The sequence below is a fragment of the Equus caballus genome, chromosome 16 (genome assembly GCF_041296265.1).
Source record: "Equus caballus isolate H_3958 breed thoroughbred chromosome 16, TB-T2T, whole genome shotgun sequence".
NCBI classification, from domain to species: domain Eukaryota; kingdom Metazoa; phylum Chordata; class Mammalia; order Perissodactyla; family Equidae; genus Equus; species Equus caballus.
Genome location: NC_091699.1, coordinates 51,967,736 through 52,914,320, shown reverse-complemented (window position 1 = coordinate 52,914,320; position 946,585 = coordinate 51,967,736). Strand labels below are relative to the sequence as shown.

At 45.9% G+C, this 946,585-nt stretch overlaps 11 protein-coding genes, 9 long non-coding RNA genes and 1 other non-coding gene across 33 annotated transcripts; 9 read left to right on the top strand and 12 right to left on the bottom strand.

Annotated features, from left to right (window-relative positions):
- The first annotated feature begins 5,964 nt into the window (after positions 1-5,964).
- On the top strand, positions 5,965-11,518 carry LOC138918050 (uncharacterized). Its single transcript, XR_011426933.1, has 2 exons — positions 5,965-6,281; positions 6,386-11,518. It is a non-coding gene; the product is annotated as an uncharacterized lncRNA (long non-coding RNA).
- Positions 11,519-37,381: 25,863 nt separating this feature from the next.
- On the bottom strand, positions 37,382-93,663 carry CDCP1 (CUB domain containing protein 1). 3 transcript variants are annotated; one of them, XR_011427306.1, is made up of 10 exons: positions 93,400-93,663; positions 64,223-64,432; positions 58,542-58,904; positions 57,364-57,732; positions 48,447-48,668; positions 47,052-47,432; positions 45,268-45,630; positions 43,741-43,906; positions 43,089-43,176; positions 37,382-40,707 (listed from the first exon to the last, which is right to left on the bottom strand). XR_011427306.1 is itself a non-coding variant. In XM_005600765.4 (9 exons), the coding sequence occupies exons 1-9, from the start codon at positions 93,479-93,481 to the stop codon at positions 40,275-40,277; spliced, it is 2,511 nt and encodes an 836-aa protein (XP_005600822.3). In that variant the 5' UTR covers positions 93,482-93,663; the 3' UTR covers positions 37,382-40,274. The 3 variants fall into 3 exon arrangements, 2 of the variants coding, with proteins under 2 accessions (XP_005600822.3, XP_070095008.1); XM_005600765.4 differs by lacking the exon at positions 43,741-43,906; XM_070238907.1 differs by lacking the exon at positions 43,741-43,906 and having other exon boundaries at positions 64,223-64,429.
- A 19,856-nt stretch (positions 93,664-113,519) lies between these two features.
- LOC138918232 (uncharacterized) lies at positions 113,520-115,177 on the bottom strand. Its single transcript, XR_011427305.1, has 2 exons — positions 114,978-115,177; positions 113,520-113,817 (listed from the first exon to the last, which is right to left on the bottom strand). It is a non-coding gene; the product is annotated as an uncharacterized lncRNA (long non-coding RNA).
- Positions 115,178-119,684: 4,507 nt separating this feature from the next.
- LOC111768354 (uncharacterized) lies at positions 119,685-123,025 on the bottom strand. The gene is made up of 2 exons (XR_002800648.2): positions 122,915-123,025; positions 119,685-121,665 (listed from the first exon to the last, which is right to left on the bottom strand). It is a non-coding gene; the product is annotated as an uncharacterized lncRNA (long non-coding RNA).
- Positions 123,026-160,986: 37,961 nt separating this feature from the next.
- Positions 160,987-168,598, bottom strand: TMEM158 (transmembrane protein 158). 2 transcript variants are annotated; one of them, XM_070238906.1, is made up of 4 exons: positions 167,413-168,598; positions 164,295-164,476; positions 163,444-163,555; positions 160,987-162,417 (listed from the first exon to the last, which is right to left on the bottom strand). In XM_070238906.1, exon 1 carries the CDS (start codon positions 168,453-168,455, stop codon positions 167,568-167,570), a length of 888 nt encoding a protein of 295 aa, XP_070095007.1. In that variant the 5' UTR covers positions 168,456-168,598; the 3' UTR covers positions 160,987-162,417; positions 163,444-163,555; positions 164,295-164,476; positions 167,413-167,567. The 2 variants fall into 2 exon arrangements, with proteins under 2 accessions (XP_070095007.1, XP_070095006.1); XM_070238905.1 differs by having other exon boundaries at positions 160,987-162,272.
- LOC138918231 (uncharacterized) lies at positions 162,164-163,831 on the top strand. Its single transcript, XR_011427304.1, has 2 exons — positions 162,164-162,301; positions 163,224-163,831. It is a non-coding gene; the product is annotated as an uncharacterized lncRNA (long non-coding RNA).
- A 23,016-nt stretch (positions 168,599-191,614) lies between the features above and the next one.
- Positions 191,615-193,686, top strand: LOC111768352 (uncharacterized). The gene is made up of 2 exons (XR_011427303.1): positions 191,615-192,428; positions 193,036-193,686. It is a non-coding gene; the product is annotated as an uncharacterized lncRNA (long non-coding RNA).
- A 94,824-nt stretch (positions 193,687-288,510) lies between these two features.
- LARS2 (leucyl-tRNA synthetase 2, mitochondrial) lies at positions 288,511-454,318 on the top strand. Of its 4 annotated transcripts, none has more exons than XM_001500836.5 (21): positions 288,511-288,742; positions 293,290-293,544; positions 299,146-299,274; positions 311,287-311,378; positions 314,198-314,258; positions 358,304-358,393; positions 366,446-366,589; positions 384,085-384,192; positions 386,763-386,922; positions 396,395-396,499; positions 399,329-399,444; positions 402,107-402,390; positions 406,120-406,218; positions 409,224-409,361; positions 422,676-422,776; positions 425,670-425,852; positions 427,439-427,608; positions 429,796-429,873; positions 433,094-433,205; positions 445,281-445,408; positions 450,005-451,589. In XM_001500836.5, the coding sequence occupies exons 2-21, from the start codon at positions 293,311-293,313 to the stop codon at positions 450,182-450,184; spliced, it is 2,712 nt and encodes a 903-aa protein (XP_001500886.2). In that variant the 5' UTR covers positions 288,511-288,742; positions 293,290-293,310; the 3' UTR covers positions 450,185-451,589. The 4 variants fall into 4 exon arrangements, with proteins under 4 accessions (XP_001500886.2, XP_070093947.1, XP_023476348.1 ...); XM_070237846.1 differs by lacking the exon at positions 450,005-451,589 and adding an exon at positions 453,777-454,318 and having other exon boundaries at positions 288,577-288,742; XM_023620580.2 differs by lacking the exons at positions 445,281-445,408; positions 450,005-451,589 and adding an exon at positions 441,545-444,124 and having other exon boundaries at positions 288,596-288,742.
- Positions 454,319-470,700: 16,382 nt separating this feature from the next.
- Positions 470,701-475,066, bottom strand: LOC111768351 (uncharacterized). 2 transcript variants are annotated; one of them, XR_011426932.1, is made up of 3 exons: positions 474,933-475,066; positions 474,182-474,236; positions 470,701-471,385 (listed from the first exon to the last, which is right to left on the bottom strand). It is a non-coding gene; the product is annotated as an uncharacterized lncRNA (long non-coding RNA). The 2 variants fall into 2 exon arrangements; XR_002800639.2 differs by lacking the exon at positions 470,701-471,385 and adding an exon at positions 473,031-473,167.
- A 7,150-nt stretch (positions 475,067-482,216) lies between these two features.
- LIMD1 (LIM domain containing 1) lies at positions 482,217-548,402 on the top strand. The gene is made up of 8 exons (XM_023620578.2): positions 482,217-484,339; positions 515,296-515,397; positions 534,692-534,759; positions 537,274-537,336; positions 541,868-541,998; positions 542,659-542,710; positions 543,191-543,259; positions 544,548-548,402. Exons 1-8 carry the CDS (start codon positions 482,947-482,949, stop codon positions 544,683-544,685), a joined length of 2,016 nt encoding a protein of 671 aa, XP_023476346.2. The 5' UTR covers positions 482,217-482,946; the 3' UTR covers positions 544,686-548,402.
- A 4,425-nt stretch (positions 548,403-552,827) lies between these two features.
- Positions 552,828-554,810, bottom strand: LOC138918048 (uncharacterized). Its single transcript, XR_011426930.1, has 3 exons — positions 554,503-554,810; positions 553,983-554,160; positions 552,828-553,885 (listed from the first exon to the last, which is right to left on the bottom strand). It is a non-coding gene; the product is annotated as an uncharacterized lncRNA (long non-coding RNA).
- Positions 554,505-554,577, bottom strand: TRNAR-ACG (transfer RNA arginine (anticodon ACG)). Its single transcript has one exon. It is a non-coding gene; the product is annotated as a tRNA-Arg (tRNA).
- On the top strand, positions 554,797-615,896 carry SACM1L (SAC1 like phosphatidylinositide phosphatase). Its single transcript, XM_023620576.2, has 20 exons — positions 554,797-555,024; positions 571,116-571,213; positions 574,020-574,094; positions 575,311-575,438; positions 578,246-578,395; positions 580,856-580,915; positions 581,832-581,865; positions 587,696-587,797; positions 589,867-589,952; positions 590,769-590,855; positions 591,371-591,439; positions 600,903-600,982; positions 603,815-603,913; positions 606,687-606,825; positions 609,044-609,113; positions 609,231-609,303; positions 610,071-610,164; positions 610,283-610,375; positions 611,078-611,135; positions 614,040-615,896. The coding sequence occupies exons 1-20, from the start codon at positions 554,993-554,995 to the stop codon at positions 614,174-614,176; spliced, it is 1,764 nt and encodes a 587-aa protein (XP_023476344.1). The 5' UTR covers positions 554,797-554,992; the 3' UTR covers positions 614,177-615,896.
- A 5,693-nt stretch (positions 615,897-621,589) lies between these two features.
- On the bottom strand, positions 621,590-663,306 carry SLC6A20 (solute carrier family 6 member 20). Of its 2 annotated transcripts, none has more exons than XM_001500735.6 (11): positions 662,850-663,306; positions 646,757-646,897; positions 644,909-645,000; positions 642,177-642,404; positions 638,889-638,999; positions 637,671-637,912; positions 636,612-636,774; positions 631,812-632,016; positions 629,727-629,886; positions 626,821-626,986; positions 621,590-624,967 (listed from the first exon to the last, which is right to left on the bottom strand). In XM_001500735.6, exons 1-11 carry the CDS (start codon positions 663,304-663,306, stop codon positions 624,818-624,820), a joined length of 2,115 nt encoding a protein of 704 aa, XP_001500785.3. In that variant the 3' UTR covers positions 621,590-624,817. The 2 variants fall into 2 exon arrangements, with proteins under 2 accessions (XP_001500785.3, XP_070093946.1); XM_070237845.1 differs by lacking the exon at positions 662,850-663,306 and adding an exon at positions 648,878-649,134 and having other exon boundaries at positions 646,757-648,582.
- Positions 629,732-637,224, top strand: LOC138918049 (uncharacterized). The gene is made up of 2 exons (XR_011426931.1): positions 629,732-630,337; positions 636,529-637,224. It is a non-coding gene; the product is annotated as an uncharacterized lncRNA (long non-coding RNA).
- Positions 663,307-670,222: 6,916 nt separating the features above from the next.
- On the bottom strand, positions 670,223-672,684 carry LOC138918047 (uncharacterized). Its single transcript, XR_011426929.1, has 2 exons — positions 672,512-672,684; positions 670,223-670,930 (listed from the first exon to the last, which is right to left on the bottom strand). It is a non-coding gene; the product is annotated as an uncharacterized lncRNA (long non-coding RNA).
- Positions 672,685-679,789: 7,105 nt separating this feature from the next.
- On the bottom strand, positions 679,790-732,281 carry LZTFL1 (leucine zipper transcription factor like 1). 2 transcript variants are annotated; one of them, XM_070237844.1, is made up of 10 exons: positions 732,114-732,281; positions 692,737-692,861; positions 690,313-690,507; positions 689,103-689,163; positions 687,935-688,006; positions 686,364-686,429; positions 686,200-686,277; positions 684,070-684,246; positions 683,164-683,267; positions 679,790-682,112 (listed from the first exon to the last, which is right to left on the bottom strand). In XM_070237844.1, the coding sequence occupies exons 2-10, from the start codon at positions 692,811-692,813 to the stop codon at positions 682,094-682,096; spliced, it is 849 nt and encodes a 282-aa protein (XP_070093945.1). In that variant the 5' UTR covers positions 692,814-692,861; positions 732,114-732,281; the 3' UTR covers positions 679,790-682,093. The 2 variants fall into 2 exon arrangements, with proteins under 2 accessions (XP_070093945.1, XP_001500774.1); XM_001500724.5 differs by lacking the exon at positions 732,114-732,281 and adding an exon at positions 696,680-697,617.
- A 1,386-nt stretch (positions 732,282-733,667) lies between these two features.
- CCR9 (C-C motif chemokine receptor 9) lies at positions 733,668-749,903 on the top strand. The gene is made up of 3 exons (XM_001496089.7): positions 733,668-733,848; positions 740,161-740,205; positions 747,527-749,903. The coding sequence occupies exons 2-3, from the start codon at positions 740,185-740,187 to the stop codon at positions 748,613-748,615; spliced, it is 1,110 nt and encodes a 369-aa protein (XP_001496139.3). The 5' UTR covers positions 733,668-733,848; positions 740,161-740,184; the 3' UTR covers positions 748,616-749,903.
- Positions 749,904-760,882: 10,979 nt separating this feature from the next.
- On the bottom strand, positions 760,883-846,563 carry FYCO1 (FYVE and coiled-coil domain autophagy adaptor 1). 3 transcript variants are annotated; one of them, XM_070238903.1, is made up of 19 exons: positions 846,245-846,350; positions 844,251-844,398; positions 835,443-835,565; positions 831,998-832,104; positions 830,065-830,190; positions 825,868-825,974; positions 824,226-824,369; positions 821,109-821,199; positions 817,255-819,681; positions 815,779-815,871; positions 814,934-815,052; positions 812,522-812,689; positions 809,663-809,812; positions 808,769-808,980; positions 805,851-805,995; positions 777,276-777,371; positions 773,771-773,981; positions 766,810-766,919; positions 760,883-764,785 (listed from the first exon to the last, which is right to left on the bottom strand). In XM_070238903.1, exons 3-19 carry the CDS (start codon positions 835,495-835,497, stop codon positions 764,710-764,712), a joined length of 4,437 nt encoding a protein of 1,478 aa, XP_070095004.1. In that variant the 5' UTR covers positions 835,498-835,565; positions 844,251-844,398; positions 846,245-846,350; the 3' UTR covers positions 760,883-764,709. The 3 variants fall into 3 exon arrangements, with proteins under 3 accessions (XP_070095004.1, XP_001500708.3, XP_005600816.2); XM_001500658.6 differs by lacking the exon at positions 844,251-844,398 and having other exon boundaries at positions 846,245-846,563; XM_005600759.4 differs by lacking the exons at positions 844,251-844,398; positions 846,245-846,350 and adding an exon at positions 836,087-836,340.
- On the top strand, positions 784,490-790,715 carry CXCR6 (C-X-C motif chemokine receptor 6). The gene is made up of 2 exons (XM_005600758.4): positions 784,490-785,518; positions 788,815-790,715. The coding sequence occupies exon 2, from the start codon at positions 788,835-788,837 to the stop codon at positions 789,855-789,857; it is 1,023 nt and encodes a 340-aa protein (XP_005600815.1). The 5' UTR covers positions 784,490-785,518; positions 788,815-788,834; the 3' UTR covers positions 789,858-790,715.
- A 10,821-nt stretch (positions 846,564-857,384) lies between the features above and the next one.
- XCR1 (X-C motif chemokine receptor 1) lies at positions 857,385-867,794 on the bottom strand. Of its 2 annotated transcripts, none has more exons than XM_005600757.4 (2): positions 867,611-867,794; positions 857,385-862,408 (listed from the first exon to the last, which is right to left on the bottom strand). In XM_005600757.4, exon 2 carries the CDS (start codon positions 862,389-862,391, stop codon positions 861,390-861,392), a length of 1,002 nt encoding a protein of 333 aa, XP_005600814.2. In that variant the 5' UTR covers positions 862,392-862,408; positions 867,611-867,794; the 3' UTR covers positions 857,385-861,389. The 2 variants fall into 2 exon arrangements, with proteins under 2 accessions (XP_005600814.2, XP_070095003.1); XM_070238902.1 differs by lacking the exon at positions 867,611-867,794 and adding an exon at positions 867,154-867,228.
- Positions 867,795-946,585: the final 78,791 nt, after the last annotated feature.

Genomic DNA, 946,585 nt, shown 5'->3' with positions numbered 1-946,585 from the left:
GAGGGCACTGCTGTTTCGTGCGGTGTAAGAGCACACCCAGGAGAGAAACATCACAACGACCAACGCAATCTTCAGATGAGAACACCAGGCATGGGGAGGTTAAGTGAACAGCCAGGGTCACGCAGCTTGCTGGCGAATGAGCCCAGAGTTTCACTTTCTTAGTAGAAAGAAGTGTTGTGCAAGCCATTTCTCCAAACAGCCAACTAGGAAGTATTGTGTGCCTATCATGTGCCAAGCACTCTGCCAGGAGCTGGGGCATGTAGGCCTGGATCTTGCTCTTGAGGTGTTCACACAAGCTGGTGGGGGACTTGGCAGCTTAAGGAGATCAAAGACAAAGAGATGGGGCTGGTTTGCCCAGAGAGTAGCTATTATATTTTGCACTGTTGGGAAAACAATTGGGCAGTATTGGCGGGAAAATGTTGTTCAGATGAGGACATACAAGCCAAAGAGCTAGGTCAAAGACAAGTTGGGAAACTAGGGGTTCCTCCAATCAATCACCAAGTTTAACCAGGAAAGCCTGAAACCAGATTGAAGTTACTCACTGGCAGTGGCACAGGGTCAGGAAGAAACTCTGGACTTGGATTCCAGCTCTGCCACTTTCTAGTCCTGTGACCCTGGGGGAGTCACAGTCTCTGGGCTGTGGTTTCTTCACCCGCACAACTTGAGATGGGAGAATTAAGCATCAGAGCCAAGCTCACAGACCTGGATGAAGACAGATTTCTTAGCCTCTCCTGTCAGCCATGGCTGGCTTCTCTCTTACCACAGTCTTTTCAAGTCCCCTCTGAATTATTGTCTCCAGGGCCATGGGAGAAGGCAGCGGAGAAGGACCTGGAATCCACATATGTTAAGCTTTCACATATCCTGCTTCCATAAAGCAATTCAACTTTCTGGGGTGTTGGGAGGGCGTGCACTGGGAGGTGAGAGCAGAAGACCATTCCTTGGGGACCGTGGTGACCCAGGCTTAGGCTTACTCTCGCAGGCTGTTTCCCATCTGTGGAGAGGGCACAATGCCTCTCTCACACTGCTGTTGTGAAGACTACTATATGCAAAGCCTCTAGCCCACTGCGTGGCACACAGTTATGAAGACCTTTAGACAATGGTACCCTACATGAAAGGGAATAAAAAGCCGTGGCTTTACCTGGGTGGGAAAAAAACACAGTGAGCTCAATTGTGAGCTAACATGACACTGTGTAGACGTTTCTCTTGGGAAGAGAGTCTGGTAACGTAGTTGGATCTGAATTAATGTGGACCAGGACAAGTTGAAGTTTAGGTCAGTGGTTCTCAACCCTGGCCAGACATTAGAATCACCTGAGCTACTTGTAAAAAACCCAGTGCCCAGGCTGCACTCCAGACCAGTTAAATCAGAATCTCCAGCGAATGGGCCCAGGCAGTGGGAGGGTTGAAACCTCTCCAGGTGGTTCCAAGCGATGGTGGTGAAGAACCACTGGCTTAGGTGAAGCTAGCTGCCTACTAGGTTAGGATTTTGGAGGAAACCCATCAGTCCCAGAATATCTCCGCCCATGACGTGCATCAGTCTGTTTCCTACCCTTCTAAGCATTGAGCAGTGGTACCATGCACACTCATCGGGATTGGCTACAATCAGTTTGGCTACTGTTTTATATTGATTTTGACAGGAAGTAGAGGTTCGACTTGAAGGACTTGGTATAATAAGTTAATTTCAGTAGGAAGTAGGCATGTTTATCAGTTAGGATTAGATTTGGTTGCATATAATGAAAAGTCCAAAATAACAGGGCCTTAAACAAGACAGAAGTCTGAAGGTAAGTAGTCCACTGCTGGTATGGCATCTCTGTGGTCATGGGGATTCAAGGTTCCTTTTATTGTCCCATTCACCATTCTAGTGTGGGCTTTCCATCTTTGAGGTCATCTCATGTTCCCTATTGGCTGCTGGAGCTCCAACCATTATCATCCACATTCCAGGCATCAAGTAAAAGAAAATGGAGAATGGGCAAGAAAGGTCCAGTCAGCTTCCTTTCAGGAGCCTTCTCTTTTCCTTATATTTCATAGGCCAGCGCTTCATCAAATGCCTGTCTGCAAGGAAGGCTGAGAAGTACAACCCTTTAGGTAGGTACCTTGACACCCCAAATAAAATTAAACTTCTTTAAGGAAGAAGGGGCAAATGGTAGGTAATTAGCAGCTTGTGCCATTGAGACATTGCAGACCCAAAGCCTGAACGTGGAGGGAACTAGAAGCTAGGAGGCAGGAGAAACAAGAGACTTTGAAGAAGGAATGATGATTCATTCATCTGGTTCCCAAAACTTGCTGCCACAGGTCTTTCAGTGGGAGAAGCTTGTTTTCAATTGGGGAGCTGGGTCACGCCTTAGTTTTTTTTTTCAGCAAATTCCTGGTTCCTAAGCATGGCTGCCTCAGCCTTACTTTGGGTCAGTTGTCTCATGGACCAGCCCTCTTCCTGAAGAGCCAGGACCTAGAAGGGTGTGAACCCCAGGTGCCTTCCTGCCTGCCTGTACCTGGACGGGAGAATCGTTGATGGCTGATCCTGACTCAGAAGCCACAGGGCATATCTTGGCAGACCTTGGCTGAATTCTCCAAAAGGTTTTCTTTTCTGCTCCCCTGGAGAGGTAATTGCACCCTGTGTCAGCTATGGTCCCAGCAGGAAGCAGAATCCAACTCAGAGAGTTCAAAGGATTGTAGGGAAGGACCACAGGCAGTCCTTGTTCTGCATAGCTCTGATCTGCATGAATTTCAATTATTTTAGTTGTATAACACCCCCTACAAGATGGTTAAAATTTCCGTTACAGTGGTACATTAACTGTGAGCAATGGCATAAAGCTGCAATTGCTAAAGCACAATTGGACTGTTAGCTCTCCAGTCCATAAATCACCATGTAAATGACAGATGCACAGCATGACCAGTGACCAATCGTGTCACTTCTTTGCAAGCCTGTTGGTGCCTGGTCACTGCACATCTGTTATGCAATTCATGCACAGACAGCAAGGTGTGTGGTTGTGTTGCTTCCTTGTCTCTTAGTGATAAACCCATGTGCCATTTTACAAAAATGGATAATCAAAAGAGGGAAATGGCCAATATAGATGAAAATGTAGCAAAGAAATGGAAGGTGATAATGCTGGAAGTGAAATTTGAGTAGAATACAGATGAGTTACAGAATAGCTGACTGTGGGAAGGTTGTCACTGCTGCCATTTGAGACTCTAGATATGCAGCTGGAAGAACCTAGGGAAGATGAATTTAATACATAAATGAGAAAGTGAAGAAAGTGACGAAAAGGATGAAGATGTCCCAGAAGAGGCGACGCCAGCAAAAACCTGCAGTAAAGGAACCCTAGGAGGTATGTTGTGACATTGAAAGTAAAAGGGATAAAATGTTGAAAGCTGATCCAAACTTAGAAAGGAGTATGACAATTTGCCAAGGCAAAGAAAAGATGCTCACTCCTTATCAAGATATATGACAGGAGGAGCAAGCAAGCACTGTTCGAACTATTCTTGGTAAGACTTTTACAGAGAAATGCTTTCAATGTTCCTGATGTTTCAAATTAGTGTATTTAATATTAATTTTTAGTCCTTTTTCTCTTATCGATGTAAGAGGGTTTTAATGTTTTGACAAACATTTTGAAATGCCATTCAACAGTCATAATTTTTCCCATTGATTATTAAGGTTGTTTTGCAAGGTTTCAGCTTGCCCGGTCATTTTTACAGTCCCAAACTGCTGTGTGAAGTGAGGATTCCTGTATTTACAGAGACATGGGCATTACCAGTAAATGGGCCAAGGATAGCAGGGCATCCAGGGGCTCACCACCGCCAGGAGCAGACGGGCCAGGAGAGCAAAGAGTGCTGCTGGAGCCGTGGAGCAGGGACACACGGGAAGAGGTCTCTTTGCGAAGGGACCCAGTCACAGAGAGAAATGTGGCCCAGATCACAGAGGGGACTGGGAGAAATACCCCATCACTTGTCTCTGCCCACCCTCCTGACTTTGCAGGTGCTTCCCACTGGGTGAACCCAGCGGAAAGGCAGCTAGCAGTAGGTCTGGGCAGTGCAATCTGCTCAGGCTCCCAGGGCACACAGAGGGCAGGCGAGTGGAGCGTGGATGGGGCGTACGTGTACTTAATGCTGTGCTGTCATTTTACGTCCAGGCCCCGCAGTCCAGGACAGTTGCCTGCACCTCTGCTGCTCAGTGTTAACGTTACCTTGTACAGACTAAGTGCACAGAGACGGGAATCTCAATGTGGGGCTCCTTCTAACACCCGCTGTGCTGCAGGACCCCTTGGTGCTGCTTTTCCTGTTGGCTGGGACACAAAACCCAAAGAGTTAGAGGTCAATAGGGAGGAGAAAAAGCAAACAGTGTTTTCCAGGCAGTGTTTATAAGAAAAATTCCTATTGACAGTTCCCCAAACTCAGTAGATTTTAAGCAAGATGGGCTGGGGAAGTTTCAAATTACATTCTAAATACAACTGACAGAATGTCAGGGCGGGCGTGGGTACATCTCTCTCAGATGTTACCGCATATAGAGCATATTGCTTGGGATCAAGTTTTAAAGCATTTTACTTTCTGACATGAGAGTTTCTGTAGCTTATGTTTTTGTGCGTTTTAGTTACAGCTTTGGAAATCTATTGGGGGTCTTTGGGCATTCATTAAACAAAAACTTGCTATTTAAATAGGAAAGAGGGTCTGGTTGCTCTCCCGCAGGATGCTTGATTTCTACGAACAGTCTACGGGGAGGAGACAGCTGTATGTAGCTTGGTTGCTCTGGCGCTGGCTCAGGGGTGAGCTGCCGCACCTAGGAGGTCCCAGTCACTGGGGGTCTGCCCACTAAGCCCACGTAAGTCACCCATGCTGCCAGCTTCCTCGCAAGAGGATGGAGACGCTCAGTGGGGCCGAGTTTCTCACCCTGGGCACTGCTGACATTTTGGGGCGGATAATTCTTTCTTATGGAGGCTGTTCCATGCATCGGAGGCTGTTTAGCAGCATCCCTGTCCTCTACCCACTAGATGCCAGCAGTACCCGGCTCCAGCTGTGACAGCCCAAAATGTCAGCAGACATTGCCAAATATCCCATAGTGGGGCAGGTGGCCCCCCGCTGAGAAGCTGAGCAGCCGTGAGGGAGAGGGGACCTGGGAAGCCCTCACAGAAAGGGGCCTCAATGCTCATTGAGGCAGACGTTATTTGTTTGATGCTTCAAATTCCAACTTCATCACTCATGACTTACAAAGAAACCATATTTCCCAAGCCAAAATTCAGGACACATGACCTAACAAAGGCTTTTTGAAAAAAAGAACTCTCCTATGATTTGATTTATTCACAGCAGTATACAGTTTAAATCTCGTTTGTATAGGTTGGTTTCCTCCTCTCTTCCCTCTTTTATCCTTTTCAGGCATTTCCCTTGAAGAATCTCTTGCATGTCTAATCCCATCCTGGCTTCTGCTTCTAGGAGGACTTGAACTGGTTCAATGGCTCAAAAACAGTGGTACTGGGACCAAAGAAACATAGGGCCACGGAGGTGCCCCTTAGATGGCTCTAACAGAACCTGCTGCAAGGAGCAGAGTTGACCGACAGCCTTGGTGCCACCCCCAGGGCCAGGAGCCCAGTCTGTCCCTGCTGCCTCTGGGCAATGACTGAGCACAGCAGGGGCACCAGTGCTGAACCATTCCCGCCCAACGAGGTGACTCCTTGAATGGGAGAGTTTAGCTTGGGGACCCCCAATGGCAAGGCCAAGATTTTCTCAGAACGTCACTGCAGTCTGAGGTTCTTCCCACCCCAGCCTTCTTTCTCTCTCTCTCTGCGTGGGGCGGGGGTCAGACCTGAATGGCAGAGGGCTCTCCCTGCCCACTCCTGCTCTCTTGAACCCTTGATCCTTTGCAGCTCTTTCCCCCAGTAAATCTCTTGCTCTTCTAATCCCATCTTGCTGTCTGCTTCTCAGAAGCCCAGAGAAGTAATGGATTCCCTTCACTAAAAAACTAAAATTATATAAAACAATATATGTAGCAAAACTATATCCAAGGTAATCGAATAGTTGTGTTACTTAAAACCAGAGATGGACCAGAAAATTGGGATGTGAGATTACCCTACCTATATCTCCCAAGAGAGTGGACCGTATTTCTAAGTGAGGATTATCTGTACTAAGAACAGCCACTTCTTATTGCCTTCCCCATCCCTCTACCGGGAACCTCCTCCAAAAATTGAGAAGACACCTGCACACCAATGTTATCCTAATTCATTTTTCTCTTCCCCCCCAACATGGCTTTGGAATTCCTTTGTATCCAGATGGAGGAACAGAACCATGGATCCATTCAGGTGACAGAGATATGAATCCTCTAAGCTAAGATGCTATTTCATCTCCACCCCCAAACAAACCCCCCTCCTTAGTCTTGTCCATTCCTCCTTTTCTTCCTCTTCAGATGTGATGACCTTTATCCCACCATGAAGAGATGAGACTGCGATATAGGGAAGGCTGGACCTTGAGGATCAAGCTTTGCCTTCGCAGTGAGAAAGAGAAAAGAAGCCCCTGGCTGCAGGCTCCCACCGGCCAGGTGCTCACAGCTAGGCTGCAATGTTCTCCTGTTGAACAGAGCCAGTCTCACAGATGACCAACATCAGAGAAACTCCGACACAAGACCATTCAGTAATCACCTCTGAGCACAGACAAAAACAAGGCCACTGTGCAAACCACAAAAACCACCCAGCATCCCCACCCTCAGCTGACACAAGTGACGGCCATCTCTACCAACCACAGCTTTAGTTATGCTGTCTTTGTCTCAACTTCTACGTAAAAATGGGAATTTCTGATCATAGAATTGATCCTGCTTTCTCATAGCACCCAGTCCAGCACAAATCCCCACCTCCTTGAAACTTGCCCCGCATCACTTAACACAAGTCTAATTGTATTATAAGTCCCTTGTCGCACCCTCCAACTGAGAGGCCACAGGACTCCTCATCGAATACAGTCTTTCTCATCGCAACAAATCAGGAAATCCAACTTTGTTCCCGGTGGACTGGCTACAAGGCATGGACAGGTGGTCCACAGGGGTCAGGTCCTGGCCTGTTCTATGACGTTAGCTCCTGAGTCTGTCTCCAAGGTGCTGGATCGATCCCATGCAAGAAAAAGAGAAGAGATTAAAGGCAAGACAAGGACGAGAAAAAAAGGTTTCAGTACACACAGCTGAGGCGTAGATGAACCTTCTGACTGGAGTTCCAAGTCCAACTCTATCGCTGTGTGACCTTAAGAGTTCACACAGAAGTGGAGACACATTTGACCTTCACAAGGCAGCAAAGTCAGTCCTATATGAGTCAGGGATGAGAATGTGCGTGCACAATGGGCGGCTCACAAGAAGCACTTGCTCGCAGACGAGAGGAACTAGCAGGTTGAGGGAAGCCTGAAGGTTCCCAGAACAGGAGGAAATGAACTGAGAGTGAAAATCCGGTCATTTCAGGGATAACGAAGCTGGAAAGGGGAGCCCAGGAGATATAGAAGAGGGGAGACCGAGTCCATCCCAACTGGGCCCTCCCTTGAAGCATCACTCCAGCGTACAGCCATCCCTCCAAGGGAGAAGAGACGTGGGGAGGCACTGGGAACAGCACCAGAGAACCGGTGGGGGGACCGGCAAAATGGGAGAGATGAGTGCTGAGGGATGGGTCAGGAAAGCCGGGAGAGGGACATCCACCCCAGAAGGGATCCACAGCCCACCTCCAAGCACGGCTGACGCCAGAGCCCCAGGTGGGCATGTGTGCCCCTGACTTTCCTTCTGTCAGAAGGAAGCCCCTGAGGGCAAGGCTGCAGGGCAGGCGCCAGGTCCCTGCCCACCACAGCAGTCTTCTCACCCGAGCAAGCGTCAGAAATACACGGGCCTTTCGGGAGAACAGACCAAAATGAGTGTCGCCTTCCAGAGACTTATGAGGCCACAGTTAACAGCCCAACTTCAACTGGTGAGTGGAAGCAAAGTGTGCCGCGCAGGAACATGTGTGCCTCTAGGAAGGAGACTGAGGGAACCGTGTGCGCTCCAAGAGAGGATCAGAAAGGTTTTCTACGCTCCTCCCTGGCACCGGTCGGCTGGAGCAGCGGGCTGCTGCCAACGGTGACGGCTGCGCCAGCGGGATGGCCCGTAGGCCATGCTGTCCTCTCTCACTGCCAACATTCTTAGCTCTGCACTCAACTAGGGGAGGACTGGAGGGCGCAGATGGGGAAACGCAGGCTCCCAGAGGAAAAGCAGGCCCAGACCACGAGGCCGGGGCTCTGAGAGCGCACACCTCTTCCGTCCTCAGCGGTGAACACGTGAACAGGAAACTAACCTGGACGAATGGCTCCTTCTCCATCCGCCTGTTCTTAATTGGGGTCCTAGCAGTTTCCTCATGCACACGCTGCTGGCCTCAAACCTGGGGTTAATGGGCTTCTGCGCCCTGATTAGGGCCCAGGGGTCCTCACCTCTACCCCGAGCCTATGTGGAAGTCTCCCGGGGCGGGCCAGGGAGCTCACGGCCTCCTCCGCGCTGTTCCACCTTGCGCATAGCGCGGTTCTCGCAGGGCCGGCGTCTGGAGGGAGAAGGTGGGGGCTTGCAACCGCGAGACTAACCGCCCCACCGCTCCTCACGACCCCCGGATTCTCCAGAATCTCCGAGGCCCACGCCACGCCCTCCCCTCTATTCCCCCAGCCTTGCTCGCGGGGTCTCCCCCATCTCCAGAACTCACTCTCCCTCAACTCTCGTCCTCCAGGCTCGAGGGTCTTTCTCACCCTCTGGGCCTCTCAGGCCTCGGCATCTTTTGCCCCAGTTGTCCCCACACTGGTCCATTTTATCCTGCCTTGGAAGTGGGAGGCTGGATGAAGACGAGGAACGGTTGCTTTAAACATCTGCCTCAAGATGTGCCTCACCCTCCCCTCGAAGAGGAGGTGGAGGGAGGGGCTGGGATGAGTCTGGCCTCGGGGCCTTTGCCTCACAGCCCCTGGGTGAGAGCTTTACCTTTTAAACTAGAAAGATCTGGAAGAATTAGGGGCTGAGATAACCCTGGATCTTTGGGTGGAGATTTTTGCTGTTGTCATTTTGGGGGCAGCCCCTGGAGATGTCTGGGAGGGAGATGTCCCCTGGGCACCAGCAGTCCTTCCTTTAATGGTCCTCTGCGGCAAGAACCCTTTCATGGGAATTTGCTGGAAGAATTTGACCAACCTAGGAGAAAAGTTCATTGATTCCCTTGCCCTTTCCTCGTGTCATCAGTTACTTAGCATCTTATGGCGGCTGTTCAGAGAGGGGTCAAGGATGGGGTTTGTTCTGCAGAAGCTCATCCCTAGCACAGCCATTATCTTCAAAACCCTCTTTCTGATTCTTTGGGGCCTCAAAAAACTTGGGGAAGGGGACCTGGAAAATACCACTTCGGAAACTCAAGATGGGTCTACAGTATCATTGAAGTGCCCACTGTTGCCACCCCAAGCCCTGGGTATGATGAGGTGGATGGAGAACGCTCCAGAGTACCCCGCTCCTGACCTCAGCTTCTTTGGTTCTTTTTATTCCCAGGTGGCCCAAATATGGTTTTCCTCTCTCCTTCAGGTGAGAAAAATATTAGGTTGCTTTTCTTAAAGGAACCGTAGTTCTCTCTGCAGAGGTTTGGAATCAAGGCTAAATCTGGAGGTGAGCCTGTTTCTTACAGGTGCAGAATCTAAGTTTCTAGCTGCTCTGGCCTTCATTGCTCCTGAGGGCCATGACAGAGTGCATGATTTCCTTTTTCAGTATCCAAATTGAAAGTTATTAGTTCAATAATATTGCTGAGAAATTATTGCAATATGTTTTAATTGGTTTATAGATTAACGTAGCTTGTTTGCCCAGAGTCTGTTGCCTTGGGAGCAGAGCTAGAAACAAAAGCCCAGAACTGGGAAAACTGAATAAAAATTGGTGAAGAGCCCTCGTCACATTTTATTACTGCCCCTCCAGCCACAGCCCCCACATTCATTCCTCTTCTAGTTTAGAAGTGTCTTAACAGCTCAAGAAATCATGCCATGCTCGTGGAATGAGTGGGTGAATGCTACCACCTAAAGTTTGCAATCTCCTCCCCCTCCCCACCCACCTCATTTCTGGACCCTCCCTCATAGTGCTTTACGGGGCAACTTCTTCTCCACTGGCACTTAGCATTAGTACAATGTCTTGCACATAGTAGGTATTCAGTAAGAGTGAATCAAAAAAACCGAAGTGAAGTGGATATCTAGCAGAATAAATACCACACAGTTTAGTGCTATCCGCACTAAAATTCTCCATGCAGACCGAAGGAGACGTGATGTCATGTTCAATTATTGCTCAGCCCTTGGCAAGGATCTGAAGACAAATAGAAACATCTTGATCTATTTGTGCAAGAAGTCTACGCTTGCAGCTTCTGTAGTAAGTGTAAATTTTCATCTTAAAAATCGATGTCCCTGGCCTGGAGAAAATAAATTAAATTGATTATTTTATTTTTTTTTAGCACTGAAGACAAAAGCTTTATTATCTCAAAAGGAGCTTGTTATCCATGTTATTTAAGGAAAACATAACTGAAAATACAACTTCATTCTGGATATACTGGAGTGAGTTGATGCTAGACATTTTTTAAAAGGTATAAGGCATTTTTATCTTCATTATTGGAAGTTTCTCTGTTGCTAGTGTTTCTCAAAGATACTATTTGCAGAAAAATCACTGGGTTGCCATTCAAGGGGAAGTGAGGGAGATTTCTGGAAAGATCTAACCCCTGACTTCAAGGATCACCTCTGAAGAACCCATTTCCCAATTATCTTTGCTTCAGCTGGGCCTGAGTTTCTTCATCTGTAAAATGAATGGGTTGATCACTGGATGATCTTTAACATTCCTTCTAATTCTAATTTTTCACAATTCTTTGCTGAAAATGAAAATTCTTTGGCTGAAATGAAGAGCAATTGGTCAGTTAATACCAAATTATGAATCTATCTTAGTCTTTTATTCTTAAAAATATGAGGAAAGGCTTCTGCCTCCACTGAGTCTCCCAAAGTATTTGTGTTTATAAACAAGTATTTGCATTTCAAACAGAAGCTCTGAAAATGGCAGGAGGGTGAAGTCTGGCCTCTGTAAACCAGGCATTGCTTAGAATAAGTCACAGATGTGGGGGATCAGAACTGGCCAACCCTAAATGTGTCTCTTTGGCTTGATTATTTTTAGGCACAAAAGACTCTGAATGAAATTTTGACCTTCCCCCTAACTGCCTAAAAGAATTTAAGATAGAAGCCCTGTCCCCAGGACAGGCCGTCACCATAGATAACTCTGGGTATAATAGACTGGGAGGATCCATGTTAAGCCCATTCTTATCAAAGTTCTCTCTTGGGGTCACGTTGTCTATAGGTGGCCCAGCAAACATTTATCAAATATTTGCCTTTCCTTCTCCATGTAAATTGCCTTCCTCCCCTTTGAAGTCCCAAACCACTACCCGCAACATCCTCCTTTGTCTTTAGCTGAAGATGGTATTTAAGGTGGTAGCTGCGGCCATTTTGGAGAGTTATTCGGTTTTCCTTGGTTTCTCCCGTGTTATTAAACTTTGGTTTTCTCCTGTTATTCTGTGTCCTGTCAATTTAATTCTTAAACCAGCCAGAAGGAGGGATAGTTCTCCCTCCTCTGTACAGACTGTCTTAAAAATCTAGGAAATGCTGATTAGTGTTTTTTCTTCTTAAATCAGCTTTGTTCAGATATAATTTAAATACAATCAAACACACTTATGTTAAGTGTAGAGTTGATGAGTTTTGACAAATGTTTACCCCCATAGAACCCACCACCTCCATCACAATAGAGAACATTTCCATCACCCCAGAAAGTTCCCTCATGTTTTCTTGTAGTCAGTCCTCATCAGACTGGGTCTACAGTGTAGAGGTGTCACCCCTTAGCATCCCATCCTCTGGCTTTCCTAAAGATACAGAAGTGAACTAAGGCTGAGTCCCCGCACATAGGGAGCCTACACCCTTGTGCTGGAGGATAAGCAATTCTTCAGCTAGAGCATGCCCCAGTTTAGTTAACTCAACCCTTGCTACTACGTAAGGAGACAAGACTGTTTAGTCGTTTGGAGGGCGCCCCACGTTGGGGCTTCCTACTTCCCTTGGTGTCCACAGCCCTTCCACTAGTCCACAAGTCCGTTGCCTCTTGAAGGCCTCCACAGCTCTGTTTCTAACCCTCCCCTTGGAGCAACAGATCGCTCTCTCCAACAGGATGAGGAAGTTCCTTCTGTGTCTCCTGCAGCTGAACATCAGTGGAGTCTTCCTCTATTCTATTTTTCCCACAACCGTGTGGGGAGCCAACTCCGGATCTCTGAGTGGGTGACAGTGGGGAGCAGAATTGCTGGGTGCTTCAGATGCATTTTGTTCTCTTTCTCTTGAAGGCGGTAGCTTGTTTTAGAAAAACACTCAGCCCACCAGAATTATTTATTTTTCTGAAGAATCATGATGTATAGTAAATGTATACTCAGTGGGATAAATAATGGTAGAATAAGATGGCACAGTTAGATACAAAATTGATTAATGTCCTACGGGGCATTAAAACCATAACCTTTGACATTATCTTTTTTATTGGACAGAGTTTATTTGCATCTCTACCTGATAAAAAACATTTGCAACTTATCAATTTTCTGCAAATGAGCACATACTCTTAGCAGAGTCTAGGTCCCAATCAGTAGTCAACCCAAACTTCCATTTCCCTGGATCACTAAGTGACCGTTGCGGGGGTTGTTACTGCTCTGGGAGACTCTGAAAGGACATTCAGGCTGTCATGTTGTCTAACTTTCAAGTTTTGGATAACTTTTCTTAACATGATTGACCATACTCCTGCAAAATAATAACCAAGCCTGACTAGACCAAAAGGACAAGTGCCTCTTCTGTGGCCTGTGGAGCTGTTGCAGCTGATGGCACCACTGCCATGTAAGTTCTCTCTGCCCACAGATCTCTCCTCAGTAACCTGGGGAAGGGGGAGTTGGCGGGCGATGTCTCAGTACATTCTGATGAATGAGTTATTTCTTGCAGCCCCCTTTTTGGTGTCGTCAAATGATAAAAATAATGCAACTTAGTAAGTTGAGTTTGGTGTCCTTTATTCAAGGGAAAACGATCCGTGGATTGGGGGAGTCCAGTGCCTCACAAGCAGGGGTGCGCTCTTCCTGAGGGATTTTAGGCAGGAGCGAGTTTAAAGAGCGCTGGAGGAGGCAGCGGGGACAGAGGGCATGATGGGCTAGGAGGGCAGGGATTTCCCTACAAGTCCAGCGGGTCCTGTTTTCTAGGGTCAGGTCAGCTGGCTAAAGCTGAGTTGGAGGGTTGTGACTGGCATATATTAGGTTGCCCTGACGGCGAGGTGCTTCCCAGTAGGTGCAGGCTGACTTAGGTTGAGTGGGGCGGCCTCCATTTTGTGGGTCTTGATATGTGATTACCTTTATTAGTGTCTCTCTGGAATGGCAAGGACCATCACTCAGGAATGTTTGGCTTTCCTGGAAATGGGGGCCCTCAGAGTAAAAAGACAGATTCGTTCTCCTTGGGCAACTTTAAATTGAGCTTTTTGACCTGTTAGTGACTTTACTCATAGAAAGACACGTAAACAAAAAAAACGGAAACAGGCTAGATCCTGAGTCATAGGAATCCCTATGCCAAAGGCCCCGGGGAAGGCCTGCCCTAAGGCTCTGGAGGACCTATGCCATCAGGAGCACCGAAACACTGAGTTGAAAGATCAGCAGCCACCAAAAAGCTTTATAAATACACCTCGGAGTGACATGTGGTCTCGTGGAAGGGACCCCAGACTGGGAAGCAGGAGGCTGGAGTCCTCCCATGGGTTGGCCACTTTCCTGCTGTGAGGCCTTAGGCAAGATCACACATTCTTTGGACTTCCTCATTTAAATTGAAAAAAAAGGAGAGGAAGAAGATAATTTGTCCTGCTGCCCTAACTTCACAGGGTGGTTATAAGGACCGATCCAATTCAGATATTGAGTTGTTAAGTGCCAGGCTCTGTGCTGCCTGTGGGATAAAATAAAATAATGTCTGGGAAAGTGCTTTGCCAATCAAAAGAGAAGGTATAATTAGTTGACAATCGTTGAGATCAAAGACCCATGACAGCCTGCAGGCTGGCCTCCTGGTGCCTGCAGCGACCAGGGGTGTGGGTGTGGTGAGGGTGGCAGCCTTGGCAGGGGATTGGAAGGCGGTCCCAAGGTTGAAGGTGGAGAAGGACGCTTAACCCAGGAATGTGGGTCGATCCTGCCCGCGCTCAGCCTGCGAGCCAGCTCAGGCAACGCTGCGCCGCGGGTGGCAGGCAGCCAAGCAATTAGTGTCTTGTGAAAAGAAAGCCATCAAGACTGGAATTGGCCCCTGCTGAGACCCAGTGAGCCAGCCCAGGGTCCAAAGTTCACGCAGAATCCACGTCTCAGGCAGGCATGGTGGCTCTTGTTCTCACTCTCACAAGGCTGTGGACTTGGATTTTGTCTAAAAATGTTTTTTCCCCTCAAATTACACAGCAACCACAAAATGATTTTCCGAGCGGCCCTTCTCAGGTGGCGGGCTTCTCTCCCTGAACTCCAAGGACCAGCCCGACCCCCTCACAACCCTAGTCCCTCGGCTTAAGGTCTGTGCAGATTCTAGTCCCTCCCGCCTGGATCCCTGAGGGGTCAGATCTGAACGTCCTGGGCAACCTGTGGAATGCACGAAGGGGCTGGAAGTCACTTTGCCAGCCAGTGCCAGGACTCCTCTTTCCAGACGGAGGGAGCCATGCTCTCCCAGGGCTGGTCGTCAGCCCCCTGAGGACATCTTGGCCTGGGAGTATCGAGGTTTGAGGAGTGGGTGGCCGAATGGAGTTCAGAGTCCCCAGAGGTGGTGTGGAAGAGGCTTCCAGCAGAGGGAGAGCAGCGTTTCTGCTGCTACCGTTCCAGTCTTTTCTGGCCATTAGCCTCCTGGGGAGTAACCTGGCATCTCTGACCACAGCAGGGTGAAGTCTGGCCAAACTGGTTGCACCACTGGGGGTGGGGAGGGAAGAGCAGAGGCTTAAAGTCCTGAACGGCTGGATTCACCAGAGGCCGCAAGGCTGGAACACTGTCTTCAGGCATTCCACAATCACAGAATCGCGAGTTTTGACAGGTTTTAAAAAGAACTTTTCATTTTCATTTTATTTTACTTAAAAAATGAGATACATTAACAAGATTCAAATTGAAAAGTTACAAAAGGGTACACAGTGAGAAGTTTCCTGGTCACACAGTTTCCACCATGAAGGTGTGGGGACCTGGAATTGGCCACCCCAAGATATGTCTCTTTGGCATGAGGATTATTTGAAGCTGATTGCTTTTGATAAACTGGTACAGGGAAGGAGGCTCTGAGGAGTGGAACTTGCTTGCCCTTTGTTAGGAGACATTTACGTTGTAAAGGAACTCTCCATCTGTAAAGATATCTCTAGAAACTCTTAATCAATGGGAAGGCAAGGACTTAAATCTGCATTTTATTGTGCTTGTCTGGTGACCTCCTGTAACTGACTTCCCTCCCCCTCCCAACGTTGGCATTTCTTTAAGGGTTAAGCATCTTTCCTTAGGCTAGGAACTGATTGCTGTGCTCACCTGTGACCGCCCAGCTCAAGACAATAGACTTGCCTCCTGCTGTGTCCATCAAACGCTGTGCTGACAGGGCAATCTTGTGACTATTGTGGGAGGGACATTTCAATCATATGCGGAACACCCTGTTTAGGGGTATATAACCACTCTGTGCACCCCACTTCTTCGGTGCCCTTTCTTCCTTCAGGAAGAAAGGCCCTGGGCCATGGTCCTCATAAAGCTTTGTTTAATTTTCTCTTGCTATTCTGTCTCATGTGAATTTAATTCATTCTCCGGCCAGATGAACCCACTTTGGATAGAGGAAAAGTCTTCTTCCCCTACAAAGGCAAACACTGTTCACAGTCTCTATTTAACAAGATGTTTTTCAAACTTCTTTTTTCAACTTTTAAATGCTTAGAGGCTCTTTAGAGGCACTGATTTGGCTGCATATTGGAGGAGAAGCAATGAGTTTCTAACCATCCTTAAAGGAATGGTATTCTTTGTCCAGCCCCTTGTCACTGAGGAAGGGCGTCCTTTGCGGGTGGGGATGGAGCAGGGAAAAAAGACTGGACAGTTGCTATGGTTACTTCTAGCCACAGTGGTGGGAATGCTGCATCCCCTCACATGTCTCCATCGGGGTCCATCTCTGATCTGGATGCCCTGGTCAAACGCCCAGGGCTGCCTCAGACACCAGCAGCTGAGATCTCATCACACTGCAACAGAGTGACAAAATGAGACCCAGCAGGTCCCTGTTCCTGGCTGTTGAGCCGACACAGCTCACACTGTGATGCTTCTCCCAGGAACATCTCTTTCTAGGGCTGCACAAATACTGTAAGATCATACGCCAGCTTGCTGGGGCTGACAGCTAAATGAGTTTGGAGAGGACGAGGAGAGCAGCGTCTTTGAATCTGACACCATTAGCTAGACAACTGTCAAGTCACAGGAAGGGACAGCCAGCTTGCTGAGGATGAGACCAACCCAGAATAAACACACTGTTGGTGCTGTTTTTCCTCTTCAGTGTAGATTTCACGAAGGGTGGCTGCTAAATTCAGACATGGTCATATACGTCATCTCTCCCCACCATCACAATCACCATCTTAAGTAGGTATTTAGAATTCACATTTTACAGTTGAGGAAATTTTGGCCCAGAGAAGTTAAATTGCCTCCCTGGGTCACACAGCTGGTACTTCACAGGTGCCTCTCAGCAGTTCTGCAGTTTTCTTCAGGCTGGGGAGAAATGTTTCCTAAAAATGAGATAGGCTGGGTTTAATATACATACTCCTATGCACAAATTGATAGACCCACACCATCTCATTGAGACGTGGTGAGTGACTGGCCTGTGGCTTCCCCCGTGGGTTTGCTCCTGGAACATTCCTGGAACACAATGAGGGGCCACGGTGGCAGTGATTCCATCTATGGGGGTCAGAATTGGCCACCCCAAAATGTGTCTCTTTGGCTTGATTGTTTTTAAGGACAAAAGACTCTGAAAGAAACTTTGACTTTCCCCCTAACTGCCTAAAAGAATTTAAGATAGAAGGCTTGTTCCAGGAAGGAGCTAATACCGTAAGACAACTATAGCATACTGTAAACTAGGAGTGACAGACAGGAAGGCACTAGCAAGACCATTTGTATCCAAGTTCTGCCTCTGGGGTCACATTATCTATAGATGGCCCAGCAAATGCTTGTTTATAAAAAATCTGCATTTCTATCTCTATGTAAATTGCCTTTCTCCCCTTTGAAGTCCCAAACCAGTACCCCCAACATCCTCCTTTGTCTTTAGCTGAAGATGGTATTTAAGGTGGCATCTTCAGCCATTCTGGTGAGTTACTCAGTTTTCCTGGGTTTCTGCCGTGTATATGTATTATTAAACTTTGATTTTCTCCTGTTATTCTGTCTCATGTCAATTTAATTCTTAGGCCTGCCAGAAGGACCTAGAGGGTAGAGGAATTGTCTTCCTCCCCTACACCTCAAAGACCAGTTCCTTCCCCAACCAGTCCTCTGAGGCCTCTCAAGGAGCAGCAAACAAGTGATTGTGGCATAGCTGGACGACGAAGTGAGGCCCAGCATGCTCACCTGTAAATCAGAGGATTGCACTAGGTCACAGCAGGCCGAAGGAAGGAACAGTGACACCTGTCATATTTGCTTGCCTAATATCCATTCTCATTTCCCAGTGGCACTTTACTTGGTCTACTTGGAGGCATTTCCCTGGAGCCTGCCTTCCACTCTGGATGCTGAAGGGGTTGGGTCCTTCCTCTCCCCCATCTGATGTAGCCAGGGGTGGACCCTGTTACCTGGACTCAGCCAATGAGACATTCTCCTTGAAACAGGGGGTCTGAAGGGAGCCAGCTGAGACATGCCTCATTCATTACTGTGACAGCAGGCTCAGCGGACAGTTCTTGTGTCAAAACGTAAGTAAAAAAAGTTATAAACATGACTTTTATGCCAAATAGAATGAAAATGAGCCACAGGTTTTATTCAACTCATTAATTAATGAGGGAACCAGGAAAATGGTAAAGCTGGTAAAGCCAAGAGCACTTGAGGAACTGGGAAAGGCACACCAAAATAATTTCTTTTTAAAAGTTGGACACAAATCTGATTAACGTCCTATAGGGCAATAAAACCATAGGTTACTATCTATATAATTGATAACATTTGTGTGATCCCAAGCGTTAGAGCTAGGGTTCCTTACCTTCCCTTTACTGAAGATGCAAGATTTTTATATTCCCTTTCTCTTCTGATGCTGATTATTGGGCATGTAACATATAGCCCTGAGAAATATCTTTTGCAAGATGTCAAGGGCACCCGAAGCTGTCTGGGGATTTTTCTATGTTCAAGGGTGGATGTTGTACTAAGACCCCAAAAGAGTAAGGTGAGATTGCCGTGTAAGACCCCTTAGAATCCAAGACTTCATATTGGAGTGAAGATCAGATTTGCTACCTTGTTTTCCCATTTCTCTAGATAACTGGATGCTTATTATGGGATGTTGGTTGTTATGGTGATGGGGGAGGGGACAACTGTGAAGGTTGTACACTGTGGAAGAGAGTTTGACCCAGGTAACCCTTTGTCACAGGACATTCTGTTGCCTGAGATGAAGTGTTGGGATGAAGTGTTACATAGTTTGAATTGTCAACGAAAATATCTGGAATACAAGAATTTAGTTAGGAAATCTTTATTGCTCATACAGTTTGCAAATTGGGGAGACATGGCCTTTAGCAGCAAACCAAAATTATTCTCCAGGAGAACAAAGAAAGGGGGCTGCCTTTACAGAAAAAGGTCCCACCCAGGTTCCTACTCAGGTCTACTTATGCAAATGAGGGGTGCAAGCCAGGTTAGTCCTGATTGGTTGGCACAGGTCACAGTTTTATTGGTTAGGTCCAGGTGGCCGCTGGGGCTTTTGTAAAATCAGGAACTCTGGCAGAATCAAAGCCTGAGAGTGCATTCTGTTTTTCTGAGAACAGAGTTTGTGAGTGCTTCCCGGTCCCGTCATGGCCACTTGGCTCCATTTTGTTTTAAGGTCTGGGTTAGCCACACAGAATCCATCTGGTTCTCAGGGGTCTTTTTGATTTCATTTTACCCCGCAGAATGCTGGCTGGTGAAGGAATTCAGAGTATCTCACCTCAAAATATGCCACTATGGCATAAGGATTATTTTGAGCTGAAGGCAATTAAGGAGAAGCAGACACAAAAACTCTCTTCTCTCCTGTCTCCGTCCTCTCTACCAGGAGGGGCAGGAGGATTCTTCACCTCCAGAGACAATTCTAGACTCTTTACTAGGCCAGAGCCTCACCAGAGGAATCTGTGTAACAACCCTTCTCTTCCATCAATTTCCCCCATATATTTACCTTTCCACAATTTGTCACCCCTAGAAGCCCAAAGTCCCTTTCCTTTGTCTTGTCACTACTCTACAAATTTTGTTGAGATGCTATATAAAACTTTAGAACAAGAGTTAAGAATTTCAAAAGGCACTTGGGCAGGTGTAAGACTTCTGTAAATACTGACAGTTGGGAAATAACTTTAACAAAGGCCCTGGAACACACAGCAAGGCCGGTTCAGTGTCCCTTACTCTGTCATCAGACCTCATCTGCTCCAGGCCTTGCCATGCAAAGCCCTTTATAAATGTATCCTGGATCCCCCACTGCCAAGAAAAACAAAACTTACATAGCAATTGTTCTAGATTTCTGATAATAAGCCCCTAAACTCCTTGTTAGGAAAAACCTTACATCTTTTCTCTGTCCCTTTAAGATGTAAATGTTATGATGTCTTTGAAATGTAAACATCCCAGGAGATGATTCTTGGCTAAAGCAACTACCTGAGAGTGAAGAGAAAAAAAAAAAAAAAAAAAGGAAAAAACAGGCTTTTTGGAAACAAACTGCTACTTGGCATTTCCAAAGGGTTATTTACCCAAAACTTAACTGACAGCCTCCATTCGATTACTTATTAAGAGCAAATGAAAACCTTGCAGTCTCCACAAATATTGATAAAAAGCTTTAGCTCTCATTGAACATTAATTTGTTCCATCTGTTGGAAACAATTCAGAGCCAACCATTTTATATAAACTTGCGAATTTTGTATTACTCTATTTGCCTGATTCATGGATAAAATTTTAAAATAAAAGCTATAAGATCTCTATTAGCGTTTATATGTTTATGTCTAAGTATATATGTAAAGGTGGTATTTTCTTTCCAGATGGTGTCACTGAAATTAACCCATAAAATCCTGTTCTGCTTTAATTGGTTTTTTTTTTTTTTAGATTTTATTTTATTTTTTTTCCTTTTTCTCCCCAAAGCCCCCCAGTACATAGTTGTATATTCTTCGTTGTGGGTCCTTCTAGTTGTGGCATGTGGGACGCCGCCTCAGTGTGGTCTGACGAGCAGTGCCATGTCCGCGCCCAGGATCCGAACCAACGAAACACTGGGCCGCCTGCAGCGGAGCGCACGAACTTAACCACTCGGCCACGGGGCCAGCCCCTCTGCTTTAATTGGTTTTAAAAAAAAATAAGTGCTTATATAAATTATTTCTAAAACTCTTAAAAAAATAGGAATTAATCCAAATGTTTCCCCCCCCAAGTTCATGTGATCTGAATAATCTTTGGTAAGTAAGACTAGTTTAAGATTGTTTGTTAAATAAAAACAGGTATGTCTTTAGAATTATCAACATTAAATATAATGCAGACACACAATTTTATTCCACCTGGGTTTACCAATCAAAGTAGCTTATATTATCTTAATAGATGTTCAGAATTATAATACTATAAATTTAATCTAAGAACAAAATGTACACTAAAAATAAATTGCTTGGTGTACGTCAAGCATGGCAGTAAAAAACAACAAAAAAGAAAGAGCTGTATGTTTAATTTGTAGGTTCTTTGCTTCTGTGATTTTTTTGATACTTGTCTGATTTATCAACAAGAAAAATAAGATGATGGTTAGGTTTTTAATGTCTCATGAAATTTTCATGAACAATCCAATCATAATTGTTAGGAACAAGTAAATTAAATTGATGTTAATGAATTAAATTGACATAAAAGTTCATAAATGAACTTTTCAACAAGTAATTATATTTTATAATGACTGCTTAAAAATCATTTGCAAAACTTTTTTGGTAGCTGGGAACCTTAATGTTATGCTAACTTAAGTTAAATGATGGATATTCATTGAATATCTAGATCATTTCCAAATAAGATAAAGTATTGCAACATTAATTGCTAAACATAACTTTAAGTTTGTATACTTTTGGCTTCTTAATTTTTGCAGAGGGACTAAAGATACTTGGGTCTGTTAGTAAACAAGTTATTTTTTGCCACGTTGAAAAATTATATTCTTGTACTATGAAGAAACATACACCTCTAGAAATTAAGAAATGGTATATTAACAAATTTACTATCTACTATAGAATGCTGATAGATGATAGTTCACAACTGTCTGCTTCCTAGTTTTCACTGGAGATTAAGGTTACTAAGGGTTAAAATTTTTAATAAATATATGTAAATGAAACTGCTAGGAATAATAAGGGTAAAAACCTCTCAATGTAGCCATAGACCTTTCATCCTTTACAAAAATTAATTCAAAATGGATCATACACCTAAATGTAAAATGCAAAACTGTCAAACTCATAAAATACAACATAAGAGAAAACCTAGATGACTTTGGATATGGTGATGACTTCTTAGATACAACTCCATACGCATAATCTGTGAAAGAAATAATTGATAAGTTGGACTTCACTACAATAAAAAAATTCTGCTCTGTGAAAGACAAAATCAAGGGAATGAGAAGACAAGCCAAAGACTGGGAGAAAATATTTGCAAAAGACACATCTGATAAAGAACCGTTATCCAAAATATACAAAGAATACTTAAAACTCATCAATAAGAAACCAATTAACCCAATTAAAAGATGGGCCAGGGGCCGGCCCTGTGGCCAAGTGGTTAAGTTCATGTGCTCTGCTTCAGTGGCCCAGAATTTCACTGGTTCAGATCTTGGGTGGGGACCTAGCACAGCTTGTTAGGCCATGCTGAGGTGGCATCCAGCATAGCACAGCCAGAAGGACCTACAACTTGAATATACAACTATGTACTGGGGGACTTTGGGGAAAGGAAGAAGAAGAAGAAGAAGAAGAAGAAAAAGAGGATTGGCAACAGATGTTACCTCAAGTGCCAATCTTTAAAAAAAAAAAAAAAAAAAATGATGGGCCAAAGACCTTAACAGATACCTCACCAAAGAAGATATACAGATGGCAAATAATCATATGAAAGGGTGCTTCACATCATATGTCATCTGGGAAATGCAAATTAAAACAACAATGAGATGCCATACACACCTATATGAATGGCCAAAATCCAAAACACTATTAGAACGGCCAAAACCAAATTTCCTTGTCCATTGAATGATAATGGACTCTCATCAGATCTTTAATCATGGGCATTTTAAGTCTTTCGTCATTCACAGACAATTATTGTTTTACTCTGATGCTTTCCTGAAAGGGTTTGCAATCAGCTACGGTCCCAAAGAGCTTCGTCTTCAAAGAGATTCACAGAAAAGACTCTGACAAGTATTCTGGAGTATAGATTTCTGATAACTTTAAAATCACACCACTGGACTGAGTAAAAATTCCCAGAACTATAGTGGAGAAGTTGATGGGTTCATGAAACTGCTAATCGAAAATCAAGCAAAACCAGAAGTAATTACATGAGACTGAACGAACTGATGAGGATGATTATAATTTTTTATGAATTTTTGTTTGAAACGTTACTCATTCTTTAATGTTTTGCTTTCCAGATTTAAGCAAACTTTTTTCTCTTTTCTCTTAAACTATCTATACCTTATGTAGGGGGGAAAATAATTTTCCTTTTAGTCTTCTAGATTCTTGACTGAGACTCCCCTGAAATAAAAGATGGATTAACAGGAAAAAAACAAACAAAAGTTTAATAACTTGTATATCTCCTGTGACGTGGGTGATACCTAGGAAAACTGAGTAACTCCCCAAAATGGCCCAAGCTACCACCTTAAATACCATCTGTAGCTAAAGACAAAAGAAAGATGTTGGCGGGGGGATGGGGAGAGTCAGTTATGGGAAGTTACTAGGAAAAGCACAGTAAATAAGGGTCTGGTTGTTATGCAGATTTCAGTTGCTGCCTTCTTCCTTGATAAACATTTCCAGAGATTTGGTCATCCTCTTCTTCCCGGCACAGAGAGGGACATCCTTACAAACAGAGATTTTCCTTATAAAAGTAAATTTCTCTTACAAAAGGGGAGGTTCTACTGGGTTTTCAGAGCTTTTTCTGTGTCTGCTGTTTCTTAAAAATAATCAGCCTAAAATAATCCTTATGCCAAAGAGGAATATTTTGGGGCGGCATAGTCTGCTCCTTTTCTCTTACAACAATCTGGTTGATGATACTTTTATAAACAGAAATGAAACATTTATCTTTTTCTCCCTACCTGATTCCTTAAAAATCTGGAAACTCTTATTTAATATTCTTATTTTCATGGTAATATAGTTATTTGCATAAGTTCAATAAGAGTCTGTTCTCCTTAGAACAGAACATAATTGGAAACATGGGTTATATTACCAAGGCTTTGACTGAAATGTCATATTTAAGAATGTTGAGCAGAATCAGATGTGACTAGACAGATTTAAGGAACTAAGGTTGACTTTATGTAAGCACTCTAAGTCAATGCTTACAAAATCCTCTTGGAATACTGGCTTGGTGCCTTGGTTACAGGGTTCCCAACCTTACAGGCGAGTAAGGAAGGTCACTTGCTAGCAGCCACAGGAACCTTAGAATACATTGGGAACCTTGGGAAGAGGAATTCACCCCAATCTATAGGTATTACAGGTAAAATCTGATGGCAATTTCCTGGCTTAGCTTCCTTGCTTTGAGAAGCTTTTAATTGTCCATTTTATGTTCAGTTTAAAAGTTCCAGCAAAGCCGATTTAAAAGATCCTATATAGAGGCCAGCCCGGTGGCGTAGCAGTTAAGTTCGCACATTCTGCTTCTGCAGCCCAGGGTTCCCTGGTTTGGATCCTGGGTGTGGACATGACACCACTTGGCAAGCCATACTGTGGTAGGTGTCCCACATATAAAGTAGAGGAAGATGGGCATGGATGTTAGCTCAGGACCACTCTTCCTCAGCAAAAAAGAGGAGGATTGGCAGATGTTAGCTCAGGGATAATCTTCCTCAAAAAAAAAAAAAAAAAAGATCCTATATGGTCAATTACTATTCTTGCTGCACTTATGTAAATAATCAGGCCAAATTTAATGAGAATAGACTTATCTTGCAAACAAAATAGTCTTACTTTGATTATCTTTGATAAAAATGGGGATGATTGTAGAGAGAAATTCTGTGTTTCAATGAGAAACCAATTCGTACTTTTCTGGGTTGTTAAATTCTAGCCATGCTCACTGTCTTTGAACGTTTTTACCTCTTTGTAGACCGGCTCCTGCCATTTGTGCATTTTGTCAGTAACTAATGTTTCCAATTTTTTCTCTTACCCTCCCGACTTGGTGGCAGTGAGAACTAAAATCTTACTGCCCAGATCCTTATTGGGACTATCTGAAAAAAGAAGAAAGGAGAAAAAGGAGAAAGAGAAGGAGAGCCCTTCAAACTGAAGCCAGACACACCATACTCTGCTCTGAGAAACATCCGTGATTGTGACATTGATGTATATGCCATCACCAGATGTTCAAATTGCAAACTAGGAAATTCACTGGATTGGCGCTGATGTTCTCACTCCACTATCTAAAAATGCTCCGAGCCCAAAATCTAGAAATCTTCTCAACTAATTAGACTTTGGACTCGAAAACTGAGTTTATAGTTTGTTCTAACTATAACTTTTTCCCTTTCATCTTCTATGGAGATGTCCCTCATTAAGTGCCTGATTGGCTCACAGCATATGGAAGCCTAACTTAGGTGGACCCCCTACTCCCACCTACACCACCACTTCCTGAAATGAAACACAGCTGTCTACCTGGAGCCACGTGTTCCCAGGCCGGAGACACTGCTTCAGTACAATATGGGGCAAAACTTAGATTTGTTCTTTTTCCATGTCCCATCTAATGTTTTTCTCCACCTTTGCAGATCACTTAACTCACAACTTCTAACCCATAACCTCTCCCCAGAGCTACCAACGCAACTTTTACTCTATGAAACTTACTGAATTTCAAATGGGAGAATGAGGGGTTCAGAGTATCCCACCCCAAAATATGCTACCCTGGCATAAGGATTATTTTGAGCTGACGGCAATTAAGAAGAAGCAGACACAAGAAAAACTCTCTGTCCTCTCCCTCTCTACCAGGAAGGACAAGGTGATTCTTAATCACCAGAGACAACTCTACATCTTTTTCAGCCCAGAGATATCTGCATAACACAATTGCCAAAAGAACCCTTCTCTTCCATAGGCCCCCATATACTTACCTTTCTACAGTTTTCCACCCCGTGGGAGCTCAAAGTCCCTTTCCTTTGTCTTGTCACTTCCCTTCAAATTTAGTGTTCTTTTAAGATGCTATCTATGCCCAAGTTCTAGCCACCCTTTTGAGTTACTCATCACTGAGCTCTCCGGTGTGTACGCATGTTGCACACATTAATAAACTTCTGTTTATTCTTCTCTTGTTAACCTGTCTTTTGTCAGTCTAATTTGCAGGGTTCCAGCCAATGAACCTAAGATGGGTAGAGGAGAAACAACACCAACATCCCCTCACCAGCATCACCAGGTGAGTAAATGTTCCCAAGGTTCTGAAGCCCTCTTGGTCTTCATGTTCTCTCCATTTTCCTGAGGTCCAGGGCTGCTGCGGCCTCTAAGCTCTGTGGTAGGAGTTTGGAGGAGCTAGAGGTAACCCCCTGCATGTTCTTCAAGGTCCTGCTGCCACTTCGGAGATTCCAGGCATCTGGTCTTGGTTAAAAAAACCTCAGATGAGGATATGAATAGACATTTTTCTAAAGAAGACATACAGGTGGCCAATAGGGACATGAAAAGATGCTCAACATCACTAATCATCAGGGAAATGCAAATCAAAACTACACTAACATACCACCTTACACCTGTTAGAATGGCTGTAATCACTGGAGGTCCTGGCCAGAGCAATCAGGCAAGAAAACGGAATAAAAGGAATCCAAATAGGGAGGGAAGAAGTGAAACTCTCGCTGTTTGCAGACGACATGATCTTATATATAGAAAACCCCAAAGAATCCATTGGAAAACTGTTAGAAGTAATCAACAACTACAGCAAAGTTGCAGGGTATAAAATCAATTTGCATAAATCAATAGCATTTCTATACTCCAGTAATGAACCAACAGAAAAAGAACTCAAGAACACGATACCATTCACAATTGCAACAAAAAGAATAAAATACCTTGGGGTAAATTTAACTAAGGAAGTGAAGGACCTATATAATGAAAATTACAAGGCCTTTCTGAGAGAATTGGATGACGACATAAGGAGATGGAAAGACATCCCATGTACATGTATTGGAAGAATAAACATAGTTAAAATGTCCATTCTACCTAAAGCAATCTACAGATTCAACGCCATCCCAATCAGAATCCCAATGACATTCTTTACAGAATTAGAACAAAGAATCCTAAAATTCATATGGGGCAACAAAAGACCCCGAAATTCTAAAGCAATCCTGAGAAAAAAGAACAAAACAGGACTTCAAAACATACTACAAAACATAGTACAAAAAACATACTTCAAAACATAAAACAAAAAAGAACAAAATCCCTGACTTCAAAACATACTACAAAGCTACAGTAATCAAAACAGCATGGTACTGGTACAAAAACAGGTGCACAGATCAATGGAACAGAATTGAAAGTCCAGAAATAAAACCACACATCTGTGGACAGCTTATCTTTGACAAAGGAGCTGAGGGCATACAATGGAGAAAAAAAAGTCTTTTCAACAAATGGTGCTGGGAAAACTGGAAAGCCACATGTAAAAGAATGAAAATTGACCATTCTTTTTCACCATTCACCAAAATAAACTCAAAATGGATCAAAGACCTAAAGGTGAGACCTGAAACCATAAGGCTTCTGGAAGAAAACGTAGGCAGTACACTCTTTGACATCAGTATTAAAAGGATCTTTTTGGACACCATGCCTTCTCAGAGAAGGGAAACAATAGAAAGAATAAACAAATGGGACTTCATCAGACTAAAGAGCTTCTTCAAGGCAAATGAAAACAGGATTGAAACAAAAAAAACCCCCACTAACTGGGAAAAAATATTTGCAAGTCATATATCTGACAAAGGCTTAATATCCATAATATATAAAGAACTCTCGCAACTCAACAACAAAACATCAAACAACCCAATCAAAAAATGGGCTGGAGACATGAACAGACATTTCTCCAAAGAAGATATACTGATGGCCAATAGGCACATGAAAAGATGCTCATCATCGCTGATCATCAGGGAAATGCAAATCAAAACTACACTAAGATATCACCTTACACCCGTTAGAATGACAAAAATATCTAAAACTAATTGTAACAAATGTTGGAGAGGTTGCGGAGAAAAAGGAACCCTCATACACTGCTGGTGGGAATGCAAACTGGTGCAGCCGCTATGGAAAACAGTATGGAGATTCCTCAAAAAATTAAAAATAGAACTACCATACGATCCAGCCATCCCACTACTGGGTATTTATCCAAAGAGCTTGAAGTCAGCAATCCCAAAAGTCCTATGCACCCCAATGTTTATTGCAGCATTATTTACAACAGTCAAGACCTGGAAGCAACCTAAGTGCCCAGCAACAGACGAATGGATAAAGAAGATGTGGTACATATATACAATGGAATACTACTCAGCTGTAAAACAGAACAAAATCATTCCATTTGCAACAACATGGATGGACCTTGAGGGAATTATGTTAAGTGAAATAAGCCAGTGAGAGAAGGATAATCTGTGTATGACTCCACTCATATGAGGAATTTAAAATTATGGACTAAGAACAGTTTAGTGGATACCAGGGGAAAGGTGGGGTGGGGGGTGGGCACAAAGGGTGAAGTGGTGCACCTACAACACGACTGACAAACATTAATGTACAACTGAAATTTCACAAGATTGTAACCTATCATTAACTCAATAATAAAAAAAAAAAAAGAATGGCTGTAATCACCAAGACGAAAAACAACAAATGTTGGAGAGGATGTGGAAAAAAGGAACCCTCGTACACTGCTGGTGGGAATGCAAACTGGCGCAGCCATTATGGAAAACAGTATGGTGATTCCTCAAAAAATTAAAAATAGAAATACCATATGATCCAGCCATCTCACTACTGGGTATTTATCCAAAGAACTTGAAATCAACAATTCAAAGAGACTTATGCACCCCATATTTGTTGCAGCATTATTCACAATGGCCGAGACGTAGAAGCAACCCAAGTGCCCCTCAACTGATAACTGGATAAAGAAGATGTGGTATACATATACAATGGAATACTACTCAGCCATAAAAAGAGATAAAATTGTCCCATTTGCAACAACATGGATGAACCCTTGAGGGTATTATGTTAAGCCAAAAAGCTGGACAGAGAAAGACAAACATCATATGATCTCACTCATATGTGGAAGATAAACAAATATATGGACAAAGAGAACAGATTAGTGGTTACCAGATGGGAAGAGGGGTGGAAGGTGGGTATAAGGGGTAAAAGGAACACATTTATATGGTGACTGATAAATAATAATGTACAACTGAAATTTCACAGTGTTATAAACTATTATTACAATAAGAAAAAACCTCAGATGAAATGAGAATGGCAAATGCTGATAACAGTTGAATCTGGGTGATGGATGTATTAGTATTCATTTTACTCTTCTCTCTACTTGAGGGCATGTTAGAAGATTTCGATAATAAAATGTGTCGATGAAAATAATCCATAACCAATCTATAAATGAAAATTTGGGAGAGTTTCTTCTGAGCTAAAATCTGAGGACCATGGCCTGGGGCCTTTCTTCCCGAAGGAAAAAAGGGCACCAAAGAAGTGAGGTATACACAGTGGTTATATACCCCCACACAGGACGTTTCACATATGATTGAAATGTCCCTCCCACAATAGTCACAAGATTGCCCTGTCGCCACAGGGCTTGATGGACACAGCAGGTAGTGGGTCTGCTATCTTGAGAAGGGTAGCAGGAGGCACGTCTATTGTCTCGAGCTGGGTGGTCACAGGTGAGCGCAGCAATCAGTTCCTAGCCTAAGGAAAGATGCTTAATCCTTAAGGAAATGCCAACGTTGGGAGGGGGAGGGAAGTTGAACCTTTATCTCAAGGCCCTTTGTTCTTGCCATGGGGAATGTCTAAAGCAGATATGCAATGCATGCTCAATGACCACGGTCAGGCCCTTTTGGAAAGACAAGGTCAGGCCGAATTAGGTTTACACCAAATGGCTTCCTCATATACTCCAATATATCCTATTACTTGCCATTTTTATTTGTCAAATGGAAAACAATTTTTGGAAGTTGAGAAAAGTAAAAGAAAAAAGAAAAGAAAAGAAAAGAAAGAGCATTTCTAAGATCTTACAGGATCATTTTTAAGTGGTAAAGCTTTGGAAAAGTGAATGACCTCAGGCAAACAGCAGAATAAAGGCCCCTCCCCCACACAGACAGCAGTTCAGTTTCAAGTCACCTGCACAGGGTGGGTCTGAGGCAGCGTGGACTGGCCCTAGGAGTTTGGCTCTGCTGGTCCCAGGTCTGAACTACCGGCCATTATCTGGGTCCCAGGTCTTTGTTTTAGAACAGTGCCAGAAGGAATGGACACGTTGACTATCAAATTGATCCTCTGCTCCTTGAGGAGTGCTCCCTCATTCAGTATTTGCAGTTTTGGCTGGTGACATTGAGTCCCTGTGCAGGCACTGGGAGGTCCTGGATCTGTACCCAGGTAGCCTTTATGTGCCTCAGCAGCCCCACCCACCAGTGCCTGCTTTAGTTTCAACTGGGAAGGAGATCCCAGATGGGCTCTGACCAGTCTCGTCTAGATCTCTGCTACAGATGCTTATGTCCTTCCTGAGTTCATATGTGAAAACCTAATGCCCAAGGTGATGGCACTGGGAGGTGGGGCCTTTGCGATGCGATTAGATTATGAAGGTGGAGCCCTCAGGAACAGGATTAGAGCCCTTATAAAAGAGACAGCCAGAGTTCTCTAGCCCCTTCCTCCCTGGGACAACACAGTGAGGATCCAGCCATCTATGAAGAAGAAACCTCTCACCAGACGCCAGATCTGCCGGTGACTTGATTTTGGACTTCTGAGCCTCCAGAACTGGGAGAAATACATTTCTGTTGCTTATCAGCCACCAAGTTTAGGGTATTTTGTTATAGCTGCCAGAACACACTAAGACAACGCCCTTTCTGAATAAAAGTCTTGGCTAGTTGGTCGAAGACTGAGAAGCTTGTTGAGAACATCTGAACTCCAGGCCAGAGATCCTGACCGTACTTGTGTGTGGGGCCCAGGACTTGGCAGTCCTTTGATTTGAGTTCTCCAGGCAATTTGGACACAGCTTTGCAAAATCACATTGAGAGACTCCAGGCCATGGAATGGGACACCAACTAGAGCAGGGTGGAAAACTCACAGCAGCTGAACTTTTCCATTGAGGCCCGGCCAGAAGGACAAATATTACCCTCAAGTAAGGCTTAGAGAGGCCTTGAGTTTCAACAGACTCAGGCCCTGCTCAAAACTGGGGAAAATGAAGATTAACTCTGTAAGATGATGAAAGCTCCCATATGGATGAACATTTCCAATTAGCTTGTCCATTGTCTAAATGAGTTCACCTGGGCCTCGTTCATGACCACTGCTCTTTGTCAAATCCATAGACTTTTGGTGACAAATTGTACTTTGAGGTTATTTAATGCCCAATTATGTAAACAAAACAAAACAAAACAAAACAAAACATCACCATATAACAGCAGGACTCAGGATTTTTTTCTTGTGTTATAATGGGCACATTTGTATTACAAGATGGCGCTCATTTGATGCCTGCCAAAAACATGTTGATTTTCATTGTTGAAAAACATTTCAAACGCCAAATGATACTCAATTTTCTCAATGGAGACATTTCTCCGGTACATAAAGATAGGATAAAACTATTTAAACCACACAGTGACTTTTAGAGTGGTCTCTAATCAGCTAAGGAAAGTGATGGAATGGGGAGAAAATCTCTTTAGAGGCTCTTACATTGATAAGACAAGAAACAAGAAAAGAAATGAGCTGGATGCATAAATGTCTGAATGAAGAGAATCTAGCCCTCTAACCAAATGTCACATTATGCTGGAAACAAAGGCTGTGTGTCTTTGAAGGATTTACAACAAATACATAAGAGACCAAGACTGAAGCATAGATGCTAAGTTGCCCAACCAGTGTCTACTCTCTCATTCCTCCCCTGTAATAGACTTTTACGTTGTCAGAGTCACCAATGTGCCCCGTTAATTTTCCAGTCATCCTTGAAGATAGAGGTGAGGTGTAATCAAAAGTTGTTGAGTGGAGGTCCCAAGAAAGTTCCTTAATGGGGACTGCCTCAGCTGAGAGGTAGGTGTCCTTTTACTCCATCTCTCTTCTTCCTAACTGGAATATGTATGTGATTGCTAGAATTTGGGCAGCCACGATGAGACCATGAGGTACACTTGCTGGTAGAAGCCACAGCCAGGATGGTGAAGAAGAAAGACAGGTCCTTCTCCCAAACATCATGTATGTGAGGAAATAGGCTTCTATCTTGTTTAAGCCACTATTTGTTTTTGTTACATGAACTTGACTGTACTCATGTGCCAGGTACTGTTCCAGGTATTGGGGTGGGGATGAGTAAAACACATCAACAGTCCCTGCCTCATGAAGCTTAAAATCTAGTTGGAAGGCCAACAATAAGCAAGATAAATAAATAAAATATATAGTTTGTTAGATGATGATCAATACTAAGGAGTAAAAATAAAGCAAGGGAGGTGGATATGAAGTGTAGAGGTTGCAGAAGGCTTAACACTTTAGAGAATGTGGCCAGGGAAGCCACATGGGATTTCACTGAGGTGCTGAGGTGACATTTGTGTAAAGATATAAAGGAAGTAGGAGAGAGAGCCAGGGCAAGTTTCTGATGGAAGAACATTCTAGGTAGAGAGAGCAGCAAGTACAAAGGCTGTGGGGTCAGAAGGTTCAAGAATTACCAAGGGGTTGGAAAGGGTGGAGCAGAATGACTGAGGGAGAAAGTGGTAGGAGCTGATGTTAGAGAGGTGATGGGCCCAGATCTAGCAGGGCCTCACGGGCCATAGGGAGGACTTTGGCTTCTCCTCTCAATGAAATGGGGTGACGGGATGGTGCTGAGGAGGCGAGTTGCAAGCTCTGCCTTATATATTAACAGAATCACTGTGGCTGCTGTTTTGAGATGAGGCTGCAGAGGGCAAAGGCGGAAGCACAGAGACTGATTACGAAGTGACTGCATCAGCTGAGTGTGAGATGATGGTGGCTTGGACCCAGCGAAACAGTGGAAGTAGGATGATAGGGGATTCTGGATACAAGGAAGAGCCATTAAGACCTACTGGTGGACTGAATATGAGTGTGAGAGAAAGAGTTGAGTAGGACTCCAAAGGTCTTGGCCTGAGCAAGTGGAAGGGTGGAGCTGCCATCAACTGAGTTGGCGCAAACCTGTTTCCTCCACCCTTACCCTCAATGGGAGGAGCAGATTCGGAGGGGGAACAGCAGGAGGTCAGTTTGGGATGTTTTGAGTTTGAGATGCCTGTTAGACGCCAAGTGGAGGTGTTGAGTAGAGATGGATACATAAGTCAGAATGCAGGGGAGAGGTCCAGCTTGAGAGCCATTAGGACTTAGATGGCATTTAACGTCACGAGACTCAAGGAGGTCACCAAGTGAATGTAGACGAGAAGGATCTGAAGACTGAGGCATGGGGCCTTCCGATGTTTAGAGATTGCGAGACAAGGCAGAGCCAGCAAAAGAGGCGGAGAAGGAGAAGCCAGAGGGGAGGAGGAAAACCAACAAGTCTGAGGGTGTGATGGCCAAGAGAAGGAAATATTTAATGGAGGAGAGAGTTAGAGGGCATGTTCAATGCTATGTCAAATAAGGACTGAAAGGTAAATATGAGGATTCAGTGGAACGGTCCATACAAACATTTTGGAAGAGTTCTTGGCACATAGTAAACATTCAACACATGGAAGGTGGTATTTTATGGATCTACACATACACACACACACATTCAGTGTATTAGTGCTGTCCATTAGAAGTTTCTGTGATGATGAAAATGTCCTATGTCACTGCTGTCCAATACTGTAGCCACTTAGCCACATGTGGCTACTGAGCACTTGAACATGTGGCTAGTGCAACTAAGGAACTAAATTTTTTTGGAGGAAGGGGTGAAAATTGTAGTTTATTGAAATTCAGCTCAAAACGAATAAGGTGCTGAAGCGTGCAATATATTCACGCAGAGCCCCCCAGGTGCACATCCAATCAAGTGTTGCCTCTGTATCCCTTTCTGTGGTCCTCCCACCTGGGACCTTAGCATCTCTTCCACATACGATCATGCACACTTAATCTGAAGAGGGAAACCTTAGTACGTTTTGATGCATTAATTAGCACCAAATTATGTTAAACTAAAATTAATTTAATATTAAAATTTACATAGCCACATGTGGCCAGTGGCTATTGTAAAGAACAGTTCTATAGTCTATCCTGTGACCTATTTCTAAATGTTCTGTTTTCAGATTATCAGTCTAGTAATTATGTGTTTTAACCAGTTAATCAATGTGTGGTATGGAAGGACCCTTTGAAAGAGTTTAGAAAATCAGGTACACAGGAGAGGAAAGTCTGGGTGAGCAAGCAGGGGCCAGAACCCTGAAGAAAGAGCTGGATGGAGTTTAAAACACTTGAGGACTCAAATCTGGGTTTTACCTCTTAGCTGTGGGCTCCTGCAAGTTCTACTTAACCCCTCAAAGCCTGCTTTGTCCTCTGAGAAGAGGGCTCATCACCTCCATGCAGGGCTGGCTGCAGAATTTGCGGGTCTGGTGCAAGGCCCCTTGTTAAAAAATTATCAAGAATTTCAAACTGGCCACAGTGGAGCATTAGCGTCCGTGCACTCGAGTGGGGGCCTCCGGGACTGCAGAGGTGGCTCAGCCCTGCCGCTGCCCCCAGGGCTTTGAGAAGGAGCGCTGAGGGGTCAAAGTGTTGAAAACAGTAGTGGGCGCAAGGGCTGAGCAAAGACCAGAGTGTTTGCTGCTGCTGTGGGGCTGTGGGGCCCGGGCCCAGGGCAGGCTGGCGTGGGCGCTCTTCCCTAACATCTGTTTTGGGTCTTCCGTCTGTCTGAGTCCTGTAGGCCACACAGCAAACCTTGTTCTCGTCCTGTTTGTTGACTGGTCTCAGATGTCCCTGTAATTGCCTTCATCAAAGGCTGGGGAAGAGGCCGCGCTGGCTCAGCCTGGAACTTGTAGGGTGGGCCGGAGGGTCTTCAGGGGCCCAAGGCAAGGAGAGAATCAGCAGGGCTGAGACTGAGTTCCACACCTTCTTGATTCCTCAGGAGCACCCTTAAAGCCAAAAGCAGCCCTGTGAACCCCGACATAGAACAGTGAGCCCTGGGGTGGGGTATTGTTCGCTTGCGCAGGTGCAGTGTTGCTGAGGGTGCCTTGTGGCTCTTTTTGACAGCGATCCTGGAACCCACGCAGGTGTAAACAGGAGCAGGAGTCCCTCCGGTGCGGGCTGAGGGCAGGGGTGAGGGTGGGGGAGAGGGCTGGGCAGCGGCCTGGAGGGCTGTAGGTGCTTTGCTCTGTGGCTGGAACACCAGATCCCTGGGCATCCTGACCTGGGGGAGGAGCTGCTAATCAAAGTCCAGAGAGGGACTGTAGGTGGATACAGGTGGGAGCAGGAACGCCCTGTGTACTGGCTCAGTGTCCCTGAGGCTTGTTTCCCCTAAAGTTTGTGGCCTCTTGGAGGAAGGAAAGAAGACGGGGCAGACAAGGATCCCATGGGAGCCCTGGGCCATCCCTGGCAGTCCCTCCCCTGATCCTGGACCCCAGGAGAACAGGGTGCTCCCGGGCTGAGCTAAGCAGCAGAGCACCGTGGAAAGGCCGTGTGGTCGCCACCTGGCATCTTGCAGGTTTGGGGCCTCAGACAAGTGATTCCATCTTACTAGTAGGGACTCTTTTTCTCACCAGTGAACTGGAGATGAAATGTTGCTCCTGGGATCCTCAGAGGCTGACTTGAGATAAGGTTTGCAAAACTCCTAGCACAGAGTTTTTGCCTGGCATCTAATTCCTTCCCTCCATCTGGCAACCTCAAGTCTGACACCTGCCTGAAGTCACTGCCGAAGTACAGTGTGTCTCTATTCTGACAATTAAAATGTAACAGACGTGATTTCTAGGGCCCCCGCTGTGTTGGGCAATGGGAGGCAGATGAACCAAGTACAAAATATGGGCTCCTACCTCTGAGAAAAGTACGATCTTGTTAGGCAAAAGATATGCAAGCACAAACTTCTAAGTAATGAAACTAGTGAACCAGAGCATAGAGTGTTGTGAATCATGAGGACTATTGGCTTTGAGACGGAGAGCTCAGTGGAGTGGAGGGCTTCCTGGAGGAAGCGGGCTGTGGAAGTCTCAGAGGGAGACTCTGAAACGCTGGTAGGACTTTCATTAGTAGGGAGGGGGGACAGCTTTTGGCTGGGGGTTGTCCAGGAACAGTGGCACGAGCCAAGATGTGGGCAGGAGGGCCCGTGTGGCACCCTGAGGATTTTGAGCCTTGCTGGGATGCAGCTGTGAGGTCATGGGTTGAATGGAGGGAGAGGGGTCTGGAGAGGTAGATGGGGTCAGACGGTAAACTGGAGGTCATACCTCCAGCAGCAGAGCAAGGATTTCATTCTGAGGGACAAATCTGGAGGCAGGGATTTCAGAGCAAGGGAGTCACACGATATAAAGGAGTAATGGAAAAAGGGAGGCCGGATGGGAGAAGAATCTAGAACAATCAGAGTGAGTGATAGGGATGAACCAAAGTTGGGTCCAGTAACCTGACCGAAGGAGTCAAAGTGTTTTAGAGATGGAAGTGGCCTTAGAAGATTCAATCTTGAGTAGGCACTTGAGAAAAAGAACCCAACTCGAGGCCACACAGCTAGTTAGGGGCAGAGTTAAGAAATAAACTCATAGTAAAGGCGGAGAAAATTTAGGGCAGGGGGCTGAGGAGACGATGAATTCACTTCTGGAGCAATCAGGTTTGGGGTACATGGGAGATATGAGCAGGTAAATCCACCAGACTGCTGGAAATGGGGGCCTGGCACCCAGGAAGACATCAGCTGGGATTTGGGGCGTTGTCCTAGAATTGATGACATGGTTGGAAACCCATGGGGCAGTGTGCAAGGAGAAAGGCCAGAATGCTGAAGACTGAATCTTGAAGCCCCAAAACAGGATCCAGGAGAAGGGGCCGTGAGAGAGGTGGGATGTGGGCCAGATGTGGACATGGTGATCGAGGGGAACAGTGTTGGTCAGCGCTGCCCAAGGGCACGGACACTTGGCTCTGATCTCCCCAGCCCCACTCTAGCATATTAAAGATGGCTGCAAATTCTTTGACCCCTCTGCCACTGAGACGTGGGGTCTTGGCTTCCTTTCCTTAAATCTGGGCAGGCTCTGTGACTGATGTGCCCATAGGCTAGAATGGAAGTGATGCCAAGCCAGCTTCTAGGCCCAGGCCTCGAGAGACTGGTGGCTCCGACTTCCTGACTCTGGGAACGCTCGCTCTTGGGACCCACCACCATGTTGTGAGGAAGTCCATGAGGCCCTGTGGAGTGGCCTGAGGGACGAGGAGTCATAGACCCAGCTGGCAGCCAGCACTAACCTGCCGGCTGTGTGATACCACCGTTGAAAGTGGATTCTAGTTGAGCCGCCCCAGAGAGGCCACAAGAGGCAGGGATAAGCTGCCCCTACTAAGCCCTGCTCAAATCAGATTGGTGAGCAAAGTAAACCACTGTCCTTCAGTCAGTAAGGTTTGGGGTGGTTTGTTACGTAGCAACGTCTGGTCTCCTCGAGGCACTTGGGTCTCCTCTCCAAGTGCATGGTGGGTGCTGGGGGCCCATCTCAAGCTTCCATCACCCACCACCCTCCCTTGGCTTCTGTTCTGGTGCCTAGTGCCCGTGTTGGGCTTAGAGCTCACTGTAGTCAGTGATGAGGGCGGCCCCAGGCCTCTGTGGGGGTCAGGTATTGGGAGTGGTGAAGAGGGGGCTCATGGTCCCTCAACTAGAACAGAACAGAACCAGCTCCGGCCTCTGAGTTGCTCATTGGCAGCTTCCTGAACCATAAGCACGTGGAGGAGACGGCATCTACTGAGGCCCTGTTGGGCCTGTCACAATAAACAACTGGGAAATTGGGGCCTCAGCTGAACCAGGGGACAAGCGGCCGAAGCATTTAAGCAACCTGATGCCCATTTTTGGAGTACATTTGTTTATTTAAAAAAGTGTAGGAAATTAATAAAATGCTACCTAAAAAGTATCTACAACAAATAAATTACTTCCAGTTAAGCATTGCAGATCCACACAAACCAGTCCTCCAAGCTTGACCAAGGTTGCGTCCCATGGACTTATGCGTTTCCCCCTTGACTCTTCCTTGAGACTTTCCCCTCCCGCTTCGGGATACGAAGTGACCCCCAGCATCAGAGATCAGGCCTGTATAAACCCGGCTTCCTCATGGGTCCAGCAGACGGGCGTGACAGTGGCCGGGGCATCAGCTGACCCAGTGTGGAGGGACACTGTGCTGACACAAAATGGGCTTAACAAACGTGTCTCACTGGTTTCCAGTGACCCTGAAATATTGTACATAAGTGGGGCTGGGACTTAAAGCAAAGGGCCAGGGGTACATTGGGCTGGCCCCTTCAAGGAGGCATATTTTCAGAAAATATTAAATCCACCTAAGTCTCAGGAAGATAGCAATTTGGCCTGGAGTTTTGAGCTCTTGGTTAAAAGAAAATGGCCACCGGGGCCCTTGTAAGAAAAGGTGACAAGTGTGATGACAGCCAGCCCAAAGATAGCCAGCCACGCTGTGGGCAGAATGCAGAGCACCCACTGAGTGAGCCTCAGAAGAGGCCAGGAGGTCGGGAAGGTAGAGAGGGGAGGGCCAGGGCTCCACCGGTGGTTTTACAGAATGAGACAATTTCACCGGAGGGAAGGAAGCCACAGCCCTCACGTGGCCCTTCCTGGGGGGTTTGCCAGCCTTTCAGAGGGAAAGGTGCCATAGGCAACACCGAGGACATAATTTAAAAACAAACAAAAAACCAACAACAAACTTCCTTCTGGAAAGAGTTCAAGAAGCCTTGAGCACACACCATTTAGGAAATTGCAAAGCTCCTTTTCACGGAGGCAAAGCAGCACGGGAACAAGCCTAGGCGGTGCGTTTCCAAGGTGAATTCACTGAACACAACGAAGTGTGTTTATTTTTTAAAGGAGGATTTGCCACAGAAATACTGAACTTTGGACTGTGCTGACAAGCCACAACACGATCCTCCTCCCAGAGAGAACAGGGGCCACAGAGGCAAACGCCCACAGGAGCTGGGCTGGTAATTAGGATAAATGAGGGATGTGGGCGGGGTATAAGAAAAAACTTTCCTGAAACACACAGCAGCCTTGAGGCCTCTGTTCTCATTTGATCTGAGATATGGGTCCCAAACTTTCCATTTCATTATGAGAAAAGCAACCCTGCAAGGGCATTGATCAATAGCAATAGACACAGGGAGGCGACAGGGAGTGGTGGGGACTGTGGTGAACTGGTGAACTGGATGCCCCATCTAAAGGTGGAGCTGCTTCTCAACTCCAGCTAGTTGTGGCTAGGCGAGAATGTGAACCCCAGCATGGCCAGATCTTCAGATCTGGATTTTTATGTAAAAAATGTGTAATTTAAGTGTTAGTAACTAATTCTCAAAAAAGATTCTGCAAGCTAATAAACAAAACACACCTGTGGGCCGGATCATTTTGTAGTCTCTCCTGCAGTGACAAGAAGGTGTGGTAGGCAGAATAATGGTCCCCCAAAGATGTTCACATCCTAATTCTCAGAACATGAGGATATGTTACCTTACGCGGCAAAAGGGACTTCTCAGTGTGAGAGAACTGAGGATCTTGAGGTGGGGATTATCCTGGATTATCCAGGGGGGCTTTATAAGTGAAAGAGGGAAGCAGGAGGCTCAGTGTCACAGTGCCACAGTGTGACCAGCCATCGGAGTGTGACCAGCCATCGGAGGCAAGGAATGTGAGCAGCCTCTAAAAGCTGAAAAAGGCGAAGAAACCGATTCTCCCCTGGAGCGTCCGGAAGGAACGTGGCTCTGCCGATACCTTGATCTTAGCTCAGCGAAACCCAATTTGCACTTCTGGTCTCCAGAACCAGAAGATAAGAAATTTGTGTTGTTTTAAGCCACCATGCTTGCAGTAACTTGTTACAGCAGTAATAGGAAACAAATCCAGGTGGCCACTCTCTGGTGTATTTTTAAACATTTTCAGAGGATGAAAATACTGAGTTTCTGTTTAGATGCTGCAGCTGGGAGAGCCACACATGACAATGGAAGGAAATTTCTCTTATTTCCAGGACTAAAGGACAATGGGACTTAATGAATTTCTGCAGTGGGATAACCACACGCAGAGAGAGAGAACCAAGAAGTCTCTTATCAAAGCAGATAAGCATCAATGCATCAACGCTGCTCAAACACACATGCTCTTTTCTGGGTGGACAGATCGTAAATCATTCCCACTTCCCAGCAGACAAGCACATGGGTATCTAGTGGTCACCAGTAGAAGTCAAAACCCAGCCATCCAAACCATTGGCACGAGTTGTCACCAGGTCAGGTGAACAAGCTGTACGCTTATACATTCGACTTCTTAAATACACAGGACCACAAATAAATAATAATAATAATAAAAAGGTACATTGCCATTTTCATCCAGGGGACGCCAGTGAGAGCAGGGACCTTGGTGGCCTCCTAGGGATTGGAATTGTTGACCTGAAGAGTTCTAAATCCAAATCTGAATCCAGGGCTCATTGCAACCCTGTACTGGGTGACTACACCTCTCCCTTCTCATTACGGGCTGGGTCACAGTCACAGCCCAACCTGAGTTTAGAAGGACGTGAATTGTGATGATTGTATCCAGATCAGAGTTCATCATTTTCAACGTCTCATCATCGAAGTGAGTCCACTTGGAAATCAGAAGTTGGTGGTATCCAGGAAAACCTCCTGCTAGTCCTTCCATATAATTCTCCTTCTTTAGGATTTCTGGTTGAAGACCCTAAAGGGTGTCTCAGTGCCCTGCTTCATGCAAAGTCTTTGGGATGGGCCCAAGTTATTCCCCCGGCTCCGCTGGCTTGTGGGCATCCAGCAAGGGAACGTCTGTGTTCCCATTGCTTACATTCTCTTTGTTGGGGTGGGAGAAGGTGTACGGTTCACTCTCAGACTCAGGAGGGATGTCAGGGGGTGGTTCATCTGTGGTCAACTTTGCAGTTGGGGCCCTGAAGCCTATGGGGGGTGGGGAGGGAGGGCAGTCCCCCGTGGGGCCCTGAAAGGGCCGGTAGGTGTCCACCTCTGGCTGGACGAAGGACCCGTTGGAATCCTGCAGCAGATGCCCATATACCATAGTGTCATCGATGACTGCATACACGTGGGAGTCATTGTCCTTTCGTCTCTTCTGAAACTTTTTTGACTGCATCGGCATCTGGGTATTGACGTTGCCATTGTAGATACCTACAGCTGGGCCCTTGTTTATCTCCTTTTTCTTCCTGAGAGAAAGAACACAAGACAGAAGTCAGGAAGAAAAGATCTTACTTATGCACCATGTGTATATTCCTTCTGGAACTTAGATCCGTCAGGGTTCTGACCGTGTCTCCCCCAAGGCCTTCAAATTACTTCACGTTTGAAACTGAAACTACTGTCCTCAGTGAACATTTAGGAGGGACCAGCTCCTGTCTCCAGTTTTCAAGGTGGAAACAGGGACTAGAGAGTGGTTTAGAGAGGGAACTGTTAACACTATCTGTGCTTGAATTTGCCTGGATAGATGCACAGTATCTGATGGTGGAGACATCTGACAAGCCCTCTCTCCTACTAGGAAGGTGTGGTGTCCCAGCCCAACCTCACCAGGCACGGCATGCCCAGGCCCACCTTCTACGACTCTCTCAGCATTTCCTATAGCTAAGGCTTCATCCTTCTTTCGCACGGGGAAAAGCTCTGACCATCTAGATTCTAAATGATAATGTCCGGGACTCAGGATGGAAGGCTGTTTCCTAGTTTTTAGCTGGAGTTGGGGACGGTAGAACTCAGCATAAGCAGAGGGATCTGGTCCCTTTGGCAGTAACCTCCAACAGGGGAAAGAGCTGGAAAGAAGACAATTCAGGCCAGGGTGCCAGAGTTCCTCAACACCATTAACGTTTGGTTTGTAATGTTCTTCGGTACTTGGATGCAGATAGGCATGAGCACTCTCTGTCACGGAAAACAAGGCTTCAGTCTCCATCTCCACGAGCCAAGAGCAGGGTCGCTGACTTTTCAGCTGACCAGTGATTCAAACGGAGGACATTAGCGCAATTAACATAATGGACCATATAATGCACAGGCTGGCGGTTCAGTAATTGTGGACAGGCTCCTGCACTTTTATGAGACAAAAATAAATCTAGTACATTCAGCTCGTAATACTGAGTCTCTAGCCAGGATGACGGATTCCAAAGGCTCCTGCCTGAAGCCCTGTGACAGATGCCCCTCCTTCGTGCTCCCACTGTGCCTTGCTTGTCCCCACAAAGCTCTTCTCATGCTGTCCTGAAACTGCCTCTTTATCTGCCTGCCTCTTTAGTCCCTCTGTCCCCCTGGGCAGTGGGAGAAGAGACTGTGTCTTGCTCACTGCCGTATCCCCAGCACCTTGCATGGTTCCTAGTGCCCAGGAGATTCTCGGAAATACATGCTTGATGAACAAGTTCAGTGGCACTGTCTTCCCTCATTCCCTCTGCAGAACCCGTCCACCCTCCCATACCAACTTGGGGATGGATTGGCCTTATGCAACCTGCCAGCCAGTGGCCTCTGCTACAGCAAGTCTGGGGCTGGCGATTCTCAGGCCAGAACTGGGGCAGCTTAGAGACGGAGGCAAGTACTGGACCCTCCAATCACTCACTTCCCTCCTGATGAGGAAGCTGGGCCTAGTGTTAATGCCACGCTTTCTGATCTGGGTGGGACACACTGTGTACCCCAGACGAGAAAGTTTCCGAGAGAAACAATGAAATGATGTTTTGTTAGAGAAGTCCTTTCCCCCCATGCAATAGATGTACAATCCCATCTCAAGGACAAGAGGCCTCTCCTGGATCTGCCGTGGGCAGGTCCTTCCTGATCAGTGGAGACACTTCGAGACAGTCTCATCGTTGTTTAGGAATTTCAGTTGTTTGCTCAGGGACCCAGTTAATTAAAAAATTTTTTTTTGCTTTTTGGAAGGTCAAATCACGCTAAAGAAAATAGATTTGCCCCCCTCCCTCAAGGCTTTAATCAGAAATACGAGCAGAATTGATAAAATCTGGTGGCAGCGTGTACTCTGTCTAAAGAGGTCAACACTTTCTCTCGTAAAACAGAAGCCGTCATCCCCAGGGGAAGGAAGGCGAGTGCGAGTCAGTTAACTGGGTCTTCCTTCCTCTCGCCCACAGGGCTGGCTTTTTGGTGCTTGTCTGGAGTCCCATAAACAAGCATAAAACAGACAGTTTGTTTAAGAAACTGGAGGAGAACAAGCCAGGGCAGGATTCATTTGCTTTCCTCAAGGTGACAGAGGGAGCGGGTTCAGAGGCCCGGTCTGGCGGGGCTGACGGGAGCATTTTGCTGTCAGGATCACCCCTGCGATGACCAATGAGCCGACGGCAAATGATTCCCAGGGGATTTGTATGGAGGCAGCTCATAAAAACCACAGGCTAAAATGTTACCACACATGTATTTTGTTTTCTGGGTTTTTTCCTGCTAGGTATGAGATTCTTTTTTCCGCTCCAAGCATAACTCACATCTGGCAATATTATTTAACATTGATCTTCAGGGAGAAAATGGGAAGCAAGAAAACAGTCAATAATTAACAGTAGCCCTGGTCAGTGTGAGCTAAGGATGCATCAGATCAGCTGAAGATAGTTTGAGAAATTCCACCTACTTCTTTTTCACAAGGCAAATAATGAGTCCGAGGGCAAACATCAGTAAGGCGCCACCTCCCACCACTGCGATGATGATGACAGTCACGTCTGTGAGCAGAGACACAAGGGAGAGAGAGGAGGAGACAAATGGGGTTAGGCCGATGATGAACTCGAGTCGAGTCTCCAAAGATGGCCGCCAGCCATTCCTTCCCTGCCTTACACTACGAGGAGCCTGTTTCCTTTCTCTAGAATCTGGGCTGTGCTCGTACTGGGCCTAACTTTTTAGAGGCCTGGCAGCTTCTTGCACTTTCTCTCTGAAGAGAAGTCAGCCACCATATAAGAAGTCTGACTATATTGAGACTACTAGGCTGTGAGGAAGCCCAGGCCAGCCATTTGGAGACTCTATGAGGAAAACAAACCAAGGAACCTGGCCGAAAGTGAGCACCAAGGGCCCTGACATCTGTCTCCATGTAAACCATCCCAGCCACCCTATCGCTGTTCAAGGCGTATGGCTACGGCCCCAGATACCTTAGAGCAGAGAGGAGCCACCCTGTTGGGACTTGTCCAAATTCCCGACCCTGGAATTGTGAAAAATGGTTATCATCTAAGCCACTAAATCTTGGGGTGGTTTGTCATGCAGTGATAGCTAACTGAAACAAACCAGGGACCTACCAGATCTACTCCAAGGCTACTCCTGGCCTATCCCGCATGTGTTCCCCCAATGGCCACAACCTGTTGTGGACGAGAGGAGAGCGGAGAGGTGTGGGAGAAACAGGGAGTCAGAAGTCAGAGGGGGAGGAGTTAAGCAGAGGATTGTTTCATCTGTGCTGTTCTTTTCCTGCAGCGGTACAAAGGAAAAAAAAAAGAAAAAGAAAATAAATCAGAGAAGGAGCCCTGCCTCCAACAAGGATTTAGAATTTCTTGCTTGTTCAACAAGAAAACAAAAGGGGAGATTAGGAGAAAATAGGAATAGAAATAAATGACAGAAAATAAATGTAAGAGAGGAAGAAAAGCCAGGAGCTGACTTGAGAGCGTGGGAGAACTTTGCACTGTGGCTGTCGGTTCCCATCAGTTCTCTCGCTGCTCACTAGTTGTGTGGCCGTGGGTGGACACTCGATCTCTCTGACCGCCAGCAAGGGAAGGGGCAGAGAGAAACAACTGCCATGGTCCCTCCTGGTTCTGACACTCTGTGATGCTCTGGGACCACCTTGGAATAAAGGGCAAACAAGGCCCCCCCACAGACTGCCTGGCCACACTCACGTTTCCTTGTCTGAAACTTTTCCATGGATCCTGCAACTTTGAGCAGAGAGGCAAACTCCCATCTGGGCTCTGAGGCCTGCCACCGAGGGCATTTCATGGATTCCAGTGTTTCACTGGACTAACTGAAAAATGCCAGCACCATGCACCTGTGTCAACTTTCCAGGTCCCCACATTTTAATCACCAATGCTGAATTCCCACCGATACTTTTATGAGGTTGTTATTATCATCCACTCTCTATAGGTGAGGAAGATCAGAGGAGTGAAGAGACTTCTATGTCAGAGAGAGAGTAAATGGTGGTAGACCGACTACAAAAATGCCTCAGTTCTACCCCCTCCTTGACCATGTCCTTTACTATGTGACTCTGCAGCTCCTCCCATCAAGAGGTGGAGCCTGCTGTCCACCCCTTCAATCTGGGCTGGCCAAAAGAATGCGGTAGAAAGGATTGTGTATGAGTTCCTAACCTAAGCATCAAGAGACCTTGCATGCTACCTCCAGCCCCTCTTGGACCTCTCTGCCTTTGCCATGAGAACAGGCCCAAGCTGGAGGATAAGGGACCATGTGGAGGAGAGCCGAGGCAGCCCAGTTATCCCAGTGGATCTTGGCTGGGCCCAGAAGTGTAAGAGTGCCCAGCCAAGACCAGCAAAGTCCTCTAGCCAACCTGCAGCAGCCCACAGGTGCATGAGTGAATGAACCCTGATAAGTCCAGCTCAGACCAGAATTGCCCAGCCAACATGTGAGCAATAATAAATGGCAGTTTTTAAGCCACTGAGTTCTGGAGTGATTTCTTATGCAGCATTATTGATGCAACAGCTGACTGCTACATGGACAGCCAGGACTCAAATCTGTGTTTTATGACTTGCCTCCCAGACTTGCTCCTCACTTCTCAGTTGCCAATTCACTATCCCCCACCATCCCTGAAAGACCTTGAAGACCCTCACCTGTTGTCCTCGGGGAAAGCAACACCCAGAAGAGCATGTCCAGCTGCTTGCCGCTCACAGGACTGCAATTGGAGATGTTGACCCAGAAACTGTGATGGTGGAATCTTGGCTTGGGAAGCACCTCCTCCAGGCTGAAGATCTCCTCCGCCCGCATCCGCTGCTCCTGGATGATCATGAACGCACGCCCTGTCTGGCAGACCAGGCCGGTCCGCTCCTTTAAGAAGGTCAGGCAGGCCACCTGGTCTCTGGGCACGCTGATGTTCCAGGACACCGAGGCGAGGGATGGCAGACCCCGGTCCCAGTTAGGGGTCCTCAGATAGACCTTGCTTTTCACGTCTGGGGTCACCGTGAAAACAGCTTCCTCTGCAGGAAAGGAAAGGGAAGAGAATCCAGACAGATGTTGTTTCACTGAACCAAAAGGGAGAGAAAGCAGTGGTGGAGGGGACGGTATTAAACCGTCTGGACCAGCGCTGTCCGACGGCACTTTCTGCACTTAGGGAAATGTTCCTCATCCATGCTGTCCGATGGAGCAGCCTGTGCCACGAGTGCCTGCCGAACACTCGAACTGTGCTTGGTGTGACTGCGGAACTGAGTTTGTAACTTTGTTTCCTGTTAATTTAAATTACCACATGTGGCCAGTGGCTACGGTATGGGTCAGCACAGGATTAGAGTCTCAGTCAGATTAGGTGCTCAGGCCTTTTGAAAAAAACAAAATAAACAAACAAACAAAAAACAAGCTAGTTTGTCAAACTCAGCTTCCTTTCAGAAATGCCCTCAACATAGCTAACATTCATCTACCGGCTCTCTCCACGGTGGGACCGGTATGCACCGATGTCAGTTTCAGAGATTAAAAACATTTCAAGTTCTGGGAAGAACTGTAGAATCGCAAAGCTGAAAGAGCGTCAGATACGTCAGCTAATCCCTAATTCACCTTCGGGTGAGATAAACCCCCACCATTCCACGCTGAGGCGAGTGTGCCTTATTTTCGAAAACGCCCCAGAAGGAGTTCCTCTGGTGACCCTGGAGATAGCAGGCATTCTGGACTGACCTTCATTTTATGGCCGAAGATTCTTCTCCCTCCCTCCCACTCATGCCTCTGAGAACAAAAGTGCTAAGTAAACCTCAAAGAAAGGCTTGGTCTATTTTAAAATGGCCTCTAACCTGGAGCAACTTGTAATGGCGACTGGGACTTTTAACATCAGCCATGTCGAGTTCATGGTTGTGACCTACTGAGACCTCATTTGCTGCCTCAGAACACTGACGATCATACACTAGCTGCTGAGAGGGGTCTGTTCCACCAGGCAGGAGACCAGGACCCTAGCACTCTCAGTCCATCTCTCTCCCAGGACTCCTCCCTCCCTGCTCTCCACACTGCATTCTGAGTTGTCAAAGTAGAATCATAAAACTGTCTGCACAAGGATTTTTATGTCACCACCTTAAAAATCCAGGACTCAGGAATATTTCGTTAGTGCTCCTTTATGCCCTGCCTGCTTCCAAAAAAGACTCGGAACTGATTATTTGTTCTGCTGCCTACCAGCCAGCACCTCCCACTGTCAGAGAGTTTTATTTCTAACTCCTGGAATTTTCCACACTAGGTAAATGGTAAAGTCGGGATCAGGACTCACCATCTTGCAAATTTCTTGTGTGAGGACTGTCCCACTCAGCTACCCCTTCTCTTCACATTACAACTTAATTAAGATGATCACAAAATCAAAATAAGATGAATTTCCAAACGAGCAAGGCTGAGGGGCATGGAGATAGGGAGGGAGTGAAAGTCCCCTTACCTGTGAAGTATGGTCTAAAGGACACGGTCAGGCCCTGCCTGGAGATATCCTGTTGGTAGCTGGGGGCAAAGGTGCGGAGAGTCACCGAGATGTTCTGCTTCACCTGGATCTGCTCGATGGAGCCTCCGGAGCAGAAGGAGCCGAAGTAAAGGTCCTGGCCGGGGACGGCACTGGCCACGAGGTATCTGAAGCTGGTGTTACAGGCCCTCTCGTATGTGTGCTGCTGCAGCTTCTGGACCGGCACCAGTACCAGGCTGAGACTGTCCTTGGGCACCAGCAGCTTCCAGGAGAAGTTGTGCAGCTGCACAGGCAGCTGGAGGATGTTGCTGGGCACCTGGAGTGGGTAAGACTTCTTGTGGCAGTACCGGCGGTCCGTGCAGCCTGGAAAAGAGGGGCTCATGGTACCCAGGCCGGGAGGAGACTGGAAGCACATCCCCCAGCTCTCCAGTCAGCACGAGGCTTTCTTGCTTTTCCTTTTGGTCTCTCCTCTCCCACTCCCTCCTCTGCTGCTGGCTCCTTGATGCTCCTTTTCTGGCTTCCCCTCTGCTCTTCTCACATTCTTACTGACTACTAAACTGGCAGACCAACTTCTGAGGAGTTTTTAGTGTTGAAATTTTCCTTTCCTGTTTGTTCAAGGTCTCTCCTCTGTGTATCTGTACCTTAGATGCTACATGCCATGTGGGCAGGGCACAGATTTTTTTCCTCCCAGTGGCCCCATCTGTGGGGAGGCCGTTCTGTGCAGTGGTTAGAGGCTGGAGTGGAGTTGGGGACATCTCAGCTCATGTTCCCGCTCTGCCACTTCCCAGTGGGGTGGCCTCCAGTAGGCCGCTTTGCCTCTCGTGGCCTCAGCTGCTGCATCTGTAGAGACTCTGAGAGCGTCCAGGTCAGAGACCATGGTAGCCCAGCTGGGAGGTGACTATTGGTTTGGCTGCCCTCCCGTCATCAAACATTTATGACGTGACTAGCACATGCCCAGAACTGCTGGGGGCTAAAAGGATAGCAAAAGGAATGAGCCAAAGTTCTTGACCTCAAGACTCAGTCTCATGCGAGAGAAGAGAAGCGGGCAGTGAGTGTGGAAGTAGGGGGCATGTTGACAGGCGAAGCTGGGAAGGCTATGAAGAGGAGGAGAGGATTTCATAAGAGAGACTGGAAGGCTGGGCATGGAGATATAAGCACAGACACGGAGAATGCAATTCTGAAGGATGCACGTTCCAGCTGAGACTGCTGATCCTAAAGGGGGTGCGTCTGCTTCTTGCTCAGCCTTGCTCAACCTGCACTGCGGGGGACGTTGCTGATCATACTACTTGCAAACTACCCAGGGGACCCCACTAAGGAGACAGAGCAGAGAAGGGAGAGCTGCCCACGGTCTGGGAAGGGTGCACTAAGGGGGCGTACTTATGGTTTTCTCGGCGTTCATCTGCAGCCGTGTCAGATCATTACACAGGAACGAGATCTTGTGTTTGGAGCCAGACGTCAGGGTGAGGGTGGTGTTGCAGAACCAAGTCTCCAGACACACGTAGCAGGCGGGGACAAACTTTCGGCTAAGTCTGATGGGCTTCGGCTCGATGGTGAGCGACATGGCTCGCTCATCACTCAAGTCGACCACGTAGGTTTTATCTGGAACCACAAATAGAAAACAGGCGTGAAGAATAGATCAGCAGCAACCCAGTGACATGGCAAAAATTAGCACAAAACCTTGGAGAGATTTTATTATTATTAAGGCAACATCACAATAATTTTAAAAGAAATATAAAAAGAAAAATAATGGACTGCATTTCTACCACCCTTAGTTAACTGCTTGCATTTCTTCAAATTCATTTTAGTCCTCATTCATATGTATTGTTAAAGAAGAAATAACAGGTCCAAAATGGAGTCATTTGCCCCCATGACAGCAAACCAAGACTTAATTGCAGTTTCACCCTCTCCCAGGAAGGTGACCTTTAAACAGTCCATCTGAAATTTCCTGATTAGCAGCACTAAGATAATCTGCATAGAACCCACGCAGTGCCCTCCCCAGAAAAGAGGCCCAGGCCAGAAACAATCCTTTCTTTTCTTTTGCCATTAACTTCCTTGCCCCACCCTCCTTCTGCTATAAAAACCTTCCATTCTGTACAACTCCTTGGAGTATCTCTCTATTTGCCAGATGAGACGCAGCCCAGTTCATGAACTGCTTAAAAAAGCCAATTAGATCTTCAAATTTACTTGGTTGAACTTTTGTTCTTTAACATTATGCATATTTTCACCTGATTAAAAGTATAGTGTATATAAAATTTTATACTCAGCTTTTACTTTATTATTTTATACAGTTTTACTTATCTTACCATAGAGTTTTCATATTCTCTAATCTTTTTCAACATTCATTAATCTTAATGGCCGTATAATAGTCAACCAAGTGAGATTTCCATCCTTTATGTCAATACTCTCCCGTTATGAAAGTAATTGACAGCAGTGTGGTGTTAGCGCAGGGAGAGAAGATTCGTAGATGGAGAGAACCACAGATATTAGGCTCTGTTTCAGATAAGTGAGAAAATGATGAACTGCCTTGTAGGCTGGGCCGGGAGAGCTGACTCTCCCGTTAGGAAAAGAATAAACTTAGACGGGCACCTCAAAGCAGTCCCCACAGTAAAAACAAAGAGAGTATCTTTATATGTGTGGAGTAAACACAAATTGTAAAAGCAAAAAAAAAAAAAATCTCTCTGGCAATTTGTTGTTGGTGTAGTCAAGTCACTTCCCTTCCCTAGCCACCCTGTGTACAGCAGAGCGGGACCCGGCCCAGAGTTTCTGCACCATCCTCTCCCCCTCCGGCACTTTATCAGACAATGCTCCACTGCTATTCATGGGGTTTTCATGGCCAATTTTTTCAGAAGTGGGTGGCCAGGTCCTTCTTCCTAGTCCGTCTAAGTCTGGAAGTTCTGCTGAAACCTGCCCACCATGGGTGACTCTGCTGGGACTTGAAATACCGGTGGCATAGCTTTCAGCATGACAGCAACGTGCAGCTGCCACAGGGTGACAACCACAGATGGGTGGTGTGGTTCCCTGACTGGTAAACAAACCGAGACCATGGTGAGAGCATCGAATCTTAACCACTAAACCACTACTCTGACAATTGGTGCCATAAATAACATTAAAGGACAAGGGACACACTGGGAGAAAATATTTGCAACATAGAATGATTGAGCAGTTCACAGAAGAAATATGAATGTCCAAAATCCGAAATATGAAGCATTCTTAACATCACTTGTAATCAGAGAAAACCAAATTAAAAGAGTGTATGGTTTAAACATAAAAACCCCACACCCCTGTGAAGCCAGCAGCGTGACCAGGATGTATGCCACGTTTGCACCACAGCAATGTACTTGCGGAAAACTAGAAACCACCTGATACTGGAATAGTTAAATAAACTATGGAGTATTCATGAATGGAATATTATGCAGCAGTTAAGAATGAGGGAAATCTAAATATACTAATCTAAGAACCTCCAAAATACAGTATGAGCAAAACAGCAAGCCGTAAAACAATACGCAGACTATGACACCATTTGATTATAAAATCTCTTTGTAAAACAAAATAGCTATTTCTACATGTACATACTTATGTATGTAAATGAGGAGAAAAAAGATGTGGAAAGAAGTACAACAAATCCAAAACTGTGGTTCCTCCAGGAGAAGGGCCTGGAAGTGGGGACACTGCAGGTGGTCGGCGGAGGTGGGGAGCGGGTTTTAGCTTTGTCTGTAACGTTTGAATTTTTAATAAGACAATAATCACATATTTCTTACGTAATTTGCAAAAACTGCCCAATTATTGGTCATTTAGGCGATTTCTATGATTTTGCCATTAGAAATAAAAGACTTTAGTAAGTACATGTGCATGTTTAATTTTAATCTATTTCCTCAGGATAAAGTCCCAGAACTGATTGTTAGGTGAAAGATAGGAATATTTTTTCCACTATTTAGAATAGATTACCAGATTACTTTATAAAAGAGTCCTTTCTCTTTATAATGTCATTCCCAGAAGACTCTACCTGAGGAAGCCCTGGAGATCACTTTTTACGGAGTTGATTTTTAATTCCATTTGTTATGCTTTTATAGAAAGTCATCGAATCAGGAGGGAGCCTGCGCACGGTGGGGCTGCCTTTGCAGTTCAAGGGGTTGCCCATGTGTCCATCAGGTCCCTTAGCCTCTCTGCCTGCAGCTCCAGGGACTAAGTTCAATGACAGCTGGGAAAGCTCTGTTTCCCAAGAGGATTGCCCAGCTTCTTCCTTCCTGGGAACAAGAACCGTCTCATTAATGGAATTGCTCCCTTTGAACTGGGTGCCAGGGAGCTCATTGTCAAATTAGAAGCATAATTAGGGAAATGCCTTAGGGTTGTCACATCTGCTGACTCCTTTCTTTAGTTCTTATTGTCTGTTTCTCTGTAAATTTTACCATGATGCCTAATAGTGCTTTAATCAGAGAGATATCATGTCCAGGGCTGGAGTATATATTCTAATGTTGTTAACTTAAATATGATTTGATTTAGAAAACGGTAAGCTTTTCAATCTCCTAGTCCCACATTCGGCTCATTTCTTACTGTCCTTTAAAACTCATCTTAGTTGTTTTGACCCCACCTAAGGAAGGTTTTCTTAGGTGGCTTCCGCAGGCAAAGCTGGATGGAAATGTGTAGCCTTCCCGTCTCACAGATGAGGTCCTTTAAATGTAAAGGTCACCTATTAACATTCGTAAATCTCTGGAAAGACAAGGCAGAGTTTCACTCAGTGTCTTCCATGTGCTTTGACAAGCTGCCTTATCCCATCCTCACAGAGGAGACCACGGGGAGCTTCAAATTCACTGCTCAGGGTTACTCAGCGGTTAGACGGCACATCTGTGGTCTGGACCCAGTTTCCTGCCGCCAAAGAATCCCGTATTCTTTCTACAACACTTCAGGTGTTTCCTTCACGTGAAAAACATTTGAGACTGAGGATTAAAAAGACCCCTCCCACAAAAAAGAAAATCTCTCACTATTTGATAGTTACGGACACTGGGAACCTTTGAAGGGATTAGGTTATTGACTGAAGTTTCACAAAGGCCCCTAATTATTCTGGGGCTACCTATAGTTAGAGATTTCTTACTTTTGATAAACAAATGGCAAGCAAGAGGATATACTGGAGTATATGAGGAAGCCATTTGGTGTAAACCTAATCTGGCCTGATCTTGTTTTTCTCAAAAGGGCCTAGCATGGCTATTGAGCATGCCTTGTATATCTGCTTTAAGCCTTTGCTACATATCAAAGACAAGAACAAATGCCCTTAAGATAAAGATGCAATTTCCTCCTTTTGGCATTTCCTTAAAGATAAGCATCTCTCCCTAGGCTAGGGATTGATTGCTCTGCCCACCCTGTGACCCCCCAGCTCGAGGAGGACAACAGACCTGCCACCCTGCTGTGTCAACGGAGACAGCAGACCTACTACCTGCTGTGTGAATAGCTGTGCTGTGCTCGCTAGGCAATCTCGTGACTGTTGTAAAAGGGGACATTCCTATCATACGTGATGTCTCCTCTTTGTTCCTTGGGGAAGGAAGGCCTGGGCTAGGCTAGTCCTTAGATCTGGCTCATAATAAACTCCCCCCAGTTTTGATCTATAGATTGGTTATGGATTATTTTCATCGACACTTTAAAATGAAAATGGGCTCCATGGGACTAAGTCAGAGGCCACAAGACATGTCAATTCCACCAGGACAAATTTAAGACTCACAGAGCATAAGTTACACAACAAAAAACAGAAACAGAGTCAACATTCAGTTAAAGGCTCTGGGTGGCTTCTGAAGTTTATTTATTTATTTTTTTGAGGAAGATTAGCCCTGAGCTAACTGCTGCCAATCCTCCTTTTTTTGCTGAAGAAGACTGGCCCTGAGCTCACATCTGTGCCCATCTTCCTCTACTTTATATGTGGGACGCCTACCACAGCATGGCTTGCCAAGCGGTGCCATGTCTGCACCCGGGATCCAAACCAGCAAACCCCGGGCCGCCAAAGCGGAACGTGTGCACTTAACTGCTGCGCCACTGGGCTGGCCCTGCTTCTGGAGTTTATAAAAGCCAAAGAAGCAAATGCAACGGCTTCCACCACCAGTGCTGGCCTGTGTGGGGAGCAGAATTGGCCACCTCCAGATGTGTCTCTCTGGCATGAGGCTTATTTTTGGCTGGTCATTTTTTAGAAAACTGCAGACATGGGAGAAGCTCTGAAAACCAAGTAGAAGTTACCCTTTGTTAAGAGACATTTACGTTCATGAGGGAAATCTCCATCTGTAAAGGTGTCTCCCTCTCTGTACCAGGAAGAAGGGGGGATGACCTTATCTCTAGGAACTCTTATCAACGCGGAAGGAAAGGACTCAAGTCTGCATAATAACCTTACTCTTGTTTACTGTGCTTTTCTGGTAACCTCCCATAACTGACTCCTCCCACCCCCAACATCCTCTTTTGTCTTTAGCTGAAGATGGTATTTAAGGTGGTGACCTCAGCCGTTCTGGGGAGTTACTCAGTTTTCTGGGATTTCTCTCATGTATTAATGTTATTAAACTTTGTTTGATTTTCTCCAGTTATTTGGTCTCATGTCAATTTAATTCTTAGGCCAGCCAGAAGGACCTAGAGGGTGGAGGAATTGCCTTCCTCCCCTACACCCGGAGCGGTCAACAAGAAAACCTGGTGTACAACACTGCAAACTCCTGTCCGTCTACCTTATCTGAGTCCTGATAACCGAGAAATCCACGGATTTTGAAGATACACTAGGCCATTTGGTATTTTCAGAGCAAGTAAACACCTGGGCTGGCTGGGTGCCTCTGACAGCTGCCTCCCCCCTTGCTGAGGCTCTGGCTTTCCATGGCTGCTGTGACAGCCACCCTCTGTGACTTGAGCAGGCCTCCTGGCTCTGCCTCTGCTCTCGTTTCTGATGCTCCTCCAAAAGCTGGAGGAGGATGCATAAAGCAGCAGGCTAGCAGTCTGCTCCTGCTAAAGAGAATAATGTCGATAGGCAGACGACTATTAACTCATCTGATCATTATCAGCAGGGGCCCTTGAACCTTTTAGAAACAATACCATGAAAAGAGAAACTAGCTGCACAGGACAACAGAGAAGGTTTCTCTCTGCTGTGACTATTAGATGAAACTCCAAGAGGCCCCAAATTTATTTTTTAGACCTCCAGGTAATGATGTGGCAATAATACCAGATATGACGTGGTAGTATTGTACCATCCAAAAAGAAGAGAGCGCATTATGGAGCACTTAAAAACAAGATCTGTTTGGTAGAGACGAACATGAAATCGAGCTCTCAAACATCACTGAGCTGTACATTTTGGGCAGCATAAGCCATCAGTGCTCACACGTCTGGTCACAGCTGGCCAGATCAGTTATTCCTCAGGTCCCAGGCAGCTTGTACATTAGTCATCTTAAGACATAGGATGCTTGTGGTCAAGCCATGAAAAGATATTCCCTGCAGAGGTCCTCTGGGTCTAGTTTGAGCTTATATGATATTTTTCAGCAAAGTAGAGAGGGGGTTTGATAGTAGAGGGTTTTTTTGGCAGACAATTAGTTTCAAGGTAACATCTGCCTGCTGCCCACATTCAGAAGTTGTCTTTTTGCAGCCTGGACCCACTGTGGTCAGATCCTGCTATGGATGACGAGGGGTCTGGGCTGGCTCTGTGCCTCTGACGGCTGCCTCTGCCCTTGCCGTGGCTCTGGCTTTCCATGTTGTTTCCTACTGCTGGGGACGAAGGAAGGTCAAGTTAGGAGTAAGAGGCCCTGGCCTGGGCTCAGGGAGGTACAGCAGGAGGAAGGCTCCATGGGGGACCAGCATTCTTGGGAGAAGCAAGGGCAGAGGCTCCCGCCCGAGGGACTCAGACTCTTGAAGCCTTCCCCAACCCTCTGGCTTCTTCTTTCTCATCTCTGAGGCTAAGAAAGAGCAGAAACAGCATATAGAACCTTTTCTTGTGGCAATGAGGGGCACAGACTGTCTGGGGCCTCCAGGGCAGCTTGAGAAGGGTCAGGCTCTGCCATGTCTCCTCTTGGTATTCCTGCCAGCCTGAGGTGTGCTCCCTGCCTCGAACCCCACCACACACCATTGAAACTCCTCCTGGGAGGAGACCTCCTGCATCCTATAAGCCTCATATCTCTCCTGGGCCACGGGCTAATCTCTAAGGACAAGTACCATGTCTTTTCAACCCTGTGTCCCTTCCCTGACCTACAACGCTGCAGGATAACATTTAAAGAGGGCTCACTACCTGCCAGGCACTGTGCTAGCTCATTCCATCCTCACAACACCCCTACGAGGGCAGTCCTATCATCTCTATTTTAAGATGAGGAACTGAGTCACACAGAGGTTAAGTGACTTGCCCGTGGTCACACAGTAAGCAGGGGAACCAGGATTCAAATCCACACAGGCCAGCTCCAGAGGAGGCACCCTGAACCAGTGGACTACGCTGCCTGCGAAACAAGCTGCCCACACATATTTATCGAATGAAGGATAGTGAAGATGGGATCGGACAAACGTGGGTGCGCAGGGCTGGCTTCCTTGGGCAATCCCTTGAAATTTAGGGTCCATGTCAGGGTTCAAAGGATCAAGATGGAGGTGTCCAGAAACTGGAGCTCTCAGGGAGTCCAGTGTAGCCTGGGTATTCCTGCTGGCCAAGTCCACTCACTCCTCTAGAAAACTACAAACTCTACTTTATGTAAAGCCTTGACATTGCTAAATATCTCCCAACTGCAGTTAATCACTCTTTATTTATTTGCCTCAAACTAAAGTCATGCCCTTCTTGATGCTGGTTACAGCATGTGTAACAATTTGATTAGTTTTAGAAATCAACCCAGCTGATGTTACAGGAAACAGAATTAATCAGCAGCACTTTGCCATGACTGAGAAGATAAACACAACCCTCCGTCTCCTCAAACTCAAACCCACTCAATTTCCAAATCCTTTCGTGGCTGTTTTCAACATTCTGATGATGAAATTGTGACAGTGGAATCATAAAAATGTGTCAGTGGACGCACACACACAAACACAGATATGTATAAAGTTATGCCTTCCACATAGTTATAGTGAATTAGAAGGAATCTTGGGTCAAGCTATGGGTGGAACTGCAGCTTCCCGAGGAGACGGGCTCCCAGTGGGCACCGAGAGGGCATTCCCAAGGCAGCGCCAGTTGGGCGACCCCTTGAATGGACTCCACATGGTCACTTTTCAGGTGTTTATCTGCCCTCAAAAACAAACAGCATGTCATTCCACACTGCCACTTAATATTGCTGCCTACTTCCCTGAAGCAAATATTAAAAAACAAGGATGAGAATCAGCCCTCTGGACAGAGCCCATCCTCAGCACACATCAGAGATGTTCTGGTTCAAGGTCACTTGTCACAACTCACAGATCCCGCTCATAGATAGTCCCAGGAACAGCCATGCTGAACTCATCTTGTACCTTTTATCTCAAGATCCAGACCACGCCCCTCGCTGAGGTGAGCGAGGCACCCAGAGAGCATGTTTAAGGAGGCGCTGGCTGTCAGGTGCCGATCTTGCGCTTACACGACCCCAACGGGGAGCGCCTCTGTAAGAGTGAGCACCTCAGCGTGGGTGCCTCCTTAAATGTTGTGCCCTGGGCACTTCAGCTCTGCGGAGTTCTGGCCCTGATGACCCTTCTCAAGGTTTATGGCATCTCAGTAATTGTATGTGTGCAATCTATTCTCATTAATCCACCTGGGGCTCAGTTATGGCCCAGAGCACAGGCTTTGGGTTCTGAGCTTGCTCTGCTCCTGACAAGCTGTGTGATGTTGGGCTAGTTCCATAACCTCCTGAATCTTCTGGTTTCTCATCAGGAAATGAAGATAATTCCTGTCTCCCTTACAGGGTTGTAATAAGGATTAGCTGAGACCACGTAAGTGCTGTGCTTAGGGCAGGGCCTGGCATGCAGAGCGTGTGCCCATGGTATGCAGCACTCGGCCAATAAAACAGTGTTAGTTACCATTATGATTGATGAAGACATCCTGATTCACATTGTAGGGTCAAGACATGAGATCTAGAGGGTAACCTTCCAACACTTTCATTAACAACAACTTAGCACCGTGAATGCAAGATCACGTTTGCTTCTTATTATGCTGAGACAGAACGACATGCCAGGTGCTCACCAATGAGCCTGCCCAGCTGCCTAGCAACGTGCTTCCTGAAACGCTCCGAGTCCAGAGTCCAAGTGTTCCAGAAGACGCAGATGAGAGACAGGAAGGGAACCTCACCCCAAGCAGACTACCCAGGAGGGAAAGAGGTGCTGGAGGAGCAGGGGAGAGGAAAGTGGGCTCACTTACTGCTTTCGTTTTGTGGATGTTGGACCAAAACTTGAAACTGCAGCCGGAAGATCCCTGGACTTTGGGCATCTTGGTCGCAGCCCTGCAGAGAGAGGTTGAAGTTCCCGGCCATGTTCCCAGGTTGCTTGTCCTCCAGCTTGAACACCTCGGGGTTGGTGGTGGAGCCTGGGATGTAGTACTCAACTCGCTCCTCCTTCTTCTCGCAGTTGGAGTTGTTGAAGTTGAGGAAGGAGACGCTCGCCCGCAGGTGCCCGGGAATGACAAACTGCCACGTCATGAGCTCGTCCTCAGGGAAGCCATCGGGGTAGTTGGCAGACATCAGGGTTGCTGAGCCCTCACCCTCAAACACAGATTCGATGATGCACAGTCCTATTGGGAGTGGAACCCAAACGAAAAAGAACAGGAGGCAATTAGACCCTGCCCTGGTTGTCCACAGCTGAGGGACAGGGGGTTAGAAGGGAAGAAAAGGCGATTCTCAGGTCCTGAGCAGTGGGTCTGGATATGGCATGATAAGGAGACGTCAGCGGTGTGCAAAGAAATATGTTTAATAACCGACTCAGCAGAAAAAAAGCCCTAATTATAGCATCTGCCCACTTCCTCGGTGTAAGCACTCCCACCATGGCTGACTTCAAGCTCCCAGTGTGAGCTGACTGCATGTGGCGCTGCGAAGACCTGGGCAGCAGCTCACCACACAGTATTTCCACCTGCAGATACAACCGGCACCAATAATCTCAAGAGCACAGATAACAGTAAAACGTAGTAAAGTAATTAGGATGTGATGAGTTTTTGAGCATATATTACCTTTGTTTCTAAACTAATAGCACACCACTGATACAATGATAGAAAATGTGGAAGAGATAGAGGACAAGACAAAGAAATTAGGAACAGCAATTAAGGTAGGTCTGTGGAATCAATCCCCTTTCATTTCTTGAAAACAAACCTCATATGCACAAAGGAGAAAGGAAAGAGAGTCGCCATGGGTGTGTTTAATAGCGAAGGGTGGGTTCACACCAGGAGTGAGGGGCCCACATTGCTTACAGAAGAGTGGGATCCTCCTTTAAGGGATTAGGGTTGAATCATACAAAATCACCGACATCTGACCATTCCCGACGTAGAACAGTGGTGATTTTGTATGTTTCCTCCTCACTGAATAGCCGGGGAGGGAGTGGCATGCTCACGTTTTATAGACGACCGGTTTGCGATGCTGAAGCCGGAGATGTTTCTGTCGTGGAACCACGGCAGGTGTAAGGCCATCTTCACTCCCTCTTGCATCTTGATCCGGGACACAGTGCCATTGCTGCAGAAGGTTCCGATCCTGACCATGGTGGTATCGATGCGGCCGCTGATGGAGTGAGTGACGCCATCTGGACAGCTCTCCCCCGGCTCGATCTGCCTCAGGCGAGGCTTGGAGAACTGTAGCTCCAGACCGATGCTCTTGTGAGCTTTGACGTCCCAGATGAAAGTTCTATTGAGAGCGGGCAGCACCGACGGTGAGGGCTGAAGCTGAACCTCCCCAAAAGGACACGGGCCTGACATGCAGTCTGAAACAGCCACAAAAGCAATCTTAGTCACAAACGCTACCAGGCTACTCACAGCTCCTCCTCAGCCCTGGAGGAGGCTGTTAGGGGGCTCCCATCCCCTGGTTGCATGAGTGTTGGCGGCCAATGGCTCACCCTTCTCGGGGGCAGTGCCTTGGCTGTGGGAGTGGACTTGGACCCGAAAAGCCTGAGAGGTTTTGCTGCCCCGTCACTCCCAGCCCAAGGGGGAGCAGCAGCCCACAGCCAATCACTGCCCAGTACAGGAGTGAAAAAGCCTGCCCTCCTTGTTTCAAGTGACACGATCTGGTGACGCCATTCACATGCCAGCATCAGCCTGAGACTACAGTTCAGCTAAAACCAAATCTTTGCTTACTTCTTCCCTTGCTCTATCCTGCTTGTCTTACTTCTTCATAGGATTCTTCCAAGACAAATGACCAACCAAAATCCCCATGTCAGGCTCTGCCTCCAGGGAACGAGACCCAAGATACCTCCTAACTACTGTGTTTCCAGATTAGGTCACTGGAGTCCAGGTGGGGGGCCTCTGTCCAGGCCTCCCTGGAAGCCAGAGGGAGGCCCTCCACAATGGAACCTGTGCTTTGGGCCATCCTACTGCCCCTATTCCGAGAGAGGCACGGTTTCACAATTTTTAGGGCACAGTGCCAAGCTCCACCTTTCAAAACTGGTTTTCCCATCAACACACTCATCCACGTACTCATTACACTCTGAGTGTACAACCCTCTTAATGGCTGGGACCCCAAGGCACGGTTATCTTTCTGCCTCGTGACTTTTAATGCTGGCACTTTATTACTACTGCAGTTAAATTTTTTTTTTTTTTTTTCCGGCTAACAACTAATACGTCCTTTGATGTACTGTTTCCTAAGCCTTTTAAAACAAAGCGAGAATCGCGGCTGTCAAGGAGGAAATAAGAGGAAAGCAAGTGGAAGAAGTAAGAGAAAGCAGGCACCGGAACAGGAGGGCTCCTGTGGGCTCCTGCACGGGGAATCTGAAAGATGAGTGGACTCTGCTCACTCTAATGATAATCTGCCAACCTTTATTGCTGCCCCAGGTGGGTATTTGAAAGCACTGCCAACTCAAAATGGAACTACAGAAGAATTTCAGAACCATCCAGGACCTCTGCGGTCATCCATGCCAAACCTCTAGTTTTTGCAAAGCAGCCCTGGAGTCTGGGTGACAAGTGTGGCACTTCAGTGCGCACAATCCCAGGACAAAAACCCTGGCTGTGTTTGGTCAACTCGAATTCTTGCCAACGCGCCACGCTGTCTAACCGATAAAATGGTTAGATAACAAGGTGACGAATGCAGCTAAAATTAGATCCCACGTGTCAGTAAAGATAGTACCTATTTTTAGGAGCTTACGGGAACTTCATTGTTTATATTGAGCCACATAGCTTTCATAGCTTTCCACCCACACGTGTGCCGGGTGGCCACGTGGAGTGGCTCCTGCTAGGTCCTGCACTCTTGTGGGATCACTTAACCCTATTAAGGCAGTGGTTCTCAGCCCTGCTTCCAACGCCAAGCTCACCTGGAGAACGCTTAAAAAATACACATGCCTGGGTCACCTGAGTGATTCTAATTTAATGCGATACTAAGGACCCGGAGTCAAAAAGCCCATCTCTCAGCCACGGCTCTGCTACCAGCCATGCGACACTGGGAGAGTCAAGTGTGCAAGCACTTTTTAATTTGTTGCTAAGAGCTTTGGTTTAGGATGGACACACAGGTAAGAGGAGTCAAAATGATGGGCGTGCCTCCAAGCCTTCGCCTGTTCCCCGTCCAGCGCAGAAATGTGAAATAACTGAAACGGTTCCTACCCAAAGGATGGAGAGGTGTCATTTCGGAAGTGGGTCACAACTGTTTTCCTCGGCACAGACTTACTTCCATCAACTTTCATGGGACTATTCAAGAAGGGATGATGACAGAGGTGTCAAACACGGGAACTTTCAGAAGGCCTATTCGGGAGAGGTTTTAAAAATGAGGGGCAGGCAGAATTCTGGACTTGATTCCAGTGTCTAGACTTATTATTTTAGAAATTAATATTTTCATAAATGATACGAGTTGTGAATCACTTCAGAAATGACACTGTTTTTTGAAAACCGTGGGTTTTACTATATAGTGAACTGTGTGTGGCATCTGAGGACTGACTGGGAGACTCATCTTGTGAGGTGTGCCATCAGTTACCCTTTTCCTTGCTCAAAGTGGCAGTCACTTTTTGGTTTGATTATAAAAGTAATGCATGTTTATCAAAAATGACAGTACAGAAGAACACAAAGAAGAAGATGAATGTTTCCTGTCCCCCCTCCCCCACTATAGGAAGAATCTAAGGTGAGCATTTTAGGGTTTATTCCTCCAGACGCGGGGCTCTGTATGATTGTGTGTGAGTGTGTGTGGGTTTAATAAAGAGGGGTTGAACTACACAAACTATCCTCCTACTGTAAGTTGCATTCTGTTCAGTGGAACAAAACTATCTGGGGCATCTTTCCATGTCAGATGCACACGTCTACTTTATTCTTTTAACAGCAACACCCCATTCCATTGGATTTTTAAGTATATTAGTACTCTCCCCAGCTCAGTAAAAGCTTCATTGAGATTTTCACTGTAATTAACTTAAACTGATAAATTAATTTGGGGGAGAATTGACACTTTAAAAATACTGAGATTTTCATCAGGTAACATGGTGATCTCTCCATTTATTTCCACTTTCTGTTTTGTCTTTTAGTAGAGTTTTATATTCTGCTTCATAGAGAGTTGATGTGCTTCTTAAGATTACCCCTTAGCATTTAATTAGAACTTTTGAACAATGGCGACCAAGAACATGCATGCGTAGTGGGAATCCTTATGTTGCTCCCTGTTTTAATGGGAATGCTTCTATGGCTGACTGTTGAATATGATATTTGCTATCAGTTTTTGACAGACACACTTTATTGGATTGGCAAAACATCCCATTTCTTTTTTTTTTTTTTTAAGATTGGCACCTGAGCTAACATCTGTTGCCAATCTTCTTTTTCTTCTTCTTCTTCTCCTCAAAGCCCCCCAGTACATAGTTGCATATTCTGGTTGTAGGTCCTTCTGGCTCTGCTATGTGAGCCGCCACCTCAGCATGGCCTGATGAGCAGTGCTAGGTCTGTGCCCAGGATCTGAACCCGTGAAACCCTGGGCCACCGAAGTGGAGCATGTGTGCGAACTTAACGACTTGGCCATGGGGTCGGCCCCTCTTTAGTCTTTCAATGAATCTTTTGGATGTGATATACTTACATTTTATTTAGGATTTTTTTGCATGTATATTCATAAGAGATTGGTTTATGGTTTTCTTTTTTATGTTTTGGCACACTTTGACATCAGGGTTGTAAGGGCCTTATGAAATAAACTGTGAAACTTTCCCTCTTTCTGTGCTCTAGAACAGGGCTCGGCAAACCACAGCTCATGTGCCAAATCCAGCCCAATAGCCGTTAATGTGAATTAACATGAGGGACGTCATCGCCCATTTGTTTACCTATTGTCTGCGGCTGATTTTGTGTTATAACAGCAGAGTTGAGTAGTTGTGACAGGGACCATCTGGCTTACAACATCTAAGATATTTACTATCAGGCCTTTTACAGAAAAAGTTTGCCAACCTTCCTCTAGAATGGTAAATATCATAGAGATTGTCTTCTCCTTGAAGTTTTATAAGATCCTCTTTGAAACTGTCTCTCACTAACCCAAACCCTGCTCTCTCCCATCTTGGATGTTTTCTCCAATCTCCTCTTTGGTTATTTATTTATTCAGGCTTCCTCTCTTTCTATGAGTCAATCTGGCCCATTAAGTTTTCCCTGGAAATCATCTATTTCACTCAGATTTCCACATTTATGATCATTATGTTGCACACAGTCTCTCACAATTTTAGAAATCACCATTGTATATGTCATTAAATCCACATTTATACTTCCAATACTGTATATCTGTATTTCCTTTTTCTCTTCTCTGGGAGACTAGTCAGAGATTTGTCTACTCAATTAGTCTTTATAGAGCACCAGGTCTTGGCTTTAGTTATCAGACATAGTTTTAAAAACTGTTTTTAAATACTTTTTCTCTTTTTATTTTTCTGAATTCCTTCTTCCTAACGTTTATTTTATCCTTTTACTTGCTTCTTGATCTACTGCCTGATACATTTATTTTCAGTTAAAGGTGAAGAAATTTTCTGAGGGGCCGGCCCGGTGGCGCAGTGGTTAAGTTCGCATGTTCTGCTTCTTGGTGGCCCGGGGTTCGCCGGTTTGGATCCCAGGTGCAGACATGGCACCGCTTGGCAAAAGCCATGCTGTGGTAGGTGTCCCACGTATAAAGTAGAGGAAGATGGGCACGGATGTGAGCTCAGGGCCAGGCTTCCTCAGCAAAAAGAGGAGGATTGGTAGCAGTTAGCTCAGGGCTAATCTCCCTCAAAAGAAAAAAAAGAAAAGAAAGAAAAAAATTTTCTGAGTATGGCTTTGATTGGGTCAAAATAATGTTCTCCTTGTTATAACTACATCTATTAGTTCCTAGTTGGCATGCTCGACTTAAAATGATTGGGAAATTATACATTTAATTCTTTCTGCTTGATTATTATTTCTTATGTCACTCTCCTCTCCCAACCTCAAATTATGAATAATAATAATACCCAGTATCTATAGTTTGTTGAGTTCTTGTGTGTCACATACTCTCAATCCATTATTTTATTTCATCCTCATAACAACTCTGTTGGTTGGTACAATGACTCTTATTTTACAGACTAGAACGCTAAGTCACAAAGCAATTCAGTCACTCACTTGAAGCCCTGTGATCAGGTCACTTGATCAGTAGCCCTGGAGCCTGAAGCCAAGCCTAGCTCCCTCAGCCGCCAAAGCTGTAGTTTTCTCCATTGTGCTCCGTGGACCCATTTCCCCACTCTTATCTCCTCAAACTTCCAATTCTTCTGTCCTCCAACTCCTTTGACTTTTGCTCCTCATCAGCCTGACGTTTTTGCACATCAGACCGAGCACCGCAGTCCTGAAGATCCACAGCTCCATTAAGAGGCAGTGTTGCCTAATGGTTACAGGCAAAAACTTTGCAGCCAGCGTGCCCGGGCTCCTGTCCTGCTGCCACTTAAGAGCTATGCCATCTGAGGCAAGGTGCTCTCTCTGTGAACTTCTCAGATGGTTGTTTTGAGGAGTAAACAACTGAACCCATGTACAGCGCGTAGAACCGAGACTGGCTGCATCAGAGCTAAGCAGGGTGCAGGAGAGATCTTAGCTCTCTCGCATTAGAGGCTGGCTGGCACAGGAACGGGGGCCCAACGGTCCCCGAGAGCACACTTACCAATATTCTTCTGGATCTCCACAACAAAGTGATTCTCTGGATCCTGGCAGCTAAAGGAAAAGACTGTTCTCTCTCCGGATTTGATGGACAACGTGGTTACGTGCTTTTTAAAAACGACGATGTAACAGGCCTTCGCTGGCAGAGTTGGGGTCCCGGGCTTTATGAGAACTGTAATGCCGCTTCCATGTGGCACAGCAATCTCAGAAGCTTCTGAAGAAAGGAAGAAAACTGAAGTGAGCAGGATGATTTGGATGTGCAAACCCTCTGTCATCCCCTCAGTCGGTCCAGGAGGATGTCCTCTTTGACACCTTTGTTTCTTCCCCCCCCGGCCTGAGAAGGGAGATGATGCAAAATGACACTGCTGTCCTTACCAGTGGGAAAGAACCGAGCCATTGTGGCTGGGCATTGACACATGTCTCTTGGTTGGCTTATTCAATTTTTCCAACAATTAAAAACACTATACCACAACCTAGATGTCTTGAGCAGAATGTTTTCAGATACCCCATCTGCGCAGTATTAAACGGCAATCAGATGAAAGTCCACACACAGAAACCGTCCATCTGTAGAGAGAGGTTTACCTGCTAAGAGCTGCCGTCTCCCGCGCCAGGCACTTCTCACGCCCAGTCCGCACGTATACGCAGGAGCGGACATTAGGAAAACTTGCAGAAATTAGATAGAAACGTATTGTGGCAATGAACTTGGAAACTTAGAGCAAAACAGTGCTAATACCTCAGACTGGGGTTCAGCAAAATTGTCTGAACAAACGATACCAAGCGAGGGAGATGGGGTTGTTGTTAGACAGCGGTGTGCGCCCAGGTCAGGACGGGGCCCTGATTCACCAAGAAGCCCAACTCCTTCCCACCCCCTTCGCTTGATGGACTTTTAAGTCCTCTCGGACGGAAAGGAAGAGCTGCTTCTCTCCTTAGCAGCCGCCGCCCCTTCCCTGATTTGGGTCCTGACTGTGAGTCTCCCGGTGGCTGAGGGGCTGGGAGCAGTGGATGATCGTGGGACCCGTGGAGGGAACCCAGGGGCTCACAGAGAGGGGCTGCAGTTGGTGCCTCTGTCCTGCTGTTTTCTGGAGCCAAGAGATGGTCAGTACCCGCTATGGCACTTGTCCGTGGACGGTGCTCAGTAAGCATTTAGCCAACAAATAGCAATGTAACCAAAAGCTTTGCTCTCCAGCTACGCTTTTTCCTTTCCTTTTTGAACCAACTTTGTTGAGATATAATTTATATACATTAAAAAGGACCTATTCATTTTAAGAGTTTTGATAAATGTGTATCCACACGTGACCACCACCGCAAACAAGATAAAAAAAATTTGCATCACCCCCAAAAAGTTCCCTTGGTGCCTCTTTGCAGTCAACCTCCACTCCTGGTCCCAAAAAACTATCAGTGAGTTCTGCCTGATCTAGACCTTCATATAAAGGGAATCCTACAGTATATTCTCTTTTGTACCCAGCTTCTTTGCTCTCATGTTCGTGAGATTCATCCACGTTATTGCATGGATGCATGCTCCTTTTTATTGCTGAGTAGTATTCCACTGTCTGGAGAGACCATGATTTATTTATCCATTCACCTATTGATTGACATCTGAATTCTTTCCAGTTTTTGACCAGCTGTAATTTTACCAGATGTGCCAGCCTGCACGAGAGCTGTGCATTTCTCCTGCTGCACAGTACACGGGTGGCCTGTATTCCTGCAGCCCAGCAGGGTGTGTGATCAAACATTTGGATTTTGTCAACCTCTTTTTGTACTCCTCCCCTCCTTGTTCGCTCTGCTCCAGCCCTGCCCACCAGGAACTCTATACATAGTGTGGAAATTGATCCCTCAACCTGTGATAATGAACTGCAAATATTTTCCCTGGTTTATCAGGTAAGAACTTTACCCTCTGTGGGCCTCTGTCCCTTCACTTGCAAAATGAGGAGGTTGGGCTAGAATAACTCTGCCTTCCCTGCCTGCTTGCAGTCTATGATCAGTATGAGTAAGTAAGAAGAGATTTTGCAACTGTAAGCATTCCCAACTACTGCCCAGCAGTGACACATCTCTCAGAGCACCAGGTCACCAGCACGGCTGGCTTGGTGACTTTTTTCAAGAGGGCCTAGGTTTGCATTTTTGGAGCAAAGCTTTTTATCTCTCCAGCCTCAGCTTCTACCCCTCTCCACCTTGGTCACTGTGCTCAGGCCACCTTTGCCTTCTTTCTTGAACACACCAACCTCTTTCCTACCTCAGGGCCTTTGCACTTGCTGGTCCTGATTCCTAAAATGCTCTTTCTCTAACAAGAGCTGGTTCCTTTTTGTTATTCTTGTCTCAGCTCCAGAGTCACTTCCTCAGAGCCGCCTTCCCTGACCAGCCACCTGAAGTGCCCCTCCCACATCCTCCCCTATTGTCCTGTACCTGCTCTATGTCCATTGCTGCTCTCATCTGTGACTGAGCACCACGTTATTTGTTAATTTGTTCCTGCCTCCTGAGAACGGAACATGAGCTCCTTCCTATCAGAAGGTAGCAGAAACTAGCCTGTCTTTGTCAGTGGGCGCCCCAGGACCCAGACAGTGCCTGGTACTCACATGGAGGCAGAAGTTACAAGCCTCCCAACAGCTCTATATAAAATCTCCACGTTCTTGTCTTTGATGCATTTAGTTTCGTCACTGACTAGTCACCCCAAGGAACTCAGGATAGATTTGGATACTTTAACTGTTTTTCCAAATTGGTTTTTTCCTTTTGTTATGTTACAGAGATGCAATCACCAACCACCCGGAACCAGACCAAGCCTCACCACAAGAGCCACACCCACGACCTTTCCCGCATTTTTACCACTAAGATCTCTCCAGGACGAGCTTAGGCCTTATTCCCATAGCCTACAGTGTATGTGGAAGCAAGTTTTCCAGCTGAGCCTGCGCAAGCGAATACCCACCTCTCATTTTTGAATATTCGTCCCCCATCCAAAATAAAAGTCCCTGCTTCCCTTTGTTCGGGGACGCCATGACTTTGGAAATGGTTCCTCATGGTCTCCTATTTGCCGCAAATATACTTTACTTTGTGAGGCAACTACTTCTGGTGGAGAGTCTGATTTAACTCGCCAGGAGGGAACCCACTTTGGTTTCGGTAACAGTTTCTTACAGACATACCACATTCCTATATTTCAGTCTGGGCTAACAAATCTCGGTGGGAACCAGGGACTCTGAGCTTTTTTTTGCTGAGGAAGACTCGCCCTGAGGTAACATCTGTTGTCAATCCTCCTCTTTTTTTTTCCGCTTGAGGAAGATCAGCTCTGAACTAACATCTGTGCCAATCCTCCTCCATTCTCCTTGTGGGTTGTGGCCACAGCATGGCTGACGTGTGGTATACGTCCACGCCCAGGATCTGAACCAGCAAACTTGGGCCACTGGAGCAGAGTGCGCCAAACTAAACCACTACACCAGGCTGGCCCCTGAGGTTTTTAATTCATAGCCTCAGAGACAGAAAACATCCTCTGAGACAGAAGTTTGTTTACTCGAATGTTTCATCTTCAAGCAGCAGGGCCATTTTGGATGTTCTGAGATGGATCTGCAGTCCCAGGGGTTCTTCAAGACATCACATTAAAAAGGAATCAGATCCATGTCCAGAAACCTGGCTGCCAGATTGATATCCAAGCTGTATATGCCAACCCTTGTGTTCTTTCTCTGTAATCACAAAGACGTCTTACCACGTCATTTGTAAAAACTTCTTGGACACCCAGTCTCCGAAGCGTCCGCCTGCTCTCCCGTGGGGCTGATTCCCCGTCAAGTGTAGCTGCTGCCAGCTGAGGTCTGCAGCCCAGCTAGCCGGGTGAGCAATTTCTTTCCCAGTCTCATTTTCCCTTTGTCTGCCTTTACACCCTTTGGCCAAAACATGTGCAAATTCCTGACTTTACCGTTATGATTACTATTATTATCATTAAGTGTCAGACACTAAGCAGATTAGTGGTCACCAGAGGCTGGAGGTGGGGGAAGGGGCTGGAGGGCAAAGGGCAGAGGAGACGGTAGGGTGACAGAACCTTTCCGTAGCTTGACCATGTGGTGGTCACACAGTGTACCTAAATGCCACAATCCATCAAGCTGTACACCTAAAATCGGTGGTTTATTGTGTGTAAGTTATCCCTTAATAAACAAAAAAGAGGAAAAAACTTGTGTTAGAAAGGCTGTGTTTCTTTTTTTTTCTTTTGAGGAAGATTAGCTCTGACCTAACATGTGCTGCCAATCCTCCTCTTTTTGCTGAGGAAGGCTGGCCCTGAGCTAACATCCATGCCGATATTCATCTACTTTATATGTGGGATGCCTGCCACAGCATGGCTTGCCAAGCGGTGCCATGTCCACCCCCGGGATCCAAACCAGTGAACCCCAGGCCGCTGAAGCAGAATGTGCACACTTAACTGCTGCTGCACCACCAGGTCGGCCCCAGAAAGACTGTGTTTCTATACAAAGTAGGTATTTAATAAATGGAAAAAAAGAATAATCATAACCACAATTAAAATATAGTTTAATAATAATATTTTTGGGTGGGCCTGGTTTCTCTCAAGGTATGAGTAACATTTTCAAATAGCTTTAAATTAGATTTTGAGAAGAAGAAGGCTGATCTCACTAAAATTTCTCCTCTCAGTTCTTCTCTCCTGCTTTCAGCCAGGTCAGTACCTCAAATAATTCTGGGTATATGACTCTATTCTATTATTAATGACAGCCAAAGAAAAATATATAATCTCTTTTAGAAATTCATTTTTTCTTTTAGAATCTTTGCAGTCATATATTCATTCAACAAACATTTTCTGGGTTCACAATATGTTCCAGGGACCATACTTGGTAGGAATTGATGAGGATTTTAGGCTGGTTAACTTTAAAAAACTGCAGATGAGAAGCAGGCTCTGAGGACTGGAATTTGCTTGCTCTTTGAGAGATATTTGCATTTGTGAAGGAAGGAGGGATGACCTTGTAGGGACCTGAAATTGGCCACCCCAGGATGTGTCTCTTTGGCATCGGGATTGTTTGGGGCTGATTGCTTTTGATAACAGGGACAGGGAAGGAGGCTCTGAGGAATGGAACTTGCCCTTGTCGGGACACATTTACATTTGTAAGGTAAATCTCTATCTGTAAAAGGTGCCTCCCTCTCCATACCAGGAAGAAGAAGAGAGATGACCTTATCCCTAGAAACTCTTAATGGGGAAGGCAAGAACTTAAGTTGGTTGCTGTCTGGCAATCTCATGTAACTGATTTAGGGTGGTGGCTTCTGACCTTTACTTAATCCAATTTGATTCTTGTCTAAAAGTCATGGGATCACCCAATGACCAGACCCCACCTGCACTGATACCATTTTAACTTTTATTCATGTTCTTTCCTTTGTCTTGTAAAGAAATGACTCACATACCCATGCCTTATAAAATTAGCCCTAACCCTCAACTGGGGGCAGCAGCAGCGGCTCTGCCTGCCCCTGGGCCCTGTCCCCATGCTATTCCACACTATTCTCTAAATAAAAGAGCCCTACTGCCAGATCTTGAGAGTCCAAGAAATCTTTCTTCGGACTCCTCGGCTCACCGACCTCGCATCAGGAATGATTTAACGACAAAAACAGCTGGAGTCCTTGTCCCCAAGGAGTTAATAGTCTAGACCCGGGGTTTCTAAATGGTCTGTGGAGGGCTAAAAATGATGAGGTTCCGAGTCCCAGAATGCCCAACATGGGACCTGGGAATCTGTATTGGAAACACTTTTTTTTTGTACGGTGGGAAGTAGGGATTGACTTCAATTTTTGTTTCCATGTGGAAAGCCAACTGCCCCAACTCTAATGATTGAATATGCCAGTCCTTCCTTCACGAATCGCTAGTGCTACCTCTGTTGTTTATGTTTTTATTTTGGGTCTAAATAACCCAGATTTTCATCCAGACTCCTTTTGCGAATAAAGAAGATGAAGTCTTGTAAGGGTTAAATGACTCACTCCGGGTATACTTTTCGTACTTTTAACGTCTTATGGAGTTTCTTTGTTCTGACTTGGAGATGACCAACCCAGCATGTCCTGTCCAGCCACACTTCGCATCACTCCTTCTGTGCCCCAGACCAGAGACCCTGGGTGTGTAATCTGCACCTGGCTTCCAGCTCACAGCCCGGAGGAACACCTGTGCACCAAAGCCAGGGTTTACCGACCTTCGCAGCAGGAGAAGACCTTGATATTATAGGCTGTTTCCTAGGGTCACAGCCAAGCACACATCACCCCAAGGACTGTCACTTTCAACTGCCGCCCTCGTCCTACAAGGTAACTGTATCAGCTGGAGGGGGAGAGCGGGAGTGAGGGGACAATGATCCAACCACGTACATCCTTGACACCTGGACCCCCCTGACCCGCCCCCCCCCCCCCAATTCCACACTCGAGAGGCACTGATTTCACTGGATGAATGTAGGGGAGAGACCCTCGCTGCTGGAGTGAAATAACTTCTAACTCATTTTATCACAAATGTTTGGAGTTTGAAAACAACATCTTGCTGGCACATTTTCCCTCTTCCCCACTTGCCACCGTTAATCATCCCTTGGAAGTGGAGATTCCAACACTGTGGAATAAATCTCAGCCTCCCACCACCACCCCCCCAGTGGGGCCGGCACATCGCAGCGCTTGATAAATGTACTGTAATTTAGAGAAAAAGGATGGGCGTTTTCTTCCTCAACATTTCTTTCTCTCGTCTCCCCAGGAACTTGGTATTTCACTGGTCTAGCGTTTCAGAAGATCTGTTACCCAGGATCACAGAAACCCAGACAAAGCTCCAGGTTCTGTCGTGATTTTGAGGTCTCAGTGGCTGAAAGAAACCCCAGCTGATCCTGAGTGGCGGTGCGTGGGCTCTCCGCCCCCCAGCCTTCTCGAGAGCTGCAGGCACGGCAGTGGGCGCATGACTCACAGCTCTCTTCTTCACTCTCCTGCCTCCTTATTAGGACACCTTTGCTAGTTTCTGCCTCACCAGCAGCTTCTTGGGCGGGAATTTCCAATTATTTTAATCACCATTCATTATTCACCATTCATTAATCACCGTATCACAGGATACTATACAAACAGCCCTGCTACTTCTTCTCCCCACCACCCTATTTCTTTGCAAGGGAAACAAATGCAAAGAAGGCAGGCGATGCCACTAAACACCAGGAAAGTTATTTGCTCCCAGATTTGTCAAATACGGTTTAAAAGACTAACAAATGTGATTTAAAATTTCTTAGATGGTTCAGAACCAGCTGCCTCAAATCTGGGTGTGGTTTCCTGGGAGGCTCAGCTCTCAGGTACTCTCTCTGTCCAACGAAGGTGAACTGAGCAGCTCCCAGCTGGGGGCTGGGCACAGCCTGGGCACCAGGAGATACGTATTCAGACAAATGGTGCCCTGGAGGAGTGCCCAGGATGCCGACGGAGACGGACGCAGGAAGCAAGCGGTGTAATTGTGAATCAGGGCAGCGGGTCATCACGGCCTGTGTGGGAGTCAGACTCCAAAGCCAGCCCATAAGGAGAAAATCCCTTCTGGCCAAAACAGCCCCGTCCTCTTTTAGGAAGATGTCACGTCGCAAGCCAGTGTTGCTCTTTCAACAAGTCCATGGCGCAGTGGCTGGTGTTTGCTCATCCACAGAGCAGATCCCCGCTTCTCAGGTTGAGCACCTGATAAAGTACTGATTTGATGTCAGGGGCCAGGTTTGCAAAATACGTTTCATTAAATGTGAATGCTCACTCAGAGCATGGGGTGAGCCTGAGGAAGTGACACCAGCAGGAGGGACAGGGATCCGTCCTCCGCCTCTCATCCCCCCGCCCCCTCCACCCCGGGACACTCACACCCGTTTACATGATTTCTCCCGCCTTTATTCCCTGCGGGAAATACTTGCTGAATTCCCATAAGTTGAATGCATATTTGCCTGTCTCTCTGCCCCACCAGATGGCCAGCAATTTGAGGGCATCGAGGTAGGTCAAGGTACTCTGCAGACCCTGAGGGCCAGCTATTAACTGTCTGGGGGTCTCAGGGCAGGCTTCACAGAGGAGGCACGACTTAAGATAGGTCTTGAAAAGTGAATAGGAATTTGCCGGCCACGGACAGTGAAACGGGCGTCAGGAAGGACAGGTGGAGGGAACGGCAGGCGCAACGCCAGAGAGGTGTGAAGAAGATGGCTTCCTTGGAGCCACTCCAGGGAGTCTGGTTGAGCCAGAGGGCCAGGAAAGTGTGGGCAGAGGCGGCTGGAGACAGAGGCAGGGGCCGGGCCGGGAAGGGGCTTGGCTGTTGGCCATGGAGTCTGGGCTTCACCCGGTGAGACCAGCACATTTTAGCAGCTTTGTGTAGTGGATAAGAGCTTGGATTCTAGAATCTGAATGCCTGGGATCTATTCCTGGCTCTACCGCGTACCATACCGCGTACCAGCTGGGCCCCCTCGGGCAAATCCCTAGCTGTTCTGTGTCTCACTTTCCTTATCTGCAAATGGGGATAATAATGGAACTGTAAGGACTAAATGAATTGTTACCTGTGAGGTGCTGAGAACAATGCCAGGTGGTCAATCCACATTAGCTGTTATTATGGTTGGTACTATTAACAGTGGCACAACTACTACCACTAGTGACAGGGCACCACCGAGGCGGTAGGTGGGGGCACGACTGTAGCAGCAGCTTGGCTCTCAGCCTAAAGCCCAGAGGCCTGGCCGGCTGGGCGAGATGAGGGTGAGGCAGGGAAGGCACCCAGGGGCCAACTTTAAGGAGGCACGGCTCTCGGTTGTGCAAGTGTGAGAGCCTCCTTGCCCTCCCCACGCCCTCCTTGCCCTGGCCTGGCCCTGTTTACCGGCTATTAAGGCCCTTCTATATGTGCTGACTCATGTGACTCCAGCACCCCTCTGAGCCTCAGAAAAGTGACCTCACTTCCCCAAGTTTGCTGAGCTCAGGAGGCAGCAGGGACATTCTGGTTTGACCCCAGCACCCCTGCCCTCTCCACTGGCCTTGGGTACCACACGGAGCTGCATCCTGGAAGCTGCCAAGGCTGCTCACGTAAACCAGCAGACGGGGAGGAAGTGCTGCCATTCTTATGAAGTGCGTGGAACTGTTGACTGACCCCAGGGCCTGGGCATCACCACCAACATAACCCACTTCAGCGGGGCCTGCTGTGGGGGGATGGGTGGGGTGGGGGGTGGAGAGGACCAGACGGTCACATGGCAAATCTGGAGTCTTCTAATCCAGTGGCCCTGGGGCAGTGAGATTTGCAAGCATTGGAGAGACAACTGGTTTCGACACCCTACATCCCTACATCCATTTGGCATTGATGTGGCCAGGTCCATTCACAGACTGGTAAACTGAGGAGGAAGTGTCACCAACGGCGGGAAGACCACCCATCTGTCCACCTGGAAATAGTTAATTTCCCACATTCACACAAAAAGGAAGCACAAGACAAGTTGCCCTTTCAGGAGCTATTCAGTCTGTCTTGGATGAGAAGCATTGAGACTCTAGACACCAGGCCTGCCTGAAAAATAACAACTGCGAACACTCAGTGAGAGCTTAATAAGTGCAGGCGCCAAGCTTGCATTTGACAAGCATTTAAAAATCCCCACAAGCACCCCATACAGTAGGTTCTAGTGTGAATCCCCATTTTATAGGTGAAGAAACTGGGGGCTCAGAGAGGTTAAGTAACTTGCCCAGGCAATGGGATTAGTAAGAGGCAGGGCCAGCTTTTGTGCCCGAGCGTCTGACACTGGAGCCCAGGCCCGATAATGACTGCTCAGCAGAGCCAGGCCTGCCCAGGAGTTCCACGCACAGCCAGGAGCTCTGCTGCCAACGGTTTGTTCCCACAGACAAGGTCGGTCAGGCTGGAATAAAGCATTTCCTGGTGGCGGGCTCTCCAGGACGTCCAAAAGGAAAGCGGTTTGTTTAAAAGGGTTAAACGGGCTCACTGCATTAATACACATCTTTATTTCGAAATGATTTGAAAGGGTCGTTTGAATTTACATTTCAGATTTAAAGTGCTCTGGAATTCGAAATGTTTGGGGCGTGTTTCTTCTTTTGTGTATTTTTTTGGCAGCGTCTCAGCACAAGGGCCTGAGAAAGGGAAGTAGCCATGTTTAGCTGCGACGGCTCTGCAGCTTCGTGAGGTTTTCCTGGGGGTTGTGGGCATGGGAGGCACGCGGCCGAGTTGGTGGCAAAAGAAAAGCAACCACGACTCTGGAACAAAGCACTGGGTATAAAGGGCCGGTGCCAGGTCTTGGCAGGAAAGCATCCTACAGAACTCCAGCCCGAGGGGCTCCCTTCTGGAGGTGAGACTCACGGGCAAAATCAGACCTAGGTTTAGAATTCCCCATATCTCCATCTACCGAGTCTGCTTCTCCTTTAGTTGAGGTGAGAGAATCTCAACTCAGGCCTCTGGTTTGGCTCGGCGGGAAGTGTTTCCTCCTGGAAAGAGACTCCCACCTGTCCTTCCGGGTGTCTGAGCCACTCGTCCACTGGAAATCCAGCAGGACCTGATAAGACACACTCACGCTCCCCCCACCTCTACCTCTACCTGGTCCCGCTCCCCACTGCACCCACCTGCTCCCCTGGCTGGCTTGGGGAAAGCAGCCTGCGAAGCAGCAGGGCAAATGTCTCCTTCTCTCTCTCAGAAGTAAAGGGATGTGGGATGATGGCTGCCCAAAGGCACCCCACAAAGAAGCCGGGGCAAGGGTGGGGGTCGGGCCATGCCGGAGGAGGAGGGGGAGGATGTTCCGGGCTGCCGTTGGAAGTCTGGAGGAAGAGGTGAGTGACAGGACAGGTGACCATTCCATTCCCCAGCCCCAAAGAGCATGTGTACCTCCCAAGTGCAGATACGGGCCACAGGTGGCTACAAGAACTCGCCTGCCATTCCACTATTAGAGCTTCACAGGCTCTCCAGAGGAGAGGGCCACATCTTCAGCCCATGTACTGAACACTGCAATGATCGGCTAACACCCCACGAAGGACTGGACATCGACCACAGGTAGAAATAAACGGTCTGGGCGTGATCGAGTGTCCCCCAGGGTAGGATAGGACACAGGACTGCACTGGGGAGGTCAGGGCAGGGAGAAAGGCACGGGGTGGAGGACTAGGGCACGCACAGGGGAAGTGGAAGGCCTGAAGACAACTTGGTGCTGTAATTCTTTTTATTTCTTATTTTTCAGTGAGGAAGATTGGCCCTGAGCTAACATCTGTTGCCAATCTTCCTCTGTTTTTTTTTTCTCCCCAAAGCCTCAGTACATAGTTGTATATCCTAGTTGTAAGCTCTTTAGTTCTTCTGTGTGGGACGCCACCAGAGCATGGCCTGATGAATGGTGTGTGGTCCATGCCCAGGATCCGAACTGGCGAACCCTGGGCTGCTGAAGCAGAGCATGCGAACTTAACTGCTATGCCACTGGGCCAGCCCCTGGTGCTGTAATCCTGACGAAGGTTGACTCTGGCCACTACACTCAAGGTCATGACAAGCTGCCATCCAGGCCAGGTACTGGCATACAAAGATGAACAAAGCTGGGCCGGACTTCCAGAGTCACTTCCACCCCCTTGTGAGAGACCCACAGTTTCCTTAAAATAGTTTACTATTTCCCTAGCACTTAGAATGACCATAGAGTACCATAAGACAAAGTTCAAAGGGCAGTGTTAAAAGGAACCCATGTGTACTCCAAGCCAATCCGATTTGTTGGAATAGATTATCAAAACAGGGGACTGTGTGTCCATCCATTTACTCCCTACTTTTAATTCCCACACTCCTTAGGAAAGAAATTGAGATGCCATGATGGAAGTTATTTATTTCCTAAAGTAACTGAACGGTCCTCCAAAGGGGATGCTAGCGATCAACTGCCTGCAGGGCTGGTGCTTTGAATTATTTTTCTAAAGTGGCGATGGGTTTGCACAGAACCACCCAGACCCTCTGTGGTATCTTCCCTTTCATGATCAAAGACACACACCATGTTAGAGACCCACAGCGGGGCTGTGGGCCCTGTCTGGGCCAAGGTCTGAAGAAAATGGACACATCTATCCATAAATCCCTCTAGGACTGTGGCCATTTTAAGGCTTCTTGCCAACCTAAGACACAGACTTTAACATTCAACTCCAGATTGAATGGAACTGCACTGGAGAGCTCAAAGAAGAACCACAGAGGTAGAGAAAGCTGTAGAAGAACAGACTTCGGATGTGGGAATTGCAGAACTAAACAACAAATATAACTCAGTTTATGACCACTGTAAATAATTCATGATGATATGCTAAAGTGCCACTGGGCCAGTTTAAATCACATTAACATTTTATGAAATGTTAAAAAGATTCATTTCGTCAGGCCTTGAAGTGTGAGTCACGATGACCATGAAAGGCACTGAGGATCACAGGGACGGATGGCAAGAATCAAAGGAGGAGATCAAAAGAAGCCCATCTGCATGTAGCTCAGGGATGGACGCAGACCGGGGGTCCCAGTGCCCCTTCCCTGCCTGCTAAATGTTTAGATGTTACTGAATTTCCAATCTCTTTAGTGTTCCTGTCCTTGAGCAGTTTGTTCCAATGGCCCTGGCTTGCCTTCAGAGACTGAATCATTGTTCAAGTTCTTCTGACAAAAAGTTAGCAGGGAGAGGCCAAGTGGTTAAGTTCCTGCACTCCGCTTTGGTGGCCCAGGGTTTCCTGGTTTGGATCCTGGGCACGGACGTGGCACCACTCATCAAGCCATGCTGAGGTGGCGTCCCACATGCCACAACCAGAAGGACCTACAACTAGAATATACAACTATGTATGTCCTGGAAGCCTTAGGGAGAAGGAAAAATAAAAAAAGAAGATTGGCAACAGATGTTAGCTCAGGTGCCAATTTTAAAATAAAAAAGTTAGCAGGGAGATGGTTAAACAAGAATCACACACAAAAGACTGCATGTTGTGTGATTCCATTTGTATCACGTTCAAGAAGACAAAGCCAATCCATGCTTGTGTAAGTGAGCATAGCGAATTCTGGGGGGAGGTATTAACCAGGAAGGGCTAAGACGAAAACTTCTGGGGCGCTGGAATGACACACACACAGAAGTATATATGTGTATGCGTATATGTATACGCATACATAACATTTATCAATCTGTACACTTAAGATTTGTGTACTTTATTGTATGCCTCAATAAAACAATTTCTAAAATTCAGAAAACCATTGCTAACCATTTGAAACTTTCTCGGATGAGAAGTCAACCCTCCCCCGTCCCTCTGGGCAGACAGCAAACCCCTCCTGAGTCCGTCTCTGTGCCCGCGCACTGCTGGGCATGGGGTCTCACCGACCAGACAAACGATTCAGTCTCTGCCCTCAGGGGACTAGGTTCTTGCAGAGCCTCCCTTGACACAACAAACTGTTGTCTGTCCACCACTGAAGATGGAGGAGAAAAGCCGGCTGGCTTCTGATGAAATGGTCCTTACCAGAGTCTGAACCCCGAGTGCAGGGAGTTACGGCGGAGGCGGGAGGCTCATGTCTCTGGGCCTTAGGAAAGGAGGGGCCTGGAGCGTGTCAAGACCGCCTCCAAGTACAAGGTTAGAATCCGACGCACTCGTACATTTACAAGACGAGCCTTAGAATTGTGGGGTGTGCTTGACTTTTGTGTGTACGGGGGGCGGGGGGGGGAAGTAAATAATTAAAAAAGAAAGGAAAAAGAGCATTCATCTTTTTACTATCCACAAATAAGCCCTGCAAACTTCTTTCCCCATCTTTTTATTGTGATAAAGTATACATAACATAAAATTTACCATTACAACCATTTTTAAGTGCACAATTCAGCGGCATTAAGTACACTCACATCGTGCAACCGTTACCAACATCCATCTCCAGAACTGTTTTCATTTTGCAAAACTAAAACTCTGCACCCATTAAACAACTGCCATTCCGCTTCCCGACAGCCTCTGGCAACCCCTGGTCCACTCTGCGTCCCTGTGAATTTGACCACTCTAGGCACCGCATGCAGGAGGGATCACACAGTGTTTGTCCTTCTGTGTCTCGCTTACTTCACGTAGTGTAGAGTAGGTGTGCTTCACTATTAAACCTGAGAATTAATTGCTCATCACTGATTTGAATAACAACCAAAAATTGAGCAAAACTACACAGACTCAAATTCATGCATATACATAATAATTGCTCTGTAAGAAGGGGGAGAAATTCTTCTTTAAGCGAAAAATGGTATCAATAACTAGAAAACTTAAAAGATGGCAAAAGGTTATGAAAAATAAGTGGGAGCATTTCTCCAAAAAGTGAAGAAGTGGTCAGAGGTCACTCAGCCTGCTACCCACAGGCTCTCAAAGGCCTTTACCGTCCCTTGTCTCTGTGCCACAGACTGAACAACGGACACGGGCTTGGGGGCAGGAGCGCATAGCTTCCAGGAGAAATGTTGTCATAGGACTGCATTCTTCAGCGATTAGGAGGGATATAAAAGAAAACTTTCTTACTTGTCTGAACATAAGCCATGAGCTGATTAAACTAAAAATAAGTTCAGTTTGAAATGAGCTTTTCCAGAAGGTTTTATCAGCCTATTTCTACCTTATTATTCATCGTCCCTGAAAGGACATTGTGTGAGTCGGGGGTGGGGGCGGCAGGGAAATGCTTCATGACTAAAACATCCACCTTTGATTTAGTTCAGCCTGAGCTTTTAAAATCCACTAGTGAAGGAAGGGAGAATGAGAGCAGGAGAGAAGGTTCTATTAAGACGGACACCAGTTCTGGGGGGCCATTTGAGTGCTGACCTCCAACATTCCAGTGGACGTGAGTAGCACTCTGCCTCATGAGCGAAGTCACTTGGTCATTTGCTGGGCCTGCACCTGGCTGGGCCACTGTGGACAAGCCACCCTTCCTCGGTAAACCACAGATTTCTCATTTGTAATATTTGGCTAAAAGCATGAACTGCGTGGGGCTGCTACAAGTGTTGGAATGAGACCTTATGTGTATAGCACAAAGAATGGGGCTGGGCATGTGGCAGGCCCTCAACTAGTGATGGCCACCATCATCACCATCCCCACAGATCAGACAAAGCCCCTGAGCCTCTGAACCCTGTGGTGTGCAGAATTCTAAGAAGACCCCCAGCTACCCATACCCTTGTATATTCTCATCCCCTTGAGGTGGGAGGGACTCTGAGTAAAACAGGCTGTCACTCATGTGATTAGGTTATGTTGTATGGCCCAGGTGACTTTATCTGGTGAGGCTGACCTAATCAGTTGAGCACTTACAAGAGACTGGGCTTTTCCTAGAGAAAGCGCCTTGAAGTGTGAAAAGGATTTGACAAGAGGGAGATTCTCTGGAGCTGGTTTTGAAGACGGAGGGGGTCACGTGGCAAGAAATAGGAGTAGCCTCTCATTGCTGAGAGCAGCTTTGGCTGTCAGACAGCAAGGAAAGGGGGACCACAGACAACAGCCACAAGGAGCTGAATTCTGCTGCCTCCATGTGAGTTTAGAAGAGGACCCCAAGCTCTAGACAACACAGCTTGGCCAACGTCTTGATTTTAGCCTGGTGGGGCTGAGCAGAAAATCCATCCACACCATATCTGGATTTCTGACCTACGGAACCGTGAACTAATTGACAGGTTTTGTTTTAAGCCATTGAGTTTGCGACAATTTGTTATGAACAACAGAAAACGAATACAGAACTTGTAACCAGATGGGTATCAGGCAGGACCTGCTGAGCTGCTCAAGGCAAGGGGTTTTGACTAGTATGAAGTCATCTAGGACACCAAGCCTTTCTGTCTGAACTGAGTTACTAATCTGGAAGCTGCTATGTCAAGTGGATAGTCTTTATGGAAGCGTACATCAATGATGATGTCTGAAACCATTGTATTTACTGTAAACTTTAGTGTCCAGATGCTGGAAGGTGACAGGGAGGGAGGTGGGTGAGTGGGTCAGAGAGAAGGTGATGCTGAGGCCAAGGGAGCTCATGGCTGCTCATCTCACCTAGAGGGCAGAGCAAGAACAAGAGGAGAGTTCTCAGACGAAATCCAGAAATCAAGGGGAGATTCAGTGGGAAGGCCGGCCTTAAAACCCAAAGAGTCCAGAAATGTTAGGTTGTGTAGGGGCTGGCCAAGGCTGAAGGCCGGTGGGAGGTGGCATCTAGGAAGGGTGGCAATAACTTACCAGCCCCCATTTGTTCAGCATCTGCCAGGTGCCAGGTACTTTCTATACGTCTCCTTTGGATAAATTGTTCAAATTTACAGCCGGGAAGATGCACAGCTGAGATTCCAACCCAGGACTGCCTGACTCCGGAGCCCATGCACTGCTCCTCCTCCAAGATGTCCACCCTCAAGGTCACCTCAAGTGTTCACCCCTTACTCCAGCTAGGGAGGGGCAGTGGTCAGAAAGAGTTGTTTCGGTTTGTACCGCTCAACACCACCAACACAGAGAGAAGTGCAGGTGTTTTCTTTTCCAAACACCTACTCTGAATATGCACCTGGCTGTTTGCCCAAGTCCAGAGGCTCCCTGACCACAGAAATGTTCTGTAGGTAGGAAGGAGGCTCATCCCAAGCAAGACTCTCTACCTAGTATGAGGCCCCCCTTGGCCTGTAATCTTGACCTTCAGAGCCCTGACCCCAATACGTCCTCAGGAAAGACGAGTCCTGGGCAACCAGGGATGGCATCTGCTCGTCCTCTCATCTCTGACCTCTGCACCACCTCCTTCACTCCCTTTCCTCCTGATAGTTTGGCAGCAATCTACACTCTGCCTTTACCATCGTCAGGGGGATGACTACGAGCTGACTCACCCCAGCTCCATCGCTGCTGCAACTGGAAGCACAGACTGCGGCATCCGCCCACTGCAGCCAGGGGACGTCAGCCTTCCCCACAGGCAGCTGGGAGGGGGTGAAACTGGTCTTGGGGGGCCTTAGCTCTACCTGTTTCCTAACTGCAAAGGCCTAACCTCTTGAACACTTAGGGAGACATGACTGGGGACTGTGAGTGTCTCATCATCCCAGGGGCCAGGCAGCCAAGTGGGAATACATCCTTCTGTTTAAACCTTATGTTTTAAGGACTGGGGATTAGTACCTTTTGTTGTTGTTGTTTCCAGCAATTTTAAAGCATGTGTCAACTCACACAGCCTGACTTGGAGAATAAGTCTTTGAATGAAGCTCTCAAACAACTGCAGGCCAGGTCAATAAAGTGATTCCTCTGGCAAACCAGGTAGGCGGGGGTAAAATAGGTCAGCAAAGGAAGGCTGCACACTCCAGGAACTCTTTGGGGCCAGACAGACACATGTTCTCCTTACCCAGAGGGGCAAGGACAGTCCCCAGGAGGTGTATGTCAATGAGGACGGCCATTATGAAATAAATTACTTCAGAGAATCGTTATTATGGAAGGTGTTATGATCATGAGGATGGCTGTTATGGAAGGTGTTAAATCAACAAGAATGGACATTATAGGTGTTCAGCCATCATGGATGACGTTGTATCAATAAGGATGGTCATGATGGAAGGTGTTACACCAAGTAAGATGGCCATTATTGGCACCTGGACAGTGCCAGTGTTGGGACTAGCCAGCGATCTTAAGATAATTACGCCAAAAAATTCGTAGAGGTGAAAAACTAAGTTGAGGGGCCACGAATGCTGAGATGGAGTTTTGAGGAGCCTGGCTCCAAATCACATTGTATTGGCAAGTGGAAGAAAAAAGCAGATGGTTATTCCTGAAAGGGAGAAAGACTGTGGTTCCGAGCACTTTCCTTTCCATGAACCATATTCCTTCCTCACAGTAGGAGTTGGTCCTCCTGTTAATTGCTATTGCCAAGGAAAGAAGAGGAGGATGGGACAAAACTCTAAAATCCCAGAGTAAGGAGGCATTTAATCGCCATTTAACTACACTCTATTTTGCTCCTATAGTGTGTCTCCAGTTATAAATCATACATTGAAGGATTAACTCTTAATTATATTTTCCCAGATAGTGGATCACTTGGCAAGTTGTCTTTTCAGAGAAGGTGGGAAAACCCTTTAAAAATACCAAAAGAACACTGTAGGATTATTGGTAACAAGTAACAGAGCCATGCTTCTGCTCCAGGGCCAATCTCTGGGTTTTGTCACGATGTCACACAGACCTCAGACACCAGGGGAACACCTTGTCCTCCTCCTCCTCTTTGCCTTTCTTAGCTTCTCTAAGCTATGCCCCATCCCTGATCTTTACTGCAATTCTTGTGCACACATCTTTTGCTGTACTTATCACATTGGACAGTATCTCAAACTGAATGCTTTCAGGGGTCCAGGCAGGTAATATAAATGAGAAAAGCCAACACAGCGAGGGAGGTCTTGTTGAATCATAGTGTGCATGCTCTACTAAAAACTTTGTAATTCAGCTTTTGTCAGGACACATGAAACAGAACTGGGCCAAGGCCTCTAAGTCACCAATTTGTAGCCCCTGGTTTATATGTCTTTTCTGGATGGTGAGTCCCTGGAGAGCACAGGATGAAGGTTTTCTGCCTCTGTATGTCTAGCATCTAACAGGAGGCTCCAACATCTGTGGAATGAATGGAATTTGTTACCAAAATGACCTAGGATTGGGCTAGATCTGTTCAAGACATTCTAGGCAAAAATCAAAGTGCTGGGCCCCAAAAAACCAAAAATAGGGGGAAAAACCCAAAAGCACAGCAAGTTTCTTTCCAAGAGAAGTCGCTCTGAGTGGAGAAGGCAGCTTTGGTCATTAGTTCCTGGATTCCTAGTGACTTCACACTTCTACTCCACCCCTTTTGTACAACCAAATTCCTGCAGGAATCAACTGTAGACTTTTTTAAAGACAGGATCTACATTCAAGAAATTTGTTTTTTAACACAACAAAACTATTGATTGCTATATTCATACCTGGCTTTGAATATTTTTTAAAATTTAAAACTATTCTTAGGGAAAACCAGTGATGATAGAAGGCAAATCAATGGCTGTGAGGGGCCAAGGGGCAGGGATGGACTGCAGAGGCATCTGGAGCAACCTGACGGGGCGATGGAAATGTCACATCATGCATTTGACTGGATTCATTGAATAATGCAGTTGAGACTGGTGAATTTTACGGCTTGAACATTATTCCTCAATAAAGCTGAAAACCATGTTTTACTCTTAGATAAATAACACATGAAGCGCAAAATTAAAAAAAAACCAATGAGACTTGGTTTGTGAAAAAGTCTTTCTCTTACCTCAAATCTGCTGCTGTTGCCAGAGGCAACCACTGATAGCAGTTTCTCATGTCCTTCCACAGGGAATCTATGAATCTATGAATACGTAAGTCTATATCTGTCTGCCACCCCTATTTTATTTTATTTCATTTCATCTTGCCAAAAGGTGGCATGCCATACTCCCTGTCTGAACCTTGCGTTTTCCTCTCCATAATTTATCTTGGGGGTCACTCCACATCAGTACATCCAGAGTACCCCATTCTTTTGCACGGCTGCATAGCATTCCACTGCTTGAAGGTACCATAATTTATTTAACCAGGGTTCTAATGATGGACATTTGGGTTGTTTCCAGTCTCCAGCTACCAGGCCAAAGAGCAGAAGATGCTTATCTAGAGTTTCAAGGTGCCAGCGGGACACACCTTCCCTCACATCCCAGGTTGCTGGCTGGAACTAGGAATGTACTCTCCACAGAGGCAGAGACCAGAGAGGCTGGAAGCTGTTATTCCAAGGGTTTCTCTGCCCTGGGCTGTGGTACGCTTCTGCAAGATGATCCGAGCACTGTTTACAGTTTGAAAAATGCCCTCTATGTTCCAACAAGTTGAGACCTTGCTCCTGACAGATTTCGCCCAAGCCTGAAGTGCCTGAGAAGATTGTCAGCAACTTCCAGGCCGGTTCGGCCATCCTTCTTCACCTCTGAGCAGGGATTACAGGCGGAGGCCCTGCAGGCTCCACGGAGACGCAGCTCTGGTCTCATGACCTGGCACACTCCAGCCCAGTCTTGGTTTATGACACCTGCTTACAAACAGCTGTAGTCCTCAGAAGCCCATTGGGGTGTTTTTGTTCATTTCTCACATGAAATTGGGCATGACATTTAAGCTATATAGAACCGGTCCGGTCAGTCCCTTGGCTAACAGGAAATATGTATGTGTGTGTGTGTGCGTGCACACAGGTACTCAATTGCAAACAATTTTTAAAAACTTGTTCTAGGTTATTGAGAACAATTTCTTGCAGTTTTAATCCAGCAGCTTCACTTTGAGGAACTCCCCTGAGATGTCCTTACAAGTCCCCGGAGTCGACGGCACCGGGACAGTGACTGCAGCACAGCGGGTAGCAGCAGAGGCCTGAAAACAACCTAAATGACCTCCCCCTCCCCCCGAGCGACCCGGTGACACAGACTATGGCCTGGCAGTTTGGTCCAGATTGTCTGCTGCTGAAAATCTCAATTCTTTTTGGGCCCAACTCAGATAATCAAAGTAATAACAATTCTCATTAATGAGGAATCCGTTCAAGACCAGACGCTGTGCTGAATGATTTACAGACATGATTTCATGCAGACCTCCAGCCAACCACGAGGTGTTGCTTACCCCATTTTGGAACTAAGCACACTGAGTCTTAGGGAGGCTAAGTGACTTGCCCAGGTCACCTAGTTAATAAGTGTGTGGAGTCAGGATGTGAACCAAGCTTTGTCTACCTCCAAAGCACGTCTGACTGAGGCTGCAACCAAAAAACAAGAAGGTAACTGTGAGCCCAGCGAGATCTCTGGCTCGAGTCCTTTCATTTCTCTGCGCCTTCTCCCTACACCAGTTTCCAGTCAAGAATCGGAGCCCTTCGGGATGCGCCGTCTAGGAAATGAGAAACGTGGCAGTGAGCCAAAACCCAGAAGCCAGCCGTGACTGAGAGACACTAGGCCTATGCCTTGGAGATGCTCAAGGTCCGACTCCAGTGAGACTTGTCAGCAGGGTGGCAGGTGGCGAGGAAGGCCCATCCCCACTGGCTGAGTCCTCCCGAGACAGTGGCCCCACCTGTCTGGGGCCTCCAGCATAGTGCAGACTTCCAGCAGAAGCAGCAGCATATAACTACTCCCTCTGTGCTGCTGGCTCTTGGCCTCTCCTCTGTGGCTAGAACGCCATTGTGCACAAGAATCGAGTGTCTGTCTGGGTCCAAGAGATGCTTTGAGCCCTTCTAACTCAGGGGCCTCATCTCACCACGTCTGCATCTTCCACGGTGTCCCAGGACCTCGCACTAAATGTTTGTAAATTGTTCTCAGGTTGAACGATGTTTTTAGCTAAACATCCTTGTTTGAAATAGCCTGATGTTCCCATCACCAGATCAGTAATGAAGGATAAAGCACCTGTTCGGATGAATTTGGCATATGCCTGGACATACACGCTCCTAGTCCAGCTCCTAGCTGGACCACACACTGTCAAATGTTGCAGAAGCCCCCTCCCGGCCCCGAGCATTGTAGGATATTACATATGGCCAAGTAGGCAGACCCAAAAGCAAAAACGACAGCCTGACTGAAACTCCATGTGATTTTGAGGCTTGGAAAGTTGATGAAACTCACTTCCGGAAACTGTCTTTTATCGTCCCAGACAAAGGCAGCAGATTGGCACTTCGCACATTTTTGCAGAAATGCCACATTTTACCCAGAATGCTTTGGTCTTCTGTCACTGAGGGTAGGGAGTATGTGTACTTCATTTAAAATGTACAGAAAGTTATACCATCTGTGCCCATGGAACAGTTTTAGTTTGTTTTTCAAGACATTTCTAAATTTATTATTTAAAGATGTTCACACCCTGAGGTGAGGCATTTAATGGCCTCGTAGTCCTATTACCAAGCTGCGTTTCCATCTGGCAGAATGGATGGCTGGTCCAAGAGGACAGACCCTCCCTGGCAAAGGGAGACAGACAAGACTTTCAGTGGTGCCCTTGGCTTGGGCTCCACTCAGAACAGAATTGAGAAGTGCAGATTATTTTTTAAGTAGAATAATTGAAGAAGGAATTTTTAATTTCATAAGTTTGTGAAGTGAATCTCTGTAAAGCAAATCCTGATTTTCTACTGTACTTTATCACACACTCAGCATTGCTATTTAAAGAAAACCAAACGAAACCGAGCGTGGACATTGTGGAGTAACGTGGTTCAAATGGGGAGAACATGCAGGACACTACGAACTCCGTGTCACGATCGTCACTACGACCAACAACAAACCGTCCTTCACACAGGAGGATCTGTGAACCTCACCGTGAAGCCAGATACTTCCGCTGTAACTCCTTCCTTCCAGGCTTTCTTCCTGAGCTCACAAGCGATACAGACAGAAATACAGCAAGATAACGTGACTAGAGTCACACGGTACATACACACTATTCACGCCCTGCTTCTTTCACTGGATCACAAGCAGTTCTCCGTCATTGTTTGGTTATTCAATCGGAAGTTTCCAGGAGTGGGCTGCGCTCCTGCAAACCCACCCACACCGCCATCCGCTCTCTCCTGGACACATGTTTAAAGGCACCAGCAGAGATTCACGGGCATGTTCTACGTGGTGGAGACCCCGAGCCCTGGGGTGAGGCAGAGAACCTGGGCCACCAGGGAATCTCTTCCACCCTTTGCAGGGACACAGAGAGCTGGGGTCCCATCTGTCACTCCACATTTTCTTTTCTCTACTTTCCAGTTTTCCCAGTCCGCACATGCAGTCACTGGGACTGTGCTGCCCTCCTGCTCTTCTGTCTGATGCGTATCAGATTTGGAGCCGGAAGAGCTCAGCTTTAGAACTTCTTCCCCTCGCCACCTTCTAACAGCGAGAGTTGAAGAAGTCATCTAACTTCTATAAGCTCATTCCACCTCCTAGAAAGACTTGGCGTGAGGGGTGGACCTGAATTACCCACTTGTTTATTCCATAGACATTTACTGTCTGCTATGTGCCAGGCACAGTTCCAGCCACTTACCTCATGGGGGTTGGACATGAACCGCCTGAGCTGTTCCACTAGCTCTGGGGTCTCTAGCAGGTCCACACATCAGCTCTGAATAAATCAGCTCGTAAAACATTAAGGCTGGTGGTTCCTCCGCACAGTGCAAGCCCCTACACTCGAGACTGGAACACTGAGGCCAGAGAGGCAAGGCACCTTTTCCTAAGTCACAAAGTCAACTGCTGATAGGACTTGAAGTTAGAACCAGGTATCCTGACTCTCAAGTCTGGTGCTCTGACCACTTGGCCAGCCGCCTTGCCAATTGGTCAATTTCCTCCTGGGCTCACACCTAGACTGCATTTCAGCCTGCCTTCCAGTTGGATGGGGCCATGCCACTGAGTTCTAGCCAATAGAATGGCAGCAGAAGTGATGGGAAATAACTTCCATTCCTGCACCATAAAACCCTCCCCTGACGGACCCCTCATGCATTTTTCTTCTATCAGTCAGATGTGGATGGACATAGAAGCTGCCTATTGAAGATGGCGGAGCCGGAAAGTGAAAGGAGCCTGGATCCCCACACCACTGCTTGGAGGAGATCCCATTTGGGATCTTATCTGAGCAAGAAATAAACATCTATTGTGTTTGAGCCATTATACACATTTCGGTTTGTGTGTTACAGCAGCTTAAAGTATGTTACACCTTAACTATTAGACCTATGGACGTACAGTCAGAACTAACCACTCCTCACTGTCAGCACCAGAGCCGCTCCAGCCTGCCTTCAGTCTTCCTGATACACAGTGCTCATGGCATTCTGATCACTTAACCAAAAGTCAGAATTTGAAAGAAAATTCAACACATGTCCCTCGCCTCAAGTTTATGGTTAGTTTCAACTGGAAAGAATAAAGGAAGTCGTGCGCCGCAGTATAGGGTGGTTACGAGCCTGCACCCTGGAAGGAGACTGCCCACATTCACAGATAGCACCACCACTTATTAGCTCTGACCTTGGGCAAGACGCTCCCCAGCTTTGTTACTCACTTTCTTCCATTTCTTCTTTGACACTTTCTGTATAAACCCTTTGACCCAGTAACTCCTCCTCCAGGAATTTCACCTACAGATAAACCTGTCTATTTACCCAACAAACTCAACTGCAAAGATGGTCACTGAGGCTCTGTTTACAGTAACAAAAGACTAGAGACAGCCCATCGATAAGGGGCTGGTTAAATATAATATGGTGCTCCCATGAAAGGAATATCACACAGCTGTCAAAAAGAATGTGACAGCTCCATATGTTCTGATATGGAGTGCGCACTAAGATGGACGGCTAAGTGAAAAAACTCAAGAAGCATGTGGGACACGTCCTATACTATATATCTGGGCTCCTGTTTGTGTAAACAAGGGAGGTACATATATTTATAAACTTGTACATGTGTAGAATAACTCAGGAACAACACACAAGAAACCATGGCTGCCTCTGGGAGGAGGCCCGGGGTCAGAGGTAAAAGGGGATCTACTTTTTCCTGCACATCTATTCGTACTATTTGAATTTTTGTTACCGTGTACAGGTAATTCTTTATCTAAGCACAGTTTTTAGATTGCTTGAATATTAAAGATACATATACATTCCTAGAATAACAATGAACATAGCACTCAGTAAGCGCTGGTTGGTTTTTTTCAAAATGAAAGAAAATGTGTGGAGTTCAGATGCTGTCTCTAAGATAACTAGCAAATGCTGTCTTCAGGAGTCCCACTGTGCACTGGGGGCATGGTACACTGGTGACAAGAGCTGGGTTCTAGAGTCAGACTACCTGGGCTGCCGTCTCAGCGTCACTACATACCAGCTGGGTAACCCTGGGCAAGTTACTTCACCTCTCTGTGGCCCTGTACGGGGGTGTAGGAGGAGTACTTGCCTGAGGATGCAGAGCCAAACAACTAGCAGGTCTTCTCAAGAACACCTCCTCGATTTACATTTTCTCAGGAGAAACAGCTTAGCTTTTATGATTCGAACATTGCAGAACTTATCTTTCATCCATCATAGTTATTTTTGGCCAATGTCTATTTAGGAAACATGTATATTTACATCTCCAAACACAACACATGATTTTAAACAGAATGATATGCAGAAAGTCTCGACTTATGATGCAAATACAACAGGGAGAGTGTCAGGATCTGGTGGAGAAGCCCCGAGTGTCAGCAAAGGAGGGTGCAGTAAGTTACCGCACACAAAGCAGCTGTTTGTGAAAAACTACATAAACATTTACAGGCAATCCAGAAGGGATGTCTTACGCATTTTACGTTTCATAGAATTGGTTGTTAATTATATGTGGGTATCTTCCCGTCTTTCTTTATGCTCTTAGAAACTGTTGGGGGTTTGAGTTGTTGTGCAATGAGATGTTACAGTTTTCCCACACGAAATAATGAGACGTAGGGTATCGGTGAGTATTTTCACGCGAACGTCTGGCTCTTAGGAATGAATTACTGATGTTAAGCGGGAGATGCTTACAGACAGAATATGCAGAAGAGTGGCTGGCACGGAGCAGATGCTCAATATGTGTTAGTTATTACAAGTAGTAGTGAGTAATTTTAAAAACTGATGTACTGAATACAAACCCAAGGCTGCAAAGAGGTGAGGGAAGGAACTGGCTCTCCCTGCCTGGTTGTCTAGAATGTTGCCAGCTTCCCAGGAGAAGGTGATGGGCTAATTATAAGGTTGTAGGAAGTGGTTTGAAATAATTTGATTGTGGGATAATTTTTATAATTCAGAATGATAATTAAAGGGTATGAACTCTTTTTAATCAGCCAGGTGGGGAGCCTTAAGCCCCGGGTCTCCTATATCAGGGATCTTGTCATCCCCTACTATCCCTCGCCCCCCATCTTGACCTCAATCACTGGTCCTTCTGACCAGCAAACTCAGCCCCCCTTCTCTGTCCAAACTCATGTCGGCGCTGCTGGGCAAAATTGCAGGTAAGGCTTGTGTTATAAGCCAAGGGACTCAGTTCTGTTTTCTTTTGGCAAAAAAAGCACTGCTGGACTATTAGTACCATCCAGCTGGGGTGCTCCTAAGATTCTCGAATATCCTCCAACACTGCTCAGACCCTGACTGTTGAACTAGAGGGAAGAAGATGCTTTTTCCACAGATGCTAGTGAAACAACAATGATGACAGCCTGGGAGAGCGTGGGAAACAGGCATTCACACGCTGCTGGCCGGAATGCACACCAGGAGACCAGGACATGCTCTCACAGGGCAGCACGGAAGTATGTAGCCAGAGCTCTAACATTTTCTCTACACTCATCCCAGCAATTCTATTTCCAGAATTTGAGTCAGACAAAATAGTGAAGAACGTGCGGAACAATACAGCCATAAGAACACATTCTCAGGTATATCAAAATGGGATAATCTAGCTTATATTATTTTATAACCTCAGCAACACAAAGATAACATTGTTTCATGTCATTATAGAAACTGTGCTACATAATTTTTAACATTTCACTGAACAGACCTATCAAAATTGATATAAACAGTCTCCTATTGTTGAGCATGTTCTGCTTTTATGGAAAGCAACCTAAATGTCCAACAATAGGAGACTAGGTAAAGCCATACAATGGAATGGTCCCATTTTTGGCTTTATACACACACACAACACACCCACACACACACAATGAGAAGACTGTGCACCAAAATGACCAAGGTGATTTGCTCACAGATGATTGTTTCCCATTTAGGTTATATTTATTGTCAATTTTTCTACAACAACTATATATTACTTAAAACAATTTAATTATTGTTTTCAACTTCCTTCCCCCACACGGAAGCCTGGGAGAACTCCCAGAAGAGTGTCTGTTTGCAGAGTCAGTGCAGGTGATACGGCAGCATCTGCGGTGACCCCTGAGGCTGACAAGCCGGCACCCGAACGCATCTCTAGGACACGCAGAGCAGCCCGCTCTGACCCTAGTCACGGAAATCTGTGAGGGTGTGGGGGAGCAGGGACTCATCAGCCCTGCCAGTTACACATTCCAGACACCAGCCAGCAGCTCCTCATTTGAATCTGAGGAATGACGAACGCACACAGTCACCCAGGGTGAGTGAACACGTCATTTGATGTCTGCTCACATTTCTGCCAAGAAACAAGGGCACCAAGAACGGGGTCACTGACCCAGACCCTGGCATCGAGTGGTTCTTGGAAAGCCACCAGGTGGGGGTTTCAGCAAGGCTATGGTTCAGTTTCACCAGTTCTTCACTCCTGGAAGTGGGGGAGCGGGGGGCCCACCAAACTCCCACAAACACACCACCCCGAGATGCAGACGTTACTCTGCAGCCCTGTGGCGGCACCAGCTTCATTTTCCCTCTGCCCAGTCTTTGTTAAGAGAGTTCATAAAACAAATCTGCTGGGCCAGGGCTCTCTCTGGCTTTCTCAATCCTTTCAAGACAGACTCAAGTAACTTCTCAAAGGCCCCCATAGGTTAGACCAACCCCAAGACTTTAGACAAAGCTGATGTACTCAGCAAGGGTTCTAACCACAAAGGCAGAGCCCTCAGCTCAGCCTGGCGATGTGGCTTCACAGGGCCAGTTCCTGAGGCCAGAGGAAGGATCTAAGAGCGTGAAACAGGAGTGTTTCTGGACTTCCTCCTCTCACACACAGAACCATGAGACAAGGCTCTGACAGTCAAGAACTTCCTGGAAGGAAGGGACTCCACTGGAGCTACTGCCGACCAAAAGAGCAGCCTCTCTAGGCCACAAGGAAAAATCAGACACGTAAGAGAAGCCAGTTCAGGACAGGCTGTCACTGTCATCGTCAGTAACGCCCTGATTTACACCATATTCTTACTGGAGGAGTTCTCAACTCTTATCACAGACAACCGGAAACATCGCAAACAATTCCCAGAGTTTCAACATCGCTCCCAAGGGTGGTGGGCACACATTTTTCTCAAACATACATTTATACATTTTCCTTAACTAAATTACGCTTTATTCTTAAGCTGATTTTTGTCTTCAAAGGAAATCTTGAAAGCCCAGTCTTAAATTACTGTAAACACGCACACACTATTCTACGTGAGGTCTTGCCACGTTCTGCCCACCGTGCAGCACTGAGTCACCTGACGCTGGCGGAGAAGGGAACTGGGAAGCTTTCCCACCTTGATCTGGAACGAGGGCAGTTGCTGAACTTCCCAAGTGCACCTCACCCGCTTAGTTTTATTCCTTAAGGTAATTTATCCTAATGTCCCTACCTGCCAAGTACAAATGTCCCCTTAGGCGCAGCAAAGGGTGAACAAAGACCCCAATCGCTTCCTGGATAGCTCTTTTAAAAACACAAAACCTGGAGGCCAGCGGGGCCATAGTGGGTAAGTTTGCACCCTGTGCTTTGGCAGCGCCGGGTTGGCTGGTTCCATCGCAGGCAAAGACCTACACACCGCTCATCAAGCCACATTGTGGAGGCTTCTCATATACAAAATAGGGGAGGATTGGCACAGATGTTAGCTCAGGGCCACTCCTCCTCGAACAAAAAGAGGAAGATTGGCAACAGCTGCCAGGGCCAATCTTCCTCACCAAAAAAACCCAAAAAACTCCACAAAACCTGTGCCAGTTTCAGGAAAGGCCTCAAATCAAGTTCTTACATGAAGAAACCAGGTTAACGCTATGTTCTGTTACTTCCAGGGCCCGCAGGGCACCTCCTTGCAGACACAGGCAGCGGCCGTTCCTCCCCCAACCGGAACAACTCGAAATTCACACACAACTCGGAACTTCCCGCTCTGCCAACCCCCTCAACCCCGTGAAAGTCCACCACACTGAGGTGCGAGGGGCCGGGGGTGTAGAGCCTCCGCGGGGCAGATGCCTGGCGGCCTCCAGCTAGCGCTTTCAATTTCGAATTAATGTTCCTGAACTTCAGGAGAGCAAGAAGGGAGCGTCCGGACGGGGAAAAGGTGATCGATGGGCTATCGGGGCGCCAAGCCACGGTTTTCTTGCACCTTCTCCCTGGCCCAGGCGAGCAGGGAGAGGGTGGGCCAGAGAGGAAAGTCCCCTCCCCACGCCCTACCCCGGCGCCCCCAGGAATCCAAGGACAGCCCCCGAGCGCGCGGCGCGCCCTGTCCCGCAGGCCCTCCGGGATCGGCTTCGGCGCGCTCTTCTTTCCTCCTCGGTGGGCGCCGCGCTCATCCGCCTCCCCGACCGCGGGGCTCCCCGCTCGGGGACACCCGACGTGCCGCAGCCTGCGCCCAGGGCGAGGTCGCTCGGAATCCTGGAGGGTCCGGCCACCGCGCCTAACGCGGCGCGCCCCGGAGGCGGGTGGTCTCGGGGACCCCGGGCCGTCCGTCAGCCCCACTGCGCCGCCGCCGCCCCCGACTCTGCACCCTCCGCCCCTACCCCAGCCCTCTGCCTTGGCCGGCTGGCGGGCCACCTTAACCACTCAGCGCCACCCGCTTCCGCAGCGCCGCACTCACCCACTCCTAGCGGCGGGAGCGCAGCGTTCAGCAGCAGGACCCCCAGCAGGGCGATTGTGATCCCGCAGTTCAGGCCGGCCATGGCTGCGGGGCGCCTCGGCCTCGGCGGGGAAAGCGACTGTGGCCCGTGGCACGGAGCGGCGGCCGCGGGCGCCCTGGCCTGGCACCGGCTGCGCAGCGCTCCGCCCCGGCTCGCTCACCTGTGTGCGGGCGGACCCGCCTGAGCTCCGCCCTGCGCCGCGGGAGCACCAGCTGGCCGGGCCTGTCCCCTCCCCGCTCCTCCTCCCCTTCCTGCCTCAAGCGCCCGCCTCTCCCGGCCAAGGTGCTGGGACTTGTCGCCACCTTCCCGGGCGTGTCCTCCCTCTCGAGGCAGAGAGTAATCAGGTCGTCTTGTCTAAAGGCTTGATGGTCGGCCCTGGGGAAGCCAGTTCGCCTTCCCTTCGCTGTCCCGGAGAAGGAGGCCAGTGTGTGCCCCATTTTGCGCGGGAATCGTATTCGTGGATCACCCAAGCCCAGGCTTCCTCCTCGGTGCTCTCTCCTCGGCTGTCTGAGCCGGGCCGGAGGCTCCCTGGACTTTAACGGCCGCGCTACAGCTACCCTCTGCAGAGCTGTGAGCCTGCAGCCTGCTCCCGCACTTCGTCTGCGGTATTTCTAAGGCTCATGGCAGTCCTTCCACATTACGGATGAAACAGACTTGCTGAGTTAGCAACCTGACCATAGTTGCCAGGACAGTCAGTGATTTAGAGGTAGGATTTGGCAGCACAGAAAGAGCTTTCTGCAAACGAACTTGCTTTGTTAAATTTTTGAAGAAGGAATCAGTGAGTGAATGAATGCCTAAGGCTGGAAAGGACCAAGAGAAGAAGCCTAAACAGGTCGACAAGGACCTCCTCCTTGACTTGTGAGTGGAGTGTGGGTATGGGCACAAGGCATTCGAGTCAATGGCCCTAGGCTCCTTTTTCTCCTCCCAGCTGTGGGTAAACCGCCTCTTCTTGGCTTCCAAGGTCCTGTGGGTTCTCCTTCCATCTGTAGGCCACACGTGAAGTCCAGCGTCACAGGGTTGGGAGAAAAGCAGTGGATGGCTCAGCGACTCTCAGCTGGCAGAACAGAGTTTTGCCAAAATGACTCCATGCACCCCCTGGGGCTACCTGTGCCTGTGGGCAGCCAGAGGCTGGGCCAGGGTCGCCTAGAACAGCCTAGGAGGACTAGGACAGGAACCAGAGCATGTGCAAGAGCATCAGTCTTCAGTGTAGCCCCCACTTCTGTTTAATTCTTGGGGGAACTGAGCCCCTCCAGCCTGCCCCTATTCTCAGAGTGAACACTGGGTGAGAAATCCTCTCTTAGGAGCTTCATCCCCTTCCTTCTATGTGTCTTCAAGGATGAGAATAAAGCAAACTCTGCCCTCGGGAGCCCACAGTCTGTGAGGGAAGCAGAGATGTCCAGGTGGGGGCATGACCACATCCACACGCTTACCTGTGGAAGAGCCTGGACTGTGAGCTGGAGGGACCTCGGAGGGAATCTTCTAGCCCACTTCCCTCGTCATGCAGATAGATGGAGAAACTGAGGCCTAGAGGGAAGGTAGAGAATGAGAAAAATAGGGAGGTTCTTGGTTCTCCCAAGGAATTGAAGGCAAATTCAGTAAGAGAAAGAAATCTTGAGAAAAATCTAAACATTCTTTAAAAATGTTTATGAGGACCAGGAGAGTGAAAGCAGATTTTGTCTGTCTTCCTAATTCTAAGCAGGCTTATATACCCGGCATCTTTTCCTAGCATCCATAACACCATGATTTCCCACATACAGTAATAATAATAACAATAATAGAATGGCAGTGTGTTGAATTGAAACGATCAGAAATATTGCTTGATGGTTTAAGCCTAAGGAACAAGTTATTTTATTCTCTCTCATTTCTCCAAAGTTTGCTTAACTGGCCTCCCTGGGATTGTGAAACTAACTTTCTGTAAATTAATTAAGAGTCAAAAATCCTCAGACGTGAAGCATTAGTGATGGTCCTAGACAACGCAGCAAAGAGAACGAGATGAAAAAAGTAGGGAAGCGTACCAGCGTCCTTTGCATGACAGCACAACTACACAGTTGAAGTCAAGAGGTCTTGAGGTAATGTCTTGGTTCTTGGAGTCGAGTGTGACCAAAGCGTTGCCGAGGTATGGAAGTGTTTCATCTTTCAAACATGGCTGAATGGAAGGAGTCAATTTTAAAAGGTTATTTCTGAACTGGAAAAAATCCAGGCAGCTATAGTCTCTTGCCAGAGAAAAATGACAGATTGAAGGGTGAGTTTTAAGACGTACTGTTCCATCTAATTTTGACCCTTCCAGAAACCCTACAGAAGCTACAAAACAGAGATTTAAAAATGCAAAAAGACTTAAGACAACAAAGATGGGGAGAACAGAGGGAAGACAACAGCAAAATCCTCTTGGAAGCTGGAAAGCAGATGGACAAGTGGTAACTGCCTTAGGAGCTTGGAGACAGCAGAACCCTAAGCCAGGAGTGGGGAAAATTGAGATATAGCATGATTTATACTGTGGAATTCTAAAAAACAAAACTGCGAAAAAATCCGTCAGGAACTGGCAGTACAAGGTATTCTGGAACAGGAAGGCGAAGGGGAAGCTAAAACAAGGAAGCCTGGTTATCGATAAAGCTATTTGAGAAGGACTATTGTTAGATTCCCAGAACCTCCCCTCCATTGCTTCTGACTGGGCCACTGCCCCTCCTTCACACCAGCAGAATTCTGAAGACTGGAGAGGTTAAAACCAAGGGATCTGGGCTGAGAAGGGCCAGGCGTAGCTGAAGGCTTGGAAACATTCTGAAAAATAGGTAGATAAAGGGGACATATGCATTGCGAATGCTGAGCCCCAACTTGCCTCCCAGGATATGAGAGAGAGGACTTTACCATCCCTACTGGAGATGGAAAGTCTGCTGGCGAATCTGACCAACCCAAGAGGAAAGATCTAAAGATACAGACATTTATCCCCATCAACAGGCTAACCAGATCCCTACCATGAGGCTCCCAGTTGGCAAGCCCCGCCAATTCAGCCTTTTAATCCTTCACTTTTAAGTATGACCAGACAATCAGGATTTCAAGACATCTAAGGTAGAGTCAGAATCAACCAAGTAACCAAACAGAAAAAAGCAACCTGGAGGAAAGAGACACTGTAAGGAGAAGAAACCAAAACAAAGCAAAACAAAAACAATTACTAACTTCCTTAGCTAGCAGACAGCCTTGTATTTATGAAACAGGAAAAGGATGTTATAGAAAATGAATATTCAAGGAACCACAAAAGAGTTCTTGGAAGTTTAAAAAATGGTAGTAGATATTAAAAAAAAAATAGAAGGGTTGGAATATCTTCTAGAAAGTAAAGCAAAAAGAGAAAGATAAAAAAAATAGGCAAGAAAAGTTAAGAAATTTGGAGGTCCAGTTTAGGAGATCCAAAATCTGAATAATAAGTTTCCTAGAAAGAGAGAGCAGATGAAACAGAGGAGACATCATCAATGATATAATTCAAGAAATTCCCCCAGGCCTGGAGGATACAAGTTTCCAGATTTCAAGACTCATGGAGCGTCCAGCACAATGGATAAAATAGGCCCAGATCAAGGCATGTGATGGTGAAATTTCAGAAATCTGTGAACAGAGAGGAGATTCTATGGCATCCAGAGACAAGAAATGGGTCTCATGCAAAGGAACAAAAATCAAAATGGGTTTGGGTCTGTCAACAGCAACACTAGAAGCTGGAAGACAATGAAGCAATACCTTTAAATTCTAAAGGAAAATAACTTCCAACTTAAAATTCTATACCTAACCAATCTACCAATTAAGTGATAAGGTAGGAAAAGGGCACTTTTAGACATCCAAGATCTAAAACAAAAAAACTCTGAACCTCCACTCACATTTTCTCAGGAAAATACTGGAGGATGTGTTCCAATTAAATGAGAAATGGAGGAAACACAGAGAGGAGTGGATACAGGTTTGTGGGGCGGATATTAATCACCCTAAGAAAAAGAATACACAGTTACAAATAGAAACTCAGGTGTGAAAATGATTATTTATTTAGAGTGAGGAAAGAAATCACAACAAATTACAAACTTGAAAAAATTGAAAAATATCACAAATGTCACAAAATCCAGAAAAATAACATGATATCTTTACTATTAACTCACGGGTACAGCTCTCCATCATCACTTCTTCAGGTCATTTTGCTTCATTGACATGTGCGCTATTTCTTCTGGAACTGCCAGACTTCACGATGATGAGATGCATCAGATAAGATAAGATTCTGTCTTAATTTGTTGGGACACATAAAATGTGGATTCACACACGGAAGAACTCGCTGTTTGTAGAAACACTGTAGTGTTGTACCCTACAAATACAGGAATTCTTACAAATTCTATTTGTGTGATTCTTATCACACAAAATAATACGGTAATACAAAATAATACAATACACGGATAACTTTACATGCTGCATTATCCACTTATTTCTGATAGAAAAAAATGCTGCATTTTTGATAAGGCATGATGAGAACTGAATTTGCTGCTTAAAATTTTAGTTTTGCTAATTGGAAGAATTGTCTACAGACTAGCTTCTGGCCCTGTATATTCAAACCTGATTCCTCCTCCTCCACTGTCCACATGCTTCTGGCGGTTGGGCGCTCCAGGACAAGTTCATAATGTGGTACCACCCCTGGCCTTGCTCTTTCTGATCACCTCCCCTGGTGAGTCAGCCCAGTGGATGAGAGAAGTATTCCTGGAAGCCAGTACCGCAACATGTGGGCAAGCAATGAATTAACTGCACTTGAAAGTGACCGTGAATTACATAAATACATCCCACTAAACCCCAATTAAATGTATCTCCAATTCAGCTTCCCCTTAGGCAGATCCCCAAATGCCCGAAGCCACTCAATGCTGCAGTGCATAAAGGAAGTGCGATGGAGAGGAAGTGAGGGGAAAACTATTTTTGCAGTTGAAATACATGCCTTTGCAAATTTTATAGGAAACATGTACCCAGGTGAACACACACCCTTGGAAGGGGCTGCACGGTGATGGCTGAGCGTTCTTAGCTTCGTGATGCCATCTGCCTCTGGACTCAGGAAGCGCAAGATACAGCCCAAGGGAGAGGCAAGGAATTTCCGGAGTGACGTGCACCAGGCGTAGAGCACCCGGACTCCAGACTGAGTCAAGTTGTATGGCCAAGGAGGGAGGGGGGTCCCTCCCAAGTGAACAGGAGGACAGAGTAAAATCACATGGAGCCATGACTTTTGTAGATGAGATCCTCAAATAATAATGGTGTTTGTCTGAGACTCGCACATGCCACACGTCAGCACACCTGTGCTGTCCAGGTGCACCTGAGCCACGTGCAGCTGAGCAGCCAGAGACAAGGAGCCAGCACCGTGAAGTGACTCACCAGCCCTGGGCACCTACCTGGATTTTTACCCGAGAGAGAAATAAACTTCTCTTTTTTAAGCTTCTGTGATATGGGGCTTCCAGTCACTTGTAATTGAACCTCATCCCAAGGCAAGCATAGGAGATTTTCCTGGTGCTGTAAAATGTTTAAGGGAGAGCAGACCCAAGTGATTCACTGCAGAAAGGAGCTTGACCTAGATGGGCGAGATGGAATGGCTCAGCAACGGCCAACGCGGCTTCTGGAGTCAGTCCTGGATTCAGATACAGGCTCTGCGACTTGTCGGCTTGGGCAACCCTATATGTGCCTCAGTCTCCTCATCCATAAAGTGAGGTTTGAGAGGGCATCCTTTATGGGTGTTGCAAAGATCAATGAGATAATTTATGTAATGCATTTAGCACAGTGCTTGGCACATAGCAAATACACAGCAAAGTTGGCTGAGACTGGCTTTGCTGTGAAAGGAGTGGGTGTCACCTTGGTGGGGGTGGAAGCCACGGAGGTGGAGGGGAGAGTTCGGGAAAGAGAAGTCTGGAGACAAACTTCTCATGATCTCATTCAACCATGAAAATGTGAGCTCCCCAAGGCAGGAAGTTGTCTCTGCTTTACTCATCTATGTGGTCTCGATGCCAAAATCAGTGCTCGGTATGTAGTCAGTGCTTAACAAATAGGCGGGGGATGAATGGATTCATCTAGTCTGTGAATGCATGGATGGCCCTGCTAACACGGCCAGCTGAGCCTGGGGGCTCCTTGAAACTTGAGACCCTGAAAAGATGAATACACAATTCATTTTAAAAAGGGGTGTGGCCCCTGGCTTCCAGAATGAAGCCACTGTGGCCCATGCCAGGTGTCTGGCAGTGAGCCTGGACTTGTGGGACTGGCCACTGTCTGGTGGCCCAGGACTTCATCCAGTTTGAACAGAGGGCAGAAGGGCCGTCTGTCTGAATGAGGCAGCGTCTCTGCGATTTCGATTTCCAGGCGATTAAGCCCGTTAACAAAGCAGAGATTTTTTCAGGGCACAAACAGCCCTTCCAGTCCGTGCAATGCCAACCACTGTTTGAAGGAGAAAACCACCCAGTCATGGTTTGGGCAGAGGCCCCTCTGTGAGCCTTGAAACAGAGGAGTCTGCTTTGATCTCGGGGTGAGCTAGGTGCTCCTCAGGAATGACTGACTTCGCCAAGTGATTTCCCCGGGGGGTAACCACCTGGTACAACTTCAGTGGTAGGCTGAGTAAGACAAATAACGAAAACCCTCAAGGAGCAGGTAGGTAGTCATGCCGCCACAGAACAACGGGCTGAGTGAGCTCGGGTCTACGTGACTCAGGAATTGCTAGCAGGCAGCCGGCACCCTCTGTGCTTACCCCAAAGTTACCTGAAACCCAGCATCCGCAATCCATCACCTCCCCAAATCGTGCCACCTAGGAGGTCAAGGTAAAACGTCAGGGGGCAAAAAGAGAGGAGAAGCGGAGCTGGGGACAGAGCTGTCCTCTGCTCCCTTCTTATGCTTGTGCAACCAGCTCCCTGTAAGTCACTTGCCCACAGGGCAAAGAGAGCCAGCCACTGCCCTTCCCTGGAGAGCACCACCCTCGGATGTGACCCATACCCACGTCAGGCCTGTGCCTGCCAGCCCTGCTGCTTTCTTTTCTATGTCTTTGCTTGCAGTTTGGAAGGAAAGCGGCCTTTATAACGCTTTCAGGGATTTTCTTCCCCCTAGAGGGGAATCTAGTCCCGTAACCATTGAGCTGGAGGCCTTGGAACTCGTCTGGTTGTCACCTCCTGCTGGATGGAGTCACAGACAGAGGATGTGACACAGTCAAGTCACACAGCACGTGACCTGCGGAGTGGAAGTCTGTTCCATCCAGGAGCCCATGAGCTCTCCTTCCTGAAAAATCCTGGTCCAATTCTGCCAGTGCATTGGGCTGGCCAGCATCCTGGTGCCCTCAGCCTCCACTCACCACGCTGCCACCCGCCTCTGACCCTCAGCCCTTCACCGCGTGGCTCCCCCCACCCACTGCTCTGCTGAAATTTTCTCCCCAGAATGGTCAAAGCCCCTCCCCTTAGTCACACCAGGTCTAGTGACAGGAAGATGGCTTCAGAAGGAGAAGGGGGTGGGGAAGGATTTCGGGCCCAGTCTCTGAGACGTCCCTGCCGCCTGCCTAGTTCAGGCACAGGGACAGGCAAAAACGGGGTTAACCAAGTGACACCAAAGCCATCGGTCACAGCCTTTGCTTGCAGTGACCTCCCACCCCACAGTCACTTAATGGGCTGAGAATCCAGTCCATAACCTTGGGCGACTCAAAGGCACTCCTCTGGAAGACGCCTTGCTGTGCTCTGTGCACACGGGCTCGGCCTCTCCTTGTCTCGCTGTCACGCTGCAGCACGGGGGTGAGCACGCTTGTTTCGCTGGCCCGACCAGCACACGAGCTGCTTGAGTCAGAGACAGTGGGGAAACAGACTGGCGTCTTCTCCTTTGTCACTGTGGTTTCTTGTCTTACATAAGATTTTAAACATACACAGAAATGGAGAAAATAGGTTTATGAACTCCCGTGTACCCGTCATTCAGCTTCAACAGTTTTCAATGCCCAATCTTCAACCAACAGCCCACTTTTCCCACTTCCTCTGATATTTGAAACAAACTTCAGAGAGCGTATCATTTCATCTGCAATACATTTCAGTATGTATTTCCATAAGGGTGGGAGTCTTTTTTTTACTCTGGTAAAATATACATAACATACAATTTACCATTTTAACCGTTTTCAAGTGCACAGTTCTGTAGCATTAAGTAAGGACATTCACATTGTTGTGTAACCATCACCACAATCCATCTCCGGAATTCTTTTCATCTTCCCAAACTGAAACTCTGTACCCATTAAACAACTTCCCATTCTCCCTCCCCCTCAGCAACCACCATTCTACTTTTCGTCTCTGTGAATTTGGCTATTTTAGGTACCTCACACAAATGGAACCATAAGATATTTGTCTTTTTGTGTCTGGCTTATTTCACTTAGCATAATGTCGTCAGTTCATCCATGTTGTAGCATGTGTCAGAATCTCCTTCCTTTTAAAGGCTGAGTAATATTCCACTCTGTGGATATACCACATTTTGTTTATCTGTCCATCCATCAATGGACATGTGGATTGTTTCCACCTTTTGGCTATTGTGAATAATGCTGCTATGAACGTGGGGGTACAAATATCTGTTCGAGTTCCTGCTTTCAATTCTTTTGTGTCTATACCCAGAGTGAAATTGCTGGATCATGTGGTAATAACAATGCCATCGTCACACCTACAACTAAATGGGTGATGGTGCCTTAACAGCATCAAATATCTAGTCAGTGTTCAAACTTATAATTGTCTCATCAATATCGTTTTTAATAGTTTAGTTGTTTGAATCAAATCGAAACATGGTTCATGTATTGCAATTGTTTGGTATGTCTTCTTTTTGGGGTGAGGAAGATTGGCCCTGAGCTAACATCTGTTGCCAATCTTCCTCTTTTTGCTTAAGGAGGATTGTCCCTGAGCTAACATCTGTGGCCGTCTTCCTCTATTTTGTATGTGGGATGCCACCACAGCATGGTTTGATAAGCAGTGTGTAGGACTGCACCCGGGATCCGAACCTGCAAACCCCAAGCTGTGGCAGCAAAGCACAGGAACCCAACCACTGTGCCACTGGGCCAGCCCCTGGGATGTCTTTTTTTAATAAAGTAAACTGTTTATTTTGGAATAATTTTATATTTACAGAAAGTTGCAAAGATAGTACAGAGAAATCCCACATACACTTCACTCAGGATCCTCTAACGTTAACATCTTACATACTGTGATACATTTGTCCACACTAAGAAATTGAGGGCCGGCCTGGTGGTGTAGTGGTTAGGTTTGTGCACTCTGCTTCGGCGGCCTGGGGTTTGTGGGTTTGGATCCCGGGTGCAGACCTGCACACCACTCATCAAGCCATGCTGTGGTGGCGTCCCACATACAAGATAGAGGAAGATGGCCACAGATGTTAGCTCAGTGACAATCTTCCTCACCAAAAAAAGAAAAACCAACAACAAAAACTAAGAAATTAACACTGGTACTTTACTATGAAGTAAACTCTGGACTTTGTTTGTATTCACGAGTTTTTCCACTAATACCTTTTTTCTGTCCCAGAATTCCATCTTGCAGACCACATGCATCTAGTCATCATGTCTCCTTAGGCTCCTCTGATCTATGACAGTTTTTGAGTCTTTCCTTGTTTTTCATGACCTTGACAGTGTTGAGTACAGGCTGGGGATCCTGTAGAATGTGTCCCAGTCTGGGTTTGTCTGACGTCTGTCTCATGACTAGACTGGGGAAGTGGGTTTTTGGTAAGAACAGCACAGAGGTGGAGCCCCCTTCTCATCGCCTCCTGTTGGGGCGGGGTGGGGGGGGTGGTGACAGCCATACACCACCACTGGGGGAGCTCACCCCCATCACTTGGTTAAGTGTGTCTCTAGGCTTCTCCACCATAAAGGTACTATTTTCCCCGCCCCTCCCGGCTCTGTTCTTCAGAATTGAATCACTAAGTCCACGAGGTGTCTTTTAAATGTATTTTAATCAATAGTTTCCCCATCTCTCTTATTTTTTTCTCAAAATTTATTTGTTAAAGAAACCGGGTTGCTTTTCCTGTGATGTGTCTGTCTGGTGTCATTTAGCCTGTTCCTTTGCCCTCTAGTTCCTATAAACTGGTAGTTGGCTCTAGAGGCCTGATCTGACTGATCTGATTTTTTCAGCAGGATCACTTCACGGGTGGGGTTGCGGACTTCTGTCACAAGGCACTGATTGTCTCCTTTTGGTGACGTTAGCATCCATTGATGCCCACTTAGCATCTATTGATGCTCAGTTCTAGGGCCTTTCGATTCCTCAAGACTTACCTTATCAAGGTCTTTCCTAAACGAAGACAGTTTGGGGTTTTTTTTGTTTTGTTTTTTTTTAGCTGAGGAAGATTTGCCCTGTGCTAACATCTGTGCCAATCTTCCTCTATTTATTAGTCTATGGGCTGTCAGCACAGCACAGCCACTAACAGAGTGGTGTAGGTCTGCGTCTGGGAACCAAACTCAGGCCACTGAAGTGGAGCACCCCGAACTTAAACCACTAGGCCACCACAGCTGGCCCGATAGTTCACTTTTCACCCTCATTTCACATAGTAGCTTTCAGCAAATCAAAGATACCATGATTTCTTACCTTAGTAAGAAACATGATTATTTCATGTACAGCTAAGAAAGAAAAACACTGTGAATTAATCCATGGCACGATGCTTTCTTACCACTTGGAACTTCTTCATTGTCAGGATAATTTTGAGCCAAGCTGAAGAATACCGAGATCGAGTTAGCATTTTCCTTTTCACTAAACTCATACTCTTCTTTCCTCAACTGAATCGCATTTGCTAGTTCAGTCAAAGTCAGTGGGTGCCTCTGACGGATGGAGGTTTGGTGTGCTGACGGCAGCCTTTGCAGCCAGGGCATCCATCACACCGGCTTTTGTTGTGCCACTTTGACGTTTCCTTCATCTATTTGGGCGGATTCAGAGCTTCCTCTGCCTTCCCCTGCGTTGCTTGTTGTGTGGTCTGCTCTCTTTCTGCACACTTCTCAGTGACAAAGCAGCGTAATCTAATTCTATTTATTCTATGTTCTTCCTTAACTCCCATAAACACTCGGTTATAGCTTTGCAAGAAAGTATGAAGTTGCAATCATCTCTCTAATGACAAATATTTGCTACTCTACTATTAAATTTATGCCCCACTGCCCCATTTCCATGCCTTTCTGTGCCCATGCCAACTTTTTGTTTCCATACTGGATTATATTGGAATCTTTTTGACCATATGGTAAAAGGTATTAGACTCCACATGTCCACATGTGTAGAACCAACTATGCATATAATTCAATTGAAGTGATGCAATCTGAACAGTTATGGGCAAGTGTGAGTGTGTACAGGCACGACAACCATGCCAGGACTGCCGTTGGTCGTCAATGGCTTGTGAGATGTACCCCAATTTCAGAAATGTTAAAAGTTTTTAAAAAATGCATCCAATGAAATACAGAATTTCTAGTTATGTGGCTGACAAGAATCCTGTTTTATTTATCTGGATGACCTCCCCACAGAACTTAACTCAGTGTTTACAGCTATTTCAAAAATATTTATTGGAGGAATGAAGCTAAGAGTCAGGTGGTATACATTTACTGAGCTTTTACCAGGAACAAGGTCTAGTTGGAATAAATATTTGAAAACCCAAACCCATTTGCTTTCTTAAAATGTTAATTTGCTTTTCCTCATTCTCATCATTCCTGCAGCTGTTCTTAGACGAGTTGAAATCCCCTGCATCTATGCCAGTGGTCTTTTTGTTTCTTTTCCAGTTAAACAATAAATACACCCAACTGTCCAGCTTAGATTTTCTAAAGAGTCCTAGTTTAAAACATTCCCATTTTCAGGTCACCTGAATGGATTCTGGGATCAGAAAACATGGTCATGTTAATTACAACCCTCCAGTTCATTTTTCTCCATGGACTTCTGACAACTCAGCTAGAAGATTTTTCTGAACCACCAAAGGTCCCGGTCAGAACGAGTGATTTCCAGTTACATTCGAGCAGGACTATCATTTCTTTTCTTCCCCACAGGGCCAATAATTGTCGCCTTGGATAGCTTCCTTCCATCGTGGTTTCTTTTTAATAGACTTTATTTTTAAGACCAGTTTTAGGTTTACAGAAAACTTGAGCAGAGAGCACAGAGAATTCCCGTGCACCTCCCCATCCCCCCATCGTTTCCCCTATTAACATCTTGCATTAGTATGGTCCATTCTTCTGATTGATGAACCAACATTAACACATCGGATTGACTGAAGTCTGGATTCAGAGGTCCTTAGTTTGTACCTGATGTCCTTTTTCTGTCCAGGAGCCCATCCAGGACGCTACATTACATGAGCTGCCAGCTCTCCTGAGGCTCCTCTTGGCTGTGGCAGTTTCTCTCCCTGTCGTCGTTTTTGACGATCTGGGCAGTTTTGAGGAGCGCAGTCAGGTGCACAGTAAGATGCCTCTCCATTGGAATTCGTCTGATGTTCTTCTCCTGATTAGACTGGGTTCTGAGCTTCTGGGAGGAAGGCCACGGAGGGAAAATGACATGCCCATTACATCTTATCAAGGGCATAAACCGTCAACATGCCTTATCACGGTTGACGTTAACCTTGATCGCCCGGCTGAGGAGGCAGTGTCAGCTGTCTTTCCCTGGCCCCCCTTCTCCACACAGTGCTCCTTGGAAGGAAGTTGCCATGCCCAGCCCACACTTAGGGAACGGGGAGTTACACTGCCTCTCATTTGGGGCGGAGCTTGGATTTCTTTTTAAGTGTCAGCCTCCTGTGTTTCTCTCCAGCTCTTCTTCCTTCCCTGGCCCTCACCTCAGTTCTCTCCAAAAGGCTTCTTTCTGAGGTCTTTCTTCCAAAGCGTGTTTGATTTTTTTCTCTTCAGATTTAAATACTCCTAGGTTTTTGGTTCACTCCCCATATGCTCCCCCTTTCCTTAAAGCGTTTTTTTTCTGAGTCGACCCTTCGGAACGCCCCTTCTCTGGGATGCTTTGGTAGCAAGGGTTCTTTGGACCAACACATGCAGGAAACAGCTCATTCCTTATCCTTTGGTAGAGACTCATAGTGCATGTGAGCACATTAAAAGCTCTGACAAGTCCTGCAATAAGGAGGCCGGTTTAACTCAAAGATTTCCCAAATGCATTTCACCTTGAAGCCTTTTACCATATTTCATTGATTCAGAGACACTCATTTTTTTTTCTCACATGTTAACATTTCTGAAATTGGGATGCACCTTACAGATGACTAGACAAGAAAACAGTATGTTTTTTATTTCTTGGAGGTAGCCGCAATAGTGGTGTCAGATGCATGCGTGGTATTTGAGATTTGAAGAAATACAGTTTTCATGGCACATCTATAGATATTCTTCAGAAGCAGTGAAAAGTGGAAACACATTAAACTCAGCCTGTTAGGTTCTCAGACCCCACCTCTCCTACTTGGATGGCCTGCCTCCCAGTTTTGGCTCTTCTTCAGTTCGTAACAAGCCCGGAGTCACAGAGCATGCTGCCCTAGCCTTCTCTGCTTTTCACAACAACCCTAACGAGCATTCCTTTAGGCACTGAGTGTCAAGGCTGGCCAGATTTGCAGAGTCCGTTTATACAAACTGAGCACATTCACTGTATGAGAGATTGTCACAAGGCTTATATTCATTCACGCTTTCCAGACCTTTCCAAATTCACTCTAATCGCTTAAAAATATATGCTTTATGGGCTATTTTTTTAAACTAACAGCTCTTTTGAGATATAATTCATATACCATAAAGTATGTGGTATATGATATAATCCACATACCCTTTCAATGTTCATAGCTCAGTGGTTTTTGTATTTTTACAAAGTCCTGCATCAGTTACCACTACCTAATTCCAGCACATTTTCGTCACTTTCTGGCTGTTTTAGTCTTTCTTTCTAAGGCTGTTATAATTTTTCAAATAATAAAATATATTTGAAAGATCAAAGGCTAGTTGCAAGGAAAGTGCTGAGAAACAGAAGTGGCAAAAACAAGGCAGTGTTGAGCCAGCCCTGGTGGCCTAGTGGTTAAAGATCAGTGCGCTCCACTTTGGCAGCCCAGGTTTGGTTCCCGGCACGGACCTACACCACTTGTCCGTCAGTAGCCATGCCGTGACGGCAGCTCATACAGAAGAACCAGAAGAACTTACAACTATGCCCAACTATGTACTGGGGCTTTGGGGTGGAAAAAAGGGAGAAAAAAGGAGGAAGATTGGCAACAGATGTTAGCTTAGGGCGAATCTTCCTCTGCAAAAACACCCAAAAAACAAGCAAGTGTTTGGGAAGGAAACTTAAACAATCCTTACCACCCCCAAAGTGGGACGGGGAGATGGGGGTGACCTTCATCAGAGGCGCTTCGAGTTTCTGCTGGGGGAGTTTACTCCGCTGGGCCTCCCGAGCTTTGATGGGGCAGGTGGGCCATTATGGAAATGATTAAGCCGATCTCAAGTTTGATTAGAAGATTAGGAGGGTCTACAGGCCAAGGGAGGCTGGGCTGCTCAGGGAGTCTGCTGTTCTGGGAAGCCCCCGGGAGGGACCGAGCGGGGAGGTTTGGTGAGATGAGCAGGAGTCCTGGGGTCAGGCAGGTTTGAGTCTGAATCCCAGTTCCACTAACGACCTGCTGTGTGACTTCGGACAAGTTTCTTTACAGCTCTGAGCTTCAGCTTCCTCATATATAAAATGCTCATCACAGTGTCTGTTTTACAGTGTTGTAGTGAGGACTTGAGAGAATAATTATAGGGTAGAGACAGAACTCAGGGCCAGTGGACACACAGCTGTCACTCTGGTACCTGGTGGCATAACGACCATCCACGGAGGAGCCCAGAAAGGGTAATGAGAGGCTGGAACGGGCGACTCGGGCCGCACTCAGGGAACGAGGAGCTGCCGTGTAGGTGAGAGCTGGTCTGGGGGCATGCGGATGGGTTTCAGGGTCTGAAGGGCTGTCCTCTCGAGGTGGGGCTGGCATTCTCATCTGCAGCTCCGCAGAGCAGAGCCCTGGGGATGGCCTGGATGTTGCGGGAGGGGGGCCCTTAGCTTGGTGTAGGGAAGAGCTGTCTGTGAAGAGAGGTACTCGGGAGTGGAGAGGCGTCTCCCGAGGATGGGAAAGGTCTGCAGCAGGTGCCAGTGTGTGTCACCTGAGGTGGCCCTGGCTGCTCTGTAAGATGCCTTCTGACTCTGAGCTACGGAAACACAGCAGGAGGATGGCCACTTGGGGCCAACTCTGGAGGAGGCTGGGAAGTGCATGCTGTTTACTCATCTCCCTCTGGGTTCTCCTCCCGGCCCCACTGCATCACCCACCAGAGCCGGCCGTCTCTGCGGTCCAGCCTTCATCAAGAGCGTATACCCCTCCCTTCTTGGCCATAAACACTCCCATGCCTTTGGGGCCTGGATCTTAGCCATCACAGAGAGAATCATGACCAAAACTAATTTATACTAAAGTGTAGGAGACTGAGAGTGGCTTACAGCTGTTATTTACTCCATCCTCACATCCCAAATTAATAGGAAAGGGGAATAGCGAATCTCTCAGCCTTACTGTCCCAGGAAGTGGTTCTCCACCTTGGCTGCCTGTCTGAATCACCTGGAGAGTTTCTATTATGCATGCCTGCGTCCATGCCCTGAGGGTCTGAGTTAGTTGGGAGTAGGGGGTTGGGGCTGGGCATTGGAAGTGTGTGAAAGTTGCTGGGGCGTTGCTAATGATGCTAACATGCAGGCAGGGGTGAGGCCCCACAACGCCGGGTCACATGCTCGCCCCTCACTCACTTCAGGTGCCGCAACCCCCTCTGCTCAGGGGCAGTGGCCTTTCTCTCTTTGAGGGGCGGGTGTCCTCTGCTCCTCTGTGAGATGTGCTCCAGTGCCCACTCCCCAACCGCTTCTGGCACGGCAGTCATCACTGATTGGCAAGGCCAGTCTAATTCAAAAAGGATGTATGAACGAGCCCCTTGGCCACAGATCTAAGCCGAGTCCTCTGATCAGCTTTATCAGTAATGAGATGTGCTACTGTCCTTAAGGATACACATTCCTAGACTGCCTGGCTTCAAATCTAGTCTGCCGTGTGATCTTGGGCAAGTCACTTAACCTCTCTGTGCTTGTTTCCTCACCTGTAAACTGGAGATAAATAATTGCACCTACCTGATAGGGTTGTTGTGAGGATCACATGGGCTATTGCACATAGAATGCTGACCACAGCCCTGCACTTAGCAAGTACTCTAACTCATCAGCTATTATTAGAATGACAACATTTTTGTCTCTGTCTGTTTCCTGAGTCATTTTTCGGGAATAAAAAAGGCTTGCAGACTCTGACTAGCTCAGTCCCTGATGGTGGCAAGAGGCAGTGGGCAGGAGGGCAAAAGAGTAATGTTCTGCAGCACACGGCCTACGGTCAGGCTGGCCTGGGCGGGTGATGCGGAGTTCCTGAGTCCAGGTGGAGGGTGGCACGGAGAAAGCAAGCAAGAGACTCTTCTCCAGCCAGCCCAGCCTCTTGACCAGAGGAGACTGTCTAAATGGTGGCCAGAAGATTCAAAAGCAGTGGCGGTCAGGCCCCAGGAGACTGATGGTCTTCCAGGGCCCCCTCCGCCCCTGCCGTGAGTGTGGCCCTGGGCAGGACTCTGTCCATCCACGCTCCCCCAACAGTTTCCACTGCCTCCCCTTATTATTCAGGACATTTGCTTCATATTCATTGTCCCCACATGTTCTGTCTGGTTTAATTGCTCTGTCACTGAAGATTAATCCCGACAGATAAGAAAAAGACATCTGGAAAGTATTGACTCTGCCCCTGGGTCCCCACCTGCCCCGGGCCTCAGCACCATCAGCGGCTCTGCTCCAAAGCCTTGGCAGGTTGTTGGAGCCGCTCATTGCAGTGGGCCAGCTAACGGGGGCTCCGGCGCTAAGCCCTCCCCAAGGCTGGCCGCTGGCAGGGCCTGCTCACCTCTTACTGTGCTGGGAGGACAGGGCCAGGACTGGAGGCCAGGCCAACCCAGGCCTCAGGTCCCATCCGCCCCACGACCAGACCCTCACCTTTCTGAGCTGCTGGGAGACAGACAGACATCCCGAGAGGCAGGCTGCTTTTAGAGCCTCTAACAAGCTCATCCTACATGAAACCGCAGCAAAGCTTTGCCAAGATCTTCCTGGTTGTTCAGAAGATGGCCAGTGTTTCCCTCTTCCTCTCTCCCTTCCCTCCCTCTCGCCACCCCTTCTGGTCCCATCCCTCTCCCCCCTTGCTCTCTCCTTCCATCTGTCTTTTTAGTCGCCCTTTCTGAGGGCTCTGCTGCTGGGCAGGGGTGGGGGTGGAGATGTCAGCCACAGGTCAGCCAAGGAAGTGTCTGGGGAGACTGGCTTCACTGTGTCCGTCCATGTCTGTGTCATCTACCAGGTCACCTCCCCAGTGAGCAAACTCTTTCCCTAGTGTTAAATGAAGTGGTTATCTGGGAACAATAATCCACACTTTTTTGTTGTTGAGGTTGTGATAGTTTACAACATTGTGAAATTTCAGTGGCACATTATTATTTGTCAGTCACCTTATAGGTGTGCCCTTTCACCCTTTGTGCCCACCCCTCAGCTCCCTACCCTCTGGTAACCACTAATTTGTTCTCTTTGTCCATGTGTTTGTTTATCTTCCACATATGAGTGAAATCATACGGTGTTTGTCTTTCTCTGTCTGACTTATTTTGCTTAACATAGTACCCTCAAGGTCCAGCCATGTTGTTGTGAATGGGACGATTTTGTCTTTTTTATGGCTGAGTAGTAGTCCATTGTACGTGTATATACCACATCTTCTTTATCCAGTCATTGGTCAGTGGGCGTTTAGGTTGCTTCCATGTCTTGGCTATTGTGAATAATGCTGCAGTGAACATAGGGGTGCATGGGTCTCTTTGAATTGTTGATTTCAAGTTCTTTGGATAAATACCCAGTAGTGGGATAGCTGGGTCATATGGTATGTCTATTTTTAATTTTTTGAGAAATCTCCATATTGTTTTCCATAGTGGCTGCACCAGTTTGCATTCCCACCAGCAGTATACGAGAGTTCCCTTTTGTCCACAACCTCTCCAACATTCGTTATCTTTTGTCTTGGTGATTATAGCCATTCTAACAGGTATACGGTGATATCTTAGTGTTGTTTTGATTTGCATTTCCCTGATGACTAGTGATGTTGAGCATCTTTTCATGTGCCTATTGGCCATCTGTATATCTTCCTTGGAGAAATGTCTGTTCATATCCTCTGCCCATTTTTTGATCAGGTTGTTTGTTTTTTTGTTGTTGAGTTGTGTGAGTTCTTTATATATTATGGAGATTAACCCCTTGTCAGATATATGATTTGCAAATATTTTCTCCTAGTTGGTGGGTTGTCTTTTCATTTTGATTCTGGTTGTTCTTGAGTTCTCTTTCTGTTAGTTCATTATTAGAGTATAGACATGCAACTGATTTTTGTAAGTTGACTTTGTACCCTGCAACTTTGCTGTAATTGTTGATTATTTCTAATAGCTTTCTGATGGAGTTTTTAGAGTTTTCTATATATAAGATCATGTCATCTGCAAACAGTGAGAGTTTTGCTTCTTCATTGCCTATCTGAGTTCCTTTTATTTCTTTTTCTTGCCTAATTGCTCTGGCCAAAACCTCCAGTACTATGCTGAATAAGAGTGGCGAGAGTGGACAGCCTTTTCTTGTTCCTGTTCTCACAGGGACAGTGTTCAGTTTTTCCCCATTGAGTATGATGTTGGCTGTGGGTTTGTCATATACGGCCTTTATTATGTTGAGGTACTTTCCTTCTATCCCCATTTTATTGAGCGTATTTATCATAAATGGATGTTGGATCTTATCGAATGCTTTCTTTACGTCTATTGAGATGATCATGTGGTTTCTGTTCCTCATTTTTTTGATGTGGTGTATCACACTGGTTGATTTGCGGATGTTGAACCATCCCTGCGTCCCTGGTATAAATCCCACTTTATGTTGTCCTTGTCTGGCTTTCGTATCAGGGTGATGTTGGCCTCGTAGAACGTGTTAGGAAGTGAATAAGCCACACTTGTCATGATAGCCAGTGGTGACCGTGGAACCCTCTGCTGCTCTCCAAGTCCTGGGCTCATTTTTTTTATATGTGTGTATCTAGCTCTCTATTTCATTTTTATACAAACGATAGCGCACTATCACCTTGTTCTGCCCCTCGGAGTTTTTTTTTCAGTGTAACAAGAATCTCATCTTTCCATGTCTGTACGTAGGAAGCAACATCAACCACTTTTAATGGCTTGTGCATCAAGCACACTTTCTGCTCTAGGGAACTGCCACCAGTGGTGGAGCCCAGAGACTCTAGTCTCTTGTGTCCCCAGGCTGCTGTGTGAATTTTGGGGGGAGGGGGGTTGAGCAGATGGCAACTCAAACGTGGTGACTGAGGAGAGCTTAATGAAGGCGCAGTTCACAAAGGCATGGGCAGGAAAACGACCCAGCCAGGGAGTGCCGGGTGGCCAGGCCAGCACCGTCTAGTTTGCTCATTTTATCATGTCCAGAGGGGCAGTGTGACCTGCCCAAGGTGACACAGCAGGAGGCAAAGCCGTCAGAGAACCAGATGTCCTGACTCCCAGTCAGTATTCTGTCCACTGGGTTCATTTTGATTGTCAAAAAACGAAACAAGACCCCCCCAAAAAATCTTTGGTTATTTAAATTCTAGTCATGAGTCTAGGAAAGAGGTTTTAAATTAATCTTTTCCACAATCAAGACCAATTAGTCAATTCCTCTATTGTGAGTTTCCATAATTTTTCTATTTACCCAACTTGTGAATTGCTTTTTAAGTCATAACTTGCAAATTTATTCATGGCAAGTGAATAATAATAGGAAAAATTTAGTATCAGTTTAAGTGTCCCCAAATAGGATAACAGGCAAGTAAATGAGGATACGTCTGCCCAAAGGAAAACCATACATTTCTTAAATGGGTATTTCTGAAGAGTTTGCAACAGAGTGGAGAATGCTTAGCTGCAATGCCCTAAGAAAACTGTGATCTCCAATTTATTCAGAGTATCATCACAATTATGTTAATTCATGCATGCACTGAAACAAACAAAAAACCCTAAAACTTACATTAAAGAAAAATAAATACAGGAAAAAGATACACCAACACGTTACTGATAAGGATTCCATTTAGGTGGGTGAAATACGGGAGATTTTTATTTGCATCTTTCGACTTTTCCAGGTTTTCTACATCGATCATCTAATCCTTTCGTAACAATAACAGCATCAACTACAAGAATCACAATTCAAAATAAAAAAAGTCACCATGATCTTTGATGAGGGATGGATATCCAGAGCCATAAAGATGCCCACAACTTCTGACCCCGTCGTTTCTCTCCCAGGAATCTGTCCTGAGGAGACAATTCTGCTTTCAGAAAAAGCTCTTGGCAGGAAAACGTTTACTGCAGACAAAACGCCGGAAGACACCTAAATGCAAACAGTGGAGTAAAGATCACAGAAAATGTGGCTCAGCCACTCGATGCCACTGTGTACTCATTAAGACAGAAAATTATGACAAAAGCATGCACTGCAACATTAAATGGAAAACTCAGGTTTACAATTAAATGTAAAGTATGACTATAACAGGTTTAAAAAAATACCGTAGGTTTTGGAAAAAATACACGAGGAACATAAGCAGAATGAGCTCAGAGTGGAGTGGTGGGATCGTGAGTGAATTTTTTTCTGGATTTCCTAACACTTTCTGTAATGTACTTATCTTGCTTTTATAACTTAAAAAGCATCCTCCGGGGCTGTTTATCTGGGAAGTTGGTTCTAACCACCTGCCCTCTAAGCCTCAGTCCCCCGGGGAAGGCTGGTGGAGAACCAGCCGGATGTTGGCAGTGGAACAAGAAGGAAGTGTCCATCAGTGAGGGCCTGATGAGGCCTGAGTAACGAACTCCAGGGCTGACTCAGCCGTGAGTAGGTGAGAAGAAACTGCTGGGCCCAGCAGGGATTGAGGCCGGAATAGGGAGATAAGGAGCTCGGAGCACACAATTCAGCCACGATCAGTCAACAGACCGGTTCCAGGGGACAGACGTCAAACCCCTCGTCCCTGCAGGGCTGAGGAGAACTGTGGTGGTGGATGCCCAGGCTGAGGGTGGCAGCAGGCAGCCTGAAGAGGGGAAGCACCCAGGATAGGATGTGAGTTCTGAGCTGCCGATCCTTAACCAAGGAGGCTGGGATTGACCAGGGGGCCCCCAGGCCCCTTCTAGCTCCCAGTGTCTGGGATCTGTGCTGCCCTTTGTCCTGAAATTCTCTTCCTCATCCTCCAAGGTGTGGCCCAAATGCTGTCACCTCTGTGAGGCCTTCCTTCATTACCCCTGCCTGGGCTGCATGTCTGTGGTCTGTGTGTCCACAGCTCAGTACTTGAAAACCAGTTTAGAACTGACTTGTTCCATCTGAAAACAAACAGAATAAACATCTGATGGCTAAGGAGCACTTGGGATCTGCCAGATACTGTGCTCGGCTGCCTGTTGTCAAGAGGTGGGTTAGTCTGTCCTCTGACAACACGGTCTGTGTAATTCTGTCTGGTACTTATTACCGCATCGCAAACCATCCCAACACTTAGCGGCTAAAACAACCACCACCTTTATTTTACTCCTCTTTATGGTGACAGCTGGGACAGCCAGAGGCTGGGGCAGGAATCATCTGAAAGCTCGCTCACTCCCACGGCTGGTGGTTGGTCCTGGCTGTTGGCTAGGACCTCATGTGGGCCCATTGGCTGGAGCACCCACACATGGCCTCCCTCTCTGTGGCCTGGGCCCCTCAGAGGAGGGCGGCGGGGAGTGGGGGTGGGGAGAGAGCGCTAGAGAGGAGGAAGTTCGATTGCCTTTTATGACATAGCCTCAGGAGTCACACAGTGTCGTTCTGCTGTATTTTCCTGATGAGAATTGAGTTGCTAAGGGTCACCCATATGCAAAGGAAGGGGAATTGTTTTCCGCCGTTTGATGTGAGGAATGTCAGAGAACTTGCACCCGGTTTTCCCTACTGTGGCCTTCATTATTCCCCTCCTCCCTGTGCCTAGCACAGAGCCTTGAACAAAATATTAGCCAAAATTGTCAGTTGAGTTGAATTGCCTTTTGGTTTGGCATAGACCTGGGTCTGGAGGATAGCTTGGTGTGAACCCACTTTCTTCTACTTATGTCATTCAGAAACACAAAACTCTCAGAGAAGTAATTGATTTTGTGTCTCTGGCCGTCCACAGCTTGGGATTTGGGTAGGTCAAGGTAACTGTCTGTACTCTGTCCCCAGTGTCCCTGCCAAGCTTTCCCCCAGTGCTCCGTAACCTGGGGTCCTGTGGTTCAATCAGACAGGCGCCTGCACCGTCTCACGGTGGGGACAGCCCCGTTCTACCTCCTGGCCTTTGCTCAGTTGGTTCTCCCGGCCTGGGATGTCCTCTCCTCTTCTTTCCACTTCCCAAGTGCTCTCCAGCCTTCACGACCCACCTCGAGGAGCTTTCTCTCTCGGCCTTTCCCTCTCACCCCCAGCAACCCCTTCCCCACCATCGCCTCAGAAGAGAAGAGACTGGCAGACTTGTATCTCCAAAGCTGCAGCCCCGAGCCCTTAGGGAGCCCAGGGCAGCAAACAGTTGCCCTGGCACCAGGCGGGGGCAGTGGCTGAGCGAGGAAAGCTGGCGGCCAGCTGGACTGCAGGAAGGACCACAGCCAGCCGGTCTAGCCGAAGGGGGCAGCTCGTGCTTCAGTTGCCATCGGGGGAATTAAAGGATACCTCATCTCTTCTTTCCAGGGAAGCAGAAAGGTACGGATTTTCATGTGGGATTTCTTAATTTGTAAATGTTGATGATCAAAAGTTTAGAATGCAGCTAATTCCATGGGCACACCTGTCCCACGCCTGTTCACAACTTTGGACTGAAAAGATCTGGGGCAGAGAAAAGGAGTTTGGGGCGGGAGGGAGTTGAGGACCGCGGTGCTTCTTCTGGAGGTGAGAAAGGATTCCCGAGGCTGGGGCAGAGCTGCGGGTGGGCGTGTCAAGGATGGAAGGTCCAGAGGGGCCTCAAGGGTCCTCCATCCAGTGTGAGCCCCTGAACTTGAACTTCACACCAGGGTAAACGTCCAGCACCTGAGCAGAACGGGGCTTCCTTAGAAGCTGGGTTAAGTAACAGAAAAATAAAATCTTACTTCTGGCTCCCCTGGTGTGGGATGAGATTCCTATTCCAGAACCTTCAGTGGAGACTGGTTGGATGGGGGTCTCTGTCTCAAGTGGGTCCCTAGGAAACACGTTGGGCATAGATTTGTCTGCCAAATCCAGGCTTGCTGGAGAGGGCTCTTGGGATCAAGGCCTCTAGTGGAGTGAAGAGAGCAGGTTGTCCCCAGAGGGAGAGTTTGAACGTGATTCAGTTGTGACCAAGACCTCAGTCCATCCTATGGAGAGCTCTGGGTTCTTCCAAGGTCTTCTGAGTTGACCTAAATGGGGGCGAGGCTGTGGGGCCACAGTGACCAGTCATTGACTGCGAGTTGCCCTTGTGGACAGAACTTGACCTTGGCTAAGCGGGTTCTCTGCAGCTGAGGGCAAGTCCCGGAGGGGGACTCAGCCATGAGCCCTCAGGAGCTGGCGGTGCGAGTCTTCAGTGCTGGAGCCAGGAGGATGTATCTGGGCCGTGCACGTAGCGTCCACCGCCCCTTGCGCTGCTCGAATTCACTAGTTTCATAGGATAAGTTTTGGAAGCAGCTCCTCCAGATTCTGTTAGGCCTCTTTTCCTGGGGAATCTTACAGGGGGAAGGTTAGAGGGCTGATATTCAGCTGGTCTTGAGGGTGTAATTGATACTCACCATCCTCTTCTCCACCATCCATTCTCACGTCCCCTCACCCTGAGCTATCACCTCCACTGGCGGTGGCTTGGATGGTGGGGCGACTGAGACCCTTATCCCTGAAAGGTCTGTGCCCCTCATCACTATGCCCTTCTTGATCCATGTACCTGTTCATTTCTTGTCAAAATTGGGGACAGGAGAACGAAGAGATGCCCCTGTGGACCGCTTGGGTGCCAAATATATTCTTTCCTGCCCCCATCGTGTTTCAGCAGCTGGGCTTTTTCCAATGACCACAGTCCATGACCTAAGCTGAGAAGGTGACTCCTCTCCTTTCCTGCTGGCCTCTGGGCATGAGGAGCCCAAAGTGACCAGGCAGCAGCCGCAGCTTGGGGTTTAATGGAATCGTCACTGTGTCACTGGTGGAAGTGTTTTCTTTTCTGGAAACCAGGATTTCTAAACCTGCAGTGTGGGGATGGGACATGAAATTCTCCAACTGTGTTCCCAGAAGTGACAGTAAGTAGGGCCACTCTGGCTCTCCCTCTTTGGTTTCCAGAGTGTGTATTCTCTCTAATGGGGACACAGTACCATATGATGCCCATTGACTTAGGGTGCCAGGGTACGTAGTGACTCTTGGAGGATGACCCCCCATCCTCTCAGGGTACCCGCTCCATTAATTCTCTAATGTACTCTTTACATCGGAGGGGCTGTTCTGGCATGCCCCCACACCACTGGACCCCTGAATGCTTGCCCAGTCTGGTGGGTGCCTGAGCTGTCATAGGATTTATCTTCCACCCTCTGGAGTGCTTGTGTCTTATTAACGTCTCTATCACACTTGCAACTTCTCGATCCTCTGTTCCGATTACATGATCTCCTCAATGCAGCACACCAAGGGTGTTCTGAGGGATCTCCAGGTGAGGTAGGTCCCTTTGGACTATATTATGACAGAGGGCAGAAGAGGTAACAGAGCCCTTGGGCAGGCTCATCAATGTGTGCTGCTGTCCATCCCAAGTGAAATTGAATTCTTTCTGATAAGGATGGGGTGGGGGGAAGAAAAGAAACTGCATTTGCCAGCTTAACGGCTATCTACCACATATATGAGGTCTTGTTAATCTGCTCGAGCAAAGATAGGGCATTTGGCAACAGCCATCAGGCTACTACTTGGTGAAGTTTGAGGTGGTTCACTGTCTTCTTCCAGGACCCCTCTGCCTTTTGTAGGGGACTACCATCCTTGCATCTTTTAGGGTGTTAAGAGTGGCCCTAGTCTCTGCCATTCTCCTAGCGATGTGATACAGGTGGGAGTAGTTTCAGGGCCTTCTGTTTGGCCATTTCCACCATGGCAGCTCCCACCCCACAGGCTGAGGATCCAACGAGGATTTTACTCCCAAGTAAATGTATATCCATTCGCATTATATGTTTGGGGACTGGAGAAATGACCACCAATCAGCTCCAAGGATGGACCACAAGGACCCACTGTGAGCCAGACCTGGGCCAGGCATTCATTTGTTACCTCAGAGGTTGATATTAAGGTCAAGCAAGAAAACATAGGAGAGGATGATTTGTAACATGCAATCAGTGACCGTTACTTGTCACGTTGGAATCAGCCACCCTGGGTTAGCATCCTGGCACTGCCATTAATGAACTGTGTATCTTTGGGCAGGTTGCCACCCCTCTGAGCTTCAATTTGCTCACTTATAAGTCGGGTATAATGACATCTGCCTTGCAGAGCTGTCATCATGCAAACGAGCCACTATAAACCATGTGAGCGCCTGGCATAGTTCCACACACAGCTTTTCCTGAATGGAAGCTTTATTTTGCCAAGAACTCTTCCCTCTCAATGCCCAACTGCTGGGAGCTTCCCTGCCATTGGGACTGATGGAGCTTTGCCTGAGCCCCAAATCAGCTTTATGTGAGACCGTCACAGCCGGGCCTGCTGGGACTCACAGGTCCCCAGCTTCTAAATGCAGCGCCCCTTCTGGCCTGCATGTGCTTGAAATTTCACCATTAGAAAGCTACACTTTGCCTCTTTTCATCTCCAGGAAGCCCCTGTTTGGCCCTAACATCTCCCAATTTAGTGGCACGTCCTTTACGCTGTCCAAAGCACTTATCGGTCCTTCCAACACCCTTGGGAAGTAGATCAGATACTTGCCCAAAGTCATTTAGCCAGAAAAGGAGGAGCTGGGATTTGAACCCAACACTCCTGGGGAAGAGGGTCTCAGGTGGAGGCGGTCTGAATCGTTACCTCCAAGACTATGTTGTCCCTTTGTCTGGCAAAGTGCATCCTACCACTCCAGGTGAGGGACAAGCAGGTCAATCCATATCAATTAAAATTAAACACTAAAAGTATACCCTGTGTCTCGAGTGCCCTGTCTACACCCCATCTGCTCCAGAGCAGTGCTGGCCCGGAGAACTGTATGACAAGAGCCATATGTACGTTGAATAACTTGCCCACATTCACACATTTGTTCAGCAGCGGAGCCTGGAACAGAGCCCAGGCCACAGGATTTCGAGCCTGATCCCAAGCCCTTAACCACTAGACCACACTGCCATCCATGTAATCAACATTTTAGGAGATCTTTACAGAGTGAAGCATGGAGGGGGTGCCGCAGGCAAGGGGAACAGCCCACGCAAAGGCCCGGAGGGATGCAGCGGCTCTGTGTGTTCAGGGTAGCTGGAGCACAACGTGAGAGAGCTCATGGAGATGAGACGAGGGGCAGACCAGGATTGCCTGGGGAAGGCCCAGCTCACCCCCCGAGATGTTTCCAGTGATGCTTAGGGCACTGCCTCCAGCTGAGAACATCTCCCCAGGGAGTCTGAAGCTGGAACTTGGGGTTCATCTGAAAGTGCACTTCTTCACCCTGCCAGGCCTTGGGGAACAGTGTTCGAGTGTCCACCATCACCCCAGCTGCAGATAACACCAGGCTTCATTGCCAAGGGAGCAGGCAGCAGCGTTGCCTCCGGCCCTGTGTCCGGGACAGAACCAAGCACGCGGGTTGGAATCCTGGTACTGCCGTTAACGGCTGAGCTTCCAGGGCTGCCTCTTCTCCGGCACGTATGTGGTTCTAGCGGTAACCTGATAAGTGCGTCTGTGTTTCTGGGTTAAAAAAACAAACAAGTAGAAACACTTCCCAACCAGCCTAGACCGGGGAGGCAGAGAGGTGCAACCACAAGTGTGGCTTTGGAGGAACAGATCTGAGACAGTGCCAGCATCTGCCTGTGCCGTCCGCAGGGCTTGGGCCCGTCTCCTGACTTCCTGAATGCTCAGTTTCTCCAGATGTGAGTTGGCACCCAAAATAATCCTGTTGACATCTGGCTGTAAATGTAGGGGGCGCAGCCCAACACATAAGCACGTGTCCAATAACGGTAACTGCTGGCCTGACTCTTGGGAGGTGCTGACCAGGTCAGATCCTTCTGCAATCTCAGGTCAGATTCTTCCAGAACCTGAGCCAAGGATTTGGGCGCCAGGAATTTATTAAGGCAGTGTGTCCAGGAGAACCTAGAGGGGAGTGGGGAAAGCAGGAGAGGGAGGAGAAGAAGCCCCCCAGAGGAGGTTTCGGGTGAAGTGGCAGCCTCGGCCTGAGCCTGTGAGGAGCTCTGGGCTTGGCTCACCTGCAGGCAAAGGAGCTGCTGTTTCTCCTCCACATCAGTCAGTTATTGGCCACAGGCTGCTGGAGTCGGGTAGGGGATGGAGAGCTCCCGGGCACTTCCAGCTCTCCGTAAGGGTCAGAGTCACAGGGGTTAGCCCTAAGCAGCAAAGCATGCAGAAGCCAGGGGAAGGACGCCCAGAGCTGGTAAAAGGCCTGGGGGAGATCTGCATGAACTTGAGTTTCCTCACTTACCCTAAGGGCCTTCCTCGTGCTCAGGCCGCTGGAATCAGGGCCCATTGCCTTGCAGAGAATAAAGTTGACAAAACCTTGACTTTTGAGTTTGAAAGCCTGTGTCAGGTGTAAGACGGAAGATGTTTGGAAGGAAATGTGATCTAGTTTCTTCCCCCAAGGGAACTGGCTGGCCTCTGGGGAGGCCCCCTAGTCGCTGGATCTGACTCTAGGTTGGTGTTCTTTCCAGGGATGTAGGATCAAGCAGTGGCTTCCTCTACTGTTGGAGGCAGCTAGTGGTCCTCAAGGGTTAGATGCCTTGGCTAAGGGCACAGAGCTGCCAAGTAGAGCTGGGATTGGAACCTGTGACGACAGTGCTTATATTCATTATCTAATGCTGCGTTACAAAGCACCCCAAAACTTAGTGGTTTAAAATAAACATTTACTATCTCACAGTTTCTGTGGGTCAGGAATCTGGGAGCAGCTTAGTTCGGTGGTTCTAGCTCGGAGTCTCTCGTGAGGTTGTGCTCAAGCTGTTGGCCAGGGCTACAGTCATCTGAAGGCTCCATCAGGGCTGGGGGATCCAATAGCAACCAGGCTCACTCACACTGCTGGCGACTGGAGGCCTCAGTTCCTTGCCATTGGGCTTTTCACAGGGCTGCTTGAGTGGAGCCGGATATGGCGGCTGGCTTCCCCTGGGGCAAGCAGCCCAAGAGAGAAAGCAAAGAGGAAGCTATAATGCCTTTCATGTCCCAATCTTGGGCATCACACACCATCATTCTGCCAATTCTTGTTTGTTAGGAGCAAGTCATTAAGTATTCCCATATTTCAGAGAAAGGGAAGCATTTTTTAAAGGGAGAAGTATCAAAGAATTTAGGGACATGTCGTAAAGCTACCACCATGCAGTACAGCTGTTCCCCGCCGGCTGCTCACAGCCATGGTAGTGGGGAAAGGGGGGCTACTCTCCCAGGGTCCAACTCGGCATGCGGTTTCCAAGTGTAAGGAAGTTTTAAATCAGTTCTCCCATTTTAGAATTCACAAGAATTCCTCGAGAATTATAGATTCTTGGGTCCCTCCCTCCAGAAATTCCAAGTCTATAGATCTAGGTTTGAGGTCAGCAGTTTGCATTTTTGCAGCCTCCATGGTTGATTTTAAAACTGCGCACGGAAAACCACTTGGCATATTTTGTAAGATTTTCCATGAATGCTTCTGCCCATGCTCATTGAAAGCTCTCTCCAGGTGACAATTAATTAGAGTCCAGTAGTCAAGGTGTCAAAACTAGGAGTAAGTTTGGTTTCTTTTTTCCCCCTCAATACATTTTTTTTTTAAAGATTGTCACCTGAGCTAACATCTGTTGCCAATCTTCCTTTTTTCTTTTCTTCTTCTTCTTCGTCTCCCCAAAACACCCCAGTACATAATTAGTTGTATATTCTAGTTGTAGGTCCTTCTAGTTCTGCTATGTAGGACGCTGCCTCAGCATGGCCTGAAAAGTGGTGCTAGGTCTGTGCCTGGGATACAAACCTGCAAAACCCTAGGACGCCAAAGCGGAGCATGCGAAATTAACCACTTGGCCATGGGGCCAGCCCCAACACTTTTTCTCTTAAAGCCTCTCTCTGTGTTAGAAAAAATTTACTAGGAGTGTAGGTTCCTGAGAAGATATGGTATAATTCTTTTATTTGATGAGAGCAGCATAAGTCACTTTTCCCCTTGCCTGCTAGGAGACTCAGAGCAAGATTTTCTGTAAGTTGTAGTGCTCTTTCTAAATCAGGATTTCTGATACAAGAAACTCCTGCCTCCTGCCAAGCAAACACACATGGGCTTCATTCCAAGGCTATTGTTGTTTCATTCCTGGCCTTAATAGTAGTTTGTCTCTTTGTTTCTTATTGTAAACAGCAGCCTCCAGTCCTTTCAGAAGTATGCAGAGTAAAACCAGTAGTCACTTACCCGATGCCTGAGAACTGGAGGTGCTTCCCAGGGGCCGGGATAATCTGTCTGTGCTTCTGTGGGAGGGTTAAAGTAGAGGATAAAGCCACAGAGAGGGTGTGGGCCTCCGCAGAACAGCAAGCCGAGCGCCACCCTTAAAGGCAGAGCTGGGTGGGTCCCAGCTCGAGGGTGGCAAGTGGATGGTGTAACCAGTGTGTTGGGAATGGGTGTTGGCTGATTCTGATCCCGAGCAGGCCGGGCGAGTCGGCAGGGAAGGCATGTCCTGACTCATCCATGTCTCGGTTTCTCTTAGGGTGGAGGGCTGCCCCCAGGGGCTGGGGAATCTGGAAAGAAAAAGAAAAAGACAATGAAGCTTAATATGAAGCCCGTGGGAACAGGAGTCCCAGCCTGTGACAAGGGCTCCTGGCCTCTCTCATTCCAACATTCCACCACCAGCCGTTTATGGAGGACCTATGAAGTGTAACCCTGCACTAGGGGCTGGATTTGGGGCCATTAGGATATCTGCCACGCCAGAGACTCAGGCCACCAACTTCTTATTCTTGGACCTGCCTTGGAGGACATCTGCCTGAAGCTGAGAGAATCAGGCGTCCTGCCTCCCGTTTTCCCGGGGATTTCCAGCTCCGGCTCTTCAGCCTCAGCTAGGTGACGTGGGGCAGGTACCTGAGCCACTGCCTCTATAGAATGAGCGCGTGAGGTTGGGGTGGAAAGCAGGGGACCCTGAGCTGAACGTCTTCCCTCCTGTGTGCTGGCATCGGTTCCTCCTCCCCTGGCAGTGTGAGGGCTGGACGTGCATATGAAAGCCTAGTGGGAACAGAAGCCTTGCCTGGGCATCTCTCCACGTGCCCAGCCCTGGGCTGCTGGCTCAGGCCGCCCCCAGAATGGGTTCACCAGCAGGTGCAGGGCCAGAGGGACCCCACCTGCCTTGGAGCCAAGAGCATCTGTGTTGCATCCCCGCTCCTGCCCTTCATCAAGAAGCCCTAGAGCCAGCATTCTCACCAGCCCTATGGACGGGGACTTTTCCCTTTAAATGGAGCGCCAGTCCTAAGTGGCCTGGGGAGGCAGAAGCTCGGTTCTGAGCAGGTTCATTCGGTCCATCTTTCTGAGGGGCCCCAAATGGGGATTCACCTGCTGAAAGAAGAAACAACCCCAAACCCTAGGATTCCAAATGTGACACACAAGTGATGAAACTCTAAGTGGGTTTTTACGCCCAAACCAAAGGTGCCAGAAGTTACTGCTGACAAAACCAAGGCCTGGCCAGCTGGCTCGGGTGGGCAGGGGGACAGGACAAATTCTGGCCCCTCGTAGCTGGAAGACTGTGGGCAAGTCACTGGCTATGTTGGGAGCTTCAAGCCCTCCCAGTAACATAGGGAAAATTCTGTCTCCCGTAGAGTTGTCCCAAGGATTCAGGGACACAGGTGTGGGTGTACCGGGTGCCAGTACAGGGCTCTCACTGGGATTAGCTCTCCTCTGCCTTCCAGGAAAATGAAGAGCAGGATCTTGGGACTCCATTCTCGAGGGGGGATAAAGAGCTGTTTTGGGCTCTGCTAGATATATTTTGGGAAATTAAGTCATAGACTCACAAGCACTCTTCAAAATGTACCACTTCAGAACATGGTAGCATCAAAGGATCCCTAATCTACAATGTTGGCATTTTCCCAGACACTGGTCCAGCCCTGGAGGGCAGACAATTTCCTGTCCTTATTTAAAGAGTGAACTGCACTTGGTGGGCCTCCGTAGAAATAACTCCCAGTCTGTCATTACTGCTGAGCATAAAAGGCGTTAATTACCTGACGCCCGATGCCCACGGGGCTGCTAAGTGCTGTCCTCGCTGTACAGGGCAGGGAATAGAGGGAAGTGTGAAGAGGCTTGTCGGGGTCTTCCAGGAGGAGACAGAGCCCCAGGGAGGCCCTCGCTGGGGCTGGCCTGGTTTTCCTGGGACCTCGGTTAACAAGCCCACTTCAAAATGAGGGATTGCAGCTGGAAGAATGACCTGAGCTGCAAAACTTTGGCTTCCACATTGTTCTAGGCCCTCTTCCCTCTCAAATGAGTGCACCGAACAACCTTTTGTCTTAATAATACGAACATATTCTTACTTTCCTAGTCACTAGCAGAGGAAAAAATGCACCTTTGCTGGGAAATTGTGATGGCAGGCCTGGTACAGGGAGGGAAGCTGGTGTGAGAAGCAGTGGGGAGGGCTGGGGAGCACGAAGGAAGGGAGGAGTGGGGTGTGCAAGGCCCCCCCTCCCCGTGAAGTGACCTTTCTGTTTCATTCCTCCAACTCGAGCAAGATCTGCGGGAATCGTGACGTGCTGGGAGTAGGGTGGGGGGAGGGGAGTCTTTTGTGGAAGCTGGCGTACGGCCACAGCCTGGGTATGAGAGGATGTGAGGACAAGACACAGTTGGCAGGATGGATGAGTGCACTGCTGACCCCTGGCCAGTCTCTGCCCTCACAGTGCCCCTGTCTTGAGGAAGACAAGCTCGTAACTTGACCGCAGTCCCCAGATGCAGGCTGCTTTGGTGGCTCCGAGGCTGGATGATCTTCCATGGAGACATCCATTATGTCTTGCCCTTGCAAGGAAAGAAGAAAGAAAAGGCCCTTTCCCCGTTGCCCTCTCCCCAAATGCCTGGGTCTGCGCTCTATGGGTCAGGCCAGGGTTGAAGGTGGCTGCAGGAGCCGGGCAAGGAACCGTGGATGACAGCCAGGAAGGAGAGAACTGGAAGGAGGGTTGTCCTGGGCATCAGCTGGGCCCCAGGTTGCAAGATCTGATTTTTCAAGAGTAGCTGGACATTTAGACGAAATCATGGGACATAAAAATGTTGGTAACGCATTAAAAAAATGGTAGAAACATTTTTTTGCCAAACAATACCCCATTGGTGTCCATGAACAGATGAATGGAGAGCAAAGTGATATATCCACACAATGAAATAGTACCCAGCTATAAAAAGGAATGAAGTACTGCTACACGCTACAATAGGGACAAACCTCGAAAACACGATGCTAAGTGAGAGAAGCCAGAGGTAAAAGGTCACATATGGTGTGAGTCCATTATATGAAATGCCCAGAATAGGCACATCCATAGAGACAGAAAGCAGACTGGTGGGGTGCCATGGGCTGGGGGCTGGAGGAATGGGGAGTGACTGCTTACTGGTTCCTAGAATTTTCTTTTAAGGTGACGGAAATTTCTTCTAGGGTTTTGGAACTAGATGGAGATGGAGGTCGCACAACATTGTAAGTGTACTCCATACCACTAGTTCATTCTTAAATGGTTAATTTTGCTATGTGAATTTCGCCTCAAAAAACCCCCAAAGAAAAAGCCAATAACCATCTGCCTCCATCGCACACACATGCGCACACACACACAGAAGCACCCTGTTAGCAGCCTCTCTCTGCTTCAGGGGTCCAGGTGGTGAGGGGCCTCACTCAGGCCTTCCTTTCCATCAAGGAAAGAACACAGTGGTGTCCTGAAGGGCAGGGGCCTGTGGAAGCTGGAGGACAATAGGGGAGTGGCCTTAGCTGACCCAGGGGAGCAGGGCAACTGGAGCCTGGGCATGAAGCACAGACGGCTCAAGCACAGCAAGGGTTCCCAGGCAGGGTTGCCCATGGAGACACTGTGTGATGGGCATCCATGGTCACGGGGAGCAGCGCTACCAGGTCAAAAGTGGCGAGAAGCACTTGACAGCAGCCTCGAGTAGCAGAAGGAGCCACAGTAACGTCGGTGTCCAGCAGGGACAAAGACTGGCCCTCTCCTGTTTTCCCAGCACTGCACACACCCTGGAGTTTTGGTAGAATCCAAAGGAGGTGTGGAGATGACTGACACGGCACACCCTTCAGGTGAGGGCACTTAGAGTCACATTTAATTTGACTTAGAAAAACAAAGACACGTGGTGCCAGTTCCAGAGAACCAGACAAAGAGCCCTGGGAAGCAGAGTCTATGGGGAAGAAGGCAGGGCAGGTATAGCTGGCCAAACATTTTTGGTGACAAGTGACAGAAAACTCAAGTAAACTGGTTTCAGGAAGGTGGGTATGGGCGTGAGTGCAGGGAATAACTGGCTCAAATAACATGAGGGTCCCGGGGTGTGCCCCTGGGGGCACTTTCATCAGGGCTTGATCACCACCAGGACCCATCTTTTTATTTTTCCTTCCCTTCATATTTGCTCCTTTCCCACACAAGCTCTCTCCTGGGATCACCAGAAGACGGCAACAGCCTCCCACATCTCTCAGCTCCAAGTCTGATAGCAGCTTCTGACTCAGCCAGAGCTGCCCGGAGTCTCAGCGTGTGCAGTCCCTGCGCCATCTTGGTGGTCAGTGGAGCGTAGCACTCACACCCACACCGCAGTCCCAGAGCGGGGTCGGGCTCAGCCTTCCTCCAACAGTTGCGCCAGAACCAGGGAGTGCGTGGTTCTCCAATGGATGTTGGGGACTATCTCTGGAGGGAGGGTGAATGGATGCTGGGTGGTCAAACAAGCAACCAAAAAGCTCTATCTGGGAAGGGTTCCTGGAGGAGGTGACATCCAAACTGAAGGATGAAGAGAGAGATCTGGGGAGAGACTGTGAGACTGGCTGGTGGAAACAGCATGGGCAAGTGAAGCAGGGCACGTTCAGGGAGTCTTTGGTCTCTGGGGGCACGCAGTGCACGTGGGAGTGCTGAGAGGTGACATTCCCAAGGTTGGGGGGCCATCATCGAGGGCTGGGATCACCAGGCCAAAAGCCTATCAGCTTATCCTGAGGACAATGGGGAGCCACGGAAGGATTTTAAGCAGGGAATTAACATGGTCACACTGCATTAAAGAAAGACCAGTCCAGCGCTGTGGGCAATCTCCCACCATCTGTCGTATATACAAAGACATCCTCGTTAAGGGCCTGCTATACCCATCCACTAGGAAACGCTCCTTTATTCTAGCGATTTCCATCCACAAGTTTAGATATATTTTTGAAAAGACATTTTAATTTATAAAATACTTCAAAGGTACAGAGAATTATGTACCAACTACTCAGATTTCACAGAAGTTAACAGTTGCTCCAGATGTTATTTCATTCTGGAAATATGAATACTGATACGACACTTCTCTCCCTTCCTGCCCCGAGGTAACCAACACTCCAAAGGTAGTGTCAATGCTTCCTAGGTGTGTTTTTATACTTTTGCTACAAACATCATACATATGTATACATAAGTGTGCCTTGAGCACTTTTTCTTTTACATCTCATTGAAATCTATCTAAAAATTCCTTCTTTCTTAATTGCTTGCTGCACAAAGACCAGATCTTCTCTACTGAGTTGAAATGCAGCATTGACACAGACACTGAGATAATTAATGTCCACAAAATGTTTGGGCCTGACATATCCAGAGAAGCCAGGCAAATGTCTGCCTTGCCTCACGAGAGCTGATAATAAGCACCGTCTTCCGTGTGCTTGGTTGCTGTGGTCCTGGCGTAAATCCCAGGAAGGGTCAAGCCAGTCATCTAAACCCTCTGTCAAAGTTCACATCTTTCAAGAGGGTCTTGGGTCAGTATCAAGATCTTCTGGGACCTCCACTCTTAGCATCCTTTTATCTCCTCTCCCCTACACCCTCGAGAAGAATCCTTTGAACTGTGTTAGAACCTTTCTGCGCTCCCTGTAATGGACATTTTCAAGGGCTGTGTGCAGCTGTGGTGCTTGCTGAGGCCTTTCAGGCAGCAAGGAAAACGCATACCTGGAGTGTGTGTCAGTCGTGGACAAGATGGATCACCATCCGTCTCAGGTAACTAACTTCCCCCCAAGTGGCAGCCCGCTCTCCCGGAGGGATGATACCATATTGGGGTCTCAGAGTTGGTCTCTGTTGCTGGCAGGGCGGATCCTCAGGGTGACAGGAGCTGGATGAACCTTGGTAAGTGAGCTCATGCTGTTGGCCCATGCACAGACTCCATCTCCTCCATGGGGCTGCTCCATAACGAGCCCACTGTGCACACACTGGGTGGTTGGGGACACAGACTGACTGACATCTACGGGCCAAATCATCCTGTTCACTCAATCACTTCGCGCCTCTTCTGCAGCAGATAGTCTCTGATGGGCATTAACATGCAGCACAGAAATCCTGACAATTGGTACCTACGCCCGGAGCTCCATCATAAGCCTCTTCCAGGGAACTTCTTGTCCCTATCTTCCAGTCTTGCTCCTCCCAGGCCCCTGTTCACCCAGCTGAGCCTTCCTCACTGCTCATACATCTCTGTATATTCTTATCTCAGGCCACTCTCTTTCCACGCGAAGTGGATGACCAGGTGCACTTTGCCCAAGCCCCGCCCATCAGGAGATTTCCCTTCCTGCTATCTTTCACTCCTGCATCGGGCTGCAGGGCAACAGCAGTCCATTCCACCTGGTACCCACACGAGGAGCTAACCCACACAGGAACCAAGCTCGGGCCTTCCTTTTCCTCTCCTGTCAGCTGGTCACAGGGACCCCTCATGGGGCCACAGGGGTGAGCTGAGGGAGAGACATGAGTGCAACAGCGATGGGTGGTTTGAGGGTCCCCAACACCTGGTCATGCAGCCTGTTTGTGCCCTCTGGCCCTGTTTATGCTTGATCCTGGATATACCACTTCCATCTTACGATGGATTGCTGCTTAGGCCTGCCCACTTTATGAATGGATGGGTCTGATATCACCCAGCTCAAAATATTACCCAGCTCATGATGGCTGCAGGGTCATTTGATGTCCCATGTCATACGGTCCGTCCCTACCAGAGTGCAGTAATATGCTGGGTGCTTTTTTTGAGCGGCATATAGTTCTTTTCTGCAGTTGTTTGACCTTGCTCCAGAACCCTATGAGTCTGTGCTGTGCCTCTCCTGTTGGGGCTTGCCAGAGGCTCCACATAGCATCTTTTTCTACCACAGATCCTTGCAGTAGCCTGGGATCTTCCAGGTCATATGACCCATGCAGCAGAGCTGCAAGTATTACAACCAGGACCTGCTGCAGAGCCCTTCTTGTTTTGGTCCCCACTCATAACTATCAATTTTTATCCTCACTCCAAAAATGGATTAGAGTTTTTTTCCTCAAAATGCTACCTCCAAAACCCAAAGAGGTGTATGCAGCCTTGTGCTTCTCTTGTCGAGGCAGAAGATGCAAAAGACAAAAATTTGTCTTTTACTTTGAATGGAATGTCCCCCTGTGTCCCAGAACCATTGGGTCCCTGAGTCTCTGTAGTATTTATGACCCATTCTTTGAAGTGACTGTACACCTGAGGTGCTTGCCACGTCTTGGACATCCTGTCCGATTAACATAAAGTCATCTATATAAGAGATTAGTGAGAGATTCTGAGGAATATCTAGAGGGTTTAGGTCCCTTTAGATTCTCTTGTGACAGAGAGAAGGTGAATTAACACAGCCCTAGGGCAAGACCATGGGCATATGCTGCTGTTCCCATGTGAATGCAAACTGATCTGCACGGAACAGAGTGCACTGGCCAGGTCAACAGGTACACGCCACTCACCAGAGGCCGTGTTGATCTGCTCAGGTAGAGATACCATATCCAGCATAGCAGCTGCAATGGGGCTACTGTTTGGTTAAGTTTGTGGTAGTCTGTTGTCACCTGCCACGGTCAGTCTGATTTTTGCCTGGGGCGGGCTGTTGAATTAAATGGGGATATACTGGGGACAACCACCTTTCAGGTCTTTGAGGATGGCCTAATCTCTGTGGTCCCCCTGAAGTGTGATATCATTCATGATTTCCTGTCTTAGTAGAGGTAGATATGGTTTCCGAAGCTTCCATTTAGTCTTTGCTACAACACAGCTCTTACTCTACTGGTCAAGGAACCAATGAGAAGATTCTGTCAACTACCAAGTCCCTTGCAATTAAACAGTTGAGAGCTGGAGAAACGACCACTGGATAGGTCCATGGACCCAGTGGACCCACTGTGAGATGAACCTGGCCTAGGGCTTCATTTATTACCTGACTCCTACGTGCCCAAATCTAATATGGGGACCATGATGGCTCTTTGCTCCCAAGAGATCTGCACATTTCTCTTTCCTCATTGTGTAATTACCTGAGTAACATCCATGGGCTTCTTTGGGGAAGGACTGAGGAATCACCACTGTATCCAGGTGGCATGATTTTGCAGGATTCTTCCTCAGGGGAACCTGACGTCTCCTTTAGTTGATGGGTTCTGGGTCTGAGAACTGGCTCAAGTCTGGAAACTGAGCAAGGGATTGTGATATTGTGATTGTCTATATTAAGGAGGCTGACCTTGTCCTTCTGCTCGTCCTTGGTCACTTCTGATTATATATATAAAGCAATGCCCATCTATCTCGCACTAGGGACATCATCTTATATTATCCATTTCCATAGATCTCTGCAGGTCAGGCCCCCCCGGTTGCCATTCCAAATTTGTCATCCATTATGGTAATTACTCCCACCTTGATTCTGATGGCTAAGTGCTGTCACTTCTACTCTGCTATTTCTAGATCCCATCATCCCTGTTGTTCCCAGGAAGCCCAGCTCTGTAATAGCACCTCTTACATTTATCCTCTTCTTACAGTGGACAGTCAGCACTGAGCTTCTCCACAATTCTGGTGCACCCTTACCAGAACTTTCCTTACTGCCTTAGTAAATAGAGTGACCACCAGGCCTTGAAAGGAACATAATCAGCTAGGGGGTCTTTCAGTCTTATGTATTAGACCCATTCTAGCTGTCCACTTTCTGAGTCTTTTGATCCATTTCTCTAGAATCTTCCATGGCAGTTTTGGCATTTCAACCTCATTTAACGTGAGTGTTGCTCTTTCCAAGCTTCCAAGAGTCATCTCAGCAGGACAAGTCCCTAGAACCTTCTCTGGGTGTTAAATCCAGTGTCATGAGAGAGTGTGCTCATATCAAGAAACTCTTCCTTATTCAGTTTATATTCTGACCCCCTTGATCCAGCACTGTGAGGGTCTTCTTCCAGGCATATTCTTCTAGATCCTGCTTACACATATTAGCCAAAACCCAACCTTGAATACCCTATACATACAACAGACTCTTGATCAATATGGGTGAAAGAATAACGAATATAGTTGGATTATTGCACAGTTATAATAAAAACAGAAGACAATATTGTAGCAATACCAGTAGTTATGAAAAAGAACACTGAAAACGTTTTTCTTTACTTGGGTGGATCTGAGTCAGAACAGGCTTGAAATCCCAGCTCTTCACTTACTAACTGTGTCATTCTGGACACGTTGCTTATAAGTCAGGGCTGTGTGTGATCTGAACGTCACTTGGGGCCTTCCTGCCCCTTGGAGATTCAGTACATTTGACTTAAACATCCCATGTGGTGGGTTAGGTAATTCAGAGCTTTCCTCATAGTTTCTGCACGTTCCAATTCCAAATCTTTTTTTTTAAAAAAAGCTTTTTTCTTTAGGCTACTCTCTGTCTCCACACTCCAAGTCTGACGCAGAGGTGAACTTAGCCCCATCACTCTTTTCCATAGGAAATCCAACCTTTTTCAACATCTCTCAAGTCTGGAAACTTCACTGAAGATTTGAGGGGTTATGCAGAGGTGCTCATCCCACCCCGGGACCATCTGCCATCTGGGTGGCTCCAGATCATCTTCCCTTTTCCACTTGGTTGTCTTCCAAAGTTCTCCCCTCCCCTTCCCCCACCCATTCCACAAACCCTTAGAGAACACACTCCTGTCTCCTTATGACTTCTCTCATGAAAGCCATATGCCCCTACCCTGCCCCCAAGCCACTGCTCTGTTTTAAAGCCTTCCCTTGAATTCCAGGGAAGAAAATTTCTCCATCCCATTTCTTGAATTAAAAAAATCTCAAATAGACCGGGCACACAGCACCATGAACATGCTTTTGGCTGTAGAGATTCTCAGTAGTGCTTTCTGAGCCTCCTAGAAAGCTTTAGCGTACGGGTACATTGTGTGCGCATGTGCATTTTCTTAAGGTGCTACTTTCTTAGGTCTTATCAGATTTGCAAAGGTATCTGTGACTTCTGAGATTAGAATCAATGCTTTGGAACTTGATGTCTCATTTCACTTTGAAACTTAAGGGTCTCCATTTCTATGACACGTGCAAGGTTGAGCTGTCTCCTAAACTTATCAGCAATTATTAGAGTCATCTTTGGGTTCACAAAAGGAATAACAAAGGAAAAAGACAGAGACAGAGCATCCCTTACCCTCTTTCCCCAAAGCAACTGGGCACTGAGTTGGGAGAAGAGAGGAGGAAGAAAGTTAAATGGTTATGTCAGTTAGTTTATTTCCAAAGACAAGCAACAGAAATACCAACTGGAAATGGATTAAGCAGTAAAAATGTCCAAGCATGGATCTTGCCAAGGTTGATAATTTGGCAGTTCAATGACATTACCAAAGACCAAGTTTCTTTCCTTCCTCAGCTCCCATTAGTCCCAAGATGGTCACCACAGATCCAGCATCATCAGCAAAGCCAACAATGTCACTGATAAAAAGGAGCAGCATCTCTTCCTGTGTGTCTCTTTTTATCAGTAGAGAGATAGTTCCCAGAAGCTCCCCATAAACTTTCACTCATTTCTCATTGGCCAGAATTGTATCATGGGTTCCTGCCTAAACCAGTCACAGGCAAGAGTCATGGTACCACCAACACTGGCTTAAACTAATTAGGACCATCCCCCTCCTAGGGATGAGGATGGGCTCAACCCCCCAAACCATATAGCTGCCATGGAGGAGGGTGGAGACCAGGGTAAAACTGGGTTTTGTTGGAGGAGTGACTTGGGAAGCAGCCATGTGTCTGCCCCAGTGAGACTGAATTAATTGATCTTCGAAGAGTGAAAGACACAGGAAAAGGAGGATGGGTCAAAGAGGGGCATAGTTTCCCTGGCTGGGGAGGAAAGAAAGAGACGTGGCTCAGACAGAGCTCTCTGCTGGGGGTGAGGTACTGCTGTTACTGAGGACATTTTGGTTATTTCCTGCAAAACCTCAGGGCAGGTAGGGCTGGGGAAGGTATTATCTGAGTGGCGATGAGTCTCAGCTGTGTTGAATATGCTGTTTCTCACCACGGGAGAGTCTCTGATGAGATGTCATTTGCAATCTGCAGTCACAGTCATTTCTGCTTCTACATTTCCATTCCAATGCCTTTTCCACTGACTTTTTTGAACACTGAACACGTTTTCCCTTGTCTCAGACTCTTTACAGCTATGTCTTTGCTTTTCATCTCTTCACCATGTCTTTAATTTCCATAAGGTCTCAGGAAAGAGTTTCCTCATCTTTAATGTCTTGTCTGGACAATCCAGGTAGGGAAATAGCTACAGATTTCACCTCAGATTCTGTTCTGCATGGTTGTAAAAACATTCAGTCCAACCACAGTTCTCCTTGCAGACCCCAGGGCCCTGATGGAAACACCTTTCCACTAAGGTATTGTAGGGGAGGAAGACATTTCCTCTACCTGCTCTAGGTCCTTCTGGCCAGACAACGAATTAAATTCACATGACAGAATAACAGGAGAAAATTAAACAAAGCTTTATAACATGTATGCATGGGAGAGACCCAGAAAAACTGAGTAACTAGCCAAAATGGTGGAAGCTCTCACCTTAAGTACCATCCTCAGCTAAAGACAAAGGAGGATGTTGGGGAGTGGGGGGTGTCAGTTATGGGAGGTTACCAGAAAAGCACAGTAAACAAGGGTAAGGTTACAGTGCAGATTTAGGTCCTTGCCTTCCGCATTGATAAGAGTTTCTCGAGAGAAGGTCATCCCCCCTTCTTCCTGGTACAGAGAGGGAGACACCTTTACAGATGGAGATTTCCCTTACAAACATAAATGTCTCTTAACAAAGGGTAAGTAAATGCTACTTTCCAGAGTTTCTCTCATGTCTGCAGTTTTCAAAAGTAAGCAGCCCCAAATAATCCTCATGCCAAAGAGACATATCTTGGGGTAGCCAATTCCAGTCCCCCACAGTATCCAACTGATCATGTAGACGTTGATGTGGGTAACGAGCCCTTGGCCCACTTCCAGTCTACAGTGCAAAGTCATCTCCGTCTGTACTGTATAATTTAAAGGCATTTTTAAGTCAAAGTAGTTTACAAATAACCCTGTTGTTATATATTCCCATAATGGCACTGGTGTCTGCCCAAGTCTAGAACGAAACTTGCAATGATGCTCCCAAGACATTCACCAGAAAGGATTCTTGTAACTGAAAGAGTTTTATTGCTGTCAGGTTTTGTTTCTCTATTTCTTTACCCTCATTTCGCTGAAATGCAGTTTAAACAGTCCTTTTCTTTATTTCTGGCTCCTTAAAGGTCTGATGTGCCTTGTGGAGATGAGGCCGTTGGTTGAGATGATTCCAGTTGAGAGAGCAGTTTTGGTGGGCTGTGTAGGACCTCAATGTACAAAAAACCCTCCACTCCCGCCCAGCATCTTTTTGGATACATGGGAGATTTTGATCTCTAATGAGGAGAAGAGGGATGAGTTATATTCGGGGGATGGGCTGGAGGGGAAAGGAGGGGAAAGGACTGCAGGAGGGAGGCTATGGCACCTGTGCTTTGAATCATGATAGACAAAGGGATTAGAGACCGAAGCTGCTCAAGTGAGATTTTTTGAGACCTTGGACCCAATTACAACTGCCTTAGGGTCCAGGGAGCACGGCGGGGTGCTGACTTGGGGAGGACTGGTCTCCTTGCCTCTGCCCAGAACCACTGATGGCATACCCTTGGGCTGCACCTTGGTGGTTGGTATTGAGCAGTGGCAGTGAGGAGGCTCCATCAAATGGCCTTGTGGGCCAAGATCCTGTCCAGGAGGAGTGGGAGCTGGAGCAGGAGGTGGGGCAGAGACGGGTGGAAATTTCAGCACGTTAGCAGGCCCAAGAGGACACCCCCATGGGACTCCTAGAAGTAGCAGGTTGTTTCACAGGGTTGCTGATAGTCAGTGGGCAAGCTGCTGGTGCTTGGGCCATCACCACTGGCTGTGATGAGCGAGGATGGCACCATTTTGAAGTCATAGGCTAGTGAGGATTCTGTCAATTTAATTTAATGAAAAGCCCAGGAAAGGCAGAAAACATATTTCTTTCCTCAAATGATCTGCAATGACTTCAACTCTCTACTTCATTTCTTGTCTCATATAAACTTGGCCAGAACCGCTGTTCCAGCTATCTAATGCTGTGTAACAAATCACCCCACAATTTAGCACCTTACAACAATAATCATATGTAATCTCCCGTGATTTCTGTAGGTGAGGAGTTTGAGAAAGGTTCATCGGGGTGGTTGGGGCTCCAGTCTCACATGTGGTTGCCGTCAGACAGCGGCTGGAGCTCAGAGAGCCGGGGCTGGAGAAACAGGTGGCTGCCGGGCACCTGTCTCGTCACGTGGTGTCAGGGCCTCTGTGTGGCCTCTCCTTGGGGACTAGTTTAGGCCTCCTCACAGCATGGTGGCCTCAGGGCTGAAGGCTTCAAGACTGAGGACCAGAGGGCGCGAAGTGGACTATGGATCACCTTTTCCGGCCTAGCCTTGGAAGCTTCACGTAGCATCACTTCAAGGATACATTAGGAATCAAAACAGTCACAAAAGCTCACCTAATGTCAAGGAGAGGGGAATTAGACCCCACCTCTTGATGGAGGAGCAGCAAGGTTCTAGAAGAACACGGGGGATGGAGAGGGGTGGGAGTCATTGTTGCATCCATCTTTGGAAAATACCACCACGACCACCCTCTCCACGTGGGTGAAATCATCCTTCCGAGCCTTCCCCAAGGCTGGCTTCTTTCAGACAGCCTCCATCTGTGACTGTGTCCCTTCCCGATCCGCATTCCGCCACCTTTTCTACCTGCTTGAGCCTCCACTCTGGCCCCGGCCCAGCTCCTCCATCATGTCAGCTCATCTCCTGCTGAATGCTGTTTAACACGCAGGACCTCAGATGAAAACCTCTCCCGCTCTCCTGCTGGGGAATCCTTTCCTAAAAAGGCAGAGACTAAGAGTCCTCAGGAGTGAAGAGAGGGCAGAAATCCATCAGACACTGACGAAGGCGCAGGGCAGCCGGGACAGCTGGCTGATTGAAACATCCCTGAGTTCTTTCATCTGAGCATCGCACATCAGCAAGGTACTTAATTACCAGGGGGTTGGGCGGGTGGGGAGTGTAGGGTTGGGAGAGAACGCTGGAAAGACAAATGGACTTGGAGACCAGGAGAGGCACTCAGGGGATAGTCTTCAGGCCCACAGGCGTGTAAGGACACTCACAAATTGCCAATAAGGGAACCGTTGTGCAGCCCAGTGAAGGATAATCGTATGTAACAGGCTTAGAATCAAAGCCTTAAATTATTATTCTTACTGTTTTTTATCAACAGAAAAGAGAACCTATTTAGAAGCCTAGAGAACGTTCTAAAAGGAAAGGCTAAGATGGGAAGATTTGGAGGCAGGATAGCAGAAAAACAGGGACATTCGTAAGTGACTATTAGGAAGGGTAGGCTTGTGCAGAAGTGAGGAGGTTCTGGCCAGAAAAGACATGTTCATGGAACTGCCAAGGTCCCTTGAAGTCATACTAAGCTACCAACCTCTCCTCGCTGGGGCTGTTTGTCCTCTTTTATGTGGCAATGAAATAACCAGGCCCCACACCCATCATGCACTTTCTTTTCTTTGCAGTAATTCTAGCCAGAGAAGGTGGAGCTCAAACCCAAGTGTGAATTCTGGCTCTGTCACCATCGAGCTGTGGGACTTTTGGCAAGTCACTTAACCTCTCTGAATCTCTGTTTGCTCATGGAAACTGTAAAATGGGGAATATCATACCCTACTTTTGTGTTATAATCAAATAAGATAAAATGAGCAAAGTGTTTAGAACAGCCTTGAGCTCAACTGGTGCTTAATCAAGTCTGTTCTCTTTCCATTCCCTCTTAATTATCCACTGAGCCTCTTTTTTCATTTTGCAACCAGTCTCAAACTTGCTTCTTTGCCAGGTATGCATTATTGCAAGAAGCAAGGCATTTAAAATCAAAACATGGTTATAATAAAGGCAGGCAATTATCACTCTGGGGGATTCAGCAAAGGGAGACTCCTTTCCCATGGCTGCTTTTTCACGTTCGGGTCTTCCAAACCAATTTTTCTGCAAGAGGGTCTTCTCCGGTGAATTGAGAAACCACCTACTCCCCCAAAGAGCCAATCTAGGCAATGAGATGCTACCAAGTCGGAGATGCAGCCCAGCCAGCATCCTGGCCTTGGTCCTTGGATCCAGGATCCCAGATTTCCCAGCCAGTCACCTGTTGCCATCACAGTTTGGGGAGGCATGTTTGCAGGTTTTGCTGTGGAGTCTGGGCCCCCAAGGCACACAGAAGCCTTGTAAGGCAGGCTCCACATGCCCCACTCAAGCCCAGCCCCTTATGAACACGCACCACAGATCAGATCATGTATTCCCTCTCCCGGAATAAAACGCCCTCCGTAGCCACCCCGAGAACTCACCTGCGGCAGATTAAGATCCACTTCCTATATCTCTCTCCTCGGAAGGCCTCCCCTCAAGCAAAAGTGCCTTTCTCCTCCGGGGCCACAGTCACGTGGTGCCCGGGACACGCCTCCTTCCCAGACGCTCTCGCTGAGCATCAGCATCCCGATAACGTGGGTGCGCCGCCTTCCCTGCCCGCCCTCCGCGATGTGGACGCGGCCGCTTCTCCACCTCCCACCGTCCTCATTCCTAGCAGAGCGCTTGGCACAGAGAATGCTTGGTGGACAGCTGTTGACCTGAATCAAACTGACAAACCGCAAGACTTAAGCTTCTTCCAACACTGATATTCTATGATTAATTTTTAAAAGTGTCTACCCAGTTAAGTTCATTTTCAGAATCTAATTAAATCCAGCATATATATTATGGAGTAGAAAATTTCACATTACAACTGAAATGTACATAAAAATGCTGCTTAAATTTTTTTCTCTAAATGACCCATCCTACTTTGAACCTTCATTGCTTTTTTTCTTCTTTTTTCTTTTTTCTTTTTTTGGAGGAAGATTAGCCCTGAGCTATCACCTGCCACCAATCTTCCTCTTTTTGCTGAGGAAGACTGGCCCTGAGCTAACATCCATGCCCATCTTCCTCTATTTTATGTGGGACGCCTGCCACAGCATGGCTTGCCAAGTGGTGCATATGTCCGCACCCAGGATCCGAACCGGTGAATTCTGGGCTACTGGAGCAGAATGTGCGAACTTAACTGCTGCGCCACCGGGCTGGCCCCAGAACCTTCATTGCTTTTTACTTAAAATTGCCTTTAAAATTAACAGTCTCTGGAATAGGAAAAGATTTCTTCTGTATAACACAAAAAGCACTAACCATAAGGGGAACATTTAATAAACTGGACTACATCAGAATTAAGAACTTCTGATCATGAAAAGACAACCTTAAGTGTGGAAGAGAAGTTACAGACTAAGAGAAGATATTTGTAATAAATATATCCAACAGAGGATTCAAAAACACAGAGACCTCATATGCATCAAGAGATAAGATTGACAGCTCAATAGAAAGTGGGCAAATGACTTAAGTGGCACTTTGTGAAAGAGAATATTCAGACTCCCAATGAGTTTACAAAAAAGCGGCTTGCCTTAGTCAGCTCGGGCTGCTGGAACAAAATACCACAGGCTGAGGGGCTTAAACAGTAGAAACTTATTTCTCACAGTTCTGGAGGCTGGAAGCCCAAGGTCAAGGTGCCAGCCGGAGGAGCTCTTCCTGGCTTTTAGATGGACGGCTGCCTCACTGCTGTCTCCTCACACTGCAGAGGAGGAGGAGAGGGGAGAGAAAGAGCAGAGAGCTCTCTGGAGTCTCTTCTCAGAAGGACACTGATCCTCTTGGATCTAGGCCCCATCCTTATGAGCTCATTTAACCCTAATTACCTCCTTATAGGCCCTCTCTCCAAATACAGTGTCACTGGGGTTCAGGCTTGAACATACGCCTCTGGGGGAGATACAGTTCAGCTCATTCAAGGCTCAGTATAACACTAATGAAATACTGCTATACATCCACCAGAACGGCTAAAGTTAAAAGGCTGACAGTTCCAAGTGTGGGAGAGGATGTGGGACAATTGTAACTCTCCTCCATTGCAGATGGGAGAGTAAATTGGGATAACCATGCTGGGAAACTGGCAGGATCTGCTCCAGCTGAACACCTGCAGACCGTACACCCTAGAAATGCCACTCCTAGGAATATAGTGAATCAAAGTGGATGCGTGTGTTTTGAAAAAAGTGTGCAAGAATGTTCCAGGAGACCTATTGACAATTGCTGGAAACCAGAAATGACTCACCTGCCTGTTAATGATAGTGACAGTGCTATGTGCTGTGCTGTGTCCCCTAAAATCAGTGTGTTGAAGTCCTAACCCGCAGTACCTCAGAATGTGACTGTATTTAAAGATAGGAGCTTTAAAAAGGTGATCAAGTTAAAAAGAGACTGTGAAGGTGTGCCCTAGACTGATCTGCCTGGTGTCCTCACAAAAAGAGGAAATGTGGATGCGCAGAAAGATACCTGACGTGTGTGCACAGAGGAAAGACCGCGTGAGGACAAAGTGAGAAGGCGGCGTCTGCAAGCCAAGGAGATAGGCCTCAGAGGCAACCAAGCCTACTGACTCCTTGATCTTGAACTTCTGGCCTCCAGATTCTGTTGTTTAAGCCGGCCAGTCTGCTGTACTTTGTGGCAGGTGGCCCGAGCTGACTCAGACGGGCGTATTCCCTCCATGAGATGCCACACAGCAGAGGGGCTGCACGAGCCGTGATGGCACACAGCAGCATGGGGACATGTCACAAACAGGATGGCGGGCCACAGGAGGCAGCCACGAAAGAGCACCAATGGCACGTGTGCGGCTGCACAAAGTCCAAATCCAGGCAGAGCCAGCCTGTGGTGCTTGAGGCTTTCACTGAAGTCTGGCAAACGTCCAGAAAAGTGCACGACTGACTTGGGGTAACACCTGCAAGGGGCCTGAGGGGCTGCGGGTGCTGGTAAATTCGGGGTCTTGATCTGGGTGCTGGCTACACGGGTGTGTTTACTTTATTAAGAAAATGCATCAGATTGGGCACTTAGGATTTGTGCCCTTTTCTGATCCTTTAATAAAAACTTGACCGAAAACACTTTACATAATCATGTCCTGCAGCCGATTTAGAGCGCACGCTCCCTAAGGAGGCCCTTGCTCCTCAGCAAGGCGTCTTCCCCAGCCTTTTCCTCTAAAAACTGAGATCGGTTAGGTGGGCTCTGCAGGGCTATCCTTCTCTGCCGGCTCCCACTGGTCTGGACTGAGGTATACTTCATCTGACCCAACTTTTGTATTGCCTCTTCTCACTGTGTCCCCTGCTTAAGAGTCTGTGGCTTGTGTCACCCGTGATTTGTTTTCTCAGCATGAGCAATGCATTATAACTTCTTCCAGAATGATTGGCTCAGCTCTCACCAGCGTGTGGTGTACTTAGGGTGGTGCAGTACACAACCTACACAACAGTCTATGGCAACCCTGGTCTTCATCTCAGCTCCCAAGGTTCTGTGAAGTCTGTGGGACCTAGACACACTCTCCATCCATCCCCTACCTAACCTTTGCCCTCAGCTGTTGTCATGGCTGGGGCCTCCTCATCCTTCTCTACCCCTCACAAAGACTGCAAGGTAGACATTCCCTGGATCTCTTGTGGAATGGGTAGGTGTGGGTGCCAGAGCCAGGTGAGGGGCGGCTGTGAAGTTGGTTCTGGCCTGTGGAGAAAGCCAAGGAGCCAAGAGCAGCAGACACAAGGAAGAGGGAGAGAGAATTGTGAGCGAGCCTTAGCTCTCATCTCTCCTGAGGCCTCAACTTCCTGAGCTTTAATTACTAAGTCCAGCAAATTCCCCTTTTGGCCCATGCTGGTTTGAAATGGGTTTATGCCCGCAAGAACCAAAAAATTTCTGACTAATACGTCCGTTAAAGGTTTTTTCCCCCAAAGAAGCAGACTTCCTTCAAAGGTGAATTCGAACTCCTGGCTGGAGGAAAGCAGGAAAGTTTGTTCAAGTTTTGAAAGAGTGAGACAAGTCTGCCCCTTTTCACCCATTCCCCTTCAGGTCCCCTTCTGCTCACCAAGACTGCGAAGAAGCCGGGCTCAGGCTCAGCTTGAGTGCCCTGTCCACGAACACCAGGCTCGAGAATTTAGATCTTTGCTCAACGAACAGATCACGTGAATGTGACATAGTAACACCAGGAAATACGCTCCCTGACCCAGGTGGTATCCCCTTAGGTGCTGGTTTATCTTCTGGGGATGAGGAAGCCCTTCTGGGAACCCCTTTGGGGCTGACAAAAATTCAGGCATTGTCGGGAATGTGGATTAAGCTGTTCTGATTGCAGGGGCAGATCCATGTTTCGATATTTTCCCCATGGTTACAGCTCGAGATTTTGATGAGCTGTCTGAGTGTTTACAGAAGCACGATGTTTTCAGGAGCAGCTGAGAGAGTCTTTTTGGGAGGCCTGTGTTGAGAAGCCATTGTGACATGGGTGTCATCACAGGATATGCCGTGCCGGATGGACAGATACAACAGACATGGGGAGAGGAAGCAAAGTCTCTTTAATGATGAGGGGTGTGGAAACGTGTGGAAATGGTTAGAAAGCAAGAGACGACCCAGCCGGCTTCCAGAGAGAGGTGAGGCTTCCCACGTGCCCCAGGTCCCCAGAAGGACAGCCCTCCATGAGAGATGCCAACCTCACAGAGCAAGGGCTCTGCCAGGCACAGGAGCAGGCCTCTGCCATTCTCATGGGAGGGTGAGTCGGTTTATCTCCGTTACTGCCACTGCAACCCCAAAAGTTTTGGAGACTCTGGCTACATACCCACCCACTCAGTGCTGGGGTGGTACAGAACAACTCTAGCACATTCCTGAGTGTTCACCCTGAAACTGGGTAAAGGCCTATTTCCCAGGAGTATCCTTTCCTGCAGAGGGCACTCGTTCTCCCGGAGGGGCTGAATAGGGGCACGTTTTGCCAAATCAGGTTCCGAATTGGTTTCACAAACTTCTACTCACCCGTGCCCGCGTCAGCATATCCTCATCAGTGTTAGATTGGAAGATTTTTTTCCTCACTTGACAGATATAAAGTGATATTTATTCTTAGTTTTTGTTTTCGTTTATATCTATTTTTAAATAATGCACTGAGGTCATGTTTTGAATATCATCTAATACGTATTCCTTTCTCTATAATCCGTTCTTTTCCTTCCTTACAGCCTGGGCCTCGAAGCAGATGCAAACCTCTCTAAGGAAGAAAGGGGCGGCTACAGCGGGAATCAAAGACACCATTTCTCAGCTTTGAGTTTTAAAGTAGTCTTAAAATTTCATAGCAAGACAATGGTCTCGAAAGCCAGACTTTTCAGAGAAAGGTTTTTCTTAAAACTCCGAAGGCTGGAGTTTTCACACATCAAACAATCAAAGCTGAGAGAGGTTGAATGCTCATTTTGTGAGTCATAGAGCAGGGCAGAATGAGGATATGACAAAAGGGAAGTTTCTACCCCACAGGAAGGAGAACAGTGATTTTGAGACTTGGGGAAAGAATTGAGAAATGGGGCAAAGAAATGCAGGCAGGGGTCAGGTGGTGTGCTGGTTCTCACCACCCCTCCCATTGGGATCAAACTCCAGGGGTAAGGGAGGACGGGAACATCCAGGTAGTTTTAGGGCCTCCAAGAACTTCAGGGCTGGTGCCCCCACTTCCCCAGATGTAGCCTGAGGAGTCTTCACATCTTTCAGAGGAGCCTTTGGGTCAGCCTGATACTGCATCCAACATGGCGCCCAAGCCAAGGAGTAGAGATGACTGAGGGAGATGCTCTGGTGGGTTGGGCCTGAGATAGCACCCCTGGTTCGTAATGATCCAGCATATGATGTGGAGGAGGTCCAGAAGTTCCTGTGTGCCACAGGGGAACCTGAAAAGTAGCTGAGGTGCTAGCTGGTGAGTTCACTAGGACGTCATCACGGCAAAAGGCAAAGTGACCAGAGCTTCAGGATGGACTTCTCAAACCAGGGGTCAAATGGCTTTCCGTGCAGGCCTCAGGGAAGCAGGAGCCTCAGTGAGAGGCAGGTGAGGCCAAGGCAGCCAGGCAGCCTCCAACCCCCAGGCAACATGTAACTGTGCCGCAAGACCTGAAGACACACAAGCTTCCTCTGCAACCAGCTGCCATCTTGGAATGAAGAAGGAGAAGGAAACCCCTTGGGGTGATGGAGAAACCCAAAGATGAAGTAATTACTCAAAAGGAAATGATTTTAACCCGAGAGAGTCTGAGATGCTACAACGGCAAGAACAAGAGTTTTTTGTCTACAGTAGAAATGAGGTCTCAGGAGATGATTGGGATTTTATTGATGGTCATGTTTTACACATCCAAGCAAATTCCACCTTCACAGGATCCTCATGACTTCTATCATAACATACGTTATTTTTTCCAATTATGATGGTAATATGATTTCATTTTAGAAAATTTGGGGAACAAGACCATAGAGAAGAAAACAAAAATCCCGTCATCTCATCAACCAAAGAGAACTACAGTTAACATCTTTGTTGATTTCCTTCCAGTCTTTTCTCTATGTGTACGTGTTTGTGTGTGTATTACTGTGACTGGACACTTACATAGCTTGTTGGTTGACAAGATTCTTTAATGTCTAAAGCACTTTTGTTTGTGGAAAGGAATACCCACCACTTTGTGTACTTTGTTTATTATCTTTAAATAATCACCACTTTAAATAATCACCATTACAATCACTTCTAAATATTCACAGGACTCATGACCACTAAATCGAAAATATAAGAAGCTAACAAATTCAGTTTCCCCAAATGCTTAAACATTGATTGAAGTGTGATCAATTAAACTTCCCTAAGCAATTGATTACCAGTCTCCAATATATACAGATTTTCTCATGTGTTTTAAACGCCTTAAAATGGAGACAGAACACGCCCACAATGACAAGGATTTCTAAACTGGGCAGCGCTTACACTAAAGCTGTTACAGAAGCGCTAAGACCATGGGTTTACGTCGTATCTCCATCATCTCCTCCTTACTCCTCTGTTGGTTTCTCCCCAGAGGCACGACTGTCTTCCCTTAGCTGAGAGAGCGGGGCTGCCTCGGCACTGGCTGAGGTGGCGTAAAGGGCAACAGGTCAGAGACCGCTCAGATTATTGGCTCTGAGTGCTCAGACAGGATTTGATTTTTTATAGTCCTCCTCTTTGCCCCCAAGTGACACTTGCTCTGGGTGTTCTCACTTTGTAGCCCCGCCTGTTATAATCCTGCTTTACAATTGTTCTGGGCAGTGGGGCAACTGACCTGGTTTAGATAAAAATTTGCCACACTGAAACGACAGCTTCTCTTTCTCATTGACTATTTTGACCTATAATATTGACACTCTTTTTTTTTAATGAGTATTTTGTGAATGATTAAATTTTCTTCAAAACTGTTTTTTAATGGTTGCATAACATTTACTGGGATGAACGCACCATGATTTATTTAAGCTATCTACTTAACTATTTTGGGGTATATAGATTATATTCCATTTTTCTTTCCATTAAATCCATCTCTGCTTAGATGACGCTTGCTTGTGAATCTCAGCATGCCTTTCTAGTTGATTGGGTTAAATTCATAGAAGGGAACCTCTTGGGTCAATGGTTATGAGGATATTTAAGGCTTTTGATACTTGATGCCAAATTACCTTCTGGAACGGCTCATCGTTCTGGTGTGGTCCCACATAGGACAGGAAAAGGCACTGCCATCTTTCTTTGGAGCCAGGGTAACCAAGGCATGGCAGAGCGAATTGTCTAAAGGGAGAGTAACTGGAGGTTCCAGCGAAGGAAGGTCCATGCCAGGTTTCCGAACATCCCCTAAGTCGCTTGATGTGGTAACTGTGCTTTTCAAACTGACCACTCAGACCCAACCTGACAAGACCAGGCATACTTCACGAACACTGGAAAAGAATATTTAGAATCAAGACAGTTTCAGACAAGCTGGAACATGGTATGATTAGCTGTTCATACCTATATTGTCCAATATGGCAGCCGCCAGCCACATGCAGCTATCGAGCTACTGTGACTGAGGAATGGAATTTCTAATTTATTTTAATTTTAATTTAAAAAATGATATTTGATTCAGTTATTAGAAAACTCTTAAGTGTGTTTGGAACAATTTGGGTATGTGAATTTTTTTATGCTAAGTTTTATGAAGCCTAACTAAATACAGATCAATATTCCCAATGAAAATTTAGCACCCAAACTGAGATGTGCTGTAAGTGTAAACACACACTGGGTTTGAAAGACTTCGTATGAAAGAAGAATGTAAGCTATTTCGTTAGTAAATGTTTTGTACTGCTCACAGGGTGCAATGACAATATTTTGAATATAGAGGGTTAAATAAAATACGTGATTAAAATTAATTCCACCTACTTCTCCTTTTTTAAAATAAACTTTTTACTTTAGAACACTTTGAGATTTACAGAAAAATTGCAAAGGTAATATGGAGAGGTCCCATAAGCCCCACACCCAGTTTCCCTATTATTAACATCTTAACATTAGTATGATATAGTTGTTACAATTAATGAGCCAGTACTGATACATCATTATTGACTAAAGTCCACACTTTACTCAAATTTCCCTAATTTTCACCTAATGCTGTTTTTCTGTTAGAGGATCCCAACCAGGATATCGCATTACGTTTAGTCTCCCTTTCTCCTTAGGCTCCTCTTGGCTGTGACGGTGTCACACTTTCCCTGTTTTGATGACCCTGTTATGAGGAGTACTGGTCAGGTGTTGTGTAGAGTGTCCCTCAACTGTAAGTCATCGAGATTTTCTCCTGATTAGACTGGGGTTATGGGTTTGGGGAGGAAGACCACGGAGGTAAAGTGCCCTTCCCATCACATCGTATGAAGGGGCCAACTGTCAACGTTCCCCTAGACAGCCTGGCCGAGGCGGGGTTTGCCAGGTTCTCCGCGGTGAAGCGACTCTTTCCCTGCCCACCGCCGTCTTCGGAAGCGCGTGTTGTGCAGCCTACACACTGGGGAGTGGTGCTCCTCTCCCTTGAGAGAAGAGATTGATGGAAATTATTTGGAATTCTTTTGTAGGGGAAATTCATCTCTTCTCAGCCACATATTTATTTGTTCAATCATTTATTTATATCAGCATGGAGTCATGGATATTTATTTTATTCTTTGGGTTATAATCCAATATTACTTTATTTACTTTGTTGATCTGGTTGTTCTAGCTTTGGCCGTTGGAAGCTCTCTCAGTTTGCTCCTGTGTCCCTTTGACATACTCCATTGTGTGGGATTTTTTGAGCCTGTTTCTTCTTTTTTTGCTGTGGCTACTGGAACATGTGAACTCACACTTGCAGCATGCTTTGTGTTTCTATTGGACAGCTCTGACCTGACTCTCTTGTATGTGGGGATTTGGTATTTAGAACATTCTTCACCCTGGGACCAGCAAGAGGGTCTAAGCCCTGTGGGCATCATAAATCTTGCATTCAGTCATTTTTCCCTCTTTGCTTTGCCTGCTGGGAAACTCAGTGCCAATATTACAATCCTTACCTAGAAATATCTTGGTATACTGAGTTTCCTTCTGGATGTATTTATCTCTGTTTGATTGATTGATTGATTGATTGATTGATGTCTCTGTTTCTCCACTGTCTCAACTCCAACAATTAATCATTTTACCTTTTTGTATTGTAGATAATTTTGTTAAGCCATGCTGAATCCTCTGAATAAGGCAGGTTTACAGGACAATGCTAATGCTCTGCCCAGATTCCTCAAACCCCCTTTTACTGTTGTATGTAAGCACGTGTGTGGTCCCCACCTCCACTTCCAATAGCTGGCCCCTGGCTCTTCTTTGGAGATCCCGCCTTGCACTATTGGGGGAGGCATTGCCTGAGAATTTATGTCGCTCTGGGGTGGCCCTTAACCAAAGACTGGTGTGAGAACGTGGAAGTCTTGTCAAGGTGCACTGAAGGCAGGAAGGAGGGGGGATTCCGAGGTGCCACTTACACTGCAGAGTCCCCTGTGGGATCAGGCTGAAGCCACCCTCCTTGGGACTTTACTCAGATGGCACCCTGGTGAGACCCCCCCGAGAATGCATCCTTCAAGAATCACTTGTACACTAAGCTCATCTCAACGTCTGCTTGGGGACTCTGACCTAAGACAGCCAGTGACACATTTTTAAACATTAAAATAAATTGGAAAAAATAGCAGGCTCTGTGGGTGTTCTCAGGAATATGAGTTGGTTTGTGCAGCTTATTATGTAAAAAAAAAAATGTCTGACTCCTTTTCCTCGGCATATCAGTCTGGAGTCGGAGCTTTAACAGCAGGGGACAGGAGCAGGAGCCCTCTTAGCTGTGGGTGGTCCTTTGGCATTTCCTGGGGACACTGACACCGGGCCCCAAGGAACTTCTGCAGGGGCTGGAACCCCCTCAGAGAATGGAGGGAGGCTTCTCTGCTCCCTCGCTGCTGCCCTCCCAAGTACACAGGCAAGGCCAGAGGCCAGAGCAGTGGGCAGTTCAACCAAAATGAATGTCCTGTTGCACCTGCCTCAGTGGGCCCACATCTCAGGTCCACCCACAGGCCTGGGGGAAGGATGAGACAGAGTGGGGGTGCAACAACCCACAGTGCGGATGCTGAGTGGAGATGCAGTTTGGTTTGCTGCCCTGAGTGACCACAGAGAGGGTTTCTGGAACTCTCCACCTTCCTGGCAGAGAAGAGTGCTCTGTCCCCTGACTGCTAACAGCTGGGAAGTGTGAGTGTGTGTGTTACTCGAACAGCTCAGAAGCCCCGCGAGCTCGGAGAAATGTCCTAGTTCAGGTTCTGCCTTTTGTGGAGAGGCAGAAGGTGGACACCTTGGTTCTTGGCAGTAGCTGGTCAGACCTAGTGAACGCCACTTGCCTGTGTCTAGATCCTCGGCTAAGGCCGGCTGAGCCTCCTGGAAAGGGCGCCACCTGGTGGTGGGCACTTTAGAGGCCTGGAGCACGCTCTCCCCGCCCCTTCTCTCTCTCCCTCTCTCTTGCTCAGCTGGTGCCTGTGTGCAGGTAGGGGGTAAGGAGGGGTGGGGCATGGAGATTTCCCCTCTGCAGCCTCTGATTTCCCTGGCAATCTGCTGCTTTGGGCAGGTTTGTTGGCTTGCTGTGATCGAGGGCTTGGCTGGGGCGCTGGACCCAGATGCTGGAATTCAGGCCCAGCTTCATCACCGTAGGAACTTAGACAAGTTACTAAAGGTCGTTGAGCCTCAGTTTCTCATCTGTGAGAGGGAGATCAAGGCCCTACCTCTAGGTTCTATGTAAAGAATAAGTGAGATTATGTGTTATCTGAGTTTGGGTTCCCCAAAAGCAGATCCTGAGAGATCCCAACGTAAGTCGTTTATTTGAGAGGGGAATCTCAGGAAACACCACTTGGGGAGAGGGATGTGAGTCAGGGGAGAGGAAGAAGGTAGCAAGGTGTGCTGCCACTGGGAACACCTGGTGCTCAGTCACCATCAGCATTACCCGGCCAGGGAGGCACTGGAGCTGAGTGCTGCTCCACCGATCCCCATCGGGCTCTGATTGAGGGCTGCTCTTGGGGTTCTTTAATTCCTCAGCACTTTGGCTTATTCAGTGCATGGGCATAGTGGGCTCCAGCAGCCAGTGTCCCAAGATGGATTCAGAAATGATGGCATTTGGAAGTTAGGCCAATACGCATGGCAATGGTCAATGGGGAGGAGTTATGGGTGGGGAACCACCAAAATCTATATGCGTATTTAAAAGTTCTCAGAACAGAGAGGGGCACTAGTAACAGCTCAGTAAACAATAGCTATTAATAATAGTACACATCAGTGGTCCAGTCAAGCGCACTCCTTCTCCACCAAAGTGTGACATGACCAATAAACTGGAAGGGGGTACCGATAGACTGTGCACCATGGGGAGGGCAGGCGCCAACAGCCCCACAAGAGGGTGTTTGATGTCGCCCCATTTTACAGATAAGGGAGCTCAGGCTCATAGAGCGTGAGAGCCACGTCATGGTCACGGGTCAGTTTACGTCAGTGTTGGTCTCCCACGGGCAGGTACTTCTCCCCCGCCAGCGCCAGGACTGTAAAGAGTTTTCATCTTCTGCCTGAATTAAAATGCTCTCTTTTTCTGAGCCCAACCATGACTGTGCAGAATTTGTTTCCATCTGCAAAATGTCAAGGCTGAGTCTTTTATGTTCTGCCCTGGGTCTGTGCCTGACAACGAGCTCCATCCAAGCCCAGCGGCTGCCTCAAGCCCCCGAGACTCATTGGGAGTCTTGGAATAATAACAAAAGGAATAATTCTCAGTGGCAGGAGAGAGCAAGGGAATGGTTTTATCATTCTTTTCCTGCACCACCCAGACCTGAGAGAAAAGGAGGGAACTGGGGAAACAGAAAAAGCTTGGGGGTCTGCTCTCTCGCTCATTTGCCGTCACGCCCATATGCGATAGTGGAGCTTGCCTGCCGTGGAGCTGGCTTCGTGTCCACCAGGAGCCAGAAATCCAGGGTCCCATAGCCTGCACCATGGTTGGTAATAGTCTGCTCAGCTTTCCTTCCTGAGTGCCACAGCCACATCTGTCAGTGCTGGGGACGAGGAAGAGGCCCCAGCTACCCCCATTTGGCTGTACCAGCAGGAGAGCAGCCTGGGAGTGGGGTGGGGTGGGTGGGCCTGCCACGGAGAGCGCAGGGTGTCATGGTTCAGGGGCAAGGAGCCATTTGTGGGCTCTAGGGCAGGGGACAAAACCCATCTTTTACGGCCCACATTCAGTTCTCACTTGGAACAAGGTTAAGTCTTTCCTTTATTATTTTTAAATTTTTAAATTTTTAAATTTTTTTATTTTGGTAAAATATACATAACATAAAATTTGCCACTTTAACCATTGTTAAGTATATGATTCAGTGGCATTAATTACATTCACAATGTTTTGAAACCATCACCCTTCTGTTTTCAAAACTTTTTCATCCCCTGAAACAGAAACCCTGTACCCCTTACCCCCTTCCTCCAGCCCCTGGTAACCTCTCCTCTTCTTTCTGTCTCTGTGATTTTGACTACTCTGAGCACCTCCCATAAGTGGAATCATATAGTATTTGTCCTTTTGTGACTGGTTTATTTCACTCAGCATAATGTCTTCAAGGTTGCTCCCTGTTGTGGAATATGTCAGAATTGCCCTCCTTTTTAAGGCTGAGTAATACTCCATCATGGGTATAGACTGCATTTGGTTGACCCCTTCATCTGTCGGTGGAGGCAAGCCCTTCCTTTACATCTCTACCTCATCACGCCCTTTAAGAAGAGAGGAACAAAGAAGGCACTCAGCTCCCACACGACACTCCCGCAGCACTGGCCTGCCTTGCCCAGCCACCAGCAGCACCAGTGGTCACTGACACCGTCTGGTAATGCTTCTGAGAACAGCAACTAAGAATAACTTACATGTGTTTCAGTCAATTACCCATAAGCACGGATTTAATGATTTGGTCCTCGGAGGTGAGTAGACTAGGCTGCATATTCTGTGAGGACGAGGTCCAGGCCTGTTTGATCTCCACCCTGCACCCAGAGCTCACTGCGGCCTGCCTGGCAGGTAGTAACACTAAGTGACTATTTTCTGAATGTGGAACGAGACAGCTGGCCCACAGGGCTGGAGTGGATTGCTGACTTGGAGTAATAATACTCCCAGCACTGTGTGTTGAGCCCTCCACGCCCCTGAGCCTAACTCTCACGCTCCTTCATTCTCATTCTTCCTCCAACAGCCCTGCAAGGATAGGCATCATTCTGCCCATTCTACAGACAGGAAAGCTGAGGTTAAGTGTTTAAGCCAAGGTAGCACATGGCAGAGCCAGGTCCCCATGGAATCTGTGTTCCTGGAAAGGTCTGGAGAGGAAATAAACTCTTTAGTGTGTTACCTTTTGAAATCTTTACAATACCTGTGGAGAAGTACTGTTACTACTCCCATTTCACAGACAAGGAAATTGAGGCCTAGCAAGCAGCTAGCAAATGGCGGGGCCGTATCTGAGCCTGACCAGGCTGGCCTCACTGCCCACCACCTCCACCCGCCTCACTGGTCCAGTTTCTCACTCCGTTCTCCTGGAATCACTCCACAAGCTAAAACGTCAGGTGTTGCTGGGTCTTTGGCTTCTCTCTGAATACAACTGGTGGGAGGAAGAGAGTCTACGGGGGTTTTCCCATCTCACCTGGCTAATTGAGTGTGATTGGGGGCTCCTGAATGAGGCAGATGTGTGGCGTGACAGACACGCGCTTATTGAACCCGGTAATCACACTCGTCGTGGATCTATGTTTAGAAGGGATTGGAGCTGTGTGAGTCGGCTGGGGCATTGCTGGAATGACGGGGGCAGTGCTGGAGCACCCCAGCTCTGTCTGCTGCCTTCCCCATAGGGCAAAGACTCGAGACCCAGAAGAGAACCTGGAGCCCCCCCCTACACTGAATGGGCAGGACCGGGGCAGGCACTTGCCCCAGGGCAACGGCTCCAAGCCCCAAGTGGTACCAGGACTCTACATGTCAGCTGGCTTGTCAGAGGGAGGCGAAAGTCCCCAAGAAACCTCCCTCCACGTCCCCAGTGCCCTCAGAGTGAGCCAGACTCCAGGCAGGGGGAGAGAGGGCGCTTCCAAAAGGTCAAGAACAACTGCTCTGGATATTTTCAAATGTCAGCAATAATAAACTCCACTTGCTGAGCCTGCCTCTGCACCAGGGAGCGCCCAAGGGGTCTTCATAATGAACCCTCCCAACTCTCCTGCTGCAAGGTAGGTGTTATGTTCCACTTTTACAAATGAGAAAACGGAACTCAGCGAGGGGAAATGGCAGAGCTAAGATGCAAACTCAACGTCCCTCCGTGATGCCTAACCCCCACTCCTTTGCCTCTTTGTTTGTGAAAACCCTTTAGCACCAGGGGAGGTGCATGAGAGAGCCGTTGAGCTCCCCGCACATGGATGCTGGTGGGGCGATTGTGTGCAGGGCGGCAGGTGGGTCTGTGGTGTCCTGGGTGACAGGCAATGGAGAGAGGGCCCCTCTGGGCATCGCCCACAGCTGTCTGGAGCCCCTGTTTCTCTGGGCTGGCTCTCTGGCAGCCCCATGTGGGAGGCGCACTTGGGTCTGCCCTCAGGTATTCTAATCCAGGTGAGTCTTCACAGAGCAACCAGGCCAGGACAGCTGCTGTTTCCTTGCAGATCCTAATTGCAGGGGTGTCCTTGGCAATAGGAATGCCAGTTCCCACCGAGGTGGCTCGGGCTCTTGAAAAAAAAACTCTGAAGGTCAAAGGGGCCACAGAAGAAATCTACCAAACCTTCTCTGAGCCTGGGCTGGAAGGGTCCTGAAAGGAAACCACAGGAATACATGATTCCTGCTTGTAATTAAATCCAACAGAGAGTTCTGGAGGGCCTGCCATGGGCACATCTCTGCTGTGGTCACATCTCTGGGCAAAATTCCGGGATTCTCCCTACACCAGGAGGTTACATCCTAGGTGGGTTTTGGAGTCACAGACTTGGCCTTGATCCTGGTTCTGTTTCTCACCAGCTAAGCAGAACGTCTCAGAGCCTCTCCTTCCTCATTGTCTCAGGGTGGAGGTGAGGCTGGGTACCACTGGCTAGGGACAGAACACAGTGCCCGGCACTTGGTTAGTCCTCAACCATGACAGTTATTGCTATCCTTCATTTTCATTATTTGGCAAAGCGGTTAAAAGTAGGGTTGTCAGATAAAGTACAGGGTGCCCAGTTAAATTTGAATTTAGGATAAACAGCAAGGAATTTTTTAGTATAAGTATGTCCCATTCGATATTTGGGATATACTTGTATTGAAATAATTATTCATTGTTTACCTGAAATTCAAATTTAACTGGGCACCTTGTATTTTTATTTGCTACATCTGGCAACTCTAGAGCTTGGGCAGGTTACTTAACCACTCTGTGCCTCAGTTTCCTTATCTGCAAATCCAGATAACAGCAGCAACTCCCTCACAGGGTTATCCGGAGGCTAAATGAGAGAATTTTGTAAAGCATTTAGCGTGGTGCCAAGCTGCCCGACCTAGCAGGCACTCAGCAGTAAGGGTTAGCTGTGCCTACAAGGGAAGCATGGAAGGGAGTGGCTGGGCCCTGCCTCAGAGTCCCCCAGCACCCAGGTCCTGGAGGCAACCCAATCTCCTTCAGGGGGAAGGAAGCGTTTGCAGCTGGTCAGGCTGTTTGTTCTCTCATTTGCCTGCTGCCTCCCCCACCCCCAGGTGTCCCGGGCTGTCCACAATGTGCCCCCGCCTTATTCTTACCTCTGCTGCCCTTGAGCTGCAGCCTTGCCACCTTTCTGCCTGGGCCTCTGTCTGTTCCTGCCCTAAATGGCCAGGCCCTGGGGGCCTCTGGCCTGCCCGGAATACGCCTCCCCTGACTGGGTCCTCCACCCCAACCTCCAGCCCAGACTGCATCCATCTAGCAACTTCTACTGGACACCCCCCAACCCTGCATAGGGCAAATGCCCTCTCTGTGCCCTGCCCCATGCCACGTCCATGGCGGCCCCACAGGATCCTCCCAGCCCTTTGATGCTGGGTCAGTGTATCAGTGTAGCAGGACCCTCATCTGAGCAGGTAAAGCACCCTGGGGTCCTGGGTGACGGAGAGGAGAGCAACCTCCCGGGCCACAGACGCAGGGGAGGTAGGATGGTGTCGACCTAAAGACCAAGATGAGGCTTCTCCTATTTCAAGTCTGACCTAAAAAGCACCTTTTCATGAGAAGTTCATAGGTTGTAATATCTTCCATAGGTGCCTCTCAGGCCTGTTCCCTTCCATCACATCACTTAATCATTTACCAAGACGTTCAGAAGGGAAGATTTTGAAATTTGTTTCTTTGAAGCTTAACTTTTTAAAAAACATGCGAGCTGGTTTCTAGATTTTTCCCATCATTCCAGCTTCCTGAGCCCCACATCTTTTAGGAGATCCCAAGTTCCCTACCTCTTATCTGACAGATAAGATTCCCAACGGAGGGCCATTAGACACCCAGTAGGTGAATCTGAACCCCTTTTGAACACCTATTTGGAGATATTCCAAATTTAATGACCATGGAGCCAACCTGGGCCATGCATGGTTCTCTATCCTGAGAAAATGCCAGACCCTTGGATTGCATTCAGAAGTTGAGGGAAGGCAAACCAATTTTTAAAAGGTAGACAAGAGTCTTCACAAAGGGAGAGACATGAATGGCCAATAGTCAGATGAAAAAGTGCCCAATATAGTCACCTGAGAAATACAAAATAAAACCACAATGAGAAACTGCTACACGTTTACTAGAATAGCGAAAATTAAGACAGACCATTCCAGATGCTGAGGATGTTGGAGCAACCCAAACTCATGTATTGCTGATGGGAGTGTAAAATGATACAAAAACTTTGGAAAAAGTGGAGTTCTTATGAAGATGAACATAAACATACATTTACTCTATGATTCCAATTCTACTTCTAGATATTTACCCAAGAAAAATGAAAACATATGTCCACATATGTGGATTTTCACAGCAGCTTTAATAAAGTAACTCAAAAGTGGAAACAACCCATGTGTCCATTATGGAGAAGGGATATACTGTGGTACGGTGTAGAATGGAATACTACCCAGCAATGAAGAGGAACCAACTAGTGAAATGCATAACAACATAGTTGAATCCCACAGATACGCTGAACAAAAGTAGGCATACAGGAGTCCACACTCTGATCACATTTATATGAAGTTCTAGAAAAGGCAAAACTAAACTAACCAATGGTGAAAGAGATGGGAACAGTGGTTACCGTATGTGTGTTTGTGTGTGTGTAGTGGGGTGGGGTGTATGAGGTGGGGAATAGGGTTAGAGAGGGGGCACAAGGAAACTTTTTGAGGTGATGGAAATTTTCTGTATCTTGACAGAGTCTGGGTTATGTGGATGTATGCATTTGTCAAGAGTGATCAAGAACCTAAGATCTCATCACATGTAAATTATACCCTAAACAAAACAGAACAAAACAAACCCCTTGCCCCTACATTAATTATTAATTCATTAAAAGAGAGAGGAAGAAAACACATTTTAAAATCTCTTCCCCTGCAATTTGGATGCCCAGGATAGCTTACCCCGTGCTGATTGAGAAGCCTCACTCTACAGTCCCAGTAGATATTATCAACTCTGTTTTGCAGAGGGAAATACTGGGGTTCCATGGGTGTAGCTAACTTGCTCAGGGTCATCAAGAAAATGTCAGTTCCAGCCCTGCCCCATGTCTGTCTGGCTCTATAGCCCATTCTGGACCACCTCTCCTGGGCTCCCCTCCCGGGGACTGAGCATGCGTCCCCGAGATGCTTGGCGGTATGCCAGGAGGGAAACAGGTTTTCCTCTTGGATGATCAAGTTAAATAATTAAATTTTTTGCAAACAGACGATGGTGTAGCAAGTAAATTTTGCTGAATTTTTAAAATAAAAGGTACTATTTTTTAAAAAGTGCCCCTTGTAAGAGGCAGTATTAGGTAACAACCTCAGATTCCCCAGGATGGGGGGCATTCTCCATAGTGGCCAGGGGGCCTTTCGTGGAAGAGTTTGAGAATTAATTCACCGCATCATTATACCACCTTGCCGTGTGTCTGGCCGCCAGCTCCTGCCTCTGTGGGCCTGTACTGCTCACTGAGCAAGCAGGCTCTAGTCTGATGCTCAGGGTCATGCACCAGAGACCTGGTCCTGCCCTGGGGGTAGTGGTGGGGGGTGTGGTTCAATCTGCTGTGTTCCCTGTTGTCCTGTACCAGGTAGATGGAACAGGACACACAGCTTTCACACATGTGGCATAAAGTTCCATTACACTTTAAGTTTATGTTACAAGGGCTATCAACTTGGAGAATCAAAACTGATTCTTTTAATGTCCACGAGATGAGCATTTTGGGGAAGGACCAGAAGGAGTTTCCTCATGGCCTTTAGTGCTTATTAAATGCTATATGCGAACACTGTTTTCCACACTGCTTCTGGCTGTCTGCTTGAAGATGCGACTCGTCAATCGCCTGAAACTCGAAGATGGCTGGAGCAGAGCAGGTGTCTGCAAACTACAGCAAAGGACCTGTTTTTGTATGACCTGTGAGCTAGGAATAATTTTTACATTTTTAATGAGTCAAAAATATCAGAAGAAAGATAATTCATGACTTGTGAAATTTATACGAAATTCAAATTTCCGTGTCTACAAATAAAGCCTTACTAGAACACAGCCAAATTCATTCATTGACCTATTATTTATGGCTACTTTTGAGCAACACTGGCAGAGCCGAGTAGTTGTGACGGAGACTGCATGGCCCACAAAGCTGAAAATATTTACTACTTGGCTCTTTGCAGAAAAAGTTTGCCAGCTTCTGCTGTAGAGCAGAGGCGTCTTGCCCGGAGCTCACAGGAACTCTGCAGGATTGCCCGGGAGCAATCTCTAGAGCGAACTGTCTCTCCTTCCCCAATGGAGTGTGGCTGCTGCCCCCACATTCAACTTCCCATGGCATTGATGGCTTCTCCCCCAGGGGAGAAGGATGGGCATGACCTCGCTGTTCCCATGTCTCAGGTGCTAGGCAGCCAGGACTCCCTGAATCTCTAGCACCTAAGCTCCGAGTCTTATATGGCACAGGTAAGAACAACCTTGTTCCGTGGGACACATACTTTAAGTCTGGCACCAAAGATTCTGATTAAAAAATGAGGCAATTTATTTGACTGACCATTTAATTTTTATTTTGGAAAAATGTGCTTAAAATATACTTCTGGTTACCGTAAGCTAAAATATGCATAATTAGATCTAAATCTTCTAAATCTGGTTTACACAAGAAAAAAAAAGAGAAGAAAGAAAACAAATGGATTCCGATGTTGGATGAATTCATGTTTGTTTGTCTGTTTGGTTTTTTTTTTTTAAAGATTTTATTATTTCCTTTTTCTCCCCAAAGCCCCCCGGTACATAGTTGTATATTCTTCGTTGTGGGTTCTTCTAGTTGTGGCATGTGGGACGCCGCCTCAGCATGGTCTGATGAGCAGTGCCATGTCCGTGCCCAGGATTTGAACCAACGAAACACTGGGCTGCCTGCAGCGGAGTGCGCGAACTTAACCACTCGGCCACGGGGCCAGCCCCGTTTGTTTGTTTTAAAGTAACTTTCAGTGGAATTACCAAACTGGGTAAACCTTAGTGGCGGCACGGATGCACAGGAGAGACAGGGCTCTGTGACCACTCTCTCGTGCCTGAGCTATGAACTTGGGTAAGATATTCAGCCTCCCAGAGCCTGAGTCTGTTCAAAAGTCATTAAGATGTGGAGAATATTACCTACCCTACAAGATTCCTTGAGGATTTGGAAGGTCAAGCTGCTGGCATGAGCAGGCACACAGCCCATGCTAATTTCTCTCTTCCTTACCTGTGTGGACCCTGCCTTAGAGCATGACACCCAGTGTTAACTGACAAAGTTAAAGACGTCACTTTTTAAATGTTAAAAATTTCTCATTTCTCATTAGCTTCCTTGGCTTGAAAAATCTTTATTCCGTGGCTCTGGTCATTTGAATAGAAGAATGCAGAAATCATAATTCTGTAAATTATGAGACCCACACAAATAGCCAATTTAGACAATCTAGTGGCAAAAATCATTCTGCTATCTTAAAAATCCTCTTTTCTTATTTGTTCCATGTTTTTCCCGTTCAAGGCACCCAGAAAAGTGAGTGGCCTTGGCCTCTGTTTCAGTCTGCCTGGTGAAGTGACACTTGAGGGGTGATTCTTTGTAGCTGGTGTGGTCTGACTCGCCTGGAAGATGGGGAGGGGAGGCCAGAACGTGGGACTGCAGGCCTGGAGGGACTGAGGCCTCGCCTGGCCCAACAATCTTGTTCTGTCGACGAGGAAACTGAGGCTCCGAGGAGGAGCGCTTTGCCCATGGCCAAACAGCTCATTAATGGTAAAGCAGGTACCGTAAGCAGGTGCCCCGGTGCCCTGTCCCATGTTATTACCAGTCTGCTGGCAGCCTTAGCGATACTAATACTGTATCCAATACTAATACAATACTAATGTTAATGCTAATGCTAATACTGTGGCACTGCCCTTATAATGCAAGTATTGGGGAGCCAGGACTTTCAACACAGAGGCAAATAGCAGGGGCTTCTGACTTCATCAGGGAGGGCCAGCATGACAGAGCCAGCTGTACCTCAGTTGGCACATGTGCAGGACCCCCAGAGGCAAGGCCAGCTGGCCAGACCTCACCTGAGACTGGCAAAGGCCTAGATATCAGCACGCCAGCTGGATGGGGAGTTTAAAGCTCAAGTGGCACACTGAGCTTCATGCTGTCTGGGCACTACGCACCCTGCCATCCATTGCTGGGAACAGGACCCCAGAGCAACGTGGGGTCTCCCGCTATCCTGGGGGCCTGCACACCCATCCCCAGGTGCTGTGAACGTGGGCAGCTAGCATCTCTCAGCTGCCTCCTTCTCTGGAGAACCAGGCCCAGCTAAATGGGAGCTGCCAGGAGGCTACACGGCCCCCGGCATCCAGACTTTGGCCAAACTGACTGAAATGAGAGTATAAAATGAAATGAGAGCCCTTTGCCTCCAGGTGGGGCAACTCTATGGTGCAGTTCCTGCTCCAGAGCTCCTGTGGGGTCAGGCCGAAGCTGACTCCAGCTGAGACACATTCTGCTTCCCTCGGCCCCCTCCTCCTGAGAGCACCCCTCCATAAATCACCTGTGAAAGTCTCTCTATCTCAGCCTCCGCCTCTAGGGAACCCAATCCTAGACGAGATCCATCACAGAAGACCTCGACACAGCCCATTGATGGTGAGTGGTGCTCAGTACCTTTGGCCCATTGATGGCTCCTGTCCTTGGCTGGTTCCTCCAACTCTGGACCCATCTCCTTCCTCTCTCTGGGTGTTCTGTCTTCAGCCCCTGCCCCCAGCAGCAGGGACATCTGAATGCAGCCATTACTCCGTCATGTGGCATTGTGACAGCTTTTTGGGCAGCATTATACAGGAGCAATATCTTTCCTGCTTATTGAATCTCAGACTTCATTTTCGCACCGAAGACATCAAATAAGCCCAGACAATACAAGGCAGCTCCATGGTTATGAGTCGAGGAGGTGAAGTGCATTGTTCTTCCTCTGAAGTTCTGTTCCGTTCCTTATCAGCCTCATCAGAAATCTCAGACACAAGAGCGGAGACATGTCTCCAGGAGGGGTGGTAAGTTGGGTCTGGCTTCGATATGTGTCTGGAGATGATAAACTTGGGATGGGAAAGATAGACAACCTCCCCACCGCCCCATCTCCGTCAAGCCTTTGGCCCTCCGACAAGTGTCAACATCCTGCGCTGCTGATGTTGGACCCGCACATCAGGAAGACAGCCTTTAACACCTCCTGCCCTGAGAAGCCCTCTACTACCCTCTGCAGAGGGAGGGGACCCGAGGGTGGGGCAGGCAGGGCGCTGAGAAGAGGTGCCTGCTGGGGTTAACACATGTATAACATAGGCATGAACATTTGTCGATAAATATTAGCCACGGTCACTGGGGGTCTGGGACTGTCGCTGATATCGATTCATTGATCTTATGAAGGGCATTTTCTTATTTTTTCAATGACGTAGCATGTGTAACAAAGAAAAGTTTTGAAAACGGTTAAGTACAGCACAATCCCATTTTTAACATAAATAATTACTCATGGATGCACATACATGGGTAAAAACAGACTGGGAGTACACGCACCACAATGCGTGCAGGGCTTATTTTTGGGTGTTAGAAAGACAAGTTCTCTTTTCCTTCTTTTTTATTTATCAACATTTCTAGCACTTCTACAATGAATATACATTATCTGTGTTCAAGCAAGAGTTCAAGGATGATGCTCTTAGCAAAGTGTCCTTTCTGAGCCGTGTTAACCACCGCGGCTGCCCAGTCGGGGACACGGTGACAGTCTGGAGTTGGCACCGTGGGATGTGCCTCCCCGGGGGGGTGAGACATTTCGGACCTCGGGGACTCGAGCCTCCCAGGACTGAAGGAGAAAACCATTTTGGGCAGAGGAGAGTTGCTGGAGCTGTCCCCTCAGGGAGAGCCCTTCCAGGAGGGAAGCCACAGAACCTACTGCCAGCTGTTGTCCCCATGTTCTCCTGCTGGTAGCCACCCCATTGTAGGGCCCCCAGATGCCCTTCCTACTCTGCATTGTTCACCTGCCCTGGGCTGTGGCTCCAGGTCATCCTCTCCATTTCTCCGCCCTTTGTGCCTTTGCAAGTGTATGTGGGGGTGGGGGTGGGATGAGGTAGGGATAATTTTTCTGTTTTTGAAGCTGGTGTTCTTAATTCTCTTTTTCTTCTCTCCTCTTAGTTATTGTTTCTCCTTCTACTTCTCCTCCCCTCTCCAGTTCAAAATAACAATTAATAATAATAGTATTTATGATGATGATGATGAGGAGGAGGATATTTATTATTATTATTGCCAGTGTAGTCCTCCTCTAGCAGCTGCAGAATTATCTAGAAACACAAGAGGTGAGGAAGGGTATAATGTTAAAGCCTAAGGTAAGAAAAGAGCATCTTTCTTACTGGGAGAACCAAAGAATATGGAATTTAACCTGAGCCAGGACACTCCTATGATCATAAAATATTCTCAGATAAGATTCCAAGATACTAGAATGATAAAATCACAATTCTAGTTTACTACACAGTGTGAATCATGATTTAACTCCAGAGTGGCTAGCGTACAAGGAGGTAGGCTGGAATAGAGCGATCATGTTGTCGCTGGCTGCTGGGAAACAGCGGTGTTTCAGAGAAAAAGCGGCACAGCCACCAGGACGGGGCTGATGGGCCCTTTGAGGTTCTGAACAGGTTTAAATCTGCAGTCCAGGGGTCACACCTGTGGAGAGATGGAGAGGTAGGTGGTCCGCAATCTCTCCAGGCCCCCTCCCATGCACAGTGACCCTCAGAAAATCTGATAGAACTTCTCAGGAGTGCAGCAAGGACTCCTTGCTGGTCACAGAGCAAAGCAGGTCCTGGGGGGCACCCTGAAGGTAGGCTCTTTCCTCGAGTGCCAAAAATGCTTTCCAGGAGACAATTTGTTACTCAGAGTCACAATGAGACCTTAGGGTGTTATCATGATGCTAATTATTTTGATTTTTCATCACTGCCCCTATGAAAGCACAAAACTAATGGGTCCTTAGTGGCACAGAAGCTCATCCTGGTACTTTAGGAGACAGTTCTGGGAATACTCAGGCTGAGGGTGAGGCGAGGAGAGAGGCCCTTAATTGTCCTGAGTGGGCAGCAGCCACGCCACCAGTCCTCCGAGGACCATGGTACATCGCCATCCTCCTCAGAACACTCCCTTTGGACCCTGGCCTGTCCTGGGGTGCGGCAGAAATCACCAAGTGTCAGCACTGGTGTGGAGGATGCCAAGGCTGCGCTGAGGACTGCGCGGTCTTGACAGCTGGAAGTGAGGGATGAGAGAAGGCGGCAGCTTCTTCAGAAGGCTGATAGCGGAGAAGAAGATGTCTGTGAGCCGTCCTGGCCTGCTGTCTGTGAGACCCCGGCCTTGGAGAAAACAGCAGCAGCTGACAGTGACAGAGCTGCCAGGAGAGTCACGAGGAAAAATCGTGTAAGTTTACAAAGTTACTCAGAGCCGATGGGAGGTTGTAGGCCCAGAGAAGAGGGGGTGCTTGAAAAGTTCTGAGAGCTGGAGGCCAGTAGGAATGCTTGTCCCCGGGGTAAGACCTGGAGCAGACGGAGGATCTGGGTGACCTCGGGGTCTGCCGGCACCTGGTGTGAGCAGACTGCGCGGAGCAGGTTTGCCCTAACGCGGGAGACCCAGCAGGGAAGAGGGGAGAGGTGATACCTCGTAGACGCCTGCCCCCAGTGAGGGTGGTTTTCATTTGTTCCCCAAGCAGTCCTCCACGTGGCAAAATGGTTTGGCACTCCCAGCCCAGAAGGACCAAGTAGTACACTGGGAGAGACGCCCCAGGAGAGGTGTGGCAGAGCTGGGAAGGCAAAGGCACTGTCTAAAGAGGACAGTCCTAGGCTGGGGGTGGGGACAGCAGAAGGTCTACCAGCAAGAGACCAGACGGGACCTGGGAGGTGGATGCCCAGAACAGGCACCGTCGCGCACCCTGGGTGAGGTGTGCACCACAGCAGCCAGCTCACAGCAACCTGGGCCATTGGTTTCTGTCCTCCCCATTCTCTCCTTAGTGATTGTCCCTCCCAGTGTTCTGAGGGAAACCATGTAGCTATGTCACAAGCAACTCAGCCATGCACTGAATGTCTTCACGTTGTTCTTAACTCTCCCAATCCTTATAGTCCTAAACCTCTAAAGCTAGCTGAGAGATAGATGATTTTTTTCCCCAGTGAAAGGAGAGAATTGGAATAGTGAAGACCAGCCCTCTTCTTGCCCCTAATGTCAATGAACTAGTCATTTCTATACGGTGGGCAAGGCACTAGGCCAGGAGAGATGGGATGTCTGTTCTGACCTCTCCATTTCTTTCTCCCCATTTTAATTCTAACTTTCCTCGCATCCTTCTCTCTAGATGACTCCTACATCACAGGGATCCAGAGTGTATTTTTGCCAGATTGAGTTCTTTTGAGACCCAATTTAGCCAAACATTGGAACAGCCACCAGGCTGATGACCTCATCACTTTTGAAATCCCCAGGAGCAGCAACCTAGCTTCCAGTGCGGGCAGGTGAGGTGGGTGTCACAGGAGGAGAGTCTGGAGACGGCTCCTAGGATGAATCCTTTGTCTACTCACCAAAGTCCCGGAAATCTTCTGGCTGACATGTAGATCACACAGGTACAGTGGGGTTGGGGGTTGTTTTCACCAATCCTGCTCCTGATATCAGGTTCTCTTCTCTTCTCAAGACCTGGAAACATGACCTCTTTGGCTCCTTTGTCATTGGGTGGAGCCACATGACTCATTCTAAGCAATGAGCAGACAGGATGTGACTTCTTGGCTGGAGCACTGAATTGCCGTGGGGGACCCTCCAGAGTTCCCTTTCTCCTCACTAGATGATGGTGGCCACATTGTCGAGTCTGGGTCACATCCAACCTGGATCCCTGAGCCATTCCAAAGGGCACAACCCCTGCCAACTTTGGACATGTAGCATGAGTAAGAAATAAATCTTTCTTGCGTTAAGGCACTGAGATGTTGGGGTTGCTTATTATTGCAGCATAGCCCAGTGTATCCTGACTGACACCATGATTTGAGATGGAAAGAAAGAGGCCTTCTTCTTTCGACATGTACGTCTATGAGGTGCAACGATTAAACAAGAATTGGAATTGGGGACATTTCCCCTATCACCACTGATGGTGGATATTACAGAGCAATCCAAATGGAAGAGACAAAAATAGAATGTGTGCTCTGTATAAAAAGAATACAAATGATAATCATTTATGTGATCTGCTCCTATGTGCCTAAGGACCATGTGGCTAGAGCAAGCCTGCATCTTGTTAGGTAAACTGCCCATCACAGGCTGGGTTCCTGGAGAAGCAGGCTGTATGCTAGAGATCAGTGTGCAGGTTTATTAGGCAGTGCTTTTGGACCAACACCTGTGGGAGGGAAAGGATGGGAGGAGGCAGGAGTGGCAGAGGGAGAAGTCAAACCTCCATGGTTTCTCAGTGAAGGCTGAGCCAGTCCTGGGAGGAGTCCTGAAGGTGGGAGGACCCTTCAGAGCCATCCCGAGAGGCTCGGGTCTTCATGCCCCCTGTTGATCCGGCACTGGATGTGGTGCCCCAGGAAGAGCGTGTGGCTTTGGGCGGAGTGGCTCTCTTCGCTGAGGCAAGCCCTAGGGGAGACAGGTGTTCAGACTGGGGCCAGGGCTGCTCTCATGATGAATGTAGACAACCCAGCAGGGCAGCCCAGGGCAGTGGCTGGATTTTGAAGGGTGGGTACACATGCTCCTCGGGGAAAACTCTCTCTCAGGAGAAGCAAGAATAGCTGAGAATGATGATTCATACTGAGGGCTGAGCTATGTCACTAGCAACTCAAGGTGTTCCCAAGAGGCCTTCAGAGAGGGCTGGAACCTGGGGATTCCACACATGCGCATGCACAGGCTACAGTGGCACACTCCCTTTCTATGAAAGAATTGCTGCCTGACCTTTAGTAAAATGCAACTTGGAAGTGTTTCCCTACTGAGATGACACAGATCAACCTGACTAGAGGACACAGACCCCACGCCTGAGCCCACCAGGACCTGACATCCTTTATGTTGGATGATCCCAACCTAAGAGACCAGAAGCACACAGGCTCCATCCTCACTTTGTGGTCCCCTGCTTGGAGCTCTGGCTCTCGGAAAGCAGCCAATGCCAGCGTAAGGAGAACTAACCAGTCCACGGGTTATATGTATATATATGAAACACAGACACACACACACACACACACACACACACGCGCGGGTTCCACTGGCAAGTCTGAAAATCTCCCTTCAGGAAGATCTACTGTTGCAGATATTGATATTTCAGACCCACCCTAAATAAGCATTCATTAGGGCCCATCCTGTGTAGGTATGTGTATATATAGCCTGTATATATTATATTATATATACACATACACACACATATACATTTTATTAAGTGCCTGAGTATCTCATTTAAAATTAATGTTCTCTGGCTCCTTTGGGTTCATGGCTGCACAGAATCTGACAGTGACGGTGGTGGGTCAACAGAGGAGCAGACCTTGAGAGGCTAGTTCCTAATTCTCCTTGGAAAGGAAATTTCTGACGGTGAAAAAATACCAGTCAGGGAGGCAGAAGAAGACCAAGGTTTAGTCTCAGCTCTGCCTCCTCGTGCAGCTGTGTGATTGCAGAAAAAATGCTGAACCTCTCTGACCCTCAGTTTCCCTCTTAGAAAAAAGCAGGGAGGGTGATTGCGAGTGTGTGTGTGTGTGTGTGTTGTATTAGGAATACTTGATGTGACTTTCAGAATTACAAATGCCATGATTATATTAAAATTGACCAAGGTTGGTGGTTATTGATTTCCTCCTGCTAGTTACCACGGCATTGGAAAAGAGGGCAGTTCACAACCCACGTTGCTTTGGGGCATAAGATTTACAGTGACTTGCAAGGCTAGCAGATTTGTGTTACAGTGAACTTCTTCAGCGTCTGCACAAGGAGACAGAGGAAGACCACCACCCTTGCCCCCTCCTCTCTCAGAGGCTGGCCTCTGCCAGAGATAGCCCTGGACCCCAAAGAGCCAGAAGGGCAGCTGGAGCTGCAGGGCAGGGACCCCGCCTCTCCTTCAGACAGATTTGGTGAAAAAAGGGTCCCATTTCTTTGATATACTAGAGACATCTCAAGATAAAAGGAGGCTCTGTATTTTGAAGGTTCCCTTCCATCAGCACACAGTTAAACCGGGAACACATCAGAATCCCTTAGGGGGCTTGTTCAAACACAGCTTGCTGGGCCCCCAGAGTTTCCAGTCCAGTAAGTCCTGGGTAGGGCCCCAGTTTTGCGTCTCTCACAAGTTCCCAGGGGAGGCTGATGGTGCTGGCCTAGGGCCCCCACTTTGAGAACTATAGTTTTAGATCAATATTAAGTATTCACTCAAAAGTGAGGAGGAGATGGGAGCAGGAGAAAGTGGCCTTTAAAGTCTTTTTTAAAAGCTTTTAAAATGGTCTTTATATCAAGTCATTTTAAGGACTTTTCATTTACTCTTCTCCTAAAAACCAGGAAGAATCTGAAACAACTGCCCAGAAACCAGGAGACAGGAAAGCCTTGAGGTTGTGAACGGTCTAGTTCTCCAGAGTTTATCTTTAAAAAAGTCCTAATGCCAAAATAATATCTCAGATGTTAAAGCCAGCTTTTGAAATGTGCTCATATGCTAAGGTTTACACGCACGATAAAGAAACCTGCGTGCCTTTTAAAATGAGTCACTTCCATGAAAGACACCCAGCTCAGAGGAAATACTGATTTGACCCTGTTGGCATTGTCCTGGTGTTTTGCAGAGCTTGGGGCAGTGGGTAAAAGGCAAATCACATAAGCCCCTGTATACCACCACGACAAGAGGCAGTGCGCCTGAGGGGTGGGCTGGGTGGGTGTTGGGGGGCAGTGTGGTGAGAGGCGAACAGTCGCCATTAGGGAAGTAATACAGTTTGCTCTCCAGCTCTCCGACAGTCCGGGGGGCAGAATCGGCCCTCCTTTAACTTTTTGGAGGTTCCCTCCCTCATGTCTCAGGGGAACATATTGCAATTCTTGGATTGCTTTTCCCTAAACCAAATAAAGAAAAAGCTACATACGCAGCTCTGGAGGAAAACGTCTGTATTAAAAGCCAAAAAACCACAGAAATACAAGAAGAAATGCCCACCAGGCCACGTCACTGGATAGATCGACTTGGAAAAGGTTCATAAAGTTCATTGTCAGCGGTAACAATATATCGGTGTGAAATCCAACCCATGCCCCCCCTTTTAAATAAATTAAAAAAACAACAAACTTCTAATGCTATGTTTGGATACAAAGAGCTTCTCTTACTATAGCAATAGCAATTTGATTTTGTTTTTTTACTAAAACTTTCGTTTAAAACAGTTATTAAATATATAAAACAAATACACAGGATTTGGTCATTTTCTGCCATGAATATAGGGCACGTGGGTGCGGGGAGGGAGGAGGGCAGGGGGGTGCGATCGAGGGGAAAGGGCCCCATTTCCCTCCTCTGTCTTCCGGGCTGGGCTCCCACCCTTCAGTGCAAGGGCTTCATCTGCTTTTCGGACCCAGAAGCGCGCACAAACCTTGCTCTTCCGACACGCTGGGGCCTCTCCGGCGGCCCCCTCCCCGGAAGAAGAACTAACGGTCACTACGGCACGAAGCACACCGGCGAGTCTCCCGGCGGGAAAGGCACCCGAGAGCGCGGACACAGGGCGGACGCGGCGAGGAGCGGGGCGGGTCACTTGGTCGCCGCCCCCGAGGTGACGGCCGCAGCGGCGGCGGCGGCGGCGGCAGCGGCGGCGGCGGCGGTGGTCCCCGCGGGCACGGCGGCGGGGGCGGCGGCGGCGGCGCTGGCGGTGGTCCGGCGCTGCTCCATGCCGTTGGGTAGGAAGCCGGCGATGATGGGCACCGGCCAGATGAGGGCGGCCACGCTCCACACGACGATGACCAGGGTCATGAAGCAGGCCACCAGCGTGGACTCGATGGGCTTGCGGTTCAGCCGCCAGCCCGGCTCGCCCTGCAGCTCCTCCAGGCTGAAGTCCAGGCAGCAGAAATGCAGCGGCTCGCCCTGCAGCCACAGCGGCCCGGGCGGCTCGGCCGCGGGGTAGGCGGGCAGCGCGGTGGGCGCCCCGGCGGTGGCGCCGGCGGCGGCGGCGGGCCGGAGGCGGCCGGGGCGGCGGCCGCGCACCCAGCCGCAGCCCACGCAGAGGCGCAGGTCTTGCTGCGCGCCGCCCGCCGCCAGCCCCAGGTGCTCGATGAGCAGAGGCGGCCCGACGCGGTGGAAGGCGGCGGCGAAGAAGGCGCGGCCGTGCGCGTTGGTGGAGAAGAGCAGCAGATCGCACTGGAAGCCCCGCGGGCGGCCCCAGCGCACGAGCAGCGAGCTCAGCATCTGCCGCTGCACGCTGATGTTGCACGGCGCCGCCGCCGCCTCCTCCGGGCCCGGGCGCTCGGGGGGCCCGGGAGCCGCCGAGGTCAGCAGCCGCGGGGCGGCGGGCTCGCCCGCAGACGACGCGTTGACGGAGGCGTTCGGGGGCGCACCGAGGAGGCCCGGCGCGTCCGCGGCCCCGCCGCGGGCGGGCGGCAGCGGGCAGGCGGCGGCCAGCAGCGCGGCGAGCAGGGGCAGCATGGCCTGCGGCGGGCGCCTACGCGCGCGGGGCTGGCGGAGGCTGCATGGCGCGTGGGAGCCCGGCGGGCGAGCGGACGGCGGGACCGCGGGAGCGGGCGGCCGGGCGGAGCGAGGGCGCGCCGGGCACCTGGCAGCCCGCGGGGGCGGCGCGGAGGCGGCGGCGGTGGAGGCTCGCTCGGCGCGGGGATCCCTCCCGGCCCAGCTGCGTCTGGGGTTTCCCGCCGCCCCCGACGCGGGGGCCCTCGGACGGCCGGGCTGCTCTGCGGGGCCCGGCGCTCGCCCGGAGCAGGGTTCCCCGGCTGGGCTCCGCCTCCCGCGCGCCCCGCCCCGCCCTCCGCCCGCGGGCCCGGAGACTCCGGGGAGGGCGGGGTTCCACGCGCCGGGGCGGGGCGGGGCGGGGAATCGCCGCGTGCGGGCCGGGAGGGATGCGGGCAGGGCGCGGCGGGGGACCTAGAGGCCGGCGCGGGGGCCGGCCCAGGCGGGGCGGTGTCGTCGGATGGCCGGCTCGGGGTGTCGGCCGGGCCGGGGAAGCCTGCGCTCGCGCCCGGCGGCCCAGCTACCCTGCCGGAGTCCGACTCCAAGCCGAGAAGGCGCTCTGCGAGAACTGCGTCCGCGGAGGGGGGCTGGAGGGCCCGGACATCATCCCTTTGTCACGCCTCAGGGGAGCCTGCGATGTCTCACCTTAGCGCTCATCTGGACTCTGCTCGTTTACAGAAGGGGAAACTGAGGCCGAGAGAGAGAGGAAAAGACTTCCTCCGACCACCCCATGAGCCAGAACCAGAACTCTGGGCCACTAGCTCTTTCTTCCTTTCCACGATGTCTCTTAAAATCTCAAACGCGGAGAGTTTGGCTGGTTTTAAATGCGTCTTCAACACAATAGACCCACTTGATAAGTCTCCTCACAGCGAGCAACCCCTAAGGAAAATTCCAAGAACTCTACCGAGTTTTAGGTGGAGACAGGCTGGTGGGAATGTGAGGCCGGCAGCCTTGCGGCTCCCGGGGTCCCTCCTGGTGGGGAGTCTCACTCCCCGGAAACTGCTCCGCCCGCCCGTGCAGGGCCCCGCCTGGCAGGTCGAGTGAGCGCGCGTTTATGAAAGGTTTGTCGGTAGAATCCGTGTTAGGGGACAGTTCCTCCCCGTTAGGATAGTAACTGGGAGAACACCTGCTAAGAATAACGTGCCACGATCAGATTTATATTTAAAAAACACTTTCCTAGTAATTTGGCCTCTTAAATTTACAAAAAATTTCAGCGACCCCTCTCTAAGGGAACGACCCTGTGGTTTGAAGCCGTCGTGCTCCATGGGCGCCATCTGTTTCTGAGTCTGACAGGGAGGGGATGGAGGGAGCAGAAACAGGCCTTAGACAAAATGGCCCTCCCTCTAAACCGGCTAAGTATCCTGGGCGTAGTGAGGGATTACATTTCTGGAAGCTTTTGTCCATTGTTTCTAACAATGAGTAAAACCAGGTTGAGGAAGATGTAAAAATAGCCTCAAAATGTAGGTTCTGAACCTACCTGGCCTCTTTCCCGCTGGGCGAGTCATTATGCTGACTTGGCCTTGGTTTCTGTCTGAACGGTGGGGTCATCTGTACCTACCTTGCAGGGGTGCAGTGATAAATGCGCTCAGCCCTGTGTCTGTCCATCTGTCCACAGAGGTGCCTGCTGGTGGCTGCCATGAGGTAGTTACTATCAGTCCAGCCCAAGTTGACTGTCTGGCATGGTCTTCGGTTTCTACAGAAACGGTTAACTTTCCTGAGCAGATAGGACTCCCCTTTTGTTTAAACCTTCATCAGTTTTCTGTCGGGAAGGGATGCCGTCAGAGAGGAGAATGTGAATTTCCATGCTTTTATTAAAAACGACTTTTCGTTTAAGCCTTGCGTGCAGGAACAGAATCTGCTGTGCGGGACTGTTTTGGTCTGAGCCTGTGGTCTGGTGAACAGCCCATGAACATCAGGTCATCCTGAGGGCTGAGGGAGCCCCCGCCTTCAAGGAAGGCGTTTTGAGGGAGGCCACTGTCGGTGACCTGGGCGATGCTCTCTAAGGTTTCAACCAGAGTAGGGGGCTTCCTGGCTGTGTCTGTGCAGCGGGGAAGGAGGCAGCAAAGAGAGAAGGCACAGACACACTTGAGGAGCCAAGCAGCTTGCTGCAAAGTTGTGCCAGTGTAGCCCTGTGTCCTGGCAACCTGCATTCTGCCCCCTTCTCCAGTACGTGCCGCGGGCTCCGACACCTTGCTCTTGTTCAGAGGGATGTTACATGGCTTCTGTGTTTTCTAGATTGACTTGCTGTCTTTTTGGAGAATTGGAGTTTGGGAAAAGAAAATAAGAATTAAATTATTTTCTGACTTGTTCACTGCTGTGTTGCCACCAATGGAAAGGTCCCTAGCACAGGATAGAGTTTCAGTGTTTGTTGATTGAACAACTTTGCCTATTTAATGATAGCTCTGACTCACCACCATTTATTTAGTACTTTCCACGCGCCAGGTGTTTTACACACATCCTCTCTGCTCTTCACAATGATCCCATGGATGTGATACCTATTTTATGATGAGAAACCTGAGGCTCAGAGAGGGTGAGTAACCCGCCTGAGGTCCCACAGCAGCTGGTGGCAAAGCCAGAACATCAGTCCAGTCTCCACTGACTCAAAGGTTTGTGCTTTTTGAAAAGCTAGTGGCGTCTCATCTCAGGGAGGTTTGGTTCCGATGTCTGTGCATAAGTTGAAAAAGTATACGATGCAATTCTATTTTATTTTGAGAAAAACTTTTGGTTGAGTTTCTTTTTAAAGATATGTGTATTATAAACATAACAGCATTGTACAAAGGTTGGAAAACTGGAGGAAACAATGGTAATCCCAGCTACCTGACATCTTTACTTTTCTGCATCTGAATCATTATTCTTTTCTACATTTTTCATATTCTCTAAATATACAAGTATTACTTCTGAACAAAAATAGAGAGAGAATGATATGAAAGTCCCACCCCCTCTTGCAAGCCTTACCTCTTTGCGCTCTTCCCTTCAGCCCAGCAGGGGCCTGGAGGGCCAGCCAGGGGCATAGGGTGCTCAACACGCAGTTGCTGACTGAGTGAGCTGGGCTGCTGGTTAAGAATCCTGCCCGAGCTACAAGCAGAGCCTTGTTCATAAGCTGTGGCTCCTGGCTCCCTCTGGTCCATCTCCTACCACCTTCACTCCCCCTCACTCACTCTGTTCCAGGTGTACTGGCTTCCTTGCTGTTCCTGGAACGCTGAGCAAACTCTGGACTCGAGGCCTTTGCCCACGCTCTTTCCTCTGTCTGGGCATTGCTCTTTCTGATATTCATTTTGCTTGCTCCCTCGCTTCCCTCAGATCTCTGCTGAGACGTCAGCTCCTCAGAGAGGCCTTTCTGGACCACTTCTGTAAAACAGCGTCCATTCCTACCATCCCCCTCACTCTCTGTCCTCTTGTGCATTGTTTTGCGTCTTCTTGGTATTTATCGTCACTTGACGTACTGTTTATTTTTCTTCTTTGTTTAATGTGTCTCCCTTTATTGGAATGTGTACGCCCCCAAAGCGGGGCTTTATCTGTTTTGTTCAACGGAACAGTGCGTGGCATGTAGTCGGGGTTCAGTAAATACTGGATGAATGAGTGAGTGAATTCAAAAGGGTGGTTGCCCTTACCAACTTGGCAGGCAGGATGGGGGCAGCAGTTTAGGGAGCTGAGGTGGACAGAGCCACACCAGGTCTACAGCAGCAAGAGTCATGCAGTCCCTACCAGCCTGTGGGCCAGGGGCTGCCCACCTGGCCCAGCCCTGCCCTGCCCAGGGCTGGCTGAGGAGCCTGGCTCCATTGGGGAACCAGCTGGGGCAGCATTTGGTAGGGAAAGCTGAATTGATCTCAGAAACCCTGACCCCCAGCCGCACTATGAAGAACATCCCAGGTGAGCCCAGACTTCCCTGCTGTCAGATTTAAGGAAGAAAGGCAAATGACACATCTTCCATTTCCCCCAATCCTGTAATTTTTATAAAACGAATGGAAGACTTGGATAAATTTATATTTTGTCCATAAAATACAGAAAGCAAATTTTTCTACATGAACTGTGTTGTTGGAAAAACAATTATTGAGGACTTCAAAGAAAGTAATTAGTAATGATGCGCAGTAATTTCATTCTCTTCATTTCCTATGTCCCTCCCCGGCGTTAGCTAATGTTTCCTATGCCGCCTGTTGAAGAAATACTTAACAAAAAGATCTCCCTGGGTTATTTGAATTCCTTTCATCCAGCGACCTCGGAGCGCTACAGGTACAGTAATTCATTAGTCCTCTCCTGTGCTGTGGGTGGAATTAAGATGTTATTGCAACACATTGTAGACTGAGAAATAAGCAAGAACCACAGAACAATTATAAAAATAGGACAGAGAAAAGAGAGGCTTAGAAACCAGCGGTTCAACCACGTCAGTCCCTGGTGAAGGTGATGGTATTCGTGTTGGTGTATGTGTTGGCGGGCGGGGTAGGGGGAGCACTTGGAAGTGGGAGAAGAATGCTTTTCATTCCCTGAGGAATCCCATTCCTCGGGTGGGAACCTCGAGGATGGGTCGCAGGAGCAGCTGAAGAGCTGGGCACTGGGTTGGGGGGTGTCTGGAAACCCCCAGTGTTGGGGTGATGAGATCCTGACAATCCTGCGCCCTCTGCCCCCACACAGCTTCGTGAGCTCCCCGTGTCTCAGCCGGATCTCCAGAGTGTGTGTGTTTATCCTTCCTGACCGCTGTGGTCAGAAGGGAGGTCTGCCGCCGCCCAGTCCTGGCCGCAATTACGCCCGCACAATTCATTGGGCAATTAATCACGGGCTGCCTGGGGACGAGGCTGCTGTTGCCAGCTCAAGCGTTCTGTCTGGTGCACCCATTGTTTGCTTATGGATACCATGTGTGTGGCAGGCAGGGCCACTGCTGGCTTTTCTCTTCTATCCAGAGACCCGAGCATCGTGCTGGGCTTCTGATAAAATTTCAGCAAACATTTTTTGAGAAAATAAGAAGCCTGTGCTGTTATGGAAAGGTGGAGAGTGTCGAAGAGAGAACTGGGAGTAGGGAAGTGGGTCCCGGGCGGTACATGTGTGAGAGGGTTTGAGGGGAGAGAAGTGCCTGCCAAGCGAGCACCTCTCCTGGGCTCGGCCTGGCACTGGCATCTTCGCCAGATGATGATTGTCATGGCAAGCATGGTGTCAAGTACTTAAAATGCATCCTCATCACAGTCCCCTGAGGAAGACATTACATGGCCGTTTTACAGATGAGGTAAACTGAGGCTCAGAGGGATTAAGTTGCTTTATGAAGTCACACAGTGGTGGAAGCGAGATTTGAACCTCGTCTGACAACCTCGTTCTTACTCACAGACCTGCTAAATGGCCTCTGCTGTCACCAACCCTTGTGAGTTGGGGATTATCGTCTGTTTTACTGATGAGGAGCTAGATGCAGGATGGCTGGGCCTGGGACAAGGGCAGGGTCATCTGCATCTCGCTACCCTTCCAACTGCGTCTACCCTGCACTTGGTCCCAGTTCGTAAGTTCCACCAACACTGCAATTCGGGAGGATGTTTTCCCAATCCGATGCATCCTTGCTCATGAAGCCCTGGACTGCTGTTCCCCATGTCCACTGCTCTGTCTCCAGGGCCACCGGGGCAGACGCTCAGTAAGTGCTGGCTGGGACCCTGGGATTTGGCAGGGCCTGCTCAGCTGGGCGGACATCCAGCCTGCAGCTCCTGAGATGCTGGGAGCCTTCAGGTATGACATTGATGGATTTTAAAATAATGTATTTACAAATTACTCGGTGAGGTATTCAAGAGAAAGATAAAAAAGACCAGGGATAGTGACTAAACCACACTGATGGGGACAGCAGAGTAGTGTCTGTGAAAAAACCGCCATTAAACACTTATTTCTAGGGTTAACATCCGTAAGACGAACCTACCTGAAATGATCTCTTTAAACCTTTTTTTGGTAATATGGTAATGTGCATTTCTATAGCTTTGCGTGCTACTTAAAGTAATTTTTTTTGGAAAGACAACCCTTAAAGCAATTGATATGTTGTGGTTCGTATATCCACCTTCTAAAAAATTAAAATGCCATTTAGCATTTATAATTGTAAATTCTGAGGATTTCCATATGGCAAACCTGGGAGGCAGAGCAGCGTCATCAGAGCCGAGGCAACTGAATGCTCCCCTCAGCCACCAGCAAGCGTCATAAAAATTTACTTCATGCTGTGTCTAAACAGCACCAAACACTCCCTTCAAATGAAATAACTGGCACTCCCTCTCCAGAGGTGGGGAGGAGATGGGGGAAGCAAGAGAGCCAGGAACATGGGAATGCCCTCTGACAGCTCCCTTCCTGCTGGGTCTCCCGGCCCGCAAATGCTGGGGGCCGCCTGCCGTTTGCCGGGTGCGCTCAGCCTTGCAGGTGTCCTGCCTGCGTTATCTTCTTGTTGAGGGGGCTCCATTGATCTATATGTTCTTTTTCTACTAAAGTCCCCAGATTTGGGGATTTGAGAGAGTTGTGGCTATGAGCATGGCCTTGGGAGCTGGGCAGACCTGGCCTGATACACTGCTTTATCTTGCTGCGTCTCAGTTTTCTTGTCTGTGAAATGGGCTTACTAGTTGTTTTGTTGGGAGTGTTAAATGAGATCGTTGTTGGAGAACAGTTAGTTCAGGGCCTGCAGGAGGTGGTATGCAGTGAGTGTGGCCAGCACTTTTAGTTCCAGAAATCTGGGCATGTGGCTCGTCCTCTGTCCCCACACTGCTGCGGAAGATGGTGTATTTGCACCTGCAGGGATCGGTCCTTGTATGTGGGAAATAAAGAGAGAGCAACAGTTCCTGACTGAAAAGAAGCTAAACTCCTGTCTGCATGGAGCCATTCCTAGCAATCAAGCAAACCGGGAATCCAGTGGCCTCAAGAGCTGGAAGGGATCCCAGAGGCCACTCAGCCAGACTCTTCATTTCGTGGATGAGGAAACCGAGGCCCAGAGACAGGTGCTGGCCTTGCCAAAGATCACAGTCTGGTTGGCAGCAAAACCAGGGCTGGAAGCGAAGCCCCTTAGCCGACTGGGCGTCTGACATGGCGTCTCTCTAAGTCCAGCCCTTTGCAATACTTTTACAGCTGCACTTTAAAAAGGAGGTCCAGTTGCAAAGTGAGAGCAAAGAGCCTTTCTAATTTACCCAGAGAAGAGGAGGAAAATGACAGGCTTGCTAACGGCCGGAAGAGCACTTCCAGCTCTGTGTACAGGCTGGAGGATTGATTGCCGGGCCGAGAGTGTCAGCGCTCTCAGCAAGCTTCCTTTCTGAGGCAATTAAGCCTTGCACCTCCCCGCTCTGCTGAGGACCTGGGTCAGGCCCCAGGAGACTCGGGTGGGAGCTGGAAGCCCAGGCTGGACCAACCCCGGCCTCAAGTCCTGAAGAAGGTCACAGGGGTAGGCAAGAACTTGGAGCCCACAGTAGAGCGAGGCTGTCAGGGCCATGAGGTCATGCTTCCTGGTACCTGGCCTGATGGCCAAACTCCCACACTCCCTCACATGGAATCAGAATCCCCATGTGACCACCTGATTGAAGCTGTGTACCAGGACCACCCGGGGCCAGCTATACCTGTCCCTGTCACCCAGCTGGCTCCCTTGATGGCACTCTCCATCTTGATTGTGCCTGGGTTTGCTCTGCCCTGTGCACTTTGGAGCTGTGGACCAGGAGCCTCCCCACGGTAGAGCCCAGTGTGACTCTGGAGCTGGGCCTGTGGTCCCAGCCCTGTCACCCTGGCCTAGCGTGGCTTATTCCCTCTGGCTGACTGTTGACCAAGTGATGGAGCTCACAGGTGGGAGGGATCAAACTTCTCCTGTGGAAATCTAATGAATGAAGCCCAGAGATCTCCTGAGCTACCCACTTGCAACTCACTTTTGAGTGACAGTAATGAAAAGAAAACATTATTTGGCCTCCCCTGGGCAAACAGAGACACTTACGATGTCCCATACTCCACCAAGGCCCAACCATCTCACTGTCACAGAGACTGACATCTACAGTCCCAGGAGTGGGCGTCTCCCAGAGAGGACCCATAGGGATTCTGAACTGACACCCTGTGGCTTACACCTTCCTTAAATCTGATCTACTGTAGTCTCTTGCTCATCAATGATCTGACATCTTGTTTTAAGCTCCAAAATAGCAATTCACTTTTGTCTTGTAGGCTAACTTAGATTGGCTGAAAGTGGTTGCCTGAGTGCTGTGTTAAGAAGGATTCCGAGGCCATGTCTGGGCTCAAGGAGAAAATATTGCAATGGATCAACTGTAGCTGCCAAGGTACAAAGGAATACAGTTAGTGAATGTTTATGGTTTTGTCTGCCACTTTCTTCTGGAAAGGACATCATTTTCTCTTGGGTATCTGCTGTTCGTTAATTCCATATGGTTCTGGTGGGGCTACCAATTAGAGTACCTGGCCCCCGGTTTCAGTGATGGACATGTGACCCAGGCCTAGCCACTCATGGTTCCCCAACCACATAAGCTTACTGATTTGCCCAGGAAACAAACTTGTGACCCAAACCAGCCAATCAGAGATCTTTGGGATTTTATACATGAAGCAGGCATGTCTTTCCTGTGGAATCACTGGGATGAAGTGAGACTGGAGAGCTGTCTGCTGCTCTCCCACACCTTCCCCCTGCACACAGAAAGCCTGCTTGCAGTAGGAAGGAATAAGGCCAACAGCAGGAGCTGAGAGAAGCAGGAAGGCCTGACATCATCATTTGAGACCCTAGATCTAGCTGGAACTGAAATCAGCACTGTCCCTGTTCTGCCCAGATTGTGAGTTTAAAAACACAGTTGTGAAACCATAAGCTGGCTAGAGTTGAGTGTCTGACACCCACAAGCAAATACGTACAACATCTGTCAGCCCTCTCATTGTCGCTCCAGACACCTTCCGCTCTAACACAGCTAGTTTTACCCTCTCCTCACAACCCAGAGAGTGCCCAGTTCTCTTCTTTGAAACCCTGTAATTCTCTCAAAGGAAGAAGACACTTTTTTCTCTCCTTAATCATATTCACAAATGCTCTGGGTACCACTCCCCTCCCCTGCTCAGTCTCAGGTGAAATTTCTGTTCTCTGTAGTACTAGGCATTTGAACCAAATCATTCAGAGTTTTTGAATCTGTATTCCAAGGTCATAATCATGAATAAAGAAAAAGTTTGTAGATCCGTGACATTTATCATATCTTGTTTATGATAGTGAAAAATTGGAAACCAACCGAATGCCCCCAACTAAGGGGACAGTTAAGGAAATGTAGAAATGTTCACATTATGAAAGAGTGTGCAGCCGCGACAATTCTGTTTACAAAGACTTTTCTGCTTAGCATGGCATTGAGACCCCAGGCAGAAGTTAGCCCCTCTCGTGGTGTCCAAGGAGTGTAGCACCCCTGCGCGCTTGTGGCTGTTCGTAGAACCTTTTCTCTTTTTCCTCCCCAAAGCCCCAGTACATAGTTGTCTATCCCAGTTGTAGTCATTTTGTTGTTGTTGTTCATATAGTTTTTACTGACGCTTTGTGCCGTTTAGGCAGGGCTCACGTTGCATAGGGCTTGTGATTCCACTGAGAGTCCCCCGATACACCCTCGTTATGGGGGTCTCACCCTCTCTTGCCTTTTCCCACACAGCTCCCAGCCTCACTGACTTCACTCTCCTCCTGTCTAGATTTCCTCGGGGAACCTCAACAGCCCTTCCCTTCTGTCATGAAGAGCAATCCAGTTCTTTCCCAGCTCCTACCTCCCAGTTCATCCTGAGACTCCTGGACGAGAGCCGGGCCGGTAAGCAGACCGTTCCTCCTCACACGGCAGGTGAGCCCTGGCTTTTGCCATGGAGCATGTCCCCGAGCCTCCGCACCTCCACACAAATGGCTTCCCAGGCCTTAACTGCACCCGAATCCCCTGGAGGACCCCACCCTGATTCAGCAAGGCAGGGGCGGGACCTGAGAATCTGCATCTCTAACCTGGTCTCAGGTGATGCTGAGGCTGCTGGCCTGGGGACCACACTTTGGGAACCACTGACTTGGAGCATTTCTTCTGCACACATAGAAGCCTCTCCCTAAGAGGCATTTTAGTAAACAATGTTTTCTCTATCTTGTCACATATTATGATATCATTATCGGAGGTGGAAATAGTTACATAAAAATGTTTGTTCCTGAGTCATCTGCTTCCCAGTTTCTCCAGAGAAGCAGAGAAGGGGATCCCAGACTGCCCGTCAGCTCGGTTTGCCTCACTAAAGAGATCCAGGGGCCGGCCCCATGGCCGAGTGGTTAAGTTCGTGCGCTCCGCTTCGGCAGCCCAGGGTTTGGCTGGTTCGGATCCTGGGTGTGGACATGGCACCACTCATCAGGCCATGCTGAGGTGGTGTCCCGCATAGCACAACCAGAGGCACTCACAACTAGAATATACAACTATGTACTGGGGGTTTTGGGGAGAAGAAGAAGAAAAAAAGAAGATTGGCAACAGATGTTAGCTTAGGTGCCAATCTTTAAAAGAAAAAAAAAGAGATCCAGATAGGGGCCTATGGCTTGGAGAGAGAATTTCTAGCATCTAACCAGGGCAACTCCCATGGTCTCCAGGCCAGAGAAGGTGCCAGCACTGGGAGCAGGGCTGGGCCATCAGGGCTTGGAATCTGGGACCCCAGAAGCCAGGTCAGGGACCAGTCCACACACTGGCAGCTGTGTTCAGGTACCGCTGTTCTAAGGGCATGTCAGAGATGGCCAAGGGCACAGCTGGCCTAGCTGCCCCCGCTCCCCAAAGCCTTTGCTCTCTGCTGTGGGGGACCAGGCCAAGCCAGCACGTGCAAATATGAAGACGCTTCAGCCTCAAGGTGGGCACTGGTGGAGAAGCCACAAGTGGTGGAGAAGCCTCAGGGCACCCGGTTCTCGTCCCAGCCCCGGCGTTCGCTGGTGAGGCTTTCATCTTGAGCACATCACGTCACCTTCCTGGGTTCCGGTGTCCCCTTGGTAAAGTGAGGGACCTGCACCAGATGATGTCCCCTGCTCCATAAGAATCCAGCTGGGTGCTCGGGGCTGGCATTTCACTCCTCTGTTAGATTGTCTTCTTTTGGGGTGGGACAGAGGGCCAGCTCAGATGGTGCGAGAACACGGGCTGTTTAGGATGCCTTGATGCATTTTGCAGCCTCCTCGGTTATGAGGGTAGTCAGACTGTGAGAGAACCAACACCCTGTCTTGGTCCCTGGGTGTTCCTTTTACTCTGACAAGTGGTAGCCAGATGTTGGGGAGCACAGGTATGGAGGTGGGTGGCATGCTGGATGTTGGGAGTGCCCAGCACGGCTGGACCACATTTGGCCCCAGCCGGCTGCGTGGCGGATCTGAAGGCGCAGAGAGAGAAGCATCGCTACCTCTCACTGGGGCCTCTCTGTGGACGGCAGCCTGACTGCTTGACATGGATGTGGACTGCAAAGGGAAGGGAGGCGCTTGACTGGGAGGGGACTGAGGACAATGTGTAGGAATGTGGCTCCTCACTGGAGCCCCCTATGGGACTTAGCATTGCCTACTGTGGTACTGGTGGGGATCTGAGGGTCATTGAGTTTCCCCGGATTCCATAGTCAGGCTGGTCCCAGGACAGAGATGTCGTCTGCTCCTGGTGGCTGTGCCAGCCTCGGGCAGGGCCCCTTCTCTGGCCAGAGGCAGCTGCCTCGTGACTTCTGGCAGACCTAGGCTTGCGGGAGGTGGGGCAGGGCTGGGTCCCTTTCTCCCTTGCTGTGTCCCTTTTCCTGGTGCCTTGGGTTCCTGTTGGCTGACAGCTAGCTGAGCACTTCACGCTTCATTGAAAAGTCACCACAATAATTACCAGATCATTAACAGGGGATTTTGAAAAGGCACTTCAATGTATCTTTCCCAGAATTGCCGAGACAGGTGTGAAAGCCTATCTGGGCAGGGAGCAGCTGGTTTAAAGGGCTGTTGGGGACTGATGGGTGGGTGTCAACTGAACGGGGCTGAGCAGCGGCAGACACAGGTCACCTTCCCATCGGAGCATGCCAACAAACAGGCAGTGGTGAGGAGGCCTGACAGTTTTAGACAAAACACAAAACATAAAGTATAAGTACTTTCTTAGGGAATTTGACCCAAATTGTAAGTCTTCCTTAGAATGCCTGGTACCTGTTTTGGCAAGGTTCATAGACGATAAACATCACCTTCCTGCACCACAGCCTTCGTTATTAATTTTGCTAATTAGGGTTAATGAAAATTAAATGCCTAAATTGCTGGGGATGGGGTGGGCAGATCAACTTCCTGTATCAAAAACCCTACAGGAAGGAAGATGACAAATGGTTACATCTCAAATAGGCAGACTCTTAGGTATGCCTGTTTAAGCTACTCACCTTACTGAAACCTTAACACCGGTTGTCGCATCATCACAAACCTGAATATCATTGGGATGGATATACAACCCTTGCCGACCTGGGAACCTTGTTTTTCGAAATCCTCACCCACTTGCAACTGATCTCGGAGCAGCAACAGACACTAGTGCCAATCTTAATCTTTCTGCCATGGTCTGAGTCAGTGGGTTTCATTCCTGGCTGCATATCCGAATCCTAGTGACACAGATGTTGGACTCACCCGAGATGTACGGAACCGGAATCTCTGGAGCTCCAGAACGGGCATCCATATTTTTAAATAGCTATTGAGTTGGTTCTTGTGCAATTTTTAGAATGCTGGTGTTTAGGAACTACAGGAGCTGAAAATACTTTTTGTGAAATTTTTTTTTTACATATTCAGAGCACAACTGCTTCAAAATGTCGCCTTTGGGTCTTCAGCAATGTTCCCTCCTTGAGAGGGCTGATTTGCAAGACGCATTTCCTAGATGCCAGACAGAAGATGTAAGCCAAGCACAGGAGTGTTTGGGCTCGTGGTGACCATCTTTAGTGCCGTGCGAGCATGTGTCTGGCACCCTTTAGGCTGGCGAAGCAAGGCGTGAAGCAGCCAGCAGTTCGTGGTGTCTCATATTTGGAGAATGGCAAACTCTACGTAGGACATCATGCTATCCGGCTGTGACTTGCTAAAATGCGACTGTGTCCATTTGTGCTTGAGACCTTGCATGCTGTGAGGGCCTAACTGTGCTGGTCCAAACTCCATGCCCCACCCCAGATTCTCTGTCTGACTCTGGGATGCTGGTCATGAAGCCTGAGGCTGCCTTTCACTACAGCCAGGGTGGGAAAGGGAAATATTGGGTGGTCCCAGAGGGAATGAGGGTGGTGGGAGATGCTGAGTGGTCCCAGGAGGAGCGAGGGCAATGGGAGGGGCTGGGTGGCCCCCTAAGTGATGGATGAGTGTGAGGGGGAGGGTGCAGTCCTGGGAGGAAGCTTTCACCAGCTACATGGCAATCAACAGCTTGGGAGACCCTCTGTAACTCACGGATCAACTTGGGGGCCCCCCAAGTCCTTCAGTGTGTTGGTATCATCTTGTCATTTTGGATTTTATTAAGCTCGCCTTGAAAGTCTGTCTCGTTTATCATAGGCACCCTGATGTCTCTGACGTATCTCTGGGCATTCTTAGGGCACTCACGTTCCTCCTGCCTGCCTCTGGCCCTGATTTCTGTTGGATTTCCAGTCTCTGTTCTGTGCAATTGTTTTTCCCATAGGACATCCTCCCACCTCATTCAGCCCTGAGCTCTTCTTACTCCAAAGATCCACCAGCTCAAGGCTTTAGGGGGAGCTGACTTCCAGACCCAGCTCAGCAGAGTCCAGAGACATCACAAGGACAGCTTTGCCCTCAGCCTGGTCCGGATCCTTTACACACATGCTGCTCCTCATACTAGAAAAGCAAAGCATACATCCCCTTCCTGGCCCTCTCATCCAGCATCTCCTCACTCCTCAGAGGCCTTTGATGCCCCACTTGCCAGGGCAACACTGCCAGCATGGAAGGGAGGATGGAAAGATCAACAGAGAGAGGGAGAGGGAAGAACCCTCCCTCTGGCTCAATGATCTGGCTTCAGCACCAAAATCAAATAGCCAGAGATTAGATATCCTGGGCATAAGCCAATTACATGCAAATTTTGGCAAATTGTATGCAAATAACACATGTGACTCTGGCCTGGATTGCATCTGCTTAGATGTGTCTCTCAGGAGCAAGCAAGTAGAGATAATTGGTAAAGTGCGTTCAAGATGTGGGGGCCAAAGGAGCAAGAGAGGAGAACGGTGGATTCTTAAACCCCAAATGCGCAGCAGGAAATTTTACATGTGTCATTTGCTCCTCTAGCACTTCTTGAGCGGCTGCTGCGTGCCTGGCGTGGTAGTGGAGACAGTGAGATGAACCAGAAGCCATGCCCTCCCCACCCCAGGAACTCCTAGATGTCTCGGGACGTGAATAAGTAAACAGAGCGGGTTCACAAAACCTTGGAAAGGCAATGATGGCAACAAGCGCAGGATGCTATAGGGACACAGAGAGGCCATCTAATCAGCCTGGGGCATCAGGAAGCCGCCTAGAGGCGGTGATGCGGGAGCTAAGCTTTGAAGGATGAATAGGAGATACTATGTGAATGAGAGGAATTGTGTTCAGGGCCACCTGGTGCAGTTGTTAGATCCGTGTGGCTCCAGAGGGGTGCATGAGGTGGGGGGAATGAAGGGAAAGGGGGCCGGTGAAAGGAAAGGAGCTGGATCATCAAAGCTTTCAGCACGGAGATAAGGTGGAGCTTTATTCTGAAAAATGAGAGTTTAAGCAGGAGCATAATGAGAAAAGGAGATGTTTCAGGAGTCTCTCAGACTGCAGTGAGGGACATGGACTGGAGGGGTCCGGATGGGCAAAGAGACCAGGAGGGCTTAGACTGGACAGTGGGGGGAGGGACAAAGAGGCGGAAAGCAAGAACCTTATTTAGGTTATCAGCCAGTTATGGAGGGTGATCCTGCATGATTAGCACGTTTGGGGCTTGGGGGTTGACATGGGGCCAAGGGAAGAAGGTGGGTGGGAGGACAATTCTATTCTGGTGTGAAGAGCTGTGGGGTCTCCAAGATGCAGGCTGCCTCTCACTGTCCCTGTTGGGTTCTCCAGAAGCAAGTGTTTTATTTGAATGTAAGTATTTTATGATGGAAGTGTTCCCAGGAGAAGCTGCTAAGGCAGAGGGCGGGGGAAGCAGAACCGGGAGGGGAGGAAGCCAGGCCAGGGTGCTAGCTCAGACAGAGTCCTGCAGAGTGGCCTCCCCTGAACGCATAGGGGAGTTCTGGGTGTCAGTTACACTTCCAAGTTGTCCCAACCTGAGGCACAGGGGCTGGGCTAGAGTACTCCCAATCCTGTCTGTCAGGAGCTTGGGGCTGCCCCTGGTGGGAGTGGGAGTAAACCAGCAGGCACTTCCAGGTGTCTGTGTATGAAGGCAAAGCCTCCAGTGGCTTGAGGGTGGTCCTCTGAGAGTGACAGGTGCAGGTAGTGGAAGAAAAAGCCCACTGAACATGGGGAAGGGCGTGCAGAAACAGCAAAAGCTGTTGTAGGGCATCTGGGCAGGGCACCGCAGAGTCCACTGACCACACGGAATTCTTGCCTCTCATGACTGCTCTGCACAGTAGGTGCATCCATGCTTTGCAGGTAAGGACACCAGGTTCAGAGAGGTTAGTTAATCTGTCCGTGGTCACACAGCTAAAGAATGGTGATGAGCCCTGGAACCCAGGACCTGTAGGTTTCCACTCTACCTGATGCATCTCACAGCTGCTAGTTAATAAAGAGGGCACTCATCATCAAGGGCTAATGCCACACCAGCCACATTCACATGACAACTGCTTTGCTTTAAGCAATCCTGTGAGCTATTTTTATTCCCAGTTTGCTGGTGAGGAAGCAGAGGTGCAGAGAGTCCCCTGGCCAGGGCCACGATGCTAATGAGCAAAGAAACTGAAAGAAACTGGCGTTGGGGCCCAGGTCCATTTGACTCCAGACCCCATCCCTCAACATGATAATCCACTGCCCCAGGCCTTTCAGAGGAGGCACATTCCAGCGACTGCCCTGACTGTTGTTGGAAAAATCTGGGGCGAGATCAGGGAGAATGTTTGAGGTGTGTTGGAGTCACAGTTTCCTCTGGCAAGAAGACGGACAGAGCCAGAGCCCACCCCGTTGTGGTGCAGACCGCCCTGGCCGCAACGAGGGCGGCCGTCACAGGGGCCAGGGCTGCCTTCTGGCAGTTCTGTTGCTAGTGGTTCCTGAGAGGGTAATTTTGCAAACAATGCAGAGAAGCTGATTGTGGCAATAAATTACCATGTTAAAAGGCGTTATTTTTAATGCTTTCTGTGTTCTGGGGCCCAGAAGAATACAGCAAACAGACAGGTTGATTAGGATATTCTGTTTGTGTGGGCCAAGAGTGGAGGCACAGATGAAGGAGTGTGTGCGTGTGTGCGTGTGTGTGTGTGTGTGTGTGTGTGCCTGCGTGCATCCTGCCTGCTTCTCAGCTTGATGAACTCCATTATGCGGCGCTTGGTCCTTCCACCCTAGCGGTGGTCATGGGCATCTGAGATGCTGCAACTTCCCTGGAGACCCGCCAGCCCAGGATGTAGCAAGAGGAATCGACTCTGGGGGAAGATGTCTGAAGAGTCCCCGGGTTGGCCTGGACCTAAGAGATCCCTAATGGGGAGTCGGAGGCCTTCCCTAGACATCTTCCTATGGAAGAGCTGGCCCGGAAAAGCCCCATTACATGTCCGGCTGAGGGGGAGGTGGACGCGTCTCCCTTGTTGGAGGAGAAGAAATTACAGAGCACTTTGACTTACAGACCTGATGCCATTTGCAAACTTTTGGTTAAAGCTAACATACTGAACTGAACACGCTCTTGTAACCAGCACCCAGGTCAAGAACACAGAACGTGACCGGCTCCCCCAGAAGCCCCAGCTGCCTCCCTCCACTCAGCCCTCTGCTGACGTGTAACAGCACAGGTCAGCTTTGCCTGCTTTTGTGCGTTATAGAAAAGGAATCAGACAGACACACTTGGAAAGGGTGATTGTCAACTTGAGTCCTGCAGAGCAAATGATGGGTTTACTGCCTGGGAGACTTGTAGTTTAAGGAACCTTTTGGTGAAGTCTTTTGTAGGTGGATTAATTGTCCTTGCACCCAGGCCTTACGCCTGCTCAGGTTTCCTAACACTGATCACATCCTCCAGGACTGGGCATTCATCTGGGGTACTCGAAATTTGCCCACACTGCAGGCAGAGCACCGGGGAGGAATCACCAGCCCTGACACTGAGTTTTCATTAAACAGGAGCTTCCTGAGTTTCCTTTTGTCTTAGGTTAAGATTCTCAACCTTGGCTACACCGAGCAATCACCTGCGGAGCTTTAAAAAATATCGATGCTGGGGGTCCCCTCCCGACCCCCGGAGGTTCTGATGGTTTGACCTAGATCATTTTGGCCTTCACTGTCCTCACAGTTGGCCTGTGGGGTGTGAGAGAAAAACTTATTCGGACACTTGTTAAGGATGTTAAGGCAGACTTTACTCAGGGGGACCACTGCAATGGGGTTTTGCACAGGGGAGAGAGATTGGGCTCAACTCCAAATACAGCAAGGAAAAGTGGGGATTTACAGCCAAGGAGCAGGGTGAGGGGGTCAGTGGATGGGAAATTACTAACAAGGTAGGGTAATTCTTTGCTAAACTGACCTAACAGGATTCTTGCTGAAGGCAGGTCAGGGAGATCAGACATTACCTCACCGGAAGAGGAATTCCATCAGATATCAAGGGGGATCAGATGTTGAAGGCGGGGGATTCTGGCTGAACTGACTTGAGAGGATTCTTGCTAAAATTGGGCCATGCAAATACGGAAATGGAAGTCCAAAAGTGGAGGCCTAGGGGGCCGGACCCAGGGCCAAGTGGTTAAGTTTGCATGCTCTGCTTCCGTAGCCTAGGGTTCACTGGTTCGGATTCTGGGTGCAGACCTACACACCGCTCATCAGGCTATGCTGTGGTGGCATCCCACATAGAGAGACTAGAATGACTTGCAAATAGGATACACAACTATGTACTGGGGCTTTGGGGAGAAAAAAAAATCGGAGGCCTAGTTGGGAAGGGGATTTAGAGGAGACTGACTATCAGGGACACTTTTTGTCAAGGGTTTTGTAATCTTGGGTAGAGAAGGTTCTGGCATTAGAAAGGCCTTGATTATGCGGACATGAGGGAGGACCAAATGATGCATTTGCTAGCAAGATGTTGAGTTAAGGCTGGACCCAGAGCAGAGGTCACTTCTCTAATCTCCTCCAGCGACATCCGAACCCCCTCTAGACTGCAGGTGATTCTGGTGATGATGGGGATGGGGGCGAGGAGGAGAAAAGGGGTGAAACTGAAGAAAATTGTGTGGCCAGGGGAAAGCTGCTTAGTATCTCTAAGTCTGTATTTTGACCTATAAAATGGGGGATATAATAATACCAAACTATAGATTTTCTGGGAGTATTAAACAAGATAAAGTGTTGAAGCCGTTTAGCATGACAATAGGCACATTGTAAATGCTCAATGAAATGTTGCCTCATCATCACCATCATCATCATCATCATCACCATCATCACCATCATCATCATCATCACCAACATCACCATCATCATCATCACCATCATCACCATCATCATCATCATCATTAAAAGTCGCCACAGAAACAGTGTTTGTGACTTCTATAATCCTCAATTACAATGTGTCCCTTTGACCTTGGCCAGAGAAGAACAGTGACATCACCCATGTTCTTTGAGCCAGATGGGCCTCTTTTTTCTGGAAACTACTCCAGAACCTTCAGGGACCAGGACCATGAAAACAAGTTCTGGGGACTAACAGGACTTAGAGGCGTGACCACCCCGCAGAGGAGGTCTAGGTCTGCTGAAAAACCCGGGGTGAAAAAAGAGGGGGTGTTGGATCAACCGTTCTGGCTTGCTGAAGGCTTGGAGGCAGAGGAATTTTTCTCAAGAAAAATAATAATTTTCTTCCAAAAACATGGTGAAATGTAATGGATTCAAGCCAGAACCCAGAGTTTTGTAAAATCACAAAAAGAAGAAAGACTTTCCTACAGCTGAAAATTTAAATAACCATAGCACCAAGCACTCTATTGCCTTGGATTCTGATGAAATTAGAGTAAGGTGGGTCAAGCATGGAGGTAGTTTAACGGGGAACTCAAGATCACCCCCTCTCATCCCATTCCAGTGAAGTAAAGGGAGGTTTCAACCTAACCAAATGGCACATTGGGCTAATGTCCAATCTTAGCTGGATGATGTTCCGAAACAATTTCCTTTGGGCCTATCCTTGTTCACCCCTTAGCTTTTGCATTCTACAGGACCTTAAAAGAATGTTTAGTCCTTTCATTTGATATTCAGAAGTACTCTGTATGCGACAATCAGGGCAATATCATCTCCATTTACTCTATGTGTTGTGGAAGACACCTTCAGTTTTACCTTCTTCCTTCTTTACAAAACCTCAATCTTGTTTCACTGTCTATCTCTGCCTCGCATGACTCAGAAGAAGGTGACCATATCTCCGACTTCAAGGGTAGCTCTCGATTTGATAACTCCAATGCAATGATTGTTGCACTTGACTCAGCTTCGGCCAATGAGGAGTGAGAGGAAGTTTGCTGGATGTCTCTAGGAAAGTTTTCTTTGTTCCTAAGAAAGAGTCAGCCTGGAAATTTCTGTGTCTGGAGTGACTCCTGGAGCTGCTGCTGTGATCTTGCTACTAACCCAGTAATAAAACCCGTCAAGATGGCAGAGTAGAGCGATGGGAAGAACCTGGATCCCGGAGGACATTTTGAGCCTCTGAGTATGCTCAATGGCATCCAACCTCTGGACCTCCAGGTCTGTGAAGGAACAATTTTCTGAATTGCTTAGAGTTTTCTGTTACTTGCAGCCCAAAACATCCTAAATGCTATGTGAGTATCCTAGGACTCAGGAGTTAAGTGAATTGCTTACGTCACCCAGCTATTACATGGAAGAGATCAGACTGAGACCCATATTTCCCTACTCCTCATTCAACTTTCTGCTTTCCTCTATCCCAAAGGGACAATTTTACCATCATTAAATTGAATGTTTACATCTCTTTCTTCCTCAGGATAGTTAATAAAACAACGGCCAGTAATGACCCCCGTCCTGTAGCAGACAGAGCTTTCACACCCTCACTGAAAGGATGAGGCCCACGCTGGATGGATGCTGAGGTCCTGGCTGTCTCCCAGATTTCATGTCTCTCTGGTTTCACTCCCTCTGCCATCTTTGCTGAAATGTCTGCCCTGCACCTTTTCTCAGCCCAAGCATCATATATTCTAATTTCCAATTGCTCTAACCTGTGCAGAATTGGCCCACCTTTGTTTGGACATCACTGTAGCATCTACATGCTTTTATCTTATTGCCAAGATGCCTTATTGCACGATGATTTTACTCATCTGTTGTATCAGGATGCTTTCATCTGCAAGAACAGTGACTAAAATAACTATGGAATTTGTTTTCCTACTTAATGAAAAGTCCCATGGTTGGCCATTCCAGGGCTAGTTCAGCCATTCTGTCCTGCCTCAAGGCCCCTGGCCTTTCCTTCCTTGTGTGTGCCTTACCATGCTTTGTATATTGGCCATGTTGCTTCTCATTATTTAAAAATTGCTGCCATTGCCCCAAACACCAAGTCATCACACAGTGAGGTCCAGAAACAGGACAATAAAGGGGAAAAAAATCCTTACCCCTTTTTTTCCCCACACATCCTTAATTATTCTTTATTCTTTTTTTTTCAGTTTTATTGAGAAATAATTGACATACATCACTGTACATGTTTAAGGCATACAATATGATGATCTGATTTACATTATAGTGAAATGATGACCACAGTTGTTCAGCTAACATCCATCATCTCATATAGACACAATAAAAAGAAAACTCACATCTTTCTCTCTCTTATTTTTCAGAAAAGACAATCTCTCCTCAAACTACCCAATAATTTGCCCAAAGCCGCAGAGCTGGTAATATGGTGGAGCAGGGACTTCAATGTGGACAGTCAGATTCTAGACTGTCCAACAGAAACATAATGCAAGCCACATATGCCATTTTAATGTTATGGTAGCTACGTTTACAAAGCAAAAAGAAGCAGGGGAAATTAATGTTTTATTTAACCCAATGGATACAAAAGATAATTTCAACACATCATCAATATAAAATTACTGAGATATTTTGTATTTTTTATACTAAGTCTTTGAAGTCTGATGTGTCTTTTATACTTATAGTACATCTCAATTCAATCACTATATTTTCATTGGGAAGACGATTTGTATTTCTAGTTCATGAAATTTACATTGAAAACATAGATACACGTCCCTAAGCTGTTCCGAATAAACTTAAAGTTTCCCAGTAACTGAATCAAGTAGAAGTTTTTACATTGACATTTAAATTGAAGTTAAATAAAATTGCAAATTCAGTTCCTCGGTCACACTAGGCACATTTAAAACACTCAGAAGCCACGTGTGCTAGTGGCTACCGTATTGGATAGCATAGTTCTGGAAGCTGCACACTTAAGCTCCTTTTTTGTCGATTCCCTGTACCCAAGTTCACAGTTACGTGTTGGCAGGTGTGCATCTGTATTTAGGTGGTGCACAATCTCTACAACTGGAAGACTGGGGACCGGCTTCGTCGTTGTTGCCCTGTTTCCGATTAGCTCAGTTTGATTGTGGGTGACCTCAGGTGAGTCGTTCTACTCCTCTGGGCCTCTGCCTCCTCATTTGTCAATGAGGGAGTGTGATCTCAGTCATCTTTTCTAGCTCTCGAATGATGTATGATTTCTCTCTTCTAAAAGAAGGAGGAAGGAGGACATTATTAAAGCTGTGGGCACCAGGGCGCACACACACATTCTTTTCAATGAAATAGGTGAAACTGGTGTTGCCAGTCTCTGGCAGCTGCTGCAGTGCAGTGGGCAAGCAGGACTCGCACAGCGCTGTCTTCTCTCATCTAGTACTGAGGGACGGGGTAATTGTATCTTTCTCCAGAATACCGGGGATAAAGAAACACTGAAGCATTGCCTGGGCTCCAAATTCCAGGAAATATTGTGAGTTTTTTCCTTTATATACCTCCCCTTTTAAGGAAGAAAATCCTGTACGTGATGGAAAGCCCTGCGTTGGTTTCTGCAGTGGTTCTGAGTCGCTGGTTTCCTGGAGCGGGCTGTGTTCTTTTATGTGTGAAAGAAAGGGCCTTTGGCTCCTTTAGACTCCCCACTGTTTATTATGTGTGCTCCTGGCTTGTTAGTCAGGATGGGGCTTTTCATTTATTGGATAGCATAAAACCTTTGTTATATTTTAGCTACAGAGCTACAAAAGGATGGCGAGGGGATTCAAGTCGAACTGGAGAGTAACTATGGAGGCTTGAGGCCCTGCAAGCCACATGGTAATTGGGTTTGACCAGAACTTGCCTTCCAAATGGAGGATGTGGAGCTGTCAGTGGGATAAAACTTTAGCTCTCTGTGGGAAGGTCCCAGTTCCCAAAAACAATTCCCCCAGACTGGTGACCTTTTACTATTAGAGGTTCATTTCTTTGGGTTTTGTAAGGTGGACATAGTGAAAATAGCCTCCTCATGTGCAAATGAGAGATTCTAGTCTTAAGTATGAATTTTGGAGAAGAGGATAATAAGAAACTGAATGGAAGAAGAAGGCAGGAGGGGGTGGGGGAACCGAAAGGACGCTAAGGGAAGATGCTAAAGGCTGTCCGTCGTTTTGTAGTAAGCTAACACCTTACCGGAGTTTACACAGACCAGGAAATAGGTAAAAAATCTGCCACCAATTTATGCTCTGCTTAAAGGAAAGATAGACTTAAAGGAAGCAGAATTGTGGGGTTTAGTTTCCTCATTTCTGTAACCAGAGTGGGGATTGGGAGGAAGGTGATACCTCATTTGTTCATTCATCTCTTCATCCCTTAATTGCGGTAGATAGCTTTCAGAGACGCACACCATCAGTTCCTGCTAATGGGTTCTGCGTCCAATTCCAGTGAGTGGGGAACGGGGTGTTCCCTACACCAACAAGCAATTCTCCGACGCCAGCTGGTTGTCCTACAGTTCAACTCAGTTCTGACACTATCCGCTGGAGACAGCCTCAGATTCCACAGGTTAAGGGTTCGGTCCCACAGGACTGCCCTCCGCTTCAGATGCCAATCGTAAGTCCAGGTTGTCGCCTGTGCTTCCTATGGACCAGGCCAGCTACAGATTGGAGGCTCCCATGACTCCCTCCTTGGGTTCGATTAATTTGCTGGAGTGACTCACAGAACCCAGGAAACTTATTTGCTCACTAAATTACTAGTTAATTACAAAGGACATTAAAGGAAACGAATCAACAGCCAGACACATAGGGGGAGGTCCTGACCAAAGGAGCGTCTGTCCTCACGGAGCTTGGGGCCCAGCAGGGTGGCACGTGGAAGGTTTCTGGTTCACCCCCAGAAGCTCTCAGAACCCCATGCTTTTGGGTTTTTATGGAGGACTCATTACGCAGGCGTGATTGATTAAATCATTGGCCATTGGTGATTGATTCCATCGCCAGCCCCTCTCCCTTCCCTGGAGGTCTGGGGATGGGACTAAAGTTCCAATCCTCTAATCACTTGGTTGGCTCCACTGGCAACCGGCCCTCATCCTTAGGTGAGGTCCAAAAGTCACCTCGTTAACATAACAAAATACACCTTTATTGCTGTCATCACTTAGGAAATTCTGAAGGTTTTAGGAGCTGTGTGCCAGGAATGGGGACAAAGACCAAATATATATTTCTTATTATAAATCGCAATATCACAGCTGCCTTCCCCGTACATGCATGCCTCTCCTTCCATCAAGAGCTAGGGTTTTTTTACCTCTGCACTTGACGCTGGGCTGGCCTATGACTCGCTTTGACCAAGGGAATGTGGTGGAAGTGACGTTATGCCAGTTTCAGGCCTACCCTTTAGGAGGCTGCGCCGTGCTATGCAGTAGCTCGGGATGGACTGCTGGATGACAAGAGCCACAGGGAGAAGGAGAGGTCTTGTGGAGGGGCCTGAGGTGTCAGATTCTTTCTGGAACCTTCCCATCCAGCCCAGCCTCAATCGGAATGCAGGTGAGTGAGTGACCCCAGCCAATGCCACACGCACCCAGTATTCGAACCAACGAAACACTGGGCCACCTGCAGCAGAGCGCGCGAACTTAACCACTCGGCCACGGGGCCAGCCCCTCCTTAAAATTTTTTGTTTTCTAATTATTTGTGACAGTGCATACAAATAAAATAGATTTTTATATATTGACCTTATATTCTATGACTTTATATTCTGTGACTGTCACCTATTAGTTTTAGTAATTTTTTTAAAGATTCTTTAGGATTTTCTATATACATGATCATATTGTCCACGAATAAAGATGATTTTACTTCTTCCTGTCCAATATGTATGCCTTCTATTTATTTTTCTTGCTTTATTGAGCTTGCAATGACCTCTGGGACAATGGTGAAGGGAAGTGGTAAGAGTGAGCAGCCTTACCTTGTTCCTGCTCTTAGGGGAAAGCACTCTTTCTTTCACCATTAAATACCATGTAAGCTTTAGGGTTTTCATAGAAGCCCTTTATCGGGTTGAGAAAGTTGCCTTCTATTCCTAATTTGCTGAAAGTTTTTGTCAAAGAGTTTTTCTTCATCAATGAGATGACTGCATATTTCCTCTCCATCATGCTGTTAGTGGGGTGAAGTACAATGTGGTCAGCAGCCTCTCAGCTGGTCCCAGTGATGCCCTTCTCCTGGTATCCGTGCCTGTGCGCAATCCCTCTTCTTGAGAAGGGCCGCAGTGACTCATCATAATGAATACAATACAGCAGAGGTCGTGGTATGTCACTTCTGAGGACAGGCTATGAAAAGACGGTGACTTCCATCTTGGGTGACCTCCCTCATTCACTTGCTCTGAGGAAAGCCAGCTGCCCTGTTGTGAGCAGCCCTGTGGAGAGATCCACATGGTGTGGAACAGAGGGAAGCCTTTGGCCGATAGCCAGAAAAGAACTGAGGGCTTCAGTCCGACAGCCCAAAAGGAACGGAATCTTGTCAATAACCTCATGAGTGATCTTGGAAGCAGAGCCTCCCTCAGTCAAGTCCTCAGGTGAGATCACCACCCTGGCTGACCCCTTGACAGCAAGCCCCAGGAGAGACCCTGTGCCAGAGAACCCAGTTAGACTGCGCCTGGATTCCTCACCCACAGAAACAGCAAGACAAGAAATGTTCATCGCTTCAGAAAGCTAAATTTTAGGGGCGATTTCTTTATGCAGCAAGTGATAACTAATATCCACATTGATTGCTTTTTGAATGTGAAATAAATATTGCATTCTTGAAATAAACCTCACCTGGCTATGATATGTTATCCTTTAAAACCTTGTTGAATGCGATTTACTAGTATTTTGTTCAGGATTTTTGTGTCTCAGTTCATAAGGGATGTTGGTGTGTACTTCTTTTGCAATGTCTTTGCCCGGTTTTGATATTAGAGCTCTGCTAGCCTCATAAAATGAAATCCCTCCTCCTCTATTTTTCAAGAGTTTATATAAGATTCATATTATTTCCTCCTTATGTTTTTGATAGAATTCACCAGTGAGCCTGGAGTATTCTTGTAACAAGCTTTTTTTTTTTCTTTATTATAAATTCAATTGTCTTATAGATATAAAACTATTCAGATTTTGCTTCTTCTTGGGTCACGTTTTACCCTTCTCCAGCTTTAAAGATTGAAAGAAAAAATTATGTGGTGATTAAAAAAGAAAGGTAATCATAGCATAACAAGAATTCCTAAAGCTGCTTAGCATAACAGTTGGGTGGAAATGCATTTGTAGAGAAGAGTTCAAGGGACCAAGACGGTGGGGAAAGACAGCACGGGTGAGAGAGTCATGTCGGAGCAGAAGAGTGAAAGGGTTTTAGCAGTTTCAGGAAGGTAGAGAGCAGAGAGCAGGAGACTTTCACGAGTTGCTGTGGCCTAAATTAGACTCCCTGATATCTTTGAGAGAAACATGCATTAAGATTAAAATACTTGTCTGCACCAAGCTTCCTTGAGTGTGACGCCCCCTTGGGACATCACTGTGGATGCTTGGGACACAGCAGAGGGGGCATGCTCACAGCTTTGTAAGCATATCTATTCCACTGCTTTAACTTCACTGAACTTCATTACAATAACTCACATGTTGTGTTCCCATTGCTTTGTAACAAATTGCTCCAAAACAGCATACAACAACCATTTCTTATTACACTCATGGGTTCTTTGGGTCAGAATTTGAGCAGGACGAGGTAAAGACAGTTGTCTCTGCTCCATGCTGTCTTCAAGTCTCAGCTCTCTCCAGCCTGCCTTTTTCTCTACCTGCTGTGTTTTCCAGGCCCACTCGTCGGAAAGCCTTTTAGTTTCCTTAACACGCTCTGCATTTTCTCTTACTGAGGTCCTTCCTCCACACACGCCCTTCCCAGTCCAAAATGCTCTTCTCACACCACCTTGCCTGACTAGTTCCCACTCTCACTTGGGGGCTGCTTAGATGCCGTCTCCTTTGGAAGTCCTCCCTGACCCCCTGTGCATGGTTTACGTGCTCTTCCTCCAGGCTCTCATAATTCCCTGTTCTCCATCATGAAGCTCATCACTCATTACTTACTTCCTGACTCAATCGTCCGACTCCTCAGCTGGAGTGCTCGCTCCATGAAGCCAGAGATGGCCTCTGTGCTGGTGAAGTACCATCCCACCAGCTGGCACAGGGCTCACTATTTATTTGTCAAATGCATTAATGGACAGTGTGGGTGTTATTATTTCCATTCTGCAGAGGTGAAAACAGGGTGGAAGAGAGTAAGAGCCAGCCCAAGTCGTGGTCAGTTCATGACATAGCTGAATCTAAGCTCAGGTCACACCACCACCCAACACCCTCGTGCATCCTGGGAAACAGATGGCCAAGCACACTTGCAGCAAAACGCCACAGCTTTGGTCCTTGGAACTCTGCCAGCTGTGCCCACTGTCTTTCCAGCCTGGACATGCCAGGCAGCTGGGGCCATGACAGGAAAAGCCCTGGTTATTCTCCTGTTTTTGTTCATTCACCCGCGGACCATCCAGCAGGACACTGTGCTATAAACTTGTCTTGGTAAGACACAGCCAGAGAGATGAAGTTCTATTCTCATGATCAAGGCTCACAACTAAATATTGATCTTAATTAAGAAATAATGCATGGGGAGGGCCATGGGAAAAGTGGCAGCAGGATGTGGAGAAAAGGAGAAGATGGCAGCGTTTTTCTTTCCCAGTTAGAGTAGCGACAAATAGTTTTATCTTTCTTTTTTCCACTTGGGAAAAATGTACCCGGAAAGTACTTCACTCGGGGAAAAACAAGCCCGACAGCCAGACAACTGGATCACCCTGTGTCTTTCGCAGCTGCCATTAATGGGTGTTAAATCAATACCATTGAACTTCCAGATTTCCCAGAGTGGACACTTCCAGATGCCTGGCTCTGAGGCAAGGGGAGCTGGGATGTGAGGCAAGGCTGGACCAGCCAGATCTGGGCCTGTGAGATGGTAACCAAGCAACAGGCACACACTCTGAAAGGCAGGGCAACCAAGGGGCATGTGGCAGGATGGCAAGCAGAATTCAAGACCACAGCCTCTCAAGGCGAAGTAAGATATCCCAAGGCAGAGAGCTCAGAGAGCCAGATAAACAGGAGGAAAGAGCACCCGGTTACTGGAGGCGAGAAAGCCAGACAGGCATGGGAATTTCTGAATTCCACAGCAACCAAATAACATTGAAATAACCTTGATACAGAAGCCAGATCCCAGCCCATGGAGGAGCTTCATGTGCACTTCCTTTTAAGGATGAAACCATCTTAATACTCAATAAGTAACACACGGGAACACTGAAGAAGAGAAGCTATACAGGTCACCACTAAGCATAAGAAACAGGCCTCAAATTTGTTAGCTATCAAGGAAATGAAAATTGAAAACACAATGAAAAACCATTTCAGGCCATTAGGATGCCTCAGGACACCACCCGTTGGTGGGGATGTGGAGCAACTCCTGGGGGCTGTGCAAAATGGCATGACCCCTTCGGACAATTGTATGATGGTTTCTTACAAAGTTAAACATACATACATCTACCCTATGATTCAGTAGCTCCATTCTTAGATATTTACTCAAGAAACATACAAACACACGTCCACAATACGATTTATAGATGAAGGTTCATAAAGAACTTTATTCAGAATAGCCCCAAACTGAAAACAACCCAAATGTCCATCAACTTGAGAATGGATAAATACACTTTCCATATAATGAAATATATTTAGGATTTAAAAGAATGAACTAATGGTATACACGATAGGATGAAAGAATCTCGCAGGCCTTATGCTGAACAAGAGACCACACTCATTTCTGTGCGATTCAAGAACAGTCAAAAACTAATCTGTGGTGACAGAAATCAGAACGTAGTTGGGAGTGGGGAAGGGGACTGGGAGGATGTAAGGGGACTTTCCAGGATGTTGAAGATGTTCTATATCGTGTTTTGGGTGGTGCGTCCAAGGGTGTAGACAGTTGTCAAAACCCATCAAGCTGAACATCTAAGATCATTGCACTTTGCTCTGTGCTAGTTATATCTCAGTTTTTCTAGAAAGCCAAGGAAAATTAGAGTCCCTAGGTCTAGGATGGCACATGCAAAACACCCATACTGCTACTTCCACTTCTGCACCCAAGGCAGACATTATTAATTGATTTCAGCATTCTGTGCCCTTGAGCTTCAACGGCGCTTCAGAGTATATCACAAGCAGCCACTATCAATCCACCAATACGTTAGGGGTCAAAGCCAAAGCAATGTAGTACAGCACTGTGACTCTCAACTTGTTTCTCTAGTTTGGTGAGGCCTGGGGAAATTCAAATTTTCTATAAAAATAATAATCCCATTACAGAAAAGTATTAAGACAATTCAAAACCCCACTCTCCTAATACCACCACTGATACCACTGAAGTGTGTTTCCTTCTATGATGTTATCCTGACACAGTTTAACATTCAGGTGTCGGTCCTGCTTCTCACTACTCTAAGGATTTTCCTAGGTTACCTAATAGTTCTCATAACTTCTTTTTTTTAAATGGCAGCATAATTCTCCGAGGCGCTGCACTATCATTTGCTGACCCCTTGTCTGTGGTTGCAGCTACCCTCCTCTCATTCCATTTATACATTTTGGGGAGAGGTTTTGGGTTCTGGGCTATAGTTAACCTTCATTGAATGCCTTCTATGTGTAGGCACTATGTTTAGTGTTTTACATATATTTTATTTAATCTTTACAACCGTCTATGGGACAGCTACTGATTATGTTTTACAGAGAGGGAAACTGAGTCATAGGGACATTAAGGAACTCACCCAAAGCTACATCACCAGTAAGTGGCAGTGTTGGGACTGCGCAAGATGCCTGCTGTCTTAGAGTAGCAAGTAGAGAGGGAAAAAAAAGAAAAAGAAAGAAAAAATGTGCATTTTACTGTATGTAAATTATACCACAATAAAGTTGACTTAAAACAATAAAGAGGGGGGCCAGCCCGGTGGTGCAGTGGTTAAGTGCTCACATTCTGCTTTGGTGGCCAGGGGTTCGCCGGTTGGGATCCTAGATGCCGACCTATGTACCACCTGGCGAGCCATGCTGTGGCAGGTGTCCCACATATAAAGTAGAGGAAGATGGGCATGGATGTTAGCTCAGGGCCAGTCTTCCTCAACAAAAAGAGGAGGATTGGCAGTAGATGTTAGCTTAGGGCTAATCTTCCTTAAAAAACAAACAAACAAAAAGCAATAAAGAGAGGAAAGAGCAGCAGAGAGAGTTCTGGGTCTTCCCTGCTGGCCTCCTCAGCATCAGAGGAGAATGCTACTTGATTCTCTTCCCCAGGATGAATTTTGTGAGATCCTTTTTTTTGGTGAGGAAGATTGTCGCTGAGCTAGCATCTGTGCTAATCTTCCTCTACTTTGTATGTGGGACGCCTCCACAGCATGGCTTGATGAGTGCTGTGTAGGTTCATGCCTTGGATCCGAACCCATGAACCCTGGGCTGCCAAAGCAGAGTGCATGAACCCAACCACTGTGCCACTGGGCTGGACTCTTGCTAGATCCTTTTGGCGACTCCTTCCTTTTTCTGCTTAAGCTCCTTTGTGTGGATTTTTGCCACTTGCAGTCAAAATGCTTCTGAATAAGATGAAGTTACAACTGATCTTGGAGAGAAAGGGTCTGGGGGCCATGATAACCAGTCATCCTTGGGTTTGTGTGAGCTGTTCAAAAAATGAAATTGCTCCTCCCCAACTAAATCCAAACTTAAGTGTCTCCTTCTGGATCTTTTCCTGACCATATAGAATCATGACACATGTGTATGTGGTGGATGTTGATTGAGTGAATCCATCCGAATTCTATTCCACCCTCTCCTGAAAACAACCACCTGATTTCCCTCGGGGGACCCCACCCCCAGTCCAGCTCTCATTTTCAGTGAGCCTGTGAGGCTCAGTCAGGGGGCTGACCCCACTTCCTGGATCAAGGCTAGGACGTGACCCAGGCCTGCCCGTGAAGCATCTCCCCGCCCCCAGCGCATCCTTAAGCTGAGCAATCTTCTCTACCCCAGGATTCAGGGGTTCCTCGGAGGGTCTTTCCTCAGGGGTTGCTAGGCTGGAGGATGTGAGGCTGGAGCTGTCTGAGCTGGGTGAGCCCATGGATCAAGCTGCAGCTAAAGCTCAGATCTGCCCCCAGAATTTACAGTTATAGGAACCAATTCATTTCCCCTTTTTTGCTTAAAAGCTCAGCCTCTGCCATAAAAACTATCTGAGTCAGATAATATGCTTATTCACAGAGGTTTAAAAACCACAGTTGGCATGATAACGTCTATATTGGTCATCACCTTAATTAAAAAAATTGTTCACTTAAATAAGTCATATCTTTCCATTTCTGTGGAGACCGCCTTCCGTTTCTCAGCGCCGCACAGTAGTCCACCACAGGAGCAAACTTCTGTTTATCTAACGGGTTCCGGTTAATGAGGATACCCTTTGGCTTGGGTTTTGAAAAATATGCCTGGTTGTTATGGTTGTAGTTTTTAAAGAAACACATATGCTTGATCAAAATGAAATCGAACAACGACCTAGAAAGGTCTAAAACAAAAAACCCTCTCCCGGACCCAGCTTCATTCCCCAGGGGCAACCCCCTTCTAAGAGTTCCCAGTTTTTCTCTGGTGATCACCTGCTGAAGTCTCGCGCTTCCTTCCCGTCCTTCATCAGCCTCAGACATGGGAGGCTGAGGGCTTTAACACCGTGCACAGCTTCCCACCACCTCCCATTCTGTTCTGCAAAAAAATGGTCTTCCCTGGAAAAGAAGGGCGAGATGCCCTAGAACTCTTGCATAGAAAAAATGTCACATTATTTACTTTTTTCTAAATGAACAACTTAAGTTTTAGTATCTCACATAGTAAGGTGATCACCAAGCTCCTTGGAATAGAGAAAAGACCCCTCACCCTTCAGCCCAATGCGGCCTCCACCCTTCCGCTCGGTTCTTCCCCGTGCACAGGTGCGGGAGTTAGTCTGGCATGGTCCACTAGCCCAGGCTGCCGTGGGTGGGCTGTTGAGATGCCCCACTGGCGGTATTTTCCAAGGTAAACAGGGCATGAGGAACCCTGGCGGACTGGATACTCCCAGAGGCCAAGGTGAGGAGGACATTCCCTGGGGACAGAGCCCTCCAGTGAATTTCACTCCTGGAAGGAGCCTGTTCTCCCCAAACCCTCTCCACCTCTGCTCAGGGCCTGAGCTTAAATCCTATGACTTCCAACTCTGTTCTACTTTGCTGCTCTCTCAAGTCCCCATAACCTGATCCAAAGCGTGCCCCAGGAAGGTACCCCACTTTCTTTAGAGCTTTTATTCAGGAGGAAGCCATAGCTTCCAGCTGTGCACGTTCCATTTACAGGAGGAAGAAAAGAGAGGAGAGGAAATGGAGGCCTGACTAGCCCAAGTGTTGCAAAGCAGCTCCTTAAGGAATGGTTCTGTTGACTCTCCCCAGCCCACCTCTGAGTTTTTGTTTGTTCATTCCAAGCTGGAAACTTCTCTAGGGTGCCCATGGCAATGACTGTTTTTACCTGTGGTATTTAGGACTATTGTTCTTGCAGTGCCATTTTCAAAATCCTAAATGACGTTTTTTCTTTCTCTAAAGAATAATGAGCTTATTGATGTAAAATTTCCAATACCAAGAGATGATCATGATAACACTGATATCTGCCCTGAGGAGTAGAGATCAATCCTACAATCATCTCTCAAGGAGCTCACAGTGTAGGAGAGGGAAACAGACAGATGACTACGTGAAGGAAAGTGTTCTGAAAGTTTGTAGAAAGTTCGCTGGGGCCTCAAATGAAAGAGGCATCAGTTCCAGCTGGGGATCCAGGGTGGGATTCATAGAAGACGTGGTTCTTGGGAGACGAGCAGGTATTTTCCATGAGGGCAAGGAAGTGAAGGGCGTTCTGCCCTGACGGAGAGGTAAGGGAGTAACGATTCAGGGAGGATGCGGGGAGCACAGGAAAGATCACCCTCACCTCTTTATTCCTCCATTTCAGATTTTCTTTCTGCAGTATTTTACCTCTTCCTAAAGTACGTCAGCTAGAAGTTTCTTTAGTGAGGATTTGTTGGTAGTCAATCATCTCAAAGTTTATATTACTGAAAATGTCTCTATTTCACTCATTCTGGAAATATAGTTTTGTTGGCTTTGTAAATCTAGTTGACAGTTATTTCTATCAGCATTTGGAGACATTTTCCACTGTCTTCTGGCTTCCATATTTGATATTGACAAGTCAGATGTTAATCTTAAAACCTTTGTGGGAAATCTGTCTTTTCTTTCAGGCTTCTTTTAAGATATTCTCTTTGTCTTTGGCATTCTACAGTTTCATTATGATGTGTCTGGGTTTAGCCTTCTTATGGTTTACCCTGTTTGGGATTTTTTTTTTTTTGAAATTTCTAAATATGAGGATTTATATCTTTATTTAATTCTGCCAAATTCCCAGCTACTATTTCTTTGAATATTGCCTCTACACACATTCTCTCTCTTACTTGCTTTTATAACCCTGATTAGGTCTACATTGTACCTTCTCACTCCATCTTCTAATTTTCTTTTTTTTAAATGAAACTTGTCATTCTATCTTTTCTTTTCTTTTCTTTTTTGGTGAGGAAGATTGGCACTGAGCAAACATTTGTTGTCAATTTTCCTCTTTTTGCTTGAGGAAGAGTGTCCCTGAGTTAAAAGCTATTGCAGTCTTCTTCTATTTTGTATGTGGGACACTGCCACAGCATGGCTTGATGAGCACTGTGTAGGTCTGCGTCTGGGATCTGAAATCGTGAACCCCAGGCAGGCAAAGTGGAGTGTGCGAACTTCACTATGCCACCAGGCTAGCCCCCATCCATCTTCCAATTTTCTTAACCAGAGTTTTCTGTATTTTTGTCCCTCTCAGATGCATTCTGTGTAACTTCTTCAGATTTATGTTTGAATTCACTGATTCTTTTTTTTTGGGCTGTGTCTATTTTGCTTTTCAACTCTTTCAAAGATGTTTTAATTTATGTTACATTCTTCATTCATAGAAGTCTTTTTGGTTCTTTTTTAGTGCATCTGCTTATTTTATAGTTTCTTGCTTCTTCCTTTTACATTCTATTTACTTAATCATATTAAAATAATGTTTTATAATTGCTCATTCTAATATCTAATCTTTATGAGTAAATTTTAATTTTTTTCCTACTGACTCTTCCTCATGATGGCTTGTTTACCTGGGAATTTTCTGATTTTATATTGTGAACTCATATATGATGGAACTTTCCCTGTGGGAGTTTTATGAAGCCTGGGTTGAGGGTACATGCTTGCTATCCCCAGGGCATATGCCTGGGTCTCTCTAAAATAAATTCTTCCCTTGGGATTTTTGATATATTTCAGTGTACAAACCTATATGGGGGTGGGCCAGTGGCCTTGAAATCTCAGGGGAAGTTTTTTTTTCTTCTCCAACAGAATTGGTTCTGAGTCACTGTTTCTTACAGTTAGCCTCTGATAGGCAGGATTTCTTCTACTTCCCCCCTTTTCTCAGGGTGTAACCCCCTCTGGGTCCCGGATTTATGCAAGGTCTTACTGCTCTGGATCCATATTACTGCTCAGGTCTAAGGCTTATTCTCCTTTCCCACCCGCCCCTCACCCCAATCTGCTTCCCTGTGAGGAAACTCTGGGTCACTTTTCTTTAAAGACTACCTCAAGCCATGAAGTGCTTTTTGGTTCTCATTTACCTTTGAAGGCTGATATTCCTCTCATTTTCTAAATCACAGGTGATTCCCTTTAATTTCCTGAAGACTACTTCATTGCTATAAAGGAGATTGTGTGTGTGTGTGTGTGTGTGTGTGTGTGTGTGTATTTAGCATGTTAAGGTATTTTTTAGCTAGAAGGTCTCAGGTTGTTCAAATTGTTTGCTTCTTTTCTTCAGGATTCTAATTTCCTTTACATTGGCTTGTGTTTGTTCATAATATCTATTATCTTTTTTCTAATTGTATTAGTATCTTTTTATTTTTTCTTTACATTATCATGATTATTACATGTTGTTTTATGCTAGCAACTTGATTTTGAGTCTTCTATTTCTTACTGTTTGTAATATTTTTATTAATTCTTTAATGGTATTGTTTTTGTCCTCAATTTGTTTTCTTAATTCTGAAAGATCTATTTTAATTTCAGTCTATTGATTTATTAACTCACCTTTCAGTTCTTGTTTCATTGAGTTTGTTAGAAGAAGCACTCATGTTTGTTTTTTGAGTTGTGTTTTCTCTTAGAATGTGTTCTTCAATGATCTTTTGTGCGTTTTATTCCTTTCTTTCTTTCTGTTTATTGTAGTATGTTTTCAGAGTTTGAGTGTGGAGAGCAATATCCACACAGAGTATACTCTGTGAGAAATTTCCCTACAAGTATTTCTTGTTCTCTCTACTTTTCTGTAACCTGAGAGTGTGGAGCAGGGATGGTGGTTCTCCTAACTTACTGTGGTGTCCTGAAGCCCTGCTTTTATCTGAGAAAGTATCTCCTTTCTCCTCTCGGTGGCTGTTTCCACTACTCTTACTCTCCCTCCCACTCCTCACCCAAATAGAAGAGGAAAAGAAAATGTCACTTCTCTCCAGAATAGGTCTATGAGAGGAATTCTCAGGATTCTGTTGACTCACTGGAGCTGTATGTAGGAGGTTCACTGCACTCCATCATCTTCTGAGTTATTTTTGCCCCTTTGTCACCACTTCTTAAATTTTTATGTCATTAGATTATGCCCTTGTCTGGCTCCTACTGGTAAATTTTTCTGGTTGGCTTATTTATTTATTCCAGTTTTTATCATTTCCTAGCGAGTTAGAGGAAGAAGCTTCTGTGATCCTATTTTACTTTGCCAACTCGACCCATTCTCATCAGCTTTCTATCTTCCAGAATTCACTCAAAACTTCTGTTAGCTGTAAGCTACCATTATTGTTTTCTAGCACTTTTATAGTTTCATTCCTTAAACACTCATACATACATGTTCACACACGTGTGTACACACATACACACACAGGCACACATACACTCTGCTTGGGGAGCAGCCACGTATAAAGGACATGTGTTTTGACTGAGGTGCCCATTTACTTAGGGAGGCTCACCAGCTTTTGGCTGAAATGGGCTTGTACACGCCAGCTTGAGAAAGGTTTCCTGTGGACTAAGGCAATACTCTTAGGCAAATTGCTTCACTTCGATATCACACAATTGGCTAATGTCAAGTTCAAGAGTTAGAGTCATCAGGATTCTCAGAGAAATGTCAAAAAGTTATCAGTATTGGTGCACAAGGACATTTTTCTAGGGACAGAGGCCATAGCTGTCATCAGACAACCTCTCCAAGCCTCTGTTTCCTTATTTGTAAAATGGGGATGATAATAATGGTACCCACCTCATAAGGTCATTATGAGGATTAAATAACAGACTTCTTATTTAATCTTATTAACTGAAGTAAAGCATTTGGCATAAGGCCTAGAATGTAGTGAGTACTGTTATTATTCAAAGAGCCCATGTCCGCCAAATTTTAAAAACCATTGGAATAGAAGATTTTTCTTTTAGTTTTCTGTTGCTGTATAACAAAACACTCTAAAATCTAGTAGCTTAAACAGCAATTTCTCATCACTCACTTTTCCGCGGATTGAATTGGGCTCAGCTGAGCAGTTCTTATCCCGTGGGGGGGGAGGTCTATCATACGGTTGCCATCAGATGTTGGTTAGAGTCATCAGAAGGCTAAACCGGTTGGCCATCAAGATGGCTCACTCTCATGGCTGACAGTCGATTCTGGCTACTGGGCGAGAGCTCAGCTGTGGCTGTCAGGGCTCACACATGGCTTCCCCATGTGACTGGCAACCTGGGACCCAAGCGTGGGAGTTGGGTTCCAAGGGCGAGTGTCCGCAAAGCAAACTTTCCAAGAGACCCACTCGTTGAAGCTCCAAGGCTTCTTACAATCTACGGGAATGACTACTGGGAGGTATGAATACTGAGAGGCTTGGTTCATTGGTGGGAGAAGGCATATTTTTTTGGAAACCAGCTACCCCATTTTAAGGTCTCTTCCAGCTCTACTATTCCACAATTATATTGTTATAAACTGTTCTTTCTGCCTCGTAATGTATGAGACATCTTCATCTATTTTCTCATTTCAACCTCATAACAATCTTCTGAACTCCCATTTTTAGATTTTAAAAGATGAGGAAACCAAGTCACGGACAGGTGAAGTAACTTGGCCGGGCCCTTTAACTCCAAGTCCAGGACTCCTTGCCTTCATGGTTTGTAAATCAGGAGCTGGAGTGCTGCCGTCTGTTGAAGCCCTGCTCGCCGTTCCCAGCATGAGGCTGGGTCCCCAGAAGAGGCTGAACCTATGCTTGCTAATGAAACAAAGGTCTTTTCTTTGAGAACTCACCAAAAGAAAGGGTTGCTTGGGTCTATCTCTCTGGTGTACTTCACAGGACTTGAGAAATGCAAACACATTTTCATTTACTAAGTATGCAGGACAGGCAGACTCCCCCTGAACAGCCATCTTTGAGAAGAGAGGTGTAAACCGGAGCACCCTGGAGCAGCTCCCTGCACCCTCCTTTGCTGCAGACACGGGTTGGCATCCACGCTTGGCAGGGACACAGTGTATCTACGACTGTGTGGTCACAGAGGAGGATCTTGAGAGCTGAGCGAGCCCAGATGCATCTCTTCCACCATCAAAATGTAGATCACCCCCAACCCATCCTGTCTGACCATGTCGCTGCTCATCCCAAAACACCAACTAAACACCCCTGAACACACCCTTCTGCTGAGAGACTGGTGAGAACGAAGGGACATGACCTACAGTGTGTTTATTCTGAGGTATTTCCTCTCCCAGGGCATTGTGGGAGTTTGCCTGGCCTCCTTTCAAGGTCACCCCGCCCTGCCCAGGTGGCAGAGGACGTGCTGGAGGCTCCAAGGTTCCTCTCTCATTCTCTCTGTAACAACTGCTGTTCTGCCCAGCGTGTTGTAGTTTACAAAGCCCTTTCACATGTTCCCTCACGTGACACTCCCCGGAGACCTTGTGAGCTGGGTATTATTCTTATTTTAAAGGAAAGGAAAAGCTGATGGAAAGCGGAAGGGTAACCGGCTCAAAGAAATGCAGTTAGTAAAAATCAAAACTAGAACCTGAATAACTGTCTTTGGACCCCAAACGCCAGCCCCTCCTGCTCTCCTGCAGCCCCCAGTGTCCTGAGGTTCCTCTGGGGCGTTCCCTGTATTTGAGGACCCGCCATGGCCCCTGCGGAACCACTCTGAGCTACTCAGCCATCCCCCTCCGCCCACCCTGGTGTCTGCCAGTCTCCTCTGCAGAGCCAGCCGGGGAAGAGGAACCACCTCAGCCAGGCCACTCAGCTCCCAGGTTTTAGGCCCAGTATGTGGCATAGCACAAGTTGTCACCATGAAGCTTAATTTTTTTCTTCCCAATCCTAAGTCTTTCAAAAACAGTCTCAGCTAAATATAATAAGGATGCCCTTTGGCACATCCTGCCAGTCTTGCAGGTGATTCATAGACCTCACTCAAGATGCCCAGGGAACAGCAGGGGCCATGTAGTTAAAAATACCCGCTGGGCTCGAAGGTGCCACAGATGATCTAATGAGCTCCCTCTGCTCCTCAGAGATGCACTAAAGTGTGGGTTGAGTGAGCCTGAGAGTGGACAGGTTGGCACTGGATTTCCTCTAGGCCTCAGGCCTACCTATCAAACCAGTGGAGTTACCAGAGTCTTCCCAAATGCCCACAGAATGGGTCAGACAGGACCACTGGCAAGAGGGCAGAGCGGCAAGGAGCCAGCCCCATTCGGTCACGAGTTCTGTTCTGTGGAGCCCCCGCCTCCGACAGCCCCAGAGGCACTGCCTTTGGTTGGGTTCCCCAGAAACAGAGCCTGAGACAGGAGTTTACTGGGGGGGGCTGCTCCCAGGTAAGGGAGCACCCCCTGTAAGGGAGTGAGGGAATCAGGCTGGCGTAGGGAGGAAGCTGGGCAGACAGGTAGGTGCAACTGAAGTCCAGTCTCAGCCTGATCCCACATGGACCTTGGAAGCATGGGCTGCTCCACCTTGAGGTAAGGCCTTTGGCCTTTAGACACCCATATCAGCCACTGCTGGCTGCAGGCTGCCCCTGGGGGAGGGCAGAACCTCCTAGGCTTTTCTGGGTGAGGTGGCTCCCTTATTGAGGCCAAATCTCTGGAGCAGGGAACAGCTGTGAGCCATTAGTGGCTGACACTCACAGCAGCTGGGGGATGGGTACACTGGCCAGGCAAAGAGGAGCTCGCCTGCCTCTACTACAGGCACCGTTTCTCGTCTGTCTTGAAAACCAAAATGACCAAGCCTCTAAGTCAAGTCACTTTCTCAAAGTAAAACATTATTTTCCATCTGTCCCAAGGGCAAGAGAAAGCCAAATATGGTATTGACTCATTCATCTTTCGTCTGCTTTACGTCTGATTTTCCACACGTGGGGCAATCCCTGTGACAGAGGACGAAGTAGACACACAAACACAATGGACTCACCCTTCCCCCTTACATGCTCGGCTCCCGCTCTCCAAGCCCCCTATCTCAGGGCCGTGCCCAAGATTGCTCACGTGCCGCACACTTAAGCTTGGTCTGGTCCTTGTTCTACAATTGCCCTGGCTATCATCAGAGGTCTGCCCAACTGCACGACCCTTCCACGTTACCCTGCTGAAGCCCATCCCTGGCTTCGTGAAGCCTCCCTGCACACTGCAGGCCTCGCTGATGCCTCCCACCGCAGAACTGATGGCAGGGAGCACACACCACTTGATGTCAGTGTCTATGGTGAGAGGGATGAGAGAAGGATGCTTTGTGCCAAGCACTGTGCTCAGTGCAACTTACGGGACTGCATTTATTTGGTGGAGCCCATGTGTATCGTGAAGATGTGTTTGGTCATCAGTAACTCTCTGGGTTTCAAGTAGCTTGAAGAAAAAGGAAGAATCATTTCCCATGTAACAAGAAATCTAGAGGTCAGGTCAAACCGTAATCAGCTACTGCATCCAGCTCCCAAGCCAGACTCCCTCTGGTACTACGTGCTCCTCTTCTGAGTCCTTCCAATCCCATCTGATAGTCTGCTACCCATGGAATAAGTCATGAAAACAGTGGGGGACGAGGTGAGGAGAAAGATAGCTAAAACGCTTACATGGAAGAAAATATAGGTAAATATTTCAGCCCTCATCTCTGCCGACCGTGTTCACACAGCCATAGTTGGTGTCTATGACATCCTTCCTCTTAAACCTATTCCACGTTCCCTTTCCCTTTAGCAGCATCGCGGCTGCACAGAGCTCTTGCACCAGCGAAGTGCCCCAAACTATGATTTTTGAGGAATCTGAGTCCTTGACGGTCCTGCTTGAATGGGATTGTCGAAGTTTTCTATTGATTTTTTTTTACACTGGGCCTGACTTAACTGGGTGTTACCCTCCCTATCGTGTAGGCAGCACTGCTTCCAGCCTATTGTCTGTATAGTGGCACCTGTCACTGCAGCCTATCACTAGCCCTCTTCATGCCTGTTCACCAAGTGGCATGAAGACCTTGAGATGGACAGGTGGCAGTCTCCATGTTCAAGACAACGGGACCATTCTTTTGTCTCCTTTCTTGGGTATTAGCCCTTGAAGCCAGCAGAGCCGAGTTGTAGAAATAACGTATCAGTCAGGATCCCAGCAAGAAACTGAATTCAACTCATTTGATTTAATGAAGAGACTTTCCTGAGGGACCACTTCCAGAGGGGAGGGCAGGGTGAGGGAGCCTAACGTGATGTCAAGGCAGCCACAGACTAACACAGCACAGACAGCAGTTACCACCCCTAGGCTCGAGAGGGTAAGGGGAGGAATGAGTGTTACCTGAGCCCGCAAGGGGGGCTGAGGGGGGATCACCTGGCAGCAGCCATATTTAGGAAAAAGTAGCGCCTGACAAAGATGCTGTGCCAAAGCTTGGAGAGAGTGGAGAAGAAATCCCAGCTCTCCTTCTCCTCTTGCCTCTGCTCCCTGCTCGTGCTGTCCCTTGGCTGATCGAGAGCTAGCCAGCACAGGGGGTCAAGTAAGGCAGGGCGATAGCAGGGCAGAAAGAGAACGGGAAAATGGATCCAGGGGAACGAATACAGAGTGACCAACATGAACAGGAAATAAAAGCATTTGCAAGAGGGCTGCTGGGTGTCATAGAAAGAGATGTTGTCCCACTTCCGCCCTCTTGTTTCCTCAGAGCCAGGCATTCTGTGTGTGGGACACCCAGCCTCACACACTGGTTTTTAGCTCAAAGCATAGACTCATTCGATAAGACCAGCCCAAACTTGCAAGGGGTTTTCTCTCAGCAAACACTGTTTCTGAGTCTTTATTAAACATTCTAAACTTCTGTTAGGTCAGTGAATGCCCATTTTTCATCTCTCTTCCTCAGTTCTTTCACACTAAAATAAAATACTTGCTGCAATACAATGTGGTGTGGGATACAACAATGGTGGAGTAAACCATTTGCTAAGTCTATTGATGATGTTGCTGGAAGAAACATGGCAGCCATGGAAGGCAAATTCAAATCCACAGTGGGCTCTTACGACCTGAAGACAAATCATTGCCCCTTCAAGATGGATTTAATACATCATTTCCCAGATTACCGTATTCCCAAGAAACTTCACCAAGGTGTTGGGACCTAGCATTTTCATGGGCTTTCTCTCTCATCTCTGGCATACATGTATCTTACCAAGGCTTCTGGAACACCATCTACTTCCTGCTGTTTGGATTCTAGAAGCATGATATTATCAATGTAGCATATGATGTCTTGCGGGATGGTGAAACAAGCAGGATCCTCGTAGAGCCAATTAGAGTGAGAAAGTTGACGTAGCCCTGAGGCAAAATGGTGACGGTGGACCACTGCTCTCGTCAAGCGTCAACAAATTGCTTCTAGTTTTCTCTGTTTATTAGAATAGAAAAAAAAATTTTTTCCAGATGAATAGCTACGGTTCCAGAGACTATGTTGATTTGCTGAAGTAAAGATCCGCATTTGGACAGTAATTGCAGGTGGAGTCCTCTCCTAATTAGGCTTATGATAATTTGTTCATTGTGCAAGACCCGTTTTTGTTGTTCACAGGTTAAATTGGTGAGTTAAATGGGGGATATGATAGAAATCAATACCCCTACATCTTTGAATATTTCCAATATTAATTCTTAGTTAATTTAAATTTTGATTAATATTACATTTTAATTAATAACTGATCTTGGTAACTCCCTCACGGGGGCAGAATTATTTTTGGTTTACGATTTTGGAACGCAAGAGAGGCTCCAGGGCTCCCTCATGGACTTTCCTGCTATAATTGCCTCTAGTCTGAGGTCAGAGGGGCAGTGTGGGTAGTCTTCCTCTCGCTGAATATGTTTATTCCTACTCTATACCCTGGAACTGGGACATTAGCCATTATGTGCTAGGATATAGTGTGTAAGATGTCAGCGGGCTGACTGAGGTGAACTAGTTCTCTTTGGTCCCAAAGGACCAACAGGAAGTCCCGGGTCCCTCAGAGCAGACGTCCAATTCTTCTCAAATGGTCTGATGACTTCCCTTTCCCCAGAACATAGTCACCCTGGGGAGTGGCCAAGGGCCCTGTGGGAAGTGGTGATGGTGGGGAGTGGAGGAACTTGAAGAGATTTGGGTTTCCTCATGGAAGTGACTTCTTTCAGTGACATCATTACAGGGCCTCAGGGAAGGCAGAAAGAGCCTCTCAAATTGGGGAGGAAGGGACACTTTCTGGCAAGAGTGGATTAGTGGGGTTGGTATCTCTCTCACTAAGCTATCCAGGGTGACTGGAAGAAGCCAGTTTATCCCAGGCTAGGTATATGACATAATGTGCATACGTTCAATATTACCATGTTATCAAGGGCCCTGGGTCTTCTGAATAACTCAGATCTGGAAACTGCTCTGGTGGCTCAAGTTAAGCTGCACTTGGCCAAATTGGAGGTTTTGGGTTATAAGTAGGACCATAGTTAACGGCCAGCCTATTTTAGTCTTAAGGACTCAGTGATGCCCTGACTCCTCCAAAAAGCTCTGTGGTCAGACTGTTCGGAGAGCCACCCCAGCCTCTCTGCTGACTGCCGTGGCCCTGAATCATCTTCTAGAAGCTGGTGTCACCACTTGGCCTCAGCCACTCTGCATCCCTACAACCCGCAGTGATGTCAGGGAACCTGTTTTAATGCACTCTTTCCCATCAGCACCTCTGACCTTCGGGTAAAAGCTACAACAGCACCTCACAAAGACTCTGATTCTTTTCTTGTCAATGTACTTCTCAATACTTTGGCAAAGAGAGAGTCTTCAGGGCCCTTTCAAGGACCTAGTTAGGGGGTGGGTAAGCGGATCTCATAGAATTAATCCAGTCCATGTTGACAGCTCCTTCCTCTACATCAGAGCTTCAGAACCTGGGGGATACATTTTAATCACCTGAGGAACTTTGAAAATACACTGATGCCAGGCCCTATTCGCAGATACTCTGATTTGATCGGTCTGGGGTGCATCAGTGTTTTGAAAGGCCCTTGGTGATTCTGATGTGCAGCCAGGCTGGCGAGCTGCTATTCTCCATTACGCCATGGAACTTCCAGAACTCCATTTTATGTTGGCTGCCATTAAATCCAGGATGAAGTTAATCAATCAATTAGAAAGAGTAATTAGAACAGCAACCACCTGCTCGAGAGAGCCAGTTGAGCACGGACTCTGTCGGAGCACGACTGCTGACAAACGCAGCCCTGGCCACATAACGCTCCTCCCTCCCTGGTCCAGCATCTTCAGAATTAACTCCCATACACACCTCCAGGCTTCTTTCTGGCACGAATTAGCAAATTCTGGCAATTCTTTTAATATAGATGCCTGTTCTTCCAAACGTAAACTTTGACTTTGCATTTGGCCCCCGTGACTGCTGGGGTCTGATTCTCCTCATAGGTCTCAAGACCATCAGTGGGGGTGACAGGGGTGAGGGGGCTTGGAGAGGTCTGGACTTCCCCAGCAATGTAACTTCTGTGGACGAGGCACTCCAGGGCCTCGAGCGAGGCAGGGACAGCCTCTGCAAACAGGAAGGAAGGGGACACTGTTCTGACAAAGGCAGTGGCAAAGGTGGGGCTCGGCTGCCCCCATTAAGCCGTCCAGTGTAGCTGGACGTAGTCAGTTTATCCCGACTGGCCCTGAATTCCTCACACTTGTCATTCCTTTTGATGGCAGCACTATTAGATCCCTCTGAGCTTTGCCTTCACTGTGCTCTTCAAGGTGATCCCAGGAAATAGCTGAATTCACTGTTTTCAAGACTCATGCCTGGGCCAGCCAGGTCCCATTCCTTCGTGCTAGCTGGCTTCTCAGCATTATCCCTTCCAACTGGGGCAGATAACCAATCCCACATTCCTCCCCACGGTTCTGTAGCTGGCAACCACTTCTGGTCCCAATTCTGAATAAGTCAGGTGTCCAATGGTGAGAAGCTGACTCTGACTGACTAAGCGGGAAAGGCATTTAATTAAAAACACGTTCACCGTAAGTGTTGGGAGGGCTGGAGAATCACGCCCGAGGCTGTTTCCAGAATCACAGTGCAGAACTGACCTGAGGAGGACACCACCACCTCTGGCATGAGAGGAACACACCCCACCCCCACTGAGGCTGCTTCTTCCCCAGGAAGTGACCTTGTACCCACTGCTGACCCTCAAAGCCAGGTACCTCTGCCACCACCCTGCAGAAGGTTCTGGATGTAGCCCCCTTCTTTGAGTTGCGCATTTCTGAGATTAAATCTCAGACAGATGCGTCTGAGAGTTGGCATATAGGGCATGTGCCTATGTCTCAGCTGCAAAGGAGGCTGGCGAACTGAGTTTTCTGGGTTCTACTGTCAACAAGTAGAATTCATAAGGCTGGTAAATGAGATTTACCTTAAGGAATTGGCTTACGTGATTATGGGGCTGGCAAGTCAGAAATCCTCAGGGCAGCCCAGCAGGCTAGAAATCTCAGGCAGGAGCTGGCGCAGAACTGTTGAGACAGAAGTTTTTCTCCCTCAGGGAAACTTTAGTTTTGCTCTTAAAGCCTTTTAACCGATTGGATGAGGCTCCCCCACATTGTCAAAGATAATCTCCATCACTTAAAGTCAACTGATGGTAGATGTTAACCACGTCTACAAAATACCTCCGCAGCAACACCTAGGTTAGCGTTTGATTGACTAAATGGGCACTGTAGCAGAGCCGAGTTGACACATACAACTAACCATCACAGATGGTTATTTCCCAAAGTTAGCAATGGGGTTCAAAAGGTGCTGGGAAGCCAGAAGACATAGCAAATGTTTACAACACGCCCCAAACTCACCACTAAGGATGAAACATGATGATAGTGACGATGATGATGACTATTACAACAACCATTTGTTGAGCTCCCACCGTGCAGCAAAGGTCTAACATATTACTCTCTCAATTAGTCCTCACACTAATTCTATAAAGTGGTTGTGATCATGTCCATCTTATCAATAAGGAGCCAGAGGCTCACACAGTGCACTTGGAGAGAGGCATGCGATCCAGTCTGCCAGGTTCCAAAGTCCGTCACTGTCCACTCTACCTGCTGCCTCTCCAACTGTCATATGAAGCTGCTTGGGCAATTTAGCCAATGTTCAACATTTGTGTTAAGGAGAGGAAGAAGGAAATCCGCTTAAGCAGTGACTCTTCAATTTTAATGCTTATGAGTGTCACCTGGAGAGGTTGGTTAAGCAAGGATTCCTGGGCCCCACCAGCAGAGATTCTGGACTAGAGGGTCAGAGGTCGGGCCTGGGATTCTGCATTGAGCAAATTTAGTAATACTGATGCTGCTGGTCTGGGACCACACTTTGAGTAACGCTGGGTGAAAGAAATCCACATGTGATGCAAGCATCTCTCCCCAGTGAAACCTTTAACAGTGACATCTATAAATAGCAGACCAGCTGATTGGAGTGGCATCTCTCCTTTCTCGCCTAGGGCTGACAGTGAAATGATCAGAAGTCAATGGGGTGATCACGAAAGAGAGGAAGCAACAAAGGATAGCTTGCTAATCTCTTTGTCAAAGAAGAGCTGGCTGTCAGAGAAAACTATTTTTCGGGTTTTCGAGCCCTTCCCCAAGCCTGCGAACACCCAGCCCTTGCTCTGAGGGACCCCAGGTAGGCAGAGAGTTGACATAGCACCATTTTCCCCACTGAGGAAACTCAAGGCAGAAGTTCAGTTCTTGGAGAAGAAGAGAGGATGGGATCAGCACAGGCGGGGCCTGTAGCCATCTCACTTGCACTGGGTAAGAGCCCCTGGGATTCTGCCCAAGCACACGCTGTTTACATGTGAGGAGATCCCATTGCTCTCTCCTGGCAGCTGAGTAGAGCGGGGCTTTAATACATGGTCCTGAGAGGTGGCAGTAGTGAGTGAGGACTCAGAAAATGGGGGAAGCGTTCCAGTTCAATCACTTAAACTACACGACACCTCTGAGTCTCAGTTTTGTCACCTGCGAAATGGGATAATACAACTATCTACCTTACAGAGAAAGGTTTCCGTGATTGGTTGTAAAATTTTTATTGCTTTTTATCTTTCCCTGCCGCATTTCCTTTTTTATTTTATGTGACTGATACTACAGTCAAGTGCAAACTGTTCTCTGGTGGAAGGAAGGGCAGCCACTTTCAGATTCTACAAGGACTTGAATAGTCTGGACTTGATCAAATACCTGGGTGGAAAGCAGCAATGAGAAGGCTTTCTTAGCTTGGGTCCTCTAGAAAGCAGAGCCTGAAGCAAAGATTAAACCATTGCCATTAGTTATTCGAGGAGTGCATTTTCCTGGGTGGTGAGAGTGAAGAAAAAGGGAAGGGGGGTATAAGAAAAGAAGCAAAACAATGTGATGCAACCTGTTATCCCCCTGGATGCCACCTCATGACAAGCTGAGGAGGGACAAAGCCTATAGGAGGCATGTTCGTTCAGCCAGTGGGACTTCCCCAAAAGAACTGCCTGGGAGAGCCGCCGTTTTACAGTGTCCATGGAAGAGAAAGGAGTTCTGGTTCATCTGGCTCCTTCCCACCGCCTGTTCCCCTTGGTCAGAGTTCACCTCATGGGGAGCTGTTCCCCCACAGTTCTGCACCGCTTCACCGGGCCCGTCGGTGGCCACCCAGGGCACCCCATGGTTCTTCCAAGTCTGAGAGCAAAGCGTGATCCGGTATCTATGGAGGTTGGGCCGTTGACCGAAGAAGAGGAAGAAGGAAGCAATAGAGCGAACCTGAGAGAGTGAACAAGTTTCTGTGGATAATAAGCTCCAGACTTACTCATGTCTGTGTTGAAGAACTTGCTCAGATGAGACCAAAAAGCTTTCTCGGTCAATGGGGCCAAAAGCTTGGAGGAATGTGACCTGGTCTAGACTCTAGACCAAACAGGCTGCCTCTGCTTCCTGCAGAGAAACCTCCAGGACTAGAGAATTAAGGATTATGCTTCACAGGCTTCTGATGGCAGGCTCCCCCTGTCATCCTCACAGTCGGTAGGGATTCCACGTTTCTCAGATACATACTCTTGGTCCAGGTAATAACCTACTCCAAGGGGCAGTGCCCCCAAATGATAAAGGGCTCTCGTCACGGCCGCTCCAAGGGCACGTGTCTCAGTGTTTGGTAGAGGTCCAAACATTAAACAGTCCAGAAGAGCTTCTGGGTCCTGACTGATATTGGCCATTTGTATCAAAAAGTCAGATTGTACCAACATTAATCCCCCGTCACCATGTATCACAATTAGCTTTGCCATCTGTGTCAGTCTTCTCAGGCCGCCACAACAACAGACTGTAGACTGGGCAGCTTAAACAACAGAAATTGATTTTCTCACAGTTCTGGAGGCTGGAAGTCCCAGACCAAGGTTTGGCAGGGCCAGTTCCTGGTGAGAGCTCTCCTCCTGGCTTGCAGATGGCCGCCTTCATGCCGTGTCCTCACGTGGCCTTTCCTTGGTGTGTGCAGGTGGGGGACTCTCCCTGGTGTCTGTTCTTATAAGGACACTAATTCTGTTGGATCGGGGCCCTATCTTATGACCTCATTTAACCTTAATTACTTTCCCAAAGGCCTATCTCCAGCTAAGCCACACTGGGGGTTAGGGCTGCAACATGTGCAATTTGAGGAGGACACAAACATTCAATCCATAACGCCATCCATAGAAATGAGACTAGATGTACCACTTTGTGGATAGTTATTTCACAAAGCCCAGCAATGATTGTATCACCCCAACCATAGAAAAGGTATATATAAAGTATAACATGCTTCCACTTTCCCATCCCTTACCTAAGGCAGACATTGCTAATCAATCATAGTATTTTTCCCACTCAGCCAGGATGCAGCCTTACACAGTCCTTAACACAGAGCTTCAGGCAGCCACTACCAATTGGCTGGTGTTGGCATCTGTGTTGGGATTCTTACATTGTCTTAAACATAGAGAGGACTTTACTGGCTCACATAGCTAGGAACTCAAAAGACAGAATCAGCGCCTCGAATGGTACGATCTAGGCTCCTCTCTTCGGTGGCAAAGATGGTTAACAGCAACTGCAGGCTCTACCAGCTGAGGAGAAACATCACCAGAAAAAGAGGGCCTCTTTCACAGTCCTTCTGACAAATTTCCTGGGGCTGGCTCTTCAGTCTGCCTGGCTCAAGTCTGATTGGCCATCTTGGGTCATGTCGTGTGCCTCAATCAATTAAGTGGCAGAGGGATGCAGTGCTCTCATTGGCCAGATTTGGGCCTCATGGCCAACGTGGGATTAGTCCCACTTGAGCCAATGACTGAATGAGTACACAGGATGAGGTTCCAAAGGAAATGTGGAGTGAGGATTCCAGAAGGTTGGCAATGGGGTCTGGGCAACCTCAACAACAAATTCAGACTTTAGTAGAGCTGAGCGCCATTCTAGTGCTGCAGATCTCTGAGAGGTGCAGGTCACAAGGCAACAGGTGACCCCCGCAGGGAACCCAGACCCGCTACATACAGTCAGGATCTGGAGAGTTCCATTCCACTCTGCCACCCCTCCCATGTTTTACTCTCCCGCCAGCCTCTTGGTGAGAAGCCACCAGACTTTCCTCTCAGAATGTTTGTCATCCTCTCCTGTGCCCTTTGCCTGCTCTTGCCGTGTTAAAGGTGAAATCTAGTACTCACCTGCTGCCCAAATTTCTTATTCCTACATTTCTGTCCACTTCTCCATTTTATCCCAGGACCTCAGTAATAATATAAAAAACAATAACTAAACCTTAGAACCAGAGTTCCCATCGAGACTGCCTTTGATTTCTCATTGGGCTCTTAGCTGGGATCATCTGGAGACTACGAAATAATAGTAACATGTCTGCCAAATCAGTAGAAGACAAGTGGCTGAACAAACTCATTAACCTCTCAAAACAGACAATTTCAATGTGGATAGACATACTATCATTAGTCTGTGAAAACGCTGAAGAACTCAGATGTAAATCTCTTTAGATCTGAAAATTATGGGTATTGCAGTACAATATGGCAGAAAGAGGACAAATCAGCATGTACCACAGTCACATGCCTTTGCTCTAAGTACACGTGAAGCCTAATCTGCCTATTATATATCTTGCAACAAACTCTGAACAAGCCACCCAGCTCCCTTATTCAACAATCTCCAGGTAAATGCAGCCCTTGAAACTGATGCTTCACTGTCCAAGGGAAAAACCAAGACACATCTCCCTGCACGACATAATTCAACTCAGTTTGGTAAATGTGCAATTTCCTATGATGTGCAAAGCTTTGTGCTTGGTATTCCAGGAGCTAAGAAGTAAGTTCCTGCTCTCTCTGCATTCATGCTCTAGCTTGTACCTTGCTCACCAGAGCTTAAGATGGAAGTTCATGGGTTTTGGAAGCAGGCACATCTGGGTTCAAACTGGGGCTCTAGCGTATACTGACCTTATGATCTTGAGCAAGTTAATCTCTGTGCATTGGTTTCCTTATTTGTAAAATGAGATATTAATAGTGCTTAAGTCTTGAGATTATTGTGAAAATAAAATGAATGTTAATGTATAGAAGCTACTTGGTAGAGTTGATAACACATGGTGAGTTCTTATTAACTAGTTATTGTAATTAGCATCATCATGATCACCATCCCCACCTCCTTGTAGCTCAAAGGACAATGGGAAAATAGGACTGGGAGTTATGAGAGGCTTTTGTGGAGGAGGTGAAAAACTGGTGCAGGATGATATCAGCTAGCTGCTGGGTTCACAACATCTAATTAGCATAAAAGCAAAAAGTCCTTCCTAAGGTGTGGTGAAGAACCTATGAACTTCAGTGACTGCCCTACGTAGACATCCCTTGTTTTGTCTGCCCAGAGAAGCATCCTCTCCCTTCTGGGAAATGCTCTATGCCCACTCTAACCATATGATTTGATTGGGAGAGCCATATTGAAACATGACTCAAACTACCTGGCCAGAGTGATTGGTCTGAGTGGGGCTCAGACCCAAACTGGGCCAATCCAACACTCTTTAGGGGTTTTTGGCCTTGGAGAGAGAGAGAGTTAGAGTCTGTCTCTAGAGGTGCAATTGGAAGATAAGCCAACAGCTCAGTCCCATACACAGGGAGAAAGAGGTCTGAGGGAATGCAGAGAGAGACAGAGACCAAAGGTGGAGAGAGATCTGGCAGTACGCACATCATACTTCTATCCTGTCTGCTAAGGCAGCAGGAGATGTATGGAATTGATTAAAGAGCTGGAGATTAAAAAAAATAAATAAAACAAAAGAGAGGCCTTGCACGGATCCATGACTGTAGATGACATATTGAATATGATCAACTTAATTCTGAGTGCACAAGGTCCTAAAAAAACTAATGAAAAAGAGGAAAGTTCTCCATGTGGAATCTGTCTCTTCTTCTCTTTGTTTCCTTTAAATCCCTCTTCCTTTCACCCCAGCAAGTCTTTCTTTCAAGTCTCTGGAGCCCCACTATTCCCTTTAAGTAATTTGTTCCTCTCACAGTTCCAGAATGTCGATATAGAAGGAGATTAGAAGGCAGCAATCTCTATGGAAGGTGGGGAAATGGGGCAAAGACTACATACTTGATTCACAAGTGTGGGGTTAGGACTTTATTTGGGTGGCCTGGGCTGGTGGCGATTATCTCCAGACACAGCTCATCTCCCTTGGTGCTGCCACTGCTTCATGCCAAAGGGGAAAGGCTTTGCCTCCCTCCATCTCCTGTTGCATCTTATAAACATGGCACCTCAGGTTTGGCTGGAAGTTAACTGATGTTCTCCGGCCCCTTTGCTAAGGATGATGGTGGATACTTGGATTCCATTCCAATCCCCCCACCCATAATAGCCGTGACTGACTTCCCCACTAAATTATCTAAGAAGCAAGCAAATGCACAAAGGCAAGCATTGACCTTGTTTCCCAAAGAGGCAAGTTCAGTCACAATATAAGGAAAGTCTCTTCCTGCCATGAGCATGACTATCATACCCCTAGCATAACTGTGGCAAGGAGAATTTGACTTTTTCTGCCCCAACAAGATTTGCCAAAGCACCTGCAAATGGCCTCTTCTCAGCCACCTGCATGGGTGGTACCAGCTTGGATTAGAGTCTTCTTGATTGCTGTTCACCGTGACACAGTGGCTGATGCATAGGAGATGCACAGTATGCATACTGGCCCCCTTCACCACTCTTCTTATTTAGGATGATGTTGGTATTGATACCATTAAATAACTATTTTTCCCCATAAGGTCTTTCTCTTACATTTTTTCACTCCCCTCTTCTTTTAATTCTGATCTCAACTTTGTAGTTTGACCTCACCCTTGTATATCCCTTGTAAATATGAAGTGGATGGGCTTTTTGGTCATAGATTCTTGAGGAATTCCTGCCAGAGAAGAACAAGAAATTTAAAGTCTCCCCTCTTCTCAACAAAGAACTGTGGTTCTGTTTACATCAGTAGAGTTGCAATCAGAAAGTACTAAACAGCCCAGATTAATGCTCCCAACAGCTTCTGTGTGGGTGGGCAAGGCAATTAAAAGCTAGACATGCTCAAGTCTTTTAGCGGATGTCTAGGTGATAAAAATGCTGTCAACACATCCAAGGAGGATTCTGTCAGCTTTTGTTGGAACAACACAATTCTCATGTCCGCAAAGGAAACTCTCATCTTTTCATCAAGTCTAATGTCAGACTGGAGAGGAGTACTAATGGGAGTAGGGGAATTGGGTGAGAGCAAAGACGGCAGGTGGCTTTGTGTTTAAAGGACAGCCAAGGAGATACCCATTAAAATCAGGATTATGCTACAGAACTTTTAAAAACCAATCTCTAAATTTCTACATGGAAGAAGAGATGAGTTGTTTTAGGATGTCTCTAAAGGCCTCCTTCAAAAAGTTTGAAGGATCCTTCAGTACCATCTAGGCCTGCAGCTTGGAATTACTCATTATCATTGCCCTTAAATTTTTGTTGATTCTCTTTTATGTACCAGAAATGTTACTATGAGCTTCATGTATACCATCTTACTGTTCACAATAGGATGCATTATTATCTCCATCTTGCAGACAGCAAGACTGGGTCTCACACAAGTTAAGAAGCATAACAAAACTTACACAGCTTCCAGAGGCAGGATTTAAATCCTAGGACTGAGTACTAACTCCAAATCTTGTTATGTTCCCACCCTACCAGTTTTGATGTTTATTCTCTGAGAAGGCACTTTAGAGTCAAAGATATAAGTAGGTTGAAAGTAAAAGAATGAAAAGAGATATACCATGCAAATGACAACCAAAGAGAGCTGGAGTGTTTATAAAAATACCAGATAAAACAGACTTTAAAACAAAAATGTTACTAGAGTTAAACATGGACATTTTCTAGTGATAAAAGGGTCAATCCATCAGGAAGATATAACAATTATAAATATATATGCACCTAACAACAGAGCCCTAAAATACTTGAAGCAAAAACTAACAGAATTGAGGGGAGAAACAGAACATCCAATAATAATACTTGAAAACTTCTATACCCCACTAATGAATAGAACTACTAAACAGAAGACCAACAAGGATAAAGAAAACTTGAACAACATCGTAAGCAACTAGATGCACCAGACGTCTACAGAACACTCCATTCAGAATACATGTTGTTCTCAAGCACACATGGACCATTCCCCAGGACAGAACACATGCTAATTTATAAAACAAGGCTCAATAAATTTAAAAGGATGAAGTCAAACAGAATATGTTCTCTAGCCACGACGAAATCAACTTAGGAATGAATTTCAGAAGAAAATTTGGGAAATTCACAAATACGTGGAAATTAAACGTCCACATTGGTGTCCTAAATAACCAATGGGAAAAAGAAGAAATCACAAGGGACATTAGAAAATACTTTGAGATGAATGAAACAAAAACATGGCATCTCAAAACTTACAGGATGCTGCTAAAGCAATGCTTAGAGGAGAATTTACAGCTCTAAATGCCCATATTTTTAAAAAGATAAACAAGGAATCGCAAATCAGTAGCTTAATCTTCCAACTTAGGAAACTAGAAAAAGAAGAGCAAACTAAATCCAAAGAAAGCAAAAGGATGAAAGCAAGGATTAGGACAGAAATAAATAAAATAAAGAGTAGAAAAACAAAATTTACGTTTTATAAGTAATAAAATATTTTTAAAGAAAAAACTTGATATATTAGTACTTTTAATAGCACCTTTCTCCTACTTTTTGAATATGGGACCCCAAATTTTTATTTGCACCTTAGCCAGCTCTGCACATGAAACAGGAATTGCTCTAAAATGTGTCACGCCTGTCCTTCAACTAATTAAAACCCTTTACTCTTCCCTGGCTCCCCACTGACTTAATGTGGCTCATCAAGTCTCCTCATAATCCCTGCAAATCCTATTTTCTGCTGTTCCTCACATCACACTTTTACTTGCAAAACATAGACCTCCTTGTCATTGCCTGGGCACCCCATGCTGCTTTTACACCTCAGTGCCTTTGCAAATACTGCTCTCTCTGTGTGATGTGTCCTCTCCTCCTGCTCTGCTTTCTGCCCCAACTTTAGCATTTGTCACCCCACTCAGCTTTACCTCGTCCCTGAGGCCCTTATCTGAAGCCCTAGTTAATCTAGAGCCCTTTTGTGTTATTTCTGTACCTTGTACACTCTTCCTATTGCATAGGTCCTGTTTTAACTATCTATATGCTAGGTGACTGCAGGCTCCTCTAAGACAAGGACCCTTTCTTATTTACTGTTTACTGTTGTGCTCCAGAAATTAGGGTAAATCAGAACTGAACCACAAGGAGAGCACAGCTCTGCTCCGTTTGAACTAGGGAAAGTGTAAAAGAGAAGGTAGGTTAGTGTGTTACAACCATGAGCAGAGAGCTGGCTTCCAATAGTAAACCTGACACTAACCAACCATAGAACCCTTAGCAATTCAATTAACATCCTTGAACCTCGGTTTCCTAACCTGTAAACTGGGGATGATAATACCAATCTCCAAAGGGATGTCGTGAGAACTGACGCAATCTTACAAATAAAGCAATTAATAGAGGGACTAGCTATTGCTATTTATCATCATCAGGCTCTTTGACTCAATAGCATCCGGGGAAAGGAATGAGATGATCAAATCAGAGGCAAAGTTGACTTGCAGAGTCTGCAGAGTTTAGATGCCCACCTGGTGTTACGGAGGCCTCTAGCAAATGCAATTACTCTTTGGAGCCATAAAGACCAGGACAAACAGAGGGCTAGTAGCAGCTAATGTTAATTGAGCTTCCATGACCAAGAGCTTCTCCAAGTGCTTCACTTATTGACTCACCCAACAGTCACAGCAAGCCTGTGAGGTCGATGACCTACTATAAAAAGCCTATTTTATGATGAGTAAACTGAAATAAACCTAACCGTGTGATGTGGAAGCTGAAACATAGTGAGGGGAAGTAGTTTGCTAGAGTGACGCACTGATAGTGGTGGAACAAGGATTTGAACCAGGCAGTGTGGCTGCAGAGGTTAGGCCCTTAACAACTAAGCTCTGCCAATCTAGTTAGAACAGACCAAGCTCCTTCTACATCCCAGAGACCGCACTAAGTGTTTTCCATAGAGATATGGGCTCTCTCAACACCCTTTCCAATCGTTTTCCAATACTGCAAAGACTGGAAAGGTAGGCATTTTCCAGACCCGCTAACAGCTGGTTTCCAGATGTGATGTGCGTTCCATGCACCAGATGATCTCATGTGAGAGTTCGATTTGCAACTGAGTTACTTGAGCAGGGAAGTGAGGTACGAAGCGTCCATTTTCCTGCCACAGGTTGGGCTAGAGGTAGCATGGTTCTTCAGTTACCTGCTTTCCGATCCTGCAGTTTCTGATTAGGCAGAGGAGCAGCTCTTTTGGGGGACGAGTTTGGCCATGTGGTTTTGGTGGTTGTTTATGGAAGCTGAGCCCAGAGCCAATTTCCTCAACCCCTATATGATTCTGTAAGTTTTCTCTTCTCTGTAATAAACTCCTTAGCTAGAACAGATTCTGGTGCCTGCAACCAAGAGTCCTTATCCACACACTCAGATTCCCTCCCTGTGGGGTTCGTTAGTTGATATCTTCTTGAGGAAACTGAATCTTAAAGAGGTTAAAAGAATGGTCAGAGTCACAGAGCTTTCTAAGTAGGAAAGCAGGAACTCAAATTTAGTTCTGTCCAACTCCAAAGCCTGGATTCAGCCCCTATATTTTGCTGTTTCTTTCAGTTTTTCTGCTAGGCTCTGATGCAATCACAACCCATCATTTTTGAGAGAACCTTATTATCATAGGCAACTATGTTTCTCTTGTCCTCTCTCAGTCATCCTGGAAAGTGGTTCTGAACATCTGACAGCTCCAGCAGCATTGCCTTCTTACGACTTAGCTCCATTGTCACATGTTGAGTTGGGCCCCATGCTGGGAATTCCATACCATGCTCTAAGAACCCCAGAAGGTGGGTAATGTAATTCTCATCTTAAAAAGCAGAAAAGAGATTCTGAGAGCTGTTGATTAAAGACCCCGACTAGTTAGGTAAGGTCATGCTAGCTGTTGGAACAAACAATCCTAACAATTATAATGATTCCAACATTATAGGAGTTTATTTTTCACTCACCCAAAGTCTAAAACAAATGTTCCTGATTGACAGGTGGCTCTCCTCCAAGTAGTGATTTAGGACCAAGGCTTCCCTGTCCTGTGGTTCTGTCACTTTTGACATGTGGCTTCCTCTAAGTCAAGCCAGTAGATGGAGAAAGAGCAGGGATGACCCCATGTGGAAGGGTTTTATGGGCCAGGCCTGAAAGTGATGCTTGTCATTTCTGCTCACTTTCTACTGGCAAGAACTCAACCACAAGTCCACATCTAATCTCAAAGGAATCTGGAAATGAATATGTAAGGAAAATTGGGGAATGTAGCCTAGCCATGTGCCCAGGAAGAAGAGGAAATGGAATTGGTGATGGTTAACTGGCACCACACTGGCCAAGTCAACTTCACAGCAGCCTCAGGGGGGCCTCTGCCAGCCCCACTCTTCTCCCTCCTTCCTGCTGCCCAATTGTCTGTCAACAGCAGTGGTTGCAGAGGAAAGGCGATTGTACTGGAGACAGGAATCCTAGTGCTCCCTCTGTCTCTGGCTATATGACTCTGGGTAAATCGTGTCGCTGTTCTCAACCTCACTTTCCAGTTTGGTGAAATGAAGACATTGGAGTAGCCGTGTCTGAAGCCCTCGCCAGCGCTAACATGGACTTTGACTATACCAGCTGCCTTGATTGTGCTTTTGTCTAGAACAAGTGTTTTTAAAAAAATTTTATCCTTTCTTCAAAAGACAGGCCACGTGGAAGCCCAATATATGACAGATAAAAGGAGAGCTGGTCTAGCTGGAGGCAGGAGAGGGGCTGGGAGCCTGATGTCCTTGGCTGCCTGCTCCCACTTTCCTGCGGTGGCTCCTGAGCTGTCTCTATGGACCTTAAGTCACCATGAAAACCAGTTGTCTAAACCACAATGGTCCCTCCAGATGTGCATGCTCAGGTCTCTGAGTAGCACAGGTAACCCCTGGATTCATTCTTTTGTTCCTTCCTCCATCCAATCTTATTAAATTCCTATTTTGGGAAGCAGAAGGGTATAATGGTTAGGGACATGGTGTCAGAATCTGGGTTTGAATCTTGAATCTGCCATTTAATAGCCAAAGGATCAGATTTTAAACAGGTTCCTTAACTTCTCTCTACTTCAGTTTCCTCGTCTATGAGACATGGAAAACATGCATCTCATAAGCTTGTTCCGCCCTCTTCCTTGTGCTATCTTTCTCTTTAGCGTTTATCACCTTATACTATGCCATATAATTTACTTATCTTGTTTCTTGTCTGTCTTCCTACTAGAATGTCAGCTCCACAAGGCAGTGGCTTCTGTCTGTTTTGTTCATGGATGTATTACCAGCATCTGCGACCACGCCCAGCATGTAGTCGTTGCTCAATAAATACTGTTAAAGGTTGTTGATTACCTTAAAGCATTCAGAATGAGGCCAGGTACATTACAAGCATTTAGTAAATGTTAACTGCTATGATTTTCAGTAAGTGCTATGGATGATAATACAGTGTTGAAATGAATCAGATAGTGCTCCTGCCTTCATAGACTTTATAGTCTGGAGGGGAGACAGATATAAAACAAAGAAGCAAAAATATGCATATATATTATATGTTACACATATTTAAATTGTGACAATGTTGTAAAAGTTTAGGGTATATGAAAGGCTATAATAGAAAGATGTCTTTGAAGAGGGGAGGTCAGAGCTGGCTTCTTTGAAATAAAACCATTTCAGCTGAGACCTGGCAGGTGACAGGAGTGGGCCAGGCATGGAGGGACAGTGTTCCTGGCAGGGGGACAGTGTGTGGGAGGCTCAAGGCAAGAAGGAACTTGGAGCTTCTGGGACCTGAAGGAAGACCAGTGGGGCTGACGCCCAGTTAGTGAGGAGGACAGGGACAGGAGAGTCAGCTGGGGAGGTGGGGACGGGGTAGGGGGAGATGGGGGGCAGCATGTACAGAACCTCATCATCCCCAGCAGGCCGCGGTCCTTACTCAACAAGCAATGGGTCCCACAGGCAAAGGATGTGTTTAAGCAGAGGAGGGACACAGTCATGTTCACAAGATCCCTCTGGCCGCTGAGTGAGGAGTGAGCTGGTGTGGGCGGAGGGAAGCGGGGCACAGAGGCGACCCTTCACACCTGCACCCTGTTCCACTTGTCAGCGCTCTCTTTCTGCCATTTATTTATTTTTTTTTGAGTCACTTAGGCAAACTCTTCTGATGCTTCCTAACCAGATTCTAGTGCCTGATCTTGAAGCTGCAGGTCACTCTAAATGCTGGCTAAGGAATTCTCATCAGGATAAGAGAGAAAAATGTTGCCTCCTTCCCTGCAGCTGTAGAAAAGCAGGGGCTAGTCTACATCTTAAACTGTCTTTGCAAATGCGATTTCTGACAAGGTCTTCTCTAAGATGCTTAGATTTTGGACATGGTTGCTCTGCCCTATAATGATGACCTTTAACCTCTAAAATGTCTCTAGTCCTAATTGATCGCCCTGGTAGTAAGATTTAAAATGGCATCTTTATTTTCTAAAAGTGTTAAGTCCTTGCAAGATTTCTTTCTTAAGCCTGGAGGAGAAGGTTAACTCTCCCCTAATCTGTCTTTATAAGAAAAATATACCCCTTTGCAATTCTTTGTTAAATAGAGCTTGCTAGCTTTCGCCGGCTCATTTAAATTAACCCAGGAGACTCGTAGGGAGCTGTTGCAAAGTCAGGTGAGAGATGCTGCAGGCTTGGATTAGGGTGGGGGCGGTGGGAATGAGAGAGTTGGGAATTGGACAGAATTGAGACAGTTTTTGGAAGTAGAATCGATGGGACTTGGGGAAAGACTGAAGTGAGTGTGGAGGTGAGCAGGCAGTTTTAAGGACGACTCCCAGGTTCCTTGCATCAACCACATGGAGGATTGTCCATGAAAAGAAGCCAGAGGGTAGAATGTCCCTGGGAAGTCTGTTTATTCTACAATTAGTGATGTCAGAGGCACTTTGTGCAAAATTTCCCCCTCAGAGGCCCCAGGGTGGAAACTTAAAGGTCACTAACTATGTCTGAACAGTATTGGAGGAAATGGGGTGGGGATAGGGGAGACAGGGTTCTTGGTGACTCAGAGGGCGGATTTTCCTCCACAGACCTTTCTGATGATGGATTGGGACATGAATGGGAGCAGAGCTCCATTCTGGAGTCCCCAAAGAGGTGGCATTTTTGCTTGAGTTCCACTCAGCTGTGTCCCTGGTTGCTGAGAGCTTGTGGGGTTTGGGGGAAAGCACATCTCTCTCGCTGTGGAAACTGCGCCGTTGGATTGTTCTGTGGGACGTAAGGACAGGGCTGAATGGCTGAGGAGAAATATGTTGGGAGTTGAATTCCCTGTGAGACACTAAATATACAAATGGATGTGGCCAGACCATATATAAAAATAGAACTCTGACCCACGGCCTGCAACTACAAGTTCAGGAAGCCAACCCACAACCCCTGTAACAGTCGGCCCCAAATGGCTGGGATGTTATCAGTAACTGCTGGCTTCCCTAATGTGTGTCCCCTTTCCAACTTAGGACCAACCAGAGAAAGCCAAATGTGCACCCCTAACCAGTAACATAGGATGCCCTGCTTCTAGTTAACCTACTACCCACCCCCCACCCCCAACCAAGCCCACAGCCTGCAATCAGGACATCCCTGAAGGCTTCCCTTTTTTCGCTAACACACTTTCCCACTCCTCTGCCTGCCTTGGCGTCTCTGCCAAATGCAAGGGACGGTGCTGACTCCCTTGCTATCGCAGCTCTGAATAAATAGCCTTGACTTGTTCTCATTTGGGTGGTCTTCCTTTATTTCCATACCTGGCCCCCTTCTGGGCCCTCGTGGAAGCTTACCTCACTGGGGACTTGGGGAGGGGGAAGGTGGACTCAGACCTGGAGCTCCCTGTATTTCTCAGAAGGCTGATTCTTCATCAGAGGTAATGCCAGCAACATCTGGCAATTAGTCCAACACCTTCCCAGTGCAGCAGAGAAGGATGACTGAGCAGGAGGAGGGCCGTCAGCTGGGACAGGCTCTCTGAGAAACAGCTGTTTAAAGGTGTGTGTATGTGCTCACACATGTTTTCCTGAAATCGTTTATCTCCTTTACAGGAAGAAAGCCCATAATGGCTGCTGTGATCACTTTCAGAGTTTGGAGCTATACAAAGGGCTCACATGGTATGTTCTCCTTCCCAGACAATACGTACAGAGTATGTGTACATGTGTCTGGAACTGGGTCTGAATCCTGGCTTTATCACTCTCCAGGTGTGTGATCTTGACCCCACCCCACCCCAAGGTCTCAAAGTCCTCCTGTGTTTATTTCATGGATGTTTCCAAGTTGCAGTGTTGGTCTAAGTATTGTCCACACACCACCTGCGTCTGAATCCCCTGGGGTATTTGTTAAGCAAAAAGATTCTGGACCCCACCCCAGACCCAACGAATCAGAGTCTCTGGCAGTGGGCCTGGAACTGCAAGACTAGCCAGCTCACCAGGTGATTTTTTCCTGCTCATTAAAGTTAAAGTTTGGGTTACTCATCTCAGGTACTTGAGAGGTTACGATGATGATCAAGACTCAATACGCCTCCTCGCCGAGGGCTTGTGTATAGATAGATCCAGGAAAAAGCAAATTGCACTAAACACAGAAATTGAGGAACCAAGAGTTGTAGGAAGAAGAGATGAATTTGAACCTGGGAAATTTGACAAGGCTGTATGAAGGAAGTAGCTTTCAGTCTAAGCCTTGAGGGAGAGGCAGAATTTCATCATACGTACATGGAGAAATGGAGAGAGGTGACCAGCAAGAGCAAACACTGTTAGCTTTTGCTGCATAAAAACCCACCCTGAAATTTAGTAGCTTCAAACACCAACATTTATTATGGTTTCTGATTCCATCAGTCAGCTGGGTGGTTCTGTGCATCTGGACCAGGTATGACTGACCTTGGCCTGACTTACTCATGTGTCTGTGTCAGCTGGCAGGTCAGCTGGTGAGTGGCTGGCCTAGGATGGCCTCACTCACACCTCTGGTGTTGGCTGGCTGCTGCCTGGGGTGATGGAGTGACAGAGCACGTTACCTCTCATCACCCAGCAGGCCAGCTGAGCTTCTGCATGTGGTGCTGCCAAGTTTCAAGAGTGACAGCAGAAGCATGCAAGGCCTCTTGAGCCCTAGACTTGGAACTCATACATCATCTCTCCTGCTACATTCTATTGGCCAAAGCAAGTCACGGGCCAGCTCAGACTCAAGGAGAAATAGCCTTCATGACTTGATGGGACAAGTTGCAAAATATGGTAGCCATTTTGGAAATCTACCACAGATCCCAGTGAAGGAAAATGCTTTGGATCTTTCCAGAACACCAGAGAGCAGGGTGTTTGTGGAGGGCAATGAGAGACCCGAGAGGCCGTGATTGTGTGTCCAAAGCCTTACTGCCCCCAGGTCCCTCCCTTCACTGTTGAATACCCAGAATGGGCAGCAGCCAGCAGAGGCCTGCCCAGGGGGAGGGGCAGTGGGAGCAGTTTCCCCCACCCCAGAGGGAAGAGTATTTTATCACTGACGTTTCTTGGAGTCACTGACGCATGGTAATTTTGAAAAAGCAGGCCAACTTTTGGTCAGTCTAGTGTTCTTTTGTAATTCTCTACAGACAATGCACCCATGTTTTCCCTTCTCTCAGGGCAGACCACTCCCACTGACACTCCTTTGGTTTTCCAGAACTAGATCCAGTATCCACAGAGCAGAGCCCGGCCAGGGAGCTAGTGGTGGGGAAGAGGAAGGCCTTTTTCCTCCACAGGAGAGAGGCATAGACTCAACACGGTCCATAGGTCACTTATTATAGCGGCGTAGGCCCATTCTAAAGTCCAGTTAGGTGCCACCTGTTTGTGGGATAAATAGTATTGTCGCTGTTTCACGGATGAGGGACAGGAGAGTCAGAGAGGCCCAGGGACTTGCCCGAGGGCATGCACCTAGGAAGGAGGACACCTGCTGCTTGACTATGGAGGTAGTGAATCCGTGGAAAGGATGGGGTTTCTGTGGAGTATTTGAAGGGATGAGAGGCCCTGTGGGTCTGGCTTCTTGGAGAGGGGGTTATGGTGCCGATTTGTCCCTATGGGAAACCTGGCTTCCAGGCAAGGGTGATGGGTTGGTGCACGTTTAACCACCTGCTCTGGGGAGAGTAGGAGCCCTGGGTTGCAGCGTTTGCTGATTGCAGTGGTGTAATCCCTCCGATCACAGCCCATTGCAAGCTATCAACATGATGCCATTGAACAGAGGTGGGAAGGGAGGCACACGGTGTGCTCTCACGAGCCTTTAGAAGTGACTCCAGCACACTTGAGTGAGGGTGTGAGTGAAGAAGTGTGAGCCGGGCTCACTTATGAGGAATGAAGTGTTGCCATGGGCTGGCCGTGGCCTCTGGCTGGTTCAGAAAGCCCAGCGGTCTGTTTGATGGGCTGTGCCATGCGTATAATTTCTCAGTCCTGCCTTTTCTGAAGAATTTGAGTCATTTGCAGCTAAGAAATCCTGGTATGTGGGTGATGGGGAGTTGAGCGCTGTCCTTCTCCTCTCTCAGAAGGGAAACCATCCAAGATCTTTACAAGATTGGGGTTTGAAAAACAACTGGTCTCAACTTGGTCAAAGGGGCCCCGTGGGCTGGATGGAAGAGCCAGAAGAGGATGAGGCTTCCTGACCTTCGGGAGGCTGGGAGGAGAGGTGCTGGGAAGGCAGCGAGAAATGAGGGGGGCCTCCCAACTGAGCTGCGCCTCGCGGTGGGGAGACAAAGCAGATGGAAGGAGGAAAATCCAACAAACCTATGCAGAACCGTGGCAAACAGATAATTAAGTAAGAATTATTACAATTCCAACATACTTATAAATTTTGTGCTTTATGATCTTTATTTGGAATTACCCATAGGGAGAGGGCATGACAGATGATGAATGTCTCTTCTTGTCCAGGGCACCAGCGGGCTTTATCCAGTCTCACCCCACTGCCTCCTGACCTACATCTGCTCATCTGGCCCCTCACTTCACTCAAGCGAACTCAAAGCTGCTCCTAAATGAATCCCATGTTTGTACGGGGAGAGGGAAAGGATGCTGTTACTCCCCCATAGAGAGAAAGTCCAGCTGTCCCTCTCTGAGGGCATCCTCCGTAACAAAGTGGGCCAATTTAAGGCAGAACACACCTCATGAGGACCACACACACCATCTATATAGAGAGTATCCCACTGGCAGAGGCACCAGCACCTGACAGAACCAGAGGGAGCCAGAGAGAGACACAAGATCCTTCCCAATGATGGGAAACCATCCCCGCTTCTCGATTCTCTTTGCTACCCCAAGACCTAAGCACCCAGGAGAAGAGATTCGATATTGTTACTATTATTCTCCAGTGCTATCTCACAGACCTCAGGGCTAGGACAGTGCCTGGCACATCACTTCCACTCAGGCATCTTATTATCATGCAGATACATAAGAAGGTAGGTGCTTCTTGTGATCTACTCTGTGGAGGACAAACCGGACAAGACTTGGGGCAGGAAGAGAGGTAGGAGGAGGTGGCGATAAGTAGTAAAGGGCAAGGTGTAATGATGAGGATAAAGAGCACTTCTCCTCTGTGCCCATCCTCCCCCAAATCCATTACCCCTTCTGCACAAGAAGAAGCACCAGACAAACTCAAACTGAGGGACTTACTACAAAATACCTGACCAGCACTCCTCCAAACTATCAAGATCATCAAGACTGAGGAATTGTTACAGACCAGAGGACCTAAGGAGAAGTGACAACGAAATGTAATGTGACATTCTAGAGGGGCTCCTGGGACAGAAAAAGGACATTGGGGAAAACTAATGAAATCCGAATCAAGTGTAAGGTTTAGTTCATAGTAATGCAGCGCTGTCGGTTTCTCCATTTTGGCAGGTGTACCACGGTAACATAAGGTGTAAATACTGCGGGGAACTGGGTGTGGAGAATACGGAAACTCCCGCGACTGTCTCTAAACTTCTCTGTAAATCTAAAATTGTCCTAAAATTAGAAGTTTATTAAAAAGGGGGTGAGGAGAGGAGGCATTGCTTCCTCGTTGGGCCCTTGGGGACAACTTTGTGGACAAGGTGTCTTCAAGCTGTTGCAGAGCAGGCAGGGTTTGGCGGGGGAGGGTTTACAGTGTGTGGGGAGCCTGAGCAGAGACCCAAGAAACCTGGGGGCGGGCCAGTGGGCTTGGTTGTCACCAGGGTACTGCTTCTCTTCCTAGAAAACGTGGCCATAGCATAGTCATTTCAGCTAGGGTTATTTGCTTTTGACTCTAGGATTCTCTAAGTTGGGAAGTAATTAGGCCCAGGCCTAATTAGGGCATGTGCAGTTTTCACAGGCAGGGAGCGTGGTCCGGGGGGCTGCAATGCCCACGAGCTCTGCCACGGTCTCCAGGCAGGCCTGGGGCCAGGCAGGTTCCCTCTCCCCATTCCGATGAAAAATGAGTATGTTGGGTCCACGCAAAAACCTGCACATGAATATTTATAGCAGCTTCATTCATAATTGATAAGACTTAGAAGCAACCAAGATGTCCTTATTAGGTGAACGGATAAATAAGCTGTGGTCCATCCAGATGATGGAATATTATTCAGCCCTAAAAAGAAATGAGCTGTCAAGCCATGAAAAGACATGGAGGAAACTTAAATGCCTATTTCTAAGTGAGAGAAGTCAATCTGAAAAGGCTACAAGCTGTATGATTCCAACTATATGACATTCTGGAAAAGACAAAACGCTGGAGACAGTAAAAAGATCAGCAGTTGCCAGGGACTGGGGAAGGGAGGGATGAAAAGGCAGATCCCAGAGGGTTTTTAAGGCAGTGGAACTACCCTGTCTGACACCAGTGGTGGATACATGTCAATACACATTTGTCTAAACCCATAGGATGTACACCACCCAGCGTGAACCCTGAGGTAAACTGTGGACTTTGGGTGATAATGATGTGTCAGTGTAGGTTCATCAGCTGTAACAAATGTACCATTCTGGTGGGAGATGTTGACAATGGGGAAGGTTATACATGCTGTGGGGTCAGAGAGTGTGGGGGAAATCTCTGTACCTTACTCTCAATTTTCCTGTGAAGCTAAAGCTGCTCTAAAAACATAAATTCTTGAAGAAAAAACAAAAAAAATACAAAACAAAAAAGCAAGTCTGCTGGGGGTGAACTAGGGGTCCAGATGAATCCCCTCTGGTATAGGTTCAGCCTCTCAGCTCCCTTTCAAGGCCCCCAGCCCGGGTCTGTCTGGGAGGCTTTGCCGGAACTGAAGTCATTGCAAGGCCCAGGGGAGCGCTGAGCGTCAGGGTCCTGGGAGCAGAGCAGACATACTTAGACATTCAGAGGAGTGATTTGTGGAGGAGGAGTCATTCGAGCTGGGGTTTCATGACTTCACCATGTGACCTAAGTCCCACCCTGGCCCTCTCCATTTTCTTGCAAGTCCTTCCTACATGGGGACATTTTGTTAAACATACTTCCACACACCCACTGCTCCCTGTTTGTCATGTTCCTGCCACTCAGCTTGTCCCTGGGTCCCCTCCTTGCCTGGAAGCTGAGGTCAGAGTTCGTGTGGTGCGAGCACCACAGGGGAGGGAGGGGGTGATGGAGTCCCCATGCTGACAGGCCCCTTGGTGGGCAGCTCCTTCTTCCATTCAGTCCGTGAGACAAGATCTTGAAGGCCCCTCCCTGCCCTGGGAACCCCGTTCTATCTTTACGGTGGCTGCTCTGGAACAGGGAAGGAGGCTGAGCTGAAAATTCTTGTTCTGTTCATTCCATCCTGAGTCCCAAATAATTGACCTGGAGGGAAAGCCGAGCTCCAGCCTCCAGGGCAGTCTGCCTTTCGAAAGGAGCCTGACAGTTGCTCACGACTAGAGCTGCTTCTAAGTGGACCACCGTTTGTCCTCAAAGCCCGTCTGGATTGTCCCCAGTGCAGATGGCAGGTGGCATCACGGGACCCAAATGAGAAGAGGATCCTGTGACCTCCAAACCAATTAAGTGATTTCTCAGCAGCTGGGAACAGCTGCGCGAGGGGAGCGCCGTGATTGCTCTGGATAACAGGTGAATTTTTCTCCCACTCAAAGTCGCCTCAGAGCTCATGGGAGGTATTGATGGGGGATCCTGCCCAGGTCTGGAAAATTGGTCTCAGGAGAAGCAAAGAAAGTGACATCAGTGACCTGGCTTTTTCAACAGAGGCTCTAATGAGGAGAGCTGGGCTGTTGCGGGAAGAGGCACCTCCGACTCTCAGGAAAGTTCCCTGGGCCGGAAAGGGGAGGAGGGACCTCAGACACACCGCTGTGAGAGGAGCAGAGAATTAGGGGATTCAGGTTTGGAACCTCTACCCCCAGTCATGCCACTGGAACCGCATTCAAAATTGTCCCCCAAGACTATTTTGCAGTGAAAGAATTGTTCTATATTTTGATTGTGGTTGATGGTTACACGGTTATATGCATCAGTCAAAACTGTCATAAAACTGTAGACTTCAAAGGGTCAATTTTACTATATGTAAATTTTTCCTAAATTTAGATATGCACAGAACGCACATACTCAGTGTCCTTAGGCCTGCTCTCTTCCCCTAGACGCCCGTAGGCCTCTGTGTGGCCTGATGTAAACCCCACGTCCTGCCTACGACTCCTGAGGTTCCTTCTATGAATTTTTAAAGGAGGAAAGAAGGAGGAGAAATACTGGCATGGGGTAGGAAAACTGGGAGGTCTCTAAAGCAGTGGTTGGCCCCCTTGGCTGCCCTTGGGACCCTCTGGGGTTTCTGACAACCCCAGGCCCAGACCACACCCGACCAGTGAAGTCAGACTCTCTGGGGCTGGGATCCGGGCTCAGGATTTTCAAGTCCCCGCACCCTACTCTCCACCCTATGGAAGCTTTGTGGTAACAGCTTGAGGACCACAGCTCTCAAGTCATCAAGAGCGGTTCGTTCATTTGACCCTTCACCGTTGCGTCTTTGGAGATGGCGTCAAAAGACTGCATTTGAGGTCCCATGCTCCCCAGCCCCACGCCCGCCCCGCAGGTGCTGGGTGCCCTCAGATTTCCACCTTGCTGCTGTGCTGAGACCTTCACTAGGCTGCTCCCTCGCCCACGCAAGGATCAGTTGGGAACTTTGGCCCTGGGTTGCCACTGCCTCCTGCCACCCACTCCTCCCTCTCTCCCTGGGAGTGTGTGTACCTATCGTGTCCCCAGGGGCAGAACATGGCACTGGGAACTGAGCTCTGGTTCCAGCTCCGCCTGGTGGGTGAGATTCCCTGAGGGCCCCAGGCCAGGGCAAATCACTCAGCCTCTTTGAGCTTCAGCTTTCTCCTCAGCAAGACGGGGGAGGTGGACGAGAGGATGCCTAAGGACTCCCTTTGGAAACTCAAGCATGTGAACCCTTGTTGATATTTTCCCGACGGCACCCTGGAGGGCGTGAGCGCATGTCCTTCGTCTCTTGATTTCCAACAGGAGTCACTGCTGTGTTCTCACAGGGTTCCCCAGTCACCGTTTGCCAAATTAATTATTATTAAGCCTTGTTCTCATGGGGAAAAGGAGCAAGCTATTTTCAGGCCGGCGGATTAACTCGGAGCTCAGCGTGGGCCTCTAAAACAGCTGCTGGCTCCCGCTGCGAGGCTTCTGATGTGGCCCAGATTTCTAAGTGCTCCTGTCCTAACACAAAGGCTGCCACCGTGGCTCTGCCCGCCCGCCAGGAGGGAGGACGATGAGCCTGCCCTCCCACACGCTCTGTTCCTTTCCTGCGTAACACTGACAGGGCACGAGGCCGTCCCCTCTGGAGGGGACAATCAGGAGGCCCAGTGGGGAGCAACATTGCATTTTGAAGCTTTCCCAGAATCGACTGGTTGGAGTTATGTTTTTCAAAGGGTCCCTTCTTGAATGTTGGCCAAGTGGCTAGCCTGCCAGAAACAGCTCTGGCCTGGACACCATCCCTCTGCCCTCATCAGATTTCCCCACCCCCGTCAGAGCCCGAGGCAGGCTACAGTCCCACCCCAGGCACCAGGGTTCCCATTGAGGGGTGCCACGGCAAGGATGCGTGCTTGGGGGAGGGGAGCTTAAAAGAACAGAAATCTGTTCTCTCACAGTTCTGGAGGCCGGACGTCCAAAATCAAGGTGTCCCCTACTCCCTCTGATGGTGCCAGGGGGGGATCCTTCCTTACCTCCAGCTTCTGGAGGTGGCTGGCAATCCTCGGCATTCTTTGGTTTGTAGCTGTATCTCTGCAATCTGCCCCCACAGTCACATGGGCTTCTTCCCTGCGTGTCCTCACACGACCCTCTCAGAACGACTTCAGTCATTAAATTTAGAGCCCACTCTAATCCAGTACGACCTCATCTTGACTAATTACCTCTACAAAGACCCCATTCCCAAAAAAGGTCTGAGTGGATCTGAATTTTAGGGGGACACTGTTTAACCCAATGTAATACCCCTGGAGCTTGCCCACTCCAGGACCACGAGCCCCTCCCCTGCAGCTCCGCCCTGCTCCCTCACCCCTACACCTGTTGTGGAGCCACCACAGGCATGAGTTGGTGTTACTGCAGAGCCTACATGAACTGTGTCTGTGGGAGGGGTCTTTCGGCAAAGTCTGAGCAGGGTGAGCTCAGCACTACAGCGTTGAAGACAGACGTTGGGGTGAGGAGAGAGCCAAGGCCTGGATCCGAAGACTTCGGTCAATTTCCAATGTGCCAGCTCAGAGCATGAAGCCACCTGCAGCCCCACAGCTTGATAGCATTGAGGTCGAAGGCTGTGTACATTAAAATTAAGCTTCTACTCTCTGCAGGAAATTCCTGCCCAGGAAGGCAAAGTTACAAAGGACTTTATTATTTGTTTCATGAACTTCTTGAAAATCTATTTATCTTAACTTTATTTATCACTCAACTAGCCTTCATCAGGGTAAATAGCCCTTTTCTCAGAACAGTAGATGGCTCAGTTGGGTTAATCAAATGATTGTTTACTCTCTTTTTTTGGTGAAGAAGATTGGCCCTGAGCTAATGTCTGTTGCCAATCTTTGTCCTTTTGCGTGAGGAAGATTGTCCCTGAGCTAACAACTATGCCAGTCTTTCTCTATTTTGTATGTGGGATGCCACCACAGCATGGCTTGATGAGCAATGTGTAGGTCCACGCCCGGGATCTGAACCTGTGAACCCCAGGCCGCTGAAACAGGCAGCATAAACTTAACCACTATGCCACCGGGCTGGCCCATGACTGTTCACTCTTAAGTTTCATTCAAAACCTTCCTTTCTCTGTGTTCCCCAATCCTCACCTATTATACCAAGAACTCAGTCCAATCCCAATCAGCTCGCCACAATTGAAGACCCACCTTAAACCAGACCCCCCGATTTTATAGACATGGCCCCTTGAGCTCTGCATTCTGAGGCAGTGGCCCCCCTGCTGCAGAAAGCAATACTCTGAGCTTTGCTGGCGCCACATGCTGTCTAGATGGCAGTCTGCATGGAGTTGGCAGTTGGCACCTCTCTGAGCGTCAATCTCCTATATTTTATATGTATATTTAAACATATGTAAATACATAGTATTATAAATAAATACATATTTTATAGTAAGCCCTGGTGGTCTAGTGGTTAAGATTCAGCACTCTCACCGCCCCGGCCCGGGTTCAATTCCCAGTCAGGGAACCACACCACCGTCTGTAGTTGCCACAATCTGGCGGCTGTGTGTTGCTATGATGCTGAAAGCTCTGCCACAGGTATTTCAAATACCAGCAGGGTCACCCCTGGCGGACAGGTTTCAGAGGAGCTTCTAGACTAAGACAGACTAGGAAGAAGGACCTGGCCACGCAATACTGAAAAAAATTGGCCGTGAAAACCCTATGAATGGCAATAGGGCGCTGTCCGATACAGCCCCAGAAGGTGAGAGGATGGAGCAAAAAGACCAGGCAGCGTTCTGTGCTGCTGTGCACAGGGTCACTAGCAGTTGGAATCAACTTGACTACACTAACAACAATATATTTGATATTACATATTTTTATACTTATATTTTATAAAGTGTATAAAATGAGGATAACAATTCCCTGCTGCGCCCACCACACAGACTTGTGGGTCCCCACTTGCCCCAGGCCCGCACCAGTTGAAAAATGGAGCCCAGTAAGAATCCTCCCCAGCCAGGACAGTCTCTGCGACGGAAAGGCACGGTTGCCCACGTGGGTGATCTGGAGTCTTTTAAGTGTGGTATGACTGTAAAATAATTCCGTAAATGGTAGGCTGCTGTATAAACCTTAGGGACAATTATTAGCAGTTAGATATTTTTGTCCCTCTGCCTCAAACAGAAGCTTTTGAACCAAATAGAATCTAGTGAGGTAAAATCGGCCACTGGTTGAGAAATTCTGGGCCCTCAACCAAGAGTTTCTTACCTTTTGTTAAGTGGAAGTAGACAAACCTCCCACCTGCCCTGGGCTCAGGATTAACCGGGGTGACGTCAGGTGCCTGTGAGGAGATGGGGGACGCTACCGGGCCGTCTTCCTTGTCCTCCTCCAGCCCAGCTTCAGCATCTGATGTTGGCCTGCTCAATGCAAGTCAGGGGGAATCACTGTGCAATAGCCAAGAAATTAATATTTAACAAGAGGGTACCTACCGAAAATTTAGCTATCTAAACTGACTTTCGATAGTTTTCTGATGGTACTTTATGTAAAATGGAGAAGAAAAATGTGCTATTCGGAAGTTGTGCAGAATTCCTCTTAGGTTTGGGAACATACTGTGGTGGCTTCTCTGGACGCGTCTAACATGCACTGTGATTGTGGGCGTGGGGCTCCCGCAGATCAGATAGTTGCCAACTGGGCAGCGCGTGTATAGTTTGGCCAAGGGAAAATCAAGATGCAAATCCATATTGCACTTTCCCCAACAGTCCCTACAATGGCTTGCAGACTGGTTCTGAGTCAGGACCCCATCAAGGTTTGGGCATGGCATTTGGTGGCTGTGCCTCTTTAGTTTGAGTTGATCTAGATGGTTCCCCAACCTTTCAGTCCCCTATCATATTGACTGTTGGAGAACATGATCGGTTTCTTTTTTTTTTTTTTAAAGATTGGCACCTGAGCTGACGTCTGTTGCCAATCTTCCTTTTTTTTCTCTTCTTCTCCCCAAAGCCCCGCAGTACATGGTTGTATATTCTAGTTGTAGGTCGTTCTAGTTGAGCTATGTGGATCCCGCCCCAACATGGCTTGATGAGTAGTGCTAGGTCCACACCCAGGAACCAAACCTATGAAACCCCTGGTCACCAAATCAGAGGCCATGAACTTAACCACTCAGCCACGGGGCCGGCCCCGATCAGTTTCCTATAGAATGTTCCACCTTCTGGATTTTGTCAGTTGTTTCTTCCTGGTGTCATTTCACATATTTCTCTCTTTCATGCAAAGTAGGAGTTAGGGCTCAAGTCTTGATTAGATTCACCTTTGGTGAGAATATTTCACAGATTTTTTAAAATAGTTTTTTTCTGACAATAAAACCAATTCAAATTCATTGTAGAAAATTTGAAGAAAAAAAGAAATAAAGATAGTCCATAATTCTACCATCCCAAGATACACACATTTTGGTGAATTTCTTGCCAATCTTTTGTTCTCTGCATGTATATAAAAAGAGACAGAGATAATACGTAAATATTCTTTTAAGAACAAAATTAAGCTCACTATCTCTCTTTGTGGTGAAGTGTGTGTGTGTGTGTGTGTGTGTGTGTGAGATCCATCTTCCATCCATTATATATTGATCAATTTTCCCATTGTTGGGCATTTGGGTAATTTCCAATTTTTGTTCTTTACATATGTGACAGACATCCTTGCACACAAATCCTTATCGATCTTCTTCTCATATGGAATTACTAGACCAGTACTGTGCATGAGATTTTTGATACACATTGACAAGGTGCCATGGTTGATTAATTTTTACATCCAGAAGCCATGTGTGAGCCTGTCCATTTTGCCAAAACTTCACTAAGCCATAATTTTCTTTAAAATTTTTTTAATGGATGAAAACATAATGGTATCTAATTTTAGTTTCCTACCTGATTATTTAAGGAAGCTAAGCACCCTTCCGTATGCTCATTAGCCTGTCGTGTTTCTTTTTAGTATAATTTTATCTATAATTTCTTGTTTGTAGGGTTCTTTATTTGTATTAGGAAGAGTAATCCTCTGTCACATATGTTGTTCTTATCAAGTTATAAAATGAAAGGCAATCTCGGATTTCACTCATGCCCCTTCTCTCCGGGGACCTAGACTGGACTCTCTGAACTGCTGACGGAGTAGGAGGTATGGCGCGGAGAATGCACAGGCGCACTGCCTGGCACACGGGAGGCGCTCACAAAGGTCGGGTACATGCTGCCCTTACAAAGGTCCATCCCTACGTGACCCCAATAGGCCCTCACGACATGCACCCTCCTGTGACCACAGGGACCCTGTAATAAACCACCGGGATGAAGCTCCGAGCTCCTCCCGACCTTGCCTTCCCACCTCCCACTTCATTCCTCTCTATCCATTTGCTCCTCGTGGGGCCAGACCTGCTTGGATTTGCCTCCTGATTTTCCCTCAGCTGACCTGCAGACATGCCCCCCCATTTACAACAGCCTCATCTGCAGAAGCCCTGGCCCCAGAACCACAATCAGTATGAGGTGCCTGGCTCCAAGGATTGCACCTCTGAGAGCTGCAAAGGCTGGGAGCTGCGGTGGGAGCAGAGGGAGGCGCGTGCCTCTGAAGGAAGCTGAGTCCAGGCTGGCCTGAGGCATGAGGACATCCTGGGCAAGCCAATCAGGCTGATATTTTAAAAAAATTTTCTAATGGGAAGTAGATAGAAAGTAATTTTCTGTTTAAAAAAATAGTGTGGAGAGAGAGCTTTTTCCCTCTGCTTCTCCCCAGAACAGCTTCTCTAAACCTTCGCTCTGAGTTTTCCATGTCGCAGTCACCAGTGACTTGCCCATCTCCTCCAACCAGACTATGAGTGCCTGGAAGATGGAGACTTTCCCCATTTGCCTTGGAGTCCCTAGCACCTGGGGCAATGTCTGGCACGTGGAAGGTACTGGAACGCATTGCTGACTCTCTGTAAAAGCCTGCAATAGACACATGGCCTAAGAGGGAGGAGCAAGAAAGTCACACATTGCTGATCTCAGGCCCTTTGGACACCCAGGCCCAGCCCTTGCTGACTTGGAGCTCCCAGGCGGTGAAGGGAAGCCCAGAGACAGGCCCTGCTCCCCTCGGCTGTTCCAGGATGTTCATCTCTCTGCATCCTGAGTCACGTGCAGCTCATTTTGTCCTGGATTAACTTTGAAAAGCAGCAATTCAACTTGGAGGGAGAGAGAGAGAGAGCTAGAGAGAAAGAGAGACAGAGAGAGAGACAGCTGGAGGGGATCTGAATGAGCTCTGGGGTTGGGAGGACCACTGGGCTGCCCCGGACACCAGGAACAGGAGATTAGATTGAAAGCAGCGAAGCTGTAGGCAGAAGGGGCTTCAGAGAGGGTCCCAGGCTAGCTGGAACAATTTACCATAGCCTATTTTAGTTCTTTCCCCCCCACCTGCATGTTTTAGATCATTTAAGCTGTCTTTACACTAAACATTTTTAAAAGAAAACAACTCTGTTAGAAACTTATTTTGGACAAAGAAAAAAAGATGGAAAACAGCCACGCAGCCTCCAATTTTCTCACTCCCAGCCCCACGTTGTTGAGATGCTGTCTTCGTATCCAGGCCCTCCCTACCATAGATGCAGCTTCTAGGAACAGGATTCAGTAGCCCAGCCCCTCCCAGCCCCGACACACACAGACACACACAGACACACACACACTCTTCCTAACCCCAGGCCTCGAAACCATCCCTCTAGTCCCCCTCCAGGCTGCCTTCACCTTTGAAAATTGTGTCTTGATTGAACTCTTACTTGATTTTGCTACCTTTTACCTTCTGGCCCCCGACTGACACAGCTTTGTTTGGGACTTTTCCAAGAACTGTTCACCATGTCGGAAAATCATGTCACCAATAGAAATGCCATGGTGGTATTTGAGTGGCAATTCAACTCACCCGTCTCAGGCCACATTTCAGAGCAACCACATTCATGTCTGTGTCAATGATGTTTTCTGGCACAATCGTGCTCAAGAATTTACATGTTGAAGTGAATGTTATTTTATCATAAATTCTTTTCCTTTTGTGTCTTCTTTTTATTGAAGTTAGGGCCTTGTATTCATTGTTTTTAAAATCACGTGTATGGGTAGATTATTCCATTCAGGATAGCAAAAAGGGGATCATAAAGTATCTGTTATAAAGAGAAGTCAGTGGGGTTGACAGGCTGGAGAGCCACGGCACTAAGCCTGTCCCCAGCCCTTTGTGCTGCTTCTCTCCTGCGAGAGGCCTGGGCTCGTACTTTGACACTGACCACAGCAACAATAGGCAAACAATAAGAGTTGGCATTTGTGATGTCTTCTATGAACTCTGCTTCACATATGTTTTCTCCTTTAACATTGCCCTCACCACTCCTGATTTGCTATTTGATATATGATAATACCTATCCTCACTTCCCTTTGCAGCTACAATAAAAATCAATATAACAATAAAAGCACTAAATTTGTATAATAAAAAAAAACTATAGATATGATATTAACTCCTCCTGGAACAGGGCTTGGCTGTGTTTGGTTCCCAGTTATAAGTGATGGGCTTGATCTTAAAGGATAAATCCCCGGGGTCGGGCCCCACATGGACGAGCCACGCCTGGCAGCCCCTCCCACCCCATCACCCATTCCTGTCCATCAGAAGCAGTCCTGTCTCCAACTGCGCCCTCTCCCCAAGGCTGTCACATCAGAACTCAGTGCTCATTTTTACATTAACATATTATTTACATATAGGAAAGTTCACCCATTTAAATGCACACTTTGATGAGTTTGAGTAATTGTATACAATTGTGTAACCACCATCACAATCCAGACCAGAAGCATCTTTCACCCTAAGAAATCCCTCGTGCCCTGTGCAGTTTTCCATTCCCACCACCAGCCTCAAGCAACCACTGGTCTGCTCTCTCTCGCCATAGTTTTGCCTTCTCTAGGATTTCACACAAATGCTCTCATATCATATACCATCTTTTGTGCTTGATTTCTTTCACTTTAGCATAATGTTTTTGAGATTCATCTGTGCTATTCCACATACTGCTACTTTTTTCTTTTTTGTTATTGAGTAGTATTCCATTGCGTGCATATTTTACAATTTGTTTATCCATTCACAGGTGATGGACATTTGGGTTGACTCCAGATTTGGGTGATTATGAATAGAGCTGCTATGACCATTCACTCACACATCTTTGTGTGAATGTATGTTTCCATTTCTCTTACATAAATAACTAGGAGTGGAATGGCTGGGTCATATAGTAAGTTTAAGTTTGATTTTAAAAGGTACTGCCATACTGTTTCCCAGAATAGCTGCACTGTTTTGCATTCCCACCAGCAATGCATGAGAGTTCAGTTGCTCCACATCCTTGTCAGCACTTAGTATTGTCAGCTTTTGTTGTTTTGTTTGTTCTAGCCATTCTAATAGCTGTGTTGTAGTGTATTGTTGTGGTTTTACTGTACATGCCCCTGATGACTAATGAGGCTGAGTTATCTTTTCATGTGCTTATTGGCCATTTGCATATCTTCATGGGTGAAATGTCTGTTCAAATCTTTTGCCCATTTTTGTATTGTATTGTCTTTTTATTATTGAATTGTACAATGCTTAATTTTTAACAGCTAAATTTTCCTTATGACCCAGTCTGAGGAATGAAAGTCTGATTTCTGTCTCAACTGCTTTATCTCACTTAGAGCAACAGCCCAGGATCACTGCCAGATGCTGTACTGTGACCTCCCAGAGGCAGTAGCCGCTGCTCCTTGGTTAGCACTTAGGGTGGCTAATCCTTTCTTTGAAGATCCGTTTTTCTTTGTTCCAGGACTGGGGTACCCTCTGCTCAGAGTCCTTTTAGGGCTTCTTCTCTTCCTTTTGGAATTAGGATGCAGTAGGGTAGATTTAGTTCCAAGGCTCCATCTCTCTCCTGTTTGCTTCGTGTGATTAATGTTGCTTTGATGCTGGTTCTATTTGAGGCTGGGGCCTGGGTTGAGGGGACAAACAGCGATTTAAGGGTCATTGTAGGCAGCAGGATCCACTGGGGATGGTTCCAGGGCTCGCTGATGCATGTCGTATGCTTCCAAATGCCAAAACCACAGGCCGATTGGAGGGCTGAGAAACCCCCATGAAAAACATCGAGCTGCTCACTCTGTCTGTCTTGATAGCTGCCCTTTTTATCAGGGGATGAGGGTTGTTGTGGTGATGAGGGAGGGCTGAATGGGGAAGGCTTTGGGTTTTTATGTGATGATCTACAGGCAGAGGCATGAATTGTACGAACCACTATAGAAGTTTTCTTCTTTGAGCTGTGCCTGAGACATGTTCCCTCAACACAGTGGACACCATGAGGGAGAAGGATGCTGTTTTCCAGGGTCCCCAGAGCTGGGTCAGTTTCTATCTTCTTGGCATAGCCCAAAGACCCACAGGAGTCCACAGCTACTACAGAGGGTAGGGATCAGCCAGGGCAGGTGACCCCAGGGCTGGGAAGGGACATGTTTTATTGGTTATTTTCTCATCCGCTTCTTCGGGTAGTCTGTCCTTAAGGAAATTCCAGGACTGTAGAAATCCTTTTCTAATTCCAGCCTGACACTGCGTTTATTCACATACGGGAGAGTCCTTGGGAAATCCTCTCGGTAGCTATCACAACACTTCTATCTCCACCTGAAATCTCAGGACCACCCAGGCCTTCTCACCTTCAGCTTCCATGGCTCAGGGAGGCAATCATATTTCCACAAGCTCTGGGAAGATGCAGGCTCGCTTCACGCACACTGCTCTTGACTGCTGGCATTATCCTTGCAGACGGAGGCTGTAATTATACCAATCACTCTGCTGGATAGACCTGGAGTATCCCCATGATTAATGGAAGAGATTCACTCAAAACACAAGATGTCTCATTTTCTAGTTGGGTGTACAAGCAAAATACCGTGGAAGAGTAGCCTCTGCTTCTCCAGCTGAAAGCTCTCGTCTGCTTCCCTCTCCTTCCCAGGCAACTGGAAACAGAGGGGTGTCTCCTTAGAATCCAAAGTCACGTTCACGAGCTGGCCCTGTGGCCGAGTGGTTAAGTTCGTGCACTCCACTTCGGCAGCCCAGAGTTCGGATCCTGGGCGCAGACATGGCACCGCTCATCAGGCCATGTTGAGGCAGCATCCCACATGCCACAACTAGAGGGACCACAACTAAAATATACAACTAGATACTGGGGGGATTTGGGGAGAAAAAGCAGAAAAAAAAAAAAGATTGGCAACAGCTGTTAGCTCAGGTGCCAATCTTTAAAAACAAAAAAACAAAATCATGTTCAGAGTAGAGGAGGCAGTGGTTAGAGGTCACAGGTGGCTTTTTAACAAGTTTTTGGAATATCTAATTTCAAAAGTCATTTTATATAAGTTCACTGTAGAAAAGTTGGAAATTATGGCAAAATAGGTACAAGAAACCCAAAGTCATCCAGAATCCCACCAGCCACTGATAACCTTTACTGGTACATTTGAGTATCTGTTTCCATTTGTTTTTGGCACATACATATAGTAATAGCTCACACAAAATATTCTGGTTTTTAACTTTTTTTTTCACTTTAGCATGCCCAAATTATTAAATACTGCCAGTCAACACATACGGAGCACTAGCTATGTACCAAGACCAATTTTCTCACACTCTACTGGTATTATCTCCTTTAATCCTTGCAGGTACTGGAAGGAAAGATACTGTCATCTCTTCCATTTTATAGATGGGAAATTGAGGCACAGAAGTGTTAAAATGACCTGCTCAGGGTTATTAGTTAATATGCAGTGGAGTTAAGATTCAAACCCTGGCAGCCTGGCCACAAACACGCTCTGGCTGCCACCATGCCACGCTATGGTTTCCAGTGCTGGCCCCCTACTGGTGAGCTGTTGACCTTGAGAAAGTCCTTGGTCCTTCCTGTCACAGCCTGTGTAGGCCAGGCACCAAGGCATGCTGTGCAAATCTTTTCTGAGTACCTATCTTGTGTAGGGAGCTATGGCTGCAAATTTAACAAATACAGAGTCCCGTCCTCAAGGATCTCCAAATGTAGGAAGGAGACAGACGCCATTCTCTTAAAGCATGGCGAGGCCAGGGGATTCAGGAAAGACCTCCAGGGGGCGTCCTGCAGCCAACAGTGAGAGCAGGGACCTGCTGTTGGGGTGACTCCGAAAGATGGCCAGCAGTTTAGCTTTCAGCACCTGAAAGGGGGGCTTGCTCTAAATAGTTGTGGATACTTGTGGGGTCAACCTGGCCAGGGCCAGGGCAGTAGTGGTATTCAGAATCAACAAGTGGAAGAGCCACATTTCCGGGAGGTGCCTTTTGTTGTCATGGTGCCCAGATGGCAGGAGGGGACCAGTGAGAGAGGAGCCTCTGTGCCGTCTGCCCCTCAGCAGGAAGACGTTTATAAGGGGAGGAGAAGCTCAGGCAGGAACCAGGGCCGGACTCCAGCCTCAGGAGGGCAAAGGGAGGATGACATTCCTGGCCACGGCCTAGTCTCATACAGGTTGGGCTCTGGGAAGGCTGAGTTTTGAGTGACAAGGATGCTCAGGACAGCCAATGCGACACTACCAGACTTGGCCAGGGCCACTTGTCCTCAGAGCTCGCAGTCAAGTGACACGTGGGACAGGCTGGGCTGCCACTCCTGTGTTCCCCCTCCATCTGTCCTACTGTGCAGAGGAGAGGGAATGGGAGACGTGGAAATGCGTGGACCAGCTGAAAGCAGCAGGCCAAGGTGAGAAGTCTGTAAGTGTGCTTTTCCTTGCAAAAAAGTAGGTCACTTTCATTAACACACATCTCCTGGAAACTGAGCCCTCCCGTTCCGGGTTGGTGACTGGCTGTGCCCCCTTCTTGTCCAAGAAGAGTCCGTGTCTGAGAAGCATCTACAGGCTGTATTTTCCTGCTAGCAATAGTCATGACCACGGCCCCCAGGCGTTTCCTCTGGGCAGGCAGTGGGCTGCAAGTTTTCTGTCGCTGCCTCACTGAATCCACAAGCAGGAGGCAGGCTGTAGCACAGACAAGGAGGACGTGAGCCTTGGAGGAGCCAGGGCCACATCCAGGGCCACGCAGCTGCCAAGAGCCAGTCTGGGTTCAAACCCAGAGCCGTCTGATCACAAATCACTTGCTTGGCCTTGTCGTGCTGCTGTGTCCATTTGTGACACTTGGAGCTCCCCTTTGCCTGGAAACAAACTGAAAATTTAAAGTCCTTGGGGCTCATCTGGAGTCATTTTGGTCAGGCAAAGGGTTACTGGGCTGGGGGAGGTGGCAATCGGAGAGGTGGTGAGCGGGTTCAGTCTTTATTGGCCCCAGAGCCCAGAAGCCTCGCAGTCCAGCCCCCACTCAGACCCCACTGAGGGCTCCAAGGAGAGCTCCAGGGTGGGGGCTTCGCCTCCTCACTGCTGTAAATGCTGCCACCAGACCAGCAGCTGTGCCACACCCAGTGCTCCATCCACACGTGGCAGATGAAGAGAGGGTGAGGCTTGGGACCCCGAGGCTGAAGGCAGAACTCCTGACCCCGCTGTGAAACTCTTTCTCAACTTTCTCAACCAGCCTCTCATCTCGCTGTTCTAAGGGAGGTCATCTACACCCAGCCCCATCCCACCTCTTGCTTTCGCTCATGACGTCCTTCCTACCAGGCAAGCACCATTCCCCTCTCCAAGGTCCAGCTCACATTTCTCCCTCTTGCACAAAACTCCCCACTAGCCAGTGGCTTCCTCGTCCTCTGAACTCCTGGCGTGCCTGTCTGAGCTGTGAAAGCCTGTGGGCCTCCAGAAGGTCCCCCTACTGGTCTCCTTCACCGCGCTCCCTCTCCCACTTGCTATTTCAACATCATCATTTTTTTCTGTAAGGAGCTGTTGCATCAAACCTCTCCTATTGTCACATGAGGTAAGAAATCATAAAGACATTACAATTTTGGAATGATGTCTGTCGAATAATATTAGCACTAAGCATATTTCAGTCCCAGCTTCCTCTTTTGTTTTTAAGACTGTGATTTCCAAGTCTCATTTTGATATTCCCATTTAACAGTTGAAGTTTCCTGTGGGCCTTCACCGCCACCTCCCCCACTGTCATTATGAACTCACGTGAGCCGTGACTCCCACTCCTGCTACACAGGTTTGTTTCACATGATGCACTACCTTACAGAGATCCAAACGCAGACCAGGTCTTGCCTCTGGACAAACAGACCTATGTCAAAGCAGTGGGATAAAATCACATCTCATTCGTGTATTCATTCACTTGACAAATGTTTGCTGAGTATCTACTAGGCACCAGGCTCTGCCGTGGGGATAGCAGTGAACTGACATTCTGGAGCAGGGAGCCAGGAATAAGCAGATAGCGCATAATAGGGAGAGAGGTGCTATGGAGAAAAGTAAAGCAGAGTAAGGGGGGGCAGGAGCACCAGGGCTGGGGGTGCAGTGGCGGTGAGGGAAGGCCTTGCTGCAAAGGTGACCTTTGAGAGAGAGCTGAAGGAGTGGAGGGAGCCAATCGTGGGGCTCAGGCAGAGGGATCAGCAAGAGCAAAGGCCCCGGGGTGGGAGCCTGCTGGCAAGCCAGGCCCGCTGGAAGGCAGATGGCCTGGGGAAGTGGACTCCCAGGGGAGAGGATCAGGGAAGAGGGCAGATCACGAGGGCCTGGTAGACGACTTTAAATGGCTTTGGGTTTTGCCCAAGTGAGCTGGGGAGCCTTCAGATCTTGACTTGTTTTTGACATGTATTTTAAAGAATTACTCTGGCTGCCGAGTGGAGAACACACTTGGGGGTAGAGGCAAAAGTGGACACAGGAAAACCACTCTGGAAGTTGTTGGTGGTCTAGCACCCGGATTCCAGGTACATTCTGAAGGACAAGCTGATGGGATCTCCTGACGTCTTGGATGTGGGTGTCAGAGGAAAAAGAGAAGACCAGAGTTGATTTTATATGGGAACAATTTTCTTTTCTTTTTTTTTTAAGATTTTATTTTTCCTTTTTCTCCCCAAAGCCCCCCGGTACATAGTTGCGTATTTTTAGTTGTGGGTCCTTCTAATTGTGGTATGTGGGATGCCACCTCAGCATGGCTTGATGAGCGGTGCCATGTCAGCGCCCAGGATTCAAACTAGGGGATCCCCGGGCCTCCAAAGTGGAGAGGGAAAACTTAACCACTTGGCCACAGGTCCTGCCCTGGGAACAATTTTCAAAGTCTCTCGTGCATATTGTTAGAGTCTTTGATAACCCCTGGGGCGTGGGCCGGACTTTTCTTTACAGATGGGGAACCTGAGGCCCAGAGAGAGAGAAGAGGCTTCTCACATGTCACAGGTATTATTTCACAGGCCTATGTCATTGGCTGCTCGTGAGGCATTTTCTCTCATTTCTTGTTTTACGTTTTGAGACAGCCTCAGAAGGCGGGCTATGCAGAGCAGGAGAGGGGAAGCTGGGCCGAGGTCAACAGGGGATCAGTGCAAAGGCCAGCATGAAAGGAGTGAGCGTACCGAAGGCAGGGCACAGGGAGCTGTGGTTGGAGGCTGTCTCTGCAGCCCCTACCTCGTGCTGCAAATGTCCTTCCCTATCAATAGAATGACCCTGAAGTCAGCCTTGTCTACTCTGTCGGCTCCCATCTGGCGCTAGACTGCAGAGTACATTCTACTCATTATCACCCAGAGCTCCCCCTCCAGGACCTCCTCATGGGGGGTGTGGCACAATTTGTCCATGACACACAGAGGTCCCACTGGCATCAGAACAACTGGAGAAACCCAGACCCTTTGAGGTAATTCAGGGAGGGGACAGGATAAACATGACACCTGATGGGGTGCTCCTATGTTGCAAAAAGGCCTAAGACATCTTGTCACCAGGCTCATCAGTCAGAGTCCTGGCCAGAACAGAATCCGGCCTGTAAGGTCCAAGAGACTTCAGTGATGTGGCTATTACAGAGGCCGGGCAGCTCAAGGAAACCCAGAGGCAGCCACAGTGGGGAGCTGTTGCCACCCCTGGACCTGAAGAGGCAAGAAGGAGGAAAAGGTATTCTCAGAGCCCTGAGCAAGCTGGAGCAGTGGAGGAGGGGCTGCCCCACAGGAGCTGTGGTCATGAGGCCACGGCCAGGCCCAGAGCAGGGGCCTAACAGAGAAGACTTGCTCTGGCTTTTCCTCCCCCACGCAGATCTCTGCTGGTGCCTTCTGTCAGCCAACCCAACCAGCATCCAAAAGGCGACGGAACCCCTAGCAATGAGTCCTCAGAACCAGCATCCTGGTACAGGGCAGGGAAGAGAACGGATGAGGGGAGAGGCAAAGAGAAAATAACTGGCTCACCCAGAGATGCCTTAACTCTGGGGAATGTGTCCTTAAAAACCACATCGATGGTTCATCAGCACTTTCTATAGAACCGTGCTTAAGATGCAGCTGGAGAAAATCAAGTTCTCTGGAAAGAACATCCCGGTAGGAATAGTGATTAGGTACCAAAAACTGGAGACCGTGAAAGCCAGACTCTCAAGGGCTTTCCAAAACAGACTTAAATAATCATTGACTTCAGATGTCAGAGATCTTCCAGAAAGCAGAGGGATAGACGTAAGACCCGTGAAGTCATTTCTAGCCCAAGGATTAACATAAATGATGCAGTATTTTCCAAAACAGCCTGTATAATTTTGATAGAATGGGAATATAAATCCTTTTCCAGGCTAATTATATACTAGCATAGAAACTCAGGCTACTACTATGTAACTCTTTTTAGGGGCAACACATCTTGATAATTGGGATGGTGTAGATGGGTCCTAAAATCCTCATAAATTCTAAATAATTAGAATGCTTTGAAACCAAAAGGAATTCATTGTAAACTGTGACTAAACACAAAGACGTCTTAATGTAAAATACTATTTTTTTAAGTGAATACTTTTTGCATTCCTCTTTTTTCCCAACCAAAATCTGGGTCTCCTCAGGAGACCAGCTGGCCCTTTTGATTTGAGCAGAATTTGCAACTGATTATAAAGTCAAAGATCAGTGCTTACCAAAAATCAAATCTGGAAATCTTTTTATTTTCCTGAGCCGTGTAGGCAGCTTTTCTGATAACGTACACTCTCTCGTGTTGGCATTTTGGAGGCATTCTGCATCTGAAGCATCCTATGATCCCCTTTCCCTCCCAACACCCAGGCAAGGTTGGTTGATCGGCATTTCCCCATCAGTCTTTCCTAGTTCCTCAGTGGGACGAAGGCTGGACCAAAGCTCTGAATTCAGGACATCTACTCAGAAAGGGAGGAGACAGGAGTGCGTACCTGCTGCGGGGCCTGGAGACTTCACCAGGATGCCCCATCTTCAGCTCCCTGTCTCCTCTGCCTTCTCTCCATGGCTAACTCATGGTGTTTCTGTCTTTTTGCCCATTTTTTTCCTTTCTTCTCTGATAGGGATTTTTAAGAAGAATTTTAAATGCCCCCTTCTAAGGAGGGGGATTTAGGGTTATCAGGTCAGGATTCTTTGTTTTGTAGAATCCAGGAAATAGGTGAACAGGAAAAACTGAAAATTAGATTTGGATGAATAGAAAATCAGAGTGGTCAGACTGACCTGCAGAATAGAGTCTGAGAAAGAGGGAGGGGGAGGAGGAGAAGGTTGGGAAAGGGAGACGGAGGGAGGGAGAGAAGGAGAGGAAGAGAGAGGACGAGACCAGATCCCACAGGGTCTTAGCTGAAAGAGGAGGTTGGAGGATCGGAGAGAGAGAAATAAAGAAGATTTGAAGGAATTTAACAAGATGTTTTTCAATTATTTTCAACTGTTGACCTGGTATTTATTTGCATGCAACCTGTCCCCTGGCAGGATCACATGGAGCTCTGGGTTCACATGGATTTCATTTCCTTTCTATGTCAGAGGAAGTGAGGGCAGCCCCCGTCCTTTCCAACCTGTTGCATTCTTTCTCCTCCCCCACCTCCTCCAAAGCTTTGCTGTCATCATCCATCTCCTATCCTCACTCTCTCCCTCTTCACTGAGTCCTTCCCCTCTGCCCATAAACGTGCCCAGATCACTCACCCTTGAGAAAATCTCGTTCTGAGAGGGTGACCTGACTAGGTTTCTGTCCTGTAACTCTCCTTCCCTTTTCTTGGATTCCTTTTCACCTCATCCAAGATGAGGCTGCCTCATCCTCTCTCCATAACCTCTTCCTGCCATGGGCCACTCCTCAGGGCCTTGAGAATCAACAGCAGGACCCTGACCTCTTCCTCTCCCTCACTCTCCCAGAAGCCTGGTACCTGAGAGTTACTGTAAATATTCAACAAGAATATGGTTACCCTTCGACCTTGTTCCCAAGACAGACACAGATGAAAAGAAGTTAATCCACGTATAATTATAAGCTTGTTAATTTGCTTTTTTCTTGTTGGACTTGAGATTGTGACTCAAGGGCCATAAGGATTTATGAGCTTGTTTTGTAGAAGAAAAATAATGCCTTTGAGGAAGTTATGACCACCAGACAACCAGCCCCCAGCTGCTGTTGACACCAAGAAGTCTGGTTGCCCAAGGGCTTATCTGGAGTGAAAGAAACACAAACTTCCCTTTGTTTCTCCAAGACTCCTCCTCCCAAGCCCCTCAGCTCTAGAAAGACCTCCTGCTTTCTTCTTTCATTAAGGTGGATTTAAGAGAACCTATCCTCCTGCCTTCTCATTTTAGCCAATTCAAATAAATCTTTCTCTACCTCCAAGCACTGGTGTCTCAGTGATTGGCTTGCTGCACATCCAGCACATGAACTTGAGATTTAGAGGTCTGGTATCATCCTTGCATCCTAGAGTCCAACGCCTTCCTCTTCCTCCCAACTCCTCAGCCCTTTCTGCCACTGCTGCTGCCCTCTCCATCCCAGTTCCCTCTCTCCTTCCACTAGGCCAGCCCCACGCCACTCCAAACACAGATCACAGCCACACTTCTCAAGAGAAAGGTCTGCACTCCAGGCCTCCATTTCTCCCCACACCCCCAAACCCTTCACAGCCTGCCCTCTGACAGCTGCCTTTGATGCTCCAGCAACATTGCTCTCCTCCAACTCACCCTGGGCCCCCCAACTGTCAGACCCACCACCTTACTCAGTCTTCTCTTTTTGGTTCTCCTTGACACTTTTAATGCCACTCAACACTCCTACTTCTTGGAACTCTTTCCTACCATGCTTTCCTTGAAACCATATCTCCTACCTCTCCAGCTGATCTTCTCTTTGGAAGCCCTGTTTTATTTCTCTTTTCTCCTAATTATGAATACATTCTGAGTCTCTGCACCCATCCTTCTGTTCTCTCTCCACATTACCACGAAGTAGGATACCCTTTATAGGGTTCTTGTGAAGATTAAATAAGAGAGAATGTAGGCAACACACCTAGCACATAACTTTCAGTCTTCTTTAAAAAAAAAAGGCATTGTTCACTGACAATGCATACACTCCTCCAGCCGATAGGTAGTGCTGCATTCAATTACTGTCAGTCTCCTGGAAATTTAAAAGGAAAAAATCCATATCTATATATAAATGTATATGATTAAGTAGTTGTGATTTCCACCTTATCTTTCTTCCTTTCCTTTTATCATGCCATTCCTTTTAGTTCTATGTAGCAAGAGAAAGGACACAAAAGGAATTCCAAACCTATGTAAAGGCTTGTGCTATCAAATTGAACCAAAGGATCTCATTCATTCATTTATTCAATAATATTAACAAGGGACACTTCCTGAGTGTTTACTCTCTGCCAGTCTCTATGCTAAGAACTTTAGATGATTATCTCATGCAATCTGTATAATTACTCTGTGGAATAATGGCTAATATTATTGCTATTTCATAAGTAAGAAATTTTCAAGAAACATTTAGTGTGCCAAACCCTATGTTAAGTGGGAAGGAACAGAAATAAATAAAATATTGTCCTGGCATCAAGGACTTAGGATTGTGGAGGCAGAGACAGGTGCACAAACAAAAACACACAATAAAGTATTATAGGAGCCACCCTGAGCAGCTGTTAGGATCCCGTTGGGCACAAAGGCGGGAACACTCCCTTCCCTTTAGCATTATTGAGCTGGCAGGGAGCCCTGGGGCTTTCCAAAGAGTTGAAAGAAATGGACCTAGACCAGCATCTCAACACACTCCTTTTTTTTTGGTAACCAAAGCTCTCAGCCAACCCCCTTTTTCCCAGTCACATCTGCTTGGAAGTTCCCCCTGCATCACCATTACCATCTATCCCCAGGCCCTCAGGTTTGCTCACCCCTCCCTCCCCAGAAAGAGAAACCCAATACTTTCTGGTATAACCATGTATTGATGTAAAAAGTACACTCTCTTAACAGAAGTTCCCCAAACCATCTTAGGAAAGCCAGCCTGGGAAAATAGCAGGATCCACTTCCTGAGGGCAGAGCAGGGAGGTCACAAGGTAGGAACCCAAAAGTAATGGTTAGAAATGAGAGGCTAAAAGGAATTTGTTGTGCTCCTGAGAGGAAAAAGTAAAGAGAAATGAGACAGAGAGAAGCCAGAGTTACTGAGAGTGGCCCTTGAGATGAAGGTCACAGAAACAGATGGCCCATGCTGGTGGCCAAAGAAAATTCCTAAGAATGATGACGCCTGGTGGCCAGTTGTAAGTTGTCAAACCTTTCTTCACATCCCCACCACCATCCCTCGCCCAACACGCAAAACACACACCCTTCCCCACACACACCCGCACAATTAGAGAAGTGTACCACACTTAGTCATACCTTGATGCCTTTTGGTAGGAAACAAAAGGCTGAGCTTTGTGTGGGGGCGAATGCCCTGTGTCATGGAGACAGGGGGCTGGATGCAGGAGAAGACCCAAATCTCGTAGAACCTGAAGTGCATACAGTTTAGTGGGATTCCCTTAAAGAAAAAGAATATATAGATATCAAGCTCTTGCAGATTTTACTAAAACACATGACCATGTGAACACTTTACTGGGCCTCCCATGAGTGAGTGGCCCTGGAGTTGAAGCTTCATTAGCTTTCTTACAAATCTCCCTCTGGGCAGATGTCACCCAGGAAAGCCAGACTCCACTTGGGAATCCTCGTAGATCTTGGAGGGGGCTTTGGACTCTGGCCATGCAATGGGGAAGTTTGAGTCAAGCTGACCTAGATCTTAGGGACTCGCTAAATAGACTGACAGCTGGGTTATAATCACCTTCCTAATCTCAAAAACGAAGTATAATCCCAGAGAAGAGACCACAGTGAAGGAGGTGCCACAGGCAGCTGCGGTCAGATCCTGGAAGGGCGAGTCTGAGAACTCGTGTTTGTGGAAGGAACAGGAGGAAGGATGACCACCAGCCTGCAGGGTGATATGAGGCGGCTCTTTAACAGCTCTTAAAGCCTTATTAGAAAATTGCCGTGGAGAGATCCCCTGCCCTCTCCTCCCTCCGGGGTACATGGTAAGATCCTTCCTGCACTCTGATTACCCTCGTTTTGGAACTCAGAAAGAAGCTAATCAGAGGACTAACACTGTACAAGCTACTTCAAGTGCAATTTAGAATTCAGCATGATGAAGGGAGTCATCAGGTATGTGATTATAAGGGAACGTTCCAAAGTAATTAAGGCGTGAAGGTACCGGGCTCTCTTTTAGGGATGGGTGAACGGACCGGGATGGTCAGAAGAAACAAGGGCACAGCTCACCACCATGCTGGACAGCTCCCACCCATGCACACCAACTAACAAGGACCGCCAAGATCAGTGCACTCCCGGGTGCCCGCAGTGTCTGCTATAATCCTCACAACAACCCTATGAGATGGGTATGTTAGTTTCCTGTGTCTGCTGTAACAAGTCACCACAAATTGAATGGCTTAAAATGACACACATTTATTTTCTTATCGTTCTGTAGGTCAGGAGCCAGGAATGGGTCTCAATGGGCTTCAATCGAGGTGTTGGCAGGGCTGCGTTCCTTCTGGAGGCTCCAGGGGAGAATCCATTTCCTCACCTTTTCCAGCTCCTAGGTGCTGCCTGCATTCCGTGGCTCATGGCCCTCTTCCGTCTTCAAAGCCAGCAATGCCAGTCGAGTCTTTCTCACCCCACAGCTCTGTGACATTGACTCCCCCGCCTCCCTCTTCCACATTTAAGGACCCTTGTGATAACATCAGACCCACCTGGATAATTATGAATCATCCCTTTATTTTAAAGGCAGCTGATTACTTCCCCTTTGCCATAGAATGCAATACATTCATACATTCCGGGGTTTAGGAGATTAGAATGTTCACATTTTGGGGGCCATTATTCTGCCTACCATGGTAGGTAATATTATTATCTCCTATTTTCCAGGTGAGAAAAAATGAGACGCAGAGAGGTTGTGTGACTTGCCCAAGCCCACACAGCTGATGAGCAGCAGAGTTGGGATTCACCCAGGCCATCTGATGCCAGACCCTGTATTCTCAACCTTCGAACTGTACTCCTTCCATGTGTTCCTTGTTCTTTCATTCAACACTTTAGGGAAGGCTGTGTTGATGGAAAAGGAAGGATTTAGGGTAAGGCAAAGGCAGCAAAAGGCCCACAGGAAAAAACCCAATGGCAAGGAGGCCAGGATTCCGGGTGGTATGGACGTGCAGGGGTGGGAGAGGCATGCTGTGTACCCTGACCAAATGGGTGACCATCTCCCTGTGTTAGGTCACAGGAGACCCGGGTTCAAACCTCAGCGCTGCGGCTTGTATCTGTGTGCCCTCCAGCCAGTTGCTTGATCTCTGGGTTTCCTCATCCTTGAAATGATAATAACAGAACCCACCTTGTAGGTTTATTTTGTTAACTAAAACAGCAGAAATGAAACTCCCGCTGTGCCTGGAGAGCAGGCAGTGTTCCATAAACACTGCTTCACTCCCCCTCTCTTCCTGCCCCTCCCCAAGGAAATTTCACTTTCTCACATGTAAGTATTAACAGAGAAAATGGGGGCTGAGATTTCTGCATTCTAAGGAAGCAGATCTGGGGAAGCTGAAAAGAAACAGATAGGATGACAAGGAGCTCTGTCTTAAGTAGTCCCCATTAATTTAATTAGGGAAAAATGGCTCTGTGGCTAAAACAAATTTTAAAAACACTAATGTCGTCCTTTTCTTTCTTTCATCTTCCTTCCTCCTTTTCTTCTTCCCTTCCTTCCTTCCTTCTCCCCTTCCTTCTTTGCATTTTCAGAAAAGGTTGAAGGAGAGGAAGAAAAGAAATAAAATGCCCAGTAGGGTTAGAATTCTTTGATTGCAAGCAACAGAATCTGACTCTGACTAACTTAAATGAAAGCTGGAATTTGGTGGAAGGACATGGAGTGACAGAGAACTGAAGACAAAGCTGACATCTGGATCTCAGAAGACAGGAGCAGGGTAGCTGTGGGGATCTAGGCAGCAGGAAAGAATGGAGAGTCTCTTCAGGGCAAGAGTGTCCTGAGTAGAGCCCTTCCCGCCTGCTCCAGGCTTGGCACTGTGTCCACTATCTATCTTCCTGGGAAGCAGATTTACTGGCCTCACCTGGGCCCCATGCCAGCCCCTTGTCCCAGCAGGCAGGGAGCCTTGACTTACTGTCCCTCCAGAGCATCTCCAGAGGGCAAGATGGGTTCCCCAAAAGAGAACCTGACAGGAGAAAGGGGAATGGATGCCAGCAAGCAAATGACAGGTTGCAGCGTACCCCTAAGTCCCCTTTTACTATATTTGTAAATGTATCTTTCACCCCGGGCCCCCTCTTCCAAGATACTCTTTCACTTCTTCATTCATTCTGTTTATACTGCTACTGCCATAAAAAACAGGAAAAAGAAAAGCTTCATGCTTCTTGGTGCTTGGGGGGAGAGAAACACTTTCTACATGTTTTATTATGGGGCCAACCGAGTTTGGTCAATATGGAGCCCTGAGCATAGTGGCCTCTTGCTGTGTCAGCATCAGTGTGAAGAAAAAGAACCAGCAGGTAATGAAAGAGCAACCTGGTGCAAGCCCATATTTGACAGCTGAGGCCCAGGTCTGAGAGGCTCAGCAACCTGCTCAAGGTCACATGGTAATTTAGAGGCAAGATGACTAACTCCTGCCATTACACAGCCCAGGCCTTCAGAGTTCCAGCGCCTCATCAAGAGGGGAGCCTTCTTTAATCTGTCGGGCACAGCACTGCCCCATCATGGACAAGGGCGGGTTTCATGGTGCCGAAACCCAGCGCCCTGGGCTGGACTCCTGGGCGATGGGGAGCACGTGCTGGCTGCGCTTGAAGTGTGCACCTGGGAGAGGGAGAGCCGGCCATGCTGGGCAGTCCCAAGGCAAATGCGGCTCCCTTGACAGTCAGTGCCCCTGAGGGCTTAAAAAGGAAAGAAAGAAAAAGAAAAGAGAACCCCTCCAATCTCTGATCTTATAGAACAAGGCAAATGTCTCATTTTGACAGAATCAAAACCAAATCTGTCTTACCCAGAGACCAAAGGAGGAGACAATGTTCAATAGATTCTTTTCCTCCTTAAACTTTTGGATCTCATTTGAAAGGAAAAGGATTCCTTTCTTTAACAAAGAGAGACCAATGAAATGAGAGTCCCGCCGGGTGTGGAGAATTCAGAAGCGGGGTTTGTCCCCACGCGCCCGGAACCCAAGGGAGGGTAGGCTATTTCTGGGTGCAGCTGACAGGTCATTTGAGCAAGGGGTGCAGAACTGGAAGAGGGGGTCGGTTTGCAGAAGAACTGGGGGCTCTCCTGCTGTCCAGTGACTTCCAAATCGCATCCTTCAGTTTGGAGGGCAGAGCAGAGTGAGCAGCTCTAATCAAGCTAGGCTTTTGCTGAGATGCCAAGACCTACTTCTAAATGCTGGGCCTAATTGTCTGTTCTAAAGGAGATGGAATCTAAACCCAAACACTTCATTCTACTTTTATTACATTTCTATGCTGTCCTTGCACTCAGGCTTTTCCTCATGATTAGGCTACTTGAGTCAAAAACAAAACAAAATAAAATAGAATAACCCAAGACCAACCAGCAAAATGGAGCAAAACCAATCGCATACTTCACATAACATAACAATAACAAGATTCATAAAATGTCTTGTTCCTTTTTAAACCCAGACACACATTGTTTTGATATCATGTATACCTTATTTTGTCTTTCCGATACATTTAGCCATCAATGGTTGAGAAGTTTTCAGAGTACTGCTCAAATGTCATCTTATCCAAGAGACTGGCCAAGAGAACGCAGCTGAATACCCTGCATATATGAGGTGTCCAGTAAGGTTTTGTTGAATGAATGAATGACAAACTCTTTCACTAGGAAATACCCAGGGCCAATCCTGCTGATGCCCAAGGAGCAAGAGGGTCATTCCACAACATTCCTTGGCTGCCCTCTGAAGTGGATACAGGAGGCACAGTGTGGGAGGGGATAAAGGAAATAGTACCCCGGGTCACCACCCTTGAGGACTTGACTGTGTAATTTGGGAGGAAAAAGATATACCAGGAAGTTAAATAAGTTAGTGAACTGGTAACAGAATCAGAGCAACATGGAGGCAGATGGGGCAATCCATCTGCAGGTGATTTCATTTGTCCACCGGAAGCGTTCTGAGTGCTGACGAGAGCTCGCCACTACGCTGAGTGGGGGTGTGGCAAAGCCAGAGGGCCCCTCCCACCCCACCCTCCCAGAGCCTTGAGTCTGGTGGGGTGAGGAACGCCTCAAGACAGACAATATGGTCCAGACTTTAAAAGTCTGGTTTAAAGTTGTTTAATTAGCTTAAAATTAAGGTAGAAATTTGACGAATAATTAAGGATCGAAAAATCTATTTTAATTTAATGAAATTTATCTTATGGAATCAACTTTTAGAGCTGAGGCAGAGCTTAGAGACCATCTAGCACGCCGCATACCTCCTTTATCATCATATACGGAAACTGAGGCTCAGATTAGCCAATGAATAGTTTTCCACATAAGAAAGAGGGCCCCTATCCCTAGGGTGAGGTATTCACAGTCTCTACATGGTCACATGTGGTGGGAAAAGCACACAACATGATAGCTATTTTGTGGTTATGGAACTTTACTTACTTCTTAAATTTCATATGTCATCAGAGCAGGATGTGAGATTTGTGCATTTATCACAATGAGAGTGTGCGCCTGACTCAGTCCTCTCCAAAAGCAGCACGGTCATGGGAGATGAGGAGGGACCCAGACACTGCACAGACGGGAGGAGACTAAGGGGACCCAATGACTGAATGCGCCATGATAGATGTCTCACAGGTATGTAAGAGGTTAACAGCAGGGGGACCTGGGCGAAGGGCATACGGGATTTTTCTGTACTATCTTTGCAGCTCTTCCGTAATTCTAAAATTATTCGAAAATAAAAAGTAATTGTTAAAAGGAGAGCATGGTGTGGTAGATTGTATTTTCTAAAAATGGTTGCAGCAATAGTCCTGGTTCCACATACTCTTTCAAAAGTTTGTCTCTCCTTCATCAAGAGGTGGAGCCTAGGTTCTCTCCTTTGAACGGGGGCACATTGCTTAACCTCTCCGTGTCTCAGTTGCCTCTGTAAAATGGGAAAAATACTAGTATTGTTTTTACTCTGAAGTGAGACAACACACGCAAAGCACTTAGACAGTGCTCGGAAATTTTGGATGTCAATATTGTTGCAGGGCACAAGTTAGGAACCCAGTTATCAGAACTGGGACACAAGGTCAGAGCTGAACTGGCACCCAGAGTAACCTAATACTGAATCCCTGGAGTTTCTTAAACTCCTCCTGCTTCAGAGGGGAATCCTTCCTGGGGGTGGAGGTGCCAAGTTTGCAGGTGGGCTCTGCGGGGGATGGGATGAGGAAGATGAACTTCAGAGACCAGGAGTGGACCAGAATGTGTAGGGCATTTGTTCAGGGAAGGAGGAAATCCCCACAGTCTGGGTGATCAGGGATGATGTCAGGAGTGGATGAACTGTAGTTGCACCTTGAAGGTTGGCTCAGGTGCGGGTGAGCAGAAAGGCAGGGAAGGGTGGCAGAGGTGGAGCCAGGGCTTCCCTAGGCATGCTCTCAGGAGCTGCCTGAAAACAGATAGGAGTTCGTGCTGATGAGCTCCAGGAGATACAGTCAGAAAAGTAAGTTGGGGCCAGGGTTTGACTGGCCTTGAATGACATGATCAGGAGTTTGGACCATGGAACATCCTATGTAGAAGCCACATTTCAGGAAGTTAATCTGACCAAGTGTGAAGAGGTTTGGAGGGAGAAGAGAATAGAGATAGGGAGACCAGATGGAGATGGGAATTGGCAGGAAGCCGAGTGGGGGCTGAGTGGTGTGGTGACTAATTCTCTACCTTGGCTTTTCAAGCTAAGGACAGTCTTGAGACAGGCAGGGGAATGGCGTTAGCTTGGGCACAATTTCAACGTTATTTGCCTTGAGTTATCCTTCTTCTTCAATTTTTACCCCTGTGGAGTGACCGAAAAGAAGCTGTACAATTCATCATTTTAAGACTAATAGACTCTAGCCATGAACTCAAAGGTTCCTGCTAGCCTTGCATGCACTCCCCAGTCAAGCCCTCTCTTTCCAAGGTCACACAATCCATCAAATGGCACAGGATAAAGCTTATATCCAGGACTTGGACCACTTAGGGCCCTACATAAATGTGCTGATGGTTATTGGTCTAGAGATGGTTCTGGGACCCTAGCAGGGCCAATCAGTGTCCTCTTCTAGGATTGTAAGGACTCTACGAGAGAGAGCCCCCTCATGGTGACTATAATATATGGCCACAAATTCTTTGATACTCCTGCCTTAACATTGTAGCCCATGGCTTTCCCCTTAAATCTGGGCAGGATTTTAACTGCTTTGACCATGGACCATGTAAGTGATGCCATTTAACATTCAAGGCTCCAGCCTAAAAGATTATGTGGCTTCTGCCTCGTTTGCTGAAACTCTTGCTTTTAGAGCCCTGAGCCACTACACTGGAGAGTTGTGAGGGGACAGAGAGAATGAACCCTTACTCATTTGAGTCATCCCATCCCAGGTGCCAGACATGGAGTGAAAAAGTGCTTTTGTAATACCAGCCCCCAGCCATTTGAGACTTACTAGCTGTTATGGACTGAATGTTTGTATCCCTCTAAAATTCGTATGTTGAAGCCCTAATCCCTAATGTGATGGATTTGGGAGATGGGGCCTTTGGGAGGTAATTAGGGTTAGATGAGGTCATGAGGGTGGTGGCCTCATGATGGGATTAGTGCCCTTACAAGAAGAGACACCAGAGAGCAGTCCACAAGCAATCACTAAGGAAAGACCATGTAAGCCCACAGCAAGAATGCAGTTATCTGCAAGCCAGGAAGAGTGGCTGTACCAGAACCTGACCATGCTGGTACCCTGTTCTCAGACTTCCAGCCTCCAGAACTGTGAGAGAATAAATTCCTGTTGTTGAAGTCACCCAGACTATGGTATTTTGTTATGGCGGCCTGAGCTGACTAAGACCCCAGCTGAGACCCCAGACGTTGTGGAGCAGAGACCAGGCACCCTGGCTGTTCCCTGTCTGAATTCTTGACCCATAGAGTCCATAAGCATAATAAAGGGTTGCTATTTTATGCCACTAAGTTTTGGGGTGATTTTTTATACAGCAGTAACTGGTTAGATGGTTCCTATTAACTGGGACACCTTCCTTCCAGAGCCTAGGTACTGAGGACCATACAAGCCTTTAGTGGCCAAAGGTCCTATCTGCTGGCAAGTGGAGAGAGAGAAAGAGCCAGCCTGAGAAATACACCAGCCCAGAGCTGGCAATGAAGAGAAGGAGAGAAAGACCCAGCCCTCCTTGATGATACAGTTCACACTCCTAGATCAAGCTGGGTCTAATCTCCTCTTCAACTTTTCAGTTACGAGAGCCAGTAAATGCCTTTTTAAAAAATAAAGTCTTAAACCAGTTTGATTTGGTTTATGTTCCCTGCAATTATAACTAGAATAAATAGAAGGATAAAAAGAATAAAAAAGAGGAAGAGAGAAATAGGGGATGGTGGGAAGGGTACAGGACCAGAGCTGTTCTGTTTTCCATGTAAATGTAAGTCATGTCTGTAGCAGACACTATAGGTTGCCCACTTAACATCCGTCCCCTTCCCCCTCCCTTATTAACAGGCACCATCTTCCCTCTCTAATGACTCAGAGGAAGATGACTAAGAGTTAAATCCAGATTGGCTCTAAACTCATCAAGGTAGTTCCACATCCCTGACCAATGATTGGCTCAGGAATGGGCATGTGACCAAATTCCTCCAATGAGATGAGAGGAGAGGTCTCTGGGAGAAGCCTCTAGGAAAGTCTTCCTCCTCTCAAAAAAGGAGACTGCAAGAGAGATGGGCCCTCTGGCCTCTGAACACTATGGATTGGGATGTGACACCTGGAATGGCCACAGCCACCTTATGACCACAAGGTGCTACTAAGCAGGACAGCTAGGAGAGGAGGAACCTGGTCATCTGATGACATTGAGCTGCTGATGGTACTTTGCCTAAGGTGCACCCTCTTCTGCTTCTTGTTATGTGAAATAACAAATGAAAAGCCAGTTTGAACTGGGGTTTTCTGCTACTTGTAGGATATTGCAGAGCCTGAAAGAGACCAACTCACCACCACCTTATTTTACTGAGGAAGGAACTAAGGCCTAGGGAGACAGCTATGTATCCAGGTCTCAAACCCTAACTGATGGTAGCAGGAGACAAGAGACTTAACTCCCTTCTCCTAATACAGCTTCATCCTATCATACAGGTTCTAGAACCTTCAGTCATTGCCCTGCCCCCATCAGCCCGGAGCCTTCTGTAGTCAGATGTGTCTACAGAAGCTCATCTGATTTGAATCCAGCAGGCAATATTCCACCTAATTAAGCAATTATGAGCAGGAAGCCTGCATCTCCGGATCCTACCAGTGTTTCTTGATGAGTCTTTATAAACCCTCACCGGTTGTTGTGATGGATGCCAGGGGCTGCTGAGACCTCTGGAAGCAGGGTCCTGCTGGGCCACCGTGGGGGTAGTGGCAGTGTCTGTTTACAGAATCCAAAGTCTGCATTTGGATAATTACCTCCATGTGACTGTCAGATTAATGTCACCTGGGCCAGAAGGTCTGTTGATTTTTGCTTAAGGGAAGAAAAACAAGACTCTTTGGAGATGCTCAACGACTGTGAACTTGGAAAAAGCCTGACTCTTAAAAGTTGATGAAGCAGTGTGATGAGGCCAGGGCATGGTCAGCAGCAGGCTGAACAAGTGTGCTTGTGGCTGAGGCAGAGAGGAGCCTGAAAGAAAATATGTTGATTTTCCTGCTTTCCTCACACAAACACACATATCCACCCCCCCACACACACACATACAAGAGTGTGCAAATTCACAGCAACAGCCTTCTGATATGATATCCTCTGTCACAGGTGACCACTGTCAGGAAAAGTTCAAGTGGGAAAATTCAGGAAGAACGTAGCTTGGGAAAAGCCAGGTCCAAATAGAAGCCACTTTCATCCTGGACACGGAGCCACTGCTGCTGTTACCAAGGGTCAGTCTTGGAGCTAAAATTCACGGACAGTAATGTTTCAGCATCAAGGCAAATATCCTTCTCTCAGAAGAACTCTCAAAGAGACTAGGGCTGGTGGTAAAGGTGCCCCCTGCCACCTGCCTACCATTCAGCCTGACAGAGTAATGCTGATCTGTGGATGGGAGGCACCCCCAGCAGATGCTCCAGAACAGCATTTTCCCTCGAGGCCGAAGGAGCGGGTGAGGTCCTCAGGCAGGTGCTCTGTGGGCGGGTCTCGAGGGTTGTGTACTTTTGAGGCTCAGGGGGCTGTTTCCCTGAGTGACCCTGTGGAGTGAGTGGTGAGTATTGGGGAGCAGGGAGAGGGCAGCGAGTGTGACTGGTCCTACACAAGTGGGATTATGTGTGTGTGTGCACATGTGCAAACTTGCACATAGGCATTTGCAGGGATTTGTGTATCTCTGAATATGGTGAATCCCTGATGCTCTGTGGGGAGAGCACTGGACCAGGAGTGTAGAGTCAGGCTAACAGAAATATGATGTGAGCTAGATATGTAACTTAAAATTTTCTGGTATCTACATTAGAAAAAAATGAAATTAACTTCAAAAATATATTTTATTTAACCCGGAGTATCCATAATTATCGTTTCAACATATAGTCAATATAAAATTATATAAATGAGATATTTTACATTCTTTTTTACTCTTACGAAGTCTTCAAAATCTGGTGTATATTTTACCCTTACAGCAACATCTCAGTTTGGACCAGCCACACATCAAGTGTTCAGGAGTCACGTGTTGCTCGTGGCTGCCATACTGGACAGTGCAGGGCTAGAGGCTTGAATTTGAATCCCTGCTTGGTTTCTTTCCAGCTTTGTGGCCGCGAGAAAATTATTAAAAATTATTAAAAGAAATTCTCAAAGTCACTGTCTGTATAAAGCTGCTAATAACAGCCCATCTCACAGCAGTCATTCAGTTAGTGTCCTGCGTGTTGCTGGGTACCTGGGGCCTAATCAATGCTGCTGGGCTGGCTTGTACAGTGATGTGTTGGAGCTGGCTCATACTGGTTCACAAGAGCCAATTGTTAAATATTCAGGAATTTTGTAACCTAGTGTTAAACCGTTGTTCTCTTGAAATCGGCCATAGTGGGAGAACATTTACACCATGGAAATGGGCACATGCTTATGAATCAGCCCTGCCACTCCAGAGAGCTGACTGTTAGACGTTTGCCTGCACACCACTGAACTTGGGTCTATTTGTATGTGATTGCAGGGGTGGTTGTAGACCAGAGGGTGCTTCCCTGGCTGGTTTTCCCTCGCTGAGACCCCATCATCTCCCTTTAGGTGCCCCCATCTTGTGGCAGCCCCTTCCAAATTATTTTTTCCCACTTTGAGATGCAGCATTGAGTACTGGTTAAGCCAGCAGAGTCCGGAGCACACCCTGGTTCCATTTACTAATTTTGTAACCCTGGACAGGTTAACCTCTCTGTGCCTTAGTTTCCTCATCTGTAAAAATAATACCAGCGGAGAAAGAGGGTTACTCTTGTTGAGGAGTGAACATCATCCATGGAAAGTAACAGAACGTGCCTGCCACATAGTGAGTGCTCAATCAGTGTCACCTGCTCTTTGATGGCGATGACGACTGTCTGTAGCTCCACCTGGCCTGCAGGCTCCAACTGTTGGTCACTGTTGAACATTCCTGGAGGGGCAGTGCTTAGGGCAGGCGGGGGCATCCCGAAGAGGAGCTGCTGAGAGGGTAGGGCAGGTCACGCATTGGGCCTGGGGTTATCTTTCCTTTCATTCTCCCTCCGTCCTCTCTCTTTCTTATCCAGCCACAAGAATTGACCACCTACTGTGTGTATTCAGTGGGGAGGGGTGGGTACACAAAATTGAGAACCAGCTGACCCCTGGCCCTGCCCCCAAGGAGCTTACAAAGGCTCTTTGGAGTCTTCCATAATTTTTAAGAGTGGAAAAGTGTTCTGAGACCGAAAAGTGTGCGAACTGTTGGACTGTGGAGTAATGGAAAGACCACTAAACATGAGGGTGAGAGGGCTCGGTCCAGGTTCTAGCTCCATCGCATATAATTGTGCTTCTAGTCCCTTCAGTTCTTCTGGCCTCAGCCTCTTCGTCTGTTAAATGGGAGTGCTGATGTGGATCTCTACCCTTGCCACCTCCAGGGTGCTGTAAAAGTGTGTTTGAAGACTCAAAGGCCCAGATACAAACAGGCAACCTCAGAATCACTGTGTGCTTTTGGTGGGGATGGTGGGGAGGGGAGAAGGGGGTTGCTGCAGGCACTAGTTGGGTCCTGGGGGACTCTGTTCTGAAGCTTACATTTCACGGTTGGGGGGATCTGATTGACCACCCCCCCCCACCCCCCCACGAAGTGAAGAGAAGCCCAGAGAGTGCCCAACATGCTGCCCCAAGCCCTGTCACCTGGCTTCCTGGAACACCAGGGATTGTCTAGGGTAATTTTCAAATCAATGCATGAAAAGAAAAACCAGCACATCTAGATGACTCTGGAAACATTACTGGAAAATGCAGTCAGTGAAGGGATTTGCAGCTTGAAATTTCTGGATCTCTACCACCCTTCTTTGGCTGGACTTGACAGCCTTAAGTGTGTCACCTACCTGGACCAGTCTTGAGATGGAGGGCTGTAAGGCTCCAGACCTGCCCAAAGGGGACGTCGCTGCTTGCCCTGCCCCGCTCTGCTCCTGATCTTCCTTCTGTCAGTCCTGTCCTCCTCCAGGCTCCAAGGCTTTTTCCCTACCCAAAAGATGCTGTCTAGATTGTCCCTATCCATAGGAACCCATAGGTTGTCTCCCACAAGAACCTCTGCCTCATACCGCATTCCTCTGGGGATGCCAGCCCTAACCTTGGCCACTGACTAGGTGGGATGAGGAGACCCCACAAGAACTGAAGAGCTTTTCCCAAAGAAGGACCTTAAAGATTCCTGGGATGTTTAAATACATCAATATTAATAGAGACTTTTTAAGTGGAAGAAAATGCCAAAATCAGAGCTGGTTAAAATGCTGAAAAACACTCTATGTCAAACTCAGAAACCAGCAGGTAAAGAGATAGATTCTCCTTAGCAACACTCTGGCCAGTTAACTCTACTCCCTGTGTCCCCCGCACAAAGCAGGATGCCTTCCCAGAGTCTCTCCCTTGCCCCTGCCCCTTATGGAAGACAATTCACTTCTGAGCAGAGGTCTTCAAATGACATCCTGTCACTTTTTCTATCTAGTTCAGTACCATTTCTGACAATGACTTTCAAAATGGAAATTATTTTTTAAATGTAAGTTTCTTACTTAGAAAAGTAAAGCTTCATTTAAGAAAAAGTTTAAAATAGGGAAAAGAAAAAAAATCACTTCTATCCCCTGCACCCTCACCCTGACACAACCACTACCAGCATATTGGTGATTTCCCCTGTGGTCTCTGTCCCTATAAATATATTTTGTTCTAACATTGTGATGCTTGTCTTGGCTGGGTTCCCCAAAAAGGAGAGTGTGAGACAAGGTTTCTGTGCAAGTATTTCATTGAGGAATATGATTCTAGGGAGCAGGAATGAGGAATGGGGGAGCAAAGCAGGCAAGAATGTATTATGGAATTGGCCACAACTGAGTGCACCTGGGTGCTGGATCCAAAACCATCTGAAGAGCCATATGAAGACCTTTCAAGGGTTGAGGGAGAAAGGGAGAAGCATTTTTCCACTGGCTCCCAGCCCTCCATTGGTCAAAGTCTTTTCCCAAGGGGTAACTCCCCACTCTTCTGGGCTGCCCTTGCATAGGCGCTGAATGGGTTTCCTCTTGGTTCCGGGCAGTGGCATTAACTGAGAAGCCCCAGGGTGAGAGGCCAAGAAGCATGGTTGCATCTGTAAGAAGCTGGCTGGAGTCGACCCAGAACTGGTCACCATGGCATTGGCTAGACTGAGAGACAGGTGGGGCCAAGCGGATCTAGAAAGGTGTCCCATACAGTCTTTGTGACGCACATGTAATTTTATCCTTGCTTTTTCCACTGAACATTATACATTTTCCATATTGATCAATAATTCTCATAATTTTTAATGGCTGCTTATTAATTTTCCAAGTAGAGGGAAGGAAGCATATTTTGAATATAACTGATTTCTACACATTTTGTTATTTGCAAAATAGTGACAAGCCAGCCCACTGAGGTGACCTGTGAAAGGTTACTTTTATACCTTTGCAGCTTGGAGGGAGGTGCCGTTCCTCAACTCAGGTGGGCAGTGGGAGGGCACTCATCTCCTTACTAAACACTTCTGCTTCTACTTCACATACTGTTGGGAAACATTGATGACAGGAAGTCAGGCAGAAAAAACCCTACTGGTTCAGGATTCTAAATAAAAATCTATCCCTTTTCTTCCTCCTCAGTAGCAATAACTTTGGGTAAAGATGGGTTTAGGGGCCGGCCCGTGGCTGAGTAGTTAGGTTCCCATGCCCTGCTTTGGCGGCCCGGGGTTCCGCTGGTTCGGATCCTGGGTGCAGACACGGTACCGTTCATCAGGCCACACTGAGGCAGTGTCCCACAGAGCACAACCAGAAGGACCTACAACCAGAATATACAACTATGTACTGGGGGGCTCTGGGGAGAAGAAGAAGAAAAAAAAAAACAACAAAAAAAGAAGATTGGCAACAGATGTTAGGTCAGGTGCCAATCTTTAAAAAAAAAAAAGATGGATTTTGGACTCCATCTGTCTCTTTGCACTCATCCATTCAACAAATATTTATTGAGTACCTGCTATATATCAGGTATGGCACCAGGCAGTAGGGACCCAGAGATAAAGGACCAGCTCAGTCCTCAGGGCATCCAGGTGATGCAGGCATGTAAACAATCAAATATCCTCACGACAACCCTATGATGGTAAGCCCTCGGTGCAGGAAGGAAAGAGTAGTTTTGACATTCATTCATTCACTGATTGTATTCATTATTTGTTGCTGGGTAACAAACTGCCCCAATACTTAGCTATCTAAAACAACAATAAATGTTATCAACAGTTTTGGTGGGTCAGGAATTTAGGAGCAGCTTAGCCAGGTTGTTTGCTCTCAAGATCTCTCATGATGTTGAAGTCAAGATGCCAGCCAGAGCTGCAGTCATCTGAAGGCTTGGCTGGGACCCAAGGATCTGCTTCCAAAATGGCTCCCTCATGTGGTTGTTAGCAGGAGGTTTTCGTTTCTCACCCTGTAAACCTGGACTGCTAGAGTGTCCGTGACATGGCAGCTGGCTGCCCCAGAGCAAGTGATCCTAGAAAAGGAGGTGGAAGCCACAGTGTCTTTTATGACCCGGCCTCAGAAATCACACACGATCACTTCTACCATATTATATTGGTCCCACAGGAAACGTTATTTACTATAGTAGGGGGCTCCCTAAGGGGTCAATATCAGGAAGTGGGAATCACTGCCAGGAGTCTGGCACTGTGCTCAGAACTGGGATACCAACGTGGTTGTGAATAATTGAGTTTAGGGACCAATTCTTTGTCAGTTTTGTATCTCCAGTGCCCGGAACACAGAAAGTCTCAGGAAATGCTTATTTGTCAAAAGGAAGAAAAATGGAGTGGTCAGGAGCTGGACTTCTGGAGCTGTTACTGAAAGTTTGATCTCTGAACCTGGTGCCAATCCAAATAACAAGAACAGAGTCCTGGGTGAAAAGGAAAAAACAGCTTTATGTTCTTTGCCAGGCGGAGGGAGCAAGCAATGCCATCGTGCCTTAAGAATTGCTGGCTCCTCCTTAAGAAATGGGTAAAGGGTTTCAAAGGGTTGCTTCTTGTAGGGAGTAGGGAGCCTGTGACCTTGCTGGTCAGGACTTTCCCACCTGCCTTGGGCTGGTTGTAGGGAGGAGGAGCCTGTGAGATAAGGGAGTCTGCCTTTGGTGTCCTTGGTTGTCTGTCTCCACAGTGGATGGTGGATTCTAGTGCCAGGAAGCCGAGGAGCTGGGACCTGGGAAGCTTCATTTTCTTGATACTCTCTGGACATCAGTTTCCCTGTAATAAACTTCAAGGACCCGCGATTAGCCAAAACTTTAGTGTGAGCCCAGCATGATGCCATCTGGGCTTTAACAATTTGTAACTTCTATTTGGTTGTAAAGCTCAGGGAGTCAAAGGTTAAAGAAACAGATGTTTACATTTGAATGTAAGTAAAGAAGCAGGGAAAGAGGATGTGTGCTTTTGGTTTTAAGCCCATATATGCTGGGTTCAATGTAGGGGAAGTGATACCAGGGCCAGTATTAATTAAAAGCCTGTAACAGAGCCAGTCTGCCTAGGCTCAAATCCGAGTTCCTCCCCACCCTGATGATTTGCCAACGAATCTTGTTTAACGAGAGTTGATTTACGTTGCTAACAATGGAGAATCCTAATTGAGACACTCGTTAGTTTTCCCCCTAATCTCCTGTTATAGTTGAGACGCCAATCCCCGATTCCCACATGGCGTTTACTTGTCCTGTCTCCTCAGCCTCCTTTAACCTGGGACGGTTTCTCAGTCTTGCCTTGTCTTTTATGCCCTTGCCGCTTCTGAAGAGGGCTGGTCAGGCACTTGGTAGCACGTCCCTCAATTTGGGTTGGTCTGAGGTTTTCTCATGATTAGATTGAGGTAATGCTTTTGGACTAGAATGCCGGAAGTGACACTGTGAATCACATCAGGGATACGTGATACCAACACGTCTTGTTCCCTGTGATGTTGACTTTGATCACTTGCTTAAGGCGGTGGGTGTCTGCTCAGTTTCTATTTTTCCCTTGTAATTAATAACTATCTTGTGGGGAGATACTTTGAGACTATGCAAATACCCTGTTTCTCATTCGTTTGCCTACTAATTTTAGCCTCCATTGATGATGCTTTTGGACAATAATTATTACTGTGCTATTTGCCTATTGCTGATCTCCTATTCTATTATTCCTTCTACATTTATTAATTGGAATTCTACTGTAAAGAACTGTCCCTTCTCCTCCTTATTTAGTTATTCAAGTATTTATTTGTAATAGTATGGAGTCCTTGATTTTTTTTCTATGGGTTATAATCCATTACTATAATTATTTGTTGCTCAAATTATCTCAGATTTGGCCATTGGGAACTCTCTCAAATTGACTCTTGTGTGAATTTCTTTGTAATTTTCATTTTTTATTATAAAAGTAATATATGCATGAGGCCAGCCCTGTGGCCTAGTGGTTATGTTCAGCACATTCCACTTCAGCAGCCTGGGCTCATGGGCTCAGATCCCAGGCATGGACCTACACCACTTGTCAGCCACGCTGTGGTGGTGACCCAAAAACAAAATAGAGGAAGATTGGCACAGATGTCAGCTCAGGGCAAATCTTCCTCAGCAAAAAAAAAAAAAAAAAAAGTAATATATGCCTGGGTAGAGGGTACATGGGATCTCTCTACTATTTTTTAAACTTCCTATAAATCTATAATTATTTCAAAAAGAAAGTTTAAAAAGGTAATATATTCACATTTTTAAAAATCTTCAGGAAATACAGAAAAACATAAAAATCTTTATCTCATCTCTTAATCTCTGTCTGTATTCTGGTATATTTCTCTCCAGACTTTTTTCTTATCATTTTAAATGGCATCGTAACCCAACTGAGCAACTCTGAGAACCAATGTTCTAGTTTTGTAATGGAGAGAATGCAGGCCAGGGAGACAGGGTCAATCACACGGTAACACCACCAGCCCTGACTTCCACGACTTTTCCACATATTCCCGGGCCCTCCTGGTGCTTGGTCTCATCTAATCCCTCCCCCAGCCTTGTGCGGGTGTGGGCAGTACTGATCACACGGGGTACTGGAGGGTGTTGATCTAATGAGTTAGGGAGAAAAAGATACCAGGGTTAGTTAACAGAAACAGGAGGAGTTAAAGCTGGTAAATTCAGGAGAATGTGCACAGGTCAAGCCGACTTTGCAGAGAGAGAGAGAGATTATTAGAGGGAGAGAAAAGAGGAGATAAACAGAAAAATGTTGAATTTTTACATTCTTGCTTGGAAACAGAGAGCAGCCAAGAACTCAGTGGGTGTTTAACCAACCAGACTTAAGGTTTTGGTCAAAGATGGACTTCTTGCCTCCACTCTGGGTTGCCCTGACAACTTCCTCCTTCTGGTATTGACATTTTTGTGAGTAAGAAGGAAAAACAGGCAAATGAAGAAAACAGTCATTAGAGGCGAACCAGCTGGGGTCTGGCCTGCTTCGTTTCGTGGGGAGGTCTGGGGAAGAGCCAGGAGGGGCAGAGGGCTCGTGGGCTGGTGCCGCAGACAGAGGCCTGAGGACTAGAGGGAGAGATGGGGTTTCCTGTACAGTGGTGGACTTGAGCCAATGTGCTAGAGACACCCGAGATTTCACTCAGAAATTCTAGTGAAGCCACTCAGTGCAAATTAAATCTCAATGGTTGCATATCCTCATTGCCTCCCCTGTTCTTTTTTAATTCGTCAAGGATGCTTAGAAGGAAGCTCCAGAACCCCAGGCTCAGGAAAGGGCAGCCACTCAGTCTTCCTGCAGAGCTAAGAGTCACCACGTCAGCCTGGGCCTTAACCCCTTCTCCCCTTTTCCATCTCCCAGGACGGTTGGGACCATCAGAGGAGGGAGTAAGAATGGAAGAGGGAGTCAACAGTAGTTACTACTCTCTTCTCTTTCCAGACAGGGAAACTGAGGCCAAGACATCAAGTAACTTTTCTAAAGTCACAAAGCTAGGAAGTGTCCAGGATTTAAAACCAGGGCTGATCAAGTCAACGTATTTGCTTGGTAATTACCTCACTCTATGATATAAAGCAGTGGTTCTTCAACTGTAGCGTGAGTCAGAGCCCCTGGAGGGCTTGTTAAAACACAGATTCCTGGGCCCCACCCCAGAGCTTCTGATTTGGTAGATCTGGCATATGGCTAGAAAATTTGCATTTCTAACAAGTTTCCAGATGGTACTGATGCTGCTGGTCCGGGGACCACACTTTGAGAAGTGCTTACATAACACAAGTCATTTAGCCCTTGGACCTGGAGTATAGTCTTTGTAAAACAAGGAGTGGGACTAGATTTGCAGTTTTAAATTGTGTTCTGAGGACCCTACCTGTTTTCAGAGGTGCATTAGCCATGGGGCAGGGATAAGGAGGTTGAGGGAATTCAGGTCGCCATCCTTACTTCAAGCGAAGTAGCTCCCCTTGGATCTCTTTACATATTAGGGTTCCACATGAGATTTTATCGGAAAAGAGGTTTCTGCCATTGAACATAAAACCCAGAGTTATAAACTACTGAACTAAAAGATGTTAAAATACCATTTGTTCCTGTTATTCATTGCTGTGGCTTAAAACAACTATTTTAGTTTCTGATTTTGTGGGTCAGGAATCGGGGCAGATCTACTCCTCGCAGTGTCCACTAAGTTTCCTCAGTGCTACTCAGCCGAGATGTGGTAAGGGGATGAGATTTTGGGGGTGAGTGTATTTTGCATGTGGGAGAAATGGAAAGAACTTGAGGCCAGAGGGTGGGATGTAATACCTCCTAGAACACCTACTTTTAAAGTCCAGTCATCTTGCTGGAGGAAACCCAGGCAGCCTCATGGAGAAGCCCATAGAGAGACAAACCAGGCCCCCTACCTCTACCCTAGCAGCCCGGCTGAGCTCCCAACCCACAGCCGGCACTAACAGGCCAGCCATGTGAGTGAGCCAGCTAGGAAAGTTTGGTCCTTCAACTCCAGCCGAGCTCCCTGGCTGATACCATGTGGTGACATGACACCAAATAGGGCACTGTGATGGTTAAGGTTTTGTGTCAACTTAGCTGGGCCACAGCACCCAGATATTTGGTCAAACATTATTCTGGATGTTTCTGTGAAAGTGTTTTTTGGGTAAGATTAGCATTTAAATCAGTGGACTTTGAATAAATTAGATTACTCTCCATAATGTAGGTGGGCCTCATCCAATCAGCTGAAGGCCTGAATAAAACATAGACTGACCTCCCCTGCCCAAGAAGGAATTCTGCCAACAGGCCTTGAGGGCTTTGGACTCAAAACTGCAACTCTGAGCTCCATGGAACACTAGTTTTTGATGAATGTTAATAAGTCCTCAGCTGTTAAAAATAATGGTTCCATGGTCAATTATGTTTGGGGAAACCCTCTGTCAAACAATACTTCAAAAAATCTCTGTGTTGGGCCTGCCCCGTGGTATAGTGTTTAAGTCTGGCACTCTGCTTTTGTGGCCCAGGTTCACAGGTTCAGATCCCAGGTGTGGACCTACACCACTCATCAGTCATGTTGTAGCAGCAAACCACATATAAACTAGAGGAAGATTGGCACAGCTGTTAGCTCAGGGCTAATCTTCCTCAGGAAAAAAAAAAAAAAGGTGCCAGCAATGCTGAGCCCTTAAAACAAAATCTCTGTGTTGCACAACTCATAATTTGGCCACAGCTCTCTTTCTGTATAGCACATTTGGAGCCTTGGAGAAGGCTGATCTGGGCTTATTGTGAGCTTCCTGACAATGAATCTTTATTCTGTTTCAAAAGTGTGTCACCCTCATCGGTCTCCACTCTTTAGAGGGTCTCATTTGTAGGAGAATAGAGGTCCCCTTCTTGGTAAAGGGAAAGCGATGCATCACTTTGTTCTCTTCCATCAGAGTAGCACTGCAGGTCCATGAGTGGAGACTTTTCAGCCTGAGAGCTGGCGCTCCATCACAGCCCTCCCCAGCTCCTGAGGCTTCCTCCTTCTTAAGGAAGTTTGGACCACTCTATCAGATATTCTAGAGCAGAACCAATGAATTATTTACATGCTTTCTGCTGGCAAAGATGCTAATGAGATGCTGCTACATACTTTAGCGTAATTTCAGTGCTATTCCTGGAGACTTCTTTGTGCTCAAGGCCACTGCCTCTGCCCCCTGCTGGCCGTGGTGTGGGGTGCATTCGGGGTGGCAAAGAAGCCAAAGAACTGAAGACCTTCCAGCCAGCAATTCATGACTATGGGGGCCAGAGGATTCCAGAGGACTCCAGAGACTGCTGTTCTGATCACAGGCTACCAATGTTCCCAGATCCAGTTTTGGGGACTTGAAGAATGAACGTCCAGAAGGCTGTTTTCCAATCACACAAGCAGGACAGCACTCAAATCACCTCCTCCAGGATGCCTGATTTATCCCTACCCATTGCGCCCTCTCCTTCCTCTCCAGGCTAAGATGTGTCCCTCCTCTGTGTCCCGCAGTCCCTGTGCTTACCACCATCATCGATTATGGGAGGATTCAGTTGTCTGTCTCCACCATCAGACCCTCAGCTCCTGAGAACGTGCATTCAGTATCTTTCTTCTCATTATCTCCAGATAGAAGATGGTGCTCAGTACATACAGGATGTTCAGACATTGTTCGATGGATTGAGTTGAATTGTTCATATGTGGTTAGTTCAATTCAGAAGGAAACTTGGTTATTTTGATAAGGATTAGTTTTTGCCTCTGGATCTGCTAAGCAAATTTAATATGTAAACAAGACTCAGGTGAAGAGATGTTATGCACTCTTTAAAAAAAAATCTTTTCCAAGCTCTTTGGCAGCCTCCATTTGGTGAGCATTTGGTTGATTTTAAATGACATAAATGTATTTATTCAAGTAAGTGCAATAGGACCAAACTCTATTTAGCAAAATTCTAACTCTTGTTGTCTTTTACTTATGGCCTTAGATGTAATCCACTTATTTCATTTCATTTCATTTCTTTCTTTCCTTCCTTCCTTCCATCCACCTGTCTGTCCATCCTTCCTTCCTTCCTTTTTATTAAGGTTTCATTATTCAAGCTTGCCACTCATTAAGATGGGCCTTTGCCCCCAAAATGAACAGAACAAGTAAGTATTGGGAAGTAAATCGGTGGTCATGCATCTTGTCTATTTCTGCATTGCTTTCATGCTGCAATCGACTCTGTCACACCAGAGCTATCAGTTAGCTCTTTGCTACTCACAGCGTGGTCCATGGGCTTCCAGCATCAGCATCTCCCAGAAGCCTGTTAGAAATGCAGAATCTCAGGCTCTTCCCAGACTTTCTGATCCTTGAGTGATTCATATACACATACATGTTTGTGTAGCAGAGGTTTAACTAACCTGGACAATGTCCCTGTCATACCTTGTAGATGATGTGGGGACTGAACAAGAAGAAAAGTATTGAATACACACTTCTTTGTAATTTATCAACATGAAGCAGCCTGCGCCTTCACTGGATCTACACACTGCCCAGGTTTCCTGCTCTATCCGCAGCTCCTGGAACGGGCAGTCCCACATACAATACTAAGGCTGCCGTTACATTATGCCAGGCACTGTACCAACTGCTTTACATGTGTTCTCTCGCTTAATCCTTACAACAAATCTGTGAGGTGGTACCACCCCATCCTCTTACAGATGAGGAGCCTGAGGACTAGAATGGTGAAACAGCTTGCTTGCTGCCACCCAGCTTGACACAGTACATATCCTGTAACAAGGGTTCTATAATTGAAGGCTGTTAGCATCCTCCTCCTCTTTCTAGGGACAGAGTGGTCCAGATTTAAATGGCTACAGAACAGTCCAGTTGACTGATAAACTGCATTGTGGCGGTCATCTTCTGTTTTCAACCCTTTGTGGACTCTAGAACGGCATTTCCCTCCCCTGGGCTGAGGGCCAGGGACAATATCTCATCGTTTGCTCCATCCCAAAGCTAATCCATCTTCCTCTGCCACAGTCTTCTCCCCTCCTTCTACTTCTTCTCATTCTCAGTCTTCTTCTCCTTCTCCTCCTCTTCCTCCCCCTTCCTCCTTCTCTTTCTCTTTCTTGTCTTCCTCCTCCTTCTATTCCTTCTCTTTTTTCCTCTTCCTTTTCCCCTACTTAGTTAAGCACTTGAACTCAGCTCAGCTCCTCTTTCTTCCTTCTGTGTCCCTCCCTCCTTTCACCATGGGCTCCAGGTAGAGAGTTTAGATGATGGTGAGGTGATGTGATGACGGTGGCGATGGTGGTGGTAAGGGTAATGATGACGGTAGTGGTGATGGCGATGGTGCATTTGTTGTTGTTACTGTTTTTCCAGCCAGGATTTTCAGTCCCTTCTCATCCTTTATTCTTCTCATCTTCTACCTGGTGGGAAGCAGGTCATTCAGCATAAGAACATGAAGTTCTGCTATGGAAGACAATCACTATTAGGAAGAGAAAGGCTGGTTTGTCTTGTAGATTTAGAAACTCTTTAGGGGATGGAGAAGAACATGAAGGGTAAGAAAGACTCCAGAGAACGAGGAAGGAGAGAAGAAGGGGGAGACTAGAAAGAAGTGGTTCCAGGGTGCTCCTCAGACGCATATTCTGCTTGTTCTGAAAGGTGATGAGAGAAAAAGTACAGATATGTTTCGCACCATCCTCTCTGCTTGGGGTGTGTCTGTGATTAGCCACTGGGAAGCCACTCTTAGGTGAAAGACATGCTGGCAAGTCCTTCCAGCCACTGCAGGACACTGAGAGGCAGTTACATTATCGTTACCGTTAATATCAGCCCACCAGTTCCTAAGCTCCCTCCAGTGTCTGGCACTTGCTGAATTCTTCCCATACACGATCCCTACACCTCACAAATTGGGCAGAATAGGAAACTGAGGCCTGTGCTCTCTCTATTTGTCTGCTGTATAATTTGGGCTGGAAAACACTAAACTAGATCTTTGGGAGTAACACGATTTTCTGTCCTTTGTATATAAAACTATACTGCTCATCAAGGATCAGAGGAGCATGATCATTGACTTAATTAATTTATCGTCTACTTGAGAAGAGAAGATACATGCACATAAATTCAAGGGCTAATTAACTCTACAAGAATACAAGAGATGCCAAAAGGTGGTATGACTAAATGTCAAATTAAGGGCAGAGATGTAGGAACTATAATTTCTTATTAACATTTATCAAAATTGCAGATATCACCAAATGATGGGCAAGATATGTTTCATACATTTGCAAATAAATATATGTTACCCATAGCTCACTCTTAGACTAGCAATAACAAATCCTGAATATCTTTAGGTCAAATGTAACTCAACACCATTTTATACATTATTTCTTCAAATAGGATTATCTTTTTCTAGAAGCAATCACAAGGCCTAAGGAGATTTGTAGCAATGGAAAGGATTTTTTTTCTCCCCTGTAATGAACAGATTAAAAGCTTAATCCCAAAGTCGGTCTCTGTGTCCAAGTATAATTGTGGTGTGAGTCACTCTAAGTGATTTTTTTCATACACGCTCAAGAGCTATGTCATTTTGGGGAAAAAAACCTCAAAATTTTAAAAGTCAACAGAAGAGGTTACATTCAGCAAACTTTGTACCCTGGAAGGGATGCCAAAAATGGGTACTTTTTAATACCAGGCTTCTAGGAAAAGACTGATTTTACTCCAGGCCACTCAAAGCCAAGATTGCTTTGTGACACCTTTCAGAAGGGCATCTGCTCCCATTCTTTGTGGCTGGCCTTGGACACTGGCTTTGCAGAGATCCTCATGAGTCTTTTGGCCTATCAGTGCTACACTCGACTTTCTGGTCAGCAAGAACTGTTAAAGAAAAACTATCCATGGGCTGGCCTGGTGGCACAGCGGTTAAGTTTGCACGTTCCACTTTGGCGGCCCGGGGTATGCTGGTTCAGATCCTGGGTGCAGACATGGCACTGCTTGGCAAGCCATGCTGTGGTAGGCATCCCACATATAAAGTGGAGGAAGATGGGCATGGATGTTAGCTCAGGGCCAGTCTTCCTTAGCAAAAAAAAAGAGGAGGATTGGCAGCAGATGTTAGCTCAGGGCTAATCTTCCTCAAAAAAAGAAAGAAAGAAAGAAAGAAAAAACTATCCATGACACTTATGGTTAAAAGGGCGAGGCAGATGTTATTCAGGGGGACTTTTGTGATGGGTATAGGGACTCCTGCAATGGGGTTTTGCAGTAGGGGAGAGAGATTAGGCTCAGCTCTGAATATAACAAAGAAGAGTGGGAATTTATAGCTAAGTAGCAGAGTGGGAGTCAGTGGATGGGAAATTACTTAGAGGAAACATCAGGAATAAGGGGATCCTAAACCAGCCTAACAAGGTTCTTCCTGAGGCAGGTCGGGGGATCAGATACCACCTGAGGGGTGGTGAAGGATGAGGAACTCAATCTGACATCAAGGGTAATCAGGTTTCAGGGAGGGTGGAGCCTGGCTAAACTGACTTAGCAGGATTCTTGCTACAGTTGGGCCATGCAAAGATGGAGAGGTCCAAAAGTTGAGAAGAGGATTCAGAGGAGCCTGACTAAAGTTTGGTCAAGGACACTCTTTGTTAGAACTAAAGTGAACGACTGGTCTGCCTGTTTCCCAAGAAGGAAAGGCTACAGCTAATGGGAAACTGACTTCTTGTCAGTGCTTCCAAGAGAATAACTTAAAACTTTTTTGAGGTTCACAAGATTAAACTCTTGAAACAAGGCCTGTTTGGACATCACGCGGTTGAAGCGATGCTCTAAAGAAGGTGAGGCTCAGTTTGAGGAAAACTAGGGCCGATGACCTTAGAACAAGGACCAAGGCACCCTTTTCATCTTTCCTTTGTGTCAGGCGGAGGAGGTTGACTACATGGGATGATGGCTTTTTGACAGACTTGTTGCTTTTTCATCAACAGATCTTTAACTCACATCAAGTGAGGATGCGCAGCAAGTAGTAAGGGAGCCATATTGTAGAAAAGAAACCATATCTTAGCCCAGACAGGCTCTAGGTTTTATAGCCCCTCCCGGTTGTGATAAGATGATAACTTTGCTCTTTTGAGTTCCTTAGGAATGTGATGACCCCCAGGCAGAGAGTCCATACTGATAGCCATCATCAATGACAACTGAAAGACCAGCATTGCTCCTGTCTCTGATGCATATCCAGTAAACAAAGGACTATCAGGAACTAGGACCAGATGTCTGCCCCCCCCCCCCTCTTGCTAGCAAGCTATAATAAAGAAACCCTGTCTCTCTACCACCTTGCCTCCTGACTATTGGCACGTCTTGCCCTGAGCAGAGGACCACCCCCAACCTTGGGCGGTAACAATTGTATAAATTGAAAGTAGTAGAGCTGGGTGACTAGCCTGTGATGTCAGAGAGCCTGGCTCCCTCCTGCTTGCTTTACACATGCAGTCGTTTCTCGTTGTTCATGGTAGTTTTGCTCTACAAAGTCACCGTGAACAATAAAGTAGCAAATACTGAAGCATTGCTGCTGGGGAAAATACAAGGTTAGGTTCCCGAGAGCCTCTGGTCATAACATTTTTGTTAACCAATCAATGTCTTTTATGTGGGTTTCTGTCGAAAGTCACCTTATTTCATACATATTGTTGATTCATTAACATTGAACTCACAGCCCACAGGCCTAGAACCCATGCCTGTAGGAAGCTCATCTAACAGATGTATTCTCTCCGTGAGACACATCACAGCTTTATTGTGCTTGGAAACACAAGACAGAACTTCAGCACTATCCTCGGGAGCCATTTTAAACAGTGAAATCACCAAGAAAAAGCACAAAGATATAAAAAACATGGCACCAAGTATATTGGGGAAAGGACCTGTTTGTAGTGTGAGAGCTGAAACAAGGTGACAGAGCATTGCTTTGTTCACTCTCAGCTTGGAACGTGCATGTCATCCTCTGCGTATGTCAGTGAATGACCACAAAAGCACTGTTGAGTATTGATTTTAGGGTTACACGATTTTAGGGTTACATTGATTTTAGGGTTATTGATTTAGGGTTAAACTTTAGCTAGTAGGTGAATTCACAAACACAGAATTTGAATCATGAGAACGGACTGCACTTTCCCATTAAAAAGATTGCATTTAAAAGACATATGCTGAGTACCTACTTTGTACCGTCCACAGTGGCAAATAGATGAATAGGACATGACAGAGTACAGGCTATTGTGACAGCGCAGGTGGGACGGGAGGAGAGCCGGAATGGGGAATTGTAATAGGTGCTGGACAAGAGCAGAAGACAGTAAAACTACTTGAGAGAATAGGTAACAAAACTTGGAGGGACCAGCCCCTTGGCCAAGTGGTTAAGTTTGTGCACTCTGCTTCGGTGGTCCAGGGTTTCGCCAGTTCGAATCCTGGGTGCGGACGTGGCACTGCTCATCAAGCAATGCTGAGGTGGCATCCTAAATGCCACAACTAGAAGAACCCACAACTGAAAATACACAGCTATGTACGGGGGGGCTTTGGGAGAAAAAGGAAAAATTTAAAAATCTTGAAAAAACAAAACCACAAAAACTTGGGGACCCATTCTATGTGGAGAGAGGGAGAAGGACAGACTCCTTGTCAGCTGGGTAGGCGGGTATAGTGGGGTACTTTCTGTTATGAGAAACGGGAAACTCCTGTTGAACTGGCTTGAACAATTAAGAGTTCTCAGGCAAGGCTTGATCTGGCAGATCCTTTCATGGCACCGGGACCCAACTCCTCTCTCGGCTTCTTGCCTCCAGTCTTAGCAGGCTCTCCCATCGTGGTCCGGCGATGGCTGAGGCAGCTTCTAAGGTTTTTATTCCCACACAGCAGGAAAGAGAATCTGGTTCTAGTGTTCTAAGAAGTCCTGTGCTTCCCTCTGATAGCTCTGGCTTAGGCCATGTGCCTGTCTGAACTGTCTTCATGGGCAGGGGATGGAATGAGCAGATTGGATTAAGCCAGACCTCAGACCTGGGGGGTGAGGGGTCAAGTCCGCAGGACTAAATGGCTCAGAACTGGGGCAAGGAGTGGGTTCCTAAAGGAAAGTCCAGGAGCAGTGACCAGAAAAGAGGGTGGAATAGGTGCTGCTGGGAAACATCCCAGGTGGTAAGCCTGTGAGCGCCTTAAGTGATTTGATTATGACAGCTGAGGCATTTTTATTGAAAAACAATCCATATAGTAGCAAGAATCTTGGAGTTTGCTTTCATCTCCATAATAGCAGACTGAAAGCTGTTCCTAGAAGATCTGAATCAATGTCTGAAACATGACATCTCAGGGAAGAATTTACATAGTGGCCCAGTGATTTATTTTTGGAAAGATCACCAAAGCGTGGAAATAAATGTCAAGTTGGAATTATTTATTACTCTCACACTTCTGGGTCATTTCTAGTGAGTCTGCCTCACCAAGCGAGGGAAGCAGAGAGGAATAGTCTTGTTTTTACACTAAGGGGAAGAAATAGTCAAAGAAACGGAGACTCCTATTCCTGCAAATTCTGGACACGCAGATGGAGTGCAGAGCAAGATGTGAGAGGTCAGGAAAATGAACAGAGGGTAGAGAGGTGAAGCTGCATTGATTCAAATAAAATTCAAAGACGTTAAGGGAGTCTGCAAACAACTCAGCAAATTGGTCATTACAATTTTTTAAATAGGGCTCAAATTGATCCAGAATGCTTAAACCTTAGCAGGTTCCAACAGAGGAGGTGAGGCAAGGTGAGGTGGGAAGGGGGCAAGGAGTGGTATGATAGGGACCAGAAAGAGGCAACCTGAAAGGATGGTTGGGAAGAGAGAAACGCTGAAAGAGAGAGAGAGAAGTGGGGGGAGAGGGAGGGAGAAGAGGAAGGAAGGGGAGAGAAACGTGGAGGACCAGACTGCCAAATATTGAAGGCATACAGATGGGAGGGGAGGCAGGGGCACCCAGGCAGAGAGAACTAAAGAAGTAATTTGAATATGAGAGTCTCCCTGAGGTCAAGGAGCCTGTATCTTCATCATTGTATGCCCATTTCCTGATATAAGGCCTGGCTCTGACAGTGTTTGCCGCTCTGGCTGAATGAAAACCTCTGGAGGAGGTGCCCAGAGAAGGCCAACAGGAAGCTGGAAAGGGAGACACAGGGTGGGAGATGTGCCACGGTTCAGGCTGAAGAGCAAATGCCGTTAAAGGAAACTTGAGTAAGTATGTTGGAAGGAAGGTAAAATTTGCAAGTGTCCATGCCATCGTAGCGTCTCGCAATATGGAAAAAAGGGAAGTGTAATTTCTGAAACAGGATTGAGCCTAGAGTTAAGAAACAACAGTATTTTTCATTTTTTAATCACAAAAGCAGTCCATGTGTGTTGTAGTAAACCTCAGTGTTTTAATACAAAGTAAAATGTGAACATCCACCTCAATAGCTCAGCATCCTGCCCTCTCACCTTCTCAGAGACTTCTCTCCCACAGTTATTCTTTCCATTTCCTACAGTGTTGATTTCTCCTCTGACTTTATCATCTCCATCCTCTTACAAACATGTTTGTGCATTTCCTATTCCCTGAAAAAAATGCACCAAGAAGGGCTCAACCTTCATTTCTGTGGTATTCCTGCCAAAAAATACAAACCCTGAATAAAATCAGGAGGCACATTCTACAAAATACTTGACCAGTACTCTTCAGAAGTGTCAAGGTTGTGAAAGGCAGATAAAGGTAGAGGAACTGTCCCAGATTGGAGGAGAGCAAGGAGAATGAGGCCTCAATGCAGAGTGTACCCTGGACTGGATCCTAGACCAGATAACAGAAGGAAGCTCTCTCTTTTTTTTTTTTTAATTGAGTTAATGATAAGTTACAATCTTGTGAAATGTCAGTTGTACATTAATGTTTGTCAGTCATGTTGTAGGTGCACCACTTCACCCTTTGTGCCCACCCCCCACCCCACCTTTCCCCTGGTATCCACTAAACTGTTCTTAGTCCATAATTTTAAATTCCTCATATGAGTGGAGTCATACACAGATTATCCTTCTCTCGCTGGCTTATTTCACTTATAATTCTCTCAAGGTCCATCCATGTTATTGCAAATGGAATGATTTTGTTCTGTTTTGCAGCTGAGTAGTATTCCATTGTATATATGTACCACATCTTCTTTATCCATTCGTCTGTTGCTGGGCACTTAGGTTGCTTCCACGTCTTGGCTATTGTAAACAGTGCTGCAATAAACATTGGGGTGCATAGGACTTTTGGGATTGCTGACTTCAAGCTCTTTGGATAAATACCCAGTAGTGGGATGGCTGGATCGTATGGTAGTTCTATTTTTAATTTTTTGAGGAATCTCCATACTGTTTTCCATAGTGGCTGCACCAGTTTGCATTCCCACCAGCAGTGTATGAGGGTTCCTTTTTCTCTGCAACCTCTCCAACATTTGTTGCTATTAGTTTTAGATATTTTTGTCATTCTAACGGGTGTAAGGTGATATCTTAGTGTAGTTTTGATTTGCATTTCCCTGATGATCAGCGATGATGAGCATCTTTTCATGTGCCTATTGGCCATCAGTATATCTTCTTTGGAGAAATGTCTGTTCATGTCTCCAGCCCATTTTTTGATTGGGTTGTTTGATGTTTTGTGGTTGAGTTGCGAGAGTTCTTTATATATTATGGATATTAAGCCTTTGTCAGATATATGACTTGCAAATATTTTTTCCCAGTTAGTGGGTTGTTTTTTTGTTAGAAGGAAGCTCTCTTAATGTGGTAAAAAAGTGTATTCGTTATCTGTGGCTGAGAAAAAATTATTCCAAAATGTAGCAGCTTAAAACTACAAACATTTACCATTTCAAGTGGCTTCTGAGAGTGACAGCTGAGCATTCTACCTCAGGATCTCTCATGAGGTTTCAGTTAAGCTGTTGGCTGGGACCACAGTCTTTGAAGACTTGACTGGACTGGAGGAACTGCTTCTAAGCCCACCGACCTGGCTGTGGGCAGATGACTTCAGTTCCTTACCATGTAGCCCTCTCCATAGGCTTGCTCATGACATAGCTTCCCCCTTAGTGAGTGGTGATATAACACCCACCCCACCTCCCCACACACACAGATACACAGACACACAGAGACCAAGATAGGAGCTGCAATATTTTCTATAATCTACTGTACAAAGTCACATACCCTTACTTCTGCTGTATGCTATTGGTCATAGTAACCAGCTCTGGTACAGCGTGGGAGGGAACCCACACAAGGATGTGAATACCAGGAATTGGGGTTATTGGATACCATCTTGGATGTGGGATATCACAAAGATTATTTACCCAAAAATTTAAAGCAAGCATCACACTTAAAGGTAGAACATTAGAAGTAACTCCATACAAGTGAGAGACCAATGGCATAAGATGAGGATGCCCACTCTCACAGCCATTATCAACACTTGTTCAAGTGTGAAGGAAGGTTCTCCTTCTCTGTGAGGACTGTGTGTCTCCAGCATTGTTTGACCCTGACCTGCTCTTCAAGAGCAGTCCTGGCCAAAGAGGACAAATAATGTCCGGGTATGACTCAAGAAAGTGAGGCTCCTTTGACAAGAGGGTACCATGTAAAGAATATTTCTGAAGATCCATAAATTAGAAAGTTAATAACATACAACACCCTATAAGGAATAAAATCAACCAATGGTGTGGGCATCCAATCTCTTTATTTAACAAAAAACCTTCTTAATCTTTTTGTACATAGAAAGTCATAGAAGACGAATTAGTTTTCTAGGGCGGCTGTAACAAATTACCACAATCTTGGTGGCTTAAAACAGTACACATTTATTCTCTTATAGTTCTAGATGTCAGAAATCCAAAATCAGTTTCATTGGGCCAAGGTCAAGGTGTTCACAGGGATGCGCTCTCTCTGGAGGTTCTAGGAGGGGGTCTGTTTTCTTTTCTTTCTTTTTTTATTATGGTAAAATATTCATAAAAGTTATCATTTTAACCATTTTTAAGTGTACATTGCAGTGGCTTTAAGTACATTCATGTTGTTGTGCAACCATCACCACCATCCATCTCCAGGATTTTTGCATCTTCCCAGACTGAAATTTTGTACCCATAAACAATGTCTCCATTTCCCTACATCCAGCAGCTGGCAAACACCATTCTATTTTCTGTTTCTAGGAATCTGGCTACTCTAGGTGCCTCATACGAAAGGACTGATATAATACTTGTCCCTTTGTAACTGGCTTATTTCACTGAGCATAAAGTCTTCAAGGTTCATCTATGTTGGAGAATGTGTCAAAATTTCCTTCCCTTTTAAGGCTGAATAATATTCCATTGTATGTATATTCCACATTTTGTTTATCCATTCATCCCTTGATGGACACTTGGGTTACTTCCACCTTTTGGCTACTGTGAATAAGGCCTGTCTGAACACAGGTATACAGGTGTCTCTTTAAGACCTTGCTTTCAGTTCTTTTGGGGTATATACCCAGAAGTAGAATTGCTGGATCATATGGGAGAATCTATATTCTAGTCTTTTTCATCTTCTAGAGTTGCACTCCTTGCCTTCCATCTTCTAAACAAGCAGGGTAGCATCTTGTTTCAGTGGTCACATTGCCTCTCTGTCTCCAATTTCCCTCTGCCTCTCTCTTTGAGGACACTTGTGATTGCATTTAGGACCCACAAGGATAATCCAGGATAATCTTTTCATCTCAAGATTCTTAATTTAATCACAACTGCAAAGTCTCTTTTGCCATATAAGGTGGCATTCACAGGTCCCAGGGATGAGGACCTGGATATCTTTCGCAGCCATTATTCAGCCTAACACACAAGCTAATAGAAGAGGAACACAGAAACCTATCAGGAGGAGAAAGGCCCAAAGAACCCCACTATGCTGAGATCATTGCAGGAAATAGTTTGGGACATATTTTTCTACATTTCTTTGCATGCATAGATGAACAAATGTATTTCTTTTATTTCCCTTCCTTTCTAAAAAAATAAAAGGGATAACTTTCTACACAGCCCAGCAACTTGTCTCTTTTAATAATGTATCTTTGCAGCAAGCTCTTTAAGAGTGAAACGGATTTACTTTCATGCTACTGTCTTCTTTGATGTAAAAATAGCAACTTTCCAGTAAAGCAAACGACTTTTAGAAAAATTCCATTTGAAATAATCTCCTAGAAATGTCACTGTTAGCTTTAATTCATAAGAGGAAAGAGAGAGTTTGAACCAAAATAAGGGTAGAGTCTACTTAGAATTTAGTATTTTGGGTAAGTTAGAGAAAGAGCACTCAAGTTATACATGAATACAGCATGATGGACCTAAAGGTTAAATTACTTTGTGTGGCATGTTAACAGGAGAGTCAATGCTTCCACAGTCTCACTTTAAACCAAGCATCCGGTTTTGAGGTAGAGACATCAGGAGACCTGGACTGAAATCCTGGCTTTGCCATCAACTAGCTGTGTGACCTTAGGCGAGCTGTATCCAGTCTCTGGGCCTCAGCATCCTCATCTTTGAAGTGAGAGGACTGGACTGGAAGTTGTCTAAGCTCCTACTGGTCTTCCATCCTGCAATCTGGGAAGGGTATTATTCTAGCAGGCTAGAGACCCAGTTTTGTATACCAAACCTTCTACTAACTTGCTATGACCTTGAGCTAGACAGTCAGCTCCACTGGGCCTCGGTTTATTCATCTGTAAAATGAGCAGGCTGGACTCAGTGTTCTCAAGATCCTTTCCAATTCTCACATTCTAAGATATGAGCCTCAAACTTCAGTGTGCCTAAGAATTCCCTGGGGATCTTGTTAAAACGCAGAGTCTGATTCAGCAGGTCTGGGTGGGGCCTGAGAGTTCCCAGGTGAGGCTGATGGCTGCTCTGGAGACTACACTTTGAGTAACAAAGCATTTGGATCTTGAACTGTCACGAAACTTTGTTAAAAACTTAGAAAGTGGCAAAAGATATGACTGTGTGTCCCTTGGGTGGAGCGCTGGTCTGGGGATTATCTCGTGCACTAGGGGTGCGCACCTTTGCTTGTCTTCTGTTCAGCTCTGTAAAGTAGAAATTAAGGTGCAGATTATGGATAGTAATGGGATGAATTTTGTTTGATAAAAGTACAGTTGATTTCAGCTCCGTAGAAAAAGATGGCTCCCAAATATTATTTTTTCTTGTCCTATACGATATCAACCAGTTCTGCACAATTAGCAATGTCGCTTCAGCCTTCCTGATTGCCCACATATATGTGTTCTTCAAAATCTCCTTTAAACAGGTTTTACCTTTTTAAAAATGATACGTTAACACCACTGGTCCTTCGCAATTCATTCATTGATTCATTTATTTATTTATAGCAAGAAACACGTGCCAGGATGCGTAAGGTTACAGGGTGGGAAATGTAAACTCTCTAGGATAGTGGGCGGTCAGGCATCGTGATTTCCTGACTCCCAGCCCACGTATCAGGTGAGAAGAGGACACTTTACCTCCAGTCTTGGAGAGGTGATTCCCCTCCAAGGTTAGAAGATGACGGAATATGGTGGAAGAAGATGCTTTAACCATCACGCGGTCCAATAAGGATCAAGAGGTTGGGAGACCTGCCCAAGCCCAGGAGGGGACTGTAGCTACGCTGGGATCCAAAGCCTGACCTCAGGCCTCCTTCAGCGCTCTTTACACCATTTGCCGTCCAGTTTATTCTGGGGCCATTCAACTGAGGGCTCGCTCACATCAACTGCAACTGTAAGCATCTGACCCCCAAAGTGTCTAGGGTTTTCGTGACGCCAAACACGAGCAAGAGGACGGATCCGAGGGGCGGAGCTTGGGGCGGAACCCGGGCCCGCGGCGCCGACGCCCTCGCCCCACGGGCTGCCGGGAGTCCGCGCGACCTGCCCCGGCTCCGCCTGCCCCGGCTCCGCCTGCCCCGGCTTGTCTGTGTCCGCGGCGGCCGCTACCAATAAAGTTGTTGTTCTGCCAACATGGCGGCGCCCATGGTGACTGGCGGGGCCGTGTTCGCCTAAAGTGGGAACTAACGCGTAAGGCGCCTTAGGCCAGAGCCTGTGAGCAGGTAAACTCCCGAGCCGGGCTCATCGGGACGAGAGACGAGGCCCGACCTCCTCTCTCCCTGGATTGGGAGGTTCCCACTTGCTGGGGGCAGGAAGGGAAGGTGCGGGCTGGGTTAGGTGGTCCCGGAGCCGTGCAATTTCTGAACTGGAAAAGTCTCTGAGATCTGGGTTCTGACTCTTTGAGCCACCGGGTACTTTCCTGGAAAAATGCACATGTACATATAGTTTTGTACTCAAGTTCCCGTCCCCTCTGCTTCCCCTACCCCAATTTGTCCCTGGATCTTTGCTCCCTGGGCTGGGGGTTTGGACCCAGTTAAAGGCCATCAGTGCACCTCAGTGGCCCACAGGTCATTACCACAGCATGTTAGGGCTCGAAGCTCCTCAGAGATCATCTGGGTTTACCCCTTCATCTTAAGGAGAAACGGAGGCTCCAGATAGGAAATAATTTGCCTGAGGTCACACAGGAAATTAGTAGTTGCAAAAGTCAAGATCTGTATATTTTTGTCACAAAGCTTTATTTCTTTAATTGCTTTTCCCGGGTACGTTCTCGAACACTTTCTTTTGGGTGCACACAAATGCCCTCATTTGCTTCTCCCATATGTTCTGTTTCTTCCCCCGTCTTCGATTCTTTTCCTAGGTTTCCCTGTCTGTATATGATTGTCATTTTGGGTCCTGTTCTCAGGCCCCTCCCTCTGTGGTCACACATCACTACCCCCACTGTTCTCAAAAAACTTAACCTTAAGCTCTAAGTGAGGTTGAGGTCCGGGCTGACTCTAAAGAGGAGTGGAGTAGTGGGGATTGATCATTTGGAAGGATGTGGAAGAAGAAACAAGATTCCAAACATTTAGGCAAGGAACTAGATGAGACAGAGCTAAGGAGAAAAGGGCCAAGTAGATCATAAATAGAAGACATGAGCGAAACCTTTCCCATTCCTCGTATGGGCATAGTCTTCTAATAGAATGGTTGCTTCTTATTGTCAGGAAGAGGCAGCGCCCTTCAGGGCTTTTTGATGGTGAAGTGGTCCAAAGCAGGGCCTGGGAAGTAAAGGAAGGGAACAGGGCTGAGCTCCAGGAAGTACTGTAATAAATCATAGCCCTGAGTACACTGTATGCTGAGTCTTGGGGACCCCCTAACACAAAGGGTATGAACTTTTCTTAAAGTCTTGACACGTATTATCAGATTACTCTCCAGAGAGGTGGAGTCAATTTACATTCCCACCAGCAGTATACAAAATGCACATTCCTTTTCATTGCATGTTTTTTTGCCAATCTGGTAAGCAAAATATTTTATTGTTGTTTTAATCTGCATGTCTTTGATTAGTTGTAAAATTGATCTTTTTCATGTATTTATTAGCCATTTGTATTTCCTCTTCCCCTTTGCCCGTTTTTAAAATTAGGTTTTTGTGTGTGTGTGAGGAAGATTGTCCCTGAGCTAACATCTATGGCAATCTTCCTCTACTTTGTATGTGGGATGCCGCCACAGCATGGCTGATGAATGGAGTAGGTCTGCACCTGGGATCCACACCTGCAAACCCTGGGCCACTGAAGTGGTACATGTGGAACTTCAACCACTTGGCCAGGGGGCCCGCGCCCAAATTAGGTTTTTAATGTTTCTCTTCTCATGTGAACTATTTATATAGTAGGATAACCTTTTGTTGTTGCAGTAATTTCCTCTCAGCTTATGGTTTGCTTTCTAATTTTGTTCACGGTGTTTCTGATATACAGATATTTTATATTTTAGAGAGATTTATTAATATTTTCCTTTATGAATTCTTCCATTGCTTTTGTGCTCAGGACAGAACATCCTACGCCTTGGAAAGAATTATTAAATACTCATGTATAATTTTGTCTTGTTTTAAGGTATTTTTCAAAAATTCTGTAATCTATATGGGATTTACTCTGGTTTATGGTTTGAAGTAGGGCTCTAATTTGAATTTTTTCCTCATTCATTGACTAATCTATCACTTTCTAATCTACTTGTGCTTTTTACTTTTTGAACTTTAAGTTCTTTTAGATACTCTGATCTGTTTCAGGATTCTGTAGTCTATATCATTGGTTTATGTAACGAGAAGGTTATTAGTGAGCCAGGTATTATGTAAACATTTTTACAGGGCTTATTCTTGTTGTGTAGACAGGGGTTGTTATGTGTTGTTTATGATTCGGTATATAGTATAAGTAAGTTATAGAAACAAGGTTAGAGTTTTAAGTGAAAGAATGACCTGGTTTCATATTACTCATATTGGTGATCTGCCTGCATTCTGATATTTCATTTCTCACAACGGCTAACCAGCATTGAAACCAAAAACTTGTGAGAGTACAGTTCAGGTCAGTTTGTAATTTTACAATTTTGTTGTTTTCCATTGTTTCTATTCGAGAGGATAGTCCAAAACACTCTCCTATGGGTTCTTAGGGAATGCAGTCTAGGAGGGAAATGGCGGGCATCTGTCTGTGTGCCCTCTGCTAAACTGGCATTCTTTGGCTTGCAAAGATGTAGAAATGCTGACTTAGCAAGAGAACCATAAAATCCAGGACTCCCGTGAATAGTACTAATTATGTAGAAACTCAACACCTAAAAATAAGTGCGATTGCTTTAATTATACCAAGTGTCTGTATATTAGGTTGGTCATGGGAAACTGTTGATATTCAACCAACTTCATACAGTTCAATCTAATATCTGTAGTCACATGTACACGCTTTAAAATAGCCAAGCCCAACGTATAGGGAGGGTTTTTTTAAGAAGCAAGAGGTGTTAAATCAGTGAGAATTGGTGTGTCAAGAACTTTAGCAGACCAACTTATAAAATGCCAGCACTGTGATGCCATTTTGTGTGAGTGTCAAACTCACTTGTATAAGCCTAGAATGAACCTTCTTGGCAACATTTGTGACCCAGGCCAAACCCTTGTAGATATGGAAAAAATTTTGAGAGAATCAAAGAATTAACATCAGCTTTGAGTGCCAGGTTCTTCCTTTATTTCTCTCTTAGTTTTGAAAGATCTATTTTCATCTGTGTTTTCACCATAGCACTTCTCGAAAGCTTTTTGCAAGAAGGCAGAAAATTTAGGCTATTTAGTTATAAATCCTAAATATTTGATGAACTATCCTCTTATTCCCCCCCCTTTTTTTTTTTTGAGGAAGATTAGCCCTGAGCTAATATCTGCCACCAATCCTCCTCTTTTTTGCTGAGGAGGACTAGCCCTGAGCTAACATCCTTGGCTATCTTCCTCTACTTTATATGTAGGACACCTGCCACAGCATGGCTTGACAAGTGGTGTGTAGGTCTGCAGTGGGGCTCCAAACCGGCAAACCCTGGGCCGCAGAAGCAGAACGTGTGAACTTAATCACTGTGCCACTGGGCTGGCCCCTCACCTCAACCTTTTAAACAGTGATAAAACATGAAACTTATTCCATGAGATCATTTCTGGAGTTCATTTTTGGAGGACACCAATGAAACATTCTAGTTGAATTTTAAATTGCAGCTGGGTATCCTGATGGGCCCCATCCTATGGGTTGTATTCCAAAAAACCATAGCACTCACCGCTATGACACATATTATATGTTTGTTTGTTTGTTTCTTATCTGCTTTTCCCTCCTAGTATGTAAGTGCCATGGAAGAAGGGACTTTGTTTGTGTTCACGGCTGTATCCCCAGTGCCTAGAACAGTGTTGGACCTAGTGGCACTCAATAAATATTTGGTAAATGAATGAAGAACAAAATGAATAAACAGTTTCTAAATAATAGTTATTACCTGGCTCAGCCTACTGAGTATATTTAACTCATAATATGTATGAAAAATACTAATAATAGCTCAGAGGCTCTGGTTCTCCTGGGAGGCCCGTGTTCGGATCCCTTCTGATATTTGAGCCTAAGGCCAAGCCAAGATGTGCTGGAGCTCTTCTGGAGCCTGGTCGATGGGAAGTGAAGCCTGCTGACACACCCTGGGCTGTCCTAAAGGGGCGGGGCGGGGGGGGCACTCCACTGCCTCCCTTGCAGCCTGTGAGGTTGTGGCAGGAGCTGGCGCAGGTAGTGGTCTCCGTCTGTTCTTTTTTTTTTTCCCTAAAGATTGGCACATGCCCTAACATCTGTTGCCAATCTTCATTTTTCTTTTTTTTCTTCTCCCCAAAGCCCCCTGGTACGTGGTTGTATATTCTAGTTGCGAGTGCCTCTGGTTATGCTATGTGGGATGCTGCCTCAACATGACATGATGAGTGGTGCCATGTCCGCACCCAGGATCCAAACCAACAAAACCCTGGGCCGCGGAAGCGGAGCCTGCAAACAACCATTCAGCCACTGGCCACCCCAGTCTCTGTCTGTTCTTAGAGGGTTTTTGTATCTTTGGTGTTTGAGGGCACTGACCACCTTTATATTTCCATTAGAAAGTTGTGTTTAGCTCAATTGAAATTCTAAAGAATTCTCCTCAGGGAAAGAAATCATGAAAAGAGTAAGAGGAAAGCAAGTAAGGGCAGGGAACACTGGGCTGTGCTGAATGGAAGAATGAGCTCAGGAGAGGGTTCTGGGCAACTCACGAGTGTGCTCTCTGCTCTCCTTTTCAGGGCCTTCCCACCTTCTGAAGAATGGCTTCTCCTTGGCAGAGACTGGGTTTTTATGCCTCTCTTCTGAAAAGGCAGCTAAATGGTGGGCCAGATGTCATCAACTGGGGAAAGAGAGTGATTCCAAGGCGTACCAGAGGTATTTACAGTGCCACGGGAAAGTGGACGAAAGAGTATACATTGCAGACAAGAAAGGATGTCGAGAAATGGTGGCATCAACGAATAAAAGAACAGGCCTCCAAAATTTCAGAAACCGATGTGAGTATTTTGGGAGATTCTGAGAGGGTACAGAAGAGGGGCCACGGACTAGGACTTTGGGGTCGGACTGCCTGAGTTCAAATAAATTATTAAGTATGTGACCTTGATCCAGATGACTGAATCTCTTTGTGCTTCAGTTTTCTGATCTGTAATGGGCAGTGATAATAATAGTGCGTGCCTGCTTCCTAGGATGCTCATGAGGGGTAAGTGAGATGAGACAAGGTTAGTGCTTCGAAGAGTTTCAGTACGGTGCATGTACACACAAGGTGCATGCAGACAGCACCACACTGGGCATTCTGGAGCAGCGCTTCCTGGGGAAGCTCATTAGGGTAGGAGCCATAGCAGGTGTTGGGTCCTTCGTGGTCCATTACATGGTGGGGTAGCACACAGGGATCTGGCAGGGTCAGATGCGAGACTCCTGAGAGGCACCTGGGCCACTCAGCTATGGAACTTTTAAGCTCCCTATTTTGAGTAGCACCTGCCCCTCCCCTGGCATGACCTTGTCCTCTAGCCCTGTTCTGCTACCTTAGCATCATGGTTAGGGAGGTCCCAGCCCTTCCCTGATATGATCTGGGGCTGGGATCCAACCTTGCAGTAGCAGCTATGTGAGTTAATGGACTGTTGGCTTCTGGTCCGTGTGCACCAGCTCAGTACTGTCCCTGCATTGGATTAGGTACTTGGCTGTCGCTGGTTTCCATGGCATGCTCTGCTGGAGACTGGCTCCTTCTCTGGGAGGCCAGCCTGCTGAGCATCAGTCCTGGGTGCATTAAGCCTCACCTCTCAATATTGGTCAAAATGACAAATGGAATATGTGATTTGTTTACATGAAATGTTGAATCTGATCAGAGCAAAGCACTATGAGACAGAGTTTTACTGTTAAATTCTGACCATCCCTTTGTAATAGTTACCAGTCGCATAATACAGCCCCTCTATATTTAATAGAAGAAATTAGGCCAGAGGCAAGCACTTGAGTAAATGTATCTGTGCAAGACTGCACTCACTGGAATTGCCTTTCCCCCATCTCCTGATTCTCATCTCATCAGACTCGTTCTTTCTATGAGATTGGTCCTTATGAAGAGTGGGGGAGCGGAGGAGCTATTTGTGTTAAACTGGAGATGGTTTTGCCATTGGTTAGAAGCGAAATCTGGTATTGAGAGAGAGGTAGTGTATAACAAGTGAAATGACAAAAAGGAGGGTTTGAATGTACTGCAGTGCAATGAAAGCTTGGCTCTTACCTCATCAGGAAATGAAAGGCCCGTGTGTCAACCTGACCGAACTAATGTAACTAAATGTATTTTGGAAACAAACTCTCGGGAGCTGTTTAATTCTAAATGAGGAGCATAAAATTAGCTTTTTATTCTTTGGGTTTAGATTATAATTTAGTGACTTATAAACATTTTGAAGTTGTGGCTTCTTGATTTTGTGACATCTCATTCTTAAGCATATGATTTTTTAAAAAAATTAAATGGATCAAAATAAACCAAATTTCAATAATTGGGGAAACAGAGTCAAGGATATACTGGGTGAGCCCCTCGTGGCGCTCTGTCAGGGTTTGAATCAGGTGATGGTAAAGTGGAGGGAGCCGCTGACGAGGAGTCTGGAGCCTTGGCAGTAATACTGGCTCTGCCCCCAAAGTCAATGTGATCTTGGCCACATCATTTAGCCCCTTTGATCCTCAGATTCCTTGCATTGTTTATCTCACAGAATGGTTTTAAAAACCAAATGAGAAAATGTGGCTGAACTCATTTTACAAATTGAAGTGTTATATAAATAAAAGATACAAGAGGATAAAAATATGTGGTATGTCTTTGTCAAGAACTGAGAGTGTGACTGGATGCTGATTGATTTTGAAGCATTTATAATTGACCTCACTCTGGTGAGGTGAAATCCACACTGATAAGATGCTAGAAGTTGAATATCTTGCCATCTTCATCATAATCATCATTATAAAAAGAACTTCCATTTAATGAGCATTTTACGATATGTCAGGCACCATCTTTCCATTTATTGTCTCACTTAATCCTGAAACAACCCTGAGGGTAGCTATTATTATCCTCATTTTTGGAGTAAGAAAACTGAGGCTCAGAAAGGGGTTTGGGAATTTGTTGAGATGCACAACTAACCTGTGACAGAGCCAGGATTCAAACTCAGACACACTTGCTTCCTGAGCTCCTGCTTTCACCTTCTTTTGGCTCAAATCAATGTATAGATTGTAAACTAGCCCAGAAAAGCAGAGGAATTCGCCGAAGGTCTCAAAACTAGTGGCAAGGCTGGGACCAGAGTTAAGGTCTGAGCTTGTCCTGTCTGCCATCCTCTGGACTCAGCGGCAGCTTTGGAGCATCATCTATAAAGAGGCAGAAGTTAGCTTTCTCCTGACACCAGAAGCTGACAAAAATAATAGGACTCACTTATAAAAACCATCCTTTTCCCATTGCTTATGATCTTAATTTCTTTTAAAGGCTTAAATCCTTGCACTTTTATATAATTATGAAAATTTCCCTTTCAATCAGATTCCTGCTCAATTATAAGAAACACCCATAATTCCTTCTCTCCTTCCCCCTGCAAGAGGATAGAACTTATTTCATTGTGACAGAGGAAGATAGCTTAATTCACACAGAAAAGCAAAAGGCAGGGGCAGGCAGTCAGCTGAATACTTTTCTGCAATAAACAAAAATATTCATGAATATTTATGACTTTTGCTAGCAATACATTTTTATACATCTATAAAACTCACTTTTGGAGTTTGGCTTAGCTGGTATATAATGAATCACTTGATTTTGCTATAAATTTAATCTTTGTTGGACAGACATACAAAAAGGAGAGCTAATGAAGTAGCTATATGTGGAAAATGTTTGGGGCAAGAAGGATTGTTAAAAATAATATTAAAAAATATATCACTGTAATAAAAACAAGGTGATTATAATAAAATAAAAATAGGTTTAATGTAAAAAGTTTAAAATGAAAAACTAGAAATAGTTTATATCAGGGATTTCATTGTTTTTTTCAGATGCCAAAGAACTCTGTAACAGCTGTTTTCGCAGGTCCCTAAAATCCTCAAAGAAAAGGCAGTCGGCTTGATCCGCTGCTGGAAGGAGTAGGGCTGAGCGCAGTGGACAGTTTGCTTGCCTCTGATTCTTTACTAAGTAACAGAATGAGATCTCACCCCTCCTCTGAGGGACTTGTGTACAAGCTGAGAGGATTATCTGTCACTTTCCTTCTTAAAGACAGTAAGTGCTGAGTCTCCACCCACTCCTGGCTCTCAGGTCTTCTCTCATGCTCCCAAGGTTTTCCTTAAGCGTTCTGGATCCTTTGTTTCCAATTGAAGTGCACGACCAGTGTGCTGCTCTCCATCCGTTTATGTAAATCCACAGCAGTTGTCCCTTCAGCATTTCAAGGTGATTTTTGAGTTGATGTGTTATCCAGACTCCTTATTTGTCCTCTTTTCCCTTTTCTTCCTTCAGGCAATGTTACTTCTCACTCATTGGTAATTTCTAGAGGATGAGCAGGACAGAGAAATGTTCCCCTCTAGTCTAGCTGGATGGTAGTGGCTCTGTTCAAGGTTTAACTTCTTTGCTGAAGAAAGTTTAAAGCAAGGGGTCAAATGAGATTTGGAAAGAATCTGATTTCTGGTTTCCTTCACAGTTGGCTGTATCCATTCTCAGTCTTGGAAATACTTAGCAAAAAATATACCCCGACACACAAATACACAGAAGAACGGTTTTGAATATTCTGCTTTACATTTGTTTTATTTACTTTTGGGGAAGCAAAGCCTTCAAGAACTCTGGTAGAGCTCTAGGAAGGGAGTAAGCACAGGAAGAGAAAAACAGAAGGCAGAAATAAAGGAAATAATGGTAATATCAGATGGTCCCAACCCTCAGTGACCAAACGGAAGCAGTTCCCTGTTGCTCCTCCTTTCTCAGAGGACCCCCCCTTGGGGGGATTTAAGGCGGGCCAGGGGGAACACTCCCATCACCAGGACAGGATTTGTGAAGTTTGCTGGGAAAAATGCCCTTGAGTAATAAGTGCTCTGCAGAGGCCAGTTGTCAGGCTTTCAGAGCACAGAGGCCAGCAAACGTTTATGCGATGGTTAATAAACTCCTGCTGGGGGTGGCCGGGGTCAGGGGGCTGGGCAGAAAGATGATTAAAACATAGTCCTTACCCTTGAACAACAGGTCTCCAGTAAGGAATCAATTAAATGGCTACCACCTTTGCTTTGGACCCTTATCCCCTCGTGTGCCCAAACTCATGGCAGCATTCATGGTTGTTGTTTTTTTAAAATTTTTTTGAGGTTATAATAGTTTATAACATTGTGAAATTTCAGTTGTACATTGTTATTTGTCAGTCACCATATGTATGTGCCCCCTTACCCCTTTTGCCCACCCCCAACCCCCTTCCCCCCTGGTAACCACTAATCTGTTCTCTTTGTCCATGTGTTTGTTTATCTTCCATGTTTGAGTGAAATCATATGGTGTTTGTCTTTCTCTGTCTGGCTTATTTCACTTAACATAATACCCTCAAGTTTCTTCCATGTTGTTGCAAATGGGATGATTTTTGTCTTTTTTATGGCTGAGTAGTATTCCACTGCGTATATATATCAAATTTTCTTTATCCAGTCATCGGTTGATGGGCACTTGCGTTACTTCCACGTCTTGGCTGTTGTGAATAATGCTGCAATGAACATAGGGGTGTATAAGTCTCTTTGAATTGTTGATTTCAAGTTCTTTGGATAAATACCCAGTAATGGGATGGCTGGATTGTGTGGTATTATTTTTAATGTTTTGAGAAATCTCCATACTGTTTTCCATAGTGGCTGCACCAGTTCATCATTCACCATCTCACTGGTGGGAGAACGAAGGTGCCCAAAGTCAGTGTTCCAATAAGGACTGCCTGCCCTGTGTTCATTCTGTTCGGATGCATGTACTGTTTTCCTGTGTTTTTCATGATGAAACCGCGTCTTTGGAAGCTGGAGAGTTATGTAATCCTGGCCCGTGGCTGGCTATAGATCACTCCTGGGAAACAACAGCCTTCTCCCTTCATTGGCTAAGATTTTCTCATTACCTTCCCATTTCAACTTTTTCTATTGAAAGATAAGCTCACAATGAAACGGAGAAACCCAGGACCCAAACCGATGCCTTAGAATCCTGCTCTTCCTGCTAAATCCAAGTCTGAATGCAGCCTCAGGGAGTTTAGGCAGGGGCTCCATTTTTAGAGATGTCACATCTCTCTGATTCGCTATTGTTTCCTGGAATTATATGGATATGTGTTAGAGCTACATTTAGAAAAGCATACAGTTCTTGAAGACCTAGATAGCAGCTGTCTTAAAAGAGCAGCTTTTAAAAAAGAAAAAAGAAGATTAAAAATATATATGGGTAATTAGCACTTAGAGGTTGTTCGGCATTATTTTGGACATTCTTTACCTTAAACGAGGGCTTTGCATTTTGGTTTTTGACACTTTTGTCAATTTACATTATGGGAACAGTTTTTTTAAAAGGAAACTTTTGAAAAGGTTAAATTATTACCTTAAGTAAAGTGCCAAAATATTATGTGCATGCAGGGTTCCCAGTAAATGCTTAATAAATACTTATTGTCATTCTTTCCTAGAAATCAAAGCCCAAGTTTTACGTGCTTTCCATGTTCCCATATCCTTCTGGCAAGCTGCACATGGGCCATGTGCGTGTGTACACCATCAGCGACACCATTGCACGGTTCCAGAAAATGAGAGGGATGCAGGTAAGGAAAGAAGCCTGCCCGAACCGCCCTCTTCTGCCCAACTCAGGACAACAAGAATGTGGTAATATGTGTTCAAGATGAATGAAGAAAACCAATTTTAGTTAAGATTAGGATAGCTTTGAAGATAAACATGGAAAGCTCAGTGTTTCCTTTAATGAACTGGAAGACATAACAATGCATCTCGATTACCTGGGGGCAGCCATGTGCTGGGTGTTGTGCTACGGATGGATATGGGGTGGGAGTGGGGTGAAAGGTAGCTACAATTGTGGGTAACACGTGCTATCTCCCCAAGAGGGGCTCACAGTCTGGGGGTGGGGGTGAAACCTAAATAGATAATCATTGTATAGGGGGATGAATCAAATAGTGTGAATAGGGATCAAAGCCTAGGAGTAAGAGGTGGTGCCACAAGAGATTTTTCTCTTTGTATTTATAATATTTTCTATATTCTCTAATGAGTATGTATTTATTTCATAACAGAAAAAGTAAAATTTTTTCAAGAAAAAATATTTGGGGAGTAACAACCCTCAGGGAGTTGAGAAAGGCGCCAGTGAAGGGGGAATATCTGACATGGGTCGTGAAGGACAAAGTGAGTTTTCCTGGGATAGGAGGAGAAAGACCCTTCCGTGGCTGATGCGAGTCACTCCCCTTACCCCACTGCCAATTACACCAGAGCCTGCTCTTCACACGTCATCTGTGAGGTGAGGTGGAAATAATCATGGTACCTTCTTTAATCACTTACCGAGAGAGGCAGGGTCGAAGAGGGGCTGAGTGCATGGGCCATTGAACCAGATAGCCAGGATTCAAATGCCAGCTCTTAACGCTTAATAGCTGTGTGGCCTTTGACTAGTTACTTAATTAACCTCTCTAAGACCTAGTATTCTGTCATCTGTAAGATGGGGATAAAATAGTACCTGCCGTTTGGCCTGTTACAAGGATTCAAAGAGAATGACTATGAAACACTTAGCATATACCTGGCACATGGTGCAGAACCAGTAAATATTAGCACTGCTAACGGAAGCTGGACCCTGCTCGCACAAGCCCCGGAAAGCCCACTGTACAGATGTCTGCCCAAGTTTGTGTTTATTAGTCACCTTAGTAGCTTGAAATCTGCCATAGTAGGAGTATTTACACTATGGAAATCAGCAAACCCTACAAATCAGGGCTTTTTCTTCTAGAGAGCCAATTGTTAAACATACACTGGCGCTCCTACTGGCTATTGCTATTGTTAACCTGTCAGAGCCTGAACAAATGATAGGAGCTACTTCCAAGTTCTTTATAAAGGTTTTCTTTTAGAAAGGTAAGTGCATTTGTTGTCACAATTGGCTTGAAAATTTACGCTGAACTGACATTGGCAGCAAGAAGTACTCCTAAGGAAGTCAAGTTATAACGTCTCTTTGTCACTTGAAGAGTTAATAACTTTATACTATCAAGTTCAGAGATTTGTGCTCTACTTGAAGATGGCCAGAGGTGTTTGTCTCCTTGGTTTATGCCAGATGTTATTTTTCCCAGACACTGCTTTCCATCATTTCTGCTATGTTTATTAGAAAGAGGCGGTGCAGAATAAATTGGCTCTTTGCCTGAAGTATAATTCTTCATCTAACTTTGGTTCTTCAACTAGATTTATCTTATTTTTTTACTAGTGCTAACTTATTTTGGACAATTAGTGAGTGTTGGCAAATCACCGAAGACTAAGCTTTTACAGCAAAACTGTACATTTATAATAATGTGCAGGGAAGCCTTGTAGCAGCTGGTTGGTTGAGGGGGTGTAGGTGGGGTTCTAATTCCCTTGGATGGATGAGATGTTACACCGAAAGCTCAAGGCAGAACCCCAGGCCCAGAGGTACTGGGACCCTTGTAGGCAGCTCAGACCCAAAAGACAAGATGGAGTCCCCTAGTGTAACTGCAGTCCAAGGCAGGCTGGATCCGGGAATGGGACAGCCTAGGTTTGAACTCCATTCTACCACTTTCTCACTGAGTGATCATGCACGCGTCATTTAATGTCTCTGAATCCCACTTTCCTCATCTTTAAAACAGAGATAAGATAACAATAATTCTTCCCTCATAAGGTTCTTGTGTGGGTTAAATGAGATAGGACATGTGTCTGGCACATAATAATCCCTTAATAAGCGGTAGCCACGATTCTTATTTGATCTGATCTGATTTACTCTGGGAAGTCGTTCACCACAATTCAATAAATGAAATGAGTCCCTGTGCTCTTCTTCCTGGGGCACGCTGCATAGAGTTGCCTTCTGAGAAGCAACTTGACTGCAAAACATTGCCTGTGGTTTGTATTATCTAGCCTATGACTTGAGTGGTGTCTGAAACACTGTTATTTGGCTTGTGGTATCTGAGTCTGTGTGATCACCCAGTGCCTAGGATTCTCTTAGTTCCTCAGTTTCAGTTGCTCTGTTTAAGATGATAAGCTACCTTTTCGGGGTATCCTCCAGGTTCTCCTCAAATTAATTTCTTGTTAATTTTCATAGCCCATCTTTAACTCACATCATCCCACATACAACTACCAAATTTGGTGAAAACTTATTCTGCCGTTTTTAAGTGATATGGCAAAGGAGAAACAGAAATCTCGGAGTAATTGTCAGCGGTGTGAAAGCCTGTTGAGCTTCCTGTTGTTTTAAAATCCTTCCTTCCTTCCCAATGTCAGGACTAGTCCCAGAGGTAGAGCAGCACTGAATTCAGGTCAAGTTCAGTGATGCTCACTCTCAGCAGGGAAGGAATATCTAATCTGGAATAACAGGGTCTGATGTATGTGTTGATTAATTCATTCAATACGTAGTCAATGAGCACCGGCTTTATTCTAAACCCTGGGCTTTCTACTGTATTAAATAGAAATATTGGAGTCTTAGGTTCAAAATCAGTCCGTGGCCTAAGAAAAATTCAGCAAGGTTGGCCTTTTTCTATAACTTGGTTTTTCTTTTTTTTTTTTTTTTTTTTTTTTTGAGGAATATTAGCCCTGAGCTAGCATCTGCTGCCAATCCTCCTCTTTTTGCTGAGGAAGACTGGCCCTGAGCTAACATCCATGCCCATATTCTTCTACAAAACTGGCCCTGAGCTAACATCAGTGCTCATCTTCCTCTACTTTATATGTAGCATGCCTGCCACAGCATAGCTTGCCAAACAGTGTGAAAGTCTGCACCGGGATCTGAACCGGTGAAACCCAGGCTGCTGAAGTGGAACGTGCAAACTTAATGGCTGTTCTTGAATGGAGATACGTGATTCTAAGGGACACTAAAAATAGCCTTATAAGAAGTAAAAAGTGGAGAGACCCATGAACCAAGCCTTCTCTCTTCAAGGCCACCATTGACCTCCATGGATGTGTCTCTGTCCTCATCTTTCTCAGCCTCAGCAACATGTAATACAGTAGACCATTTTCTTCTCCCTGAAACACTGTACCATCTTGGCAAGAGACTCCACTCTCCAGGTTTTTCTCCTGCATCTTGGCTTCTTTCTCCCAATGTACTCCACAGGTTTTTCCTGCTCTACTCCATCTTTGTATACTCTTTATCAGGTTGAGAAAGTTCCCCTTTATTCCTAGTTTGCTGAGAATTTTGTCATGATTGGGTGTTGGTTTTTGTCAGATACCTTTTTGGCACCAATTATGAAGATGATATATGGTTTTCTGCTTAAATCTGTTAATGTGGTGTATTATGGTGATTGATTATTTTAAAAAATATTAAACCAACCTTGCATTCCTGGGACAAATTTCATTTGGTCATGATGTTTTGGGGTTTTTAAAATTTATATGTTGCTATATTCAATTTGCTGATATCCCTATGTGCATGAGGGCTATTGATCTGTAATTTTCTTTTCTTGTAATATTTTTGTCTAGTTTTGATATCAGAGTTATGCTGGCCTCATAAAACAAGCTAGGAAGTGTTCCATTCTTCCTATTTTCTGAAAGCGTTGTGTATGATTGGTATTATTTCCTCCTTAAATGTTTGATAGCATTCACCAGTGATGGTGTCTAGGCCTAGAGTTTTCTTTGTGGGAAGTTTTAAAATTACAAATATTGTTTCAATAGTAGATAGAGGGCTATTCAGATCTTCTGTTTCTTTCTGTGTCAGTTTTAAGAAGTTGTGTTGTACAATGAGTTTGTTAAACCCCAGCTCAGATTCTGTTCCACACTGCCTTCTCTTTTTTTCTCTATCCACTTTTGCTAGGTAGTCTCATCTATCATCATTAGTTTAAATATGATACTTTAAAAAATTATAAACATTTTCAACACAGCTGTACAGAGAACATTATCACAAATACTCAGACCTGCCATCCTGATGTAATAGATATCACCATTTAATCATATTAGCCTCAGCTCTTTTTTTAAATGTTACAGATACACTTGTGCCTCTCCACAATCAGATTCCAATCCTTCAATTCAAAGTAACCCAAAGTTAGTGTATATTCTTTGTCCTCATGTTTTCATACTTTTACTGTAGATGTTGTTCAAGGAGACATATACACACTTATATCTAGTATTGTGTGTTTTTAATTTTATATAAAAGATATCTTAATAGTCTGCATATTTTCTCGCTCACTAGTTTATTTCAAGATTTATCCTATATCTCTATAGAGTTAGTTCATCTGTTATATGTGCTGTATAATTATGGCTATTTAATTATCCATTTTCATATTGATGGAGTTATAGGTTGTTTCTGAATTTTTGCTCCAGTGAACATTCTTGTACCTGACTTGTTAGCCTGTGAGAGAAGTGGCATTGCTGGCTCATAGAGTGTGCACAACTTTAGCATTTCTGCATCTTGCCAAATCACTTTCCAAAGTGTTGGTGGCCAGTTTATATTCCTACCAGCAATGAATGACCTTTCATACTGCTCTACATCCTTGACAACACTTAGTAATGTTAGATTTTTTAATCTTGGCTAATTTCGTATACAGAAGATGGTATCTAACTGTGTTTTTAATTTACATTTTCCTGATTACTGTCTTAATGAGGCTGAGATATTTTCATATATTTATTGTCTCTTTAAGTTTCCTATTCTCTGATTGGCTCAATCACATTATTTACCAATTACTCAATTGGGTCATTTGTCTTTTTCATATTGCTCTTTAGGGGTTCTCTCTGTAGTCTGGATTAATGATTCTTTGTTGGTTAAATGCAATTCAAATATCTTCTCCCATTCTGTGGTTTTTCTTACATTTTGTGAGGCTGTAATTTGGTTTGAGAATGGGTGAGAATGATGACTTAGAAAGTTCAAGGTTGCTTTTACTTGGGTTTCCTCCCAAAGCAACAAATAAGTTGTGCAAAGGAGAGAAAAGAGACAAGAGTGTAGAGAGATCATTGAGTCCCCCCTGCTCTTGTTGTAGTTCATGGAGATGTGCCTGAAAGCCATGGCCATTACAGTTCTCCAGGGAAAGCTAAAGTCACCAATAGCTGACCCGACCGTGGACATACACACAGATTAGATGTGGACTTTATAAGTGGAGAGGTAGGTGGTTCCAGGGTGATGAGTTGATTAGGAATTGGGGCCTTTATTGGCGTCGTCAACAGCGATGGTGATACTTGCCCTAGCCACCTCCCAGATTTGTGGCAAGCTTCATGTCAGGTGATCAATGAGAAAACTCTTTAAAAACAATAATGCCATTTCCCAGTGTAACCCAATTAACAGTAGAGATAATAAGGTAGTCCTCAGTTTGGATGTTTAAGCAGGGGCCATTTGAAGCCAGAGATAAATTGTTTTCTTTCAGGAATCAGAAAAGGCTGCACTGTCAACCCGTGTCTTCTTAAACTCGCAATGTCTGATGACGTATTTAAAGCTTAGCACCATATGGGGTGGTTTTGTTGTGTTTTCATGTGTTATATGCACAGGTGGTTGGAAAATAAAATTATGCACCTCCCACCTCGGCTGGCACCTTCTGGGCCAGAAGCCAGGCGATTAAAGCATCAAGGTGCTGAGACCCCCTCACAGAGTTTGGCTTGGACTAATTTGTCTCAGGCCACAGGCCACCAGGCGCTGTCCAAGTAGAGTTTTTGCTATTCACTGCGGAGGAGGAAGGAAATTGAGGCTGTGTGTCCAGCAGCTGCACGATCATAATGTAATTACCCACAAATATCAGGAAGCGGGGGGCGTTCTTAGCAAGTGACCCATAATGTACGTTTCATCAGTTTTCAGTTTGCCAGTTAGTCAACAAGTGCTGATGAAGTGCCCAGAGAGTACAAAGCGTGGCGTTTAGTTTTCAAATTTTAAAATCTCTGTAGCATCTGAAAGTAGAGAGTGGATTTCCAGGGCTCGTCCTCTCAGATGTAATTTAAGGGGAGAATGAATTCCTGGTCCAGTGTCTTCATTGGAAACTGGCTGAATTCTCTGCCTGTCACGTCCCTCCACGTTCCCAGAGGAGCTCTTCCGCTTTGGGCCTACGTGCTTTCATTCGGATTCTTTACTCTGAAGTATTTGTTTGCTTTTGATCCCCAATCTGTATTAATGGTGGGTTATTACAGTTACTAAACAAAATTAAATGTTGTGTTTCTCATTTCTTGGAAATAAAGTGTTGAATCTACTCCAGAGAAACCATGGCATTCTCTGAAAATAGCAATTTTTTGAGAAGCAGTAACCATGGTTGCTCTCATTTAGAAGCTGAATTGGTTTCAAATATAAAGTTTTGTTTTATGATGAAAGGGAGAGGAGGCTGTTCCTTCCTAGGGAACTGGTTGGCTCCTTCATAGTAACGGTTGTGCTTCTTCTCTCTCCATTGGGAAGGCAGACGACCAGCTGCCCCAGCTTCCTTCCCTTCTACCTCCAAAGTCTTCTTAACTCTACTTGATCTTGCTTCGTACATCGGAGGAAGAACTGTATCTTTGCCTGGTCTTTTTTTCCTTCTTAAAAAAAGTATTTTTAAATTGTACATAAAATTCCATATTCGTCCTTTTGAAAAAAGGAAATGCAACGTAGGTAAGGCTGCAGTCCCCTTTACCACCCCCTCCCCCACTAGGCCCTTCTGGACAGGATCCCTGGCATTTTCCAGGGTAGATTCCTCCAGAGTCTCATCTGTACATTGCCATATGTAACTGTGCTCTCTCTTGTACCAAATCGGCTTGTTATCCATCCTGCCTGCCAACCCTGAGACACCTGCGGCTCTGCCTGGAGGGAGGCCCTGTTAGGGTGAGCTGTGGGGATGTGACCACGTCCACACCAGAGGCTGGCCTAACCATAGTTCCTGGGCCTCACCTCCTGGCCAGCTCTGTCTGCCTCGCCAGGGCTCTGATCCCTGTGTTTACCTCTCGTCAGTAGCTGGCCCTGACTCCCATTTGATATCTCAAATGGTGGTAGGTTTTGCAGGCATGCTAATGTTCCTGTGCTGGTCCCTGGCCAGTTTGCTGTCAACTCCGTCCCCTGCTTTGCTTTGGATGGCAGAGGGCAGACCTCTGCAGGCCACATTTCTCAAGCTCTGGTGTCAGCTAGCCTCTGGCTGGTGTCGGACGATAGAAATTCCGGCAAGACTGGAGAGCAGGAGGAGAGGAGAAGCCAGGGAGTTCCTCTCTCTCTGCCCTGGTTGGCGTCGTCTTCGTTAATCCTGTTTCAGCTTCTGCAGCTGTCCTCGGCCTCTGGGCTCTGTTAACTCCGCTTCCTCCCTTCGTTCTTTCAGTCTAGAGGTGCTGGGGCTGTCCCGCTCTTCTGAATTCGGGGGTGGTCTCGCTGTCCTCTTGGCTTCTCACTCATTTTAAATGCTTAAGAGTATTTGTTAGAAGAACAGCTGGGAATGATGGTTTTTCACACTCTGGAAGTTTGTTGTATGGATTTCCAAGTTCTAGCTACTAGGACTTTTTCTTGATTCCTTTTCTGCAGAAAGCACTCATTTCTAAGAAGAGGCTAACTCCTAGGGAATTGAGAGGGATCAGGTGGCCTGAGCACCTGATATTGGGGTTTTTTAAGGGTAAATTGCCTGGTTGGCACATGTGAGCTCTAGGTATAGTTGCTTATGGAACTGTGGAAGGATTAAATCAAGTTATGGTGATAGAAAGAAAGGAATAGGAATTTTAGGACTAAAAAGGATAGTTCAGAGTTCTTCCAGTGAATATTTTGGATAGTCTTGGTCATAGAGAAATCACAGATAAGAAAGTAGGCATCATATACCTGGAGTGGAGGTATTTGATCTGGACGATGTAAGAGGCCAAGAGGTGAACGAGGCTGGCAGAGGAAGCACCTGGCGTGGTATCTTTTACATGAATAGGCTATAACAGTTTGACAGCAAATGCAATCTGCTGCCTGGGGGAAAGGGACAAGCTTTGCTATTGTGTAATCCTGTCGTAGGTCTTCGCTTTGTTCCCCCTTGACACCAGTGAATCATCTTATAGCACAAAAGTGAGTTCTGCACTTGGTCACTGGGTCTCTGGGAAACCCCGTGTAGAGAAGTGATGGGACCCTCTGCTGTTTCATGGGAGCATTTACTCCAGCGATCCAGACCACGAGTGAAAGAACTATCCTGACTTCAAGATGCAAAAAGGCCTTCCCACAGGCTGTATGCTGGGGCAGACATTGGGTTTTTGTTAATTTTTGGTAGGAATATGAAATATTAAGAAGCTTTAAGATTTTTCAACTTTATTTTCATGGACAGCTTGGGTAACATGTGAGCTAAGAATATCTTTTCATGTTAATTTCATCTGAAAACAAAAATAGAACCGAATAAGTATATTACGTAAATCCAGACTGGTTTTTTTTGCGACTGTCTCTGTATTGGCTTTATTTAAAAATATGGACGGTACCTAACAGAATGTTAATAGGCAGAAACATTGAACTTGTGCCATTTTGGCAGTTCCAACAAAGAAACCAAGTGGTAATTAAGTTTTCCCTTTTCTGGTGGAACAGTTACACAACAGTTACATTATTCTGCCATTGGAGCAGCCCTAGGAGATGTGAAGCACAGCTGGAAGCTGCACCCCATGTTGTCCATGGAAGTACCACAGAACTTTCTAGCAATCCAGCACAAATCCGCAACATAGGGTTGTTGTGGGTTTTTTTGGCTTTTGAAAATTAAAAAGAAAAAGAAAAACTGTGAAGCTTAATAGTTAATGTAGGGGAATGTTTTTCGTCTATGGATTAAGCAATACTGAAGAGAAAGCAGTATCCTAAAGGGTGTTTGTTTTAATCAGGATTCTTGGCTACCAGGGACTGAAACCCAGCGCAGATCAGCTTAAGCAAAAAAGTAGGTTTTGTTTGTTTTTATAGATCTTAGCGTAACTCACAGAATCAGAGGAAATATAGGAACCAGGGCCTCTGGGATTTGGACCAGGTCCTTGAAGCACGTCAGTATCCCCAGTCTCTGTCCACCTCCCATTTCTGCTTCTCTCTATGTTCCAGCTTTATTTTCTCAGACGTCTCCACCAGGTAGAAGGCAGGGCTGCCTGGAGTCCTGGTCTCATATCCTTGTTTCTCCTGACGAAGGAGAAAAGAGAGAAGAGAATGTGCTGTCGTCATCCCAGTCCATGTTGCACTGCCCCCTCGACCCCCAGACTCCCACCAGCTCCAGACAACAGACAGGCCTGGAGAAGGATTCAGGCACGTGCCTCCCTCTTAGCCAGAGGGATAGGTCTTGCGACTGGCGGTCTGCAGCAGGACTGTATGAAGTTGGAGGAAGAGCAGTTTCCCGAAAGAAGGGGAGGATGCTGTTTAGAAGGATGAAACTCTTTGGGTCTGCCACATTTAGCAAGAGGAAAAGAGACCTCAGGTCCAAAATATCAACTGGCTTTGGTTATGTCTAGTCAGGTTCCTAAAACTACATAGAATAGATATTCCCAGGGAATGTTAGAATTTTTTGAAAAGACATACACACACACGTCTTACATATTTTGTATAGATGTCCGTGATATGTTAAATGAAAACAAAAAGCAGGTCATAAAATAGTATATAACAGGTTCTATTTCCATAAAATAAACCAGCCCTATATATGTGTTCATATGTTTGTATATCTGTGTTTGAGTGAGGAGAAAGGTATGGAAGGATACAAAGGCTGGTGTTGGTGGTTACATCAAGGAGTTGAGAGTAGGGATTGGCGGGGGGCGGGGAGAATCAGCTTTGCCTTTATATATAATGTATTGTATCATTTCACTTGTTAAAATCTGCTTGTGTTGTGTTCGTAATTTGAGAAACATCCAATAAAGGAAAAAGAAGAGGAGCCTATTCAGGCTGACCTCAGGCGGGGTGTGGGTGCAGGGCCTGAAGGTAGAGAGCTTGGGAGTCCTGTCTTCTTAGGCTGGAAATCCAGGGCTTCCCAGATCTCCCACATTCCCAAGCCTGGGAAGCACAGCAGAGGACGTGGCAAACCAGCCTGTCTTGGAACAACAGCAAGCTGGAGAGATCCACAGTACTGTTTGTTCACCAAGCCTATATCCCTTCCAGAAAGCAGATCTGAGTGGGTCAGACCCACCACCACCCCTAATATGGCAAAATCTACCAGGCAGTGTCCTTGCCCAGGGCAGTCAGAGGCAGGGCCCTCCTGCCCAGCACTCCCGTGGCTGCCGTGGCTCAGGGACGGCCCCTGGCCGAAGCAGCTGTGGCAAGAACGGCTGGGCTGCTTGAAGTGAAGCACCTGATGTGAGCTTGACTTATGTGGGAAAGAAGAACTGCCGGGCCCCTTTTATGGAAAAGAGGGCCAAGTAGCTGGCTGGCCTGTTAAGTCTCATGGTCTGTTCAGTTTGGTTAAGGACTTCCCATGCCTGCTACAGAGTCTTGTCATAAGTAACCCACCCCTAGCAATGTACGTGGATGAGGACATGTGTGAGGTCAAGGTGTCCCCCTACCTGTTATCAGAGAGCCGCCATAATAAATGCGGTTGAAGAGACGTGGGCTGAAATCTTGATAAGGGAACTGATGATGTGCGATGTCGTGAGGTGCTGAAGATCAAGCAGATGACAGCAGCTCCACAGCAGCCAGCACTGCTATTTATTGGCTGCCTGTACTGTGCTGGGCACCATGCTGGGCGCACCACAGGCATCCTGGCGCTTGATTCTCAACAATCCATGGTGGCTGCTCTCAGTCACGATTAATAGCTGAGACTCAGAGTAAGTAATGTACTCAGGTCCCACTGTCAGTGAATGGCGGGCTTGGGTTTAGGACGTTTCCTCTCAAACCGCACAGCCTCCTGAAGAGTAAGCCTTTGTTAGCATTTCCCACTCACTAGCCTAAGGAGTCAGAGTGGTTCTGATTTTAGATGCAAGGTCTTTGTTCTTGAGATGGAATTTTTCCATCAGACTACTAAAATCCAATAAGAAAATATGGAAGGGTGTCTTTAAGACAAGTGGCTCCAAGCACTGGGAGGGGCATGCCTGTTATCTTACTGCTACCTTACTGGCTTAAGGTAGTTGCTTCTGGTGTGACCTAGCTAGGCTGCTAACTCTTGCTGGCCACAGTTGCTTATTCTGTCAAATTAAAGGGGTGGAGGAGGAGGACGTATCTCAAAAGCCTCTTTGAGCTCTAAAATCTTAGGATTCCCTGTTCTTCAGAGAATGGAAATATCTATCAGATGATTTGAAATGGCTGTTGCACACTTGAAAGGTGGCTAGTGCAACTGAGGAACTGAATTTTTAATTTTAGTTAAAGTTTAAATTTATATAACCATATGTGGCTAGTGGCTACTGTATTGGACAGCACAGCTCCTTAATTGGAAAATACTAACATGAGATGAGCATTTTAAATGCCTATACATTTTTATATACACATATTTTTAAAATTGAAAGAAACTTTTTATAATTTCAGAAAAACAGCTCGGGTTCATTACAGACAATATAGACAAGAAAAAGAAGAAAGTAAAAGGTAGTCCAAAACCACCTACTCAGAGATAACTGCTGTTGGCACCTTAGTGTCTAACCTTCTGAATTTTCTTCTATGCTTATGTCATAGGTAGCCAGCTGGCTTTCAAAAGCGTAGTATAGAATCATCCAGAAAGGGATAAGACGTTAGTAGGGGAGAATGCCTGTTTGTTGCCCAGAAGAGAGTACTGAGACAGGTTTTAGCAATCTGCCGGGGCTGATGTTTCTCTTCTGGGTGCTAGGTCATCAACCCCATGGGCTGGGATGCTTTTGGACTGCCTGCCGAAAATGCTGCCATTGAGAGGAATCTTCATCCAGAAAGTTGGACGCAAAGGTATGTATTTATAGGCATATTCAAGCACTAATATACAGAAACTTAAAAAAATTTTTTAAATCTGTGCATGAGAAATAGAAAGCAAAGCAAACAAAACATTGCAGGCTGCCAAGCGATAAGGAGAATTGTATCTATTGATGTTTATCTTTTAGTGTGCTGTGTTCTTTTTTTAAAGATTTTATTTTCCTTTTTCTCCCCAAAGCCCCCCAGTACACAGTTGTGTATTTTTAGTTGTAGGTCCTTCTAGTTGTGGCATGTGGGACGCCGCCTCAGCATGGCCCGATGAGCGGTGCCGTGGCCATGCCCAAAATCCGAACCGGAGAAACCCTGGGCTGCTGCAGTGGAGCACTCGAACTTAACCACTCAGCCAGGGGCCACCCCCTAGTGTGCTGTATTGTTATCTAAGAAATCTCAAAGAGGGTTTTGGGTATCGATTCATGTGTTCATTTTGATGCTTTGTTATTTACAAAGTTATTCTTCCATTGAGTATTTGCATTTGGAAGGGAGAAGGAGGAGAGGGTTGCATTTGTTAAATTTCTACAGTACCTCTCATCTTCTTGATGATAGTTTGAGCTATATCCAAATTCCACATTATAATTTTCTCTGAAGACTCTGTTAATGTTTTGCCTTCACTATTTGGAAGCAAGAAGAACTTAGACATTCAACACAAAAATATATGGCCAGTTTTTTCTGGGTGTGCTTTCCTCCGAGGGGGAAGCACTCTCAGTCCCACCTGTGCCTCAGGCTTCCATGTACAGTCAGGCGCCGTATAACAATGTTTCAGTCAACAACAGACTGCATATACGATGGTGGTCCCATAAGATTAGTACCATGTAGCCTAGGTGTGTAGTAGGCTATACCGCCTAGGTTTGTGTAAGTATACTCTATGGTGTTCACACGACAAAATCGCCAAATAGACGCCTTTCTCAAAACGCATCCCCGTTGTTAAGTAACGCGTGACTGTACTTATGGGCCAGCAGTGCCCATCCCTCTCCCTCCTGATGAAGTCTTGAGGCCCTCATATCAGAACCCAGCAGAATGTTCTGGGCTCACTCCATCAGCCCCTTTCACAAAGGTCTGGGGCCTTTCCTTACCTCACCCCTCAGACATGTAGAAGGGCAGTTCCAGGCCTGTCCCCTTTGTCCTTCAGCTCCCTTTGCTTTATCTTGGCCAACGCTACATTGTATAAACATCTACTGTAACATCCACTTCTCTTTTTTCTTCCTAACCCCTAGTTTCTACTTTTTCAGTTATGGTTAATTCTAGGTTAATGGGAGTGATGAAAAAAGGAGGAAATGATGATCAAATAAAATGGATCAAATATGGCATAAATTTGATGTAAGCTAGACCAGAGATTGGCAAATTATGGCCCATGGCTAAATTTGGCCCTGTTTGATTCTGTAAATAAAGTTTTATTGGAACACAGGCACACCCATTTGTTTACATATTGTCCATGACTGCTTTTGTGATAGAGTGGCTGCTTTCATGATACAGAGTTGAGTAATTGTGACAGAAACCATATGGCTCACCAAGCTGAAAACATTTACCATCTGGCCCTTTACAGAAAAAGTTTGCCAACCTCTCCACTGGAGAATAGCAGTTAAGAGGATAGCCCCTGAATCAGACCACCGAGGTGCAAATCCTGCCTTTCCTTCTTGCCAGCTTATCACCTTGAGCAAATTACTTGATGTCTCTGTGCCTCAGTTTATTTATCTGTAAAAGAGGGGTAGTCGTAGGTCCTGCTTCATGTGAATGGTTAAAGATTAAGCACTGTCTTAGTCAGCTGCTATAAAAAAATACCCTAGTCTGGTTGGCTTAGGTACAACAGAAATTTATTTCTCGCGGTTCTAGAGGCTGGGGAGTCTCAGATTGAAGCGCCTGCAGATTTGGTGTCTGGTGAGGACCTGCTTCCTGGTTCATAGATGGCCATCTCTCTGTGTCCTCACATGCCAGCAGGGGCAGGGGAGCCCTCCGGGATCTCTTTTATAAAGGCACTAATCCCATCCATGAAGGCTCTGCCCTGTTGACCTTGTCACTTCCCAAAGGCCCCACTTCCAAATACCATCACATTGGAGATTAGGTTTCAGCATATGAATTTTGAGGGGACACAAATGTTCAGACTATAGAAAGCACTTTTCTGCAAAATGCTTAGCACAAGGCCTGGAATAAAATAAGCTATTGTTAGCTATTCAGAGATTACCTAGAGAATTTTTTCATGGCTTTTCGTATTTTCAGTCTGCTTCAACTGAGAGGATGCAGTAGAAATGAATTAGTCCTTTTTCTTTAATGAAAAGAGAAGAAAAAAGGCTGTATTTCCTTATTTCATATTATATTGAAGTTGATTAATTCACTTCTCTCCCTTTTTCCCAATTGTTGTACAGTTTTAGATTTTACGTTTTGATTGACAAAGCAGATTTCTTTTGGATTTCTACAATTTGTGTGTTAAGGTCTTTTCTCTTCAGTCGACTTTAAACTTGTCAATGCTTGGCTTAAATTTGTGCGAAATACAGATATGTGGTTGGGCCCGGAGTGCACATATCAAAGGGGCTGCCTATCTGAATGGCCAGAGGAATGGCCACGCCTCAGGGCTGGTGTGGTTTCTAGTAGATTCTGTATTAGTCCCTAGAATAGGTGTCTTCTAATATGCTGATATTTTCGTTGATTCTTAGTGATTAATTTTTTTTGCCAGGACAAAACAACACTTAAAGCCCTTTTGAATAATCCAGACTTTTACAGTTTCCCTTCATATTCTCAAAGTGTCGTTTTTTTATGGCTTTTCCCTCCTCTAAAAACCGAACTCTCTTCCCTTTGTTTCACAGTAATATTAAACACATGAGGAAACAGCTTGATCGACTGGGCCTGTGCTTCAGCTGGGATAGGGTGAGTCTGCCTTTTTCTGGAAGGTCTTCATTTTAATGAAGGTCCTGATTGCACACTTACTCCACGTTCCTTCTCTTGGGTTGGGATAAGGGAAGGGAGGGAGGCAGAAAACAGGAGGGCAGGATGAGCATTCCAGAAACAATTTGCCTGAAAATGAGTAATTTTCTGTGGGATTAAGCTAAAAGAGTGAACTTCTTATTTAACTTCACAGTTGGCAATGATTTATGTGTGGACAAAGCTTTGCACAAGGATTTCTCCTGTTCTCAGCAATAGTTTAAAAAGAAAGACTGTTAGAATCTATCTAAAAGTGATTAAATGTCAACCCATTTGGTCCGTTTAGGTAATTAGGTGTTAAGTTGATTGACCATTTATTTACCTTTTGTTCCAAGTATGAAGTTGACAGCCCATAATGAGTTTTCACAGATAGCCATTCGTATAAAATGCTTTCAAACTGTATTAAACCAGTGGAGAATTCCAGACCTGGGAAGAGTTCACTGAAGACCACCTGGATGTTAGGAACACTCACGCTAAATATGAACTGAGCCCTTCAAAGCTCTGGCCAAAGGCCCACTCCTTAGACATTGATGAGTGATCTGTTAGGTAAGGTAGACTCCTGCTTGTCCCCTCCACGAAGGGCCCTTCCAATGTCATAAGCCCTCTTGGCATCCCGTTTACTCCACAGAATGATTGAAGTTTTCATTGCTGGGCCTGTCAAGTTCAAATTCACATCGTTTTACTCATGAAAAGCAACTGGAACAAATCCAAATGAGATTTCCTTCTCTTCCTCCCCCAACCGTTTTGTAAATGATTGAGATTTGATGAGTACAGTGAAAAAGTGCAAAAGGCAAACACATTTGAACAGTCCTTGATTTTTTCTTTTTTTTGGTATCTCCTTTAGGTAAGATCATGAGCTGAATCAAGTTCTAATTGCACCACTGATGCCATTTTTACCACTGACTTGCAAGGTCGCCAGTGTTTCATTTGGTGGAGGTGTGAAAAGTCCTGGCACCTGGGACAAGGGGCAGTAAGGAATTGCTGATAGAGAATGAAATGCTGTCTAATGCAGAGAGAACTAAGTAATGTCCAAAGCTCTCTAGAGATGAAATGACAGATTCCTTGAGGGCAAAGATGGACTTGTTAACCCTCTAGGATGATAACTAGCCTAGTCCTGCACAGGAATGTCAACCATCAATGGTTCAAAAAATTAATGGATTATTTTCCTTATCATCATAGAAGATTAGAAAGTACCAAAAAGTGTAAAGAAGAGCATAAGTCAGTGTGGCTGATTTAACATCCTTATATGGTTCCTTGCCGTCTTTTATTTTGGAATCATAAATATCTATGTAATTTACTTTTCTAAAACTTAATTCATATACGTATTTCTTAATCTTGCTTTTTTTTACCCACTATTCATGAAAATTTTCCCATTTTATTAAGTATTCTTTGAAAAAGTGACTTTTGATGGCTGTATAGTTTTCCGTCTTATGAATATATCATTACTTATGTATCCTTTCCCTTACTATCATACATTTAGATAGGTTTATCTGAGGTCTTTCTATTATAAACACGGGTTCTCAATCCCTCCTGTGCAGATCTGGAGTTCAGAAACTCTAAAAACTGAAAGCTTTTTCATAACTCACTTGACTGTGAAACCTGACCTGAACTGATGTTTATCTCCCTAGGAATGAATGTCATATATTTCACTATAGGAATCGTAGTATAATTGACTACCAGATACTCTCCCAGACCTAGCTGAGTGAATACGCTATTATCTTTTAGTATCCAAAAATGTCAATTCTGAATCACATTCGACTGCAGGCATTTGAGATAAAGGATTTTGAACCTACAGTGCAATGTTGTAGATAAATGTCACAGTGTTGCTACCACTGTCTAATAGTTACTGAGCACTTACTGTGGGCCAGGCCCCTATAATTATCTCTTTGGATCCCTAGATCCAAATGTAAGTACTTTTATTGACATCATTTTATTGCTGGTTACCCAAGTGGCAGGGCTGGGCTAATCCACTGGCCAGTTTGACTGCTATGTTTATCCCCCATACCTGGGGCAGAAATCTTGGTACACATATTTTATTATTTAATATGAATTCTTAAAAAAAGCCATGAACAAGTTTAAGGCTTATGGTACTTAAAGGATACTTAAAGGTATAACTTGGCTTATGGTCCTTAAAGGAGTAAAGACTATGCAAATCCTCACTCCCAAGTTGTTACATGGGTGTTTTCACCTGTGTTTCTTTCCTCATTGGTGATAGTGAGCTTGTTTCATGTGTTTAATGACTGACTGAATTGGGTGGGTGTGTGTGAATGACCTAAATCATTTAGGCTTTTGCTCATTTAGGTAGGGAGTGCTTGTCCTTTTCTTAATGATTTTTATTTTGTTACAAATACTTTTCCTCGATTCGTCATTTGCTTTTCATTTTGTGGATAGTGGGATTATGGTCAGCACACAGAGTACTTGGAAAGATCTGCTGTGAGATAGATGAATACATTCATATTTTCTTCCCAGTCTTTTATGGTTTAATTTTTACATTTAGCTCAGCTGGATTTATTTTACTGTATAAGATAAGGAGTTACTACTTTTTCTAAATAACCAATTGTCGCTGGCTTTTATTTTTAAACAGTCCTTTCCTCATTGATTGAAAAGGCTACCTAACTATAACCTAGTTCTTTTATACTATTATGCCTAAGTTCTGTTTCTGTCCATTTCATCCATTTACAATACCATTATTAAACTATTTTTAATTACTATTGCTTTATAATTGGTTTAAAACCTGGTAACGGAGCTTTCCTCTTATTGTCTCATGTTAAGCATGCCATCCCTACTATCTTGTGTTTCTGTTTTTTTGATATATTTTGCCCATTTTCGTAAACTTTTAGCCTTTATTTGTTGAATTCTTTTGGTATATCACTTGTGGATGCAGTTAATTAAAAAATTTAAAAGATGGGCAAATCACTGGGGGGATGGGGGTTTATTTTTTTTTCTTAAGGATTGGCACCTGAGCTAACATCTATTGCCAATCTTCTTCTTTTTCTTTTTTTTCTTCTTCTTCTCCCCAAAGCCTCTCAAGTACATAGTTGTATATTCTAGTCGTAGTTCCCTCTAGTCGTGCTATGTGGGACGCCACCTCGGCATGGCCTGATGAGCGGTGCCATGTCCGCGCCCAGGATCTGGACTGGTGAAACCCCAGGCCACTGAACGGAGTGGGCGAACTTAACCACTGGGCCATGGGGCCAGCCCCTAGACTTTTTAAAACATAGTTTTAGCTGTCCTTTTCTTCCATGGTGTCTTGCATTTTGAATTTTGCTTTCTTTAAGCCTCTAGAGGCTTAAACAAATATCAATTCTATTTTTTATTCTGCTAAAAGATAGCTTTAAGAGTTTTAAAAAAACATATTTAGTATCAACGTAAAAAATTATATATTTTTTGTTCCCCATGTAAAATAAGGAAGTTAGCAGACAGTTACACTTCCCACTTTCTAAACCTATTTTTCAGAGGTGTTTTTTATATATATACATGTATATATATTATGAGATTTTAGGCCTAGTTTATTCGTATATTGTAATTTTTCTGATCATGTGTCATTTCTTCAACAGCTTCTAGTTTTAAAATCACATTCCTAACAATTGTGTAAGTTGATGCTCCTTAACTAGTTTCACTGCTCATCAGTAGACCTTTTAGAACATGACTGCCAGTTTTTAAAATTTTGATTTGTGAAAATTTTAAATCATGCTTTTTCTGACATCATACATTATTTTCATAACTGAGAATGACTTTCCATTGCTTTCACCTGTGAACAGCAATTTACTGAGGTTTGGAATTCTTTTTGCTTTCAAATCTCTGTAGTAGACTTGATCCCTGATCTATGTCTCTCTCTTTTTTTAAATGATTATAGACTCACAGGAAGTCACCAAGATAGTATAGAGAGATCCTATGTGCCCTTCACCCAGCTTCCCCCAATTATAACATTTTATATAACTACAATGTAATATGAACACCAGGAAATTGATGCTGGTACAGTACTATTAGCTACAGTACAAATCTTGTTCAAATTTTTACCAATTTTCACATGCAGTTACGTGTGTGTGTGTGTGTGTGTGTGTAGTAATAGTAGGTCTTTGCAACTTAATCACATGTATAGATTTATGCAACCACCACTACCTGATCTGTTAGTTTTAGTGGAGAAGTCTGAGACCATCCCAAACTGTCTTTGTACGTATAGTAATAATCTTTATACCCCCATTTTGATGCTTGTGGATTCTTTCTGTCTCTGCCCTTGCCATTTAAAATTTTCATCAGAGTGTATCTCAGTGTCACTCCTTTCCCTTTAATTTTGCCTGGTGCTTAGTGACCGCTCTGATCCGCACTTGTGGGTCTTTCCTTGTGGCAGTTTTTAGGCTCTCTCTCAAGAACACTGCCCGTTGGCGTGTGCTCTCTTCACTGTCCTCCATTGTTGTCACCGCCTCCCTCGTGATTTTGGTCTCTTTGTTCTTCTCTGCCTTTTGGAAGAACTTCTCAAGTTTGCTTTCCACATCACTGCTTCTGTTTCTGTTGAATCACTGCTGCTTTGTATGGTTTCTAATGCAGATGTTAATTTCGCCATTGTATTTTTAGATTTATTCTTATTTTTCCTTATCTCATTCAGTTCCCATTTTCTTTCTCAAGCCTCTTGGCTAGATGCTTTTCTTCCTTTTTCTTTTGCTATTTTATCTCATCTTCACAGACCATATATGTTCAGAAATTTTCTTGAGAATACAAAGAGATGCTCTTGAAAAATGATTTTTGCTTCCTGTGATAAACCTTTTTACAAGTTTGGAATGCTCTGTTCTCCTTATTTGTTTAAGGACCTTTTCATAGACACTATGTGGATTTTTTCCCCTGATTCCTGAGTGAGGTAGACTAGTATATCAATGTAGAGATATATTAGCCCGAGGGGAATGGAGTGGAAGCTCGTAGTCTCCGCGTCATTTCTTTATTTCTGAGTTTGGGGAATCCACCGCTCCTGGTCATCTTTCTCTTTGGTCTGATCTTTACCCAGGTGTGAGGTGTAGCATCACAGACACCCCTGACCGTGACTGCTTGAAGTGCTGCTGAGCCCCCACAGCCAGACATGTCCAGTTTGTGAGCTTTCCATCTGTCCCGTAGCCCACTGTCCCCACTGGACCTGGCCGTTTTGAGTAAGGGGTGCTAGAGCCCTGCTTCTCAAGAACTCAGCCTGTTCTTAAGAAGGGGAGATGCGGTTTGGCTTACGGTATTTTTCTTCTATCTGGTCCCATCTGCCAAAATTCCTTGACATTTCTGGCATGGCAGTGGCACCTTCTGTTGTTTCCAGTACTGGCACAGTCCCCTCGACCCCCGTCTTGATATTCTGTTGGTCATTTTAGTGGGAGTAATGGAAACCGGTTTAGATGTGTGTGTTCTCAATACCCTCTTGCCCAGGAGCCCACCACTGCTTTTTACTAAACTTTTACAATCTGTTTTGTTTGTTCATACAGAGCAGCAGCAAAGTGAGGAGGCAGAGAAGTTGGTTATTTAATTGACTAGGCGAATCTGTCCTTTGCAAGGAACATTCCTAAGGTCTCGTAAAAGCTGGAGAAGTCAGCAGATGGCTAGCTGACAATTAACAGAATATTTAAAACACAGATTGGCTCAGAAATGTTATCTTCCTCCCCCAGATGGAGAAAACCAACTTCAAAACCTGGGTCATGACCTCATTCTTCCTACCTCTCCCTGAATAGGAATCCCTGTAGGAATGGTCCAGCTCTTGAGCTGCGTTCTTGTCTTTCTTACATAAAGGCTTAATTCTCTGAATTAAAAAAAAAAAAAGCATACATTTCTGGAATTAATGCATTTCTGGTGAGCCAAAATGATAACACAGTGAAACTGTGTTTCACTTTTTCAAATGTTGTTCCCAAAACAGCTTGTATCGTCTTAAGGAGAAGGAAAGTAAGAAACCAAAAGCGGAATTGTAGTAGCTGAACATCTAAGGGAAGAGTAAAGAGGAAATACAATTTCAAACTGTGCCATGAGATAGATGTGTTTCTTTGTGGAGTAATTGGCAGCATTTCTGAGGAGCAGGTGTGGACCCCATTCTAGTCCTTTGGGTTCAGGTTATGGTCTTGGTGATCATGAGTTGGTCCTAGAGGATGGCCTTGTGACTTCCTTATGACAAATGACAGAATGAGCTGCTAAGTTGCTTAGTATGGCCCATTGAGGCAAGTGTGTCTCCGACTTCGATTTCTGCCTTCTCACTAGTGCTCTGGTGCCTGAGTTGGTTCTGGACCAGGCCTTGGCTATGAATCTGTTTTTTTTTCTTTCTTTCTTTTTCTTTTTTGAGGAAGATTAGCCCTGAGCTAACTACTGCCAATCCTCCTCTTTTTGCTGAGAAAGACTGGCCCTGAGCCAACATCCGTGCCCATCTTCCTCCACCTTATACATGGGACGCCTACCACAGCATGGCTTTTGCCAAGCAGTGCCATGTCCACACCCGGGATCCGAACCGGTGAACCCCAGGCCACCGAGAAGCGGAACATGTGAACTTAACCGCTGCACCACCGGGCCGGCCCTCTTGGCTATGAATCTTGATCGAAGTAGACTGTGGGGCCTGATTTTTATCAGGAATCATCTGGATAATTGTTTGGGGGAACAGTCCCTAGGAGTTCGCTTCAAGATCATACATATATAACCAGGAAAATAAAAGTCCAAACCAGAAAGGATTTAAGGTAACGCCTGTGGAATCCTCCAGAGGAGGGGTGTGTTATTTGTTATGGTGCTTGCTGAGCAATCCCCAAACACTCATACTCCAGTGTAAAATCAAAACAAACAGAAACGTTTATTCCAGGACTGGGCATAAACGATGTTTGGATAAACTTTTCTTGTTCTCCCTTACTGGGATAATCAAGAGTTGACTCTTTGCTGAGTTTCTTTATTGTGGAAGTGTTATGAGTTTTTATTTATACTCATTTTCATTGCAGTTTAAATTCTGTGTCTGATTTCCTTCTCGTGTTTCTACGCTCAGTCTTCTGTACCTGTTGGTGCCCGTAGTGAGACTGACGGCTTTGTCTATCGGTCCCATTTGGGCCAGGCAAACCCAGGAATTACTGCCCCCTAAGACAGTCATCCATCGAGGCAAACTCAAACGTGTCCTCCCGTCTTCCCCAAAGGCAGCGTGGGCTGAGAGGGATGTGGAGTGTGGCGATATTGGAGCAGTGGAAGAGGCACATCCCAACTCTGCTCTATCAGAATCTTTACCAGGACAGGCTTTTGGTGACTTTGAGCTTTTTCAAGCTTTATCCATCAGTGCTGCATAGCCTGCGTAACGTGGGGGGCCGCTGAGGTGTTCATGGCATCTCCACCACGTGCACAGATCTCTTTGCTTCTGTTTCTCTCACTCTCTCTCCGTCTTTCTTCCCTTTCACTGTCCTCTTTCCATTCTCTTGTTTTCTCTCGTCCCTTTCACTTGACTTACCTGCTTTCCTTTTCTTCTCTTTCTCCCGTCGTCTTTTTCTTCTGTCTCTCTCTTTTTTTGTGTGTGTGATTTTTTATTATGGAAAATTTCCACCTTATACTAAAGAAGTGAGAATAGTGTAGGGAACCCCCAAACACTCATCATCCAGCCTCAATGGTTGCAATCTGATTTCATCTACACCCTTCTACTCTGAATTTTTTTGCAGCAAGCCCCAGACATCATATAACTTCATCTGTAAAGAGTTCAGTATATGTTGCTAAAAGATAAAGGCTCACTCCTTCCTTCTTCGTGATTCTCTTATCACACCTAAAACAGTTAACGATAATACAGTAACATCATGGGATACCAGTCATTTTGCAGATTTCCCTGGTTGCCTTGTATTTCTTTATACTGTGGGTTTGTTTCCCTGCACTTCTGCTGGTCATTGTTTAGCCTTTTCTTCCCCACCCCATGTCATTATCATGGTTTGGGAGCAGTATCCTTTCCATCCAAAACACGCAAGCTCTTTGGCCCATATCTGCATGAGTTTATTTTCAAAGAAAGCATGATTTGTATGATTACAAAGTGCAAATTATTACTGTTTCAAGGCCCTTACTACCTTGGCATTTTATTTACATAGAGGACCAGACGTTTGATAGGAAGGGTTAAACTCCAAGAAATAATGCAGGCTCCAGGATAACAGAAAGATATATTTTTAATGTTTTTTCTTTTAAAATAATTTAAAGAATAACTTAAAACTAAAAGAACTTAGGGACAAGTGAGTGCCTGGAAACCTGGTTGGGAAGATTCCCGTTGTGAAAGCTCAGAGCTGTGGTTGCCTTGACAACATGTAACAGGCACTCGAGGTGTTTGACTTTCCAAGTCCTCTTTCAAATCCTTACAGAGGTGAAGCAGTTTGTCTGTCAGATCTCTGGCTTTGGATTACTTGTTCTTCCTCAGAGTCAGAAAATTGACCTTTTTCTAGAGGTTTTCCTTTGGTTGGGAGGGAAAAGGTGATACCTTTGTTTTAGCTGAAATGAATTGACGGTTTATCTTTTAGCGCTCACCTGTTTACAGGAAGGCTGGTACTGGTGCGTAAGGTTTGTGTTCAAAACTGTAGTCGTCTTGAGGTTGAGAAGCACATTTCATCATGAATACGTAACACACATGCAGCTGACCGCATGCAAAGCTGTGCCAGCTCAGTTTACCAGCCTAAAACATATGCGGTCAGTTTTTCCTTGCCTCAGCCAGGATAGCCTTCTTGGACTCTTCAGCTCCAACTAAAGACTTTTCCGCTGCTCAGTAAATGTGGCCATTCAAGGAAGCATTTTGTTTTATCTGAAGTCCTTACTGGTGGTCATGAGCCCAGTCAGATTATCCCTATCAAGGGTGGACACTCTGGCTAATGGGAATAGAATTTCCTGATTTAATGCTTGTTAAGTGCTTTTAGGAGATGGGATCTTGGATGTACATCTCAGAGGACTGGGTTTTAGGGTGAGTCTTGCCATTCACACATAATGAGCATGATCTGTTGCCCCTCTGAGCCCCAGTTTCTCTCCAAGGGAATGTTTCTTATGGTAATCAAAGAGATTAATCACTCTTTAAATGCCTTAGAAAATAATAGTACAAAACCTCCCTCTCCACAGCTGAATCAGGCCTCCAGGTCGGTTTCACACATCAGCCAGGTGCAATCTTTGGTGGAATGGGCACCTGTAGTTGTCTGGATACCATGGGCTTTAAGTGTGTTGGGAAGCAATATCTGAAAGGTCTTGAAGATGAAGTTGTTACTCCATGAAAGTAACAAGGATTACCTATGTGTGTACTTATACCAGTGGTTCTTTCTTAAACTCTGCGAGCATCAGAATCACCAAGAGGGCTTGTTAAAGCACAAATTTCTGGGTCCCACCCCCAGAATTTGTGATTCAGTAGGTCTGTGATTTTGTTTTTCTGTTTGGAAAAATGATCCCAAACCTTATTAGGTAGGAATCAAAATACAAGCTGAGCATCAATTCTTTCTGACATAAGGTAAAGCATAAATGAATAATAAAAATGAATTTTTAAAAAATAGGCAATATTTTTGCAAATACAAGAATAATTTTCATAACTTCTTTAATTGTGAAATATTAGATATGTACAGACTAGAGCATAAAACATGTATGTGTAGCTTAATACATTATGGTAGTGTTTAGCCACCACCTAGATTAAGAAAGTAAACTTTGCCAGCACCCAGAAGCTCTCTGTCAGCCCTTTTTCAATCACGACTCCATTTCTCCCCACTGCAGGTAACCACTGTTCTGCATTTATGATCATTACTGCCTTGTTTTCAATATAGTTTTACCACCTACACATGGCTTTTAAAGTTACATAAATGGAATCACATAGTATGTGTTCTTTTGTGTCTAGCTTCTTTAGCTCAACATTTTTTCTCCATTTTATTATACAATTTTTTCAAACATTTGGAAAGGTTGAAAGAATAGTACAATGAACATTCATTTGCCTCCCACCTAGATTCAACAGTCATTGACATTTTGCCTTATTTGCTTCATAACTTGCAGACATGGTGGCATTTTGCCCCTAAATACTTCGTCATTCCTGTCTGAAGACTTAAGACGTCCTCCTACATAAGCACAATATCATTTTGACAACTAAGAAAATTAACAGTAATTCCATAATATTATCTAATATCCAATCCATATGTGAATTTCACAGTTGTCCCAAGAATGTCTTTTATAGCTGTTTTTATCCTAGACAAGTTAGTGTCCTATTGCTCTCCTCCTCTATCTGAAACATTTCTATATTCCTATCCTCCAGACTGCTAATTCTGTCCTCCATATTATCAGCCCTGCTGTTCAGGGAGTCCAGATTTCTCTTTATCTCATCCATTGTGTTTTTCATCTCCAACATTTCTGATTGGTTCTTCTTTATAGTTTCAAGCTCTTTTGTAACGTAGCTCCTGAACTTGAGTTGTCTATCTGTATTCTCTTTTAACTTCTTGGGGTTTTTAAGGATAGCTATTTTGAATTCCTTGTCATTTAGGGTATAGATTTCTGTATCTTCAAGATTGTTTTTGGGGTCCTTGTCATTTTCCCTCTGTTCTGGAGATTTAATGTATTTCTTCATACTGCTTGATGGCGTGGATTTGTGCCTCCGCATAGAGATAGAATTTGGTTACTGCTTCCACTTGCTGCCACTAGGAGGAGGGGGCAGAAGCTGTGTAATCTGCGCCCACCAGGATCCCCATCAGCTGTTCCTGACTGAGCCTGGGCCACTCCTTGATATCACAGTGGCCCTGTGGGGTCTCCTGTCAACTGTGGGAACAATCACACAGGGGTTCCAAGTTGCTGCCGCCTGCTCCCACAGACCTGCCTAGAAACGCTCCCCACTTAGGGTCTGCAGCAGTGTTAGGGGCTTTCAAGGCAGCCAGGAGTTTGTGCACCCAGACTTGCAGCTCTGCTGCTGTCTGGTCCTAGGTTGTACCAGCTGTTGTGCTTGTTGTTGGGGCCTCCCCACTGAGTCTGAGCCTGTGCCATTCCCTCGGACTGTGGTGGGATTGTGGACTCTCCCACTGGTCAAGAGCATGATCACACCGGGGCTCAGGGCTACTGTCGCCTGCTTCTACAGTCCCAGCAGTCATCCTGCCCCTTTGGGGCTGCTGTGATACTGTGGACATTTGTGGTAGCCAGGGGCACTTTTGCCTAGGCAGCAGATGTGCCACTGTCTGTTCCTAGGTTGCATCAGCCTTTGAGCTTGGTCAGGGGGGCCTCCCCACTGGGATGGAGCCCAAGTCTCTCCCTGAGGCCACAGTAGGACTGTGGACTTTCCCACCAGACCTAGGAGTGATCACACTAGGGCCCAGATTGTCCTCACCCACCCCTGTAGTCTTGCTGGATCTCTTGCCACTTCAGGGCCACAGCAGAGCTATGGGCATTTAAGGCAGCCAGCAGTTTGTTTGCCTGGACTCAGAGCTGTGCCGCATCTGCTTCTAGGCCACACCAGGCTTTGTGCTTGGTGGGCAGGGCCTCTCCACTATGGCCAAGCTGAGTCTCTCCCTGGGGCCCCCATGGGACTGTGGATTTTCCCACTGGACCCAGGAGTGATCACGCTGGGGCTCAGGATTCTCACCACCTGCTCCACGGCCCCTCTGGATCTCACTTGCCCCCTCAGGGCTGCAGCAGAGCTATGGGCATTTAAGGCAGCTGGTGGTTCACTTGCTCAGCCATGCCGTGTCTGCTCCTAGGTTGCACTAGCCTTTGTGCGTGGTGGGTGGCCTCCCTACCAGCTCTGAGCCCAAGTCACTCCCTGAGGCCACAGTGGGACTGTGGATTTTCCCACTGGTCCAAAGAGCAACCATGGGAGGCTCAGGGCTATAGTCACCTGTTTCCACAGTCGTGCTGATGCACACGCCCACCCTCAGGGCTGCAGCGGTGCTATGAGCTCAGGAAGAGAGTTACTCACAGGTACTGGGCTGTCTGGGGGCCAGAGAGTTCTCACCTATCTCTGCCTCCTCCCCAGGGATAGTCCATCCACCTTCTGATGTATAGCAGTGTGGGTCTCTCAGGCATCCTGAGGTACTGTGTGAGTATCCTCCACTGATCAGTGAACGTCTATTTAATTGTAGTTTGAAGTGGGAGAGACGAAGAAAACCTCTCACTTCGCCATGTTGCTGACATCCTCTGCTTAGGGTCTTACAAGGCCAAAATCAAGGTATTGGCAGAGCTGTGTTCCTTACTGGATGCTTTACAGAAGAGTCCACTTCCTACCTCATTCAGGGTGTTGGCTGAATTCAGTTCCTTGTTGGTTGTAGAACTAGGTCTTTTTTTCCTTTTTTTGCTATTATTACAATGCTACTATGAACATTCCTGTCTGAATCCTTGTACCCAGAGCACTGATTTCTGTCCGCTTATACCTAGAAGTGGAATTACTGGGTCATTGGCTATATGTATGGTCAGGCTTTGTAGCTCTTGCTGATTTTCCAAAGTGGTTGTACCAATTTACATTTCTGCTCAAGAGTGTATTAACATTTCCTTTCTTCCACATTTTCACAACAGTTGGTATTATCAGACTTTTTAAATTTAGCTAATCTGGTGGCTCTCTCACTATGATTTTAAGTTCCTTGATTACTTATAGAGTTGATCACCTTTTTGTATCTTTCTTGGCTATTTGGATATCCTTGTTTTGGGAAATGCTTTTTTCCTAATGGGTTATCTTCCTTTTCTTGTTGATTTGCAGGAGTTCTTTATGTATTCTAGATAGAATCCCTTTGTCAATTACATGTGTTGCAAATACCTTTCCCACTTTGTGTCTTGCATTTTTAATCTTTTAAAGATGACTTTTGTATGTTCATTTCATTGTAACCAAATTTATTAATCATTTCTTTTATGGTTAGTGTTCCTTGTGTCCTGTTTATAAAATATTTCTTTATAAGTAATTCCGTAAGGAAATTCTCCTGCATTATTTTCTAAAACTTTATTGTTTCTCCTTTCTCATTTGGATCTCCAATTTACCTAGAAATGATTTTTTTGTGAGTAGTATGAACTAGGGATCCAATTTCATATATCCCATATGAAGGAAAGAGTTGCTTTAGGTATTTATGTTTAACTTGGAGAGATGACAGGCCTTTACCCAGAGGTTACCCCAAAACCTCTCGACTGCCTTATGTTTGTTCTTTGTCTAGCCTCATTTCTCCTTTTCTGAAAGCCACAATTTAAAGCATTTTGCTGATATTTTTGGTTTTTAATTTACTAAATTAAATTCCACTGACATCTGTTTTCAGGTTTATGAAACTCTTTGGAAATGAGGGGGTTTATCAAATGAATTGTTTGGTTTGTCATTTTAGGTTTGTAAATTGACAAATAGCCTGTGATGGTGTTTGTAAATAGTAGTGCTTAGAGCAGGGGTGGAAAACAGGCCAGGGCAAGAGAGTGACGTGAGGCTAACTGGCACTGTTAATGAGGTGTTTTCTGTATTATACTGAAAGTTCTGGGGATGGCGTTTCCTCTGGAGTTTCACACTTAGCTTTCAGATATCTTTCCTATAAGAGAAATTCACTTAAGATGTCCAGTCACTTTGAAGGATAAGCCATCCCAGAATGAGAGTTATTCATAGTATCTAATAGCCCTAAATTAACTTTTCAAATAACCTTTCAAACTTACTGTCAAAACATATCCTTTGTTTGAGGAATTCTATGCAGAAATGAATTTCAGGTGAGCCTAGGAAAATATAAAACTTTTCTTCCACGAAGATCCTAGAAGGTCCAAGGGAAATTGGCAAATGGCCAAAGGACAGTGCCAGCTAAACAAATTTGCAAGGAAAAAAGAAATAAAAGGTAGGAGGATTGAGGAATTAGACTCCACCTCTTAATGTGAGGAGCAGCATGCATATATAGACAGGGAAGGACTTGCTGGTGGCTGTCTTTGGAGATTATCAACCATGGAAGAAATGGATGGAATCACTGAGGGAGAGTATAGAGAGAACAGAGGGCCCAGGATGTCCTTGATTTGGAGGGTCAAGAGACAAGGAGGAGCCAAGAGAAAGTCCCAGGGTTGGAGGAGAATTGCAATAGTATAGTACCACAGATACTAGGGGAAGAGTGAGTTTCCATGAAGAAAGATTAAGAGTAGCCCCTGGAAAAAAGGGAGAAATGGGGCCCAGAAAGCCACTGATGGTCAAGTTGATTATAAAAACAAGCTTTGGGGGAATGGATTCTAGGAAGATGGCAGAGTAGGTAGCACCAGGAATCTGTCTCCTCACCTGGACAATGATTGCACTGGCAAAATCTGTCTGATGTAACTATTTTGGAACTCTGGAGTCTGTTGAAGTCTTGCAACTTCCAGGGGAAGGATTAGATGGTAAATTGCAGTTAATTTTGGTCAGTTTCAGCTCTTAGCCCAGCAGTGGCTACCAATCCCTCACCTTCCAGGCTGCTGGCAAGCAGCTGTGCATGTGTTTCTGGAATAGCTTGCAAGCAGCTTGAGGGAGCCGGGGTGAGCAATAAGGACCTTCCAAATATCAGGGATCTATGTTCTTATTGCCACTCTGATCACAAAGGTGCAGAAACAAGAGCAGGCACCCATTGTTGAACATGCTTTCTCCCCCTGGACTTTTGCAAACCCCTACACTTCATCTGAAGAGACTTCTAGGGGATTTGAAGGGCTAGTGCCCTTCCCTCCACTTCATTTTTCTGTTTTTCTTCTTTTGGGAACCAGACATTAAAGACTAGGACATTCAAAAGCAAGCCCATACGTAGGGGCAATTAGAAAGTCACTGTGGATGCCCAGGGAAAGGTGCAGAATCAGAAAACACACCTCAGCCTGATTGTTGGCACACAGACAGCCTTCAACAACAAATCAAAATAAAACAAAAGCAAATAAACAATTCTTCAGAATGGAGGAGAATCTGATTTCCTGAGTTACTGCATTATTACATTCAAATGCCCATTTTTTTTTTTTTTTTGGTGAAGATTAGCCTTGAGCTAACATCTGCCACCAATCCTCCTCTTTTTGCTGAGGAAGATTGGCCCTAAGCTAACGTCTGAGCCCATCTACCTCTATTTTTTATGTAGGATGCCTACCACAGCATGGCTTGATAAGCACTGTGTGGGACCATGCCCTGGATCCGAGCCAGCAAGCCCTGGGCTCCTGAAGTGGAGTGTGCAAACTTAACTGCTATGCCACCAGGCTGGCCCCTGAAATATCCAATTTTTAATAAAAATATCACAAGACAGGCAATGCAACAGGAAATTATGACCCATTCAAAGGGAAAAAGTAAAGCAAGAGAAACTATCCCAGAGAAAAGCTAGATGGCAGACTTGCTAGACAAAGATTTTAAAACAGCTGTCTTAAAGATACTCAAAGAACTAAAGGAAGATATAGAGAAAGTCGAGAAAATAATGTGTGAACAAAGTGGAAATATCAATATAGAAGTAGAAAACCTAAGAAACCAAATAGAAATTCTAGAGTTGAAAAGTACAGTAACTGAAATGAAAAATTCACTAAAGTGATTCAAAAGCAAATTTGAACAGTCAGAACAAAGAATCAGTGAACTTAAAAATAGGAAAATTGAAATTATCAAGTCTGAGGAACAGAAAGAAAAAAGATGAATAGAAGCGAACAAAGCCTAGGGACCTATGGGACCTTATTGTATAAGCTAAGATACGCATTGTGGGAGTATGTGGAGTATGTGGGAGTATACACAATAGGAGAAAAGAGAAAGAAAGGGACAGAGAGAATATTTGAAAAAATAATGGCCAAAACTTTCAATGTTTGATGAAAAACATGAATATAAACATCCAAGAAGCTCAAGGAATTCCATATAGGATGAACTCAAAGAGACCCACAATGACACACATTATAATTAGTCAAATGCCAGAAACTAAGAGGAAATCTTGAAAACAGCTAGAGAAAATTGATTTCTCACATGAAAGGGATCCTCAATAAGAATGTGAGCAAATTTCTCCTCAGAAACTTTGCAGGTCTGATATATTCTAAGTGCTGAAAGAAAAAAAAAAAACTGTTGACCAAGAATCCTATATCTGGCAAAACTATCCTTCAAAAGTGAGGGAGAGATTAAGACATTCCCAGATAAATAAAAGCTGAGAGAGAACTGCCCTGCAAGAAATGCTAAAAGGAGTCTTGCAGGTTGGAATGAAAGGACACGCAACAGTAACTCAGATCTGTATGAAGAAATAAAGATCTCAGTAAACGTAAATACATGGGCAATTATAAAAGTATTATTATAAAAGTAATATGTAACTCCACTTTTTGTTTACTACTTGATTTGAGACTAATACATTTTTAGAAAAACAATTATTAGCCTAAAAGCTATTGTAATAACTTTTGTTTGTAATTTCTCATTTTGTCTTCTACATAATTTAAGAGACTAAAACATAAAAAATAATTATTACTTTATGTTTTGAGACACAATATAAAAAGATGTAATTTTGTGGAATCAATAATTGAAAGGGGTAGGGATGGAGCTGTATAGGAGCAGAGTTGTATGTTACTGAAGTTCAGCTGGTGTAAATTAAAATTCAAGTTATAACTTGAGGATGTTAAGTGTAATCCTTACAGTAACCACAAAGAAAATAGTTGTAGAGTATGCACAAAAAGAAACGAGAGGGAATAAAATGCTTCACTACAAAAAGTCAGCAAAACACAAAAGAAAACAGTAATACAAGAAGTGAAGAACAAAAAAGCTGTGAGGTATATAAAAAACCAATAGCAAAACATAAAAGCAAATCTCTCCTATCAGCTATTACTTTAAATGTAAATGGATTAAACTCTCTAATCAAAGGACAGAGAGACAGTGGCAGAATGGATAAAAAAAATCGTGAACCAACTATTTGCTGTCTATAAGAGATTCACTTTAGATCCAAAGAAACAAGTGGAATTGATTGAAAGTGAAAGGATGAAAAAAAATATTTCTTGCAAATAGTGACCAAAAGAGAGTAGACAAAATAGACTTTAAAGCAAAAAGTTTACAAGAGACAAAGAAGGACATTATATATTAATAAAAAGTTTAATAGAGCAGGAAGATATAACAACTATTATCATTTATGCACCTAATAACATACCATGAAAATATATGAAGCAAAAATTGACAGACTTGAAGGGAGAAATAGACGATGCCAAAATAATAGTTGGAGAATTCATTACTCCACTCTCAATAATGGATACAACAACCAGACAGAGGATAAATAAGGAAACAGAATACTTGAACGATACAGTAAAGTAACTAGCTCTGACAGACATATACAGAACACTCTACCCAAGGAAACAGAATACTTGAACGATACAGTAAAGTAACTAGCTCTGACAGACATATACAGAACACTCTACCCAACAGCAATAAGATACACATTCTTCTCAAGTGCACATGGGACATTCTCTAGGATAAACCCTATGTTAGGCCACAAATTAAGTCTCAGTAGATTTTTAAAAGATAGCTATCATGCAAGGTATTTTCTCCAACCACAATGGGATGAAGAGAAAATTAATACATTCTTAAACAATCAATGAATCTAATAAGCTATTGGGAAATCAGAAGATACTTAGAGACAAAGGGAGGAGAAAATACCATGTATCAAAACTTATGGGACATAGCAAAAGCAGTGCTAAGGAGGAACTGTATAGCTATAAATGCTTACACTAAAAACCAAGAAAGTTCTCAAATCAACAACCTAACCTCACAACTCAAGGAAGTATAAAAGGGAGAACAGACTAAATCCAAAGCTAGCAGAAGGAAGGAAATAGTGAAGATTAGAGCAGAGATAAATGAAATAGAGAATGGAAAAACAATAGAGAAAAGCAACAAACCAAAAGTTGGGTCTTTGAAAAGATCAATAAAATTGACAAACCTTTGGCTAGATTGACGAAGAACAGAAGAAAACTCCAATCACTAAAATATGAAATGAAAGTAGGGATGTCACTACTGATTCCATAGAAATAAAAAGGAGTAGAGGAGAGTACTATGAACACTTGTACCACAACAAATTAGATAACCTAGATGAAATGGACATTTCTAGAAACATACAATGTACCCATACTGGCTCATGAAGAAATAAAAAATTTGAATAGACCTGTAACTAATAAGGAGACTGAATAAGTAATCAAAAACCTCCAACAAAGGAAAGCCCAGGGACAGATGGCTTCACTGGTGAATTCTACCAAACGTTTAAAGAAGAACTAACACCAGTCATTCTCAAACTTTTCCCAAAAAATTGAAGAGGAAGGAACACTTACCAACTTATTCTTGAAACAATTTTGAAAAAGAACAAAGTTTGAGAATTCACACTTCCTGATTTCAAAACTTACTACAAAGCTACAGTAATCAAAACAGTGTGGTACTGGCACAAAGACAGACACATACACAAATGGCATAAAATAGCAGTCCTGGAAATGCACCCTCACATATACAGTCAAATGATTTTCAACAAGGGTGCCAAGTCCATTCAATAGGGAAAAGACAATCTTTTCACCAAGTGGTGCTGGGAAAATTGGAAATCCTTATGCAAGAGAATGAATTTGGACTTACCTAACACCATATGCAAAAATTAACTCAAAATGGATCGTACCTAAGCTTAAGAGCTAAAAGTATAAAACTCTTAGAAGAAAACCTAGGGCAAAAGCTTCAGGACATTGGATTTGATGATGATTTCTTAGATATGATACCAAAGGCACAGGAAACAAAAGAAAAAATAGACTAATTGGACTTCATGAAAGTTGTGCATCAGAGGACACTGTTAACAGTGAAACGGTAGCCCACAGAACAGGAAAAAAATATTTGCAAATCATCTGATAAGTGATTAATATTCGGAAGAGAACTCCTAAAACTCAACAACCAAAAATTTAAAAAAAACCTCGTTCGAAAATTAGCAAAAGAGTTTAATAGACATTTCTTCAAATAAGATGTGCGAATGACCAATACACACATGAAAAGATGCTCAATATCACTAGTTATTAGAGGAATGCAAATTAAAACTACAATGAGAAACCACCTCACACCCGTTATTTTCTCCTCCCTTTGTCTCTAAGTATCTTCTGATTTCCCAATAGCTTATTAGATGGGTTAGGATGGCTACTGTAAAATAAAACAGAAAACAGCAAGTATTGATGAGGATGTGGAGAAATTAGAGCGTTGTGCATTGTTGGTGGGGTGTAAAATGGTGCAGCCGCTGTGGAAAACAGTACAGCAGTTCCTCAAAAAATTAAAAATAGGTTTATTATGTGATCCAGCAATTCCTCGTCTGGATATATACTCAAAGAATAGAAAGCAGGGTTTCAAAGAGATGTCTCTACATCCATGTTCATAGCAGCATTATTCACAGTAGCCAAAATGTGGAAGCAACCCAAGTGTTCATCAACAGGTGACCTGGATAAGCAAAATGTGGTATATACATACAATGCAATATTATTCAGTCTCAAAAAGGAAAGAAATTCTGACGTATGATATAAAATACATCCTTAAGGGTGAACCTTAAGGACATTATTCTAAGTGAAATAAGCCAGTCACAAAAAGACGAATACAGTATGATTCCGTTTATATAAGGTACCTAGAGTAGTCATAATCTTGGAGACAGTAAGTAGACTGGTCATTGCAGGGGCTTAGGATCGGGGCGTGGATAAGGAGTTACTGTTTAGTGTGTATAGAGTTTCCATTTTGCAAGATGAAAAGAGTTCTGGAGGTGGATGGTGGTAATGGTTGCACAGCAATGTGAATGTATTTGCTGCCACTGAACTGTGTGCTTAACAATGGTTAACATGGTAAATTTTGTATACGTTTTACCACAATTTGAAAAATTGGAGGGGAAAAAAAGCATTCAAGTGTGAAAATAAAAGGTGGAAAACTTTTCTCAGTGCAGGAAGGACTGCTTTTAAAAATTGCTCAAGGACATGCTAAGATTTCAAAGTGCAGCACTAATTTACTGTTGCCCAGCTAACTGGACACTCCAGTTAAGTAGGCCTTATGGATTAAGGGAGTCCAGTAAGGCCCCCTTTTTCTGCTTTTCCTTCTTCATATTCCTGTTGTCCTCCTCTCATTCTTACATTGTGTGTTTTTCACTTGCTTTGGCTTTTACACTTCCTTTTTCTTTCTAACGAAAATAGTCATCTGTTTATTTCTTTTTAATTTTTATCCGCTTTTTTCTGTTACAGCAATATCATTTGTTTTATATTTATTTCATATTCAACAGTGTTGCTAAGCACTTATTAATTCTAATGTTTTTATAGATTTGATAATTTTCTTAAGTCCAGAATTGTCTTCCACTTAATTAACATAGAATGAATCCCCATTTATTTAATTCTTCTTAAATTTCTTTTATTAGCGTTTTGTACTTTTCAGCTTACACATCCTGCACGTTTTGTTAGATGTATACCTTAGTATTTAATTTGTTTTGAGTGAATGTAAATAGTATTGTATTTTTCCTTTTGGTTTTTGTGTATTCATTCCTAGTTTATTGAAGCAGAATTGAGTTTTGTGTGTTGATCTTGTATTCTGTGACTTATTAGTTCTAGGAGGCTTTTTTGTAGATTATCTGTGCAAACCATCATGTTATCTGCAAATATGGACATTTTTATTTCTTCCTTTTTGTCTGTATTCCGTTCATTTCTTTTTCTTTCTTTATTGCGCTGGAGAAAACTTCCAATGCTATGTTGAACAGCAGAGGTGAGAGTGGACATCTTTTGTCTTGTTCCTGATCTTAGGAGGAAAGCATTCAGTCTTTCACCGTTATAAATGATATCAACAGTAGGTTTTTCATGAGCGTTCTTTATCAAGTTGTAGTATTTTCCTCTATTTTTAGTTTCCTGAGAATTTTTATCATGAAGGGGTGCTGAATTTTGTCAGATGCCTTTTCTGCATCAAATGATAATTGTGATTTTTCTTCTTTAGCCTGGTAATATGGTGGACTACATTGATTGATTTTTTTAATATTGAATCAGCCTTTCATCTCCAGAATAAACCCCGCTTGGTCTGGTGAATAATTCTTTCTATATATTGCTTAATTCTATTTGCTAATATTTTATTAGGAACTTTTACATCTATATTCACAAGAGATAATGTTCTACAGTTTTCTTGTGATTGTCTGGTTTTGGTGTCAGGGTAACACTGGCTTCAGGGAATGAGTTTGGAATGGTTCTCTCCTATTTTCTGGAAGAGATTATGTAGAATTATTGTTGATTCTTTAAACATTTCGTAGACTTCTCCTGTAAAAACATGTCGGCCTGGGGTTTGTTTGTTTGTTTTTTTTTTTTTTGAGGAGGTATTTAATTATATATTGGGTGAGTGGTAGTAGTCTGTGCTTTTTGAGGAAGTGGTCCATTTCATCTAAGTTGTCAAATTCATGTACATATAGTTGTTTGTAGTGTTCTGTTATTATCCTTTTGATGTCTGCTGTGTCTATAATGATATCCTTATTTTGTTTCCAGTATTAGCAATTTGTTTCTTCTCTTTTTCTTTGTCAGTTTTCTTTGTTCATTTTATTGATCTTTTCAAAGAACCAAATTTTTGTTTCATTCATTTTTCTCTATTTTTTTCTGTTTTCAGTTTCGTTGATGCACGCTTTTATTATATTCTTCCTTATGCTTCCGAGTGTATTTTGCTCTTATTTTTCTAGTTTCTTGAAGAGAGAGCTTAGATTATTGATTTGAGACTTTTCCTCAGTTCTGATGTCTAAAGCAGTGTCCCTTAAAATTGCATCTATTGTATTTTAATTTTCATTCAGTTAAATGTATTTTAAAATTTCTCTTGAAACTTCCGCTTTGACTTATGGTTTATTTAGAATTGTGTTGCTTGGTTCCAAATATTTGGAGATTTTCCTGTTTAATTTCTGTTCCTGAATTCTTGTTTGATTTCATTGTGATCAGAGAATTTTTCTGTGTGATTTTCTAGAGGAAAAACACACTTCTGTGTGTCTTCTGTACTCTTAATGCTCTACTGCAGTACTGTTTTACTTCTGACACCGGGCGTGTGGGTTTTCCACACGTCAAGCAATTCTGCAACACTAGCTGTGTGTCCTATAATTTAGCTCAATTCTGACACGGTCTATCTGGAGATGGCTAAAAATCCGAGATTCCCACAACCCCTCCTTGGGTTTGATTTATTTGCTGGAGCAACTCACAGAACTCAGGAAAACAGTTTACCTACTAGATTACTAGTTAATGACAAAAGACATCAAAGGAGATGAAGAAATATGTAGAGTGAGATCCAGAAGGGTCCCTAGCACAGAAACTTCTGTCCCAGTGGAACTGGAGTGGGCTACTCTCTCTCGGTGTATTTACTACACCAGAAACTCATGAAATCTTACTGAAGAGTTTTTATAGAGCTTAAATCTCCATTCCCCAGTCCCCTCACCTTTCCCCTTACCAGAGGTTGGTGGGTATGGTTGTAAATTCCAGCCTTCTTTCTGGTGACCAGTCCCATCCTGAGGCTATCTAGGGGCCCCACCCTAAGTTACCTCATTAGCATAAACTCGTTGTTAGTGCTCTTGAGTCAATTCTGACTCCTGGCAACCCTGTGTACAGCAGAGTGGAACCCTGCCCAATCTTTTTGTGCCATCCTCTCACCTTCTGGCAGTATATCAAACAATGCTGGGGCTGGCCCCGTGGCCGAGTGGTTAAGTTCACGCGCTCCGCTGCAGGCGGCCAAGCGTTTTGTTGGTTCGAATCCTGGGCGCTTACATGGCACTGCTCATCAAACCATGCTGAGGCAGCGTCCCACATGCCACAGCTAGAAGGACCCACAATGAAGAATATACAACTATGTATCAGGGGGCTTTGGGGAGAAAAAGGAAAAATAAAAAAAATCTGAAAAAAAACCCCAAAACAAAACAATGCTTTGTTGCTATTCATAGGGTTTTCATGGCCAGTTTTTTTGGAAGTGGATGACCAGGTCATTCTTGCTAGTCTGTCTTAGTCTGGAAGCTCCACTGAAACCTGTCCACCATGGGTGACCCTGCTGATATTTGAAATACCAATGACGTAGCTTTCAGCATCACAGCAACATGCAGCCACCACAGTATGACAACCAAGAGATGGGTGATGTGGTTCCCTGACCAGGAAATGAACCCAGACTCTGGCGGTGAGAGTGCTGAATTTTAGCCATTAGACCACAAGGGCTGGCTAGCATAATATCAGGTGTGCTCAAAAGCGGTCCTTATGAATGACAAAAGATACTCCTTTCACTCAGGAAATTATAAAGGTTTTTGGAGCTTTGTGCCAGGAAAAGGGATAAAGACCAAATATATTTCCTATTATATCACAGATTTCAATTCTTGAGGTTTGTTTTATGGCCTGGGATATGATCTGTCATGGTATTTGTCTTGAGAAAAATGTGTATTCTGCTATTTTTTGGGTGTAGTGGTCTATAAATGTCAGTTAAAGTCTGTTGGATGATGTTGAGTTCTATTTCCTGTTCAGTTCTATCAGTTATTTTGAGGGAGGTGTTAAAGTCTTCAGCTGTAATTGTGGATTTTTCCATTCTTTCAGTTTTATCAGTTCTTGCTTCACATGTTTTACAGTTCTGCTGTTTGGTGCATTTACATTTAGGATTGCTATGTCTTCTTGATTTCCCTTTTACCATTATGTAATGTCCTTCTCTGTCACTGGTAATTTTCTTTGCTCTGAATTCTACTTCATAATATTTTACTTTGAAGTACCTGAACTATACATGAAGTATATTTTACTTTGAAGTATGTATAAAGTGTACTGATAATATAGCCACTCCTCTTAGTCTACTTTATCTTACATTAATATAGCCTCTCTTCCTTTCTTTTCAGTAATTTTTGCATGGTTTATCTTTTTTCATCCTTTTACTTTTGTCCTACCTATATCATTATATTGGAAGTGTATTTCTTTTAAACAGAATATAGTTGATTCATTTTGTGTGTGTGTGAGGAAGATTGTTCCTGAGCTAACCTCTGTGCCAATCCTCCTCTATTTTGTACGTGGGATGCCACCAAAGCGTGGCTTGATGAGTGGTAAATAGGTCCACACACAGGGTCCGAACCTGTGGACCCCAGGCTGCCTGAAGTGGAGTGCACGAACTTAACCAGTACGCCACCAGGCTGACCCCTGATCCATGTTTTTTAATTCATTTTGCCAAGCTCTGACTTTTAATTCATGTATTTATATCATTTACATTTAATGTAATTATTGATATGTTAAAGTTTAATTCTGCCATTTTATTTATTTATTTTCTGGTTTCTTCTGTTTTCTTTTTTTGCCTTTCTATGAATTAATTGAACTTTTTTTAGAGTTCGTTTTACATTTATCTATTGTATTTTTTTAGTGTATCTCATTGTATAGCTTTTTTAGTTGTAGCTTTAGGTATTACATGCATAATATATCACAGTCTACTGATATGGTCATTTTAGGAGTTTGCATGAAGTATAGAAACCTTAATTTACTCCTTCCCATTTATAATATATTCAGAAAACTCAAGAGGAAGAAATTCTATTCTATTTACCCATATTTTTGCTTCTTTCTTTGTTCTTTCTTCATTCCTGATATTTCAAGATTCCCTCTTGTGTCATTTTCTTTCTGCAGAGAACTTCCTTTAGCCATTCTTTTAGGGTAGGTTTGCTCTTGACAAATTCTCTTCAGTTTTTCTTCATCTGAGAATGTTTTGATTTCCCTTTCATTATCGAAGGATCATTTCACTGGATATACAATCCTAGGTTGCCAGTTCTTTTCTTTTCAGCACTTCAAAAATTTTGTGCCACTTCTTTCTGGCCCCTGTGGTTTCAGATGAGAAAAATTGACTATCTTTTAATTGTTTTCTCCGTATAGCTAATGCATTGTCTCTCTCTGGCTGCTTTCAAGATAGTTTTCCTTTTTTTTGGGGGGGGGGGGGTTCTCCATTATTTTTATTTTTTAATTGAGTTAATGAAAGGTTACAATCTTGTGAAATTTCAGTTGTACATTATTGTTTGTCAGTCATGTTGTAGGTGCACCACTTCACCCTTTGTGCCCACCCCCCACCCCACCTTTCCCCTGGTAGCCACTAATCTGTTCTCTTTGTCTACATTTTTAAATTCCTCATATGAGTGGAGTCATACAGAGATTGCCCTTCTCTGTCTGGCTTATTTCACTTAACATAATTCCCTCAAGGTCCATCCATGTTGTCGCAAATGGGATGATTTTGTTCTGTTTTAAGGCTGAGTAGTATTCCATTGTATGTATATACCACATCTTCTTTATCCAATCATCTGTTGATGGGCACTTAGGTTGCTTCCACGTCTTGGCTATTGTAAATAATGCTGCAATAAACATTGGGGTGCATAGGTCTTTTGGAATTGCTGACTTCAAGCTCTTGGGTAGATCCCCAGTAGTGGGATAGCTGGGTCGTATGGTAGTTCTATTTTTAATTTTTTCAGGAATCTCCATACTGTTTTCCATAGTGGCTGCACCAGTTTGCATTCCCACCAGCAGTTCTCAAGATAGTTTTTCTTTGTCTTTAGTTTTCACAAGTTTGATTATGAGATGTTTTGGAGTGGATTTCTTTGGGTTTATCTTGTTTGCAGTTCACTAAGCTTCTTGAATATGGAGGGTTATGTTGTTTTTCTGAATTTGAGAAAATTTCAGCCATTATTTCTTCAAATACTTTTTCATTTCCACTTTTTCTTGTCTCCTCATGAGACTCCAATGACATGAATGTTAGATCTTTTGTTATGGTCTCACTGGTTTCTGAGGCTCTGTTCATTTTTTTCCAGTCTATTTTCTCTCTTTTGTTCAGATTGGATAAGTTGTATTGTTCTGTCTTCAAGTTCACTGATTCTTTCCTCTGTCCCCTCCATTCTGCTAGTGAACCCATCCATTGATCTTTTTATTTCAGTTATTTTATTTTCTGGTTGTAAAATTTCCATTTGTTTCTTCTTTATAGCTTCTCTTTCTTCGTAGAGACTTGCTGTTTTTTTCATGTGTTTATATTTTTTTGTTGAAGCATTTTTATAATGGCTGCTTTAAAATCCTTGTCAGATCATTTGACATTCTGGTCATCGTAGTGTTGGTGTGTGCTGATTATCTTTTCTCATTCAGTTTGAGATCTTCCTGGTTCTTGATACTGCTAATGATTTTCTTTTGAAACCTAGACATTTGGGGGATTCTATTAAGACTCTGGATCTTATTTAAACCTCATATTGTAGGCCTCTTCTGATACTGCTCCAGTGGATAAAAAGGGACACTGCCTCTTTACTTTTAGGTGGACGTGGAAGTCTAGGATCTTCGTGTGGCCATCATTGACACCCTGGGGAGGGAGGGCTGTCTTGTTACTACTGGGAAGGGGTAGGAGTACAGGCTTCCACTAGGCTTCCAGTGATATCACCCTGACTGGGAAAGGTCACATTGTTGCTGTCTCCATGTGGACCCCACTGACACCATGGAGGGGGTGGCCCTGTTACCACGGAGCAGGGATGAACTTCCTGACTCTCCATTAGAACTCCTCTGACATTATTTTATTAGGGAGAGGGGAGGGCACCATCAGTACTGCTGGTTGAGGCAGAAGTCCAGACTGCCTCTGTGATCTCCACTGACACCACCAAGGGGGGTTGTTCATTAACACTCAATAGGGGTATAAGTCCCAGCTCTCCACTCAACTTCCTCTGATACTGCCCTGGCAGAGAGATTGGGATGCCCTGTTATAGGCTCCCAAGGTTGTAAGTCTAGGCTCTCCACTAAGCCTTTGCTGCTGGGGGTATGGCTGTCATTTTTTCTGTGGTGTCGGCTGGAGTAGAGCAGTTGTCTAAATTTTCTCTCTTGCTTGTCTGTCCCTTTCCTGGTACTCTGGTTAGAGAGAGCATGCTTTTCTCTTTTTTTTGGTACCTGCACTGCTTGGCATTTCTGGGTTACTGGCTTCATTAGCTTCAATTCGTGGACTTATGAGGCATGAAGAAAATCCAGGAACTCACCACTGTGTTATTCCTCAGGTGCTGAGGTTCCTAACCAGTCTGCCTTGACGTCTCCAGTTTTCAGAACCTTATATATGTTTTATACATATAACGTCCAGAGTTTTTAATTGTACTTAGTGGAAACAATAGGGAAAAGTACATCTATTCCATCTTCCCAGAAGAAGATATCATGTATAGCTTTTAAAATCCCCCCACCTCCCGTGAGATTCTAATTGGTGCTTCCTTGCCCCAGTCCTACCCTTAAAGGCCACTGGACTAAAAGATCTTCAAAATAATTTTCTATACTTTTTTCTAAGTTTATAGTTTTATTTCTTGGTCTGTATCACATATGAAATCTTTCAAGCTGTGACAGCTTTCTACTACTCATTGTTTATGGAGCTTGCAGGCAACAGAACAGCTCATTTTGGGCACTGCTGTCACTGTTTTGTATCCATTCAGTTGACGAGTTGGTATTTCCTCTTCCTCTGGATCCATGCCCATGTCTAACAAATAGCCTTCATATTATTCAGGAAACTTAGATAACTCACATCTCAAAAATATCTTTCAGATGACTCTGTCCCATTGATCCTGAAATTTTCAAATATGTTATGGATAAAATTAATGTTCTTTTCTCTCCAGAAAGATGGAACAATTATAGAGAGCTGGTTTGGCTTGGATAGTTGAAATACTGGCATCTGCCCAATTAGAGTGATAACAAATTACAACTCAAACCCATTAATCTCATGTGCAGTTTAATGGAGGGTTTTCTGTTCTCAACTGTCTAGTTTAAAAAGCTGTCTGTATTGTTAGACTGCCTTGATGAAATTCTTGTCAGCTGGCAAAGAACAATTACCAAGAAATTAAGCAAATTATTGCTTCTTGTTTGATTATAGATAGTTCTCAGAACCTTGTGTAGTTTGTATCAGGAGATAGCTTTCAGATTTCCATAAAAACAACAGTGCTCAAAAAATAATGATCATGAAAATAGCAAAAACAGGAGCTCACTGATCAAGCTGATTTCAGTTCAGAAAGACAGGATGAGTTGTCTTTAAAACTGCAAAGACCTTGATTTCCCTTGCATTAATTCTCTAAATTGGCTTCAAGAGCACGTAGAACATGAACCTTTCAAATTACTTGAGAATTTAGCTGTAGCTCTAGATTTGAAAAACAAGACCTTTAAGAATAAAATGCATGCTCTATAAAAGCACAATGTCTAGCATTTGTCATTTTCAATTTTCAATAAATGCTCATTTTCAGTCTAAAGTTAGTCCTGAGATGAAAGAACATAATTACATAAAAGTGAGTCCTTAGACAAATGTTAGGTTCATGATTAATTAATTATCCTGATATTAATACCTGTTCCCTCAACTCTGCAAAAAGGAGGAACACAGGGAAGATAAAGGAGACCAGAAGCAGAAGCTTGGCAAAGATAGAATTTAACAGATGGTTGAAAGAAAAGGAATGAGAGGGTGAGGCCGAAAGGAAGCAGCCAGTGAGGCTGAGGAAGCCTGGGCAGTGAGAATAACAGTTTAGGAAGGAGGAAGAGGTGGCCATGTGGTCTAGGATGGGGACTCCTGGCTGCGTCTGTAGATGACAAAGAGTTATTGGGAAACATGCGAATGGGATGGAATAAAGCAGAACCTGGAGAGGTGGGAGGGATGGGTCTAGGACCTGGAAAGCCTGTGGGAGTTAAGATGGGTAGTGGATTGCCTCTCTCTTTTTTTAATTTTTAAAATTTTTTTTTGTTGCAGTAACATTGGATTATAACATTATATAACTTTCAGATGTACATTGCAATATATTTCAAATTCTGTGTAGATTGCATCATGTTCACCACCCAAGACTAATTATAGTCCATCACCACACACGTGTGCCTAATCACACCTTTGGCTCTCCTCCCTTCCCCTCTGGTAACCACCAATCCAACCTCTGTTGCTATGTGTTTCTTTGTCCTTGTTTTTATCTTCTACTTATGAGTGAGATCATATGGTATTTGACTTTCTCCCTCTGACTTATTTCACTTAGCATAATACCCTCAAGTTCCATCTATGTTGTCACAGGTGGCTGGATTTCATCATTTCTTTTGGCCGAGTAGTATTTCATTGTGTATATACCACATCTTTATCTCTTCGTCCCTTGATGGGCACCTAGGTTACGTCCAAGTCTTGGCTATTGTGAATAATGCTGCAATGAACATAGGGGTGGATGTATCTTTATGCTTTAGTGTTTTCAAGTTCTTTGGATAAATATCCAGCAGTGGAATAGCTGGATCATATGGTAGATCTATTCTTAATTTTCTGAGGATACTCCATACTGCTTTCCATAGTGGCTGCACCAGTTTGCACTCCCACCAGCAGTGTATGAGGGTTCCCTTCTCTCCAACACTTGTTGTTTCCTGTCTTGTTAATTATAGCCGTTCTGACCGGAGTGAGGTGATATCTCATTGTAGTTTTGATTTGCATTTCCCTGATAGTTAATGATGTTGAACATCTTTTCATGTGCCTGTTGGCCATCCATATATCTTCTTTGGAGAACTCTGTTCAGATCTTTTGCCTGTTTTTCAATTGGGTTGTTGGTTTTTTTGTTCTTGTGATGTATGAGCTCTTTGTATATTTTGGATATTAACCCCTTATCTGATATATGGTTTGCAAATATCTTCTCCCAGTTGTTAGATTGTTTTTTTGTTTTGTCGATGGTTTCCTTTGCTGTGCAGAAGCTTTTTAGTTTGATGTAGAACCATTGGTTTATTTTTTCTTTTGTTTTCCTTGCCCAGTCAGATATAGTACTTGAAAATATGCTCCTAAGACCAACGTCAAAGAGCGTGCTGCCTATGTTTTCTTCTAGAAGTTTCATGGTTTCAGGTCTTACATTCAAGTCTTTAATCCATTTTGAGTTGATTTTTGTGCATGGTGTAAGATAATGGTCTACTTTCATTCTTTTCCATGTGGCTGTTCAGTTCTCCCAACACCGCTTATTGAAGAGACTCTCCTTTCTCCATTGTATGCTCTTGGCTCTCTTGTTGAAAATTAGCTGTCTGTGTATGTGTGGGCTTATTTCTGGGCTCTCTTGTTCTGTTCCATTGATCTGTGTGTCTGTTTTTGTCCCAGTACCATGCTGTTTTGGTTACTATAGCTTTGTAGTATATTTTGAAATCAGGGGGTGTGATACCTCCAGCTTTGTTCTTTTTCCTCAGGATACCTTTGGCTATTCGGGGTCTCTTGTTGTTGCATATAAATTTTAGGATTCTTTGTTCTATTTCTGTGAAAAAATGTTGTTGAAACTTTGATCAGGATTTCATTGAATCTATAGATTGCTTTAGGAAGTATGGAAATTTTAACCATGTTAATTCTTCCAATCTAAGAGCACGGAATATCTTTCCATTTCTTTGTGTCTTCTTCAGTTTCTTTTGACAATGTTTTATAGTTTTCCATGTACAGGTCTTTCACCTCTTTGATTAAGTTTATTCCTAGGTATTTTATTCTTTTTGTTGCAATTGTAAATGCGATTGTATTCTTAATTTCTCTTTCTCCTACTTTGTTGTTAGTGTATAGAAATGCAATCGATTTTTGTATGTTGATTTTGTATCCTGCGACTTGGCTGTATTCATTTATTATTTATAAAAGTTTTTTAGTAGATTCTTTAGGGTTTTCTATATATAAAATCATGTCATCTGCAAATAGTGACAGTTTCGCTTCTTTTTCAATTTGGATCCCTTTTATTTCTTTTTCTTGCCTGATTGCTCTGACTAGGATTTCCAATACTATGTTAAATGAGAGTGGTGAAAGTAGGCATCCTTGTCTGGTTCCTGTTCTTAGAGGAATAGCTTTCAGTTTTTCTCCATTGAGAATGATATTAGCTGTGGGTTTGTCATGTATGACATTTATTTTGTTGAGATATTTTCCTTCTATACTCATTTTATTTAGAGTTTTTGTCATAAATGGATGCTGTATCTTGTCAAATGCTTTTTCTGCACCTATTGAGATGATCATGTGATTTTTATTCTTCATTTTGTTAATGTGGTGTATCACAATTGATTTGTGGATATTGAACCACTCCCTATATCCCTGGAATAAAACCCACTTGATCATAATGTATGATCTTTTTAATGTATTATTGTATTCGATTTGCTAGTATTTTGTTGAGGATTTTTCCATCGATGTTCATCAGTGATATTGGCCTGTAATTTTCTTTTTTTGTGTTGTCCTTGTCTGGTTTTGGTATCAGGATAATGTTGGCTTCATAAAATGAGTTAGGAAGCCTCCCCTCCTCTTCAATTTTTTGCAAGAGTTTGAGAAGGATAGGTATTAAGTCTTCTTTGAATGTTTGGTAGAATTCACCAGGGAAGCCATCTGGTCCTTGATTTTTATTTTTTGGGAGGTTTTTAATTACTTTTTCGATCTCCTTACTGGTGATAGGTCTATTCAAATTCTCTACTTCTTCTTGATCCAGTTTTGGAAGGTTGTATGAGTCTAAGAATTTATCTATTTCTTCTAGATTATCCAATTTGTTGGCGTATAGTTTTTCATAGTATTCTCTTAAAATCTTTTGTATTTCTGAGGTGTCCATTGTAATTTCTCCTCTTATGTTTCTGATTTTATTTATTTCAGCCTTCTCTTTTTTTCTTGGTGAGTCTACCTAAACGTTGGTCAATTTTGTTTATCTTTTCAAAGAACCAGCTCTTGGTTTCTTTAATTTTTTCTACGTTTTTAGTCTCTATTTCATTTATTTCTGCTCTTTTATTAATTCCTTCCTTCTGCTGATTTTGGGCTTTGTTTGTTTTTATTTTTCCAGCTCCTTTAAATGCATTGTTAGATTGTTTATTTGGGATTTTTCTTGTTTGTTGAGGTAGGCCTTAATTGCTATAAACTTTCGTCTTAGAACCACTTTTGCTATATCCCATAGATTTTGGCATGTTGTGTTTTCATTTGTCTCCAGGTATTTTTTTTAAGATTTTATTTTTTTCCTTTTTCTCCCCAAAGCCCCTCAGTACATAGTTGTATATTCTTTGTTGTGGGTCCTTCTAGTTGTGGCATGTGGGATGCTGCCTGAGCATGGTTTGATGAGCAGTGCCATATGTCCATGCCTAGGATTCGAACCAACGAAACACTGGGCCGCCTGCAGCAGAGCGCGCAAACTTAACCACTTGGCCACGGGGCCAGCCCCTGTCTCCAGGTATTTTTTGATTTCTCCTTTGATTCCTTCATTGACTTAATTGTTGTTCAGTAGCATTTTGTTTAATCTCCACGTTTTTGTGCCTTCTCTGATTTTCTTCCTGTAGTTGATCTCTAGTTTCATACCTTTGAGGTCAGAAAAGATACTTGGTATTATTTTGATCTTCTTAAATTTATTGAGACTTGTTTTGTGGCCTAATATGTGATCAGTCCTGGAGAATGTTCCATGTGCATTTTAAAAGAATGTGTATTCTGCAGTTTTTGGATGGAATGTTCTGTATATATCTACTAAGTCCATCTGATCTAATGTGGCGTTTAAAGCCAATGTTTCCTTATTGATCTTCTGTTTGGATGATCTATCCATTGGTGTAAGTGGAGTGTTAAAGTCCCCTACTGTTATTGTGTTACTGTTTATTTTTCCTTTTATGTCTGTTAATAATTGCTTTATATATTTAGGTGCTCCTATGTTTGGTGCATAGATATTTACAAGCATTATATCCTCTTGTTGGATTTTTCTCTTTATCATTGTGTAGTGCCCTTCTTTGTCTCTTGTTAAAGTCTATTTTGTCTGATATAAGTATTGCTACCCCAGCTTTCGTTTCATTGCTATTTGCATGGAGTCTTTTTCCATCCCTTCACTTCCAGTTTGTGAGTGTCTGTAGGTCTGAAGTGTGTCTCTTTTCTGCAGCATATATATGGGTCCTGTTTTTTTAATCTAGTCGGCCACCCTTTGTCTTTTGATTGGAGCATTTAGTCTGTTAATATTTAAAGTAGCTATTGGTAAATATGTATTTATTGCCACAAAGATGGCTTTTTTCTCCCCAGAAGGAATTTCTCCCTCTTCCGCCTCAGTCATGACTGTCCCTTGTTGTGGGGATTCCTTTTATCCAGTTTAAAGTTTTCTCTCCAGGGTAATTTTTCCAAGAATAGTTGTAACCTAGATGTGTTTGTGGGAGGAGGTGAGTTCAGAGTCTGCCTATGCCACCATCTTGACAAGATCTCCCAAAATCCGAATTGCCTCTCTTTTCCCTCAGGGACAAATGGGAATGAATGAGATAGGGGTAGGGATGACAATTTAGATAAACTTTGCTTAAGAGAGGAGAAACCATGAAAAGGCCATTATAGATGGCCTTAATCTTCTCAGTAATGGAGGAGAGGTCATCTTCATGCCACCTAATTCAGTGCTAATGCATAGTTGGTACTCAATAAATGTCTGGAATGATTCAGTGAGTGAATGAGTGAATGAACAAATAGCCTTGAGTTGGGTGGAAAATCCATTCTTTCCCTTCCCTGCACCTCCATTTTCCCTCTGTCACCCTAGCTGATTAGTGAGTCTTTTAGCATAAGGGCTGGGTAGAGACCCTTAGTGAATATTTCCTCTTTGGTGAATTAAATGAAGAGAAACATAAAATTCTGAATCAACATTATGCCAGGGAAGTGAGAAACTGGTCTCACATGTGTGTCCTTTTGAAAAGTCATCATTTGTTTTTGATGTTGTGGAAGTTGCTAACAGAGATATATGTGATTCTTCTTGACTTGCCTTTGGAGATTTGGAGGTTCTGCACATAGGTTTCTTAAAGCATTCTACACGATACAAACCAGGGCAACATTTCTCATGTGAACCCATGTTTGACATTTAGTATGAATAAGCCAGATTATGATTCCAAGAACAAAAACATTCTACTTTTTTAGAAAGCCTATTATATTTAAGAAAATTAGGAAGGGCACTGTCTCAAGGCTTTCATTTGTTTTTTAAATATAGTGACACTTGACCACATGATTTTGATATATTTGTTGCTTTAATGAAGATTTATTGAGCACTTGCTGTGCACCCATACTAGGCCAGATAGTTTTGGAAAGGCAAGCTAACCCTCTTTAGATGCCTGATCCTCACAACAGTTACAGCCTCCCAGTTTCCACATGAGGACAGTGAGGCCCGGAGAGATGAGTCATTTGTCCAGGGTCACCATCAAGTCCATGGCAGAGCCAGTGCTCGACCTCAGTCTTTGGCCTACCAGCCCTCTGCTCCTTCCATCTGTTGCCCTCCACCTGCCCTCAGGAGCTGACAGCCTCTTTGGGAAGGTGAACAAAACTTGGATACTCAAATAAAAGGGCCAAAAAGTCTGTGTTAGGTCCTAAAGGTACTTGGTTTTTAAGACTCAGTTGGGTGGAGCATGGAGCATTAGGTCTCCCTGTCGTTTCCCTGTGGCCTGGGCAGCAGACTGATTCTACCCCCACACTGTGGGGAAGGGAGCCTTGTAATTGGATCCCCTCGGGGCCCCTGGCATTACCATCCTCTTCTCATCTGTGTGGTCAGCATTTGCCAAGTACATTACCTACATTTGCTCATTTAGTCCTCGTAGCTATCCCAGGATTTGGTCCAATTATTGGCCCATTTTATGAGTATATTAGTTATCGATTGCTATATAACAAATTGTCTCAAAACTTAGTAGTTTAAAACAATACACTCTTATTAAATATTTCACAGTTTCTGTGGAGTAGGAATCTAGGCACGGCTTGGTTGGGTCCTCTGGCGTAGAGTCCCTTCTAAGGCTGCCATCAAGACCAAGGCTGAGGTCCCATCTGAAAGCCTGACTTGGGTAGGATCTGCTTCCAAGTTCACTCATGTGGTTTTTAGCTGCTGGACTGGGGACCGGTTCTTGCTGGCTGTTGGCCAGAGGCCTCCCTCAGTTCCTTACCACCTGGGCCTCTCCATTGGGCAGCGCCCAGCATGGCAACTGGCTTTCTTTGGATCAAGAGAGACAGTGAGAAAGAGAGGGAAAGAGAATGCCCAAGACAGAAACCACAGTCTCTTTAAACCTCATCCTGAAGTGACATCCCATCACCTGCTGTATTCTGTTTGTTAGAAGCAAGTGTCTGGGCCCAGCCCACACTCGAAGGAAGAAGATTTCCTAAGGTCATGAAAACCAGCAGGCAAGGATAGTTGAGGACCATCTTAGAGGCTGCCTGCCACAACTAATGAGGAAGATGAGGCACAGATATGGTCAAGTCACTTGCCTAGTGTCACACAACCCCTAGGTGGGGTCTGAGCTCTAATGTACTAACTTTGGGACCCCTGTCTGTCGTCTCCTCCCCCCGCCGTACTCTTGCTTATTACTCACAGGCAAAGATGTCCACCTGGCTTCTTTCACTCTTGTAATACCAACTAGGAAGGTGGGTAGGCCAGCCTGGGCCTCTTACCCATTATATTCGCCTGTGGTTCTGCACTTAGGCCAGATCTTTCCCTTTAGAGTCTGGGTCATCAGAACTGGTTTTATGGATATACACTAAGGTTGTCCAGGGGCCTTGGAGCTGGCCTTGTGGATGTGCTTCCATGGTAACCCCAGGACATTTGTTTGTCTGTAGACCACTCTCTCTGATTCCTTTAAACTCTACTGTGGGGAGTGGTCTCAAGGTGTATATTGCAAGTATATTGGAAGACTTCTCACCAGGACAAGGGTCTACCACTGTAGACTCAATTCTTTGGTTTTCTTCTTCCTTTGAATCTAAACTGGTTTTCAAGAACTGTAAAACTGTAGGCTAATTCCCAGGGTTCACTGTACAAAATCAGTGAAGTTTAGAAAACTGTTTATAATTTTTAAAAAAGTCACCCATGGTCAGTGTCATCCTGAGGCAATCCAGAGTTTGTTTATATGTTGTCATTTTTTCTAGTATTCTGTTCATTTTTTATTATATAATTGAAACCATAAAATATACTCAATTTTGTATTAAATATTATATTCCCATGTCATTAAATATTATATGTAATATTTATCTAAGTCAAGGATATAATAGTTAAACTATTTCATTTGTTCTAGTTTTAGTGCAAATTGTACAAATAGTGAAATAGAAAGACAACTATGTAAACTACATAAACATTCATAATACAAGTTTAACTATATGTGGTATGTATCTAGTTCATACGGCTTTCCCTGCTTCCAACAAATCCAGCATGAAAGTCTTACCAAAGCTGAGGTGACAGTGAGGGGAAGAACTCGTTTGCAGTGGTACAGATGCTGAGTCATTCAGACCCATGTTGGGATCCTAATTTTGCCTCCTACTAGCCATGTGACCTTAAACAAGTTACTATGAGTCCCAATTCTCTGATCGGTACAATGATTATTTATTCATTCAACAGTCCTTTATTAAACATCCATTGTACCAGGTGCTGTTCCAGGCACTCGCAGTACATCAGTGGGAGTCAGACAAAAACCCTTTCTTTCCTGGAGGAACCTTACAGTTTACTGCAGGGTGGGGGGAGGAGGCAAGACAAAGACAGGCGATAAGCATAATAAATAAGTAATAATACAGGATGGTAGGAGGTCATAAGTGCTGGGGAAAGAAAAAAGATAGAGCCGAGTAAAGGGGGCAGGAGGGCCGGGGTGAATTGTGATTTTAAACGGGGAGGGAGGTCAAGCCACATTTGATAACCATAGTAACTGACTCCTGGGAATGTAGTAGGAACTAAATGAGATGCTTCTGAACTGCCAAAACTGGGCCCAGTGCTTGGTCAGCCCCTGGTAAATGTTTGCTATTATTGTTATTATTACTGCTACTGTTGTTCCTAAAAGAACGTTCACATGGTATTCTGTTATCTAGGAGTGCTCCCGCCCATTCATTCTGCTTCATTTACCCAGACCTCCTTGGAGCACGTGTTTGAGTCGGTTGGGGCAGATTGGGCACAGCGAGGCTGTACTTCCCAAGGTGCTTTTTCACTGCCCAATGCCCCTCTGGAGAGATCTGGGTTCCAGTTTTGCTTCTGCCACCCAAGAATTGGGCAGCTTTGGTTGGGCCCCTCCCTCCTGAGGTGCAGTTTCCTCCTGTGTAGAGCAGCATCCACAGAGCCCCTGAGGGAGTGAGACCATGGAGGGACGAGCAGTTTGGGAGCGTAGAGCTGGATACAAAGGTGGCCTGTTATTTGCTAATTAAGACTCAAAGCCAGAGCTGTGCTGAGTGGTCTGCCTTCACTCTCAGTGCCCTGCTCCTGCCTGGGGATCCTTTAAGAGCATCTAAGTGAGGAACTAGCCATCTGCCACACGGCCTCTGCCCCTGAAGCCCCAGGGGAAGGCCAGGCCACTCTTTGTTGGCTTTCTGCAGCTTTCCCTTCAAGAACCATTTCTCCTCTGGGGAGAGAAATGAGCTGTCAGTAGGTTTGGCGTTTTTAAACAGCTGATCACTGAACATAGGTAGTTACCAAATCAAGTTTCTGTATCTGTTGCCATGAAGGTGGGTTTACAGTGGTTACTTCCTAATTGCTGCTTCTTATGCTTGTTTTGTGAAAATGGAGGGAGTGAGGACTGTCAGAGAATCTGTGCTGGGGCAGGGCTGAGGCGTGCTGGGAGGATTTGGATCCCGGCAGGCTTGTTGAGATATTCCTCTTAGCACAGTGTACTGGGGACCTTCTTAGAAATCTCATATGGACTAACTGTCGAAGCCTGGCTCGTTAAGTTCTGTGAAGACACAAGGGCAGGATAGGACCCCGTCTCTCCTGTGGTATTTGGGAGGAACCCCTTTGTAGTGGTTCTCAACCCTGGCTGCCTGTGAAATTCCTGGGGGTGGGTGAGACCTAGGCATCGGTAACTTTTAAAGCTTCATTTCAAGGTGCAACCAAGTTTGAGAGTCAGTGCTAAGTTTAGAGGACTTAGTGTGGGCGTGGTCATAATTGTCCTATTCCAGTAGATTTTCTCATGAGCCTCCCTGTTCCTTCTTCCAACACAGCAGGTGCAGAGCTGTGGACTGGAACCTAGAACCATCACCAGTAAGGAACATCTGATGCAGTCTGAAAGGTTTTTTTAACTAAGCTGCACAGTATGAATCCTGAGGCTGGTTTCTCTGGCCTTTGAGCTGTGCTATGCTTTCAGAACCCCTCCCCTTTAGAATCAGAGAACCTGGGAGGGAATAAAAGACAAGGTCATTACCATACATTGCTTTTTGATCTGTGGAATGAAGAGCAGATGACAAAAATGCATGTTACACAAGAGGTATGTGAGTACCTCTGTCTTCTGTCTCCAAGATTCATTGTCTGACGGCAGGTGACTCACAGTGAGACTGGGGGACGGGGAGGCAACGCCTTGTCGCTGCAAACTGTGATGCAGGGCGGGTACTCACCTTTCTCACTGTGTTTATTTTCCAATGTACAGGGCTGCCGAATGACCGACTTGATAAACATGTTGCCTCAGGTTTTTGTTTTAGTTTGTTAAATCCTGATAGCTAACCTAAATATTGTGAGGTTGCAATGCAAATTAAATGCATAATGGCTTTGAGTGACGTTAGCCGTTTTGTGATCTGGGACCAGTCACTGTTAGAGATGCAAGGGGACCAAGAAACAAAGACCTCACTAAATCCTGCCAGAGCAGAAGTGAGAAGTGACCTAGCTGGCCCTCCCTGTGGTGGGTTGCCACCAGAGGTGACTGGGAGCAGCTTTGTGTGGATTCTTCCATCTGGGTCGTGTGTTTTGGTCTTTCCCTCATAAACACCATCTCTTTTAGTCAGAAAGCCAATATTTGGTAAGAAATAGTAATAGTAAGTTATTTTTACCTCAGTCCTTTCCTCTCCCTTTCACCTTGTCCCAATAGCATAACAAGGGTATCAACCCACCTCTTTGAGTGGTGCGATAATGAAGCCAACCTCACTCCTCCCAGAACACTCTCTGAGTCAAGCCAAGGGAACAGCACCACTGATCCCTCCTGTGTGCCCAGCGTGTGCTTTATGTACAGTACTGTGTCTGTTCTCACAACTGGCCTCTCAGGTGGGTTTCATTACCCGTTTTCTAGATAGGGACACTTGGCTGTGGCCAAGAAGCTATTGATGATGCGAGGACCTGAACCGAAGTCAAATGGCTCCAGAGTGGAATGTCTTTCTTTTAGATCACTCTCTCTCACTCTTTTCCTGGAGCAAGGAGAGATAGCCTGAGGAGACCTCAGTGAAGTAGGTACACAGAAGGTAACCAACTGCCGTGACTCATCCTTCACAAACCAAATGCCATTTTATATCAGGGACAGTAAAGTAGGTCTCTGTGGCTCAGCCTTCTTGGATTTCGTCATTGCCGAATCACTGTGCTACAGGAACTCCTGGCAAGGCTGGTTTAGTTATTAATTTGTGCAGTCACTGAGGTGTGGGTGGCAGGCCCCAAAGGATAGTGTTTGAGCCTCACTTGTATTCTGAGAGAGCTTACCTTCTGTGCCGGGCTCTGTGTTTGACAGTGAATATGCAAAATATTTTCAGTGCTAAAAACCAGGTATTGTAGAATGTAAAACTGCAGTGTGGAGGAATGACTCTAGTTGAGATCCCAGTGCATAAATTTGGTCTCTTGTCAGCTGGATTGCTCTTTCTCAAGCTCAGGGGCATATAAAAGTTGACACTTTTATATAGACCTATGTGGAGTGTAGCTGAATTGCAGTTGCTTTTGGAGCTATAACTTTGAATTGCCTGACTTTTTGTTTTAAAAACAAAGGTGCGTCAACATAGATGTTGGCTTATTTGGAAAGCAGGGCAAAGGAAAGCACAGGAATGGAAAAGGATTTAGGAACAGTAAACAGCCTTCCTTGACTTCTCTGGTGGTCTCACGATGAAATCTTAACAAGTTGGTGCTGTCCCACAGCTTGTGGGCAGGTGTGGGCAAACGAATCCCCATCCCACAGACGTAGGACTCCCCCTTCTGCAGGATCCCAACAGATGATCTTTAAACTCTTACTTGTTCCACAAGTCTTATGGGAGGGGATAAGCTGATGTTGTATCAAGAAAAACTGTGCCTCTTTAACTTCGAAATAGGACATGTATTACCTGAGATTTTCCAAGTCAGACAACTACTTGGAAGTATATTAAATGGTTTAAAATGTAGATAGTAAAATCAATCACTCATTCCCAGTGAGGAGCATTATGCGTGCATCACAGTTTCAGAATTGTATCTGCCTATACCCCTAGACTTGACAGGTCTCTCCGGTGGTTGGTCTCAGAGTTGATAGAAGGGCCCGTGGTTGCATCGTGCAGCATTCCCGTCTGCCCTGCAAGACGTGCTCAACAGAGATGGAGTCACACTTGCTGGAGAAGGAGACCTAAGTTAACTTACTCGTGTTTCTTCTTCTCCCAATGATGTTTTATTGCGTTTTATGGAATGCCCACCAGAGAGTTGCTTGGTTCACTGTTCCTTAATCTTTTAGTTTAGTTGATCTCAAACTAAAGAGGTTGAAACCCTTAGAGTAGTGTTTCTCCTCTGGCACTATTGACATTTGGAGCTGGGTAATTTTTTGTTCTGGGGCTGTCTTGTATACTATCAGGTTTTTAACAGCATCCCTGGCCTCTATCCACTAGATGCCAGTAGCACCCCACCACCACCACAGTTGTGACAAACAAAAATGTCTCCAGGCCTCCCTTGGGAACACAGCTTCTTTAGGAGAAGGAAGGAATAGCTGTTGACATCTTTTTGGATGTTGAAACCCCCAAAGACCCTTGTCTGTGGGGCTGGGTTTTGAGTAAGTAGTTCCCAAAACATGGAAAAGGAGTCTTGATTTCTAGCCGGTTGACAAAAGGTAGAGCTTTTAAGCAGTTTAATTTCAGAAAGATGTCTTTGATTATTTTTGCTGAGATGAGGCATTAGAAGACTAGAAATAGCTGTTTTGGTTTCAGGGCTTTTTTAAATCAGCAAACCAGGAGAGGCTCCAGAAGGGTTCTGTAACTTTTTCAGGAAATGCATTTCTGAGCGGAGTCTATCCCTGACCATGTTTATGGTTCTTGTGAGACTGGACTCCTGGGGAGCCTTGCGAGTGCCTGCTCTGTCCTTTCTTCATTGAGTGGACAGCACTGAGGGTCCCGGCTGGGCCCTGTGTGCAGCAGATGGGAATAAGTGGGCAGGAGCACAGTTCCTGTCCTCAGGGCGCTCCCAGCCTCCTCTGGGCAGGTGGCTCAAGCACTTCAGTGTGAGGGGACGCTGGGAGTGCAGTAAACATGCATTAACATAAAACTGTCCGGAGTGGAATAATGGTCCTGGAGCCAGGGTTTTCAAGCTGTACTCTTAGCAGCTGATGTTACTTTTCCTTCAAACGAGATATGCAAAAACCCAATATAAATAAAAGAGGTCAGGCCCAAGTTTGAAGTCAGGGTGAAAGAAGGGGGCCTGGAATGCCCCTACCTCGTCACCTCACCTCACTTCCAAAGAGGAGGCACTTGGCCTTACACGTCTGACTGAAAGTAGGCTAATGCTTGGTTGGATAACAATCTTTGTTTTTCCTGACTGGATCTATCATCTTTTTTCTATTTGAGGTAAAAGTGATTTTCAAAACCATAAACCTGGATGAAGATACTGATGCTGTCCCATTGCTGTGTAATTTTTACTGTCAATCTCTGGAGGCGGATTTAGGGGCTGAGAAAGTACATACATACGTACATACATACACATGTACGGATACGCATACATATATTCATCAGAAGCATTTTGAATTTTATTATGAAAAACAAATACACAGAAAAATAGAGAAAAGAGAACTCTCATCCTCTAAATTTAACAGTCATTATTTTGTCATGTTTGTTTCACATGTTTCTTTAAACCTCTAATGGATAAGAGTTTAAAAGCAGAGCCACGGCAACAAGGTCTGGGAATATTTTTACCACATTCCCCCTTACCTCTATCCCCATCCTCTATCCCAGTTCATCTGTGGACAAAGGTAATTTAAATTGAATTTGTGAAACTTACATGAGGGATACAAATTTGATTCAACATGCATATATTCCTGTATCTATTTAGTTTATTATTCATTCAACAACAATTTTGGGATGCCTCGACCTCAGCATACAATGATGAGCTAAACAAAACAGACCAAACATAGCTCCTGCCCTGGGTTTTGTTAGAAAATGGAAGTTTTTAAGTTGCTTGTCCGGAAAACTGAGGAAAGTGAATTCTGTGTCATGCCTGCAAGGAGTGTAGCCTGCACGGAGGAAAAGATGGTGGGATGAGGATGAATTTGGGGGTTTGGGGAACAATCCCGCCCGTAGCGTGCTGATCTGATTCTTGGGTTGGCGAAGGGCTTTGTGCATGACGCCCCTGCAGACTTGGTGTCTGTGGAGCCTCGGGAGCTGGTACAGGCTGTGTTATGTGCGTGGCTCAGAAATCACGGCTCTGGCGTCGCATGGGGACTGGCTGGCAGGGGACAGTGCTACAGTATGGGCAAACCTGTTAGACTGGCTGGTTATTCACAACCTGCCTTGTAGGGGGGAGTGGAGCCAGCGATTAGAGTTATTTGTTTTCTAATAGTTATTACTCTGCCAGTTTTACAAAACATCACATAAAAGGACCCAGGAATCTTACATGAGAAAAATAGCGCATTGGAGGCACCAGAAATTTACCTGATACCTTGCTCAGTTCCTGCCACACTTGCCCTTCCATCGTAGGTTTTAAGCTCTCTCCTCATTTGTTCATCTGAAGAAAGACTGACTTGTTTGCACTTTTGATAGAAGTATAGTAGTTCCCCTTATCTGCGGGGCATAGGTCCCAAGACGCCCAGTGCATGCCTGAAACCGCAGATAGTACCCAATCCTATGGATACTACAGTTTTTCCTATACATACATACTTACGATAAAGTTTATGAGTTAGGCACAGTAAGAGATTTAACAACAATAACCAATAATAAAATAGGACAATTATAACAATATACTGTAATAAAAGTTATGTAAATCTTAGCAACCTCAGCATATGATTTTTTCTCTTTCCTTATTAAGTCGAGAACTTTCACTTATTCACTTAAGGGAAGCACTTTACAGTTTCTCTTTGACGTATCCTAATTGCCGGGGTCACTACTCTTGCACTTTGGGGCCATTATTAAGTGAAATAAGAGTGACTTGAACATAAGCACTGTGATACCGTGACAGCCGATCTGATAACCAAGAAGGCTGCTAAGTGACTGATGGGCGGGTAGCATGTGCAGCATGGAGGCCCTGGACAAAGGGATGATTCACGTCGTGGGCGGGAGGGGGAGGGACAGCGCGAGATTTCATCACACTACTCAGAGGAGCGTGCAATTTAAAGCTGGTGAATTGTTTATTTCTGGAATTTTCTATTTAATATTTTCGGACCGTGATTGACCGAGAGTAACGGAAACCGTGGAAAGCGAAACCGCGGAAAGTGAAACCGCAGATAAGGGGGGACTATTGTATGCTTTCTATCAGTAGTCCATTACTAATGGAACCATTTGGAATGTCCCCTGCGCTACATCCATTTCTATGTTAGCTATTTTTTGAAGTTAATGAAGAGCACTAGGAAAGAAATAATGTGACAGGGTAGTTAGAGGTTTTTATGCTCACTTGACTTAATCAAGGGCAAACCTTATAGGTTGGTTAATCAATAACCTTTTTTAAAGGTTGGTTAATCAATAAACTGCTTTTAAAGATTCTGTAGCAAATGTGTTTTCAGGACAGAAAATAAATTTCGGGAACCTTCAATTTAGGCTTAGAAATACAAGCCAGGTGATTTCTCACTAAGTTTAATATTTGATAATGTTTTTAATGGGTCTTCCTAAGTAGACAACAGCCTGATTCACTTAATGGAATAAATGGAATATAATGAGTCCAAAGGAGCTACCAGGCCCCAGTTATATGTAGAAACACAGGGTTTATTTTCAAATGTGGATCATACTGAAGCAAGCAAATGTTCCTCTTGAATTCTGTGATTGCTTTCAAAATGAACTACATTCATGAATTAGCTTTATGGCCCCCCAAATATGTTTGTGCTGACAAAAACGGTAATACCCAGTTCCATAGAGTGTAATTAACCTGCTACTTGCATGGATGGGGATGGGGGTGTACAGAAGACTGCAAGTTGAATTTCCTGTCATTGAACATGCCCTGGGACGGGTGGCTGTGGCATTTCGATAGCATCTCTCTTCTCGGAATAAATTGCTTCTTACGAATTGGTAAAACTATTATAGGCTGGTAAATATTTTTTCAGTATGATTGCTTTTTAATTGAAGGGCAAGGCTGATGCATGCATTGGGGGAGGGGAATGTTTACAATGGTCTATACATGATGTTTTTCCTTCTTTGGCAGGAAATAACTACATGTTTACCAGATTACTACAAATGGACTCAGTACCTCTTTATTAAACTCTATGAAGCTGGACTGGCCTATCAAAAGGAGGTAAATTAAACTTAGATGCACTATAAAAATTTTGTAAATCCTCTCCATCTTCTTATAGAACACATTGTTGTTAAATAAGAAACAAACCCTGTGTGCACAGTAACAGTGAAAATGAACACTCCCTCACGTTCATGAAGTCACTCCCAACAGACCCAGAAAGCAGCGACTGTCTGGCTCAGTTTGTGCCTCCAGGACAGGGCTCGGGCCTCTTTCACCCTTGACTTCCAGCACGTAACACAGTGTCCGGTGGGTGTAATGACATCAAAGAGGGGCGGCGGGAGGAATGCAGGCTTCTCAAATCCTAGCTCGGCTACCTCTCTGTCAACTTAAATAGCAACTTTGTCTGTTATTTTACCCTCAAAATGAGTTTAGTTGGGAATAGCCAAAAGAATTGCAATTAGGGATGTACATGCTGTGGTGAACCATAGGCAAATCCAGAAAAGAAAGGAGGGGAGCTGCTTTTATAGAGAAAAAGGGGGAATAGGGAGAAGCTACTCTAAACAAAAATTCATTGGAGGAAACTAACAGTTTAAGGTGGCAACGGCTTCTCATTGGGTGGGCTGTTGCTGGGTGGGGAGAGAAATCTTCCTTTGGTTGCAAAGTAGGTTTACTTCCCATCAAAGATGCAAGCTAGGTCTCTTCCTGTTTCGAGTAATTGACAATGGATGAAAAGGCCTGAGAGCTCCCCCTACAGGCCTTTCCGACTCCAGTTTAGTTAAGATTTCTTTTATAAATTTCCACATCTCCCAGCTGGGTAACTTAACCCCCAGGAATCATGGTTTCTCATCTGCTAAGTGGGGTGGTAACATCCTCCCTGCAGGGAAGAGAGAGGTGATATTTAAAGAGCAACTGTCACAGTGCCCACACATAGTGGTCTCTCAAGAAATGGAGTGCTTGTTATGGCAGGAGCTCAGTCATAGTAGGTAAGCCTTAGATGGTGGGAGATGAGGAAGAGAGTATCATAGTGTGGTCTACACCTGCACTGTCCAGTACAGTACCACTGGCAACATGTGCTTGTTGATATTTAAATTTAAAGTAATTAAAATTAAATAATACTAAAAATTCAGGTTCTCAGTCACACTAGCCACATTCATGTGCTGGTAAGCTAGTACTGGACAGCACAGATACAGAACATTCCCATCATTACAGAATGTTGTACAGTACTGGTCTGGAAAATTCAGAGGTAACAAGTAGAAATCCATTGTACCTTTATGCTTGAGACGTTCTCCTTGACCAGAGGGATTTCACAACAAAGAATTACATTTACTTTTCTGTGGGCCACATCACACTGCTTGGTCTTGCAGTGAATAGTACTTACATGATCGTCGCATTTTAAGTTAAAAAATGTTTTGAATCAATACAGACACAAATGCAGAAGGCTCAATCTGGAATTTCAGAATAAAACCAAAATGTCTTAAACCTTGACAGCATAAAAATAGTATAGCTAACAAAAATTAGGTGGTGAAATTGGGGAAGAGGAGTAAAAGCAAGTGTGAGATGAACCTTTCATCTTTCATAACAAGGAGGCATAAATGAAGAATGTCACTCTTTTTTTTTTTTTTTTCAGTTAGAAAGGTAGCTATTAAAGCTAAAGTTAACAAAGATAGCAGAAACTAGGAGAGGGGCTTGGGGTGAGAGGAAAGCTGTATGACCGTGCTGAATATCTCATATTATGTGGCAGAGGGTCAGCAGAACTGTCTAAAGATAATGTACAAAAATTGAAGTATAATTTTATTACCTGAAGTTATACTGGTAAATACCAGAAGAACTAATGAACAGAACCTGCTAAAAGTGGAGAAGCGTTTTAATTACCATTTCAGATAATTATAAATATTCTTCTTTGATAGTGTACCAAAGTTCAACAAGCGGTGGTTTCTTAAAGGCAGGTGCGGTGTTGAATCTGCAACGTCAGTGAACTTTTTGTACTCTGTTACGTTAAAGTGTGTTGCTCTATCTTGCACTTTGAATGGGTTTTTCACCCATTGTCATGAAAATAATTTTGGCCTTGCAAGGGCCTCAGGGACCCCAGAGGATTATGGACCACACTTTGAGAACCACTGTACAAAGTCTGTAGCCCCCTCCCCTGCAGGTGAACCACAGGAAAGAGGAAAGAGTTCTTTGGAGAGTGTGAGCAGTTGTGTTGGATTATCCACTGTTACCTCGGCTGCTTGGTTACTGCTTATTGTTTGATGTGCATGGGGTATGAAATGATGGGACACGTTAATGTCATCGTGTAGACGTTTCTCACATGGAACCCTTATGTGTGCTGTGTAATAGTCCTTTATAGGACACTCTTTCTTTTGTATATATGTATTATATATTTAAGTTGAATTTTTGAGTGTATTGAATATTTACTGTAATAGTCCTCTATAGGACACTTGCTTTTCTGTCTCTACACTTGGGGTTTGTTCACGCTGCCTCAATTCTCCAGCACATTAAATCCAAATAGGAGACTTAACCTCATCACTTTTGCATTGGATCCCAAGTTGGTCATACGTAGCATCTTAGGAGCTGAGTGACTTATCTAAAGATGGAAGGGATTCCAGGGGAGGGTCCCATTGCACAAGCACAGCCATCCTGCTGACTCCAGATGTCCCTCCTCAGTTGTTTGTTTCCACATCAGTGCAGCACTCCTTCCCCGCAGCATGCATGCCCCTGGGGGGTATAGGCCAGTTTCCCCTCTGACTTTTCTTTCATGGGAACAACCTGTATTAGTTTACTGTTGCTGCTGCTGTAACAAATTGTCACCAACTTGGTCACTTAACAGAAATTTATTGTCTTATAGTTCTGGAGGGCAGAAGTCCTTGAAATGAGTCTCACTGGGGTAAAATCAAAATGTTGGCACAGCTGCTTTCCTTCTGGAGGCTCTTGAGGACAATCTGTTTCCTTGTCTTTTCTAGCTTCTGGGGCTGCCCGTATTCCTTGACTTTTGACCCACCTCCATCTTCAAAGCCAGAGCATAGCATCTTGAAATCTCTCTGACCTGCGCTTCCATCATCACATCTCCTTCTTTGACTCTTCTGCCTCCCCCTTTCTCATATAAGAACCTTTGGCATTACATTGGGCCCACCTGGATAATCCAGGTTAATCTCCCCATCTCAAAAGTCTTCACTTAATCATAGCTTCAAGACCCTTTTGCCATGTAGGTAACATATTCACTGGTTCTGGGTGATAGGGGCATCCAGGTTCCAAGTGACATAGGACGTGGACATCTTTGGGATATGATTGTTCTGCCTACCACAATCCTCTTCTCCCTACTTCATGGGTTTGTTATGAAGATTAACCAGGTGAATGCTTAGAATGGGGCCTGGCACAGAGCAGGTGCTCAATAAATGCTCACTGAGTATGCCTGCAGAGTTACCTCGAGTCATTATGGTATTTAGATTGGAAAAATAGAGTAAAAAAATCCTGTAGCTTCTTAGCTAATTCTAAGGCAGCCCGTACGTGGACCAGTATTAAGAAAGAATAATTTAGATTATTTTATGGATTTTTATTTTAAAAGATAGGGGTTTTTTTGTTAGTTGCTGACTTAAAATATTTTTAGTCTACTAATTTTTTTAAGTCACCATTAAAATATCATGATCTTAAGAAAAATTGTAAACAGAGTATAAAAATGGGCACTTGGTACATTGTTTGAAGATCAGAGTTAGCCTTAATCCAAGGCATTTTTTTCCAGGTGCATCTCCTTTTATTGAGTAGCTGTTTTCAAATTGGCTTTAAAACATAAAACATATTGATGTCAGTTAGCATTCTATTTCTAGGGTTTATTTCAAAATATAAATTTTTGAAATTAACTTTAGACAGTTCATTGACTTTAGAAAGACTACACATAACATTCTTTGTAAAGCATGTTTAACCAAAAATCACTTAGATTATTAGTACTTTTCCTCTCACAGCATTGTTATAACTTTTTATTTTTTAATTAAAAAAAGATAGCCTTGACCCTTAAATTCAGTTCTGCTACAAGCTGTATAAATGAACATTTAGGGAAAGTATTTTTAGCAGCATTACTAAACATAACTAAAGTGTTTAAGTCTTTTGTTTTAACAAGCACTGTCCATCAAAATGTTCATTTCACCCCTCTAGTTAAAAAAAAACAAAACATTATTCCATGGATGTAGTTGTTAGAAGAATGTTGCTGTATTATGCTTGGACATCCTAGAGAACTATGGAGAGCCACCCAGTCTGTGAGTTTGTCTTTGGCTGTCTCCATGATTTCAGTGGCAGTTGGTGATGGTGCTAATTAATTCATACACCTAAGCTAGGTTTGCAGTGTGGCCTTGTCTTCAGGTTGCATGCTGAAGGGAACACTGTGCACCAACAGGCAGCCTCTCCCACTCTGCCCCGTCATGGCTTTGGAAGGTGGTGGCAGTAACAAATAAACAGTAGCCTTGGGAACACTTTCCCCTCCCCGACTCAGTCCAAATTCAGGCCCATTCTGGATGGAATAGAGCAAGATTGATTTTGAGAGTTAGATCTTTTAATAAGACCTATGTGGTGTTCCTTAATTAAGCACTGTTTTGTCAAGAAAAAAGCTAGTAGACCTTGAGAAAATCAATACCCCAAAACATATACTTTACCAGCCTTCTGGAACCCTCCTGACAGTGTACTCAGAAAAGGTCTTTGGTGGTATAAAAGCAGAACTTGCGGAGAAAGAAGCAAGGAGAATGATGGAGAATAGCCAGGGGCCTGGGGACTGAGGAGTGGTGCATTGGTCAAGAGACAAAAGCATGCTAATAGAGCCTGTGATCTGGAAGGGACTGGCACCCCGTGTAGAGGTGAGGCCCAAGGAGGCAAGGAGAAGGAGGATCCACGGGAAGAGGAGGAGGAGATGAGAAAGAATGAGGTTTGGAACAGGAGGCACACTGGGACAGTGGATACCACAGCTGCTCTGTCACAGAGAGGAGAGCTAATAAACGTGAATTCAGGATGCTGTTGCCCTGAGAATCCCCAAAGCAACCCATAGTCACCCACACCTCCAGGGACCCAATGACCAAGAAGGGGGTAGGGAGGCAAAATTGATGGAGCACCCACCGTCACTGTGCAAAACTGACCCTTGTGAGTATGGCTGATTCGGTCTCATAATTGTGTTATGGTGTGCTTTCTAAAGGTTTCCCACAAATCACTCAAACACAAAAATATTAATCCTAGTGTTCACCCTTGATCAACTGGGGAAATCTCTTATTTGAAATGGCTCCTTCTGTGATGTTGCCAGATAACTTTTGTGAGAGAAGCAGTGGGCAAAATCTACTAGAGTTCAGTGTGTTTGCAGGTATTTTAATGATTTCAATATTAATTTAAGGTTGACTTCAAAACACAGATAAAGGCTTTATTTTACAAATAAGGCTAGTTAACTATAAAGGAGCACGATGTTGGCTTCAGTAGGTGATAGAGAACATAAATATCAGCCAGGGAAACAGCTATAGCCAGTGAAGTGCCAGAAACATATTCTATGTAGCAAGATTATGCTTGCTTAAAAATCAGGGCATCCGTCAAAGTAAATGTTCAAAATGTGAAAATCTGGGAATGCTGGATAGAAGACCCTGGCTTCGAAGGGAACTATATGATAGAGATGAGCTATATCTAAGACATGAGACCCAAGAAAAGGGATTTAGAATGCAACTCCAGGGCTTCAAGAGGCTGCATGTACTGTACCCCCTGGTCCCCATTTTGCCCACCCCTGGGTTAGCCACCTGTGGGAAGGCTGAGCCTGAACCCTGCGACTCTGTGGTTGAGGTGGATTGTGGTCCCGGGAAGAAACGAGAATGGGTTCTCACAGCTGATGCATCTTCGATTTGAGATGCTGTCTCCTTTGGTGTTTTTCCTCTTTCCCCAAGACTTTCTTTGGGGAAAAAATTGCTTTTGTGTTTTGCTTTTATTTGTCTTTCCTTCGACACCAGAGTTTTACTGTAACATGTAAACCTCTTAGGAGCACATCTCCCTCATTGCGTTTTGTAACCTAGAGCCTGAGAGATGCCAGACCGTCGGAAATGTTGATAAGGAAATAGAGTCCTGTTTGTTTTTGCAACCTGCAGTACCCTCTGCCATACCCTCTGAGCTTCGCAGTGGGCAGGAGGCAGAGGTGGGGGCAGAGAGGGCTTTTTTCCTCCCTTTCTTTTATATTTTATACAGTTTTAGTTGTGCATGGGTCTTGGGGGGGGGGGGGCGCGCTGCCTCTTGTATGAGCTATCCATGTTACTACACAATACTTCGCCCTTCCTTTTTGCTTTTTATTTTAAGTGGTACCCCTCCCCAGCCACTAATATGGGCAATGATAATAGATAAGTAAATCAGCCTTGGTTTATTAACCTAAAGTTTTTAGCTCTAAGATACTTCTGTGCTATATATTTGGTTTCTATATATTTATGGATTCAAAGCATTTGGGGCCTCTAGAATGGCGGGGGGGGGGGGAATCATTGAATGCATGTCTTTCCCACTCTGACTTCAGGCTTCACAGGCGTTCATTTTTCAGTGGATGTACGACTTTTTAGTTGTAACATCACAACCCACAGATGGGTTAGCCTCTCCTCCACTCTTACTTTTTATGTCAGTTTTAGATGTCTCTAGATCATTCAGGATCCCAAGAAGAAATAGAGGGCACACCCAAAAGGAGTCATTGAAGAAGATGTAATAAAGGGATTAGGCACAGAGTTTAGGGGAACCTACAAGGGATGGTTAAGCACCTGGCGCTGACAACAGAAGGCAGCCTTTGCCACCCCAGGCTGAAGGGGCAATGTCGGGGAGCAGTCACTAGAACTGGGAGAGCAGTAGCCGTAGCACTAGGAGAGGCCTGCCCACTGGGGGCGCTGGCCTTCGGTAGAGGCATGTGGCCACTGCCAGCCAAAGCCCAGCCGGCAGAAAGCCAAAGTGCCTCTCATTGGTTGAACCCAGCCAGAGGGCAAGGGTCCAAGTTAGTGCAGGCACAGAGGTCAGCTTCCGGGGGCACAAAACAGGGTGGAAAAAAGGATTTGGAGGGACACATGGACAATATTCATCACAATCTCTTATTAGAATTGATTATTAAAATTTTAAAAACTAATGTGTATTAAGTCAGGATTGTTTAGTGCCCGGACACATCTCTCTGTGCTCATTACCTTCTTTGTACTAAGTGGTACCTAAATGTCATAAAGGAGTGAATGCAGATGGCAAAGGTATTTATTTTACATGAAGACGGAAGTGAATAGAACTCCAAGGAGAGAGAAACTTTATAATGGTTAAGACTACAGTTTCTATCATTCAAACAGATCCACGGAGATAGGTCTCAGAATACTGGGGACAGATGTTGACGGGAAGAAGGCACAACAGAATTTCCTGGCATGCTGGGAATGCTCTACATCCTGGCGTGAGTGATGGTAGAAACTCACTGAGATCTATCCACATTACTCTGTGTATGTTACACCTTAATATAAACAGAAGTATTAAAAAATTGCAAAAAATTGTTTACGCTTCCTAGAGACCTGAGTTCCTATCCTGTCTCTGTCACTTACTGACTCTGTGACCTTAGGCAAGTTATTTAATCTCTCTGTTCCTCAGTTTCCTTCTCTGCAATATGGGGATAATGTTGTTGCCTCAAAAGGTTGTCATGGAGATTATAAGAGCCAACCTTAGTAAGGCACTTAGTGTAATATCTAGCACATGGTGATTAAATGTTAGCTCTTTATATTAAAATAAATATATTTGTTTCCCCTAAGATAACCCAGTTCTGCCAAATTCTAGGTACTATTTTTTCTTCTTTTCCTCTGTTGACTAAAATTTCCAATCCTGCAAGTTCATCCCTTCATACAAGAAGACACCAAACTTGAGTTAGACGTGTGCTTAAAGGCTTCCTTTCCAAGCCTGTTCTGATAAGATGAAAGCACAGAGGCAGCTGACATGTTCTCTTTTTACAGCTTTATAGTGGTTTCTTTGCCAAGCAGTAGTCCCAGGAAATGCCCTCCAGTCTCAGAGCAGAGATATTGTATTTGCAGACCCTCTCACGTGTAAGGAAACTTAAAGTGATCCTATCAAGTGTACTCACCAGATTGCATCATTTTGTTTCCTGAATTATAACAGGCCTTGGTTAACTGGGACCCAGTGGATCAGACAGTGCTTGCCAATGAGCAGGTGGATGAACATGGCTGTTCTTGGCGTTCTGGAGCAAAGGTGGAACAGAAGTACCTCAGACAATGGTTTATTAAGACAACTGCTTATGCAAAGGTGAGTGTCAGCCAGGTGGCTCCCCACTAATGCCATACTTGTTGGCAGGCAACACTGAGGCACTGAGGTCTTCCGAGTATTGGAGGGCCTCACTGTTGGGACTGCCCCTAGGAAGGGCTCTTGGTTCCATGGGCGTGCAGACAGGAAGCATATGAGCCTCAGCTCACTCACTTAGAGGGTGCTGGTTTTGCGTCTCTCAGTTGTAAGTCAAGAATGGCACCTGGAGGTCATTGTAAGCCGTTGTTTGCTGACCAATGCACTCCATCATTGTACTGCTGTAGAGGCCAAAAAACATTCATTTTTATCTGCAATTATATCAGTAATAAAGCTAGGGAAAAAAAGTATCTTCATCTCTATGGTTCTTATAAGACCTCCAGAAAGATAGAATGACGTTTCAGAGAGTCCAGAGAAGCCCATCTAAAAAGAATGAAGAGGTGGCAGTTCTCCGTGAGGGAAGGCCAGAGTGAAAATGAGCTAAGCCAGGAACCAAAGCTCTGGATTTTAACTCTTATTGTGTCCCTAATTAACAGTGTAAACTGGTGCCAGTCCCTGGGGCTGAGTTTCCTCATCAGTAAAAGGAGAGGGTGGGACCAAGTGGTCCTTAAGGTGCCTTCTGGCTCTTTAAGTGTTCCAGGATTCAAGGCAAAGCCAACCCTTGAAAGAAAGGGCTTGCTTATTAAATCACCAGCAGACTGAGCAAAATAACCCATTCTGGGTATGCCAGAAAAACTCTGTGCAACATATTCTTTGAGCTTGCCAAGTTTCAGGATATGGAATTGAGGGATCTCTCCCTGAAACTCCAGAGAGGAGTGATTAGAACAAATCAGGGACACTTCACATGGTAATTTGATCATCTCTGTATTCTTTAGCATAAGAATGGACAGAAAAAGGATCTGAAAAAGTAGAGGCATCATGAAGGGCTACTGACGTTGTTCCTTGGTAGTTTTTTCCTGTGATAGTCTCCATGAGAATGATAGTTGTACCCTTTCCTAGTAGCCCCTTGGTCGCTCTGTGAGAGGTAGGGGACTGGACTGAAATGACTGTGGGTCAGATCCAATAATGCACTTCTTATATGCAAAGAGAGCACAAAGTTATAAATAACTTCCCATCACTACAATTACATTTGCTGAATTAGAACTGCAGTACACAACTCACAATACCAGTGCCATATGGATATATGACCTCCAGTTTTCTCACTCAGAAGACAAATGAGGCTGTTTTCCCATTATTATTTATTCAGAATGTAGCAGAGAATAGCATATGGATTTGGAAAACTGCTCATTAGAACTTGTTAACACAGTGCCTTGCTCCTTTTAAGCACATAATAATGTTGAGAGACTGAGTGAGAAGAACAAAGCTGAGGATGTTGCTTTCTATAACACCCCAGGCAGTAGGAGCCCCTATCTGCTGACAGTTGGGGTCCACTGTATTACCGGGAGGGATACCAGGTCACCTGTCAGGGACCTGTCAGATGACTCTGTAATAGGCATTATTGGAAAGGCCACCTAATTAGCTATTTTGTTTTGACCTCTGCCTCTAGTTGGAAATGTAATAACCTAACTGAGGGGCATTATTCTTTAAATTGTCAGCTGTGAATTTTCAACTGTTCAGCAGAAATGGTTAGTTACCATGGTGACTTGCCTGGTTCTTGCTGAACTCCTGTGCAGATTTATTGAAAAAGCTATCTTTGGAGGTCAGCGTTTGGTTTGCCCTGAAAATCAGAAGAGGGAGTATCACAGGAATGGTAGAGAGAGGCAGAAATCTATGTTCACGGCAGGTCCTTGGCTGAGGACTGCCCATGCACAGATCAAGACTCCATAAGGCCTAATAGAAAATGATTGCTATGGGACTGAGAGCAGAACAGAGATACCAGGGTGCTGCCCCGTGCTAGGAGACCTTGGAGTTATGTTCCAGCCAAAGGTAGGTGGTTGAAACCCCCAAAAGGCCATATATTAGAAATATGGATGACACCCTAGGACTGAGCAGAAAATCAAAATAGATTCACCTTAATAAGAAATAAAAGCAAGCCTGACAGTTTCAAAAGGAACTTTCATAACAAAACTTAATGCCTTTAAAGGGGGACATCATAATCCAGACTCCCTACAAGGTTGAGTTCATCTGTAATGTCCAGCATATGATAAAAAATTACTAGACTTGCAAAGAAGCTGGAAATTGTGACCCATAATCAAGAAAAAAAAAAAAAGGCAGCCCAATAAAAATATATCCTGAGATGATCCAAATGTTGGAATTAGGAGATAAGCCAGAGGCATCTATTATATAAATGGCCTGGGACTTAAAGGAAAAGATGGTCTTAATGAATGAAACTGAGAGAGCCCAAGGGAGAGACTCAAGATAGGGCTAGAGAGGTGGTTGGGGGCCAGATCAGGCAAGGCCTTTTAGGTCTTAGGGAATTTGGGCTTTATCTTGGGGGCCATGGGAAACCGTTAAAGGATTCTAAGGCAAGGAATGACATGGTCAGATTTGTGTTTTTATAAATTTGCTGTGGGAAGGGCAAGTGTGGATGCAGAGACTATTGCAATAGTCCAGGCATGCATAACTTAGACTTAAGTGGGAGTAGTGGAGAGGAATGGGTAGGTTAGAAAAATATTCAGATGGTGAAGTCTGTAGAATTTGGTAATATATCGAATGAGGAGATGTATGAGATGGTGTCATAAAGAAAGACCTTGATTTGGACAGTAAATGAATAGTTCAGCTACCTACTGGGATAGGGAGTCCTGGAAGAGACATAGCCTGACCCTTTTGAGTTTGCAGTGGCCGTGAGACATTTGAGTAGAGATGTAAAATTATAGGTGCTTGGATAAATGGGTCCAGAACTTCAAAGATCAAGTGAGATAGGACATCTACTTTAAAGTCTGGTATGATAGAAATAGTCTTGAATTAGTGTAGAGGTCCTGCTATATTGATAAGGATGAGAAATTGAATCAATTATTAATGCTTTCAGCTGCAAGTAAGTGAAAACCCAAGTTATGATGGCTTAAACAAATGGGAGGTTACTTTTCCCACATAAGAAGTCCCAGTTGCTGGGACTGAACTGGGATAGGGCTCTGAGTTGGCATCTCAGTGGTTCTCTTGGCCTTTCCTTCCTGCTTGTCACCTCATGGTTGCTGCATGGCTGGTACAGCTCCAGATATCATCCTTCCGTTCATACAGAAAGAAGCAGAAGGAATAGTGCTAGTGACTGTTCCTTTTGTCTGGAAAAGCAAGAACTTTCCCAGAAACCCCAAGCAAAATTCCACTGCTGTTCTGTTAGCCCCAGTTGTGCCATGTGGCAACCTCTGGCTTCAAGGGAGGCTAGGAAAGCAAATTTGAGCTTTTCACCTTCCATAGTCAAGGTGGTTGGGGGAAGGGGGTGGGGAATGGGTGCTGGGATGGCCAGTGAGCTGTGCCACAGTTATCCTTAGAGCTTTGTGTTTGCGTCTGGCTTTGCAGCTCTGAGGGCTGCCTTTGGGAGGGACAGCTGGTGGTCTGCTCCGGAGCATGCCTGAGGAGGAGCCCTGCTTTCATTCACTTAACTTCCAAATTATAGAGACGATGCCTGATGTGAAAATCACAGGGAGGCCTGAAAAATGAAAGTCCTTTATCAAGGCTGTTTGTGACGTATTTGTTTTTTCTCCCCTCGCTCCTCACCCAGTTCCTAGGATTGTTTGCTTTGTGAAACATTAAAAGTGGTTTCAGCCCCTTGTTCTGTGAAAAAGAAAACCTGCAGTAGGAGGATCTGAGGAACATGAATCACTCTTGGCAGAGCCGTGTGGGAGTATCTTGTGGGCAGCACGGCGAGGTGAGGGCAAGGGGAGGGGCTGCACTGGGGACGTACGGACAGAACGCAAAAGGGATTCAGCGTCTGATGGAAGGAACGCCGCAGTTCCTGACGGCAGGTGACAACTGGAAGGAGAGACAGAGAGACAGCTTCCCGTTTGAACTTTTCTAATAGATTTGTGGTTTCGATTTCTGCGGCTGCCTCGTCGCAGCCCTCAGCCACAGGGGCACTCTGTCCCTGCTCTTCTTTGGCGTTAAGATGGTGCTCAGTCAACCCCTAGGCCAAAGTGGTGGTTGTATTTTCTAAGTTCTCAGGAGTTACCCGGCAACTGCTGGACTGTGAGCAAAGTCTGTGTTCACCTTCCGTTTCCTGCCTGCTTGCCCCTGATCTGATCAGTGCTCGGGCCTCTACTTACCCCATCTTATTTAACTCTCACCTTATCCTTTGAGGGTGGGTACTCTTGTTATTCCCATTTTACTGAAGAAGAAACTGAGGCTCACACTGGTAATAAGTAGCAGCACTAAGATTCAAATTCGAGTGCTTGAGCTCTTAACCAGTAGTCTGTACTGCTTCTCAGGTAGTCTGAATTCACTCATTCTTTCCCCAGATGTTATTGAGTGCCTGGCCAGACTGTGGGCTAGGTGCTAAGAATACAGATGAGAAAAGCTGAGGGCCCTGCTATTAAGGAGCTTGGAGGCTAGTGCAGGAGACAGTGGCAGACATGAGTGGTCACAGCCCAGTGGGATTGCAGTCATGCTGCAGGAGAGTGCAGGGGAGGTGAAGGGGAGGAGGCCCAGGTCTGCCCCATGGTCCCAGGAGGTATCACTGAGGAGGTGATGAAAGATAGGAAGCGCAGAATGTCATGCAGGAAACTTCACGCTTCATAAGTATTTCCAAGTAGAATTTCTGCTGATGAGAAGCAGCGGGGCAACAGTGAGCCCTTATGCAAGCCAGAGGCATGGGCGGTAACAAGCCCCCCATTGCCCTGCCTCGTTGTGCATCTCCTCCCCTGATTTCACCTCTGAGCTTACGGGTAAAGTAGAGGTGCCTTCACCAGAACACACTGGTCTTGTTTGAGCCTGCAAAGAGTGAAAATATGGGGTTGGAGAGGCGAGGTCAGGGACAGGAAGGGAGGTTTATGACAAGAGCTCTTTGGGGAGGTGGAAGAGGAGGCTGGAGCAGAAAGACAGCCACAGAGGAGCAGTGGTGCAAGGATCCAGTCCCCAGCAGGTGCCCCTGGGTGCTTAAGAGTCCCTGCATTGTGGAATATGCACTCTTGGGCACCCTCATCTCAATCCTGAGGCCTTGAGTTGCTTGTGAAAGCATGTTGGTGTCTCCTAGAAATTGGGCCTGTTGCCTGCCTTTTTGCTCCTACCCTCAGATCCTCTCTCCGCCCCAGAACAGAGGCTGGCTCACAGGTAGTACCAGGAAATGCCTCTCCGGAACAACAACCAAGTCAGCCCTGCGCGGTGCAGGAAGCTTTGCAAAGGGATTGGTGGGTGAGGTTTGACGGCTTGGCCCCATCCTGCTGCTGGCCCCCAAGAAAGACCCTTCGCCCCAGTGCCTCCTCCTGTGTTTGCATCCTGGGCCTTCACGTGGTGGCTGTGCACACCCACCCAAATTAGATGTTGCCTGAGGAGGCAAAGCTTCTGAGAACCAAGAGGAGCAAGTGAGAGACGTTTAACGAGCTGTCAGCTTCTCTGCAGGGCTGTTGGGATAAAAAGCTGTGAGGACAGACCAGGACCAGATTTAATGATGAGAGTGCTTGGGTTTGCCTACTGTGAGGGTTTTCTCTGAAAAGCCCTGTGGCTTTAAAGCTGTCATTGCATTTGTCCCCACCATGCCCCGCTGTGGTTAGTCAGGGCTGAGGGTGGCCTTGTCCTTCTCCCCTTTTAAAAATATGTTATTAGCTTCTGAGTGGTAGGAGTGGCAGACTCCATACAGGCTCTGGACCCTGGGATTGAGAGCAATGCCAGACACACCCTCAGAGGAACCAAGCGAGCCATATTCCTTCTGGAACTCTCCCCCACACCCCCCGTCTCTTCTTTTGGAAACAAGGGACTGCTCCCGTCCCTGGGATCTGGTTTGACTCCTTGTCTCACAAGCTAATTAATTGTTAAATTCTCCTCCTTCTTACGTAATATCTCTTACTTCTTTCTGTTCTCTATGTTCCCGGCCTCTACAGAATCTTTTCTCTCCTAAGCTATGAATTGATCTCAGTTCTCCGCCTTCTGTCCTATCCTCTCAGCCCTCCTCAGGGTGATTAACCATCCGCTGGTGCCAAGGGGCAGAGGTGGGAGTTGTTACAAGGAGGCCTTTCTGGAGGTGGGAGGGGGCAGTAGCAGAAGGAAAGTAGGCGACGTGAGGCTGACATTTCCCCGGCACTTCCCAGGCCAGCCAGAGGCTGCCTGGAGTGGACCAGGAGACTTGTGTCCCCACCACTGCCACAGCCGAGGGAGCAGGCGCTTCATTGCCAGCTGGGGGTGAAGGCAACACTGCCGGGAGGAGGCAGCTGGCTGGCTCTGAGCAGGCCATAGAGGGGACTTCTGCCTGGAAAAGTTCACCAGAGTTGGTGCAGGGCTGGGTCCCAGCTCTGGATTTGGGAACCCATGGTGTTTCTAGATGATACAGGCAGTTAGATTTCCTTTCCCTAAATGCGGTGTCTTCCTGCCTGCCTCCGGGATGTCCCCCATCAATGCCTAACCGCATCTGTATGTGGCTATTAGGTCAGTTCTCTATAACCACCTTGTTTCCCTCACCCCTGAGTTCTTTCCCACCCTGCCATCCCTCCCGTCAGGGACTGAAGACAGCTGTGCCTGCACACCCACTCCCGAGCGGGAGGATGAAAGAGAACTTGTGAAGGGAACGCACGGTCTCCAGGTCGGCACACAGGCATTGCAAACAGGAAGGTTTCCTTTGTCTTTTGTTTTTATTTTCAAGAAAAGAGGACTGACTGCAAAGGGAAAATGGGAGGAATAAATTAATAATATACTTCTTATGCTATATTGAAAAGAAAATAAATTGTCAATTTGATTGGGAAAGAATGAAGACAGAACTGAATATTGTGTCTTGCCCTTAAACCCTGGCCCTTTTGGAGTGTGAAGGCCTCCTTCCTTCTCGAGGCGTGAGCCTGGGCTCCCTGGGAGGAAGGAGATTTCTTAGCCCCTTGTAGGGGAGGCCCTGGGTGGGCTGGGGAGGGCTATGAGTATCACCATGAACCTCTTTAGCTTAGGGGGTCATTTGAATTTCAAAGCTGAAAGGAACTTGAGAGAGCATTGCACAGCTTCCCCCACATTTGCCTGAGAGAGTTTCTCGTGCTTTTAAATCTCTGCCCTGATCTGAAAAACATAGAAGCAAACAAAAAAACCCCTCATGCTTGCCTTTACTGCTGCTTGAAATTACAAAATCAATATGATGTCTAAAAACGAATTAAAATAAAAGGGTAAGGTGTTGCTTTATTTTAAGCAGCCCACACCCTGCCCTCCTCCTGTTCCTCAGGGGGCTGATTGCCAGCTGAGGTCTCCTTGAAAATGACTGACCCAGCCCATTCCTCATCTTATAACTGAGGCCCCCAAGCCCAGGAAAGCCAGCACCCAGCTTGGGTCTGCTCAGTCCCAGGCCTGTGTCCTTTCCACCTGCCCTTGAGCACTAGTTCTCAAGCAACCAAGCATTTCCAAGAACCACTTGCAGACGGCAGACAGTTGGCAGGTGTATGTTGCAGGAAGGCAGGGCATTAGCAAGTTAGGAAATGGAATAGGTCCAGGGAGAGGGCACAAATGGCCAGGTAATGGAAAGTACGGTAATTAGAGGTTTTCTAGTTGGAATTGTCTCGTTGGCCTCAGAGCTGGAGCAGTGTCAGGCTTTGTGTCATTCTTCTCTGCTCCAGCGCCCTGTCCTTACTCCAGGGCCTTCTGAGCCCAGCTGCCTGGAGAACAGTGAGACTGATCCAGTGGCTGCCACTGCATTAAGGAGGCAAACCGTCATTAACAGATACAGACATAGCCCGTTACATTGTTTTGTTGTTTTTCAAAAAAAGGATCCTCTTATGGAAAGGGAGAATTTTCCACAGTATCTTCTCATTTCTTTATATATTTTGCTTACTGTTCCAGCATGGCTAATTCTGAGGGTCAGATTTGCTTAAAATAGAGATTTGATCCCTCCTAGAGCTATATAAGTTGTGAACTCTGGTAAAATGCAAACTCTAGTATTTTAAAAAGAGTATATGAACAGCATGATCTTAACTGTGTAAAAAAAAAAAGTGTACACAAGTACGCACACTCATACTATATTTTATCAGTTCTTACACATGATATTTTAAATTTCATGCTCCACTAAGAAAGAAAAATGCTGTCAATCAAAGATACCATTGATTGTAAGACATGTCTTGGTTTCAGAGTTTGTGGGGAAATGTGCATCTTAGAATCAATGGAAGATGAGATGTAAGTAGGATGGAAGGATATAGAACAAAATATTAATAGTGATCTCCTTCAGTGCTTAAATTGATTGTGGGTAATTGTTATTTTTCTTCATCCTTTTCTCTCTTTTCCAAATTTTCCATAATGATAATTATCATTTTGATTATCATAGAACAGCCTGACAGCAGGGTTATGTCAGCATTTATTTACACATCTTCTTTAGACCTGAGTGTCTTGGAAAGGGATAGTCTTATGTTCTTGCAAGTTTTTAATTTATAGGCAGCCTTCCAACTCGAAGGTAATTGAGCAGAACGTCCCCTGGGACTGCTGTCCCCATTTTGTTTTTCTTGATTAGACCAATAAAAGCTTGAAGTCTTGCTGCCAAGACTCTTCTTTCCTGAAACAAAACCTCCTTTTCAGGCAAGGCCGGCCCAGTGCTGCAGATTGGGCTGAGTACCCAAGATGTAGCCATTTAATTACTCTTTCCCCTCCTGTGGGGAGCAGTTATGGCCTCTCTTTTGTCCTGTTGACCTAGGGGCACTGAGGTCACGAGGGTGGGCTCTGGGAATCAGAACCCATCTCATCAGACAGGTGGCTCTGTCCTTTGGAGAGTTTGTCCTCTGGTATCTGCATTCTTAGGAGCGTGGTGGTGACATTTCAGAAACTGTAGTCACCATCTCTTGGATTAGTAGAATTAGAACCATTCTGCTTCTGAAAGAGTGGATTACCTGGGTCAGAAGAGGAAGAAAAGACTGGTACTTGTGGCCTGAGTTAATATATGGATATGAATAAGAAGAGATCAGCCAAATTGGCTGCTACCACAGCATCCTGCTTCCCTTCATCACATCCTCTCCCACAAAGCATGCACTGGGGCCGTCCCTGAAGCTTGTACTCGGAAACACTCCGTTTTTTCCAGCTGTTTGGGAGCTATTTAATAGCACTTGGTTTGTCCTTCTCTTTCACATGGCTCTGAGATGTGCATCTGATGTATGTGTGGGCTGTTTGGTGCATGGGCTGCTTGGTGCCTCTTTTCCTTTTGCCCCTGCAGTCCCGTGAATCCACACCTTGCTGGCAAGTCATACACCCTTAGCACGATGCCTTGCTCAAACCTGATTATTTCCTGTCTGAGTTAACAGCACCTTCACAAGAATCAAAACTCTTGGATAGCACAACCGTATTTGTAAATAAATGTTTTGCATTGAGATGGCACAACAAGTGGATTTTGCTAGAAATACACATCACATTTCAGAAGAGAGGGTCTGTCAGAGGGAGGTAAACATCATGCCAAATGAGCTTTTTAAATGTATAAATCTTCATGCATAACTTCATGCCAGAGTCAAAGCAGGAGTGGGAGACTAGTGTGTGAGAGAGTTTATTCCTCTAGAGTATTCTAGAGGGGACATCTAGATTTTTTAAACATCTTATGCTGTCAGGATTGATTTTCCTTTTTTACAACTCAAATATATGCTGTGTCTTTGGAGCGATTGCGTTGAAATGATTCCAAACACAAAAAGAATTAAAAAATCTTGGCAACAAGAATAAGTTTTAGAAAAAATATATACAAATTATAATTCAAAATAATTGCTAATCAAATCATACTTATTCAGAAGTAGGTTAAGTGTTAAGCTTTTAAAAAGTGTCCATTTTAATTAAATCTCATTAAATCTTGTCTCTTCCATTCTGTCTCAAATCTATGTCCAGCTCTCAAGGTTTCTCAACTCTTCCTTTAGTAGCTAATAAATCCACTTGTTTTAAAAGGTCGGTATTTCTCAGTTTGCCTAAAGTTTTTTTTACCAAAGTCTTCTAAAATGTATCATGTTTCTAAAACCACTTCTAGAATCCTTATTTGTGGTCCTCTTGCACCTGTTCTTAATGCTTTAGCTCACGTACTGTCCTCTCTTGGGAAGTTTCGATTTATTCCTGGCATTATTTCTGCTTCTTTGAAGAGAGAGTCAGATTAGCCATGTTATATCAAATCCTTTTTATCCCCAGCTTTTTAGTTTTAATCTTTCTCTTTCTTATTCCTGATTACATTTTGTATTACTAAAGCCTTTTTGACTGGCTGTTTGCTTCAGCCCATCTCCTAATGGCTCATGTTCTTAAACACCGACTCATGTTCAGACTCATTGATGTACAGTTCTGTTTCAACTTCTTAAAGCATCTTCATTCAGATGGAGTACCTATAAAGCAACAGTGACTGTCTTTTCAGATCTGTCCTACCCAAAATGATTACAAGGTCCTTTCATAAACCACAGTAGTTCTATATATGCTAAATAATAACCACAGGGAAACTTTACAATTTGACTTCAGATGAATATTAAATACAGTAATTATTTGTAAAAATTGAATGAGAAGCCCATTCACATTATTAATTTCTAGGTTTTGCATATGGAAGAATTTGTCTTTTGTTTAATTTACATAAAGATACCTGAAAACTAAACACAGTGGTCCCAGAACAATTAGAAGATCTGGATAATTCATTATTTGGGATCTGCTGTTGACTTGTTGAGTTAGCCGTTTTTTCATTTATTAAATGGGGGAAGTTGAATAAATTAATGGTTTCCAAATTGTGCCCAAGTGTTGGGAGTTGATGGAGAGGGCTAAGAAGAGAAAGCAGGACATCTCCTAGAATAATTTAGCTTTCAGCTCTTGTGTATTGGGTTCCCTCAGATTTCATTTGAAAGGGGGTTTTGTTAGCACTTTAAAAGAGTCTCAAAACCTACTATTTCCTCAGGTTTTAGGATTCTGTGAACCTGTAAGATTCCTGTAAATTGAGGTTTGCCAGGGTGGGGAAGGGAGGCACTGCCAACTGTTTACCAAATGTAAGGACGTGAGATGAATACTGTCCTCTATCACTGTAATTGCAGCACCAGAAAAAGGAGGAAGGATATAATCTCAGCAAAACCCCAAACAAACAATAGAAACACCTCTTTGGATGGAAGGACTGTTGCACTGTAAATACTCACCGCGTCGTTCCTGTCCTGGTGGAGACATGCTGGGCCAGCCCAGGGATGCGGGAGAGGCTGTTGCAGCTGTCGGGCAGGTGCTCTCTAGAGCCTGGTCATCAGAAATCAGCCATGGATAATGAGTCCATTTTACAGCATGGTCTAAAGAGGGCTTGCTGGGTTGTTCTCAAGATGTTGATTTCATTTGGTTTGGTTTTTAAATTTCTTTTGGTTTTTAAAAATATCCATAGATTGGTAAGGTTTTAAGCAAGCTGGTTCCCCCCCCCATAATTAACATATCAAAACATTCACATTTCATTCTATTTGAATCTTTTATCCTCACTGAGATCTGAATATTTTAAGCAAAGTACCTCCACAAGAAGTACTCCAGCGTTGACAATTCAACCTAGAAGAAAAACACCACCAGAGGGCTTTATACTAGCAGCTCAGTAACGCAAGGGAAGGGGGGGATGTAACCTGCTGTCAGAATTGGACGCTGTCAACTCCGAATTTTCTGTGGCAGGGAAGGGTAGAGTGAGAGATGGACCTCATCTTCACATCATGTACTGTGGGTTTTATCTGATGGAAAAGACATCAGATCCCATGAGACCACATGGAAGTTTGCCTGGGAGTTAGATGGAATCTTATTGATCATTGGAGAGGAAGAGCTGTGGGTCATTTTCAAAGTTTATAATACACTATTTACATGTTTTTTGGCATTAAGACCCCCTAAGTTGCTCCATAAATTGAAAAGCTTTCTATAATGCATAATTTTATCAGAATATTCATAGTTTATTAACATATTAATATAGTCAAGATTTTGCACTTTGGCTACAATGATATCATGAGAGTACAGTTTCAGCTAATATAGATATACATCAGGATGTTTAAACTTTTTTAGTCTATTGATATTAGTTAGGAAACTTGGTTGCAAACAACATAAAGTTACTCTGGTTAACTTAAGCCAAAAAGGAATTGATCAGAAGATCAGGTTACTCAGAGTTGGAGGGGAAGGCTAGAGACCCAGGCTTAGGCAGGAATCGGGAGAACAAGGACGCTGCTAAGATCTTGCCCTAGGAATGGTCTGGGTAAGCCATTTGCTTCCATTGGTACCAGCGTCTCCAGCCTCTCATTCTGGTATGGCATTTAAACCAGTTGACCCTGTGCCCCTGGGTCACCCCTCAGTGTTCCAAGACTGCACTGAGCCTATGATTGGTTACGCAGTTTAGCTTCTACAGGGGAAGAGAGTCAGATGGGGAAAGTATCTCCTTTCAAGCTTCCATAGTTGGTGGTGCAATTCCCCCCAAGAAAGAAGAGACTTCAGGTGCTGAGCAGCCTATACAATAGAAGCTGACTATGCCATTGGGGAGAAAAGTTATCAGGAAGATGCATTGTAGTTAAATGAAGGCTAAGTAATGAACTAAGAGACGTGAGTTTGGGGCCTGGCTCCAGTTAGCTAAGTGGTGTTGGGCAGATGGCTAAACCTCTCACGGCCTCTGTGTCCTCATCTATAAAGAAAGGGAATTTTGATGACAACCTCAGCCCTGTGATTCTATAAGCAGAGTCCTCCTTCCAAGAATAAATTAAAAATATAAATAAGATAATAGAAGCAAGCAGATCTCTAATAAGTGCCTCTTCTAAGTTAGAGAATAATAAGCTAAAACTATCTGAGCTATGGATTTGGAAAAGCTGAATTTAACTACTGTTGCAAAGTAGTAATTGCATAGTAGCGTATAGAAATGAATGTGAACTGAGGAGTCAGATAACACCTTGCGTCAAGTGCTTTCTCAGTTCCACCCCATAGTTGTGGGGTGACTTAGGGAAAACTTCTTAGACTTGTTTCCTCATCTGCAAGGTGGAGATGCTACTACTTGACTTGTGCTGTTGTGAAGATTAAAGGAGGCAGCATCCATAACAGTGCCTGGCATGCAGGAAGTGTTCTACAGTAGGTGTGCCCTCCCTTCCTAGACGCTGGGTCTCTGGCTCTGCGGTACTGCTCTATGGTTCTCTTCCCTGAGCAGAGGGAAGTAAATGGGATTTAATGAGCATTTGCCCAGTATAAGGCACAATTCTAGGCTCCAGGCCTGGTGGGCTATAAAGAAAAACCAGAGAGTTTGCAGTTGAGTCTGAGAGATCACAGGCCAGCCTTTGCCTATGCCATCCTCTCTGGGAGCATTGTGGGATTAAGAGTTGTGACCTATACAATACCAAACTTAGCAGTAAGTTTTTGTTTTGTTTTTACATTTTTATTGTAAAATTAAATGCAGGTAACCATATAAAACAAATATATAGGTTGTTGAATTCTTTTAAAGCAGTTGCTCTTATAGGTTAAGATATTGAATTTTGCCAGCACTCCAGAGCCTTCCATATGCCCCTTCCCATAATAAACTGCCTCCCTTGCCCCCAAAGTAGCCACTCTCCTGATTTTTAGAGTAATTACTTCCTTACATTTGTCTATAGTTTTATCACCTAAACATGCCTCCCTAGACACAGTGGTTTATCCTTACCCTCGCTTTTTTTAATTTGATAATGGCTTTTAAGTGTCTTAACCTACAGATTTCCCTCTTCATCCCTTTCTTTTTCTTACAATTTACCTGTTGAAATACCTGGGCTGTTTGACCCATGGAGTTTCCTGGGTTTTGCTGACTGAACCCTCATAGGACAGTCCACCATGTTCCTGTGTCCTCTGGATTTCCTGGCGCCTTTTATTACACCAAACACAATGTCTCCTATGTAGGAGCTCATTTTGTAATTTTGTACAAATTTTGTGGCCATTTTGTAATTGAAGTTGACAGGTAAATGGAAACTTTGGCACATGATTCATTCATAATTAAGATCCCACCCCCCATTTTCCAATTTCCAAGCGGCTGATTTCTTTGAAAAAACTTACTTCTAGGAAATCCTTATTTTAAATGAAGTATGTACATTGCAATTCTTACCATCTGAGTCATTTTTCTCTCTTATGCATCTTTAAGAGAGTATACTAAAGCTCAAATCCAAGAACTCCCATTAACCTCTGAGTCATGCTAAAATTAGTTGTTCAACTTTTCAAGTCTGTGTTGACAGTAACAGAAACTTCTTCGTGTTTCTAGTATTTGTTTTCCAGCATTCTTAAACTGTTACGTGCATATATAGCTCGGCAAATTCATGTTGCATTTATGTCAGCCAGGAAGGGAAAGTGTGCAGAAACTGTTGTTTATCTGAATGAGTTGGGAACAGGCTCTTTCGATCAAGTTAGTATTCTAGTTAGCTGAGTTTCATCTGTACCCTTTATGTATGTGGTTAGTTTCCAAAGAATTAGTATCCAACTACATACATGTAAACTACATCTGGAATATAATTTAACTTTTCTTTGATGAGTCAAGATCTCATACTGACTACAGTCACCACCATGAGTGATTTGTAAACCCCTCAGAAGTCACATTTAAAAGTAAATCTGGTATCACCTTTTTTTTTTTGCCTTTTGTAACTTTCTCTTAAAGTAGAAAGCTTGCAGACTTACAATCATGGGATTGAGCCATCTTGAGATCCCTTGAGGGAAGGAAAGAAAGGGACACCAGTGAAACTGAAAGACTGTCAAGGGGCCCACTGCTGGATGTCTGCTCTGGGAGGACGAGGCCACCTGTCCACAGTCAGCAGTGTGACCCCTGGGACAGGTCTACTGAAACCAGAGCCTTGACTGTTCCAGATTTTAGAGGCGGGCTTCCTCTTCATTACCAGCAGGGAAGAAGAGGTGGGAAAAGGGTTGTTCTCTATGTTACCTTGGCAAGAGGCCCGGTTCTCATTTATTCATTTTTTTTTATGTATTCAAAGTGGCTACTATATATCAGGAACTATAAGTGCTGAGTAACTGTAAGTGCTGAGTGGTGAAAGAAACTGAGCCTGATCCTTGCTCTCAGAGGATGAGCCAGACCATAAACAAGCAAGCAAGCAGATCTAAGAGGAGATGAACAATTCTGGATAGGGTGAAGAGCAAAGAGGAGAATGACAGGAGCCCCTGCTGTAGACCAGGGGGCAAGGGCAGGCCTCTCAGGTGGTGACATTTAGGCTGAGATTCAGCAGCTGCCATAGAGAAGCTGAGGAAATGGTGTTCCCAGGCAAGACCATAGCACGTGCCAAGGCCATGAGGCAGGCTTGGTATTTTTGAGAAACTGACAGCAAGCTGCTTTAGTTGAAGCTTAATGAACAATCACCTTTTCAAAAGTCGTTTTTCACCCAGGCAAATACAGACACATAATGGTCCTGTTGGGCAACTGTATCTGTAACCATAAAGTATTTATATTTCCTATGGAAAGCCTTGTCACAGTCACAAGAAACTGGAACATATGTGTGGCATTAGCACCTGTTGATCTGCTTCTTATTTTACTTAAAACTGCAATCCTAGATTCCCTTGATCCTACCCTGGGAGGTTTGGCAAGCACACCCAGCAGAATATCGTTTCATCAACATCATAAAGTGTTTTAAGCAAAAATCATGTTGAATTATCAAAACTTAAATTTTTTTGAATCTTCTTTACCAGCTATTTGGTTTTCATGGATCTCCTTTTCAAGTGACCAGGTAGACTTTAAAATACCTAAAGTTTCTATTTGTTTACATTTCCTCATACTCTTTCTTGAGTAACAGTCCAGAAATGGGAGAACCCTAGGATCACTTTGTTGACCATGACCTATGAACGCCAGCAGGGTCGTCGGGTCTCTGCGTTGAGGATTGTGCTGAGTGTCCTGTCGCCAGGTTCGCTGGTAGCAGAAAGGGAGAGGACCTACCTTTGTTAAGCCTTAGTGTGATGCTCTGTTAAAGGGACAACTTGAAACCCCCACCAAGGCTTTCCAGTGCTCCCTTCTTCCAGTGTGCACACACGTCTGATTCTGTTTTAATGTAAGCGTAGCGCTGGCCCCTCATTCCTTTGCTCATTGCTCAAGATCGACAGCCCTGCGTTGGGAAGGCTCACCCTGTTATTGACCAGGCGGTAGCCCCGTGCCTTGCATTGCTGCGGCAGTTCATTGCACCTGACTGTCGGCAGCCACTGTGGCGCTTGGACACCACACACGATACAATTTTCTCCTCTGTCAGTTTTCCTATCCTCACTGGCCCCCATCTCTCCGTTACCTCTCTGCCCTACTTCTGCTCTCAAATTCTGCTGCTTTTTCCTGGCTTGCTTTTCTTTTCGGAGCTTCTCTTTCCTCACTCACCTGCCCTCTGTGACTTTCCTTCTCCTTGGCTGTGGTCCACCCACCGCCTCTTCTGTATCTCGCCCTATTTTCCACTCTGTTCCTCTTCTTCCCTACCTTCCCACTATTAACCTTTTCCCTTGACTCATCTCCACAAACCGTGTCCCAGCTCCTTTGATGCTAATTGCATTTGACATTGAATTTTGATCAGTTAACGACTAATAGCAGCAGACTTCATTCGTGCATTGTTTAACCTTCATGTTAGGGCCTCGGGTACATCCTGCTTTGGGGATGCCCAGGCCCCTAGTGCCTGGGTGACGTCCTGGTGTGCAGGAGTGGGTGATTAATACATTCTGGTGGAATAAACAAATGAACGAACACATTGCTGGTCAGCTTGATGGTGTCCATTATCCACAATTTCTGCCTCAGAAGAAATTTCTGAATCTCAAAAGCTTCCAGACTCTCCTAGATAGATGAGAATGGACAGCTAGCTAGATGACAGGTATGGAAGATGCTCTGTGTTGTTTGTCACACAGTAGAGTAAGAATCTCTGCACTGTAGGGGAGAGAATTCTGTTAGTAAGTCTGGGGTCTGGTCCTGGCTTGTCCGTTCTTGCAGCCTTGCATGAGAGAGCGATAACCTCTCTCAACATGAGTTCACTGATCTGACAGTGAGCCACCTTACCAGAGTGTGTGAGGAGAGCACTTTATGAGTTACGAAACACCAGACAAATAGAGCATCATTCTGTTGCCTGAATTAGCCATAATACAATTAGTAATTTAACATTGGAACCTCCACATTACAAATATATGATTTACTTTTAAATCCATCTGTTGAAGGAATGTGTCTCATCCTCAAGTGATAAGGGCTGGCATGTGCTTGAGACCAAAGAGAATAATTTATTGAAAAGCTTCCCTTCTATAGGAATTTAGGATTAAAAGTAGACAAATAACAAGGAAAATAACTGTGCGCTTCTAATAGCAGATGTTTACACAAAGCAATGTGACAGTAGTGCATCTGTGTCTGACATTTGCTGTGCTCCTCTGATTGGCAAGTGAACGAGAAGACGGCTGAATTCTGAGCCTCCTTCAGTGTCGCCACTTGTCCTACCTTAGCAAGCCCCAACTGTCTGCTTTCTCTTAAATAAGCTTCGTGCATCTACCTCTCCGTTCTCCTTTTCTTCCTACAGGCCATGCAGGATGCGTTGGCAGACCTTCCGGAATGGTATGGAATAAAAGGCATGCAGGCCCACTGGATCGGGGACTGTGTGGGCTGCCATCTGGACTTCACATTAAAGGTGATGGAGCAATGACATCTCTAGCAATTAATGCTCACAAAGCCCCTTCTGCATTTTTAGAACTCCTTGAATAGACCAGCAACTTGGGACTCTACAACAATGCTGTCCAGTAGAAAGATATTGTGAGTTACATACGTAATTTCAAATTTTCTAGTAGCCACATTTTTTAAAAGTGCAAAGAAACAGGTGAAATTAATTTTAATAACGTTTTATTTAATCCATCCTATCCAAAATATTAGCATTTTAAGATGCGATCAATAAAAAGTATTTAGGTAATAGTTTACATTCTTGTTTTAGTATGAAGTCTTTGAAATCTGTTATATTTTGTGGTTTCGGCACACCCTAGCCACATTTCAAGTGCTCCATTGCTGCTGGCTACCATATTGGACAGCGCAGATAAAGACGATCTTCTGGGGGTCCACGAACTCCTTGAAGTTCTGGGCAGAGTGTTTGTGTGAGCATTTTCCCAAGCAGTGGGTCCATAACTCTCGTTGTGTTCTCAGGGGGTTCATGTCACAAATCAGGTTAAAAGCCACTGGAGCCGAGGCTAACTGTGACACCGTTTCAGAACAAGGCAGACGTAACGCTGTGGAGGACTGTGTGCTGACCCAGGGTTCAAAAGAGGTGACCTGCTGCAGAAACTGCTGAAAGGTCGCTACTGCAGACCCACCTGCTCTAGAAGTTGCCCCTCAAACTCAACTCTTTGTCTCTACCGACTAGACAGTTGTTCTATTGTGATTGCCTACCTGGGTCTTCTTTATTATCCTTCTGATTTCTCCTTCTCTAATCAAGACTTCTGCACCCTATTCATGTAGCTCCAAATCCTTCCCTCACCTTAATCTCAGTTGTAACCTTTAGGAGGAGGAAACAGCAGCCAAGAGACAAAGTTGACCTACCTTTCTAGACCTTTTCCTACTGACAGCCATATCTGGTGTCTACTGAGCACCTGCCACTTGTCACTGAGCTCACGATTCCCTGTGCCATCTCCTCACAAAAGTGATCCACCTCACCCCAACTGCAGACGTGGGAAGCCCCACAACTGCACATGTGGGAAGCCCCCCAACTGCACACGTGGGAAGCCCCCCAACTGAAGACATGGGAAGCCCCCCAACTGCAGACGTGGGAAGCCCCCCAACTGCACACGTGGGAAGCCCCCCAACTGAAGACATGGGAAGCCCCCCAACTGCAGACGTGGGAAGCCCCCCAACTGCAGACTTGGGAAGCACCCCAACTGCACACGTGGGAAGCACCCCAACTGCACACGGGGGAAGACCCCCATAAGGGAGTATGCACTTTGAGAACCTTGGAAAACAGATCCCAAACTGAGCTTTCCTCCTCCCAATTTTCCGAGGAGGTGGTGAGATTTCTGAAATTCAGTCCAGCTGTGCCTTTTGTTCAGACTCTCCAGGCCATCTCTTTTGGGGTCCCGTGCATTAGACTGCGTCTGGTCCCCATGTCGAAGGCCTTTTGCTTCTCAACCAGGGTGAAGGATGTGGTTCTCTGAGTCACTCGGCTGCTGTACCTGGAGTGTCTTCTATGTTCTCTCCCTTGCCCAAGATTTTATTATGAAAGTGTTTTTATCTTCATTCCTGGACCGCCTGAGAGTGAGATGTCCCAGGGGAAGGAATGCTCTCAGTCCTGTAGGTGCAGGGCCGTGTGGCTGTGCTCTGTGGCCCCAAGTCTGGCTCCATAGGTGACACCTGATTGTCACTCAGGCCATAGTGTGGACTGTTTTTTAGCTCTCGGCCCTGAGTACCTCACACATCATTGGCCCTCTGAATGCGTTTGATGAATGTGTGAAGAAGGGGGCATCTGTCTTCTCTGTGTCCTCTGTGTCTGTCACATAATTGGCACTCAGTTGATGGCTAATATACGTCTCTTCCTTGAAAGGCTTTTAACCAGCCCTAGGAATACTCAATCGTGAGCTCAGCCCAGGCTGTCCTTTCTTTCCTCTTCAAAATGGTATTAGCCTCAATGACTGTTTTTCTGGTTGGAAAAGTGGATGCCATTTTTTTTTCCTGAGGAAGATTCACCCTGAGCTAACATCTGTGCCAATCTTCTATTTTTTTAGATATGAGTCGCCAACAAGTGGTGTAGGTCCATGCCCAGGAACTACACCCGGGCTGCCGCAGCAGAGCACACCAAACTTAACCACTAGGCCACGGGGCCAGCCACAAGATGCCATTGTTTTCTACTATCCCTTAAATCCTTAAGGAAAGTATAGGCCTTTTCTCAGGACAGAAACACTATAACGTTGACAGTTGTTTTTGATATGTGAACAAAAGAGCCAGGAAAACAGGGAAGGCATCTTTCTGATCATGCTTTGACCACCTTTGATTCGGGCCACCAAGCATGCCTGCCCTGGGCCCTAGGGAGGGCTTCCCAAAGAGGAACTCCAGTCCTCTTCTCCCGTCCTTCTCTGCCCCTGCCGGGACGTCCCTGGGGCTGTGGTCAGAAGCTGTCCCCACTGTTTGGGATTGAGGAGAGGAGGAAGAAGGGAGTATGGCTGGGAGCACAACAGCCCAGAGGGACAACTGAGAGATGAAATGACCCTGCTTTCCCCCTGCCAGGTTGATGGGCAAGTCACGGGGGAAAAGCTGACCGCCTACACAGCCACCCCAGAGGCCATTTACGGCACTTCCCATGTCGCCATCTCTCCCAGCCACCGACTCCTCCACGGGCACAGCTCTCTGAAGGATGCCTTTCGGAAGGCACTTGTCCCCGGCAGAGGTGAGCTGGCAAGTGAAGGCTAAGACAGGAGGATTATGCCTCAAGTCTGGACAGCACTTCACAGAGTTTGTGTTCCTTTCATGTATGTCATCTCATGCGATTTGTTCTTCACCTTGGCCTGACTTTTTTTTTTTTTAACATGAGGATTAAAAAGAGTTTTGAAAATGTTGTTACCCCTGGTTTCACTTTGAGTTACTACTTTATCTGCTTCTTGAGTTTCTGACTGAAAGCTCAACTCTTTTCCTTTAAATATATTCTGTATTTGAAGTTCTTTTCTAATAGGAGTAGAATCTTCTGCTTAATTTATAATTCCATCATCAAATAAAACTATGCTGACAGGGATGGGAAGGAAGCCTGTGAGAACTGGAGGAAACATTTTCGACAACTTAAATTTTATTATTTTTAAAGAATTCACACAGTAATCTGAGCAAATGAACAGAGTCCTGCTCAATACGGGTCTTGAATGGATGGATCAAGCTGACCTGGAATTGGCATAGCGACTGTTACTGGTCATGGGGATTTGGGGAGTACCTGTGCATTAGTCAGGATTCTGTGGTTGCAAGCAACAGAATCCATCTCTGGCTAACCCGGAGGAAAAGGGGGACGTGTTGGAAGGCTGTGGGAAGCATTCTGACTTTAAGAACAGCTGAAGAACCAGTCTGGTAGAGGACTTGGACCAGGCAGCCATAGAGGTTTTGGCCGCAGGAACTAACAGGCAGTCTCTTGAGTGCCACTGACAGCAAATCTACCCTCACCTCACCCTCAGTGCTCAGAGCACTTGGTTTGAGATTCCTGTGGCAGGGAAAGGTATCTGACCGACATAACTGCGGCCCCTGACCTTTTTCTTGGCCAAGGGAAGGCTAGGCACCTTCCCTGATAGACCACCAAGACTGTAACCAGTGAGGAAGGGGTAGCTCTCCAAAACAAACTCAGCAGCTCCTGCTAGAAGAAGAGGATATGGCTCCTGGGCAGGCGAAAGGAAGTCCCCTATCGATTAGAAGTAGGTCTCAGAGAAATGTAAACATTTCTATAAAAATCTCATCCCCATTCTCTTTTCATAGCCTATAAACTTCAACCCAAAGCACACAGTCTGAATTATTAGGGTCTCTTTGAATTATTTGACTAACAAAAATGTTTTGGATGGTGATGTAACATTTTTGAAAAATTGCTATTCTTAAAATAATCAGAATGAAAGATTTCTAGATATAAGATTGGAAAGATAGATAACATCATCCCAACTTACCTCTACTTAAGACTTCTAGTTGTTTACTTACAGCATTACAGCCAAGGTTCAAATCGGTGAATGCTTCCTAAGAGCCTGCTGCTTGCTCAGCACTCAGGGATGCGTAGATGACTGTTGACAGTCCCGCCCTCTGGGGGTCATGACAGGGAGCCGATGCATGTGTAATTCACTCTAGCACAAGACAGACGTCACTTGGTTTCATCTCTTTAGTTGTTATATATTGAAATAGAGAAAAGACTCTTTCGAGTTAAAATTTCAGTGTGTGCTTATAAAGTCCAATGTAGCTCTCTTTCTGTTTTATTTTCTACTTGCTCAGAAGAAAAATTGGATTCCTTTCAACTGTTTACTTTAAAGAGAAAACTGATAGTTTTTACTCTCATGAGCATTTTAGATTTTTTGAGGGCTGATGACTGAATAATGTCTAAAATTGAAAAACTAAAAAATGTAAACATCTAGCCCTTAGATTTTTTCTTATGGTTAATTTGGGGACACAAATGAGGTAATATTGATACAGTATTAATGAGCTAATAAGTTATAAAAGATGGAATTCTTGACTTGAAAGGCACTATCTAAATTCAAAACATTTTCATATGTAAGAAATTACTTTAGCATACGCAAAGAGCAATGTTTTCACGATCATTTGGGTATCGGCACATCTGACTGGGCCTGATCATTTCATTTTGGCACTGAATGGCTCGTTATTTTGTTCTCCCCTCTTTTTAGTAATCTCTGAAATAATTCCAAATGGCACATTACACTTAGCTCTAAATTTTCCAATTCTAATTTTCAGAGTGGAAATATTCTTTTTTCAGATGTCAATTTATTCAGTCTCTAGATTAATTTGCACATCAAGTCTGTGGATTTTGACACATGGCATTAGTCACATAAGGCCAGTACAGTGCTTTGAGTGTAATGCAGTTTTCCCAAGAGGTGAATTAAAATTACCATCTGAATATGGATTTATGTCTCTTTTGGCCTTTGAGATTACAGTTTAAACTGAACATTATATCACTGTTGCCATTTACCGTTGCCATTTACCATTGCCCACTGGCTCAAATCAGGCCAGCAGGTTGGTTTTTCCTCAAATGTCAGGTTTTTTGTTTTTGTTTTTACTTAATTTTTTTTGTTGAGTTCATAATAGTTTACATCATTGTGAAATTTCAGTTGTACATTATTTCTTGTCCGTCAGCATATAAGTGCTCCCCTTCACCCCGCTGTGCCCACTCCCCACCCCCCTGCCCCTGGTAACCACTGAACTCTTCTCTTTGTGTGTTTGTTTATCTTTTGCATATGAGTGAAATCATATGGTGTTTGTCTTTCTCAGTCTGGCTTATTTCGCCTTGCATAATACCCTCCAGGTCCATCCATGTTGTTGCAAATGGGATGATTTTGTCTTTTTTTTTTATGGCTGAGTAGTACTCCATTGTATATATATACACCACATCTTCTTTATCCAATCATCGGTCAGTGGACACTTGGATTGTTTCCATGTTTTGGCTATTGTGAATAGTGCTACAACGAACATAGGGGTACATATGTTCCTTTGGATTGTTGATTTCAAGTTGTTTGGGTAGATACCCAGTAGTGGGGTAGCTGGGTCATATGGTAGTTCTATTTTTAGTTTTTTGAGGAATCTCCATACTGTTTGCCATAGTGGCTGCACCAGTTTGCATTCCCACCAGCAGTGTATGAGGGTTCTCTTTTCTCCACACCATCTCCAGCATTTGTTATTTTTAGTCTTAGTGATTATAGCCATTTTAACAGGCGTAAGGTGGTATCTTAGTGTAGTTTTGATTTGCATTTCCCTGATGATTAGTGATGTTGAACATCTTTTCATGTGTTTATTGGCCATCTGTATATCTTCTTTGGAAAAATGTCTGTTCATATCCTCTGCCCATTTTTTGATCGCGCTCTTTGGTTTTTTGATGTTTAGTTGTGTGAGTTCCTTATATATTATAGAGATTAACCCCTTGTTGGGTATACAGTTTGCAAATATGTTCTCCCAATGGTGGGTTGTCTTTTTGTTTTGACCCTAGTTTCTTTTGCCTTGCAGAAGCTCTTTAGTCTGAGGAAGTCTCACTTGTTTATTTTTTCTTTTGTTTCCCTTGTCTGAGAAGACATGGTTTTCAAAAAGATCCTTTAAGTTCTATGTCAAAGAGTGTACTACCAGTATTATCTTCCAGGAGTTTTATCGTTTCAGGACTTGTCGTTTTGAGTTTATTTTTGTGTATGGCATGAGATAATGGTCTACTTTCATTCTTTTGCAAGTGATTGGCCAGATTTCCCAATACCATTTATTGAAGAGAATGTCTTTTCTCCATTGTGTGTTCGTGGCACATTTATTGAAGATTAGCTGTCCGTAGATGTGCAGTTTTGTTTCTGGTCTCTCAGTTCTGTTCCATTGATCTGTGTGCCTGTTTTTGTACCAGTCCCATGCTGGTTTGATTACTATGGCTTTGTAGTACATTTTGAAGCCAGGGATTGTTCCAATGTCAGGTTTTGAGGGTGACTGGTGTTAAAGCAGTGACCACTGAAAGTCGTGACAGTCTACAGTTGTGACTGAATTTATCACTTGCAAGAGTTTAAATTTTCAAACATGAATTCCTGCAGTTGCTAAGTTGATTTCTGCATATCGGCTCCGAGCTGGCGCAAGATGACCAAGGTTCTGATCCCAGATACATCCTATGACTTAAGGAAGACCACTTCACCTTTGTAAGCTTAGCTTCTCAGCAGAGCAGGTGGTGAGGCTGTTGGGCAGGGTGGTTGCGGAGGGCCTTGTGGGTACCGAAGGAGCCCTGAGGGGCTCTGAGGAGAAGGGTGGTCCGCGTGGACGGGGTGATGCTCGAGCGGCAGAGTCGGGGCAGGAGAACCAGCCTTCCCCATTAATTAAGAAAAGAGATAGTGAAGACAGCAGAACAGCAGTCGTCAGAGTGGAGGGGCAGGAACAGCTCTGAGAATTACTTGGAAGCAGCAAGGGCCGAGGCTCCTGGGATGACTCCCTGATTACTGGCTTGGCCGACTGGGTTGCTGACATTATTGACTAAATGTACTGTTTTTTCCTCAGCATCCTCTAATTTGGCACAGATTCCTTTAAGAGAGCAAAAAGTAAGATGCTTCCCTTTAGAGTTCTTGAAATCGAGTTTATTTCCATAATCATTGACATTGCCTCCTTTTCTCAGCTGACCACCCCTGACTTAAGTCATGTTATGTAAGCTCTGACTTGATAGGAACTAGAAACCATAAAAAGCATTAATAGGGAGATATCAGCAGAGTTCTAGAAGCTGTTCTTTCTTTTCCTGGAGTCTTTTCTTACATTGATAATATTAAAATATTCAAACCCTGGGACTTGGAACCACCCGTTTCAGCTCTGAGTCACCAATGGTCTACACAATGCATTTGTGCCAAAAGGGTAAATGAGGTCTCCTAAAGAGTGGCTTAGAACCCTGCTGTTATCAACCCATTAGAGAGCAAGAGCCCCATCTCCCTGGAAGCTCCAGAACATTAAATAATTAATAGCTCACTATTCTTTGGCCCTGTCTCCATAGTATCAGCACGGGGGTGAGACAAAAGGCTGAGGAAGAGAATAGCTTGTTCTTTCACCCAAGATGTTAATCGATGTTATATGGAGGGAAAAGTTCCTGTGCTCAGATAACCTGGAATAAAACAAAAATAAACAGGTTTCTTGCTTCTGGACTTGGTAGTGCCTTCGCTGTGCTGACCTGCACTGTGTCTGTCTGAAAGAGGAAGCCAGGCAGCACTTTTCACTCTTCCTTGACCTCAAAACCCTGCTTCACACAGTATTTCTGGGACGGAGTTGCACGGAATACAGCCTTGCTGAACACTGAACGAAAGCCATTTGTCTGTTTTTCCTGAGGGCGTGAAGGACCTGCCTTTCTTGCAGTGAGGGCTCTGAGGGCAGAGGGCACCTTCATGCCCAGAATGTTTCCTTTGTAATTACTGAAGTGTCTGCTGTTATCTAACCCTTGTAGGAACTGCTTCAGTCACTTCCGATTTCTCCATGGCCCCCTTGCACGCCTGCTTCACGTCACCAGCACATGACTGACAGGAAAATGGAGAAGACTGGCCCTGGGCAAGAACTTCAGATTTTAGTTTTGTTTTTTCTTTTGACCAGGGACAGCCTACAAGTTGCTATTGTACATTGATTACAAATATGCTAATATTTAAGTTCAAAGACCATTTTTTTTCTAATTGAAAAACTGTCATAACATAACTTTCATGTGGAACAATGGAAAAAATCCAACCCTGTAATGCATACTCTACTTTTTTTCCTTTATTTTTCTTATAACAACTTTATTGAGATATAATTCACATATCATAAAATTCATCCATTTAAAGTGTACAATTCAGTGGTTTTTAGTATATCCAGAGTTGAACACCATCACCACAGTCAATTTTAGAACATTTTCATCATCCCCTAAAGAAACCTCATACCCTCTAGCAGTCACCCCTATTCTTCCTGTTTCCCCCAGCCCCAGGCAACCACTTAATCTACATTGTCTCCTTAGATTTGCCTATTCTGAACATTTCATATAAATGGAATCATATGATGTTTGTCCTTTTTGACTGGCTTCTTTCTCTTAGCATAATGTTTTTAAGGTTCATATATGTTATGGCATATGTCAGTATTCCATTCCTTTTTATTTCAGAATAAGATTCCATTGTATGGATAAACCATGTTTTGTTTGTCCATGTGTCAGTTGATGGACATTTTGGTGGCTTCCGCTTTCTGGCTATTATGAATAATGCTGCTATGAACATTGGTAGAGATTTTTGTGTGGACGTGAGTGAGTTTTCATTTCCTTGTGTACATATCTAGGAGTGGAATTGCTGGGTCATGTGGTAACTGTTTTTAGCTGGTTGAGGAACTATCAGACTGTTTTTCAAAGCAGCTGCACTAATTCACATTTCCACCAGCGGTGTGAGAGGGTTCCGGCTTCTCCGCATCTTCACTAAACACTCGTTATTGTCTGTCTCTTTGATTATAGCCATGCTAGTGGGTGTGAAGTGGTATTTCATTGTGGTTTTGATTTGCATTTACCTGATGGCTAATGATGTCGAGCATCTTTTCAGGTGCTTATTAGCCATTTGTATATCTTCTCGGGAGAAATATCTGTTCAGATCATTTGCCCATTTTTTAATTTAGTTGTCTTTTTGTTGTTGAATTTTAATTTTACACTAGATATAATTCTCTTATCAGATACATGATTTACAAAAATGTTCCCAAATCTGAGTTGTTTTTTCACTTTCTTGATGGTATTTTTGAAGCATAAAAGTTTTTAATTTTGATGAAGTCCAATTTATCTATTTTTTATTTTGTTGCTTTTGTTTTTGGTGTTATATTTAAGAAACCATGGCCTAAGCAAAGATCACAAAGATTTGCACCTATGTTTTCTTATAAGAGTTTTATAGTTTTAGATCTTACATTTAGATCTTTAATCTATTTTTTAGTTAGTTTTTATATATGGCAAAGATAGGGGCTCAACTTCATTCTTTTGTATGTGGTCATATGTTTTTTTTTAATTCCTGTTCCCACACACACGCATCTTAAAAATTAGATTGCTTCTGTCTTCACTTAATATGATATCAGAAAATGTTTCTTTATTTTTATTCAGGCTTCACAATTGTTTTTAATCCATACATCATATTCTCTCAATTCAGTGTACGGTAGTATCCTAAATCTTCCCTATCATGTTGACCATTTGGCCTTTTTCATGTTTGGACCTATAAACATTTATGTCCACATAGCTCTTGACTCTATAGAATTACGTCCTTAGGATACATTCCCAAGAGTGGGATATTTTTAGTCAAAGGTTATGAACATTTTTCTAGTTCTTGTTACCTGTTGCTTTTCTTGGTTCCTGAAAGGGCTTTCTCAGTTTACAGCGCTGTAGCCAATGATATATGCAGCTTTGCAAACAGTGATGTTACCTTTCTAAAAGTTTTTGCTAACTTATCAGGTGAAAAATAATATTTCAGGATTACTTTAATTTCCATATCTCTTTTTAAAAATTAATGTGTTTTTTTAAATCCAATATATGTATATTATGTGGAAAGTCAAACGCTACTAACAACAACAACAACAGTAACAATAGCCTCCTTACCTAGCTGCTTTTAATTTTGGAGTCTATGTTACTTAGAATATCAGTTTGGTGGCTATGACAGAGTCATGGAAAACCAGTGACTTAAAAGATAGAAGTTTACTTCTTGCCCACATGGGACTCTGAGTGGGTATGACAAGTCTACTTTGTGAGGTGGCCGGGGCCAAGGCTCTTTCTGTCTTCCTGCTCTGCCCTCCTAGGATCTTGCCCTTATCTGTGTGTTCTAAGGTGTTCTGCACTTCAGCTGCATTGCAGTAAGTAAGCAGGGAGGAGAGAAGGGCATGCTCCTTCCCTTTGAGAGCATCCCCCAGAAGTTGCTTCTGCACATCCCCCACGGCCACAGCTAGTGCAAGGGAGGGGAGCTCTGCTGCCGTGAGCTCTGCAGCCATGTGTCCAACTAAACCTTCTACTGCTGGACCAGGAGAGACAGAGATGGGGTCAACTCGCAGTCTGGGCCACAGGCTGTTTCTCTGGTACAGACCGCCATGTGTCTGTCTAATAGGCCTGCACTGCTGTCTCTCGATTCACCAGTTCCTGACATCACCTAGTGACTTTCACTCCACCAGCCCTCCCCTTCCATCCTCCTAATAACATGCAGAATGCACAAATGTACACCTCTTCTTTGAGAAGGGACAGTATGGAATCGGAAATACGGGTCCCACTTTGAGAAGTGTTGGCGCTTGAGTGGCTTGGGCAGCAGGTGCCTCTCAGCCATGGTACCATGGGTGCAGGCTCTGGAGGGCTGTTTGGGCTGCATTTCTGTGCGTCCTGACACCCAAGGTGAAAGAAGATAAGAGCTGGCTTACATGCCTACAGAGCCTGTCTTTACCTCTTTGAAAAATAAATCCTAATTCCTAGGCTTATTTTAACTTTGGGGTTTGTGAAACATATTTTAGATAATTATATAAAGTCTTAACACACGGCAAATATAAATAGTAAGAGTTCCTAAATTATAACTGTTGTTAATTGTTTATGTTGCACTAAGCTCAAGTGAACTCACTCGTGGTTTGCCCCCTCTCTCATCCCTTCATCCTGTGGGCCTTTATCTGGGTCTTCATGCTTCCAGTCCTGCCTGTATCCAGTGAAGACTCAGGACATGTGGCTCGTCTGCCTGCTGCAGTAGTTGTAATGAGCTTCGTTTAAGATGACACACTGTTTGGATAATTCCAAGTCGAGTGTTTTATTGTGACCCCGTAAATATTGTTCACAACTGAGCCAAGTATAGTCTTTTTATACTTTCTGTTTTTCCTAAGGTTCATGACGTCCTCATTTTTTTCATTTGCTCTGTGTTCTTTGAATTTCTGACTGAATCTTTCCACACCCTCCCAGAAGCTCTTTAAAACTCCTCTCAATACAGTGTTCTGCATATTCCAACATGTCAAATAATCTATTGATTCCCTTTTTATCCTGAAGATGCTTCCTGGGCCCCTCTATCCTGCTCAAATCTGACCTGGTCACTCTTCAGGCCTCTGCTGTACATCTGTCATCCTAGGACTTCCCTCTGACTTTGTTCTACCAGTATCCATACCCTCTTTCCTTTGTTGGAGTCTCTGTTTCCTGATCCCATGTCTGTCTCTTTCTTGATTTACCCCTTCCTTTTGCTGGAACACATCCTCCAGTCTCTCCTTAGAAAGGGTATGTGGGAAGGAGCTGTTTTGTCTTTGTATGTCTGGAAGTCTCCTCTATGCTCAGTCATTTTCTACTCTCCTATCCACTTCCATCTTCACATGTTACAGTTTGGAATTTCAGACGTCTCTTGGTTTCATCATAGATAGATTTTTGTGTTTCTCATTCTTTTGTATATTTGAGGTATTTTTCAAAAGGAAAAGGGAGTGGTGGGAACATCTTTACTCCATCGTCTGGAAAGTAAAAACGCCATTTTCACTTCTTTGGTTATGAGCACAAATGAACATTTTCGTGTATTTGTTGAATCTTTTGATTTTCCACTGGTGCGAATTAGCTATTAATACCTTCAAAGAACAAATTCTTTAACAATTAGCACGAAACACAGAAGTTCTAATGCTTATTTTCTCACTTGTCTCCTCTGAGATTCAGATCGTGTTAGCGCCCCAGCTGACTACCCTCCACAGTTACTTGCTCTCATTTTCAGATTGCCTCACGCCCGTGACGGCTGTGAACATGCTCACCCAGCAGGAGGTCCCTGTTGTTATCTTGGCCAGAGCTGACTTTCAGGGCTCTCTGGATTCAAAAATAGGTAAGTAGCTATTAAGATGTAATCAGGATAATATATTTAACAGGCTTAAAATCAGAATACTAGCCTGTTGCTGTCCACTGGAGGAGCTGACTGTTGATTCCATGATCTGTTTTACCTCTTGATAAAAATGAATGCCCCTTCATTTTACCATCCTTACTTAAGAACTACATTTTGAAAGCTTGCCAAGTACATCACACCTTGCTATTTGCTATTGAGAATAATAAAGAATGTCCAGCCCGTGGATCTTGCCAGTAGAGCTAGTTGGTGAGACTTGTACATGTCATGTGGTGAATAATATAACTCAGATGCCAATCCAATTTCATAACTCATAGAACCAACAGCAGCTGCTGGGATGGGGGTTCAAAGCACAAATGATCCATGTGGGCTGAGTTTTTGGTGAAGGCTTTGTGGAGGAGGTGAACTTGAGCTATTCGAGAAAGGGCTGTGAAACAGCAGCAAAATTGAAGGCGTATTTAGAACTGTAAATTGGATATCCTTGGCAGCCTTACTCATTCCTGAGAGTTCTAAACTATCATTACCTAACAGGAAGTCTGGAAACGAACCAAGGGATGAGAAGCTAATGAAAGCTGCATCCCGGATCTGCCCCTAGGATGGACCTGAACGTCTCTCTTTACCAACATTCCTACTGGAGATTCCAGTCAGTCTCCCAAGTGCCAAAACCCTGCGGAGAAAGTTATTTCCACCCTCTCTATTTCCTAGCACGTAGGAGAAATAACATTTCTTATCAAAATTTTGTTTTTCCTCGCAATTCTCAGATCTGGGTTTTTTGGGTTTTTCTTTTTTTTGAGGAAGATTAGCCATGAGCTAACATCCACTGCTAATCCTACTCTTTTTGCTGAGGAAGACTGGCCCTGAGCTAACACCTGTGCCGATCTTCCTCTACTTTATATGTGGGACACCTGCCACAGCATGGCTTGAGGAGTGGTGCGTAGGTCCGTGCCCGGGATCTGAGCCAGTGAACCCCGGGCCACTGAAGTGGAACACGCTAACTTAACCACTGTGCAACCAGCCCAGCCCTCAGATCTGTTTTTGACAAAGTGATTTGAAAAAACATCAAAACAGAAAACAGATATTAAGCCATTCAAGTCATTCTCTTCTGACAATTTAAACCTAGCAAGTGTGTTGCTTAAAGGAAATAACTCCTTCTATTATTTTTATGTATTCTATAATTTTACTAATTAATACAACCAGCCAAGATAAACAATAAAGGAAGCTCTTGTTCATGTGGCTTTTTTGCTGGGTTTTTTTTTTTTTTGGTACTTGAGTCAAAGTACTGACACAATATTGAGAATTCTGAAAGACAAACAGAAAAATCTGATTTTTTTAGGTGTGCATGGAAAATCATTTTTCCTGTTGTCTTGATTTCCTACAGTTATGTAGTTAACATTTTCTAAGTTATGGCTTCTTGCCCTCCAAGAAGAAGAGAAACAAACAAACAAGAGATCAAGCGGTATTTTTGCCATCCCACCTGCATGTTGCAAATACTTTGCTCTCTACTGAGCCCCACATGACCAACACCATGGCCCAGAACATTCTTTATGTAGTCAAATAAATGTTGTGGTCACAATGTCTCCATTCAGACTTGACTTAGTTACTCCAAACCATGCACGTTTAGAATGTAGTAAATGGCTTTTGTCCCTTCTTGACCATGAACACTTTTCAGTGATGTTTATTGCTTGCCATTTGTCCTCACTCTTTAGTATCCTTCAAGTCCACTCTGAACATTTATTTGCTTCATTAGATGCTTTTTGTCAATAATCTCAGCTGGAACACCATGGAACGTTCCATTATACCACAGAGCTTTTCGTCTTACTGAAGAGCCACAGAACTTGTCTCCCAAACATGAAATCACCCTTTTAGGGCAGTGTTCCAGAGAGGTTGTTCTCAGAAATCTGACTTAAGCTTTTGTATACCACCATTAGTTTTATCTCTCTTATTTGCCACATGATGTGTTGTGTCCACAAGGATGGCAGCAGTTTTGAAAGATGAGCCTACAGCGGGAGTTCTCAACCAGGGGCGATTTTGCCACCAGGGGACGTTCGGCAATTTTAGAGACATTTTTGTTTGTCACAACTGGGGGAGTGCTACTGGTAGAGCCCAGGGATGCCGCTCAACATCCTACAGCCCCCACAACAAAGTCCAGAACGTCAGTAGTGCCAAGGTTGAGAAACCCTGACCTGCAGAACCAACAACTGAAAAACCTGTGTTTATGAATAGCTGAAGCCAAACCCGCGGGCCTTGGCCCTCTGGGTGAGTGATTGCCTTATGCTCAACTCCATCTCCTCAAGGGCATATATAGGTTGAAGAATAAATGTCTATTCAGAATGTGCTGTTGCCTCTGGGAACGAAGCACAGTATGAAGAAACACGGTTGCCAGCTTTCAACTTCCTGACTGAGTGGATTTTTCTAGGGTGCTAGGAAATGCTGGAGGAGTCAGCCCTGCTTCTCAGGAGAACGCCGGTGTCCTCTGTCCCTGAGGGAATTCAAAGAAGATGCTTGTGATTTACTATTTTAGTGACCAAAAGCATCCAACATTGTATATTTTAGAATTGTAACTATTTTTAAAAAGGAATTAAGCAAAGGAAAAAGACTTCAATGAAATCCTACCAATATGGTAAACTGGTTGTGTTAGGATAGTGGTTTTCTCTAAGACTGTTCTCCATTTTCCCAATGAAGTGATGTGGTTTTATAACTTCTGTAACTAAAGAAGATAGTTTCCTTTAAGAAGCTAAAGCTGTGTCAGTGCTGTCGGTTGTTTTGTGATTTGGGTGTTTACAAAGATGTTTTCTGTTTCTTCGCTCTGAATAGGAATCCCCAGCACCAGCTCAGAGGACACCATCTTAGCCCAAACCCTGGGCTTGTCCTACTCTGAAGTCATTGAAACTTTGCCAGATGGCACAGAGAGACTGAGCAACTCTGCGGAGGTTGGTGCCCTGTGGCATGGGCCTAAGATCTTGCGTCTAAAATCATGACCTTGACCTGAGTTTGATGAGACCTTTTCCTTTGGGTGCAAATTACCACCTGCCATTTCACTCGTCCCCACACCTAACGGTCACGCAACCTCGTTTCTTAATCTATGAAAACAAAATACTAGAAGGTTATCAACTCTAGGTCAAACCCAATCCTACAATAGTATGTCATCGAAGTAACTAAACTTTATTTTGAGAATCTTCTGCTTGAGAAAAATGACCTCTTCCAGGGAAACATTCCTTAGGAGAGGGGACTGAAATTGGCTGTTCTTGCTAGAGACCTCTGTTCTCCTCAGATTACTGACTTATTTCCACCTAAGGTTTAACTCACTTATAGAAATGAACAGAGAAGTTCTGAGACATGTTTATTTGGTCGTCATTATCTCTTGCCAGGTGGTAAGTCTTCCAAGATTTGAACCCAGTCTCTATGTTGAACTGGGCCAGAAAGTATGGTTTAAGAGGTAGGGTGAGGCATGGTGGGGAGAAGTGGGAAATGGCTTAGAGCAATGAGTGTCAAACTGAGCACACAGCAGAATCACCTAGCAGCCTTGTTAAACACAGATTGCCTGGCCCCCACCCGGAGATGCTGATTCAATAGTCCTGGGTGGAGCCCAAGAATTTCCAGGTGATGCTGCTACTACTGCCGATCCAGGAACCACATTTTGAAATCACTGGCTTAGAAACTTGCTACCCAAGCTGAGTCCCTGGGCCACCAGCATTGGCGCCACTTGTTGGAAATGTAGACTCCCGGACCCTGCCCCAGTCTAGTAAGATTTCCAGGTGATTCATGTGCACATTGAAATTTCTGAGTACTCGTTTAGAGCCCTCTTTCTTAAACTTGGCTGCACTTTGGAAAGACCTGGTAAGTTTTTAGAAATACTGATGCTTGAGTCCCACCCCAGACATTCTGATTTCATGGTAACGAGGTAGGGGGTTATGGACCGAACATCAAGAGTGTTCACAGCTGTGCAGGTGACTCTAAGGTGCGGCAGTCGGGGAACTGCTGGCTTAACATAGTGATTGCCTACCTGGCTGTGTGTCTGAATCACCTGGGAGATGCTTGCTGGCCCCACCCCGGGTGATCCTGATTCAGTTAGATCCAGGTTTTTCAGGTTTGGGACTCCCTGGCTACAGGATGTTATATATATGTTTATATATATATAAAGAATAAGGGCATGGCCAGTTTTTTTCCTTTATAAGGAGTGACAGCATTTTCTGACCTCATGTTTGTGCCTTCACTTCATAAATCGTATCTCCAGACATGAGTCATGCTTTCAGATGTCGAACCTTAAACCTGGCCCCCTGGATGTGGAGCCACACCAAGGTTTCTGTAAGGGAACCCCAGATAACCCTCTGCAGGGCAAGAAAGGGGACGCTCAGGGCCAAAATTAGGCTTCTGAAGTTCCCAGAGAAATGCCCCCTCCTTAGTATACGACTGAGCATTAATTATGCTCCCCTGCTTCTTTCAAATAGCTTCAGGTGGTCTGTTGAATCTTCTGGCTGTAGACTGAATATCTAGGATAAAGGCATTCTTTCAACAGATGGAAAGAGAATGGATAGTGAAAGGCTCCTTTCGTCCCTGAGCTCCTGGAATGTAAAGACAGTGATGCACAGGGAAGATAGACTTTCAGGAGAGCTTGTGATCACTGGTACTGTAATGGTATGATAGTGGGAGTGTGGGACATAGAAAATGCCCTCCAGAGTATAACTGGTTCCTTGGCAGAGAGCTCTATACTTCAGAAGACACTTCAGACCCGTAATGAAAAGAGCTGCTTTTGATAAACGTAGCTGTACTTTCTTACTCTTTATGCCTCATGACTGTAAGCTCCTTGAGGGCAGGGGGCAGATTGGATTTATTTTTGTGCCCCCAGTGCCTAGCACAGGCCTGACACATAGTAGGCATGCACTGTGTCTTCACTGAACCAATGCCAGGGTACCCACGATCCAGCCGCGCTGGCTCGATTCTTATCATTAACTTGGTTCTCTGAAAAGCATCAGGTGAAAAGAGACTTTCTCTTTTCTAGTGTCGTATCCTGGCCTGCTGTCTATAAAATGGGGGCATTCAAATACACAAGGAGTGGTTCTGGTCCTTCAGGCCTCAGTTTGTTCCCCACTTGCCTGAATTCCTTCTGCTTTAGGATAATATTGAATTTTTCTTTTCTAGATATTTTCCCCCCCAACAGAGGAGTAGTCGTTAGAAATATGTATCATGCAGGTCTTTACTGGCAGCTAAATGCTGATATTTTCTCTGTAGGTATGGCAGGGCTCAGGTGATAGAGGGAGTCACAGAACCAGGGCCACTTTACCTATTAGACACAGTGGACACAGTTCCCGGGGCCCACAATACTTTCAGGGGCCCCCAAAAAGGTTTAATTTCTTTTAAAATCAGAAGAGTGAACTCTTAGGGTCAAAAATTATATTCATCTTTAGTCAACACACTAAAATACAACTTTTAATATTATCTTAAGAAGGAAGGGCCCACAAAGGTATCCAGGGCCCACAAAAGTCATAACGTAGCCCCTAGAGACCACGCATAAAAACAGCAGTCCCGGGGGTGGCGTGGGGGTGGTAACTTGTTCCTGAGAGGAAGGAACGGACTCTCTCCTTTGCCTCTCAGTTCACAGGTATGACCCGGCAGGATGCGTTTCTGGCCCTGACTCAGAAAGCCCGGAGGAAGAGAGTGGGTGGAGACGTGACAAGTGATAAACTGAAGGACTGGCTGATCTCGCGGCAGCGCTACTGGGGCACGCCAATCCCCGTGGTCCACTGCCCAGCCTGCGGCCCCGTGCCGGTGCCTCTGGAGGACTTGCCGGTGACCTTGCCCAGCGTCACGTCTTTCACCGGCAAGGGAGGCTCCCCACTGGCCACAGCTTCGGAGTGGGTGAACTGCTCCTGCCCTAGGTAAGGAACCACGTCCCCCAGCAGTGGCCCAGCCCCCTGCCAGGGTTTCAGACTCCTCCTGCCTCCTGGGGCTCCCTCTGCTCCCTTTTTCCAGGACTTCCACCAGACTGGAAAGAATGCCCTAGGCCTCTCGGGACCTTTGGGAGAAGGGGCTGGGATCTGAGGCCTAGCTGCTGTGATGGGCGCCCTCTCTGCTGCTCTGAGCTGGTGGAAGTGGCAGCGTCAGTTCACACTGCTCCTGGAAACATCTGATCCAGCCCATAGAAAAGCTGCACATTTGCATCATACCTTTGTAGAGGACAAGTTTCTTCCATTTTATATTCCAAAGAGCTCCTTGGAGATGAGAGAAATATTTTCTCCTTCCGCCTTACAGTTTTCCCACACGGTGACCGTGGAGACTTTCTCACAAGTAGCAGAACAGTAGCCGTGACGAGTGTGCTCAGGGGCTTCATGCTTAATATACTGAAACACACTGTTTCCTTTCTCCTCATCTTGGAGTGGGATTGCATTTTTCTGTCAATTCACTGGCATGTCTCAAATGTGATTTTTATGATCTCATAGCAGCTGATTAAACAAGTAAACAACAGCAAGCTCTAGTATCTTCCTTCTGTGGAGAAGCCATTTTTGTCTGCCTTATAGATCATGATGAGGATGTTTTAGAAATAATTTTGTCCTCTGCTAGTCCAGAGCTGAGTTATAAGGTTGGTACCTAGGTAACCACATAGTGCAATGGCAAGGTTCAGGCCGGGCAGACAGATAGACAACAGTGGACTCAAGTCCTGGCCCTGCCCCTTAACCAGCTGTGTGGTCTTGGGAAAGTCATTTAACTTCTCTGAGCTTCGATTCCCTTGTCAGGAACTGAAATAACTCCCTTGAAGGGCCGTGTAGAAGACCAGAAGCAACACATGTAACCCTGCACAGTGGCCCCTCGCAAACATTCAGTGAACGGAAGTGTTACTTCCGTCGTGCCAGGGACTTGCTAACAGTCCTCCCAGGTGCTCACTCAGGTGGCGTGGAGATTTGAGATGGGGCTTGTGGGCAGGAACATAGGGAGCTCGTGGCCAAGAGGGACAGCATAGTGGTAAGAACCACAGGCAGCAGAGTCCAACAGATGTGGATTTCTTACTCTTGAGCTGCAAGTCCTTGGGCGGATTTCTTAAGCTCTCTTATTCCACGTTACTCATCTGCAAAATGGGGACATCATCTACCTCATAATCCCCAGGGTTACTGGGGATTAAATGAGAAAATGTCTGTGAAGCCTTTGGCTCAGTGCCTGCCACCCAGTATTAGGATTATTACTGTTGGAGCTAATAATGATAATAATGTCACCGTCACCATCATCTATCCTCCTACTTACCAAGGAACCTCTCCCATATCATCCAGCGTTTAGTGTCAGCCATAAAACATGTTGGTTGTCTTCAAGTCCAATGTGACCATTAAAAAGAAAACCAGCATGGCAGGTTTTAGCCAGATGTTATTCCTTTATCAATTGAGTCCTGCATTTTCTTCCTAACTTGTATACGGGTTCACTAATGGTGAGGAGAAAAAGTAATGTTTATCTTCTAATTATTTCCCAGAATAGTATCTGTGTTCTGGTTGATTGCTCTCCAGATAAAAAGACCTGGCTTTAATGTAGAGATGCACTGTTGAGATCAGTATCTCATAACAACCCTGAGTGGTCGGTTACAGAATTCCCTCGGGGTTCTCTCTGATAAGCTCCTACCCCAGGGACCCACCACTGTTCCCGGTGGGAGGCCTCCTAACTAAAATGCAGGAGGCCCCTGGGAGTCCCAGAGCCCTACCAGATCTGTGGCTGCTGTCTCTCTGCTCAGCCACTTCCATTTAACAAGTAGAAGGTGGGCAGTCGCTGTTTCCTTCAGTAATATTTATAACGCTAGTATGAACTGCTTCACAGACGCAAGATATAAATGCAACCCTTCTTTTATTTAAAAATTAAAAACAGACTCAAGCCCTTGCATGCTAAATTAGCAGGAGATTCATCAGTTCCTCTTGGGGCTCCTCATGCCCCTCCTTGAATTCTCCAAGAACCCCCCGAAGACTTATACTGCCAAAAGGGCAGCGTTTGGAGGAGTGGATCCCACGTCCATACCTCAAAAGGGAGGCCCTGGAGTCTGAACTGTGTGGCTTCTCACTGGCACAAAGAGTTCCTGTTAACAGTTGATACAACCCATCCATTGTTCATCCAGGCCTTGAGGGGTCTTCAAGGGACTGAGCCCCCTCCTAGGCTGGGTTTGACTAAGGGCATTCTTTCTTGGGTTCCTAGAAGTTGTGGCTTTTGGCACCCGGTTCTTTCAGTCTCACAGAACATGCTTCAAAACCGGTTCAGCAGTTGGGCCCTTGTGGAACCCTGGTCCTCCCCAGGCAACTCCATCCTGGGACGAGGATTGCTTTTTCTTTTCAGCCCTTTGCACACCGAGTATCGCACTTTATTCATTTTTTTGGACAGTAGAGCTCTCTTCACCCTCTGTAAGGAACCTATCTTTAGGCAGTGGTGTGTTGGTAAATGTGTATTAAATAGCTCTCTGGGGGCCAGCCCCGTGGCCGAGTGGTTAAGTTTGCAAGCTCTGCTTCGGCGGCCCAGTGTTTCGTCGGTTCAGATCCTGGGCGCGGACATGGCACCGCTCGTCAGCCACGCTGAGGCGGCGTCCCACGTGCCACAACTAGAAGGACCCACAACTAAAATATACGACTATGTACAGGGGGGACATGGGGAGAAAAAGCAGAAAAAAAAATAGCTCTCTGGAGGGGGGCTTCTGATTTGTAGTGTTTGCTGATTTCTGTGGTATACATACTCCCACTGGGACTAATTTCAGGATACCAACTTGACATCACTTCTCACAGAGGTGGGAAGATACACTAACAGTTGACTCTCACAAGATGGTATGAGTTGGCACCAGCACACCACTGCCCTTGGGCCTCAAGGGTGATTTATCCTCCTAAGCTCTCACCAGTGGATTTCTGCACCCCTCACCCTAAAGCAGAAATAGAAAAAAAAAACCCAAGTTCATTTTTCAGCATAGCATCTTGATACATTTGGTTTTCAACTTCTCTTCATAAATTGGTTTGCCTCATAAGCATCATAAAGTAGGCCTTGGCAGAAAGCAATCTTGACATGCCTGAAATAGAAGTTAACGTGCAAAAGAGACACTCACTCTTATCTTCTCCTTTTGGGTTGTTAGATTTTTGCCATGTTAAAGAAGTGGGTAAATAAGGCTTTTAATTGTTGAAGATTGAAATTTTTCATTTTGTAAATTTCTTTAAAACATCATGTACCATACAATACAAAAAGAGAGCTTTCTCTGAATTTTCTTGATGTGGCATTGTTCTTGTGACATTTTAAATTCATACTGATTGTCATAGCTTCCTCAAAGGCTGACGGAAAACTGCATTAAAATTTAAAAAGAAGGGGCCGGCCCAGTGGCCAAGAGGTTAAGTTCACACGCTCCGCTTCAGTGGGCCAGGGTTTCACTGGTTCAGATCCTGGGCGTGGACATGGTACCATTCCTCAGGCCACTCTGAGGTGGCGTCCCACATAACACAACCAGAAGGACCCACAACTAAAATATACAACTATATACTGGGGGAATTTAGGGAGAAAAAGCAGGGAAAAAAAAAAAGAAGATTGGCAACAGTTGTTAGCTCAGGTGCCAATCTTTAAAAAAAAATTTTTTTAAAGAAAACAATTGATGAACTTCATTTATTTCTTAGGTGCAAGGGAGCAGCCCAGAGAGAGACAGACACGATGGATACCTTTGTTGATTCTGCTTGGTACTACTTCAGATACACCGACCCTCAGAATGCTCACAGGTAAGCCCTGCTGCATTCACTGAGCATGCATCAGTCTGGGTCGTCCAAGAAGCAAACACCATGATGGAATTAGACATGCAAGAGATTCGTTGAGGGATATGCGTATGAAGAATGAAGGGGTGAGGGAGCAGGAGTCCTTAGACCATGATGCTGGTCTAACACTTGTGAAAGGAGAAGGGGAAAGAAAGAGGATTGGGTAGGAAGAGCCTCAGATCGTGGCACAGCTCTGAGAAAGTCCCAACCAGGCCAGTGGGAATCCCCGAGCAAAGCTTGTCCTTCAGAGAGTTCCAAGTCAGGCAGAAATGCCTCTGCTCTGGTCCCCTGCCTCTGGGAGAGCGTGGGCTGGCATGAACGCTGAGCAGATCCAAAGATGCGACAGCTAGAAGCTGTTGGTCAGCTGTGCTCCTTGAAACAGGCTCACTCTGGTAAAGGGAGTGTGTTAAATTATTAAATTAGATTCTTCACAGCCAAGTAAATCTCAAGTACAAGGAAAATAAAAACAGAAAAAGGAAGGAATTGCTATTGTAATACCTTCCTTGGCCCTTCGGTGAACTGCATTTATGTGATTGTGAAGATGTAATATTATTTACTTAACTGAAAATAATGCCATAAGTCTACCGGGAGGTAGGGAGTATGAGGAGCTGAGAAGCCTTACCTCTCACCACATAGTCAGTAGATCATTTTTAAATTGACAAATCAACAAAGAATATAAACATATTTTTTAATAATGGCCAGAGGAAACAGCTAAAAGAATTAAAAGTGACTAAGGGATAGGCCTCGGGGAGGGGAGTTGGTGAAGGAAGGTGCTGGAGACTGCTGTTTTAAATCATAACCCTTCTAGTCCTATTTGACTTTTCTGCTCTGTGCATGTGTTTCTTTGACCAAAGTGAATGCATGAATAAGGGAGAGAGAGCTGTAGGCAGATAGGTAAGGAGAGGGACTGAGAGAAAGGAAAACTATGCAGACCCAGGAAAGGCACACGCCCCGTGCTTCAGAGGCCTCGCCAGCTTGCTCTTGTCTGTGGGAGAACTGTCATCCTGAACCCCTGCAGTCCACCTAGACAAATGCCCCCTTTTTCTTCCTGGGTTGTAAAATATAGTGAGATGGGTGCTCCTGCTCTCCTGCTACTCAAATCCCGCCCTGCAGTATTGCAATTCTGTAATTGGGGTTCAGGCCATCTAGACATGAGTGGGATCCTGAGTCAACAGTAGCCGGCAGAGGCAGGATGTCTGCTGGGGCTGGGAACCACCAGGGTGGCCCGGCTAACCTACAGAGGGGGCCTTCTGAGTCTTCCTTCTAGAAGGGGCTTTTGGTGCATTCCACTTAGTAACAGCTGGCTTAGAATGGGAGGGGAATCAGGCTCTCTGCCTCTCCGAATGCTTCAAAGGAAAGCCTGCTTACAGATGGTGGAGACTCTAAGTTACAGTGATGGGACCCTTGACTAGAGAGAGACATCTTGAGACCTGCACCGCCCCCTACTTTGGGAATACCACGAGCGCATCATTTCCCTCAGAAGATGCTGCCCTCAGTTTCCGCACTGGCTGGAGTTCTCACTAGTGTGGTTTCCGGGCTAGATCACAGATCCAAGCTATAGCTCCTTTCAACATGTCACTCCTTAATTTATCCCAAACTTGTTTTTGGGCCGAGTACCATCCTTGATTTCCCTTTCTTTTCTGTCACCTAGATGAGCAGTTGGATTTCTCAAGGGAACCATTTTTCAGAACGGAAAAGCATTTTTTAAAATTTTACCAGAAGGGCCGGCTGGGTGGCACAACAGTTAAGTTCACATGCTCCACTTTGGTGGCCAGGGGTTCGCCAGGCCGGATCTCAGGCAGGGACCTATGCACCACTTCTCAAGCCATGCTGTGGCAGGCGTCCCACATATAAAAAGTAGAGGAAGATGATGAGCACAGATGTTAGCTCAGGGCCAGTCTTGCTCAAAAAAAAAATTTTTTTTTACCAGAATTCTGGCACAGTGACTGGAGGAGAGAAAACCAAGCTATATTAAGATGAACCTACTTGCCAAGCACCAGGCTGTTACTCCCAGGCTGAGCTGGAGCCAGCCAGGTCCCTGCTGGGGTAAAAAGGTGCTTCGAGGCGTGGGGAATAGAATTCACAGATATCTGAAGCCATGGAGTACAGATTCTCCAAGGGCAAAGGTTTCCTTCACTGGATCACCTCAAGTGAGGGTGTTACTTTGGGATTAAGAACTCTGTCCTCAGCCAGCATCACTTCCCACCACCACTGCCACGCACACAGGCGTGCACACACACTTACACACATACACCCTGCACCCTTCGGACACTCCCCCTCGAGTCCCAGCCAGAAAATAGAGGGAAGTGGCATTTCCTTTCCTCCCCGGCATCCATTAGGACTGGGGAGTATGGGGACCCCTTCCTTTTAGGATCTCTGTCAACTAAAGTGTCTGTTAGGTGGGAGAGTCGTTGGGCTGTTTTATGACAGTCACTCTAAATATGCTCATTGCATTCAGGAGGCCATATATAGGCTCTTGCTGACTATCTGTATTTTAAGGCTGCTTTTAAAAATAAGATTGAATTTCTGTTTTAAAATGAACATTTAGCATCTGCATGTTAATCTCCATTGTAAGTGCCACGTTGCCCTCTATTGGTAAGAACTCAAGAATCTCAGTTATCTAATTGTAATAAAAATTAAAATAAATCTAGATATTCAAATACACGTTTTACAGAAATACCTTTTTTTGGCTGGTATGTTTTCCTCTTGCCCTCATTTTGTATGAAAATTGCCTTTGTTAAAATATGTCAGTAATAGCTTCTGAAACAGTTTTTATAAATATCATAAATCAACACTGATCTGATTTTTTTCTCCTTTGTTATATAAGCTTTTCTCTTATTATATTTTAAAAAGAAAACCACTGTTTTTCTCTAACATAATGTATTTCAGGGAATATGCAAATTATAGTTGGTCTGTCTAATTGATTTTAGCAAAGTAGGTTTTTAAAAAATGACAGTTTCTCTTTCTTCCAGCCCTTTTAGCGCAGCTTTGGCCGATTACTGGATGCCTGTGGATTTGTACATTGGCGGGAAAGAACATGCTGTCATGCACTTGTTCTATGCGAGATTCTTTAGTCATTTTTGCCATGATCAAAAAATGGTCAAACACAGGTGAGCATTTACACTGCTTTGCAAAAGAATTCAGTTCCGTGAACACCAACTTAAAGCAGGTGTCAGTTCTTCCGAAGCAAGATAAATATATGTAGCAGAAAAATTCTATTTTTCCAGTACACTTTTAGAGGTCGTTGTTAGCCTTCACCCTTTGAAGTGCGTTTCTCTTGCTTAATCAGTTCTAGCACGTTGGGCTGCGTGCTCACAGAGGATCTTGCCTTCAGCTCTTCTCTGTTTAACTGAGTTAAGTGATTGAGATTCTTACTTGTGAGGCAGAGAAGAGCGAGTGGTTCATATGTTATATGGCTTTTATAGCTTCTCGTGTGAGGTCATGTTTATCATCTGGTCCCTCTGTGTAAGCTCTATTTCTAAGCTTGATTGAATCCTTCCTTGATAAATCACTATGATAAAAGTATATAATGAATTAAAAGCTAGGCAATCACATTGTACATCCATTGATAAATTCCTTTCCTATTGGCCTATCATCTCTTGCCTATTATGTTCAGAAAAATGTGTGTGTGCTTTTTTCCCATGAAATACATCATATAAATAAAGGATGTGTTTAGTGTATTATGTAATTTAAAGAATAAAATGATATCCGTGCACCCCCTCTGCAGTTTAAGAAATAGAGCTCAACAGTCCCTTAGAATACCCAGGGTGCCCCTCTCCATCATATCATCCCTCTTCCTACACCACCATCCCTCCCCCAGTTAACCCCTGTCCTCAATCTTGAATTATTCATTTTCCTGCTTTTCTTTATAAGTTCATCGCCTCTGTGTATATTCTGAAACAATGTGTATTGTTTAGTTTTCCTGTGTTTGAACTTTATGTAAGTAGAATGGTATTTCACGTGTTCTCTCTTGCTTTCCTCACTCATCGCTTTTTGGGATTCATGCATGTTGCTGCATGGAGTTGTGCTTCGTTTCGGTTTCACCTCTATATGGTATCCCATTACATGGAACGGAATTTCTAGTCCAGAACTCACTGTGTGTCCACACCACCGTTGATGGTTGTTGGACTCCTTCGTGCAGTTATGAGCAGAACTGCAGTGAGCACTCTTGTACACGTTTCCTGGCGTACCTGTCAGCATTTCCCTTGAGTGTGTACCTGAGAGCAGAATTGCTGAATCATAGGGTATGCACGTGTTCAGCTTTACTAAGGAACATCAAAGTGTGTTCCAAATTAGCTGTAAAACCTACGCTCGCACTAGCAGAGATGAGGGTTGCTATTGCTCTACGTCATCATTACAGCATTTGGTACTATCGAACTTTTTAAATTTTGCCAAACTGGTGTTATATAATGGATCACTTTGTGACTTAAATTTGAATTTAAAAACACTGCTTACTTACTGAGGTTTAGCATGTTTTTAATATGTTCATGAATCTCTGTGTTTCCCGTTAAATCCCTGTTTGTGTCCTTTGCCCTTATTTCTTCTGGGTTGTCTTTTATTGATTGTAGGAATTCTTTTAATATTCCGGATGCTAATCCTTTTTCAGCTGTATGTATTGCATGTATTTTTTCCTACCTCTTAGCTTATTTTTATGGTATCTTTTGATGAACAGAAACTGTAAATCTAATGTAGTAAATGTTAATAATCTTTTCCTTTACGGCTATTGCTTTTAGTGTCTCGGTACCATTAACGGAACAGTCCATCCATTTCCCCACTGATCTGTAGTGCCCGCTCCATCATAAATCAAGTTTTCGTGTATATTGCAAGGGCCTTTTTATAGGCTCTTTATTCTATCCATTGATCTGTTTGCCTTTTGCTGTGCTAATTATTTACTGGCTTTGTTATTTTAATTTTACAAGTCTTAATATCCAGTAAGAGAAGTCCTCCTACTTTGTTCTTTTTCTTTGGGAGTATTTTGGCTATGATTGGACCTTTGTTCTTCCATATAAATTTCAGATTCAGTTGTCAAATTCCACAGAGGTATCTATTGGGAGTTTAATTGGAATTATATGGAATCTAAATATTTACTAATATCTTTTCGCACTCTTCCTTCTTGCATTTCTGACCTTAAATCTGAAATCATTTCCCTTTTATCTGAAATGTATACTTTAGAATATCTCTTATGTCCTTTAGTGAAGGTTCATCCAATAGTTCTTATTTGTCTAAAAATACATATATTTCTACCTCATTTCTTAGAGTTTGCCAGCTCAAAGACGCATTTAAAACAATAACTGTTTTGTATCTTTTCTGGCTTTTTCACTTGTTTTTCATCAGGACAATAGTTCAGGCTCTCTTGTTTGCCAGGAGCATAGTTCCCGGGATTTTTTTTCAGTTGTGTTTTGTTTTTTGTTTTTTTAATAGAACATGTTTTAGAGTAATTTTTAATTGCAGAGAAGGGGAAAACATATCTGATTATCTCTCCAGATAACCTATATTAACAGTAGAAAAATAAAATAATAAAAAAGTAATACATCTAAGATTAAAAGTTTTTAACTGCGCAAAGTGAACATTGAAATTTCCCTCCCTGTACCCCACCCTCCACCCTTCTCCTCAACTTAAGGTTCTTTTGATTTCTTCAGAAAAATATTTTGTGTATCTCCATGTTTCTGTTGATATGCTCATTTTAAAATTTTATATATGTGTAATGTTTGTTACATATATGTATATTACATACAATGTGCGATATAAAATTTACATACAGATATTATATTTATGTATTTTGCTTTTTTGATTTAATAATATTATCTTGGTGATCTTTCCACATCACTGTGCACAAATCTCCCATTTTTTAAAATTTATGTATAATGTTCCATCATATGAATATATCATAATTTATTTGTCATGTATTTTTTCCAATTGCTATTACAAAAAAAAAATATCTAGTGACTCTATCTATATTCTTGGCAGGTATTTGGGATCATATCTGTAGGTTCAAGTTCTGACACTGGGAAGTGCTGGGTCAAAGTATATGTGTTTTTAAATTGTTGATAAAAAGTATTTTAGTTTTAAAACCTGTGTAACGCAGACTAAAATGCATTTTCATTAAAATGAAGCACACTGAAAGGTGCCTCGCTTCACACCGCGCGCAGACCTGCTTCCTCACGCAGGCACACACAGATTAGAAGTCTACTGTCAGAAAAGTAATTTAGGATATAAATCAAATGCTTAAAATAATTTTCTTCTCCTTACTCCCAGAGACCTTCATGTGTAACAATAAACCGATCTGCATCAGAAGAACACTAACCACATTAGCAACATTAATCGTCAGGTAGATAAATTAGTGAAAATGTTGGTACCTTGGGTTACAGGATTTACCATTCTGCCTTGCATTTCTTCTCTATGGAAACTTCTTTACCTCACTAGATAAAGTTTACCCTTGAGGATGGGAACTGTGTCTTGTTACTGTCACAGTATCATGGATATTGTACGTTCATTCTCGGAGAATGTTTGTTTAGATACATGAGTTTAATCCCTTGATATAAACACATAAAAGTTCACATCCTTCAAAGGAAAGGTTCTCCTTGGGATAGAGAGAATTGGATAGAGGTTAAGTACAAAGACCAAATACAGCGTGAGAAATATTTCCTTCTCATGTAGGTCTAGAAACAAATACCATAAATGACTTCTGGCTCCTTAGTGGGGGGCACATTTCTCTGAAAAATTATTTGTAGAAGTAAAGAATGAGTCAATAAGTGATTCAATGGCTGTTTTAAGATCTAGGACAGGGCCTGGCTACTTTTATGACTTTTCCCCAGGGGTTTAAAACTGTATTTGAGGAGAAAAAGGGTTTGCAGCATTCTGACAAAATTTTTAAAATACAGTTTGGGGTATGACTTGTTTCTATTCAAAGGAATTTCTGATTTGCAAAGTTTCCAGGTACACCTGGAATTTGCTTTACCATCAACTTTAAGTATAAATTGAAATATATCTGTGCAGTATTTTGGGGTTTTTTTCATTCTTTACAAGACAGGAAGATTCTATTCCATACCCTCCCTTAAAAAACAGGGAGATTTATTTTTAGTGCTCAAAAGTCTGAGATGTTTGAGGAAGGTGCAGAGAGGCGTCTTATCTCTGTCTCGGCTCAGCTGTCAGGATCACTCATGTTAAATCTTATCAGGGCAACAACAGCCGCTGAAAACTCACTCTGAGTGTTACCTCTGTATCAGAGGTGTTTTAGTAAACCAGTCCGCCGCAAATGCAATGAAAATCACCCACTTTCGGTGATGAATAATTCACAATTCTCCAGTTAGAATTGTTGACTGCCTCCACACAACCTTAGCAAGCCGATTTAGGAGGAAAAATTGAGATCTGTCGACCACATGTGTATTCCTCTTTATTTATTAGCTATTTTTTCTGAAATGTGTATAAATCAGAATTTTGTTTGTATTTCTTTCTTCCCTTTGATTAGTATTGTCATTTCAGGAGGGATTTGAGACTGCAACTATTCCACTTTTGTTTTCATTTCTCAGCCCCTTGCCACTGTCTCGAGTAGTAGATCTGGACTGAGGGTCCAAAGACCTCTGCTCATTGGGCCAGTGATTGGCAGTGTGGACGAAAGACCTAGCCCCTTTGGTTCTCAGGGGCCATGATCACATGTTAGGAATTCCATCACCTTTGAGCACTTTCACTCTGATTCTGGTTAAACTCCTTCAAATATAAACAGGAAAGTTTCATGTGGATTTAGTAACCACTCTTGTTTTCTGAAAGAGTCCTGGCCCTTTCTTTCATCACTTGTATGTTTAGGTTTGCAGTTTGAGCTTTCAGAAGGTCTCCTTACCATTTATAAGAAGCCGGCCTCCAGGTCAGGTGTGCCACCACATGGGACAGCAAGTGCCTTAGTCGTGTGTCTGAAACACCAAGTTAAGATTAAGGCAGAATTAATGTCAGCAGGAAATTTGTAAAAGAAGATATATGAATAATGAAGAAACATACTGTAAAATTTTTCCCTCACGGGCAGTCCAGGAAATACAAGTGAAACCACGTTGAGGTGCTGTTTTCTGTATAGCAGAGCGGCTGGGATGCAAACACCACTCGTACTGCAGGGGGCGGTTTGGAGCACCCTTGTTCAGAAGCATTTGGCGATGTATAGTGAGAGCCTTAAAACTGTTCACACTCTTGACACACTAATTGCACTTCCAGAAATCTTTCCTAAGCAAACAATCAGAACTGCAAACTTATGCACCAAAGTGTTCATGTTAAAAACTTGGATACAACTTAAATGCCCCAAAATGTTGAGAAAGGGTCAAGCATGGCCCATCTATATGGAGGACTCTTGTGCAGCTCCTTAAAATTACGTTACGAAGACTGATTAATAACATGGAGAAATGCATCTGAATGAGAAGTGAAAAAAGCAAGATAAAATTGTGGGTAAAGTCTGGTTATCTCTGTGTATATATGTACGTGCACATACATACACATATACGTGTGTGCAGGAGAACAGAGTAGAACAAATTATGCCAGCATGTTAACAGGAGTTTTCTCTGGACGAAGAGCTTACTGATGATTTTATTATTTTTTTAATGCACTTCTGATTTTTTCCCAGATTTTTTTACAATGATTATGTAACTTTATAAACAGAAAAACAAAGTCATTTACAGTCAATACTCTGAAGCAGGAAAGTGCACTGAGCCTCCCAGTTGGATTCACGGGTATGGGGTAGGCATCAGCTTTGGCTGGACGTCAGCACTCAGTCGTCAGCACTAGGGTGGAAGCTGCGCACTACAGGGGAAACGTGCCTCAGCTCATCTCCGCTGAACTGAGATAAGGAAGCCTTTTCTCCCTGTAACATGGGAATCTTGTCAGTTTTTGTGGTTGCTCTTTAAAACGACTCAGAGAGACGCTAAATTCCCTGAACTGAAATTCTCCCTGAAGTTTGCGGTCAGCAGAGTGGTGGCCCTCAGAAGCCTCTCCTGGGTTAACAACCGCCTGCTGCCCAGCGAGAGCTCAGCAGGCCCCAGTCCACGGAGCTTTTTCCTGTTTCTCTGATCACACCTGAAACAGAGCTGTCGGGAAAAGAGGAAGGAAGAGAAGAGAAGCTTGACTTGGGTCTCACCGTATTAATGAGGCCTCCTTCTATGCTACTGGCTGGCTGCTAGGAAATAGAAATGGTGACATTTAAGAATGAGCCATGGTGTAATACTTAGAAACTGGCTGCTTATGTGAACGTGATAGTCTAGGCACAGGGCCAAGAAAAAGAGGAAGGTGAATTTAGTCTGAGAAGTCCAAGTTAGAGACTGTTTTCAGAGATCCACAGCTTTCTGTTTCCTTCTTTCTAGATCTACGTAGTAGCCACCTGAGCAGATCAGGAGAGTGGGCAGCAACCTGTCTAGGGCTTCATAAGTAGGGAAATGTTGTCCACAGTGACTCGTTAGCACTCTGATGAGTCCTGGGATTCTTGTAGCCACATCTTGGTTGGTACATTCCTTCTATGCAGTGATTTTTACAAAGGCACTTAAAATAGCCTATCAATCTATGTTCTGAATTCCCTTGTTTATTGCATACTTAGCAACCTGCCTCACCTCGCTCTCCCTCTCATTTTCTTCCTGCCTTTCTTCTTTCTTTCTTCCTTCTTAGTGGGACAAAGGTGGCCTTCAATGACCAGCAGGTATCAAGTGTTGTAATTTCTGACTCTGTGCGGTCCAGACTATCGCGGAAGCCCTGAAGCTTCCATCACTGTTCCTCATTCTGCTTGCATGTAGCTGTGCTGCAGTGCACGCAGGCATAATCCACCTCTAGCAGTGGTGCTGAAGGAGTAAGAGGAAAGCTGACTCAGAAAAAAGAGCACAAATCGAGGCCCTGCACAACGCTCCCATCTTTGACAGTCCCCGGGTCAGAAGGGTTTGTAGGTGGGTTAGAGTTGCAGCCTTTTACCTTTCTTGTAAAGCCCCTGCTGTTCATAGTCCTGTGATGAACGCATAACTCAGTTGCTTTTGCAAGTTTGTTCCCAAGTGCCACTTGTTGAGCGAATGAATGAATGAACAAATGGGAGATACGTTATACCAGTTGTGAATCTTAATAATGAACTTGGCAGTGTGGTGTGATCTCTGCTGCAGCAGGGCTGGGTTCCAAGTCCAGCAGGGCCCTTGACGTCCCCTTGACCCCCATTCCCATGCACTGTGCATCTCCATGTCACACTTAGGGCCTCCTCCTTGTGGTGTTGATGGTTATTTATGAGCATGTCTTGGGCCGCCCATTTTACCATAAATTCTCTGGTTAATTGCAGGGTGCTCTGCACCCAGTTGTTGCTTAAATACATGTTGAATGAATTAAGAAGTGTGACTCCTCATTTATGTGCAGCTAAACTACACATAAGGGTGGATGTGGCCAGCTTCAGCCAGGAGAGTGAGAACCAGAGGCCGAAAGCCCTGTGGAGCATTCCCTGCGCTCGGGAAGAGTGGAGGGGGACTACTGGGAATGAGGCGCCCTCCCCGCTGTGCAATGCCGCTCTCATTCCCTTGCTCCTGGGACCTTCCTTTGAGCTTGAAATCTTTCAGCGAACCTCTCCCTGCAAAAAGGTCCTGGCCCCAACCGGAAGCTATAGCATCTGGTGCCTGCCTTCATCCGCCTCTTTCTTCCTTCTTCTCTTGTCCTCACCTCTGTCGCTGGCAGGTTTATTTCTTCATTCATGGAAATACTTGATTTGCTTCAAACCAGTTAACATTTATATATCATATAATTATATAATTTATATTTATAAGTAATATAATTATACAATATATCTGCTATGAACTAGGCGCTGGGAAGTGTCTTTGAGGATTTTCCTCCTCCTGCTCCTCACAGGAGGAAAGCAGACAGGGAAGCAACTCACCTGAATACACAATAAAATTGAATATCTGGCAGATGCAGCTAAAGGTACACGCTGGACACACCAACAAGGAAAGAGCAACTAAGTCCGACCAGGAGGGCCTGAGACACCTTCCCAGTGAGGTGGCATTTGTGTCGAGCCTGGAAGGAAGAGTAGCGTTTTGTCAGATGGGCAATTTGGATAGTACCTCTGGGAACAGTGTGAGTGAGGACATGGAAGCACATATGGGCAACATGTGGAAAGAACGGAGGAAGTGAAAAGGGAGGGAGAGGAGTCCTTGACGGCCACACTGAGGAATTTGGACCTGATTTGGGAGGAGCTGATCTTCAGCTATGGTTAGATTTTCTTTTCTTCCCTCACAGCTCGGAGAATGGTCGGGCATTGGTTTGGTTCAGTGATAGCAAATAAGCTGGCTCCCACTGTGATGTCCCCAATGCCTGGCTCAGCGCTGGACACATAGTAGGCACTTAGCAAGTGCCTCCTGAAGAAATCAATGATAAATTTCACATGGTAACTCTGCTTCCTGGGAATGCGGTACTAAGAAGAATTCTGGGGCTCAGTCTGAGTGAATCAGGAGTGTGCCGTGGATCGGTGATGGCTGGGTGGCGGTAGGCCAGGGCACTGGGGCCGTCGTGCCAAGTCTCGCCATCCCTGCTCTAGAGGGTCCTTCTGAGATGGCCCCTGCAGTGCCTCACCCCTGGGAGAAGACAGCCCAGGTGAGCTTCGGCTATCAAGTGGTGTTGCCGACTTTCAGAAATTCAGACCCGCTCGTTTCACTAGCGGGCCCTGGTTTGGGTGCCCTGCTATCTGAGAGGGAACGCCTGCCAGTTGTGGGGAGAACCTCCCATGTGGACCTCCCCCTGGGGACCCCTCATTCTGGGAGGGTTAGAAGTGGGTTTGAAACAGGCAGAACTAATCTGTGGTGTTGGCGCCAGGCTGGTGGTGACCATGGTGGGGAGACAGTGTCTGGAAGTGGGCAGCAGGGGCTCAGGAGGCTGGTCACGTTCCGGTCATTGACCTGGGTGCTGGTTACACAGGTGTGTTTATGTTGTGAAAATTCGTCAGATTTTACCTCTAGGATTTATATACTTTTCAACATGTGTGCTGTACTTCATTAAAAAGTTTACTTTCAAAAAAAAGACTGTAAAAGCGAGGCCTGAGGAGTGCAGCCTTAGGCAGACTTGCCGAGGGAGGGTCAGATGCTGGCAGGGTGCAGTTCTGTCCCTTCTCAGAAGGTGGCAGTGCTGTTCCTCTTGATAAACTGCAAGCACAGAACAGGACTCCTGTTTCTTCCCCTGCCCTTTCTGGAGGCTTAATGCCACTTGATGCTTTGATCATCCTATTCTTTATCTTTGGGATCCAGATTATTCCCTCCTTTCTTCCATCCCAAAGACTTCTTTTTTTATTTCTCTGAAGAGTTACCAAAGCCATGTACTCACAGTGAGATCCAAGAGGAAAAAACCTCAAACACAGGTTCAGGGACACCGGCACCTAAGACAGTAACAGCAGAGTCATCCTCCTGGCACCGAGCACAGCAGGGAAAGGTTGCGGTCTGTTTCTTTTGTGTCAGGCAGCAGCATGTAGAATTATTTGAGGAAGATTCCAATCTAAAAGATGAACTAATACTGAAAAACCTGCACCCTGAGTATGAGCACAGGTCAGCCCCATGGAGCCCACTGATGCTCAGTGATGCTCCATAGGGGATGCGGGGAGGCGTCCCTTCCTTGTGGAACACTAGCTCAGTTTGCTTTGTGCTTTTAAATGCATGCATATCTAGTCTCTTCCTTCACCTGCCCAATAAAAAGTAGCCATGTGATTTTCTTCTTTTGTTTTAAAACTGTTGTTGTCTTGTTTATGTATTGAGGTGAAGTCCAGGTCCCACCTCAAATTGGATGGAAAGCAAAACTGCTTCAGGAGCCAGCAACAGCAAACACCTAGTGTCGTCTTCTTCCATCCCACCATCCATCTGTCTGTTCATTCACATTTGTTCAAGCATCCATCCGTGTTTTGAACATTTTTAAAGAGCCTGTCGCCCACTGGGCTCAGTGCTAACTGCTAGGCATAGAGGGAAGAATGAGAGAACAGTCCTTGCCAGGATGGCTGTAGGGCAGGGGATGGACCAGTATTTGTGACGTAATCACAACACAGCCTGGTCACACTCTTCATGATGGGGTGTGCCAGACCCTGTGGGACACAGAGGAGAGCCCGGAGCTCTGTGAACAGGACTGTGTGCAGGGGACAGGGGTGGCCACCAGCAAAGGGAATGCCTGAGTTCAGTGGTGAAGGGTGAGTCCACGTTTCCCCAAGAACCCAGGCTGAGATGGGCATTCCTGCCAGAGGGTACCCAGTCCCAGGGAGCCTGGCACATTCTGGGAACAACCAAGTGTCCATGTGACCTCTGTGAGGAGCAAGTGTGTTTAAGTGAGAAGACACCAAAAGGTAGATGGCGGCTGATGCTAGAGAAAACCGCACTCTCAGTGTCTGGGCCGCAGTTCTCTGAGCTTCCTGAGGAAAATGCGGGCCTGGGTCCCTAGGCTCAAAACTCCGACCTGCCCTGGATAGGGCCTGTGTGGCCTGAGGACACAAGGCTCCTTGTGGCATCTGTGCCAGCGTTCCTGAAAAACGGAACCACAGACACTGTTGCTCCTTCTCCAAGGTGCTTCCCTAGTAAAATGCAACATAAGATCCAAGTGCATGATTTTTAAATGATTTCTCCTATCTTTCTATGTAAAGGGCTCACATTTTCTGGGAATCTTGCTGGGACGTGAACTGTGGCACAAAGAGACATCATTCTGCCGCTTGTGACTTTGCCAGGATGTCTTGGGGGAGGTGGAAGGAAGGCAGTTTTGTGACTCAAAAGAGTTTATTATTAGGATAAATTTTAGAGTGTGAACAATGGTGTGATTACTTATTTTTGTGCACACACATATGTGGAATTTCTTCCAAATTAACATGGTAGTGTGCTGGATGCGCCCTGTAACACTGAATGACACTGAATATTTTTTTCTTTTAGAGATTGGCACCTGAGCTAACATCTGTTGCCAATCTTTTTCTTTTCTTCTTCTCCTCCTCCCCCTGCTCCCCCCTCCTCCTTCTCCTCTCTCTCCCTTTCTCTCTCCCCCTCCTCCCCCTCCTCCCCCTCCTCCCCCCTTCCCCCTTTCTCCTTCTCCTCTCTCCCCCCTCCTCCCCCCTTCCCCCCTCCCCCTCCCCCTCCCCCTTCTCCATCTCCTCTCTCTCCCCTTCTCTCTCCCCCTCCTCCCCCTCCTCCTCCCTCTCCTCCCCACTCCTTCCCCCTCCCCCTCCCCCTTCTCCTTCTCCTCTCTCTCCCTTTCTCTCTCCCCCACCACCTCGCCTCCCAGTACATAGTTGTATATTCTGGTTGTTGGTCCTTCTGGATCTGCTATGTGGGATGCCACCTCAGCATGGCTTGATGAGGCGTGCCATGTCCACACCCAGAATCCAAACCAGTGAAACCCTAGGCTGCCGAAGCAGAGCACGAGAACTTAACTACTCAGCCATGGAGCCGGCCTGACACTGAATAATTTGAATGAGGTCTCAAAACTATGTGTTACAATTTCATTTGAACATTAAATATATTGTATCTTTTCCACCTCGTAAAATATCCCCCTCTGTCCCCAACCATCCCCAAACACACATGCACACACATGTACACATGCATGCTCATAACAAGATTTTAAAATACAAAGACCAGGAATCCTTTTTTCCTAGCTGACCGTCATGTCTTTCCCAGTCAATCCCTTTGTTCCCCTCCACTCCCCAGAATCCACTAGAAACTTTCCTTTGAACCATCTCTGTCCGCACAGCTGTTATGACAGGAACCACACAGTATAGTAATCAGAGGCCTGTCCAGAGGCCTTACCCAGTGTCAGAGTTCATCTAAATGGGACAGCCTCGTATGTGGAATAAGGTCCTGTTAAGTTAGCAAAGCCAGCTCCTACCTACACCACTAGAGCCAGGTTTGTGGCCTGTTTGGGCTCTTTGAAGTCACTGGTGTTTTGAACCTCTCAATAAAAGCCCCCCTGTGTAAGTGAACTTGAAGCACCAAAGGATTTGTATGCTGAGAGGGCTGTCGTGCTGCTGGTGACGCTCATGGGGAACATCACTCAGTCTCCCGCCTGTGGACATTCCCACCGCGGTCTTTGTGAATATGAAATACGTACACGTTATCAGCAGGCGTCTCCACAGATCGCTCTTCGCCCCTGGAATAGCTCTTGCTCCCATGCTTCAAAACTGAGTCAGGTGGATTCTTCAGAATAAACTATTTAAAATCTGAAGTAAAGTAATTTCAGTATAAGGGTCAACCTCTACTTGTCCTCCTAAGAAAAAAAGTTCATATTTCACTATTTAGCCAGTAAGCGTGTGACCAAAACTACTTTTTAAAAAATAGGCACCATAAATAAATTATAAAACCATCCATCCTATAGAATACTAAATAACTTTAAAAATGAGATAGATCTATATGGACTGTTGTGGAAAAATCCATTCAGATTGTTAAATGAAATACCACAAAGTAATATGTACATTATGATCCCATTTATTTAAATCCAAAGAAAAAAATCTGTTAAGCCATGTACCTGTATATACGTGTTTGTATGGCAAAAGCATTAGAAAAAGTCTCCAGACTTTTCCAGGGTTAGTCACCAAACCATTAATAAAAAACGCCTCCTCAGAGAGGAGGAGGCCTAGAAAAAAGGGGGTAATGTTTGAATTTGAACTGAAAGGGTATATTCATATGTAATTTGTATGATTTAAAAAATTTAAAAGGAGGCAGGCCTGGTGGCGTAGCAGTTAAGTTCGCACGTTCCACTTCGGCGGTCCGGAGTTCGCCAGTTTGGATCCCAGGTGTGGACATGGCACCGCTTGGCAAAGCCATGCTGTGGTAGGAGTCCCACATATAAAGTAGAGGAAGATGGGCACAGATGTTAGCTCAGGGCCAGTCTTCCTCAAAAAAAAAAAAATTAAAAGCACTGTAAGCAGACACTGTGTGTAAGGTTAAGGAGTCAAGTACCCTCTTGAACAGAGCCCCATTTAGACCTCTGTGTCCTCTTGAGCCCTTCCACACGCTGGACTCAGCAGGTAGCTGATGTTTGTGTGGTTCTTTAAAATTCACAAGTATTTTCCTGTAATCATTTCATTTAACCTTCCCAACACCCCTTTGAGGCAGATTTTTATTACCTCCGTTTTACAGATGAGCACACCAGTGCTAAGAACAAGTAAGTGACTTGCCTTGTGTCAGAGAATTCATTGAGAAGCAGAACTGAGGTGCAAACCCCGGCCTTCCAAATCTGAAGCGTGGTGCTCTTTCCACTTCACCGCCATGGAAAGTAGTTAATACCTGCTGATTTGACTTAATTTTCTTGTCTCCTATTTATAAGGAGCCATTTGTTCAAGTTGGGTGTACAGGCGGCATTGGTCAGCCTACCTGTTTTCAGAAAGGACAATGGACTGCATCCATCAGCTGGTCAGGTTTGTATTGCTCTTTTCTAGATGCTTCGAATCCCAACCCCACCAGTTGTGTTTTCCTGTTATCTTTTCCCAGAGAGCCTTTTCATAAGCTGCTGGCTCAAGGCCTTATCAAGGGGCAAACATTTCGCCTACCGTCTGGACAGTATGTACAGAGAGAGGAAGTAGATCTCACAGGTAAGAATGGCCCATCCAGGGACTCACAGAGAACTAAGGCCAGGCCTGAGAGCCATTGAGCAAGCAAGTATACACTGCAAGGCCCTGGCTGGGGGCAGAATCCAGGAAAGGGACCTGCTGGCCTGTTGGTCTCGAAGCCTCAGCTTGCTCTGGGCCAGCACCCTCTGAAAGCTGGGCTGGGGCTGGGGCTGGCTGTCTGCTCCTCAGCCCCATCCCCATCCAGCTTGTGTCAGTTCAGCTTCTGGCAGGGTTTTCATTTGTATATAACATAGAGGCTACTCAGATATCACCTCCTCTCCTAGCCTGTGTTTGACAGCCCGTCGCAGGGACAGAGCCCCTGGACCCAAGAGACATTCTTCCAAGACTGGGGTACTCCCAGCCTTTCTCCCCACTGGTCTAGAGGGCATTTCAGAACTCGGGGGCCACCGCTGTACTTACTCCCACAGCACCCCAGAGTAGCTTTCTGGCCCTCACCTGGTAGGGACCTCTCCCAGATTCCCTGGACTTCCCTGCTCCCCCAGCTTTCCCAAGCCTTTTCCTTCTGCTCTGTTTTCACTCATCCTCAAAGATACTAGTTCCTCCTGCCGGATGTTTAGGGGGTGTGGTGAGGATGGATCATGTGCACCCGGCATACAAATAAACAGCATGTTAGAAAGTGGGGAGAGGCAAGTCTATGGAGGCAGCTGTGAGAAACCCCCAGCACTCTGGCCATTACATTTTCAAAACCCGGTGCATGACGGGTGAGATGCAGTAAACCCAGCAGCCCTTACATGGTGGGCAGACTCCCAAACCAAACACTGGAGAGAAGGTTCCGGTGGAAGCAGTCGGTGGAGTTACCTAATTAACACAGTGATATATCAGTGTTTGGAATGGGCACTCTGGTCTATGGGAGAGCAAGAAGCTGGAGAAGCAGGAATTGGCATTGTTTCTCCAACATAGGCCAGAGGGGAAAGGAGCTAAATCCCGGGGCACACAAGTTTCGGCTGGTAGTGAAGTACTCTCTGTGTTGTGGGCAGGGCTGCCATGTATAGCTGAGCAGTTTGTGTACTGCACAAAGGCACCCAGCCAAGGGGTGAGCAGAGCCTGAAATCCCAGCCACTTGCCAAACTGTACACCTCAGGGCTACGTCTGCCAAAAGAGGGCACCTGTTTCTAACTTCTCAGCTCCTCTGCCCAGAAAGATGCCTTTTTCCTAATTCGCACAATGGGGCTATAGAGGCCTGCTGCAGCCTGGAGAGGGTGTGTGGGGTAGGGAGGCAGTGGTTCCCTGAGCCTCACCACAGCCGGCATAGAACATCTTCCAGGACTTCAGTCTCCCTTTGCTCTGATGTCTGGGGCCAGGCCGTGTCATGGACATCGTTTCCCTTCCTATGCAGACTGGCGCCCTGAGTGAGCGTACTTGGACCAGCAAGGGCAGGCCTCCATCTACTTCGTGGGTGTGCCTCTTGTGAAGTCCAGAGTTGGTTTTTAGGTAGATACACCATCCATTGGGAGTTTGGTTGCTGTTGGAGTCAGGGATTATTTGCCTGGAAGAAACAGAAAGCCACCCAAAGGTGGGTTTAGCACAGGGATATAGGGACATCACCCAAACTCCACTGCAGGAGGTACACTCGGGCCTCCTGGCACGGAGGGAGTCACCAAGCCACTCTGGCCTCCTCTTTCTCGAGCCTCTAGTGTCTCTTCCTGCTTCTGTCTGTTCTTCTGTCTGATCCTTCCTCTGCCAGGCTTGAATTCAGCTCTCCCTAATTCATTTACAGAGTGACCTTGAGGAGCCACAGTGCCAAGTCTTGCCCCATCTCCCTAGGACCTTATAGTTCCAGTGCTCAACAACATCGAAACAGTTTCCATCTCTAGTTCCAATTCCTGAGAAAGAGGCTTGGCCTGATGAGATGTCCTTCCTGGTCCTAGCCACTGGAGCTTGGCAACAAGGTCACCTCATCCAGACATGGCCATTGAAGGCCTCCTCCATCAGCACCATCTGGACCAGTGGTGTGTGGGTGAGGCGGAGACGTGTCAAAGAATGTGGTGTGGCAGGCCAGCACCGCCAAGGGACGCACATTTAGTGTGAGCCCAGTGAGTTAACTCCATGGACCCCAATAGTGCAAGACCATGTTTTGGTGACTATGGCATGGACGGGGGAGCAGGCCTCGAGGTGAAGTGACCTTTCAGGGTGCTTTGCTGCTCTGAGACCCTGACTAGTCAGCTGCCAGCTTCCAGAGGAGACCCTGAAGCCATAAACAAAACAGCAATGTATGCGAGTCTTTCTTATCCTTTTTTACTTTCATTTTTTGTATACAAGTAATTTACTTTTATAAAGGGGGAAATTTCTTCATCATGTTTTGCAGTGGAGAAAAAGCTGGCACAGCCCATTACAACTAGTATATATTGATGAAAGGAAGATTTGTGGTGGGACATGGCCCTCATTTATTTAAACACAAAAACAGGGGCCAGCCCTGTGGCCAAGTGGTTAAGTTCACGTGCTTCGCTGTGGCGGCCCAGGGTTTCAGGTGGTTCGGATCCTGGGTGCGGACATGGCACTGCTCGTCAGGCCACGTTGAGGTGGCGTCCCACATCCCACAACTAGAAGAACCTGCAACTAAGATATACAACTATGTACCAGGGGGGATTTGGAGAGATAAAGCAGAAAAAAAAAGAAAAAGATTGGCGACAGTTGTTAGCTCAGGTGCCAATCTTTAAAAAAAAAAAAAAAGAAAAAGAAAAACAATTTTTATCATATACTATAGAAGGAGAGAAAGAGGCATATTAAGTGAATTGGTGAGATTCTTCAAATGGACACTCGTAGTTGCTCACCCAGTATTTTCTTATTGAATACAGTGTTATAGAATCAATTCAGAATCTCACATACCATACCTGTGAATTTTTTGGGGGTCTAGGTTCTGTTCCTGTTTATGCAGAAACGAAAGAGAAGTTGGAGGTGACGTGGGAGAAGATGAGCAAATCCAAACACAATGGGGTGGACCCCGAGGAGGTGGTGGAGCAGTACGGCCTCGACACCATCCGGCTCTACCTGCTCTTTGCCGCCCCTCCTGAGAAGGACATCTTGTGGGATGTGAAGAGTAAGTCCCTTCCCCTTACTGGCCTGCCTCCTTTGGGATCCGCCTCAGACGGTGGAGGAATCTGCGGAAGGAGATGTCTGTGCTGGAGACAGTAGTAGAGGAGCCTGGGAATCAGCTCCATGAAGCGAGGAGTAGTTTGTCCAACATCCTGTCCCATTCCTAGACCAGTGTCCTCAGCTGTCGGGGAGCCTCAGCATCATTTGGGGAGCTCCTTGTGATTGCAGACTCGCAGTCTCACCCCTGCCCTGCTGACACAGCCCTCAGCATGGGGCCCAGGAGCCTGCCTTTAACGAGCCTGTGGTGTTCTGATGCGGGTTCTATGAGGACCCCACCTTGAGAACATTTCCTTGTAGACAGACCAGCTTCCATGCTACTCCTGGGCCTACTGTAGTCCTTTCTTGATCTCCCCAGAAAGGTTTTTTCTAGAACAGTGTCATCATCCCTCACCAATCTAGAAAACCCCTCCTGGGGCCTGGTTCTGATGTTACCTGTGACCTCTTCCGTCACCCACAGCAGCCTCCAGAGCCCCCTCAGGGGACATTTGTCTCTCCAGGGTTGTTTAGATCTAAAATGGCAGGAGGTAAAGTAATCTCGGGTACATGGATATCCTAGACTGACCTGTCCAACAGTCATTCCCTTTTCCTTCATGTGGTCTGCCCCAAGTGGTATTATAGGAAGAAAAAATCAGATGCCTGGGATCACCATTTATCTCAACATACCATTTCTAATGAGACGTGTGGTCACAGATGCCAGTCCTAGAACCAGCGGCATTCGAATCACTGGGGACTTAGAAAGAACAGACATTCAGGTGCGGGTGCTGGTTCCCAACCCTCTCTGAGGGATGGGCTCCAGGAATCTGTTTCTAACAAGCCTTCCAGAAGGTCCTGCTGTGTATCCAGGCTTTAGAATGCCTAGTCTAGAGACAAAGAGTAAAAGGCCTGGACTGGCCCTAATTCGGCTAGCCATGTGACCCAGGGTCACCATTTGAAGCTGTTCAGCTTCTCGAGAAGATCAGATTAGCAACTAGGTTTGATGACTGTGTTTGAAATATGTAATACACACACATCCAGTGAGGACAGGGATGTGTTAAAACACCTCATGCTGTACAGCAGTGCGGCTCCAAGTGTGGTCTGCAGAACACTGCTGCTGTGTGTTACCCATCCACGTGAGATGAGGAACTTGCGCCAGGGTAAGTCACCTGTGTCTCCAAGCACATTGTTAGTTCCACGGACATTTTTGTCACAGCAAGCTTCCTTAACCGAGGAGGCAGGGCACTGATACATATCCTGGCCCAAGCTTCTAAGCTCATCGTAGGCCAGTGACAGTTGGCTGGCAGCACGTTGCTTAGCTCTACCACCCGGTGCTCTGCATACCCGAAGCTCTGAGAGATGATGGAGTCAGTCCTGCTCTGAGTTCCCACACACTGGAAGCCAGGGAGGAGCCTTCAGCCTTCCTTTGGAGAAATCCATCAGGGCACCATGAAGTATCTCTGCAATTCACTGGTGCTCTTCCTTCTTAGGTATAACCAAATCAGTCATTCTCACGTGTCTCTCTTTCTCTTTCTCATTTACCAACACTGAACTCAGCTGACGCTCTCCCTGGGGTGCTGAGATGGCAGCAGCGTCTGTGGTCCTTGGCAACCCGATTCATTGAGGCCAGGGCTTCTGGGAAGGTTCCCAGGCCTCAGCTGCTGAGCGATGAGGAGAAAGCCGAGGCCAGGAAGCTCTGGGAATACAAGAACTCGGTCATCTCTCAGGTCAGAAACTTTCCGGGGGCCACTGGTTGTTTCTGTAACGGAGCACTCGTGGTCTCTGTGGGCCACCTTGCCTTGGGGTGGGCCACTCTGGGTCTTCTTCCTTACTTATTTGGGTGGCCCCACCTGCCTTGATTAACTATCTTACTACTGTAGACATTTCACCAAGGTGGAGCAACAGTACAAACGTTCTAATGGAAAGAGATGCTCGCAGAACATGACTCCCTCTAATGAGATCTCCCGTTTGTCCATCCCAGATCTCAGGAAGCTGTCCACCTTCCATTGTTTCCATATTTAACACATCCAGGCAGAGAACCAAATTCAGAATCACGCTGATGACGCACCACATTTGTTACGTTAATAGAAACAGAATTTTAGAGCTGAAAGGGGCGTGAAGAGACTCTCCTCTTTATCCTCCTCATTTTACAGATGGGGACAAAAATGAGGCACAGAGAGGTTAAATTTCTGGAGGAAAGTCACACGGCTAGTGAGGAACTGAGCAGAGACTAGCATCCAAGCTCCCTGGCGCTCAGCATAGCAGAGACTTTCCTGCTCAGTTACTTTGTTATACAATATCCATATGAGTTACTGTGGGTTAATCTTTGCAGATAAATGGTTTATTCATGTTGGCTTCTTAGAGAATAGTATATTATTGTCTAAATCATTTCAAAAGATTCTTCAGTGATAACAAATCCCTTTAAATTTTTTTATCCAGAAGTCCACTATAATATAGTGACATATGCCTTTATAGGAACTTTGTGAAAAAAATGCCATATGTTCCTTCTTTGAAGGAAAGCATTTAGGAAATCTGAAGCCTTTTTTAAATGGGTACCAGACACCCTAAATGTTCCTTAGTCTGATTTTTTTTTTTTTTAAGATGTGCTGATTCAAACTTGTAAAGTCTGCCCAGGTCACTTATCTAGACTCTGATAACTGATGCCCTTGAAGGAGGAGCAGCTTTTCCTCTCTGGGTATAACCTGAAGTGGCCCTGGGTCCAGCATGGTCTCATTTGGTGACACTTCTTCAGCTTTATTTCCGTCCTGTGTGTTCTGATGTGGAGAAAGGGAGCTCACAGAACTGAAGTCAGCGACCTGAGTGATGCTGAAGGATTGTTTTCATACTGCATATTTTCTCTCTGGATTTGGCAAATTCTTCTCTTCTGTCAGATAATAGAATTGGGTTATTTCAACAAGTTGGGAACTCTTGACATCTTAAAGATGTGCTGTTTTTCTATGTTCTTGCTCATGGTCAAAATTGAAAAGCGCACAAACAGGAGAAAGCTGACAAATCATATTAGTGTTCTCATGTGGACTGTATGTTTGAAAATACAGCTAACCTCATCCCACGTGCTCGTAGTCTCCTTTGGACCAAAGTCAGGGAGCCGTGAGAAGTGGCGGCCTTCACCCCATCTCCTGGGGGCTGTTCTTTGATGTGCGCTCGGCAGCGGGTCCTGCCTGCCTGCTACGGGAGCCAACACCGTCCCAGATAGGGGGAAGAGGGCAGTCTCTAATGGTGGAAACAACACTGACCTTGATTTTAAAAATCCTCATGCTGATGACACATAGTGATTACAGACGGTCCCTGATTTACAACGGTTCAACTTATGATTTTTCAACTTTAAGATGGTGCAAAAGCGATATGCGTTCAGTAGAAGACATACTTAGAATTTTGAATTTTGATCTTTTGCCTGGCTAGCGATGTGTAGTACAATACTCTCTGGTGCAGCCACAGCTTCCAGTCAGTCATGAGGGTAAACAACTGGTACACTACGACCGTCCTATACCCATCTGACCCTTCTGTTTTTCACTTCCGGTACAGTATTCAATAAACTACATGAGATATTCAACACTTTATTGTAAAATAGCCTTTGTTTGGATGATTTTGCCCAGCTGTTGGCTGATGTAATAATATCCTGAGCAAGTTTGAGTGAGGCTGGGCTGAGCTTTGATGTTCGGTGGGTTAGGTGTATTAGGTGCATTTTCACCCTCTGATATCTTCAACTTGCAATGGGTTTATTGGGATGTAACCCCATCGTAAGTCATGGAAGATCTGTGCTTGAGATAGTGAAAACATTTATAAATCGCTCTGATTGCATTCATTTCATTTCACATTTTTTGGATAATTCAGTTTTGTTGTGAACTGCTTAAAGGAATTTTGAAGAAAGTGAATAATTCAACATTTACCAATAGGTGACCGCCCATTTCACAGATGACTTCTCGCTGAATTCTGCGATTTCTCATCTGATGGGACTCAGCAGCGCCCTCCTGGTAAGTGGCCTGTCTGCCCTCATTCGCTGGTAGCAGAGGAGGGAAGGTGGCTTCTAACCCTCTGGTGAGGTGGCCTTCAGGGTCCCAGGTGGGGGACAGAGAGCAGCACTGCAGCGTCACCTCCTCAGTGTGGCTCTGTTATCTTAAAGAAGCATTTTTTCCGTAGTCATAACCTAGTTTTATAGCTAGAAGATCTGTAAAGATTGTCTGGTCCAAACCCCCTCCCCACGACCCCCTATATTTTGCAGATGAGGACACCAAGGTTAGATGGCGTGTCCAGTTGATGAGTGATATATTCAGGAGCAGACTTGGGCCTCCTTGTCTTCCAGCTCTGCTCTTTTCTTCATGCTGCCACTGCCTGATTTCCTGAATGATCTGTGATACCCCCTTGGCATCTTTAACATTGTACATCCATTTAACGTAGATGGATCAGATTTGTTCTCACAGAAAACAAAAATCAGCCTTTCAATATAGACTCATCTTCTTGCTACAGGTGACTGTCATTTTCCTTGCCAGGGGAAGGATTTGTCAACAAATGGAGCTTAGGCAAGTGGTCAGCTGTTTGGACAACAAAAAACATGCATTAAAACTATTAACAAATGTTTTTTATAATGAAAGACTCTCCAAACTTTAAGGACAGTGAAAGAAATTTACAGATTTGACTACATAAAACTTACCATTTTCGGTATATTAAAACATGCCGTATTAAAAGGTAGATAAAAACTAGGAAAAACATTTATAACAAATATGTCAGACAACAGGCTTAATGTCTCTAATATATAAAGAGCTCTTACATATTAAAATGAAAATACTTAGCCTAGAAATGATCAAAGGATATGGTCAAAGGTCACAGAAGATGAACTAGAAATAGCCAATAAATTTGCAGAGAAAAAAAATCCGCCTCACTACTTATCATGAAATACAAATTTAAAATGAGATGCTATTTTTTCAGCTGTCAATTTTGCAGAGCTTTTACCCTGACTCTTCTCCATGCTGTCACAGACAGTGAGATAGGTTCTCGGGCACCAGCAATGGGTGTGGTTGGTGCAACCTCACCAGGAGGCACCCCAGCTGTGAGGTCGGTAGGTAGCCCTGGGGTTGTTTATGTCCTTTAACCATTGGCAGGGCATCCACTGGCAGATGATTAGTAATCACAGAGACTTGGAACCCCAAATGTCCTCCAATGGGGAAATGGTGAAATGATTTATGTCATATCAATAAGAAGGAAATGTGCCACCACCCTTAACATCATGTCTTCCAAGATCCTTAATAGCAGAAACTGTTCACGACATAACGTTAAATACAAACACAATACAAAAGTGTGCATGTGGTAAAAACCCCAATCATGAAAATGTCTTGTGTCTGAGTGTGTATATTCATATATTTTCGCGTTTTGGGAGACTAGGATAAAATACACTGGTTTTTTTTCTGGGTGGTAAAATTGTGAGCGGTTTTATATTTCCCAAATTTTCTGTGCTGAGTGTGTGGGGGTTTTTCAATCATGAAAAAGAGGCAAATATAGAAAAATTAAATTAAAAAATGAAGTTTCTACTCCCCACCAGCTAGTTCTTTTCACATGCTCCCTGTAGACTTTCTCTGTACCCTTACCCATGAAGTTATATTCAAATCTCTTAGGCGATTTTTCAAAGATCAAACTGTAATGGAAAAACTGCTTCCTCCTGAGCCCTCCACTCTCCCAGCACCTCGACGTGTTCAGCAGCCTGGAAGCTCCCTGAACCCCGTCCTACTGGGATTGCTGTGGAGGCTTCCTCACGTAGGCATGATCAATTATTGACTCCATTTCCAGCCCCTCTCCCCTCTCTGGAAGATGGGGGTGGGACTGAAAGTTCCAAGCTTCTAGTCATGGCTTGTTCTTTCCAGTGTCCAGTGCCCCCCAGGAGCTATTCGAGAGCCCACCCAGAGTCACCTTATTAGAACAAATATGCTCCTATCCCCCAGGAAATTCCAAGGAATTTAGGAGCGCCACATCAGGAACCCAGGACACAGACTAAATGTGAGAGCAAAACACGCTCCTGGTGCTCTTATCACTCAGGAAAGCACAAGGATTTTAGGAGCTCTGTGCCAGGAGGCAGGGACAGAAACTAATATATATTTTTCCATTATTTCACATATATGTAAATGCATTTCTAAAAAGACCACGTATAATATTTTTGGCCTCTCTCTATGCAGCAGAATACATCACATGTGCCCTGACTTCTAGTTTTAACAAACGTCATAAAATTAAACCAAAATTGTTTTGTGACAGAGTGTTTAGAATGTATACCAAATGCCACAACCACGTTAAGCTAGTTTTTATCATGACTTCCTCACAGTGCCTTGAGAACTGCCGGCTTCCATGAAATCCTTTGGTAACATTCTTCCTTCCTGGCCGTTCTTTGACTCACACCCCAGCTCCCAGCCAGCTGCGCTGACCACACTCCCTCCCCACCAGAACCTGTGGAATCCTGTGACATCCTTGATTCATTTGTCCATTTCCTCCCCAACTGGCTGTAAGCTTCTTGAGGGCAGAGACCATGCCCTTCTGGATGGTTTATCCCTAAAGCCTGGCATATAGTAGGTACCCCTCCAATCGAATGGGTGTGGCTGGGTTAACTGATTGGCCACATCTTGGGGAGAAACTGAGTGTTCACAGTGACTGGCAACACTGTTTAAGAGACTGGGGCCTGCTGAGATCCCTGAAGGGGAGCAGGAGGACCCCCGCCCTGGGGCTTCCATATGGCAAAACCTTTGAGCAAGTCTCTGTATTTTTCACTGGTCCTGCAGCCACAGGAAACCTGGCAGTGTGGTTAAGAGTGTGACTGAAGGAAGAGCAGGCTGGATTCTCACGGGGCTCTGGCGCTTGGTTCACTGTGTAACCAGGGGCAGATTCCCTGCGTTCTCTAAACCTTAGCTGCTTCACCTGCCAAATGGGGTAAAAGCACTGCCCCCAGAGGGTAGTCGTGAGAACTGAGTGAGTCAGCATCAGACTGAGGGCGTAGTAAATGTTCAGTTCGTGGTGAAATGTTTGTTGTTGCTGCTGCTGCAGCTATTTTTAATACTTGGAGTCAGTGGGGAAAGTTCTCTGTCCAGAGCAACATGGGTGGTGACGAGGGCTTCTTCCTCCCTGCTGTGTCCAGGCTGCAGATGCCTTGGTGGCGTTCCTACCCCTGCTTATTTTGTCCCCCTCAGTTTTCTTACATTGCTCTTCTCTCTTCCTCAGCAAGCTTCCCAGAGGGTTGTTCTCCACAGCCCAGAGTTTGAAGATGCCCTGTGTGCCCTGATGGTGATGGCCGCTCCCATGGCCCCTCACATAACCTCGGAGCTCTGGGCAGGTAGGTGGGGAGCCCTTGTCTGACCACTTACTCTAACCAGGATGTGCTCAAGCCTCTCGTTGAGCGTTATTCAGAACTCAGATGTCCTCAGCCATGGGGTCCAGGTTTGGCATCTACACTCGGGACCTCTCTGTCTTGTACTCTGAATGGTGACGCTTTTTCTTCCACGTGTTGAAGGGAAAGACACTTCCCCACTTTGGAACAATGTGCCTGGACTAATGTGAATCTTGATGTCATTACTGAACATTCTTTCTCAGAACTCAGCCCCCTGGTAGCCACATAGCATGACCCTATATTATCTTTTTAAGGTGGAAACTCATGTTTAGTCGCACTTTACAGATGGAGAAAAGGACACCTGGAATGACACTGCAGATCTAAAATTGACTTGTTTAGACCATGATTCAGTCCTCTCCACCAAACCGTTATCCTAAACCACATGCTGAGCGGGTCTGACTGCCTGGGGCTCACTTGGGTTAAATGTGGCCTCTGCCCCACCCCCACCCCCCTGGAGATTTTAACTCAGGGCTCTGGGGAGTGACTGGAGAATCTTTGTTTTACTCACTCCTGGGTGGTTCTAGTGCGCAGTTAGGTGGACAACTGTGCCGTCAACTGTGAGACCTGGCTCTCAGATGACAGCCTATGACGGGACTTCACTGTGCTTTCTCTCTCTTAGGACAGCCTCTTGAGAACATTTTACAGGGCTCCTTGGGATTCTAAAAGGCCATCACTGGAAATACCTATCTCATCTCCTTTTAAAAAGTAACTTAAACATTCTTTACATTAAGCTATCATCTTTAACTGTTAATTCTTTTCCTTTTTCTCATCTGTATTTTTTGTTACTACGGAACTACTTTTTTAAATGGTATGAGGTTTATAGTTCTTCCTTCGTCAGAAGAAAAAGAATAGAATTCATTTGCCATTGAATCATTTTGCCCAAGTTATTCTCAGTGCCCGTCGGGAAGTTAGTGCAGTGTTGGAGTGTTTCGCTGCGGCGCTGTGGGTTCCGGATCCCGGCAGGCACAGAGGATGATTACCATCCCGTGGCCCCGGCGGAGGCCTGGATGTGGAAATGGAGTGAAGTAAGAAGATGCTGTGCGGGAGGATTTGATGATGGCTGTGCTGGGTGTGGTTCTCCAGACCCTGTATCTGGAGGTCTCCCGTGACTTCTGTGGACGTGTTAGAGGAGCTTGCAGGAGACAGGCAGCCTGGATCACCATGTAGACATAATGCTTTTATCTGGGGGCCTCTGAGAAGTAGCAGACCTCACAGCAAGCCCTCCTGAATGTCTCGGCCAAAAGCCCTGAGATGTCATATGGATGGCGTCAATGCGTGAAATAAGTACGATTGATCACGGACTCTAGGGAAAAAGTCATTGAGTGGAAGCGCACTGTTACAGTCTTTTAAAGATTAAAGCAACTGGGCCGGCCCAGTGGCACAGTGGTTAAGTCCAGCATGCTACGCTTCAGCAGCCCGGGTTCACAGTTTTGGATCCCAGGCGTGGACCTACACCACTTGTCAAGCCACATTGTGACAGCAACCTAAATATGAAATAGAGGAAGACTGGCAACAGATGTAGCTCAGAGCAAATCTTCCTCATCAAAAAAAAAAAAAAAGAGCTGTCTTAATAATAAGTCCATTTTTTTGCTTTGGATTTTTCAATTATTATTTCAGAAGTGATTCATGTTAATTATAGAAAATAAGAAAGGAATGATGAGTCCCCTTTTTATAAAGTCTTCCACAGTAGACCTCAATACTTCCTTACATTTGGGCTTTAAAGGGTATTGAGCAAGTCGAGGTAAGGGTTTAGAGAAGTCCGTTTCTGCTTCAGTGGGTCCGGCCCCTAGAATTGTCTCCACATTAGGAGAACTGTGGCCCAGAGAGAATCAGGGACCTCACATCGTTCTCACATTGGGATTGGGTCAAACATAGAGGAATAGGCTAGTGACGTGTAATCGAGCTACTGAAGGATCGTGCACGGAACAGTCTTGAGATATTTCTAGAAGTAGTCCACCTGAAATGCATTTGACTAGGCAGCTCCACTTCTATCAAAGGTCTCTCCTAACTAAACTTACTGATGCGGCGTCAGAGAAGAAATGTGGGCTGGTCAGTGAGGGCACAAAGAGGCACGGTGTCGGTTGGGTGATGAGGAGAATTTGAGGATTGTTTGAAATTTCTGCCACCCAAGTAGTCTGAGGACTGCAAATTGTGGCAGGATTTGTAGTTGGCAGAGCCGTGCCCATATCCATCAGAAGGCCTTGTTTATGTCCTCTTTTAAAAGGTAGTTCTCTTTGTTTTAAGGGAGTCATTGGAAAGTGGGCACTAGAGCCCCTCTCAGAGTTGCTTCATAATTCCTCAGGAAGACGAGGGAGCGTTGGCTCCTTTTACTTTCCAGCTGAGACAGTCATTTTCCAGTGCCCCCTTTCTTCCAATATCAGCAAGCACCTCTGTCCTCTGAAAGTATTTTTTACCCCTTGAGGAAGACGAGGACCTGTTTACTTGCTTTCAATGTAAAGCCATGAGCTTAATTTGGATTTTAGCCTTTTGGGTATCTAAAGCCTTCTTAAAATGTTCAGCCAAATGCTGAAGTTCATGCAAAGGGGCGATTTACCAGCCAGATTTTTGCTTATGTACCATATCTACAATTTCTGGCTTTAAACATCCACCAAAAAATGGAAAGGGCATTAGAAATGTCCACATCAGGAGCAAGTCCTGAAAACTGTCTGAAGATGCTGATAGGTCTGCCCCTGAAGTCTCTGATGGCTCGTTCTGTGCTGCTTGAGAGACTGACTCAGGGTCCAGTTTGCTTTAACAGGAAGGATCTGTGGTATAGTTCCCGAAAGATCCTGCTTTAAGGAGTTCCGATTGAGTAAAAATGTATTTTCTTATGTTTTGAGTCATTTTCTGGGTCTTTCCACTTAGCCTTTTCTAACCAAGCTTTTCCATCTCCTGGTCCCTCCAGCAGGTGGATTCGTTGGCAGAGGTCGGAGAGGCCTGGGCCGGATGTATCCAAAACAAGTCTGAACTCTTAAATGAATTTGTCTCTTCCCATTCTGGGATTCGAGAAGTCCCTAGGAATAGCATGGAGACCTGAACATGACGAGGGCTTAAAATCTACGTGCCGGTCAGTGTCAGGGTCCCGCTTTAGGAGGGGCTGCGGTTTTACATGATGATAAGGTGGAGATGGAGACGGAGGAGGAGGAGAGGGGGCGATTATACGGACTTTGTGAGCGCTGAACAGGGTTCTAAGGGCGAAGGCAAGGGAGGTAAGGCGAGAGAAGAAACACTGGAACAGGTTTTCGGTGGATTTGCAAGGAAGACGGCTTCTTAAGTTTCTCACATTTGCATTAGTTTTAGCTAAAGAATCTTTCAGGGAGGCAATTTTCGAGTTCGAATTGTGTTTAGAAGTTTCTTCGTGCCAATTAAAGAAAGCAGACCATGGGAAAAATCAGAATTTTCTTTCCTTTTTGTCCTAAGGCACCTCTCAAGTAAACAATTTTATTCGTATCAAAAGTTCCCCAAAGTGGCACTGTAATTCCAAATTGTCTTTGGTGAAATTTGTGCTATTTAAAAAGACGTGCACAGGAGTGAGCGACATAGTGAGAAAACATGAAGCAAGCAGGGGCTCGGCCTGGAGGAGGCAGAGTTTTAGGGTGATAGGACCCACGAGAAGTGCAGCGCATCCGTAGGTTGGTGCTTGTGTGACTTGGTGTCTTGGAGCTTGTCAAAGCCCATCCATGATGATCAGGGATGGATAAAACCTCCTGCCTCCAGGTGGACAACACTGAAATAGAAGCAGTTCTCAGGAACAATAGAACAAGGCTGAGGAAGAAGTCCTCGTAAGGTTTTGAAATAGTGACTTGGGGCAAAGTTTGTCCACAGGACAGGGATCTGAGAAGAAACCTATTGAGCAGCTCAGCCCCCAGGGCTGGCTCAAGGATGGCCTTATGGGACCTATGCCGATCCTCTCCCAGTAGACTTCTTCCTCTGAGAGACAAACAGCATCCAGGATACTCCACAAGCAGATAGACAGACAAGATGTCAGACAAGCAGGTGTGAGATGCTAGAAAACGGTTTCACCAAAGAACAATACAATTCTGATTAGAAAATCAAAAACCCAAAGAGGGACTTATTGCGAAGAAAACAAAGTAAACACAACGCTGAACGGCTTCAACAAAAGCCTGAAGCTCAGTTCAGTGTGTGCTTAGTTCCCAGCCAGGCGTGGGTGGCACATTAAGCAAGTAGCGATGCAAGAGTTCTCAGATGTGCACTTTTTCTGAGTCAAGAGTCTCGGTCCAAGGCAGTGAGGGTCTCAACTGAAACTCGGTGAACCTGCAGTTCTGTCGGTGTCCTCCAGCCAGAGACCACCAGGAACACACTTGTTTTAACAAGTTGGGTTTATTACCAGGGGGAACCATGGGACGTCTCAGTAAGAGGGTGTCAGGAGGGACTTGTTGTAGGGTTCAGGCTTTGGTTGGGTAGTTTGGCAAAGGGTCTAAGGAAGTGGGGGTTTGCTCTAGACTGGCTGCAGTCATCAAGTAGGGACAGTTCTGTGACTGGGTATCTCAGAAAATCTTATAGGGAGCGCAGACCCAAGCAAGAATAAAGTTGTAATTGGTAAAGAAGTAGCAGTCACCATATTTGCTGAGAGAGAGGTATATTTGGTATTTTGTGGGTCACAAAAAACAATGACGTTGTCTTGGTCTGTGCTTAGACAAAGTTATGACTTGGTTTTGTTTTGTCTGAATTTACCATGGGTTCAGTGTGACCTAGTCTGAGGTTGGTGTTCTGTGAGATCACATATGTCCCACAACAGGATAACATGGCTGAGCTGGGAGCACTAGGCAAGTTTCTAACTGAAGCCTAGCTGTAATTGTCAGACCAGTTCCCGGATGTCAGGGGCTACTTTTTTTTTCTTTTCCTCATTCTCTCACATGTGGGAGACAGTTTAAATCCCTTTACCCTTTGTTGCTAGTGCCGTTGAGTTGATTCCAACTCCTAGTGACCCTGGTACAGCAGAGCGGAACCCTGCCCTGTCTTTTTGCGCCATCCTCTCACCTTCTGGCACTGTATCAGACAATGCTCCACTGCTATTCATAGGGCCTTCATGGCCAATTTTCTCAGGAGTGGGTGGCCAGGTCCTTCTTCCTAGCCTGTCTTAGTCTGGAAGCTCTGCTGAAACCTGCCCACCCTTACCCTTACCCCCAGAAATAAACAATCATTGTCAACATCTTAGTGCAGATCGGTGGTTATATCCGTGTATGTATGTATCTAGGTGGTTTTTGTTTTGTTTTAGTCATCATGTCTCTTTATTAAGGTAAAATTTATGTACCATAAAATTCACCCATTTTGAGTATGCATTTGATGATTTAAGTAAATTTATACACTTGTGCAACCATCACCATAATCCAGTTTCAGAACATTTCTATTACCCCAAAAGGATTCCTCACACCACTAGTCAATCCCACACCCATACCTAGCTTCCAGCATGATTGATTTCTTTTTTTTTTTTTAAGCAAAGGCTACCTTTTCTTTTTTAGGAAGATTGGCCCTGAGCTAACATCTATTGCCAGTCTTCCTCTTTTTTTATTTTTTTTCTTTCTCTCCCTAAAGCCCCAGTACATACTTGTATATCCTAGCTGTAGGTCATTCTAGTTCTTCTATGTGGGATGCCACCAGAGCATGGCTTGATGAGCGGTGTGTAGGTCCACACCCAGGATCCGAGCCTGTGAACCCTGGGCTGCTGAAGCAGAGCGTGCAAACTTAGACACTTTGCCACAGGGCCAGCCCCCGGCATGATTGATTTCTGAGGGCAGTTTGAGCACTGGAGTCTGTGTTCATTTCAGTTGAGAAGGTCTTACCTCAAGCTTTACAAATCCATAGCAACTAATTTTTTTTTTAATTCACAGAAGCAATGGGAAGCCTTTATCTCCTGGCTCTCGACATATGTATGTGTGTCACCCCTCTGAATGAGCAGCTGGAGCTGTAGTGTGGCACAATCAAGTGAGAAGACCCACACACCAGGCATACAACCCAGGCTATTAACTCACAGGTGTTGGTCAGGTGCCCTCAGGAGAAAATGGGGACATGAACTCTTCCTGCCTCTGTCTACAGCTGATAAGGGCCATTGTCTCAAGATGTCGAAAGTCCTTTGCAAACAGAGGCACTATATTGTGAGAGGGCATCATTATTGTCATCCCACACTGTCAGTCATTCTCATTTCAAGGTTTTGGGACAGTTTTCATACATACTTCATTTATTCTAGAAAACTTAGCTTTCATATAGCTTCTGGTTTCATTCTTACATCTCTAAGATATAACCTCACAATGACTATAATGGGAATATGGTAAGTGAGGCTGGAATGTTCAGAAATTACCATTTCCCAGAGGTCCCCAGAGAAGCAGATTTTCATAGGAGAGCTTCTCCCCGCAGAGCAACAGAATTGAGACCTGTCTTCTCGGGGAGATTTGGCGTCCTGTGGGCAAAACGGCCATCATCGCCCTGGATAAAAAGCAAAGATTTCAGAGAAGCCCAAAGTGCTTGGAACCTCCTTGTCCTCTATCAGATGCTTAAAGAGTCAATGGAGACCTTCAGTAAGAAACAGAACCACTGTCTTGGCAGTTTGCAAACTTTAACAGGATGAGGAAATCTTTTTTTCCTTCCTGAAGCTTGAGATCTGAGAAGCTCAAGGCACCACATGTGAAGTTACGAAGTTATCTTTTGTTTACCGTAATAGAATGTTGTCCTGTCTGAGAGGGTTTTCACTGCTTGCTTAGGGAAATTTCGTGTATTTGGAGTCACTGATGCTGTTTCCAGATGAAGGACACAGGTTTCCTTTGTTGGTGGACAGTAAAAGAGCAGAAAATCACCATACAGGGAGCTCAGCTTCTTGGTGGTACTCTGGTAAGAGACAATCTCATCATTATCAAAAATGACCTTTCTAACTGGGAACAGCATGGATGGATCTCAAGGGATTATGCTGAGTGAAAAAAGCCAATCTCAAAAGGTTTCTACTCTGTGATTCCATTTATGTAACGTTCTTGAAATAACAAAATTATAGAGATGGAAAACACAGTGGTGGCCAGAGGTTAGGGACTGAGCAGAGGGGGCAGTAGCCACAGAAGAGGAGCCACAAGGGAGCCTTGTGGACATGGAACAGTTCTGTGTCTTGACTGTGGTAGTGGTTACGTGAAGCTACACACACACACACACACACACACTCTCACACACACACGGTAGTGCCTTTAAAACTTGTGAAATCTGCATAAGCTCTGTGGATTGTACCAATGTCCATTTCCTAGTTTTGATATTGTACTATAATTATGCCAGAGGTTGCACTGGGGAAGGCTGGGGAGGGGGGCACAGAGCCTCCTGTACATTTCTTTGCAACCACCTATGAATCTATAGTTATTTCAAAATAGAAGGGTTTTGTCGTTGTTGTTTTAAATTGCCTTTCTAAGCCCACAAGCCCTGAGTGTTGACATTCTGGTTCTGGACCTCTTAGACCATGAGGGAAGAAAGAAGGGAAGAAGGAATTTATTTCCAGTTGAAGAAGGTTTTAACAGACGTGTGCTACACACCGACACACACACACACACACACACACACACGACCAGATGCAGCCCTTCATCCCTCTAGTATTTGAAGCACCGTATCTCCTGTGTCACCTGGTAGAGGGCATAAAGGCCAGCAGGAGCACACAGTGACAGTGACAGGGTGTCCTGCCCTAAGTGCCCGAGGAACACTGCTCCTTGAGAGTGACCTCCCTCTGTGCAGGCCCAGCCTCCGAGGAGAAGTGCCTGAGCCGACTGGGAAAGTGTCTCCACCTTCCACTGTAGCCTCTGGGCTTCCTAAAGCAAAGCAAAACCTGGAGTTTTCATTGGAAAGTCGGTCTATGTGCATGTCGTAAACATTCAGCTGTGACCAAGGGTGTGTCCTAAGTTCCCACCCCAGCCGGTGCCTCGGTTGCTCTGCCTGAGAACCTCCACTACTAGTTTGCTAACAGTTTGACAGAAGACCTCGATGCACAAGTGTGGAACGTGAGTCTTTTCGGACTGATGCTAGCATTCCGTACACACGTTTTCCTCTCTTCCCGTCCGTGGGAGGAGCAGTTCTGCAGCAGCAGTTGCAGACCCACCTCCTTCTTTGTCACCAGCTATATCGGTTCCCCATGTGAGTGTTCCATAAGTTATTAAACAGTCAACCACTGGTGGGCGTTTGGGTGATTTCCCTTCTTTTGCCCTTTTTTGTGCTGCTTTGAGATTAGCCCCTTGTCCAAAATACAAGTTATTTAAAATGTGGTGACAGGATCTTCATTTCTGTTTCCCTGGCCATTTTTATAGTTCTGCGGTGACTGTCCTGTCTTGATTTCTGCCTCTACCTCATGTGATCTCCGTGTCTTCCATCAGCACTTTAACGGTGAAGGTCACAGCAAGGTGACCCTTTCCCTCCCTGGGGCATTCTGAAGGAACTCGCAATCTTGAAGGATGAGTCTACTGCCACACATCCATTTTTCTTCATCAGATACAAGTGGCTGTAAAATATTGCAGCTGCAGTGTTTTGTGTACATATATGCTGTATTCATGAATTTCAACAAAACTTCAAATGTCGCAATCATGTACAAGTGTGTGTGTGAGTATGTGAGATAATCGTAGGGGAGAATAAGATATCTGCTGGTGTTCCGGTGGTATTTTATACATGAATGTGTGTGCTGTGTCAGTGTTGTTATTTCAAAATACTGTCAGCAGAACCCTTTCTGTGGGAAAAGGCTAAGAGAAGTGGTATCACTTCCTGTCCACTTCCTTGGAATTGCTAAGGCTGGATGAGGCACGCTGGGGTCAGTCCCCACGGAGTCCCTAAGTCCTCCCTGGTGTGTATGAGGGCATGGGGTGGGGGCCGAGGCAGGCCTGAAGTGGCCACTAGGAGAGGCCTGCTGTCCGCAGGCACCAAGGCCACCCAGCATGCGTCCCAGAGCGCCCTGGCAGCGGGGTGACCTCGCCGGCTCTCAGTAGGAAAAGAGGCTTGGTTATTTCCCAGGAAGGTCAACGACAGCAGCTCTCCCAGAGGAGGGGAAGGAAGGGGCTGGGCCGTGGGCAGCAGCCGGCCCTACGAGGTGGCCTTGTGTGCCCGGGCCTTGCCACTGCCCAGCCTGTGCTCAGACTTCAACCATGTGCTTCCCGAAGGCCAGCTCTCAACCTGACCTGTGTCACGTAACAAAATCATTGTATTTGCCATGCAAATGTTAGGTATTTTTACTTCCCTAAAAAGACCAGAGAGGCAAAAACACTACTACGTAGAGGGTCGTGAGTTTCTGTTCCTCCCTGCTGAGCAGGATGGCCCCACTCCCATCTATATGGAAATACTGGCGGGGCCAGGCCTATAAATAAGCATCCTGATTGCTCCAGGAAGGCCAGGCTTCCTCATTTTTTTAAAGTGGAATTTGTAACAGCTTCGGCCCAGAACATTTGTGTCCAAGGTCCTTTCATCTCCCAGGCATCCTGTACAACTGCCATATGGAGGTTTTGGGATTCTTCCCACTGCAGCTGGGTCACGGGACAGGCCATACTGGGCCAGCCTGCTCAAATAAAGAAGCAATTATCTCCCTTCTGTGACCTCTGTCTTGTGTTTAGATATAAGTCTTAATAGGATCCCTCCTGGGGAACAAGCAGGAAGCTCCTTTCTGCTTCTGCCAAAAGGCACATCTGTTAGAAATGGAGCAGATTCCTTAGGAAGCACAGGGACCCAGGGCACAAGGATCAGCCAGACCCGGGGGCAGTCTTACGCCACTGGGTTCTCAGACCTGGATGGGCCTTCGCTTCCCTCAGACTGACTGGCAGCACAGAGTTACAACAAGAGTGCCAGGTAGTGAAACATACAGAGCTACAGCAAATAAATCGGTGACACCTGCACAAGAATCAAGACAGGTCATCGGAATAAAACAGATCAGTGCTACTCGGAGCGGTCCATGGACCCGAGGCCGCTCTAGGAACAGTCTGTGACAGTGTATGACGAGATAAGGAGCTGTGCTCAGCACGGACGTCAGCTGTGTCAGTAAGCAGGCAGTTGAGTTAGACTGACCATTCTTTGGTGGCCAGACTTTCTCAATGAAGGAAGCAGTGTGTCGCTTCACATTCTGGCCAGTTCTTCCCCTCGTCACAGGTGGGCACTTTGAGTAGGTTTGTTGTGAATAGTCCTGAAACCATCCCTGGTATAATATATTGAAAAGGAAACTCACAAAACAAGGGGGAAGAGAAGGGTTAGTCAACAAATTGGGTTTGAGAAATTGACCATGTCTTTTTTAGAATAATGTTTTTTCACATTATGCACAAAATAAATTACAGATTCAAAAGTTAAGTGGGGAAGAAAATGAAACCTTAAAAAGACACATTAAGGAAAATTTTGAACTGATCTCACAGTGTGGAAAAAACTTTATTTTTAAATATCTTTTCAAATTACAAAAGTAATAAATCTTCCTGGTAGAAAATCTATAAAATGTTCTTGGTTTTTTTTTAAAAAAGTCACCTGTACTTCTGCCTCCTTGGATAATCACTGCAGCTGTTGTGACTATTTCTTCCAGCCTTTTATCTGTTCGAATAAATATTTAATAAAACTAGGGCCATTTTATCTATATTATTGTGTCTTTCCATGAATTTAATAATTATTTTTAAATGTAGGAAAAAAAGAATACAACACTATATATACAGCATGATCCTGATGGTGGGTTGGTTTGGTTTGGTAGTGTTGATTTATACATATAAATATTCATTAAATATATTACATTACTGTCTTTCAATAAAAAGTTTAAAAACTGCTACACAGGTGAACATGATTTTCTTCTTTATATTTTGACCTTCCACAAATTTTCTGCAAGGAGCATGCATTACTTTTGTCATCAATGAAAATAAAACATTGTCATTCACAGCCAGCTTCTTGGGACCGGTGTTGGTGCAATCCATTTCGTCTGTCCCAGACTCGGCCTCAGGCTATCCCCTGAGCCCTGGGCCCATCCCTCAAATGCATCTCCTGGTCTCAAGGCTAATAATAGCAGGGCCGTATGCAAGGGCCACCCCGCCTCCACCACTTCTGGAAATGCCATTCCCAACATGAGGGCTGTGCAGCTGCCCTGGCACCACCCCAGCATGGGCACGCTGGCCACAGCCACTTGCCTGCCCCTGCCCAGGGCCTGCCTCTGGGAGGATGGGGGGCAGTGGGGATAGTACCCTGCCAGTAGTGCCCAGGGATCTGTTTTTCTGATGTGTGTATTTCCTGCACATTTGAGGGCATCTTTTGTGCTCACGAGATCGGCAGAGGCTTGGAAACTAAAACTTACCCTCCTAGGAATCCCCTGGTTGGCGTCATGAGGCCCTGCCGGTAGGCCCTGTGCAGTCCTGTGGGGGCTGAGCAGGGAGTGCCCCGGGCATAGCCGCCTCTGCTTTGGGGGCTGCAGCATGAAGCACTCTGGGAAGCAAGACTCGAGAGGGTTTCATTCCTCATTGCTTCCTCAGGTTTGATCCACCCTGAGCCCGGGACGGCTCTTTCCAATTTGGTCATTGGCGGGAGCCTGTCCCGAGAGGAAGTTCAGTGGGAAGGATGAGATCCCTCTGGGAAGGTGGTGACGGGGCACCCAGCTGTTCTCAGCACGCTGGCTCCAGTGACTGTGAGGAAAGGACTGGGTGGCGGCCCTCTCAGACCGCAGCATTTGTGGGCAGGAAAGGAAGCGAATGCAGCTCAGGACTCTGGGATCTGCTCTCAGGAGCACAAAGGCATTCCTTCCCAGCAGACCTGCCGAGAGACTGAGTCAGCAGCCTTGATTTTCCAAATGCACGCTCTAGAACAGCGTGTCTATCCATCTTCACAGCTCTGGGTACTGTTTTGGGGGAAACTAATAGCTATCTGTAAGCCTGGGATGATAAACTGGGCCGAAGTAAGTGGGGAGCACCTGGCAGGCTGTGCAAAGCCGTGGGCTGGCCTCTGGGCGCCTCCTCAACAGCTCCCAGCCGGGCCATGTGGGTCGGGAGCTGTGGACGCTGCTCCCGCAGGCTCGCCGGCGCTCAATGACCCTCTGCTTTGGCTTTGCAGGCCTGGCACTGGTGCCGAGGAAGCTCTGCGCCCACTATGCCTGGGACGCCGGCGTGCTGCTGCAGGCCTGGCCGGCCGTGGACCCGCACTTCCTCCAGCCGCCCGACGTCGTGCAGATGGCGGTTCTGGTGAGTGTCCCCGCAGCTGCAGAGCCAGGGCAAACCTGTGGGGCGGGTCACTGTCCCACCCGTGGCCCACAAACACCAGCTGGGTTTGGAGGCTTCTCCACAGGCCTTTCTGGCCCAGCCAGCCCTCAGCCCGACCTTCAGTTTTGAGGTCATCCCATACCAAAAGCTTGTGAGCATAAAACACTCATGGCCCTCAAGGGACTGGAAGGTAGAAAAAATAAACCTGACCTGCTTTACAGGTCCTCATTGTCTTCCTTTCTACCTGTGTTTCAATCTAAGTTTCATTTGGCTGCTCTGAGTTCTGTGGGGGGGCGGCTGATGGTGAGGAGGTTGGCAAAGCGGGAACACCTCAGTCTGCAAAATATATTGTAGAAAGCTACATAAAATGTCTCTTTTTTTTTTGGATAAATTGGGTCATTTTAAATACGTAAAAGTAGTTTATTGTTTAAACCTTTTATAGAGCAAATAACTCTTATCATTTATCTTTTGTGTAATTTTTACATATTTAATTTGTTAATTTGAGACACGTTATAAGGAATCTCTCAAATATGCTGATGTAGCTGAAGAAGGTAAGAGGGCAAAGGGTGAACCTTTTAGCACATCTCTGAACCACACGTGGGGCCAGGTAATTTACATCCGAAATTTAACTCTTAGCACCCTATACGGTAGGCGTTACCATTCTCACGTTTTTCACTTGAGAAACCGTCTCCTGAGGAGTTCCTCACCTCGCGCAGGTTTACTCACTTACTCATCAGTAATTACCACGTTACCTACTCTACTTCAGGCACAGTGCTCGGCTCAGGCGATACACAAACAGGGTCCCCACCTTCACGGAGCTTAAAGCCTGGTGGGAAAAAGAGAGGAAATAAAAAGGAAAGAGAAAAATAAAATTATTGCAAGTCGTGAACACAGTTGCCACGAACAGGACCCCTTGGGGCTGAGGGAGAGGACAGCCTCACAGAGGCCCCTGCCCTTCTGCATCTGTGCAAGCCCTGGGCCCACCAGCAGGTCGATGTTTGGACAGACTGTCACTCAGGAGACCAGCTCCTTCACAGCTGCTCCGTCCCCACAACACCTCCCCTGGCTCTGAGTTCCCCACTGAACCCACTTTGCCTCCCCTGCAGAGGGGAGGGGTGGGGCTGCCCTGGTAGGCTTCCAAAAATCCTCACCCAAAATCAGCCTTGTGGCACAGAGAGGCAGTTTCTTAAACTTGAGTAATGTTTATGAAAATAAGTATCTGTGTACCTCTGAGTACTCTTTCTCAGCACGATTGAGAAATGCCAACTTGAGACACTGAAGTTTTAGTCCATGAAAATGTCTCTTCGTTTTAAATTACCACTGCAGAAAAGAAATTAGTTTTGATAATTGGTAAAGTAATTTTAAATTATCTTTGAAAGGAAAACCCAAAATTTAAAGTGTGTAGGACTCCCTGCAAGTTCACCCAACTCAAGAATGTGCGAGTCGGGGCCCCATGCCGTGTGGCAGAGCTGCTGTAGGGCTCTGGGTTCTGCCTCTGGTCCCGGTGCCATAGCCAGAAACAGAAGCTGCAGCACAATACAATGTAATTCAGGGTAATTCACTTCAGCCATGCCCATGTGCTCTGTGCCCGCCGTGTGCCAGGCTGTGCCAGATTCTAGGGACACGGAGCCCAGTGGCACCACCTTATCTTCCTGGAGCTTAGCACCCAGGAGGGACAGCTGGGGGACACGAGTTGTCCCACATACAGGGTGTTTATGTAGCCTCGAGGTTAAGATGCAAGAGCTTGCGAGTCGGACCATCCGGGATGTAAGTCTCAGTTTTGCAAAATACTTAATTTCTCTAAGCCTTGGTTTCCCCAGATGGAAAATGGAGGCAAACGCAGTTGCCTGCCTTCCCCAGTTGTTGAAAGAATTAGATGGGATAATGCCAGGAGGTGCTTAGCCTGCTTCTGGATGCACTGATGACAAAACCCACTAATGTGTAGTGAACACCAGCTAAGGGCCAGGCATCACCCTAAGAACTTTCCAGATACGAACTCATTTACCCCGCACAATAGCCCTGTGAGGTGGGCACTGTTAGCCCATCTCACAGATGACGCTGATAGGAGACTAACCCCATTTTACAGGTGAGGACACGGTGGCAGTCAGGGCTTCGTAACTCTCCCGGTAGATGTTACTGTTGCTGGCGTCAGCATCGCCGCTCTGGCAGTGAGGGGATTGGAAGAGGCATCTGAGGAAGGGCCGTGGAGCTTGACTTTGAAGGAGGAGCTACCTTTCCCTAGTGGAGAAAAGGGGCCAAGGCAGGGGAAAGCCCTTGGCGACACTGGGTCTGTGAGCCGTGGAGGGACTGGAGCAGAGGCACAGGCAGGGTGGACTGGGGAGGAGGCTGGACTCCATCACTGAGAACACTGGGGGCTGGCAGGGATTCTCAGAGGAGAGAGAGGATCCAGGAGGTCATCCTGTCTCCACCACTTCCTGGGATGGGTGGCTTCATCTCATGTGCTTCAGCTTTGCCATCTGTAAAATGGGGATGGAACGGTTGTGCATCTGCCCTAAGGGTTGTGGTGAGGAGAAACGGGTTCACTCAGGGGAACTGTGTAGCACAACTGTGCTCACTGGGCGCAGTGAGCGCTGAGTCAGCGGGGGCTTTATTGTTAGCCATTGCAGGGCTACCCTCCTGTTGGGGAGTAGTGATGGGTGGGAAGGTGGGGGGAGCAGCACCCATGGCCAGGGGCCCGCCAGGCAGCTGTTGGAAAAGTCCAGGAGAACAAGGCTGAGTGATGAAGTGGAGATGGCAGAGATGGAGGAGCAGAAGCTTGCAAGGCCGTCAAATGGGGACTGGAAGACTTTTCTGAAGTCAAACAGCCACTGTTTGAGGCGATTTGAAGGTGCTTCTTCCCCTTTGGGCCTCTGAAAGCCAAGCTGCATATTGAGTCCCAACTAGCCTTCCATTGTCCATTTAAGTGGTGCCTCATGCCCAGGACGGGGGACCATGATTGAGACTCACTCACCCTGAAGGGACTGCCCTGGGTAAGGCAACTCGTGGGGGTCCCAGGGAGCCAGAAACTGGGAGAGGGGCCCCAAGGCAGCATGGGGAAGCCCGCTGGGCACCATAGCACATCCAGAGGTCATGTGCTTTACTCCTAGGCCCCAGCTGCAGCCTGGGGGCTGGTCCTAAGCCATCACTGGCCAGGCCTGTCTACGCTCCAGGGAAGCACCAGAGGCTCGCTGGGCCTGGAAGTAGGGGTCATTGTTGTGCTAAGGCCGTGCATTGAAGAAGATGCCCCACGGTCCCACAGCTTGTGAGTCCAGGCCTGAGAATCAAACCTGGGTCTGTCCCTCGTAAGAGAGCATGCTGTCTCTCCCCCAGCAACCCACATCCTGAGTGGTGGCTAGAGGAGACCTTACCCTAGGCCTCTCTTCCCTAGAAAAAGAGTAAGAACAGAGACGGAGGGGCTGGTACATGACTCATTAACAAGTGCATCTTCTGAGAGTTCCACTTTTGGGGCTCCCAGGACTTTACAAGAGGCGTGGCTTCTGTGTGACGGGGTCAGGGGTCTCTTCTGAGGTCTCAGTCAAACCAAGCCTGTGGCCTTGAAAGAAAGCAACTTCTAATGGCTTAGAAATGCGAAGGCAGAGAGACCACGGTCCTTCAAACGGCACATCCTGGTTCTGCAGGTTCAGAACACTAAAACCCTGCATCATGGAGCCTCACACTTTTTAAAACAACAGTATTTCAGAATGTTTCAGGACGTGATGTTTCATCTCATTTGTCTCCCACCTGGTGATCTAGGCTAACGCACCCGATGAAAATGCCACTGAGTTCTACGCAAATCTGAAAAAACGAAGTGGGTGATTATGGATACTGGATAACATGCTTTGGTTGAAACTTAAATTACTCCTAGTAATTTATCATAGTGACTATATTTTCCACATGAAAAACAGGAGCATTAGGGAAAGAAATGTCAGTGTTCTTCTGGGGCAATGGCGTCAGGATTTGAAGCACGGCTGTTGGAAGCTGTCTGGGCCACGTGGTCACTTTCCCTGGTGGCAATATCAATTCATATTTGATGTGAAGTTTGTCCTTGTTGAACTGACATTCAGTGAATACCCACTGATGTCTGGAACCGTACTGGTCCAAGAAGCAAGAAGAGTTGTGATGTGGGTCCCATTTCCAAGTTGTCAACTTGAGCGCCCCCTTCCAGAGCCGATCATCAGACAAGGAGGATGACTGCATTGCCCAGAAATTAGTCCACTTGAGACCTCGGTAAAATCCTCCGGGACACCCCCTATAGCCGGGTCTGAACTCAGACTTGATTCCCAGTGATGTACTGATCCCTCTCCCCACGGAAACAGCCTGAGCCTTCTCATGCTGAGGACTTTTGTCATCATTTCCACCACAGCTGTGATGGGGTAGCACTCAGGACACTGCAGGTGGTGCTCCCTCCAGGTGCGGGTGCTCACGTGCACGCTCGGTGCTGGGGTCGCGCTCTCTCTAGTGTCAGACATGAATCCTACCCATCTAATTGCACTTTGTCCTCTTGAGAAGCTGGGTATCGGGGGGCGTGCCCCTCGCAGGACTGTCCTCATTCTTTCTCTTGGCTTTTCTCCTTCTCAGATCAACAACAAAGCCTGCGGCAAAATCCCGGTGCCCCAGCAAGTCGCCCAGGACCAGGACAAAGTCCACGAGCTTGTTCTCCAAAGCGAGCTGGGTGTCAGGCTGTTGCAGGGGCGAAGCATCAAGAAGGCCTTCCTCTCCCCTAGAACTGCCCTCATCAACTTCCTGGTGCAAGAGTGACTGCAGGGGGGCCTCTGAGGAGCCTCCTCCAGGCCTGGGATGAAGGGAAGAAGCCTGCTGGCCCAGGGGAGGGGAAAAGACCAATGTCTTCAATATTTACCTTCGTACTCAGACAGACTGGCATCAACGGGGCACCTCTGTGGTGGGGCCTGCTGCAGGGGTAAGGGCGGGTGTAGGCAGAGGAGAGAGATGAGTGAAGGGGGAGGGGGCGGCTTGTGCTTCCCCCGACACCCACCGCCATTGCAGGGTGGAGGAAACCACCTGTGAAGCCGCCAGAGATATTGCCGGTTAGGAGCAGGAATGAGAAAAGAGAAGCAAGTGAGAATGAACACAGTGCCTCTCGAGCCTGGGAGCTTCTGGATCCCAGAAATTGCGCTGCCTTAGGCACACCCCAGGAACGTGATGGTGACCTAAGGAACCACACGGGGCTCAGGAGCAACATGGACAGTCACTGTTGAGCGGGTAACAGCCTCAGCATCATGGTGGATGGTCTCCGTGCCTTCAGGCTAGATGGAGAAGCCATTTGGATCATGCCCAAATATCCAGTATCTGGAATGGACATTGGGGTCTTCAGAAGCTGCTCTGAACCAAAAGGCAAGAGGTGCTAGTCCCTCAACCAACATTCCCCCTGCTCCTCAGCTCTCCTGGGAGGCTGCTTCCTCCCCAGCCCAGCTGGATGCGCCTGCGGGCCTGCTCTGATGCTGGTACACAGGCTCCTGAGCGAAGCACTGCTTCCTACCATGAGTGATCAGCAGCACCTCCTCAACCCTCCCGCAGGGTGTAAAATTTGCTGCATAGTGAAGCAGAACCAAGCTGGTTCCAGTCTCAGATGGAACCCATCTCAGAGCCCACCACAGCCCAACAGAGAGTCTGCTCACGTGGGCCCCAAATGGTCACGCTGCCATGAAGGGCCCCCAGAGCCAGTCATTGGGAAGAGCCAGTTCACCACAGCACACAGAGGGGCTGATGCCACCCAGCGTTACCTCCTGTGTTCAGGCCACAGCAGTCCGGCAGCCGGGGAGAGGCCAGGAACCGACACGCGTGGTTGGGATACTAGGGTGATCCTTCCTGGGTTTATGTGAAGTCAGCCAGTAGGTGCTCTTCCCAGAGCTGGCCTGAGCCACTGAGGAGTGTTTAATGCGGAAGCAGAGGAGAATCTAGCCATTTTGTGATGCCGAAAATCTCTGTTTGTTCTCTGATGCCATTTGTTGGAATAGCCTCTGATGTGGCTACAGTTCAGCAGCTAACAGATGGCTTTGGGTTTTTTTAGTTGATAGCTGAGGTCTTAGTTGTTTTGTTTTGTTTTTATTATTGTGGTAACGTTGGTTTATAACATTACGTAAGTTTCGGGTGGACATCATTACCAGTTGGCTTTTTCTTAATGTAATAAAATGTTTGTCGTGTATGACTTTGGGACATATGTGTGATCTTGGAGTAGCCACCATATTCCAATTCTGGGAGTTAATCAGGAACAGACTGAGGTATTCTGTCATCCACAGAGGCATTGGCTGTGTGCCTGACTCCACATGGAGTGTTACAAAGTGAGACGCATGCGGAACTTAGAGAATGTGGTAGACAACATGGATTCAGGCACATTAGCAACAGCAAGTAAGTCACTGGTTCTCATACTTGCTCAAACTTATTATCATGCCTGGTCCCCATGCCCAGAAATCTTGATTTAATTGATCTGAGCTGCACTTGGGCATCAGGGAATCTTGAAAACTCCACAGGTAATTCTCATGGGCAGCGAAGTTTGAGAACTACTGGATTAATTGGTGCATTTGAACCGTAATGTCTAACGAGTCCTTCCTCTCCTAATCTTCAGCTTCATTAGGATGAGTTTGATCCAGGACTAAAACACAAATGCACTGGAGCTGGGGAAGACTAGGACCAGAAGGGAAGGCAGGGGCCAGAGCTCTCGAGCAGGTATTTAAGACATTCCCAGAGCTGACCTGTGTCCACAGTCCCATTCCATGTACCCGCAAATGTGGATTAAATATAAGCAAACAGATGAGGATATTTCGTACAAGGAGGGAGGAGTGAGTGTTTTGCTTGATTGTCTTGTTTATCCCCAAGGTAAGCTGAGTGGTCTTGAACCCGTCGACAAGATGAGGGTAGGGAGCCTTTTATCTGCACATAATCTGGCCAGAGCAATGGCCCAGAAAAGCCTCAAGGCTACTGGACTGACCCGAATGGCTTTGGAGAACTTGTTCTCCAAGAGGATGAAACATTTGAAAACGAGCTCATTGGTACTCCGAGGAGATAGTATTATGGGGCAACTGAACAGAAAACTGATCCCTTGGGGTGGGGCGGTGGGGTGGGGAGTGATCTCAGTCCTTTAGTAACTGCCTTGATTAGGTAAGAAACTGGGCTCGACAAGTTCACTTGCCTTCTGTCATTTAGTTCCTACAAAAACCCTAGAGGGAAGGAATTATTTTCTCATAAATATGAAGAAACCCAGGCTCTGAGATTCAATAATTTGCTCAGTTTCCACTGCAAAAAAGTAGACGAGCCAAGATCCAAACCCTTGTCTTCTGGCCTCCAAATCCCCTTATGCCACCTGGCTGTCTCTACCAGTCCCTTCACCTAATTGCCCATCTTGCTTGAAGTACCACAGTCAGGAAAACTGAGATGTTGGCCAAAAGCCAGCATTTTGAGCAGAGTCTGGCCAGGGCTCCCTCCTGTGAAGTCCTCACATCTGTAAAGCCAGGAAATCACAGCAGTGCCCTTTGTACAGGGACGGGCAGTGGCTGAGAGGCCAAGAGCGCAGAGTTGGTTCCACAGGACGAGGGCTGAAGGTTGCTGCCAAAGCAATGGAAGACCCAGGCTCATGGGCAGTGTCAGGGAAATGAGGGAAGAGAGTCTGTGCACCTGGAAAGTGGTGCCTGGGAAGTCCCACGGCAAATGCCACCACAGTAGGAACCAACTGTCCACCAAGGAGAATGAAATTGATCTCCCAGACCCTGAAACAGTAAGTGAGCTGGGAAACGGCATAGGCACGCTTCATCTCAACCTGAAGACTCACCTTCAGGGAACTGGTTAAGAAAAACAGGGTGCAGCCAGGCAGCGGAAGACGAGGCAGCCGGCAAAAAAGTGGTTTTTAAAAAACATGTACTATGGGACTGGCCCAGTAGCTAGTGGGTGGTTAAGTTCATGCACTCTGCTTCTGGCAGCCTGGGGCTCACAGGTTCAGATCCCAGGCACAGACCTACACACCACTCATCAAGCCATGCTGTGACAGCATCGCACATACAACATAGAGGAAGATTGGTACAGATGTTAGCTGAGGGCCAATCTTCCTCACCAAAAAGAAAAGTGTAATATGGAAATTTTCTCATAAATAAAGCAGTATACTTATACAATGTGATCCCAACCATGTTTTTTTTAAATTCTAACCCTTACAAAGAGAGAAAGGAATTTGCCACAGATCATTGGTTGAGAGTCCTGCAAGTTATTTTTTCCTTCCATTTACTTTTTTGCATTTTCTAATTTTTATTGGCCATGTAGTATTTCACTATTGGGGAAAAAACATCAAAACCTACTGTGAAGATCCAGATGAGCTGAGGACCCTGGATTTTTTTTTTTCTCCCAGTCAGGGTATCTTGCTGCCTGTTGGGGGTGTGCCCCAGTTAGAAAAACCTACTCCTTTTGTTGTGTGAAGTGGAGTCCAAAGAAGCAGAAAGCAGCCTCCGTGAAGCTGTCGCCTGTACCATCACCCAGTGTGGGGAGGCGTGGGAAGCTCTCTCTCATCTCTCAGCCTTGGGATCTTGCAACCAGAGGACACAAGAACAGAAGGTAACAGTCCCTCCATGGAACTCTCCTGTTCTTGGTGGACAAAGCAATATGGCGACCAAGAGCGTGAGCTCTGGAGTCAGCCAGACCTAGGTTCTGTGATTATGTCACTTAAAACCTCCATGACCTAGGCAAGCCATGGACCCTCTCTGAACCTTTGTTTCCTCAACTGTAAAACAGGAGTAAAAATAATAATGCCTTGGGGTGTGAGGATCAAGAGAGACAATGTGTGGAAAGCACGTGGCACCTAGTAAGCTCTCAATAAATGAGAACCGCTTAGGATGATTGATCTTGCCTGGGTAAGAAGAGGCTAAAGGTCTAGAGAGGGAGTCTCTTGGGTCAGAGAGAAGGGAAAGTTTAGAAAAAGATGCATCCCACCTGCAAATGTCAATCCTGGCCATCCCAGGCCTGCGGAGGAAAACATTTAGTGAGGAAACATGGGGGGATTTTGATCCTGTTGGCAGAACCAGGCTTATCATATGGTATTTTCACCTCATGCCCTGAAACGTTAGTATTCTCTACTCCCCAGCTTCTGGTTCCAAGCCTCCTGCTTAGTTTCTGGGAGGCTCATCCGTGTGACAGTGATTTCTCTTTGGTGCTGGAGATACTCTTTTCCTTAAGTGGTGGCCCAGGCCATGAAAGACCTGAGAAGGGTCTTGGAAGCTCCCAAACCTCCTTCAAGCCCCACTGTGGCCATCTACTCCTGTCCCAGGACGTGTAGAATTGTGACATGGGAAGGAATGGAGCAAAGGATGAAAAGTCAAGAGCTAGGAACCATAGGGGTGAGTCCAATCTAAGCCTCCAGGTCAAGTCTGGCTTGAGTGTCCTGCCTGTGGTGCCCAGAGTAGGATCTCCAGTGACCTCTGCATCCCTCCCTCAACAGCAGTTAATGGAAGGAGCGTTTGGGGCTTGCTAGGGGAGCCTCTTGACTGAGTGGAGCAGCCATCATTCTTGTTGCCTCTGCTGCCATGGCTTGGGGTTTACTGATTGATGGCCTGAGGCTGCTGGGAGCAGATGGCCCAGTGGTATGAGCTGGAGGAGGTTTGGAGCCAAGTGGAGAAGTCCACTAGAGACTCTTGCAGACTATTCGTGGCCTGGGGCCCCTTGGGAGGCCAATACTCAGACAAGATGGCCTCCAAACCAAGAACTGAGAATCAGAAGTTTTCATTTATGTGTGGTTTGGTTCCTGAACTGAGCTGCAGGGGACGGGTTATGAGGCCACTAGTGCACACAGACTTGCTGCAGCATGCAACCGGGCCAACAACACATCCTGCTGGGCTGTAGTTGGTCGTTAGGGACCAGAGTCCAGAAAAGGCTTGATTCCTGCACCAGCAGGCCTGGCCACAGCCTGCTGCCCTGCTCAGTAGGTTGCCCCACTAGGAGAGACAGGAAAGGGCAGCCAAGGCAATCCAGGCATTTGGAGCCCCAGGCACCAGTCAAGGGGCTTTGCTGCTGCTCTTGAATCCTCATGTTGATGTTACAGAGTGGGAATTATGACCCACGTCCTGTAAATAAGGAAACTGAAGCCTAGAAAATAGAGTGAATTACCGAAGTCACTGGTATTGACCTCTACAGCCAGGATTCAGCCCCAGGTCTGCCTTTCTGTGAACACCTCTTGCTTTCTCCACAGCAGCAACCTGCCTTCTGGGAGGGAAGAAGTGGAGGGGTCTTGGGAAGAAATACAGCTGGTTCTTGTTCCTTCTCTCCGGGAATTCTGAACTGGAGCTCTGGCATGTGTGTGGCTCCACAGACTTGTCCCTCTTGGAGGAACAGGACTGGGCGTTTGTACCCTGAATCTGCCTGTCATTGGCTGAGGGTCACTTCTGGGATTAGGGGGGTAATAACTTCCTGGGCAGCTCAGGGTGAAGGGGCGCCCATTGGCTCAGGGAAAGTTTTCCAGAAAAGGACACTGAGCTGTCAGCAAGCAATGTGCAGAGCAGCTGGGACCAGGCACATTGACCTGTGAAGATGATCTGGGAAGAGCACCCAAGGCAACCTCCACAAGGAGAGAAGGCCAGAGTCCAGGGGTGAGGAAGTGCACTAGACGGAAGCCAGAGTCACAAGAGAAGTGGAGCGTGCATGGAGTCTAGACAAGCCGAACGGCCTCTGGCCCACCCTATGCCCATGGGCCATGGCTCGGGCGGTGCCGCTGGGTTCAAAGGTAGATAAGACCAAACCAGAAGGCATTATCATCCCCCTTTTGCAGATGACGAAACCATGGCTCGAACAGGCTGTGACTCACTTGAGACCCAGGCAGTAAGTGATGAAGTATGATGATTCCCAGTCTCTGCTCATCCCCTCAGCGCCCCTCCCCCTACTTTGTAGGAAAAGCCCAGTGCTACCACCGGGCAGAATTTAGCTCAGGGGGTAAATTTTTTCATAATGATGAGCCGCACCCCAGTCTATGGATCAAGGAAGGGCATAGGGGTAGACAAAATGTGAAGTTTGCCCTCGCCCTTCTTCCTGTGAGAAGAGCGAGCAGAAAACATCTGTTTCGTGGGCTGGGTCCCTGTCTGACGCTCCCAGGGTGGGCGGCTGAAGGCTCTCATCCAAGCTGATGAGTTTGGAGATTGGAATCTGGGGTGACCAACAATGAGCAAGGGGGGAATGCCCCCAGGGAGAGTGGGTGGGTGGTGACTGTGCTGGCAGGGAGGGGAGAGCCTGGAGCAGCCAGGGAAGGGCCAGTCCTTTGGGCAGAGGCCTCAGATCCAAGGGTGGGGCAACACTTGTCCAGAAGGGTTGACCTCACTCGGGGCCTCCTCCATCACATCTCTAGAGCTGCCCACGTGAAGGAGGGGCCGCAGAGATAATGAGGCCCTGGGGGTAGGTGGTGGCCAGGCTGCTGGAGTCATGGGCCTGGAACCCAGCACTTATGACTCACCTCCGCATGCCTCAAGCCCTGACCTTGGAGTCCAGTTCCAGGAAGAGCACGCCTATGCCAGACACCCAGTGTGTAGGGTCACTGTCTGTGATTCCCCGAGATCAGCAACGATAATAATAGTTCCCATTTCGTGAGGACTAATCATGTACGAGGCCCTGTTCTAAGTGCTTTACCACAGAAGGGGTCTTGCTCAAGACCACACACATGAGAAGATGGCAGAGCCGTGATTCCGATGCTGCTGCACCATATTGCTTCCCAAAGGCCTTTATGGAAAACAGCCCTCAACCCTCCTGGATTTTCAGACAGTCCTGATTTCTGGCTTTCTCTCCAATTGTCCCCCAAATACCTAGAACCGGTGAGTACATCCCTGGTGTTCCGAGGCAGCCACTTCAGTGTGTGCCTGGGGAGGGTCAGGGCTCTCTCTGTGCTTGGGACTGGCCAATCCCAAGGAGCCCTCACCTCTGACAGGCAGACAGAGTCCCCTTTGGGCTCCATCACTGGGCCCTAGAAGTCAGGGAGTCAACTTTGCTCAACCCCACATTCTGTTAGGGAAATCCCGTGGGAGGGGAGCTGGGCCTGCAGTCACAGGGAGAGCTTCTTGGCCTCACGGCAGCCCAGCCAGTGTCTTCCCCAGACCAGTCTTCCCATGAGCAATGAAAGAAGCTCATCTGGGATTGCTGAGGGGTAGCCCACCCCTGGCCCCACCCAAAGGAGAACTCACCCACCCACCGTACCTGCACAGCTGCACCCTCATGGGCTGCGCTCAGAACCAGGAGGAGAACCGGCCCTGAGGAGGGACTCCCTTCCTCAGACACGGAGGTGAGGGGGAGTGTGAGGAGGGTGTGATGGGCACTGTGGGGTCAATAGGGGAGGCAGGGCCACCCACAGAGAGATGTCATCCACTGGGTCTGGCCTGTCATCCATCAGGAAAAAGGCAAGGTCCCCTTCCACTAGAAACAGGGCCAGGGTGGGCCAGAAGGGCTTTGTCAGGTGGGCTCCAGAGGGGGGCTCACTGTCAGTGGCAGGACACAAGGGCAGCCTCTGCACAGAGACAGGCTGAGAGAAATAGCTCAGAAGAGAGAACCGAAGCCAGGTGTCACTGAACAGCTCCATTATTAGTTAGCAGCTAATCTCTTAGTTGTCAGTTAACACCTTAGTTTCCAGGCAATATCTTAGTTTGTTACTACTATTTTAATTGACTACTATTATGGACCGAATGTTTATATCCCTCAAAATGCATATGTTGAAACTCTACCCTCCACTTGATGGCCTCTGGGAAGTAATTAGGATTAGATGAGGTCGTGAGGGTTCCATCCTCATGGATGGGATTGGTGCCCTTATAAGAGTCACGAGAGAGCTTGCTTCATCGCTCAGCTCCCTGACATGTGAGGACCCTATGACAAGTCAGCAGTCTGCAAGCCCGAAGAGGGCCCTCACTGGAACTCAACTGCTCTGGCCCCTGATCTCAGACTTCAGCCCCCGGAACTGTGAGGAATACATTTCTGTTGTTTATAAGTCACCCCATCTATGCTACTTTGTTTCAGCAGCCCAAACTAAGACAACTGTTAACATCTTAGTCATCAGCAAACAATCCAAGTTATCAGCAAACATATTAGGTGTCAGTTCCCCTCTTAGCGAGTAGGAGTAGAGTAGACCTCTTAGCTGACAGTTACTTCATTTATTGCCTGCGACACCTCAATGGTGCACTAATACCTCAGTGGCCTGCTAATATCGTGAATGTCTACTAATCATCTTTAGCAATAAAAAGTTTTTAATTAGCAGCTAATTGGTAATGCAACTATAACATGTAAACCCCCAAACCTCAGTGGTCTCACACAGCAAACTTTATTTCTCATTCCCATAAGTCTTATCCTTTGGAGAAGGGAGCCGGGGAGGAAGTTCACTCTGTTCCAGCTTGATGGAGGAACCCAGGCTGATGGAGGCCCCACTGTCTTCAACCCTTGGCTTTCAAGGTCGCCCTGGACATTGATATCCAGGTTGCAGACGAGGGGGAGAGAGAGACGGAATTTCATAAGGAGATTTTTATGGGCCAGGTCTGGAAGTGGCATATATCACTTCTGCCCTATTTCTCTTGGCCAGAATTTGGTCAGCTGGCCTCAGAGGGGCCTGGGAAATGTGGTCCGGGTTGGGCAGCCACTTCTCAGCAACAACTCTGCATGAGGGAAGGGGAACCCAAACCTGTGGGCGGCCAGCTGCCTCTGCCACCTGAGCAATCTTCATTTCCAAACTCTTGTTGTCAGTGTACATCTAAGTTATCTTCTAAATATCTCAGTTGTCTGCTAACACCTGGGTTTACAGACGTCTCCTGAGTGACAACTGTTTACCCTCTAAATCTGTGAAAGCTCCTAATTGTGGCTCTCAAACAGCTTGTGGTCACAGACTGGATCATCGCTTACCCTGCCGATCCCGCCCTGCCCTCTGTCCTGGACTCCGGGCCGCACTCCACAGAGATGCGTGAAATCACAGACCTGCCTTATGCCATTTTATGAGCGACCAATTTTTACTCCAAAGGTTTGTTTGTTGGTCCCCAGTTCTGCCCGCTCTCCTTCCTCTGTGAGACTCACACACTGGTTTGTGGAGACAGTCTGGAGTGTTCTGTTGGTTTGGAGGGTGTGGGACGTTTTGAAAGGTAGAGAAGGGCAGGTTTCCCAGACGCCCTGCAGGAAGCCTGGGAAATTCTCCAGATTCCTGCTTCTGAAGGGTCATGGTTGTTGATTCAGGGTGGAAATGTGACCCATCCCCAAATGCTTCACTATGTTTTAGTCCTGGAGACTTACACCTCACCGGTGCCCCACTCCACCTCAACACACACATGTACATGCATATCACATACGCATACATCCCACTTACAATACACATACCACACACACAACACACACCACACACACATACCCACCATACCACACACCCCCACATACAACACACACACATACATGCACCACACACAAAAAACACATAACACAGGTGCACCACACAGCCAAGGGCCTGCTTTGGGGGAAAGTACCTGGTAATTTCTTTTTGCCTGACGGAGGTCAAGCCTCACGGTCACATGATTGGGGGGGTTGTGGGGAGGGCAATTTGATCTTGAGAATTAGTCAGAGTCACAGCTGTCAGTCAGGGAGGTGCCCGAGGCTGGGGCCAAGGGGGACAGTTACACAGGAAGGCCCCCCATCCTCACATGGGCTCAGGTGGGATGCCATCACCAGGGTGGCTCCCTACTCTGACGGCACCCACATATGGTGGGAGTCCTCTGTATTGTTAACAGCAGCACGGTAACAGGAGTCAGAACGCCACTCGCAGGGGTGGCCTGTATACTGAGCATTAACTTTGTGCCAGGGGTCTGGCTCAACAAATGGCCTGGCGGGTGAGATGGAGGATGGGAGCTCAGCTTGGCCGGAGTTCAGCTCCCACATTTACTGACCCCGACGGCTCGGCTCGTGGCTTAACCTCCCTGAGCCTCCATCTCCTCACCTGTGGAAACAGGAATAACAGTTCCAACCCCCAGTCGTTGTGAGGATTCAGTGAGTTAACGTGTGTAAAAAGGCTTAGGACTTGGCCAGTATTCTTATGATTCTATGCTTTATCCCATGTAATCCTCACCAGCCACACCGTGAGGAGGTTAACAAGCTGGGGCCCCACCTGACAGATGAGCAAACTGAGGCTTGGAGAGTCAGATAACCTGCCTCAGGTCGCCAGCTAGTAAGTGTCTGGAGGTAGGTGCTGTTCCATGATCAGGGTGCTGATTGCAGAGTTTATGAGAATTAATTGAGCTGTACACTTAGTACATCTGCCTTTTCTAAATCTGTGTTTCCTCAAATGTTGACTTAAAAAAAGTCTATAGGGGGCTGGCCCCATGGCCAAGTGGTTAAGTTCGCACGCTCCGCTGTGGTGGCCCAGGGTTTCACAGGTTCGGATCCTGGGCGCGGACATGGCACCACTCATCAAGCCATGCTGAGGTGGCGTCCCACATGCCACAACTAGAAGGACCCACAACTGAAATATACAACTATGACTGGGGGGATTTGGGGAGAAAAAGCAGGAAAAAAAAGAAGATTGGCAACAGCTGTTAGCTTAGGAGCCAATCTTTAAAAAAAAAAGTCTATAACACCAAATATTTTAAAAAGCCAGTTGTAACCCACCTAGCATGGCCTTGGCCAAGTCTCCCAGGCTCAGTGGCTCCATCTCCTCATAATTACACCCACTCCACAGGCGTCCACAGCAAGGCAATGAGTTGGGCTCCGGTATACGGTAAGTGTTTAGCACACGATAGTTCCTTCCATTCCCCTTCTCCCCATTCTCCTGGCCTCCCCGGCCTGCCCAGGGAAAGGCCTGTCCTGAGACAGGGCCCTGACGGAGAGAGGGTCCACCCAGAGAGGGAGAGCAGGGGTCAGAGACCGGACCTTGATAGCCACGGATTTCTCATCCTGCAGCCCTTCCTTTTCCAGTGGCCACTCATGACTGCCAGGCAGCCACAGGTGGGCAGGAGCTCCCAAGGGCGAGCTGAGGCACAGCCCTGGGGGCTGCGGCAGGGGTCAGGCCAGCTGAGGTCCAGGCTGGGGCCTGCTGGGGCAGTGACAAACATGAGCCCACCAGAGGGTGGCCTTAGGGATCAGGGAGAGGCAGTGCCGGGAGTGGGGGGTGCAGTGAGAGGATCCTCTCTTCCCAGACCCCACCTGGTTCTTGTCCAGCTGCTGATCTTTCCCTGAGACCCGAGGGGGCAGCAAAGGTGAGATGCTGCTGCTCCCTGTGCACCTGCCCCGTGCCCTTCCTCCCAGGCCTGAGCAGAAGAAGCTCAAAGACAGATCCCAGGTGACAGTAAAAAACACCAGGTCACCCACTGGGTTGAGCTCACCTGCATCTGTGGCCCCACAAGCTGCCAGGAGCCTTTGATCAGCCACGCTTTGCCCTGTGCTGTGCTAAGCAAAGTGCACCTGGGAATAAATGACACAACCTCACGTGGTCTGTCCCCCCCACCCCACCTCTCTCCACACTCCTCCCAGCTCTCTCCGCTCCAGAGACCCTGGCCTTTGCTGTTCCTCAGGCACAATGGGCACACTCCTGCCTCACACCTGCTGTCCCCCTACTGAGAAAGCTTCTCCCCAGATGCTTCATTCTCTCGCCTCCTGGTCTCCGCCCTCATGAGTTCTTCCCTGACCATCCTACATACCACCCCACCCCCAGCATTCCCTCCCCCTCTAGCAAATAATGATTTTTTTTGCATATTTATCTTGTCGTATCATTTATCTCCCTCTTCAGAATGTCAGCATTCAGAGGGCACGGACTTTTGTGGACCACCACATATCCCCGCTCCAGCCCCAGAAGCACATGCAGGTCCTCCGGGAACAGCTCTCCACCTCCCCTCCTGACCTTCCTGTGGGCTTGCCTCTCCCCAGAACGCCTTTCCCACCGCGCCTGGTTAGCTCCTTGGGTGCCTGGAGCAATCACCGGAGGGGTGTAGGCCGTAAAGCAGCATGTCAGAGCCGCATTTTGCTGGCAGTAGTGTGCCTGGTGAATTGGTCGTAAGGAGACTGACGAGGAGGCATTGGCCAATGCCCAGTCCAAGCTGGGGAAGAGCTTGCCCAGGGCCTGCCACAGCGCGGACCTCGGGGATGGCTGGAGCTCTGGGACAGGGCGGGGCCATGGAATGAGAGAGGAGAGACAGGCCAAAGTGACATGTCCCAGGGGAGGAGGTGAGAAGGACTATGATGTCCAGCACATCACCAGGGTAGAAAGTGCTGCCTTGAAGGGAGAGCCAGGAGGGCGAGTTCATTCAGGCGGCCCAGAGCCTACAGGCTGAGGGGACCTGGGTTGGAATGGTCGCTGTGCACCCTTGAGCCACCACATCTGATTCCTGCTTTGTATCCTCTGGAGGAGATGAGACCCCCAGGATCTCAAGATAGGGTGGACTGTGAACATGTCCATTCCAGTGGGCACGTCCCAGGGCCGGCCATTGGAGTGTGATTGCTGACGCGGGTCGCTGGTGTGCCTCACCCCACCGCCCGTGGAGAGGCCTCTGCGGGGGCGTGCCCGTTTGCCTCCCTGGGGCCTCCCTCCCTGCCGAAATGAGGGACTGTGATGAGGCGGGTGGGGGAAGGGCCCAACTCTACGCCTCTGCATTTGTCCATTTCAAGGCCCGTGGGACTTGTGGGCTGCAGAGGCCCTGGAGGTCTTCAGCCCAGGGATGCTCACTTTCCTCCCAGCCCCTCCCTCAGGGAACTGCCCAGCTCGAGAGAGAAGAAGCCCTTTTTGGAGGTGTTGGGGTGAAGTTTTGCAGCATCTCTTTGCAGTCGGCATCACACACAGGGAGCTGTGCGCTCTGTGGCTGGCTGCACAGTTGTTGGGAGCATGGGCTGCCGCGGAGCCGGCGACCCAGCCCCACTGCGCGTCTGCGGCTGGGTAACCCATTTCACATTCTCAGGCGCACGGTTCTCCGCAGCCTAACATCTGAAGGCAAGATGTGTTCTCAAAGGCGACAGCTGTGATGTTGTCCCTGCAAATCCTGCACGGTGGACATCAGCAACTGGGAAGAAATCCCAGAGACAATAGTGGAGGGCCGTGCTGGGACGTGCCACCTCCCTGGGGCTTGTGGTGGCCCAGAGGGTGGTGTGGGAGACACGCGCTTGCATGACAGGTGATTCAGAAGAGTTGGCTTCTGAGCGTGAGCAAGTTTTACCAATACTTTAACCAATCTATTTTACTCACATTTTCCTTTTTAGTTATGCGCCTCAGTGATATGATAAAATTTATCTAAGTAAATCAGAAAGATATAATTTATCAAGCACAAAATTAAAAGTCTAAGTAAAGACCATGCTGCCATGCTTTAATGGCAGCATTTTTTTCTTGTTTTTTTAATGTGGTACTTAGAATAATGGGCACCTTAAAATCAATGATGTCTTAAAAAGTTGGTGAAATATGCACAATCGTCCCATTTAAGTCTACTTACTACCTTGAGTTAACCTCTTAAGACAGCATTGGCCCGATTATATTGAAATCATTTTGGTGTCTGTTTTCCCCACTAGACCACTTCCTTGGGAGCTGAGAGGCACCTTGCTGGCCTTTGAGTCTGCAAAACCTACGCAATAAACAGTAGGGCAATGGCCTGGCAACCAGTGGGTTTGAGTCGTGGTGTGCTCCTGTATATCAGCCACCACGGTGCCTGCTCGTTGTTGGGTTTTTTTTTTTGTGGGAGAGTGGAAAGAGTCTGAAATTCCTGGGCTGCCTCTTCAGCAAGGCTACAGCTATGGTTGTGTAGGTTGTACACTGCACAAAGATGTCCAGTCCAGGAGGGTAGTGGGGCCAAAATCCGTGCCAGCCCTGCTGGCCCATCCATGTGCCTGTGGGACTCTGTCCAGAGCAGGCAGCTTTTCTCATTTGTACAAATATGCTGTAGAGATGATCCGAGGATTTGCTTCTCATCCTTTAAGCAAAATCTTCCCTGCAGATGCTCTTACCTAGGAGTCCTAAGCAGCAGGTCAGGATGGGCTAAAAGACTGACCTTCAACGTTGGTTCAGAGTCCGACAGTGATTCCAGGGTCAAGAAGTGATTACAGACTTGGGGCTGAAACTTGGTGGTGCGCGACAACTTCGAATTCTGATTCTGGCCCTAAGTGGGCTCTGTAACCTTGAGCAAGCTGTTAAACACAGCCAAGATTTTTATTTCCTTAATTGCAAAATTCACCCAGCGATGGGCATCCTGGGAGGGAAAACTGCTGGAAATAGTCTGGGGATATTTTATAAATTGAAAACTGCTAAGCAGCCCTAAATGATGACTGGGGATTTCTCTGCTGGGAGAACAAAAGCATGACAGTTGGATGGCTTCCTGCCTGGCCTTTCTGTTAAGGCTTCGGTTCTGGCCCCCTCACCTGGGCTGCCCAGAACCATTGCTGAGGGTTAGTCATGGGCATTATTGGAGCACAACCACCTATTGCAAATATGGTTCATGTGTGTTTTAAAGTCTTGATTGTCAAGAGCTGGGCTGAGCCCGAGGCTGGAAGCCTGCTGGGGAGGGAGCTTCAAGCCAAGGCCACACGGAGACAGCGGGAGAGGGAGTAAGGAGCTGCTGGAGGAAGCACTGTGGGTTTATTTTAAGACTGGAAAAGAGGAAAGCTGAGGAGCACAATGTGGTGCAGTAATGGCCCAGCAGTCCCTGGCCTTTCCCTGGATGTTTCCCCTGAGGCAGGAATGAAAAAGAACAAGTTTTCTATTTACCATGATGCTGGGGCTAGAGCCCAAGGGAGCCAGGAAGGGGAGAGGGGTGGGGACAGCCGTGGGTGTAGACCACAAAGAACCCGTTGGTTATGTTGGTGGTCTGAACCCTGGCTGTGGATCAGAACGACCCTCTCCGGGCCGGAACTGAAGACCACTGGACCGTGGAATGATGCAGATCCCAGCGTCCTGAGAGCCAGGGCAGCCCTGAGAGAGAGAGATGAGACCCGGAGAATGTTCTCCTCTAAGAACTGCCCCGAAGTAAGGCCGTTCGGGTCTGAGGGCATCCATGCTCCCAGCGCTGCCCCCTGGAGGGCCCACCTCACGGGTTCGGCTGGCTGCTGTGAAGGGCAGAGGGCCACCCCTCCAGCCTCTGTGTTCCTTCATCTCCCCTCAATGCGGAATCCAGATGTCGGTCTCTTTCTCAGTGTAGACTCTGTGTGAGGTCTGTACGAGCCACTTGAGGGAGGGGCAGACTGGCGCATTTTCAGCCAGGGTGACCCACTGTTCCCCAGAGATGACAACGTTTCCTCAAGGCCTTTCATCTGGCCGCCCCCTCACCGTTTTAAAATTCACTCAGGATAATGACCACCTGGGGTGAAGGTCTGAGCAGGAGTATTTCTCACTGAATTTAGATAAATCCAGAACCCACTACAAGCCCCAGGAGGCCACCTCCCTCTCCCACTGGGGAGCTCCCCTCCCCGACTGAACTGGGCCACACCCTCTTTCAGTTCCTGGTTCCCCGCCTGCCCACAGGCCCAGCTGTCGCAGCTGGCCCCCAGGCACAGCCACCCTTCCTCTGGTTCTTCCCCTCTTCGCCTCCAACACACTCCTGGTTTAGATGCCACCTCCTCACAGAGTTCTCCCCGACTAGCCCACTCCACCCCCAAGCCTTGCCCCTCCTGCCTGATTACCCTCATAGGACCACGTTCTTTGCTCTCCCAGCACTTCTTACAGCTCGTAATTCTCCACCCACTTGTGTGACTGTCCATGCGCGGCTGTCTCCCGCCAGCCCGGAGCCTCCGTGGGCAGTGGGCACCTCTACCTTCTTTCCCATGGCACACCCAGCTCTTAGCGCAGGCCTGGCGCTGAGCGGGTGCTAAAGAAATGTTTGTTGAATAGGTGAATGAACTGTTATTGCAACGCTTTTTTCAACCCTGCCTCACTGGGGGATTCTGGATGTTCAGGAAGGGGCTGGTTGAAGGGAGCTGAAGGACCGCCATGGGCCACTTCAGCCACTGAGCACGGCTCTGGTGTTAGTGTCCCAGGGCTGCCTTGGCAACTGAGTGGTTTAAACAGCAGAAGTCGATCCTCTCGCAGTCCTGGAGACCAAGAGTCCGAAATCAGGTGTTGGCAGGGCCGTGCTCTGGCTGAAGGCTCTCCGGAGAATCTCTCCTTGCTTCTCCCCGGCCTCTGACGGTGGTCAGCCCTCTCTGACATTCCTTTGCTTGTGGCTCACCGCTTCAGCCTCCGCCTCTGTCTTCATGGGCCCTTCTCCTCCTGTGTCTCTTCTCTTCTTACAAGGACACCAGCCACACTGGGTTTAGGGCCTGTCCTACTCCAGTGTGACCTCATCCTGACTAACTGCATCTGCACCACCCCTGTTTCCAAATATGATTACGTTCTGAGGGTCAGGAAGGATGTGAACTTTCGGGGGACATTGCAGGTCTCCAGCTGATCTCTTCTGTCCAGTTTTTCTCACTTCCTGCCGATGTTCTGCTCCCTCCAGCCCCACCCCCCACCTCTCGTTGGGAAGGAGCCTGATAAACTGTCCTTGCTGAGATGTAAGTGGCAACAGGACTTTACAACCCGTTTAGGAAAGTGAAGTACCAGTTTCTGGGTGAATGGTGAAACGACCCTGCTCCCCTGCCCTCCCACCTTGTCCCCTCCCTCCTCACCCCTTCCCTGTTCTCTGATCTCATGAAGTCCAGAATCCCTGGTTAAGGTCAACAACGTCACAACTCCCAACCAACAAGGGGAGGACCCGCCGACCACGCCCCATCGCCCCTCGTGTTTTTCAGTGTGAAGTCACGTGACCTCGCACTTGGACGTGGGCATCCCCAGCTCACTGAGGCGTCCATCATGAGGACATGCAGTTACTTGGGTGGGCGTCGATTAAGACAGGCCGGGGCTTGGGGCTGACCCTCTGCAGCAGGCGCCGCCAAGGCCTGGGGAGGCAACGTGCGCCTCTCATGAGGGAATTTGTCTCTTCAGAAAGGGACAGAGGGATGACCCCAGTTATGGATGGGCAGTGGCACAAGACTACCCATTTGTTTATAAGACTACCTACAAACACTGGGGCTGTTTGCTGCCCTCGCATCAATTTCTGGAAGCTCCGGGTGTGTTAATTGGGTCCTCTGAGAGGCAAGGACCAAGATGAGATTAGACATGCAGGAGATCTATGGGGGAAAATGCCTGTAAAGGAGGATGGGAGGGGGAGGGTGGCAGTTGGAGGAACCCTCAGACAGAGATGCAGGTTGAGCCCTGTGAAGGAGAGAAGGAAGCAAGAAGGAAGGAAGGTCTTAGCTGCCTACAAGAGTCCTGAGGTCAAAGTTGCCTATTGGAGGAGCCCCACACCTCGCAGGAGTGGGCCTGCCTTAGTGTCGCTGCCACTCTCAGCCATGAGCAGGGAGCAGCCCACAGGAGGTGTGGCCTCAGCACACCTGGATTCAGAGGGTGTCTCTGGGCATCAGGCAGTTGTGCTTCCCTCCAGGAGGAGAGCAGAGGGCTGCTGGTGGGTCAAGGGGGCCAACAGTCCTTTCCCAGCCCTGCCATCAGCTTGGTCTCTATCGGGCTGAGAAGCCTGGGGTCTGGGGATCCCATCTAGGTCAGTTCCCAAGTGGGTGAGGACTGCAGGAGGGATGCGCCCTCCTCACCCAGGCCTCCCCACTCTCCTGGAGTGAAGGTCCCCCCGACAGCCAGCCCACAGCACGGGAGTTTCAGGGAGGCACTCTAACGTCAGTGAGGGCTGGACATCCTCAGAGGAAATCAAGCTATGAAATCGTTTTCAACACAAAAGCCCCATTTATTTTGACAAGAAAAAAAGTAGTGGCTCCAACCAGCGCTCAGATGAGGTGGGCGCCCTTGGCCTCCTGCTGTGTGTTATGGTCCATCCACAGCTCTCAGAGCGTGTGGAGCAAACCTTTTTCATGGTTTTGGGTTGTTTTTTCTACATGCTTAGAGGATTGTGAGCCTTTTGTACTTCTCAGTATTTCCCATTTTGAGTTCCCCATAGACTGGTTGTACCAAATTGATGGAGCATGACACATAGCTTTGGCCTTAGGGCTATATTTTTATCTCCTAATTGGTTGAGCCTTAAAGAAGGGGTGGAGAGTGGCTGTGAAGACGTCAGCAACGTGAAATCAAGCAGACTAAAATAAACAGGGCAGTCCTCCTTCCTGTCTGTGGGGCTCCAAGTGGCAGGTCACTTCTCCTCCCAGGTAGCAGATGGGGAACTGCTTCACACCAAGATCCTCAGTTCACAGTTTCTCTGGAAGCTTCCAGGGTTTTCCTCAGGCTGCACTCAAGCTGGGAGATGCCTCTTTCATAGCTCACACCCCAGCCATGAGGATTAATGAAAATGTCACAGGCACTTTTTTCTTTCTGATGTTGCTTTACAAATGTAGCACAAATGTCCTCGAGTCCTCTGGCCTTCTGGAGTCACTCACTTCTTTATTACCCAAATAAACTAGACCCAGCCCCCAATCCCATGAGCCTGGGGGAAGTCATGGCCCCTCCCCACTGACACTGCCCTGCCAATGACCTCCATGTCGCCAAGCCCACGGACACGGTTCCATTCTCCTCTGAATTTGATAAACATGCTCTTTGCTCTCCTCCCCTCCTACCTCCCCTGGTGGCTCACCTCAGCCTTCTTTTCTGGCTCTTCCCTCTCTGAACTCTTCAGCAGTTCGTCCTGGGCCCTCTCTTCTTCTCTGTCTACACCCCCTGCCCAGGTGAGCTCACTCAGCCCATGGCTTCACACCCCATTGACTACAAATCTAAGGTCCAGCCAGCCCTCTCTTCTGGCCACCCAGTGGGCTTCTTTGCTTCACCTCTTGATCTTCCCTCCAACTCAGTTTCTCTCCAAGTCTGCTCCATTTCAGTAATTGACCCAACACCTGTCGCCAACCCTGCCAGCTCCTCAAGTGGGAATCTTGGGAATTCTACTGGATTCTCCTGCTTTCTTCGTTTCCCACATCTCCATCCACAATCTCTGTCTGTCCCACCTCCCAGCCTCTTGAGTCCGTCCACTGTTTCCTGATGTCAGCCCATTGCCTCACTGGTACCACAACAGCCTCCTTACCTTCTCAGCCATCACATGACCGCTACCCTTGGCAGCCAACCCTGCTCCCTATTCTATTCTTAACATGGCAGCCGTGGCAATCTTGTCAGAGCTTAGCTCAGATCCTGTCATTCTTCTCCTTAACAATCTCCAATGGCAAACCCAGCAATGGGCCAGTGAGACACCCCCACCCCAGCCCTGCCTGCCTGGCACCCCGCTCTCCCAGTGCTCTCCTGCTCCAGCCACAGTGGCCTTGCTCTCCAGGAGCTGGGATATTGCCTTTCCCTCTGTGGGATTGCTCCTCCTCGGTATCTGAGTGCCTGGGTTTCTTCAAGCTACAGAGCTCCCTTCAAATATTACCTCCCTAAAAGGCTCCCTGAAAATTCCTGTGCTTTATTGTACAGAGATCTTTCATCTCCCCCGTACTTAATCTCCTCCTGTTAGACTATGAGTAATGTGAGTGTGTTAGCAGAACGGGCAGGCTGTGTATAACCAAAAGGCTAATTGATTATTTTCATCTGCTCTGAGGGCCGAACTGCCAGCAGTACAAAGAATTGGCTGAGCAATTAAATGACGCCTGTTCTCTGCAGCTTCACATGTCCCCCATCACGTTCTTGGGTGGAGCCCAAGGTCAGGGACATGTATGGCTGGTAATGGGACAGAGGCATGAAGCTATATGATAAAAGCCTTCTTGTTTTGCTCACTCTGCTTCGGCGGCCCAAGGTTCACAGGTTAAGTGCTAAGTGAAGTAAGTCAAACAGAGGAAGACAAATACTGTATGATCTCACTTATATGTGGAATCTAATAAAAACAAGGTCATAGATACAGAAAATTGATTTGTGGTTTACCAGAGGTGGGAGTTGAGGGGTGGGCAAAATGGGTGAAGGTGATCAAAAGGTACAAACTTCCAGTTATAAAATGAATAAGTCCTGGGGATGTAACGTACAGCATGGCGACTACAGTTAATAATACTGTATTGCATGTTTGAAAGTTGCTGAGAGAATAAATCATAAAAATTCTCATCACGAGAAAACATTTTATAACTATATATGGTGATGGATGTTAACTAGACTTATCGTGGTGATCATTTTGCAATATATATAAAGATCGACTCATTGTGTTGGACACCTGAAACTAATATAATGTTGTATGTCAATTATACCTCCATAAAGATTTCAATAAGGAAATAGTTGTTACATAGAAATACATCATATATGTAAGTTGTGAAGCATAACACTAAAAATTGTATCCAAGAACCACCGCCCCATTTAAGAACTGGGATATTCTCTACGTTGTTGAAGCTCATGTGTTCCCCTCCCCAATGACACGAGGAGGTAACCAACATCTGAAGTTTATTATTTTTTTTTTATCATTCTCTTGCACTTCCTTATACTTTCGCTTGTTTCTGAACTTTATAAAAATAGTCTCTTGTGTAAGTAGTCTTCTGGGACATTAGGATGCGTCCATAATAATGCACAGAGCTGTAGTTCATAAAATGTGTGAATGGAATACAGGTCTTTTTGCCCAATCTACCATCAGTGGACTTTGGGGCTGTTTCCAGGATTCTGCTATTACTAACAATATTGCTATGAAAGTTCAGCACCTGCCCCTAGGGCATGTGTTTCTCAGGCCGTAGGAGTGGAGCAGCTGGGGTCAAGTCTAAGTTCATGCTCCACGAGGTGACTGGTTCCCAAGTGGTCCTGTGTGTACAGCCCCGGCGCTGAGCAGAGCCTTCCCTACTCCACCCTCGACAACACTTGCTGTCATTGGGCTTTGCAATCAGGGCCCATTTGGTGGGGTGTTTGGTGAGCGGCTTTTTCTTGCTATGTTCCAGTCCCAAAAGTGGGCCCAGGTTTAATTCCAGGGTGAGTCGGCTCCTGAGGCCGCCTTCCGGAGGTTGTTAGAGGGCTGAGGTGAGAGCAGGATCTTTGGTATTGAAAGGAGCTGTGTCTGCCGTCCAGCTCCGCCACAAACAGGCTATGCTACCTTAGAGCTTCAGGACCTCTTTGAGCTTCAGTTTCTGTGAAATGGGGACAGCTCCTAATGTGCGGGGCTGTTGACAACCCACTGAGGAAACTGTAAAGTGCCCAGCACAGTGGTACACACACATACATTCCTCATAGACACAAACACCAACACACACACAGACAAATCAAGACCCACACAGACACATCCCACCCACGGTAACCACCTGTCACCAACCCAGAGCCTGTCCCCATCCATATGCACACTTGGAGACACAAACACACAGAGTCAAATAATGGATTCCCCAGACATACACTCGTAGCCCTTACTTGAATACAGACACACACGCACACACACGCACACACACACACACACTAGCCAGCCTTTCCTCTCGAGTCCCTTCATCCCGCCCCCCTCTCTGGTTCTGTTCTATCTTCTCACTGGTCGTTTTGCCTCTCACAGGTCATTTCATCTCCAGATACTAGAACCATTATGTTTCGGCCCCTCCATAATCATCTCAGCACATCTGAATTACGGTAGCTTCAAGTATCTTTGTTTTTTGTTTTGTTTTATTTGTGATGGATCAAAAAGACTGCTGAAACAAAGAAAAGATCAACTGAGCAGAAACAAGCTTATATAGGAACATCCTTTATAGTTCTACTGTCAGAGAGGAGAGCTGTGTGACTTGGTCCGATTCAGTGACATGGTTGATCTGGGGCACATTTAAGTACAAGTGACAAGGTTGGGTTAGCAAAGGCTTTGCTAGGCCGGATCTCTGTACGTGGCCCTCAACAGATTGGATGCTGCCCACCACATTGGGAAGGACAATCTACTGAGTCCACTAATTTGAATGTGAATTTCATCCAGAAATACTCTCACAGACACACCCGGAAACAATGTCTAATCTAGGCAGCCTGTGGCCAGTCGAGCTGACACATAGACTTAACCATCACACTGTGTGATTCCATTTAATACATGAAAAACAGAAATACCCAAAATTAATCTGTGCTTTCGGAAGTCAAGAGGGTGGTTACCCTTGGGAAGGTGGTGATGGGTGAGAACACAAGGGGACTTCCAGGGTGCTGGGTGATGTTCTGTTTCTTGATCTGGATCCAGTTTACACAGAAATGTTCAGTTCATGAAAACCCATTATGCTATATGCTCTCTGTATGTCCTACTTCTATCAAAAGTTTTGAAAAGAAGGATGCACACAAAGACAGTCTTTTCAACAAATGGTGCTGGAACAACTGAACATCCACATGCAAAAAAATGAATCCAGACACAGACCTTACATCCTTCACAAAAATTAACTCGAAATGGATGATAGACCTAAATGCAAAATGCAAAACTATGAAACTCCTAGAAGATAACACAGGAGAAAATCTAGATGACATTGGGTATGGTGATGGCTTTTTAGATGCAGGAAAGAAATAACTGATAAACTAGATTTCTTTAAAATTAACAACTTCTGCTCTGCAAAGGACAATGTCAAGAGAATGAGAAGACAAGCCACAGACTGGGAGAAGATATTTGTAAAAGACACATCGGATAAAAGACTATTATCCAAAATATACAAAGAACTCTTGAAACTCAACAATAGGAAAAGGAACAACCTGATTTAAAAATGGGCATAAGTCCTGAACAAATACCCCAACAAAGATGGACAGATGGCAAGTAAGCGCGTGAAAAGATGCTCCACATCATGTGTCATCAGGGAAACGCACCTTAAAACAACAGTGAGACACCACTACATACCTGTTAGAATGGCCAAAGTCCAGAACACTGACAACACCAACTGCTGACAAGGATGGGGAGCAACAAGGACTCTCATTCTTTGCTAGTGGGAATGCAAAATGGTACTACTGTTTTGAAAGACAGTTTGGAAGTTTCTTATAAAACTAAACATATTCTTATCATACAATCCAGTGGTCTCAATCCTTGGGATTTACCCAAATGAACTGAAAACTTATGTCTACACAAAAACCTGCACACGGATGTTTATAGCAGCTTTATTCATAACTGCCAAAACTTGGAAGCAACCAAGAAGTCCTCAGTAGGTGAATGGATCAATAAACTGCGGTACATCCAGACAATGGCATATTATTCAACGCTAAAAAGCAATGAGCCATAAAGTCAGGAAAAGACATGGAAGAACTTAAATGTATGTTACTAAGTGAAAGAAGCCACTCTGAAAAGGCTACATATTATATGATTTCAATTATATGACATTCTGGAAAAGGCAAAACTATGAAGACAGTAAAAAGATCAGTGGTTGCCAGGGGGGCTGGGGGAGGACGGGATGAACAGGGGGAGCACAGAGGATTTTTAGGGCAGTGAAACTATTCTGTATGATACTATAATGGTGGATACGTGTCGTTATACATTTGTCAAAACCCACAGAAATGTACAATATCAAGAGTGAACCTTCATGTTAAACTATGGACTTTCAGTGCTAATGATGTGTCAACATAGGTTCATTGGGTGTAATAAATGTACCACTCTGGTGGGGGATGTTGATGGTGGAGGGGGCTCTGGGGGGGTGGGGGAGGAGATATCTGAGTAATCTCTGTGCTTTCTGCTCAATTTTGCCATGAAACTCAAAACTGTACTTTTGACAACACAAAAGTATACTTTCCACTCAGTTTAAAACTGCTCTAAAAAGTAAAGTTCATTAATTAAAAAAAGGACATGTGGCTATTACCTTCAGCCTGCACCCAGTGGAGATCAATTCCTAAGTAGGAAATTCATGGATTCACAAACTTAGGTGCAGACAGGACCTCAGACGTCACTCAGAAATCACTCAAGGCAACAAGCAGACTCCCAGAGAGCAAATCCCAATGCCTCTACTTACCAGCTGTGTGCCCTTGGGCAATTTACTGAACTTCTGGGAGCCTCTGTTTCTCTGTCTGTAAAATGGAAGTAATATGGAATTTATCTCAGAGAGTCATTATGAGGATTAAATAAGATAATTTATGGCAAACAGTCAGTGCTCCATAAATGTCAGCTATTATTAGCATTATTACCATCCAGTAGAATATTCATTCATTCATTCAACAGTAATGAACTGAGCAGTGTGCAAGGTACGAGGATGAACAAGGCCGACCTGGTCCCTGCCCTCACAGAGCTTGTAGTCTAGTCCCACCTCCCTCCGGGCACACACTGGTATTGGAAACAGAAGACGTGCTTCCCATTCGGGCTTTGCAGACAAGCATCTGCTGATACACACACACTGGAAGCAGCCCCAGGGGCTTCAGCAGCCGAGGAATCGCTCAGATGATTTTGTTATGAGAGGTGGGGTGGCACAGAGCCGCGCTGCCGGGGTGCCAATCCCGATCCACTGCCTCCTCACTGTGGAACTTTAGGCGGGTTCCTTACCTCCCCTGTGCCTCAGTTTCCTCATCTGTGTAAAGGAGTGGATAACAGAACCTATCTCACGTGTTGTTAGGAGGATGGAACCCTGTAACACAGGGAGAGTGCAGAGAGTGGTGCTGGGCACAGAGTAGGTGCTGTGACGTGTCCGCCATCACTATTCTTGTTATGACTCATCAGCGGTTCTGACGCTGACCCCAGCCAGATGGTAACCAGGGGAAAGCAAAGCAGACCTTGGTGTCGATGAAGAAATCCAGGTGACCAAGTCGTCTCAGCTGCACAGAGGAGTTCTGGAGAATGTGCTCACCTCCTAGGTGTTTATCCCACGGATATGCTTGCACAGGTGTGAAATGGTTTATAAGTCATCCACTGCTGTGGCATCGGTAATAGCTAAAACATGGAGGCAGCCTAGACATCTGTGAATAGGGGACTGGTTAAAAAAATCCATGACTCACCCGGAGAGAGAAATATTAGCCCTCAAAAAGAACAAGGCAGCTGCATGTGAAATGATGTGAAAAGATTATCGTTAAGTGCAAAATGCAAGGGGCAGTGCAGCTTGACTTTCTGTGTTAAAAAAAAGAAGTGTGCGTGCCCACGTACTTTGGTAACAGGATGGTGGTTGTCTCTGGAGGGAGCACCGCTTGCCTGGGGCTCAGGGGCGGGAGGAACATGTTCTTTTCACTCTGTGCTCCTCGCACCTTTTGCATTGGAAGTCCTATACACATATTACTTACTTTAAAAAAAGATTAAGCAGATATTGGAGCTGATTTAGAAATCAGCACTCTAGTTCACTGTGTCCTGTGAGACACCTCTCGCTGCTCTCTGAGCAGATGGCCCTGGGCGGGGTTGGGCCAGGGCCAGCGGGCAGCCTCCCTCCCCCGTGGGTGTGTGGGGAGCCACGTGGGGCCCTGTGGTCGGGCACATGCCTCCAGCTGGGTCTTCCTGTGTGGTGGAAGGCCCGGGGTGCGGAACTGAGACTGGGGAAGAGTGGGCTCCAGCAGCCTGACAGAGGCTGCACACACAGGGGAAGGTCGTGGTCCTAAGATCTGAGTCTGGTCTGGGCAGCTCTCCAGGGCAGACAATCACGAGACAAAGGCTCATTATGAGAGCCAGGAAAGGGCCTTCCATCACAGCTGCTTCTCTCCATTCACGGGGCAATTCCACAGCGAAACTTGGGGCCAGAGCAGCCCGAGGTTCAGGAAACAGATTCGGAGGGGCCAGGGTTTCCTGGCCTGCTCTGGGCATCAGCGGGGTGGAAAGAGCCCAAAGGAACTGAGTTCTTAATTCTCCATCCATCTGCTCAGCTGAAATATAAAGATTCTTTTCAGAGCTCTCCCCGGAGTGGCTCTCCAGCTTTGGGACACACACAGCATTGTGTGCAGGGACATTCCCCGGAGCCAAGCAAAAGTGACAGAAAGGCCCTTTCAGTTAACTGCAAAATAAGCAGGGCTCTGTCCAAAGACAGGGACCCTTTGCCTCACGGGCCCCCTGGTAATTCACAGGGTGTCAGAGCACCGTTTATTGCTTATAGTCTATTGGATTAGGGTTTTTCAAATGCCTTTTAGTCAACAATTCTTTATACACACCTATGCATGCGAACAGATATTCTTAAGTCAAATATCCCTTATGTATTCAAACACACATGCACACATATTTATTTGTAGTCACAGCTCTGACTAGCAAGATAATCAATACACGAGGTAGACCAAATATTTGGTACAAGGTAATCAGACGAGACCTGTAGAAGGTTTGCAGTGGCATACAAAGCTGCAAGAGTGATAATGCAGCCTCTTTTCTTTGTTTCTCCAAATCTGGGTCACCGTTAAGTTCAATTAATTCTTTCCACCTATAGATAGCAACACCTGTACTCCCTTTTCTGATGGGACTCATTCATTCATTTACCAAGCATTTGGAGGGGGTCCTACCGTGTGCCAGGCACCATTCCAGGTTTCTGGGATATGGCAATGAGCAAAATGGTCAACGAACCCTGGCCTGGTGAGGTTTGCATCCTAGTGAGGAGACAGGCGTTCAGGTGGTGTCAGGTAGGGGCAGGGATGGAGAGAAGGGAGCTAAGAAGGACTTCCTGGGGAAGTGACCACTGAAGTTCAGCCCAGAGGGTTATAAGCCAGAGAGTCACATGGAGATCTGGGGGAGCAGATTCCAGGCAGGAGAAACGGCAACTCCCTCACCCACTCTAGTTACCTGCACTCACTTGGCAAAAGCCAGCCCTGGTTAGACCCAATTCCCCAGCTACTCCACACCCACATCTGTGCAGCTGAACCCCATCTAGAGAAAAACATGCCACTGTGTTGGCTGGCCTCATGGAAATTCACGCCCAGAATCTCAAGGTGGGAGGTTGTGGGGTAGAAGTGCAGGGGGCCTTCATGCTTTCTTCACGTCATGCTTCTCTGGGCCATTCACCCTCTCATTCCCCTAGGTGGCTCGTCCCAACAGCAATTCCCCTGGCCTCACTCTCATTACTTCCTGTTTCATGAGAAAATTAATCAGAAGACCTACCTGCCACTCCAAGAATCCAACACCTATGTACTTACCTCCCTGATTCTTGCCCAGATCCTTCCTCCCTATTACCATGGATGGAATGTGCAACGGAGCCCAGCCCCTGTCTGCTCCTCAGGCATGCCGCTCCAAAAACTCGCTTCTCTCCCTCTCTCCTACATTAGCAATACTCCTCTCCACAAATTCCACCTCACTGGGTCGTTCCCAGCAGCATGGAATCATGCCATACCATCTCCCATATTTAAAAAAAAATCTAAAAACCCTCTCTTGATGGCACTTTTCCCTTATTCCACTTTACCCAACAAAACTCCTGGAAAGAGTTGTTTAGATGGCTGTCTCCAACATCTCTCCTTGCATTTGCTCTTCAAGTCTTTTCTCAGATGTTACTTTCTCAGTGAGACCTCCTCTGACCATTGCATTTAAATTGCATGCCCTCCTTAAGGCCTCCTCCCGGCTTCATTTTTCTCCATAGCTCTCATCACTTTCTAACATACTCTATGAGGCATGGCTCTATTTTGTTTATTGTCTACCCCCCAACCCCCGGGATGCAAAGTCCAAATAACACATGGATGTCTGTCTAGTCTGTTCACTGCCGCATCCCCAACATCTGGATAAAGGGCCCAGGGGGTCACAGGTGCCTGGTCATGTTTATTCAGTGAGTGAATGAATGCATGGGAGGGGCAAGGCCAGGAACAGCGAGGAAGCAGTGTGGCTGGAGTGGAGTAAGAAGGGGAGACAAAGGGCAGTAAGAGGGTAGAGGTGGCAAGAAGCCTGATCACATAGGGTCAAGGAGAGTGTCTTACTCTAAGTGTAAGTGGAGATGTGGTTCTGGATGCTGCTGGAGGGTTTGGAGCTGGGAAGGGACATGATCTGATTGATGTTACTGAGATTCTGGGCAAGTCAAGTTGAAAATTCCACATTGCACGAGTGTGTTCCTGACAGGCAATTTTTACATCCACGTGCTCATGAAAATAGACTTCCAGACTAAAGGAGAGCTGTGTGTTGATAACGGCTCCTGTTATATGAGCAGGGCTGTGGGAAATGTGCACTGCTTGGAACGGCTTTACTGGTAAAATGGAACACAGAACATTTCTCACCCAGCAAAGCAAAACATTATTGGCAAAAACACATGAAAAGATGTTCAGCATCACTAATCATCAGGGAAATGCAAATCAAAACTACACTAAGATACCACCTTACGCCTGTTAAAATGGCTATAATCACTAAGACTAAAAATAACAAATGTTGGAGAGGGTGTGGAGAGAAGGGAACCCTCATACACTGCTGGTGGGAATGCAAACAGGTGCGGCGACTGTGGAAAACAGTATGGAGATTCCTCAAAAAACTGAAAATAGAACTACCATATGACCCAGGTAACCCACTACTGCATATATATCCAAACAACTCGAAATCAACAATCCAAAGTAACATATGCACCCCTGTGTTCATTTCAGCACTATTCATAATAGCCAAGACACAGAAACTATCCAAGTGGCCATCGACTGGTGATTGGATAAAGAAGATGTGGTATATATACACAATGGAATACTGCTCAGCCAGAAGAAAGACAAAATCATCCCATTTGCAACAACATGGATGGACCTAGAGGGAATTATGCCTGGAGTGAAATAAGCCAGACTGAGAAAGACAGACACCAAATGATTTCACTCATATGTGTAATATAAACAAGCACATGGACAAAGAAAAGAGTTCAGTGGTTACCAGGGGAAGGGGGTGGGGGGTGGGTACAGGGGGTGAAGGGCAGCACTTATGTGGTGACAGACAAGAAATAATGTACAACTGAAATTTCACGATGATGTAAACTATTATGAGCTCAAATAAAAAACAAACAAAAAACAAAAAAAATTATTGGTAAATACTTAAGCAAAACCATCCATGCTCTGCTTACTTATTGATAAAAATATTTAGCTCTTCTGTATTTTTGCTTTTTAAACAACTGATTGCAGTATTAACACATTTTTTGAGATATTAATCAACAGATGTTTCCAAGCACATGGAACAGACAAAACCGGCCTGTATTAAATACCCATGGCTGGGATTTTAAATGTTGGGCACAGAATTTGAAAGCATCTCTGCCCCCTAAGTATTAAACACAGCAGTAAAACATCTGGTAGTCTCCTGGCCATGTCTAGCATTTCTAAGTACCCTTTCACAGGGATCTGTTATGTGGTTTGATGCTTATGGGATGCATTCTTATAAGCTGTTCTGTAAAGGTGTAAGGTGCGCCACTGACTAAGAGGGGACAACCCAGTTTGGTCAGGAAATATGTGGGTTGTGGGTTCAGGTGTACGTGTCTAGTTGGTAGAGATGGCACAGCTGCTTCTAGAACTGCTGTGGGAGTGGGGAGTAAAGTTTGTAGATTCTGAGCACTCCAGGCAAGCCAAGATGGGAGGAGAGGCAGGAGGGGAACAAAGATGATGGGCCAAGGTGGCTGCCAAGCTAGGAGGAAGAGAGAAGACTGATTTACAAGAGGCCTTGGCTGGGGTCTGTGGCTCCTGCACCAGAGTCCCAGCCGTTAGAACTGAACACCCAGGAAGCTGGCTCTGGCCTTGCTAGACTGCACAGGGATGGCCTCGTCCCAGTGCTTTGTGGGCTCCATCCCCGATACTCGGGGGTCAGGCAAAGTGAGCCAAAGCTTCCAGTCCGATAGATGTCCTCATGACTGTGTGCACCAAGGGTCACTGCCACAGTGTCCTGGGGAAGCATGGGACTTAGGACTTTAGACCAGCGGTTCTCAAGTGCGGTCCTTGAACTAGCAGCATCAATATCACTTGGGAACTTGTTAGAGAGGCAAATTGTTAACCCCCCCTGCCCCCCACCCAGCCAGAGCTGCTGAATCAGAGACCTGGAGTAGGTCCCAGCACCCAGCATTTTAATAAGCTCCCTAAGGAATTCTGATGTGTGTTCAAGTTCGGGAACCACTGATTTAGACCAGTTTCAGGTGATGCTGATGCTGCTGGCTCCAGGACCATACTTTGAGAGCCATCATTCTAGAAATTTCATAAGCAAATCACTCAGTTTATGAGTAAATGTTGTTATTAATGAACAAGTCTTACTGAATACCTAAGGGCTGTTTAATAATGATTACCTCTGAACAAGGGGATTGTGGGCAATTTTTAAAAAGTTTATGTATCTCTGTATTGTTCAAAGTTGTCAGAAACATGTATTACTTTTATAGATAAGAAAATTTAAAGGTTTGGGGCAGCCCAGTGGCATAGTGGTTAAGTTCGTGTGCTCCGCTTCGGTGGCCCACGGTTCAGGGGTTCAGAGCCCAGGAGTGGACATACGCACCGCTCATCAAGCCATGCTGTGGTGGCATCCCACATACAAAATAGAGGAAGACTGGCACAGATGTTAGCTCAGCAACAATCTTCCTCCAGCAAAAAGAGGAAGATTGGCAACAGATGTTAGCTCAGGCCAATCTTCCTCATCAAAAAACAACCACAAAAAAAACCCCAAGATTTTTTAAAAGTACCTCATTCTAGTATAGTTCTTTACAGCAGTGATTCTCAAACTGTGTTGTCAAACAAACCATCCAGGAACCTTGTTAAACGTAGATTCTGGTTCAGTCGGTGGGGGGAGAGCGGTGTGTGCATGAGAGTCTACATTTTCAACAAGCTCTCTGGTGATTCCAGTCTACTGGCCCATGAACCACACTGAGTTTACAGAATTTACAGAATACAAAGCACTTTCATGTATATTATCTTGTTTGTTCCTTGTCATAACCCTGGCAGACAGATTCACTAATTCACCACTCAACCATTAGGTACTACTATGTACCAGGCCCTGGGCATACAGATATGGTCTAATGGGGTGGAAAACCAAGCAACCACCAAAAAAAAACACTTGAAAACAGACAAATGATTATAGTGATCAGAACTGATCAGGAAATAAAGAGGGTGCTGAAAAAGAAGGCCTCTAGGAGGAAGTGATTTCAGTAGAGATGGGCAGGAACAGCCACGAAGTTCAAGGGCAGGCTCTGGGCAGACACCAGGAGGCTCCCGCAGCCAGAGCCGAGGGAGAGAAGACCCCCAAATCACGTTGGAGAAGGCAGAGGCTCCCCCACCCACCCTGGGCAGGAAGTCCGGGGTCCGCATTGAGGGTCTAAGCAGGGAAGTGACTGGCCTGGTATTTGTCTTAGGATCACTCTGGCTGCATTGTGGTAAATGAAACCTCTCCAGGGTCACCTTGGAGTTGGTGCAGGAAGCGCCGGGCCATGCGGGGGAACCCAGGAGTCAGGCCGCCGCCCCCGGGGTCGCGCGGACCGACTTGGGGGGTCAGGAATCCCCCATATGAATAACGAGCCACCAGGACACGTGTTTTTATTGGTGCACTGAAGATCTTAAACGCGCGCGCTCCGGGAACAACGTGATTTTTTCCTTTTCCCCTCTTTCAGAGGCCCTGGGCTCCCACGTTGGCATCTTGGACACTTCCCTTTCTGTGTCTTAGTCTCCTCTCCTGTCAAAGAGGACGTTGGGCCAGCCCATGGGTGACACCTGGATCTCCAATCGTGAACCTCGGGCAAGCTGGGCGGCTGGCACCGCCGAGCAAAGGCGGCCTCGAGCGGCCCATGGGGTTGGCTTCCCTCCTGGGAAACTGAGGCACGGTGGGGCGAGGAGTGCGCGCCCTCGAGACTCCCGCCAACTCCAAGAGGCACGTCCCGGGCCCACGCAGGCCTCCCGGGCCGCCCGCCAGCGATCCCAGCGCAGCAGCCCCCGCCCAGCGCTGCCCAGGGGCGGGGCCGGCTCGGAGGACCGAGCGGCCCGGGACTCGCGGGGGCCGGCGGTGGAGCGGCGGAGCCCCGCGCAGTCCCAGTTCTCGAGCTCTGGAAGAGGCGTGCGGGCCACTCCTCCAGGCTCCCCAGCCCGGCCGGGGGTGGGGGGGCCACGCAGCAGGCGCAGGCCTGCCCCGGGGCTCCCGCCCGCCGCCCGCCCGCGCGCCGACCCCGCCCCTCGGCCGCCGCCTCCGCCCCCGCCCCCGCCTCCTCGCAGGCCCGGGACGTGCCCGGCCGGCGACCGAGCGGCGGGGACGGCGTCCGGCGCGCTCACTTCCGCGTCCCGCCGCCCTGCGGGCCGCGCGCGCCCAGCCACCGCTGCCATCGGACAATAGGTCGCCCGCCCCGGCTGCCGGGAGCTTCCTGCCGCGGCCCGGCCGGCCCGTGCGCCCCGGGCCGCGCTCCCTCCCCGCGCCGGCCGGGATCCCAGCTCCGCGGGCGCCGGGGGCAGCAGCGGAGGACTGAGCGCCCGGGACGTGCCTGCGCCCGGCGCCGCTGCTTCTCTGCTCCGGCCGGGGGGTCGGCGGCCTCCACAGCCCGGCAGAGCCGGCTTCGCCGCCTTGTTGTGGGTTTCCGAGTTTGGTCGCTTAAGGAGGATGTGATTTTTTTTTTTTCTATTTCTTTTTCCTTTTATGATTTGAAAAAGAGAAGAGAACGCACAGCAACCTGGGACAGCGAAGCGCCACCAGCTGCCCCCACGTGGACACCTCCGAGGGGAAAGGGAGTTGGAAGCAAACTTGGTCCGACTGGCCCGGAGGCCTCAATTTCGGCTGGACCCTTTGGCCTGGGGTCATGACTCTCATGCTGGGCAAGTGGAAGGCTTTACCTGTCTCCGGCTGGACTTGAGCCCCTACCCTTCGCCAGCATCTCCCCCCCACGCTCCCACGCACCCTCACGCCTGGCACCTGGACTAAGCCCAGACACCCATCTGAGACATGGATAAGTACGACGACCTGGGCCTGGAGGCCAGTAAATTCATTGAGGACCTGAACATGTATGAGGCCTCCAAGGATGGACTCTTCCGAGTGGACAAGGGGGCAGGCAACAACCCGGAGTTTGAGGAAACACGCAGGGTGTTTGCCACCAAGATGGCCAAAATCCACCTCCAGCAGCAGCAACAGCTCTTGCAGGAGGAGACCCTGCCTAGGGCGAGCCGAGGCCCTGTCAACGGTGGGGGCCGCCTGGGCCCACAGGCCCACCGGGAAGCTGCTGTGGGCAGCAAACTGACCATGGATGGTGCTGCCAAGCCCCCTCTTGCTGCCCCGACAGTGGGTCCTGGAGCAGCCACCACCATTGCCGCTGGGCAGCCCATGTACCCACCCCAGGAGCAGAGGGCCAGGCCATATGTCCGTGCCACGAGGCATGGCACCCAGGACTGTGGTTCCAGGGAGAGCCTGGAGAGTTCTGAGCCTGCTTTCCACCGCCTGGGACCCTGCCAGGATCCTTCCTGCCTCACCCATGGAGATTATTATGACAACCTCTCCTTGGCAAGCTCAAAGTGGGGTGATGAACCAGGAATGTCCCCCATCGTCAAGCTGGGTGTAGGGAGTGGGTGGCCTGGTCCCCCAGGGAGTGACCCACCACTGCCCAAACCCTCCAGGGACCATCACCTGTACCAGCCGCAGCTCTCCCCGAGCTCCAGCAGGTCATTTGAGAGCGGCCAGGATGGTGGTGCTGGTGGCCGCAGCAATGAGAAGCCAGCGGGTCTCTGGACCACTGCTTCCTCCCAGCGGGTGAGCCCTGGCCGTCCTTCCCCAGGCCTGGAGAACGGGGCCCTCCTGGGGCCCCCTCAGCCCAAGACCCCTTCTTTCTCAGCACCCCTGGCCCTGAACTGCCCCAGTCAAGGAGCTCTTCCAAGAACAAACTCGGGGGTGGGGAGCGAGGTTTCAGGCATGATGCCCAAACCCACTGTGGACTCTCAATCCTGGTTCCAGGATGGTCCCAAATCTTACCTTCCGAGTTCTGCCCCATCATCATCGCCAGCCAACACGGACAGTTTGCATTCGGGTGTGGCTCCTGGGCTGGGTCCTAAGCCTGGCTGCACAGACCCTGGCGGTGGTCCCAAGCTCAGCCCCACCAGCCTTGTCCATCCAGTGATGTCCACCCCACCTGAGTTATCTTGTAAAGAAGGTCCTCCTGGCTGGTCCCCTGATGGCAGCCCGGGGCCTGTGCTCCCAGAGAGCCCCAGCACCCCCAGGGTGAGGCTACCCTGCCAGACCCTCATCCCGGGCCCTGAGCTTGGGCCCTCGGCCGCTGAATTGAAATTAGAAGCCCTCACCCAACGTCTGGAGCGTGAGATGGATGCTCACCCGAAGGCCGATTACTTTGGTGAGTGAGAGGCTGGTGGCGTTGCCCACGGTGGGTGACAGGGTCCCTGCGTTTGGGGGAAGTGCTCCCTGTCAGAGATGATGCAGCGCTCATTGAGTGACCTGCCTTTTTTTTGGCTTCCTCTTTTGGCTGCTGCTTCTGATTCAGAAACTTGAAAGCATCCCTGGGCAGAAAGTGGATCTCACAGCTGGGGGTTGCCCATGTGTGAAGGGTGAAGCAGGGTGGGGTTGCTCATGACTCTCAGGAAGGGAAGTGCTCTGACTCTGGATTTCAAGTGTTTCCGGGGTGCCGTAGAGCCTCTCGCAGTGACTGGCTCCTGCAGGACTTGAATGGGAGCAGCTTCTCAGGTCCAGGTACCCCTGAGCACCCCATCAGCAGTTGACTGGGTCAGGCAGGTCTGCCTGTTAGAGGACCAGTGGTCGGGCAGAGGCTCTCTACGGCCCTGTGTGTGTCTGCAGGTACTGTGTGCAGTCGAGGCAGGTGAAACTTGGACCTGTAAGACTGTTCTAGAGCAGTGATTCTCAAAGTCTAGTCTCTGCATCAGCAGCATCCCTTGTCTGGGTACTGGTGGGAAATGCAAATTATAGGGCCCCACCCAGACCCACCGCGTCAGAAACTCTGCGCAGGGGGTTGTCAGACATGGCAGTCAGCGTTTTCACTAGCCAGCCGGGTGACCCTGACATTCAGGACTTTTGAGACCTGTGCACTAGGTGCCTCCTAAATGGGTCTCCATCCCGGGGTTACACCCACCACTGGGGCTCAGTAGGATGGAAGATGCTCCTTGCTGGTTTCACTCAAACTTGCAGATTTGTTTTATTCTCTTTTTAAAACCACAGACTCTTGGAGACTGCTGGCTTCAGCTCTTTTTTTTTCCCCTCCACGTGGGGTTTGGAGGCAGCAAGAAGGCAGACACCTTCTTCTGTGGAGTAATGATATAGCCGTCTCATGAAAGAGCTGACTAGAAAGACAACCTATTTTTAGAAGAGTTTAAGGGTCGTTTTTGTTGTTTTTCATTTTTGAACTCTGGATAATGGGGTCGTGATTTCCCCATATGAGGCCTGAGAGCCCTGGGAAGCTGAGTCCCAGTGGGGTGGCAGCTTTGAATGAACGATTCTGTCCCAGGTTCTTGGAGGGATGGGTCCGACGTGCCCATGGTAGCATTGGGTTGGTGATCGTCCTCAGAGCCTCCTGGGACCATTTCCCACAAACACGGGGCAGTCAGAGGCCGGCGACTGTTTATTAGTTTGTATTTTAGAGCACGTAGCACCGTCTTACTGTGGACTGTGTCTTCTCCTTTGCAAATTCCCACCCTTTGGGAATAATACTTAGCTGGAAGTACTGTGGATTTTAAATGGAAACTTTTGCTTAATTTTTAATTTCAAGTCCAAAACAGCAATTTTATTTTTTCAGGGAGGCGAGTTTACACACCGGATCGCAGCAGAGACATTAGCTGACACTGTTCATACATTCGTTCAGCATGTGTATATGGAGTGCCTGCCTTGGGCCCTGCTCTGTCCAAGGCCTTGGGGAGCATGGTGATCAGGACAGACAGTCCTCTACCTCCCCAGAGCAGACAGTGAAGTAGGAGACAGGAGACGAGCTAAATAAATAAGCACGTTCTAGGGAGGGAGATAGGTAGAGGAGGGGCTGGAGTGGAGGGGTAGGAGGCGTCAGGGAGGGTTTTGGTTTTAAACCAGGCGCTCAGGGAAGATCCCACGGAGAAGGTGGCGTTTGAGCAAAGGCTGAAGGAGGCGAGGGGGTGGAAGGGGTGTGCTCAGCGGGCAGACAGCAAGAGCAGAGGTCCTGTGCTGGACACTTAACTTCGACTGTTTAATTTACTCGTCGCAGCAACCCTAGGAAGCAGGTTCTGTCGTGATGCTGTTTCACTGACGAGAAGCCCAGGGAGGTTGGATTACTCCCCTGAGGTCCCGCGGTGGCGCTGGGGGAGCTGGATTGCCTACGGCTGAGCCTCCATGCTTCTAACCAACGTTGCCAGGCTGCCTCCCAAGCACAGATGTGGAAACCGATTTTATTTATTTTTATGGCTTTGTTTTTTTTTAATTGAGGTGAACTTTACATAAAGTAAAGTTAACCGTTTTAAAGCAGACAATTCAGTGGCATTTAGTACATTCACAGTGTTTTGGAAACCCCAACTCTAATAATTCCAAGACGTTTTCATCACCTCGAAAGGAAACCCCGTACCCGTAAAGCCGTTGCTCCCCATTTCCCGCTCTCTCCCTGCCCCTGGAAACCACCAATCTGTGTTCTGTCTCTGTGGATTTACCTAGTCCGGATATTTCATCTAAAGGGAATCATTTTTTATTTATTTTTTAACTAAGTATTACATTCTCATGTTGACAATTCAAAAGATGCAAAAACACATAGTTATGTGGCCCTTCACAATGGGGACACGTTCTGAGAAATGCGTCATTAGGTGATTTTGTCGTTGTGCAAACATAGAGTGTACTTACACAAACCTAGATGGTGTCGCCTACCACACCCCTAGGCTATGTGGTGCCACTCCTAACGGGACCACCGTCGTACACACAGTCTGTTGACTGAAACGTGGTTATGTGGCGCGTGACTGGACAGTGAACAGTCCCCTTCCCACCTGCGTCTCTGGTCGAGTGTCCTGGGTATAATGTGACTTACGTGTGCAGTCACAGTTGTGGCATGCTGGCTACCTGCTCTCTGCCTTTTCCACTGCACAGTGTGTCTTGGCAGTTGTCCTACATCAGCACGTGTTGAGTTGGCTCAGTGTCACCACTGTGTGCATGTGCCCCAGGTCACGTAAGCAGCCCTTGTGGTGGCCCTTTAGAAGGGGCCATCTGCAAGGTGTAAGCCGCGCTGTAGGATCATCTCCCAGGGTGGGACTGTGGGGTTGGGGGCTTTGTGCCCTTTAACTGTTCCTGGTTGCTCTCTGTGGAGCTCGTGCTGGGCCCGCACTGCCAACCGTGTAGGAGAGGGCCTGCCCCAAGCCTGCCATGCCAGCCGAGCTTCCATTCACTCTCCTGTGCCCAGCCTCGGGGCAGAGGAGGAAGTCTCTTGTGTGAGATCGGGCACTCAGTTCCTGGCCTAGCCCTGCTGTGGGACCCTGAACAGACCCTGCTGTCTTCCAGGTCTCCCCCCTCATCTGTAGTGCGAGGTGGCTGAACCCGCTGACAGGCTCACCGAGCAGATGCCTTTCCCTTCCCTAGATCTGGTGTTATTTGAAAGATTTTGTCTGTCTGACACACGACATTTGTTAAATAATGATTAAATTTTTCTTCCAAGTAGAAGACTATTTGCTGATCCAGGGCTCTTGCCAGAGTGAGTCAGGGATGTATACTGTCACTGTCAGAGTTGGGGTAATTCTAGCCAGAAGCAAAGCAAAGTGGATGTTTGGTTACATAGGCCCTTTCCTGGGTCAGACAAAGGCCTCCCTGTGGGTATTTGACATTGTGGAAGAGCTCAAGAATCCCTGCTATCGCCTTGGAGAACACATGTCTGAAGACGCCTTGGTTTCCTGTTACTGATCAGCTCATCACCAAGGACTCTTCTGGCACTTTCCATGGCCATCTTTGTGGGTTTGGTACTGAGCCCACACTCCCTTCGCCAGTGTTCCTCTTTGTGTCTTTCTGTCCATGAGGAAAGAGTTAAGGACAAACTCTTGATGCTGCTTGGAGAACGTTGTTGGGTTTCCCGCCTTCCGAGGCCTCACTCTTGGACAACGCTGCTCCATGTGGTGTGGCTTCTGTTGTTTTTTTTTTTCCTTCTTCTTCTCAAAGCCCCCAGGATATAGTATATTCTAGTCTTAGGTCCTTCTAGTTGTGCTGTGTGGGATGCCGCCTCAGCATGGCCTGATGAGCTGTGCCATATCTGTGCCCGGGATCCGAACCAGGGAAACAGAGCATGTGGCCTTAACCACTTAGCCGCAGGGCTGGCCCTGTGGCTTCTGTTTTAACACCACTGTTTACACTGAGAGGAAACGAAGAGGACATCGTGCCTTTTGTTTAATCTTTCTCGGCCTTTTCCTCCATGGTATCCATTTGTCTTCCTCACTCTGGGCCTCTTCTTCCTTTCTAAGGAAAAAGGACACGAATAGACCACCTGTCACAGCCTGGGTCTCCCGGGAAGCTGACTCTGAGATGAGTTAGTGTGCAGGGGTCTTATTAGGGACCCATACCTGCAGAGGGAGGGGAAGGAAGCAGGAGTGGACAGAGGAGAGCTCCAGCTGCAGTGCGGCCTGACCAGCCTGGACCCCCCCGAGGGAACTCAGGAACTGGAGAAGCCCCTCAGAGTTCTCCCGAGTCGTGGCGAGATGCCTGGCCTTCACGCTCCTCTGTGGATAAGTCATCAGATGTGGGCTGCCCTGGGAGGGGGTGCCCTGGGGCGAGGTGGCCCCGTGCAGCTGGGGCAGTGCCCAAAGGGGTTGACAGGTCTGGGCCATCTCCTGGCTGCACCCCAGCAGCTGGGCTACAGCTCCTTCAGGGAAGGGAGGTTGGGTGGCACACTGTGGTGGCCATCGCAGCCCCTGTTGCTGGGCAGATATACCCCATTCACGTGCCCCTGGGCACCATGAGTCTAATGCTATCGACTGTTGAGTGCCTGTGGCATGCCAGGCATTGGGTACGTGTTTTGTGGGCTGTGCTGTCATTTAACCCTCACAGCCAGACACGGTTATTCTCTGTTTCCAGTTGAGGAACCGAGCCTGTGAGTTGCTCAGGACCACACAGGTGTAGGCGGTGGTGCTTCCACAGCATCTGGGGCTCTGACCCCTCACACGGTGGGACGAGGTGGTCTTTCAGGTCCGAGGTGGGGCTCTCTGTGTGCCCCTCTGGATTCTCTCTCCATTCAGGTGCTGTAGGGGCATCAGCAGCCTTCCCTGCCTTTTCCGGATCTTCTTGCCCCACGTTCAGGACTCTGGACCTGTAGCCCCCTGTGCCTTCCCTCCCGCTGTGTGTGGGTCTGGGGTTCGGTCACTGCTAATGGCAACACTCTGCCCCAGAGGGGAGAAGGCTCTGCCAGACTCCGTTAGGCACTAGCAGATGGAGAGGCAAGAAGAAGTTGGTTCCAGGTCTCCTTCACCCAGTGAGGGGGTGGCTGGGCCCCTTCCCACCCGCATGGAGAGAGAGGAGGCTGGCTCTGTCTTCCGTCTTCCTGTCTTCAGTGAACATTCCTGTGGCAGTATTTGAACCTAGAAGACCACAACGGCAGCCCCACCTTAGCCTGGGAGCCTGACTGCAGTATGACTCCTCCTGGGAATGGCTCTGCCCCTGCCAGGGGCCAGGGAGCCTGTCACACCTGATTTCATTTTACTAGCAATGCGCTCGAGGTTCAAGAATCAGTCCAAACAAGAACCCGTAAGTGTCCTGTCTGCTCCTTCCCGTCTGACAGCCCCTTAGACACTGAGCTGCACATTGCCTTAATGACCTTTTTTTTTTTTAAAGATTTTATTTTTTCCTTTTTTCTCCCCAAAGCCCCCCAGTACATAGTTGTATATTCTTTGTTGTGGGTCCTTCTAGTTGCGGCATGTGGGACGCTGCCTCAGCGTGGTTCAATGAGCAGTGCCATGTCTGCACCCAGGATTGCGAACTGATGAAACACTGGGCCGCCTGCAGCGGAGCGCGCGAACCCAACCACTCGGCCACGGGGCCAGCCCCTGCCTTAATGACCTTTTAAGCACTCCTTATCTGCCTTTATTAGCAACAGATGCTTGAAATATGGGGCTTAAATCCAGCCGTGAATGAAAAATTGAGGGTGGTTTCGGAAGATTTTTCACATAAAAGGAAACAACAGGGGCCAATCGTGTGATAGGGCAGCCCATCCAGAATTCCGGGACAGGGGCCTGTGTGTACCCTTAGAGGCCCCGGTTACCCCCAAATATCAGGCGTTTCAGTAAACCCAAACCAAGTGCTGAAGTAGAAAAAGGTGGCAGAAGACCATTAGCCATCTGGCCCTGTCTGAGTAGCTGGCATGGCCATTGTGATTACCTGGGAACTTCCACCCCGATTCCTTTTGGAGACATGGTGCCATTGTTTGGGCCTACTGAATCCAGGCTTCCATTGTCATGGAAGTAAATTCCTTATCCTCTAGATGACTTTTGTATACGACACCCAGGACTCCGGTTCTCCTATTTGTCCCTGCAGGTGCACGCCCTGAGCTGTGGAAACACCCAGCCCTTTAGAAATTGGGTAGCCTGTGTGCATTTTCTTTAGTAGATCAGGTAATCTTTCCCTCAAGATCAGGAAGGCATATGTTTTTTAATTTTTTATTGGTGTATAATATACACATATTATAGATGCTCACAAAGTGAACACGCCCATGTAACCAGCACCCAGATCAAGACACAGAACATGACCAGCACCCAAGAACCCCGCCTCATGCCCCCTTTGGTTACCACCACCCTCCAAGGAAACTGTCGTGATTCTGACTGTATATGTGAGTTTTTGAGCAACTGTGTGATTTGAAGTAACTTCTAAAACCTTAGAACAATTTAACAACATCCAGGCAGGTTTGGGGATGGATGGAGAGCACGTGGGCGATCAGCATGCAGCTGCGGGTAGTGAGGCCTTGGCAATGTCAGCACGGCCAGCTGCATGGCCCCCGCTGGGCCTCCAGCTCCCTCTGTTCTGTGGGTTGCTCCTGTGTGACTGGACGTCAGGGCTTGGACATCATTTTGGTCCTCTGTGTTCTCTGGAGGGATGGGTTTTCATCACGTGCTTTAGCCCCACCCCTACCTGCCAGCTCGCCCCATTTCAGAGATTTCAGGGGGGAGATGATGAGGAAGCTCCCAAACTTCACTCGGAGTGGCTTTCTGTTCACTCAGGCCACATGCCACTAAGGTGTATGTGTCAGGTCCCCGCGTGTTCGGGGCAGTGGGCTGGGTGCTGCAGGAAAGGGCACTAGGAGTCAGTCTCAGGCTGGAGCCCTGGCAGTGACACCCACACTTACCATGGCTCTGAGGTCACACTCAGGCCTTCCCACAGCCCAGTGTGCTTGCTGGCTCCCGTCACACAAGCCTGGTTGCTGGTCCCTGAGCTTGAGGAGTTCCTTCCTGCCCCAGGGCCCTTGCCCTTGCCCTTCGCCTCCAACGTCCCTCTGGCCAGCATGGTGCTGCCCGCCCCTGCGATCCCCCCCAGGTCACTGGGTCTCCAGCTGCAGCCCTGGCGAATCCTGACCTCGGTTTCCCACGGTGACTGCCTTGTCCCATCACACTGTCTCCTGAGGTCCTCCCTCCTTGGGATGGTGTGTTTCTGCTCTGTTCCTCTGTGGCCAGGAAAGAATGTCTTGTTTTCTCCGTCCAGTCCTTCTGCTGTTTCCATTAATAATCAGAGCGTGAAACTGACCTTTTGATGTGGCAGTTCTTGCCAGTTTTTTAAAAAAAGTTATGTTTCTTTACATCTGTTGATTTATGACTCCCACACAGGCGAAGGAACTGTGGAAGAAAGGCATGCATTTGGGAGTGAGGAGACCAGGTGTTCTGGGCCTGGTCCTACCAACAGCTCCAGGTGCGACATGGGGCAAGCCCGTCTTCCTCTGGGCGGAGCCAAGACGAACTCAGACGGTTCTTCCCTGAGTTCTCTGGTTGTGGCTTTGTGTACAAAAGCCCAATTTTAGCTGACCAAGTAACAAGGAACTGGGCAGCATCATTGTCGGCAGTGGCAAGAGCCCGGAAAGGCGGGGGCCTGAACAGCCTGGCGTCCACCGCCATTCCAGACCTACGCAGAATGAAAACACCATTTTTTATTATAGTTCCAGTTACATTTTCTGTTGCAAATGGTAATCCTTTTTACTTGAGATATCTGGAAAATACATACAGTTAAAACAAGAACCTTGGATTGCTGGCATGCCTGTCACCCTTCGTATAGTCAGTGTTCAGATGTTCTGCTGCGAGTTCCCAGCGCAGAGTCCTGGCCAGAGCCGCTGTGATTCAGAATGCGTCATGTGCTGTGGTTCTTGGCTCTGGTCAAATGCAGAAGCGTTTGCTGAGCTAGAGGTCAGTTTACTCTGCTGAGTGTGTCTGATGAAAGTGAGACTAGAAAGGACTGAAGATCTCCTTTAGGAAACAGACATGGGGACCCGCTGGTATGACAGTGGTCACCCACCTCAGAAGCCTCTTGAGGCACTCATTCCAGTTAAACTTGGGGTCCTCAGTGCAGGGTCAGCTGGGAGTACTGGCTATGGGGCTTGCCGACCTTGTTTTTGCTGGCATGTTCCAGGCTTCCTCCATGGGCTCTTGTCATGTCCTCAGTGGTGCTGGATTTCAGACTGGATCACAGACACTGGACAGTGGCCTCGGGGCCTGTCACTGTGTTCCTCTGAAGGGTGTGGGTTAGGGGAAGTGGGCCATGCCCTTGGGTTGTTTGTGTAACACCCCCAAGTGTTGTGGGCAAGGGTAGGGGTGTGTCAGCCTGTACTTTTCTTGGGGGCAGCCAGGATGCCTTGGCCTAAGGATCAGTGTCATTCCCAGGCCATCTGTGGAGATGCTTAAAATGAAATCTTGGATGAAACTATGCTTAGAGTCCATCTGGCAAATTGAACAGAAACCTTTCCCTAAAACAAAACAGGCCTCCACAATTTCCAAGGCATGTCAGTGGCAGGTAGGACTTGCCAGCAAATATTTATATCTCTCTAGGTCTTGTTTTTCATTTGTCCCATCCCAGGGAAACCAGCTGGACACAGAATCTCAGGGTCATGCTGGAAGGTTGGAGACTTTCTGCTTGAGTGTTTCAAGGGGAATACTTGAGGGTCTGTGGCCAGGTTATTTTTAAGTTTTGAGAACCATGAGTTTAGACTTGGCCAAGTTCCTTCCTCATCTTTCTTCTTCTGTGACTCATCTCTGGTGTCCCAGGAGAGTGAGAACTGGTTACTCTCCGTTACTGGAAGTCTGTTGGGAGCATATCAGGGGACTCTATCTTCCTTCCCCTCCACATGTATTTGTAACACATGGAAAGTTCTAGAAGCCTGCCATGATGCAGTCTGTCATTCAAGAGGAGGGGACTTGAGTTTGAGCCTACCCTGCAGCCAATCTTGGGATGTGTAGAGGCCCAGATAATTGGAGGACTGAGTGGACAAGGCCCCCCTCTTACAACGTGGGCCCGGAGTCAGAGTTGAGCACACACTACAGCAGGCTCCGGCTGGACAGCATGTGACGGTCATTTCAGTGTGATAAGATAGTGGCAGATTTGCCTTTGCTGCGTGAAGCCCCTCTGACCGTGACAGCAGCTTCCCTGTTCTCCCGAGCTCCCTGTCAGTTGGGTTTATGGTGTCCCTTCAGCAGGGTGTGTGGGCTTCCACGATGGTCAGGGCTCGCCCGGGGGATGGGGTGGAGCTTTTCCATCTGCTGAAATGTCGCTGTTTCTGTGCCCCCTCCCCCACCGGAGTTCACATTGCTTGCTGATGATGCAGTGAGGTGTTGAGTTTAGAGATGGGTTTCGGGGCAGCCCAGCTGATGGCTGGCTGGGGCTTGGCTCCGGGGCATTTGCTGGCAGGGCTCTCCTCACCTAAAGTGTGCTGGCAGCAGAGAGAGCAAGTTGCAGGCCTCCTGTGTTGCGTGCCGGCTGTGCCAGCTTGGGCGCCTTGCTCCGCTTTGCTGCCCTCAGCTTCCTCACCTTATGGGGACTGCGTGTCCTGTGCTCCTTATAGTTCTGTTTCCTTCCCCGTGCTGCCAGCCTCCAGAGCCGCTTTTTGATTCAGGTCTGTTGGCTGGGAGGAGCCTCCTGGCTCTGAGGGTGACAGAGTTTGGAGGCTGTACCTGCTTCAGACGCTGTGTCTGGGGGGTGTGTGTGTGTCAGTTGAACTTGGAAGCTTTTCCCTTGTTTGCTTACAGAGAAGCTAGCAACAGAGTGGAGAAGCGTGGGGTGGGGAGGGCGTGAAAAACATGTGTAAATGGACACACCCGGGGCAGCAGGCCAGTGGATGGTGATGGCAGGTCACTTCTTTGAGTTGGCCTGCCAGGTCCCTCCATGAGATCATTGTGTCCCAACCAGGGTGACTCTGAAATGCCCTTCTCCCACTAATAATGCTTGGTCATCGTTGGTCTCACTCATGAAACCAGAACTATATTCTTTTGGGAAAAAAATTTAAGCTATATGATAGAGCAGCACTTTAGAAATAAGGAAAATGAGGAAATAAAAACAAACACTGAATTAGTGATGAGGGTCAAAATACAAAACACAGGGCCTGGTCCATAGAAGTTACTCCTGAAGTGTTTGTTGAATGAATGAATCATGCTGTGTATTTATCACGTTACGCAATCAGAATAAAAAAGCGAAATATCTTGGTTACAATGCCACTGCTCCGCAATGGTGGGCTGAGAAACAGCGGAAGCCACAAATGTAGTTTCTCCCTAATTTGTGCCCGGTGGTAGCTGTGACACCCTGTGCCAATGTTTGTCAGACCTTGACAGCTTGTCAGAGTTGAAGAATGAACTTATTGGGCAAGGACGTGGACAACATGGATAGTGGCAGGTGGGCCAGACTTGGGGTGGAAGCCAGACTTTGGAGGTGCTGAACCTGCAGAGTCTGTAAACTTGGAGAAGTGCTGTTCCCCCAGAGCGGACTGGAGACGTGACCACGTTTTGAGGAGAAGGGGATTTCAGTCGGACATATATAACCGGGTGAGTCTCTGGATGTTTCCTGTCTTGCTTGGCTGGGTGGAACTCTGGAGTCCTGAGGCTGGGGTTGTGGGCGTGAACCCTGAGTGGGTCACTGACTTTCCTGCTGGGTTCCCGTGGCTCTTACCTGTCCCTCACTGCAATTCTACCCCAGACCCTCCTCCCACCTCTGTCCATAACCACATCCAGTTCTAAGCCCAAGTAACATATTCCCTTAACAGCCATTAGGGAGCACCTACTGTATACAAGAGACTGAATTAGGGTTAGTGGGGCTTCCTTTGTGCCAGACTGATTGCCTAGCCCCCTGCTGGAATGTGAGCTCCATGAGAGTAGGGTGTCTCTTCTGTTCACTGTGTATCCTCAGGGCCCAGGTCAGTACCTGGCACACCGCAGAAGCTCAGCAAGTGCTTGTTGAACGAATGAGTGAACCCCTGGCCAAAGGAGGAAGGGAGTTATTCCCTGACTCCCTCCTGAGTGTCAGTGCTTTGAGTGGGGATGTAACTGCCATGGTGGGCACACACTCCACAGTCAACCCACACCTCCCCACTACAAACTTCAGTCAGCACCCCCGAATCCAGAGTCAACTCACACTCTACACGCGCATTCCAGAGTCAGCCCACACCCCACACAGACACACTTCAGAGTCAACCCCCACCCAACACGCATGTGCTGGGGAGTGCCAGGGAGGCAGGGGCACGGCTAGCTGTCCTCGTCCCTCACCCTGACCAGGAGGTACTCAGATGAGCTCTCCCACGTGGGTGGAAGGTGCCTTGGGTAGCTGAAGACTGGAGGGGCCAGAAGAGGTGGGGCTGCCATGGTTTGGGTGGAAACTTTGCAGAGCTCCAGGGACCAGCTCACCAAAGTCCTGGGGAAGTTTGGATGAGGGCAGGGTGAGTGCTGGCAGGTCGGCGTGTTCTTATCTGAAAAGACATTTGTGTTACTACAGTCAGAATTTGAGAGCTGTTTGTGGGAATGAAAAGCCACATAAGCGTGTGGGCTCTGGGTCTGCCATGGCTGGATCTGCCCTGGGCAGACTGCTCAACATCCTCATGCCTCAGTTTCCCCATCAAGAAAATGTGGGTATGGTTGTTGTGAGGACTAAATTAATTAGTGTATACAGTAGTCCCCCCCTTACCTGAGGTTTTGCTTTCTGAGGTGTCAGTTACCAATGGTCAACTGTGGTCAGAAAATACTAAATGGAAAGTTCCAGAAATAAACAATTCAGAAGTTTTAAATTGTGCGCCATTCTGAGTAGTGTGATGAAATGTCTTGGTGGGATGTGAACCATCCCTTTGTCCAGCATATCCATGCTGTAGACGCTACCCGCCCAATAGTCTCTTAGTATTCGTCTAGATCAACTGTCCCAGTATTTGCAGTGCTTGCATTCAAGTAACCCTTACTTTACTTAGTAATGGCCCTGAAGCACTGTTAATCTCTTACAGTGCCTGATTTATGACTAAACTGTCATAGGTATGTGTGTATAGGAAAAAACGTAGTATACATAGGGTTCAGAACTATCCGCGGTTTCAGGCATCCCTTGGGGGTCTTGGAATGTGTTTCCGCAGATAAGGGGGCGCTGCGCTCTCTGTACTGTCCAGTATGGCAGCCACTAGCTGCCTGCAGCTGGTAAGCCTTCAACAGGTGGCTGGTCCGACGTGAGATATGCTCTGTGTGAAATATACTCTGGATTTTGAAGTCTTGGCATGGAAAAAAAAAAAGTAAAATAGCTCATTAATATTTTTATATTGATTATATGTTGAAGCGAGAATGTTTTGGATATATTGGGCTAAGTAAAAGATATTCTTAAAGTTATTTTCCCTTGCTTTTGCTTTGTAGGAGTGGCTCCTTGTCGGGGTGGAGTGGTGCAGGACTGGCTTTGGCTTTCTGTTGTGCGGGGCTGTGCGGGTGAAGCGTCAGAGCTGGCCGGGGCCCCCGGTGCCTGCGTACTGCACAGGCACAAGTGTTGTTTTCTCAAAGGCATCAAAGCATTTTTACCTTGTCCCATCTGAAAGCCAGGCTCAGTTGATTTGTTCAGACTCACAAATGTCTAAACAAAAAGATTGCAGTTTGTCCAAGGGCGACTGATTTCCTGATTACCAGCCCCCAAATGAGCCCACCAAGAAGGTGCCCTGGGGTCTGAAGCTGGTGTCTGCACGGGGCATGACGGAACAGCTGGTGATTGTCCCTGAGCCAGGTTTCCAGGACCTTAAGAACACACTCTCAGTGTCGGGAGCACAGGTAGAGCATCAAAAGAGACCATCCATCCTCTCGTAGTTAGAGCAGTGGAAGACAGGGTGTCCTGTCAGGAGAGGCGGGTGGGAGGCCCTTTGGATTTGGGTCCTCTGGGCCCGCTGACAGGCTGCCCACACCCTGCGCCTCGAGCTGTGGGGGAGGGCGGCCCCATCGGTGGTTTTCCAGGCAGCTCCCAAAGGCCCGATTGTCTGGGGCCTGTTCTGACAGAGCACAGGCTTTCCTCTCAGGTGCTGGCGCTTGAACAGAGGCCCGTTGTTGGACGGCCGTGGAGGTCAGTTTTAGAAGCTGTGAGTGGACGGGAGCCAGCAGTCCCTCCTCTGCCCATAGCCCACCTGTGGCTGCCACCTCTCCTCGTTACCCACGTCTGACAGTGGGCGTGTGGGTGTGGGGAGAGGCAGCTCTGCCCAGTTTACAGCCAGAGAGCAGAGGACCGAGGGGCAGGGGGCGGGAAAAAGGGAGCCCAGGGCCTCAGCCCAGCTGTCCACTTTGTTTGTGGGGTTTTCAGTCTCTGCACCGAATACTCAAGGGCAGGCCCAGTGGCCATTTCTGACCGTCACAAGCCCTGCCCCGTTCAAGTGGTAGAGTTGTGGACCCCAAGCTCTCAGTGGAAGGAGTGTCAAGGAGTTTGTGGCCATGGTTCTTTTTTGGTTTTTGGTTGAGGAAGATTTGCCCTGAGCTGACATCTGTTGCTAATCTTCCTCATTTTGTATGTGAGCCACCACCACAGCCTGACCACTGACAGACGAGTGGTGTAGGTCTGCACCTTGGAACCAAAGCTGGGCTGCTGAAGCCCAGCGTGCCAAACTTAACCCCTTGGCCGCTGGGGCTGGCCCTGTGGCTGTGTTTTGAAAAGTTACACTTAGATACAGTGACATGTGTAGTTCAGTGAGTTTTGACAAATGCATGCACTCAATTAACCCACACTCCTGTCAAGGTACAGAATTGTTCCCACCCCAGAAAGTTCCCTCATGCCTCTTCTCAGTTGAGGCCCACCCCAGGCAACCACTCTTCTGATTTTTTCATCATTATTCATTTTGCCTGTCCTAAAACATAACATAAATGGATTCATAGGGTATTCATATACAGTAGGTCCTTATTATTCATGGATTCTGAATTTGCCTACTTGCTAAAATTTATTTGTAACCTCAAAATCAGTACTCATAGCACTTTGGTGATCATTCAGGGACATGCGCAGAGCTGTGAAAAGTTTGTGTCACCTCACACACGTTCCCAAACTGAGGTCCCCTGGGGTGACACTCTGCCCGCTTGTGTCATCTCTCACACTGTAAACAAGTGTTGTTCTGTAGTCTATTTAGTGCTGTGTTTTTGCATCTCTGTGCTCTTTGTTGGTGCTTTCTGTTTAAAATGGCCCCCAGGCGCAGTGCTGAAGTGCTGCCTAGTGTTCCTGAAGGCGAGAAGGCTGTCATGTTCCTTATGGAGAAAATAGGCCTGTTGGGTAAGCTTTGTTCAGGCATGAGTCATAGTGCCCTTGGTCATGAGTTCAGTGTTAATGAATCAACGACATATACTAAATAAGGTGTCTTTAAACAGAAACACAAATAAAACAAGGTTATGTATTGATTGGTTGATGACAGTGTTGTGACCATAGACTGGTGGGAAGCTAACCCTATATTTCCTGGGAGCAATGGTTCAGTATTTGCTAATTCAGTATTTGCATGACCTTATGGAACCTAACGACTGCAAATAATGAGACTCGACTATAACACTCTCTTGCCTGGCTTATTTCCCACAGATAACGGCTGTGAGATTCATCTGTGTTGTCACATGTGTCAGTTGATTGTCCTTTTCTTACTGCCTAGTAGGATTCCATTGTACGAATGCAGCACAATTTGTTTTTCCATTTCCATATTGAGGAGCCTTTGGATTCTTTCGGTTTTGGGCCATTGTGAGTAAGTCTGCTATGATCATTTGTGTGGACATATGCTCTCATTCCTCTTGGGTACGTACCGAGGAGTGGAAACGATGGATCATATAGTAGGAGGAGATTGAACTTGTCCAGCATCTGCCGAAAAGCTTTCCAAAGGGGCTGTGCCATTTAATGTTCCCACCAGCAGGGCGTGAGAGCTCTCCTCTGGTCCTCCACTCGAGCTGTTTCAGGAATTTCTTTGGGCTCTGCTCAGCCTGTTGCTTCCTAAACCACCTGCTCTCTGAGCTGGTGTCACTTGGCTGATTCCCTTCCAGTTTCTTCTGCTGAAATATTATCTTCATAAGCGATTTCATCCCTTTTTTGGTGGTTACTCTGCTCTCTTAAGGGTTTCATTTCTCCCACTAGCTTTCTCTAATACAGAAGACTTCTGTGGGTTTTGCCATTTTTTAAAACTTAAACAAAGCTAACTTTAGAAAACTCAGAAAATATAGACAGAGAAAAATAATACTGACAGTCACCCATCATTCTACCTAAGGATACTCACTGTTAAGGCAGACTTGCTTTTTACACACAGATATTTAGTTTTTTAGAATCTGAGTGAATTAAAATGAACTTTGTTGGAGAATTGAGACTTCAGTGAGAATTGTGCTGATAGCCGGCCTCTAGAGGAGTCACAGAACTGGAGTTCAGAAGCCAGCGAATGAAGCATTTTCCCTGCCAGCTGCTTGTTGGAAATGCCACTTCCGTTTGGTTTCTGGAACTTCCTGGGAGACTTTTTATCCCTCCAGTTGCTGGTTTGGTTTTTGTGCAGGGCCGGCCAGAGTGTAATTCTGTACAAGTAACTATAGAGTCAGCGCCGAGAGCGGGGCTGCCTCCCCATGCACATAGCGGGGATCTCTCCTCAGACCTTCCTGGCAGACCCCTCTTCCTGCCTCGGGAGCGGCAGCCGGAGAGGAGACATGGGGGACAGTGCTGCCCGTTCGAAAGCTTTCCTTCTGTCCCAGCAACAGTCTTCCTAAAGACCTGCCCCGATCAGTAGCAGGGTCCAGCCTGTTAAAACAAAGCCCACTCCTGTCGCTCCGGGGCTCAGAGAGAAGCCTGCCTTCCCCTCTTCCCCATCCCTCCCTCAGAACTGGAGCCCACTTGCTGAAAAGACCTTGGGGGCCCTCCCTGCCCGCCTCCACCTCCAGGCTCCTTCTCTCCCGGGTGGCCTGACCCCCACGTGCGTGGGTGTGCATCCATCACGTTTCCAGGCTTCTCCTTCTGGGTCGGTTGCTTGTTCAGCCCCCCCACCCCCCGCCAAGATGTCCCCGTTCTTTGAACTCCCAGGAAAGTCGTGTGTGTGTGTGTGGGGGGGGGGGCGGTGTGGGTGTGTGTGTGCGCGCACACGCGTCACTGATAGCTCACCTGCTCCGCAGATTCTAAATGAGACAGTCTTAAAAAGTAACGTTTCTGTCTTTTGTCAGAAAGGGGAATTATACTCCGCCCTGTGTGTCGTTCACAGTCAAGCATGAAGGTGACATTAAGACCTCTGTGTGGCGGTGGCACTCCCCCAGTCTCCCGCACTGCTCCCAGGCATGTTCGCCGAGTGATGCGCGGCCTTTCGCCTGTGCCCTCTCCTGCTCCCACTAGCCTTGCAGAGCGCCCATTATTGTGTCCGCTTTTGAAGATGGGGAAACTGAGTCAAAGAGAAGTGAGGGAGCTTGTCCAAGGTGGCTCCCTGGGTCAGCTGTAGGGGTGAGGGAAGCGCGCCAATGTGCTCTGAGGGAAAACTGTGGGTGGTGGTCCTCTCTGACCGCCCCTCACGCTGGACACTGTCCCCAGCCTGGAGTCTCTGCAGCTGACCCGGGCGGTGGGGGAAGGAGGGAGGGCTCTGGACACTGGACAGTACAGACATTTCCCCTCAGCTCTGAGGCCCCCCGGCACTTCTCGTTTGTCCTTTTTTTCCCTTCTCTGTCACACCCTTTCTTCTTCATTGGGGAATGTGTATTTAAAGCATCTCTAAAATCAACTGTGTGGTACTGAGGAAAGTTAGGGTTTGGGTTGTTTCCTAAAAAATGGATTTCCATCCTGGTTCCCTTCTGGTTCTGCACTGCTGGCCAGAGCTGTGGCATTGGGCAGTCTTCTGAGGCAGGGCCTCTCACTGCTTCTGGGTCCCTTATCTCAGAGCCCCTCTGCCCCACAAGAGTCCCCTGTGACTCCTGTGTGGGCCCTGTGCTCTGCCACGGGCTGTATTTTCCTGGGGTGGGGCGGGGTGGGGTGGGGGCAGAGGGAGGGCAGCAGAGCGGGTGAGAAAGTGCTGAATGGGGACATGTGTGGAGCTGTGTGGGAAGGGAGAAGCCATGGGGCGGACTGGGCGGGTTTGTTCCTTCATTCAGCAAACGTTTATTGAGCACCTACTGTGTGCTGGGCGAGGGCCTTGCTGTCCCTGAGGAGCAGTTACCACATAGTGTGGCTGTTTGGCAGTGGAGCGCCTGAGGGTCCCCATGGAAAGAACCCAGGAGGTTTGTGAGGTATTGGGAGTGCGGGTGTCCGTCAGGAGAGTGGTTGTTCTGTTTTCATTAATTCTCAGTCCTAAAGCCTGGTGGGAAACGAGGGAGGAAAACACCTGTCCTGGAAAGGGAGGGAAGAACAGGAACTTGGGTACCTCCCATGTGCCAGGAGCAGTGTTAGGCGCTTACAGGATGGCATTTGATCCTCAAAGTTACCCCATGATGGGTATGTTATTACAACCCATTTGACAGGTGAGGAAACTGTAATTGTGCCCCAGGTGCGATTTGAACCCAGTGTTTGTGCCCAATCCCGCTCTTTCCATTTCCACTGCAGGAGAGGTGCTGGGTCATCCTCAGCAGGAGCGGACGCTGATTCTGGGCCTGGAGATGCTGTATTTCCTGATCTACTTAGTGTGTACACAGGAGTGCTATTTTTGTGAAAAATCATTGAGTCGTAAACTTACACTTTGTGGGCTTTCCTTTGTGTCTGTTGTACTTCAGCAAAAACGTTTTTAAAAAAACAACGCTCCTTAGAAAAGGATAACAAAATCTGTAAAACGTTTTAGCGACTCACCTTCTTGCCTAAACTGGTCGCTAGTTTTATGGACAATAAATGCCAGCTCTTCTTTATGCTTATGCTTGGGTTGTCAGATTTAGTAAAAATACAGGACACTCAGTTAAATTTGAATTTCAGAGAAACAGTGAATAATTTTTTAGTGTACGTATATCCCATACACACCTGAATTTAAGATAAACAAGTAATTTTTTAGTATAAGTATATCCCAAACATTGCATGGTACGTACTTATACTGAAAGATTATTCGCTGTTTATCTGAAATTCAAATTTAACTGAGTGTGCTGTTTTTTATCAGGCCTCCTTCGTTTGAGCTGAGAGCTGAAAAGACTGAGAAATGCAACTGAGACTTATTTGAGAAATCAGAAGATTGTGAGGCCAAATGAAAGAAGATAATCCAGGAGAAAAGCAAATTGGGAGCAGCATGTTGGCTGGGGGATTCTGAGGTGCTGGAGGGAAATTGAACCAATGTCAAGAGGGGCTTATGTGGAATAATCTGGTGGGAAAGGGAGCAGTGATGTAAATGTACCACTCAGCCTGCAAAATGGACTCAAGACTCTACTGGAGGCTGACATTTATTTTAGTAGTTTATATTTATGCACTATTGAGCCACTAAATAAAAAATGATAGAAATGGATTATAACTCAGAGAATAAAATAAATACCCCTGAGTCCTTACTGATATAAATGCGTAAATGGGGAGAAGGGAAAACTCTCACACAGAAGATTCCATTAGTGAAATGAAGCAAGAATGATGAAAATAGGTCACCCTTTGGAGAGATCATTTTAATAATTATTTCAGGCTAGAATCATCAGTGGATGCTGTGTAGTGAGCAAAAATATGATATGATGAGGAACAGGATATTTACTTAATCTTGAAGTATTTCGTCATAAAGTTCTTATTAATTACACAGAGAAAGAGTAACTCTACAGTGGAGAAACCCGGCAGACACCACCTTTACAAGTGATCAAAGTTGCTATCACCAGTAGTAAGACACGTCGACGTCTGTGATGTGGGGCCCTGGAAAGGGCACATCACTGATCTTCCTGCCAAAAATGCACAGTCTCCGTCTGACCATGAAGAAACATTAGACAAACCCATGCTGAGGGGCAGAGGGCAAAATAGTTATCAAAAGTGTCAAGGTCACGGAAAACAAAGACAGATTAAGGAGCTGTTTCCAACTAAAGGAGACCATGGAGACATGACAACTAAATGCCATGGATTTAGTTCTGGGGTTGGATCCTGGTCCAGGCAAAAGGACATTAGTGAGACGTAATATATCTTTACTTAATATATATAGTGTAAAATATATATAACGCTGTATTATATCAGTGTTAATTTCCTGATTTTTAGTAAATGTACTGTGATCATACAAGATGTTAACATTTGGGAAATCTGGATGAGGAATATATGGGAAGTCTTTGTAATACTTTAGTAACTTTTTCGAAAGTCTGAAATCATGTGGGAAGACCTGAAAGGTGAATGAGCTCGGAGGTGGGGTCGGGGGCAGCAGCTCTGTGCCCAGTGAGGCTGGTTGTGAGGCTGCAGGATGCTCTGAGGGGGCTGACCTTTTCCTGTAGGGATCAGAGACAGTGAGGATGTTTGAGCAGAAGTATGATGTAGTGGATTTGCATTATACTTAAAACATTCTTTAAATCTTAAAAAAATAAAACCACTTGTGTCTGATTACGAAGGTAATGTATCTTCATGGTAGAATATATAAAAAATGCAGAAGAGTTTAAAGAAAAAAATCATCCATACTCCCTACTTCTCAGCAGTAACCATAGATAATTATTACTGTGCATCCTTGTGGTCATGTCTTCATGTATAAATATACTTAAAAGATAAAACAGGGGGCTAGCCTGGTCATCTAGTGGTTAAGTTCATGCACTCTGCTTCAGCGGCCCGGGGTTCATGGGTTCAGATCCTGGGCGCGGACCTACACACTGCTCATTAAGCCATGCTGTGGCGGCATCCCACATACAAAATAGAGGAAGATTGGTACAGATGTTAGCTCAGGGACAATCTTCCTCAAGCAAAAAAAAGAAAGATTGGCAACAGATATTAACTCAGGGCCAGTTTTCTTCACCAGAAGAAAAAAATTAAAAAACAGAATAGAGAACAATGTGGTACATATGGCATGGTGGTCTCCTCCCTTTTTTTCATTTAACATTGTATTATGAACATTTTTCATGTCATAAGATAATACTCTAGAACTGTGTTATTCAAAACGTTGGGCTATTTTAAATTAAATAAAAATTAAAATGAACTAAAATTGAAAGTTCAGATACTTAGGTGTACTATCCACGTTTCGAGTGCTCAGCAACCACTTGAGCTGTCATATTGGACAATGCAGAGTAGAACATTTTCATTATTGCAGAAAAAGTGCTCTTGGACAGAGCTGCTCTAGAATATGATTTTTAAAAATTGTATAGTATTTATTTAAACCTCTGCATTTGGGTATTTATATTCTTTACGATTTTTCATGCTTAAGTGTTTTAATAACATTTTGATGAGTATTCTTGTTTTTTATAACAGCTTTATTGAGATATAATTCACATACCGTAAATCTCCCCTTTGAAAGTGTACAATTCAGTGGTTTTTAGGATATTCACAGAGTTGTGCAACCATCACCGCTGTCTAATTTAGAACATCTTCATCACCCCGACAAGAAAGCCCAGCCCCATGAAGCGGCCACTCCCGCCTCCTCTCCCCGAGTCCTGGGCACCCACCTGTCTACCTACTGTCTCTGTGCACATCCATTTTTGGCAGCATCTTTGATTTTTTTCCTTAGGAAAAATTCCGTTAAATTCTTGGGTCAAGGGGTGTGAGGGTTTTTTAAGACTTTTGATACCTTTAGCCACACTGCCCTCTAGAAGGGTTGTCCACATTTAGTCTTCCACCAGCAGTGGACCAGAATGCCCTTTTCTCTGCACCCTCAGTGACTGTTGTTATCATTGTTTTCTGTCGTTGCCAGTGGGTACGTGGCAAGTGGCATCCCGCCTTTGCGCTTGACTCCTGACGAGGTGGAGTCTTGTCCTGTGCTCATTGGCCGTTCCTGTTTCAGATTAGAGTTGAGAAAGCTGACCAGCCCCTATGCGGAGAGACTGGCAGTGAGGGGAAGGCCAGAGAAGGGGGAGCCCGGGAGCTACAGGCGAGGTGCTCCGGTGGCTGCAGTTGGGGGCGGGCATGCAGGGCGTGCTTGGGGATACCTTGAACTCTTTTCCTTTGGAGAGTGGAGGGCAGGGAGTGATCCGGGCCAGAGAATGGGAGTGCCCTGGGGCAGAGGGGCACCTGCAGGTAGTCTAGCCCTAGCTTACCGTGATTGGGAAATTGGGATAGAAGCTTCCTTTCCCACTGCAGTGAAGCAAAGCCATCATTGGTTTTAAGCAGCTTTCAGAGTGAAGAAAGAAGACTGGTGCAATGACCCCATAGCCCAGAATGGCCTTAAATACTTCCTTTGTGGCTTGGTGAGTTTCCTCTCTTGACTCGGAAACTGCAGGGTGAGTGGGAGTGAGAGCGGAGGCAGGGGAGGCCCAGGAGGCCAGGTGGGATGTGGTTTGTTGCATTATCTAGTCATGGTTCTCAACCTCGGCTGCACCTTAGCATCACCTGAGGCACTTTGGCCTTGCCCCAGACTGGGACCAGAGTCTCTGGGGTAGTGGTGGGCATCCACCTTGATTAGTACAGCCAGACTTGAGAACTGGCTGGCTGCCTGTGAGTCAGGAGCCCAGCACCCTCTGCCTCCAGGGTTTTTGGAGAGCTTATAGTGTAGCTAGGAGGAAGGCTGTTCCTGGGATCGTTGGTCCATCTCTGCCAACGCTTGGCCCCTCTTCCAGAACCTGTTGACTTCCAGCCCTGCCTAGGTCCACAGGCTGCAGTTTTGGGCTGAGAAAAAGCCTTGCTCAACTTGTGTCCGGAGTAACTCATTCAGGTATGCTCTGGGTAGACCTGTCCCCTGCCAGCCCTCCTGCAAACTTTGCAAGGACTCCCTGACCGTTACCTCAGCCCCCTTTCAGCGCAGTAGGTGGTTCCTGGCTGCATGATCCCATGTCATGTGCAGCATCTGGGCAGAGCTTTCCTGATGTCCAGTGGGGGTAGGGGGCAGCTCTGAGAGGCTGAGAGAGGAGCGGTCACTTGGACGAGGCTCTGGTGTGAGCTGGGGGTGCAGGGCCACACCCATTGGCTAGCCCGATGGAACCTTTTTCTTTCAAACCTTTTCCTAACAACAAAACATGCTGACTGCGTTGTCACCCAGGTTGGCTGTGGGTCCAGTAGAAGGAGACTCCAGGGTCCTCAGCCTGGCCGTCTGCAGGAAGGAGGCAGGAATTCTGCTGTAGGCAAACCTCACGCTAAGCCTGCTTTGCCAGCCTCCTTGTTTGTAAATCCTGCCTTTGGAAGGGAGTGGGGAAGGCAACATGGCCCTGGATGTGTGGCGAATATTATAATTTAACACCAATTTGGGGTAACTTATTTCACATAGGACGCTGCCAGGCCAGGCTGGGTGGTGTCTGCGTGCCATCAGTTACGCTGTGTTATTAGTTCTCAAATAATCTTCCTGGAACTGCTGCTGGGGGCCGGGACACTCCAGGAGGCAGAGTGGGCTCTGTCCCACCCTAAACCCACCCTAAAGAAAAGGTTTCCCTTTTGTCGGTTATATATATTTGAGGTTCCACTGATAACGTTTTTTGAGAAAAGTTTCTCCCCCTTTAAGCAGTTTGAAAACCACTTTGTGCACCAAGAGTTATGTCCCACCAGTGCCGTTCATGTGGAGCTGAAACAACAGTGATGGTGCTGAGGACAACAGTAATAATAAAATGTTGGAGTCCCTTAGTAGGAAAACTTTTTATTCACTCTTGGTGAATTGAAACACTCATAGTGAGCCTGTTACGTTGCTTTGGCCTCTTAAAGGGTGTTACGTTCCAGTAAATCATAGTGTTAGGGCTGTTTGTCATTGGTACCGGTTTTTCTTCTCTGTCTCGTGGAAGACTGTGTATAAAGCTCTGGACAACTGCCCAAGGCCCTGGCCCCCCAACTATAGCCTCCCTCGGGACAGCTGGTCAACCTGGGAGGGACAGTCTGAGTGTGAGGCAGGGTCCCTGACTTCCAGGAGGTTCTGCGTGGGAGCGGCCCCAGCAGGTCTCAGCCACAGTGGTCAGGGACTTGGAGCCCCTTTGGAGGCCGGCCTGCTGCCCGTAGGTGTGCAGAGTCTCTCTCTCCCGTCCTTCCTCTCCAACACCACGCTCACTCTCTGGCTCAGGGGTCCCCTCTGGAGTTTCCCTGCCTCCAGTCGCTCCTCCCTCCCGTCCAGCTGGCTCATTGTCGTCACCTTCATTATCCTCCAGTTGTGCACATGCCTCTGGCTTTCCTGTCTCTGCACCTTCCCTTCCCTTTTCCTGAACCTGGACCACCCTCCCCTCCCCCGCCTGGTTTTTCAGTACATTCAGTACTTATTTGGTACCTGCTGTGTGTGAGGCACTGTGCTTTCCTTCTGTTCGTGGAGCTGCTAATAGATACAGCCAGGCCCGTGCCCTCAGCAAGCCTATTTGTTGCCGGACGAGAGGAGACGTATATGTCTAGCCCTACGTGGCAGAAAACCACGAGGCACAAAGAGCGGTGGTGAAGTGCTTGAATAGTCCTTGGTGGCTCTTGGCCTCCTGTCGTACATCTTTTAAAACAGGAAGCTATTGCTAGTCCTTGCCCTTTCCTGTGGGAATATTATGATTTTTAAAAGAATCCCGTGCAGCCACTTTGGAAGACACTTTGGCAGTTTCTTACAAAACTAACCATGCTCTTACCATACGATCTGTAAAATGATGATAATACCAAGCACGGTGCTTGGCACATATGATGCTTAATAATGCCCATTCTAAAGATAGCATATCAGGGACGAGATTTACCTCCTGCCTGAAACAACCAGAAAACCACAAACAAACAAAAAACAAAAACCAGACAAAATATATGAACCAAAGGTTTTCAAGACACTGGACGTCGGATGTCCAACAAAGGACGGTGATCCCTGAGAGACAGGAGGCACCCGAGGTGAGTGCTCTGATCGCCACAGCTTCCTGCCTTGGCACAGGGAGGGAGAAGTGAAGCAGAGCCCGGAGACTCCTTGAGTTGAAATGCAGTTGAGGGTACAGGGGCACTAAGGCAGCTGGAGTTTATAGGACTCAGCAAAATTTTTACAAAGCATGTATCTGATAAAGGACTCGTATCCCAAATATCTAAGAAATTCACATGACTCAACAAAAAGAAAAAAATGGGCAAAAGAACTGAATAGACACTTCACCAAAGAAGATGTAGGATGGTGAATAAGCGTGTGAAAAGTTGCTCAGGCACAACATCAGTAATCACTAGAAAAATGAAAATTAAAGCCACAGTGAGATACCACGATGGACCTATCAGAGTGGATAAAATTAAAAAGACTGTCATTCTAAGTGTTGGCAAGGATGTGGAGAAATTAGAATTCTAGTAAACTGCTGGTGGGGTTGTAAGATTTTATAATTTCTTTGGAAAACAGTTAAAGCTACACTTCCCAAAAGACGCAGCCATTCCACTCCTAGGTCTTTACCCGAGAGAAAAGGAAATATTTGTCTATACAAACACTTGTACACAAGAAGCTTTATTTGTAACAACCCCAAACTGGAAACAGTTTAGATATCCCTCAACAGGTGAGTGGATAAACAAACTATGGTCCTACCACACAATGGAATACTACTCAGCAATGAAAAGGAATGAATGCTTCATATGTGCAACAGCATGGATGAATCTCAAAATGATGATGCTGAGTAAAAGAAACCAGACAGAACAGAGTACATACTTTAGAGCACATTTATACTGCCTCTAGAAAATTCAAACTAATCTGTGATGACAGAAAGCAGATCAGTGGTTGACTGGCGAAGGGAGAAGGAAGGAAGGGAGGAGTTAGAAAAGGCGTCAGAATGTGTGCAATCTTTAGGGATGATGGAGGAGTTCCCTATCTTGATTGTGGTAGTGACTTCACAGGTGCATAAAAAGGTCAGAACTTATCAATTGTATGAATATATGCAGTTTACTGTATGTCATTTATACTTCATCAAAGCTGTTTAAAAATGTCATTCTCACTAGAGTTTGGAGACTGGGTTAATGGGCAGTTAGTGCGGGGGAAAGTGCATATCCATTCTCTTCTAAAAGTTTAGTTCCTTCTTTTCCTCGCTTTCCCCCTGGTTTCTGAGCTCGGATTATTGTAGCAATGTGTGATGACATTTCTTATGGTGCTCTGTTGGGCATTTCTTTAAAATCCTGTGGCTGCGGGGCCACGTGAAAGCGGAGTGTGGCTCGTGGCCTTTCTTCTTGTTGAGCCCTGTCTCAGAAGAACTCACTTCTCTTTCTTCCCTGTACGACCACTGCTCACACGCACAACACTTCTGACACTGGACGTGTGGATTTTCTCCACACTGACCAATTCTCCGACACCGGCTGGGTGTCCTGTGATCCCATTCAATTCTGACATTAGTTGGAGCACAGACCGCACAGGTTAAGCGCTCAGTCCCGTAACACTGTCTGCTCCCACTTCAGATGCCAGCCGCAAGTCCAGGTTGTCACCTGTGCGTCTGACCAACTGGCTGTAAACCACGGTTCCCATGACCCTCTCCTTGGGTTTGGTAATTTGCTTTAATGGCTCACAGAACTCAGGGAAACATATATGTTTTGCAGCTTATTATATAGGATATAGTAAAGGATATGGATGAACAGCCGGATGAGGAGATACATAGGCCGAGGTCCAGAAGGGTCTTGAGCACAGAAGCTTCTGTCCCCATGGAGTTGGGGTGCGCCACCCTCCTGGCACGTGGATGTGTTCACCCTCCTGGAAGCTCTGTGAACCCCGTAATTGGGGACTTTTATGGAGGTTTCATCACGTAGGCATGATCGATTATTAACTCATTTCCCAGCCCTTCTCTCGTCCAGGGGATGGAGGTGGGACTGGAAGTTCCAAGCTTGTAATCATGGCCTGGTCTTTCTAGTGAAAGACCAAGAGGTGCCTCATTAGAACGAAAGACACTCCTATCACCCAGGAAGTTCCAAGGGCTTTAGGACCCCAGTCAGGCGCTGGAGTCAAAGACCAGCTATTGGCAGGGACTGGGGCAGAGGCCAGTATATACATTTCTCGTTACGTCACAGGCCTGAGCCTCCCCCCAGCCCTGGCCACTCAGTGGATTTACAGTGCGGGGCTCCGGGTGAGATTGGGCAGCTCACCTAGCAGTGGTGGCCAGTTCCGGTTTCCTGGCTCCTTGGGTGACCGTTCCCTGAAGGCAGGGCCAGAGTGCAGTCACCTTGCTCACCATCCTATTGCCAGTGTCTGGAGAGAGCCTGGTTCCGACTGACTGAGAGGGAAGCATCTGTGGGGTGAATGCTTCAGCTGCAGTGGCCCTGCCAGAATGGCAGGAGGAACTGAGGGTCCACGTTGGGGAAGGCCTTGTGGTTGAGGTCCCAGGCGGAAAGACGACCTGTGTGTGTGGGATAGGGCAGAGTGAGAGGCGGGCCGGGGCGTTCTGTAGGAGATCTGGGGCAGGGCTGGTCTTGGGTCTGACTCCCTGAATAGGTAGTATATTGAGGAGTGAGGAAGGAGCCCCTCGTCTTTCGGTGTGTGGCAGGAATAGCCACAGCTGCCAACCAGACAGGGATAACGGGACCTTTGAGTTAGAACCTGAGCTCAGATTCTATCTTTCAAACCTACCAGCAACGTGACCTTGAGCAAGTTACAGCATTTTTCTAGAACTTGGGTTGAGAAAGGGGATGGCAGCGGCTCCTTCACTGGCTGAAAACTCCCAGCCCAGGGTCTGGTAGGTGCCTTATTTCCTAGAATGTGAAACTTACTTTGTTTTTTTCTTGCTGAAGGAAGACTAGATCTGTTTCCTGCCCATGGAGTACCTTTCTGTCCATTTACGACAAGCCACAAGGATGAAATATTTTCCTGCCTACTTGGGGGATCTTCCTCACTTTGTACCTACCAGTTCAGAACTCAAGTGGCTTCCTTGCTTGCTTTGTATCTGTGCTAATGGTCGGAGTGGTGAGAGGATGTCAGCAGCTGAAGAACTGGAGCTGCAGGAATAAGAGAGTGAGTGGGAGGTGAAGGCAGTAGGTCACAGCCTCAGATAAGAGGACACCAGGAGAGTGTCACTCTGCTGGGCGCAGGGAGCAGGGGAAGGCCTGACCTTGAGAGAGAAAGTCGCAGGAAGCCCAGGGAGGCCAGCGCAGTGTCAGCGTCCACTGGAAGACGCTTTCCGTCCTGCCGTTTGCTGTACGAGCAGGAGTGGGAGAGGTTGTCTAATTTATTCCCCAAACAAGATGAGTCCCGCTGACGATGAGATTGATCCCGCTTTTCCTCTTGGGCGAGCCGTCCCGAAGGCTGGCCCTGGCTCTGCGTTCACCCCGTGGACGGTGGAAGGGCTGCCACGCTGTTGGGTCTCACCACCCCTCTGCTCTCTGCAGCTAACGTTTCTGCGGTGAGTTAAGTGAAGAGGCCACAACGATTAACAGGGAAGAAGTGATGCTGCCTTTGGGGTGGGTTTGTTCCGAGTTCGTGAGCAGAGTGGTGTTTGTGTTGCTTTGATGTTCTGTCCGGGTCTGCTTTGGTTGTGGCATGAGAACTCGGTCTTTGTGGCTGTTGTAAAGATTTAGAGTTGGGTCAACCAGGGGACTTGGGATGGGGAGTCTGGAAGTGGGCCTTGGAATCACCAAATAGCATCATTAATACCTTACCCTTGCTTGATATTTGACATTTTCTAGATGGTGTTCCTCATCATCACATTTGAATTATGCCATTTGAATTCTGCTCAGCAGATGTCCGTGTAGTCCGTTTCTCTGTTTCTGTATATGTTTGTTGAGGGCAGACTAAGTGCGCTTTGTCAGTGGCTGGGGGTGTTCAGAGATAAATAAGACTCTGAACCTCTGTAAAAGGCTATAGGGAGGACGGACATGTGTCCCCCCGGTACAGTGGGGTGAGTGTCAGGGAAGAGGGGAAGAGGAGAGGGCTGTGCGTGGAGCTACATAGGAAGTGATTCAACCCAACAGTTCTCCGTTGAACACTTGCCGAGGCCATAGTGAAGATGGGGCCCTCTGCGGGCACTCCCAGCTCACAAGGAGAGGCAGACAGTGCCAGGTATCCAGTAACCTGCCACAGCACAGTAGGTGCCGTGTCCAGTGGTGAATGTGCCAACGCCATCACTTCCACATCCACATGCTCCCAAATGCTGGACACCCCAGAGGCCCCCCAGCCTGGCCTGCTCCAGTGGCCAGTCCTCTGGCTCCCAGTAGCAGCCGTCAGCACCACTGGTTTCTAGAGTGATGAGCCGGCTGAAGTGAGCCTTAAAGAGAAGTGGTCATGGTAGAACCTGCCGTTTTCACGCTTCCCTGCTAGCTGGGCACAGCTCTGGGCCTGCCAACAAGGGAGCGCCGTTGGCCCTGAACTGATGTATTTCCTCACTTAAGAGCAGCCTAAGTTGTATGCGAAATAATCAGACAAAAGGAAATGCTGACGCCTCTGAATTCCTTGGCATTTCAATTTCATAGTGAGGGGGGCACCCTGTTAACTTTGCTGCTTGCTAGGTGCAGAAATACCAGCTGTTCAGGAGTCTCTCCTACACACACACGCATGCATAGATACATACATGCGTGCACACACATGCATGCACGCAGGCGCATACGAGGAAGTTCATGGCCATTAAAGAGAAGATGGACCAGAAGGGCATTGGGAAACTTACTGAGCTGTTGGAAATATTCTGTGTCTTGATCTGGGTTTGTGTTACATCGGCCATTTGTCAGACTCACTGGATGGTAGACTTATAATTTGTGCATTTCACTGTTTATGAATTTTATCTTAAAAAGACTAAGCAAATAATGAACTCTTAGGGGTGAAATGGACTGCCATCTGCACCTTACTTTGAAATGCATCAAAAATAAGATGGATTGTTGGTTGATTGAGGGATGGACAGCTAAATGTTAACAGTTGTAGAATTGGAGTGCTGGGCATATGGGTGTTCCATGTGTGATCTTTCAACTTTTCTGCATGTTTGAAAATTTTCATAATAAAATGTTGAAACAGAAGAACTACAAGTAACCACTGCTTGTGTTCTCTAGAGCTTTCATAAACAAATTCCCCCAACAGCCAGTTTTCTTGGCTGACACCATACTGTTCCTACAGGTGGCCTCACCTGCTTCCTAAGGGAGTGTGGGTGAAGCAGCTTGAGGGCCTTTGACCTAGCATGTCCTCTGGGAACCCACTGTGGCTGGTGTAGCTGGTGTGGGTGCATTTCATGAAGGGTGTGTCAGCTTGGGCTTCCTTTGAAGGTGATGCAGTTTATCCACTTGAAATGATAGGAAGTCTGAAACACAGGGCTTTCCGCCCTATGAGCAGAAGGCTGGGGATTTGTAATCTGGAACAGCCTGGCAGATGGGAACCAGAGTTAGGAAAGGATGCTGTGCCCCTGCTGACCAACGACTCGAGCTGGTTACCCTGCTAGATGCTGGGGCAGCTCTTTATATATATTTAAATTTTTGAAAAATCAATTATATATATAAATAAAATTGTTTTCAAAAATTTCAACCTTATACAAGGTATTTAAACATATTCAAATACTTTTTTGAGACCAGACTTTTTTCAGACATAAAGTAATGCCTGCTCTTGTAAGATTTTTTATTTAATCCAGAAAGTGCAAAGAAGTAAAACCAGCCATAATTTTACAACCTAAAGAAACCGCTCTTTACATTTTGGTGTGTTTCCTTCCTGAATCTTTTTTTAATCTTATGCCTTATGTACTTAATTGCCATGTTCTCATTTGACTATCCCGGGAGAGTTCTTTGAAAGGGAGACTCTAAGGCCTCCTTTATGTGGACCAGCCCAGAGCCTGGGTTATTGCAGTGGAGATTCTGGGTGGGTCTAGACAGAGAGACGTCTGGCTTCTGCGCAGGGTGATATCCTGGGAGGCCTGGGACTTCTTAGAGAGCTCATTTTATGTTGAAGCCACTTCTTGCTGAGTGCAGTTACATTATTATCATCCTTATTTACATCCCTGTTTATTGAGATGAAGGGCCCTGTCTAAGCACGCTTCACGTGCTCTCTCACAGTAACCCTTAAGGGGGCTGCCATTATCATTTTGTAAATAACAACCAGGCTTCAGAGAGTTCAAATAACCTGCCCCAGTCACATAGCTAGCAAATTGTGGAGTTATAGTTCAAGACCAGGTCTTCCGATGGGCACTCTGTAGCTGAGGCGGATGAACTCTTCAGAACTTTTTGGTTTACAAGCAGCCTTTTTTACTGCTGCTCCTGGGAACATGCAGGGCAGGGGGATCTAACCTCTTCTTCCTGGTTAAGAAGCTGATGCGCAGAGAACTTACCGGGTTAACGCAAACCACGTGAGAAGTGAGTGGTTGGGAGGCTCAAGCTTAGAACCTGGCTCTTTAACTTCTGGTTCATCATGTTGCCTCCAGAGCCAGAGGGTCGGAGAGGGGAGGGAGTCGTGGTGGAGACGGGCCAGAGGAAGGCCTGGAGGACGTGAAGGGATGGGAGGGTGGGCGTAGGGTGGCAGGGAGGGGAGCCCAGGAGCACAGGCTAAGAGCTGAGATTGAGGGGCTGTTTGGAGGTGAGGGGTTAGGGCACGGGGGCAAGGAAGAGCACTGACTTCGCAGTCTGATAGACCTGGAGCCTGATACTTTTTGTAAAAAGTGAGGATAGTAAATCCTAGTTGGTGGTTCCCACTGAGAATTAAAGGAAATAATTTAGTTGAAATTGCCTGACCTGCACACTTCGCATATTGTAATCATGATGCAGATTTTTGGACATTGTCTTTTAAACATTGGGAGCCTTTGAAAGTTTTGGGCAGGGGAGTAGGTTGACACAGTGGAGGTATCTGGACACTAATGCCAGTGTGGAGGGCAGTGTGGGGCGGGAGAGTGGGGGCCCGAAGTCGAGCATGGGGCTGGTTTCCTGCAGTTGAAAGGCTGCTAGCGGGAGAGCGTGGGAGAGAAAGGCATTTCCAAGGAGTAATCCATGGGATTTGGTGATGGCTGGTTGTGGGGAGGGATGGGTATCTCGCTTTGTTCGTTGGCTTTTTTATGACTCAGTTTCCACTGTTCCCTCCTGACTCACTGGTTTGTTCTTCCCTTGCAGGAGCCTGTGTGAAATGCAGCAAAGGGGTGTTTGGGGCCGGTCAGGCCTGCCAGGCCATGGGGAACCTCTACCACGACGCGTGCTTCACCTGTGCGGCCTGCAGTAAGTGTGTGTGTGTGTGTGTGTTGGGGTGTGGGGTAAGGATCATGGGGACCGAGACGGGGAGGCTAGGGAAGAGCATCTTTCCTGGAGACGCTTGGCCCTCGGCCCTCCATGGTTCCACAGGAAAGCAGGCCAGTGTCCTTTAGAGCGCCTGACACAAGGCTTATCAGGGTAAGGGGACTTACACAGAGCACCAGGGATTGCCTGGGGCAGACTTCGGTGATAAGTTGAGTGTGTTCAAAGTGGTCCCATCAGGTTTGTAGTACTATCGGAGGTGTCAGAAGAGCTGGAGGGGAAGTGCTGGGACTCACCATCATCTGTGCTGTTGTCAATTATCTCCCCACTGTGGGACCAGCCAGCCTTTTAAGAGGTGATTAATCAGTTACCCCCAGAGTGAGGTGGGGCCCCTTTATAACTCTTTGACCCCAATCTTTGATTTGGAGGCTGCTCTATGAGTGTGAAGTGTCTTTGCATGAATGCCTGTGTGCGTGCACACACTACACAAGTGTCAGTGCCTCTTAGCACACACACCTGTGGGCATCTTTCTACTCCAGTACACGCATTATGACTAAAGCAGCAAATTCGGAGACCAAGTCTGTGCTCAACTCAGCAAACTGCTTATGGAATTGATGGAACCGCAACGAAGATTCTAACACATTGCAGGATGTTTGCCAAGTCTGACCAAGTCGTGCCTTGTGCTTGTTTTATGGTCTCTATCAAAGATTAAATTTGAAGAGCATTTTTGGAAAATGTCTCTCTGATGTTCTCCAGTTCTATACTGAGGCTAGCAGCTGTCAGTTAAAAGGAAACATTACAACAAAGCCACAGAGCGTCAGGGACCAAGAGGTCTTCCTTATCATTTGGTCGGGTGGTTGTCAAGCCAGGCTGCTCATTAGAAACACTTGGGGAGATCTCAAAAGCCAGTAATGCTCCAGTTCCACCCCGACCAGTAGATTCAGAAGCTAGGAGTGGAATTTCTAGAGTAGGGCAAGTGTACTGTTTAAAGCGCCTCAGGTAACGCCCAGGTGTGGTCAGGGCTGAGCAGCCTGGCTCGGTGCCAGGCTCATTTTAGACGCTCCAGAGAAGGAAAGGGGAGAGACTTGCTCTCAGCTGGCTTGCGGCTCAGCCCGAGGTCCTCTTGATTCCCAGGCTCAAGTGGATCAGGTGGGCGCGGACCTGCCTCCTAACCTGCCACGCCTTGATGGTCCAGGCCTGTGCCCGGCTGCCATCCTCCCTGCAGTTACCTGTAAAGCACCCACCTGAGAGTTTACAGTTTCTGTGTTGATCAGTACTCACCTTTGCAGGGAAAAATTGTGAAAGATTTTGAAATGGATCAAAAAGTCTACTGAGTGTCCTCAATGGAAATGTAGGCGTTGTCTGGTTATCGATTCTCTGGGTCCCTGGGCCTGTCCTTACCTTTGAGCTGTGTAACCCTCTGTCAGTTGTAGAATCCTGATGGAACGCCTGTGATTCTTGTCCTTTGCATGCAGACTGTATCTGGGGGTGATGCAGTTGATTGCTGTCCGGTGGAGATGGACCACTCTTGGTTTTGCATCTATTAAGCAGGTTTATTTCAGCATTTCTGACGGCCTATATATGTATGATTTTTTGCAGTCTCCCAGTTGTAACATCTTATTGGACCCTCATTAATTACTGAGTTAAATAAATCTTTGTGTTTTATCTGTACAAGAGTTGTGATCATACTTTCTTTTAAAACTTATCTTTGACTTTTGGCTCCTGCAACTGTTTCTCAATATTTGCTTTACTTTCCAGGAAAAAAGAAAATCTTAAGTAGAAGTTGTTTTTCATTTCAGGCAATTACCATTTGAACTAAATTATTGGAGGAAAAAAACCCTATAGATGAGTCTGCTGGTTTCCCCTGTGGCTGTATAACTCTCTCAATGCCTTAATGGGTTCCGTTTATCTTCAAATGATGACAAGCACAAACGCTTAAGGAAGACAGAGCTGGTCTGGGTTTTTGCTTGGTCTGGCATTTAAGGCCCTTGTGGTCTGGTCTCTGTCTTATTGCTTCCTATTAACTTATCAGTCAGACTGAATTTCTCTTTTCCACTTTGTGTCTCTGATCACACACGCTCCCTTGAATCGCAAATCTCCTCTCCCCACTCACTTCATACGTTTAAATTCTGTCCAACTCACACTTTAGGACCCAGCTCACACTCTCCTTGTCCTGGAAGCCTTCCCCGTTGCCCTAGCAGGAGGAACCTTTTCTCCTGAACTTGTATGCCCTGCTTTCTTGTTGCTGCGTTCATGTGGACTGAACCACACTCTCTGACTCCAGTGCCGGTACACCAGGCCCTAGAACAGAGCTGTGCAGGCACAAGGACAGGACCCATGAGTGCAGTGGCATTCCTGTTTGCTGCAGGGCTCCCACACATTCTGTTGTGTGTAAATAGACAGCTTCCTCCCCACTCTGGGGGAGCAGCTGGAAACCTAGGCGTGTGTCTGAGCAGCTTCTGTTGGACACTAGAAGTAAATTGCTTTTGTTCCGTTAACTTATTGCTGCCTGTAACTGCTTTCAGCAGAAGGGGGCACCGGCTGCTCCACATCCTGGCTCTGCAGGTTCTTACGTGTGTCTCTGTGAGCCGTGGCGCCGTGGAGACGGCACAGCTGCGGCTGGGCTCATTCAGTCCATATCCTCCTTCGTGGGTGCCAGAGAAAATGGGAGCCCAGATCAGGGAAGAGAATTTCTCAAGATTAGAAACCTAGCAATGGAGCTGGCACAGGAATCCAAGGTTTTTGAATCTGGATTAGTTTTGCACGTCCCTGTTTTTCTGGTTGGTTAAAGTGTGTGTGTGTGAGTGTGTTTTCCCTTTTCCTATTTCATTTATGAAAGTAATCTAGCTTAAAACACCATGGAGAGAGAGATGCTTCTGTAGGCACACACACATATGCATATGCATACACTCACTTCTTGGATTTTATTGATGCTTTATTAACACATAACGTTGGGATCTTGTCAAGCTCACACATAAGACAAGACCGAGGCCTAACTGATTTGACTGGTAAAGATAGATGAGCCACTTTTAGGTTCAGTTTATTACTTTCATAGACAGCAAAAAGGACATGCTAAAGGTGCCAGTTCCCTGGGTCCTTGTCCCACATAGCAGAAAGGACGACCCTGAAACAAAGGTCCTGATGACTGCCATGCAAGTTGTGGGATGCTGAGCAGCCAATCCCAGGTGCAGCTCTATTCTGGGGCGTGGGGCAGAGAGCCCAGACCGCATCAGAGATGAGCGACTGTCTTGTGTTGTGGCAGGTGTCCAGGGGAGCTGGGGAGGCGAGTGGGAAATGCTCTTGGAGCCTCTCATTCTCCTGTGTTCCTGGGAGGATCACAAGGTGTTCCGCCCACTCAGGCAAACTTCTGCCCCCATGGATGGTGTGAGTTCTCCAGGGTGCCCTGGTGGGTTCCACTTCACAGACGCATGGGATTCCCCACTGGCTGACAAGAAGCAGCAATGTTCAGCTCATTTTTATTTATTTATTTTTTAATCTTTTTTTTTTTTGCTTTGTCTCCCCAAACCCCCCTGTACATAGTTGTATATCTTAGTTGCAGGTCCTTCTAGTTGTGGGATGCCGCCTCAACGTGGCCTGATGAGCGGTGCCATGTCCGCGCCCAGGATCTGAACTCTGGGCCGCCGTAGCAGAGCGCACGAACTTAACCACTCAGCCACGGAGCCAGCCCCCAGCTCATTTTTAGTTGTGAGAACAACACGACAACCACAAAGAATTTTAAAGGCAGAAATCTGTCATGTTACTCTAGCACAGGTATTTTGCTAGCACGGTTTCCCTTCTAGGTTTTCTCCAAAGTTATACATACTTTTTAGAGTTGTGATCATAGCTATAAACAATGTTGTATCTTTTCTGATTTAACCTGTCAGGAATTCATCCACGTCCTGCAGTCTTTGTAATAATCATTTTCACAGTTACTTAGTGATCGTCTGAGTTGTGTCATAGTTTCATGGCATTTAGCTCGTTTTGGGTTTGCCAGTTATTACACAGAGCCCCAGCGAATGTCTTTGTGCTTGCGTCTTTTTTTCCCTCTGCTGAATTGTTTCCTTGGTGTTGGTTCCCAGAAGTAAGCCTTCAGCGTGCGGCGTGTGGGTGTTTACGTGGTTTATTAAAGTTCCCTCCTTTCAGGCAGCGAGTGTGTTGGGTTGCCATGGAGATGTGTTCTCTGGGTCTCCTTTCTCCCCCTGCAGGCTCTGCCCACCCGAGGTGGCCGTGCCTCCCATTGGACGCTCTCAAGAAGCCATTGGCACACCGTAGAGTGGGAGGGAGGGTCAGTGGAGAGGGCAGGCATGACCTTGGCCACTGGCCACAAACACTATGTCAAGTGGCCTGTCTGAGGAGAAGCTGGCGCCCATCTGTGACTTGAGAGAGGCAGAATGAAAAGGAAGAAAAAGTGTGCTGGGCTTGTGGGGTCAAGTGGAGTTCTCCTTGGCATCTTCTAGAATAGACCATGAGGGAGAAAGAAGGCAAGGCTCTGTGTCCTCACTCCCGGCAGTTTCAGGTCCAGAAAGTAAGATTTTGTTCATTTTGTAAAGACAAAACAAATTCTGTCCTGGAGTGAAATCCGTTTGCCATGTTCTTGGCTTCTGTTATTTTTCAGCTGTGTGAGTTGGGAAATGATAGGTTAGCTGAGGGGATTCCCTGTGCTCTCTTCTCTGGGGGCCCGTAGGCCATGGGGGTGCCCAGGTCCTGGGGACGGGGGTCGGGAGGCAGCCAGTCTGAGGCCAATGGGGAGAGTGCGCAGTGCAGGCCTGAGCTCAGAGGAAGGCACTGAGGGCCAGGTGGGGTCCACTCGGGACAGAGCTGGGATGTGCAAGTCAGAACAGGTGACTTGAGTGTTGTTGTCACCTAGTGCTTGTGTTCCTGGGTGGGGATGCGAAACCTTAGGGAAGAAAACACAGCAAAACTAAGAATATACACCTTTGCTCATCGCACCTTCCGAAACCCAAACATCCGTGCCTCTTCAAGATTGCGTTTTATAGTGAACTCTCACACGTGTAGACCCAGCCAGGGGGAAGTCTGTCTGAGTTAGTGAGAAGCTTCCATAGAGAACACTAAAAAAAGTGCCATTTCATTAATTCAGGTAAATAAAACAGCCACAACCAAGTCCAGTGTTGTGGAACAGAGGATCTTAATGAATAAATCAGGGACCGGAGATTCACCGACCAGTAGGTTCACGTCTGAAGTACAGGAGGGTTCTGGTCAGCTCTTCTGTTTTTCTCACCAAGTCTAAGCACTGCCTCTGGAAGCTGGGTCACCCTTTCCACTGACGTTGTAAACTGCCTCGCCAGCCCAGCCTTTGAAAACGCTCCGATGCTGGAACAGTTGAGCCTGAGCTAGGGAGGCCTTCCTTTAACCCACAACAGGCCTGCTTCCTTAAGGCAGTCCTCACAACATTCCTAAGTCATTTGTAGGTGAGCCTTCCAGCTTACTGTCGGCCACCCCTCACCTCCACCCCCGGTGGCTCACTGGGTTCTCCTGGCATCGCTACCACCTTCATTTTACAGAGCAGACAGTGGCTTGGAGAGTGTTGTTTGTCTGTGGGTGGTCGTTGTGGTTAAGTAGAGCTGTCAGCGCTTGAACCCAGGACCGTGGGGACCCACAGGCCTTGCTGTCAGCCACTACATTAAATTACGTTTGCTTAGAATGTGCTAAAGAAAGGAAGCTGCTCTGTTCGTGGATCTTGGCCGCTGCCTTGGGGCTGGGTGACAACAAAGGTTGGGTTTTCGGATCCTCTCGAGTTGTGAGGCCTGTGCTTGGAATAGGGGAGGCGAGACTCAGTAGCGGGACGCACCCACAGGAGAGAAGTGGATCCAGAACTTGGATTAGAGATCTGTTCCTTCCTAAGGCCTTTGATCCCTGAATTTCTGAGCCGTTGATTGTCCCAGTATTACTTGTCATCTTCAGCATTTGTGTTTGAGTTGAATGAGTCAGCTGGATCTAAGGAAAAAGCTGAAGATCAAGAATGTGAGAAAGGAAGAGTGGGCAGATAGAAAGGAGATCAGTGGGCGAGAGAGAAATCCGGAAACAACCAAAATACATGAGCCGGGCAAAGGGCTGTGTGGGTTGGAAGAGAGCAGAGGGGCGACTTGTAATTGGTGTGTGATCAAAGGGACTGTGTCCATCTCTAGCAAACCCAGTTCTGCTGGGTGCACCAGAATTTGGACCCGACTTGGTTTCCCACATCCGACTTTGTTGATCCGATCAGAGGCCATGAAGTCCCTGACGGTGGGAGAAGGTCAGACTCTTCGTGCCTGTGACATTGATAGAGTCTGGGATTTTTGAGCTCTAGTGTAGAGGGTAACTCCAGTGTAACCTATACCATTAATTGCCACATCTACATTCCAAGAACCTGAGATTGTACATGCGTAAAAGTTTGGGTGGAAATCTGCCCCCTTTTCCCTCAGTAATCCCAGACCAAGGTGAGAGATTCGGTGGTACCCAGTGTGTTATCTGTCTCTTCAATTCTAAGAGGAGAATGGAGAGTGCTCTGATACGCCAGGGGGCACGACACCCTAATTAGCATGAAGATGTTGTACCGTGTGCCTCATCTCAGAGCCAGAGTCCTGGATTTAGGGAGTAGGATCTTACATGGGGGTCTGAACTTTATTCTGGCATCATAGACACTGCCTGGGTCTCCTTGGCACTCTTGTCTTGGCTAAGAGCATCTCTTCTTTTCTCTAAATGTTTGTCCCCAACTCTGGCCCTGTGATGGTTAATCGCATGTGTCAACTTGACTAGGCCATGGGTGCCCAGATGTTTGGTCAAACATTATTCTGGGTGTGTCTGCAAGGGTGTTTCTAGATGGGAGTAGCAGTTCGTGGACTGAGTAAAGCAGATTCCTCTCCTTAGTGTGGGTGGTCCTCACTCAATCAGTTGAAGGCCTGAGTAGAACAAAAAAGCTGACTGTCTGGGATGTAAAGGAATTTCCTCCTGCCTGACTACCTTCGCAGGGACATCATTGTTTTCCTGCCTTTAGACTGAAACTGTACCATCAGCTCTTCCTGGGTCCCCAGGTTGCAGACTGCACCTCTTGGGACTTGTCAGCCTCCATAGTCACGTGAGCCAATTCCAGCCTCCATAGTCACGTGAGCCAATTCCTTATACTAAGTCTCCCTTTTTCTGTACACACACACCCCCTGTCGGTTCTGTTCCTTGTGAGACCCCTGACTGATACTGGCTCTTTCATCTTCCTTCTCTTTCCTTTCCCTCCTTACTTCCTCTCTCTTGTCTCCCCTCACTGACAATTTCTATTGCACCCGCCATTTCCATTGGTGTTTCTTTGCCTCTGACACAGGTTGTAATACGAACCACTGTTTGTGGAGTATTTGCTCTGTCCTCATGCCCCCTCATTTACCTCCCAACCACCCTCATTTACACAAGAGGAAGTGTGGTCTCAGAGTGGTCACACAGCTGGTGCGTGATGGGGGCTGGGGTCCTAACTCAGGAGCATGTGTCTCCGTGGTGTATGTTCTTGCCCCTGCATCTGTAGTCCTCTCCCTTTACTGTGCATCATGCACGGTCATGAGGTGCCCATTACGATGCAGACCCGTGGCTCCACCTGTGCGTGATTCCTGAAATCTGTGGAGCCGAGGCCCAGGCATGCGCCTGCACGAGGAGTATCCCGGGGCCCTGATGCAGCCAGCTGGGAACTTGTCTGTGGCCCTGCAGCTGGCCGCGCCACCCACCCCTCTTTACCTTTGTTTGGCCTCCAGCTCTCGGGATGCTTTCCTGAACTCTCGAGTCTCACAGACCAGTATGGCAACCACGGCCATGTGTGACTTTTGGGCACTTGAAAGGTTGCTAGTGTGACTGAGGAATTGAAACTATTATTTTATTTTAATTAAAGTTTAAAATTAAATAGCCACATATGGCTAGTGGCTGCTATATTGGACAGTACGGGTAAAGTGTCTAGTTGCTAAACCAGAGTTCACTTATTCATAAGAAATGATCAGTGAAGTTTATTATTTTTAGTACCTTATATGTCACAAAGGTAATATAGTCACATTAATTGACCCTAAATGAAGGATTTGTTTTTGGTCTCTCAATTTTATTCCATTACTCTAGTCAATTATCTTTTAAAGAGATTTAATTAATAAAAAAAAATTGTATTTATCCATGCAGTTACTATTTCCGATCCTCTTCATTCCTTTGTTTAGATCCAGATTTTCACCTGATACTATTTGCATTCTGCTTAAAGGACTTCCTTAAATTTTTTTTTTTGTAGTGCACATCTGCTGGTGATGAATTCTTTTGGCTTTTTGTATGTCTGAATTCATCTTTATTTCACTTTTGGTTTTAAAGGATATTTTTTGCTGGGTTATAGAATTCTAGGTTGATAGTTTTTTCTTTCACTTCTTTAAAGATGTTGTTCCATTGTTTTCTATCAGAAGTCCGATGTCATCTTTATCTTTGTTTCTCTGTCCATAATATCTTTTTTCTGTGGCTGGTTTTAAGACTTTCTCTTTATCGCTGATTTTGGGAAATTTGATTATGATGTCCCTTGGTGTACTTTTCGTGTTTCTTGCGCTTGGGGTTTGTTGAGCTGCTTAGATCTTTGAGTTTATAGTCTTCATCGAATCTGGAATGGGTTTGGCCGTTATTTCTTCAAATTTTTCTCCCTCTCCTTCAAAGCCTCTAGTCACTCCTTTATTAACCATCTTGAAATTGCCCCACAACTCAGTTATGCTGTTTTCATCTTTCAGATTCTTTCCCTCTCTGTTTCATTTTGGATAGTTTCTATTGCTCTGCCTTTAAATTCACCAATCTTTCCTCCTGCGATGTGTCATCTAATCCCATCCAATGTATTTGTCCTCTCAGATATTTTAATTTTCATTCCTAGCAGTTCAGTTTGGGCCTTTTAAAATATATTGCATGTTGCTGTTTAACTTTTTGGACATATGGAATAGTAACAATAACCTGTAACGTCCTTCCCTACTGATTCTATTATCTGTCAGATCTGGGTTCATTTCCGTAGACTGACTATTCTGCCTGTTATAGTTCGTGTTTGCCTGCCTCTTTGCGTGCCTGGTAATCTTTGACTGAATGCTGCACATTGAGAATTTTACCTTGTTGAGTCCTGGATGTTTTTGTGTTCTTTTAAATCTTCTTGAGCTTTGTTCTGGAATGCAGATAAGTTATTTGAAAACAATGTTCCTTTCTAGTCTGGCTTTTATGATTTGTTTGGTGAGTTTGATGCAGAGCTCAGTCTAGGGCAAATTATTCTGCACCCCCAGGGCAAGACCTTCCTGAGTGTTTAACTCAGGACCCCAAGGACTGTGACTTTTCCCAGTCGGGCTGGTGGGAATAGGCACTGTCTCTGCCCTTGTGAACACAAGCACTGTTCTCTCTCACCCCTGGCCGTGGGTAGTTGCTTCACACGCCTGTGCTGATCCCTGCTCTGCTGCGTACTCAGCAGAGACCCACTGCAGATCTGCAGGATTTTTTTTCCCTGTGTGGCGTTCTCTTTTCTGATCCAGATGATAATGGTCTGGAGTAGTGGGAAAGGAAAATGAAAAGAGAATGGATTTGTAAAACTGTAGGAAAAAGAAGACTTGGCGGTGGCCAGTGAGAAGTGAATGGGCGTGTGGCGCAGTGCTGCTCAGAGTGTGGTCCTCGCAAGGAGAGGAGCACGGAAACTGAGAACGTTTAGAAGCTTTTATAACAATTCAACTGAGTAATTTGGGGCTTGGATTTTATGTTTCATTTTTCCACATTATTGTTCTTTACAGGAAAATAAGTCTGACAGATGGAAATTAAAGACAAAAACCCCACAAACCTGGCCCGTTACCACTGGTAAACTGAGAGGGCAGGAGTGACCTGGAGGGTTTGGACAGAGAGGGAGATGTAGCTGGATGTGGCTTTGGGCTCAGGTAGGTTTCAGTTGAGGAGACAGAGGGTCCCTGAATCCTGGCCACAGTAACTTACGCCACATACTTAGGATGAGCCCTCCATGTGCTGGTTCCCCACCAAGATCCCAAGTTTTGTCCTCTCCACCTCAGCCTCCAGCAGGGAACCCAGGGGCTTGGGTAACCGGCCAGCCTCTCATTTCTGGGAAGTGGCAAAGGCAAGGAGCCCACCCTGGGCGTTTCCCTCTCTCCTCTTCTGCCTCGTTCCTCAGCCCGTGGCGGCTGGATGAGCCTGTGGAATCAAGGTTGATCTCTTTCATTTGAGCTGAACCAATTTGGTTGGTTTCCTTCTGTTGCTTTGTTATTAGCAATACCTTTTAAGAGTTAACCTATTCTGGAAAAAGCTGTTTGAAGAAGTAGATAAGGTAGAACCTTGTGCAATGATGCAAATGTTCCACAGCTGCCCTGGCCACAAGTGGTCCTCAGGGACTTGAAATGTACTTGTTCAAGTACTTGAACTGAATTTTTGTTACTTTATTTTAATCAATTCAAGTTTACGTATGAATAGCCACGTATGGCCAGTAGCCACTGTGGACACTCAGGCAGGAGTTACCAATTGGGGTGTTATAATAAAAACACAATCTGAACAATTGCTCGTTCTTACTTTTCTCAGAGACTCTGCTCATTGTCAGGAAAACCTTGCATTTTTACTTTTTAGGGAGGTATTTCGGAAACTGAAATCTGTGGTAAAGTCTTACAGCTAAGGGCCCTTTACTTTTCCAGAATAGGTAAGTTGTTTCTCTTTCTAGAGGCAGGGAGAATGGGGAGATTTGCAAGTTTAGTGTTATTTGTCAGATTCAGGGGCTGACCTCTCTTTGTGACACGCTCAACTGCTGTTTCCTTACTGGCTATACTGGCTTCAGCCGTATTTTTCTCTTTTCAACTGAAGGTGCCCCAAAGGCAAATAGAAAATATTCATTCACTGCAGCTATGGGAAGAGGCTTTTTGGAGTGGATTCTTGATGAGTCTGTGTATTTATTAATCAATCTTTTATAAGCTATTGTGATCAGAAAAGAAAGAGCAGTTCAACTACTATATTCTAAAGTTCTGGAAGATCCATTTGGTATATTTTTAGTGTGCATATCACTAGCTGTTTCTGGTGCAGGGAATTCCTCTGCGGGAAGCAGTATGATTCTGCCACTAGAATTGTAAAGATGTAGTGGTGACGCGCTTTCCCCTCAGCAGCTCTCTGTTGGATGCTAACTGTTCAGGGGTGGTGTAGGTCTTAGCACTTCTGTTTGACCAAGATGAATCTCATCAGGGGGAAGTGCTGGTGCAGAGGCAAGCCTGAGGCACAGCCTCACACAGTGGTTCTCAGGGTGTGGTCCCTGCACCAGCACAGTCAGCGTCAGCTGAGAACTTACTAGAAAGGCAAATTCTCAGGCTCTTCCCAGACATACTAAATCAGAATCTGAGGATGGGGCCCGGCAATCTGTGTTTTAACAAACCTGCCAGATGGTTCTGAAACGTGCTACAGTTTGAGAACCGCTGGCGTAATGTTTTGGTGTTTGCCCCTTGACCATTCCATCTGGTTTTCTGTCTACATGAGCTCTGGCACAGCACGGCTGGCTCCAAGTATGTGCCACCATCGGGAGTGAGTGAGGACAGTGAAATTCGTCCCCACTCAAGGGAGTAGTGTGGGGAAGAGGTTTGATTGGGAAGGCCAAGAAATCCACCTCCTTCCCCAGTCTGAGAGAGAGTCCTTTTGGGACAAAGTGATGGTGTAGTGTGGTGGGGAGAGTGTTGACTTTGCACCAGCGAGACCTGGTGCAACTCTTCTGCCAATTAGTTTTAGCCACATGGGCAATTTTGCCTGATCTCTTTAGCTTTTGTTTCTCTATCTGAAAAATGAAGATTCAGTAAAACTCTATAATGTGATAAGTGGAGTTAAACTGCCCAAAATGCGAGGTAACATTATTGCGGGATTAATGAAATGACCCGAGCCGACCTCCTCTGCTAGCCAGCCTGGAGTTCTCAGAGGGCCGCGTGCTGTTCCGACCTGTCCTGGTCCTGGCTGTGGTTTGGCGCCACCTAGTGGCGCTTGGCTGCTCTGGCTTTGATGTCAAGGAGGAGGGTTCTGGGCCCTGCGCTTGATTGGAATTTGCAGGACAGCGGCAGGCAGTGATTCCAGGAATTTCCAGGTTAGTAGGTGTCTGTTTCGGTGGCCGGATGTGGAGTGATCCAGCCTGGAGAGTACTTTCTCTGCCTCTCTGCTTCTCAAGGCGAGGTTGCTTGCCGTTTCTGCCTGGCCTCGCCTCCCTCAGAGTGCCTGCGCTGGAGATGGGCGTTACTCATGAATCAAGTTATATCCACGTGGGCGCCATTATCAGGGACTTTTGCAGAATTGTCTAGATGGTTAAGGATATACGATGTAGGTACAGTGCCCAAGACACAGAAAACACTTTAAAACATGGAAATTCCCGTCTCTGTTCCCTGGGAGGGAGAGAGAAACAGGATTCCATGAGCATTCAGTGGTGCGGGCGGGCTCATGGCAGAATGCAACGAGCCTTCACTTCAGAGCAGACACCCCTGGGTTCCCAGCCTGCCCACTTACTACCTGGGCCAGCCGCTCGGAGCCTTGAAATTTATGAAATGGAGATGATAATGTTTAACCTCTAAGTATTGTGTTTTTATGGAGAGAGAAGGAAACCGAAAGAGTTGGGAGCCCCCCCAGGTGTCATTCCTAGTGATTTCCAAGAGCAGTCAATTCCCGCGTCCTTGCACTGCTCCACGGTGTTGGCCTGCGATGGGTTTATTTCTGCCCGTTTCTTGGGCGAACGCTTTCCACGCTCGCTGAGCCTAGAGCAGGTGACGGGGAGTGAGTTTTGGACGTCTCTTGAAGAGGCGTGTGGCAGCGCAGGGGCAGGAAGGGGGGCTAATGATGCAATAACAGGGGTGTTTTTTGAACATCTTTAAAACCTTTTTAATACATGAAAATTCTAAATACAGTACTTGAAACTTAAAAGGCAGTCTACACATGTTAGTTTTTTTCTCTCACTCTGACAAAACACAAACTAATAGATTTGGATGTGAGATCCAGTTTGAAAACTCAGGTGGTCTTTTAAAACTTTAGTGAAAACTGGAGTTTGAGGCCTTCAGACCAGACTAAGGCCTCACCTTCTCAGGGCTGCGGGAGAGTCCTCAATTTTTTTTTTTTTTTGAATAAAGGAAATGCAGATGCAGCCTCTGAGCCCCTCCCCTGGCCTCTGGGGTCTGGACATGGGGCTCCTCAGCTCTCGGAGCTCCTGGCAGCAAGAGGATTTGTCTGGCCAGCTGGGCAGTTTTTCAAATGATGATCAAAGTAACACCTACCCCTTATTAAAAGTTTGGGGATGGATTGTAATTAGTCTTTAGGTAGTGAACACAATGTAATCAACACAGACATCGAAATATAATGATGTACACCTGAAATTTATGTAATGTTATAAACCAGTGTTACTGTGATATAAATAAATAAAGTTTGGGGAAGCGTAGGAAGGTATAAAAAAGCAAGCAACTAGTGAACGAGGCCCCCCCACCTCCCCCCCACTCCCCCCCAATCATGCAGCTACGGTGTCTCTCTACTCAGAGGCACTGTCACTCTTGGCCAGATTTCCTTTCCAGTCCTTTTTCTTTGAATTCCTTCTTTGTGTAGTTGAGATACACAATTTTTAGATCTTACTTTTTAACTTTTCACATTATTACATAAAGATTTTCTTTTAAAAATTAAAAAGAAAGTATTATTTTTCAGATTATAAATATATAATTCTAGGAATTAGAATTCCCCATGGCACAGCGGTTAAGTTCGCACGTTCTGCTTCTCGGTGGCTTGGGGTTTGCCATTTTGGATCCCGGGTGCGGACATGGCATCGCTTGGCAAGCCATGCTGTGGTAGGCGTCCCACATATAAAGTGGAGGAAGATGGGCACGGATGTTAGCTCAGGGCCAGTCTTCCTCAGCAAAAAGAGGAGGATTGGCAGCAGTTAGTTCAGGGCTAATCTTCCTCAAAAAAAAAAAAAAAAAAGAAATGTGTGAAGCAAAAGGCGACATTTCTCTCTAACACCATCTTCCAGTGTACCTTGTACTAGAAAAAATTTTTTAAGTATTGAAATGTATAAAGTACTAAGTGAAATTTTGCTTTAATACAACCTGTCAGTGCTATATAATACTAGATAAATTGAAAAAAGAAATTTATAAAATAGAAAGTGAAATTTCCGTGTAATAGTATCTACCAGTGCTACCACTGTTAGTTTTAGTGTGCAATCTTCTAGGTTTTTTTTCATGTCAGTGGTGTGTGTGTCTATGTGTATAAGTTGCTGAAATGGAATTGTGCTATAAATACAGTTGTCTAGCTTGCTTTTTTCACTTACTAATGTATTTTGAATATCCTTCGATAGTATAAACATTTTCCAATATCACTAAAACGCTTGCATGGCATTTTAAATGGCTCCATAATATTTCATCATTGAGATGTACTGTGTTTATGTGACCATTTCTCTGAGGCTGTCAGTTTGGGTCTGAGTAAACATTTATTCGCATTTCTGAATCTTTCCCTCAGCTAAGTCTCAGACAACCCCGGTAAATCAGAGAGAAACATTTTCAAGTTTCCTCTCTAGGGAGAGTTTATCATTTTGCACTCATGTCAGTAGCTTACAGAATTATGCAGTGACAGCAATCACAAACGAATGTGATCATTTAAAAAATCTTGGTTGATATCTGAAGTGAAAAACTCTTGCTTAATTTGTGTTTGTTAGAATACTAACAGTTCAATGCGTTGGCATGTTTAGTGATCTTCCTCTATGATTTTTGGAACAGAGATGAGAACAAAAAATTAATTCCCACTCAGATGCCTTAGAACTCCCTGGACCCCATTCCAGGATCCAGAGCTGGGTGTTCCCCACGCATGGGGTCAGAAGCTTCCTCTCTCTCTAGGAAGTCCTGTGCCGGGTCCAGACGGCTTCCTTGCTCCCTCTAGTGGCCTCGTCAGCAGCTGCAGCCTCCCCTCCTTTCCTCTCATCAGAGCCCGATTCGCCCCTGTGGGAAATCCCAGAAGGGAGCCGCAAAGGGAGCTCCACAGACGGGGCTGGACCTGGGCTTCATTTGCGGTCAGACTATGTGGGGATTGTTTTCCTTTATGGCTGGGCAGCTCCTGCTAGGGTGGGCTGTCTGTGTCCTTGTCACCTTGGCTGCTGGGGAGGGACTGGAGGTGGCAGATCAGCTCTCACTCTGGTGCGTGGTGGGGACAGCAGGTGGCAAGGATGCTCAGTTGGTTCTCCTTCTCCTTTCTAAACCTTTGAGTCCTCTGGAATCTTTTTATAGAGGGGAAAGTTATAAGTAAAGTAATTAAAATTAACTTCCGTGCTGCCAGGGGGTTCTGTTAGTGAACCCTGAAATCATGCAGCTGTAGGCGCTCATTCTTGTTACCGTAGTGTAGCAGAATCAGGAAATGCTTGTCAAGATTCTAGAATGGGACCCTTCTAGAAGAGAGGGTAACTAACTTTGAAGGAGGGACGGGAGAGAAGGTTTGGAGAGCTAAAGACTTGTTGCCTTCTAGCATACTTTAATACTCCCTCACTCCTTAAAATTTGTTTCAGGCTATAAAAATAATATAGTCATTGTAGGAAAAAAACTAATCAAAAATCATCAATTTCCTATACTCAGTCTTTTTTTATGGCTGCATAATAGTACATATGCCATAACTTATTTGATAAGAATTAGACATTTGGTTGATGCTTATTTTTTGTAAGGTATTATAAATGATGCTGAGATGAAAATCCTTCCAACAGTCTGACTCTGATTATTTCCCTAGGATAAATTTCTGCAGTGGGATTTTTGGGTTAAAGTAATCTGAACTTTCTAAATTCTGTTGATTTTTTTTTTTTTCTTAAAGATTGGCACCTGGGCTAACAACTGTTGCCAATCTTTTTTTTTTTCTGCTTTATCACCCCAACCCCCCCCCCCCGTCCCACCCCCCATCCCCCCTCCCCGTACACAGTTGTATATCTTAGTTGCAGGTCCTTCTAGTTTTGGGATGTGGGACACAGCCTCAACGTGGCCTGATGAATGGTGCCATGTCCACGCCCAGGATCCAAACCCTGGGCTGCCGCAGTGGAGCGCGCGAACTTAACCACTTGGCCACGGAGCCGGCCCCGAAATTCTGTTGATATTTAATATCAAGTTTTCTCTTAAAAGCTTGTTTTAGTGTCTACTGTCCCTGCAGGGTGGAGCGTGTCTGTCTGTCAGTGTTGTTACTAAAACTGAGTGCTATTCCTTTTGCCCTTTGCCAGTTGGATAGACAAAGCATGGTATGTTCTTTTAATTTGCAATGTAAAAAAAAATCGTGAGAGAGGCCGGCCCCATGGCTGAGTGGTTAAGTTCACGCTCTGCTTTGGCGGCCCAGGGTATCACCGGTTTGAATCCTGGGCATGGACCTAACACAGCTCATCAAGCCATGCTGAGGTGGCGTCCCACAGAGCACAACCAGAAGGACCCACAACTACAATGTACAACTATGTACTGGGGGGCTTTCGGGAGAAGAAGAAGAAGGAAAAAAACCAATTGGCAACAGATATTAGCTTAGGTGCCAATCTTAAAAAAAAACAACAAAACTACAAGAAACTACTTAGGAAATAATCCTTATTTACCTGCTACCCAGAATGCACAAACATTTATATGTTGTCATTTTGGTTTATTTTTAATAAGGGAAGTAGACTATTACAGATAAATTGGAGTCATCTTGGTTCCCCTGCTTGTGTCATTTCCCCCTTCCCAGGGCAGCTGCTCTCATGAATTGAGTGTCTGGATCCTTCCAGTCCCAGCTTTTATACTACTACCGCATATACAAGTATCAATAAACAGTAAATAGTACTAGTTTGTGTGTGTATGTATGTGTGCTTGCTTTAACTTACATATGTACTCTCTCTCATATTAATGCATCCTTGAGCTATTTTCCTTATTTGCACGAGTATGTTTAGTTCGGTTCATAATATGTTCAGATCTAGTTCATTCATTTTGGTTGCTGTATAGTATCACATCTATTAAGTATAGTCCACATTCTTCCTCAACATACTGATCAGTTTTTTTCTATTGGTGAAGATTGCAGATGCGTCTGGGTTTCTAGGTTTCATTTCAGTGCTGCAGGGAGCATCTGTATGTGCACCTCCCTCTGTGCGTTGGGAGGTCTCTTCTCAAGGGGCGTCTCTGGGAGTGCGTTGTGAGTAATGTGAATTTTCAGCTTTATGGGCTCTTGAAAAATTCTTCCCAAAGTGGTCGTGCCAATCGACAGTCCCACCAGCAGTGTGAAAGCGTTCCTCTTGTCCCACACCTGCACCAGGACACGGGTTGGGTGTCAGGCTCCATGAGTTTTGCCCATCTGGGAATGAGATAGCATCTCATTGTGGTTTTAATTTGCAGATCTGGATTGCTGGTGGGATTGAACATCTTTTTGAATGGTTATTGCCTAGAGTTTAACAGGTTTTCTCTTCTCTGCACCTTCCCTTCCTATTCTTGGCTCATTTTTTCCACTGGATTACTTGTCTTTTTCCTACAATTGTTGGTGTTCTTTGTATGTTTTGGATACTGGCACCTTGTTTTATGTGTTGCAGCCATCTCTGATCCCTGGTTCACCTTTCCTTTTATTTCTTCAACTTAGCATTCATGGCCCTCATTTAGACCATTGCCAAGCCCTCCTAGTATGAAGCCGAGTGGAAATTGCAGTTACATCCTCAAGGAATGTAGCATATACTCAGAGTATTAAAAAGTTCTGTAGGAACCAATCCGAGGGCTGGGGAGACATTGCGATGACAGCGAATCTGGCAGCAACTAACACCACACAAAGAAGGGTCTGACCAGGCCAGGAGGGGGGCCTTGCTGATGGGTGGGGCACAGAGGCAGGACAGTGGTGGTCAGCCCCTCCTTTCCACACCTCAGCCTCCATGTCTGCAGCCCATGGCCAGAGGTGCACTCCTCTCTGCTCCTCCCCGTGTTCTCCCCACGTGGCCTCACGTCCGCCGGCCTCTGACCCTCCTTCCTCCTTGCTGTTGAGCAGTTTGGCTTTTCAACGATTTTGTCTTTTAAACTTTGTGTTTGTTATTTTGTGTTGTACAGAAGTTTAGATTTTTGATGTCCTAGTTACGTCTTTACCATTATAAGATGTGCTTTTGATGTCTTACCTAAGAAATCCTTTTCCATGCCAACGTCAAAGACAGCTGTGTGTATTTTCTTATAATAGTGTTTGTTTTTCACGCTGGGGTCTTTAATCCGTCTGGAGGTTTTTGCTTTTTGAAGTTAAATTTACTTCCCCTTTTGTGGCTTTTCCTCTGCATCAATGCTTTCAGATCCCTTTCTGAGCTCCAACACATCTGTATCGCCAGTTTCTTCTCCGTCGCCCTGTGCTCTTTGCCTGCTCTGGGAAGTCACAGGCTGAGGGCACGCAGTGTTGCTGAGGGGGTTTCTGTGTGTCTTGTGCACTGTTAATGTTTGCGACGTTGGTGATTTTGGTTTCCTGTGGACCCTAGCCCCAAGGGGTTTGATTCCACTAGTGTTTAGAATTCATTCAGTTTTCGAAACTCCCACGGAGTCTGTCACATATGTTTTGTGCCTGGCCCTGCAAATGCTCTCAGATCTGGGAAGCGCTGAGTCTCCGGGGTCTGTGGTATTGATGCTCCCGCTTACCTTAAACACATGGCCCCACTGTGTTTTGTCATAAGAGATCAAAGCAGTTGACAAAGTATGTTATTCTTGTCAGTGTCCTACCTCTATGGAAACTAAAGTTACGTCTTGAAGGAGGCAGAGTGTTTTGAATTTTTTTCTTTCCTGCCCATCCCATTTAGATCAAGGGAAAACAGGAAAAATCATCTTTCCAACAATGTATGTTTTCAGTAGTTTAGATGAAAAAAGACATGAAAATGAGGAAAATAAGAGTTGACCAGCTTATAGGATTTTTCTGATAGGTTGTCACCAGTGTCCTTGGGTGAACATTTCAAAGGTGATGGTCTTAAATGGCTGTGGGAAACAGCAGCTTCACCAGAGACTGTTGCCCGGTACCCCTACTTGTGTGTGCCCCTGCCGTCCTGTCACCACGTGTCTCGCTGGCTTCTTTCTCAGCAGAGAGGAAGCGCGAGAAGTGGACGCAGGATGATTCCCAGGTCAGCCCTGGGTCTTCCTGCCAAGGAGCACCCACCAGGGGACCCTGTGTTTTGCCTTCTGCCCACCCATTGCCAAGGGCCACAGTGGCTGCAGTAACCAGAAATGGTTATCGACAGCTGGCATTTTCTGCATGTTTATTTCTGCTTTAAAAGATTTTTCCTTTCTTTTCTCCCTCTCTTCACTGCATATTAACATTTTCTTTCTACCCTGCCCTTGTGTTTCCTCCTTAGGCCGGAAGCTGAGAGGAAAAGCCTTTTATTTTGTCAATGGCAAAGTGTTTTGTGAGGAAGACTTCCTGGTGAGTTTGTCACCCAAGGGTCCCCCGCCCCGTCCTGACCAGAGTCAGTGGGGAGCATGTGGAGGGTCCGGGCTGGGCAGAAGGGGTGGGTTCTCCCCATGATGCCCAGCGCCGTTGGAAAGCTGCACTGATGGAGAAAGAGGTCTGACTTCCCTTCTGTAGATGGCTGGGGTGGCCCATGTTCCCGAGGCAAATGACAAACTGCAGAGCTCTGTGCTTTGAAGGGACTTTGGGGTCACTTGGCCTGTCCTCTTGTTGTTTCGCCCATTTCTGCCTACTCCACATCCCTGAACCTCTGCACTGGGATGGGGCCCTCCTCTTCTCATCCCGCCTGCTCTCCATGTGACTGCAGCCTCTCCACATGTCGAAAGTCCATCCGTGTGCCACTGATGCCCAGATCTGAGCTCCAGCCCCAGCAATACCCCTGAGGCCAGCTGCTGACATCTCACTGCCCACTGGACAGTCCCCTGGGCTGTCCCTTCACACTTCACTTGTCTGAAGCTGAAACATCACCCTGCCTGGCTCCTTATCTCTGAGAACAGTCTCCCAGGGTCGTCCTCTACCCCTCCTCCTTCTCGTCTCTCCCAGAATGAGGCTAACATTGAGCCCTGTGCCACTCTGTCCTCCCTGGGCCTGCTTAGCTCACAGTCACCGTGGCTCAGCCCAGCTAGCCTAAGGGCCTCCTCCACTCTGTGTGTGTGGTAGCAAGCGGCCTGCCTAGGCCCCACGTCTCCAGGGTTTGAGCATGGGCAGAAGCTCTGCGGTCCGGAGCTGCCTGCTCCCTGGCCTCGTGTCTCGCTTACTCTGCTGCTTGCCCTTCTCTGCACGCCGCACAGCCTCATACCTTCATGCCTCTGCTTGTGCCATTTCCCCTGCTTGGAACGTCTTCACCCTTCCTTTGCCCCGGCAGCTTCGACAGCCTGCCTGTCCCCCTGCCCCTACAGTGGAGCATCCCCATCTGTGCTGGCCAGGGTTGCCCTGGTGGAGCAGTGAGCGCCCTGCATCGCGTCCCTTTACAAGTCTTTCCCCTACTTGACCGTAAGCTCCTGGGGAGGCAGGAATGCGCCCCTTCCCCTTTACATCTTCAGATCCTAGCACATCACCAAGCACAGTGCTGCTCGGTGAGTGTAGCTGAACCGACCCTGCATTCAGGGATCAGGAGCTGAGACCCGGACATGGCTCAGGCCCAGCTTCTTTGTGAATGTGAGGGTTGATTCATTATGGCTCGTGTTTGCCAGTAACACACCAGCAAACCCAACCTGGCTTAGTAAAAAGGAAACGCATTCCAGCGCTGCGCCCTGAGTCATTTTCTCTTCAGTCTGTGGCCCCGGCTCTTGCCTGTTGGCTTGTCTCAGGCCTCCTGAGGGCCACATGGTGGCAGTACTCCAGAGTCGACATTCTCTGTTCCAAGTCAGAAGGCCTGAGTGCCTGTCATGGTCCTGCAGTCTCACCGGTTCTCACTGGGTCACGTGCCCGTCCTCGGGCAAAATCATTGGTGCTGGAGGAACGCGAGGCTCTGATTGGCCAGGTCTGCATCAGTGCCCTCCTTGGGACACAGCATGGGGTCAGCCCCGGGAATCACTGGGGACCCTAAGGTGGGTGTGGGATGTCTGCTACCCCTAGAATGGGGAGGGGGCCCGGGCAGCAGAAACCTCCACTACATTACCTGGTGTAGAGTGGCAGAAAGTTTCCCTTTTTCTTTTTCCCTTCCTTCCTTTCCATTTTCCCCCATTAAGTGTTTGCAATATCTAAGCTTCTAGTATCTTCCAGTGCATAGTATCTAGTGTATTTTCTGAGGTGAGTTCTTCATCTCTTTCAAGACTCCAGCTGTGTGTGTGTGTTTTGGTAAGGTAAGGAAGATCAGATTTATTGAGTTTCTCAAAGCTAACTATAAAAGCCATTGGCTTTTTAACCAGAATCAGACTTGAATTTGAATGCTATCCTTACCTCTTATAGACTGTGTGACCTTGAGAAGTTCACTTAACCTCTCTGAGCTTCTCTTTGCTTCCACTGAGAAATGGTACAGTATATACCTTGCAGAATTGTTTTAAGGATGAGATCAGTGGTCTCAAACATGAGCATCCCTCGGACTTCCTGATGGGCTTGTGAAAACAGTTGCCAGGTCCCACCCACTGAGTTTTCAGTTTGGTAGGTGTAGGGTGGAGCCCAAGACTTTGCATTTCTAACAAGTTCTCAGGGGGTGCCAGGGAACTCCTCCTTGAGAACCGCTGATTTCGAGATGAAGGCGTCTCCATGCACAGCCTCTTACACGGACCTGGTGTGTTGTGGGTGCCTGGATGGAGCTGTTGTAAGGGCGAGTGGTCTTAGCGTTTGTAATACAGAGGATATTCCGTCATTCATCACACAGCTGTGTTGTCCTTGGGGAAATGACAGATTCCTATACAGAGTGACACATCTTTCTGAGAACTGCCTTGAACTCCTCTTGGCTGGCGGGGAGGTGGCTGGATCCATCTGCCCCGCCAGGGCTGACTTGCTCTGCTCTCTCCTCTGCAGTACTCTGGGTTCCAGCAGTCTGCGGACAGGTGTTTTCTTTGTGGACATCTGATCATGGACATGGTGAGTAGGGTCAGCCGACCAAGACAATAGTGTGGTGGGCGGGAGAAGCATTCAGAGAAAAAAGAAATTCATAATTGAGAGCGCTATTTCCTCCCTTGATTTTTGCCTACAGCTGGCTTTATTAAAAGAAGACCCTATGCAACGCAGCTTGCCTGCTCTAGTAGAACACACGTTGTTGGCTTTTATTGGTATTAGCATCCTTAACCGTCCGGTCCACGCAATGTCGTGTTTCTCGTGTGGCTCTCTCCTCTGGGCTGTCCGGATCACACTGGCCTCCCTCCAATTTTCTGTGATCCTTGTGGTGTCCCGGGTGAGATGGCAAATGGAGTCTGTTTTCACCGCACAAACCTCAGCTCCCTTGAGTCGGGTGCAGAAAGTCAGGTAAACACGGTGGTTTTTCCCTGTGTTCTGCCCCACTCAGTCTGGTCCTAAGATGAGTTTTGGGGCAGTGGAGCAAGGAGTAAGTTTTATACATTTTGTCCCTCGCTCAGCCACCGGCTCTCTAAGCTTGTCTCGGGCCTCAGTGTCTTTCTCTCTCAGTGGGGACAGTTCTTCCTGCCTGGCTTCCTTATAGAGTAAGGTGGGGAGGTTAATGAATACAGAGTTTTTATTCTGTCTCAGGATCAAATCGTTCACCATTGGAGATTGGTCCCGTAGAATTTCTTTAATATACTAGTGAGAGAAAATGATTGTATTTCATTCTTTTAGTTGGAAAGACTTATTAAATCTCTCGCTAAGCTGACCTATTAATTCCATTCTGGAGAAGGGAATTGCTAATCATTGATTTTTTTTTTCCTTTTACCTTTTTATTGAGAAACGACTCAGAGTAAAGGGTGTACATCTTAAGTGTACAGCTGAATGAATTGTTGCATATGCATATACCTACGTAACCACCACCCAGATCAAGATGGAGAACGTCTCCTCCATCCCACACCCTAGAAATTTCCTTCTCATCCTCCTCTCAGACAGTGCCCCCCTCCGTCAGAGGTACCCACTATTCTGACCTCTATTGCCCCAGATTCGTTTTGCTGGTCCCGGAACTTCATATAAATGGAATCACACAGTATAGACTCCTGTGGGTCTGTCTTTTCTCACTTAGAAAAATGTTTTTGAGATTCGTCATGTTGTCGCCTGTGTTGCTAGTTCATTTATTTTCCTTGCTAAGTAGAATTTCGCTGTATGGATATAGCAGTTTGCTTATCCATTCTCTGCTGATGGGGATTTGAGTGGTTCCCAGTTTTTGGCTATTTATGAATAAAGCTGCTTTGAACACTCTTAGGCATGTCTTTGATGGACATAAACACTCCTTTTTGCTGGCTTTATGCTAATGTGTATAAAACAACAGTGGATCAGAGCCGACCCTGTTCCTGAGAGAACCTGCGGTCGGCTGACTCTGACATAGCACAGCTGAGCTTAGCCCAAGAGAGCTGTGTCCTCGCTAGTAGCTCATGCCTCAGTGGGAACATGGCCCTCCACCATTCCTCCCATGGGGGCCAGGCAGGTAGGAGCCACACACCCTCAGCCTGACCTTCCCCAAGTGCCTGCCAGACTTTAGCAGAATTTGTCCTTGAGGGGCCGGCCCTGTGGCCGAGTGGTTAAGTTTGCACACTTCACTTCGGCAGACCAGGATTTCGCTGGTTCGGATCCTGGGCACGGACATGGCATCACTCCTCAAGCCATGCTGAGGCAGTGTCCCACATAGCACAACCAGAAGGTCCTACAACTAGAATATACAACTATGTACTGGGGGACTTTGGGGAGAAGAAGGGGAAAAAAAAAGAAGATTGGCAACAGATGTTAGCTTAGGTGCCAATCTTCAAAAAAAAAAAGAATTTGCCCTTTATTTTAGAGTCCTTCTGAAAAACTCACTACATATGAGGTCAGCAGTGTCCAACTTTATGAACATGACTATAGGCTCTTCTTATTTCTGGGTGTCCTAAGCCGCCTTTGGGCCTCAGGGTATTTCATTTATCTATGGTGCATGACAAACCACCCCAAAACTTAGTGGTTTAACACCACAGTGGTTTATTATTTATCATGATTCCATGGGTCAGGAATTCAGCTAGAGCTCAGCAGGGCGGTTCTTCTGCTCTGTGTGGCATTGACTGGGGTGTCTTACTCAGCTGTGCTCAGCTAATGGCACAGTTGGACAGCCAAGATGACCTCTCACCCTCCAGGCTTCCCTCCCTGTGGCTGACAGTCTTAGTCAGTAGTCTAGCTTGGGCTTCCTTATAGCAAGGGAGAGGAGGCGGAAGCTGCCAGTCTTATGTGCTTGACTCAGAAATCTCAGAACATCATTTCTTCTTCATTTGATTGATTAAAGACAGCCACAAGTCCAGTCCTGCTTCAGCGGGAGGGGAAATACTCTCCACTTGTTGAAGCGGGGATCAGGCTGTGTGTACAGGAACGGAAGGAGTTGTATTTTGGAGACCATCTCTAGCACACGGGATAGCGTGAGATTGAACCTGGGTTCTTACAGGTCTTCCCTAGGACTTGAAAACTTTTAGCGAACATCTGTCTAGTAGAGACCCCCCAGTTTAAAACAGAACCCTTAACTGCTGCCAGGAATTGAAATAATGCAGAGGAAGACTCCTTCAGATATCGCCCTTGATTCTCCAACAGAACCCCAGTTGTCCAACCCTTTGTGTGAATTGTCTGTCTGTACCCTGCTCTGTTAATCAAGGAGGATACTCTGGGCTTGAAAGTTAGAACTGGGCATTTTCCCACATAAAGAAAAATTACAGGGGCCAGCCCGGTGGCGCAGCGGTTAAGTTCGCACATTCTGCTTCGGTGGCCCAGGGTTCACAGGTTTGGATCCCTGGCACACACCTACACACCACTTGTCAAGCTATGCTGTGGTAGGCGTCCCACATATAAAGTAGAGGAAGATAGGCACAGATGTTAGCTCAGGGCTAATCTTCCAAAAAAAAATTACAGCTAGTCAAAATGCAGCAAAATGGCATCTGTCCTATCACACTTCTGGCACAGTGTGGGTTAAGTTAATGTAAGGATCTCCTTCTGCCAAGACAGCATTAGTATGGGTCAAAATACCTCCTAAGGTCCAGATTTCCAAGTGGACTTTGGAAGCCCAACCGGTCATTCTTCCTATTTGGCAGCTTAATAGGGTCCTCAAAGGTTAGTGAAACCCCAGAGGGAATTGAGGAAGCTTGAAAGCTGGAATAGCACAAACTCCCCCCTTTATGCCTTGGCTGCCCCGCACAAGGGGTGGCGTTGGCCTCGGAGGCAGCGCTAGGTTGCTGGAAGGAGCCGGAACACGGCATGTCTTTCTCACAGGTCTCACAATGCGCTGACAAGGGTTTCCTCAGTTCCGAGTCCCCTTCCTTCTGCCTGTTTGAAGGCTTTCTGTGTGGCCACGACTCCAGAATCCTGATGCCCATTCTGTACATTCCTTGCAGATGGATATTTGGGTGCAGGCTTGCTGGTGTTGATTCCACAGCTCAGTTGTTTGTGTTGTTTCGTGGCGTAGGTAACTACAGAAATGAATCTCCTGTTGAGTCAGCACAGATCCTTTCAACTGCAAATTATAGAAAAATCCAGACTCATTTTAACTCAAACCAGTGGTGTTCAAACTTTAACCTGCACCGGAACGACTTTGTGAAAACAGCAACTGCTGGGCCTCACCCCTGAGTTTCTGATTCACTGTATCTGAGGTGAGGCCCGAGAGTGTGTGTTTCTGATGAGCTCCCAGGTGATGCTGTTGCTGCAGGTCCAGGGACCACGCTTTGAGTACTACTGACTTAATAGGAAGAATGTGTTATCTGCCCTAAGAAGAGGTTTGGAGGCAGGCAGCTCCATGGTGAGTTAATCTGGTTCCTCACTGACATCACCAAGGGTGTTCCTGCCATCTCTTCTCGCTCCTCCCCTCCTCGTCTGGGCTCTGTCCTGGTTTCAGGATGGCCTTTTACAGTTCCAGGTATCATATCCAGATCGGATGATGCTGAGAGGAAGGTTTCTGGGGGTTTCTCTTCATTGTGTTTAACAACAACAACAACAAAGAGGCTTTGCTTACACCGGATTTGAGATAATCAGGGGCGAATCATGGTTTCTGGATTATCAGGCTGCAGAGTCAAACCTGCTTAGAAGGGGCACCTGGGAGGCAGAAGTTAAGAGGTTTTTTCCAAGTTCTGCCATTTCCATGTGGAATTTCCTTTAATCTTTCCACGTACTTGCTGCTTCCCAAATCTGGGATGGATGCTTTCGTGGCCCTGCTTTGAATTGTTCCTGCAAAGAACTGTAAAAGTCTTTTGATAGGGGGCCCTCTAAATTCCCTCCTGGAGGTTTATGAAGTACAGAAGAAGGATCCTGTTTGGCTTCCTCCTGTTTGTACATCTAACTAGATGATCCTTTCCCGCCCTGTCATCTTGACCTTGGTCCAAGTGAAATTGGGATGAGTGGGCCCCGTGTGGTTGGTTGCTCATATGGTCCCTCGGTCTGATGTGTTTTTCTCTTCTACCATCCCTTCCTTCCCATAATCCCCGCTGAGTCCTGGCCTCTTCCTTTGTGCCCCTAGATCCTACAGGCCCTGGGGAAGTCCTACCACCCTGGCTGTTTCCGCTGTGTCATCTGTAACGAGTGTTTGGACGGCGTGCCCTTCACCGTGGACTCAGAGAACAAGATCTACTGCGTCCGAGATTACCACAAGTAAGGAGGGATGGGAGCCGAGGGGAGCCACACGTGTAAGCCACGCTGCTCTCAGCAGAGTCGAAGATGGAAACCTGCTGAGGTGGCTGCAGGCTGCTCGTGCCTTAGTCCACAGTCCGGCAAAGCTTAACACTGAGGGGTGTAGCAGGGGCCTTGGGAGGTTAGTTGATGCCCCTGCAGGCAGGAACTGGTTAAAGAATCACGTTTACTGAAAAAACAGAACAAAAACCCTATAATCAGATTCCTAGCTACACCTCAGGCTTAAGCCGCCAAGCCCTGTGGCTCCAGCTTTACCCAACTTCAAAAGGCGCCTATTCAGCGGTGCTGGTCTCCACCACCCTTGGTTTGCCTGGGCCACTCCTAGGCACCGTGAAGGAGTAAACAGACTGGTCAGCCTCTCCCCCAGGAGAGCGAGAGGCGGCCAAATGTGCTTGTTACCCTGGGGAACAGTCTCGAAGCGATACTGAAGCATGTCCCAGAGAGGGAGCCACGCTCATCTTTACACGAGGGCCGGAGGGATTCACTCGAAGAGCCCTGGCCGGGAGGCAGGGCCGGGCCAGCGAGGAGGGCTCCGTGCAGGTTTCCACACAAGTCTCGTTCGGGGCCTTGCCTCCAGAAAAGCCACAGCGGCCTTTGACGGCTCCTTTGCTTCTCCCGCAGGGTGTTGGCCCCCAAGTGTGCCGCCTGTGGCCTTCCCATCCTTCCTCCTGAGGTAAGAGGCTCTGAAAGATCTGTGTCCTACCCTTCCGCCTTTAAAAAAGACCCTTCTAAAATCTCAACTCTGAGAGAAACAGTGTCCTCACCAAGAAGCTCCTTTCTCACTAGCCGGCATCCCTAGGCCAGTGTCATTCTTGTGACCTTGACCCTATAATCAGGTCAAACTCTGATATTAACTCTGAGGTTAGAAGATAAGCAGAAAGCTTGCCTTTTATTAATTTTTAAAAAATAACCATCCATGCAGGTGTTCTTTTCAGTGTTGACTGACATTCCAGAAGGTAGGACTGCTGTCCCTCCCACTTCCTCTCATCAGCTGACTGTGTCCTTTTTCCTACCAGTGTTATAGCCACGGCTCATTTATGCTCCTCTCCTAAGGCCGCCTACTTGTTACCTCAGAATCCCCCCCAACCCCCACAGCATGTGGAGCCCGGTGGGCCCCTCAACTGGCCTTTTGTTCTGCTTTCCTTCACTCCAGGGCTCAGATGAGACCATCCGTGTCGTGTCCATGGACAGAGACTACCATGTGGAGTGTTACCACTGCGAGGTAGGCCCCCTGCCCAGGCCCCCGAAGCCCGCTGTAGAAGTCCCAGAGAAAAGCATCTTGGGTTCACTGGGGCACGAGATGGTCAACAAGATTCGGGCAAGGGGCTGCCCTCCAGAGCTGATGGAGGAAATGGGGTGAAGCCTGACTTAGGGAGGAGGTTAGAGAGGATGTTTGGGGTATAAAGGCTTTGCTATCTTCTCGTTCGTACTGCCAAGGCCTGAAACCGTCACAGCTGCTCTCCTTGAAACTGCAGAGCTGGGTGGGTCATGTGCAGGGGGAGCTTCAGGTCCCGTTTAGGGGCCAGATTGTCAGGCAGCTGTGTGATTTGGGGAAGAGACTCCTCCCTTCCAGCCTGTAGGCTGTTCTATCTGCCAAGAGCCCCTTTCTCACCCGAGCCCTGGAAATCATGAAGAAACCCACCTTGGAGACAGACATGTCTCTGGTTGATGCGAAGGTGGGTGGGGGCCCTTTTGCCCCTGCTGTGTCCTTGTGTCACACCCCAGGCTGAAGGAGCCACTGGTGCCCCATGACTGTCAGGCAGGCCTGGGGTAGCCCCTCACCAGCCCTTGGGCAGAGTGCAAACACTTAAGTGCCTGTGGAGTTTCAGCCAGCATTAAGTGGATTCACCCGTGGAAGGAGAGGAGCTTTCTTTTGTGATGCTGTGCATTGGGTGAACGGCAGGTGGTGGCGTGAGGCTGATCCCACTGCCAGCACTGAAGAAACAGGTGGAAGTTATTGTCAGTGGTCCCCCAGGTGCTGGAGAAAATGGTGAAACGCTTGCTTGACAGGCCTCTCCTCACAGTCCAGACGAGTGCTGTCCAATAGAAATCGTACAGCCACAAATTCAAGGCATGTGTAATTTTAAGTTTTCTTTTGTAGCCACATGAAAAAAGTAAGAAAAAAAAAGGTGAGATTCATTTTTGTGATATTTCACTCAACCCATATATCAAAAATGTTATTTCAACGTCATCTAAGAAGTTTTTCATGAGATATTTTACATCTTTTTTTGTCCTAAGTTTTGGAAATGTGGTGTATGTTTACGCTGATATCACATCCCAGTTCTGATCCACCCCATTTCAAGTACTCGAGAGCAACATGTGGCTTGCGTGTCGGACAGCACAGTCCAGACCCGCCCTGGGCAGGAGCTGTGTGTTTCTGCACCAGCATTTTCCACCCGGATGGAATCACACAGCACCTTCTGCTAGTTGTGGGGACTGTGGCCTCTGTGTCAGTCTTGCAGTCCATTTATTTTGTTTTGCTACCACTGGACATTTTTGCCTTACCCCAGGACTGTGGGCTGGAGCTCAATGATGAAGACGGTCACCGCTGCTACCCACTGGAGGACCACCTATTCTGTCACTCCTGCCACGTGAAGAGGCTGGAGAAAGGCCCCTCGTCCACAGCCCTTCACCAGCACCGCTTCTAGCCGGAGCCTCTCACAGACATCACGGCGGGGATGAAAAGCCAGGGTTGCACGATGAGAAATCTGCCTGTTAATTCCAGTGGCCCCTGGGGTGGAATTGGGCTAGAGGGGAAGGAGGGTAGGCTGGCGAGTTCCTGCACATCCACGTGGGATCCCTGGCCTTTAACCTGGGAGGTGGACCCTGCCTGTCTGTGTGTATTTTCCAAGTGCCTTTCTCCGCTGCCACACCCTCACCAGATTACTCAGGACGACACTCCAGCAAGTGTGTGGCATGTGACAGGAGATTGCATCAGCGTACCTGAATGAACCCTCCTGTCCACTCTGGTAACAGTTCGTGCTTCAGAGGGAAAGGTTTGCGTTGAATGTATTTCACAATATCCTGTGAAGAGAGATTTCAGCTGCCAATACATTCAACCCTTTCCCTCCGCTTAGGAAAGTCCCTGCACCCAAACACCCCCTCCTGCCCCGGGTGCATGTACACACACGCATATGTACACACACTGCCCCCCCCCCCCATGTCGAGCTTCGATTTTTCTGTAGAATGGCTGCAAATTTTAATTGCATTATTGCAAGAGGGAAGCCCTAACATGTGCTCTGTATCTTAGGGAGAATTTACTTGCTCAGCCAGAGCTAAGTTTTGAAATAAGCGAGACAGGGTTTCCTGCTCGTCCCCCGACAGCGTACCGTGTGCCGCTGCAAATCTTCACTCCCTTCCAGGCAGCTGGGGGCCCGATGGAGATTTGCCCTGTCCTAGCAAATTGTGCTTCGGGACGAGAACTTGGTGCAGGCACCAGGCTCTTCTGGCCCCTTGTTTGTGCTTTTTATCTGGAGCTCTCCAGAGTCTGTGACTTTGGAGTCCCTCCTGCAAAGGCAAGACTCCAGATGCTATGGGGGGACATCTCTTGTGCCTGTTTTCGCTTATTTAACAGTGTGAAGTCCTGCTCGCAGACTGAGAGCCAGCGCTTGGTAAAGGAGGATAGTTTTTGTGTGTGTGAGGTCTCTAGGCCAGCATGAGAGGGAGGGCCTCAGGGTAAGTTATGATATTCATTTCACAGGTTTCTCTCTTGCCCAGTTCTTGGCACAGGCATTATGTTTGAGGAAACCGGTATAAGGTACATGTTTTTGTTTGTTTTTTCTTTTTTTGTTTTCCTCCGCTTTCAATCTTCCACACACACAAAATACCTCACAGATAAGAGCTTTACCACATGGCAGATTAAGGAGGTGCTCGGCCCTCACCCTGGACTCAGATACCTTCCTAGCTATGTTAGGAATCTCTGGCTTCACACAGGCTAGACTCCAGCAGGCCAGGCCACTGTATTCTTAACTGAAGGGCAACTGGGAATAGATCTGATTGAAACGAGGTGCTATAGCCTTATGCATTTCAGCACAGTGCCACCCTGGCGTGGCAAGGGCTAAGGGAGGGCCACACGCTGGCAAGATTTCAAGGCCACTGAAGAGGCAGAATTTGCCCTGCATGTCACGTTCCTGAGGCCAGAGGTCAATACCCCTTGGTATTTCAATGAGAAGAAGCTGTAAAAGAAAAGAAAGAAAAAAAAAGATTGGCTGGCATTTGCTCTCTCAGCCTGTGGAGAGGGCCCCGTGGCCTTGTCACAGGAGGGTGGGGCTGTCTCACCACTGCCAGCCAGGCCAGGAGATGCATCTGGCGTCTGCTCTCCACCCCCTCACCCCACACCCAGAGCCAGGGGACTGGGTGTTGGTGCCACAGAGGGTGGTCAGTGGAGCCCAAAGGCACATGGGACGCACAGACTTTTCACTGCTCTTGGCACCACTTCTAGGCCTTATTTTCACTCATTTGGTAGCAGTTGCTTTAAGAAGCACAGAATTGGCACCATGGGTTGTCTTTTCCGTTACTATTAAATTCATTCTGTTGGAATTCTTTGGCCACATGTCACTTCAGCCCGGGCCCTGTGCTTTCATTGGTTCCTTTTCATGGGCTGGGCCTCCTGAAAACTCGTAAATGCATGGGGCCTGCAAAGTGAACCCTGGGGTCATACCTCTCCCTTCCACCGACCTGCTCAGCTCAGCTTTGGCAAGGCTGGTGGGCAAATGAAGCCAGCCGGTGTGTCTTAACCTGCCTGTGCCAACTGAGGAACGTCTCTGGCCTTGCTGACACACCTTCGCTCCACTTCCAAGTCAAAACAGAGTGAAGAAATTGCCTCGGAGCCACTGTCAGAAGTGGCAGAGACTTGTTTGCAAGTTGGGTAACTAATTAGTTAAACAGTCTGTGATTAATTTTTTAAATGAAATTTTTAAAGTGGCCTTGATTGAAGTGATTCAGATAGCTCTGCAAATATGGCATTTTAAATCGTTGAAGAAGAGCCGTAAGAGAATTTCCAGACGTTCTAGAAATCAGGGCAGCAACTTGTCTTATCAGCATCCCTGGAGAGGACACCGAGTAGGAATCTTGCCCCACTTGTTTCTCTCCTCCTCGGGCCCATGCAGAAAAGCCATGAAGAGATGGCCACCTACCTGGTATTTTAAATGTTCTATAAGTTTCTAGCAAAATAGAACTGTAATGAGGTTGTATTTATAGGCACGTAGAAGGTAAACACAGGCACCTGGTAGACCAGGATGAATAAGTTTGTCTTAAAAGGTAAAGCAAATAGCCCTTCCTGAGTTCTCTAGACAGCTCTTGGACTTTAGATCAACGAGGAGAATTATGACCTGATTCTAGACCCCAAAGCCCGCCTCCAGCATTCTCCTTTGCCTCATTTTGCCCTTTAGTTTTTTCTTGTCTTTTTTCCCCCCCTAGCTAGGGCCATTCAGAAACTGCCTGGGTGGTCTGAGAAAAGCCAGTAACCCAGTTTGGCCTCCTAGATCAGGATATTCTCTCTCTCTCTCTCATGTTCTTCCCCCCTCTGTCATTGAGTAGAGTGATTGCTTCATCTCTTAACACGGAGGAGCATTTAGTCCTGTCTGGGTCATTGCCTGTACATGGCAGCAGGTTCCGTTTCTCCGTGGTTAGTGCTCGAGCGAAAACTTGTTTCAGCTGAGTCCACTGAGATGATGTCATTGAGACCTGGGTGGCCAATGAGATAAGCAAGGTGTTCTGATCACCTTCAAGTGTTGCCATCACCTTGTTTTCATGGGCTCAGGTCACACTTACAAAAGGAGAGACAGAAATGTTAGGACTTGAGGGAATTATTTGGAATTCAGTCTTTGCCCGGCTGTTTTTGTGTGCCGTTTCCCATGTGCCCGAAAGAGAGCTGTGATAGTTGCTGGTACCCTTGCAAAGAATGTGTGCTCAGCTTGACCCCCAAACTGTTGTTGCTTGATGCGCTTGTTAAAACTCTGTCTGCCAGGAAACCAAATTCTTTGTACTCTCCTTTGTGCCAGGAATAGGTCCTAATTCCCCAGTTACTATTTGAAGTAACTTTTAAAAGTAATAGAAAAAATGAGTAAAATATATTAGCTATGTATTATTCTGAGCCAGAACTGGACAGATGTGGGAAATTTCCATATGGTGTATGAAAATTTCACTGTGCAGGGAAATTATATTCCTCTGTCTCTTCTTTTACTATAAAATTATTCAAAATATTGTTACTATGAAATTATTCCAAATTTTACTGTTACTATAAAATTCTTCAAAATATTGTTACTATAAAATTACTCAAAATTTTACTGTTACTATAAAATTCAAAATATCATGACAATAAAACTGCATCAATTTGTAGATCATTAAAGTGCTCTCCAACATAATGATGTTTCCTGGGTCGTCTTTTCTGTGTGTGGAGTCAGCAGCCAGTGCTTTTTGCTAATTGGATTTGGTCTTTTATAGCTGTGGATTCTTAAAGGAACACAAAAGTGTCAAAACTGTGAAGGACGGGCTGGCCCGGTGGCGCAGCGGTTAAGTGTGCACGTTCCGCTTCGGTGGCCCGTGGTTTGCTGGTTCAGATCCTGGGTGCAGACACGGCACCGCTTGCTACACCATGCTGTGGTAGGCATCCCACATATAAAGTAGAGGAAGATGGGCACGGATGTTAGCTCAGGGCCTGTCTTCCTCAGCAAAAAGAGGAGGATTGGCAACAGATGTTAGCTCAGGGCTAATCTTCCTCAAAAAAAACAAAAAACCCCCCACAAAACTGTGAAGAGGGGGCAGACCTGGGCCCGAGTGGTTAAGTTCGCATTCTCTGCTTTGGCGGCCCAGGATTTCGCTGGTTCGAATCCTGGGCATAGACATGACACTGCTCGTCCGGCCATGCTGAGGCGGCATCCCACATGCCACAACTAGAAAGACCCACAACTAAAAAAAATATACACAGTTATGTACCAGGCAGGGTTTGGGAGAAAAAGGAAAAATAAAACCTTAAAAAAAAAACCAAAACTGTGAAGGGTTTCAGAGTTTACCCTACTTGTAAGCTAAATAAGCTAGTATGCCATGGTTTCATGGATCCTGGTGATATCAAGCAGTGGGCTTGCTCTGCTCACTGTGGTCTGAGCCAATTAATCGCAACGAGTTAGGGATCAAGAAAGGAAGTTTTAATTAGATTAGATTAGCCAGCTAATTAGAAGACAGCTGACTAATGTCTAAAAACCCATCTTCAAGGATTACAGAATCTTGAGGCAGTTATATAGGGAAAATGGGCAGTAAGGAGGGGGTTTAGAAATGTACGTGACAGGCTCCAGATCTCCCATTGTTCCTACAGGTGTTCGTTCTTCCTGGAGGCCTTCTTATCTCAGCAGGGGTACATGCACAGGATCAGGGCCGGAAAATTCTGAAAGCCTGCAGCAATTTATAATGATCACATGTTAGAAAGGTTGTAACTAGGAAAGGGTTATTTAGTGTAACAAGATGGCCTCACTTATGTTCACTTACACTGGCAGAAGTTATGAGACTCCTGAGTCAGAGACAAAGGACAGTTTATTACTCACAGCAACAGCAGTAGCATTTCAGTTTATCAGCATTTGCAGTTGTTCCCTGAGCTCCGGTTCCTGCAGGGCCCCATGAAGAGGGCCAGGTGATACCTGCACACGCAGTGGCCTGCGTTGCAAGAGGAAACCCAACCCTAGTGAACCACAGTCTTTTATGATGGGTGATAAGCCTGCCTGACTTTTGCTCCAGAGAGAGACACTGTCTCTACCATCCAAGACTGTTCACAGACATCTTTGAAAAGATAGTCTGGAACTAAGGCAGTTGTGTAGGAATGTGAGAGACCCTTGGAGAATCATTTTCCAAGAATCGGCAGTTTCTTCAACCGAGTCCTTAATACTGAGACTCTTAAGGTCATGCTGCAGTGGCATGCAGTGTCTCCTTCCCTTTTGTGTATGTTGATTTTTTCTAATGAGGTTATGACCAAAGAATCTGAGAGGTGAGTGGCCCTCTAGATTTGAGGCAAGCACGGGCAGGAAGGCAGGACTTGCAGAGTGAAGGGGTTGAGCGTGTGGTTAGAATCCTTGGGGTGAGGGAGATGGTCGGCTACTTGCCTTTCACTGCTCCATGGGCTTGTTTTAGGCTTCAGTTTCGTTCCGGTGGTTGCCAGGTCCCATGTACCAAAGACATGGGAGAGCTGAGAGTGAGGATGCTGATTGTTGTGGTTGTCTTACTTGAAAATAAAACATCTTTTTAAGTGAGGAGAGAAGTTCTTCTGATTTTATAAACATAGGCTGCTGTTTTCTATGACCCTGGTGCTACAAGCGAGGAAAAAATTCAGTCAGGTAAAAGGGTGGTCTGTGCCATGGTGTGCTAGTAAATCAGCTTTTGGGGGGAAAAAAATTAAGCCCTGATTGGGAGTGTTTGCTGGCTTCTATGACGTAAACACTCCCAGGATGGCCAATTTTCAGGCTATCAAAATGACACCCCTGAACTTGGAGCTGGCAAGAGATGGCACAGTCATGACAAATGCTAGCTGGCTCAGGTCTTTGGGCCATTTGGGCTGAAGCAGTGGGGAATCTGGTTTGGTTTGAAATTCCAGGATTGAAGCAGGAGCAACAGTAACAGCTGACATTTATTGGGTGCTCCTCAAATACTAGATACTGTTCCAAGGACCATATTCCTTATAATCCCTCGTTTTACCGACACGGCAGCTGAGACACAGAAGGGTGAAATAACTTTCTAGACGATAAGTACCCAGTAAATAGAGCAGAGATTCCATCCTGGGCAGTCTCACGCAGAGGGAGCTGTTTGACCCTCTGGCTGCTGGGGGCCATAACTTGTCCTTCAGTGTATTTGTTCATTACAGCTACTTAGCCTAACAGACTCATTGTGAGGATGAGGAAGGGCTTCTCGCTGCTCTCTGTTTGGAGACTGTGTTGGTTTCCTACTACTTCCTTAACAAATAACCAAACTTAATGACTTAAAACAACACAAATTTATTATCCTACAGTTCCAGAGAGACAGGCCTTACAGGGATGTTAGCAGAGCTGCATTGCTTCTGGAGGTGCCAGGGGAGAAGCCATTCCTTGCTCTTTTCTCGCTTCTAGAGGCTGCCCACATTCCTCAGCTGCATCACTCTGACTTTGGTTGGCACACCTCCTCTCCAACCTTGCTTCGTTAAGGACTGTTGCAATTACACTGGGCACGCCCACATAATCTAGGATAATCCCTTTGTCTCATGACCCTTAAGCACATCTGCCAAGTCTCTCATACCTTGTAAGAGAAGACACACACAGGCCCTGGGGAGTAGGACAAGACATCTTGGGAGGTGGGCACTATTCAGCCTACCACAGAGGCCAACAAACTTTTTGGGTGGAAATGAAAGAATATCCTGGGGATATTAAGTGCATTTTCTTCAGGCATTGCTAAAAGTAGGGTTTGCATTTTTCCTGGGTTGAAAACAGTAGTGGTTCATACGTAAAAGTGATTTGGACCTTGGACTCTAAGTGTAAAAAAATATTTAGAGTACATCATACTCTGAGAGAAAAAGAAGCCAGAGAGATCTGGTCCAGGAGAAGATCCCAGGTATGTGACAGCCCAAGTGTGCAACACTTTCAGAAGTCCTGGTTATGTAGATACCCCCAGGTGTGTAAGGCAGCCTAACGCAACCCACCACTTGGTTACACACATATTCCTCCAACTGATCCAAGTCCGCAAGGACAGGCTGCTGTGGGCCCTGTGTTGCCCATGGGACCTGGCCCACAGCAGGCCTATGATGGAGAGAGAGAGGGAACACACCCAGTTTGGAGACTTAGCAGGAATGCAGACCCCACAACAGGCAGAATGAATAAAAGTCCATGCGTGGGCGCAGCATTCGGGAGCCACACTCTCCTGTAGAAGTATGGATGTAAAAGTGGGCTGCAGAGAGCATTTGGATGGTACCAACAAGCTTCATCTGTAGCTGGGATTGTTTCCATGGGAAGCCTCTGCAGATTTTGTAAAATATTTCTATTTACATAGGTAACATAATTTTGCTATAGAAAAAACTTGGTAAAGAGGTCAATTTATATTACCTATCCTTGGCTGATTTCTTCTCCTGAATGTTGCTTTCCCTAGAATTCGATTTTGGCTTGTTTAGCATTTAAAAACCCCAAAAGAATGCCTGTTTCTGCCTGGATCAGTTTCTGTTTTTCAGTCTCACTGATGTTGACAGAGGCCTTGGCTTGTGTTACACAATTGGCAAAGAAAGGTCAGGCTTTGTGTCTCTTAGTTCTGCGGTGACAGAATTTCTACATGGTGACGTGTTCAGAGAGCACAGGTGGGAGCTCTCTGCAGGGAGGTGGCTGTCCAGCTGGAAACATTCTTTCCTTAAAGCCTTACGAGATAGGCTGCAACTTAAATCCCTGTTTTATTAAAGGAGAGGAAAGGTCTGGTGAGTAGAATCATCATAGGACTAGAGATGAGGTCTTCTGATTGCTAACTAGCAGGGGAGAAAGGGGTGAGGTGCGTATGTGATCGCCATTCATGCCCGGACAGGGAAGTGGGCCTGAGTCCACTCTGACATGCATTATCCACAGGTGGGACGGCTTTGGGATCAAGAGCCTAGACTCAGGTTGTAACTCAGGCTCTGCCTCCTAATTGCTCAATGATCTTAAGCAAACTTAGTTCCCTCACATGCAAAAATGGGGATAACAACCAAACTTCCCTTAAGGGATTGTTATAAGATTGATTCAATTAGTGCAAGTAAAGAGCTTAGAGCCCATGATTGCTCAATAAGAGCGACAGGCTTTAACCCTTAATTGATCTTTCCATTGGGACGACTAACAAAATTTATTTACAAATGAATTAAAGTAAATGGAAAAAACAATACAAACAAAAAACATTTTCAAAAGAGTACATAGGCAATAGAAGAAACCGTAAAGTAAATCTTGGTAAATTGGAATATATAAAAGTGAAAATTACCCTAGGTTCAAAAGTATTATAAGGAAAAGGTAAATGATAAACTGGAAAAAGATTGTAATGTGTTTGATAGCCAGAATTCATATCCTTAATATATTAAAAAGTCTAACAAATGGATAAGAAAAAATGGAGTACACACATCAAGAGAAAATATATACATCAAGTAATAAGTAAAAGGAAGTTCTGTTTTTCAATTATGAAAATTGCAAAGAAATCATAATGAAATTTATAATACTCAGTGTGGGTTAGCATGCAAGGAAACATGCTGTTGATGGAAGTGTGTATTGGTTTAATTTTTGGGGGGGGCAATTTGAAAATATGTACCAAAAGTCTTTAAAATGTCCATGAAATGGACGTTAAAAATGTCCATCTGATCATCCCACATCTAGAAATTTATAAGACATTCAGAAATAATTCCACAGAGGGTTATTTTTATAAAGTGTTAAACTGACAATAACCCAGATTCCCAACAAAAGGGTAGTGCTTAAAATACCTAGTTCTCCAATGGGATATCTGCAGACAATATTTAATGACCTTAAATCTCAGACAAAAAGCTACGGGGACAAAATGAGGACACAAAGGCATTTCTAGCACAACCCCAAATTTGGAAAAATATGGGTATAGGTATACCCATATTTTAAAAAGTGTGGAAGAAAAAAAAGTCTATGGGAAAAAAATGATGGGATGTAATAATCTCGGGATGGGAATTCGCGTTATTTTTATTCCCAATAACTTTCCGTATTTTACAAATTTTCTAAAATTTCTTCAGGAGGAAAAAACATATTGGAGAGATAATTGATTGATCGATTGGTTGGTTAACGGACAGTGTTCGACGTCTCAGCCATTCCTTAGGTTCGAGTCCCGTCTGCGGTAGACATTTCGGGCCGCCTCAGTTCTTCGAGCCAGGCACCTAGAAAATGGGTAATATACTAGATTATCTAGGGCCTTCTTACTGTAAAAACACCGCTGTTTTAAGGTTTCCCGACGGAATTGGGTGGCCAGGTTACCTCTGGACCCGGAGCTCCGAGGACGGGGTTGTAGACTCCTGACACTTTGCGGACCCCCTCTAACGCGCGCAGGCGCGCTGCAGGGTTTCCTTCTCCGCAGAGGGGTAGAGCGGGAGCCCACCCCATCCTGGGAAACTGGGACTGCGCCGCTTTCCATTTCACCACAGGGGCTTCCGCTCTACGGGAAAAAAGGCCAGAACTGCTGCCTAAAATGCGCTTTTGTGTCATCTGCTAGCTAACCTCGGGCCACAGTACACCCCGACTCCAAAAAGCCACCTTTCCAGGTGTTTTCCTATATGTACCCCATTTACAGAGACTCCTCATGTACTGTACATCGTTAATAAGGCGCTTTGCAATTTACAAACCACCTCACACAACTTCGGGTTCCAAACACAGCTTAAAAGTTGACATTTCGGGCTAAGTAGGGTTAAAATTAAAGATATTCAACTTCTACACTTTAGCCATAGTCCTTTCCAAGGAGATCCTGTAGTCTCAAAAAGAGATGTGGCAAAAAGCACACCTCGAGCCAGCCAGGAGTCGAACCTAGAATCTTCTGATCCGTAGTCAGACGCGTTATCCATTGCGCCACTGGCCCCGTGCTGGCACAACTTGCACTGTAATGTAGATCACCTCTTACACAGCTTCAACACGCTCGTCGACACAACCACGACATCTCTGCCCCTGCGCGAGCCGCCGCGGCGCGGGCCCACGGCTGCCCATGCTCCGCCTTTCCCCAGCAAACGCGCTCCGCCAATCCGCCGCGGCGACGTCTCGCGCTCTCCCCTGCGCTCCAATGCACCGCCTGGGGCAGCACGTCTTGCATTCACTAGTGCGCGCGCACTAAGTTTGTCCACCGCCGCCTCCCGTTCGCTAGCAGGCCGGGCGGGGCGGGCAGAGGGGCGGGACGAGGCCGAGCGCTGCAGCCGCCGTGCCCTGGTGACTGGGGGCGCCGTGGCCCAGGTGGCGGCGCGGGGCGGGCGGAAAGAGGAGGAAGGAGGTGCTGGTGCAGGATGGCGGCGACGACCTACGAGCAGCTGAAGCTGTGAGTCCCGCGGGCCGGAGGCCGTTGACCGAGACGGCCCGAGGGGCGGCGGGCGGGGCGGCAGGTGCGGGCCGCCGGCCTGCGGGAGGACTCCCGAGTCCGGTCGGCGGGCCGGGTGCGAGCCCCGCGCCCTCCCCGCCTTCCTCGCCCGGCGCGGCCCTTCCGGGAGCGTGTGGGCTGCGGCCGCCCCGAGGCCCCGCCCGCGTCGCCGCGGGCCGGGGAGCGACGGTCCCGCCAGCCCTTCCCCGCCCCGCCCGGCCTCGGCGCCCCCGGCGGGACGGCGAAGCTGCCGACCGGCTCCCGGCGCGCCGGGGTCGGCGTTTGGGTGCAGCCCTTCGAGGCGCGCTCCTCCCCACTTTTTTTTGGAGAGGTGGCGGCTAAATTTATCCTTACAGTTTAGCTGAGCTGGAAGGGAAGTTTTTTTCTTATTTTAATGGGCCCAGAGCGGCTGCACCTTTGAGTCCACGCACAAATTGACACACCTTTCTCTCGCTGGGCATCGAAGCCTGCCTGACCAGTCTTTAGGATGCAGGGGAAATGGAAAGTACAGTCAGTACTCGTAAGATCCTGGAAGATTTACTTGGCTTTAAATTTTACACAGCGCAAGCGTAAAGTAGGTTCTTCAGTCCGCATTGACAGCCAGAGGCTAATCGCGGTAGTTTTGGCACCGCAGATTGACTTTTCGGTAAAACCAAGTTCTTGAGGCTTTGAGAAATAAAAAGGCTTTGGTCGTTAGAGTTGTAAGTTAGGTATTTGTAGGGGTTTCGGCTTGTCCTGGATAAATAAAAAACATGTATTTCCCTTAGCATGACCCTCAGCCCTTACACTTTTCTTACCTGTGAATAACTTTCTTCTCCTCACTTTGGTTTTAATGCTTTACCTCGGGACTGTTTGAAAATCCAGTGGCCGTAGACCAAGAATGTCTTTGGCAGCGGAAGCAAATGTAATTCTTGAGAAACTTATTCCTCCCTGAATAAGTTAAAATGTCTTCGTACTTAGGCATTGGTATCACATTTCCTTTGTAGGGATATGAGGATCTCACAGTGTGGTTTGGGCACTTCCTGTGCTCCCCAGAAGCGCAAGCTCACTTAACTTTCTGGAAGGTTCAGTTTAAAGTTAGGGGTGCAGAATTGGAAGTGAGGTGCTCTGCTCAACATCAGATATTTTGCAGGAAGGATGATGATTACTTTTTACCTTTGCCACTTCTGTGTACCGTAATTCTCTTTGAAAAACCCCAGCTGCATGCTTCCCTCCACATTTTCCTCGCCAAGTTTCCTTATTCTCTCCCAGTTTCCCTTTGCAAGGTGATCACTTTGTTGGTGAATGAGTCCCACAAAGTGTTTTTGACTAAGATAATGGCTGGGCAAGTGTTTCCTGTGCTCTGCTTGCTAATTAGGTTATTGTGGTCTATCTGATAGTCACTAAAGAGTTTAATATGATCCTACCCCAGGTCTCAGGTGTGTTTAAGCAGTATGCAGCCCTGGCTTGATGCAGCTCAGCATTAGGTTACGGAATGCAATTGAATTTTCCTGTGGCAAAGATTGAATGGGATGGAGAATTTGAGAGTTACGATTGTTTATGAGCTGCCAAAGAGGCACTAAATTCACCAGTCCAGACCGAAAATAAAAAAAAGAGCTCTATATCTGTAAAAGAGAAAGGAAATTTGGCCCTTAAGTGGTGAGGCTGATGCTTTTGTATTGATTTTTGTGAGAAGTGGAAACTCTACATTTGTTTAGATGAAAAAGGAAATGTGGGGTTATATGAAAGTCCTTCTCTAATTTGTCAGTCCTTCCCTTTTTTCTCCTGGAAAAAAGTGTTGAGCACTTCTGTAAATGTGAAGACACAACTTTTGTGCAACTTTGTTTTTCTTTAGTAAGGAGTTTGTGAGTTGGAGCCTCTGCTCTTCTTCCTTCTTTCTGGCCCTTCCTGCTCTGACGGGTTTTTAGATAGGGCCTCTCACCTAAGGAGTATTCTTTTCTTAGATGCATTTGGAGGTGGAAGTGGTTTCTGATCCATATAAGAATTAGTAGGACATAATAGCCATTTTTTAAAATGTGCCTAGATGTGTGTTTTAACAAAGATCCATACAAGAGATTTAGTATTACTACTGGGTTTATTCAAATATCAAACTGCTTGGAATTTTAAATAATAATTTTTCTATATTATCACATGCGTTTTCTCCAGTTCATCTCTGTCCTGCTATCAAGTTCACCTTCCTAATGCCCTGGTTTCATCCTCTGCTCCTCTGTTTACAATTTCATCTTACTGACCGATAGAATTAAGCTCACATTTCTTAGCCATCTGTATTCTAGCTGCTTCACAATCTATCCCTAACTTTATTTCACGTAACTGCCCAATGCTTTTTTCCCCTACTCTACCAGAGTTGGCCACCCTCTTTTAACTTCAAGCTTGGACTTCTTTTGATCCTTCTACCCAGAATGCCTTCCTCCCCTCTCCCCCTCTTTACACGCTGATCACATCCATGGTAGAGCTGAGAGCCCTCAGGCTTTTTTAGTCAGAACAGACTTAGATTCAAATCCTGACCTTGCTGGTTGCTTTGTGTCCTGGCCATGTTACTTAGTATCTCTGAATCAGTTTTTCATCTGTAAATGAGAATTTACTACTTCACAAGATTGTTTTAAGGATTGAAAGAGAGTGTCAGTGAGATATCTAGCATACTTAACAGATACCTTCTCTGAGAAGCTTTTTTTTTCCCCACATCTTTCCCTTTACTGAGCTCCCATAACAGTCTACTGTCACAGGGACTAGGCACCAGACATCCACATGTTTGCTCATTTTGTCTTCGGATTGATAAACGGTGTATTTACTGTCTCGTGGACAAGAGGACTGAAAGAATCATCGATCCATAGCACTGTTTGAACCACTCACTCTGCCGCCTAGAAATGGTGAAATCATTAGATAGACTTTGTTTCTCCAGCTAGGTTGCAAATATGTAGAACACATTAGACATACCTTAACACTTTGCTTTCTTCTCTAGTCCTCAGTTCCTAGCATAAAGGCTTGTGCAGAGCAGGTCCTCAGTGAATCACCTGAGTAAATGGAAAGAACCTGGCAGTGTACAACACCTGCCAGTACTTCAAAAAGAACACAATCTGGGGCAATTTGGAATGTATTCTTTTGAAGTGGCAGCAGCTTAAGTCATTTCGTGCACAGTGTTGTCTTTCCAATGCCTCTGTGAAGTCATAGGTTGATGTATATCCTCCATCATTGTTACAGACAGGGAAGTAATTGCCCTTGGCCCCACCAGCGGGTCACACAGCCAAGCCATGGCAGAACCGGCCTTGGAACACGGCAGGCCCAGTGTCCACTGATCTTTCCATTACACTGCATTATTCAAATTACCTTTTTTTTCTCTTATCAGATTGCTCTTGCCTTAGTCCTTGGACATGTCTGGTGCAGAAATGAGTCACTTGTAATTGAAAATAGTTGGCGTGTTCATATGCATTTTGAATACAGAAAACAATATTGATTTGTTCAGAATTTAAAATTCATACTTTTTAAACATCCAGGAAGTTCTAAATATACTGTTTTACGACTCCTTTTTTCTTTTTAAACCAGTCAAGTAGGCGTGGATAATGTCAGACAATGATAAATTTGAAATGACAAAACAATTAGAACAGAAATCCGTTATTGGAAACATTTAAAGCCTGTTTTTTTCTTTTAAAAGGTTAGCTGAAAGAGGTGTATGGCAGGAAATCCTTTAGAAAGTGAATCAGGCTGCAGCTTGCCTCTGAAGAAACCTTTTTTCCTCTGTTAGGAAGTCTCCTTTCTTCTTACAAGATTGTCATAGCTGTGAGGTCAGTGGGGGCAGATGCGGTGCAGCCCTGAGGACAGGTGTAAACTAAGCTGCACTGTGATGAAGACGTTAATCTATCCAGTAGAGTGAATGTTCACATTATTCACGCATCTCTCTGTAAGGAATGATGGAGGGAAGCTAAGAGTATCCTCATAAATTTAGGCACAGATGATATGGAGTTTGTATCCAAGGCATTAGTTGGTTTGGGGCTTCAGGGTCTTGGTTAGCGCCAGGCTGCATTAGATCACTTGCGGTGCTTGTTTTAAATGCGTGTTCTGAAGCCCCATGTTAGGCCTGCTGAGTGAAAATCTCTCAGAGTGGGGCCTGGGTATCTGCAAGTTTAGCTGTCCGGATAGTTCTTAAGCACTCTGCAGGGTGCGTTAGGGCTGGGCCAAGCTGAGTGAGGCCAGAGCATACTAGTAGAAAACATTCTTTGGAGGGCCTGGGGCTCTGGAAGATTTTGCTGTGGATTAGAGTTTCAAATTAGGTGGTGTTCAGGCTTGGTCCTATGATGGAGTCTTACTTTTATTTTTATTTATTTTTTTAGATTTCTTTTTCGTTTTTGCTTATTTTTTTATTTGAGGAAGATTAGCCATGAGGTAACATCTGCTGTCAACCCTCCTGTTTTTTCTGAGGAAGACTGGCCCTGAGCTAACATCTGTGCCCATCCTCCTCTACTTTATATGTGAGACGCCTGCCACAGCATGGCTCATGAGTGGTGCATAGGTCCGTGCCTGGGATCTGAACCGGTGAACCCTGGGCTGCTTAAGTGGAGTGCATGAACTTAACCGCTGTGCCGCCAGGCCAGCCCCAAAGAAGTCTTATTTTTAGAGAGAGTTTTAGGATGTACAGAGAATAGGAAGTGGGTGGGACCTTGGGGTTTTGAGGAAGAAGATGGAATCAAAATGAATTGACTTCCTAGAAATATTGGCTGGGTTTGGCATCAAGTTGGACTCCTGCATTGTCTGAGATGAACCTGGGCTGTGGGAGACGTGCCCAGCCAGTGGCTCAGTGATGGGGAGACTGCTGGGACCCAAAAGGAGGATGGATGAGGGGTGATGAGAGGAGCACCATCTGGGTATGGGCATAGTGGGCTCCGAGGACTTTTCTTTACTTATTTTTTCCTTTTCTCGTCAAATCTAGTAAACTGTTGTGCCTATATGTTTTCAACGAGAGATATGGTAAATTTGATCATTTAGCCTTTAATTTTGTAAGATTTTTGAGGAAAAAACTTGCTACAGTTTTGTGACATGGCTATGCAAATAGTAATTTTATTTTAAATTGTAGAAACATATAACATAAAATTTATCATCTTAGCCATTTTTAAGTGTACAGTTCATTGACATTAAGTACATTCACATTGCTGTGCAACCATTACCACCATCCATATCTAGAAGTGTTTTCATTTTGCAAAACTAAAACTCTGTACCCATTAAAACAATCTGCCATTCCCTCTCTACCCAGCCTCTGGCAACCCTCATTCTACTTTCTATCTGTCTCTGAAAGGTAACACCTGGCAAAGGTCCCATAGCCCTTGGGCTAGAACTCTACCTTGATCCACAATTACTCTTATTTTTGTTTCTGTTGTTTTAACACATTTTTAAAAACTTAATGTTTAGTCTAATACCTGTATATGGTTTGAAAGTAAACAATGCTTATACTAAAAGAGCACCCTTCTGTACTCCCAGTTGCCACTGTCCCAGAGTCATCTACTTTCAACTTTTTGAGCATTTTCTTCTGGTATTTTACTCCGCATTTCTAAACAACATGGTTACGTGTACTGCTGTTTCTTGATTTGTTTTCAGTTTTAGTGATGACTTCTTACTTCAGAAGATGACAATTTAACTTAGTACCTGTCTCTCTTTTCCTTGCCTATCCCCTCAATGTAGTTATGGTAAGATATTCAGTGTTCACATTGTTATGATCTTGTAGATATGGTTCAGATGAAGTCAGTAGTATATTATTATTACATTTCTCTATAAAAACGTTTGTTTTTCCTTGGAATTAAGAAGTGCCTTTTTTCTTCTTATTTACTTGACTTTTTTTAATGTACCTGTCACTGATTCATCTTCAGTTTCTGTGACAGCAGTAAAACTCCTCTCAGATGTCTCAGGTAGCTGTGGACTCATTGTTTTCTCTGAGCTCTCCCTCTGGAGCTCTCTGCCCCCCCCCCCCCCCCCCCCCCCCCCCCCCCCCCCCGCTTTGGTCTGGACTTGCCGTTCTTTAGGCCTGTTGCATAGCTGTTGTCCTGGAACCACTGTCATGAGAATTTCTTTCACCTCTCTCTAGTTTTGGACTCCAAGTCTAACTCTGTTGATTTACTACATTTTAATGAAACGCTCTTTCCTTCTAAGAAAGAGGGAAAGAGAGGTATCTTTTGAGACATCGCACATCTGAAAATATTTTCATTCTATCCTCACACTTGTTTGATAGTGTGGCGGAGTCTAGAATTCTCACTTAGAAATTATCATCCTTTGGAATTTTAAACTCCTTGCTGTTGAACAGTCCAGTAGTGTGTCTGTTGAATATTTCAATGCTTCTTTCTCTTGATTTTTTCCCCCTGGAAATTGTAGGATTGTCTCTATATGGTGTTTTGAAGTTTTATACTTAATGTGCCTGGTGTTTGTCTTTTCCATTTATTTGATGGGCTTTTTCCATCCGGAAATTTGTCCTTTGGCTTGAGTTTTTTTGATGTTTTGTGCTTTTTGCACTATTTCTTTGATAATTTCTTTCCTTTTTTGCGTGGGCTTCTGGAATTCCTGCTAAATAGATGTTAAACATCCTTAATCGAGCCCCTTTCTCTCTCCTCCTTCCCCACTTCTCTTTCTTTCTCTCCTCCTTCATCCCCACCTTCCCCCTTCCCCCTCCTCCTCCTCTTTCCTTCTTCCCCCAGCCTTCTTCCTTCCTATGCCTTCCTGTTTTACAGCTCTTATCTTTTTATTCTGTTCTCAAGGAGACTTCTTCACTTTCATCTTTTCAATCCTTTTGTTGAATATTCAAATTATTATTTCTGCTGTCAGTCCGAGAACATGTTCTTGCTTTCTGAATGTTCTTTTTTTGTAGCGCTCTGTTCTTGTTTCATGAATACAATGTCTTCTCTCTGAGGTTATCAATTATAAATGTATTTTGAAATTTTGTTCTGTTCTCAGCATAGTTTGTTTACCCAAAGTTATTTTTCTGTTTGTTTTGAGCTTTATCTTCTGTGATGGAACCTTTTTTCAAATATCTGGTACTCCTTGGTTGTCATTTCATGTTTAATAATGAGTCACTAAAAAATTGACTGGAAGGTCTGTTCGTGGGTCAGGACTTGTCAGTGGTGGCCTTCATTCTAGGTGATTGTGCGGGAACTCAGCTCTTTCATTGGGGTGAGTGAGGGCTAAAGGTCGGCAGTTGCAGATCTTTTCTTTTGGGCCAATAGGTTTCTTCAGAGACAGTTTTCAAAGCTCCTGTGGGGGTGCGGGAGGGGGATGATGTAAACTTGGCCACCAGCATTCTGGGAACCTGACAGGAAGAGGGTTGCATGATTTTCCTAATCTTTCCCAATGACATTCTTCATGAACAAAGAATCCTAAAATTCATTTGGGGCAACCAAAGACCCCGAAGTGCTAAAGCAGTCCTGAGGAAAAAAGAAAAAAGCTGGAGGCATCACAATCCCTGACTTCAAAATGTACTACAAAGCCATAGTGATCAAAACAGCATGGTACTGATACAGAAACAGACACACAGATCAATGGAACAGAACTGAAAGCCCAGAAATAAAACTGCACGTATATGGACAGTTAATCTTCGACAAAGGTGCAAAGAACATACAATGGAGAAAAGACAGTCTCTTCAATAAATGGTGTTGGGAAAACTGGACAGCCACATGCAAAAGAATGAAAGTAGACCATTATCTCATGCCATACACAAAAATAAACTCAAAATGGATCAAGGACTTGAAGATAAGTCCTGAAACCATAAAACCCCTGGAAGACTCTTTGACATTGAACATAAAGGATCTTTTTGAAAACCATGTCTTCTCAGACAAGGGAAACAAAAGAAAAAATAAACAAGTGAGACTTCCTCAGACTAAAGAGCTTCTGCAAGGCAAGAAACTAGGATCAAAACAAAAAGACAACCAACCAAGATTAAACCGATTCAGTCCCTTTCCTCTTCCCTCACTAAGTTGTTTTTCTCACATCTTATTCCATCTTGTGTTATGAGTTCGTGGTTGAAATGACCTGATTATGTTTGTTTTTGGTATTTTCCCTTCGCTTTGTCTTTAATGCTATACTTGAGTATTTGCTCTCCTGCTGTGATTCTACCTATTTATCTCCTTACTCCATGCTTGTAACCCCTGTCTCCCCTTTTTTTTTCAGGTATTAAGGGCCTTCTTGAGGATTTTTTGTGTGTGGGGCAGTCTCATGGCTATAAACTCCCTTAGCTTATGTTTGTCTGGGAAAGTTTTCATTTATCCATCATATCTGAAGGATATTTTCACTGGATAGAGTATTCTTGGCTGAAAGTTTTTGTCTTTCAAAGATTTGAATATGTCATTCCAGTCTCTCCTAGATTGTAAGGCTTCTGCAGAGAAATCCACTGAAAGCCTTTGTAGGTTATTTTCTTCTGCCTTGCTGCCCTTAGTATTCTTTCTTTGCATTCGCTTTTGCCACTTTCACTACTATATGCCTTGTAGTCGGTCTTTTTACATTGACATATTTAGGAGATCTGGCAGCCTCTTCCACATGGCTTTTCATCTCCTTCCCTAGGTTTGGGAAGTTCTCTGCTAGTATTTCTTTGAACACAGTTTCTGCTCCATTCTTCTTCTCTTCTCCTTCTGTATACCTATAATTCTTATGTTGCATTTCCTAATTGAGTTGGATATTTCTTGGAGACTTTTAAAATTTCTTTTTAGTCTTAGTTCTCTCTCCTCCTCTACCTGGAGCATTTCAACATGTCTGTCTTCAATTATGCTGATACACCCCTCTATGATGTCTGTGTGAGCATTCAGGGAATCTGTATTTTGTTTATTTCTTCCATCGTGTCTTTCATCTCTAATATTTCTGATTGATTCTCCTTTATAGTTTCAATCTCTCATGAAGTAGCTTCTGAACTCATTGAATTGTTTCTCTACATTGTCTTTTAACTTGAGTTTTTTGATGATAGCTATTTTGAATTCTTTGTCATTTAGATTACATATTTTTGTGTCCTTAGGTACTTGTCATTTTTTCTCTGGTCTGGAGAACTAATATAATGTTTGATATTGCTAGAGGGAGTGGCTCTGTTTTTTTGCATCCTGGTGTTATTTGATCACATTACCGCCTCTCACCACGGGGTGGGGGTCAAGAGCCCCATGTTCTGAGCCCTCTCCCTGCAGCTGAGATCCCAGGGGCTGGAGCTGCGCTGGGTGGCTGAGGGGGAGGGACTCTTTCTCCTGCATGCTTTCAGGGTTTTCTCGCTCTGCTCTCACTATCTGCTCTCCTGGGGTGTTGGCTTGATAAGGTCACCACACCACGAAAGCTTTTGCCCGGGTAGAGGTCTTCCCTCTAGGCTGCAAGGGCCCTCGGGGGGTCCTTGATGTTCCTGTGTCTCCTTCCCTGTTTCTTCCCTCTAGGAGGCCTCCCCCTGTCCCAGATTGCAGCCTGTATGGGAGGGAGTGAAGTTTTCTCTTACCCTGTTCCACCTCCTCTGAGGGGGGCTCTAGCCTCTCTGCCCTGCATCGTATGGCTGCGTGGGTCTCTCAGATGTTTTTTGTGTTGTGTTTGGATGTCCTCTGTTGGAGTATGAATGTCCTGTCCATTGTATGTTGGAGGGGAGAGATTACTGGGGAAGCTCACTCAGCTGTGATGCTCTAATCATCTTTTTATATTAAGAATAACATTAGTTATTAAAGAAGTAACATACTATTTGTGTGGAGAAGTAAATTGTGCTAACTCTGTCTCCCCAATTATAGCTGTGAGCTTAGAAGAACATAGACCCCTGAGCAGTATGAAGAGGAGTATAATAACTGTGGACTCCACTCTGCTCAGGACTGTGTAGCCATCCTCGCATTTTATCTGAAGCCTGTTAACTTGTCTCAGATGTAAGACTAAAGCAGCTGAGAAGGGGCAAAAATGATGGCTTTGTCCAGAGACTAAAGACAGCAAAAGAGTTAAACAAAGCCCAGTGGTCTGAGGTCGTTTAGTAATAGAACACTGCTGCTGTTCTCTGGAGCCCGTTAGTGCTGGGCATATCACATGTGTTCTCTTGTTTACCCTCTGCTATCACTTACCTCTTTCTAATGGAGAGGAGGCTGAGCTGGGAAGTTCAGTGGTTTGTTTAGCGACTCATGATAGTAAGCATGGAGTTGGAATTCACACCAGGTTTATAAGAGTTTAAATTCTGTAATTTTTTCATGATACTATATTACTAGAATTTGAAGGCATCATCTTTTGGTAGGATGGCACAGAAATGGTGTGTTCAAAATAGACCCTAGTCAGTCAAGGAAACATTGTTACTTAGATTAAGAAACTAGGAAAAACCTTGGTTTAATAAAATTTAAGACTTTTCATTAAAAATGGTTTTTAAGGGGCTGGCCCTGTGGCGTAGTGGTTAAGTTTGGCACACTCCACCTCAGTGGCCCTGGTTCATGGGTTCGGATCCTGGCTGTGGATATACACCACTTCTCAAGCCATGCTGTGCAGCAGCCCACATACAAAGTAGAGGAATGTTGGCACAGATGTTAGCTCAGGGCTAATCTTCTTAACAACAACAACAACAAAAAGTAAAGTTTTTAATAAGTTTTATCACTTGGAAACCCAAACACCAGGTATCAAAAAATTCAGTTGAGGGGTTGGCTCTGTGGCCAAACAGTTAGGTTCACGCACTCTACTTCAGCGGCCCGGGGTTTTCCCAGTTTGGATGCTGGGTGGGGACCTAGCACTGCTCCTCAAGCCATGCTGAGGTGGCATCCCACATAGCAGAACTAGAAGGACCTATAACTAGAATATATAACTACGTACTGGGGGGCTTTGGGGAGAAAAAGAAGAAAAAAATGATTGGCAACAGATGTTATATCAGGTGTCAATCTTAAAAAAAAAAATTCAGTATCTCGTTGAGATATTGAATGAGGGAAGCATCTCATTCCTTAATGCCAGGAAGATAAAGTGTTTCTGTTGGTGGATGTGTTTTGGCCAGGGGTTAATGTGAAAGTTATTTCATTCTACAGGGGATTTGATCACTGTATTAGTTTTCTACTGCTGCTCTACCATATTACCATAAACTTGGAGATTTAAAACAACACAAATGTATTATCTCATACTTTCTGTAGGTCGAAAGTCCAACCAGGAGTCTCACTGGGCTAAGATCAAGGTGTCAGCAGAGCTGCATTCCATACCGGAGGCTCTGGGGAAGAATCCACTTACAAGCTCATTTAGGGTGTTGACTGAATCCACTTCCTTGTAGTTATGGGACCAAGGTCCCTGTTTCCTTGCTGTCTGCTTGGGTCCACCCTTAGCTTCTGGAGACCTCTTCTATCCTTGCATGTGGCCCTGTTATCTCAGGAGCTATCAACAGCTTGTCAAATGCTTTTCATGATTGAAATCTCCCCTTCCCCTTCTGCCACAGCTCTGACTGACGCTTCTGTCCTCTTCTGCTTTTAAGGACTCATGTGATTACATCGGGCCCACCCTGACCATCCAAGATAATCTCCATATTTTAGGGCCAGTAGATCAGTAACCTTAATTCCATCTGCAGGACAGTGCCTCAGTTGAATGAATAATCAGGAGATGGGGATCTTGGGGGGACATTGTTAGAATTCTGCTTATCACAATCACTTCTAAAATGAAACTTAATGTCTGCAGTTTAATTGTTCAAACTTTTAGCTATGCAAAGTGAAAATGATTTCTGGAAGAAGTGGCAGGGTGTAACCAAGATCTCATGCTGTCTTTTTAAAGCTGACATTGTCCTTTATCCTAAAAGCTTTTTTCTTGTTATAGACTTATAACTCTACAAATAAATCATGGAAGACATTCATTTATAATTTTTATTCAAATTTTTTTTTATTCCGGGATATTTGTGTTTGATAAATCAGAGCTCTGTTTTATATAGTCTTGATATTTTGGGTGAGGATTTACTCCTAATACGCAACTCTGGTTTCTTATTTTGGAATGTAATTTTCTCTCAGATTTGCTTTTGTCATGTTATGATTTGAAGAATATATTTCTTGTAAACATGCAAATTTACATTGGTGTGAATTCTATCCACATATGTTGGAAAATAATTATCTTAGTTCTTTAAGTATTAAGAAACTTGGAATTATGTTGAGGAAAGCAGACTTCTCATTGCAATTCTGGAGCCAAAATGTGCAACCTGAGTATTTTTACTTTTTGGAATAGCACTATTGGAATAATTATACCTAATTAAACATATATAATTATTAGCTTAATACAATTGAGAATAGATATGAATTACAGTTATATAGCTAATATGTTGCTGTTCAGGTATCCTAGTTACCTATGTTCAAACAATATATTTAAATTAGGATATAATTTGATTTCAGAATCTTCCTGTCAAAACTAAATTGCTCAGATATTGTCTGTGTGATATTGATACCTTCCGTTATGTTATTTGTTTAAAGCATGAATTGAATAACGTTCTGGTCCTGTGTTCAGAGTCCTGTCATGACAATTTGCAGCTTTTCTCCCTTCTCTGTTAAAGAATGTTTTCGTTAATGACAAAAAGTTATACTTATGAGTCAGCCTTTGTATGCTCTGCCGAAGTACTTCATAAGTGCTCACGGCTTCTCACTGCTCCTGGGGTGTTAGGTAAGCATCCTCATCCCCAGGCGTAGTGAAGGGCAGAGATGTCTCCTCTTGGTTCACGGTTGTGCCAGGAGGTTTTAAAGGTTGTTTCATTTAATCTTCAAGAGGATTGACTACTGCCCCCTCCCCCAAATCTCCCGACCCTACCTTTATTTTTTTTCTGGTGTTCACCATTGTCTGAAATCACTGATTACTTGCTTGTGCACTGATTTCTTTCCCATTAGAATGTAAGCTCTGTGATCCAGGGACTTTATACCACCAGTACCTAGAACAAGGCACGGCATGGAAGAGGCACTCAGAACTTGGCGAGCGTTACATAGCTGGTAATTAGTAAAGTCAGAATTAGCACCTCTGTATTTTTTACAGCAAAGCCTGAGGCCTTGTGAGTGTAACTACTCCTAATGCAGTGCTCTTATAATTTGTTAAAGTAGTGTTTTGACTAGAGGCTTATGATCAGTTATGTGAGCCTTGGGTTTTGATTTCCCCTGTAAACAGGGCCTACGTGTGTTTGTTGATTGTGATTCTGGATGGTTGCTTTGACATTACTGAGACTAGAACACTAAAGCAGCATTGGCAATAGACTGTTTCTTATCAATGCTGTAATCATTATTTTAGAAGTAAGATAACAGAAGAGAGATTCTTTATTATTCCTGTGAACCTTATAAAAAGAACTCACGAAGTTTCTTAGGATATTACAGGTAGGACAGGATGTTCTGTGATAGCACCAGCCATTGTATGAAAGCATTTCATGTGACTCTTTCACCTCTTGAGCCTCTGTAAGCCCCAAAGAATGAAGTGGGACATCTCCTGCAGCACAGACACTTAGACAGCCTTTAAGATTGGGCGTGTGGAGGGACTTTAAAGAATGAGGCTTATCAAAATGCCATCTGATTTAGAGACAGCACTTTTTTCAAAAGGTTTTATAAAGTCTTGTTTTTTAGGTCTGCTTTGTATTTTAAAAAACTTTTTTTATTTGTTGTTTGTTTTTTATTTATCACCTACCTCCTAGTCCCTAGTGCTTGTGTAATGTTTAGCATATGACTTACCCTTAGAGTGTAACTTATGCTTGCAGAAAGCATCCTCTGCAGATATGGTTGATATGTTGGATTTTTTTTGAATGATTTAAGGCTAGAGATAACTACTGTATGAGTAGACTGTCCAGAAGTTTGTTGTATTTCTTTTTGTTTGTTTTAGGACCTCCCACTTTGTTTTCTTTTTATAGCTTTATTGAAGTATAGTTCACATACAGTAAACTGCAGGTATTTAAAATGTGCAGTTTAGGGGACGGCTCCATGGCCGAGTGGTTAAGTTCATGCACTCCGCTGCGGTGGCCCAGGGTTCAGATCCTGGGCGCAGACATGGCACCGCTCGTCAGGCCACGTTGAGGCAGCGTCCCACATCCCACAACTTGAAGGACCTGCAACTAAGATATACAACTATGTACAGGGGGGGTTTAGGAAGATAAAGCAGAAAAAAAAAAGAAAATGTACAGTTTGATACATTTTGACATATTTTTACTCCATGAAACATCATCAGCAGTATCAAGGTAGTGAACACATCCATCACCCCTGATAGTTTCCTTGTGCCTGTAATCCCTCCCTTTTTTCCCTTCTGCACAAGTTAAACATGTAACTACTGTATGATCCAGCCATTCTACTTCTCGATAGTCACCCCAGAGAAATGAATGCGTGTGTCTGCCTTAAGCCTTGTATGAGAGTGTTCATAGAACCTTCATTCAGAATATCCCAAACTGGAAACGACCCAGATGTCCATCAACGAGTGAATGGATAAACAAATTATGGTGTATCCATAAAATGGAATACTATTCAGCAATAAAAAGGAGTGAACCATTGTATTTAGTTTGAATTGGAGTATTTGAAACAGATTTGTCTTCTTTGTTGCATTTTTCTTGATTTGTATTAAAATTGATTTTCATTATCTTAGCATCTCCCCCCAAATGGAGGAAACTAGTGTAATATTAAGAAGTTAGTTATAGGGGCTGGCCCCGTGGCCGAGTGGTTAAGTTCGCGTGCTCCGCTGCAGGCGGCCCAGTGTTTCGTCGGTTCGAATCCTGGGCGCGGACATGGCATTGCTCATCAAGCCACGCTGAGGCAGCGTCCCACATGCCACAACTAGAAGGACCCACAACAAAGAATATACAACTATGTACTGGGGGGCTTTGGGGAGAAAAAGGGGAAAAAAAATAAAAAAAATCTAAAAAAAAAAAAGTTAGTTATAGATGAACTATAAAAAGATGTAAGTTATGTTTGGATAATTAAGGGTTGATTATTCCTCTGAAAACTTATAGTCAAAAATGGTCCATACAGTTTGTTCTGCTACAGGACTTGTTTCTATAAATTGAATTGCCTATTCACGATTGGTACCTAAGAAGTGATGTCAGTGATGGTTGTGTGGGTTCAGATAAGATTTTTCATAGGCAAGGGGAGTGGAAAGAGGGAGTAGAATTAAGAAGGAAAGGAACAAGCCCTCAGGTTGACTGCTGCACAGACAGAAATTCTTTCAAGTGTGGTTTAAGAACAATTAAGATGAGTTCCTGGGGAAAAAACTAGTTCCCGCCCCAGCCTTGGTCAGCTTCTGGAGTGTTGTACTTTCTCCTGCGCCCACCTTCACAGCCTCAGTCTGCATTGTTTTAGCACTTGTAAATCTGCATTTGTACTTTATTATTTCTGTTAGTTGTTAATATTTCCAGCAGCAGCCCCTAACCATGCTAAACTGCCTGTCTGGGTTGTCCAAGTTACCTCCGGTGGAACCACGTCTTGTTTTTGTCGGACTCTGGTTACAAAGTTGCGTAAATTTTGAGTAGTCTGTCCCGACGCGAACTTTACTTCCTTTATTTTTTATTTTGCAGAATGTGAAGTTTTTTTCAGGAACACGTATGTGACATTCTAACCAAAAAGCACCTGAATGTTCAAGTAGTTTACTTTGAACCATTTTCTGAAAATGTTTTATTAAAAATATGTTTCTTAGTATTTTTAGCTAATACTTAGATCTTGCTTACCAAGTATCAGATGTTCCGAGTACTTATCAAAGATTAGCTCACTTTATCCTCACAACAGTGCAGTTTGATGAGTCTGGTATTATCTTTATTTCATGGCTAAGAGAACCGAAGGACTGAGAGAATGAGTAACTCGCCCAAGGTCACACCACACAGATAGTCTGGTTGTGTAGACTGTGCCCCTGAATACTATGCTACATTCCCTTCTCCACCATGTTGGATATAAAGATTAGATTTTGTTATGATCTTCTTGTGTAAGTCAAATTGGTGGTTTTACACAAATTAAAACCTTGTCAGCATTAAATATATAAGTGAAAAGAGTTGCAGTGAATGTGTGAGGACGACACAACAGCTTCATCTGTTCAGAAGCTGGGAAAAGGATGTCAGATTTAAACACTGCTGAAATTGTGTTAATAAATATTTCAGAAGTTTTCATTTCACTTGGTTTGGTTATTTATGGTTTTAAATTTCTTCTTAGGCATATCACACCTGAAAAATTTTATGTGGAAGCTTGTGATGATGGAGCAGATGACGTGCTTATCATCGACCGCGTGTCCACAGAGGTCACCCTCTCAGGTATTTTACAGCCAGATTCGGAAGTGCCTGAGCAAGATTTTATACCTAAGTTGCAGTGATTAAAATAAATTTATCAGAACTATGTCAGTGTGTGGATCTCTGGGGGTCTTTTTGTAAAATTTAATTCTTGCTACCTTGTTTGATTTTTGTGCACTAATTTTATGTTTTCTCCTTTTTATGAAAAGGAGAAATGATCTTGACAATTTTAGGTAGCATTTTACTATCTGAGGATTTAAAAACATAATTATTTCTTTATTTGTTCCCTTATCTGTATTCTATCATGATTGATTTTGTTGATGTCTGAGTTCCTTTCTAGCCGTAAGATTTAAGGTATTTGAATGTAAGAAAGTTGTTTTAGCATCGTGTGGAATTTTAGCAGCAGCTTTTGTTTTTGAAAATATTCATGACTGTGAGGATAATTTAATAAATGAAAATAGTATATGCATCAGTGGAGGATAATTTAATAAATGAAAAATAATGTATACATCACTGACTAAAACTTGTGGTTTAGGCAAATGATGTTCCTAAGCTTTATCTATCTGTCTTATCTATCTGTCCAGTTATAGTTTGGTTTTGCTTCTCAGGAGTATGAAAAACAATTTTTTTTCAATTGTGTGGAACACTGATTTCTGACCAGCTTAACATAAAATAGTTTTAGTGACAAATTAATGTGCCATGTGATATCACATTTAGAATTTCGTATTTCATTTGTTTAAAAATTTACCTCTAGAGAGAGTTCTGTATTTTTTTCTTAAGTACAATATTTGAGTAACCATAGAGTAGACATTCAGTAAACAGTAAATATCCTTTGAAGGGGTAAAGTGAAATGTGAACATATTTTGCAGAGGATAGTAAAGTGTTAGAAAGATATGACTAAATTTCCACTTCCTTGGTTATGTGGTTATTCTGGTCAGAACCATATATAGTTTTCCTTTGACCAAATGGAATTAGAGCTCTGTTTTAGTTTGATAATTTGGCGTTGCCTGTGTCTGTTGCTTGGTGGCTGCTCTCTCAAGGTAGCCTGTTTTTACCTGATGTTAGTGCACTTTTCCTCGATTTTAATCACACTCCTTTGTCTTGTATTGATACAACCTAGTGTCTTATAAAATCTTTGTATGGATGCAGTATTTTCAGTTATTTTTGGTCTTTTAGTGACATTTTATTTGTAGGTAGAGATTGCAGACCCATTTGAATGGACAAAGCTAAAAGTCCTGGATAGTTTGGATGTGAAGATGCTACCAAGCAGTCAACAGGAGAGACATGAAGAGATAGTGGGACTGAAGCCAGTGAGGATGAGGGGCTGCCTCCCTCGCAGTTTCTCTACCAGTTTCTTTTTACCGTTGGGAATACAGACCATTGCCACAGAAAGAGGGATTTTTTTCCCCATGAAAAACTAATATATTTTCTTAGGAATTATTGTACTTTTATTGCCATTACACTCCAGTTAATATAACTTAAAGCTTGATCATTATTACATTTAAGTTTATCAAATGATCTCAGTATATTCAGGATTTTCTCTGAGCTTTTTCACTGCACTGGTATTCCCATATTTCATGTTAATTAATTGTGACATAGCATTGCTAAGTAAAATGAATTATTGAGAGAAACAGAAGTGAATTTTAGACATAGTTCAGAATTAATTAATCCAGAATAACAGGACTGTTTTAAGAAATAGACCTTGGGTTGAGCCAGCCCTGACGGCCTAGAATGTTCGGCATATTCAGCTTTGGCGGCCTGAGTTTGGTTCCTGATTGTGGAACCACACCACTCATCTGTCAGTAGCTGTGCTGTGGCAGTGGCTCACATAGAAGAACTAGAAGGACTTACAACTAGAATATACAACTACGTACTGAGGCTTTGGGGAAGCAAAGAAAAAGAAATAAGACTTGGGTTTACAGCAGTGTTTCAAAATGGGTTCCAGATGATAATTAAACTGTGACTGAAAGAAAAATTTATAGCCACGTAAGTTTGGGAAACCTTGAATTAAACAGTGGAACAACTTTCTTTTACTGTAGGCCTTCTCAGAGCCTTTATTTTCCACTCTGTTGTGACTCTTTCTGGGAGAAGGAACAGAGGTAATAGGGATGTAGCAAAATAAGCTCATTTGACTGGGAAACCCTACCTCCCCCCTTTTTGAGGCCTTATTCCCTAAACTAAAGTTCTACAAAGTAAGTTTTGTGAAATACAGTGGCTTAAAGTTTAACAATTGAGAAAGGACCGCTGTAATCTAAGCTACTCTTGTTATTAAGGGCAGTATTGATAAAATCACAGTTGATGGTGATGCCTCACTGCATACCTGTGTAGATCACTGTTAGACACTAGGAGGAGGCCTTTCCTTGCTCCTTCCTCCCTAGGATATTTGCCTGCATTTCCCACATTCTTAGACTGGATAGGAAGTAGTTTTTTGCATTGCAGTAGTAGCATGTAGAGATTAAAATCTTGTCTCAACCCTCCCTTTCGTTTACTTTCTAATTCTCTTAAAGGGATAGGGACTTAGTTTCTGGGAAAACATTGAATAAATTTGGTTGAAAATTGACATTAGAAATAATCTGCAATTTACTTGATGAGGCTGCTGAAGCATGTTACTTTTGGCACCGTATTCTAGACAGGCAGAGACGGTTATATGTAACGTGGACATCTTTATTTTATATTCTGCCAAAATGTAGGTCTAACACTAATGAAGGAATATTGCTTTCTTAGAGCAAATCATACGTATTGATTTAGTTGAAGTAACTATTTAAATCAAACTAAATTTCTTTCTATTGATGAGCTTTTTCTATGTGCTTTTTCTTTTTTTCTTTTAAAGTTAAGAAAGATATTCCTCCGTCAGCTGTCACAAGACCAATATTTGGTATACTGGGCACAATCCATCTGGTGGCAGGTAAGCTAAGACGGGTAAAGAAGGTAATTAAATTGACACTAGTAGAGTATAAGATGAAGGCATACTTCATATCATGCTTTAGGCAATAAATCTTTAGGTGAGCTATTTGTCATTAATTTCTAAAGGTAATGTACCTCAAATGGCAAGTGGTGAAATTTATCAGCCTGAGGTTCTATTAAAAAAAAGTTTTGTTTTTGGTTTTATTTCAACTTGAGTTGAAACCCCTAGTCACCTAGACATTTTTCATAAATTCTAAGAGTATTTAAATAAAAATTTTAATGCACTGATGGACCAGAATATTCTACACCTTCAACCCCATTATAGGGTTGAATATGACATAGTGCATGTTAGAGAATGTTACCTGGTTCTGAGTTATTAGGAAAGTGATTTTGTTGGTCTAAGTTTCATTTCATTGAACTTTTAAAAAATTCCTGTTGCATTAGGCACTGTGCTAGATGCTGAGTTATAAAAGATGCAAGTCCCTTTTGTCCTGCAGTTTACAGTCTAATGAGAGAGGCGTTTGAATAGTAAATTACTGCGGTACAGTGTGACAAGTTCTAGGAGAGAGTTGTACATAGGCACTTGTGGGCAGAGTTTAAGAATTAACTTAGTGGTAAAGGCTTACCCTGCTGTATTTGTAGGGGAGGAGGTGGCCAGGATCAGGGTGGGTATATTGTGCATGGGGCTGTGCTGGCGCTCTGATTCCTGACCACTTATCTTTGTAATGTTGTAGAAACCAGTTAGTTATACTGCCCCAGCACATTTCTCTACCATTGAGAATGACATGAAGGACATAGGAGTGGTGTAGACCGGACATTGTCCTGCAATGGTCACGTCTCATGACTTGTGATGACCTAAGCTGCACACTGGGAAACGCATGAGCAGAGGCCTGTATCCTTGGGCTTGACAGAGAGAGAGAAGTGTTTTCTATCTCTGCTTTTCATCTGCTAAGATCATTTTTTGCTTATCAAAAGTTTTTGCTTTTATCTTTTTGAGAAAAAATTTGACCTTTCAATAGGAATTTTTCCAAATAATAAGCTCGTCTTTCTATTTGTCAATTCTAAAATTGCTTTAAAATAAAGTATGGGCCTTTTATTAAATAGCACAGTACAGTCTCATTGTGCTAGCCTTTAGAGTTTAAACAATGAGGACTGCTACTTTTGGCTTAAGAATTGCCTTATTTATATTTATGAATGTTTGGCTTTGCTTTTTGTAGGTAATTATCTAATTGTCATTACCAAAAAGACAAAAATAGGTGAATTTTTCAATCATGTAATCTGGAAAGCAACAGATTTTGATGTCCTTTCTTATAAGAAGACCATGTTGCACTTAACTGATATTCAGGTAAGAAGTAGAAGCACTTAATTGCAAAACCCAAAATGGTACCATGGGGGGTGGGGGAGGGAGGTGGAATACCAAGAATGTTTGATGGGTGTCTTTTAAGCCTGGTTATTTAAGCAACTCATAGAGCAAGGTCACTCTACCTACCTTTATACCTAACCATAAAATGTATTTTTTTAAAAATCCTTCATATATTTTATTGCTTTTGTTTTGTTTTTTAAAAACTGACTTAGTTCTTAAATTATGAAATTTCATATGGAGAAAAAAGGAGAAATAGAAAATGCATATGTACTCAATGCCCAGATTTAGCTTTATAACCTTTTTGTAAAGAAATAAAATATTAGGGGGCCAGCCCTGTGGCATAGTGATTAAGTTTGGCATGCTCTGCTTTGGTGGCCTGGGTTCACAGGTTCAGATCCCAGGCGTGGTCAGCCATGCTGTGGCCGTGACCCACATACAAGGTAGAGAAGATTGGCACAGATGTTAGATCAGGGCTAATCTTCCTCAGGAAAAAAAAATAGTAATAAAATATTAGATACCTTTGAAGTTCCACTCATCCCTTTTTCTGCAGAGGAAAAATTTTTTTACTTTTACCACATGTGAATATGAGTGTGTATATGTGTGTATATATGTTCAAAAAGTCCTCCTTTTGTACGATTCCTATATCCACGGATTTCATTTACCATAGTTTAGTTAATACCAGTCCCCCAACAACATGGTTTAAATTTCAGTTACCATGGTTTATTGACTAAAGAATTAGCCCACCAAAGATGAAAGTACAAAGAAACAAAAAGTGACAACTCCAGAAGTGAAATTTGAATTGAACATTAATCGAGTCTAGAAGAAATGGCTGACTGTGGGAATACTGATGCAGTCCCTATACAAGAGAGTCTAGATACGCAGCAAGAAGTCTTAGTGAAGGTGAATTTATTGACGTTAATGGTGAAGTGGTTGTGATGTAAAGGGTGACGATGTCCTAGGGAAGTGATGCCAGCGACAGACTTCACATTAAAGGCTCTCTCAGAGGGGTTTCATGACTTTGAAAGTGCAAAGGATAAAGTGTTAGAAGCTAGGTCAGACTTAGAAAGGTGTATGGCAATTCACCAAGGTGTAGAAAAGGTACTCTGTATCATAAGTTACATGATAAGAAGGCAAACACTGTTCAAGCTACTCTTGGTCAATTTTTTACAAGAAATAAAATATTTTAATTCTCACTGCTTCTGTTTTAAATTACAGTATACTAAATAAATATTAATTTTGCTATCTTTAAATTTCCCTGTACATTTATAACTTACAGTAATAAATATGCCTTTTTTTTGGATGGGGAAGATTGACTCTGAGCTAACATCTGTTGCCAGTCTTCCTCTTTTTGCTTGAGGAAGATTGTCCCTGAGATAATATCTGTGCCAGTCTTCCTCTATTTTGCTATGGGACACTGCCACAGCATGGCTTGATGAGCGGTGTGTAGGTCCACACCTGGGATCTGAACTCACGAACCCCAGGCTGTCAAAGCAGAGCATGCGAACTTAACCACTACGCCACCAGGCCGGGCCCCAGGATGTGCTTTTTATACTTTGGTTTAAACTTAAAATTTCTCTTTTACTATATGTATGTCAATCAATATGTATTAATGTATTCACTCTCTATGACACACGATATTTTAAGGCAATAAAAATGGTTATATTCATTTAATAGCTCAGTAATATTGACTTGAACAGTTTCTTCTTGACTGTTACATTTTATTGTCAGGCCATGTAACTGATTTTAGCATTGCTCACTATTTATGCTTTGCTTGTGCCTTTTGTTTTAAAAAAAATATTTCTGAGCCCAAATTAAAAATTTTGTAGTAGGTAGATTTGTAACATGTAGATTAGCATGTTAATCATTTGGTAATCATTAAACATTACCAAACATTAACAATTATTTTATTTTATTAAAAAAAATTCTTTTTTGGTCAGGAAGATTGGCCCTGAGCTAACGTTTGTGCCAGTCTTCCTCTATTTTGTGTGGGATGCTGCCACAGCATGGCTTGACGAGTGGTGCTAGGTCCGTGCCTGGGATCTGGACTTGTGAACCCCAGGCTGCCGGAGCAGAGTGCACAAACTTAACTACTACACCACCAGGCCAACCCCCAACAATTATTTTTTAGAACAAAAATAAAAACAAATGTCAGTTTTGGTATTCTTTGGGAAAGCCAACTAAAATGAATATTAGCAAATAAAGATAAATTTTACTTTTACTGGACTTTTCTTTTTAATCTTTGTTTTTTTTTAAAAAAAAATTGGATTTTATTTCCCATCTAGCCCAAACCAGTAAAGTTTCTTAAGAACGAGGATGGTATTATTCTCTTGTTATTTACTCTCTATGGTACTGGGCCCCTCATGAGTTTATGTTTTTTATTTGTTGAATGTGGATAATTACGCTAACCTAGCCAGGTTGTTGTGAAGATGAAAGAGAATCTATGTAAAGCCTTTGGCCACAGTAGGTCATGACATAAGGTGATGATGTTTTGTGAAGATAACTCTTCTGCCCGTTAGAGTAAAATTTGTGAAGGATACCAGAGGGAAGGAGTTCTATATGATCAATTAGTATAATAATACCGTACACCATTTATTGAGCATTGGGTGTGTGTCAGGAACTGTCCTTGGTCCTGGGAACGGGTGAGCATGCCCCTCCCTGGCCCGGTCCTTGTGCCAGTGGTATTTAACAGGGCTGGACTTACAGGTTTTTATTTTCATTCTTTTTTCATATTGACAGATTCCTTTTCGAGTATGAGATAGACTGATTTTGTTCCTCCCCTTTGTTTACAGTTACAAGATAATAAAACTTTCCTAGCGATGATAAACCATGTCTTGAGTGTGGATGGGTTTTACTTTTCAACGACCTATGATTTGACCCATACTTTGCAGCGGCTCTCCAATACTAGTCCAGAATTCCAAGAAATGAGTCTCTTGGAAAGGGTAAGCTTAATCTTCACTTATTTTTACTTATTTACTTATTTTTTTAAGGGACATGTCTGTTTCATCCATAAAAATGTATGTTGATTTTTCTTAATCCTGGCTATACCAGCATCTTGTGTGGGGCTTTGAAAACATACCATCTTTCAAATGTGTATCACAATCCCAAATTCAGGACCCCGGAGTCTGTATGTTACACAGACAGGATTGAGGACCACTGGTGTAGGTATTCAGAAATCCAGTCTAAACACACGCTGGTTATTTCCTAGCTCTCAGTATTCTGTAGTATAACAATTATTAGCATTAGCAACATAATTATAGTTATAAAATTAATATTCTAACAGATGATGTCCTTTCTGCAGTGGTGTTATTTACAGTTTTTGAAGCTAGAAAAGTAACAACTTATTGATTTGAGAACTTGAAGAATATCCTTTTAAGTGGGTTTTTTTGATTATTTTGCTTTTTTTTAAGATGACTGTATCTTTAGAACTTAGGCCTGATCAACTAGGGATGATCAAAACTTAAAATTTCTGATGTTCAGGAACCTGGATAATTGTTGCCTTCATTTTTTTTTAATTAGCAAACATAGTAGCTATGTTTAGGAGGGAGACAGAATTTAAAAGTTTGCTGTCAGTTATTTATTAGGTTGGACCATATGAAATTGCCAGTAATTGGCTAGTTTTGACCAATAAAAGTGATAATTTCATGTAGTTTAGCCTAAGTCAGTATTTTAGTTGACTGGCTCTTTTAAGATTTCACATGCTAATCTAGTAAAATTGTAGGTAGGCTTAGATGTAAATTTAGCTGTAAGCTAAGCAATCAAGAAACTTGGCTTTTAACTACGAAAAGACTGTTGCTTTTAAAAGCAGTTGCTGCATTTTCCATTTGTTTATCAACTGTCTCTCAAATGCCTGCTGTGTACCAGGCACTGTACTAGCCACTGGGGACACAGAATGAAAAGAGACAGCCCTTGCCTTGTGGGAGCCTGCAGTGTGCTGGGGAAGCGCCAATCCAGGCAATCACAAAACAAGAGACAGTTGCCGTCATGGAGATAGGTAACAAAATGTGGTAGGATCCTGAAGGAAGGTGCATCTCACTCTGTCTAGGGGAGCGTCAGGGACGACATTACAAAGGAAAGTAACTTTTGAGCTGAGACTTAATGATGAGTAGGCCTTATTGGTCAGGTGGCAGTGGGAGAGGGAGGGTTCTAGGCAGAGATGGTGGCAATATTAGGTTAAACAAAAGCCATCACATCTGTTCAAATGGGAAGGGAATCTTTTGTCAGCTAATCAGAAGAGTCAGTTACAGTTAACGTAGGGAATCATAAAAATGATAAATGAACCATGTATACCTTAAAATTTTATCTCAACTTAAAATTTATATTGACAGGCCTGTTTTTTAATGTAGGACCGAAGGCTTTTCTTTGTTTTTGGTTCCTTGATTGCTAATTGTCTTTCCCTTATAATTACATCCGTAATGCTTTCCAGTGGAGTCTCTTTAAAGATTTTGACACTTACAGAGCAGTCTGTTTGCAGAGTCCCGTAGATTTTTACTGTTTCTCTAATCTTTTATAGCTGCCACTCCCACTCTTAATTCAATAGCAGTTTTGTTTAGCAACTTCCCTTTTATCAAGTTAAATTCAAATCATTCAACTTTCTAGAGATAGCAGTTTGTTTTTTAAGTCATATTTTATTGATTTATAAAATATTTAGTTAAATTCTGTAATGGTGAATAACAAGTACGGCACAAACCGATTGGGAATGCACATCTGAATCTCTGGCTAAGGGCAGGAGCCTCTCCCTGTGACGTTCCGCTGTGGAGGGGCCGGTAGGGGGAATGTCAGATGGTGTGTTTTATAAAGAGAATGGAGAGAATTGGTTAATCTCCTGAGTTGTTGAGGGACCTTCTGTGTTTATAGTTTGAAGGTCAGAGTGACCAGAGATGAGACCAGAGAGTTAAGTAGGGGCTGCCAGATCCCAGGACTGGTTCAGCCATGCGAAGATTTGGTTCTTGAGATAACAGAGAGGCAGTGGGGCCTTTCCAGCAGACAGGAGACCTGTCATGTCGGAGAACTCCTGTTGACAGCATGTGGAGGAATGGCTGGGAAGGCCACGGCCAAGACTTGAGGCAGATGCTGTTTTAGTAGTTAGGCTGGAGTCAGATGTTTCTGACGGTGGTGAGAGTAGAGATGTAGAAGAAAGGAGGAATTTGGAAGGGGATCTAGGACTTAACAATTGACTCAATATAAGAGAAAGAAAGACTGAGAGGACTCCCAGGTTTCTGTCTGGCAGTAAGACAGGAGTACCCAGAGGAGGGGGAGGCTTGAGGGGAAGAGTTCTGTTTGGAGCGTGTCAAAGAGACCTGCTTCTAGCGACCAGGTGGAGACATTGGTTGTTAGTTTTGTTTCTGTAGAAGCTCAACTTGGCGGGAGATCTTTTATTAATTTTACAACTTCTCTCTTAGGCAGATCAGCGGTTTGTATGGAATGGTCATCTTCTAAGAGAACTTTCTGCTCAGCCAGAGGTAACAAACACTAAATAAGCAGATTTTAACCTGCTTATTTGTTACAGTACAAGTTTTAATTGAATATATATTATAAAATGGCTACCTAATCACCAAGGAGTTTGATAAATAATTGTAATTTAACTCTGTTTATAGCTTATAAACTTTGATCACGTCTACCCTCTCACATTGTTCTAGGTTGAAGAGGCCCACTTGTTTTACTCTAATCTCCCTATAGAAGCCTTAAGTAAAGAAAAAGTACTTAAGTAGACCCAGAGATACTTTGCTTTTTATAAAGAAGAGAGACACAGTGGGTCTTGGTGGATGAATGATGGAGAAATGAGGGGCTAGGGCTAAGTCCCAGGCCAGTGGAGAGCTTTGCATTTGTCTTCCGATGGGGATGTGATTCCCTTCAGTCACCCAGGAGAAACGTGCACAGATGTCACCTTCCTCTGTCCTTAGTTTATACAAATGAGGTGTAAACGAGGAGGCCCGGCCAGGAAGGATAGTATGTTGAACATAGGTAAATAGATTTGCCTCATGGCTTTATTTCTTGTCATTTGTTTTGCTTTTTGGGGAAAAGTAGCTTGGGCTGCAAACACTTAGCTTGGGTCTGTCTTTTCCCTGGAGGAGTGAAGTTGTTTGCAAAGACTGAAAAGGAGGGAGGTAAACGTCCTGCAACATCAGGCAGTTTTATTAGAGTTCCAAAATCTGTGCATATTCAGGCCCACATGATTGTAGCACATACTTAAATTTTTTAATTGAAAAGACAATGTTACATTAGAAAAATTTCTTTAAAATGAAAAGTTACCCATAAGCTTACTACCTTGTGATATTTGTATATTACCTCCCCATGTGTAAGTATTTTTTATATAGTGCTTTTTGTTTATTTTTAAAGTATATTTATTCCTAAATGTAATGTGTATCTTCATTTCAGGTCCATCGGTTTGCTCTTCCAGTATTACATGGCTGTATCCTTACATAGTAGTAATTTTCTAACAGTCTTTTTTTAAATATAAGGCAGATTTAGAGACAGTCTCAAATATTGCATAAGAAGATATTTTAGAATTAGTAGAAATTGCTTTTGATAAAATCAAATCCATTAACATAAAATCTTAGAATAATGGTTGTAAATGACTATTTTTTTTTGAAGAATGAACTCTTTAGACTGAATTATTCTCTTTCTGTTCGAGAGGTCTGGGGGTGATGATCTTAAAGAAGGACTGTGTACTGTTTGCCTTTGTTAGACTTTGTAGCAATAAACGAGTGGTTTGAACCTGGCTGTTGAAGTGAAAACGTTCCTTAGTATAAAGTTAGACTCAGGAACTAGGGTGACCAGCAACTTGGAGAGAATTACAGCTAATAATTGTATTTGCAATAGCCACAGAAAAATGAACGGTATGCGAAGAGTAATGCTTGGGGAGGGGGAGTAAGTACAAATGTGAAGTGAGTAATGATTATCTTACTGTAAGTTCATTTTAAAAACTTATCTTTATCGTCGACGTGATAATAAAAATAGGGAAGCAAAGCGAGCTGGCTGGTAAATGCTGGTGGGTGCCTGTGATGGGGACTACACCCTGCAGAAACTGAGCGGATCTTTCTCTCACGTTCTCCCAAGATGCTTATTAACACAACAGTCTGTCATTTATTTGTTCGTTCCGTCCATATGATTTCCTTTGTTATTATGCTTGTTATACTTAAAGCAGAAAATTAATGGAGGAAACATTTCCCACAGTTGTGGGAGAATAAAAATCAGAAAATCTCAGGATAAAAGTTTTTGTTTACTCTAGTTTTTTCCCCTCCCCTCCCTGGAGCTTTCCAAGCTTCCCCTCAGGACATAATAAGAATAGATGTATTCAGATGGTGCTTTAAGGGGTTTGAGATTGTGAATGGACAAATAATATCAAATGAGATTATGGAAGTCTTTCCTAGGCAATTTTGGAACAGCTTATCCATTCAGTTTATTTATTTGTTTATTTATTGATTTATTGAGGAGGATTAGCCCTGAGCTAACTACTGCCTGTCCTCCTCTTTTTGCTGAGGAAGGCTGGCCCTGAGCTAACATCTCTGCCCATCTTCCTCTACTTTGTATGTGGGATGCCTACCACAGCATGGCTTGCCAAGCAGTGCCATGTCCGCACTGGGGATCCGAACCGGCAAACCCCGGGCTGCCGAGAAGTGCAACATGCAAACTCAACCGCTGTGCCACCGGGCCAGCCCCTCCATTTAGTTTAAATGTAAAGCTTTAAATTAGCTTTTGTTTAGTGTAGTGTCTTGACTTGAACTATAGTCATATGTTTCACATACATACAGACAAGTGAGCAAGAGCAAAGGCCCGAAGGCAGGAGCATGACTACAGCAGTGACAGTGGACAGGCAAAGGTGGGAGCTGTGTTTAGAGAAGTAGCTGGGCCCAGATTATGCAGGGTCTTATGGGCTTTGTCTTTACTTTAACTGTGACGAGAAGCTGTCAGGATGTGAGTAGAGGATTGGCATGATAAGGCAGGACCACTCTGACAGTGATGTAGAGAATAGGCTGCAGGTGGGCAAGGGAGGATATGAGGACTAAGTAGGAGGCAGTTACAATAATTCAGGTGAGAGGTGATGTTGCCTGGGACCAGGATGGTAGCAGTGATGGTGGTGGGAAATGGTCAGGTTCTAGATATGTTTTGAAGGTAGAGCTAACAGGTCTTTCTGACAAATTGTACATGGGGTGTGGAAGAGAGAAGTTTAGTATGAATCTAAGGTATTTGGCCAGAGTAAGTGGAAAGAGGCCATCCACTGAGGTGGGAAAGAGTCTGCAGTTGGGAGGGAGGCCAGAGAGTCCCCGGAGTTCCATTTGGACATGTTAAGCTTGAGATTTCTATAGATGTTCAAGTAGAGAAATCCAGGGAAGAGATGGATTAATGGGGCTGGAGTTTAGGAGAGAAGTTCGTGTTGGAGACACAAGTTTGAGTCTTCAAGGCATAGGTGACATTTCAAGCCAGGAAGCTGGATGAGATCCTCAAAGGAAGGAATGCATATAGAGAAGAGAAAAGGTCTGGAGAAAGAGAAGATAACCTGAAGAGGACTCCAGATGGTGAAACAATGCCAGAGCCGCACGTTGTAGGCCTCTGAGGACAAAAGACATCTGAAGTGGAGGAGCCAAAGTGAGTGAACTGAAAGGACAGGTCGTAGGATTCCTCTGAGATTTAGAAGTTGAAGACATGAAGATGAATCAGCGAAGGGCAGTGAGGAAGAGGAGAACTAACCAAGTGAGAGTAGTGTCTCAGAAGCAAATGCAAATCGTATTTCCAAGCTGAGGGTGTAATCTGATATGTTGCTGGTTAGTTAGCTATGAACATTAGGGAGGGAGGTTATGTTCCTGCTCCCTCCACTCTCTTCCCCAAATGGGGGATATTACCAAATGCTGATGACGAAGATTTTGGAGAACGGGAAAATTGGAGAAGGTGAAAGCACAGTCATATGCTGGAGTGATGTCCCTGAGTGTGTGAGGAGGGTGGGGTCTAGTGCACAGGTCGAAGGCCTGGCACGGGCAGCTCATCTTCCATTGTAGAAGGGAAGCGGCTATGTGGATGTGGATGCTGGGTAGATAGATGTGGTGGGAGCATGTGAATAGCTTTTATTTTCATGGTGAAGTAGGAAGCAATGTCCTTAGCTATGAGTGGGATGAGGGTGGAGTGTTGGAGGAGAAAGTGTGAAATGGGCATGCTGAGTGGGAGGATGGCTCTGGGGGTAACTGATTGATACAAGACGAGACATTCACCTGTAAAAAGTTATATCATAGTGATGTGCTTCTGTATGATTTTTATTTTCCTCTTGCTCCTTCTGTGCTTTCTGGATACTCTGAAATGTATGTATATGTGTCTTGTAATCAGGAAAATGATTTATAAAACAGTCACATTCCATGCTACACTTAGCTCCTTAAGGGAAGGCTCTTGGATTTCTCAACCTTGTGCCCTGGCTCTATTTTGATAATTTGGGTGAATAAATGAATTAATACTGCCTTAGATTCTTCTCTAGTGCTGTGGGTTTTAAAGGAGAGCATATTAGGAGGTCAGGATGAGTTGTTAGTAAGTTTGATGATACCCGGTAATAGGGGATGAATCATTAGAAATTCGTATTGCTAGTGTCATTCGGTCCCATGATTTTGAACATTATTTGGCATCCTCTTGTGAATTTACCAGCGCTTCCTCCATGGGTACCTGATACATTTATACCAGGAAGTATTTACAAGAAGGTTACAGCACCACTGTCAGAGACTATGAATGCCATGAATTTCATCAGCAGAAGGATTAGACTTCTTGTGGTATTGTCCTTGTAGATCGCTCACAACACTGAAGAGGAATGAACTGCTTCAGGCAGTAAAAGGATGAATCTTAGGAACTTACTTGGAGAAATAAACAAGGACTTGAAGTTTATAAAGAGCGGTACCATTTTTATAAAACTCAAAGCAAACTGTGTGTTATTAAGTCATGGTTGCATGGATGAAACTAAAAAGGCAGGAGAATTGTCTCTGCAAGCATGAGAATAGTTTTTACTTCTGGGTGAGAAGGCAGATGGGTGGGATGGAGAAGGAACAGATAATTAGATTCAGGGTTTTGGCACTGTTCTGAAGTTGGATGGTAGATTCATAATTTTTATTTTATTGTACTATTATACTTTATAATGAATGAATCAAATTATATTAAGAAAAGAATGTTACGTGTAGAAAATAACCATAGGGCAAACCCAAACAGATGAGGGAGGAAAAAAGGTAAGGCCATTGAAACAATAAAAGAAGCCTGTCTTTCTGTTACGCCCACCAGGTCTGGCGCATGTTTAAAAAGGAGACAGTATCAAGTGTCAGTAAAAATGAAGAGTCAAAGCAATTCTTGAAACACTTTTGTGTTTCCCGATAAAGTCAGATGATGAATATACTCTGTGCCCAGCAGTACTGCTCCTTAGAAACCACCCCCACATGTCCGTGTAGAGATGTATGTTGCAGCACTGTGATGACAGCAAAGTTGGAAACAACCTGGACAGGAGAATGGATAAACTGTAGTATATTCATACAGCCATAGCAGCAAATGAACCTCATGAACATAATAGTGAAGAAATAAAGCAAGCCGAAAGAATATTTACAGTAACAGGCATGCATCACTTAATGATCGGGACACATTCTGAGAAATGCATCGTTAGGCAATTTTGTCGTTGTGTGAACATCATAGAGTGTACTTACACAAACCTAGATGGTATAGCCTGCTACACACCTGGGCTAAATGGTGCTAATCTTATGGGAACACCGTCGCATATGCAGTTTGTTGTTACCTTGATTAAAATGTCATTATGCAGCACATGACTGTCATTCCTTTTATGTAAAAGAAGGTCAGAAACTATTCCGACTGAACAATAAGTGGAGTGGCAAAACTAGAAAGACAAGCAAGGGAACCATGAACTGCGTGGGTGGGGTTACTTCCTGGAGGCGGGCAAGGGAGCTCGGCAGAGAGGAGCACGTGTTCTGGGTGCTCCTGAGGTGTTGGTGGGTACACATGTAGGTGTGTATTTGTTTAGTATTTTTTATTATGGTCAGATATATTTAACATGAGATTTCCCATTTTAGCCATTTTTAAGTGTACAATTTAGTAAGTGGTGTTAATTGCATTCACAGCGTTGTACAAACAGCAGCAAAACCTTTCCCTCACCCCAATCAGAAATTCTGTATCTATTAAGCCATAACTCTCCATACCTGAGTGTTTTTGTAAATATTTATATACATTATATATTCTTTCTATTTATTATATTTTGTAATAACATTATTTTAATGTAAGAGGTTTGCCATCTCCAAAGGCTTCTGCAGCTTTTCTACATTACTGAGTGAGTTATCATGTAGCATATACTATTACCAGTAGTTAGAAAAAGAGTTTTATGTTAAGAAAAGTTTTTGGGGAGATGCATTCTTTTTTTAATATTCTGGTTCATTTTTCCGTTTCATGGAAGAAGAGTTAAAATTTCTGTTTCTGCGTAATCTTTTATTCACAGTTTGTTATGTAAATCTTCATATGTTTATCAACTGTTATGGCTAATTTACATTTGTAGTTATGCATATGATTCAGTTGTGGTGTTTTCTTTCTTTCTTTTTTTTTTTTTTTGAGGAAGATTAGCTCTGAGCTAACTACTGCCAATCCTCCTCTTTTTTGCTGTGGAAGACTGGCCCTGAGCTAACATCCATGCCCATCTTCCTCCACTTTATACGAGGGACGCCTGCCATAGCATGGCTTTTTCCAAGCAGTGCCATGTCTGCACCTGGGATCCAAACCAGCAAACCCTGGGCCGCTGAGAAGCAGAACGTGCGAACTTAACTGCTGGGCCACTGGGCCAGCCCATCAGTTGTGTTTTTTTTTAAACTGTGGTAGCCTAGCCTTTTTCCCCACTACTTATTTGAAGGTTAATCTATTTTAAATTTATGTTTTTCATTCAAAGTAGGTTTTTTGGTGATATGGTTAATACTTAATTCTTTACTTTTAGAAAGTGGTTGAGGATATCAGGGAAAGGAAATTATATTATTTAAATAGAAACACTATAGAATCACTTAAACATACGGTCTGTATGTCATTATAGAGTCGCTGACTTGACAGTATTTCACAATTGAATAATTACAGTACTAAAGGCTTGTGAATATTGATGAAGAATCAAAAAAGATTTGTGTATTCTCTTTTTTTCGCTTAAAGACTGAATCACTCTTACTAGGGTAAACAGGTTCAAATTTAATCTGAAAATAATACATATGATTTCTATATATATTTTTCTTAATGTAGTTAAGTTATTACTATGCACTCGTGTTCTATTAATGGAAAATACTTTGATTGGATTCTCATCTCGAGGAGAAGTTGTTTCAGAGCTGGTGTGCGCTATTATGTAAGAGGTGAGATTAATTTTGTCAGCATGATTCACTACTGGGTTATATCTATCACTAACATTTGTCGTACGGTGACATGAATGTAACCTTTTGTATTTTATTTTCATTATCATTTGATAGCCTCCCTAAGTATTTATCTCCTACTTCATTATTCTAATTAGGTAGGTCGTCTTTGCTTTACTCCAGCTTCTGTAGTTACATTGCAGATATTAATGAGATACTGTAGGCTGCTTCTTCCTGCTTTAAGAGGAATTATGTTATTTGCTCGATGTCTGAAAGCACAACTGAACTCGATGTAGTTTTCAGTAACCTAAACTCATACCAGGAAGTATTTTATTGCTCATGGTGTCTTTGCATGCGTAAAGCTACACATTTGACTTTCTGCTGTCAACTTTAAAGATTTACATTTTGAGCGTTCTCTAGGCTGTGTACTAGCAACATGCTAATTTGCTTGAACCAAGCTTTTAAAATATGTATTAAAAGTTACTGTCATTATGAAAAGGAGTTTCTCTAACTCTTTCTGGGTTTTTTTTTTTTAAGCCAGAATGTATCAGAATAAAATCCAATGGGCCATTAGATAAATCGGAGAAGTTTGGGCCAGGGAGCTGTAAAAGTTATCTGATTAATCTCCCTTATTACAGGTGATAGAGTAGAGGAAGAAAGACGTTTAGTGAGTGACCTGGCCAAGATCACAGGACAGAACTAGACTAAGCAGCTCGCTTGTCACTAGATTTTCTTGGATGGAGACATATTTTTTAACTAAGTTTTTCAAATAGGTAATGCATTCATGTAGTTCAGGTATCAAAAAGTATAAAAAGATATGCAATAAAAAAATATTTCTCATTTCCAACCCCATCTGTTGGATCTTACTCCCCTAACCAGTTAATCAATTGTCAGTTTATTTATCCTTCCAGATAGTTTTTATGCTGTTACAGGTATGTGCGTTCTTCTCCTCATATAGACCGTGGTTGGATGCTGGGCACATTTTCTTGCACCTTGGTTTTGTCTTTTTTTTTTTTAAACTTAATGTATCTTGGATGTCTTTTCATAAAAATTCTCTTTCTCTCCCTACCCCACACACAATCTCACTTTCATTCTCATTCTCACTTTTTAAAATAACGAGATGTTATTCCTTAATGGAAACTATGGAAAGAACCAAGTATAGCCCATGCCTCTGACGAGTAATTGTAGAAGGCGTTTCATTGATGATTTGCCTCAATAATTTTGTCCCCTTCTGATAATATATTAGTCAAAACACGGATAGCTCATACCTTGTGGAATATGACAGAAAGAATGTTGAGAAATATTTGAGACAGTTAAAGATCCTCCGATTTCTTTCTGATAATTTGGTAACTTGAGTTAGGGACCAGCTTGAAAGTTGCCTTTGGATAGCAAGCTTTTCTTAGTAAAAATAAATCACGTAAACAAGAAAAGGAATACTTCAAATATTTGAGAGGACTAACCAGTATCAAGACTAAGCGTTGTAAAACAGTGCTTTTCAAACTAGGTTTTGTGAGTATATTCCTGGATTTATAGAAATTTTAGGACCATATACAATTTTTGTGCTTTCATTTTGATAATTGAAATTATTATAAGCATCTGTTGGACAATTTGGATTATTATTATGAAATACTATTAATGTAATGAAATACTGTTAACACAATAGCCCACATTTGCATTTAATATTGTGTTTAATAGTTTTATGACTTTCAAAATAGTATTTTTCAAATTGGCATCTGTGGACATACTCTCAGAGGTCCTCGAGAATTTGTTTTTTCTTTAAAATATGTGTCAAGTTTGAGAAACACTGTTTTAGAGGAATTTTGTATTTATAAACAATTGATATATTAAATAGCAATCAGTTTCATCTGTTTATTAATAGGTCCTTAATACTCCACTGTAAGCCTGTTTAAATGGGTGAGCTTCTATTAGCTTTCTGATCATGTACTGTGCATTTGTTTGACACTTATTTTTATAAGTACTTCACTAATTCAAACTGACTTAACTCTCTCCTGAGTTTCTGATGTATTTCTTATGTAATAAATGTAGTTAATTTTAACTTTTTTTCAATTTAGGAATTGATTCTGAAGGTCACGCAGCTAACTTTGTAGAAACAGAACAAATTGTGCACTACAATGGGAGCAAGGCTTCTTTCGTACAGGCAAGTTAATATGTCTGTTAGGCAGCTAGCCAGTTGGCCTTTTCTGCTTGGATCACAAATTTCTGTTGTTGAAATTTCCCTCCTCTCTTCTTTTTTTAAAGTAATATCATTGTCTGCTAATGTGGAAAAAGTTCACCCAATACAAGGATAAATTCCATTAATCTGGCACTCACTTGCTGACATTTCCTGACCTTGAATTAAATCCCCAAAGGGGAGGGTGGAGTAGGAGGTGCTGGGGTTCTGGAGAGGAGCCGCCTGTCTGCTTCAGGGCAGTGATGATAGCACAAGCCGCTGGCTCCCGGCTGACTTTCCTGCCTGGCACTTCACTGGCAGGTGATCGCTCTCTTCTGTTGCCTTCTTTGGAGCTGTGGATCCCTTGCTGCTCCAGAGCATTAGTGGTTAAACATAATTATAAGTTCATGGACATAGTCATTTGAGAAGGAATAAGACAATTTTCTAGTTTTATTTTTATGCCAAATTATATAACAGACGTAACTTGTTAATTTTTACTGGTAGATAAATTGATTTATTTTAGAATTTAGGAGAAACACAGAACTGTCTACTATACTAGTGCCATGTGTATAAAATCAGAAGGGAGAGGGTTGTTTGCAGATGTGCTCCCACAAAATGGTAACTTGAGGAACTGGTACGTATGGACTTCTTTTGTAGTTGGTAGGTTGTATTTATACTTTTTCCTTTGCAGCCATTGATATATATTTATATACATACATATATATATCTGACAGTAAGTAAGCTGAGAAAAACAAGTTTGTGTGTCTGTATGTTTCTTTTAACAATGCTCTCTTTTCTTTTTAGACTCGAGGATCAATACCAGTTTTCTGGTCTCAGAGACCAAACCTCAAGTACAAACCATTGCCACAGATCAACAAAGTAGCGAATCATGTGTGTATCTTTCATGCTTTTTCCATTGGCTAGAAATAGAAGCTTAATGGCATTATAGTTTTCATATAGAGCATATATTTATTCTTCATAAGTCAGAATTCAACATCTTTGAGGCCTTTCTCCTTGGTTCTGGCACATAGTAAACCTCTAAACCAAAAGGTTGTAGAGATGGCATGTTAGAAATGTGAAAAACCAAACTGAATGGCATGGCAAATTTAGATTTTAGAGATCTCAGTAAGATTTGCAGCTTTATTAAGTATATTCTATTTGAGTATTTAGTATATTCTATTTGAGATTGTGCTCAGAATTAAAATTGTAGTATTTCAGCTCAGAGTAGAAAGGCTTATAATTACTATTTACTGCATGGTATTTAGAATATCTAGAAGGCATGGTTCCCATCCTAATGTCATTCTTTTGAATATAGAGATAGGACATTTAAGGAGATACTTTAAAGATCTTGTAAATAGTCTTATAATGTAATCTGGTAAGGTATATAACTCTTTTTTCCTCTCTAGATGGATGGTTTCCAAAGGCATTTTGATTCACAAGTAATTATTTATGGAAAACAAGTCATAATCAATCTGGTATGTTTCTTACATGTTTCTTGGGGAACAAAAGCAAAAAAATTTAACTTTTTTTTTCATGACATAAAGTTTACCGTTTTTAAGCATGCAGATCAGTGGCATTAAGCGTTTCACAATGTTGTGCAACCATCACCACTGACCATTTCCAGAACTTTTCATCATACCAAACAAATTCAGTATCTATTAAACAATAACTTACTATTATCCCTCTCCCTTCAGCCCCTGGTAACTTTGTTCTCTTTCTGTCTCTGTAAATTTGCCTGTTCTAGGTATCCCATTTTAAGTAGGATCATATAGTATGTGTTCCTTTGTGTCTTGCTTATTTCATTTAGCAATAATGAGTCTTGCTTATTTCATTTAGCAATAATGTTAAAAACATTTAAGCTCCGTTTTTAAGCTCCGTTCATGTATCAAAATTTCATTCCTTTTTAAGACTGAGTAATATTCTGTTGTATGTATATACCACATTTTGTTTATCCATTTATCCATCGATGGACCTTGGGTTGTTTCCACATTTTACCTCTTGTGAACAATGCTGCTATAAACATTGGTGTGCAAGTATCTGTTTGAGTCCCTGCTTTCAGTTCTTTTAGATAGATACCTAGAAGTGGAATTGCTGGATCTTATGGTGATTATGTTTAAATTTTTAAGGAACTACCATGCTGTTCTTCACAGTGACTACTACATTACCTTCCCACCAACAATGCATCAGGGTTCCAGTTCTCCACATCCTTGCCAATACTTGTTATTTTCTGTATTTGTTTTGTTTTTTGATTGTAGCCATCCTTATGGGTGGCTCATTGTGGTTTTGATTTGCATTTCTCTAATGACTAGTGATATTGAGCATCTTTTCATGTGCTTATTGGCCATGTGTATATCTTTGGAGAAATATCTACTCAAGTATTTTGCCCATTTTTAATTAGGTTTTTTGTTGTTTCTGTTGTTGAATTATAGTAGCTCTTTATACTTTCTGGAATTAATCTCTTATCAGATATATACTTTGCAAATATTTTCTCCCATTTTTGAGTTGTCTTTTCATAATGTCCATTGATGTACAAAAGTTTTTTTTATTTTGACGAAATCCATTTTATCTTTTCCTTTGTTGCCTGTCTTCTTGCCGTCGTATTCAAGAAATCATCACCAAACCAATGCTGTGAAGAATTTCTCCTATGTTTTCTTCTAAGAGTTTTATAGTTTTCGATCTTAGGTTTTTGATCCATTTTGAGTTAATTTTTGTATATGGTGTAAGGGATGGGTCCAACTTCATTCTTTTGCATGTAGATATCCAACTTGCCCATTAACCGTTTGTTGAAAAGACTGTGTTTTCCCCATTGAATGATTTTGACACCCTTGTCAAAAGTCAATTGAACATATATGCAAGAGTTTATTTCTGGGCTCTTCATTCCATTGGTGTTTATGTCTGTTCTTATGCCAGTATGACGCTGTTTTGATTACTGTGGCTTTGTGTCATAAGTTTTAGAATCATCAAATGTGAGACTTCCAACACTGTTCTTCTATTTTAAGATTGTTTTGGCTATTTGTGGTTGCTCGAGCTTCCATATGAATTTTAGGGTGGGTTTTTCTATTTTTCCAAAAAAATGCCATTGGGATTTTAATAGGGATTGCGTTGAAAGTGGAGATCACTTTGGGTAGTCTTGTCATCATAACAGTGTTAAACCTTTAAGTCCATGAATACATATGTCTTTCCATATGTCTTATTTATGTTTTCTTTAATTTCTTTCAGAAATGGTTTATTGTTTTCAGTAGTTTTTCCCTTCCTTGGTTAAATTTATTGGATTGTTCATTGTTAGTGTATAGAAGTGCAACTGATTGTCATGTGTTGATTTTGTATGCTGCAACTTGCTGAATTCATTTATTATCTCTAACAGGTGTTCATGGGATCTTTAGGGTTTTCTACATATAAGATCATGTCATCGGCAAACATAATTTTACTGCTTCCCTTCCAATTTGGATGCCTTTTGTTTCTTTTTCGTACCTAATTGCTATGCATAGGATTTCCAGTACTGTGTTGAAATGAAGTGTCAAAAATGGGCATCATGTCTTGTTGATGATCTTAGGGAAAAAGCTTTCAGTCTTTCACCATTAAGTATGATGTTAGCTATGGGTTTTTCATATATGACCTTTATCATGTTGAGGAAGTTTCCTTCTGTTTCTAGATTATTGATTTGAGTTTTTTATCAAGAAAGATTTTGTCAAATGCTCTTTCTGGATCAATCAGGATGATTATATGGGTTTTTTTTTCCTTTAGTCTATTAATGTTGTGTGTTACATGTATTAATTTTTGTATGTTGAACCATCCTTGCATTTTGAGAATAAATCCCACTTGGTCTTGTTGTATAATTATTTTAATATGCTCTTGAGGGGCCGGCCCGGTGGCACAGCAGTTAAGTTCGCACCTTCCGCTTCCGTGGCCTGGGGTTCGCCAGTTTGGATCCTGGGTGTGGACATGGCACAACTTGGCAAGCCATGCTGTGGTAGGCATCCCACATATAAAGTGGAGGAAGATAGGCATGGATGTTAGCTCAGGGCCAGTCTTCCTCAGCAAAAAGAGGAGGATTGGCAGCAGATGTTAGCTCAGGGCTCATCTTCCTCAAAAAAAAAAAAAAAAAAGCTCCTGAATTCAGCTAGTATTTTGTTGGAGATTTTTCAAATCATCAATACTCATAAGAGATATTGATCTTTAGTTTTCTTTTTTTATAGTGTCTTTGTCTGGTTTTGATACCAGGGTAATACCTCATAGAAAGAGTTAGAAAGCCTTCCCTCTTCTTCAATTTTTGAAAGAGTTTGAGGAGGATTGATGTTAATTCTTTTCATTTTTGTTAGAAAATTTGTGAACTATCATCACAGTGAAGCCATCTGGTTCAGGGCTTTGCTTTGTTACGGATTCGATCTCTTTATTATTTATAGGGTCTATTCAGATTTTCTGTTTTTTCATGATTCAGTTTTCGTACATTGTGTGTTCCTAGGAATTTGTCCATTTCATCTCATTTATCCAAATCGTTGACTTACAGATATTCATAGTATTCTCTTATAATACGTTTTATTTCTCCAAAGTCAGTAGTAATGTCTCCACTGTAATTCCTGATTTTACTAATTTGCGTCTTCTCTCTTTTTTGCTCAGTCATTATAGCTAAAAGTTTGTCAGTTTTGTTGCTCTTTCCAAAGAACCAACTTTTGGTTTTATTGATTTTTGAGGAAGATTAGCCCTGAGCTAACTCCTGCCAATCCTTCTCCTTTTGCTGAGGAAGACTGGCCCCAAGCTAACATCCATGCCCATCTTCCTCTACTTTATACGTGGGACACCTACCACAGCATGGCTTTTGCCAAGCGGTTCCATGTCCACACCTGGAATCCAAACCGGCGAACCCTGGGCCGCCAAGAAGCAGAACATGCGAACTTAACTGCTGTGTCACTGGGCCTGCCCCCTTCTCTATTCTTCTTTTATTCTTTATTCTATTTATCTTTGCTCCGGTCTTTTATTATTTCCTTCCCTTTGCTAGCTTTGAGTTTCATTTGCTCTTCTTTCTCTGGTTCCTTAAGTGTAATGTGAAATCATTGATTTAAGGTTTTATCTTTTAATGTATATGTTTATAGCTATAAATTTCCCTGAGCACTGCTTTTGCTTTATGTCATAGGCTTTGGTATATTGTGTTTTTGTTTACATTTGTCTCAAGACATTTTCTAATTTCTTTTGTGATTTCTTCCTTAACCCAGTGGTTGTTTGAATATGTTGTTTAATTTCTACATATTTGTGAAATTTCTAGTTTTCCTTCTCTTATTGATTGTTAGCTTCATTCCATTGTGATCAGAAAAGATACTTTGTATGGCTTCTGTTACTTAAAATTTGTTAAGACTTATTTTGTCTCCTAACATGTAATCTGTCCTGGAGACTGTCCATGCACACTTGAGAAAAATGTATATTCTGCTCTTGTTGGGTGGAGTGTTCTATCTGTTAGGCCTAACTAGTTTTTGGTGCTCAGATTCTGTTTTCTTTCTGATCTTTTGTTTAGTTGTTCTATCCATTATTGAAAGTGAGCTGTTGACGTCTCCAAGTATTATTGTAGAATTGTCTATTTCTCCCTTCAGTTCTTTCAGTGTTGCTTCATATATTTGGGGCTCTGATATTTGGCACATATATATCTTAATTGTTATATCTTTTTGGTGAATTGACTCTGTTATCAATCTATAATGTCCTTATAACAGTTTTTCACTTAAAGTCTTTTTTGTCTGATCCCAATATAGCCACCCTAGCTCTCTTTTGATTACTATTTGCATGGATATCTTTTTTCATCCTTTTACTTTCAGCCTGTTTGTGTCTTTAGATCTAAAGTGGATGTCTTATATAGCATATGGTTGGGTCGTGTTTTTTTAATCCATTCTGCCAATCTATGCCTTTTGATTGGAGAGTTAATCCATTCATTTTTAAAGTAATTTCTGATTTATAAAGAGTTATTTCTGCCATATTGCTGTTTGTTTTCAGTACATCTTATAGCATTTTGTCCCTCATTTCTTCCATTTGTATCTTCTTTTGTGTTTAGTTGATGTTTTTGTAGTGACACATTTTGATTACCTTCTCATTTCCTTTTGCATATATTCTACAGATATTTTCTTTGTGGTTACCATGAGGATCACATATAACATCCTAAAGTTATAATATCTAATTTTAATTGATACCAACTTAACTTCAGTTGATACAAAAATTCTACTCTTATAAAGCTTTGTCCATCCCCTTTATGTTAGTGATACCACAAATTACATCTTTACACATTTTTTCCCAATAACGTAGATTTATATTTTTTTTTATGCATTTGACTTTTAAGTCCTGTAGAAAATAAAAAGTGGAGTTACAGACCATGACTACAATAATGCTGCCTTTTATATATGCCCTTGAATTTGCCTTTACTTGAGATCTGAATATCTTCATGTGGCTTTGAGTTACTTTGTAGCATCCTGAAATCTCAACCCAAAAGGCTCCTTTTAGCATTTCTTTTAGGGTAGGTCTTGTGATAATGAACTCCTTTAGCTTTTGTTTATCTAAGAATGTCTTAATTTCTTGTTTTTGAAGGCTGGTTTTGTCAGACACAGACTTCTTGGTTGACAGTTCTTTTCTTTCAGCACTTTAAATATATCATCCCATTGCCTTCTGGCCTCCAAGGTTTCTGAAGAGAAATTGGCATATAATCTGTTGAGAGCCCTTTGCACATGAGAGTCTCTTCTCTCTTGCTACTTTCAATATCCTCTCTTGTCTTTGTCTTTCAGTAGTTTGATCGTAATGTGTTTGGTGTGTGTTTTTTTGGGTTTATTCTACTTGGAGGTTAGTGTACTTCTTGGGTTTGAAGATTTATGTCTTTTATCAAATTTGGGGAGTTTGGGGACCTTTTTTTTTAAATAATCTCTCTGCCCCCTTCTCTGTTGCCTTCTGAGAATCTTAAAATGAGTATTTGATGGTCCCAGAAGTCCCCCAGGTTCTGCTCACTTTTCTTCGTTTGTTTTCTTTCTCCTCCTCAGACTTGATCACAGGCATGCCTTGGAGATATTGCGGATTTGGTTCTAGACGACCACAATAAAGCGAATATCACAAGAAAACGAGTCACACTAAGTTTTTGGTTTCCCAGTGTATATAAAAATTATGTTTACGTTATACTGTAGTCTATTAAGTGTGCAATAGCATTTTGTCTAAAAACAATGTACATACTTTAATAAAAAATACTTTATTGCTAAAAAATGCTAACCCTCATATGAGCCTTCAGCAAGTCGTGATCTTCTTGCTGGTGAAAGGTCTTGCCTCAGTGTTGATAACTGCTGACTGATCAGGGTGGTGGTTGCTGAAGGTTGGGATGGCTGTGGCAATTTCTTAAAATAAGGCAAGAGTGAAGTTTGCCATACCACTTGACTCTTCTTTTCAGGAATGATTTCTCTGTAGCGTGCGGTGCTGTTTGATAGCATTTTACCCACAGTAAAACTTCTTTCAAAATTGAAGTCAGTTCTCTCATATCCTGCTGCTGCTTTATCAACTAAGTTTATGTAATATTCTAAATCCTTTGTTGTCATTTCAATAGTCTTCACCAGGAGTAGATTGCATGTCAAGAAACCACTTTCTTTGCTCATCCATAAGAAGCAACTCCTCATCTGTTAAAGTTCTATCATGAGATCGTGGCAGTTCAGTCACGTCTTCAGGCTCCGCTTCTAATTTGAGTATTCTTGCCATTTCTATTACATTTGCAGTTACTTCCTCCACTAAAGTCTTGAATCCATCAAAGTCATCCCTATGGGTTGGAATCTGCTTCTTCCAAACTCCTGTTAATGTTGACATTCTGACCCCTTTCCATGAATCATCAATGTTTTTAATGGCATCGAGAATGCTGAATCCTTTCCAGAAAGTTTTCAGTTTACTTTGCCCAGATCCATCAGAGGAATCACTGTCTATGGCACCTATAGCCTCATGAAATGTATTTCTTAAATAATAAGACTTAAAAGTCAAAATTACTCCTTGATTACTCCTTGAATTACTCCATGGGCTGCAGAATGGATGTTGTGTTAACAGGCATGAAAACAACATTAACCTCATTGTCCATCTCCATTAGAGCTCTTAGGTGGCCCAGTGCATTGTCAATGAGCAGTAATATTTTGAAAGGAATCTTTTTTCTGAGCAGTAGATCTTAACAGTGGGCTTAAAATATTTAGTAAACCATGTTGTAAACAGATGTGCTGTCATCCAGGCTTTGCTGTTCCATTTATAGAGCACAGGCAGAGTAGATTTAGCATTATTCTTAAGGGCCCTAAGATTTTTGGAATGGTAAATGAGCTTTGACTTCAACTTAAAGTTGCCAGCTTCATTAGCCCCTAACAAGAGGGTCTGCCTGTCCTTTGAAGCTTTGAAGCCAGGCATTGACTCCTCTCTAGGTATGAGAGTCCTAGATGGTGTGTTCTTCCAATAGAAGGCTGTTTTGGGGACATTGAAAATCTGTTGTTTAGTGTAGCCTCCTTCATTAATTATCTTAGCCAGATCTTCTGGATATCTTGCTGCAGCTTTTACATTAGCACTTGCTGCTTCACTGTGCACTTTTATGTTATGGAGACCCTCCCTTCCTTAACCCCCTGAACCAACCTCTGCTAGTTTCACACTTTTCTTCTGCAGCTTCCTCACCTCTGAGCCTTCATAGAATTGAAGAGACTTAGGGCCTTGCTCTGGATTAGGCTTTGGCTTAAGGGAGTGTTATGGCTTGTTTGATCTTCTATCTAGACTACTAGAACTTTCTCCATATCAGCAATGAAGCTGTTTTGCTTTCTTATCATTCATGTGTTCACTGGGGTAGCACTTTTAATTTCCTTCAAGACTTTCCCTTTGCATTCACAGCTTGGCCAACTGTTTGGTGCAAGAGGCCTAGCTTTCAGCCTGTGTCAGCTTTTGACGTGCCTTCCTCACTAAACTTAATCATTTCTAGCTTTTGTTTTAGAATGAGAGACGTGAGACTCTTCCTTTCTCTTGAACACTTAGAGGCCACTGTGGGATTACTTATTGGCCTACTTTCAATATTGTTGTGTCTTGGGGAATAGGGAGGCCCGAGTAGAGGGAGAAAGATGTGGAATGACTGGTCAGTGGAGCAGTCAGAACACACACATTTATTTATTGTGTGCCATTTTATATGGGCACAATTCGTGGCACCCCAAAACAATTACAATAGTAACATCACAGATCACTGATCACAGATCACCACAAGCAATAATAATGAAAAAGTTTGAAATATTGTGAGAATTACCAAAATGTGACACAGAGACACAAAGTGAGTAAACACTGTTGGAAAAATGGCGCCGATAGACTTGCTTGACACAGGGTTGCCACAAGCCTTCAATTTGTAAAAAAATACAGTATCTGTCTGTGAAGCGTAATAACACAAGGTGTGCCTATATATCATTTGTCCTATCTTCAAGTTTACTGATTCATTCTTCCTGCTCAAGTGTGCTTTTAAACTACTCTAGTGAATTTTTAATTTCTGTTTTGTACTTTTCAGCTCCAGACTTACTATTTGGTTCTTTGCACAATTTCTGTTTCTTTGTTGATATTCTCATTTTGTTCATAGACTCTTTTCCTGATTTCCTTCAGTTCTCTGTGTTTTCCTTTAGCTCTGAGCACATTTAAGACACTTGGTTTACTTTTTATTTTTGTTTCTTTTTTGCTGAGGAAGATTCACTCTGAGCTAACATCTGCTGCCAGTGTTCCTCCTTTTGTATGTGAGCTGCCACCACAACATGGCCACTGACAGGCAAGTGGTGCAGGTCCGTACCTGGGAACTGAACCTGGACTACCAAAGCAGAGTGTGCCAAACTTAACCACTAGGCCACCAGGGCTGGGCTAAAGACAATTGTTTTAAAACCGTTTTCTAATAAGCCTTCTGCAGGGATGGTTTCTGTCCATTTATCCTTTTCTCTTGAATAAGCCTTGTTTTCCCCATTTTTTGGTATTGTATGCCTTGTGATTTCTTGTTCAAAATTGGGCGTTGGATGGTTATAATATGGTAACTCTGAAAGTCAGATTCTGCTTTCCCAGGGGTTTGCTGTTTTTTCTGTTTGTTTTGCTTGTTGAAGGCCGTAGTAATCCATTTGTTTTGAGACTTTTCCAAGCTATTCCTTGTTGTGCATGCTCACTAAAGTGTCTGTTCTCTTAGCTCGTGTTCAGCTAATGTTTTGACAGATTTTCTTGAATGCCAGGAACTGAAACAAAGAAAAAAACAAAAGAAAGCAACCCCCAGGCATCAGCCTGAGGTGAAGACTTAAGGTCTTCTCAGGACTTTTCTGAGCATGCATCTTGCCTGGGTATGCACAAGGCTTTCTGAAATCTTCCTTACACGTTTCTGGTTTTGAATGTCCTGATTTCCCTGATCACCCTACTTCTGCAGGCTTTAGATGGTCTGGTTTATGTCTGCACCTGGAATCTCTTGCTCTACACATCTGTTGGTTTGTAGTCTTGTTGCGGCTTTTACGAGCAGTGTCCACCACTTTTCCTGCCTGTGTTCAGAGTTACGCAAAATAGAGACAAATGAGTCAGTCCTTCAGGTCAGAACAAAACGTACACAGTAATTTGCAGATAAGGTCTAGTCTGTTCCCTCTGGTTTGAGGAGGGGAACTGAACCAGGTTGCCGCTGCTTGAGACTAAGAGGGCACTGTGCTGGGAGGGAGAGGAGTGAGGGCAAGTAAAAATGCTGCAACTCTGCCCTGCGGTTTTGAAGATGGCTTCTTCTTGGTTGGGCATTTGCTTGGTTGCTGTAAACCTTTGATTGTTTTCCAGAGCTTCTACAGAATTGGTTCAGACAGCTTCTGGTTTTCTTGATGTTTTTGTAAGGGAACAAGAGTTTGCAGCTTCCTGGTCTGCCATTTTACTGATGTCACTCTCACCTTTTAAATAAACTTAAAAGAAAGCCCTGGTGTTTTTAATTTTTCACAGGTTAACCAGAAGGGCTCAGAGAAGCCACTTGAACAGGCCTTTGCAACAATGGTGTCTTCCTTGGCAAGTGGAATGATCAGGTATGTCACTGGGAATCTGTGCAGGTCTTTTCAGATCAGATGTGCACTTAGATGCATACATGAGTTCGTAGATCTAGCTAGGCATTATACGTCAGCTTGTTTGTTTATTTCAGTACTAGATCAAAACATGATTTTGTTGGCTTGAAATTTTCTCTGGCATAATTTATATTGCAGAATAACTTCTGAACAGTCAGTTTTAATTCAAATTTTGTCAAGGTTTAGTCCTTGATTAAAATCTCCTCCTTGAGGCTTTGTGTCGCTCTGGCCATTAGGTCACACGTTTCAGTTCCTCTTGATTGTTTGGTGTAGTGTCTGTGTCCCGATCACCACATGAGCTGGAGCAATTTAATGTTGCCTGGTGGCCTTGTCTGGAGCAGCTTTGCCTGTCCTGTGGTCACCAGGCAACAGTTGTAAGTTCTGTATAGCCTTGTCAGAAGAGGGGTGTCTAAAATATCAACAGTGGCCCTGTGGAAAGGTGCAAGGTAATGAGTCAGCCCATTTGGAGCTTTCTGCAGCAGGAAACTGGGGCAGGAGGTTGGGGTGTACTGTGGTAGGAAGTGGCCACAGGCATTGGGGGAAAACTTTCTAAAGAAGTGGTACTGGGTTATTTTGGGAGAAATTTTTTTAACCTATGGACAATTTTAAACGTACACAACAAATAGGATGATTATAATGAACCTTTGAGGAGGAATTTAAGTCTCTTTTTGTCCAGCTCAAAAGCTCTGGCAAATTCCTCTGATGCACACTTCATGAACATTTCCACCTTCTCACAGTGGAACCTGCCCACACACAACTTTGGAGGACTCGGAGAACGGATTCCTAAGCAGGGTGTGCCTCAGAATCCTCAGAGGAGCTTACTTAGAATATACCTCAGACCGAAAAATCAGAATGCCTGGGTTTGGAGTCTGGTGTGTATATTCTGGAGGAAGTTTGCTGGCTTCTCTGTACACCCCTGTGACCCTCTGCCCCTGAGGGTTTCCTTAGGTGTGCTTGCCTCCAGGTTGTCTCAAGTTTGCAGCAGCAGTTAACTTCGAGAACTTGAGGCGTAAGTCAGAGTCTAAAGGTGTGCCCTTTGTGTTCCAGGGGACTTGGGGGGCACCTACTACCAGGGCGTGAACACCCCAGAGCTAGTGTTGTTTCCCTTCTGTGAGCACTAAAGACCCCAGACAGAGGAGCATGTTAAAAAGTGTATTTGAATACTTTTTTACTTAATATATATTCTGGCAGGGGGAAAAAAATCAGTCTGTTGGTTAAAGTGAAATCAAATGGTAGATTTATTGTCATCTTTCAGATATCCATTGGACTGATTCACTTTTTTGGTTTTTTAACCATTGTTACTCTGAGTGAATTAAATAAAGTTGATGGATTGGTGAATGACCAGAAAGAGAAAAATCACTTGGTTGCACTTCTGAGGAATGGTGGGACACGTTCGCAATGGAAAGTCACTGTTTTGGAAACTGGATGAAAAAATAAGATGTACAAGGTGGTCTGCTTCTAAGGGTTTCTTCCTTGAACTTTGGAAGAAGTAGACCTGCTGGGCCGGCGTTCAGAAGTAAAATAACACATTTAAATTCGTTTATCATCAAAATATAACTAGCTCATTCTTAGAAGAAAGAAATGTGATTTTAGAAGGATATAAGCTTAAGAATCCAAGTGCATATTTAGGTGCTAGTGAGCTACTTAAATTCTTGAGATAAGTCGAGAGCTGTTCTGGTCAGAGCACTGCGGAAATAGCTGCCGCACGGCCGCTTTTACTGGCGCTGTCTTCGAAAATGCTTCCCCTACTCCCAGTCCCCGCAACATCCAGCCTCTCCATTGGCCAACCGCTGTTTTTGTCCTGACTTCTTAGGACACCATTCTCACCTGAGATAGTCACTGAGGTGGTAGGAGCCCCTCTCAGCCTGCTTAGAAGCCCACACTCTGTTGATGCCCCTTCAGTGTTTTGGAGCCAAGGGAGTCACACGAGAGCAGACGCCTCATCTGAATTTTACTCTCTAGATGAGAGTGTAATGTCCTTCCAGTCCTCCCACTTGACTTGATCCCTGAGTAGGAAGTTGGGCAGGAGTGGAATATATGACAGTCTTCATGTATCCATGATGCTCAGGTTCTCCGTATTCTTCCTTCCTTCCTTGACTTTCAGGAATTGGTTCATGATTTCTTTTCCCCTCTTAAGACGCAACATTTTTCAACTCATGATAGGACATCTTCATTGTTAGATGTGTTCTAACTTGGGGATTTGTGCCTCTGAAATATTAGATAACCGAAAACAACCCATTACAGATTGACCAACAAAATTTTTCTGCCACGTGTATGTGCAGTGTCTATAGATAGGGAATTTTTTGTCAGGATGGACAGTAACTAACCAGAGGGGGACCATCCTACCTCTGTTCTTCTCACAACCCTTAGTACACAACAGACACTCAATCTAATCCTCCTTGGACTGAATCAAGTTTCACTATTTTGGACATTTTAACTGATTTGAAAAGCAATAAAAAGGGACCCTGTTCTTGGCACATGGGGGAGTAAAGAGTAAATATATGCTAGATAGTCAATTGGACAAGGCTGCTTTATATTCATACCTAACTGCTGTACCTGAGCTCACTTCTCTAGCATTTTGCTGGGCCTCTTCTCTACTCCCGTCTGAGGGCTTCTGGAACAACACGTGAAGATAGGAGAGGGTGTGTGTAGTGGTAAATTCAGAGTGAAGGACGCTCCGGTGTTCCCAAGAAATATGTATGCTCTGATATAAACAGGAAAAATCAGCTTATGAACATATTAATAGAAGGAAAATGAATAATCTGGTCAGTTTCTGAAAGTCTTTTCTTTTCGTAGATATGTTGCCTTTGACTTCCATAAGGAATGTAAAAATATGAGATGGGATCGACTAAGTATTTTATTGGATCAAGTAGCAGAAACACAAGATGAATTAAGGTAAGCTATATTATTTCCTTATGGAGGTCGAGGGAAGAGGTATGTGTGTATATTAATCATATTTATTCGTTATCTAGCAGACTTACAAGTACAGTTCATTGGGTTGACAGCACATTTTATACTATTATTTTTAAAGTTTTTTTTATTGGAAAGATGAGACTTGGTAATTTTAAAATATTTTAAACTTCTTAATAGCTGTCCAAGGCCAGGTATTTTCATATTTTTATGAATTATCTTCTACACGTTTACAAAGTTTTACATAATTGAAGTTGGTTTGCTACTGTTTTATATTCAGTTGTTTTCACTAAACAGATATTTTCTCATTAGCCTACCTAGTCTTTGTAATGATGGTGGGTAATGGCTTTTCTGTATTCGTTGTGATATAGTAGAGTTTCAATTAAATGCTCTCCTTCACAGTGACCATCCGGTTTGTTTCCTTTTTTCTCCTGACCATCAAAGTGCTGCAGTGAATCACTGGGTGTATATATTATTACTTCTTTTAAAAAAGTTCATAAAATAAATTCTTGAGAGCAGGATTAATGGATCACAGGATCTGAATATCTTTACGGTGCTTTCTCTGTGTGTTTACTTATCTACCGTATTGGTTCACAGGTTTACTGTACTCTATGCATATGTCAGTTTTACTTATTTTAAAGCCAGAAGAAGGAGTCTATAAACTATTCTATCATTGTGTTCCCCCTGTGTGTGGTCATAACTCTGGCAAGCCAAATGCACTTTTTAATTTTAGTTACATAGTAACATAGTAAAACTTCTCCTATAGACATTTGCTCAGTTTTGTAAAATATGTTTTTATACATATTAAGTAATCAGCTACTGTTAGTTAAATCTGCTTTGTTTTTCTCTGAGGTTTTGTCCTGAACATAGCTAGTGAAGGGGCTTGACCTGTATCATCATTGGCTGGGCCTGGCACACTGTCGGAGGGCTTGGTTCCTTGGGTTCACCCGTTAATTGCTGCCACACAAGTGTGTCAGAAGGAAGGACTGACACCGGAATCTGTGTCTGTTGCCTCTCATTGTGTTCCACAGGGAAAGTAGAGCTTTCACCAGTGACTTTCAGATGACCTATCTGGACATTTTTTCCCAAGAGTTTTTGGGGAAGTGGAAAGAATCTGGGCTTTGGGGGTCTGACACATCTCATTTTGAAATCTCCTTTTGTCTCTTATTAGCCATGTGACCCAGGGGCAGGCTAGTTATCTTCAAACCTTGGTTTCTCCATTTGTAAAGTAGGGATGGTAATAATACCTACCTCATAGACTTATTGTATAGTGTAAGAAATGATATTTATAAATTATCTACTACTTATTTTATAAATATTAATGGGGGGCCAACACCCACATGCATTCATGCACACACGTGTATAAACACTAACTCTAAATGAACGTCACCAATTCTGCACAAACCTCATAGAGATTTTTAGTCTTAACACATTTTTTTGGCCCTTATTTTAAGGTCATGATGTTTATTTAGCCTTTGGTGAAATCTATTGCATTTCCTCCCTTTTTTTTGATTTTGGGGAATAACTGCAATAAAATTAATATTATCTAGTGTTCACTGTGTATGTTCTGTCCCATACTCTCTGCCAAGTACTTTATGTGTATTATGCGTTATCTCAGTTAAAGCTTAGAGCAGCCTGAGTGTGGTGCTGTCACCTCTACTTTGTGGATGAAAAAACAAGCTCTGAGAAGTTAGGTTAATTATTTAAAGTTATGCAGCTGGTAAGTTGCCTAAGGAGCTGAGGCTAGCAAACCAATTGTTTGTTGCCAGATTCCATGCTCTTCACTGCCACTCTGTGTGTTGTCAGATTTTCGTGTTCATAGAATTATCTGAGGAGATGGTTAAAACTGAAGGAAATGTGGGAACTGGTAACGATGATTGGCTCCAGTGCAAACATCTGGGTGGTTAAGGGAAGAAAGGGAAACTGATTTTTCAAATAATACCCTATTGTACCTTATAAGTTTTGTATTATTTGCATATGTTACCCATTTTAAGAAAGGATTTAAAAATATTTTTACTGCACAATATCCAACACTTGCTTCAGAGTGTTCTCAGTTTATCTCAAAGCCAGCCATCCTCATTTGTAACAGAAAGCTCAGGGAGTTCTGATACAGGTAGTTCAGGGACTGTGCTTGGAGGAATCCTGATATTTGGGACATAGGTGGAATAATTATTTCAAAGGAAGTCCTCTTCTGGCCTTAGGGAAACATGACTCTTGTCCATAGCAACGCTTAGAACAATCCTAACCTCTGCTTTTTCATGTCTCTTGGGTCAGGTGACCTCTGATGCTACAGTTGTTTTTGGATGGGGGGCTGTCTTGCCTCCCACACTTCTTTTTTGACCTATGGTAATCAAATATACTTGGACCGTACATTTCCTAGCTGACTTTTTTTTTTTTAAAGATTCGCACCTGAGCTAACAACTGTTGCCAATCATCTTCTTCTTTTTTTTCTCCCCAAATCCCCCCAGTACATAGTTGTATATTTTAGTTGTGGGTCCTTCTAGTTGTGGCATGTGGGACGCCGCCTCAACATGGCCTAATGAGCGATGCCATGTCTGTGCCCAGGATCCGAACCTTGGGACGCCAAAGTGGAGCGCACGAACTTAACCACTTGGCCACGGGGCCAGCCCCTCCTGTCTGATCTTTTAATTTGCCAGTTTTCATAATGTTACTGATACAAGACCTCTGTTGTAAGAGGAATGTTCTTAGTAGATTTGAATGAGTTTGGTATGAGAGTGTTTAAACAAATATGTTTTAGTTATTTTCTAGTGGACCCTGTTGGCAAGGTGGTGACAAACCAGGAAGGCGTGTTCCGCAGCAATTGCATGGATTGTCTAGATAGAACCAACGTGATCCAGAGTCTGTTAGCTCGTCGTTCGCTTCAGGCCCAGCTTCAGGTACAAATTCTTCTTTTTTTATATTAAACAAACAGTATAACAAAAGTTAAAGAACCTTCACCTTAAAAACCAATAACAAAAAACATTCAGATTCCCCCTTCTCTAACCCAAGTCTTTGTTTTTGTGTCTTGCCGTCCATGGGTGTCCTCCTTTTCCATAGCCATGGTCAGTACATGTATGCACAGTTTTTAATTTTGCCATTTTCCTTTAGCATTATACATAATCATAGTTTTTTGTTTTGTTTTGTTTTTGAGGACGATTAGCCCTGAGCTAACATCTGCCACCCATCCTCTTCTTTTTTTGCTGAGGAAGTCTGGCCCTGAGCTAACATCCGTGCCCATCTTCCTCTACTTTATACATGGGATGCCTACCACAGCATGGCTTGACAAGTGGTGCTAGGTTCGCACCCAGGATCTGAACCGGCAAACTCCAGGCCGCCAAAGTGGAACATGCGAACCTAACTGCTGTGCCACTGGGCCAGCCCCATAATTATAGTATTTAAGAGTTACATTGTTGTGTTATAATTTACTAAGCCATGTAGGTTGCTATGTTTTTGGCTTATAAATAACGCTATAGAGAATATATCATTATATATTAGAATTATTAGCTTGAATTATTTCCTTTGGGTTAATTCCTGAAAGTAGAATTACGGGATTAAAGAGAATATATATTTACTTTCCGAGAGAGTCATACCAGTTTACACTGACACCAGCCAGTGGTGATAAGTCAATCCATTGCATTGAACTTTTGCCCCATTAGATATTTTTATTTAAGACTTTTTTTTCTGTCTTAGTAGTACAAAGTACTACCTCAAGGTTGTTTTAATTTGCATCTCTTTTATTACTGGCAAAGGTTATTAACTCCCAGGTAAAAAGTTTGTGACACAGCTTTGCTTTACACTAAGATTGTGCTCTTAAGAAAAATAGATACAAATGTTTTCTTCTGTTTATCCTTGGGATTAAAAATATGTAGAGTCCAGATTTCCAGAGCACATTGGCATTTGTTGTGAGAGGCAAATAAAGTGCACCCCACGTGGTTTCCTGCCTAAATAATTAGTAAGCATTCACTGTGGTTTATGACAATTTTATGGTACCAGGAAGGAATTATGGAGGTGAAATACCTCCTCTAGAATGAATTGTCCTGGAATCCTAAAGTGGCACATGCTGAAGCATGTTCCCTGTGTGAGCGTTCTCCAGTTTGTATTGTACTGTGTCCTTGTCAATCTGCTGGATTTACTTGAGTGTATTTTTCAGTAGACACACTATTAGGAATGGTTGTTTCCAAGTTTGTTGATTAACAAAAACCTATTTAAGTAGGTTCTGTAATCTGTATCTGTTTTACATGCTAAATATAGTATAAAACTGAACCAACCTTCAGAGAGTCTTTGGGCAGGAACCTCTCTAGCATCAGTGCCAGCTAGTGTGGGGACTCCAGTTGTGCCTTTCTGCCTCCGAGGAGGACAGTTTTTCGCAGCCAAAGGTCATTGAGAGTGGATCCTGTGCTGTGTCTGAGGGTAGGAGTGCCCCATTCTGAGGTCGAGAGAGTGTGGTATCACCTGAGGTGAGCAGTGAAAATGATGGTTCTGAGAGGATTGAGGGTCTAAGACAAAGGCCAAGGCAGGAGTTCTTAATCTGATCAGTGAACCCCAAAGGGGGGTCCATAGGGTGATTGAAGATGCCCAGGAATCTTCTGAGATTACATGCAAAGGGCTGTGCACACACACAGCTTATGTGGCGGTAGATATGTAGCATTCATCCTATTCTCAAAGGGCCCCGGGATAGGGAGTAAGTTTGGGGGCGAGGAAGTCTGGGGATGCTGAACTGTGAAGTAGTTGAGGGCTGAAGGCAGTGGAGGCTTTGGGGGTGGCAGGGGAGGAGGGAGTCATGGCTGGAATCCTGCAGCAGCTTCCACTTCTGTCCTTTTCCTTCCCCTCTGCCCCTCTCCCTGAGTACAGACATACCTACCTGTTCCTCGGGTGCTGGGCTCAAGGGAGAGAAGGGGCTGTCAGGAAGGGGGCCCTCAGGAGGGATTTGCAGTCGGGCCTGGGTGGGCGAAGGGTGAGGTGAGCTAGGAGCCCCTGTATACGAGAACATGTCTCCTGCCTGCAGCCGGCAGCTGGGAACCACAGGGTACGACTTGGGGGCTGTCTGCTCTTTTGCCTTAAATCACGTGCGCTGAAATCTATTACACACCAACATGGGTGTGCTTCTTATTCCAGAGACTAGGAGTTTTGCATGTGGGACAAAAGCTTGAAGAACAAGATGAATTTGAGAAGATTTACAAAAATGGTAGGTAATTTCTTAAAAGGGCAAAGTTACTCAAATTTTGAAACAAATTAATATTTTGTATTTAGATCGCTGGTTGTCATTTTAATCATTATCAGCTGATTTTTGCTTTTTTCACAGCCTGGGCTGACAACGCAAATGCTTGTGCCAAACAGTACGCGGGGACTGGTGCCTTGAAGACGGACTTTACCAGGCAAGCCATGCTTTCAAAATAGCATTCCAGACCGGTGGTTCACAGTTGTGGTGCATGGCAGAATCACTTGGGAAGCTTTCATTCAGCAGCAACAGTAACAGCAAACACCAGCATCTGGGCATCATTTCAGACCAGTGAAGTCCGGATTGCTGGGAGATGAGGCCCAGGCACCGGTGGGTTTTTAGTCTCCCTGGGTGATTGTGACGCACAGTGAGGGTAGAGAACGACAGCTCTTCTGTTCTTCTCAAAACGTACTGTGCGCCTGACTCACCCCAGGCAGATCGAGCAGGTCTGGGGCAGAGCCTGAGAGTCTGCAGCTCCAAAAAGCGCCCAGGTGGTGCTGATGCTGCTTTCAAGGACCACACTGGGTAGTGAGAGGTTAGACTGTTTTGCATGTGTTACAGATGTGATTGGGTCTTTTTCTGCTATATGGGTGCCTTGGATGCAGAATAAGATTTCTAGTCTTTTTGCTGTTTCATACCACTTAACGTGGGCTATGTGCTTCTCTTCTTATTTCTTGTCTTTGCAACTGAAACTGAGTGTTTTTCTTCTTTGTACCTTCTTTGGTAATATTTTACGAAGAAAATATGTGTTCCTTGGATCTACTAGTGGTGTCTTTTGTGAAGTGTCTCCTTTATATTTTCAGGGATGGTTTTAAGAAAATCTTTGTAACTCACTTATCCTCGTAGCACATACTTATTGGCCATAAACCAGTGTGAGAATTCAATATCAAAGATGTAACTCAAGACTTAACCTCTTTTAACCAGAACTGGGAAGAGAACTCAGTTGGGACTTATAATGGATGGATGGAACTCACTAATACGGTATTATAAGAACAACTTTTCTGATGGATTTAGACAAGTAAGTTTGTATTTGATGCTAATTTTCGGTCATTAGGTGGCTGTATCTTTGCACTGTTCCTCAGTAATGTAATCACCTCTAGTTTGGGGAGTTAGTAATTTTCCTCTTTCTTTTCTAGGATTCAATAGACTTATTTCTTGGGAACTATTCTGTGGATGAATTAGAATCTCATAGTCCTTTAAGTGTTCCAAGGGATTTGAAGTTCCTGGCTGTAAGAAACCTTTATGTTTTTCAAGTTGTTAAAATCCTTGTGTCTAAAGGTATAGATGGTGCCAACTCCCCTTGATTTTAAAACATTGTATGTTGTTCTAAATGGAATATAAATACTTGTTTCCCCAAGGAGACTCTCGTTCAGGGAGAGGAGTGAGGTAACTTTGGAGGTTTGTTTTCTTTCACACTTCACTCTCTTTCACACATCCTTTTTATGTGTGAACACAAAAGCAATGGGAATATGGAAGGTTTCTCATTTCAGTAAGACTCCACTGCCCTTACGTTCCGGGATTGCTAGAGGCAAACTTGTAACGTGGAAGGCGAATATATTTTTGACACTTCTCTTCTTTTTGACTCCTCTGTTGATAAGACTTTGCAGGAGCCTCTCTGGGGTCTCGTTCCAGTGGGCAAAGTGTCCTGGAATGCAAGTGGGGCTTAGTGTTCTGGGTTCTCATCTGGGTGCTCTCCCTACACTCAGCCCTCCTTGGTTTGGAGCACAGCCATGCTATTTCAGCTCTTACCACTTAACCAATCTGAAGATTGGGTAGTCATGATTGAACCCCTAAAGGGTGATGTTTTGTTGCAAAAAGTATTAGATTGCAGAAGAGTTTTATTCTTTTTCAAGCAAAGCATGCACAACTGATTCTGTAACCACTGATTAGCCTTCTTAAACGATGGTTTCTCTTCCCATTTTCTTTTCCAGTTGCCCATTATCATGGTGGTCGCCTTTTCCATGTGCATTATCTGTCTGCTGATGGCTGGTGAGTCTGCTCTGATTTTACTTCTTACGTTCATTTCTTAGAATGTGGCACTTTCTTCTACAACATCTTGAGTTTTTGCGTCTGCTCACTACTTGACGTTTCCCTATTAAATTTAATGAGTATAGTGAGCAGAAGAAGTTAGCCAGAGGTAACAAGAGGAAAAAGTACACCCGGTAGCTTGATGAATATTCTTTTTCTTCACTTAAGATTTAAAAATGTTTTTTCTTATTACCAAAGTAATTCATAGTAATTATAGAAAATACAGTTAGGCAAAAAAGAAGAAAATATTTTCATCCTGTCTTCCAGAGATAAGCTAACTACTCTTAACATTTTGATGTTTTAATCTTTATAAGTGTGTGTGATTTTTTCAAAAGTGAGATATTATACATTTTTTTGTAATCTCTTTTTTTTACTGAGCAATATAAACATTTTCTCATGTTCTTTATTTTTAATGGCTGCAAAGTATTCCTTTTATGAGATCTTCAGTTTACTTAAACAACCACCTATTTTTGGACAAATAAATGTTATTAATAGAATGATACGTTACTTATTAAATTTTAATAGATTGAGAGCAAAATTGCCTAAGGACCTGAGCTATTAAGATCTTTACTGGTTTTCTTTTTTCTCTCTGTGTTTTCCTGTTCCTAAGTTAGTGAACGTTTAAGATTAAAGTGTCTCCGTGACTTACCGTCCAGCCCTGGGAGCTTGAGTCTGTGACTTGGTTGTGCTGCTTTCGAGGGGCAGCCTTAGGCACTGTGGAGGGAGGGGCGCCTTTCTCCATCCTCTGTCCTGAATTCCTTGGGCTGACATTTCTCTGCCTGTGTGAATTCCACCCATCCTCAGGGCGCCGTGCAGCTCCTCCCCTCTCACAACGTGTCCCTTTCTTCTCCCACACAGACGTCCTCTCCCCGTTTCTGATCTCCAGGGCACTTCCTGTACCTATAGCACTTCCTCTTGTAACCTCATGAACACCTAGGGATTTCTTTTTCAGAGGCAGTGTACTTCTTTGGTATCCCCGACATACCCAGTGTGTATTTCTCTGTGTGTGGTAATGATTTGCATACTCATTTGTCTTTCTCACTGAATCAGCAGCTTTTTGAGGGCAGAGACTGTGTCTTACCCACTTTTTTATCTCCTGTGTCTGGGACATAGTAAGCGCTCAGCAAAATCTTGCTGAATTAAGGACTCTTATTCCACCCCCACACCCCCACACTACTTCTGCCGCTTCTTGAGGGGAGGCTCAGTACTGTTCAGGTCTGTCATCCCCTCGGTGTTCAGCACTGTACACTGTCATGACAGGGGGCAAGGAGCCATCCTATTGTTACTCTAGAGCAGGGGCGTAGCAAACTTTTTCTATAAAGAGCCAGGTAATAAATATTTTAGACTTTGCAAACTACATATAGCCTCTGTTGCACATTATTTGTTTGGTTTTGTTAACAACTTTTTAAAAACGTTAGGACCATTTTTACCTCACAGTACAAAAACAAGCTGAGGGCTCCAGAGTACAGGAATTGCTGTGTGGCATGACTGCGGGTCCCGTGGCAGCTCTGGGGCAGGAAAGAAGAGGACAGGGCTAGCCAGCATGTGCTTCTCATGACTACTCAGAGGCCACGCTGGTCACTTCACTCCCTAGATCCTCTGACTTCTTTCTTTAAAACACTGCCCAGGGGATGCCGTTTTCTGGGAGCCGCTCCACTATTGAATTGGTTAGTTTTGTTGTTGTGACCTGTTCTGTGTTTTCTTGACTGTAGACTCACATTTCCCTGTAGAACCTCTGGAGAGGCAGGAACGTCAAGACAGAGAGCTCAGCCCTGACAGATGGACGATTCCTTTAGGGGGCTTCCCAGGGCAGGCTTGCGAGCAACTGCCTCTCTTCTTTGCCCAAGAAGAATTTTAAAACTCAGAGCTGTGAAAAGTAATAATTATGCAAATTTGGGTGTGTTTTTGAGTAGAAAGAGATTAGATGCTGTGGATGGGAACATATCAGTTAATTGTAAAATAATGAGCTTTGTGATATTTAGATATGATAATGTCTGATTTCTAGCCCCAACTTTAGTGTTTAAAGGAATAGGAAATAAATGCAGCATGATCTCTGACAGCTGCTTAGGAAAGAGTCTAGACCTGATGTCTTTCCTAGCACGCTCTCTTGTTGCCTCTTGGCCTCTGCACGTTTTCCCTGTCTGCAGTTGAGGCCAGTACTGTTGCAGGAGAGCAGCCACACTGGGTTCAACTATTCAAGGAGCAGAACAAAATAGATCTTTTCCCACTGGCCTGCTAACCTTCATGAACTCTAGACTTTGAAACAAATGCCTATCAGGAGAGCTGTGCTGTGTTATTAAAATATATTATTGAGTTTTGTTTTATACTCTTGACTTTAATACATAACTTTTCTGAAGCATGTATATTTTGCAAAGTTGTTTTTTGTGTAGGTATTTTATGTAGCTAATATCTGTCATAGATAGGACTGTGAACTAAACTATTAGTAATAGTTTCTTATAATATTAAAGTATACAATCTAAAAGTAGCAATTATTGTTTGTGTGATAAAGCATGAAATAGTGTTGTCAGGTTGTTCTCAGAGTGTGGCCTCTGGACCAGTAGCCTCAGCATTATCTGGGAACTTGTTAGAAATGCACATTCTTGGGCCCCACCCCAGACTTGCTGAATCAGAAACTCTGGGGTTGGGCCCAGCACTTGGTGCTTTATCAAGCAAGCCCAGGAGAGGATTCTGATGCTAGCCAGAGTTTGAGAACTGCTGGTTTGAATCTCAGTTGAGAGGTTCTTGTATTTTTCCTACAGATGTGCTAGTAAACTTTAATGTTGTGAAGATGTGCTCAATGGCTGAAATTGAATCTGGTATCAACAAAATGACTTTTATTTATCAACTCTTTTTTTATATCAACAGGTGACACTTGGACAGAAACACTGGCCTATGTGCTCTTCTGGGGAGTTGCAAGCATTGGAACATTTTTTATTATTCTTTACAATGGCAAAGATTTTGTTGATGCTCCTAAATTGGTCCAGAAAGAAAAGATAGACTGAATTTGTGTCTGTGGAAAGCGGCTTGGCTTGGAAGATTCCATTATGCAGAACTGGAGTCTTTACTGACCCGCTTTCCACATCAGCCTGAGGTCTTCTTAAAGCCTTTATCCAAAAGCACATTTTGTGCTGTGTGGGGTGATGACTTAGAATTGATCTGATGTTACTGTCTTGGTGATCTCTTCACTATTGGGATGGTCATATTTATAATTTGAAGCTGTTCTATAATTAAAGTGTAACCTGAGTTCATCTCACAGAATGGAAGAAATCTATCTATTCATTGTCAGTTTAATCAACGGTTGCAGAATAAGTAATATATTTAAAAAATCTAGCTTCTTTCATTATTTGAAACAGTAGAATTATTTTTCTAGCTCAGTTTCGTTATTGTTGATGAAGAAGCAATCGCTGTCAGCAAGCATACTTTCCCACACATCTTTGGACTTTTCTTAAAAGTTTAATGTTAAGCTAACTCTACTCTGTTTGTAAAATGTAAGTCTTTACAGACATCCAGAAGTTTGACGAAAGTCTGTGACTTCACGCTCGGGAGGAGGCGAATGGGAGCTGGTGTGCTTCTGAAGGTCCGTGTGGGCGGCCTTAGGAGTTGGGGCAGCTGGAACTGCTGCAGTCAGACCAGCAGTTGAAGTGTGAGGAAGAGGTTAAATATACTTTATCTTTTTTAAAAGATATAAATGGAATCAAAGAATGTAAAGCCTATCTCTTATGCTAAAGGTCCAAAGCCGCCTCTGTTTTAGGGATTGCCCCATGTGGGAATTTCGCACCCTTGGGTGGTCAGCTGCGTCCTCCCAGACGTTTTGGCGTCTTTAGGGGTCGTTCCTGGAGCCCGCAGACCCCCGAGAGGGGCTGTGCTGGATCTGGGACTGCACCTGGAGGCAGCAGCTGCTCTTCCCCGCGTGGCTCTGTTGATGCTCTTCGCGCGGTGAAGGTTTTGTTAGCTGTCAGTAAGTGTGTCTGAAATTTAGTGCTTCCAGGTAGTTACAGTTCTCCAAATCAAGGACCAACTTCAACTTTAATTTATGTGCAAAAACCTGAGAAATATGCTGTAGAAGCTGTGCATAGTTCTAAGTCGGACTGTATATTCAAATTGTAATTATGAGGTTTAAATAGTAGAGAAGTATGTAAGGTAGTATAATTGCCACTATTTTAAAACAGTTCAATTAAATACTGCTACAATATTGGTGTTGTGCTTGAAAATATGTACAGTTTTTTTCGATAGTAATACCATATGTTGTCCTTAAATATCTCTAAAAGCGCCTTTATTTCAACATTACCGTTTTTTCAACATTATCTTTTATAAACAATAAGAGTTGTTGCTTTTAGAAACTTCAAACGAAATAATAGATGGAAAACCCTCTGTAGCTTAAAACCAGTCATTAAAACTCACAATAGGGTAAGTAATTAGAACTACCTGTTCTTAACATGTAAATAAGCATAATTTGTTCCAAAGATGAAATATTGAAACTTAGTTCATGTCTGCTGTATTGTATTACTCAGATGCTACTGGGCATTTCACATTAAGAACTTATTTCAACAACTACAACAAAGACCAAATCTGAACTGCTGATGCGGCTGCTTTGCAGTGAATGGACTAATGTTGTATGTTAGATCTTAAAGTATCAATATTTCAGACCCTGCAATGATTTTATTTCTGAATTCATGTACTGTACATTCATAAGTGAAAATAAAATGTCATATTCTTTTCTAACTGCTGTTGGTGTCATTCCTGTACTTTGTTTGAAAAGGATGTTCATTTTTATTTTAGAATTTTAAAAATCGTGCAAAGCATTGCCTGATCATTACAGAAAAATTAGACAATATAAGTAAGCAGGAAAATTAATAGTTTCTGAAATCATCTTCTTTGGTTATGATCACTTAAGAAATTGTGTTTATCCTTGTAATTATTTGTTAGTTATAAATAAAACCAGGGAAATATTCAGTAAAGTATAATGTCCATTAAAAGATGTCCCCTGCCCTCCCACCTCCAAAGTATAATTTGTTTTTCAAAATGATACAGGTCTCAACTGAGAAGAGAGACAGTATTGCTTGTTTGGGAATGTTCTCTCAGACCATGGGAGGGTGTCAGCGTGTGGAAAGTGCTGATGTAGACGGCCTGGCACCTTGGAGACCCTCATGCGCATGGGAGGTGAGGTGCAATTCCTTGGAAGTGGCAGCCAGGGCATGTCCTCCCCTCACGAGCTGTGCAGAACTGCCCTGGACCGCATCATGCTCGTCTGCTGTTGGCTGTCTGCTTGTAGCCACACAGCACCCACCCCTTACATGCACTGGCACAGAGGCGCTGGCCGAGTCTTCCTGCAAAGGGGTTTTCAGTAATTCTCTGCCACCACCCCTCCTCGTGACCGTCTGTCCTTCCCCCTGGATACACTAACAAGTGTTCTGTGCCTGGCGATCTCTAACCCCTTCTTTCCTGCGTAAAAGATAAACTATGCTTCTGATGGCCTGATAATACTTTAGTATGAATGAGATTTAGTCAATATGTTATCTAAGTCATCTCTTTGTGCTCTTAGTCTTTTATGTGTAGCTACAAAATGAAAAGCTTTGTCCCATTCAGGGTTCAGTGCCCAGGGGTGGGAGTAGGGGAGAGGGTTAATGGTAGGGATGATCCCCAAAGTCATTTGATGCAGATTTAACAGTCCTGAGGGAGTAGGATTCACTTTTTTTGTTAGGACTAGAGTTGGCTGAATGTGACAAACCCAAAGCCCAAATAAGAGGGAAGGAAGTGTGTGGTAGGGAGGGGTGTCATTGGGGGAAGTGGCTTAAATAAATAAGGGTTTTGGGGTTTTTTCCTACAGCTTGCCTCAGAGTCCTGATGTCAGGAGAAATTGCCCTAAGACAGATAAATTATGATAAATCTTAAAAATATTATGTTCCTTGCCACGTGGGCGTCTCCAATATGGCAGCTTGGTTCCTCAAAGCCAGCAAGATGGAAGTCATAGTCTTTTATAACCTAATCTCAGAAATGTCATTCCATCACTTTTGCCATATTCTGTGCATTAAAAACAAGTTACTAGATTCAGCTCATTCAAGGGGAGAGGGGATTACCCTGGGGGCATGAAAACCAGGAGGGAGGGGATCTCTGGGGGTCGTCTTAGAAGTCGGCTATACGACCAGTAAGAGAAGAATCCAAAGGCATGATTCTGAGCTAGTGCTGGAGGGAATCGGGGCCTTCTGCAGGAGCGGGGCTCACGCTAGGACCCAGGCGCTCTGGTTCTCTAATGCTGTGTAGCTGGTTCTCTAATGCTGTGTAGCAAATTAGCCCCAGAAGTGCATAGAACAATGATTTGTTTTGCTCACAAAAAATAATGCCGTTTGGGCAGGGCCCAGTAGGCATTGCTCATCTCTGCTCCTCGACATCAGCTGTGTGGCTAAAGGCTGGGGCCTAGGATCAACAGAAACTTGCTCACGCATGTGAGAGAGCGGGGAGAGAGGAAGACGAAGCAGGAACAGGATGGGGAGAAGAGAGAGCAAGTACGCAACAAACTCCCCATCCAGGCAGCTCCCTGAGTGCCCTGGGGCCGTGCTGCTCTACCCAAAACCAGCTCCCGGCTCCCTGCCCTCTGGGAGGAGTGGAGCCTGCCCTCTGGGAGGAGTGTGCTGGATAGGTCTACAAGTATTTCTCCCAGTTTTGGGCTTGTCTTTGCATTTTCTTGTAGCGTTGATAAAGGAGTGTATAATTTCAAAGGTGTTGAATTACTAGTATTTTCCTAGCACCATTTCTACTGCAACTCTACAGAACACATTTCCACATAGTTTTGCTTTTTCACTTTTAGGTCTTGTTTCCATCTAAGACTGACTTTGGAGTAAGGAAAAGCTCTGTATCAATCAAGAAAGGTCAGATTATGCTGTGGTAACAAATGATCCCCAAATCTAAACAGCTTAAAAAAAAAGGCTTATTTCTCACTCATTTGGCAATTGTGTATATCCTCGAAGGGTTGGCTGCAGCTCTGTTACATGCCGTCTGCATTCTGGGACCCCGTGTGATGGAACAGCTTCTCTGGAGCATTGCGAGTTGCCCTGGTGACAAGAGAAGTTCACATTTCATTGGTCAAAGCAAGTTGTGTGGCCAAACTTGAAGTAATTGAGGCAAGAGAATGTACTCCTCCCCTGAGGGGTGGCAGTGTCTGATAGCATCTGACACAGTCCAGTTTTCCTTTTGCTCATATGGTTAATGGGTTGCTGAGAACCTTCCTGAAGCCCTCGCTCCTGATCTGCGGTGCCACCGCTGTCGCACAACAAGTTCCCCTCCACTCGTGGGCGTTTGGGCTTTCTCTTCGGTCCCACTGGCCTGAGTGTTTTCACTGCCCAGAACTCATCCTCACGCAGCCACATCTTGCAGGATGGCCCTGGCTCTGCCATGAGCTCCTCAGTCTGTTCACCAAAGCATTTTCCTGAGTGTGTTTTCGATTAGCATGAGTTCTCCTGTATGTTCGTAGTTGTCTTTTGACAAGGATCTGTGGTAAGAACTGTGTGGAAATATTGGGTCAAACAAAGTGAAAAGGTTGTCTAAACTAATTCTCATCAGAGGTTTGAAAAGTGACTTTCTTAGAGGGGGTAGACGGAGTGCGGTAGCACCCAAACTTTTTCATCTATGGAGTTTTTTATTCCTGGAGCATCTCACAGGACCAGTCTTCTTTGGAATTCATTTTGGATAAAGCTAACTTGGAAATGAACACTACAGCATCGCAGCTGGAAAACATGGGCTCTAATCTATTGAACCTCAGTTGAGTGTTGCACCTGATGGTCTCCTAACTAGAAATTCTCATCCATATGGCAATTCCCTGAGATCCATGCACACACCTGCTGAGACCCCCAGGTAGATCCGTAGGTGGAGCTCTTCCCTGATGTCCAGCTCTCATCCTCTGTGCTGGGCGTTGTGCAGAGGCTCCATGAATGTGATTTCACTGGAGGGGAGGGTGCAATTAAGGAGTTGTGACATGTTTAATTGTTACAGTGAATGCCCTGGTCCCAGGAGAAGTAGCTAGATGGCCTGTTCTCAGCACTTCCCTTGATAAATTATTCTGAGCATGAGTTTTTGTTTGTTTTAGCCAAAGATCCAGGTGTTCAACTTCTTCCTTCACCACTTTCAGTGATGTCTGCCTCTTGCCTGTTGACTATTCTAGCTGCACAAAGCTAAAGTATCACCCATTAAAACATCACAGGACATTTTATGTCCTAAATTAAGCTCCTATTAGAGTTGAGTTTAAACATAGATTCTGAGGTTAGGAAAAGGAGAAAGTACAGATTCTAAGACATGTTTAAGAGAATTTAAGATGTCTTCTCTGAGCTTCTGGGACCACACATTCTTCTGGATTCTGTCCGATTTTATTCACAGCTTCATTCTTTACCCTGTTCTAGTTATCTGTTTCTGAAAATCATCTCACAATGTTATGAGTCAGGAACTGGACATGGCTCAGTCGGGTGATTCTTCTGCTCCAAATGGCACTGATATAACGTTACTAGTGGTATTCAGTTGACAGATGGGCTGGTCTGTCTGGTTTGCACTGGTACGTTACAAGGATGGCTGGGAGGTGGACTCCTCTGGCTTTGCAGCATGGCAGCCTCAGGGTAGTTAGACTTCACACATGGTGGCTCAGGGCTGCCAGAGCGAGTGTTCCAGCAAACCAGGTGGAAGCTGCATGACCTTTTACGACCTAGCCTCGGGTGTCAAATGTGTTCCTTCTGCCATGTTCTGTTGGTTGAAGCAGTCACAAGCCCACTCAGATTCAGGAGGAGGGGACACAGACCCCATCTCTCAATGGGATAGATGGAGAAGAAGTTGGGGCTACGTCTGAACACATGTTGAAATTTTTGTAGGACTTGGTCCCAAGCCCTCTTCTCCATGTACACACTTACCCTGGGTGACGTCCGTTAGACCTGTGGCTTTAAATAACATCTCTATGCTGATGACTCCCAAATTTATATCTGCAGCCCAGACCATTCTCAAAGCTCCAGATTCTTATGTTCCAGCTGCTTACTGGATACTCCCATCTGATTCACAGACAGCTCAAACTTAACAGTCAGACAGAGCTCTTGATTCATACTCTGCAGACTAGTTCCGCCCCCAGTTTTCCCCATCCCAGAAATTGCCACGAGCCTCCACCCGCGAAGTCCAGCATTTCATTCCTCTCCTTCCCTGAACCGTGCATTCAGTGTGTAAGCAAGTCTTGGTGACTCTCTTCCCCAAAATATAACTCAAACCCATTTCTCTCCATCTATTTCCAAGTCCACACCACCCATCTTTCCCATGGACTTACTGAAGCAGCTCCCAGAGTGATTTTCCAACTTCCCCATCTGCACTGCTGTCCAATCCATTCTCTACAGCTACCAGTGATCTCTCAAGTGTAAATCAGATTGTGCAGGGTCCCACATTAAACCCTCAGTGGGGTTCTGTTGCTCTTTGAAGAAAATCTAAGCTCCTTGCCGTGGCCTACAAAGCTTCATATGGCCTGGCCTTTGCCCACTCCTCCAAGCTCACCTGTGATTGCTTTCCTCCGCATTCCAACCACAGGCCTCTTTCTCACCTCAGGGCCTTTGCACTTGCTGCTGCCTCTGCCTGGATAGACCTTCCAGCAATTCCAATAACTGGTTCATTATTCTCCTTCAAAATTCAGTCTACAAAGCTCCTCCTTTACTGTCCCTCTCACACTATGTCTTGGCCCATTTCTTTCTTTCTTAGAAACCATCACAGTCTGTAATCATCTCATTTGTTAGCTATCATTGTCTCTCTTCCCTTCCAGAATGTAAGTGCCATAAAGGCCAGAGACCATGTCTGTCCTATTCAGCACTGTCCCCAGTGCCTCCCCGGGACTGATATGTAAAATACCAGTTGACGATCTCACTAAAGGCTGACACTATGGAGGTGGGCAATGCCAGAGAGAAAAGTGATTCACATGTAGGAGACTGGTCAAGAAATTCTGGTTAATAATTTCATATTTGTAGATGCACTTTTTGTCTCGCAAGGAGATGTTTAAATCTGTTTTTTTCCCTTCCTCTGACAGATGTCAAGGAGAAAATGGCGGGTGAGTTAGAGAATACAAAATACTCATACAAAAATCTAATACAACTGTTTACCTACTCTGTCCCCCTCAGGACAGTTCTGAGGTCACAGTGAAAGCTGCTGTGGTTTCTCGTGGCCTCAGCCAAACAGAGATGGACAGACCGCTCGGGACACCTCTCAAAAGGCTTGCGAAGATTCTGCAGCGATTCAGAAGAGCTTATATTCTGTTTTAAATCCAGAAAGTCAGAATTGTTTTCCTAATTTTTCTTGTGGAATCTACCCTTCGTTCTCCCATGTGACGGCCTTCATACGCTGCGCTGGTGTGGTTCCACAGGTTACGTGAGGAGGGAAACGTGGAGAAGCTGAGAGGAAGAAAGACTGAATGGATTCGCCCCTCGTTTATTTTTCATTTTTTCAAAATTAGCTTGTGTGTTTACATAAAGAGGGGAAATCTTGTGTTAAAAGAGAGGTCTTAAAACTAGAGCCAGTAAATGACAAAAAACCTGTAGAAACACTTTTACGGCTTTCTTTGTGACAACAATTGCTAAAAAACCAAATATTTCCCTACCTGACTTCTCAGAGCTAGCTCAAGGGTCGTTCTGTTTCCAGTATAAACACAAAGCTTTCTGGAGTCCATGATCTGGCCGTAATGTTGTGGTTATTGTTAAGAGTACAGGGAAGGGGCCGGCCTGGTGGTGCAGCAGTTAAGTGCACACATTCTGCTTCGGTGGCCCAGGGTTCACCAGTTGGGATCCCAGGTGTGGACATGGCACCGCTTGGCAAGCCATGCTGTGGCAAGCGTCCCACGTATAAAGTAGAGGAAGATGGGCATGGATGTTCGTTCAGGGCCAGCCTTCCTCAGCAAAAAGAGGAGGATTGGAAGCAGATGTTAGCTCAGGGCTAATCTTCCTCAAAAAACAAAAAAAAAGTACAGGGATGGAATGTCCCTTTTTCTCTCCAGCTTACTGCAGGAGGGGTGGACAAATGTCAAGACAACCACGTTTGTGCAGCACCTAGAAAACTGTCAACACTTAATAGCACTTATTACTGATTCAAGAGGATTATAGAGATATATTCTGCTCTTCATGAAGTTCACAGAAACCAGAATAAAACAGAACCGAATCTTGAGACATTGTCATCGGGAGCACATTATTCTCTAATAGTGTGACTTCATCTATCTGACTTTTGTGAGGAAAACTTCTGTAGGTGCGACTTTTCCATACAACTGGAAATGCTCAGAAATGCTTTCAAACTTTTAAAGGTCATTTGTGTTGTAAATATTCCTAAATGTCCAGCACATTTTCCGTCTTTCTTAAGTGGGGCCCCGGTTCTCGGATTTGGCTGGTCCAAGGGTGGTTCGAGTGGGTGGGGAGGGGAGGACCACTGATGCACAGTGACTGTGAATAAAGTAATGATCTAGGACAGCACTGGTCTCTATGCTTCTGAGGGTACCTGGCATTTGATTCTGAAACACCCTCATGACAACTGACCCCAGGAGGGCGGCCCATTTTGTAAGACAGTGACTGTAACCATGACCCCGCTGGCGTGGGGGCTGATCTGTGAGGATTCAGGACCGGGCTCTGTGCTGGCATTTGCCACTGAGTGTGCCCACTCTTCAAGCCTGGCTTTCTGAGGCTTTTTGACATTAAAGGACCCTCTGATGAGAAATCAGGGGACTATTTGTGGTAAATAAATGCTGGTTCATGTATTTTAAAGGCAAGTGATCTTTATAACTAGCCATCAGGCGAAGCTGGAAGTATTGATAAGATGGTAGTTCAAGACAGTAAGAACTTTCTAATGCCTGTTATTGCTATAGGGAAGTTTATAGCATGAGAAAGAAGTAAAAAAAATCGACATCTCCAGCTGATGTACCAAGTGAGTGTTAGTGTCTTCACAGATGTCTGTACAAATCAGCCCAAAGGAACTCTCCTGAGTCCTGACCGCAGCAAAGCACAGACTGTTAGAGCAGGAGGACGCTCTCACTTTCGGGATAACCCTGATCTACTGATTACAATCAAAGAAAGACAGGAGACATTTGCGTGACGGACTATTGCTGTATCATAAAAACAGTGTGTCTTAAATGTTGGAGAGGCTGTGGAGAAAAAGGAACCCTCATACACTGTTGGTGGGAATGCAAACTGGTGCAGCCACTATGGAAAACAGCATGAAGATTCCTCAAAAAGTTAAAAATAGAAATACCTTATGACCCAGCCATCCCACTACTGGGTATCTATCCTAAGAACCTGAAATCAGCAATCCCAAGAGTCCCATGCACCCCTATGTTCATCGCAGCATTATTTACAATAGCCAAGTCATGGAACCAACCTAAGTGCCCAGCAACTGATGATTGGATAAAGAAGATATGGTATATATATACAATGGAATACTACTCAGCCATAAAAAAGGACAAAGTCGTCCCATTCACAACAACATGGATGGACCTTGAGGGTATTACGTTAAGTGAAATAAGCCAGACAGAGAAAGATGGACTCTGTATGACTCCACTCATAGGTAGAAGTTAACATATGGACAAAGAGAACTGATCGGTGGTCACCAGGGGAAAGGGGGGCTGGGGGGAGGGCACTAGGGGTGAAGTGGTGCACCTACAACATGACTAATAATGATGTACAACTGTAATTTCACAAGGTTGTTAACTATCATAATCTTAACTAAAAAAAAACAGCTTGTCTTCACTTATAAGGTGCTCTGTATAAGTTATGTATATTTAGAAAACTTCTGTACAGATAAATAATTTATAAGTGATTGTAAGTAATGTTCGTGGTCTCTCCTAGAAAGAATTGGCTGTCACGTCCAAATATAACATGAAGCCTCTGGGAAAGCTAGACTCATTTCCTCCTCGCGGTGGCTCGCACGTTTTCCAGTGCGCTGAGACACTAGGGGCGGGGCCGGGGGCATCGACTCCTCACGTCACCATGCCCAAGGTGGTTTGGGGTTGCAAACTGTAGTTGGGGCAATTTTTGTAAAGAGGAGTGGTCCTGGAGCCTCTGTGAGAGACCTCAGATTAGAGAAAAGTGAGTTCCCTCGCAGGCCCCAAACAAAGGCCTTCTTTCTTTACGGCCAGTCAATCCTATTAGTGAAGGAGAACACAGCAATGGCATACTTACTGTGACTAAAAACAGAACTAATTTTGTACCAATGACATGCAAGTATGTCAGGCACTTACAAAACTCCTTTTCAAACTGATCTAAAAATGATTGCCCTCTAATATTTTGAGATCTCTTCAGAAAAAAAAAAAAGCTTAAATTTTATTCCATAAAAATTATAGTCAAATTTCATCTCACAGTGTGCCCTAATTCTGGGACTTTCCTAGAATCAAGAAAGCAAATATCTTCAAGACTGGTCCTGAAAAACCTGCCTCTTTGGTGACAATAACCTTGGGGGAAGGCAGAGGGGGCAAGAGGCTGCTTCGGGGATGGGGGGTGGGGATCTTCCTCCTCCACGCCTTCCTAATTCTTCTGGACAGACTCAGGAGGATGATGGGCAGAGCACTTCTGGAGTAAATATTTTAAAAAGCCGCCGAGGAGGCTCCGTCTGTAAATCGTAGCTGTAAAACCGTGAGCGGCTGACAGCAGTTCCCGCAAGGCCAGTTCTCAGGCCACGGAGGCTGTGTCTGCCCTCCTGAGGCGGCGCATGATGAACATGCCCAGGGCCACCAGGGGGATGCACATGATGGAGGAGGCCACGAGTAGCCCAATGACGGCCAGCGCATGCGGCGGGTAATTCTTGGTCACGAGCTGGCCCTGAAAGGAGAAGCTGAGTGTCAGCAGAAAGAACTCCCCAGGCAGCACCTTCTGAGAGCACGGTGCCCTCCAGGCCCCAGGCCCTCCGGCTCGGAGGAGAGGCCGCGTGTGGTGGGCAGAGAGCACGTGCGCCTGGGCAACCCTACACCGGGGCCACCTCGCTCTGCACTTCACTAGTCTACGCTGGGTAGACTAATTCCCCTCGTCTTTCTCTTCCATAAACGTCCACCAGTGGTGCCACTGTGCGGAGGCATCGTAAAGAGTAACCACATGGATAAGCAAGAGCCTTACGTTTGAGGCACCACTCAGGGCACCTAAATGTAGGGGGCTAACCTTAGCCCGCACTGTCCAACAGGACTCTTGGGGAGGAGAGAAATGTGCTGTGTTGGTGCTGTCCAATATGGCAGCCACCAGACACAGGTGGCTATGGAGCACTTGAAACGGGTGGCCAGTGAGACCGAGGAACTGAATTTTTTTTAAATTTTATTTAATTTTAATGAATTTAAATTTAAATAGCCACATTGGCTACCACATGGCACAGCACAGCTACAGTCTCAAGAGAAGTCTTGATGGACCTCTGGACTTAGCTGGCGGGATGATGGATGTTTCCCTAAAGGCAAATGCATCAAAACGGATGAGAAATGAGGCCAAAAAGCCAATAAATGCCCCCTTTCCGTGAGGGAGCCATGGGACAGCTGTGCCCAGGGAAGTAGGTGTTTGCTGTCAACCAAGTGTGGTTTGTAAACCAAAATGCCACTCAAAGTGTGGTGCGGGGACCAGCCCACAAACTTTTTGTTACTCGCCTGCTACTCTTTTCATTCTGTATGGACAAGTACAGAAACTGGGAGGAAACATGTAGGACAGTGTTTTAGCAATTTGACAGCACAATCTTGTGTCTGTCGAAGAGAATAAGTAATTGTTGCTTATATTTTATATATCTTTTCTCATTTAATTTTTCAAGTAATTCACTTTCATTGCATTTTACAGAAGTATCGGCCTGCTGTGGACGGACTGGAGGGAGAAAGCAGCCTGGGCCTCCTCCACAGCCTGAGACGCCCCGCTCGACACGCTGCTGCAACCAGCCGAGGGGGCCCTTCCACTTCCATCAGCCCCGCGCCTGCGTGGAGCCCTGCGAGCTGGCCCCTCTCTGCACAGCCCCACGCACTCTATGCTAAAGGACAGCATCTTCTACCCACAGGAAAAGAAATCCACATTGGCCAGTAGTATCACTTTCCCCAAAAAGTAAGTTTTCTCTACAAAAGTGTGTCTGTCAGGACAGCCGGGGTTGACCCTGAGGCCTAATGCACCCATGTGGCCGTCCTGGCTGTGGCTTCTGGTTGGTGACCAGCCGCAGCCCAGCACCGTGAGGCAGCCCCTTCTGTCTCAGCCTCACCCAGAGCGAGACCCTCCCAGGACCCAGCAACTCAAGTGTTAACCAAGTCCCTGCTCCACTTGGGCTCCCGGAGGGTCCCAGCCAGGGGCCAGCGGTCAGGGGCCAGGGCCCAGGGCCATGCCTTCCAGGCTGCCTCATCCTTTCTGAAGGAGGCCTAAGGGGATGAGGGCAGGGGCCTGCTGGCTGAGGAGGAGTGCTCTGCCCGGGGGCGGGAAGCAGCGCCCTAGCGGGGAGGCCTCCACCACACCCAGGACAGCAGACCTGACTCTCCTTCCTGCGGCTCATGCTGAGACATCCAAGACCGGCTCTGCTGTCCTGGGCTGGGTGTTTTCAAAAACCTGGGTGACGTTTCCGTGTTGTGACAAATAGCCCACCCACACCGTGGAGATAGTTCCTCGGTTTCACAAAACTAAAGGCCTGTGCTCCCGAGTGAGCCTGGGGACCCTGAGACAGCAGGTACCTGGGAGGCGTCCCAGGCTTGGTACTGCAGGGCCTCGGAGAGGATGTAGTCACTCAGGTAGAAGACAAAGAGGCTGATGATGAGCAGTGGGCTCACGCCGGCCCACATGATCTTCCAGTACCAGTTCAGGGTGCGGCCGGTCATTGCCTTAAGGTCACTTTCAAATCTACTTGGGAAGCAGGCAGAGAAAGTCTGGATTATCCATGTTGCTGGGGTGAGGGGGTCCAGCTTGCACACCCCTAATTGCTTAGAGAGGTTCTGTTCTGGGCACTCTGGGGTTTGGACACTACCCCTGGGACGTCCCTGATTCCTTCTGGGGAGAGGGGTGTTGGGGGTGGGGAGGGGAGAAGGGCTGGGGCTGCCACAGAGCCGGGACAACTACCTCACAGATAAGTCGACACCAGAAGACACCTTCCTTGAGCTGGCCTTCAGATGAAGGCTGCTGGTGGAGCCAGAGGGCAGCTCCCCGGGGCGGCGGGAACAGATATCAGGCGGGACATCTGTCAAGCCAGTCAACACCAGGGGACCCCAAGGGCAGCTCTGCCCCCACCAACCCCCAGTGCCCTGCTGTCCATCAGCGACTCTACTGCCCATTAGAAACGCTCCCAGAGGGGAAGCTCTTTTCTCCCCTGAAGCCAGAGAAGGTTTTCTGGGGCTGAGGGGAGCCGCCCTGGGCTGGAAGGCCCTTGGCCCTGGCCCGCGGGAGCTGGCGAGGGCAAAAGCCGCCCGCAGGCCACCACTGGTGAGTTCAGTCATATCTGCAAACCTCTCTTTTTCCTTTTCTTTAAATTGACTCTTTCACCTAAATTTAGCCATAGTGCAACAGCATTCATTTTATCATGGATTTGATAGGCTAACCATGTATTTTTCTAACACACACACAAATAAGTATGGAGAGTATCGTCCACACTTTGGGAAATGCTCACCCAGCTATCTCCCCGTTTTGCAAGGAAGGGGCCCAGGCCCGGGGCTGTGAGGTAACTTGCCTGAGGGCATCCAGCTAGTGGCAGACCCAGGCCCAGAACCTGGATTGGTGCCCTACCTCCAGCCCAGGGACTTTAAAGCTGCTCCCCACGGCAGGAGAGGCAGCCAGGGAGGAGGGGTGGGGCCGGGGCGGGTTGGGACTCTCACCAGCTGCAACCACAGCCACCTGCCTCACCTGGACCTGCGGTATGTCCTGGGTTCCCACATGAGAGCGGAGAGACCACTGCCCGCCCCCACGCTGCTGCTGACCTAGCGCTCCCTAGGCTCTAGGCCACGAAGACTCCTGTGCATACTGTGAACACCTGGAATTTTCAAGACTCCTCTCAAGTTCGCTTGTCCCTTTACGTCCCCTGCACACCTCTCTCCTGGACAGAGGAAGGTGGGAAGAGCCGGCTGCAGATAAAAAGGTAGCACGGCAGTGTCACTAAGTGGTCACTAGATGGCGCTGTCCCCTGAGCAAGCGAAGGGACTCCCCTCTCCTGGTCCCTCCCGCTCAGCCGCCCACAAAATCCCCAGGGCACCGTTTGTTTCTCCCTCCTTGGTCACCACTTACCACCACCCCGTTTGGATGGACTTGTGCCCCTTCTCCAGCGCCTCCCAGGGGCCCGAGCTTCTGTTCCTCCCCCAACCTTCTCTCTTTACCTGAAACACCCACCCGCTCGGGTGACCAGCGCTCTGGACTGGCATTTCCTGGGTGACCCATCTGTCTCAGTTCACCCAAGCCTCTCCCAGGTTTAACATGGAAAGTCGCACATCCCGGGAAGCCCTTTGGTCCCTCCATGACCATAGAAATTCTGGAAATGTTGCGAGTTATAACCCCCCTTTGAGATTTACAATTGTCTTTGGGCTCTGAGAAGTCCTACAGGAGAGAAACTTCGGCTTTCTTTAACTTGCTATGTCCTGAAATTATTTGATCATGGAAGTCCCTCAGTGTGGCATGGGACCCCAGTGCTTCCAGGGACACAGTGGAGAATGCAGCTCAAGGGGCCTGGCTCCTAGAGGGTCAAAGGTGGTCGTCCCCCTCCTCCTCCTCCTCCCTCTCCCACAGTTGGGAGGATCAGAGAAGCCTGGGGAGGTGGGGAAGGGATGGCAACTTGGCACACCCTTCTAATCAGGCTCACATTGGAGCAGTGGTTCCCCAAGTGTAATTGCCTCGGCCCGGGGCACGTTGAAGTGCAGGATCCGATTCAGCGGGTCTGGGGGCCCAGGATCCTGCATTTCTAACAAGCTCCCTGATGAAGCTGATGCTGCCACTCTGGGGCCACACTCGGAGCAGCAAGGCTCTCTAGACCAGTGGTCCCCAGAGGGTGGTCCCCAGACTCCTCTGGGAACTTGTTAGCATTGTAAATTCTTGCCCCTCCCCATCCTACCCCAGACCCCCCAGGGGTGTGGCCTGGCGGTCAGAGTGTGAACCCGTCCCCAGGCGGTTCTGCTGCACAAAAGCTGCTCTAGACCAGCGGTTCTCAGCCCGGCCGCACATCCATCGCCTCGGGAGCTTTAAAACATTCCGGTGTGGCGCTGTGCACCAGGGTGAGAACCTGACATCCTGACCTGGCCAGACTTTCTAAGGCGTGTGTTATCAACTGGACTTTGCTCAGCTTGCTTGAAAAATACTGATGTTGGCCGATGATCAGAGTGCCTAGTGCCTGGAGGCACGATTTCCTGCCCGGGTAAACTGCTGGGGTCCAGCGGGGTCAACAGGCAAATAGCCTATAATAAAAGGTGAAAATACAGGAAATGAGAGAAGATACTGGTTGAAGGCAAACTGAGGATGTGAGTGAGGCAGAGAATTAGCTGAGATCCAGGGGCAAAAAACAAAGCCAAGCTTAAAGAAAAAGTGAAGCCCACGCTGAGGAACGGTGGTGTTTCTCGTGGGGCGTGGTCTATAGTGGGCGCAGTTGTCGGGGGCGGGGCCTCCTCACCTCCTGAGCCCGTACAGGTAACACACGGCGAGCGTCTCCACCAGGACAATGAGCAGCAGGGACAGCGTGGCGGCGTAGTCGTTGAAGATGTCGAACCAGTAGTTGCCGGACTCCATGGTGAACACCATGCCGATGGCACAGCTGACGAGGCACAGGAGACCTGGGGCCACGAGAACACCTGCTCACCTGCCTGAGTCGCCGCCTGGGCATCCAGTTTTCTAGGTGGCAGCAGAGCCACGGGCCTCAAGGGGACTCTGGCTGACTGGTTCCTCCACGTGGGCTGGAAGAGCTGGCATGGACTGGCCTCTTTGCATGCGTATGCTGTGTGTGTGTGCGTGTGTGTGTGTGTGCGTGTGCATGTGTGTGTGTGCGTGTGTGTGTGCGTGTGCGTATGCTGTGTGTGTGTGTGTGTGTGTGTTTGTGTTGGGGAGGCCAAGGTGTCCCAAGGAGTGTCAGCAGACTCACTGATGCTAATTTACGGAGCTGTCTTCAGCGGGCATCAAGCTCAATGGAAAGGAGAAAGTGTGGGCATTGCTGTCGGGAGATCTCACCAGGCTGTGGGTCTGGTGATGCTGTTTATCACAACAACTCAGCCCCTGAGCTCATGGGAGGTGAGTCGAGGGAGAAGGTTTGAGCTACAGGCACCCCCTCAGGACTTCCTGGAGGGGACTCCTGACTGACCAGAAGAGGGAGTCGGGAGGGGAGGGGAAGAAACGAATGTCTCACTGTGCCCCAGGCTTGCCGTGCATTGGATCCTCAAGCCTCTGAGGCAGGTATCAGGAGCCCCCTTTTACAGATGGGGAAGCCACGGCTGAGAGATGCTGAGTAACTTTCCCAATGTCCCACAGCATGTAAGTGGCAGAGTCAGGATTCAGACACAGGCCCTTCTGCCCCCAGAACCTGGTGCTTGTCTCAGTGTCCTTTGGCTGCCTTCCTTGGGCACCCCATGAAGTATTTGAATCTAAAGCTCCCACCTGCCCTTTCCACTGCCACACCATATACCACCAGCCACTGAGCCCCACTGCCATCCCAAGGGGGACACACAAGCAGAATAAATTATGTGCTGGCTGGGAGCTAACGGCACACATAATGCTGGCTACCGAGAGCAGGTGCAAGGCGGGATGCCACATGCTGGGGGCTCTGATGAAGGGCGGGCAGCTCCCACGGGAGTCAGGACTTCAAGGAGCTGGGATGGGAGCTGGGTTTGATTCAGGCTGGGAGGAGAGACGTCCTGGATGTGGTGAAATGGTGTCATCAAAGGCAAGGGCGGGTGGCCACAGGGTCTTCCGGACACTGCTGGGTTGGAGTGGCATACATGGGTGGTGGAGAGGAGTGAGGAGAGGTATGATCAGAAGAACAAGTTCCTTCCCTAACAACCAGAATGTCCACCACCAGCAGAACGGGTGGATAAGTTGTGCTGCATGGTCTTACAATGGATGGTCCTGCACAGGCAGGAAAGGCACGATGACTGCTACTTGCAACAATGCGGGTGGATCTCACAGACAGAGTTTGAGTGAAGACAACAGACACAAGAGTACATACTGTGTGCTTGCATTTATACGAAGTTCAAGAACAGGAAAAACCAACCTAAATGGTAGTAGTCGGAAGGAGGTGATTCTGGGGGTGGGGGCGTACAGACTGGGAAGGGGCGAGCAGAGGTGAGCAGGTGCAGAAATGCTGTCTCTTTATCTGGACCAGGTGGTGGTTACTTGGGTGGATACATAGGTAAAATTCATTGAGTTTGTGCTTAAGAAATATACATGTTATAATTGTTCTACTTCAATGAAAACAAAGAAAAAAGCAGGTTCTTTCTAGCCTAGAGAGCTTCGAGTGCCAGGCCAGGCAGTCCGGCCTTTTCCCAAGTCGGGTGGCCACGTCACTTCCCCATGATGTGGAGAACCAGATTCATGGAGTGAATCACATGTACCAGGTCCTGACGGCCCAGGACGAGGAGAAAGCCACGGCAGGACCACCAGGAGGGTGCGCAGCCCCCAGTGCCACCCCAACCAGCATGTGGCCTCTGAGGCAACTCATCCACCTGCTCGCCCCTACATCCCGGCCCTCCTCCACGGGCTGGCCACTCACCTGAGATGGCCTCCTTGGGCAGGCGGCTGGAAATGACCTTGCTGTCCGTCAGAGGGGTGAGGATGGCGGCCGTGTTCCCCAGCATGCTCCCCATGCCCAGCATCAGCAGCATGAAGAAGTAGAGCACCGACCACAGCTGGGACACCTCCATGTTCTTAATGGCTTCCGAGTAGACGATGAAAGCCAGGCCAGTGCCCTGGACTGCCTGCCCATGCGGGAAGACACCAGTTACACATCCCAGGGACAAGCCTTAAACACCCCCAATGCTGAGCAACTTGGAGGACCTTGAAAGTGGTCGTGAGAAGCCACCTTCTGAGGCTGGATCCTCCATCTGCACACCAGCCCCGCAGGCTTAGCCGGGCTGGACAGAAATGTGAGCTGTCAGGAGTCCATATTTGCAAAGTGTGGAGAGACATTTCTGTCAGCTTGGAACACTGAGTTCCCCTCTCCTGCCCCAACTCATATAAATTCTGGATAAAATAGAATAAAACAATGTTTGGATAATTTCTCCTTCCAGTATCATGATTGAGTAGGTGTTCTGAGGCCTCAGGGGCGGGAGCTGAGGTGGGATGGTGGAGCCACAGTGCAGCAGGAACCAAAATGGTGGGGAGCTGGCCTGGCAGAGGCCACCAGGAGGGCCGGGTTGCTCAGCCCCCTGCGGTGGTAATGCTGCTGTGGGGTCCGGAGCTGTGGAAACAGAGCCTGGAACTGCTGCATAAAGACAGATCTCCTGAAGGGGTTGAACGGGGTCATGGTCAGTTGTGCCCCTGACTACCAACAGCAGAAGACCAGAAGCAAACTCTCTCTGGCGAACGTGCCCCCACTTATCCCCAGGACCACCAGAACCATCAAGAAGCTAGCTTGCAAACAGAGAATTATAAACCCACAAGAAGACAAGCCAGCAGGAGTGAAGAGTCAGAATAAGAGAGAAGATTTAGAAGACCCTTCCCCAGCTGTGGCAGATGTTGGGCTGTCAGAATCTGAATATAAGTTTGCTCAATGGCACACCAATGGGGATAGTGGAATTCATCAGCCCTGGGTACAGACAAGAGAAGGGTGATGGCTTGTAGAGAATTTAAAACAGTGACAGAACCTACTAAAGTTGATCTGCTTGTTATCATCATGAGGCAACAGAGTCAGGCATAGAACGCTCCTCCCCTCCAGGGCAGACTGCTCTCACTGTCTTGCCCACGGCCACCACTGGAACAGCCACGGAGGAGGATGTGTGTACAGAAACAGAAGAGAAAACTACAGAGATAAACAGGAAACTATTGGAATAAAAAGTATATTTGGAAAAAAAAATAGTGTCTAAAAACTTATTGACTTAAAAGGCTCAATCAACAGCTAAATACCACTTTCAGCTTAAGAGAGAATTAGTGAACTGGGAGATACATCCCAGGAATGAATCCATAATAAAGCAAAAAAGAAAAGATGGGGAAAAATAAAAGACAAATTAATAGACATGGAAGGTACGACGAGAAGGTCTAAATGAAATTTGAAAAGGAGAAAACAGAGAGAAAGAGAGGCAGTGATTAAGAGATAGTAGGCATGAATTTTCCAAAGCTGACAAGAAACAGATCCTGGAAGCCCGACCTCATCCCAGTCTAGACCTGGGTAAATAAAGATCCACCCATGCAGAGGCCCAGGACAGAGGGAAGATGAAGAGAGAAATGAGAGAGAGAACTGGGGAGCTGGGGGCTTATGAAGAGCGAAGGGATATTTCAACAGCCTCAACGGAAGCCAGCATCACAAGGCAACTATCTTCAAAGTGTTGAGAGAAAATAACTGTAAACCTGCAATTTTCTACTCAGGGGAAAACTGTCTTTGAAATGTGGGGTCTAAATATAGTGATCTACATACAAACAAAACCTGAGAAAATTTGCCATCAAGAAACCTGCTGTAGAGGAATGCATTTTAAGGGAGAAAAAAAACAACCCCAGAAGACAGCCAGGCTGCAAGAAGGAATGATGAACACAAAAATGGCAGATGTGGAGGTGAATACAGACACAGTCGTATAAAGTAACAACAGCGTCTGATCTACAGGTTTAAAAGCCGAAACTGGACAAACATGAAATTTACAGCGGGAGTAATGAGATGAATGTGTTCTAAAGTCCTTGTACTGTTTGGGAGGGAAGTCAAGACATTGTTTAACTTTAGACTTTGTTAAATACGCATAGGAAAATTTCAAGAAGAGAAATTGACTATGCAAATTCCAAACAGTAGAGAATAAAGTGGAGGGAGGGAGGAAAAAAAAGAACAAACACAGTAGGAAAAAAAGTCTAAATAAATCAGTGACCACATCATTCTTGGACATTGAGCCAAGCTCAAAAGTAAGCAAGGAGGGCCAGCCCCAGTGGTCTAGTGGTTAAGTTCGGTACACTCCACTTTGGTGGCCCAGATTTGGTTCCCAGGCACAGACTTATACCACTTGTCTGTCAGTGGCCATGCTGTGCCGGTGACCCACATACAGAAAGAGGAAGATTGGCAGCAGATATTAGCTCAGGGTGAATCTTCCTCAGCAAAAAAAAAAAAAAGAAAGAAAGAAAAGAAAAGAGAAAAAAGGAAAACTCCCAGGTGCCAAAGACAGAAAGGAAATTTGAAATGAGAGCACCAAACAGGAGCTGAAGCCAAAGGCCTCATGGGTCATCTGAACAGGATCTAGGCTTTGAAGGCTGAGGCCTGGGGATTGGAGATCTAAGGCCTGCCAGGGAGGGAGAGTCATGGCACAGGCCGGCTGAGCAGGGAGCCAGGAGAACAGTGATGACCTAGAATGGCTCCGCCCATAAAACAAGGTGCCAAAACCCCCCAAGGAAGCTTGCTGGCAACCAGAGCTACGGGCCTTCACCATTCCCCGTTCTTGAAAAGTGTTCTCTAGAGTGACTGTCTGGAAGTATTTACGTTGAATTAGAAGTAATTACGTTGAATTTAGTTGAATTAGACAGATACGCCCACTCTCATTTCCACTTCTGCTGTGCTGGAAGTCCTGGCAAATATGATAAGAAAAAGGAATGAGATATAAAGATTGAAAAGAAAAACACGAAGTTCTATCTGCAGGTGATCTAAGAGTTTACGTAGGAAACTGAAGCAAACATATAGACAAATAAGAGAATTAAAAAGAGAATTCATCAAAGTTGCTAGATCCAAGATCGACACACAACAATCTTTAGCAACAAAAATAAACAATGATAGAAATAGGGAAAAAAGGCACCATTCACAATGCAACAAAACAGTAAGGTACCTGGAAAAAAAAAAGCTGAGGAAAGATGGGCCAAGATATTCACAGAGAAAATTAGCTGAAGAATTATATAAATGAAGATCTGAGTGAATGATGAGATAAAGCACGTTACTGAATCAAAAATCACAATTCAAAAGATATTAATTCTCCCCAAATTACAAAATTATAAAATCAATGCAATTCTTTTTTTTTCCTTTAAATATTGGCACCTGAGCTAACAACGGTTGCCAATCTTTCTTCTTTTTTTTTTTCTTCTCCCCAAAGCCCCGAGTATATAGTTATATATTTTGGTTGTGAGTGCCTCTGGTTGTGCCATGTGGGACACCACCTCAGCAGGGCCTGACAAGCTGTGCCATGTCCGTGCCCAGGGTCTGAACCGGGGAAACCCCAGGGCCGCCGAAGCAGAACACGTGAACTTAATCACTCGGCCATGGGGCTTGCCCTCAATGCAATTCTAATAAAATTTACAAATTATACAAAATTACAAATTATAAAATCAATGCAATTCTAAAAAATTCCTAAAGGGATTTTTTTTTTTGCCTCAATGGAACTTGTCAAACTCACCCTAAAATTAATGTGAAAAAATAAGGGTTCTAGCATAGCAAAGATAATTCTGTAAAATATAAATAAGGGTGATTTTAGTAGCAAATTTTTTTTTTTTTGAGGAAGATTAGCCCTAGCTAACTGCTGCCAGTCCTCCTCTTTTTGCTGAAGAAGAGTGGCCCTGAGCTAACATCCGTGCCCATCTTCCTCTACTTTATATGTGGGACACCTACCACAGCATGGCGTGCCAAGCGGTGCCATGTCTGCACCCGGGATCTGAACCAGCGACCCTCGGGCCGCCAAAGCGGAACATCCGCTCTTAACTGCTGTGTCACCAGGCCAGCCCCAGTAGCAAAAATTTTTAAAAACCCAAATGTCTATTAGTAAGAGAATGGATAAATAAATCGTGGTATAATTGTGTGATGGAATGAAATGCAGCATTTAAAATGAATGAATGAGATTCCACACATATTATTGTGGACAGATCTCAAAAATAAAAACGTTGAATGAGAATGATATCTCCCAGGCCCACTCATTTCCATGTAAAAACTGCCAAGGAAACAATAATATTATTTAAGAATATGTGTGCGTAATAAAATGTCAGAATGAAGGTTCCTGCCTCTGGTGAGCACGGAAAGCTTGGCACTGGTAACAGAGGGGACTTTGACGTCGTCCCTGAAATGTTTTCTGTAAAAAAATCTGAGCCCCAGATGGCAAAATGTTTACAATTGTTCATTCAGGTGGTAGATGTACGGGTGCTTGTTATATTATTCTTTGTACTTTCCTTATTTTTAAAATTTAAAAAGAGAAAAGGAAAAGAAAGAAAGGACCCGGAGAACCCAAACGCGCTTTCCAGTAACTAGGACGCCTGCGCAGCACCGGGGAGGGTGGAGATCACGGCGCCCTTCTCTAAGAGCTCATCTTCCTTGACTTTCACAGGATGTGCACGCCCCTCAGGCCGCTCTCAGAGCCCCAGGGAAGCACGTGGAGGGAAGTGAGCCGCAATCTTGCCAGCGCCTCACCGTGCTCAGCTCCGACTCTAAGCTGCAGTTTTTCATCTGGAGGAACACCTCGCTGTATTTGCTGGGGTAGGCGGACGCTAGGTAGCCCTTCACCTGCTCCAGGTTGCTGGCTGTCACAAAGCCATCTTCAAGGTCGAAAGAATTGGTCAGCAGCAGAATCACCCTGCAGAGCAGAGCAGAGCAACAGATCGCCCTTCACTGACTAGAAGGGACGCCGTCGCCAAACCCTCTTAGAAGCCCGGGCTCCCCTCTGCCTCTTCTTAGGTGAGGTCACTCAAACAAAGGGGATCTTTTGATTGGTGAGCTTTTAGAGGGCAGGATGATTCTGAATGGCTTTGAAGAAGCCTCAGATAGAAACAGAGAGGACAAAAGGAACTCAACCCACACAGCCAGGCTCTTTGAACCTCTGGACCAGCACTGTCCAACAGAACGTTTGTGACGATGGAAATGATGCACATCCGTGCTGTCCCGTCCGGCACCCACTAGCCACATGTGGCAACTGAGCATGCGGATGCGGCTAGTGCACCTGAGGAACTGATTTAAATTAATTTATATTGAAGTGAAAATCAATTTAAATCAAAATTTAATTAACTCACATTTAAATTTGTAAATAGCCCCTTGTGACTAGTGACTTCTGTATTGGACTGTGTGCATTCCGGATGACTTTTCTTGTGTTTGGGGAAAGGGGCGGCAGAAAGCAGCTTCTGTAATGTCCACGCTCAGCTAGAGAGCGCTCGGTTACTTCTGAGGTGGGGGAGATGGGGCGGAAGAAACTAAGGTTTGGCTGTTGAGTGCCCTGTGGTGCTAAGTGCTTTGAATATAGGAAACTCCCTCATCTGTTCAGGCAGACACCGACCTGCCCACAGGCCCGTCAGCTACTGGTGGTGTTGGGGGTAGCCCGAACTTGAACTCTGGATTGAGGGTTCAAGCCAGTGCCCTTTGCCCCACAGCCCTTGACTTCTCGGCATCCATCTCTTTCTGGTGCCCCTTTTGCTTGGAGCTTCAGAGACTCACCTCCCCCCTGGAGGCCTGGGGCTCCCTGGGGCGGCCCAGTCTTACTTGTTCAAACAGGTTTCATAGTTGAAGGTGGCCTTGAAGCCATAGATGGAGAAGGTCACGATGCTGGCGAATATGGAGGTGGAGCTGTTGATGAGGGACACGATGATGGCGTGCTTCTGGCAGTTGTTGGAGGGCTCATTGTAGCTGGCGAAGGCGATTAGGCTGCCGAACCCCAGGCCCAGCGAGAAGAAGATCTGGGTGGCTGCATTGATCCAGGCCTTGGGGTTGGCCAGCTGCTCCATCTGGAAAGCCAGCAGGGACAGGGCTGGGGATCCCAAACTCTCAGACCAGCAGGGGGTGGAGGCCCAGAGAGGGGAGGGAACTGGCCTATGGCACACAGTCGGCCAGAGGCAGGCCTGGGGCTGGAGCGCAGCAATCCTGGTCCCTGGCTGGTGCCCTGTCCATTCCCTAGCAGACAAAACACGCTTTCCTTGTGTCATATCCTCTGCAGCTCCTTACCCAAAGGAGGTGTGCAATTGAAAAGTGTAGGGTAAAATCATTTTAAAAGGTTCTGGGCCCCTGGTCCATGCCCCAGGCACTGCCCTGGTCTGGGCCTCCGGGATGGCGCTGGTGTGGCCTCGGGGTGGAGGTCTCAGGTTGGGTTGAACCTCAGCCCTGACATTAGTAGGCATTTGGAGGGGGGACTGCCACAGTCCTTTTGTTTCCAGGGGCCAGATTTGCTAAATGGAGAACTTGTCCTGTCCCAAAGGCAGCAGTGTCGTCCTCCCCACCCCCATTGATGAGCAGTGGCTGTGGGGGCTTGAGGAGTGGGTGGGCTGGGCAGGGGTCGCGGAAAGCCCTGCGAATTGTGGATTTGTCCCGGCAGGGAAAGGGCTGCAGGAGGGCCAGATGACTAGAGTGATGTTCATGGTGAAGAACTTAGTCCTCGGGCTGTAAGGAGGGGTGGGGTGAGACGTGGCCAGGAGGCCAGACGTGGGGCTGGGGCAGCAATTAGCTGGGGGCAGTGAGGACGAGGAGGAGAGGTGGACAACAGACGTACTGCCCTAGAATTAACAGGGCTTGGGGACTGCCTGTCTGAGGAGACCCTGTGCCCACAGGCAATCCACAGCCCTCCCACAAGCTGCCAGGCTCACACCAACCTCGCTGGGGACACTGTAGCTTCCCCTTCACCCTCCATCTTCCCCTCTTTCCACCCATCCTGGAAGGTGGTGGGATGAATGGGGGTGCCTTCAGGGCCCCCTTCCTTCTAGCCCGTACCTTGGGAGTGAACATGTAGGCCAGGCCATTGGTGGCTCCATGGAGCGTGAGGCCCCTGATCAGGTAGATGAAGAGCACACAGTAGGGCAGCGATGCAGTGAAATACACCACCTGCAGGCACCAGAGGGCAGAGTCAGCCTCTTGGAGATATGGTGACCACAGGGCCCTTTTGCCCAGGACAGATCAGCTGTCCCCATGAAACACCACACTGTCTTGGGTGTTCAGGCTGCTGAGAGCTGAAAAAGGCCTTGGGATTCTTGGTCAGACACAGGTTTTGAGTTTGGGCTGGGATGTGGGAGTGGGGTGAGCGGATACAGCTGCCCATGTCTGTAACCACCAGGAAATCTGAGTCAGCAGAGAAGAGGGAAACAGGTATGAGGCCTCTGCCCTCCACCTTCCCTTCAGCCCGACCTTATTCCAGAAAGGAAAGGAGGGAGCCCACAAAAAGACATTGATCGCATTAACATCTTTTCATTTCTAGAAAAGAAGTCAGTGTAAAAAGAAAATGTGGGCAATACGGTAAGATGAGCCCAAAGGAAAAGGGAACCCACAGAACACGAGTATGAGGCTCTATCCAGTTTCTGAGTCAGATTCCTCGCTGAGCTTCCTAGTGGCCCAAGCAAAACAGGAAGTACAATCACAAGACAATATAAATATCGTCTTCAAAAGGAAAAAAACTCAGGGGCTTGGAGGAAGGATGGATTTCCCAGGACTGGGGTCTGCGAGGAGCTTGGCCATGAGCGCTCGTAAAGGAAAAGAAGCGACGTTTGATATAGGAGACAATGTCCCTACAATAAATACGACAGACATGCAACGATGTGATTTTTATGAAAGGCCTCACTTCCACGGGCTTTAAATTTACACATAAATGGGATTTTTTGTCAACTGAATCTTATTTTCCTGCTGATGTGTCACAAGTTCAATGACGTCTAATCTTTGGTTTTCACAGTGGCTCCAGCAGTGGCTTCTTATACTAATTCTAATTTTCACAAAGCCTTAAAATAGAGACCTTAAAGTGTACATGTGGCCAGGCAGGACTGGAATTTTTCTGTATATCAACTCATATGTTCACCAGAGCGTCTTATGTAAAGCAAAGAAATATTTTGCAAGATTTATTTTTGTGAAAGGAGTTCCTTTAAAGTTCGGGTCCTCCTGTGAGAAACACAGCTGGTGACTCATGTCCGGATGGACCTGATTGCACATGGCCCTCCATTCTCGCTGAGACGTGGCGCCACCTTCCCATGAACTTCCAAGGCCACCAGGGTGGCGGGGTGCCCTCTGAGAGGGCTCTGTGCCCTCTCGCCCTGGGAAGAGCAGGCTAAGGTGGGGTGTGTCTTTTATCATTGATTCTTAACTGAGGCCATCGTAACTTGAGAAGAGTAATAAATCCACCAAGATTACAAGACAATAAACGAGGTTCAAGATGGAGATAGATAAGTGGAAAGAGAGGGCATCAGGACAGTGAGCTGAAGCAAATCAAGGGAACGGGGGACGGTGACCAATGTCCACAACCAGAGGACACTCAGGGCAAGTCCTTGGAACCGCCCTCCGTCCCCTCAGGGGACGAGTTTCCCGGCGGCATTCTGAAGTCTCGTCCAGGGCGGCTCACTCCTTCCCCATCAGGGAAGCCGGCAGGATTGCTGGACACACGACCCAGCCGACACCACTGGGAGAAACCATTTCCGACCAATCTACAGAAACTCTCGGAGGAAAAAAAGGAGATTCCAACAGAGGAGGCCAGGAAACGGCCCAGAGCTTTAACAAAATTAATCCCCACAAACAAAGTTGTTGGGGCACTTCTGTCATGGAGAAGGGTGTGGCTCGCGCAGAGGAAATAGTAAGAAAAATAAGATTTCATGGCATGACCTTATTTAACCAAGATACAAATGATCTAGAAAAGAGATGGCCCCGTTAAATCTCCAAGTTTGCAAACGTTGCCCTCAGATCTTTTGGGATCATGTTCATAATAATCTGGCGAAGACAAATTACAAAACATTTTTTATGAACATAAAATATCAGCCAAGCTTCCAGATGGGACAGAGTGAGTTGCTACAACTCTAAGCTCTCCCAGGGCAGACTCGCTAGTTCCTTAGCTTGGCCGTGGGATGGGGTGCTTTTGGGGCTAAGATGCTGGCTGTCACAGGGTCTTGGAAACCAAAAGAAAATGTTTACCAGGCATGGTACTGGGGTCATCACAGGGTACCTAAAATACTGTGGGTAGTTCTGGTCTTGATGCCTCAAGAAAAACAGGGTGGGGCTGGAGGAGGCAACTCAGGTGCTCAAGAGGGTGAGGACAGGTGACCTCAAAAGGGAAAAGTGGGGATTGATTACATCATGGAAAGTGTGGAGAGAGCAAATGGGAGGTGGCTCACCAAACCAAGACAATGGGGAGTCTTTGGGGCAAAGCTGGATCTCCCGGCTCTGCAGCTCTGCCGTTACTAGTTGGTGCCCTTAGGCAGGTCACTTTAGGTTTCAAAGTCTCAGGTGAGTAGGATAATGAAACCTACCAGGAAGGGCTGTTGCAAGGTTGAGGCAACGTGCCTGCCCAACCCCTGGTGGATCTACCATGAGGAGTGACTGAGCATGAGGTGGGGTCTGCTGGGGGTCTGGGGCATCTGCTGAAGCTTGAGAAAGATGGCGGGTGATGGAAACACCCCAAGAAAACCTTCTACATAGAGCAGATTAGAGTTAAAGGAACATCTCAGCCCTAGCAGGAGTAGAAGCCCGGGGATGCACCAGGGAGAAAAGGTTTGTAAATCGAACCTGACAGCTCTGGGGGCGGTCATTGAAAGTGGCGTAGAGCAAAGGTTCTCAAACTCGGCTGCACATTCGAGTCACCTGGGGAGCTTTTAAGATCTCAATGCTCAGGTTGCACCCCACATTCATTACTCCAGAACCCCTAGGATAAGACTGAGACATGGGAGTTTTAAAAGCTCTCCAGGTGCTACCCACGTGCAGCTGACTTTGAGAGCCAGTGGCTAGGGTATCTCGGGGCCATCTGCAATCATTTAAAATTTAAAGAAGGGAAAACTCACTCTCAAGTTGCTTGGTGCCACTTGGGCAGTATGGATTTGGGGCTGGCTGGTACAGAAATGCTCATCTTTTAAGGTGGTGGGAAAGTCCTCATCTCGAGATCTACAGTTGCAACTTCAAGCCCCGCTGGCCATCTTTATAGCTGATGGCAGAAGGCAAGCTCTTGGCAGTGCCCAGGGCTGGGGCAGAAGTGGCTGGCTGCCCTCCCGCCCGCCTGCCCACCCACAGCGCCAGCCCCATGCTGGGCTGTCCCACCTTGCCGGTTGACTCAGTGCCCCGCAGGATGCACAGGTACACCAGGAGCCAGGCCAGGATGAGGCACAGCGCCGGCTCCCACTGCACGACCCCATTCTCCTGGATGGACGGCGAGATGTTGAGGGTTTTCCTGTACCAGAAGTACTGCGTGGAGGAGGCTGCCTCACACTCCTCGTCGTAGCCTGTGCGGTTGCCATTCAGTGGGCAGACAGACCACGGCAGGGGGTCCTTTGGGATCAAAACAGGCATTATTCAGAGAGGTGAGTGCTGAGACCAAAGGTCGGGGTGGGGAGGACAGGAGGCGGCTCTGATACGGGGCTCATGGAAGAGAAGGGCACTGGTCCCTGAAGGGCAGGTGGCTGGAGCACCTGAAGGTAGACAGGAACTCAAGGGTTTGTCAAGGCACAGATGGGTCTTGGAAACGAGACAGAGGCAGGGATGGGGAGGAGCTCGAGGACAGGATTCCACACGCTTGCCATCCTACAGGTGTTTGTTGAAGACTGCCGAACTCGAGTGCAGGTCTGAGACTGAATCCACAAATGGACAATGGCCAGACCGTCTATGCGGCAGAACTCTGACCCACAGCCTCTGCAGCAGCCAGCCCAGGGCCTCAAACCACAGCCTCCGCGGTGATCAGCCCAGAACGGGCAGGGCTGGATCACAGACTGCCAGCTTACTCAGCTTGTGTTCCCTCCAACTCAGGACCAACTGGAGAGGTCCAGATCCACTCCCCTAGTCGCCCTAGCTGATCACATAGACAGCCCGCCTGTGGCTTCCCCACGCCCACGGCCTCCAACCTGGGCACGCCTGAAGTCCTCCCTTCTTCCACTAATGACTTTCTCACTGCCCTGCCTGCCTTGGAGCCTCCGCCAAATGCAAGAGATGGTGCTGACGCCCTCACCATAGCAGCTCCGAACAGGCAGCCCCTGCTTGTTCTCGTTGGGTGGTCTTTATTTCCACAAGTCCCTGGAAGTCCTGGCATGAATAAGCCTTGGGTCCTGCCCTCACTGTAACTAGGGGTGGGATCAGCGGTCGGGCGGGGGTCCCTGTATCTGCATTCATAACAGCCCCTGGTGCTCCTGCTGGGAAAAGCTGGACATGAGGCTGGAAGGCTCGAAGTCATAGCCACTCAACTCCCCTCTTCCCCAGGTACTCAGTGCTTTCAGCATCATAGGGCTGTAGCGGTGATTACATGAGTGAACGCTTCTAAAGTGCGTGCGACTTGAAGGATGGAAGGAATGGTTAAGTGATTTTCAGGAATCGCTGGCCCTCACGCTTCTGAGGGTTAAATAAAGGTGCCCCTTTTCTTGAGACACGTTATTTTCACCTTTGAAAGATGGTCAAGTTATTCTGATTTTGTTAGAACAGCACACGTTGCTTCCACCTTTGGAAAACTGTCTTAAGTATACAGATCTATAATGCCTGCAACGTGTATGGCAACCCCTTAGTTGGAGTGGCATTGTGCAGTGCACAACCTGTCCAACTATACTATGACAGCCCTGAACGGAGGAGGGGAAATGGTTACCATGCTGGAGTGTAAGAGGAGCTGTCCTGTTTCTACCCAGAAGGTGGAGGAGAGGCAGGGTTGTGGCCAGTCTTCATGGAACTCTAGGCTGGGCCAGGGAGATGATGGGGGGGGGGCAGCAAAGTTCGGGGCAGAGAGTCCTTCCCATCAAAGATGTACACAGGGCGTTTTCCAATGGGTGACCTGGGTAGGGCTGATGGGGTAGCCAGAGTGGGGCGTGGAGGTAGCACCTTCCAAGTGTAGATGCCAAGTCCTGGTGCTGAAGTCATTCACCCAGGCATTCTTTGGGGCCCCAAAGATTCGAGGCTGTGCCCAAGCGCTCCAGAGAGAGGCCCCACAAGTCGGGGTTGGTCCACAATGCGTGGCTAGCCCAGCTCAGCACAAAGGGTTGCTCCTGTCTCCCCACACTGTCCCATCTGGGGAGAGGCTGAGATGGAGGAGGCCGCTGGAGGGCGAGTTGGGGCAGTGGGGAGTGGGGTCCCTGAGCACAAGTGGCAGGCACCCAGGAACAGAAATGGACGTAGGCAGCAGAGGGGACTGTCCTCAGGGCCTGGATCCAAAGACTGCCTCTCAGCGAGGAATTAGGGCTCTTTCTTCTCCAAGATTGTCAGCCCCCACCCACTCCACATTTCCTACGAGTGTCAGCTGAGGTTGTAATCAGAAATGCATGTTTGAAACGTTTATCTTTGGGACTAGCCCCTTCTGTGTTACAGCGGTCACAGTGGGCCGTCTGCAGGGACTTCTGGTCTGCAGGGAAGAGGAGGAGCTCAGCCTGGAGTCAGAAACCTGGAAGGACAAGTGACAGAGGCAGGAGGGGGAGGAGGGGACCGAAAAGGAGGAGGAAGGCCAGATCAGCGGAATCCCTCCTCATGGCTCTCTCCACAGATTTTCCCCGGGGGGCCTACTTTGCAGTGGTTCCTAATATTTTGGGGGTCACATCCTTCAGAGAGAACCCCATGAAAGCCATGTACCCCTCCCTAGAAAGGTGCACATACATGCGCACAGCCTGACATATGGCTGCAGGGGTCCATGGATCCCAGGGTCAGAAGCCTTCCCCCTGGTTGGGGGTGCTCCGCCTCCCCCAGCCCTGTGCACCACTTCCCGGCCCCCCTGAGGCTGCCGCCCTCAACCTCCGCGCCCCGCGTGGTCCCTCGTGGGAAGCCCCATCCCCTTCTCCTTTTGCTGCTCGGGCGCAGGCTCCGCTCACCTGGAAGGAGTGGAAGAGGTACCAGAAGCCCCACGCGTTGATGACGTTGTAGTACATGGAGAGGAAGAAGGAGACCACCACGCTGGCCACGCCTGCGAGGAAGGGGGGCGGCTGAGCAGTGCCTTCCCCACCCGGCTCGACAAGGCTGCACAGCCGGGCTCCGTGACCCCAGGACGCCCTGCAGTGCCTGCCCGGATGGCAAAACTTCCTTCTGCGGGCTTGTGAGCCCGTCAACCTTGACCAGGCCCCAGCGAGCGCCTTCTATGGGTTAGTCTCTTCCCCACACTTGTCTCCCCAACCCCTGGGACAGGAGGCTGATGACTTTTTTTGAGATCTAAGAGCCCCCCGCTGTGCTAAGTACTTTAGGTCCTCACAGCAATGTTGTGAAGTGGGTGTTATAATCCCCATTTCACAGAGGAGAGAACTGAGGCCAGGCCACCAGGCTGTTAGGTGGCAGAACTAGGATTCAAACCTAGTGTGAGAAGCCTTCGTCCCTGCCAAGCGCCACCCTGATGCCAGACACCGCTGCTCCCTTCCTGGTTCACCTGAAGTTGGCTCACTGGGGCCACACCTGCCCTGTGGTGGCAGGGACAGGGGTGTGAGGAGTGGAGGGGACAGGGGTTACCCCACCTGGTGAGGCCTGCGGGGAATCGGGGTTGGGGGGCTCCGGACAGAGAGAGGGGTGGCAACCAGTGGTGTTCCAGAGCCAGCCCACGCATGCCCCACCGCCTAACCCCACACTCTGGGAGATCCCATTAGTAGTTTGAAACTGGCCACGGTGGGAGTATTTACACCACCAGTATCAGTAAATGCTACAACCAGACCACCCCACCTCGAGAGCTGGTGGTTAAACATTTACCAGCACCCCCGACTGGCACAAACATCTAGTAACTTTCCTATTGCACAGCAAATGCTGCCTCAGAGAAGCCTTCTGGGATTGCTTACTCGGGCAGATTGTAAAACCACACTCCTCCAGGTTAAAAATTAGCTGCCATCCAAGATGAGGAGGCAGTTTGGGTTTGGAGATGATTTCTGAGGCCACTAGACACATTTCTTCTGCATTTGAGACTGCCATCTACAAGTTTACGCCCTCCTTGCTCCTGAAGTGTCACTCTGCTTTCCTGCCTGCCTTCTTATCTAGGGGTGGGAGGCATGAGCAGAACAGATCTCGGCCCCCGCTGGTCAAAGTTCCCCCTGCCTGGGGAGGCGGCCCTGGAACGTGAGGGCTGCATGGGGCAGGTTAACAATCTCCCGGACACTGGCGCAGAGTGACTCAGGGGAGGCAGGACGTCAAGCAGCGCCCTCTGATATCCACGTGTGCCTCAGCTTCCAGACCCTGGAGACGTTAGTGCCCACCACCACCTCCCAGCTGCTCGGTGGGGTGAAGATGAAATGAGCTCTATTCATCTCTTGTGCAGGCTGGCACCTGGCACAGAGGAGGAGTCCACTAAAGAGAGAGATGTTGTTCTTAATACTTAGCAGGGAGCCATTACAGGATTCCCAGATGGTTGCTAGCTGGGACGCTGAGTTACCGCTGGGAAGCATCTCCCTTTCACAGATGAGCAAACTGAGGCCCAGAGAGGAGAAGCAACGTGGGGTCAGTTCCCGGGATGTGTGCATCCTTGCTTTCTCACTGCCCTGAGGGTAAGAAGCCCAGCCCCCTCAGCCTACACTCTGTGGCACCCCCTCCTGGGCCATCTGTCCACCTGGGCCGAGGGCTCTCTCCTGGGCTTCACGCTTGCCTTTTGTTCAGCAGCTTTGCCAGTGGGCTCCCAACCCCACCCCACGCTGCCCAGGATACAGGATGGGGGTCTCCAGGTGGGAGAGGGCTGGAGAGGACCCACGTACCGACACCACTGAGGTAGGGGCTGATGGTCCTCCAGGCACCTATGCTGCCCTGCCGCATGCGCTGTCCCACCGCCAGTTCCAGGTACAGGAGCGGCATTCCCTCTACGATGAGCATGATGAGGTAGGGCACCAGGAAACTACCTGTAGGCATCCAGAACCAAGACCAGCCCATCACCAATGGGCTTTCTGCTGTAATCCACCCACCCTCTGGGCAAACGTCCTTCATCCATCCTCCCTTCCTGCCTTCAGTCTTTCCATTGTCTATTCATTCTTCTCCCTTCCATCCATCCATCCTTCTGCCTTCTCACTCTCTGCCTTTGCGCATCTTCCTGTCATTCCTCTCATCCATCTCATTCATGCATCCATTTTCTTCCACCCGTCCATCCTCCATCCTTCCTTCTATTCTTTTACCTTTCCCCATATGTCCATTCTCCATCCTTCCGCCCACCCACTCTCCTACTCTCCCACCCACCCAGTCTTCTCTCTTTCCTTCCTTCCTGCTATCTTTTTATTTTTCTATTCATCCATCCATCTCTCACTCGTACATCTATCTATGGACGACGTGCAGCCATGTCAGTTAAAATCTTCAAACACTTCCATCCTGGGTGATGAATTGCCACTGTCCCAAGCCCCTTGAGTGCCTCCCTCACTGCCTCAGCTGCCCCAGCCCCTCTGCCAGAAACCCCCATCCCATCTTCTATTGTGGCAACTAATGATTGATCAGCGCCAGGACCACTGAGTTGTTACATCTTTTGAACGTCACCCCTGAATCCATCCAGCCAGCTGCCCAGCTCCACACACTCGCTTTGGCCATTTCGAGCAGCCCCGATGGTGCCCCATGGGAGGGGGTGTACTAATCAACCTTTCGACTAAGTGCTTCCTCTGGGCCAGGTCTGGCCCCCGCTGGGTGTGGGCTGGATGGGAGATCAGCAGCCCCTGCCCTGAGGGGTCACCTGGGCAGAAGCCCAGCTACCTCCTAAGTGTCCCGGGCCACAGAGCCCTTAAGGCCCCAGATCTCCCGAGATGAGGCAGGGATGTGGTGCGCATGTGTGGGGAGACAAGGGGTTCCCCAACATATGAGCCAGGCTACCACCTCTTTACAGAGCACCTCTGTGCAAACCTGTTTTATATAGTAGCCTTCAGCCTCAAATGTCATTTTAATAAAGTATACTATGACTAATAACATTTTAAGCCCATTAGTTCCCAAGGAAGCCTCTGCAGACAAGTGTCCTAGGGATAGTGGGCAGCCAAGGAGTGTGAATGGAGCTACAGTGTGAATGGAGCCCTCCCCTGCCCCTGCCAGACACACGGACAGAGGCAGACAGCCTGCTGCAGGGCTGCCCACCACACCCGCCCCTGTGGACGGCTGAGCCATTGCTTCTCGTGTTGGGCCTGCCCCCGCCCTCTCCGTGGCCCCTCAGCCATCCCTCCCCTGGCTCCTGGCTCTATGGCAGTGGACCTGAAAAAAGGTCCAGTGGGAGAAGAGGGCAGGCCTTCTGATTAAAATAAAACCCCGACACAACAGGTGCAGGGATGAAGGGCTGGTTACAGAGGAAGTGGCTGTGAACGTGTTAGGGTAAACAACGAAATACAGATGCTTACGTAAACATCGAATCTTTACAAAAATGCCTCCGTCGTAGCTAGTGCTGTCACCTCCACTTCTCCCGCATCGGGATCGCACGAGAACTCTCCCCACCACACCATGTACCTTCACGTCACCCCTTAAGTAGCCGCGTAACATTCCTCTAGGACAAGGAGCCTGGAATTCATTTCATCAGTCCTGGGACACTCAGGCTGTGGCCAGTTTTCTGCCATCCTAAACAAAGCTGTGGGACAAAGCCTGTCCACGTCTTCGGTTATTTCCTCAGGACAGAAAGCCCAGAAGTAGAATGGCCCCAAGACCAAGCAGAGCCCCATGGGGCCCCCTCACCACAGAGAGAAGGGCACAGCTGTGTGCCCAGGGGAGTGGGCCCACACCGCTGGCCTCCGCGTTCCCAGCCTCATCCCCCCTGCTTGGGTCGGGGCCCACAGAGCCTGCTGGCTCCTTTCTGGACTCTGCTTTGAAGGTTGTGCTGGGCCTGCCCCCTCCCTGCCCTGCAGAAATGTGTTTCAGCGTCTCACCTCGTTCCTCTCAATAGCAAGGAGTCCGAGAGGCCGGCAGGGGCTCTCAGCCACCTTACACCTAACAATAAATGCTGTGTTAGGGGCCGGCTCGGTGGCACAACGGTTAAGTTCGCATGTTCCGCTTCTCAGTGGCCCAGGGTTCGCTGGTTCGGATCCCGGGTGCGGACATGGCACTGCTTGGCACACCAGGCTGTGGCAGGCGTCCCCCATATAAAGTAGAGGAAGATGGGCACGGATGTTAGCTCAGGGCTAATCTTCCTCAGAAAAAAAAAAAAAGGCTGTGTTGGCACCACCTGCTTGGAGCAACATGCCAACCCTCAGTGGTTATAAGAAAAGCTCATTTTCTCCCAAGGTGTTAAACAGTAACCCCATGAGTCCTGGGAAGTCCACAGAAGGCTTTTCGACAGGCCCTGCCTGATGGCCCACTGCCCGTGGGAAGGCTGGGAGCCCCAGGCCTGGTGCCCAGGTGGGGGCATGGCGGCTCTTCAGCACCCCCCAAGTGACTTCCATCACTCCTCCTGCCCCCCCAGCCATCCAGACAAACACACAATCCCAGTGAATTTGCTCTGCAATCATTTTCTCAACAATGATGCTAGAACAATTGAACATCCATATGCAGAAAAAATGAACCTCAACCCCTATCTCAGTTGTATACCAAAAAAAAAAAAAATCTCAAAATGGGTTATAGGTCTATATGTACCACTCAAAACTACAAAACCTCGAGGAGAAAACATGGGAGAAAATCTTTCTAACCTTAGGTTAGGAACAGGTTTCCTAAATACAACATCAAAAGCACTATCTGTGAAAGAAAATATTGATAAATTGGACTTTATTTTAAAATTGTGCTCTGTGAAAGATAGTGTTAGCACAATAAAAAGACGAGCTACAGACTGGGAGAAAACATTTGCAAAACACATATCTGCCAAAGACTCTGTATCTAGAACATATAAAGAACTCTCAAAACTCAATAATGACAAAACAGAGAATCTATTCAAAAAATGCACAAAAAATTTGAACAGACATTTCACCAAAGAAAATATACGAATGGCGAATTAGCACCTGAAAAGCTGCTCAGCATCAGTGTTCATTAGGAAAATGCAAATTCAAACCACGAGAGGCCACTACACACCTATTAGAATGGCTAAAATAAGAAACGCTGACAATACCAAGTGCTGACGAGGATTCGGAGGGACTCCCATTCGTTCCTAGTGGAAAGTAAAACAGGGCAGCCACTCTGGAAAGGGGTTTGGCAGTTTCTTATAAAGCTAAGCATACACTTACTGTATGACCTGGCAACTGTACTCCTGGGTATTTACACTAGAGAAATGAAAACTTACGTTCACACAAAAGCCTCTACACGAATGTTTATAGCGGTTCTATTTAGAGTTGTCAAAAACTAGAAACAACCCAACCGTCCGCCAATGAGGGAATGGATAAACAAATCTGGTACATCCATACAATGAAATATTACTCAGCCAATAAAAAGGAATAAGCTGGGGCCGGCCCTGTGGCTGAGTGGTTAAGTTCGTGTGCTCTGCTTCAGTGGCCCAGGGTTTCAACGGTTCGGATCCTGGGTACAGACATGGCACCACTCATCAGGCCATGTTGAGGTGTCGTCCCACATGCCACAACTAGAAGGACTCACAACTAAAATATACAACTATGTACTGGGGGATTTGGGGAGAAAAAGTGAAAAAAAAAAAAGATTGGCAACAGTTGTTAGCTCAGGTGCCAATCTTTAAAAAACAAAAAAGGAATAAGTTACCGATTCATGCAACAATATAGGAGAATCTCAAAAGCAATATGCCAAGGAAAGATGCCAGATTAAAAGGCTACATACTCTATGATTTCATTTCAATGACATTCTGGAAAAGGCAGAACTGTAGGGACAGAAAACAGATCTATGGTTCCCAGGGGCTGAGAGTGAGGAGGGGCCGACGAGAGGGGCATGACTGTGGTGGTGGAAACAGAACTGCATGCATTTGTCAATATTCATAGAAGTGTACACAAAAAAAGTGAATTTTTCTGCATGTAAATATACCTCAATAAAAAAACATTGTTTTTGATCAGTTTGAAAACAAGTCCACTAATCAACCCTCTTCCAACTGGACTGTTCCCCATGCTCCTTCTATGTAAACATGCTGACACTGGCTCTGTGTGAGGAGGACCTGGTGTCAGGGCGAGGCCGACAGAGGCCTGTAAGAGAGTCATTTGCTCCCATGTATCTTGATGGCCTAGTGATCTAGTGGTTAAGATTCGGTGCTCTTACTGCCATGGCCCGGCTCGTTTCCCAGTCAGCGAAACACACCACCCATCTGTCAGCTGTCCTACTGTGGCAGCTGGGTGTTGCTGCAAGCTATGTCACTGGTATTTCAAACACCAGTAGTGTCACCCGTGGTGGACAGGTTTCCATGCAGTTCCAGACTAGGAAGAAGGACTGGCCACCCACTTCCAAAAAAATTAGCCATGAAAACCCTGTGAATGTCTGATCCAGTGCCAGAGAGAATGGTGCAGAAACACTGGGCAGGGTTCCTCTGTGCTGTACCCGGGGTGGCTAGGAGTCAGAATCAACTCGACGGCACTAACAACAAATCTTGATGGGCATATTGTGGGAGATGAAATACTGTCACACTTTCTTTGCTCCTGTGAAGAGGTGGAGTCTATTTCCCCACCCGTGAATCTGGGCTGGCTCTGGGACTTGCTTTGCCCAATAGGATGCAGCTTCACCTTGGTCCTCTTGGAGCGCAGCCCTGAGACCACCTCGAGCGGAAGCCAGTCCCGGCTACGGGAGGGTGGAAGGCCACGTGGAGGAACCCAGGCACCAGCTCCCAACGTGTGAGGGCCCTCCAGCTCAGCCCATCTATCGGTGAACGCAGCCAGGCCGGATGAGACCAGCAGAGAAATGCCCAGCCACCCACAAAACTGTGAGAAATAACTGTTTCAGCCACTACTTTTTTTCTTTTTACCTCTCAATACTTCTCTGTGTATTTCCTAAAAACAAGGGTGTTCTCTTACATAATCCCAATGAGCAAAATCAGAAAGTTAATGCTGATACAGTACTGTTATTGTAGCTACAGACCTTACAGTAATTTTACCAATTATTCCACAGGCATCTTCTCTCTGGTCTCAGATCCAGCTCACCGTCATGCACGGCATCCGACTGTCACGTCTCGTTAGTCTCCTTGGTCCGGAGCACCTCCTCAGGCTTAGTCTCCCGTGACCCTGAATGTAGCCAGTTATTTTGCGGAATGTCCCTCATTTGGGGTTTGGCAGGAACACTAGGGTGACCTGGTCTTTGTCCAGAGGCACACGGGGTCGATTCACCCGGTTCTTGGCAGTGCGAACTCTGTTTCCTTGGTTAAGGTGGGCTCTTCCAGGTTTCTCTGCTGAGAGTTACTAGTTCCCTTTTGACATTATCAAGTACCTTGGAGGGAGACATTCTGAGACGAGGTAACTACTTCTCATCAGACTCTGCCCACTAGTTTTAGCATCCACTGAAGATTCTTGCCTGAAACCATGATGACCGTGTTGGCTGCCAAAGGGAGATTTTTCTAATTCCATCATTCCTTCTGAGTCCTCAGGTTTCGAGTGGTCTGTGACGCGGACGTAGATGATGGAGGCACCCCTCCCGCCCTGTGGGGGTGACCCCACCCGGGGTCGAAGTGAGTGGGATGTGTACAGTCACAGAATTATTCGGAGAGTACAAAGCCAGCTCTTAGCCTAGTTAATTCTTACTCGGCACCACCTGCCCGGCACCCGCCATCGTACGCGGCCACCCTCCCCTCCTGCTGGTCTTCTCTCCTGCGTCCACCCTACAGCTGCCCCCTTCAGTTTCTTCTCAGATCACGTCACCCTCTGTCCTTCCACCTGGTCAAAACCCTCTCGGCTTCTCCTTCCCCCTAGAGTGGCATCCACACGCCCTCCCGCAGCCTCAGGCTCTGTGGGAGAGGGCTCTGTCTTCCTCTCCGAGCTGTTCACCTCCCTCGTTCCACCGCAGCCACCGGCCCCTCCTGCTGGGCCGGCCTCTGCATGCTTGCCCTTGCTGTTCCCTCTGCCCGAATGCTCTCTCCCTTCTTTGGGTTCTTTGCCACACCTGCCTTACTCAGAGCGGCCTTCCTGGTCTGCCCCGCGCCAGAGTGCCCCTCTAGCTTCTTCCCCTGCTGGACTTCCCCTCAGAGCCGTTGCTTGTGTGAAATTACGCTGTAATTTTAGTTGTCTGTTTGGTGTCCGTCTCCACCAGCACGGCTCCCTCCTCTGCGCAGAACAGAGCTGGGTGGAGAGCAGAGCATAGTGGATATTTGTTGAATGCAGGAAGGAATCTTTCAGGTCTCACCGGACCTTCCATACACATCACTTCCTTCTGGAACCTCTCAGATCACCCAGAACTAAGTCGGGGTCCCCCTCTCTGGTCTCAGTCTCCCAGCCTCTGCTGAGTATCTACTGCTCTGTCGACCCCTCCTTCCCTAAACAGCTCCTGAGGGCAGCAATGCGGTCTGACTGGCTCACAGTTGAATCTCTGGCTCCTAACACAAGGCCTGGCACAGAGTAGGTGCTCAATAAGTGTTTGTTGAATGACTGCTTGGTGGTAAATGGTTCTACAGCAGTGGTTCTACTTGGATGCGTGGGTTGGGAAGCTATTACAGAGATGACAGAGTGGTCTGGTAAAGTTCATCATGTTGCTAAAAACAGTGTTTTTAAAAATTTCATATAAAATTACTTTATTACTTTAAGATTACTCTCACTTTATTTCATTCTTGTATTAGGTACGATGTACAGTGGGCAAGTCTATATTGGCCTGCACCTTCCTCAGAAAGGATGAGCAATCAGGAGGAAGACTTTGGACCTATGATAACACACCGTAGATCAAAAGAAAAGGAGCGCTCTAACGTATCGGAGGAAACGTCTTCCTCTGAAACAAATGTGCTGAGAGAAACAAGAAATTTGTAGCAAATTTCTAGTACATGGTCTCTAAGAGTCAAGAGGACACTGTATTTATGGAACAGCATCAGGCAACGACAAAGAAAGGACAATTTAAGAAGAAAAAAGATTTTATGAAGATGAAAAAAATAGGACTGTTGAATTTAAAGCCAATGGAGGCAGTAAGCGAAACAGAAACAGAACCTTGAGAAATTATCCTGTGGCCCAGGGGAAGAAGATAAAGAAGTGGAAATTATAAGAGAAGAGATAAGACTGGACAGTAAGCCCAAGCATTTACTCCATCTCTCATAAGAAGGAAGGAGGAGAGAACGGGGCAGACGCAGCAGCCGGAACATGCACAGTAACGAATTCTACAAGACGCTTCTCTGGTGTGTCACCGGAAGGGCTCACTAGTCCTAGGTGAATTTTTTCTGTTTTCTTTGAGTTACCACGTCCCATGTGCCAGGGACACACGGTGGGTGTGCTCTCCCGAGGCCAGAACTTTAGGTCTGTGTGTTCCAGGCTACAAGATTCTCCCCACTGAAAACCGTGGTCATTCAGCCCCATCTGCAGCAGGCCAAGTTAGAGCTGACCAAGTGCCAAATTGTGAGGAAGTTTACTCTGTCTCCTGCAAGCCCAGGGACAACTGGACAGGGGGAGAAGAGAGGCGCCCTGAGAGGAAAAGGGGACCCCAGGGCAGAGCAGCCCTTTCTGCTGGGGAGGATTCCTGCACTTCTTGCTAGGGGAGCCCACCCCTGAGGGTTTCACCTTGTTGTGCATCCCACTGGGCAGCCCCAGCAACCCATTCACAAGAAACCGTTGGCTAATATCTACAAAAAGTGCATACTTCCTGGAAAGAACTCGGGAACACCCTCCAGCAGGTCAAGAGCTGGCTCAAGACATTTGTGGTCAGCAAAGGCTATGGGGAAGGGTCTCCACCTGGCCCTGTCCCTTCACGCCAGGAGCCAAACCAAGCCTAGGTAAAATTGATGAAAACATTCTTAATACCTAGATATAGAGCTTGCAAATTATTTGAGGTAAAAATTTCATATAACATCATAAAAATTTATATCATATCTTAGCTATATAGGATACCTAAGAACTAATAAAAAATAAATCTGGCTGCAGAGTTCTCCTTCACAGAACCAAAATCTGAAAAATCTTCACCGAACAGAAAAGCATCTGTAGAGTTTCGAGGAAAAACGACTGTGGCTTATTCATGTGGGATACAAAAAAAAAAAAAGATATTCTCAGATATGCTTAGAAACTGAACCATTTATTTATTATTCCTGAAAAAATTACTTGGAGATGAACTGAAGCCAGTCAGCATTGGATCAAGGCAAAGGCCTCAACTATGAAGCTGTGTTATAACAGGACTAACTAGTGGTGAAGAAACACATGAATCAGGATTCATTCTAACAATATTGTTAATATCATTGTAAAATAACACAGATGAAAAATGTAATTCTCGAATGAGAACAGAGGTAACATAAGTGGTAAAATAGTCATCATCACGTGTCTGGAAATATTGGAAATACTGGAAAGTGGAAAAGAGGAGGAAAGGAGCAAGAAGTACAAGTGTGTTAAATTTTTAAACTTTCATAGGGTGATGTTGACAAATAACATTTCATTCTTTATGCTGATAATTAGGGAAAATAAGCACACTTTTTGTTCAAAAGTTTAAATTAACTTGTAGTAGAACAAAAATAGGATTTATACCTTAAAAATTACTTGAGAAAAAAGGCAAAATAAATATACTTCATATTGTATACAACAACAGCAACAAAGAGAAAACAGCAAGGCCGTACAAATATGATGAAGAATAACAGCAAACATAACATGACAATAAATATAAATGGATCAAATTCTTCCACAAAAAGTGAATAATCATTTGGGTTATAATAGTGTAAAAATGTAAACCATTTAAAATTCCACATTGGAGAATGAGTAAAGAAGTTACTTTATATCTGTAAATGGAATATTATGGAGCTGTTGAAGTTCGTATTTTCAAAGAATATTAAGTGACTTTGGAAAAGATTATAATAGATTAAGTAAAACAAAAACACAAGACACTAAAGTACATATAAAATATGGTTTTGTTTTTGTTTTTTTTTTTGAGGAAGTTTAGCCCTGAGCCAACATCTGCCGCCAAGCCCCTTCTTTTTGCTGAGGAAGACTGGCCCTGAGCTAACATCCATGCCTATCTTCCTCTACTTTGTATGTGGGACGCCTACCACAGCATGGTTTGACAAGGGGTGCGTAGGTCTGCACCTGGGATCCAAACTGGCGAACCCCGGGCAGCTGAAGCAGAATGTGCGAACTTAACCGCTGTGCCACCAGGCTGGCCCCGGTTATAACTTTTTAAAGAATAAAAAGAGTGTTAATAGTCATGACCCTTGGGTGCTGGAATTTGGTGTGTTTTTTTTGGTACATTTATCTCTTTTCCAAATTTTCTATTATGAACATGTATTACATTTATAACCCCAAAACACACACAAATATGTTATTCTACAGCATGTTGCTACTTATTTTTCTAATTATCATAGCCACTATCTTGTCTGTTTGTGAAACCCAAATATCTCACTACAAGAGAAATTCCTTTCTGTATGAACATAATCTCTGCAAGCCCTCACGTCTTGCTCCGTCTCCTCTGAGACCCATAAGGAGACAAATTAATCAGATTCAGCCATTTTCAGGGGTAAATTTACTCAGGCTTCCAAACTCTTGCTCTCCCTCCACTTACGCACCTTTGCCCTCTACAAAAACCACACAGGGACTTTTTAACCTGATTTTTCCTTTTTGGTGCATGTGTGTGTGTGTTTAATTTAAGGAGCACAAAGCACAAGTTCCCAGGTGATGTTGAAGCTGCTGGTCTGCGGACCACATTTTGAGAAGCACTGTTCTACACTCTGCCACTCTCCACCCCACTGCCTTCCTTCTCCTCACTCACTCCCTTCCATCTTGGCTTTCCTAAAAAAGTTTCCCATTCAGAGTCAAACCCAGTCAACTTTTGGGAAACAAAGAACAAAGACACAGGTGAGAAAAATGAAAGTCACCGTTACTCTCCCTGACCCCTTGGTCTAAAACTTGGAGACTCCCATCCTATCTGTCCCCTCCTCTCCTCACCCATCTCCTCAGCCAGCATCATCACTTCACCAGCTACCCAACACATCCCTGGCCTCCATCTTGGCAATGTCTGTAGACCACGGCTCTGACTACGCCATCTTCTTAGCCTCTTATTCAAGGCCCTTCAGTCTGGATTCACGCTGGATCCTTCCAACCTCCAGCTTCCTCTCCCACCATTGCTCTTGCCCCTACTCCATACATCACCGCCACATAGAGTTTCTGGCCATTCCCCTCAAATGCACACCCTTCTACGCCTTTTGCACACACGGTTTCTTCTGCCTGGAATGTTTTTACCCCTAAATCTACCTGATGAGCTCTGACTCATCTGTCAGGGCCCAGATTAAATGTTGCCACCGCCAGAAGCCTTTCTGGGTTCTCTAGGGCAGTTAGTCCTTCCTCTTGAGTTATTTCAATAAAGCCTCTGAACAGCCCTCTGGTAAAGCTCTTCCTGCTCTGAGCTTAAATGAAATCACCATCTTTGCAAACTGCCCCCTCAGCACAGTCCCTGGCTTACAGCAGATACTCAGTGAGTATTTATTGAATGACTGAAATTAAGTGCCTAGCAGGTTTATATTATTGATTGCTTAATTTTAGGCAGTCCTTCCTGTTTGAAAAAGGATATAAGACAGTGGTTCTCAACCCCGGTGCACAGAAGGATCTTTAACACTCCTACTGTTCAGGCCACACCTGAGACCATTGCAATCGGGATTTCTGTGGGTGGGACACAGGCATCAGTGTTTTCCAAAGCTCCCCAGAGGATTCTAACGTGCAGACAGGCTAGAGGCTTCTCCACCAGCCGGCGGACACTGCCACTCTGACTGGGTGCTTCTCCTCAACCCTGGGGGCGGGAGGGGGATGCATCAGACCTCAGGGAGCAGCGCCAGGGAGGGACGGCTTTAGCCTAAGGTTACCTGGAAGAGGTCGCCTTTAATTTAGGGAGGAGGTTTCTGGGGGAGGGTGAGGAACATGCAGAGCACCCGGCAGAGGGAGGACCCCCGACATTTTGGGGAGGGGAAGAGGTGGAGAGGGGGCCTGGAACCACACGGCTTCTCGCATTGCAGACCCAAGGCGCCTGGCCACACGCCTCCCGCGTGGAGGTGCAGCTGGTTTGAATGTCCCATTAGAACCGCGTGACGAAATGCCCTGAGCCAAGGCGGTCCGGCAGAGGTCCCGGAGAAAGCCTGGACCTCTGCGCAGCCACTCCTGTCCTGCCTTTATCAGATTAAAGTAGATGCTGGAGGGTCTGGGCAGAGAGCCCTGGCTTGTTTCCCATCTCTAAGTGGGGGTGACAGGACAGACTCCAGGAGTGTTGTGAAGAGCAGACTGAATCGCTGCAGAAGATGCTCGGCCCTGTGTCTGGCACGCGCTAGGAGCCCTACAGCGTGCTTGTTGCCAGGACTGTCTGGAAACCCCAGGATAAGCAGCGGACCTGGCTTCTCAAGGGACTCCTTGGCTGAAATTTCTGATGGCTTGGGCCCAGCATCTTTGGAAATTTTATGTGTTTGATACTTTACAACCTTTGAAGCTCGGGTTCCTGTCCCACGCAGGAGTACTGTAGAAACACCATGAGCCACAGACTGAGTGCACGCATGCACGCGTGTGCACACACATACACACACACACGCTGTACAGGTGAGTAGTGGTAGTGCTGTCCGCCGGTCCACCATGGACTGAGCTGGTGTGGCTCAGGCCCAGGCTGGGTGCTGGCCTGAGGGCTGTGGCTCCAGCGCTGTGCCAGGGCTGGCTCCCACCAGCTCACAAGAGCCGGCTGTGCACATCTCTCCCAACCCCACATTCCGGGATATTACGTTGGTAGTTGGAAATCGACCATGGTGAGAGTATTTACACCACAGTAATCAGCAAATGCTACAAATTACGTCCTGCTCCTCCCACCAAAAGCCAGCTGTTCAGCATTAACAGCACCCCACTTTGTGGCTCCCAGCAGCTGGTGGCCTCAGGAGGCCCTTCCTCTAAAGTGTGCTCCATGGACCAGCAGCATCGATTGGCATCACTTAGGAATTGGTAGAAATGCAGAACCCTACCCTCCCGCGGGTCTCTGAATCAGACTCCCTGGGGCTGGCGTCCAGCAGGCTGTATTCATCAAGATCCTCAGGAAGGCTAAAGCCTGAGAGGCTAAGCGCCTGGGAAGAGCAGAAGGGGTTTGAGAGGGGAAGTGGGACATCCAGTCTTAGAGTGTCACTGTCCCACTGCACAGTCAGGTGTCCTCTGATTTCCCCTCTTTATGGTTCAAATATCATATAGAGAAAATTTAGAGAAAAAAATCCATATTTCCACCAGCCACACAAGTATTCTCGTTTCTCTGCCTTTCTTCCATAATTTGATCCTATTTATATCAAGATCAATTGCTGGTGCATTTGTTTTCCACACATTAGTGTGTGGCACGTTTGCATCCCAATTTCTTCCTGAACAGCCAGTGCCTCAGACTTTGACATGGTCGCCAAGACCTGCTGAGTTTTTTAAGAAGAGATTTGGTGCCGTTCCCTTGGCTGCCTTTTGTTTTTCTCCAGCGCTGGCATGCTGTACAGACGCGGTTGGTACCTGGAACGTAATCTTCAGAATTAACATTCCTCGTGCTGGGCCTGGCCCGGAGGGCAGGAGCCAAACAAGCCTCTTGGTCAGGGGCAGGGCCCCATGGAAAGGAGCAGGGGCCCTAATCCGTTTTGTTCTGGGAAGTATTTTGACACAGCTTGGCTCCATGGCTTATAAACAAGCACTTTGTTGGCTGGGGGTGAGGCAGTCACAACTCTGTTTAGAAGGAAGCCTTTCATGATGTGGCTTGTTTACCCTTTAGCTTTAGGTAAAGAATGGGTCTGTAAACTGCCTGGGTTTCGGGTAATATGAATCACTTATTAATCGGTGACACCACGGGGCAGTGAAAGGCTCCGGGAAACCAGCATCCCCCTCTCAGGTACCTTGTAGCTTTTCATAACAGACCTTGCTCATTCATCCAACAAATATTTATTGGGTGCCTCCTCTGACCCCGTCACTTCAAGAGATGGGGCCAGTGGGAGACAGAGAAACTCTAGAACAATGTGCAATCTTCTGACCAGGTGCTCACTTGGCCTGACAGTCAGTGGGGACAGGAAGGGAGAGCAACTGCAAGAAGGCAATGTTTGGCCTGGCCTTGAGGGAGAAGTGGAGAGCTCCAGGCCAACAGCATCCCAGAGGGAGGAAATATCTTGTGCAAAGTGTGGAGGCAGAAAGTAGGCATTTACTGATGGAGAGTGGTTCAGAATATTTCCGGGGCGTGGGGGTGCTGGAAGATGAGTGGCAGGAAATGAGGTGGCACTAGGGACAGGTGTTAGGTGTCAAGTCCTCACTATGCCACGATAAGCTGTTTGTCTTTGTTCTGCACTTACTCTTGAGGGGGCACCATCCACCCAACCTACATCCATCTACTCCCATCTCATCCATCCATCAGCTCACCCACCCACCAGTCCACCCTCCCCTCGGGGTCCATCCACCTGTCAACCACCATCCATCCTTCCACCCACCCACCAATCCACCCTCCCCTCAGTGTCCATCCACCTGCCAACCACCATCCATCCACCCACCCACCCACCCACCAATCCACCCTCTCCTCAGTGTCCATCCACCTGTCAACCATCATCCATCCATTCATCCACCCACCCACCAATCCATCCTCTCCTCAGTGTCCATCCACCTGCCAACCATCATCCATCCATTCATCCACCCACCCACCAATCCACCCTCTCCTCAGTGTCCATCCACCTGTCAACCATCATCCATCCATTCATCCACCCACCCACCAATCCATCCTCTCCTCAGTGTCCATCCACCTGTCAACCATCATCCATCCTTCCACGCACCCGCCCACCAATCCACCCTCTCCTCAGTGTCCATCCACCTGTCAACCATCATCCATCCTTCCACGCACCCGCCCACCAATCCACCCTCTCCTCAGTGTCCATCCACCTGTCAACCATCATCCATCCTTCCACGCACCCGCCCACCAATCCACCCTCTCAGTGTCCATCCATCCGTCAACCATCATTCATCCTTCCCCCCCACCAATCCATCCTCTCCTCAGTGTCCATCCACCCATCAACCATCCTCCATCCATCCATCCATCTACTCATCCAGCCTAAGCACACTCTGTACCAGGCACAAGATATTTTCTGGGTCCTGAAGGTCTTGTGGTTCCCCTAGCAACTCCTTACACATATTCACTTCAGAATGACTCCACCCTACCTGTCTCCACCTACAGACTATGCAGGTGATGGTGTTGTTAGAAACAAGGCATTAAATAGTCACGTGACAGCAAGGCTCACCTGGTCTGATGGTTGGGAAATGTGTACCAGGATAAGGGTATCAGGGGTAGGTGTGCTGAACACAGAATGACAAGGAAATCTCCCCCTGACAAAGAATTCCCTCAAAGTCAGGTACGAGGCTGTTAGAGCACGGGGCAGCACTCGCCCCTCCACAATTCTCATGTATTCATGCCCTTCAAATGAAAAAAACAGTCAGAGAATTAAAAATGCACTAGTTAAAAAAAACCTCTGTGGATTAACCTTTTTGGGGAGTTTTTTGAGCTGGTGGGGGTGAGGATGGGGGAGCAGAGTTTTAGGTCATGGTCTTCTTAAATGGGTTAAATTTTGTAAATACTTTGGTCTAATATCTTTCATTGTTCTTTATGGTGAAAAAACCATTCCTGCTGATTATGGAAGACATAACACACACACACACACACACACACACAGAGTACAAATACACAAAAATCGCCCAGAGATAACTAGTGTTAACACTTTGGTGTATTTTTTTCCCATTCTCTTTTCTCTGCATATTTTTAAACATAATTGAGATCATCCATTTTATACAGCTTTGAGTCTGACTTCCCCTCCCTCCACTTAATATATGATATGAGAAAATGCTCACAGAAAATTGCTTGAAAACTCCATCTTAACAGCTGCAAAGAGCCCCATTGCATGGATGTTGCATAATTCATTGATCCGACCCCCTTTAGTTGAGGGCTTAGGAAGTTTCCAATGTTTTGCTCTTATTAAAAGATCGAGATCATTCTTCTATTTTCTACCTTCTGTCAGAACTCTGATGATTTCCTTTAGGTAGAATTTTAGAAATTGAACAACTAAAAAAAATTTTTTTCAATGCTGAAACTTCAATTTCTATTGTCATACTGCCTTCCAAAAAGACACTTGGCCTCCACAGAGGCTCTGTGGCATATCACAGAAGGGGGTCCCCAGCTCTGGAACGTTAAGGGGATGCAGTGTGAATGTGTTGCTGTCCGTCTATTCAGTGAGAGTGATATGATGCTTGAGAGGAAAATTTGTAAAAACACACAGACACACAGACAGAACAGAAGGATTTGCTTTTCTTGCCTTCGTGGTTCCAAATCCAAACCAAACTTTCTATAAAAATTTTAAAGAAATGGCTCAAGATCCCTTTAACCTGAGTTTCAAATCGTGCTGCCGGGAATCTAAGTTTCTGATCTGAAAGTTGCAATATGCAAGCTTCTGGTGAACAAGAAAATTTCCTGCTCACATTTTACACTTGAACGTAAAGTTTATTCACTAGAAGTCAGACCATTGCCACCTCTCCTCCTCCTGAGGCAGGAAAACCGTGTCTGCCAGCCTCTGGCCGGGAAGGGTGTGGTGGGGGGCTGGCTGCCCGTGGGATGGGGTTGGGGGTTACAGAAGGCTCCGGGAGGCAGATTTGGATCAGAGCCCAGGCTGAGGACCCAGGTGTCCGGGATCCGACTCCCGGCTCTGTAACTTTGGGCAAATCACTGACGCTCTCTAGCCTCGGTTTACTGGTCTGGAATATGGGACCACCCAGCGCGCATGCCCAGGCGCGTGGGCGTGAATGCCCTCCGGCGCGAAGTCGCCCAGCCGGTCCCGCGGGGCCGAGCCGAGCCGGGCGCACTCACCTCCGCCGTACATCTGGCACAGGTAGGGGAAGCGCCACACGTTGCCCAGGCCCACGGCGTACGAGATGCAGGCGAACACGAACTGCAGCGGGTTGTCCCACAGCGGCCGCGCCTTCTCCATGGCCGCGGAGCTCGCTCCCGCTCGGGCGCCGCGCTCTGCTGCTTTGCTGCGCGGCCGCCAGGCGCCCCGTCCCGTCCGGCTCGGCCTGGGGTGCCCCGCGTCGCTGCCGCTCGCCCGCTTTTTAATTGCTAATCTCGTTAACGGCGCGCCCGTCGGAGGGGCGAGGCTGGTAAATGGATGACGACGAGCCCCACCCCGCCTGGCCACCGCCGCCGGGAAGGCGCCCGAGATTGCGAGGTACAGGGCGGCGCCCCGGTCCCTCTGGCTCGACGTCGGGCCCGTGTGTCGTGTGCGGAGCTCCTTGGAGTGGTCTGGTTCCCTCAACCCCCTGCCCATCATTGACTGAGTGCCTGCTGTGTGCTAGGCTTTGTCTGGGGACAGGGCTGTGAACAACGCAACCATCCCCAACTCTCCTGGAGCTGACATTCTGGTAGAGGGAAATGCTCACACTGGACTGGGTAAAATGTCCCATTTTCAACTATTTTGACCTACAGAAACCTACCAGTTTCATATGGTTCATCCTAATCCATATATACGACGGAGAGACGCAAGAAAGGCAACTGAGGCAAAGCCAGGGGGTTAGCAGTCCCGGGTGGTGGGCTGGGTGGTCGCAGGGGCTTCCTAGAGACCGGAAGGAAGTGGGGGACACCCCCTTACCACCCCTACCTCCCACCCCCTTCACCCCTCCCATTCACCCGCACCCCCAGCACGTCCCCCCTAGGCAGAGGAAGAGCACCCAGGCGCGGGGTTTCCTTGGGTCTACAGGTGGGCCCTCGGCGCCTGCTGTGTGCAGGGTCTGGAGTCTGGCTCTGCAGTGTCGGTGCGGCCAAGAAGCGGGTTTTGAACAACCGCTGTGGGAGACTCTACTGCTCAGCCCAGTCTAGGGACCAGCGATTCTGATTCATTAGGGTTGGGGCCTGAGAAACCTCGTATTTCTATTAGTCCGGAAAGGTGATTTGGTTCAGGGTGGTCGCTAGACACGACTAAGCCAGGTGCTTTGGAGTAATTCAGGGTCTGGCTTTGAATCTCATTCTGCCACTGACTTAGCTGTGTGACCTTGGACAAGTCACTTAACTAACCTCTCTGAGCCTCTGTTTCCTCACCTGTAATGGGAACAAATAGTTTTTCCCTCCCAAGGCTCATGTGAGAATTAATTGATGACTTAGCTTAGCACCTGGCACACAATAAGGGCTCAGTCAAGAGGCCATTCTCATAAGGCCCCAACAGGATGAATGAATGGATACGTCAGGCACTAAATCAGTGAGTATTAGTGACACCCTTTGAACGGGGCCTGGTACACAGCAAGAGCTAAGAAAATGCTTGATAAATAAAAAGATACATAAAGTTAAAAAGAGAGGAGAAGCCTGGTTGCTGGTGGAAATCTTACTAGAAGCTGGAATGCAACCCCCCCTCTGGGACGGTCCCTCCTTGGGCTTTCCCTGGAGCCCCCACCTGGCTGGTGGCAGGGGAGAATGGGGGTGTGGGGAGGAGGGGGAGAGCCCTCAGACGTACCACCCGTCCTTGAACTTTCTACCTCCAAAAAGCAGACAAAGTCTGCAGTACGGCAGGAGACACTTTGGATTTTTAAACTTTGGGTTCTCGAGTGTTTTTCCTGCCCCTCGCCTCCTCCCACAGGAGCCCACTCCCCTGGTTTCTCTCGCTGTAGGTTAGTTTCAGCTGCGTTGACCTTGACAGAAGGGACTCCCTGCGTGCGGTCTGCGCTCTCGGGTCCTGGTTGCGGGTGTGGGACTCACTCAGGCTCTGGCTCTGCTGCTGCGGAGCGGCCCGGGGCGTGAACATGCTCTCGTCTACCACTGATGGGTGCCCGTGCTGTCTCCAGTCTGGGGCTCTTCTGAATAACGCGGTTCTGAATGAGCCTCCTCGTGTGTGTGCTTGGGTGGATGAGCGCTCTGTTGCTGGAACTTCTGGGCGGTAGGTGGGTGTGTGATCAGCTGCAGGACAGATTGCCACACTGTCTTCCGGGAGGGAGCACGGGCCACACTCCCACGAGAGTTTCGGTTGCCCTACATCCTCACGAAGGCTTGTCATTCTCTTTTTGAAGTTCTGCCCAGTCTTGTGGGTGTGTAGTGATAGTTCACTGTGGCTTTTCACTTTAATTTCCCTAATATTAATAAGGCTGCCTACTTTTCCATAGGCTAATTGGGTCACCAGACATCCTATGGCATGAAGTGCCTGGTCAAGTCTTTTGCCAGTTGCTAATTGGCGTGTCTTTCTTTGTTTGCTGATTTACAGTTCTTTATATACCCTAGATATGAACTCTTTGTCAGTTTTTCTTTTCTCCCCAAAGCCCCAGTACATAGTTGTATATCCTAGTTGCAGGTCATTCTAGTTCTTCTATGTGGGACACCAGAGCGTGGCTTGATGAGCGGTGCCATGTCTGCCCCCAGGATCCGAACCTGTGAACCCTGGGCCACTGAGGCAGAGGGCGCAAACCTAACCACTGGGCCATGGGGCTGGCCCCTCTTTGTCAGTTTTATGTACTACAAATTTCTTCTCTCCGTCTGTGGTCACCTTTTTATTCTATTAGTGGTGTCTTCTGATGAACAGGTGTTCTTAACAGTTCAATTTACCAATCTATTCCTTTAGTGACTCTTTTTTTGGAATGTCCTTTTCAGAAATCTCTCCCTTGTCAACCCAAGGTCATGAAGATATTTCTGAGAATTTAAATTTATGGCAAATCAAGTCTCAGCGATCCATGGAGAGGGCTGCCTTTTTAATGTTGTTGAATAGTATAGACAGAAGGCATGCTGCTGCCTCCAGCCAGCCACTTGGCGTGTTCTTCTTCTCATAAATGGATTTTCCCTAGAGGGCACCTGGCTATGTGGTGGCTCTCAGGAACTGGGCCCCCGGAGAGAGGCCAGTGCAGTTGCCTGCACCTGGGGTGCTGGGCATTTGTTGGTTTGACCCAGGCAAGGCCCCTCTTCAATTCCCTGCCCCAGGGATCAGGCCGGCACTCCCTCCAGTCACACTGCGGGACTCCCTGGGAGCCTGTCCAGGGCATGAGGCCTGGGTAGGGGCTGTGGGCAGCACAAGGAGACAGCCCCATAACAGGACTGAGGGTATCCTCGGGGGCAGGTGCTCAGGGCTCCTGATAAGGTCCCCACACCTTCCTGAAATCCATCTGATAGCTTTAACCTGATGGGCCAGTCGTGCTGTGTGGCTGCTAGACGTGGGAAGAAGAGGCCTGGGATGGTGGGTGGGCTCCACAGGGAGCGGGAAAGCAGGGGTGGAGGTTAGTGGTGTGGTGGTAAATGGTTAACAACCAGCTCTCTGCAGAAAAAGCTCTGATTTGTAGCATTTACCAATTTCTACGGTGTAAATACTCCCACTATGGCCGATCCCAAGCCAGCAACGTGATGTCTGGAACGGGGAGTTAGGGAGAGACGTGCAGTAGCACATCGTTACATTAAATTTCCATCACACATAAGCAGTAGACATAACCTCAAGAGCGTAGATAGTAGTGGAGTAAATAATTAGGAAGTGATGGGTTTTGAGTATTTATTGCCTCTGTTTTAAATCACTTATTTGTTAGTTTGTATAACAATTTTTAATAATGGCTGTGTTTAACAACCGACTCACAAAATTCCTGAAAATGTACCACCTGGCACTCACGAGCTTCTGGGAGCTGGCTCCAGCGCTCCACGGGCGCCTGGGGCTGGGGGAGCAGCTTCTGTGCAGCAGGGGCCAGGGGGGGCGAGTTCAGCTCTCAGTGGGCTGGCGCCGAGGGCACAGGGTTTCAGCTGAGCTGAGCCCCAGCCTGAGTGCTCCCAGGGCGCCTCCAGTACCAGCAGGGAAGAGAGCTTCTGTGGCCTGGCCTGTCCGGTCTCCCAGTGCCACATGTCAATCAAGACAATTCCCAGGGATCGCAGGCCAGCCTCCTGGAGTTATCTTATTTCTGGAACAGGGTGGAGGCAGAGGGAAGGGCCTGGCTCAGGTGCATGGGTGTGGCACGCCTGGGCCAGGATTCCAGATTCTTACCACCGCCCCCAAGTTATGGCCACGGCCACACCGCTTCCAATGATGTGTTCGGCCCAGTGATCCGCTGTTACTTAACCCCCATCAGTGGCTCCTGGTTCCCCGCAAGATAAAGTCCAAACTCCTCAGCCTGGTCTGTACGGCCTTGAGGATTTTTTTTTTAATTAGGCCTTGAGGAATTTGACCCTTGCTCACCTAGGTTCCAGGAGAAGCTAGACTTTTCACCTTCTGGAAAATGCTGTGCATGTTCATACTTCTGGGCAGTTCCGTCAGCCAGGAACACCCTCTCCCTACTCGACTCAGGAAAAGTCTATCCATTCTTCTTGACCCCAATGAAATAGCACCCTTTTTAAGAAGCCCCAGGGGCAGGGCCGTGGCCGAGTGCTTAAGTTTGTGTGCTCTGCTTTGGCAGCCCTGGGTTCACTGGTTTGAATCCCGGGAGAGCACCTACACCACTCATCAGGCTGTGCTGTGGCGACGTCCCACATAGCAGAACTAGAATGACCTACAACTAGGATATACAACTATGTACTGAGCTTTTGGGGAGAAAAAAATAAGAGGAAGATTGGCAACAGATATTAGCTCAGGGCTAATCTTCCTCACCAAAAAGCATATCTTTAAAAAAAAAAAAGGCAGCACCATCCCCATATCCCCAGCCAGAATACACTGTCCCTCTTTCCTGCCCCCAAGCCCGGGGTGCATATCATGTTTCCAACACTTCCAGTGCTGCCTTGTCACGAAGAGTGCAAGATGTGTGTCCCCACTGGGCTGTGGCCAGTATCGTGTCCTGTGCATCCTTTCTCCCTAGGGCCAGGCTCATAGTTGAGTCTCAGTTGGTAAATGACAAGTGTGCTGTGGACTCTAAGCACTTCAGTATAAGCTCATCCCTGCTGTCCACAGCATCAATGAGCCTGAGACGCCTGCATTGCAGAACGTTTCTTCAGACATTCGAGTTTTTATTGCCCACCTACTATGTGCCAGGAGCCTGCTAGGCTCAGGGAGTCGAGGCAAAACCTCTGGAAATGACTGTCCTCCCCTCCGAGCTATCTGAGGTGCCTGCTTGCTCTCCTTCTGGGAGCACAGACACCCGCGGTGCAACTGGGGAAGCGCGGGGAGGAGATTCTGCAGCGGGAGCACTGGGGCTGCTGTGGGCCCTGGCCCAGCTCAGGCAGCGAAGAGGAGAGTCCTTCCAGGAGCCGGGGAGCCCCTGCCTTGGGGCCGGGAGTGTGTGATTGTGTGCCTGAGAATGGTGTGTGCACGTGTGCATGTGCATATGTATGTATTTGTGTGCAGGGACCATGATTTATTTTTTCCTTTAAATTAATTAATCTTTTCACTTGAATACATTTAAAAATGAAAGCTTCTATCACTACCATACATGTAAAGCTAACATTTTTCTAATGCATTTTAAGATAAATTGATAAATATTCAAGTTTTAAAATGTCTGTCTGTGGTGCTGCCTCGAACCACCGTATGTCCCCCAGTGGTATGTGCACCCTGTTGGGCACCACAGACCTTGCCCACAAACCGTTCCCACAGAGCCCTGGAATTTCAAAGACGTGCCCACGGCTTGGCAAGGGGTGCTGGGAGCCCAAGCAGGGTAGCCCCACCATGATGTCTCTATATGTTATGTTTCTGTATGGAATTTTATTTGACAAAAGAGTTCAGATCCCAAAAACATAGCAGAAGCCCACTGCCGAGCCCACATCTCTGTCTGACAGGAGAGGGCCTGGAGTTGTGCTGTCCAGTATGGCAGCTGCTGGCCACATGCAGTTACTGAATTTTAAATTAATCAAAGTTGAATTAAAACTTCAGCTCCTCAGTCACACTAGTGGCATGTCAAGAGCATGGCAGCCCCTGTGGCTAGTGGCTGCTGTGCTGGCCAGCGCAGATGTAGAATGTTTCCATCACTGCAGGAAGCTGCATTGGATGGTCCTGACTTGGGTGGGTGTGGGCGGGCGGTTTAGTGGTAATTCCTGCCATGGGGCTTTACCTCTTCCAGGCCTAGAGTGTGAGCACCTGCTTGAGACAAAGCCCCAGCACAGATGCTGTCTCTTTGTCCTCAGAAGAGGAGAGATGGGACCTTCCCTCTCTCTGCTCCTCTACCTCCTCTGCAAGGAGGCCAGATGCATCCTAGGCGGGTCCATCCCTTGTAGCCACTACACCTGCAATGTGGGAAACCCCAGTTCCGTCTTCCAGACCTGAGCCCCAAGCCTTTCCTGCTCTCTGCCCGCCGGGGCCCTGTCTCTGGTCCTCCCTGTTTCCTCAGAGCCTCCCTCTCTGGCCTGCACCTCACCGTCAGCCAGTTCCACATACTTCCCTCCTCCCCACCCTTGCCCTTGGTCCTTTCACCGTCTCTCAGCCCTGTTCCACCCAAACTCAAGGATCTCTGGGCTCCCCAGACTGCTGTTAGGGCCTTCTGGAAAAATCTCACAGAGCTGTGATTGGGTCTGCTGCAAACACAGGTCTGAGACCTCAGCAGGGCCTTGCTGCTGTTTGCTTCTTTGAGATCCCTCTCTGGTTGGAGTCTTGCAACCCTGGGCCAACGTTCCGGATCTTCTCTGTGTGCCTCAAATCTCTCTTTCCATCCTTCTCCTTCCACTGATGACTTAACAAAGGTCCTGAGAGCCCCACAGACAGCCGAAGGGCACTCCCTCCAGGCTGGGCGCCCCTGCAGTTCTCTCTCCCTGCCAGCCTCGCCGGGTGTGGGCTCCCACTCCCTCCCGGGGCTCCCGTGTCTCTCCTACCAGCCATCCCTGCTCTCCCTGGCATTGCTGATAGCTTCTCCTTTTTCCTTTTTTGGCTTAAAAACATCCTTAGGTCCCACTAAGAGCATCTCTTAAAACCTTCTAGCTCTGCTCACCACCAATCTTTATCCAAATGTGTGGCCTGCATTCTTTGCCTCCGTGCCTCATCACACCTTTCACTCCCTTACCTCTTATAAGAGAGTAATGTGGCACGTAGACCTAAATTATAATGAATCCACTCTGTCAAATGTACCCAGAAACATAAGCCACCCTTTTTTCACCTTCTGTTACAATACAGGGGGCAGGGAAGGGCCCCTCTTCCTTGCTAACCCCCCTCCAACGCCAGGACCATGTGCGCCTCCAACTTCCTCTGTGTCCTCATACCCAGGCCAATACTAGGTATACAATAACTTTAAGTAAAGGTTAGAGGACTTAACCCAAGGATACCAACATTATTAGTGAATAGAGAAATTTGGAAAATGATGTTAATGAGTATTAAAACCCATATATATTAACTATATTCCTTTTTTTCATAGTGAAATATAATATGCATATAGAAAATTGCACACAAAAAATCTACAGCTCAAAGATTATCATCTCACCCAGGTCATGAAAGGGATGCTAGCACCCCAGAAGGCCCCTCAGCTGCTCCTGCCTCTTGGATCCCAACCTTCTCCCTGCAGAAGGAAGCACTCTGCCAACAGTCCCTTCCTTTCTCTTCTTAGGCACTATGGTTTTATCGCCTGAGCATGAATCTCTAAACACTTTCCTTTAGTTTTGTCTGTGTTTGAACTTTATATTATGGAAAAATATAGTGGCTGTTCTTTGGTGTCTGACTTTTTTTGCCTCACATTATCATTATTATTATTTTAAAGTTTCATCCAAGTTGGTATATGTAAATGTAGTTGATTTTTTTTTGCCACTCTATTGTATTCCCTATATGATTATAACTACATATTGTTCATCCATTTTACTGATGGACATTTGGATTATTTACAGTTTTTGGCTGTTATGAAGAATGCTGATAGGGATATTCTGGTATGTGTGTCCTGGTACACATATGCAAGCATTTCTAAGGGTGGAATTGCTGAAACATAGTGTGTATGTAGTTTCAGCTTTGGTAGATGACTCCTAAAGTGGTTATATCAATTCATATATATGTACCAATAATTCCATAGCAGCCTGAGAGTTCTAGTTGCTTTATATTGTTCCACAGTCTGATGAAAGCAAAAAAGGGGGAAAAAAGAGTTATTGAAAATTCTTGACAAATAGAAAGCACAAAGTGAGATGGGGAAATAAATCCAAATATATCAGTAATTACAATAAATGTGGATGGATTAAATGAACCAGGTGAAAGACAGAGACTATAAAACTGGAGTAAAAAATTCACACATACAGTTACATGCCATTTATGAGATACCAAACATAAGATCACAGAAAAATTTACAGTGAAATGATGAAAAGGATACAGCATGAAAATGTTACCCAAAGGAAAGCTAAGGAGAGCTCTATTACCCCAGATAAAATAGACTTTAACCCAAAAAGTGTTATTATTAGTGATAGAAAGGACATCTATCACTAGAAAGATATAACATTTTCAAAGTTAAATATAATCAATAAAATAGCCTTTAAGAACAGAAAGCAAAAATTGATAGGACTACAAAGAGAAATTGACATAACTGCCATCATGATGGAGATTTCTGTACTCCTCTCTCCATTACTGGTAAAGTAGAAAATAAAAAGTAAAGAACAGGGAATGAAAAATAATGCAGATAATTAGAATAAAAATCAAATGGAACTTCTAGAAATGAAAAATGCAATAATTGAAATTAGAAACTCAATGGATGGGTTTAAAAGTGGATTAGACACAGCTGAGGGAAGATCTGGTGAACTCAAAGATATGTCCGAAGAAATTTTCTGGAACATTGCACAGAGAGGTAAAAAAATATTTACAAAGTTAAGACATATAGGGCAGTAAGTAACATACACCTACCTAGAATCTAGAAGGAAAAGACAGCGAGACTAAGACAGAGCAATATTTAAAGTACTAAGAGCTCAGCATTTTCCACTACAGATCTATGCAGCCCAACGATTGCTTTGTAGGATTTAAAAAAAGAAACATGTTCAAGACACATCACCATGATGCTCCAGAACGTCATGGTGAGCCCTTACCCCATGACACAGGTCTCAGTGCAGAGGGATATTTAATTTGTGGGATTTTGAAAAAATAAAAAGGTAGAGCTTAAATCTTGGGCAGGTGGAATAGCATGTCACTTAGGAGAGGGATGAGCTAAAATGTTCTAAGGAGGTAACTAACTAGACTTTGCGAAGGTATACAAAGGAAAAATTTCAGGGAGTGGTCCCCAAACGCTTTCCATAGCATTCTAGCATCTAATTAGGGTTCATACGTTGCATTTAGTTGTTATGAATAGAGTTGCTTTTAGGACACTGTTCCCACCTTTTTGTTTTTATGACATTAACTTTCTGAAGAGGCCAGGCTAATTGTTTAAATGCAGAATGTCCTACATTCAGGATTTGTCTGACTATTTCACTGGAGGTGGTTTAACACTGGCTTCCCCCCTGTAACTTGCAGAGAACGTGTTCAATTTAGTCTTTTATGGGGGGTGTGTATATAAATATTTATGTGTGTAAATAAATAGAAATACATATTGCATCTATTATAGCATTGTATATACACTTAGGCATTAACAGTGTCTCTTATTGAGGGACTTTGGGAAACAGCGTATGTCCTCTCTGAGTTTCCACTTCACATCTGCAAGATGGGAGACAGTACTGACCTTCTTCACTGAACACTCCAAAGAAATTTAGACCCTCCGGCAACTCTGACAAGCAGCAGAGAGGTGGTGAGGTGGTGAGGAATTCTGGCCAGGCCCGAAGGCAGGGTGGCTGCACAGAACCGGGACTGGGGTGGCAGCGGGAGGCCACAGCTCTGTTTCTGGACCGGCTTTGGCTGTGAGATATGAAAAAAACTAATGGGACACAGATGACTTTAGTGGCAGCCTTAAAAATGAGAGAAAAGAAAATGAAAAGAAGTCCAAGGCTTGAAAGTAAAGAAACCTTAACCTAAAATAATGTAGCGAGATGCTAAAATAAATGTTTCAATTTGTACAGTTTACCAGTACTACTGGTGAAAACTCAGGGCTTCCTCAGAGTCGGAGTAAGGTTAAAGAAAACAATAAATGTAATAAACTGAGTCCATTTGTCCATATGCCACTTCCAAAGGACAACTGTTTCAACAGAGTAACCTGAAAGGATTTTCTGTGAATTGAAGCTTATGTTGTCTGAAGTAAGTAATTTGGGTAAACATCACCAATTGGACATCGTTTAGAAAGGCCCCAATGGAACTAATAGGCATTTTTCAGGTCAGAGAGAACAGATGCAGAAAAGAGCTTATCTGGAAAGCACTGTGGCTTCTCACCACGACCTCCCAGCTGACCGCCTGTTAGTAAGGTCCAGGCATGTGCTCTGAACACACGTGGCCCAGGGAGCCGGGATGAATCCTTCCATGCTTTTTGTTGGTGTTGGCTAAATTTACTTTTTTACTTCAAACATTTTTGTTGGGAACAAGGAATCAAGACCAACTAGAAGGCATAATCTGATGGAGAAAAACAGACAGAGCACTGTGAAAATATTTTCAAGGGTCAGGGTACACCTGGGCCGCGCTGTCTCCATTAGTGGCCCCCTAAGGCCGTTCACTATGTCCTGCTGGGCTGCTTTGTGCTTGTTCCTTCATTTCATAACAGGAGAAGCCCTGTCAATCTCCCTCTGCCAGAAAACACACACGCTTCATTTCACAAGCTCAATAGTTCAGATTCTATTGGATTTCTTTTGCCTATCAATAGTCAAAAGGAGGTCTATGGCGGAGCATGGGCCCCACCAGGGAACTTTGAGAATGCAGGCTCTCAGGCCCCTCTCCCAGCCTCCTGAATCAGAATCTAGTTTTAGCAGGACCCCCAGGGGATTTGTAGGCACACTAAAGCCTCAGGAGCACACTGGGTTCTTAAACTGGCTGCACGTCAGGATCATCTGTGGAGCTTTAAAACACAGACACACGGGTCCCAGTGAAGCACTGTATCCCCCGCCCCCCATTTTATTAACATCCACAGATCTCCTCCCCGCAGAATCCCCCTTCGTTTGCCATTTCCCATTGTCCCCAGTGCCCCTTGTTTATGGTCTACTTCTGCCTGCTTTTCCCCACCTTTTAAATTTCTTCTCTAAAATACAATCAGAGTCAACAGAAAAAAAGATCTTAAAGATAATTTTGTTATATATGCAACAAAACTTTCTTCTCAAGAATTGAGGAGCCCGAAATCTTTTCCCTGCTTGCCAAGGTGCCACGTTGCCTGGAAATAGCTCCAGCACTCTCTGCCAGGGCTTTTGCTAAATCAGTTGCCTCCTGCATTGCAAGGACCTGCACGCTTCCACAACCGCCCTTCGGACTTCCTGGTTTCCATCCCTAATGTACAACCTACCCCAAATTGGCTCTGTCTTCATTTGCTCAGTACTAGTACTTTCAAAATTACGACATGTAGCATACATATAGAAAAATACATACACGTGTGTAGTGTAACAAATAATTACAACACGGCCGTGTAGCTACCACCCATGTGAAGAAAAAATATTTCCAGCGCTCAAGAGCATGCCCCAGCCCCTGCCCTTTCCAGTTCAACACCCCCTGAGAGATGACCACTACCCTAATTTTGTGGTAAGGCTATTTCTTAGCTCTTCTTTGTGATTTTACATCTATCCATGCACTCTAAAAAATGCAGCTTGGTTTGGAACTTTATATAAATGGAGTCATTTATGTAAATCTTCATATAAATGGAATCATAATGTCTGCTGTTTCGCATTTTACTTTTTTTAACGTCATATTTGTGGGACACGTTCGTGTTGTGTGTAGCTGTCGTTTGTGCATTTTCGTTGCTGTAGACAGTCAATTTTATGATTATACCATACGGGGATTTTCAGGAGAACATACTTCGTGTGATTCAGCTTGTTGAACTTTCTTGAGACTTGCCTTACGTATGGTGTACGGCCAATCTTCACCAGTATTCTGTGTGTGCTTGACAAGAAAGTGGGCGCTGCGGTTTAGAAGAGATGTATGTGTCCGACGGGCAGATTTGCTATTGCATGTTCCTACCTTTTACATCTCCACCGATCTTTTCTCTGCTTGCCTTGTCAATCACTGAGAAGTGTTAATATCTTCCACTACGATTGTGAATTTGTCTATTTCTTCTTTTAATTTTGTCAATGTTTACATTATAGAATTTGAAGCTATTAGGGGCCATCAAAACTTTAAATCATTATATCTTCCTGGAAGATTAAAACTTTTATCTTATGGGATGACTCTGTTTATCTTTAGCAGTGTTAAATTCTCTTTCCATGTGAATAACTTACCTGCGGATTGTTGTGTATCTTCTCTGTACACGATCACGTCATTTATAGATAAGGACAGGATTGGGTTTTTTTTCGTGGCCTCTGGCTTTGGTTTGAACCTCCAGCACAACGTTGAATAGAAGTGGGGATGGTGGGAGACCTTACTGTGTTCCTAAGATCAAAGGGTAAGCATTCCACATATCGCCACTAAGTATGGATGTTGTATTTTATCAAATATAAATCGTCAGTTCACTCCTCTGCTCAACCCCTCAAGTGGTTTCCCCGTCTCACTAAGTCCAAGAGGCAAAGTTCTTGCAGTGATCTACTCGGCTCTGCAGGACCTGAGCCCCACTGTTCCTACGACTGCCTCTCTTACTGCTCTCCCTGGTTCAAACTACTCCAGGCATTGCACTCTCTGCTGTTTATTCAGTCCTCTGGCTTGGTCCTGCCTCAGGGCCTTTGCACCGGCCATTTCCTCTGCCTGGAATGCTTTTCTCTCAGATATCCCATGGCCAGCTTCCTCACTTACTTCAGATCTTTGCTCAAAAGTCCCCTTCTCATGAGGCCTTAGTAATAACCTTATCTAAAATGTCAACTACTGCAACATTTTACATCCTCTTTCCTGCTTTGTTTTAGCTCCTTGGCACTCATCACTGTTTATTTTTGCCATAAGCATCTTTGCTGTAGACATCTTTGCCACAAGCATTTTGCCGCAAACATTTTCTCTGCATAACTAACTGGTCAGTGAGGCAATTTTGCCATAAAAGATAAAACAACTGGTTGATAGTTCGGTTTCAACTAGAAAATACAGGGATAAAACTGCCTGGAGGTGTGAAATAAGACAGTGTAAAGCTAGATTGCATACTACACTAGAAAACGATAACATAGTTTACAAATCCTTCGGTGAGCGGTCATCCCTCCCACCTTCAAAACCCAAAGTTGCCCAAGCTACGGCAAACGTGAAGGAGGCGGCTATCATTCCCAGCAGCGTTCGAGGGTGCTAGTCACCGATGCTTTAGCCAAAGTAGACACAACACTTGTTCTCTAATGCGTCTTTACCAAACTTGTCACCCAATATTAGAAGTTCGAGGCAAAAGAAGAATCAAGCTCCTCCTATTCCTTCCAAAGAAGGACGTGGTTACGTGATTCCTTGTAAGTTTCTTGCAAGTGGTGAAAATTTTTTGCTTCTTAACAGTGGACAACATGATGTGGACAGAATTTTGGTATTTGGCACAGAATCTGGCTTAGATGATTTGGTGAAATATAAGGACTGGACATGCGATAGAACATTTAAATTTAGTCCAGATGTGTACGGCACATTTCATTATGTCCTTTAAATGTCCCTCTTTTATTTTTTGTTATTTTACCTTATATGGCAAAATTGCCTAACTGGCGAATTAAGTTATGTGGTGAAAATGTTTGCGGTGAAAATGCTTACAAGGCAAGTAACTAGAGCCCTATTTAGCATCTAAGGTGAGTTTCTTGTTTATCAGGTCTGATTCATTCATTTATTTAAGAGATAGTGATTGAATGTGCCTATGTACTGGGCCTGTTCTGGGCATGGGGGATGCAGCAGTAAACAAGACGACCCCAGATCTCAACTCTGGCTTCTGCCCTGTTTTTTTTTTCTCCTCTGTTTAATAGCAAAACTCATCAAGAGATGTCTATACTTACTCCATCTTCAAGTTTCTCTCCTCCGATGATGCTCACTATCTGGGTACAAGCCCAAAGTGGCTTGCCGTTGCTCTACAGTCCCACTCAGCAGCTGAAGTTCCCCGGGGGCAGAGTGTCTGGCTGGACCACAGTGTATTGATCCATTCACCTACTGAAGGGCATCTTAGTTGCTTCCAAGTTTCCCGCAATTATGAATAAAGCTGCTATAAACATCTATGTGTGGGTTTTTGTGTGGACATAAGTTTTCAGTTCCTTTGGGTAAATACCAAGCAACGTGATTGCTGGATCATATGGTAAGAGTATGTTTAGTTTTGTAATAAAGTGCGCAAATGTCTTCTAAAGTGGCTGTACCATTTTGTGTTTCCACCAGCAATAAATGAGAGTTCCTGTTGCTCCACATCCTTGCCAGCATTTGGTGTTGTCAGTGTTCTGGATTTTGGCCATTCTAATAGATGTGCAGTGGTGTCTTATTGTTTTAATTTGTTTCCTTGATGACACATGATGTAGAGCATCTTTTCATATGCTTATTTGCCAACTGTGTGTCTTTTTTGGTGAGGTGTCTGTTAAAATCTTTGGCCCATTTTTAAATCAGGTTGTTTTCTTACTGGTGGGTTTTAAGCGTTCTTTGTATATTTTGGATAACAGCCCTTTACCAGATGTGTCTTCTGCAAATATTTTCTCCCAGTCCGTGGCTTATCTTCTCACTCTCTTGACGTTGTCTTTTTCAGAGCATAAGTTTTTAATTTTAATGAAGTTCAGCTTCTCAATTCTTTCTTTCATGGATTGTGCCTTTGGTCTTGTATCTGAAAAGTCATTGCCATACCCAAGGTCACCAAGGTTATTCTCCTATGTTAACTTCTAGGGGTTTTATAGTTTGGCATTTTGTACTTAGGTCTATGATCCATTTTGAGTTACTTTTTTTTTTTTAAGATTTTATTTTTCCTTTTTCTCCCCAAAGCCCCCTGGTACATAGTTGTGTATTTTTAGTTGTGGGTCCCTCTAGTTGTGGCATGTGGGATGCCGCCTCAGCATGGTTCGATGAGCGGTGCCACATCCGCGCCCAGGATTCAAACCCATGAAACCCTGGGCCACCGCAGCGGAGCGCGCAAACTCAACCACTCGGCCACAGGCCGGCCCCCTTGAGCTGCTTTTTGTGAAGGTGTAAGGTCTGTGTCAAGATTCATTTTGCTGCATGTGGATGGCCAGTTGTTCTAGCACCCTTTGCTGAAAAAGTATCTTTGCTCCATTGTACCACCTTTGCTCCTTTGTCAAACATCAGTTGACTATATTCATGTGGGTCTATTTCTGGGCTCTTCATTCCATTGATCTGGTTGTCTCTTCTTTCAGCAGTACCACACCATCTTTATTACCACAGTTTTACAGTAAGTCTTCACATCAGGTAATGTAGGTCCGCCTACTTCGTTCTTCTTCAATAGTGTTGACTATTCTTATTTTCTTTTAAAGATTGGCACCTGAGCTAACAACTGTTGCCAATCTTTTTTTTTTCTGCTTTTTCTCTTCAAATCCCCCCAGTGTATAGCTGTATAGATATATTTTTTTAGTTGTGGGTCCTTCTAGTTGTGGCATGTGGGACACCACCTCAGCATGGCCTTACGAGCGGTGCCATGTCCACGCCCAGGATCTGAACCTGGATTATATAGTGTGAATCTGGACTTAGGATTCATGGGGTGCTTGTTGGTGATACTTGGGGATAACAATAAATGGGAAATTTCACAACGACAGCATGACAAGGGCAAAAGAATCAGGGGCTCAGATGTCTAAGAGAGGAAGGTCTGGCTCATCTCAGTACACAAGCAATGTTGACCAGCAGAAATGCTAGTTGAGGGCAAGGGGAAATCTAGACTAGACAGTGGAAGAATCTGGAGATGTTTTCCATACAGTGCCTCAGGGTGTCCCCAGCAGGACTGAGCCCCAGGTGCCCATAGTGGTGACTCTTGCAATTTGTCTCAATTCCTCAGTCTCCCTAGACTTCCTAGAATCACCTCCCCAGTCCTTATCTAAAAGTCTGCATTTGGGAGAACCCAAGTAAGACCCTGTTCACCAAGGTTATCATGAAGTCTGTCAAGCATCTTGCTGACATCCTGATATACTGTCTCTCTCTCTCTCCTAAAACAGAAAAGAGTTTAGTCTGCCATGATTTCTTGCTATGGAGACCCATGTTGGCTCCTGGTGATTATAAGTTTCTTTTCTAAGTGCTCATGAAAATCCATTTAATAAGCTATTAATTTGATAGCAGGTCAACTGTTACTTTTCAAAAATTATGAAGGACTTTCAAATTCCAATTTTGTTTTGTCTAACATTGGTAGTTTTTTATCTGTAAAATACTGAAACATTTTTCTCTAAGCAGTGTTGAAAATTTTGTTTAAATATTTTATTGCCTAAGTATTACTATTTTGTCTAAATATTAAATAATATTTTGCTGAGATGGCTTTTATTTCTGAAAGACTTGTTCACATGAGAGAAATCATGTCTTGAATTTCTAATGGCAAAGCTTTAGAATATAAGCATTTACACATAAGTAAAAGGAAATCATTAATGCCGAATGTTTGCAGTCCAATATATCTAAAAGCACCAAGCATTTATTTATTTATTTATTTATTTTAGGCAGATTAGCCCTAGCTAACTACTGCCAATCCTCGTCTTTTTGCTGAGGAAGACTGGCCCTGAGCTAACATCTATGCCCATTTTCTCTACTTTATATGTGGAACGCCTACCACAGCATGGCTTTTGCCAAGTGGTGCCGTGTCCGCACCTGGGATCCGAACCGGTGAACCCTGGGCCACCGAGAAACAGAATGTGTGAACTTAACTGCTGCACCACCAGACCAGCCCCAGCACCGAGCATTTAAAAATGTAAACATCTTTATAAACCCTTTTCAGTTCATCAGACTAGAAATAGCAAATAGCAAAGGTTTTATCAAATAGGATTACAACTTCAATGGAGAGCAATATTTTCCTTATAATGAGTTATATAGGACAAGCAAATAATCATGAAACATTTATTTAATATAGACACAAAATGTAATACATAATGAGAAAAAATAAACACTTAAATGTTGAACAGAAGAAATTAGTAACAAACACCACTTACATTTGATTTTTGTCAACAAAAGGTCTGAGTCCTAATTTAGCAGGAGCCTTGAATATTTAAGTTAAACCACAGCTGCGTTATGACAGCCACCAGTGCAGTCTACACAGCTCAGCACACTGAAAGTTCAATTAGGGCTTGAGCCAACATTCTTAGAAACCCGAAATAAGTAGACTAAAAGGGCTTGCTTTCTTAGTTAAATCAGATAAATCTTAAAACTAGGAAAATATTCAAAAATAAAAATTTTAAATTGCGTTTTGCTAAGGGCATGAGTTAAAAAATGCACACACATACAAAACAGTGACAAGCCAAAGCACAGAAAGTATTTATATGTGAAAGAATCATGTGGATTTACGTCAAAGAACATCATATTTGTTTATCTTAATGTGGATCATAGTTAGGTTTTAAGGTATCAGAAATCCTTTTGAATTTATTATTGAACTGAAACATACTACACAGAATATTTCAAAGTTGCTACCAAAAAGCAAGTTGAAATTGTACTTGGCAATACAGGTTTCTCAACATACTTATCTTCCCTTTGGGCATCAAACTAAGAAAGGTGTAGGGAGAAAATAATTAAACGGTTTCTGAAGGATACACTAGCCATTTCATCAAGAGTTCTGTTTCTGAATTATATAGAATATCCTGGTCCATAAACAATGTAACAGATTTTTGGAGAGACTATCAGTTTTGGGGCTAAAGAAATAAGGGGTGAGACTGGAACCCTCAGTGACAGCTCTGAAAGGACACGGAAGCTGATAAGCGGCCTGAATAGTGAGACACAGGTGGGAAAGAATATGTGGTAAGTGCTGGCTTGTTACCGGATTTTTTCCCTCCCTCTGATTCATTCATCTTTTTAAGACTGTCTTCTGTGTCCTTTTGGGAGGAAATTATCTTGCCCTTTATCATTTGTTCCTTCAATATTTTAACATAGATTCTATAATAAAAATGACAAATTCAAGGCTAGTATTAAAAACTTGAATACAAATAACAACGAGCTTTATCCTCTGACCAGTAAACTCTTTTTGGTGAATAAAATCCTCATTTGTGGAAGCAGAGCGGCCTCTGTTACTAGACAGTGTTCACTTAGGGGACAATACTCTGCTTTTGGAGGTGGGAATAATCACTTTCTAAATAATGTGTTAAAAGTAAGTACCTTCCTTCTGAGGCATTACGGCTTCATGAAGCGCATTTCACTTCTTATCCTTATGGTGTTTAGTTGCATTATACAACTGCAGATGTGGCTCCTAATTCCTAAGGCTCTCTCCAAAATCACTCAAGAAAAAGCAGGACCAATGAAACTACAATCAAAACCTCTCAAAAATGCAGTTACTGTAGATGTATATAAATAAACTATAATCAAAAGTTGAATCTGAGGTCTGGGAACCGATTTTATGTTGAATGTAAGTCTTTTTAAAAGTTTTCCTATTTAACATGTAATTTAAAAGAATATTGTCGAAACTGAAGTACAAAGATTACATTTATTCTGAGTCCAGACATTTTCTCAACTGGAGAACTACAGGACGGATCTGACTTCTCCATCAGTAATATAGACTCATAATAAGTCATGTTGCAAAAAGTGTCTGACCCTCTTCGGAGAAACACAGCATTTAGCTCGAGAGACCAAAGAAGTTAACTGAGTCCTCATGCTCACTGTTAATTTTCCCTATAATTGGTAAAAATGCTGCCTATAGTAGATGGTATTCATATTTTCAATGAATTCATATCTTTTTTGGTGATCAAATAGTGAAAATAAATGAGATTTCATTTTTAAAAATAAGGTTTATTCATAGTAACTATCTTTAATAACAGTACATTTATTTTTACCCTGGGGAATGCACAAGTGTAGACAATGCCAGCTTTAACACTTATTACAAACGTATACTCTTGATACTAACGCCAAAGACTATGACTGTTCTCCCCACTGGCGCTCTTCTCACTATGAAGAACCCTCACTGCGTCTGAACCGAGACTGCGACACGCGGCAGAGAGGAGTGTGGGGTGAGCGGCCAGAATCAGTCAGCAGGCTTTCTATCTTCTCAGTTAGGTAACCGAAATAGAAACTCTAGTTCTAAATTTTAGAAGCAAAGTCTAAATATTAGAAAAATAAGAGAGGGAATTAATAAACTGCTTCGGAATACATGCCTGAGGTGACAACAGCTTGTCCTGTCATGCTGTGGCAGCTTCCAGGTGAAATCTTTTCAGTCTTCAGATTCATACCTGGAAAGAGAGAGAAATTAAGAACATAATATCGAGAGACTTTTGTTTGTTGTTACCAAATGAGTTTCCTTGAAACCTCTCCAGTGACTAAACCAGCAGCACCGCGATTCTCCCGTGAGAGCACTGCTAGCGCAGACATCAGACACCTCCCGGCACCTAGCTGGTGACTCGGGATTCCTGCAGCAGGTGGGAGGATGGACCCGGTAACTGCCAGATACCTGCAGACTCTGAGTCTGTATCTGGCACTTAGATCCATGACAGCTTAGAAGAGAAATTCACTAATTATCTAAATGGTCAGATGGACACAAATAGCTGAATGGCTGTGTGAGTAAAAGGTTAGCAAACCTCCTTCTCTAAGGACAAATGTGATCTCAGATTCACTTTCTAGCTCTGTGGCCCTGGAACCCTGATCAAGGTAAAATGTCAGCTGAGTTTCCAGGCAAAACTGCTAATGACAAAAATGACCACATGTGGACAGAACTGTGAACAAACCATGACTACCCGGTGGGAGTCGCAGCTTTAGGCTCCTGTCTCCGCGGTGAGCTCTGGTAACAGCCATGTTCCTCCCTGGGCATCACGTGGTTGTACTAGAGATACTGGTCCCATGTGGAGCACAGACGTCTAAGCCACGCTGGCTATGGCACCCATCTGCATGGACCTCATTCTCTAGCACCTAAACTGTCACTCGAGGACACATATGACCAGGTGTTGGACTGCTGCAAGGACACCACTGAGGAGAAATGCCTAAAGCTGTCTGGCTAGCTTGCTGCGTTTCCTGTCTGATGCTGCTAAGTGACTCCACTGCCGAGAGTAGCCTACTGTAGTCACGTGTGAGTCTGAAGCTCCAGCTGGACCTCAAAAGCAGCCCTGGTGGGCACTGCGGACGAGGCCTGGCCAGAGCCCCTCTGCTCCCTCAGACGCAGGCTTCTGGACTCGATGGCAGAGCAACGGCCACTGGCCCGACCTCTCTGACGCCAGCTTAGATTCAATGAAGGACAAACATCAGCCCAGTGGAGAGACAAACCCGAGGGGTGGGGTCGGCATGGCTTACTTTGCCAGTCTTTTCCTCAGGTCTTTGATTTGGTCGTTCTTCCTGGTCAGAATCTCTTTCATGTTTCGATAAGCTGCTGTTTGTTGGAATTTCTTCTCTAATTCCTGCGTAGTGAAAAATGTCAGCCCATTACTAAGAAACAGTTAAGGAAAGAAATAATGAATCTGATGAAAATGTCTATTTTTTGCTCTAATTTTACTAATATTCTGCTTATCTTCATTTCTAATTTCTTTTAAAAAAATACTTCTATAAAATTAAGACTATTGAAACTTTAAAAATACATTCTTTCAAATGAGAAGCCAGTAAAATAGTAACATTTTCCCAAGGGCAATGCTAGCAAATAACTCAAACATACTAAGCCCTAGACGTGGGAAATACATTTGAAATAGTAAATTGATTTTCAGGTAAAAGAACCAGGATCTTTTTTCCAAATCCAGAGCAGTGTCAGTGTTTTAGGAGGAGGACTTTCAATTTAGTTAAATTTTAGCTCCCATGTTCTTAAGAGTCTCATTTCTAAAGTGAAGAACCCGTTCTCTATGCATTTCACATAAGTTAAGAAAAAAGTATAGGATCCTTTAAAAAAAAAAAGGTCACCCTCCCTCTGCTGGGCTGCAGCAGGGATGGGCAGGAGGGCAACGTGGGGTGCGGGCCAGCAGTTGTAAGCCACCTGGGGAGGAGCATCTGATCATGGCATAGGAAGGAGTGGAGATTTTTTATTATCACAGATATTTTAGTGCCAAAGATGGAAGATTCTTGGTGCCCAGAAATGATAAACCTTTAGAACACATATTGGCTAATCCTTGACAAAACAAGGTGAACCTGCAGCCGTCCAGCCTCTCCCTGAGGTACTCTTGTCCCTCTACACTGCACTCATCCTTCAACTGGACAGGAACAAACGAATGCGACCTTCTCAGCCAGGCTCAGCTGCTCCTGAACTCTGAGTAGGTCATGCTTGGCTGTCACGAGCTTCTCCTCCAAGGACTTCTGGTTTTCTGTCTTGTCATTCAGTGTCTTCTCAAACTCACTCTTCAAGGTAGCAACGGTGTTTTCTAAGTCACTCAAGTCTTGGGCCTTTATAAAATCCTATGAAAAATACATACATTAACATAAATTCATGTTAACATCCTAAACAGTAACTGTTTTAGTGTGGTAATTCAACATCATGAGATGAAAGCACGTTAGCGTCCCTTGCCAGCCTGGGAAAGCTCTAGCTTCGCGAGGGTCGCCAGCATGCCCAGCGTGCCCTCAGCCCTCAGTGCACAGGGTGTCCTGCACACGGCAGACACTCAGCAGTCACTGATTTCCAAGGACGTAAAATGTGATTTACAAACTGCTGGAATTCTGAAGAGGAACAGGAGAGAGGTGAGATTCTAAATTTGACAAGGTTGCGCGTCAAATAGGTTAGGATGGCAATTAGGTTTCATTTTTGAAAAGTCAAGTTAAAAAAAAATCCTGGTGAAGAATTTTAAATGATACAGATGGAAAAATAATAACATTAATATAATCTACATAAAAAACGTAACAGTCATATGTTTTACTCATTTTCAATAAATATGAGAACCTAATTAATGCTTACTGATTATATGGTTTGCTAAATTTACAAGGTTCTAAGTTTTTCATATTAACTAGTGATATGCACGTTTGCACCCTTTGTCAGTATAACACAACAGCTGGATCTTCTCCCTACCTGGGTCTTGTTTTTGAGTGGATAAAATTTGTAACAGAAGAGTTGTATTAATAAGACAGGAAAATGGTCTATAATTGCTAAATATGAAGATGAAGCAGTATTATCAATAAAAGAAAAATTCCTTTCTCATTTTTGAAATTTGGTCTTTAAAAAAGATTTTATTTCATTGCAACTAGTGAAGTTGTGTATGCATTTTGCTCGTGCCAAAATCTTAAAAGTAAAATTGGAGCAAAGTCCAAAATGGCTTTTAAAACAAATTCATCATCCAAAAATGTTTGCAATTGTTTTGCTTATGAGAAATTATAAAGCTGTTCTGGAATATTTAGCTCTTTGTTTTATAACTCTATGGTCCTTGGTATATAATGGTTGAAAATCATATATATTTTCCTTTTTTTTAAAGCCATATAAGAAGTATCCTCCTATTTTAAAAATACAGACAAAGTGATGTAATGTCTGAGATTTGCTGCCAAAAAAAAAAAACAGGGGAGGGGAGAGGAAAGGAAAGGTAACTATGAAACCAGATTAGCCATGCCTGATGATAAAGTGGAGTGATAAGTCCTGGGGGTGCCTTATACTATTATCTCTAGTTTTGTTTATGTTTGAAATTTTCCATAGAGAAAGCGTAACAAAAGTCCAATGAAGTAGGTTTGGGGATTGTTTAATAGACATTTACAATGACAATACAACTATCAGAAAAGCCAGTGCTGCACTGAAAATCGCAGTGGTCCCGCTGACATGAAATCCTAGTACAGGATCCACCCTTAATGGAAAGGCCACAGGAGGCAGAACTGTGCACACAATAACTTCCAGCAGGGGGAGCGATACTCAGTCAGTGATTCCCCTCAGACAAGCCTGGGGAACTTCACCACTGGATTTCAGTGCAGTACACAGGTACTGCTAGACACTGATGGCTGGAAGATGCACAACCAGTAAATTCATTCCATTTTGTCATACTCACCGAAGGCAAACTTAAGTAATAATAAGTTCTGATAAAACCAAAATACAAATTCAATTAACTGAAAACACTTCCTTTATTGCCTTTTTGCCCATTGTAATTGGAATGCCAAAGTGAAAGGGGGAAGAACTTTTAAAAAATAAACTTAAGAATATCTTGTATGCCGATGGGCTCTCGGAACATGTGAGGCACGTGAGCCGTTTAGCTGCCACTGGGCCCTTCCCCGGCCCTCACCTGACCTTTCCTGGGCAAGGATGTCCCGATGCAGGACAACAGTGGCATCCCTCTCAGGGAGTGGCAGGGGGTGGGGCATAATGAACAGTAATTAAGACAATGTTAAGTATAACCTTATTCTATTAGAAAATGTGAAAAAGATAGCTACGACTTATTTTACCTTTTGGTTTCCTTGATCAAGCTGTAAATCTTGCAGTGCTTTTTCTAGTTTTGACTTCTCATTCAATGCCTCTGTTGCCTATAATCAAGGTTAAACAAAACACATTCAGTATTTAGTCTGTAAGTAACTCTTTCAATAATTTTGTTAAAGTATTGCGCAGTTACCTGTATTTCAATAGTCTTCAGCCTTGACTTCAATTTCTCATTCTCTTCTTGAAGTCTTAAGATTTCCTTTGTGAGTAAATTCAAGTTTTATTATTTTAGCCAAAGTATTTTTAAGACTTGAAATTACTTGTTTCACTTAAAAACTTAATCTTAAAATTATATAACAACTCAAAATGCCCTGGTCATTGGTAATATCCCGATTTCACCAGCCCACCAGCCTCAACACCTGTGTCTTCTTTGGGTCTAAGACTTCTAGTTTCTTCTCCCACAGTCTCTCAGACTCTTTAGCCCTTTGTTCTCAGTCTTTCTCTAAACTCCCCCTCCCCTGCCATCTCTCACCTAGCTGATCCTGCAACTCTGGCGTCTAGTCTTGGCCCATATCGCACACCACTTACCACTTATCCTAAAAACACGATCGTCATCATTCCAATACTCTGTGTCCAAGGCCTAAAGGATTCTGACTGAGCTGACACCAACGCGTTTGCTCTTACGCAGCTCCATCATGAGAGTCACCTGTCAGTCCTGTCTTACCTTTCACTACATTCCAGTACACACATTGGCCTGGTCAGAGAGCAGTGCACTGTTTCAAATCATGCCAGCCTTCTTTCTGCCTCTGACTGTTGCCCATTCTGTCCCCCTGCCTGCCATGGGCCCTTCTCTTCCCTCTCACAATTTCATGTCTCTGCCTTTCAGCCTAGCTCAGGCACTGCCTTCCCAAGAGGCTGTCCTCAACCACTCTTACCCACATGGAACGTGTCCTCTCTGCCACCCTGTGGCACCTGGCCCACAGGTTAACATTCCCCTGTCTCCGTTTTTTTTTTTTTTTTTAAAGATTGGCACCTGAGCTAACAGCTGTTGCCAATCTTCTTTTTTTTTCCTGCTTTTTCTCCCCAAATCCCCCCAGTACATAGTTGTATATTTTAGTTGTGGGTCCTTCTAGTTGTGGCATGTGGGACACTGCCTCAGCGTGGCCTGATGAGCAGTGCCATGTCCACGCCCAGGATCTGAACCAGTGAAACCCTGGGCTGCTGAAGCAGAGCCCATGAACTTAACCACTCGGCTATAGGGCCAGCCCCTGTCTCCATTTTTAGAATATTAGTTTTCCCTTCCCAATGAGACTATAAGGTTTTTGAGGGCAAAGGACCAGGTATTGCTCTTCTTTTTATCTAACAATATCTACCATAGTGTTGAGAATACAGGAGTCATGAAAAATATTTGTATATTGGTAATTAATTTTTATAAACCTCCTAATAAAAAAAATCTCTTCATTGTTATCATAGATCATAAACTTCAAACATCCATCAGTAAACACTGCAAAAATTTCATGCTCTTCACTTCACCATGAAAAGACGCAATCAGGAGCAGTTTCGGACTCTCTGGAAGGTAAGTATGCCCTCCTCTGGCCCAGTGGGTAACATAAAGTAACACTACTACGATGGATTAATTACCCTCAGTGGACCAAAGCCTGAATCAACCTCCTTCCACCTCAGGTTCTCTACCCTAGAGTTGTGCAGGCAATGAGAATACGTAATTAGAGAGTTTGCCATTTCTCAAAACGATGACAAAATTACCTTGTTTAGGAGTTCTGCTGTTCCACCTTCATTAAGTGGAGCAAGTTTTGGCTTTATGATATCTATGATGGGCTGAAATGAAATAAAGAAACAAAACTGAAATCGCCATAGAATAAATCATGTGTAATCAGTGGACACTTGTACTTTCTAATGGAAGGCACTGTCAATATGTCCACTGGATGGCAGCTCCACAGTGTGGGGATTTTCACTGTCTGCGTCTCTGCTACGTCCCAGCGCCTGGGACAGTGCCTGGCCCACAGGGCCCAATATAAGTTAGAGATAAAAATGAAATTCATCCTTATATGTTTTTTAAAAAGTAGAGGTGGAAGAAACAGGAGGGAGGGAAGGCGCTCAGACCCAGAGCAGATATAGATCCTAGTATCTAGGCACTGGGATTTTCACCTCTGGGAGCTGGAACAGACATTTCTGCCTAAACCCCAGACTCTGGGGAAGCTGTAATATTGATGAGGATTTAGGCAATTATATTATAGATGAATAACTTGGCACAAATATTCTGTCAGTTTAGCAATATGTATTAAAAACAAAAGAATCCACGCTGTCTGACCTAGAGATTTCTTAGCCAGAAATATGTACCAAAGGAATAAGTGGGAAATTATTTTGTAAGTGCATGTTCATGGATTCATCCCAGCAGTATTACTGTCCAACACCACGGAGTATTTATGGGACATCTAGACAATGGAATGTTAAGTAGTCACTGCAAAAAGGAGAATGATTAAGAAAAGAAGTAGGTAACCACTAGTATTGTCTCCACTTGACTGATGAGGAAGACGAGGCTCAGCCGTCTCAGGTGACCTGCTCAAGATCACATAGTTAGGGCGTCACAGAGCCGGGATGTCCACCCAGCTTTGGCTGACCCAACGGCCTGTGCTCTGCATCATCTGAATGAAGACTTTATCTGGGAGTCAGACGGACTACAAGGATTTCGCCTACGTGTGTGTGTGAGATAGCAGACAAAAACAGTTTTTCATAGTTACTCCCAAAGGTTTTCTTCTTTTTTCTAAAAATCTGAGAGGCAGTCTTTGAATTCTGCTCTTGAGTTAACTGCTTTTCCTTGAGAGTTCTCATTTCAGCCTCTCAATGCTCTGAGTGACTTCAAGATTTTAAATACAGGCTATTGAGATATGGACTTAGAATGACCAAAGATTACCTTTTTATTTGAAGATGTAAATTCTGCTTTTTCAAATTCTGCAACTTGTTCTAATAATTCTCTTGAAGATAAAAAGCAAATATGAGAAGATATTTATTTGAAATAGATTTGTATCACACATAAGAAAAATAAAATCACTAGTACCAATCTATTACACACCAGAGAGAGCAGAGCAAGATGAACAAAACTTCATATCAAAAGTGGTATTTAGTTATTATCAAGGATGTCATTGATATATCTTTACTGATATAACTACATAGGATATTTAGTTATAGCTGAGAATCCAAACCACGTGGACTCAAATTTGAACATCACAGCACCTGGTATTTTGTACCTACTGAGTATACAATATAATTGCTAGAACTGAACCACAATGTTAATACAAATGTGTTGGAAAGTTGTAGTCAACTCTATTTTTGAGGTGCTATAGGGCGCTTGCTCTATTATATAATATAATTGTTAGCGAAAAAATGTTCAAGAAAGACAAACTGATTTTAATAGAGTAGTCTTGGAAAAATGGAATTAGTTCATGATACCTACTGAAAAAGAGTATGATAAATTCTCAAGAAAGACAGATGGTTTGGGGGTGATCCACCCGATCATTTCCTTCTGTTTGCGAAGGTAAACGAGAGCTGACTGTACGAAAGCTTATAAAGTGAATGGCGTAACTGCTCCTCTAAGCTTCTGCATAGGTCAGTTTCTCAAAGTTTTCTCACCAATCACCTCCTGACAGTTGGTGAATTATAGAGTTTCCTTCCCTACTCCTTCACTTCCTATTTCATCTTTAAAAGATGTGTATACTTTTAAATGCAAATATTTAGCTATAAACTTCCAATACTACTGGACTGATAAATTTGAATTAATTTTTCAACTGTTCCATAGTCTTTATTTCTTAGTTGATTTATCTCTAAAGAGTTAATTATAATACTGATCAGGATAAAGATACTGTAAGGAATTATTAATAAAGGCCTGAAAAGCAATTTCCTACATCTGAAAGGCCTTTAAAACACCCAGGAGCAGTAGAAACAGAACTTGGAAGAGGATGTGAGTGGCACCTAAGAAATCACTCAGTAACTGGATGCTCTGCCACCACCCTACCCGAACTTTCTCACGTACCTGCCCCAAGAAAAGCAGCAGCAAAGGCATTTGCTAACTTCTGTGATCAAGCTTGCGCCTCTACAGTCATAACTGCAGGTACAAATTTTATTACCTGTTTTCAAGTTCAGAGATATCTGTTTGTAGCTTGAGGTACCACTTCTCAGCCTGTGAGAACAGCTGCCGCAGGAGCAGCACATTGGTATAGGCTGTGTTGATGAGCTCAGACTCCACCTCGCTGTGGACCACAGCCTGCAACCCGTTCAGGACTTCCGAGACTTCGTCTGCGGTGAAGGTCTCCTCCACCAGCCTGGAGAGAACCGTGATCCAAAAATTCAGGATAAACCACAAACACCATTTACAAAATAAAACACAACTTAGAAACCCACGTTCGTGTCATCTAAAGGATTAAAGGGTTATAGTGAAAATCCCTCTGGGAACCAGCTTCTTTATTAATAAAACAGATTGAAAATAATTTAAGCTCAATTAATTTTTGATGTCTATCTAAACAATTAAATTGTGGCTCATTCTTCAAATGTGCACATCCTTTAATACAAGCACATGCTCAGAAACATTCCCCAATTTATCTGGTTTTTTCTTTAGTTTTTCAGTTAAAATTTTTTTTTACTTTAATCTCCCCTAAAATTAGTCTTATCACTTTTAGTAATTTCAAAAGTCACCTGAAAAGTGTAATTTCTCCTTTCTATTATTTGTCTAGGATTTCAATAATTGTATGAACTATTTATATGTTAGTAAATGCCTACGAGAAAATCAATGGTAATTATATACTGCTTCTCTTAGCATTCTTGAGACCCGAAAGAAAAAACCTAACTTATCGTTAATGGAGTCAAAGCTCCACTGACCACTAACCATTCCACAAAAATGAACATCATCAACAACAATGTTAAAAAGCCGCTCTCACAGAGAGAAGGTTGGGCTGGAAGGGAATGTCAGCACCGTCTTCCTCAATCCCCTCACTTTGCAGATGGAACAAAGGCTTGGAGGGTGGAGGTGACATGCCCATGGTCCCACTGGGGGTGACTCAACCCCACAATCATTTCCAGCAATCTCGGCAACACGCCCAACAGCGGAATCCTGGGGGAAGCTTCTGTGCGCGCCTACTTTCAATGACAGTTTCACAGTAACACAGTCCTTTCCTCTCCCCTCCTCCACCCTCACCGTCTCTTAGCCATCAGACACTCAGCAGAGGAGGAGCGACTGCCTCAGCTTTATCTTCCTCTTCATGCCCAAAAGGACAAACGGGAACTGCACCAAAGTCTTATCACAGTTACACTCAGTTAATATTATTTGATTTACCATTCTTTAATGTTTCACTTAGCCAGCAGAATTTAGCTATTCTAAAAAAATCAAAACTGTACTTTTACTTCTTTTGCTGAGGAAGATTCGCCCTGAGCTAACATCTGTGTCAATCTTCTTCTATTTTATATGTGGGTCACAGCATGGCTGACAAGTGGTGTAGGTCTGCGCCTGTGATCTGAACCTGGGCAGCTGAAGCAGAGTGTGCCAAACTTAACTACTAGGCCATGGAGCAGGCCCCCAAAACTATATTTTTGATGAAAGTCCTTATTAAATATATTAACAATCTTTTTATATTCTTTAATAGAACATACCAAATCTGCTTAAAAAATATGCTTTCTTTGGGCAACCCAAGTTCATTATTATGAACAGCAGTTAAGGTACCCAGATGCATAAGTGAGTAATGAAGTACCCTCTCTGGCTGTCCCACAGCCTCGCCAGTTAAACTGTCGCTGACATCTGCTGGGGCTGGGAAACCAGATTACCAGGTTAGATCAATGGGCTGAACAGATAACGGTCTCCAGTAGCTGGTCTGCTACTGAGTGAAGTTCACGGCTTTAGGGCAGTTGTTGCTCTCTTTCATTTATGTCTTACTTGACATTTAAGTGTGCTGAAGTCTGATCCCCAAGGAATTTGAGGTCTCTTTCAGTCCTTTTCTTTGGTTTCCCTATTATCCTCTAGATCAAACATAAATTTTCTGTGGACTTTAATTATCTTCCATTATTGGTCCAACCAAACTAATTATCATCTTTTGCTACAAATCAACTAACAATCTTGGTACTCGTCAGGAACCTTTCCACGGTTTCCCCCTGTGTTCCCCTCCCCCAATTCTTCAATATGAACTGCATAGGTGTTTTCTTGCTAGTTGTCATGTCATATGGCTCTAATCTTTTAAATAATAACTCAAGTAAATAAAGTTCTAGAATCTTTAATACACCAAGTCAATCATTAACCCACAAGCACTTCACAATTTCCTCACTGCCCTTCGGAAACTTTGTAATCCCATAATTATCATATGTGCGTGTCTGCTAATAGAGTGCTCCCACCACAATCCGGTTTCTTGAGGTTCACAATCCACGAGGCTTGGTGTAGCTGCCCTCTGTGAATGACTGATCATGACAATCCCGGCAATGGGTTGTACGGCCTCTGCTACGGCATCCCCCTAACGGGCTAGCAGAGAGGACCCATGTCCTCACTGGAGTCCTCTGGAGCCCTCTGGTACCTGCTCTCCTGGAGGTCTTGGAAGCAGGAATCTACAGTTTTGAGTCTCAAGCCCCTCTTTGAACGAGCAAAACGCATATAATTAATAACTTCATTTTGATGGTGCTCATTTAGGCCCAATTCTGCCTGAAAGAGAGAAAAGTAATGTAATTGTTAGTCTTGCAGATGTAATAAAGGGACCAACAATGACAACATCCAGGACATCCTGTCGTGGAGACTGCTAGATGTCCACTAAATTCTGCTCTTCCCTTCTTCCCGGGTGCATGGCTGCCCGTCTAGAGGGCATTCCCTTCTTCCCGGGTGCATGGCTGCCCGTCTAGAGGGCATTCCCTTCTTCCCGGGTACATGGCTGCCCGTCTAGAGGGCATTCCCTTCTTCCCGGGTGCATGGCTGCCCATCTAGAGGGCATTCCCCAGCCCTCCTTGCAGTCAGGTGTGGCCACATGACTGCTTCTCAGCAATGGAGGTAAGCGGAAGAGATGAGTGCTATTTCCTAAGCCTGAGCCTTCAGACATGGGGCACACCTTTGCCACACCCTGTTTCTCTGAAACCTGGGGGTTGGGGGAGCAGCAAGATGGGAGGGACCTGTATCTAAACGACGTCGTGGAGCAGCACCAACCCACTTCTCTGAGATGAGCAGTGACATGGCTGTCCAGTGAGAGAGAAATCAACTCCAGTATTCTTTAAGCTACTGTTTTTGGATATCTATTAAAGCACCTTAACCTTACCCTACTTAATACAGCTTTAAAAAATCTATTTGCTTTTGAAATAGCCATTAATTGGTCTTGATTGTAAACCAGGTGAGAGCTTGACAATTCTGTGCTGGAGATTAATGAAGTTCTTTTTCATTTTGTAGCTATTCTGAAAATTAAAGAAGGAAATTGCAAAACTGAACATCTGATGTAGGGCTAAATGAGTCAGAATTACCTTTATTTTAGAATAACTCGGTCTCTCATAGCCTTCTTATGGGAGACAAAGGGCTAACTTCCTAGCCTCTTTGTCAGGCTTACCTCTCACGCTCAGCACACAGGGCTGTCTCCAGTACAGCGGAGGCCGACCCCAAGGTCCTCAGGCATGATCTCCCTCACCACAGCTTTTCCGCATCCACATCCTCACCTCCCCTCGGCAGTCTCAAGTTCCTTAGAACATAAGTCTATAAGGGCAGGACTTTGCCATTTCTGGTTCCCTGAGGAATCCCCAGGACTCCTCACAGTGCCTGGCACACAACAAACGTGTGCCCGACAAACGAACTTAAAGGGTAACTCACAACGAGGCAGATTTCCACCAGGCATTGAAAAACCAAAAACGGAACACCTACTTGAGAAACAATGTCATCTCTTACAGTCACATAAGTATGGGCAAAAATCTCCCACCACTTGCAAATATCTCAAAACAACGTCACAACTTGCTAAAAAAAATCCCCATAAACACAAATCCTCAATCATTCTTCATTGTTTATAGTACCCATTAAATCTGTACTCATAAGCCTTCCAAACTCCCCAAACTCTTTCTCTACCACTGTCTCCCAGGACTCTACTGTAAGAACACTTGACTTTCGTCAGACTGGTCTGCTCCTCAGCCTTGAAGCGTGACTTCACATTGCCCACCTAGACTGTCACTCCCTTTACCCCGATCGTGACTAAAAGTACCTCTCCATTCCTACTCCGGAATCGGAATCCTACCCAGTGGTATGCTGGTAAATGTTTAGCAACATGCTTTCTGGGGATGGGAGGTAGGATATAAAACTCTGATTTGTAGCCCGTGCTGATTTCCTTGGCATAAATACTCCCACCATGACTGATTTCAAGCCACCAACATAATATCACTGAACGCAGAGGTGAGAAGAAATGCACACAGTTGGCTCTCACCAGCCCGTACAAGCATGCTCTAGCTCATCACTGAATTCCTACCCATCCTTCAAGGCCAAACCTGTTTTACCTATTCTGTGAAGCCTCCCAAGATACCCTCAGTAATTCTACTCATGCCTTCCTCCAAAAACTGGCACATATCTCTGCTACTTATCTGGCACTACCACAGGCTGATTACTACCTTGTACTATCAGTTGTCTTTTTTTTTCCTCAGGTGTTGCTCCTCCAACTAGACTAAGCTCGTGAGGGTATGAATCACTTCTTACACCACACTGCTCCTAGTATAGTGCCTTAGGTAGAGTAAGTGGCCGATTCATATCCGTTAATTATTTTCTCTCCTCTCAAGAAGAATTAAGACTGTCCTAAGACCAAGAAAAAAAATTACTGAAACTGAGAAGGATGAACATTAGGACAAAAGACAGCAAAGTTCCTCTAAAATGGATGGGAGTGGAGAAAGGAGGCAGAAATGGGCCAGCTGAGTTCAGCAGCTCAGGAGATGGCATTCACAAACCTGTGCTTCCCCGTCTGCACACACGTACCCTCCATTTACACGCGCCAAATCATTCGAGAAATAAAGGAAGAGGTTGATGTGTGGGATAAGCAGACAGGCACTGGATTAAAAACCAAGTTTAAATCTAGCTATGCGACCATCTGTTACCAACTCACTTAACCTCATTGACACCAGTTTTGCCATCTGTTAAATGAGACAGGTAGATATGATGATCAGCTCTAAGATACTTAGAAACAATGGAGGCATCCAAATAGGGAAATCAGAATTTGTTTAAATTTTATGGCAGAAATATTCTATTAAAATAATAAAAAGAGCTAAAAACATAGAGCAAGAATCCTACCAGAGCATGGCCAAGTCAGTGTCCTGAAATTGTGCCATACACTGAGGGGGAGGGCAGAGTATAAGGAAATGTAATGATAAAAATGAGCACAACCTAATAAAACCTATCATATAATGAGTGTTTAATATTTTAACAGGTACTGTGCTATTTATTTTATATGCATTCTCATTTATCATTTTAACAACCTTAGCATAATTATTATTATCTGCATTTACTAATGAAGAACCTGAGCCTGACTCCAAAGCCTCAGTTGTTAAGCAAACTGACAGAAAGGAATGACAGAAGCTAGAATGGGAACAGATGTCAATTTTGGGGTAAGATTACCATCATCATTTTTTCCTCTTGTTCGTGATACTTTAGGGCAATCAAGAGAATGAGCGGGACCAGCTCTAAGCTCAAGAAGGGTAGGGAATGGTCTGTGGTGTGCACAGTTGTAACCTCAGCTGCAAGAGAGTGCTTGGAACACAGTGTGGGCTAAATAGGAATTCCGGTTGCTGAGGTATTTCAGTGGCCCATTTCGGTGGTGCCCCCAACCCTGGTTTCATCCCTTTTCCCGAACGCTTCAGCACTGCGCACTGTTCTAAGTACGGTTGCTATTTAAGTCGGCATGCTAAATCTGCTGGAGAGATAAATGGGATATGTTTCAGCAGACAAGAAAATGTGGCCTCTTTTGAACAGGCCAAAAGAAATGCCATCCAAGTTTCCTCAGCTGTAAAATGGGGGGCTTGGGTTCTTAAAGTCCCTCTCACATCAGAAAGCTGGATTCGATCACATTCTCCTCCCCGGCCCGTTAACACGTCATTGTTTATGCTGCCAAACGAGGTGGGGGTGGTGTGTGTGTGTGTGTAAAAACTTGGTTTTGGGGGAATCGAACGAGAATCCCGCCCTGCGCCTTCTGCTGGCAGCGAGCTCCCTCCAGCTCTCTCCACCAGCCACCTGCGAGGTGTGACTTGGCCCGGGCACTCCAGGCCGAGGCGAGGAATGAAGCGACGCGGCGGAGCGAAGCAGCTAGGAGAGGGCTTCACCTAGGATTATCCCGGAAGGGCTTCGGCCGAGGTTAACCGAGCCTCTGCATCCTGCGCAGCCTCCCCTTCTCAGGGAGGCCCAACAGCGGCCTCAGATCCGCTGCAGGCCACGCCATCATTCCGGGCCCCCGCTCCGTGTCTCCAGCCGCCGCCGCGGCCCTCTCCTCGGCGCGGTGCAGCGCCAGCGGGCCGGCTACTCACCATGGCGGCAGGCAGGCGTCAGCAGCCCAGGGGAGCGGGAGAACCCAGGCGGAGACTCGCCAGGCCCGGATCACCGAGGGCAGTCGGACCTGGAGGCTGGGGCGCCAGGGCACGTTGTTTAGAAGCCTCCGGTTGCTATTGGGAACGGAGGCACGTGACTCCGGAGCCATGCACTTTTATTGGTCCTCAAGATCACGCGACAGGAAGTGCAGTGTGACTGGCCGACCGCCGCATGCGCGTTGACTGCCAGAGCCAGGAAGTCCCGCCTTTTCGCGCCACGCTGTCTTTGGGGCCGGTCGCCGTTGCTAATGGCAACCAGAGGGCAGTGGCCGCTGGGGGCCCCCCAACCTCCAGCGCGCGGCGGAGTCGCGGAGTCTGGGTTGCTGCGAAGGGCTTGTCCCTCAATTCCCGCGCCTTGGCGGCCCAGAGGGCTGTGGCCTGGACGCTGACTCCCGACCTCTCACCAGTCTCACGTGGCATCAGCTGCGCGGGCCCCAGACTTATTTCTCTTCTCTCCGGGAGTTCCTTCTTGGCCTAGATAGGCCGCCAGCGCCAGCGCTGCCAGGTCCCTGGATAGAGCTTTGAATGATTCTCGCCTCACTCTGTCCCTTTTTCTCTGATATTCCTGGAAAAATCCCTAATATAGCACCTTTTCCCTTAAAAATAATTGCAAACGGAGTCGGTAAAAGAGAGGTGAATTTCAAACTGTTATGCCTAGAATCCCCAGGGAAGCTTGTGGAATAGATGCTTCCCTGGCCTCACCCCCAGAAATTCTGAATCAGGAAGTCTAACTTGGGTCCTTGGAAGCTGCAGTTTTTACTGACACTCCAGGAGTGATCACGGACCACTCTGAAAAACACTGTCCTAGAAGAGGCAAAGGTGGAGGAGGAGATAGATTATTCCGAATGCCGGGGGCTTGGCGCTGGATGGGTGAAAGCACAGGCGGTTAAGTGGGCATTTCAGCAGGCTCAGAGAACAGAAACACGAGCCAGATACAGTCACTGGGGAGGCAGCGAGAAGCTAAAAAGTGAGCTTAGCTCGATAGACACTGAAAAGGAGTACAGAGTGGGGAGCTTTCTGGGAATCTGGGAAACTTAAAACTGAGAAGAGAAATTTGGCGTTGGCCCCGACTCATGAACAGGTACCTAACTTAGATAAGGCTTTTTGGATTTTTGTTGATTTTGGCCGCTACGCAGTGCGACTTAAAGTGGATCACAATTGGGACCTAAAAGCCTAGAAAGGATTTTAGAGACCTGGTTCCACCTGTTTGGTTTATGGATGAAGAGACTGAAAGCCAAAGCCACGTGTGCAAGACCTCAGAGGGCTGCGTGCGGGCATCTGACCCTTAAGTCTGTGATGAAACTAATACAAATATGTTTTCAAGAGCAAAACCAGAAAGCAGGTGTGAACTATTCTGGGACACTGGGTCTTAAATCGTATTCTGGTTTCAAGAATTTCATTTTTCTTTTCATTTCTTGCCACATTCATTTTATTCAATGTAAATGATATGCAGAATTATGCACAAAGCTGAGGAGTTATCCGAAGAACTGAGCTCAATACTTTGTAAATTTGAAACTTTCATTGCCAGAACAAAGTGGTAGAAGATAAGTTCTGTAGAATAAAGCTAACTTATGAAGCGATGATGTCTTTAGAAAAGGAAGTACAGCAAGGAAAACCTGTTTGTCAGTTAAACGGTCAACACAGTAAAACGGAAATAATTTAAACGGATAATTTTTAATTCAGACAAAGTAAGAGCTGGAAGGAAATAGTGTTGTCAGATGAAGAAAGGCAGCTCAGAAGAGTAAATCGTCTTGCCCAGTAACAGAAGCACCAGGCCACGTCCGGGATCCAAACCTCATGATTATCGGCAAGAGTTTCTTGATGACTTAGTCCCACCCAAATAGAGCTGACAGGGCTTTCTCTTCCAAATTTATCCCCACCCTTCTGGATGTAAGGCCCCTCACCCTCTGTTTAGAGGAGCTTGTGAGTGTCCCATGACTGTTGAGAAGCAGAGGGACAAGGGGTAGTTCCTCAGTTTGCACTTGGCTCGGCAGAGTCTTGGGGCACAGTCGGGAGTCCTTCACTGGGATAATCCAGGGATGACAGGCAGGCAGCTGCCCTTGGAAGGATCTCAAGCCTCAGGGACGAGATCAGCTGAGAAGTCTCCCCTGTGTGTAGCCTGGAGCCCTCCCAGGCATGGAGGGATGGTCCTCAATGCTCCCCCCCAGCATCACTCCCTCCAAGCTCAGGTAAATTTCTACTTTCTGATGCCATCTCTCACATTTCTGTTCAGTGAGTGTTTGCGGACTTTGACCATAGTTGCCACTGTTTAGTGCCCACTGTGGACTAGACATATTCCATTCCAATAGTTAATCCTCACAACCTTTGGTTCTTTCTCACTACCAGACCTTTGCTGAATTCACATAAAGAGAAGGTCACTTTACTAGGTGTTGTGGATACAAGATGAAGGGATTTTGTAAACATTTTTAAGCCATTTAAGTAAACAAAGTTGTTCATCACTTTGCATTTCTAGGAATCTTAAGTGTATTTTCCCACAGTCAAACTCCTCGTTTGGTATTATTAATGCAGGGGGAGCAAAGCAGTGGGTGAATAATGTGAATATTTCATTTGTGAGTATGTTTGTGGCTTGGGATTTTTAAAGTTGTTCTGAAAAGCTGCATCAGCTAGTTATTTTAATTTAAAATTCTGTTTTAAATCTAAAATCTTCTGTTCCAAGGATTTTATAATATCACTGTTAGCCAATCTACCCAGCTGAGTTGAATATTGTTACATAAGCTGTCTAAACAGTGTCAGCAAATATGAACATGTATTTTGGTCTTACATTGATGAATTTGGCTCAGGAAAAGGCTGAACTTGTGCTTCAGGTTGTTTACTAGCTTGGGTTGATTACCAAAGTAAACAGCTCGAGCTGTGAGGGAGAACAGCTCCACCCTACTTTAGTAGTGAGCTATTTTTTTTTTTTTTAATCGCTGTGACAATTTTAAAAATGTATGTGTGTGTGTCAGTTTGGAAGGACTAGATGAGAGGCATACAGACAAGGCCATTATATATCTTTTAGCATAATTCAACATAAATAAAATGAGGATCAACTCTGTCCTTTTAGGTTATTACAAAATGAGACTCTTATGAGTTTATAAATTACCAGTCAACACTGGGAGCACTAGTTTCGGGGTGTTTACAATGAAGACGAGGAAAAAGGAGGAATGGGAGGTGATCATGGTCTCCTTAGCACTTTTGACAGATTCACTCATTCTGCCACTATTTACAGAGCCCGATTTGTGTGCAAGGTTCTGTGGCCAAGAGTGAGCATCTTGGGGGAGAAGGGGAAGGATTCAGGAGGCCCCACCTTCCCCTACTCTATAGATCTTTGTGTGAGGTTGAGGGGACTAAGGTGAAACTTTCCTTAAGTAAAAAGAGAAAATAACAAAGAAAATGATTGGGTGAAAAATAGCTCAGGCGGTGCACAGAAAAGGCAAGAACCTTGAAGGTGATATGGGAAAGAGGAAAGTTTGAGAAACACTGAACTGGTAGTAGGTGGGCAATGGTTAGGGGAAAATCATTTGGGGGGATTATCTTGAAGAAGGCAGAGCCTTTGGAGTATGGCTTCTCGCATGTAATACTACCAGGGTCCCCTCCAACTTCCCCCACCCTGCCCCGTTACAAGTAAGAAAGTAGCCAAGACTTTAAAATAAAGGGAAGGACCCAGGATTGAAAGTGTCTTTGTAGGAGCTGTGGCATTTGAGTGGGTCTCTAGTGAGCAGGAGGCTATTTTCAGTTCTTCTGCTGTTTGCTCCCTCAGTCGGTTGGTTTCACAATGCTCCAGTGATCGGCAGAGTACTGGAGGGTGCTGACAAATTTTATTAGTGAAATCACTATCACATGCATTAAAGGAGGTCAGGCAAGGAAGTGGTTCACCATAAAATACTACAACCCCCTTTAAGATTGTGTGGATGACAGTAATTTCTTAGCCCAAATGTAGATTAGTTTTACTGATAAATCTCCATACATTAAAACACCCCAAAGGAAACAAACACTAAAGTCATCAAAAAGTGAAGTCTACCTAAAAAAAGTTAGGAATTGGTTGTGAGAAGTACCTTCTTGTGAAGTACAAGAAGACTTTATTGTAAATATGGTGATGTCTGCCGAATGCTTATTCCACACGCTCGTGTGTACAAATGGGTTTGAGTTAGACCCACAAGCTCAGTCCTTCTGTGCAGCGATTGTTCATGGAAAACTGAATGCATGAAAGACACTATGGGAAGGGAACAATGAGCAAGATGTGATTTGTCCCTTTCAAACATGGCCTTATAATCGAGTCAAGGGAAAATGCAAGCTCGCAAAACAATCTCGAAGCAGACAATAAGTAGCATGGGAGTTCAGAGAAGGGAAAGGTCGCCTCTACTGAAGGTGGAGAGGAGACGTTCAGGAGAGTCTTCCCCACGGCAATGGAATTTGGGATAGGTTTTCAAAGGTGTGTGGAAGAGTTGTGGGTGGGCATGATGATTGTGAGGGAAAGAAGGTTGTCCTGAGCAAGGAACCAGAATTTTCATTAGGTGAGGCAGTAGAAGTGGCCAGAGATGTACATTTAGACATGTTTTTATTTCAAGGGTCAAATTTCAAAAAGAGGTATACAATGATGGAGTACCTGTACTAGTGTCTTATTCAGGAATGTGGGCCTTCCTAGATCTGTGATCTTTGCTAAATGTGTACCTGGACTACTGTCAATGTAAAGACGTTCACCAACTGCATCCCATCTTAGAAAATGGAAAACAGACTTAAATTTGCTGAGCAAGTTTTGCTTACAAAGGTGGGGTGGTAGTCCCTTTGGAAAGTCTGAATGGCCCAGTGTAAGCTGTCTTCATGAATGGAAGTTTTCTTAATGGGATGGTTAAATAGAACGAAGGCAAAAGGAAATATCACTCTTAGTCAGTTTGAGCTGTTTACCTTTCCTACTACTACATTTCAAGCTCCTTGAAGGAAGGAATCTTTATTATATGATCAACCTGAGCTCCCCCAGCAAGGGCTGGGCCGTAATAAGCTCTGAGCAATGCTTGAAGAACTGAATTGAAGATAAACAAGAACATTTCAGCAAACATTTGTGAATTCCTGCTGAGTTCCAGACACTGGTTTGTGGGTTGTTTTTGGCCCTGGGCATGCCTTCTCTTGGAAAGTGTATCATATGATGTCAAACACATTCAGCTATCCCTATTTCCCATGTTAAATGTAATTTCTGGATCGTTTATATAACTTTTATAATTATGAGTTTTTGAGAATAAATTGTTTAGTTCTTGTGACTTAATCTTTATGTTTTTATATAACTATGAGTTGAATGCTAGTTGATTAGTTGACTTAATATCACATTTTGAGATATCCCATAAAACAATTACTAATTTAGATTTTGTAGTTTTCTTTTCATATGGTGGGCCCACAATATTTTAGTGTATATTACAGTATATCTGAAATATTGTATTTCAGATGTCAAACATTTTATAGGCCTTAGGCCCTTCGTCTTAAATGCCTATTGGATGTTGGGAGAACAAGGATGATTGAAACAACGTCCCTGCTCTCAAGGTTTCTAACTCTGGAGAAGGAGAGACAGACCCATTAGAAGGTCATGTCCACATAATGTGGTCACCTTTGGGGAAACTAGAGAAGGGGCTCTTAGCTTAATCTAGGGCTTCAAGGAAAGCACTAGGGAAGATCCCTGAACTGAATCTTGAAGGGTTGTTAAGAGTCAGCTGGGAACGCAAGGTACAAAGGGCAGAGGGAACATAACAAACTGAAGCAGCCTGGCGTGAGCTTAAATATTAGGTTAGCATCTACTTTTAGGAGTTAATCTTGCCAAAAATGTCAACGCTTTGCTCAAAATGTTGGTGAATAAGTCACGAGTAGAAAAACAAACCACCTTTAAAGGGAAAAAATAACCCAACCCCACACTAAAAACCAAGGAGATATAAAGATAAGTCACACATCTGGTTTACTGCTACCACTGAGGCTAAGACATCCACCGAAGGCTCTGGTGATAACCTAAGGGGAGCATGTCTTTCCAGGAGTGGAGCGACTCTATTTGGCCCATACTTGATCAGCCTGCAAAGCTTACCCAGTACCGTCAAGTACAGCTAGAGAAAGGTGGTGGGGACAGCTTTGTTCAATCAACCACAAACAAACTTGTGCAAGATAAATTTGAACTGCTAATACTCACAGATTCAATACCTTTAGTAATTCAATTGGAGATAAAAGGTCCCTAATTGTTCTTATCTGATATAATTTGGTCTTATTTAAAAATAGTGAGACCTGAGTGTAAACCAGAAGACAAACCAAACTTTAATATCTGCATGTATAGAACAGAAATAATTTTTCATTTTAAGAGATTTAAAGTAAAGTATGAATTTCTACATTTGATTTTGTGTGAGAGAAACCATTAAAACCATGGGGTTAGTTTTCTACTAGGATCTCTGCTTGTATCCCCATAAGAAGGTTCTGTGTATGTTTGAGAGACTGTCCATATACCCAGTGTATTTTTTACTTAGAATTTAAAATGTATATCCATTTCTTCAAAATGGATATATATTTTTAAACTCTCTGTGATGTGAGTCATTATAGCTGTCATTTAATGCATCCTTACTGTATTTCAGTAACAAATGCTTCATGTTTAAAATGCAATATTTAATTTAATTCTCAAAACAACCCCACAAGATGAGTACTGTGATTACTCTTATTTTTGAAGGGACAAAATAGAGGCTTAGTGAGTGTAGGTAACTTTTGCAAGGTCATGTGGCTAGTTGCTAGAGCAGTGGGGAAAGATGCATATGTAGAGGCCAGCAGCCAGCTGCCTGGTCTCCCAGCCCCTACAGAATGGACAGGCTCAGTCATCTAACTCTCATAGCTCCTGGCAGCACAGCCATGGCGGGGCAGCAGTACACCTTCACCTGGAAGCTCCACATGGACCATTCCATCCTTCTAGCCATCTTCTGATGCCCTGATTCCCAAACTCGCTAATCCACATTCAATCCTTTCAGGGTCCCTAAATTGCTTGTTAGCAATCCTAATCAACACTTACCTTCTCCAGCTTCCTCCGTGCCTTGTGGAATATACATTCTATTGCTTGATGTCTTAAGAGCCTCCGCTTCTTCCTTGGACACTCCTTATCCAAGAGGGAGCTTCCTTCTTCCTACCACTCCTCCCCTCAATGCGCATACCCATGGTGGGACCGGTAGTCATCCTTCATAGTCACTTACTGACTCTTCCCTCAACCACTTTTGTCTCTAGTTACCCACTGCTGCCTGTCTTCCATCAACCATCTTCCACCAACTTCTGGATCATTCACTCATTCAAACATACTCATTGAGGCCTATGACTTCTGTCTTGCCATCCCTCATGATCACCCATCTAGCACCACTTTGTCTTGGCTCTGCCTGCTGCCGCCAGCAACCTTTAGCCCTATTTCACTTTAGCTCCATTGCACTGCTGAAATCTTAAACTCAGAAATGACCCTCTCTGATCATCACTGACTATCTGAACACTGCTTCAGCTCCTTCACTTTCCTTAAACTTTGCCTCTGACCTGATTGTGACCTAACTGTGACCTATTTTCTTCTGCTCCATCATCCCTTCTCCTTGAGTCACTGCTCTTGGTCCTCCACGTCGTCACTCAACCATGAGAAGTTTCTACTTCTCACCAGTTGACTCTCTGTTACAACACCAACTTGATCAATTGCAACCTTAAATCCATCCAGCCATCCATTTTTTCGGTCTTGCTCCCAAGCCAGAAAAGTCACATAATGAACTGTATTGGCTTCATAAAAACTTTTTGAATTTTTTTTTCTATTTTCTCTGAGCTTCACAGCTGCCTAGACATTCAGGGTCAGCTCCTGTTCCACTTCATCCAAGTGGCTGTCTCCTAAAGTTTTCCTAGTCCTCAAGCATTCATCCTTCTTCCTCCTCTTCAATCCCAACAGATGATTCCCCTTCTGCTTTTTTAGGATAAGCTCCCTTGATGCTCCTGCATTTCTGCTCAAAGTGAGTCCTTTCATCATAAGTGAGGAAATACTTAAAGATTATTAACACCCAGTATTGCCTAGGGCACGAGGAGAAAGACCTTAACAATGTAGCTAGGAGGATAAAGTGGTATGGCTTTTTTGGAGGACAAACTGGAAATTAGTTTCAAAACTGAAAAGGCACACACCCTTTGGCCCAGTGATTTGTCTTCACTCGTCAGAATTTATTTAAGAAAAAAAAGAGCGCAAAGAAGTGTGTACAGAGATGTTTACTGTGGCTTTGAGTGGTGAAAATCTTGAGATAGTTTAAATGTTTCTCTTTTGGGGGAATGACTAAATAGATTATGCTGCAATAAAGTGGAATTTTCTGCAGCTGTCAAAAGGAACAAAGAAAACTCCATGTGCATTTACATAGAAAGATGTCCATAATATATAATAAAATGACAAATCAAGTCGGAGAATAGTAGTCATAGTAAGACGGCACTTACTTACTTAGAAATGCACATACAGACAAATTCAGAAAGGCAAAGCAATAAATTTCTTTACCCGGATCCAGGCAGGGGTAATAGATGGCAACAGGCAGGGTTGGTGGGGGGATGGATTTCTATATGTGTCTGTAATTTGAATTTCGTTATTAAGCGGGCACTACTTCTGTAATTTAACGATAGAAAGAGAAAATAAAAGCCGATATGAAAACACCCTTTGTTACATTTGCCATTGTTTTATGTGGTCACCACAATCAAGGCACTGTCCTTCTAAGGGCCGGGCCTCATTTCTGTTCTCTTTAAATAAGAAATGGGGCAGAAATTTCAGGTCACCCAGAGACCTGGATGGAGACTACCCAAGGGAACATCCCCTTTCCTCTTTATTCTTCACTCCGAACGCTGCTGCCAGCATTCAGATGTTTTCACTTTGCTTGCAGCCCTCTGTTGTTAGCTCGCTTCCTTTTTCTCCAGATGGCCGAACAGACCCAGGCCTTCCCCGCTGGAGATGGGGTGGGTGGAGCCAATGGGAGGACTTTGCTTGTTTGCGATTGTTTCCTAATCCCGTTCCTGACCTCTGTTTGAGTGAGCAGGAATGCTTGGCCTTGGTGAGGTCCTGTCAAAATTTCTATCCGATCTGAATTAGGTTCACTGGGCAGGTCCGATGCTGATATTTTAGCAAAATTAAACGGGAAGCTGGCATATGTTTTTGGTCACAAAAATACATCACACGGGAACCTTACACGCATTAGGCTAATTTTCTTTACTGCATTATGGGGCGTCTTTTATGGGAAAGGTGTCTATCAATTTTGGTGTGACTTACTCTGAGAACAATGATTATCACAGTTTATTATTGCCACCTTCCTTCCAGAAATAGAGGACAACATTATTAAACGGATGGTAAGTATCTTGGGGACTACACAGAGACTCTAGGTTCCTGTCTTATCTCTTAGACACCCCTGTCCCTTCTTCTCCTTGTCCTACTGATTCTCAGGAGGAACTCTTGTCCAGGGCCAGCTATGACCCCATCCAAGCCCTTCCACCTCTGCTGGGACCCGACTCCATTACTTATCCCTTCAGACATTTTTTTTAGCTCTTATATCTTCATTTTCTTCCTCTCTTTGATCCTTCCTCAGTTAAAATCATGCTCAAGTCTCCTCCACATTAAAAACGAAAGAGAACTATGACAAATATTAACCCCAAACCAGCCCTGCCTTTGTCCAAATGTTTCCTATAATTGGCTGCCCTAACTTTGTCCTTCTCTCTATCGCTGAACTCCTTGAGAGAGTGCTCCCTGTTGACTGCTCACACTTCACCTGTCAGTTACCCCACAGTCTGGCACTTTCCTTCTCCTCCCTGCTGAAACAGACTTCTCAAAGCCATCAAGTGGTCTGGTTGCTAAATCTAATACCGCATCTCAGTCAGCCTTGCAGCATCTCACAGGATGAACCACCTCCTTCATGACACCTTCCTGGGCTTTTGCTACTCTGCTCTCTCCTTTCTGTCCCTTCCCACTCTCCATGGTTGATTGCTGTTCTGCCCACCCCTGAAAACTGGTGTCCCTTCAAAGTCTCTCCTCAGCTGCTTTGTCTTACCACTGTACTCTCCTTATCTGTGTAATTTCATTCATTCCCAGGGTTTCATCTGTCACATATGAGGATGACCACTAAATCTGCATCTTCAAGGGGCCAGCCCTGTGGCCGAGTGGTTGGAGTTCAATGGGTTCGTGGGTTCGGATCGTGGGCATGACCTACACCACTTGTCAGTCATGTTGTGGCAGCATCCTACATACAAAGTAGAAGATTGGCAGAGATGTTAGCTCAGGGCTAATCCTCCTCAGACAAAAAAAACCCCAAAAAACAAAAAAGGAAATTTGTCAACAGATGTTTGCGTAGGGCAAATCTTCCTCAGGGGGAAAAAAATCTACACCTTCAAGCCATGCTTCTCACTTGCATACCCAACTAATATTTCTAGGAGATTTCTGGTTTTCTCCAATTGGGTGTCCCCAAAGCTACTTAAATTCAACATATGCAAGGAGAACTGATAATCCACCAGTCTGTCTTGGTCCCATTCTATCACCAATCCTTCTATCGCCATCCACCAATAAGATGATCAGGGTCCTCCATGAGTTCTCCTTTCTCTCCTGCTGGTTTTGGTTATCTTGGGATTACATCTCCTGAAATAGCTTTCAAAATCACCACTCCCCTCTTCTTCATTCTAATATTTTCTCCCTGATCCCATTCCTCCTAACTGGAATAATAATAAAAAAATGCAATATCAACAGCAAACAAGCCATAATTCTGACGTGTCTAAAGCACTTGTCAATTTACAGAGCTTTCTCTTACTGGAGTTTAAACTAGCTTCATGGAAAATTGCAGAATTTTGGGTGGGTGGGTCCAAATTGTTGGATATTCTCCTCCTTCCCCATGAAATGAGAGTTCAAAATAAAAATGTAATTGTATCCTGGAAAATCAAAGTGATGGTTCTTGCACACCTGACTTTGTGAATTGAGAAGTATATCAATTACACCAACCTGTAAGTTAATCAAGCCAACAAAATTGCCCAGTGGGCTAAAACTCATATTTAAATATTTAAAGTGAAAGTTAAAAAAACCCAACCCTGCTAGAGATGTTATTGCGCAAATAGGCTGAAAGGCTATTTGATTTTAGTTTTCATTTCTGACATGTAAAAAACAGTGTTTTGTGATTTTTTCAAATTGGTTAATCATAATGATCGTTTTACCAAGGAACTGCTGTTTTAAAAAAAATTCTTTTCAGTTTCATGGAGGAATAATTGGCATACATCACGATACAAGCTTAAGGCATGCAGCGTGATGGTTTGATTTACATATATTGTAAGATAATTGACACAATAGGTTCAGTTAATGCCCACTAATTTTGCATTTTTCTTATGAAATGGATTAAATTAATGTGCCATAATTTTTTTTTAAAAGCCTGTCCAGGGATCTCACACTTTTACGCACTCAATTTTCAGGAAAAAAATACCAGCTAATTTTTGTCCATTTCCAAGAATAAGTATATGAATAGCAGACTAAAAATAAACGCTACTGTATTTGGCTCTTTTACCAACTCTCAGAGTGTGTTGCCAAGAAAAAAACACCTGATGTTTCACAATAAAATTACTTTGTGTTGCTCTTCTGTACTCTGAAAGATCCCATGAGACTTGTGCTTGTAAGTACTTTAGCCAAATATGAATTAGCCCTTCAACATCACCTCCAAAGTCAAGGGACCATCTGGGGGACTCTAGTGTACAGGACCACTGGGGTATACACATGGTGACAGAGAATTATTCAAAGTGACAGGTGAACCAAATAATACACTTGTTTACATTTTCACCTAGTGTTATGGAGATAACTTATTAATACCACTAATATGTTTTTTTTTGTCCTTCATTAAAGTTAAAATCAGATGCCATATTTTGTAAACTGTACTTACATGCTATGTATACTATAATAACAAAAACTAAAAAAAAAATCTTAATTTAAAACAATTAAAAATCAAAGCGAATGGAGAGGAGAAGCTATAGACACGATGGCATTGAAAGTGCCTTTGTCTAGATCCGAAGGAAAAGGACAGCAAACTTTGTTAAATCTGGACTCCTATTTTATCTCATCGCCAAAAACTTGACTGTCTTTACTAAAAGAGCAAATAGTTTCCCTGTAACGTCATCACTGAAAAAATAATTCTAAGAATTGTTGATTTGAATCTTGAGGTTGCAAATATGTGTTCTGGGATGTTTACTATGGAAATCGGTGTTTGCTCACAAAGTTACAAATCGTGGTTTTCCGAGGTGGTTGGTTTGCTTCACCAAACTTGTGACAAACCCACTGACTGGCCTCTAGCAAGCTCTCCGAGAGAGAGGGATGCACTCGGAGGTACTGCTCCTTGTAAGAGTTATTTTACAGGAAAAAGTAAAAATGGCTCTAAGAGTTGAACTTAAAAAGAAAATGCAAGATCTTGCTTCTCTGGACAGTGCGAGTTAATGACGCAACACGCGGGGCAGAAATAGGAACTATTCTCTTCCTGTACTTTTTAAAAATTTGCTAGGCAGAGATAGTTTTTCAACTTTTAATTAACCTAAAATTCTCGTGTACATTTTCTACTTCGCTCACACCCATCAGAAGGTTGTCTTTGCTCTCTGGGCCTCTAATTTATGCTGGTACTTTTATCTTTCACCACCAAAAAATACCAATGGACTAGTTCTCATTTTCAGAGGGCAAAAAGTAATAAATGAATGAATGTGGATCTTTCACAAAGAACAGTACATGCGGTACCTATTAAATAACATAAAGAATTGAAATAAAATTCACTTCCTTTGCGAAAAATAAGAATTTTGGAAACTTGAAATAGAATGATATATTAATTATATACTGGTCACAGAAAATGGCTCTAATAGTCTCTAATGATCACAGCATGATGAATAGCCACTGTTATTTTAGAGGCAAAAAATAAAGATCTAATGTAGATTTTAAAATTTTCACCTACAAGTAATAATTTATTCAAGAAACTGTGCCAAGAGAATGGAAGAAGAGTGTGTGTACATGAGTGTATGTGTGCGCATGTATGTGTGTGCATATGCATGTGGCTATGTGCATGGGCATGTCTATGTGTGTACAAGTGTATGGGCATGTGTGAATGGTTGCATGTGTGTATGTGTATATGCATGTGCACGAATGTGTGTGTGTGTGTTTTTGAAGAGCAGAAATGAAAAAGGAAAGGACTTTGCAATCCTAAGGTAATTCAGATGGTGGATGGGCATTTATCACGAGCTTATCTTAATAAATGCTTTTTGTAGGTGACGAGAACAGTAGCATCAGCAAACTCAAATAATCTACTTTTCAATAATTCTCTTAGGCAGGCAAAGAACTTCTTTGCCTGAAATTAATCTTTTATTATTTTAGATTTTGTCAAAATACTTAGGCCAGGCTCATCTGTTTCAGTAAAAGTTCACTATGAGACTTTCCGTGCACATGGAACATACAAGTCATGTTGAAAATGGATCACAAAGGCCTGATAAAGCTCTAGGGGGGCTGTGGACCGTAGGTCTCTGGTCTCGTAAAGGCTGGCACAACAAGGAAACTCAGCTCGAGAGGTTTACGTAATAGATACGGAGTAGCTGAGCTAGTTACAACACGCGAAGCAGTTTCATCTTTTCCCACCTTAATTTTAAAAACCACTTTTTTTCCTGCTGCCAGGAGATTTTCAGCTTAAATGACCCCCTGCCCCCCAACTTCTGGTCCAGTTCATTGCCAAAAGTTTACTGCTTGGCTGTCATTTGAGCGTATTTCTTCTGGGTCTTTTATTTGGGGTTATTTTTTAGAGAAGATAAGAAACAAAATGCGCCACTATTCAGCACAGGGTCCAAGTACTGGCCTGGCAGGAACGAGCTTCAGGCAGAGAGGCGGCTGCATTTCCGGGAAACCAGAGAGAGGCTGGGGGTAGCATTTATTCCAAACCCGCTTCATCTCAGTACAGATACCCCTTGCGGGTATTGTAGTTATTCTGAAAGAATGCAAAGAAGCAAAAAGGGAAAAAAAAAACAACCCTTCAGAGATCAAAACTTCAGAGGGCAAAAGTTCAAGGGAAGATTTATTTTTAATGTTAAAAGGGAAGATGGCTTGTGAGCAAAATCAAGAACACTGATTAAAATGCAAAAGCTCAGAAAGCCCAGAAGTGCTATTTGGTTTGCTGAGTGTTTGTTTTTTCTGAGCCAGAAGCCAGTCAAACACATCTGCCTTAATTCCTGAAAGGTCTGTCCAACTGGCTCTAGTCTCAGATAAAAACCGTTTACTACAGCTCCAACACGTGCAGAGGAGGGGGCAGAGGCTATTTTAAAAAGTCCTGTGAGTAGGTTGACCCTCCCAATGAGTGAATTGTATTTGCAAAGGGGTGTGTGTGTGTGTTGTCAAGCCTGCTTATTTGCAGATACACGCAGATGAGTAAGACCCTAGGTGAGATGGTAACCCAGCGCTACTGGATTTTCTTACAAGCTGCAGCATACGACTGATTGAAGTCTACCCCTTTCTCAGGCTTCACCAACTACACCTCTCCGTGGAACTTAGGGGAAGAATTTACTCACTTTCTACCTAAAAAGGAAATCTATTTGTAGAAGCTAAAAGCTGTGAGGGACATTCATATCATTTATTAGAAACCCATCTTGGAGGCAACTGAGATCCAAAACAGCCATGTGGCTTGCTAAGGTACCAAGCCACCATCAAAGCATCGTGTTTCCTATCTGGCAGTTATTATCAGTTTCATTTCTTTCTTTCTTTTCTTTCTTTTTTTTTTTTTTTTTGTGAGGAAGATTGTCCCTGAGCTAACATCTGTTGCCAATCTTCCTCTTTTTGCTTGAGGAAGATTGTCCCTGAGCTAACATCCATGCCAATCTTCCTCTAGTTTGTATGTGGGATGCCATCACAGCATGGCTTGATGAGCGGTGTATAGGTCCAGACCCAGAATCCGAACCTGCGAACCCCAGGCCACTGAAGTGGAGTGCGTGAACTTAACTGCTATACCACTGGGTAGGCCCCAGCATTATCATTTTATGGAGTTCATTTTTCCTGAAAGAATAAAAATTATTTATACCCAGTTAAGGACTTTTCATAATCAAGTTCATTTATTTGTTCATCAAATGTATATTGAGACTTGATAGATATATATGTCAGGCACTGTCTTAGGCTCTGGGGGTCACACTGGTGAGGAAAACAGATACGGTCTCTGCTCTTGTGAGGTAAAGTGAGTCTTACAACTGTGTGAATTGGTTCTAAAATTCTGTTCTTCCTTTGGAGAAACTTACAGATGACTTGCAGCCTGTGCATCCTCCATTTGGAACTGCTGGGACGTGTGCAGCAGCCTGGGGGAACGCTCCAGCCTTTGCTGAAGGAGAACGAAGCACCGTCATGCACCGGGTGAGGAGCAGAGATGTGGTGGCCTCTCTGCAGACGGATCTGCTCCCCAGAGAAGGGGCCAGGAGTGACACAGAACAGCACAATCAAAACGCAGACCTGCAGACCATGGAGGGTGTTGAGGAGAGGGGATTCTGCATACATGCCCCCCTCAACAGTTATTTTAACAACAACAACAACAACAACAATGCCTGGTCTCCGCATCATTTCTCCCACAAACCGTGGTGGGGAAACCATGATGGACTGAGGGGGCCGTCTGAGACTGGGCTCTGATGCTCTTGTTTCTACTATCTGTTATGTGAGGAAGAAAGAGAGCTTAGACTGGGTTCTTGCTGCACGTTAAGAAAAAAAATTTAAGTTGCCTATTGTGGCTTGGAAGCATCTTCAAGCATGGGTCAATCAACTAGCTCTTGACCTTGAATATGGGTACATCCATGCTGCATTAGTAGCAACACATCTAAACTGCTGGCAGTCAGTGAGCATAACCAGCACAGCTTGCAGCCTTCGTTCAGGTGCATGTTTGGAATTCTCCCACATGGTGAAGATGAGGAGAGAACACGAATGAGAATGAGAATGATAACAATAATGTATTAGATTATCTTGCTGTTGTTCTCTTAGAAAGTAGTGCTTCCTCTTTCCAATGTGTGAAGGCTATATTTAGAACCACTCTTGTTTTGAAACTTGGTTTTAAATTAAACTCAGTTTTGGCTGCGTTGGGTTCTGATGAAAACAGTATTATCATGGGAGCCAAGAAAAATTCAGTAAAAACACATCCATTGAATATATGAAAAGTTATGAGTCTATAATGATATTCAAAAAGGAGAAAGTCAGAAGAAACTCCTTTGAGGCTGCTAGTACCAATTCTTTATTTGGAAACTGTGTAATTAAAGAGAAAATACATTTACTGTCTTTCCAGTAGGAACTTTATTTCAGGGTAACCAAATAGCTCCAGTTGATGAGATAAAATTATTTAACAGAAGAATGCCAGCTAGATGTAGAAGGATGATAGAAAATCATAATCTAGGGGCTGACCCAGTGGTGTAGTGGTTAAGTTCACACACTGTACTTTGGCGGCCCAGGGTTTGTGGGTTTGGATCTTGGGTGTGGACCTGCACACCGCTCATCAAGCCATGCTGTGGTGGGATCCCACATACAAAATAGAGGAAGGTTGGCACAGATGTTAGCTCAGGGACAATCTTCCTTACACACAAAAAAGAAAATCATAATCTTGCAATTCCAATGAGAATGCAGACCCAAGAAAGGACTACCAACTTGTGTTAAAGATATTAGGTGAATGGTCAATGGGACCTGGACATTCATATGGAACCAAAGTAACACCACAACGATATGGTTCTGGTCATCAGGAGAAAAACATAATTGTACAACAGATGGATCAGACTGCCATCACCCTAACCCTAATGGCTGATCTTAGCCTCAGAAATGATGGGACAACCAGATATTACACGTCTTCAGGTGTCATGCCTTCTGGTGTCACAGCATCACCTGAGATGCAGTCTAACCAAAGATATTTACCTGGGATCTAATCAACCTGTAGATGTAACTTCTGGAAAATACATGGGAGAGAGGAACAAGAAAAATGATACCACGAGGCAGGGGGGTTTTATACGTCTAGTGGCTACAATAAGAAGATTCCATGAAGGAAGAGACTAGAGGCTAGAATAAAAGACACTGAGGGCATGTAACAACCAGGTGCAAGGAGTGGTCTGGGACTGGTTCCTGGTTTGGACAAAAAGGCTATAAAGGACATTTTGAGGAACATTTGGGGAATTTGACTCTATACTGGCTATTAGATGATGTTAAAGAATGATTATTAATTTTAGGTATGATAGTGTTATTTTTTGCCACATAGGGAAGTGTTACTTTTTAGAAATGCATTTTGAGGTATTTAAGGATAATGTCATGATGTCTCCAATTTATTCTTTGCAGATGACACACAGTGGGATGTTCTGTGTGAAATAGACTGTGTCATTCATGTCCCCTATGGAATGGCTGAACATACCTAGACTTTTAACCAACCACACTTTCAGAGATTAGGAAGTAAAGTGTAATTATTAGATTATACATGTGTAATTATCAGTAATGTGCTATCAGATATGAGTAAAAATTCTGTACATTTTCTAAAGATTAAAGTCTTTAAAGTGAGTAAAGTGAAAAAGAGTAGCAGAAAACAGTTCAAAATAATGGGGCAGGCATTACCATAAGACAATAAGTAAAAAAAAATTCAAGACCTGATAACTAACTTAATTTTAATATTGCCACCAGAATCTAATTTCCACTGATCACAATTTATGATTTTTATAACTTTTCTTCGCTAAGTACTACTCAAAATCTTCGTCTACTAGTAAAAATTGATCCACTATAACGGAATAGTTAGATAAATTATGGTATGTCCATATCTGAAATATTGTGAAGTCATTAACAGATGAGATTTGGATTTAATTTAACTTTTGGATTAATATTTAATAACATGAAAACATGTTTATGGTATAATGTTAAGTGCAGGATATATAATGGTCTCACATATGGTCCCAATTTTATGTAACTGTAAATGATTTAGCCCCCAGAGAATGGCTGAGAGAGGGATAAGGAGGTGCCATCTAACGCAGTCCCGGTAGCTTTGTGACCGCCAAAAGAAAATAAGAGGAAAAACACGGTAGAGGAGACAGCAGAAAATTGTAGAGCTCTCCAGGCATGGATTATATCATTGTCTGTTTTAAACAAGAGAGTAGTTTCTCTCTCCATATTGGGTAGATGTGGTAAATTTTCTGACATGATAAAAAGAAACCTCTAATTTTATTCCCCTCCAAAACTGAAAGTTGAAGAGTTGAAGCCCTTTTGCCCTTTTCAGAATGACTAAACTGCATGAGCCTCCTCACCAAGTGCCGGAGCAGACGGTAGACCGGAAAAGGCAGTTCTGCTCCCAGAGACATGGGAGAGGCACACACGGAACGTGATGGCAGAGCCGTGTAAACCTTATGGTCGCCCATCACATTGTCATGGAATATTGTCTCCCTCTCTGGAAGGGCGGTCGAGCCTGTGGTGCGACCAGGAGCCTGGGATCAACCGAAGGAAATGCGATCCTTTCTCATGGGCAGCATTTCCTCAGTGAGGGGGAGAACAAGGACCTTCATCAAGTGTCATGTTAATTTAAAATTTTGAAGAAAGCTGCTTCTTCATGGGATGGGTAAATAAAATTCTAACCATGTTAAACATCACTTTCTCCCCTGATTATTGAAGTAGGATACTCAGCAGCAGTTCAGGAGGTGGGGGTAGAGCTCCAGGCAAGGCAAGCTCTCCAGGTCTCACTGTGCAGAGAGTAAGCCAGAGCCAGAGGCATCACAGAACCCGACGTACAGACACGCACATGCATGTGCATGCAAACACACACATGTGCACACACATGCAAAGGAAAGCCTCTGGATGAACACACACCAAACGTTTAATAATAAATATGTATGAGGAACTAGGAAAGGAACGGAAGAAAATGAAACTTTAGCTTTTCTTACTCTATGTATTGCCTAATTTTTCGTATTTTCTTTTTACAGCAGCAAATATTCATTTATTTTATGTAACTTTTAAAAAGAAGGCAATATGAACTCACACACTCCTGGTAGAAATGTAAAAACAATAGTTACTTGAAAACGGTTTGGCAGTTCCTTAAAAATTAAACTTAGAGTGACCACATGACCCAGCCATTCCACTCCAAGGTGTTTACCTAAGAGAAAAAGAAATACATGTGTGTGTAAAGGCATGGATGTTTGGAGAAGCATTATTTGTAATAGCCAAAAGCTGAAAGCAACCAAAATGTTCACCAGATGCAGAACGGTAACAGACTGTGGGACAGCCAGATAATTACTCAGCAATAATAAGGAACAACTATTGATACACACAACAACTTGGGTGAATCTCAAAATAGTGATGCTGAGTGAAAGAAGCCAAATAAAAAAGAGTACATGGTATATATTTCAATTTATATAAAATTCTAGAAATGCAAACCAAACTACAGGGACAGAAAGCAAATTGGTGGTTGAATGGGGAGTAGAGGTAGGGGGAGAGGAAAGGATTACAAAGGGGCACAGGAAGCTTCTGGAGGTGATGGCTATGCTCACTATGGTCACTGTTGTGATGTCTCACTGCTGTGTACTGTATCGAAGTTTATCCAGTTGCATGTTTTAATAGGCATGGTTCATTGTGCACCAATTATACCTCAATGAATCTGTGGGAAAAAAAGTAATACATGTTTATTATAGAAAATTTGGAAATTCCGTACGAATGAAGAAGAAAAATAAATAGCACCTTTACTCCCTTGAGAGACCACTGCTGACATTTTGGGGTCTTTTTCTTCCAAGAAGTTTTCATACCCACCAGCCTGTATGTTCTACAAGGACAAGTCTGCCAGATGTGCCGGCTGTATTCCCAGCCCTCTGCCAGAAAAGCAAGTGCTCCGTAACTATTTTGAATCAATAAATGAATGTGTAAATACCATACCCTCTTTATTGCATATTATGTCATTAGAATTTTTCATGTCACTAAAAATTCTTTGAAAATATATTTGTGGCTGCACACCCTTCCACTGTCTGGATCTACAGTAATTGATTTTAGACTTGGTTGTTTACAATTTTTTAATATAATCAATAGCACCGTGATATTCAGCTTTGTGTATAAACCCTTGGGTATATCATGGAAGACTTGTGGCTATGACCGGGCAATTCCAAAACAATGAATGGATCCAATTAAGCAGGTTAACAACTTAATTTTACATCGTGCAGATAAAAATAAGATAGTTAAATTTTCCATCATTTAAATCCATTTGTTAATTAACTTCTCTTTCCCTCAGTTTCCTCTTTTGTAAAATGGGAGTAATAGTAGTCTCCACATCTCAAGGTGGTGGTGAGGATTAATGGAGACAATGCCAAAGGAGAACTTGCAACATCCTGGGCAGGGAGCAAATTGTAATGACGGGTACTTATGGGCCATTCTTGTGCCAGAATTGCCCATGGCTCCCTCTAAATTCCCTCAATTCAAAAACCTTTTCTTGTGATCTGCCAGTTTGAATCTATGCGTCGGCCTGGCTTGAAGAATCTTTTGAGTGGGTTGGAATTAAATACTAAGCACTGGGGTTTACATTGTTCCTAGTTAAACCTCCTTAGAATACTCATCAGAGCCAAAGATAAATGTTGGCCCAATGGAGTGGATTCCAAGTTCTGGCCCTGGATAGTTCTGGTGATCAGAAGGATTCAGAGGAGCAATTTTCTCTCCAGTGGATTTTCCCCAGCTTTCTGCTGAATTTCAGGGTTGAGTGAGTGAAACTTGGTTGAAACCACGAGCTTCATATAGTTGTGGTAGCAAACCATAAATCATTCAGGGTTTCTTAAGAAGCTCTGTAAACCTTAGAAAATCAAGATGACTTTTAACAGAGCTGTTTGATTTAATAGTTTTGGAGTGGATTTTCAGCCAAGTTCTGGTTCCAGATTCTCAGCATCTAGCAGAAATGTTTAGTGAGTTAAACACACACACACACACACACACACACACACACACACAACAGCTTTTGTTCATTTAGATTAACAAAAGAAGGTGAATATGTAACTATACATTGACTCAGAATTTCTGCAAAAATCCCTTTATTTAAATGCTAACCTCCCATTTTATAGCTAAGGAAACTGAGACTGAGTGATGTGCTCAACCCCTGCTTAATAAGTGGTGAGAGGGATAAATCCAGCTCTCGCTGAATCCAAAGTAAGCATAGAATTTATATAATATAAAGTAATAATTACAGCCACCATTTTCCCTGCACACCACAGCGTACAAGGCCTGTCAGGTGCACTCTCTCTTCGGGCCCTGACAACCCTTCTCTGTTCGAGAGGCTCTGATGACGCAAGGCTTCTCCCCGCATCTCCCAAACTTGACATCGTGCTACTCAGTGTGCGGTACTGGTTCAGCAGCACGGGCATCGCCTGGAAGCCTGTTAGAGATGCAGACTCTCAGGCTCCATGCAGACCCGCTGACTCAGAATCCATATTTTAGCAAGATCACCAGGTGACTTGTAGGCCCATCAAAGTTTGAAAAGCACTGCCATCAAGTCAGCCATCAAATGTACACATCATGGCCAGAGCGGAGCTACACAGAGTCACTGAGAAGACACAGAGTGGGCCCCAGGCCAGCAGTCTTGTGTGACACTGACTGAAGAGCTAAAGAAAGCACGTGTGCATTGAAACGGGCTGGTCAGGCAGGGAGGCATGGAGAAGGGAGTGTTACACAGGTGACCGTGACAGGCAATCCCAGCATTGCTCGCGGATCGAGGGGTTTGGCTAAAGGCCAGTGGCAAGGTCAGCCCTGCTGTGTGAGGGATGCATTAGGCAGCCATGCCCGCTGACATGGTATGTTTGTCAGGGGAGACCCTCAAGATCATAGGATGGGCAGACTGCAATCCATTTTTATTGTCCAAGCTTCATGAGGACCTTCCTGGAAGACAGGGCAAAGAAGAGGCCATGTCTGTGGTATCAGTTTAAAGTTCCTCTTCATTTACACATCATGTTTTTTTTACTTCTTTATGTTTCTCTTGGAGAATGTGGTCACTGTACCAGATCAAGTAAGTGGCTGGATGTTACCCTGTGCTGACAAGTTCTGTCCTCCTCTGGGAGGGAACAGAGCCATAAAAAGAAGCATATCTCCTCTGGGCCACCTCGAATTTTTAAGAAATGTGGCCAACTCTGAGCCTACAATTGCTCGCCTCATCGGGGAGCCCCTCCTTTGTGGAAAGTGGCTGGAAGCAGCGTGGGTAGTGTCTGGAGGGGGCTTGGCACGGCTTTGGCAGGGAATGAAGACCCCAGGAAAGCTTTGATTTTGGTGCCCTAAAATCTTCATCTCATTGAAATAAAAAGGAATTCAGCTATGTCTGATCCAGAGAGGAAAGTTCACCCCAAAGTCTGGGAGAACCTAAGATGACATTTACATCATCTTCTAACCTCTCGTCTAAAGCCATTTCCTCTAGCCTTGTCATTTGGCTTCTTCAGTGGGTCTGCCCATGGAGAGAGAGGGAGAGTGGTTATGCCAAGAAAAGTATTTGAGTCCCTGTGACATCTGGTTTTACATTTTCCTCCAAATCTCCATGTCTCCCCATCATATAATGTTGTCTCATTAAATGGAGTATAGATCAGAAGGTCGTAAGGAAGACGTTCCTGAGGTAACTTCTGTCAGATCAGCAGCCTTCTAGGCCTCTCCCCATCTCCCCGGTGCCTGCTCTGAAGCTCAGGCTGGTGGGAGGGACAGGGCAGCATGATACAAAGGTGCCTGTGAGGCCACATGGGGAGCTGTGTGGTTTGGGGTCAGGAAACCAGGTGCCTGGCTGTCAGGCTACACCCACAGACCCAGGCACCACCACCACGTCAGGTGTCTCTTGGTTTTGGCAGCTCTGAAATTATGAGTTGACAATCAGATGGCACGGAAGCCTGGAAACAAAGCTATCAGCTAATCAGAAAGGCCTGCTTGGATGTGGTTTAGACATCCTGAAAGTTAGCACAATGTGGCATGGGGTGGAAATTGCTATGCCCAGGATGAGTGATGGTATGTGTGTGTGTGTGTTATGTGTGTGTGTGTGTATATGTGTGTTTGTGGTTGAACCTACAGAGGATCTATCTTTGCTCTTAACTATCAGACGAACAATGAGAGATCTGGACAAATGGGATGGTTTTATAGTAACTTTCTAAAAAGAAGTAGTCATATACTTGCACAAATACAAGTCTACTTAACATTCAAGAGAAGTTACACGTTTTTTATGTATTTAACAGATAGAAACACTTTTATTAGAATCCTAAAATGTTTAACGTTAATTACACAATTATGCAATTTATTCCTGAATATACTCTCATAGTAGAATATTCAATGATTACCACCAACCCCTGACTTCTTCCTGGAGATAAGCAGTGTGGTCATTTGGGTATAAATCTCTCTAAAGTCTTTTCTCTGCTATTATAAATGTGCATTTGTGGCTAGACAGATAATGTCATTTGGTTGTTTCCATCAGAAATACCATTATGTTGAATATATCATCTACAATTTGCTTTGTTCATTTAGGGAAATACCCCGGAAATCTTTTCCTGTTAGTTCACATAGATCCACCTCATTCTTTTTCACTGCTGCATAGTATTTCATAGATTGGATATACCATCCTTTATGAAATCATCGTCTTATTAATGGACATGTAAGTTCTTTTCCTTTTTCACCGACACAAGCACCATTGTTGCCATACCTCCTTGAGGGTATACATGAATATTCTCTAAAGGGAATACTATTGGAAAATGTTTGCGACATAGGGATGCAAGCCTTATATGTTAACAGATCCTGCCATCATCCCCTCCCAAAGTGGCTGAACCAGTTCAGACACTCTCAGGAGTGTGAGAGTTCCTGGTTCCTCACCCCAATGTCCAATTTCAAACCCGTAAAGATTTGTCTATTGAAGGGTGAAAATCTTGTTTAACGTGCGTTTCACTGATGACTAGTTAGAGCATCTTTTCAGATGTTTTTCTTCCCCCATCTGGGTACCGCCTCTTCATACTTCTGCAGATTTAAAAATTGGAGTTACTCGTCTTTTTCTTTTGAGTTTGTAGGAGCAGAACTTCTAAGAGAAACTGCAAAAAGCAAGTAGTAACAGCCAGTTTTCTTTATTTCAGAAAGTCATAAAAGCATCTGCTTGCAGAGAAATGGAGAAAAAAAGCCTGTGGTGTGTGTATGTGATGTTTTTTCCATAGCGTGACTTTAACGCCCACACACCTTTAGTAAATGGAGTGAAGCCCCCGAAAATTGCAGCAGCAAAGATGAAAGACAAAGAAAGGAAAAGTAGTTCCACCAGATGCTTAGTAACAAGAAGGGCCATCTCCAGCCAACAGCTGAAATCTGGCTTTCCTATTCTGCAGAAGGCTTGGTTTGCAATCCCAGGTCAACTCATTCCTGTAGAAATCTTTCCTACAGTGGGAGCTTAGGATCTGAGCTCGCTCTCATTGGTTGCTCATCAAGAAGTGATGTAAGTCTGTAGCCCTCGTCTGGGGTTATCTGAAGGGCTCATCGCTCATGGTAGTGACAGAGACAGGGGAGCAGCCAGGTGGTGGCACGGAGTGGCAGGCCCAGGCTCACTGACTCATCTTCAACCACAAGGGAACTTATCTCCACAGGGCATCTTCCTGGGTGACGGCTGAAGTCTGGGGGCTTGAGAGCATGGGCACGTATGGGCTGCAGAGGAGCCGAGAAGGAAGGGGGCAGGAGAACCGTCTGTCTGTAGTTGGCGGAGAGCCGTCAACTTTGTAATTGATTCTGACGTGTATGCGGATGAGGCCATGGAGCAAACACAAGGATAAACCTCAAAGATGGGGTGTGGTATGGAGCAAAGAGCGGGATATGTGTGATATAATCCCTTTAACCCTCTGTTTTAAAATACTGTCTAAAAAGATTTGACAGGGAAGGGCTCCAGCCATTTTTAGAAAACAGGCTTGGAGTAGGTTGTGTTTCCATCCTTTGTGAAAGTGGCTGGGAAGCCGAAGCTATCACTGAGATGCTCCTGGGGAGCCCAGGCGAGATTTGTAACCAACCAACCCAGCAGTAGAACAGGGGATGGTTTGGTGAGCAGCAGGCCCCCTGGAGGGCTTGTTAAAGCACACATTGCTGGGCCTGTGCCCAGAGTTTCTGATTCCATGGGTCTGAGGCACCCCACGGCTCTCACAAAGGTGCAGGTGATGCTGCTGCGGCCACTGCTAGTCTGGGGAACAGACTTTGAGAACCACTGGACTAGAGATAAGTTGCCAGAGAAACCTTTAATTGGAGAAAAAACAGATGCTGGGAGGTGTTGAAGACGGTTTGTGGCTGTGGTCTCTTCTCAGGTTGCTGGGGGAGGGGAGTACAGAGAGTCAGAGAAAACTCTGAGAAGTGCTCTAATGGCAAAGTCTGCAGATGGCAGATGAGGGACCACCTCTGTCCAGGGAGCTTCTAGAGGCAAGTGAGACTGAAGTCCTGGGTGGTACTAGCTGTGATGTCTTAGAAAGGTCCCCTAGTCAAAGCTGAGGGCCAGAGCCAGGATTAGATTAAGTTGTGAGGGAGAATAAATATTAGTGAGAAAGGGACCGCATTCTACCCAGGTATTTATTCTTTTAACCATTAAAAACTTGTAAAATTAAAGTAATAAATAACATGCACATGGCTAAGTAAAGGAATAATACTTTGAAGGCTTAAGACAAGAAATTCCTAGCTCTTTTTTTCCCCACTCTCAGTTCCATCCCCCAAACCAACTTTTCAGTGCTTCTCAAACTTTACTGAGTACACACATCCCTTGGGGGTCTTGTGACATGCAGATTTGACTCACTGGGTCTGGGGCTGGCCTGAGATTCTGCATTTCTGACAAACTCCCGGGTGATACTGCTGTTGGTCTGCGGACCACACTTTGTATTGGAAGTTTTTAAATCATTCTTTGAGCTGTATGTTTTGGTAATCCATCTTAGACATTATTCACCTACTTCTTGTTATAATATATGAAGATTTCGTTCCCACATCAGCCTCACTTACTTTCCCATCTTTACAATATCATTTTATTTAGAATTTTTATCAAGACCAAGTAGTGAACTGTTATTATATTTCACTTCTTACACAGCCTTTTGTTTTTCCTGGAGTTTTGAATTATCTTTCTTTTCTTCCCACAATGTCTTGCTCAAAATAATCCTCTTTTTCTCCTCCAGAAGTTCACCATAACAGCTATTCTATGAAATACTCTTTTCTCTGGAAGACGTCCCTACACCCACTCACTTAATCCTTCCCCAAATTCAAACAAAAACAAACCATTCCTGCCTATGAGCATTCCCCAAGCCATTTACTCCTCCTAGAATACCATTGCCTCTGTCCTACAATCTTCTCACCATAGGTTTACATGCAACCTGTTGAAGTATTACTCATTGCTCAAATCGTAACACAAGCTTCTGAAGCCATTTAGCTTCTCTGCTCCCCTCAGTAGAGATGTCTCCTTCTGCTTCCTTTTATCTTTTTCCTTCATTGTGCATGTATGTGCACACACACACACACCTATGTGTATGTACATATACGTATGAATGTATCTACATATTTACCTCATGAAGTTTCTTATTCTGTCTTATATTAATTGTTTGGTATTTGCTTTATCTTACGCAGTGGATGGTAACCTTGTCCGTTCATGGATTCTACAGGTGTTTATCAAGGGCTCACCACATGCTGGACGTGTTTCTACCCTTCTCTCTCCAGCTCCTCCCCCTTTCTTATTAGCATTCTCCTCTGTCTTCATTCTTCATTGTAATCCTTTTTCTTCCTCCTCTCTCCCACATCCCTACTTTAGGAGGCATCTTTCTCTAAGGAACCAAAACTATTTCATGAAAATGGCCACTGAAAAAAGGCTTTTGGCAGCCATTTGGGGCCACTGGGGTGGAGGGAGGCAAAGGGATGAGCATTTTGATGCTATGCTTGTGTTGCATTGCTCTCCTGTGCACCTGCTGTCTTCTGTTTAATACATGTCTGTCTAGTAGGTCTGTGTGCAGGGTGTGGCCCTTTTGCTACGGGGATTGTGTCTTGTATACAACTTCTTCTTAGGGGAGGCTCTTTCCTGTCTCTTGGAATGGCTCTTCCTTTTCATACTTCAGCATAAATGTCACCTCCTCAGAGAGGCCTTCCCTCTCCCCTCCTCTGAAGCAGCTCCATCCTCTCCCTTCCCTTAACTCTCTATCACATCACCCTGCGTGGTAGGTTAATTTCACTGATGTCCCCAATTAACAGTCCCCCTCTATCCACTCCTTTTCAAATGGACTTGGCAGCTCTTCCCATCAAGAGGTGGAGTCTGTTTCCCCACTCCTTGAATCCGGGCTGACCCGTGCCTTGCTTTGACCAAAAGAATGTGACAGAAGTGACAGTGAGCCAGTTCTGAGCCCAGAGCCTTGAGAGGCCTTGTGTACTTCTGCTCTCTCTTGGAACCTTACCATCACCATGTGTACAAACCTCGGCCAGCCAACTGGAGAATGGGAGACCATGTGGACCAGAGCAAAGGCCATGTGAGAAAGCCAGCCCCTCGCCAACTTGTTAGGTGACCACAGACACCTGAGCAGACCCAGCTGCGGTCAGCTGAGGCTGGTTGAGACCAGAAGAACTTCCCAGCTGAAACCAGCTTAAATGGCAACTTACAGAATCATGAGCTAAATAATGATCATTGTTTGAAGTCACTACATTGTGGAGTGGGTTGTTATGCAGCAACAGGCAAGGGGTGCAGCCTGCTTGTCTCCTTTAGAGCACGCATCACTTATCTCACTTTATGTTGTTTGTTTCCTGTCTCTCTGCACTTGAATGTGAGCTCTGTGGGAGTTGCCCCTTGCCTGTTTTGTCTCCTACTGGATTCCCTGTACCTAGAATACCGTCTGGCTATAGTAGGTACTAAATCAGTTTTGGGTAAATGAATGAACGAACGAACACGCTATTTGCAAATGCTGACTGTGTTGCTGTGTATCTGGGGGAAACCCAGCAACTGAGGCAAAGGGAGAGGAGCAGAATTTTGAATTAGGCCTGGATGCAAATCTTGATCCACCACTTATCAGCTGTGTGACCTTGGGCAAATCCCTTGACTTCTATGAGTTTCAATTTTATTATCTGTACAATATAAATATGAAAATAATATCTATCTCCCATGGTGGTGGTAAGGATTAAATGTGTAAAAATTATTTTGCAAATTGTAAAATATCGTACTGATGATATTTTGTTGTTTTTAGTGTGACTCAGAGAAGAAGGCTTTTTATTCTTCTACTTTTTGATTCTCTGGGTGAAGAAAAGCTTTAGTGTAAAAATTTAAATTTGTGGAACAAAATGTCTCCTTGGAGGATGCGTATCGTAGGCAGGAAGGGGAAGAGAAAAGAGAATGGCCTTTGCAATCAGCCACACTTGGATTTGAATCCCGGCTACCACTCACTCTGTGATCTTAGGCAGTTCAGTTAGCTGCTGCTCAAAGACGGTTTCCTCATCTTCAGAAAGGACACACTCTCTATCTTATAGTTATTATGGGGTTTAAATGAGATGATGTTTGTAAAGCTCCTGGCACAAAATGGGTGCTCAGGACATTTATTTATCCTCTCTATCCCTGGAGAAGAGTGGGGATCACAGTCAAGAGGAAGTCTCAGCTGCTGACCCTCAGGAACAGGAGAGAAAGCCGTAGCAAGGGGCTTTGGAAGCATGAGGTATAAAGATTGTCAGAAAGGAGGCCCCAGGGCGCAAGCCTGTAAATGTGCTGGATTTGAATCATGTTCCCGCATTGTCATTTACTGAAGTTCTCTGTGTTTAGAAATGAAATCTTTTAACAAAACAAGGACAGCGTTGTTGCTTTGGCACCTCCTGAGTGCCGAACTCTCAGATAGCAACTCTGACAGCAACCCTGGGGAATAGCTGTTAATGTCCTGTTTTACAAAAGAGGAAACAGGCTCTGCAACAGAGGCCACCGTGTAGGTAAGTGCAGAATTGGACAGACCCCAGATATCACCACGACATCATGACGACACCCTTAATAGAAAGTACCGCTCAGGAGCACGTGCTGAGCGCCAGATCCCCGGCATGGCTCTTCCCCATGTTACCCCTTTGTGCCCTCACAGCAACCCTTTGAGGGGGTGCCATCCCCACATCTTACAGGTAGGGAAAGTGCCTTGCCCAGGGTCACACAGGAAGTGGCAGTCATCCAGCACGTTCTGCCCAACTGGACCTTTCACTCTCTTCCTTGGCCATTCCCGGGGTGGGGGGGAAAGTTTGAGAAACTGGGTAGATAGTAGGAGGCTTAAACCAGACAGAGAAATGAGATCAATGTCGGAGGCCAACAGAAAGGAAGGACGGGCCGTCTCAGAGGTAGAGGCAAGACTGAGCAGTGGAAGGGGGACTGTGGCCCGGCCTCTCCTCAGAGCCCCCTGGATCCACGCAGCAGAGGTAGAAGCCAAGACAGCAGTTGCCTCCCTCTCTGTCATCACAAACACAAGGGGCAAAGGTTCAGCAAGACATGTCAGAGAAAGGGAAAAGAATGGGGGTCCCAACTCCGACAGCCTGAGATATACCGAATAAAATGCTTGACGCTACTGAAAAATGAATTCCCAGTTTAAAAAATAGGAAGTAGACATCTTTGCTGCAGGACTTCTCAGAACCTTCGATATGCTGCTTTGACTGTTTTCAAAGAATTTCACCCTTTGCTAAGACCTACCCACATTGCTGGGCCGCAGCACTCAGCTTGGGAAGGCTGTTATATGTTGTTTTTGTGGGCATATTTTTTCCAAATGTGGTTAATATTGGAAACTGCATTGTTATTTCTAAGGTAGAACCCTGTGACAATCTGAAGGCTGTGCTGGGGTCTTAATTCGTGTTTCCCTGCACCCAGCAGGCAGGAACTCTATAAGGGTCTGTGTGCTCGGCGGGTGTGTGACTACAAAGAGGAGACACTAGCCCAGAGGTCTCAGGTCAACTGCCCCTCTGCAAGAAGCCTTTCTCTGGGCCTCCACTGTAGGCACCTGACCTTTTGTTGTGGTTGTTTTGATGTGGCCATTTTGAAACTGAGGACATTTTGATACAGCTATTTTAATGCTGTGGAAATTTTCTGACTTTTTGAAAACACCAGTCATTGAACTTCCATGTTTTGAAAAAATTATCAAGTATGGGACCAGGGGCAGGGTAAAATGGTCAACATGATGGAGAAAACTGGGGGCAGAGTGAGGCTATGGATGGGGGTCCATTTTTTATTTACATTTTGTATAGGAAAAGAAGAGAAGAGTTAAAAGTTTAATGGTCTCATTTTTAGGGTCATTCAAAGTCCTCAAGTTAAAAACCTGTCTGTAATCAAGACAGTGTGGTGTTGGTGAAAGAATAGACAAAGAGATCAATGGAACAGAATAGAGCCCAGAAATAGACCCGCATAAATATAGTCAACTGATCTTTGACAAAGGAGCAAAGGCAATACAGTGGAGCAAAGATAGTCTTTACAACACATGATGCTGGAACAACTGGAAATCCACATGCAAAAGAATGAATCAAGACACAGACCTCACACCTTTTACAAAAACTAACTCAAAATGGATCATAGACTAAATGTAAAACACAAAACTATAAAACTCCTAGAAGATAACACAGGAGAAAAACTATGACCTGGGGAATGGTGATGATTTTTTAGACACAACGTCAAGGGCACAATCCATGAAATAAATAAGTGGTAAGCTGGACATCATTAAAATTAAAAACTGCTCTGCAAAAGACAATGTCAAGAGAATGAGAAGATAAGCCACAGACTGGGAGAAAATATTTGCAAAAGACACATCAGCTAAGTGACTGTTATCTGAAATATGCAAAGAACTCTTAAAACTCACCAATAAGAAAACAAACAACCTGATGGAAAAAATGGGTCAAATGTCCTAATAAACACCTCACTAAAGAAGATATACAGATGACAAATAATCATATGAAAAGATGCGCCATATCTTATGTCATCAGGGAAATGTAAATTAAAAAAACAGTGAGATACTACCACGCATCTGTTAGAATGGCCCAAATCTGGAACACTGACAACACCAAATGCTGGTGAGGACGTGGAGCCACAGGAACTCTCATTCATTGCTGGTGGGAATGCAACATGGTGCAGCCACTTTGGAAGACAGTTTGGTGCTTTCTTACAAAACTAATCATAGTCTTATCATGTGATCCAACATTCACGGTCCTTGGTATTTGCCCAAAGGAGTTCAAAACTTATGTTCACAAAAAAATTGGCACATAAATTTTTATAGCAGGGGCCGGCCCATGGCCAAGTGGTTAAGTTCTCCCACTCCATTTTGGCAGCCCAGGGTTTCACCAGTTCAGATCCTGGGTGCGGACATGGCACCGCTCTTCAGGCCATGTTGAGGCAGTGTCCCGCATAGCACAACCAGAGGCACTCACAACTACAATATACGACTATGTACAGGGGGGCGCTTTGGGGAGAAGAAGAAGAAAAAAAGGAAGACAGGCAACAGTTGGTAGCTCAGGTGCAATCTTTTAAAAAAAATGTTTATAGCAGCTTTATTCATAATTGCCAAAACTTGGAAGCAACTGAGTTGTCCTTCAGGAGGTGAACGGATCAATAAACTGTGGTACATCCAGACAATGGAATATTATTCAGCACTGAAAAAGAAAGGAGCTATCAAGCCATGAAAAGACATAGAGGAACCTTAAATGCATATTACTAAATGAAGGAAGCCAATCTGAGAAGGCTACATATTGTATCATTCCAACTATATGACATTCTGGAAAAGGCAAAACTATGGATCAGTGGTTGTCAGGGGTTAGCAGGGAGGGAGGGAGGGATGAATGGGCAGAGCACAGAGGACTTTTAGGGCAGTGAAACTACTCTGTATGATGCTATAATGTGCGTATATGGCCTTACACATTTGTCAAAAATCATAGAATGTACACCACCAAAAGAGAACCCGAAAGTAACCTATGCACTCTGGGTGATAACGGCATGTCTATTTAGGTGTACTGATTGTAACAAAAGTACCACTCTGGTGCGGGATCTTGATAGTGGAGGGGGTGGCATGTATGAGGCAACACGGGTTATGTGGGAACTCTCTGTAGCTTCTACTCAATTTTGCTGTGAACCTAAAACTGTTCTAAAAAATGAAGTCTATTTATAAGAAAGGAAAAAAAAGCCTGTCAGCACCTCTTGCTGTCTAGCTGTCATCATCACTAAAAGTTTCCCGGCAGTTAGCATGGTGCTCTCGCTCCATGTAGGGTGGCAGGAGGGAGGGATCCGAGCGCTCTGAACCCACCCTGATGCCTCCCTAGAGGCGGAAGTGGGAGAAGGGACAGTGGCAGGAAGGGCTGAGGGTTCTGGCTCCCGCGGTGGCCCAGGCAAGGGGAAGCTCTAATTCAGTCAGCTGGTCCCGGCCAGTGGGAGCCCCCGCTGCAGAGAAACCATGAGGGTTGGCTGTTTTCCCTGAAGTTTCCCCACACGGCAGCCCAGGATCTACTAGAAATGGAAACTGGATCATGTCCTTGTCTACATAAATCCCTCAGTGGCTTTCCATCGCACCTGGCATCAGATCAAAGCTACGGACCCCGGCCTCCAGCCCCTCCCATTTCTCTGGTGACTCCTCACACCTCTCTGTCCCCCAGCATGTTGGTCTTCTCATCCTTGGACACGTCAAGCTCTTTCTGCCGCCTGTTCCCTCTGCTGGGAATGGTGATCCCCACCGTCGCCTTTTTTTTTTAAAGATTGGCACCTGGGCTAACAACTGTTGCCAGTCCTTTTTTTTTTTTTTTCCTGCTTTATGTCCCCAAACCCCCTCTGTACACAGTTGTATATCTTAGTTGCAGGTCCTTCTAGCTGTGGGATGTGGGACACTGCCTCAACGTGGCCTGATGAATGGTGCCATGTCCGCGCCCAGAATCCAAACCCTGGGCCGCCGCAGCGGAGCGCGCGAACTTAACCACTCGGCCACGGAGCCGGCCCTCCAGCCGTCACCTTTATGGGAATTTCTTGTAATTCAGGTCCTAAATGTGACCTCTTTAGTGAGCCCTCCCCTAACCACCCAGTGCGAAGGAGGCCCCTCAGTCACTCCTTCATCTCTCTCTGCTTTAATTCTCTGTCATTTAATTTCATACCACCTGTCTTGTCTCCTGCCACATCCCTATCTCTTAGATCGGGGCTGGCACATAGTAGAAACTTGACAGCTACATGTTGAATGAAGAACTCGAATAAGATCTTCCAGTGAGATAAAGTGTGTCAGGGCAGAAGGAAGATTTCTATCATTAATAGGGGAGGCAAATAAAATTACAAATCCCGCAACGAGCCTAACGATTCACATGCTGCGAGCACAAAACCTCAGGAGGTGTGGAGGACACTTGTTTCCCTTATAAATAGCTCATGTCTGCAAGAGCTTGGTGGCTGCACGGTGAACTCTTGACCTCCCCTCTGAGCTTCAGATACCTTCACTTCAGCACCTCAAGCACATCACAACCAATGCTCAATGCATCACTCTCTGCCAAAATCAACATTTCCTCTCGCCTCCCCTCTCTAGTAAAGTGCCCAAGTCTTCCCGGAGCCTCCAAATGGCCTTGCTCTCCCGCTCCTGCAGCACCTCATTTGCCAGCTCTCACAGGTCGCGTGGCCACGCTCTCCCCCCGCCTTCCATTCCTGATGCTGCTGCAGGGGGTGGACACTCATGCTCTCCCCTTCTCCTTCTCTTGACAATTGCCTCCTAACTGGCCTCCCAACCTTCGATGGCTATTCATTGTAAATGAATTTAGCAAAAATGACTCCTTTCTGTTCATTCTTGACCTTTAATCATTTTTACTGCTAACCACAAAACACGAGAAATTTAAAGAATCTAGAGGTGTCCTAGAAAACCAGTGGAGTGAAATCCTGTGCTGGCTTTAAGCCTCCTGGGGAGGGAGGAGCTCCCCATTCAAGCCCCTCTGCCCTGGAGGAGAGGAGAGTGTTTCTGCTATGGGCCAGCTGCCCTTGGTTCGTGTCATAGACTGAGCCATCCTAGCTACTCTTGCTAAGGTAGAAATATTAGCTGCTCAAAATGGATCAGTCTAGATCTGTACTGTCCACTATGGTGGCCATCAGCCATATGTAGCTATTTATATTTAAATGTAAACCAATTGCAATTAAATAAAATTTCTTGAAAATCAGTTTCTCAGTCACACTAACCACAGTCTAGGTGTTCATTAGCTACCTGTGGCTGGTGGCTGTGCATCGAACAGTGCAGACGTGGAACATTTCCACCATTGTAGAAAGTTCTAGTGAATAGCACTACTCTAGATTCCCAGGACTTAAGGGAGGTTTGTTTTTTTCCATTAATTTAGTCAAAAGATTATTAATAAACTCTCAGAACGTTCTGCTGGGCTGCAACCATGGCCAAGTCCCCATGACCCCTGTCCTCATGGAGTTAGTGGGCAAAGAAGAGTCCTTATGGATTTTACTCCTTGGAAGTTTGACCCTGGGACTCCTTGTACCTGACTCTATCAGACCCTCCCACCAAGCTACCCTGAACTCCTTCAAGACATGCTGGACTTCCCAAGTGAAGATAAGGCATCACTCAATGAAGAGTAGAAATCTAACATCGTCCTCTTCCAAGATGCCAACATGTTTTTGGAATATGACTTTCCCAATGTGTACAAAAGGCTCAGGAAGGAGGAGAACAAGATTACAAATCTAGTCTTAAACATGGAGAATCTGAAAAGAAGCAGATAGAAGCAAAACTCTTATTCTCTGCCAGAGACTATGTCAGACACTTGGAACGTGGGAACGAGCAAGAGGGAATTCAGACACGGCACTTCCCATTGGCCCCTCCGACAAATCTGGGGTCTTTTCCTTTGTTGTGCATGTCAGAGGTTGTGGACTGCAGCTTCATTCCACAATTATTCCCTAACGCCCCTCAACTCCAAGCACAGCACCTGGCCCTGGGACCCAGAGGGGACACACACACTACCCTGCCCTCTGGAACTCACCTTTGGTAGGGTGAGAATGCAGAGGGAAATACCCATTATAAAAGGGAACCTGCAACCTCTTACAATCACCCTGATCTGAATTCTACCTGCAAAGAAACACAGCACAGAAAACAAAGAATGGGAGTTCCCTCCAAGGAATGAATTTCTACTGGATGACAGCAAAAAGGATCACATTTATCCTAGGCTTCTTTGAGAAATCAGAAGTTCTCTCTACTGTTTCGTCATATCTTCCTGCCTCCCCAGCCTCGTGCTGCCTCTCTGCATCCCAGGGGAGGGGACTTGGGAGTTCTAAAGCAGCTCTTCCAGAACTTGATGCTGCCTAAGCATCCCCACCTGGACCATGGGGGACCACATGGCGGAGAGGGTCTTCCCACAACGGCGCATTTACTCCTTCCCTTCTTCCCTGACCTCCTCCCCTGCTTCCCTTCCTCCCACCCACCTCACCCAACCATTTGATGGACAAGCAGTATCTACTCGGAATGCCCTTACCTGGTGATGACACAGCTTAAGCCAAGAGAAGGTAGAAAGTACAGCATCTTCCTTGCCCAGGCCTCTTGCAACTATCGTGTGTGTCCCAGCCTCCTGAAAACTTTCCCAGGTCCCAATCAAATACAAAGAAGGAGAAAATTCACGGCTTTCCCTGGCCAAAGACAGCCAGAAATCAGTTAACGGAGCATTTTTTTCCCCTCCATTGCCGCTTCCTGTTCTGTCAATAATTGCTAACTTAGAGGGAGAAGTGAAAGGCCAGAGCATTTGGCTGATTCTCAGTTATGTACCATTTTAGACACAATGCTCAGCGAATGTGGGACAAGGTAAGGGAATTCACAGCTCTCTCAAGGCTGCTGAATCAACCCTCACTTTCGTTCTTACTGCCCACAGTCTGTGCCTTTCTTAGGGGCCATTCATTGGCCTGTCCTATTTAGAAAATAAATCCAACTGCATCTTAGGTATCACTTTGTTCTGTTTGATGGGGAGGGCCGCTCTGCGGGAGAGCCACGCTGAGTCCACAGGACAATCAATACACTAAAAAGAAGAAATCCGTCTCCACTGGAGTGTTGTTGTGATTTTCCCCCAGAACAAATATAAAAAAGAAACCTTCGTCATAATGACGACGAGGATCAACTTGGGTGTTTGCTGTCGTCCACGGTGCAGGTTGTGGACTGGAGCTTCTACCCCACAACCATTCCCTAAATGCCCTTCAATTGCCAGGCACAGCCCCTGGCCCTGAGACGCAGGGGGTGCCGTTGTCATCGCGGGCCCCCCCCATAGTCTTGGCTAGGAAGACTTCACCTGTGAGCTTCATGAAAAATATAACATTTTGTATGTTTAGGCTTTTTCAAAATTTCATCTAAACACCCATCATTCATAAGATGAAATGTATTATCAGTGTTAATGTATCTGATGTATAGTGGTCATGTCAAAATACAATCTGACTATATTTGATGCCAATTTTAAGGCGTTTGTGCCTCTCCAGCACTCCATGTCCCTACATACGTGTCACATACATGACTTTCTAAAGTAACCATTTAATAGAGCTTTCACAGATGATGGGCATAGTCTATACCTGTGGTAGCCACTAGCTACATGTGGCTGTTGAGCACCTGAAATGCGGTTAGTGTGACTAAGAAACCAGTTACATTTTATTTAACTTAAATAGGCACACATGGCTAGTTGCTACTGTATTGGATGGCACGGCTCCAGGATTTAGGTACATCTGTCATGGCCCAAAAGGTTACACTGTGACGGACAGTGCTGGGGATGCTAATCCCTCACAGGCCTGTTCAGACACCACCACTCAAAGAAAGCTTATGAATGCACACTTTTAGCAAGCCTGACAAGGCTTTCGCTGTAAGTAGCTGTGCTGTCTAGGAAAAGAAATTGTTCTTACATTATCAGTCTCTACATGCATCTTCAGAGAGGATGGTTTCCCTTAGCCCTGCAATTCTCAGCTTTCCATTTCTAGTTGCAAATCATCAACTCTGCTGATTGCTAGAAGCTGCAGCTGGTGACTCCCTACTCCCCACCCTCCTGAGCCACCCCACCAGTGACAGCACAGGCAGGGGTGGCCTGGCTTCCTTTCTGGTGTTTTTACTGGGTAGCTGTTTGTTCAGAACTCATAGAAGGCTTATCCCTCATCCCAGGCAGAGAGCAAGCCAGCCGTCTCCCCAAGACACACAGCTGGTGGGGCCGCCTTCTCCCGGAGCCTCTCACGCTGCCCTCCGCCGTGAGTATCTCCCTCCCTCCTCTTCTGTCCCGGTGTCACTTGTGCCCTCAGTTGTGTGCTGCCACGACGGCTCCTAGAATCCAAGCTTTCACTCATTTGTTCAGTGGTCATGAGCATCAGGTGCTTTGCTAGAAATGGCGAGGGAGGCAAAGGCGGATCAGCTGGTGCCCTCCCGGGCTTCCAGGGTGAGTAATGAGCCTCCCTCCCACCCACACACGTGAAGCTTAGGTTCAAGGCAGCCTGGTCTGCGATTTGTACCTTCATGGAGGGAGAAGCAGGTGCTAGGGACAGGTGAGAAGAAAGTGGCCATGGGTTGGGAGAGTGAAGTCCCCATGAGGTCCTTGGGTCTGAGAGATTGCCCCATGGAAAGGATGTATGGGGCAGCATTCTTTGTCGCAGTGAAAAGATTAGAAACTAGCAAACTTTGTAGCAAGAGCTGACTGGTTAAATGAACTGGGACATATGCAGACAATGGAATACTCAGCAGCCATCCAATCTGACGACACAGCTCCATGTGGAACTAGCATTAAAAGCGGTCCACGAAAGGCTGGTCCCTAGAAAGCAAGATGGAAAATTGCTTGTGGGGTCTGATTCCCTTACCATTACGAGTGTGTGCGTGCGTGTGTGTGTGTGTGTGTGAGGTTGTGTCGCAGAGTAAAAGTCTAAAAGGATGTATCTCAGAAAGTTAACGATGGCTAACCCAGGTAAAGGGGTGTTTAAGGAGTTTTATTTTCTTCATTACATATGTTTGCTTTTTCGGGATTTTTTTTGGTACGTTGTAAAAATGCTCCTTTCTAATCAGAACAAAGCAAAGCTACTTAACTTTAAATGACTCATCAGGGAGTACTGTTCGTCCTTTAAACATGCCCCCTCTTTAGTCCTCAATTAACCGTTGCTGCCTGGACGGCTGGCGTGTCAGGTGAGTTGGTGTGAGCGCTGAACTGGAAATCGGGTCCAGCAACTGGTCTGTGAGAGCCCGTCTCCTCCCTCCCTTCACTGAACAAACCAAAGTTAACCTGCCATTTCAACACCTGGAGTTCCACAGCCTCTCTCTTCCAATATCTGTCTATCTGCTCTGAAGCCCCCTGTGTGCATCCCACTCACAGGCTCGCACTGGGAAGCCCCCCAGCCCAGAGCTGTGACTACTGAGAGGTGGGATGGGGGCACCTGACCCAAGCTTGGTGAGCTGATGGTCTCATAGACAGCTCAGAGCCCCCGCTTTTGTGCAGGGTGAAGAAAGCAGAGCTACCAAAAAATGCAAGGGATGGTTCAGTCTCTGTGTAGCCAGTTGGATAAAGACCAAAGTAAGGCCCCGCGCTTCTGACTCACAGTGGTATCTGTATCCCATTCACAGGGCTACTTTGAGCAGTGGGGGCTGTGGATGTGGGAAGTTGCTGCATCCACAGTGGCTCCATCCTGATTTCAGGTTGCTTACTTAAGGACAGTAGAGAATAGAAAAATGACGATTGGATAGTAACGGGTTCCAGGCTAACTTTCTAATAGGGACTTTCCATTTTTGGAGAATTTGCAGCTGTCTCCCTTTCCTCTTCCTCCAAGGCCCCTGTACACACTTCACGCTTTCTGGCCTTTCTGCCTTCGTTGATATGTTTCCCTGCCCTGGAACAGTGTTCTCTCCCTTCATTGCATGTCCCCATGCTCTCCAGCCTTCAAGGGCCAGTAAAAATGTCACCTCCTCAATGACGCACTCCTGGGTTTCCCCAGTGCTGGTGACACGACTTCCTTCTCCCAATTCCCAAAGCATTTCATAGCATTTACCATTGTTGGTATTTGCAGCCATGACGTATCTACTGTACCTGAGCGCAAGCTTCTTGAGGACATGGCTCCTGTCTTCTACAGTGTTTAAGCCAAGCAAGTGTATCAGGTGTCAAGGCACTCTGAGTAAGTGAGCTGTGGGATGAAGAGTGTTCCCTCCTTCTCACGTAGCTTTCTGACTTCTGCAAAGAGCAGTCAAGCACAGCACGGCACTAGACCCTCGACACAAGCCCTTGCAGTCAGCGGGGCTATCCCCTCCACTTACAGACGAGGAGACCCAGGCTCAGGGAGGGCATGCCACTTCTTGCCAAGGTCCCACAGGCAGAAAGGGATGGACCAAGGGACAGACGGGGGCTTTCACTTCTGTCCATTGTGCTTCCTCCCACCTCACCCCACTTTGCTGCAAAACAGGGGCAGGCTTTTCAGATTTGAGCAGCCGCAGGGCCCATAATGAGGCCACACTGAGTGGTGAGGGGAGAGATTTGGGGCAGAGCTGAGTCAAACACCAGTGTGCTCCCAACAGACCGTTGAGAGGTGCCTTGCTTTCAGTATATTCTGTCATATGTGGGTTCCCCCCCAACCCTGTGTTTTTCCCTCCTTCTCAGGGGCAAGAAGAAAACGAAACTCTCTGAGACTTTGGGGTTTGTGGAAGAAAATATTTGAAAAGTATTCTGACAAAGAGTAGAGAGAAATAGAAAGGCCGCCAGCAGTGTCTTTGTCGGGGGGCGTCTAGGGAGGAACAGGTTTCATTTTTATTCTTTGGCTGTCTCCAAATTTTCTGAGCTAGGAACACATTGATAATGGAAGGAAGATCAACTTTGTATTTCACATTTCAAAAATTAGCCTCAGCGAATTTAATGACTAGACTTGTTTTTTTGGTGCTAGTTGCTTTCCAGGCTGGCTGGAGGAGGCTGTGAGTTCCTCCTTTGGACAAGTTCTGCAAACAGGTATAAGGAACAAAAGAGCACTGGGACTTAATTTTTTTAAAAAAACAAAAAAGCAGAGAAGTTATTTTTATGATAGTTCTTAAAATAAAATTTCATGCACAAAGTAAAATATTTAAATAGTTTACAAAACCTAAAAGAAAAAATGAAAGTCTCACTTTCCACTGGTCATTGTTGTTCAAGTTCCTTCCAGAAAATATTTCGGTATTGACCAGCAGCGAAGTGTGTAACCTGTTATATATGTTTTAAAAGATCATGCAACATAACTTCGACACCTTGCATTTTTACCTAATTATCTTGGTGACCTGCTTGTATTGGTGTGAGATCTATGTTATTCTATTTACTGGTTATATGTGGTTTATTGAATGGATGTATCAGAAGATTGCCAGTTGCTGGATATTTAGGTTGTTTCCCGTTTTTTTGTTCTGCAAAAAAAAAAAGAGGCTGCAACATATGCCTGTACATGTACCTTTACGTTCTTTTGTGAGAATGCCAGTCGGGCACGTTCCCAGCAGGTGCACTGCTAGGTCAGAGCTGTTATGTTTGGTAAATTTTGCCAGATTTGGATTAATCCTCCAAAAAAGGTCACAAACATTTATACTCCCCACAGCAGTGTAGAGGTCTTTTCCCAAACTTATCCTTATCATTATCAGCAATCCCTATTTTCAACCTAAAACTAGTTATAACTAACCACAGCCAAAGCCATTCTTTCTTCTTTATGCGGCTTCTTTCTTTGGGAATTCGTTTTCTCAGATATTATCTGATTAATGTTCAGTCTCTTCATGTAAGTAAAAAGGAGGTGACATAAGCCACAGGTACTAGAAATACATGAAATGTTTTCTGATCAATGTCTCCAAACCCATACCCCCTTCTCCCCAAGCTGTAGTAAATTAGCTGAGTTGAGATCTTCCAAACTTAACTGGGCATTTAAAAAAATATTTCATTTTTTTAGAGCATGATTCAGAAAAAAAAAATAGGGAGAGAGACAATGATAAAGTCAATGGGACAATATGTATGTGGGGGGAAATCCTTTGAGATGAGGTAAATATCATGTTCCTCATCAAATGTTCACCCACTGACTTCAGCGTCCATTGGTGACTTTTCTAATTCCATCATTCCTTCTATATTTATTAATTGGCACTATAAGAAGAGCTTTCTCTGCTCATTTATTTATTTATTCATTTATGTTCCTCAATATGGGTTCATGAATCTTCATTTCATTGACTGTGCTATAATTATTGCTATCATTATTTAAGTTGATGCTCATATCGCCTCAGTTTGGCTAGTAGGAGCCTTGTCAAGTTGGCTCCTCTGTCTTTTTGATAAGTCTTCATGATCCTTTGAGCATGTTCTTGCTCAGGTTAGTCTTGTCATTTCCCTGCCTAGCTCTGGAATCAGACATTTCTCCAAGGAGTCCTGGTTCCTTTTGGTGGAGAAAGGTATTTAGAAACCAAGATCTGGGCACTAGGTGCTCATTCTACTGTGTCATTGCTATTAGGCCCTCTCCGCAGACAGAGCCAGGAAATACGTATGTGAGACACAAACGCATACACATTTACACACAGATTACCTAGCTGTCTACCTATCTATCTAGCCATCCATCAATCTCATCTAATCTACTCTTAAAAAACACAAGTTCAGGGGCAAGCCTGGTGGTGTAGTGGTTAAGTTTACATGCTCTGCTTCAGCGGCCTGGGGTTTGTGGGTTCAGATCCTGGGCGTGGACCTACACACTGCTCATCAAGGAATGCTGTGGCAGCGTCCCACCTACAAAATAGAGGAACACTGGCACGGATGTTAGCTCAGGGTCAATCTTCCTCACAAAAACGAAAACCAAAACAAGAAACCACGGGTTCATCCTGAGCCCTCAGTTTCTGTAGAACAGCACAAGGCACTTCTGAGAAGCTGCTGGCAGGAAGGCTGCAGGAGGCAGCTCTGGCTGCCTTTCCCCTTGCCTGCTAACAGCTACATATGATTCTGAGGAGAGAAGAAACCCAGAAGGTTTTCATCAGATGTCGCTTTTTTCTCTTTCTTCACTTCAACCACTTTATTGAGGTCCAACTACAATAAACTGCAAATATCTGAAGTGCAGAATCTAAGCTCTGACGTACATCCACACCTGTAAAGCCATCACACTGCATACAGTGAGCCTTCCGAAGCCTCCTTTGCGCCCTGGCACCCCTCCTGGACTCCTGCCCTGCCCTCCCCTTCTCCCTTCTGCCAGGAAACCACTCAGCTGCTTTCTGTCACTGTAGATGAGTTTGTGTTTTCTGGAATTTTATATAAGTAGAATCACACAGTATGTACTTTTTTTTTGTCTGGCTTCTTCACTTAGCATAATGATTTTGAGATTCATGCACGTTGCCGTGTGTATCCGTCGCTCATTCCTGTTCCATTGTATGGATGTTACAGTTTCTTATCCATTCACGACACCCGATGGACATCTCGCTGGTTTCCAGTAGTTGGTTATTACAAATAAAGCTGCTTGGAACACTCGTAAGTCCGTCTTTGTGTGGACATACGATTGCGCTTTTCTTAGGTAAATATTTAGGAGTGGGATGATTAGATCACAGGGTAGGTTTATATTTAACTTTTTAAGAAACTGAAAAACGGTTTCCCAACTTGACTGTACCACACGTTCAACACAAGTGATGTGTTGAAAACCACTGCACTTTCAGAAAGCAGGGTGAGCCGTGACCTTGTGTTACGGAAAGGACAACAACAGGTTAGGAACGGATTTATGAAGGAGTGTAGTTTCTTCTAGAACCTCGGAGTGTAGTGCTGGACATCTTTCTTTGACATATACTTCCTAGAGGGGTAAAAGGAAATGCTTGGCTCAGGCACAGACCCCTTCCTTGAAGAGAGTCAGGCTGTTGTTCCCTTGGTCCAATAGGAGTGGGTTTTACAGAGATTCGAAACACGTGGAGACAACAGCAAGCGTTATTTCAGTCAGCTCGGGGCCCCTTGCTTTGGGCACTACCTTTGCTTTGGTAAACAGACCTGGATCTTCCTTCTCCTGCTGGAGTCAGGGGTACAGAGAACATATGGCCCATTTTCCTGCCCTGAGCTTGTAAACGAGCGTGCAGGTAGGCGCTGGGTGCTGGGCCCCTCTGGAAGAGGGACCCCAATGCTGGCAGAAGCCACCCCACCCCCGTGTTCCTGTACCTGGTTACCCAGACGCCCTTCCCCTGTGGAGTCCAGGCCCAGAGCATTCTCAAATCAACTGCTGCCCTGTGATCTTTAGGAATCCCTGCTTGATAAAATGGGGGGCTGGGGGCATTCAGCAAAACAGACCCTGATAGAGAAGTTGAGTCAAGAGAAAATGAACTAATGGAAACGGACGTGCTGGGCAAATGGTAAAGCCCCCAGGGTTCTCAGAGGAGGGGTCTTTTATTTCTATGGAAACAAACAAGATGATTTTGCAATCTAGACCACTTGACTTGACATCACTATGACAGAGACTGTAACTCTTGCTTGAGATTTTTTTTTTTTTTCATGAGAACAAACAGATTTAACATTGAATCTCCATCTTAGGTGTTTATTACTATTCATTGACAAGTCAATCCTCTTTTTTATTTCTGTCCTCTCTTTCCAGAAGCAAGTTTGCATCTGACCCACCATGGCCCCCACAGAATTCACAGTGAGTACAGCCACGCTCCTCAAAATGCACTCTCTTCTGGCCTCATTTGGGGGTGTGGGAAGGAATCCACTGTGGGGGAGGATTTCTCTGTGTGGTTTCCCAGGGTAAGATCTCTGCTCAGCAGTGTTCCATACAGGGCTGGTCAATGCGCTGTGTAGAGGGCTTTGCACACGCCGAGCGCCAGATGTGCTTAGGGGTATGTTGTGAAGGCAGAGGAAAATGCTATTTTGCATTTTATTAATATGTAAGGATTTTTATGATCTTTAACTAGGATGTGCTTAGTTCCATGTGCCTGTTCTGAAATTCAGACAAAAGAGGGCAAGAGAGCATCCATTTAATTTGTTTTTAAAAGACCGATGGTGGGCACCTTAGTTGTATTTCTTACGTAACATTACGAAGGCTTTACAAAAAACACATAATGGTATATATTTTTCAGAAAGAGACAAAGAGGCTAACAAAATTTAGTGAAGTCATTACCCAGAGAATCATTTGTGGTTTTATAGCCAAATGTAATCAATTATAGAATCAAATAAAATTCTTATGCTTTTGCTATATTCATAAATGCCTCACAAAAATATTGAAAGGTTTTAATTTTGCTTTTCTCAAAGGGAAATCTGAGTTTTACATGTAGATAACTGGAATCAAGCCATCTTAGCGGAGCTAACAAACTGCCCTCTCAGTACATTATAGGTTTCCCTGGTCTGTGGAGAGCTGTGGTTGGAATGGTTGACCTCAAGTAAATCATTCATGCTATGCTAATGATGTTTAGAATTGCATATGTACAGTCGCATATCCATAACAACAAAAAAAGATAATGAATTTAGTCCTGGTGAGGCAATGAGGTAAGTCTATTTTCCTGACCGGACTTAGACCCCTCCGTTCTCCTTAGTTAGAACTTGCCCTTCATCCCTGATGCGGTGGAAACAGCCAGGTTGGGGCGGCAGAGCCGGGGCAGCTCTGGAGACTGTCCGTCATTCGGTCTTCTCATTTGGGATCTTGGAAAATATCCAAACTCTGCAAGGCAGCCCCATGGAGGAAAAAAATGCACCCCAATAATGACCTTCTGTGGTCAGAGGCGCCCAGCACCATTTAAATGCAGAAAAGATGGGACCACTGTGGCCCCGACTCCCACATTCTTTGGGAAATGGCTATGAGGGTGCTCTCAGCGCTCTCGGCTTCACTGGGTGGCTTCCTGTGGATGAATGTCAAAGGCACCGAGAATCAAGTCTCACTGTTGGGTTTAATACTTCCCCAAGTGTAGGGTAGAGTGTCCTGGCAGCAGCTCCTGCCAACGCCAACTGCCACTGCTCCTAAGGAATTCACTTCCTGCCCTGCCCCCATCTTCCCTCTTATCCCATCCCTCTACCCAGGGACCCACCTTGCTGCTAGGCAAGAATGGGGGACACAGCCTTTGCCCTCTGCCCTGTCCTCTTCTCAGAGGTGGGAATGAGGGGGCCTGGAGCTGGTGGAGGTTTCCAGAGATAACAGGAGTCAGTGAGGAAGGCCTCAGAAAGCTCTGGAGACCTTCTTCCTCCTCCAGTAGCTGCACAACCCTGGATGCTTGGGCTGTTGCTTCCGAGTCCAAGGGTTCCCTAGGGGAGGAGGACACACCTGCATGGGAGCCAGGGCCTGTGGTACTGGGTAGAGCCTGCCAGGGCCATCAGTGGACAGGCAGGCCCCTTGCCCTGGCTGTGCACTGAGGTTTGCCCCCAGCGAAAGGCAGCTCCTGGCTGCTCTGGGCTGAGGAAGGCGCCAGGTGTCCTCTGCTGCTCCATAGTCTTCGGGGGAGGTGGGGGGGAATGGCACTTGACAGCTGCTCTGTCTGGGCGCCCCGAGTGCTGGGCACCCAGATGCTGCAGCTCAGATTTGTCCTGGCCACTTCGACAACATCAGAACATGGAGAGCAGGGCTTTGGGTTCGAAGGGGTTAAAAGTGCCCCAGGTTAAGACTGAGAGGGTGGGGGTTGGCCTGACCTTGACCTCCCCCCAGCGGCTGAGGGCTTTGTGCAGAACATTTCTATTCCTCTCCTCTGTCTCATCTTCTCTAAGACAAGGGGGTTGGACCTGGTGGTCTTTAAGATCTCAAAATCATTCTAAACCTGTTGAGGTTTCAAAATTTTTTATCCCGAGCAGAAACAAAAGCCTGTGTGAGAAGGAGGAGGCAGCCCCCGTAGCCGAGTCCTGGGCTGGCCACTTGGCACGCTGCTGCACACATTCCCTTCTTTACTCAAATCTATGACTGCTGTGCACGAATTTTTTTCCCTTGATCAAAATGCTAAAAATCATCCAAAATAAATGAAATAAATCCCCAAATTAAGTAGCCCCTACTACTCCTTAGGAGTGGTACGGCTGTCCCACAATGCGCCCTGGCTCGGTGCTGCCCTGGCTCTGAGCTGTGGAGCTGCCGTCAAGACCTGCGAGCAGCAAACAGGCCTCGCGCTCTCCCGGCCCACCTCACCCCGGCCCATCTGCCGGCCTCACGGGAGGGCCCGGCCCGGGGCTGGGGAGCTTGCCAGTGTCCTGCTCCATTTCTGTGTCCATCATCCACACGAATGGGGTCCTTTGGAAGTCATTTCCTTGCCTGACACATAGACTGCGCTCAGTAAGTATTTGTGGGATGAATGAACAATTACACTGTAAACGTGCCATTGTCTCAGTCCAGGCAGGAATGAGACAGTCACATTTTCACAAAGACGCCGTCCTGGCCAGGTCCGGGCCTCTCCTTCCCCTAGCACTGATCACTCCTCACGCGAAAGAAGAATTGACATCCTGCTCAGACATCTGTGAATAGTGGTGTAGCTTTGGTAAAGACTTCATGTTTTTAAGAAGGTCTGAGAACGACATAGTTTGGTAAGAAACACAGTAAGAGAAACCTTCGGTAAGGATATTTCTAGACATTTCAATAAGATATGAATGAGAATTGGTCAGCCCCTTCAGAGAGGAGGGCCAGGACATTTTCTAGGAACAAGAGGGCCCTGTCTAACCCTATCCCTGCCCACTTCATGTTCCATCACAGACTGGAGGCACTTTAGGAGGACACGTACAACAGAACAGGAAAAAAAAAGTAAATTAAAATGGGGTCAGAGGAAATTGATTGAATAGGGAGAAAAGACCGAGAGGAGTTAGAGCTGGGGTTCCATCCTAAAGCTGTGCTGTCTGGTGAGGCAGCCACCAGCCATGTGGCCTGTTGAGCACCTGAAATGTGGCTGCTCCAGTTGCTATGTGCTGTCATGTAAAATACACTCAGTTTACACACAAGGATGTAAAATAGCCCAATAATTTTTATATTGCTTATATAATAAAAGGATAATATTTTAGCTATGTTAGGTTTCAATAAAATACATTATTAAAATGAGTTCCACTTGTTTCTTTTTACTTCTTTAATGTGGCTACTAGAAAATGCAAACTTAACCTGTGGTTTGCCTTATATTTCTAGTAGACGGTGCTGGTCTAAAAGGTCTTGTCTGGTTACTGTAATTGGGCTATAAATTTGGCTGAGCTTCCCAATTTAAAAAGGGAATCCAGATCAGTCATAAAATTCATATGGTTCATGAGAAAAAAAACCCTCACCTGTTCTTCAAGAGAGATAAAAGTCTTTCTTTATACCTTCTGTGGATTTAAATGCCAAATAAAGGTCTAGGGTAGGTCTTAATGTGCAGGACGCAGGGCTATACGGACAAGACCCTTGAGACCCCTCCCCCTCAGCAGAGAGAGTGGGCTGCACAGGGCAGCACCTTAGATCTCACCTCACTGCAGACCCTGGGAATAAAGCCAGGGCAGCGTGCGGGAAGTCACTCTATGAAGTGCTCACGCTAGATGGCTCCAGCGTGTGCTCTCGGAGGGAACATGGGGTAGAAAGTGTGTGGATTTCAGGTCTTTTGCTCATCCTCTCTCCAGATCTTTTCCTGGCCCAGGCTGTGAGAACAGCCTTGGTAGGTAGCTTCTCCAGCAAGAGCAGTGTCTCTAGGACACAACACCGAGAGCAAGGAGGCTGGAAGGACTGGCTTTGCAACCTCCGAATTCCTCCTGGAAGCCTGGTGTCCGTCATGCGAAAAAGGGACCTGCCCTGACCTGGAAGCTCAAGGGTTAAATATAGCAGCAGGTATTCCAAAGGTAGTGAATAAGACACATTGGTAAATATTGACATGTGCATCTCCTGGGAGATTTTCAAAGGATTCTGTGTCTAAGATCCAGAGGACATTTACCCAGCAGGCATGTACAAAGCTATGACCATGAGTCCTGACAGGAGTGGGACATGTTTATCCAGGATTCCTCTAGCCTGGGACGTGAACTCTTGCTCTGTTAGCCTCATTAAGATGGCCAAAGCTTTGAACTTGTAAAGATGGTATAGGCTCACCTTGGTCTTCTCAACAAATGCGGTCTTGGCAAAATTTATACAAATTCAGTTTTTTTGTGAGTAAATAAAACCACTTTTAAAACATGTCTGGGGAGTTCCTAACTAAATGTAATTCTATGCTGAAGCACTGGGTCCTCCAACCCTCCCCCAACAAGAAAACACACTCCTTGTGCTTCAGGCGGGATGCGGTGACCTCCACCAGGCTGTGGAGACAGTGGGGTCTCTCGGGACACTGGGACTGCCTGAGGTTCCCTCTGTGAGACCCTTTGGGCTGCATCTGTGAATGGGGATGCTGTTTGCCTCCCTACCTCACAGCCTTGGGCTCAGTCTCATGTGAGAGTCTATTAAAGCTATCTGACCAAAAAAAAAAGTGAAAAAACAAACCCCTATGAAAGCAGTTTCATGCCTACTCATCATGTGGATTCACAGTTGACACCTGCTCGTCTGCATGGTTTTACTGACTTTCTCCAAAATGTCATCCTCCCAACCTCTTACATCTACAGTGATCCCCATTTTTGGGTCTCCGCGCCCTTCATATTCTTCTTTCCGCCCTAAGAGTGCTTCTTTTTGCTCAAAGTCTACTCAGACCCCACCTCTTAGGGGATGACCTTCCCAGGGGGCCATGACCATGCCTGGCACCCACGTCCAGCTTTGGCCAAATTCTCCTGGCATCTTCACTAAAATATGTATCACCCATGAGCTCTGTCCTTCCAACAGACTCGCTTTCCAGACAATGGCCAAGGCTGGAAGGGAAATCTTTAAATGTAAACTGAGAACGGATGAATCAGGCCTGAGGATGAAGCACACAGAAAACAGGGAGAGTTTTGCTCAGCTCTTCCAGCAGCGGGCCATTTCTAGCTGCCTGGTCCTAAAGAGCCATCTCCTAGATCCAGTCCCCAAGGGTCCCCCTCTTTGCAATAGAAGTATCTCTTGGTCACACGCTACAGGCAGAGTCTGGACTAGATTCCAGATTTTCCTAGTTGTAGTCCAAGTCAACTTGGGTGTCCTCCCTGGGGTCCTCCTGGTACTTCCTACCAGCCAGGGCCCAAATGGAATGGACTCAGCCCCTCAGGTCTTGATGAGAGCTTCAGAAGTCAGGAGACAACAGCCTCTTGACACCTACTGCCGTTTAACAGTCAACTCAGTGTGTCCTGATATTTTAATAAGCACTCAACAAACATACGCAAGAGGTCCCATGCTCAAATACGTTTAGGAAACATTGTTGAACAAAATTCAAAAGTTTCTGAAGGACTTAGCAGAATCTTTGCTACTCTAATGTGCCATTAAAATAAAACAAGTTCTGCAGGCCTTTTCAGAGGCTTGGATGCGCTCACAGGCATTGTGAATTTCAAAGAAGGCGATATGCAGAGATTCTCAACTATTTAACCATTCATATTCCACCCCAAACATGGTTTGGGAAATGCTGGTTGAAGCTATTAGAAACAGATGGAAATTATAACTTATATAGATGGGGAGAACCCAGCTAACAGAAAGCTGGCAGAGGATATTGTATTATTTCGCTATGAATAGTTAAATATGTAAACTAAATATTTATACTTAAATATTTAATATGTAAAACAGAATAAAAATCGATTGTGGATTTGAGGTTACTTCTAGTCCAAATGCATCCAGACGAATTGAACAACTGTTGCATTTGCCTGAAGAGAAATAAAGGTAGAGATGAGATTTGGCAAGGAGTGTGCCTCAGGGCGAGGGAGCTAGAGCTGGTGGTCCCTGGGGGAATGTGGGAGCCCTACGGGGAGCTCTGGGTGGGGAGTGAGGGCGTCTGAGGAGCTGTGAGCACCGCTTTGGGAAGTGGCAGATGCAGGACTGAGTCTCCACTCCATGTCGAAGCCCTCTCCTCCATTCCCTCCCATCCCAGGCTTGTCTCAAGGGCTCCTGTCTGAGTTCTCATCTCCAGCCCTTATTTCCTCCTCCCCTAGCAGGGGTTCTAGGATGGCTTCCGGGGCCGGAACCCACTGAAATTGTAATGAGGGTGTGTGTGTGTGTGCGCGTGCGTGTGCACACGCTCATTGTGAAGGTGTGTGCTCATGTGTCTGAAAGTGTGGGTATACGTGAGTGTGAATATGTGTGAGTGTACACATGTGTGCATGTCAGCGTTAGTGTAGGCATGTTTGTGCGCATGTGGGTGTGTCTGTAAATGCGTGTGTTCATTGTGTGTTTGTGTGTACGTATGTGTACTTGTGAGGGTTGGCTTCATGGGTGTTCGACTTGTACAGTTGCACAGGTCTCCGTGCTTAGAAGTGCCACTTGCCTGACTTACTCCTCTGCTTTCTTGAAATTCTTAACAAATTTTGAATAAGGGACTCTGAAAATCATGTATCCTGTTCTGATGCTTGTGTATGTGCATGGATGTGAGAGTGTGCGAATGTGAGTGTGTACGTGTGGATGTGCGCATGTGTGTACATGTATGTTGGTGCTTCTGGAGTAGAGGGCTTTTAGAAGACTCAGAGGGATCTGGACCCAGAAAAGTTTAAGAGCCCTGAGGATCTTTTTGGGAGGGTGGTATAGAGGGGAGAGGGATGATCAGATTCCTTCTCTTAGTTTGATAAAAGTTCGTGCCCATCAGTGGTCCTGAAGCACTCTTTCCTACCCTGTCAGAGCATTCATCACGCATCCTGTAATTGGTCACTTGTTTGTATGCCCCCTCTACGAGTAGGTAAGTTCCATGAGAGCAGGAACCACGTCTGACTCATTCACCACCGTAACTTTAGCATGTATACAGCACCTGATATATCGTAGGTGCTTAATAAATATTTGTGGAATAAATATATCCATTATGATCTAAGCGGATGCTCTCAGAATTCCCACTTTCTACAGACATATTTCTTTTGTCCTATCATAGCCATTTAGGATTGGAAGGGTCAAGTGCTCCATGCCTCTGCCATCAGACAGGACCTCTAAGATTGTCCTTGACCTAATGCCGTTTTGTGTCTCCTTGTAGATGCTTAACCTTGATATGTCCGAAGACTACATCTATCACTCCACATATTCTGTGGATGACTATGCAAACTTCAACTTCACTGACTTATTCTGTAAGAAGAACAACGTCAGGCAGTTCGCCAGCTACTTCCTCCCACCCTTGTACTGGCTCGTGTTCATCGTGGGTGCCTTGGGCAACAGTCTGGTCATCCTTGTCTACTGGTACTGCACAAGAGTGAAGACCATGACTGACATGTTCCTTTTGAATTTGGCCATCGCTGACCTTCTCTTCCTTGTCACTCTTCCCTTCTGGGCCATTGCTGCTGCTGACCAGTGGAAATTCCAGACCTTCATGTGCAAAGTGGTAAACAGCATGTACAAGATGAACTTCTACAGCTGTGTGCTGCTGATCATGTGCATCAGCGTGGACAGGTACATCGCCATTGCTCAGGCCATGAAAGCGCAGACCTGGAGGCAGAAAAGGCTTCTGTACAGCAAAATGGTTTGCTTTACTGTCTGGGTGGTAGCAGCCATGCTCTGCATCCCAGAAATCCTGTACAGCCAAATCAAGGAGGAATCTGACATTACCATCTGCACCATGGTTTACCCTAGTGATGAGAGTACCAAACTGAAGTCGACTGTCTTGACCCTGAAGGTGATCCTGGGGTTCTTCCTTCCCTTTGTAGTCATGGCTTGCTGCTACACCATCATTATTCACACTCTCATTCAAGCCAAGAAGTCATCCAAGCACAAGGCCCTGAGGGTGACCATCACTGTCCTTACTGTCTTCATCTTATCTCAGTTCCCTTATAACTGTGTTCTGTTGGTGCAGACCATTGACGCCTATGCCATGTTCATTTCCAGTTGTGCCATTTCCACCAACATTGACATCTGCTTCCAGGTCACTCAAACCATTGCCTTTTTCCACAGTTGCCTGAACCCTGTTCTCTATGTTTTTGTGGGTGAGAGATTCCGCCGGGATCTTGTGAAAACCCTGAAGAACTTTGGTTGCATCAGCCAGGCTCAGTGGGTTTCGTTTACAAGGAGAGAGGGAAGCTTGAAGCTGTCTTCTATGTTGCTGGAGACAACCTCGGGAGCTCTCTCCCTCTGAGGGGTTGTCTATGAGGTGGGTGGTCCTTTCGGAAGTAATTAGAAATACGGATACAGCTTCCCCACTGACAGGACCAAAGGGAAACCAAAGAAGGAAAAGGAAGTGAGAAAAAGAAAAAAAAAATCAGAAAGAGATGAATTTGGACAACATTATTACTTTTGGTCAGAATGTGCCAAGCCAGAGTTTTCAAAATTGACCGGCCATCCCAGGAGACTGCTGATTGGCTCCCAACTGTAATAACTGCAATTTTCAAAGGAGGACTAACGAACAGCATTGCAGACTATCCTGGCTCTGCCATTTGCCTGAGTGTTAACATGGTTGACCTCTGGAGGGGTCTTTGATTTTCTCAGTGCACTGCGAATTGCTGTGGGTTCAGTTCTGATGCCACCCCTTACAAGAGGGGACACAGAAGCACTGGCCACTGCCATAGTCCATGAAAGCACAAGGTTTCATGGAAACTTCCATCTTGGAGAATTTCTGGTTTTGGGGCCTGATACTCAGGCCAGGCTTTATAGATTCTTGATCTAGAATCTTTCCAAACAACCTGAGATTTAATTCCCCTCTGGTCTCCTTGATCTGTTCTGGGCCAGCGAGGGTCCTTTTTCCTGTTTTGAACCTATTGACAGGACTGATCAGTGAGTCCCTGGGGCAACTGACCATGCCAGCAAGTCATCTGGATTCTGTTGGCTTCAACCCGTTTCTGAGTCCTGCTGGAGGTTCTGTGATTCCACACCCGGCTCCGGGGTTGACCTGGGCAAGGATTCAGCCCATCCACCGGTGTCGTGGAAGTAGTCCTCTCAGTCGGTGCTGGCAGACTAAGAGCTGAGTTGGTGGGACCGGCCCTGGCTCTGTTTTGGGCTCACTCCGTCGGGTGCCTTTTGTATCAGTCTGCTCTGTCTGCTCCCTGTAAAACGGGCTGGCCTCTTGGCCTTCTTGTTTCTGAGGCCGCTGGAGTGATATTTGCCTCCACGCTTCTTCTTTCGTACTGTACAGTGTTAATATGTTGAGAAGCTTTCAACTTAGATCTTAGGCTAAAAAAAAAGTAGTATAATTCACTTTTGCTTTGTGTCTTTCTTTTAGCCCTTTGGCAAATTTATCACATTTAAAGACATTTTATATATTAGAAAAGTGCTTTTTAATGACCATTTAAAAATATCCATGACTTGTCACTTTCTTTGCCATCTCTGTGTTTTAAATGTGTACAATTATAGGTCAAATGGCCATATTGGAGTATGAAGAATAAGAGACTGTGATAAGGAAATAAAATCTCCAAAATACCTTAAGACAACCTTGGCTGGCCAGTTTTTCTCTGTCCTCTGGTCAAACTCACTTCCCAAGTGTCCCCAGTTGGCCCAGACTATCAGTGCGGCGCCATCAACCACCCCAGCTTTGCCACTTGCTCCAGAGGAAGCATCTGACCTTCCCAGGTTGCTGTCAGTTACTTTGGTTTCAGTGCCAAGGCCATCCCTTCCAAAGAGGACACAAAAGTAATGGACTCCGCCACATTATCCTTCTCCCTGCCCACTTCTAGAGTACATGTTAGGGAGAAATAAAGTGAGTAGAAAATGGGCAGCAGCAGGGAGAGCCGGGGGAATACAAAGGCCTCACTACCTTCACATGCTACCTGTGGTGCACAGTGGGGGCAAGTAAGCATTGATCTGGGACCAGCACATCAGCGTGGGCCCCAGGACAGCAAGCACCGCTTACACTCAAGGGGAGGATGACTTCTCCTAGGCCGGTCTATGGCGAGAGCTGTCCATATGGTCACCAATTCCAGGAGAAGACCCAGATATCTTTTGAGGAACGTGGAAGCATGAGCAATAAGCATGGGCCAAACCTAAATAACACTGTGCAGTCAGGTGGAGAGAACACAATTGAGTTTGGCTTTTCCATTCTATGCCCTTTGGATCCTGTGTTTCTGACACTCTATGCCATGGGAGTCCCAGTGGAGCTGAGAATGGGGGGAGGGATGGAAGGAGGAAGGGTGAGCCATGATTGTACTTGTTGAATCTACACTCAGCGTAGAGTTAGCTCAGGGACACGTGATGGAGACTTAGTGGGGTTTATAGGTAAAGAAGACTTCGGCCAATGTACATTACTGGAAAAAAAATGCCAGGGACTCTGCCTTTCCCCCTCTGATTTTTAAGAAAGGAGACGTGGGAACACCACAAGAACTACGAACCCTGCGTTGCACACTAACGCACGATGCTCATGCCTAGCTCCTTTAGGGTCCAACTGTTGTTCTTGGACCCTCTCAGTCCTGACGCAGACTCAGTGTAGGATTAAAGACGCGCTACAACGTACTATATTTTAAAGATTTTCAGTACCTTTGTTGGCAAATTGTCTTAGTTTTTAAATGACTGCATAAATAGGACCATTTTACATTCAAATTAAACTAGGTTTCAGTAACAGGTTTATCTTAAGATAAAAACGTTGGGAGAGTCGACACGGGAATATCCATGAGGAAGTTGTGACCTGACCAACATTTCTAGAAAATATGCTACATGAGTATTTTTTAAAATAAAAAGAGTATTATAGCATATCATAACATTTTACTGGAACTCTATAAATCAGAAAAATTAAGAAACTGAATGAAATATGATGTGCTTTCATTAGCAAGAAAGAAATTAGCTTTTTTATAAAAAAATTTTTTAAAAAAATGAACTTTAAGTCCACACATTGCAACATGCATATTCAAGTGGGCTTTGTGGTTTTGAAGTAGTCAGCTTGGATGGCTAGAGGTTTGGTCTTTTGAGACCGTCTTTCAGGCCTACAGAATACTCACTCATTCATTCAGCAAACATTTGCGTATATACTATGAGCCAGTCCTTTTCCAGTCATTGAGTTTATAACAGGAATACAATAGCCCTTTCCCTCAAGATGGTTACAGTGTAGCAATATGGAAAAGCCAAGTGCCACGTGAACTCAGATATCGGAAGGTGGCATGAAAGGTTCTCTCAGGTGGTCCCCCTTGGCTGAGAATCACGAGACTGGTGTCCTTGAGTGGCTTATAAACTGGTTTGTAGAGAGTTCCCAGGATAAGCTGCACACATGGCAGCCTCTTTGTGTGAGCCCTTGGACAAGCAGATTTGTGTGTGTTCCTGATCTGGTATGTGCCAAATACACTCACCCTGCACTCAATGCCTTGTATGTAGCAGACACAATATATAGAACTAACAAATTTGTTAAAATTTAAAATTAGTGATTCCTCAAATTTATGCTTTGTGTATCAGAAATCAGCTGCCAAAAAACTTCAAAGAAATAAAGATCTGAAACCTTGAGCAACGGGACATTACGTCCTTAGGGTAGTAATGTCATCAGGTAGTAATGACCTATATGCAGCTGTGGTCAAGGGAGGGGCTGGCTGGAGTAGGACTGGACACCAATGCCTTCCCATGGCTGGCGAGTGGCTCGGATTACTGCCTGCCCATTCCTGTGAGAGGGGTGTGTGGTTATCATTTCTTCCATTTGCCCATGGTAGTTGTTACAAATAGACCTGTGTGAAAAGGCAACCAGCTGCGAGTGAGCTCCTTCCATTTTGATCCGGTCGCCCTTCACTGGAGGCTACCACCCTCTCAGTGTGGTGGTTACCAGCAGTGTTTCCATGATGGGCTTAAATACACAGCGAAGGCTGTCATGCAGCATGAAACCTCTGGACATTGACTTTCTTCTTCAATAAATGAAAAGCTGTCACATGTTTCCAGATGGTTTTTCTGTGTTTGTAATCTTTGAACAGGTGTGCTTGGTCTTCTAATTCTGATTTGGCTTCAGAAGTCAGAGCTTCCCATGGGGTCCAGGTCAAAGCACGGGCAAAGGCATCCTGACCCCGGCTTGAGTGCCTGAGCATCTCCGCCCCTTGGTGGATTTGACCTCGCTCCACTAGAGCTGTTCCTCTTTCTCCGACACTTTGGTCAAGGGGCTCTAAATGACTTTGAAAGAAGGGAAATAATCATGGCCTCCAGCACCCTCACCTTGCACATTTTAGATTCTCAAAAGTAATCTCTCTCTTCCTTTGACAAATTGTTTACTGTGTGTGATTAATAAATACCATGGTTTTAGAATTATCATCACAACCAAGATGTTATGGTGCTTCTGCAATACAGTCTCTTCCTCCCCATACATCTGCCTCTCCTGTTACAGTTGAGGTCTGTGCCCAGCATCCTCTTGGGACAGCGAGTATTCTCTGATCATTTATATATTATTGGTACAGACAAACTAAATAGCTAATGTCCCATTCAATGTCTTTCTTTGACTTTTATATTATAAAAGCCTACAAAACACAAGCAAATCTCTCTCTCCCACATGTGACTCTTTATGAGTTTCTTTCCACTCTTGATCTACTTATTTGTCACACTCAATTTTGCTACCACAAGCTAACTAAGAAATATCAGTGGTCAAATGGAGATGCACCAACTGGATCGCCCCTTAGGAAAGAACTTGTAGGGAATGTGGTCAGCACATAATCTCCAGCTGCCAGTTCCTTCAAGGTCTGCCTCTGCTGCAGAGAGTAGCCCTGGCCAGAGCCTCGTCACCCAAGGCCACACGCACCCAGTGCCTGAGAGGCAGGGGAGAGAGAAAATCAGCCTGATGGGGCGTTCCGACAGTCAGCGTCTGCTCCAGAGCTTCCTGCCAGGCTACCCGAGGTTCGTCAGATTTGCATCACAGTTTAATCTCCCTCTGCCCAATCCTGCTTCCTCCCACTTCCCTTTATGGGTGTTGATCCCTAGTAAACATCTTGCACCGCAAACTCCAGCTCAGTGTCTGCTTAAAGAGAAGTCAGCCGGCAACAATCTTTTCACCAGGGGCTGCCAATTCCAAGAGCCCATTTAAGACTGAATGGGTAAACAGCATGGGGTGTCCAGCAGCTATGCAGCATGGTAAGCATCAGGCACAGAACTCATCTCAGAAGGCTGGGAGCACAGGCCCTGTCTCGTCTTAAATCAACCATAAGAGATCTTGCACAACAATTGCGTGCCAGGCCCCGTGATATACAGGACTGACACAGTCTCCCCTCAGGACCTTTCAGCCATCACCCCCTGCTTGTTTATTCTGTGCCAGGCAGGAACTATAATTAACCCTGTTTTACAGATGAAGGGGCTGAGCCTCAGAGATGTTAAGTAAGTCGCTTGAGGTCACGCAGTTAGTCACTGGTAAGGCTAGGACATGAACCTGGTATATCTGGTCCTCAAGTCTTGGCTTTTGTGCATGATGCCATCCCACCTTGCCTGCCACGGTCAGACAAACCAGCCATTGCTTTGGAGGCTGGATCAACAATTTGCCAAGTACGAGGCCGAGTCCCAGGGGATGCAAAGATGGACGGGCATAGGCTTGGCCAACACTCTCTCAGAGGCCCTGCTGACCCCTCCTTCGAAAGTGGGCAATGAGGGTGCACTAGCAAAGGACGACGTCATCCTTCTCACAGTTTCAAGAAGGTTCCTACCTGCTCCCTTTCCTAGGCTCCTCCCCAAACACATACAGCTGTGGAGCCTCAAATCCTTTGCGAAGGAGTCACAGATTCCTATGTAGGTATATGCGTGTGTGCAGGTCCAAGGACACTGCCCCCAAGCTGGGGCAGACTTCTGGGCCATAGAACACCTGGCGGTGGCTTTCCCCCTCACCCACACCTTGTCCCCTGCCTCTATCTTCCCTAGCTCCTTTCTCACAAACAAGACCTGCCCATCCATCAGCTGAATACCACTAAGTGGCCTCCATCAATACCACATGGAACCGAAGAATCACCCAGCCACGCCCTGCTCAAATTCCTGACCCATAAAATCATAAGATGTAACAAAACGCTTATTATTGTTTTAAGCTACTGAGTTTTAGGGTAATTTGTTACACAGCAGTTGATAAACAGAACACCAAGAAGCCTGTTCTCAGTCTTTCAGCTCCAACACAATGATGTGACTGTTCTGGGTGAATCCCAGGAAGCATCTGCAGAGCTCCATTGAGAACCAGCCAAGTGGAGATGGCACCTAGCTATCCATGCGAGAGGAGAGCTCAGAGGAGAGTTCCCGGGTGGAGACAAATCTGCAGGCCTTCCGCATGAAGATGGTATTGTGCTGACGGGAAGTGCTGAGATCAAGAGAGAATAGAGGCGGGGGGGTGGTGCCAGGATGCAGCTCTAGGAACCTCCTATTAGAGGCTGGATAGAGGAGGAGCCTGCTTAGGAGACCAAGGAGCCACCATTTAGGTAAGAGAAATGGGAGAGGAGGGGTAGTGTGGGAGCCAAGCAAGAGAGAGGTCAAGAAGGAGCAGTGGTCACTTCTGTTGAGAGATACTGAAAGGCTGAGGAAGATGAGGACAGGGAGCATTTCTGGTTGTGGCCCTATGAAGGCTTGTGGTGGCCTCGATACAAGCGGCTTCCGAGGCATAGGTGAGGAGCAAATGGGAAGTGAGAATGTGGAAAGAGAATGTGTAGACAACACTTGAGTCAGATCTGCTATGATAAAGCATAAGGGGTAATCCAATAAAACAAGTTTTTCTTTGAAATGGCATTCTCTTTTTGGCTCATTCACAATTAAACGAAAGAGGCGATTTTACAAACTTGCTTATACTCCGTTCAGCTGTGTCCCAGTCACTGTTGCCACAAAACCTAGCAGATAAAACAGTAACCATTTTACTGTGCTTACCATCTTGTGGGTCAGAACTTTGGAAAGGGCTCAGCTGGGCATTAGCTTGGGGTCCCTCATGTGGTGTAGTCAGATGTTGGCCGGGGCTGTGGTCACCTGAAAGCTTGACTGGCAGGCTCAGGCCGCATGACTGGCAGTTGATGCTGGCTGCCAAGTAGGGCGCCCACATACGACCTCTTCAGCATGGGTCTCACAGTACTCAGACTTCCTACATGGCTGGTTTCACCTGAGCAAGGGTCCAAGAGAACCAGGGGGAAGTTGCATGTCTTTTTTTGATCTGGCACCAGAAGTCACATGATGTCACTCTGTCTGTTCCGCATGGGTCAGAGCAGTGCCAGGCTGGCCCAGAATCCAGGAGAGTGGCTACAGACCCCACCTCTTATGGGAAGAGTGTCAAATAACTTTGGGGTCATGTTTTAAAACCACCACAAGCCGCTATTCTGTAAGTTAGCTTGTCTTCCAATGACCCCAATCACTCAATCTCCCACCTGCCTGGCTGACTAATGTGCAGAGAGAAAGAGCCAGGGAGATGAGAAGACAAGCATTTTCCGGAAGGACGGTGAGAATTGGGGTGAAAAGATAAATGCAGGAAGGGAAGATGATCTGATGCTGTGGTAGAACGATCGCAGAAACAGCCCTAATTCTCCACTCCTTGTTGTCCTCATACCCTTTACACAGCAGCCTCGCAGTTCCTCACACCAAGAGGAGTCCCGCTTCCTGCACTTCAGACCTGGGCTGGCCTCGCGCCCGGCTCTGGCCAAGAGAACACAGTCGAAGTGATGCCGGTTCTGAGACTAGGCATCACAAGGTTGTGTACTTCATTCGCTCTACTGGAGTCCTGCCCAGAAGTCACCTGAACAAGCCTGGGCCATTCTGCTGGGGGTGGGAGACCAAGTGGAGCACAGCGATGTCATTTGGCCAAGGCCATGGTAGATCAGCCAGCCCTCATTTGACCAACCAACTGACCATAGACAGAGGAGTGAGCCAGCCAAGATCAGCCAGCAGCCAGCCAACCCTCAGCCATGCAAGAGAGGACAGCCAAGATCAGCAGATACATCAGTGAGCCCAGCGTGAGTGAGTCCAGAAGAGGCCCCTAGTCAGCCTGCAGGTCTGTGAGCTACATAAATGCTTACTGGTTAAGCCACTGGTTTTGAGGCTGTTTGTTACACAGTGTTATTAAGACAATAAATAACTGATACAGCCTTTTGTGTGGAGGATGATACACAGTAAGGGTTTGAAGGTCAAGGGCTGCCATAGAAAATCCCAGTTTATGCAAGAGGTTTTTTTTTTTAAATCATAGGATAGTCTACGTTCCAGTGAAACGAGACTGCGTTAGAGAAGACCACTCCCACAGCCGCCTCCACTTGGTGCAGGAGGAGTGACAGGTTCTATAAATGGTTCGGACTTACCAACTTCCCTGGGTCTTGGTTTCCTCATCTGTAAAAGCTGCCTGACTTATGGCAAGAGGCTATTAAATTATATATGCTACTATTTTTATTAGTAAACCAGTGCTACAATGAACTGATATTTCTCTTCTTTTCCATAAAGACTTGCCAGAACCCAAAGTTCCTTTTTTTTTTTTGCCTCATGCACCCCTTTGACAATCTGATAAAGTCTACAGTCCCCTTCTCAGAATATTTTAAAATGAATAAAATAAAATATATAGGATTACAAAGGAAACAAATTATATTGAAATACAATTCTCTAAATATTAAAACAAATTTGTGAACTAGTAATATATAAGCCTCTTTATTAATGCATTAAATACAATCTACAAGCAGATCTAATGACAACCTTCATATTGAAGTGGAGATGAACATAAAAGGTATTTTGAGAGTCTGCAACAACTGTCATGTAATATGAAAATATCTGTCATTTCCATTGGTGACAAAGTCAGAGGGCTTGCTAATATATACTAGTGTGGCATGTTGTTTAGTTTCGTAATTGAAGGAAGATCTAAATTTTAGTTAGACATTAGGGGAGAGATGACATTTTTTCCCCCATCCAAGTGCACAGACCTTCTGAATTCTGTGTATGAACCAGCTTAGAGATCCATGTTTAACCTGACCTCCCCCAATCCATATCTGTAGGTACCAAACTGATATTTCTTCCTCTAATTCTTAAATTTTGGACATGTGTGGAACTACTTTGGATTTGGGGAACGGGATGTTTTTCCATTTACAAATGGTCTCCCAGTTAGCAACATATCCCTTGAATACAAATACAAGCCATAAAATGCGGTTGTAAAAAGATTTTACCTGTAGAATAGTTTCATACCAGGGGATTCATTTAGAAGCATCTTCCTCTCCAAGAATGAAATTTCCATCACTGCTTCCCAGTGCTTGGGCCAGTGGGTTGAGGGAGAAGTCCTGGTTCCAAGATCTCAGGGTCGCTGGTAGAGTTAAAGTAGGAGACAGATCCATTAGCTCATTTTACCCCTTTCCTCAAGTTCTAACCAAAATGGTGACACAGCAGTGATCATCAAGGACCTTCTCAGCGTGGTCCATGGCTCACCTCCACCAGAACCACTTGGCAGACTTGTAAATGAACCAGACCTGATGAACCAGAGTTGATATGGGTAGTGTCCATGACTCTGCACTGTAATAGGCCACCAGGTGACCAAAATAAGGGGACTTTCTTCTGAGAAACTCTTTGCTACTTGCTTTGTATTTATGGACACTTGATAAATGAATAGTTTGACTCTGGAGCAAAATTGAGCCCTCAGTGAGTCTTGGGCTTTTCCTGATAGCTTGATATCTGAACCCTTGATAAATGAAGAGACTAGGCCTGACCCGGGATGGATCCTGGCTCCCTTTCCTTCTTCCAGAGTCATTTCCAGGGCATGAACATGCAGTCTACTTTCTGAGCACATTCAACAGTTCTGTGGGGTCCTTGCTGGTGGAGAAGAGCTGTCTTGTCAAAGACCTTGGATTCCACACGTGGATCTTGTCTCCTGTGCAAAAGGTCTCTCGGGAGGACTGCTGCTGCCGCCACTCCCCAGGGCCTGTTTGTGAAAGCATGTGAGGCCTTGAAGCCAGCTTCAGAGACAGAGGAACAAAGTGGAATATCTTTTCCATGTCTGCAGTCACTGCCTTCGACGCCTGTTCGGTAAACGGTCCAGGTCTCACTTCTACTACAATGTTGCCTCTACCGGATGTGGTGGTAGGCTTTGGCCCCACCAACACTGCCATTTCCCCACTGCGCCCTTTTCCAATGAGAAAGGAGGCTTCTGCGAATCTAGCCTCCAGTCCAGCCCTCCTCGAAGCCTCCAGGAAGGCCCTCCCTGCGTCCCTCCTTCCTCACCCCTTCTTGGCTCTCCTATCCTTTTAGCCACTCCCCTCACCGGCCTTCCTTTCTCAGACCAGGGAGAAGACACTGACCTGCCCCACTGACCTGGCCGATGGATGTTTAGGCCTCCCAGGAACAGCTTCCTTCTCTCCTTGTGGCTCAGTCAGGGGCCTTCTTGGGAGTGGAAAGCTGGCGAGGCCCCCCTGAAATCACCTCCTCTTTGAAGATTCTATGGAGCTACGGGCCCAGCGCCAAACCTGGTCTAGCGACGAGGCTCTCCTTTTGTTAAGGACACTCACACAGCTCAGGTTTGGCGAGGCCTGTCTCACTTTGTTCATTTTTTAGCTAAGAAGAAAATTCATTCCAGGCTTCAGATGGGGCTACCAGCTCTGAGATAACCTCAGTACCTATGTGCCAGAAGGTGTGAGGAAACCACAACAGTCTCTGTCCTCCCATAGAGCTCAGAGGATGGGGGAGGGACGAGGATACACACATCAAAGACCAGAGGTTGGCGATCACACTTTTGTTCGGCTTCAGCATCTTTCTTCAGAAACAAACGGGTGTGGGAAAAGTAAAAGGCTGACCTTTCTTTCAACCCTAACCCACTTTGAACAGCTTTCATAATAGCTATGCTCTCCCCCTGGGTTTTGATGGCTTCAGCTTCAACTGTTCCCTCCAAAAAAGTCCGTTTTCTCATCTCGGGCAAGAAGTTTCACCATCTATTTGCTTTTCAGATGTGTGTGGGTGGCTGGTTCCTCTTGCCAGATTTTTCCCACGCATCTTCAAACCGAAAGGGCTGACCCTGCTGAGAGTGTCCTTCTGAGTCATCTGGGGAATCTCTACATCCTTTAGCACCCCTGGGCTGACATGGCCAGACGGGCGTGGCGCCTCTCAGTGACACAGAGCCTGCAGACGCTGTGTTGGGCCAGGATTCTTGGGAGTTGAGTGTGGGGCTTGGAAAACCTTGAGCAGACTCTGGTCCCCTTGGGTTACTCAGTGGTTTAGCGGGTGAGGTGGGGTGCAGTGGGGATTCTGACATGGAGGTCCCCAGACCCTAACTCCAGGTGCAGCATTCACCTCTACATGTGTCTCTGTCGGTTCTCTTTCCAGCCCCCAGCCCACGTGGCCACCAAGCCTCTGGAGGGACTCTTCTATTAACAAAGAAATCCTTCTGCTGTGCTGTTGGGCACTTGGATAAAGCGATCTTCCGTTACTTAACCTGGTCACTGGACAGTATGAGGCTTAATTTGAGGGAGTCATTAACACAAGAGGGAGTGCAGGGGGCTAGGATCGAGATACCAGCTCCCCTCTATCTTCCCTAAACCTCCTTCCATAGGCTTGCCCTTTGCCCTTCTCTGCCATGGGAGTTTCAGGAGCTTCTGTCCCTGACCAAGCCGGCCAGTGGGATTGTTCATGGCCTACAGCTGACCAAGGCATCGGGCCTGACCGGTGCCCTCGCTGACTCAGTAACTGTTGAGTACTCTCCTATCTGGGCATGGTGCTTGATGCTGTGGGGGTGACGGAAAGGAAGGAGATGAAGATGAATGCAACATGGTCCCTGCCCTTGAGGGAATAATACTGTTCCAGGAAGTATAAATTATTCCTGAGTAACTGATTAAAGAGGAGCCACAGGGGAATCTCTGGGCAGGGGGAGGGTTGGAGCAGGAAGGTGGGTGGAGGGAAGGCGGGCTGGGAGGTTTTCTGTGAGGCAGGGGGCACTCCAGGGAAGGAGCCCTGTCATCTCCGGATGTAGGGTATGGGGTGAGTGCGGTGGACTGCCCAGCCTGAGCTCAGTCTGTCCACTCAAGGAGGGACTAGGACATGCCCCTGGGGCCCGTGTCCAGGCTCTTTGCTGACCCAGCACGGGCAGCGTAAGCTGCAGTGGGACTGTGGACTCCTCCCTCTGCCAGCTGCCTTGGCCTGGCAGTCTTGCCCAGCTTTGTACCACAGATCCACTAATTGTGGTTTTAGGCCATCCATGACCTCTTCCCCCACCCCATTACTCCGGTGGAGTTTGCTCTTTGCTCAAAGCGCTCCGTGAGCACTGTGGGAGGGCTGGGGACACTTGAGCTGAGGGCAGCAGCTCATCCGGTGGAAGGGGGTGGGTTGGAACGACACATTGGCTCAGACAGGTCTGAGCACTGGCCTCGGAGCAGACTAAGAAGTATCCAGACATCAGGCCGTGCGGCAACCTCTCAGAACATCTGCTGGCTCGAGCCCTCTTGAAAAGCCACAGTACCAGATGATGCTGGATCTCCCAGTAGGGCAGCTCAACTCCAACTCTGGTCTGAGTACCTTTATCACTTGTCTCATGTCTCAGTGGGATGAAAGATGACGCTACTCTCAGTGTCGTAGTGTTCACTTTATTTAAATCTTGAGGTTAAAACATTTCCAAATGGCGCAGCAGACGTTATAAAGAAATACGTTTTGGGATACAAGTTTCTCACTCTCACTGTGCAGTGGGGTGCTGGCATTTGATGTGCTTCCAGGTAATTCTTTGGCAGATAGGAATGAAATGGGTTCCCAGACCCACTCTCCCCCAAGGACGAGAGAACTGAGGCTTTGTCAGTTAAAGTGCAGCTCGCTGGAAGCCGCTGGCCGAGGCTGGGTGCCACCAGAGGCAGGAGCGTCCCCACTAACACTCGTCTACGGTTCTCAAAGGAAGTCTTTTCACCAGAGACGCCTCCCCAAATTTAAAGATATACTTTATTATTTTAAAAAAGTGCTTAAGAGGGAAAAGGTATTATTTAGTCTTTCCTGTTTCCTTGAAGAATCACAAAATGAGAAAAACCTACCCCAGGTTCCACTACAAAGTGCCTGTTGGGTGAGTGTGCTGTAAACATGAATGGCTGACTCAGCAGGCCCTGTGCAGGGCGACCCTCGGTTCTAAGCATCGCAAACGGCTTCTCTGCCTTATCCTCAGCCCCTTTGAGCCAAGGACGGGATTCTCCCAGGGAGAGTTACCAAGGTGGGCTTTTAAATGCGGAACGCGTATAAAATTCTATCAGTGGACGCCTAACCAGTATCATAAAACACAGACTCTGAGATATCATCCCCAAACGGAGATTTCCTTTCATATGAGTCTGGAATGGCTTTACCAGTGTAGGTGGGTGACAACTGAAAAATTTCAAAAAAACCATCCCCTTTAGAGTTATATTATGTGGTTTTTCATTTCTACTTTCCAAACTCTGTGGGGTTTTTCAGTTCCAGCTTCCTGCTTGAGAATTTCTTTCCCTGCTCTGGGTCCAGTTGACCCCAAGTCCAGTGGGCTCCAGCCAGGAGCGCTCTGCGGAGCACACTCATGCCCAGCGCCCTTCCTTCCTGTGGGTGAGTGTGCCTCACAGAGGCCGTCTTCTCGGTGAGGCTGACTGGTGGCTTCCGAGGGAGAAGTACACAAGGCAGTCGGGAGCAATACTAAACGGTAAGTGTTATTCAGAGAGCTGGGCCACCATGGGGCTGCTGGGTGTTTTTGTTTTTGTTTTTTTTTTTAAATAGTGATCTGAGATCCCAAAGATGTTTCCTTCTTGTTAACTCCTAGTGCAATGTCTAGCAGACAGTGGCTGGGGCTACCACCTTCAAGACCTGTTCTTCATTGTCATTTGCATTTTTTTAAAGTATCCCAACCTCCAAACCTCAGCAAAGTTGGGGACCTGTTTAAAATAAGAATACAGCTATTTATACAAGCCAAACTTGAATAGGCAGAGATGTTCTCTTGCTGCACAGCGCACAGCAAACTCGAGCTCACACAGCAAAGTAACGAAGGACGAGAGTCCATCCAGCACAAAAAATAAAACTGCTACGGAGTCAGAATGTGACCGCCGGGGGACTGGGCATCCTCTGAACACAGCAAAGGCCTTTCTGCACAACTGCAGTCAACGTTCAAGGGGGTGCACACCACAAGAGGCCCCGGCTCTCCTGGAGGAGTGGCTCGGGGTTGCCTTATAAGAGCCAAGTGGTTTTCAAGACGCAGATGGTCCCCTGCAGGGCTGAGTGCAGAGGCACAGAACGCGTCTCAGATGGAGCGCCCCAGGCCTTTCACAGGAAGCACATTACCCACCAAACGCTGGTTCTAGCGCAGAGGACAGCGCGGCAGAGTCCCCACAGTCTCCCGGGAAAGCCACGCCTCAAAACGAGATTCCAGACCCCCCCGGGTTCTCCTTTAATTGTTAGTTTCTTTCATGTGGTGTACCAGCCACTTCTGATTATTCTTTCCAAGGGGGTGGGTGGATTCCAAGGCAGGATAATTTGCTCTGGAACGATCTTTAGGCTGTGTGGCACCCCTGTGAGAATAAGCACGAGGCTAGGAAGAGCCTCTGGGGGCCTGGCCATTTTGTTTTGGTCCTGAGCACGGTCAGGGCCTCGGCCAGCAGGAGACGATAGAGAGCCTGGGGGCTGCCTGCCGGAGGAGGCTGCTCCAAGGAAAGAGAGCAAGAGGCCGGACTTTTCTCTGGGCTGACTTCTCTGGAAGGATCGGTTCACCATTCCCCATGCCCTGCTTAAACTGAAAGGAAGTGCCTGAGTCTCCTGTTTAAATGATAGGTCTGAGTCCAATGCAGAAGTCATCTCCTCTTAACCCAGCCCCACAAGAATCCTCTGCTGGTGCATGGTGGGTGTGGGGTCTGTGCTGAACTTGGCTTGGGGTCCCTGACCTATTTTCAAGCTCTCAAAACCAGTCAGACCAGGCTTGTGGATGACAGAATGAAGCCTCAAGGTGGTATGATGACTAGGTCACCAGGCTAGCTGGAGGACCGGCTGGACCTAGCACTCAGATCCTCAGACACTCTGCCCAGCGCTCTCCCTCAGCCCTGGCCAAAGTGGGCCACTTCGTGAGATGCTCTGCTCACCTGTGGAAGTACCTGGGCCCTGATGGCAGGTGGCTGGCCTCTGTGAACAAGGCACAAGGAGGCCATCAAAGGTGGGCTCTCTGTAGTGGGAGAAGAAAAGTGCCACAGAGAACAGGAAGATTATTTCCTTCTTGTCCAGGAAAAGGAAACAGGATTCATCTGCCCAAGGGGAGATGGCTCCTGGGTGTCAGGTACAGGCTGAGGAGCAGGAAGTGGGCAAACGCAGTGCTGGGGAATCTCGCAGGTGGAAGTGGGGACCAAGCAGCGAACAAAGAGCAGATCCATGACTTATCCCTGTTTACACTTGAGTTACCGAAGACTTGTTAAGAGTGTCCTAATGTTTGAAAGTGGTTCTTACCCTGATTATGATCATTGGTAAACACATCTGCAGGTGAGGCAGAAGCTCTTAGGTATGTAAACCAAGACAGGTGTCAGCCGAGGAGTGAGACCGAAAGGCCACGGCGCAGCCTGCTTGTTGGTCACGGCATCAGGTCAGCCAGCACGTGGGCTCGGCCGGCTGTGCACAGGCGGCCACTGCAGGCCCTCAGCACGCTGGGCTCTGCTTCCTGGATTAGGCTCAGTTCTGATTCTCAGGGTGATGTGAGCTGTTGAGAGGCCTGGGAGAAAGGCTTTGCTTGAGACTTGCCCAGAGGGAAGGGCTGGGAGGAAAGGGCAGTTAGAGGCCCCTCCGAAGTTGCTGATTTCTGGAGCAGCCCCAAACCTCCTGGGGCAGGAAGGGACAGGAGCACAACAGGAAGAGGCTGGCTGGGATGCTGGGATGGCCCCTGGTGACGTGACTCTCACGATGGCCCTGTGGCCTCCTTTTCCTGGGAGGACCTGTGGGTCTCACAGGGTCTGGCCAGGGCACCCTGCCTCATGGTCACCCAGGATGCCTGGCCCTGGGCTGGGCGGCATGGGGCATCTCTCTCCAGGGGCAGCAGTCGGGACCCCTCTGGCCTGGGAAACTCTCCCGAGGAGGCCTGTGACCAATGGTGCCCCCAGGAGAGGCTGAGGGTCTCCTGAGTGTTTAAACCTTTGGCAGAGTGTCCCTTTGGGTGTGAGGACAGTCGGGTCCCTAACCAAGGGAAACGTTGCTTGAGCCCTTAAGAGCCACGGGGGCTAGGAGTGCTGGTGCACAGTGCTGGGTAGTGCTGGGTACACGGTGCTCGGACAATGCCGCTCTGAGGAGCAGCCCGAGGGCCTGTCTCTCAGAGTTACATAGTTGATCCGCTTCAGAGCGGCTGCTTTTTTTAGTGCTTTATGTGACAGGTGAGGAAGAGTAGTGTTTCCTGTGGATAAAGTGAAACTATTAAAATCCAGGTGCTTGAGGCTACGGGAAGTCACTTCCATCGTAGATCACAGGCCGGTCAACCGTCAAATGATAAAATACTTTCTTGGAGACAAACCTGAGGAAACAGAAATAAAAAAGGAGGGTGTTACCCTGAGAGCTGAAAGCCCGAGGGGCAGCAGTGGCTGTTGGGGCCTCTGCGGTGGCTGTGATGACCTGCTCGGATGTGGGCGTCGGCAGGCATGGGGAGCCTTCTGGGGAGAGCTCTGCTCAGAGGCCTGGGCCCCTCACAGAGTGCGGGGACTCTTCCAGGCCTCCTAACCCCCATTTCCTGTCTGTCCAGCAGAGTTCTCTCCCTGAAAAGGGTCAGGCCATCTTGGGCATCGCCATGGACTTTCGTGGGGCTTGGGTGCAGAAATGCCCATTTGGCCCCATGCTGTGAACTAGCCCTCCTCACCTTGCTGCTTTGAAGTGGCCCGGGAGTCTCGGGGGTCTGGGTGGTCTGGATTGCACGGGGGGAGTGGATGGAGCCGGCATTGAGAGGACATACACGGTGGAGGGGAGTACGGATTCCAATCTGACTAGGCATCTAAATCCGTTTTGCCATCCATGTTTTGAAAATCTCGAGTAGGCCCCTGAGATGACCTCAGTGGGCTAAGGCCAGGGTCTGTCACTGCACCTGGCTACGTCTACTGACAACTGGGGGCTGGCTCAGGACTGCGTCTGCCCTCAATATGCCTCTCCTCAGCCTCTCCACAACCTGCAGGGGGGCTCAGCGAGGTAGTGGCCGTGCTTGCTGCCACCACAGAGGAAACAGACGCTGCACTAAGGACCACAGAGAGAAAGCACAGCCTGTGCCGACTGACCCCCACCTGCTCTCCTAACCACTGCCCCCTCCTGCTGCCCCGGAGAGGCCAGGGCACACGTCCCCCTGGAAGGGCTCTGAAGGCAGCTCTCTGGACATGCGGGGCCTGTGCCCACGAGTCCTGTTCACTCACGGTGTCTTCACATTCACGGGGCTGTGTGGGGGGGCAGGAGAGGGGAAGGTGGGAAGCCCATCCTCCTAACCTCTCCTTTGGTGGACACCCCTGACCACAAGCCCTGGGAGGTCAAGGCCTGGAGGTGGTGAGGGGGTGGCACAGCTTTCTCCTAGAGAGTCCTATTGAGTGATTCTTCTAAAAGCCCTGTGGGCTGGGAAGGATACTCATGTTGGAGAGTGTGGCCACTAGCTCAGGGCCCCACTCAGAGAGGATGTGGCTGGGTGCTCATAAAAGAGGCAGCCCCCATTAAGGGCTTATGCTGAAGCCAGAGGACATAAACGGGACAGTGACCAGCAACCTTAACCACCTCTGTCTCACGTCTCCACGACGGAGGGCCCCTGGCTCACGGGAGATGCTCAGTCAACGTTGGTCCTCTCTCCCACTTCCTTCCTTGGCCACCCCTCCAGCCTCATCTCCCTACATTCCCATCCTCCCACCCCTCAAGCCTGACACTCCTGGACCTGTATCTGGTGCTCTGATACAGTGCTTCCAACAGATGGCACTCGCTGCTCCTGCTCCCATGAAAAGAAGGCCCCGAAGCTTCGCCTCACAGTTCTAGTCCTGTTTCTCTCAAGATCTAGCCTTCAATCCTTCATTTCCCTCCCATCTGTCCACCCACGCATTCATCCATCCATCCAAGCCTCCCACTATATTTACAGGGCCCTTCTTCGGGACGGGCAGCGGGAATCTGGACATCACAGAGGCAGGAGAGCATGCCGGTTAAGAGGCCAGAGCCTGGAGCTGGGCCATCTGGGTTCAAATCTGGCTCCACCACCAGCTGTGTGACTTGGGAGTGTCACTCTTTTACCCCTCTGGTCCTCAGTCCCTCAGCAGTAACATGAGGAGAAAGACAGTCCCTGCTGCATGGGGACGCTGTGGGGCTTAAGTGAGTCAATAAGAGTGGAGGGCTGAGAACACTCCTAACATGGTGTGGTAAGATTGTAAGTATTAGCCTGTGTGTTGTAAAATCTATAATAGACACTGGAACACTATAGTATAGGGGTCTAAAAGCAAAGAGCTATTAATAATAAATTACTGATAATTAAATAATTTCTTTTACAGGTGGATTCATCTGGATGCTGATGAATGAGGTGGCCCCTACCTGGAAAAGGTGTTGTCGAAGATGAGCATGTAGATGCCTGGTGTGCGGACCTTGAGCTGGCCCTGGATGTTCTCCTTGTGGGAATTGCATCGGGTTGTAGGAATGAGGACCTGGGAGGAAAAGCAGATAAGAATAAATGTCACGGAAGCTGAGACGGCCCCCTGGATCCTCTGGGCAGGCCCTTCATTTCTGGGGAGGAAACTGAGGCCCAGGGAGGCCGAGCGCCCTGTCAGAGGTCACAGCCGGGCAGGTTTGGGGCTGGGATCAGTGCCCGGGAGCGTGGGGTGTCTTCCATATGCCCTGGTTTGTTGATAACTTGTGGTAGTGGGGAGGCCATGAGTATGAGTTTCACCCAGAATCATGAACTGGTCAGCACCCCAAAAGAGTGGTCCCCCAGCCTCTTCTGACCATGGCCAGTGCCAGAATGCTCCACCACCTGGAAGGGCAGTCCCTTCCAGCTTCAGGAAGCTGGGGCTTCTTCTAGGTGAAGTCCCCCCTATCCAGCTGTTTCCTGTTGGCCCTAGTGCTGCCCTCGGGGGTCTCACAGGACAGGCCAAGCCCTCCTTCCACATCTTTCAAGTGCTCTGTGAAGCTCCTGGACCCGCTCTCCTCCAGGCTGAACACCCCTGGCTCCACCTGTGGCTTCTCACTTGGTCCCACCGCAGGCTCCCTCTCCTGGCTGCGCCCCAGCGGGTCCACGTGCCCCAGAGACCTTTCATCTGTCCAAGTCTGAGCCTCAGCCTTCTGTTCACGCTCTGCCTTCCCTGAGAATGAGCACTTGGTCCCAGGACATGTTCTAAGGGCCTCTGTGTCACAGGACACATCTAAGCAGATGGTGTGTGCTGGACAGGGCCAGGGCTGGGGGTCTTTGGATGGCCAACCTCTTCTCCATGAGGGCAAAGTCTTCAACCTGCCGAGCAGCTAAGACACATTTTAAAACTGAAGATAAGATAGGAAATAAGGAAACAGGAAGTAAGACAGAGCCAACCAAAATTAAAAAAAATTTTTTAGAAGGGACAAGCACCTAGAGGGTCTAGTCTCATAAAGCATTGCTAAGCCTTCCCTTAGGACGGACTACACGTAATGGTTACACAGATCAGAGGCTTTAGACCATGGTGACATCTTTGCAACTCTGAGTTCCTAGTGGGTGAGCTGCCCCACAAGTGACCATTTTTATTCTGTACAAAATTAAATGTTGCTCTTTTTTCAGAAATCTAATTTGTTAAATTCAGTCTTTATTTTTTCCTATTAGACATTCTTCACTCTGTACAAAATGACTGAATCTAAAATAACTATAAAGATGTCATTACTTTTTCAACTCAAACTTGAATATAGCTGTATGTTTCCTGAAACCCTACATGTTGGCCACAAAGTTCCCAAAGTGAAGTAAGTTCCCACAAAAGGCTCTGCCTTCAAGGGCCTTGTGGTTTAATGGAGGCAACAGACAAGAAAACACCCAATTACAATGGGTGAGAGTGCCACAGGGGGAGAACCAGGGAGAGACCATCCCAGGCCCTGGGGGAGAGGGAGGAGGGGCGGAATGTCGGAAGACTTCCTGGAAGAGGGGACGCCGAGCTTGGACAATTTAGCTAGTGAGAGCGGGGTCTGGTTGTTCCAGGCAGTGGGGACAACATATTCAAAGGCATGGGAGAATGGCTAAGATTTACTCTCTAGACAAACAATCAAAAACAGACAAAATACACAAAACAACAGTTTTCAAGACACTGGACATCAGGCAACAAAGGACAGTGATCTCTGAGAGAATAAGGTGAGCCCAGCTTACCACTTTGAGAGGAAAAGGAACAACAACCAGATGGGACAAATAAAAGACAAATAGTAAGATGACAGATTCAAACCTAACCTAATCAATAATCACATTAAATGTAAATAGTCTAAACATCCCAATTAAAAGGTAGAGATTATCAGGTTGGATAAAAGCAAGACTCAAGCCCATCATGTCTACAAGAAATGCAATTTAAATATAAGGATACAAATAGGTTAAAAGTAGAAAGATATAAAAAGATATACCATGGCAGCACTGTCAAAAGAAAGCTGGATCGACTATATTAATATCAAAGTAGATTTTATATCAAAGAACATGGCCAGGTATAATGTCATAATGCTAAACATGTCAATTCATCAAGAGGACGTAACAATCCTAAACATTTATGCTCCTAGGGACAGAGCTTCAAAATACATGAAACCAAAACTGGTAGAACTATAAGGAGAAATAGCTAAGTTTACAATTATAGTTGGTTATTTCAGTATCCCTTGATAATGGATGGAATAAGTAGACAGGAACTCAATAAGGAAATAGAAGACTTGAACAACACTATCAACTAACTTGGTCGAACTGATATTTACAGAACACTCCACCCAACAACAGCAGAACTCACGTTCTTTTCGAGTGTACTTGGAACATTCACCAGGGTAGGTCATACTCTAGGCTTAAAAAAAATAACTTACACTTAAAAGGATTCAAGTTATACAAAGCGTGTTTTCTGACAATGGAATTAAATTAGAAATAAAGAGCAGATCTCTGGAAAATCTTAAAATATTTGGAAACTAAATAACACACTTCCTAATAACACGTGGGTCAAAGAGAATCAAAAGGGAGATCCCAAAGGCGTGGGAGAGAGCAAGTGGAGTGTTTCTGACACCACAGGACATTTGCTCTGGCTGGAAGCTGGTAGTGGTAAGGGAGTAGGTTGAGCCCAGGACAAGCCTGGAGCAGACAAAGATGCACGAGGACCTACTATGTGTGGGCTCTGTGGCAGCAACTTCTGCACATGTTATCTCACTAAGTTCCATCAATGTTCTATAATGTTCTAATTCTGAATATTAGAGTGGCTGAATTGGGTCCATTTTTGTGGTCCACAACCTAAAGATTCTGAGCCTGGCCTAAGACACTCCAGCAGGCACAAGCAGGAAAGGGGTGCTGGAGAGGAAGTCTTGCTGTTTATACAGGGACACCTGTGTGCCCCGCACCTCAGACCTTCACTTTACTGTCTTGACTACAAAGCAAAATCAAGAGCTCACTAAGGCAGGTCCTCTGAAGAGGATATGTTTAAAATAAGACTCTTCATTTCTTTAAAACATTCTGTTCTACAGACTTTTTGTTCATTCCAGCCACTGTTTTTCTACCATGGTCAAAGTCTGTACAATTCTCTCATTATTTTAAATAAATCACAACATCCAGGGGAGATTAACAAAGGCTCTGGTGTCAAAGCTCGTGCAGCCGAGGTGATGGGGAGATGACTGGGCTCTCCGGTACAAACCTGAGAGAGACGGGTCTCTGCTGCGTGAGCTCTGCGGCGTCTCCCATCAGCCTCCCGTGCTCGGGCGGCCAGGCCCTGATTTATGTGACGGGTCTGCAAACAGTCCAAGCTAGTTTTACTGATCTCTTGACGGACTCCAGTGGCCTGGACCCTGGTACAAAAATGGGTTCTAGGGGCTGGCCCTGTGGCCGAGTAGTTAAGTTCGCACGCTCTGCTGCAGGCAGCCCAATGTTTCGTTGGTTCGAATCCTGGGCGCGGACATGGCACTGCTCATCAAACCATGCTGAAGCGGCGTCCCACATGCCACAACTAGAAGGACCCACAACGAAGAATATACAACTAGGTACTGGGGGGCTTTGGGGAGAAAAAGGAAAAAAATAAAATCTTAAAAAAAAAAAAAGGGTTCTATGCTAAATGGAAAAAGCCAGTCACCAAAGGCCACATACTGTATGATTCCACTCCCATGAAATGTCCAGAACAGGCAAATCCATAAAGACAGAAGTGGGTTGGTGGTTGCTGGGGTAGAGGTTGCGGAATGACTGCTAGTGGGTAGAGGGTTTGTTTTTGGGATGATGAAAATGATCTGAAACTAGATGGTGGTAATGGTTGTGCAACTCTGTGAATATACTAAAAACCAGTGAATTGTACACTTTAAATGGGTGAATTATATGGTATGTGAATTATATCTCGATAAAGCCATTTAAAAAATAAAAAGTCAAGGATCCTTGCTCCTGGTCCTGGTTCCTCCCATGACTCTCCCTGTGGCCCCCGGCAGGATGTCAAGCTTCTCTGGCTAAAGCTGGGTCCTCTGCCCAGAGAGAGGGCAGGGCCTGGGTCTTGTTCTCTGCTTTGTCCCCAGCCTTCAGGCCAGCAGTCTGCATGTGGGTAGCCTCAAGTCCTTGATTTACTGTTTCTTTCATCAAGTGCCTTCCCAAATTCATAACCTCGCATTTCAGCGTCAAGGCATGACCCTGATGGAGGAAGTCACTTTGGAGAGAGGGTGGCCTAGGTGCCACTAGAGATGGGGCTGGCCTTCTGCTCTGCTGTTCCCTCTGCCTGGATGCTTCTCCTCTAACCCATGCTCCCTGCTCCTCCCAACTGCTTCTCCTGGTTTGGCCCGGGGGTGTCCTTCCCTGATTGCTACCCTGGAGGCTGGGTTAGGTGCCATTCCTAGGTGCCCCACAGTGCCTGCCCACCCCCATCATGACACGTACCACCTGCAATCACAGTCTAATTACTAGGGTCTCTCTCTGATTACACAGCAAGCTCCTCAAGGGCAGCTCCCATGTTGTACCTTCTCTCTCTATCCCCACTGGGCCTTACAGGCCCAGTATATAGCAGAAACTCAATAAAGGGTTGTGAACTGATGGCAATTAGGCAACACAGTTCCTGTGTCCATACCTCCATAGCACAGAACCTAAGAGCTGCCACTTGCACTGTGTCCTGATGTTTCCTATAAGGCCCACGCTGCTCAGGGTCTCACATGGGGAGTCCATGGGATAGAGGCTGAGGATGTGTGCCTGGACACAGGTTCCCCGGGCTGACATCTGCCCGGGGGACCTCAGGCAGAAATAACAGCTGCCCTCCACAGCTGGCTGGCGACAGAGGGCCTGTGAAGGCAGAGGAACACCTGAGCACCCTTCTCACTCACCCTATAGATGGGCTCCTTCTGCCCCCTGGTGTCCACTGTGGGAAAGACAATGGTAGTCACAACCTCCAGAGGACCACGGTGGAAGCCAGAGATGAGGAAGGCTCCCCAGAGTCCCTGAGCTCCTGATTCCTGGCGGGAACCACGCAGGTCTCCCAGGGCCATGAGGGTTTGGTAGGTGAGTGACTGAGCAAGGGGAGAGGTGGGGACACCAGATTTAGTCACCTCCCTCCCTGCCGCAAACACCCACCAGAGTGGGTCTTCTACTGTGGGCAGGCGCAGTGCTAAGTGCCTGGTGAGCCTTGGGAATATGAAGGTGAACAGCAAGGGTGCTGGTGCTAAGTTCGTGGCAGTGCAGCTGTTTGTCAGAGCAGAGCTGACAAGCACACTGGTTAAGCTGCTGCTCAACTAACTGCCAGGCAAGACACTCTGCATCTCAGTTTCCTCATCTGCAAACCGGGACTCAGCCAGCCCCAAAGAGTGAGACGACCCCTCCCTGTGCTCAGTGGGCAGGGCTGAGCCTGAAGCCACTCTCAGACCCAAGCCCCTGGACCCCCGGGGTGGCGCTTTGGAATCTCAGGAAGGAAGGCTCTGAAGCTCTGTACGTGGCGTGGCTGCAAGCCCCCGAAAGGAAAGAGGGGCAGAGCAGTTTTTAAATAATAACCAACACGAGACTCTAACAAACAAGGCCAACTCAGGGGGGCTAGGATGAGATCTTGGGAGTGAGCTTGAAGAGGACAGAAATGACAGTCTCTACAGAGAGCAGGTACAGCAGGGCGGGGATGGCAGGAGTGCACACGTTCCTCCATGTGGATGCGGGGACAGGAGCAGCAAACTGCTGTGTGTCCATGGCGACACAGGGCCTCGAGCCTGGCTCCCCTTCCGCTCTGTGCCTTCCCCACCGCTCACCGTGAGCCCCGGAGCATGCCGCTGGACCCCACGCAAGAGGGACTAATGGATGTTACTGCAAAGACTTCACACAAGTCTTGTTTCACACGACTTCAAATTTCTCTTCTCTATCTTGATTCTTGCCATTCTTAGAAAATGGAGATTTTTGCAACTATATTAACACCCTAGGATCCACTTTAAGCTCCAGTCCTGCATGCCTGACTGTCCTCGCCATTCCTTCCATGCCCTGTGGAGATCCAGGCATGGAATTCAGACCCTCTCCCTCTTGCTTGCCCCATACTGAATCAGCCACCCACGAGTCCTGTTCACTTTCTTGGGCTCTGGCTTCCATCCCATCCTTTCTACTCTGACTTCCATCCCGTTGAACTAGACCAGTGGCTCTTGACCCTGGCTGCTCACTGGAATCCCCTAGGGTTGCCTGGGTCCCAACCTAGAGACTCTGATTTTGTGGCCTGGGGTGTGGCTCCCCAGGGGTTTGAAAAAGCTCCCCAGGCATTTCTAATGTGCAACGTTGAGAACTATGGTCCAGGCCATCACCAATGTTCCATACTTAGATGTCTTAGGAGTTTATGAACTGGTTTCTGCCACCCAGATTTCAAGCCCAACCACCCAAGTGACACAATGGCTGTGTGTCTCTATTGACATTTTTGAGGCGAGATGCTGAACACCCTCAGCTAATAAGTAGAGGCAGAGACCTGGGTCACCGCCTCCCATGAGGACCCATCCACGAGGACCCTGCACAGCTGTTAAAACCGATCCTGATCCTTAAACTGAGTCACACATCTGTACTCCTCTAAGCGTCCCTCACCCATCTATCCCCAGGTCAGACTGAAGCTGTCTGCCACAGGAGTGACCTTCAGACACTTGAAGACAGCGCTCCTGAACCTCCAGGTCTTTCCTTCCCCAAGCTGGACAAGCCCAGGCGCTTTGCCTGCTCTGCATGACACAACCTGGAGGGCTTTCCCATCCTGGCTTCTCTCCATGTCCCTCTCACAGCCGGGGCCCAGAACGTTCCAGGGAAGGCCCGCCAAGCAGAAGGCAGGGCTGCCACGGCTGTGCTCTAGGAAAGCTCTGCCCAAGAACCCTGATGTGTGAGCAGGGGGCCTGTGGCAGGGAGCAGCCTTACCTTACACTGATCCAGGGGTGTGTCCTCCGCCTCCCGGAAGACCACGCTGAAGGAGATACTCTTGGGGTCGGAGGAGAAGACCCAGCTGATGGTGAGGCCTGCCTCAGTCACGGTGATGGGGATGAGGCTGTAGGTGCCGGACCTCACAAACAGCTCCCTGTTGCCCTCCCCGAAGCTGGCGATCTCTTCCACTGTGAGGGGTAATTTTATCCTAAAATGCATAAGTGAGAGGAACCTGATCAAATGGGCAAAGTGTCTGAGTCCACTGGCCACGTCGCCTGGGGCTCAGAGGTGGCCAGAGACCCTGGAGGCTCTTGGGAGGACAAACCCTGGGTAACCTTGACCAACGTGCTTAATGATGGGAGAAAACTTGATGTGCAGCTCATGCCAGAAATGCTTTCTGAGCACTTACTATGTGCTTGGCATAGTTCCAAGCACTGGGACACAGAGGCCAAAAAGACAGAGGACAAATCTCACCTGTGGGGAGCTGGTATGGTAGCCGCAGGCCCACCAGAGCTGAGAGGGCGGCCTGAGCTGGCCCGGCCTCCCCACGCACAAGCAGCGAAAGCGGAGGCCTCAGTGGTCTGAGCCCTCCTGGGGCCGGCCTGCGGCTCGGGCATCCCCTCTCCCTCCCTGTTCTTTCCGGCTCCCTGCCTCTCTGCCTAACCAGCACCAGCAGAGCGCACGGTAGAAACCTCCTGCCCTTTTAGTTCCTCTTCTCAGGGGAAACCTGGGCCCGCTGCAAGACTCCTGGAGGGCGCCCTCGTCTTCTCTTAAATGCAAACACCCCAGCCTCTACAATGCCGGAGCGGCAGGACAGCCTTGGGGAGACAGGCTTCCCGTGGCTGCGCCCTTGGGTGAGCAGGAGGCTCTTCCTAAGTTGAAAGGGTTTAAGGACAGTGGGTCCTCTGTGGGACCAAGCGTGACATGGAGCCTGTGAGGCGTGGAGCCAGAGGGACTGGGTTCTGGGACCTGCCTCGCCTCTCACCTGCCACAGGGCTAGCCCTCCCTTAGGCCCATTTCCTCATCTGCAGGGGAGGACACCCAGGCCCGCCTCCCGACTGCTGTGAGGACCACGTGGGAGGATGGACCGCTTGTGCGCAGGGAAGTCTCCAGACGCTGCCCGTCTTGACGGAGACCCTCTCGCACGTGCAGCCCCACAGGCAGCACGTAGGCTGGGGCCCGAGGACGTGGCCTCCAGTGCAGAGCTGCGACTAGCCGTGCAGTGGCCTGGGGCGAATCTCGTCTCCTCAACTGTGAAAAGGGAAAGTGGCGGCCACTAGGCGCCAGGCCCTCTGCTCACCAACTTCGTGTGGTATCATGGTGGCTACGTGAGGACACAGGATGCTCCCCTTTTACACACGAGGGAGCTAAGATTCAAAAAGATTAAGAAACTTGGTCCAGGTCCACACAGGCCTGATTCAAAGCCACTACCTTTCTACTATACCAGACTGCCTTTAAAGGAGAAAATATATTACTCTCCCTTTTAACACAGGGGTGGAAACTAAAACTCTGAGAGGTTAGGTAACTTGCCCAAGACTGCACAGCAAGTAGGTGGTGGAGCCGAGAGTTCTGTCTGCCTCCAAAGCTGTGGAGATGGATGGACATACTCCCCAAAGCTTTGCTAATGAGACTACTCAATGATTAAAAACCAAAATGCTCTAAAGAACAGCTCTCAGTCATTCACCTTCATGAAAATTTAATTCTATGTCACATTTTTCCAGGTGTTGATTTAAGCTTTATTTCTAATTATAGTACAAAAGTTGTTCAATATTTATAATTTGCAAGAATCTGAGAGTAGGTAGAAGGGTCCATGTTAGAAAAGAAGGCTTTCCTGTAACATGGGAATCTTACTGCGTTACCACGTATGCAGTCACTTACTCTGACAGAATGCCCCACTGATGCTGGGTCACTTTATAACTTTATTTCCAGAATTCCCTGCTTGCACCCAGTTATTGGATCATGACTTTAGTCTTTTTTACCTTCCTAGAACTCATCTGTTCAGCGAGAGGACAATACTCAGTTTCCCCAAAGGAGACACTAAAAAGAAATCAAGGGTTTGCTATCTCTGCTCAAATATAATCTTAAATAAAAGAAGTCTATTGTCTATAGGACTCCCATCATAAACGTAAATTCTACTGGTCTCCCTACTTCTGCCCTTGTCCCTCCATAGTCATTCTCCACATGGCAACCAGAGTGATCCCGTTTCAGATGCAGATTAGATCAAATCACTCTACTTTTCCAAACCTCATTTTTGGGCTCCTATTTCCCTCAGATTAAAAAACAAAGTCTTCACAATGGCCAGCAAGGCCTGATGTGATGTGGACCTTAGTTCCCTCTCTGATGCGGTCTCCCTTGCTCTCTGTTTCAGCCACACTGGCCCTTTCCCTGTTCCTTGAACATGCCAGGCACCATGCTGCCCCAGGATCTTTGTACTGACTGTTGCCTCTGCCTGAAGGGTGTTCTCTCATATAGCTGCATGGTAATTCCTTCAAGTCTTACCTTCTAAGTTTCACTCTATTTAAAATTGCAAATCCTCCTCCCTATCTGACTTGTTTCTTTTTCATAGTAAGCACCACCTTGTAACATACTATATAATTTATTTATTTACTTATGTTTATTGCCTGTCAACCCCTGCTGGAACATAAACTGAAGATGAGGGCAGGGATCTTTGTTTTGTTCACTGATGTACTCTAAGGATCTAGAACAGTACCTGGCACATAATAGGTGATAAATAAATATCTATGCATGAGTGATTGAATTTATGCAATGACTGCTATGCAATTACGCAGCCATTGGACACAACACTGGAGAAAAAGAGAGAGATAGGAAAATATTCATGCGATATTAAGTTTAAAAAGAATGTGAAACATGATGTAGAATATGTGTTTATGCTGAACAATTATACATATATGTCTAAAAAAGACTGGAAGGCTATATACCAAAGTGGTTTGATTATCTCTATTTTCCTAATTTTCTACAATGAAAATATATTGTTCTTACAATAGGAAAACAAAACAAAGTTATTTTCAAACAAGAAGAACCCAGGGCACAGGGACGAGGGAGGGCTGACTATAAAGGGGCGTGGGGACATGTTTGGGGTGACGGGACTGTTCTATGTCTTCACTGTGGTCGCACAGGGGCACATGTGACCCCTCTTCTGGACCTAGGCTTCCCCTTCGGCAGAACTGGGGAGCGGAGCTGGCTGGGCTTTGAGGTGTCTGCAATCGCATAAGCCACGGCTGAGCTGGGCGTGGGGCCCGGCAGGATGACCGGTGACTACACTGCGCATTTATCAAAATCCCAGCACTGTGCACTATAGCAGGGGACTTTCATGGCACATAAATTATACCTAACAAAAAAGCACACTGAAAGCTACCCTTGGTGCCCAGTTAGAGCCTCGGGGCGCACTCCAGCTCTGGCCCAGGAAAGACCGGGACTCCTGCTCTGCGGCTCCTCCCCAAATCCGACACCCGGGGAAGTCCCGCCCGGCCCCGTCACTTACATCAGCTCTCCGGACTTCAGCAAGCAGATTTCAGCATCCTGCCCCAAGGACATGTCTTCAGTGTCCTCAGGGGTGAGCGAGTTTGACGTGGCGTCCCTGAAACATCGCAAATGAGAACACAGCCAGTTAGCTATCAGCACACAGGGTCCCACATCCAGAGGCCTGTGGTCTTAAGAGTCAAGCAGCCAACCTCAGAACTTGCGGAATCCTTCAATCACGGAAGCTGGGATAGAGGCCCGGGCAGGCTGTGGGTGGAGGGCCACAGGGGCTTTGCCAAGGATGCAGGACGGGGAGAAGACAACAGGGCTGCAGCGATTTCCTGACGTCTTCCTGGCTAGTGTGGGGAGGGGGTGATCTTAACACAAGTGGACACCCTCCTACCCTACGCCAGCAGCTACTGCCACATGCCAAGTTCGCAGCCACAGGTCCTGCCTCCTCAGTGCCGGTCTGTGACAGGATGAGCCTGCTCTGGCCCATTGCTGGGGAGCAAGAACAGGCAGCCAAAGCTGATGGGGCAGGAAGTGGTGGGGGCCAAGAGGGAGGCCATGGGACAGAGCCACGTATGAAGCAGGCAGACCAGAGCTACATCTCCTTTTTCCCTCACAACCCGTATCAGCTGTGCAGAGAACCAGCAGCGGGAGCCACCTGGCAGTACAGCCACACTGTGCTTCCTAAAGCGTGCTCCGTGGAACACCAGTGCCAGCTGAGGGGAGGACCACACACCCTCCCTCTCTTTCTCAGAGAGTCACAGTATACTTAAACAGTAAACTAAAGGCTCTGACAAGTCCTGCAGTAAAGACATGTAGTAACTTTTAACTCTAGCGTTCCTTTATCTGACCTTGGAATATTTTAACCTACTGAACTGCGGATCCTTGAAATGTTTTGGTTGATTACAGCCTCCACTGCACCCACCTTCACTGATGGGGACACAGAGGCTCAAGCAGTTCCTGAGAGGCAGGGCCAGAATCAGACACCTTGACTCCAACTCAGTGCTCCTCCTGCTGGCCCCATGCCCAGCTTGGCTGGTGGCCTATACAATCTTAGGGACCTCGATGCCCAACCAGCTCTGTCCCCAATTCTGCCAAAGAGGAAACCTCGGTCCAGAAAAGAAAAACACTTCTCCTGTAGGAAGGCGTCGGTGAGGGGCTCCCGCCCAGCTCTGCCTCTGCCTCAAATGCTGCACCCCTTCTCAACAGCCCTCGAGGGCTCCCCCCCCTGTCTCTGGGGTGAGGCCAACAGGCCCCAAACTGCCCCCCCAGTTCTGGCTCCCTCCACACACCCCCCACCTGCACCCCTGGGCTCTCACTAGCCTGGCCCCGGGCATATTCGCTCACCCTGCCCTTGCATGAACTCTGTCCTGCCCTACCCCCACCTTGCCTACTGTTGTGGGTGTCCTGAGATGTCACCCAGGCCCATGCTGGGTCAGGCACCGCGAAGGATGCACGCAGTGGGCCTGCGCCCTGCCCCACAGTGCTCTCCATCTGAGATGGGAATATACAGCTGGGCCCGGCTGGAAGGAGGAGGTCTCAGCATACACAGCAACACACGTGAGGGCAGCAGCCGGCAGCAAGCACCCAGACCACGTGCGAGACAACCCTCCTCCACCCAGAGTGCAGTCAGGACTCGTGCTGGGAAACTGGTGTGCTTGGCTGAGTGCGGTCTGGGCTGTGGCCCGGTGTGTCGCCCATGGCCGTACAGGGAGAAGGCTCTGCAGCTTTCCCGCGAACTAAGAGACCCTGAATCCCAGAGCTCAGGACCTAACATAATCTCTCTGATATCAGAAATACAAAAGAGAGCACAGCGGCCAAGCCCTAAAGCTCCTGGAGCTTCTGCCTGGAGGTGACCCCCATCACCTCTGCTGGGAAGTGGTTTTCACCACACTGCCCCTCACATTTCACAGCCACTTCAGTCCCATGGCCAAGTACACTATGGTGGGGGCAGGGATGCTCATCCTTCCACAAATGCACAGATGGATGACCGCCCACGGGAGGTAGAGGGCGGCAGACACAGCCTCCCACAGTCTCCGTCCTGCCTCGGGGGCCTGAGGCTCCTGCCCTGGGCAGGTCCACCTGGGGCACCCGGTGCCCTCCACGTGGATGCAGGAAGGAGCGGCTCAGAGTCGGCAAAATTCAGGGAGTCTCGCCTAAGCTTGTCCTGGCTGTCACTTTACTGTGGGGGCAGGAAGATCCCTGCCACACACGGTGCACCCGCAGCCACAGCACTGCACCGAGTCTGACAGAGCCAATGGGCAGCTTCGTCCCAGGGGCTTCTATCAGGTGGCATCTGTGGCCCACCTCACCTTCCATGCTCCCCCATTCCATCCACACTCCTCCCCTCACCCGTCTGTCACAGCCCTGGTCACACTGGGCCTTACTTCTCTGCTTTCGGGTCTTATCTCCCACTAGAGCAAGAGTCCCTTGAAAGCAGGGGCTGAGCAGAGCTTTCCCTGCCACACAGGACGGCGCGCAGCAGGTCAGCCCCTGCCATCTGCAAGGACCAGAGACTGAAGGCTACTTGGTAGGAAGTGGACCTAACCTACTTATTAGGGTGTAAACCCAGGATAAACGGGCAGAGGGAATGCTGACAAAGTCCAGAAAGAACCAGGGATAGATTCTCGAAAGAGGAAGACCCTGAGTCACACACGGTGCGGCTGATGCTGGGTTAGCAGACCCACGCCCAAGGACGGACTGCAGCCACCTTCAGCTCTCACAGGATTTTCTCGGGCACAAAAGCCGACTGTTTACCGCAACCCACAGAGGCTCTCTGTGCTGGAGGACATGCACCGCACAGGGAGAGGCCCCTGGCTCCTGGGAGATCCCTAGGCTCGAGGGCTGGCTCCACCCAGACAGCCTGGACGCCACGCCTGCTCACCACCAGGCCCTGCAGCCACTCTCTGCCATTCAGGCCCCATTGCCTGGCCTCGTCAGGCTACGGCTGGAGGGCTGAGCCCACTGGGCATGGGAATTTGCCCTCAGGGTGCTGCTGCAGGCAGTGGTGGTGGGTGCTGACACGGGAAGCCCCCAGGTACCTGGCTAGGGCCGCCTGTGCACAGTCCGCGTCAGCCCGTGACAGGTTGGGAAACCTGTCTTCCCAAACATCCTGTCCTTTGGGGGCTGTGCGCCCCGAGCCCCGAACAGTGGGGCTCTCTCTAGCTGGGCTCCTGAGGGCAGGAGAGGTGGTATGGCTCTTGAGGGGACTCATCACTCCAAGGTGGTTCCAGTCTTGGCTTTCTGACCGACTATGCGACCCTGGGCAGCCCTTTCTTCCTCTGAGACCCAAGTTTTCTCTTCTCTAAATGGGAGAGAGATGGAACCAGAGGGACTCCAGGTTCTGCGGGCTTGAAGAAGCCGTAAGTTTCAAAGGCCTCAGAGAAGGCACTTTACAGATCCCACCGGCTGGGAAAGAGGTGGGCTCATTCTGGTGGGCAGCTCCCTGCCCTCCACCTTCTCCACTTTCCCAGGGAAGGTGCAGCAAAAACGTGTCCTGAAATGTCTGCTGTCACCAAGGGCAAGCCTTGTCACTTGTTGCTCCTTTTCCTTCCTGGCACCCCCCACCTCTGACCTCCCTGCCCAACACCTCCTTGTTGCTCTTCCAATCCCCGGCTTCCAGATGCCCCACTCCTCACCCTGGGACAAACAGGATCACACAATGTCAGTGCGAGAAGCAGCCCCAGAGACCAGCTAGCCCACCCTGCCCCCTTGACAGCCGGGGAGGCAGGGGTCCAGGGGAAAGGAGATGGGCCCAAGGCCACTTAGGCCTGGCTCATTTCATTTGCTTTCATCCTTGTCCAAAGTGCAAACACCATAAAGGAGAAAGACAAATAGCATATGATGAAACAAAGCCTGAAAACCATAGTTGGTTCTCTCAATTCTCCTGCATTTAGGATGGAAGGTATACTAATCTATGATTCCTTCTCTTTCTCCCTCTCCCTCCACCTCCTGTGACCCCCTCGGTGACAGACAGCCCTGATCACCTGCAAGTAGCTGATTCCTAGGGTGGGTCCCCCAGGCCCATGCCAGTCCTGGAGGAGGCCCTGTAGGAAGGAGCTGAGCAAGGTGGGGGGGGGGCGGGGCACAGGTAGGTGATGCCGGCTCAAAGGTAGTGATCGGGGCATAGAGTTTTCTCTTCAGTGGCTTTTCAAACTATGGGTCATGGCCCATTTAGGGGGTTGTGAATCAATTTAGTAAGTGAGGACCAACATTAAAAGAAACAGAATGGAAAACACCAACGTTATATTGCATGTTGTGAAGGTGCTAGTTCATGAGGCTCTTGTTCTGACTTTACATCTACACACGCACACACCTGGGGAGTGATGTAAAACGGATTTCTTACTGTGGGATGCAGCAGAAAATGTTCAAGCAACTCTGCCAGAGGATTTTAAAAAGTTTGAGAATGTCAGGGTAACAAAATCAAGGCCATGAGGGGGCACCCTATCTCCTACCAGAGCCACTTCCTTTTGTTGCCAGTGAGGTGTTTTTCTCAGAAAAGATGTGAGACAAACTCACTGCCCACAAGTGACCTTTCTCCTCTCCTTGCTCTGGCTGTGAGAGCCTACTGCTAGCTACGGTGACCTCGCATGGCTGATGGCCTGTCACCCTTTCCTGCTCAGTTTCCATCCCTGAGCCTGTGGTCAATGGGTCAGTAGGTCAGCCGAGCAGAACCTGCCTGGAGGCCCGCACATTCTGTCAACTTGCTCCACCCTCTGGGGGTGGTCACCTTGGCATCCTGGGCACCTGCCCTGCACACAGCCTATGCTCAATCAAGATCTAGGCTATGTGCCACAGACTAAGGTGGTTTTCTGTCCCAAATGCCCCCAATAGACGAGATGACTAAAGCTCCGCGTTAGAACCAGGTGAAGAATAAAGTGGTGACCATGGACAAAGTGGATGCTGGGGAACTCCCTGGCAATGCAGTCCCGGGGTCCATGCCTGCCTGGATGAGGGGTCATGGGTAGGGTCCCTCCAGCTTGGTCTCTACAGCTGGAATCTACAGTTTTTTCCTCTCACAAATCAAAATGCCTTAGCCTTTTCCATTTAATCTGTACAACTTCGATGCTGCAGACTGCCCAGGGGACAGATTCTCTGGCTATTTAGACTGGCTGAGGGAGGAGGCGATGCCTAGAAAGCCCCTTTGGCCTGAGAGTCTTGCTGACACTTCCTCAGAGGGCTCCATCTACGCCTCTGCCTTGCTAAGCCCAGCACAGGGAGAAGCGCTGCTCTGCCCAATTGCCAGGGTGCAGAGTCCCCCAGGTCAGCCTCTATCTGTAAACAGTCTCCTGAGGTCTAGAGAGGACTTTGGTTTACAACTGCACTGTTAATACATTATACGCTAACCTTACGTAGCTATTTAAACTGAAATTCATCAAAATTAAAAAAAACAAAATTTGGCTCCTTGGTTGCGCTAGCCACACTTCAAGTCAACAGTCGCATGGGCTGCTGGCCACTGTGTTGGACAGTGCAGATGCCGGACACGCTCGTTGTCACAGAAGGTGCCACTGGACAGCACGGCTTTGGAAGGCTGGGCTGAGCCATGCTGGGGGCCACAGTCACTGTGGGATCTGGGGGCATGTTAAAATTTTACTATTAAAAGTAAATTCCTAGTAGTTTTTCTTTTAGTTATTGCCTTCCTTTTTGCCTAGAAAACAAGTGAAGGAGGACACTTCTGGTAGTTTGGTTTCTGATAACTGGGTAAGTAAGGTCTGACCACATGCAAACCCACATGCCCATCCTCTAACACTGGGCACTGCTGAGCAAGCCACACCCAAATCGCTTGCAGCCTTCCAAGTATGCAACTTCTCTGAGGATTTTTTCACTCCTCCACAGGCCCTGTCAGCCACCAGTGCCCTGCAGTTAGACTCTCCTGGGTCTAACTGCCTCGTCCCTGGGTCCTGGAACTGACATCCCAATGAGGGCTCTGGCCTGAGAACGTCAGGTATTCAGGAAAAGTGAGCGGGTCAGCAGTCTAACTTCCAAGATAAATCTGCGCTAGGCATGGTTGCCACTTCCCTTTTATTCTTCCCCCAATTCTATTTAGAAAATGTCTAAATTTTCCAGGGGAAATCCAAGACATATGATTGGGTACCCGCCCTTAGGAAATTTAGTTTTGTTTCAAAGAAAAGTAGTGCCCTTAGAACAATGAACACTACAAACTGGAAGATAACAAAAGGCAGTTGTAAAGTGGTTGAAATAAAATTCTGTCCCCCAAATTATGAGTGGCCCCATTCCTCCAATTTAGTTGCAAGTATTCCATTGGAGAACTTTGCACTAGAGAATGGTTATGACAAATGCTCTCATGCTCTCTCAAATACACATTTAAGCCTCTCCCTGCAAGCACGCACGTGCACGCGGTCATGGAGGGCATCAGGTTGAGGCCTGTTTCTCCCCACAGAGCACAAATGATCGCTAAGAGAGATGAGCAGAGCTGAGCAAGTGTGTTTGACAAGGCTCAGGCTGTTCGAACTCCGCCTCATGAGCTGGTCCCAAACAACATGGTTGGCTTGTCCCTAGGAAAAGCTCATCTCTCAAAGCTTAAAGATTCCAAAATGTCAGGCTGGCTCACACTACAGGGATGTCTTGCCCCAAAAGGTCTCTTTCAGAAGAATGGGTGCTTGGGCCCATATGCCCTTCAGTATTTGGGTCAGCCTGTTCATTTGTTCATTCGTCCACTGGTCCCTGTATCCATCCACCCACCCATATGCCCACCCACCCATCTAGAGGTACATATTCTATATAGCCTCATGGTTCCTCCCCTCAGGGAACACCTCATCCCTTTGTACCAGTTTGGTGGAAAGGATAGTTTGAACTAGTTCACTCAAAAAAGACTTGACAATCCACTAGAGGTCTTCAGATCTTTCACCAGGGCCCCTGGGATAGCTCCATACTCAGAAACAGTAGTACAGGGAGTACGGGCTTTGCAGTCAGACAGATCCTGGGTGAATCCTGGGGACACCTGTGTTCTCAGACAAGCGAGTTAATCTCTCTAACCTTCCACTTCCTGCTGTGTAGGTGACTAGGGTTAGACGACTGTACAAGGACAGCATCCGGCACAGGGCCCAGCTCATAGTAAAGCTGAGTGTCAGTCTCCAGAGCCTAGGGCTACCCCTGATCCCTGCTCCCAGTGCCTGACACTTGCCCTTAGGAAGAGCCACAGGAGAAGGCCCGCCCAGTAGGTGGGCCAGAGCACCAGCCTTGACGGGGAGCATGCTAAATGGGAGTGTAGAATCAGTGAGGGGGGCCTGGTGACTCAGCAAGAGGGTAGCTGCTTCTGGGAAAGCGGAAATGGAGTCCACACCATAATTTCCAGAGGAGAGGCACTGGGGAATGTCACCCAGGCAGACATTCCTCCAACCCCTGCCTTCCAGGTGTTATTTCCCAGAAGTGCCAGCATTTTTGGATCACGGGAACTAACAACTAGAACTGTACTGGGATCAAGGTGTTCAATATTTGGGGAGTTCCAGGAGTGGAGAGGGCAGCCTCAGGAAACCAGATGGTTCCAGCCAGGATAAGAAGGGCAGGGGAGAACTGCCTGCGAGGGCCTGAGTGGTGGGGGTCTAGGAGGCAGGGCTGCATCAGGCCCTCTGGCAGACCCATAGCCTAGAAGCCATGGGTCCATTGGTCTGGCAATGACAGAGACCTGGGTCTGTATCCTGAAGCGCCAGTTATTAGCTGTGTGCACATGGGGCTGCTACTTCAGCTGTAGTCCTCCCCGTTCTCATCTCTAAAATGGGGATGAGAGCTACTTTGCAGGCCTGCTGAGGATCAGTGGCTATCATGTATGTTGGAGCTGCATGCAGACACAGAACCCAGGCCACAGCACAGACTTTGCGTTGGTCCAGACCCGAACTGTTCCCAAGAGATGTATGACTAGCAAATGAAATAATTTGAAGGTACCACCATTTTCAGTGGACTGCCAGAGCCAAACCTACTTACTGCTCCCTTTCGGTTTACAAATAAAAACCCTCTCAGGTCCTGGCAGAAGAATACATCCCCAGCTGGGTTGCAGGGGGTGTGCAGTATCAGAGTCACGGCTTCATATCTTTGACTACTAAATTACACGGGTGCAGCCTGGTCATGTGGATTCTGATCTGCAAGATAGGGGTAGGGTTGGGTCTCTTATAATCACCAATCAAGGGCTCTTAAAAAATATTCAGCGGAAACACGGACCACATCACAGAGAGGTAGAGGCAGACCGTGCTGCTGTGAGCAAGCTCATCTCTGGAACAAACCGACAGAGCATCTCTGCTGGTGAGTCATTTGTCTCTATAGCTAAAAGGCAGGGACTCACTCCCGGCTGTTGGGGTTCTCAGATTCCTGCCTGCAGCGGGGTACGGTGGCAAATGCCCAGGCTTTAGAGCTCAACTGCTCTTGGTTCAAAGTCCATTGCTGCCGCAGGGTTATATTAGAGAACTGTGAAAACGACCTAACGCGGCTCTGGGCACCCAGCGAGTGGCTGTAGGCTAATGCTACTGGTAGTAATGGCAGAATCAGACCCTCCCGGGGAGATAAGGAGAGTCGATTCACTGTCTCTATTCCTTCACAGAATAATCTCTTTGCTTTTCTTTTGTTTCTTTTGTATTTTATAAGACAGCCTGCTATCTCAGATCATTGTTTACTTTCTTCTCACAATATAAATCAATATACTACTGTAGAAACTTTGGAAAATACAGAAAAATATAAAGGAGGAAGGGAAATAAGTCACCAGTAATTCCACCAGTCAGAGGTGAACTGCTGATAAAATCTGGTCATTTTTCTGCGCTTTAAAAAACGTAGTCAGAATCATACAACGTATCATCAGATACGTGGCAGAGGGATTCAGAGGAGTCACGGACCCTCAGAATTGCAGGCGTGCGTGTACACTGTTTCTGAGGAAAACGTCTGCGGCTTTTTTGAGATTCTCAAAGGGGTTTATGATCAAAGAAGGTTAAGAATCACGATCAATGTCACATCCTTTTTGTTACCTATTCATTGTAATAGTAACAGCCAATACTAATTTTGCATATTTACTTTGTGTTTATACTGTTCTGAGCAATTTAAACATGTTACATTTTCCAAAATTGTTAAAAGCACTTCCTAAACATTTCAGTTACATTCTATGTCTGAATTATTTATTTATTTATTATCAGACATTTGCACTATTTTCAAAGTTGTACATATTACTTTTTTAAAAAAAAATTTCAGAAATCAACATAGGACTTTGGTCATAGAAGATAAAGAAATGAATGGTTTTAACATTTCTAGAGGGGAAAGTAATTTTTAATATTCTATCTGCACAGAGCTGTGCAGTCCCAATCTATTAACATAATATCGAAATTTACCAATTATTACAAGTGAATTTGCTTGGGCCCTTCAGGGAAACATTAATGCCAGTGTAAGGATCCAGCAACAGTCATAACAGGAGGATTTTTCAAAAAGGCAAGAGTAAGTCAAGCAATTATGGAGATTTGATATTACTCTTAAGGAAAGCAAAGCCACCTGTGTCATACTCCAAATGACGAAAACAATGTTTTTGTCCCTGTGTGAAGCAATAACACATATGTAAACATCATCCTATGACCTACTTAACCTAGAAGCCCAGAGAGCTGGTGGGGCACGATGCCCACCTGCTGGCCTATTGCCCTTACAGATCTAACACGCTGTGGTCTAGGAGCAGGGACTTCTTACTGAGTAGTCTCACCCCAGAGGCAAGGTCCTCCCCCGGAGATAAAGGGCACTTTGCCCCCAGGAAGCCCGAGGTGGTAGCGCCAGGGCTGATATGGTTTCCAGTCAGGAGCTAATGTCAGGAAAAGAAAAGTCTCTGAGTAGATTAGAAAGGAGAGATGATCTCTCTTTTTATATGCCCTTGTCTGGCAGTTGACATTTCGACTTTGCTAAACCAAACGCTTGTTCTTCTTAAAACATCTCCTTAAGGTGTTAGTGAGATATGTATGGCACTGGGTCACTGGAAATAAGCCACAGGATGCTGAGTATCTGCAAGTCAGTGGCCTGGCACCCCAAGGCTAATGTTGCCTCAGCTGCCTCTGCTCCCACGCCATGGGTTACATTACTCTTGTGTCCTGTCTGTGGTCCTCGGGTCACAGGGGAGAGAAAAGGGTCAGAGGGAAAGGATGGACTTGAAGGGCTGGGAGCCCCAGACAAGAAAGGCAGCTATTTGATCTTTGCTTCAAGCTTTCCTACCAGGCTGGCCACTGTCTCGCTGCAGGAGCCCACCTACCTGGTGTCCCATTTCAACTAGGTCTTCCATTTGTTAAAGGAGACCCCTCAGCCCTAAACTGCTAGTCATAAAAGCTAAAGCAATGTTCCCTTCTGGGGAAATCTAACCCACTTTTGAAGAGATTCCTGAAGATTAAGCAATCTTCAGGAAACGAGCTCTGATGGTGGAATATCCTAACTGTGACAGATGATAACGGGGAAAGTTGGGGTTGCAGTTTGAGGAGACGCCCTATTCCCTGAGTCATGAGCTGGCTCAGCTAAAGTGGTGGGCAGCCGTGGGCTTTCTATGCCTTGTTTTCCCATCAGTCGTCTTTTTAAATCTATTTCATGGCAGGCATAGCCAGGGCAATAGCCAGCCCTGGTGGTCTAGTGGTTAAGATTTGGTGTTCTGACTGCACGGCCTGGGTTCATTTCCCAGTCAGGGAACCACACCACCCATCTGTAGTCATCACACTGTGGTGGCTGCATGATGCTAAAAGCTATGTCACTGGTATTTCAAATACCAGCAGGGTCACCCATGGCGGACAGGTTTCAGTGGAGCTTCCAGACTAAGACAGACTAGGAAGAAGGACCTGGCCACCCACTTCCGAAAACAATTGGCCATGAACAGCAGTGGAGCGCTGTCTGATATAGTGCCGGAAGATAAGAGGATGGTATAAAAAGACCGGGCAGAGTTCCACTCTGCTGTACACAGGGTCGCTCTACGACTCAGAACAACTCAACAGCATCAATGACAACAACAATGAGGGCAAGAGTAGGCAGGATAGACTGTCCGCCCAGGCAGAAAAGTCTTGGTGATCCCCCAAACACCTCTAGGTCTCCAGGAGTCTCCCTGGTGGTGGATGACCCCCCTAGAAGGGGGAGAGTGGCCTTAGCTTTCACAGTTAGCAGTTTAGGGGTCTAACTTAACAGAAAATGGGGCACCGGATAGGTGGGCAACTGCAGTGAGGCATGGGCAGATGAAGACAGGCCCCCCCGTTACAGAGCAGTGCTGCTTTTCCAAATGGGCACCGTGTCCATTTCACCAATGGTGACCTCTGCTTTCAAGACCAGTTAGCACATGATTTTACAGGACGTGTGTGCAGTCAGTTGCGTGTTGTCTCCCAGATGGGTGAGATCCTGAGAATTTTAGGGCTAACGAAGCATCTCTTGTCCGGTCTGAGCAATTTCCCCTCAGAGTTGGCTATCTCCATTATATTGGACTGCTCTGTTACTGAGCAGAATAGTGGGTGGGTTAGACTATTTGCCCCCTAAATGTGGGCAATGGGACACTGGGAAAGACAGGAGGTGTCACCCTCAGCCCCAAATATAATTCCTGTTTTGACTCACAGGTGTTCATCAGCACAGAACCATGGATGACTATGAGTACGTAGTTCCTGGGTTCTTGAACACTTCCAATGACAGCAGCCAGGAGCATGAACGCTTCCTGCAGTTCAAGAAGTTCTTTCTGCCCTGCATGTACCTGGTGGTGTTCATCTGTGGCCTGATGGGGAACTCCCTGGTGCTGGTCATATACATCTTCTACCAGAAGCTGAAGAGCCTGACGGACGTGTTCCTGATGAACCTGCCCTTGGCTGACCTGGTGTTTGTCTGCACGCTCCCCTTCTGGGCCTATGCAAGCTTCCATGAGTGGGTCTTTGGCAATATCATGTGCAAAACCCTGCTGGGCATTTACACTTTGAACTTCTACACCTCCATGCTCATCCTCACCTGCATCACTGTGGACCGCTTCATTGCAGTGGGTCAGGCCACCAAGGCCTACAACCAGCAGGCCAAGCGGAGGACCTGGGGCAAGGTCATCTGCTTGTCCATCTGGGTGACCTCCCTGCTGGTTTCCCTGCCGCAGATAATCTATGGCAATGTCCTTTATTATGACAAGCTCATCTGTGGTTATCAGAACGAGGAGATTTCCACTGTGATTCTTGCCACCCAGATGACACTGGGGTTCTTTCTGCCGCTGCTTGCCATGATTGTCTGCTACTCAGTCATAATCAAGACCTTGCTTCATGCCCGAGGCTTCCAGAAGCACAAGTCTCTAAAGATTATCTTTCTGCTGGTAGCTGTGTTCCTGCTGACCCAGACACCCTTCACCCTTGTGAAGCTCATCCTCAGCACAAGCTGGGAGTACCAGGCCATGATCAGCTTTCAGTATGCCATCATAGTGACTGAGGTCATTGCCTTCCTGCGGGCCTGCCTCAATCCTGTGCTCTATGCCTTTGTTGGCCTGAAGTTTCGAAAGAACTTCTGGAAACTTGTGAAAGACATTGGCTGCCTCCCTTACCTGGGGGTCTCAAGCCAATGGAAGTCTGAGAACACTTCTAAGAGTTGTTCTGCCTCCCACAACATGGAGGCCACCAGCATGTTCCAGCTGTAAGCCTTGCTGGAGCTCGGAGAAGGTGCTCGGGAAGTTACAGGAGCAAAGCTGTGTCCTGCTGAGTGATGAGAAAGGCTCTGTCTATAGCTTGTGCATTCTCACTGAGAAGTAACCAAATGCTGCCGCTGGTGTGGAAAAGTTCCTTCTCAGGCATGAATATATTCTGTTCGCTTGTTGAACAAACAGGCTAAAGCTCAAAGGGAGTCTAAAAACTGTAAGGGCTTCCCTTCCTCTATCCCTAAGAATGCTGACACCAACGAGGTGACGTGTGACTCTCAAGACCTCAGGTTCTCCTTCGCTAGGACTGGGACTCAACATTGAAGAGGGGAGCGTGCCCACAAAGCTGTTGACGGCAGGTGACACTCTGGGCTCCCAAGTTCAGAAGATTCTTCTGGCTACTGGGAAGCAGGGGAGATGAGAGCAGCCATGAACACAAGTGCTGGCCCATATGGCTCAGACTTCAATCGCCAGGCCCCTAACAGACATGACATCAGGCTCTGCCTCACCTTGGGGTTTGACTTTTATAGAGATCGATGCTTACGTTCTCTTTAATTAATCCTGAAAGGACCAGCAGCAGGGAATATGAATGGGCCAAAATAAATTAGAGTCGGCTCAGAATTCCAGTGGTCCGCAGAATCAGAAAACTGTACAGAGCAGAGAATAAGACGATCGTGAATCTAAGCAGCGTTTCTGAAATGGATTCTTTGGTGGGTTTGCTCATTTTAAAACCGAATTGTCCAATGCCTAAAACACACACACACACATCTATATCATATGTAAATATAGATATAACACAAACACACCAAACAGCATATTATTTTCATGACTAAGAAATAAAACTTTTTTAAAGTCTCCAAACTAGTTTCATCCTTAGGCACGTTCTACTTTAATGTGGTATGCCTGCAATATTCCAAACGTGATTACCTGTGGGCTCAGAACACAGGAAATAATATAAAGTTTCAAGGCACTGCTCTCTCAAGGAGATGGAATATACCAATGATAACAACCCAGCTCCCTCACTGTGGCTTCCAACCTGTGAGGTGCATTTGTTTAACTCTGTAATGTGGTCACCGGCCGAGGCCGAGTTTTAAATGTCAGACACTTGTGCATGTTTATTAGATCCTAGCAATCTGTTCAATAGGCTTAAAGTTGCCTTTTTGGCTCATGCTTCACAAAGTCACTCACCAAGATATGGAGAACCAGCTGACAACAGCTGAAGAGAGTGCATGGGGATGCGGGCCGGAACTGGCTCAACAGTGTGGTTTTGAGGTTTGGATAGATCAGAGTCGAATACCAGCTCCGTCCCACACTAGTTAGTAAGACTAGTTGGTAATCTCTTAACCACTTTCATTTTGGTGAACCACAGACCATAACAGTACCCATCTCTCAGGGCTGGTGTGAGCAGGATTTGAGATAATGCAAACAAAACACTTAGCACAGTTTCCACTTGTGGGCAGAAAGGCTCCCAAAATGGGAGTAGTTATTATTTTTCACAAGAACTAGCAACACAAAATGGAAGCCACCTCTCATTCTCCGTGAGTTGGCGAGGTGTGGGAGGGTTTGCCTTGGGCTTTGCAGAGGTGCGTGGCATGTCACATGCACCCTGGTCCAGCTGAGCACAGGCCGGGCCTTTCAGGGCCCACATAATCCTCCCTAATGTTTCATAAACGTGCCTAGATGCATCCATGAGAGTTGCTTTACTGTAGTCAGGCCACATGGATCACTGAGTGCTTCCTCAAACAACAAAGGCTGCCCTTTGCATGGTGACAAGGCTGACTCTTGTATTCTTTAAATTGGCTTCAAAGGGAGACTTTCTGTCCTCTTCCTTTGTGCATTTGTCTTAATGTTGAGCATTTCTGATGGAGGGGCCACCGGCCTGGCTTCCACAAGAGTGTCCCAGAACAAGAGGCAGAAGCCCTAACTGGGAAGGAAGAAGTGAGGAATTGGGGAGTTTGGGCCCTGTAGCATCACCACCTGTTCCCTGGAAGGAAACCAGTGTGGTGTGATGGGAAAGCAGGCCTCTGGGGTCACTCAGACACTGGCTCAGTGACAGCTCCATCTCGACACGTCCTTGGGCAAGCTACTCAGCCTCCCCAAGCCTGTGTCACCATCTGCACCATTGGCTAAGGACAGCCCTTCCTCCAGTGCCCGTGAGGCATGGACAGTGCACTCCAAGGGCCAAGTGGGGGGCTGCCTGGCCACGGCGCAGAAGGGCAGCTGCTGCGGCCCCTGGCTTCTCTCTGACCAGGCGCCCGCCTGGCCGAGTCAAACAAGATCAGGCCAGTCAGGCCGTGCCCCATCCCAGGCCTATTTTATATGCCCTCTCTCCAGGCTCCCTGCACAAAGGTTTGCCCTGGCCCTTCTGCAGCTTTGGAAAAGCTGCCTGCCTGTCCCCAGGAAGAGCACAGCAGCTGAATCTTCCTTCACCTTCTCTGCCCCTCACTCACTCATTGGTCCGATACTCTCTGGGCCCCTACCTGCTACACTGGGTGTAGATATCATTTTTCCAGCCCCTCTCCTGGCTACACACCATTACTGGCAGCAGACATGGGCACAGCCCACACAGGTCACAGAGGGCTTTTGTGTCTAGCCTTCATTCCATCCATACAACAGCCCTGTGAAATACAAGTCCCCCACCTCGGACCTGCCCTCCTCCTCCCCTGGCTCTTCCCTCTGCTCACACATACCAGCGCATGACGTAAAGGCCTGGAGTGCAGGGGGGATCAGGGAAGCGGGCAGGCTGGGAGTGGATACTGGTTGAGTCTAGCTTGCCTTGGATGTGGCCTTAGGGTCTGAAGGGAAAGAACATGCTCCTCCCCCACCATGTTCCCAACACTTGGGGGTGGGTGGTTAGAGGCCACGGATGGCTGCACTGTCTGGGGAGTGGTGGACACAGGGTGACCCGATCCCAGGGGCCACCTGGGAGCCAGAAGCCCAGGCGATCTCAGTGAGGAAACAGTACTGCAGGAGAGAACTGAAGATGCCCCTAGTGGAGGGGTGAAGGCAGAGCAAAGAGCACGGGGCCCAGGGGTGGTCAGGGCACTCGCTTGAACCTTCTCCTCCATGGGGCTCTCAAGGCAGCACCCTCTTCCACATGCCCAGTCCTTCGTGGTTCATCGTAACTCCCGACACCGTTTTTGCAGGAAGCCTGGCACCACCATGCCCATTTTTCAGATGAGGAATAGCTTAGAGAGACCAGTACCTGCCAAAACTTACACAGCAGACCTAGGGCTGGGACCTCAGTGAACAGCATCTTTCTCTACCCCCGAATGTTGGCTAGGAGACGTTACATGCGGCTGACGAGCCCAGGGTACCTGCCAGCTCTGTATTCATCTGAAGGTGGAGATGCTGGGTTAATCTAAGCACAAAGGTGGCTTTCTAACCTTAACCATTATTACATATCCTGTTCTCATTTTGTTTCTGAGATACCAGGCATCAAATTTCCTGGTTGGTGACAAACGCACCACAGCTACCCAAAGCTGACCACAAAGCACCAGTTCTAAAGCAATTACTGGCAAATATGCTCTGTGGGTCAGGGACAGTCTCTGTGGGTGAGTTTAAGTTTAGTAAGACCTAGTCATCTGGAGTGATTTTCCTTGGAGAAGACAACTGAGCTGCCAGGTGCAAGGTACTAGTGCACATAGTGTAGACATGCCCGGCTCAGCCCTGACATCACACCTCAGGTAAAACATACAAAAACAATGCACCTCCAAGGCAGGCTTCCCAGGTGCCCGGCACCGGACTCAGCACTTCACATACATCCTTCTCATCTAATCCTCCTAACAACCCTGGGGCTAGGTGCTGTCCCTGTCTCTTCTGCACAGGGGAGGGAACTGCATTCAGGGGGCTGCACTGCCAAAGCCATGCAACCTTGAGGAGGCAGACCAGGATCTGACCAGGTGTGTCTGATTCTGGAGCTCAAGCTCTTCATCACCACGTGGTCTGTTTGTCTGGTACTGAGAAGGGGAGGCCAGGCCTCAAGGAGGCCATGACTGAGTGGAAGCTGAGCAGAGGCCAAGGGACCCAAGGCCCAGCCCTGCTACTGGCTGACAAGAGCTTTCTTTCCTTCTCTGCCTGCCACCTTGGTCCTGAGAATAGCTGGACACCTGGTCAGTGGAGACGGCTGAGGGTGGGTCTGGATGACGTGGGGAGAGGGTAGGTACAGGCATGTCAGAACGGTTCTGAAGAATATCTGTCTCACCCGAGGTGAGGGGCTATGCTCCTGCTTCACGCCACCACTCCAGCTCTAAGCCATGCATGGGGGCTGCTGGGAGGTTGCTTGGGGAGTCCGCAGCATCCTGCCGGGCTCCCTGAGAGCCTGGATTTTGGGACCTCTTCCTGTTCCATCACTGCCAGGAGGGCCCAGGCAGACAATGTTGTTAGCCCTAAAAACACGCATGTGTGGGGAGGAGCGGACACGGGGCCAGACAAAGGTGGACATGTTTTTGATGTGCATATGGGGAAAGGGGCCCTGGAGAAGAGAGCTGAACTCTTCAAAATGAACCTCAAGCCTGTGGGTTGGAGGGAGGAGTTGTGGGCTCAAAGCCTAGTTCAGACACTTACAGCCACATGACCTTGAGCAAGTTATCAGGCCTCCTGAGGCTACAGCGCCTTTATCTGTAAAATGGGGATCATAATCCCTACTCCTTGAAGGCTTGGGCAGGGTCTAAGTGAGGTCACGTGTAAAGGTAGCTGGCACAGAGAAGGTGTCCACAGAGTTGCTTTCAACAACTCTCCTTGCGAGCATCTACTTTGTACTTATAGTGTTTAATCCCTCCTGGACCACTTCTTATTTTGGACTTGCTGATTTCTTTCTCGAAGTTTCCTGTCAGGGATCTTTACACAAATCCAGAGCTCTATACCTCCCACATTTTCTCAGATTCCTGGTGTTTCTGATTGGGTCTTAAACTTAGGAAGAAAAATAACATAAGAAAAAGCCACCTGAGATGCTGGGGTCTACCTCTAGCTAACACACAAAGAAGGTGTGTGACGAGGCAGGCCCTCAGCTGACTTGGAGGCTTGGCTCTTGACCCGAACAGATGAAGTGCAGGGACTGCAGGTTCCCGCCCCTTAGTCCCGGATCCGCCTTGGAGGCCATGGGCTGGCACTCTGGCGGTTTCCTTTCCCTGGAACACTTCCTGATTTCCCATGACTGAAAACATGTATATTTGTCAGTGGTGTGAATACCTTGTTTTTGTTCCTGCTGGGAAAGGGGAAGAGGAGGGGTGAGGGAAAGAGGGAGCTGCAGGGGCTCACCTTCTCGTGCAGGTTACAGCCCTGAGGCTCCAGTCCTGCTCAGCCTACCGCCCACCCACCTCGCTGGGCGTCGAGGCACGGGCAGTAAAGGGTTGTCAGGTGACGATGGCAGTGTGGCTTCATGCTAAGGGAATGGAACATGCCATGGGGACCACTGAGCCACAGGGGTCAGGGAGAAACACTGCAGGCTTATGCAGTCAGGGAAGGCTTCAGAGGTGGGGGTTCAGGATGAAAAAGAAAAGGCCCAAAGTCACAGAAGTGACAGTGAGCAGGGGATTTCTCGGGTTGGGTGATCAGGTGGGCCTTACCCATGAGGCTACAACATGGTAAGTTGAGTCACTCTCTAGTAAGAGAACAGAACAGGATGGAGAGATACACTTCAGCTGAAAATGTCCTGTGCTGAGGGTCTCAGGAGGATCGAGTACACCTCTTCCCGTAGGTAGAAATCCTGATGCTGATGACTGATCTGACAGATCAACGCTAGCCCTCCTCTGAATTCTGGGCAGGATGAGAGGAGATCTTAATGAATCAGCAAGAGCATCACAAACTCCCTAACTGAACAGAAAGTGGGTCAAGAAACATCTGGACCTGGGTGCCATGTCAATTCTTTCCTGAATTTATGAACAGCTAGTGCTCTGCTGTAGAAACTACATTTATGCCAGACACCAGGGGCTGGGGAACACCAAGCAAGGCTGCCCTGGAGGGCACAAAGTCTGGACATTCTAGGATGGTGGCACTGTGTGCAGTCATCTCACGTACGGTCATGGGCTGCATAACGATGGAGTCGTGCTGAGAAATGCCTCGTTAGGCGATGTCGTTGTCATGAGAACATCATAGCGTGCACTTACACAAACCCAGGTGGTGTGGCCTACTACATACCCAGGCTATACGGTACTAAGCTTATGGCACCACTGTCGTATATGTGGTCCATTGTTGACCGAAATGTCATCATGTGGTGCACGACTGTATTTAAAAATTGGCCTAATTGGCCCTTGCAAAACTCTCCTCACAAACCTTTTTGGAAAACAGCCACCCTGGGAAAATGAGAGTGCCAATGGAGAATAAGTACTAAAGGATGCCCCTGGGCCTGATGCTGTTGATTCGCAGCATCAGGAAGGTTCAGTGGGCCAGGTCACTGATTAAGGGACTGGCGATGGGGTGTGGCACAGGCTGGGGGAGGGGAAAGTCCCTTGGGTTCCACAGAGCGCAGGTGACAGACTTCCCTATAATTTTATTGCTTTTAGGACTTTAGGGCTCTAGGAGGGCTTATCTGGAGCTAAAGTGACTTTAGAGAGAGCACACCTACCCGAGACAACTGAAACTAAATCCAAGCTTCCTTTCTCATGGCATCCTTACAAGCCTGGCTAGTGGCTTAGTTTCTAAGGAGAAGCGTGTTGCTCGGGAGTGGCTAAGGGCAGCACAGCAGGGGCTGTTCCTATGGGCTGAACTGTGGCCCCTCAAATTCATGTGTTGATGTCCTGACCCCCAGGACCTCAGAATATGCCTGTATTTGGAGATAAGGCCTTTAAAGAAGTAATTTAGTTAAAATGAGGCCATCAGGGTGGGCCCTAATCCAATCTGACTGTCCTTATAAGAAGGGATCAGGACAGAGAGACAGCAGGACTGCGTAGAGGGACAACAAGCCGACCATGTGAAGAGAGCAGTGTCTGCAAGCCAAAGAGAGAGGCCTCAGAGGAAACCCAACCCGCTGACGCTTTGACCTTGGACTTCCAGCCTCCAGAACTGTGAGGAAATAAATTTCCGTTGTTTAAGCCACCCAGTCTGTGGCATTCTGTTACAGCAGCCTGAGCTGAGTAACACAGTTGCCCAAGCCCAGAAAGGCCTTAATGGAGATGCTGACATGAGGGACCAGCGACTCTCCCCGGAACTCTCTGACAAGGCTCAACACCGACCACGCCCCAAGCCTGGAGCTCCTCAAGGGCCATCCTGTCTCAAGCACTATTCTGAGGCAACTTCCCTTAAGCAATGGCAGCCAATCCTGTTTCCAAACTTTCCTGGTCCTTTGATAAGAAAGCACAAGGGCCAGGCACTTAACATGCAATCAGGAAATGGAGGTGACAAGAGATTTCCGCATATTGAGGTATATGGGGTAATTATTTGAGTTCAAAACTGATTCAGCTTGAACTAAAGGCCTGACTTATGGCCTGTCAAACATACATTGTACATCTGCTTTAACCATTAAAGTAAAGAATGCACTCTTAGGATAAGAATGCACACTTGCCCTCCTAGGCCCTATTGGTAACACCTGGTTTAGCCCCCTTTCCCAGCATCAGAGTCATCTTGACCTGCTGATTTGCAACTAAATACCTCTTTGAAATTTTGATGAAAATGTATGCTGGGTGTGTTTAATGTATGTTCTTTGTCCTAAAAAGATCTAAGACTGAACTGAAACCCGTGCTTCTCTGGAATGCCTTCTAAGGCCTTCCTGGGTTATGATCCTCACTCTGGCTCAAGTAAACTCATCTTATTTCTCTTGTTTATATAACGGTCATTGGTTATTTTGTGTTGGCGTAGTTGGCAGGATTTCAGAGAAACCCACTGGAGACCACCTGGAATCTATACTGAACCAGCGCTCAGTACCACAGGGGCCCTCTGAGCCCCCTTGGATCACTGCATTCTTCAGGTGACCCCAGTGAGTTCTGCTGAAATCCGGACCTCCTTATTTTACGTTGACGGTCCAAGAGTTGATATGAGCTGTTTAAGGTCTTAACACTAGAGGCTTTGAAAGGTACTGGTACATTTCCTAGGTGGAAAGAAACCCAGGGGGGATTTCCTAGGCCAGGGGAGATTAGGGAAACTTGGAGTGAACTGGGTTGGTTGTCCTTTAATTTGGCTTTAAAAATTAGACTGAACTGTGTTTATAAAGTCTGAATAAACTGCTTGATAGAGAAATGAGAGACTGAACGTGTTCAGTTCTGAAGAAAAGGGACACTGCTCCTCCCAGCTGAACGGCGTTCTCAGGTGACGGAGAAGCTTAGAGTGTTTGAGGGTTGAATCCCCACAACGTGCAGTGGTCCCATAGGGAACTCCACCATCATTCACATTAATTAATGACAGGCTTGTCCAGGGATGTGCACATAGGGATTGGTCATCCGTGCTCTGAGCCCCCACGGTGGTTGTAGACTGCTGGCAGGAGAAAGCAAGGCACGTAAGAGGTTATTTACGACCTTCCTTTAGGGAGTTAACACCCACAAGCAGAACCCTTCTGACCCACAACACTGTCCTTAGAGTTGTTCAGACTTCATTACAAACAAAAACAACAGCAAAAAATAAAACTAAAAGAAAATGGGAAACCGTGTGTCTATAGCCGGCCAGCTCCCAGACGGACCACCCCTCACTGCAACTCCAGCTGGTTTCACGTATAATGCACATGGAGACAATGCTTGCAAGCATTTGAAAAAATGCGAAAGATTAAGGATGACTTCAGTCTTAAATGGCCAAAGTGGGGAACGTTTGATCTGTCAAAACTACTGTATTTGCGCACACAAGTTGAAAAAGCCGGCTATAAAACTAAAACAAAGGGGTGGGAAGCTTATTATGCTTGGCATTTAGAGGCTTCAAAGCATAGTAATGACAAAATAGCTCTTTACGGGAGACTAACCGCAAATTGGCAGAGACTGTGTCTGAATTAAAGAGAAGAGGTCAGAAACCATCCCGCCCCCCTTATCTCTTCCATCTCCTCTGCCGCTGCTTTCGGCACCTCAGAGCTCATGTCCTTCTTCTCCCTCAGCACCCTTACATCCTTTCCTTTCTCAACTTCCGGATCCAGACCTATCCACTCTATCTCCTCCTCCTCCTCCACCCCTAGGAAAAACACGGGGTAACTCCCAGGGAGCAGATACTGAGAGTCCTAAAATTCTAGTGGCTCCCTTTAAGGAGAAACCAGTTACTGGGAGAGGCAAGCCTGTTCTTGTGTATACTCTTTGGACTAGAACTGAACTTAAGAATTTAACGAAGGACTTCCCAGACCCTTCGCAAGATCCTTTAGGGTTTTCTCGAGAATTTGATTTGATTGTTAGAACATATGCACCAGGATAGTCAGATTTATATCAGGTGGTGCACTTGCTGGTGTCTGAGAGCAAAGCAAAGGAATGCATCAAAGAGGCAAACTGGAGAGATCCCCTGGAGGATTTCCATAAACATGAGCCTCGTGACCTTGAGGAGTGTAGCGGTATTGCTCAAAACTTACATAAAGCCATTCCCATAATTTTTCCCAGGAAAATAGATTGGGCTAAAGTCCACCAATGCAAGCATAAATCCAAAGAATCTATCTTTGATTATTTTGAAAGGCCTGAGAAAACTTTCAAACAGCACTCTGGGATGGCTCCTGAAAGTTTTCAGGATAACCAAAATGATTCAATTTTAAATTCAATTTTCTTAGAAGGATTAGATGAGGAATTAGCCAAGTTAGTTAAGAGACATGAACTGGATTGGGCTTTAATGCACACCAGTGCTCTTGTCACTGTTATGGATAAACTAAGACCCTGTAGACAAAAGAAAGGGCCACTAAGATTATGAGTGTACAACTATGACAGCTTAGTGGCCCAACAAAAGCCATCCTTCTAAAATCTAACCAGAGATGAAATGACTGTATCTGCTACTATTGCACAAAGTCTGGTCATTTCGAACAAGACTGCCATAAACTCAAGAGGGATTTAGGGCGTGACAACAGCAAACAGGAACAGGGATGCTCCCAGACTTACGAGCGCATTTCCCCTCCTCCTCACCAATACCTTAGGAGAAACTGAGATAACTATGGGAGGGGAAACTTCAAAGGCCCTTGTGGATACCGGGGCTACCTTATCTGTCCTCACCCCTACCCTCATTCATTGCCCTCTCCCTCGGAGTAAACAGACAGTTCAAATGGTAGGGATTTCGAATTTTCCAATGCAAGTTTTTAAACCAGAACTGATAATTTTTCAATTAGAAACCATCACAGGAAAACATGTGTTTCTCCTGGCTAAATGCACTCCAATTCATGTGATTGGATGAGATCTTCTAGAAACATACAATGCCCATATTGCCATTTCACAAAAGGGGAAAATGTTTCTAGATTTAGAAAGTCAGGATGCTGACCAGAATGTAGTTACTGAAAGGTTGATGATTGTAAAATCAATGACTCAAGCAGAAGAGAAAACTGATGACCTGTTACTAGAAGTGCCTAAAGAATTATGGTCATCTGCCTCTTCTGATATTGGGAAAATTAAATCGACCACTCCTATTAAGGTGACTGTCGACAGCTCTAAGCCCGTACCTAATATTCGGCAATATCCACTGTGTTAAACCAGAGGCATTGAATGGGATAAGGCCTATCATTCAGGAGTTTTTTGAAAACGAGCTTAGAATTCCTTGTACTAGCCCCTGCAATACACCTATCTTGCCAGTGAAAAAGCCTAATGGAAAAGGCTGGAGAGCTGTTCAAGATGTGAGAGCCATAAATAACATTGTGATTCCCTGACACCCTGTGGTTCCGAATCCACACACTCTGCCTCAGCCGTTCCAACTAACAGCCGCTACTTTTCAGTCATTGATCTATGCAGTGCCTTCTTTAGCATTTCCACAGAAAGGAATAGTCAATATCTTTTTGCCTTCATGTGGGAAGAGCGCCAGTATACCAGGACAGTTATGCCACAGGGCTAGACTGAAAGCCCCACTTACTCTTCCCAGATACTCAAAGCTGATTTAGCTAATATAGAGTTCCCTAATGAGTCCACTTTAATTCAACACGTGGACGATTTGCTCTTATATTCAGAAACTAAGTTGGACTCTCAGAAGGACACAATTTATCTGTTGCAACAGTTAGCATCTAAAAGGCACAAAGTATCCAAGGACAAACTACAATTTTGCCTGCCTATTGGAAAATATCTAGGGCTCTTAATATCTAAAGATGGACTGTTGATTGACTCTGAAAGGATTAAAGGAATCTTGGCTTTTTCTCTCCCTAAAACGAAGAAACAGTTAAGGACTAACTGGATATTGCAGGAACTCGGTACCTACCTTTCCACTTATTGCCCAGCCTTTATATACATTACTAAAGTCTGACCAGCCTGATTTAATTGAATGGATGCCAGAAGGAGAAAAGGCAGTAACTACCTTACAGTCTATTTTGGCTGGAGCACCCGCCTTAGGGCATCCTAATTACAGCTTGTCATTTTTCCTCTTCATACATGAAGATAAAGGAACTGCCCTAGGTATCTTAACTCAAAAACACAGAGATCAACACTGATCTATCAGGTATTATAGTCAGCCGCTGGACTCAGTGGCAAAAGGGCTCCCGTCTTATTCGAGGGCCATTTCAGCAGCAGCTCTCTTATGCAAGATCACTGAAGAAAGAGTGATGGGGTCTCCTTTAACTATCTATGTTCCTCACTCAGTCAAATCTCTCCCAAATTCTCCTGTGAAGTTCCCTTGCTCTCTGCTCCTCATATCACCTTAGCCCAATGTAATAATCTTAATTAACCCTGCGACTTTACTTCCAGCATCACAGGAGGAGGATGCCCACGACTGCATTTTATTAACTGATTACTTACTCCTAGGAAGGATTTGCAAGAAACTCCCATTGATAATGCTGATCTAATTTGGTTTACAGATGGGTCTTACTTAAGGAATGAACAAGGATGGCATCAGGCTGGATATGCAGTAACATCCTCAGTGGACATAAGTGAGAGTTATTATTTACCAGAAATAAAATCAGCACAACAACCCGAGTTAATTGCTTTAACTTGAGCTTGTCAATTCGCCAGAGACCAGGTAGCAAATATCTACACTGACAGCCGTTATGCTTTTGGAGTAGAACATGACTTTGGAATGCTGTGGAAACAACGAGGGTTTTTAACCTCTTGAGGTCAGCCTATAAAGAATGGGAAGCAGATTGCAGAATTATTAAATTCTATACAACTACTGAGACAACCAGTGATTATTAAAATACCAGGGCATTCCAAATCTAATACTTTAGAAGCTAAAGGAAACTGGCTTGTTGATGCCACTGCTAACAAGCAGCCTTGAAGTCTCGCCCCACCCAGCCTCAAGAATGCCTGCTGCTTCCTATTAAACCTGCTAGCCCAGTCAAAGATTTCCTTCTACAGGCTCAGGAAATCGCCACAGAAGAAGAGAAGCAGATATGGCAGTCAAAAGGGGGAATTTTTGACACCCCCTCCACAGATGTGGTTCGGGCCCAATAGGAAACCCATAGTACCTATTGGAGCACAATTGCCACTGCTCCAGCATATGCATCAATTGACCCACTGGGCACCTGAAAAGATGATTTTATGAGGAAAACAATACTTCTGGAAACTTTCTCCCACGGGGGCCCATAAAGCCTAGACTCATGTTATACACCCAAAGTACAATCCAGGGAAACCACTTCATGGGTCACAAGGCCACTTCCCCCTCCCTAAGGGACCTTTTGAGGTATGGCAACTGGACTTTGTCCAAATGCCACCATCTCAAGGGTATAAATACGTCTTGGTAATGAGCCATATGTTCTCACAGTGGATTGAGGCTTTCCTTGCAGAAGAGCAAAGGCTTTAACAGTAGGTAAATTGCTATTAGAAAGAATAATTCCTGTTTGGGGAATTCTTACCAAGTTACACAGTGACCGGGGAACTCATTTCACTGGAAAAATAACTAAATCTATTTGTAATATTTGGCCAATAATGTAGCATTTCCACTGTGCTTACCATGCCCAATCCTCAGGATTGGTGGAAAGAACTAACAGCACAATCAAAACTCAACTGGCAAAGCTTTCAGAAGCATTTAATCTCTCGTGACCAAACGCTCTTCTGCTAGTGCCCCTCAGTCTCAGCTCTACACCCTTTGGTAAACATCGGCTGTCTCCTTTCGAGATAATAACTGGACGGCCAATGCAATGAGACAAAGGAACGTATGAACCAACTTTACTTAAAGGAGACATTTTACATTATTGTCAAGGCCTCATCGAGGCACTCAAGAAAAATGTGAGGTTGGTAGCTGATTCTTTTCACAGTGAGTTCCCGGGAGATGAAGACCTTAAGGATCATGGATTACAACCTGGAGATTTTGTTTATTGGAAAAGACACCAGATAAAGGACTCTTTGCAGCCCCGTTGGAAAAGACCATATCAGGTGCTTTTAATCAACCCATGTGCTGCAAAATTAAAAGGCGTAGACTCATGGATTCACATTTCTCATTTAAAAAAGGCCTCTCCACCTCAATGGGCTTCAACTCCAGTCTCTGATACCCGACTTCGACTGACCAACACGAGTATCTCCAAACCAGGATGAGAAGAAGACGACATCTGTTGTAGACAGCTGTCTCAAGACGCCGGACTAGGCCTGTATTCCTAACCCTACATTCCCTCATTTAAACCCTTGTAATGTTTAAACTTTATGTAATTGCTAAATAATCAATTTCTAGATTGCCTTACCTTTTCCTATGGCAATAATTTACGCCCCTGACTTTACAAGATAGATTAGAACTTAATTGCAACACCAATTATTAATTAAAAAAAATGCCATTTAGGATTTTCCTAATACTATGCTTGTTTCTCCAACCCACATCTGAATGGGCCTCTGATGGCAATGTTTTTCTGCAATGGGCACATTCCTTTGCTACACACAAAAATCAGTCCAATTGTTGGACATGTGGCCAACTTCCACTTTCTGGCAGCTCAGGGTTGCCTTGGTGGGTCTCCCCCTTTCAAGGCATAGATTGGAAGCTCTAAAGCAATTTATTACGATGGAAAGATCTAGCTCCAATGTTTGCAGTTCGTCTGATATTATTAATTATGATCCTGAAACACGGCCAATAGCCCATATTATTAATGATACAGGGCATGGCTATTCTTTTTCTGTTACTCAAACCATCCCGTTATCCTGACAAATTGCAGATGAACAAAAGAAACCAGACATTACAGTAAGAACTATGAAAGGTTTCACATAAATTTGAGATGGATATGTTTGGCTCACTCCTAGCCATGGATCTTTAAAGATACCAGCACCTTTATGTTGGGAGCAGAGAAATCATTCCAAACAAAATTTACCAAATTACACTTGAAAGACGGGCTGGATACCCACCGAGTCATGTCAGAATACGACTGTTCTTAAAGAAAGTGATTGGTTTGGAACAGACTGGTCTTAAAGACCAGGCATTTACTGGGTGGCTCCTAATGGAACTCAGTGGTTATGTGGAACAAACCTCTGGCCTTGGCTACTGCCTGGATGGTTAGGGCACTGCGCTCTGGGCTTCCCCTGGATACAGGGAAGGATTCGCCCTGAGCTAACATCTGTTGCCAATCTCCCTCTTCTCAAGGCTAGATGGGCTCGTTCAGTGTTCTACTGGTATGATCACCTAGCAGCTATATTTGTTCCCTCTTTGGGGCTATAAGATGTCATATGACACATAGAGGCTCTGACTAAATTTACTCAATAAGCTCTTAACAATAGTCAAGCAGGGATAGCTCTATTAAATACTGAAATGACTTTAATGAGAAAGGCCGTCCAAAACAGAATGGCCTTAGATATTGTTACAGCATCCCAAGATGGCACATATGCAATCATTCAAATTGAGTGCAGTGTTTTATAGCTGATGAATCTTCCAATGTGTCATCTCTGTTAAAGCACATGAAAAAACAGGTAAATGCCTTGAGTGATCCTATACCCAGTTTAGATTTGTTTGGTTGGCTCCCTTTCAGTACCAGTTCCCTTTTTCAATCTGGATTGCAATTCATATTTCTGTTACTTCTTGGAATTCTTGTACTCATGATAATATTCAAACTAATGTTGTTTTCTTTACTCGTTTTTGTAAGACTGGCATGCAAACCAGAGTAATGTTTGCTTGGCCACTTGAGATGGTTGATCGATCTTACGGCCCTGGGCGAATCTCCTTTTCCTATTAAGGCTACATCTAAGAATTCATTTTTGAGCTAATCATTTCAAATATTGGATTACCTGTTCTATAATTGGTATAAACAGTGTAACTGTAGGAAGTCATGTAAAAGCACACGTGCAATCTCTGTGTGATAATCTAAAAATAATCAACATTACATAACCTATGAAAGAGTTCCCTTGTTAATATATACCTCCATGCTCATCCACTATAGCTATCTCCCCCCAACGTGGATGACTGGGCAAATCAACAAAATAAAAGCCTAGCACCAAGGGATATGATGGACCGAGGGCAGGCAACAACCACTCTGGCATTGAGGGACATATTTTGATCAGCAATGCTTTCTCTTAAAAGATTATTGATCAAAAGGGGAAAATGACAAGAGATTTTCACATATTGAGGTATATAGGGTAACTATTCAAGTTCAAAACTGATTGGCTTGAACTAGAAAGCCTGACTTACGGCCTATCAAACATACATTGTACATGTGCATATCCACTAAAGTAAGGAATGCACTCTCTTAAGATAAAGAACGCATACTTCCCCTCCTACACCCTATTGGTAATGCCCTATTGGCAATGCCTGGATTAGCCCCTTTCCTGGCATCATGGTCATGTTGACCTGTTAATCTGCAGCTGAATACCTGTTTGAAAATGCATCCTGGATGTGTTTAATGTATCTTCTTTGTTCTAAAAAGACATAAGACTGTGGTGAAACCCATGCTTCTCTAGAACGCCTTCTAAGGCCTTCCCAGGTTCTAATCCTCACTCTGGCTCACAATAAACTCACCCCAATTTTGATTTACAGGTTGGTTATGGATTATTTGTGCCAACAGAAGTGATGTCTACTCACTGTTCGGCTACATTTCGGTCGAGAGAATCCGTTTCAGTGGGTGTTTCAGGCAAGGAGGAGCTGGACTCCTGTATCTGACACAACTCCTCATCTGTGATGATGTCAAACACGGCGTCATCTGGTGGCCTGCCGTCTGTGTTTGCACCTGGACCACAGAAGCAGATCAGGAGAGAAGAGAAACAGTTATGCACAGGATGGGGAGGGAGCCTCAGGGAAGTGAGAGAGTGTAGATATGCAGGACAAGCCACCAGGGCACACTTTAAGCACTCACTCAATTGACAGCCATTCTGTTCAGATGTGAGAGAAATGGCTGTTGGGACATTTGAGAAAAGCAAAGGAGGGGACTACAGATGAAACTGAATCCACAACTTAAGAGATTTCTCTTAAGCTCCTTAGGGGATTAGAAAGGTTTCAGCTTTTACATATTCTGAGGCCACTTATTTAGAAAGAAAAAAACCTATCAAAACCTTATCAGGAAAGAACCTAACAAAAAAGTAAACATACTCTGTGCTGCTAAATCCTTGCTCCATCAGACACAGACATTACTTATTCATGCTTCCTTAAAAGCAGGAATCTGCCTGGCCTGCATTTTCCCCCCAAGCCACTGGGGGGTGGGAAAGAACTTCCCTCTGCTCAAAGAGTTGCAGGAACCATTGCGCTTCTGACCAGGGGACTCTTTTCTGACTCTGTGGGCCACTCAGTAGGAAGGATGCTGCATGGATGCTCCTGTGGCAGTCACCCACACACAAGCCTCTCCTGTATATGTCATGGAAAATGTAATGGCAGGTCTGAGGTGAAAGAAAGAAAGAAGGAAAGACAGAAAGAAAGACAAGGAGACACGAAATGTCAGAAATCAAAGCAAGTGACCTCAGCACTCTGGCAGGATGGGGCCACTCTCTGTTGTCACTAGAACACCTGCCAGTGACTGGGGGCATGGGAAAGATTCCTGGGCTATTTAGCAAGAGGAATAGGTCATATGAGCTACAAGTTCCCAGCTAGCCCTGCCACATGGCTACTGAGACAGGCCATGCTTTAGAAGAACATTCTTCCTCTTGTCTGAAGGCTGTATAATGGAGGTTTTGAGGCACAGGCTGAAAAAGGGGACCAGGAATTGGTTTCCCTTCATAGACCCAGCCATACTCCTGAACCTGCCTTCTGAGGCTGGCAGAGGGAAGAGGGAAGGAAAAGGAGGGAAAGGAAAATGAGCAACAGGGATCCAAAATGACGTCCACTGAAAGAAATCAAAGAAGACGTAAATAAATGCAGAGCTATATCAGGTTCAAGGATTGGAAGACTCAATTTTGTTAAGATGTCAATTCTTCCCAAACTGATCTAGAGAGTCAATGCAATCCCCATCAAAACTTCACTAGGATTTTTTGTAGAAATTGACAAACTGATCCTAAAATTTATATGGAAAAGTAGAAGACTTAGAATAGCCAACACTTTGATAAAGAACAAAATTAGAGGACCCATTCTACCTGATTTTAAAGGTCATTACAAAACTATGATAATCACAACAGCGTGGTATTGGTGAAAGAAAGGGCACACAGATAAATGAAACAGAATGGAAAGTCCAGATATGGACCCACATATATAAGGGCAATTGATTTTTGACAAAGGTACAAAGGCAATTCTATGGGAAAAGAATAGACTTTTCAACCAATGGTGTTGGAACAGCTGGACAACCATAAGCAAAAATGAATCTCTATGTATAGCCTGGACCATATACAAAAATTAATTCAAAATGGATTACAGACCTAAATATGCAACTTAAAACTACAAAAATTCTAGGAGAAAATCGGAGAAGATTTTTGAGTCCTTGGGTTAAGCAAAGATAGATACGACACCAAAAGAAAAGAAAAAAATTGATCCCACAACGAAAAAAAATTGATAGACTGGACTTCATCAAAATGATAAACTTCTGCTCTTTGAAAAACATTTCTGCTCTTTGAAAGAAAATGAAAAGACAGGCTATAGATTGGAAGAAAAAATATTTGTAAAACACATATCTGATAAATAACTTGTATCTGGAACACATAAAGGACTCAAAATTCAGTAACTAAAAAAAAAACAATTAAAAAATGGGCAAAATATTTGAGGAAGATTTACTAACACTGTGCATGGTACACTCCCCCATCCCTGAGCTGTTCTTTGTACTCAATGTAAATAATGGGGCCTGCCAACCTCTTCGATGATCCAGTTAAACAAAAGGAGATCTAACAGTATTTCTGAAGGTTGGCTGGCCTGGATCCAGGCAGAGGCCAAGGAGGAGTCCGTAGGGACGAGGTGTAGGAAGCAGTGATGCTTGAGCAAAGATGAGACTCACTTCTGCCCCTGCCTCTCAGCTCTGCCTCCCTGGTACTCTACATCCACAGTCCAGTCCCTGCGAGGGCAGCCTGAGCTGCTCTGCTAGGCTGCACTGGGAGCAGAAGCAGCAGAAACCAAATCCCGCTTCCTTTTACTGAGCTGAGTGAAAGGACATGAAGGGGAACACATCCTCTTTGGCCTGAGGGAGAGTGTGAGCCACAGAGAGAGAGGGAAGGATGTGGTCGTTTCCAGACAACTCCTGGCCTGTGGTTACTCTGGGAGAGGGTTAGATATCGGGGTTGAGGCTCAGGAGACAGCATTTTCCAAGGTGTGGGAGACATTCCACTGGTAGTATGTGAGTTAAGAGGTACAAAGACCTCCTGTTAAATAACACTGAATCATAGCAGGAGAAACTTATTCCCTTTTCAATTCTCTTTCAATCCTAATTACATCAAAATGAAAGTCTCAAATTGGTGATACCACATTTTTAGCATCTCTTTAATGACTAGATTTGGAAAGCTTTGAGTTAAGCTTATTACAGCTAACACAATGGGGTAGCGGTTGAGGGGGTGGCACCTAGAGAACACCAAGGGCAGCAGCAGGAGCCTGACCTTGGCTTTCGGTGGCCTGGGGCCCAGCGTGGGCTGGTGACGGTGTGGGGCTGAGCTCTCCCTGGCTGGTGCCCGAGCTGGCGCTGTCAGGGGAGCCGGGGCCCTCGCTGAACCTCCGGAAGCAGGCTCGGCAGCAGCGCTCCTTCTTGCCGCTGTGCTTCGTGAGGACATAGTTGTTGCAGCAGTAGTAACAGAAGATGCGGCCACAAATCCTGGGGACGAAACAGGCACGGCTAGGAGGATGACGTACTGCGGGTCCTGTGGGATCTGCTCAGGCTGGAACGGGCTCTGTGCTGGGCTCTGGACGCCACACGGCTCTCCTCAGACCTGACTTTGCCCCCACTTTAGTGTGGTTTAAGGCCCATTTGATAAGATGCCAATAATTGGACACGACGATGCAGGTGTGCATTCCACGCCTCAGGGGCTGAGGCTCTGAGAGACCACAGACTCCCCAGGCCTGTGCTGATGATTCTGCATCTCCCCTGGCCCCAGCCCGAGATTCATTTTTGCCTGCCCTTTGCTGGGCCCCAGGAGAGTCTTTGCTCTGTGTTCCTCCCTGAAGCCTTGGCCCCAGCCCTGCTGTTTCCCTCCGGTCCTGCAGGGTGTGGGAGGGCCGGGGGCTGCTGGTCTCTGGGTACTCCACATCCCTGTGGGTCTGCTGAACTCTGCCCACACCCCTGTATTAAACTCTTACCTTTCAGGGATCCCTGAGTGTCCTGCTAGGACCCTGCCTAACACCCTCCTTGCCTGGGCCTCTTACAACCAAAAGGCAACATGCTCTTCCTAGGCAACCAGCCACCGTGCCAATGCCCACATGGATTCCTCACTCAGAGACGACTGCTCTGGTTCTGGACCCTGCAGGGGTTCTGGCGCCGGCCTGCGAGCAGCCCTGACCTGCAGTGGTGCCGCCGCACCATCCAGCTGAACTCCCGCTTGCAGTCGAGGCAGTGGTTCGCCTCTGTGTCCCCGAGACACCTCTCCTCAGCACTGAGCTTCTGCTGGAATTCCAGGGCATCTGACTTCTGCCAGAGGGCGTCCTTGTCCCTGGGACAAAGTCACATTGGTAAAAGAGAAGAAAGAATCTGTGAAAACAATAGAATTATCCCTGATTCATTTCAAAAGATTGATTCCAAATTTCCCAAGACACAGAAGGAGATTTGCTTTACCCCGGAAATACCCCCACTCTCACTGTGCTCTGTCACCCTGCCTCAGTCCCAGACTCAGCAGGACCCTCAAACATGCAGGCCCTTAACTGACATCAAACTTGCGAAGGCGCACAGGAGGCCCACTATGTACATGGAAGGCTCTGGCAACTGCAGAGAGCTTGCCAGCATCGACAAGTGTCACACATTGCTCAGGCGTCTAAACGAGGAGCGTATGGCCACTGAGAGTTTAAGCTGTAACGTGCTGCCATGATTACATGACAGTCTGTATGCTGTGAGCCCAAGGACCACAAATGTTCTACCCACCCAAATCTTAAAGGTGCTCAGGGCCCTTTACGGTTTTATGGTTTGTTCAAGTAACAACTAATCATAATCACTGGAGAAGATCAAAGATTTCCCAGTCTGAAAATCTGATGGGATGTTAATCTCCCCCACTCCTCAGCGAGACAGTACAGCTACTCCAAGAAGCAAGACTAAAAGAGGTGGGAGGCTCTTCAGGAAGGTCCAGCAGTGTCCGAATATGCCTGACGCAGCAGGGAAGATGTGTATAGAGACTTTTGTATTGCTGCTAATGGTCATTTCTAGGGCTTATGGCTTCTGACATGAGAAAATTTAGTTCTTTCCAGGATGAACCCCAGCCACTATCCTGAGGGTTATGTGGCCCCAGAAGCACCTCATCCACTGATGACTAACACCAGAGACACTTAAGTTCTGAGAGAAAGTGCCTCCATCACCAGCCAGGGACTCCAAATCAACCACAGACGATTCCCCTTAAATACAAAAGCCAGAACATGGAATTGATTGGCTTTTCAAGGATGTTTGAAATTGTCAGGAAGCAGGAAGATTCGTTCTCTGGACCAGCATTGTTTTCCCAGCTGGTCCAGCTTGTCCCGTTTGACCCCAGGAGGCCAGGCACCCACACCGTGGGAAGTGGGAATGCTGTCAGGACCTGGGCCTTCCCAGCACATACCTTGGGAGATGTCTGAGCTCAGAGGTCACAAATGCCCTGAGTTCCAAGTGTGCAAACTGATGACAAGTAGGCAGAGTTTTTAAACTTCCAAATTAGTTACAATTGAAAATCATCATTTTGCAACCCCAAATGAATTAGTAGATTTAGGCATTGCTTATCCATGGCTGCCAACATTGCAAAGAAATGGCTAATCAGATCTTACATGGCTCTCGAAGGGAAGACCGAAAACTCTAAACCAATTCTATGAAGTGTTCTTGCCAAAATTTTGAACCTGAGTCTGAATAAGCCTCTAGTAGAGCAGTGGTCCTCAACTCTGGCTCACTGATGTCTGGACGCCACTTCCAGAAATTCCAGTTCAGTTGGTTTGCATGGAGTCTGGACATGGGTATCATTTTAATAGCTCCCTTAGTGATTCTAATGTGCAGCTAGGGTTCAGAACCACTGCTCTAGTTCTAAATATCAATTTATAGGAAATACAAAGGTTGGAAGAACATATTAAATGAAACCATGGTGATGGAATCAGCAAAATCCAGGCCATGGCAAACTGCCAGGTGAATGACCTGGCTTCTTCAAAAGTAAATTGCAAAGAAAAAAGGAAAGTTAGGGAGGTGGTGGGGGAACCCATAGACTAAAGGCGATCTAAGAAACATATCAGCGTGCAATGTATGGATCTAATTTAGGTCCTGATTAGGAAAAATTATAAGGGAATTGGAAAAATTTGAAACTGACTAGATCCTTAATGATATTAGGAATTACGGTTAATTTTTAAGTATGGTATTGATACCTTGGTTGTTTAAAAGGGAGAGTCCTTGTCTTGGAGAGGTATATACTGAAACATTTGAGGATGAAATGATCTGACATCTGGGATTTGCTTCAAAATAATCTGGGGAGGTGGGGGAAATGGGTGGGACTCTGGATGAAACAAGATCGGCCACGAGTTGAAGAACGTTGGTGCCGGGTGACAGGTACACAACGGTGTGTTATGCTATCCTATTTTTCTATGTTTGAAAATTTCCAGAAGAAAAAGTAAAAAAATTTTTTTGAATGACTTGCCAACATTTAAAACTCAGGACAATTTCACATAAAAATCCGGGTTTCCCCTTTCTTTAAGAAATAAGGTGGTCTGACAACTGTATCGGCAACAATCGGCAGGAGTGGAGTGTGCTCTGTCCTCCGGTTCCTGAGTCCCCTCCCGGCCCAGGTCTGACATTTCCGTTAGCTGCCTGCTCGCTGCAGGCCCTGGATTTTGGGACCCTGCTACTAGGGGAAGAGGGACGGAGGAGAAGGAGAAATGCGCTCACGAAAGAGGGGCAAGTGACTGGGGAAACTCCTACAGATACTAAACATCATTTACTGTCACTCTGGGGGCTAAGCATACAGAGATTTTGAAAATAATTACACAGCAATATGAAAACACAAACCTAGATGAGCACTAGTGGGAACACCGAAATCCACACTCGCAAGGCTGCCAAAGCCTGAGCAGACCCTGTATGCGTGGGCCCTTAACAACAGAACGTATGCAGACAGGGGCCCATTTCCCTTGAGGGGTTCTTTCAGGAAGAGCTGCATTTCTTTCAAGAAAAATCGAACTGTTTGTCACCTGTTTGTCCCAACACTCACCTGAGCAGTTCTATCAGCCGTTCCTCCAAGTACTTCTTGGTTCTAGTCAGGTCATCCAGGTCAGCAAGCATCTTCTGGTCATTCTTCTCTCGGTCTGTCACCTCCTGGCAGAGTCTGTTGTAATATTCTTGGATTTCTGTCGTGGCTTTTTCAAGTTCCTTCTGGGTTCTGATGGAGGAGTGGTAAGTTTTCCTGATTATCTACTACTTCCAGCTTCCCTGTGCCTCTGGGCTAACCCAGGCCTCTGATCAGGGGTCCTGCTGCCCTCCCAGCCTTTCCCGGTTCCCAGTGCCCCTCGGCACTCCCCACTTACAGGTGGGGCACTCCCCTAGCCTTTAAGACTCCCCTCATACACCCAAACTCCACACACCACCACCTCCCCACACCAAATTCAAGGGGCATTCCAGGAGAGCAGGTTGACCTCAGGTCTCCAGGAACACCGCAAGGTGAGTCGAATCTGCACACTTGGTTCTTGGGCATGGACTGAAGCCATGAGAGGAGCCCAACGGGTAAAGCTAATGGGCTGGTGATGGGGGGTGGGGGTTCCAAGAAGGAAAAGGAGTCAGGACAGAAAGAACAGAGGCGTAGCTTCCTGCAGGTCACCACACAGAGGAGTCTGTCTCCCAGGTGTCTTTGGGACACTACACATGGGCTTGGCGCTGGGCACACAGCAGGCACTCAATCTGCATTGCCCAGTGCTCTGCCTGACAGCCCCGAGGCCTAAGGAGTCCTGCTCCGAGCACTGTGCAGTCTCTCAGTCCATGATGGAGGGCTGGCCAAGGCACGATCTTCCTAGCCTTGCCCACTCCACTTTCAGCTCAGCTATCCCCCAGGGCAGTAGGTTTCCAAGGACACTCTATAAACCCCAAGGCCCAGCAAGATATTCATAAGAGCTCCACTGAACAGAGGGCTCTACGGAGACTAATTTGTATCTAAACCAGCCCTTCCATGTCCAGTATAAAGTTGTCAGGAGGTTGTTCACTAGACACTGTCTACCAAAATGTTCTCATGGGTACACACACACACACACACACACACACACACTCTGAATAAAATAAAAGCCAATCCTGGGCAGATGGATCATGCAACTTTGAGCAGCTAAAACAACTACTTTGAGATCTTAGAAATAACCACTGTTACAGCATTTTTTGAATACAACCAGCTTAGGAGGCTCTCTGTGTTTAAACTGTCATGTGAATGTACCTGGCTAAGGGCAGCCAGAGCCCTAGAGGATTCAAACTTTGGAAGGTCAAATGAGAAGAAACGTAACCCGGGTTGTTGAACATTCAGCCTGGGCCCAGGCTAGATGGTGGGTAGGACGGGGAGATAAGGGATGGGCAGAAAAGTTAAGCCCTCAGGATATGCTGGTGGGCCTGTCTTTGCTGAAGGCACACATGCAATTTGGTCCCGGGCCATCCTTCTTCTAGGTCTGCTTTAATAGGGCCCCAGCAGGACAAGCTTGGCCTCATCACCAGATGGTGGGCTCATGCTCACTACCCAAGGTGGCCCACAAGCCTGAAGACGAGGAGGCCTGGGGAGGCCTTGGAGCTGGCCACAAGGAGGGCCATACTTAAAGGTTAAGAAAATCATGATGAAAGGGTGACAGCACAATGCACTCTCCAGACACAGCACCAGAGTCTGCAAGAGGACAAGCCAATCCTGGTCCCTGGCACACTCACTCACTCTCGGGGTGAGCTTGGGAGAACCCACACCTAACCCTGTAGTTTCTCACTTCACAGATGAAATAAGGAAAAGCTCAAGTCAAAACTCCACAGTGGGGAAAACATGCACACATACACTCAGCTGTACCCTGAAACAAAGTGAAAAACTGTCTGTCTATATACTTTTTAGGGCAGTTATTGAGAAAAAAGATTGTGGAGCCAAACAGTGTGGGTTCTAATCCTACTACCATCACTTACATACTGTCTGATCCTGGGAAAGTGACAACTCCTCTGAGCCTCATTTTCCTCATCTATAAAATGAGGATAAATACTAACACCATCCTTGTAGGACTGCTGAGAGCATTAAATGGGCAAATAGATGCAAAGTATTTAAAACAGTGCCTGCCCCATTTTAGGCATTATTTAAATGTTTGCTGTTATTATTACATTATATCCCAACTTTTAATTTCATGTTAGTTTTTCCAAAACATGAAGTTACTGAACTTCCTGTCCAAGCTAAGAAAATGGAATTAAGAGCAAGGTTCTGCCACTTTCAACAGGGTTGTGACAGGCACACTGCCAGGTTCTCTGTGGTCTGCTTCTGGTACAAGCGCTTGCTGAGTCTGTGGCTTTTCCTACAAAAGGACTTCTTGAACCTGATATGAGCGGCTGACTTTCTAAATGACTGTACCAAACACCCACTTCCCTGACGCCTCCACCACTGGCCGTGGGGGTGGACCGTGTAACTAACCTGTGCAAGCTTTCACGCAGGGCAGCCCCCTCCTCGTCCTTCTTCTGCATGGCGGCCTGGCACTCTGAAAGGTGACTGCTGGCACAGCTCAGCTTCTCTCCCATATCTGCCTGGACGGTCTGGCACAGGACATCAGGTAGAAGACACTCAGCTTGCAAACACCCATGCAGGATGCCATAAAGTCACCGGGGTGCTCTCTAGCAGTCACCCCATCTGGCGGGGTCACTTCTAACTGGAGGGGCTTTTGCTCGTTTGTTTTTAAGTTCAAGAGGCCGAGAACCTTTGTCCTATATTTGTGGAGCGTGACAACCTCCCTTGTGTAATTATGTCCCTCAAGCATCACTTGCAACTGGTTGCGGTGGCTGCGGGGCGGCAGGTATCAGACTCTCTAGGGGGGTGAGCGGGTGGCAGGGAGCAGGGCGCGTTTAGAGAAGTCATTGCCCTGAAGGCTGTGGTGTCAGCACCACCCTGCTCCCTCTCCGTTCAGACTCACTGACGTAGAGCACGTCTGCAGGGACGGCTAAGGATGACTTCCCTTCCGTAAGACACAAGAGCTGTGTGAAGAACACATCTGGGAGTTCCAGCCAGGTGTCCAGAGAGCGGACAGGGGCCATGACACAGACTCAGGGAGTCTACAAAGGTGACTGATGACGGCTTCCGCTCGGGAACTGGACATCCTGGAGGGAGCCCTCTTCAATGGTCCAGTGAAAACCAAACCAGATCCCTCTCCCTGCCAGGCCCACGCACTGGGCATGGGAATGACGAGGCAGAGGCCAGCACACTAGAGTGATCCGCCAGCTGCTCGTCAGGGCTCACGAAGCACACTTGCCCAGGCTGCAGCCTACCTTCAGCTTCCCCACAGCCTCCTCGGCAGCCTGCAGCTGCTGGCCTCGTTCTTCAAGCTGACCCCTGAGGCTCCTACACTCTTCAGTGGCAGCCTGGAGAGGACGAGAAAGGGGTCGCAAAATTGGAGTCCTGGTTCTGAGACTCCCTCAGCCCGATTCACCCAAATAGGTAAAAACAAGCTACCTCTTTCTTTTTTTCCACAAATTCAGTAAGCTTTGGGCTTTATTGGTAAAACCCTTTCAAGCTTATGAAGAGACTTAGGTTGGTCCCCAAACTTACAATTTAATTTCTGCAAGGGAAAATGTGACCTCTGAGCCACATGGAGCTGCACAGGGTGGGAGGCACATCTGTGGAAATGCAGCACTTGTCTAAGAGTGGCGTGTGGGGAGAGGCTGAGTGTACAGACCTCCATGCAAACAGACAAGTGACTGGCACTGGAAACCAAAGGTCTGTGGCCACCCACCTGTGTGCTCGCTCTGAACCCTCTTTCTTTGTGCAGCCTCAAGGGCACATGGTCACCACTGCTCTCAAAAGCTTGTCTATTCCTGGGGCTTTGTGAAAACTGAGTCAGTTCCCTCCAGCTGTCACTGCTATCAGGATAGCACCTGAAGGGACAGAGAACCCAGAGCAGGACTCGAGGCTGTCAGGAACCACCAGTGTTCTACGGCAGGGTCTGGAGGCTAGGGCAGGGGTCTCCAACTCACATGCCCATGGGAGCTGGGCAGGTCCATAAACGGGTGTCAGGACAATACCAGAGGATATGTACCTCCTTCTAAGTGGGCAGCCACCACCCAGAGCCTGCTGACTCCTGCCATGTGCGAATGAGGGCACAGGATTTAGGACCTTCCAAGATTTCAAAAGAAGCCCCCAAACTGAATTTGTAAACATGCTGCTCTTTAAATGTTGGCTATTAATTAAAAAAAAAAATTCTCAGAGCCAGCCTTGATGGCCTAGTGGTTAAAGTTCAGTGTGATCTGCTTTGGCGGTCCAGGTTTGGTTCCCGGTGGCAGAACCATACCACTCATCTGTCAGTAGTCATGCGTGGCGGTGGCTCACATAGAAGAACTAGAAGGACTTACAGCTAGAATACACAACTATGTACTGGGGCTTTGAGGAGGGAAAAAAAAGAAAAAACAAAGAGAAGAAGATTGGCAACAGATGTTAGCTCAGGGCGAATTTTTCCCTGCAAAAAAAAAAAAAAGAAATTCTCTGTGGGCGAAACTGGTCTGCAATGGCCTTGAGTTTAGACTGCTGGGCTAAGGCATCATTCCTCGATGTTGTGCCCTAATACATTTCTGCAGGAAGAAGGATGCTGTGAGCTACGACAGCAGGACGGGGCCATGTTTGCCTGGGCCCCCAGTACATTCTTGGGTCCTCATGTGCCACATGGCTGAAGGTGCATCCTATCTTCTTATGGACCCAACAGGCCCTGATGCAGGAGACACGTGCAGCCAGATGGTCAAGGCTAGGATTACCTTAAGTCTGCTCTGGTAGTCCATGATCTCGGTGCTCAGCTGGAACTTGAGGGTGTCGAGGTCCTGGTGTGCACTCTCCTGAAGGCTCTGGGCCCGCTGCTCGGCCTGGGATAGCTGGGCCTGCAGGTCAGGCAGTGAGCTGGCTGCCTCCTCAGCCACCTTCAGCTTCTCCTGCAAGCTCTCCTTCTCTTGCTGCAGCCCTGCCACTTGGTGTTCCAGGCCCTCTCGCTCCCTTGAGGCTGCCTCTTTGGCATCCTGGAGCTCCTGGATAGTGCAGGCCAGTGCCTCCTCCACCTGCTTTTTCTCTGCAGTCAGTGCGCAGACCTGGATGCCGAGCTCGGCTGTGTCTGTGTTAGCCCGGTGCAGCTGCTCCTGCAGCTCAGCATGTTCCAGCTGGGCTTCCTGGGAACTGCATTTCACCTGGGACAGCTCCTCCCGCAGGGCCTTGAGCTCGTCCTCCCTCTGCTGGGCCTCATCAGCCCTCTCCTCCTGCAGCACCTCTTCGCGCTCTGAGCACTGCAGTAGCTCCTGGACATGGGCCCGGTTGAGGGCTTCATTCTGCTCCTTCAGTTGCTGCACGAGGGCTTTGTGCTCCCTCAAAGCTGCCTCAGCCAAGCTCAGCTGGCTCTGTACCTTCTCCCGGTCATCCAGGGCTGCCTGGAGTTTGGCCCGGAAGTCCACCACACTAGCTTGCAGTCGCTGAGCCTCCCCCTGATGGACTTCCAGTTGTACCCGAGATAGGGCCAGCTGGGCTGCTAGCTCATGGGGTGCATTGTCTTGAGGTGGGCCGAGTCCCTGTTGGCCTTTTTCTGCTGTAAGGGTCTTGATCAGCTGGGTCTGCTGGAGGCACTGGCTCTCAAGGGCCCTGAGCTCCCCTTCCCGGGCCTCTGCTAGCCGCCTGCACTGCTCCACCTCCTCCTGCAGTTGCTGGCACTTGGCCTCCTTGCTCTGCAGGGCAGCCTCCTTCTCCGCCACTTGGGCCCTCATGGTCTCCTTGGCCTTCCTCACAGCCAGGAGGCTTGCCTCCATCTGGTCACCTAAGTGCCGGATGCTGGCCTGCTCTGACTCCAGGGAGGCCAGCGAGCCCTGGATGGCTGCCTCCCGCTGCTGCAGAGCTTGGTAATCAGCCTGCAGAGCCTGCAGCTTGTCCTCTAGGAGCTGGTTGCGCCCAACCACATTCTGCAGCTCCTTCTCCAGCTCCCTGTTGGCCTGCTGGAGCTTCTCCTGCTGGCTGTCCCCTGGCATCTTGGTATCGTCCATCTGTCCCTCCTGCAGGCCCCTCTGCTCCCCCTCTGGCTTCTCAGAGGCCTGCTGCAGGGTAGAGTTGAGGGGGGCCAGAGCCTCACTCTTCCCACCCGCCATGGGCAGATCTGTGCCAAGCTGTCCAGCAAGCTGCTCCAGCGTCCCCACCTTCTGGCTGAGGTGGTCTTTGTCCTGGATGAGCTGTTTCTTCTGCTCCTCCAGGTCACTCACATGCTGGCTCATGTGTGCCAGCTGGGTCTCCAGGAGTTGCAGCTGCCGTGTCAGGGACCTGGCCTCCTGCACCAACAGCTCCTTCTCCTCCCGGCGCTGCTGCGCCTCCTGCCTCACCTCTGCCAGCTCTTCCTCCAGGGAGCTCAAGTGGGCCAGCGCCTCCTGTAGCTGTCGCCGGAGCTGAGCTGCCTCCTGACCCTTCCCAGAGAGCTCTTCCCGGAGTGGGGCCATCTCCTTTACCAGCTGCTCCAGGCTGGCCCGGGCCTCCTCCTTCAGCTGCAGCTCCTTGGCCAGCTGCTCCAGCTGGGCACTCTGCTGCCTATTGAGCTCCTGGACCTTGGTGCTTTCCCCTTCCAGGGCGCGAAGCTTCTCCCCCAGCTCCTGGATCTCCAGGGCCGAGTCACTGGGGATGAGCTCTTGCTGTCCCTTTGTGTCCAGTGCAGTATCTGCCTTCTGCTCAGCTGTGCCCAGCTGGTCGGGGACATTAGCTAAATGCTGACTCTTCCTGCCCAATGAGTCCCGTGTGGCCTCGAGCTCCTGTGCCAGGGGCTGCAGCATGGACTCGAGCCGCCGCAGGGCTGAGTGGTAATCCTCTTCCTTCTCTGCTGCACCCAGCTCCAGGGCGTGTAGGCACTTCTGCAGTTCCTCCACAGTGTTCTGTGTGGCCTGGGTGACCTCCCACTGCTTCTGGAGCTCCGCCATCATGCAAGTGAGGCGGACATTGTCCTCAGCTGCAGCACGACTTCTCTCCTTCTCCAGCTGTAGCTGCTCTCCCTGCAAATTGACAGCTGCCCTCAGCTCCTGGTTCTCTCTATCCAGCTGCTGCATTTGTTCCTGCAGCTGCTTCTCCCGCACCTCCAACTGGTCCAGCTCCAGCCGCATCTCGTCAAAGCCCTCCAGTGCCTCATTGTTTAAGGTGCTGTTCAGGTCAAAGGTGGAGGCCATCTCCTGATTCTGGGGAGGAAAAACAAAAAACAAGTGCCTTTGGGATGAAGCTACATGGCTACTCAGAAAAGCTTTAGAGTTTAATGAGCACAGAAGTAAAAAGACAGCAATTACATGACCTAAGGTTAGTCTATAGAGCTATTCTAAGGACTAGAACTGCTTTGCTCAAAGCATCTGCCAAAGGAGGTCAGCAGCACATCCTAAAGACATAACACCACACGTGTGAACTCCACTGAGACTTGGAACTCACATTTCCATTCCAGACTCCTGTAGCTTTAGTTATATAATGGGTGTTGGCTCTTACATAAATTAAGTTATATTTAAACTACTGTTCACCCATTGCACCATACAGACAACTCCTACTGTGATTAAACCACAAAATAAGGTAAAAGGTTAGTCTGTTTTCTGCCTTAATGCTTCTTATATTATTTTTATTGTTTTGCTAATTAATTTTAGTGTTCTTTCCCACAAAACTATATACACCTATGACACAGTCACACTTCCAACAAAGTTAACAAAATGAACCCAACCCACTAACACTTACCGAGCACTTGCCTATGTCAAGCCCTTGAGCACTGTTCATGTGCTCCCTCATTCAATCCCACAACTGCCTCATGAACTGGAATGATTTTTATGATCCCCACTTTATGGATGAGAGAGCTGAAGCTTGAGGGGGTAAGTGATCTTCTCAGGGTCTCAAAGCTGGTAGGTGACAGTCAGGATTTGACTCTGCTGCTGCTTCTTTTTTCTTTTGTTTTTTTGCTGAAGAAGATTCACTGAGCTAACATCTGTGCCATCTTCCTCGATTTTGTATGTAGGTTGCCACCACAGCATGACAGTGGTGTAGGTCCACATCCAGGAACCAAATCTATGAACCCAGGCTGCTGAACCAGAGAGCATGAACTTAACTACTATGTTTGGGGCTGCCCCCTGGACTCTGCCGCTTTTAACCACAGTGCTAAACTGCTTCTTTTAAAATACTTTAAAAGCTTTTTTTAAAATTTAACTTTTAGGGGGTGGCCCATTGGCAAAGTGGTCAAGTTTGTGTGCTCTGCTTTGGCGGCCGGGGCTTTGCAGGTTGAGATCCCAGGCACAGACGTAGCACTGCTCGTCAAGCCACTCTGTGGTGGCATCCCACATGAAATAGAGGAAGATTGCCACAAATGTTAGTTCAGCATCAATCTTCCTCAAGCAAAAAGAGGAAGATCGGAAATAGATGTTAGCTCAGAGCCACAAAAAATTTAATTTTTAAAAGGCCTAAATTCTATTGGTTATAAAAACCTGGACTCTAGGCAATAGTGGATATAACTGAGGAATTGTATGGCTCTGGCTGGAACAAAAGGTGTCTGAGAACATGAGATGATGTTTTTGCGAGAGGCAGAAACACACCCTGGTTGACACCACAGCAAGGAAATCCCCAGCCTCTCTGGCATTACCTGCAGGTAGCTGCTCACCAAACTGCTCACGCTGGAGCTCCGGCTGGGGGGTTTCCACATGTAAGCAGAAGAGCCAGTGCCCAGTGTCCTCCTGTGGGGCCACAGAACAGACACACCTGCATCAGAGCAGGAAATACACACACACACACAGGGAGGCCTTGGTTGTCACTAGGCAACCAGGTGGTGGCAAAGGGCAGTGCCCTGTCAGATAGAGCACAGAAGGCAAATCCAGCCCTTCCACCAGAGAGCACCTTTACGTTGGTCTGCAGCGGATGGACCCCACCGCTAAAGTTTAAACATGATGGCTTTCCCCTCACCGCCAAAAAAGAACTAAGTGAACAGAATATTTCCCAATTTTTGGTTTAAATGTCCTTGGTGCCTGCTATAGTCTGTCTGCTAGTGAGGAACAAGCAACAGTCGATCTGGTAAATGAAGGTCACGTTGTGCTTAGGGGCTCCCGGTGACCGGTTTACATTACAAATGAGCAACATGGCTGGAAGAGCTGCTTCTAGTTCCCATAACCGCATCAGACAGCGAAGGCGCAGGACATTTCCCTCACTGCAGAAAGCTCTACCTGACAGCACTAGCCGAGAAGCACAAAGACTTGTGTGATGACTCTCTTTCAGTAGGAACACTGCAAACTAAACATATTTTTATTTAACCAGAATCTTCTCCTTAATCTACAATTATTGCATTTTAAAACTTGCTGGTCTCCACCACCCAGCAATTCCACCTCTCAGTATCTACCCCAAAGACAGAACCGTATGTGCAAAAAGAGACACAGTACAGCACAGTAATGGTAGAAACAGCCTAACTCTACATCACTAAAAAAACAGACAACCTGTGGCTTACTGGCACAACAGAATATTCCACACCATGGGATGGCAATCTCTTTTTGTAAAGGGCCAGATAGTAAATATTTTGGGTTCGCAAGCCTTATGGTTTCTGTCCTAACAACTCAACTCTGCCACTGTGGCATGAAAGCAGCCATGGACAACATGTGAACGAATGGGGGACGCTGGGTTTCACACGGCCCTGTGGGCTGTGGTTTGCCGGCTCCTACTCTACATCTATAGAACTCCACATGCAGATAAAAATCTCAAAAACAATGTGGAATGAAAAAAGCAAGTTGCAAAAGGATAGCTAGGTCATGATTCAACATATGCAAATTAAAAAATATACAAAGTACAATTATATATGTAAAATATTTATAATCACACCATCTAGTAAAACATAAAAATATTTGGGAATAACTACACCAACTACAGGGCTGTGATTACTTCCAGAAAGGGAGAGAAGGGGAGAGGATGGTAGTGGGGTGGGGCTTTATTTGGATGTGTAATATTTTGTTTCTTAAAAAAAAGCTATCAGACAATAACAAAAAACCCCCCCAAAAGAACCAGCTTGAAAGCCAAATATGGGACATAATTACAGTGACAGAAGTGAATTGAACCCATTGAATAAAATAAAAATCCATGAGTCAACAACTGCTTTAACTGAATAAATAAATAGCAAAGAAGGAAAAGATCTTTCTTACAATAGAATGCCAAGTACTAATGTAGAAGGAATAACGGAGACAAAAAATCACTCTGGTAATCACGACAACGATTGATTCAGTGAGAATTATCAATGGATGCTAAAACTAACAGGGAAGAGATGGAAAAGAAACAGGATAATAACCTAACCTCAAAGTATCTTCCCATAAGATACATATTGATTACACAGAGAGACATAGTAACTGTAGGAGAAACCTAGCAAACCCCACCTTAACCAAACGATCATGGTTAACCTAACTAGCAATGAAACAGATCAGCATCATGTGTTTCTGAATATAATGTGCTGAGAAGGACACAACATCCGGGGTATTCCTGCCAAAAATGCTTAACCTGAATCTAATAATGAGGAAACACTAGACAAACTCAAATCAAGGAACATTTCACAAAATAACTGGCCTGTACTTTAAAAAAAAGTCTACACTATGAAAGACAAAGACTGAGAAATGGTTCCAAATTAAAGAGGACTAGTGAGACACGACAATTAACTGCAACATGGGATCGTAGATTGGGTCCCAGATTATAAAAGACATTATTGGGATAATTCTTGAAATTTGAATAAGGTCTGTAAATTAGATAGCAATATTGTATCAATGTTAATTTCCTGACTAATAATTATACTGAGGTTATATAAGAGGATGTCTGTGATTTGAGGAAATATACAATGAAGTACTTAGGAGTAAATGGGAATCAAGTCTGTAACCATCTCCCAAATGACTTAGGAAATAGACCAACATGTAAATGTAAAAAGAAAGAATGATAAAACAGTTGTAGTAAAATACTGAAAACTGGGAAATCAAGGTGAAAGACAGATGAGTACTCTGTACTAGTTTTGAAACTTTTCTGTAATACTGAAATGATTTCAAAATTAAAGTTTTAAAAAAGGACATAAATAAATACGGCAAAACGTGAGCTATTAAATCCTACTAGTTGGCACATGGGTATCATTATATTCAGTACTTTTCTCTACATAGAAAATATTTCCTAATAAAAATCATGACAATTGAAATTAGAAAAATCTTATTAACAAAAAGCAAAACAAAATGAAGAACGCTGGACTTGATTTAACTCGAGTCTGGTGTTCTGGGCCTGCTGCCCAGCAGCTGTGTGACTTTGGGCAAATCCCTCCACTCTCTGAGCCTGTCTCCTCAGCATTGCCCTCCTGGAGTGGCTGTGAGGATTCACTTGGATGGCGTGTGAGTGTCACATTGGTGTAAGAAATGAAAATACAGCGACCTTTCCAGCAACCCTCACGTGGACAAGCTGTAGCTTTCCTCTCTTATTGCCTGGAAGGCCTCCATGATCACTCTGTAAGAACACAAACGGCAAAAAGCCCACTTGCCCCACCCTCCACCCCTGACTCCCACGCCAAGCCCCTTAGCACATTTAAAAAAACTTCAGTTTTACAGACGCATTGCCATGTAAAATTAGCAGCTGTAAGAGAGGCAAAGCTTTATGTAATTTATTGAGCAAGCAAAATTGCTTTCAGTAGACTGGTGGCAATCTTCAAAACATCAAACACCTCTTACCCCTGATTTTTAAACCAAACACTTCTTTAAAATACCTGGCAAACGTCGGCCAGGCAGCATCCAAGTCGTAGCCCCTTGAGGCCAGGTCAAACTGAACGTCAGTCAGCTCATAGAGTTGACCCACGATGTCAGAGCTCAGCTTTGGCTTCAGAAAGGGGCTTCTTGCATAGTACCAGTCACTGCAGGGAAACATAAAAAGGTATCAATCATAAGAGTAATAATAAAGATAAGGAAAGTAAATTTAGTCAATCCTCCCCGTAAGGCTCTGCCTTATCAAATTCTAACTCAGATTACTACATTAATTAAATTCAGACACACGCACACACACACACACACACACACACTCCAATTTGATTTTCACTGTAGGAGCACATAACTCTCAAATACGCTTCAAGGAAAATACTGAAATGAATTATATATTTATTCATTTATATCACATCTTTTCCCAAAAAGGATATGATAAAACTTAAGTCTCAATTACTTGCCAAGAAGGGGAAGTTGCAGAGGAAAGAACACTTCCTTTTTGAAAGATCACTTCATCTTCTACTCTTTCTGGAGAATTCAGTACATGACATCGGACTCACTGCTAATTTCTGTCCAGGCACCAATTTAAAAGCTAAGGAACAAAATATCTGCACTTGGAAGTGGTGGTTGTTTCACTTCATGTGAAGCAATAAGAATTAAAAGAGACAACCCTGATGAGTTTAAAGCGCTACTTGGCTGAAGTCAGTGAACTGTAATATACTAGAAGTCAAGCTGTTTATGATGATTTTCACCAAACACGTGGAACAAAATCACCTTCAGGTCAAATGCGCAAAGGTTCTCAACTTACATCAACACATGAAGCCTGTCACACGCATGAGAAATACATCTTTATGCAAATCAACCTTACAGGTGACAAAACAAAACATTTTTTCCCCAAAAGTTTTTTCTTAATTCAGAAGTGATTTCTTTGATTAACTGGAAACACTCTCTAGGGAGAGAGGAGGCAGAACTGGAAAAGGGGTGCTGGGCAACCCAAAGAGGTTTAGCTGATGGTACCTGACCTGCAGCTCCAAATCTGACACCCTCTCCCCCTTGGCACGCTCAATCCCGCCTCCTCTGGCACAAAGGCTGACCACAGGGAACCAGGGCACTGCAGTGGCTCCCAGTCTGGTCACCCACCACCATTTCCACAGAGCCCAGACACGCTCAGCAGGTGTCGACCTAGGGTCTCAGGTGAGGCCCTAGGCTCAGCAGTGTTAAAAACACCACAGGTGATTCTGCTGAGAGGCCAAGGCTGCAATCCACTGGTCCAGGATGGCCATGGGGTGTGTCCATTCATTAGTGCCAGCATCAAGAAGTTGCCATCCACCAGGGAAAACCATGTGACTTTAGGAATTAAGAGACCTGGACCCAAGCTCCTGCTTTATGACTCGGCATCAGTGGGGCCTGGAAAAAAGCATTTATCCTTTCTGAGCCTCATTTTCCTCACCTGTAAACACTCAGTGCTACCCACCCCACACGCGTCAGGGACTGTGGTAGGCAGGGCAGAAGAGGATGACAGACGTAGAAGGGCTTTGCTTGTGCCAAAGTGTGACAGAAACAGGCACTGCTGCTGCAGCTGTCATTGTCACTGAGGGGCCTTCGCTCAGGTGTGAATGGTAGGGGTAAATCCCCGAGTTGCCCTGTATTTACCTGGTCACTCTGGTGTTCATGAAGCACTGCTGTAAGGTGTCTGCCAACCTCTGGTGTACCAACGAGTAGCGAATAAACGCTCTCCCCTTTCCCAGAGATGTTCGGAGCTGGAAAAGGCAGATTACACAGAAAAGAAGAGCTGTTAGCCTAACTCCATAGACAGACCTGGCCTCATGGGTGAGGATGGCTGGCAAAAAGCAGAAACGGACCAAAAACGTCACCCACTTCCACCTTATTCATTGGCTTCAATCATGTCCCTCAAAGGACGCAAAACATTTGAGACCATCACCCCGAGGGTGAGGCCTGACGTGGGTGGACTTCTTGCAGGCCTCCAGCGGAGGATAAGCAGAGACTCCAGCAAACATTCAAGGAAGATACTTTCCTGAGAGGCTTTCAAACACCTGTAGATCCTACAGCAATGTCAGTCTCCCTCCTCCGCTCCATCAGAATCTCTGCGTTTGCAGTCAGAGATGAAACTGTTTGATTTAATTTGGAATATTTACAATAAAACAGGGAGGTAAATGAAGGGCTTCTCACACCAGGGATGAGTCTGACCGGGAGATGCTCTCAGTACGGCTAATGTTGAGGTGCCGGAAGAAGAGGTGCAGAGGAGAGGCCTAAAGGGCTCGGCCGGAGCCCTTGTGGAAGGGAGTCGAGAGGAGGTCAAAGGGAAGAGGTGTGTGAGAGGGACTTCGGAGAAGTTGTGACGGCCGTATAATTGCCTCCTCTGTGTCCTCAGGAAACCATCATTATAAGCCATGTTATCTGTCACGGCCTTCCTGGTTGGACTTCTTTCCAGCTCTACAACTCACTGCATTGAGTCAGAAGGTGCCCAGGAGGTGAGAGCAGGGGTGTCTCTAGGTGGCCCAGCCACATTGGGGTAACAAAAATGGGCGTGGTTCTGTTTCAGGAAGCCTGAGGTGCATTGGGGGGGGTCCAGGTGCAGGCCTATCTTCAAAACCTCTCCCACAGTGCCAAAATATGGTTTCTAAAGATGTTTCTGGAAGCTTGTTGTGATGAAGGGGCGTAGGCTGGTCAGAGACTCTGCCACAAGGCTGCCAAAGCAGGCAGACAGCTGCCAAGATGAAGGAAATAAAGAGGACTGCCACAGAAGACACTTGAGACCAGCTTACAAATCAGGATTCATACTCCTGATGTCACTTCCCCAGAAGCTCAAGATAAGCAGGCAGGAATTCAAAACCTCTTGACCCACCACACACAGGTGTTCTGTCAGGCGCTGGCTCCGGCTCCGAGTGGGATAAGCAAAGACCCACACCCTCCTCACCCCTTCAAAGGTCAGAAATGTTTAACTTGGTGGTTGGGGCGAAGGGGCAAGTGGGTTGACCAAAGGATGGTCCTCACACTCCATCCTATTAAGAAACCAATTATGGCACTGGGCTGAGACAGGCCATCCTCAAGCCTCGGCCTCAAGCACGGCCACGGTGACAACAGTGTAAACATCCTGGTACACAGCACCTTATAGCTAGAGCTACACATCTTCCTACTGCTGACTCAAGGAAATGAGGCCACAGTATGAAGGAGTTTTAAAAAATAAAAAGGCGTGAAACCTCCTGAACGACAGAGACTGTAAGACATTCCTCCACGTGAGTTTTGTGAGTTTAGGGTATAGTCAGAATGCCTGGAAATGAAGGTAGGCAGCAGCCTGACTTACTGGCTTTGTAAAAACCAGCACGGCACGTCTATAGATGCTAGATCATGATAGATGCCCAGCAGAGAATCTTGATGACGTCGAGATACTTTTTCCACTGATGAGTGAGGTGAGAACAAAGCGTTCAGTGGCGGTAACTGGGAAACTCAGGCAGCCGAGGACAGCTGAGCAAGGCATCGTGAAGTGAAGCGTGTCAGTCATACAAACACACCCACATACAGGGCCTGTGGACTCTACTAAGAACCTCACATAACAGCCCTTGTCTGTAAGCTCCCAATACAGGGGCTTGTCCTTATTAGCAAAATGACCATTCTAACAGCATTTAGAACATTAAAACTTGTTTTAATGGCAAACGTTTGAGGTTACATTTTTAATAAGGGCTATTAACTGAATTGATTATATGTATAAAGGGAGCTATTTACTTTTTAAAATATTTTTAAACACCCTCCAGGGAAGGGAACAACAGTTCCTTTGCACTGCAAATGAAAATGCTGCACAGCTTTTTGATTTTTCATTTTTTGAGATCACGGGTCTGCTTTCATTACCTAATTTCTTAACTTTTTTAGCATCTAATCAGAACTCACATGCACTACACTGAGAAGTGATACAACAGCAGCAAAGAACAGGAAGTCTGCAAGGTACACGAGAGCTGATTCTGCTCTAAACCAAGCCACTGTGCCAGCAGCCTGACGCCAAGCTGCACCCTGGTTGTGATCCTGTCCATCGCGGTGAAACACACGCAGTCCAGGGGAAGCCCATTCTGAACCTCCAGGCGTGGCTGATTAGAGCCTTCGACTGTGTTAGTCCAAATGGCTGCCCCTCATCCCACATGGCCTGAGGGGCCCAGCAATGCTTCCTATCCATTAACTTTCACCTTCTGGCTTGTCAGCCTGGATGTCACTTGATCATTAAAGTTAACCGAAGTATCCAGCAGCCCACTGGCCTAGTGACATTCTGAGCCATTCTACCCAATAATGCTCCAGACAGCAGAGTCTTCAACAGAGATGAGACAATCAGACCCTGTGGGACGTGGAGCCCATGCCAGTCACCAACAGCGTTTGTGCAAGCAGGGAATGCTTCTTGCTTCTGGAAGTCAGTTTCCCTGGCCTCGGATTGTCTCGGGGTCTGTGCATTATGAGAAAAGGAGAGGAAACTAGCCAAGAAGTAAACTTAAGCATTTTGTAACCCTGGGGAATGAGGATTAAACTAAATTTAATTGCAGACGTCAGCAGTCCAAAGTCATAAAGTCAAAGGTTTTAGTTACTCTGAGCGGAAGACAGGAGAGTGACACTGAGAACTGCTTCCAGATTTATGCAGAGGAGGGTGACAAGGAGAACTCTCTCTGGATTTATGATGCACTAAAACAGTGCTCTACATCATGGACCTAAGGGTCCCCCCCTCACAAGACCCGTCACACTACATGGACATTAAAGAAATTTGCAGAGCAAACTCTTCAGAGCCAGGATCTTTCCTCATTTTCTCAGATGTCAGAGAGCGCAGCTGGTGGAAAATGCTCGGCCCTCAATGTCATTCTCTATAAGAAGAAACCCATCCGGCTCTAGCTGGCACGGTCCGGAAAGAGATCCTCCCAGAGCACCTGACTCTATGGCCTCTGTGGGAGGCCAGCCAAGGAGCATGTCTGCTGGCTTTAAAGTGCCTTTAAACTTACTGACGAGATACTGAAAAGAAAGATAAAATGATGAAACCCTTTAGGCCTCCTATCCCAAATCTAGGGGTTTACTTGCTCCCTAATGTGCAAAATTCTTCACTCCTGTATGGACTAGGCTGATAAGAGAGAGGGAGGAGATTCATCAGGGTGGAGGAGAGGGAGAGGGGGAGGAAAGGAGGAAGGAGGGGGGAAGGGGGAGGGAGAGAGGGAGAGGGAGGGAGGGGGAGGGAGGGAGGGACAGGGGAGGGGAGGGAGAGAGTGAGAGGGAGGGAGGGGGAGGGAGGGAGAGGGGAAGGGAGGGAGAGAGAAAAAGACAGACAGACAGATGGTGTGTGTGTGTTTGTTGTTATTCTGGCATTCTGCTCTTGAGGGGTTCAGAACTGTGTATGGGAAGTTGCTTAGCACACCAGCATTTTAAGAAATGTCTCTTGAAATCCCAATCACTCTCTTCATTTCAAATCCAAGTTTCTTGGGCAAACTGTAAGGAAAGCAGCCTAGCAAACTCTAAGATTTTTACCAAAGAAACTGACCTTTTAAAAAAGGCAGAGGCATCCTGTGCGCTACACCTCCGAGGGGCACCGTGAGCAGACCACAGTGTGAGCAGCCCACCCTGTGGGTGACGTGTGGGTGGTGGTCTAATGCACAGAGTCAGGACTGAGCCATCCCTCGGCTCGGTGAACGCTCACTCAGGTGGCTTCCCTGAGCCAACAGTGGGCACTGAGTATAGTCAATCTGGATTTCTTTACTTCTTTACCACCCCTAAACTGCCACTTCCTCACCTGGCTGTCCGTGGCAAGGGTCTCTGCAAGAGCTGCTTAAGACAGGCGGGAGGAAGATGTGAGGTCCTTGCTCCGCTTACCTCCGAAATAGACTTGACGAATCGGATCCCGTCATTGGCTCCTTTCACCTTGGCTAGGCAGGCACAGAAGTAATCCCAGTAGTCCTTCTTGCTGCCCAGGAGCGTGGCCTTCTCTTTCTGATCGAACTGTGGGGGGAGACGGACAGAGAGAGGAGGTCCAAACCACTACTGCTCATCCCATCATTTAAATGCTAAATAATAACGATAGCTTCTTAATTGCCTGGCACTGGGCAAGGCCCTTTGTTGACATTATTTTTATTCATTGGCAATTGAAGGTGTTTTAATCCTCAATTTACAGATGAGGAAATGGAGGCTAGTGGAGGTTAAGTAACTGGCTCAAGGTCACACAACTAGTGAGATTCAGGAATAACAGCCCCCCAATAGATTATCCCTTGAAGAATACTCTGTGCATAGAGTTGGGTGGAAGACCACCAAAGTTGCTACTAACATGATAAAGAAATATAAGTGAAAAGCCTTCAGGGCAACAAGAAGAGGGTTAACCATGTCTCAGCTTAGGGAAATGAGTTAGTGACATTTTATCCCAGTTACTCAACTTTCAATACTGTTTTAATATACGCATAATACATTTAAAAAATGTCAGCTATAAGTCATTTCAAATCCAAAACCAAAATGGGCTAATTGAAAAAAAAAAAAGGTCCATAAATATTTTCACAATGTAAAACAGAGCACCAGTTGAAAAGGCATGTGAAAGGCGAGTCCCTCAACACGCTGGGGGCATCTCCTCCAGCAGGCTCTCATCCTACCTGCTTTACTGGGATCTGAGGTTGCAGACTTACAGTGTTCAAAATGATATAGGTATGTCTTTCTATAACATAATATTTTATGGCATTTTTTTCTGATTATAGAAGTGAGATATGCATATGTTGTTAGGAAATCAGGATAAAACAAAAACAAAATTATAATGCCTAATACTACCACCCTAAAATAACTTCTATTAACATTTTGGTCCTATTATATTAACTTCTATTAACGTTTTGCCTATTGTAGTTGCCTGTACTTTTCCACATCTGCAGTGTTCGCTAGATCTAGCTTTTTTCAAAAACATTTTTAATTTATTTTTGAGGAAGATTAGCCCTGAGCTAACATCTGCTGCCAATCCTCCTCTTTTTTGCTGAGGAAGATAGGCCCTGAGCTAACATCTCTGCCGATCTTCCTCTACTTTATATGTGGGACACCTGCCACAGCATGGCTTGATAAACAGTGTGTAGTTCTGCGCCCAGGATTCGAACAAGTGAACCCCAGGCCACCGAAGCAGAGCACGCGAACTTAACCACTGCACCACAGGCTGGTCCCAGATCTGTGCTTCTTGAACCAAGCAGACATAAGCATTACACTGTGAGTGTGTTAAAAGAAAACTTCCTGAGTTGACCTCAGAGATCCTGATTCAGCAGGTCAGGTGGGAAGCAAGAATATGTTTCTCACCTGCTCCCAGATGATGTTGATACTGCTGGTCTATGGACCACACTTTGAGCAGAAAGCTCTAAAACGGGAGCCTCTGGATAATCATCAGAGGTCTACACGCTCCTGGAAAATGTGTGATCGGGTGTGTACACATATGCACGTCTGCTTGGGGAGAGATCCCACAGCTTTCACCAGACTGGCAAAGGGTATGTGACTGCCCCACAGTTAAGATCCCTGCTATACAGTGACCTTGTGACCTGCCCTAAGGTGACTAACTCTCCAAAGAATGTTCTCGATTGCCAAAACTATCCTAAGAGGCAACGTTCTGATTCCCCAGAGGATTGCACTTGGAGGCTTCGGCTCTCGCAGGGCACTGCTCCGACTTCAGTCTAACCAGGAGGGCTTCATGGCTCCACCGAGGTTTCTGAACCACATCCTGCATGCTGACAAGTCACCCAAGAGGGAAACGAGACAACAGAGCAGAAATCAACACAGTACAGGAGTCACTTACTTGAAGGAGATACTCAAGTTTATAAGAAAACTTATGCAAGCTGGTGCTGTCATCTGTGATGGGTTCCCCTGCTTCCTTAAATTCTTGGCTTAGTTCTGTCACAGCATCTTTAAGACAACAAATAAGAACATGTAACCAGATGGAGACTGACATCAGGGAGAGAAGCAGAATAACCCCGAAAAGTATGAGGAGTAAGTGGTCAATGATGGCAAAGCCTCGGACATGTGAAGCGGTATGTGACATCCACGGGATGTAATTCTAGGTCAGAAGGCGTTAAGATGTCTTGAGAGCCCAAGGTACTTTACAATATCTCGCTAACTGAGCACAGTTCTTGGTCATCCCTGTAGGCCCCTGACATAGGCCTCATAATTTTCATGCAGTGTTTTGCCAACAAATGTTTGCTGTGTAGATGAATCATTCAGAAGTCCCCTAATACTGACTTCCAGAAAGGTTTACTCTTTATTCTGGCAATGTTTCTTGTTGTTGTTTATTATAACCCTACCGTTCAGTATAGGTAAGGCCAGGCTGCAGGAAGACCCAGAATGTGCAAATAATAGTGATGATAATCCCAAGAATGACAACACAATATCTGCTTCTAACTGAGGGCCTAGGAGGGTCCAGGGCTTTGCCTGCCACCCTCATTTAATACGGCCCTGCAAGGCAAGCATTGCCTTATTTCAACAAATCGAAGATGTAATTGATTTTAAGATGATCCCAATTTCAGAGCTGTTAAAATGTGGAAAAAAATAAGTACCCCTTAGAACTGACGAAGGCTGGTATTACCATCCCCATTTTACAGACGAGGAACTCAGGAAAAGGTCAGAGTACTTGGCCAAAGATCATGGGGGGCAAACAGCAGAGCTGGAATGAGAACCTGTTTCCTCAAGGGCTTTCCGACTCCAGAGCCCACCTCTTAACTTCTAAGATAATGCATTTCCTGTGCAGAAATGGAGAAAAACCACCTCTGACTCCCTCACAGCCCCTGCTGTGGGACAGAGGGACTGTCAGAAGCTGGGTAAAATGTCCCCAGCTGAGACGGTGGGGATGTGCTGGACAAAACTATCTCCTTCTCTGACGATTCTTAAAACGGAAGAGCCACCGGCCCTGCTGTCAAGTACCACAGTTAGAAAGTGGACCCGCCAAGGACTGAGGCTGAGCCCGGGCGGGCTAACATTTAATCAACACCGACCCCAGGCAAAGGTCAGCCAACGGCGCAGATTCTTGGGACTGCTTCTTACAAGTGAGTGTTGTTGAGCTGCACCCTACTAGTGTCTACTGTGGCTGCACCGAGGGCCAGGGACCAGGACACATAGCCTCCCTCCTCCACCCCAGGCCGGGTAAACACTCACAACCTGGTCTGGAAACTCCTGAAAGTCTGAAAGGAGGAGCCTTTGGACATGAAATATGAAATTTTCAGCTCTGATCTCTGATACTCAAAATGTATTAGTTATGAAAAATCTTAGCCTCACATGAATTATATATTTGCTTCTGCCATCAATCATGAGAAGTGGGTGTCATCATCAAACCTACGTCACACACAAAGAGAGCAACTGCACCTTGGAAGGGTGGAGGGACTTGGCCAACATCTTCTGGTTAAAAGGCAGAGCCAGGAGCTTAGGCCAAGCCTGCCTGACTCCAAAGCCCTCATACCTACTGTCACCAGGAGGATAAGGGGCTGCCCTGCAGAGGGGTGAAGGCTGCGCACCGCACAGGACGCCTCAGTTAAGGTGTTATGGTGGATGCTGTAGATCTGTCACAGGCTTACTGAGACAGGAGCCAAAGATGAAAAGAAAGGGTCTTGAGAAAGTGGCGCCTGTTAAGAGCTCCCATCAAAGTGCTCTGTGGGCTGGGTATAGGACACTGATTCGGCCTTGGGATGTCGGGGATGACCAGATGCAGCCAGTACATGGGGTGGAAAAAGGCAACTGAACAATTGCTAATGCCAGTCCCCTCCCTGGATCAGGAGCTCTACCTGAGGGTCCTCACTTCCTCTCTCTTCCCTCCCAGTAAGGACATCTGGGTCTCCGAGTTGTCCTTGAGAACCATAGACTAGACATTAGAGAAGACTGCCTACTTTGTGTAGAAACCTGATGGCCAGTGGCAAACTCAGATCTGTAGGGACTGTCATTTTACTTTCTCTGCCTCTGTGTGTGTGTATAGATTTAAAAAAAAAAAACCCATCTAACATTTTAGCTGGAAGCAGGCTGGTGTGGTTAAGAGCACAGACTCTGGCACCAGGTGTATGTACAAACCCAGGCTTTGCCTTACTGGCTGGGTGACCTTAGGCAAGTCACTTCACTTTTCTGAGCCTGTTTCCGCATCCGCAAAACGGGAATAATAATGGTTCCTACCTCAAAGGACCAAATGTGATGACACAATGAGTTATCATCCATAAGTCATGTAGGACAGTGCCTGGCACATGTGAGATGCCAAGTAATTGTTAGCCATTAGAGGCCCAAAGTACTATATAAACAGGAGATAAGCCTGAGAATGATTTTTATCTCACTGACTTTTGTCCTTCAGAATAAGGACGGTACTTTGGCTGCCACCAGCTTGATGGCCCTGGGCAGGAGAGACTGCAGTTGGTCACCACTCTGTGTGAGCTGTCAGGAACCTGGGCCTTCAGCCTTTCAGGAGAAGGTCACTGTGGTCTCTGCGACGTGGAGGAAGAGGTCAGCTTCAGACTGTGCTGCAGCAAATGTGCTAGAGCCCCAAAGAGGTTCACAAGACTGGCCCTGGACATCTTCGGGGGATGGAAAACTTGCCAAAATTCTGACCCCGGGACACCACCAGAAAGGCTGAACTCGGGCCCTGGACTCTGCAGCCAGGAGTGAGAGAGCAGTCTGTTCTCCTGAGTCTTCTCCTCTTCACACGCACCCTCCCCGCCTTGCCCTTCTCAGAGAGACGAGGCTCACAAGTCTTCTCTCTCAGTGGGCAACACTGAGCTCAGGAAGTCTGGACGACAGTAGGCCCAGAACTGGAGCGTGTTACAGGCAAAAGGCCATCCGCCCACCAGGCCCAGGTGGGACAGCAAAACAAGACAGACGGGAATCCCGTCTTCCTGCTCAGAGGGAGGGAGAACACTCCTCCCCAATTAAGCCAACTTCATCAGACCCCAGAGGCTCATGATTCAGCCAAAGACTTAATGGCTTAGCTTGAAAACACATATACACACAGCCGGATACCAGACCCAGACCCAGAAAGAGCTATTTGACTTCGTTTACAAAGAGGCTTTCCAGTTCCCTGAGGGGAGGCCCAGGCAAGCTCTCCCAGCTTTGCACAGAGTGGACATCTGAGCCCCAAATATTTCAGGATGATGCGTCCTGAGGGCTCTAATTACCCGCTGTGAACACAGATGAAAGGGCTGCATTTCAACTGGCCACAGCAAAAGCACAGCCACTGCTCCCTCTAAACCAAACTCAGCGCGCCCGCAGCCCAACAGTACCCTGCAGATCCCGGATGATCCTCTGGAGCTGGCTCTCCGCGCTGCTGGAAGCCATGGCGGCGGGCCTGGCTGTGCGCCTCCTGCCTGGGTCGGGTCAGCAGAGGTCAGACTCCATGGCGGCGCCTGCAGGGGGAAGGAGGAAGCAGTCACACACACGATGTAAGGACAGGAGTAGGGGAACGCTGCTCTGGGCACATAGTCACTCCATCTGGGCGTCTTCCCTCAAAGGGAAGGGCTTGACCTTTCTGTGTGGGCCTTGCTCTGTGGGCACTCTCTGCTTCTGACATACTTACACTCAGGCACAATGACCTGGTTTGGGGCTTAAAAAGAAATAAGATCAACCAAACAGTTTGGCCTCTTCTTTCTGAGCTCCCCTCCTATTCTGCCCTCTTAGACAGGACTCCCTCACTTTCCATCTTTAAAAAGGCCTTCCAGGGGCTCCCCTCACCCCACCCCCATACCAAAGGCCAGAACTAGTCCAACCCCAATTAGATGGCCTGCCCAGCCTAAGGTGCCAGCTACCACCAGATCCCTGTCACCCCCAGGCCAGGCCCCAGGTCCTCCCCAGGCTTGCTTTCTCTGAGGAATGGCCAGAAACCTCTGGCCAGGCAGCCATGGAGGGGCGACAGGCTGAGGACACATACCCTGAGGGCTCCTGGACCAAGGAAAGCCCAGCTTGCCTCGCAGGGGAAGCGGCTCCCTCATGGGGAGGTCTGCAGGCTCCAGCAGCCCAGAGTTGGGCTCAGCCCGGGTACGCAGATACTGCCTGGCTTGCCGTCAGTGGCCAGTCAAGGGACACGTCTCTATTTTAAGCTTGGTTACAGTCTTCTTGTGGCTGGTGAGTCCCGAGTTACCAGCCCCATTTGGGTGCTTGTTGAAATGATTTAAGGGCACAGTACTGGCGGAAGATCAACAAAGATGAGGAGATCTGAGTAGCATTGGAAAAAAGTCTGGACACGCACTTGGACACTCCTGCGTCCTTCTTTCAGAACCTCTAATTCTTCCCTTAAAAGTCTAACACAAAGTGGTAATGCTTGCTGGCAAAGGCAGATAGCAAGACTAGAGGTGGCCATAGTAGCAGCCAGCACTAAATGAGGGCCTACTGTGTGCTGGGCCCTGTTAGGTGCTTTACACATGTGATCATTTTAATTCTCACCATCACCCTAGTGGGGCAGATAACATACAAAGGAGAAAGTGGCGACCAGAGAAGTCGTGTAACTTGTCTAAGGTCAGTAAGGAGAAGAACTGGGGTTTGAACCCTGGTCAGTCTGATTTCAAATCCTGTGGATTTACAGTTGGGCCACCATCACTACAGCAGACAACCAACCACCTCCCCTGGCTTCTAGGAAGCCCCCCGGACTCCAGTGTCTCCCAAATAACACGCTGCCACCCTGAGTGTTTCTAACACACGCTGGCCCTCACTCCCCCACCGCCATCTTCCCCTTACTGGTCCAGGAGTCAAGACAAGACCTAGGATAGAAATGGTCCCCAACCTCAAGCTCCTCCACGTATTTACATATGCATTCCAGAGGAGGAGGGCCTGTCACAGGGTGGACATGCCCAGGCCTACTTTTAACTTAACAAGTCAGTGCAGCTTGACTCAGTGAAAACAAGGCCGAAAGACGGCTTCTCCAGCCTAGGAGGAACAACACAGGCACACACCTATACCACACTCCCAGCAATTCAAGACAGGGAGCCCCAGAGAGCAGAGTCAGGGGATCCAGAGAGAACCATCCAAAGCTGCCCGACAAGTCCTGGCACCGCACCCATCATGCACACCAAACTGAGGGCGGGCCTGATTTACAAGAGGCCAGCCTGGCATCCCTGGACATCTCTCCAGGTCACCTGCTGAACACAGAGCCTGAGCAGGGACCAGCAAGGGCCCTAGAGAGAGCAGAGCCCAGGCTCAGCCAGACTTCTGCAGAGGCTCTGCTGCCCGTGCAGACACTTCACCCCTCCCTGCGAGGTGAAGACCAAGGATCATCACTGTCAATGCACAGCTGCCCCGGCACCACACCTTACTCCTTCAAGGGCCTCCTAAGTGCAGGCTGGGGATACAGAGACACACAAGACAGAGTCCAGCCCTGGAGGAGCTCGGCTGTGCGCCAAGGAGACAGACAGATATCCAGCGATCCAGATACAGCAGAAGAGGTGATGCAGAGATATGGATAAAAAGTTACGAGTCGGCGGGGAAAAGGAATGAACCACAGATACACCAACAAATGCTTTATGTGGAGTGAAAGCAGCCAGATGGAAAAGGCTACAGGCTACATACTTTACGATTCCATGTGCGTGATACTCTTGCAAAGGCAAAACGCTGGGGTGAAATCAGAACAGTGGTTTGCAGGGGCTGGGGGCGAGGGAGGGTTTGACTACAAGCAAGTATGCAGAAATTCCGGGGGGCAATTCTGTTCTGTGTCTTAATTATGGTGGTGGTTACATGCCTGTATAGATCTGAAAAACACACGTGCTAAAACTCACATACGGTACATTATACCTTACCAAAAAGAGCAGCATTGTGACGAATTTAGAAAGATGCACTGGGACCTGCGGAAAGGAAAACTAATTCTGCTTGGGGAAGGGAGAGTGTGGGAGACACTCTATGATGGCAACTGAGTTGGGCGAGGCCTGAAAAATGAAGAGGAAGTCATTCCAAGGAGGAAAGGTTGCCGGGGTGGAGGGTCTGGCAAACACAAAGGCTGTTTGTCTATCCACATCCCTCTTATGTGACTACGGTCAACAGAGAGCCTTGTAGCTTCTGGGAGAAATAATCTAGGAGGAAGATGACTGATACCCTATGAGTCCTCAAACGAAGCCCACTGGGTCCGTGTGTATACTTCAAACTGGGGTGAGAAGTGCAGGTGGAGAGGGCGGGGCCTGGGAAAGAAGCGGTGACAACAACAGATTCCGAGTTAACTCGTCCAGGCTCTGGCCACGACAACGCATGGACTACACCTCCAGCTGGATTTCCTAGAATCCACCCTCTCTGGAGCCCGGCAGGAGGGAAACAATGTCTGCATACCAAATGGCATCTTGGCAGATGAGCCTGGGCAGACTGAAATGCGCTCCTTCAAGTGTCCCTGTGTCAGCCCAAGCCCAGGAGGCCTTCTCTGCCTGACCCTGGGAGAGCGCTCTGCTGATGTCAAGTTTCCAGGTCACGCACGGGGTGAGCCATGCCCCGCTGCTGGTTACACAAGCTGATTTTCCAAAGAGCCTGTGTCATCATGAAGGTAATGAGCCCTAAGAAAGTAGCTGCTGGGCCTGCAGGTCACAGTGGCTCCCCCACCATGGCTGCGGGACGCCACCTCACAGGGTTTCAGGGAGTAAGTCAGAGCTTCCTTGGAAGAGCGTGGTCACCATAGGGATGCTGTTTTCATGGACTTGGAAAGGACTCAGCATTTTGCCCTCCCTCTTCCTCAGCCTGAGGTCATTATTAACCAACGAAAAACACAGAATGGAGCGCTCTCTCTCTCTCCACACCAATGGTCAACTTCCTTGTGTCTCCAGATAACCTTGCCCTTTGGTTGAAGGATGAGCTATTTTTTACTCACAACACTCCTGACACCAAATGTTTGGCCTTTTTTCCACACCAATAACCAGTTCTGACACCAACTGGTTGCCTTACAATTCAATTCAGTTTATTTTTTAAATTTTTATTTATTTATTTATTTTGCTAGGAAAGATTCGCCCTGAGCTAACATCTGTTGCCAATCTCCCTCTCTGTTTTTTTTTTCCCCTTTTCCCTGCCCAAAGTCCCAGTACATGGTTGTATATTCTAGTTGTGAGTCCTTTGAGTTTTTCTATGTGAGCCACCACCACAGCATGGCTACTGACAGATGAGTGGTGTGGTTCCAGGCCTGGAAGCAAACTGGGGCCACTGAAGCGGAGCGCACCACACTTTAACCACTAGGCCATCAGGGCTGGCTCTCAATTCAGTTTTGACACTAAGTATCTGGAGTCAGGGCAGACCCCACAGCTCAGTCCACAAGACAGCCCTGGCTTCAGAGGCTAGTGGCAAGTCCCAGGTTGCTACCTATACTTTTGATGAACCAGCTATGAATTGGAGCTTGCCAGATCCCTTCCTCAGCCGTTCCTACAACAGCTCACAAAACTTGGGGAAATACTTTACTAGTACCAGTTTATTTTAAAGGATATAATTCAAGAACAACCAGATGGAAGGGATGCCTAGAGTCTGTGGAGGTGGGGAAGTGTGTGGGAGCTTCCATGCCCTCAGACTTCCCACACTTTAGCACCTCAGTGTGTTCACCAACCCAGAAGTTCTCAGAACTCCATCTTCAGGGGTTTTTATGGAGGTTTCATTACATAGGCATTAAATCACTGGCCACAGGAGAGTAACTCCATCTTCAGCCCCTATTCTCTCCTCAGAGGTCTCGGGGTGTGGGGCCGAAAGTTCCAACCCCCTAATCACATAGTTGGTTCCTCTGGCAACCAGCCCCGATCCCAAAGCTATGTAGGGAACCACTAGGAGTCCTCTTATTAGCATAAACTCAGGCATGGTTGAAAGGGGTTGCTATGAATAACCAAAGATACACCTATCCCTCAGGAAATTCCAAGGGTTTTAGAAGCTCTGTGCCAGGAACCAGGGACAAAGACCAAATATATATTTCTCATTATGTCACAGGGATTGCAGACTTCTGGCATGAACCAGCCAGATCCTGACCTCTACAACCCGTTAGCAAACTGCTCTCCTAACTCAGGAGACACTCAGAGAGAGATTCTGTCTATACCGCCATGGTTGCTTCAGCACAGGGGCAAGGACTCCAGCACTCCCATACCTCACAAGGCTGCCAAAGTCCCCTCCATGAACCCAGGGTCCTTGTTGCATGCCATGTAAAACCTCCATCACTATCTCTGGCAAGCTCTTTCAAATACCAGAGAAACTCATTTTATAAATCTTTGGGAACACTGGACTCTCTTGCCAACAACTCAAAATTCTGTTTAAGCTTATCCAGAATATCTGAAAACATCCAGCCTTCTGATAAAGAGGAAAAGGGGATTAATGCAGTTTAAAAAATTCTTATTTATTATCTGGGACTCTTGCCTGAGCTCCCAGTCATGGCCTAGGTGTTACTTTAGAGGTAAAGGACCTTTCCTGACCTCCAAATTCCTCCTACACCTGCCCAGATACCCTAAATGCGTTAAACAATAGAGACAGCAGTTTAGTTCCAAATTAAGATACGAAGACACCAACTGACTCAAGTAAACTTAATTACACCATGGTGCAAATGACTAATGTTCACATGTTGCCCAGAAACTGGCTCTGGCAGGAGGAATACAGCGTCTGAGTAGCCACATGAAGAAAGAAGGATCAGATGGGGAGGAGGAAGTTTGGGATGTGGAAGACAACCTTGCCCTGCCCTCAGAATTTTTCATACCTGCTCCCAACACAAGCTAAGAACTGACCCAGAGAGGGCACCATACAGTTGGGCTCCTCCCCCATGCCCCAACAAGATGGAACATACCAGTTGTAAACTCCACCCTAACCAAGGGTGGTTCAGATCAGTCAAAAGCACAAAGCCTTTCTGGAAGAGTCCATTGCCTTGGCCTGTTCCAGCACACCCAATAGCATCTGTCTAGGGACCACCTATGGAATGGGGGGCGCTTGGCTGGTACCTGCAGCTGTGAAGGCCCGGAGGTCCTGCTGGCTCAGGCTGGAATGGTCGGTGGGCAGGCAGACTGCCCTCACCAGAGCTTCAGGAGGGTGCCTAGGAGAGTGCTCAGGAGTTTGTCACAGGCCAACTCATAGGCAGACATTTCAGCACACGTGAGCAAAGCCTCATTAGGGACCCAACCCCTTAGATCTACGATTAAAGTGTTGACCAACGGCATGCCTGGGTCATCTTTTCCCAAACACTCCTTCGTGCTTAAAATCTTCTCTCTTTCTTTTAAGGGAATGGGGACTTGAGACTTTGCCATCACTTCTTGAATCTTCTCTGGGCTCCCTCCCTCCGTCCCACCAACAATTACAGATTTCTTGGTCACTCCACTGGAACACACACAAAGCTGGCCCCAATTCCAACCCACTGCCCCAGGAGAGCAGCGTCAAGAGCGACCTGTGGATGTGAGGTGCTGCGTCTGGGCCTGGCGAAGCTGACTGTCCTTTTTAGGAAGGTGGGCAGTTACTCCTGAGAGGAGCTACACATCCGGACTTGGGGCTGCAGGGCCGAGGTTCTGCCATTGGAAAGCCCAGAGAAAACATCCAAGAGGTGACGAAAGCGCTTCTGAAAATCTGGGCACTCTCTGGAACAGCTGCACAAACAATTGAGAACTCAACTGGTGCATCTACTCCTGCCCCAAACAACATAAACTCCACGCGGGTGGGGAAAATTGCAGAGCTCCAAAATCATCAGTCTAGTCAATGATGCACTACAAACTGGATCGCTGATAGAATATGCTGCAGCCATTAAACATGGCCATGAGGAAGACAACATGTAACTAGCATGTGTTAACAAACTGCCTGCCAGGCAAGAGCACCACTATTAGGAGGCAGGCCTGATTCAGGAGCTGAGGCTACAGCTGTGAACTAGGCCTGTGGGGCCCTGGCCTTCAAGGAACTCACCCTCCAGGGGGGAGAAATAGACAGCATCACTCTAACAAGCTTATAAACAAGAGATCACTTGAGGCCCGAGAGGCACTTGAATGAAAACAGGTGAACACACGAGGCACCAAACTGCGCTCTGTTCATGATTCTAAGCCCCCACCACAGACGGGCTCTCCTTTCTTCCACTTGTGTGGCTGATCACCAGTGCAGTAATTTCTTGTTTAATCTGTCTTTCCCACTTCTCTTTGCTGTTCATTATTTCCCCAGGAGCTGGTGTAGTATTGGCACAGAGAGGGCCCTTAATACATTACTCGTTGAATGAATGAATGAGACAAACCAAGCACATAGAGTCTTGCTCCACAAACCAAGCTAAACTTTAGGCATAGAAATGTACCAACGTGTAAATAATAATTATCCTTCAATAGTGGGAAACATGGGCAAATTTTCAAAAAAGTCTATTTCTTTGATTTTTCAATTTTCCTTTATTGAGCATAAATTACTGTTATGCTGACTCAAATAATGTATTTAAGATCAAGTTGTAATTGAGAACATTATATTATCATCATTGCAGAAATATCATGGAATTACTATTCGGAGAGTAAGTGGAATAATCCATCAGAGATTGGATGGATTAAGGGTGTCTACAGAAGAAAGTGTGCACCACAGCTCCAACCCCCAGGCAGCCTTACCCAGAAGCGTACTCTGCTCCATTCAGGGCAACCTAACCTCTGCCGCTACCACCATCTCCCCACTCACCCAACCTCCCCCAGGCCCTTTCCTTTCTCCATTCCTGGAAGTTTGGATCTGGAACCATCAAACAGGAAAACCGCAAGGGTGGGGAGGCACTGATGGATCTGAGTTCTGCTGTCCTCCCTGGGCTTAAGAGCAGCAACCTGGGTTCAGATGGGGCAGAGGGTGGGGCTATGCTGCAGACAGAAGCGGCAAACGAGACCCAGGATGGCTATGAGCTGGAGTTGGGGCAATGGGTAAGATAACTGTCTTCTCTTTTATCAATTGTAGCTGAGCCCTGCCAATTTGGACTCTACTCAGATTCTGGAATCAGAGTAGTCATGTGAAATTTCCAATGCCTATCAGGCAACAAATAACGCGATAAAGATCATGTCATGATTGAGTGAGACCTATGGCATGTTTGGCTCACCAAAATATTTTCAGGCAATTTTAGCAAATCTATCTGTCCTGGGGAAGTTATTTGACCTCCACCTACCTTGTCTGGTTTATTTTTTAGGTGCAATGTGGGGAGGTTACCCTTTATCTCAACAGCTAACTGTGGCTGAGGCTTCTATGTGCCCCCATGCTGCTCTTGACCGAGGCTGCAGATGCCCTGGAAAAAGCACTGGGGCTACAGGTTCAGCTTGAGGAAATGCCTTCGAGCTCCATGCTAAACCACCTCCTCTGGCTCAGTCGTCCATCCCAGACCTCTTACAGGGATCCTCTCTCGGCCCAGCCCTCTGCACACTAACGGCTTGCTTAGACTGCTTTTTCACTTCAGGTTTTTCTTCTGGATTCCAAGGGTTCCCCTAACTCGGTTTTCTGCCCCAGGCACAGGGTGCAGTACCCCAAGTTCCTGAGGTGGTTGGCCAGAGCCACCCTTGGGCCCCGGAACCAGCCACAGGGCCACAGTACTACAACCAGACCTCAGATTCTCCTTACATCTGTCCTTGGAAGCACAGTGATATACATAGCCTCATCCCTGAAAACAGGATCTGCCCAACTAGAAATAGGTGCTTGGTGTTTTTCACATGCCACAGAGACCTGTGTGAACGGGAAGGACCATCGGTGCTCACTAAACCATCAGGCTGACTGGCTCCAGTGTGAGGAAGAGGGGAAAAACGCCTCCTGCCCAACTAAGCAGGGCTCTGCCATCTCACCTTCTAAAAGCCACGGAGCACAGGTGCTCTGAGGCTGAAGGTCTTATTGTGGGGACAGCACAGTGACACATGCAAAAACAGCAAGCACAGAGACCCATGGAAACATTTCAGTACCCACCCTACCGATTTATTTAGTTGTTCAAACAGAGGCTCTTATACCAATCAACAGCTAAAAAAAAAAAAAAAACAAAAAAAAAACTGGCATTGAGATCACAAATAGGAAATACTGTTTATCTTTTGAGCATGACAATGACATTCCAGCCAGTAGGTGAGCAGATGTTGCCAAGGCCAAACTCGGCTCATCTCTGCTCACAGGCGGCCTCCGGTGGGTTACAGGCCACCATTAATGAACCTTACCTGCTCTGTTGCCTGGGGCTGCTCCAGCGAATGTGGCTCCAAACTCTGTGTTCCTATCAGTGATTTTCACCATGAGACCACAGCTAGACAACACACTTCCTCTGCCTCAGGTTTAAAGATATTCTAGTCTTGAGTCACCAAAATTGTCCTTGGAATTATCAGAAAACACAGGTTACACACCAGCCGAGCCTCTCTCCTAAAGGGAAGAGGGGGGCTGCCTATTCTATTGAGTGCCTATTCTGTGTCCTTGCAGGCAGCAGCTCATGGCCTCGGTGACCAACATGGGTCAAAGCTACCAGCTGCTCTGATCTTGTTCTGTTCTGGGTGGTTCCTCTCATCACAAACATCTGTGGGGTCATCCAGCCATGAAAGGACCAGGCTAAAAGCATGGCTCCTGAATCCATGCGGGTGCCCCAAACCAGCCACAAGGAGCAAAGACCATCTAAGAAGCAGTCAGAAGATCGACTCCAACGTGATTCCAAAAATAATTGAAGTAAAACATTAGTTGCAGAATCTAACAGGTGGGGATATGTTCACTATACAATTCTTTCAATGATTCTGCATATTTAACTATTTTCCTAACAAAATGTTGAAAACAGTTTAAAAACTAAATGAAGCACTACACAAAGATGAACACTTTTAATAGAAGCAGAAAATCTGTTTCCTAAAGCAAAAGCTTTTTCAGATCCTTTTAATCAAAGACGGCTATGCCCCATCACTGAGACAATTCACTCTGATTTCCAGGGTGAAGATAACAACGGCTCACAACTGGTACAGGGTGTTCAATAATTTATGGACAGTGGTTGTCACAGAATGGAGGGTCAAGTGGAGCCCACTCAACATGGGCCCACTTCAGAAGGTGGGAGCCACTGAAAGCAGAAGATCTCAGAAAGCAGAAAACCTCAGTGTGACAGCTCTTCCCTGGCTGCAACAGCCCGCAGCCCCACGAGGCAGCTGGTAGGGGAGTTAAGCTTGCTACAGAGGACACCACAGGGCTCTCAGCAGCAGGAGGGCAGCGAGCAGATTAAGGCCTGATCGTCTGCCCTCAAAGAGCCCCTGACCCATTTCTCTGCCGGGAAAGGAAACTGCTGTGGTAAGACAAGCGGAGGGGCAGAGGGCTTGTGGCCAAAACAGACAGTTTCAAAAAGTACTCTATTTTTTTCTGGAGGGGGCAGCCAATGGGAACTGTGAAGAGAGGTAAGAGGCATCAGAGAACAGGTGGATTAACAGGGAGCCACGTGGTTAATGTGTCAACCACACGTGCTTTTCTTACATAAAAAATAAAATTCAGCCCTCTCCTTGTATCCCCTAGCCTAGGTTCCGAACAGCGTGGACTCTAGCCCAAGTCCAGTGCGGCCACACTAGAGATAATCCACAAATCCACAGGTGTTTCAGGAAAGATCACCTGGAGGCTATCTCAAGACCCTGAACCTGGGCACAAGGGGCAGTAGGTACAGAGAATGGCCGTGACCTGAGAACGGCCCGGGAAGAAAAACCGTCCCCTTATGGGAGGGGAGGAAAGAGAGAGGCATCAGTGGACTCTCGCCAAGTGAAGGTCTGGGCTGTCCCGGCCCAGCTGAGCCAGGAATTACGCTTCGTAAGGTCAGCGGCCTCTCGGACAATTCAAGCAGAAACTCAGGGACTTGTCCTCCTGAGCCCAAATAGTCCCAGACCTGTTCTGAGAGCCCGACATGATGGGCTCCTTTGCGGCCCCTCGGCCGTCGGGGGTCTTGGAACTGGTGTTTGGGGGTCTGTCTTTCTAACTGATCGCCAGAGGCAGCCTGGGTTCCAAGGTCAGCTTCACCGGCCCGACGCGCTTCCCGGGCCCACCGGGCAAGGGCCAGGAGCTCGGGCGGGGTCTTTGGGAGACCCGGGATGGGCGGGGACTGAAACGGCAACAGGTGACGAGCCGCGCCCGGAGGGAAGTTCTCTGCTCCGGGGCCACAGCGACAGAGGCGCCCCCAAAGCCTGGCCGGCTCCCCAGCGGCACTTACGCGCTTGTGGATCCACGTCTGGGCTGAACCGAAACTTTCTGGGGCCAAGCGGAAGAGTAGTGGAGTGCGGCGTGGGCGGCCATGACACGCAGCCCCACCGCAGGCAGACGCGGACTACAACTCCCGGCACGCTCCACGAGGCCGAGGCCTACAACTCCCATCAGACCCCACAGGCAGATGGGCACCGACAAAGACACCCGGCAAGTTAGCGTGTCCCGCAGAGCTGAGGTTTACAACTGCGCCCGGTTATGCCCGGGAGCCGGCCCTAGGTTAACCGTTGCCGTCCCGGCGGGCATGGGTCAACAGATCATCGCTCTGCGATCTCGAGAGCGGCACTGTCCATGTGTGGCTTTTGAGAACTTGAAATGTGTCTAGTTTGAGTTGATTGTGCGTGTGCTGTAACGGAAAAATACACCTGAATTCCAAAGACTTGGTATGAAAAAAGAATGTAAAATAGCTCATTAATATTTTTACGATGATTATATATTGAAATAATATTTTTGATATATTGGACTACATAAGAAACATTATATATCTCTGGGCCTAATGTCCCATCTTTTGATCCCCGTCACGTTTTAACAGAGGGACCTACTTAAAATCAGTGCTCAAAACTACCAACCCACTTTCAGCTCAATTTCTAAGTTGTATTTTCTGTTTATCAGTTGCAAAGCACTCTGAGGCGGACTCAATAGAACAAAATGCATTCATTAATAATGTCTACTATGGCACAAGAAGAGCAAGAGTACAGGACGTATGGCAGCCTGTGACTATGCTCCATTCCTTACCTCTGGCCGCAGCATCCTTTACACTCTGCCCTTGTTCCCACAATTTAAGCCAGAAACACCTTTCTACCTCACAGGACTTAGCTAGTGGTGTCCAGTCAGGAGCCATGACCCCAACATTACAAATGGAGAACGAGGGTAGTTGTCTGGGTAAAATAACACAAGAAAGGAAATAGATTTCTAGTTAAGTTTAGGCTATGGCATCTCATTAGCTATCTGTTATGGTTTAGGTGTAGATAAGACAGTGAACCAGATGGATGGAATAGTCAGTTTGCAGGGTTGGGAAGAAGTGGTTTCCATCTTCCTGTTAAAAACTATGAAAGGAAAAGGGAAGAGGGGGAAGGAGACGGCAATGGGAAATCATTGCTCCAACCACACTCTCAACAGTTTTATGGAATATTAAGGATGGCAGAGATTTTAATCTGGTCCAACACGCTTGTCTGAAACTGGGACCCAAAAGGAATTTGGAGAGAAGAGGAAGGCAAACCTAACGCTGATTGAGGACCTATGATATGCCAGACCCTAACCAAAAAAACCATACAATATTATATTTAAAACTCACAGCAACTCTGAGATGTAGGTAGGGTTAATTATCCCTACTTTATAGTTGAGCAGAATGAGGCTCAGAGAAGTTAAGTAATTGTCCAAGTTCACATGGCTGGTACACGGTAGAGGGAGAGTAGGACCGGGGACTCTTGAGGAGTCCTCTGTCCACCCAAGACACGGTCACAGGGAAGGAAGTTTAAAAATCACTACTATTTAGCAGTTTAACCTGGATTTTCTTTGTAGACAAAGCTGAGTATGTCAAACTATACTTGTCCAAACAAACAAACTCAGCATATTCTTGGTTCTGATGTGAATACACATTAGGTAAAGAGATCAGATTTTAAATCACCAAAATCCTGCTTCTCTTTCTCCTTAGAATCTTCATAAGCAGCAGGAGAGGAGTATGTTCCTCACAGGAAGCTGACCATGTCCACAGCCCCACTGAGGCTCTCGGTGAAATTGTCCCCATTCTTCCAGGGCTTTGTATGTGCCAGGCACCAAGTTAAGTGTGTCCCACACATGGTTTAATTTTATCCTCATATCAGCCTCATGACACATAATCATCCTCATTAAGCAGATGAGAAAACTGAGATTTAGGGAGGTTAAGTCCGTCACCCAGGGTCAAGAGCTAATAATGGTAGAGACAGATTTTTCAGCCCAGTTCTATCTGATTACAGAATTTAAGCCCTTATACGCTGTATTGGCAGCTCCTCATGTGAGGCAGCCGTGTTCTCTACCCAGGAACCCACCATCTTGGTCTCTAACTCAGCAGGCCAGGAGTGGATGCCATACATGCCAGTGGTCTGATGTGGCAGCTCAGCTCAAGAGAGGCAGCCTCTTCTTGATCATCACTAGTCAAATCAGTCTTATCTTCTGGAAAACTTGAGTGTAAGACCCACAGAAGGAGTCAAAGTTGATTGCAGAATCAGCAGCGTCAGGTTCATTGAGTTCTCCTTCCCTAGAGAACACTGCTTTTCTGTAATCGCCTGTGGACGATGCAGAAGAATCTGGACTTCAGTGCTTGGTTTGAATTTTGACATGTAAATTTCCAGATTTTTTTCTCCATGACTGTGCTATTGACTTTTCTCCTCAACACACTCCCCCAACTGAAAACGTCTGAGTACTTAAAATAAGCACTTGATGATATGGATTTGGACTTTTCCAGTTTTGAATTATAATCACAGAAAATAGTATTTCCCACGGAATAAGGTAACCAAACTTCCTGATTCACCCAGGAGAGCCCTGTTATCCCAGCATGAATATAAAGAGCACCCCCTTTCACTATCCGTGGTGTCCCAATTTGGTGATAACTTATGTAGCCACCCCCTTCATAAAACAGTTTCCTGGGATGCTCAAGGGTGTTTCATGAAACACATAGGGCTCTGTGGTCGAATACATTTTGAAAATACAGGGTAAAACACAGACAAAGTCCTATACTACAGGACTTCTGGGAGCCTCTTAATATTTAAAACTGAGCGCCTGGCAGAAGCCTAGGAAGGAATTGCAGCTGGAGATCTGTCATTTCACAGTTGTGAGCAGATCATCAATCTTGTAAGGGATAGGTACTCCAATTCACCTTTGGGCAAAATCTTTCCTTTTTTGGGAAAAACCGTGTAAACGTGCCTTTTAGTGTCCCTCTCACCCCACCCCCTACCTGCATTTTAGACTTACAGACTAACAGAGTTGTTTGGTAATGCAAAAGTTGTACTTGGTCAAATCACAGCTATTCATTCATTCATTCAACGAATAGTTATTGAGCTATGACTACACGCCAGGTTCTAGCTCAGGGGTCAACAAAATTTTTCTATAAAAGGCCAACAGTAGTTATTTTAGACATTATGAGCCATACAGTCTCAATTACAACAGCTCAACTCTGCCATTATGGTACAAAAGCAGCCATAGCCAATACAAAATAAATGAGCATAGCTGTGTTCCAATAAAACTTTATTTGCAAAAACAAGCAGTAGGCCAGATGTAACCTGCTGGGAGGTAGTTTCCTGATCTCTGGTCTAGATGGCTGGGCTTCAGCAATGTAGGAAAGAGACAGAAATCTCTGCTCTCATGGAACTTACATTCTAGAGGAGGGAGACAGATAGTAAACATGATAGTTAAATAATTTAAATAAGTTAGAAGGTGACATATACTAGGGAGAAAAAATAAAGCAGAGAAAAGGAATTGCAAGCTGAGGCTGGGGTAGTGGTTGGGTGGTATGTGGGAAAGGAAAGTCTCTTTGAGAAGGTGACATTTTTACAAACTTGGAGGAGGTGAGTATGGCAGTTTTAAAACATGTCCCAAAAGTCTTGACACTCCTCTAATCCAGAGGTGGTATCTGTGCTCCTGCCCCTGAATCTGGGCCCATCCTAGTGAATAGATTGTAACCTGCCCAATGCAGCAAAAGTGAGACTATGTAACTTCTGAGGCTAAATTGGAATGGCCGCACAGTCTCCACCTGGTTCTCTTGGGGTTGTCCTCTGGAGGAAGCCAGATGTCACATAAGAAGTCTGACTCTCTGAGAACTCCTTGCTGGAGAGGCCATGACTACGGCCCAGTGGCACTCCCAGCTAACACCAGCATCAGCTTCCAGCTGTGTGATTGTGACATCTTGACATCCTGCCCAGTGAAGCCATCAGGTCATGGCAGCCTCAGCCAACATGTGACTGCAACATGGTGAGTGATCCTGCTGAGAACTGCTCAGAAGAGCACATCCTCTGTTCCTGACCCACAAAACCATGAGTGAAATAAAAGGGTTGTGCTAAGCTGCTATGTTTTGAGATAATTTATTAGGCAAAAGTGGTATCTGGGGTATAATTTGGTACTGAAGGTGGAGTGGAAAGAATGAACCATGTCAGATTGTATTTTCCAAAGATGGTCACAATATTCCCATCTTGTGTTTTCTTTTACAATGTGACCATGCCTCTCCCTCATCAAGAGGTGGAGTCTAGTTTCCCTCCCTTTGAATCTGGGTAGCTTGTGACTGCTTCCACCAGCAAAGAAGGGTAGAAGTGACATCATGTGATTTCCAAGGCTGAGTCACAAAAAGTGATGTAGCTGGAGCTCTGAACTTTCATGAGGCAGCCATGCCATGAGGTAGGTCACATGTTGAGGTGGGCATGAGTGAGCCTTGTGGAAAACTCGAAGAAGAATTTTAGATAGAAAGAACTGCCAGTGCAAAGGCTCTGAGTCAAGATGTACCTGCTGTGTTTGAGGAACCACAGGAAGCCAGTACTGCAGGAGGAGAATAGACTGGAGGGGCAAGGGGAGAAGCAAGGAGACCATTATGAGACTATAGGTAGCCCAGGCTGGTAGCAGGAGAGATGAGGGTGAGAAGTGGTTGGATTCTAAGGTGGAGTGGAGAAGATTTGCTCATGAATTGGTCATAAACTCTGAGAGAAATAAAGGAATCAAAGATGACTCCAAGCTCTTTGGCCTTAGCCAATGGAAGAATGGAGTTGGCAAAAATGGAGAAGATGGTAGGAAAAGCAGACGTGGGTTGTATGTATAGGGTCAGATCAGGAGTTAGGTTTTAGACATGTTAGATTTCAGATGCAAATTAGACATCCAAAAGGAAGTGTCCAGCAGGCATGTGTTTTAGGAGCCTGGGCTCAGAGGAGAGGTTTGAACCGCTGCAGATGTAAGCGTGGGAGTCACCAACATAGGTGGTTTAAAGCAGTGACTTTCGCAGTTTGATCTCAGGCTCCTTTTATGCTCTCAAAAATTACTGAGGACCCCAAAGAGCTTTGGTTTCTATGGGCTATATCTACTTTTAAATAACTAAGTATATTAGAAATTAAGACTGAGATACATTTTAAATGCATATTTATTAGTTGATGTAAAAACAATACAAATTTAAAAATTTAGTGTTGCCAATCTTCCTTTTTTTTTTTTCTCCCCAAAGCCCCGGTACATAGTTGTATATCCTAGTTGTAAGTCATTTTAGTTCTTCTATGTAGGATGCTGCCACAGCATGGCCTGACAAGTGGTGTGTAGGTCCATGCCCAGCACCTGAACCGACGAACCCTGGGCCGCCGAAGCAGAACATGCCAACTTAACCACTCGACCACAGAGCTGGCCCTTTGTGATCTTTTTAATATCTGCCTTAATAGAAGACAGCTGAATTTTCATATCTCTTCTGCATTTAGTCTACTGTTATATATTGCTTTGGTTGAAGGAGGTGAAGGAAAATCAGCCTCACAGAGACATGTAGGAAAAGGGACTTCCTCAGAGACCCCTTGAAGGGATCTTGGGGGCCCCCAAGGATCCTCAGACCACACTTTGGAAATTGCTGATTTAAATTCATAAAACTGGATGAAATCCCTAAGGGAGAAGAGAAGAGACCCAAGGACTCAGCCCCGGGCGTAGAGATTTCAAGAGACCAGGGAGATGGAGACAAACCAGCAAAGGAGACTGAGGTAGGAGGAAAACCAAGAGGTGGTGACCTGGAAGCCAAGCGGAGAAGGGTTTGTGCGTGTGTATGCTGGTAGACCCTGAATGGAGTGAGTATTCCCACTGCCAATTGTGCTGGGATAGAAAATCAGGCCATATTGGAGGCAGGCCTTAGAGGGAGGAACATCTTTAATGTTTAGAGGAGTTGTTGGGGTGGGAGAGGTTAGCTGGGCCCTGCCACAGGTGGGCAAGCAGGAGCTGGGCAGGGAGGTGATTTATAAGCATCCCTGACAAGGAATCTAGGCCTCAGAGCTTTGAGCTTAAATGCTACCAGACACCTTCTATCTGTAGTCCTTCCCTTCGATTAACCCCAAGTGCTTTAACAAATTGTGAGATTTAAGAGGAAGGGCAAGTTTGAGCTTAGGATGGAGCAGCATTGAGAAGGCTGATTCCCCACTCCTTCATCCTTGTTCCAGTCCCTCCAAGCCAGACTGATGGACAAGCCAGTGGCCTGAGGGAGGTGGCACAACCTGGGGCTGCAGGTGGAGACCGAAGAAGATTCATTGCAGTGTCTTGGCACAGGGACAACAGCAGGGTGCCTTCACAAGGAAGACCAGGGAGAAGAACTCAGCAGCCCTGGTCCTGAGCTCACATTGACAGCTCTTCTGTGAGGGGCTGAGTCATGTGGAGCTTGGCATCCCCACTCTCTGGTAACCCATCACTGTATGACCTTGTGAAGTAGCCTCAGGCCAGGGTGGCCAGGGCAGCACTGGGAGTTCCTAAGATGGAGACAGGGCAGCAGCATTTCCCTAGCTGATCTCCCCTGTGAACTGCTGGTCTAGAGGCACGTTAAGGGATTGGTATTCCAGGAAACACATGCTGATTCATGCAGATATAAAACCAGAGGAGATGGAAGGGACCTCTGAGGATATGTTGGTTCACTGGTTCTCATCTGGGGGCATTGGAATCACCTGGGTACTTGAAAATACAGAGCCTTGGGCCCCATCCAGACCTACTGAATTAGAATCTCTGATGACGGTGAGGGTCTGGCATGCATATTATTATTACTTTTTTTTTTTTTTGAGGAAGATTAGCCCTGAGCTAACATCTGCTGCCAATCCTCCTCTTTTTGCTGAGAAAGACTGGCCCTGAGCTAACATCTGTGCCCACCTTCCTCTACTTTATATGTGGGACGCCTACCACAGCACGGCTTGCCAAGCGGTGCCATGTCCGCACCTGGGATCTGAACTGGCGGACCCCGGGCGCTGAAGCAGAACGTGCGCACTTAACTGCTGTGCCACCGGGCCGGCCCCTGGCATGCATATTTTTAACTATCTTCCTAGGTGATTCTGTCAGGCATCCCTGGTTAAAAACCTATGATCTAATTTGTTGTATTACAGATGAAGAAACTAAGGCCTAGAAATGTTGATAGGCTTATATAGGGAGGCACAATGCAGTGACCTGAAGGCTTATATTTCACACCTCACTGTGTGACTTAGGGTAATTTGCTTAACCCCTTCATGCTTCATCTTTTTCATCTGTAAAAGGGGGTGATAGCAATTTCAAATGATTTTTGTGAATATTAAATGAGCTAAGACAAGACAAGCATTCTAATACGGTACCTGATGTAAAGTTAGTGCTGAATAATTGCTGGCTACATCGTCATCATCACTGTCACCATTATCACTATTGCCCACCCTCATCACCATTATCATCACTGCCATCATCAGCACCATCATCATTATCATTGCCACCATCACCACCACCACAACCACCATTATCGTCATCACTATCACTATCATCACCATCATCACCACCACCACCACCACTACCATCATCATCATCATAATCATCATCATTGCTATTTGCAGAAGCATACCCAACCAGTTAGTGGCACAGTTAGAACTAGAATCTTAGTCTTCAGACTTCTAATTCAGTGCCCTTTCCACTAAAGCTCGCAAATTCTCAAGGCGAACCTAAGAGGGATTTAAGTACATCATTGCCCAATATTGCTTGTGCAACAAGTTCTCAATAACACTGTTGTAGAGAATAATTGAGCCTGACATTTTCCAAGAGCATCACTGTCTCATTGAGTAGTTCTCTTACCCTGAGCAGAGGGCAGAAGTACTGAAAGGAGCAGTTTGGGATGGGGTCTGATCATACTGTCAAAGCCTTCTTCCTAAAGTGTTTTTGGATGGGCACCTCTGGCCTTTTATACTGCTGGCTTAGGCTTAACAAGGCTGGGCAGTAGCGAAACCTCAGCAATCTCTTCCCCACAGGCAGTGGCCATTTGTTGATTTGGTGGCTGGACTTCTTCCCTAGCTTGGGGTAATTTCCCACCACATGAGTCTTGGTGGGAGGCAGAACCCACTTCTACAGGAGCCAAGGAAGCCCAAGCTTGCTTTCCCAGCTCCTGAGCTTGTTTTCCCAGCTCCGATGGGGCGAGAGGGTGGGCGTGTGGCCTTGGCTCAGTCCATGCACCAGGTGTGCAGGCTCTGTGCAGTGTGGGTGGGAGAAGGCTTTCTGAAGCTGCTGGGACCTCTGGCTTCTGGAGTGGTTGTGCTGGAGACAGCCTCCCTTTGTCCTACCTGTTTCTCCCGCCTTTCCATCAGTATTGTAAGCTGCCTAGCATCTTTTCTCTTTCTTTAAGTATAAACTGTTCTGTATTTTATTTCTCCCATTTTTATGTATAATTATGCACATTTCTTTCTTTTTTCTTTTTGCTGAATCATTTGTGATGTAGTTATAGACATCATAACCCTGTACCCTGACATATCTTTGATACAATCACAATGCAATCATGCCCAGTATCTTTTCCATAGATTCCTATCCTGCCAGGACAATGAGAACTGATTTCTGTTGACTATAGCTAAGAGCTCTGATGGATACATCCCTTGTTTGGGGAAGCGACATACTACGGTGGAAAGAGTAGATATTTGCGGACAAGATAGACTTGAATTGAAAATCCCTGATCTGGCTCTAACGAACCCCATGAGCTTGAGCAAGTCATTTCTCTCTCCAAGCCTCCCTTCTCTCATCAGAGTAATAGAGACAATGCTTACCTTGCAAAGTTGTTGTGAAAATGTGGCATAATATGTGCTAGGCACATAGCGTAGCACCTGACGCATGGTGGGTACTCAATAAATATTTATTGAATGAATGATGAATGAATAAATACACTAGATCAGTGGTTCTCAAATTTGGCGCTATATTAGAACCACCTGGGGAGCTTTTAAAAATCTTGATGCCAGATCTCACTCCCAGATCAATTGCACCAGAATCTCGGGGAGAAAGATGAGGGAGAAGGGGGACCCAGGCATCACTATTTTTTCAAGCTGCTCGTGTGATCTAGCATACTGCCCGGATTGAGAACAACGCCCTGGATGTTGGAGTGTGACCTCTCTGACCTGATGTTCTCCTTGGTCTAAGAGGGAAAACAGAAACCTGAGATGTGGAAATGTATGGGCCCAGCACAGAGTAGTTCTCAGTAAAAGTCAGTTTCCAGCCTCCTGTGCGTGTCTTCAGTTAGGTGCAATCTTCTGTGTGGGTGAGGTAGACACGGAAACCTCACAGGATGATAAGAGATGCACTGGAATTCCCCATATACTCACTGAAATTTGCCCTCTGTGGTAGTCTGCTCAAAGAGTCATAACAAAGCCCCACAGACTAGGTGGCTTAAACAACAGAAACTTACTGTCTCACAGTTTGCAAGACCAGATGTCTGAGGTCAAGGTGTCAGCAGGGTTAATTCCTTCTGAGGCTGTGAGGGGGATTCTGTTCCATGCCTCTCTCCTAGCTTCTGGTGGTTGCTGCTATCTTTGGTGTTCTTGGGCTTGCGGTAGTGTAACTCCAATCTTCATATGGCATTCTTCCTTTGTTCGTGTCTGTGTCCAACTTTTCCCTTTTTATAAAGACCCTAGTCATATTGGGTAGGGGCCTGCCCTATGGCAGTATGACCTCATCTTTACTAATTACATATGCAATGACCCTATTTCAAGATAAGGTCACATTCAGAGGTACTGGAAATGCAACTCATGAAATTATAGACTCATAGACTTCATTTTTTAATACGGGAAGGGATCTTAGAGATCAGTGAGTTCAAACCTCTCCAGTTAAGTTGAAAAAAGAAACTCCAAATGAGGGGAAGTGGCTTGCTAAGGACCCAACCAGATAAGCGCATGTAATTTCCTATCAAGGCCAACATTTGTGGGTTTCCTCTAGTTTTGAAATAAACAGAAGATACTTTGAAAAATTAGCAATGTTCAATGTTGTTGCTGTTTTTAAAACTCACATTTTCCTTATTATTGCAAAAGATCAGGCAGATTATTGAACCAATTGTAACCAAAGCTGGGGGAGTAAATAAATGTGGGTACTTCCAAGTGCCCTGGAATATTTTCAAAGACGTGTTTAAAGTGTGCATTCCTAGTTGTATGGACAATCAAGCCAGATCATTTTGTCTCAGTCAATAAGGTTCATCTAGGTCATCTGGAGTAATCCTACGGAAACGTTTCCCCAAATGGGAATGGCTAGAGGCTGGCCAACTTGAGAGTGGGGCTCATTCATCTTTGCCATCTCACTCCCCTCAACACGGGCTCCACTCTGCCTTCGCACAGATCAGGCCCTCTTCAAGTGAGGCTGGGGCCCTCCTGGAGGGGTACACCTCCCTCTCCCACCCCCACTGTCTCTAATCCCTCCACCCATTCAATTCCCCATGCCCTCTGTTGTCTATTTCTTCTAACCATGAGTGATGCTCAAGGCTGATTTTCTGAGATGGTCAAAGTCAAGCAACTGGGCTACCTTTGTTCTCCTTTGGTCCCTCTGGCCACACTTCCTTTTGTGGAGGAATTTGGGGAGGGGCCCAGCAAGGGGATTGAAACAACCCCACACCTAAGATCTGGCCTGGCTCCACAATGGAGAGGGGAGCTCTGTACTTAGAGGAACTTGGTAAGGCATTAGTATAATTCCTCTTCCCCTTGCCAAACTTCCCCCCCAACCTGAAGTATCTCCCACCAAGGTTTCAGGATACCTGGAATTTCCAGGAGGAAGTAGTGTCATTCCTTCTGATTGAGGGGCTGATCTCTGGAAGATCCTGTTCAGATACAAATGTGTCATGAAACAGAAAAAAGCCTTGGAGTTAGAGATAGAAGGCTTAGGTGCCAGGCCGGTGGAGAGAGAGGGATAGAAAACTGAGCCACAAAGCACTCAAGATAGACTGGGTCTTGGGTAATTTTGCCTAAGGCCTAAATGAAGCCAATTTCTCACCATCCCAGCCCACACAGACTTATTCCACACTGTATTCTCCAATCACCCTTTCGTATCCCTCCCTTCACCCCAAATCCTAACCCAGATCCCACTTAAGCAGAGAAAACTTTTAGGAATCTTGTAGTGTGATCTTGGGTAGAAATAAGCGGAATGTAACCAGCCAGAGGTAAGTCAATAATGCTAATCTTTTATTTGTGCATATGATACAATGATGCTTTCTGTTTTTATGAGATGATTGCGATAGTAATTCATATTTGTCTGGGGCTGAATCATCGACAAAGCGAGTACTTTTACGCACATGACCTCATCCGCACCTCCATCGTGTCGGCAGAGTGTGTCTTTGTGTTGTTGGCGTTTATACAGTTTTACAGATGAGGACACCGAGGCCCTGAGTGGCCCGAGTTCACAATGGACAAGTAAAAGAGCTTGGATCTGGGGTTTGCGTCAAGGGTTCAAATTCCGAGAGCTTCCTCAGACGGTCTACTTTGGGGATCTGTTCTATTGGTCTTTTCATATTCATGGGCCTTACTGTCTCGTCAAGGGCAAGCTTCACAAATGAAAGCTGTCAGGAGTTCAACAAAGCTTAACTCCAAACAAACCAGACGATGTCCAGGCTGTGGGGCCTTAGAGAAGATTTCACGCGACCTCTATTGGGTGAGTGCCTGGTGTTGAATGGAAGATGTAATGTAAGCAAGTGTAGGAAAAGGAAATGGAAATAGAAAAAAGCCAAAAAGATAATCTCCTATCCACTTAACCAACCACAAACATCGCTGGGCACAGAGGGAGGTTCTAGACACATGACACTGGGCTTGCGCCCTTGAGAAACTTCCATTTTGGCTGGGGACATCTGAGATCTAGGGCTGCCCTCGGCTTGGAAGCACGTTCCTATTCTGAGATCAGCAAGTTTCCTCTCTTCCTGATTTTGTCCCAGAGAGTGTGGAGGTGGGAATTTTGTGAAGAGGATCTTGCCTGAGAACGGCTGTGGAGTGGTTACGTTCTGTGAGTGGTAAGAGGTCTGTGCCCAGGGCACCTGTTTTCAACTGGAGGGGGAGGGATAGACCCACAAAGGTCCAGTTGAGGTTGAATAGTGGTTTCAGCAGGTGGAGGGAGGTGAAAGCAGAAAGTTGTGGCCAATGAAGTGTATGATCAGAGAATGTGGAGTGTGGACACCTGTGTGAGCTCTCTGGCTGCTCCTTTCAGCAGTCTCACCCACAGCTCCCTTTCTGATAGGATGCCCCTCTATCTTTCCATTCATACCCTTCTTTCTCTGTGCCTCTTCCCTTGGATTCCCAAGGAGCTAGATTAGGAGAAGACTCTTAAAGATGACCCTGGGATGCCAAAGCATCACTAGAAATGTAAAGAGACAGACATGATTGTATTTAATGAAGTGCTTCCAGGGATATGGCTGCATGTGTTGAAAAAAATACTTAGATAAGCATCTTGGGATGTGAAGGAATGAGATGAGATGAGGTGACAGTGGAGCGAGCCTCTCAAAGGGCATGCTCTGTAGTGATAGAAGGCCCCTAAACCTGCCTTCTAAGAAGAGTGGGCTCAAAACTCATGGTACTTTAGTTTGGCCAAGCGGGTTTGTGAGCTGCCCTTCTGATCCCTGGGCTTAGCTTGCCCTCTGAATAAAAGTTGAACAAAATTTTTATAATATCAGTTTGAAGGAGTTCCAAATGATTAGCCTGACTGGAATGCCATAGGCTTAGCTCCAACCTCACAACTATCTCATTGTCTCCTTCCTTTCACTATTTCTTACCATTATGGTGAGTGATGGTCCCACCTGTTGGTGAGAAAGTCCATGAAAGCTTTATCCCTTCACTGATGCATCACCCAGCCCTCTCCAGCAGGTGCTACTGGCCTAATTCTTAAACTAGACGCTCATTCTTCCTCAGCCAGGTCAAACTCCTCCAAGGCTGGCCACCCAATGGCAAATAGATCATTGAAATTGCAGCTGGAACTAAAGGGGGAAATGCATTACAAGCTCTCTCAGCTCCAGCTGAGGGGGGTATTAGTAGATGCTTTATTCCACAAGCATATATTGAGTACCTACTATTTACAAAGCCCACTCAAGGGACTGTGGAAGACTCTGGAATTCCCATTTTCAAGGAGTTGCAGTCAAATGTTCCTAACTGGAGTGCACATCAGAATTGCGTGGGAAGCTTTTCCAAAGGCCCCACTCCAGAGCTGAATCAGGTTCACAGATTGGGCCCAGGTCTGTGCGGTATGGCAAAGTTTAGAGTATGGCTTGTATCTATGCCCTTGGATGTGAAGCTATGGAATAGTGTAAGAGGCAGGCATGTGTACCACTAACTAAAAAGCAAGGTCAAGTCTAACCATTGCGACAGAGAGGGATAAGCAATGTGCTCTGAGAGTGTCGACAAGGGAAGAAAGATTACTATCTGTAAAGAAGCAGCCTGGGGCAAGGACGATAGAATATGTCCCACAGCGTGGCTCCCTGGATAGCTTAAATCAGAAGAATGACAACAGGTGCCATTCTTTGCTCCCACTCAGTCCACAGAGATAGAACACCGGGGCCCATGCTGGGCAGGGTGCAGGACTGCCCTCAGGCAGTTTGCAGTTTGACAGGGCAGGGAGATAAGACATGCACGTGTATAACTAGGACACAGGGCAGAGAGTGACAAATATTATTTTAGAGGCAATAAGCTGAATGCCACAGCAACCCAGAAAGTGCTCTTCTGCTTTACAGATTGGGAAGGGCTTCCTGAAGGAGCTGGCCTTTCAGCTAGGGCTTGTGGGTCAGGGAGTAGAAGGACAAGTGTTCCAGGCCCAGGTGACAACATGACAAAGGCAGAGGAGACTGGGGAGACGGGTGTCAGGAAAAATGCCAATGGTCTTTTTTGGTTGGATCCCAAGCTGCTTGGAGGTGGGGGCTTTGGGTGGGATAAGAATGGAAGTGATTTGGCACCAAATTGTAGGACCCTTGAAAGACTTGCTAAGATGCTTGGGCTTCATTTGTATGTAATGCAGAGCCACTAAGTGTTTTGAATTAACCTTGTGTCAACGCAGGGGACAGCTTGGTGGGGAAAGAGATGAGCAGCAGGAAGATGCCGAGGAAGTGAAGCCATTTGGGGATGAAGCATGCACACACAATGGCGAGAGCAACTCTGAGAGACACTGGGAAGGCAGAGTCAATAGGACTTGGCCATGAGAGTGGAGGGAAAGGAAATGCAGGGCTCAAAAATGACTCAGGTTTGGAGGGTGGGTGACAGGGGGGAATCTGGTGCCATCAGCCAAGCAGGGGAGAACATTGTAGGCGGAAAGTGATGACTCCAAAGTGTCAGCTCAATGTCCACCTGAGAGGATGAGGTGTCGGAGGAATCTTTGCCCCGGATGCCTTTGCTGAGGTGGGTGTTTGCTTATCTGTGCCTTCAGAGCTGGACTATTGGCACTTGGAAGGTAGCAACTGTATCTTGTTCATCTTTATTTCCTCCAGATAAATGCTTCATGTAGAAGGTGGTACTTTTGCATTCATTCCTTCAATAAAAGACTTATGGACTAAATATGCAAGAGCCAGTTCATGTGCTAGAATCTGGAACTATGATAAAGAACACTTCTCTAGTCCACTTGTGAGTGTTTAGGACCCAGATTTCATTCTGACTATGCTTATTTGAGGATGTGGTTACTTTTATCCTGCAGAGAGTCTCATCTAGCAGTCACTGAGGAACACAGAGCCAACTCCCTCCAAAAATCAGTGTGGACAACCCTACAGTCAGGAAAGGGAGAGACCATCTTTCCAGCAGCGTGCATCTGCGCAATTATCACACACATTGAGTTTCAGCCTCTCTTAAAGTCTTGAAGGATGCTCTTTTCTGGGAATCCTTTCATGTTGTAGAACCTTCTGAACTAAGCAATGATACGAAATCCATGTCTGAATTAATGAATCAATGAAGGAATGAATGATGAACTCAGTATCCCAGAAACGTTTTCTGGACGGCAATATAAAATTTCTAGGTGGGGAGCCTCTTTTCCACAGAAGAGGGTAGGACTTGCCAGTGTAATGTAGTTCTTTCATCCCCATCTGTGTAGCTGTAGCATCCCCAAAGTTGTGCCATCTGTGATGCTCCTTCCTGCCCTACTCTTCCTTGCTCCCACACCAGCTCCTCTGGACAATCCTCCACCTCCACCTCCTACCACCAAACTCCCTTTCAGTAGAAGGAGGCGCCCTCATAGGTGAAGGCACCTGGTGAGTGAGGTAAGGGGGGAAGGTTGGGAGCCTGTTGTCGGCAAAGCCAGAAGTGCCGGAGCAGACTTTTGAGGTGCCTGCGGAACTTGACCCCGACAAAGACATAGAGCACTGGGTTGAAGCAGCAGTGGGAGAAGGCAACATTGCGGCAGATGAGCAAGGCATAATCCAATTGCTGGCTGACCTCGCAGCTCTGGATGACTTCAAGTTTCAATAGTGTCTGCAGAAACAGGATCAGGTTGTAGGGAGCCCAGCTGAGGAAGTATGCTGCCACAATGGTGAAGATGAGCCTGACTGTCCGGTGGTGCCGTTTGGACCGTGAGCGGAACAGGGTCCTAAGAATCTCCACATTGCAGAATAGGATAGTCCCCACAGAGAGCAGGAAGAAGACATTGTGCTGGTAGACCGAAGCTAGAAACCATGTGCGTCCTGAATAATCACAACCCGAAGGAAACACCTTGTGGAAGATGGCATCGGGGATGGAGGACAGGATGCTGGCCACCCACACGGCTGTGGTCACCAGCACGCGGCATCGGAGGGTGTGGACACGCAGGGATGAGAGAGGGCTCACTACAGACAGGTAGCGGTGGATGGTCATGATGGTCAGGAAGAAAATGCTGCTGTAGAGGCTGATGGAGAAGACCATGTTGAGGAGCTTGCAGAGGAAGTCTCCCAGCACCCAGCCCCAGTGGTATCCCAGGATCCACACGGGCAACAAGCAGGAGAACACCAGGTCTGAGAGGCACAGGTTGAGGATGAAGACGTTGGTGAGGGACTCCAGGCTCTCATACTTCACCAGGACCCACAACACCAGGCTGTTGCCCACCAAGCTGAGGAGAAACACCAGGAAGTACAAGATGGTGGTGCTGAAGGCGGCAAAGGTGAAGGTCTTGCTCTCACACAGAAAGCTCTCAGGATCGTAATCAAAAGGGGTGGTGGACTCTGGGAGGCCTGAGGGCTCCATCTAGACGTTGAGAGCATCTGAAACGGTAGAGATATGGAGTTTAAAGCCATGTGGGTAGGCTAGAGATCAGTAGGACTTATATTACCAAAAAGTGTGGTTCATGGACTAGCTACTAGTTGGTGAACTATTTGTAACAAGATCAGGAACTTTCACCAGAAAATGAAGTCACTCAGCATACTGCTTAGTTTGGTTAGTATTTTTTCTTAGCAAGACTTTCTGGATGAAGGAAGCAGTTCAGTAATTTACATCATGTCACAAGCCCCTTTTCTCCTGGAAGAATGGCATTTGAGTAGCACTAGGCTAGACCAGTCTCCCAGTAGGTGTAGGAAAAAGAGCAGTGGAACTGGATTCGAAGAACTGAGATCAAATTTGGGGCCCATTACTGTGTTCCTGGGCAAGCTATTTAACTTCTCTGAACTTCAGGCCCTCATCTATAAAATAGTGCTAATGATCCCAGAGTCATTCCTTCATTTGTTCAACAAATATCTAGTGAGCATTTACTATGCCTGCCTGCCTCCTTCCCTCCGTCTCTCCCTCTGTCCTTTCCTCCCTGTCTTCCTCTGCTCCCTCCCTTCCTTCCTTCCATAGAGGATAGAAATCCTGATGGCAGGATTGTTTCAGGAAATTCACTATCTCTTGAAAATAGAGGACACAAATGGAGCAAACATCTCTCATATAAACTCAAGTATGAAATAATCTCAAGACTACAATGAACATTGAGACTCTGGGAGACCAAATCCTCACTAACACAGAGGATTAACTCTCAGAGCAGAAGGCTTTATCATTTGGGAGTTTGGTTTACAGACTATCTTATAGATGCCAGCAAGTGGAAACAATCTAAGTGTCCAACAGGAGGGGAGTAGCCAAGCAAACAACATTGAGTCAAATTGACTCAATCCTCTTGTTAGTGAGGTTTTAGAAACAGTGAGACTAGAAGGCCAAGGAGAGAAAAGGGAGAGAAAGCTGGAATTTTTATTGAGAGAGGTAAATTAAACTGCTGGGCCCAGAGTTCTCATCACGTCCTATGTGCCAGGCACTGTGCTAACACATTATACTCCCCTGCTCCTTTAATCCCACAACTATCTGTAAGGCATGACCACCTCCATTTTACAGAAGAGGAAACTGAAGCTTAGCCTGTTAAGACAACCTTCTCAATGTTATAAAGCCAGTAAACAGGAAGGAGAGCCAAGACTGGAACCCAGGATCAATGGCCTTGTATTTTTGAGGAAGAAATTGGAGAAATAACCTGAGTTTCCCATTTACTTAGCTTTGGATAGGAGGAATAATAGTGGGTCTCAAAATGTATCCCATTTTAGATAGTTAAGTCAATTTGTGTCTCCAAACACCAAAGTGAAGATAGTTGAAAATGTTACATATAGTTTGTTTTCTTTTGCATTCTTCTGATTCCTAGAGAGGAAGATATGTTGTTCTGTATGTTTACTGTCTACTTTTATTTCTCATTTTAAAAGTGTTTATGGATTTTGTTTGTTTATCTACTTGAAATAATAATGGTATTCTTATGGACTTTTTTTCTTCTCCCCAAAGCCCCTCAGTACATAGTTGTATATTCTAGTTGTGAGTGCCTCTGGCTGTGCTATGTAGGATGCTCCCTAAACATGGCCTGACGAGTGGTGCCGTGTCTGCACCCAGGATCCGAACCGGCGAAACCCTGGGCCATTGAAGCAGAGTACGCGGACTTAACCACTTGGCTATGGGGCCAGCCCACCTTAGGGATTTTTAAGAGCATGTTACTTAGTCTTGTCAACCCATTGTGCCTTTTAACCTTTCAATTGTGTCTATGGTCTTTTAATTTTTTTTGATATTTAGAACTTGTGTATTTTTGTTTTAAAGAGGAGATTATCTGACTCAATACAACAGCCCTTAGTGATCACTGTCATATGCTGGGCACTATGACAGATGCTGGATTCTAGGTTATAAACATGAGTAAGAAATAGTCTCTATCTACAAGAAGCTTATAGTTTACAATGAAATCAGAAATCACACAAATACCTGGGATTTCCTGTAGTGTGACAAGTTGGAAGTAGAGTTATTTTGGGACAGGGGACTTGTAAGCACCCTTCATATCATACAGGTGACCCCAAGTCTACTGCACAACTCTTGTTTTCCCCTGACCCAGGACCAATACAGGCCAACTCATCTTCCTAACATCAGCATCCCAGCTTCATGGCTGGAAATTTCTCAAAATCAAATGGCTGCTCCTGAGAAAAAAGATCTCTTCTCCTGTTTTTATTTTAATTTACTAAAAACAAGTAACTCTCAGTGTTTTAACATCTCTCATGAATATAGAATAAAGCAAGAGAGAGATGGGCTGCCTTCCTTGGATGATGATCTGTGTTGCCTGCATCACCATGGTAGAATAATCACACATCTCAACTCTCAGTGGAATTCACATGCTTTCCCTCAACTCAGAATAAAAGAAGTCCTCTGGCTGGTCTGGAGTGACAGGCAATCAGTGGCCAATCTAGTTAACTTCTGCTTCTCCCACATTTCCAGATTTTCCTGAGGTGTGGTCCTGAATAATGCAGTTTGAATGGGTTGGTAGAAGAACTTTTCAGTTCGTGTTCTGCCAGGTTATCCAGTATTGATTTATTTATTGTATAGAAGATAAATAACTGGGTTCCACTTTCCCTAATGGCTGAGTAAGCTCAGAGGCAACCAACCCTTCTACAGATAAGAACTATCAACCCTGGAACAAAACCAAAAATCTTCCTGAGGGCACTGTTGAGCTACCAAAAGACAGCGACTACTGGAAGGAATTAGGCCTTTGAAAGAAAAGAACAGCTGCATGGCACTGGGTGAAATTCCCATTTTGATGGCTTTGGCCTAAGGCATGACCTGGTTATGAGTGGCAGCTAAAACTCTAGTAGAAAATCCACAATTTCTTGGTCTTGAAAAACCAGAGGGCTGAATTTAGGGCAGCTACAGCCACTGGAGTGTGAGTGGAAAATCACAGATAGGAAAGTGCTACAGACCCAAATATTGTACATAAACTCTGCCCAAATGTTTGACTGACCTCTGAACCATGAATGCACCAGTGAAAGCTAAAAGAGCTGAACTGAGATTTGAGCTGCCACCCAGCTCAGGGGAGACAGAGTTTAGAGTTTGAGCCAGCCAAGTTAATTGTCTGCTAAAACAAACAAACAATATATAGCTAATCCATACTTTTCAGAAGAATGAAACAGAATCCAGTCTCCACAACACAATATTTACAATATTCAGGATACCATACAAAATTTCTCAGCATATGAAGAAATAGGAAAACATGGCCCACACTCAAAAGAAAAGGCAATTGAGAAACTGACTCTGAGATGAACTAGATGTTAGAATTTGCAAATAAAGGTGAAAATGCAACTATTATAACAATGCTCAAGGGAATGAAGGGATATATTCATAATGAACGAAAAGATAAGAAATCTCAGCACAGAAAGACAAATTATATAAAAGACCCAAAAGAAATTAGAAATCAATAACAATAAGATACAAGAAAAGCCTCAATAATTTGGAAGTAAAACGGCATGCTTCTAAAGAATCTGTGAATCAAAGAAGAAATCATAATGCAAATGGTAAAATATTTTGGACTGAATAATGATGAAATTAGCGTATATCAAAATTCATGGGATGCAACTAAATCAGTGTTTAGAGAGGAATTTATAGCTTTAATAGCTCATATTAGAAAGAAGAAAGGTCTAAAATCAATGATCTTAAATCAGTGACTCAGAAACTAGAAACAGAGGAGCAAATTAAACTCAAAGTAAGTAGAAGGAGGGAAATAATAAAGATAAAAGAAGAAAAAAAGAAATAGAAAATAAGAAAATGTACAAAACCCAAACTAGTCCTTTGAAAAAAATTTTTTTAAAGGTAATAAAACACTAGCCAGATTGGTTGAGAACAAAAAGAGAGAGAACACAAATTGTCCATGGCAGGTATGAAAGAATGGTTATTGCTACAGATCTTATGGACTCTAAAAGAATAAGAAAGAAATATTATGATCAATTTTCTATTAATAAATTCAAGAAGTTAAATGAAATGGACAAATTTCTTTAAAAATTCAGCCTACCAAGACTGACATGAAATGATATGGCAAATCTGAATAGCTCTACCTCTATTATGGAAATTTAGTTAAGTATAAAAAATATCCTACAAGAGAAAACTCCAGAACTAGATGATTTTTCTAGTGCATTCTGTCAAACATTTAATGAATAAATAACACCAATCTTATGCAAACTATCTGAAACAGGATGAAACACTCTCTCAGATGTTTAATAGGCCAGCATAACCCTGATGCCAAAATCAGACAAAAACATTACAATAAAAGAAAACTACAGACCAATATCCCTCGTGAATGTAGACACAAAAATCCTTAACCAAATATTAGCAAATCAAATCCAGCAATATATTTAAAAAGCATATACATCATGCCCAGTGGTGTTTATCTCCAAAATATGAAGTTGGTTTAATATTTGAAAATCAATCAATTTAAGTCATCCTATTGAGACAAAAGCTATAGGATCCTTTTTGATAAATGCAGAAAAGCATTTGACAAAACTCAACACCCATTCATGACATAAACTCTCAGCGAACTAGAAATAAAAGGGATATAGGAATCTACAAAAACGATTCCACTTTTCTGTTGGTTGTTCATTCATTGACTCAGAATTTCAGAGGTGTTCCTGGTCTGGGCTTAGAAGGCGTTGGGGATACAAAGGAGAAGGATGACAAATCCCAGACTGCTCTGACTTACCCTCTAGGAGTTCGGTTCTCCTTCGCCTGTCATGCTCTCCCTCCCGGTCTCTGGGGCCCGCCTCGACTCTAAGAGAGTAAATTTGGCTTTCTGGTCCTCAATATAATTTGGAATGAGAAATGCAGCTCTAAATTATCCAACCACCAATAACAACAATGCCTTACATAATGGCCTGTAACCAAATAAACCCCTCCACTTTCTTTAGCACAAGGAAAAGAAAAGCATTATATATGACAGTTTTACTCAAAGCACCATCCACGGACCAGCTTTTTAGCAATATAGATTTTTGAAATTCCCAGACCTATGGAATCAGAAGGTCTCCAGGTGGGCTCAGGAATCTGCATATTTACTTGCTGTCCAGGTGGTTCTGATAGACACCTGGAGTTTAAGAACTCCTGGTATAGGCTATTAGAATTAGAGGAAAACATATGTTTGAAATGTTTTCAAAGGAACTCACCTATATCTTCTCCTCTTTACGTGTGTCTTGAGCAGAAATGGTGCTTCTCTGTTTCATATTTTGCTCAGAGAAGCTGAAACCCCTGCCCTGCCCAGAAGGTTAGCGGAAGATGAGGGAAGACTCTTGTGTGGAATCTCAAAGAAAGGCAGGGAGTCTTTACTAATCCCTCCTCTTCCCACCACCTGGCTTTCTGGCTTGATCTGCCCCTAACCCCCTGCTCCCACCCAAGACCTCACGTTAGAATCTGGTGACATCACTGGTCACAAGAGAAGAGCTGGTTATCCAGCCTGTCTCCTCATCTGAGGCCCTGGGGTCCACCAAGGATAGATAGTAATTTTAGAGTTGGAAGAAATCTTAAAGGATAGTGCATTTTTTTAAAGTTGTATTTTTATTTTATCAAAGTTGTATTTAATTAATGTACTAGTTGTGTATGATTATTATTATTTTAAACTGAGATACAATTCATGTAACAAAATTTATTATTTATTTTAAATTGTAGAATTCCGTAGTTTTCAGCACATTCACAATATTGTACAACCATCATTACTACCCAATTCCAGAAGCTTTCCATCACCCCCAAAAGAAATCCCGTACTTGTTAGTACTCAATCTCACTCCCTACTTCCCTCCGTCTCCTGGCAACCACTAATCTACTTTCTGTCTCTATGGTTTTGCCCATTCTGGACATTTCACATAAGTGGAATCATACGATATGTGACCTTTTGTGACTGGCTTCTTTCACTTAGTATAATGTTTTGAAAGTTCATCCATGTTGTAGTGTGTATTGTTTCTTCATTCCTTTTTATGGTTGAATAATATTCCATTGCATGGATAAACCACATTTCGTCTATCTATTCCTCAATTGAAGGACATTTAGGTTATTTATACTTTTTGGTTATTATGAATAATGCTGCTCTGAACATTCAGGTACAAGTTTTTGTGCGGACATATATTTTCAGTTCTCTTGGGTATACACCCAGGAGTGGAATCGCTGGGTTGTGTGGTAATTCTATGTTTAACTTTTTGAGGAACTGCCAAGCTGTTTTCCACAGAGCTGCACCATTTTACTTTCCCACCAGTCAAGTATGAGACTTCCAGCTTCTCCACATCTTTACCAACAGTTGTTAGTAGTTAGCTGTTAGCTTTTTAAAAAAATTTTTATTTTAAATTTTAAATTAAATTTTAAAAAAATATTAAAAAATTATAAACCACTTTTTAAAAAAACGGTAACTCATTATGATTTTGATTTACACTTCCTTAGTTAGTAACAATGTTGAGTATCTTTTCACGTGTTTATTGGTCATTCGGGTATTTCTTTGGAGAAGTATCTATTCAGAACCTTTGCCTTTTTAAAATTTGGGTTCTTTGGCTTTTTACTATTAAATTGTAAGAGTGATCTATGTATTCTGGATACTAGACACTTACCAGGTATGTGATTTGCAAGTAGCTTCTCCCACTCTGTGCATTCCTTTTGAATTTCTTCATAGTGTCCTTTTACACATAATAGTTCTTAATTTTGATGAAGTCTAATCTATAATTCTTTTTTCTTTTGCTTCTTGTGACTTTGGCGTCATATTTAAGAAACCATTGCCTAACCCAAGGTCACAAAGGTTTGTATCTATGTTTCCTTCCAAGAGTGTTTTAGTTTCAGCTCTGAACTCTCAATTATATTCCACTCTTCTCCCCATCTGTTCTTAGGCTAGCCACTACACTGTTTTGACCTCTGTACAACCGGTTGTAGTAAGCTTTGAAACCAGGAAGCATGATTTTCCAACTTTGTAAATGTAGATAAAGGGAGTACTATTGACAGCGATTTTTGACAAGGTGCCAAGACCTCTAGGTAGGGAAAGAATGACCTTTTCAGCAAATGGTGCATGGTCAGCGAGATATCTACACACAAAAGACTGAATTTGGACTCCTACATCATGTGCAATTGGCTAAAATTGGCTAAAAATGGATTAAAGTCCCAACTGTAAGAGTTAAAACTATAAAACTTTTGAGTGTCAAAGGACACTATGAAGAAATTAAAAAAGAATTTTGATAGTATTTGCATTGAACCCATAGGTCAATTTGGGGAGTATTGCCATCTCAACAATATTGAGTTTTCCAATCCCTGAACACTATATGTTTCTGTTTACTTAGATTTTCTTCAGTTTTTTTCATAGTGTTTTGTGGTTTTCAGTATACAGATCTCATGCTTTCTTGCTTAAACTTATTTCTAAGTATTTTAATTTTATGCTATTATAAATGGACTTTTCTTAATTTCATTTTCAGATTATTCATTGTTAGTGTATAAAGATACAAGTGACTTTGTATTCTGCATCTTTGCTGAACTCTTTTATTAGCTTTAATAGTTTCTTTGGCCAATTTAGATTTTTCTCTCTATAAAATAATGTCATCTGCATATAGAGATAGTTTTCCTTCTTCCTTTCTAATCTAGGTGCCTTTTTTTATTGCCAAATTGCCCTGACTAACACCTTCAATACAATATTGAATAGGAGTTGTGAGAATGGACATCCTTGTCTTGTTCCTGATCATAGGGGGAAAGCTTCCAGCTTTCACCATTAAGTGTGATGTTAGCTGTGGGTTTTTACTATGCGCCTTTCATCAGATGGAAGAAGATTCCTTCTATTCCTAGTTTGTTGAATGTCTTTTATTTTCAATAATGAAAAGATATTGGATTTTGTCAAATACTTTTTCTGTATCTATTGAGTTCCATTGTATGGATGTACCACAGATTTTTTTATCCTTTCACCTATTGAAAGACATATTTGTTGCTTACATATTTTGGAAATTATGAAAAATACTTTATACACTGCCAAAGATCAGTTGACTGCATTAGTGTGGATCTATTTATGCGTTCTCTGTGCTGTTCTGTCAATCAATTTTTCTATTCATTCATCAATACCACACTGTCCTGATTACTGTTGCTTTATAGTAAGCCTTAAATTTGGGTAGTATCAGGTTCCTGACTTTGTTCTTCTTGCTCAGTATTGTCCTGACTGATCAAGGCCTTTCGCCTTTCCACATAAACTTTTGAATCAAAATGTCGATATCCACAAAGTAACTTGCTGAGATTTTGATTTGGTTTGCGTTGAATCTATAGATCAGGCTAGGAAGAACTGATATCAGTATTGAGTTTTCCTGTCCATGAACATGGACTATCTCTCCATTTATTTAGTTCTCCTTTGATTTCTTTCTTCAGAGTTTTGTAGTTTTCCTTGTATAGATCTGGTGCATATTTTGTTAGATTAATACTTAAGTATTTAAATTTTGGAGTGATAATATAAATGATATTATGTTTTTAATTTCAAATTTCACTTGGTCATTGCTGGTATATAGGAAAGCTATTGACTTTTGTATACTAATCTCGTATCCTGCAGCCTTGTGTATTGGTTATCAGTTCCAAGAGACTTTTTTCTCAATTCTGTCAGATTTTCTACATAGACAACCATGTCATCTGTGACAAAGACAGTTTATTTCTTTCTTCCCAATATGTATACATTTTATTTCCTTTTCTCATCTTATTTTATTAGCTAGAACTTTTAGTACAACATTGGAAATCAGTGATGCGCAGCGGGTAAGTTCGCACGTTCTGCTTCTCGCTGGCCTGGAGTTCACTGGTTTGGATCGCAGGTGCAGACATGGCACCACTTGGCAAAAGCTGTGGTAGGCATCCCACTTATAAGAGGAAGATGGGCATGGGTATTAGCTCAGGGCCAGGCTTCCTCAGCAAAAAAGAGGAGAACTGGCAGTAGTTAGCTCAGGGCTAATCTTCATCAAAAAAAAAAAAAAAAGAAAGAAAGAAAGTCAGTGATGAGAGGGTACATCCTTGCCTTGTTTCTGGTCTTAGCAGGAAAGAGTCTAGTTGTCTAGTTTTTCACCATTATGATGTTAGCTATAAGCTTTTTGTAGATATTATCAACTTGAGGAAGTTTCCTTCTATTCTTAGTTTACTGAGAATTTTTTTTTTTTTGTCATGAATAAGTGTTGGATTTTCTCAAATGCTTTTTCTGTATCTATTGAGATGATAATTTGGTTTTTCTTTTTTAGCCCGTTGATGTGACAGATTACATTAATTGATTTTGGATGTTGAGCCAGGCTTGCATGCCTGGGATAAGTTCCTCTTGCTGGTTGTTTATAATTTTTTGTACCTATTGTTGGATTCGATTTGCTAATATTTTGTTGAGGATTTTTGCATCTATGTTCATGAGAGACTTCGGTCTGTAGTTTTCTTTCCCTTAACGTCTTTGCCCAGTTTTGGTATTAGGGTATTGCTGGCCTCACAGAATGAGTTAGGAAGTATTTCCTCTGCTTCTACCTTCTGAAAGAGATTGTAAAGAGTTGGTATCATTTCTTCCTTAAATGTTTGGTGGAATTCACCAGCGACCCCATCTGGGTCTGGTGCTTTCTGTTTTGGAAGGTTATTACTTATTGATTCAATTTCTTTAATAGATATAGGCCTATTCACATGGTCTGTTTCTTCTTATGTGAGTTTTGACAGATTGTGGGTTTGAAGGAATTGGTCCGTTTCATTTGGGTTATCAAATTTCTGGGCATAGAGTTGTTCATAATATTCCTTTATTATCCTCTTAATGTCAATGGGGTCTGTAGTGACATCTCTTCTTTCATTTCTGGTATTAGTAATTTTTGTTTTCTCTTTTTTCTTGGTTAGCTTAGAGTCTTATTGACTTTATTGATTTTTTTTTTGTCAAAGAACCAGCTTTGATTTTGTTGACTTTCTCTACAAAAAATGGGATCATATCATGCACACTGATTTATCCTTTTTCCGCTAAAAAAAATGGCATGAACATTTTTTCAAGCCTATCTTCTTCTTTTTAACAGCTGAAAAGTATTCCACTGCATTGTGGTGTCATACTTATTTCCCTGTTGATGGACATCCAGTTTGCTTCCAATCTTTAAAATTACCACAGTGCTGCAGGGAGCATCAGTGTACATATACCTTTAACGTACTGGTGTTGATATTTCTGTAGGATAGATTTCTAGAAGTGGTGGATTTCTGAATTATAGGGTATGTGAATTTTACATTTTGGTAGATATTGCTAGATTGCCCTGTAAAACGATTGTATTTATTTATATTTCCACAATAATGTACAAGAGTGCCTATTATTATACACCTGGTCAAAATTGGATATTATTAACTTTACAAATTTGCGTTCTTCTGAAAGGAGAAGTAGAAGTAGAAGATAGTAGTATCATGTTGTTTTGATTCAAATTTTATGTTATTTTGAGTCAAGCATTTTCCCCACAGATTTATCAGCCAATTGCCTGTGTGTGTGTGTGTGTGTAACTGCTGTTTGCCGAGGTAGGTAATTGTTGAGAGGACTCATATAGCAAGTGTTTAACAAATGTTTATTTTCTAAATATGAAGACACAATTTGAAACTAAGGTTTTCACATTTCCTCATGTTTGGTTTCAGTGTGACAAAAATTCATACTCTTGCCATAAACAGAAAGTTCTAAAACTCTGGTCAGGCTGGACAAAGGTGGGACTGAGTTCCAACCTCATGCAGATTCAAGATGTAGAAGGGGAAGTCCACTCTTGAGCATAGTACAATGTGGACAGGTGCCTGGTGGGATTCAGGCCAGAGACCAGCTCCAGAGGTCTTTGGCATCAGTATCAGAGTGGAGCCCTTGGCAGGAAAAACAGAAACTGCTGACTCTGGATCTCCAGGGTCTCATGATCTAATTGGACCAAGTCTAGCAAGATGGATTGTTCTATTTGAGCCTCAGTCCCACACACATGAGACCAGACATAGGCATATTCACATCAAAGGTCTTGCAGCTTCAGGAGACGTTGGAGACAGCATCCTGGCCTCACTGGGCTGTACATTCACAGGGAACAACTGTAGTCATAGAATGATGAGGGGCAGGCTCGCGTAACCATGCAGGCCAAGGATACCAAGAAAGGACTGGTAGGGAAGAACAACACAACCTTGTTGATGACAACACGTGAGACCACCTCAGGAACCTCATTATTAACTGAAGTAGGCTTTGGGAGATGGGGGTGGGGAAGACAAGTGCTGAGGTCTTGTCATGGGGGTGTATGTGCAAGGGCCATTATGACCTGGACTTTGAGGTCAGTGTGATTTTCTTTGAAACATTAGGCTGGAGAGCTTGGGGTCTTTCTAGTTCTGCCACAGTCTGGAGCAGAGTTAGATCTACAGGAGGAAATTAGGCTTAGCTTCAAGAGTTACAGAAAGATGTGACTCCGTGAGGTCACTGCATATCATTGCACAATAGGGCCTCAAAGTTATTTTTAAAATTTAGCGTTATTATTGCTATTGAATAGGGGCTATAGTCACAGGAGTCATTGTGAATCATTGATCAAAATCAAAGATACATATTGAGAAAACAGGCATACACAACTCCATATTGATCATAGGTAAGAAAGAAAGTAAGTAATTAAATAGGTGAGAGAGGAGGGCTCAGCTTCCAGGAGAATACTGGAGGCCAGCAGGTAAGGTGGAGGGAGAGCTGGAGCTGGAAAATCACTGTGCAACCATCACAGAGAAGGTGGGTTCAGGCAGGATGCTAAACCTAGGGGTGGCAAATTTTGATGAGAAGCAGGATACTTGCATGGTCTTAAAGTGTCTCCACACAGACTACTTACTAGTTACAAAGGAAAAAATAGTAATTACAGTGCAGAGAAACTGGACAAGATCTTAGCCACATAATGAAATTTAACATCTCCAATGAGGGGCGGGTGGACAGCATGTGCCTCCAGATGTGATGTCCGAGAAGGACACAGCATTACTTATGTAATATTCCAGCCAGGGATGAATAACAATATAAAGATGCTAAATTGTCAGACAAACCCAAAAATGAGAAATGTTCTATTAAAAATGAAGGGGGAGCTCCATTCCTCACAAATGTCAATGTCAAAAAAGACTGAAAAAGGCTGAGGAACAGCCCCAGCTTAAAGGAGCTAAAGACACATGACAGCTGAATGCAACACATGGCCCTGGAGTGGAGGAAAAAAATGTTAGAAAGAACAAGATTGGGTCAACTGACCAACCTGGAATACCGATAATTTCATTAGATACAAGTGTCATGTCAACACTGAATTTCCTGAAGTTGATCACAGCAGTGTGGTTGTGTAAGAGAATATTCCTATTGTTAGGAAGTACGCACTGAAATATTTGGGGATGACGAGCCATGGGTTATGCAATTTATTTCAAGTAATTCAGAAAGAGAGAAAGGGAGAGCGAGCACGCACGATAACGCCAGCGAGGTCGAATGTTAACAATAGGCGAATCCGTGGGCAGAGTGTAAGTGCTATTTGCGTTTTTATTATTCTTGCAATTTTTCTTTGTCTGAAATTAGTTTCAAATTAATAGTTAAAAAGCTTAAAAAACAAAAGGTATCCAGTGCAAAATCTTACTTCCAATCCTGTCCTCCCCCAAACTGCTTTTATTAATTCCTTATGTTTCCTTCCAAAGTTTCTTTTTACAAATAAAGCAAACATGGACATTTACGCTATAGACATTTTTGCATGAAGTCATGATCTCGAAGTTTTCAGCTTTCTCAAGAAGTTACTTCCATGGCCTTACCTCTTTTTTTTTTCCTACAGAAGTCTCTATTATTAGCATAACATGCAGGAATTTACCCCTTTTGCCGAGTTGTTCATTCGTTCATCAGTGGAATCTTTAGCAGATAAGGCATCTATAACTTGGAGTGGGAGGAAGAGAGTTTCTCCTAAGTTGTATCCCTTGGAGCCTTCTGAAGGAGAATTTAGGCCAGAAGGAGTAACCCGTGCCTCAGAGGCCCCGCTGGAAACCCTGATTCCATAACTACAAAGTGATTGAGATACTTGCGGCCCTTGTCTGTCCACCAGGAGGGTCCACATAGAGAAACACAGATTTAGGGAGCCATCAGCCCTCTGCCAAGCATTGACTTGGCGAGACCTCATAGCAACACTGCGAAGAAGGTACTATCAATATTTGAATTTTACAGATGAGCCAGCATAGGTGCCCAGAGGATAAGTCACTCACTCACAGTCCGACAGCAAGAAAATCGTGGCTGAGTGGGAATCATCCAGCTTATTTGGCTGCTAGGTCTCAGGTTTCTGGGGGATAGTTTGGGTTAAGGAGAGCCACACTGCTTTCCAAGATTGGGCAGGGGGTTGGGGCTGGGGCTGTTAAGCAGTATCTGGGGACAGGCTAGGGTCGACTGTCCTCACTCGCCCTCCTACTGCTCTGAGAAATGCCTGGTGTAGGTGCAGTCCTCATTATATATATGTCAGGCTAGCACTTCAAGATTTCATTTCAACACTAATTTCTTTTCACACAAAATTTTTGACCCACACCACAAACAAAGGGCTATTTGGTGACAGCTTTAACACTTGAAGGGATGGTACAACCATTCTGGAAAAGAGTTTGGCAGTTTCTTAAAAAGTTAAACACACACCTATGTGATCCAGCCATTCCACTCCTTGGTATTTACTCAAGAGAAGCAAAAACATGTCTATGCAAAATTTTTTCATAAAAATGCCATGAGTGATCATAGCAGCTTTATTTGTAATAGTGCAAAACTTGAAGCAGCCCAGGTGTTCATCAGCAGGTAAGTGGATAAATAAACTGTGGAATATCCATACAGCGGAATACTCTTGGCAATAAAAAAGAGCAGCTATTAATACATGTTACAGCATTGATACATCTCCAAATAATGCTGAGTGAAAGAAGTGAGAAAGAGTACACACTGTGATTTCATTTATATAAAGTTGTAAAAAAATGCAAACTAATCTATAGTGGTAGAAACAGATCCGTGTTTGCCTGGGACGAGGATGGAAGGAGGGTTTGAACAAAGGGGCAGGAGGGAACTTATGGGAGTGATAAAAAAGCTTGTTATCTTGATTTGGTGGTAGTTTTATGAGTTTACACGTATGTCAAAATGAACTGCACTTCAAATATGTGCAGTTTATTGGACTTTAATTATATCTCATGATGGTCAGCTTTATGTGTCAACCTGGCTAGGCTATACTGTGCATTTATTCAATCAAACAGTGATCTAGGCATTGTAGATGTGACTAACACCTACGATCCACTGATTTATGTGCAGGAGACTACCCTTGATTTCTGGATGGGCCTGATCCAATCAGATGGAAGGCCTGAGTGCAGAACTGAAGTTTCCTGGAGGAAGAAGAAACTCTGCCTGTGGACTGGAGAGTCAGCTCCTGCTCAAGTTTCCAACTTGCCCTGCCTGACGACCTGCCTTGCAGAGTTTGCACTTGTCTAGTCAATGTCTGTAGTTACACAGGACAATTTCTTGCAGTAAATCTCTATATCTATCTCTCTACCTAGCTATCTCCTCTATCCTATTGTTTCTGTTTCTCTGGTAGAACCCTGACTTACACATACCTCATTAACATACCAAAAAAAATTGTCGGAGGGGACCGTGGTCATGAGTATTCAGGCCTCGGTCAAGTGGAAGTGAAAAGTGACCAGGCGTCCTTTCCTCTTTTTGCGAGAAGAGGGAAATAGAATGTGTAAGCTGCATATTACACAGAAGTAACAGTTTGAGTCCTTGACCTCCTCCTCCCTGAAGCTGGGAATCAGAGAACTAAGATTTTCTTTCTGATGTCAAGTAGCAAATTTGATGTGCACAGACTGAGATCTATGGGACTGAACCGAGAGGCTATCTTTGGATATCACGACTGAGAGTTTGGGTACCCATTTCTTCTTCTAAGCAAAATGAACAACCAAGTGCAATGCTCCAAGTTCTGCCCACTGGGAGGATTTCCCTTCACCACTGTCCTTCAGGGATGTCCCAGAAAGAAGCCACAGTGCTGCGACTGGCCGCCTTTGGGTGGTGCCTGCATATCATGCAGAAACATCTGTAAACCAGACAGGATTTTTTCTCTTCTTCATTTAGCTGGTAGTAGGGAACTCCTCATGAGGTCATCGGTGTATGGGTTGGGAGACAGAAGGCAGTGTAGCAAGAGTAGGGGTCATGGGCATTTGGGCCACTTCCTCATGTAACTTAGTTGTGCCTTAAGGGCCTGCTTGGCCCCAGTGTCACATATATCACCTCTATTTGATGATGGCTTGGTGTGTCAGACAGAGGTGGAAGGGCTGCTTCTAGTGGCAGAGGAGACTCAGCAGAATTTAAGTGTTGTATTTCCTCAGTATCCTCAGGGATGGAGATTATATATATATATATCTATATTTAGAATATATATATTTTAGATATATTTATAAATATATGTTATATATATTGTAAATTGTAAATATATCAATATATACATTTACAGTATATATATATATATATATTTATAGTCATTCATAATAACATATATACACAGATTTACAATAACAAAGCCGTACTTGCACCTAACATGATACAATTATCTTTCGTATAACTGGAAATTCACAAACCCTTTCCCCAGGCAGGTTACAAAGGCCTTGGGTGATATTTATTCTTTTCCTTGATACCCTGTAACTTGAGCATATAATATAAAGTTAATTATTATTAATACATCTTAGGTGATAAGAAGTTGAGCGGGAAGAAAAAATTATTTGCTTAATACATATGTATAAAACATATTCATAACAAAATAAGGAAGAGATGCCCATAACAGTTATAGTCCTCATTTCTGCCTCTGCTCACATGGTCATAGCTGGTTTTTATAGCTACCTCCTTTCACTACTCATTCCATATTCCTGGTGCCCTCAGCAAGTACCTCAGCTGGTCATGGTTCTTTGCCTGATGGGTGAATCCAACCTTCATTCCTGAAACCTGGACCATTAACATTTCTGCCTGAATTGGGTTGTTGTGGTTTTCCATTGACTTTGATCACAGGACGTGGTAGTACTAAGAGGTACTCTAAGGGATCAGCTGTATTGCACACATATTCTTTCTCACTTCTATTGTGTAGTAGCTGATCAGTTTCCCTTTGGTATTCAGGATCAATCACTCCAGCAAGCATGGTAACTCCCTTCTTTGCCTGTTGATTCAGAGGCAAGAGAAGCCCAAGGTGGCTGGGTGGCAGTCTTAACTTCTGGTTCAGTGGAATCACTGTTGGGTCTCCTGGTGGGATCATTCCTCCCTTTGGAACCAAGACCTCTAGATCAGCAGAGAAAAGGTTATGGAAATAGGAAGTCAAAATTTTGCTAGTGAATCACTAGGGGTAATAGTGAGTGGTGCTGCTCTCATTTCTACCCTTTGGTTCCTGGACCAGTGAATCCTGGCATGCGAGAAATAGAATCTGATGTTGGATGCTGATTTACAGCATATACAGCTTCCTGGAGGACATTTCTCCAGTCCTACGAGGTATTGCCACCTAGCTGGCACTGTAACCTAGTTTTTAAAAGGCCTTTCCACCATTTTATCAAGCCAGCTGCTTTAGGCTGGTAAGGAACACAGTAAATACTGGTGAGTTCCATATGCACAGGCCAATTGCTGCACTTCTTTTGCTGTGAAGTGAGTTTCTTAATCAGAAGCAATGTTATATGGAATACCATGACAGTGGATAAAGCAATCTGTAAGTTCATGGGTGATAGTTTTTGCAGAGACACTGTGTGCAGACAAAGTAAATCTGTATCCAGAGTAAATGTCTATTCCAGTAAGAACAAAATGCTGCTCCTTCCACAATAGAAGCAGTCCAGTGTAGTCAACCTACTGCTAAATAAGCCAGCTAATCACTCTGGGGAATTGTTCCTATTAGGGACTCAGTGTTGGTCTCTGCTGCTGGAGGATCGGGCACTCAGTGGTGGCTGTAACCAGGTTGGCCTTGGAGAATGGAAGTCCATGTTGCTGAGCCCATGCACAATCTCCATCTCTACCTCCATGGCCACTTTATTTGTGAGTCCATTGAGCAATGAGAGGAGTGTCTAGAGAAAGAGGCTGACTGGTGTCCAGAGAATAGATCATCCTATCCACTTCATTTTTAAAATCCTCCTCTGCTGAGGTCACCTTCTGGTGAGCGTTCCCATAGGACATTCCCTGGCTTTCCTACTCTGTTATGGGATATTGTTCAACACCTTTATTGAGGACCTTTGGGTCAAAGCAAGGTGTCTGGTATCTGGTTTGATGTATAAGGGCCACTCTCATGCCTGCTTTCCTGGGTTCCAAAGGTCCTCTGGGTTAGGCCTCTTAGAATCAGAAGACACAGCCTTAGCCTCTGGAAGTCAGAGCCTGGAGTCCTGCTAGGAGAAAGGAACATGGTGAGTCAGAGGTGCAGATGATGGGGGTCATGTGGTGGATGGTGGAAGGGGTCACCAGTATGTAGGGCCTGGGCCTCTAGCCTGATCTCCTGGGTGAGGGACCCACAGGTGAGTCTGAAGCATCGGACTGGGGGATCGGATTCAGAGGTCCAGTAGAGCCCAGCACTGGGTGCAGGTTAAAACTGGATTTGGCGAGTCTGGCATAGAAGTCATCTCCTCCGGGATGGGTCCATTTGCGGAGCCCCCAGGGGCAGAGTTCTGTGGGCCAATGAGCCATGGACAGATTGGCTTAGGCTTTGGGGCTCTCAGTTAGCCAGAAGCCAATTTTGGCAGTGCCCTTTTCACACAGAAGCTGATGAATCAGTAGGATTGGGCTCAGGACACCTCTGGGACTTTTGGACTTTTGTTATCGAGTGGTTAGAGTTCAGGAGAAGGTAGATAATTTCTGAAATTCCTAAAGCCAGAAAGTGTGAGAGCCTGAACTTCCCTGAGGAGATGTGGGCCTCTGAGCAGCAAGGCAAACAGGTACGGATTCCTGTAGTGGCCGTGGACGTGCCTGCTCAGACGTCCTTTTAGAGACAGCTGCAGGGTGCATGGTTGACTGGTGGCCCCAGCTGCCTCCACCATCAACACTGATGCCACATGCCATTCTCCCCCTATACCCCCTGCTGCATCTAGCCAGTGACTGAGTTTGGCAGGGTATTAGAGCCATCCCATTCCTGCCTGAACCAGAACTCCTCCACGGGCAGCTCTTGCTCTGGGACTCCCCACTGGCCTTGCCACTGCTCCCTCTCCCTTTATCCTTTCAGGCGTTTCTCCTAGTAAATCTCTTGTGCATCTAATCCTCACTTGGTCTCTGCTTTTGAAATTCCAGGAGAACAGGAGCTCAAGGGCCAGGTTGGGGTCTCAAGTCTGGCATGGGGCCCCCTTTTCCCTGGAGGAACCGGGCTTTAGGAAAAGGAGGAGGCTGACAGCATCCAGCCCACCCACCTCTCTGATGGAACTTCCAGCCTGTCTGTGGCTGGAGTGGCTCTTGTGGTGGGAGAGACTAGAGCTCGCGTTTGATTTGGGCAGAGGTAAGCTGGAGCTGGCTCACACTGGCTTGTGTTATATGTTTAGGAATTTTGGAGCTGGCTGATGTCACTGGTAGTTTGAAATTAGCTGTGGTGGAAGTATTTACACCCCAGAATTTGGCAAGCACTATAAATCAGGGCTTTTCCCTCTGGAGAGCTGGTTGTTAAAATTTACCAGCACACAGCCAGATGAAAGGTTATCATTTTCTTAGGACGGCTTGTGAGATAAAGTCCCAAATTCCTGTCCTAGCTGGTGTAGTGGTATCATTCAGGATCCCAATAAGAGACAGATGGCCCTCTCAAAAGAGTGACTGGGGACAATTCAAGGAAAGGACTTTTACAAAGGACTTTTACGAAGGACTTTTAGAAAGGAATTTTACAAAGGTGTGGGCATGGTATAAGGAATGCAGGCAGCAATGGTGAAGTGATTCTGGCCTAGCAATAGTGGGCAGCTGCTACCAATCCCAGGCCTGAAAGCGTGGGAGAAAGAGCCATTGAAGAACCTGGGGAGACCTATAGCCCTAGGGGAGGGCTGCCTGACACGGGACTTGGCCTTTGGCAGAGGAACTAGTCACTTCCACCCCTTGTCCAGCAGAGAAGCAGAGGAATAAATACATCAACCTCTTCTCCTCCCACCCCACTCCACTCAAACTCCTATCGGTGCCTTCCACTGGCACCAGCCGGAATGCAAGGGAGCCTGTTGATGCAGCCCTTCCAGGTGAGCCCTCAGAAGCACAGGGTAGGTGGAGAAGGTGGAGGGTGGACCTGGTGGGACAAATGTAAGACACCCAGCTCAGAGCCTTCGGTGATCCGTCCCTGTCCAGCCTCATTCCATTCATACTTCCCCTTGCCCACCTCCCTCCCACACACACTGTTTCCTCTGCCTGAAAGTCTCTTGCTTCCCCCTCCCTCTCGTTCATTACTCCTTGTCCTTGGTTTAAACTTCACCCTCCTGAACATGTCAGATCCTTTGTTGATTGTGTTCTTCTGCACCTTGTCATTCTTCAGAGCATTTCTCTGCTTACGGCAAAATTTTTATCCAATAGTGATTTGTTTAACCATCATAATGCCAGAAGCCAACATTTACTGAGCCCTTTCCACATGCCAGGCACTGTGTACCTTCTGTGAGACTGTATCTAGACTACAGCCTCCATGAGGGCATGGGCTGTGCTCTGTCTTGTTCATTGCTCTTTCTCTCCAGTGCCTGGAACATACAGGAGCTCAACAAACATGTGTGGAGGAAAAATCCCCTCCATGAGCCTAGCAAGTGTTTCCCAGCTCTTCTGTAGTGTGGGAGATTAAATAAGGCTGCCAATTTTTGCTACTCCTTGCATTGAGACGTGAAGTCTAATTCCACTCTCCTTGAATGTGGGCTGGTCTTAGTGATTTGCTTGTCCAATGGAATGCAGCACAAGTGACATTCTGGGACCTCTAGGTTATAAGAAGCCTTGCAGCCTCCAGCAGAGTCCCTTGGAACATTCTTGTTGGGAGCCCTGAACCACCACTTACGAAGTCCAATTACAGGAGGCCGCCATGCTGGTGAGGCCACATGTGGAGTGGCTGATAGTTCCACCTGTGCCCAGCTCTCTAGCCTTCTCTGCTGAGGGCCAGACTTATGAGGCAAGATGCCTTAGAGCATCCTACCCACCAGCTCGGTAGTACCAAGGGACCTCCATTGATGCCACATGAAAAAGAATTACCCAGCTGAACCCTGCTCAAGTTCTTGAGTCACGAAATCATGAGATATAATAAAATGTTTCTTATTTTAAGCTTCTATATTTTGGGTACTTTATTACAAAGCAATAGTCAGAACACATAATATTGGTAAGGGGGAAATCCGCAGGCTTATTTTTCATCCCACCTTTACCCATCCCACATTCTCAGGCTCCCCGTGAAGACTGTCACCACCAGAGGTCCTGCTACGTCTCCAGCAACTTACCTTTGATGTGGCTTTAAGAGAGGTGCCTTCTCTAGTTAACTACCATTTGCAACACTGCAGGGAAGTCCCCCAAGTGTAGGCCTGTCTGCTCTACAGTGAACCTCTGAGAGCTGAGTTGCTCCGGGCCACCTGCCGAATCTTCATATGGCACCCCTTCAACCTTGGGCGATGGTGAAATCACCGACTCTCAGGTAGAGGCCCTTTTCTTCGAATCCCACTCCGCCTACCCAACCATGCGTGGGCCTGCTTAGACGGTTTTCACAATGAGAGTTGGGGAAACACAGGCAGCTGGCTGGGGCTGCCCCTGGCCCCACCGCCACCTTGTTCCCTGGGTTCAACCTGTCTCAGGCAGAGCAAACCACTGTTGGAATCACCAGGACTGTCTGTGGGAGCTTCAGGGGGTGGCTGAGGGTTGCAGTTAGAGGACTGAACCTGGTAAGTGTGCTCTGAAAGTATGGAGAGTTCTGGATGGAGCCTTTTGGATGTTTCTGGTAGTTCCAAAGACTAAACAGACATCTGAGAAGGTGGAGGCCTCTTGGCTTGCTCTAGGGCCTCGGGAAGGGGCTGTGTGGGGATGTCCCTGGGGCACGGGGCATTTGCCAACTCATCCCGAGCAGGGAGATCTCCCTCTCTCACTCCCTCCGTTGGTCCTCAGGCACACTTGGGTGGTGGGGGCAGGCGGGGACAGCATTCCTCGCAGAGGGAGCAGGAGTTTGGAGAAGAGTAAGTAGAGGCTGTGTCTGTGATCCAGCGAGATAGGCATATCAGGGTTAGGCCTCGCAGAGCCTTGGACACTCCGTGATGCTCTTGGGACAGAGCCATGATCTCTTAGTGGGAAGCTGGTGTGGAAACTGCACTACGTGGGGCTCGTGACAAATGCAATTTCCAAGGCCCTACCCAAACCTATAGATAGAAACAAGCTCTTTGGGTGGGGCCTGGGCCTCTGCATTTGTAGCAAGTATCTAGGTGGTTCAGAAGAAGGAAGCCAGACAGTGTAGAGCTCAATATCACAGGCTCTGGAGTTAGGCTGCAGGGGTTCAAACTCGGGCTCCATGACTCAGTGGACATGTAAGTCTGGTGCCTCAGTTTCCCTATATGAATTGCAGATAATTATAGCATCAACCTCACTGACTTGTTTTGAGGATAGGATAAAGCAGATGAGTCAGGTAGAACAATGTCCGGTGAGTGCTCAGCAGCTGCTGGCTCCGGCGACCTGGATGATGTCAGTAAATGTAATGCAGGAAGTGATGCCTGTAGTACAGGGTCAGATCTCAATAAGCGTCTGTTGAATGAAGGACAAGAATGAAACGTATTCAGCCACACCATTGACATAATCATGCCATGAACACTTATTTTCATAGCCAGTCCTGGCATTCAAAAAGGAATAAATCATGTTCCTTACCCTCAAGATGCTCACAGGTTCACGGATGTGGAAATGGGTAGTTAGGATGCAGTGTGATAAGTGTGATGTGAGGGACAGGCTCTGGGCACACCAGCCATGGAGAGGCAATGAAGGCTTCCCAGAGGAGGTGATGTCAAAGAGAGACCTGTAAGACGAGCAGGAGTTATCCAGGGAAAGGGGTCTGAATGCCAGGTATAGGGCAACACTTATGCAATAGCACACATTCTGGGCCACCAGTGATTCAGAGTGGGTAAGGTGTGTGGCATGAGAGGCAGGACCATCAGGGTTTGAGGCTGGAAAGATGAGCAGCATTAGCTGGTTGGGTTGAGTTGGGTTGCCTGATACCTTCAGTTCTGGCTAGCTCATCTCACACATTGCACGTCCTTACCACAAATGTCACCTTGTATGTCATTGAATAACACTTCCCCTGGATTAGTCAATTAGCACACTACTTTGGTGCTCAGAGTATGAGAAGTCACAGACTCCCAAGTTCCTGCCCAAGGGAACAGGTGATCACTCTCATTTGGAGGAGTATTACATAATTTTGGGTCCATGTTTCAAAGCCTTCATATGGAGATTCAGGGAAAATTTCCTGGAGGAGAAGACATGGGCTAAGTCTTGAAATATAAGTAAGAATGAACAGAGAGAGAAGAGGAGGAAGGATGTGGCATTTGGGGACCAGAAACTGAAAATTAGGAGGCAGGAAGTCCCAGGGCTGGTTCAAAGGACCTTAATTACGGCTCATGAGGAGAAAGTGTGTGCTGAGAGGAGAGATGGGAGATGAGGCAGGAGAGAGAGGCAAAGGCGCTTGGATGCTAAGCTAAGGAGTTTGAAATTCATCCTGAATAGAGAACTAGTGAAGGGCTTTAAGTAGAGGAATAGGTGATCAGCAGATTCACTAGGATGCTCTTGGCTGAAAGTGACAGAACACATGACTAAAGTGGCTTAAGTAGAGGGCGGCTGTTAATTTCCCTTAGGAAGGTAATGCTGGGGCTGGTGCAGCAACACGGCAATGTCATTAAGAACCAAGGCCCTTTCTATCTCTTGTACCAGTCTCAGTGCCTCTGTAGTATCATTCCTCATTATTGCAAGATGGCTGCTATGGACCAAGCATCATGACTTTGTACAGCATCCAGAGTAGGAAATAAGGAGGCATATGTCGAAACAAGTGGCTCTCACTGGGAGCAATTTTGCAATGTCTGGGGGCATTTTTGTTTGTCACAACTGGGGAGAAGCGAGTGACATCTAGTGGGTAGAGGCCAGGGATGCTGCAAACAGGACTGACACCCACAAAAGAAAATTACCAAAATGGCAATAGTGCTGGGGTTGAGAAACCCTAGTCTAAACTCACTGGGTGCCTTTAGCTTAAATGGAGAAGTAAAGTTGCCTCCTGCACTACAATTGCAGCTTGGAGCCCAGAGATCCAGTTTCATGGCTCAGCTGCCAAGGGACCCTAGACACTGCCGGATATGTAAATGTATTATAAAACTGCAGCCATATGAAGTTCCAAATGGATTTAAATGTAAGAAATGAAACCATAAAACCTGGAAGATAAAAATAGTTATAAGATGGATGGGGAAAGACTTTATAAACCTACTTACACTCTTATAGATATTGCATATGAACATAAGTACGTCTGTGATCCTCAGCACATGGCATTTGAGAAGGGAATTACCATCTATCAGACACTGAATTGCTTTCTAGGGCATAGCTTGCTTTCTTTTTGATGCTCCTCTAATTCCTGGGGTTTCCGTTCCATTATTGTATTAAACATAGTATCTTTTTCCTTTCCAATTTTTAGAAGACTAACTAGTTGGATTAACCTTGTTATGAGGCGGGCAGTGATGGCAGAAAGTGGGGAGGGATTGATTTAAAAGGTGAGTGTTGCCAACATACAAGAAGTACGGCTTGTCTGCAGTCAACCCAAACCCTGAAAAGTCGTCTCTGATGTTTCCGCCGGAGGTTTCTGGTTTGGCCTATTTCTTTTAAAGATGTAGTGCTGACCTGACACTTTTTTTCTTCCGAAACAGCTTCCTTTTCCTGTTTCTTGTTTACCCTGGCGTCTGCCATCAGCCTTGTTTTTTGAAAATGAGGGTTTGAGCTCTGCTGGTTAGTTATGGGAATAAGTATGTGTGTGTGTATGTGTGTGCCTGTGTGTGTGTACGTGTGCGTGTGTCGTGGGGTTCATATATATTTCCATGTCAACACAAATTAGCTGACAAAGTCCTGGGCTCCTTCAGTTACAACAGATAAATTTCTCCTTCCAGCGCACCCTTTATGAAATAAACAGCTGAAAAGAATATACTAAAAATAGTAAAGCACTTTACTGTTCCTGAAAATCTTCACCAAGGGAGTTGCAGAAAAATAAATAGCATTCTTTTAAATAATCCGAGGATCAAAGAAGTCTGAAGGGGAATTTAAAAATACATGGAATGGAACAAAAATAAAACATACAAAATTTTGTGGGAAATAGTTAAAGGAGGGCTGAGAGGGAAATTTATAGCAAGAAATGATTACATTAGAAAGACAAATGCCTCACATAAATAATCTAAGCTCCTATCTTAAGAACCTAGAAAAAGAAAAGCAAAATAAATCAAAGTAAGTAGAGGGAAGGAAAAAATAAAGATAAGAGCAGAAATAATAAAGTTGAAAACATAAAAACACACAGAATGAAATATTTATTCTTTGAAAAGATCAATAAAAGTGATACACTTCTAGGAAGACTGACAAAAAAAGAGAAAGACACAAATTACTAATACCAGGAATGAAACAGACCATATTACTACAGACCATGCAGACAGCAAAGGATAATAATTAAATTCTATGATCAACTCTACAATGTAGATGAAGTAGACGAATTCTCCAAAAAGTACAGACTGCCATAACGCATCCATTATGGAATAAATAACTTGAGTAGCCCTATAACTATTAAGGAAACTGAAGTCATAATTTAAAAACTCCTGAGAAAGAAATTTCCAGGCCTAGATAATTTGACTGACAGATTCTTCCAAATATTGAAAGAACAATCAATTCTACGTAATCCCTTCCAGAAAAAAAGGAGGAGAACACTTCTCAACTCATTTTGTGAGACCAGTGTTACCCTGATACCAAAACTAGACAAAGACAGTACAATAAATAAATAAATATAACTACAGACCAATATCCCTCCCAAATATAAATGAAAGACATCCCTAACCAAATGTTAGCAAATAGAACATGGGGTTTATTCCAGAGATGCAAGGCTGGTTCAATATTTGAAATTAATCAATGAATTCCACTATATGAAAAAGCTAAAGAAGAAAAATCACATGCTTATATCAATCGATACAGAAATGTAACACCCATTTATGATGAAACTCTCAGAAAAACTAGGGATGGGGGAACTTCCCCAACTTGATAAAGAATATCTATAAAAAACCCTGCAGCTACTATCATACTAACGGTGAAAGTTTGAATGTTTCTCAGTAAGATGGGGAAGAAGGCAAGGATGTCTGCTCCCACCACTCTTATTCAATATAGACCTGGAAGTTCTAGACAGTACAGCAAAGGGAAGAAAAGGAAATAAAAAGCATACAGATTGGAAGGGAAGAAATAAAACCATCCCTGTTTGCAGACAACATGATGGTCTACACAGAAAACACCAAAGATTATCCCAAAGAGAAACAAAACTGAAACAATTCCTAGAAAAATAAATGAGTTCAGTTAAGTTGCAGGATACAGGATCAACACATAAAAATCAACTGTGTTTCTCTATATTAACAATAAACACATAGAAAGCAAAATTAAAGTACAACACTATTTACAATCTCTCTCAAAAAAGAAATACTTGTGCATAAATCATCAAAACATGTACAAAACATGTATATTGAAAATTACAAAATGTTGATGAAATAAATCAAAGGAGATCTAAATAAATGGGGACACATACTGTGTTCATGGGTTGGAAGATTCATCATAGTAGAAATGTCAATTCTCCTCAAAATGATATATAGTTACAACGCAATTCCTATCAACATTCCCCAAGATTTTTTGTAGGCATAGTCAGGCTTATTCTAAAATTTATATGGGAAGACAAAGGAACTGGAATGGCTAAAACACTCTGAAAAAGAAGAAAGAAATGGGAGGAATCACTCTGCTCTACTTCAGAACTTACTATGCAGCTATGGTAATCAAGGCTGTGTGGGTTTGGGAGAGGGGTGGACGCAAAGATTAATGGGAGAGAATGGAACACCCAGAAATAGCCCCACACAAGCACGGCCATTTATTTTTGACAAAGGTGCAAAAGCAATTCAATGGAGGAAAAATAGTTTTTTCAACAAATGGTACTGGAGCAATTGGATATCCACAGGCAAAAACCGAAAAAAACACTTCAAGCTAAGTTTTGGACCTCATACAAAAATTAACTCAAAATGCAGTGTGCATATAAATGTATATGTAAAACTATAAAAACCTTTGGAAGAAAATATAGGAGAAATTTTGGGGAACCTAAAGCTTGGTGAAGTATTCTTAGACATTACACCAAAAGCATAATAAGTAAAAGAGAGGTAAATTAGTCTTCATCAAAATGAAAAACTTTTCTCGGCAATGACCCTGTTAAGCTACAGATTGGGAGAAAATACTTACAAAACACATATCAGACAAAGGGCCCGTGTCTAGAAAATATATATATATTTAATCCTCAAAATTCAGCAGTAAAAAAACAAACGATTTAGTTAAAAATGGGCAAAGGACTTGAAGAGACAGTTCATTGAAGAGGATATACACATGGCAAATAAGCACATGAGAAGGCATTCAACATCACTAGCCAGGAGGGAAATAGAAATTAAGATTATGATGAGATATCACCACATACCTATTAGAATAGCTAAAATAAAAAATAGCGGCAATACCAAATTCCGGCAAGGATGTGGAGAAACCAGATTGCTCATCCATTGCTGTTGGAAACGTAAAACGGCCCAGAAACTATGGAAAAAAGTATGGACTTAAAAACTGAACACACACCATATGATCCAGCGATCACACTCTTGGGTATTAATCTCAGAGGAATGAAAACTTATGTCTTCACAAAAACTTATACATGAATGTTTATAGAAGAGTAATTCTTAATAGCCCCAAACTGGAAACAATCAAAATGTTCCTTAATTGGTGAACGGCTAAATTCCATACCATGGGATACTTACTACTCAGTAATAAAAAGCAAGCAGCTTTTGACATATGCAACAACTGAAATAGACCTCAGGGGTTTTATGGTTAGTAAAAAATGCAATCTCAAAAGGTCACATACTGTACAATTCCATTTACATAACATTCTCGAAATGACAAAATCACAGAGATGGAAAGCAGATCAGCGGTTGCAAGGGGTTAGGGATGGTGTGGGCAGCAGGAGGGAGGTCTGTGCGGCGACGGAACAGTTCTGCATCTTGACTGAGATGTTACAGGAACCTACACATGTGATGAAATGGAACAGAACTCTACACACACATTGGATCAGTGTCAAGTTCCTGGGTTTGAAATTGTACTGTAGTTATGGAAGAAGTAACCATTGGAGGAAAATGAGTGAAGCATAGGCAGGATTTCTCTGTGCTATTTTTACAACTTCTTGTGAATCTACAATTATTTCAAAGTTAAACAAACAAACAAACAAGTTATGATCCTGCTATTGGTCAGCTCCAAAAGCGTCCACAATTGTTCTCTGCCCGCAGCAGTGGTTTTACTTTAGATCTCTTAAGTATCACTTACGTTGTACTGAACACGCGGATCCCCAGGCCCAGGCCCCAGAAATTCTGACCCAGTAGGTAAGGGCGGGGGGGGGGGGGGATCTGCATGTCTAATGAGCTCAGCAGGTGATTTGGCTGCCAGAGGGGTCTTAGATCACACTTTGAGGAACTCAGACTGTCTACTTTTGAGCCCTTAGTTTATAGTTAGAAGCCTGCCCCACAGCAAAAACATCTGTCCACCAGTTCCAGGACAAGGGCAGGGTCAGCAAGGAGCCGAGGGTGTGATATTTAAGAAGGCCCTCACTACGGGGTCCATGGAAGTGTAGAGTTGGCACTTTCCTGAACCTGAGAGTAAGCGCCTCCTTAAATTTTGCCCCTTTGGTGCCTCCATCTGGTCCTGGCCCAGCTCTCCACATAAAGGAGAGTATCTATAGCAGCTCCATCAGCTTTGTTCATAATCCGCCCGAACTGGAAACGACCAAACGTCCATCCACTAATGAATGGAGCAACACATCGTAGTAAAGTCATACAATGGAATATACTATACTAGCCAGTAATAGAAGGGATCAAATTTCTACTACATGCAACAATATGGATGCGTCTCACAAACATTATGTTGAAGAACGCAAAAGAGTACATATTCTGAATGAAACTTTGGAAAATCTGGAAAAGATAAATCTAATCTATAGTGATGGGAACTCAGGAAAAGACAAATCTAACTCGCAATAACAGAAAGCAAAACAATGGTTGCCTGGGTGGGTGATGACCTGGGAAGGGGGTGATTACAAGGGAACTTTTTGGGGTACCAGGAATGTTTTGTGTCTTGATTGGTGGTGGTTACCTGGGTAGATACTCATGGAAATGCCCATTTAAAATTGATGCATTTTATCGTATATGAATTCTACCTCAATAAAGCTGATTGGAGCATTAAAACAGAAAAACAATGCCCCCCGTTCTCTTAGAGACATCTGAACCCTGTACTTTGGAGGAAAGGCCATCTCTTGAGGTACAACACAATCGAGTAGGAAGAGCCTTGTGGAGAGGTCAGGACACTTGGCTCCACATCCTGGTTCTAGTAATAACTAGCTGGACAAGCCACGAGTCAGTCCTCAAACCCCCTGACTCTCACTTTCCTTGCCTGCTGTGAGTGCTTCCCGGGGCTGCTGGGAGCAACAAAGAAGCTCAAGTGCATGAAACCCCTGGTGAACAGCCACACGTTTGTCGGGAATTTTTACCGGTTCTTGGAAGGAAAGTTCCCTTTGTGCAGCCCTTTGAATTCAAGTCTGGAAAGGCTCTAAGAATATGAGGAGATTTCGGTAGCAATCAGGTATATGCAAATTAAAGCCAACAGACACCATTTTTTACCCACGTATTTGGCAAAACTTAGAAAGTCATAATATCAAGGGCTGATGAGATAGGGGAAAGTGAGAACTCTCGAGGAAAGGCTGGTGGGAGTGTGAACTGGGGTAGCATCTGGAAGGCAACCTGGGAGAAATTAGGGCTATAAATACCCTCTGATTCAGCAGTTCCACTCTTGGCTTCCTCACCCAGTGAGGCTCTGCGCAGGCCGTAAGGAGACAGGTGGGAAGATGTTCACTGCAGCGTTGCTTTTGACGGCAAAGACTGGAGAGCACCTAGGTGTTTGTCACTAGGGAACGGATGCATAAAATGTTGGTAGCTGCACACACAGTAAGACAAAGCAGCGATCAGAAAGACGTTTCCTGCACTACATGGTGGTAACTCAAAAACATCATGTTGAATAAAAAAGGTATTCCAAATGATATTTTGGCACAGTGTCATTTACGTAAACTAAATGCATACACACTAGAGTTTTCAAGAATATATGTATTTGATATGGAAAGGGGACCAGAAGAATATACATTAACACAGCAAAGAGAGAGAAGTACCTAAGAACGTGGAGGGGGATGGGCTGGGAATGAGTGACGAAGGAGAAAAATAACAAAATAAAATGAAGAGAAAGAAGAACTTGGCATGGACCAATGATGGCAGCATGCTGTGATGAGGAGAACATTCGATTAAATTCTATGCTCCTAAGCAGCTTGCAAAAATATTCCTGGCCAGGTGAGGATTGACCAGCTTTGGGAACCACAACCACATCTTTGGAATCAGTGGTTTTCAACCTGTGCTACACACCGAATTTCTTGGGGAGTTTGAAAACACTGATGTCTGCATCTCACAGCCAGACGCTTTAGTTTAATTGGCCTGGAGTGCAGGCCTGGACTGCCAGGACGTTTAGAGAGTGGATTCCACCCCCCCGACCCCTCTCATGCCCAAATGATTCCAAGTGCAGCCAAGATTGAGACCCACTGCCCAGGTGCTCAGATTTTGTACGTAAAACAATAACTCTAGATAATCCCATAAGATAGGCAAATTTGGAAGACACTTGAGCCTCAGCTTCCTCATCTGTAAAATGGGGAAGACACTCATCTTGCAGAGTCGAACAGATCACATGGGATGCTGGTCAGTGATAGCCACTTACTAGTGGCTCAACAGATGGTAGCCATTATTTTGGAAAAAAATTTAGGAGATCACTGAATTCATCAGCATCAAAGTTAAAAGACAGAATTGTGAATCCCAAATAGGTCACATATTCCCCTGGGAAGGAGGGAAACTTCTATATTGGTAAAACAAGGGGCTGGACCTCAGTGGTCCTGAATGTCTCCACTAGGCTGGGAAGCGCCTTCTTGCCAGTTTCAGTCTGAAGATGCTAGAGAAGTTTGCTGTTGGCCACTGCCCTCTATTGAAATAATATTGTCATTTTGGAATAGAGAAGTCAGACTTGCCATACAATTGCTCTTGAACCTCAGCTCGCTGGGAAAAGGCTGACCTCTGTGTGAGCACTCAGAGAAAATGTTGCCGTCTAAAGGAATTCCTGTAATCATAATAGCGAATACGTGGCATTTTCTTATGTCCATTCTAAGCATTTGACATATGTTATTTTGAAAAAGAGAATCAATCCTCAACACAAACACAGCTCATCACACCGCAAACACAGGAGGCAGGTACTATTATTACCGACGTTATACCGATGAGGGAACTGAGGCACAGGGAGGGAAGTGACTTGTCCGAAGTCTCTCAGCCAGGAAGCAGTGAAGCGGGCTCCAGAGTGTGTTGCCCTAACCAGCTCTGCTCTGCCCCCTCTCGAATGCCTCTGATTCCTTTGATCTGATCACGACAATTGCTCTGCAGCCTGTATTGTTGTCCAAAACTCTTTTCCCCATTTAACACACCCTCGAGTCTGGTATGCCCCTCGCCTTCACCGCAACATTCCTTCAAAGGATGGTCCACGCTCAGGCTCTTCCTGGCAGCGAGTCTGCCATCAGTTCTCACTCCCAAATTCCTCAGGAGCCTGGCCTCGAGCTGCTTCTCTGATTTGGGTGCTGTCCCCACAGGCCCTCACTGTACATACGATGCCAAAATCATACATGATTATTGAATCAAGGAAATGGATGTGATAGGTCACTATCCAAAGACATTTCCGGGGGAATTGAGACGTTGACTAGATGTCGTGAAAACCCCATGGTGCTGGAGGAGGATGAATGAATTCCCGACCTCTTCTCTCATCCTCCTTTGCTTACCTTCCCTGTCCGGTCGGGGCTCAGCCAGTTGCTTCAGTCTCCCATGTACTTTCCACTTTTGTCCACCAGGGGGAAGTCTTCTCCCCTGAAAGCCTTGATTCTCTTCTCTCTTCACAGGTCAGGTACACAGCTCTAGCTGTCTAGCACAGGAAATGTGGCTGATCCGAATTGAGAGGTGCTTAAGTACAAATTGCCCACCAGATATTGAGGATTTAGTTCAAAAAAGAAAAATGTAAAATGTCTTGTTAGTAAATTGATTACATGTTGAAATAATACTATTTTGGACATAGATTAAACAAATGATACTGTTACAATTAAGTTTACCTATTTATTTTTACATTGTTAAATGTGACTACTAAAAAACTTTAAATGGCATATGTGACTCACTTTATATTTCTATGGGACAGCACTGGCTTAGGGACTCCCTCCCAACGGCAAACCCTAAAGTAGGTCTGCAGAACCCCAGGGCTCCAAGGAACTCAGTTTGAAAACCATTCACTTGATTTTACTCATGGAGAAACTGAGGCCCACATTGGCCAACAACTTTTCCAAGGTTATCCAAGTGATAGGATCTCAAGTTCAGATTAGAACCCAGGTGTCCTATACCCTATTTGTCTTCCTCCTCTAATTATGGAGGTCCTTGAATGCCACACAAAACACAGGCACAAGACCCTCTGCTGGGCCTTTAAGGTCCTTTATCAAGAAATGTCACCACCTCAGGTCTCTCCCTCTTCCCTCCCACAGGTCTCCTGCATGGCCAAGGGGCTGCTCTCTGCCTCATCCTCTGCCCACCCCATGGACATTTTTCTGCTTCCTGTTGGGAATGCCCGCCCACTTCTTTCCAGCACTCTCTGGCTGCTCCCTCCACAGTACCGACAGCCTGACTAGAGACCTGAAGACCAGCAATGACTACTTAGCCCTTCTCACCCTTTCATCTTAAACTACCCTCTTGACTTGCCCAATCCCAGTCCTACCCAGGGGGCCATAGTAGCTCTTGCTGGAATAAGTCCAATGCAGCTGGAAGAACGAGAAAATAGAGCCTGCTAGACTTGTCGCTTGCTGACCCCATGGCCACCATGCTCTATCACCATGGAGAGCACACACAGCCCACAGGTCCTGCCTGCGGAGGGGTGACTGGCAATCACATGGTCAGTGAGTCACATGGGAACTGAAAGTGCCCCGTGGTGGAGTGACTTCTCAAAAGGTGATGCGTGAATCAGTTGTGGGGAAGCTCAGGGGCAGGGTCAGACCCTGAGTCGCAGTCAGCAATCTTAAGAACAAGCCCCCACACCACAGCCCGTCTCCACCACAGCCCAGTAGAATCGAAGCATCGTGGGTCAGCAGTGGTTTCAGGTGTGGTGGGGGTGGAGGCCCAGAACACGTGTGAGGCTGTGTGTGCCGGGGTCTGCCTAGGCAAGGAGTCCCTGTTGCTGGCTTGATACTCCTTGTCTTGGGGGCCCCAGGAAAGTGGGAGCAGGAGGTCTCAGCCACCCTCCCTAGCCCTGGATTCCTGGTCGAGGAGCCATGTGGGTCTAGGCCCTGAGCATGGTCAGGGTTGCTTGGGCAGTCACTGCACGAAGGCTGCAACCTCATCTCTCCCTCTTCTGGGATCAAATTAGAGAACCGCTGAGTTGTGGGGTTGTAAGAGAACGCATGCTGTGTGGATCAGCTGCACAAGATGAAGCCTCTTTTCCCGGTTCTGCCAAGGGTGTAGCTGTGTGACTTTAGGCTAGTCACTGTACATCTCTGAGGCTCAGTTTCTTATCTGTATACGGGATGCATTAATTATCTATCACTCTTTAAAAATTCCTTCAACACTTAGTGGCTTAAATAACAATTTATTATCTCACACAGTTTCTGTGGGTCAGGAATTTGGGAGCAACTCAGCTGGGTGCTTTGGCTCATGGTCTTTCATGGGATGAGGTCAAGATGTCAGCTAGGGCTGCAGTCGTCTGAAGGCTTTACTGGGGCTGGAGGAGCTGCTTCTAAGACAGCTCACGTGTGTGGCTGCTGGCAGGAGCCCTCTGTTCCTTGCCACATGAGTTTCTCCATGAGGCTGCTTGAGTGTCCTCCTGACATGGCAGCTGGCTTCCCCCAGAGTGAGCAATCTAAGAGAGCAAGACAGTAGCCACACTATTTTTTATGACCTAGACTCTGAAGTCAAGTTCTGTCATTTCTGTACTATCCTATTTGTTACACAAGTCAACCCTATTCCAAGATGCGAATACCAGGAGGTACAAGCCATTGGGGGCCACACAACAGTGTTAATCCTATCTGCCCTGCCCATCGCGCAGGAACATTGTGAGGTTTTGTTTGCTTACCCACTGCAAGGAAAACCATTAACCAGAGGATGCTAAGAATGAAGGCAGCAGCTGCTGAAAACAGCTGTAAAAGGGCCTACTGGGGCTGAACTTTGACACCAGCAGAGGAAGCTCCACAAAGAGCGTGAGGAGAGCCAACTGGGAAACTTTGCAGCCCAGAGGCCTCCAGCCCTCTTTGCTATGCGCATATGAAGGTCCAATGTACAGACAATCGGGAAAGTGCCTGGCAAAATTCCCATTACATATGGGTGCTCACTGAAGGGAGGTTTTGCTCATCCATTACTGTTCTCTCTAAGGAAAACAGGTGTGTCACAGGATCTGGAATTCCAGGAAGGGGGCTGAGACAAGACGGCAGTTGAATTGTGCCCTAGCCCTTAGTTCTGACCTTCAAATGAGTTAGTCTGCTCTTCACAAACTCCAAAGGGCTGCATAAATGTGAAGGCCTATTGTCATTACTTCCTGGTAAGACTCCCCTAGATCATTCCTCGAAGAATCTCTCCACCATATTCCTTAAATAGCTACAAACTGGAATTTAGATATCTTCAGGGTTTTGCAAATATCAGAAACAGCTTCTCAAAGTTGACTCTCAATCTTTCATTTATGCCGACTCCTCTAAAAGAATATTCTGGTTACCACTGCCGCATAATAAATGACTCCAAAACATGGGGATATAGGACAGCAACGACTTCATTTTGTTCATGATTTTCTGGGTTAGGAGTTCTGGAAAGGCTCGGCTGGACCGTACACCTGCGGGATTTTTCATGTGGTTGCAATATGATGTTGGCTAAAGGTTCAAGCATCTGAAAGTCAGCCTGGGCTGTATGTTCCAGATGGTGCATGCTCGTGACTGGCAGCTGGTGCTGGCTGTGGGCTGGAAGCTCAGCTGTGTTGTGCTCACGAATGGCTACACATGGCCTCTGCAGCACGACAGTCTCAGAGTATTTCTTATATGGTGCTGGATTCTCCTGCAGCTAGTGTTCTGAGAACCAGTTGGAATCTGCATGGCCTTTAGGAAAGGTTGTCAGTGTCATTTCTTCCATAGTTTGTTAGTTATAAGCTACCATGGCCTGCTGGGTACAAGCAAGGTTATCATCAGGCTGGCACAGATTCCCAGGATGAGAATAAGACTCCATTTCCTGATGGCAGAGTGGCAAGTTCTCACTGTAGATGGGCATCTGGGATGGGAGAAGTTGCTGAGGCCATCTTCAGAAAGTATAATCTTCCACAAAGGACTAGAATCGTTTCCCATACTTGAAGGCTTGTATAGAGTAATCCATAAACATCTCATTTTATAGAGTCAAAAACTATTTAGAGTTGGATAGAATCTTAAAGATTCTCTAATCACTTTAAGATGAAAAAATGTGAGGCCTCAAGAGCTGACATGTCTTGCCCCAGGTCACGCAACAGTGGCACAACAACGCTGAGAATTCAAGTCTGCTGCCACCTGTGCTCCATCTTGCCCTTGGTGACCTCTGGCAGTGGCTTTCCTGGCGTCATTCCCCCTTGCTTCTTCCTGACAGAGGATGATTTTGTTCAGGTTTCTACCCTGCCCACATGGCTTATATGTCCCAAAGGGAGCTGACCTGTGGAGTTTCTTTGTTCATACTCAAGGTCAGCATAGCAGGAGCCATTTTGCTACCAGCCTCCAGATGAAGCCACCATCCTGAGAGAGGCTGAGCCAAGACAGTCACTGGCAAATGGACTTGGAACTGTTGGATTAGGTCGGCCATAGGCCTGCTCGGCTGAACTTCCCATTTTGGGAGTCAATGATCTCCTTATTGTTTAAGTCACTTTTGGTTCAGTTTCCAATTACTTGTAGCCAAACGCATCCCAATTAAAATACTCCCATTTCTGGGATTAATCCTGAACAAGCATTTAGATTTAGCTCAACACTCCAGCCTAAGCTTCAAGTATGGCCAGTATGCCCTTGACCTGAACTTGGTTTCTGATAACTGGGATTTTCTCTCACTCTCTGTACCCAATCTCTACCCAACGGTGACTCAGTCTCCCCAGAACCCACTCTTATTACTCCTGTGATTTCAGTTCCTATCAGGGCTGGAGTCCTCTCCTCTTCCAATATTTCACTCGTGGCTACAGTCCTATAACCCACTGTGGCCCCAGATGCCTTCCCACCTGTCGCCCATCTTCCTGGATTTGTGAAGATCACTGCTCTTGGGGTCCTCCTTGTTGAGTTCTGAGTTCTCTTTATTGTATTTCTCCCTTACTCATTGGGGAATGATGTCGCATGGGGATTTTGAAAGCAAAACACATAGCCCCTGCCTCCAATATATTTTTGAATAAAGTAACAGGTGTGTATAAACAAATGTACATAAAATCCTTTTATATCATTTCTCACTAAGACATGTTCCTCTTTGCTTGAGGACTCTGTGTTCATCCTCACCACCTCTTTGTGGCCCCAAAGATCCCCTGGCACTTGAAAGTATCGCCTGCTTGCTGATAAATCTCTGTATTTTGGGCAGAATTCATTCTGAGACTTATCCTTATGGTAACCTGAAGTGTGTTACAGGGGAGCAGGTGACTTTCAACTTCTTAACTAAAGGCAGCTGTTGGTATTAACCAAAAGCAACCGCATGGTATCTGTGACTCGGTTGGCTTAGGTCAGTTCCTGTACCTGGGAGTAGGAAGTGCACATACATTGATGAGCAGTGGGGACTTTGCTAAAGCTTTCAGAGGGGACACCCAGGGACGGTTAACCTCACATGTGTCCAGCAATCCCTCGAAATCTTCCTCTGGGCTGCGGTACCCCTTCTCCTTTTCTTCTCTGGCCTTTGGCCCACATCACCCACCCCTCCTCCTCCTCCGCCTTCCTCCTCTGTTCTCCAGAAAAGCTCCTTCCTTCTGCAAGAAATCTGGGAGCAGCTCAAGGTCCAGGCTGGGGGCTCCCTTCTTACCCTTTGAAAAGTGGACTTCTCAAAGATTCTTTCTCCTCAAAGAAATTTTCACGCCAGCAGCTACAAAAATGTTTTCTCTATAGTCTTTGCAATTGCCTTGAAAATACTGATCAATGGAAAGAAGGAGTGATGATTCAAGGTTCTTGATAAAGAGCGAGGCAACTCGAGTTCTAATCTCTCTGCATTTCCTTGCAGGGGTTCCGGGGTGTCACTGGGACAGATGGAAGGCTGTCAGGCTTGGCTTGGTTCCCAGTCTCTGCAGCCTTCTTCCTTCCGCAGCCAACATCACCTGCAAGCTTCCTTCTGCCACGTCTCTAAGGAGGCTGCAGCCCAGACCCCGAGGCTCACATCCATGCAGGCCTCTTGTGTGCTTTGGCTCCAATCATCCTCCAGCTCTGGCTACTCCGCCTTTGCCTCATTTCTTGGGTCTTCTCTCTCTCCCTCATGGGCACCTGCTCATTCTCCAGTCTCACTATGAATGAGCCCTGCTTTGTACCTGATACCCTTCCCCCATCTCTTTGAGGGGGTTGGATTCCTGCCGCAGACTCCACCCCAGTGGCTGTGACCCTGAGACCTGATGGATGACAGATCTTTCTGATGAAAAGTGATGGTCCCCTGGGCTTGGAAGGGCACCTCCTACTTCCCAATTTGATCACATACAACCATGAGGTTCCTTTTGACAAACAGCAGCAGCTGCCATTAGTTATAGGAGTCAAGGGCCAGCTCCTCCTTGTAGCCTCACTCCAGGGTACCAGATAAGCAAGTCTCAGACGAATTCTTCCCCCAAACAGACATTTATTAGCCAGTAGGCACAAATCAGTCACATCACTTCCTGTGAGCTTGATAAAATGCAACCCTCTGCTTTTTAGGGCGCTCTGACAAGATCTTGCATGAAAGAAAGTTTCACTTGAAGCAAATGTGACAATGTTCTATTGTTTGACTAGGACTGGCGAACTACCTAGTTGCACGGAGGCTGGCCCACGTTCTCTGGAATCAGCAGCTGGACACACAGGCCGTGGGCGACATTCCTAAGAGGGTAGGAGGAAAGGCTTACTAGGTTCTGATATCCTGTTCATATGTCTGCGGAATTTCCCTGAACGTCACCAATGAGAGCCCACTACACACAAGCTAATTATCGAAACTTCTGATATTGATAGAGCTAAAGATAGCTGCTGCACTTGTGGAAGCCCCTCTGGGGTCCAGCCTTCTGATTAAGCTCTAATTACCACCCTTAGAATTGCATGAATTAGGGCGACTGGCCTCCTCTATGGTATAAAGTAAAAAGACGGACTCATATTTAGATAGTCCTTTCCATGCTGGAGTATTCTGAAGTAAACCGCAGGTGTCGTAGTCCCAGGGCACCTAGCCTCTATATGAACAGTAATAAACAGCATTTCTTTGGCTTACAGGATGTTATCCCTGGTTTTCACCACCTTGCTTGTTTAGAGGACTAAACAAGTCCTCTGAATTTTTTCTAGGCTCCCCCAGTTGTCTCACTTGGACTGACCGACAGTTCCACTAGCTACAGCCTAGCACAGCCCCCACTTCATCCCTTTCTGCTTCCAGCTCTCTTGGCAACAGGTATTTGCAACAAGAGCCCTCCTCACTTTGGGGGCCAGCCTCTTCTTCCCCACTCTACCATTCACGTGGCTGTGGGGATGAGCATGTGACCCGCCTAGACCAATCACAGTAGCCTCATCCTTTTGGCCAAAATGATTGGCCAGGAATGGGCAAGTGGCCTGCAACGCCAATCAGAAGACTTCTGGGAGATGTTTTCAACGCCGAGTTGGTGAGGATGCTCTCTCTCCTTGCTGGTATTCAGGCCCACAGCTGCCTACAGGCCTGGCTTGGCCTTATGGGGACGGCTGAATTGCAAGAATGAATCCAATATGCAGAGAGAATCAGGGACAAACATTGTTATGGATTGAATGTTTGTGCCCCCCCATTCATATGTTGGAGTCCTAATCTCCAGTGTGGTGGTATTAGGAGGTGGGGCCTTTGGGAGGTGATTCATGTGTGTGAGGTCATGAGGGTGGAGGCTCCATGATGAAATTAGTGCCCTTATAGGAAGAAGACGAGACACCAGAGCAAGCTTTCTCTCTCTGCGCCGTACTGCACAAAAAAGAGACCATGTGAGGACACAGCGAGAAGGTGGTTGTCTGCAAGCCAGGAAGTGGGCCCTCACCAAGAACCAACCTGCCCGTGCCTTGATCTTAGACTTCCCAGCCTCCAGAGCTGTAAGAAATAAATGTCTGATGTTTAAGCCACCTTGTCTACGGTATTTTGTTATAGAGCCAGAACTGACTAAGACATAGGAAGAAAGAGAGAGGAAGTCCTGACAACATTTGAATCTCTAAATCCACTGGTCCTGGGTCCAGCTGTACCTCTGCACTCTGTGCGGTTGGGTTATACAGCCCACAGATTCCCTTTTTAGCTCAGGCTGGTTTGAGTAAAGTTTCTGATTAATTTGTCCACCATCAGCAGTTGCTTTACAGGAGCAAACTTTCACTCCTTGCTGAAGCGCTGTGCTGCTGGGGCCTCTGGTGCTTGCTGCTAAGGACCGCAGTCACCCATCCTGTTCTCCTGATGCTGCCTAGCATGTCTGAATCCTAACCTGAGGAGCGTCTAGGCCGAAATGGAGACCCTCAGTATTCCAGCGCAGTCGGCTTTGTGGCCAGAGTGTCTGGAGGATGCCCACTCTTGGGCTTAGCAGATGTCCACACTGCCAGGCTTGCCCACAACTGGCTCATGCATTTTGTTGATCAGTTAAAGCTTGTTAAGTGACTTTGATTTCTTATTCTCAAAGGTTATATTTCTAGCCAAGATATCACAGTAGCCATATCCTGAGGCTAATCCTATGCCCTCAGTGCTAGCCATGTCCCAAGTCCTGGCCCCACTATCCTTTCCTCCCCATGCCAGGCCGCCCCACTGTGTGCACTGTGGCTAGCTGGACTGTGATCTCCAAGAGAGGCCTCACACATATGGAGCTTCAAGGAGGCCTGTGTGTCTGGTGCTCTCTCCCCATTTAAACGCTCCAGCTTCACATCTCATCTATTGATGTATCGTATGGTTGACTCACCCTGAGAGTGTGGTCTCAGCAAACAGGACCCTTGAGATCTCTATCTGCACTTTCCACAGAGGAAGCCAGATAGCAGTGCGTATCGATGGTTTGCTTCCGTCTCACTAACCAAGAGGCTGAAAGCAACAGATTCTAATGCATCTTTTCTTCTTTGATTGATTAGGGCCAGGGGGCCTGAGGACAGACGATGAAGCACATAGGGTTTAGTTTTCTTGTCTGTAGAATGGAACCACTATTAAATTGCTTGGACCGCACCTCCAACAGGTCTGAATGTCCTGGGTGTGCAGCAAAGACTTCCGAGTGCCTCAGGCCCTTCAAGAACAGAGGCTTTCTGAAGACAGGACACCCATCTGTGAGAGCAGGAGCAGGAGTGGTGTTTGGAGTCACAGGCAGTTTGGGGCCTATCCACGCTCTCTGCTTCTCCCATGGGCTTCATGGCTGTGATTCTTTCTGTGCATCAACCCCCATCTCCTCTCATTCTCAACAAGACAACCATCTCTGGTTTCCCCAGCCCCAGATTCCAGAGGGAGCTGGTCTGACCAGTAGACACTAGAGACTTCCCCTAATATTCATTCTCTCTCAAAATAATATAAGCCTGGATTTTTAGCCAGGCACACAGCTGCCCAGAATAGGACTAACGTTTCCCAGCCTTCCTTGCACCTGACAGTGGCCATCTGCTCACGTTTTGGCCAATGAGTTATGAGTGAAAGTTATCTGTGTGACTTCCAGGTTGTGCTTTTAAAGGTGAGCAGCTGGTCCTCCTGGGTCCTTTCTCCTTTCCCATTTACTGGAATGTGGATATGCTGTGTGCCATCTTGGACAGCACAGATGAGGACAATATTGCAGTTGGCAGAGCAACAAGATAGAAAGAGCCCGGGCCTGTGATACCTTTGCAGAACAGAGCTGCCATACTAAGCTTAGACTTTCACATGAGAAAAAAGTAAGCATCTATTTGTTTTAGCCATGTTATTGAGGTTTGATCATGGAAGCTGAACCACTGCTACATTTAGGAAACCATTATTACCTTCAAACTAGCTGTCTCAACTAGAAAGCCTATGGTTGGGCTCCTTTGGGTCGATGCCCAGTCTTGACCCAATCAGTTTAGCACTGCTTCTCTGAGTAGGGGGCCGTGTGAAGGGCAGTTTCAGCCAAGAAGTCTTCTACAATGCAGGGCAGGCATCAAAACAAGAAACTTGCTGCATTAACCATATATCACGAGATGTCACAAATCATTTTTACTAGATGAACAGAAAAGGATGTATCTGTGCTTATCTGAAAACCTGTAGAGTTCCTAGATGGCAAGCGGGATGAAAAACCATCAGGTTGGATATCTAGAAATGCAGGCCCAAGGGCACCAGGAGCTGGGGACATCAGCAACTGGAGTTTGTGCCATCATTAATCTGCCTCAGTGGCAGCCACATGTCTGCCTCTTTCTTACTGCTATTAACAAGTAAATGTTCGCCGTAACTTTAAGTCAAATTTCGCACTGAGGGACCCTGATTGGTTTAGTTAATGCCACCACCTTGGTTTCATCAGTTTCCTTTGCATTGGGCCATGTCATAAGCCACTCGCAGTCTATGGTAGCATGTCCACTCCTGTTCTCCTCGGTGGTCACTCCTGCCCAAAAGTCTTCCTGGAACTGCTCTCCCTAGGTTGAGGGGGGGGCTGTAGGCCAGGCAGTTTCAATTAAAGTGGACATTCGGCATAGAAGAAAAGTACTTAAAAGCATCAAGGAACTGGGAGCAGCCACTACTGGTGATTCTGGCAGGTTTTAACACTGAGGAGGTTCTATTCAAAGCAAGAGAAGGGACCCAGGAGTGGGTGAGCCCAGGTGCCAGTGGCATGAGTCAAAAGTGAGGTCCCAGGCTTCAGCTGGAGCACGCATAGGCAGCACCCCATCTCTGAGAGGGGAGGGGGCTGGGAAGAGTCCAGCTAGAACATTGCAGAGAGGACTTCTGTTCCAGAAGGACCAACAGAGGCTGTCAGGCCCAGAGGAAAAGGCGCACCTCTTGGAGTAAAAGGCAGCTCTTAAGTCTCAGAAGCAAGACCGAAGCCAGTTTTCAAAAGTGGGGCACAGGGTCTGTCCATGGTCTTTCTACTTTTCTGCCTGGTTCTGGCAGAAGGTTCCAGACCACTCTGCTCGAGTCATCCTCCCTCTCGTCCTCTGTCAGTGTCTTTTCATTTATTCTCACTCTGGCTCCTAACCATGGCTCAGAGGTCACCCAGACAGTGCACAGTGGAGTCTAGCTTCTTCCTCAGAATAACCACTGGAGAAGAGCAGCTGCCGAGGTCATGCTCCTCTGTCTTACGGTTTCAAAATGGTGAGCAGGATGGAGAGAGGAGCAGGGACCCTAACTGCCCACCAGTCACCCATTCTCCCCTCCCTTCTTAGGAAAAGAAACACAATTTTTAGCCTCTCTGCAGCTTGGGGGTGAGTAAGAGACAAAGCAGAATGTATGGGCCTGCAAGAAAAATCTTTCAGAGGAGTTGGCTCGGCTGGTAGAAACACTATTTTTTCCCTCTCCCGCTTCCTCTTGCTGCTGGCTTGGAGAGCAGATGGGTGGCCTGGATCTCTAGGATCTGTCTTGGATAGCAAGGAAATCTTAAGGATGGAAGCCACGTGCTGAAGATGGAGGAGCAGAAAGATCAGAACTGGAGTTTCTGATGCTTCTAGGGATCCCATATAGCCCAGAGGGTCATCCCCAGGTTTTCTGTGCCTAAGTGAGCAATAAACCTTTGTCTTATTGAAGCCCTCACTCTTCACTGTGCTTTGTGGACCAGCAACATGGACATCCATCAGGAGCTTGTTAGAAATGCTGAGCCTCAGGGCCTGCCTCAGACCTTCTGAATCAGAATCTGCGTTTTAACAAGATCCACGGGTGTTTCATGTGCACATAATGGTTTGAGAAACATTGGTTTAAGTCATTATTATTATTATAGTGTTTCCTGTTATTTGCAGCTGAACCTAATTCTTGCTGATAGAGAAGATGATTCCCATGTGGAGTCACCAAGAAACTGAGACCATGGAATGGACTGTTGAGATGCTCGCGAATGGGCTGTCCCACTTCTCGCTTCCCTGCATCCAGGAAAAGCACGCATGACTTTCCAGAAAACCCTCATGTCCCAAGTCATACCTTGAGGGACTTGGGGAGCCTCAACCAGAGTTGTCCTGGGGTCCAGGTTCTTGAAAAGCAAGGTTCCTGCCAGCTGCAATTGCCTCCCCCTCAACCCCCTCTGTCTCCAGACCCGAGTGTCAGAGGCTAGATGATGGTGTTCAGCCCAGAGGAGGTGAGGGGGGCTACAGTCATTCTGAAACTTTGAGGCATCATAAAATAGATCATCCTTCCCAGAAGCTTTGGCCTTCTCATTTTAAACACAGGCGTTTCTAGGCTTTGTTTCTGGGGCTGGCTGTCACACTCAGCCCCTCTGTGACTCAGACTCGGTTGCTAGGAGAGTCACACCCTCTGGCACGAAACTCTTGGAAGTGTCCCTCTTAGCACATCTATATCTACCCAGATGGTGGGTGAGGGGTGAGAAAGAAGCTCCTAAGGATGTCTCCTAAGGATGACATTCTAGAAAATGGTCCTTGACATGTTGCCAATGGATGCAATTGTTCAAGTGAACCTCTTGAAAACACTCAGCGCTAGCCAGGCAACTGGAAGCAATGCTGGAGAACATGAGTCTGGGATTCAGGGAGACCTGGTTTCAAGCCTGGTTCCACCCTTTACTGCCTCTGACCTTAGAAGTTTCTAACTTCTCTAAGCCTTCTCTCCGAGCTTCTGGTAGCCTTTTAACAAATCCCAGTTCTGCTGAAGTTCACCTGGGTTTCCTCATCTGCACACAGGATTAATACAATGATAACAATATTTTCCTTGGAGGGTTGTTGTGGGCTCAGGCGCTTGACCTTGTGCACAGACAAATCCTCAGTTTTTGATGTGGGTAAGTGCGTGGACGTCACAGGTCTTGTACACCAGCGCCTCTCAAACTTTAATGCCCAAGTGTGTCACCTGGAGATTTTGGTAAAAGGCAGTTTCTGACTTGGCAGGTCTGGCTTTGGACCTAAGACTCCGTGTATCCGAAAGCTGCCTGGTGCTGTGCTGCTCCAGGGACCACACTTCCTACCACAAGATTGTAGCCTTTCTACTAACGACTTGTGGGCATTCCTTGGGTACTGCCCCTTGGCTGTTCAAAACCTGACCCTGCAATTTCAGACAGTATAATTATAACAAGCGAATGAATTGTCATTTGTTACCACATTGTTTCTGTTTTCTGTTTTGTTAACAGCCTACTACACGAAGAACTTCATTTTGGATAAAACGCCCGTATCCTGGCTGCTTCATCCTGCAGGCGGCAGGATTTGGTTCCCTGTGGTTCCAGATGGTGCCGGATTTCCCCATGTTGAGAGCATAGCTCTCAGTTTGATGTGGCAGTGTTTGCTGTGGTTATGTCTTTCAACACACTTCCTGCTTTTCTTACAAAACAGAGACTGCTCATCCCTCTCTTGGAGGCCACAGCCCAAACGCTTACAGGTTTATTAGAGGGCCAACTTGAGCAGGCCTTGGGCACGTGTTCGGCCCCTCAGTGTGTGGCCTTTTTCTCTGCGAACATCAGGGTTAATCTATTGTGGACTTTACTTTCTGTTGGAGTGAACGATTGCAATTCTGTGAAGGGAACATGAGGTTTGCAGCAACTCACAGCTTCAGCTTTCAAGTGGAAATCTTGTTTGGCTCCCCCAGCAACAAGAGAAGATAGAATCCAGCCATTTTTGTAGTCAAGATTGCCTGGGTCACGTGATCTCAATGGCAATGATCACAGTTGCTAGAAATTCAGAGATTCCTAAGCTACAGGAGCTGAAAAGGGCCGGAGAACTTCTAAAGGCAACTCCTCTATGTTTCAGAGGTGGAAGCAGAAGTCCAGAGAGGTTAAAGGACTGGCCCAAGGTCACACAACTAGCCTGATCTTCATGGTCATTGTGGAATCATTCCAAAAATATTTTGGATGCATTTCTTTGCTTAGTCATCCCCATTTCCTACAACTTCTAACCACCATATGATAAAAATAATGTATTAACCATTTATTTTTTTAGTGAATTTTGGCCTTATGGAAATAACAAAAGCCACGTTACAGTATAATTGGAAAATAGAGGGGAAAAAATCGCCCACACAATATTTGACCTGATGTCTATTTAACTATTACTGTAAAATCCTTTGGTATTTTTCTTATTTTGCTTTTTAATTATTAAAATATAGTTGCCTGGAGATAAAAATTTAAACAGTCTAGAAAGCCGTAAAAAGGAAGTCTTCTTCTCCACTCTTTTCCTAGTTTTCCTCCTAACAGGCATCTTCTTTTGATTGTTTCTCTTTCTTCTGGTAGCTACCTTGGTTGATATTGCTAGGTAGCACACTACACCTGTGTCTTCATTCAGCCGCTTTAAGCACTATCCGTAGCCTTTTAGCTACGACAGGTGAGTAACTCACTTATCCACCGTCTTCTCCCACCTCCAAATCACTGATAGTTTTTATATCTTCCAATGGTTAACTTTATGATTTTGCATGATATTCAATCTCTGCTTATGGAGTTGTGGGTAGTAATTGTTGATTCCCTACGATGTAAGATAGGAAATTAATACCCCTTTACTTCCCTCCACTTCTCTCTCTCTCTTCTACTCTCCGCCCTCTCTCAACTACACCACTTGTTTTACATTGTTGAGGGTTATAGGGCAGGCATTCTATTTAGTAAATTTGTCCTACGTGCTTTGTCAGAAAGTTAATTCTGATAATTGAAAGCCAATGAACAAACAGTATTTAAAGTACAAAGATGATGTAAATATTTTTCCCTACAGAAGCAGGTATTCTGCTGAGATTTGTAGAGAGGAACGTTCCAATGCCAAGGTCAAGTGGATCTTCTTTTCTTAGACTCCATCAGCTACACAAAATCATAATACTTTTTGGTTGGTTTTACATTTGGGCCACGATATATATATAGATTTTTTTTTTTCACAACTTACTGTTTTCTGGAATTTTTAGTTGATTGATAATAGAAGCATATACCTTCTTTATAATATTACAAATACCTTCCAGATCTTTAATTATATCATTTATTGAGTGCTCCAAAATATACTGACTTTTGGCTAAGCCAACTGCACATCTGGACTAGAATTTCTTTAATTGTAATTCTAAACTAGTTTAATTTTTTCATGTCTCACATCTTCCTCTTTCTTGGGTGGTATATCATCAAGTAATTTTATTTCCACAAAGAATGTATGAGTCAGTTCTCTGAGTTCTTGCATGTCTGAACAAGCCTTTATTTCTCCTCCACTCTGGATAGATAGTTTGGCAAGATGTCAGATTTTAGGTACAGAATTATTTCTTAAACCTGGAAGGTAATTGCTCCATTGTCTTCAAGCAGCAGGTATTGCTGTTGAGAAGAATGAAGCCAATCTCGTTTTTATTCTTTTGCTGGTCATCCTGTCTCTCTTCGTACTTAGGACCTCCTTTTATTATCAGCATTCTGAAATTCCATGAGGTTGTTTCTGTGGATCGTTCTTTGTTCATTGCGCTGGGTACTTGGGGTCTTTCAATCTAAAATTTTTGTCTTTCTTTAACTCTGAGAGATTTTCTTCAGTTATTTCTTTGATAATTTCCTTCTCCCTCCTCTCCAGCTTAAAGTGAAGCCTAAGGTCAATGCTCCCCTTCCACACCCAGAGAGGTGTCAGACAGCCCTCTCTCAGAGAAGAGGAAGCTCTCCCCAGTGACTTCAGTGAAGCCACCCAGCCTGGCACGCTTGCACAGGAACAGGCTGCCCCAAATCACCATTCACACACGAAAATAACAGAAGGACCAGGAGCAGTAAACAGAACAAACCAACCTGGAGGAGGAGGAGCTCAGTAAAGGGGAAAGAACTAAACAGAAACCCTAAACTCTAATTGTCTTCATGAAGAATCAAGATGATACACCCCTAAAACGAAAACAGTCTCTGATTAGAAAAGAGCAGTTGGAAACTAAGAGTTTGTTTGATGTTTATTAGATTTGTGGGGGAGGGAGAATTTCAGATCTTCTTCAACTCCCACATCTTTCTCTGCCACCTCATATAATTAAAATTGAAAAGCATAGACAACTCTCATTTATTTCCCACTTTCGATGAAAAATACCCTGTGCGTTTTGGCTTCATTTCGTTTGGTTCTGTTTGTTTTTAATGGTTGTTTGCAGAAATGTGTTAGCCTGAACGGGCTCTTGACTTGTCCTAGAGTAGTAGCAGTGGATGAGCAGATACTAACAGCTTTCTCTTGCCTGTGATCGGACCTGGTGGGTCCGCCTGGAGAGTCTGCCTCTGCCTCAGGCTGGTCCTTGCTCTGGGTCTGAAAGATGACATAGACCATTTGCAGTCCAGGGCAGGAAGTGATGAAATGGAGTGACATCAGTCTGGCTGCCCAGGGACCTGGGTTCTAATCCTATTTCACCTACTTACCAATTGTGCAACCTGGGGCAGGTCATGGCCTCAGTCTCCTGATCTCTAAAATAAGTGGGTTGGCCCTGATGTTCACTAGATTCCTTTCAGGTTCTAAACCTTCATGAGTCCTTATCAAGGAGGAGGGTAGGAGAGTAGGAAGGGTGTGAAGGGAAGAATTTGAAGGCCTTAATTTGTTTAGCATTGTTCCACTAATAATGGAAATAACAATTATCACTGATGAGAACCATTTATGTTTCTGGGCCAGAAACAATTTCTACTCTTTGAGTCACTGTCACCAAAGGAATAATTTTGCCTGGAATATGGATTGGGAGCTCAAACTAGAAGGATGGAGAAGGGAGACCCAGATTACAGGATGCTGTTGTGATTTTTTTCTAGAAATACAAACTATTATTAAATAAGTTAATAAAGTGTGTTCTCATTACCTATTCTTGTATAACAAACCACCCCAAACAGTGGCTTAAAGCAAAACCAGTCTGGAGTTGACTGGGCTCAGCAAGGCAGTTCTCACTTTGTCTGTCGTGCGGTTGTAGAAAGACAGTGGCTGGGGCTAGCGGCATCCTCAAGGGTTCTTCACTCACATGTCTAGAGCCTGAGTTGGGAAGACTTAAACATCTGGGAATTCAATCTAATTTTCTATCTATCTATCTATCCACTCATCTATCTATCCATCTATCTACCGTCTATCTATCTATGTAGTGTCTCCATGTGGTCTCTCCCCAAAGTGGTTTCAGAGAGCCAGACATCTTATATGGCAGCTGGAGCCTTAGAGTAAGTGTCCTAAAGAGACACTGGCAGAAGCTGCATGACCTTTTCTGATCTGACTTCAGAAGTCACATAGCATCACTCCTACCGCATTCTATGCATGAAGGCAGCCACAAGAGCCTGCCCAGGTTCAAGAGGAGAGGACACAGGGGGCTGGCCCTGTGGCTGAGTGGTTAAGTTTGCATGTTCCGCTTCGGCGGCCCAGGGTTTCACTGGTTTGGATCCTGGGTGCGGACATGGCACCGCTCATCAGGTCATGTTGAGGCGATGTCCCACATAGCACAACCAGAGGCACACACAACTAGCATATACAACTATGTACCGGGGGGCTTTGGGGAGAAGAAGGAAAAAAAAAAAAAGATTGGCAACAGATGTTAGTGCAGGTACCAATTTTTAAAATTAAAAAGATAAAAAAAAAAGAGGAGAGGTCACAGACTCTACTCTTTAATGTGTGGGTTGTCAAAGAATTACAAGAATGTTTCAAAACAGCCATAAGGCGCAAAGATGAATTAATCAGTATCGACTAATATACTATCAATGTTATACATTTACAAAATGAAATCTACAAACTCTAATAGTCATTTATTGCCCATCTCACAAAGTGTCCAGAGGTGTCCACCTCTTGAGGACCAGCCTGGATGTCCCCTAGCCTAAGCAGAGACCTGACATATATGTTGGAATGGACAATTCAGGAGCCAGATGACTTGAGTTCAGCTTCCAGATCTGTCATCCTGAGTCGTGTGACCTTTGGACATGTCACTTTAGCTTATTGAGCCTCATTTTCCCCCGGCAAAATGAAGACTCAACCCTGCCTTACCTATGTTGGAGAGTTGTGGTGAGACTCAAATAAGAACACGCTTTGTAATGCAAAGTAGTCTACAAAGCAAGAGAAAAGTTCCCCACTCCTGTTTCCTGCCTCTTCTGAACAATCACATTATAGGCTAGACCTCTGGGTCTCTTCTGTCTGTTATATGTTGGAACTATTGTCTCTTCTCGGTAGCCCCAGGGTTTTCACTGTGTCAACACTGTTTGTTTACTGGGTTCTTCCTGGTAGGATGGAGAACTTGGCTTTCTTGCCACGTGGTGTGACTAAAGCTGGATGAGACTGACTGTAATCATCTCTGTGTGATCTGTATGTGATCATTTTTCCAGTCCAGAGAGAGGATCTTCCCTGCACCTGACAGTACAAGGCTGGATTCCAGGAGTGAACTGGACAGTGCTTTGGGACCCACTGGGTTTGGGCTGGAGGACCAGCTCATGCAGGGCTGAAGGCATAGTAGCAGAAAGGCTGATGTGAAACTGACAGAGGAGAAATTCTTTAATAACTTCTCAAATCTGAACTTCCAGCAAGACTTGCTTTTATCTCAAAGGGCCCAAATTTGTTTCTTTTCAAAACATTAAAAACATTTAGTCAATTCAATTCACCCCTCATTTCTTGACTGCCTACTCTGGGCAGGGCAGAATAGATAGAAAACGACAGGGACAGTTCACCCTCCCAGAGCTTCCTCTTTAGAAGATCCAGAAACGCCTGTCATACACACGGCCTGTGAGTCCATAAGGGAGGAAGAACACGTAGCTGATTTATTAAACCATCTGAAAGTAGAGGGGCATGGCTACACAGGTTTGAATTTTTCTCTAATCTTTGCCGGCCATGGTCCTGTGTTGACAGGCACTGTCACACACCACTGGTCATTGTTTAAACTGGTTCCATGTTGATAGAAAGCCATTTGTGACAGATATAAAAACCTTAAAATATGCAAATATTGTAATCCAGAAATTCCACTTATCCTCAGGAGAAATCATGGCTGGTCACTGCAGGGAAGCTTCGAGTAACCTAACCCTTAAATGCTCAGCTCCAGGAGACGGTGAGCAAATCAAGAATACTAGCGAGTGCTCGTTGAGTACTTCCATGTGCCAGACACTGTTTTAAGTGCTCTAAATGCACTTATATTCACAACAACCCAGTGAGGGATAGCTCCATTTTACAAATAAGGAAACAGGCTCGGGGAAGTTAAATGATTTGCTCAAAGTCACTGATCCAGGATTTCAGCTCAGGCAGGTCAGCTCCAGAGCCCACACATTTAATCACTATGCTCTACACCTCAAAGAAACTGTGGTCCATAAGTACCAAAATGATGCTCTAGAAGAACACAGGGAAATGTACATAATACGATTAAAGGGACAAGGTGGCTTACAGTGCAATATATTGCCTGGTTCTTTTTTTTTTTTAGGTCCATACAAAATGCACGGGACAAAGAATGGAAAAACGTCCATCAAGATGGGGGGATTACTTGCGATTTTAACTTTCTTCTTTGCGTTTTTCTAGATGTTCTATAACGACTATTTCTTGCTTTTGAAGTCATAAAAAATTTTAGAGTATTGCAGTCATTGAGTTACTCAGTTGACGTGAAGGTGCAAGAAGAAGGCCAGTGCAGGCTCTGGGCTGAGGGATTGGGGAGAGGCGGCAATAGCAGAAGCAGGTGGAGACAAGAGGGAAGCAGGAAGACTTCATGGAAGAGGGGGTGTTTGAACTGGGCCTTGAAATGGTACAAAATTAACAAGGAAAAAAACTGAGGATATGACGGTTTTCTGCTTCTTCTGAACACATCCTCTTTTCTCTAGAATCATAGAGTCATATTCTGCTCTTGGAATCTTTTTTTGAGCCTCTTTGCTGCCAAGTCTGTATCATTTCTCCGAGGGAAGGAGCTTCTGGGATGCAACGGAGTGATTTCCACAATCACTTTGGGGGTTCCCCTGGTCTTCAAGAGAATGTTTCCTCCTGCTCAGGTCACAGCAGTCTCCATGACACCTATGATCTGAGGTAGGAGGATGGGGTACTGTAGGCAACGTCTGTGGTTTACAGAAGCAACTTTGGAAACGTCTGCAATTTTCTATTGCTGGAAATGACTATACTCCATGCAGAGGTGGGATGGTGTAGGTGTCAAAAAGAAGCCCCACCAAGGGGAATCTGAGCCCATAGAAGGAGACTGTCCCTAAGGGCCCGTGGAGTGGCCCTTTCAAGGCTGGACCTGTGACAAGAATTGGTTTCACATCTGGTCAAGCACTTTCTGTTGCACCAGGTTCCCACAAGAGCATCTCAGTGACTCTGGACCCCCACAGAGAACTACAGGCATTGTTCACAGAGATGATACTAAACTGGATCTATCAAGTTTCCTGAAAAAACATTGCCTCTAACTGACCAGAGGCACCCACCGTGCTGCAGGAAAGCTCTTCCCATTTCCTAGGTCTTGAAGAAATTCCCCTTGTGTCAACCATTAGTCATCACCAGCTCCTCAATTGTTTCCTTCTGGAAATTTGTAAGGTAGCTGGCTGTGGAACCTCCCGCAGAATTTGGGGAAGTCTTGGTGCCTTGCCGTGTCTTAGTGCCTTGCCATCACCCGTGTAAAGGTAAATTTAAAAACTGAGCTTTCCTGACGGCCAAAAGGGGACAAGATCCTCCTCCTCCCCCACCCCTTCATAGAACATTTCTGCGGGAAACCTAGTATTTGTGCACCCTGCCTCTGCTCCTTTGACGCCTAGGTAAGTATTTGTAAAGGCTAGGTAAACCTCTTGCCTAAACCTATCAAAACTATGAGAGTTTGGCCTGGGCCCTGTGCTCTGAGCTGTAACTGCCTGCTTGCTGTAGAGACAAAGGCAATTCAGATGAAGGCAGTGAGCTAGCGCAGCTGGCTCCCCAGTTGGCAGGTGAACTTGGGTGAAGTGTGAAAGAAGCCGTGGAAAATGCTGGGCCAGGTCCTCCTTGGGAAGACAAGTTACTGTCAGTCTCGGGCACACGCTTGTCATGGATTGTAACTGCTTGGCCATATAAAAATGGCGACCTTCCTTTCTGCCTTTGTAATCTCATCAACGGGATACCTGCAACACACAGTGTAACCTGCTCTAATGCTTATTCAATAATAAAACTGTTTTCTTCCTTTTCTACCTGTTGTGGGGAGGATTTTTAATTTTCCCCAACACCCATGAGCACCACCAGCTTTTCAGCTGGGTCTAAAGGCTGTCCATACCCTGGTGCCAATCACACCAACTTGTGGGCAGTTGTCCAACACAACGTGCTTCGTGCTTCTAAACACATTAATTCCTCTCCCCACAATTTCCTCTTCTGTCCACTCTTCTAGGGCCAGCCCTGGGTCCCCACGTCCCAGCCCCACATGACCAGGACCATGTGGCCCTTGCTTTGGCCATCCTGCCCCCAAAGGCTGGGAGCAGCTCTCTGTCTGGCTTAGTAACTGAGGCTCTCCTTTGTTCTCCGGGCCTTCTGCACAGGGCTTCTAGGCCTCTCCGGCCTGGGCCAGCTGTCCTAGGGCCGTGATGCTGCCATATTTATTACCAAACTATGCTAAAGGAGCCCTACAAACAGGACCCTGACGGATACAAATGAGGTGCCGTCCTGCCCACCCCCTAGGAGAGCTGAGTCAGCAGGGAGCAAGGGGGGTGATTTGTGTTACACCCTAATTTGGCAGGAAGCTGCTGTGCATGGCAAAGAGACCACATCAGCTCTCAGCTGTCACCTTTGTTGGCCCTTCAAAGTCAGAAATGACTCACTATCCCATATGTTCTTTCCAGAAGGTCTCTGAGCCTAAACCTGGCTCTTCCTAGGATGGCTGGCTGGTGTGGTGGATAAATACGAAGGGAGAGCAGACGAAACAGAGGCACCTGGGAGATTCTATGCCCCCTCCTCTCTCTCTTTCTCTGTTATTTCTTTTCTCTTTTTTCTCCTGTGGGTATAAGCCAGATAGGAACCAGGGCTGTTTTTCTCAGCTGGAAATTTTCCTTCTAACCATTTTGACAGACCCAGCAACTTCTTCCTGCCCACAGAGGTGCATTTGTGTTAATGTCTTTGAGACTCTCTTCACACTGTTAAGGGGCGTAGGCCACTATGATAATGCATTATAGGTCTGACCCCAAATTATTCACACGTGGTCTTCGTCTGGTGTTTGGGGCATATGCAGAGTCATTCAACAGGGTGACGTCCGACTCTTGAGTACTGATTCAAAACAAAATTATAGCTCCCTCAGTCTGTTCTTGGACTCAGCTCCTTCTTGCTCCTCACTCTCTCCTGAAGACAGAAAAGATCAATTCCCTCAATTTTTCTGCTTCTCTACAAAGAGAACTTCCTTCCAGGATTCTGGTGATTGGGCTGATAATCTTTCTGGAATGGGAAGAGTTAAGATGATGAAACACAATTTCAAGCAGGCACACCTTATTATGTAGAACAGATACGTCCTGGAATAACAATTTCGGTGGAAAGAATTCCTTTTCAAATGTAGGAGGTGGGCTTTCCTATTTAACCTAGTCTTATCATATACCTGTTTGAGGAGAAAGCATCCAGGTATAATGAAATTATCGATCCATTAATTCCCACTTGGAAGTTCAGATTTTTATATTATATTATACAGATGTATATGTCTATTATACAGATGTATATTATAGATGTATATAGATGTATAGATGTATATTATATTATACAGATGTATTTTATATATTATTCTATACAGATGTTATTTTTCAGTGCTTTTTTTTTAAAATAATAATGTGGTCTGGTGCAACATCCTGAAATCTTTATTTTTCTAACTTTGTTTTATGATTATAAAAGTAATATGTATTCAAGGTATCATTTTTCACACCGAAGTTTTTAATTTTAATGTATTCCAGTGTATCAATCTTTCCCTTTATGGTTTGCGCATTTTATTTCTTGTGGTAGATTGCACAAATGGCTGCAATATTTTCATTCCAGGGCTTCATACCTCTGTGCAATGTGTCTTTGCAGCTCCTCCTGTCAGGAGGTGGAATCTATGGCTGCTCTTCTTGAATCTCGACACTTGCTTCTGCCAAAGGGAATGCAGTGGAAATGCCGCGGTGCCGGTGCTGAGCACGGAGGTCTGAGGTGTTGCTCTTTCTTGGCACTCTGCTAGCTGCCGTGTAGAGGAGCTCAAGCTAGTCTACTGGATGGTGAGCTATGTGGCCCAGACACCTCGTGGCCCAAGCCAACAGCCAGTTCCCAGCTCTCTTGGCAGCTGGTCATAGTTTCATGCATGAGCCCAGCAAAGACTGGAAGAACTGCCCAGCTAAGCCCAGCCTAAACTGCTGACCTGCAGAATCCTCAACAACGAAAAGTGGTTGTTGCTTAAAGCCACTAAGTTTGGGCAGCAAGATTTAAATAATACACGTCTTGTTGAAGAGAGTCCTCCCTACCTTGAGATCATAAAGGTTCTTCTACATTCTCTTCTCAAAGTTCCCCCATTTTGCTTTTCATATTTATGTACCATAATCAATCTGGGATTTTTTTCTTGTATGAGGTAGAGACCTAGAGGATATCTGCTAACTTTGTCTTTCTTTTTGAATGTTCAAAATATTTCATAATAAATATTAAAATCATTTAAAAAAAGAAACACATAGTTATTAAAGAAAATTTAGAGAATGGATTAAAGCTAAAATGAAAACAAAACTTCGCCAATAATAACACAATTCAGCAATAGCCACTTATAATGTGAGGTATTTCCTTCTGAGTTTTTTTGGTGAAATTGAGATCAAACTGATTTCTATTTTTCTCTCTTAGCATTGCATTGTGAGTATTTCCCTGTATCATTTCAATTCTCCAAAATAATTTTTAACCATCATGTCCAGTTTGTCATACGGGTATGCCATAATTTATTTAACCAGGCACTCACTGTGAGGCATTTCGGCTGTCTCCCACTTTTCAATATGAGCGCCAGTACAGCACTGAATATTCTTGTACAAATGTCTCTGATCAGTTCTTTAGAATCCTACCTAGAAATGAAGTTCTAGGGCTGAAGGGTATGAACGATTTCAAAATCTAAAATACAGTTAGAGAAAGATCCCTCTAGAAGGGGCATGCAGTGTCCACCCCCTCCACCTACAGGTCCATCCTACCACACGCTCTGTTCCTAATACTCCTGCTGAAATAAATGAGTAATCCAATTTCAGCTGATTTATTTAGTCAGAACAAGGTCACATGCTGATAAGAACACAAAATGTGGAAGAAACACTTTGCAAGAAGAAAAGTCTCTAATAATTTATTAATATAATAGTTTCAGTTCCTCTTATTAAGTTTATTTGACAAAAACAAAATTGCCTCAGTTCATAGAAGCCATTTCTGCCCTAAGAAATACCCTGCTATTCATAGCCTGAACCAAAAGCCAGGGGTAGATATTTGGGACACAAAGAGGTTTCCGACTGAGCTGACGCTCAGAGCAGAAGAGGAACACCTGGGGCATTTTCCTCTCTGCTTGGGAGAGGCCAGAGGGGCCAGATGGTCCCTCATTCAAACATTTCAGTGTCTGTTGTTAGCCACTTCCTGCACCAGAGGCTAGGAACACAAAATGACTGACTAGAGAGAAAATTCCAATTTACAAAGACAAGGGCTCTTCTAGGACCTAGCTGCAGGGCACGAGTTCCCTGTGTAGCCTGGGGCATCAGGGACAGCTTCCTGGAAGAGCCAGTGTCCAGGCTGACCTTGGAGGAGTGAAGAAGGCTTAGGTAGGCAGAGAGAGGAGCCGATGTCAGGACAGCAGACTACAGGGTAAAAGGTGCGGAGCATGCCAGAGGAACGGTAAGCGAGAAGGCCAGAGGAGGAGGAAGGGGCTGGGTCATGCAAAGCTTCCCATGGCTTGCCATGGAGTTTATATTCTTTACAAGACCCTCCCTGATCTGGTCCCATCACCTCGCTGACCCTAGCTCCTATCCCTGCCCCACCCCAACCACTCCACTCCAGCCATATGGGTCTCCGCCGTTCCTCGAGACGCTTCCACCTCGCCCTCTGCACGTGCTCTTCTTTCTGCCCATAGCGCTCTTCCCTCAGATATATACGAGGCTTTCTTCCTCTCTCCCCTCAGGTCTCTGCCCTAAATGTCATCACCTAAGCAGTGAGACTTCCTCTGACAGACTTATATCACACAGCATGCCGCTCCGGCCACCTACACTGCTGCTCTCTGTCCTCTGACCCTCCTCTATTTCAGTATTTCTCTTCCATCTCCCTCTCTACCATCTACTAGAATGTAAGCTCCATGAAGGTAGGGACTTGGCTTTTCATTGTTCTACTGAACAGTTTATTCCCTGTGCCCAAAATAGGTCTGATGCATAGCAGGTGCTTAATAAAAATTTGTTGAATAAAAGGATGAATTTTCTTATAAAGACGATGAGGATCCATTGAAGAGATTGTGGAGAAGGACAGTCAGATGTGCACTTTTGACAGCTCTCTCTGGCTTCAGGGTACAGGACAAGGCCAGTAGATGTGACCAGGAGGTCCCTCAAGTCATCTCTCTGGGCTAGGGTGGTGGAGGTAGGGGTGGAGAAGAGGGGGTGACTTCCAGAGGCATTAAGTGGGAGGCACAGTTGCCTGGTCTTGGTGCCCATTGGTATATGTGAGGTAATGGAAAGAGAGGAGGCAAGGAATAGTCCAGGTTGTTGATTTGGGCATCTGGGTGGGTAGTGCCCTTACCTGGGTCAGAGGATGCTGAGGAAATCAGTTCAGGAGAAATGACAATGAGTTCAGGATAGTTTGGGACATGCTGGGTTTGAAATTCTTTGCCATCTCCAAGGGGAGATGTTCAGCAGGCTATTTGAATGTTGCAGTCAGGAGCCATTTGTGTGGATGAGATCACTGAGAGAGAGTATGTGGGGCACATCACCCCAGACTGAGAAGAGTGACAGTAGTGGCCACAGCAGTAGGAGGAAAGCCAGGCGGGAAGAGAGTGTCAGGAAGTGTCAATAACATCAAATGACAATACAGCTGGGTGACGTAAGTACTGAGCAGTTTCAATTGCATTTTGCAACTGGGGAGGTGCTGTGAAGCATTGAGTATGGGGTGGAAAAGTCCATGGCTCACGAAGTGGAGGCAGAGTGTGGACAACTTTTTCAGGAACACTGAGTGTGAAGAGAAAGGAAAAGTTGGGCAGCAACTTCAGGGAAAAGGAAAGTGATTTTTAAAAAAAATTAGGTCTATCTGATTCCTAAACTATTGTTCTTTTTAAAAATTTTTTTAAACTTTTTATTTCAAGATAATTATAAATTCACGGGTAGTGAATAGCAAGTACAGAGAAATCCCATTGGAAGTCTCCAGTGGTTACATATTACGTAATTATAGTATAACATCAGTAACAGGAATCTGATTTTGGTGCAATGCATGTGCACAGTTCCGTGTCATTTTTATCATATGTGTAGACTCCTGTAATCACCATTGCAATCAAGATACAGAACTGTTCCCTCACCGCAAACATTTCCTTTTGGCCACTCCTTGATAACCACACCACACCCTCTCCCTCTCACTAGCCCTAACCCCTGGCAACCACTAATTTCTTTCTTTTTCTATAATTTTTTTTTCATTTTGAGAATGTTATACAAATGGAATCATGGAGTATATAGTGTCTTGAGATTTTTTTGCACTCAGCATAATGCCCTTGAGATCCATCCAATTTGTTGCGTGTATGAATAGCTCATTCTGCTAATTGCTAGGTAGCATTGCATGGTACGGATGTACCACAGTTTGTTTAACCATTCACCTATTAAAGGACATTCTGGTTGTTTTCCAGTTTGGGGCTGTTACAAATAAAACTGCTATTAACAATCATGTACAGGTTTTTGTGTGGACATATGTTTTTATTTCTCTGGGATAAATGTCTAGTATTTCAATTTCTATTTCATATGGTATTTGCATGTTTAGTCTTTAAAAAAACTATCAAACTTTTTTCCAGAGTGGCTGCACCATTTTACATTCCCACCAGCAGTAGATGTGTGATCCAGTCTCTCTGCCTCCTGGCCAGCAGGGTGTACAGTGGTATTCATTGTAGTCTTAATTTGTATTTTTGTAATGGCTAACGATGTTGAACATCTTTCATGTGCTTATTTGCTCTCTCTACATCCTCTTCAGTGAAATGTCTCTTCATGTCTTTTCCCATTTTCTAGTTGAAGTTTTTTAAATGTTGAGTTTTGAGAGAGTTTTATATTTTGGAGATATGAGTTTTATCAGATATGATACGTGATTTGTAAATTTTCTCCCAGTCTATACTTGACTTTTTATCCTCATAACAGAGTCTTTCGTAGAGTAAAAGTTTTTTCACCTGAGTGAAGTCTAATTTATCAACTTTTCATTTTATGGATCATGCTTTTGGTGTCATGTCTAAGGACTCTTCACAAGTCATAGGTTTCAAAGATCTTCTTTTACGTTATTTTCTAAAAATTTTATAGTTTTATGTTTTACGTTAAATCTATGATCCACTTTGAGTTAGTTTTTAAATAAAATGTGAGGTTAGGCTGAGGTTAACTTTTTGCCTATGAAAGTACAATTACTCCAGCACAGTCTATTGGAAAGATTATCCTTCTTCCAATGAATTGCTTTTACACCTTTGTCAAAGTTGGCTGTACTTGTGTGGGCTCTTTCTGGGTTCTCTGTTCTCTTATACTAATCTCTGTGTCAGTCCTTCTGTCCATACCACACAGTCTTTATTACTGGACTTATACAATAAGAACTGAAATAGGGCAGAGTGATTCCTTCCATTTTATTTTTTTTTCCAAAACGTTTTAGCTATTCTAGTTCCTTTGACTTCCATATCAATTGTAGAACAATCTTGTCTATATCTACGAAAATCTTTCTGGGATTTTGAAAGGAATTCTGTTAAACTTCTATATCAGTTTGGGGAGAATTGACACATTTACTATGTTGAGTCTTCCGATCCACGGATGCGGTAAGTCTCTCCATTTAGATCTTTGTTGATTTCTTTCCTCAGTATTTTATAGTTTTCAGCATACACATCTTGTACAGGCTTTGCTAGATTTATACCTAAGTATTTTCTTTTATTTTTTTTGAGGAGCTATAAATGGTATTGTATTTTTAATTTTGGTATCCATGTGTTCATTGCTAGTAAGTATAAATATAGTTTATTTCTGTATATTTATCTTGTATCCTGTGACATTGCTGAATTCACTTATTAGTTCTAGGAGTTTTTCTTGGTAGATTCCATGGCATTTTCTTTCTTTCTTTCTTTTTTTTTTTTTTTGAGGAAGATTAGCCCTGAGCTAACTGCTGCCAGTCTTCTTCTTTTTGCTGAGGAAGGCTGGCCCTGAGCTAACCTCTGTGCCCCTCTTCCTCTACTTTATATGTGGGACACCCACCACAGCATGGCGTGCCAAGCGGTGCCATGTCCACACCTGGGATCCAAACCGGCGAACCCCGGGCCACTGAGAAGCAGAACGTGCGAACTTAACCACTTTGCCACCAGGCCGGCCCCTCCATGGCATTTTCTGCATAGACAATCATGTCATCTGCAAATAGAGACAATTTTATTTCTTTCAGTCCAATATGTATGCATTTTATTTCCTTTGCATGCCTTAGTGCACAGGTAGAATTTCCTGTACTATGTTAAAGTGGTGAGAGTGAACATTTTTGCCATTTTCTCAAACTTAGAGGGGAAGCATTGAATCTTTCAGCATTAAGTATAATGTTAGCTGTAGGGTTTTTGTAGCTGTTCTTCATTAAGTTAAGGAAATTTCTGTCTACTCCTATTTTCCTGAGAGTTTTTATCATGGAAGAGTGTTGAATTTGATCAGATGGTGAGAGCTTTTACGCCACTTTGGTTAAACAGCTAGTCAAGTAGTTTCTTAGTGACCCTTGATCCTATTTTCCAAGTATTCAAAATTGTGACAACTTTGATAATTTGCCTTCCAAAATCAAATCCTAAATGAAATCTTCTTGATCTGAAACTGACTTTGAGATTTCCTAGAGGCCCCCTGGAAAATAAAAAAGGATTCATTCTTTCACCTTGTAAAAACAGATGCTAAAAATAATTAGGTTTATTTGATATGTTGAGTTGCACACAAAGTCTTGTCAAATAAGAAGAAATGCTTAGCCTTCACTAGGTTATATATGTATGAGTCAAATGTTATTAATATAAATATTTCATGTACTGCATAAAGTTCCTAGAAATTTGTCAATGTCCTTCTTGTCAATGACATGTCCAGGGACTGCTTTGTCTGATGTTAGACAACAATAGTTACCAGGCATAGTTCCAGCTATTACTTTGAAATGTTGTATGCCACAGAAACAACCACATTGCCTTGTTAAAGGAACTCTTATCAGATCTGTAACCACATCATTTTAAGTCTTTTGCCACCCACAGATAGTTTTTGTTTTACTCTGATACTTCCCTGAAAGTGCTTACAATCAACTTCAGGCCAGAATACCTATCTCCAGCCAAAAGGGATGGTCTCAGAGTTCATGGAAAGGGCTGTGCCAGGTCCTCTGGGGCACAGGGTTCTGATGGTGTCGCTTAAACAACTTAGACCCACACAGTTGGACTGAGTCAGGATTTCCAGAACTCTAGTAGAGAAATGAACGGGTTCATGAACCTGCTAAGTCAAGATCAAGCATAACAAAAATTAATAACATAGGGCTAAATTAACTGATGAAGGGTGATTCTGGCTTTTGTTTGGAATATTGATGATGCTTTAATGTTCTATTTTCTGGATATAAAGAACTCTTTTTTTTCTTAAATTATCTATAAATCATAACAATTTAGAGTATAAATTGTTATAAAAGTATAACAGATTATACTTTTGTAAACAGAAATAAAACATTTATCTTTTTCTCCTTGCCTGATCCCTCCAGAATTCAGAAACTCTTAGTGAGTATTCTAATTTTCATGGCATATAATTATTTGCATAGGTTCAATAAGAATCTGACCTCCTTGTAACAGGATACAATTTATTTAAAAAGATTATATAACCAAAGCTTTGACTGAAATGTCATATTTGAGAATGATGCATAGAATCAGATATGACTCATTTTAAAGAACCAAGGTTGACTTTATGGAGCCCATGTTTACAAAACCCTCTTGGGAAAAGCTTGCTTACAAGGTTCTTAGCTTTACAAATGAATAAAGATGGTTACTTCCTGGCAGGCCCAGGATATTTTGGGGTCCCTGAGAAGAGAGGAATTCACCCAAATCTCTTACGTGTTTCAGGTAAAGTCTATTGGTAAGTTCTTGGCTTAGCTTCCTAGCCTCAAGAGGCTTTTAAAAGTCCAATCTGAGGTTTCTTAAGAAAAGTTCCAGCAAAGCAAACTAAAAATGGTGTATGTGGTTAATTACCATTCTTTCTGTGCTTATGAAAAGAATCAGGGCAAATCTAATAAGATTGGACACGTGTAAACAAGAATAATATTACTTTTATTATCTGGTCCAAAGGGAAGATGACCGTACAAATGTTGTATTTCAATAGAAAACTATAGCACACCCTATGGCTTATCAGATCCTCATCCTGTTCATTGTCTTTAAGCTGTTTCTCACCTCTTTATAAACTGCCTAGTTTTGTTACCTACCTATAAATTGGACTGGATCCTGCTCTCTTGTACATTTTGTCATTCATTATCAAATTCTCAATTCTACTTTCCTTCAACGTCTGGCTACAACTCTCCAAACTAATGTTTCCAATTTTTCTCCCATCCTCCTGACTTGGTGTCAATCAGAACTAAAACCTGACTGCCCAGGTCTTTACTGGGACTCTAGATTGTCTTGTACTGGCTTTTCTCCAAGGATCTAAAGGAGCACAATGAGCTGAAGGTGGGTGGCTTGATGGATATGTCAAAGGACTCATCACCATAGTGGCTCATGTGGACAGTCTTGGTGACTGGAGCTGCTGCTCTGTGGTCCACTCAGAAAGTTCCCTGGAAGTCCCACATCTTCCATGCCCTGCTCCAGGAAATACTACTCATGACTATGGACAAGCTTACTCAAACTTCTCAGATGTCTATGCCACCACCAAAAACATTTAAGCTGCTAACCAGGAAATCTATCACATTGCCACTGCCATTCTCACTCAACTATCTAAAGACTCTTTGAGTCCAGTGTATAAAAATCTTCTCAACTGGCTGCCCTTTTGTCTCAGAAACTGGGTTTATAATCTGTTCCAACCATTAATCTTATTCTCTTTCTTCCCGCAGAAACTCCCCTCGTTAATGCCTGATTTCTTGCACCCTTCAACAAGTGTTCTATACTGTTAAGTCTCAACAGATGATTCAGTTGTACTTCAACCACAGAAATGTGCTGAAACAAACTACGTAGACGAGCTTTCCTAAATTGTTCAATGGGAACAAGGATTTCCCTTGAACAAAAAGGGGGACTGACTGATATGACCTTGACATTCCTCTTAGGTTGACTAAACTTTAGACAGCTTTCTTCTCAACAATAGGCCCCGACCACCTTTTTCTTAGAGTTTTTATTTTAGAAAGTTTGTAACTGCAAATTCTTTCTCTGCCTCTCTGAAATGTATATAAATTTTCTCTCAGCCTGTTGCAAGATTTATAATCCAGAACTGTTGTTCTCAAGGACCTGGGAGCCATCCCTTTGAAATGTAATCAAGAAAGACAAGGCCCCTATCTCCCAGTCTCTGTGGGAGAGTGCACAATCTTGATAAGCTAACCTTGATAAGCACCAATCAGTAAACACAGATGGCCAAATCACGTTGCCCAATCTCCCCGAATACATCCGCCAGTACTTTTTCACTAGCTCTCCCCAGCAGTTAAAAACTCTCCTGTCTTTTATTTCAACAGAACTGAGTTCAATCAATCTTCCCCAATGCAATAGTCTTAATTCCTAATAGAATAAGTCTTGAGTAAAATCTTCCTTGCCTCTTTATCTCTGTCTGGTGCAATTTTTCATTGACATCCTCCAGTCTACTGTTGAGCGCATCCTCTGAGGTTTTTTCTTTTTTTTAAAATTTTGGTTATTGTATTTTTCAGTTCTAAAATTCCCATGTGATTCTTATATCTTCTATTTCTTTGCTGAGATTTTCTATTTTTCTTCTTTTCCAGGGTGCTCATAATTGCTTGTTGAAGCATTTTTTATGATAGCTGCTTGAAATCATTGTCAGATAATTGCAATATCTCTTGGTGTGGCATCTATTGGTTCTCTTTTTTAAAATTCAGTTTGAGATCTTCCTGGTACTTGGTAGGATGAGTGATTTGTTACTAAAATTTGGAAATTTTGATAGCTATAAATGATTACATTAAAAGAGATGAAAGATCTCAAACCAACAACCTAACTTTACATTTTAAGGAACCAGAAAAGGGAGAGCAAACTAAACCCAAAGCTATTAGAAAGAAGGAAATAATAAAGATTAGGGTGGAGATAATTTTAAAAAGTGAAAGAGAGAGTAGAAAAACAATAGATAAAATCAATAAAATTAAGAGTTAGTTCTTCAAAAATATCATCAAAATTGACAAACTTTTAGCTAGATTGACAAGAAAAAGAGAGTAGCAAACTGAATTCAGCAGCCTATTAAAAGGATTATATACCATGACCAAGTGGGATTTACTCCTGGAATACAATGATGGCTCAACATATGAAACTCAATCAATATAATACATCACATTAACAGAATGAAGGAAAAAACCCACATGATCATCTCAATTGGTGTAGAAAAAGCATTTGACAAAATACAACACCCTTCCATGATAAAAACACTCAACAAACTAAGAAGAGAAGTACCTCAACATAATAAAGGCCATATATGAAAAACCCACAGCTAACATCATACTCAATGGTAAAAAAATTAGTTTTTCCCCTAAGATCGGGAATAAGACAAGGATGCCCACTTTTGCCACTTCTGTTTAATGTAGTACTGGAAGTCCTAGCCTGAGGAATTAGGCAAGAAAAAGAAATAAAAGGCATCCAAATTGGAAAGGAAGAAGTAAAATTATCTCTGTTCACAGGTGACATGATCTTATATGTAGAAAACTCTAAATATCCCACACACAAAAAAGCCTGTAAGAACTAGTGAATGAATTCAGCAAAGTTGTAGGATACAACATCAATGCCCCCAAATTAGTTGCACTTCTATACACTGTCCATAACCAACCTATAAATGAAAATTGGAGTGAGTTTATTGTGAGCCAAAATGCGAGGACTAGCTTAGCCCAGGGCCTTCCTTCCCCAAGGAAGGAAGGGCACCAAAGAAGTAGGGTGCACAGAGTGGTTATATACCCTCAAAGAGCATGTTTCACATGATTAAAATATCCCTTTTACAATAGTCACAAGACTGCTCTGTTGGCACAATGATTGATAGACACAGCAGGTAGTAGGTCTGCTGTCTCAGTGGACACAGCAGGGTGGCAGGTCTGTTGTCTTGAGCTGGGTGGTCACAGGTGAGCACAGCAATCAGTTCCTAGCCTAGGGAGAGATGCTTATCTTTAAGGAAATACCAGTGTGGGGGGAAGTTGCACCTTTATCTTAAGGCCATTTGTTCTTGTCTTTGGGACATAGCAAATGCTTCAACCAGATATACAATGCACACTCCACAGCCATGTTAGGCCGTTTTGGAAAAATAAAGTCAGGCTGGATTAGGTTTACACCAATGGCTTCCTCATATACTTCACTATCCTATTGATTGCCATTTATTTGTCAACACTAACAACGAGCAACCCGAAAAGGAAATTAATAACACAATTGCACTTAGCCTCAAAAAGAATAAAATACTTAGGAATTAACTTAACCAAGGGGGCAAAAGACTGGCACACTGAAAACTACAAATGTTGCTGAAAGAAATTAAAGAAGATATAGATGGAGAGATATCCCATGTTCATGGACTGGAAGGGCTAATATAGTTAACATGTCAGTACTACCCAAAGTAATTAATAGATTCAATGCAATCCCTGTCAAAATCTCAATGACAATTTTTTTGGCAGAAATAGAAAAATTAACTGTAAAATTCATGTGGAATCTCAAGGGAACTTGAATAGCCAAAACAGTCTTGAAAAGGAAGAACAAAGTTGGAAGTCTCACACTACCTGATTTCAAAACTTACTGCAAAACTACAATAATCACAACAGTATGGTAATTGCATAAAGAAAGACATGTAGGTCAATTGAATAGAATAGAGAACCTAGAACGACATTCTCACAAACGACTTTCAACAAGAGCACCAAGACCGTCTGTTATGGACTGAATTGTATCCCCTCCAAATTCATATATTTAAGTCCCAACCTCTACTACCTCAGAATGTCGCCATATTTGGAAAAAAGGTCTTTAAAGAGGTTATTAAGTTAAAATGAGGCCTTTAGAGTGGGACCTTAGTCCAGTATGACTGGTGTCCCTTTAAGAAGAGGAAGATCCATGGGGAGAGTGCTGTGCACACCACGTAACCCAGCAATTCCACTTCTGGGTATATATCCAAAAGAATTGAAAGCAGGGACTCAAACAGATATTTGTACACCCACGTTCAGCATATTCACAATAGCCAAAAGGCAGAAACAACCCAAATGTCCATCGATGGATGAATGGATAAACAAAATGTGGTACCTACATACATGGAATATTATTCTCCTTTCAAAAAAGAAGGCAATTCTGACGCATGCTACAACACGCGTGGACCTTGAAAGCATTATGCTAGTGAAATAAGCCACGAAAGGACAAATACTGTATGATCCCACTTACACGAGCTCCTGGGAGAGTCAGATTTTTAGGCGCAGAAAGTAGAATAGTGGTCGCCAGGGGCTGGGACTTTTTCATGTTTTACCGATTAGTGTTTAATGGGCACAGAGTTTCAGTTGAGGAAGATGAAAAAGTTCTGGAGACGGATGGTGGTGACAGTGAATAACAGTGTGAATGTACTTAATGCCACTGAATTGTATCCCTAAAAATGGTTAAATGGTAAATTCTATGTATATTTTACCACCATTTAAAAAATCTGGAAATTTGGGGCATTATGTTACAAGACTTTGGAACTTATTTAAACCTTCCATTTGAGCTGGTTTGGGCAGGGGGAGGGGAGCACCACCCAGTTTCTACCAAGTGAGTGTAGAAGTCTAGGTTCCCCGCTGGGCCTCTGTTGACACCAGAAGGGGTGAGACTCCTCATTAGTACTGGTCAGAGGTGGGAGTTCCAGCTCCCTGCTAGGCCTCCACCTATACCCTTGGCTGAGAGGGGTAGGAAGGCCTCATTATTGCTCCCCATGTGGCCTCCACTGACAACATGGGGGATGGGTGGTGGCCTCCTTACCCCTGGGCAATGGTAAAAGTCCTGACTCTCCAGGAGGCCTCCTTTGTCAGCATGGTGGGGAGGGGAAGGGGTACACGGTTCCTGTCAGATGGGGTGAAAGTCCACATGGTCTCCACTAATGCCTAACAGAGTACGTGTGGGGGTCTCCTTACAGCCCAGTGGGGATGAAAGTCCCTGCTCCCTCCTTGGCTTCCACTGACACCACCCCAGTAGGGGAGTGAGGGAGAGCAGGCTTGGGCCTGGGGCTTTTTTCTCCTTGCCTGCTGGTGTTTCCTGGTTGCCTCCTTCTTCAGCTCCAATTTTGGGATATATGAGGCAAAAAGAAAACCCAGGGGACTCACCACTGCGTCATTCCTCTAGTCCTGGGATCCTTAGTGGATCTTCCTTCTCGCCACCTTTCAGAGTCTTCTCATGTTTGTCTTATATACAATGTCCCAAGTTTTAATTGTACTTAGAGAAGGGAATAGGAAAAAGTATACTGACTCCATCATTCAGAAGTCTAAGTCTCTTTAGGTGTTTGATTTTTTTAGGAGGCACTTGAGCCTGCTCCAAGTGCTAGCAGGAAGGAGAGGTTGATGGTGTAAGACAGTGAGGGATCTGCTGCTGGAAGCAATGCCAAGGGAAACGGGCAGGCTAGGATCTGAAAGCCAAGGGGAGGGAGGTAAGACTCGGGCAGGAGGAGGATAAATCCTGAAAATGGGGATAAAAAGGCGCAGAGGCTGCAGATAAATGTGAATGAAACAGAATGCCAAAGCCTGCACTAGTGGCTTCTGTCTTCATGAAGGAGGAGGTGAGTGTAAATGATTGTGGAAGAGGCAGAGAAGGGGCTGGAGAAGAACGACGGAGGCTTGAAACAGCTGTGAGTGGTTTCGGAGAAACCTCCACTTGCACACGTGCAGGAGTGTGGCCAACAAGAGTGATTGCAATCGCTAGTGCTAACATTTGCTGAAAGTGTGCTGTGTGCCTGGCTCTGACCCCCTCAAGAAGCACGTGCTTTTGGGATTCCAACTTAGTGGTGAGGAAACCCAGCCTTATAGAGATGAAGTAACAAATATTTCATGGCCTGAAACGGCAGAGCCAGGACTGGACCACGTAGTTTCTAATTCTACATCCAGCTCTCTGGGGTGCTGAGGGCCCAGCTGAAACTAGAGATCATGAATTTGCAGTGTCCTCACACCTGGGTGAACTTCTCTAGGAGGCTGCGCATAAAATCAGAAGTGGAATTGCTGGACAGAGGCAGGATTGGGTTCCTCCAGGCAGATATGTCAGAAGGACAATGTGCAGAGTGTATTGGTGAGAGATGGACTGAGGTATTGACCATGTGACCTGACTGGATAAAGAATTAAGTCAAGACAGCAAGAGGCTGATAATATTCAGAGAAAACGATGGGTCCAAGCTGCCAGAGAACTTGATGGGTTGGGAAATAGGTGGGAGTGGTGGTAATGAGGGCAGGGGAGGACAGGAGCTGTAGGAAGTTGCGGTTAAAGAGGGAGATGTTAAGTTAAAGTTTTCTTGGTAAGAGAGATCCTGGAGGTGACAGGGTATAGGATGTGGGTGGCTGAAGGGTGGGGAAGACAAAGGATTTGAGGTCAAGAAATTCGAGGGTGGAAAGATAAAGTCAATTGCCCAAGATTACACAGCTAGTCACTGAGAGAGATGAGATGTGTTAGAGGAAGAAAAAAAAAAATTCAATACATTTGTTAAAGCTCCGGAAGGCAGACTTTATTCAAAGGTAGGCTATGGAGATAGGGGTGACAGAATTTTGCAGTGAGGGCAAAAAATAAGGCTCAACTCTGAATACAGCGTGGGCAAGTGGGAATTTGTAGCCAAGGAGCAGGGAAGGGTCAGTGGATGGAAAGTTGCTAAGAGGAAACCTTAGAGGTAAGGAGGTAAGGAGGGTTCCGGCTAAACCAACCTGACAGTGTTCTTGCTGAGGCAGACCAGGGTGATCAGACACTGTCTAGGGGATGGTGGAGGGCGAGGAACCCCATCAGGTAACAAGGGTGATCAGAGATCAAGGCTGGTGGATCTTACTAAACTAACTTAGCAGGTTCTTGCTAAAACTGGATTTTATAAAGAAGTGCATAGATGGGCCTAGGAGAAGGTTCAGAGCCCCACTAAAGTTTGGTCAAGTAAAGAATCTTTGTGAGATTTAAACCAGACTCAGAATCCAGAAAGGAGCTGTGAAACAAGAGGGTGAAGAACCATGGGAATGAGGGAGGGAGGGCGGCCTGGGCAGATACCTTGATTCTTAAGAGAGGAGTATTTACAAGTATGGCTTAGAAGTGATGTTGGGGTGAAGGAAGGATACTGCTGCATTATTCACTCCCAGACTTTTTCAGCTATCACTTTGCTCTGTGCCTGGTGCTGGAGACATTGAAATAAAAGATACAAGTGCTGCCCACAGGAAACTCACAGACCAGTGCGGGGAGAAGGGGGCAGGCCTGTGAGCCCATCTACAGAACAAAATGGTAACCATTGTTCAGAACCAGCAGCAAGTGACTGGCCTGGGCTGAGGGAGGGGCTGGGGTGGTGAGATCAGGGTCAGGAGCGGCTGCAACAAGGAGGTGATGCTTAGACTGCCTCAGGGGACATTCACTTGGTGGGCAGTATGGATCAGCAGCAAGAGTGGGAGCAAATAGACACAGCAGAGAAAGAGCCTGGTGTGTTCAGAGGCCTCCAAGTGGCCTGGAGTGTGGAGCACAGGGACTCCATTTGCATTTTAGAAAGTGCAAATGACCAAAAAGAGCACCATGACTTCAACTATATAAAATGCTATGCTAGCCTGGCACGGGTGAAAATCCACAGGTTCATAGAGGAGGAGTATGTTCTCTTTTCTTTTCAGGAAGTTTTCTTTATTATGACCAGCACACTGTTTTGTTTTCAACAAAATGTGTTTAAAATAAACAGGAACAAGCATGGGGTACCAGAATCACATTTTCCTGGCTGGAAAGAAGTCACAAGAAAGGAATATAGAACATTTACTCCACATTCTCTGTCTTTTCTCTCAGCCCCCCGGTGAGGCTGCTCAGTGGGGCTCCCTGATCCACAGAAGACCTGGGGGCTCCAGGAAGGATGAGGGGACCAAGAAGCGACCTACATTCTAACCAGGGCAGGCAGCAGAGGTGGCAGGAAGGGGAAGGGCTCTAAGCACCCCTGCTCCTGCACAGAAATCCACTTGCCTGAGAAGTTGTGGACTAAGGAAAACTAAGGACTTTTCCAGACGAAAACTGGCTGAAGAGACCTGAGAACTTGATGCAAAGCATGATCCCAGATTGGACCTGGATTGTGGGGAGACGTAGTTCACAAGGGACTGTTTGGGGCGATTGGCAACGTGTGAATATGGACTATGGATTGGAAAACAGCATTGGATGAACGTCAAATTTCCTGATTTTGCTTGCTGTTCTGTGGCTACATAAGAGAACATTCTTGTTCTTAAAAAATACACACTGACGTATTTAGGAAGTATTCAGGAACATGATGTCTGCAACTCACTTTTGAATAGTCCAGGAAAATACATACGTATATTAAATATGACAGGGGATGGAGAATGATAACACAAAAGGGGGAAAATATTAACAGTTGGTGAATCTGGATAAAGTGTTCCTTGAACATGAGTTCTTTGAACTATTCTTGAAACTTTCATGTAAATTGGAAATTATATCAATTTAAAGCTTAAAAAGAAACAAAGGCAAGCCCAGGGTTGGATTCTGTGGATCGCAAACTCAGGGTGAGAATAAACCAAACTTTGTGAGGTAGCAACAGAACCAATACTGGATTTGTTTATTTTTTAAAAGTCATCATCTATGGAAGGTTGACTTAATGTATCCTCCAAATATTAATAGTTACTGACAACCACGTGTTTTTGTTTATGCTATCATTTTAACAGAGTTTACGTTACATATTGATTATTGACCAGAAGCTTCCAGAATGAGGATCACCTGGGAGCAATTTTCCCTGAGCGTCCTCGTTTGGTTATGCAAACTTACGGCAGCAAGGAGAATCTCATTGCTTTTGGAGAGGGTGCAACATACATGTGCGCTGTGTGGCTTGATGAAAGCTGGCCCTCCTGGGACTCCTTGGTATGCCGAGCTTTAGGGAGGGGAAACCATTTCACATAAGCAGCCAAAAGCCTTGGGAGGGCAGGGACTACAGACATTAAAAGCTGAGAAAACCTGGCAGGGTGACAGGAAAGGACAAGAACTCCAAGGGCGAAGGCAAACTCATCCGGGGGAGGAGGTCTGGGTTTAATGCAAGAGCCTAAGGCTCTGCTGTGTATGGAAAGGGGGTAGAGACTCTGCAACAGCATGGAGCTGGACCAGCAGCCCTCTGGACCAACCATGGCACCGAGTCATGCCTGCGGAACGGTGCCTGAGCATGTGTGAGGTTGGGAGCTGTTGTCTTGAAGTCCAGCCTATGACACCTCTGCAGCGGTCTGGGTGGAGCCACAGGAGCAAGGGCATCACCTCATGAGCAGGCAAATGTCCCTTGGGCTGAGTCAGTCCAGGCTTCAACAGCAACCTGTTCGGTGTCTCTAGAACACAGTGGTAGTGGCCAACATAGCCCCTTCAGTTCTCTCCCAGCCTGTGTTTAGATGAAGGACTAAGGCTTTTCAAGCTCTCATGGTTCTTCACAATTTGAGGGGGAGGCCTCCGACAGGAAACACTGCATATTAATTGGTGAAATTTAAAAAAAGATGTATTGATATCAGGTGGTAGGTGATCTCCGATGTGGTCACTATCAGTTCCGTCTTTCCCTTTCCCAGCAACGGGTGGAGTGTATTTCCCCTCCGTTGGCATTTAGGCTAGCCCTGCCTGTGACTGCGGTGGAACCAAACGTGGTGGAACTTCTGAGCCTGGGTCTTAAGGTCTGGCAGCTTCTGCTTTCTTCCTCTTGGAACATGCACTCTGTGTTGGTTGCTGACTCTTGAAATCCACTGCCCTGCCATGAGAAGCTCAGTCCAGCCACACAGGGAGGTGGTGTGGAGGAGAACTGACTCCTGGCAGAAGGCCAGCGCCCACTTGCTAGCTATGTGACGGAGGTCAGTTTGGACCTTCCAGCCACCCCAGCACCCTGGCCAATGCCACAGGAAGCAGAAGAACCCCTCGGTCAACCATTGTGACTCACAGGCTCCTGTCCACCATGCCCAGGCTGGGCTGCTCCTGGAACACCGTGCAGCCTGGAAGAGTGGGGGTCCCCACAGGCCCCCGGCCTCCGGGCTGGGTGGGCTTCTCAGAACCACCCAGCAGCACTTGTGAGTTTCACTATTCTGTGCTGCATGTATTTCAAACCTTCCCACTCTAGAATTCTCTGACTGTCCCCTCACCAGCAGCAGGTGACTGCATCACTTATTTCACCAAGAACATAGAGGTCATCAGGATGAAACACTCCAAACTTCTTGCTGGAAATCCTCTGACTTCACCTGCACTTTCTCCCTCCTAGTCTCATTCTCATCAGACACGTGGCAAAGGCGAATCGCGGCCCACCCCTGATCCCCTCCACAAAGACATCACTCCGTCAGCTTTGCCCCCCTCTTCCATGTCTCCCCTCTGTAGCTCAAGCTGTTGGATGAAATCCTTCCCTCAGTCTCTCCGGCAGCTGCCGCATCTCTGCCCTTCTCTTCACAGCTAAACTTAAAGCTGTCTATTCCTCAACCCACTGGCGTCAGACGTCCGTCTTCCCCATTCCTCTAAAGCTCATCACCCCACAGCCACTTGTTAAACCCACTGGAGGTTCTCAAGGCCTCCCGCATTCTCGCTGCTCAGCCGCACCAGACACCATGACTGCCACTTGTTTCCTGAAAGGCTCTATTTTCTGCCTTTCCAGAACACAACCCTCTCTTAGTTTTCCTCCTACCTCTCTGCCGGTTCCTTTCACAGTCTTTCCTTCACCTGTTTCTAAAAGGTTGTTTTTTGCCTTGGCTTCTGGCCCTTTCCTCTTGTCTCTTGTCACACCTTCTTGGCACCAGGCCGGGTTGGAGTAATAGGGAGAGGTGGGGACTGGAGCCTCCAGGCAGCACGTGTCCCATGGAAAGGTGGCAGCAGCTACTCAGCACTGGCAGATGGTTGCCAAGAGCAGGATCTGCTCATGTTTTCATAAAGGGCCAGAGCAGATATTGTAGGCTTCGTGGGCCACGCGCGATCTCTGTCACACAGACTTCTTTGTTTTAACAACCCTCCAAAAACGTAAAAAAGCATTCTTAGCTCTAGGGTCATGCACACACAAGCCAAGGGCCAGATCTGGCATGCACACTGTAGTTTGCTGATCCCGGGTCAAGAGTAAATGCAAACCCAGAGTGGCCAGTTCTTCTGGTTTTCCAGAGAATCAGAAATCTGAGTTTTGTTTGAAATCTTTTGGTTACTAAATTCCAGTATTCAGAAGATCTGGGAGCGCCAGTCTCCAGGTACCCACTGAGCATCTCGCAGCCACTCAAAATGTGGTACACCCAGAACCCAATTCATCATAAACCCCCCGTCCCCGCCACAAACTGGGTTCACAATCTCAGCAAGTAGCAATGCCTTCAACTAAATTGCCAGAAACAGACACCTGGGAGTCAGTGCCCCCATACCCATCTTATCAACACAGTCTTGCCAATTCTTCCTCCTAAATACCCGTGCACTTGGCTCTGCCCTTAATGCCACTTCTCTATGTTGGGTCACCATCATTTCATCCCTTGAGGACCACAACCTCCTGATAGAGTGCTCATCTCCTGTCTTATATTATCTTAGTCCTTTCTGCAGCTAGAAAGATCTTGCTAACATGCGAGTCTGGTCTTGTCACTCCCAAGTTTAAGACTCATTTTCTAATTGGGTAATATCCTAACCTTCAGTGGGGCTTACCAGGCTGGTGGTCTGGCCTCTGCAGGACCTTCCAGTCTCTTCCGTCTCCTCGCTCACCCCACCCCACCCCTATGCTCCTGTCTATGTGAGCTACTTTCAGTTCCTAAAACAAGCCAAGCTTCCTCTCACTTCCAGGTCTTCACATCAGCTGGACTGGCACATCCTTTACTCCACCCCACTTGCTGCCATGTTCTCCTTTATAACTCATTTTAAGGGCACCCTTTTAGAAAGTCTTCCTGGATATCCCCAACTCCTGCCAGCAGGTGCCCCATCCTTCTTTCTTTCTTTTTTTTTTAATATTACAGATTTATTGATATACAATTCACGTGCCATATAATTCATTCACACAAAGTATAAAATTCAGTGGTTTTCAGTATATTCACAGAGTTGGGCAGCCATCACCACAGTTAATTTTAGAACATTCTCATCACCCCAAAGAGAAGCCCTGTACCTATTAGCAGTCACTCCCCACTTCCCACCAGCCTTAGGCAACCCCTTATCTACTTTCTGTCCCTGTAGATTGGCCTATTTTGGACATGTTGCGTAAATGGAATCATGCAATATGTGGTTTTTATGACTGGCTTCTTTCACTTAGCACAATATTTTCGAGGTTTCTCCATGTATCAGTACTTCATTTTTTTTGTTGCCAAATAATATGCCATTGTATGGATATACCACACTTTGTTTATCCATTCATCAGTTGTTGGACATTTGAGTTGTTTCTGCTTTTTGGCTATTCTGAATAACGCTGCTATAAATATTCATGTACATCTTTCTATGTGGACACATGTTTCCATTTCTCTTGTGTATAAACCAAGGAGTGAACTTGCTAGGTCCTGTGGTAACTCTATGTTTAATGTTTTGAGGAACTGCCAGACTATTTTCCAAAGTGGCTGCACCGTTTTACATTCCTAACAGCTGCATATGAGGGCTCCAATTTTTCCATATCCTTGCCAACACTTGTTATGGTCTGTCTTTTTGGTTATGGCCATCCTAGGGGGTGTGAAATCCTATCTCATTGTGGTTTTGATTTGTATTTTCCTGCTAGCTGATGTTAAGCATTTTTCATTTATATTTCTTCTTTGGAAAAATATCTACCTGGATCCTTTGTTCATTTTTAAATTGGGTTATTTACTTTTTATTATGAATTGTAAGAGTTCTTTATGTAATATTGATACAGGTCTCTTATCAGATGTATTATTTGCAATCATTTTCTCCCTTTCTCTGGGTTTTCTTTTTACTTTCTTAATGGTGTCCTTTGAAGCACAAAAGTTTTAAATTTTGATGAAGTCTAATTTACCTGTTTTGTCTTTTGCGACTTGTACTTTTGCTGTCACATCTTAGAAGGCTTTGCTATCCCAAGGTTCGGATATATTTGACATGCTCAAGGATGAGCAAGGACACTGGTGTGGCTGACACGGTGTGTGAGAGGGAGAGTGGTAAGTCGCCAGCTCAGAGAGGGAGCAGTTAGGACCTTGTTTTCCACCTGCGTGAGACAGGATGCCATTGAACAGGAGTTTCCATTTTTCGTGGATCCTCTGGCTGCTCTTGTGCAGAGGACAGATGGCAGGGAGGGAAGAAGTAGCACCAGGAGGACCAGTGAAGAGATTTGGCTGTGATTCTGGAGAGAGGTGGCGGCTTTCAGATCACGGCCAAGTGGTGAAGGTGGTGAGAAGTGGCTGATTTTCATTTGAAGGTTTGCAAGTAGTGTACCAGGAAATAATTTGGTCAGAAATTTTATGGATGCCAGGGCAAAACCAATTGTCTTTTAGCTCCTTAACTACCACCCCCCCCCCCCCATTTTCACATAGGTTGCACTTGGTGGGAACTAAGTGCAGGCCAAAGAGTCAAAAGAAAAGGAGCTACAGGAAGGCCATTTGGCCAATATCTAATCCATCTGATAACTGCTTGGCATCCTTTTATATCCAGTTGTCTTTTTCAGATTGTGGGGCATTTGCCTGATAGTTAATAATATCAGTTAGGGAGAAAGACAGGTTTCAACGTTGGGTGGATAAGGGGATGTGTTGTGAGCTGCATGTTTAGCAGCTTTGTCAGCTCTGTCATTTCCTAAAGATATGACATCAGTCTCCTTAGTATGGGCTGAACACTGAACAGTGGCAATTTTAGAAGGGAGGTGAATAGCTTGTAATAAGGCTGCTATTAAGCATCCATTAGCAATAGGAGTTCCTGCAGAAGTTAAGAATCCACGGGACTTCCAAATTGTGCCAACAGCGTGGCAGACTCCAAAAGCATATCTGGAGTCTCTGTAAAGAGTGGCAGTTTTTCCTTTTGCTAATGTGCAAACTCTAGTAAGAGAAATTAGTTCAGTAGCTTGGGCTGATTTTACAGCGGACAAAGAACAAGCTTCAAGTGTTTCATGTGGGGAAACTATGGCATAACCAGCTACTACGTTTCCCCGGCAATTTCACTTACAGGAGCCATCATAAAACAGAAGCTAAGTCTGGATTGTCTAAAGGGATGTCCGAGAGATCCTCTCGTGGCTTTGAGATCATTTCTATAGTTGCTAGGCAATCATGTGGAACGGAGTGGGGCTCTCCATCATCAGGGAGGGGCAGTAAAGTAGCTGGATTTAAAGTCTTACAACAACGTAAGATGATGGAAGGGTTGGTTAAAAGAGCCTGCTCATGGGTGGTCTGTTGCAGTGTAGAGAGGTGTTGGGTCTTATGAACTTGCAAAATAGCAGACACAGCATGGGGAACATAGAGATGAATGGGAGAGCCTAATGTTAGAGTACTGGCTTTGTCAATCAAGGTGGCAGCTGCGGGGATTGCATGTAAGCTTGGGGGCATACCCGACGCCACAGGGTCTAGTTGGCATGAGAAATATGCCATAGGGCATATTTGAGAGGCAAAAGATTGTCCATGAGTGCCTGCAGCAATTCCATTATTTTCATGACAGTACAGATGAAAAGGTTTGTCAAGATTAGGTAAACCGAGAGCCCGGAGGCGTGGACAAAGCTAATTTTAAGGCTTCAAAGGAGGTTAATGACTCTAAAGGCCAGGAAATAGGCTCTGGAGTGATATCCCAGAGAAGAGCATATGGGGGTTAGCAAGGGCTGCAGAATTAGGAATCCATTGGCAGTAGTAACCAGCTGCCCCTAGAAATTTGCGTTAACTGTTTTTTCCTTTTGGGGAGAGGGATGGACAAAATTGACTCAAGGTGTTTGGGGGTGAGCTTTTGAATGCCTTGAGATATCTCATGCCCTAAGTAGGTAATAGTTGTTTGCACCTACTGAAGTTTAGATCTGGAGGCTTTATGGCCTCGTTCAGCGAGTGCCTTCAGGAGAATGAAAGAGTCTGCAAGGGCTCCATGCTTAGTTTGATTACAGAGCAGAAGGTCATCCACATGTTGAACAAGAGTGGAGCCTTGAGTAAAGACTACAGAACCCAAGTCAGCTTTAAGGACTTGGGAAAATATTGAGGGGGACTCACAATATCCCTGAGGTATGCGAGTCCATGCGAATTGTCTCCCTTTAAATGTAAATGCAAAAAGAAATTGTGAGTCGGTGCAATGGGAGTGAGAAGAAAGCAGAGCAGAGGTCAACTACCGTAAACCACGCTGCATCAGCAGGAATTGAGGTCAGGATGACAGCTGGATTAGTGACCTCAGTATGCCGAGGAATTACGAAACAGTTTATGGCTCTGAGGTCTTATACAAATCTATAGATTTGGTTCCCATCTGAGTCAAATTTGCCTTCTTTTTTTACTGGCAAGTTTGGAGTTTTACAGAGTGAGGAAGTAAAAACTAGTACACCCCGTTGCAAAAGGGAGTCTACTATGGGTTCAACTCTTCGCTTTGCATCTCTGGAGAGCGGGTATTGGGCTACTGATGGAAATGGTTTATTATTTTTCCAAGTAATGTGCATGGGTTCTGCACTAAGCAACAATCTTACCTCATTTGCATGTGTAGTGCAGAGACTAATTGGGGCATCTTTTAAAGCCTCATCCTCTTCAGAAGAATTTAAATCAGGATGAGTTTCTAGCAAGGAAAATAGGAGACTTGGGGTTTGGTCAGAGGGCAAGGAGATAAAAACACCTTTTTCTTACAATTTATAGTGGCATTAAATTTACATAACAAACCTCTGCCAAAGAGGTTTGCTGATGAACAATCAGAGACCAGAAAGGCATGATGAGTGTTCAGGGGGCCTAAAGATACTGGAGTGGGCTGAGATACGGGCAGTGAAATAGGCTGCCCAGAGACTCCAACAGCTTGAATAGAATCAGAGGTGACAGGTAGAATTAAATCCTTCTAATGGATAGTAGAGAAAGTCACACCAGTGTCAACTAAAAAGTCCAGTTCCCAATCCTCTATTCTAAGTTTAATGGTAGGCTCAGGGGTGCCTCTGAGGATCGGCTGACCCCATCGCTTAAGGGAGAAATGCCCCTCAGGAGGAGAAAAACGAGCCTTCTCGGGGTTCTAGGGCCAAGTGGGGACATTTTTTAAACTTTCTCTTCTCTTAAGAGCAGGACATTCTCTTTTCCAATGCCCTGGTTTCTTGCAACACTTGCAATTGTCTGAGGCCATTAGGGAGGCCTCTGAGCGGGCTTTAGTTTACTTTCAGAGTTGCCTTTTTGTTTCTCAAAAGATTCAACTTGTAAAGCAAGAAGAGTTGTCTTTAATTCTCTTTTTCTTTTGCTTTCTGTCAGAGTCCAGTTTTAACAGAGTCTAGGTTCCTGAGGGACGAACGGTGTCGGCGAAGAGATTGAGACTGCATAGCAAGTTGGTGGAAGTAAGTCTGAAGTCTTTATTGTTAAGCGTGTGTTTATGTATATTTTGAGGATTATATAAGTGTCTGGGATATATCTATTTTTCCCCTGAAGTAGTTCGATTTTCCCCCATGATATCATTTTACTTCTTTAATTTATTTGGGTCATCAGCAGTTTTTAAAGGTTACTTTCCTTATTTAGTCCCGGGAAAGAGCTGTTCTTTTTATTTTTTGGGTAAATGTAGTTAATATTTATAGATCTTTACAGTACTTTTTGTAGGGGGCGAGGCTTGGGTTATGTTGGAGGACGGAACAAGTCTTGGGGCAAAGGCGAGTCAAGGTATGTTTAGACCAGGTACATACAGGTCCCCACATCCTCTTACATAACTCCCACACTGAGACATCTGACCCTTTAACCCTCTTTCCTCGGCAGGGCCCTGGGGATGTTGAAGGAATGTTAGTCAGAAGAGGGTCTTTTTTGTCTATTACAGTGGGATTCACCTTTCCCAGTAGATTTCTCTGGGTAAGCACAAGCGTCATGAAGAGAGACAATGTAGCAACTAGTAACAGCAGATTGAGCAAGGAGGACCCTCGGCCATTCCTGCAGGGGTTGCTTTGCAACTCCCTGCTTCGCGTGCCCCAACTGTGTCACTGGGCTGCAGCAGTTGTAGGATGGCGTCCGGCAGCTTTCCTGCTGACTATTTTCAAAGAATTGTGTAGCAGCCTCTGTTATTACGCTTAGTGGTTCCCTGACCAGCCAACCACACTATTTTGAATTTTCTTTTTTATATCAGGAAGGAAGTTTCCAACGAAAGCAGAAATTAGGAGATTCCTACGTTCTGGGGCTCCCGGGTTTAATGCAGTGTGCCTTTGAAAAGTTTCTATAAAACATTCAACAAAGGCTTTTGGATGTCCCCCTTCATTCTGAGTACGTAATTCAATTTTTGACCAATTAACTTTGGGAGGAAACGCCTCTAAGATGGCTCCTATTAAGCCTTGAGTATGAGCCTATAGTTGCGCCACTTCCTGGTCATTTGCAGGAGGGCCTGGGAGAGGGTCTGGCCATCTATTTCCCCTACGAGGGGCGTTTTCTCCAGGGGGTCGTCTGGCCTGCCCGATAACTACAGCGTAATCCTGGGCTGGAAGAACGCCCCTTAGCAGCCAGTCAGGATCCCTGTGGGTGGGGTTATGAATAGCCACTAATCTTTCTAATTCCTTTCTAAATTTAGTAGGATCTTCTGACAATGGAGGCAGGAGAGTTTTATGATTCAATAAACCGGCTGCTGTCCAAGGGACATGAATTCTCTGCAGCAGGGATCCAGGAGACATCTGCAACGGACACTGCATAGGAACCTGTGCAGCTGGCAGAGCCTGATTACAGAGCCCTGGAAAGTAGGAGGAGTTGTAAGGGACAGCAAAGCAAATCTTTCTGCTTTTCCTGGCTGCCTCTACTAAATTCACTTCCTGGCTTTCAGCATTTACACAAGTGACCTGTATAACTCTCGCCGGGTCAGGCCTCAGTGCCCCCCGTAAGTCTTCTAGAGAGAGAGAAGTTGAAACAGGCAGCTGAATGCCCTTTGGAGAAGTTGGCGTTCTAGGATCTAAGGGAACTGGCGGAGGAGCTGGCTGAGGAGCTAAGTCCTGAGGGGGAGGGTTTGAACCAGGGGCCCAGAGATCTAAGTATCTTCTGGGGAATCAGGGACAGGGAGCTGGGGCTATAGGGGAGCATAGGAGGGGGGAGAAGAGGAATTTTCATTGAATTTGCCTTTTAATCTTTGCTCTAAGTCTGACTTCTGTTCTTTCAATTTATTGAGAGATTCCTTGAGGCTAGCCATTATATTTTTTTGGGTTTTCTTTTGAATTTGATCTTCCCATAAATACCAATAAGGCAGCTACTTGTTATGAGATGTCTCTAAAATATTTTTCAAATATAGAAGTTTTTCCAATTCAGAAGATCCGTCATCTGGCCGTTGACGAGTAGGATCTCCATGTGTATATGTATTCCAATAGTGATTCAACCCAATAAGCCTTTTTAAGGAAAGACCTGGAGGTAACTTTCCAGGCATAGAATAGACCTTTACCATGGATGCAAGAGGCGTCCCTGGAGAGGGCGCAGATGATGTAGCCCCATGATCCAAAAGTTCACTTCCAGAACTAGTCAGAGAAAGGAAAGATCTTTGTTGCACAGGCGGTAAGGATGGTGTAGTAAAAACAGTGTCTCCAATCTCCCACGAGAGCGGGGGACGCCTCCAGTCACAGACCCGCTAACCTGTGACATAGGGCAGGTGCTACTGGAATGGGATTTTTCCAGCACTATCAAGCAATGAAGGTTGAGACGACAAAGGCCCTTATGCACTGGGACCTTTATGGCAAACTCCCCTGAGAGCTTGGCACAGCCGGACAGAGAGACAGCTCGGAACCCCAGTCTATTTGACTGGCCACCAAGGTGCACCCTGGTAAATGCACCTTCCGTATGGTGGAGACCAAGGAGAATATTCTCACTGGTCAAGAAGCCAAATTCTCAGGACACAGAACAAGACGGAAGGAAAAACCTCATCCAGTTTTTTTCTTACATGCACAATGACAGCTTCAGCTAAGCCTAGGGTCTCTTGGAGCCAGAATAATACCTAGGAGGGAGGCGCCGCGGGGTTGGGGATCGTGTGTGCTTTACAGAGTGCCTCGTCATTACACGGACGTTTTCTTGAAGTTGGTGGGGGACCTGTGTCATCTACCCCATTCTGTGACCAACTTATCCTTCCATGGGAGACTTCTTGAGGTGGCAAGCACCCTAAGGGCTCTTAACTGCTTGACCCGCGCCCACCAAAGTTTCGGCCGTTTTTCCTTCCAATATGCCGTTAGCAACAGCTTTCGCTTCATGTGCACATAAACCCACAGCAAAGTTTTTCTAGTTAGATGCCCGTCTGGTGAGACTGCAAACTCACCAGCCTGTGGGGCTGTCCCGGACAACAGGCTTATAGGGCCTGTGCCTGCGTCCTATCCTATGGTATTTGCTTCTTATGACACACGACACAAAAGACAGAGACAAAAGAAAAAAAAAAACAACACAGTAGCTATCTCTGGGAGGAAAAAAGGATCAATAAAGCCAAGAGTATGTTACCAAATTTACCAGAGTCACACAAGAAACTAGTTTCCCAAATATTTTCTCCTGCCAATCTAAATCTGGAAAGAGGAAAAATTCTCACCACTTGCTTCCACCAGACCCCGCAGATAGAGATTCCGGGAGGCTGACGCGGTAAGAAACTTTACCTTTTGCTGACTTTCGCCAGGCGACCCAGGAACTCCTCCTCCGCAGTGGCCCCAGGGAGGAGGCAGTTCTTCTAGCCAGAGAAGGCAGCTTGCCAGCAGTGGGGATCCTGCCCACGATGCCAAAACTCTTGGGGAAGTGGGAGAAATCCCGCCCCCCAACCCCCCACTTTTCCTTGAGATTCTTGTGGCTGGTCAAATAATTAAAAAGTCAAGTTAGGGCTGGCCCAGTGGTGCAGCGGTTAAGTTTGCACGTTCCACTTCTTGGCAGCCCAGGGTTTGCTGGTTCAGATCCCGGGTGCGGACATAGCACCGCTTGGCAAAAGCCATGCTGTGGTAGGTGTCCCACATATAAAGTAGAGGAAGATGGGCACGGATGTTAGCTCAGGGCCAGTCTTCCTGAGCAAAAAGAGGAGGATTGGCAGTAGTTAGCTCAGGGCTAATCTTCCTCACAAAAAAAAAAAAAATCAGGTTAGCAGGAGAAAATCAAACAAAGTTTAGTAGCATGTATACGTGGGAGAAACTCGGGGAAACTGAGTAACTCAGTCAACTGGCCGAGGCTGCCTGTTTGAGTGTCTTCAGCTACAGACAAAGAGGACATTTCGGGTAGCGGTTTGGGGCTTCGAAGGGGAGGAAGGCAACCCACATGGAAATGGAAAAGCAAATGTTTGGTAAATAGAACTTTGATAAGAGTGGGCTTAGCAAGGATCCTCCCAGTCTACCGGAACCCAAAGTTATCTATGGTGATGGCCTGTCCTGGGGACAGGCCTTTATTTTAAATTACTTTTAAGCAGTTAGCGGGGGAAAGGTAAATGTTCTTGCTGAGTCTGAGCCTTTATTGTCTTCAGCTCGAAATAACCTGCACACGAGAGGGGTGGGTCTTGGGGCGGCCTGCCCTCAACCCCATCACACTCACACCCATAAATATACTCACACATAGACACTCATCTGTACTCATGCATACGTGCAAACAAAGACACTGATTCACACACATATACTCACAGAAAAGTACATATAACCATACACAAAAACACACTCATACACAAAAATATAGACCTACTCACAAAAATGCACAGTCTGCACACACATCTGTACCCTCACACACACACACACACACACACACACACACACACTGGGTGGTATGTGTTACGTGGCAAAATGAACTCAAAGGGATCTGCGAGAGCTTTTAGAAGGAGAGGAGTTAATATGTATTGATCAGCTCTTGCTTTCCAGGGATTTATATTAATTATGTGTTTTAATTTTTAAAACAGTCTTACCAGATATTGTTCAGGAAAAAGACACCAACCGTCTCAGAGAAGAAAACCAAGGCACAGAGAGGTTACCTCTGCAGTGAGGATTTGCAGCCAGTCGGCCTGGTGCCCACGGCTGTGCCCTTTGTACCAGCCGATTGCGGGGCAAACGGCTGGAGGGTGGCCGTGGCGGGGTTGGGGGAGGACAAGATATTCCACTGGGATGAGGGAAGAAAATAGAACCTCTATTTGTATTTATTTTTGTATGATATGTTTATCTCCTTTTTTGCGTTGTTCTATACATAAGATACTAGTACAGCAGAACACATGTAACAATAAATAAATAAATATTCATATGTCATGTGTCGGAGGTACTCGCTCCGCACCGCTACTGACCTCGGCCTGCAATCCAGAGTGCAGATGCCCTTGCTTCCTATTGCATCCCGCTGCCTCCCCATCCAAGGAGCAAACGCCCCACCTGTGGGGGACAGGGATGCCCTGCCGAAGGGTCTGAGCTGGGTGTCCAGATGCCCCTTCCGCCCTCAACTGCTTCGGATTTTGCCCACATCAACTTTCATGGCTCTGCTTCTCCTGCTCCTGGAGTCATCTCTTTGCCAAGGGCCTTAGAGTTGCAGAGGCGCTGCCTCTCCTTCACTCCACCAGGCCTGAGAAAGCACGGACTCCTTTCCAAGGAATATTTCATGTTGAAACCCCCAGAAATGAGAGCAGATAACAAAATTAAACTTGTGGACGTGGTTACAAGACACCACAAAGAGTCTTGGTGTCCGCTGTTGGAAGTCTTCATCCCAACACGCTTGTTCTGCCCTCCTAGGTCTCTGTCCTTTCAGTCTTTCTTAAAGAGCCCCACGGAAGCCCTCTTCTAGCCCCTTACACCCCAGGGTACACACAGGTGAGCATACGCCAGGATCCACGCCTCACCCCTGTCCTGTACCCACAGCTCTGAGCCACGGTGCCCTTTATGAACTTTATGCTGCTTTGATCTCTGCAACATTGATCTTTGACTTCCTCAAGGGAGAGGAAGTAGACACAGCTCAACAATGCCTGTCACATTTTTGGGTCTCTTACAGTGATTATTTTATAGCAGTTTAGAGAATAGTGTTCCACATAGCCTTTACTGCTTGTCAATTTTGAGGGCGAGAACACAGCTTAGGATTGCAATGCAAAGGTGAATAGCAAAGGAAGATTCAAATGAATCTTGACAGACTGGGTCACTGAACTGAAACTATCAAGATGAGATTTAAGAGGAAAGAAAGTAAATTCATGCTCTGATACTTAAAACGTTGGTCACGCACAGGAACTAGATGGTAAGATCTGTGATGGAGCGCAGTCTAGGGGAAATAGCTACCTGTGATCAGGTCATAAGTGGAAAAGTCTTACTTTACAACTAGGTCAATAAAAACAACCATGTGATGCTTGCTAGAAAATTAATTGCAAAGATCTGATTATCCCTGGGCTTAGAAAACAAATGGATTCTACTCTGCTCCCCCACCAACACTTGCGAAGAATCAAAGGAACACTATGGATAAGTTACTTCCGGGTTAAATTATCAACCAGTATGGGAACATATACAATGATTACTACACATATAATCCAGCAGCCCCTTCTTATTAAGTAGCTGGTCAACTCCTCTATGTGTGCATGGTTAGAAGTAAGGTCTCAATTTAGATCCTGGTCTTTTTCCAGATACTCCTCTTTTCTCAACATCTGTTGTCTAGTTCTTAGGTCTCATGCTAGTTGGAGATTGGCTGACCTGGAACAAGGGCACACTCTTCTTGTGAATGCATGGAAGAAAGCAAGTTCCCAGTTACTAGAGGAACACAAAAGGGGCCAGACGACCTTCGGTTGGCCTATTGCTGGGGGTATTCTCACATTGGAAATGATCTTCCAAAGAGTCTTTCAACCTCCAAAAGGGTCAAATGTGGAACTGAAAGTCATGAGTAAGTTTTTTTTTTTTTGAGGAAGATTAGCCCTGAGCTAACTGCTGCCAATCTTCCTCTTTTTGCTCAGAAAGACTGGCCCTGAGTTAACATCTGTGCCCATCTTCCTCTACTTTACATGTGGGACGCCTACCACAGCACGGCTTGCCAAGTGGTGCCATGTTCACACTGGGATCTGAACCGGTGGACCCTGGCCACCAAAGTGGAACGTGCACGCTTAACTGCTGCGGCACCAGGCCAGCCCCCATGAGTAAGTTTTGACCCAAGTTTTGCAACATCTATCTCAACAGTTGTTAAGAAATTATTGAAATATATTTTCAAATACTGAAAATAATAGATGCCATGAGGACATCTTGGGATCAAGTGACTAGACGGGAAAGAAGGAGTAAAATGCTGATCCCTAATTGATTGGATGACCAGCTCTAGGAAGGATGAAAATTGTGACCATGGAATCT

What these genes read in the sequence shown, in the direction of transcription:
- CDCP1 (XM_005600765.4), bottom strand. Translation starts at nt 93,481, where the DNA reads ATGGCCGGCCTGAACTGCGGGATCACAATCGCCCTGCTGGGGGTCCTG. An exon ending in AAACCGGTCGTCTATAAAAC is followed by an intron (nt 57,733 to 58,541) that starts GTGAGCATGCCA and finishes CACTCCCAATAG; the next exon opens with GACTGTGCATCATCGAATCT. An exon ending in GCTTTCCCCGAGGACAACAG is followed by an intron (nt 43,177 to 45,267) that starts GTGAGGGTCTTC and finishes CTCTGCTCACAG; the next exon opens with ACGTGACTGTCATCATCATC.
- TMEM158 (XM_070238906.1), bottom strand. Translation starts at nt 168,455, where the DNA reads ATGCTGCCCCTGCTCGCCGCGCTGCTGGCCGCCGCCTGCCCGCTGCCG.
- LARS2 (XM_070237846.1), top strand. Translation starts at nt 293,311, where the DNA reads ATGGCTTCTCCTTGGCAGAGACTGGGTTTTTATGCCTCTCTTCTGAAA. An exon ending in GACTGAGCAACTCTGCGGAG is followed by an intron (nt 399,445 to 402,106) that starts GTTGGTGCCCTG and finishes TTTGCCTCTCAG; the next exon opens with TTCACAGGTATGACCCGGCA. An exon ending in TCGTGCAGATGGCGGTTCTG is followed by an intron (nt 445,409 to 453,776) that starts GTGAGTGTCCCC and finishes TTTTTCTCCCAG; the next exon opens with TCAGGGTATCTTGCTGCCTG.
- LIMD1 (XM_023620578.2), top strand. Translation starts at nt 482,947, where the DNA reads ATGGATAAGTACGACGACCTGGGCCTGGAGGCCAGTAAATTCATTGAG. An exon ending in CCCGAAGGCCGATTACTTTG is followed by an intron (nt 484,340 to 515,295) that starts GTGAGTGAGAGG and finishes CTTCCCTTGCAG; the next exon opens with GAGCCTGTGTGAAATGCAGC. An exon ending in TTTGTGAGGAAGACTTCCTG is followed by an intron (nt 534,760 to 537,273) that starts GTGAGTTTGTCA and finishes TCTCCTCTGCAG; the next exon opens with TACTCTGGGTTCCAGCAGTC.
- SACM1L (XM_023620576.2), top strand. Translation starts at nt 554,993, where the DNA reads ATGGCGGCGACGACCTACGAGCAGCTGAAGCT. An exon ending in CACAATCCATCTGGTGGCAG is followed by an intron (nt 574,095 to 575,310) that starts GTAAGCTAAGAC and finishes TGCTTTTTGTAG; the next exon opens with GTAATTATCTAATTGTCATT. An exon ending in TCTTCCAGTATTACATGGCT is followed by an intron (nt 581,866 to 587,695) that starts GTATCCTTACAT and finishes AATGTAGTTAAG; the next exon opens with TTATTACTATGCACTCGTGT.
- SLC6A20 (XM_001500735.6), bottom strand. Translation starts at nt 663,306, where the DNA reads ATGGGCAGGGGGTTGAGGGAACCAGACCACTCCAAGGAGCTCCGCACA. An exon ending in ACCTCTTCCACTCCTTCCAG is followed by an intron (nt 642,405 to 644,908) that starts GTGAGCGGAGCC and finishes TTGATCCCAAAG; the next exon opens with GACCCCCTGCCGTGGTCTGT. An exon ending in TAGAGTCGGAGCTGAGCACG is followed by an intron (nt 632,017 to 636,611) that starts GTGAGGCGCTGG and finishes CCGCATGGGCAG; the next exon opens with GCAGTCCAGGGCACTGGCCT.
- LZTFL1 (XM_001500724.5), bottom strand. An exon ending in CAAGACCTCCAGGAGAGCAG is followed by an intron (nt 690,508 to 692,736) that starts GTACCAGAGGGC and finishes GGTTCTCTCCAG; the next exon opens with GCTGGTGGAGGAGACCTTCA. An exon ending in CAGCAGAACTCCTAAACAAG is followed by an intron (nt 686,430 to 687,934) that starts GTAATTTTGTCA and finishes TTACTCACAAAG; the next exon opens with GAAATCTTAAGACTTCAAGA.
- CCR9 (XM_001496089.7), top strand. Translation starts at nt 740,185, where the DNA reads ATGGCCCCCACAGAATTCACA. An exon ending in TGGCCCCCACAGAATTCACA is followed by an intron (nt 740,206 to 747,526) that starts GTGAGTACAGCC and finishes GTCTCCTTGTAG; the next exon opens with ATGCTTAACCTTGATATGTC.
- CXCR6 (XM_005600758.4), top strand. Translation starts at nt 788,835, where the DNA reads ATGGATGACTATGAGTACGTAGTTCCTGGGTTCTTGAACACTTCCAAT.
- FYCO1 (XM_001500658.6), bottom strand. Translation starts at nt 835,497, where the DNA reads ATGGCTTCCAGCAGCGCGGAGAGCCAGCTCCAGAGGATCATCCGGGAT. An exon ending in CGGCTGATAGAACTGCTCAG is followed by an intron (nt 809,813 to 812,521) that starts GTGAGTGTTGGG and finishes ACTTTGTCCCAG; the next exon opens with GGACAAGGACGCCCTCTGGC. An exon ending in GACCGAAATGTAGCCGAACA is followed by an intron (nt 777,372 to 805,850) that starts GTGAGTAGACAT and finishes GCGATGTTTCAG; the next exon opens with GGACGCCACGTCAAACTCGC.
- XCR1 (XM_005600757.4), bottom strand. Translation starts at nt 862,391, where the DNA reads ATGGAGCCCTCAGGCCTCCCAGAGTCCACCACCCCTTTTGATTACGAT.